At 44.8% G+C, this 1078868-nt stretch overlaps 7 protein-coding genes, 1 long non-coding RNA gene and 2 pseudogenes across 11 annotated transcripts; 8 read left to right on the top strand and 2 right to left on the bottom strand.

The window, feature by feature from the left end:
* Nucleotides 1–57105: 57105 nt before the first annotated feature.
* LOC146811681 (uncharacterized) lies at nt 57106–84709 on the top strand. The gene is made up of 4 exons (XR_014966771.1): nt 57106–57239; nt 62132–62302; nt 62636–62722; nt 84164–84709. It is a non-coding gene; the product is annotated as an uncharacterized LOC146811681 (long non-coding RNA).
* A 3920-nt stretch (nt 84710–88629) lies between these two features.
* LOC146811680 (zinc finger MYM-type protein 1-like) lies at nt 88630–89798 on the bottom strand (annotated as a pseudogene).
* Nucleotides 89799–145108: 55310 nt separating this feature from the next.
* Nucleotides 145109–282978, top strand: LOC146811679 (zinc-binding protein A33-like). Its single transcript, XM_085614521.1, has 7 exons — nt 145109–145367; nt 183805–184211; nt 219690–219785; nt 243325–243555; nt 275092–275114; nt 275212–275321; nt 281092–282978. The coding sequence occupies exons 1-7, from the start codon at nt 145325–145327 to the stop codon at nt 281625–281627; spliced, it is 1446 nt and encodes a 481-aa protein (XP_085470647.1). The 5' UTR covers nt 145109–145324; the 3' UTR covers nt 281628–282978.
* Nucleotides 282979–350544: 67566 nt separating this feature from the next.
* LOC146811672 (microfibril-associated glycoprotein 4-like) lies at nt 350545–989839 on the bottom strand. 2 transcript variants are annotated; one of them, XM_085618650.1, is made up of 6 exons: nt 989660–989839; nt 500116–500203; nt 415904–416052; nt 406462–406558; nt 402920–403102; nt 350545–353069 (listed from the first exon to the last, which is right to left on the bottom strand). In XM_085618650.1, exons 1-6 carry the CDS (start codon nt 989663–989665, stop codon nt 352822–352824), a joined length of 771 nt encoding a protein of 256 aa, XP_085474776.1. In that variant the 5' UTR covers nt 989666–989839; the 3' UTR covers nt 350545–352821. The 2 variants fall into 2 exon arrangements, with proteins under 2 accessions (XP_085474776.1, XP_085474777.1); XM_085618651.1 differs by having other exon boundaries at nt 415904–416064; nt 989660–989808.
* LOC146811678 (uncharacterized) lies at nt 548542–562537 on the top strand. The gene is made up of 3 exons (XM_085618647.1): nt 548542–548639; nt 553994–554347; nt 559983–562537. The coding sequence occupies exon 3, from the start codon at nt 560485–560487 to the stop codon at nt 561847–561849; it is 1365 nt and encodes a 454-aa protein (XP_085474773.1). The 5' UTR covers nt 548542–548639; nt 553994–554347; nt 559983–560484; the 3' UTR covers nt 561850–562537.
* On the top strand, nt 577732–599734 carry LOC146811677 (uncharacterized). Its single transcript, XM_085618646.1, has 4 exons — nt 577732–583748; nt 590009–590333; nt 592985–593191; nt 597571–599734. The coding sequence occupies exon 1, from the start codon at nt 578550–578552 to the stop codon at nt 580572–580574; it is 2025 nt and encodes a 674-aa protein (XP_085474772.1). The 5' UTR covers nt 577732–578549; the 3' UTR covers nt 580575–583748; nt 590009–590333; nt 592985–593191; nt 597571–599734.
* On the top strand, nt 636540–677394 carry LOC146811676 (uncharacterized). The gene is made up of 2 exons (XM_085618645.1): nt 636540–636665; nt 673780–677394. The coding sequence occupies exon 2, from the start codon at nt 673790–673792 to the stop codon at nt 675164–675166; it is 1377 nt and encodes a 458-aa protein (XP_085474771.1). The 5' UTR covers nt 636540–636665; nt 673780–673789; the 3' UTR covers nt 675167–677394.
* Nucleotides 680767–681470, top strand: LOC146811675 (uncharacterized; annotated as a pseudogene).
* LOC146811674 (uncharacterized) lies at nt 697748–742759 on the top strand. 2 transcript variants are annotated; one of them, XM_085618643.1, is made up of 2 exons: nt 697748–697873; nt 735630–742759. In XM_085618643.1, the coding sequence occupies exon 2, from the start codon at nt 735640–735642 to the stop codon at nt 737254–737256; it is 1617 nt and encodes a 538-aa protein (XP_085474769.1). In that variant the 5' UTR covers nt 697748–697873; nt 735630–735639; the 3' UTR covers nt 737257–742759. The 2 variants fall into 2 exon arrangements, with proteins under 2 accessions (XP_085474769.1, XP_085474770.1); XM_085618644.1 differs by lacking the exon at nt 697748–697873 and adding an exon at nt 698107–698229.
* LOC146811673 (uncharacterized) lies at nt 940290–944516 on the top strand. Of its 2 annotated transcripts, none has more exons than XM_085618648.1 (2): nt 940290–940421; nt 940898–944516. In XM_085618648.1, the coding sequence occupies exon 2, from the start codon at nt 941000–941002 to the stop codon at nt 942641–942643; it is 1644 nt and encodes a 547-aa protein (XP_085474774.1). In that variant the 5' UTR covers nt 940290–940421; nt 940898–940999; the 3' UTR covers nt 942644–944516. The 2 variants fall into 2 exon arrangements, with proteins under 2 accessions (XP_085474774.1, XP_085474775.1); XM_085618649.1 differs by lacking the exon at nt 940290–940421 and adding an exon at nt 940720–940751.
* Nucleotides 989840–1078868: the final 89029 nt, after the last annotated feature.

Genomic DNA, 1078868 nt, shown 5'->3' with positions numbered 1-1078868 from the left:
CTGACAGACCCTTAAACTCCTGCTCAAATTATATCAATCCACCTTTCCACAAACAGGAATTGTGCTGTCAGGTGACTTTAACATGTTCTTATTACATGAGGACCAAGCCCAACGTAACCAACAAAATACATTTCAAGGGATAAGCATCCTCCCTACAGTCCCAAATTATCGTAAAAAAAGATTGTCATGGTAAACTTTGCGCTTCACTATTAGCCGAAATAGGGATGATGACTTTAAACGGACGTCTCCCACAAGATCAACTAGCTGCAACAACTAGAATATCCAAGCAGCTAAACTCTGTTCTAGATTACACAATAGTGGAAATAGAGCTACTACAAATGATCCCTAGCTATCAAATAATCCATAGACTAGAGACCGATCATAGTCCTCAGGCATTTGATTTCTGTATCCACATTCCAAGAGTGTCTAAAAGTAACAATCTGTTGGAAGTCTCCAGTCCGTACAATCTAAAAAGGCTTGTGTGGAATGGCAAAAACGCTTGTGTATTAATGAATTACCTAAAAAACCATATGGCCAACACACAAGAACAAAACCCGAAACAGTCATGGGCTAACTGGGAAAATATGATAGAGATGCTTATCTCCAAATTTTCATCACAGAAAAAGCACCGCGAAAATACACCCAGGACAACAACATCAGAGTCTCTTAGCTCATTAGCAGGAAAAAAAAGAGCTCTAAATCGGGATACAAAAAAATTACGTGGAAATGCCCTAGTAACGAGCGAAAATGCAAAGCACCAAATACATCAATTAAGGAAGATCCACAAACAAGAAGTTTGGATGCCAGAGAAATTACAACAAACAGAAATTTGGCAAAATTTGCTGCAGACAAATCAAATAACAAGAAGTAGTTCTGAGCTGAAATAAATATAGCAAATGGCTCCTTCCGCCAACACAACGTAAACATCTTGGAGGCAAACTGGATAGCCCATTTAACTTAAACAAGGATGCAAAAACCAAATACCCAGTTTTGAACATAGATCAGCACGCCCCATATTTTCGAAGAAATTACCATTCTGAAAAGACACCTGAGGGAAATTTGATTCTAATTATCCAGGTCGAGACTGTGCTAAAAAAAAATCTGATCCAGTGGAGCACCAGGCCCAACTGGCTTGCCAAATGAGCTTTTTAAACAAGATTAATCTTCTTGGGCAGAATTCTTCACTCCATTGTTCAACTACGCCTTTCAATCAAATAGCATACCAACATCATGGAGAGGCAATGTTCTACACCCGATATTCAAAGCTGGCATCAGATCTAAACCGGCGAATTACAGGTGAATCACACTTATCGATGTTGAAGCCAAATTATATGCATCAAACCTCCTCATAGACTTAGAAGAATGGGTTGCTTCCAGTAAGATTCTTCCAATCACTCAGACTGGCTTTAGACCTGGCACAAGTACATTGTGTAATCTCCTGGCATTGAATCTCCTAGTCGAAAAAGCAAAGAGAAAATCCATCAAATTGTATACGTGCTTTGTTGACCTAAAAGCAGAGATCAACATGGTACCCAGAGATCTCTTGTGGCAAAAGATGGCAAAATGGGGCATTCCACCACTGCTCCTATGGACTATAGGTAACCTGTATACATATACCTGGGTTCAGATAAAACTAGGAAATGTGGAAAGAACCACAGCAAAGATTTGAACGCATATTGGTTTAAAGTAAGGATGTGTGCTAGCTCCCAGTCTTTTTAACATTTTCACCGCAGATTTAGACAAGAGGCTATCAGAAGTCGAAAGTGACCCTCCAAAGATAGCCCACCGCCAATTTAGAAGCTTGCAATATGCAACTATATTGTTCTATGCAGCCAGACCCCAGTAGGTTTACAGCGCCTGATCACAAAGCTGTTGGAATATACTAAGGAGCTCGGTCTGTCGCTAAACTACAACAAAACAAAGGTCATCTGCTTCTCAGCAAATACCAGGCCCAACAGAAAAAAATATAAGTGGTATGCAGCAGGAAACAGCATGGAGCAGTGTCCCTCCTACAAATATCTGGGAGTGGTGGTTGATGCAAGATTTACACTCAAGGATCACCTAGTTAATAGAAGAGCACAAGCAAACAAACTACGATTCGCATTAAACACACTAAAATTTAATCTAAAGTGTCCATTGAATTTCCATCTACTAAAGTTGTGCTGCCAAATTCCTTCCAACCCTTACCTATGGTTCCGAATTATTTAAAGGCCAAGATGCTAACTTTTTGAATCTCCAACAATCAGGCCTATTCAAACAAATCTTTCGGATCTTGCAGTTTACATCTCAAGCACAAGTTCGCCTGGAATTTGGGTTATTAAATCAACATCCGGTAAGGCAAGCGGCAACAATAAAAATGTGTTGGAAATTAAAAGCAGCTCAAAAGGAAACCTTGCTTGGGCACTGCTGGACAGAACTGAAAAGCCAGCCGAAAGGAAAGTAAGACTGGCAAACAGTACTCGAACAAGCTCTAACAATACTTAATATGCATGATGCCTGGGTCACCAATTATAGCTTCACTGCATTAAAAAAAAATAGTTAACAATGCTCTAAAATGAAAAACTTGGCTAATGGACAAAGTGGTTTTAGTAAAGAAAAAACACAGCTGGATGGTTTTCTCTACATATGAGATTCGAGCACCCCAGCCGTACCTTGTCCACCGCATAACTAAATCGGTCCAGCACCGCTAATTTTGATTCAACTAGGTGCTTTTAGTTCAAAAGATCAGGTTCCAACTTGGAAACAAACATGGTCAACAATGCAGTGCAGACTTGCGACCAGGCGGAAGAAACACTTATACACTTGTTGTGCATTTGCCCAGCTGTGAATAATTTGAGACAGTATTATTTACTTTGTGCATTCCGCTCTCTCCAAGTCAGATCATGCTGTCCGGCTGTAATGTCATTACTAAATAGCCAGTCGCTCCAGATTTCATGCAGGGCTTCCAGTTTTTTGCAAAAAGTTAGCATTTTTTTCCCAAAAATCAAACAAGTTGTTAGGGAGAGATATTGAGATTGGAGAGGTGAGGGCAGCTATTAAACATATGTCACAGAATAAGACTCTGGGGACGGATGGGCTCTCGATGGAATTCTACCTAACCTACACTGAACAGCTAGCACCTAGATTAGTAACACTATACAACGAAGCGAGACATGTGGGCCAGCTGCCAGTGTCGGCACGAGAAGCAGTTATCATCCCGCTCCTTAAACCTGGTAAGCCAGCATGGGATCGATCAGCATACCGCCCGTTGTCCATGCTTAATACAGACTACAAAATATTGAGCCGTATATTAGCCACTCGACTTTTTCCTTCCATGTCGACCACAATACATCAGGATCAGGCTGGATTTATTCCCACTAGAAATACGGCCCTAAATATTCGGCACTTAATGCAAATACTAGAAGCAGACTCTTTCCCGAAAGACACAGCCACTATATTTGCAGTCGATACCGAAAAAGCGTTTGACAGCCTGGAGTGGCCATACTTGTTTCACGTCATGTCTAAATTTGGGCTAGGGGAAAAATTTATAGAATGGATGGCCTTACTCTACAACAGCTCTACGGCAAGGATTAGGACGGGAAGATTGATATCTGATGCCTGCTACGTAGGCCGGGGCACGAGACAGGGATGTCCGTTGTCCCCCCTCCTGTTTGCGTTGGCATTGGAGCTGCTGGCGGCTAAGGCCAGGACGGGACGACACTACCAAGGTCTAAAAGTGCATGGGCAGATTCACCACATAGCCCTATATGCAGACGATTTGCTAATGTTTTTAGTAGACTCGGGGCAGGCGCTCCAAGGAGTGAAGGACTTTTTGCATGAGCTGGGCGTGGTGGCTGGACTTAGTGGATTGGGCAAAGTCCTGCTTGTTCCCAACTATCGGAGATAAAGAAGGACTGCAAAATACAGTCGGGTGCAATGGGAATACAGGTGTCTACCATATTTAGGGGCAAAAATATACCATACACAAGCGGATATGTTAGAGGGCAATATAGGCAGGGCAGTGAGAGGCCTGGCGAGGAGCTTGGAGTTCTGGGGGACGCTCCCACGGTCAGTGGCTGGAAGAGTGGCCTTACTCAAAATGGTGGCGCGCCCATGGCTATTATATTACTTTGGGACCTTGCCGGTTTGGATCCTGATGCGGGTTTTTAAACAGCTTACGTCCATTATCACAGGCTTCCTGTGGGGTACCGGTAGACGGAGGGTGGCATTGACCGTGTTACTGCGTCCAAGAGCGGAGGGGGGATGGGCAGTTCCTGATTTCGAAACTTATTACCTAGCAGCTCCGCTGCAATGGCTTACGCACAACCTAGCAGCAAGGCTGCGTGGGTCAGAAGAGGTGAGAGACAGAGCTCCAGCTCTGAGAGTGCTTTCCCATATTGTACTGGACCTTCCTGTCCGTGCTGGTGCTCTTCCAGGGGACCTTAAAACGGCAAGGCAGTGTTGGAAACAGAGTTTGAAAAGGGCAAGAATTGCGGTGCCATATGCCCCCGATATACTGCTATCTATGTGTGAGGTGTTGCCCCACGGAGGTATGTGGAGGGACTTAGCAGCCTGGGGCAAGAAAGATTTGACTACCATAGGGGATATTTATGATGATGGCCACATGCTACCTTTTAATGACTTACAGGAGCGTTTCGATTTACGAGGGGGGGTACTTTTTGCTCCGTGCGGCGCTTACCGCGGCTATCCGTAGACATTGGAAAGAGGGCCTAGTTGAACCAAAAACCTCATTGGGATGTCAATACATAGTGATCACGGCGGGGAAGTTTAAGGCGGTCACATGCCTGTACAGGCGTATGACACAGAAGAAGTTATTGCCCCTGAGTGTGTTACAGCGCAAGTGGGAGGAGGATGTGGGGAAAGAGATACCAGACAAGGCCTGGGCTGACATAGTGGAAAGAGCATGGAAGAGCACCAGGAATGCCTGTTTCAATTAGTGCACTTTTATATACTGCACAGAGCCTACCTCACACCAGTGAAAATTAAAACCTATGTCAACGCTGGCTCAGATAAGGGCCCGCGTTGCCAGGGGGAAGGATCGGACTTCCATCACATGTTCTGGGGATGCCCACAGCTAGACACTTATTGGACCGAGGTAGTGACCCTGTTGAATACCGTTACGGACAGAGAGTTGGAACCAACAATAGGGCCATGTATGCTGCATTGGTTTCCCCATACAGCTAAAAACAAGATCACTAGTACATTTCTAGATATGGGCCTTTTGATGGCCAAAAGGGAAATCACAATGCTTTGGAAAGCGCAGAGGGGCCCGAACTTAACTAGATGGAAGAAGCAATTCATTAAATGAGCAGCGTGTGATGGGACAGTGCGATTACAATTGGCGAACAGAGCGAATAGCGAAAAGGCGCTAGAAGCAGCAAAAGCATGGGAAATGTTAGTGGGACTATTAAAGGACCCAGACAGCGACGACGACACTGAGATTGCTGTCCCAGCGATAGATTTGAACGATTACACTCAAGAGACACTGAACTAACACTCCTAGTAACACCATGATAAATGAATAAAACCACGGAAGTCCGTAACTAGGTTCACTGTTATCCCTGGTACATTGGCAAAACCCACGAGTAATAGATGGGTGAAGAATGTCCTATGCAGAGTTGGAAGTGACATGCCTGGGGGGGGGGGGATGGGTGGGGGGGGAGGTTAGGGTGTTTAGTTAGAGATGTAACTTGAAGCCATATTAAGACAAGCACCAAAGGTTGTACTGGATAACAAGATTTGTCCTTATCACTTCTCCACTGCTGTCGTGAATATTGAAAGAGAGGACTAACACCATGCATAGCGGACATCCTTTTGCATGTCTCTGCATTATGACTGAAACATCAATTCCACTGAGAAGTATTGTGTATTGCACTTTAACACAATGTATATCTGTACTAACACGAAAATATCAATAAAGTTTGTTTAAAAAAAATAATAGGTGTGAGATTAATATCACTGCCAAGGGGCTGAGGGGGCAACGATGGACCTCACCATTGACCAACGCTTACCAACCCCAGACTGGCTATAGCCAACACCTGCCCTAACCTTTGGAAAATGGCCCATTAGCACGCTGAGCCACTGAAAGCAGAAAGGCTTAGGAGTCTCAGACGCTGCCTTAGGCGGGAACAGAAGCACGTCGGCAGAACTTGCCACCATACAATTTATAGAGATCACCGTCTTCGTTTATTTTAATTTTATCACACTTAGGGAGAGCTTTATAGCCACAACACATTAACACATTCTGTGCCTGGCAGACGGTGAGTGAAGGGCGAGCTGCTGAAACAGGGGCTCCCAGAATGCACATGACGTCATGGAACGTCAGTGGAGCTGCGGCTGGGCAGCCTGCTCTTCCAAGGCTCAGTGTCAAGGCGCTTAACCCGCAGCAGAGACATGTAACCTAGGTTTCCAGGATTCCATTTCTACAGATTTTTAAATCTCAATTCAGACAAACCATCTATTTATCTGTCTCTCTTTTTCAAAAATAATTTTTAAAAAATCGTGCTTCATTTGTGCAATTCTGATGACTTTCAGTCGTGACTGCCAGGCCAACAGCTGTGCTCTATTAAAGGATGGGGCATGCAAAAAAAAACCACAATGTTTCCTTAAGAAGTTTAAATAGCCAGTGACGCTCCCAGCTTGCACTGCAATGCTGTTTTCAAAGGGGCGAGTAGTTGTATTTTAAGTAACCCCAAAACCCACCACAATCCAAGTTCGAGTGCGCATTTATCAGTAAATACATGCTGACGTACTGCCTTCAGTATTGTTTCACAAAACAGCTAAATATTTACACATGCGGATTAAAAGAAAAACTAATATCAACAAAATACCATAATGTCCAGTGGCCGCAGATAAGCACTTCCAGGGTGACTGGGCCATGCACGGGGGTCCCTTTGCCTGCACAGTGAAAGCGCAATGAAAACAGATACTGCCTGCGCAGTGAAAGCGCAATGAAAACAGATACATCCTGCGCAGTGAAAGCGCAGTTCAAGCCTGGGCGTGCGATCCACATCAGTGATACTGGGCAAAGCACTTAATCTTCTTCCCGTGCCAAACCAAATACAAGCTGTCGGAAACATAATCCGGCAGTACATGCCTCCTAAAGATAAGAAATTGCTTCACGACAGCCGAAAAGCAGACGATCCAGTCTGGATGGGCCGGAAAAAAGGGGAGAGGGTGGGAACAAAAAAGCTTCCGTTTCAATCGGAGGCCACCGTTTTACACAAACGATGATGCCAGCCAATGAAAATGAGGGGCGGGTCTTTAAGTCCCCTTCTGAAATCTCCTCATCCACATTATCTCTCGCCGAGCGAGCAGCACGTGCACGCTGCAATGCTCGGTGAGACCTAAACAAATGGCAGAAACATTTCCGAGGAGTTGACAGTGTTCACACAACTTCATGTCCCATAAACGAACACATGCTGGAGTTAGTGCCATAAAAAAAAACTAGTAGAATGTCCTTTTCTCAAAACCAGAGGCCCTAACTGGTCAATATGTAACTTTCACCACAAGTATCTATAAGTAATTTTACCGACTTCCATGTACTTTCATTCCTTATATAATTTACTGGTAAACAACCTTTACAACAAAACTTTTACCCCGCATACCATCACCACACAAGTACCATTATAACGCATGGCATTTCAGTTTATATGCTTTTACCACGCCTACTTTTACAACAAAATTGGTTGTAAATGCATGAATGGTAAAATCATGTTTTTTATATTCAAGTTTAAGGTAAGTATATAGTTTTGGGGTGTAGGGGTATAGGTTTTGGGGTTCAGGGTATTTTAAGGGTGGGTTTGAGTTATGGGGTGCACAGGGTAATTTTAGGGTATAGGGTGGGATTGCGTTTTGGGGTGCTTGGGTATTTTTAGGGTTTAGGGGGTATTAAGGTTTTGTGGTACAGGGGCATATTTAGGGTTTAGGGTGAGTGGGTTTTGGGGTGCCGGAGATATTTTGAGGGTTCTGGGGGGGTTTGGGTTTTGGGGTGCTGAGGTATTTTTAGGGTTTAGGGGCATTTTTTAGGGTGGGTTTGGGTTTTGGGGCGCAGGAGGTATTTTTAGGGTTCAGGGTGGGTTTAGGTTTTGGGGTACAGGAACGTTTTTAGTGTTTAGGGTTGGCTTGGGTTTTGGGGTGCAGAGATATTTTTAGGGGTCACGGTGGGTTTAGGTTTTGGGGTGCAGGGATATTTTTAGGGGTCAGGGTGGGTTTAGGTTTTGGGGTGCAGGGGTATTTTTAGGGTTCAGGGTTTGTTTGGGTTTTGGAGTACAGGTGTATTTTTAGGGGTGGGAATGGGTTAGGATTTTGGGGTGCAGGGGAATTTTAAGGGATCAGGGTGGGTTTGGTTTTTAGAGTGCCAAAGATAATTTTAAAAAATGTAAAATGTTATATAAATATATGTATATAATAAATATGTAAATAAATAATTAATTTTAATATATTTTAAAAAACATAAAATATATAAATATGCATATAATATATATATATATATACTTATATAAATATAAATACATATATATTTATATATATTTTTAGGTAAAGTACTTTTACTAAGTTTATGTCTTCACCACGCATGCATTTGCATTGTAATGGCATGCGTGGTAAAGTGATATGTGGGGTAAAAGTTTGAGGGGTGATGGTATTGCGGAGTAATTGCACCCACATTGTAAAAAATGCGGGGTTATGGTATGCGGGGTAATTGATTGCGGGATCACGTCATATATTCAATTCACTTCGCCCTATTGTAAAGCGCTCTGCCACGTCTGGGTAAAGTTTGCGCTATATAAAAATGCATAAATAAATGTAGTGCTCTTGCTTAATGTAGTTGAAGAAGTCCATAATTTTAACTCGCTTTTTTGCTTGTTCCGTTCCCTACTGTCTTGCTGTCTCCCTTGTGAGCGTCTCCACCGCCACCTGCTGCCCTTTTCCACCTGTCCACACCCCTGCTTCCACTGGTTTCATCCACTCCAGTGCTTTAAATGGGCCGGTACTGTTCGGTATGGAGTGCCAGCACTTTTGTATTTTGAGAGGGAAAGTACCGGCACTTCTGAAGACAGACGTAATACTTTTAATTGGAGAGTACCGGCACTTCTCAGAAACAAGCAGGTACTCTGGTATGGAGTAACCTGCACTTCTATTTTCCTATTTCAAGCACTGATCCACTCCATATGTCTATTTTTGCAGTTTGCTTTTGCCTGAACGTGACCCGAGTGCTTTTACATGAGCATCAGTTACATCAAAAACAGGAGAAAGGGGACCAGAGAGCTAATTAATGGTCCAGTGTCCATGCTCCCAAAATTACATACCAACAAAAAAGGGGACACTGTTCCAAAGCAGGGTCAAGAAAGATACCCAAAAAGCCTAACAGTACAAAGAAAAAAGCATCATAAAAAGAAGTCCTAAGTAAGGTGGGCCCATCAGGTGAGGGAAAGAACATATCTTGCCTCTTGTTGCCCTCACACACCCCGAGAGGTGTCATGCTTCATCATCGGGCATGTGCTCCTCGTTGGGCCGGCGCTGCAATTCCCAACGGGTCCCCCGAAGGGTCACTTTGTCGGAGATCTTTTGAGGCATGCCGGATGGTGCACGAGGGTGTGCAGGGTGGGTCCTATGTAGGGGTAACAAATTGCGTGCATAGTGAGTTAAAACTGGCAAGGGGTAACCTCCTAGAGGTTGAAGTAATTGAATGACCCTCTTGGCAGTATAAAAACTCTAAATAAGAGTATCATCCCAAATGGCACAATATGCCTAAGTATCAAAAAAATGGCCAACATGTTTCGCACCTCTGTCGCCGCTAAGGTCATTGGCGCTTCTTCAGGACCAGGATATAGGAAAATAATGAAGTGCACGTGAGATAAAAAGAATCAAAGATAAATACCCAGAATGCATTTCAGGGCAGGCCATTGTGCTGCTCCTGATCAATACCTAGGACAAGGAAATAGAATAAATGATAAAAAGAATACATAGGATGAGCATTAGACTAGCTTAATGCAACGTAGTGTGCCACAATCGTGTGCACAACATGGCAATGTCAAAGAAAAGGAAGAAAAAGAAAGAGACACAATAAGGAATAGGGAACTACGTCTTTAAACTCCAACCCACAAGATGTATAGTGGCGGATCTACTGATCATAAAGATTATATTATAGAAAAGGTGTGGGACACCCCTATAGGTAAAAATGCTACACCATCACGTGTGAGGAAACCCTGTACTTACTATGAATCAGGAGGATCAGGGTCCAACGTATAACAAGTGAAAGTAGATATCCAGCAAAGTGTTGTTGCCTCCCGTAAAAAATGAGAGGAGCTCCAATGGTAATTAATGTTAAACGCCCACACCTTATCGAGCTAATAAAACAAAACATAACATGGACATTGCCAAAGTGAACACAGTTAGAAGCTGAGAACAGTCATTACAAAGTATACAGAAAAAGTCCAGTTTCCTGCCGCCCATTATCCGTAAAATGCTCACTTTTAACAATCGAGATGAAAGTGCCATACCGCCCGCCATGTCCAACTGACAAGCCAGGACTGAACTCGAGGCAGCGGGATGGCGGTTTAAAATACAAATGCTAATAGGTGCCAGGGACACTCCTCCTTCCAGGGCGTGCCAAAAATATGCAATTCAAACGCGCATGCGTGCAAAAAATAGTCGCAAATGCGCAAGCGCCAAAAAGGGGCTTTTTGTAATGACTGTTCTCAGCTTCTAACTGTGTTCACTTTGGCAATGTCCATGTTATGTTTTGTTTTATTAGCTCGATAAGGTGTGGGCGTTTAACATTAATTACCATTGGAGCTCCTCTCTTTTTTACGGGAGGCAAGAACACTTTGCTGGATATCTACTTTCACGTGTTATACGTTGGACCCTGATCCTCCTGATTCATAGTAACTACAGGGTTTCCTCACACGTGGTGGTGTAGCATTTTTACCTATAGGGGTGTCCCACACCTTTTCTATAATATAATCTTTATGATGAGTAGATCCGCCACTATACATCTTGTGGGTTGGAGTTTAAAGAGGTAGTTCCCTATTCCTTATTGTGTCTCTTTCTTTTTCTTCCTTTTCTTTGACATTGGCATGTTGTGCACACGATTGTGGCACACTACGTTGCATTAAGCTAGTCTAATGCTCGTCCTATGTATTCTTTTTATTATTTATTCTATTTCCTTGTCCTAGGTATTGATCAGGAGCCACACAATGGCCCTCCCTGAAATGCATTCTGGGTATTTATCTTTGATTATTTTTATCTCACGTGCACTTCACTATTTTCCTATAGCCTGGTCCTGAAGAAGCGCCAATGACCTTAGCGGCGACAGAGGTGCGAAACATGTTGGCCATTTTTTTTATACTTAGGCATATTGTGCCATTTGGGATGATACTCTTATTTAGAGTTTTTCATACTGCCAAGAGGGTCATTCAATTACTTCAACCTCTAGGAGGTTACCCCTTGCCAGTTTTAACTCACTATGCACACAATTTTTGTTACCCCTACATAGGACCCACCCTGCCCACCCTCATGCACCATCCGGCATGCCTCAAAAGATCTCCGACAAAGTGACCCTTTGGGGGACCCGTTGGGAATTGCAGCGCTGGCCCAACGAGGAGCACATGCCCGATGATGAAGCATGACACCTCTAGGGGTGTGTGAGGGCAACAAGAGGCAAGATATGTTCTTTCCCTCACCTGATGGGCCCACCTTACTTAGGACTTCTTCTTTTTATGATGCTTTTTTCTTTGTACTGTTAGGCTTTTTGGGTATCTTTCTTGACCCTGCTTTGGAACAGTGTACCCTTTTTTGTTGGCATTAGTTACATCACACAAGGGCGAATGCATTTTTTAGGTACAGTCATATTATCTTTATTATGTACTTATGCCTATATGTGACCGGTGTTCCTGTGGTATGATGTCCCTTGGGAATATAATGCACTAGCTTTTTCTCTGTGTAATTGCTTCCATTTTTTCTGGAGGTAATGCCAGGTGTTTTAACAATGTACTTGATGGGGTAAATCTGCCTCAAGAAAGCTGTCCTGGCACTTAACTTTTAATACATGCAAGCATGAAAATGTGCGGTAATCGAGACAGCACACATTCCCCTTTGCACAGAACCACAAATAGCCACAAAGAGGCTCTAGGAGAGGTTTGACAAAAGTATAATAAACTGTTTTCTTTGTCGTAATATTCAGAAGAAAGTGAGACGTGGTGGCCTCTCCAGTACAGTTTACATAGCAGGCGCAGATAGAGGACATCGGCATCAAGTTTATCTTAGAGCAGGACTCCGCAAGATTTCATATCTGTGAAGTGCAGTGGAAAGGTACTCCTAGGGCACTTCCAGGTTTACAGATGAGCTCGGTGAGCAGTTAAGAACCTAATAATCCCTGATGTTCAAAGTGGTTGTATGTGGTGTGCTAAGGTGGTAAAAGCAACACTCAGACATATCACCTGGAGCAGTAACTTCTCTAGTGAGCTAAAAGTTTATGCGCTCTGAAAGCGCTAGTTGGCCAGAAGCGCAAAAATAAAGTCAAGAACCAAACCTGACAGGGGTATGGCCCAAAGCAGACTAGATGGACATGTTAGATGGGCAATATCAATGTAAAGACCTCAAAACTCATCAGTGCTCCAGTCACCGCCATTCACTTGTCACGATCACTAAACGTGGTTCCTGTTACAGACGCTACCCCTATCGGTACGTAAATCCACATTGAACCTCAGTACCACTACCACCAGATGCAACCAGTACCAGCACCCCCACTCACCATTACCAGCTACAATCCCCAATCACCCCAAGCCATCATTGCTATAAATCCCCCATTTATCATCTGTACCACTGTCCCCAGTCCTGTCATCATCATTAGTATCTGTGCCCTAAGGTACCATCAGCACCACAGTCCAAAGTCACTGTCAGTGCCGATGCGCCGGTCACCAGCGATACAAACCACTAAGAGTGCCAGTGGCACTGTCACCATCACTGTCGGTACTAGCGAACACAGTGCCATCACTACAAGTGCCCTACTCACCAACATTGCCAGTACCTCCGGCAACCTGTGGTACCAGAGTCCCCATTCTTAATCAGTACAGATGTCATTATTATATGTGTACCCACAGTTTTCATCAGTACTAATGCCCCCAGTCACAATCAGTGCCACGACCGCTAGTCTTCACCAGTACCACAGCCTACAGTGCTCATCTGTGCCACTATTCCCGTTACTATTAATGTCAGTGTCCGTAGTCACAATGACGACCAGTGTCGCTATCCGTGCCATTACCTCCAGTCGCCATTAATATGTCTGCCTCAGTCTCCATTAGTACCTCTGTCACCTGTCATCATAATCACAATGGTCCCCAGACACCATTGCAACTGGTGTCACTATCAGAACCTGTACCCCTACTCACCATCACTATCCGGGACACCAGTCAACAAAAGTGATAGTTCTCCAACACCATCACCAGTAGCCACGGTCACTGTCAGTGCCACGTCACTATCATCAGTGCCTCTAGTTACCTTACTGCCCATGCCTACAGTCACTATCAGTACCCCTCCTCCCAGCCACCATCGTGGCCAGTGCATCTAATCACATTCTATACCACTTCCCCCATAATCTTCATAAGTGCCCCCAGTTACAATATCGCCAAAATTCAATAGTCTCTATCACTACCAGGTCCACAACCAACATCAGTACCACTTTACCATCAGTACCACTGCCTCCAGTCACTATAATTTCCGGTACCTCCGGTGACCTCCACTCTCTGTGCCTCCCAGTCAGTCACCATCACCTGCACTGCCTCCAGTCCCCATCAGATCCGGTGCCCCGGTAACCATCACTCGGTGCCTCCCAGTCACCATCAGCTGTCCTGCCTCCAGTCACCATCACTCTGTGCCTTCCATTCACCATCCATTCCAGTGCTTCCAGTCACCATCAGTGCCCCAACCGTCACCATTAGTAGCCCTACTCCCAGTCACCATTAGCACCAGAGCCCCCAGTCACTTTATGTACCCAGACCCATCACACTCACACCATCACACTCCCCATCTGTAGTTGAGCTCCCGATACCCACCAATAGCAGTATGGCCAGCCCAAATTAGTGCCAGTGTTGATTTTTTAATGATACATGCTTTCAAGTTGCTACTAATTTAAAAATATATTTTGAGATCCGTTCCCTTGTGAGAGGCCAAAATGCTTGAGAGATATTCAAAGGTTAATCATAATATACGCACCCTGCAAGTGGCACTGCAGGACAGGATTCACAAGAAGATATCTCTCCAAACCAACACTGGCATATACCATTTGTGCCAGAGGAAAAGCATAGTGTTCTTTAATACCAACATGTTTGCAAGCTATTTTCTTTCCTATCATTATATAGTTTATTGCACATGTTTCGAGATTGAACTAGCACCCAAATATGCACTAGGCTAACAAATAACCGTTGTTGCGAAACCACACGCTCTAAGGGGCATATGTATCATCATCTCCATTTGCGATTCTCAAGTAGCGATTTTTTTTGAGAATCGCTATTTGAGAATTGCAAAACGGGATGTATTCAAAAAATCGCACAAATTTTGCGATTTCTTAAAATTCCTTAATTGCGATTAGCAAATTGCGAAATCGCAATTAAGGAATACCTTCCCATTCATTCCTATGGGCCAGGAGGCCCATAGCAATGAATGGGAAGTCCTTCTCAATTTGCGAATCGCTATTTGCCAATCGCAAATTGAGAATATTTTCAAAGGTGCAAGGGTGTCATGATGACACCCTGATGCACCCCTGAAATCAGCATGTTTGCACATATGGCGCACATACATGCCCTAAGGGCATGTATGTGCACCACATGGCACTTTGAAATATGCAAAAAAGTGCATATTTCAAAGAAATCGCAACTTACCACCAACTTGAAGTTGGTGGTAATTTGAGATTTCTTAAGGAGAAATCGCACAACTTGGGTGCGTGTTACATTGCATTTCAGAAAACGCTATTTGCGATTTCTTAAATGCTTACGCAAACTTAAGAAATCGCAAATTTAGCGATTCCTTAAGATTGCGAGGCTGAAATGCCTCATACATCTCCTTTTGCGATTTTGTATTCGCAAACACTGTTTTTGTGCGATTCGCAGCTTTTGCGAATACAAAATCCTTTGATACATATGCCCCCAATTTCCTTAATTTCTTTAGGGAAACATGTGACTAAACTAACTAGCCTGCAGCCCTACTGAATGCAATGGGAGGGGAGCAGATAGACAACGTAAATGCTGCAAGGAAAAGGGAAACGTGGGAATGCTTGCAGAATAAGAGCCATTCTACACATAGTTACACATACAGGCAGAGACAAACTCGCAAAAAGACAAACTTAAACTCGGGAAACAAATACCTGAACATTGCCCCTCATCCCTCCCTCCCACCTGCCAGCAAAAAAAAACCTAAGCATTTGCAATGCAGTAGGTCTAGCATTACTGTAAGTTTGAGCTATTGGCGTTACAAATAATAATGCAAACTTTCAGTAATGCGAGACCTATTGCATTGCAAATGCTTGTTCCCTCCCCCCCACCCCAGGTTTGGTGGTTCCTGACATCAGAGGCGCAACTAGTCCCAAATTTCAGGGGGGGGGCTAAGCAAAAATTGCGGGGGGGGGGCTGAACTTTAAGCAATAGGCAGAGTGGAGCTGCAGGGGCTCTTAAAAGGGGTGAAACAACAGCAAGGCCTCATTAACATGCAAATGGTCTTTTAAAGACCTGTTAAGTGCTCGGGTGCAGCTGTGTGTGTGCCCGGTAAGCGGTCTCATCTCGGGCTGTCACACACGATGGGGGGGGGGGGCGGGCTTGAACTGAAGCCCTTTGAATCCAATGGGTGTTGCGCGCCTGCCTGACATTGAGTTCCAGTGTGGCCTGGAAAAGAGTCAAATGCTGTTCCCCAGCATGCCATCTGGGAGATGTCCGAGTGGGAATGAGTGACCACGAGGGCAAGCAGAAGTTTCTGGGAAAGCTCCTTAAGAGAATGTGAGTGTATGTGAAAGGATGTTTAGGGTTGAGGAAAGCTTTCTCCAGTTACGGTTCTCTTGGGTCATTTGAGGGTCAGCAGATCATATTTCTGGCTGATAAAAGGCTAAGGGTGTCTGGTAAAAAGGCAGAGTCCAGTCTATGAGCAACAGCGCACTGACTTTAAGATTCTGATGACTGAGTGCCACCTGTATCTGATGGTCGTTTATTGGATCTGGGGACTGTATGTGGGTTCACTGATGGTGTCTGATGAGGGGCAAATGTTCTTGGAGAACTTGCTGATGACTAGCTTAAGCTGGGGTGATTTTTTGATTAAGATATATTCAGCAGTAATCAAACCTCTGTATGCAGAGCCACCGTCTACTTGCTTTTTGTTTTGTATTAAGACTATGTAACACCAAAAAAATTAACTTGGCAGGAAGAAAGAACATTTGTCTAGAACAAAGGTCATGTCGCCAGACAGTAAGAGATGACAAGTATTTGCAATGCAATAAGTCTCGCATTTACAAGAGTTTGAGCTATTGGCATTGTAAATGACAATTGCTTAAACTCTCGCAAATGCGAGACCTATTGCATTACAAATGCAGTTTATTGAAAATCGCCTTATGCTGCGCTTTTACGTTAATGGCGGCCGCGCTCCTTTCTTTTGACCCGGCTCATGTGAATGTGCGGTATGGGGCACTTTTACAAAAAAATGCATCTATTTGTCAAGTTGACAAACAAGTTCTTTTTTTTTTTTTTAACTGCCCCATGCCCCAGTTTCACTTTAAAAGTGGCCGCGAACCTTTATTTAGACATGGCTCATCTAAAGAAAGGGGCGTGGCTGACATTAAAGTGAAAGCGCTGTATGGGGTGCTGACTAAACCACACAAATCCATGACTAAAATACCTCAAAGCATCATGCAAGTGCTCCCAAACGCCCACACCTTTTTTGCATTCTCGTTTTTGTAAACAAAGGACATATTTGAAATATTAATGTTTACTGCGGATTGCTGAGAAATGTAGCCCCTGCTGCTGATGTGAGTGTAGTGCAGCTGCTCTCAGGTTCAGAACCTTGAATGTATTCATTTGCTACTCTGCTCTACCAAGAACAAAGCCCTGAGGAAGTTTGCACATTTAATCATCATGACCTCCCTCTGTGCACGCAAGCAGCTCCTCTCCTGTGCCGAAGCCAGGCTGCACAGAGGGCAAAGCTGAGGGGGGTTGATCAGGGCTTACAGAGGCATACATTGCTGCCGAACCAGGCTGGGCTTCTGTGCGCATAATACAAAAATTAAGATAAAAAGAAAGGCATGGGGACACATTTCATTGTGAAATTGAAATAGCGCATAGCGTGCTGCAAGTAAAAAATAAAAATAAATAAGCGTCCACCATTGCTAAAGCTGACATCCCACCAGTGCTCTTTAGATTAATTGGGCAAAGAATTCTCCCGAAGGACTAATGCAAGCAATACCGTAAGGACACAAGTAAAAAGCCCAGTCCTGATAAGAGGTTACAAAAGAAGACAGGGTGGTACTTAGGAGGGGCTCATAAGCCTATAACAAATCAAAAGCCAACATTTAAGAAGGATAGTCACAGCAGGCAATTAAAAAGATGGGCGGGGAGTGGGCAGAGCATCAAGTCCCTACTTGAATACAGAATGCCTGGCAGAGCTGTGAATGTGCTGCCCAGGCTTGACCTAAAAAAGGATATAAGATGAAAAGAGGCGCATGGGGTAAAGTGCATAAGATCGGGACAACGTGGAAGGAAAACAAATGTGGAAAGAGGATGTAGAGCTAAAAGAAAAGGCACCAATGGTGCTGGAGTTGACTGGTGGTCGACAGAGGTATTCTCTTCATTGCTGAATGTAACTAGCTAACTGCTAATGCAAGATGCAATCTCTCATCATTTTCATCCACAATAAATACAGAGTGCTGCAGTCTGAAGATGTGGAGGTGTCGGTTATCAGGCAATCCGCGCAAGACTGGGAAAATGGGGAACAACATATACCGATATCCTCCCTGCGTCGCAGACCCGTCGTCACGCACACTCATTCATACATGCATTCATTGGTGGGGCCCATAACACCAACTCATACACGTCCCCATTCACGAGTCTACACACACAGGAGGGATGAGTAATTCAAGCGCTGGACATGTGGGGGAACACCTTATAACCTATAGGGAGAGAAAAGTTATTTTACAAAATATACATTAACATCCGTCGCCTATAGATCCCTAATCCTAAACATCAAGGCACTCCACCCACTTGGTCGACGGACCAATTAGTTGGATTGGTTGATGGGGATTTAGAACCAGCTAAAACACATTTAAGACTCAGAATCCTTATTTCCCTTAATAAAAAACCACAAACTCATATTTCTTGTTAATCAATAATTGTTTATCTAAATTTTCATAATAATCTATATTATCATTTGTTTCGTCAAAGTTTAGAATTTCTAAATCAATACAAGTAAATCGTCGAACATCATATTGACCTAATCTGGCTATTTGGAGTCCTCTAATTCATTGGCTCTGCATAACCAAATTTGTCGTAAATTGTCCGAATAAGCAGGCCAAGGCTCAAAGTTCAAAGTCCTCTGCTCAGTATGTTACAGTCCCCAAATTTATCAAAAGACCAGAAATCGTGCAAGCATCTATCATAGCCCGTGGATTTGGAAAATGTTTGCAGTCATCAAAAGGTCGGGCAACATCTGGACCATCAGGAAAGGCGTCACGAACTAACTTACTCTTTATTCTACCACCCATTTTATAATGATTTCAAATTAAAGAAGATACATTTTTAGGCCAAGAACAGTGGTGATTGGCTGGTTGGGATCGTCCGATTCTTAGTCCCAGATTCTCAGTACAGTTCGAGGGGTGAGGTCACTTGTCAGCCAAAGTGTCGGCTTGTTCCGGTTTACTGTAAGGTTGATTGTTTTCCCTATCTTGGCGAACCACCAAATTCACATCCTTGACCAGGAACATGATGAGCAAAGGGCGCTAAGAGGTTCACGATACTGTTTGCACATGCGCTGTTCACTCCACGCCTCAAGAGACAGTGGCCACTTCTGCGTGCGATGTCAGCGGCCATATTGGATTAGGCCCAGATGTCAACTTAAGCGAAACAAACATAAAAGAATAATTAATACATAGAAATGATGACTCTAATGTTAACCCCTTACTAATCCCTCTATGTGCTTGTATTTATCTAGCGTATAGCGACATTCAAAGCCATTATATTCACCTTTTTCGATCCTCCTCGATGATGGAAAGTCACAAAGCAACATATATCATGCAATATTCTATTACCACACATACTACTCATTAATATGCGTACAGATTTTAGTTATAAGAGTTATTTAACCATGCAAATAGCAAATCCCATGTGTAGTTTAAGTTTTAATAATGTTGATTAGTATACATGCAACACTCATTTAATAATATTATAGTTAATAGATTATATAATTAGTATTTTCATGCAAGAATAGAGGAGCTATACAAAATGTTGCACTACCTGCTCCATCAATCCCTCCTTTGGTGATTATATCACCACAATACCTAAAAGTTTGTAAATTTATTATTAAAAATAATGAATTCACATATTATTAGTTCACATTTCTGTTTCACCAATTTCTTCTCCTCTTGCTTTTCTATACATACTATCTTTCATTTCTTCTAATTCTACTTCTTCAAATTTTCTTTCTCGTCTTTTATTTTCTATCTTTTTCAAAGTTTCTCTTTTTAAATTTTTCTGTATTTTCTTTCTTTTGCAACATAAACATCCTTGTCTTAAAATTAATACTACGAAAATCGCACAGGTTAATGGAAATAGGATCTTACCTATAAATGTACTACCTAATTTTAATAGGAAATCTTTAATAGAGGATAATTTCTTTCCAATCTTTTCCCAAACACCTTCAACCTCCAGTGGTGCAATTTCCTCATGCAAATCAGTTATATTTTTTATGTAAGTTTTTAGATCTTGACTTTCATCAGGAATATAAGTACAACAATGTTGAACTTTCAGCATTCCACAGACTCCACCCTCTTTTGCCAAAATTATATCAAGGGCAAGTCGATTTTGCATTACCATGGTATGCATGGCAACCATCCCTGTATTTACCAATAAAAATCCTCCAGCGGTGCTTGTTGACAAGCGATCCACTGCTGTTGATAATTTTCTAATTTTGTGTGCATTCAGAGATATTCCCACTGCTGGTATCAATGCTCCAAAAATGTCTCCCACAATTTCTGACCAAGATTCTCTTTTTCTACGTGTTAGTTGACTACCTAACTCATGTACACCATCTCTTCCTCTTCCCACATGGAATATCTTTGGGAAAACCACGCCTACATAACATGTGCCAAACCAATGGTCTGGTAACCGATAATATGCTTTGTTCCCGCAGATAAAATATAATCCAGGAAAAACTGAATCATTTCCTCCTTTAAATCCCCATCCACCCATGATTCGATATGTATCATGGCAATCACTTGTGCCTACAAATTTTTTTTCATATGCAGTTCGATTCCTTCTAATGCACAACTTTCCTTTATGGGGCCAATCTAAAGCCATCGTTGGACTAGCTTCTCCTTTCAAATGTTTCTCTTTTTCAACATCCACTGGGAGGTGATGATAGGTCACTCCCTCTGAAACAGATGCGGGTAACTGCATAAAGACGTAGCAGTCCCTCACGTCCATCGTCTTTACATATGCGTATAGTAATTTTGAAAAAACATTGTTAGAAAAATCATTTATAGACCTGTCTTTATGTAAATAATTTCTATCTATTTTAGTCGAAAATACTTTCTGAATCTTTTCTACTTTCGTTTTATTTTCACTATGTCCTTCTATTGTTTCTAGTGTAACTTTAAATGAAATCATTAAAGCCAATGCACTCCATAGAAGCATTAGTAGTCCTGTACAACAACAACACATTTTAAACCACCTTCTAAGAAATACACATTTAAATTTTCTACTTTCGGTGTTTGCCATTTCGATAAATGATCAGTGTATTTTACTTAGCCTCTTCTACTTCACAACTAGTTTTGTCTAACCCAAGGCTCTAAGCACCTACTTGGTTCTATCAGTTATGTCTTTTCCAGTAAATTATTGTCTTTTCATTGGAATCACTTCTGGTCTTTTCAGTTTGGCATTTGATCGCCTTTCACTTTTTTTTCATAATCTTGATACAGAACTTCCTGAACATCCGTTTCTTCTCCAATGTCGGACAAGATAACTCTCAGGATTTCCGAATCTTCGTCTTCCTCAATCACTTCTGGTACAGTCACCTCTGGATTTTCTTGGCTATCCGCCTCTTCTTTTATTTCAGGCAGCGCCACATATGACCATTCCGGCGACTTATACTTCTGGTTAGGTTTTCTCGTTCTCTTATTTTCCTCTGCTGTCGTTTTTCCCTCGTCTTTCAATTTTTCTTGACTAGATACTTCATTCACTTGTTCAGCTCTAGATGAATTCACTTGTGTCAATCGGTATCTCAATCTCTTTATTTTGTTTGGCCAAATTTCATCTCTTGCTGATCTTTTCAATTTATTTCCCTTATCATTTTTCTCAGCTCTCCATGCTCTCTTTCTCAGGACTCTACCTTCTGGTACTTCTTCATCACTGTCCTCTGATTCCGTTTCAACCTGACTTTTACTTTCAACTGTTTTTCTTTCCGCCACTTTTTATTTTCCCTACTTCTGTCCCTCCTCGTGTTTCTTCCACACAATATTCCTGCTGACTAACCGTCCCTTCCTCTAACTGGATGTTTGAATACCCTACAACTCCTCGGGGGTCTTCCGCAAAAACCTTTCCCTCGCTTTCTGTATCTGTCACCTGACCATCTGCTTTTGCTACTTTAGGTGGAATTTCTCTCAACTTTTCATCAGGAACTTCCTTATCGAAAATGTCTTTAATGGTCTCTTCACTGCTTCTCTCTTTTCCAGTATGCACCTGTGTTTGTTCAGTCTCTGAGTCTGAGCTGGTGTCAGAAATCTGCAACTTCCTCCTCAAGGGAATGTTCTCTGGGGCAAAGATCAAATTTGGTTCTGACTCCCCCCTTTCAGGATTTCGTCCTGTTCTGGTGTCCTCAGTATCAGATTCAGAACTAGTTTCTGATTCTTCAAAGTACTCTCCTTCTTTGTTATCCACTGGGTTTGAAATTTGCAAGGCATGACTAGCATAAATCCAGTTCTTTACTCCTGCACAATACCAAGCTGTTGTCGTAGTTGAAATCACTTGTGTTGGTTTTCCCCAACGTGGGACCAAACGGTTCCTTCCTCTGTGCACTTTAATTCTCACCCAGTCACCTGGGCTTAGATCATGAGCTGGCTTCTTTTCAAGGGTGGTGGCATCCGACCCAACCTGATGAAACACAGAATGAACAGAGTCAGCCAACCCCTTACAGTAATCCAACACCAAGTCATCAGAGATAGGCAATAACTTGTTGACTGGTATGAATACATGCCTCATTGCTCTCCCCATCACAATCTCGTGGGGACTCAAACCTGTGTTCCTATCTGGAATTGATCTTATAGTCATGAGTACCAGAGGCAAGACATCAGGCCATTTCAATCCTGTGGCTAAACACATCTTTCCTAATCTGTTTTTAATAGTGCCATTTACTTGTTCCACCACACCAGAAGCCTCTGGGCGATAGGCACAATGCAGGTTTTTTTGTACGTTCAATGCCTCACAAATTAGCTTCATGATTTCATTATGGAAATGTTTTCCTCTATCTGACTCAATTGTGACTGGAAACCCAAATCTAAGGATGAACTCCCTCAAAAGCAGTTTTGCTACTGTATTTCCATCACTTCTTCTTGTGGGATATGCTTCTACCCATCTAGAAAACAGGCAAATCATTACTAAAACATACCTCAACCTGTTACAGGGGGGCATCTCAATGAAGTCGATTTGCATTCTGGTGAAAGGCCCTCCTTCTCGACCTATCGTTCCTAGACTTACCTCTGTTTTTCTTCCAGGATTGAACTGTTGACATATAAGGCATCTTTGACAAAGGCTCTCAGCTACAAGCCTGAATTTTTCATTATACCATATCTGTTTAAACAATCTAAGCATTGCATCTCTCCCTACATGTGCTTGTCCATGATACATCCGTATTCAAAAACACAAGAGCAACCCTAATGTCCCTGCGAACCGGGTAAGTACAACGTACTGAAAAACAATGTTCACAAGGAACTCATTTGGAATTCATTTCCTAATAACAAACAACATCAATAGTTGTCATAGAATGAATCTTTCACTAAGTTAACAAAAAGTTAACACATAGAGTAAGCCTACACACAGAAATTATTTCACAAAGCCTCAGCCGAGGTCTTTTATTGAATTAGAAAATTGTCAAAACACATATTAAAACATATCATATATACAATATTCCTCTCTTATTCTATTATATTTACAGTGCAAAGTGACCCCAGTGAAACCATAACCATACACACACTAATATACAAAAAACTTTGTAAAAATGACAAAAAAAGGGGTTATTGGAAAAGTTTAAACAAGGACAGTTGTGTAAATGTTGTAATGGTACAGTCAGAGCTGTCTCTTATTATGTATGTCGACGACGTTTCGACCCACTTCTAGATGCCGGGTCTCATCAGGACTGTTAATATGGGGACTGGTGAAAGAAAAAAGAGGAAGTATGACTATGTTGGACAGAATAAAAATATTTCTAATTAAGCACTATAAGGGTATTATATATATAGTAGCAGGCTTACCTAGTTTAAAGCATACACATGTCCATGTTGGATCCCGTATGCAAATTATTTAATGGTATCAGCACCTATAGACAATGGATATATGTTTGTCATTATAGGCCCGTGTTCACAAAGAAATTTAGACAATTTCTTAGCAGTACACCACAGAGTGTAAAAATCAAATATACTCACTTGGCCAATAGAGCGTCTACTTATAACTTCCACTTATATGGATGAATTCAGTCAGAGTGGAATGGAAATCCTAATGCATGAAGAATAGGGATATTTACTTAGATTAAATGATTTCCCATATTAGCACCATGGTGTCACTTATCCCAGTGAAACACTTACTTGGGATTCTTTACTATGGATATCCCTTATTTTCTTGAAGCCCCATCATTCTAGAGTGATGCGACCTGTTCTTTTTGCGCTATGACTGTGATATATAAAAAGAAGCAAATTCATTATGATGTTCTATACATCATTCTCACAACCGTTTGACTCTATCACTGATTGCAAGTACTCACATTCTTGCTGAGTTGTAATGTTGCAATGCAGGGGGGTTCCGCGATACTATTGGCAATTGAATTTCACCTCCAACACGCTATTAGTTCGTGTCTTGTCTTCAACGGACCGAATCACGCTGGCTCCTAGATTCGCAGAGCGCGTGTCCGCTCTCCTTTTATGTCCGATTCAATAAGGGGAATAATGGCGGCCATCTTGTAATGGCTAAAAGTAGCGCGAAGTATTTTCGCTATAGTTCCATTACATACATTCTAATAGATAATGTGCCTCAGTGGCGAAAAGTCTATGTCCATCACTATCGCTATATACATAGGATCGAAAAAGAGAGACTGCATCTCGGTAGATTGTGATGGAGTGGCCATCTTAGATTGGGATATTCTCCCAAGAAGTTGTATGTGTCAGAGATTTGGAGGCGGCCATCTTGTAATGGCTAAAAATAGCGCGAAGTATTTTCGCTATAGTTCCAATGACCAATACATACATTCTAATAGATAATGTGCCTCAGTGTTGAAAAGTCTATGTCCATCACTATCGCTATATACATAGGATCGAAAAAGAGACTGCATCTCGGGAGATTGCGATGGAGTGGCCATTTTAGATTGGGATAGTCTCCTAAGAAGTTGTATGTGTCAGAGATTTGGATGGGAGTGGCCATCTTAGATTGGAAATATTTCATGGCCAACTTGTCTATTTCGACATGAAAAATTGTGAAAGGACTCTTCACGATAAGATGTCAATACCCCATCTCCACAATCGAGTCTTGATGCCCGATATGAGTTTTAGTACGTTTAAAATTGAGAGAACTCTATCCTATACTTTTGAGTAAATTTACGATGCGGTGGCCATCTTGGAATGGGACAAAAATCACATTAACAACATGATTTGACAGAATATTGCCCGTACCCACTCTCTAGCTATTTTCCATAGGGTGTTTTTATGAAATGGTCCTCTATTGTTATTATTCTAAATGTCACCTTTTGCAGTATTTTCATATAACTTTTTTATTTATTTATGTCGACTATAGAAAAACCTTAGGATAGAGTCAAGATATAGATTGCAGAGACATGGTAATACATTCTTTTGTCTGATGCGCAAAGACACCACAATGATCCACATTCATTACAATGTTGCTTCTATCTCAGAATAGTTTAGTTCATATTCACACATTGTATGGTCGGGTTCACATATTAGATTTCATTACCATCATTACACAGTCATCATTACATAGTCAAACCGCATTGACATTACATTATACCATTTGGATTATTGTACATCGAGAACATTGTAATACAAGGTACTTTTTATGTTCGTTAACTACTCACTGTTACAAAAGTTGCTAGGATGTGAAAAAACAGTGCTGTATAAAGAAGATATAGTTAGCTGAACACTTTTTGTATGTCTAATGCAGGCTAATGAATTTACGCCACTCCTCGAGATTGTTCAGACCTTTCTTAATAGACCCACATTTGTCTATCCATTTACACTCCAAGGACTGGAGAATCAAGGACAGGTCACCACCTCTGGGTGGAAGTGTAGCCTTCTCTACCACCTGCCAGGACAAATCATTAGCTGTGTGGTTTTTTTCAATGAAATGATCGACCAGGGGGGCATTCAACACTCTGCATCTAATTCTACTCCTGTGTTGGCCTATCCGTGTCTTTACTGGTTGCATGGTTTGTCCAATATAGATTAGATCACATGGACACCAAATGCAATAGATGACATTAGGAGTAGAACAATTCGTTAGTGCCTGCAATTTGATCTTGATGTCTCCATGTTCAAAAAATTTGGTTTCTCTAGTAAGGCTACAGGCCACACAGTTCCCGCATTTGTAGTGCCCTGTTACTGCTGGCAATGACCAAAGTTCCTGTATACTTTTTTCTTTTTTACATATGCTCGTGTCCGAGTGTACCAGATGGTCTCTGATGTTCTTTCCTTTTTTAAAAGAAAAAAGGGGCATTTCTTTGCAGCAATCTAAAGTGACAAGGGTAGACCAGTGTTTCTTAATTGTCCGTTGTATTTGTGTACTCCACGGACAGAAAGTGGTGACGCATACGACTTTCTTTACAGGTTCTCTCACTGACTTTTCCAATAGAACCTCCCTCGGACTGAACCACGCCCTCTTCATTGATGTTTTAACCAATCTCTTGGGATATCCCCTTTCTCGTAGCCTCTCACTCAAAAGATTGGCTTCTATGAAAAAGTCTTGTTTCTCTGTACAATTTCGTCTCAGCCTCAGAAACTGGCCATAAGGTAGGCCATCTCTGAGTGACCTTGGATGGAAACTGTTGTATTGTAATAAGGTATTCCTATCCGTCGGCTTCCGGTACAGAGTGACATCTAGATGGTCGCCTTTACATCTAATTTTTAGATCTAAAAAGGGAACCATTTCTTTATTCTTAAAATAGGTGAAGGTCAATGCAGACTGGCAAGTATGTAAATATGTCATGAAGTCATCCAAATCTTTGGTGTCTACCCACACAAAGAAAATATCATCAATATACCTTTTCCAACACTTGATGTTCGTGTGGAAAGGATTGTTGTTGTTGATGATAAACTTCTCTTCTAGGTCCCCAACATAAAGATTCGCCAAATTTGGGGCAAAAATAGCGCCCATTGAAGTTCCGGAACATTGTTGATAATAGTCAGAATTAAAACTGAAATAATTCTTAGTCAAAGCAATGTTCAACAGGTCAGTTATAAACTCTGTGGGAATCTCCAATGGTGCAGGTCTTTTATTCAAAATTTGTTCGATTACTTTAATACTGTCAGTTTGGGGAATGTTGGTATACAAGGAGTTGATGTCCATTGTAACCAGGGTCTCCGTCTCTGGATTGTACTCCATATTTTCTATCAGATTGATCATGTGGGTACTGTCTCGGACATATGTTGGCAAATCTGGTACAAACCCCTTGATGAAACTATCAATATAGTGGCCCAACGGTTCCATTACAGACCCGCAGCCAGATAGAATAGGTCTGCCTGGAGGGTTTTCCGAGTCCTTATGCACTTTGGGTAGAGTGTATAGGACCGGTGTCCTAGGGTGGGTTTTATTCAAAAAATCGAATTCTGGTTTTGTTAGGAAGCCATCTTCTAAAGCCTTCGATGTTACAGACTGTATTGACTTTTGTATGTCTTTCAGGGGATCCCGGGGCAATTTTTTGTAATGTTCTTCATTACTGATTTGCCTCATGATTTCAGCTTCATATTTCGATCTTTCCTGAATGACTATACCGCCACCCTTATCGGCGGGTTTCAAAATAATCTGGTCGTTGTTCTTTAAGGAAATCAAGGCTTCTCGTTCATGTTTTGAGATGTTGTATGGAGTGAATTTTTTTTGTGTCTTCAAAATCGAGATATCCTCCAAAACCCCCTTCTCAAAAGCTATGACTTCAGGTGGCATCATAACGTTTGTTGGAAAGAAGGTGGATTTAGGACGCATTAGAGATCTAGGATTAGTGGGGACTTGTGCACGGTCACAGAAAAAGACTTTTAAACGTAATGACCTGAAGAATTTATGTAACTCAGTCTGCAATTGAAAAAAGTTTGTGGATTCCGTCAAAACAAAGGACAGACCCTTACTGAGGAGTGATAGCTCGTGGGAGTTCATAACATGGTTGGATAAGTTGAAAATTGGTATACACTCCTTGTTATGTATGGTATCAGCCTTCATAGTGGTGTCTAAATTACTCAATACTTCTCTGCTGTTATTACCCAGTTGTTGATATGGGTCTCTAATATGGAGATTACTTTGTATTACTAGTTGTTCGGGCCCCATTTGTAGTATTGGCGGCGCGTTTGCCTTTCGCCGGCAAACTGGTGCCATACTCTTCGCTGGTTCCGATTGGATCCCCTTCCCCTCTGGGCCTGTCCTAAAAAAGGCTGTTGTACTTGTTGTCTTGGCAGTGCACTTGTGCCCTCCCCTGCGTCGTCTGAGGATTCTGACCCTGCTGATGATTCAGAGAACCCAACCAGGCTGTTATTCTTGAACCGTCCCCAGGTGACGTTCTTTTTGAATTGTTGTGGTTGTACGTAGAAATCTTCCACCAGATAAGGAAAAGCTTTTTCCTTACTGTAAGCGTGGATATCTTTTTGGACTTTGTCTGCTTTTTTCTTTAGCTCAAAGGTATTGAATTCTAGTATAGTTTTATTTAATTTCTCTAGGGCTGCTTTTGATTCTTCGACGTTATCACAGCCAAATAGTTCTTTCTCCAGATTCTCGATTTCAATCAGTTCCTGCTTACTGTGTTCTAAAGCAGTCTCGATGCCCAAGACCATCCAGTGTCTTGAGCATGTAGTTGATATGTTAGAGAAACCACCTTTGAATTTATTGTCGTCTCTAAAAATACCTGGGATATTTCTCACAATTAATCCCTGCGGGATAATATTAGCCCGTAAATACTCAGTCAACATTCGGGCATGTAATTCGGTTCGGACATGCTTCTTTTTAGCACGTTCTAATTTATCCAATAACACCGCCCTGGGATTGGAGTTTATAGGTTGTGTGGTATTTGAAAAAAGAGAGGGGCCACTAATGATTCTTGCAATATACTCTTCAGTATATAGGGGAGCCTCTTTCTCTGACATAGTCTAGTGACTTATATTTTATTTGGGTCACTATATTTTATACAGTTTTTGATACATCCGTGCCATGGCAGACACCATGCTATCTGGCATAACTGGTCTTCCATCCCGATAAACCCACTCATGATCTGTTTCGCCTTGGTGCACATCCTGCTTTTACCCACTGTCTCATTTCCTCATCTCCTGCTTCTTCCTGTAACTGCCTCACTTCTTCCCATGTATTCACAATGTTAGTAAACAACAAGGGACATGAATTCATTTCCTTTTCTTTTGCCCGATTAACAGAATTCTGATTTTGTGCATAATATTGAGCCATATCATTTGCGTACTGGTTTCCAGCTGATATATAATCTCCAGTCTTTGTATGTGCAGCACACTTCACAACAGCCAATTGCTTAGGCAGCTGTATCGCCTCAAGCAATTTCCCAACCACTTCAGCATTCCTTATAGGGGTTCCACTTCAAGTCAAAAACTCTCTTGGTGACCAGATTTGTCCAAAATCATGCACTACACAGAAGCCATATTGACTATCGGTTATCACAGTCACTCTTACATTCTTTCCCAACTTGCATGCTCTGGTTAACGCAAAAAGTTCAGCAACCTGGGCTGATTTTATTACCTTTAGGTAAGACGCTTCCATCACCGCTGCTACTGTGCATACTGCATATGCTGCACTCAAAATTCCTTTGTCTGTTCTCAAGCATGACCCGTCCAAAAACATCACATAGTCACTTTCTGTCAAAGGTATATCTTTTACATCAGGTCGTGGTTTGGTACAGAAATCAAGTACATCCAAGCAGTCATGATCCACATCATCTCTGACTTCCACATTCTCAGCATCTGGCAATAACGTTGAAGGATTCACATTCAGACATCTTACAAGGCTCACATTTGTTGCACCTAATATGACTTTCTCATATTTAGTCAGCCGACTATGCATCATGAATTGAGTGTGGTTCCTTGTTAAAAGGATTGCCACATCATGAGGTACAAACACTCGCACAGGATATCCCATCACAATTCCTTCGCTCTGTTCTAGGCTCTTACAGGTGGCTGCTACAGCTTTCAAACAGCCTGGCAATGCTACAGCTACAGGGTCGAGTATAGCTGAAAAATATGCAATTGGTCTTCTCAGTTTTCCATGTTTCTGTATTAATACAGAAAGTGCACATCCATTCCTTTCGCTGCAGTATAGTTCAAACTCCTTCTCATAGTCAGGCATGCCAAGTGCTGGTGCCTCACACAAACTGTCTCTCAATTGTTTAAAGGCTGTTAATTCTTCCCTATTTAATCCAATGGGATCTTTTACATCACTTCTCGTCAGGCGTACCAAAGGTTTTGCAATCAGGGAAAAGTTACTTATCCACTGATGACAATATCCAACCATTCCAAGAAACATTCTCACTTCTCTTTGCGTCATTGGGGCTCTCATTCCTTTTATTATTTTGATTCTCTCTGCAGTTACTTTTCTCAGTCCTGTTTCAATTTTGTGGCCTAAATATTGTACTTCTTTCTGACAGAATTGTAATTTCGATGGGGATACTTTAAGTCCTCCATCTGCCAGATGATTTAGCAATGCTATGGTATCCACTACGCAAGCTTCTCGAGTTTTTAATGCCACAAGTAGGTCGTCAATGTATTGTACCAGTACTGAGCTCTCGGACATCTCTAGATCTTCTAAGGACTTTTGCAATATCTGGTTAAATATTGAGGGGCTCTCTGTATACCCCTGTGGGATTCGGCACCATGCCAAAATACGTTCGCCAAACCGGAACGCAAAAATCTGCTGACTGTCATGATGTAATGGAATGGAAAAGAAAAGAAAGCATGACACAGGTCAATTACTGTGTACCATTCTGCATCATGTGGAATCTGATACAAAATCACAGATGGATTTGGTACAATAGGACAACATGACACAACAATTTTGTTTATTTTTCACAAGTCTTGCACTATTCTAAACGTTCCATTAGGCTTTTCAGGCCCATAATTGGTGAATTACATGGACTACTCATTATTTTCTCAAAATACCTTGTTTAATCATTTTCTCTATTATAGGAGTAACTCCTTCAATTATTTCGGGTGTCAATTTATACTGAGGAATATTTGGGTAACTTATTCCTTCCTTTACAGTCACTTTTACAGGATCTACATTTTACATTAATCCCACATCTTCTCCTGTAAAATCCCAGACTTCTGCTTTTACTGTCTTTTTCAGTTCTTTTGATAGTTCTTCAGGGTTAAATACAGCAAATGCCTCAGTAATCTCAGGTTCCATATTAGCCATAGTCATTTTATACAGTACATCTTCATCAGAGGTCTCAAATGCTATACCATTGGGAGTGCAAAATATGGTGAAATTCATTTTGCACAGTAAATCTCTTCCTAACAAATTTACAGGGCTTGAATCGCACACAACAAAACGGTGCATTTCAGAAAATTTCCCTATGTTAACTTCTACTGGTTCAGTGAGATACGTTTTAATCTGTCTGTTTGATACTCCAACTACTTGGATTGTTTCGTCCGAGAGAGGAAGGTTTTTATCATCAGCTGACCTGACAGTTGAACGAGTAGCACCAGTATCTACTAGGAAAGTAATATTTTCATCATTTACCTTTCCATCCACAAAAGGACCTGTCTGGTCTATTTCTAGAGTTGCGCCAAGTACGCACTCTTCTTTCTCCCCTCAGCACCGTCAATAGCTTTCTTCTGACTCACTTTCATCGCGTTGTAGCCAATACTGCGAAACAGCACTAGCGCGCGGCAGCTTAGTTACCTGTTCTTCGTTGTAGAATCCTGTCTCATTACTGTATTTCTGAGGATTTACTCTCTGTGGAAAAGGCGGTTTTGGCGCCTGATTCTGTTGGGCAACAACCTGCTGCTGTGGTTGAAAACTCACCTCTTCCTGCACCTGCGAATTCAATGATGCATTATCACCATTAGTACTCGGGGTAAATTTACACTCTGATTTCCAGTGCCCTATTCTTCCACAATTGTGACATGGCCACTTCTTTTTGGCCTCTTCTATATTAAATTGTCCCTTTCCTTTTCCAACATTAAATTTTGGTTTCATACCTGCACCATTTGCCTGTTCAATCAATTGAGCTTCCTGTCTTTCTGCCACTTTTACCTGTGCCCACATAGCCTTTTCTTTTAACTTGCGCTGTTTGGCTTCAATTTCATCACTAATTTCTGGACGCAGCCCATATACAAATCGGTATACAAAGTGACTTAAATCTTTTTCACTCAAATTTTCATCACCACTCAACTGCTTAAAGGCGAGAATTAACCTCTCATAATAAGCATGTACCGATTCCTTTGCTTCCTGATGAGTTTGGTCAATTTTTACCCAATCAGTCTCCTTGGGAGGTACTTTGTTTTTCAGAAAGGCAATCACCTGTTCATATTTTTTCATCACTTTAGGATCAGGGGCACCGGTTTTTGGGTCTCTAGGGTACTCTTGTGTAGGCCAGCTAATCATAATTTTGCATTCTGTCCATAAATCTGCTGGTACTATTATGTCAAAAAGACTATTTAAATCAATCCATAAAACTTTTGATAACTTTACGAACCTATCTACCTGCCTATACCACTCGACTGGCTTTTCGCGTAGTCGAGGAAAATCATTGGTAAATGACAAAATATCATGTCTAGTCCTAGGGACATGTACATATCCTCCTCCTGGAATTTCTCTCATGGGACATTCTGTTACTATCTTTTCCTTTTCTCTTACGGGGAAGGCTGCAAACGTTTCATCTGAGACATCATCTCGTTTTCGAAACCACCCACTCTTCCATTTATCTACATCTCCCCATTTTCTTAACAAAACGATTCTTTAATCTGAGTTGTTCTTCCTGCGGTGTTCACATTTTCAATATCCTTTTCAGAAAAATCTACTTGGTATGGTTTTTGCAAAGCCTTTACTCTTTCAAAGTCTATACCCATTTCATTTGCCACTTCTTCTAGTCTTTCGTGTAGATTCCTTGCCCTTCAGGTTATACTTTTACATAAAAATAATAATTCTTCATCTTGATAGGCTTTAACTTTTCCGTGGGGATAGTCCCTACTGTTAATTCTTCCAAAACAATCTTCAGCTTGGCCACATCTATAGATTGGGATTCTGTATCTTTCTGCTGTAAACTCCTCAGCTATTCACTTAATTCTTCTGAAGTAGGCCCTACACTATTTTTCTCATTATTTTGTTGTGCTAAACTCTTCGGTGATCCTGGAACTGATTCTGTCGTCATTATTACTCTATCCACTAAACTTTGATTTACTGTCAAATTTTTAGGCGTACTTTGTTCTGAAATACCTGCTGTTTGTCTCCATGGGTTCTCATCTGCAATTTTTTCTGGTCTCTCGGTCTGTTTATTACTGTTATAAGGAATCGTTAGACAATGCTCACTATCCTTCTGTTTATCAAAAATAGGCATTACAGGTCCTATAGTTACAGGAACGGTTACAGCTTCCAAATTTGTGGTTAATTCCCTAATCTTTTCAGTTAACTCTAATGTGGTTTTCGCTAGTTCAGCTGAATTTTCATTACCCGTTTTACCATGTTGCGTTTTCTCTATTTCTCTAAAAGGATTGTTTCTTCCTACTTCTTGTGGTACTGATTCAAATTGTATATTTTGTGGAGTCTCTCTTATTGGGGCACCTGGTGTCAATAATGTGGAATCTGATTGATATGGGGGTGGATTTTTATAAAACATGTCGTCAAGAACATCATCCTCCGATTCATGCACACCATACCCTCCTGACTCGATATTATTTCTCTTTTCCATACATTTTCTATTGCTAATCTCTTCAGCACTTTTCACAGGAAACAACCCATCAGTCATATTTGCGCTTCGCCATCTCCTCATTCTATCATCATGATTCTCCTGTCCATACGATCTACCAAACATATATTTGTACCTTCCGCCACTCCTCTGTCGTTCTCTGTCATGCATCTCATCTTCCCATTCTGTCAATGCTTCAAACTGTGTTGGTCTAGGTCTCGGTTCTAGATTCATCATTCTCTGTCTCAAATTTCTCAAAACCGCTAAATTGAACGAATCATGTTCTGGAAAAGCTAAAACTCCATCATCTTTTGTATACTTTGCCCAATTGTCCAACCAAATACAAGTATGATATCCGTATTTCGCAACCATAAAGAATGCTGGCGATTTTGGTGTAGGAAGCAACTGTCCCTCTCTAGTCACAATCGGTTTGTCCTTTTTAAATAGACCTTTGATTTTTCCAAACCAAGACTTTTTCTCTTTTTCTGGTGGTTCTTAATGCATCATTTTGTCTTTTCAGTATCGCTAGATTTTCCCTACGACTATTCTGTTGTTTAACCAATCGTAGCGCGGCTTACACTAACGCACCTATCCAGAGTGTTTGTCACTTCTGTAATTCTCCAATCCCAGCGCGACTCACACTAACGCACCAATCCGGAGAAACTACGTCACCCTGTAATTCTTCAATCCTAGCGTGGCGTACACTAACACGCTTTCTGACTTACAAATCTGTTAGTAACGACATAAAACACCACCATTTTCTGTTTTGCTAACAAAAGAATAGTTAATGAATAGTTAATGACCTTTCTTACAAGAATTCCGTCTTTCCCGAGAGCAGCGCTTACCTCTGCCCTACTACAGAATCGTTACTTCCGTTGATAAAGTAGCACATCCCTCTACCTTACCCTTCTAACAAGCATTAGCTAACCGTTTCTCTAGAATTAAGACACCTAGTTGGAGACGCTCTGCTCTGCTCCTGAGAAATAAAACCAGAGTTTCACAATTAACCTAAATGCTATTTCATTCACGCACTTTCATACGGAAAATGTAGTTCATTCACACAGAATTCTGTCTTTCCCGAGAACAGCGAACAGTCTGCCCAACTACAGAATTATTACACTCGTTAATAAAGTAGCACTTCCCTCTACTTTATCCTTCTAGCAAGCTTAGGGAACACCTATTACCTTTCCAGTGATAAGCGTAATCAGAGTGCCTTTTGGACTCCTGGTACCCAAGACCAAAATTTCACAGGTGACCTTCGCTACCATACATTTCTCTCATACAGAAAATGTCCCTAGCGGCAACACACAACGATGTTAGCAATCGAACCTAGACAATGAGTCGTGCAACTTCAATCGTCACACGTTTTCCCCGTGTACCTACAGGGCAACAACAACAATTCCGTCTTTCCCGAGAACAGCGCTTACCTCTGCTCTACTACCGAACCGTTACAAACTTCCGACTTCCTACATCCCAGAAGCCGTCAAACAACATAGAACTCGACGCAACTCAACAGAGTGTTAATACATAAACCAATACTTATCCACAATCAATAATCAATAAGCAATTTACAAGCAATAATCACCAAACCAAAACAATAAAACCATCATACTGATACCAGACAAACTGATCCAGCGCAAGACTGGGAAAATGGGGAACAACATATACCGATATCCTCCCTGCGTCGCAGACCCGTCGTCACGCACACTCATTTATACATGCATTCATTGGTGGGGCCCATAACACCAACTCACACATGTCACCATTCACAAGTCTACACACACAGGAGGGATGAGTAATTCAAGCGCTGGACATGTGGGGGGGGGGAACACCTTATAACCTATAGGGAGAGAAAAGTTATTTTACAAAATATACATTAACATCCGTCGCCGATAGATCCCTAATCCTAAACATCATGGCACTCCAACCACTTGGTCGACGGACCAATTAGTTGGATTGGTTGATGGGGATTTAGAACCAGCTAAAACACATTTAAGACTCAGAATCCTTATTTCCCTTAATAAAAAACCACAAACTCATATGTCTTGTTAATCAATATTTGTTTATCTAAATTTTCATAATAATCTATATTATCATTTGTTTCATCAAAGTATAGAATTTATAAATCAATTCAAGTAAATCGTCGAACATTTTATTTACCTAATCTGGATATTTGGAGCCCTCTAATTCATTGGCTCTGCATAACCACATTTGTCGTAAATTGTCCGAATAAGCAGGCCAAGGCTCAAAGTTCAAAGTCCTCTGCTCAGTATGTTACAGTCCCCAAATTTATCAAAGGACCAGAAATCATCCAAGCATCTACCATAGCCTGTGGATTTGGAAAAAGTTTGCAGTCCTCAAACGGTCGGGCAACACCTGGACCATCAGGAAAGGCGTCACAAACTAACTTACTCTCTATTCTACCACCCTTTTTTAATGATTTCAAATTAAAGAAGATACATTTTTAGGCCAAGAACAGTGGTGATTGGCTGGTTGGGATCGTCCGATTCTTATTCCCAGATTCTCAGTACAGTTCGAGGGGTGAGGTCACTTGTCAGCCAAAGTGTCGGCTTGTTCCGGTTTACTGTAAGGTTGATTGGTCCCCTATCTTGGCGAGCCACAAAATTCATATCCTTGACCAGGAACATGATGAGCAAAGGACGCTAAGAGGTTCACGATACTGTTTGCACATGCGCAGTTCACTCCGCGCCTCACAAGACAGTGGCCACTTCTGCGTGCGATGTCAGCGGCCATATTGGATTAGGCCAAGATGTCAACTTAAGCGAAACAACAACAAAATAATAATTAATACATAGAAATGATGACTCTAATGTTAACTCCTTAATAATCCCTCAATGTGCTTGTATTTATCTAGCGTATAGCGACATTCAAAGCCATTATATTCACCTTTTTCGATGATGCAACGTCACAAAGCAACATATATCATGCAATATTCTATTACCACGTATACTGCTCATTAATATGCGTACAGATTTTAGTTATAAGAGTTATTTAACCATGCAAATAGCAAATCCCATGTGTAGTTTAAGTTTTAATAATGTTGATCAGTATACATGCAACACTCGTTTAATAATATTATAGTTAATAGATTATATAACTAGTACTTTCATGCAAGAATAGAGGAGGTATACAAAATTTTGCACTACCTGCTCCATCAGTTGACAGAGGTATTCTCTTCATTGCTGGATGTAACTAACTAACTGCTAATGCAAGATGCAATCTCTCATCGTTTTCATCCACAATAAATACAGAGTGCTGCAGTCTGAAGACGTGGCGGTGTCGGTTATCAGGTAATATACACACACTCTAACATAATGACTCAACTGCCTGTCCTGAGCTGCAGTGCGGGCCTGTTTCTGCTCGCCAATGCCCAGTGTGCTTGATGCCTTCCCAGAACGCCACAGCAATCTGTCCACTGCTGGTCTGTTCCATTTCAGGCACTGGCTGTTTTCACCCTCTGAAGAAATGTACCTGGGTGTAGGGTGTACGTCAGCAGGCGTAGCTCTGGACCTAAGACAACAGTGACCTGTAGCATGTGTGTCCTGAGCCATGCCACCAACTCAGCAAGGCACAGGCCAGCAGGCGGTCCTTTTCTATATGGCGCACACTCACAGAAGCGATGGTACTCGCCATCATAGAATTCACACCACTGCTGCTGCCTTCCTTACCTGCTGGAGTGTTGACAGCCTTGAGACAGCAGTTTATCTTTCCCCAGTTTTTTTGGTGCATTTTCCTTTTATGCCTAATGTCCCAACTGTTTCTCCTTTGAGTTGCCACTGGGCACACTGCTCCTATTATAAACACATATATTAGAATACGGGGTTGCCCTGTGTTCTTCAGAACCTGGTTGCGGATGTTACATCAATCAAACAGTGGTTTTGTCGGAAATGTCTGCTGTTTATTATGTAATAGGAGGGAGTAAGTGCAAAACGGATCCTCCAATGAGAGTATCAATCCTACCAATGAATGATTCAATCACACACAAATGATGTTATTGTTGAAAAATGTATTGTTTTACAGTAGTTCAATTCACTCCATAAGCAATGTAGCATTATAGGGTGTACCATGCACAGTGCAAAAGTGCTTGTGCTAACAGTGAGTGCGTGTGCATAAATATATACAGTGCTGATCATACAATTAGCAATTGGTAAACTTTGTTCATTCCAAAATGTTTGTCAGTTTTGACTGGGCAGTCATTTAAAAGTTCTTATTTAAGTAGCCAGCTCAACTGAATGGTACACCCAATCATGCCGCCATTCCTTACATTTTCAATCATCCATCTCAACAACAGAATAGATCTCAACTAGCTTTGCCCATATTGTAAAAAGGACGTCATGTTGTATGATGTTGAAAGGTGATGCTACAATGTTCCTTAGAGAATATGTCCGACTGGATAATTCAGTCTAACCATTGTCAACCAATGACAAAGCTTGCTCCGAATACACTCTGTCTACCTCAAGTATCGGTTCAGCAATTTCTTATTGGGAGTCCTTACAAATCACATTTTATATTGCATACAAGCAGTGTTTTCTACGTGACGTCCCACAACCTAATAAAAAATCCTCAAAATCTATATCTTCAGAGAGGAGAGAGAAATGTTTTCACTTCATTCAGGGGCCGATTCCGATGTCGGACGGACCTCGTTCAGGAGCCGTAACCAACCGACCTACTGTCGTCTATTACGGCCCTGCAAGCGACCCTGTTCGGTCGCACTCGTATGCTTCACAACGGGAGCATGCATTCCGAGCGGAATGCATGCTTGCATTGTGAAAAGCAGGGGTTCAGTTCATCCCTGCACCCTGTGGCCGGCACCCCAAGGTGTCTACCACTGGGTGCAGGGATCAACAGAGGGGCACCATAGGTGACCCCAGGCCGACATTCGGCAGCCTTGCACCCATGGGGGACCTACTGGGGACCCCCAAAGACAGTTTCCGACTGCCTTTTCCTGCCGGAAAGACCGGCTCGAATAGGCAGTGGAAAACTGCCATCGTACTACCTCGGTCGTAAAGAGGCGGCCGGGGGAGTACTGAAGGATTTCCGGACGGCGCGGGCTCTCCGAGCCCATCGTAACCCATCCGGAAATTTGAGTCGGATTCCTTTCCGACCAAGCCCATTGGAATGGCTCGGTCGAAAAGGAATCCGGTCGACACGTTCTGATTCAGATGGAAGGGCTCCGACAATCGTTCGGAGCCCTTCCATCCGGAATCGGGCCCTCAGTCTGGAATGTTGTAACCAAACTAGGCATAACTTCCTCACACTGTATGTTGTTATCACCCCAGAATGTTGTGTCTACGCATAGCGTGGATCAAGCCTGATAATAAGAAAACGAGTATATGACGTTACTGCGCGAACAATTACAACACATGCCTTTACGACGCAGTTTATACAACGCATGTTTTAATGACGCATACCATTACAACGCAAAAGTATACTAATACATTGAAATATTCATTACAACGCATACTAGCACATTGCATACTATTACAACACATTTGTTTTGTATAATAAATCCCTGGGACACGTTGCAGGGAAAATGGGGGTTTTGGGTGGGGTAGTGTATTAAAACATGGGTATTTGAAATTAAAAATACCTGAGTATTAAAATTAATACTCGAGTACTAAAATTAAGTCTCACGTTTTTTTAAGGATCAATCAAATTAAAGTAAATTATTTATAAATATAATTCTATTATATTTAATGCAAATATAATAAGCACAAATTAAAAAATTAATACACATCAATTAATATACAACATCATTTTTATATGGATATATCAATTAAATACGCATCTTTTGCATTTTTTCTATAACTTTTCCAATTGACCACAAGCCCAAAAGACAAACAAATACACACTTCATTTCACCAAAATTTCTAACATTAATTATGTTAAAAAATAAACCTAATTAAAGCCCAATAACACAAAACTAGTCGGAATCTAAAACAATCCACCATTTTAAAATGCACAAAAACGAAAGTTCTACAACTCATTCAATTAAATCACCTTGACCCGCAAGTCAGCAAAATGGCGGACATAAATAAAAAAAAATTTATGAACGTTAACATAACAAAAAAATAAATTAGTGTTTTCCACAGCATTAAAAACACAACGAAAAACTGTACACAAAACATATTTTCATTTCAAATAAACACCAAAAATCGTATGAAAGAACCCGTCCACCATTTTAAAAACAGTGTTTACCTGATTACCAGAGACACCACACGCGTTTTGCAGCCCGTGAGTTTCAGAAAACAAACCATCCCATCAAACATACCAAGGGCGTGATTAGTATAGCGGGCAGATTGCCACCACCCGTATGACGGTGGCGATCTGCCCGCCAAAAGTCACCGCCCGCCACCCATTTCCCCCGTTATATTACTATGGCGGGGGAACATGGCAGATGGGAAAAGAGTCTGCCGATTTTCCGCCGGTAGGCAATCCGCCCGATTGCCTACCAGGCGGAAAAGCACACCTATATGGTGCAAGGCACCGCCATCCATATTACTATGATGGCGGAGAAGTGCCTTTCCATGGCGGAGACTCCGCCATGGAAAGACATGTGTTTTTTTCTTTGGGGGCCCATTGCGGGCCCCAGGGTGTTGTGGGGGGTGCACATGGGTGTACCTATGGTACCCCCCTGCATTTGCATGCACAAGGTGGCAGGCACCGCATGGTGCCTTCCACGTTGTGCATGCAAATGCTCGACATGCATATATTGCATTGTGGCGGGTGCTGCTTCCAGCACCGCCCGCCACAATGCAATGTATGCGGGATGCCACCGCCACCGTTGCGGTGGCATCCTAATTGCCGGTGCGGAACCGCCGCACCACTGGCGGCCTGTCCCAGCACCGCTAGGTGACGTCCGCCCACCATACTAATTGGCCCCAAGTAAGTGAAATATATAGGAATTGTAAAATATTTGCAAAGTAATCCAAATACAAATATAGTAGAATACTGCATTTTTTTTTCAGCTTCTCTTCAAAAATAGTCTACCCACTATAAAACAGATTTGAAAATATATTTTCCGACAAAATATATAAAGTGAGTGACAAAAACTGTATTCTCTTTTTATTTATCGTTTTAAATTAAATGTAACATTTATTATCATTAAAAAGAAAGTTCAAAAACGGCACCTGCCTCAGAGCAAACATTTAATAATCATGTGGATAAAATCACTATTCCTACTTCAAGGTGTGCTTCTCTCAGAAAAATGCTGGATAGTGGTGGTGTTAAATTTAGTATTCCAACTCCAATTGGTGCTCACTGCTGTGAAAATACTTGTTAGTTGTAGAGTTAAAATTGCAATTCCTAATCCTGGGAGTGCTTGTCTCAAGGAAAATGCTCGACAGTGGTGTGTTTACTTTTACTATACATACTCCAAGGTGTATTTATCTCTGAATAATTACTAAATAATGTTGGGTTTAAATTACTATTCCTACTCCATGGGGTGCTTGCCACAGGGAAAATACTGGATAGCGTTAGGGTTAAAATTACTATTCCTACTCTTGGGTGTGCTTGCCTCATTGAAAATGCTGGATAGTAATAGGTTTAAACTTACTATTCCAAATCAAAAGCGTGCTTCTCTGAGGGAAAATGCTGGATATTTATTGTGTTTACATTTCTACTCCAACTCCAAAAGGTGCTTGCTTGAAGAACAATTCTGAACAGTGATGTGTTTAAATTTACTACTCCAACTCGAAAGACTGCTTGCCTCTGCGAAAATGTAGGATAGTGGTGGGGTTAACATTACTATTTCTACTCCAAGGGGTGCTTGCCACAGGGAAAATACTGGATGGTGGTTGGGTTAAAAATTACTATTCCTACTCCTAAGTCTGCTTGCCTCATAGAAATGCTGTGTAGTAATGTGTTTAAACTTACTATTCCAACTCTAAAGGGAGCTTGCCTCAGGAAAAATGCTTGAAAATGGTGGGGTGTAAATTATTATTCCAACTCCAAAGGGTGCTTGCCTCAGAGAAAAATCTGGATAGCGGAGTGTCTAAATTTACTATTGCAACTCCAAAGACTGCTTGGCTCTGGTAAAATACAGGAAAGCGGTGGGGTTAAAATTACTATTCCAAAAACAAAGGGTGTTTAACTCGGTGAAAATGCTGGATAGTGGTGGGTTTTAAATTACTATTCCTACTCCAAAGGATGCTTGCCTAAGTGAAAATGCTGGATACTGGTAGATTTAAACTTTCTATTCCCAATCCAGAGGGTGCTTGCCTAATGGAAAATGATGGATTGTGGTCGTGTTTAAATTACAATTCAAACTCTAAGGGCTGTTTGACTCAGGAAAAATGCTGGATACTGGTGGGTTTAAAATTACTATTCCAAATTTTTTTTCAAAGGTTCAACATTTTCTATTAAATATTTTAATGTATTGTTATTTGTTGTAATTTATCAACAGATAAAACTGCATCCTTCAACTGCTAAGGAGGAATATATTTTGAAGATTTGCAAATCAATATAACAGCTTCTGTTAATTGTTTTAAAAGGTACTATTTTTATAAATGTACTGGAAAAAAGTAAGGCAACTTAAATGGCCCACGGTGTTGGCAGATGAAGCTAAAACTCAAGAGATTAAAGAAGCTCTAGTTGAGCATTTAGTAGTATTAGAAACAGCAAGTAAGGATCCGCTCTCACAGAATATCTGTAGTATTCTCCATAGGGATTTTTTTTGATCAATTGGCCTGCTTTTTTCACATTCCCACTAATAAGATCAGACATTCACAGGGAAGTCCCTGGGGAACTAACTCATGGTATAATAAAGAAGGTAGGGCAACAAGAGCGAGATTGACAGTACCTATCAAAAAAAGGGATCCTTTTAGTATCCCCAATACCAGAAGGGATTATAAACAGGTACAGGGTAAAGCAAAAGAACAATGGGATGAAAAGAGATGGGAAGATCTAGGGGAGTGAAAAGCGCGTCTAGAGGAAAAGACGTCCTCACTTTAGCACTCAGAATGCGACGATCCGTGTCTGTGTAATAAAGGTACCATCGATGCAATTCGATTATATCTAAATGTTTTGTTCATCGTATGAATATCTACTTGTGAACCACATCTTTATTCGAAATTAACAGTTGATGTATGAGGAGCATCATACATGTAAAAATCATTATGGATTAAACACGATATAATCGAATTGCATCGATGGTACCTTTATTACACAGACGCGGATCGTCGCATCCTGAGTGCTAAAGTGAGGACGTCTTTTCCTCTAGACGCGCTTCTCAGTTCATTGTTATACGCCTCAGTGATTAGGAGGTGGTACTCACCAGCACCATTTAATACTTTACAAGGATTACCTCGTCTTTAAATTCGTACTACCAGTGAGTGCAACCGTCTCTCCGAACTTCTTATCATATATATCTCCAATCTCCACGGTTTGCACCCGACTTGTTGACAATTATGTCTTACGAAGACATTGCTAACCTCACCGTTAACAGAGCAGACACTTTTGGTTTCACAGCTGAAGAAACAAGCAGGATATACGCTTTGATCCAAGAACCGGAATGCATTTCTACAAGCACCACTTCCACTCAATCAATCATCAGGCAACTTCTATTTACCGCCAAATGAGAGATTAACCAGAGATTGCATGCCAGTACCCTCATCCGCTACCACAAAGTGCAACGCATACCCAGGGGATTACGTATTGCCCTAAAATCTACCCTATGCAAGAACAATGCTAGATTCACAGAACGTTGGTACGCTATATTTAACAAATGTTCTCTCAACCTCATTTTCTTAATAGTTGAAGAGTTATCCATTCTTCTTGAAGAACTTGAGAAAGAAGTCGTGCAATTTAAAAAAGATCTTGGTAAGAAAATCAGTCCAGAAGAAATGGCAAAAACACTTGAAGACATCAACAGCCAACTTGACAAATATCAGAAAGAAATTAACTAAAGAAAATTGTGCAAATTTAAGAGAGATACAGTAGATTATAAGTTAGGAGAGGTGTATACATGAGCTGAAGTATACGCTGCACGCAGACAACAAAAACCATACAACCGATTTACTGAAGGTGAAACATCCTCATCTGAAGATTCACACACTCAATCCCAAAGACCTTCATCTAAACAATCCAGTGTTCAAGCTGACATTCAACCTTCAACTTCTACAGACACCACCAACGAATCGACTTCTTTTTTAGGAAAAGGCCCAAATATACGGGTCGAACCAGGAGGTCTAAATTCAAGAACAAGAGACACACCCATTGCAAAATCAACAAGGAGTCAGAGAATCTAGTTATCAATATCTCTCAAAAAACTTTAACACCTCATCAAATCCAAACACTACATAAAGGGACTTCGTTCGTGCCCACTTACAATACCAACGATTTGGAGACCCAAGTCAGTTTGTTTAGATTCATGCGCAACCTCCGATTAAAACATTTCTTCTCTAATGTCATTGAACCCACTCCTACTCAAGATACAGGAACTTTACTTGACCTTCGACCTAAAAGTAAATTCATGGCACCGACAAGTCACAAAGTTCTTAATACTTTTGAATTAATTGTAGGTAAAGAGATAACCAACTCATTCTGCGAACAGCAATCAAATCACTGCAATTTGACTTTAAATGAACGAAACACCATAAGACAACTAGCATCGGATAAAGATATTACATTTTGTAAGGCAGACAAAGGAGGAGCTCTTGTGGTACTTGATACCTCCTTCTACATGGAAAACGTTGAATCTCATGTGAGTGATCAACAAACATACTCTAAAATGACTTCTGACCCAACCAAATAATTTTCTACAATTCTGATGACCATTGTCAATAATGCTTTACACAAAGGCACTATCAATGAAAGAGATAAACAGTTTCTCATTGTGGACAACCCAAATGTTCCCTATCTATATATGATACCAAAAATACATAAAAACTTGGAAAGACCACCGTTCAGACCTATTGTAAGTACCCGAAATTCCATCCATGAGCCTATAGGAAAATACATAGATCGACACTTGCAGCCTCTTGTTCAAAAGATGTCCACGTACTTAAAAGACACTACAGACTTCCTTATTAAACTGAACAACATAGAGATTCAAGATCATGCTCAACTCATTCTATGTACCATAGATGTCAAGTCGTTGTATACTTCTATCCCTCATGACTTGGGTATACAGGCAATGGAATCATTCTTGATCAACACCGACAAAGATGAAGACCTCAAAGTGTTTTTACTTGAACTCATGCACTTTACTTTATACCATTGGCCATGTATTCTTCGCATGTCCTGCGTATTCAAGACCAAGAAGGATCTGGTTGGCTCCTGTATGTAGACAGTTGGGGACCCACAGTCACTATGAAGCCCTAAGTATCTTAAAATCAGATACAAGACCACTATTTGTGTTTGCAGTCGATAGATTTCTTGGCCAGTTTTGGGCTATTAGGCGGAGGCTACTGACTACCCCCTCGAGTGTTATGATCCAACTGTAGGAAAATATTATGACCAGAGGGTGTTTCATTTTCCAAGATAATGTCTACAACATCTGGTTTTAAGTACTTTTAATGTGTTTTATTATTCTTACTCTTAATGTATAATGCGCAAAAGGCCTCCAATGAACAATATAGAGTTGTTGGGCTTTACAGAATAACAACTGTGACAATAGTTATTTAAACTATTGCACTTGCACTTTAGTCTTTATCTTAGCCATTTTTAATAGTGATTTTAAATAGTGAGTTATGTTCCTTGTTGATCTCTTTGGTGTTTATAAGACTGTATTTTAGAAAAATTGACTCCTTAGAATCTGGTGTTCGGAATTTTTTTGTACTAATTCTATTTCGAGCACTATTGATAAGGAATTATATGTTTGTATCTTTTATGGTATTATAAACCGAAATAAAGATTTTATGAAAGAATGAATGATAATATATTATAAACAGTTTCTGCAAAATACAAACACATACATTATAAAAATTAACAAATTTTTCAAGTATATCTTTTTTGCAGACTTTACATCTTTTAACTTCAATACGTTATAAATCCATCACAATCAAAAGAAACAACATATCAAGGTAAATTTAATTTTTTATCAAATACAAATAGTGTTAACCTTTGCATATAAATTGTTCCAAAATAGGGCAAAATATTATTCCATAACTAATAAAAGATTTTTTTAATGCAGGAAAACATGTTTAAATGTACCAAAAATGTTAACAATCTCTTTCATTCTTCTTTTGCAGAGCTCAAATAAACTAATAAAAATGCAAAAACCTCAAAACCATCACATTTTCTATTTCTCCTTACAGATTTATCCGACAGAAATCCATTCACCAATTTAAAAGCATCAAGCTACAACTGTGCAAAAGGTAAACCAGTATAAATATTTCACAATTATGCAACTTAACAATTTTTCTCTCCCAATAATTTTTTTAGAAATAACTTTTCTTCCTATACAGAAATGTAACACATTGTAAGCATTATATATAACTTAACAAATCGAACAGTTTAAAATGTTGTTTCAATTGCATTATTTTAGCTTTTTAGCCCAGGTGTCATTGGAGGTGTGTGCAATACTATTCATCCCATTGCACAGGCAGATGTTACTCTTGGTGAGTCTTTTTTTTAAGAACCACAGATCATAACCAATCTGCCTCTGCAATGGAGATTGAAGTAAGACAGACAATAAATTAAATTAAAGATATTGCATCCACCATCAATGAACCCTGTAGTGAAGTATTGAGGGTGGTAGCCCAACACATTCCACCACATGTTGCAAGTAGTATGCCCACAATTCCTAATTTGAGACTTATTATTCAACATCAAAAACAGGCAAGTAACCCACAAAGAGTAACACCCAAAACCTATTCTGATATAATCATTCCTCCTGAACTTTCTGTAACTGTTTCAGATGAACCTTTCCTTTTGCATGACAACAAAACCCCTCAAAAGCAAATTCTAATCTTTTTAGCACACCCCATAATCTTGTATGGTTGGAGAACAGTGATATTTGGATGATGTATGGTACGTTTAAAAGCACGCCCCATCCATTCACCCAAATATACACCATTCACACATATATTAACAACACAGTAGTTCCCTTAGTTTACTACCTGATAACCAATCCTCAGCATACGCTGAATTTTTGTCAGTGATAAAATCTAAAACATCAAACAAAAGTCCTAGAAAAGTACTATTTGACTTTGAATTACCTATGATTAATACTATTACCAAATTGTACACGGATACCCAAGTTCAAGGATGTTTTTTTCACTTTTCACTGGCGTGTTGGCAAAAAATTTAAAAAACACCCTTAATTGAGGATTATATATCAGATAGCAAACTACAATTTGAACTTAAAAAACTAACTGCCCTTTGCTTTGTTCCACCTGACAGTGTAGACGAATACTACACTTCCATTACAGAACCTGATTACAAACGAAGAAAAATTGGCACCTATTCTAAATTATGTTGAAGACACATGGATTGGCCATCTAAGCAGGTCGGGTTGCAGGAGAAAGCCACGTTTCCATGTGGCGTGGTGAGGGAAGGCACAACTCCTTCAATAAATCAATTAGCAAACCCCATCCTAATCTCTATCATTTCTTGGAAATTTTGAGGAAGGAGCAACGTTTCCAAGAAAGGAGAATGTTGCAATCATTAACGGGTATGCTAACCCATGTATTTCTAAAAGAACAAAGGAAATGTCTGAAAGACTATTTTGTGCAATACAAGTTTACATTGTCAGTGGCTTCAGACTACCTTGATAATCTTGCATACATCCTCCATTTATTTCGAGTCTCCTTATCTGCAGAGGTTTTCTTTTTTCAACTCTTGCAATTTTGTTCCTTCCTTCTGTTCACCGAGAGTTCTTTTTCCTTTTATTTAATCCATTACCAAAAATCAATTTTGAAAATCCATATCCCATTTTAAAAATATTTAAATGCGCACAAATATATGTATTCCAAATATGTGCATATTATTAACAAACGCACCCCTAAAACATCCCCCAAAAAGTTTTTTGTGTGCGAAAAGCGCAACAAAATCCAACGTTGCAATCCAATCTTTTTCGACAGCAATCTTTTTTATAATCCAAGTTCACTAAACCATCGATGAAAATCCATCTTGACAACTTCTAAATCTCTGTTCCTAAATCCACAATCAAAGTATAGAATGATATCAAATTTTTCAATCTTCTAATTGCTTTTTATCAACTTTTGTCTTTTAAATCATAATTTAAATACATCTAACCACAACAATGAAAAAGGCTTGTTTTTGTTAAAAATGCACCGCAAAATGAAAAAAGCATACCTTTCAAAATACTATTGTTTAATAAAGTTAATAATATATATCTTATTATTACATTTATTGAACAATTATTTCTAAAAAAGACCTGATATGGGCCTACTACTGCTACCTGTAATGGAGTGAAATAGTTGGTTAACACACATCAAAAGTACCTAAAACACATTTTCTAGCTCTATCTACCTCTCTCCTCACTCCTTACACTTAACATTATCACTACACTATGCATTGTAATAATAATTTGAATTTGTCTTACCTCAACGGAGCTCTCCCTTGCATCTGTTCTTTCCCGCGATGGTCCCCGTAATGACGAAAGTTACGTTTACGCATAAACATCATCTCTTTCTGTAAAAATGACATTGTGTCCAATTGACTTCAATGTAAAAGTGTGGGAAAATATTTAAAAAATGTTTAATAAATGTACATAAATTACAAATATATGTTTGTAAATTATGTATGAGTTTATTCTATTTTTCTAAACAAATTTCTCGATAGAATTATGTTTTTATATTTATTTTAATAAAAATACAAATATGCTAAAAATTATGGTGTCGATTCCGATCCTGTAAAACCCGGGTATGAATGGTCGTACGGAGCGTATTCTCCATACGACTCGCACCCGGGAAATCCTCCTTACAAAGCAGCAAGTACGATTCGTACAGAAATACCATTTCCGTACGATTCGTAAAAAACTACGTGCGGCGAAAAAATACCCACAATTACGATCCGGGACATCGCATACGTGACGTCCGGACGGAGTCAGGCAGCTTTTCACGGACCAGCAAGTATGATTCGTGCCTACGTCACTCCGCACATCTCATTTTTTACGGCAGCCAAAAACTCCCGGGAAATTGAGGACGACGCGAAGAAGGCGCACCGGTACGCGACGGACAGCCATGGACCCCATCCTACATGTCATCCCGGCCCTCCTAGCCTACGACCTGGTGCACAGAAACCGACGCAGACGCCGCAGAAGGTCAGAACAACACCCAGGGGCAAAGGGGGGGCGAGGGGCAGGAAACATGACTCCTACCCAAGTAAATAAAAATATATCCTGTACATACATTACCTCCAGGGTCTGGTCACTTCGGGGGGCGTGTCCACCAATCCCTGCGTACCGCCACAACAGAAGTGGACGTGGACGCGTAGCATCACCACAACAATGGTGGTACGGCCCGTACCCATTCCCTCAGAGTGTGGGTACGGGCCGTACCACCATTGTTGTGGTGATTTAGGGGTATGCGTGGTACGGACCGTACCAACGCCCTCAGAGCGTGGGTACGGTCCGTACCACGCGTACCCTTACATCACCACAACAATGGTGGTACGGCCCGTACCCACGCCCTCAGAGCGTGGGTACAGTCCATACCACGCGTACCCCTACATCACCACTACAATGGTGGTACGGCCCGTACCACCATTGCTGTGGTGACGTAGGGGTACGCGTGGTACGGACCGTACCAATGCCCTCAGAGCGTGGGTACGGTCCGTACCACGCGTACCCCTACATCACCACAACAATGGTGGTACGGCCCGTACCCACGCCCTCAGAGCGTGGGTACAGTCCATACCACGCGTACCCCTACATCACCACTACAATGGTGGTACGGCCCGTACCACCATTGCTGTGGTGACGTAGGGGTACGCGTGGTACGGACCGTACCAATGCCCTCAGAGCGTGGGTACGGTCCGTACCACGCGTACCCCTACATCACCACAACAATGGTGGTACGGCCCGTACCCACGCCCTCAGAGCGTGGGTACAGTCCGTACCACGCGTACCCCTACGTCACCACTACAATGGTGGTACAGCCCGTACCCACGCCCTCAGAGCGTGGGTACAGTCCGTACCACCATTGTAGTGGTGATGTAGGGGTACGTGTGGTACGGACCGTACCCACGCTCTGAGGGCGTGGGTACGGTCCGTACCACGCGTACCCCTACGTCACCACTACAATGGTGGTACAGCCCGTACCCACGCCCTCAGAGCGTGGGTACGGTCCGTACCACGCGTACCCCTACATCACCACTACAATGGTGGTATGGACCGTACCCACGCTCTGAGGGCGTGGGTACGGGCCGTACCACCATTGTTGTGGTGACGTAGGGATACGCGTGGTACGGCCCGTACCCACGCCCTCAGAGCGTGGGTACGGTCCGTACCACCATTGTAGGGGTGATGTAGGGGTACGCGTGGTACAGACCGTACCCACGCTCTGAGGGCGTGGGTACGGTCCGTACCACGCGTACCCCTACATCACCACTACAATGGTGGTACGGACTGTACCCACCCTATGAATGCGGGGGTACGGACCGCATCACCCGTACCCCTAGGGCACCAGTACATTTGTGATAAAAGGCGTACACACGCCACAAATGTTGTCATAGGGCCTGGTGCAGCATATAACCAGTATATTGGGGTGTGTGTATGCCCAGGACAGCCGTGTACTGCACCAAGGGTGCGGGCGGGTGGGTGGCTGCCTATTATTCCCAGCAGTGGACAGAGACATGTGAGGGGTGGGTGCAGAGGACTCCCAGCAGTGGACAGAGACATGGGGGTGGGTGCAGAGGACTCCCAGCAGTGGACAGAGACATGTGAGGGGTGGGTGCAGAGGACTCCCAGCAGTGGACAGAGACATGGGGGTGGGTGCAGAGGACTCCCAGCAGTGAACAGAGACATGTGAGGGGTGGGTGCAGAGGACTCCCAGCAGTGGACAGAGACATGGGGGTAGGTGCCTATCACTCCCAGCAGTGGACAGAGACATGGGGTGGGTGCAGAGGACTCCCAGCAGTGGACAGAGACATGTGAGGGGTGGGTGCAGAGGAGTCCCAGCAGTGGACAGAGACATGGGGGTGTGTACATCATCATCAGATGACCACAACTCCATGGGTGTATGAACGCATCTCTAATTTTCGAATATGTTGATAGTGCCATAACAACACATCACTGACAGCAGTGTCCCACTCCCATGAGGATGGATGTCTTTCCCCCACTGCATGACACACCACATGTGGGTGTGAGGACAAATGACACATGCATACCCACCCCTGGTGGATGCAGCACAATACACACACACAGATTATGCCACAAGACTGTATAGTCATGTCAATGCCTACTAAACTAAAAGAGCCAAAGGGAACACACACTGTCACGCACATCCGAGGACTGAAAGGAATGTACAGGTGCTGGGACAGCCACCAAGATGTTGTCTCCCATGGAAGGAATAGGGTGGAGTTCCCACAGATACAGTGCCCACAATTGTGAGTCAGGTGCCCAAATACCCTGCAGAACAAGTACCATATGTGTGCTAGGCTGGGATTACACACATGCATAGTGCAGAAAAGGGACAATTTCTCCATGAAGGCATGGCAACATACTCAATACACAAGTACAGTGACTACCAAGGATGGCACAGACGATGCAGCCGGAGACATTGCTGAGCAGGCATGGCCATAGTTGAAGGGATCCATCACCAACAAAGGAAATGTAGACACAGGTCAGCACAACAATTGTGCAACTCCCTGCAGGGAAGATGTCAGGTGCTAAAGAGGAAGGAACACTCCTTGGGACAATGTCTCCAAACACAAATAGCATACACGACCAAAGATTCTTTGCAGAGACCTTGTGATGGCACGCAGATACCATGGTCCAACCCATGAGCATCAGACTACAACATTTCCCAGAAACCTAACACATTACCACAACCCCAACTCCTGGAGCATCAGCACCAACATCAATACCTGAAATGCAACAGTGTTCAAAGGAAAAAGAAAATGCTTTATTCAGCATTAAATGAAAAATTATTAAAGGGCACTATTTACAATGGCCAATGGCCAGTCCAGATCAGAAGTCCTTGGGGGGGACACATGGCCACGCGTCTCCCCTAGCTTGCCTGCACATGAGAACCCTCAGGTTTGTCGACTGGGGGGGGGGCATCGTGTGGGGAAGGACCAGGCACCGCAGGGACAGGAGGGGGAAGGGTAGGTGTGGTGGGTGCAGGGCTGGACGACTCCACCACAGGGGGTGGGGCAGTGCCAAAGGTGGAGGTTAGCACGGCGCTGCACACTTCTGCCAGGTCGTCCAGAGTATCCCCTGCACCCGAAGAAGCCACAGGCACTAAGGAGGGGGGGGTCGGAGTGATGGGGTGCAGTGCTACTGGGGGGAGGGGTGGACAGGGGGGGGGGCTCAACTCCCCTACCCGTGGAGTGCCTTGCCCGTTTGCGGGCTGGTGACCCAGTGTGGCTGAGGGCCAGCACAGCCAAGTAGCTCTCCTTGTCAGACTGTGGGGCAGGGGAGCCGAGGGGAGTGTCTTTGGAGGGACTGGGTAGTGAGGCATGCGGACTCAGACTCTGGCTGCGTGTATGCCTGTGTGCCCCAGACCCAGTGGGTGTGCCTTTATCCCCCTGAGTGTGCGTGCCTGGAGGTGTGCGCTTGCCCTTACGTGTTGGTGTGCTGCCTGTGTCTGGTGGGGTGCGTGCTTGGGAATGTCTTGGTGTGCATGGGACAGGCATGGGAGTGGGAAGTGTGGATGGTGCAGGGGTAGGGGGGACGAAGCAGTGAATGTCACAGTAAGCACAATGCAAGTGAGGAGTGCACACATGAACTACATCATGCTCTGCATGAGAGACATAAGCCATTCCCCCCCCTGGGACCCACTCTAAACAACATGGCATGTCTGTCACACCTGGACACAATGCCAGAAGTGACAGTCACAAAAAAAGGGGCACAGTCAAAGGTAGTGGAGTCAGCACTCACCTGCTCCCCTGGTCTCCCATACAGGCTGGGGTACTGTGGGAGGATGACATCTAGCAAAGCCTCATTCTCCTCTTGGGTGAAAGTCTGGGCCCTCTCCACAGACCTTGACATGGTGCCAGAGGAAGCACAGACAGCAGCAGTGGTGTCCGCTGAAAGGTTGTGCAGGCAAGTGCCCTCTCATGGGTTCTGCCTGACTTATATCTGCCTTGCTGGGGTCTTTCATTCACAGGAGTACAGAGTGATTGGTCAGGCTCGTTTGCATCCTAAGTTTCCTCCAATCCCTTTAAACTTACACCAGTGACAGCATTTGCATGGTTCAAATTAGCAGCATCATGTCAAGTCAACAACCACTTTGCAACATTGTATTTTGTTGCCAACTGACTTTTCAAGGCCACCTGATGGAAAAATGTGAACAGAAAACTCGGTATCCATGACATCCAGCATGCATTTAGGGCCTAAAACTTGTCCCTTATGTGTCCCCTATGTAATTTTCTAATCCCCACACAGGTACGGTGCGTTTCACACGTACGCGTAGGCACTGGGAGTACACGTACGTGTACTGAGGTAGTACACGTACTACCAGTGCCTACACATACGTGGACTACTACCAGTACCTAAACGTACGTGTACACGTACGTGTAGGCACTGGTAGTACACGTACGTGTGTATCACACTAAGGGGTTCGAATGGTGGAGTAAAACAAAGCATCAGGCATCACAAACTCCAAATGAATGTATCTCACTAAAAGTGATGAAATGCTACTGTCCTAAAAGACAAAATCAGTGTGTGTAAACAAGGGAGGAAAAAGAAATCTTTTCTTTTAAAGACGAGAACCCTCACTCACCCGAGGGTGACATGCTTCATGATTGGGTCCCCTCTTGCACACTGCAACCGCAAGGTATACAGTGTGGGCTACAACTCTAAAAAAAAATAAGAGAGGAGCGTGAGGTGTTTTAATGGGGATACCAAAGTTGGCAGGGGGAGTAAGGGGCAGAGTGTGAATTTAAACAAAATGTGAGTAAATAAAACTAGCTACAGGGTAACAAAATTAAATTTAATAATAGTTCCCATCAGCTAGAGTTAAAATGAGGTGATCTAGGATTGAAATAATATCCTAGTTATTGGTGGTCGACATGTTTCTGCCAGATGACTACTTGTTCGCGGCATTCATCAGGACCTCTCAATATTATCACTCTGCTCGTATAACCAAAATAAATAAATTACAGACCATACTCATTGGTAAGGTGTAAATGACAACAGAACCAGCTGCAGTCCGGTCCAGTGTCTCTGAAAAAAGATAGTTAATAAATTCAGTATCATTTCCAAAACATTAAAGTCAACCTCCACACACCAAAATAAACACCACACACGTGACATGTGTTGCACACGTGATTAAAAAATGGGGAACAAACATCATTCAGGTAAGTCGATATATTGTGTGAACTCACCTAGGGGTAATGTTAGTTTACCTCTACCTTTCGAAGAATGATGCTACAGAGCACAGATTACTAGAAAGATAAAAGACCGGTTCAGTATGGTTCTCCCATGTTGCACAAAAATGGACATATATACTGATAGATTAGTTTTGCTGTCATTAGATATCGTTATGACAAGCACAATCTGTTATTTACACAATACACAATATTCAGGACAATAATAAAAAAAGTGAAAACTTTATTAACCACATGTCCCAAAAACGAGTAACTCACAGTCACTACATAGTCACGTGTAGCTGTTGGGGTGTATAACGTGTGTTAAATGCTATCAGCAATGTAGAGACATTTAATATGTTCTGCACATAGCCGGACCAATTTATTCTGGTCTAGTGCTAATAAAAATTAGTAATAATACAACGAGCAAAATCTATTAAACTCGTCAGTATGCAATATTAAACCTGGTAACCCAAGCATCCCAAAGAAACGTGTTGGTCAATAACGCTACACGCGGGCATCCAGCTCTAAAGATTATACGGCATGTGTTCGCTGGTATTGGCTTAGTCAGTCAAAAACTGAACAAATAGGGTCAATAATCACTCTATCTAGACAGCGCACAAGCCATCGGCGGCTGCCCACACTCGCTCACTCCAATACCTTCAGTTAATCCGTGTCGTCCTATTCAGAGCACCAACCGAAGGGGGAGAGACCGCGCGTCTCACAATGTTTATAAATCAACCCATGCACCTTCATGAATGCGTCTACCCGGAAGTAGAACAATTAACGTCCGGGTTGCAAGGGATCAAGGGAAATGTAGTATTAGTCATAGAGCTAGAAGTGGATTACGCTATACATGGTCGGAATACAACAATGTACGCCGTTTCTTGAACTTGGAAAATACAAAAGCCAATCCAGGCACACTAAAGATAAATAATGTGTCCACAATGTAGTGTAATGATTGATTTGTCAAAAACGGAGCTCGACATCAAAAACGGGGCCATGCCATCAAGCGTTGCAAGGGATCACGGGAAATGTAGTATTGATCATTCGAAAAACAGTGAATTACACTATAAAAGGTCGGGAGACAACAGTATCAGCAGTCTCGTAAGCTCAAAAAACACAGAAATCGGCCGCGCTAAAGATGGATAGTATGCCCACGGTGTACTGAGATGATAAATCAGTGATTGAGAGCTCGGCACCACAACGGGGCCATGCCACCACGACGTAACACATCTAAATTAGGTGGCTTAACAGATGGAAATAATACATACATATAGTTCCATATGTAAAGCAAGATGCCAAATCACAATTACACATTGTTTGTAAATGGGTACATGATGCACATTAAAGACGGTGTATCCAAAGAGATAGAAAATCGGACCAGCATGTGTAGAGAATGTGGAGGTAAATCTGAATGTATAATAGTATACATCAAGACTAAAGACAAGACTCACACCATTAGGCTGGCATTGATTCAATGAGGATCAGTCATAATGTTATCCACCATCTATGATTAACATCATTACTCCCATATATATGTGTTGTTAATCATCCAAAAATATATTGAAACACTGTGGGGGACATGGAAAAGTTAAACAGAGCCCCAGGGAATATCCTCATTAAGACCTTTCAAATGGCTTTTAATACGGAACACCCAACGTTGTTCCCGGCGGAATAAAACATGTTCCAAAGGTCCCATATTAACATCATAATGAGGTTTGTCAATAATGACCCATTGAAGGTCATTTTCCGTGTGACCCTTCTCAAGGTAATGTCTTGTCATACGTGTATTCGATTTCTTGCATCGAAAGGTACTGCGATGCTCAGTGATTCTTTGACGTACTTTGCGACAAGTCATTCCAATATAGATTAGTGAGCAAGGGCACTTGATCATATATATCACCCCACTGGTGTTACAGTTTGTGTGGTTATTCAATTTCCATGGTCTTCCCGGTAGAATATCTAGCTCTGTTACATGACTTGTAAAGGGACAGCAAGAACAAGATCCACATGGAAAGTGACCGATCACAGGATTAGTATTCCACAGTGTTGACTGGCTGTTATGATGTACAACAGTTCTTGGTCGTGTATGTACCATGAGATCCTGTAAATTGCTGCTCCGTTTCAATGCAAATAGGGGCGAATCCAGTGTCAGCTTGCCTGTGTTAAGTATGTGCCAATTCTTATTGATGGCCCTTTTTAGGTCTCGCCTAGGCAGCGCTTGCGCTGTCTCGTTGAGACATGCAGTATACACTATAGCATGGAAGCTTCGTGGAAGCTCCGCCCACTCTCCACCCATCATTTTCATTGGCTTATTTCTTAAATGCTGCTATCCGATTGGTTGTAGGTTTGTTAGTCCCTCCTTATGATTGACATGTCTTCAGTTGTGTCCTTCCACGGCTATTGGCCCCTTTACTGCACAGACTACTTTCTTACTGTGCCTCCATTGCCTTCTCACACCCTTGTACTATTGCATTGCCAATGCTTGTTCATTGCCAGTGCTTGTTTTATTTGTCTCTCCCCACCCCCAGAGATCTCCGTTTAATTATTACAGCCCACCCTGAGGCTCAAGTCGGCAGCGTTATATATTGAGGCTCCTCCTCCCTTTGATTTTCTGCACTGTGGTTTTAGTTGCTACATTTGACAGTTTATTTTTTTTAATGTTATCTGTTTCCATATGTGTTGTATTTTGTTTTTTATCTCTCCCCACCCTCCTCCGAGATCGCTGTTTATTTATTTATGGTTAGATGATATAGCCCACGCTGAGGCTCGAACCCTGATCTTCAGCTCCAAAGTCGGCAGCTTTACATGTTAAGCCACGTAAGCGCTTCGTGAAAAGCTCCTTACAGGGGTTTATCTTTGTTTCCCGAGTCACCCTCCCACAATGCACCCACCCTTAACCCCTTCCTCCCTCTCGCTTTCCCTGAGCTCCCCCGTAATTGCATGGGAAGTGTGCAAGCGCTATCACTTTAAATGAAAACAGCCTCAGAGCTCTCTTCCAGAGCCCCTCCCTGCATCACAGAATGATTCTCGAGAAGTTGGTGCGCATGTGCTGCCTCCGTTCTAGGCTGCATCGTCATAGTCCGAAGAGGTTAGGACCGACTCTTTGCTTCCAGGGTCCCATATTTTCAGATCAAACGACACACGTGAGATAACCAGTGGAACTGCTTGATATAAATCAACCCAACCCCTTTGTGGTAACTACTTATTTTAAACAAAAGTTTCCTCGCCTGGAGTACGAGCAGGGATGCACACGCAGTCCCTGCCGTGTTTCTTCGGCAGTTGCTTGTTCTGTGCAGCTGCTTATAGGTGTATGTGTCCATTTAAGTGTATTTGCCCATCAGAAAAGTTTGTGTGCACAGCCGACGAATGTTTGTGATCCAAAGCAAGCATGCAATGTGCCCCAGCAGGACAAAATTCTTGAAAAATAAACACCGGAAATAAATCCGGTGCAAGGTGAAAGAACGTTACAGTTACGACTTTCAATAGATATTACCCCAATTTAAACGGCGGACGCACGTCGTGTCATGTTTAAGGTCATAAGTAGCCCGCCCTGTTTCTTTCACCGAACTTGTTCTCTGCAGCTGCTAGTAAGTGTATGCGTCTATCAGAAACGTTTGTGTGCACAGCTGATGAAAGTTTGTAAACCACACGAAGCATGTACGGTGCCCGAGCAGGACAAAATACCGGAAAATAAACACAAGAAATAAGTCCGGTGCAAACCAAAAGAATCTAAGTTTAACATACTGTGCCAGGAGATATATAACTATTCAAAGTTCTTATGCAGTGAAATCTCCTTATCCCATCAAAATTCATTTTCAATAAACTATACAATGCCAACAGATTTATATTATCGTTGGTCAGTGTGCCTCTTATAGCATTAGATGATCAGCTGTCTCGCTGTTACTTTTCCACAGCACCGCACTCCTGTCCCTCGGTTCCCCACCCTTTATGCTGCTGGATCAGGGGTTTTCCAACCCCTGGTCCAGGCGAGCCAGGCGAGGTTGTATTTTTATAATTGTCTCGGTGTATGAAGTTCTTTTAATCTTTGGGTGTGTCTGAGTGCACGCATGTGCATGTGCGTGTTGCAGCTGGTATGTTTTCAGAGAGTTGCAGCAATTAGTGTCGCTGCCAAATGCCAAGGCTCACAAGCAGTGAGATTACGTAGGCGTTGTATTTGTACATGTCTTGTCTGTGTAGAGGGAAGATTTAAGAAAACCCAGCCGCGTGCTTGCTTAAAGAGCGCCCAGCACGTCATTGCATCTGGAGGGTGCTGACCCAAAGCAGGGAGATGGTTTCAATGTGTGCCTGGCAGACGACTCACCTAAGTCGGTTCCGTTAACCATTCATTTATGGTATGACGTGGCATAACAGCCAGAGAGTGACAGCTTGCTTGTCTGCATATTAAACAAGATGTTTACATTTCAGAATTAAACAAATGCCCCTCTTAACCTCTAAACTGCATCTGAAATTAGGCACTGCGATGGTTGCTTATATGCAAAGTTAGTTGCTGGGTTGCAACTATATACCCAAGTGTTCTCAAGGAATGATAGCGCCAGCATTCGGCTATCAAGGCAAATGTTTCACCTGCTCATTTAACTACTTGACGCAATCCACCGTGGCATCCATTCATTTCCTCAAAGATGAGAATGGAATAGAGTCTTCGATTTTTTTTCAGCTTGGAATTACACCTGGAGCATGGTTTGCCACCCGTAGGCCCTGTCCAGCTGGTATTCTGTGCTGCTGCATAATCTCAACAGAATTGGCCGGTTGAAAAGAATTCTTAAATTGTGTAAAATATTCTTATTTCTATAATTTACATTTGTAATAGGAAAGGTGTACATTTGATTAATTTCAGTGGAATTCCATCCACTACAAGTATGTCGATTTTGTAATGAAAAAATATTTTTAACCGCATTCTTAATGATAAATTTAAGATGGGTAAATACTGTGTGAGTGGATTGATTGCATTTCCCTTGAGCCGGTGCACGAGGGTAATGCAATAAGATTCTGACATCGCTGGTAACTTTGACACTATTTAGAGATTGGGTTGTATGTTAAAATACGAGAGCCAGCATATAAGAATTCCCGGGCAAGATATATATCCGTCTGATGCATTAGAAATCTACAGACCAACTTTACATTTGTATTTACATTTGTAATGTGGTGCTTTTAAACGTGTCAGGTTCCTTCAGAGTGTGGCGTGGCAGTATATCATCTTGCTATAGGACATTCGCTCAGAGTATTTTTTTTAAATCCTGTCCTCCGTTATATAACAAGACATGTTTTCTCACAAACAGCAGCTGCATTCTAGTGTAGTGTCTAAGTGGTAGTGCCTGCCCATGCTTTCTCATATTTACCCCAAATTATGTAAAAGTGAATGTAACTGTTCATAATGTAAATACCTGTTTTAAGCAGAGTCCTACTGGTAAATTAAGAGTGAGTTGAGCGGAAAATAATTTTTTTTAAAGACACATGGAAAAATAAACGAGTTTATTTAATGCCACCCCAGTTTGGAAAGTTCATTACATAAAGCCCAATTTTATATGGCAAGTTCGTCACCCACGAGATGGTTCAGTGGCCCTCTCTGGTGCATCCATTTAGGGAGTTATTAGGTCGTTCTGGTCCTCAATGTTTAGTACCCAAGTTCAAAAAGTTCAGGAACACCTAGGCTTCAACCAAATACAGTGTTTCAACTTCCTGGCCACCTTTTTTTAGGCGTTAACATTAGCAGCAGTGAGGCAGGATACTAGCATACTTAGGGTTCATTGAGTTAAGAGCCACTGCCCACGTCCGGTGTGACCATCTGTTCCCATACCTGGCGCGTCACACAGTTTGGTGCTTACTTTCCCTCCATGTTAAAGAACAGTAGATGTTTCAGCACCCAGGCTAATGTGCTGCATAGCTAAATACATATAAGGTCCCAATGGCGAGACCGATTGGCATTGCCAATGCTTGTTACATTTGTAGTTAGGTTACTGAAAGTTGTCACACACACCAATCTATCTGATTTCGGTTTGGTATACGTTTCCAGGAGTGCCCCCCTGTCGTTGTTACGAGCTCTTTTGGCCGCTCTTTTTATCAGTTGTGTTGGATAATGTCTGGCAGCTAGCTCCTCAGTCAACTTCTTGGCATGTTTATGATACTGAACCAGTTCTGAACAATTTCTCCTTAGTCTGAGAAATTGACCGACTGGAAGATTGGTTAGTAATGCCCTTTGATGAAAGCTATGAAAACTCAACAAGGAATTACGGGCCATTGGTTTCCGATATAGCTCAGTGTGGATCCTCCCATCTTTAGGGTACAGTCTGAGGTCCAGGAAAGGAATGGAGAAGTTGTTATTCTCACCAGTAAACCTCAGATTCGTATCCCGTGTGTTAAGCCATATAGAGAAGTCTTCGAGAGACTCCTGGTCACCTTCCCAGATGACCAGGATATCATCTATATAGCGTTTCCACAGTTTGAGTTGATAATGGAAAGGATTATGTAGAGGATAGATGTGTTGAGTCTCAAAGTTATGCATATAGAGGTTGGCCATGCTTGGTGCACAGGTACTCCCCATGGAAGTACCAGTGGTTTGCCAATACAGTTGTCCTTCAAAGCTGAATTTTTTTTATTTAAGTGCTAGTGTAGCACATTGCATAACAAAGTCATACCAGTGCCTACACGTACGTGTACTACTACCAGTACCTAAACGTACATGTAACGTACGTGTAGACACTGGTAGTACACGTACGTGTACTGAGGTAGTACACATACGTGTACTCCCAGTGCCTCCACGTACATGTACGTGTACTCCCAGTGCCTACACGTACGTGTACACGTACATGTAGGCACTGGTAGTACACATATGTGTACTACCTCAGTACACGTACGTGTACGCACTAGTTGTACACGTACGTGTACTGAGGTAGTACACGTACATGTACTCCCAGTGCCTACACGTACGTGTACACGTACGTGTAGGCACTGGTAGTACACGTACGTGTGTATGGCCCATAACACGCATGCTCCTACAGCACCACTACTATAGTGATACGGACCGTACACACGCCCTCAGAGCGTGTGTACGGTGCCTTTCACACGCTTACACTGGTGATAGGGGGCGCGCACGTAATCAATGGAGGTGTCAGACTCGCACAAGGCTGTACATCAAGTCATTGTCATTGCAGTCCTTCATGTGCAGGGCCTAGGTGTGTCAGGCAGTGATATTGCACACGTCTCCTCATGTTTAAGCACAATAGATGTGTGATGACCTGTGTACACATGTCATGTGTGATAGGACACTATGTGGCACACTTCCCCTTCACACTTTGCACATGTGTGCATGTAGTACAAACGTGTCAAGCACAGCATCACTGGTATGGCACAGTGACCAACACCCGCAAATGTCCCCTGATGCCAGGGACAGGGACACTGATAACTGACATTTAACAACCAGCGTGCCACGAAGTGACTATGTCATGTGTGTGTCATGTGTTCCCATGAGCTGGCTGTTGGTGTCCCACCAACTGCATCTGCTGTTTCTGCATCCAACATGTGACGGTGTGTAGATGGGCATGGCACACATCTACGCACACCATGCCACGTGGAATACCACGTAACGTGTCTGTATGCATCGAACATGGTATTTCGACATGAGGACATATCTGCGTTGTCTCAATGTCTGTGTTTTCAGTTTTCACGTGTACCCCTTCCTCGCAATGTGTGTGAGCTGTACATTTTTAATTACATGTGACCTGTGAGTCTAGCTTGCAGCCAGCTGTCTGTATGAGAGGACATTCTTCAAATGCAGATATGTGGATGTATGTCACTCCTGTGATGTGTCTGGCTGTTGACTTACACTGGCCCACAGCTCGTTTCAGGGCATGTCATGTAGACTTGCCAATCAACGGGTGTAGCTGGCTTTTCGTAGGAGAATCACCTGGCTGGCATACGTGTCCTGGATGTATTGCACAGACCAGACTCTGTATTTAACAGTTGTGTAGTAGCAGTTGAGCATGTGCTCAGTACATTGACATTGATGTTGTTGTGTACTCACTCTTCGATATTCATTCCAATTTTCTGCTTCTCCCCCGACCAATGCCAGACTTGGGTGCCATGAGGGAACGTGACTGCATAAGACGTTACCGATTTTCGCAACAGTTGATTGAGAACTTGACCGCAAAGCTGGAACCACACCTTCAACCACGACACAGGTATCCTACTGCGCTGACCCCCAAGATGAAGGTGATGGCAGCCCTACATTTTTTTGCCACCGGTACGTTTCAATTCACCATAGCTGATGTTGGTGGCATGTCCCAGCCTATGTTCAGCCGTGTCCTGCATGATGTTTTAGAAGCCATGTTGGAGCACCTGGATGAATTCATCCATTTTCCAACTCGTGAGCAGTTGACAGGTGTCAAGGGTGAATTCTATGCCCTGGGAGGGATGCCCCATGTAATTGGGTCCATTGATGGGACACATGTGGCTTTGGTACCACCACAGGCACAGGAGGTAGCCTATCGCAACCGTAAACATTATCACTCTATTAATGCCCTTGTGGTGTATCTACCCAACATGCTGATTTCCCATGTCTGTGCACGTTTTCCAGGGTCAGCACACGATGCCTACATCATGAGGCGTAGCAGGGTGCCACAAATGATGCTGCGGCTGCACAATGAACGAGCATGTCTTGTTGGTGGGTATACTCTGTTTGTCCTGTATTTAGCGGTATCTTTGTATCTTACGGCATCTCCTCACCCACTTCTTTACATGATGTTTCCATGTAGGGGACTCTGGCTATCCCAACATGCCATGGCTGATGATGCCCATTGTCCATTAACACAGCATGATGTGTCCACATGTGCTGTCAAAGTGCTCCGCCACCCAGATCCCGGTCACCATGTTAATGTATGGCACCCAAATCGCGGTAGCTACTGTCTAGAACCACCTGTGGGTCACTGCCATGGCCCAAGACACAACCGCATGAACTAGCCATTGTCATCTCATGCATTCCTTTGTCCTGTCGTGTGCTTTGATTTCTTTGTTCAACAGACCATGCTTGTTTACTTTTCCTCTGGCCCTTCATGCTCAGCCCCCATGGAAGTTACAGAGAGAATTTGTTGCTGTGCATGTTGGTGCCCTGATTTGCTTCCACATTGGATTTGTCACACTCCTGTTTCTGTGACAGTTACATATGCTTAGCTGTCTGCACACTGTATATTGATATTGTATCTCTGTCAATATTTGAGTGATATGAGGCCTTGTGTTGTCATCTGTCTCCATGCTTTTATGGATGTCTGCTTGTGTGCATGCACTGACTGATTAGCTGTCCTGCTGTCACATTGTTGTGGACTTTCTGAAACATGCTTCTGGGTGGGGTTGTTGTGCTCCATCCTGCTCATGGGTGGGAAGGGGTGCCTGGTGAGAGTCGTAGGGCAGGCCTCCCACCCCCACATAGCCCTCCCTGGGAAGATGGCTACCTACCTTTTAGGTGAGGGTGAACTATGCAATGGCTGCCACCTGCTTCTGGGTGGGGGGAGTGCTCCATCCTGCTCAGGGGTGGGACAGGGGTACCTGGTGGAAGTCGTAGTGTAGGCCTCCCTCCCTCACACAGCCCTCCCTTGGAAGATGGCTACCTACCTGTTAGGTGGGGTGAACTATACAATTGCTGCCACCTGCTTCTGGGTGGAGGGAGTACTCCCTACTGCTCAGTGGTGGGACAGGGGTGCCTGGTGGGAGTTGTGGTGCAGGCCTCCCACCTCCACAAAACTCTCCCTGGGAAGATGGCTACCTACCTGTTAGGTGAGGGTAAACTATACAATGGCTGACACATGCATTGGGGGGAGGAGTGCTCCATACTGCTGAGGGGTAAGCGAGGGGTAAGCCAGGGGGCCTGGTGGAAGTCGTAGTGCAGGCCTCCTTCCCACAGACAGAACAGCCTTGGTGAATGGCTACCCACCTGTTAGGTTTCAGTGTACAATGCAATGTATGACACATGCTGGGGGGAGAGTGCTCCATCTTGCTGAACTTGTGAACACAGAGGAATGGTTGGAGTTGTATTGCAGGCCTCCCACCCCCACACGGACCTCCCCATGAAGATGGCTACCTACCTCTTAGATGAGGGTAAACTATACAATGGCTGAAACATTCTTCTGGGTGGTGGGGAGTGCTCCATCCTGCTCAGGGGTGGGATGGGGTACCTGGTTGGAGTTGTAGTACAGGCCTCCCACCCCCACACAGCCCTCCGTGGGAAGATGGCTACCTATCTGCTAGGTGAGGGTGAACTATACAATGGCTGCCACATGCTTCTGGGTGGTGGGGAGTGCTCCATCCTACTCAGGGGTGGGACAGGGGTGCCTGGTGGGAGTTGTGGTGAAGGTCTCCCACCCCCACACAGCCCTCCCTGGGAAGATGGCTACCTACCTGTGAGTTTGGTTGGTGAGATACAATGGCTGCCACATGCTGGGGGGGTGCTACATCCCGGTCAGGGGTGTGACAGGGGGCCTGGTGGGAGTTATGGTGCTGGTTGCCTGTACACATGCCACCCTGTGAATGTTGAGTAGCTTTGGGGTGATTTATATGGAGTGATTGAGACATCTGTGAGACCTGTCTTGGGTGTTGTGGTGCTGGTGACTGGACTTGTGCCTAGGAGGTGTAGCTTTGTAGTTGTGCAAGACAGTACATAGCAGTGTGATGGTATGCATTTGTTTGTACTTACCAGCCTGCACTCCCCTGGCTATTCCTGTGAGACTCTGGATGCAGTATGGCAAGCACCTTCTCCTCCCATTCCTTGAATGTTTTGAGTGGAAGGGAAGGGCCACCGCCAGTCCCCGCAGCCAGCTCATGGTTCTTGGCCCTCTTCTTCTTCACCAATGTCTTCGGATCATGCCACCGCTTCATGATTTTATTTCGGTTTCGTGGGGTGGTCCCCACTGCATTGACCTTTTCAACTATTCTTGCCCACATTTGTGATCTGGTGGCTGCTGGTGTCTGTTGGACCAGGTTACCAAACAATTGTGGCTCAACTCTGATTATCTAATCTACCATGACCCTCAACTCACTATCAGTGAATTTGGGCGTTTTCTGTGATGCCATGGTGTGTGATGTGCCAAGGGGTTAGAGGTACGGGTGTGGAAGTGGTGGTTGTGGTGGTGATGTGTATGGTGTGTGATGTGCAAAGGGGTTAGAGGTGCAGGTGTAGAAGTGGTGGTGGTGGTGGTGATGTGCGTGTGGTGTAATGTTTTGCTTCTCCTTTCTGATGTGGTTTTGGGCCCTTCTCTTCTAGAGTGTTGCAAAGGATTGTGGTCAGGGAAGGGTCTGGTTTTATACTCAGCTATGTGGGTGTGTCCAAATTGGATATTGCTGTCAGGTGTGTTCTGTGTGTTGTCCTGGGATTTGTAGTTTTTGGATTTGCCATGGGGGTGTGTCTTTGGCATGTGTTAGGTGTTTTTGGGGGCAGGACTAGTTTGCTGTGTGCACTTAGTGGCCTTGTTGTGCATTTTGAGTTTGGCCGCCTTTTTGTCTCATGGAGCGTACGCAGCAGTAGCTATGCTCCAGCCCTTCTGCCGTCCCTCCCATTCAACACTCTTTTCGACCGTGGCGGTCGGAAACAGCGGACCACACCGTGGCCATATCAGGGATATCCTAATTTCAATGCCGGTGTCTCTGCTGTGCTGGCGGCGGGTCGATGTGTTTCTGCTGCAAATCTGACCACCGAGGACTGGTTTCCGCCTTCTCCGCACACGTCGGGTGGTTTTTCGGTGGTTCTTTCTGTCGCGGTCAGATTTTTCAGGCGGTAGATCCTAATCCGTCTGCCGGTTTTGGCGCAGTGACGGCGGGCGGTGGTTTTCGGCTACCATGGTGGTCGGGGTGGTTTTCCGACTGCCATTATAGTGAGCCCCTTAATTTAAAAATAAAAAATAGATTTAACATACATTTCAACAAAAATAACAAATGAACTCATCTTAAAGAAATTAAACACACATATTTAATAACTATTACATATATTTACTATAAAACGATTCATAAACTATTAATTTAAATGTATTTTATAATTTAAAAAATATATAAAAATGTAACGAATAAATATATATATATACATATACCAATAACAAAACAATGTTCTAAAACATTCTATTATTAATTAAAACATTAAATTATTTAAAAATATTTAACCTTACATTTCCCATGCCAGTCAATGCAACAGTAGGGAAAGTGGTGGATATCGGGGGGGTAAAAATTGCTATTCCCACTCCAGTGAGTGCAACAGTAGGGAATGCGTTGGATAGTGGAGGGATAAACTGTATTATTCCCACTGCAATCTGTGCAACAGTAGGGAAAGTTTTGGATAGCGGACAGGTAAATATGACTATTCCCACTCCAGTGAGTGCAACAGTAAGGAAAGTGTTGGATAGCGTAGGGATAACATTTACTATTCCCACTTCAATGCATGCAACAATAGGGAAATGTTAAATAGCGAAGGGGTAAAAATTACTATTCCCACTCCAGTGAGTGCAACAGTAGGGAAAGTGTTGGATAGCGGAGGGGTAAAAATTAGTATTCCTACTCCAATCACTGCAACAGTAGAGAAAGTTTTGGATAGCGGAGAGGTAAACATTACTATTCTCACTCCAGTCAGTGTAACAGTAGTGAAAGTGTTGTATTGTGGAGGGGTGCAAATTACTATTCCCACTCCAATAAGTGCAACAGTAGGGAAAGTGTTGGATAGTGGAGGGGTAAAAATTACTATTCCCACTACAGTCAATTCCAAATTAACCCCTTCAATGTCCATGACGAGATAGTCTCGTCATGGAGCGCGGTTGCGCTGTGCCCATAACGAGACTATCTCGTCATGAACCCCGCCCGCTAATGAAACGCCCGGCACAGGGCGTGGAAAGCGCGGGGCACTGAAGAGGTTAAAACCCAACAAAATATCAACAACAAAAAATATTTGAAAAACAAAATAAAATAAAAAAATATATAAATATGGTAAAAATGTAAATACAAATATATTCAATATTATAAATTTTTAAAAAACATATTAAAATGTTAAATACATATCACAAATACCTACAGATAATATTAAATACAATATAAAAATATTTTTCAAACAAAACAAATATTTTTAGCTAGAAATTTACATCCTACCCTATAACACCACACAATTTACAATCCACATCTAATCCACATCTAAATTAAAAATAATTCTAATTATAAAAAAAGTTATAAAACAAAATAAAAACATGAAAATGTATTAACTACCCCATAAACCCCACAACCCACACCTAAAATTAATTACGCCATTCCCATATTTAATTTTCAATTAATATAATAAGATTAATTAACAACTAATTATTAATTCATTAAATATAGATTACTTCCCACCCTTTACCCCAAAAAACACCAAAACCACACCTAAAAATAATTACACGCTTTCCATATTTAATTTTAATTAATTAATTATTAATAATTAACAACTAATTATGAATTAATTACAAATAAATTACTTCCCACCCTTTACCCCTATAAACTCCACAACCCGCACCTAGAAATAATTACACAATTTGCATTTTTAATTTTCAATTAATTAATAATTAACAACAAATTAATAATTAATGAAAAATAAATAACTTCCCCAATTAAGACTATAAAATCTCAATGAAATAAATATTATTAAATAAAAAATATCATTATATCCGTGGTCTCCGCTGGACCCCCGAGCATGAGGACCGTGTGTCCCTCTATGCTGACGATATCCTTCTGTATCTCGCCTCCCCGCGTAAATCACTGATCGTCCTTGTTGATGTTTTGCGTTCATTCGGTCGCAACTCAGGCCTGGTCATCAACTGGGCGAAATCCTGTGTATATGTGCTTTCCGGGGAGGCTCCGGCCCTACCACGGGACTGTCCGATCCAGATTGCCTCCCAAGGTTTTCGGTACCTGGGTATCTATATCACTCTTGACCCGGAGGCCCGCTATGAGCGGAATTTGTTACCCCCCCTCCGGCGTTTGAGGGAGGACGTGGTGCGCTGGCGGCGTCTGCCGCTCTCGCCGCTCGGCCGAGCGGCCTTGTTTAAAATGATGTCCCTGCCACGCTTCCTCTACGCCCTCCAGAATACTATGGACTTGGTCCCGGCACGCTATTTCCGTGAGGTGGAGGGCCTCCAGCGGCGCCTGTTCTGGGACGGGAGGTCGCGCATTGCTCTGGCTAAATTGACGCTCCCGTGGTACGATGGGGGGGTCGCCCTCCCTGACATTAAACGGTATTACTGGGCCTCCCAACTAGCTGCAATTAATCATGGCCTTTACGGGCCCGCCTTGAACCCGGCATTTGAGATGGATAAGATGCTCCTGCCCGGTGGCGATTACAATCGAGCGCTCTACGCTGGCGTGCCCGACTCCCGTTTGACGGGACCGACGCGTGTTATGGTGCGTGTCTGGCACGCGGCTAATGCAGCTATGGGGTGGAAGGACCGTTTGACCCGGGCGTCACCGCTGTATGCGTCTGAGAGGTTGGGCTCCCTGTGGACGTCGAAGGGCTTCGAGAAGTGGGACACGATCGGAATCAGCACGGTGGGAGATCTCTGGACGAGGGGGGGATTCAAAACTTTTGAGACGCTGCAGGCGGAGTTCCAGCTGCAGGGCAGTGAGTACTTTCGGTACCTACAGGTCCGCCATGCGCTGGGCTCCGTCTTCCCGGATGTCGCATCCATTCCGGAGTCTTCCCCCCTGGAGGACAGAGTCCTAGATGGCCATGTCCCGGACAGCACGATCTCCCTCATATACAAAAAACTGATCAACGATAGATCGTGCCTGCTTACTAGTCTCCGCGAGGCTTGGGTTGCCGACGGGCTGGAGCTGGACGATGAGGATTGGATTTCCGCGGTGGCCTCTCCGAAAGAGGTGGCCATCCCGGCTCGCCTTCGTTTCGTCCAGCTCAAGATCCTTCACCGGGTTTACGTGACGGGGCCAAGGCTTCTGCGTATGGGTTTTGCTGGTGACGGAATGTGTAAGCGTGGCTGTGGTGCGTTGGCGACTTTCATGCATATACTGTGGGAGTGCCCGAAGGTGGAGCGATTCTGGCGTGGTGTGCATGAGGTCCTGCGTGTGGTGACGCGTGTTGCGCTGCTGCCTGAAGCGAGGAGATGCTTGCTGAATGTATGGGAACCGAATGACTATTCGGTCCCGCAGACGCGGTGGGTGACTCTGGGATACATGATAGCCAAGCGCGACATTGCTCAATTGTGGGGATCCCAGAGGCCCCCTGCGGTGTCGGCCTGGAAAGAGCATATGGATTGGTGTATGTTTCGTGAAAAGGTGGTGTATGTGGCGAGAGGTAAGCCTGGGGCGTGGGTGAAACTCTGGGGCCCCTGGAACGCCTACCGCGGGGGTATTTGTGAGCCACCACTGCTACCGGCTGCCTCGCCTGCTCCGTCTCCCTAGATGGCCCCCCTCCCTCAGCCGCGGGCGCGCGGTCCCCCAGTCCCTGATCTATTCCCATTCCCCTCTCCAGAGTTCTGCTGCTGGTTTGGATCCCCCACTTATGGAGCACGTGCTGTTATTTTGGATCGCGGGTTGCCCTGCGGGTGTGGTTTTTTGGTGTTGTTTTGTTTCAAGAAAAGGGAACCGTACTGTGGGCTTGGAGCTGTGTGGCCTGCACCATTGATTACTCCTGTTTCACTGCTCTGCACTGCCTAGAGACTTTTACTGTATGTGTGCAATATGTTTTTGTCATTCTAGCGGCCGGCCGGATGGTTGTAGGCCCATACCTGTAACTTTTACGAACTGCAATAAACGGTTTCAAAAAAAAAAAAAATATCATTAATTTATTATAATTAAATGACTTCCCACCGTATTACCCGATAAACTCACAACCCACTACGGAACTAAAAAACTCAAAATTTAATTAAAATAAAATTGATTACTACTAAAAATGTTACACAAAATAAAAAACATAAAATATACTTATACAAAAAAATACATCAGATTCATTTAAATATATGCTAAACTACGTAACACTAACTAAAAAAATCGATATATAAGAACTATATTTTTGCAAATTATATTATCTTCTATATTTTTAAAAACCATATTTCTTATCTTCAAATTGATATTCCTGACCACGATATTCTTCTGTTGATATTTCTCACTGACGAGATTTAGGACTCGATATTTATGTAGTTCGAAATTTCCGACTAGGGGGCAGAAAATTTTAAGAAAATAGCCTATAAGTCCACCTCCAATAAAAAATAGGAATCAAAACCAATGGAATGCAGACTGGAGCAGCCAGGGACAAGTGCAGCACAGATCAACACACCCCCCCCCCATACCCCCCAACAGCCAGGATGACCAGCCAGAGACCCAGGGGAAGAGGAAATCCAGAGCTACAATCATGAAAAGAGGGGCAACGCTGGGCAAAACCAGTGATGCATCACTTATCATTGTGCACTCCTTGCAACACCATGGCATCCAAAACCTTAAAAGTGCGGACAGTCCCTGGGGCCTGGAGGCCTCATTGGGCCTGTATCTGGACCCCGAAGTGGGATGAGGAGGTGCTGCGGAGTTGCTGGGCTGTGATGGTAGACATTGAGGCATCGGCGATCGCCCTTACCTGGTGGTGAAGTCTGCCAGGTCGTTGCTGACCTGTGTGAGAAGACTGCCTGGTGCCCCTTGGAGCTGTGAATGGTAGAGGCACTCCTGCGCACCAATGTAGGGAGGTCTGCATCGCATACCACGTGCCACCACTACACCGGAGAGCACGGAGGAGATTACCATTGGTGGGCTGCACTTCTCTGCATCACAGGCCAGAGGATGCTGCGCTGGCCAGACGCTGTGGAGGACATGGCCCCTAAGCTGTGCTGAACTTGTGTGGTGGGAGCGCTGCAAATTCATGCCTAAGGGGGCCCTGTTGCATCACCTGCATCGGGAGGTTCCCCAGTGGACTTGGCGCCGACTGCTGTACCCTGGCTTGTGAAATCTCACCTGGCTGAGGCTCTTGCTGGCTGAGTCACAGATTTGGAGAGAGTTCAGCGGATAGCGTCACAGTGTCAATGTCCAGGTGAGGAAAAGGTGGGGCGCGTAGTGGAGGAGGCCCGGGGGTCGAGTCGGGCCCAGGCCTAGCACCTGTGGGTGACGCAACCCCAGTGGCGGCTAATCCGCTTAGGCGGAAGAGCGTCACCCCACTGCTTTCAAGCAGTGCAAGATGAAGAAACATAACAGATAACTTTCTGATGTACTCCTGCTATGTTTCCTTTGCGGGATGTAGGGTGGGTGGGTGGGGCTGCTCTACCCACAGAGTAGGGCAGGGGCAGAGTGACATGCCCACTCAAGTGTGCAATGACTGTTTGGTCGGCCTTCTCAGGCCGGCCAAAGCAGTCATGCACACATCCCTGTTCGAAATGAAGGCTGCATTACAGCCTGCATAGAGAACATGCCCACCCCTCCAGCCCCAGGCTGAACGCCTTGGCACGGCGCTCAAGTTTAATCACAACACTGCTTTGATTGGCTTAGGGGAGGGATCCTGGCTGCCTGCTTCCTGTTCCTGGAAGCAGACTCAGGAGAGCAGGAGCACAGAAAATTCAGAACCCAGCCTCGAGGTAAGAATTGCCATAAAATATATTTCAACCCACGCTCCCCCCGTGTCCCGGGCCCCTCCAGGGTCTTTTCCAGCGTTTCGCACCTCCTAGCTGTCCAGTCCCCCCGCTGCACTACATAATGGCATCTCCTGTGAGGCCATGTGCACCGGGCGTACCACTGGTGCACCAAAGGCAAGCCCATCTGTGTCCATCCGCCCCAGGACCGCACCCAGCACCAAGGACCCTTCTTCTCGGACACTCCACCGCTACAACGCCAGCACCCTCCTCGCCATAAAACCTGGGCGCCACACCGCCTGCCATCTAGCAACACTGTAGAATTCTCTTGCACCCTGTACCTGTTGAAACTGCAAACGCACCTTCTGCCACATCAGTACACCAGCACCTCCTGTCGCCTAGCCGACTGGCTCAACTGCATCCTCCTCAACGTGCGATCCTTCCACAAACACGCAACAGAAATCTGGGACCTCCTTGACGCCCCCTCTTCAGGCATTACCTTCTTCATGGAAACCTGAACCAACCTCTGCTCCAGATATCGCCATCACCAGCCACGATGGCTACAAATTCACCCGCATGGACCACCCCAAGGGGCCAAGAGGAGGCATTGCCATTGTCTAAAAAGGCCAACTCCGACTGACCACCACTCTAATGGCACGACGGTGACCATGGAACACCTCCACTTCCAGATCCGGACCAACCCCAACACCACCATCTACAGGCTCTCCGGGCCATGAACCCCCATTCACCGATGCCATTGTAGACCTCATCTCACCCCAGGCTCTCCCATCCACCGACTACATCCTGCTCGGAGACCTCAAGTTCCATCTGCACAACCCCAGTGACCAGAACACCACCCCCCCCCCTCCTGGAGAACCTCACCAACATCGGACTCAAGCAGCCAGTCACCGCACCAACCCAGGTAGCCTGACACAGGTTCAAGCCCCTCTTTTTCACCAGGTGAACTTCAACTACAGCCACACCACAGGACTCTTCTGTACCGACTATCATTGTTTACTTCACGCCTTCACCACACCCAATGTACACCATTGCCATCATTACCTCTCCCATCGTGGCTGGATCAAGGCCACCGAAGAACTTCCAGTCAACTCCCTCAGCCCTACCACTTGGCCAACGCTTACAGACGCCAACACCGCAGTGAGCAACCTCCACCGATGGACCTCCAACTGCGCCAATACCCTGGCACTTCTTAAGAAAAGACCATGCAAACAACACTCCAAGAAGGCCAACTGGTTTACTCCCGCCCTCCACTAGTCCAGCCCCACCTGCAGACATTTCGAGAAGAGATGGAGTCACTACATCAATCAACTTTGCAATACAGTCACTTGTGCACCATGGTGCACGGGTATCTGCGTTGGCGCATGGCAGCCAATGTGCGCCAACTTAGGCGAATGTGACGGGGCGGGCTCACTGGGCAAGACATTAGAGCCCGATGTCGACTGGTGGCCTGCAGTGCCTCCATCTCCCCCTCTTGTCCCCTCTCATCAGGAAGACTGGAAACCACAATCCACAACTTTATTGGAACCAACGGAGGATAAACACGAAGCTGGCTCCTTTAACTGGGGATTCCAATGTGACAAGACTCCGCCCCCAACTGACGTCAGGTTGCTCCAGGCACTAAGGACTGAGAAATCCAGGAAGTGGGGGTGCATCGACACCAGAGCGGAGGAAGCGTCGAGAGTGAGAGCGTTTGTGGTGAGCAGTGGAGAGGACGAGGAAGGCGGAGCAGAACGAGGACCGGGTCCACCTACAGTACCGACGGAGCCAGGAGGCCAACTCCCCACATGTCACCGAGACACACTCCAGGAGGAGCGTGGCTGGAACAGGTACGAGAAAAGTTCTCGGGGTGGGTGGGAAGGAGAGACCGCATGACTACCTAAGCGGGAACCCTCAGACCCCCGCTAAATCACTAATTATAACTTTCCTCACACACGAGCACTAGTTCACGAATCCTAATTCCGCTGTGTTTCACGACGTGCAGAAGAGTGTGTGGTGCCTCCTTTACTCCCCGGTCCCTTAAGCATTGGTAATCCACCGCACAAGAGTCCTGATACCTCTTTTTCTTTTCTTCATACCCTCCTCTACCCATTGGTATGGACGGAATACGGAGACCGGTCACCGGAAGCCGAGAGGTGGAGCCAAAACCCGTACAGAGTGGACGAGGATTAGACGGACAAGACGGATCCTGCCAAGTTTGCCACTGAAAGAATAACAAGTCGGCATAAACGTGTCTTTAGTAAAATAAAACCTTACTTAAATAGACCTGGCCTACGATCTGTTACTTCTACCCCGCCACAACTGGTGTCAGAAGTGGGATCAACATCCCAGTCCATCAGTTAGCCCATGATGGAGGCGGTGATCCAACACCTCATCAAAGGCCAGAAAAAATCGGAATGGGCCATTGAGAGACAGATGACCTCAGCACAAGCGGACCGCGAGGTTTTCAAAAACACTATCACTGCCCAGATCGAGAGCCTGCAGAAGGTGTTGCATGACCCTAGTACCTCTAGCCATGTGGAAAGACGAGCCCCCGTTCATAGTCCCTCAGGAATATCGCTCCAAAAGTACTTACCCGGGGAAGATCCGGATGCTTTTTTATTGAACTTCGAGCGGGCCGCCAGAGCGTGTGGCTGGCCCAAAGAAAAATGGCAATTCTTTTTGGCACCACTCCTGACCGATGAAGCCCAGTTTACATACCAAGTTGCTAATGCCACGGGGAACACCCCATACCAGTAGATCAAAGAAGTGATTCTAGACCATCTAGGTCTAGATGCAGAAGCCTACAGAGTGAGGTTTCGCAAAGAAAGAGGCGTACCAGTTGAGAATCCGAAGACCCTGTTTTTTCGCCCAAAGATGGCCGTGGACAAGTGGCTGAAACCAGCCACTAGTACCAAAGATGAGGTAATGACTAGGGTGTACCTAGAACAATTCATGGAGGCTCTCCCATATGGTACGCTGAGGTGGGTCAAACAACATTCCGATTTCTCTGCTGAACAGGCCATCGAGATGGCCGCTAACTATACCAGAGCACAACCTCGAACCTTGGTGTGGGACAATGAGCAAGCTAACAAAAGTGGCCTACCCCCAAAACAGAAAAGAAACCAAAACCTTTGATGGACCTTCCAAGATCCAAACCTGCCCAAGTAGAGATGCCCACGTTCAGGGGGCCACAGTGTTTCAGATGTGGCGACTGGGGCCACATCGCCCGTCTGTGCCCCAGGAAGAAACCAGCGGATGAACCCATGGAGGTTGGGTACATCCCGAAGGCCGTGCTGTACTCGGCAGAGTTGGGGTCATCCTTTTACGTACGTGTACAGGTGAATGGGAAATTGGTAAAAGCCTTGTTAGATTTGGGGTGTAAGCAGTCAGTAGTACAGAAAGGTCTTATCCTCCCTACCCAATATGTTCCAGACACATTAGTACATATCCGTTGTGTGCACGGAGATATAAAACCATATCCACTGGCACTAGTAACCATGGTTCCTATTGATAGAAACCCTTGTACGGTACGGGTGGGGGAAGTTGAATCTCTACTGAAAGATATTATCCTGGGGGTTGACAATCCCGATTTCCTCTCCCTGTTTCAAGATAAAGTAGGAAGAAAGACTGGAGTTCAGGGAAACCCCCTTCTGGCCTTCACTTCCCCAGACACATGGCTGTTGGACCGGAGTTTTCGCTTTTCCCAAGCCAATGATTCCTCTTTGTTCAACGCCTGGGAAACAGCCCACATCAACCAGAGTAACCCATGCCCCACGTATCCTCGCTTTTTGATCAGGAACGACCTCCTATATCGTGAAGGAGGCCCAGGGGAACCAACACAACTATTAGTCCCTGTACCCTTCCGAGAGCAGATCCTACTCTTTTCCCATGCACACCTCACAGCAGGACACTCTGGGGCGGAGAAAACAACAGAGAGCGTATTGCGGCACTTTTTCTGGCCTGGTATCCATAAGGAAATCCAGAAGTACTGTCAAACGTGTGAAATATGCCAGAAAAAGAATATGCAACGCCCTTCGGCAGTCCCACTTCAACCCATGCCCATTATCAGAACACCATTCAAGAGAGTTGGTATGGACTTGATCGGTCCTCTGCCCAAGACATCTAAAAGTAACCTCTATGTATTGGTAATGGTAGATTACGCCACCAGATTCTCAGAAGCGTTCCTCCTCAGAGCCCCCACTACCAAAAACATTGCGGAGAAGTTCCTGGAATTATTCTCCAGGGTGGGCTTCCCCAAAGAAATATTGACGGACCAAGGGACCCCATTCGTGTCCAGACTAATGAAAGAGGTATGTCGCTCTTTGGGTCTCCACCACCGCCGCACGTCAGTATACCATCCTCAGACTAACCGCCTCGTCGAGAGGTACAATCGATCCCTAAAAGCTACTCTGAAGAAGATGCTCACCGTCGAAGGCCAGGACTGGGACCGCCTCCTACCGCTGGCCCTATATGTGTTACGCGCCCAGGTAGAAAGCAGTCTGGGTTGTTCCGCATTCGAGATGCTGTATGGAAGGCAACCCATGTCCCTCCTTGAGATGACCAAGGACGCCTGGGAGACCAAAAAGGAGAACGACCAGAGATCCCTGTTGGGAATACACCCAGCAACTGAGGTCAAAGCTGGGAAAGTTGAGGGACCTGGCCTACTCCAACCTGGATATAAACAGAGCAAAAGAAAAGAAATACTACGACTGTGGAAAGAAGTGGAGAAAACGGTCTGTTGGAGAGTGGGTGTAGGTCCTACTCCCTTCCTCTACTAGGAAATTTCAAAGTGAAGGTGGTTAGGCCCATACCTGGTATTAGAGGTCTTGGGGAACACCACGTACCGAGTACAGCAACAGAGGATGAACACAAAGCCAGCTCCTTTAACTGGGGTTTCCAATGTGACGAGACTCTGCCCCCAACTGACATCAGGACGCTCCAGGCGTTAAGGACTGAGAAATCCAGGAAGTGGGGATGCATCGACACCGGAGCGGAGGAAGAGTCGAGAGTGAGAGCGTTCGTGGTGAGCAGAGGAGAGGACAAGGAAGGCGGAGCAGAACGAGGACCGGGTCCAGCTACAGTCCCAACCGAGCCAGGAGGCCAGCGCCCCACGTGTTGCCAAACCACGCTCCTCAGGTACGAGACAAGTTCTTGGGTGGGTGGGGAGGAGAGACCGCACTACTACTTAAGTGGGAACCCTCAGACCGCCGCTAAATCACCAATTATAACTTTCCTCACACACAAACACTAGTTCACGAATCCCAATTCCGTTGTGTGTCACGACGTGCACGAGAGTGTGTGGTGCCTCCTTCACTCCCCGGTCCCTTAAGCATTGGTAATCCACCGGACAAGAGTCCTGATACCTCTTTTTCTTTTGTTTGTCTTCATACCCTCCTCTACCCATCGGTACGGACGGAATATGGAGACCGGTCATCGGAAGCCGGGAGGTGGAGCCAAAACCCGTACAGAGTGGACAAGGATTATACTGACAAGAAGGATCCCGCCAAGTTTGCCACTGAAGGAATAACAAGTTGGCATAAACGTATCTTTAGTAAAATAAAACCCTACTTAAATAGAACTGGCCTACGACCTGTTACTTCTACCCCGCCACAGGAAAAAAGACAGGAGGGCTTATTCATGAGCCCCTTCTGACAGTTTCACCCCGCTGGTGCGTCAATTTCTTGACGTACTTGCAGCGTGATTCTTGCACCACGTTGCGCCAGATTTGCAAAGTGATGCATCTGGGCATATGCGTGACCTTGTGAAGCCCTGTGTCACATTATACCTGCATCAGCTAAGTTGTATGTAGGGTGGGTGTTCCCACGCAACAAAGCCTCATAAGAGTGGTGCAGTGAAATCCATCAGATTTCACTGCAACAATTGTAGGACGCCTCTGCGTCAGTACCTTACGACTGCCTCATGGTAGGAATAAGGCTGGCCCCATGCATTGCTGGAATTGGTTCGTGCTTGTGCCACAACTGCAGCAATGCGTGACTTTTGCGCTGTCAGATAGGTCAGGTTTCCAGACGCATCTGTCATTAGTTGACATTGAGCGCTGTACAGTAAGCACAGCACATCCATGGTGTCGCAAGAAGGGCATAGTGAAAAATGTTGCAACACTGTTTTGTCACAGCGATGCAACATTGTTCATGAATGAGGCACAGGAATGTGCCCGATCTTATTGATGGTGCGCTTTCCTGCCCAGTAGTTTTGTCACAGGGCCGAATAGCAACATTCCTTGTAGCGCTGTTCAGCATCAAATCCTTCTGAAATGAGGCCCCAAGTGTTTGCACCATTTTTAAGACCACCTGTTTTCTGGTCTTAAAACCTAGAGGCAGTTTTTTGGTTTTGCACCATACAAGGAATGCCTTGTAAATATCACAAAGTGGGGTTAGCTGCAATTTTTACAACAGGAACACTCACGTTGCATCTCATTTTCTTTAAGTCCTGGTAACAGAAGTGGCAATCCTAAACATCCACGTTTACCCCTGAAAAAGTTCCGCTAACTGCGGTCGGTGGCAACTTGTACATACGGCGATTAAAAAAAAAGCCCCTGTAACGTAAACAAATTGATGCTACAGCGGCGTTAACTCCTAGTACATATGCCCCCTAGTGTGGTTTGGTTGGATGTGTATTGACCTACCAGTTGCCCTCAATTTTCCATACTTTTGCAGAGGTATTAAACCAGTCTTTTATGAGATGCTGGTGTACCTCAAGATCCAATGAAGTGAAGGCAGTCAAGAGGACAAGAAAAGCTCATGCTAGTAGACACCCTTGATTCTCTGTCCCTTATGCACATGAATGCATATTTATGTCCTTCCAGAAGCTCAGGAATAGGAGTGTGCAAAATTTGTGCGATTTGCTTTAGTGTAATTATACAAAATTACGCAAAAGTACACATAATGCAAACCATTATGCAAAATGTAAAACTGTAGTTTTGTGCTATATTTTAGCGTAAAATGAGTCCCTGCATCACTTTTTGGTGCAAGGATGCATTCAAATGACACCATGAACTACTCGCGTTCTCGTGCTTTTGTTGTCAATATTTACCACAAATTGCGCACAGTAAATTCTTATGAATTTGCGAATGCCACATAATTATGCAATGTGGCATAATGTGTAATTTCGAGAATTATTGCGTAGCAACTGTAACTTTAAATTCCCAAAATTACAAAAAGTATGCTGGTATAATTTAATTTCACTTAATCAGAAACCTGACAGACCAGCCAAAATAAGATGACTATTTCCACTTAATTCGGAAACTGTTTTTCTGCTTATGCTACTACTTGTGCTACCTGAATCTTAATCTTATTTAGGCAACTCTAACAGCCACAATCTTCACATGCACTCAATTTATTTTTAATACCTTGCTTTCAAGTTGAAGTGGTATGAATGACATTAGTCCTGGCTAAATGTACGTATCTGCATCTATCTCTTTCTGCCTGATGCTGAATTCCTGAAAAAAATAGGTAAAGGACTTCTGTTTGAGTGACCCTTACAGTCGGCTCATTATTCAGTTCTACTTATTTTGTACGCATTTTAAATAATTCTCTAGATTATTTTTATATCACTCGTATAGTGTGTGTTAAATGCTGATTTATCAAAGTCATCTGTATTATGTGCTGCGGCATCCTCACAGGTTATATTTAAATTGAGTAAGCTAGGCATTAAACCACATCTACTGGTTTTAATAATCAGATTAATTATTCTGTTTTCCAATGGTGCAAAGCAGTCGAATACCTTTCCACATTTATCATGTAATTGATCTACAATAGAGTCTTATTTTTTGGTAATGCAAGGAGAGCTGAGTGATAATAGACAGGCTGTAGATAGGTTAACTAGAGACAGATGTTTCAGGTTTGTGGGTGGGGCGTTTGATTATGGATAGGTTTGTTCATGCAGGTGTTATTAATAAATTACAAATTTTTAAAAAAACCTTCAATAGACTATGGCAGATGGATACTATGATTTTAAACAGAATAGGTTGCAGTCTAGGATAAGTACAATGCATGACCTGCTGGAGGTATGGAGTCCTTTGTGTGCTGGAAATCCTGGCCACTGAACTGTGTTAGGAAATCCTTTGCCTTAGTGATCTCTTTGTCTAGGTACATATTAAAATTACCCATCATTGTCATCTTATTTCCCAGATCTTGACACTTTTTACAGGAGGCACTGCTACGATATTCTGGAGGGTGGTAAAACATAGGGATATCATGCTGAAATGTTTGCATGTACTCAATAAAGTGAGCTGCTCAAGTGACTGGCAAGAGGGCTCAGTGTTTTCCATACCCTTATACCAATTGGAGGGGGTCATATCATCTTCCACGCGGTTTCTTTATAAATGATTGCAGCTAACCAGGTTGTTTTGAATAGTTTTATTTCACAGCATTTGAGTGACAGCTAACATATTACACTGATGTCTAGTAACTTGGTTAACTGTAGGATATTTTAACTGCTGACCTGGCATTAATTCTGTCAATAAAAACAAGGTGACATATGGAATGCTTGAATTTATCTCAGCCTCTGGCAATCGCTCAGGCATCATCCCAATCCATTGTTTTTGGGCCACCATGCCATCTCAGTTTGGACCCAGCCATATGGCATTTCTTAGAGCATAAATTGACATACAGGTTATATTTAGTTTATGAGTGTCCTCAGAAGGAAGGTAGAGACTCACTATGTAACATTTAATACAGTGTTTGGTCAACTAATTTTCTAGATTTTCCATACAATGACGACTACAGAGTAGGAGGGTCATTTAGAGTTTGGTGGATACCACATTCAGCCAAAGTTGTGGATTACCCTACCCCTTCTTTAGAGGTGTGGTGACTGCATTGTTTCCAATGGCTCAGCTCATTCAGGTCACACTGACAGTCATCTCACTTTATTTAGAGACATGATGATCCCAGGTGGAGAAACACACAATGGGGCAGTATGCAGGATGAAGGCTCACTGAGCATCGGAAGAATTGTTATTTTGATCTACGAGAACACACATCCACTTTATGAGTTCTGTTAGAACAAAGGGCCCGATGGACAAAATATCCATGTGCAAAACGTTGTTGCAAACTGCACAGTGATTTTGCATGAATGTAAAAGAACATTGCAAACCAACTGATATACTAATTGGTCTGTTCGCAAAATTCAGTATCGTAATGTGTATGACCTTTCTCATCAATTTTCCCGACATAGATCGCACATTGCAACTCACTACGATTGGATGCTATCACTGGACGGTGGCCTGCTGGGATCAGCAGGCCCCATGTCTGTGATCTCATTTTAAATAGAGTAAATATTTTTCTGTTAAGCAGCTCATTTTCCTTAAAGAAAATTGGGCTCTATTTAAAGAAAAGTTTTTTAAGTTGACAATGGTCCCAAGGTCCACTGCCTACTCCCCCCCAAAACTTTTTTTTATATTTACAAAGAAAAAAGGGTTCTGAAGGGACCATTTCCCTTTTACGGATGTATTACCACCATAGCTTGAGAGTCTGCAACTTTTCAATGTTTTGCAATTGGATTTGCAAATCATGGATACATCCCTTAATGAATCAATATTTGGAAGGCAAACAGGAATCTTTGACAACCTGACTGGGCTCTCTACATTTGGAGTCGTCTTTGCTCATGGAAATAAAGGTCATAGACTTTGTTACACTGGGTAGCCTGCGGGCCGTATACTAGGGTCTGTGAGGCCCAATGACTAATATGGCCATAAGGGCCTGGGATGAGTTATTCAAGGCTAGTAAAGAGAGAAATATGGTCACTTTTTGGCATCTTGTGAAATGTGGCAGGGGCATATCAAGTCAGGCTCCAGTTAACCACGCAGCCCCCGAACAGTGGGTATCTCACTATAAGGCCCAGTTTGCTAAAAGGGAACAAGATCCAGAACAGTATGTAATGCCCCTAGTCAACTCCTCTTTGCACTTCACTAGGCAAGAGGTGAAATTGGCGTTAAACTCAGTCCCGAGAGGTAGGGGGCCTGGGTTGGATTGTGTTCCAGCTGATCTATTCCTGCACGATAAAGCGATCTGGGTAACATATATCCAGTTACTTGTGAATGCCATTGCCAGTGGTGTCCCCATACCAGACACTTGGTCAGGAGCAGAAATCCTCCCAATCTTTAAGAAAGGGGACCGCTCCAACCCAGGCAATTATAGGCCTATAAGCCTCATTGACTGTATACAAAAAGTCACAGCTAGGCTGGTATTGAATCGAATCCAGGCCTGGATAGACACATTTGATATTCTATCTCCATTGCAAGCGGGGTTTTGCTCACATACCAGCACCATTGACCAGGTTTTTAGGTTTAATTTAATTTATTGGCGTGTTGTGATCATAGGAGGTGGTACCATTTACGCGGGTTTTATAGACCTTACGTTGGATTAAGACCTAGTCCCACGTACCAAAATGTGGAGAGCTTTTGAGGAACAGGGCATGCCAATGGAATTACTGGCTTTTCTAATTACACTACACTATTCCAATTTTGCACAGGTACGTTGGGGACAGCAGGGGAGTGTCACCGATAGATTTCCTATTGCAAAGGGGGTGCAACAGGGGTGCGTTTTAGCACCAACCCTCTTCTCCCTGTACATCAGTAGGGCAGTGCAGTATTTTAAGAATCATCCCACTGTAGCTTCTACCCTTGCAGGCATGAAGATCCCCTTGCTCATGTTTGCAGATGATACCCTGATAATCTCTAAAACTCAAAAAGGTCTCCAGGCGGCCATTGTTAGATTTGAGGAGTTTTGTCAGGACCACGACCTTATAGTTAATGTGGAGAAAAACAAATGTATGATTCGACATAAACATAAGATCATAAATGGTAGAGTAGCCATGAATGAAGTCACTCTAGAGCAGACTCATGTTTTTACATATTTGGGCATTACTCTAGGTAGAAAACTCAATTGGAAACCGCACATTGACCAATTGGTCCACAAACATGCCCAACTGTCTGGTGCTCTTTTAAAGGAACAGCGTCTTTCCCATACTATGCCTGTAGCTCCAGTCCTAACAATGTACAACTCCAAATTTAGTGCCTCGTTTTGTATGGGGCAGAATTATGGGGATTTGACAACCTAGCCCCTTTGGCGATAGCCCAAAATAAATTCCTGAGGGGCCTAACTGGTCTTCCCCAATCAACTCCTCTGCTGCCCCTCTATTTAGATATGGGTTGTCATTTTATTGAGGATACGGCACGATATAGACCAGTGGCTTACTGGAGAAGGCTCTGGGTTACACCAGAACTGTCCCTGTACGCTCAGGCCCTTCTCGAAGTCAGGGAGGCAGACCGTATGCATAAAATCCCCTGGCTGAGACACGTTAAAATCATATTGAGCGAGATGGGGATGAGCTGACTGTGGGAAAACCCGTTGATAATGTCTTTCCCTCAAAGAAGGAATTCAAGGCAATGTATTGGAGTATGGTCAAAATGAAGCGCTTTTCCTCCTTAACAAGGACGTCACTAACAAGGGAGTTCTTAGAGCTTAAACATGATACAGAGTATGAAGGCTACTGGGATTTTATCACTGTTTTTAATGGTAGGAAACTTTATCACCAACTAAGACTGAGTTCACTCCCAATCAATTCGTTTGCTAGTAAATGGCGTGCCACGAATCACAGAAAATGCCCCTTTTGTCCAACTCAGAACGAATCTCTAGTACATATTTTATTCATTTGCCCCGTTTATAAACTTCCTAGACACAAGTGTCTAAAACCTATTTGTTTGTCGTTAGGCATTAGCTCTGGCAACAAAGCATTCAGGATCTTAAAAACAGAAACTGACGAACTTATAGTGATTGCAGTTGCCAAGTTTCTAAGTTGGATGTGGGCTATACGAGCTAAAAAGATTAGGTCATTTTAATTTCTTTTAAGTGTGCCGACCTGGTCAATTTTACGAACAAGCTGAATCTACTGTTATAGATTTTTGCGGTACAACCGTCAGAAGTTTTTATTCATTTTAAAATATTTATTTATCATATATCTAAGCACTTTATCATTGTGGATCTATTGTCCTTGTGACCATTATTTTAATGTATAACTATGTAACTTCCTACGAAAATGAACTGGATAATTATGTTTTAAATGTCAACGTCTTTTATGATTTACAATCGAAATAAAGACATATTGAATTGAATTGAATATAGCCATTCAAATGTTTAAGAGTTAATGAAATGTATGTGTGGGGTTCAAGCTGGCTGCAGGGTTGGACTATTGCTCGTGTTTGCCACTTATCAACTTTCTCTGGGTTAGCAGCTTTCACTTCCCTAAGATCACAGAGAGCCCCAGGGAGTAGCCACAGCTGAAATAGAGGTGATTCAGTTAATGAAATAAGCATCACAAAAAATGAATTGAATCCAGTTGTAAACCACAATGCTATCCTTAGTTAATCTGCCTGTATTGTGAGACAATATAAACTGGGAAAAGATGGAGTTCCTTTCACTCATCATGTATAAGTGCATAACCTCTATTTTTTGCTACAGTTCCTTTCATCTTTCTTGATGATGTTACACAAGCAACAACAGACAAAGGTTAATAAGTTTGTTTTATCCACAGGTGCCGTTTTTAAGTGCATGACAGCAGAGGCATGCGAAAAGAAGAGGTCAGAAAGCCCATCTACAGTGATATGCTGCCAAACTAAGCTATGCAACAGCTAACGTTGAGGATAATAAATAAAGGAGGTCAATCAAGAAGGTGTGCATAGAGCTTGGGAACTGCAATGCATACATTGTAAAAACATGCAGTGGCCCACTGTGTTTCTTTGGAGCCTAACTGTGGTGCAGCTCAGTGCCAGGGTTGCCGCATATCAAGACTGATTAATCCTTACTCCACCTCATATCACCACACAACATTTCCTGCTGCTGAATCTCACTTTTGCAAGTTTTTTTATCACCCCTGCTTTTCCTATTGTCAATATTTTCCGATGTCTCTCTTAATCGCTTTTGCTCTTGGGCCAAGTCTGTTGATGCAAAATAAGTTGCAGTCACCCAAAATCAGTACTGGTGCTCTCCATCTGCACAATAATAAGCAATGGTGGGATGTTTTTTTACCATACCAAGGTGATGTGCTATGTTATGAATAAAATTGTTGCATTAGCATTTGAATGAGTTTTGGAGTATTATTGAATTGAAATATTTGTATTTTGAAGCGAATGAAAGAACATTAATATTTATTTGAAAAATCCTAGATAGCTTTCCTGAAACTGACCATTCCCAGCATTATTTTAATAAATAAATAAGCCCTCAACTTTGCATGCACCAGGTAAATAATGAATTTTCTCTGCAATTTATTCAGTCACTGTCTAAATGGTAAAGATGCTTCACTATTTACCAGGCTGCTGCCAATGACGTTGATTCATCAAAATGCCAGGTGTAGCAAAAGTGATATCACATGCCATGTGACCCCTGTGTGATGTTACAGGAAGTGGAATCACACAACCTTTGACCTGGTGAAATCACAAGAAGTGACATCACCTGCCTTGTGACCCACCCTGATGATGTTACAGGAAGTGACATCGCAAGGCATTTGGCCTGATGCCATCACAGGAAGTAACATCACATGATCTTTGGACTCCATGAAATCAAAGGATGTGACGTTGCTTGGTGCAATCACAGGAACTGTTGCATCTAACTTTTGGTTACTTACATCACACACAGAGGCTGGAAAATCTGTATAGATACAAAATATATAAACCCTGTTGAAAATGTATATACATACATTATTTCAGGTAGTATCTCTAGATATACAATTAAGATAATTTAGCATTGATTAAGAACCGATCAAATAGTGTACAACAATGGAAAATACGCTGGGTAAGTTGAAATAAGCCATTATCAATATCACATAACTTATAAAATGGGAAGGTTGATTGGCCTATAATGTTGAAAACAAGTTCACTTTTTCTTGTGTTTTAGAAATTAAGAGTTCCTTGTAATCAAACCTTCTTCTTGGAACATAGATAACAGTGCTATTTAAGGTCAAGTTCTCCCAGCAGCCTTCCTTTCCATGACATGGGATACATACTTCCAAACATCTGGAGCCATTGAACTTCTTCTACAGAAAACATGCACATCACTGGTACAGTACTTGTGTTGATCACTAATATGCTTGTTCCGCATTAGCATGTTTACAGAGTGTTAAGAAAATTTGGGTAGATTTTACTCACATGGACAAAGATACTGGCTGTCATCTTGATACTCCATTACTGGTAAGAGGAGGTGCTGCTGCTCAGCTTCCTTGAAAAGAAGAAGGCATCGACTGAGCGGTTAGAAGGAGGTCAAGATTTTGCATGTCCCCATCTAGAATTCTATCTGTTGGTATGAGCAGCAGCAGGTTTTAGTGATTATTGGGTCATCCTCCTATGTAGAGGCTGACTTGATTTTTAAGTTGATACTCAGCTAATATGAAATCTAGAATAGGCTGACAGTGCCACAGATATGGTATTTAGATCTCCGAATAGGATACTGGCTGGTACAAAGAACAGTTGCTCTACTGATAATTGCCAGTCTTGATGAAAGAACAAACAGGTGGACAGCAAGTGCTTGGCAGCAGGAAATCAAGGTGGCTAATAGTGCTTTGTAATACTCTTCCCATACGTCTACAGATGACAAGCTGATATGATGAGGCTGTATATCCACTGTGACAGAAAGAAACTAAATGGACAGCAAGTTGGTGCTTTGCCTATAGTGCTTAGAAGCGTGGTTGTTGCTCTCTTCTTGCCCCTGCAAAGATTACTGATTTTTATATCAGTTGCATATGCCGCAAGGTGAGTAGAAGAGACAGAGACTTAAATAATTGTTGCCTGCTTAGTCATCAGGAGAAGGCCGATACTGTTTGGAAGCATGATAGCTTCTGTTGTCTTGACCCTGCACAGGGTCCTGGCTTCTGAGATTTTCCTGGCAGCGGCATAGGCCTCAAGCGGAATAGAGACTGATTGAGGAATAACTGTTGTTTGCTTAGCCATCAGGAGAGGGCCGTTACTGCATGGCAGCATAGTAGCTGCTGTCTTTGTGATTCTAGCATAGGGTATTGGCTTATGTGATCACTGGCACATATCTTCAGGTGGCGTAGGCCTCAGGGGGAATAGAGATTGATGGAGGAGTAACTGTTGTTTGCCTGGCCGTGAGGAGGAGGTAGGCCCTGCTTGGCAGAGGGGTTGATGCAGTCCTCCTGTTCCTGCAGTTGACACTTCCTTCTATGATCACTGGCTGATGTTTTCAGACTGTAAATGTTTCAAGGTGAAAACAGATTGACTGCAGATCAGCCGTTGCTTGCCTGGCCAGACTGAGGAGGTGGATATGCTTGGCAGCATGGTAACTGATGTCTATGTGCCCCTGCATAGGTAACTGACGTTTGCAATCACTGGTGGATATCTTCAGGTGGTGTTTACCTCAAGGTGAGAAGAGACTGAGACAGAATGAGAAATTAGCTGTTGATTGCCTAGACATTAGCAGAAGGACGATACTGTTTGGCAGCGTGATAGCTTTGGTCTGTTTGGCCCTGCATAGGGTACTGGCTGTTGAGATTTTACAGGCAGATTTCATCACGTGGCATAGGCCTCAAGGAGAATAGAGACTGATTGAGAATTAACTGTGAAAGTGTGAGGCTGCTTCTCTGAGGCTGCTTTTCTGAATGAGCGAAAGGACCAGCTCATTTTTAATAAGACACCTCTGGTGGGGCATGTCAGCAAATCTGTCAAAGGCTTCATTCAAATTTAGCTTATTAACCTCATTAGGTTTACATGCCATTATCATTAAATCACTAAGTCTCTTGTCTCCACATTTATTGTGCAAATCATGTTTTACCCTTTCCTTGACGGACAAGAATCTCTTATTTGTAGCAGCAGTAATAGGTAATGTAAGAACTAGATTAAAAAGATCCCAAACCTGAGGAAATGTTCCTGGTAGATTCATGAGATACTTGACCACCCACACAGAAGGGGACCCCTGAAACTGATGGCTGGCAGAGGGAGCAGGGGAATGAAACTACTAGCAATACAGAAAAACTCTGCTCTGCCCAAAGTTAGCTTGATCTGGTGCTGGTAAGTCACCGATAAGGAAAGCTCGGTCCTACAAACAAATTGTCCTCATAAATGTAATACATACAAGTAAATTGGAAAAATACATATATTTATTGACATTAGTTAATCAATACAAAAGACATTAAAATCAATGTCACAAATATTAATATCAATCTACATCATGAGTCACACACACTCATTCTATCAAATCAACCAAATAACCACATATTCAAGCATACTCAGACATCCCATCAGGTAATAATTCATTGGATCACAATAACAGTATTTAAGTGATGCCAAAAGTCTTCCCCAAAATGTATTAGCAAATATGCTATATCGACGTAACATGGACAGTTAAGCAAGAGGGATGCACAGTCCTCAACTTTTCACACAGTTCAAGATTACAATTTCTTTTCCAGGAGGAAAATAGATGCAGGGGAGACACAGGGCTCCAGCGCTGGATATCGATGTACATGTTACATCGATATCGCATATTTGCTAATACATTTTGGGGAAGACTCTTGGCATCAGTTAAATACTGTCATTGTGAGCCAATGAACTGTTACCTGATGGGATGTCTGAGTATGCTTGAGTATGTGGTAGTTTGGTTGGTTTAATAGAATGAGTGTGTGTGACTCATGATGTAGATTGATATTGATTTTCGTGACATTGATTTTTATGTCTTTTGTATTGATTAATTAACCAATATCAATAAATATATGTATTTTTCCAACTTACTTGTATGTAGTAGATTTGGGAGGACAATTTGATTGAAGGACCGAGCTTTCCTTATCGGTGACTTACCAGCACCAGATCAAGCTAACTTTGGGCAGAGCGGTGTTTTTCTGTATTGCTAGTAGATACATGAGATACACCTGACAGAGTGAATATCCGGTACACTCTTGTCTGAAAGATACGATTTTGCAGTATCCAGTTCGGATTGTCAAAGACTTTGGTCTAACTAATGCAGAGGAACAGTTCAAAGAATGAACATTCCGAAAGCTCATATGAGACCCATGTTGTCTGTAAATCGAGCACCAAACTCATTTACAAATCTATCCAAAGTAGAGAAATAAGCTTTCTGCTTTAAGAACTCAAACAGTGGAATTTGACTTTCTGAGACATCAAAATAGCTGGATCTTTTCCCTACAGAGATATGGACAAAATAATCTGTCAGTTTGTTACTCAATTTATGGTGTCTCAAAGGTAGAGCCCTTGGATTGGATTTCTCCACACTGCTTTACTAAGTCCTTAGCCTGACTAAGCAATTCAGTCCACCGACTGTCTTGACAATGTTTCACGGAGTCACTTTTCGTTGACTTAATTAGGTCACATACTCTCAGCAAGTCAAGGTGTTTTCTCTGTAGTAATTCGGATAGGCTGTGAATCTTTCATAGAATGAGTTCCATACATTGCAATGTAAGTAAAAAACACAACGTTTTCAATGTTCTTAAGAATTCCTTCGGCTTCTGAACTAGCCTCCTTGTCATGTTGTTGTAATTCTATTACATGGAGAACAACGATAATAGACTCAAATCGCATCTGTACTTTTGTAACACAGGAGTACAAGTAAAACCATCTCGTAACTGAGAGTCTTTCTGCTCGATTACACACAGATTACTCTCTTTCTGAGCTTTCACAAAGAGCTCATGCCTTGGTGAACTTTGTGAGGGAAAAAACTGCTTGCAATGTTGTAAAGAAATGTTTTACTGGTTGCATGTTAGTTACTGCTTGCACGAATGTAAGGTTTAGGCGATGGGCATGGCAGTGTAAATAAATTGCTTGTGATGCAATCTCTCTTATTTGTGCTTTGCCACCATTAACACAGCCACTCAAAACGGATGATCCATCGTAGCACTGTGCAACACATTTCTTCCAGGCAAGTCCAGCTTTCTGTACTGCTTCAACAATGGCTGCAACAAGGCGGAAGGCATCTAACTTGTCCATATGGTAACATCCTATTGCATTCTCCTGAATATTTCAATCACCATCAACAAAATAGATAATAAAACTCAGCTTTTCTTTATGTGAAACATATTTGGTTTCATCAACTAGCACTGCATAATATTTTGTCAAGTTTTTGACAATGCGCTCGCGGACAAGATCTGCCACCACATATATCATGTCATTTTGGTAATCAGGAGAGGTATAGTGCCCATATCTACTGGGCATTTTTTACTTTTAACATTTCATCTTTCCAAAAAGATTATCTCTAACAATTCAATGAAATTTCCCCTATTGTGAGAATCATCGGTTTCAGCTGTGGCATGGAATGCAAGCCCTTGACAACCTAAGAAACATACTACCTTAAGTAGCTGCTCCACATGCTGTCCATTCTCCTCAATTTCCCGCTCCGCACCTCTAACTAGTAAGAAAGCGACTGCTGACAGTTTGGAGGCTGCTGTCATCTTTTGAGGTTGGTTCAAGCAATAAATGAGGATTGATGCTTCTCTGACTTCGAACGTTTGGACACAGAACAAGTAAGCTTTTCCCACTTACTGAAGCCAATATCAACAAATGCAACATTGGCAAGTTCACATCTTCTCCCCACCGTAGCAGCACTAAAATGCCTGCCTGAAAAAAAATAAACAGCATCTTTAAGGAGTGAATTCTCTACCCAAGGGTAGGTTTTATGATCTCCATTAAACCTACTGTATGGAGTTAAGGGTAATGTTTGCAGTTTTGGTTGCACTGGGTCACGATAATGATTAAGTGACAAGCCGTCTGCCAAGGATTCACTTGCCGGTTGGGATTTTGATGTTGGTGTCTGACTAGTTTCTCTGATCTAATGTGCCTCTATTATGTCACTCCCCCAAAAAGAGTTGGCTGTATTGTCATCACAGGATTTGAACAGTCAGCACGGCCAACCAGGGAAGTACTGTCTAAGCCACCAACATAAGATGAATCTTCAACCTCAGTGTGAAACGAACACTCAGAACTGTCAGCATGTGAAGAAATATCACTAATGTCAACAGTGGCAGAACTATCCTCGGCACAGGGAGAAGCAGCTGCAATGGCTGCAGATGATGTTTTAAGGCTGTCATAATAGTGTGAACATATGCCTTCACTGCTCCATAGAGCAGCATCAGAAAACCTTTTTGTTCTCTTGCCTCCATTATAATCTGTAGGAGGGTCGTCAGTGCTTTTTTTTTTTTTAAACAATTTTTATTATTTTCCTAGCACTTAAACAGAGTGCATACCATCATTTTGGGATTTGCATCTGAGGGCTACAAATGTAACTTTAAAAAATCAAAAATTGCCCACCTCAGTGTCCTGTTCTTGGGATATGAGCTTTCAAGTGAAGGAAAAAGCCAAGCAGCTAACTTTTTAGGAAAAGTGTGTGCTGCTCCAACCTCCAAAAGCATTAAAAATGTACAATCAATCCTAGGATTCCAAAATGTTGGTAGAACATACATTTTAGATTACGCAAAAAGTGTATAACCTTTCTATGATGTAATAAAACCTGATTTTTAAGTAAGACAATGGACCCAGGAACACACAGATACAATTTGTTCCTTACAAGCTGACATGATAGCTTCCAAACACTTACAGACATGCGTAAACGTACGTAACCTGGTGATCCGTATAACAGTGAGTCAATCTGGGTACACCTATCTGACATATAATAAAGGTGAAATGGTACCCATAGCATACAAATCACATTTGTACACAAACGCTGAGTTGCACTTTGCAGAGAAAATTCTAATAGCGGTAGACTGCTGTAGTGAGAGGAAGAGCACTGGCACAGAGAAAATAAATATTAGTAGTAATTCCGGTTCCAGCCTTAGACGCTGCAACAAAGGCAAGCGTTCCTAACGCTAAAGCCTTACATCCGAGATGGACACAATGGGCTAATTCTTTCACTGCAACAGATGTAAAATACAGGTACGATCTAATCTAAAAGACACAAGCATTTCTGCAGTACGAACAAGAATATCCTCTACCGAACAAAATTATGCCTCTAGATCAGTATGTATATATAATTTACACTGACGGATCTGCTCAACCGGCCATAGGAAGTAAGCAACAATATAGCGCAGCATGTCCAATCGTTAATGGTCGCATGCGGGATGGAAAATTCCATTCAAGTTGCACGAAAACACAATTTCTAGGAGACTGCATGGCACAGCTGGCAGAGTTAAAAGCTTTAATATTGGCACTGGTAAATACGGATCGAGAATTCCCAAAACTAATTGTGTGGGATTCATTTTACTGTGTACAATCATATAATGAATATTTGCAATATTGGGTTCAAAGATGCAAAAGGTGACACTTAAGCATAAAATGCTATGGGAACAGGTAGTGAAGTTTAAATCGGAACTACCAAGGACTCACGTGATACATACACTGAGTCATCAGCGTTATGGCGATCACGTTAAAGGGAATTCTTTGGCTGACAAAGCTGCAAAGGGGGCTGTACGCACGGCTTCCGTAGCTGCAATCACTCATTCTAGAATGAGAACAGGTGGTGAGATTATGGTGGCTGTCAATGCTTCATGCAAAAACAGCAAAGCAGTACCGAAAAGATTTCCACTCAAGTACTCCTACAAGTTAGATGCCAATAACATTCCATTTGCTAAGATTCCTGGAGTGAGGGATAGAGTCATTCCAAACATGGATCGTAGGTTAGGTTCAATTTTAGCAGCACATGAAGGGATAGGGTCAGCACATGCAGGAGTTATGGTGACTGTTTCTTTATTGAAACAACGCTATATTAACAAAGCAGACTAAAGACTATGTCTTGGAATGCGACATCTGCCAGCAGATTAAATGTTCCACCGTAACACGTCCAGCACAGACACCTTTGTTAATATCAGACAAACCACTAGCATGTGTTTACTTGGACCGCTGCGGCGCCTTACAAAGAGATGGAGCTTACAGGTATATCATTATTTGCAGTGGATTCCTGCTCTAGATTCCAATGGGTATGGCCCAAATGCCTGGCTGATGCTCGAGCTGTCATAAAAGATTTGCAAGTCTTCATAGGGACATACGCAATCGGCACATTATATTCTGACCAGGGCCCTGCGTTTAGCTCTTGGGCTTATAAGGAGGCCATGCAAGGATTGGGTATAGCATTGCGGTACTCTTCTCGCTACCATCCAGAGGGAAATTTGATTGTGGAGAGAAAAAACAGACGTAAATCAGTCTTAAACAGCTAGAGTATTAGGCACGGATGAGAGCTGGGTAAAACATCTGTATGAAATGCACCGAGCTTTGAACAACATACTAAGATGCCAAGAAGTTCTTTAGGGGGGTCACTCCATATGAGGTCCTATTTGGCACAAGAATGTGGGTACCTGATCTTGATTGTAAAGGTGCAGTGGAGGATGAAAAACATTTTGACATCCATTACCATTTGGAGGTTTTACAGGATCTAAATGAATCCAGGACAAAACAAAGTAATGTCCACCTGAAACAGACCACCACTGGGGAAGTCAAATCAGTCACGGCAAGACCTGTCTTGATCCCAAAAGTCGGGGATCTAGTCAGAGAGAAAAGGGCAGACAAGAAAGAATTTGGGCCATCATACAGAAAGCTTGTACCGGTAAGAGCAGTTGAAGGAACAAGAACAGTACTTCTACCGCCTCTTGCCGGAAGAAAGGAGAAAATATTTGTCTCAATTGACCTAATCAAACCACACTATGTGGCCGATACTGAGTAGGAGGCCACGTGGGTAGAAGACGCCCTCCTCTCACTACAATTCAAGAAGTTCAAACTGAAAGACTCATCACGTTTGAAGAGTCACCAGCATGGAATGATGGTCCATGCAATAACGCTATGGAACTCGTTCTTCTTAACCTGAAGTTAAAAATTCAAAATCAAAAATGACCAACACATTTCAATTCGACCAAATACAGATGTCTACATCAACATGCCTCAACAAGAGCAAACAATGATTTCCAGAAATCCTGATGCAATACCAACAATTGATAGAACTGCTTCTGGCTACTTCATGAACTTTGATACTTTTCTTTGGAACCTCAAACAATGCCAGCCCAACGATCACGCAAGCAGCAAGTTAAAGACTTTCTGAACTTTCTTAAAAAGGCTTACCTGGTATCACCTTGGGTATATGGGTAATTACCGGGATACTTTTCTTTCTTTTCTGGGTAGGCTTAGTAATAGTTTTTAGCATGCTTATTAATGGGAAATGCCTTCAACAAAACTCTGCAGCCCAAAAGGTGAATTTAATTTTAAACTCACACCAATCATCTCATCGAGAACAAAGAGACTTGTCATCAGTGAACAATACAGCAGTTCCTATACCTGATGGTATAGTTTGGGACAAGTTTGATTTCGATATATTCGGTCCAACTGAACTTTTAAAAATTCCTTATTTATTTCAAATATCATTGAGTGATATCATTACCTCAAGTACATTTTCCGATGATTGAGATTTTGAAACTGTGAATATTATGTTGTCTGATTTGGAAAAATCTGCTGCATTTTCTAATAGTGAAACATAGGACAGCACATCAGATTTTCAAACAATGTATTGTTATCAATTCTATGGTCATCAATCTGCAAATCCTAGAAATATGTTCACATATCACCAGTGAGAACATTGTCCAACACCGTCAAAAGGCAGTTCAAAAACATTTGCACAAAAGTTTCCATATTTTTCCGGGTTTAATCTGTCTGACCCAGCCTCATATTATTATAAGGTTGCAACAACATTAGCACAGAAAAATATGCTAACAAACGCTAAACAGATTTACTCTGCTGCCTTTATTGCTCACTGTCTAAACAAGGTTTCGACTTATGGAGAGACACCAAAGACTTAAAATCAGTCTGGGGCACTAGAGAATGGCAAGTTCAGGGAAATGAAGCTTTATTTAGAGCATGCCTCATTTCTCAACACATCATATTTTCAAACAAGACAGTGTAACAGACGTCTTGCCTTGAACTAGCCAAGAACAAAGACTTGAACACAACTCGGCTGCCGACACCATCACTGACAGAGTTTAACAAAACATCACAAAAAAAAAATTACATTAGATGACATCATACAAAACAATAGATCAGACCCCGATTAGAGTAAACAATTAATTTGGCACACAGACACCAACAGTTGTCAGGCAAGATTCATGGGTAAAACCGAAGGGTTTAGTATCCATAGGCCAGATCCACGTTATGTACAGAGAGAACATCCAGGGGTAGTGACATCCTACAGTGTTGGGAAGTTGTGCCTTGATTGGCTAAAAACTTCAACACTCACACAGGTGAAACAACACTTATCCTTACTTTCACAGGATGTGGATCTTAGGAATTTTTTACTAGGTCCCAGGAAGCCATGTCAGAAACGTTTCATATATGCTGGCATTTTTTGCTGCCTACAATGAAATATGGAAATTATCACAACAAGAGGCTGCAGAGAGGTTATGTGAAATAGATCATATAAATCTAGAAACATCTCTAGCAGTGGTAGAAAATGAGTTAAATACATTGCCCTCCAGGATATATTCCTTAGGCAACATTGTGTCTTCTGTGACAGACATATTAGAACAAGATTTGCCCATATTAGAAACACGGGCAATCTCAATGACGTTCTATTATGTTGTTAACCTGGACGTTACAATCTTTGCGTGTAGGCTATGTGCCTTGGTGTTATATTAACAGCACGTCTCTGTTCTCTGAATACAATCTAACAGAAATGGCACAAAGGGGAGCAAAATATACAATGCTGCGTATCGAAAAACTGGATAGATTACCATTCACAGTGGCAGAATCACCGTCCATCTAATCCATGGCCACATAACTCTACCGGTCACTACTTTTCAGTTTCAGCATTGCCTTGAACAAAAGCATGCAGGCATATATGAAAAAACGGATTAGGAATACATTACGGAATCATGGGAATTACCATACAGATTTCGATGCCGGAGTTGGGATCGAGAAGTGTTTCTAAGCGGTACAAACTGTGAGAATGCTTTAAGTGGATCATTCATTTGTCAGGATATAATGCTGCATGGGGCTTGTAATGGTTCTGTAGCAAACCTGTCCTGCCATCTGAGAGGTGGCCCAGCTGCAGTGATTATTCCAGCATTCGGGCTACTTTCAAATGGGAGTTACTTGATGCTGAACAGTCAAGGCTGCTGCAGAATGCTCCCGGTCATTGCATATCTAGTCACTGTGCGCTCCAGGGTTACTTGTTGTATGCAAGTATTGTTTCCACTGACACATAAAGTCAGGGAGGCACCGTTATAGCCTTCACTGAATGTTTCTTTAATACGGTTTGATACTCTAAGCTGAATGAAAGCCATGCTTTTACAGAATTCTGTGTCCCTAACCTCTGCTCGAGAGACTTTTGATCTCCAGATCGCAAGGTCTTCAGCAGAGATGCAGGTGCTTATCCATACAAACTGCCCTTTCCATTTCACAGAAATGGTAAATCGTATCTTTAACATGTCTGATACGACAAGCATAGCCCAACTATTAAAGACCATAGGTTCTGGACTTCTAGGCATCTTTCAGACAGTACTTGGAGTTATACCAAACTTCATTCACTCCATATTCTGAAGCATCTTTGGAAGACTTCCCAGTCACCAAGGAGATGGAAAAAGCACTCCTGGAGCGTAAATACTGTGACCGCATGGTACAACATCTAGGAACGCCTCGCCTAAGAGAACTAAGTGCATCTTGTTTCTTGTCACTTCGACCAGTCTGGATGGACTGCATCTTACCTGTTCTCTGATGCCTGTTTTGCGGAGAGGAATGCGTGTTAGACCTTTGTTTGACACTCCCATCATATGCGCAACCGGACGTGAATGCTCTACTGGGCCTAATAATGGCCCATGTTCTGCAGGGTCCTTAGCGTATTCCAATGTTGATGGCGGCATTCCTTGAGCCGCCACAAGTAGTAACTGCACCTGTTGGTATGTCACCAGCTCCTCCACTGACACCCAGGCTTTGGACGGCTCACAGGCTGCCCCAGCACCGGCTGCCGACTGTGTGGAACATCATCTGTGCTCAATTGACGTACTCTGTGAGGTGCTACAGGAGCCGTATACTACGGAAGCAAGCAACACAAATGTTGCGTCTACCAGCCAGGACACATAAACATTTGACTGATTTTGGCTCATTGTGTGCTGGAAGAAATTTGCCCTTTTTAAACGAACTCAAATTTGGAACTCAGAAACAAAATTGACATTGACATTCCTTTCATTTATTGGGCATACATGGCTTTCAATGCTTATAGTGGTTCAGACTATAACCACAGACACTTTAGAGTTATGGCTTGCAAACCTTTTTTAGACGTTTTTAAGTTTTTAGAAGTTTTAAACATTTAACTAAAGAGATGTTTTTATAAACTTTGTGCGTATCAATATCTGGCTAGGCTAATAGTATATTAATAAGTTAGATACGTCATGCAGTCGGAAGAGGAGTGGGTGTTATATTCCATGTGGGTAACCTACATAGGCGCAGGTAACATTACCACCTTTCATCTATATTCTTCCCTCATTACATACATAACGGTTTATAGGGACTGACCTTTTACTTAGATACGACACTGCGTTAAGAATTTGTTTTTTTCCCCAAGTTCGAATCTCATACATTATGCATGAGACTTCTTGGAAGCACAGCAGAACTATCATCTCCTGTATAATATCTTTGTATAAAGTTCGGGCCCGACGTCATCCTTTAGGCTGACACAGTAACACAGCAAGGTAGGACCCCTGGAGAGACCTATGGGTATATATACATCAATACATCATGTCTTGCTTAGAGATACAGAGGAGACCGAGACTTCCCGGCTGAAACACTGACCAGAAACGCTGAGGTTCCTTCATGCAGATGCTCCAGCTAGCATAGGTCTAACATCCTTTGTGGGGTGTCCAACTCAACATCAGGACGGGGTACCAGATTCTCTTATTTTAGGAAAATGGGGTTGACTAGATCCTAGAGGGATTCTTGGCATAACACCTACATAGATGCTAGGTACATTTAGGTACATCTAGTTAGAGAGGCATCGTAGGAGTACGCACCTTTTGTCATGTGTTTTATAGACTTGTATGTATTCATGATTAGCGCAAGATGGTAGAGCTATACCATCCATTTACTTTCTCAGTGCTGCTAATCATATATCTCTGCTACTGTCTAATGGTTGTTGTAGCTCATCTATTCTACACTAGAATAACAATTGTTCAATAAATTCTCATTGAAACGCTCAGCCTGTTTATTCTGTGTATTTCTGAGAGAAACTAAGTAAGCACGAGTGACTGAGCGAAAGGTAGCATATTGTTTCCACGATTCTGAGGGCTCAGGGTTGTCATGTTCTGAGGCTGCCAGAATCTATTCTCTCCTTCGTAAGAGGAGATAATAGTCGCACTGTGAGCTAGCTGATACAGACAGGCTAACGTATCTGGTGGGGGTGCGTGGAATCAGTCCGCCACCAATCGCACAGTTTATGTTATCCAACTGAGCAGATGCTGTATAGGTTATATAGGAACTACACGACAACAACAGACCCACAGACAACTGCAAAACCTACAGACACAAGCACATCCCAATTCCAGGTCCCTCTACCTCCAAATGCCAATCCTCTTCCACCCCTCCTACCCTAACTCCTTCTAAATTCACCTCTTATCTGTCTTTAACACCTTTCAAACCTAAACCTAAACCCACCCCTCCCAAGAAAAATCCTTGAGGTGCCTGCTCTTTGCCCAATAGATGCCTCGTCCCGAGGAGGTTACCCTTCAGGCTGTGTTTAGGAGACAAGTTATGGGCAATAAAGCTACAAGGTGTTGTTATGGTGTAAAACCTTTTTTTATTGGTAAAGTTGATGGAAGAGTTATCTCAATAATAAATAGTTTTATTTTAATTTTACATGGTTTGTCCTAACATTATTATTCATTAATAATTCATTGATTATTAAAAATGTTAGTGATGAAAATGTGAAATACATATTCTTACTTACATTAATAACAGAAAATAAAAAAAGATTTTTTAAATGACATATTTGTAAAGTAAAAAACACTAGAAAAAAAATTGTAATGGCCATTAAAATTTTCTTGTAAGCATTTATCATGATAACAGACACTTCCACCCAAAACATTTTGGAATTTTTATTTTTAAGTGTTAATACAGGTGTGCTTATTTTAACTTCATAAGCGCAGAAAATACACACATTTGGATTACACCTTATAAAAATAAAATGTATGATAAAATACAGAAAATACACTAAAACAAGGGGAAATGTTACATAAATAATTAAAAAATGAATTAGGCTAAGAACAAACATTGATTTTAAACTTTTGAGGAAAACCTTTTTGCCTTCTCTGATACAATTACTGCATTATATTAAATTTTAATTATTTAAAAAATGTGTAATGCATACGTTTCTAATCTTATAGTTTACAAACAATAATTAAACACACCTGTATGAACACATTATGAATTTTGATTAATGGCAAATTTCGTGTAAGTGTCCATTATCATGATGGAGGCTTCCACCAAATTTGTAAAAAAAAAAAAAAAAAAAAAGAGAATACTGGTGTGTTTCTATAAATTTCTTAACCGACCACATTAAACACATATGCATTACATGCAATTGCTTGTAATAGAAGTTTGAAAATGAACAAGACCAGAGCAAATGTGAGCAGACAATTCAAAAGAAAACAAGTAAAAAAAAAGTTTACCTTTCATTCTGGCGACGGCAATATTGATTTGCTTCATGGTCAAGCAGCAGCAGCAAAGGAAGGTTTTGGTCGATTGGGTCCATGACGGAAAGGGAAAAACGAAAAAAAGATTTGTTTCTACCTTATATCCCTTCCAAACCTCCAACTCAGGTGTGGAGGTTTACCCAGCACAGTTACGTTGATGGGAATGCACATCGTAATTGGCATGGCGGAAATAAAGGCTAAACTCCCTCTGATAGCCGCTTTTAGCTATGACGCCATCGATGCGGGAGGAAAATTCTGGTGGAGACGGCAGAACTTTGGCAAGCTATTGTCCATAAACCGCCAGTATCTAAATTGAGCGCGTGGATTGCTTTGTAGGTGGACGGAGAAACCAACAGAAAAGTGACTGCAGGACTAGATCCGCTAAAATCTAAACCAGGCCCTATGTACTGTTTCGCAGGTAGCCATGCAAACAGCAAATAATTTTCAGTTTAAATCTAGCTTATGGCTTTATGGGCCTCGTTTACGATATTTTAATGCACTGCAGCGCAGCAGGCCTTTCTGCTGTGCTTCTAAAGAAAAGGGCAGGGATACACTGTATCTACTAGATATGGCACATTTCTGTCATTCTCCCCAGCACTTGTACACAATTGACTGCCATGGCCAGCTCAGGCACCTTTGCACCATGGTGCATGGGTGCCTACATTGCAGGGATGATCGTTTTTGTGCAGGAAGGGACCCTTCCTGCACAAAAACAATATATGTTGGCATTTTCCTCTGTCTATGTCGGCTGCAGAATGCAGCACATATAGAAATAGGAAACAGTGAGGAGAAATAAAGGTACTTCTCCTTGTTGGCCTATTGCAAAGCCTCCCCTGGGAGGCGTAAGAAACAGACGCATTCCCAGCTTTACTAAACCTCGTAAATCTAGGAATGTGTAAGGCTCCATGGATGTTGCGTGGGAACTAATGATCAAGATGATTATATCCTTTGTAACACCAATTCAGCTGTTTGCTCTTTTCGACTATATATTCGCTCTTACTCGCATAGTCATAGGACTGTACCAGAGCCAAATATAAGATTCTCAATGGCTGCATGTTATCACAACACCTCTTTGTCTGCCCTGAGTTTTCATGCAGCCAATCAGTGCTTTCTGGAATTAGTAATTCTGGTTCTGGTCAAATAAACAAATCAGACAAAACACCAGAACACAATGACCTGTAAAAGCAAAGACAAGAACTGGAGAAGTTTTATCCCAGTGGCAAGGTGCCATATGATATTTAGGGTGATCTTCTCAAAATAGAAACAAGTGCATAGGATGCCTTATGCAAGACATCAGTGCCATTTAATTCAGTGACTTCATTCCGATCTCATGAAGGAACAAAAACTGTGGACCTGATTTTTAATCTCTATAATCTTTATATATCTCTACCAGGCAGGTGGAGTAAATTACTCGTCACCCTGACGGAGGAACTGTCTGACAAATTGAGAAATGTCCGCTGCCCAGGATTGACAAGTGGTTCCTGTCAATGCATTGTAAGTTTGTCGTATGGCTCAGTCAACATGATGATGCCATAAGTCAAATTTACAAAGATTTTTTATTTTCAAAAAGCAACTCCCACTTTGGGAAAATTTTAAAAAATCCTCCTCTCACTGAGAAAGTCCCTTCTATGACAAAGGGGGCATTGTGCACTTTTTAATGCCCCTTTCTGCCAGGTTTTTCCTGGCTGTGATGGACATAAAAAAATGGCTGCATTTTCAACCATCTAAATTAGGTGTGTGGACATACAGCCAAACATCTGACAGCCTTTACTCTGCCGGGCCATCTGAGGAGTTTAACAGCATCAGAAATGGAGTGGTCTCCACTGTATTCAAACTATGGTCCACCTTAATTTAAATTGGGCAGGTAGACCATAATTTTGGCAGGGAAGGAACTCTGTTGTCATTGTGATAGAGTTCCCTCTCCGCCAACATATAAATCTGGCCCTATATCTCTTTAATAACATACAATCTATGTACCTAAGCAAAATGCCTGTCAATGTTTTTGTCAGATGCCTTCATAGGTATGCTGGGCAATTATATAATAAATATGACTAAATGACTGTGTGGTTGGGAATAACATTGTAAATTGGGTCTAATTCTTTTAAAAATAAGTGACACAGACAATTGATTAAGGATATATATTGCGTAGTCTGATTTTTAAATATGTGATTTATGAAAACTTTCCTCTATGCATTGCCTTTAATAGCCTGTTGGTGTCATTGATGTTCCAGACTCATGGGTATTGATGATCTTCTCATTAAATGCCGTATAGTTTGTCAACTAATAAGGTAGAAGTGATTTAATATAGCCAGTACTTGAAATACATATACAAATATAGCCACGTAGGTTGTGATTCAGCATCTTGAATGTTTTCTGCATGTAAATACCATACATGCAATCTTTCAACAGGCCTCTTTCTGTGTCCCATAGACCACAATGAAATTATTCTTCCTTTTCTATGCCAGTGTTGTGGTGCTAAAAAATAAAGTAATGGAAAACCCATTAGAAACATGTGAAATGTTCTTAAACTGATCATCGCGAGAGGTTGAGGGTTTAAAGGAGTGTGATTATTTGATTATTTCATTGCACTCCTAAGATTATAAGAGCTTAACTAAATTAGTTGAAGAAACGTCATCAGTGTTGCTTGGAAATGCTATATTCCCATACAATGTCAGTTATTCTTGCTCTCCCGACGTTCCCCCTAAACTGAGCAAAGATGCATGTCGTCTGCAAGTACTCCATCGTTCTGCTTATCTGTTTGGTGGGGTTCTGATGACTGGGGGACAGAAAAAGTGAAGCTAATAAAAGTGAAATTGACTGCTGGCCTATGAACCCAGGTAATATGGTGGCAGTTCATAATAGCAGCATATTAATATTGCATGGGAACAAGACTTTTAATGAGTGTTGCTGTAGGGAGGTTAACTCCTGGCTGTTCAGATCCCCAAATGATGATTGTCATGTATAAAAGCTCAGTAAGTGTGGTTTACTGATACGTGGTGGATGCTGGAGTACATTTGAGCCCAAATGCTTTCTATAGTACTTCTTGCTCCTAATAAAGCCCCAGAACACTTCTGTATTGTCAGCTAAATAGCAGCCGTGTTTGGCTGTGTAGTATATGTAGGAAACATTGGGCATCATGTGTGAAGGTCATAGCACACTTGTGGTTGTGCTTAATCATGAATTGAAGCAGAGATTTGTAGGAGGAACAGAATTGCGTTTCAGACAAGCACCATCTCTTTGGTCATTGTGCTTGGTTTGTGGGTTTGTAGTCTTGCTTATATGAAAAGCATTAGGTATCAAATGGGAGGTTCAAAAGAAAGCTCATTTGATTGACAGCAATCTTGAAGGTGTGCTTATGTATGGGGTTGGCAGAAACGGTTATGATGCATGTCATCAATCTTGGTTATGATTATCTGTGTGGAACAGCATGGGTAATCCCTATAAAATTAACTGGAGCTATCCATGCAGAATACTTTACTGGAGACATAAAATAGAAAGCCCTCAACAGCATAAAGTGATACTATCTGACCAAATATACAACAACAACCCTCCTCAAGACACGGGTATAATACAGTCATACAACAAATGCATCCTGGTCTTAAACCAATTACATTACTCTCACATTTCACAGTAACTGACTGAGCTGCTCCCCCAGTTTCCAGTTACATTACCCTATTATGGTAGTCATTATTAGATAATAAAAAAAATTGAAACTGTTTCCAAAAAAGAAATGATACTTTAATGACTGCTCTTTAAGTATTGGGCTATTTGTGCAGAAAATTAGACTTGCATTTTTTTTGTTCAGCTATCAATTCTTTATTAGTATATAGATTGTCAACATATATATATTACCTACTGGCGGTCGCCAGTAGGTAGTTATAGTTAGGACCTATTTTCCATAGGAAATCTGCAACATTCTATTCCCAACAAGTCTGGCGCCGGTTGACAAATCTTCGCGAAATTTTTATATATATATATATATATATATATACATATATAATCCAAACAGGCTGTCTCCCACTTCCAGTCGGCGAGGAAGAAGCACACGGACACCAGCTCGTGCTTCAAGGTCTTTAATAAAAGTCAGCACCCACACAGCACGCCATTAGGCGTTTCGGCCACCAGATGGCCTTGATCACATGCAGTAACTGCCGCTTTTACTGGCCTTTATATTGAAAGAGCACTCTATGACCACGTGATACTTGTGATAATAAACATAGAAGAAATATACTGGTTTACAAGGCAAATGCAGAGAAAGCTATAACTGCAAATACACTGATAATAATAGCAGCTGAGGTCGAAACCATGTACAGGCAATATAGGTTCCATAAAACTTGAGAACACACAGTTAGCTGTGCAAATACGCAAATTGTTAGTCTTTGAAGTGCAAAATATGCCTTTAAAGTGCGAAGAAATACAAAGTGCAAAATACGCAACAAAGGTGCAAAAAATGCAAACATGTACTATATAAATATGCACATAGCAGCTATATTGTGACCTGATTCATTCAAATACATAATACAAGGTCTAAATTCATTACAACTATTCAACAGATGTTAAAAAAAAAGTGTGTCTACTGGAGGAATCGATACATGGGACCCTAAAATCCTTTACAGTACATATGCCAATGTAAAAATCCTAAAAACTGGTCAAAAAGTGAGGAAAGTGAGAATACTAATAAAATAGCTAGGCAAACGGGAAACAGGCACACGGAGGAAGAAAGGGGGGGGATTTAAGACACTTATTGTGTTTATATTGTTTTTACCATATTGATGTCAGCAAACTTTATAGCCTTGCGAATAGTAAATCTAAAGTAATAATGTGTGGGTATGTCCAATAGGGCTGCTCGCAGTTAAATTGTAATTCACCAAAGGGATGAAAATAGCCTGTCTAGAGGATCCATCAGATCAGGAGAACTGGAACACCTCAACAATCAAGGAAGGGATTAGTGTTTTTTCTTTTTCTCTTTTTTCTTTTTTTCCTTTCTTTTTTTCTTTTCCTTTCTTACTTCCTAAGACATACCCCTTTAGATTCGAAAGACACAGACTGAAACAAAAACAAAGAAGACAAAGGAGGAACAGTTGAATACAAACGGCCACTCAAGAAATCTACTCTTGAATAAACACATTATAAATCACATTGATGAGGTTACAGATTAGGCAATTGGACTAATCTAACAGGTGTCATCGGTTAGAATGGTTTCTTATGCACTCATAACAAATCTTTAACAAGTATTAAAAGAATATTTTTAAGAATGTTTAAAACCTAGTGACACACTGCTACTCAAATAAAATTGTGTAAGTCCAGGGAGGACAGGGTGTCGCTGGACGCCGCTCCCACCTCCGACGAAATCGCCCTCGCCATACGCTCGGTCGCTTCCGGCAAGGCCATGGGTCCGAATGGTCTCCCTATCGAGTTGTACAAGTTGCGACCGGAAACGCTGGCACCACACCTCCGGACTATGTTCCTGGCGGCCCACTCGGTGGGCTCCCTCCCGTTGGACCAGCGTCTGGCTACAATCGTGGTTATCCACAAGGAGGGGAGACCTCGGGACCGGGATACATCCTATCGGCCCATTTCGCTACTGAATGCGGAGCCCAAAATTCTCGCCAAGGTACTGGCCAATCGGCTGGTCGGCGTGGTGGGCGATTTGGTTCATCAGGACCAGTCCGGCTTTATTCCCCATCGCAACACAGCCCTTAACTTGCGGCGTTTGCATGGGGTGCTCGCACGTGTCCCGTTCATACGGGAGCCGGCCATTTTGGCGTCCTTAGACGCCACCATGGCGTTTGACACGCTTGAATGGCCATACATCTGGGCGATGCTTGCGAAGTTTGGATTTGGCCCAGGGTTCATCAGTTGGGTCAAATTGCTGTATTCGGGCCCATTGGCGCAGGTGGTGGTGAACGGTAGAGTATCGGCTCCGTTCGAGCTGGGCCGGGGCACGCGGCAGGGCTGCCCCTTATCGCCGCTCCTGTTTGCGCTCGCCTTGGAGCCCCTGGCGGAGTGGCTGCGGTGGCATCCTTCTATCCGTGGTCTCCGCTGGACCCCCGAGTATGAGGACCGCGTATCCCTATACGCTGATGACATCCTCTTGTACCTAGCCTCCCCACGTAAATCACTGATAGTCCTGGTTGATGTTTTACATTCATTTGGTCGCAACTCCGGCCTTGTCATCAACTGGGCTAAATCATGTGTGTATGTGCTCTCTGGGGAGGCTCCCATCCTCCCGCGGGGCTGTCCGATCCAAATCGCCCCGCGGGGGTTCAGGTACCTGGGTATCTTCATTACTCTGGACCCGGAAGCCCGCTACGATCGGAACTTGCTTCCCCCCCTCCAGCGCCTGAAGGAGGACGTCGCGCGCTGGCGGCGCCTGCCGCTTTCGCCGCTCGGCCGGGCGGCATTGTTTAAGATGATGTCGTTGCCGCGTTTCCTGTACGCTTTGCAGAACACTATGGACCTAGTCCCGGCGCGCTACTTCCGTGAGGTGGAGAGTTTGCAACGCCGCCTGTTCTTGGACGGGAGGCCGCGTATTGCCCTGGCGAAGTTGACGCTCCCATGGTATGACGGGGGGATTGCCCTCCCGGTTATTAAACGGTACTATTGGGCCTCCCAGCTAGCTGCGATTAATCACGGCTTATACGGGCCCGCCTTAAACCCGGCATTCGAAATGGATAAGATGCTACTCCCAGGTGGTGACTATAATCGAGCGCTCTACTCTAGCGCGCCCGACGCTCGCCTAACGGGCCCCACGTGTGTCATTGTGCGAGTGTGGCACGCAGCCAATGTAGCTATGGGGTGGAAGGACCGTTTGACCCGGGCGTCACCACTATACGCGTCTGAGCGGTTGGGCTCCCTGTGGACCTCGAAGGGCTTCGAGAAGTGGGACATAATAGGCATCAGCAAAGTGGGGGATCTCTGGACGAGGGGAGGATTTAAAACGTTCGAGATGCTGCAGACGGAATTTCAGTTGCAGGGCAGCGAGTACTTTCGGTATTTGCAGGTCCGTCATGCACTGGGCTCCGTCTTCCCGGACGTTGCCTCCATCCCGGAGTATTCCCCCCTGGAGGATAGAGTGCTGGATGGACACGTCCCGGACAGCACGATCTCACTGATCTACAAAAAACTGATCAACGACCGCTCGGGCTTGTTGACTGCCCCTCGTGAGGCTTGGGTTGCCGATGGGCTGGAGCTGGACGACGAGGACTGGATCTCCGCGGTGGCCTCCCCGAAAGAGGTGGCCATACCGGCTCGCCTTCGCTTCATCCAGCTCAAGATACTCCACAGGGTCTACATGACGGGGCCAAGGCTCCTGCGTATGGGCTATGCTGAGAACGGGTTGTGTAAGCGTGGGTGTGGTGCTTTGGGGACTTTTCTGCATATCTTGTGGGAGTGCCCGGAGGTGGAGGGGTTCTGGCGTGGTGTGCATGAGGTGCTGCGAGTGGTTACGCATGTGGCGCTGTTGCCCGAAGCGAGGAGATGCCTGTTGAATGTGTGGGAACCTACCGATTACTCGGCGCCGCAGACGTGGTGGGTGACTCTGGGATATATGGTTGCCAAGCGTGATATTGCTCAACTGTGGGGATCCCAGAGGCCCCCGACTGTCTCGGCCTGGAAGGAACATATGGATTGGTGCATGTTTCGGGAAAAGGTGGTGTATGTGGCGAGAGGTAAGCCTGGGACATGGGTGAAAGTATGGGGCCCCTGGAACGCCTACCGCTGGGGAATCTGTGCCCCGCCGTTATTGCCCGATCCGTCGCCGGCCCCGTCCCCTTAGCCGACTCATCCCCCCGGTACCGGGCATTGGGTTTACCCAGCCCTAGTCCTGATCTCTTCCCCTTCTTGAGACTCCTATGGACGGTTAGGGTCCCCCCTCTAGGGGAGCACGTGCTGCTATTTCCGATTGTGGATTGCCTTGTGGGTTTGTTTTTTCTTGTTGTTCTTTAAGTTTAAAATGAAACCGTATAGTGGGGTCTGGATGGTGTGGCTCTCAACGCTGTTAACTCCTGTGCATGCTCCTCCGCAGCACCACGTGCTTTATAAATGTGTATCGTATGCTCCTTTTCTTTGCTAGCGGCCGGCCGGAAGGTTGTAGGCCCATCTTTGTATATTTTTGAGTCTTGTAATAAACGGTTTCAAAAAAAATAAAAAAAAATTGTGTAAGTCCTCAGTGTTGTTCAACCCCATGGGAGCTTTGCTGTCGAACTCTAGTATATATCTCGTTTCGAGTTGTCTGAGAATTTTCTCTCTATTGCCCCCTCTTCGCTGTATGGGGACACTGTCGACAACAAAGTATTTCAGGCAACTGAGATCATTGTTGTGTTGTTTCCTGAAATGGCGTGCCACCGGGTAGCTGGAGTCATTGTTGACAATTGCCCTTAAGTGTTGTAAGATTCTGACATGGGCTTGTAATTTGGTGCTACCGATATAATACAAGCCACATGTACAGAAAAGGGCATAAACCACAAATTCTGATCTGCAGGTAAAGTGGCCCTTAATTTGTCTGGGGTTTGTACTGAACGGGACTGAATATTCGGTGGTATTATGACCGAATTTGCATGCTCTGCAACTGGTGCATTTGAAAAAAACATTTTTAGGTTTTAACCAAGAACTATTGGCCTGGTTTGCAGTGTTAGGTCTCATAAGCTCCCCTTTCATAGTTCTGGCCCTTCTGAACGTCAGTACCGGTTTGGGGGGTAGCATTGGAGCCAATACACCATCAGTTAGTACAATGGGCCAGTTTTTGTTGACAATGGCCCTGATCCTATGGTGCTGTTTGTTAAATGTAGTAATCAGTCGGGGAACATTAGAGGTTGCGTTATCAGGTGTATCAGCTGAATTGCATTCAGTCGTTCTCGCCGATTTGTCTATGAGCAGGTAGGACCTATTTTCCATAGGAAATCTGCAACATTCTATTCCCAACAAGTCTGGCGCCGGTTGACAAATCTTCGCGAAATTTTTATATATATATATAAAAATGTTTTTAACAAACATATAAATATTTATATACATAAAAAACACACCCCTGTTACATTTCAACTCACATGTTGGTATTAACATTATGTAGCACTGTATCCTCCCCCAGGGTTGTAAAGCATCACATACTTTCTGAACTTATACACCTGACATGTCTCTACAACAAAACTAGAGTTACCATCATTACCAAATGAAGGATCCAAAGGCATAGAAAGGGCAATTTTCTTTCAATAGCATTTCCCATGATGATTCATTGTTAACTGCCATTTATAAAGCGCGTTATCACCTTCAGGTCTCTAAGCGCTATAAGAGAGATCCCAGCCACTGCATGTGGTGAGTGTAGATGGTTAGATTACGTCCCAAGCCTCCAAAAAAAGCACCGTTTTCAATTTCTTCCTGAACGGGAGAATGGCGTGTTCCTGGCATACATTCACCGGCAAGTTGTTCCAAATTTGGGGATGGATGTAGAGAAAGCTCTTCCTCCTTTAGATGACAGGTTAAACCGGGGGAAAGCCAGGAGGCTGGCCTCTGAGGACTGTAGCACCCTGCTAGGAGTATATTTAGCTAGGCAGTCTTTGATATAGCTAGGGGCTAGGCCATAGATGGCCTTGTGTGCGATGCAGAGGCCCTTAAACTTTGTTCTCTGTCTCACCGGGAGCCAGTGCAACTGTCTTAGGAGAGGGGTAGCGTGGGTTCACCTGGGCACTCTAAAAATTAGTCTAGCGGCATCGTTCATGATAACTTGTAATCTGGCCAGCAGATTACCTGGAGGCCGATATACAGAGACTTACCATAATCGAGGCGAGATAGTATCAGAGCTGACACTGCCATTCTAAGTGTGTTGAAGGTGAGAAGTGGAGCAAGCTTTCGCAGCTGTCTCAGCAGGCCTATACACATTCCCAATACTGCCGATACCTGCTGAATCATGGAGAGTTTGGCATCGATTTTGATGCCCAGGGTTTTTACAGCCACGGCCGGCTCCGGGTATGTGCCAAGTTCTTATGGCCAGAAGAGTTCCCTCCAGGGGTTGCAGTCTGAGGTGACGGCCAGCACTTCTGTTTTGTCAGGATTGATTTTGAGGGAGTTGGCCGTCATCTAGTTAACAGTGAATTTCAAGATGTTTTGAAATCTTGTGTGAGCAATCGGGGCATTTTCTATCTGAATGCATAGTTATAGATTTGACACTCCATGTGGTTCAGTGCCGCTATCAGAGGTTGGAGGTAGGCATTGAAGAGATGGGGAAACAGCGCCAAACCCTCTGGTACCCCACAAGAAAGTAATCCTGGGTCAGACACGTGGTCGGTCAGATGGATTCTCTGGGAACGATCCTTGAGAAAAGATGTCAGCCAAGCAAGTGCCGTGTCCTGGATGCCCAGCTCCGAAATCCGTGACATTAGTTGGTCATGGTTGACCGTGCCAAATACCGCAGATAGGTCCAGTAACACCAGGGCACATGGCTTTTTCTTGTAAGCCCTTAATCTGAGTTCATCTAGTACAGACAGCATCACCAGTTCCGTGCTGTGATGAGCCGTGAATCCTGCCTGGTTGAATTGCAGGAGGTGATTGTCCTCTATGTGGTTGGACAGCGATTTTAGCACGTGCTGTTCCAACACTTTTGCCAGGAAAGGGAGTTGAGAGATCAGCCTAAAATTTCTCAGGTTTTTCGTGTCGGCCCCAGGTTTTTTTTAGAAGCGGGATAACAGGCGCTTCCTTAAAATTAGAGGGGACATGCCCTGTTGCAAGGGATTGGTTAAGAAACGAGAGGACCTCGCTTTCTATCCCTGGTAAGGCTACCTTGAAGATCCTAGGTGGGCAGGGATCGGCCGGTGACCCTGACTTCACTCGCCCTATTAAATGAGATAAGGAATCATGAGTAAGAATAGGGAAAGTGGTGAGTGGTTTGTCAAAAATGGGGGGCGATGGTGCTGGCGCTAAGGTACACAGGAACTTGGGGGTAGAGTGGATTTCCGTTAATAGGTCCTTCACTTTTGTTGCAAAGAAAGACTGGAAGTAGTTACAATCTTCCAAACAGAAGGAAGGCTTCTGCTCCCTATCTTGTCTCAGCTCTTTCAAGATCCGAAAGGTCTGTTTTTGTGTGTTGTCAGCGGCTGTAATGTTGGCTTCGTAGAATTCTGCTTTTCTTGTGAGAATTGCCTTTTTATAGATTGCAAACGTAGCATTATATTTAGGCTGTCCGGTTTTAGGTTTAAACCTATAATAACTGATAAAACCCCACGGAAAGGAAAATAGCCTTCAACAGTGTAAACATATAAACACTGAAAAAATACCTTTGCAACCACAAACTAAATGCCATTCAATGAAAGGAAAAGGAGAATGAAGAGTCATTTCTATTTCTTCCTGGAGGGGTCAATACAATGTAACTTTGTTACATAAGGCAGCAGCAAGAAAGACTGGGCTAACATTATTCTGCTTGAGTTCTGTTGTTTAGGGATGTCACTAAAATATTGTTTCTTCTTCCTTTTTTCCGTTTTGTGGTCTTTGGTCTAATGATGCAGGGTTAAGAAGCATGTTTTAGGTCTTATTTAATTATTTTATAAACTGTAGAGAATCAGGAAATATATTTGATTCTTTCACTGATAGGTAAAATGTCTGCTTTCATACGAATCTTTCCCAATATGTACCATCACATTTACCCACAGACAAAGAATGGGTGAAACACTTTGATAGATCAGCCCCTTTTCTAGCGAGTGAGTTTTGATAGTAGGTGAATTTCCATACAAACTAGGGTTTAAAAATTCAATGTAAGGTGTAGTGACTGGTATATGTGAAAAGAATACTGTCACCAAGCATCTGGGATAGTTGGGAAAACATGACACCAGATGTTTGGAAAACATGGAATGCAGTGTCACTTGGAATACTGCTGCTAAAAGTTCTTACCAAGTTCAACAAAGATTTGAGGATATTGTTTGTATTTGCAGTAATTCAGCTACGTACATGAAAAAGTTGTGTGATGACCCGTCAAAATCAATACCTAAGCTGAAGTGCTTCCCTGTAAGAGATACTTGCTAGATGGTATGCTCAAAGCATCTTTACAATCTTCAGAGTTAGTGAAGAATGCTATTGACTTTGTAGTCCATTCTGGTGCACTGTTTCATTATGCGCGGGAACTAAAATGCAAATATTTCTCATTTTGTGCTTTGTGTGGCATCAATAAAAGAGTAATCCCAACTGTGTCATTCAGCCAGTGATTCTCAGTCCTAGAGGCCATGAATGCTATATTATGCATGTGGCGACTGTTGACAGAATTTGTGCTTCGTGAAGATGCCAAAAGACAAGAAATGTGAGGATCTCTGGTCGCATATTTATACTGATGTGAAAAGAAGTACACTCTACTGCATTCTTAGATTTTTATAGGAAAACATGATTGCTGTAGTGAACATAATAAAAAGAAACTAGAGTCTGAAATCCCCCTTGTCTACCAAGTGTTCAGCGTAATTAGTGTAGATGTGAAACATCTCCTTGTGAGTTGGCAAGGCGGCACTTTTAGTGACTTTGGCATTGCAACATGTTCCATGTTAGAATTCTTGCCACTTGGTAAGCAAAGAAATGCGGAGGAGAAATTCAGGAAATTTCATTTTACAGTGCATGAGAAATGGCTGGCAATGATGAATAGACATGTCCCTTCACCAACCATGGCATTTGAAGTCAATGAAGCCTCACTGTACAAGTTCTAGAACTTTTCTGTAAATAGGAATTTTCTCCGGACTTTCTAAAGAACTGCTTAATTTTTGACTGCTTCAATAACTGAGGGCAAATTGTGTACTGGCTGTTTTGGAGTTGCCTGTCTCAGGTGCCAATGTTCAGAGGGCCTTTTCACAGATAAATATTTACATGGGAAGGAAAGAGCGAGTGCGCATGACCAAAGACTCACTAAAGAAGTATTGTATGGTGCACTACAATAAGTTTGATTTTTAAAAATATATTTGAACCTCATACACCCTGTATGCACACTGTCTATACACATGCACTATCAAGGCAGAAAGCAAGCAATAATAAAAGCAAATGTTCCATAAACACCGGAAAAACACTGTTTCTATTGTTCTTAATTGCGCGAAAATTTGTAACCACTGATAAACACTGTTTTTTAAGGTATTGAAAACACTGATAAAACCACACCAGAATTTACCAAAAATAGAAACTGAAAACAGGAAAGCCTAATTATATTCTAGCCGGGCGCCTGGCTCGTAAGCTTTCAGCCAGGCTCTCTCTGACTGGCGGAGAGTTTGTTTTAAGTTTCTCAAAACATCGTTAAACCAAGGGGCCCCCTTACTTTTGTCTGTAATGCATACCCCGTTTCACCCCACTTACCCAAACACCCTCACACCCCTTACACCTGTTCCCTACCGGAAGAAAGAAAAGTTACAAAGGAAAATACAGATAGATGTAAAAGCCAGGTCTTAAATCCATTTTCTAAGCTTTCAAGAATTGTCACCAAACATTTTCAAACTGTATCCTTATGTTGTTGACTTTGTAGATGAGTTTTTCATGTCTTGCTATTTCATGTATATCCTCAACCTATTATCTATATTGGTACCTTAGTTGTTTTCCATATTCTCAGGATCCCCCACTTTTTTTTTACAGCAAAAGCATTTGATAACTATCTCATGCCATGAGAGGATATCTCTAAGAGTGTAGATGCATCATGCAAGAACACTGTTCTAGTGGCAAATTCTGGTGTTTCTTCTAACTCACCCTGAAGCATGTCTAAATCTGCTTCCAGTACCATGTCATGTTCCCACAATCCCATAATAAATGCTCTACATCCCCATCATCCACTTCACACCACAGCATCTCTAGTGTGAGCAGATTTTGAAGAATCCCTGGGGACCAGTGCCATCGCTGCAGGACCTGAAAGTAGCTATACTTTAGCCTTGTTTCCCTAAGTCCTCTAGCATAACCATCTAATAACACTGCCCATTTGTCATCTTCGAACTGTGATCATAAATGTGTTTTGCACTATGACCTCATCACTTTGGAAGTATCTGTAGTACAGCTATGGTAAATGACAAGGAAGTATAGTCCAAATATATTGCCTCTAAACTCTTTCCAGGTGTAGATGTACTTCTGACCGGGGACTGGAACCACTAAATAGGGTGGTTTGCCCATTTTATGTTTTAGGGCTTGTACCAGTTGAATATGTGTTTCCAGGTTTGAGTGTGTGGAAGGTTATTTTTTTTGGCAAAGGTCTAAAAATATATAAAATGACCCTTCTTTATAAAAATCAGCCATGTGGATTATCTTAGAATGCTTCCGTGTCTTCCAGCTGATTTCTTCTCCCCCTATTCTAATCAATATATTATGTTGAATGGCTAATCTGGGACTCATAACGCTTTATGAACTCTCGAAGCAACCTTAGATGATTGTAAAACTGGATTTGGCTCTCAGCTTTTTTTTACAGGCCTAGTATAATAGATTGCTAAGTCCTCCCCTGAATGCAGATGATAACGTTCGGAGGATACCCACATTGGTGCCTCTTTGAATCTTTTGACTATGTACACTGAGTGGGTTAATTGGTGTGCCCTGTAGTATTCCACAGCTCCCGTTGTTGTAGCTGCATGTAACTTGGGACTTTTCAATCTAAGTTTATCCCCACACCAAATGAATGCCTGAATATTACCTATCTCTCAGAGTAGCCAAGGTGATTGCTTGGGGCAGCAATACACATTCATAATGAAATCTGATCACCATGCTCATTTTTCACTACTTGTACTATATGAGAAACAGCTATGAGCCAGCTATACATGCAGCAGAAAATATAACTCTAAAGATATGCATGTGTTTGAAACCTGTGACACTGTTGCCTTTGCCTATGTCTGATGAAGATGATGATGGGGTGACCATGACTGCCTAGATGTTACCGAGTTATGTACCAATCCAAGTTCCGGCAGTCAAGACGTCCCTCTGGAACAGCCCGATTGTACTTTGTGGGTGGCTCTTGTTTAAGAAATTCTGAAAGCAGCCTGTAGTGGAGGCCTCCTCTTTGTGCAGTGTAACCTCCGCACAGGTGTATGAACTGATAACCCTTACTAGAGTATGCTGTGTCTCTAGCCTTATAAAAATCACCATTTATACTGATAACAATACGGATTTTGCCTGGCCCTTGTCTTCAGGCAGTTGTGGTCCAGAGGAGTTTCATGACTTCCTCTGGTTTCCCAATCCAGAACGGCAATTGTGTCAGGGATTTGCTTGATGCATTGTTGTAGCTCACTGAGCAGTGGAGAAATGTGGAGCACATAGGAGCGGATGTGATTATGTAACAGCTGGATTCTGCTTTGCGGATGAGATGGCTAGACATTGTGTTCTTGAGCTCTGCACATTAAACAGAGACCATTGAGATGCATCAGAAAATGATGTTACTATGAGCCTGGAGAAGTGGGACAGGGCGGGATGTGTGAAGAATCAGGATGAAATTTGGGTTTTGAAAGAAGGAAGTCCTGTCCTACATGCACTATGTTGTCTCCCATGGCTTGACTTTTTCATGAGAGAATATACTTTTATTTGATTTTATAAAAAAACATAAAAGGATGGAAAAACCACCATAAATACAACTTTCAAGGATATACATTGTGATTATTATTATAAAAAGTTTAAAAAGTTAACATGTAAGCAGAACTTTCAATGGTTACAAAACCAGATATTCGAATGCTGTGCAAGTTGGTTAACGGGTTCTGTGTTGGCCAAATCTCTTGCTGCATTTTTTAAAAAGTTTATGGCTCTGCAGGACAATGGGATGGATGAGCCCGTGAGACAGTAAATCACTGCTGCTCTACAAGTTCTTATTTGTTCCTTCCTAAAGATCTCCCGAAGCTCCTTTTTGCGCATTTCTGCCAAGGCGGGGCAGATGCATAGTAGATGCAGTAAGTACTCCTCCCAAGCTCCACACAGGCGACATTCCTTTGATTGCCATACGTGTTTCCATTTTGGGGTCAGGTCCTTTGATGGGTATGACCCTAGCCTTAGTAAAGTAAAAAAGTGTTTTTTTCTGGTCCGAAAAGTGATCCAGCAGGTAGAGTTGGGGTTGCAGCCTCTGGTATGACTGGATCACGGCCCAGGCGTGTTTGTTTTTTGCTAAGGCAATTTTGTCTAGTAATATGGAATGCCGTTTTATGGCTTTGTTGACCAATGGTTTAAAACAAGAGTAGGTGGGTGCTGTAAGCCATGCCTCCTCTAACTTCAATGCTGAGAGGGAGGCCCTCAGAGTTTCGAAAATTGAATTTTTGAAGCTAGCTTGCTTTTCAATTTCCGCCCAACAATAATGCGCGAGTGTATTTTCCTCTGCATCCCGCATCCTCCAATAGTACTTGGCTAGTATGCCTTGTTTGTCAGGGATCTGATTTTTCAAACCATACTCGAGTCGAATTTGGGCTTGTGGAATGTGGCGGGGGATTGCAAACAGTTTCTTAACCCCTTCAGTGCCCGCCCCTTTCCCCGCCCTGTGCCGGCCGTTTCATTAGCGGGCGGGGTTTATGACGAGCTGGTCTCGTCATGGGCACAGCGCAACCGCGGCCCATGACGAGACCAGCTCGTCATGGGCATTGAAGAGGTTAAAAAGGATTGACTGTTCCAAATTCAGGCCTATAGCATCCTTACCATTCAAGATTTCTGTGCCATATGAGATGGAAGGCAAGATTTTTGCTGCTATAACCTTTAATAGGTGCCCAGTGGAGCCGCCTGCAAGTTTGTTTCTTAAAGTTTTAAACGCAAACTGCAGCTGTTTAGATTTCGTATGGCTTTGGGACATGTGAGTCTTAAAAGTAAGTTTGCGATCAATTTGGAAGCCAAGGTATTTGTATGAATCCACCTCGGTCAGAGGACGTTTATCCGAAATCCAGGTAAATTTGCGGTCAGCTTTATGATGTTTGTTGAAGCTCATCACCTTAGTTTTTTTATGATTGATGGTCAATTGGACCGAGGTGGTATAGGTTCCGAGTTCTGTAATTAATCGTTGCAAACCAATTGGTGTTTGCGCCAGTAAAACGATGTCGTCCGCGTATTGAAGGCTGGATATGGGTGTTGTGCCAAGTTTCGGGGGATCACATTGGATAGACCGGAGGTGTTCGTCCAAGTCAGCGGTATAAATGTTAAAAAGGCACGGTGCCAACACGCACCCTTGTTTTAACCCGTTGAGTGTGTGGATCTTCTTGGTAATGCTAAGTCCGTCTCCTTTCCTAATCTGGACCCACGTTTCGGAGTACAAATTGGTTATAGCCTCCAGCAGTTTAGCTGGGACGCCCCAGTTGCGCATTTTTGCCCATAGCCTAGCTCTTGAGACCTTATCAAAGGCCGCTTTAAGGTCGATGAAACATACGTAGAGTGGCCTTGAGGTACGAAGGGCTTGATTGGCCATGAGTGTTACAGCGGAAATATTCGTCAAGGTGCCCATCCCGGCCCTAAATCCGGTTTGTGTGGGGGAATAAGGTTTGTTCTCGCCACCCAGTCCTCTAGATCTACCAACAGGTTTGATGCGTAAATTTTAGCCTCCACATCAATTAACGCGATCAGTCTGTAGCTTGCAGGATCGGAACGAGAACCCGATTTGTATATTGGGCTTAGAATGCTTCCCCTCCAAGAGTCAGGGATCATATTAAAAGTTAGAATGGCCGAAAAAAGAGGGGACAAATAATCTGCCCAGAATAGTGGATTGTGCCGAAACAAGGCATTTGGGAGGCCATTAGGCCCGGGGGCACCCTCAGATCTTAACTTTTTTTTATTGTTTTCAGTACTTGTTCTTTAAGAATCCGTAAAGGAGAGTCTGAATCAGAGGGCAAGTCGTATTTTGTTGAATCTCCAGTGGTAACTGGAGTTGGGAGCCACAATCAGCAGTGCCTGGGGAGAAGATTTCATTTTATAATGATTCGATGTGGGCTCTCCATGTGTCCTCCATGATGTCCGAATTGTGGTGGCGGTTCCTGCCTTTAATTAACTGGTTGATGATTTCCAGAAAAGCTTGGAGTCTCTTTGTTTGCAAGAGTAGTGGAGTTTCGCCCAAAGATGTCCCTGGAATACTTTCTTGGCCGCCATGATATCTTTTTTAAGGTCTTTTTTGGCTTTGGAAATTAAGAGCAATTGATCTTTAGTAGGAGGTGAGCCCTGTGTTCTTAGTTTTCGTAAGTTTTTGTTCATTTGTTGTTTTTGAATTCTCAGGCTTTTGGTGAACCATGCTGCCCCCAACGGTTTGCCTGCTTTTTTGCCAATAGCCAATTTGGACCAATTTTGGTTTAGTTCAGTGGTGAATGTCTCCCAGGCCCGGATGCTGGATGGTTCGAGATTAAATTTCTCCAAAATGCTAATGCATGTTGCCATAAAGTCACTTATGTTGTCCTTTTTCCAGATGAGGCGTTTGAGAATGTGGCATTGGAGTTCTTGAGACTTTGCGTTAGTGAGAGTTGAATTTGTATTATTACTTAGGAGTATGAAGGATTGCGGTTGATGGTCACTCTCTGCTCTATCCAAAATTTTGAAGTTTTTGATCCGGGAAGCTAGATTATGATCTATAAAAGAGTAGTCAATAGTTGAAGCTGACTTTTGAGTGACCCTTGTATATGCCGCTGGGGTATAAGTTGGACAGTGCCCGTTAAGCATACACAGGGAAAGATCATACAAGTGAGCTGCGCATTCCTTGCCAAGGGTGTCGTGTCGAGTTTTGGCCAGAGTGACCCGCCTACTGACATTTGTTTCTTGCAATAAAGACATGTTGAAGTCCCCTGACAGAATGATGTTAGCGTCGGGGTAAGCAAGTTTCAGAGTGGCAAGTGAGGCAAATAAGTGGTCGATGCTTGCCCGTTTTTGTTTGGACGCAGGATGAATGTAAATATTTATAATCAGTAAACTATTGAAAGGCGGAGTGTCAAGTTTGACACACAACAACCAGGGGGAATCAAGGTCTATGGAAACGGCGAGTCCAGAAATGTCGGTTGAAATGAAGGTGGAGAGGCCCCCTTTTGCTCTCCCTCGATTGGTCCCCTTTGTGGCCAGATTCTGAAATTCCTTATAACCTACTAGGGGAGTAGGTTTTATTAACCAGGTTTCCTGGAAGAGGAGTATTTTGTATTGTGTTATAAACTCCATGAAGTCAGGGTCTTCTAATTTCGTCCCAAGGCCGAACACGTTCCAGGAGCAGATTTGGTAGCCTTTAGGTGAATTTGTGGTGACTTGTGGATTTTTTCATGCCCTGGTTTGGGAGATTCCAGGCTTATTAAAGTGCCGGAGACCGATGGGCTGACTGGCTTCAGGTTGAACAAAGGTGATTGTGATTGTCCTAACCGTGGAGTCTATGCCAGGAAAAAGACTTCGGTTATCCGGGCCTTTGGCACCTTTTAACAGGCCCGCTGGTTGATTTGGCATGTGTAATGGACTGGGATAACGTGGGGGGGGTCGATCTTTTTTAACTCAATACCCCATTTTCCAAATGAAACCCTCTGCTGCCAGATGTGCTCAGTGACGAGGGAGTCAATGAACGTGGCGGTTGTTGATTCTTGGAGTTCCACTGAATGCTGATTCTGGTAGAACCCTATGCTTTCAATGTCCCTGGAGTTAATGTGGCTCAGAGTGGGCAGAGCCTTGAATAACTTCAACAGAACACTTCTGTTGAGGAAGTCATGGTTGCCCCTTGAGACGTAGTGGGGGATAAAGTCCAATTCTTTGTTATCTGGAAAGATCTCGGACTGCGGCGCGCGTTCAGAGCCGTGTTCCATTTTGGGTGCTCCCTCAGTAGGCCCAGGAAGCATCAAAGGCAGATACGGAAAGACATTAGTATTGTCTAGTGTCGGAGTTTTATTGGCCTTTGTATTTGTGATGACGTTACGTCCCGGACTCGGCTTATGCTTTTTTTTTTCAATTTTACCTGAGTTACTACAATCTTTCCGGACATTGTCTACTAGAGTATTTTCCACACTGGGGCTCGTTATAGTTGCATGGTACAGTTCAGTCCTGGGCAAAAATACAGAGTTTGCTGTTAGTTTTGGCGAGGTATTAAGATGTTGCTTCTCTTTCTTAGTTGGTAGTTTAAATAAACTGTGTAAATTGTCTGGCAGCGTTTGTTTGATTTCAGTGTAATTTGGGCTGCTTGGTGTGATGGCAGAATCAAGTGGGGCGATTAGAGATTCCTTGTTGCTTGTTGCTACCGAAGTATGTGGGATCTCGTCATTGGTATTTTGTTTCCTTCCCTCTTCTGGTGGAACGGTAATTACATTGGTTAAATGACTTGATTGTTTGCTTTTTCTTGCGTTTCTAAGGCGTTTTTTCTCCCGCTTAGTTAGTGGCTTAGTTGGTTTAATCGGCCTTCCTGGAGAATGATGGTGGTTATCGGAGAATTGAGAGGCCGACTTTTTCATGATTCTATGCATTTAGGGAGAGATGTGGTGGAGCCTCTATTTAAAACCTGCTAGTGCAATCCCACTTTCTGTGTCATTGCGGAGAATCTATGCCACTAATGTGTCACCTGCCAACAGTTGAATGTGGGCAAGAGGTTGGCTATTACTCTGAGACAAATAAGGAGGGCAGGTAGTCCCTTCAATCACATGCAACTTCACTTTGTTGAGATGCCCATGTGCAATGGGCTCTGTTACATCTTAGTGGTGGTGTGCATCTTTTCATGTTGGGTAGAAGTGCTGGAGCGGGTAGTACAACATTTTGTATACCCCCATTCTGCATGTTTATATTAATCCGAATAATCAATTAATTGTAATATTATTAATTTGTTTGAAGTGATAATTCACCAACTATATTAACAAGAGAATTACACGTGGGAATTGCACTTTGCATGGCTATATTAATTGTGAATTAACTTGTGTACGCATATTAATAGTAGCAAATTAGAATATTATATGTTATATGTTGCTTTAAGTGATGTATTTGTGCTTTATTCAGTGAGTATAAACCGCTCTGAGTGTTGCTTCTGCTAGTTAAATACACACACATATGGGTATTAGCAAGGGGATAACATTTTATTAGCCATTTCTATGTTTTAATTACGTTTTTGTGTTTCTTTTGCTTAAGTTGACCATTTCGGCCTAAACAAGATGGCTGAACGAGACGTTAAATGTGACTGCCCTGACAACACGAGGTTCTGGGTGAAGTGCGCATGCGTCACCGCTAGCAACAGTGGCCTGGACCTGACCCTGGGTGAACATGTACCCTCCAAGGTCGTTCCGGGAACCCATCCAAAAGAAAGGACAATGCTTGATTTAAAAGCCGGAATAAGCAAGTTGGATGACTTCATTATCTGACACCCTGAGAACTGTACCTCGCAAGTCAAAATTGACCAATAAGAACTCTCTAAACCCCGATCTGGATACATTTTTGTTATTATTTTCATTATAAAAGTAGGTAGGGAATTAGGGTTTTCTCGACGCTACGATCGGCTTGCTCTTCTTGACAAACTCGATTTCCTGACGTTATGCTGACGGAGAGGACGGTGACACTGCTGGACAGCTGTTATCCTGAATCTATGAGAGACTGAATTGCGGCCTAAACTTTGCTGAATAAATTCTCTTTGACTGACTGACTTAGAGGACGACTGTAGCCAGAATAGGTAAATATGATGCTCTGAAATGCTAATGATGATTTCTAACATTTCTTTCAATATTTCTTAGATAAAGAATAATTGATTAATTGACAAATGTGTTGTGTTGATTATTTGAAGAAGAAGATTAAGAGAAAAGTAATAGAGCAAAGGTAGACGAGTTAATCATCAATTACCAATCCAACTAAATGATCTATCTCCGTATGGGAGGGATATCTTAGGTTTAATGTCAATGTGTTTAGGGTAAAGTAAAGGTATTCCTCTCATGTCAGCGATGAGAAACGTATTTTCCCCTCAGAAAACAACCAAGAGTAAGTATATTGGTGTTATGGGCCCCACCAATGAATGTATGTTAGTGAATTGGATGCCAAGGTAGTTGGTCTGTGCCGAAGGGGGAATTTGATGTTTTGCGCTGCAACAGAAGCATACCCAACTATACGGAATGACAGTCTCACTGTGGCCAAACTGGTATTGAGGGAATTGATCCCTCGTTTTGGTTTACCGGTTTCTCTGAAGTCAGATCCTGGGACACTATTAAATGACAAGATCGTGCATATGTTGTGTGTAGCCTTGCAGGTGGGTCACAGGCTTCACTATAGTTACCGACCAGAGGTGTTTGGCATCATACAACAAATCCACAGGATGCTAGAGTCTTAACTTGTCAAAGTATGTGCATCCATGTCGCCATGACTGTTGCCCCTCCACCAGATACTGATGAGTCTCCGAAGCACTTCTGATCAGAGGATAGGACTGTCCCCCATGAGATTCTAATGGGGAGAGTCATGAGCCTTCCCGCTGTGCCTGCATCTGCTCTTGTGAATATTACAGATGATATGGTTCCTGACTACTTCAAAGGAGTTGTTGGCAAAGTGTGTTCTGTCTCTCACCAAGTTCAGTTGGTAACTCCCCTTCCAAGGCAAGAACAGTGCCATGACCTAAGACCAGGAGACCAGGTCCTGGTGAAGAAACATTTCAGGAAAACGTGCCTGCAGTCCCACTGTTGAGGCCCCTTTCAAGTAATCCTTGTGACAAACACTACTGTGAACTGTGGAGGCCTCCTGAACTGGGTACATCCTTCTTATACCAGGAGAGTGAGACAAGCTATCGAAGAAGTGATGATAATAACCACTGATTTGGAGAGTCAACCTCCAGAGCAACTCGAACATTTAGAGGAGGGAGAAGATGGAACACAAGTGTGTAAAAGTCAACCAAAGACAAATGCAGAGTCTGTGGTGAATGAGCCAAGTGTGGCCACAGAGAACCATGCCGAAGAAACTGTGAATGATGACTCTGAGCTTGAAGAATAGCTAAGTAGATCGGCTAGTTAGGGAGTGCAAGAAGAGAAAGGGGGCCAATGAAAGGTGAAAGACTGAGAGCTGTTGTGTCAGAGAAATGCATGCCGGAAACAGTCAACAAGGAAACAGAGACAAGTGACCAAAGTGACAGTGACGGTGAATAGCCAATGGCAAGAAATCAAAGAGAACATGGGTGCGTAGTCGAAGGTACTCAGCTTCTAAATGGAGACCTATGTTGCTGCGAGGGGATCCGACTCGATAACACATGAGACAGAAAGTCAACAGAAAGAGTTTGGAAAACCTCCATGATTAAAGTGAAGAATGATTGATTTTTGATTTTGACTGACTTGATTCAAGTGTCATTTCCAAAAGATTGAAAACTTTGCTGAAACTTGTGAAATGCTTAGGGCCAAGGCTAAAATAGAAGAGTAGGGTTGCCATTATTAGAAGAAGCTGATGTAGGGTTAGGAGCAACTTCTGAAGTTAACTACATTTAGATACTCACTTTGAACTAATCAATGTTTTGCCATCTTGTACAAATAGAAGACTGCAATTAAAGCTTGCTTTTGATTTTTGTGTTCTTTTGATCTGCCTTTAGAAAAACCATGGTGTCTAAGCCACCAAATAAATTTAGAGTTTGTTGGGATGAAAAAGTCCCTTGCATGGTGATGGACATGTACCCCTGTCCTGAGTGCCCCAACTGCAATGACGTCTGGATTTATGGTGCTGATTTTTCTTGTCAGGAGCTAACAGGGATCATGCATTTGCACCATGACATAAGCCTGTCCCACGGATTGTATTCTTGTTGGACTGGGAGGGGGAGCCCAAAGCACTACCTTCACAGAGGTAAAGGGACACAGCCTTTGGCAGGAGTTAAGTGGCACAAATGTGGCTGTGGCAGCATACCGTGTAGGGATCAGTACAAGTGAACAGGCCTTTTTATCTGCATCAGGGCAAGAGATTCCTACCGACTCACTCCATGTAAAGTTACACTGCTGTTTGATTAGTTTGTAGTGTTGAGCAGTGCATTTGTGTTATATACATCTGCTGGGTGAATGTGTGCCTGTGATTGATACAGTACATGAAAGATTCTGGGTTTCATTTTCTGCCAATCGGGCTTTAGCCCATGTTGAGTGAGGACAGTGACCCATATGACAGGTGGAAAACTAGAAAAAGACAAGGAGAGTGGTCTGATTTAGACCATCATCAAGAATAGGAGGTCATGGTGGTAGCCATGTGGATCCTGGATGAGGATCTGCACCAGGAGCATTGAAGCACCGCCCCCACCTGTGGGCAGGATACAAGGAAACTTACCAGCATTAGAGGAGCATTGAGGACACCCAGCTGTTGTTCCTATAGGGCCACGTGTGAGGAACTGCTTCCCCTGCAAAGCGGCATGTGCAATATTCATCAAAGAGGGGCCACTGCAGTCTCCGTGCCTGCGAGAGGTGCGCTTTTGGAGACTCCAGTCGTGCAAGTCCTAAAGGTGCGGATAAGACTGATTGACAGGCCAGAAGGCCCAGAGGGAACTTGCCTGCCATATACTTCTTCGGCGATGGGACACTTATGACTTTAATTGGAGTTAGAGTGGGCATCCTGAGACTATGACTACTAGTGGGGCTCAATGTTGCCTATAGTGAATGGGAATAACAACTCACACTAAAGAGAGCTGAGTGGGACTCAGGAACCCACCTATTGAAACACTAGAGCCCTGAACTTGCATGACTATGTGTATTGTTTTTGAATGCCTTAGTTCCCTGTGTGTGTGTGTGTGTGTGTGTGCGTGTGCGTGTGCGTGTGTGTGTGTGTGTGCGTGTGTGTGTATATAAGCAGCTAATTTTATACCGGCCGGCGCCTAACATATGTGCTGATCACATGATTTGTTCAGGGCACTCTGAGTTTATTAAATTGTCCAATATTCAGGTCTTTATGATGTTTAAACTCAGTAACTCGGGTCGGATACTGTATTTGTTTTATCCATTGACATTTGTTTAACATGTTACACCGGTATTGTACAGCTATTAGGATTTTTTTGCAGGGAGACGCAAAATGTATACTATAGTATGTCTTCAATGTCTATCCATCATGGGATATGGGTGCTACCACTTTAAAAAACTGTCACTCGCAAAGTCAGCCACATGTGATTAAGGCCGTTTTCCGGCCGAAACGCGTCATGGCAGACAGAAGGGAGTCACTAATACAATAAAGATTTTTGTATTTACCGACGAAGAGGAGTTCGTGCATTCATTTTCCATCATTCAGCGAAAGTTGGTGAATGCTTGAAGCTAATATTCGTATCGAAAGGAAGTGGGTCTGCTTCCTGTTACGAATCCCCTCCTCCAAAGCAGGCAGCCGTCATCAGCCAACGAGTTCGAGAAGCGGTCCGGGAGGACATCGAGCAACGGCAGCCCCCTGTGTCACAGGGAAAATTTTCCCCATCCAACCGGCGAACCGAGCAGCAGACGGGTCGGAGGACGTGCCGGCAGCAGGTTTTTTCGGACATAAGTGGTGAGTGAGATTCAACGTACACACAGGTGGGGAGGAGTCGGCATACTTTTCCCAGTGCTATCGCATTGTTTCAGCGCGGGACTCCCACGAAGTTTCTAATAATGTCAATGGACGCTTTGCGAGATCGCGAGGCAGCAGCTGATGCACTTTTCAGTAACACACCAAGTACAGCGGTACATAATTCCACTACGTTAACGAATGAAACGAACTCTGATGCTAAATCCTTGCTTAAACGTCTGGAGAAATGTACTAAAAACGAAATCACAAAATGGTGGGAACATAAATCTCTACAAAAATACGAGGAAGCGGGAAGGGTACCTCGTGGTTTAAGAATATTTGTAGCACCATCATATGAGAATCCTAACCCTGATATGTTAAAAGAATGGGCAGCAAATAATCTGGCAGCATCGATGAACATGGTCATAATCCTCATTAAATACGCCAAGATTGATCGCGAAAGTTTACTAAAGGAAATTGAGAGCATCAATGAGCAACTCAACAAACTTGAGCAAACTGACTACATCACTAAAACCAAGAAAGAGATTGGTGAAAGAATGAAGAATCAGGAGGATAGAATTAAAATACGGAAAGCCTTTAAATATGCAAGAGACAAAACCGACTACGAACTAGGACAGATATTTACGTTCTCTCGCAAATATGACCATGCTAAAAAGAACATATCAGGGCGAATCGCTCACAAGAATACAGTACCTAGCACAGAGAACATGGCAACCGGAACCAACAGGGGGGAATTGAGTTCAGAGACTGGCTCACTTACAAGTGAATATGAATCGGATGATGGTATGATTGGAACACAGAGTACGGGCGAATAGGCAAATATCCTCAGTCCGGCAGAGGAGCTCAATTTTTTAGCGGAGGACCGGATACAGACAATGCGGCCACAGAACCAGAATGTTCCTCAAGCAGTAACAAACGGTAAAACAAACAGCGCCGAGAAAGACGCAAATGCAGGAAGAGGAAAGCCAAGGAAGCAGTGGCGCAGGAGATAACAGTCGACAACAACACCGTTATCAACCTTTCACAACTCACCCTCACCAAAGCAGAAACACATCTTAGCACTTGGATTATCTTATTGCCCGGAAAGCAGCTTCAATTATGGCAAAACACGTATCGATATATGCAAATATATCAGGAAGCTGAAACTTCAAAAGTTTTTTACCATCAAAGAGGGCAACGTAGCTACAACCTTGCCTGGTAACCCGAGTGCTTCTAATATTAAAGACCTACCTAATCTCCAAGCATCTGATGCGTCCATCATGCTCACCATCAGTGAGCTCAACAATGAGAATCATCATGAAGAAATGATGGCCAACAGTCAAATTTCAACTCAGGAAAGACTTTCATTACATAATCTTACGGAATCAAGTGCTGGTTTAAGTCCTTTCAAAGCTAAGTCTAAATTTTACCCCATGATGCCTAAGGATGCCATCGACATTTTCCATGAACGAGTAGTGGATGACATTAAGAAATTATATTACAAAACCAACCATAACAAAAGGAGACTCAAATATCAAAATATTCAATATGAAAAACTTATACGCAAATTGAGAGACAGAAAAGACATTGTGATAAACATGTCGGACAAAGGTGGCAATGTGGTCATTTGGCCACAGGACCAATATATTCAGGAGGCTCACAATCAATTGTCCAATGAAGACTGCTATGTCAAAGCCACTCTAACTGAATATCACAAAGCCAAAGACACCATCAAAAAAGATCTCATGAGCTGGAAAAGACAAGGTCTTATCTCCAATCAAGAAGTGAACTTCATGTTAAATGATTTCCCTATCATACCAACTTTGTACCTTATTACCAAAATACATAAAGAGACTAATCCCCCACCAGGCAGACCCATCATTTCGGCCATTGGAGGCATGAGCGAGCATATCACAGAATATGTTGACTATTTTTTACAACCCATTGTACATGCATTACCATCGTACATCAGAGACACATGGGACTTTCTGAACAAAATTCATGATATTACATGGGGTGATAATCTTTTGCTTGTAGTGATGGATATAGAATCTCTTTACACCAGCATTGACCATCATGCTGGATTGACTGCTGTGAAACACTACTTGGACAAAAGACCTTTGGGACTTTATAACCACAACATGATGCTTTTAGAGATGGTCAAGTGGTGTCTCTTCAACAACTTTTTTATGTTTGATAACACAGTGTATCGTCAGAAACGGGGTGTGGCTATGGGAGCCTGCTCCTCTCCCAGCTACGCGTGTTTACACGTGGGCTGGTGGGAGGAGGAGACTCTCCATGGCACCCTGGCCAGAACTTTTGAGGAACACGTATTGCACTGGCATAGATACATAGATGATGTGTTTTTTATTTGGAAGGGTGACCATGACAGTGCTCTATTATTTGTAAATGAACTAAACAACAATACTATTAATCTCAAGTTCACTGCACAGATTAGTCCATCCAAGGTTCCCTTTCTAGACACCACCATTTACATCACGGAGAACAGGCTTGAATCCACACTTTTTAGAAAACCCATAGCAGGGAATGCCACTCTCCATGCGACCAGTTCTCACCCTAATCATCTCATTCGGAGCATCCCTTACGGAGAACTCCTCAGATTGAAACGCATCTGTAATACCAATGAGGAATATACTAGACGTTCTGAGCAGTCACTTTCTAGATTTAGGGCAAGGGGATACAGTAACACCATTCTTCTGCAAGCCTGAGACAAGGCTGCTCTCAAATCTAGAGAAGCCTTACTCAATTCCAACAGGAGTATTGAAACACCTGTACTGACTAACAGCCCGGAGAACGCCATTGTACCCCGTCTTATTACTTTGTTCAATCAGCAACACAAACAACTCAGAATGATAGTTAACAATAACTGGCCAATACTTAAAACAGACGCAGTATTGGCACCTAGGTTACCAACTACACCTACCATCACTTTTAGACGGGCGGTATCAATGAGAAACCAATTGGTGATTAAAAACCCAGAAAACATAACCAAAACGTCTTGGCTGCATCCCATTAAAGGCTTCTTTAAATGTCCATCGTGCAGGGCATGCAAATTTGGAGTTAACACTACTCACTACAACACTCCTTTTAGTCCCACACCAGTTCGAATCGGGGGACATTACACATGTCTTACAGAATTTGCAGTTTACATCTAAACATGTACCTGCGGTCTCAAATACGTGGGCAGCACCAAACTTCAGGTATATGTTCGCATACTGCAACACCTGAGGGCTATTGTTAATAATGATACCACCTACCCAGTGGCACGTCACTTCAGGGCAGTTCACAACAATGACCTTAGCTGCCTCTCTTATTTTGTGATAGATGCTATCCCAAACTGAAACAGGGAGGAAATAGAGAACGTATGTTGAGACAACTTGAGGCCCGCCTCATAATAGAGCTGGACAGTAAGGCACCATTCGGGCTTAATACTACGGAGGATTTGCACAATTTCTTATAATTGACCTTGTTATATAATTTCTTTGCTATGTCTGATATCTGAACTTATCAATTTTATAGTAACTGCAAATATTATTCCATATTGTCTCTTAACCTCCGTTCTCTTCACCATTGTTCTCCTTGTCATTGTGACTATCCACATGGTTCACTCCTCTTTGCTGAGTCTCTCTATTTTACTCCTGTGTAACTTGACCTCGCTACCTTTGTTATTTATTAATTTCTAACTATAACACCCATATGACTATTTTAAATAATTCATCCATTTGGATATTGGATTTTACCATGATGTGTTATTTAATTTATTTATATGCATATATTATGCATACGCTACATATTTTGCACATTCATTGCTCATTTGCACATTACTTGCACTCTTTCACTTTATAACTCGCTTTGCACTCTTATGCATATGCACTAAATATAATATAATAAAATAATAAAGAAACATTCTCACATTGATAGGAATCCACCATATACATCACTTTTAAATGGATTGACATGTAATTTTATTGATATACTGATTCCCTGCAATTTGTTTTTATTAGTGTAACATTGTTTTGTACAGCCCTTTTAATACATTTCCAGTAGGATTTGCACATTTGGTATTTTAATCGCTGGCCGGTTTGCACTAAGCATCTAATTTTATACCGGCCGGCGCCTAACATATGTGCTGATCACATGATTTGTTCAGGGCACTCTGAGTTTATTAAATTGTCCAGTATTCAGGTCTTTATGATGTTTAAACTCAGTAACTCGGGTCGGATACTGTATTTGTTTTATCCATTGACATTTGTTTAACATGTTACACCGGTATTGTACAGCTATTAGGATTTTTTTGCAGGGAGACGCAAAATGTATACTATAGTATGTCTTCAATGTCTATCCATCATGTGATATGGGTGCTACCACTTTAAAAACTGTCACTCGCAAAGTCAGCCACATGTGATCAAGGCCGTTTTCCGGCCAAAACGCGTCATGGCAGACAGAAGGGAGTCACTAATACAATAAAGATTTTTGTATTTACCGACGAAGATGAGTTCGTGCATTCATTTTCCATCATTCAGCGAAAGTTGGTGAATGCTTGAAGCTAATATATATATATATATATATATACATACACACACACTTTTTCATAAAAGTAAGTATTTGACAATCATTTATTGCTGATATTAAACGTATTTTGAGTTGTGAGCCTGTGTTAACCCCCTGTGATTACCTGAGAAGCCTTGGTCTGCGAGACCCACGATGCTACTGAGAGGCAAGTACTGAAGGGGTACTTGGCCCAGTTCAGGGGTACTCACAAATATTTTCCCAAGTCCCAAAATGTTTGGTCTCTGGTGTGACAACTGGCGCATTGATGCCAGTAAGCTGGTAAGTTGGTGGTGGAGTGGATGTGTAGGGTGGGTGTAGGCGAAGGAAAGCATGTACATCTAGTGGTTGAATTGCATAATATGATACCAGAGAACTAGGATTCAATCCCGCCTTCCCCACTTGACCAAATTGTGTTGTCCCAGGAAACTGTTTTATATTTCACTTTCCCTCCTTTTTTCTTCATTATCCCATATAGAAGGACCTGGAAATACATGACGTCTGGGTGTGCACTGTACAAATCTTTCTCATGTGTTTTGTTTAATAAACTGTAATGTTGTCTGAGTATAATAGAAACCCAGACACTCAAAGGGTGCACATATAAACTGATTAGCCTCTTAGTACACTGTTGACATTGTTATCAGGGTGGGGGAGGCATATCACGTTTGAAAACTATCACTTTTAAAACTATACTTCTCAATTCACGGATATAATCTGATGTACAAAGGTGAAGCAGTTCTGCATGTTAATGAAATACACGTTTTGAATTTTGAAGAGACTTAATCATATTTATACACTTTTGTTGTAAAATGTCTTTAAAAATGAAGGTGTTCCTGAAAGCATTTTCTACTGTACTGTGACCTAGACATATGGCTGTATTGCAGTTTTAGGTTTGTTCTTTGATCAATAAACAGTTTACCAAAAAAAATGAAGGTGTTCTTAAAATGATATGGCGCAGGACACCCTAGTTACTTCCTTTTAACTTCAATCAACCTGTACATAAATGCTTGCCTATTTATTAAACATCTTTTTAATGTTCATTCTGAATAGAGTAAACAGCTGCCCAGTGCAGCTGTTGACCAGGGGGCTGTATGTAAAGATCAGGAGGGCTTCATGCAGCCCCTGGGCCGTACTTAAGTATTACTGGTCCAGTAGCTCAGGACCCATAGTAGTTCGGGCCCTGGAACATAAGAAGTAAAAGGCTTCAACCCTGACGGCTCTGCCCAGTAACCCTGTTCTCCCTGTGGTCCTTTAAATGGGGTTCCGACAGGGCGATATTAATTGTAATGGCAGTTGTTTTAGCCATCTTCATGGCTGGTCTGTTAGTGAGCCTAAATTGTCCTGTTAAGAATGCTTTCACTGCAACTCAACCAAGTTCTACTCAACTGAAAGAACAGTGTACATTTAATGTGAAGATTTTACATAGAGACTGTTCAGAAGTAAATTTTAACGACAATGGGATTTTCAATATTGTGCTTAAATACTCACGAGTCATGCATGCACACAACTGTTACATGCCTATCTACATCCACAACAAGGGGAGTGGCATACCACCATTTGTCTACTTATTGACGGTCCTGCAGCGTAATTTTTTGTCTTCTTTATCAGAAGGGTCGTTTTGAGTATTATTTTCCCAAATTTCATCTGCTTTTTAATGAAGTGCCTTTGTATAATAGTTTGAATATTTCTAGATATATAAACAAAGTGTAACGTTTTTTACGTCTCTCACAGACGTTAATGTGACACTTTTTTTTTAAAGCAAGAATTACATGTACATTGACTAATCCTGAGGAGGATTTTATTAAAGAATTGGAAGAAAGAAGGAAAGAAATTGAGTTAAAGGGCAGGAGAAAACTACGGGAGATTGGCAAAAGTAAGAAGAAAGCCTGAAAGTTGCTGGGAAACACCCAAAGTAAAATTTACATTGGCAACAAGAAGCAAAACTTTGTCTTATGAACAGAAATAAAAACGTTAGAAATCCTCAGATGGTAGGTTAGAGTGAAACTGTACAAATAATTTGAATTTTTAGGGGATCAGTTGTTTCCTGGGAAGAAACATATTGTTGCTGGAGTTTATGTGTGCTGCTTATGTTCAGCTTCCTATGAATTGGATAGGTAGCTGCTATTTAGATTAAATGTTTACTAGGGTGTAGCACGCAGATGAAATAGATGATAAGGGAGTAGTGCTTCATGGAAGAGTTTAGCGTAGTGCTTCTCAAGTAGATGGTGCCATCTTTGGCACTATTATTGCTAGTGTAGGAGTTGTTTTAAATGATTTGAAGATTAGAAGGCAGGTTACATTGGTTAAACATCTTGCCACCAATTCACCAGGTGTGCTGACTGCTATTAATACAGAGCTTGTGACAATAAGGGCAATGGTTTTACAGAACAGGCTTGCTTTAGATATCTTACAAGCAAAAGAGGATGAAGCCAGCAGCATTCTTTGCGCCCAACAGTTCTGTACTTAGGTGCCCAACAAGAGTAGAAACATTAATACATTTGTTACTAATACATCAGATGTTTCTAACCATTTGAAGGAGTTGGAAGAAATATGTGCCTGGAAAGCAATGGGGAAAGGATTTTCTGAAGTTGTAGATGGCTAAGAGGTATTAGCAATGAACTATTAGAAACTATATTGATTCCCATACTAATTATTTAAATGTTTGCCATATGTTTATTTTGCTTCATAGAGGGAATTAAACTGATGACTGCAAATAGTGGGTCCAAATTTAAGGGAGGAGAACCAGTGGAAACAAGAAATGAAAGAACAAGAAAGAGAGAAGAGCTGTTGCTTGAAGTGTTAGAAGTCATAGTTATGATGAGTTAAGGGATTTTGTGGAGTCCAGACAGAAGCAGCAAAAGGCAACAACTACTATATGAAATATAGTCTTGAAGCGTTTTTATGAATGTAATATGTTATGACTTTTTGAGGTGCCTTTCTATCATTAGACACCGTGCACAATCATTTACAGTAATCTGCAACACGTGAACGTATATTGTGTGTTATTTTCATATTAAAGTTGACCATAGTTAATGTAGGCCTCGACTTAAAGTGGCTCATGTTAAGGTGCAATGCTCTTCTGTCTGCTGTGTATTTTTCCTGTTTCTCATTTTAGGAGCCAATCTGCACCAGTCCATGTTAATTAAAATGTATCATATTATTTAAGTTTCTGTGTGAATGTTTATCTGTGTATTTTCATTGAAGAGCTGATTATTGAACATTGCGCCTGCATGTAGAAACATTCTGACAGAATTGTATCATTGCACTACAAGATATCCACTGAAGGTCATGCAGCAGAGAATCCATTGTGCGGTAACTGGGAAGAAGACCTAAATGGTCTTATCACAAAATGTTCAGTCCTGATTGGTTCTCTTCAAGGGAATCATAGTTTGTTGTCTCCTACCATAGAAAAGATGATTTACCAATTGATTGAGACGGATTTTCCACTCTACATAGAGAGACACTTTCCTTGCTGGTGTCTTTGTTTCTGCCGGAAAGACCTAGACTCCTGGGCAAATCATTCTCACCTCACTAAATCTTAATTTGATTATGCCTTTAGAGGCTTTACTTGCTGACACCTTCTGCCTTACTTCTCCCCAATTTATATGACTTTCCAGCTAAGCAAATTAGGGAACTTCCCTTCATTAGAAGTTGAGCCTGCTTTGAATTGTTTTCTGATAACTTTAAATAGTTTGTCTTCGTATTTTCTAGATCAAATTGATTTGAAAAATATTGACTAATGCATTTATGTATAGATAACTGATTTACAACTAATTTTAATGATTTGAGGTTGTAATTTAGCTAATCTGTTAATAAACCTTTATGATTACCAAAACTATCAATCTCTGTGATTCTTGTGGCGTCAAATGTTCTTCACTGTAATTAACAGCATTTGACTCTTAAGTCACGCCTCAATCTGGGACTAAAGTGCAATTTGTACTTGAGTTTGAACCAGAGATCTGCACAATGCAAATCTCCTGCATCAACACTCATTCATCTCCCCCTTTCTCTTTCTCCCTTTTCTGCCTTTTTCTCACTCATTCTGGATCAAAACCTGATGATGGTAAATAAGTCCATATCCCCCAAAAACAGCGCCACTGCCAGTCCTGCCTAGTGTCACGTATCGCGCAATATAACAACGCTCCATAAGCAAATTCCTGCGCCACTGCATTGTCTGAGATATATCACACAAGTCACCAGCCAGAAGTGTGTGCCTGTTTTGCAGATGGCCCTGTACCGCTGCCTGGCTCACTGCAGCAGTCGTTGCAGAGATTTTAAAGCTAAAGTTCTTAATAGCCGCTTCATAAGCACATAACAAGGCCATCCATGCAAGGTCCCCAGTAGCTTTGCTGTCACTGCTGCTGCTGCTCTTCCTGTATTTTTTGCCACTCTAACAGGATTGGCAGAACTGCATTGAGGTTAGTTGTGTTTCATGTGTCCACACAGGCTATCCATTTTATAAACATGAAGATGGATTGTTTCTTTTGGGACTCTTTCCTGCTCACACAGTGGTGCACTGCTGCCCCTTCTCAGAACTGGTGCTGCCACAGACCAGCCTGACTGTGGCATGCATCATCTGTATATCCACTGCACATGAGACTTGGAGATGGTATGTTCTATAATATGAATGTATTTTTATGTGCAAATTTTTAGTGAATAAAATATTGACAAGGCAAAGCCAGTTCCATATGTAAAACCCTTCCAAAGGCCCCGTCCACACATAATTTTATTTGTTCAAGTGCTGTTCTCTGCATCTCCCAGGATTGCGCAGCTGTGGACTGCAGGAGGATAGCTTCTATGTATTTCAGAAGTATTATCTGACCACAGCTCTATTTGGTATAACAATGATGCACCATATTAGGTATTCTTGGGGTAAAGTCAAATCAAAGTACAATCCTAGCATTCAACCCAAATCAATATTGTAAATTAATAAAGTAGAGAACACATCCACTTCAACGAAAACGTCACTGGGGCTGTGTGAAAACGTTTGTTAGTCCCTGTCAGATGGGAGGTGTTTTTCAAATCGTGTCATATGCTGGAGCGCCTCTCCCCTTGCATCTTTCATGCAGGCTCTCCTGTGGCCTGGAATTACTTTTGTACATTTCTGCATCCAGGTTGAGGAGTGGGCATCTTGGTTCTTTTAAGCCTGTAACTAGAACATTACAGTGGAGGAAAGTCTGATATTATCAGACATTGTCCAAACTGCATGAACATTACTGCCTTGTCCTTGCAATGAAGTGTCACTCAAAGAGTCACACATAATGCAATGAAATGTCACACATACGTGTGCTAAAGAAAGAGAAATGTCTCACCTAAAACACATTGAAAACTCGACAGCTATGCACTGCCCGCCACCTATAATGACCTGCAAAATTATGGAAGGCATGTGGCAATAAGAAATGAACATGAGGAATTGAAATAAAATGCAGATTCTTAGGTTTGAGGAATAAAATGAAAGCTCTGAACATGTTCTCCTTCACAGGCTCTTCAATAATGAGAATCATAGCGAATGGGAAAATATCCTTCTTTGATGACCCCCCCAGCTTAAACCTTTTATTGACAACCGATAACAAAATGAAATGGATCTGTAACAGCAAACCTGCTTTAATTTACTCTCTTATATATGCCTTCTCTGCTACTGTATACCTGGTATATTTGCCCTTTGCAATTTAAGTACTTCCACTCCATAATATTTTCATTTACACACTAATTAAGTGTTCACTAACAGCTGACCATTTGCGCATGTCTAACACACTATAACTCAAGGTGTTGCTTGATTATTAACAATACATTACTTACCGTTTATCCTAACTTTCACTCCGCTCTTTCTCATTACGCAATTTGTCACACCGATGGTTCATATGACCAGTAACATTAACCCAATTGGCCTTATAATCACTACCATTTTGTCATACATTGGGTTTCTATCGTCTAGCCATACTCTTTGTATTTAACAACACTGAAGATGCTACCGGATTACCATTGGCTGTCGTATGCTCTCACTTTTATTTTATGTAATTGAGTCATTTCTCTCACACTGCTCATCGGATTATTTCAGTTGGTCTTAATGATCCGAGTTTCAATATTTAGATATTTTCTTCAAATAATGCAATTGATATACAACACTGATTTCATCTATTCAACTTACACTTTCAAATGAGTAAACTAGGAGATATTTCATGACTGTACAGTTATCCACCTCTAATTGCTAGTCAGTTGTCATTGATAAGTTCAAGTTGATCCAAAGTGTATCTTACTAACTACGGTGTTAGAAGAGGTCTTATGGCCTCACTCTTGGCTGTGCCAGTTCTCAACATTCACCATTAGCAAGGTGTTGCCACCGTTCCCACTGCTGTATGTCATGGCCCTGACCTCCTTGTGTTCTAATTCCACGTGTACCTTCTGTGAGAGGGCCTTGCAGGATCGAGCACATGTCGCAATGCCTCCCTTGCTTTTTCATGGTACTCATTGCTCTGTAGGCTAGACAGCATTGTTGGCATGGTAATTATCCCCCGCGGCCCTAGGCCATCGAGTCAGGAAACACCAAAGTCCAAACAGTAACATCCCCAAGGGCCTTCAAGCTGACTCATTGTGACTATGGGGATATTTGGGCTGACTCATAGGCACATGACTGAGGGGGTATTTGGGCTGACTCATCAGAATTTAGGAACAGTATTTATACGGCACTCAAACAATGGCTGAAGAGGACGATCCTCATCAGCCATCCCGCTTCACCTAAATGTCTCCAAGATCTGGCCGAGCTTCTTCTGCATTGTGGCTATCCTACGAATCTTCGACGTTGTGAACATCTTCTGCCCTGATAATCCAGCAACACAGTAAACTCCATCCCTGCAATGCCACACGAATCTCCTGCGAATCTTCAATGCTGCAGACATCTTCCACCCTGCAAATCCAGCAACGTTGTACCTAAAAGGAGAAAACATGGTTAAGTACCATCCTTAAGGTTAGTGCACTAATGGAAAGTGTATCAACCAAAAACCTGTTTTTATAATGAGGAAAATCAGAAAACTGGACTACACTTGAACATTGAGACATTGTGGGTATCATTTAACGCGCGTACCAAGGCCTTGGTATTAGTGTCCAGTGACATTCTTATGTGCTATCTTTATTGTGCTGTAGTCTGTGAATCCAAAAGCACACTCTTGCTCATCTTGTTCCTAGTTTGAACAAACAAGGTGCACCCTAGTGTGTGCTGTGAAAATATGATATAGCTTCTGCCGGGAGAGCTGCAACTCCAAGGGTAACGGTTGATTATTGGAAGTCAATGTAGCAACAGATTCATTATCGTGTAAATGGCTGTTAGTACAGATGTCAACGGCGGGAGGGAATATTTCACAACTACTCATTTGTTGAATAACCTCTTTATTTGTATTTTCAGTACCACTCACCGCTCACTACATTACATACATTTTATGAAGACGCTCTCAAGGACTAAGAAGAAGAGTATGTGCGACTCCAAAAAGACTGTGGCTGAGCTCAAAGGCCCACAGGTCTCTCTTTGTGTTATTGTGTCCCAACACCCCCTTCCGGGGTGACAGTTAGTTCACGGTTACAATTCCCTAATCAGACACCACCCTAAAAGAGATAGGAGGTCCATCATCGTCTCTGCAAACAAGAGCCTGGTGAGTGGCATGACATTATACTTGCATGCATGCTTTGTCATGTCGTCCAGTGTAATGAAATATAATGTTATGTAATGTATTGTAAATTGGTCTCCTCCATCGATAGCGTCGTTTTAGAACTCTATAGGATTCAGCCCTCTGTGGCCTACGCTGCTCCACTAGCAGCAACCTGACTGCTGTTTTCAGTGACGCCGCCCCACGCTTCAAGATTATCAGTCATTAACTCTAGATACTTCCACCCTCCCCTCATATTGTCACCAGAAGCACTTTATGAATCGTGTAACCATTGTTCTGATGATGACCTCAAGCTAAAGAGGTCGAAACGTCGTCGACTCTACAACGCCAATTGCAGCTTTTAACCCCTTCGCTGCTAGGCCTTTTCCCCTCCTGTGCTAAGCCTTTTTTGGGCTATTTGGGGTAGTGCGCGCTTAGGCCCCTGTAACTTTTTGACCACATTAGGTATCCACGCCAAATTTGCGTCCTTTTCTTCCGACATCATGGGGATTCTAAAGGTACCCAGGGTTTGTGGATTCTCCTAGAGGGTTCCCAGAAATTAGTCAAAATACAGCAAACTTTTGTTTTTTTTGTGGAAAATGGGGAAAAGTGTCTGCAAATGAAAGCGTCTGGGTTTTTCTCTGCAAATGATATCAAAAAAGTGTTTGTGGGGCTGAAATCACAATTTCTCCAGCTTTTAGGGAATGACAGTTTTTTGTCAGAAATCCAACATTTTTTACACAGTTTTGACATTTTTCTGGGACATACCCTATTTTTGCTATTTTTTGTGCTTTCAACCTCCTTCCAGATAATGCTAGAAATGGGTAGAAAAGCAATAATGAATCCTGGAAAGCTATACATTTTTGAAAAGTAGACAAAATTCTGAATTCAGCAAGGGGTCATTTGTGTAGATCCATCAAGGTTTCTTTATAGAAACTGACAGTTAAATATAGGAAAAATTAAACATTTGTTGAAAAAAGCAGCCTTTTGAGTCAACGTTTTCACCTGTAACTTCTTCTAATTATGAAATCTCTTTGAAAGCAATGTACCGTTCTATCCGGTGGACCTTCCTGGTTGTGGGGATATATAGGACTTGTAGGTTCACCAAGAGCCCAACGAACCCAGAGTAAAAAACTGAGCAGCATTTTGTAATGGTTTTTTTTTTGTTCCGGGTATATAGCAATTATTGTGGGAAAATGTATACATGGAAAAATCGGTATGAAAGACACCTATGTATTTCTGAAATGGGAACAAATTACAGAGTTTAGAAACAGTGCATATTTGCACATTTTCGAAATTGGGAATACTCATACTTGCATGACAATTATTGGTCATTTTTCAAAATGACTTTTTGTTTGTACACAATGTCTTTCATTTGGAAGGGAGAAATGCATCAAAAATCAATAGGTAATAACAGTTGCTTTACAATTCTGAACTACCCTAAGTCTCCCGATAAAAATGATACCTCACTTGTGTGGGTAGGCATAGTGCCCACGACAGGAAGTGGCTCAAAACCTAAGGTGAACACACCACATTTTCACACTGAAAATTTACACTTTTTTTGCGAAGTGTCTAGCTGTAGTTTTTGAACCCTAGCCCTGCCGGCATCTAGGGAAACCTAGCAATCCTATACATTTTTGAAAACTAGACACCCAGGGGAATCCAGGATAGGGTGACTTGACTGCCTCCCACCATGGTCTGTTACCCAGAATCCCTTGCAAACGTAACAAATTGACAAAAAAAAACACATTTTCCCCACATTTCTGTGATGGAAAGTTCTGGAATCTGCGTGGATCCACAAATTTCCACCCACCCCGCATTCCCCAAAGTCCTACGAGAAAAATGGTACGTCACTTGTGCGGGTCGGCATAGTGCCCGCGACAGGAAACGGCGCAAAACGCAACGTGGTCACACCTCAATTTTGCAGTGAAAAATGACCCCTTTTTAGCAAAGTGACTAGCTGTAGTTTTTGAACCCTAGCCCTGCCGGCACCTAGGGAAACCTAGCAAACCTATACATTTTTGAAAACTAGACACCCAGGGGAATCCAGGATGGGGTGACTTGACTGCCTCCCACCATGGTCTGTTACCCAGAATCCCTTGCAAACGTAACAAATTGACAAAAAAAAAAACACATTTTCCCCACATTTCTGTGATGGAAAGTTCTGGAATCTGCGTGGATCCACAAATTTCCACCCACCCCGCATTCCCCAAAGTCCTACGAGAAAAATGGTACGTCACTTGTGCGGGTCGGCATAGTGCCCGCGACAGGAAACGGCGCAAAACGCAACGTGGTCACACCTCAATTTTGCAGTGAAAAATTACCCCTTTTTGGCAAAGTGACTAGCTGTAGTTTTTGAACCCTAGCCCTGCCGGCACCTAGGGAAACCTAGCAAACCTATACATTTTTGAAAACTAGACACCCAGGGAAATCCAGGATGGGGTGACTTGACTGCCTCCCACCATGGTCTGTTACCCAGAATCCCTTGCAAACGTAAAAAAATTGACAAAAAAAACACATTTTCCCATATTTCTGTGATGGAAAGTTCTGGAATCTGCGTGGATCCACAAATTTCCACCCACCCCGCGTTCCCCAAAGTCCTACGAGAAAAATGGTACCTCACTTGTGCGGGTCGGCATAGTGCCCGTGACAGGAAACGGCGCAAAACGCAACGTGGTCACACCTCAATTTTGCAGTGAAAAATGACCCTTTTTTGGCAAAGTGACGAGCTATAGTTTTTGAACCCTAGCCCTGCCGGCCCTAGGGAAATCTAGCAAACCTATACATTTTTAAAAAACTAGATACCCAGCGGAATCCAGGATGGGGTGACTTGACTGCCTCCCACCATGGTCTGTTACCCAGAATCCCTTGCAAACGTAAAAAATTGACAAAAAAAAACACATTTTCCCCACATTTCTGTTATGGAAAGTTCTGGAATCTGCGTGGATCCACAAATTTCCGCCCCCCCCACGTTCCCCAAAGTCCTCCGAGAAAAATGGTACCTCACTTGTGCGGGTGGGCATAGTGCCCGCGACAGGAAATGGCGTAAAACGCAACGTGGTCACAGCTCAATTTTGCAGTGTAAAATGACCCCTTTTTGGCAAAGTGACTAGCTGCAGTTTTTGAACCCTAGCCCTGCCGGCACCCAGGGAAACCTAGCAAACCTATACATTTTTGAAAACTAGACACCCAGGGGAATCCAGGATAGGGTGACTTGACTGCCTCCCACAATGGTCTGTTACCCAGAATCCCTTGCAAACGTAACAAATTGACAAAAAAAAACACATTTTCCCCACATTTCTGTGATGGAAAGTTCTGGAATCTGCGTGGATCCACAAATTTCCACCCACCCCGCATTCCCCAAAGTCCTACGAGAAAAATGGTACGTCACTTGTGCGGGTCGGCATAGTGCCCGCGACAGGAAACGGCGCAAAACGCAACGTGGTCACACCTCAATTTTGCAGTGAAAAATGACCCCTTTTTAGCAAAGTGACTAGCTGTAGTTTTTGAACCCTAGCCCTGCCGGCACCCAGGGAAACCTAGCAAACCTATACATTTTTGAAAACTAGACACCCAGGGGAATCCAGGATGGGGTGACTTGACTGCCTCCCACCATGGTCTGTTACCCAGAATCCCTTGCAAACGTAACAAATTGACAAAAAAAAAACATTTTCCCCACATTTCTGTGATGGAAAGTTCTGGAATCTGCGTGGATCCACAAATTTCCACCCACCCCGCATTCCCCAAAGTCCTACGAGAAAAATGGTACGTCACTTGTGCGGGTCGGCATAGTGCCCGCGACAGGAAACGGCGCAAAACGCAACGTGGTCACACCTCAATTTTGCAGTGAAAAATGACCCCTTTTTAGCAAAGTGACTAGCTGTAGTTTTTGAACCCTAGCCCTGCCGGCACCTAGGGAAACCTAGCAAACCTATACATTTTTGAAAACTAGACACCCAGGGGAATCCAGGATGGGGTGACTTGACTGCCTCCCACCATGGTCTGTTACCCAGAATCCCTTGCAAACGTAACAAATTGACAAAAAAAAACACATTTTCCCCACATTTCTGTGATGGAAAGTTCTGGAATCTGCGTGGATCCACAAATTTCCACCCACCCCGCATTCCCCAAAGTCCTACGAGAAAAATGGTACGTCACTTGTGCGGGTCGGCATAGTGCCCGCGACAGGAAACGGCGCAAAACGCAACGTGGTCACACCTCAATTTTGCAGTGAAAAATTACCCCTTTTTGGCAAAGTGACTAGCTGTAGTTTTTGAACCCTAGCCCTGCCGGCACCTAGGGAAACCTAGCAAACCTATACATTTTTGAAAACTAGACACCCAGGGAAATCCAGGATGGGGTGACTTGACTGCCTCCCACCATGGTCTGTTACCCAGAATCCCTTGCAAACGTAAAAAAATTGACAAAAAAACCACATTTTCCCATATTTCTGTGATGGAAAGTTCTGGAATCTGCGTGGATCCACAAATTTCCACCCACCCCGCGTTCCCCAAAGTCCTACGAGAAAAATGGTACCTCACTTGTGCGGGTCGGCATAGTGCCCGTGACAGGAAACGGCGCAAAACGCAACGTGGTCACACCTCAATTTTGCAGTGAAAAATGACCCTTTTTTGGCAAAGTGACGAGCTATAGTTTTTGAACCCTAGCCCTGCCGGCCCTAGGGAAATCTAGCAAACCTATACATTTTTAAAAAACTAGATACCCAGCGGAATCCAGGATGGGGTGACTTGACTGCCTCCCACCATGGTCTGTTACCCAGAATCCCTTGCAAACGTAAAAAATTGACAAAAAAAAACACATTTTCCCCACATTTCTGTTATGGAAAGTTCTGGAATCTGCGTGGATCCACAAATTTCCGCCCCCCCCCACGTTCCCCAAAGTCCTCCGAGAAAAATGGTACCTCACTTGTGCGGGTCGGCATAGTGCCCGCGACAGGAAATGGCGTAAAACGCAACGTGGTCACAGCTCAATTTTGCAGTGTAAAATGACCCCTTTTTGGCAAAGTGACTAGCTGCAGTTTTTGAACCCTAGCCCTGCCGGCACCCAGGGAAACCTAGCAAACCTATACATTTTTGAAAACTAGACACCCAGGGGAATCCAGGATGGGGTGACTTGACTGCCTCCCACCATGGTCTGTTACGCAGAATCCCTTGCAAACGTAAAAAATTGACAAAAAAAACAAATTTTCCCCACATTTCTGTGATGGAAAGTTCTGGAATCTGCGTGGATCCACAAATTTCCACCCACCCCGCGTTCCCCAAAGTCTTACGAGAAAAATGGTACCTCACTTGTGCGGGTCGGCATAGTGCCCGCGACAGGAAACGGCGCAAAACGCAACGTGGTCACACCTCAATTTTGCAGTGAAAAATGACCCTTTTTTGGCAAAGTGACTAGCTGTAGTTTTTGAACCCTAGCCCTGCCGGCACCTAGGGAAACCTAGCAAACCTATACATTTTTGAAAACTAGACACCCAGGGGAATCCAGGATGGGGGGACTCGACTGCCTCCCACCATGGTCTGTTACCCAGAATCCCTTGCAAACATAAAAAAATTGACAAAAAAAAACAAATTTTCCCCACATTTCTGTGATGGAAAGTTCTGGAATCTGCGTGGATCCACAAATTTCCACCCACCCCGCGTTCCCCAAAGTCCTACGAGAAAAATGGTACCTCACTTGTGCGGGTCGGCCTAGTGGCCGCGACAGGAAACGGCGCAAAAGGCAACGTGGTCACACCTCAATTTTGCAGTGAAAAATGACCCTTTTTTGGCAAAGTGACGAGCTGTAGTTTTTTAGCCCTAGCTCTGCCGGCACCTAGGGAAACCTACCAAACCCACGCATTTCTGAAAACTAGACACCTGGCGGCTTCCAGGGAGGTATGGCTTGCGTGGATCCCCCAATGTTTCCTTACCCAGAATCCCCTGCAAACCTCAATTTTAGCTGAAAAAAACACTTTTTTCACACATTTTGGGGTGGGAAAGTTGTGGCATCACCGGGCTCACACAAATTTACCACCACCCAGCATTCCCCCAGGTCTCCCGATAAAAATGGTGCCTCACTTGTGTGGGAGGCCCAAGTACCCGCGGCAGGCAAGGGCCCAAAACGTAATGAGGCGACATCAAAATGGCCTATCGCAAAACCACCTGGTTTTGCAAGGGGGGTAACTTGGGTTTTTGGCCCAGTGCTCGGCGTCCATCTAGGGAAACCTACCAAACCCACGCATTTCTGAAAACTAGACACCCGGCGGCTTTTTTTCACACATTTTGGGGTGGGAAAGTTGTGGCATCACCGGGCTCACACAAATTTACCACCACCCAGCGTTCCCCCAGGTCTCCCGGTAAAAATGGTGCCTCACTTGTGTGGGAGGCCCAAGTTCCCGCGGCAGGCAAGGGCACAAAACGTAGTGAGGCGACATCAAAACGGCCTATCGCAAAACCACCTGGTTTTGCAAGGGGGGTCACTTGGGTTTTTGGCCCGGTGCTCGGTGGCCATCTAGGGAAACCTACCAAACCCACACATTTCTGAAAACTAGACACCCGGCGGCTTCCAGGGAGGTATGGCTTGCGTGGATCCCCCAACGTTGCCTTACCCAGAATCCCCTGCAAACCTCAATTTTAGCTGAAAAAATCACTTTTTTCACACATTTTGGGGTGGGACAGTTGTGGCATCACCGGGCTCACACAAATTTACCACCACCCAGCATTCCCCCAGGTCTCCCGGTAAAAATGGTGCCTCACTTGTGTGGGAGGCCCAAGTACCCGCGGCAGGCAAGGGCCCAAAACGTAGTGAGGCGACATTTCTGTTAGCTCTATGTCCTTAGCCAGAACTGACTGGACACGTACGAGAAAGTTATCAAGGGTTCCCATCAAGGCTCCTCCTGTTGAACCCAAAGGCATGCCTTCTCTGTTTCCAGGCTTGCTCATTGTATGCTGAGCAAGAATCTACAACAAGGCCAACTGGTTATACAAATCAAGGGACCCCAGCAAGCACGGTCTCACCTTTCAGATCTTCTTCCTCAGACGTTAGGGGGTGGGCCCGGCCCGGCCTCGATCGGTCACGGACGGGCTCAGACGGGCCCGCCCTTGGCCCGGGCTTCGCGCCGGGCTTCGTTCCGCTAGCGCGGCGTGAGTGGATGGTATATATCCAATTAGGTGCAACAGGGGGGAGGGGCCAGGGAAGAGGACCCAGCTGCGCCGATGTAACTCCAGGCGCTAAGGGAGCTGGTCCTCGCAGTCCCACCCTCCTCCGATTCCGATGGTTAGGTGTAGCGTAATGGCAGCAGCAGCGGACAGGTCAGTATTCAAAGCACACAAAGTTCTTCTGAAGCCACGAGTTTAAATCCCCGAGCGGCCCCCGCGAAGCGGGGGCCGCGAGTTGCTGCACAGGTCAAGGGGGAGGGCCAGGGAAGAGGACCCAGCTGCGCCGATGTAACTCCAGGCGCTAAGGGAGCTGGTCCTCGCAGTCCCACCCTCCTCCGATTCCGATGGTTAGGTGCAGCGTAATGGCAGCAGCAGCGGACAGGTCAGTATTCAAAGACAACTCAATAATCAACACAAACATTTACACTCAATCACCCACACAGATGATCAAACAAAATTGACCTATATATCTACAAAAACGGAACCCCCTATAACCCTGTTCCACGCATCAATTACTCAATCAGACAGTCACCTGTCACCTCACCTACAAGAATCAGACAGATGATGAATTATGGAATGACCACCACTAAGCGCACTCAATGCCTACCTATTTTTGAATGAATGAATGAATGAATGAATAAAATGTATTGTTCAGTTAATAAAAAAAACTTACAATGTAAAACATTTATGCACATTTCATACATATCATCGGTAAACACATCAATGCCTACCTAATCCTAATTACGGTTTGTCTCTTTCTTCTCTCTCGTCTACTATTGCTCCCCGTCTCTTTCCTCAATGAAACAGCCTTCAACCATGCTTGAAAGGTAACGAAGATTCAGGCATGTCCCTTATGTGTTTGATTACATGATGTTACAAAAGCATGATCAAGAATCCCTCATTGTATTTATGATGTGAGACTTTGTTTTTTTCTTTTTATAAAACTAATTGAAAACCTTTGAATATAAAAAAAAAATCATTGCGTCTAAGGTCTAACCATTCAATGCGCCGGGTGGGGTGAGCGCAAGTCCGGGCTCAGGCAGTTTTAACATTTCATTTCAAAAGTCTATTCCTGTTGCGGGTAATCGTCATCATCGCCTCCTTTCGATTTTCCCTAACGGCGCTCGGGCTTCTTTCCGTCGCATTTCATTAGTTGGGTTTCTTTTCACGCACGCACTTAATTTCCATCACCTGCGTCCTTCAAACTGAGAAGAAAAAGCCCCCTCCCCTTAACGATTAGCTGCGCTGCAGTTTGGCTGCGCGTGCATTGTTGACTGCTACAAAGCAGCTTTTTTGTTATTTTATCTGCCCTTCTTTCTTGCGTTGACCTCTCAGTCCACTTTTCTTCCATGGACTCCTCTAACCTGCCCCGTGTAGAGACTTCCGGAGCGGGTAAGAGCATCAGATTTACCAAAAAACATATTGCCGTGTAATAAGGGGTGTGGCTTTGCTAACGTCCTGGATTTCGCACTTGTGTTCTTGGACTTTGAATAGAAGTTTACAGTAGCACACCGTTTCAGAAAGGTTTGACTGGTGCAGTAGGTTTGCGAATAAGTAAGTGAGAGCATAATGTTTGTCGGAGTATACTTTAAATAGTTAGAGAAAGCTGGATGAGGCTAAATGTTTTGCGACAGTTATACACATTTTAAGGTGTTTGGGTTTAGTTTTTCTGTGACTATATTTCGTGCCATCATTGATTTCCGTTTCCACCCACTAATTTTTATGGCTTTTCTACCCTCTACTTAATACCTCTTTATTTACATCATAAGATTTGTTTGCATTCTCTTTGTTTGTTATCCTAGTTTCCACAGAGCAAACTAGCTTTCTTCTAAGCCACTTGGAGCATACCACAAAATCACCAGTGCTCCAACCTTTCACCCTTCAGGCCAGACGTGCCCTAAGCTTGTTTAAAAGATTGTATTGTATTTCAACGTGTGACGGGGCTGCCTTTCTGCTTTTATTTGTATTTTATACTTTGGGCCTTTTTGGAAGTTGCTCTTACACTCTCGCTTTTATTCTCTATAACGTATGTTCTCTTGCTCCTTATGTGTGGTTCCATTTGCCTTTTGGCCTCCAGTTATAACATAAAGAGACTGGGGTGTGTGGGTCAGTTGCTCCCTCGTTAGAATCTCTCAGCCCGTCATCTGCTGCCTCCTGTACTTTGGCAACACCGGGCTACTAAAATGTTCTTCAGTTTACCTTTTTTGCCACCCACTATAATCCATCTCCCCTCTGAGCTGGAATTGCTTGACCAGTGACACCCCAGCCCCTTCTGCTTTTACAAATCCGTTTTTATTCCTGCCACCCAGGGAAATCCTACCCCGTTCTTTTGTTCTGATCCGCCCCTCCCATTTAAACCCTGCTGTTGCAGCCTATCTAGAAACGTTTCATGACCTTGATCACCATAGTTTCTCACCTAGTGCCCTCACAATGGTGTTTTACCCCCTGTGCTTAATTTGAGCCGGTGGTTGCAGGTGTGGCCCACTGGCAATCGTTTTTGGGGACATGCATTTATTTTTCCTCATTCAACATTGACCCAAAGCAAGCGAGAAAAATAAAAAATGGGGAAGGAGAAAGAAGTGAGACAGAAAAACAATGACTCAGAAAAAGTGGGGATTAAAAAAAACCTGAAGGAGTGAGATAAAGGGCCAGGAAAGACTTGTGGTGGATGAAAGAGGTGTGAGGTGCAATCAAGACTATAGAGCCTTGGTATTTAGCACCTGTAGTTGGATTACGCCGGCCATGCACTTCTGAGCAAAAGTTAGGTCCCTGGCAAATCAAGCAACATCTCACACTCCTTCAGCTGCGATTCAATAACTATATCAGGTCATTGCTCGCCAGCAGGCTGCACCTAGCAGTCCAGGCAGCTAAGCCCTTTGAAGCCAGAACCTAACTCTATCTTGTTTCCCTCTTACTTCTTCACTTAGAAGTCTCCCAATCCTTTTCTACTTAAGAGTTTTAATGATCTAAAAGCCCCAAAGAACTGTTGTACATTGAACTACTGCAACAGCTACCTGTCGTACGTATTTCCCATAATTCTCCTATATCTCTCAACATATCCTTAGATATGGGTCTGTTCCTGCTTCTTTCTCCCCAAATCTCTTTAGCCCCATCTGCTGCTATTCTTCACCCTCTTCCTCAGCTGCTGGCTCAGAAACATTTCCCATAAACAAAACAAATTCCAGACAGTTTACCTGCCTAGGTTACTGCTAAATTTACAGAACTCTGCAATATAATCTAATTTACTAAGTTCAATTGCCTAAAATGCATTAACTTCTCTCTGCCCCACTGGTGGCAGAATTATAAAAAACTTGCCTAGAACCTCAGCTAGCTGACGCCTTCAAGGAATTTTCTATTCACTATAAAACCCCTCGGTCCCAGAGTGTCCGTAGCTCCTTTGGCACCTTTTTATATACCTTGGCACTGCACCTGGTGGTAGACCATGGAACCTTTGCCGCTGTAATCAAGACAAAACATCAGCAGGTTTTTTTTCCAACACCTGGCACATATCTAGCTCTAGGCAGAACATTGAAATTTAAACATGAAAACCTTCAGTGGCCTTCACGCTCTCATCTCTCACTGAGTGGCAGTTTAACAGTGCCACAGGAACCTGGTTGTTAACATTTCAGGTCGCCCTGCCATTTGCAAGCGTTGTACCCATCAACATTACTACTAATGTGAGAAAAACTCCACAAACGCAATACTGCTGCCCTGTTGTGACCAATGGTCTGGACACATCTTAGTTACATCTTCTGTCTAAAAACCTCTTGCAGCATTTGATTAGATTTACACCTTCTAATACGTTTTGCCATCCATTGACAACATTGTAACTCCATTCCAGTGTTTCAAAAATGAGACGCATACCAAAATCATCTCTGACGCTCCAAGTGTACTTTTTGATGCATCAACAGTGCTTCTGCAATGAAAAATCCTAACCTTTTACAAAAAGTTCTGTTATCACCGTAAATGCAGGATTCATCTGTCCCAACACGTGCATTTTGCATTTTCCATATATATATATATATATATATATATATATATATATATATTCATACCACCTCCAACTTCCACTACAGAAATCAGACTCCGACACCTGGGTAAGCTTCACCATCCAGCTTTGGTTTATTTACTTCGCTTGACGCGTTTCGGCACACTTGCCTTTTTCACAATGGGAAGTCGTTAAACACCAGTTTTAAACACACAGATGAAGGTCACGTGGTTGTTTGTTAAATAGATATAGTAAACAGACTACGCAAATGAAACATCGTCATTGACATTGCTCAGACTGACTTATTGTTCCAGTAGTTAAAATCACTACTGGACCCCCACATATATAATATTAAAAAATCCATATTACACATGTTAAAACTTGATACATAGTTTATACCATGATTTATTGAAAAAAAGCAATTTTTTATTTTATATTTAAACATGACTAGATTGTCACTGTTTAACCTGAAATATACTTCCCACAATAATTACTGATTCCTGATAAAATCTCGGGATAACTAGCAACTTAAAATATCACTCATGGTATGCTATGACTCATCATATCCAATCAACTTGCTGTCGGTCACAATGTCCATTTGCAAAAAAGTATCGGGCTAGTGCCCCAATATTAAGTCAATCCAGTCCATGATTCTGCCAATAAATAAAAACAGGTTTCAATTTAGTACAAATCATTATTATTAAAGTGCAAGGGCATTACAGTACATCTGATATTGATATATATACATCTGTGAGCAAGGGCGGATGCCCGAAACGCGTCAGATTGGTGAAACCCGGCTGATAATAAATTAAGAACAATTGTGCCTTACCTGGATTTGCGTGGTTTCCATTCTTCGTTACTACGGATTCTTTGGAGATTACAAGTGTGAGATATATATATATTCACTGAAAAAACCATAGGTTTCACACACGTTATAGTTACAAATTAGCATTCAAAAAACCTTGCAAATTCACTTAAAAAAACATAGGTTTCACACATGTTATAGTTACCTGGACATTTCACTCTTAAAAAACCAATGAAATTCCCCTGTTATAGTTAGTGCAGGCAACTATAACTCACGCGACCGCAATCCTCTGCTGATGACGTCAGATATTACATCACTGTATTTAGACACTTATTTACCCATGTCTTCTTCCATTAATCTTTAGCTATACATATTTTACAAATATTTATTTTTCAGAAAGACACATATGTCATCAGTGATGTAATATCTGACGTCATCAGCAGAGGATTGCGGTCGCGTGAGTTATAGTTGCCTGCAATAACTATAACGGGGGAATTTCATTGGTTTTTTTACGAGTGAAATGTCCAGGTAACTATAACATGTGTGAAACCTATGGTTTTTTAAAGTGAATTTGCAAGGTTTTTTAAATGCTAATTCATAACTATAACGTGTGTGAAACCTATGGTTTTTTCAGTGAATTTCAAAGGTTTTTTAAATGCTAATTTATGTATGTATTTTTTTTTTAATGGTATTTTCAGCTTGCGCGAACTTCGCGGAATTTTTTCCATTTTTTCACCGCGCACTCCGCGATTTTTTGAAAAAAAAATAAATTTTTTTTTGCCCTTGGGGGTCCTTCTGGGACCCCCTGACAAAGGCTAGGGGGTCAGGAACTGTCCACCCTTCCCCCTTTTCACGTTCTCCACCTTTGTTTTTCACCCCCTCAGACTGCGAGAGACAAAATGGAGGCCGACACTTCTGGTTTCGACCGAGTTCGAATGTTTATCGACATCTAACAACCAATCAGAATTGCGCTCGTAAGGGTGCGCGCACGGTGCGTGCACGGTGCGCGCGTATAGATATTCATATGGTTTTAAATGCTATTTTCTCAGGAAATACTGAACAGATTTACACGAGACCTTCAAAAGGCACTTCCTTGACATTATGGCTACCTCTCTGCCAAATTTCACGTAATTCTGTTCAGCCGTTCGGGCTGTAGCTGCGACTAAAGGTCCTATGGATAAATGCATGGGGAAAACGTGTTTTGGGACCCCCCCCTTTTTCTCGGCCCCCGCTTGACGAATCACCCCGAGACTTTCAGGGTAGGAGCTGAACGGAGCGCCCCATTTGTTTTGAAAATTTCGAGAGGATTCGTCAACCGGCGCCAAAGTTATTCAAAATAGAATTTTGAGATTTCCTATGGAAAATAGGTTGTAACTGTAACTATCTACTGGCGACTGCCAGTAGATTTTTTATATATATATATATATATATATATATATCCACAAACGCTCCTTCTGGACCGCTAGACCCGTGAGAGGTGGCGCAAATGTCGGCGGAGCACGCCGACTCGTAATGTTCCCACAACAATCCAATAATGCGCTCTCAGTAACCAAAGAAGGCAAAATCCGGGGTAGTGCAAAAAAAGAGGTGTTTATTCCTCACTTCAACTCGTTGCAGAGTCTTGTTCACGTAAGGAAACAATCATGGGTGACTGACGGATAAAGCTTTTCCGGGGTAAACAGTAACAAAGGACAATCTTGTGGGATACATTGGTCAGGTGGTCAAGAACGGCAGACATGTTGTAGTGGCACCACAATACAGGAATATAAAGCTGTAATATGTGAGTACATACAGTATTTAAGCAATGTAGGAATGAAGTAAAGGTGAATACCAACATAACTCACATTGCATGGGAGGTGCAGCACTGTGTCAGAACCTGATGAATCTACGGGCTCGTCCCCAGAGAAGTGTCACTAAATAGTGCCTTCAACCATAGCCCAAAGGCAGCCGGTATATGTGTAGCCTTGAGGAAAATATACTCACGAATGTCCCAAAGTTAAGCTGGCACGGGACTGAGTTGTGCCAAAAGTTGATACAATGTAATGGGTATCCACTGTGTCGAAGTGCCAAGGGGAGTGTGTGACAGTCTCGGGGGTGCTATACAAGTGTGATACATCAGTGAATAAGCTCAAGTGAGCAGAGGTAACAATACTCCAGACTAAGATGGCACAAATCGACAAGGGAAGTAAAGACATGAGAAGTGCTGGCAAGTGCCAGAGGACGTATGTAAACAAGTCCGTTGTAAAATGATCTCAGTCAATTAAAATCGCGAGTGACCATACCACAACCGGAGTGAGCTTCATCCATCAAAGTGAAGTGACGGGGGAAAGGGTAGGAGGCCCGTGATGGTGCTCGTAGGTGAATGGGCTCCTTCCTTCCCTCCTGTTAAAAGGAAAGAAAAAAAAAAAAAAAAAAAAATCTTAGTATCAAAACATGGCAGATATCTAAGTTGTCGACAAAACATATCTTCGTTTCTACTCAAAATGTGCATTGTATAGAGGAAGAGAACGAGGATGGCAGACTGAAAATAGAAATAAGATAAAAGATAAAAGAGGTCAACATACATATCAAAACAATAATATGCAACTGTGAACTACCGCTCAATACATCCTGGTGAGAGACAGACTAAAATTCATCTCTGACAGACACACTGCTGTAGTAAATATGTGTGGAAACTGGGAGCTGTAGTCAAACAGGTACATGGTGCAAGACACAAGTTCATTTCAGATGTACTGCCAGCTCTTCATCCTGATTTAAACCCCCAGGCTGCTTGGTCTGAAAATCCACGATGTATCTGGATTCTCTCTGTCTCAGTTTCAAGACCCTGTCACCACCTCTGGGGTTATTCGGGATTTGTTCTAAAATAAAGAATCTCAGGAGACCTGGATTGGAGAAATGCCTCTCAGTGAAGTGGCGAGCCACAGCGTATTTCTCATCTCCATGGGAGATGGCACGGTAGTGTTCTAGTATCCGTTTTTTCGCCATAAGGGTTGTGCTGCCAATGTACCATAATCGGCAGGGACACTCGATCACGTAAATCATGAAAGTGGAACTACACGTGAGAAATTGTGTAATTTCCTTGTAGACCCCATTGCAGCTGACCTTTTTACACAGATAGCTATTTCTGCAGGCCTTACAGTGCCCACATGGATAGAAGCCCTGTAGACCATGTTCCTGCCTTTGGGGGTACCTGGTGACATCATTGTGTAGGAGTTGATCCCTGAAATTCCTCCCCTTTCTGTATGTGATACTGGGTCTCTTGGAGATGAATTCCCCAATGATCGTGTCAGCCTTGAGGATGTCCCAGTTTTTGTTGAGGATGCCCTGTATCTTGTGGGAGTCAGCACTGTATGCAAGGATGATCCTGGTCTCCTTGTCCTCTAAGGGCAAGGTGGGGGTAGTGTTGGAAAGAATGGTATCTCTATTGACCTTGTCGGCTCTACCCTTAGCTCTGTTCAGTACCCAATTGGGGTACCCTCTGGCTCTAAAACGTTCCAACATGCGCGTGCTCTCAAGTTGATAGTCAGTTTCAGTGTTACAGTTCCTTTTTGCTCTGAGCAGTTCACCATAAGGGATACTCCACTTAAGGGTATCCGGGTGGCTGCTCAGAGCATGTAGGATACTGTTGCCAGCAGTGATCTTCCTGTGTAAGGTGGTACATATGGCTTTGTCTTTGATAGTGAGTTTGACATCAAGGTATTCAGCTGAACTCTCACTGATGGTACTGGTGAGGATGATATTGTAGATGTTGGTGTTGAGAAGTGTGATAAACTCCCGGGCTTCCGCCTCAGTGCCCTTCCAGATGAGAAACAAATCGTCTATGTATCTAAGCCACATCACTGTCTGTTCTAGATAATATTTGCAGGTGGGTTTGGCGAAAATCTCCTCCTCCCACTGGCCCATAAACAGATTCGCGAAAGATGGCGCGATACACGAACCCATCGCGGTACCCGTAGTTTGCCTGTACAGGATACCGTCAAAAGGGAAAATGTTGTTAGATAGGCAAAATTCTATCATGCCAAAGATCATCTTGTTATGCTCCCTGTAATGTAAGGGCCTAGTGTTCAAGAAGTGTTCACAGGCCTCGAGGCCTTGTCTGTGGTCAATGATAGTATAGAGCGATTGCACATCTAGAGTAATCAGCAAACATTTATCAACAAGTTGTAGATTGTTGATTTTACCAAGGAAGTCTTTCGTGTCCTTGACATAACTGGGCAGACTGGTGACGAAGTCCCTTAAAAAATGATCGACATATTTCGATATGTGCTCAGTAACACAACCTCTAGATGACACAATGGGTCGCCCTGGTGGTCTGGAGTGGCTTTTGTGTACCTTGGGTAGCAGGTATAGAACAGGTAGAATGGGGTGGTCGTTCTTCAGGAAACAATACTCATCCCACTCTAAAATGCCTTTGTCTCGCCAGGTAGTAAGCATCTCCCAGATGGTAGTGATGCTCTTGCTGTATGTGCCGGTGTCAATGGGTGTGTAATATCTAGTGTCTGATAATTGTCTAAGTGCCTCAGCTATGTAATCCTCCCTGTCCATAATCGCCACATTACCACCCTTGTCAGCTTAACTTAAAATATAATTTTAAGTTATGCTTGCACAGCTGTGAAATCTATTGTATTTAATATACATTTTAAAAAGGGCTTTCATCCTGCCCTTACATTTAATTGGTTTGTGTGCTTGCCACTTACTTTTCCTCCGTTTCTATTGACTGTACTATAATATTTCCTGTTATTCATTGTTTTTCTCTTATCAGTGTCCCGAGGCCAAAGCACTCCTTTTCATCTGATGACCTACTTTGTTATCTGTGATCAAGCGTGTTTTTGTTTTCCAGCACCCCTTCTGTTTTGTTCTTCTTTTATAAATTTAACTTGAGAGAAGGTATTGGAGTGCTTTACATGAGTACCAGGTTAAAAGGGGCTGTTGAGCCTCCTGACTGAGACTTGAACCATCTTCCTTGGCTTCAAGGTTGGCACACTAGCCCTTATGCTACATTCTCTGTGTGAGTCAGGAAGATCAGCATATAAAATAGCTGGCGCTCCTTTGGAAATAAAAATGCATTCCAGAGCAGCACCGTCTGTGTGTTGTTTTTTTATTTGGCAACATGGCCGAAACGCGTCATGCCGATTAAGGAATAAAATTTGCACTATACAATTTGAGCAGCGTGCTGTGGTCTGTACCTGTGCTCCTCTACATTTGGATCAGCGGGAACCTTTGTTCTTTATTTATATATATATATATATATATCCTGGTTACCGCATTCGCCAGCCTCGGTAATCCTCCGGACTCACAAAGTAGGTACACGAACCAATTGTAGTGCAAAGAAAATTTGTATTTGTCCAGAGCGACAGCCATAACGTTTCGGCTCCCCAGAGCCTTGCTCACATGACAGCGTCTTGATCAAAGTGCCGGATTTTTAAAGTGCAAGTGCAAATTAGCAAAAACATCACGTGGGGGGGAACTGTATTGCCACTGAAGAAATACTATTACCACATAAATGCATAGATGGCCCCACATAGAACATTTTACATTGTTGTGACATGTGCAATACAGAAATGCTATAATGGCGTAAATGCCCATTCGTATAACATGGAGTGTGTATACAATTGAAAATAACAGTATGTATAACCGCAGATTGCTGCTGATTGATAATGTTACCATCAACATGACCATATATACAACATGCTCTCAATAACTAGTCGTAAAAAATAGTCCTCCCCTCATTCGATGAGACAAAGTTACGTGCAGTTTTAAAGTGTGCTAGTGCTTACCTTAATGGTTAAAAGAAACAAGAAATTTCAGAAATATGCATGATCTATAAAATCTTATATTCTAGTGCATTGCTTAAAATCTAAATAACTTGAAAACAATATCATTACATTCTTATTCATAAATTCAATAAAGTTTCAGGAGTCAGAGCTAGGTGGGGGGGTCACTAATCCTCATAATGATGTTAGATATAGGATGTTACTAGGTTGCTAAAGGCAGTCATCACAAAATACCCCAAAATCTATTCAGGAGTGTAAGGGCGGATACAAATGTGCAATCTTCTTACATACAGTACAATTTTTCTGTAATAAATAGGATAATAAATAACAAATAACCATAAAATAGGTTAAATAGATTAAGACCAATGTCTAAAGATATAAATTGCTATATATACATCCGATCCTATTCCCTATTTACACATCTTGAAATAAAATATATATTAATTTATATATATATATATATCCGAACGCTGAGACACGGAAGTCTGGAGCTTCTGACGTGGCGGTCCCGGATGGGCTCCGTTTCCCTTGTATTCCACACGCACACCTTCGTAGTTTCGAAAGAAATACCAGGACACTCAGGATACTTTGAAAAGGATTTACAGCCCAGTAAATCCTTTTCAAAGTATCCTGAGTGTCCTGGTATTTCTTTCGAAACTACGAAGGTGTGCGTGTGGAATATATATATATATATATATATATATATATATATATATTCACTTAAAAAACCATAGGTTTAACACATGTTATAGTTAGCTGGACATTTCACTGGAAAAAAACCTATGAAATTCCCCCGTTATAGTTACTGAAGGCAACTATAACTCACGTGACCGCAATCCTCTGCTGATGACGTCAGATATTACATCACTGATGACATATGTGTCTTTATGAAAAATAAATATTTGTAATATATGTATAGCTAAAGATTAATGGAAGAAGACATGGGTAAATAAGTGTCTAAATACAGTGATGTAATATCTGACGTCATCAGCAGAGGATTGCGGTCACGTGAGTTATAGTTGCCTTCAGTAACTATAACGGGGGAATTTCATAGGTTTTTTACGAGTGAAATGTCCAGCTAACTATAACATGTGTGAAACCTATGGTTTTTTAAGTGAATATATATATATATGTGTATATATATATATTCAATGAAAAAACCAAAGGTTTCACACATGTTATAGTTAGCTGGACATTTCACTCGTAAAAAACCAATGAAATTCCCCCGTTATAGTTAGTTCAGCTAACTATAACTCGCGCGCCCGCAATGCACTACTGATGACGTCACATATTACATCACTCATGACATGGTCAGTGACATCACTCATGACATCACTGATGACATCTCAAATAACATCACTGATGACGTCATCCAGTGAATGTGTGTTTTTCTGAAAATTAAATATGTTTTATATATGTATATCTCAAGGTCGATGGAAGAATAAATGAGTATATAAGTGTCTAAATTGATTTGTTTCTGAAAAATTGATTGTATAACTGACTGATTAAGTGTATCTTAGTGAATACATGGCTTAGTGAGTAATGTTTAAATGTGTAAATGCCTGTATCAGTCTCTCACTTTGTGTATAAGTGGCTGCATGGGTTGGTGAGTAGCTACATGGGTGTCTATATAGGTTATTAGTTGTTTTTTTGAGTATCAGTCTGAGTGTCTTCATGGTGCGGTGGGGGGTATTACGTAGTGCATAGATGCATGAATGAGTGACTCACTGTTTGTATGTGTTGAAGTCAGCATGTGTGCAGGACTGTATGGGTGGATGAGTGTGTGCATGGGTGTGTTAGTGAGTGAATGACTGTCTCAATAGTGTCTTCATAAGTAACTACATATGTTTTAAACTAGTATATGTGACTATTGTTGTTTATAAGTTAGTACATGTGAGAGTGAGAGATTGGAAGAGTTCCTGTATGAATAAGTATGTGTTTCTATAAGTGATTGTTAAAAAGACAAGTATGTGTAAGTTTCTGTTAAAGTAAGTGTGGTGGTGTGTGTATAACTGTATATGCAAGTAAATGGATGTTTGTTTCTTTATTAGCATGAGTGACTATGTGTGTGAGTAACTCTATGGATGAGTGGCATTGTGTTACAGGTTGTTTAGGTGTATGAGTACATATGATGTGTGAGTACATGTATGAGTGACTGTATAGGATTGTTGGTGGATGAGTGGATGTGTATGTGGATCTTAGAGTTACTGAATAGGTTGTTCTTACTGTTATTGGTATGTCCATTGTTTTGAAAATTTTAGTGTCTATTTTTGAATGTTTGTATCAAAGGTTATATTAGGGTGAGAGGAGGTCTACCACTCTGTCACAAGGATGATGTCATCAGTGATGTCATTTGAGATGTCATCAGTGATGTCATGAGTGATGTCACTGACCATGTCATGAGTGATGTAATATGTGACGTCCTCAGTAGTGCATTGCGGGCGCGCGAGTTATAGTTAGCTGAACTAACTATAACGGGGGAATTTCATTGGTTTTTTACGAGTGAAATGTCCAGCTAACTATAACATGTGCGAAACCTTTGGTTTTTTCATTGAATTTCTAAGGTTTTTTAAATGCTAATTCCTAACTATAACGTGTGTGAAACCCATGGTTTTTTCAGTGAATTTGCAAGGTTTTTTAAATGCTAATTTTTTTTTGTTTTTTTTTTACATATTTTTATTTAAATTTTCTATCCTTTTTTAAAGACTATGGTTAAATTTTTAAAATTCTATAATATGTTTTTTTTAATATATTTTATAAAATATACATGTAAAATTTATTAGCAATACATTTTTTCCTTTTTTTTTATTTTTTTTTTTTAGTACGCGTACCGTAAGCTTACGGTAAGCGTACGGTTTACGCAACGTCCGTAATTTATCTACGCTGTTTGCGTATAGTTACGCAATTTGCGTAGCCGCGCGTACTCCGCGTGGGACGCGTACGCGTATACGCTACAGGCGCACGTTACGCGGAAGTGTCGGGGAGTGACTGTTAAGCGCATGCGCGCAAGCGCGTGTCTTTTTTACGCGCATGCGTACTTTTGCCGTAAGCGTACCGTAAGCGTACGGTAGGTCATGTGATCATGAAACACAACTTTTGATTGGTTGAAACTACTTTCAGTTTTAGAACTCTCCTACACCACACCCATTCCCCTCATTTCTGCTTGTGATCCCTTAGGAGAAGGAGCTGGGTTGTCTTTGTGATACGATGGCAGAACAGCAGAGCTCTTCTGAGAGTGAGGCTAGCAGCACTACCTTGAGGCAGAGAGCGAGGAAACAAAAGACCTCTTACGTATGGGATTATTTTACTTTTCCAGAAGGCCAGCAAAAGGTAAATGCACGGGGGAGGAGCCTAGCGCGCAACCAAGATGGCCGCGTAGGCGCGAGGCTCCCGAGGACCTCCGCGACCTCCTACGAATATCCTGACATTATCCTGCCCTGGATGAGGGGACTAGGTTGGTGAACCTGAGCTGAGGTGGCACCCGTTTCCCGCTTCCGAATCGGACCTCGGACACCGGAGTGAGCACCGATTGAGGTGTGCGGCCTTCCCCTCGCCGGACCCCGGATTTGTGCAGTGGGGTGATCCAGTGACAAAGTGAACAACAGCGGCAGGCAGGGCCTGGCGACTCGCGTGCCCCGCACTTTCACTTTCGCTTTCGCACCACCTTGTTGTCTCTGCGAGGTTGGGTCGCGGAGCCCTGGGTGTTGGTGTGGTGTGGCCTTGCTGGGAGACCCTGCCTGCCTGCAGGCTGTGATCCACCCCGCTGCCCCGAGGGGGCCCCCCCGGAGCCTGTGTCTGCTTTCCTGCCCTACACGACGTGGCTGGTGCGACTGGGAGACTGGCGGCCATGGCCACGAAACAAGATGGAGACCGGGTAAAGACCAAATCGACCCAGCGCGGCGCCGTCCATCAGGCCAACAGTATGGACAGCTATACCCTCCAGAAGGGATCGCCCGATGGATCGCGCAAGCCCCCTGAGAGTCCTCCTGATGCCCCAGACCTGCCCGCAGATTTGACTCTGCGAGATGTTATGGGCGCCATTGCCGAGATGAAGGCCTCGGTGGGCCAGCGGTTTGATACACTGGCGCAGAAGATTGACTCTGTCCTCGTGGATGTTGGCCTGGTGAGGGCCGATCTTTCCAAAACCAATGACCGAGTAGATTCTTTGGCCCACACCGCATCGGGCCTAACGACAGATGTGGCGGCCTTGCAAACGGAGGTGCGCCGGCTTAGTTGGGCGACGGCGCTAATGGATCGACGCCTGGAGGACTCCGAGAGTCGGGCACGGAGGAACAACATCCGCATTATCGGGGTGCCCGAGGGACGCGAGGAGGCGGCGGCGGATCTTTTTGTGGAGGACCTGATTGCTACCCATCTCCAGCCACGGGGGCTGAGCAAATTCTTCGCTGTGGAGAGGGCTCACAGGGTTCCCGGGGGTCGGCCGAATGTCGGAGCCCCTCCGAGACCTCTCATCGCCCGGATTTTAAATTTTCGGGATAGAGACGCTATCCTGCAAACCTCCAGACTGCATGGACCGGTCAAGCTAGACAATATGGAGGTTAATTTCTATCCTGATTTCACTCCAGCGGTCCAGAAGCAGAGACTGAGCTTCCTAGGTGTCAAACGCCGTCTTCGGGACCTAAACCTCAAGTATGCCATGCTTTTCCTGGCCAAGTTGCGTGTGGAGGTGGATGGTCGCACGCATTTCTTTGATCGTCCCGAGGCGGCCGGGGACTGGCTGGATACTCTGCCCGGGGATCGTGATCGGGGGGGCGGGGGGGGGGCGGCGGGGGGAGACGGCACGCTGGATCAGGACTGAGGGTCTCATAATGGGCCTCACTCTGGACGAAAATGATGCCACTTTTAATTCTGCGTCAGTTTTTTGTAAGTTCCCCTCCTATGGAGGTTGTGTTGGGTCTCTTGGGGGTTCTCCCTCCTCCTCTAGGGGGCTTAGTTAGTCTAACTACACATGGGGCGACAGGCACACTGCACGTTGGGGGGGCTGTTTGGGCTCATGCAGGGGTGCAGGGAGGGGGGAGTTCTGTTGGGGTGGGTGGGTAGGGATGGGGTGTTGTTCGTTTTTACCACAAGGCAAACGTATTATTGTGTTGGTTTTAAAGTGCTCTCCGGGGTACGAATGATGGCTTTTGTATATGATGGGGGGTAGGGAACTAACTTTGTTATCCTGGAATGTGAATGGACTGGGGGACAGGATCAAACGGGGTGTGGTCCTGCAATTTTTGAAGCGAATCTCGCATGATGTAGTCTTTCTGCAGGAGACACACCTCATTGGTAACTCCTTCTGCGCCATGAATCGGCGTGGCTATCGCCTAGTGGCTCACTCGGGCTTTACGTCCGGCTCACGGGGTGTGGGCATCATGGTGAAGAACTCGCTCCCGTTGGAGACTGATGAGGTGCTCCACGATGATAGGGGACGCTATACGGTCTTGGTGGGAAGACTGGAGGGCAAAGTGGTTGTCTTTGTGTCAATATACATCCCACCGGGGCTGCAGTCGACCACTTTTGCGGACCTTGGGCGCCTTCTCCGTGGCCTTCCGGGGGGGCTTTTGGTTGTGGGGGGGGATTTCAATGCGGTGGTATCTGGATCTTTGGATCGTCACCCCCCTAGGGACCTCCCCCGGGCACAGGCGTGGCTCCCCGGCCTCTTAGATACATTTGGATTAGTGGACTGCTGGCGTTTAAAACACCCCGCGCAGCTGCAGTATACTTTCCACTCGGGAGCCCATGGTAGTCTCTCACGACTAGACTATGTCCTTGTCCCGGCGGCCTATGTTGGGAGGGTGGGAGAGGTACGCCATTTGCCACGGGGTATTTCGGACCACTCCCCGCTCCTACTGCACTTTGATGTCTTTCCGAGGGGTGAGGGTAGGGTGGTCCCAATCAATCCTTGGTACCTGCGCGACCCCTCCATTCGCGCTGCTTTGATTAAATCCCTTCAGCGATATTTTGATGAGAATGTGGGGTCTGTGCCTTCGGCCATACCGCTATGGGAGGCCTTCAAGACAGTACTCCGAGGGGAGGCCCTGTCCCTCATTTCCCATGCCCGGAGGCGCGAGCGGGAGGAGGTGACCCGGATGGAGGCTGAAATAGCCGAGTTGGAGGGGAAGTTAGAAGGTGGGGTGACGGATGCTGCATTACATGTCCTCTAACTCAAGCAGGCGGCCTGCAGGGCCCTCGTCACGGAGGCGGCCAGGGGCCTCAGTAGAGAGCAACAGGGGCGTTTGTATGATGTGGGTGATAAGGCTGGTAAGCTTATAGCGTGGTTGGACAAAAAAGAGAGAGCGAATCGTGTGGTCCCGCTGATTGAGAAAACGGATGGTGTGTGTGTGACTGAGCCAGAAGAAATTGTCTCCTGCTTCGCGGATTATTTCCATGGGGTGTATTCCCCGGTGTCTCCCTGCTCGGAAGAGGATTCCCTTGCCCTGCTCAGTGATATCGCGCTGCCCTCCCTTTCCGGGGAGGACAGGGTGTCGTTGGACGCCGCTCCCACCTCCGACGAGATCGCCCTCGCCATACGCTCGGTCGCTTCCGGCAAGGCCATGGGTCCGAATGGTCTCCCTATCGAGTTGTATAAGTTACGACCGGATACACTGGCACCCCACCTCCGGGCTATGTTCCTGGCGGCACACTCGGTGGGCTCCCTCCTGCCGGACCAGCGTCTGGCTACAATCGTGGTCATCCACAAGGAGGGGAGACCTCGGGACCGGGTTACATCCTATCGGCCCATTTCGCTGCTGAATGCGGAGCCCAAGATTCTCGCTAAGGTACTGGCCAATCGGCTGGTCGGCGTGGTGGGCGATTTGGTTCATCAGGACCAGTCTGGCTTTATTCCTCATCGCAACACAGCCCTTAATCTGCGGCGTTTGCACGGTGTGCTCGCACGTGCCCCGTTTATACGGGAGCCGGCCATTTTGGCGTCCTTAGACGCCACCATGGCGTTTGACACGCTTGAATGGCCATATATCTGGGCGATGCTTGCGAAGTTTGGATTTGGCCCAGGGTTCATCAGTTGGGTCAAATTGCTATATTCGGGCCCATTGGCGCAGGTGGTGGTGAAAGGAAGAGTATCGGCTCCGTTTGAGCTGGGCCGGGGCACTCAACAGGGCTGCCCCTTATCGCCGCTCCTCTTTGCACTTGCCTTGGAGCCCCTGGCGGAGTGGCTGCGGTGGGAGCCTTCCATCCGTGGTCTCCGCTGGACCCCCGAGTATGAGGACCGCGTATCCCTATACGCTGATGACATCCTCTTGTACCTAGCTTCCCCACGTAAATCACTCATAGTACTAGTTGATGTTCTGCATTCATTTGGTCGTAACTCCGGTCTGGTCATCAACTGGGCTAAATCGTGTGTGTATGTTCTCTCTGGGGAGGCTCCTATCCTCCCGCGGGGCTGTCCGATCCAGGTCGCCCCGCAGGGATTTAGGTACCTGGGTGTCTTCATTACTCTGGACCCGGAGGCTCGGTATGATCGGAACTTGCTTCCCCCCCTCCAGCGTCTGAAAGAGGATGTCGTGCGCTGGCGGCGTTTGCCGCTTTCGCCGCTCGGCCGGGCGGCATTGTTTAAAATGATGTCGTTGCCGCGTTTCCTATACGCGCTACAGAACACGATGGACCTTGTTCCAGCGCGCTACTTCCGAGAAGTGGAGAGTTTGCAGCGCCGCCTGTTCTGGGACGGGAGGCCACGTATTGCCCTGGCTAAGCTGACGCTCCCCTGGTATGATGGGGGGATTGCCCTCCCGGATATTAAACGGTATTATTGGGCCTCCCAGCTAGCCGCAATTAATCGGGGCCTATATGGGCCAGCTTTAAACCCTGCGTTTGAAATGGATAGGATGCTACTTCCAGGTGGTGACTATAATCGAGCGCTCTACTCTAGCGCGCCCGACGCTCGCCTGACGGGCCCCACGCGTGTCATGGTGCGAGTGTGGCACGCGGCTAATGCTGCAATGGGGTGGAAGGACCGTTTGACCCGGGCGTCACCACTATACGCATCTGAGCGGTTGGGCTCCTTGTGGACCTCGAAGGGCTTTGAGAAGTGGGATTTAATAGGCATCAGCAGAGTGGGGGATCTCTGGACAAGGGGGGGATTTAAAACGTTCGAGATGCTGCAGACGGAATTTCAGTTGCAGGGCAGCGAGTACTTTCGGTACTTGCAGGTCCGGCATGCGCTGGGCTCCGTCTTTCCGGACGTTGCCTCCATTCCGGCGTGCTCCCCCCTGGAGGATAGAGTGCTGGACGGACACGTCCCTGACAGCACGATCTCACTGATCTATAAAAAACTGATCAATGATCGCTCAGACTTGCTGACTGCCCTTCGTGAGGCTTGGGTAGCCGATGGGCTGGAGCTGGACGACGAGGACTGGATCTCCGCGGTGGCCTCCCCGAAAGAGGTGGCCATACCGGCTCGCCTTCGTTTCGTCCAGCTCAAGATACTCCACAGGGTCTATATGACGGGGCCAAAGCTCCTGCGTATGGGCTATGCTGAGGACGGTTTGTGTAAGCGTGGGTGTGGTGCGCTGGGGACCTTTCTGCATATCCTTTGGGAGTGCCCGCAAGTGGAGGGGTTCTGGCGAGGTGTGCATGAGGTGCTGCGAGTGGTCACGCATGTGGCGCTGTTGCCCGAAGCGAGGAGATGCCTGTTGAATGTGTGGGAGCCTACCGACTACTCGGTGCCGCAGACGTGGTGGGTGACTCTGGGATATATGGTTGCCAAGCGTGATATTGCCCAGCTGTGGGGATCCCAGAGCCCCCCGACTGTCTCGGCCTGGAAGGAGCATATGGACTGGTGCATGTTTCGGGAAAAGGTGGTGTATGTGGCGAGAGGTAAGCCAGCGACATGGGTGAAAGTGTGGGGCCCCTGGAACGCCTACCGCGGGGGAATCTGTGCTCCACCCCTACTGCCTGATCCATCGCCGGCCCTGTCCCCTTAGCCGACTCATCCCCCCGGAGCCTGGGCATTGGGTGTCCCCAATCCTAGTTCTGATCTCCCCCCCCCCCCCCCCTCTTGAGATTCCTATGGATGGCTAGATTCCCCCCTCTAGGGGAGCACGTGTTGCTATTTCAATTGAGGATTGCCTTGTGGGTTTGTTTGTGTTTGCTGTGCTTTAAATTTAATGGAACCGTATGATGGGGTCTGCATAAGGTGGCACGCAACGATGTTCCCTCCTGTAAATGCTCGGCAGCGGCACCATGTGTTTTACAAATGTATACCGTATGCTCCTTTTATTGCTAGCGGCCGGCCGGAAGGTTGTAGGCCCATACTTGTAAAATTTTTTGAGTCCTGTAATAAACGGTTCCAAAAAAAAAAAAAAAGGTAAATGCACCCTTAGTGACTTGCAAGCTGTGTAAGCGTGTACTTTCAAGAGGTAATCCTGACAGGAAGTATTCCTTTGGGAATCACACCATGATGAGACACCTTAAGGATGTACACAGAAGGACACATGCTCGACTTACTGAAGGTAACCCTTCAGTAAATCAACCAAGCACATCCACAGCAGCTCAGCCTGGACCATCATCTGCAGAGCCGAGTCCTTCTTCTGCAGGTCAGGTGAGCCCTTCATCTGTGGTGGGAGCATCTCCTTTTTCTGGTCCTCTGGAAACTAACCCTCTGTTTCTGAGGGTTGATATACGGTGTGCCACTTGTCATGATCTAATTTGTCATAGGGAGACCAGTATTTCCCTAGTGAACAATAAAATAGATCAGCACACTTGTCGTACCGACTAATATTCCCAATCTTTATTTCCTCTGTCCCTGCATGAACACAACGGCTCTTTTAAGAGCCAACCTTACCTTTCATCTATTTTTTATATATGTTTTTAAAAACTTTTTTTTTTTTTTTTTTACCGTACGCGTAATTTTTTTTTTTTTTTTTTTTTAAAAACACTAAAAATCAATTATCACATTACAAGGTCCTTGAGAGACTACAATTAAAAACTGCAAATGTGATTGTAGAGAAGTGGAAAAAAGGGACCATGACATTATTGACTTACCATAGCCACTCAAAAAAAGATTTATTCATTTAATTTATTTTTAATTGCTTTTTAAATGGTTATAGTTTTCGAAAATTTTCTATCTCAATCTGAAAAAAAAGAAAAAAGTATTAATATTTAATAAAACATTTAATAATACAGTACACATTTACATATTTTTCAAAAAATATTTTTGCCTTTTTTTTGCTGTTTTCAGAAAATATTACATTTCACTATAAATTGTGAAAGCAATTGCATTCATCATTTAACAGCAGGCAAAAAAAAATTAACAATCTCAAAGATTGTTTTTAAAAAAGCCCAGAATCTCTTTTTTCATAAACATAACTTTAAAGAAATGCATAATATTCTAAAACAAAATATCATCTAATATCTATACTTATTTCTTTAAAATACCGTCTGATATTTTTGTTTCAGAAGTATAATCACAATAATATATGTCAAATAACTCCACAATACATCTGGTTCCATTTCCTTTAGGCCAAATAGTAATTTTAAAATTCTTTTTTTGTTTAATTTCCAATGGTAATCCAATAAAAAACAAAAGTTTAAATTGTATAGATGTCACCGTTTCTCTGTAACATTTTGGTTTCCGAAAGATTAATTAAATAAGTCCACAATAGAATTGTTTACTTTTCCGCATGGCCAAATAGTAATTTTAAAAATCTTTTTTGAAAAAATTTCCAATGGCAATCCAATAACATTCCAAAATTTAAATTGTGCAGATGTTACCTTTTTTTTTTTTTTTTTAAAAACACTAAAAATCAATTATCACATTACAAGGTCCTTGAGAGACTACAATTAAAAACTGCAAATGTGATTGTAGAGAAGTGGAAAAAAGGGACCATGACATTATTGACTTACCATAGCCACTCAAAAAAGATTTATTCATTTAATTTATTTTTAATTGCTTTTTAAATGGTTATAGTTTTCGAAAATTTTCTATCTCAATCTGAAAAAAAAGAAAAAAGTATTAATATTTAATAAAACATTTAATAATACAGTACACATTTACATATTTTTCAAAAAATATTTTTGCCTTTTTTTTGCTGTTTTCAGAAAATATTACATTTCACTATAAATTGTGAAAGCAATTGCATTCATCATTTAACAGGCAAAAAAAAATTAACAATCTCAAAGATTGTTTTTAAAAAAGCCCAGAATCTCTTTTTTCATAAACATAACTTTAAAGAAATGCATAATATTCTAAAACAAAATATCATCTAATATCTATACTTATTTCTTTAAAATACCGTCTGATATTTTTGTTTCAGAAGTATAATCACAATAATATATGTCAAATAACTCCACAATACATCTGGTTCCATTTCCTTTAGGCCAAATAGTAATTTTAAAATTCTTTTTTTGTTTAATTTCCAATGGTAATCCAATAAAAAACAAAAGTTTAAATTGTATAGATGTCACCGTTTCTCTGTAACATTTTGGTTTCCGAAAGATTAATTAAATAAGTCCACAATAGAATTGTTTACTTTTCCGCATGGCCAAATAGTAATTTTAAAAATCTTTTTTGAAAAAATTTCCAATGGCAATCCAATAACATTCCAAAATTTAAATTGTGCAGATGTTACCTTTTTTTTTTTTTTTTTTTTTTTTTTTTTTTTTTCTAAATTTTTGGTTTTCCAAAATTTCCTTAAAAAATGGAAAAATTCCACATTACAATTGGTTACCTTTCCATTAGGCCAAATGATAATTTGTTAAATCTTTTTATTTGTAAATTCCAAATGGTAATCCAATAAAATGGTAAAATTGTTTTCTCCAGATGTTGTCAAATCTCTCTAAAATTTAGGTTTCAGGAAGATTAGATAGGAATTTGCTAAATCAAAAGGCAAACGTTGCTTAAAAATCAATTGGGAATCATTACACAGTGTCCAACCTTTTTCACATTTAAGATAAACTGTGTAATGACCAGAAGTTACAGTAGGTCCGTCATGGAAAATTATTGCAACTGTTACAAAAGTTTTTCCTGAAATTGATAATTGCTGTCCTGTAAACTTCTTTATTAAAGTATCCAATTTTGAACCATCAGCTCTACATCATTGCATCATTAAAATTACATACTGTCTGTATTCCTTTAAAATTAATGTTGAAAACATGTCAGATTTACACTCACTGCATTGCATGCTATGATTAGCATCTTTAACTAATTTAGCAAAAGTGACTGTTTTACTCTCTGGCAATGTTAAATAAATAAACCTTTCAGAATCAACATTAGAGCCACATGTATTGTAACAGTTTTCACAACTATGTTCCCATTTATAAGAGAGACCAAAAATATTTTGTATTTGTACCCCTTCCTCTTCCAGTACCTGAAGAAAATACATCAAGAATTCCTGTGCATCTTGCTGTACATTTTGAGAAAACTGTGTTCGTCCTGAACATACATCTAAAAGTTTTCTAATTTCAGTAGCACTTTCTATTTGAGTTTTATCATTACTCAGCTTTTCAAAAAGGAGACTCAGCACAGTACAGAATCTTTTTCCCTGATTTACTATTATCTGCTCTTGCAAACTTTCCAGATAAAATGCAACATTCAGCACTACATTAGCGTAGCAGTTGACACCAGAGCTATTTTCAAAATGACATCCTACAACCTGTTCTTCATTTTCCTTATTCTTTTTGCTTGCAATTACATCACTCCTCTTTTTTTTCCTCCTCTCTACATCTTCATTACAGATATTCTCATTTCTCCTTTTACGAGAAACTACACGTTTCTCCAACACAGGATACTGACCTAAATGAGGAGCATAGCTTCTTCTTAATCTATTATACTCCTTTACACAGTTTGTATCAGCACTAACTTTTGAATCATCAAAGTCTATCATGAATAAACCTGATAATGTTTTCACTCGTGACAAAGCAACATATGCCATACCTTCTTTGAACACAGTTGAACCAATGTTCACAAATGCACAATCTACAGTCAATCCTTGAGACTTGTGAATAGTTACAGCATATGCTAGAGAAAACGGAAACTGCTTCCTACGTACATATAAGTCTTTCACAAGCATGAAACGAACTGTACAACGACAAATATCTTTAACTTCTTCTATCTGATCAAATTTTATTTTTAAACATTCAATTCCATCTTTTTTCTGATAATTAATAAAACCCACAACTCTTCCCATAGCTCCATTAACTAAACCTTTTTCAACATCCAAATTTCTCCTTAAAAATAATCTACAGTTCATGCAAACATATAGATTTTTTTCTAATCCAGCTGTTTTGGAAATGTTCTTCTCTAGTGAATCCAATTTATTTTTCAGTGTGCCTGTTAATGTGATAGTAATTCTTCCATCCTCAATTTTGTCCACTGCTTCCAATTTCCTGATATCTTCCTTTTCCAATTTTAAAAGCTCCTCATTGAATATTGAGCATTCACGTAGAGTTGGCATTAAGCAGATGACACTTTTCTTTTCTGCAATGTTCTTGTATATCTTCTCTGCAACTATTTCTTCCTTTGGAAATAAATTATGTAGCAGCCGAGTCTGTAATGCTTTTTTGCCAGCTTCTGTGAGTAGTCCAATCCTGATATCTTTCAGAATACTTCCATATTCTTCATCGTTTGCTTGCCTCATATTAGTTGTAAGTTCCTTGTACTCAAAGAAGGACCAAATATTTGCATTACCGATGCTTCCCAATGACTTCTTCGTGTCTTCATGTGTCACAGTATTAAACACTGGTTGTCCTTTAACTGGAGTAAGTTGCAAAAGATCTCCAAAAACTATGACGTGTTTTCCTCCAAATAACACGTCATAGTCTGACTTCAGAATTTGCTGCATTCTTAAATGCACAAAGGCAAGCATTAAGTTCGATACCATGCTCACCTCATCAATAATGAGAACTTGCATCTTCTTCAATACTCTTGAAACTTCCAAGCATGCTTCTCCAGTTAGCTTGTTGTATTGTATTTTGTTCTCATGCTCCACTGGTAACATTAGCAAACGATGTAAAGTGATTCCTTTTATGTTATATGCTGCTAACCCAGTTGGAGCAGTAACCACACAAGACAAAGTAGAATCCGTTTTTTGCTGTAGGTAGCTTCTGATGACTTTTATAAGGAAACTTTTTCCAGTTCCAGCTTGTCCGCTTACATACATCCTGATTGGATGAAATGATGTGCATGAGCACTCTTTTTTTTCATGTAGAAATCCGTGATCAATTTTGTTTCTGATCTCTTCATAAATTTGTTGCTGCTCTTGATTCAGTTGTCTTTCCAAATTTTCTAAGTCTATAAATTCTTCTTGAGCTTGATTCATAGCTGTTTCCACTTCATTCATGGCTATTGATGCTTCATTTTCAACGATTGGTTGTCCTAGGGGATCTTGACTGAGTGTTCCTGAACTTTGGCTGTCCTGAGAACTGTCTCTAGCTATTTCTGCTGCAATTGTAGTTTCCTGTTCAATTTCTTCATTTAACATTTGCAGATAAGTTGTGAATGTTCTGCATTGTATGCTGTCTTTGCAAGCATTAAATGAATCTTCATAGCTTTGAAATTCTCCCAGTAGTTCATCCTCTGTACGCCATGGTTTAAACAGCTGTAAAAGAGCCAAGTAGTAAAATTCCTTTTTGTCAGTAGTGTCGCAACTCGGCTTCCGGTGATTTATCAAACTTCCTTTTGTTTGCTTCACCAAACATCCTTCCTCACCAATAACTTTATATTTTCCATTGTTGATGTCTTCTGCGGCTTTCCGTGAATAAATGTAGTTCTGCAGCACTTCATAGAGACACATGTTCTCCAGATGATGACTTCTCTTTGGGTAATATGTATCCAACATGTTTGATTTCAAAATATCTGTACTTTTTGGGTCATTCTCGGCCAAATATTCAATTTCTCCAACAGATTTCAGTACCCGATTTCTCATTGCTGCAAGGCCTAAACTTGCCCAAATTATTCTTCTTGATTTCGAGTAGAGACTTGCAGAAGATAACCTATCTGAACATTCGTAGGATCCAATTTCTCGATGCGATAACATCTTCAAACTGAAACTGTACAGCTTCTTACTGACAGTTTTCTCGTGAGAAATCTCTTCCCACATTTCCTTCAATTCTGTTTTTTCTGATTTCGTAATGTAAGACGTTACATATCGAGCAACAGCAATGGAATTGTCAGCTACATACTGTATATCCATGTTAGCGTTCCACATGGATAAAATCACTGGGTTGTAGTCATTTATATTTTTTGATTCTTCTTTTCTTTTTAGGTTGTAGGTATTCTTAGGTGATTTTCTTGTGATAGTATGTCTCACAGCTGACATAAAACTGTTAACTCTTCCTTTTGAAAGAACAGGTCTAGGAAATCCAAATCGACATTTAGTGTAGTATTTATCTTTGCTCTTGTATTTCCGTCGACAGTATTTTCCACACCGATGACTTTGGAAACGTAAAACTTGCTCCTTTAACTTTTTCTCTTCTGTGCTTTTTGGTATAGCACATGTTGCATATTCTTCAATGTAAGATAACACTGCTTCATCAGTATCTGTTCCAAACTTTGGGGCATCCTTGATCCACAACAGCATATGAATATGAGGAGCACCTCTTGCCTGGTACTCTTTTCTCCAAAAGAAATCCACTACTTCTCCTAGAGGTGGATTTTTTTTTAATGCAGATGGAAGGACATCATAGCCTCAAATCTATGATTGAAATATCTGCAAACATTAACCGGATCCAATGAGCACAGTTCTCCTGCTGTTTTGTATTCGATGTTTTTAATGTTTGAATTTGCCTCTCGTAGAAAATCCAGTAAATCATCCCAAGCGTACTTGGCACAGCTTAGGGTAAGGAACCATGTTGGTGTTCCTAAATTCCGTAACATGCATTTTAATTCACCATGGCGTCGGTACCAATATTCATTTGTCCCACGCTGACAAGCCATCAGATTGATCAGTTGTGTTTCCAAATGATCATCTCGGTGCTGCACTTTCTCCATAAAATCCTTAGCAGACACATTTTGTAAATGTACTCCACTTTTTAAAATGTGATTTACTGCATAAGACAGTGCAGACAAGTCGCTTTCAAATAAAAGATGGAACAAATAAGGAATACTTTGTCGAAATCTGGGATCTTCAGCATTTAGTCTTGTAGTCCGATACTCAGAAGCTGGAATCTGTTCCGGACGTTCATCGTATCGTCCTCCTTTTCCTTTAGGAAACAGCTGGGGAAAACATTGAGCTTCCAAGCTCTCCTCCCATACACTCACGGGAGTTCCTTTTGCTTTCTTCATCTGAAATAGATCAATATTGTCTCCCATAACTTCTTTTGAATGAAGAGGATGTATGCTAAAATGTTCATAAATTTCTTCTTCCATTGACTTGTCCACTTTTTCAATTTGTCCAGTTGGTGTTTCTGTGTCTTCTTGTAAACCTTCTTCTTCTTCTTCTTCTTCTATATAAATTGATTCATACCATTTGTTATTCCTTTTCAAATACAAATATGCTCTTTGTACTTTCCGTACATCTACCAGCTCCTGCCAAATCTTCTTATTCTTTGTAGGTACACCATTAACCAGAATAATTAATGGTTCAGTTTCCAAAGTATCCGCATCAATAGTTTCCATATTTTTTTTCAAATCCAAGGGCAAATACACCACTCTACCTTTTAAACCTCTCAGTAAATCTGAAGGAGGTAATTTACCAGTTTTGGGCTCCATACGTACTATGGTCTGGAACGGATGAACACATTGAATGAGTATAGACTCATATGTATTTAATTCAGAAAGTTCAGCAGGAATAGCATCCAATTCTAAATTATTATGTACAGCTCTGGTCGGCATTCTATTTTCCTCTAACTTGTTGTAACAGTATTTACAAATACGCTGAACTTCACCCAATTCAAAACAATTTTCAAGAAATATATAGGTGGCAAAATCCTTCCACTTATAATTATCTTCATTTTCACTCTTTCTGTAGAGATCAACATACCTGGTTTGTTTTCTATTATGAGTTCTGCGGCAACAAATACAAGTTATATTTGGTCTTTCATTAGAGATTATTGCAAATTTTGTTATGTGATCATTAAATGTCTTACTTACAGAGGGTTCTACATTTTCTTCCACTTCTTCCTCATTTACTGTGTCCTTCTCTGCACTGTCTTGTTCAGGACCAAAGTAACAAAACTGAATTTCATCAACAACCTTCTCTACATCTGATACCGTTCCACGGCACAGAGCCCTATTCAATTCATCTAACTTTATTGCTGGACTTTTAGCAAAATACAACCGTCTCACAAACTTTCTCATTTCAGTATGATGAACAGCCAGCATCCTAAAATGATGGAAAACACTATTACACACTTTTCTAGATAGACAAGCCAGAGAATGACCCTGCAAACCAGTATTCTCTCTCACTCTGCATGGATCTAGACTTTGAAGCACCCTAATCTTCTGTTTCACACTTTTTTTGCTATATTCTCTTAGAAACTCACGAAATTTATCAATAGATTCCTGACGCACAGTGCAAATACTACTACAATTCCAAGTGTACACTGGGGCTTTAGGACGTCTCCCCATAGCCTCATCCGCCATCACTTGTACCTCATCTCTTGGAACCATTATCTCCTTCTCCATTATGCAACCATTTTTCACTTCATAAGCACGACCTCTGGTGTCAACTGCATGCAGCAAACTATTACTTTGAAAATAGCTCTCTTCATTAAAAAAAGGTTCACTACTTGAACTATGCATCCATTTTCCTAAAAACACTTTACAAAAGTTTGTTCTGTTCACTACTCTTTTCCTTTTGCTATGTGATTTCAGTACATTAACCATTTTGTCTAATGTACGCATCCTATTCAAAATTAAAATGAATAGTTTCCTTTTTAATGCTAATGCCTTTGCTGCAATGGCTTCAATTTCTTTTTTTCTCTTAAAAAACTTTGCCTTTTGCTTATATTTCTTCACATCCTTTATTAAATTGGACATAACTCTCCTCTGAAACATTTTTCTACGTATCTCTTTAAACGCTGTTTTTCTGTTTAAGTTTATCTTTTGAGTTGCAGAAGGTATATTTGCATTAACTAAATTCTCAATTTTTTCCTGTCCTTTTCGATTCAAATCATTCTTTCCAGTACAGACATTTTGTACATTTTCCTTTTTTTGAATATGTTCCTTAGAAAATCTTTTTTTTGCTTACCAGAAGATTTTTTCTTCTTCCCAACATGAGCATCTTCAACTAACTTAGGTCCTCCAGTTGTCTTCAAATATAGGTTTTTTTTCTGCTCTTTTTTTGCTCTGGATTTTGTAGGCATCTTAAATTTTGTTCACTGCTCTTCAGCAATACCTGAAAAAAACTAAAAAAAAATTACTTTATTTTATTTAAATATATTACTACATTTGTTTTCACATTAGTCACAAAACGAAATTTCTTTGCCAATTTGAAAGCACACTTACTGCTCTTTTTTTTGGCAAGTGATAAACACTTTTACAGACTGACACATTATGAATCCACTTTTCAGATTTTTTACAAAGCACATGTCCAAACTGCTTTTTCAGACCAGCATCATGTGTAACCTGGGTGTCTGCCTACACTCCAGCAAGGGCAACCAGCCTTAGTGATGCTGAATGTATTTGCATTACTGAGTCCAACCTCAAACCCTTAAACTATTCTTTTATTATACCAGTACACCTTAATTTATTGTGAAAACCTAGTCCATATTATTTTACATGTTCCTCACATTTAAATTTCTCCCAAAACAGAAAATAATAAACACAACTTCAACAAAAAGAATTGCATTTCTATTATTCATTTCTTAATTTACCATATACATCCCCTCTCAGACTCTAAACTCACCTTTAAAATTAGTTAGTTGTGAAAGAAATGTGGCACTCAAACAGCAGATTATCAGAGCCAGGATCTCTGTTCTCTACACCTCTCCTCTCAGCAGAACCAGATAATGGCAAACTTTCCCTCTCTTTTTCCACACATATACATGTTAGTTTCAAATCTCAGTGCTTGCCCCTTTTTTTCAAATGTAATCACACATTTCTATTGGTTGAAAACCCAACCCTTTTCCAAAAGTACCCTTCCCCCAACTTGACTTCTGCCTGCTACCATAGCAACAGCTCATGGAACACTGCTGTGTGGAGTCAGGTCAGAAGTTCGCCAAACAATGTTTCAATTCCAAAGAGCAAGAGTGCTTGACTTTTCAAACCTAACAGCAAATCCATAGTACTGTTCTTTGGTAACACATTTTTCTGTACCAATACAAAACATGCTTCTATTAATTTACACATACAGCCTAGTTTTTATTCTAGAATGGTGTGAAACAGCCAATCAGTTCTTTTTTTTTTTTTTTTTTTTTAAAAATATGTATGCCTCCATTTCCAAACTGTCTTTCTTTTCATATTGCCATTCTACTGAAAGACACCTCCTGAGTGCATCCAGTTCTCCTTTGAAGATGTTCACAGTGTGGATTGTAGGGCACAGCTATGTCTTCTGGAGTGAAAAGTATGCAGAGAAAACAGATATGGTGAGAGACCTTGCTTTGCCAAATGTAGACATTAAATGGATTGGTCAGAGAGGGTTAAAGTGGCACCAATTGATGCCATTGGTGAAATCCTTCATGCACATCCAACACCCTGACCTCATAATAGTGCACTGTGGTGGCAATGACCTAGGCACTTTGACTGGGGTAGGTCTGGAAATGCTTATAAAGGACACCTTTGCACAACTGTTTTCACTTTTCCCTAAAACTGCCTTTGTGTTTTCTAACATATGCCAAAGGCAAAAATGGAACTGGTCCAATCATTTCTGTCCGCAGATTGACAAAGCAAGGAAGCACGTCAACAAATCTGTTTCTGCCTTCCTCCGTGACTATGGTATGGGTTCCATTTACCACAACAACTTGCGTTATGACATGCAAGACATTTATAGAGGAGATGGTGTACACTTCAATGATGAAGGGAACAGAGTCTTCCTCTTGAACCTTAGACTCTGCATCGGTACTTACTTGTAGGTACCACTAAAAAATCACTTAATAAACACAACGGCTCTTTTTAGAGCCCCCTAATATCTAAACACTTAAATCTGATTTTCATTTCTTTTTTTATTTTTATTTTCTACCGTACGCTTACCGTACGCGTACCCCGTGATTTTTTTTAAAATCAATAAATGTTTTCTTAGTACTTTTCTGTCCTTCTTTGACCCCCTTACAAATGTTAGGGGGTCTGTACCTCTCCTCCTTGCCCCCTTTTCTTGTTATCACTCTTTTTTTTTTGAGTGAAACACACGAAATGGCGGCCGCCGCTTCCTGGTTTCGACCGATTCGAATGTTTACTAAGATCTAAGAGCCAATCAGAATCGCGCTCGCGCACGCCACCGTACGCGTACGGTAAGCGTACCGTAAGCGCACCGTAAGCTGGCTCAGATATATATATTGATTTAAAGGCTATTTTCTCAGAATCTACTGAACAGATTTACACCAAACCTACAAAAGGCACTTCCTTGACCTGAGGACTACCTCTCTGCCAAATTTCTAGTAATTCTGTTCAGCCGTTCGGGCTGTAGCTGTGTCTAAAGGTCCTATGGAAAAATGCATGGGAAAAACGCGTTTTGGGACCCCCCTTTTATCTCAGCCCCCGCTTGACGAATCCCCCCCGAGACTTTCAGGGAAGGAGCGGAGCGTAGCGCCCCACCTATTTTGAAAAATTCGCGAGGATTCGTCGACCGGCGCCAAAGTTATTCAAAATAGAATGTTGCGGATTTCCTATGGAAACGTGGTCCTAACTATAACTACCTACTGGCGACCGCCAGTAGGTAATATATTAAACACATGGTCCTCATATAGCTGTTCTATGCGTAATGCAACTTGTACAGTACCGTGGAGATATCATTAGCCCAGACACGTGTGTAGGTCCTCTGTTATGTTAAGACCTGATGGGGACTTAGTATTCAATTGTAAAATGTAACGAGTCTCCAGTCTACGCAGGCTAGACTCTCTGTCCCCACCCCTCCTGCTGGGCACAATGGTGTCAATGACATAATATCTGAGTCCCCTGACATCACTTTGGTGGGCTTCTCTGAAGTGTCTGGCAACAGGGTAGGTGTTATCCTGATTCGAGATTGCACGTAAATGTTGCAGTATACGCTTATGTACAGCTAATTTCGTGCTGCCTACATAACTGAGGTTACATGGACAGGTGAGGACGTAGACCGCATATTTGGTTTTGCATGTCAACAGTTTGCTGATTTTATGTTGTCTGTTGCTAAAGGGGTCCATAAAAGTTTTGGTGTTAGTGCCATGGGCACAAGCTTTACAGGTCTTGCATTTATAGAAACCACTATTGAGTTGCAACCAAGAGGTTTTTTCTATCACTTCTGGGTTTGTATTCACCAAGGCATCTCTCATAGTGGGGGCCCTGCTGTAAGTTATCAAAGCCCGCTGAGGAAGCAAAGGGCCGATGATGGGGTCACTCCGTATAATAGGCCAATTTCTATTGATAATTTTGCGAAGATCAGCCTGTTGTCGACTGTAGCCCATGATAATTCTAAAGGCTTCAAAAGGATTTTTAACACTTCTCACTGCATGATTACTTCCTACACCTCTGAGGCGGAAGCCGGAGGGCAGAATCACTCGTGTTTTTAAAAATTGTATTTGTGCTTTTACATGATTTCAAACTTACCGAACTCCTTTACTGAGGCTGACAGCACCTAAAGCCTACCAGGGCACCCCACGAGCAGCGGAGCTAGCGCTGCATCGCGGGATAGACAGTGAAAGGGCCGCCATCGCTGCTTCGCGAGGCCACGCCCATCTCTCTGGCCACACCCACCCTCTCCCCAAATGTGCCATCCTCGCAAGCGCAGCGGACGAGCGCAGCGGGAGCGCAGTTTGCGCGCCGAAGGCGCGCATGAGGCAAGCTCGTCTGCGCTCGTCCGCGCCGAGGACGGGCCAACGGCCACCCCCCCTGCAACTCCAGCTCCACGGCCTTCTACGGACACGATGAGACTAACCTATTCCACCGATGAATTACTACAACTGAGACATCTAGCGGACCAACCGCATATACCCCGTATTTAAGCAACTCTAATCACATCTTAGGTCCACTCTTATGTCCGACTTGCATCAAACGTTCCGGGAAACCTCCAACAAATAACTTACCTTCAATTCAAGCAGCGTTAATAAACGCCAGATCCCTCCCCAAACACAAAACAGAAATCGCCGACTTGATCGACGCGCACAAACTGGACCTACTGTTTGTCACCGAGACATGGGGCGATGACGCCTCAGGACCCGATTTTGCAGAAGCCACTCCAATCAACTACAATGTTTGTAGACTAGACAGACCAATAAAAAGAGGTGGCGGCACTGCCATAATTTACAAAAGCCACTTCAAACTCTCGACTAAACCATATACATGCCCAGAATATGAGTCTCTCACATTTACTCTAGTCCTATCAGCAAAATCATCCTTCAAGGGAATGCTGATCTACCGCCCTCCAGGGTCAAGAGCTAAGTTCCTAGCTAACATAGGTAGTCTAATCGAAGCAGTCGCCGACGCCCCTCATTTTACGCTACTAGGTGACTTCAATTTTCACCTTGAGACTTCGAATAACCACGATACCACGCAACTTCTTGCAGACCTTGAAGCTGCAGGCCTAATACAACTTATTAACTCCCCGACTCATCAGGCAGGTCACACATTAGACGGTATATTTACCAACAGTCCTCTTGTAAATATCACCCAAATAATTCCACTAATCTGGACAGACCACTCAGCTATTTGTTTTACAGTGCAAATAAACTCCACCAAACCAAGCCGCACTGTACCAGCCCGTTCAACATACAGAGACTGGAAAAACATTAACATAACACAATTAGCAGAGATGATACAGGATAATTATATTCCCAATGAGCATGACCCTACCAAAGCATCCACAAACTACCTGACAAACCTAGACACGGCCTGTAATAAGCTAGCCCCACTTAAATCATCACACCGAAACAGGAAAATACCTTCAGCCCCATGGTTCACTGAGGCCCTACGCATGCAGAAACCATACTGCAGGAACCTCGAAAGACAATGGCGTCGCAACTACAGCCCTGCAGACAAATCCAACTATAAAAATGCCCTCGCCATCTACAAAAGAGCGATAATCATTGAAAAAAGCCATTACTTTATCACTCAAATCAATCAGGCAAAAAACTCGTCAGGAGAACTATTCAGGGTAGTTACCACTCTATCCAACCCCCGACGCCGCCCTTAGAAGGCTCTCAACCACTGGCAGATGCCTTGGCCAGCTTCTTCGAGGAAAAAGTCAGTTCCATCTTCCAGACTTTCTCACGCTCTGCCCCCCTACCTTCTTCGAGTCCTCCCCTTACGAGCACTCAGCCAACTTTACTATCTTTCAACGCCGTGGATAAGGATCACATTCAACGTTTGGTAGCCAGCACTAAATCCGGCTCCCCCCTCGACCCATGTCCCCCTTCCATTCTCAACCGCATACCGGAAGCAATTTCCCCTTCGTTGTCTACCATATGCAATGCTATGTTCGCAACAGGTATATATCCCTCAGTCTGGAAAGAGGCGATTATAAAGCCATTGCTGAAAAAACCAACGCTAGACCCTCTTATCCCAGCAAGCTATAGACCCATCGCCTGTCTCCCATTTCCAGCAAAAAATTTTGAAAAGTCCATGAACATGCAGCTATCAAAATACATCAACGACAACAATCTGATAGATGACACACAGTTCGGTTTTAGGCAGGGACACGGGACAGAGACGGCACTACTGAAAGCTGCACACGAAATCAGAACAACCATGGACAAGGGAGGATCAGCAGTCTTGATACTCCTTGATCTCTCCGCTGCATTTGACACGGTCGATCATATCACCTTGATCGACCGTGTCGCAGCTCTGGGAATAGGAGGAACAGCTAAAAATTTGATTGCTTCGTTCCTCGCCAATCGTCCACAGACTGTCAAAATGGGTAACTTCACCTCCCAGACCTTCTCACTCCCCTGCGGCGTTCCACAGGGCTCCTCGCTAAGTCCGCCGCTTTTTAATATCTATGTATCGGACTTGGCGAGGGTGATAAAATCTTATGGTATTGCCCTTACCACGTACGCCGATGACACGCAACTAGTACTATCGGTGTACAATAATGGAGCTAGCGTGGCAGCCAACTTTCAGGAGGGAATGAAGGCAATAAGCTCCTGGATGTCATCAAACTGTCTTAAACTTAACTCTGATAAAACGGAGGTGATGACATTCGGGAGCTTGAAACCAGCATGGTCCCCACAATGGTGGCCACCGGAGTTGGGATCTCCCCCCCCAACCGGTGGTTAAGGTCCGCAACCTGGGAGTCACCTTTGACAACAAACTGACTTTCCACCATCACACCAATGCTGTTGTATCATCTGCATTCTACACCCTCAAAAAAATCAAGAAACTCCTTCCTTATCTACCACAGTCAGCCGGCAAAACACTTATCAGTACTTTAGTGTTTTCTAAAACGGATTACTGCAATTCTCTGCTTTTTAATGCTCAGGAAGGAGTCCTCAACAAACTCCAGACCGTGCAAAACGCGGCTGCCAGAACCTTACTCTCTATTTCCAAATTCACATCTGTCTCCCATCACATCAAAGAGCTCCACTGGCTCCCAATCAGGAGCCGAATAAAATTTAAGGCCCTTTGCATAGCCTATAAGACCCTTAACCACCCAGGGCCTAAGTTCCTAAAAGAAGCTCTACGCCCATTGGAGCATCGCAGAACCCTTCGATCCTCCACAGCTTTCATGCTGTCTGTCCCTCGGACAAAAAAGGCCACTTGGGGAGACAGGTGCTTCACTACAGCCACTGCTAAATTGTGGAACAGCCTCCCACTGCACATCAAAACCGCCCCCACGCTCCTTAAATTCCGAAAAAACCTCAAGACATGGCTTGTCTCCTCTGCCTAACCACCTCGTCAAAGTGTAGGAAGTTCTGTGATCACTAGCGCCGAGACACCTGTATGGGTATTTGCGCGCTTTAAAAATAGCAAAAAATAAATAAATAAATAAATAAATTATCCTGTGTTGCTACGACCCTGGCTACATTGGTGGTTGGCTGCAGTAGTTGTGCTCGATTGAGGTTGTTTGTTCTTGAAATAGCACATTCAATAATTTCAGTAGAATAACCTCTTTCCCTGAACCTCTGTTTGCTCAAGGTCTGTGCTATTTTTAACTCAATGTCATTGCTACATACTCTCTTGAGGCGCAGCATTTCCCCATAGGGTATGCTTCTAATGAGATGGGAAGATATATATATATATATATATCTCCAGTTCGCTACTAGATGTGCTGTATGACTTGTCAATGCATGGCTTTGAAATCAAACTCGCTTGTACAAATTCAAATGCGCTTTCAGCTCGGGAATGCCAGCTGCAGCCAAAGCACCATTTTCATGATTTATGGCCTCACAATATGTTTGGTCCCTTACAAGCATGGTTAACTCTGCTTCAAGTCTCAGACAAAGGTACAGAGGCTTAATCTCATCATACATCCCTAAAGATTGACAGCTTTGCCAAGTGTCAGATACCAGTGGTTAAATTAACGTGTTTCAGTCATTGGTCCTGCATTACTGCATCACTACTTTTAATTCACACGTTCTTTGCTTCCCCAGCTCTGCCACTGCTCAATAAGCACGGCGCGTAAAATGTTATCAACGAACGCGGTTTTGGGAAGGAGATGCTGCCTGCCTGTGGTCGAGGAAAGATTACGCATGTCGGGGTAACTGCTGGACTACAGCGCTGACTTGCGATGTGGCTGATGCTGCTAAGGTTTCTTACGGCCTCCAACAACCTCCATGATTGGATATACTATAGTATACAAACAAAATATGTTGTTTCTTAGAAATCCATAACTTCTCCCGTTTTGATTCTACATCCGCGGTGGGACCTCACATGAAGTTAGACTCCATTGTCAGAATCTCCAATAACTCCATTAAATATGTAAATCGAGTATGTAGTCCAAAGTCAAATACTCTTTTTCTGAATCCACATGCCCGTGTTGCAACATGACGCAACGCAGACAACAGGTGTAGTCCAAATTTGGACTGAGTCTAACTTCAAGTGAGGTACCATCGCGGATGTAGAATCAAATGGGAGAAGTATGGATTTCTAAGAAACAACATTTTGTTTTTCTGCCCCTGAGGAGCCCAAATTTTGGGCGAAATGCGTTGGCTGTGTGGAACTGTTGGTCATAAATAAGAAGATATTGACTAAATGAATGAAAAGACCTTTCGTATCATCTCTTTTCTATGAATACAGCAATGTGCTGAATCATGTTTTTTTTAGTTAAAAGTTGCCTCTCTATGTTTTATATTTATTGAAATATGTAACGCTATCATTGGTAGGTAACTTTTTTAGGTGAGCAATTATCAAGTCTATTTTACTACATACTTACCCTTATTAAAAATATCCTACACGGGTAGTAGGGCGGTATCCAGGATCCCTTGCTCCCAATACTTGCTCAGCCTTCCATACCCATCTTGACCTCATCCGACTGCTTTTTATCCGTGCTCCCTTTATCTACTCCACATCGGTACCTACTGCTGTAACGAGCAACCTACCACTGTCATCAATAGTGTTTTCCTGCCCACTGTAATAATCAATCCCTTTTCTAGTAGTCACAACAGGTTTGGCTTTTTTTTTATTTCCTATTCCGTGGTACGTCTTTACCCACCATGACTCTTATGCTTCCAACTCTTAACCTTTCATGATCTATAATTACCTCTCTGCTGACCACTAAGCTTAACCTGGAGCCAAATGTATCCCAGACTTTATTACACCACCCTGCTGACCTCTTCCCTTCCGCTACTGTTTGTCTGTGCTCTGTGCTGTCTCATTTACAATGCATCCACACTTTTTCTGCAGTATATTTACCTTTTTGCTATTTCTACTCTTGGGCCTCACTGTTTCCACTCAGTCTTCCAATATGTTATTGGCAATTCCCACTTTCCCACCCTCCTCATACTCCACGTCGTTCTCGCTATGGCACAACTCTGTTGTATTTGTGTGCTGGGTACAAACACGTACAGTGTAATCCATATGATGCGCTGCTATTGGGGTAGACGCCACCTCTAGGCAGTACATTAGTGAAATACAGAGTGGCTGACTGAAGCAGCTGCTCAGTCTTTCTCTATGTAGGTGGCACCCACCTGCACTTTGGGTTGAGGGGGGTGACAGATCTTCCCTGTAAGTGAGTGCAGTGAAGGACCGCATTTGCCTGCAGGGGATGTCTGGGTCCATTTTGTTTCTCACTTTCCCTGAGCCAGAGGGCTGCCTCAGGGTGCATTGACTGCACCACCTTTTTATGGCACATAGTGTGCCTCCTGACTGACTCTTTGCCTCTACATCCATGTCCATAGTTACTTTCTCACCAACCCAGTCTTGGAGGCTTCTCATCGGGGTCCCCACTTCCAGCAAGTCACACCGTATTTCTCAAGCACTGCCTCCACTCTCGTACAGTGTTTCCCTATGGCATGCTGATGCAACTTTTATGCTACACTGCTCCCTTCAAAACTCTGCTTTGCTTACCTGGCCGACTTATGTCAGCTCGCCTCACTTATCTCTTAATTTCGCCAAACCCAGCTTCTTGTTTCCTATCATGCCTCATCCCAATCCTCCTCAAAAACTGAGAACTCCAAAGATATATCCAGGGGTGTACAGGGCTCTGTCAATTCAGTACTCAGAGTACATGATTCCTCCATTAGGAAAAGAGTTCTCAAATATTTATTTTGTGCAAGTGTCACCAGTAGAAATTAAATTTTCTCCCCCCAAAATATTTCTCCATAGATTAGAGTTGCTGAGCAGCACCTGGCTAGATCACAAGACCTCTGGAAATCTATGGCGGTAAATCTATGGCTGAAAAAGAGTCCACGTTTTTGGAGTGGCCAAATGAAAGTTCAGACCTTAGCTTTCTTGAGATGCTGTGATGGAACCTGAATAGCTGTGCATAAAATAATTGTCTGAAACCACTAAGCTTAAGCAGTTTTGTAAGGAGTGGGGCAGAATTATCCAAGTTGATGTGCTTTGAAAGGGGTTCTATAAGATGCGGGGAAAACTTAAAAATAAAAAAAAAAGACAAGACTCCTCTTTACAAGGTAAAATCAGGTTTGCTGCCGCGGCAGGGAGAGTATCCATTTCCACATAGTTGAACAGCTGGTCTCCATTTGCTGCTTTACAAGCAGCCACTTAAATAACACCATGAACAATGCTTTTTTACGAAAGGCCAAATAGGCTACTCTGTAATTACATATTTGTTACAGAAAAACATCTTGTCGCCTGTGTCCCTAAACTGTTGATCTATTTCCCACACCTTCTTTATTGCACATCTGACCATGCTCAACTATTTACTTCTTTTGAATGCTTGTGTATATTTGTGTGTGTGTGTGTTTTATCATTCTGCTCTCAAGACCTCTTATAAGATTCTATGTAGTCTTGACTAATGCAATCTCCTGCTCTTATTCTTTGAGTCGCGTTTCTAATTTACTAGGACAACCGGATACATGCTCGTGTGCTAACCTCATACATTTCTTCAGGCTTTTACAAACACTGGTTTTCCTTCAACTAAGACCTTCCTGGTCATGTACTCTATTTCATCTCTTACATCAGCATTGGATTTGGGCCTGCACAGCTTTTTCCCACATATAATTTTATTTAGCTTTCTACTGATGTCTGCTATCGTGTAATTTCTTCATGTTTTATTACTCCAACATATGTTATTTATTTAGAGTGTACTTTTCACACAGATAATGAATGTTGACTTTTCTTAAATGATGACAATGTGATTGTATAGTGGTCATGCTTTTGGGGTTATCTACTACTAGGGCTTCAGGAGAGGTGAGATGTTCACAATCGTATGACTGTACTTTGCCACATCCCTGCATGAAGAACCCATTGATGTAGCTGTAGTTGCAGCCTGCTTTCCTCCAACTACAAGCCCTTCAAACACCACCCATTCCCACTTGCCATGCAACATTCCAGATTCCAACTCACTCACTACTGCAAAGTGTCTTCAGTCTCTCTTTATGCATGTTGTGCCTCATTCCTACAAACTTTCACCAAGTCACTACCTTGGGTTCCCTTAAAATACCCTTCAATGTCTGCTTCAGTTTCTGCATCAGTCCTCTTTCTCTTTTCCTATGAACATTTTTACCTGAAGCATGACCTCAAGTAATTAAAACTTTCTAGAGTAATGGATTCAGAAGTGTGTTCTTACTTTACCACACTCCTTCCCTTTCATGTTTGTGTTTTTCTTGTTACAGATGTTGCAGCTACTGGAGACCTCACAGACGAGCTGACTTGCTCAGTCTGCTTGGAGCTTTTTGAAAAACCAGTGCTTCTACCGTGTGGGCACCCCTTCTGTAGAACCTGTATTGACCGTGTCTGTGGCCGCAAACTCTTTGTCTCCTGTCCTTTCTGCAGAACAGAGTTCATGCGAGGTGGATACACTTCTATCTTGGTGCTGGCCAACCTAGTGGAGAAAGTGAGAGGAGAATTCCCATTAAGAAGCCTGGTGAGGCACAACGAGGGCTTATGCACAAAACATGATGAGAAACTGTCTTTGTTCTGCGAGGATGATGGTGACTTAGCTTGCATAGTATGCCAAGATGCACTCCAGCACTGCAATCACAGCTTCCTGCTGCTACAAGAAGCCCACGACCGTTACAAGGTAAGGTTCTTGTGGCTGGGACTAGCATTGGCTTTACTGTCCCAAATTTCTTGTTGGTCTGAGTTTTATTTGTTTTGTGGTGTGATGGCTCACCAGTCTCATCCTGCTGCTGCACATCTGTCTTCTGTGCTAATGGCTTACCTCTGTGTGGAGGGAGTACGAAGGATAAGTGCTTCTAACTCAAAATCTTTTCAGACAAGACCAGGATGTTTAGTGACGCAAGTCCTCTTGAAGGATTTTCTTTATTACTAGTGTTACTGTCAATGGTTGCTTCTTGTGTGATCTCCATGTGTTGTTTACTGCCTGTGATGGATTTGGTCACAACCAGTAAGCCTCTTTGCCCTGAAGAGCCTGTAATGTAGCCTATGGAGTTTGTAGTGTGGAGAGAAGATTGGGGTCTCATGGGCCACTTGACTTTCTGTAGCACCAGTAAGAGTGTAGATTTGCAGTGAGTCCTGCCAAAGGGGCAGGGGAGAGTGTAGGTAGGCTTCCATTCGTAAGTGCACAGTCTTGTTTCTATAGATTGTTATTATGCACTGCTCTAAAGCAGAATGTAAGTACCATGATTACAGCCAAGGCACCATTTGTAGGGACATTAATATGCAGAACATAGTGTGTATTGGTCTCCCTGTAACTGCCAGCCTGTGAATTGTGGTCTGCAGACCTGGTGCCGAATGCCAATTGGGCATCCACCTTTAATTTGTTGCAAAATCCTTGTCCCAAAGGAAGAATTGTCAGAACACTGCCCACCGTACTGTTTAAAATATTTCAATAGCTTGCGGGTGCCATGTTTCATTATAAGATCCACTTTTCTTTTTAAGTTTAAAGTTTATTAAAGGAAAAGTTGAAGCAAAACATGAGAAAAACATTCTATAAGTGAAATACACTCTTAGAGAAGCATAAAGTTAAAACAATTAAAAACCTATTTCTGATAATCGAAAAGGGAAATGGAGGCGGGGGGAGGGAGAAATCAAGATATCTATTACAATAATTCCTTATAACAATAAGAAGAAAGGCGGTAACTAAAATCTTAATCTCTTATTCGAATACAAAGACATTAATAACATTATAATCATAACCTTTTAAAAAACAAAGGAGTAATACGAAAATTATATCGAAAAAACAAACTTTTAACAGAATAAATGTTTGTTTGCTGCCTATTGCTTCCTGTTGTAACGGACAGCCTGCCCTAAAGCCTTCCATGAATAGCGTAGCCTCAGTTCGGCATGTCTCTTAGGCTGAATGCAGCTAAGCAGCCCATTAGCCACCCACTGAAATTCGGCAAATGTCCTTTGTGCTGCTCCCTGGACAAAGATGTCCCCCCTCTGCTCAGTAGCAGAACAATGCTGCCTTTTGCACTGGCTCATATGAGTTTCATATGTGCGAAGTTCTGCTTCATTCTGCATGTGTGCAGAACTATGATGTGGACTGTGCAGTTGGGAAGCATTGTGCTTGTTATGTATAATCGATTGTATGCATAATTGGCATAACATTGTTACTCCACCATGAATAATCACAGACCAATTACTGTAATAAAAACTGAATATAATGGATTGCCATCTCATTATACTTTATAGGTTATGTGAAATTGTGGCTGTAATGCCATTGATGTTGGAGGGACGAAATATAGGTAACAAACCTATGAAATGCATAAGATAGTGTCATATTTTAGTAGCAGTTGTGGTGTAGTGCACAGAATATTCTGCTGCTGATGGTAGAAATAACATTGTTTTTTGTCTATGTAGACCGGAGCTTTAACTTTCACAATGCTGTGGATGTAGAGACTTGCCCAATTAAGAACGGCTTGAGCTTTGTGTGGTGACACATTCTGCAGCATCGCAGTGGCACTTGGACTTAAGTACATAACTCTTTAGGATGAATGTCAATGCATGATTGCATAGTGTGCTCTGTAGGATCCATTGGCCATTAATGAATGGCCTTGTGTTTTAATGAAGTGCGAGTTTTCCTTGAGCAGAGAGAAGACCTGACTTTAAGTCTGACAGTGACAGAGGTGTCATCCCTTCCTATCAATAAAAATGGTGCAGCAGTTAGCATGGGATGTATTTATTTTAAAGGACCGCTAATGAACCTGGTATGAAAAATCCCACCCATGAAGTTAAATTGTGATTTATGTAAAACAAATGTTAAAAAAACACAAACTAAATGTTGAAGTGGACACTCCAATGGCAATCTGAATTCTCCAAGTGACCTGGTTTCTTTGAGAGCGTATGCAGACTGACTTCTAAATACTATGTGAATAGTTGTGCAGGAGGCATATTTGAACTAACTTGATATAAGGTCATTTGCTTAAGAAAATTGTTGAGTTGGTCTGTTAGCTAAAGTACTGTTTGCCCTTGAACAGGTCCTATACAGTGCCCTCTGTAGAGAACAGAAATGTATAGTTAGCTGACAATTCTTAGCGTACTTTAACAATATATTCCTGCCTCAAAGACCAATTGTGAATATAATTTTTCTTAAGTAACAGTGGAATGACCATATCTGAAATCCAAGCCATAAGGGTACATGCAATCTGGTAATGGACAACATGACCTGCAAGTTATAAGAGTAAAGTGGACAAAGTGCTTGTGCTCTCCTTTTTGAACATGTTAGAATTGGCATAAACCGAATCCGCACATTTAATTTACTTATAAGTCTCTAGTATATGGTACCACAGTATCTAGGGCCTACAAATTAACGCTACCACGAGAACTTGGTTTTTAGTTGAGGGGTGTGGTGGCCCCACTCGGGCAACTACCATAATCCTCGTCAGGGAGAACCACATGTCACTAAACTAAACTGTGTTTAACCTTCTGGTAGCTTGGTGCAAATGAAGGAGTAGGGAGTGATAGAAAGTGTCTCGTGGTGACACACGCTGTGTCTTAATACTGCCCTCACTCACACAGGTGTGACATGCTTCATCAAAGGGCTGCTACAACACACACCTACGCAGCCAACGCCTGGGGTGGAGCAATGGGGTAGGGGAAGACAAACACAAAAGAGAAATGATTTCTAAAGTGACTGGGATCACCGGAAGTGAAAGTGCAGTGTAGATTAAAACTAGCTTGGAGGTGTCGCTGTGCCTATACTTTATTCCTGGCCCCTCCGACCAGGATTAAAAACGTGAAGGATGGTGGTGTTTGGGAGATGTAATGTGTTCCTTACACCCCTCCCTACTGCCAATTGTCGACCTGTTTCGGCTGTGTATTTGTGCCCCTTGATTGGGGTCACATCGGCCTTCTTCAGGAGTCTGCCGGTCCCAGAGTATTTGTGTATCTCTCTCCCACCTCATGTTGAGATAAGAGGGTGTCCAAACCACTAGTTCAGGTCCGAAGGAATTCCCTCGACAGGACTCTGTTGATGTACTACATAGAAACAAGGGAACAAGAGACCTAAGAACAAGGGGTCATTAAAAAGGTTTGTTCTCCCTCGTGGTTCTGTGTTACAATGACCTGTTTAAAAAAACACTCCACCACAGACACGGGTATGTTACCCTAATTATACTCCTAACTTTAGGACTTAAGCCAGTTGTTCATAACAACAATTCGTTTTTCCGACCCAAAGTTAGGTGTAGATCAAAGCTATGTGTGCAACACACTATATATACACATACAATCAACAAACATAAGTTCACTCGGTGTCTCTTCACTTACCGAGTTTACCCCTAAACAATGTTTGAACTGGCGAGAGGCAAGGAGGGACCCCCCCTATAGTCACACTCTGGGGAAAGAAAGTTAAGAGAAAAAAGGATGACATTGTCGTAGTTAATGGTAACAATTACATATTGTATTCGTGTCAAGCGATATTGTTCGTTATCCGATATATAGGGTTGTCAGAGGAGTCCATGTCTTTAAGGACATAAAAACGGCTGCAGCGATCAATTACATGGGGTGGACATGACCCTGATTATTCTGCGTGTGTCGCACCGGGTGACAGATATTGTAGCCAGGTAATGATTTGCGGTATGCAGTGATCGGATCGGTGTTGTCCAACTGGTCTATATGGTTATCGCTAGATTGTGATTTACTGTAAGACTAGAATCACTGTCAGATAATCATTATTAGCGGTATGGGGGAAAACTATGAGTCTTAGGTTTAGAAAGTCCCCGTGTGCCACATCCTGCAAAGGTAACCCGGCTTTTTGGTCCTTCGGAAGAAAAATCACCTTCCATGCTCCGGTGATTAGCGTTTAGCCCGTAGTATGTGCCCCACTGCCCCCGACTCCTTACTACTTGAAGGCATGGACTCCTCGGACAACCCTATATAGGGCATCACAAACAATATCTCTTGACACTAATACAATATGTTATTGTTACTATTAACTACAACAATGTTGTCCTTTTTTTCTTTTAACTTTCTTCCCACAGTGTGACTACAAGGGGTCTCTCCTTGTCTCTTGCCAGTTTAAACATTGTTTAGGGGTAAACTCGATAAGTGAATTTGTTTGTTGATTGTATGTGTATATATAGTGTGGTGCACACGTCACTATAATCTACACCTACCTTTTGGGTAGGAAAAAATAAATTGTTGGTTATGAGCAACTGGCTTGACTTCTAAAGTTAGGAGTATAATTAGGGTAACCTATGTGTGTCTGTGGTGGAGTTTGTTTTTTAACAGGTCATTGTAACACATTGAACCGTGAGGGAGAACAAACCTTTTTAATGACCCCTTTGTTCTTATGTCTCTTGTTCCTATGTAGTACATCAACAGAGTACTGTCGAGGGAATTCCTTGGGGCCAGACCTAGTGGTTCTGACACCCTCTTATCTCAACACGAGGTGAGAGATATACACACATACTCTGGGACTGGAAGAGTCCTGAAGAAGGCCGCCGTGACCCCAATCGAGGGGTACAAATACACGGCCGAAACATGTTGACGATTTGGCAGTAAGGAGGGGTGTAATGAGCACATTACATCTTCCAATCACCACCATCCTTCATGTTTGTAATCCTGCCCGGGGGGTCCAGGAATAAAGTATAGGCACAGCGACACCTCCAAGCTAGTTTTAATCTGCACTACACTTTCACTTCCGGTGATCCAGTCACTTTAGAAATCCTTTGTTTCTCTTTGTGTTTGTCTTCCCCTACCCCATTACTCCACCCCAGGCGTTGGCTGCGCCAGGGGTGTTTTGTAGCAGCCCTATGATGAAGCATGTCACACAACTGCGCGAGTGAGGGCAGTATTTAGACACACCGCACGTGCCATCACAAGACAAACCCTTTTTATCACTACCTACTCCTTCAGTGTATAGAAGTATTGTCTGGGGGTCTGGAGTAGGTGAATCCGTTACGCTAACTCCTTCTCTTTTGTGTGAATTATAGCTTGGTGCAAAGGCATTCAGGCTTAACTTGGAGCTACTGTGTTAAGTATTTATGCAGCACTCAAACAATAACCAAGTTAAAATACAATGCAAGACAAATCCCAAATTAATTGAGGAAAAATGGAGTACATTTTATTAAATAAAATGGCACCAAAACAAATGTAATCAGTAGAACCTGAGTTAAGAAGTTTTTAACGTTTTTAGTGTGAAATGGAGTCTTAAAGAACCAAAGGCAGTCATCTAATAGTGTGAAACTGGGAAAAAGTTGAAAGGTATGACCGACCACAATGGAGTGCAGTAATGGAAATGAGTAATGGATTGGGACCTTGCTTACCTTAGGAAGTAAAAAATTATTGAAGAAGAATGTCTCAGATTGTAAAGTTTAGCGGAGCTGATGAGCTCTTACTAGAGCGAAACCAATCCTAGTTTGCTTGTGTTCAGGGAGAACCTGGATTGGCAGTTCAGGCTGGACTGTTGCCATTGGAGCAAGGTCAAGACTCATTTGCTTATGGCTGAGTTGAAATTGAGCTGGCATGGTGTACAAAATATTGATGGATTTGGATGTGGCCAGAGTATGTGACAGCTGAGAAGTTCAAGCAATACATCCCTCACTTTTTTGCATACTTTAGTGAGTCGCCCTAAGTTGGACTTGTATGTCCAGATGCTGGTCCTGTGAACACTGTCATGGGAACAAAACTATACCTGGCTAATAAGCCATACATGGGGCAAAACTGGCCCCAAGTTGCTTGTGTTCCAATGGGACCTGGCCTGGAAGTCTGGGCTGGACTGTTCCCATTGTATCAGGGTCAAGAGTGATTTGAACAGGACAGCAACATGGCTGAGTAAGACGTGCCTGTAACTAGCTCCAGCTAGAGCTACCAAATCCGACCTAAATCCTTCAAGCCAGTCAAACTCTGTTAGTAGGACCCCCTATCCTATGGAGTGAGCACTGACAGCCAGGGGGTAGAATATTCAGGGAATTACGGGTCAACATAACTGAGAGAAGCCTGAATTGGGCCCACCTGTGGCGGAAACCGGAGAAGCTGCCAGAGTCACGGATAATGAGGGAGCAGCCTGGCCTCGCTCCCACATGACTTCCAGGAGAGAGTGGAGACAAGATCGCATCGGGCGGAGACACGACCTTCCCAGGTGATACACCCACTGAAATGGAGCCCTGGGCCGTCCAGAGGCCTGGTTGGGAGGTACCTCGCAGCTGGGAGAAGGAAACGAGACTGCCCGGAGTGACTGCATCCGGCCTGAGGGCCTGGAGAGGGTGACTGGGTTCAGCCCTGAGGCTGCAGCCCCCTCGCACCCTCCACCAAACATTGGAGCAGAGAGGGGAGGTCAAGATAGATGGCCGACGCGTGCCCCGAGATCAGCCTGGGCCCTTGGACAGTAATGACTCTCCACTCCCCCGCACAGACTGCTTAAGGTAGGAGATGCACCCAGGAACACAGAAAATGAGAAGGCCCCCCTGATCCTGCTTCTGGACAAACCGAGAGTAGGGCTGTGCAGCGAGAGGGGCTGCAAGGAAGCAGCCAAGACATTATACTCCACCGCCACAAGTGCTGGCCCATAGGCCTGGAAACACCAGCCTCTGGATAAACTGAGAGGCAGACCGCGAGGACTGAAGGGACTGCCTGGACATGGACTAGACACGCTACCCAACCGCCACAATCGCCGGCCCGGAAAACACTGGTGAGAGGCCACACAGAGCGTGGCCAATCTACCCAGAGGTGAAGGACTCCATCCACTCTGGGAGAAGGTGAGTGAGATCCCCCTTCTTACCCCCTCTGAAGTAACGGATGAGCAAGGCCATATGACCGGGTGACACCCAGGGCAGTGGTGAGTGAGGACTGGAGAGGCTGGGGACTAAAAAGCCTGAGACTTTGGCCCAGGCCTATAGAACCAAAATTCAGACCCACCCATTGTGCCAAGCAAGACCGCAAACATGAGACCCCCACTGATACAATAATAACAAAAGTAGGCTCCACCTTGGCCCTAGGGAGTGAGGCAGAAGATCAAAGGGGAGCCCTGAGAGCAGCAACATTTGGAGGCCCCACTACAGAAAAGGCTCTGCATGACCCAGAGCATCTGGTCATGTGAAGACCAGGGACAGGGCAATAGAAGATGGGGGGGGGGGGGGGGGAGGGCTGGAATAAGTTGAGTCTCCCTTGCAACAGAACATTACCACTAAAACCGGGGAGAACTCCCTTTACAAAACCCTAAGAGAGCCTCCCAGCCCCTTGACAAACTAAACTGGCAAATCGAGGAGTAAACCCCTGGTAAAGAATACAGGCAAGGGATCCGCTAGAGGAGCCATAAGTTGGATGCTTAGACACGATAAAATAGGGAGGGGAAGACCTGAGAGGGCCAGACACAGTCCTAAAGATTAAAATTGACCCTGAATTGGAGACTACAAACATCCAACATCATGGGCAAAGGCCCTAAACCCCCCAGACGAGGAACGATTGACCAGTATACCAGAGTGGTCACCCGCCTCCTGACTCAACAAAAATACCACTCCCGAACACTGCTGCAAGCGATTCAGTTGTCCAGGACTGCACTGGAAGACAGGATAGGAGAGGCCCGTTCAGAAGTCGCACTACTCCATCAAGATCTATGGAACCTCTCTGATAGGGTGACGCAATCTGAAACCTGTGTTACAGAAGCGGAGAAAGGAATTGACAAAAAAACTTCGGAAAGGGGCTTATGAGCTACAGATGACCGGCAAAGACATCCTTTGGTGCATCAAAGAAGCCGAAAAACGGGCACGCAGAAACAATCTATGCTTTGTGGGCTTTCAGGAGGGGGTTGAAGTGACAAGTGCCCCGGACTTTCTGATCTCCTGGTTAAAAACATCATCTCACCAGATAAGTTCTCCTTGATTGGTGGTTATACGGGCACATGGGCACTTAATGCCACGCCCCCATCGGGTGCATTCCCCCGGCCCATCATGGCGAGATTTCTTTACTTTCAGGATAGAGGCCTTATCCTAAGAGAAGCTAAATGATAAGGCAAGATCAGACTCAAGAATCATGATCTTCACGGACTACAGTAGAGTGGTGCAGCATCAGAGGTGAACCTTTGATTCTGTAAAAGCAAAGCTCCGGGCCCACCAAATCCAATATATGCTTATGTTCCTGGCAAAACTCAGTTTTCTTCATGAGAAAGAGGCTTGGTCCTGGGTTGGAGAAAAGACCAGTGCAGAGGGGGGGTGCCACCCACGAAACAGTGACCAGTCCCAAGGGATTGCAAAGTAGGAGGAGGAATGCGGAACAGTGAAGGAGCCTTCTGATTGGGGTAACCCCCATAAGTGTTGCAAGGGACCGGAGGTCCCAAACGAGGCACCCTGGCTCCAAGGGAGTCTACCAACAAGACCGCACTAAAAACCATGGATGGAGACAGCACAAAAGACTGAAGAACCAGAACCTTTTGGACTTGGCGGCGCAGGGTACGCCTTAATCTCCTGGGTTCTCCTGCTTAGCTACACAGAGACACGAGGACACTCTGTCGGCGTAAAAGATCAGATTTATTAGCTTCAGCTAGTACAGTTGTCCCAGAAGTACACGAGGTAGGTTCTCAGGAGACTGCCACTTCACTCTGTGGCGTACAACCTTTATAGCATATATGAAAAATATACATTCACCAAATACACACCCAGAATACATAAGAAAGAGCCAATAAGGAAAGTTGGAAAACAGGACCGAGCCAATAGGAAAGGTTTGAAAACAAAGTATCAGATGACTCGAAGAAGCCTTTCCTCCAGCTGTGTTTGTCACCCCTCCTTCAAACTAATTCATTAACAGATCTACAACTAACTTGCAGGTGGCGAGATACGTTTGTGTGTATCGGAGGACAGTTGTGAAACGAGAGAATGCTAGCAGAGGACAGCGAAGGCCAGACGATAAGATAAAGTCAAAGGAGAATAGTGTGAACCAACAGATAGTTGAGACGATTAGAAAAACCAGACCGGGATTAGTGTACTCGGCCAAACCTAACACCAGCTTTGCAAATGGAGGCAGAAGGCTAATTTTGACACAAAGCTTGCAGAAAAAGACTTCGATCGTCGTGCTGCCTGAGTGAGGGCAATACAAGATGGCGGCGGAGCACAAAATGGCAGGTCGATACGATCACAATCGAAGTTCCTCAGACCCTCCTTTTGCCAGAACTCAGGCAAGATACTCGGGCTTATATTAATCTGAGTCAATGTCGATGGCCATAAGGTCATCGAGCTGTTGCTGTAGCATCATTCTGATATTCTCTGTTCTTTGTGGCTTGGTTTTAGGGATGCACATAGTAGCACAGAGGCCACAGATGGCGGGGCCGCAGTGCATACAAAGGCAACAAGAGAATATGATGGCTAAAACTACTCCAAGGAACGTCAATATTTTCCAACCCCATTTGGACAGTCCCCAGAACCACTCCAATAATGACCAATCTCCTTCGTCTTGATGAACCGACTCAGAGATCATGTGTAACTTAGAGATAGCTTGGTATACTGTCGGAGCGTCGTCATGTATGAAAATACAGCAACTTGACCCGATCAATTTGCATACTCCACCACGGTCTGCAAGAACCAAGTCTAAGGCAACTCTGTTTTGTAAAGTCATGAGACGATCTGCCTGTAGTTCTGCCGTGATATTACTTAAGGCTCCTACAGTGATGTCTATGGTGGTTTCTACGACACGAACCAATTGCCTTATATTTCTGCTGTTGGCCATTGGACCCCAAAAAGGAAGAAATCCTTTGAGGAAATCTCCTCCTTCTTGTCCTGCTGTGTCCTTGGAATTAATAATCCCTCTGCCGTATCTATTTCGATGATGATTTGCAGAAGCGGTGTATGTAGGGGGAAGAAGGAAAGCTATATAGCAAGTACCGGAGAAACCCGTTGGCAACCACGTGTAAGCCCTAATATAACAAATTAAGTATGTGCCTTGAGACGGCACTAGAGGAGGCGAGTTTTGAGAGGAGTAGACATATGTGTGGGAACAGCTATTTCTTTGTATAGTGTCAGCAGACTGACCATTATCTGTAGACAGAAATTGCCCTGATGTGGTATAGTCCAAATCGGTGAAGACTTACCTTTTTTAACTTTATCACTAAGGCTAGTGACCTAATGGGTGACGTTCCAGTTAGTGTACGCTTTTCTTTCGTCAATGGAGGTCTTACTATTTTCCATGATTTTAGCCATAGCTACCATTCCCTTTATCAACGAACTATGACTAAAATCCGGATCACTAATACGTGAACTAACGGATCGTCTAAATTTGCTTTGATAGGCATTGGAGAAGATAACAAAATAAGCCCAAGCAGAACCTTCATAGGAGAATGGAAGGACTAAATACGGCATTCCTTTTTCTACGGTATGTGGCATGAGTCCACACATCCAACAGTCAGTTGTATTGATCACTAATTGATGTTGATGTAACAACTGGACGAAGGAATTGTTGTAATATTCAGTTCTTCTCATGAGTTCATGTTGAGGAAGGGTATGAAATAGATGTGGAGAGACAGTAGAAGAAGACTAAGAGGTAGGAGAGACAACTTTTTGCTGCAGAGTAATAACAATCCAATTTATACATGCCAAAAGAATACACAATAATATAATAATACATAAAGCAATACCACAACGACTATACATTGATTTACACTGATTCATTTTATCTTTACTTTCTCTTTTGCCTAATGTAGTTTCCATCTTTCTAAGTGGATGCTCACGGCAATCTTCCTCAATCACTTAGTCACGATTGTCTGCCGTCCTATGACACTGCAAGTCCTGCAGGCCTATTGCCACTACTCAGGTCGCAACTAAGACTCCTACCGTGACCTTGCAACCGGGACAGAATACTACATAGGAGAGAGAGAAATCTTAAGAGTTCTTTGGTCTAGGTCTAAAATTATAATGTTCTTTATCAGGTGTAGTTTGGTCTTGGAACAATGTGGTCGTATTCAAGCGACGATGTGATGGTATTGCTTCCTGAAGAATGTCGTCGTCCTCTTTCTCAGACAATGTTCCATTCAGGTGTGCATCACTGAAAGGTACAAATCGTGGAACTTTTTCACTTTCTGAGTCACCAACACCCCTATTAACCCACTGATCGAAGGGTAGAGGCAAAGGCACTTTCTTACAATGCACACCGTGAATCCAAATTTTCTTTCCCTCGACTTTGACTGCTGTTCTCGTGGTTAAAAGTACCAACCGAGGCTCCTTCCACCTGGGCTCCAAATTTTTCGTCCTTTGGAAATTCTTGGTACAGCCCCAGTCACCTGGTTGGATGGAATGACCTGGGTCTATAGAAACCTCCGGCAAAGCACTCTGAACCTGTTGATGGAGAACACGCAATTTAGTCGTAAGGTCATGCAAGTAGTCAATCAACATTGGATATGGCAAGTCTGAGTATTTCTTAGGGCGAGGGACTCCCCATACGTTAGCCGGGCGTCCAAAAATCACTTCGTAATGGCTAAGTCCCAAACGAGAGTGTACTGCAGTTCTGGTGGACAGAAGAGCCAGTGGCAAAGCATCGGGCCAATTGAGTCCTGTACTAGCCTGAACTTTTGCTAGCTTTAACTTTAAGGTTCCGTTGTAGCATTCTACTAAACCCGCTGACTGTGGATGATTTGCCGCATGAAACTTTTGCTTGATACCAAGACCCGCACAAACTTTTTGCATGACTTGGCCCACAAATTCGCTCCCATTGTCACTCCAGACAATGCGCGGCAAACCAAACCTAGGGAAAAATTATTTTAGTAGAACTTTAGCTGTGGATAAGGCTGTGTTGTCTTTTAGAGGGTATGCTTCTATCCATCTTGAAAAGGCGCATACTACCACCAGTACATATTTGAAGTTGTTGCATCGCTCCATATGAATATAATCGATCTGCAACACCTCAAATGGATATGTCGGCGGAGCAAAGTGACCTGCTGGAGTTGGGGTTCCCTTTCCCGGATTGTACATCAAACAAACAGTACAATGCTTCACTACATTGTCTGCACACTTCGGGATTCCTTCATTTTGCCACACTGGAGCTAGAAGCTTGCATATACCTTTTGCACTTAGGTGAGCTGGACCATGTGCCATAGTGACCACTGGCAGCACATAGGCATCTGGTAACAGCCAACGTTGGTGCTCAGATAATTCCACCCAACATCCCATCCCATCTCATCCAACATTCCTGTACTTTCTTTCCACTTGCTCAACTCTTTTTCTGTAGCCTCTTTCTGAATCGCTCTTACACTTTCCACTGTATCCTCATACATTCCTCTCTCTAACCCAATTTGCAGGTCCCGCCACATACATTCGACTTGTAGCGTCTCTCGCTGTCTCTTTCGCTACTCCATCTGCAAATGCATTTCCTCGACAGACATCCTCTGTAATCTTTTTGTGCGCACTACACTTCACAATTGCTATTTGGGCAGGTAAAGAAAGTGACTCAAGAAGATCAGTCACTAATTGACAATGTTGTATTTTAGTGCCATGAGAAGTAAAGAAACCCCTTTCCTTCCAAAGACGCCCAAAATTAAACGCTACACCAAAGGCATACTGACTGTCGGTATACACGTTTTACTCTTTCCTTTTGACAATACACATGCTCTCGTTAAAGCTATCAATTCTGCTGCTTGAGCTGAATTGTGTCTGATACGTGCGGTTTCCACAACTGTATATAAAGTAGTAACAGCATAGGCTGAAACTGTATCTCCATTAGGAAGCTTGAAACAAGAACCATCCACCCATAGAATTCCATCCGATTTCTCTAGCTGCGTATCTTTCAGATCAATTCTTCCTTTTGTCTCTTCCTCGGTACGGAGGAAACAATCATGTTGTTCTTGGTCATCTTTGTCCACTGGAAGAGGCAACAAAGTAGCTGGATTTAAAGTATTACATCGTTTGATATGCACGTGACTAGCCAAAAGCGTCAACTCCTATCCAGACAAACGAGCACTCGTAAGATGCTGCGTTTTTGTTCGGTTTAGTTAGGTGTCCACTGCATGCGGCACCATAACAATAAGTGTGTTATCTAACACTATTCCAGCAGACTGTCTAATAGAAATCGCTGCTGCTGCTGTTGCTTTGCGACAACTAGGCAATGCTTTAGCTACTGGGTCTAACGTAGCCAAAAAATATGCACATGGTCCCTGTTTGTCTCCAAATCGCTGCGTTAAAACTGACAAAGCACAACCTTCTTTTTCATAAACGTAGAGAGTGAAGGGCTTACTGTAATCGGGAGTACCCAATACAGGAGCGGAACATAGAGCAGTACGTAAGTCAGTAAAACTCCTCTGACATTCGTCAGTCCATGGAAGGGGCTGAGGCGTATCTTTTAAAGTGAGTGCTAACAAAGGCTTGGCCAACAGAGAGAAGTTAGGGATCCACTGCCTACAATAAGAAGTAATACCCAGAAAGGCACGTACCTCCCTTTTGTGTGGATGGCACAGACATTTGCGCAATCTCCTGAATTCGTTCTGGGGTTAATCGTCGTCCCTCCTTTGATAGGAGATGACCCAAATAGGTAACTTCTCTACGAACGTATTGTAATTTTGAAGGTGAAACCTTATGATTTAGATCAAACAGATGGCACAATGCAACAGTCACATCTTTACAAATATCTTCTGAATCAGCAGCAATCAACAAGTCATCCATGTATTGGATAAGAGCAGCACCAGACGGCAAATGAAAAGCATCAAGAGGACATTTTAAAGCTTGAATGTAAATAGAGGGACTTTCGCAATAGCCCTGAGGTGCGCGCTTAAACCGGAAGCTTCGGCCTCCAAGAGAGAAGCCAAAAATATCGCTACTCTCTTCAGCAATGGGAATACTAAAGAAGGCATTCTTTAGATCGATAACGGAAAACCAAGTCGCTGTGGAAGGTATCATTGTCAACAAAGCAGTGATATCTGGTACTACGGGAAATTGCGGCCCAACAATTTTGTTTACCTCCCGGAGATCAATCACGAAACGATATACAGGAGGCTGAGAAGGATCAGTACGTTTAAGAACAGGAAGAATAGGACTATTGCATATGTTACCTCTCGTTTCCTCAACCACACCCTTCTGAATCAAATCGTGAATGATTTCTAAAAGCGCTTTTTCACCTTCAGTAGAAACTCCATACTGCGGAATACGTGGCAATTCAACATTAGGCTTAAGAGTGACAACATAAGGCGGAATCTCAAGACAACCCACATCGTTCGGACCCGTGGCCCAAAGCGTTGCTGGAAGAGAAAGCAATTCAGATGGAAACTGATCTTTGGACAAATACATTGGAGAGATCAGTTTTTGTCCTAGAGTAAGATGTACACCAGAAGGAGAACAATATATCGTAGCATGCATTCTTTTCAATAAGTCCAGACCCAACAGATTCTCACCGCAACCATTCGTCAAGAGAAGTGGAGCTTCCAAATCATAAGGGCCAATTGAAATAGGCAAAGGGCAAGAAACTGGGTTACGAACAGGGGCGCCAGAAAATCCTACAGAAACATTCGTTAAGCCAGACAAAGGTGCCCCAGGGAGTTTGGAATGAATGATAGAACTTCTCATCGCACCAGGATCTAGGAGAAATGGCTCTGAAACACCAATTGTAGTGACGTTAACATAGGGTCCATTCTGATCTACTGGAATCGACACAACTCCCTTACTTTGTCCATGGCTGTCCTAGTTAGTGTGAAGATTTTCATTCTCGCTTTCAACATAACAATTCTCATTATAATATTGCGTAGACCTAACACTTTGCTGATCAAAATAGTTCACAGAATTGGGAGGAGGAAGGGAACGTTGTTCTTGAGTTGACATACCTCGACCTCTACCTCTGTTTGCTGACTGGAGGCCAGCACGACCTCGTGGAGCAGATGATGCTCCATTGCGCTGCAATAAAATCGGACAACTACTTTTAAAATGACCTTCTTCTCTACAATAGGCACATTGATTAGGACCTAACAAAGGTCGCGGAATATATGGCTCAGGTTTTTGATACAACCTCAAACTGCGGAGGCTGTTGAAACTGAAGCTGAACATAGCGAGGAGGATAAGCTTGTTGTAAAAGAACCTTTGTTTTTAGTTCTTTCGTCTTTTTCTCTTGCTTTTCTTTTTCTCTGTTATCATAATATTGTGCAGTAGCCAATATCTGGGCAGAAGAAGAAACAGCCCATGAACTTTCAGAATCTTTCAATTTGTGTGACAACTCGGGAAGCAAATTAAATACAAATTTGTCCACACATAATCGCTGACCACCCTCTGTAGCCATATCTTGACCACTGTGATCAATAAATGTCTCCTCGAAACGAGTGAAGAAATCAGAGACACACTCATCTTTCTTCTGTTTGCATGCTGCTAATTTATCCCAGTTAACTCTCAATGCAGGCATCATCGTTTTCATTAATGTAATAATCCTACCAGGGAGTTCCGAAATCAAAGCGTCGGGCTTTGCACCACCCACTTGGTCTCTATCTGTGGCAGTTATAATATCCCAATTAGCACCTAATTCCTGTGCATGATTCTCTTTACGAATCTTAGCCCATATTGTCTGTGGGACTACATTTCCCATCAACATATCGATATCGGCTAGATTCATGATGCAAGCATCAACTGTCATAATTCTTCATAATAACCTGCAGGGTTCTTACGAGGATCCGGTAGAGTCTGCTTAAGAGCCAAAACTTCAGATCGTTTCCATGGAACATGTACCCATATACGTTGGAAATGAGCAGGAATAGCTGGAATATTACCTTGAGCCGCAACTTCCTCCTTCCATACTGGAGGAACCTCTCTCATGGGATAGTTTTTCAATGTCAGTCTAACCGACGGATCGGACTCGAATTCACATCTTCCCATTCTTTAATGAGAGTATCACACATTGCATTAAAAACATATCTTTGCGTAGGCGCATTCCATTGTGAGAAAGTAGGCATAATGTCAGGTACACTATACTGAGGACCTTTCTTGATCCATTTACGTGCAAGAGAGTCCAACCTTTCTCTTTCTTCAAAATCTAGGAACTGACTACGAGATTGTCTTCGAGCAAAAGCCGGAGACACATTTAAAGCTTCAAAGAAAGGAGATAGAATACCTGTGACGGTATCCGTAAGACGCTTACGCACAGACGGAGAATTAGACATAAGAATAGGGGACAAGGTATTAGGCGAACTAGTGGAAGGAGACCCGATAATTGCAGGAGGAGCAGAAGGCAAAGGTGATCGAAGATCAGGAGATGAGGGCAAAGAAGTTGAAGTTAATGGTAAAACCGGCAGAGGCGGTAATACTGGAGGAGGCAAATGCGGAAGAGCCGGAACAGGCAGAGGTACCGCTGGTGGCTGAGCAGGCTGTAACGGCTGAGGTGCATTGGCATTTTGTGCATAGGGCGGAGGCAACCTTAATAAATGGGACATTAGGGGATCTTCTTCTGTATCTTTCTTATTATCAGAAGGGGAAACAGGCAACACCGGATAGCATTTATCTATTGCCATACGATGCTGTCGTTCTGCGATTTCAGTCGCATTATCAATTTCATCGTCTTTAAACTGTTGGGCAGCCTGTATAATTGTCATACCCTGTGCTGTCCTATCTCGTTTTGCTTGCATAATTTCTCTCTGTTTGGCTTCCTTGCGCCAAAGGCGGAAAGAGTCAAACATTGCCGGCCGGGCTTTTCTTTTGAATAGAACTGCTTCCAAATTATCTAGCACATCAGAATCGAAACTACCATTTTCTGGCCATTTTAAAACGCCATCTTTCTTCGTGTATCGGGTCCATGCCTCGTTAAAGGCAATGGGGCCAACACCATGTTTTGAATAGAGCTCATATGTGGGAGTTCCAACCGAAGAAATCGGACAAGAGTCCTCAAGTCGGGAATCCCTATTACAACCTAAGCAACAAAGTTTTCTAAACTTAGTCAGACCAGGCATCTCGTGATTTCACCTGACTGTTCACAAACTTCAAGGGGGTAAAACTCTGTTTACGCAGCACAAATGCACTTACCCTCTGCTTCGGCTATTGCAATAGTCTAATCTAAGGACCAGAAGTACTAAGAAACAAAGGACAAAAATTGAGGGCGCGACCCACGAAATACTTAACTAAGGACGTCTTCTTACACCAACAGAGGCCCGTCTATCGTCTCGCCTTACCATACATCATCAAAGGAAGGGCCAAGGCAGGACGGCAGTCAGGGCAGCAGTCGTTAGTAACCGTCAGGAATGAGTAACCGCGCTGCAAAAGACCTTCGGACCACTTTCGACATACAGGGGTCGCTTGATGTGGCTAGCGATTCCTCCAGAATTTTTTTGCGGGGTTCCTCACGAACTTCGGGCAGAACTGGTACCACTGAAGCCGCCCCACGTTGGGCGCCAGTTGAAGAACCAGAACCTTTTGGACCTGGCGGCGCAGGGTACGCCTTAATCTCCTGCTTAACTACACAGAGACACGGGGACACTCTGTCGGCGTAAAAGATCAGATTTATTAGCTGCAGCTAGTACAGTTGTCCCAGAAGTACACGAGGTAGGTTCTCAGGAGACTGCCACTTCACTCCGTGGCGTACAACCTTTTATAGCATATATGAAAAATATACATTAACCAAATACACACCCAGAATACATAAAGAGCCAATAAGGAAAGTTGGAAAACAGGACAGAACCAATAGGAAAGGTTTAAAAACAAAGTATCAGATGACTCGAAGAAGCCTTTCCTTCAACTGTGTTAGTCACCCCTCCTTCAAACTAATTCATTAACGGATCTACATCTAACTTGCAGGTGGCGAGATACGTTTGTATGTATTGGAGGACAGTTGTGAAACCAGATAATGCTAGCAGAGGACAGCAAAGGCCAGACGATAAGATAAAGTCAAAGGAGAATAGTGTGAACCAACAGATAGTTGAGACGGGGTTTAGAAAAACCAGACAGGGATTAGTGTACTCGGCCAAACCTAACACCAGCTTTGCAAATAGAGGCAGAAGGCTAATTTTGATACGAAGCTTGCAGAAAAAGACTTCGATCGTCGTGCTGCCTGAGTGAGGGCAACACAAGAGGGCGGCGGAGCCCAAAATGGCGGGTCGATGCGATCACAATCGAAAATCGAAGTTCCTCAAGACTCCCTAACGGAGAGCCGAGAGTTATCCTTTGGAGACCAGGCCCAACACCCACTCGCTAGCGAAATAGCGGCCCTGGAACAAGATATGGAGACAGAGTATGTCTACCTCTTCCAAGAGACCTGGTCACTGCAGCCCCTTTATCGTACAGGATATGTGAACTTTTACAAGGCAGCTACTTCTACAGGGGCAGGAACGCCTTGAGGGTGCCTTACAATATGAGGGAAAACCACCATCTTAAGCTTGGAGAAGGAGGTTACAGTGAATTCCCCAGACATTAGATGCTTTAGTTTGGCCACTCACCCGGAAGTGACATATGTATCCAATGTATACTGTAGACCCATTAGGAACCAGACAGAATCAAATGTTGTATATCTGAATGAGCATTTAGCTTCACTTCCAGCTTCTGCAAGGAAGATTTCGAGGGGGAGATTTTAACTGTCAATTCGAACCATCGAGTGCAGATAGCTATGTGCTGACAGCAAATGTCAAAGAATTGAAATGGTCAACATGTTTCAGCCAAACACTCCCCGTAGAGATGTAGCTGCTTCCGCAGGACCAAAGTATGTAAAGGTGTCCTAACTTCTGACATTTGGAAATATTTGTACAATTCCTTTACAGCCATTTGAATGTTCTGGTGTTGGAAAACATTACATTCTCCAGCATTTCCTTTCACAATTCTGCTTCCCCAGCAGGCTTACATCGTTTACTTTACAGAATCATCTTTCTTTGCAGTCCGAGAATGAAAAGTAAATGCCAATCTCTGTTAAAAAGAAAAAAAGCAACAATTTGTAAGGCATAGCCTGTTTTTTGACTTGTCTTTGAGCACCCAGCATATATGACAAGCTAGAAGCACAATTTCATTATATTTCTCTACTTATTGGTCATTCACCTTCTGAACTTCAGCAAGGTTATTTTGGTGGTGGTGCAGCACCCTGACTACCCCTACTACCAGCGCCTGTGGCTAACTTCAATCTGAGTACATCTAGAGGGAAATCCTCATTTGTTCAGATTTCTTAAGTAATGTTGCAGGGAATAGAACTCTGCTTGGGACCATAGAACACCAGCTCCGTACCTATGAGCCAGAGTCCGATTTAGCTATAGTTCGTCACTTGCCCTTTTAACCTTTCCAGAGAAACAAGTGAATTGGCACCCCAGAACACAACCTTTACCCTCACTGTGATCGTGGTGACCAGACACCATTTTGCTCTCACTCATTCTTGTCCACAATACGATAAACAAGAGACACAAAGGAAGCTTATATTTATTTAACTTATATCCTGCTCTAAGATGCAGTATTTGCACCACAATTCGAAAACAAATGCATTCCAGAAATATCATTAGCATGGTTAATCAACCAAATACCATAAAAAGCCCTGTCATGGTATAAGATAGTGAAGCTAAATGATTATATATCAAAGATCTCTGGAATTAGTGGTGGACCCCGTACCTTAAGCATACATAGACTGATGTTGTACATTTCAGCTGACATGGTGATCGTGCTTCAGGACCTTTGCTCAGAGTGTGTTTATAGAACTTCTGTCCTCCGTTATGACGAGACATATTTGCTCACAAACTGCAACCAAATTCTCGTGATATGTTTGGGTGCTAGTGCCTGGCCAGAGAGAATAACCAGGGGCATTGTTGGTTGACCTTGTTTATGGTGTTCAAACAAAATCCCAGGAAAAGAAAAAAACACAAAGGTATGCAGGTTCTGTGTAAAAATACAATGTGTCCCAAAAGCAAGCATGTTTATTGTAGTAATGTGTGCAAAAGAAATGCGGCCTACAACGTGCACACTAGGCTAATGTAGGGAAAAGGACCATGGGCCATGCTAGAAACATGACAGAAAGAGAAGTTCATTTGTATGGATATTTTCAGTGTGTCCCAGGAAGTGGAGGCCTTCTAGGTAGGTTGACCAGATTTTCAGAACCAAAAACTGGGAGAACCATTGACAATAGAAAAAGGACTATGTTGGCACTGGTCAGTGCAGTGCCCACATTTAGTCCTATTTCTGTGTATGTGTATATTATATATAATATATAGCATGAAGAATTATTGTCTCCCTCTGCCATGGGCAGTTTTGTGATGCTATCCTTGGGTGATAGGCCCCACATAGTTTGATTAATCCCTCATTAAATCCTGCGTCAGTGAGGTTAGGCAGCACAGCAGGAGACTTCTTAAACACACTTTGTTCCTGGTGTGATGATAGGACTGATGTGAAAGTGAGCTTTCACAGCATGGCAATAAATGTGCATGCTTGGTAGGCAATCCCACATGGGCTGGTGTTGAGTGAGCTGGCTGCCCCTCCCTGTCCCACAACTCTGTCCCGAGGTTTCCTCGTCAGAGTGCATAAAATTGGATGCTGTTGACAACGCTTGAACCGCCGAGGGAGGCTTCGACATGTCAAGATGCGTGGCTGGGGCTGCTCTGCATGGTAGGACTACCTCGCTGACCCAGACCAATCTATCTCTCATGGCTCTGGTTGCTGTGGGGTGCGGCTTTTCGGAGGTGTGCTGGATGAGCCTCGGCTGCTTTGGATTCTCGTGGTCGCTCTGTGGCTCTGCTTCGTGAATTACCGCGGGTATATCGGGACAGTCCTTACTCTTGCAGGATACTTTAAAAGAAAAAAAGGAGGAAGATGCTCTTTCTTCTTCAGACTTCAAATCGCAAGCCAAAAGCTGTAAGCCCTTGAGGGTTATTAGAGCGCTGTTAGAAATGGGGGTCTCAGTTCAGTTCATAAACTTTATTCGGGTAGCTTAGTACCCATAAAAGCACAGCATCATAGCAAATTGAATAACAGGCGGAGAGTAAGAGATTGCATGATAAGTGAATTGTAATGGTATAAAACATAACGACGAATTAAATAAGAAATTGAAGAGAAATTCATTGGTAATAAATGGATCACGTTGTATAAAATATCAGTTCATCCAGCAATTATACAAAGGTCTTCAAGCATAATTAAAACTCAAGGATTGGACATGGTCTTACGTGTTCGAATGGCGATTCTCAGAAATGTGCTTATGCGAAATCAACTCATCAGCCAGAGTGAGCATACACGAATAGGCAGTATCCAAACTAATAGGCCTCTTCTTTTTAAAAAATGGATATAAAAGCCACTTTATATATTTCATGCAATATTAGCAGAAAAATAGAAAATGTAAGATTGATTGGCCACTCGCATGGACATGGTACGTGATCAAGATTGGGGTGGTAACCAAGAGGGAAACACAATGCAAATTTAACAAATCCTGCTATTAGACGGAATAAGAGGCTCCTTTCCCAATGACTCATAGGTAGGGTGAGATATATAGGTAGAGGATGGTGATACTGTTCTATAGACATATAACTAAGAACAGAAGATTTCTTAGATTCCATACCAATCCTTTCTGTATTATATAGTGAATAAAGGGCATCTCTAAGCTCTTTTTTTTTGTGCACGGTTTCAACTATGCTAGGGTTTAAAAAGATGTATTCTTTGTTAACACTGCGCAGGCTTAGGTGCACTCCAGTCAACCAAGGGATATCCATCCCTTTCTCACACTTAACACAGTCCGTAATAATCTCTTTAGTTAGGGAGGCAGCCTGATTCTTCCAAATTGATCACCAAAAAAGAGCTGGTCGGGCAAGTACAAAATCTGATATATAATTAAGATTGAGGTCTCTGTGACCGATATATTGTGAAGTGGAAATTGGGATGCCCAACAGTTTCCTGCAAAACCTGTTTTCTTCCTGTTGAATACTGGAACTCGCAATACTCCAAATCTCCGCCCCGTACGTGGCTACTGGGACACATTGTAATTTAAAAAAAATTTGAATGGCTAAAATAGCGCCACTGGTCTTTGGGCGGGAAAGGCTAAGAATTGAGTTGATGGCCTTTGTGAACTCGCTCCTGGAGTGAGCGAGGTGCTCAGTCCAGGAGCCGTTCGCAGCAAAGACCAACCCAAGATAGGGGAATATGCGGGTGCTTGTCAATTTCTGGCAACAACAATAGAGCTTAGCTGACGTTTCCCAGGGCCACGGGACATTAAAAATGAATTTTTTAAATTCACGCATAGGTCCAAACTATCCATATGTTTGACAAATGTCTGTACTAAGATACGCAGAGAATTCGGGGTGCGGCCTATAAGGACCGCATCATCTGCGTATAATAACACATGAAGAGTTTTCCCATTGATTGTGGGGACGTCTTGGGTCGAGGTTTTTAACGATTTATTCAGCCCATTAAAGTAAATAATAAAAAGGAGGGGGGCCAAGGACACAGCCCTGTCTGACCCCCCCCCCCTTCCTACCTTAATGGCCCCTGAGACCTCGCCACCCATGCCAATCCACACCTGTGCCTGGAGATCTTTATGAAGGTATGCTGAAAAATGTACCAAAGGCTCATCCAGCCCATAGGCCAGAAGGATAGTCCAGAGCTTTGACCTGTTAACAAGGTCAAATGCTGAGGACCGATCCATAAAGGCCAGATAGACCGGGGAGTTCCGCGCAATGGTATATTTCCCAATTACCAAATTGCAGTTTAAACATTGTTCATTTGTACCAACCTTGCTACGGAAGCCTAACTGGCAGGGCTCTAAAATGCCATTTTCCTCTAACCAACCTAAAATCTTGTTGTATAAACTCTTCCCAATATTTTGGATCAATGAGATCGGCCTATAGTTACTAGGCAAGACCGATTTTCCCCCCCCCCCTTTTTAAAAATTGGAACTATGATACTCTTGGCCCACGTATCGGGTAGCGAGGCATGTGTTTAAGTTATTAAACATTCAGAAGAAGCGGGGCCCAAAGCTCTGGTTTCCATTTTATAAAGTCTATTGGTAGCCCGTCGGGGCCGGGGGCTTTATTCCCAATGCTCTGGTGGATAGCCTCTTCTACTTTGAATATAGTTATCTGTATGTTGGTCAGTGGACCAAATTCATACTGATCTGTCTCTGGTGAGGGGGTGGCATAGATTTTTGAGAAGTGGTTTTCCCAAGACACACCAGAAATAGCACAGCTAATAGGGGTTAGTAGCTGACCCATGGATCGAAGGCCAGAAATAGTTTGGAAAAATCATGAACTACCTCTGTGTGTGTGGTTTGTAATGACAGGCAAGAATTAATAAGATGCATGTTGTCCTTCACTAGTGTCTTAAACAGTTCGCCACTATCCGCACCCCTCCACATTAGCCTTAAGTTGTCAATTGAAGGCACAAGGTTTTTAGCCTCGCATTCAGAAGAAAACGCAGGCAGGGGTGCCAGTCTCAATACTATTTTGATAGGGTTGTGGTCTCCATGATTCGTAGCAATGACCTCTGCGGCCATTAGTTGATCCTCAAGAAAAGAGGAAATAAAGATAATCTATGGTTGAAGAACAACCCCTTCCCCTAAATGTTGGTAGTTGGTGGATGGTGGCATTTATAGAGCCCGCCAAATCCATAACATTGGCCAGGTTATATGAGCTCACGAACACGGCCAGCTCTGCACCCCCTACGACCTAAATTACATGTCCCCACATCATGTTCTATATCAGTGAATTTCGCATTAAGTCTCCACCCAAGAGAATCACAATAGACCCGCCCGAGCTTTGCTGGCAATCTAAATTGGAAATAAAATCAAAAAGCTCAATACAATTCCTGCTGGGGATGGAATGAAAATCATTATTATAAAAATTTACCAAATAAAAAGACTCTCCTTTTGTAAAACACAACTAGGTAATTGCGGCTATTAGTTAATAAAACCTTAAAGCTCCCTCCGGCTGCGATGTTAATCCCAATGAATAGGCCTCCCCGATGGTCGGCCCAATTTTCGGCTGGAGGCTGCTACGCTAAAACAATGGAACCCTTCAATATATAGATCATGAGTGGCCCAGGTCTCCTAGAAAATGACTGTCTTGTTCCTTTATTAGTCGCAGCCAGTCCTGGTCCCCAAGCCTAGATTGTAGTCCTGCTACATTCCAACTTAAAATACTCAGGTCGGTTGCCACATTGGCCCTAGTTGAAACTGGCTTGTCATTATGAGATGTGAGTGTAATACCTGGGAGATCCTCCACATGGTCCTGTAAGTAGGCCATCAATGGTGGTTGTCAGTCTTGGGCATCTAAACTGGAAAGTGCATGAAACCTATTGGTTACCAGAGGCGGTGCGTAAGCATCCCTAAACTGTATAAATGGTGGTTTGTAAAAATAACCAAAGGGGAGCGCACAGATGCCAGTGCTTTGTGTGAATTATTGCTCACGGATACTTAGTAAACGGTGAACCATTTGGGGTCTACGGAAATTAAGAACTATACAGTCGCCGTTTATGTTCTTATCCGAATGGCCAACCCACCCTAATCTTCTGGCCACAAGGATTTCATTCATATGAGAAGGGTGGAAACCTTTGTTTACATAGCCAATCTACAGATTTTTTTTTACAGAGGTCTGCCCAGGACTCCCTCTGGCCCCCAGCAAGATTAGGTACGCTGGCCAGGACTAACACACAGGGACTTGAGGCCGGGGATAAACTCAGGACATCGGTATTTGGGCTCAAACGTGAACCCCTAAAACAGTCCGTAGTATCCCTGCTTGAATCATTCGCAGTGGTAACGGGTTTTGACTGATTATAGTAGTCAAGTCAATCCACTTTAATCTATTAATTAAAATCATAAAAGTACAAAACAACATTTACATTCATAGACAAATACAAATACATTAAATAACAATAATATGCTCATCATATAAATATTCATAACATTTTTTTCATAACTCTCAGGCTAAAGTGCATACAACGACATGATCACTAAAAAAGTGCTGAACCATCAAATCCACCAAATTTAGAAAATTACTTATATGAGGACTTGATCAGATTTGGTCAATAAAAATTAAGACAAAATGGAAAAATACATAGAGGACCAAAAATCGATATATATACTGTCTTATGTAATTAAACAAAAATTTCAATTGGCTATAATTTTACCCCTCGTCCTGACTGCAGCCACTAAAAAGGAAGCAATATTAAAAATTTCCCACGTGTTGGTTAACAGTTGTAAGTAGAGTAAGGCAGGTTTGGCCTGAAGAAAGCCCCTCTTACAAAGTAAGGGAACCAAAAACTTCTTCTGGATCGCAGTGTAATGTTTGCAAAACAGTAAAAAGTGTAGAGTATCTTGGATAGAGTAATTGTCACAGGAGCATAAACCTGCATCCTCAGGTTTAGACCAGCTCGGAAAGTCCCCTAAGGACAAATGTATTAGATTAAATCTAAATCTGGTCAGGAGCCAACGATGAAACGGTTTAGTAACTATTAGCAGATAGGGTTCTATATTCAATGTTGTTTTTATGAGAGAATGAGCCCTTACTAGAGGTTTTTGTAACTCAATCCCTTTCCTTTCTGCCATCATCATTTTTTAAAAATTACATTTCACCCATTTCAGATCAACCTTCCTAATATTTTCTGGGTGATCATGTAGCTCCTGACGACCCAAATTAGAGAGCATAGATTTGACATAAACTAACCACTTGATATTAGTCACTTTATCCAGCTTAACACAATCCCGTAGTATCTCTTGGTTAAGGGTTAGCTCTGGATTAAGCCACACTCTGAGCCAGCAAAGTAACGGCGCCAAGCTCAGAGTGTCAGATAGAAAACACAATCCCAATTCCTGATGTAAGGAAAAATTAGGGGTAGATTGCGGTACTGAGAGGAGATTCCGCAGGAATATGTTTTCCGCTATCTGTAGTTCTAACTGGGGTTTATAACCCCAAATAGCGGAACCGTATCCTGCAATGGCCAGACACTTAGATGTATATATTTTAATGATGGCCTCCATTGGTCTTGCCCCCAACCGTTTAGCAAAACCTAATACAGCAGAAGTTGATCTAATTACTGCGTTCTTTTTCAGTTTTTGCTGTGGGACCCAGGTACTCCTTTCATCGAAAACTACCCCTAAATAAGTGAAAGAGGGGACAGAAGACACTAAACCTCCATTACAATAAAAAGTTCTTGGTTTTGTAACTCTACGACCTGTAGACAAAACATGCGATTTACCTATATTTACAATCTGATCCAAGGACAACATAAAATCTCCAAATGCATCTAAGAGACGCTGTAAACCTATCGCAGTTCTGGCCAGTAGTACAGCGTCATCCGCGTATAGGAGAACTGGAATTGGAGTATATCCTACACGCGGGATATCCAAGCTTGCTTTAACCAAGGATTTGTCCAGGGCATTGATATATAAGGTAAAAAGCAGGGGTGCCATAATGCACCCCTGTCAAACCCCTCTCCTAGATTTAAAAGGTTTAGAGCACCTACCGTCCTGGGACAACCTGATCGAAGCAGTGAGATCACGATGGAGATCTACTAGAAAGTAAACAAAAGCCGGATCCAGACCCATTTCTAACAAAATAGACCACAATTTCGACCTGATAACCAGGTCGAAAGCTGAGGTCCGGTCCATAAATGCCAGCTTCAGCGTGCCCTCCTTTGCCATGGTATATTTTCCTATTAACATAAAAAGGTTCAGGCATTGATCCATGGTACCTCGACCTTTACGGAATCCATATTGTAGGTTACTTATAATATTATTATCGTCAGCCCAATCTGTGATCTTGCCTAATATAACCTTGCCTAATACTTTTACAACCGAATCAATCAAGGATATGGGTCTATAGCACCTGGGTTCACTCCGTTGACACTTTTTAAAAACCGGTATAATTGTTGAGTGACGCCATAATACAGGAGGCCCAACCAAAGCCACAGCGTTAAAGACGTTAACCAAAATCTTTGCCCAGAAACTGGGATTATGCTTATAAATATCTGCTGGGACATGATCAGGGCCTGGTGCTTTGTTACTTGAAGTATTTTTTATGGCCTTTTCTATATCCTCGACTGCGAAGGTAAGAGGGACTGATTATAGTAACTACTACCTGGATCCAAGTTTAAATTATTTACGTTATGCACTCGGAGCATATCTTGACGATTCCTCTGCTCGAGTGGGATTCAGCACAGGAAGTTCATTTGGGTTACGACAAGATGTACGAGGGTTGACAAGGGGAGTATCCATATAAGGGACCGTGCTCATCAATTGTGTATCAGACCCATGTTTGTTAGCCACAGAGATTATAGGGTCCCCCCCCCCTACATCGTTGGCAACATAGTTCACCTTACTACCACTTAGATTGTCCATTGCAGAGTCCAAGCGCTTTTTTTCCCCCAAAGTAAATTAAAGTTCGTATTGATCACCTCCTTGATGTTAGCCAATGTGGTTTTAAAAACTTTCATTGCAGACCCTGCAAGTGCGGCTTCCCCTGCAATGTCTGTATTGATCTCATTACACAAAAGTTCTAGAATAGTGTCTGTCCGGGTGGCTACAGAGTTAGTAGCAACAGCCGCATGGTCATTTGTACTGCTGACAGATTGGCAACTTTTTGTGTTTTTAATTTTGGTCTTAGATGTGCCGACATTTCTCTTCCTTTTAATGGGTTGAGCATTTAATTTGGCATTCCTTTGAGACTTCGCAACCTGTGCCCTAGTGTTAAGACAGGGCACACCTGGGGCGGTCATTTTAGGTGAATCTAAGCTTAACGGGGATGCATTTGAGGAAACATGACTGGTCATCGCTGGCGATGAATTTTGTGGGTTTGGGTGTGTTGCACTGACCTAAATAGGGCCACCTAACGATAAATGGGGCTGTAGCATAGCAGGATCCAGGGACAATTGCCTCTCGGTCAATTCAGTTTTGTGCGTTAACAAGGACTCTGCCCTCACAATAAATGCGTCTAAGGTCCCGGCTACTCCTCTAGGTTTACTCATTTTGTAGTAACAATTTTCAGGTGACCCAACTGCAAGACCACTAAACAATGCAATGGTAGACAGACAGTAACGAATAACTTCACGTTACCTTGAGGCTGGGTAGATAGGGTGAGTGCCTGATGGTCAATGCCAGTGGGGTGGCCCAACCCGACCTCCTCTGGCCCCTGACGGCCCAGGCACGCCCGCGCTGCAGGAGCCCTGCGTCCCTTTTGAGCGCCTCCAGGCGCTTGGGCTCGGCGTGGGCAGCGTACGCGCTGCTATGGATGCTGGGGCTTGTGGTCTCCTGGCCGGCTTCTCCTGCACAGCCGGAACCGGGACCGAGAATACCCCCTGATGACTCTGATTAGCGGTGGTGGCAATCCACAACAAACGCCCGTGGCGGCAAATTAGGTGAACAGAATGGGGGTCTCTAGTTGGCAGAGGTAGGTACCTTTGTCCAAATAGGGACCCTTGCTTCTAGTCAGGGTAAGGGGGGAAACAACCTAAAATAACCCCTGCTTCACCCCCTTGGTAGCTTGGCACGAACAGACAGGCTTATGTCAGAGGCAGTGTGTAAAGTATGTGAACACATACAGTAACACAATGAAAACACTACAAATGGACACCACACCGGTTTAGAAAAATAAGTAATCTTTATCTAACCCAAAACAAGACCAAACGAAAAAAAATCCACAATACAGTATTAAAAAATAAGGCTTTCAAATGGTAGAAATAGTTTAGTTCAATGTAAGTTGTAAATGTGATACTTTTCTCAAAAGTACCTTAGATGCGTCATGCAAAGCAAACAAAATGGCTGCAGAAGGTGATGCGTCTTTTCCTTGCACTCAGGGGAGATGATGTGTCTGTTCCTTACTGTGTGGGGAGTTGATGCGTCTGTTTCTTACTGCGGACCCCAAATGATGTGACAGTCTTTAGCGTCTCAGTGCGATGCCTTGATCTGGTACGATGCGTGTCTTTGTGCAGCCGCACAGCAGGCTTGCGTCTGGATCAGTGCAGCGGCGATTTCTCAAGCCGCGACAGGCACTGCAACGGTTTCTCCTGCGATTGCATTGTGAAAAAAGTGCGGCTGCGACACGCTTCGTCGGTGTTGCATCGATTTCCGAGCTCCCAGCGACAAAACAGTTTCCAGAGGTCCTAAACAGCAGCAGGCACCTCTTTGCAGGTTGGAATTCCCAGCAAGGGAATTCAGGGGAGCTGGTGGTGAAGTCTTTGTGTCCCTGAGACTTCAGAACAGGAGGCCAACTCCGTTTCAAGCCCTTGGAGGCTTCCTCAAGATGACAAAGCAAACAGCAAAGTCCTTTTTTTCCTTTCGTTGGCAGCAAGTAGCCACTGCAGGCCAACCCCAGACAGCAAACCGCACAGGGGCAGTATTCCCCCTCCGCTAATCCAGCTCTTCTCCTTGACAAAGATTTCCTCATGATTTCCCAGAAGTGATCTAAAAGTCTGGGGTCTGGGCCCCTCTTTTTATACACCAAAATCCTTTGTTCCCTGAAGGCAGAGAGTGTCTGTGCCCAGCCAAAACCAGTTCTGTGGGGCACTTTGCAAGTGCACAACAACCTCCTTTTGTCAGTGTGAGCCCTGGCTCCAGACACACCACAGGGAGACTGAGCAGTCATTGTGGAAGGCAGGCACAACCCTATTAAGGTGAGGGTGCTACTCCTCCCACCACTCCAAAGGCAGATCAGGCCTATTCAGCCCAGCCCTGACTCATCAGAATTCTGGAGCCACTGTCCTCCTCCATCCCCTATCATCCAAAAGCCAGACATGCAATACACAAACCTAGCAGAGGCACACTGGATGATTAGACCAGAAAATACCCACTTTCTAAAAGTGGTATTTTAAACGCAGAATGTAAAAATCACCCTCACTAAAAGATGCACTTTAACATTCTGAGTTCAGGCACACTAAAACTTATTTTCCTATTTTGTTCCCAGGGTCAGTTATGTTTATAAGATGTTATAAACTAACTGCCCATTCTGGCCTATGAGAACAGATAGCCTTGCAATAGTAAAAAACGAAATTGGCAGTATTTCACTATCGGGACATGCCACACACCTCAGGGCATGTTCTACCTTTCACATACAATGCACCCTGCCCATGGGTACCTTGGGGCCTACCTTAGGGGTGACTAACATGTAGGAAAGGGAAGGTTTAGGGACTGGCAAGTGTGTGCACTTGCCAAGTCGACATAGATTTCCCAGACTGCACACAGACTCTGCAATGGCAGGCCCAAGTCACATTTTACAAGCTGCTTCTGTATGGTGGCACAATCGGTGCTGCAAGCCCACCAACCGCATTTGATTTACAGGCCCTGGGCACACATAGTGCACTGTACTAGGGTCTGACAAGTAAATCAAATTGCCAATCCTTGAAACCCTGATCCATAACACAATTTACAAAAGAGAGCACATGCACTTTAGCACTGATCAGCAGTGGTAAAGTGCCCAGAGTCCTAAAATCACCAACAGGTCGGCAAAAATACAGGAGGAAGGCAAAAAGTTCTGGGATGACCCTGCAAAAAGAGTCCAGTCCAACAAGCGCTTCAAGTTTTCTTTGGATCTGTTTGTATACTGTGCCCTCTATGAATTGAGCTTTATATCTACTGTCTGGGACTTGCTGTGTTTATTTTTCTTGGGGTGGTCCACTACATAATTTAGGGGTGTAGTTATACCTCATTCTAGGATTTTAGAGGGACATGGAACCCCTAGTCAGCGTCGAGGGGATCACCAGGTTTCACTACAGATGCAGCCTCCCTATGGTTTGTCCCAGAAAAGCGCCCTGGGAGTGGGTCGCTGGGTGGATTATATCCGTAAATATTAATGGCATAACCAATGAGCTGGAGTACGGCAGTCTAATTAGATGGGTACACCTCTTTTTCACCGCTAATTCTTTTTATTCAAGAAGCTCCCTTAAAGACAAATACACCTAAACTTTTCATTCCTAAATATTATTTGAAGGTGTACTTTTCTTCGGCCGAATTGGCTATAAGGGGCATTTCTATCTATCTGAGACAGGGGATAGACTGGGAGGTTACACAAGTTCAGAGGGACCTCCAGGGTAGATGGATTTGGATCGCAGTTTGGGTAAATGGCAATTTAATTTTTGTGAACTATTACACCCAGGTGGGGGATGACCCAAGGTCTATCATTAAGATTGAGTTGGCCATAGGAACCTTTTTTCCCCATAATTTTCGGGAGAGGATTTTAACTACATTCGGGACCTAGCACAAGACATTTCTAATAAAAACGAAATATCTGCTGAAGCCAACTACTAAAAAAAAAAAAAAAAAAACTACTAGATTTATTGATACAAGACCATCAGTTGATTGACCCATGGCGCAGAGCTCACCCGGTCATGTCTCTTACACTTTTTATTCTCAACTGTTCCAATCAGCCTCTCGTATAAATTATTTCCTTGTGTCTACCTCCCTAAGGTGCCTAAACTCTCAACTAAGGGCTAATTCTTTTTCAGACCATTCACTGATTAGTCTAAAGATAGAAATGGAAGCTAGGCGAAGGGACAGGTCCAATTGGCAGATGGACCGCCTCATGCTCTCTAATCAAGAGTGGCTGTTAAATATGAAAAACTGGATTAAATAATTTTTTCAGGGCAATAAGGACACTGCCACACATTTTGCAGTCTGGGGGACTTTCAAAGCATCTATTTGTGGCCAGATAATTGCCTTTATGGCAGCACAATCAAAAATCCGTGTAGCACGCATAATTGAACTTCAACTACCAGTCGACACTGCCTTGCAGGCAAGGTCCAGTTCCTCTGGAGATTGTATGGTGATTGACCGGCATTTGGCTGTAGCCCAACAGGAGCTAAGGGATTTATTTTCACAATTGAAGAATTAAATAATTTGCTGACATTTCACCAACTGATGTATGAAGAAAATCAGTTGATGGCTAAATTTGTGGCCAGGTCAACACGGATGAAGCAGGAGGCTGCATTTTACAGAAATGGAGGACCCAGAAACTGGGGTTTTGGTCTCACAAAAGGAAAGAAGTAGTTTTTTTTTTTTTAGCACTATAATAACCTCTGTGTGACTAAATATACAGCTTTGAAGGAAGCGATATACCAGTATGTCTTGGAAATTATTTTACCGCAGATGTCAAGTTCCCAGGTAGAGGAAATAGTGGCTGATATCACTATATTTGGAATCCGAGAGGCTTGATCTTCAATGCCAACTGGCAAGGCCAGCGGAAAAGACGGCCTTCCAACAAAGAGTTCATACCTTTTTCAGTAGAGCTTTTTAGTTTTGTAAACGCAGGTGGTGAGGTTCCATCAATTTTTAAAGAATCCACAGTAGTTAGCTTTGTTAAAAAGGGGAAGAATCCCAAAGATGTAATTTCTTACAGACCAATCAGTTTACTAAACTCTAATTATAACATGTTAATCAAAATCTGGGCCAATCTGGCAGGTTGGCAAATGTCATCTAATACTGCTTTTTTAATACATTCATTACATTTCCTCAATGTCAATCAGATACATTTAGAATGATTGTAAATGCTGAGAGCTTTTCACTTGGTCAATTGGGAGACCCTTTTCTATGGCATTAAGGTGGGATTTCCTTACTCCATTACTAATATGCTATGAAATCTAGATCAACAAGCTCAGACTCTGTTTTTCGTGAATTCTAACTTAGCCAGAATCGTAGATCTAAATTGTGGAACTCAGCAGTGCTGTCCTTTCTTGCCTGTTTTATTTTCTTTTTTTCATTGAACCACTGGCAGCCAGGAATAGGGCAAATGTAGGTGTAGAAGACCCTATAGCAGGCACAACTGAACTAAAGCTGTTTTGCGGACAGTAATATTCTATACCTAAAGCTGCTAGAACAAAATCTAACAACTGTTCGCTGGGTTTGCTCAATTTCAATCAATCGGAGGGTATAAAATTAATCGTAAGAAAACTGAAGTTTTGATGTTTAACACCTCGATTAACATCCTTCCCACTACTCTTCAATGCCAAGCTCTATCCAACAATCCAATTTGATACCTCATAGTATACATAGCTAATTCGTATGCAGAGCTGTATAATTTTAATTGACGTCATGATGAAGAAAATTTGAGATTTATTATATAGGTGGTCCCTTCTGCTGCTCACCTTAATTGGTTGGGGTTCTCTAATTTAAATGTCAGTTTTATCCCTATTAATTTCTCTTAAGCAACATCCCAATAAAAGTAAATTCAGCATTATTTAAAGAACTCTAAGCACTATTTCGCCAATTTGTTTGGAACAAAAGGGCACCCAGGGTTAAATATCCAGTACTTCAACTAGAAATGAAACTGGGGCATAGCTCTGCCCCAGATCTGAACTTATTATGAAGCCTTTCTTGTAGATATACTTGTTCACATAGTTGACCTCCAGTGATCCTTAGATCACTTCTTTTTGGAGAAAAGGGTAAAGGAAGCATTGTCCCAGCTCCCGGTCGTTATACAGATAGTAAACCCCGCCGCCCCCCCAAAAAAAAACTAGGTACAAGACACTACAAGAATTAAGCATGCGACTTCAGTCTCTATATTCCTTGAACGCCATGGCTGCTGGGTATGACTATCTGGAGCACAGGGAATGTAAAGTTCTGGGGCTACATATCCAGTCCAGTTAATTAAGATTTTGGAATATTCACGGCTTCAGAGAATAGGGTAATTTTTGGGTGGGAGGGAGATGTGTTACCTGGCAGGAAAAGCAAACTAGGTGCCGTCATAGTCGTACAGTAGGCTTTTTGGTATATTTGCAGATGACTTATCTAGTGAAGAAATGTTGTCTGGAGGCTAGTGCAGGCTCATCGCCACTACTGGTTGCCTTCTTTTGATCAAAGTTACGAGGAGTCTGCAATTGGTATAGACTTCTTTGGTATCAAGGGGCAAGTCACTTAATAAAATCTTTTTGGGTTAAAATTTCCGACACCTCCTGTTGCTTCTTTTTTGAGGCTGAGTGGCAGATCTCGCAACTCTGCAACAAGTCTTTAAAGGCTGCCAACTTTAAGCAAATGTCATTCTTGTCACGCTGGTTGGCTTACTATACTCTGAAAGCCCTCCACAAAATGTTTCCTGACTTGGAAGACAAATGTTTTCGCTGCCAGCAATTAGGAGCAGGCGACTGGCTCTATACTTTTTTCACATGCCCAAAGTTGACATAGTTTTGGGCTTGAATATCTGGGGCTCTTAGTAATGACCTGCATATCCAATTTAAGTCAGAGGCTGCCGTGGCGCTCTTTGGCTTCTGTAAACTGAGTCAAAATGTATTTTTAAAACTGGGTGGGGGGGGGTGTATTAAAATAGCCTCCTTATTGTGGCGATCGCTGATACTGCAGAATTGGAGGACAACCAGAGTACCTACATATGTACAATGGTACAATAAAATGACTCTCGCAAGGAAATTTGAAGAGCCCTACACAAAAAGGGTTGGGGCAACTAGAAGGTTTGCTCTAGACTGGATATATTAGGAGGGAGTTGAAAGGGACCCAATGTAATTTAGAGTAGATTATAGTTGACTCCATCCTGATTTGTCGCGATGTATCGTACTCTTTTTAGGCCAGGTAGGGTTAGTGTTGATTGGATGTTATCATCCTCGAATAATCTAGTTTTTTATTTACTGTCAGAACATGCTTTCTTCAAGCTATTTTCAGCACTTTGCACTCTTACATTTCCGAGCCTTTCTTAAAAATTGAATAGTCCTAAATTAATTTCTTTCATGAAGGAGTGTATCTATTTTAATATTGAGGGTTTTTTTAATGTAACATATCTACCTATGTGTTCTGCTCAAAAATGTTTTTTTTTTTTTTAAAATAAAGAACTGCATGTTCATCCTACCCTGCTCAAAACTGGGACATATACTTAATTTTGCAAAAAGTGCTGGGAGAGTCCTTGGAAAAACAGGGCTATCTGGTCACCCTACTGCTGGGAGGTGTGGGGAAACCTTGCATTGGAGGTGTACCAGGAATATTAGGAGATGGCTTGAAGTAAGTCCAAAATGGACACTGTAATTGAGCAGCAGGTCTGTACATCCCACATACATGAGGCTTACAAAGTGGATAATTGAAGGACTGTTATTATTGGAGCTGCACAAGGTAATCCCGGGCACCTCCACATTTACCTATGCTTCCATTTAGAGGTGTGTTTTTGTTAGTCAGTAATATACATTAACTTTGTCAATATATTGGACTGGATATTTTGACCAATACTGATCCCAGGGTTAACATCTGAGAATTTTTATATAACTGCAGCCCCCTTGTTGTCGAAAGGATGAGTGGACTGTTTGTTGGAACAATGTTGTGCTATCATTTCCTATTGTAAATACTGTTTCATTCTTTTCAGGGCCAGCTGATGGCTACCATAACTCCACTATCGACTGCTATGCAGAAATATGAGGATTTCGAAAGTAACTACAAAAAGAGAATACGCCATTACAAGGTGAGTGGGTGCTTCACTTCTGTGTCAGGGTATATGGCAGGAAATAGAGTTGAAGTTAGTATGTAATGTCTACCATGATCTAGACACGAAAGTTCAACTGAAGTAAATCAGCTTCCACCATCATTCTTATGCAGTTTCGCTCATTTTCATCCTCGTCAAGAAGTTCTCCTAAATCCCCTCATTTGTAAACACAAGAAGCTCAAATTAGTTCAACTTGAACAATACATTTGGGTTGGTAGCAAGATATTTGACAGATTAGAATGGAATAACCCACATTTTATGGTTAAGTAGGTGTCCTACTAAATCTCAGAACACTGTTTACCTTCTCTGGTAACTAGACTGAACAGGTTTTGCAGACCCCTTCTTTATTTTAGGACATTATCTCACTTTTCCTTGCATTATTTTTAGATAGATTTTGAATTTTTGTTTAATGGTTTTTTTTTTTTTTTTTGCCACTATTTTTGCTAATGTGTTTGGTGCTAACTTTCTGTTCTGTCTGTGTACCTGCCCTTCTGTGGTAGTTGCTCCAGCGGAAAAGGGCAAATGTACATATTCTCCCTATGTCACAGACTCATCACCATACTAACTCATCCATACACTTTCATTGGTGGGGCCCATAACACCAACACGCACTCGTCTCGCACAAATCTGTACCCGGGAGAAAAAACGCTCGACATGTGGGTACCTTTATTACCTATAATGCTTAGAGTGATTACGTAATTATTTTCATGGAAATAGGAGGTATACAAAATTTAGTTTTACTTGCTCCATCATAGTCGGGAGGTTCTAGGGAAAATGTCCAGAAAGGGTTAACATGTGTGCGATCTGCCTGCTGTCCTCTTCGCCCACTGAGGAGCATGATACGTCTACCCCTATGCACTTCAGTACCTTGACTGGGGTGAGAAAACTTATATAAATGTAACTACAGTATGTTAGAATCTGACATTTGGCAGGAGATGTCCTGCTGTAGGATAGTGTCTGGCACTGAGCCCTATGTGTAGACATCAAAGTAGACACCTAATTGTATATGCTTTATTTGTGGAAAACTGTAGAAGGGCGTTTTTCTTGTTTCTTCTCTACCCCGGAGAACTCCATTGATTTCCCCACCCATGACTGTGTTTTTGATTTCTGATTCTGCTCACAGTAGAGGTGTGTGATGTTATAGGATGTCAGTGCACTCTAAATTGACGTAGAGGTATACTTGGCTAGCCATGTTATACCTGATATCCTTGTTGTGGTCTTCCCGCAAACTTTTTGCCTTCTCCCCTCTGGTTTTCTGACTTTGTTTTTGTTGGCAGTGGGACTCTGTTCAAACTTTATCACTTCTAGCCAGTGCTAAAGTGACTGTTCTCTCCCTCCAAAATGGTAAAATTGGCTTACAAGAAAATTAAATGTGCCAATTGGGTGTAGGTGCCAAGTACTGCATGTATCCAGGACCTGTAAGTAGAATGATACTAGTAGACCTGCAGCACATATTGTGACACCTAGTAGAGTAGCACTATAAAATGTCTCCGGCCTGCCATAGCCGCCTGTAGTGCAGTTCTAAACTGCCAATTTGATCTAGCAATATAAACCTTTTGCTTGACCCAAGCATTTCTTTTTAATATATATGTCACTGCTAAGGTAGGCCTTAAACAGCCCATAGGGAAGGGTGCATTGTATTTTAAAAAAGTGGGATGCGTTTTTAAGCATAACCTGTCATGATAGTGAACTACATTCCCCTGGGATAGCATTGGGTTACCTTATTACGTTTGATCAGTGCTATTGTTTAATTTAGAACAGCTGGAAATATAATGGTTGCCCTCAAATGAATTGTAATTTAAAATACTCCTTAATGGTAAATGCGAATTTTAAGTCACAATTTTAGAAAGTTGGTAATTTCTAATCCTAGCCATTTGGTCCCTCATGCCAGTGACCCTGCTGTTAGGCTTTGTATATGCATCGCAGACCGTGAGACAAAAGGGTTTAGTTGTGGGCAGGATGGGTGGAGGCGGAGCTGTTCCTTGCCCCACTTGGACTTCAATAGGGACTTCATCCAGCACACACAAACCAAACTAGTTGTCACCATAGAGTTCTTAGCGCCTTGGGAGGGAGGGGGAGTGGGGGGGGGGAACCTTCTAGACTCCAATGTGGGGGTAGCCTAGAAGACTACCCCATTTCAAAGGCTAGCACTAGTTATAAAAATTAGACCCTCAGCAACTTCTCAATACACTTGTGTACCTGCAGAGGGCATCACAACTGCCTTGGATCCCCAGAGGCCTGCTTTGATGCTTGAACTCAGGACTACAATAGTGACTCCAAGGGCAGGTTGACTGCCCCCCACCTGTGTGAGCAACAGGGACATGACCAACTCCAGGGACCTTGAGCCCTGCACCTAGCTTCTGATGGAGTGACTCTTTACTCCGCAAGTGGTGCCCAATCAGTCCTGGACCTTTTGGGAGTGTTTTTTTTTTTTTTTTAAATGTGGTACTCCTGACTAACCCTAAAAGTTAGGACTTAAAAATCTTTTTCGCCAAAAAGTGGCATGAGAACTGACACAAGACAGGACCTACTTGCCTGCCGAGCCACCTGTGGTGTATCGTTGGCTGGCCTGACTTTGCGATAGCTCCTGCTAAGTTCTTCTTCACAAAAGCAAATCCTGTTCAGTGGGACCTATTGCCAACGGTATCCGGCCTCGTTGAGTCCTTCCTGGCTACTGCCTTCAACTTTGTCCTGTTGGGGATTTTCCACTTCCAAAACGGTGACTAAGACCGAATATAGAAATCTTCACGTCAGCCCTGTCCAAGGGGTCCCAGACAACCCATCCTGCTTGAACACCACCAGCTGCCTAGCTCTGCTGTACTTCACCTTTCAGGAACTTTTTGTTGAAATTTCTTCCAATTCCGAAGGTAAGCAGAGACCGGGCCCAATCCATCTTGTGTAGGCAAACCACTCTTTATCGTGGTTGTCCTTCACTTTTGACTTAGACCATGTCTTGTGTGATCAGATAGCAGCAGTTAGCACTTTGATCTTTTAGGTGTTTTTCACGCACAACTTTAAAGACTCATAACTCTGGGTCTACCAATTAGATTTCTATTTTTTGTGTCATTTTATGTATTAAATGATAGTCTATTTTTTAAAATTGATGTGGGATTTTTCTTGCGTTTTCACTTTATTATGCTGCAAAAATACTTCAGACATTGCCTCCAAGTAAAGCCTGACTGCTTTTGTGTCCAGCTACCAGAGCATTAAGCACAAGTTAATTTATTGACTTTTTGTGGTTCATCCTGACCAGGATTGTGGCTGTTGCTTGAAGGATTTTCAACACCTCTCAACCAATAACTCAATTTCTTAAACACCTCATTTGACGTAGATGGCTTTGATTTAAGTGAAGTCATTAGTCTGTGCCATCAACTTAGACTGAACACAATGCTACTGAGTCGTAAGTCTTGAAGGATTAAGGCACTTTTTTTTCTTTTCAGAGCTATCCACTCCAGAGCTTGTGGCAGTCTTGGCATCTGAGGCTAGTATTTGCCCACTTATTGTGCTAGCTGTAACTCCTGACCTTAGTAAGATGGGACAACCACTGCCTGATTACTTACACACCCTGTGTTCAGCATAAAGATGCATGGAAAGAACACATAGGGTATCTTGGAGAACTTCTAGACCTCGTCAGCAAAGATCAAGGGAAGACCACCACAAAAAGGATTGAGTAACAGAGGAGGAGCCAAGGATTGTATTGGATGGCATAAGTGTCATCCCTAGCTATCATCAGTTGTCCTTGACATTCGAGGAATGATTTCATAAATGCACAGCTGACAATTTCAGACTTGACGCACTGTCCCCATTCAACCCGTTTCTTTCCTTCCTCGAAGGTCTCTGGATATGTTTGTGGCATTCCAGGAGGGTTTCCACCATAGTAGAAAATAAATTGAACATCGCAATCCAATCTCCTGTAGGCTTCAGTAATCTTTGTTCTGCAGAAAAAGAATCTGCGAGACCCATTGTTTTTGTGGTCCTGGATCTTGTGGGTCTACCGTGGGCATCTTTCCCCATGCTTAACTTCATACTGCGTGTATGATGTATTCTGAACGTCCTTAAAAAAAAAAAAAAAAAAGCCAAATGCCAATTTAGTTTTCTTCTTGCAAGTGGATGCGTTTCTGCTTGTCTATAGAAGCAGGCTGGCATGAAAACTTGGAAGGAAGCAGCTGTACTACTTTATATGGATAGATGTGACTTTCAATTGTACTGTAGTATGTGCCATTTGGCTGCCACTGCTGCTTATTGAAAGTGCCCTATGATCCATGTGATTAAAGAATTCTTGACTTTAGACCAGCGGTATGGAGCTTTGATATCAAATCCTGAACTCCGATGGATTACTGTGTATTTCTCTCAAAGAAAAGAAAGAGGGGTTAGGTCAAGATGGGGACTTCAGACGGTCTATTTTGAGAAGTTAATGTTCCACAATCCTAATTGGTTGGTAAAAGGTTTCGTAGAACACTTGGTAGAGAAATGTGGTATATTGCACCGACTTCAAAAATGGCTGCCATTAATTCATACTGAATGTCTGTCGGTTTTTCCCACAATTCCGGTGGTTAAAGATCTGCTTAGCTGGCTCATAAGCCTTTCTTTATTAAGAAGACCCCATCTCCATGAGAGCAATCTATACTGCAGGTTAAATTAATGGGCCCACCTTTTTGAGCGAATGCACGTGGCAGAGCGCAAACATCTGTTCTGAAAGGTCTCTGTCTTAGAACCCATATGAGTGTTATGGGAACATCACATCAGTAATCCTGTGCAGAGAACTCCATATAGCAGGTATTACAGTAATTTCAAGAGAGCAGCTCACCACAGGGTCATTTTGGAGTTTTCTAGAATAGGGATTTGCATGCGAGATCGATGTGTTCCAATCCTTATGTTTTCCCCATTACGGTCCCTTTCTATGAAGACTCTTCACCAGGCTTTACTGCTGATGTGCACAGGAGAAAGCTTCGTATGTGCTATGTTCTCGCACTCCTTGCATTCTAGAGTCTGTAGAGAAACTTTCTAAAGTTTGTACAGCCTGAACCAGACCCTAGGGAAGGGTGAGAGAGGGCTTTCCATAGTCTGATAGTGAAGGTGGTGGTATATGTCTGATATACCACAAGGCTAGTATATGCAATAGTGGAGGGAAACACCTGAAGCAATTTTAAGGACTCCATGAAACTTAGTACTATGGGTAATTACACTTTGGGTGCTATAGTATTGATAGGACTCCAAGGGGCAAATGTGGTATGCGTGGTTTGGCACCATGCCTGTCCTCATCTTGTCTGCTCATCTTTGATACCAAGATTTCAGTGTTCTGTTTTGTGAACACATTAGCAGGTGGATTTCATGCAGAGCTTGGTCAAAACATGGGTTCCAATCTAAAGGCTTGATGCTGAACTTTTTTTTCATTAACGCTGACCTTCGCCTTCAGCTTTTCCTTAAAGGTGATGTATAGATGAGGCAGTTTCCATGTGTGCCTTGTATGTTGCACATGCCAAGTGCTGTATACTTCAACCAGGACCCAGTTTCCCGCCGTGTGATCAAATGTAATTAATTATAACCTTATTGAGCTGCTTGAAAGGATGATGAGAACTATAGGAAGACCAGTGTGTAGAGCATTGTTCTGCTCAGTCAAGGCTACAGTTATATCCTGAATTAAGTTCAGTGTGTCTTCCTCTCAAATCCTTTGAACGTTGCTAGCTACTGACCTTTCTGTGATCAGTTTGATCTTCTAATGTGGAATGTAGGTAAGAGTTTCACAGTAAAAGGGCTCAAATGGTTCACAGAAGAAACTGTTTTAGAAGCTTTGTGGATTGGTGATAATACCTTTTGAAAGGACAGACCATCTATTCAGTCATAATGGCATGTGGAAACTTGGAAAATGAACCAGATACTACCACTCTACAAGAAAGGCAAGACATCTGAACCCAGCTCCTATCGACACTTCAGCCTAATATATATGGTAGACCATCTTCTCTAAACTCCTCCTGAAACCTCTGCCTTCATGCGGTGACGGGAATCACTTAAACAACCCTATTAATTGAAGTTTCAGGTGTGGACTTTCTATTCTAAATGAGACCTTCATTCTCTACTATGTCTTCTATTAGTTCCTCACCAGAAGACTTGTACCCCTGTCTGTGGACTTGGCAGAAGCATTTAACCCAGCTCCTTGGGTCAAACTGTATATGCGGTCTCCCTCCAGCCCATATCAGTCAGTCTACCTCCAGTCTGCATCCAAGGCACAAGCAGGTAAATAACTTGGAGGGCAAGAATGGCAGCATCCCCAGATAGCATGAGTCAACCAGAGAAAGAATATTTTGCTTCTACCCCCTGAATTTCATCCTTCTTGCAAGAATGCAATATGCCTGCAGTCCCAGCTCTGAGCAATGGAAGACAATTATGACAAACATACCTGTAAATGAAGCCCTGCAAGAACGTTGGGATCTGGGGGACTGTAAACAAAGGCATTACACAGTCCATCAATACTGTGAAACCGGATAACAAAGACGCCCTTCTAAATATCTTGGAGTGACCGCGAACAAGTCACCTTGTGAGGGAAGCAACCCTGAAGATTCCCTAACCAGGGCCAATGACCCTGCAAAGAGAATAGGACCGTTTAAGAACATTCTCACAACCCTAAGAAATCTGAAAGCAGTGGTACAAGCAAAGGGGAGAGGCATCTGTTACAGTGGTGCAAAGATTACTGGGTGCATCAACCATCATGTCAGTCATAAACCACATGGAGAGGAGCCTGTGGAAAAAACATTCTACATCCCTCAGTCAACGTTTATGTGCCCCATTCGAAATAGACCATGAGTATGTCTCCACTGAAGATAGAGCTGCATACACCCCCCACTCCAATGTACTATTAAAAGAACATTTATCTCAACCAACCCCTCTGTTAAACCGTGCTTGGGATGAGGCCACCGCATCAAATAACACAAGTGACCCATCAATGGAAACTGTTTGTAGCCATAAACAAAAAGGATCTGCAGGACATGCACCCTAGCTCCTATTTAAATAAAGATGTGATGGATGGAAGAAGCAAGCACTGCTAACCTTTGACCTCTGTCTTTTGAATGCACAGCAGATGTGACGAGATGAGGACAAGATTTACAGGCCTGTTTATAGAATATGCAGCTTGGGGCGAGTGAAAACACGAGTGCCCTTGTGAACTGCTCTTCAACAAAAAAAATAGTTCTTAAGACAGTTCCTGAAATAGGAGCAGTGGTGATATAGTAGTATTTGGTCCATGCTCTTAGGGAGGGCTAAATAAAGGAAGAGGCATGCATCATGCATAGCATGGACAAATGGGGAGAAAGACTGAGCGCCGCAGTGATTGAGCCAGCAAATAGGAAGCCTATGGGTGGTGCTGGAAACCACATATTGGATAAAACAGTCTCTTGATGACAGCGCATGGGCTATCTAGCTGAGACCTAAAACTAAGTCCATATCTTTCTCTAACTTCTAAACAAAAGCCCACAAAAATCAAATGGTTATTGAGTAAAGAGCATCTGTAGGCCAAACGTTTGTGGCTCACTCCACAATTGGCCAGCTACCTCCCCAAGGATCTTTCCTCAAGGCAATGAATACTGCTTCTAATGGCTCAGAGCAACACCTTGCACCAAACATCTGGCCAGGAGATGCTAAGTCTGGCCTTTGGCTTGCCCATGTTTCTATCATCTAGAATCCTTATTATCTCCTCCATTGATGCAGGTCCTACTACAAAGTTTTCAGAAGCATATGGGCACTTGTGAGTAAATCACTCTTGTGCAAAACCATGTCTGCAATTTACTTTTTGACAGTTGAATTGTCTTTCAGTGCACTGGCGTTCACTTACAGGGGACATGGTGCTATACTGAGTCCTAAACATCAGCAATTTCTGAATCGAAGATTCACTCCATCTTTCTGTTGCTTACTTGGGCACATGCCACCATCTGCAGAAATCGTTTACAGCTCAGACTTTCTGCTCCAAACTGAGCTTTTTTGTAATCTATTATCGGTTATCTAACTGGCCTACTAACCAGAAACCTCTTTGTATGCATTTTTAGGTCTTGCCTGAGCCAGCGCATGCACGGTCTGCAAGGCTTCTAGTAAGGACTTCCAGCTAACACATCTTTTCTTCATGTTTTTTTTCTTTTTCGGCCACGCATTTGATTGGCCATTTGCAGAAGGCTTTCACAGAAGAAAGCCCCCAAATGGCCAACGGCTCGGGTATGTCCTGCCTTATCTCTAAATGTTCCCTCCCATGGCCTATGGGTCTCGGGAGTGAGCAGGGGCGCACAGGCTGCCAGCTGGCTGCTGCTCGCTCCCGAGCTCCCTAGGACTGCACTCCTTCCTTCCCCCCCCCCCCCCCCCCCCCACTCAATCAGGCCATGCCGTGTCACATGACACTTCTGCCGTGGCTGCTGCTCGCTCCTGGTCTTGTTTTTAACTTCATCTGCCCTTATTTCCCATGCCCTCGGAAGGTGCCTGGTTCTTCTTTTCCTCCCACACTTTCAAGGCGCTTCAGAGTCATTAATCAACATGCTGTAATCAGCATGGAAATAAACTGGAAGGTGTATCACAAACAGAATTCCAGACCTGTGAAACAACCCGTACCTGTCAGTTTATCACAATTCCACTTTTACGCGCCTCTCGCTCTCTCTCGCGTCTTCAACACACTTCCAGGCACCACGCCCCAGGACAAGATAAAAGCAACTCACTAGTCGGTTGCACAGGACACCAAAACTCTACCATTTATTGATTCACAAAAATAAATGCAACACTCATCCAGTTATGTACTCCTCCCAGCGTACTACCAGCCGATAATGTGCTCGGGACCCCACAATTGGGTATAAAGCACTATGTAAATGTGATAATGCAATCCTATACGAGCATGCCGCCCGTTTAACTGGTAGATTAACCGTCTACTTACGAGGTCAGTCACGTGATGAAAAATGTACATTATGCAGAAAGGAATAATGACGCATCTCATTTACTCAGGATAAAAAAAATACAATTCGAAAAATCCTATTGGAATAGTTCTTGAACTGGGAATTTATCCTTTTTAAAGTGATCAGGTAAAGTGTTGCTAATATTTCCTCCCTCTTATAAAGCCAACAAACGATGTCATTTCACACCTGAATACATAATTTCCAAACACTAGTGCTGTACAATACAAATGCCGGTAAACTCATTTCACAAAAAAATATATATTGGTTTTAAATGAAGCGTCTGTCTGTCTGCAGTTTATCTATGCCAGAGAGCATTCATTTCTGGTTCTCTGGCGCCAGCTGGTGTAGGAACAAGACCTGCGGCCAGTTCACTTAGAACAAGCATTTGCAATGCAATCTTTCTCGCAATTACGCGAGTTTTGAGCTATTGGCATTGTAAATGACAATGCCTTTTATTTGTGTTTGTTTGTAAAACCTAAATAAAAGGCATTGTCATTTATAATGCCAATAGCGCAAACTCGCGTAAATGAGAGTCCTATTGCATTGCAAATGCTTGTTACCTCCATCACTCTCTCCATTCTTTTCTGCTTGATTACTCCTTAATTTTTTTGATTGATTCACTGTATAACACCTAACGGATCCTACATTTTCAAGTCCCGCATATGTTATGCTTTTAGCACAGTCCTTCCTTTTAGGTCTAAGCATACCAGACAGTGCAGCTGTCTGGTTTTAAAGACCTATTGGGGACATGCTGAAACCTTCCCTAGGAGTGCATTCCACCCATTGCTTAACATAGGCTTTATGTTCTGTAACTCACATTGGCTTGTTTGCTATTTGGTTGCTTTGTTGGAAGGTATCCAGCATGTTTTTGTCCCTCCTGTGAAGCATATCCTCTTTATCACCTCTGACTGGCTTAATGTAATCTTAAATGAGCGCTCTGGGAATTACATTTTCTTTTTTGGCTGAGGCACTCCACAAGAGTACATGCATTCAGTTCTCGTCGTATCCCAGTTCACATAGGTAAACGTGCTGTATTCCTTTGGAAAGGTTTCCTGCCTCATAGATTTTTGCTTGACTGATTCTGCTAATCCTTCCCACTACCAGTCCATTAATCTTGTATGCATGTGAGGAACAATTTTCTGTCTACCAGCTTGTTTATTTTGGTCAGTGATCACTGCAGATAACATAAACAATCCTATTCCTCAATCTCACGTCTATTCCATAGGCCCTGGAAGGAGAGAGGAAGGGGCTGAAGTGCCCCCAAAAAAGCCATGCTGGAGTTCAGAATTTGAGTGAGCAATTAAGTAGCCTTTAAAGTCTGTTCTTGTCGCATTTGCTGCACATGCAAAGACAGAGCTCAAATGTCAGGCTCTGTCGTCTGGCAAATTGTAGTCTATACTCTTTAAAGGGAGCTTGGTGTTTGCTTTTCATTGCCTGACTGCAAAGTGGGAAGATGTGTGTGTCAATCTTGCTGGGTACTGGAAGTGTGAAATGAAAGGCTGTAGGATGTTTTTATCCTAGCACACAACAGAATTTAAATGCATTTAAATAAACTATGCTAATTTTAAAATATATCAATTACAAATAAAGTGCATCTTTTATACAATTCTGAAGTGTGGTGGAAACAAAGATTTTAATATGATCAAAACAAATCCATACGCTTGGTAATTGCTGATTTTTCTCACATTGGCATTTGTGCGCTGTATAGTTTTATTAGTAGATCTGTATGTCTGTGCAAATGTAATGGGCATTTCTATTGAAAATATGTCTGTAATGGCAGCCCTACCACACCATGCTTTAGTTCTAAATTTACAGTAGTGTGCTCCCAATTTGTCAACATCCTTGCCACTCTCCTGCTCAATATTTTGGCTACACGTTTTTTATGGCATCTGTCCTTCAGCGACGTAACAAATGCACCCCCCCATCACCACTGGCGCATGCCACTTGCGAAATGTCAGTGTATGCATGAGCCCTTGTTGGTACATACTTTCAGCCATCCTGTTTCTACTCGGGTCTTTAAAGAAGCAGCCCAGGGTAGTTTAAATAGCATTTGTTAAAATATCTGGCATACACTTCTCAATTTCAACTTTACTTCAGCACTGAACGTTAACACAAGTGCTGAAAGACTAATCTTTAGTCTTTAAGGATGAGATATTTATATCCTCCAGGTGGTCGTCAGCAGGTAGTTATGGTTAGGACACGTTTTCCATAGAAAGTTTTTTTGACTTGCGAATATCTTTACCGCTGGTTAGCATAGCTTCACGAAATTTTCCAGAAAAAAGTGTGCCAGTGATTTTTATTGTGCATGGAAGGTTTCGGGGTGATCCGTCAAGTATTTTACCATGTTAATTTCTATAGAGTTTTTATTTTTTGGACCGGACTGCAGCCCAAACCGCTGGATGGTATTACACCAAATTTGGCAGAAAGGTAGCTCTTGGTCCAGAAATAATCCTTTTTGTTTATCTGTTCAGTAGTTTTTGAGAGATTTAAAAAAAATATTGTGTGTGTGTGTATATAGGGATGCGGATCCGACTGTCTCGGTTCTCAAATCTGATTGCCTGCCAACACTTCAACCAGGAAGTGTTGGCAGCCATCTTGGAACTTTGCTCCACAAAAAAGCTTTTTTTTTTTTTTTTTTTTTTAAAGTGCGCAGGGTAGGAATACCCTGACCCCCTTGCTGAGATCCCCCTAAGACCCTGACTGGGCCAAAAGAAACATTAAAAAAAAGAGTGCAGGCCTCCGCGTCTGTTTTTCATGAAGTCCCAATTGGCTTAGGCCTTCTTTCTTCTTTTTTTTTTTTTTTTTTTTTTTTTTGTCTTTCTTTCAAAAAGGTGAGGGGGGGGGCTTACAGGTACCCCCTCCTAAAGCTTTGTGCCCCGGGGGCCACCACCTCCCTGAGTCTTTTTTACATAATGGAAAGCCCCCTCCCAATTCATGGGCTCTCTTGATCCCCAGGGACCATCACCTCCCCAGGGCAGCAAGTAAAATACATGGGGGAGGTGTGCGGCCTCTTCCTGGATCAATAATGGCCATGGGGAGCTACACCCCCCCAGGGCCGGCCCCTTCTATGTCCTGGGCTGCCCACCCCTGGAACCTAGTTGTTTGCTTTTGCTTGGCTGGAGCTGTATCAGTCCCTAAGGTGAGAAACTATCAGAAAGAGGCAAAATAGAGGTAAGAAAACTAAGAGAAAGAAACAAAATAATGATGAGAAATGAGCAGCAAGAGGCAGATTAAAGGTGAGAAATGTGTACACACAGCCTCGTACACCCCCATACAGTCAGTGGCATAACAAAACTTGAGGTGGCCCCCTGCAAGGTACATGGGGGTGGGGGGGTGCTCCGGACTCAATCAGGAGGTCTCAGGCCAGGCTACTGTGCGGAGGGCCCCCTGAAGCTCTGGGGCCCCCCGCACAACGGGAGCCTATGTTACATCACTGCATACAGTCACACACCCACTCACAGACCCATATAGCTACTTGCCTACCGATACAGCCACTCACTCACCCCCACTCAATGGTTATAGGTTACAGTTGGGAAATAATTTGTTTTTTTTTTTGAAGTAGAAATTCTCTTTAAAAAAAAAAAAAAAAAGGTTACAGGGACGTTCTAGTTGGGCTCAGATTTCACTCGTACAAAACAATTGCAATTCAGCAGTTTTAGTTATCTGAGCAAACTAGAACTGGTGCCCCGCAATGCACTGCTTAGGATCTCACATATTACATCACTCAAGACTTAATTAGTGACCTCACTCATGATGTTATTGACATCCACAGATGCACTAGCACATCCACCCACTCACACCTCCATCCAACCTCACACACCCAGTCACACCCATAAAACTACTGACACACACACTAAGCTACTCACACAACCACTCTCTCCCTATACAGCCACTTACCCATGCAGAAACTAATAGTTACTCACTCACCCATTCACACATGCACCAAACCACTTGCATACCCATTCACCCATCAATGCAATCGCTCACGTGGCCGCTCACTCATCTATATAGCCACTCACACAAATACTTACTGTGTAAAACAGCCACTCACACACCTACTCATACACCCAGTCAAACAGCTACTCGCCTACCCATACATCTACTTGCACATTCAGTCATTCACTCAGCCATTCCTGCAGCCACTTAGTCGTCCACCCATAGAGCCAGTCACTCGTTCAACCAAATAGCTACTCACACACTCATACAACCACTCAGACACCCACTCCCACTCTTATAAAGTCAGTGTCACTCAGATGATATATATATTTGAAAAGGTATCACTCCGTAGTACAAAAAGAATAGTAATTTAATTTATGCAGTTGCTTAGTATACATCTTTAACTCTCAAACTCTTCCAAAACTTTCACTGGATGAGGTCAGTGATGGCACTGACCAGTTCAAGGAGTGATGTATTATGTGAGGTCATAAGTCGTGCTTTGTGGGAACGTACGTTATAGTTAGCCCAGGTAACTATAACTGCTGAATTTAAATGGTTTTGTACGAGTGAAATCTGAGCCTAACTAGAACATCCCTGTAACCTTTTGGTTTTTCAGTATATATACATACAAACCGTTTTCCCTCCATGTCGATTTCCTACAAATGATATCTAATTGTCATTTGCTGGCCGAAGAACACAGGCAGCATAGCCAGGTGGGTTTACCACAAACAGTATTTATCTAATCTTTCTCTTCTCCATAGTGCAAATGATACAGGTATAGTGACACTTTTTGGCTGGAGCCTTCAACCGGTCATAGAGTTTAGAGTGCTCGAAAGAGACAACCACCCCCAACCATACAAATACTACACTGCAAAGGTCAGTTTTTTAAAAAGTGCTCTTAAATTGATTGCCATCTCGTTTGTACCGTGGAACCCCTGCCCTGAGCGAAATACATCTGTAAAGCATTCAATACAATGCACATTATAAATTCACAATCAAGATGAAATACAAATATGTGCATGGCCTCTTCATTGAACAATTTTGAAAGCTCTGGCGAGGTAATTTTGTAGATTACTACTATGCATTTAAGATTCTGCGTAATTTACAATCTCTAGAAAATTCTATTACATAACCCAATATATCGTCCATTGCTTTAAAAAATAAAAAAAGTGTTAAAACAGCAGTTGGGGAAATCCATCCAACATAATCTTTAGTGTTGGTAACATTCTCTCCAGTAAAGTACTATAGGGCTAAGATTGTTGAAAAAAGGAACACAAACGATAAAATACATTACCATGTCAGAATTTCCAAATAATGTACTATATAAGTACCCATATCACTAAGATGGGAAATCAGAAGTCAAATGAAACACAAGTCTCCAGATCAGTTGCATGTTACATATATGTGAAGTGTTGCCATACCAGACTATGTATTTTAGTCCACCAATATAATTCCATTCACAATGACACGATCCGATCTCCTTACTGTGCATGTTTTAGTACTCATTCCTTTGAGTGAAGTACTAAGTGACTCACCATGCATGCACAACCAATGCCACCTAATTAATAAATATAAAGGACCCAAATACCATACTCTTGTAGGTCCAAAGCCACTCCATTGACCATCTTCAGGACCCAAATGCGAAAGCCCGCATGGTAATGAAGCGAAGCTCTGGCTAACGAGAATGCTGACCAATTATCTGAGCATCTTCAGGACTCTCATGAGTCAATGTTATTACATTTACAAAAGTGCATAATCAATTAGCAAAATAGCATAAAACAAGGCCAATTGTAATAGAGACTGAGTGGTACATGCGGAGGATATTGCAATTAGGGCACCAGTGGCATGCCTTCTATTGCACTGAATCATATTGGTGAGACAAAGTGCTGTGTGCAAGGCATGTTGTCATCAGTGGTCTGTTGTGCCCTACTTATCCTAGGTACATAATCCAAGTTTATACAGTCTCTTAGAGCCATCAGACCACATAGTGCTACGGGTAAAGTGCTCAATGCAAAGGAATCCAATTTATGCAATATCTTGAAGCTGTCTGACCCTATAAAGTACTGACGAAAGTGCCAAATGCAGAGAAATCCAGCTTACAGTTCGTGTCATCCATTAATTTACACATGGACTAAAATTCAAACTTCAGCATAGCAAATACTGATACTTTATCTTGTTTGTAAGGACATTGCGACTACAAATCGTGCTCTTCGAGAGAGCCTGGCAGGCCAACTGGTAGGGTGAATTCAAAGTTTCAACCAATCGAGGGATAAAGAGTGCATATGGCAAATGCAAAGTGGCGGGGTACCAGATGCAGTCAACTCATAGATGTACATGTAATTCCACATCTCCGTGCCCATCAAGATGATCCATTTTGACTCCAATCTCAGTCAACTCTTGGTCACCTCCTCTTGATGCCTTCATGACATGTTGAGTGCCATAGTAACTAATCTTCGACTTGTTGCCAGTCTGATTTTCCCAGATATGTTTTGCCATGGAATATGTTGAGTCCCTGTTGGAGATGGCTTGAAGATTGCAGAATCCATAGTTTCAATTTGTTGACCGTGCTTCCTACATATTTCTCTCCACATTTGCACTCCAGGACAGATACGAGATGTGTTGTCTCACAGTTTATCCATTCCTTTATCATTGGTTTTCCATTGGGCAACTCAAGTCATCTTATTTTGGCCATGGGAACATGCTTTGATCTTTAAGTAGCGCTAAAAACCAAATTGAGTTATCAATTTTGGTACTTTCCTTAAACCTTTGTTAAACGCTCTCCCAGTGAGGCTGTCATAAGTGACCTTAGGATAATCGGGCAGTATTTGGCTCAGTTTCGTCCATTTTGAGCAGGTTCCAGTTTCTTTTTAAGATTTCCTCTCCTCATGACTAAAGGTATTGCAATCCATAATATACCTGATATCATTACTTGACTTCTCCGCTACCTTTTTGGGGAATAGTGGTTCTTCCGTTTTTCTTTCCAGACTCTCTTTAGTGCATCATCTAATACTGAGTATGGATAAACTCTACAAAGGAATCTTTGACATGTCTTCAGCTTATATGGCAAATTCATTGTCTTCCGAGCAGTTGTGTCCTTCTCTGATGAGTTTGCCAAACTGCATACTCATTTTGAGTGCGCTAGACTGTCCACTATCGGCACGTAGTAAGCTATAACAGTTTGTGGGCTTCCAGTGTATTTTGGTACACATTTTACCATCCCATACATGAATTTCTATGTCAAGATAGGTTACTTCTATGGCACTGATGTTATGGGTATAATTGAAATTCTGGGGGATTGTTGTTCAATGATTTAATAAAGTTAAGATCTCTCACTCACCAGATTAAAAACTAATGTCAATATATTGTACCCATAAAATCAAGTGCTCCAAGGTTTTAGAGTTCTGTTGGGTCCAGATCGCTTCTGCCTCCCACCACCCCTTTGTTAAATTGGCATATGTGGGTGAAAAGCGCATAGATATGGCAGTTCCTTTTGTAGGTAATAGTTATTAAAAAAATAACTGTGTGTGTGTGTATTTACTCTGAAAAAAAAAAAAGCTTAAAGTAATGTTCTAGTTAGCTAATGTCAGTGACCACATTAACATTTTGAATTCAAAAGCCCGCATTCAGCAGTTGTTTTCAATTCAAAACATTAATACTATAACTGACCTATTCACTGAACTTTAACCTTTGTGTTTTTCAGTGCATTTCTGTGTTTTACCATAAAGTAATCTTTTATTACCGTACCTAAAACCAAGCAGCAGCAGGTTGTCTGCAGCCAACCCGACGCAGCACACCGCCTTTGGCCGTGCACAGCAGGGGGTTGGCAACTTTCCTTGGCAGTCAACCCCCTCAGAGGCAGCCAACCCTACTCTTTGCATGGCCCTTTGTCGTAGTCAGCTTGGGATTGGCTGCAGAACCTGGCTTGCAGCCAGGCCCTGCGCCCAAGTCCTCTCAGGCAGCCAACCCTATAGTGCGTACAGCATTTGGCCTGCGCAGCTTAGGGTTGGCCTTTGGTATCCCATCCTCTGCAGCCAAAACATAAAGGAGAGGGGGGCATGCACCCCCTCCCTGACTCTTAATTGGCCCCAGGGACCCCTGGGGCTGACCTCCTTTTAAAAGAGGAGGGTTGCTGTGTTGACCACCCCTAGCCTATTTTTGCCCCAAGGCTGAGGACAGCCCCAGGACCTGCCCCCTTGCAGCCCCATAGGCTCGATGCATGGTGCAGTAGCTGGCATTGCCCCCACCCAGAGGGGGGAACTATTTATCCTGCTCCCTCCAGGCGAGACCAATATGTTCTGTATTGCTTGCAGGGGAACAGAAGACTGCTTCCAGCCAGCGAGAGCACTTTTAAAGTTTCTGCTGGCTGGGAGAAGACTTGATGTTTGCTCCCATCTGGTGGGAAATTAGAAAATTCTCCCGCCAGACTGTAGAAAAAATGTTTCCCTGCCTATGATAGTGCGGGCAGGGAAACTGTGTCCAGGTGGTGGCTCCTTGGGACAGAGTAAGTGAGCCATCCCTGGGGGTGGGGTGCCCAGGGCTGAAAATGGTGTGGGAGGCCCTATTGATGCCCCTTGACATATAAATATCAAAATGACGGGTGCCATTTTAAAATTGTATTTTGCTGCAATCTTGCAGGATTGCGGCAATTTCCCTTTCCATTTCTGCTATGGTTTTATGGGGCCTAGGGTGGGCAGTGTATCCCTAGTAGATTTTGCTTATTGGCGCTTCTGCAAGCTCTCTCAAACCCAACCGTCCAGATATACAAATCTATCTTTAAACCTTAAATTCACAAATTACTGAACAGATTTACTCCAAATTACAAAAAGCACAATCTGTGGATCTTACTGACAAATTTGGTGTAATTCCGTTCAGTGGTTTTTACAGTAGTGCTTCTTAAAGTCCTTTTTCTTGCTCTCCCCACCTCCGGTCCACATTTTGCTTGACAGATCACACAACCTTTCCATGAACAAACCAGGCAAAAAAAAGCACTTTTTAGGGACAACTTTGGGAAGATTCGTCAAAAGGTGACAAAGCGGACGTGTGTGTTTGTGTGTGTGTGAGTGAGTTAGTTTCTCAAACATTTCCAGCAGATCCTATTAAAATCGGTTGTAATAGGTCCAGGAACTTCAGAGGCCTTTTCGCAAGTATATAAAACTACATAGTGATATAATCGGAAGTAATCCAGTATATACATGGACATTAAAAACAACAATTAGAACAGTCATTGGTAAATGCATTCGGTTTTGCCTATATGATTAATAATGAGCAGTTTTGTGTTGTAAGTTGTAGCTTGCTGAGTAGTTGTACAATATAAGATACAGCGAGTGTTAAAGTGTTATGGCTAGTTTATGTAGAAGAAAGCAAATATATTGCACAATTACTAGTGCTGTTAAGTAATAGCAAATATATTAAAAACAATAGATTTCACAAGCACAGTGCAAGCGTTGTGCAGACGAAACCTAAACTAAGTATGTTCCTATTGTTATTATTACATTGGTGTCTGCAACTCGGGCCATATCCAGCACATGCCAGTGAGCCATGAAGGTGCGCTCAAATGTATTATTGGCATCTTCTGCTTGTAAAGCCCAGTGCCCTGAATGCCGACATCACAGATTTCACTAAGTGGCAAGCAGGCCATGACCGCATCGTGTACCCAAAGGAGGCCGTAGATAGCCAGGGAACGATGAGCTCATGAATACCGTCTTCAAACACTAACCTATCTGATGAGTCCCCGCAGTGACTGCCTACAGCCAACATTTCAGTGAAACTGAATCCCCAAAAACAGACCATCTCGAGCACATCTCCACAAACCACACCAGGCTCCGGTCTGTGAAGGTATTACTAGAACCACTGGAAAAAGTCACTCCGGACTCTCGAATATGCCGCAATGCCATACTACTGGCAGACTGTGTGCTGTGCAGATAAAAATAAGATGAACCGCTGGCTGGTGGTGACCGCCCGCATCTGATTGATCTCGCTCAGAGCAGATGACATAGGAGTGGTTTACAATCCATAATCGGGATGCTGTCCTGTTCAGTGGAGAAGTGTGGCTCAATGGTTAGTGGCAGACCTTGATGCAGAGCACTGGTCCGGGACCAGGGTTCGATTCCCGATGCGGCAGGGTCTCGGGCTATAAATTCCTCGGACCTGATATTCTCGCCTCAGTGCCTATTCTAATCATGGGTCCCACGCTGCAACTCTGGGCAATAGCTTGCTTAGTCTCCACAATGGCCCCAACAGCGCTGGGATGCCTGGCTTCACCATGGGGGTGCCCAGGAGTGGACACTTCACACGGATAGCCAGGAAGGGTTCCTACAGCGGTATGAGTACAGCGCTGAGATACCCCTAGGGGTGATTCGGCGCTATATAAGCACATACACATTTACATTTACATTTACATTCAAATGCAGCCAACCCACCACACCTTACTTTAAGGCACAGATCCTATCCAGTTGCCTATCTGACTGCCAGTGAACATCTTTTTATGTATGCGGACATGCCAGTTTGGACCCCTATATACATGCCGCATGTAAACGCGCGCGATCGCCTCATCTCTGGGACTCCTAGGAAATGTAATCCCGCATGCCTCAACTAGCTTTAAGATAACTTACAAGCCAGGTACTACAGGCGGCATCTTAATGTGAATGTCTTATCCAACACTCTTGCTTATTACGGTTATATCCTCTTGTCTCGCACATCCCTATAACATTGTATAAGGCAGGGGATCAGCAGGAGGAGAGTACCTTCCTTTTAGTACAAAGCAGGGCAATTTCTCTGTGTTTTTATGAGGAGTAGGGGCCTCAGGATACACTTGTTACTGATATCACTGACTGGATTTTTCCCGTTCAGTGATTCCAATATCTGCTTCAGCATCTAACCCCACACAAGTAAAAGGTCCACTCTTCTTTGCTAAGTAAGTTCTACGTTGGAAACAGCCATTTAAACTGTTTCCCACCTGGGCCTATCAGATGCCTTCATTGTGAGAAGTTGGCCTGATGTATGATGTCACTAGTTATAGTGTACACCTTATATCAGTCCAAATACCCTTATGGTGATTGGTTGTAAAGTCAACCTTATAGACCAGCTATCCTAGTGGTAGCATGGACAAGAGCAGTCTTAGGCTAAACTCTGAATGGCATGTGAAGCCAGCTGTGATACCATATATAATCCCTTGAATACCAAATGAAAGGACACCACAACAGATATATATATAAAATAAAGTGTATTTATTCTAAGCAAACCCTCAGCACTCTTTATGAGATTAGAGGTAAGTACAACACAGTCTTATTAATGCATACAGTAAGTCACACAGGTAAGTAATACAGTTAGGCCCTAGGGGCCACGCAAACCATATACTAAGTAAGTGGTATAAGAACCACTGTCACGGAAATAGAATAGGCCTAGGCCTAGGGAATCGCTGGGGCTACACTACACTAGCGTAGTTAGGAAGTGGGAGGCCCACGGGATTCGTGTGCAGAGTGGAAACACTCACGCGTAATGCGTAAAAGTCAATAGCAATAGTACAGTTTAGAAAACGGTAGATTTAGGACACTTCCGGAGTAGCTAGGAAGTTGAGACTGGAAAACTAGACACTAGGATAGTCACTATCCTGATGAGCACCGGAGTACCCAAGTTACCTAGCCCACAGGCTGCGGGTGCATAGGGGTGAAGATGCGTCGTTTTCGTCGTCGACTCCTATGGATGCCTGAAGAAAGATGCTGACAGGCAGTCAGTGAAGAGTGTCCGGTGGATCCCAAGGCTGGGATCTAGAAGAGAAGAAACCTGCAAGCAGAAGGGACAGAGTCAAGGTCACTAGCCAGTGACCACGTGGAACCAGGAAGGAACCAGGCGATGTCGTGAAGATTTGCAGGTGAAGGTGAAGCTTGTCGCTGCAGCCAGGAGGACCAGGAAGTGTCGAGGACGACCAGGACCAGGAGGCGAGCTGTCCCACGAAGGCTCTTGCTGTCGGCGGCGTCGAAGTTGGACTAGGACTCACCAAGCCTTGGCAAGCGGAACCCACGAAGAACGAAGGACTTGCTTCTGGTGCAGACCAGGAAGGTCTGGGGTGCTTCTTCTTTGCAGAGAAGCGGGAGCCAGTCTGGAGGAGCCAAACCAGCGCAGAAGATTTCAGGGTGCGTCGTCACAAAGGCCACTAGCCAGCGGGCAAGCAACCGGACAGACGCGGCAAGCAGGAAAATGCTGAAGGGCCCCACGCAGGACTCGTGGAGTGTGGGGGGCTGATCTTCGGTGCAGATGGTGCTTGGGGTTGGGGCTTCTCAATCCCCGGTGCACAACTTCGAGGGTACCTCAGAAGCTGTGCTGTAAGTTACTAGCCACTTTTCCCAGGTAGCCGGTCCCACGTCGCTCGTCGCCTCCACGGATCTCAGCTCTGCTGCAGATGTGGATGAGGGTCGGAGAAGTCTGGAAGTCAAGGCTCTGGTCGGGCTCTGCAGTCGGTTCCTCGTAGAACGGTCGCAAAGCAAAGGGTAGTCTCTTGATGGTGCCTGTTTGCACAGGGTAGCCACTCCTTGGCTACAAGGGAGATTCTTCAGTCTTCTTCTTTCGTCGAATATCGAAGGTCCAGAGTTTCTGTTCAAGTTGCAGGTTCAGGATAATCTAAAGTCTTGAGGCCCAACTCCCACTCTTATACTAATCTGGGGGGCTGGGATACCTGCTAGGTCACGCCTTATGGGTGGGACCTGGGAGGGGGTGGTTACACCCACTTCCCTTTGTCCAGTTTCACGCCAGAGCTGGGGCTGGAGTGCCCCAGCGCCGGTTTGAACTGGACTATGCAAGGAACACCTTGTGTGCCCCAGGCATGTCTCATTCCTTTCAGCCCACCCTGCCCCAATACACTAAAGGCTGTCTGGGGAGGTGCTAGCACCTCCCCAAGCAGGAAACCTATTGTCCAGGCCTCCCTGGCTGGGATCACTCCCAGCTGCAGGAGGTCAGACTTGTGTCGTGGCAGCAGCATCCATTTTGTGATGCTGAGGCTTTGGTTAGAGATAAACAGCAAAGTAGGATTTTAACATGTCTCTCCCTCTAGAAGGGAGGAATAATATCCTCATCACCAGAAATGGTATGGGGGTATTATTCCAAAGTGTTAGACACCTTACACGACATGTTTTGATAAAGCCAAACCATAGTTACCATAACCGTCTAAGATTATAAGGCACTTTAAGAGTATATGGTAGGCTATATCATAGAACAGCTATAAGGACATGGTTCCGAAAGCTGCAGACAGGCTCAGCTCATGCTAGAGCACCATCTCACATGTTACCAAGCACTCTGCCTCCAGGATTGTTAAGGCCTGCCATAGGAGTGACTGATAGGTACACATGTGTCTATATATAAGGGTAGATATAGGCATACTATATCTAAGCAAGGGGTGATTACACGACCTTGCCCCAGCTGAGTGATCAGCCAGTTGTGTCTGATTGGAAGGCCAGACCAGGGGTGGCATAATACATGCTGCAGCCCCTGGGAGGCCTAGGGTACACCTATGCCCTGGGTACCTAGGGTACACTGTACAGGGTCCAATAAGGTGATCCTTACCAATTGGTTATGTACCTAGGGTACATGGAGTCCATTTTAAAGAGAGAGCAGACAGCCTGAGACCCTGAATGGCAGGATCTCAGGCCAACTAAGTCGAAAAACCAGCTAGACACTAGGCAAAAAGTTGGGGGTAACCATAGTCAGATATCCACCTTCCTACATTCATTAAATCCCTGGGACTTTATTCTCATTCTATAGACCGTCTCTGCTCGAATTTCAACAGGATATTCATTAGTCCGGGATTCAGTTTTTCCAAGATAACACCCGCTGAAATGATCTTCCCGATTACCTTGTTCCAGGAAATGCCTCATTTTTGCAACTGTTTTTCTTCATCTGACCGTACTTCAGTGCTCATTAATATGTATTCTTACTTTTCTTGTGGTCATTCCTATATATTTCAGCCCACATTTGCAGATCACAATGTAGACCACATTACTTGTATTGCAGTTATTAGGATGTGTGATGATCCAAGGGGTTGGTAAGCCTAAGTCAATTTTCTGTTTTCTTCTTGAGAAAACACACATTACATTTACCACATGGATAATGCCCTGTTACCGCGTCACATCCCATAGGGCTCGTCTTAGTCTCGGGACTGTGTTTTTTGTTTTTGTTTTTTTAGGTCTTGTATGTCCCACTAAATCCTTTATGTTTCTACCACTTTTGAAGGATAATCTAGGCTGGGCCAGCTTTAGTGGTTCTGAATTCAGGAACCAATTGTGTTTTGGTTTAATTTTTTTTATTTACTTTTTTGTTTTATTATGATTAACTTCTTGATGTTAGAAAATGAGCTGCAAGTGGTTAAAATAGATTACCCCCTCCCCCCTGTTCCCAAATTCTAGTCTGTAGTTATGAGTACTGTTCCGTGCTCTCTTCTCTTCCCTTCCCTTTTTATACTTTTCTCTGGGTATCTCTTGCATGCAATTTGTATCTATGGTTTGCTACACCTTTTCATCTAAGGGCCAGTGTACAGACGTGTATCTTATGTAAAGTATATAGAACTTCCTGCATGGAGAAGGTGCCCAATGAGGGCTGGAAAAGGAATGGACTGGTACTTCATTTTCTGATGTTTTGTGCTGAGCACTGGCTAAATATGCTTTTACTTCTAGTGGGACACCAACACTAAAACCAGCATCTCCTCCATGTATGGCAAGCTTCGTAAGGGCCTGGAGGATCTGGAAGGAAAGATGCATGATGAACTTTGTGCCCAAGAAGAGACTGCTCAGCTGGGGATACAGGAGAGTCTGAAAGAGGTGAAGGAACACTGTTTGCGGATCCAGGAGACCATAAGTGCTACACAGATTATGCTGAATGAGCAAGATCCCCTTACATTCCTCAAGGTAAGCAACAGATCTATGTTCATTGTTAGTAATCTTGTTTGCTTGAAGATTGACTCTATTGATCAAAGTGACTAGCAAAGCAAAATGTGTGCGTTTAAGGATTTTGGATCCTGTTCTTTGTTCGAAGGGACTAAACTCCTTTAAGTTTCTGCCATACCAGGAGTGGTATTTCAGATTCTTTGCTTCATAGTCCATGCAAGCTAACCTATAATGTGTATACTGTTGGTGTGATTTTTCCCCTCCATCCCATTAGGTTGATTACCAGGTAAACCTAAATGGGATCAATCTGTATTTATGCAGTTCATACATTGCAGTTCTTGAAGTACTACAGCCATCTGCTTAGGTTGGCGCTAATTCCAGCTCTTAAGATGGATGTGGGAAGTAGTTGTGCTAGGCCAGATGGTCACAACCCCCTCCTGCTGGTCCTCCTTGAAGCCCACAATTACGACAATTATTTCTACGATTAAAGGCTGGTCATACCTGCATATTTTTGTTTGTGCAGCTCAGGGACTACATTGCTTCATGGCGGTGTAGAGTCTGGAGCGCTTTATGCAGTTTTGAGGTAGTTTCTGTTGAGGACTCTTCCACCAGTCTCTTCAGCATAGATCTGCTGCTGTTGTCAGGGAGGCGGAGTTAGCTTCAGGAAAAGGTACAGCTGAGCCCTAAACCACTCCCACAGCTGGTTTTAGCTGAGGCACAATTTTCTTTTCTTGTGACTTTCAGTTAGTTTTGCCTATATGTCTAATTTAAACTTGGTTTGATTTCAATACAGTTAGCTAAAATGGAAGGAAAAAATGTTCACGTTGAGAATGTAAACAATCCTCTCCTCCACCAGGAAAATCAAAAATGGTAGATTCTAATGAGCCCTTGTTATCCACCTTAATGGAAGAATTACAGGCTGTTTAAATGCAGATACTGTGTCAGACGTTACAAATATTTGCTATGACATGGCTAGTCTTTCTTTGAAAGTTTCTGACAGTATAATTAATATTCAAGATAATAAATCAAAAATTGACATGAACGCCCATAGCAGCATCAATTTATCAACGAGTAATCTACTATTGTATTTAGAAAATCGTAATCAACAGTATAACCTGCGCATCTTTAACTTGCTGGAAGAGGTCGAAGGCAACAACAGCAGACAGTATTTAGAAAAATTATTGCCTTGTCTTCTGCATTTAAAGTTTCCAGAGAAATTTGAAATTGACAAGGCACACAGAATTCCCTCATCATAATCCACCTCGTGACTAACTGCGACAAATGATTTTTAAACCTTTGCACTACAATCATTCAGTGATGATGAGGAAAGCAGCTAGAGATCCCATCTTTAATGGTGAATTGTAATACAATTTACATCTATCAAGACTTTGCGAAGTATACTGTAAAAATGTGCAAAGAATTCAGAGTTTAGACCACAACTAAGAAGTTCTGGTTTTAAATATGGACTTTTTGATCCGTCTACTATGAGAACTTTGAAAGATGGTATCTTCAGGTCATTTCAATGCCCAGAAGATCTTCATGTGTGTAGTAAAGTAGGATCTGCTTCTTATGGTTACCCCCACTTTTTGCTTGATGTTACACTGTTTTTGACTAGTCTGACTGGGATCCTGCTAATTAGGACCCCAGTCATCTGCTTTCTCCCTAAAATGTTATGCCATGTACTTGGGTACACTCCAGATTGGATACTGGGGTGCCCTTGGCAGTCCCTAGTATATGGTACCCATGGCATAGGTACCCCAGAGGCCTCACATGGGCCGTAGCATGTATTATGCCACCCATGAGAGGCCATGTAAAATGGAACTACAGGCCTTCCATTGCAACCTTTGTAAGATTGTGCATGCACCACTTACTTTAGATGTAAGTTTACTATCTATAGGTCACTACACTTAAAACCTACAAGTCACCCCTGTAGCAAGCCTTGACAATCCTGAAGGAAGGGTGCTGGGTTTTACATGAGGGTGCCCCTGCATAAGCAGCGCACCCCTGCAGCCTTTGGGTACCATTCTCCCGGGTTGTCGGTGACACAGCTAGACATATAGGTAGAGGTGCATTATATGCTCGTGTAAAATGCTGTCTCAAACAGCTGCAACAAACCATGTAATGTTTGGTATCAAACGCCTTGAAATCATACCTCCACACCAGTAAACTGTGTGGGAAGTATGATTCCACCCCTCAGAAGCAAGCTTTGTGGGTCCCAGGCCTTCCTGGTACCAGCCTTCTCGACACGGACAGCACAAAATGGTTGCTGACGACCAGAGACACATTTCTGCCCTCTTGCTGCTGAGCCAAGCTCGAGCAGAGGAAGGCAGCACAAGAGGCATCCTGTCACAGGGAGGTGTGACCACCTCCCAGACAGGATTTAGTGTAATGGGGCTGGGTGGGTGCACTTCCAAAGTGCCTGAAAGTCTGCACGAGGGGCATATTTGGTGTCCCTGGGCATAGTCTAGTTCAAACCAGTCCTGGGAGCCATTGGCTCCTGCTCTGGTGTGAAACTGGGCAAAGGACATGGGAGTAACTGCCCCAATGTCCTGACCCTCCCCTTGGAGGGTCCCCTGAATCTGTCCAACACTCTTCCGTAGGTACTTAAGGGTTTACCTGGCTGTAGGACCCTAGATTCGACGTGGACAAGACTCTGAACAAGAAACCACTGACCTTCGACCATCTGGACACACTGGTGTAAGCTTGACTTCGACTGGGCCCGACTTCATCTCCCTCTCCGTCCAACGCATCGTCTGTACCTGTGCACCATACAGGCTCCGTGCAGGACTTGTGGAGCATCAAGGACAACTGAAGTATCTCCCTTGGAGTGAAGGAGTCCCTCCCCTGCATTCGCAGGCACCGTAACGCAACTGTCCGTTCTACTGATCTGAGCTCCTGTGGACTCCGAAGGCTTCAGCAACACAGGAGGTAAGTTCCTATGTTCCATGAGGTCGAGCTGCCCTCTCACGAGTTTGAGGTCAGTATCCCTCATGGGGACCGCATAACCCAAACCCCTTTGCACCGCATACTTTTGCAAGTGCATATGCTTGTTGGTGTTCCCCTACTTCGTCCATTGGGATGTCGATAGCCCCCACCTCTGCGCACTTTTCGTACAAGGGACTCCAACCTCCTTGCGCTCTGTACCCTGCAAGCTGTGACTTTGTGAAACTACCACGAGGTCCCCTCGCGACTCCTGTGCCTTCGGCCTGTAGGTCCATTTGAGGGACAACACTGATTTACTTGGGCCCCCCTGGTTGCTCCAGGCCGGCCCTGACTCCCCTTGCTGTGGTGAGTCCATTGGTCCTTGCTGGGGCAGACCCTAACCTTATTTGACCTTCTTCGTGGGTTGCTGCAGCCAAGGCTTGTTTGTGCTCCCGCCGGACACCGACCTCCCCCCTCAGCACTCGACATCCTTCATGGAACAGCTCATATCCGGCTCATGGTTGTCCTTGATGTCTCCTGTTTCCTGCAGCTGTAGAGTCAAGGTCTCAATCACACCTGAAGCACCCGACATCGGTGGGCATTCATCTACCGAGCCCCTGGTCATTTCTGAGTGACCTAAACTCTGCCCCCTCTGCTTTCAGGTTTCTTCCTTCAAGAATCCACTTGCGGGTTCCACCGGACGCTTCTTTTTTCCAGCAGTGGCATTTCTTTGAAGACTCCTATTGAGAACGACCGCGGTTTCCGACGCCACTTCAGCCCTATGCACCCGGCTTCCCTGGATATGGGTAAATCTGGTACTTTGGTATCCACGGGTGAGGTGGCTCTCCTGCCTTCTAGGTTTCAAAGGGTATCCTCGTACGCCACTGGGAAGGGTCTTTGAACAGTAAAACTACAACCCCGACTCTCCCATTGAATTGTATGTAGCACGTGGTTTTGTTCTCACACTGCACCCGTCCTCCGTGGGGTCCCTACTTGCTCCCCTTGGGTGGCTCCTTGGTGTCCTAGCATTTCTAGAACCTCTAGATACTGTCTTGACTCGCGTCGTGATTCTTATACCACTATTTTAGTATATGGTTTGGTCTCCCCCTGGAGCCCACTGTGTATTAGTGCTACTTACGTTTGTTTCTGCGTTTACAGTATTGTGTGCTTTGTGTTTATCTGCGTGTAGTAGATACTGTGAGGTATTGAAGGTGTGTTATAACAATAAATGCATATTTTTGTAACTACTGTGTGGTTCTCCTTTCATTTAACCAATACAATAAGGTTGCATTCTGGTAAAACAAGCTGCTTAACATTCCTTCAAGACTAACCCTGTAGGTTGCTCTCCACAGCTACCACTTGGATTGCTTTCCAAGGTTATCTTTGACCTCTTAAATCACCGTAAGGGTTGTTTGGACTGGTGCAAGGTGCCCACTTTGATTAGTGGACATCATATACCAGGCCGACTTCTCTGTGTTTGTGTGTTTTTTTTTTTTTTGTTTCTTTTTTTTTAAAGAGCAACATTGTCCACTTGCCATTGAAACCAATGTACTTGATATTTGTTTCCTCTGCTATGTTTTCCTTAGAACTTGCCTTTCTCATTAGGCTTCTCTTTGATGGCATTGTCTAGGAAGTTAATTCTTGCTTATGCATGTGTGCCTGATTCATCAGTAATATGATTCTATGTTGTCTTATTTGTTAGTTCATTTTACTCCTTTGATTTATTTTTAGAGCTACTCTTTATTCTTCTGCACTTTCATTTTCCTTTTTCATTCTTTTCTTTCTGTTTTGATTATGGATAATGTTAATATTAAAATTGTTACTTTAAATGTTAAAGGTTTAACACATCCTGTTAAGCGCATTAAAGTTTTGGATTACTTAGCAATATATAAAGCGGACAGTTGTGTACTCCAGGAGATGCATATTGATACAGTTTTAGCCTATATGAAGAAAAAGTGGGTTGATAATGTTTCTTTTCCTGAAGTTAACAAAAAAATTGTGTTGCAAATCTTTTTGCAAAAAGATTACATCTCCAGATAATGAATTTGTGTTCTGATGCAGTTGGTTGTTATAGTCAAAATTAAAATAGATAATACAGTTCTTCACTTGATTAATGTATATGGTCCGATCGATGAACCTATTTGTAGTTCCTTTACCTCGGAGGTGCTCAAATTGGGTAATGTTCCACTTATCATTGGAGGTGACTTTAACCTCATATGTAACCCTTTTAGATAAAACATTGCAACTGTCTGTAATGGCTTTATTCGGTTTATAGAAACCATAAAAGCATACAAGCAGTTGTTAAAATCAGAATATAAAATGCATTTGACCAGCAAGAATATGTGCAAATAATTGTAGAAAGTCAGAACTAAAGTATCTAAGTGCTTCATTTAAACAATCGTTCCACGGTCTCCTCATTATTTGAAAAGAAGCTACATGTAAACATTATCTACTCTTACTTGCTATCCACTGCGTAGCTACTAAAGAGCTGATCCATAGCATTACATTGCATATTCTACAGTAGTTATATTCCTACCGAGGCATCTCTGACCTGGCTAGATGATCATACGGTATCGACTGATAATTCATCATACAATAAAATACAGTACCTCTATGAAGAATGGTTTCAAGAAAATTTCAGAACAAGTATTTCTGGTCAATTGGACATCATAAAAAGAACTTAAATATTGCTCAGATTTAACCACAAATCGCCTATGTTTAACGACGGAAGAAATAGATCTATATACTGCTATACGTACAAGGTTAGGCTAGAACAATATTGGGTACGCCAAAGCCTCTTTAGACTTTCTAATAGTTAAGATTCTCAAGAGCTAACAGACTATGGGTTCTTTATTCTCTATAAAGCTCCCAGAAAAAAAACCACATGCAATTGTGGGGTCGTTGAGTTTCATGGGTACGGTATCGTATCTTTCACAGCAAAAGCTTTAAAGGGTTAAGACTCTAAATAGTGGGCCAGGCCTAATCTAAATTGTGTGTGATAGTATCTCTGATAGCGTGGTACTTTTAACAAGTATGGCGCAATCTCAGGTGTGGTACAGAGAGGGAGGTAAGCTGCCACCACCCCTTCCTTGACTCGCCTTCCCATCTCAATTCGACCCTCCAATTTAACAATTCTCCTTTTACCAGAGGTTTAGGCAGAATTTCTATGGTCAGCGGGTTGAGAAACAAGTCTGATCTGTCTATGGCATCAAGTTCTTTTTTTGACAAAAATAAGCCAGCTGGCTTGTTTGCCCCATGCTGGTTTTAAGCAATCGTAATCACCATGTGTGTCAATGATGCCTCTGGCGTACACCAGTTGACAGCCAAGGTAAGGTTGGTGCCATCCTTGCTGCATCACCTATAAAATCTAGACCGAACTCTTCATGCAGTAAAGTGGCCGGTACGCTTGGAGGTAATGACATATGGCTGCGCAAGAACTTACTTTCACTATTCTGCACTGGTGAAGGGTCAGTGGCCGCCCACACCCTAGCCCCATAGGTAGAGATTGATGTGGGTCGGGCATTATTTATAGCAATCATTGTGTCTAGACCTTAGCTTAGTTGCAAATTTGCGTAAGGGCCCTGTTGCTTGCTTGAACTGCGTGACCTTTAACCCCCCCCTTAAGATGCAGCCACTGGTCCTGCAAGCAAATGGTACTCTCAGACAAAATGTGGAAACACATTTTAGGGCTGTTCCATTGATATGAAAGGGTATCTTATGAACTATGTATTTTATATAGATTTTTAAACATTAATTGTTACTGTTTTACTGGTTGTAATTACTCTATCTGCTTTTATGATTTTAATGTAAAATCGAATAAAGCTATCTTTGATTTGAGATATGAAAGGGAGTTAGCCTACTTCACGGATGCCCACAAACCATTGCATATGATTTAGTTGTATTGGCAAAAAGGCCCAGAAAGTACGCAAGTCACAAAACTATTAGGATGTTTCTGGAGACCCCTCCTTGTTTGTGTCATAAGGATGCAATCCTCTGCAATGTCCCCGTCTTAGGCGAGTCCGCTGCAGCTTCAATCAAACCATCCTCTAGGCCATTGATATAAAAACAAGAGTGCTAGCGCACAACCTTGCCTCACACTCTTTCTCATCTTTATTTAAAATGTACATTCCCCACTTGGTCCATACCTGATCCTACCTCCTACATCAGTGTGCAGCTGTGCAGGAAGATGTACAATTTTGAGCATGGCACCCTTACTTAACAGCTAGGTCCACAGATTTCCTCTAATGCTTCACTTGAGTCCATAAACACCAAAAATAAGCAACACTGTTTGGTGACCACATACTTGCCCATAATTAACTGTAGGTTCAGGCATTGGTCACCCTTCCCTAGTTCCTCCCGGAAGCCATATTGTGCCGGTGTTAAAATAGCTTTTTTATTGGTTCAGTTTTCGAACTCCTCAAACAGGACTGGCTAATATCTTTGTGGCATCTATTTGGGATATTGGATGATGGCATTGTGGGTCGCTTCTATCTCCCTTTTTTTAAATTATCAATCGTTGCACATGAACAAGACTTGGGAGGTGATGTATTGACCACACTCCTTATTACATTTACCTAGACTTGGGCCCAGAAAGTTAAATTATCTCTAAAAAGATCAACCTGGACACCATCCGGTCATGGAGCTTTAAGGGCTGGGCATCTACTTACTGCTGAGATAACATCCCCAAGTGTTATTGTCAGCTCCTCATTACATGCTGGGCTGAATGAGTCTAATTCGGTTATTATCTGGCCATTAAAATCATGCAGCTTGGTAAAATGATTCACCTGTGCTCGGGTATCATTACCTCTATGCTGCCGCTAGGGTTACTGGCAAGAAATGGAGAGTTAACTATTTTCCAAAACTGTGCCTCTCCATTCCTTGTGGAGGCACTGGCCAATTGCTCCCAAATCTCCCCCTGGGTTTATTATTTTCTATGCCTAATAGCTTCTACATAAAGCACTATACAATGTCTGATGTCTGGCACCATTGGGGGACATTTGAGTGCTTGTAGGAGGTTAGATGGGCTTGGGAGCAAGTTCTATCAAGCTACTTATTAGGCCTCCAAGGATATTGACCAATAGGTACAGTTAATTACTCTCTGGCCTTAACACAGATTTCCCACAAAGCACCTAGAATTGCCCCCGACTCAGGCTTGTCGCTAAGACCGAGCTCAAACTGAGACCTTTGATTCGCTTCAAGCTAAGCTAGGAAATCCTTTCCATCAAGATCCCTGCACTTCCATTGCATCACCCTGTTCTCTGTGTACTTGATTGAGCAATCCATCTTATTCACAGGTATCGGCACAGCCCCACACTTAATGATTATGGTCCCTAATCGCACAGTTCAGAATCTGGAATTCTATAACCTTCCTGGACCGTGACTTGGACAGTGCAACAAAATCCACTATGGGGCAGCTACCTCTCCCTGTGAATGTTACTTCCTGTAGTATTTCATTGGCACTAAATCTACACCAAGGATAAGCCCATAAATCACAAGGAGCCTATTCAGTTTTTTTCCGCATGTGTTGTGTACAAAGTACGAGAAGTTGGAAACATCATTAGCCACTAAGACCTGGACATGATCATCAGCGATACCACAGAGTCTCAAATTAAAATTCCCACCCCAAAATATTATATAATCTAAGTTTTGATACAAATGCACCTATACTGCATGCTAGTGATTCAAATATATAAGCATTACTACTAGGGGTGGGCGGAATTTGCGGAATTAACCTTCGCAAATTATCGCGAAAATGTTTAAAATTATCGCAAACAAGCGGAAATATCGCGAAGATGCGGAAGTTTTTTTCCGGCATGTTCGCGAGATTTTCTGCATGGTTGCGGGTCGCCAACTTACCCATGTGGTTGCTTGCGGGCGCGGCCATCTTGTTTTGAGTTGTTCTCGCGGTGCATGATCGCGAGAAGAAAGACGTGATCGCGCGACGCATGACATCACTGCGGGCGCGAACTGTCGCGAGACAGCGCAAATGGCTAAAAACAATACAACATCTCATGGAGAACGCGACCGGATCAAGAAAACTTGTCGGCGAACGCAGGGATTCAGGTAAGGCGATCGCGCGAGAATGTATTATATTACAGCGCGAGCAAGAAACAAATTATCGCCAAGCTGCGGAAACCGGAATTTTTGACATTTTCGCGCTCTCCGCGGAACGCGAAAATGTCAAATTATCGCAATTTCCGCGAACGGAACGAAATTTTCGCCCAGGCCTAATTACTACCTAATATTATTGTGGTATAATTTTACGAGAACTACCAGAGGTGCCCCTGCCAATGAAAACAAATTATTTGAAAATAGCGGGCGTCCACAAAGGTCTTTACCACCTTGGCTGTCCAGGTCTAAAATTTGAAGGTAAAGTTTGAAGGTCACCACTATGGTGCCCATAGGGAGATAGGGTTGCGGGTGTAAACCCTAACAAAACACCATTTATATGGGTATTAATTTGTGACCAACGCTCCTGGAGGCATAAAATCGGATATTTTGAGGTTAAGATGGCCCAGTTTCCATTAATTTGCTGCTGATTCCTTGAATGTTCCCAAAAAGGACACATATTTCAGGGGTCATAGTGGTATCTTGCGCCATCAGGCAGTGGGCCAAAACTGCCCCCCCCCCACCAACCCCTTCCATTAGTAGGCCAAGAGGTGACTGGATAATAGCCCCTTTGTCATAATCCCCAACTTTTGATTGTTGAGAACTTTGGGTTGACCATTTGTTATAATTAATAAACTATGTGAACAATCTGGGTTGGCAAAGTCAGAAATGCTACCAGAGGATTCTACACAGCCTCCAAGACCCATGGATGAAACTTCTACCTGCTCAGCATTCAGTCCTCTGAGCAGTCAATCAACATCGTCCAGGACAGTAAAACAATTGTGTTGGAATAGTAAATCTACTGCTGTTACGTTGTGCATGAGATTTGGCTTGTAAAATAACCCAGGGGAACGATCTGGATTCTTTAAAGAAGGCCATGCAGATTTCAAGTCTATCCATTATGTACCCTACTAGGATTGTATCCCAAAAGTAAACAGTTTCCCACATCCTTCTTACATGTATAGCCCAGCCATTGCACCCTTCAGATCCCTAATATTCCATTTGAAAGAGCATTTTCAATCAATCAATCATGGCATTTGTAAAGCGCACTACATACCCGTGAGGGTCTCCATGCGCTAAGGGGGGGGGGGAGCTGCTACTGTTCGAAGAGCCATGTCTTGAGAAGTCTTCTGAAGGTCAGAAGGTCTTCAGTCTGCCGCAGGCGGATGGGGAGGGTGTTCCATGTCTTGGCAGTGAGGTGGGAGAATGATCTGCCGCTGGCGATCACTCTACGGATGCGGGGGACGGTGGCGAGGGCGCGGTCTGCGGAGATGGCGGGTGGGGGTGTAGAGGCTGAGTCTGCTGTTGAGGTACGTTGGTCCGGTGTTGTGGAGTGCCTTGTGTGCGTGGGTGAGGAGTTTGAAGGTTATCCTCTTGTTGACAGGGAGCCAGTACAGGTATCTCAGGTGGGGTGTGATGTGGCTGTGGCAAGGGATGTCGAGGATCAGGCGTTCTGGATGCGTTGGAGCCGTTTCAGGAGTTTGGCCGGGGCTCCTGCGTAGAGTGCATTTCCGTAGTCCAGTCTACTGCTGACGAGGGCCTGGGTGACCGTCCTCCTTGTTTCGGTGGGGATCCACTTGAAAATCCTGCGAAGCATGCAGAGGGTGTTGAAGCAGGAGGCGGAGACGGCGTTGACCTGCTTCGTCATGGAGAGGGTAGAGTCGAGGATGACCCCTAGGTTACGTGCGTGGTCGGTGGGTGTTGGGGGTGTTCTAGTGCAGTCCGCCACCAGGAGTCATCCCAGGCCGAGGGGGTGGATACGAGGATGAGGACCTCCATCTTGTCCGAGTTCAGCTTCAGTCGGCTGTTCCTCTTCCAGTCGGCGACTGGCATCATTCCTTCGTGGAGGTTGGTTTTGGCGGTGTGGGGGTCCTTGGTGAGGGAGAGGATCAGGTGGGTGTCGTCAGCGTAGGAGATGATGTTGAGGTCGTGCCATCGTGTGATGTGGGCGAGTGGTGCCTTGTAGATGTTGAACAATGTTGGGCTGAGCCTTGGGGTACGCAGCAGATTATCTCGGTGGCTTCGGAGCGGAAGGGGGAGGCGGACGCTCTGTGTTCTGCCGGAGAGGAAGGAGGAGGTCCAGTCCTGGGCCTTCTCTTGGATTCCGGCATCGTAGAGGCGTGTTCGTAGTGTGCGGTGGCAGACCGTGTCGAAGGCGGCTCACAGGTCCAGGAGGATGAGGGCCGCGGTTTCTCCGTTGTCTAGCAGGGTCCTGATGTAATCGGTGGCGGCGATGAGGGCAGTTTTGGTGCTGCGGAACCTGGACTGGGATGGGTCCAGGATGCTGTTCTCCTCGAGGAAGCTGGTCAGTTGTTTGACGGCCTTTTCGATGATCTTCGCCGGGAGCAGGGAGATGGGTCGGAAGTTCTGGAGGTCCTTGGGGTCCGCCTTGGGTTTCTTGAGTAAGGCGTTAATCTCTGCGTGCTTCCAGCTCTCCGGGAAGGTCGCTGTCTCAAAGGAAATGTTAATGGTTTTCCGGAGATGGGGTGCGATGGTGCTGCTGGCTTTGTTGAAGATGTGGTGTTAGCAGGGGTCTTCCAGGGATCCGGAGTGGACGGTGTTCATGATCTTGATGGTGTCGTTGATGTTGGTCCAGGCGGTTGGTGCGGGTGGTGGTCGTGGAAGCGGGTGTCTCAGTGGTTTCCGGGGTGGTGACGGCGTTGAAGCTGTCATGGATGTCTGCGATATTGCAATGGAAGAAGGTGGCCAGCGAGTCGCACACGTCTTGTGAAGGTGGGATGTCGTTGGTGTTGGAGCTGGGGTTGGAGAGTTCCTTCACGATGTTGAAGAGCTCTTTGCTGTTGTGTGCATTGTTGTCTAGGCAGTCTTTGAAGGCGGTCCTTTTGGCGGATCTGGTGAGGTGGTGGTGTCTGCGGGTGGCTTTCTTGTGGGCTGTGTAGCTTTCCGGTGTTCGTTCACGGATCCAGTTTTTTTCGAGTTTTCGGCAGGTTCGCTTGGAGGCCTGGAGGTCTTTGGTGAACCAGCTGGCTCTCTTGCTAGTGTGGGTGTTGGAGGGCTTCTTGAGCGGGGCGAGGGTGTTGGCGCAGTCGTTGATCCACTGTTTGAGGTTGCGAGCGGCGGTGTCTGGGTCGGTCGGATCTACGGGTGGGCTCCGGGTGAGGGTGGTGGAAAGCTGGTCTTTGGTGACTTTGCTCCAACAGCGGTGCGGCATCTGTTGGGTGCGGTGGTGCAGTGTGGGTTTCCGGAAGGTGAAGTGGATGCAGAGGTGACCGGTCCAGTGGAGCTCGGTGGTGTGGTTGAAGGAGACGTGGGAGCTTGCGGAGAGGATGGGGGTCAAGCGTGTGGCCGGCGGAGTGGGTGGGTGTAGTGACGAGTTGTCTGAGTCCGAGGTTGGCAAGGTTGTCGATCAGGGTGGAGGAGTTGGTGTCGTTGTTCTCGAGGTGGAAGTTCAGGTCCCCGAGGAGTATGTAGTCCATGGAGGCGAGGGCGTGTGTGCTGATGAGGTCGTTGATGGAATCGCTGAACTGTGCTGGTGGTCCGGGGGGTCTGTAGATGAGGGTTCCTCTGAGGGTGGTGTTGGGATCTGTTTGGATCTGTAAGTGCAGGTGTTTGGCGGTGCTGAGGGTGTCGTCAGTGTTGGTTGAGACTTTGAGAGAGTTCCTGTTGACGATGGCGATTCCTCCTCCTACTCCATTGGTGAAGTCCCTGCGGGTAATCTTATAGCCTTCCGGGATGGCTATGGCGATGTCGGGCGCCGAGGAGAGGTTCAGCCAGGTCTCCGTCAGGAAGGCGACATCCGGGGTGTTGGAGTCCCGTAGGTCCCAGAGTACCATGACGTATTTGCATGTGTTGAGAAGGATGCATCGGAGTTGGTTGGGTTCTTTGGTAGGTGGGTTGGCGGGCCGGATGCTGGTGAAGCTGCAGTTCCGGCAGGAGAAGGGTCCTTGGGTGTGCTTCGGGGCAGCCAGGTAGCAGGTGCGTGATCGTCTGGCGTGGAGGGTGCTGGAGTCATAGCAGAGGCAGGCGTCGTGGCGTTCGCAGGGGTCCTGGTGCTGGGCACAGTCCAGACACGGATGGGCTTGCCTTAGGCGCACCAGCGGCACGGCTGCCAAATATGGGGAGGTGGGAGGGAGGAGCAGCTGGAGGCGGGAGGGAGGAGCAGCTGGAGGCAGGAGGTAGGGGGAAGCGAATGGACAGTCAGGGGGGCGGGGACGCAGCGGCGGGAGCGGTGAACGGTATGGAGGGCAAGGGCACAGAATCACAGGGGTCACAGAAGGAAAAATTGGCACAGAATCACGGGGGTCACAGAAGGAAAAACGGGCACAGATCATGGGGGCCACAGAAGGAAAAAAGGGCACAAATCACGGGGGTCACAGAAGGAAAAACGGGCACAGATTACGGGGGGCACAAGGAAAAACGGGCACATCACCGGGGCACAGAAGGAAAAACTGGCACAGATCACGGGGGGCACAGAAGGAAAAACAGGCACAGATCACGGGGGGCACAGAAGGAAAAACTGGCACAGATCACAGGGGTGACGATGGGAACAGAAGGAAAGAAGGGTACAGGAGAAAATACAGGCACATGTATGTGATTCATCAAAGAGTGGTGCCCACCCAATTGATCTCTTTATCCTTCAGCGATTGATCTGATTCCTCTTGGGTTAGCTCAAAGGGTGGACGTTCTATAAAACTACATATGATGTGCACTCTAGGGAGAGCTGTAGTGTATGTAGCTTTCTGCTTGGGGCTCTATTTGATAACGCCGCTTGGGGAACTTTGCAGTAGCAGGCTTTTCTCTGGAGCCCTGCTCAGGATTATCCCTTGGGAAATGAGTTAATGTGGCCGGGTCTGCCAAACTGCGAGGCAAATGTTGCCTCTTCTTGACAGCTTCTGTATTAACAGTTGCAGCCAGAGGGGTAGGTTTGACAGGGCAGGGATCATGCTTGATGGTGGCAGGTGGATTAAAAGGTTTGGACTGCACATTTATGAGAAGCCTTCATTTCAATGGTCTAGCAATACTTTGTAATGCCACAGTGAGGGGAGAAAATAGTCTTGCCAGTAGATCTTCCAAGCACAAAGCCTCCCCCCTGCAATCATTTTCTCCTTGTTGCGCAATTCCAGATGCCCCTTTAGCCCTTTAGATTGTTTAGACTCCGGGACCTCTCCCTTGTTCGTCGCATAGACTGCTTTGGTGTGGCTTTTCCCAGTGCTATTCGCCTAATGCCTTGTACATACAGCAGCTTTTTTTTTTTTTTTTACTTTTGACGGGCAGAGAGGCTGCTATGTCTGAGTGGGAGTTTTGGCCTGTGGTATACTGAAGTCTCGACTATTCAATAGTATGGTCTGGACCCCCCCACAGGTACACAATTTGGTGGATCAGCGGTGATTTCCCTGCGCTCGCTGATTTCCCCCCCCCCCCCCCCCTTCAGAGCTAGTAGTTCCACCCAAATCAGTTGGTAGCAGATTAGCACTCTTGTTATTGTATGGATGAAGTGTCGAGGATTTCCTTACAACCCCCAGCCTCTCTTCCACTGACACGATCTCTGAATTATTGCCAACATGGCAGTGGTCAAATGAGTTATTGAGCCATCCCCTTGGGTGTCATTGGTACTTGCAGTAATAGCACTACCTTTTCTCATACCCATGGATCGTTGCTGTCTATCTGGCAGGATCTGTCGGGGGTAAAATCTGTGCACCAAGAGAGGTCGCCCAGCCAGCCTCTTTCAGTCGCGGACTGGCCCGCCTTGGGCACTGCCCGGGCTTATCCCGCACAGCAGGTCAACACAAGTCTTTAAATCGGCTCGAGAGAACAGTTGTGGACTATGCACGGGTTTGTGAGAGATGGAGTCCCCAGCGGCAGTTCGACACAGTGGCTTAACACTAACATCGTCTGGTACATTGTGAGAACTGCATGTGTTCGCTCCCCCGCAACCTTTGGTATGGAAAAAAGAATGGGCACAATTCCTTCAGCTCCTGCACCTCAACCAGAACTCACGGCTTCGCTCATCGCAAACTAAAATAAAATCCACTCAAACCTTCTTTTTTTTTTTTTTTTTTTTTTTCTTTTTTTACTTCAAAGGTTTTTTCTTTTTATTAATCTACTAAGTTGATAGATATTTGGCATTTACACTACCCAACACAAATATTTTACAGTTTTCTCTAATCTTCATAATCCATATTCATGAATAGATTATTAGTTTCCTGTCACTTAATTAAGTTAATTTCCCCTCTGTTTTTTCATTATTGATTCTCTGATCATGCACTCATTTTAGGTGTTTACAACTTGGCACAACTCAACATGTTCTATATAGATGGCGTATGAATACACGTTGTCCTTCATGAAAAACTAAGCCAAAACTTTTGCTGGCAGTTAATAAGTTTTCTTTTAATGCAGAAGGCTCACCTTCTATTGTAACTCGTTGGGATGCCTTTAAGGCATATATTGGGAGTTACCAAATCTCTTATGGCACATGGAAAAAAAATCATTTAACTCTACAATTAAAGATTTGGATCAGCAGATTGCAAAATTTGAACAATTTATATTACATCCAACGAAGTGGAATATAAAATACAATTGCAAGAACGTAATTGTGAATTACGTTCAATATTAAGTAAAAGAGCTGGCATATACATTTCTAATAAGTTCAAAATGTTTTTTAGTGCTAATGGATCTGGTGGACGTTTGGCAAATTATCTGCGTATTAAAGATAAAACACAAATTAATGCAGTCCTTCGTTTAAATGGCAAGATTACATTATTTCACAAAGACGTAGTCCATTAACTTTTGAGCTATTACTCCACTTATACAAAAATCCTCCATCGGGTGATTCTTCACATTGATAGTTCATTGAACAGTTGTGGATTACCAAAAATATCCAGATTCGTTGAATATGAATTGCATCCACTGCTTTCTGTGGAAGAATTTGAACTGGCTATTAAGTCCCTTAAATTTCAAAAAAATCTCCTTGTCCAGATTCTATTCCAGCTGAATTTTACAAGGAATTTTGTTTCCACCTCAGACCTCATTTGTTCAAGCTTTTTATCCATTTTAGAACCTCAGATTCAACATTTGGGTCCTTTACTGAAACATTGATTATAGTTCTTCCGAAACCAAAGATCCCACTATCGTTTCTAATTATCATCCTATTTCCTTGATAAATCAGAATTGTCAACTTTATGCCAAAGTTCGTGCAACCAGGTTGATCTCTGTGCTTCATTTCCTTATTAATATTGATCAATCTTGTTTCATGAAACAGATATTCTGTAAACAATACTAGATTGTTATTTCCTGCTATCGAACATTGTCCAAATTTGTCCTTGCAAATCTAGAATATTATATTTGCATTAGATGCTGAAAAAGCATTTTACAAAGTTCATTAACAATATTTATTTTGAACCTTATTTGCATTTAATTTTGGTAGTTCATTTATTTGTATATCAGCCCTTTATTCTAGACCATCTGCTCGACTTTTCATTAATGTTCAAATCTCTAGTAAATATATTTTCTTTTTAGGGGCACTAGTCCAGGTTGTCCCTCGTCTCCCTTCCTTTTTCCTGTTGAAGCTTTACTCTCCTCTATCAAACTGCACAGCTGTTGAAGGCGTCAGTATTGATGTCCCTATCAAAACTTCAGGCTATGCGAATGATATTGTTTGTTAGTAATTCAGAATCTTCCCTTCCACCTTTATTAGATCGAATTTACTCATACTCTCAGATTTCAAGTTACACTTTGAATACTAATAAAACAGTTTTTTTTTTACCCTCTTAAATGTTCGTTGCACCCCTGGTATGCTACCCATAAATGAAATATGGCAAAAGGTAAAACGTAAATCTTGGTATTTTTATTCTCCCACCATAAAAAATCTGATCACATTAAATTGTATAAGTATGGGGGGGGTGTGGCCTGGCAGCCAAGATGGTGGATGCGTGCTAGGTGAGCTCCGTCCAGCCTGAGCACTTATCCTGCAACTATCCTTCCCTCCGATCCCGTCTCGGTGGATCAGTACTGTGTCCCAGTTGAGGCGCGATCCCTATTCTGGCCCCGCGACTCAGCAGGCCGAGCCGTTGAGGTGGCGGCCTGGAGAGCGGCACGCAGGTGACGGAGAGGTGCCATTGCTGAAGGCGGCGGCTGGCGCGCAGTGAGACGCTCACAGAGCAGCGACGGCCCGGCTGACCAGCAGCGATGGCTGAGATGGTGAGGGTGGCGGATGTGGCCTCTGGACATCTGTAGCACGGGGTTCACGTGAGGCTGCCCCCTCCCCCTTCCAGCACTATTGGTCGGGCTATCGGCGGCTTGAGTCGGGCCACGGGGAGGCACCCTCGGGGCAGTCGGCATTTTTGAGCCGCAGTGGGGGGTGCCGACTGAGCAGAGCGCTGGGAGCCAGGTCCGGCGGCTGTCTGCCTGCTCTATGGTGGGGGCTGGGCATGCGCATTACAGAAACGAGGTCACCGCATTACAGAAACGCGTGGCCACCCTCGAGACGACCCAGTGGGGCCTGGCGGCACAGGTAGAGGGTCGGGCCAGGCGTAACAATCTCCACTTTGTTGGTTTTCCGAAGGGATGTGAGGGGGGAGACATGGAGCGGTGCCTTGCTCGATGGCCTGAAGGCTGCCTTCCCCCTGAGTCCCTGTCCCGCTGCTTTGTGATAGAGCGGGCCCTCATGCAAAAACCACCGCCTGGAGCCAGTTATTGCAAAGCTGTTGAACTATCATGACCGGGACATTATCCTTAAGCAGGCTACGGCCAAGGAACCTTTGCTGTTTGAGAATTCACGATACTGATTTTTCCTGACTACACGAAATTGGTTCAACAATGGCAAGTCTTTTTTGGCGGCTAAGGCATGACTCCAAGATCTTAAGCTTCCCTACGTCCTGCTATATTCGGCCCGACTGCGGGTGGTATATCGCTCCCGGACCCATTTCTTCAACTCGCCGGAGGAAGTGTTTCAGTGGACGGATGAGACCGTATGACTGCATCCTCATTCATCGCCTCAGAGGGACTCTGACTCTTCCTCCAGTGAGTCAGCTCGTAAGCAATCTCAACCGAAGCCTAAAAATCGCAGGTCCCGCTCCTGCAGTGCGGCCTCCCGGGCTGGTTCAGCCTCTAGGCAGACTTTATCAGGCTCCTCATCGGGTGGGGGTGGGGTAGTTCGTAGCCCCTAATAACTCAGATAATGTTGAATGGATCGGAAGGGTTCATGTGAAGGCCGGCTTCTCTGTTGGGCTTCCAGCGGAGTGACTGCCCGCCGGCTCTGGGCTGTACTTTGGGGGTCCATTGGCTGAGGTGCACCGGGACTCCCTGTTGGGGTCTGTGGGCGACACCCGCTGCAACAGATGCCTGTGTTTTTGAAGTGTAGGGTGGGGGATTTGTTGAGATGTTGAGGTTTTTGTTTACCTTTTGGTCACCAAGTCACACTTCATTGTTACACCACTAGACCCCTAGGCTTGCCCTGCACACTCTTCTCTGCATCCCACTTTCCATCAGGGTCCTCCATGGCCGGATTGACTGACGGGCCTGTGATTCCTCTAAGACTGTCAGGGTGGTAAGCTGGATTGTCGGGAGCCCTAGACAAAATCAAGCGGGGGCTATCCTCCAGGAAACACACCTTATGTGCTTGAAGGCCCTCTGTACGGCTACACACAGGTGTTTCATTCGGGATTTGTGCGAGTATCACGGGGGAGATTTTTTTTTTTTTTTTTGGATTCACCGCGAGTTCTCTATACACACATTAAGATGTGGGCCGATACCCAGGGGGGGTACTTGTTTCTACGGGGCACGATTAGGAAGGAACTGGTGGTATTGGGATGTGTTTATGCCCCTATCTTTCCTGGGTACTGGTTGAGCGGCTCATGGCACTATGGGCGGATATGCCAGACTGCCTATCCGGGATAGGGGGGCACTGGAATGATGTCTTGGACATAGCCTTGGATCGCTGGTGGCCTGGGGAGGGCGCTGTGACCTTCTCCCGCCTTGATTATCTGTTCGTTCCTCGGACGGTGGCGGCTCGAGTGGTGGAGGCGGATATTCTCCCAAGGGGTCTTTCAGATCACTCCCCGGTGATTCTTAGCCTGCAAATGGGTTGGGCAAGGTGGCCCTTTCGCTGGCGTCTCTTGACGTGGAACTTGCAGAAGACGGACTATAAGGAGTGCCTTGAGGGCGCACTAGATCAATTCCCGATGCTTAATGTGGGGTCGGTTGCATCTCCTTTTGCACGGCAGCCCGTAAGACTCGGAGGGAGGCCCTGCTTCAAGCGGAGGTGAATATTGGGGAACTCTAACATCGTAGTAGAGGAGAGGGGGGACACCGTATATGGCAGCAGCTGCAACTGGCGCAACAGAACTATGCTGCCCTCCTCCTGGATGGCAATGCGCAGCCAAGTCTATCAATGGGGGTGATGAATCAAGTAAGAGGCTCCATAGGCTCTGTCAGGGGTTATTCCACTCTCTGCCCCTCCCTGGTAGATTAAGCCCAGATGGAAGGCCTCTTACAGACTCCCTGGCTATCGCCGACAGCTTTTCCAATTATCTTGCGGATGGCCTCCCGCTTCGGGCCTTGTCTGACGAGGTGAGCGCGGAGCTGGATCTCCCGCTCACAGTGGAGGAATTGGGTGCAGCCCTGGGAGGTCTCCATTCGGGTAAAGCACCAGGGCCCAATGGGATCCCCTGAGTTCTTAAAAAAACTCCTTTTGCAGTGAGGACCCCATTATCTAGGGGTGGTAGAGTCCCGTGAGCTGGGTTGCTACCCACAAGACTGGAGACAGGCTGAGGTGGTGGTGTTCCTTAAACCCGGCAGACCCCTGGACCGACATGCCTCATATCGCCCCATCTCGCTCCTAAACGTAGAAGCTAAAATAATAGCCAAGGCATTGGCTAACCGCTTGCGGGCCACATCACCACTCTTGTTCACCCTAATCAATCCGGGTTCATGCCCCAGAGGGCGACTCGCGTTACAACAAACAAATGATGGACGGAATGCTGACAATGCAGACATTCTCCCCCAGTCAAGAGATCTGGGTTAAATCCATCGTTCTTTTGCCCACTACACCACCCCAGTTTAGACATAGCCATATGCAAATCAGTCTTGACCCTGTGCCTCATGGGAACAGTCCAGCCCGAACTGCCAAGCCATGTCTTCCCTGGACCGGAATCAAGCATCCTAGGACCGGTTTCTGGCTATCAGCCGTCATCAGCCAGAATAGCTTGACTCCAGAGGGCGACTCGACACAATATACGCCGAGCCCAAGTGGCTCATGCGGCCATACAGGGACGTTTCGACCGGGCGGCACTGCTGTTAGCGGACATGGACCAGGCATTCGATTCCCTTAGTTGGGTGTATCTCTTCGCTCTTCTCTGTAGCTTGAATCTCGGCCCGCGTTTTCTGTCCTACCTGTCCCTGCTTTATACTGATCTTACTGCGTCTGTACGGGTCGTTGGCTCTGCTTCTACTATCTCTTGGGCGGGGCACTCAGCAGGGCTGCCCGCTGTCCCTGTATCTGTTTGCTTTGGCGGTCAAGCCGTTGGCTGCCTGGGTAAGTATGGATGTGCAAGTGACAGGCTTTGAGTGGGCGCACGGGTTGTCAGACCATATTGCATTGTATGCTGATGACGTGGTGTTCTTTCTTACAAATGTAGATCAGACAGGCCTGCGGCTGCTTTGCATCATGCAGATCTTTGGGCAATCATCTAGCCTCTATATTAATACCAGCAAATCTATGCTATGGCTTCTGGGGAATGTGGTGGGGGTGGGCGACTGGGCTGCGTCTGTTCGAGTGGTTACTGATGGCATGAGATACCTTGGGGTATTCCTGTCGGACTCTTCCGCGGCTGCCTGGGAGAAGAATCTAGCTCCGGTATGGGAACGCACTCGGGAGAATTTGCAGGTGTTGTCGCGCATGCCTTCATCCTAAATATGGCCCATCGGTCATAAATAGACAGTGACGCTTCCTCGTTTGCTGTACCAGTTGCAGGATCATCCCTACCCGATTTCCCCACCCTAATGGTTCAGGCAGGTTAATTCAGCCTTGGGTCAATTCCTATGGACAGGAGGTGCGGTGAGAGTCACCCTACGAACATGTTTTATCTCTACGTATTGCGGCAGCTTGGCGACCTCTGATATTTTATCCTATTACATGGCCTCACATCTACTCATCTTAAATGAGTGGTGGTATGGGGATAGGGAGGACCCGACCTACGCGGTTGAGCGGCGTCTCATGTGGGATCTTTCTCTCCACACGATTCTGTATTCTGCACCAATACGTAGGTCCCTGCCGTCGGCGACCCAGGTTGTCTTTCAGATTTGGCAACAAGCCTTGTGGCAGATGGGGTGGTGGAACACGTTGACCCGGGAGACCCCCTTGTGGAACAATGGTCACTTGCCACAACTAGCAGCTCTATCCGGGTTTCAGGGCTGGGACAAGATGGCAATCTCTACCCTTGGGAATGTCATGAGGGGGCTAATCCTAAAGTTGTTTCAGGACCTACAAAACTAATTTCACGTGACTCGATCCCAATTCTATAGATACCTCCAGTTTTGCCACGCCGTCTCCCCAGTTTGGTGGGCCTAGAGTCACTGGTGGACTGCAGTCCTATAGAAGCCAAGGTGTTTATGGGGGATCTTCAGGACCACAAAATATCTAAGATTGATCAGTCCCTAGTAACACACAGCTCACCCACATTGCAAAAACTTAGAGAGGCCTGGGAGGGGAATGTTGGCTCGCTTGATGAGGAGGACTGGACGGAGGCGCTGGACTCCCACAGGGTGCGGCTATAGCTGTACGCCTAATCCAGTTCAAGTATCTCCATTGGGTCTACTTCACCAGTGTCCGGTTGTGGAGGGCGGGTATGGTGGCTTACCTGGTATGTCTGAGATGTGAACGGGAGGAAGGGACCCTGATGCATACTGTTTGGCATTGTTTTTCCCTGGTGCGGTTCTGGAGAGGGGTGCTGTCCTGCCTCTCAGAGGTGCTGGGCTGGGATCTACCCCGGTCGCAGAAACTAGTATTGCTACATGTCATGGAAGGGATTGGGGGCAACATTTATAAACGCCATCTTATGTTGTTGGGGGTTCACGTTGGCAAAAAGGGATATAGCCAAGGCATGGAGGGCGCCTATGCCACCCTTGGTGTAGGTCTGGAAGAGGGGCTTGGTCTTTTGTATGGGCTTAGAGCTCCTTATTTTCACGGCTAGAGGGTGCCCACAGAAGCACTTTAAAATTTGGAAGTGGTGGGCTGATTATCGGGGGTTGTTGCTGGAGCCGATGGTTGCGTGGGGGACCCCCTAATCCAGATTGAGGGTGCCCCGTCAATGCCAATGCTGATTGTATATACAAGTGGGTGGGTGCGGGTGGTGTGGGACAATGCCATGTTCCGGTTGGGTCTGGTTGGTGTCTGTGCGACTGAGGAGGGAGGGAGGGGGTATTTTGGGGAGGGGAGGATGTTTCTACAGGGTATTCTAGTTAGAAAGGCGTCTAGAGTGCCTGCTGCACCTTTACGCTTGCTCATGATCTTGGTCATATGAACTGACCGCAATCAACTCCTAAATATTTGGGTCCCAATCAAGTACTGTAAGGACCTGAAACAATGCAAAGAGTCTTACCGAAAAGTTAAGACAGTGAAAACAGTTCTCAGAGGTATGGCCCAGCCCAGTCTCCTCCAGTCGCGTTGGGAAGCGTGGGCGGTGAGTGTGTCGCAATGAATGCTGGGGGCTGTAGTCTCTCCCCTCCTCATGGTTCCGGGAAGATGATGCAGCCACCCGTGGCAATGGCGGCTCAGATAAGGCTCTTGCTGTATGGAGGGGGCCAGCTCCACGGGGTCACTTTAGGGTAGCAGGGGGCATCCTCCCTTCTTGATGCTGCAGGTCCTGCTGTCCCCGTGGCTCCAGCCGTTCCTGCTCCTCCAGCTGAGGCAGGACCAGCCCCTTCCACTGTTATTCCTGCTCCTCATTTCCGGCCCCTTCTGCTTCTCCGGGTCCAGCCCACGTGCTGGCGCGGCCCCTCTTCTGCCCTGCAGCACTCGAGCTATGGGTCTAACTAGTGGCAGAGCATGCCCACCCCCCCCCCTGCAGGTCTAGGGTTCAGATCCTCCACCTGGGGATGCTCCTGCTGGGAAGGCTGCAGTCCCTGCTGGGACTGCCTCTGTCCTGCTGGGACTGCCTCTGTTCCTGCTGGGAATGTCCCTTTTGGCAAAGGTCTGGGACGGTTCCTGCAGCTCCTTAGACCGGTTGGGCTGCGCACTTCCAGCGGTTCGAAATTCAGCCCCTGGTGTCTCAGCAGACCCTGCTCGGAAGGCTCCTGTTCCTGCTGGGAAAGCCCCTGTTCCTGCTGGGACTGCCCCTGTTCCTGCTGGCAAAGCTTCTCGTCCTGCTGGGAAGGCTCCTGTTCCTGCTGGGACTGCCACTGTTGGCAAAGCTCCAGTTCCTGCTGGGACTGCTCCTGAGACTGGGGGGGGGGGGGGGGGGAGGGGGGGCGTGCACTTCCTGCAACTCGCCCTGTCCTGCTGCACCGTCTCCGGGCCCCAAGGGAGGTCTCTGGAGACCCTGGAACAGGCTCCTACACCCGACCCTCCACCACGGACTGGCTGACTCCAGGGTATTCTTCAGATGTATTGCTTTTTCTTTATCCTTGCTTCGTTCTTGAAAAATCAACGTCATGATGCTTGTAACGATTGTGCAGAGGTCGCTGGGTTACAGTGATCTGCTCTTCATTTGTCATTTGATGAATAAAATCTGTTTAAAAAAAAAAAGTATAAGTATTATAAATTATATCCAAGACAAATTTCATAAATGGTCCACCTTGCATCTATCCTGGTGTGGGGGGGAGAATTTGATTCTGTAAAAATGGTTATTGCGCCAAAGTATTTTACCTCCTTGCTATGATACTACTTCATATCCTGCGGTATAATGATCTATAAAAAAACAAAGTTGGACAATTTTCCAGGGCCTCTTATCTACATTTTGGAACAATGAACTAACCTTATTGTAATCTCTTGATATATGGAAGACCATTTTGAAGAATAAAATATCTGTGGTTAGCAGCGTCTTTGTACCAAACAGAAGAGCTAATCTGTCTTTATCAAGTGTAGTGAATAACTTTACTTATTTATTTTGGAAAGCGACTGATAAATATATAGCAATATATTTATAAATATTTCTAATGTTTATTCTTTGATATATAAAAGATGTAAGGTTCAGTACCTCTAGCAAAAAATATTGGTATTGAAACTAATATGTACTTTCCCTTTTTATTTTTCATGTCCTATTAAAATTGTATAGGTACATTTATTAGATCATTATTGTTAAGGATAATCTTGTAAGTACCTTTTTCAGTGGTTTTTTTGTATAGTCTGTCTTATTATAAAATTAAATACAATTTTTTGAACTACAAGATGGATGTGCTCCAAGGCCAACATACCTCCTGTTTTCTAATGCTTGTAGTATGAGGGAATACTTGAACAGATACTCTTCATTGCTTTTTATTTAGAAATGATTGTGTTCATCTTCAACCACTTTTGAAGAGTATCGGTCTTCAGAGTGTCTAGCTGTACTATTAGAGTTGCCTGAACTTGATTCGTTTCCACGGTTTTCCTAGCCACCTACACGTACAAGTCTGGGAGGATTTGTAGGGCATGTGAGTAGAACTCAGACCCAAGAAAATCTTTCCCTTACCAAATCATCAATTTCCCTTTCTTATGCTCTCAAATCCTGAATGTACTTCTCCCTCCTACCAGTATGCTGTTTGAGTTTAAAATGTGCCAATCTTATGAAAACTGTTGGGTACTAAGTTTTTTGTTTTTTTTTGTTTTATTTTTCCTTTGGTTTTTTTTTTTTCCTTCTTCCTGGTCCTTCTTATGAAGCCCGCTGTGATGCAATTGAGGGGTGTGATGGAAAATTTGAAGTAAAGTGTAAAATGAGGAAATCTGCGATGACTTGGTCCTCCCAGAAACCTCTGCTCCTATCAGCTGAGAAGAGACGGTGACCTCCCCCAAATTTTTAGGCTGCCTTTCAGACTAAAATAAACAGACTGTGCTTGTTAGCCATTCCAAAGTCAACTTCTTCATTAAGGCCCTATCTTTCCTGTCCATTATTCTTTATTTGAGAACTACAATAATTAAGTTGCCCGTCACCTTCTGTGACTAACCACTTAAGTACTGTCATGGATAGTGAGCACCATGCATGCATTTGTCGATTTTCTCAGGAACGACAAGTTAATCATTGGCATTCCCCTTCAGGGACGATCAAACAATTTGAGATAAAAGACAATAACAAACAAAGAAGCTCCATCAACTATTCAAGTCGGTCCTACAGCATTAAAATGGTGCCATCCTGTCCTCTGGCTAGGCAATGATAATGCCCATAAATCTTGAATGCAGGTATGAAATGAGATGCTCTACCAGTGACTTAAGCTCAAATTATCAAAATGGCAAAAACCAATCCCATAGATAGATTACATTGAGGTGTGGAAGAATACAGCAGCAGTGTTTAAGCCGTGCGTTGGCTACGCCAGGTCAGTATTTGGAGTCATGGAGGCATTAATCCACCCGTTTTAAAAACCTAAAGGGTGAGATGCAGCATTTAATGTGTGGTGATTGGTGTACTTTTCAGATATGAAATGTCCTGCTCCTTACAATATAAGCATGCCAAAGGAGTGTGGGGTTGATGCACAAAACAACCAGTAGCGTAAAATGAGCTAGAAATATTCGTCTGATGGATTTGACATTAGGTGCTTCAGACAGCTGTGCAGTCAAGTCAGACTTACAAAGGTGTGTTAGTCAAAGGATCAACTGCATAGCATAGCACCCTGGTTATGAACCTTCTGCCTGGTGTGGCCCCACACTGAATCACTGCTGGAAGTAGGAGACCCTGGCATCAGCACTTTTTACAGTTTGAACCTCAAAACCTAGAAATACAAGAATGTTAAATACACAAATTCGGAAACACTTTATTTTGTTAAGAATGTAAAAAAAGCATTTACGATAGCCAATAGGTCTCGCCTTTGGGACCTTGTAAGTATTTAGCCATACAGCACATTCTCCTGGGTGCTACAACATCTATTTGATACTTCATGTGCCACTGGTGAACTGGGGAGCCTAAAATGCCAACCAAGCCAGTAGAGGCTTGTACTGGCCACAAGAGTGAACAAGTCGCAAGGGTCAATTACTACACCATAGAAAACGCAAACAATTTGAAAACTTGGCAGTCATCCTTATGAAAAAGGCATAAATGTACACTGGACCCACTTCCAAGGTTTCTGGGAGGGACATTAACGTATAGAGAGTATACCAATTATATTATCAACCAAGGCTAAGGTCACATAATACGTAAGGGGTTGCAAACTCCCAAAAGTGGAAGCACTAACACTGCCTGGGGAGAATGGGTCACTCACCCTGTCCCTGGTCCCCAAACATCCATAGTCCTGCAACATCAACTCCCAGTGCATGAAGCATATCCAGGCTTCCTACACCACTGTGAGCTCCTGGGAAGCTGAGGCAGAGAGAACCTGCAGCCTGGGAGCAATGTTTGGAGCAAAGATGAGGCCCAGATTACCCTTATGATAACAGTGCAATAGTGACAAAGCTGAATCCAAATTGGATGTCCTACTATAGCAAATATGGTCTCCCTTGTTACCCTCTGATTTCCATTGCAGAGCCAAATTGACACATATGCTGGTTCTAGATCGCATTCTTCCATCGCTGTCCTTGGTGGGGGTAATTGGCTAATAAACGGCTCTGCTGAATAATCAGTTTGAAGTTCAGAAACGTCAACAGACCAGATTTCAAAGGCCAGTCCTCGGAAGTGTCCATCTGTTATTTTGTAACTCTCAATATAAATCACGTTGTTAAATACATTGCATTAAATTAATAATTGCCTCTTTCTCCACTAAACCAGAAACTACTCTTGCCATGAAAATTTCTCACTTAATCTAGTTCACTGTTGCCTCATTTGAGCAGAACACCCACCCTGCTATTTGTAAGTTCGCTCTCATAAACACGCATGTAGCTCAGGGTCGCTGGCAGGCGGGTTACCCCCACCGCGTACACAGCCCAAAGCTTGAACAATACTCTACTGGGCCGTGTTGTGGGTATTCACCTTTGTTTGGATGAGTTGTTACTAGGCTGTGTACCAGCCTAAGGTGCCCGGCCATTCAGAGCACAGAAACAACCATCCTTGGCATACCCAATAGGTCTCTCCTTTGGGGCGTTATAAGTGTTTAGACAGAGCTATTGGCTTTGTTAACGTTTTTAATATGTGTTGTAGAGCATTGTGAATGTTGTGCAGTGTGTTGAAAATATATGTTATAATAAAGTGTTATAACTATTTGTCACATATCTAATTGAAAAAATTATGTACAACTGAAGTCTTTTACTAAAAACCAAAATTAATACAAAAAATGTGTTCTAGTTTATTTGTTTATGCAATGCTGTCAATTTTTCCTTGCTTGTTGTAATTAATTTTTGTTATAGGTTTTATTGTTAGGTGTGGGACAAATAACGGGAGGGTGGATGTTATGAAATTGTATTTTAATTAGATAGGAGTAGTGGAAGTTATTTGTGGAGAATTAATAGATGTCAAATTTTTATGCTGAAGTGGTGTGGAGTGATGCTGAGGTGGTTGTGAGTAGTGGCGGAGGTGATACTCTGGTGATCTGGAATGATATTGAGGTGCTGCTGAAGTGGTGGTGCGCTGGTTCCGAGGTGATGCTTATGTGATGCTGAATGAAACATAGGCAGTACTGAGTGATGCTGAAGTGGTCCTGAATGATGATGTGGTGATGAGTTATGCCGATGTGTAGCTGAACTGGTGCTTATGTGGTGCCAAGTGATGTTGTTTTTGTTTTGTGTTGAGGTGTTTCTGTATTGATGCTGAAGTAGTGCTGCGTTGGTTCTGAATTGCTGCTGGTGTGGGGCTGTGCAGGTGCTGAACTGGTGTTGCACTGGTGGTGGTGGTGCACTGATGTGGAGGTGGTGCTGTGCTAATGACTGGTTGGTGCTGTGTTGATAATGAGGTGTTGCTGCAGTGCACCTGAGGTGGTAGTGCTGTACTGATGATGACTTGGTGGTGGTGCACTGATGAGGAGGTGTTACTGTGTTGATGCTAATATTATGTGGTGATAAGGTGCTTAGGTGGTGCTGTGCTGCTGCTTAGGTGGTGCTAAGTGATGCAAAGTGATGCAAAGGTGCTGCTTAGTGGTGCTGTGGTGGTACTGAATGATAGGTGGTGCTGAGTGATACTTTGTTGGTGCTGTGTTTTTGTTTAAGTGGTGCTTAGTAATGTAAGTCTGGTGCTGCGCTGGTGCTGAGGTGATGCTGCGCTGGTGTTGATGTGGTCTGCCTCCTGTTACAGTGGCGATACTGGTGTGCTTTCTGTCTGGGCAGAACAGGGGCACAGATGTTGCTGCTTATTTAAAAACGAACAAATAGTGTAATAAAGGGCAATAATGTCCATGCCAAAGTTGCAAGGTATAATAATTAATATTATCATACTATCACAGCAGCTTGTGGCGGAGGAGTTTGTCCCTCGGCTGCGGTGGAGAGGATGGGCCTTGTAAGGAAAGCTGAAAGGTCCAGTGCCTTGGTGCTTCTGTCAGGGCGCTTTATAATCCAGCTTATGGCGGTGGGGTCTCCCTCGGCCGGGGTGGAGGGGACGCGCCTTGTAAGGAAAGCTACGAGGTCCAGTGAGTTCACAAATTTTAACATCGAAAACCTGGGCATCTGTGTGTGAAATTTGTTAATTAAACAGAAAACAAGAGAACCACGTAGGTGTGATGGAGGCGGCACATGCAGTGGGGTGTAGGAAATACGCACCACAGCTGTGCACTGTGTAGTGGGGTGAAGGGAAGCTCGCACCACAGCTGTGCAATAAGGTGAAAGGAAGCATGCACCACAGCTGTGCACTGGGTTGAAAGGAGGCACACACCACATATCTGCACTGTGCAGTTTTGTGAAAGGAAGCATGCGCCACTACTGTGCAGTGGGGGCAAAGGTAGCATGCACCACAGCTGCGCAGAGATGTGACAGGAAGCGCGCACCACGGCACTGAAAAAACGCTAATGTTAAAAGGTGCAGTCCATTTTGAAGCTGTGTACTGTGCAATGGGGGGAAAGGAAGCACATGCCACTACTGTGCAGTGGGGGGAAAGGAAGCACGCACCACAGCTGTGCACTGTGTTGAGATGTGGAAGGGAGCTTGCACCACAGCTGCGCAGAGGCATTATTTAGCAGCCGGTGCCAGCAAGCAAGTGCTAATGAAGTGCCCATGTGCGCACCGGCAGACACCGGCTCAAATGAAGCCACCAGCAAGGGCCTGTGTAAAGCCCCTGGAACGCACGGGCACCAAAAGCAATGTGGGGAAAGGAAACGCGCACCACAGCTGTGCACTATGCAGAGATGTCAAAGGTAGCACGCACCATAGCTGCACAGAGGTGTAAAAAGCACGCACCACTGTGATGAAAAAATGCTAATGTTAAAAGGTGCGGTCAATTTTTAAGATGGTACCGAAAAAGAGGCCACTATAGAGGCCAACTACAGAGTACAGCAAATGTCTTGACAAAAACATACTAATCCAAAGATAATGGTGCAGGAAGAGTGCTGACATAGATGAAATGCGAGTGCTGCAAAAAAAAAAGCGCACTCTTATGGCGGTGGGGTCTGTCCCTTGGCCGGGGTGGAGGGGACGCACCTTGTAAGGAAAGCTGCAAGGTCTTGAAATGAAACATGATCCACAACAGATGGCACGCTGCGCGCTGCTGCTCGCTCCCGACAGCTAAACGCTGTGGGAGTAAACCTTTTCAGAAAAGGTGGCACATGCCTTTGGCCAATTGCGTGCTTTCATTTTTGAAAGCCACACGCAAAGGCCAATAGCATGTGTGAAAAATCGAACACCACACGCACGAGTTTGTAGTAAGTCTGAAGTGATTCCAAGAGGCCTTCTCCTACAGCAGCACATACGCGCTGCGCTAGGCTCAACCTAAAAAGGACAAGTGTGAACGTAAGCGCGCATTCGTCAACTGTAAGCAAACGAAGCGGAAATCTTAAAATGTTTTAATTGTGATGAAAGTATGCTAGAAAAGTTGGATCTTGTCATCACTAAAAGGATTCAATACCTCCAAAAACGCACGTTTATCTTAATTAACAAATAAACATAAAACGATGATCGGATGAAAACTAGTACATTTATTTCAAAATAATGTTTAGTATAATGTTTAAAAAATATATATATGTACAAGTGATGTTGGGAATCCACGGTTTTAGACCGTAGTCATTAAGAGAGCAGACTTGCACAATTCCAAGTTGGCGTGAAACTTATTGCATGATGACAGGACCATTTTACCCAGGGGTTAATTGATGCTGGTAGTCTCGGAGGACAGCAGGGGGTGGAGGGATACGATTCCCAAGGAAGCCCGGTGAGAACTCAGAAGCAGGGCCAGTTTCAGTGACTCATGCGGCGCAGTAAACGGCGGAGGGAAGATGTTGGGTAGCAGTGGCTAAGAAAATGCTACCCCCCCCCCCCCCTCCCGGAAAGGAGAGCCTTCCTATGAAAACAGCAAAAGAAGTGCAACGAAAGGTAAAGCAATTACAGAAAACCAATAATACATGTAAGCGAGCCAGTCGCCAGGGACGGGAACTGCAAAAAGGCAGGACAAAAGTTAAAATAGCCACAGAAAGCAAGGGATTTTCTTAAAGCTCACAAAGGAACCAATGGGAAGTGGGGGCTGTGATCAGTGCCCGTAGATGAGATACAGCATGCCGTGCAGAGCAGCGCATGCGCACTAAGCTCAACCTGAAAATTGCAATTTAATTTGGAAGGTAGGAACTTATCATACATAAATTTTTTTTTCTCTAATGAAGCGATATGCTAGATTCCAGCATGTCACTTTCTCTCTTTCCTCCCAGGTCTTGTTTATTGTCTGCACACATCAGTACTTCAATTGAGGCCACAAATCGTGCATACTGGATTTCCATTTGCTGAACTTGTGCTGCTCTGATGAGTCAAGCTAAAGATCTAAACTTAATTTCAAGCTTTCATTTTCAAATTACTTCACAATGTGATATTTTGAAATTTAAAATGTAGCTTTATGCATAGGTACTTCATCCACTAATACAGAGTTTCTAAAGAGTTGTGGACGCCAGGGGTCCAAGGACCACAGGTTCTGATCCTCTTCCGTACAGTAAAGAACTGTAAAGCAGATCAGATGTTGAACGTGATGGCATTCCTGTGCAACTTGATTGAAAAGAGATATTGGAAGATCAAAGGGCAAATTAATTTAAATCCATTGCATTGTAACTGAGGTCTGAAAGTGTGTAATAAGAATTACTAAAATATATTCTATTTAAAGGTGAATTTAAAAATAATTAAGTATTCAAAATAGATGAAGGGGATAAACGCAAGTGATATCTTTCTAAGATAATGATTTCACTCGTGCCAGAGAGCTGTGGATGAAGCTCGTGTTAATGTTGGTTTCCTGCACTGGTTAAATTTGAGTTTTGTCACCATTGGTCATTTCATGTAGTTTTCACTTTTACTTACTCTAGTAGAGGCACATAGGTATTTACAATGTTGTTTTTCTTCCACAGAGAATAAAATCCTGCATAGAAAAGTAAGTACTAACTACATGTTTTCCGAATATTTCTTTTCCTACTTTGATCTCTATGCGGTAAAAGATGGCATGTTGACCTCTTCCCTCCTCTCTGTAGGTGCTCTGAAGAACAGGCTGTGAGCGTCCCAGAGGTATCCAGAAGTCAGTTGGCTCCCAGATGTCCTGCAGAATTTAAAATATGGCAACAGCTGAAGCCCAGCGCGCTAGGTAAGGAGTGAGGCCAAGTAGGGTTTCCCTTGGGGGAGTGGGAGGGGGGGTCAGGGGAGGGCAGGAGAGGTCAGTTACTACTCTTGCTCTATAGGCCTAGTACCTAATTTAGTGAGACTGCTATTCTGTAACTTAGTCCAACCCAAAAGAACACACCTAACAATACCTGGGAATCGACTGTATTATAAAACGCGATACACTGGCAGCTATGAGTGAGAGGTTTAACCTAGTGTGGGGGTTGAGTGGCCTAATGAGCCTGTGCCCCACACCTCGGGCAGCTCCATTACTGGGAAAGGGTTTCTCCGGTTGTAAGCACCGACCATCCGCTGATCTGTTCTTCTCGGGATTATGTCCAAGTAGCTCTATTTACTGAATTGTGAATTTACACCCATTGTGAAAGCTGTCGTGCATCAGTCCATTGTTTATTAAACTGCGTGGGAGGTGGTAGACGAACTATAAAACACAGGTATGACATTTGCAATAAAGAACAAGCAATGGTAAAGCTAAACTAGGCTTTCCTATTTGAAAGTGCAGAATAAAATGTGAGTGATGGGTTACTAGGAAGGTTCGAGGTGAGCAGGTGGTTAGAGCAGTATGCACAGGATGAATACGTGATTCTGTGCAGAGGTGGCTAGAACAGGTGAGTGGGTGGATGGCAGGGACACCGAGGATGGGCCAGGACAATTCACTGAGGGCAGAGTCAGTGAATTAATGAATGACTGCATGCATAAATGACGAATTCATGGGTTTGTAGATGAATGGCTCAGTAGATGAATGGAGAGGTAGGTTAGCAAGGGATTGGGGCCGAACATGTGAAAATAGGAAGAGGTAGTAGGAATCAAGGGGGTTGGGAGAGGCTATTGACTGCGAGCATTAAAGACCTGTCGGGACCTTTACTTGCTATACCTTGACGCATAAACATAGGTTATGAGGCACACCCCACTACATGTATTCATTTGCACGTCCTTTATCCAGTTGCACTTGGTGGGGGAGTTTCGCAGGTCATAAACTGTGGTTATTCATGATTTGCCTGCTTATTTGAGACTCTAAAATGCATGGGTCCCAAGGCAAGGAAATATGATGTGATGTTGATCAGGCATTCTCGGGGCTCGAGAAGTACTTTAAGGAAGAGTTGTGCGGTGTCAGTTGTTGGAGACTATTGGTGTTCAATGACTTAACTTGTTGATTTAGCGGTCTCTAATGGTTATATAGTCTAAACAACTTTCTCCTCCTAAACTTACTGCTCTCCATTATCTGTATATTCTAATTCATCCTTACCAGAGGCTGACCAATAGGCCTTCAATATGACCAGTTTAACTGGTTAAATGTATTTATTTAGATTCAAATGTGTTTTTATAGTATGCACCAGTACTCATTTTGTTTTGCTTTGGGCAACCAGTTGAGCAGGTTCATAGCATCTCTCCTTGTGATAATTAAACGCCGTGTTTCAAGATCCCTGCATTGAGTAGGGAGGGACCTGATAGTCTTGGGTGGATATTATTAGAACCGCTCCCGTTTCTTGATCAGTTTCCTATTGGGTCAACTTTTTTTGTCACTTATAACCAGAAGATTGAAGACTTCGAATATATTGCCATCATGTATTCAGCAATACAGAAGAAATTGTTGAATTTCACGTGCAAGTCAATGAATTAGTAGGTGTACTTGTTGACCAATTTTAAATACACAGGTTAATTGTCTATAATGTCAGGTGGAGGGCGGAAGGTTCACCTAGCTACATCTTCCACAGTTTCTATATTGTGCAGTTACGAGCTTGGGTAAGTTGAGAATATCCCAGTTTCATTTCCAGTATGGAGGTGACCTACTCGTGTTTATTAAGAATTCGCTTTGGCTGTTCATATCAAGCAATAGTCTTGATTTACTCCTTGGCCAGGAAATATCTGATGGCATAACTAGTACATCTGCTGCAGCAAGCACACTTTGAGAAGTCGGTGTGCTTTCTAAAATGTATTGATTGGTAACTAGACCCTTTTGTTGCAATGGTTCCTTACTCTGGTTTAGTAACATTAGAGAAATATTCCCATGTTTGCCATCTTAATTTTAAAGACAATTGATTATTACTGTGTGAAGAAATGGCATCCTTTTCCTCCTAGTAAACTGTTAAAAAATCTTCTTTGTAGGTGTACGGGCTAATAAAGACCTTCTTAGGATAGTAAGAGAATAGAGTAGCTCAAGATGTAACTAGACTGGCACAGTTTGAGCAAGTTCCCAAAGCTGTATGGGGGAATTGCCAACTTCTCCAACCACAAACAGTCTAGATCTACAGCTGAAGGTCTTTCAGAAAGGTATACTGTAGTACAAGGTATATGTTCACTGTGCTTCAGATGGTGTCAATCCAGTTGGGTGTTATGTTGACCCTACCTGGCTTGGGTTCTTCAAGCATGTGATAGGCCTGATTTTCATTTTGGATCGATGTGCTTTCTTTTGGGCCCAGGTGATAAAGTAGTCAGTTTCTGTTGGCAACATCTGATGGCAAGTTCCCCATGCTTGCTGAATGTAGGCCACCCCCAAACTGAGCCTTCGGCCACAGCACAGTCAGGGGTTTAACAGTCTGCACCTCACATCCACAACAGACTCACTAGCTTGGTGGCTTTCTGCACAGTCACCCCACCCCTTTAATTACCACATTTGATGTGTGTGCGCAACATGTTTTATAATAAACACCCTTTGGAACAGAGGTGCTCTGCAAAGCTCAAGTCAGTAACTCTCAATCCTGTGCCAAACATTCATCGGACATCCACACTAAAGCTTCGGTTCACATTTGTCAGGCCATGGCAAAAACAAACAAGCATTTGCAATGCAATTGGTCTTGCCTATGGGACCTTATTTGTATTTGGCTGTGCCACACATTAGCCTGGGTGCTGAAACATCTACTGTTCTCTAACATGGAGGGAAAGTAAGCACCAAACTGTGTGACACACCAGGTATGGGAACATATGGAGAGAAATATTGCCTTTCAGCTGGAAATGGTATAGCCCAAACCTCTGTTTTTAATAAATCGGGGCCTTCGGTGGTCATATCGCTGAAAATACAAGATTTAAAAAATATATATATATTGTCTGCGGATGCTCGTGGAAGACTGTTTCTATGGACTGGAATCTAGAGAATGCTAAAGTGATTCTGGTATTTTACAGACCTCTGCTGGTCGTTTTCTATCAAGACCGTTAAATAGAATCAGTTGAACAGAAAAAAGTCCAGAAGCGGAAGCAGACAAGTCCTAGGGCTGATCTCCAGCACCCACAAAGTACATACACATATAAGTATATACTAAAGTGTATACAAGAGGGCACGAATGCTCGACTTACAGACAGGTCACATTGGCCATCAGTCGTGATAGATCGGGTCAAACCAAAAAGTTCAGGCCAACTGCGATGGAGTGTGGGCCAACTACATGGACCAGCCTTGACCTGCTCTAACAGTACCTTGGTTCGCAGTTAAGTCGAGGACGAAATGCAAGGAGCAAAGGAGGCAATGCATCTGCGCTGATCCTTAGGATGTAGGTGGTGCGTCAGCTCGGAGCTGTGCCAATTAAGAGATTCATCTGGAATCTAGATGATGCCTCGCGCTGTCACTGATGCAATGTCCTCAATCCTTGCAGCGGCGATGCGTCCGTGTTGATAGAGATGTGGTGTCCTCCATCCTCACAGCGTCGATGGAGATTCGCCGGTTCCAAGCATTGCAGCGACAGTGATGCATCGTTTTTGGCAGTTGCAACATTGTATGCCCACTTACAAGGGCCCAGGACTGGATTGGCGCAACTTGGAAGGGCACTTGGGCTGTTCAGGGCCTACCTAAGGGGTGACTTGTATGTATTAAATGGAAGGTTTGGGACTGGTAAGAAGGTTAACCTGCTAGGTCGACAAGGCCATTTAATGGCCGACTTTGAAGTGGCATGCCTGAGACATGTTTAATGGGATACTTAAGTGGTTGGCACAATCAGTGCTACAGGCCCACTAGTAACATTTAATTTACAGGCCCTGGGCACATGTAGTGCACATTACTAGGGCTGTATAAGTAAATTAAATGTCAATTGTAGATATGCCAATGTTGCCATGTTTTAAGTAGAAAGCACACGATCTTTCGCACTGGTTAGCAGTGGTAAATTGTCCAGAGTCCTAAAGCAAACAAACGAGTTCATTAAAAAAAGGGGACGAGGAAGGATAAGTTTGGGGGTGAACCTCCAGAAAAGACCATTTCCGAACTTGTTGGCTCTAGAATATAGGGGCCAAACTGGTGATGGGTTTGAACTGATCACCTATCCCAAAAGGAATTACCTTCCTAGCTTTCTAAACCAAGGATCCATCCTAAGCTCCAAGGGTTCAAGCAGGGAACTTTCTCACACAACAGGACCTCTAACGCCTTCGACCCTTCCCAGCTGATCTAATCGCTAGGCTCATGTTCTGCTGTCAAGTTACCTGTTCGTTTCTGACGTCCTCTGTGCCAGTGCAGGCGGTTTCGTGTTTTGGCTCCTACAGCCTAAAATGATCTTCCCTCTGCATATATGTATAGCAGCCTTGTTTTTAGGGCCTTTAGATCTGCTGTAAAATATTTACAGACCACCTTAGCCCTACCCTTTCTTGCACAGCTAGGCTGCCCGGTGATTATCCAGGGGCGATCTTCAATGTTTTCTTTTTCTCTCGTCTGTTCTTAGCGGACGTATGCTTGGGTAAATATTGTATTTAATAACTTAATTACTTTGTGCTCTGCGTTTCCTGCTGTTAGATATAAAGAAATGTAAATGCGTGGGATGGTCAAGCAATCAAATGGGGTAGGGCCTGGTCACGAAGCAGAAAAGTAGATGGAGGAACCAGGGTGTGTAGAGCACTAGATGAGATACCATGATTCCCTCAAGGTTTACAGACTGGCAAGTACCCTCCAATTTAATGATTAAACTGCACACACACACCTAACTGGCTTGGTCCTCAGTGCTAAGCAGAGTCTACTTCTACTAAAGGCTAAAGCAATAGCTCTAGCAAAAGCATGTATAATTGGACTTTTTTCTAGACAGTAAAATAGAGGCAAATCATAATTTTGTAGAACAAATTTATTGGAAAACCAGTTAAGTCAATTCGTCTTTTAAATGGGGATGCAATAAAGTTGGAAAAATCTTTACCTTGGCTGTCTTTGCAGCAGGACCAGCACCACAAAGCATATCTGAGTCACAATTGGACATGGGCCACTTTAGCAAGAGCTTTTCTCAGAAAGCAACTCTGCCTTCACATTTAATTTGTTTTGGGGGAGGGATCTGTGGGTTCAGTGGCAAGAGTCAACAATTTTGCAAGAGGTAACATTGTTACATGACCTGAGATTTATTACACTGAAGAGACAATTTAAATTGATCTGCAAAAGGCAGCAAGAATGGAAGATTGAAAGACTGCCTCTTTTAAGTTGATGGTTGTACTTCCTCCGGATCAACTTCAAGAGAAAGATGGTGGTTTCTGTGGTATCTTTCCACTGTGTGCTTGATCTTTAGATCACTCCAACAGGTTTCATGGAAAGATTACAAATTAGTATTTTGTTGCCATATGATAAGCACCACACTTATTTGGGACCACTGAATTGTGGTATGATCAGCTTTCCTGTAACACTTTATAGCATCGCTTTTTTTCCTAATGTATAAGCAATCTCACTAAAGATATTACATTTTTGGAAATAAAGTTCAATACTTTAACCTGAAAAAAGAACATAAGTGAAAAGGTTTATGCATTTTCCTATGTAATTTAAGTAAGTCCTTTTTTCCCTCTACCTGCAGTTCCATCACGCCTGACTCTGGATCCTGAATCGGCATACTATTGCCTTGTCCTTTCTCACGACCGAACCACCGTGCATTTCAGTAATAAATGCCGGTGTCTGGATGACCACCCCAAGAGGTTCATCAAGGTATCTGCTGTCCTGGGATCGGAAGGCTACACCTCGGGGATGCACTACTGGGTGGTGGATGTGGGCAGTGCAGCTGCATGGATTATAGGTGTGGTTGAGGAATCCATAAGCAGGAAAGACAATCTTGAACTTTTACCTCGGAATGGAGCCTGGGTGCTGGAGTTGACCAGAGATAACACTTATACAGCTCTGCAAACCCCAGCCAGGATTCTGCCTCTCACCTCCAGGCCCAAAAAGATTGGTGTCTGTGTAGACTTTGATGCGGCTGTAATATCTTTCTATTGTGTGAAGGACATGACCCACCTGCATTCCATTGGCTTCAGCACTAGTTCAAAACTCTTTGCCTATTTCCAACTCTTTGCAGGGGCTCCAAGCAATAAATGTGAGTTGCTCACCATCTGCCATTAGCCTACAGTGGATGAACTTTTCTCGTGTACCCTCAAGGAGGAGGACAACAAATGTGCTCTTAACCGTCTAAGTCCTGAATTCCATTCCGTTTGGGTTCACTTGGAAGGATATTGTTTTTTTTTTATATATTTGTCTTTTTGAAAAATTATGGTTTCATGGATTTTTTTTTAAAATGACTTTGTGAGGCTGCTTTTCTTGCGTATAAAATCAAGCCGGGTTTTTTATTTTTAATTTTTTTATTAATAGTTGGTTTCTCATTGAAGAGGTGGTCTTGGGTTAACACCTGCTAACTTTGTGTTAAGTGGCTGCCTAAAATTATATGAATCACATGAAGATGCTATTTAAGAAGATTCAGGCAGTGTTATTGTAGAACCTGTAGCTCATATACAGTTGTATGATTTAAGCTTCTAAAGGGCCACCTCTGGTCCATGGACTAGATGGGTAAATGTACTTGAGTCTACAGACCTAAAGCTTGGCGCTTTGGAAATTCTGCTTTTAGTGACCCCAGAGCTTGTACTAGTCTGGTACGGTTCTTTCTCTTTTAGAGAAGAGACCATACTGGTTACTTGATAGGTCCTACACAAAGTTGTTCCTTGTTGCTAAGGTGAAGCAACACTGCTGTTAACATGTAGCATAGGCAAATCTGTTCTGGTGTGATTTCACCCTGATTTCCAACATCTAGAACCCACAGGTACAGATGCTCCTATGCCCCAAAGTTCTAACTTTGCTGTGAGTAGTTTATTTTTAATTGGTTTTGTTTAGTAAAATCGGCGCACAATATTTCCCCCAGTTCGCATCATGTTATCAATCTCATCCGTTACCTCTTTCGCTTGAGGAAGCACAATGTCGCCTCGATGGCTTCCTTAATGCAGGATAGACGCAAAGGTGTAGTGCTGCAGCGTGAAGGGAGGTCTTAACGGTGCTGTGACTTTCTCTTCTAAATAATAGGACAAGGTGATGTGGGATTCCTTCCGCCCAAAATGCTTTCAGTAAAGCTGTCCCAGGGGTCGCAAGGGAGGATTATTCAGGGGTTTCAGATGAAACTGACTGTTCTGGCCTTGGTTCAATCCGGATAGAATGATGAAACTGGAGTGAAGGTTTGGTGGTGGAACAGTGAAGTTTCAGGATGCCCGATTGTTTGCGCCCCAATTTGTGTCTAGCGCAAAGCTTCTCTTAAGTTTAAGAGGCTGTAGAGGGCATTATTGTGGGATATGCGCTCTACTCAAAACACATTGTTCATGAACTGCTTTGTTATATTTATTTGAGATTTATCATTCTATTTTTATTTACTCTGAGATTTATCATTCTACTTTTGTTCACACTTTGCTGGTAAATAAATGTTATATTTTAATTAATTTATAATTTCAGCCTAATTTCTTTCATCACAAATGTGGAAAGTGTCTACTGTAGGATAACCGAGAGACGGGCACTGCTGGGTGGGTATTTATTGTATTTCACACAGTTCGCTGGTGCCCTTGCCCAGTCTCGAACTGCGGACATCCCTGCCACTAATGTAGGCAATCGAAAGTTATTAAATAATAGTTTACATACAGAGCTGTCCATAGGCGTACTGTATCAGTGTCCATATGTAACAGGGATCCCAGCCTAAGCTTATTGGTGCCCTTACCAGTTCCCTTTATACGCTAACTTTTGTGGTTCAGGACCTGATTTGGCATGCTCAGCGAATTTCCCTAGCAAGCCCTTGCCCCTTTCTTTCCCTTTGAACCTATTTTTTTTTTCTCTTTTGTTTCGTATCCTCACTTATCCCTTCAGACCAGTAGCTCATGCCGCACCACACTGGCTTCAAGCCATATAGACATCAACCACAAGGAGACGATGGACGGAGCGCTTAAACTTTTTAGACACTCACCCCCAGTCACAGATCTGGGTTGAATCCATCATCATTCTTTAGATCACTTCGCCACCTCAGTTCAGACCCAGCTATATGGAAATCAGTCTTGACCCTGTGCCTCTTGGGAACAGTCCAGCCCGAACTGCCAAGCAATGTCTTCCCTAGACCGGAAACAAGCATCCTGGGACCGGTTTTGTGGTAACACCCCTAATGTCTCTCCATAGGTGTACTGTATCATTGTCCATATGTAATGGGGTTCACAGCCTAAGCTTATTGGTGCCTTACCAGTTCCCTGTATCTGTTCACGTGTGTGGTTCAGGACCTTATTTGTCATGGTCGGCGAATTTCTCTAGCCAGCCTTTGCTCCTTTCTTTACCTTTTGAACCAAATTAATTTTTTTTTTTTTTCCTTCATAGCCTCCGACTCCTTATCTCTTCAGACCAGTAGCTTATGCTGCACCACACTGGCTTCAAGCCATGTTCATGTGCCATTTGCTGGTTGGAACAGCTGACCCGCATAATGTCTTAGTCTCATGCTTGGTTGTTGTGTGATAAACACCTGTGCTCAGGCAGTTCTAGAGACCTTGTACTGATTGCACGCTATCTTGTATACAGATTAATGGTTTACTACTTTTGGCCTCTGTGCACCACATCAAGCACACAATCTAAATGTAAAAGAGGGAGGTGTCCCCTATACTTCTAGAGTCCTGGACCGCCCTCAAAATATTTTCTTGTGGATCTCCCCATTACTGGCCTGGAAAACAGTGAAAGCCCTCAATTTGAAGAACATTTGTGCCTTATACTGGAGTTGCTTCAGCTGGACTTTAATACGATCACAGAGTACTGTCTGCTTCTTGGAGCAGAGTGTGATTCTGAAAATGAAGCTTGCCAGTCAAGGAGGTAGATCTTTCTAATTTCTATCGTCCAAACTTTGGACTGTCCTGCCATGGACAGCTTGCAACACCTCCAAATACTGTGCTTTTAGGAAAAGATCAAAGCCTGGTTGTATCAGAATTCCCAGTATGGGGTGGTGCCTTTTTGGGGTTATCTTTACACCAATGGGTAGCTATAGCGCTTTGCAAATTTCACTCATTGAGGGTCTACTGTAATCAACACCCTCTGCTGTCTAGATGGTTCAGTCATTGTCTCGTCTGTTTCTGCTCCTTAGTCTTGCAGTCAACCTGGGTGTGGTGCTGTGTTGTACAAAGTGAAAGTTGAAGCACCATGCCCTAATTCACTTCTGGCACTTAAGCTGTGAAGTGTAGCCCAGCTCCCCCTGTGGGGAATTTGACATAGAGCATGCTCCCACCTCCTTTTTCTATCCCTGTAGATCTGTTTAGCTCCCACACTGGCCTGCCAGCAAGTAGTGAGATGGGACAGTGGGGGTGTTAGGCCTCCCGTGGTTGCCCAGAGTGTTACAGAGCAGATGCACCAGTCCCTGCCCAGTTAGCTTTATATGCTGCCCTCCTGCTCCAGTCCTTTTGAGGTTACCTACACTTAACCCCATTGCCCCCCAGCCTCCCCTGCTTCCTTTTTGCGAGTCTAGTTAATTCTCGAGCAGGACTCTGGGCCAGTCTCTGGTATAGCAGTACTGCAGTTGTCTCTAGTTCCTTCAAATGGCAATCTCTGCGGGATTTTCCCCAGCTGTCTTCCCTGGGATGGGGTATAGACTTGATGGGGAAACTAGTCCAGTTCATGCAGGTGCAACTGAAGGACAATCTGCTCTCCTCTCTGCCTCTGTGGATCTGGCTGCAGGATTTCTCTCCATAGGATCCTCCAAAGCTGAACTCATGTGGGTCTTCTAGTCAAAGTTTCAAACTCCAACCCCTGCAGTCCTTGATTGTTCACTTCAGGTCAAAATTAGCCCACATCACTAGCACCCCAGACTGTCTGTACCATAGAGTTCAGGTAATGGCATAGACTTTGGTTTCTGGCTCACAACGAAAGGGGTATTCCTTCATAGATCTGTTTGCTGTCCCAATACAGCCTCACTTATGTATCCATTTGAAGACACAGGTCAACAAGCTGATATAGGGGACCATGGGGGCAGGCCTATGATCTGGTACTGTGAAGTACTTATGGACAAGGCATTTACGCTACTGTCAATTGCAACACTGCCGTTGCCAAGACCAGTCCTAGCCATAGAATCTCAAGTTTTCAGGGATGCTATGGAAATTTAGGGGAACCCTTTCCTCTGCATCCTGTCATTAAACACCAGGTACTGGACTGACACTGACTGCCAGTATTTGAGCAGGGAAACCTCTAGACCCAGTTTATGAAGATGGCAGATTCCCTGAAGCGCAAAATATTGGCTACCTCATAGACCATTACTTGGAAATGAATGATGGGAGTAATTTCCAGTCCAGGGGTCTTTCTCCAGCTCCAAGCTAATGCCAAGGACATCATGGCTGTGAGAAGTTGGCCTGGTATATGCTGCTCACTAATTCTAGTGATCACCTTGTACCATGCCAAACAACCCTTATGGTGGTGGTTGAAGTCAACCTTGATAGACCAGCTATCCTAGTGGTAGCGTGGACAGTGCAGTCTGCAGGCTAAACTCTTGAGGGCATGTGAAGCCAGCTGTTTTACCATATGTAACCTCCTTGAATACCAAATGAAAGGACACCACACAGATATATATTCAAAATATATATGTATTTATTTACTTAAAAGTATCCCCTATACTCTTTATGAGCACAGAAGCACATTCGTTAAAACAAGGCAGTGTTTAAATATACAAAAGTTGCACAAATATGGATGGGCCAGGTGGCCAGCTAAACCATATACTAAAATAGTGGTATAAGAACCACGAATAGAAAGGAAGGAAGCCCTAGGGCCTTGGGAATCGCTGGGACGACAAGGAGCTAACTGTAATTAGTGACCAGGAGGCCCACAGGATGCGTGTGCAGTGTGCAAAGTTACACGCGTGCACCTATTGATTTCAATGGGTGCGTAAAAGTCACAGTTAAAGGAAAAGGAGCCTTCCGTATGGACTAGAACCTAACAACTTGAAACCTAGACACTAGAGATGTTTCTCTACCCAGGAGCACCGGAGTGCCAGCGTTACCTCACCCACAGGAAGCGGGTGCATAGGGGTCAAAGTGCGTCGGGTTTCGTCGTGCAGGTCTATGGAGCCTGAGGATGAAGATGCTGCAGGCGGCCAGGCAGGAAGAGTTCGGGTGGATCCAAGGGTGGATCTGAAGTGTAGACGACCTGTAAGCAGAGGGGACAGTGTTCAAAGTCACTAGCCAGTGACCAGCGTGGAACCAGGAAGGAACCAGGCGATGTCGGGTGCCAACAGGTGAAGAAGGGAAGCTTGTCTCCGCAGCCACGTGGAAGTGAAGGGATCGACGACTACCAGGAGTCACTCACAAGCTGTCCCACAAAGGCTCTAGCTGATGGCGGTGTCGGCTTCTTGATCGGAGCAAACAGGCCTTGGCTAATGCAAGCCACGCAGGAATCGATGAAAGCGTGGTGCTCTAACCGGCAAGGTCAGAGGGGCTGCTCCTTTTCACAGGAGCAAGGGCCAGTCTGGAGCAACCAGACCAGCGGTGTTACTTGTAGGTTTCGTCGCCAAGATGGCCACTAGCCAACGGGCCAGTAACCGGGATGACGCGTCGAGTGGCAAAAAGCAAAAGGGCCCCACGCAGATCTCGTGGATGCTGGAGGGCTGATCTTTGGTGCAAATGCTGCTCGGGGTTGGGGCTTCTCAGGGCCCAAAGCACAGCATTGAGGATGCCTCTGGTGCTGCGCAGTCAGCTTGTCATGGACATTCCAAGATGGCCGGTCCCACGTCTATCGGTGCCTCCACGGGTCTCTTCTTTGCAGGGACTGTGGATCTGGCTCAGATGTCTGGGAGTCTGGGTCTTGTCAGGCTCTGGGCTCGGTCTCCGGCAGGAGGCGGCGGCGGCAAAGCAGTCGTTGAGTTGCTGGATGGTGCCTGTATTCACAGGGTGGTCCCTCCATGGCCACAAGGGAGATTCTCTTCAGTCTTCTGTGCAGCAGAACGTCGAAGTCCAGTAGTTCTTCTTATTTAAGTCGAGTTTCAGGATGATCTGAAGTCTTGGGACACAGCTCCTACTCTTATTCCAAATCTAGGGGCCGGATTACCTGCTAGGTCCCTCCTCTGGGTGGGACCAGGAAGGGGGGTGGTTACACCCCCTTTCCTTTGTCCAGTTTCGCGCCAGGACTGGGGCTGGAGAACCACAGCTCCGGTTTGAACTGGCATATGCACAGGGACACCTTGTGTGCCCCATGCATGTCTCAATCTATTCAGCCCTCCCTAACCCACTACACAAAATCGTGTCTGGGGTGGTGCAAGCACCTCCCTTGACAGGAAACCCTTTGTCCACACCTCCCAAGCTGGAAGGACTCCCAGCAGCAGGAGGGCAGACTTGTGTCTGTGGTGGCAGCATCCATTTTGTGATGCTGAGGCTCTGTTTAACTTTACCCGGGTTTCAGGTTAGGTACATGTCGTGTCCCTCTAGAAGGGTGGAATGCTACCCCCGTCGCCAGAACTGGCGAGGGGGTAGTATTCCAAATCGTATGACACCTTACTCGACCTGTTTTGATAAAGCCAAACCAAAGTTAGCATTTGACCGCGAGGTACATAATGCACTTAAGAGTATATGGTATGGCAATATCATGAAACAGCTAAAGGACGTTGTTCCGAAAGCTGCAGACAGGCTCAGCTCATGCCAGAGCACCATCTCACATGAAACCAAGCACTCGGCCTCCAGGATTGTTAAGGCCTGCCATAGGAGTGTGTGAGAAGTTGGCCTGATGTATGATGTCACTAGTTATAGTGTACACCTTATATCAGTCCAAATACCCTTATGGTGATTGGTTGTAAAGTCAACCTTATAGACCAGCTATCCTAGTGGTAGCATGGACAAGAGCAGTCTTAGGCTAAACTCTGAATGGCATGTGAAGCCAGCTGTGATACCATATATAATCCCTTGAATACCAAATGAAAGGACACCACAACAGATATATATATAAAATAAAGTGTATTTATTCTAAACAAACCCTCAGCACTCTTTATGAGATTAGAGGTAAGTACAACACAGTCGTATTAATGCATACAGTAAGTCACACAGGTAAGTAATACAGTTAGGCCCTAGGGGCCACGCAAACCATATACTAAGTAAGTGGTATAAGAACCACTGTCACGGAAATAGAATAGGCCTAGGCCTAGGGAATCGCTGGGGCTACACTATACTACCAAAGGTTAGGAAGTGGGAGGCCCACGGGATTCGTGTGCAGAGTGGAAACACTCACGCGTAATGCGTAAAAGTCACTAGCAATAGTACAGTTTAGAAATAGATAGATTTAGGACACTTCCGGAGTAGCTAGGAAGTTGAGACTTGAAACTTAGACACTAGGATAGTCCCTATCCTGATGAGCACCGGAGTACCCAAGTTACCTAGCCCACAGGCTGCGGGTGCATAGGGTTGAAGTTGCGTCGGGTTTTGTCGTCGACTCCTATGGATGCCTGAAGAAAGATGCTGACAGGCAGTCAGTGAAGAGTGTCCGGTGGATCCCAAGGCTGGGATCAAGAAGAGAGGAGACCTGCAAGCAGAAGGGACAGAGTCAAGGTCACTAGCCAGTGACCACGTGGAACCAGGAAGGAACCAGACGATGTCGTGAAGAGTTGCAGGTGAAGGTGAAGCTTGTCGCTGCAGCCAGGAGGACCAGGAAGCGTCGGACGACCAGGACCAGGAGGCGAGCTGTCCCACGAAGGCTCTTGCTGTCGGCGGCGTCGAAGCTGGGCTAGGACTCACCAGGCCTTGGCAAGCGGAACCCACGAAGAACGGAGGACTTGCTTCAGGATCAGACCAGGAAGGTCTGGGGTGCTTCTTCTTTGCAGAGAAGCGGGAGCCAGTCTGGAGGAGCCAAACCAGCGCAGAAGATTTCGGGATGCGTCGTCACAAAGGCCACTAGCCAGCGGGCAAGCAACCGGACAGACGCGGCAAGCAGGAAAATGCTGAAGGGCCCCACGCAGGACTCGTTGAGTGTGGGGGGCTGGTCTTCGGTGCAGATGGTGCTTGGGGGTGGGGCTTCTCAATCCCCGGTGCACAACTTCGAGGGTACCTCAGAAGCTGCGCCGTAAGTTACTAGCCACTTTTTCCAGGTAGCCGGTCCCACTTCGCTCGTCGCCTCCACGGATCTCAGCTCTGCTGCAGATGTGGATGAGGGTCGGAGAAGTCTGAGAGTCAAGGCTCTGGTCGGGCTCTGCAGTCGGTTCCTCGTAGAACGTGGGCAAAGCAAGGGGTAGTCTCTTGATGGTGCCTGTTTGCACAGGGTAGCCACTCCTTGGCCACAAGGGAGATTCTTCAGTATTCTTCTTTCGTCGAATGTCGAAGGTCCAGAGTTTCTGTTCAAGTTGCAGGTTCAGGATAATCTAATCTCTTGAGGCCCAACTCCCACTCTTATACTAATCTGGGGGGGCTGGGATACCTGCTAGGTCACGCCTTATGGGTGGGACCTGGGAGGGGGCGGTTACACCCACTTCCCTTTGTCCAGTTTCGCGCCAGAGCTGGGGCTGGAGTGCCCCAGCAGCGGTTTGAACTGGACTATGCAAGGAACACTTTGTGTGCCCCAGGCATGTCTCATTCCTTTCAGCCCACCCTGCCCCAATACACTAAAGGCTGTCTGGGGAGGTGCTAGCACCTCCCCAAGCAGGAAACCTATTGTCCAGGCCTCCCTGGCTGGGATCACTCCCAGCTGCAGGAGGTCAGACTTGTGTCGTGGCAGCAGCATCCATTTTGTGATGCTGAGGCTTTGGTCAGAGGCTAACAGTGAAGTATGATTTTAACATGTCTTTCCCTCTAGAAGGGGGGAATAATATCCTCATGTCCAGAAATGGTATGGGGGTATTATTCCACAGTGTTAGACACCTTACACGACATGTTTCAATAAAGCCAAACCATAGTTACCATAACCGTTTAAGATTATAAGGCACTTTAAGAGTATATGGTAGGCTATATCATAGAACAGCTATAAGGACATGGTTCCGAAAGCTGCAGACAGGCTCAGCTCATGCTAGAGCACCATCTCACATGTTACCAAGCACTCTGCCTCCAGGATTGTTAAGGCCTGCCATAGGAGTGACTGATAGGTACACATGTGTCTATATGTAAGTTGGGTATAGGAATACTACACCTAAGCAAGGGGTGATTACACGACCTTGCCCCAGCTGAGTGATCAGCCAGTTGTGTCAAATAGTGAGGCCAGGCCAGGGGTGGCATAATACATGCTGCAGCCCCTGGTAGGCCTTGGATACACCTATGCCCTGGGTACCTGGGGTACACTGTTACAGGGTCCAATAAGGTGAACCAGTTCCAATTGGTAATGCACCTAGTGTGCATTGGCATTAATTTAGGGAGAGCGCAGCAGGGCTGTCGGTCTGATTAGCAGGCCCACAGCCACACTAAGTCATAAAATCAGTGAAGCAAAAGCAAAAATTTGGGGTGACCATGGGATAGCAGACCCTACTCTCCTACAATGGCCAGCTAATGTCTCTCTTGCACAAGTTGACCACAAGTCTCCTCGATGACTAAGCAAGGAAGAGAACCCATTCAGGCTGAACATTGGCAAGATAGCTGTGCTGATGTCCTGGAACTTCACTGAAACAGTTGACAAGACCATTTGTTTATTTGTCTTGGATGTTAACAAGTAAGTTAAACATCTTTTACATTTACGGAATATTCTTAGCATTAATCACTGCAGTTTACACTTAAAAAAATAAATAATGAATTCTAAAATCAAAATCTGTGAGAGAAACAGAAAACTCCTCCTAGTCGATAGCCAAGCCCTTTCCAACCAACCAATCCACCTATTACTCACAGATGCTCAAGAAATCAAGACTCTGCTATCCCCCAAAAACCTATACTCCGATAGTCTTTTATCCAATCATCCTTTGTACTTTTCGTGTTCAAGGACAAACTCTACAACCAAACCTAGCCCCATTATGGGTTGTATTCCATGCCACTGCAGACTTATTTAACAGCACCCTCTAGAGGACTTCATCCCACTCCCAATTTTATCTTGTCTATGCTATAGTTCCCTCTCCCACTCTCAAAACACCAGCCATAGATGTGGTTACGCCCACCAGCATTCATGGGGGAGGTCTAGTTCCCTGTGTCAGTGATATCATTTCTACTCACGTCAGCTAGTCCTAAACTAGTTGATCATTTGTTCTAACCAGTTTCCTTTTAGTTTTACTTTCCAGCCCATTCCATGATGTCACTGACCCAGCTGTCAGTAACCGTGGTCTGGGGCTAAGCCAGTGTTGTCAAGGACCATGGTTATCAAGCGGTCTTATGTCTCTAGATTTCTGACCGGAAGCTGAAAGCATATGTTTGACCCTCCCCCTTTGAATTTAAATAACCTGTTTGATTGAGGGTCTTGTATATCTCGGTATCTACATCACACTAGACTCAACTCCGCTTTGCCCGCAACCTAGACCCACCCATGCAGAGACTTAAGAATGACGTCACACATTGGAGAGCCCTTCCTCTGTCCATGCTGGGTAGGGCGGTTCTTTTTAAAACGATGGCTTTGCCTCGGTTCTTATATGCACTCCAAAATACAATGGATCTGGTCCCGGCGTCCTATTTCAGAGAAATTGAGAGTCTCCAGAGACCGCTTCTCTGGGATGGCAGGTCCCGCATTGCGTTTTCAAAGTTAACTCTCAACTGGTACGATGGGGGAATAAGCCTTCCCGACCTAAAGAAATACTACTGAGCGTCCCAGCTTGCGGCTATCAACCACGGGATCTATGGTCACCCAAATGATCCCGGATATGCCATGGACAGGTGGCTGCTTCCCGGGGGAGAGTATATTAGAGCATTATATGCTAAGCCCCGTAGATTCCCACTGACTGGCCCAACTGCACACGCCGTTCAGATATGGCACACAGTCAATAGACACCTGCAGTGGGAGAACAAACTTACTCTAGCCACGCCACTGTGGAACTCAGAGACACTGGGGAGCCTTTCGAAATCCAAGGGTTTTGATAATTGGGACCTCATTGGGATCTCGCGAATTTAGGATGTCTGGGGGGAGGGATCGGTCCACACGTTCGCGACGCTCAAAATCAGTTCAGATTGGCAGACAGAGTATTTCTGTTACCTACAGGTTCGTCAAATTCCTAGTGATACGACACTCCCAGAAGCCTCCCCACTGGAAAACAGGGTATTGGACGGGCTACTCCCTGAGAAGACCATCTCCCTCATATACAGGAAATTAATCAACAACATGGATGACCCTTTATTGACCCTTAGAGGAAAATGGTTCGAAGATGGCCTAGAACTCGATGACGAAGACTGTCAGGAGGCGGTCTCATCCCCACGAGTGATTGCAATCCAAGCCAGGCTGAGGTTAGTGCAGCTTAAAATACTGCATAGGACTTACGTTACGGGACTCTACCTGGTCCGAATGGGATATGCGGAGAGCGGGGCATGAAGAAGAGGGTGTGGGGAACTGGGACATTCATCCACATACTGTGGCACTGCCAACATATACAAACATACTGGATTGCTGTCCACTACACATTGCGGGCGCATTTGGGGATTGACATGCAACCAGAGGCTCAGAGGTACATACTCAATATCTGGGAGCCCACAGATCTTAACACTTGCACCACGCAATGGGCAACGTTAGCATATATGATCGCAAAACAAAACCTCGCCCAGCAGTGGGGTGCTAGTCAACCGCCTCAGGTAGGGAAGTGGAAGGAGGATCTGGACTGGTGCATGTACAGGGAGAAGTCAGTCTACGTAGCTAGGGGATGCCCTGGGAAGTGAAGTAAGGTGTAGGGAGCATGGAACCAATTCAGAGGCGATATTTGTCTACCGCCTGCTCGACAGATTGACTCTGAAGCGCCTGAAACCTCATGATCCACTGAATGTAATACATTTATAGTATTTTGTAAAGTTTATAATGTCACTAGGAAATGAAGTCACCTGCTTGTAATCACTTGATATGCTTTGGTCGAACTGTTTAATAAAAAGAAATATAAAAAAAAAACGTTTGATTCCCCCAACACTGTCTTCCTGTAGTTAACTACTTACAATGTTAAGGAAAAATTGCGGAGCACCATCCAAACAGTACTGATGGATCCACCCCACTTTTCAAGGTGGTGAAGGAATTTGTTTTTAAAGGCTATGAAGTGTTGCCATTCAAAGACACCAGCTGTACCCGCTTCCTCTGGAAGCACGCATTTGCTTCAAAGGCCAAGAAGTCACAGTCAATTCTTCGAACTAGACTCCCTCCTCTACACATTCTCACAAGGCCCATTTGAAGCCTTTGGTGCCAAACCTTTCCCCCACTACCATCATTGGACTGATGACAAAAGACACCTAGCTCTTTTGAGTGGTAAAAACTGCCATGGTTGTCAAAATGTGACATTGGCAGCTAGTCCTGACCCTGGCAGGATCCTTCCTGTAATCCATAGAAGGTTCACTGCCATCCAACCTAGATTATGCTCTCATTTGAAGTGTCTGCATGGTCTGTAGTGTGCAGCCCACAGTGGCTCTAGCACGAGACCTGCACAAACAAAGTTTCTCTGAACTACCTGAAATCCTATTTCATTCCCGCCTGAATGGTTTACTTCATAAAAGTCAGTTTGGTTGCCATGCTGGCCAAGAAATGACTCCGGGAGGTACTGGGTAATAAATCATAAGCATAAGCAAACTCCTCTCCCAACAGGTCTTTAAGAAATTAACATCTGTCACTGCCCAAATAAAACCTACATTTGAGGATCGGATGGCCTTAAGCAAGCGCTCCCATGCGTGGTCAGTCATACACTCTTACTCTTCAATCAAGCAGCAGATTTACATCACCTGCACCTACCCTATATGGATTAAAGCTCAGCTTGTAGCTCTAAGACTGGGTGAGTGGAACCTTTGGGCTCACCTGCCGTCCTTGCGCCGCCCAGCCACTCAGGACATAAGCTGCCATGTATGCGTACAAGGAAAAAAAAAACCTAATTCAAGTTTTATGTATTTGCCCCAGAGCTTTGTGGGCCAGGTCTCACCAGTTTTTTTTAAAGGGGTCTCGAAACTGGTCTCTATCTGGCTCTGTTTTGTGCCCTGGCACAGGCGGTACATTTTGTTCCGGACTGCAGTGACAGCAGGCACATCGATGTGCACATGCTCACACTGCTCACTTCTCACGAGAGGAGAAGTTACGGGATGATGTCCTGCCGGGTGAGCATTGTAGGGGAAGGGAAATCCTTTAAAGAGTCTTCTCTCTGGATTTCCCTTCTCTTTTTGAAACCCAGGAGCAGCAGTATTGCCCTGGTGTCACCAGAGCTGTAAGTGGAATCTTTTTCAATATTCTCTACAAGCCATAGTGACCACACCGTCATCTGCTCCACTCAACACGCATGCACAGACGTCACCCAAGGATTACACTGACACATTAGTTATGGGTGAAGAACTGCTGCAGGTTTATTTCATACAACACAAGTATGACGATAGAGTGGGTTATCTTCGGGCGATCCAGGGCAAGCAGCCCCTCACTGCTCCGCCCGCCTTACGAGCCAGCACGCACGGTGGGTCGATGCCCGACAGCACGGCACATTCTTTTCAGGTCCTCCTTTGGATCACGTGATCTGTCTAATACTCCCGCCCCCTTTTTACGGGGGGGCGGAGCGTGTTATGGCACACCCCCGGTTGGTCAGGCCCCCAACCGCCCGAAGGACTAACTGGGCGCCGTCGCGGTCTTCCCAGAACCTCCTTCGGCTCCCGGACCTTGGCTCGGGCACCCTTACTGTGCCGGACAGGGTCACCCTTACTGTACCGACTGTCGCAGAGGTACCCTTACTGTACCCTTCTGCCTCCAAAGCCAATAGTCCTGACTTGTTGTAGGTATGATGTTAATTGTTGTATCGTACATCTGGATGCAATGACTGGGGCGTGGCCAAGCGTCGAAGATGGCGGACACGTCTTGCTAACGCTCCGCATTTAATCCCCTGTTTATCCTGAGCATCTGCTTTCATCAACGGTATTCCCTACCTCGCTGTGTGCCTACCATGCCTCTGAGAGGTGGCTGCATCAGATGAGGGGTTTCCCAAGCCTCGGCGACGTTTTGCAGAGGCTCCGGGCGGTGCGGCCTGTGGAGCAGCGGGCACCCGGCCCTACCAGGGTGGGTGGGGCGGCTACGAAACCCTTGCTGTTCCCATGACTCGAGGTGGTCCCGGTGAGGATACGGGACTGCTGTACGCTGCTGCCCCCCTGCCTTGATGAACCCCTGGAGAGGTGCAGGACATACATGGGCAGCGACTGGTGAGTAGGCGGTGATCGCGCCTGGGCCTGCTGCGGATGACGCCTGCAAGGAGGGCCTGAACAAATGCCGCAAGGGTCGATCCCGCTGTCTGCCTTGACTGTTCTGGTAGGCCAATAGACTGTGACTGCAGTGCCTGCTCGAGGATGGGGGACACGGGAAGGCACCTGTCCGGGCGCACTGAGGAGGTCACCATGTGGCGGCTAAGGCTGGTGCTGTGGCGTATTGCGGAGAGTGGCCACGAGGGTCGGTCGGCCCTGGGGCCCCCACCGGGGTGTGGAGCTGGGAACGCTGTAGTCCTTGAGCTGCGCCTGTTCTGCCTGGCCTGTGGTGGGTGGCCACGAGGGTCGGTCGGGCCTGAGGCCCCCACCAGGGTGTGGAGCCGAGATTGCTGTGTGCCCTTGAGCTATGCCTGGTCTATCTGGCCGTTGGTGGGTGGCCATGAGGGTCAGTCAGGCCTGGGGCCCCCACCGAGGTGTGGAGTTGGGATCACTGTGTGTGCCCTTTAGTTGCGCCTACTCTGCCTGGCCTGTGGTAGGTGGCGCGGAGGTCGGTCAGGCCTGTGGCTCCTACCTAGACCGACTGTGGAGTCAGTGGTGCAGCAGCTTGACGGACATACGGAAGGCGACCGTGCTACTCGTGTTGGTGTGAGGGCTAACCTGAGCCCAACGTAGAGAGCGAAGACTGGCCTAACTTCTGTAGAGTCTGCACTTGTTCTGTATTTGCAAGACTCCCAGTCCTGCGCGCGAAACGGACCCTCTTCCCTCCCGTCGTCCAACGGCCGACATGTCACCTGGAGACGGTACGCGCTTTACGCAGCGCAACCCGCGAGTTATCTGGATACGGGGGGAGATTTAACGTCTGGAGTGGCCCCACAATCGCTACGGTCGCGGTAAACCACAGCACTGATTCCCGCGCTATCACCTCTCGGAGACTTCGGTCCTGGGCGTGACCTCTGACACTGAGTGGGAAAGTTGCAGAGCTCTGACGTCCTGGCCTCGCTTTCTATGCGGATCACGCAGCAAATCGTTATGAGCCGACTAAGCACCACTACCCACCGCGACATACCTCCTGAGGGCCAAGCCGGGACGACGCGCAGCTCCCGGATCCATGACCAGGGTGAGTCAGACCGACCTTGCAGCTAAACTAGATATGGTTTTAGCTGCTGTTGAGCGGATCGGTAATGCCCTGGACTGGACCCGCACCTCTCTGGAGGGTCGTATGGACACCATCACCTCGGACTTTACGCTCCTCCGGGCCGACCAACATAAACTATCAGACAGGGTCTGTGAGACTGAGACCGCAATTACAGATCTTCAACCCAGATCCCAGAATCACTCCTCCACTCTACAAGATCTGCTGGACCGGGTTTGCACCCTGGAGAAGGTGGACGACGCGGAGGGTCACTCACGCCGTAACAATGTCCGCGTGGTCAATCTCTCTGAGGGGCGGGAACCCGAGACCTTCACGGAAGCCTGGACGAAAGAGCTCATGCCCCCCAGATCGCTCTCCCCACAATTCCTATTAGAACTGGCCCACCGAATACCTGCTCGCAAGCCCCCTCCTGGGGCTCGCCCTTGTCCCTTCCTATTTCGACTTATGAACTTCAGAGACAGAGATGCTATTCTACAGGAGCTGGGCAAACACCCCTGCCCTTGGGTGCAAAATGTCACTGTCTCCCTCTTTCCCAATTACACGGCAACTGTACAAAGCCACCTTCACCGTAGTAAAGAAACAACTCTGTGATCTGGACCTCCGCTACTCCTTACTCTTCCCTGCCCGCCTGCAAGTTATCAGAGATGGCAACATAAAGTATTTTGACTCCTCCGTGGAAACATGGGGCTGGCTCGAGGAACAGGGGCTGGCGACGACGCCCAAATTGTCTGAGTCCCGACCCCGCGGAGCGCCCCCACAGAGTTAGACACAGGGGGAGAAAAGCCAAGGACATGGGATCTAAAGTGACCATCCCCAGTCCTGACCAAATCAGATTGGAACGCCAAGGGGCCCTACAGGCAATGGCGGCCATCCAGTCCACCAGATCCCCGTTTCCGGTTACCTCAGCTGCCTCTCTGCCCAGGTCCGGAGCCTCCAAATCCACGCCTGAATGGTCCTTGGATGCAGGCTTCACCCCCACTCCAGGGTGTCACCCCACAAACTGCAGACGGCATTATTTGACTTGAGGGTGATGTCCCCATGTGCAACCTTCGAGTGGAAAAATCCTTAGCCTAGGATAGGTTGCTTTTGAAATTGGCTGAAGAGCATCTGTTGTAGGATGTATCACAGCGCAAACCGTCCAACGTCTCGGAAGAAAGTAAGCATGGGAGGACATTATTTGCATAGGCCAGCCCTCTTCTCAGTCCAATTATTATGCTGCAATTGCCGTGTAGTGTTACTAGAGGTCAGCAGTGTGAACATAACAGCACACTGAGGCTTTTCTTCTGCTTGCTGACATACCTCTTGATCATGTTGGTCTTCAAGGGCATATGGAGTGAAGGACTGAGTGAATGAGTAATGCGGAATGGCTGGCCTGTATTTGTGGAGTAGGGGGTATGTTTGGAAGGTACCCCAAAATTACCCAGCAGGCATGTCATTCTGTGACCCCATCACCCTTCATAATACACCCCCAAACCCCTTTTAATACTGCTCCACCAAATTCAGCTGCCAGCCCCCGATAGTGTAGTGGGGGTGCAGTAAAAAAGAATTAGGGTTACCCGCCCTATTTAATCACCCCTAATGTGGGATAGGGAACAACTGCATGAGTGACAACATCTGGCACCACTCTGACATCTCTTCTCTGTCCCGGGCTCCTCCTCCCTCTATGACCCCCCCTTCTTCATCCATGGTATCCCACACACCCACCCTATCCCCTGAGTCTACCCACCCTTTCACTCCAACTCACTTAACACCTGTTCACCTTCTTTCACCTGTTACTGATCCCACCCCTTGTGCTCACCAGACCCATGCTACTTACCAACCACTCTGCAAACTTCATTCGCCAGGCATGACTATACTCTTACACAGCGCGCACACACACATTTTTCTTACCAGGTAGGCCCACCTCCAACTTATCTCTGCCGTGCCATCATCAGTCACCTGGTGCCGATCCCGGGATTTGAACCCTGGTTGTCTGGGTGCAAGTCAGGAACTTTCCCACTGGGCCACACTGGCTTGTCTTTTCGTATCTTATCAAAACATCCCTATATCATGGTCATCCTTTTAATGTGTAATGGAATCCACAGGCAATGACACCAGGCCCTGTGTGTTGCATATAGTTACTACTGCAAGGGTCTGGAACACAAAGGAGCTATAGCTCAATGGTAAGTCATGTCCCTTTGATGGCACAGGCTCACCCAGGACAAGGGTTTGAATCCTGTCAATGCGTTCAAAGTATCACATGCTGGTAAATGTTCATACGGTGCTTTTAAATTAATTTGAAAAGTTTGTTTCCACTTGGAAAAATAGGAGAAAAGTGGCCCCTCTTTTCGGCACGTGTGCTTCAAAATGACACATCTTTTCCCTCATGACCTCCTACCAACCCCCCTTTTTCTCCAGTAGATGCATTAGATTCTGTGAGAAGTTGGCCTGATATATGATGTCACTAGTTCTAGTGTACACCTTGTATCAGTCCAAACAACCCTTATGGTGATTGGTTGTAAAGTCAGCCTTATAGACCAGCTATCCTAGTGGTAGCATGGACAAGAGCAGTCTTAGGCTAAACTCTGTAGGGCATGTGAAGCCAGCTGTTATACCATTTGCAACCCCTTGAATACCAAATGAAAGGACACCACAACAGATATTATAAAAAATAGAATGTATTTATTCTAGTCAAAACACCCTCAGCACTCTTTATGAGATTCGAGGTAAGTACCACACAGTCTTATTTAAGCATACTTTAAGTCACACAGGTAATACAGTTAGGCCCTAGGGGCAACGCAAACCATATACTAAGTAAGTGGTATAAGAACCACTGTCACGAACACAGGATAGGCCTAGGCCTAGGGAATCGCTGGGGCTACACTATACTACCAAAGGTTAGGAAGTGGTTGGCCCACGGGATTCAGGTGCAGAGTGGAAACACTCGCGCGTAATGCGTTAAAGTTGATAGAAATAGTAGTATTTAGAAATTAAGATTTTTAGGACACTTCGGAAGGAACTAGGAGTTAGAGACTTGGAAACTAGACACTTGGATAGTCAATACCCTTGTGAGCACCGGGGTACTCAAGTTACCTAGCCCACGGGCTGCGGGTGCATAGGTGTGAACTTGCGTCGGGTTTCGTCGTCGACTCCTATGGATGCCTGAAGAAAGTTGCTGACAGGCAGTCAGTGAAGAGTGTCCGGTGGATTCCAAGGATGGAATCGGGAAGGAGGATATCTGCAAGCAGAGGGGACAGATTCTAGGTCACCTGCCAGGAGCCGGGAAGGAACCAGGCGATGTTGTGAAGTTGCAGGTGGAGAGGTGAAGCTTGTCGCAGCAGCCACGGGTACCAGGAGGCGTCGAGGACGACCAGAACCAGGAGGCGAGCTGTCCCACGAAGGCTCTTGCTGTCGGCGGCGTCGATGTCGAGTTAGGACCCAACAAGCCTTGGCAAGCGTAACCCACGCAGGATGGAGGACTTGCTTCTGTCGCAGACCAGGGAGGTCTGGGGTGCTTCCCTTTCACAGGGGAGCGAGTGCCAGTCTGGAGGAGCAGGACCAGCAAAGCAAAGTTGATGGCTCGTCGTCACAGAGGTCGCTAGCCAACGGGCCAACAACCGGACAACACGTCGAGCAACTCGGGTGCAGAAGGGCCCCACGCAGAACACGTGAAGTGTGGGGAGCTGATCTTCTTTGCAGATGGTGCTCGGGATTGGGGCTTCTCAATCCTCCAAGCACAGCCTCGAGGAAGCCTCGGAAGTTGTGCTAGTCAGTTACTAGCCGCTTTTCCCAAGTCGCCGGTCCCACGTCCCTCGTCGCCTCCACGGGTCTCAGCTTTGCTGTAGATGTGGATCTGGTTCAGAGGTGTCTGGAAGTCACGGCGCTGGTCAGTCTCTGCAGTCGTCGCTCGTAGGATCAGTCGCAAAGCAAGCAGCGGTCGCTGGATGGTGCCTGGTTGCCCAGGGTGGTCACTCCTTGGCCACAAGGGAGATTCTTCAGTCTTCTCCCGTAGTCGAATGTCGAAGGTCCAGAGTTTCTGTTCAAGATGCAGGTTCAGGATAACCTAAAGTCCTAGGGACTCAGCTCCCACTCTTATACTAATCTGGGGGGCTGGGTTACCTGCTAGGTCCCTCCTATGGGTGGGACCAGGGAGGGGGGTGGTTACACCCCCTTCCCTTTGTCCAGTTTCGCGCCAGGACTGGGGCTGGAGTGCCCCAGCACCGGTTTGAACTGGACTATGCATGGGACACCTTGTGTGCCCCAGGCAGTGTCTCGTTTAATTCATCCCTCCCTGCCCCAATACACTAAGGCCTGTCTAGGGTGGTGCTAGCACCTCCCAAGGCAGGAAACCTATTGTCCAAGCCTCCCTCGCTGGAAGGTCTCCCAGCAGCAGGAGGTCAGACTCGTGTCTGTGGCAGCAGCGTCCATTTTGTGACGCTGGGGCTCTGGTTAACTTTAACCGGGTAGTAGGTCCTCAACATGTTTTCTCCCTCTAGAAGGGAGGAATACTATCCTCCCCACCAGAAATGGGGTGGGGCTAGTATTCCAAAGTGTTAGACACCTTACACGACATGTTTTGATAAAGCCAAACCATAGTTACCATAACCGCGATGATTATAAGGCACTTTAAGAGTATATGGTAGGCGATATCATAGAACAGCTATAAGGACATGGTTCCGATAGCTGCAGACAGGCTCAGCTCATGCTAGAGCACCATCTCACATGCTACCAAGCACTCTGCCTTCAGGATTGTTAAGGCCTGCCATAGAAGTGACTGATAGGTTACTCATGTGTCTATATATAAGGTAGGTATAGGAATACTATACCTAAGCAAGGGGTGATTACACGACCTTGCCCCAGCTGAGTGATCAGCCAGTTGTGTCATAATGGAAGGCCAGCCAGGGGTGGCATAATACATACTGCAGCCCCTGGTAGGCCTAGGGTACGCCTATGCCCTGGGTACCTTAGGTACACTGTACAGGGTCCAAAAAGGTGATCCTTACCAATTGGGTTATGCACCTAAAGTGCATAGTGAATTTAGAGAGAGAACAGCTGGGCTGTGGGTCTGATTAGCAGGCCCACAGCCACATCTAAGTCGAAAACCAGGGAAGCAAAAGCAAAAAGTGGGGGTGAACACAGAAAGCAGACCCTACTCTCCTACAGATACCACACCTTATCTTCCATTATCAATGTATTCATTCTTTGCCCTTGAAATATGTTGTATTGTAGCGCGCAAATGAGGCCTCGGGGCTTCTAACTGAGCACATAAATGCGAGAAAGTTGCTACACTGATAGTAAATTAGGTTGGAAAGTGGTGATTTTTCATTTTGGTGCGAGCGGATCTCTGAAATCAGGGGTTTGGTGCCTGTGAGGTTGGCTATGACTAAAGCTGAAATATGAGCTATGGCTAATGAAATGATGGGTAAAGTTGGAGGCAAGTGAAACTCCCTTTATTAGGTGCGGCAAGATGCTAGAAAGATTGTTCTCTTCAAGAGGCAAAAAAGGACAGAGTCAGGCCTTTAAGATGGTGCTTGTAGGATCTGGGGCGCTGCGGGGCTGGCGGGCTGGGGCTGTAAACACCCCCTTTCATCCCTTCAAGGACACCCTGGAACGCACTTGTTCTGTATAAAGGATGACTGCAGGGAATTTGGGACCCTGCTAAATGAGGGTGATGTTCCCATGTGCAACCTTCAAGTGGAAAAATCCTTAGCCTAAGATAGGCTGCTTTTGAAATTGGTTGAAGAGCATCTGTTGTAGGATGTATCACAGCGCAAACCGTCCACCGTCTCAGAAGAAAGTAAGCATGGGAGGACATTATTTTCATAGGCCAGCCCTCTTCTCAGTTCAGTCCAATTATTATGCTGCAATTGCCGTGTAGTGTTACTAGAGGGCAGCAGTGTGACATAAGAGCACACTGAGGCTTTTCTTCTGCTTTCTGACATACCTCTTGTTCATGTTGGTCTTGCAGGGCATATGGAGTGAAGGACTGAGATGACTGAGTGAATGAGTAATGAGGAATAGCTGGCCTGTATTTGTGGATTTGGGGGTATGTTTGGAAGGTACCCCAAAATTACCCAGCAGGCATGTCATTCTGTGTCCCCATCACCCTTCATAATGCACCCCCAAACCCCTTTTAATACTGCTCCCCCAAATACAGCAAGTCAGCCCCCAATTCAGATAGTGTAGTAGGGTGCAGTAAAAAATAATTAGTTGCCCACCCTATTTATTCACCCCTAATGTGGGATAGGGAACCACTGCATGAGTGACATCTGGCACATCTGGCACCACTCTAACATCTCTTCTCTGTTATGTTATTTTTAATTTATTCAGCGCACAGCTACTCGGAAGTGTCCCGGCGCTATAGACCGCTGGGGAACCCGTTCTGGCTATCCCTGTGAGATGGTCCCTTTCTGGGTATCTCCAAGGTGAAACCAGGCATCCCTGGCGTCTGTGGGGGGCCGTTGTAGAGATGAGGCAAGCTTAATGCCCAGAGTTGCCGAGTGTGTTCCAGGTTAGAGTAGGTACCGAGGCGAGAATTATCGAGGCCGTTTTGACCCTGGTCCACGACTCTGCCGCGTCGGGAATTGAACCCTGGTCCCTGGCCGATTCTCTGCTTACGGGTCTGCCGCCTCTAACCAGTGAGCCACACCTCTCTACCAGCCTCTCTGTCCCAGCCTCCTCCGCCATCTCTGAATCCCCCTTCTTCATCCCTGGTATCCCACCCACCTACCTCTCTCTATGACCCCCTTCTTCATCCATGGTATTCCACACACCCACCCTTGCACTCCCCTTATACCTATCCCCTGAGTCTACCCACCCTACATTTCAACTCACTTAACACCTGTTCACCTTCTTTTACCTGCCACTGATCTCACCCCTTGCGCTCACCAGACCCATGCTACCTACCGACCACTCTGCAATCATCATTCGCCAGGCATGACTATTCTCTTACACAGCGCACACACACGCACATTTTTCTTACCAGGCAGGCCCACCTCCAACTTATGTGAGAAGTTGGCCTGGCATATGCTGGTCACTAGTTATAGTGGCCACCTTGCACCAGTCCAATTCGACTCTTATGGTAGATAGGTTTAAGACAGCCTTTTAAAGAAAGCTATCCTAGTGGTAGCTGTGGAGTGCAGCCTTCAGGCTAAACTCAGAGGAATGTAAAGCAGCTTGTTTTACCTTATAATCTCTTGAATTACCAAATGAAAGGACACCACACAGGTATATATCTCAAATATATATGTATTTATTACTAGACACACTCTACTAATCTCTTTATGAGATTAGAAGTCAGGAGCATATGCAAATATCAATGTTTCACAATAAGTTAAGCACAAATATGGCTGGGGGCGTACCAGACCATATACTAAAAAAGAGGTTTAGGAAAGTTGACCTGCAAGGGAACAAGGCCTGGGGCCTGTAGAATCGCTGGGGCTTCACTAATCCACCCAAGGCAGTTAAGTAAAAGACCCACTGGAGACACGTGCAGTGTGAGAACACAGCCGCGGGTTCCCTATTGATTTTAATGGAGCAAGTCGCAGTTGGATTTTAAAATTTTAGGGTACTTCGAGGAAGTCTACAAGCAAGCCACTTGCAAGGTAAGTACTTTGAGGGCCAACACACACAGGAGCACCGGAGTGCACGAGTTACCTCACCCAGGGAAGCCGGGTGCATAGGTGTCTTTTGGTGTCGGGTTGCGTCGTAGTTTTCTATAGGAGCCACAGAAGATTTGCTTCTTGCAAAGACTTTGAAGTGTCCGGTGGAATCCAAGGCTGGATTCAAGATGAAGATGACCTGAAAGCAGAAAGGACAGTGTTCACAGTCACTTGCCAGTGACCCGGGGCCAGGAAGATGGATGCCCATGGAAGTCTGGTGATTTCAGGTGATCAAGGGTGTTTTGACTCTTCAGTCACGAGGTCCAGGCGGTGTCGAGGACAACCAGGAGCTGGATTCGGAGTGTACCACAAAGTCTGAAGCTTACTGATGTGTCTGCAACCGGATTGGAGCCAACAAGCCTTGGCAACAGCAAGTCTCATGGAAAATGAAGAAAGTCAGCGGTGCAGACCAGCAAGGTCTGAGGGACTCACCCAGCAAGGGTAAGTGAGGGCAGGCCTGGAGCAACCAGGGGAGCCCTTTGATTTGATGAGAAAGTCTTCAGGGGACCCACAAGCCAACGGGCAAGGGATCACAAAGACAGGTTACTGGGGCCTACAGTAGAGGACAAAGCTAAGTCCCCATCACAGATCAGAACAGCCTGAGTAGGTATTCTGACTAGGCCAGAATCCTCCTCAGTTGCCAGGGTTAACCCTACTACACCCGTTTGCTGGGAACCACCACTTACAGCTGAACTAGGGGGTACAGTTGCCTTAGGGGCAATGGTGGCTGGGGGCTTATCCTTTTTGGTGCACTCACTAAACCAATGTGAGTTGGACTTACAATAGTTGCACCATGGTTTCTTTTGGCCATCTTTCTTTTTATCCTTTTTGGGACCACCCTCCCCCTGAGCCTTTTGGTGGCCTGGTGAAGACTTCTGGTCTTTTTGTTTCTGATCATTGCCCTTCTGGTCTGCCTTTTTCTGATCACCGCCCTGGTTCTGGTTTTTCTGCTTAACTCTAGTCCTGACCCATCTATCTGCCTTCTTTCCCAATTCTTGGGGAGAAGTCAGATCAGAATCAATCAGGTGTTGATGCAGCAGCTGGTTTTGACAGTTGTTAAGGATTTGTTCTCTCATGATCAAATTATACAATCCTGTATAGTCCTTAACCTTACTTTCCACTAGCCAGCCTTCCAGAGCCTTAGTGGCACAATCTACAAAGTTAGTCCAGTCCTGAGTCTGTGTCTTCTGGGTATCCCTGAACAACAACCTGTCTTGCTCAGTGGTTAGGCCAAACCTATCAATTAGAGCACTCTTCAGGACAGTGTAAGTGTCTGCATCCTCATCACTAACTGTGAGGAGCTTGTCTCTACCTTTCTCAGAGAAGGAGAGCCACAAGATAGCTGCCCACTGACTTTGGGGTACCTGCTGTACTTTACAAGCTCTCTCCAAAGCAGTTATCCATTTGTGGATGTCATCCCCACACTTGTAGGGAGGGACAATCTTGCTCAGGTTTCTATTATCATAGTGCCTGTCTCTATCCTTAGGGATATTGCTGCCACCAGTGGGTTCTAACCCACTTAACTTTTGCTCTCTAGCCAGAGCAAGCTTCTCCTTGGCAAGGGCAAGTTCTTCCCTCTCATTCCTCAGATTAGTTTCCCTCATTCTGGCTTCATGCTCTTTTCTCTGGGGGAAAGTCATTCCCCTGTGAGAAGAGGCATTAGAGATGCTAGAGACATGGGAGTGGATGGATTCCCTTGAAGAGGATCTGTCTCTCCTGCTTCTCTGGTTAAGCCCACTTGGGGGTCTGTATGGGGGGACCCCATGCAAACTCCCATGTAAGCTTAGGTTAGCCTGGCTAAGTCTTCCTACTTGGCCCTGGCTGTCTATCTCTTCATCTGAAGTTCCATCTGACTCATCTGTAGTGGGTAGACCCTCCCTTGTACCTAGGGTACTAGCCTGTGAGGCCCTAAGAGCATCATATTCCTCTAGGATCTGCACTAGCTGAAGGAGGGTAGGGTTTGCACCCTGTTTTAACTTTCTGGAGGTACACAATTGTCTCATCTCCTGAAAAGTTAGGGTATCATATCTAGAGGGGATCTTTTTCAGACCTGCCCCTCCTGAGAGAGCATCTCCTTGATCTCCTCCCAGAGACATGATCTAGTGAGGGTGTGGTGTGTGCACCTACCTACACTAGTTGTTTCTACTAAACCTCTCTAGTAGTTGTAGTCAGGGTGTGTTACTCCCTTCAACCTACAACAACTAAGTCCAGTAGGACTTAAGTATTATAATCTATGTTATATGTACCTAAACAATATGTGTGTGATCTTTCAATTTAGTATCTCAAGATTACAATGGTATTACAACAGCAAGCTCAGATCCCAACCGCTGCTCACCAATGTGAGAAGTTGGCCTGATGTATGATGTCACTAGTTCTAGTGTACACCTTATATCACTCCAAACAACCCTTATGGTGATTGGTTGTAAAGTCAACCTTATAGACCAGCTATCCTAGTGGTAGCATGGACAAGAGCAGTCTTAGGCTAAACTCTGAATGGCATGTGAAGCCAGCTGTGATACCATATATAATCCCTTGAATACCAAATGAAAGGACACCACACCTGATATATATATTTAAAATAAAGTGTATTTATTCTAGTCAAACCCTCAGCACTCTTTATGAGATTAGAGGTAAGTACAACACAGTCTTATTTAAGCATACATTAAGTCACACAGGTAAGTAATACAGTTAGGCCCTAGGGGCCACGCAAACCATATACTAAAGAAGTGGTATAAGGACCACTATCACAGAAATAGGATAGGCCTAGGCCTAGGGAATCGCTGGGGCTACACTACACTACCAACAGTTAGGAAGTGGGAGGCCCACGGGATTCAGGTGCAGAGTGGAAACACTCACGCGTAATGCGTATAGTCGATAGAAATAGTACAGTTCTGAAATAAGCAGTTTTAGGACACTTCTGAAGCAACTAGGAAGTCGAGACTCGGAAACTAGACCCTAGGATAGTCACTACCCTTGTGAGCACCGAAGTACCCAAGTTACCTAGCCCACAGGCTGCGGGTGCATAGGTGTGAACTTGCGTCGGGTTTCGTCGTGGACTTCTATGGATGCCTGAAGGAAAGTTGCTGACAGGCAGTCAGTGCAGAGTGTCCGGTGGATCCCAAGGCCGGGATCAAGAAGGAAGGGTACCTGCAAGCAGAAGGGACAGAGTCAAGGTCACTAGCCAGTGACCACGTGGAACCAGGAAGGAACCAGGCGATGTCGTGAAGATTGCAGGTGAAGGGTGAAGCTTGTCGCTGCAGCCACGGGTACCAGGAGACGTTGAGGACAACCAGGACCAGGAGGCGAGCTGTCCCACAAAGGCTCTTGTTGTCGGCGGCGTCAAAGTCGAACTAGGACTCACCAAGCCTTGGCAAGCGGAACCCACGAAGAACGGAGGACTTGCTTCTGGTGCAGACCAGGAAGATCTGGGGTGCTTCTCTTTTGCAAAGAAGCGGGAGCCAGTCTGGAGGAGCCAAACCAGCAGTGAAGATTTCAAGGTGTGTCGTCACAAAGGCCGCTAGCCAACGGGCAAGCAACCGGACAGACGCGGCAAGCAGGAAAATGCAGAAGGGCCCCACGCAGGACTCGTGGAGTGTGGGGGGCTGATCTTCGGTGCAGATGGTGCTTGGGGTTGGGGCTTCTCAATCCCCGGTGCACAACTTCGAGGGTACCTCAGAAGCTGCGCTGGAAGATACTCGCCACTTTTCCCAGGTAGCCAGTCCCACGTCTCTCGTCGCCTCCACGGATCTCAGCTCGGCTGTGGATGTGGATCAGGGTCGGAGAAGTCTGGAAGTCAAGGCTCTGGTCGGGCTCTGCAGTCGGTCCCTCGTAGAACTTCAGCAAAGCAAAGGGTAGTCTCTTGATGGTGCCTGTTTGCACAGGGTAGCCACTCCTTGGCCACAAGGGAGATTCTTTAGTCTTCTTCTTTCGTCGAATGTCGAAGGTCCAGAGTTTCTGTTCAAGTTGCAGGTTCAGGATAATCTAATCTCCTGGGGCCCAGCTACCACTCTTATACTAATCTGGGGGGCTGGGTTGCCTGCTAGGTCACGCCTTATTGGTGGGACCTGGGAGGGGGGTGGTTACACCCCCTTCCCTTTGTCCAGTTTCGCGCCAGGACTGGGGCTGGTGTGCCCCAGCACCGGTTTGAACTGGACTATGCATGGGACACCTTGTGTGCCCCAGGCAGTGTCTCGTTTCATTCATCCCTCCCTGCCCCAATACACTAAGGCCTGTCTGGGGTGGTGCTCGCACCTCCCAAGGCAGGAAACCTATTGTCCAAGCCTCCCTTGCCGGGATCTCTCCCAGCAGCAGGAGGTCAGACTTGTGCCGTGGCAGCAGCATCCATTTTGTGATGCTGGGGCTCTGGTTAACTTTAACCGGGTAAGTAGGTTTCAACATGACTTCTGCCTCTAGAAGGGAGGGATAATATCCTCATCCCCAGAAATGGGATGGGGGTATTATTCCAAAGTGTTAGACACCTTACACGACATGTTTCGATAAAGCCAAACCATAGTTACCATAACCGTCTAAGATTATAAGGCACTTTAAGAGTATATGGTAGGCTATATCATAGAACAGCTATAAGGACATGGTTCCGAAAGCTGCAGACAGGCTCAGCTCATGCTAGAGCACCATCTCACATGTTACCAAGCACTCTGCCTCCAGGATTGTTAAGGCCTGCCATAGGAGTGGCTGATAGGTACACATGTGTCTATATATAAGATAGGTATAGGAATACTACACCTAAGCAGGGAGTGATTACACGACCTTGCCCCAGCTGAGTGATCAGCCAGTTGTGTCACAATGGAAGGCCAGGCCAGGGGTGGCAGAATACATGCTGCAGCCCCTGGTAGGCCTAGGATACACCTATGCCCTGGGTACCTAAGGTACACTGTACAGGGGCCAATAAGATGATCCTGTCCAAATGGGTTATGCACCTAAAGTACATAGTATCAATTTATAGAGAGAACAGCAGGGCCGTGGGTCTGATTAGCAGGCCCACAGCCACATCTAAGTTGAAAACCAGTAAAGCAAAAGCAAAAAGTGGGGGTGAACATAGAAAGCAGACCCTACTCTCCTACACACTCCACTCTATTCCACGACACTCTATTCCACGACACTCTATTCCACGACACTCTATTCCACGACACTCTATTCCACGACACTCTATTCCACGACACTCTATTCCACGACACTCCACGACACGACACTCCACGACACTCTATTCCATTCCAAGACACTCCATTTCATTCCATTCCACGACACGACACTCCATTCCATTCCATGACAAAACACTCCATTCCATTCCATGACAAAACACTCCATTCCATATTACGACACTCCATTCCATTCCATTCCACGACACTCCATTCCATTCCACGACACTCCATTCCATTCCACGACATTCCATTCCACGACACGACATTCCACGACACGACACTCCATTCCACGACACGACACTCCATTCCACGAGACGACACGACACTCCATTCCACGAGACGACACGACACTCCATTCCACGACACGACACTCCATTCCACGACACGACACTCCATTCCACGACACGACACTCCATTCCACGACACGATATTCCGTTCCATGACACAACACTCCATTCCATTCCACACACTCCATTTCACGACACAACACCCCATTCCATTCCACAACACTCCACGACACGACACAACACTCCATTCCATTCCATGACACGACACTCCATTCCATTCCACGATATTCCATTCCTTTCCACGACATTCCATTCCATTCCACGACATTCCATTCCACGACATTCCATTCCAAGACACTCCATTCCATTCCACGACACGACACTCCATTCCATGACAAAACACTCCATTCCATTCCATGACAAAACACTCCATTCCATATCACGACACTCCATTCCATTCCATTCCACGACACTCCATTCCATTCCACAACACTCCATTCCATTCCACGACACTCCATTCCATTCCACGACATTCCATTCCACGACATGACACTCTATTCCACGACACGACATTCCACGACACGACACTCCATTCCACGACACGACACTCCATTCCACGACACGACACTCCATTCCATGACACGACACTCCATTCCACGACACGACACTCCATTCCACGACACGACACTCCATTCCACGACACGACATTCCGTTCCATGACACAACACTCCATTCCATTCCACACACTCCATTCCACGACACAACACCCCATTCCATTCCACAACACTCCACGACACGACACGACACAACACTCAATTCCATTCCATGACACGACATGACACTCCATTCCACGACATTCCATTCCTTTCCACGACATTCCATTCCATTTCACGACATTCCATTCCATTTCACGACATTCCATTCCACGACACTCCATTCCACGACACTCCATTCCACGACACTCCATTCCACGACACTCCATTCCACGACATTCCATTTCACGACACTCCATTCCATGACACGACACTCCATTCCATTCCACGACACAACACTCCATTCCACGACACAACACTCCATTCCACGACACGACACTCCATTCCATTCCACGACACGACACTCCATTCAATTCCACGACACTCCATTCCACGACACTCCATTCCATTCCACGACAAGACACGACACTCCATTCCACGACACTCCATTCCATTCCATGACAAGACACGACATTCCATTCCATTCCATGACAAGACACGACATTCCATTCCACGACACGACACTCCATTCCACGACACTCCATTCCACGACACTCCATTCCACGACACTCCATTCCACGACACTCCATTCCACGACACTCCATTCCACTCCACGACACTCCATTCCACTCCACGACACTCCATTCACTCCATTCCACGACACTCCATTCCACGACACTCCATTCCACTCCACGACACTCCATTCCACTCCACGACACTCCATTCCATTCCACGACACTCCATTCCATTCCCCAACACTCCATTCCATTCCACGACATTCCATTCCATGACACTCCATTCCATTCCACGACACTCCATTCCATTCCACTACACAACACTCCCTTCCATTCCACAACACTCCGTTCCATTCCATTCCAGAACACTCCATTCCATTCCACTCCACGACATTCCACTCCACTCTACGACACTCCACTTCACTTTTTACCACACCACTTTACTTCACTCTACGCCAGATTTGTACCGAATCGTGATTTGGTAATTGCAAAATGTTATGTAGGTAGGAATCGCAAAATATTTAGTGATTCCTTAATATTACCGAATAGTGATCAGGTAAATACTGAATCGCTATTAGGTAATATGACTCCATTCGTTCCTATGGGCCAAAAGGTCCATAGTTGCGGATGGCTTTGCATTTGCTAATTTGCGATTACTTAATTGGTAATCGCAAATTAGTGAATGCAAAGCCAAGGGTGCCCAGGGGCATGAGCCCCCCCTGAAGCACCCTCAAAATTCAAATTGTGCACATGTAAAGCGCACACATGCTCTAAGGGCATGTGTGCGCAGCATGGCACTTTGAATAATGCATTTTTCAAAATTCCTACATGGTTACCATCAACTTGAAGTTGATGGTAATTAGCAATTCCTAAATTCACAGTTTGCATTTAGGAAAGGCTTCTTGCATATGCATTAGGGATTTGCAAACTGCCAAATTTTGCGATTCACACCATTGGCAAATGCAAAGTGCTTTAATACATCTGGTCCTATGCCCCTCCACTCTGCAACACTCCACTCTACACCCCTCCACTCTGACACTGCATTCCTAATCCCCCACTGTACAACACTGTACGGCACGCTTCTCCACTCTACGTATCTCCCTCTATGCCACTTCATGCCACTTTACTCTATGCCAGACCACCACTCTCCACCCCACCATTCTCCACTTCACTCATTCCACTCTCCACCCCACCACTCTCCACCCCACTCATTCCACTCTCCACCCCACTCATTCCACTCTCCACCCCACTCATTCCACTCTCCACCCCACTCATTCCACTCTCCACCCCACTCATTCCACTCTCCACCCCACCACTCTCCACCCCACTCATTCCACTCTCCACCCCACCACTCTCCACCCCACTCATTCCACTCTCCACCCCTCTGCTCTAATCCACTCTCCACCCCACCCCCTCTTCTCTAGTCCACTCTCCACCCCTCTGCTCTAATCCACTCTCCACCCCTCTGCTCTAATCCACTATCCACCCCTCTGCTCTAATCCCCTCTCCACCCCTCTGATCTAATCCCCTCTCCACCCCTCTGATCTAATCCCCTCTCCACCCCTCTGCTCTAATCCACTCTACTTCACTGTGCTCTAATCCACTCTACAACACTCTGCTCTAATCCACTCTGCTCCGCTCTGCTCCAATCCACTCTACAACACTCTGCTCTAATCCACTCCGCTCCACCCTGCTCTAATCCACTCTGCTCTAATCCACTCTGCTCTAATCCCCTCTCCACCCCTCTGCTCTAATCCCCTCTCCACCCCTCTGCTCTAATCCCCTCTCCACCCCTCTGCTCTAATCCCCTCTCCACCCCTCTGCTCTAATCCCCTCTCCACCACTCTGCTCTAATCCACTCTCCACCACTCTGCTCTAATCCACTCTGCTCTAATCCACTCTGCTCTAATCCACTGCTCTAATCCACTCTGCTCCAATCCACTCTGCTCTAATCCACTCTACAACACTCTGCTCTAATCCACTCTACTACACTCTGCTCTACTCCACTCCACTCCACTCCACAACACTCCACTCCACAACACTCCACTGCACTCCACAACACTCCATGGCACTCCACTCCACTCCACTCCACTCTACAACACTCCACTCCACTCCATCACCCTTTACTTCACTGTATTCCACTCCACTCGATGACATTCCACGCCACTAACGTTTAGCCATGCTAAACAGCAGTCACGCTGGAGTACAAGATGTTTAAAACACATTGGCAAACCCAAAAGAAGGGGGGTCATAGAGAGAGGTAGGTGGGGATACCAGGGACGAAGAAGGGGGGTTCATAGAAGGAGGAGGAGCTCAGGACAGAGAAGAGATGTCAGAGTGGTGCCAGATGTTGTCACTCATGCAGTGGTTCCCTATCCCACATTAGGGGTGATTAAATCGGGTGGGTAACCCTAATTCTTTTTTACTGCATCCCCAGTACACTATCTGATATGGTGGCTGGCAGCTGCATTTGGGGGAGCAGTATTAAAAGGGGTTGGGGGTGCATTATGAAGGATGATGGGGACACAGAATGGCATGCCAGCTGGGTAATTTTGGGGTACCTTCCAAACATAACCCCACTGCACAAATACAGGCCAGCCATTCCTCATTCCTCATTACTCATTCACTCAGTCATCTCAGTCCTTCACTCCATATGCCCTGCAAGACCAACATGAACAAGAGGAATATCAGCAAGCAGAAGAAATGCCTCAGTGTGCTCTTATGTTCACACTGCTGCCCTCTAGTAACACTACACAGCAATTGCAGCATAATAATTGGACTGAGACGAGGGCTGGCCTATGCCAAAAATGTCCTCCCATGCTTACTTTCATCTGAGCCGGTGGACGGTTTGCGCAGTGATACATCCTACAACAGATGCTCTTCAACCAATTTCAAAAGCAGCCTATCTTAGGCTAAGGATTTTTCCACTCGAAGTTTGCACATGGGGACATCACCCTCATTTAGCAGGGTCCCAAATTCCCTGCAGTCATCCTTTATACAGAACAAGGGTATTCAAGGGCGTCCTTGAAAGAATGGAAGGGGGTGTTTAAAGCCCCAGCCCCTGCCCCTACAAGCACCATATTGTACTGCAATGCTCCATCCATTTACCTGCTGCAGCAGGCATGATTCAGACCTGCTCAATCAAAGGCCTGGCTCTGTCCTTTTTGGCCTCTTGAAGAGAACAATCTTTCTAGCATCTTACTGCACCTAATAAAGGGAGTTGCACTTGCCTCCAACTTTACCCATCATTTCATTAGCCATAGCTCATATTTCAGCTTTATTCATAGCCAACCTTACAGGCACCAAACCCCTGATTTCAGAGATCCGCTCACACCAAAATGAAAAATCGCCACTATCCAACCTAATTTACTGTCAGTGTAGCAACTTTCTCGCATTCTTGTACTCAGTTAGGAGCCCCGAGGCCTCATTTGCGCACTACAATACGACAAATTTCAAGAGCAAAGAATGAATACATTGATAATGGAAGATAAGGCTTGGTCTCTAATGCATCTGGTTGAGAAAAAGGGGGGTTGGTAGGAGGTCATGAGGGAAAAGATGTTTCATTTTGGAGCGCACGTGTCAAAAAGAGGGACCACTTCTCTCCTCTGTTTTTCCAAGTGGAAATAAACTTTGCAAATGAATTTAAAAGCACCGTATGAGCATTTACCACCATGTGATACTTTCAACGCATTGGCAGGATTCAAGCCCTTGTCCTATGTGAGCCTGTGCCATCAAAGGCACAAGACTTACCATTGAGCTATAGCTCCTTTGTGTTCCAGCCCCTTGCAGTAGTAACTATATGCAACACACAGGGCCTGGTGTCATTGCCTGTGGATTCCATTACACATTAAAAGGATGACCATGATATAGGGATGTTTTGATAAGCTTCATAAAGACAAGCCAGTGTGGTCCAGTGGGTAAGTTCCTGACTTACACCCAGACAACTAGGGTTCAAATCCCGGGATCGGCACCAGCTGACTGATGATGGCGCAGCAGAGATAAGTTGGAGGCGGGCCTGCCTTCTAAGAAAAGTGTGTGTGTGTGTGTGTGTGTGTGTGTGTGTGCGTGCATGCTGTGTAAGAGTATAGTCATGCCTGGCGAATGATGATTGCAGAGTGGTTGGTAAGTAGCATGGGTCTGGTGAGCACAAGGGGTGGGATCAGTGACAGGTGAACAGGTGCTAAGTGAGTTGGAGTGTAGGGTGGGTAGACTCAGGGGATAGGTATAGGGTGGGTTTGTGGGATACCATGGACGATGAAGGGGGTCATAGAGAGAGGTAGGTGGGTGGGATACCAGGGACAAAGAAGGGGGGTTCATAGAGGGAGGAGGAGTCTGGAACAGAGAAGAGATATTAGAGTGGTGCCAGATGTTGTCACTCATGCAGTGGTTCCCTATCCCACATAAGGGGTGAATAAATAGGGTGGGTAACCCTAATTATGTTTTACTGCACCCCCACGACACTATCTGATTTGAGGGCTGGCAGCTGTATTTGGGGGAGCAGTATTAAAAGGGGTTTGGGGGTGCATTATGAAGGGTGATGGGGACACAGAACGATATGCCTGCTGGGTAATTTTGGGGTACCTTCCAAACATACCCCCTACTTCACAAATACAGGCCAGCCATTCCTCATTACTCATTCACTCAGTCATCTCAGTCCTTCACTCCATATGCTCTTCAAGACCAACATGAACAAGAGGTATGTCAGCAAGCAGAAGAAAAGCCTCAGTGTGCTGTTATGTTCACACTGCTGCCCTCTAGTAACTCTACACGGCAATTGCAGCATAATAATTGGACTGAGAAGAGGGCTGGCCTATGCAAATAATGTCCTCCCATGCTTACTTTCTTCTCAGAGGGTGGGCGGTTTGCGCTGTGATAAATCCTACAATAGTTGCTCTTCAACGAATTTCAAAAGCAACCTATCTTAAGCTAAGGATTTTTCCATTTGAAGGTTGCACATGGGGACATCACCCTCATTTAGCAGGGTCCCAAATTCCCTGCAGTCATCCTTTATACAGAACAAGGGCATTCAAGGGTGTCCTTGAAAGGATGGAAGGGGGTGTTTAAAGCCCCAGTCCAGCTCAGCCGCCCCAGCCCCTCCAAGCCCCATCTTGTACTGTGATGCTCCATCCATTTACCTGCTGCAGCAGGCATGATTCAGACCTGCTCAATCAAAGGCCTGACTGTGTCCTTTTTGGCCTCTTGAAGAGAACAACCTTTCCAGCATCTTACTGCACCTAATAAAGGGAGTTGCACTTGCCTCCAACTTTACCCATCATTTCATTAGCCATAGCTCATATTTCAGCTTTATTCATAGCCAACCTCACAGGCACCAAACCCCTGATTTCAGAGATCCGCTCACACCAAAATGAAAAATCACCACTATCCAACCTAATTTACTGTCAGTGTAGCAACGTTCTCGCATTCTTTTGCTCAGTTAGGAGCCCCGAGGCCTCATTTGCACGCTATAATACGACAAATTTCAAGGGCAAAGAATGAATACATTGATAATGGATGATAAGGCTTGGTCTCTATTGCATCTACTTGAGAAAAAGGGGGGTTGGTAGGAGGTCATGAGGGAAAAGATGTGTCATTTTTGGGCGCACGTGCCAAAAAGAGGGGCCACTTTTCTCCTCTGTTTTTCCAAGTGGAAATAAACTTAGTAAATGAATTTAAAAGCACCGTATGAACATTTACCACCGTATGATACTTTGAACGCATTGGCAGGATTTGAAACCCTTGCCCTGTGTGAGCCTGTGCCATCAGAGGCACAAGACTTACCATTAAGCTATAGCTCCTTTGTGTTCCAGACCCTTGCAGCAGTAACTATATGCAACACACAGGGCCTGGTGTCATTGCCTGTAGATTCCATTACACATTAAAAGTATGACCATGATATAGGGATGTTTTGATAAGATACTAAAAGGGAAGCCAGTGTGGTCCAGTGGGTAATTTCCTGACTTACACCCAGACAACCAGGGTTCAAATCCAAGGATCGGCACCAGGTGACCGATGATGGCGCAGCAGAGATAAGTTGGAGGTGGGCCTGCCTGGTAAGAAAAATGTGTGTGTGCACACACGCTTAATGCCGAACCCTGAGGGGTACCATGTTTAATGCTCCTAAAATCAGAGGGGGGTGGGGCAGGGCAAATGTCTGACATCACTCTGACAAATAGGAGCACAGCTAGTTCAATACAGTACCACATACTCTGATCGAGACCAGTCTAGCCAGGAGTGTTTTGTGATTAACCGTATCAAATGCGGTTGAGAGATCAAGTAATATCAGGACTGCTGCTGGCCAGCCTGGCCTTGGTCTGCGAGCATCTTGAGTTTGTCCATGGCTAGGAATAAGGCAGATACAGACCCATGTTCAGGCAGAAATCTAAACTGATGTTTCTCTAAAAGGACATGATCTTCCAGATATTGGGATAGTTTTTACTAACAAAACATTCTAGAATTTTTACTGGGACGGGCAGCAGTGAAATTGGCTTGAAAAGATTTAATCAGAATAGGGGTAACTGTGGCCTTTTTCCAGGCATGTGGTATGATACCATAGACCAAAGATTGATTACAGATGTGCTGTACCGGTGGGAATAGTTAGTCTGTTGTGGCAGGGGATCAAGAGGTGAGCCTGATAAGGTGGACATAGCTATCGTTTGAAAGCAGACTTCAGTTATGGGTTCAGAATAGTCAAACTTGCTCCCAAGGCTATTAGGGGAGTTTCGCAATGCCGATGTTCCAATCTCGGAGTGGATGGACATCTGTTACTGCACTTCCTTCAGGGTCTAACATTTACGCTGGAATCAATCTGCTGATGAATGTCCCTAACATCTTCCAGAACTTGCCTATTTTTACTCCAAGAATTCCGCAAGATCATCAGAGTGTTTGAGACTGTATAATTTCCTTTCTCATGACTTCATGATTTGATACTTCTTGCATAATGTCGATTACCTTTTTGACATTATTTGGAGCATGGTATTGGCATAAAAATCTGCTTTGACCTTATGAATCCCTCTTGTATTCATTTAGTCATTTTCTGTCCTCTAACTAGGAAGCAGGCCATTTTCTCCCCAATTTCATGCAAGCTTGTTTTAAAATTTTTAATGAAACACTATACCATGAGGCAGAAGGTCATCTGCGAGTTTTTAGATTTTTAATAGGACTTTCTGCATTTAGTGTGTATAGAATTCTTCCCTCCAATGCTTTACAATTATCTTCTACTGATTTCCCAGCATAAAATAGGGTAGACCGTTTAAATAATCTGCCTAGTTGAGTTTATGCCAAGAGCTGTTGTAATGTAGTTTGGCTGTAACCAACTTCGGTATAATGGATTCTCTTGTATAAAGAGAAAAGCTTGCAAATGCATGGTCTGTCCAGCACAGGGGTAGTACTTCTCCCATAGGGGCTAGCCTCACTGGGGCAAAGATGAGATCCAGAGTATGCCCACTTTAATGGGTAGGGCCATGAACTAACTGTCACATACCTAAGATTTTGCAGGAGCCTTGTAGTTCCTTAAAAGGAAGATGGAGATCTCCCTCCACCCACATATTAGTCTCCCAGGATAAAGAAATGTGAGTGGGCAAGAGCCATTTTGGTAATGAACTCTATAAGGGGTTGCAGATAGGGACTTGTAGGGCCTGCAGGTCAATAACATAGGATACCAGAAAGGATATTTCCTTGATCAGCTTTCAGGGTGAAATCACCAATCTGGGGCCAGCTAGCCCATCTACAGAGATACAAAATTCCATCTTTCATGAAGGATAATTCCCACTCTTCTCCCTCCCTTCCCCCTCTCTCCTAGTAATTTGTGGTTTATGAAGGATTTTAAATCCCGAAGGTCAAGCCAAGCCAATATTAGCGGGTACTCCAAGTTTCTGTGATAAATAGTGCATCCCATTTATCGGACCCTAACAATAGATTAGTTTCTGCAGAGTGCTTTCCTAAGGACCTTGCATTAAAAGGGCTACATCTAATGTACCAGATACTAAAGTATTTGTGAGAAGGGGAACTGGATTCAGTTTTGGTAAGCGTAGTTGTTCAGTATAGGGTTTTTAAAACGCTTACCTAAATGTAGTAGCTAGTCTCTGGTATAACTCACTCCAATATTATTAAAGGGCCCTGGGGGCTCGAATGGTGGTTGGTGGGCCGGCTGGCTTGCCTTTGGCTCTTTGGTGGCACTGCCGTCCTAGCAAACCACGATAAATAGCCTCCTCCTAGAGGAAGACTAGACTGTCAACAAAGACGGTGGCCGAAGTTGTCTTGCTCCTACCAGCAAGAACAAAGTGCCCCCCAAAAACAACGACCATGCCAGTAACACACAGTTTAAAACATATGCTTAAAACCTTTTAAGAAGTGTCCCAGAGGTCTGTGTAAAAATGCGATTCTTGTAGCAACTAGTCCCAGTAAATGCAGGTCAGTCGTGCTAGCATGTGAAATAAGTAGCCTTCTCCTAGAGGAATACTAGACCGTCAACAAACATGGTGGACAAAGTTGTTTTGCTTTTACTGACATGTACAAAGTGCCCTCAAAGTCAACACCAATGCCAGTAACACAGCCTAACCCTCTGCCATTTGTACACTTGCGCTTTGCCACTCCTCTTCCATTTGAACAAGCATTTGCAATACAATTGGGCTCGCCTTTGGGACCTTATATGTAGTTAGCTATGCAGCACATTAGCCTGGGTGCTGAAACATCTACTGTTCTTTAACATGGAGTGAAAGTAAGCACCAAACTGTGTAACACGCCAGGTATGGGTACACATGGAGAGAAATATTGCCTTTCGGCGGGAAATAGTATAGTCCAAAGCTCTGTTTTTAATATAAAATCAGGGCCTTCAGTGGTCATATCACTGAAAATACAATATTTGATTTTTTTTTTATTGTCTACGGGTGCTCGTGGAAGATGATTTCTATGGACTGGAATCTAGAGAATGCTAAAGTGATTCTGGTATTTTACTGGCCTCTGCTGGTCGTTTTCTATCAAGAAAGTTAAATAGAGGCAGTTGTCAGAAAAAAAAAGTCCCTCAGCAGAAAGGAATTTTGGTCTTTTACTGACCTTTACTGGTCGTTTTCTATCAAGACAGTAACATAGAGGCAGCTGAACAGAAAACAGAGTCGCTAAGTGGAAGCAGACAAGTCCTAGGGCTGATCTCCAGATCCCACAAAGAACATACAGATATAAGTATATACAAGAGATCTCGAATGTTTGACCTAAAAAGGTGTGCATACTTGGAGTCCTGTTTACTTGGTACCAGCATGCTTAAACACTTTCCAGACCTGCCACTAGGTGGCAAGGGTATCCGCATTCTGATAAGCCCAGAGACTAAGTCACAATAAAATGTAACTTCATCCTTTCTGGTACTTAGTATGCTTACGAAGTCCATGGTGACGTGGCACAGCAACTACCTTAACACTGATTTTCTTGATCCAGTTAATCTGATTTTCTAGTTGAGAAATCTAATGATAACATGGTATTTGAAATGCTATTTCGTGTCTGAGAGATGTTTGCATTGACCTGTGCTGTGAAAGATTGAATCTTTCACTAAAAGCTGCCACGACACGCATTAGAAACCCTGCCCAGCTGCATTTGAACAGACCATAAAAGTTATTTTTGTACCTCTCTTTTCAATTGTTTGGTTTTTGAGTGGACGCACAGTAGTGAGGACTCCTGGTGTATAAAGGCGGCGTAGTATAAACACGAAGCCAACCCGGTTGTGCAAATACACTGAATTCTTTTTTGCTTATTTGAGAATAAATTGGGCAGGTCACTGTTTAAAAAGGAAAAAAAAAACACAGCAATGGACAACTGCATGGGTTCTCTGGCTTCTGGGACTTTTAAAGATCTTTGACTCTGCCTTCTGATAAAAACAATAGAGCGGCCGTCCCATCCCAGTGATGGTTAACAATACAAAAAAAAGCTTCAAGATGGACACCGCTCTTAATAAACAGCAATATCTTGGTTGTCTTGCCTTCTTACTAAAGGTGATGTGGAATCTTTTCCTCATGCAAAGTATTCACGGTTAGGGTCTTCATGGGTTCCTGACTGGACCAAAAACAAAATTTATGTTATTTCGGTCTTCCTACGTGTTCACCTGCGATGCCTGCAGATGGTGTAGAGCGCCGTGACCGCATGCCTATGCCACGGAAAGTAGACTGTTTAAAGGGCACAAAAAGCAACAAACACTAAGGCCTTCATATACAGATTCGGCTTCATACAAAATCCAGGGTCTCTGGAACACAAACCTCAAGTGGCAGGAAGTGGTTTTGTAAATAATTGCCAGGGCTCAAAAGTTTTGCTCAGAAGCCCGTGGCTGCCGCAAGCGAAGCTCGCCGAATACAAGAGCTGCTCAGTCTTGATTCCACCTCATTCCTCTTTAATCCTCCACAAGAGACTCCCTGCTTCTTTTTCGTCGTTCTAGGTTTTTTTCATTCCTGCTTGCTGCCTTTGCCAATGTTTTTCTGTCTTCCTCTTCCTTTCCCCTTCTTGTGCTTTTCTCTCTTGCCGTGTATCAGTCTGTGGTGGAAAAATCTTAATACCCTGAAAGTGTCTCTGGGTCCCACCTGCTACCAACCACCAGCTCTAATTAAGCACTAAAGTGGTTACTCCAAGACTCTCCACCAGCTGCCTGTAGCTTTGCTTTAGTCAACCCTTCTCGTTCTGCCAACACTGCTGTTGCTGGAACATAATCCAAGTGGAACACTAAATACGAGTACACCCCGCGATTATCATATAATCTGTGCCAACACCACAAGTCTTTCCAGAACCAACAAAAGTATGAAGATCCAGTGCAACAGCAAAACTGAAAGGGGTGCATCATTAAATAAAAAGCATCATAGCTTAATAGTAGTCGTAACCCCTTTCTCCGCGTGGTATGCAGGGTTTACTGGACCCAGCTGTGGTGGAGGAGGCCTCTTATTCCTGATGTCCTAGGGCCTGATCTACTATGGATCCTGCTCAGCTGGGCCAAGGACATATTCTGTGCTTGACTCTCCTGGTAGCTGTGGTCGAGCAGTCAAGGCTTCCTCTGCGGGTGTGTAGTGAGCCCGACTCATAATTCGACGGACACATGGTACAAACAACACATCAATGTCCAGTCAAATATTTGCTTTTATATAACAAAAAGGGAATATTTTATTTCTAACTCTACACGTGTAAAGATATAAAAAATTCAGAAGCAACAACACAATCCCCCCTTGAGGTCGGGGCTTTAGTAGTTCTTAGACCAATCCCTGTCCAACCCTGCTTTGTGTAACGTGTACAGGGTTATTCCCCCTTCACTAGTGGCTGCATCCAGGAAATATGCACTGTTAGGCCCACTCAAGAGTTCCCATTTGACTCTTCAGGATTTTAGTCATTCATTTCATTTCATAAGGCTTTATTCGGAGCAAAAAATAATGTCCATATAAGCACATACATAGTAAAGATTGATGGCATTACAGATCATCATAGTAGTCAACAAATAATTAATAAACAAACATATGGAACAAAACAAGGGGAGAATAAAATAGTTAAAAACTCATGCTTTTCCTAATATAAATAGCTTTAAGTAAAAATATTGCAGTAAAAAAACAAATATCAGCATGATGCAGATTAAAAAGCAATTTAAAAGAATCATGAAGTGTCCCAACACCAAATTTTTTAAAAATAGGTTTTAAAAAAGCTACACGTAAATTCCCATACAATGGGCACATCAGAAGAAAGTGCATCGTGCTTTGTGCTGTCAAATTGTCACAGGGGCAAGGGCCGACAGGCTGTTTATTCACAGAAGGGAAAGCGACCAATTTATGCACCATCCCCATTCTGAATCTAATTAAGACAAACTTGTGGGAAACTCTATTCACCATGGTGAGATACGGCTGGTAACCTTTTAATTCATTCATAATATTATATTGCACACAGGTAGCTAGAGTACCGTAATTACCAATCCTGTTCTCAGATTGACTCAGCAGAAAAATATGCTTCATTTCTGACTTCGAGATTACTGCGGCCCCAAATCTATCAGTTTTGATATCAATACCAAAAATCTCCTGGAAACTGTTGACAATATACTTAATCCATGGTATCTTTAAATGATTGTCAGTCGTGAGACAGTCATTGATAATGGCTCTATTTAATGACGTCTCTTCTTTAAGCCAAATTGACCGCCACAACAATAATGGCCTAAGGAGAATCAAATCGTTTAAAAATGGGATACCAATTCACTATGGACTAAGTCATTCGAGGCAGATTTGGGTAAGTTCAGCAGTTTTTTCAAAAAGACATTCTCCTCCACCTGTAAACACCCAGCCGTGGTGAAGCCCCAGATCCCTGCTCCATAAAGCGCAGTAGAGAGGCAACGTGACTGAAAAATCTTGAGCATGTCGCTTATTCGTTTATCACCTAATTTAGATGCAAAGGTGAACACCCCATTGGAGCTTCTATCCATCTTGGCTCTAACACTGGTGTGCTCGTTAGCCCAACTACAATTCTTAGAAAAAACAATTCCAAGATAGCTGAAATTATCAACTAGTTTAACCCTGTGTTGTTCAATATAATACGAATGAGGCTTATTCTTTCCGCGACCACATTCCATGGTATAGGTTTTGGTTTTGTTGATCAAAAGCTTTCTAGATGTAATAAACTGTGAAAACCTATCCATTAGGCGTTGGAGACCTATCGGGGTCCTGGACAATAAAACGGCATCGTCCGCATAGAGTAGGACCGGTACATTAATGTTATTAACTCTGGGTGCATCGGCCGCTACTGACTGTAGGACACAGTCCACTTCGTTTATGAAAAGGGTAAAAAGCAGGGGGGCAAGAACACAACCCTGCCTTATGCCCCTGCCAATCCGAAATTTGGTGGTGCACTCCCCATTTGAACCGTACCTGACACTAGTTCGGAGTTTTTCATAAAGACGGGCCAGGAAAAAGATGATACCCTCAGGGGCCCCCATTTCGATCAGCTTAGCCAGAGAATAACATGATCCACCAGATCAAAGGCGCTACTTAAATCTGCAAAGCAGAGATAAATAGAGCCCTTTCTAGCTGGGTATATTTCCCAATTATAAGTTCAAGATTCAAGCATTGCTCGATCGTCCTACGGCCCTTTCTGAAACCATACTGGCAATTTGCCAGGATGCCGTTGGTTTCTGCCCATTCTTCCAGCCTTACCAGGAGTACCCTACTCATTATTTTTACAGAGGAGTCCAACAAGGAAATGGGGCGGTAGTTCTTTACATCCCCCCCTGTCACCTTTCTTATAAATAGGTATGATAATTGATTCCTCCCAAGTTGGGGGAACCCCAAGGCAGACTGCGGCATTAAAAACCTTAACCAAAATAGGTTCCCAAATCTCTGGAATAAATTTGTAGATATCAATGGGGACTCCATCAGGGGCCTGGGCCTTACCACCTTTACTTGTGGTAATACTATCTAGGACCTCCGTTATACTAATATTCAGGGGCACTATAGGCCAGCAACCATTTTGGTTGAGCATAACATTACCTGTATCAAAAATGGTAGAAAAATGGGAGACCCAAGAGTCCATACTAACCATTGAGGTTAATTCCGGAGCCTTCTCATCTTTTAAAAAGGGGCAATTAACCGTAGCCCAGAATAATGAACAATCTTTCAGTTCAGCAGCCTGTGACAATTTATCCCAGGCCTCTTGTTGTAATTCTATCTTCCTGCGCTTAACAGTGTTCTTATAATAAAGTCTGAGCTGACACACCTGGTCCCTATCTCTAGGTTTAATTGCCAGAGCATCTTTAAGCTCTCTAAGAGCGCAGGTACAGGCATGGTCAAACCAACCCCTTGGTTGTTTGGACTTACCCTCAGTAGATTTTGTAAATTTTCGGGCTATTATAGTGTTGATTCGGACAAAGTGTTGGACAAGATCAGCAGTGACATCATCCTGCACAAGGATCTCCGTGATTTCGGGTAAGCAACTATTAATAATAAAATCGGACGTTATTTCTGATTTGTCACCTTTCCATCTTAACCTAACGCCATTCGATCTATGTGGTTCGAAATTATCTATAGTCTCTTGTATGGATACAGGTTTTTTGTTCCACAGGACAGCCTCTACAACAATACAATTATGATCGCTAAGCATGATATCCACGACCTTAGGTGCCAAACTCAATGGGACAAGACTTGTAGACATACAAATAAAATCAATAACTGTTTGCCCCCCTCCCTGTAAATGTTGGGATACTCTCATCTTGATCGTTCATTTCATTAACCAAAATTTCCATGTCAAGGGCCGCTAGGAGATAATTCAAGGAGTCCCCATATTTATTATGAGGAAAATGAAGATCCACGTCCCCGAAGCGGTTGGTAATCCCACACAAACTATGACTAGAGAGGGGGCAAACAACAGTATTAAAATCCCCTACAAAAATAAATTCAAAAACAACATTAGATTCATTAACGATATCTTCAATTGCACTACTCAGAGCATCTACCACCAAATACCTACTGCTATCAAAAATATTATTATAAAAATGAATTAAAAGAATATTTCTTCCATCCTTCTCGGAAAGCCATACAATCTGGGCGTGGGCTCCCGCTAGAACATGTTTCTTGACAATAATGGGGATTTTGATGGAAATTAAAACCAAGAGCCCTCCCTTAGCTCTACCGGAAATGGACGCAGTTGCAGGTAACTGGTAAGAAACAAACCCATTATAGCCTGAACATTTTTTACACCATGTTTCTTGGAAGCAGCAAATGTCAAAGAGGTTAATAAACTCTGACCACCCCAAGCTAGTTTCTTTTGAAGCTAGACCAGCAATATTCCAGCTTACCAAAAAGCTACTTATAGAACCAGGAGATGTTTCGATGCCATCAACCAGAGGGGAAATGCTTGGGCTCAAGCTGGGATTGTCAACTGCATAAAATACTCCTTTATCCCCCTCAATATCGTCCGCAGAACTGATTAACGGGCAGACGTCAAGGGGAGTACTAACATTTTCAGACATCCCAGGAGTATTTCCTTCTGGCGCCACCCCACTGAGTGCTAATCCATCTTCGCAGAGTGCCACATCAGGAACCAGTCAGTCGTTACAGTCTAGATCACTCAAGCATTGAAACCGATTAGATGTCACTACCTCAGACCTATTGAACACATTAGAGGCACTGCCACTACCCCTTTTAAAAACATTAGAGGGTTTACTGATAACATGTTGATAGAAAAACCCCAGTGGTCTGAGTAAAATACCCTGTTCATTCGAGGGTCTGGAGGTGGCTCTAAGTAGGGTGGTGGTAGCTAGTTGTGGGTCGTTAAAATTGACGATCACACAATCGCCACCATTGCTTTTGGGAGAGTTCCCTATCCAATTCGCTCTAGTAGTAGTTAAAATTCGATGAGACAATGCTACTGGGTACCCACATTCTCGATTTAACCAAGCCACCGTTTTGTTTTTAAGGGACTCATGGGTTTCTGGATTACTACAGGACCCATTGACCTGAAGTGGTGGAACATTAGTCAAAACCACCACATATGGTGCACATTCCGGGGGTAAATTAGGTCTAGGATGGGCATGACTTTTAGTCTTATTGGCAATATTCCCTGACTTATCCACCATGGTGGGTGTAAGAGGTGTATTTGGACCCACCGCTAAATTCGGTATGGCTATAGTATTAGGGCAAGGATCCTTGTTATTAAGAGTTTTCGGTTCTAGTGCCTTAACCATTAATGGGTCCTCTGTATTAAGCTTGGTCCCTGGGTGGGAGTTTAAAAGCCCGCCCAGCCTCTTAATTTCTTCTGAAAGGATATCAAGTTTATCCATTAAAGGCAGAATGATCTTATCAAGTTTCGTATCTATTAGACTGACCAAGAACTCTAATTGCTTAGAATCTAATTTAACTTGGGTGTTATCAGTTTCTATAACTGGATCACTCACTATGCACTTAGATGGGGGGTCTAATCTTTTTTTGTTGTGGTTCCCCCCCCCGTTTTAAAATAGTTGGCCTACCAGCGCCCTTCCCTGATCTTAGCACTCTCTGTGCTCTCGGAACCGGAGAGCATAAAACCGATGGTGCTTGGGATGGATCTGACATAGTCGATATAGGCTCTGGTTCTGGTTCTGGGACGAAACCATACTAGATGGTTCGAGGCATTTTGAATTATCACTACCACCCCCGGGTAAGATAGGCAAAGAGGTGGGTGGATTAACAGTATTGGAAAGAGGATCCAAAGTACACCCCCGGCCTAAGGAAAGTCGACGTTCTTTGTTAATTTTATCCACTACTTTAACAAGGTAATTGTCATGGGTGGCTATATTGGATCGCACAGTCTCCTTAGTAGCTGTTGACATGGTCAATAAACAACTAAAACGTAATAAAAATACACGCTCTGAATAGCCTTGATCTGGATCAACCAGAATCTCTGTATCACTAAAATAATCACTAGAATAATGAACCAATACACGACAAGAATCTGACCGTGTTAAGGGAATAAATCCTGGTGCACTTGTCCACTTGTACACATGGGACCTGGTACAAATACGATCAATCACTGAGAGAGTCACTGGACCGATATGTGGCCCAGCCCAGCCGCGGCCAGCCCCGGACGGCCACAGACAGCCCGCCCTCTGCCCGGGCTCAGCCCGGCGCCGCCCGCGCGCGTCCCGCGACGCGGAGGCAACAGCGATCTTTTAAGCGCCTCGTGGCGCGAACACGGCGTCAGCGGGTCCGGTGGCGCACAGGATGTTGGGGAGTGTAGTCCGACCCTGTCCCCACCATGCGGCCGCTGATGGAGATGGCGGCGGGGGACTGCAGCACAACAAGGTAAGCAGCACTGGTGTGGGCAGCAAGAAGATACTTCAAGGAATGGCCAACTGAACACAGGATTTTAGTCAAGTGTCTAGGATGCCGCAGCACTATTAGTAGTGAGTCCCCTTGGGGCAAAACTGGCCCAGTTCTTGTCTTCCCCACTCTCACAGTGCAGAGGAGTTTGGTGGAGCAGTGGGTACCCTCAGAGCAAGCGCCTGCAAATCCTGCTCAGTTTAGAGAAGCCAGGCTGTTCCTGGCCCACATGGCAGCCCCTGGCTGTTGTTGGAACATCTTCCAACTTGGAAAGACGCTGTACATTGGCTTTACCCAAAGAAAGGGGGTGGGTGGGATATCGTGATCTAGTGCAGAGGGCACTAGGACCCTGCATGCCAGCCATGGGAGGGGTAAGCCACCAGACACCACTTCCAGTCAGGGAGTGGGGACGGGGTATTGTGGGGACACCAGGGGAAGTAAAAGGATGTGCCTGTGAGCACGGACGATTCGCATGCAATAATAATAACCATCTACCGGTCTCTGAGTGATCCTGGGGTGCGAGGAACATCGGGGACTTGACAACTGGCGACTACAAGGTGGGATCTGCAATGGTCACAAGACGCGCGTGCCTGTGGCCTCTGCAACGTTTCAACGGAGGCAGGACCCACCCTGGTCCACCAGCCACAAAAAGAGGAAACACAACATCAGGAGCCCACCCCGATCGCAAGAAAGAACGGAGCCAGGAGCTCAACCTGGTCCGCATACAGGAAACTGCTGCATCATCGGGTCGTCTTACTGGCACATGCATCAATATTGGCTGTTGCGATTCCTTAATTGCGATTTTTAAGGAATCGCAATTAAGGAATCGCAAAAGCCTATGTATGTAGAAACCGCTTGAAAAATGGCGATTTCTAAACATTCCTTAATTGCGACTCACAAATTGCGAGTCGCAATTAAGGAATACCTCCCCATTCATTCCTATGAGCCAAGAGGCCCATAGGAATCAATAGGAAGACATTCTCAATTTGCGATTCTCAATTAGAGAATCGCAAATTGAGAATGCAATTTCATGGGTGCAAGGGCGTCAAGACGACACCCCGTTGCACCCATGAAATCGATCTGTGCACAAATGTTGCGCACACACATGTCCAAAGGACATGTGTGTGTATAACCTACGACTTTGAAAAATGCACTTTAGTGCATTTTTCAAAGTTTTCGCTATTTACCATGTGGTATGATTCCACGGTAAATAGTGGGCCCAAATAGCGAAATCGCTATTTTTAAAGGCATCTTGCATTGCAGTTCAGGGATCGCAATTTGCGATTCCTTAAATGCAATCGCAATTTAAGAAATCACAAAAATGTGCGATTTCTTAAATTGCGAGTGGCAAGTTGTTTCATGCATCGCACAAGCTATTTTTGCGATCGCAAACGGCCGATTTTTGCGAATCGCTCCGTTTGCGATCTCAAAAAGCTTTAATGCATGTGCCTGTATGTCTTTTTTTTGCTCCTGGCTGGAGTCCAGTCAGAATGTGATGTCATCCAGAGAGTCTTTGGCAGCCCTCTGGTCTATCAGATGCAGTTCCCTCGCAGTGTGAGTCCAACCCGCTTAATGTAGTCTCTCGCCTTCGGGTAGTGACCAAATCTTTTGCTGCGTTGGTACTTGCAGCCTCTTGGCATACAGGTTGCCACACTACTTGGGAAAACGTGTGCTGACTTTATTGGTGACAACGCCTGCGCGGAGACAGTCACAGGTCTTAGCGATTTCACATTGATAACTTTACTGGTGGCCCCCTATGGCACTAATGTGGTTGGTCTTGGTTCTGGCACAACGTTCAGTCATTTGTTGATACGAGGCCTTGCACACACCACGGCGTGCCATCAGCTCTCCATCAACCTACAATGTGTTGTTGGGATGCGATCGACCACACTGAGGCGGCAGGCTCCCCGTCCTTTCAACATCTGGCCACGATGTGTTTTGACTGTTAGAGGTTTCCGCGTACCCACATGCCCCCGCCTTACATGGCCTGGGGGAGACCTTGGGCATCATTAGTAGGCACCGTGTTGATGACGATACCAACCTAGTACCAATTTGAGATTTTGGCCTCACAGTCTTGTTTTTAACTTGTTTTTACCCTGTCTCCACACAATAGGACACTTATTTTCAGTGTCTGCCTCTACCAGCACAGGATGTCGTAAACTCATGACTCAAGTAGGGTGAGTTAACCAGAACAGGCTTACTGTTGATACTCCATGACTCCATATGTTGCTAAAACGTTTCTGCTGCTTTTTATATGTTAACCATTTATTGTTTTTAATGTTGATAGTATGTATTAAGTAATACACAGATCACAGATGATGCAGGCCACAGCTCACCTGTGTTCCGCATGTGTGCTTTACACCATGTTTGCTGGATGGTGCACGTTGCATACGGGTATTGGACAGATATGATATCCAACCACTGTCATATTATGTTTTCTTTTGCAGGTTGGGGTTTAGATCTGCCATCACCACTTTTTAGGGTGCTGTATGGGTGGTCACATATGTACTTCAATGAGGTCTTGACCACCACCAAAAAGTGTGGGTAGATTCCTTTCTTTGGTCCTGAAGATTGTCACAGCAGGCATGACTCCAAAGCTGATTGTCCCATAACGTAATTCATGGGAGCAACCAGAATTCACACCTGGATGGCAGCAACAATGTAATCCCAGAACCCAGCCCTACTCTTTGATTCCCTTATCAGCCCCATCGCTGTTCCTGAGATGTGCTCAGGCCCCTTCCTGGTGAGCTATCACTGAATCAAAGAGCAGACTTTTGACGTGGAAAGGGAATCTTTTCCTTTTCCCTCCAGTGTCCTAACCGAGCTCCCAGGAATGCAGTACTACAGCGCCTTGAGAAACTCACGGGTGAGTAGACGCGCTTTATAAACTTTTGATTGATCGATTGAAATCTGTCGGTCGGGTATTTCTTTCCTCATGTCTTCACCAGGCAGCCCTGGGCTTCCCAAAGTGGAATGAAGGTCCTCCATGTGATGTACCATTGTAGGCATGCTTCGTCTGTGTAGTTTCATAACTCACGTTCGGTTCTGTACTAATACCTACATGCATTGTATCCTTACATGTATACATGCATTCAGCGCACACTCCGTCTGCATGCACTATTCAGCACTGAAGCTTTTCTACGTTTGCCCAGGGTGTGCTATTTACACACACTTTTCACATGTGTGCGCTGCACAGCACTTCACCCTTCATATACAGTACTTCACGCAAGCACACGTACACCTTGCACATGCTCCCTTTGTGCACACTGCGCAGCACTAGATCGCTCATGTAATGTATTCTTCAGACATTCATACTCCCAGTATATGCACTAACCACACACGCACTGCACAGTAGTGCTCTATCCCTGTCCTGTACCCTGTCCTGTACCCTTCTCAGGGGCACATACAACCAGCACAGAGTCGTTACTCCTGTCCTACGCAGCACTCTGCAGCAACCTGATGTAGGCCTAGGGTTAGGCACACGGTAGCTGATCTTTTAAAAACGTGAGTGCACCTGTAGGCCTCACTCCAGTGACAGGGTACAAAGGTCCCGTTCACTGCTACTGATCACTACATGGTATGCTGCCACCACTTCGCACATGCTGCTTAACGCCTGATGAAGGCGGTAGCCTTCCACCCCGATGAGGTAGCACTTTGGGCACCCTTCCCGATCCAACAAAACGACAATCAGAGAGATTGGCTTATGTTATGGCACACACGCATTTCTGTGTTCGCCTATGACAAAAAGCCAGCACTAGGGATCCGGAGAACAGTACGGTTGGGCACTGAGGGCAGGGGTACACGTCTTCAACCATGCACAACGCGTTTCTGTCCCATCACCACATTCAAAAAGATCACAGTACTAACAATAGAAATTAAATGCAAGTATAACACAATCTTGTTTTTAGCGTTAAACACTAAAACGAACTACTGAAAATACACAAAATAAGGATAAGTTGGCACAACTACAAAATTGGATATGCGGTGAATAAGGCAAGTAACTCTACATGGTAACTGTTGCCAGGCCAGCCCTTAAAAAGATCACTGAATCGCAACTGTGTTCTCTTCCACAAGAGAACAGCGGCTTCAGCAGCTCATGGGCAAACCGTGTTCTGCTAAACTTCATTTGCAGGCATCTGAGAACTCCGATCATTCGTAAAGGATCGTATAAAATTCAAAATTTTATCCATTGCCCACAAAGCCTTGTATGGTTTGGGCCCTACCTATCTTCAGAATAGGCTGGCCTTTTATGTCCCGGGACGACATCTTCGCTCGTCCTCCCAACTCTTGGCAGAGATTCCTCGCTTCAAGCGTGTAAGACTGGGTGGCTGCTCTTTCTCTCGGCTGGCGGCTCTAGCTTGGAACGCGCTGCCATTGACTTTGAGGGGCATTAAAGATCCTGTTATTTTTAAAAGGCATCTGAAGACCCTCCTGTTTTAGTCTCCTTTCTTGGCTGTGTTATCCTTGTTGGGTTCGCGCCGGGACACTCCTTGGAGTATCTGTGCGCGCTACAAGTACATATAACATAACATAACATAACATTCGCTCCTGTTACCAAGCACCAGGTGCCACAGCCACCGTGGAAGAATATACAACAAAGCCCACGGGAAGGTGCAGTGGTGGCAGTAGTCCTTGTATAGAAATTGTACCACACACAAGAGCGACATGTAGACCTTATTCCGGTGAGTCAAGTGACAAACAAAACCCCAAGCAATTTCAATATTGTAAAATCTTGATGTGTAAATCACGGTAGGGGATGTAAACTTATTCAAACTATGCATGAGACAAAACATAGATTCATGGAAATGACATAATTTTAAGTGTGATAGAAACCCAATGCATCGAAGCAACATTACCACGTAAATGAGAAACAGATACTGGCATTCCACAAACAATACATCGCAGGTTCGAGCGTCGGTACTCTATGGGCAATCAACGTGTCCCTATGGTAGTGGCAGGGCATACCACCCGCTGGGAGGGAGATGTCCTGAGAGTGCTGCTTATGTCTCGGTCCTCGCAATGTGTACACCATGTGCCAGTAAAGGGGCCTTGTGGAGTCTCTTTATTGTTTTCTTTTCACTTTAATTCTATTAACCAGGGAGGATATGAACCTGTACTCAATCTACAAATGCATGCCTAAATAGAAAACAAAAACCAAAAACAGATTTCAAATCTGTACGTCGCACAACATTTACATTACTTTAACTTCACATTTTATCAAACTAATTCCATGTGTAAGCAGTAAAATTGTATCTGTCCCATCCAAATTCTTCTCACCTGGTATTCCTTCAAAGTGAAACGTGCATGCTACAGTATAGTAAAAAATAAAGTGCAATCATCTGATATTTTACAATAGTGCAATGAATTTCCATAATCTCGTTTTTTCCAGGCTCCTATTCTTATTACATGTATCTCTTTCCTTTTCTGTGCCTTTCATCATTGTATTTCTCCACTCGCTAGCATTGGCAAACAAGTTGAACTTGTCGGTGGGATATCAGAGATCTTGCTTCTAACATAGCTGTGTAAATGATAGTATCACCCTTGGCAGTCACATGCATGCTAATAAATAAACACACAACACGTTTCTTGTTTGGGTAAAGTTGCTGCAGGTTTATTACATACACCGTTATGTAATATGGTGGGTTATCTTACGGGCGATCCAAGGGCAGGCAACCAACTGGGCCGCCTGCCTGCCTGATGAGCCAAGCAGCACTGGGGTGAACCCCATCTGTCCTGCCCCTTCGGATGATCCTCTTCCTGGATCACGTGACATGTGGTCGCTTGTTACTCACGCCCCTTACAGGGCGTAGCGTAGCATAGCAAACCCCAGGTTGTTCAGGCCCACAACCGCCCAAAGGACTAATGGGGCGACAACACGGTTTTCCAGGAACCTCCCATGAGGCTCACTGCAAGCCCCTGCTACACTCCTGCGTACCTGCGCCACCGATGAACAGAAAGTCGTCCAGGTATTGGGTAACACCCTCCACGTTAAACGTCCTCGAGAGCACCCACTGCAGGAAGGAGCTGAAAGCCTCGAAGTATGCACAAGACACGGCGCACCCCATGGGCATGCATTTATCAAAGAAGAATTCACCCTTCCACTTGAAACCCAGAAGATGTTGGCTATCCGGGTGGACCGGCAGCAGGCGGAATGCAGACTCAATGTCTGCCTTTGCCAACCATGATCCCTTGCCCGCCCTCCTGACCATATCTACTGCCATGTCCAGGGAGCAGTAAGAAACCGAGCAGGTCCCCTCCTCTAACCAGTGGTTCACTGAGTTCCCTTCTGAGTAGGACAGGTGTTGAATCAATCTAAAGGCTCCTGGCTCTTTCTTGGGTACCACCCACAGCGGGGAGATGACAAAGTTCTTAAGTAGGGGCTGCTTGAAGGGACCCGCCACCCTCCCCAGGGCTGCTTCCTTGTTAATCTTTGCCAATACCACTTGTGGTAGCTCCCTAGCCGATTTGAGATTCTCAGCGTCCCTGCAAACTAGGGGGCCCTGGTTAGGTATTTTGAATTCCTCCACGAACCCCTCAGCTAGAAGCAGTCTGTCCTTAGGGTTCGGATACTCGCGGATCAGGGGGAGGAGGTTGGAGATGATAATGGGGGACGGACCCTTTGCCATGGGCATCGTGGAAGACCCGCCCAGGGAGGGTAAGCCGGGGCTGTCGCTGCAGGGTGGAAGTGGGGAAGACTGGGGGATAGGGGGTCTGGACAGTATGACTGGTCTATTTATCTTGTCGCCCAGGCAGCGTTGAGGGACCCTCTCACTTGTTATTACAGGAGGTAGCTGGATGTGTGGACCCACACTTGCTGCAGGTATGAGAGAACCTGCAAGTTTTCCCCTAGGAGCAGGACCCAGCGTTCTACAACCTGCAGGTCCCATTGTCAACTGTCCTTGATCCCTGGTTCTTACCACCTCCTCGACCACCCCAAAAGGACTTGTTGAACTGACCCTTCCTCTCCTGCTTCCGCCCCTTGGGCTTGTCGCCCCCATTGGTGTTTGTGCTTATTTTGTCCTTCCCTTCTGCCGTGGGCTTCCCTATATGCTGCATCCAGAGCCTCACCTCCATTTGGTCCCACTCAAGTTCTGGACACATGGCCATTTTCTTTCTGAATTCACAATCATAGTGATACCATCCCATACCCCCGTTTGTCTCTACCTCGTTGGTTATAATGCTGGCATACTGAAACAACCCCTGCCCCTGCTCAGGGTATTTTTCCATTATCACTGCGGCCAGGATGGCGAAAGCTTGTCCCTATGTTGCAATATTTTTCTCTGGCCAGGCTTGGAACTGCACCTTCTTGTCCTCTTTCTTGCACCCCATCTTTCTAGTGTCAACCCCCTCAGCCCCGTGCATGAGCAGAGTAAATATGTCTATAAACTCACGCCTCCATATCCCCTCCTTGGCCGATAATGGCACCTCCCATGCTAATGAACTCCGACCCAAAACCATTGGTGCCATCGTGACGAGTGGCTTCGCAGTTTTGGGCAATTTGCAGGACATGTGAGGGTGCTGACTACCTGAGGTGCGATGGGCGGGATATCAACCAGGGCATGATCGGGGGGGTAAGGACACTTACCAGGGACGGAGTAGCCACCACTGCTGCCCCCCCCCCCAGCTCTGAGGGGCCACCAATTGACACTTTGCCGCCCTAGGGGAGAGCTGCCGTACCCACCCCACCCACGATCTGCTTTGGTCCCTGGTTCCCTGCGTTGGTGGCTCCCTCGGGAGCTCCCTGCCTGCTTGGAGTGCTGGTGTCCCCTCCCCAGACCTGCGTAAGCGACTTGGCCCGCAGCACACCCCCAACCGGAGCTGCAGCCACCCCTCCATCCCCTCTGCTAACACAGCTGCCGTTTGCGGGCGTGCTGGCCCCAGCGAAGCCTGCTCTGACTTCAGCCATGAAGCTCCTCAAAGTGTCTGTGAGCTTACCCAAGTCCTCTGTTGTTGCATAGCCAGCTGTGGGTGTGCTGCTGGCCAGGGGTGTTGCTGGTCCTGGTACCGGGGGTGGGGGAACGTATGACATTTTGGCGGTAACACGGGGGGTGGCCATGGCCCGATTCTTAGTTGGAAGCGGGTCTACCCGGAAGTCCTTGACTGAGGGCCTGCGAATCCTCTTAGACCTAGAGGGACCTGCCTCCTCACTGGGCTCCGGATTATTGGCCTTCAGGAGTTCAGTGGCCCAAGCCAATCCCTTGGTCTTAGCCATCTCGATTAATAATAATCCACATTTGTAAAGCGCAACCAATCACCCGTAAGGGTCTCTAGGCGCTGGGGGCCGTCGGTAAGATTAAGCAAGCTATTGCCCAGAGTCACATGGTGCTGGGCTAATCTGCCGCTGGCGCCGGGGATCGAGCCGTGATCCCCAGATTCCAGAGTCAGTCGCCCTGGCCGCGGCGCCACACCTCTGCAATATGAGCGTCTTGGGAGGTGCCTGGCTGCGTCTCCTCCACTTGGGACCTCTGCGAGAATAGAGGGGGGGATCCCTGACTATCCATCCTGCCTCTTGCGTTTGGCGGCTCAATCTGAAAGAAAATTAAAATTGTAAGACACTACGACCTGACCAGGTTGCCAGGCATGCCCTGCTTCTATCCAGGTGCACCGCCGCTGCCTCCCACACCAGCTCTGTACTTACTTTACCACCTGTGGGCTATGTGATTAAGCTGGCGACGCTCTGAGGGTGCTTCGGTGAATTCTGCGTGTGGAGATTAAGAGAGGAGGTAAGTAGCTCTCCCCGTACCTCCCCTTGTCCCTGAATCAGGGCCCACTCACCCCAACCTGGCTCCCAGGAGCGGGCCAAGTGCGCCCCCAATTTTTGGAGCGCTCCCACTGCCTAATGTTCTGCCACCCTTCAAAAAGGGACAGGAATGCTCCCACTCCCTGCCGATTCGGCATGGCTTACACTGCGGCTTGTGACTCCATGATACACTTCTGCGCCCATACCTGTGGAGGGATCTTGGGCCCGAGGCTATCCATCAATAGCTGCGCTGAACGTCCGATCCTGACCTGCTTGTGGAGACAAAACACGAATAAGGCACGTTCTGATTCACTACTGTCCTTCCGACACTGTTCGCTGGACAGAGTCAACTCCTTGGCATAAGAGACTGGGGGTTCCCATCCCCCACCCCTTCTCGTTGTGGCTTTCCTTGCAAGAGGTCCACCTAGTATCCCTATGCCCCGGCTTTGTTACCTTTGACTTCACGTCTCCTGCTGTGCGGGCCTGCGCCTATAGCTTAATGTCTAGCGAAGGGCCTCTGGGGCGAGGGTTCATCAGCTGAAAAACAAAGACAGCGCAGGTGAGGCAAGGAAAGGCGCCCACAATACAATGCCGGTGAACCAGTGATGCTCAAATCGCGGGCCCCTGCCAGCGATCGCGGCCGAGAGAAGCCCCAACCTTGGGCCTCTCATCCCGCACTGGTGGCTACAGTGGAGCCTCTCTCACCATTTCTTCAAGCTTCACTGACCCCCTTGAATTAGACGCACCCTCCTGAGGGGGGCTCGAGGCTCCGTTCGTAGCTCTGTGTCTTCCTGAAACACAGTCAGTCATTATGAATCCAAGTCCCTGCTTCTGCTGAGCACTTAAATTCTCTGTTTCATCTCATGGTTAAACTTTATGTAAATAATGCCAGTGTTCTATAAATTAGCCATTTGGTAAAAACTGTTTCCTTCTATAGTTTGGTCCTTTTAATTTAATTTCTTTCAGGAATTCCTAGATTACTGAATCTGTCCCAGTTTTCCCGAAAATATTGGCTATTTTTACTGAAGATACTTGTTTTTCATATTTTCTAACAACCGCTTATGCATTGTTCTAACCAGATGTTTTTGGGGCCCTCGACTAAACCTTATACTGCGTCCTTTTTATAAAAAATGTGGGGTCTTCTCCAAATTGAATATAACGTTCATACCTACCTGTAAGCCCACCAGAGCTCTTTACCTGCTTTAAAGAAATCTTGTACACTGGACCAAGCTACCAATTCGTCCTGTGACACAAAATCAGTTATTTCAAATAACAGTTTAGCCTAACTGGATAACTCTCTGAGAGAAGCACTGGTGTAACGAAACTTGAGGGGCCCCCTGCCTGGTTCGTGGAGGGGCCCCTCCGGACTCAATCAGCAGCTCTCCGAACAGAATATTGTGCCGAGGGGACCCCCTGGAGCTTGGGGCCCCCCGTACCACGGGAGCTCCGGGGCCTGTGGTACGCCACTGGAGAGAAGGCATCCTTTATCATCATCAAATAGCACAGCTTAGTCTCAGTATTTAACAAAATAGCAAAATGCTTTCTGACCAGCGGAGCTGCATGTAAGCTCCACCTATGCATTCTGACAAAATTTCCATTATACATTCCTTTGCAAAGAGATTTTTCTCAGACCTAAATCTTTCACCAGTGTGCAAGGGTGGTCCTCCCACCCTGCCTCCCAAAGACTACAATGGTCCAATCGGAAAAAGCAGTAAGAGGCATAGGAGAACTGAGTATATAAAAAAATCTCCTAACACTATATGGAAAAGAAGAAAAACAGTCTTGTAGATTCAATCCACATTTACAAGGTTCGAGCAGCAGACAAGATTTCAAAAACTGAAGATTAAGACACATACGCATCATTGCATTCCTGAAAGTTTAGTTACATATAAGTCAGCCTCAAACAACGTACTTATTTACACCAAAGTCCTATCTTCATAAATGGATAAAGTGATCATCATCACTTTATCCATTTGTGGAGCTAAGAGTTTTCAATACCATTGTTTGTCTGTATCATAAGTTACCCAGGTCCTTCTGGTTAATTTTGGGTTACCCTATTGTTTTGTGACTCCCAAAGACTACAGGCTTTAAGCATTGTAAGGTCTTTCACAAACTAATGTCTGTGATGGATCCCCATGAGGTGTGCCCCTGTTGCATGGTTTCCTTGCATGACTCCAAGACATGCTGCAGCTGTGCCCGTATGAACCCAAAGTCCAGTTGAGATTGAGAGAGCAAGCTCTATGTGGCAAAGCACTGGAACGCTCTGTGCAGGTCCCGCTCTAAGTCGAAAGAGTGGACCTATTCCTTAGGCTGATCTTCCATGAGGTCCAGATCTATGGGTAATTTGAAGATCACGCACAGGAAATCCAAGCTGAACCCGCCACTCTCCAGAGAATGTGCAACGGAGGTCCTCGCCCTCAGACGCAAAGAGTATGCAAGTGAATTGGAAGGACCGTTGTGCAGATTCTTACATTGGGATCTTCTATATGGAAGAGACTGGTCTGTGGATGGCTCATAACTTAAAGTCCTGCAGGATCAAGTGGCGCAAATGACCATTTCAGAGGATCTAACTGTTCAGGCAGTAGTGCTTTGTGAGTGTGTGCATTGATGCCCACATAGCTGCCTGACAGATATCCAGGACCAGCACTGTGTGCCATTGCAGCAGTAGCATCTTTGACTCTGGTGCAGTGAATCTGTGGGCTCTCTGAGAGTGCTTCTTAGCCAGTGTGTAGCAGATCTTGATGCAGGGGTTTATCCATTGAGAGATGGTCCATTTCTGCACCACCTTGCCCTTCTTTGCCCCAGAGAATTCCACAAAGAGCTGAATGGCCACCCAATTTCTTAGGTCTGATCAATGTAAAAGCTGAGTGCTCTCTTGGGATCCAAGTGCTTGCTTCTGAGGAAGGCACTGAAAGGTTTGCAGTCTAGAATAGGTCAGAGATCTCTTTACTTCACCACGAGAAAGTAATGGGAGAAGCAGCCAGTCCCCGCATTCGATGCCCAAACCCTCTATATGGCTCCTTTGGCCAAAGAAGCCTGTACTTTGGTGTATGATAGACAAATGGTCTTCTATCAGATGTTCCACTGCAGGTGGCAGGTTTTGTGAAGTGGAAAGAAATAGTAGTGCATATTCCAGTTTAACAATCTGCATGTTTCATGTGTCAGATGTGATGTCCTACCACCTTTGCAGAAAGTGGCTTATTTGTAATCCCCCTGCAGGTGCCTCAAAGTGGGGATGGCAGAATGTGTAGTGATAAACCAGTAGCATATCTTTAAGTTCAAGAATCAAAGATCCTAATAGAAACTGTGCCCTCCGTTGAAGACATCCAGAAGCTGCTAATGCCCTTGTCAGTCTAGCCATAAAATGATCATCCCCAAGGCTGACAACATCTATGCCTCTTAACTTGTTGGCCAATGCCTTGTCAACAAGAAAGTTTATCAGCATCTTCATGTTCAACTTTTCTTGTCATTAATTTGTTTTATCCTACTACATTTATCTCAATTAAAGAGAACACCAATTGTCACAGCACAGATCTGTGTAAGAAGAGAAACAAGAAGCAATGTATTTTTCAGCGTGGATAAACTACACAAAGCACCAACACCCCATAAACTGAATGAGAAACATTTTTCTTACCTGAAGGAAAAGAGACTAAGCAAATCTATGGTGTAGGTGCTACAGAGAATCCTCTCATTGAAGTGAAACAACCATTCTATGCCCCATCATCGCCAAAAGTGCACCTTGTATGGAATTTACTAGTCTCCTAAATAATGCAAGAGTTTAGTTTTCCACACTAAAGACCAACAGCAGAGACTTAAATCTCACTGCCAAATGGGTCATTAGTATTTTGACCACCACTGCTAATGACACCTGAAGTTCTGCAAACATATGATTTCTCAAGAGGAATACTTTGGCTGATGTTAATCTATCTAACCTCCACCACAAGAGAATGAAGGTTGAGCAGAAGATGTAGGTGTTGAGAACAAAAGTGATGACCCATGCTCCACAACCCCAGATACAAACCAGCTGACACACCAGATGAGTGATCTAGTGAACCCTTTCAGAGATTTGCCATCTGATGAGATCTGTAAATTCCACACAGCCCCGTGAACAGAGCATCATTTGCTTGATTTTTCTGATGCCTGCTGCTAAGAAGTCCTGTTTTCCGGTCCATTTCAACAATTAAATCACCCTACTTTTTTTAAGCAGTCCCCAGATTAAAATTGCTCACACATGAGAGTAAAATGAAGAACTCTGCTATAGCCTCTCCTGACCTCACCGATGGAGAAAAAACAATAGGGTGCCTGAAAATACCCCTGGTTGTCTGTTAAACCAAGTAAAATACACAGTTCATTGGTATTGGAGCCCACCACAAATAAAACGTGGAATGTGACATGCTACATAACAGATTGACGCAAAATGAATGCTATAAGCAAGGTCATAAATACATTTGCAGCAACTTCATTCAAGGTTGTAAATGCTGCAACAGGTCTACAAAAAGCCCCTGAACACCGAAGCTAGAACATGTAATGCAGTACTTCCTTTAGATCAAAGGTAATGGTGAAATGTTTGACAAGCCCTGTGATTACCATGACTTGCATGGCATGCATGTTTTCATTACAAGGAGTGAAACAGTCATTACTTTCCCTGTAAAGATGGCAGACGTATGCCAGCAGACAAGGCTATCTTTGGAATTGGTTTGGCTATAACAGTTCATCCAATATAGATTAACCGCATCCAGGCAGTCAGCAACGTTAACAAAATAAGAACAAAGGCAGAAAACGTCTGTAAGCAAAGAGCATAGCTAAGGAAGACTGTTTCATATGGTTACTCTTCAAGACATCCTTTTTTGTTCGGACAGTTACAAGCCTATCTGGTCAATGGATTTAAAGGATGGACTTCCATTTCCTTATCCACCGAAGATCTTGCCAAACTGTCTCCTGGTTAACCATCAGCCGTTTGTGTGTTGGCCTCCTCTTATATTCACCAACTGTATAGTGTCCTTGCAGAGTCCCTCTGGTGTCTTGGGTGCACATTTAGCACCTGGTTGGACAACAGGATACAGTATGTCCCAACTCCAAAGGCCAACAAAGTGACAACTGTAGTGCTGAAATTAGCTGTCATCCCCAATGTCTACAAATGGTCACAACTTAAGATTGTGAAATTTTTTGGGACCTAAAGTTGAGTGAAGATGGTCTGTTGTACGCAGAGAGGTAAAAAGCTAAGTTAGAAAAATTAGTAGTTTCAAACTCTGGGCACAGGCCGCAGAAAAATTAGTAGTTTCAAACTCTGGGCACAGGCCCCAAAAGTAAAGCTCTGCAATGATGCATCTCATGGTGCATTCCTGTAAAACTAGATCCTCTGTGGTGCCCAACTTGAGTGGTTGGAATGTGCATGTATGGGCTGCAGACATACTACTTCAGGAATTGAAATTGTGGCAAATCAAGCTGCATTTGTTCAACTGTCAAAACAGGCATCAGTAGAACCCTCCACCTGGTATTTTGATTCTATGGTGGAGGAAATGTACCTTATTTTTTCATCCATTCCTCTAATTCCTTACTTCCTCCAGAAGATGAAAGTCGTGCAATATCATTCTAGTGGCACCAGCATGGCTCGGAGAACACCAGTTCATGGACCTATGGAGCATGTCGGCTGATGCACTCATTTCTTTCAGTTCTAGCAATTACTCTCCATGTGGGAGGGGTACGTTTTGCATCACATTCAAGCTAAAACCATGGCTTCTGAGGACCTAGAGTGTAGATCTCTCATTATGTCAGATAACTAATCTAATCTTGGAAGCAGCGGCCGCAAAACACACAGTGAATCAATATCATATGAGTTGACGTGGTATACATTTTGCATACGGGCACTTTAACAAAACCTTGATCCGTTCTGTGTCAAGCCACTTCAGTTTTTGTCTTGTGTTTTTTGCTCTTGCATTCAGCTGACTTGAATTTAAATATTGATTGATATAGAGGCCACATGGGTAACCCTTCCCTGATTCCAAGAACAACCAAACAGACTAGGTACTCCCACAGGATCATGGAATGTATATGGATTGGTTAGAACCTCTCCCCTGTAGGTAAACCAGTTCTGGAAGCATGGAGACCTCCATTCAAGCCCAGTCACTGGGTACCTGTACAGTTCATTTCTTGGAAGGCCAGGCCCCCACTAAGACTAAATTCAATTAAAAAACAAAGTTGGAGACCTCGAAGTTCTTACAATTTAGGAATAATATCTAAGATTGTACATGGATAAAGTTAGATTGCGATCCGCAAATAATATTAAATCTTTGCCTTTTCACCTGGATATAAAGATAATGTTGCCTGTTTTATTTAGGCAACCTCTCCCAGAAGCAGTAAAAACACTTTTCACATTGAACATTACAATGCTACCTGCATTAAACCAAAGACTTTAAAAAACAGTCTCTGTTTGCGTCATTTGCCACTCTTTCAAAGTGGACATAGCATGCTGGCTAGACATGTTATAATTCTTTGCCATTGAAAAAGCTGGAAGGCCTCTAGGAGCAAAGGTTGTTTTGACTCATTCAGATGCATGGCTGCTTCTACAACTGTTGCTAGTCTTGCCGCTCACAAACCTTTTCAGATCTGCAACAAGGACCGTTTTAGATCTATAGCAAGGGAAACTGCCCACGCTTTTCACAGGTCACTGCTTTGATGTGCAAGTAGGGCAAGTAGGCCAATGGAATATTTTAGATGAGTTGAATGTCGTTGCTTCTTACCAGTAGTGTGATACCTTTGCTTGAGTTGTAATTCAAGCTACAGTGGACACAAATAGATTGTTGTCCAAATTTAAGGAGCATGGGATTTACTATAGCCTTATAGCCCGCCGTAGCGTGCTATACCGGCTGTTAAAGGCCCGCTGCAGCGTTAAAGGCCCGAGCCGAAGGCGAGGGACTTTAACAAAGCAGAGGGACTTTAAAAGCCGGTATAGCCCTGCTACGAAGGGCTATAAGGTAACAAAGCCTTCAGGGAGCGCGAGGGGATTGAAATCCCCTCCGGCTCCCTGAAGCCTTTGTTCACAGCCAGAGCTCAGAACAAAGACACATTGGAATGTTGGAGCTCCGGGCTTATACCAGCCGTTATAAGCCCTGAGCACTCCATTGTTTTCAATGGAGCTCCCAAAGTTCCAATGTTCTAATTAGGGTTAATTTATTTTTATTAAAACAGCTTTAGGATTAGACTTGGCCATAAGTTTAGCTGGGCCGTTATGGCAAACTCATCCCCCATCTGTTTTGAAAATGGTATTGAATAGGGATTCGTGTTGGCTCCTTTCTTCATTGTTTATACATGTTCTTCCCAGCGCTTTAACAGACTCCGTCGTGAACTGAAGGTCGGGTCAACCCCTGCAACAGCTTTGTTTTATGACCTAGTTGTTCTTGATAGGACTAAAGTCTACAAAGGGAGCAAGATCTGTCATTTCAATATTGTAGCATAAATAAAGGGAGAATGAATATGCACAAAACTCAAACTCCAAATTTTGGGATCTTAAAAATGTTTGGTAATGGGCACTTCGCAGGGAGAAACTATTCCGTGTCCATTCATGTTTTGGGGTGTTCTCTTTTCTGAATAAAACACTAAGGGGCAGATTTACAAGCCCCTTGCGCCACTTTTGCGCAATTTTTCCCATGTTAAAAGTGACACAAAAGTGGCGCAAGGTGCTTGTAAATCTGCCCCTAACAGTCTTAAACGGTCTGCTTAAGATTCAGAGCACTTTATGGGGGATACTCACTGACTCCGTTTCAGAGAGCCTATAAAGCAAAAATAGTCCCTGACGTTCTTTATGGTTATCCTGTATCCTGTGACCTTTTCACTCTCAAACCACAACTTTGATCAATTGAAGGGGAAACTGTTAAATAGAGCCCCCCCCCATATTGAGCTGTAATCAAGTATCGCTCGTAGAATTGGGGCTGCAGCCACTTAAGGTTACAGCTGAAACTCAAGCTGCTCTGTTTTTCATAATCTTATCCTGAATGGCAATAGGCGGAGCATGTCTTGTGGACCTCTGCAATGATGTTTGCCAGTGGATACCTAATATTACAACAACAACAGTAAATAGAAGATGGTTTCTATATTGAAGCTTGAAACCAATTTGAATTCAATACCAGGGAATTTAATACAATTCACGGAATAACAATACAATACAATACAGGGAATTGAATTCAATACAAGGGATCCCCTTGGTCTCTCGAGTAAAATGATACTTCACTTGTGTGGCTGTCCAATGCAGAATTAGCTCAAAACGTATTTTTAAAAAAATGTAGCGCTTAGAATTTGCTGTGCTATACCCCTATGTTTTTGGCTCTTCACAGTCACAGGCCCTTGGCCCACCCACACAAGTGAGGTATCATTTTACTCGGGAGAACAAGGGGAACGCTGGGTGGTAGAACATTTGTGCCAGCATGGTTATCCCACACACAAATGTGTGGAAAAAGTACTATTTTTCAGCTAAATTTGAGGTTTACAGGGGATTCTGGGTAGGAAAACGTTGGGGGATCCACATACGCCACACCTCACTGGACTCACCCGGTTGTCTAGTTTTCAAAGATATCTGGGTTCGGTAGGTTTCCCTAGATGGCTGCCTGAACGCAGGGCCAAAAACCCAGGTGAGCCCCTGTGCAAAACCAGTTCGTTTTGTGATAGATCATTTTGATGTCTCCACAATACGTTTTGGGCCCTTCCCTGCCACGTGCACTTGGCCCACCCACACAAGTGAGGTTCCATTTCTATCGAGAGACCTGAGGGAGCGCTCGGTGGTAGGAAATTTGTGTCAGCCCTGTGATCCCATATCTTTCCCACACAGAAATGTGAGTACAATTAGATTTTTTCAGCTAAATTTGAGGTGTGAAGGGGATTCTGGGCAGGAAATATTGGGGGATTAAAGCAAGCCATACCTTTCTTGACTACCACAGGTGTCTAGTTTTCAGAAATGTCTGGGTTTTTTAGGTTCCCCTAGATGTCTGCAAACCCGGGACCAAAAACACAGGTGCTCGCCTATCTATCACAAAACAACCTTTTTTTTCAAGGGGGTCATCTGTGTTTTTGGTCCCGGGCTCAGTGACCATCTGGGGACACCTACCAAACCAAGACATTTCTGAAAACTAGACACCCAGGGGAGACCAGGAAGGTGTGGCTTGCTTGGATCTCCCAACATTTTTCTACCCAGACTCCCCTGCAAATAAATTTTGCTAAAACAAATATGACATTTTCCTCACATTTCTATGTGGAAAAGTTGTGAGATCACCAGGCCACCACAAAGTTCCTACCACCCAGTTCACCCAGAATTCCCTGCAAACCTCAAATTTAGCTGAAAAAAATCACTTTTCAAACACAGTTTTTGTGGGATCACCATGCCCGCACAAATGTCCTACCACCTAGCGTTCCCCTGGGTCTCTCGAGTAAAATGATACTTCACTTGTGTGGCAGTCCAATGCAGAATCAGCTAAAAACGTATTTTTTTTTAAATGTAGCGCATAGAATTTGCTGTGCTATACCCTTAATCCCTATGTTTTTGGCCCTTCACAGTCACAGGCCCTTGGCCCACCCACACAGGTGAGGTATTATTTCACTTGGGAGAACAAGGGGAACGCTGCGTGGTAGGACATTTGTGCCGGCATGGTGATCCCACACATACATATGCCTGGAAGCAAGTAATATTTTTTAGCTACATTTGAGATTTTCAGGGGATTCTGGGTAGGAAAACCTTGAGGGATCCACGCAAGCCATACCTCCCTGGACTCCCCAGGGTATCTAGTTTTCAGAAATGTGTGCATTTGGTAGGTTTCCCTAGATGGCCACGAGCCCGGGGCCAAAAAATCCGTTGCCCCTCCATGCAAAACCAGGTTTTTTTATGATAGGTAATTTTGAAGTCTCCACAATACGTTTTGGGCCCTTGCCTGTTGCAGGTACTTGACCATCCCACACGAGTGAGGTACCATTTTTATAGGGAGACTTTGGAGAATGGGGGGGGTAGAAGTTTGTGGACCCACACAGATTCCAGAACTTTCATCACAGAAATGTGGGGAAAATGTGTTTTTTGATAAAGTTTGAGGTTTGCAAGGGATTCTGGGAAACAGAACCTGGTGAGAGTCACACAAGTCACCTCATCCTGGATTCCCCCTTGGTGTCTAGTTTTAAAAAATGTATAGGTTAGCTAGGTTTGCCTAGGCGCCAGCAGAGCTTGATTTCAAAACACACAGCTAGGCACTTTGCAAAAAAAGGGTCAGTTTTCGTTGTAAAAATGTGGGGTGTCCACGATGTGTTTTGGGCCATTTCCTGTCACAGGCACTAGGCCTACCAAAACAAGTGAGGTACCAGTTTTATTGGAAGACGTTGGGGAATGTGGGGGTGGGTGGAATTTTGTGGATCCATGCAGGTTCCACAACTTTCCATCATAGAAATGTGAGGAAAATGTGTTTTTTTGGACAAAGTTTGAGGTTTTGCAAGGGATTCTGGGTAACAGAACCTGGTGAGAGCCAGACAAGTCACCCTATACTGGATTTCCCTGGGTGTCTAGTTTTAAAACATGTATAGGTTTGCTAGGTTTACCTAGGGGCCAGCAGAGCTAGGGTTCAAAATCCACAGCTAGGCAGCTTGCGAAAAAAAGGTCAGTTTTCACAGTAAAAATGTGGTGTGTCCATGTTGCGTTTTGGGCAGTTTCCTGTCGCGGGCACTAGGCCTACCCACACAAGTGAGGTACCATTTTTATCGGACGACTTTGGGGAATGCGGGGTGGGTGGAATTTTGTGAATCCACACAGATTACAGAACTTTCCAGCACAGAAATGTGAGGAAAATGTGTTTTTTTATAAAGTTTGAGGTTTGCAAGGGATTCTGGGTAACAGAACCTGGTGAGAGCCACACAAGTCACCTCATCATGGATTACCCTGGGTGTCTAGTTTTCAAAAATGTATAGGATTGCTAGGTTTCTCTAAGTGCCAGCAGAGCTAAGGTTCAAAATCCACAGCTAGGCACTTTCGCGGGCACTAGGCCTACCCACACAAGTGAGGTAACATTTTTATCGGGAGACTTAGGAGAACACAGAATTGTAGAGAAACTGTTATTACCTATTTACTTTCGATGCATTTATGCCTTTTTAAATGTAGGACAATGTGTAAAACAGAACTCACTTTGAAAAACGTCCTATAATTCACATGCCCACAATTTTGGAAATGTGCAACTAGCTACTGTTTCTAAACTCTATATTTTGTTACCATTTTGGAAATACGTAGGTGTCTTTCATACCTATTTTTCACTCTTTATATTTTACTAAATGAATTGCCATATACCCAGTATAAGACACTGCTCAGTTATTGGCTCTTGGTTCCTCGGGTTCTTTAGTGAACCTACAAGTCCTATATATCCCCACAACCAGAATGGTCAAGCGGATGTAACGGTATATTGATTTAAAACATCTGTCATACTTAGAAGAAGGTACAGGTAAAAACGTTGGCACAAATGGCCGTTTTTTTTCAACACATTTTCAATTTTTCTTATTTTCAACTGCTGGTTTCTATAAAAAAAACCTTGAAGAATCTACAGAAATGGCCCCTTGCTGAATTCTGAATTTTGTCTCTTTTCTGAAATGTATAGCTTTCCAGGATCCATTATGCTGTCATACCCTTTTCTACGACTAACTGGAAGGAGGTTGAAAGCGCAAAAAAGAGCAAAAATAGGCTATGTCCCAGTAAAATGCCGAAACTGTGTAAAAAAAGTTGTTTTTCCGACAAAAGTCTGTCTGTCCCTGAAATCTTAGAAGATGGTGATTTCAGCACCACAAACCCTTTGTTGATACCATTTGTAGGGAAAAAACAGACACTTTTCTGCAGCACTTTTTCACCCTTTAAAAAAAAAACTATGATGTTGGAAGAAAAGGATGTAAATTTGCCGTAGATACCTTATGTGGTCAACAAGTTGAGGGGCCTAAGCGCAAACTACCCCAAATAGCCAGAAAAGGCTTAGCACAGGGTGGGGGGGGGAGGCCTAGTAGCAATAGGGTTAATTCTCCTTCCACAATATTTATAATGTGCATTACTTCTGCTGAGGTACAGAGTTTCAGACTGAAGCAATTTCTGCAATGACCCAATTTTGCCAGAAAACAAAACCATTCAAATGGGGCCATATTAGTTTCAGGAGAGTGCAGATGACTGATGTTGAAATAAGAGATGATTCATTAAGACCATTTCAGTTTTTTCTGTTTTTCAGTAGCTTTGTAAAAATACTTTCTGTTTGCACAAACGAGGAACCAGATAGGACCTGAGACCTACTACACCTCTGCTCAAAGAATTATGCAAACATTTTTCCCACAATTGTGTTGGTTATAGAAAGTTTGCCGCAACTTTTGTACTTTGAAGGCTGATTCCCATTATTCCATACAGTTTTATAAGAGAGGTCAGTCCAATATTTTATCTATATTACACCATTTTTGGCAGTATCATATACAAATGTGCACAGACCTCACAATATATGCCAAAAATGGTGTAATATAGATAAAATATTGGACTGACCTCACTTATAAAACTGTATGGAATAATGGGACCCAAATACTGTGATACAATCGAAAGGTTATGTTTTTTCACATATGATTGCTGCTCCTTTTTTTCAATCAATGTAACAAGGCATTGGGACTGTATATTCTCTGTACATCCCTGATATGATATGTGTTCTCCCTGTTTAATAACTATTAATTAAACAATGTTGGTATTTTTCTTTGAAAAATTGATTAGTATTTTATATTTTTTAATATGTTTGTATATTCGGTGTTGTAAATAGTGCCTTTTATATGTCTTTGTAGCCCTGAAGAAGTCCGATTGTGGACGAAACGCATTGGCGGTTGCAAAAAAAAGTTTATATGTGAATAAAAGATGAAATTCCAAACCAACAGAACATATCGACTCCTTTTTGAGCAAACAACTGTACTATAGACACACTTTACTGTGGATTGTTCATATCTAATACTTTCAAGTGTGCTGAGCTATTTCTTGTTGTATGTTGTTAGACGAACCAGTTAGGTTTCTCCTGGTTTCTCTATCTTTGAGACCTAGGGGATTGTGTCCCAGGCTCCTTTGCACCTTGTTTTGTGGCTAAACTATAGAGATGTTAAGACTGGTGTGTGTATTTATGCTTTGATCCCCATTTCTTTGTGCAATATAAACTATTGCTGTACTCTCATCACATTGAATTGGTGTGCTACAGCCCCAGGAGGTTGCTGAGATGCAGGGTGAAATTCACCAGACAGTAAATAAACTGCTTTGGTTATGGATACAATAAATCAATATCCACATTATATCACCAGATATATACTAGTGCCCTAAAAACTGAAATCCTGGTTTTGGGCTAACCATAGGTTGAGTGTTTTGGTATTCACGGAAGGCCTTCCCTTATCACTGGTCCTATGTAAACTCTCTCCTACCTAAAAAAAAAAAGACAATCGTTAGTTTCTTCAACTCTACATGACCACTCTGAGCACTGGACAGATGGATAAATACTTATGGAAAAGGTCAACAGGCAAGTGCTTCTGGACAGAGATGTATAGGATACCTAAGGCGATTGACTCCATCCCGTCCCAATTGGCTTTCAAAGACCTTCTCACCTCCAGTCAAGAAATCTCCCGATATTCTTATCTAGCTGGTCTACTGATTAAAACAGATAGCAAAACAAACAAACCCGAATTCTTAATTTAAAGCCACCAATTCATTTGGGGTTTATGAACACAGACACAGCCTTCTAAGTTAAAGGTTTATTGGCAAAAAAACAAAGCAAGAAAGAGTTACAGGAATAACTGCTGCCAACAAACAGTCTGTACTAGACGGTTTCCATGCACTAATAAAAACAATATGTGAAGAGCATAACTTCTATAGGCGAAAATGGCTCCTCCTAATCACTACCAGAAAGTAATTCGTTTTTTTTCATTTTTTCTTTGATTGTAAAGGAGGCAAACTCAGAGTTAAATACACAACAATGCACACACAAGAGTAGCTGAAAGAAGGGCTTGGATAAAATTCATATTTTGTCAAGCTTTGGGAACACCATGGAAGAGGTGTCTCACAAGAGATGATAAAAAGGTTTCATATGTTCATCAAAACGCTCTCGAAAGGAGAACATGCAATATCTGATCAGAGGCAAAAATCAACCTTTTCTAACATTTGACAATCTAAAACATCAACTAATCATGAATATTCCATTGGCAGTCTGGAAGGGGATCTACTGTTTGGCTGAATGTACTCCAGAGCAAAGAAGAAAAAACCCGATTTGAATAAGTGGGCAAACTTATCTTTGAAATTAATTTATCATTAAATGGAAACACTTCTGAAACCTATCCCATCACTAGTCCAGACCCATCCTGCCCCGTGGGATCTTGTTTGACTCAAACATCAGTCCCATTCCAATCCTGGCTGATGCCGCTCTGTCGTAATACCAGTCCAGTTTTCATCTTCCGTGGGAAACTTCTCCTAGTTGTATACCACATTTTGAGAGGAACACCTTGTTCTCCTCGAGGTATTCTTCACCTTCTTCATGGGCTTTTATGTGATCGGCCTCCTTTCCTGTTTTTTTTAAATATTTTATTATAGTCCTGTTATATCGCATCCTTTGTACTTTCTGTCTGGTTCTTATATGCAACCTTTTCTAAAACTCTCCAGAGAAGGCATTCCATTCAATTCATCCTTATTCTGATAATCATCTCATCTCTAGTCCATTTTGAACCATCATATGAAAAAACCTTGTGCTACTCAAGAGTTATTTAACACCCTCTTTGTAGCTCTCCCTTTTTCCACTGGATGATGACAGCATAATGAACTGTCCACAGGGCCGGACTGGGAACCAAAACCGGCCCTGGCAAAGTGCTCGGCCGCCCCCCCCCCCCACACACCACCCGTGATGGGGTTGGGGGTGCCGCCGAGCTCTTTGCCAGGGCCGGTTTTCGGCCGATTTTGTTACAAGGCCGATTTTGCAGCTATGCTGCAAAAACGGCCCTGTAACAAAAACGGCCCCCACCCATGCGGCGCATCATGGGATTGCCCGGTAACCTGACTGTCCAGGAAATCAATACACACTCCAGAGTGAATTCTCATTCTCTACTTATCATATCACTGTGCCCAAGGTAACTTCCAGACTTTCAGATTCTATCTGCTCCTCTTATGGAAGTTAGTGGGAAATTCAGACTGGTATGGGACAGTGAGCTTAAGTGGCCAAGGCCCACATGTACGACTATTTCCTTCTGCGACTCGGAAAGAAAATGAACTAATGTGTCTCAGACATATTTTGCGATTCCCAATGGGGTTGTCATTGACCTGCCTCATCAATATTCATGAGGCAGGTCGCAATTAGTGACCCATTGGCATGGGCAGTAACACAGGGATGGTGGCCTGCAGGGGACAGTAGACCCCCATGTCTGTGTTTGCTTTTTAAATAAAGCAAGATTTTTGTTTTGAAAAACAGCCTGTCTTGCTTAAAGGAAAACGGGATGCGTTTCAAAAACAAAAATTAGATCTTTCAGTTTAAATTTTTAAGAGTAGGCAGTGGTCTTTTTTCTTTGCCAATCACAAAAGGGAAGTGGCCTACCACCTACTTGAAGAAGGCGGTAAACTGCGATTATTGTGCAACTGCTTTCTGGTCACAAAACAATCGTACATGCTCTTGCGACTCGCTATTAGGAAGGGATGCCCCTTCCTAATAGTGACTTGCAAACCCTATTTTATGAGTTGGTAACAGGTTACCAACTCATAAAATAGGATTGATACATGCTACAACCCTTTTTAGCTGTCGCAAATGACCCGAATCTCAGTTTGCAACTGCTAAAAGCAGTCGTACATGTGCCCCTATGTCCATCCCAGGCAAGCCCAGAAAACACACGCCTCAAAACCTACTGTGAAATATTACAAAGCAAAGAGCTATATTACGATTAACTGGCAAGTTAACAATGTAAGGTCATTTCTCTAGCATCCATACTTGTGATAGAACTGTGTTGTCTCTGTCTCCACAGTTCTTCACATACAGGAAATTAAACGCGACGAATTTTCATCTGTGTTTCCTTCAGGGAGTAGGAGAAGCCCTTCCACTGGTACCAGTTGATGCCACTGGCATAGGTTTGCTGAGCTCCCCGTAAATAAAGCCCATTGAGGTTCGCTGTGTGGCAAGTCTTGAACCAGAAACCTCCGAAAGTGAGGGCTGCACAGCTCTGAGGATAAAGGTCTTGATCGCGGTCCATGGCAGAGAACTTCATCCCACTGTGATAGGACAAGGCGTCTCCTACAGAAGAACAAAAAAGCAAAATGATTCAATAGTGACCAATCGGATAAGTCCATCACACCTTCACAAACCCATATGTCCATCAAATAACAAATAAGGCATGTCAGTGGGATGTGCTGTAAAAGCATCTTCTCTAGGCACATCTTTTTTATTATTATTATGATTATTTGTGGTCTTTAAAGGTGACCAGCAGATCATCTCTAAGGTATTCACATTTCACTTGCTGAATTTAGTTATAAAGTTCTCTTATGTAAATTTTAACTACATTCCACTTTGAATGTATTATTTTGAGCAGCAAGGGAATGACAAGAGATAAAAAGGGTGAAATAAGAGGGCCTGGGACAATCGTTGCATCGTCTAGCTTCTCCTGCTGCCTTTTTACATTTCATTTTGTTGCTTCCCACCAAACCATCAATCTCCACAAGGCCATCACTTACAAGCTGCACAAAAATGAAGGAAGGAGCAATTGGCTAGGTCAGCAGAACCTATGCTATGTGATTCAGATACCATTGTGTTTTGGGTTCACGCAACTCAACCCACAAGCTATTTACTGAGAGATGGCAGGTAAACAAAGTGATGGGATTCTATCCAACCCTAAACAAAACTTTGACATTTTGAATTAAATAACATCAAACATTGGGCTGGAATCAGGATATAAAACAAGTTAAATTAAAACTGAAATGCTCGGCTATCATACCAAAGAAATAAAAACATTTGCTTAAACCCAAGAGCACATATTTAAGGATTTTTATGACTCCATATTTATTCCATAGGAAGAAGCTAAACTATGAAGTCAACTTGGAGAAATTGTACAAGAACTAGAGTCAGAAGCCAATCATGTAATTTATAAGTCATATAAATGATAGTATAATTACCATTTTACCTAAACTACTTTTTAGCCTAAAATCCGTCTTCCTAACGCCAGTTGTGAAACAAATTATTCAGTAAACTAAAACGCTGCATAACTAATTTCGTGTAAGATCATAGAAAGTCTAGGCTTTCTCATGAAAAGCTTATGGCATTATAAGATAAAGGAAGATAGGAATTACCCAATTTCATGTATAGTACTATGCAATGACCATCAGACTAACTAATGTTTTAGTCAACAGAAGCAATATTATACCTTCATTAAAGGCTCTTTTAGAGAAATATTCACCACAGAGGATATGCAAATGTTGCCGTTATTTAAAAAAATAAAGTTGAAGGTACTTAAGAAATTTGGAGATTTGGACAGGTTCATTTCCTAAGAGGAAACTATTATGCATACTCCCCACATCCCAGTACGGCATAATCCCTTCCTGGTGGATGTACTCCAATCGAGCATATTGGAGTAAAACTAGGGAGGTGGGTTAAACATTTAACAAAAAATTCCAAACCCATGGCTTTTCAGGGGGATTGGCAGTAATACAATTCAATGTACCAAATTAGTCTCTTTTTTAGCACCACGTTGCAACTCCATCACTAGTAGATCAAATAAAATCGAGGAAAGAGAGTGCAAGAACCTAATCATGAATCATACTTCCCAAAACGATTAAGCAATTTACGATAGGCCGGCAACCTTGCCCGATAGACTACATGTTTACACATGCTTGGAGCTTCAAACTAATTAAGCATTTCGAGGTAGTAAGAGTGGTAGGAAGTGAGTGACCATTACCCTCTGATGACAAAATTATATGCAAAACTGGGTAATCAAAGAGAGTCGTTCTTCAAGTAAATGTGGACTACCCAAAGCGGCTTACAACCCTTATCTCAGAAGAGCATGTTACAAAATTAAGTGCTGTTCAGCAGACTCTCTCATTAGAAAAATCTCCATTTGAGGACGACAATGCCTGGTATGAAAACACAATAAGGCAATTGGTAGAATGCCTAAGGGTTCAAATTAATAGTGGTAAACCCGGGGCAGCCAGGAATAATAGACCCTATACCAATAACTGACCTTGGTTTGATGAGGAATGCCGCAAAGCAAAAGCTTGTATTAGGCAGAAGGAAAGAAGACTTAGAGTAAGGTATAACGATGAACTCTTATCTTCTCTCCAGAAACTAAGGATACAATAAAAAACAATCATTAGGAATAAAAAAAGAACCTATGAAGACAGTTGCTGGGCAAGTTTGCTAGCGGTAATTGAAGCCAGAAATGTGAAAGGTTTTTGGAAGTTGGTTCAAGAAAGCTCCGGTAAAGTATTAGGATCCCTGCACTGTTCGGTCCCCGAAGATAATTGGGTGGATTATCTGGGGGATATTTATGGGAAGTGGCCAATGTTAGATAAAGCAAGTACAATAGCATAGCCAGAATTGAGGGAAGAGATAAAGGAACACTTTACCTCCAGCCACATAAGGAAAATAATATCTAGTTTAAACCTAACCAGTGCGGCTGGCCCAGATAATTTGCCGACAGTAATTAAAAAAACTAAGCCGGAGTGGTGGTCAGAGTTCTTTGCAAATATGTTCCAAGGGATCCTTAATACAGGGATTGTGCCAATTAACTGGAGAGGAGCTATCGTAAGGCCAATCCACAAAAAAGGAGATGTAAACGCCCCCAAAAATTACAGATTAATAAACCTTCTAGACATAGGTGAAAAGGTTTTCGCCAAAGTAATTTTGGGATTACTCAAGGACTGGGTGGAAGAAAATCAGATTGTGCCCCCAGAACAGGGAGGGTTTAAAGAGAGACACTCAACGTTAGACCACTGTTTTGCACTCTACTCCATTGCGTGGAAGTCAATTGACCAGAGGAGAAGTTTGTTCTGCTGCTTCGTGGACTTCTGTGCAGCATTTGATTTGGTGGATGGGGAGCAGCTGTGGGAGAATTTGATTGGTTATAACATCCCAGGGGATTTATTGGTCCTGATTCAAGCACTGCATACTGAAAATTGGGCCCAGATAATCCTAGATGTAGAATGAAGTTTATCTAAAAAAAAAACAGATTGGTAATGGGCTGAGACAGGGGTGCGTATTAGCCCCCCTGCTTTTCTCCTTGTTTATCGCAGACTTGCCCTTAATCCTAGGTAATGCATGAGGGGCAAGCCTGAAGCAAGACGGGAAACATATTTCATGTCTACTTTATGCAGATGACCTGGTAGTTATGGACCAGACGGAGATTGGCTTACAAAGAAAATTAAACAAGTTTAATGAATAATGCCACGTCAAAAAACTTGTCGTTAACATGGATAAAACAAAGATCTTATGTTTTGGCAGAAGGAAAACAGGGTTCTCATGGTTTCTGGGCACCGAGAAGTTGGAAAAGCTAACAGAATATAGGTACCTGTGGATGTGGTTTGAGAGAAGCCTGCAATGGCACACCCATCTTGACGCACTAAAACTGAGGGCATCAGCTTCAGTGAAGGGATTAAAAAGATTTAATAGTGCGTATGGTGAAATGTCCGGTAGACTGGTTCTAAATGCATACATAGCAATGGTACCAACCCAATTTTTATATGGTGCAGAGGTGCTTTATCTGAGTGGTAAAAATGGGTGGGACGTGGAGGAGGGAAACATTTTGAAAAATCTATTATCTTTGCCTAAATCGTCAATGGTTCAGGCAGTGAGAATAGAATTGGGAATCACTTCATGGGGTATAACAGCTTGCATGGCTCTATTACGTTTCTGGCTGTGTTTGGGATTGGGAGCTGAATATAAAATCTCACAATGGTGCGGATTGTAAACAGTCAGCTAACGTGGGCAAAAGGGATCAGAGCCACTATCAATAAGGCGTGTTGCATGATAAAGCTTAAGCTGTGCCCCTAGTCTCTCCAATTTAAGATTGATAAGAGGGAATTTAGGATCCTGGGGAAAGAAATCTTTCGAGCACAGGACCAAGATTACCTCTTGAGGAAAAGTTCAGTTCTCCATATGGCCCTAGCGTGGCAAAATGAACTACGTTTTCCTTATATTGACAGGCTACCTAGTTGCCTGTTAAGGAGAGAAGTGCTAAGGTTAAGAATCGGGGTAAACCCATGTTATGTGACTAAAGGGGTAAAAAGATCTATGATAAACAGTGAGGGAAAATGCAATTGCACTTTAGGAACAACATGTGATATCCTAAATATATTACTGGATTGCCAGAAGGTTATAGAAATCCAAAGAGAGTTTTTATGTCCGATTTTTAAAAAGTATGATATCAAAAACAGGCCATAAGCAGTAAACCTTTTAGTGGAAATGATTAATTTAGACATAGCTTGTGCCATGGGGAAATTTATTAAAAAAATTAAAGAGTTCCTCAAATGTAATGAGTTCTGAGCCGCCTATTTTTGTAGCTCTATGTGGCGAACAAGCTATGAAAGGTTACAAGCAATTCGGAGGGTAATATATGAATTTTTATGAGATTACAAAATGAACTCTGCCTTTTAGAAGTTTTTTAAAATAATTTTAAAACGTTTTGAGGATTACTTGCCTAAATATTTTGGACTGAATATTGAGACATTATCTTCTGTATAGTTTACAATTTGCACGTGCAGTTTGCCGAACCTCCTGGATTGTATCTGTGACAGTTATGAACTACAGGGTAGGATGTCATTTTATTACTTTTATCTACTCATTGTAACAAATGGTATGTTGTTTATCTTGTATACTTTTATGGTTGTAAAAGACCAAATAAAGTTTTTATACTGACTGATTAAGCAATTCAGTGTAAGAAATATACAGGAGATGGAGTAAGAGAGAAATGGTAAAAAGACCTGGAAATACAAATTAAAAAAACACCAGAATAGTGGAAATAATCTATGTTATGTTTATACATAGACTCGCACTGCTACTCTGTATTGTAAAACATATTACTATGCAACACCTTTATCTATTCCCAGAATACCTGCTTCAAAGATGATTCAAATCAACAGATAAATGTGCAAGATGTCTGCAAGAACATGGCACATTTACTCATAAGCTTTAAACTTGCTTGCAGATCCTCCCATATTGAGGAAATCTAGACTTGTGGGTGAATACACTACTTCTAATCAGAAGTATTATGATAACACCAAAGACAAGATGTCTGAGAATTGCAGGAGATTAAGCATAGAAGGAGACGTAATCTACAGTATGATGATTGTTGTGATAGAAAAGATAATGCTACACTGGAAAACTACTCTGAGTCCCTATCCCCATGGAGTAAAAATATGTATTTACTAATCTCGACGTTATCTGCTGAAAAGGGAAATAATGGTTCACAGTTCATATAAGTATATAGAAAAGGAATAAAGCCAGACGAATACAAATCATTCCACATAAGGACAAAAATGAAGGGCCTGCTATGGGACAAGCGTAGATGAAGACCTATTTACTCATTTTAGCCTAAAGGGGTTTGAAGGAGATATTTACCCAGTGCAAGAGATCTTGCCCTACATGAACGCATATCTGAACAATGCAACCCTTGACTGAAAACAGAATAAATGTCAGGGCAGCATTTCACAGGTTTCCTTACAATAAATAATCTAACAATCCCAGCAATGAGTGAAGTTGTTCATGAATTGTGTGCATTCTATTTTTATTGAGATAGCATGTGTACAAATGACTTCCGGAGTTCTTATTGGGCAGATGACATCTTTTTGTAACCTCGACCTCTCTATCAGTGTCCACTCAACAGCTTTGCTCATGCCAGGTGAAACACGGGTAATCTGAAGGGGAAAAAAGAATAAATTTACTTTCTACACCAGTTGTGACATATCATTGCAGAATGGCATTTGCTCTCGATGAATATCACGACAGACGAATAGAGAATGCTACTATTCACAAGTGCCTGACCTCACATTCATGTATGACAACCATCAGTGTCCAACAGCTGATATCTTGAGAAGAGAGAAAGGATTTTGTCATCTTCAGAAGGTTGATCTACGTTTTCCAAATGTTTGTTGTGGCATCCAGGGAAACCAACTTCTGCCAACAACGTGATGTGTTTTCAGTGGATAACGATCTCTGTTCTCCACCACTGTGATGTCACATAAATAAACAAGCATTGGCATAGCCAATAGGTCTCGCCTTTGGGACCTTATAAGTGTTTAGCTATGTAACACAAAAGAGACTACAGTGGCATAGTGGGCAAAACACAAAAGATGGACTAGAATGCACCCTAAGGAGAACCAAGCTGAGGTTAACTCAGGTACTTTACCCATCACTTTTCCCCATAATTTGCTAGTGGCACAGCCTGCACTCTGAACTAAATAGAGATATTGAAGATGGCCGTCAAATATTATTTCTTAAGATGCATATGCTCAAAGATTAGCACCTCGAGAAGTGGGTGATCGAGCTCAGCAAAGGCTTGGAGATGCTTATGGATCATGCCCTGCCTTACCATCCCGACCTTAACCACCTTGCTTTCCACTAACTATGGCTACCCTACCAACGCTGAGTCTCAATCCACCACCACTGGCTACTAGGAATAGAAACAAGCCAATAAAACACTAGCTTGTGGCAGCATGTAAACTGGGTTGTACAAAGCTTCCTGGTCATTGCGACGGTCCTAATGTTTGTAAAATGCAAAGTGGGGCGGAGCATTCTAAACTAGAACTGTAGACCACTTTAAGGGGGGTGTGGGGGCAGAGATGGCAAAGAAAGGGCCCGGGGTCAGGAGCGCACAACCAAGAAGTGTGTGTGTGTGGGAAGAATAGACACAAATAGAAACCAAGTAACCGCAGGCCACGGTACAGCGGCCACGCCGCCACGAACAGGAATAACTGTACTAGGTGACAGAAGGCGCCATTCACAGGAAACCTGGGCTTCGTGGCAGGTGGAGCCAAGGAAACATCAGCTCCTGTGAAATCCAGGACCGGACAGTTGAGGAGTTAAATGCAGCGCAGAGAGAATACTAAACAAACCACAAAGAGGAGCCTGTAAGGCAGTTGTGGACAGCCCGGCTCCGTGACATGCGTTTCTTCGGGTCGATGGAGCGCGATGTGTGATACCAGACAGCTCTGTTCAAATCCATGTCTGCTGTAGCTGCGAGGGTACGGGGTCTGATGAGCAAATGAGACCAAATATATCTTTTTCATCTGAAGTGAACGTTTATGAAGTTCGATGGAAAATATCACAATTTCACAATGTCGTGAAGTATTCTTACTCCACGTTTGTGTGAAATTTGGGGATATGTGAAATTAGCGTTGTAAAAGATACACTTGTATAGAAAAATTCTGCGTGCGTTTGCGTATAGAAAATGCTCGCGCTCCTTTCCTATTTAGGCTGGGACGGATTAGATAGAGTTGTCTTTATTTGTCGTTTCTATATAGCCTGAACATGGCCCATGTGTATAAAATTACATTAGAAAGATCTGATATTTTTTAAGGACATTGTGATTTGTTCAGAATCAGAGGGTGTTGAGCAGATGACAGACCCAAACCTGCTTCCAGCCACATGGCGTCCTACTTCTGGCAGTTATCTTTAAATGCAAAGGAATATTGAGTGGGTAGAGGTGAATCTGTAAACTTCACGAATTATCAGCGTGCAAAATGCTGCTTGACTAAACAAGCGCTAAAAGACAAGCGCGGCCCGCGCCCACGCTGATGAAAACAAGCAGCAGCTGTTTTGAAGCACTTGAGCTTGTGCTGGCCTCCGCCTTGCGGGAGCGAGCAGTGGGGGCACCAGAGCCATATGTTTTCAATTAGCACATGCGCCCCTGCTCGCTCCCGCAAGGTGAATGCCAGCACAAGCACGAGTGTGCTTTAAAAGGAGCAGACCGATTTCTAAAGGTCATCTCCTAGAGTAGCGCATGCGCGCTGCCTAGGCGAGACCTAACAACAGCTTCTATTCTTCACTGTTGTGCTTTCGCATAAGTAGAGAATGACTTATTTTGTTAACTTCTGTAAAAAATAATTCTGGTTTTCATCAGTGTGATGCCACTTCAATAGACTGATCTTTGTTCTTCACCAATGTGATATCAGTAGAAATGGTCTGATTTCAACAGTGTGATATCAGTAGAGAATAACGTCTTTTGTCCACTAGTGTAAAATCACATTAATAAAGAATAGCTTCTGCTCCCTATCATGGTAACACCAAATCAATAAATGCTAGTTGTTTTACCAAATAAGCATCACATCAGAAGATAATTACTTATGTTATCCGCCAGTATAAAATCACATTATTAGAGAATAACATCTGTTCTCTAATATTGGGTAGAGTGAGGTAGACTGAAGTGAGGTGGATTGGGATATATTGCGGTGGAGTGGAGAAGAGTGGGTAGATTAGAGTGGAGTGAGCTGTGGGAGTCACATCATTGGAGAATTATTTCCCTTCTCCAACATGAGTCACATCAGCAGAGAAGTCATCCTCTATTGATGTGTAGCATCACATCAAAAGAGAATGCTTTCTTCTATCTATTGAAGTCACATCAGATTAATAGAAAATGGCTTTTGTTCTCTATCATTATGTCACGTCATTACAAAATGAATTTTATTCTACAAGAGTTTTGTCATATAAATGGACAATAATTTCTGCTTTTGATCATTGTAACATCACATCAACAGGGAACGACTTATTGTTCCACCATTGTTGTTTACCATCAGTGCAATGTCAGTTTAATAGACTATAACTTGTTTTCTCCACCAATATGACATAACATCAGTAGAAAACTACTTCTGTTGTAGGCTTTGGGGTTTGGGCAAGATGGCGAACGAGCAAACCCGCTGCTGGCTGGCTGGCTCCCTCCTGAGCTCCGGCGTGATGGAGGGCTGAGGGGCAATAACGGTAGGCTATGGAGCTTGAATCGGTCAAATGCCCTGTGCTTGCATCAGTTTGCGGGTAACAAATCTGCCAGCTGGGGGTGGTTTTTACAGAAGCTTTACATACCTATGGTGGTGATTGTGCATCAACTCAGCATCGGTGGACGCAGCCAGTGCAGCAGAGGAGCCTGTTGCAGTGCCGCAATGTGAAGAGGCACTCCAGGCGTTCCAGACACCCAAGTTATTCAAGGAATGGCGCCTAAAACACCAGAGTGGCTCAGGACAAGACGGTGAGCGCTACTTCAGGAACTTGTACGGCACCCAGTTTGACAGGAATCTCTAGCAGATTGAAACCTAATCGAGTGAGAAGTGGCTCGGGTGGAAAGAGAGAACCCGGGCCATCAGAAAACAGGAGGAGAATCTGGCATAACCAGGTAAGTGCTGGAGTCTCCGCAGCCACGTAGGATTTGTAGAGTGTAACCCTGCAGTCGGCAATGACAGATATTTTCCAATCCACCTCGCTGAGTAATCCCAGGTTCACCTTCTAGGGTGACTAACTGTCTGTACATTTCACGGACAGTCCGTTATTTTGGTGTCAAGTCCATTGTCCGTTAAAATTCTTTTTACGGACGCCTTTTGTTCGTAATTCTGGGGTTTGCTGGAATCTGTGATGATCCCTTTGAGAAGTGTAGCTGCGATCACCCCTTTGAGAAGCCTCAGGGGTTTTACAGCAGTCACAGTTGGTAGCCAGCTCGCATTTCTTTCAAGTGAAGAGGCTTCCACAGCTCCGTCTGGACCTCGCAGACTTATCACTTAGCCCCATTGTCATTCTGTCTGTGCCAATTCTCTCATACAGAATGACTATGGGCCATGCTGCAGTTACAGCATGTGGTGTGTCTGTGCCTGCATCGCCCTAGGGCACCACAGCAGGAATGCCTAGGCTTTAGGAGACATACAGACTATAAGCTTTAAACAAGCATTGGAATAGCCAATAGGTCTCGCCTTTGGGACCTTATAAGTGTTTAGCCATGCAACAGTTGCATAACTAAACACTTATAAGGTCCCAAAAGCGAGACCTATTTGCTATGCCAATGCTTGTTTTAACTGCTGCAATCTATTGAAGCCTCACGGAGAACATCAAAGTGGCCGTGCGGCCGCGAAAGTGATCGCGATCAGACATCAAAGCGGCCGCGAAAGTGAAAGTAATTGCGGTAAAGCGCAACGCGTGCGCCCGCGCACATGCACTGTAGCTCTTGGCTGGCCTGGTAGCACTTTTTGGAGCCCTCACAAAATGTCTTGCCAGACCAGCGCATGCGCTGGATCAGGCGAGACCTAAAAAAGTGAATACAATATAACTAGTCCGTATTTCAAACTAATAAAAACATAGATTTTAAAAAGTACACTTTTAACGTACTTTGTAGTTTAAGAGAAAGGAACAATTTTTAGGTAAATATGAACAATGGCTGTGACTTTGTGCCATCGCTCACACTGAAGGGCGCAATGATAAAGTGGGTTGACCTATAGCCCCTTGCTGAATGCTGTGGTGGGCTGAAGCAAAGTGTAAATTTAACAATTTATAATTTAACAGGCCAATGAATGATGCTGGCTCACCAAAGGCCCCTTTATGTATTTATACTACTGCGTAACTTCCTCTGATGTGTCTGTAAAATGTACCTTCCCCCCCAAAGTTTTGTCCTGAATTTTGACCTTGTGTCCTGAATTTGTGTCCTGAATTTTGGCCCTTTGTTCTGAATTTTTACACTCCCCGTCCTGAATTTGAACCCATGCCAATTGTTCACCCTATAACCTTCACAGGCTGAGTTCAGTGCTGTGAAACATCACAAGTAAGGAGAGTAACAGGTTTGTTCACTCCGTGGGCCATTGCAGTTTAATTTCAGGAACAGCAGGGCGCGAGACGGAGGCACAATAGGCTGCAAATGGTGAAACTGTCTTAAATGCCCAGTTAACGATTTCCGCATTGGAGGCAGAAGCAAAAGACGAAGCTCCAGAAGGGAATTCTGATCAGTTATGTAATGGCACCGAGGGGGCAACTAATCAAGTTAGCGGCAGGGAGAAATCGGAGAAGAATACTGACTTAGCTGACTTTGATACCCAGGAGTCGGCATGATGATGGTGTGTTAACTGGTTGGGGGATTGCTGGCCAAACAAAGAAGGAGTTGAAAGCAATTGCAAAATAGAGATCTAAAATGAGAGTATGCGAGTGAAGTTAAAAAGCAAGCCCCATAATTGTAAGGAGACGCTGCAACAAAGATTTGAAACGCTGGTCGTGAATGCCCAGCCAGAAGGGCTGCAACTGCCACCACACAACTTTGATAAACGGACTTAAAAAGAAAGAAAGAACTACCGCCTACTGTGAACAATTACCTGCTGGTTCAAAATATGCAAAGAAGAGAAAGATAAATAAGAAGCCTAAGAAATCGCCATTGCTGTTTAAATACAATTACCCTGATGAGTTTCGTAGTACTTCACGCCCAGGAACAGAAACGCGTCGGCAGATAAATATACAGAGGGTTACTGAATAATTTAAATTTGTGATCAGAGAGAAAAATCTCCAGTTTTTCACAAAAATCCCACCGGGTTATAATAAACAGTCTGTATTACTTTTATAAAGTGTATCCCCAATCCGAACAAATACATAAATTCTCAAAGATGCTTCCACGTGACCCTGTCAAATGCTTCTTTGGCATCTAAAAGGGCCACTGCCATGGGCTCATTGTGACCTCGGTCAAGTCAAAGAGTGCTACCACTCATTGGATATGATCATGTTGATTAACACATACCACCTAAGGAATAATCCAACCTCGTCCACCCTCATTCAATCTACCCCACTCCAATCTACCCCACTAAAGCCCATTCCACTCTAATCTACCCACTCTTCTTTACTTCACCCCACTGTACTCCACCACAATCTACCACAATCGACCCCACTCTAGTCTACCTCACTCTACCCAATCTACACCAGTACAATCTACACAATTCCACCGCAATCTGCCCCACTCCACTCAAATATACCCCATTCCACTCAACCTATCCCATTAAACCCGACTCCAATCTACCCCAATCTACCCTACTACAATCTACCCCTCCCCACTTCACGCTACTAACTTTTATCCATGCTGATCAGCAGCCACACTGGTATACAACATGGCTAAAACACATTGCCACAGCCAATAACTCTCTCGTAGGCAAGACCTATTGGCTAAGCCAATCCTTGTTTCTTCTTGCTGAAGCAGTCCATGAGTGCATGTGTTTTCCAGCTTTCTCTCTTTTGTGGTTCTCTTTCTCCTACCACTCCATGTTGCTCTCTCTCTTACCCGTGTGATTCTCTCTACCCCTGTGCTACTCTCTCTTGTCTTTGTACTTCTTTCTCTCCCCACTTGTGCTCCCTGTTGCTCACCCTCCTGCGTGCTTCTGTGGTGTTCTTTCATTCTTGTGCTTCCTCCTATGGTGCTTTTCTCCTTCATCCCTCCCACCCACTTCTCTATTACTTTCGCCTCCTTAACACCTACGGTTCTTTTTTTATTGGAACCTTGACACTTAAAAATCTTCATTTTTAAGTCAAGCCTTGACAGCGCTTGCGCTGTCTCTCAATCTGTTGTAAAACGTTTGTGGACTAACAACCCGACCATTGGCTTTATATTGGGTATTATGCTTGTCCCTTAAAAAGCCTACCCTGCAATTAGTTAATGCCCCTTCTTCGTGCCGCCTTATCATCCTTTGTTTCCTCCCACGGAGCAGCACCTGACTTCGACTATCATTCCGCTTTTTTCTTGATCTGTTCGTTTTAGGGGACTTTTTTTTCTTTTTCTCGACCACAAGTTGTTGGCTGCTATTACTTGTTTCTTTTGAGGTCGCGTTATGTTTTTCTAATGCTACTTAGACCCCTGTAGCTGCCTCCTCCCCACGTGCCTGCAGAAGTTCTTAATCGCCCCGTGTCAATACCCTATTCCCCCGTGTCGATACCCTCCTCCCCCTACCCTATTTTTACTATTTTCTCAATAAGCGCTCCTGTTTGCCTTCCAGGTTTAATAACTGTGACAGGGTGATTTTCAGAAGCAGAAAAATCCCTGCAACAGAAGCATCCCCGGTTTACGTTTGCAGTAGATTTCGGGTGTGATTTTTTCTGAGCCCTTTTTTTTCACTCCATTTATGTCATGGGAGGAGGACCAGAAGAAGGTACTGTTCCAGGAAGTGAACTGCCCTGGTACCCAGTGGAAAGCTAGTTCGGTCAGAGAGATGGGCGTGCGCCATGCCGCTACCCTTGAAGACACTGTCCTTTTGGCACATCAGGCTCTTGGCTGCCAACAAGGTGAGATGATCCTTGTGCTCACAATGAAGAGCTGTGTTCCCCACCAGTCTCCTCAGGTAAGGCACTGCAGGCATTTCCCGCTTCGGCAGACGTTTTTCCAAGTGGGGCACCGCATAAATGGGTGTCAATATTGTAGTGCGATTGTATATGTTTAACATCTCCCACTACTGCATTACACGATTATCCTCGTGCTATAAATTTCCCTCCATGTTTTATGTTGGCACTATACAAAACGAAAGAATACATGGTGAATATTACTGTAACGCTTTGAAGCGCTATGTCCAATAATTGATATACTTAAAGTCCGGATTTAATAATGGAATTAAAGAACTACAAATTCCAAAATGCTAAGTAAAAATCCTGGGCTTTAATCTAATGAAGCATGAATTTGGAAAACTGGAGGGCCACGTAAATCACTGGGGAGACTAAAGCTGCCCAAGACTCTGCTCCCCCCGTTAATGGACATCCAGCAGCATGTGTACCATCTAGTTCGTTCCATGTCTTCCACTTTTATCACAATTCTTTTAGCGTTCATTTTAATTGGTGATCATATGTACTGGACTAGGGTACCTTCTCCATTTGCCTTTGATACATTATTTTTATAATAGGCTCAGACTGGTAATGCCTTGATGACAACTGATTGTGTTTGATTGGCAGGATGTATTATTGGTGTAGCCTGAGTATGTGATTTTTGGTAGCTGGCCAATGAGTAGCTGGATGTACTTCTCATGATGCCGCAATCATATATCATGTACAGCAGAAATATGTGATGTGTGTGTGATCTATTGATGATCTACAGCTTTCTATGAAACCAGGGTCCCATGGAGGTTCCAGTTTTACTTTGCCAGTTTTACGTCATCTTTGCAAATCACCATATCATGGAGGCACTTTAGTGGGAGTTATCAACTCTGGAGCATCCATAACTCATTAACAGCTTATGTAGGTCAGCAGGTCCCATGGAAGTTGCAGTCTTACTTTGCCAATGCTTTTCTATTTCCATTCTTTTTAGTTCTAGCTTGACAGCATAGCGATAGAATGCCTTATTTGATCACCAGAAAAAGAGGTTTCAGAAGTACTATTGCAAGAGGGGCCTACGCTCCTCCCACCTGTTGGTTTTCTTCAGTACATCACTTAAGGGGGCTGAAGTTCTATTGTATTGTAATTGCAGTTGTATGGCGCTTACTACCACTGACAAGGCATTGTGTGCTTTCACTGAAAAAGTGCTTGTATTGCACTTTTTGTCTTGTGGGAAAGCTTATGCTTAAAACAGCAGGAGTGAGTTGGTTATAGGGGCAAGGTCAGTGATCAAGGATATATGTTTGACTGTTTATAATGAAAAGTTACTATAAAGTCAGAATGCCTGACATATTTAGTGTGAAAACCAAATGTTAAAATAATTAGGCATTTAAGGGTGAATTGTCATTACTCTGTATTATAGTCTGCGGAGAAGTAATGTTAGGTCTGACTTGACAGCAAAGGTGATTCACACAAACAAAAGGTACAAGAGATTCCGCCTTCCCTCACTCTCCCAAGAAATCTTTACAAATCACTACATGAGAAGGACTCAGAACATGGGGAAAGAAAAACAGGTCCTAAACCTTTGGGCCAGATCTCGCCACTGATATATCCCCCTGTACAACCCTTTCAGTACTTTCCCAATCAGAACTCTTTTTTAGGCAGAGGGAGAGGAAGAGGCAGGCAGAAGGGACACCGAGTTCAGTGGGAGGACTTGAATCAGCAGGTCACTCAGAGTATAACCAGAGGGGTCCAACCAGGATCCAGGAAAGAAACACTCTGATTATGAACTTGACAGACATTGCACTTACCTATGAACAAGAGAGTGTTCTGAATAGGGGCTTGGGTTTTGTCCCTACTAACCAAGTTGACCTCTTCAAACTCAGATGCAAGCTTGCTGAGTTTTTTAGGAAGATTTATTTTAGTGTCTTCTTCGGGAAAGACAACAGAGAGAACTCATCACAACAGGGAGACAGGGCTTCAACGAAAGTCTACCTTTGTTCCATCACTAGCGCAGGTACCACCAGAAATAGGGGTATTTGAACAAGCAGTTATTCATGAAATTGAACAATCAACTGAAATAAAGAGGAAAACCTACAGTAATCTGACAGAGCAGGAGAAAAAAGCAATGTTAGAGCTCAAAGAAGACCAATATATTATCATAAAACTAGAAGATAAGGGGGTGCCATAGTTATCCCAACCAGGGAGGTCTACAATGCAGAATGTTTGTGCCTCCTAGGAGGTAGAAAAAACTATGAAGTACTATGGAGGGACCCCACAATAAAACTGCAAAAAGATATTAACAGCACTGTGGAAGAAGCATTAGCTAATGGGTGGATCAGCCAAAAGGAAGTAATCTTTCTATTCAAAGACAAAGCTAGGATCCTGTACATACTACCGAAATTATATAAAATAACAGGGCTCCCACCAGGAAGACCTTTAATCTCTGTCATTGATTTTACTTTGGATCCGCTTTAATAACTGTGTGATTTCTTCCTCAGACCAATAGTTCAAAAATTGCCATCATACCTGAAGGATACCAGGAATATTTTGAATTTGATAAAATACCTAGATTTCAATCCAAAAGAAGATCTTCTAAATGGATTAGATATTGGATCACTTCTTTATAGAAACATACCGCAGAGAGATACATTGCGAGTCATTGAAAATATCCTCTTCTCAGAGAACTGTGAATTCAAACCCTGAGACCCTTCATATTAGGGTTGTCTGAACTGGCACTCACTAGAAACTTTTTTCAGTACGAGACTATGTACGCTGAAGCCGCCCAACGCTATCTGGCATTGTTGCTGGGGCGAGGGGTGGTGAGTGCCGGCCTCTGGGAGGTTAGCGGGCTAGTTGTTGGGTCACATTATAAAAACGCATGCAATCACAACCACGCAGCGGACGCGCGCAGCGGGTGCGCCGAAGGCGCGCCTAAGGCAAGCCCGTCTACGCCCATCCGAGACCGTCTGGGACCAGGGGCCAGAAACTCTGCTCAAAATCTGGCGTACTCGAAACAGCCTACCAAATACTCATTTGATGAACTGCTGAGATTACGCGGTAAACCGCATCCTGACTGCAGTTTATTTCACCCTATAGATGATAACATTATCTGCTCACACTGTGATTTTACCTTCAGCACAATATTTTCCTGTGAGGCTAATAACACAAATATAGGCAGTGCTCCTGCCCGACAATATCTCTGTCCCTCCTCCAACAAAGTGTTCAATTTTTGGAACATTAACTGTCGTTCCCTTCCTAACCATAAGGAAGAAATTTTTGATTTACTGAGCAGTGAATAACCAGATGCTATTTTTCTCACTGAAACATGGCTGCACACTAGTTCAGGACCTGATGTGGCCATGGCTTTACCAGCCAATTACGCCCTAGTTAGAAAAGATAGAAATCTAAGGGTAGGAGGAGGCATTGAAATAATCTTTAAAAAGTGCTACTCTTGCAAATTTGAGGATTTGCCTTTCTCCGGTTGTGAAGCAGCTTTATTTAAATTTACTTTGACCTCTCAGTTTACTTTCTCTGGAATGTTGGTCTATCGGCCCCCAGGACCGGCTGGTCTTTGGGTGTCATCATTCCCAGACCCGATTGCCCCATATATACTTAACATGGCTAATTTCACCATTTTGGGTGATTTAAATCTTCACCTTGATAATACTGAATGTACTACTAGTGGCACATTGATTTCGGATCTGGCTGCTATGAACCTTCCACTCTGCAATAGCGGCCTGACGCATGTGGCGGGCCACTTATTGGATCCCATTTTTTCTAATTTACCTGACATTCAATGTCCTCCGGCCTTCCCCCTGTGTTGGTCAGATCATTTTGCTGTCAAGTTCTATTTCTGAGTCTCAGGGAAGTTATTAACTTCAGTATCTGGATCACAATCTCAACCCAGGAACTGGGGAAAAATGGACATTGACACATTTAATCGAACCCTGTTCAACAGTGCTCCCACCATGGATTTGATATCTATGTCCTCTTTAGAGACCATTTATAGTTGGATCTCTAACGCAATTGATGAATGCCTTCCTACCTCTGTTAAAGAATTATATAATCATGGCCCTCCTGCTCCGTGGTTCACTGAGCAATTAAAAATTTAAAAAAATAAAAGTAAAGCACTGGAAAGATGGTGGAGAAAAAATTACTCCTCAGAATATAAAACCATATATAGAACCGTTTAAAAAAAATACCAGGCTTTATGTAAACTGGCAACAGCGTAACATGTTTCCTCCACTATTTCCAATGCAAAGAATTGTCCACGTACATTGTTTTCCATGGTTAAAAAGTTAGCTGGCTCAGATACACAGCCCACTCCGCCCACTCTAGATGAGTCACAATGCAATAGCCTCGCTAATTTTTTTATAAAGTGGAGCAAATATATTTAACATTAGATAAAACTAGACCACTAGTGCCCATCCAGTTAGCTCCCGAGTCTGAGCCTATTTCATCGGACAAATTGACAACTAAACTGGAAACGTGGTCTCCTCTCAATATTGATTCTCTAAAAAAAAATTAAATAGTCTTAAATCAGGGTCTCCGTGTGATCTCCTTCCGGCTTCTGTACTTCAACAATTTGAGTTGCCATCTTTGGAAATCATTATGAGGCTACTTAATGCGTCGCTCCAAGAGGCCATGGTTCCGCCTGATTGGAAACATGCCATGGTCCTACCTCTCTTGAAAAATGCTAATGCTAACCTTGCTCATCCATCTAATTTTAGGCCCATCTCTTTACTCCCAATCTTTTCCAAGATTTTAGAGAAACACGTTAATCTACAGCTTACTGAGTTTGTCGAATCTTCCAATTTTTTACATTCATCCCAGTCTGGCTTTCGTGCAGGCTTCTCGACTGAAACGACTCTTCTTGGTGTTACTGAAATGTTGCGGCAACACTTAGATAAAGGTAACACAGCAGCCCTTGTACTATTGGACTTGAGTGCTGCATTTGACACGGTTTCTCATACCGTGTTAATAAAATCTTTGCAGTCTCTCGGTGTTACTGGTATGGCACTTGGCTGGCTGTCCTCTTTCCTATCCAGGCGGACAGTTCAAGTTTTCCCCTCTAGAGCCACATCAAAAACCTATTCTTCACCCTATGGTGTGCCTCAGGGGTCCATCCTTAGTTCTCTTCTGTTCAATATATATGTGCAACCTTTGGCAGCAATTGCAGAAGAGGCTGGGCTGTCTCCCTTTTCGTACGCTAATGACACCCAAATAAGTTTTCCCCTCTCAGCAGAAAAGCTGTCAGGCCCTTCTACTCTTCAAACTCGCCTGAGTAAGATTGCATCTTGGATGCAAAGCAATCTACTCAAGCTTAATGGCGAAAAAACCGAGGTCCTTATTTTAGGGAAAAACAAAGACCAATGGGGCCCCCAACACTGGCACACTGTAATGGGTCCTCATCCTATGCCCTCCTCTCAAGTCCGCAACCTAGGATTTATCATGGATAGTAATCTTTCTATGAAACAACATGCGGTAAAAATGGCGCCCACCTGCTTCACCATATTAAAATGGCTGAAGAAAATCATTTGGACGCTCCCTAGTGCTACCCAAAAGACCGTTGTCCAGGCACATCTAGATTGGATTACGGAAATATTCTTTTCTTGGGTGCAAATAGGGATGTACTACGCATGCTTCAGGTGGTTCAGAATTCGGCCGCAAGATTGCTCTGCAAACTTCCAAGAATGACTTCCACCACCACTGCCTTGAGAGATCTTCATTTGCTCAGAGTGGAAAATCGAATTAAATTTAAAGCTCTGAACTATATGTTCAAGTTCAAGACAGGCACTGCCCCCCATTACCTGCAAAAGTTAGTCCGTCTTTATCAACCTTCCCGCTTGTTACGATCCACCACTCAGGAAAAATGTGTGGTCCCTAGGGTCAAGCTTGCAAGAATGGATGGTCGTTCTTTTCCTATCTTGGCCCACTCTTATGGAATTCTCTCCCCATAATGATTCGCAGAGAAACATTATACACAAATTTCCGCAAACTAATAAAAACCTGGTTATTTAATCAATAACTTTTTTATTTTTCTCTTCCTCTGCCCTTCAGTCCTGCGCTGGGAAACCCTTTTTGGGTAGCTGTGCGCATTATAAAATTATTTTAACTTAACATAACATAACATGTACTTACAAATCCATGGTACTTCCATGGAAAGTTAATTTGCACCTAGTCTGGCCTGCTTATATGTGTTCCAATTTGGGAATAAACACATGCACTCCCAACAAAACCCTTATCTTGACTCAATAAGGGTGTGGCGTTGTTATATTGACGATCTCGTTTTGATTTGGCATGGGGATCTGACCTTCGCTGGGGAGTTCCTTACATGGCTCAATGGGAAGAATCCTTATCTTTTCTCTACATCAACCATCACAACAGAGTCCTTGCCATTTTTGGATCTAATCATCAAACCACGTAATGGAAAATTGGTGAGTGAAGTGTTTCACAAACCAATGGACAAAAACAATCTATTGTCCTTTCATGGATTCCATCCAAAATTGCTTAGAGAAAATTTTCCTTATGGGCAGTTCCTTCGTCTACCGAGGCATTGCTCAGAAATCCAAGATTTTGATAAAGAGGCAAAGTTGCTGAATGATAAACTACAAGAATGAGATTACCTGCAACATGTCATAAAAAGAGCCTGGAAACAAGCCAAAAATAATAATAGAGAGTCACTCTTAGAAACAATTGAAAAGCCTAAAGAGGACATGAACGTCTGTGTGACGACGTTCAGCACATCATCAAATTGTATTAAGAAAATCATTACAAAAAACTGGCGTATTCTGAATACAAATGGCCTGAATATAAAGAGCCCATTGTTTTCGTTTAAGAAAAGTGCGAGCATATGGAATATTTTGGTAAACACAAGACCACAACCTCAGAGACCAAAGATATGGCTGTGTTAACACCTTGGGGTCTCCCCCCAATTACAGAACATTATTCCTGTGGTACTTGCAAAGCCTGTCCACTGACTACAAACAGCAAAGCTGTGGACTTGGGTTTGAAATACCCATTGGAATTGAGAAACCATACTACATGTAATTAAGAAAATGTTTTCTACGTGATTTGATGCCCCTGGGGTTTTCAGTATGTAGGCATGACCACAAGGCGGGATAAGATAAGACTTTTAGTACACATGAGTAATATGAGGTGCAAAAAGACAATGACAAAACTTACTACTCACTTTTTAGAAATGAACCACATTGAAAAAGATCTCAAGTGGTTAGTAATTGATAAACCTTATATCCCCACAACTGCAAAAAACATAACAAAGAGAACAGAGATGGGTACATAGACTTCAGAGCAGTGAAAAGGGACTTAATGATTCGATTTCCTGGTACCATTTAAACAATACATGCCAAAGACCATTTGACATAGTAGAGATAGATATACATACACGTGCACCTGTACATATGGATATATGAGGAGGTACCAGATGGTTACAACAAATGCGTATTGACTGGGTAATGTGCACATAATGGATTCTAATAAAAGTGCACATATGGATTCAAAGATTGGGCCCAACAGTAAGGATAAGGCCAACATAGATACAAACGAAAATGAAGCACAACTCTCTGTGACGGCATGATGACTATGTAAAAAGATACAATAACATAAATACCTCGTATTATGGACTATTTTATTCTCCACAACAAGTATTACATAACTATGGGCCCGATTCACAGAAGTAATCTGAGACAAAATCCTAAACTTACTACTTTTGGTATTCACAGAAGGCATTTAGTAGTTGTAAAGTTAGGAGTCTGTCTTAAGTCTTTCCTAAGTTTGTCTTAAGTTTGTCTTAAGTTTGTCTTAAGTTTGTCTTAAGTCTGTCTTAAATCAAATTTAAGACAAAATCCTAACTTTACTACTACTAAATGCCTTCTGTGAATATCAAAAGTAGTAAGTTTAGGATTTTGTCTCAGATTAGTTCTGTGAATCGGCCCCATAGATAGGCCAAGATATAGAGGTAACTAAATAGAAACATAATAACAAAAATTGACTGTGAATCACCTAAAGAAACACATAAGGGTGAAACATTTTATGGCTCCTATACCCTCATTCGTATATCCCCCTCGGCTTTTGCATTCTTATTTCCCTTGAGTCTATGTGAGTACATCACTTTCATCCAGTGAGAACTTGGCAATAGAATAAGAGGACCACAATCTTGATTAGTGTGTTAATTAACAAAGGGGGTGATCGCAGTTGAAGGGAGAAGTTCAAAATATAATAATGAATTTTGTTATATTCTTGTAGGTATACTGACGCTGTGTGTCTACTAAGGGCAAGTATTGCCACTGACCGGTTCCCTACCACATAGTGATTATACTGGGAGCGAATTGCTAATAAGATATTATAAGGGATCTGTATTCTGATGAATGCCATCTACCCTATCAGGAGGTAGTTAAGGGCTGAAACATGTTGGTACAGCAGATAGGGTAATGGAGATGTTATTTCTCCCATATACCCTTTAACTCTTTTAACCCTGCCAAGTGGGACCCACATTAAAATTTAGAAGGATACCTACTTAGAAAGTTTTATCATTCTTCTTTCCTGCAACATGGATCCCTCTATTTGGAATTTTTACTTTTTCATATATCATTTAAAAAAAATTGTGCTCCACCCTGTACGTTGGTCTGCGCCAGGGTGCGTCAGCGGCGCTATGATGAAGCATGCCACTATTTAGTGGGTGAGGACAGTTTTTATAAACATTTCGGTTTCCTAATAAGGTTCCTTCTCCATTTCTTTTTCTTTTTCTCTTCCACCTATTTTCCTACCCCTTGGGTAGATCTGGCCCAAAGGTTTGTGACCTGTTTTTCTTTCCCCATGTTCTGAGTCCTTCTCGTTTAGTGATTTGTATTGACAGAAAAGCTGTCTGCAGTGCTTATGTGAATCAACAGAAAAAGAGCTTTCAGAAATACTGCTGAGAGAGAGGCATACACTCCACCCACATTGTTTTTTTTTATGAGGCAGGCGTTGTATGCTTTCACTCAAAAAGTTCTTATATTACACTTTCTGCCTGGTTGAAAAGCTTATGCTCAACACGGCAGGAGTAAGTTGGTTGTGGGGGAATTTGAAGGTGGTTTCTTATTATTGTGTTTTATAGCCTGCAGAGAGATATTTTGTTGCATGTAATCTTACAGACTACCATAGAAGAAGGCAAGGGGTTTGGAGGGGGTTACTCCCTCTACAAATTGTGGGGATAGAAGATTTGCACTCCAATAATCCCCGTTAGGTCCATTTAGGAGAAATAGTGTTTTGTTTTGCCAACTAAAATGTTGCCAATATTTGTAACTTAATTACTGTATGCCTAATGGTTGCTTGAGAGAAAGCTTACGTTCAGCACAGTAGGCCTAATTTCTTACGGTGACAAGCCATTTATGTCCATGGGCCTGATTGTTTCCACTGAGAAAGTTATGTCCACTTTCACACATGTAATTTGTTTATGAACAGTTACTTCAAAGTCAATAGACCTGACTTATTTATTGTGACAAGCATTTGTTAAAGCCAATAGGCCTATAACATTGGGTTGTTATCACACTGTGTTACAGGCTGCCCATAGGGTATTCTGTTACATGTAATCTCACCTCCTCTGATAAACCCTGTGGTGTTTTCCTCTAATAGGCTTCTTGAGAGGGATTATATATTGGTTTGTCATCTTTAGTTTAGTACACATATGTAATTTTATACCTGTATGCATGGTGATTACAAGCTTATGTGCAATTGAGTAGGTCTGTGTTGGTTATGGTGTCAGACAATGGCTACATACCTTATTAGCTCATTAGTATAATTATGTCAGGTTCCATAGGTGTATTTGTTTATTATGAACAGTTATGACAAAGGCTGTAGGCCTGACTTACGTGTTGTGAAAAGCATGTGCTAAAGGCAGTAGGACTTTAAGGGTGTATAGTTATACAGTGCTGAAGCATATTGACAGCTGTTTTGTTGCATGTAATCTCCCCAATTGCCATTGTAGGAAAAAGGTTTTGGTGTTAGTGACCCACTCAAACACATCATGGGGATAAAGATTTGCACTATGATAATCATTTAGAGATCTTCTGAGGAAGGATTTTATATTAATTTTCCAACTGTAATTTTGAACCTGTTTGTCACTTTATTACAGCGTAGCTAATGTTTGCCTTGTGGAAAGGCTTATGCTCGATATAGTGGGTCTGCGTTGGCAATGGTGATAAAGGTTGTTGGCCCAATTGGTTCATTGATAAATGTTATTTCAGATTATTTGGGTGTGATTTGCTTATAAAAATGGCAACAAGCGTAGTAAGCTTCTGCAAGAATGTGGGTTACTGGTTGAGGGGCGTGAAACCTCACTCAAGCATCAACCACAATCCTTATCAGGGTGAAGTTACAAGCCAACACCAAATTAACCTGCAAGCAACATCTTCCAGTAGCTTGGCATGGAGCAGGCAATGTGCAAAGTATTTATGCAGCACTCCAAACAGTAATAAAGTGAAACACAACACTAGAAACGTTCCGCACCAGTTTAGAGCAATAGAGTAATGTTTGATAAATATTTAAGCCCAAAATGTTAAAAATCCACTCGTAGAACCGTAGATATTCAATTTCAAAGATGTAAGTGAACATAGTGCCGAAAAGCACGAAATCCTGATTGCTGGGAGATGCGGAGTCCCGAGTCAAGGTTGAGTCATGCAGCAGAGGCAATGCAAGGTGTTTGTGTGGATATGCATCCTGCAGCGGTGGTCCGGGAGGCTGCGATGTAAGGCCCTGCCTCATGGCCGAGGATGCTGTAAACGAGGGGCTTGTGATGCACAGTCCTGCCTCACAGATGAACCACACGGCGGTTCCAATGTGGAGTTTTGCGAGGCGATGCATTCTGCTGCATCGGTTCTGCTTGGGACCACAGCTGGGCTGACAGAGCACTTTCAGGCCCACTCCCAAGAGTCCAGGACTGGCATGGCACCACTTTCGAGGGTAGGACTCACACCTTGCAGAGTCCAGGTGCTGGGTTCAATGCTGTTGAAACTTGTTCTGTCCCTAAGGCTCTGATCAGGAGGCCAGCCAACTGTCCCTTGGAGTCACTGTGGTGGTTCGGGGCCCACAACATAGTGGCAATCCTTATTGCAGCAAAGCAGCACACCAGTCCTTCTTCTGAGTTTTCCACAGGTCCAGGTGTGTATTGAAGAGTTGGGTCTGAGGCTCCAATATTTATACCTGATCCCCCTTTGAAGTACAAGAAGGCTCTGGGGGTTTCCACTCGCAAGAGGGGTCAGAGATCCCCTTACTCCCTGCCCTGGCCCCAGCTTGTCTGGAGACACACAAGACTAGTGACAAACCCTTTGTGAGTGTGTTCAGGCAGGACCTTTGTGATGTGCAAGTATGGTAGGTGACAGCTCTGCGCCCTCGTTAAGTCAGAGTGGCCCATCCTGCCAACACCTATCTTCTCTTTGTCTCACTGTCTATGAGCAACACACAAGGATCAACTGCCACAACACCTAGTAATGTGGTCCAGGCTGCAGGCACCAAATGGTTAGGACAAGAAAATGCCATTTTGTAAAAGTGTCATTTTCAGAATTGTAACTTAAAATTCAACTTTACCATTTTAGAGGGCTTTACATTACAACTCCTCAGACACCAAACTCAACCTCTCCACCTGCTCCCAACTTCAAAGTTATCATTTATTAAATGTAATTAGGAAACCCAATGTTCTCCTATGGGAGAGGTAGACTTTGCAGTAATGAAAAACAAATGTAAGAGTTTTTTTCACTACGCGGACATGTAAGACTTAAAAGTACAAAGTGCAACTTTTAATATACACTGCACCCTGACCTCTGGATTCCTCAGGGCCTACCCTAGGGGTTACATATCTATTACAAAGGAAGATTTGGGCCCACACAGGCTGCAATGGCAGGCCTGGGACATGTTTTAGAGGCTACCTAAGTTGGTGGCAAAATCAGTATTGCAAGCCCACTAGTAGCATTTTGTTACTGGCCCTGGGTACATAGGGTGCCACTTTACTAGGGGCTTAAAAGTAAATTGAATGTGCCAGTTGGGTACAAGTCAATTTTACCATGTTTAGGTGGGCGAGCACAAGCACTTTAGAAATCATTAGCAGTGGTAAAGTGCTAAGGCTAACAAACATGAGATCAACAACAATAGGAGGGGTGAAGGTTGGTGGAAGACCACCATAAGGCTGACAGGTCTAACATGTGTGCCCTCAGCTTAAAGTTGGGAAAACTACCCAACATCCTGGGATTCCTCCTCACTAAGGCAGAAAAACCTGGACAGACCATCAGCATTGGTGTGGTCTGACCCAGGATGGTGTTCTACCATAAAGTCCATTACCTGTAGGGAGATAGCCCTCCTCAGTAGTTTGGGCTTCTTATCCCTCATCTTCATCAACCATCTGACGGGTCTGTGTGCTTTCAGAACCCAGAAGTGAATCCCACACAGGTATGGTCTCAGCTGCTTCAGTGCCCAGACCACGGCAAAGGCTTCTCTCTCAATAGCACTCCACCTCTAGTCCTGAGGAAGTAACCTCCTACTAATGAAGACTATAGGTTGGTCTATGCCCTCCTTATTCAATTGTGACAACACTGCCCCTATGCCATGCTCTAAGGCATCTGTTTGCACAATGAATGCCTGGGAAGAGTATGGGGCCTTGAGTACAGGGGCTGTACACATGGCCTGTTTAAGAGAGTCATTTCTGACAGGCTTCTAACCAGATCACCTTCTTGGGCTGCTTCTTCGAAGTCAGTTAAGTCAAGAAAGCAACAATGGTGCTATGCCCCTTGATTAACCTCCAGTAATAACCAGCAAGGCCCAGGAAGGCCCTCACTTCCGTCTGAGCTTTGGAGGGGCTCCTAGGCCATGATGGTTTCTATCTTGGCTTGGAGGGGCTGCACCTTACCCCCGCCCACCAGATTTCTCAAGTATACCATTGACCCTACACTATCTGGCACTTACTGGCCTTGATAGTCAGGCCTACCTGCAACAGAAACTCAAACAAATCCTGTTGGTGAAACAATTGGTCTTTCCAGCTGCTACTGAAGACAGCTATGCCTTCTAGGTAAGCAGCACTAAATACCCCCATCCTTCCCAGCCAGGACCCGATTCATCAACCGCTGTAAGGTTGCAGGAGCATTCTTGAGTTCAAAGGGTATCACTGTGAACTAGATTCGACCCGCTAGAATGGAATAGGCAGACCTCTCTTTTGTCCCTCATTTAGGGCAATCTGCCGGTACCTAGATGTTAGGTCAGATGTGCCGAGGAACTTGTTAGCCCCCAACCAATAATGAGCTCATCAGCCCTGGGATGGGGTGAGCATCAATCTTCATGACTGTATTGAGCCCCCATTAGTCCACACACAATCGGAGCTCTAGGTTGGCACCTGGAGGACGGAACTTGAGTACCAGCACTACGGGACTGGGCCAGGGACTACTGGAGTGCTTAATCACTCCCAAATCCAGCACCTTAGAGACCTACTCCTTGATACCGACCCCCACCTTGTTTGACACCCTGTAGATTTTGTTCTTGACAGTGGGATGTCACCAACATCAATGTCATGGCCACATAAGAGTGTAAGCCCTTGGTTGAGGGAGAACAGAGAAGCAAACTTCCTCAAAAACCAACAGCAGTCACTCTGCTATTCTGGGGTCCGGGTAGGAGTGTAGCGTAGTTCCTATAGTAACCCTGCAGGACATGTGCTTTTGGATAACATACACTGTGGGTCGGGTGGTAGACTGACTCTGAGAACCCCCACAGCGAATGTTAGCCTTGTTTGCATTAGCTAGCTCACAGTGCTACTAGATTCTCCTTTTATCTGAGAGAGTCGTTTTTGGCAACCTCAGAACATAACAAACACTGACTCGTGGAAACAATATACTACTTTTCACCCAGTCACTCGTGCGTGCTCATTTGGTCTCAGAGAGATACACAGAAGAAACAGTTGAGGGTGTTTACAATAAGAATTTATTGCACTGTTGTTCTTCTAGTGTAAAATATTTGCGCTGCTACAACTGTTACACAGTAGCAGAGATATAGGATCAGCAGTACAGTGAATAAAAAGGAATAGTACAGTTCTGCCATTTTGCAATAGTCATGAACATATACATGAATGTCAAGTGCATTTATAAAATAAAGCACATACTCCTACGATGCCTGTCTAGATGTATCTAAGTGTACCTAGCATGTGAGTAGGTGTGAAAGAGCTAATAAGCCTAGGAGCCAAGAATCCTGCTAGGATTTAGTCGAACCCCATTACCTGAATAATGAGAGTGTGGGACCTCGTCCTGGTCTCGTGTTGGACACCCCGCAAGGGATGTTTAGACCACTGTCAGCTGGAGCGACTGCATGCGGGAGCCTCAGCGTCTCCGGTCAGTGTGTCGGCCTTGAAGTCTCGGTTCCCTCCAACTACTGATAGCAAAGGTGCTGTATTTATACAGTCCTTGTGCATGTGTTAGCCATTGTTTAGTATGAGGATGAATTATGGGATTAAACCTTGTGCGTAGCTAGAGGAAGGTGAAGTATACCCCCTGGGTAGTGTTCTCATAAATTATTCATATGTGCTAAGGATGACGTCCTACCAGTATTTATTGGGAAAACCCTCCCTCTGCACGGAACTAGGTGAAAGGTTTAGTCCATAAAAGGCGTTCAATCCTTATAAGGCGTTCTGTCCCTATAAGGCGTTCTGTCCTTATTAGGTGTTCTGTCCTTATAAGGTGATATGTCCCTAAAAGGCCCGTTCATGTGAAATGTAGAGGAGATGATGTAGGGAAAAGGGTACGATGTTCCCTGGACCTATATTAGAGTACCGATATGAAACATAACAGGAGAAAGGTTGACACCTTCCACTGACCCATCAGTGAGGATCCTTCAATACTGAAAAACTGTTGACTGAAATTCCTATTGCCTTTCATGGCAACATTATTGGAGGCTCATGTGGCAGTGTCTCTGCTCCTTTCTCAAAGAAATGAAGTTCTTAGAGCAGTGCTAAGCTGGTTTTCATCTAGCACATTCCACAGAATCAGTTATCCTTTCAGTGGTTGATAATATGTGTTTGGAATACAACAAGGATTCTACATTGCCATTAGCCCTATTGGAACTATCAGCTGTGTAAGAAACTGGCTCTATATATACTGCACCAAAGTGAGGTACAGTGTGTATAGAGTCCAAGAGTCCCCAAAGGTAAGCAGAGGTTAAAGTCAGATAGAACCTTACTCTCTAAAGTGGTAGCTTGGTCGAGCAGTAAGGCAGTATCAGAGGACCGTGTTAAGCATTTGATGTACACACTCAGTCAGCAAATGAATTCACACACTCAAGAAATGAACTCTAGGCCAATTGTTTTTGTATAAAAAATATTTTTGTTTATTTTTAGAACCAAGCAAGCCTGGTACAGGTAAGCATTAAATACGTTTCAGTAATAAGTTGCTGGATATAGAACAGTTGAAAAATGCAATAGGAATTGTACTTTGTTTGATTTACAGGGGAGCAGTAGTATGCAACACTTAGCAAATGCAGTACATTGAAATGAATAGGCTTTTTCAACAAATTGCAGGTAAGTTACTTTTACGTTACTTTTTCCAACTCAGTGCTGGATGCCTAGAATCAGCACTGGGACATTTCCTGAAAAAAGTTGAGAAAATGCGTTTTTGTTATTCGTGCGATTTTAAAAAAATATTTTCAGATTTCAATACTCCACTCAGAAACTTTTTGGAGCAGTACATTGAAATGAATAGGCTTCTACAATAAATTGCAGGTAAGTAACTTTCACAATACTTTTCCTAACTCAGTGCTGATGCCTAGATTCAGCACTGGGACATTACCTGAAAACAGTTGAGAAAATGCGTTTTGGTTATTGTATCGATTTTTAAGGAATATTTCACATTTTCAAAACTCCACACAGTCGTTTTTTTCAAAAGAAAATTGTCAATGTTATTCTATGGAAGAAAAACAGGTTATCAGTTTGCAGGTAAGTAAACAACTGTGGGAGTTAAGGTTCTGGGGTTAGACTCAGGGGTCCCCAAGGGTCAGTGATGCACTGAGATTGCACCCTCAGTGGCACTAGGGCGGCCGGGTGCAGAGTGTTGAGCCCCAATGTTATCCTATGGAGGATAGGGGGCTTCTGGTTGGTGGCTGCTGGCTAGCAGGCCACACGGCTGTGGGAGCAAAGCTCCTAGGGTTTAGCTTAGGGCAAGTTGGGCGACCAAAGTAGCACCAAAGGTGCACCCTCAGCGGTACTAGGGCGGCAGGGTGCAGGGGGCTGTTTTGAGGTCGGTGCCCTGTTTTTTCCAATTGGGAACCTCCGGGACAAAGAAACACTGCAGGCTCGGGGACGAGGATCTTCTGTGTGCGGCCACCCTTTAGAGGGGTAAGTTGGGATGTCGTGGGTTGGTTAGGCACCGTTGATTTGGGCACACAAGGCCGTGGGGCGTCGGGTGCAAGGGTGCCTTGGGACATCGAATTTTCTTACCCGCTCGTGTCGCGGTAGGGGGGTCCTCTGGATTGAGGCTGCAGGTGTCGTCTGGAGGCTTGAGGCAGGTCAGGGATTGCCGGATCTTGGGTCAGGATCGAGGTGCAGAGTGTGCTGGATTCGCGGTCTCTGGCTGGCACCAGAAGCTGCAGTTTAAACACATCTGGTGTTCTCGGGAGATAGAGTCCTTGAAGTGAAGACAGGCAGGTCCTCCGGGGTTTGTGAGCTTGGTGGCTGCAGGACGCGCCCAGATTTCGCAGAAGCACGTTCGAGGGGAGACAGGCCTGTAGGACTGGGGCCAAGTCAGTGGGCGTCGTCCTCTTGTTAGCTCTGCACAGCTCTTCGGTCCTTCTTCTTATCTTTTCTTGTGGTTTCTAATCTGAGGAAGCAAGGTTCAGGGTGCCCCCTAAATACTAAATTTAGGGGTGTTACAGGTAGGTAAAGGGCAGGGATCAGTGGGTCCCTTCCCTGTGGTGGGTACACCCCCTATTCTGCCACTCTCATGTGGGAGGGTGTCCCTGGTTGGCTAGGTCCCCCCATCCTCAAGATGGCGGGGACTCGAGGTTGTGCTTCACCTCACCTCCCCCACCTGAGGGGTGTAGTTGGCAGAGGTGGGCACACCTCCCTTCCTCACTTGTTTTTCCTGCTGGTTCTCCCCCCCCAAAGAGGCTTAGCACCTCTTCCCAGGATGTGCATTGTTTCAGGCCCACGAGAGCGGCAGGCTCTTGACCCAGGGGTCCAGAAACATGTCTGGTGGTGGCAGCCTAAGCAGCCACTCAGTCAGGTCACTAGAAGTTAGTTGAATCTCTAAGATGCCCTCTGTCGTGCATTTTACATTAAATCCCACACTGGCATCAATGCAGGTTTAATGTGCTGAGAAGTTTGATGCCAAACTTCCCATTCTTCAGTGGAGCCATCATGGTGCTGAAGAGTTCATAATGACAAACTCCCAGCACCATACACTCTTAATGGCAGCACTGCACAGTGCCCAGGAATGGACTTGGACACTGTAGGGGTACAGGGCTCATGCTCCTTTACCCTCACCACTGGCATAAGGCACCCAGCTAGAGGGGTGACTGTTGTATGCCAGGGCAGTGGTTTGTGGGCATGGCACGTGTCGACTCTTCACTTTGTTCTGCACTAAGGCACTCAGTCTACAAAAGCAGTGTGTGGGTGTCAGGGCACAGGGCCTCTGAGGGTGGCACAATAAGTGCTGCAGCCCTTAGAGGCCTTCTCTGGTCACAGTGCCCTGGGTACCTGTGGTACCATTTACCAGGGGCTGACATGTGGCCAGAAATGCCAATTGGGTTTAGGCTTCAATGCAGTTTTAGGGAAGGAACATAGGCCCTGGGTACCTGATTAGCAGGAGCCCAGGGAACACTCAGTCAAAGAACATCAGCAATTCAGGAAAAGGTGGGGGCATACCATGCAAGAAAGAGGGCACTTTCTCACAAGCTGCCATTGACACGGTCCATCCCCATTATATTGGTGAACAGCATTAAGGCTGCAGAGCTACACGGTTCGGCATTAGACTGCTTTAAATTGTTCCTTAAGGAACGCTCCCAGTCAGTATGGCTTACCCCCATTAGGTCAAGAGAAGCTCATTTTAACTGTGAAGTACCTCTAGGTTCTTACCTCTTTCCGCATCTTGTTAACATATGCATTTACCCCATTATTCATGTGCTAAAAAACATGAATTGTACTATCTACAATTATGCAGATGATGTTCAGTTACTTTTTTGGTTAGACAATTCCCCACTGTCTAAGAACAAATTACAAAATACTGTGGGCCAGATGTATGTAGCTTGCATTTTGCTATTCCCTAATTGCGAATCACAAGGATTTGCAATTAAGAAATAGCAAAATGCAATGTATGAAGGTGTATAGTACACCTTTTGCGATTCCTAAGGGGTCGCAAATGACCTACCTCATGAATATTAATGAGGTAGGTTGCAATTTGCAACCCCCTAGGAATTGCAAAAATGACGGGGATGGTGACCTGCTGAGATTAGCAGAGTCCGTGATTGCTTTGCAATATAGATGCTTTACAAAACGAAAAATGAAAAGTTTTCTTTTCACTTTTTAAGAGCAGGCGGTGGTCCGGGGGACCACTACCTGCTCTTAAAAATAGTTTTACAAATATTCACAAAGGGTAAGTTGTCCCTTGGGGACCTCTTCCCATTTGGGAATGGGTTACCACCTACTTGAAGTAGGTAGTAAAATGCAAATGTTTTGCGACCGCAATTGCGGTCACAAAACATTCATACATACCGAAGCGATTCGGTATTAGGAAGGGACGCCCTAAACACACCCCTTCCTAATACTGAATCGCAAACCCGAATCGCAAAATTGGGTTTGCTGCATCGGAAAAGCAATTTTTGCGTTCGCAAACGGGCAGTTTCTGCGAATCTGCCCATTTGCGAACTCAAAAATGTTGTTACATCTGCATCTTAGTACTTTATCCACGATTGGATGAATAGCAATCATCTCAAACTTAATTCAGATGGTAAGGTAAGGTAATATTTATTTTTTCTTGAATAATTAAAATCTTTGCAAATACATAACAAAAAGATTGCCATTATACACAAATTATTAAGTTTAAAAACAACATTAAAATGATCATCAGTAAAATTTTCCCAGTTTGTGCGATTGGCTGTTCTGTAAGACATTACGCATAAATACTTATACTTCAAATAGTGCTGAGCTGGCAATAACTACCATTGAATTACATGCCGCCTGACACAGCATACCAAGTCCATTGTTCAAACTATTGGGCATTATTAATTTAAAATGCTAGTGCAACTGAAGGAAGGTATTACGTTCTTTTAATATATAAAAAGCGATTTCTTGACCTTTAGGCAATAAATAAGAGTGCTGGTACAATTGTAAAATGTTATTATTTATTTTTGATTTTTTGCGGGTTCCATCTGATGCCCTTGTACTCTTATTTTTAACATACTTCAGATAACGACTAATTTTTGAGTCTCTTGGATACCGTCTCAAAACAATTTGTTAGCCGACAGTTAAGCTGAACGTCAACAGGGTTGAAGCAAAGCTTCACTGCCTGCCTGCAGGACCAGGTGCCATAATACCTGAAAAAGGGACGTAACAAGGTGCATCTTATATCCTTTAAGTTGGGACAGATACAGATTACATGAAAAATGTCCTCCTTCCCGCTTACGCATAGATGGCAAGTCGGTGTACCTCCTCTTCTTTCCCATGGTGGGAGGTGGGGATTAATCGCAATTATCCCCAATTGCAGCTTTAGAAAATTTTCCTTCCTTTTTATTTTGACTCGTGCACTCACGTAGGATTGGGGTTTGAGCCTTACGTAATTACTGAGCACTATCCAGCCGTGTGCCTTTTTTGAGTAAGAATTGCTTTGTCTTCTAAAACAAATAACATGGACGTTGTCTTTTTCACAGTTATTTTAAGGAAAGATGATCTGTTGGTACGGCCCAGAGTTCAGACAGACCCAGTAGCTCAATGGAGTCAAGCAGGTAATCCCTGGCTGAGCATTTTCCTTGACGAAGTAAGGCGAGCCAGAGGTGGGAGTTAAGGGATCCTGCCTCTGCACTTCGGATTTTCTGCCAACTTTTTACATAAGCACTCCTTCTTTCCACCGTTTGTCTTTGGACCCCAAATTCCAGCTGTATTTGAGCAGGGGAGACATATTTTGGAAAATGGAAAATTGCTCTATAAGAATTGGCTATTACTACGTCTAGGGCTGCCGCGTCTTTGCCTTTAAGAGCCTCACTCCCGTATGTTAGTGTCAGCAGCAGTTTTGCCCGCAAAACCTGTAGGAAGGGATAAAGTGTGGGGTCTGGAAGCCATCTCTTCAATGACTTCAGTGCTAAATAAGTTGTAGTTCCCTTTCTCCGCATGGTCTCTAGCTGAGGTTTAAAGGAGCTTTTATGGTCCATTAGTATTCCCAGATATTTATAACTCGTTACCTGGTCCAAACATTGGCCATCTAGGAACCAGCTGTTATTCTTCTCTTTATGAAAGTTAACTGCCATAATTTTAGTTTTCTTGAGATTTATTTGGAGGGCGTTCTGATGTGAGAAACTACTTGTCATATTTAAAAGATGCTGATGACCAATGGGAGTCCGACTAATCAAAACCAGGTCATCAGCATATAGCAGGTTTGACAATAACTTGTTTCCCAATTTTAGAGCGTGGGATATGCAGCTATCCAGCTCCCCTGGGAGATCAGATAAAAAGAGGTTAAAAAGAAGCGGAGCAAGAACACACCCCTGCTTGAGGCCTTTCGAGGTCATGATTCGTTTTGAGATATGTGTCCCTGCACCTAATTTAATCCTGATCCAGGTATCTGTGTGTAACTGTTTAAGCCGATCCAAGAGTGAGTTAGGTAAACCCCAGCTTTCAAGTTTTCTCCAGAGTTTGGCTCGGTCAACATGATCGAAGGCGGCTGTATAGTCAATAAAGCAGAGGAAGGGGGGGTTTTGATTCCTTAGCTGCCTCCATTAACAGTGTTAGGGCCAAGATGTCAGTGGTTGTTCCTTGGCCACTGCAAAACCCAGTTTGATTGGAAGGAATGATGGAGTTTTCTGAGGCCCAAGAAGTTAACTCATCCAAGATTGTTCCTGCGTAGTATTTTGCATCTACGTCGATAAGGGCGATTAGTCGATAGTTGTTTGGATCATTTCTATTGCCCTGTTTAAAAATAGGACTGATAATTGATCCTTTCAAAGATTCCGGGATGGTGGCTGTAGAATTTATGCCCTTAAAGACTGGTAATAAAGCCTTGCTCCAGAAGTCGACGTCATGTTTGTACAACATCGGAGGGATGCCACTGGGGCCAGGGGCACCCATAGCTCTACCCCTGGCTATCAGACATTGTATCTGTTTTTCCGTAGGTGCATACCATTCCTCTTTAATGGAGGCTAATGAATCTAAATCGGCGGCCAGGAGGATCCCCTGTTGTTTGTGGGTATTAGAACTTTCGTCCGATTGATCTTTGATAGTGCGATTTTGTGTCACTTCTACACTTTTGGGGGGTTCACTATCCATTGTCACAATACCCGTTTTCTTGTTTGATTCTGCTTCCTTTTGCCTATTTTTGTTGAAGTGGGCGGGGAGATAATCTACCCAAGCGGCCTCTGTTATATTCAAGCTTATTCCTGAATGGTTCGGTCGCTCTGTCTTGTGGATCGTTTGCCAAAACCTAGCGCTGTTTTTTTGCTTGGCATCATGGAGTAACTTGGCCCACAGTTCATCATTCTTTAATCTCATTTTCCTCCACTTCCTCCTTTTCAGTAATACCTTCATATGCCGAAGGGACAACTGCAAGTCCAAGTTCCCCGGTATTTTTTTAAGTTGTCTCAGTGTTTGATTTATGGTGCGTTTTAGAACCTTTGATTGCGGGCTGCATTACACTTTTGTTAGATCATCTTCCGGTTGTCTTGGTTTGGTCCCTATCCTAATTGCAAATTTCCCACTGAAGGTCGTAATAAAATTTTCCCATGCTTTTACCGGTGGGACGGCGGATTCTTTTTCTCTCTCATGTAGGATTTTGGCGGAGGCTGATAGTGCTTCGATGTTGTTAAGATTGCACCATATACGCTTTAGGTTAGAGATCTCTTCAGTTACAATGGGATTCCAAGCGTCTAGTATAACAGTCGGTCTCGCATTCAACTTCCTGCGGTAGGTGATCACTATGTGTGTTGTCACCTATTCTAAAAGTTGCTATTTTGTTGAACATAGCTAATGTTGTAAACATAAAATCTAGATAAGAGGAAGTTTTTGAAGAATGGAATGTGGCGACTGGTGGATTATCCTCCAAGAGGCAGCCGTTCAGTGCTCCTAAGTGAAACTGTTCTAATTCCTGTAGCCGATGTTTAGACCATCTCATTGGTTTATTAATTTTTGCTCGGCCTTGATTCGGTATCCCCCTTATTGCTGTGAGTTCGTGTGCAGGGCCGTCATCTTGGCCTGACCCCAAAAGGTGTAAGTTGAAATCGCCAGCAAGGATTATGTGGTCGGTATCTTGCTCGTCCATAATCCTTTTTATTTCTTTACAGCTTTTTGTTTTTGTTTGGGATGCACGCAGGTGTTAATTATTATAACTTCTTGGGACATATTGTTGAACTTGAGGGTTATCCTTACTGCTTGAACCTCGTTTGGTGGTGTGATTTTCGCCTCTATGGACTGTGTTTTGCCTATTGTAGTTATTGAAACTAGCATCATTAACCACCCCCCCCGAACGGCGACCAAAATTAGAGCCCTTTGTGGCTGGAACGAAATAGGAGGTGTACCCCTCGAGCTCTAAGGTCTTATCTTCCCAGGTTTCCGGGAGGAGTATCATGTCAAATGACTTTAAGTAGTTAACTACCTCGTGGTCATCAGTTTTGCCTGCCAGGCCATTAATGTTCCAAATACACAGTTTGATTTTCCCTTGCTCTGCAGGGGGTATCTGTAAGGCACAGTTCTCTTGTCAATTTGGGCGCTCTGTTATTATTGTGCGTGTTGTGTCAGAGTCTGTGTACCCGGTGTCAACGTTGGAATTGATGGCCCAAAGCTTGTACTTGGATTGGAAACCTTTATGTAAGCAGTTAGATCACCAGGAGTTCTGCTTCTTGCCCCTCTAAATACTGAGGTGGTAATTTTATCTGTGTCGTTGATCTGAGCATTTAGGAACGGAGTTGGGTAGGGAGATTTCTTACACTTATACTTCAAATAGTAATGAGCTGGCAATAACTACCATTGAATTACTTGCCGCCTGACACAGCCGGCTAACACAGATTTCCATTTGGGTTCCAGCTTTATACCCCAGAGCTTAAGCTTGCTTTCTTCTTCCTTGATTTTATTCACAATTCCACTGGAGCTCCATCGTGTCCTAGTCGCCTCAGGCCACAGACGATTATTACTTGGAAGGAATTCTATGGAGAGTATGTCTGATGAGCTTATGTTTCCAAGGCTCGGGATGGAATTTAAAAGTCGTATTACATTCCCTCTGTTTAATATGTCAACTCTTCCCCGGGATTCATATTCAGGGATGATAATGATGCTGACCGGTTCTTCAGTAGTGCTCTCCTTCGTTCCTTGAGTAGAGATTTCCTCCTGAGTATGAGGCCTTGATTACAAAAGGTTGTTCTGTCGCTCTCCTTGGTTGGCATAAGTATGGGAGCAGTACAATAGGGGGTGGTGATGGACGGAGCATCAGAACCAATCAAACACTCACACCCAGTCAACAGATCCGGGTTTGATCCATCATCGTTCTTTAGCCCACTCCTGCCACCCCAATTCAGACATGGCCATATGCAAATCAGTCTGACCCTGTGCCTCATGGGAACAGTCCAGCCCAAACTGCCAAGCCATGCCTTCCCTGGACCGGAAACAAGCTTCCTAGGACCGGTTTCTGGCATTTCAGCCGTCTTCAGCCAGGCTTGCTTGAATCCAGTGGCAAAGTGAGCAAAGGACTCACGTCTGAGCATACCCTGCCAACTTATGGCGAACAAAGCAGTACAAAAGGGGGTGGTGATGGACGGAGCATCAGAACCAATCAAACACTCACACCCAGTCAACAGATCCGGGTTTGATCCATCACCGTTCTTTAGCCCACTCTGCCACCCCAGTTCAGACATGGCCATATGCAAATCAGTCTGACCCTGTGCCTCATGGGAACAGTCCAGCCCGAACTGCCAAGCCATGCCTTCCCTGGACCGGAAACAAGCTTCCTAGGACCGGTTTCTGGCATTTCAGCCGTCTTCAGCCAGGCTTGCTTGAATCCAGTGGCAAAGTGAGCAAGGGACTCACGTCTGAGCATACCCTGCCAACTTATGGCGAACAAAGCAGTACAAAAGGGGGTGGTGATGGACGGAGCATCAGAACCAATCAAACACTCACACCCAGTCAACAGATCCGGGTTTGATCCATCACCGTTCTTTAGCCCACTCTGCCACCCCAGTTCAGACATGGCCATATGCAAATCAGTCTGACCCTGTGCGTCATGGGACCAGTCCAGCCCGAACTGCCAAGCCAAGCCATGCCTTCCCTGGACCGGAAACAAGCTTCCTAGGACTGGTTTCTGGCATTTCAGCCGTCTTCAGCCAGGCTTGCTTGAATCCAGTGGCAAAGTGAGCAAGGGACTCACGTCTGAGCATACCCTGCCAACTTATGGCGAACAAAGCAGTACAAAAGGGGGTGGTGATGGATGGAGCATCAGAACCAATCAAACACTCACACCCAGTCAACAGATCCGGGTTTGATCCATCACCGTTCTTTAGCCCACTCTGCCACCCCAGTTCAGACATGGCCATATGCAAATCAGTCTGACCCTGTGCCTCATGGGAACAGTCCAGCCCGAACTGCCAAGCCATGCCTTCCCTGGACCGGAAACAAGCTTCCTAGGACCGGTTTCTGGATTGGCAGGAGGACAGTTAGAGACTTGGTATTGCTAGGAGAGCACCTTTGTTTTGCTGGGCCCCCCGCCGACTGTTGTGCTCGGTCTTCATTTTCAGACAGATGGACTTCATTGGAGGACGACCTTAAGGTTTGCTCTTCCTTAATGTTTTAAGGTAGTTCTTACTTTGGAGTTACTGGCTCTTTTACTAATAGGGTTGACTCCTGTCTGTCATCCATTTTTAAGGTGTTCCGTCTTGAAGATCTCTAGGGTGGCCCCAAAGTGGCAGCCGTGGTTGTAGTAGGCCCTGCGATGGGGTGATCCGACCTGCCTGCCAAGGTGGAGAAGGGGTAGGGCCCAATTTCTTTAACATCAGTCTGGTGCAGCCACAGTGGCGTATGGTTTGATTGAAACACTAAGAGCGAGAGCTAGTGGCTTCTTGTTTCGTCCCTTCCTTTTTTGTTTGTGACGGGCTTTCCAAGGTGTGGGTATTTTTTTGGCAGGACTCATTTGTGTTGTGGCCATTGTTGCCATTGCATAGCTGCCTATAAGAGTATTGGATAAGTTGGTTGATGTTGGATCAATTTTTTGGGGTTCGGATGGAGCTGTCCCTGGCTTACGCAGTTCATCTATGGAATTGGTGGACGTTGAAGCGCTGCCTTTTATGTCTGATAAGAGATTTCCTAACATAGATGGTAATGTTATTAGCTTATCAATTATTGGGGCGCAGGTGCATTCAAGTTGGGCTGTTTGGCTTGCAGGTACCGCTTCTTGTCCCCGCTTAATTAAGCTATTGAGCTCTGATAACTTCTTGTCAATCCCTGACGTAAAGTCGGCCAAGGTCTGAAGGACCGTGAGCTGTAAATCCATCTTAATGCGATTGGTATTGTAGGGTTGTAGTTGAATATTGCATTGTATTTAAGATTGCCACCCAAATAGATTCTGTGTGCATGGCATTGCATCGCTAAGGTTGCATCTTTCCAACAACGGTGTATTAGTTGTTTCAGGGGGTGTATGATTTCGAACCGGTTTTTAATTATAAGAAGCAACAAGCTCCTCCCATTCCTGTGAGGCCAGGAAAGACATGTCCGGACTTGTTGCTTGAGAATCTTCATATGGAGACATCATACCGCGCTCAGATGGTTTGCTGCCAAGTGGGCTATTGAAAGCTGTCGGATCTGCCGGAGCACCTGCTTGTAATTCTTACAGCTGTAGTGGGGAGCTGTTTTTTGGTTGCAAATGGGGGACCGTTCCCAAGTGTTCTGCCTACTGGCTTTGGACCAAGGAGTAGACATGCGGGTCCCTCATGTCCCCTCGTAAGTCGATTTCAATTTCCGGATTCTCCGAATCCTCTGGAATACTTGTATTTTGTAGACCTTTTGTACCTACTTGTTGGCGTTTCCCAGGCCTTAGATGGTTTTTAGGACTGCCTAACTTATTGGCAGCTACCGTCTGGGTTGACACACTGTCATCCCTGTCAGCTCTTACACCTATTGTTTCTTCGGAATCTCCACCTGCCTGGGTGTCGGTGGTATTTTTTAATGGAACCTGGTCACCAGCCGTAAGAGTGTTCCTTTGATGACTTTTAACATGGTGGTGGGATAGGGGTTCCGGGGACGCGATAAGAGGCTGATGAGTTGATCCGTACTTATCTGACTGTAAAGGCGTTTGCAGCCCTTTTACGTTCTCACTTTTGGAGTAAATTACTGTCCCAGGATCTTTCAAGAAAGAACATTTTGTGTAGATTTTTGGTTGGAAAGTACAGGGGTTTTTCCTTTGGGGATCCTCATCAATACTTATAAGATCTTTGTCCGTTTGGGTACCTGGTGATGGCGTCAAGTCAGCTATTTGATGAGAAGTTATTTTTCCCGTTCTTCGCACTTCACTGGCACCTTTGTCTTTGATGGAAGAGATTATGCCGGAGCAAGTGCTGGCGTCACCCTTGGCTTTGTTACTTTCTATTCTTGTTTTGTTGGATACTGGCCCTAATCCAAGGCCACTTGAAACCTCTATGTTTATTTTTTATTTATTTGGTTTGGTTTTTGGCCTTAAGGGAGACTTCCTTACTCGGCCCGACTTCATGACTGTATTAGCACCGTAGTCCAAGTATGTTACGACAGCACTAGGCTCCTCCAGGCGGCGTGTGGCAGATGGTGAAGGCTGGTGAAGGCTGCACTGGTGGGAGTTGCCACAGTTGCCAAGCCTTGATGAGATGGTGAGGGCAGGGGCAGAGTGGAGGAGGCTGGGGGGAGAGAGAGGCACAGAAGCAGGGCATGCTCGGGTCCCGTTACCCGCACCCAACCTGGTCACAGGCTCGCCTGGTGCTTCGCTCACCACTGAAAATGGCCATGGTCACGCTCTCCCCTCCACCTACACCTCTCCACCTATCTGCATCAGCCCCCCAGCTCAACTCCGCCAGACTCCGCCAGACCCCTGGAGGGCCCGACGCTCCTTCCTCAAGTCTTACTCAAGCCTTGGGACCTCCCCGCCGCAGCTCACCACTCCTCTCTCCACCAACCTCACCGCTCTCACAACGCCTCACGTGGGTCTGAGGCAAGAAGTCCAACGTCGGGCACATGGGCCATAGAGAAGGAAGACCACAGCTCAGTGCACACTGCAGCTGGGAGAACAGCAAGCTCTCTCAGCTCCGCTTCCCCACTTCTCACTGTTCGCGGATTCCTTGGAGTACCCCACTGCCACACTGCGAGCTGAGGAGGCCAGTGGGGGCCAGTGGGGGCCAGCGGGGGCTGCCACAAGCTGCTACAGGCTGGTTGAAACCATCCGTGGCACCACCTCACTGCTGCACCGCACCACACCACGAGCCAAGGGACAAGGCTGCTGCAGTCCGTTTGGAGCCACCCGTGGCACTCACTGCACTTGCGGCACTTGCGGCTCACGGCCTGCAGCACTCACGGCAGGCTTTCCCAACCGGGAGATGAAATGATGAAGCCAAGCGGGAGGGCGACATGGGGGGCTGCAGTGGGCTGAAGGGAGACTCCCGGCAGGCTATCGCGCTGAACTGCACTGCAAGCGGGAACGGGAAAATCGGAAGACCAGAACTGGATTGAGTAAACTTAATGCAGATAAAACGGAGATTGTCATCACAAAAAGTAAAATGGTCTACTGGAATGCCCGTTTTTGGCCCACCGATATGGGGGATCCCCCACCCCCAAAGAAATCAGTCAAAAGCCTCAGAGTCATCATAGATAATGAGTTATCTCTGGAACCCCATTTAGGTGCAGTATTTCATCCTGCTTCTTATCACTTTGCAGGATCAAAAATATCTCTAAATTACTGACTTTCAAAGCCTTGATCAAGGTTGTCATAGCCTTGGTCATATCCTGACTTCACTATGCCATCTCTCTCTATATCAGAAACCTTAATACTCTTCTCTCTAGGTTCCAAGTTGTCCAGAATCAAGCAGCTCTCCTGATACATAAACAGTTTAAGATGTGTCATATTACCCTCCTGCTGAGAGATCTCCAGTGGTTCCCATTGAGGCAAATGATTTTTTTAAAGATAGGGTATATTCTTTTTAAATCTCTTGCTCGAATTAGTCCAGCCATTCTAAATTCCAGACATATGAAATACACCCCAAACAGGACACTACGATCATCTTCTCTGTATTTCCTTTAAATTTCCATGTTTAAAAAGAAATTACTGGGTGGTTCCAGCTTCTCTGTCCTGGCTCTTCAGACCTGGAACTACTTTTCTCCTAAAATACGGAGCCCCTAACTATATAAAGTTCAGACAGGAACTTAGGACCTGGCTTTTCCTACAAGCATACAATTATGGCGTTTCTTTTTTTACAGCAGATGGTTATTGTTATGCTCTCTCTGGCTATTTAGCGCCATGAAACCTTATGGTGTATGTGTGCTCTATAAATACTTTTAACATAACATAACAGACCCAGTAGCAAGGTCTTGCAGCATTGGGTGACCACCTGCACATGTACTGCCCCATGCTTAAGTGCTTAAGGCTCTCTGTAGAGGAGGCTGTTCTCCCTGTAAATAAGGTGATCTCCAGAGGTGTCATCAGCCCCCTGAGCTCCTGCCTGATGCCTTAGCCCCTCTAGGGTTGGGCACACCCTATGCACCTTGCAGCACTTCTCCCTGGAGGGTCCACCCTGAACTTACCATCCAGTAAGCTCAGGCAGGTCTCTTAGGGAGCCAATGTCCTTCTATGCCTGCTCTGGGGGGAGGCCTCCTCTGGCGCCTCATCCACTGGTACCACAGGAGCTTTAGGGGCTGATTTCCCTCACCCCCTGCCCTTCCCTTTCCTTGCAACTCCCTGGGCCATTCCTCCAGAATCCCTTCTCTCTTGAATCCGCCTCCTGGGCAGCCATGGGCCGAGTTTTCACGCAAACCCATTCAGGCAACCCCAACATTTCCAGTTATGACCTCAGCTCCCCTTCTTTCTAGGAGCTACGCTCCAAGTCATTCCCTAGCAACCAATCCACAGGCATGGTAGGGCTCACAGCTATCTTAAGAGAACCTGAGATCACCTTACTCAAAGAAAACAGAGCCACTGGGTAGTGGCTCTCAGAGTTGTTTGCTACCACAACCTGGCATATCACCTGCTCTGAGGACACAAGATGAAACCTAACCGTAGTCATACTGGCTCCTGTGTCAATCAGAGCCTCCACCTTCTGCCCATTTATGGTGAGCCACTGCCTATACTTGGAAGAATTTGTAGGCATGAGGGCTTCAAGCACCATCTCTCTGTCACCTAGGGACACTAAGGAAACCTCAGCTGCCCCCCGCCTGGGACAATCTCCTTCCCAAGCGGTACACCAACCCTGGGGACTGCCCACCACTGGGGGGCTATGCCCTCTTAGGACACTTGGTATCTCCCTTGGTTTGCCCATACTGGTAGCATTCATACCACTCAGGGAAAAACTTACCAGTATCTAATGTACAAAGCCTCTTTATCTGGTGGACAGATTGGGAATGCTTCACTTTCCCTTGTGAACTATTTTGGGGGCCTTGAGAGAACTATTTCTTGTGTTTATCTCCTCTCCTTCTTCTGGTGGGAACCCTGACCACCCTTTTGAGAGTCTTCCCTAGATACCTTTTTGTGAACCCTGGTGCTGATATAGTGGTCTGACTCCCTTGCAAGCTCTTTGGGATAAGTGAGCTTATTATATCACATGGTGTTAGCGCAGATCTGCAAAACAAAGACTGAACATGTGCTCTACAGAAATCACACTATACAGCCCTTGGTATTTCTTCACTCCATTGCCCTTCACCCAACCACTCAGTGCCTTGCAGAAATGGTCCACATAATCCACCCAGGTTGGCTGGGATAGATTCTGGCTGTCCTTAAACCTCTGCCTTTAGTTTTCCGAGGTCATCCCATACTTTCTGGGCAGGGCTTCCTTCATGAGGGAATACTTCATCCTGTCCCCTTTCCCTAGGGCTAACTGGCCATCCCTCCCTTCTTTGGGAATATGCCTGCAGAGACTGACACTGTTATCTCCCAGGCAACCTCATAGGCCTCAAACCAGTTATCTATGTCATCCCCCAATACAAACTTAGGCTCTAGATCGTTTGGGATGTGAACCCACTTTTCCCCAGTGGCACTGGGGTAATGCTGCTACCATTGCTGTTGGACTCTGGGGCTTGTCTAGCTTTGAGCTCCAGCTCCTTCAGGCTTATCTCGTGCTTTAGCAGCATTTTCTTCTGCCAAAGCCCTCCCAGACTCAGCCTTAGCCTTCCTCTCTTCCTCCCCCAGTTTCATTTTGGCCAATTGCAGCTTGAGTTCTCATTCTGCCTTTCTGTCCTCCAACTTCTCTGGGGGCATGCTGCTTCCTGCCCTAACACAGGGCTCTCTCGCAGTAGGTAGATGGTGTCTCTCCTCTGGGAGCTCCTGCTCAGCCAGGTCCTTCTCTGCTCCTAAATCAAGTCCCTCCTCATTAGGCTCTTCCTCATTAAGATCCACCTCAGACTCCTCAGGATTGGATTGCATCCTTGTGACCTCCTCCAAGGCATGGAGGACTATGTGAAGGTCTAGCTTTGTGGCCTTATTTCCTTCACGCAGCCCCCTCTCCTTGCAGACTTTCTTTAGCTCAGTCCTGCTGAGGCTGACCACATTGAGCATCTCCATAGTACAATCCAAAGAGGTATGGAACTTAAATTTAGAAAACAAAAAAATAGCCAATCTGAAAACTTGGGAGGATTTAAAAAGTGAATCAGTCTCAGATTACTTGTCTGGGATTTTCAGTGTAACACAACATTTCTGGCACTGCACAAATACAAGGCCTAATCCTCACTACTGAACACTAATGTAAGAAATTGGTTGCTGGTTGAGGGAGGTGAAACGATTTTTAAGCAGCAACCACAATCCTTGTCAGTGTGAAGTCATAAATTAGCATGTGCTCAACCCTCTGGTAGCTTGGTTCAGAGCAGTCAGGATTAACTTAGAGGCAATGTGGAAAGTATTTGCAGCACTTCAAGTAGTAATTAAATGAAACACAACAGAAGAAAAATCCCACACCAATTGAGAAATATAGAGTAATTTCTAATAAATAATTTAATACGAAAACGACAAAAGAAGAACCAGAGCTATGCAATTTTAAAGATTTAAGTGAAAATCGCGCCAAAAAGCACAAAGCAACAACTATGGTTATCTGGTAGCGCTAGACTGAGACACAGTTACAAATCCAGGCCGACCGTGATGAAGTGTGGGTTGGCTACAGGGACCCAGTTAGACTAGATGAAAATAGTTAAATCCTGGTTGTGGAACATGCTGAGTCCCGCGTTGAGGTTGCATTGCACAGCAGAGGCAATGCAAGGTCTTGCTGTGGAGATGCGTCACAAAGCAGCATTTCCAGGATGCTGAAAGCCTGCGATGCAAGTTCCTGAGTGGTCACTGAGGGTGCCGTCAACCAGACGCCATGCAAAGTCCTTGGCCGAACATGCATCGGGCTCCGGTAGGTACTGAAGAAGTTGCGGGACTTGTGATGCAAAGCCTTATATCGTGAATATGTTGTGCAGCAGATCCGATGCAGAGCTTTGCAAAGTGATGCGTCACACTGCATCAGTTTTGCTGGGCTTTAAATTACAATCTTTAGACACCAAACTAGATCTGTTTACCTACTCCCATTTGAATGGTGTCACTTAATAACATAATAAGAATACTCAATGTTATCCTGTGGGGGAAGTAGGCCTTGCAGTAATGGAAAGTCCATGTGCAACTTTTTATATACACAGCACCCTGACCACTGGGTTGTTCAGGGCCTACCCTAGGGGTGACGTCTTATAAAAAAGGAAAAATTGGGCCTGGTGAAAGGATTATTTTTCCACATTAACATGGCAGTTTAAAACTGCACACACAGAATGCAATGGCAGGCCTGGGGCATGTTTTACTGGTGTACTTAAGTGAGTGGCACAATCAGTGCTGCAAGCCCACTAGTAGTATTTAATTTACAGGTTCTGAGTACATGGGGTACCACTTTGATAAGGGACTTACAAGTAAATTAAGTGTGCTAATTGGGTACAAGCCAATTCTATCATGTTTTGGAGCGAGCCCAAGCACTTTATCACCGGTTAGCAACAGTAAATTGCACAGAGTCCTAAGGCAAACAAAAACGAGATAAGCAAAAATAAGAGGAGTGTAGGCAAAATGTTTGGGGGTAGACCTCCCTGAGGCTGACTGGTCTAACAGCCTGATTTATTTATTATTATAAAACATGGTATGTAATATTGTAACACGTGTTTTACCATGATGGACATTACATCGCAATCTTTAAAATGCAGGTAAGCATGACAGACTTTTCTTTGTTTTACAATGCAGATAAATGTTTTTAGTTATTATTTAGTAAGGAAAATAAGGGGAATCAAGGGGTGTAAATATTTGTAAGGGTTTAGGGATAGGTAAGGGCCTGGGGTCATAAGGGTTATGAAAGGTTTTAAGGGTTCTGGGCTAGGTTAGGGAATGGGTTAGTAAGAATTGTATTTAAGGTTACGGGACAGGTAAGGGTATGGATAGTATGGGGTTATCGGATTTAGGGCTGGATAAGGGTACAGGACAGTAAGGGTTTTAAGGATCAGGGATGGATAATGGCACAGGGTAGTAAGGGGGTATTTTGTGTTCACGGATGGGTAAGGGTATGGGGTAGTATGGGTTTTTAGAGTTCAAGACTGGGTAAGGGTACAGGATAGTAAAGGTTTTAGGGTTCAGGGATGCGTAAGGGAACAGGGTAGTAAGGGGTATTTAGAGTTTAGCGATTTATATTAACAGTAATTATTGTTCAGCATTGAAAAATGTAGTAGCCTTTATTCAAATAGTTAGTATAGTTCCTTTTCCCTTATAGGTCCTTGAATGTGCCCTTTTGCTTCCATTAAAGTGCTTAAGAACTATAAACCTTTGTAGGTGGTGCTGCTTCGAATACTGCAGAATGTTTAAAATATTACAATACCTAGGCAGAGCAGAAGAAAAACAAATCAATATTCAGAAGTGCATCAGTTATTTTGTAGACAAGCTGCAGAGGTAAAGTTAAGTTAGAGAAAGGAAAATTTTCTCATGCATGTCCATGCTGGCCCCTCTCACTACTCGGGTCCCCAGGTAGGCAGAAGTATTAAACTTTCACTGGCACAAAAATAAAATAAACATTTCTCTTCTGGATCTGCTTTTGGAGTAACTGTGGGATAGTACTGGGATCCCTACAACTCTTTATCTGGAACTTATGGAAAGCTTCAACTCACGTGGGAAATTGGCCTTGAACTCACCGCCATTCGGGAAGATATATGTAAGTGCTGGTAAATTACATAAATCACTCACTCCATACAGCACAGACCCGAATCCAGCACTGCTAGACCTGTCATCCTTAGGGTGGTCTTCCCCCGCACATTTTGCCTGCTTACCTCCTCTGTTTGCTGTATTTTGTTATTGGCCTTAGGACTCTGAACACTTTACCACTGTTCACCAGTGCTAAAGTGCATGTCCTTCTCCCCTAGACATGTTAATATTGGTGTATGCACAATTGTCATATTTAGTTTACTTACAAGTCCCTTGTAAAGTGGTATAGAATATACCCACAGCCTGCAATCTAAATACTAGTTAGTGGGCATGCAGCTCTGGTTGTGCCACCCTCACAAGTAGCCTTTCAAAGCTGCCTCAGGCCTTCCATTGCAAGGCCTGTGTGTTCAGTTTACTGCCACTTCGATTCGGCATTTACAACCACTTGCCAAGCTTTAAACTCCCCTTTTATTACACATACGTTACCCCTAAAGTATGCCCTAGATAATCCTAAGGGCAGGGTGCTGTGTAAGTAAAAGTTAGGCCATGTACTTCTTAGTTTCACATGTCCTAGTAGTGAGAAATGGCTACATTCGTTTTTCACTACTATGAAGCCTTCTTCTCTCATAGGCTAGCATTGGGAATTCCTTAATATACTTTTGCGCTGTAATTCCTGGTTAGAAAGGAGTAGCTGCATCATGTTTCGTATGTTTGGAATGCTAATGATAAATCCTCTTTACTGTTAAAGTTGGATTAAACATTACTGTTTTAGAAATGCCACTTTTAGAAAGGGGACATTTCTCTGATCTTACTGCCCTGTGTGCCTTGCAGTCTGTCTCCAATACACGTCTGGGGTGGGTGACAGCTACACTTTGTGCATTCCCTCTAGACAGCAACAAACACAGGAAAGGTTGGTGTGACAGAGAATTCATCTACATTCCGATAGCTCTACCTGGACATGAAGAAAGGGGGAACCTGAAATACACCTGAATAGGCAGTGTTCTGTTTCCCACAAAAGGACTAATTACCCCCTTCTTATAGTCTGGAGCCAAAGATATGAATAAAGGAGGATCTGTGCACTTCAAAAGGCCTGCTTTGAAGTCAGCCCCACTTTAAATGTACAACGGAATATAGGTACTGGGCCTCTGACCCCACCAAGACAATACACTACTGGACCTGTGAAGAACTCTGTCAGGAGTAGACTGCTGTGCTACAACGATTCCCTCTCTGCTTGACTGCTGCTCTGGAAGAACTGCTTTTCTGCTTTGCTGTGCTACCCTGCTGCCTGCTAATCGCTGCCCTGCTGAGGACAAGGACTGGACCCATTTCACTTGAACCCAGAGTGGCTCTAAGAGCTTGCCCCCCCTATTCTGAAGTCCCAGGGCCATCAAAAACATCCTTCAACCCTGCAAGAGCACCTGGTCTCTGACATCTGTGAGTCCTGCCCTGGCAATTGGTGCCAATCCAGTCCTGAGCCCTTGAAAGGTGCCTTCTGCTGTGCTGATCCATCAAAACCAAAGCATTGTTGACTTTGTGCTGATCGAAACTGACCCATTTCCTTTCAACACAGTAAGTGATAAACAACATTGCTTTGATGGACTGCGCAGCTAGACGACGGCGGACTGCGCAGCTCGACGGTGATGCATCACCTGCATCGTAAAGGAATCCGTCGACCAAGCCTTCTTTGCCTGCGTGGATTGAAACCCAAGCTTGGAGTCTTCGATGTTGGAGCTTCCTCCATCCAAAGTACTTCTTCATTGGGACCTGCATGAGTCCTGTACCCAGCCTGCCCTCCATCGCAGTCGGTCTGAACTTTGGACTTTCCCCGGTCCAGTGCAACCTCAAGTAACCCCTAAGTGCTATTTGTTTCTAAACACTACATTTTGATTTAATCGCAAAAAATGCATAACTCCAGTTCGATTTGTGTTGCTTTGATCTTGTTTTACTCATAAACATATAATGTATTTTTCTAACCCTGTGTGGAATATTTTTGTGGTGTTTTCAGAGTGTGTGTCTGTGTGTGTCAGGTCCGGACAGGCCGTAGCAGGCACCGGGCTTTTTCCTGGTGGGCCAGAAGGGTGTGGGCCAGTTTGGGTGCAGGGGGCAGGTTTTGCAGCAGTGCTTCAATATCGGCCCACAGTACCAAAAGCAGCAGCAGTGCTTCCCACCAGTACGCCCCCACTCCACAACCCCCCACGCTCACGGCCGGTTTGACTTAATTGCCAGGGCTGGTTTATGTTCCCAGTCCGGCCCTGGTGTGTGTGTGTGTGGGTTTTGCACAAATACTTTACAGATTGCCTCTTTAGATAAGCCTGACTGCTTTGTGCCAAGCTACCAGACGGTGAGCACAGGTTATCTTTTTGTGTGTATCTAGCTCACCCTGACTAGAGTGGAGGTTCCTGCTAGTACAGGGTGCATACTCTGACGACCAGTTCTAACAACCACCTTTGCTTTGATGGTTGTGGATGCTCAGTACTCTAAGGAATGTGTTAACTAGCAAAGTGATATCCGCCATTTGGCTGTACTTGTGATAAACTATGTTCAAGTGCTCTCTTTCATACTTCTACCAAGGACTACATGTGCCTGTTGGGGTTAGCATGCTTGGTGAAGTCTAGATACCAGTATAGACCATGTGGCTTTCTAGTCTAGGTTTATTGTAGTAGAATGACTAGGATTCATTTGTTGATAATAAATTGTGTGCCTTCTGTGCAAAGAATTGATTCAGTAAAAGTTGTTGCAAATTGAGCACCTACTTTTACTGAATCGTTTTCGATTTTGCGACCCGACCTATGTACTAATACGTTAGTTCACAAACTACAGTATTGTAGTGGGTCGCAATTTACCTTAAAGAAAAACAGGATGTGTTTTTTTATAAATGAATAGTTTCACAAACGTTTTTATCAACATTGGGACCCGTTCCTGTTTGCAAATGGGTTACCACCTTCTTTGAATTGGTGGTAAAATATTAATTTTTTGCAGCCGGATTTCACAACCAAAACATTAATACATACCTTCAGGAAACTGTGTTTGAAAGGGATGCCATAAGTACTCCCCTTCCAAATACTGATTCCTTATTGTTCCCTAAACGTATTTAACGATCCGGAAAACCTTTTCCGAAACGTTAATTGGGTTTAGTCCATTTCAAAGTGTTTGAGCGGTCACAATCCCTAAGATTTACCAAATCTGAGGGTTTGCATCAGTTAAAACACTTTGTACAAGAGGCCCTGTATCCAGTCCGAGTTGTCCATTTGCACCACAGCATATGCCACATTTGTATATATGAAGCCATCAAATGGAAGTTACCTGCTCCCCCATCGATGAAGTTGTCTACATGCAGCATGTATCCATCCTCTTCCGCATTGATGGCATGAGGCGAGATGGCAAATTCAGTGTATGTCGCAGAGGCTGTGCCATTTTCAAAATCTGCCAGGTCCACTCTCAGCTCGTACTTCTGCTTTAGGGTCAACAGATAGATGTTTTGCAGTCCTGGAAGGGAGGAAATCAGCTTATGCTCAGTGGTGGAGTCTTCCAGAGGAAAAGGTAACTTCAATATACATAGGGAGCCATGCGACAAACATCCGTTCTTGATTCAAGTTCATATTATACTTGGCACATTAGAAATAGAAACGTTCTAATCATGAATGCTGAGCAAATAAGCCTTGTATGAGTATCCAGATATTTGATGCTTTGGAATGCAAAAGTTAATACAATATGAGTGTGCTTGCACAATATAGCCTTATAACCAGCAGCCGAGGGTTGTTAAAGGCCCTGAACCAATGTTATAGAACCGAGCCACAGGTGAGTGCCTATAAGGAGGAAAAGGCCCTCCAACAACCGGTATAGTCCAGGGCAGAAGGGCTAAAATGATATTAGAACATTCCATCCAGGGAGAAACAGAAAGACTAACATTGGAATGTTGGAGCAGAAGGCCTATACCAGCCATTATTAGCCCTGAGCTACTTCATGGTTTTCACTAGAGCTCTCAATATTCCAATATTTTGATATAGTCTTAAAGCCCGCTGCAGAGGGCCATACCAGTTTTGAAAGGCTCTAAATCCGAGTTATGGGCCTTAGCCACTGGTGAGGACCTATAACAAGTGAGAGGGCCTTTACCAACCGGTATAGCCCAAGCCAGAAGGGCTATAAGGCTATTGGAACATTCCAATCAGAAAGGGTAGAATGTTCTGAAATAAAACGGGACAAACATGAGGACAAGCTCTCAACATTCCAATGTTCTAAATTGTGTTCTAGAATATTCACTTTTCAGCTGTGGCACATTTGTTTCTCTCCGAGAAAACCCCTGCATTAAAATTACACGTGTGAGGCGTAGAGAAGAAAAATACAGTACACTTCACATTTTTTGTTCTACAAAAAGATACATTCATTGCTGCTGCAGTGCATGTTGGTGCTAACATGGCACGTGTTCCTTTTCAGGCAAATTGACGTCATTGGTTCAGGTCTGGGTAATGGCTTAGTGGCAGAGTTGGGGGCAGCCCCTAGAGTACCACTTACACCACTATCTACAACCCCACCTTTCACTCGGGCCATTCACTAAACCATATACCACTTTACCATCTACACCCTACACCATCACTTTCATCCTACACCACCGCTTATCCCTTGCACCACCACTCACACCACAAATAATCACCTGCGCCATTTCCTTGCCTACATCCACCAACCCACAGAGCACCACCACCTAGACCACCCCCTAACTCTTTACCGTGTATTGATATAAGGAGAATTCCAGGGGACACAAGTCACTATCGTTAATAAACTGCAGCTGCCATTTACCTCTTCTTCAGTATGAGTTTACTCTGTGGTGGAAGTAGGAGTGGGGGAATGTGCTTAAGGCTTCATCCGACGGGGGTGGCTGCCCTGCTGGTGCCCACACTGAAACCAGGTCTTGCAAGAGATGCATTTTCTGAGTCTGCTGGTTGCAGGAGAAATCATTTTGACAAAAATGAATCAATGAAGTGGCTTGGTAAGCACCAGTGCACAGGGAAAGAAGGTTCTCATGCCAGGAACCCTCACATGGACACACCTGCAGCATTATGGGTGCCATGGAGGAGCGAGGCAGCTGGCACCCGCACATGTGGAATGGGGCGCAGGACTGGGTGCCCGCTCTCACTCTTTTATATATTTGCAAACCCCCTCTCCCTTGTGTAAAGCAAGGTGGGTTTGGGGAGGGACTTATTTCCCTGGCTTTCGCCTTTGAGGAAGGTGAAGGGGCGAGTGGGAACAAACTACTGCTCGCCCTTGGGCAAAGTGGTGGTTGTGTAAACAGATTCAAGATATTTCGTTTTTGAAAATAAGCAGTGTTAAAGAAACATCCCTGATGCCCTGGTTATTTTTGTGTATGTTCCTCCAGTGTTTGTGAACTTTGGGAGAGGTTTTAAAAAAACAAATGTTGCCCTTAGGGGGAGGGTTTCATATAAATCCTCTGCATAGGGGAGCTGGGGACTCAAAGAGGCTGAATGGTCAGCGCCCAAAGTCTACAGTGATGGCAGAGCCACTCAGAAGGGTGGTGCAGGGGCTGTAGAAGGAGCAGGAGAACTCAGGAGAGGCACAGGCAGCAGAGAGACAGCTGGGGATGGGGCAAATAGAGGATAGGTGTTGGCACCCAAGGAGAGCTGTTGGAACCCAGGTTTGCTTCAGGGGAGGGAGGGGGCAAATAGAAATACTGCTGGAGCAGCGCCCACCAGCACATATTCGTTGCATTGCAGGAGGCTATCTAGCACACTAAAATCAGAAAGAGCAAGGCATCTATATGCAAAGGGGAGAAACATACTGCAAGAGAGACTATTTTGATATGTTACATGATACATGAGGGATGTTAACTATAGAACAAATGGTGAAAATATTCACTGGGATTTAAACTTGCACTGTTTAGAGCCAGTGATATGGAACCCTTGCCATATTGGCGAGAAGGAGCGGAGGCACTTGAAATTCAGGGTCTAACGTGAAAGGTTCTCTGTCACCTTCATCTAGGAATGTCCTTTGGAACTGCTTTGGGACGTTTTAGGTGCTAGGGCTCACTTTCAGTCCCCATTCCCCACTCCAGTAAAGGCGACATCAGAACAGGCCTATGAGAGGACATGTTGCCCGGCAAAGAGCTAATGCTGAGACCTTGCATAGGACAGAGATATCCAATGGAGATCTTTCAGCAGTCTTCAAAACATTTACACGGTTCTCACTCCAGGACTGCTAGATTTTAGTAATGCACATACTGAGACCTATGTTCAGGTCTTTTTACCCATGATGGGTCTCAGGAGTAATTCCTCACTGATGCCTGCCATTAGGTAGATTTGGTTCCTCGGGAAATAGACTGCAACATGAGAAGAAATTCGCCAAGAGTCAACCGCATATCAAATTTCCAAGCAGTGAACACAGGCCTTATAAAGGCCTGAGATCCCACTTAGCCTGCACTCTCTGGTTTTGAATGCAGAGGCTGATGCCAGCCTGCAGTGTCCAGTAAAAGGGGAAATGCACACTAGAAAGATCTCAAGAGCCATGTGGGTGGAGAAAAGGGAACCCAGGATCCATTCCTCACTGGTTAGAGTATGATCATGGACTGAGGGTTAAGACAATGAAAGCCAATGAAAATAGTAACATCAGACAAACATTGAATGGAAGCTGTGTGGCCTTAGGTCTCACGTGTTTAGTCTGCTCAGGAACAGTCACTTGTGCGCCACAACGTGTCATGCAATTTATACCAATTCAGAACTCAGTTGATCCATATGAAATCACATGCTGAATTTGTCTGCCCGCTGCTGTAAAATATACACATCTATTTTACCTTTTTAATCTCGGTTTGTAAGCCAAAATGAACTTATTTTACTCACCCAGCCAATATTCCCCGTCGGCTCTTCCAAACCCGAGTTTGTATTCGGACCAGTTCCGGATGAAGCTCACAGAGCCATTGAATCTCTTTTGAAAAACCTGGATATTGCCACAGCCGCGGTGAGAAAATGTATTAATATACTTGCATTTGAGGACACCACAACATTAATAAAGATCGTAGAGGAAGAGAAGACGAGATAAAGTGGAGAGAGATGCAATATCAAATGACAAAAAAATCAAATATTCTCTGGGACGTTTCTTGTGCAGGGAATATATAGATCTACATTCTGAAAGAAGACAACACAATAATGTGGGAAAACATTAAGGCTCAGTATGACAAGAATTAAATAACGACAGACACCCTATGAACAAGATAAAATCTGCACTGGAAAAAGTAATGTTTCTAAATATAGAATAGATAGATAGGATGCTGTTTCTCCTATACAATCATATAGGTGTCTACAGCCCAACAAGGGGCTGCATAAAAATGAGTAAGGCATATTACTTTATATGGAATCAATTCTAGACTATTATATATTATAATTAGATTATTACTTCACATTTGAATATGAGCAAGAATTATTCCTGTACGAAGCTTCTACAGTGAGGAAACATTAATGTATTCTGCTGGATTTTCACCTACAGCCAACACGTGGATCTCAGACATGTAATGCCAATAAGCTTTTTCCAGGCAAAGAACAAGCTTAGAGCCCATCAAGAAAGTTATCAGGATTGATCTCAGTGTCATTCTGGGGATCATACAGTCATTGTGGTAGAAGATTAAAGTCTCTAAGGTTGAGGAGCGCCAAGTCCATGATGCACATTAGCTTTGTCGGCCTCCAAAGTTATTCTGTTCCTTGAAAAAGCTCATTGGTGTAGCATGTCCGAGCTAAACGTGTCAGCTGTGGCTACAATATTTGAAAACCTAGATGGATCCAGATGTACTACTTTTCGGATTTTCTAAACTCTGAGTAGTCCACAGCTGCACGAGTCACAGGTTTTCATGTATACTGCTGGCAATGTCATGTGATATTTTTGCAAATGGGTATTTCCCCATTGACTAATTATACACAGAATGCAAATACATATCAGGGGAAGGCAGCCCCACTGTTCAGGAGGACAATATTTTTCTTTTTGCTTTAATTTCTTAATCGGGAAATACTTTACTTCTGGAGAAACCCCTCCTCCTACACCCCTAGGTGTGTGGATGGTCCTTTCACCTTCTAGGCAGGATCTACCTGTATCTAGTGTGCGATATATGTTCAGACTTTTTGACTTGCGATTTCTAAAATGCAGCCTTTACAAAAGCAAAACTTATAAGGGGCTAGCAGGCTACTTTTGGCAGTGTTTCCTGATAGCTGTACGACCACTCATCTTACAGTGGTTTTGCCTAGGCATTGGAGGGGAGTGACGACTCTGTAATTTGCGAGTCCAGTTTTTTAATAGTTGCAGCGTCCTCCCCAGCCGGGGTACCAGCAAAGGACTGCGTCATACACAGAGCTTAGTATTATACGTCTTTATTTGTCCGCGTGTAACTGCGAACTCAACATTCTAAACCAGCCTTCAGTGCATTCCGCTTTAACACTTACGTCACAGTTCTACGGAGTCCATCTGGAGCCAAAAGGGTTTCATCATTTCCAAATCACAAGACACTACATCTCCCCCTCTCTGTTAAATACCAAATTTAAATTTTTACAAAATATTTATATGGATAGACCTATACAGTAAAATCTCTTGAATCAATCTTCTTGGAGCTTTAATTGTTCGACCTGATCTTGTCCTGGGATCCTGGGAATTCTTGTGCCCGACGTCCAGGATCTGCATCAATGGTGTAGAAGCAACATCAGTTGCTGTTGTTTCAGACCCAGTCTCTCCTTTAACTATTAGATCTGATGAACAATTAGTCATGTGCCTAAAATAAGAAGAGTCTCTGGTAATAGATTTCACAGGGCGCTGGGCAGTCACCATGTGTCCCTCAGTAGACACCACTTGAAGAGGTTCTGCATCAAAAGGAGCACCAGATTTTGTTTTCTGCATTTGTTGTATGAGCACTGGATCTCTTTTCTTGAAGACTACATTTTTCGCATGTCGTCTTTTGTCCGCATACACTTTCATCTTTTGTTTGTTAACCATGTGGACCGAAAAAGACAATGCCTATTCTCTCCCATGCATGCTTCAGGAGTTCTGACATGTTCAAGTTGTGGTGAGTAATTTGTGTAGAAAGGCAGTTGCATAGATGGCAGACCTTTAATTCCTTTTCAACCCTGTCATCGAGGTATGGAACCAGACTCGGTCTCTGAGATCTCGTTTTGTGGCAACAATTCCACGATGTCCTTCATGGGCCACTTCAATTATTTTTTGTCTCAGATTGTCCACGAACCGAACAGGATTTTTGACCCCTGTAGAGTAACTTCTTCCTGAGTTACGGACAGTTCATCCTTGACATTTTTGATATTCACCATCACTTTTGAGCAGTCGAGTTTATTGGTTTCAGTACTGATGTGTAATTATCCTTCAACTTTAACATGTCCTTTTCATGACTTTTGGCATTGATTATCAAGGCTAATAAAATAGCAGCTGGTGTGTTGATTTTACAATAAAGTTGAATGGGCCTCAGCCATCTTAGATGGAGTACCGTGACCTTGTATAGGTACCCTGGAAAAGTTGTCGGCAGGGTTCTGATCCTTCCCATGACAATGCACAATGGTATAATTATACTCCTGCAACCATAGTCCCCATTGTTCAATGTGAGGAGGGATTTTGGCCTTTGGATTTCCTAATGTAGTTAGTAAAGCTTGATGATCAGTTACCATTGTGAAAGGTTTTCCGTACAGGAATACATGGAAATGTTCACTAGTCCATACCACAGCTAAGTTTACTTTTTCAGGGTGTGAGTAAATAAGTTCTGTTTGGGACAAACTTATACTTGCATATGCTATAATATGCCTTCGAACATTTGGGTGTCAACTGTGCTGTGCAAGACAGCACCTAACCTGACGGGGCTAGCGTCAACAACAACCTCTGTATGAAGCTTCGGATTAAAATATACCATTTTAGCAGCATTCTCAATGGCTTGTTTAATTTTCCTAAAATTGTTCTCACATTCACGTGCAAAATGAAAAGAAACATTCTTTTTTGTCAAGTCTCTCAACGGAGAGCTTACGGTGGCAAAGTCTTGTATGTATCTGGAACATAACCGGCCATGCTGAGAAATGAACACACCATAGAAACATCTTGGGGGGATCAGCATTTGACAGCGCTTTTGCTTTAGTCATACCCTCTTCAGAAAAGATATGGCCAATGAGTTTCAGCTTTGTCTTATGGAACTCACACTTTTCCCACAAGTAAAACCTGCTGCGGCAAGTAAACTACATACTTGTGCAAGAGCTTTATGGTGTTCTTTTTGTGTAGCTCCAAAAAGCAATAGGTCATCATCTGTAATTGAATGCAATCATGACAGGCTGTATCATATGTTGAATGACGTCTTGAAACAGTTCTGCAGTGGAAGACCCACCAAAACTTGGTCTTTTGTATGGAAACAGACCAACATGTGTAGACAAGTTTTTAATGTACCTGCAATCTTGTTCAAGTTCCAAGTGATGATAACCTTTATTTAAATAAAGGAGATAGAAGACCTTTGCACCATTTAATTGTGTTATCATGTCAGCAATGTGTGGGCCTGGATGTCATTCTCGTTCAATTGTCTTGTTAGCCTGACGCATGTCAGCTCATATGAGTACAGCTTCTTTATTGTCCTTTTTGGGCACTATTGCTATGGGAATAACCCATGGCGTCGGACCAGTAGACGCTAAAAACATCATGCTTAAGTAACAATTCAAGTTCTTTCTCAACAGCTTCTTGCAAATGAAAAGCAATTTGTCAATGTCTTTGAGCAACAGGAATGACGTCCTCATTATTATACAACTTTACTTTCATAGACTTAATTTTTCTCAATCCATGAAATAATAAAGGGAACCAACGTACCATTTTGTGATGAGCATTGATGTTGTAATTCACATAAATCAGTCCCATATTAGCGGTAGTGCTAAAATTGAGTAGACAGGCCCTTTACGCCATGCCTTGAAGCACATGGATGGGTGCTTGCACATCCGTTGTCTTGTTTTTCATAGTCACTACAAATTAACCTTGACTCATAAAGTGTGTTGATGCAGCCCATGTATACACTTTGGTTTTCGCTGGCGTAAGTCGTGGTACTGAAGAGAATTAATTGTATTTCTCCTCAGGCATAATGTTTATCGATGCACCACTGTCAATAATGAAAGTTATCAAACAACAATTTTCTTTCAGTGTAATCTTCGTACAATGTTTGAAAGACTTTGGGGCTATGGCATGTCTATCTTTCTTTGACTGACATTTTTCTTAACAAGAGGCCAAACAAACATGCGCACTCTTTGCTGAGGTAACAATCGACATGGCACAATCATTTTCTTTACTCTCAATTACAGATACAGAAGAACTGTTTGATGATGATTTGAATGACAATTGATTTTGTTCAGTGTCGATTTGTCGTCACTGGTGTCACTGCTTGACCTTGTGGGTGCTCGTCTAACGTTGCTTATCGAACTTTTCATGGGCCAGTTTGATTTTTGCGCCGTGATGCACATATGTTTGTTTTGGCTTTGCAAACTGTCACAAAATGGTTCTTCTTCCCACAGCCTTTCCATATTTGTCCAAGAGCAGAACATTTACCTACATGTGGAAACAAAAATCCACATCTAAAACACAATTTCTTTTTAAGGGTAGACATCACTTTTTACACTCTTGACTGATTCATTTTGGGCCCCTCTGACCTCCATGTTGGTAGCTTGTCTATCAGCAGGCCCTTCAGCTCAGGCAGTCATTTACACTCGCTCCAGACTAAGAGTATCTCTCGGCATTTGTCCTCAAAATGAATCTGACATGCATCCATCAATAACTCTCAGACACATAGCTTCTTTATCATTAAATTCACAGACCTTACAATGTCTGATGAGTGTGTCGAGTCTCTCCACAAATACATCAATGGTTTCTCCAACTTTCTGGCATTCCTGGTTGAAGATGTATTTTTCATAATCAACATTTGGCATTGGATTAAACTTGAGATTCAACATTTCTGACGATATGTTCTTCTTCATCAGTTTGTGGCATTTTTTTATGACTTCTTTTACACCATCAACAGCATGATTTGTCAGATACTTGATAATCTTTTTGTTATCAGTCTCTTCAAGTGCACCAATAAAATCATCAAATGTCACTATCCAAGCAGTCCATCCATTGCCAATATTTAGCTTTTTGGCGGCATAGAACAGTGGTGGTGGTTTCAGGAAAGCGTCAGCATTGTAGACCGGTGGGGAACTTACTGATACTGTGTGTGGATCTCTGTGGCTTGGATTATGTGACACAGCAGTGAGGCCTTGTGATGTGCTAGTCTCCGGATCACCTTTAATGATAGCTGGAAACCTTACTTCCTTCTCTGTCAGATTAAACATTTCACTATTCCGAAGATATCGAAGACTGTGGTGATTGCCATGCACTTGTTTGGTATGGGTTGCAGCGCCTGGCGCTAAGGTCGTACCAACTCACTTTACTCAGGTTCTGGTGAGCAAATAACTGTTTTATCCTGTGGTAGCTCTTTGCCCACTCTCTGTCTTCACTACTTTCTAATTTTAACATTAACCTGCACTTTGTGGTTATCAATAGCTGCTTATTGAAAACCTGGTTGTATCTGCCTATAGCGTTAATGCTCCAGATTACACATGACTGTATATTGCGTAGCAGCGCGGTACCTTTCCAAATGGTCGATCATCAATATGAAGATTTCTTTGCAATGTTTTTGTAATTTTTAACTTCTTTACAGATGCTGGAGTTGCGCTTTGACTCCACATGCGTTAAGCGTGGTTCCGCACTTCGATTGCAATGCACGTGGCACACACAAGCAGTTTGCTTGGACCACTACAATCTCTTTGGGAGAGCAGAGTCGATCTTTGGGTTACTTATCCCCTAACTCGTCGCCGGTTGCAGCGTCCTCCCCAGCTGGGGTACCAGCAAAGGACTGCATCATACACAGAGCTTAGTATTATTATACGTCTTTATTTCTCTGCATGTAACTGCAAACTCAGTATTCTAAACCAGCCTTCAGTGCATTTGGCTCTAACATGTCACAGTTCTACAGAGTCCATCTGGAGCCATTCTACGGAGTCCATCTGGTGCCAAAAGGTTCCATCATTTCTAAATTGCAAGACCTTACAATAGTGAGGTCATTCAGCCCATTTTTTGAACATCTAGGAAGATGCCATCTCTTAAGGATCTGTTTATTATTAGGTGTGAACCCTGGTGAAGAGATGGAAGTTCTTTTTGATGTAAGAGGTTGGGAGACGTATCATGATGCAGTTTTCTGCACTGTTCCAGTGAGTAAGGGATTTGTGCACTTCTCTTTGGCATCTTGGGCACCAAAGTTAACTTGAAATGTATCTGAGTTCATGCATATTTTTCTCACAGCAGAGTTGGAAGCACAACGAGGTAATTACTGCCCTGTGTTTCCAAGCTCTGCCATAAGAAAATCAAGCATTAACATTGTTATATTTTGAGGTAATATATGTGCTCAAAACACTAAAACAAGTGTACAGATCCTTTCTGGCACAACACAGATCACGACATCATGATATGGCCCTGGAATTGGATAATCAACAAATAAGTTTAATATGGGGTTTATGATGATATTGAGTAGGTTCTCTTCTGATATTGCTTATAATTCAGACCAGTCACTGAACTCTGATTACGATAGTAAGTTGAATTCCAGGTTTGTTTTGGATGATATCTGTAAAAATGTTCCCAGTGTATATGCACTAAAACTGTAACCATCTAAAATCACTGTAGTGTCAATGTGGTCTTCACATGGTCACATTCGTCATGTGGGTGATCACCTCGAGGCTGGATTCCCTGTTGGCACGTCTTGGTGCCTTTGGATTTTTATCTGTGCTTCTGGCTTGGTCCACCCCTCACAGGCTTCTGGAACCTAGGTAGTTGTGGGTTTATTGTAACAACTCCCTGCTCGTGGTTGTTTCTTCTTGTGGCAATTGTTATCCCATTGGACTTCCTCCTGAGCTTTGGAGTTTGCAGAGGGCCGTTGCCTGGCATTGTTGGCACTGACTTTCTTCTGGAGGCATCCTTTTGCCTGCACATCCAGTCGCTATTGTTGTTGTTGGCCTGGGCTTTTGCATGGAGCTGGGTAATGTGGCTGTGGTGCATTTCTGCCTACGGACACAAGGTATAGTGCCATGCATGCCTCAGTGTTTGGATTCAGGGTTTTTGTGTCCCTTTTCTGCTTTGCCATGTATGCTTTGACTCCCGGGCACAAGGCCTGGTTTGTGCTTGCTCCCTGTAGTTTATTTTTCTGGTGATGCTGTCTGGCTCCTGATTAGCTATAAGGCTGTGTATTGTATATGAGTGTGGTTCTGGTGGGGTGCTATTCACGGCGATGCTGGCTCCCTTTGCTCAATCCCTCTCAAGTTACAGAGGGCATTGGGAGGCGATGCTCAAGGAACTCTTCTAGTAGCCCCTCACTTCTGAACTCTTGTGGTCCTCCAGAAGATACCTCTAGTCCCTGTTGTGATTTGCGCTATCATTGTGGGTTGGGTTTGGTGGCTCTGTCTGCTTAATCTTTCTGGATTGTGTTCTGGTGGTGCCGGGTCCTCTGACCCTTTAACTTTTCAATTTTGGTGTGGGTTGAGTGGTTCACCACTTCCAGATCTAAAGCCTCAGCCACCCAACCTCCCTCCTCCCCCATTACCTGACTACATTCCTTCTTGCCACCATATGTTCCAACCTGTAAAATATATTTAGGTGCCTTTGAAATGCAGAGAACGAATACAAATTGTTTGGAACTGGGAGTCCCTTCAAAACCCGTGAGAACAGACAAGCACTTCCCCACTCCCTTCCAAAAGCATGCCGGACTAGGGAGCTCCCATATTGTGCGCATAATGCTACCTATTTGTCCACAACCCCAGAAGCAACCTCCAGCTTAGTTCCCCCTATTCGAGCCAGGCGCTCCCTGGTGAGGTATGCCCTATGAAGCATTTTCAGTTGCACCAGTCTAAATCCTGTTTTCTTTCACACTCCCCAGGAGAGCTGATCGCCTTTTCCCTTTCTCCTTCAAGGAATGGTACTAGATCGTTTTCACAAATCCGTTTCAGTTTTACAAGTGGGTCAGTGAGTTGTTGATTACCTTTTCCTATATGAGGCATATAGCTTTTCAGGGGAGTTGCTCCAACAGTACCCTGTCTTCTAATGGTGTAGATTCTTCTAGATGGGCTCCTTTTGGAACATAGGCCGCTAAGGCATGGCGAAGAGTCTGCTAGTTCGTATTCTTCCCATGTGTTGGGTCCCTCTTTTCCCCTAATGTCCACAAGGTTAATGGCCTACCATGTCACATTTTGAAACCCCTTCAGGGTGTGCATCTCTCTTAACATGTCAGTGACCCACAGAGGGTTTTCTCGTGTCAGAATTCCATCCCATTTTGGGCTCTGATAGTTTTTTCCAATGTTTTCAATGGTGATTTGGTGTGATCAGATAGTGGGTAGGAATAAAGAAAAAAAAGGAAAATGTAGAAGTGAAGATAAATAGTATAAAAATGAAAGTTTATGTAAAACTGAATATGAATTGATTCCCATTTTAGTAAATATATTCAAGAAAATTATACTTAAAAATGCACCATTTTTGTACCACTTTTCTAAAAAAGTTATTTGGACTCAGATGAAGTTGAGTTTGTTTCGCTTTTCTCATGTGGTGAAATTTGGCATTTTCTAAGCATATCACATACTACTGATTGCTGACTAACAAGAGAGGTACATGGTCAAAACTTAGGTTTGTGAAATCCTCTAACCCAATACACAAGCTTTACTGGCTGTGAGATGGAGACACATCTCCATCTCACAGCCACCTTCCTAAAGAGGTGAAATGTTCAAGTTTATAACATTTTTCCCTGCTTCCCTGCTGTTCAGTGCAACGATTACATAAACTATCTCCCTGTCCTACAACAGAGAAGCCAGGAATGGGTCATAAACCTCACATGCATCCACCAGTACGATAGTTCACTTGCCTAGAGCATCCAGTGTAGCAAATTGTGTGTAGCCTAAAAGTAAAAACTACTAATCTTTGTGGGTCCACTCAGACCCTCATTCTTTTGAGGTCAAAACAATGAGTACTATTTTGTTTGCAATAATTGAAACCTATTATCAGTGTATAAGACAATGTGTAATGTATGCTAAATAAGTGTACTCAATATCAATGTAAAAAGAATCCCAGAATGGGGTATTTTACGTAGAGAATATTTCGAACACTTCTGATATATGTTCCCATTGATGAATATTCATAAACACTGATCATGTAGAGCGAATTTCAAGAGACAGAACATCTTAATGGTCATCCATTTCCAGCAATACTCACCGTCCACTTCCCTCCATCAGTGGTCATGTCACAAAAGACCGGAACAGGTGTTCCAGGTCCAGCTGGATAGATCAGATATACACCATCGACGTCCTCTCCTTGTTCACTGATATCATCACAATCCAGGGGGAAGCCCTCCCTCTCTACCACTGAAAAGGAGACTGATTGATAATAGTGTCTAGAAAGGTTAGAGCTTCACAACAACTATAAGGATATTACGGGCAGAGAAGATCATAATTACACATCTCATTACAATCTCTATCATAATTACAGTATTGGGTAAGCCATCGCCTGGAGTTTCCATCTGACTTCTGACAGTTGCATTACACAATCAACAACACAAAGAAGAAGTGAGAAGTATTTACTGGGGTAAACCCTCAGCTTCCCAAACTATAATCTAGAACCTCCTCAAAGGAGGGTGAACCCAATTCTAATAAATCCCGTCTCGTATACAGTTGTGTGCGTGACTGCTCAAATATCCCAAGTGAGTGAGCAGATGGCACCCAGGTAAATTGGTGCCCACACCACATTTCTTGGACATATTCCTGGGGTCCACCTGTGACTATCTTCATCATTGGACGCACACCCAACTCACCTAGTGTGAGTGGGTGGGCTCTACGCGCTTGTAAGCAGAGCTCTTAAAAAGTAAAATTGCAGGGTATTGTTGAGCGAGTTAAAATTGCCTCTCAGATCCTAAAGCACTGTTTCAATGAATAAAGTCTAGGGCAAGATTAAAAGCAGTGAGATGTCATAAGGCTTCAATGGTCCTTGACATCAGAACGTCAATGTGTTTCAGTCGTGTAACTGCACACGAGGTTCAATCGGCTTTCTTCAGGACCAAGATAAATTCCTACGCTATATGGCTGGTCTTTCCAGCATCTTATAATGCATTCATAGTACTTTTTAAGATGCCTGCACCTGACAAACAGACCATACTTTAGGACCTTTTCCGGTAGTGGACAGGGTTAGATACACATCTCTCTGTATTATTCACAAAACTCTGTATGAAAGGGGTCTCACTATCAACAAAAAAAAATATTTTGGTACTGTCCTCAACGGGCTCTACAGTCTGCATTAGCCTATCTGACAAAAGTCCCTCAGATAAAGAAATCTAGATAGGGGGGCATGAGTCTGCGCTATTTTTTGTAAACAAATGTTATTGATTATCTCCGCTACAGCAGCTTAATACATAGTCATAAGGCAATTTGTTTCATTTGACATTAGTTTTCCCACATTCTTTTCACTTGCCACAGGAGTGGTCAATTGGAATGCCCAAGCAACAATAAGTTGACAACAATAACTAAATCCCCCCTACACTTCCCTTGAGTCATCTTGTTAGTGGGTCTCTCGTGTAGTGCTGGGTCATGTGTATTATTAATTTGCTAGTTGTGTGCGCAGGGTTGGGTGATGCCAATGAGGTGTGACGTTTGACAGTCTTGTTTCGGCTGGCTATTATGAAGATGTTATTTGTTGTTGACGTGTTTATGTCAGGAGCATTCCTTTTTATTCTGCTTCTCTCTCGTCGTCTGGGGGCTCTGGTTCTGGGTATTCTAGGTCGTGCACTAAGGTCTCCCAGGCTCTAGCTATCTCTATGTGTCGAAGCCCTCTTTTAGCTTCTCACATCAATACTCTGCCTTCACATCTCGCTCATTTCAGGAACTCCTTACGTCAGGCTGCTATCCTAGGACCACCTCTTGTCTTCCAGTTCCTAGTTATCTCCCGTCTGCCAAAATTTAGGCTAGGTCTTGAAATCTGCAAGTGGCCTTAGTTTTAGTCGAATGGCGGGAACCAACATAGGAGGGAGCGAGCCGGAGTGCATGTCAGTTCTTTCTCTATGACCTTGCTCACTGTTTGCACTACTTGTTTACACAAAATTCCTGCAACTAGGGCAATCCCAGAACATATGTATTATGTGGGCCTGGGGCGCATCGCATTCTGGGCAGGCCGGGTCCTCCATCTGAAAATATCTACTTATGCGTTCAGGTGTCAGGTATGCCCTGTGCAGGACATAATAGTTTATCAGTTTAAAGCCTGTATTTCTGGATACTTTTGGTGTCCCAGCTAGTATGTTATCCCAGTCCTTGGCCGTATGAGTCTGCGCTATCTTGGCTGTAACTTTGGTATTCTCTTCCATTGGCATTAAGATCTCAATGCAGCTTTCCATGTTTCACAAAATTGCTCAAAACTTGGCTTTTTGCATCCTACTTAAAGTAAAAGGAACCTTGATTGCAACTAGCCGGTTTCAGAGGTTCGCCGTAAGCATTAAGATACTCGGTATTTGCGTGCTTAATAAAAGTTGTAATTACTTACTTACCCCTCACAGTAGGTGAGTTAGGCGAGGGTCCAATGATGAAGCAAGCCACATGGAGTACCTGTGGGTGAGGACCCAACAAACATATCCAAGAAATGTGGTGTGGGCACTAATTTACTTGGGTGCCATCCGCTTGCTCACTTGGAATATTTGAGCAGTCATGCATACAACCATACATGATACAGGATTTAGGAGCATTAGGTTAACCCGTCTTTGAGTAGGTTCTGCATTACATAAACAGCCTTGACAAACTTCTATCAGAATGGTCCCGTTTAAGGCAAGGCAAACAAACAGTGAAGTAAAATGGAGTAAAAATACAGTGATAAGTGCAATGTCATTTATACAATTATTCACAACATAAAACAATAAGGTAGAAATTGGCATTGCAAAACAGTTTTATACAATTATGTGGAAAAATGTAGCTAAAAAATTAGTCAAAGTTTCAGGCCATAGGCAAGTAATTGAGTTGGGCCATCCTCAGGATGCCAGTTGCTTGGTAATATCAAACACAAGGAGAAGGAGATGATGGACGGAGTGCTGGAACTTTTCAGACACTCACACCCAGTCACAGATCTGGGTTGAATCCATCATCGTTCTTTAGCTCAGTTCGCCACAACTGCCAAGCCAGGTCTTCCCTGGACCGGAAACAAGCTTCCGGGGACCGGTTTCAGGGTACCACCCCTCATCAGCCAGGCTAGCTTGAATCCAATGGAAAAGTGAGCAAGAACCCACGTCTGGGCACACCCTACCAACTTAGAGAGAACAAAGCAAACACAAGGAGATGATGTACGGAGCACTGAAACTTTTCAGACACTCACCCCTAGTCACAGATCTGGGTTGAATCTATCATCATTCTTTAGCTAACTTCGCCACTCCAGTTCAGATCCAACCATATACAAATCAGTCTTGACCCTGTTCATTATGGGAACAGTCCAGCCTGAATTGCCAAGTCAGCTCTTCCCTGGACTGGAAACAAGCAGCCTGGGACCGGTTTCGAGGTAACACCCCTAATCAACCAGGCTAGTGTGAAACCAGTGGCAAATTGAGCAAGGGACCCACGTCTGGGCACACCCTGCCAACCTAGGGAAAAGAAAGCAAACACAAGGAGATGATGGACGGAGCGCTGAAACTTTTCAGACACTCACCCCCAGTCACAGATCAGGGTTGAATCCATCATCGTTCTTTAGCTCACTTCGCCACCCAAGGTAATATCAACTACAATCCAAGTAAGTTAGAATGCTGCTAACTGGCACGGGACGCCTGGCTCCACATGTAAAACAACAGTGTAAGAGAGCACTTGACATAACGTATCCAGTATTAAAATCCAACCATGGACATGTTAATTCCTCTCTATGGGTTTTCCAGTTGTCTGTTAACTTCAGATGGGTGATCAAAAAAGCTTTAGGGCCTTATTACAACTTTGACTTTCCTACAGCTGACGGTGTAACGCGCCGTTTGGGCCGTCTGCTGTAGGACTGCCAAAGCCATGGTGCTGCCGCCCGCCAGATTAGGACTTCAAACCTGGTCTGGCAGGCTGTCTTGCGGCAGTCTGACAGCGGTGGTCTGTGAGGCTTATAGAAGAGCCGCAGACCGCCTCTGCCAGAGCGCCAACTGCACCTTCCTGCACAGAGTGGCATACATACCACACTGTGCAAGAAATTAGGGTGCAAATACAAGGGGGCACTACATGTGCCCCCCACATTCATCTCCAGGCCCAATTCTGGCAGGGGGGCCTGTTAGGGCCCCCTTTATTCCCATTATGCCATACTCTTCATGGTGGGTTCACCGCCTTGAAAAGGGTGGTGAAATGGCAGCTTGGTATATGCTCTGCAGTGCCGGCTGCGGCACTGCCAACATATTCCGGCCAGGGAAAGACCCCGAGCCAGCGGGGTCCTTAATCCCGGCAGTCCCAGTGAACTTGTGGCTGTCCTACCGCCGCAGTCATAATACTACAGGCAGACCCGCAGTGTGGCAGTGGTCGGAAGGGCACAACAGGTTCAGTGGTCATATGGACCGCTAAACTCATAAGAAGGCCCTAAGTGTTCAGCCCTGAATTTAAGAAATAATACCCCTGAATCTGCTATTCATTGAGAACTTAGCTTCTGAAACCTTAAAAGCAGCATGAGTCAAAACCTTAAAGCCTGCTTCTTAAATCAGGTTTTCCTGCCTTACCAGGTGTTTTTAGATAACTCTGGGCCTTTTGTGAAGCCTGTTTAGGCGGCAACTTGAGCAGGAGTTCTCAGCCACAAGGGACGTCCGTGGGATTATACTGCAGGTCCCCTTCCAAAAAGACTTACCAATGATAAAATCTGAAATGATTGTCTAAATAAAATTGTCTATTTGAAATTATTATCTTTTGGCTGATCTGGCATCTAAACAGAACAGTGTTTTTTAGTAACAGACATTTGATTGGACAATTAGTTATGGCTATCTAATGGCAAGACATGTGATAATTGTTTTATGATAATTCAATTGTTGAATTTGTTTTAAGTGTTGTGTGATAAATTTTGCGACAGCACTTTCCACAATTCCTCTTGGAAGGCGGGTTATAAGGCCTTTGGGTATGTGATGGTTTAGAGGGGCTCTTCACTTGGATAAGAAACATTTCTCTTCCTACATTGGACATCTTTTATGGGTTCCGTTTTGAAATTTTTGATAAGGTAGTTTTCATTTTGGTGGCCTGGACACCGAATCATTCATGGGACTTTCCTAATGTGAGAATTGTGTTGAGGCTCATTTGTGGCTCACAGAAGATTAGTCTCCTTGAGAATGGAGTTCTTCAGCCCTGAATGATTTGAACCTTCACTTCCTTTACCTGGTTGTTGTCTTTGTACGTGCTGGTGAGTTCACATGGATGTGCATGGAAGTTGTCTAGCAATTTGACTTTGAGCTGTTGTGCAACCTTTCTCTCTTAATTTGAGTTTGCACATCTTTCTCTTGAATCACACTACTACTCTGATTTTTTAGGTTGATGGTTCACAGAAGCCTCAAGAAGCTGCATCAATCCTTCCCAGCTGCTTGAATCGTGTAGCTACACAACCCACATTTATATCATGAACAGAATCAATCATCCCTATAATTTCACACAGGTTTAGATTCCTGCCCACTGCTATTTCAAAGCTAAATTCTTCCCCAATAATGACCTCAGTAGTAGGAGATTTATCTACTCTGACTATAACTAGTGATTCCATTTGGTGATTCTTTGGTAATTCCTCCTCCTTTTCTACACTGCACCACGTCTCATTTTCCACACTCCGACATCCTGGGTTACAACAAGGTGAGCATTGACCTTGAATGTTTTTATAGGTTTTATAGATCTGGAATCACCAATCTCAACATGACCTAGTTTGTGGCTTCTCACAAAATCACTCACAGCAAAATTGGGAAAACACGCATTTCCTCTGCCATCATGTCAAGCCTTGGATTTAATTTGTTCATTTGCTATACACTCCACAACAGACCTTTCGAAACCCTCATATTCTTTATATTCATAAATAACCGCTGAAACAGATAGTGGAACAAGATGGCTGATGGTGAAGGAGCTCTTCCCGAAGGCTCCGGGGGTAAGGGATCTCCATTGGCGTAAATTCCTGGAAAACCCAGCCCATCAAACCAAATCAGCTAAGTTAATATTGAAAATAAATAGATCTGTACCTGCGACCTTTAATCACCGGACCCACACTGATGAGGATACAAGCTGTGATCTTCGGCATCATGGCGGTGGATTCTACGCAATGATTGCATGCATCCCGACAGCTGATCCAGTGCTGACCGGCTGCCACTGAAGGGATCTCCCCGAGGCTGTTCTCTCACCCTCCAGCCTCAGCCTCCATCCCCCACATCTGCAAACCACAGGTGGACGATCCGATCCCAGAGACGCCTTCCTCGGCCTATGCCCTCTGCCTTTGGACCTGAGGTTTGGTTGAGCTCTGCTTCACTTCGTCAGGACGACGTCAGCCGACCTGCCGGGGACGATCCGAGGTGCCCTCCTCGTCCTCGGCCCTCTGCCCGGGATCCTTCATCATCTAGCTGTGATGACGACAGCCGACTGCATAAGGATGATCCAACATCGGAGAAGCCACCCATGTCCTCAGCCCTCCGGTCAGGATACAAGTCTGCTACCGACTCCGGGACACAGTAAGGGTGAGCCCTCACCCCGCCCGCTGCAACTGAGACGGTTCAAATGAATTCCCAATGAGCCCTGTTCGGCTAAACTTCCACACCGCCTCTCAAAGAGGCCCGCCCGCCCGCCCGCCCTGTTGTGCAGGCTACTGGCCAGCCCTGACTTCCTCACCTGACCTCCTTTCGAGCAGATTGCTTGAGTTTGGGTCTTGGCATCTCCCGAGATCGGGTCCTAACTCGACCCACCAACCGGATCTGCTTGCTACCGGCCAGGCCTGTCTTCTTCTTCCCCTGACCTTCCCCGCACTGGTGTGCTGCAAGAGTCCTGACTTCCTTCTGGGGCAGGCCTCTCGAGTCTGGGACCTGGATGGTCGGTCCAACTCTGTCCCACGAGAGCCGATCCTGACTCGACCCACCCAACAACTGCACGGAGCCCTTGTCCAGCTGTCCAGAACCACCTCCCTCCACCACTATATGAGGTGGAGCCAGCCGACTACTTTTCTGGAGCATCCCGATAGTGATGTAACCACAGGAGAGCTGTCTTCCTGTTGAGATTTTGGCTCATGCGTGTAATATAATTTAAGTGGAGGACCCACTGTGCTCCTACAGTGTGGGCTTGCTCGTTAAGTTGATTCGTGACCCTAACTTTTCATTTACTTTCCTCACATTGCTCTTTACTGTGTGGCCATCTGACATTTTTTCCCTCAGCGCCCCAATTTCCTAATGTGCCGGCCATCTTGGAACGACCTGGCACACTGCTGCTGCCACTCGCACCTCAATATCCATCCTGGCACAGTATAGATCAATGCTGCTGTCCACGTGAGATTTATTTTCTGATAACTCCCTACGACTGAGGAATCTCTGGACCTACTATTTCAACCTCCTTTTTATATCCTGCACCAACAACTTGGGTCCCTCACCCAGCTCTACATTACTCAAACAGCTTCTCAATATCCTCAATCGGCGGCCATCTTGGAACGATATGGCTAACTGCTGCTGTCTCGTCGAGTCACATTATCCATCCTGGTAAGGGGTACCATTGCAAGTTTCCTCTCTTTCATAGCTCTACTAATTTGACACTCCCAATGTCCACATATGCCCGGCACTAAAGATACACGTGGTTGTAAGAGAATCACCTCTCTCTGCTATCCTACTCGTGATTCTCTTCACCATAGATCCCTACGCCATCATAATAAATCATGGCATCCTGTGCACTCTGGTCTCCACACTTGAGAGGCTAGGTCAAAATTACTACATAATTAACTATCCTTCCAACCTATCAAAAAATGCGGTAAACTCCCGTAAACACAAACTTCTCAAATCTAAACCAGAAACCCTAATCTCTGATTATATTTGCCTAAAAAAGGTGCTATCACAAGCAATCTGATCTTCTACACTAAAAGAAGGGCACAGTGGAGGAAGGCTTTCTATTCACTACTCAGGATCTCCTCTGTTAAGAAATTTCCACATGGCCTAAGACTTTCAGCAGTCATTTCACGCACATTCAAGGTGGCTGCTACCATATCCATCTATAACAATGGGACTATCCTCATACAAGCCACTGATCGTAATCTAGCAATCTTTGAGACCCTCACAAACCATCACGGGACTCTAAGCCCTCACCCATTCTTCAGGTCCTCCATGAAGTCTCCTTACTTAACACTAATCACCTTACAACTTCACCTGTGACCCAGAACAACACTCACATGCCCATCTCCTGCCTTAAAAATCCCCCCTCTAACAGTCTCCCTCTCATATCATCATGGGACTCTATACCCTCAGCCATTCCTCAGGCCCATCCAGGGATCCCCCTACATCACCCAATGACTTCCCTTGCCATCTTAAACAGCACACATCGCTTGAACCTAACCCCTCTGCCTCCTAAGCTCCCTCACCACTCCAAAACACCTTTCCCCCTCTGCTCCCACCTCGTCAACACAAATGGAACTCTTCCTGCGTGGACGGTCCCACTCCTCATCATCCCCTTTCGTGTTCCTCGACTACTCTATTGTTTTTATCATTGGAAGATTGTATTTTTATTGAGTGGGAATCTAAGAGTGGAGGTGGGAAATTTACGAACATACTGCAAATTTACCTGTGAGCCTCGCCCAGCACCCCGGTCCGTCGCGGCAAGTGCCGATTGCACGGAGGGTGACTTCTGGGACTCAGAATTCCTCACTTCCGGTTCACTTCGGCTTCCGGCTGGTGAGCGGGCTAGTGTTCAGACACAAAGAGCCTATTTAACAACATGCTGAGGCGAACGCGTGCGCCAAAGGCAAGCCCGTCTGCGCCCGTCCGCGCCTGTACCGAGCCTAGGGCCGGAACCCCTGGTTTTGTGGATAGGAACCCAGGAAGAATTGTATATACACATAAAGAGCTACTAAAGTGGGATAACCCAGCGGGTAACCACTACTGCACACGCCTAAACCCCATGGATGAAGTCAAACAATGTGATTGTTGCAAAATGCCCTTTCATTTTTCAAGGATAGGCAAATTTGAACCACAGACGAACACCGCAAACAACAAACCGAGGGTTGAGGTTTTCAGGGCAGTATTAATAAATGCAAGATCCTTGATAAAACATAACACAGATATCGCAGAAATGCTGGATACAGACCACCTGGATATGGCTTTTATCACGGAGACATGGGCTGACGGAGCATCAGACCCAGATATTGCTCTAGCATTACCACCAGGGTATACTGCCACCAGAGCTGACAGAATAGGGAGAAGGGGTGGAGGGCTTGCCATTCTATGTAGAGAGGAACTGCACGTTCACAGCGCAATCGTGGGTAACTCCTCTGACTGTGAAATGCTTCTATTTCAAATCACACTCTCAAAGAACTATACATTCAGAGGCCTTCTATTGTATAGACCTCCCAAGGCAAGGGCCCCTTTGTTATCAATCCTAAGCCCAATTCTAGAATCAAGTCTGCAAGGATCAGACTTCACAATCCTAGGGGACTTTAATTATCACCTTGAAAAAATTACGGACCCCAATACGGGTGAATTGCTCGATGCAATGTCTGGACTCTCCCTGGACCAGATCGTTAATCAAGGTACCCATGTGGCAGGACACACACTGGATGGGATTTTCTCCTCCAACTCCAACCTTAAGATTTTGGAGATTCTACCCGTCACATGGTCAGATCATAAAGCCATCATATTTACTATCACCATCAGTCAGGCACAGCTTGGAGTATCCAAAGGCCTGAGGCCAGTTACATACCAAGACTGGGCAAAAATTAATATACAGCTGCTACAGGAGACACTCACCAGGACCAGACCTGAGTCAGTGCCCAACAGTAATCAGCTAGCCGACAGGATCTCCTCGTGGATAAAGACTGCGGTGAAGCTGGCAGTCCCTACGAAATGCTTTGTTCCAAAACGGAAAAAGCCATCAGAACCTTGGTTTTCTGGAAAACTCAGGGCACAGAAACAAACATGTAGGAGGGCAGAGAGGAAATGGAGAGCCAACTATGAACCAAACCTTAAAAAGGAATATGCTCAAACGCTAACTGACTACAAAAAACTTGTAATCAGGGAAAAGTCGAATTATTTCACCAACAAAATCAAAGAGACGATGAACTCAAGTAAGGAACTCTTCGCGACTATTAAAAAATTAGCAGGTCCCTCACCCACGAATCAATTGGAAGGCAGCACTGAGTTCTGTAACAACCTAGGAAAGTTCTTTGTGGATAAAGTTGCCAAAGTATTTGAACCATTCCAAATGAACCACTCTATTACAAGTTCAAATAACTATCCTAGCTCAGAACGAGAGACATCAAATCCGGAAACAGGCTTCCGCTTCACGCTCCCTACAGTAGAACAGATACACCAGGTGGTAAAAACCATCAGATCCGGCAACCCAACGGATCCGTGCCCGCCTAAAATTATGCATTTATTCCCAGATATACTCAGTGAGCAGCTACACGTCCTGTTTTCAGAAATAATCTACTCAGGAGCCTTTCCAGATGCCTGGAAAATCGCTGCAGTCACCCCCTTACTAAAAAAAAGTACCCTGGACCCTAAAGACCTCAGCAGCTATAGGCCAATCTCCAGAATACCCTTCCCAGCGAAAGTATTAGAGAAACTGCTTAATCAACAACTGAAGGATCTTATAGCCTCCAGAAATTACCTGGATAATTCTCAATATGGGTTCAGAGAACATCATGGTACTGAGACAGCATTGGTAATGGCAGCAGAAGGTCTCAGGAGTGCGTTAGACGCAAGAGGGAAGGCCGTCTTGATCTTGTTAGATTTATCGGCGGCCTTCGACACCGTGAACCACGATATCCTCCTGGCACGCCTGGACGAGCTAGGGATTCAAGATTCTGCCCGCCAGCTGATGGCGTCCTTTCTGCGAGACAGATCTTTCACAGTCACTCTGGGAGAACACGCCTCCAGCCCTTTTATGACACCATGTGGGGTTCCTCAGGGCTCGGCGCTTAGCCCCACTCTTTTTAACATTTACGTTGCCCCTTTAGCCTCAGTTATTAGAAACTTCGGTTTCACACCAGTCTCATATGCCGACGATACTCAAATAGTGGTATCAGTCTCAGGCAATATAGAGGAATCAATAGACCGCTTCAGGAACTGTATGACCCAAGTCAACCACTGGATGCGATGTAACTGCCTAAAGCTTAATGGTGGGAAAACCGAAATCATGCTGCTAGGTACTATGGCCGACCTTTGGTCCTCCGACTGGTGGCCTGACACTCTGGGCGACTGCCCTCTCCCAGTGGGGAAAGTCAAAAATCTTGGTTTTATCTTCGATGACAAATTGACGTTTAATTCCCAGGTCAACAAGGTGTCATCCTCCATATGGCACACCTTGAAACTGATCAGAAGAATATGCCCATTTATTCCACTGGATTCACGGAAAACTGTGGTTACAGCGCTTGCCTTGTCTACATTGGATTATGGCAATGCCTTATACACAGGTATCCAAACTCAATACCTTACCAAACTGCAACGCCTCCAGAATGCGGCAGCAAGACTGGTGCTGGATATCCCTAGATTTGAATCCGTGTCTAACAAGCTAAAGGACCTACACTGGCTCCCCATGGACAAAAGGATACAGTTTAAATCCTTGTGCCTGGCCTATAAGGCACTTCATGGCTCAGGTTCACATTTTTTGAGAACCCAATTCCAATGGTATGTCCCAGGCAGAAGTCTCAGATCCGCCAACACCAAACTTGTCCAAGTCCCCAAATTCAGGCAGAGTAGATGGGGAGAAAGAAGTTTTCTGCTAAGGACAACCAAGCTGTGGAACCTTCTACCTTTCAACATTAAAAACAGCCCTACTCTCTTCGCCTTCAGAAAGGCCATCAAGACATGGCTATACCCCTGCTAATCATCCTTGCAGAATCTCCTTGCATCCAATTTCAGCGCCAAGACGCCTTCGGGCATGCGTGCGCTCTACAAATATAAAAATCAAATCAAATCATACTACCACCCCCGTGAATGGCCAAGCTCCTTCCTCTTCCACGATCAATGATCCTCAGCTCTGTGCTGCCTCCAGACTTAAGGAAATCAACTGGAAGCTACAAAAACTCAAAACTGACATACGAAAGCTCATAATCATCGCCTCAGAGATGGCCTCTGACTTATTGTCCAACAAAGCTTTGCAGTTGATCTTGCAAGTGACCAACCAATACCCTATAACACCAACTCCACCCTCTGAGAAGAGGAGGAACCCTAAGCAGACACCACCCATATGGAAATGGAGTACCTCTACCTATTTTAACGCCCCCTCCAGACCCATTAGATTTAAGAACTACCTATCTGACCTGAACATTCTCTCTCTTCTTCTAGCATTCAACTCCACTCAACATGACATGCCAGCCAAACCTGGACCTACTCAAACTATGCCTCTAAACCCTTTTAGAGCTCTTAGACATAAGCCAATCATCCCAGAACCTATTCAAACTATTACACTAAACCCGCATAGAGCCCCCAGACATAACTCTAATGCTTTAAACACTGCTAACCTCGTGCAAGTTCACATCGCACAGCCTATTTCTACTGACTCCAAAACACACTTGAAATGCATGCTTCTCAACTGAAGATCAGCTGTGAAACATGCTGCGGACATCGCTGATCTCAGGAACAAGACCTCCTGAATCTCACCAAAACTTGGTTTAATGTCTCCTCGGGACCTGTCTTTGGCATCCTAGCCACAACATTATCAGACTTGACAGAGCTAAGAGGACTGGTGGAGGCATCGCCTGTATATACCATAACAGTCTCTCAGTGAAACAGTCTCTCTCCGCAACTGTCTCATCTTGTGAATACCTGAGCATTGACATCATCAGCAAACAAAGACCTTTATGCAACCTGCACATCTTTTACCATCCGCCAGGAGACAACCTCCCTCTGATCAAACAAACCATGGAAACCATCTCATCCAATTTAGGTCTCCGTTGCCCCCAGATCTTCCTGGGAGACTTGAATCTACATCGGAATGACCCGAATAACCTGCCCGCGAAAATTCTTTAAAACGTCCTAACCTCAACCTGAGTCAATTCTGCGACAGCCCAACGCTCAACTTGCAAAAACAACAATTGATGGACAGAATGCAGAACAATGTCATACATTCACCCCAGTACAGAGATCTGGGCCTAAATCCATAGTTTTTTTGCTCACCATGCCGTTCCAGTTTGAACCCAGCCATATGCAAATCAGTCTTGACCCTGTGCCTCATGGGAACAGTCCAGCCCGAACTGCCAAGCCAGGTTCTCCCTGGACTGGAAACAAGCATCCTAGGACCGGTTTCTGGCATTTCAGCCGTCTTCAGCCAGGCTTGCTTGATTTCCAGTGGCATGGAGAGCAAGGGACCCACGTCTGGGCAACGCTCAACTTGGGCTCAACCCTAGACCTAATCATCTCTAACCCCCACACCATTCAGATGGAATCGATTGCCCAGTGTGACTGGTCGGATCACCACTATATCACCTTTCTCATTCTAGAAAGATGGAACACCCAAAGATTCCAACCCAAGAAACTGAGATATTGGAAAAGATTGCTGCAAATGTAAATGAGCTCATATCATGCAGCAATCATCCCCTGCCTCCTCCCATGTGCATGTCAGACGTCCATGAACTCACTTAGCACTACAACAACTCCATGTAAAAAGTTCTGGATGCAATTGCCCCCCTTCAACTAAAAAGAAAATCCAACAAAGACTCCAAACCATGGTTCAATGACGGCTTAAACTCAGACAGACGCAACCTGAGATTAGCAGAACGATCATGGTGATCCTCTCCATCTATTGTTGAACTCCTTAAGCTTTTGAGCTGAAGAATGAGTTTGTACAATAAACACATCAGAAATGCAAAAGCGACCTTCTTCAGAAGCCAACTTGACCAAGCCAGGAATTGCCCCAAAATGCTGTTTGATCTGGTTAAATGTCAATCCAATAACACGCCCACTCAATCGCCAATCATCGCCAGTCCTCAACCTAACTGCGAGGACTTTGCTGCCTTGTTCCTGGGAAAGTCTAACAAGATCAAATCTGATGTAAGGTCTGCTGTGCTCGTAACTATCATCCTTACCAGACTCCCACCTAATCCCTTCTTCCTACATGCCACTCCCCTAAAAACAATGTTGGTTGGAATCAATTCTCAACCTTCAAAGATACATCCATTCACAACATTCTTTCTACCCTGAAACCTTCAAATCACTTCAATGATCACCTTCCCCATATCTTTAAAGAAATAATAAGATCCCTAGTTCCACTCTGAACCATGATTGTTAATGCCTCCCTACTTCAAGGTGAGATCCCTGACTGCTTAAAGTTCGGGCTGGTTCTGCCTATTTTCAAAAAACCCATGGCCGACCCAGAGGATCTGAATAACTTCAGACTAATCACAAACATCCCTACTCTGGCAAAGCTCCTTGAGAAATGTGTATATGTACAACTATGTAAACACATTGAGGAATTCCAGCTGCTGGATCAATTCCAATTGGGCTTCCGTCAAGGCCACAGCACCGAAACAGCCATCACTCATATAGTCAATGACGCTCTTATATTGCTCGCCTAGAACGAATCATGTCTATTAATCCTACTTGACCTCTGATCACCTTTTGAAACGGTCAAACATGACAATCTCCTGAGCCTTCTAGAATGTAGGATGGGACTCTCTGGCCCAGTACTAAAAAGGTTTGCCTCTTTTCTCCATAACAGAACACAGAGCATTAAAACCAATCAATCCCTTTCCAATCCCAGTCCTTGCACCCTGGGGATGCCCCAAGGCTCCTTGCTTTCACCCACACTTTTTAACCTATTCATTGGACCTCTTACTGAAATGCTCAAAGCATATAACATCCAATATCACATGCATGCAGACGACAACCAGTTTTACATGAAAATCTCTTCGCCTGACGATATCAAGACACTCAACGGAACCCTGCACAAAACCCTTAACTGGTTAACCTTCAACCATCTCAAATAAAGGCCCTAAAAACAGAATTCCTCCTTATTTCCCTGCCCAAGCAAGCCCCCATCTTGGAGAAATATATGAAAAATCTTTCCGCTTTCAACTGCAGACTACATATTATAAACTCTACGAAATCCCTAGGAATAGTGCTGGATAAGAACTTGAACATGCAGGACCACATCAGCGCATCTACCAAAGGAATCTACCAAAGGAGCGAACTTCCAATTGATCATCCTAAGGAAACTAAATCTTTCCTTTCCCCTGATGCCTTCAAGTCTGCAGTGTAAGCATTAGGAATATGGCAGTGCAACCCTCTGCGGTCTTCCAAGGTACAGACTGGCCTTCCTCAAACCTTCACTGAATGCGGCCACCAGAATCATCACAGCCTCCAAGAAGAACAACCACATCTCCCCTGACTTAAAATCTCTAAATTGGTTACCTTTCGAAGAAAGGATACAACTGAAACTTGCCTGCATGACACACAAAGCCCTTCACTTCAACACTCCTCTGTACCTCGCAAAAAAACTAGAGCTGTGGGTGGTGCCCATTCCTCCAGGAGCTCCAGTACCTTGTTGCTTAAACCGAAACAATTAAAAAAAAGCAAACTTACAATCGTTCCTTCTCAGGAATTGTCACGAGAATCTGGAACTCCCTACCCACGGAAACGAGAATGATTCCATCAACAGCGTCCTTCAAAAAGGAAGGGAAAGCATTACTGATGAGTACTTTTCTGACTTAGAAGTTTAGCCGGGGTCTGCGTTATATCAGTATAATACTGATGGGTCCTTCCTAGCCCATTGGTCGGCTACACCTCATCTACTGTCCTGACGACTCTTCTTGCCGTATTATACTTATATGTTCTTTTGCCCTCCTTGTCATGCTTCTCTGCTTACCTATGGATATCCTTCATTATTATGTTGTTACGTACCTATCGTTACTTTTGTCTATTGCTGATGATTTTGCCACAATTGCCAAAGTGTGTTACATCTCTCTGTAAAGTGCTCTGATACCCTCTAGGGTCGTGTTCGCGCTATACAAAACTTTTTAAATAAATAACAAACCACCCACCTTTTCAACCATCAAGGACACTTACCTAATATGTTTTCACACACTTCTTTGATCTGTTTTTATGTTCTTTGTCATTTTTTGAAGGCTCTAAACTATCATCTTTGAAGCACTAAACAAAAACCTCCACAACTTTAAAAATGTGGTATATTGCCCTTGGAAAAACTGACACCATTGACACGAGACGAAATAAGATTCTTTTGAATGGAAATAGTCCTTATGGTGTTTAAAATGGCACTAGTAATTTTGATTCTGAAAATGTAACTCTATTTGGTGGTAAGCAGATTCAAGATCCAATGTAGAGAAAACAGCAGCACCTTCTAGTGTGGCGAGAAATTCATTTATATTAAGTACAGTATGGATTTCTACAATAATATTGCTGTTTACAATGCCTTAATCTACATAAAGTCTCACACTAATGGGAAAATGTTGCACCATCCAATCCTTATTTAAAGACACTTTGATGACTAATACTTGTCCTTTGGAACGTGAATTTAAAATTATCCTCAATCCCATTGGCAGTCCAACACACCCACTCCCTTACTGCCACATAAAGTGTAATGTAATGTTTGTATTTCTGTCTTTGAACAATAAATCAACTCTGCAAAATTCTACTATATCCAAGGTGTGAATTTCAAAGATTTTTCGTTCTATGTCAAACAATGGCCATCAGATTTAACATTCCCAGTTCTTCCTTTCGCATTTCTGTCATAGTGGTTGAGTCCATAAAAGAGAAGTGATTTCACAATATCTGATTGTTTTTATATTGTGTCTTGTAGTTTTTTCTGGATAAATAAAAATTAGAGAACATGTATTGTATACAAGTGTATTTTCATAATCTCTTTCAGCTATCAAAAACTTTCTTTCATTTTTGCTTTTGATTTCGGCTTGTAATACATTCAAGTTGTGTTTTACTCTGTTAAACATTTCTTCTGTTTTATCACCCAAATTCATAAACAAAAATTCCTGTTCTAAAACAATTGGCTCTTGTTTGAAAGTATCAAGAGCCTTCTCTGCATATTTTAGAACAGTTTGCTAAGTCTCAAAGAGGGTAATCCTCATCTTCATATCTAGGGCACATCAAGATTCTCCAGTCATGTGTAATTGTCTTCTTTTATATTCCCACAACTTGGTCAGTTCTTGTTTACAACATTTTTTAATTTTCTGGATTTACTTCTCCATAATATTAACACATGGTGACCTCACAATTTTTTCACGGAGAGTACAGTTTGTTTTTTGGTGCTGATGTCGATAACTATTCCCTCAGTTTTAGTTCGAAAAGCCAACAAGTCTTTTGATTAAAAAATGCTCTCATTGCACAGAGTTCTGACTCCATAGGATCTTCATATGTTAAAACAATTTCCATAAAAATCAAAACTTTATTCAAAATTCACATCTTATTATAAAAGTTAACTTGCAGAAAATGCATCAGTCAGCTTTGACCCCTGACTTGGCCCTTCTAATGGTCCCATGAGTAATGCAGATGTCAAAATAGGAATTAGCATTTAAATCCACTGTAAAAGGTTTCACTATCCGTTATTCAATATGAAATAATTGGGTGCTTATGGCTCCAGTTAATCATCAACCCAATCAAGAGTCTAGGTTTAAAGTGTCAAGGTAATTAATTGGTCCATGTGTTTATTACTCTCTTATTGGTTCTTGGTAAAAAAATATGGTTTTCAGACAGAATATCGAGTTGTAAATGTCGACTTAAACAAATATCGGGTTGTAAATATCGTGACACAGAAATATCGACAGCAAAAATATTGCGGTCAATATTATTGAATTTAAGGTAAGAAATATCATTTTCAAAAATATGGAAGTCATTAATATTGTTTGCAAAAATATATTTGTTTAAAATATCGATTCTTTAATTAGTGTTATGTATTTTAGTTTATATTTTAAATGTATGTGATGTCTTTTTTTTGTATAAGTATTGGTTATGTTTTTAATATATGTGTTAAATTCTTAGTAGTTATCAATTTTATTTTAATTACATTTTTGCGTGTTTTAGTTCTGTAGTGGGTTGATAGGGAAATAGGGTGGGAAGTAATTTAATTATAATAAATTAATGATTATTTTTTATTTATTAATATTTATTCAATTGAGATTTTATAGTGTTAATTGTGGGAAGTAATTTATTTGTAATAATTATTAATTTGTTGTTGATCAATATTACTTAAAAAATTGGTGATTATTTATGGTAATTGTGTATTTATTTTAGGTGCGGGTTGTGGGGTATATAGGGGTAAAGGTTGGAAAGTAATATATTTTTTATTAATTAATAATTAGTTAGTCAATATTAATTAATTAATTGAAAATCAAATATGGAAATTGTGTAATAAATTCTAGGTGCGGGTTGTGGAGTTTATATGGGTAAAGGGTGGGAAGTAATTTTTATTTTTAATCAATTAATAACTAGTTGTTAATTAATATTAATTAATTGAAAATTAAATATGGACATTTTGTCATTAATTTTAGGTGTGGGTTTTTGGGGTTTATTGGGGTAAAGGGTGGGAAGTAATTTATGTGTAATTAATTATTAATTAGTTGATCATCAATATTAATTAATTGATAATTAATTATGGTAAGTATTGACATTTAATTGATAAATAATTATCTTAATTATGGAAGTCATTTTTTAAAAATGTATCTGTGTGTTGTGAATTGTGTGGTGTTATAGGGTAGAAAGTAAATAAACTAATTGTATGTAATAATAATGTTTTATCTCTAAATAATTTCTAACTAAAAATATTTATTTGATAGAAAATTATTTTTGTATTTTATTTAATATAATGTGTAGGTATTTATCATATGTATTTAACATCAATCATTTCTTTGACCTCTGTATGTGGTGAATATGACCCAGAACAGGGACCTGAGACTTTCCAAGATGGCCGCATAATCGGTACCGTTTATTATATGGCCAACCACTTCACGCTAATTCCAAAGGCTAGGAACCGCTTCTATAGCCACTTGCAGAACCATACCTCGGATATAATTCAACAGTTATTTATCCCAAACCAAGCAAGGTTGTTATGCCCGATTTAGATCCACCACAATATGCCTAAGGCCATCCATCCATCCATATCAATGTTCGATGTTAATTTGACATTCTAAGATGGCCGCTCCGTCGATATTATAAATCACGTGATCAAGAAGGGATACGGCGTCCCAACCCGATTCAGGTGATCCCAATTGTCGGGACCGTTCGAAATTACGAAGCGAATGGTCCTTTTACATGGGTAGGCTAACACGGATTGAATCATTCACATACACATAAATACCAATTTGAACTAGGATCATATACTCGTTACAGATCCTCCGAAGCGCTCCATACGGCATCCCATCTATTCAAATGTGGGTTGATTTCCCACTCTAAGATGGCCGCCTCGTTTGTGTTGCTAATCACGTGATTATCTATATATATAAACGGCATTCCACCCAGTCTATGTGGGTCAATCAATACAAATACCAAATTATGTAAGGTTTATACACCTATTACAGATTCTTTTAAAAGCCCTAAACGGCAATCTACCCATTCTATATGAATCGACTCTCCACTCCAAGATGGCCGTTTCGTTCGTGCCAAGAATCACGTGATCGGGAATGGGTGTTGCTCCGAAAATCGGCACAGCTGATCTGAATTAGTGTGGCAACTTCAAAAGATATAAAACGAGTGGTTGCTCAATACGGCGGGATTCCGGATCGTGGAATTTCTTCCAGCATCATTGGACTTTGCCTTGACCTGCCTGTCATGACTATCAGATCGTGGTGAGTGCATACGAGATTAGTTTTGCTAAAATTACACTAGATGAGTGATTTAGGCTTACTTTTAAAACCTTGAGATTGTTAGGTTAGAGGTTATAAGTTCCCTGGGATCAAAACCTTTCCAATTAGAGGCTAATTGTTCACTGGGGTCATGACTTCTAACCTGACTACAAGAGATATGCGTAACTATGATCTGATATCATTATATAGTGTAAGATTAGAAATGCACTGACAATCTGAGGGACGCATGAAGGCTAATATAGCATAGATGCCCTACTACTGAGCCCCGTATGCAATTGGCCAGTTCCAGGTTCTTTAATTGACCTTTATTGTGGTTTTCTAGTTCTTTTGGGGATAGGAAGAGGTATATGAACTCTTATGAAATACTATGGGGAATTGTTGGATTGATCGGACCCTGCACATGACGGTGGGATATAAAGATATCCTACTTAAGTGGTGTTATGTTAGGGATAGGGTCAGTACCCACTTTACTACATAAGCTCATACTGGACATTACTTTTCCCTAGATCGGCACAAGGGTTCCCTACACATTTATGAGTGGATTACGAGCTCCAGTCCAACCCGGCTCACTGACAAGGAGAAAGAACCCCCACAATTGGGTTTTCTATGAATATGACTCTGAACGCTCTCCTTTTCATAAATAGGTATGTATCATAGGAACGGTACTTGGGTTGTAGTTCCACAGTGCAGTTCATTTACAAACTGCGCCACTCAAAACATTGGACTATATAGAAACAACATTTATTACAACTGTTGTGCCTAAACACCTCCCTTCTACTTTAATCTAAGGAAAATTATTTCTGTTTTAATAAAATTCCAATAATACTATATACCTCATATTACAGAAATTACATGTATTCCAAAATCTAGACGGTCCTGGATGGAAGATTCCCAGCGCATATTGGGTAGCCATAAACCAATCAACTCTGAAGCATCTTACTTGCCTACTTTTGGTAGGTACATCAGATACTTAGTATAGAACATGCCTCTTTCAGATCCACGATTTCTATTTGCACAGTTTTTAGTCTTGGGAACTATTGCATATACATATGGAATATGCATGATGCGATTTTAATATACCTAGTGAATGGCAGTATGACTATATGGATTTCCCAGATTATCATATCCCCGTGTCCACTGACTTTGATTTTTCTTTTTCCTCTCTTTTCTCATTTAAGATAATCTCAAATAGAAATTTCTTCATGTATATATTGTAAATTTGCTGAGCTGTGTTCTCAGGGTGGGGTACATTAGGTGATTATGAGAATAAGATATAGTGTGATTTCTTTTCGTTTTGATTGAAGGGATATCTCTTTTTTAAAATTATAATCACTTCTAAGGAATAGTATTTATGTAAATATGTCTGTCTATATGTAAGCTTGAGCCAGTCAGACAAATATCCAGTATAGGATATTTTTTTAAAAATGTATGATATGTGTGTAATTGTATTGTATCTGTGTATTTTTTCAAAACAGCCCTGAAGAAGTCCTATGTCAGGACGAAACGCGTCGGCTGTACCGCTTCATATTGTCCAATGAATTTGGAATAAAGAAATTGAAACCAAGGATTATCTTGTCCTCCTATATTAATTTAATTGATACTGTTTTTTGAATTTGTGGTGCATCTTAGCTTATTTATCGTAATTCTGTTCCCCAGGGAACTGGCATTGTTACAATGGGTGCTATCCAGAATGCACACATACCCTTAATCTATGTGTAATAGCATATTTTTTGTGGGAAGAATACGAAAGGGTGACATTAATCTTAGGTGCTGGTCAATAGAAGGTTCCATTGTAAATCCGTTTGCTTAAACTTTACATTTCTTTCTTTATTCGATAAAAAATTCATCATAAAAGAAGAACAGTTTACAATACAATAAATATATAATGCAAGAAACACCAAGCCTAAAATACATCCAACAACTCCTGTTTCACCATTAAAATAAGAAGTACAAGGGGAAAATTATCAAACAGGGTGGGGGTAACCAGCCCAGGGCCTTTCCGCAATTAGATGGGATGGGGGAGGGCCTTGATACGCCTCATGCGTAACCGCCAAGCGCTTCCCAAGAATTTGGCTACTGTGCATACCATAGCAATAGAAGACTTGTCAGTGCAGAAAATCCGCAGGGCCATTTTATGACATCTAAGGCCCAACCCCTTGCATAGCGGCTTCAGCCATGTCCTCCTGGCTACCCTGTATGCTGGACAGGCAAAAAAGAGATGCGCCACAGACTCTGTAGGAGCTGCGCACCCTGGGCATGAATTCGGTGAAGCATATGTATTTAACATTATTATATGTTTTTATTTTTTTAATATTAAATATATTTGTATTTAAATTTTTAACATATGTATATTTTAAAATGTTTTTTTAGTTTTTTAAATATTTTTTTGTTTTTGTTAATATTTTGGTCTGTTTTTAATCTTGAACTGACTGGAATGGGCATACTAATTTTTACCCCTCCGCAATCCAACACTTTCCCTACCTTTGCACTGACCAGAGTGGGAATAGTAATTTCTACCCCTCCACTATCCAATACTTTCACTATTGTTGCCCTCACTGTAGTGCGAATAGTAATTTTTACACCTCTGCTATCCAACACTTTGTCTACTGTTGCACTGACTGGAGTGGAAATAGTCAATTATATCCCTCCACTATCCAACACTTTCCCTACTGTTGCACTCCCTGGAGTGGGAGTAGTAATATCTACCCCTCCGCTATCCAACATTTTAACTGTTGCACTCATTGGAGTGGGAATAGCAATGTTTACCCTCTGCTATCCAACACTTTCCCTACTATTGCACTCATTGGAGTAGGAATATACATTTTTACCCCTGCGCTATCCAACACTTTCCCTACTGTTGCGCTGACTGGAGTGGGAATAGGACATTTTAACCCTACGCTATCTAACACTTTCCCTACTGTTGCACTCGCTGGAGTGGGAATAGTAACTTTTACCCCTCCGCTGTCCAACACTGTCCCTACTGTTGCACTCATTGGAGTGGGAATGGTAATTTTTACCCCTCTGCTATCCAACACTTTCCCTACTGTTGCACTCATTGGAGTGGGAATAGCAATTTTTACCCCTCCACTATCCAACACCTTCCCTACTGTTTCATTGACTGGAGTGGGAGTAGTAAATGTTATCCCTCCGTTATTCAACACTTTCCCTCCTGTTGCACTCACTGGAGTGGGAATAGTCATTTTTACCCCTCCGCTATCCAACACTTTCCCCACTGTTGCACAGACTCGAGTGGGAAATTTAAGTTTAAAGATTTTAAAATAGAATAATATTTTATTTTATAATATGTTTCTTTGAATGGGTTCTATGTTATTGGTATATGTATATATATATTTATTTGTAAAAACAATTATTTTGAGGCCGATTCCAAACCTGTATATTTTTTTTCCTGTACGACTCGGATCCGTATTTTTTTACGTACGAATCGTACAAGTAGCGTACAAACGGTGAAGTACGATTCGTACGGGAAAAATACATACGAATCGCCTCGGGAAAAGTCTTCGAGATGTCCCCGGACAGTTTTACGTACGAGCCGTAAAACTGAAGTCCGAGCGCACAAGTCCGATCCGTACCGGCGTTCCGGAGTGAACTGTGTATGACCCCTACCCCGGGTACACTTGTGCCCGGGGTACGAGTCGTACGGCCCCCCCACCCCAGCCCCGTATGTACGTGCCATACCCCCACCCCAGCCCCGTATGTACGTGCCGTACCCCCAGCACCATCTGTACGTGCCGTATCCCCAGCCCCGTATGTATGCGCCGTACCCCCAGCCCCGTCTGTACATGCCGTACCCCCACCCCAGCCCCGTATGTACGTGCCATACCCCCAGCCCTGTCTGTACGTGCCGTAGCCCCACCCCAGCCCCGTATGTACGTGCCGTACCCCCAGCCCCGTCTGTACGTGCCGTACCCCCACCCCAGCCCCATATGTACGTGCCGTACCCCCAGCCCAGTATGTAAGTGCCATACCCCCACCCAGCCCCGTATGTACGTGCCGGACCCCCAGCCCTGTCTGTACATGCCGTACCCCCACCCCAGCCCCGTATGTACGTGCCGTACCCCCAGCCCCGTATGTACATGCCGTACCCCCACCCCGTATGTACGCGCTGGGGGTACGGCGCGTACATACGGGGCTGGGGGTATGGCACGTACATACGGGGCTGGGGTGGGGGTATGGCGCGTACATACGGGGCTGGGGTGGTGGTACGGCGCGTACATACGGGGCTGGTGTGGGGGTACGGCACGTACATACGGGGCTGGGGGGTACGCCTGGGGTACAGCGTGTACATACGGGGCTGGGGTGGGGGTACGGTGCGTACATACGCGGGTGGGGGTACACCTGGAGTACGGTGCGTACATACGCAGGTGGGGTGGGGGGTACGGTCCGTACATACGGGAGGTGGGGGTTACGGTCCGTACATATGCAATGTTGGGGTACGCACCGTACATGATGACACGTACGATGTGGGTGATGGCGTGTACGTCGCGTAGCGGGCCCCCTTTTCCTCATGCATCGCGGCGTACTCAGCTTTTCCGGCACTTTTTGGGTCCCGTAAAACTATAGCCGTGCGGAGTGCTGTGGGTACGAATCGTACTTGCTGGTCCGTAAAATGCTGCCTGACTCCGTGCGGACGTCGCGTATGCGCTGTCCAGGATCGGAATTGTATGTAGTTTTTTAGCCGCACGGTGTTTTTTACGATTCGTATGGAAATGGTATTTCTGTACGAATCGTACTTGCTGGTTTGTACGGTGGAATTCCCGGGTACGAGTCGTACGACCATTTGTACCCAGGTTTTACAGGATCGGAATCAGCACCATAATGTTAAAATTATAAAATAAAGTAAAATTATTATTTTATTAATGGTTTTAAAGTAAATATATATATATATTAAATATTATATATGTGTGTTTAACTTTTTTTATTAAGTAGATTTGTTATATTTTTTAAATGTATTTTAAATCCATTTTTTCAAATTAATATTATTTTATATTTTTAATATTTATTATTTCATTTTATATAAATTATATTTTGTACAACTATGGGGCCGATTCTGATCCGGGTCGAAAAGCACTCCGACCAAGTCGAGTCCGGAGTGTTTTCCGACGAGCCGGACCCCTACAGTCCGACCGAGCGAGTACGATGCGCACGTATGCTTTCGGACTTGGTTCGGTCGGACTCCCATAGAAGTCAATGGGAGCCGGTCGTACGACGCGTACATGGGCTCCCATTGACTGAATGGGTACGTCTCGAACAAGTGCGCCTCCTACAGTGGGTACGCGTTGGTGCCACCCGCACCGTAAATGCCTGTGTTGGGGAGACCCATAGGTTTCCCCCCTGTGTCCGAGTCGTAGGGCTGCGAGTGTCAGGGGGTCCGACGCGGACACCCAAAGTCCGACTCTGGGAGCTTTTGCGAGCCGGACACTCCGGCTCGCACAGGCTGTCCGACGCTTGCATCGTACTGCCTCGGTTGTAAATCGCAACCATTGCACGCCACGGTTAGCTTCCGACCGGGAGGTACGGAGCAGTTTGGACCCGGAAACGACTCGGTCGGTGATTTTCATGTAGCTCGCATCGCACTTGCTCGCTCGTACAGCTGTACGAGTCAGCCGGAAAACACGCGTACGGCTCGTTTTTCCGGCCGAACCCGATTCGGTGCCCTTCCGACCGAGATCGGAATCGATCCCCTATATGATTAACCAATATTTTTTTGTCGATATTTTTGTACTTACTTATATAAATATTGGATGTCAATATTTTTGACATCGATATTTATGACTCGATATTATTGTATGGCTCTGGTGTTGCGTAGCAGAAGCGCCTTGAGTCCGGAGGTGGCGACGGTGTCTCAGGGGAGTCTGGGAGTGCAGCGATCGGGGGTGGAGAATGCTCGGTACTGGGCGACCTTAGCGGGAAGACACAGGCCTCGGCTTTTCAAGATGAAGGAGTAGTTTCTTACACACAGGCCGAGAAAGGCATCAGTGGAGAGTGAACACACCACTTAACAGGATACCAGGGAAAGTGTATCTTCGCCTTTTAGCTTAAAAGGCTGTCAGACTTCATACGGGGGAAAGCAGGATTTAGTGGAGAAGAGACCGCGGCGAAGGACAATTCCTGCTTGGTGTGACCGAGGAGCTCTCTAACTTTGGAGACACGCACACTGGTTACTTTGTTTCTGGTGCTGGTGGCATGTTCCCTGTAGAAGGATCTCCGTGGATAATGCAGATTCATTGATCCATGCTGAAAAATCCCACTTGATATCTTCTAATGGGTTAGCAAGCGACAACACAGGAATTTTTCTTTATAAGGAACTATTAGAGAATACAAAAACCGTTGTTGCTCACAGGGGGGCCTGCACCACACGAACGAAGCGCTGCTTTCCTTGCCCCAACGCGCTATCACCATCAGCTGCCGGACCACTCCTAGGAAGGGGGAGCCATCGCGGGTGACACTGCAACGTGGGGACTGCAAGCCCCAGAAAGCCCTGCGCCTTATCCACGCCTGTTAAGGCGCTTAGCAGTCGTGGGACGCGCCCGGGCAAAGCCCGGGCCAAGGACGGGCCCGTCCTTGCCAGGAAGAGGCAGGGCAGGGCCACCCCCTTTGACTCTGCATCAGGGATTGCGCTGGTCATTGAAAATCGCTCTGTGAGGCACTGTGTTTTTGCTCCACTCTTCTCTATATTTTTTTTACCATTACTGGACCATCGCATGGGACCACCTTGCTGACTGTGTTGACTCTGTTCTGTAATTGACTGGCGGGTACTTCCTACTCATTTTGCTTTGCTAAGATTGCTTGTGCCTTGTTATCAAAGGATGCAGGCACATTAATCGCTAGTATTTTGACCAACCTGGGTAGCCGCAGCTTTTGCTTTCTGAGGGTGCATTATGGGGAAATGGAAAACAATGGAGGCGTGGGAGGAAGTGGGGGAACACGAGTAGTAAAAGGGAAGAGGGCCAGGAAAACACTCAAACATCCGGCCAGCAATTGTGTTCTTGACCGGATAGACACCTTAATTAACGAGTGTGAGGTCATTTTAGAGAGCAACCAGACTGTGCCCAGTACCTATGGCGATTTAGCCGATAAACCCCCCTAAGTCCTCGGCCAAACTGCCCCCCAGTTATTCCGACAATGTTTCAAAAACAACCTCCAAAGAGGGCTCCCACCGAACCCAAAAAGTCTGCACTAACATCTAAGGGCACACAGCACTCTCCCCCTGCCTCCATTGATAATACTGGCTCAAGTACCCTTCATTTAGAGCCAGTAATCCACTGCGCCAACAGATTTTCACTCCTACAGGATCTTAGCGATTATCGCAACGATAATGAGCCTGCGCCATCATCCCCTGACTTGGCACGTGACACCGCGAAGGCTAGCATAAAAAATAAATTAGAACCCGCAGACACCCACCTTATTTTAAACACACTTAGAGCAGAGATTGGCACAATGAAAATCATGATAGAAGGTCTCACAACCTTAGTCAAAAAGCTAATAAAGGCAGACCCGTCTCGCATACAGCATGACACCCTTGTACATAGCCATCATCCACACTCCACTCACAATGATCTGTCCCCACAAGAACTAGTATCTCCTAGCAAATGAAATACTTTTCAGGACACTATCTCACACCACCTGGTTATTCCAGCTATTTCCATCCACAAGCAAGCTACTAAAGATCTTCCAGCTGGGAGAAAGAGTTGTTTTGACATCCCTATACAAGATAAGCTTAAGATGCTAGCTGCCCCACAGTATCCTACAAACAGCTATAGGGCTGTACATCCATGGCAAGCCACTCCTCCTCCACAAGCAAGTCGAGGTAAGCCGTTTTTGCCAGCTGCCCCAACCACCATCAGCCTGCCGCAATCCAAAAAAATCTTCATGATCAATGACCCGAAAACTATCACTAAGCACGCCTATGAGAGTGAAGACTTTGATAAATAAGGTGATCCATTGGATCCGTGATGTCAGGGGCTGTCGATCAGTGATGACATTCTCAGAGCACGGAGGTGTTCTCCTCCAACTAATCACCTGGATAATATGGAGATCACCTTAAGGGGAACCGAGATGGCAGAAAACCTCCTTGCCCTAGAATTCCGCACCTGTGCCCCTGATGGGTCTTCCATTCAATTTTGGCATTTTCCAACATTAAAGCAAGGTAGGACACCACTCTAACAGCCACCAACACCCTTGGCAGGCAGCTCCTCCCTGGAAGCCAATGACTGACTACAGGTCACGACCCTTCGCCATCCCGATCTTGCCAGCATAGCATATAGCTCCAACTACGCAGCTAGCTTTCTTCCTAATTCTACTTCTCCCAACCTCCCAACCTGCTCTAGAGATAGTTCCCAATGCCTGGCCAGCCCATGTAGTCCCTATAGCTCCATATATGAAGAACAAACATCTTGTAATCAAGTGCATATAGCCTTGTAAACACTATCCCATACGCCAACCAATACTCACATTTCCACACAAAGCAACGCTTCCGGTCCTATGGACCCTCAGCAATTGAAGATTGTGTATTGGAATGTGGCGGGTTTAACCAGTAAAATCCCACTGCCCCATTGGCAGCAACTAGTGGAAGGCTTTGATGTATGTATTTTTCAGGAGACATGGAACGTGGTCCCCTTACACAAAGCTGGCTATACCTGCTTTCATTCACCCGTAACTTCAATGGGAAGAGGGCGCCCATCCGGGGGTCTGATTGTTTGGATAAGGATTACTCTAGATTGTCGAATCATCCTTCAATCAAGCTTAAGTCCTGACATCATATCGTTAAGAATTAGGGGACCTAGGGGCAGACCCACAGTCAAACTCTTTAATATCTATGCAAGAGGGACAAAGGGAGGTAGACCCTCAGCCACACTGACAGCATTAGACGAATGCTTAGCTAACTGCTTACCTAATTGTACCTTCGAACCCCTGGCACTAGAAGACATATTGGGATTAGAAGATCAAGATAGCAGGTGGGCAATCTCCCAGCTCGACCTCCCCTTAGTCAAAAAATGGACACAGCAGGTACTCCAACTTAATGCCATTACTATGGAGTATGGGCTGAGGACAGCCAATGGCAGGACATTATCTGATAAGCAAGGTGCCAATACCTACAATAGAGCCAGCAGTCCATCCTGGATCGAGCACATCCTCGATATAAAATATGGGGAAGTATGATCGATATGTCAGTGGGCTCGACCACAGAGAGTGATCATAATTCCCTGTGCTTAACCTTGAAGCCCTTGTGGAAGGCACCCTACTACCAGTCGATAAACCAACTACAGCTAGTTACCAGGGACATAGTCCCATCAAACTGTAAAAAGTTTTTGAAATGGAAAAAGATAGCCCTGAGTGACGCAAAGATTGCAGGCATCAAATACGAGCTAAGCGCCGGTATGGCCAAACTGCACACCGCGGCCCTAAGTCCAACCAGACCAGCGGACGTGTACAAGGCCCACACGTACACTATTAGCCAAATTAATACACACTTTCAATCCCCAAATCAGAATAAAAAACCCAGGTACACTATCAAGGACCCATACTCCTGGTATAACAAAGATTGCAGAGAAAAAAGCCTGCTCCTGGCCAAAGCCATCAAAGGAAAAGATCAGATCCTCATAAAATTGTCCAGAAATTCCATCAAAGCATCACAGCGAGAAGCAAAGATGAAGTGGGATGAGTTACTCTGGGAACAACTCAAAGACGCATGCTCTTCCAAAGACACCAGCTTGTTTTGGAATTTGGTCACTTGGGTAAGCAAGGCAGGTGCACACCCAGCCCCAAATTATATCACTAGCCAGATCTGGGATGACCGCTTTACAGGACTCTATTCAACAGCAGAGGCTAGTAAAGAAGGCGAGCTCGAGGCACCAAACGTGCCCAGTATAGAAGAGGAGTGTTTTACCTTACAGGAGGCAGAAGCTGCAATAAATAAAATTGTTCCATCCAAAGCAGCAGGTCCCGACGGCTTGCCTGGGGACCTTTTCCTGTCCGATCCCCACCACTGGGCTCGCTATGTTTCACTTATAGAAAAATGAAATAGCCATTGGCACACCAGTCCCAGCGTCATGGAAGGTGGCTGAAGTTGTCCCCATCTACAAGAAGGGTGACAAAGACAACTCTTCCAACTACAGACCTATTAGTCTGATTGATGCTATGCAGAAGGTCTTTGGCCGGATGCTTCTGCATAGGATCCAGTCTTGGTCTGAGGATGAAGAATTCCTATCCCAGTATCAGGCCGGTTTTAGGTCAAAGACCGGGACAATGGACCAAGTGTTCAGTCAGACTCCTCCTCATTTATGGGAAGGTAGTGGTGCTAGACAAGGGCAGGCTCTATCCCGCTTTCATCGATTTGAAGACCTTTGACCTCGTTCCTAGATCCAGGTTGTGGGCGACGCTTGGTGAAATGGGTATCCCCCCTTTCATCTTAAAAATTCAAATTCGGCTCCACGAGGGGACTTCAGCCCAAGTCAGATGGGGTGAGCAGGGACAACTAACAGAGCGCATCCCTGTCAACAGAGGAGTTCGACAGGGATGTGTCCTGGCTCCAAAGTTGTTCTCCCTTTATGTGAATGGGGTAGTTGATTTCCTCCTTGAGGAGCCTTCAGACTTGCCTACCCTGGGTGGCAATAAGATACCAACCCTGTTGTTTGCAGACGACACCCTGTTGATATCAAAGACCCCAGTTGGATTACAACACCTTATTGACAGATTTCAAACCTTCTGCAATATCCAGGGATTGGTAATAAACAGCACAAAAACCAAATTTATGGCCTTCAACTGCCATAGATCATATAAGACGACCCTTTGCTGGGAGGGATACCCCTTGAAAAGGTGGACACCTTTGATTACCTTGGTGTAAGACTCAAAGACAAAATGTCTTCGAGACCCCACTTAGCAAAGATGCTGTTGGCACACAAGCGTGTGGCAGGAGTAATAGAGAAGGAACACCGCCTTTCACACACTAGGCCTATAGCTCCCGCTCTCTAAGTATATGATAAAAAGTTCTGCCCTCTACGGAGCGGAGGTTTGGGGCTTTGATAAACTTGAAGAGCTTAGTAGATCGGAACATACATTTTTAAGAGACCTGGACATGGCTCCTAGGTATGTTCCCCTCACCCCTTTACTGTTGGAAATGGGTAGGCAGCCAATAGCTGATGTAGCCAGGCTACGCCCTGCATTTTTCTGAGCCCGCATTAGGCGGACTCCCAAGCTTCTTTCCTATGCTGATGCCCTTACCGAGATCATCCGTCTAGACATCCGCAGCAAAATAGGCTGGAGTGCTGGTATTAAAAGAACCCTGACAGCCATAGGCCTTCAATCCTGTTGGGACAGTCAGGAACCCCCTAGAAGAGAAGATCTCAAACGCCTATATTGGGATTGGGTGGACCAACAGGAGATTTCCAAACCAAATGTGGCTAAACTAACAGCAGAACTTCTCTTCCACAAACAGATAAGACATCTTGAGCCCTTCCTTGACGCAATTCTGGTACCAAGAGACAGAATGCTGTATATGCATTTTAGGTTCCGAATCCTTCCCATTTGCGAGATGACAGTAAAGTGGGCAACCAACAATGGGAAAAATTGTCCATGCTGTATGACCCTTAATGAAAGCATTACCCATTTAATGTTGGCCTGCCCGGCATGTAAAGCACCACGGGCCAAATGGCTGAAGCCGCTTGGTCAGCAATTGGGCACACAGGACCACCACACAGCATTACGTATTCTCAGGTCTGATCCTAGGCCATTCTTTGCATGCTGTGTAGCAAGGTTCTTGGGACAAGCATGGAACATAAGGTAGAAAGCCCTTGCAAGATCGGTTTAAGTTCACTGGAAACTAGGAAAGTTATAATGTTATGTTGTAATGTAAAAACTATGTGCACTGTCTGGCACAAGCACTTTATTTGTCAAAGCTTTGCTGCAATCTTGGGGTCTTATGAATAGCATTTTAGAAAACTGTCCCCTTACCATTTTGAAGATGAAATTTAACTGTAGAAATGTATTTGACAAATAGAATTGTGCATCTGCTAATGTTATCCTGTTTTTAACACTCTTCAGATGAAATATGCTTTATCGAATTTAGGGCTCAATTGATCATTGTTTCCTGTATGTATTACTTATGTAATTCGGAAACGTTGTATATTTGCAATATGTTTTGAAAGGAAATATGTATCTTAAACGCAGCTTTTATGACATTTTGGTCGACTAAAGCTTATCTATCTATCTATCTATCTATCTATCTATCTATCTATCTATCTATCTATCTATTGTATGGGGATATTTTGGGTGTCAATATTCTGTAAGTGAATCTAAAAATACATGTCACATCACATAATTAAAACCAGACAGGAGGAGATGTGGCACAAAGTCAAAGTTGCCGACCTTGGAACTGGGAAGCCACTTTCAAGACCAGATTTTGGATCCTTAATCTCCTGGTGGCAAAAAAAACTAAAAGTGTAATGTAATTTGGGGTTTGCTCTATTAAGCCTTTTGCAGTTGCACAGGGTCCAATTAAAAAAATCAGACTGTTTGCGGCTGCAAAATGGCTTTTTGGTGTGTATCAAACACTAAGGGCACGATTACGATCTCGCTAGGAAAGTCCTCCGTACAACTCAGATCTGGAGGGCTTTCCTAGCAAATCGTGCTCCAGGAATCTGAGCAAACGATTCCGATGCATCCGTATCTCAGACTCAGTTCGCTAGGACTGCCATTAAATTCTATGGGAGTCTGTATACTGAACGCATACACAGGCTCCCATAGCAAAAAGGGGTGGGTGGGGAAAAACTTGCACCCTGAGGTGGGCACCACATGGTGCCCGCCACATTGTGCATGCATGGAAAGGAGGATCCATGGGTACCCACTAGGGACCGATTCAGAGGGCCCCGGGTGAAGGGGGGCCTGCTACAGCCCCCCAAACTCCAATTCCCATAGCCGTTTAGTCTCTGCAAAACTGAGTCGATACGGCTGTCCAAACCATGCTTCGTACTCGCTCGTTCGGAAGCTCGCTGCATTGCGTGGCACGATTCAGCTGCGAACGAGTTGGACTGACAGGATCGGGTTTGGAAACGAATCAGTCATTGCAGACAAGATCCTCACATCGTACTTGGTAGTTCGGAATGGGGGACGATACGGTCGGAAACATAGGCTCCTAATCGGATTTGCTCGTTCCGGAACCTGTCTGGAGGCCTTCCTAGCGAGATCGGGCCCCAATTGTTATTTGGAATTTTAATTTGTATCTGCGACTACAAACTGAATCGCTATTTGGCTGGGCAGTGATTAGATAGCTTACAAATACGGATTATGAATGGGATGCATTTGTGTTTTGTGATTGACCACACAAAAGTAGTGGTAACCACTCACAAACAGGAAGGGGTCCCTGAGCGACCCCTTCCCATTTGTGAATACTGACAAAACTTTTATTAAGAGTAGGCAGTGGTCCTAAAAATGTTGGCAAATCTTTCAATTTTTTTAACTGATCCCCTTTTCTTTTAAGGAAAATGAGCTGCATTTAAAACCAGCATTGGTGAAGCCAATATATTTTGCCTATACAAGGCCTATTAGCGTTGTCAGTGATTTTTTCGAGATGTTGCACAGCAGCACTGACTGCTGGGCAACATGGCTTAATGTAAATAAAAACAAAGTGCTATGGTACAACCGGCATTGACCGCGTCATGGTGCTTTTTTGTTTACTCCAAGGCATAAAATATATTGATAGAAATAAAACAAGGCAAAAATGAAAAGGAACATGGCCCATAACAGACCCCTAAGGGCATCACTGTTCTGAGATGTGTATTTTTTCCTTTTTGTTTCCCATCCTTAAAGCTGCCTCTGGTTGCCAAGCACTGTGAAACAGCTTACTGCTGCATTCTAATACTTTAGGAGCAACAAATAAAAGCAATTAGCACATTTATTGGAACACTGAGAGTGGGGGCACCATGTCATATTGCTCAGACTGCAGTCAGTGTCTGCCAGTAAAGATTCTAGGCCCCATCAATCACAATAGAATAGTGAATTTTCATAAGGGACGAGAGATGGAGGCGATACATATTTTGGCAAAAATGCACCCTCTGAAGGGGTGTGCGATCACTAGTGAGCCAGTGGCCAATAACTAGCATAATTGAATTACTTTGTGTTCAGCAATGTTAAAAGGCCCCTGTTGTCAAACTTCTGTCTGAGGCCCCACAAACCAAGCTATAGACTTTTTTTCAGTAATATTTTCTCACTTCCCCTTACTGGTTTCCCCTGTCTGCATTCCTCTAGAATACGCCCTATTCGAAAGAATGTTGGCGCTATGGAAAAGAAAGCCCAGTTATCTTAACTAAAAATCAAATTAAGTATAAAGCCTATTTTTTTAAGTTCATAAAAGCCTCGTGCGTGTCATGCACAGGAGTGCCTTTCAGTTACTGTTTACATTAGCACAGATATCAAAATAATAAAGCAGATAAGGTTTATTATTTTCTTTTTTGTAGTTTTACATAGCACGCACATAAACCGAAGGCATTGGAGCACTTGACATGAACAAAAATTAAATTACACAAGGACACATTCATTTTTTTGTTTATAGGCATGGGGAAATTAAGTGATTTGCCAATAATCCCAGGATGTTGAGATGACGCCAAGACTCAAACCAGGTCCCCCAGTGCTAAAGTCAGCAGCTCTGCCCATTGCACCACACAACGTCTCCTCTCAACGAAGACCGCTATTCCTCTCTGGTAAGCTGTTGGTCAAGAAGATGAGAGCAGAGTGTAAAGCAAAACAACATCTTTGACAGTTTTGATTTAAATTGTGGGGGTTGTTTCCTGCAACAAGTGTGAAAAGAAAAAAAACATTCTGTCTGTGCAAATATGTTTCTGATGCTATAGTGCCATAAAAGGAGGAAGAAAAGTTCAAAGGAAGGAGCACAAGTCACGTGCAGCTCACAGAGAATAAAGTAGGTCACAAAAAGTGGATGAAAAGGAGTACTCGGGCTAAACCCAAATGATAAGAAAAACACACGAAAACAACAGGAAGTATGCTAAAACCAACAGACACTGAGGAAAACAAAGTGACAAGCACACAAGCTAATGAAAAAGTAAGGACGGGCTGTAAGTCCCTTTTAAGATGTATATTGATTACAATAGATTTCACCAGGTAAAAAATAATTACACAAGATTTCACAAGGCAAAAAAAAGATTGCTTGATTTAAAAACAATCACAGACATGGTGATCTTCTGACCTCAACAGGCCACGGTCCCTTTGATGGCAGCAAATCGAGATGGTCATAATTTGCAACCTCCCTCAATATTCATAAGGTAGATAGATTTGCAACCCACAATGATTCGATTTTTTGCAAACTGATCTATTAGTACATAGGTCAGTTTGCAAAATACCACACTAATAGCAAAAGTACTGGTCGCAAATTTCGGCCGGTATTTCATAACAAGAGTTTAGTACATCTGGCCCTAAGTGATCAAAATGATCGGACCTCCTTGCAGAATGTCTTTAGAGAGGAGAGTCCCCTGTGTCTCCCGTGCCTTACAGATATTCATGGGCCTTGGGCTGAATTGGGCCCCCTTGAAAGGCTGTGGGGGGGTGAAGGGTTGTTGACCCCCCTGCGTCACAAGGGCTGCAGGGGCTTCTTTTACTTCCCTGCCTGGTGCTCAAGTAAAGCTCTCGAATGTCCTTCAAATGCGAAACAGCAACATTAGAATTCTTTCGAAGCAAATCTAAGTAACAGAGTATTTAGCAAATGCCAGCGCCATCTACTGGATGAAGATTGAATAATTTTCAAGATTAAATGTTTCCATTTTATCTGTGAATTTTAGAAAACGCGTTTGTTACCAGCTCTTCAGGATAGTTCCTTGCATCAATAGATCTGCATGTTTTATTGCAAAACACACCACACATAAAGTTAATTACAGATATTCGGATAGGCCATAGTCTTTTTGTGCTGTCGTGCTTGGTCTCCCTCTTCTAATGTTCGGAGATGCCTCATCAAACCTAAATTTTTTAATCCCTCAGCTTTACCACCATAGATTTCTAGAAATAGTTTGGCTGTAGTGTAACTAAAATCTGTATTATATATATATATATATATTCACTGAAAAAAACAAAGGTTTCAGGGGCGTTATAGTTAGGAATTGGCATTTAAAAAACCTTAGAAATTTACTGAAAAAACCATAGGTTTCAGGGGCGTTATAGTTAGCTGGACATTTCCCTCATACAAAACCCTAGAAATTCCCCTGTTATAGTTAGTTCAGCTAACTATAACTCGTGCCCCCGCAATGCACTGCTGATGACGTCACATATTACATCACTCATGACATGGTCAGTGACATCACTCATGACATCTGAAATGATATCACTGATGACATCACTGATAACGTCATCCAGTGAGTGTGTGTTTCTGTAAATTTTAAATATGTTTAATATATATATAGGGAAAAACCTATGGAAGAATGAGTGGGTGTATAAGTGTGTGAATGGATGATTTAGTAGGTGCGTGACGGACTCTATAAGTGAGTCATTAAATGTATCTTACTGCAGACTAGTGACTAAACTGTGTGAATGTCTGTATCTGTCAGTCTGTTGATGTATAAGCGGCTGCATGGTTTTGTGAATAACTATATGAGTGTCTCTATGGGTTATTGATTGGTTGTCTGAGTATCTGTATGGGTGCCTGAGTGTTTGTGTGGGTGGGGTGTGTGTGACTCTGTGCATACATGTGTAAGTGGCTGATTCTATGGGTGCATGGTTTTAAGAGTGCATCTGTGATGGACTGTATGGTTGGGTGAGTGTATGTATGGGTGTGTTAGTGATTGAATGTATCTCTCAGTGGTACATATGTGAGTAACTTCATATGTGAAAAGCAGTATATATGTGTGTAAGAGTATATAAGTGGGTATATGTGAGAGTGTGTGATTGTGAGAGTGGCTGTATGGATGAGTGTGTGCTTGTATCAGTGATTGTATAAGAGCATAAGAATGTGGTACTATTTTTATGAGTACGTGAACTTGTGTGTGTATAACTGCATAGGTGAGTAAATGGGAGTGTGATTAATTATTTGCATGACTGACTAGATGTGAGAGTACCTCTATGGATGATTGGTGGTGTGTGAGTGTCTATGTAGGTGTATAAATGCATATGATAGTCCTGTACTGAGTGACTGTAAGTATGGGTGACTGTACAGGTGAGTGAGTGGATGTGTGTGTAGATCTAAGAGTCAATGAGTGGGTATGTAGTTATTGGTATTGGAGTATCTATGGTTTTGAGAATGGACGTCTGAAATTTTGATTGAGTATATCAAAGGGTGTGAGAAGATACACTAATGTATCACATGGATGACGTCATCAGTGATGTCATCAGTGATTTCATTTCAGATGTCATCAGTGATGTCATAAGTGATGTAATATGTGACGTCATCAGCAGTGCATTGCGGGGGCGCGAGTTATAGTTAGCTGAACTAACTATAACAGGGGAATTTCTAGGGTTTTGTACGAGGGAAATGTCCAGCTAACTATAACGCCCCTGAAACCTATGGTTTTTTCAGTGAATTTCTAAGGTTTTTTAAATGCCAATTCCTAACTATAACGCCCCTGAAACCTTTGGTTTTTTGAATGAATTTCAAAAGTTTTTTAAATGCAAATTCCTAACTATATCAGGCCTGAAACCTATGTTTTTTTCAGTGAATTTCAAAGGTTTTGTAAATAACAATTTTTAATGTATTAATTGTTATACTGATTTTTTTGATACTGATTTACTACATTTTTTAAACTATTTATTTTTAGATATTTTTTTTAATTACATTATACATTACAATACAAAATATACTTTCTCAGAATTAATTACTTTAGTTTAAATACTTGGCAAATAGGCAACAGACTTTTAAGTACAGTAGTTACAGTTGTTGCAATGGACCCTCAGGATTGAAGTGGAATTAATTCCCCAACTTAAAACGCGCCACAGTGCGTGTTTGCACAGCTCTCACCTCAGGCCCCGCCCCCTACCTTCACCACTGTGCAAACGCGCCCCGTGGGGTGTTTTAAGTTGGGGGATTAAGTCCCCTTGAATCCTGAGGTCCTCTGGCGGCCAACTAGCCCACCAGGTACCTCCAGTATGCGCCAGGGAGCTGCGTTGCAGAGAGGTGTTCAGAGGCCACACCCCTTTTTACAACACACTGCAACGCAGCTCCGTGGCGCTTAGTGGAGGTACCTGGTGGGCTAGTTGTCCCCTAGGGGACCTCTGGATTGAAGAGGAATGAATTCCCCAACTTAAAACGCGCCACAGGGTGTGTTTGCACAGTATCACCTCAGGCCCCGCCCCCTACCTTCACCACTGTGCAAACGCACCCCGTGGCATGTTTTAAGTTGGGAGATTAAGTCCCCTTGAATCCTGAGGTCCCCTGGCGGCCAACTAGCCCACCAGGTACCTCCAGTAAGCGCCAGGGAGATGCGTTGCAGAGAGGTGTAAAAAGGGGCGTGGCCTCATTACACTTCTCTGCAACGCAGCCACCTGGCGCATACTGGAGGTTCCTGGTGGGCTAGTTGGCCCCCAGGGACCCCCAGTATTGAAGGGGAATTCGTTCCCCCTCTGCAAACGCGCCAGGGGGCGCGTTTGCAGAGTGATGAAAGGAGGGGGCGTGGCCTCCTCCCCGATCCTGTTTTTTTAAAAATGTTTTTGTGTAGCCCCCCTTCTTTTTCATATTATTTGGCCCTGGGGACCCCATCCCCCAGGGCCTGCCCCCAATTTGTATTTTTAATAAAAAAAAAACAAATAAAAAAACGGGAAGGGGGCCGCGTGGCCCCCCTCACATGGCCAAAATTTGCCCCGGGGACCCCATCCCCCAGGGCATGGTCTTTTTTTTATTTTTGTTTTTGGTGGGGGGCTGCCTTGCCCCCCTCCTGTGTCCCCTTTTGGCCCCGGGGACCCCATCCCCCGGGGCCGTTTTTTAAATTATTTATTTTTAGGCGGGGGGCCACCACGGGCCCCGGGAAACCCATCCCCCGGGGCCTGGCCATCTCGTTGGGGACCATGGGGGGGTCCCAATCCCCCCACGGTCCCAGCCGGCTCCCCGCTTCCTGCGGGAGCCGGCATTGTTTTTCCACATGGGGAGCAGCTAACATGCTGCTCCCCATGTGGAAAAGCAATCGTCTTTGCTTCATTGAAGCAAGAGCAGGTTTCCCTGCTCTCGCTTCAATGAAGCAAAGCAGTTTGCAATGGCAGGGTGGAAGCCGCGAGGCTCCCGCCCTGCCTTTGCAAACAGCAGTGTCCCGGGGGTGGGCACCCCGGGACACTGCAGGAGCCGGCCCTGGGGGGTGGCGGTCCCCAGGGCCATCTTTGGCTCCAGGAGGGGGTCACGCGGCCCCCCTCCCACTTAATTTTAAGCCCCGGGGGGTGGTGGTCCCCGCGGCATAATTAGTGGCCCGGGGAGGTGGCGGTCCCCGGGGCGTGTGGGGGGACTCGAGCCCCCCCCACACTTTTTTTTCTTTTCTAAACAAACATGCCCCGGGGTGGCGGTCCCCGGGGCTGCGGGGGGGCCATGAGCCCCCCGCATACATTAAATTAAAGCCCCGGGGGTGGTCTTTGAGCCCCCCCACCCATTTATAATGAAGTCCCGGGGGGTGGCGGTCCCCGGGGCTGCGGGGGGGCCGCATATTCAATCTTGGAGGCACAAGATGGCTGCCAACACTTCCTGATCTGGAGTGTTGACAGCCAATTAGCATTCAGCTCGTGCATGGCAGGGTGCGCGCTGGGTGCGGGGAGGGTCCGCGGATCCTCATCGGCCATAGATATATATGTACTTTTAACTGTAATTTTCTCAGGAACTACTGAACGGATTTGCACCATTTAAGCAAAAGGCACGAGTCTGAACTGAGGACTACCTCTTTGCCAAATTTGGTGTAATTCCGTTCAGCAGTTCGGGCTGTAGCTGCGACAACAGGTCCTATGGGAAATTGCATGGGGGAAACGCGTTTTGGGACCCCCCTTTTTTCTCAGCCCCCGCTTGACGAATCACCGCAAAACTTTCAGGGTAAGAGCGGAGCGGAGCTGGCCAAAAGTTTGGAAAATTTCGCGAAGATTCTTCAATCGGTGCCAACTTTATTCCAAATAGAATGTTGCGGATTATCTATGGAAAATAGGTCCTAACTATAACTATCTACTGGCGACCGCCAGTAGATAGTATATATATATATATTCACTGAAAAAAACCATAGGTTTCACACATGTTATAGTTAGCTGGACATTTCACTCGTGAAAAACCATTGAAATTCCCCCGTTATAGTTAGTGCAGGCAACTATAACTCACGCGACCGCAATCCTCTGCTGATGCTAATACTGTATTTAGACACTTATTTGCCCATGTCTTCTTCCATAAAATTTTAGCTATACATATATTACAAATATTTTTTTTTCATAAAGACACATATGTCATCAGCAGAGGATTGCGGTCGCGTGAGTTATAGTTGCCTGCACTAACTATAACGGGGGAATTTCAATGGTTTTTCACGAGTGAAATGTCCAGCTAACTATAACATGTGTGAAACCTATGGTTTTTTCAGTGAATTTGCAAGGTTTTTTAAATGCTAATTCCTAACTATAACGTGTGTGAAACCTATGGTTTTTTCAGTGAATTTGTACGGTTTTTTAAATGCTAAGTTACTTTACGCCGTTCGTGGCGTGCGCGCCCACTTCACGCAGTTCGTTCCGTGCGCGCACCGTGCGCTTCGCGCACCGTGCGCGCACAGTGAGCACGCGGTGCGCTTTGCGCACCGCGCGCCCACTTTACGCAGTTAGTGCCGTGCACGCACGGTGGGCACGCGGTGCGCTATGCGCACCGCGTGCCCACGTTACGCTGGGTGGGCCATGTACGCACGATGCGCTTCGCGCACCGTCCGCACACGGAGGACATATTATGCGCTTCGTTGTGAAAGGTTATCTATTAAATGTTCTTTTAACGCGGATATGCCATGCACAAAAGGTGCCCTGCGGGCACTTTTTGCAGACGGGGGGGGGGAGAATTTGGATATTTTTTTTTTTTTTTTTTTTGGACCGTTCGCGTACGGTAAGCGCATTCGGCGTTTTTTCAAAAACAAAAAAAAAAGAATTTTTGGCCTTGGGGGTTCTTTTGGGACACCCTAAGCAAGGCTAGGTGGTTAGGAGCTGTCTAGCCTGCCCCTTTTCATGTTATCCAACTTTGTTTTTCCTCCCCCACTCAGAGTGCGAGAGAGAAAATGGCGGCCGACACTTCCTGGTTTCGACCGATTCAAATGTTTACTAAGATCTAACAGCCAATCAGAATCGCGCTCGCGCACGGCACCGTACGCGTACGGTAAGCTTACCGTAAGCGCACGGTAAGCGCACGGAGCGCTGCCACAGATATATATATTGATTTAAATGCTATTTTCTCAGGAACTACTGAACAGATTTACACCAGACCTACAAAAGGCACTTCCTTGACCTGTAGACTACCTCTCTGCCAAATTTCAAGTAACTCTGTTCAGTCGTTCGGGCTGTAGCTGTGTCTAAAGGTCCTATGGAAAAATGCATGGGGAAAACGCGTTTTGGGACCCCCCTTTTTTCTCAGCCCCCGCTTGACGAATCCCCCCGAGACTTTCAGGGTAGGAGCGGAGCGTAGCGCCCCACCTATTTTGAAAAATTCGCGAGGATTCGTCGACCGGCGCCAAAGTTATTCAAAATAGAATGTTGCGGATTTCCTATGGAAACGTGGTCCTAACTATAACTACCTACTGGCGACCGCCAGTAGGTAATATATATATATATATATATTATATATATATATATATATATATATTATTATTATTATTATAATTTTTTTTTTTCAACACTACTGCACTCCTCCACTCGACGAGAGTTCCACGGCACCGGAGAGAGAGCCCACAGGTATTTTTAACCCAAAAAGTGTTTATTTATCACACCACTAGTGCTAGCGTGGATGGTCAAAGCGTTTCGGCTCCTGCCTTCAACTGGACCATAGAGTCCCGCTGTCTAGAACATCGATTTAAAGTGACATTGTGCATTACGATCCCTTGTTTGTTTCCATTATTTACAATATACTAGACTACTGACCCTCATTTTTGTTACAAACATTGGCTGTTCATGACTGCCATTTTTACTCGCATTTCTAATGCTAAAGTACCAGTAATACAAGGCAGTAGAGAGCAATATTTACATGAGTTCATAGTTGCTTCTAAGAGGTAATTAATTTTTTTTTAGTTATTCATGTGCAAAGTTAAACAGTAGTTCTCATTAAAAAAAAAAATATATATATATATATATATATATATATATATATATATATATATATATGGGAAGAGTCAAAGAACATGTGCATTTAAAATAAGTATTGTTACACAATAACGGATTTTATAAGGAAGGGGTATAATGAGTAAAAAAGTGAAAAGTTCAATGTCTGTAAAGTACATTATAAACAATTAATTTTACTATCCTAAAAAGTGCAATGTGCAGTGGCTCGAAAACCATACATTTATTGAAAGTCCAATTTAATCTGGTCTAAAATATTCTTCTGCTGATATCAACCCAAAGTTTGTTAAAAACAGCTATATGAAAGAAAGTCCTCAGTGCAATGTGCAAATCAATTTGTCCTTTCTTTCTTTTATCTTCTAAAGTAGAAATTATTTTCATAATTATAGCATAACTTTGGATCAGTACATTAAATAAAGTCATTCAACAGGTTTAGTTCCATCTCATTTGTCTTATTCTTGCACAAGATGTTAAATTTTTTTCTTTTTGGTTCTCCACCATTGTCTGTTTTGCCACTCATCAATTAATGACCTCCTTTTGATACATTAATATTCTTTCATTGCTTGTGTTTTTAGACATGTCCTTTTTGTGCGAGAATCCACTTTCTTTTTTACCTTCTTTCTTCATTTCTTTTTTCTCTTTTTTTTCTTTGTTTATTCCTTTGCATTGCTTTTTTATTGAAGATGTACGTGCAACTCAGCATCCAGATTATGACCAAATGGATTTTCCATCCCAATGGCTAAGATGAATCTTTTTGATTCTGTTTTTCTCAGGTCTAGGGTTCTGTCTCCTCCTCTTTCATTTAATTTCACTATTTTTGCACCAAAATATGTTAGTGCTTGATTATCTCCTGAATGTTTTTCCGCAAAGTGTTTTGCCATGGGATAAGACAGGTCTTTGTTCTTTATCGCTCTGAGATGCTGGAGTATTCGTAATTTCAGTTTATTGATGGTACTCCCTACATATTGTTTCTTGCAGGGACATTCCAAAATATATATCACATACTTGGATTCACATGTAATATGATCGGTGATCTGCTCCACTTTACCATTCTGCAGTAAATATGAGCGTGTGTTTCGACCATATTCACACGCTTTCCATTTAGAGCACTTCCAAAATCCAGGTGTTGTTAGCCATGATGTTGTTCCTGGTTTATTGGTCTCCAGATGGCTAGGTGTTAGGAGATCGCCTAAGGAAGCTGCCTTCCTATATGTTACTTTAGGCGTTGCTGGTAATTTCCTCCTCAACGTTTCATCAAGCATTAAGATGTTCCAATGTTTTTTTATGATGGTTTTTAAGATCTTATTTTCCACATTGAAGTCCATGATCAGACGTGTTACATCATCCTCTTCATGATTATCATTTGCTTCCAATAATTCTGATCTCGTTTTGAGCTTCACTTTAGCTCTGGCACTTTTGATTATTTCAGGTGGACAGACAAATCCAGACAAATGGCACATTCAAATTGTGTGATCTTCCAAGTTTGTTTTAACGTTTTCGGGACTTTCACTGGAAGCGGTATCAATTAAATCGCTACAGATATATGAAACCTGGATCCCAAAGAACGACCAGGGTGGGCCAAACAAGGGCACAGACTCCAGTTGAAGATGCAATAAAGAGAATTTATTGTTGTAGCATGTCAGGATATATAGATATATATATATATATATTCACTGAAAAAAACATAGGTTTCAGAGACATTATAGTTAGAAATTAGCATTTAAAAAACCTTAGAAATTCACAGAAAAAAACATAGGTTTCAGGGGTGTTATAGTTAGCTGGCCATTTCACTCGTACAAAACCAAAGAAATTCCTCCTTTATAGTTAGTTCTGCTAACTATAACTCGCGCGCCCGCAATGCACTGCTGATGATATCACATATTGCATCATTCATGACATGGTCAGTGACATCACTGATGACATCTCAAATGACATCACTGATGACATCATCCAGTGAATGTAGTTTAGTTTGAAATTTAAATATGTATTATATATATACCAATCTGTATTGAAGATTGAGTGGATATATAACTGTCTGGATGGAGGATTTAGTAGCTGTCTGACTGTCTGTTTAAGTGAGTAATTAAAAGTGTCTCACTTAATACATGGATTAGTAACTAAACTATGTGAATGTGTGCATCACTGTCTCTGTTGTTGTATAACATGCTGCATCAGTTGGTCACTAACTACATGAGTGTGTATATTAGTTATTGATTAGTTGGGTGAGTATTTGTATGGGACACTGAGTTTGTGTGTGGTTGGATGGGGTGTGTGTAACTTTATGCATAGATGTGTGAATGGTTGATTGACTAGGTTTATAGGTTTAAGAGTGCATGTGGAAACAGTTGTTTGGGTGACTGAGTGTATTTATTTGTGTGTTCGTGAGCGAATATATGTTTTAGTTGTACATCTTCAACAAATTAAAAAAATAAAAGGCATTGTATGTGAGAGTTGGTGTATATAAATAAGTATGTGTAAGAGTCAGTGATTGTGAGAGTAACTATGCGAATGAGTGTATAATTGTAATGGTGATTTTCTAAACATATTAACTATGAGTTACTATGTGTTTGAATAAATGAGGTGTTGTTGGATAATTGTGTAAGTGAGTAAATGTAAGTGTGCTTAATTTTTTTCATGAGTGAGTAGGATGACTGCATAACCTACTAAGATGACTGCTGATGTGTCCATGTCTATATATGTGTATAAGTGCATTTGATAGTGTTCTATTAATTAGTGACTGCATGTATAAATGATTCTGTTGTTGAATGGGTAGTTGTGTGTAGACTTAGGAATCAGTGAGTGGGTATGTAGTAACTGGTATTGCTGTGTCAATGGTTTCAAATATGGTACTCTGTATTTTACAGTGAGTGATGAAAGGTTATACTAGTGTATGATGAGGTGTATCAGATAGTCACGTGGATGATGTCATCAGTGATGTCATTTGAGATGTAATCAGTGATGTCACTGACCATGTCATGAATGATGCAATATGTGACATAATCAGCAGTGCATTGCGGGCGCGCGAGTTATAGTTAGCAGAACTAACTATAACGGAGGAATTTCTATGGTTTTGTATGAGTGAAATGGCCAGCTAACTATAACACCCCTGAAACCTATGGTTTTTTCTGTGAATTTCTAAGGTTTTTTAAATGCTAATTTCTAACTATAACGTCTCTGAAACCTATGGTTTTTTCTGTGAATTTCTAAGGTTTTTTAAATGCTAATTTCTAACTAGAACGTCTCTGAAACCTATGGTTTTTGCAGTGAATTTCAAAGCTTTTTTAAATGCTAATTTCTAATTTTAACATCTCTGAAACCTATGGTTTTTTTCAATGAATTTCAAACGTTTTTTAAATGCAAATTTTTAAGAGTGATAGTAGTTATACCTATTTTTTCTGTACTGAGTTTCTACAGTTTTTAACTTTTTATTTATAAATATTTTATTCATTAAATAACATTATATATTTTTCTGAAAATTGCACAATTTTTTAAAAAAAAAATTCAAACTGAAATATTAATTAATTTTTTTGTTTTCATTTTTTTATATATTTGTATTTTCTTTTTTTTTTATTCCAAATTTTTAGAAAAGTCGTGAAGGATCCACGTACGGTGTGCGACAGCTGTGTGTTTTCAGTTACATCATATACATTTAATATTACGTGTTGTGCGCGATTGGTATGCGACCAGTCCGTGACTCCTGCTCCCGCGCATTCGTGACACATGCGCATTACGGTACGAGATGCTTGCATGGTGGCGGGTACCGCGTGATGTCATATACGTGCTGGGGCGCACTGGGTGTGCAAAAAAAGTTATGTTCCAAAATGATATGTATGTGTCTTTAATATACATATTAGGGCAAGATATTATCTAAGATAGTCATAAAAATAACATATTTGTACTTATAATAAACTTATATTATTTTTTAATATATTTTCGCGAAGTCGTGTGCGTGCATCATGAGTGCAGAGAACCAGGTCAGCAGAGGTGCTGTAGAGCAAGAGAAACCAGGTCAGCAGAGCTGCTCTAGAGCCTAAGAAGCAGGTCAGCAGAGCTGCTCTAGAACCAGAGACCCAGGTCAGCAGAGCTGCTCTAGAGCCCTAGACCCAGGTCAGCAGAGCTGCTCTAGAGGCCGAGAACCAGGTCAGCAGAGCTGCTCTAGAGCCAGAGAAACCAGGTCAGCAGAGCTGCTTTAGAGCCAGAGAACCAGGTCAGCAGAGTTGCTTTAGAGGGAGAGAACCAGGTCAGCCGAGCTGCTCTAGAGGCAGAGAACCAGGTCAGCAGAGCTGCTTTAGAGGGAGAGAACCAGGTCAGCAGAACTGCTTTAGAGCCAGAGAACCAGGTCAGCAGAGCTGCTCTAGAGCCAGAGAACCAGGTCAGCAGAGCTGCTTTAGAGCCAGAGAACCAGGTCAGCAGAGTTGCTCTAGAGGCAGAGAACCAGGTCAGCAGAGCTGCTTTAGAGCCATAGAACCAGGTCAGCAGAGCTGCTCTAGAGGCAGAGAACCAGGTCAGCACAGCTGATTTCGAGGGAGAGAACCAGGTCAGCAGAGCTGCTTTAGAGCCAGAGAACCAGGTCAGCAGAGCTGCTCTAGAGCCAGAGAACCAAGTCAGCAGAGCTGCTTTAGAGCCAGAGAACCAAGTCAGCAGAGCTGCTCTAGAGCAAGAGAACCAGGACAGCAGAGCTGCTGTAGAGCCAGAGAAACTAGGTCAGTAGAGCTGCTTTAGAGGGAGAGAACCAGGTCAGCAGAGCTGCTGTAGAGCCACAGAAACCAGGTCAGTAGAGCTGCTTTAGAGGGAGAGAACCAGGTCAGCAGAGCTGCTGTAGAGACAGAGAACCATGTCAGCAGAACTGCTTTAGAGCCATAGAGCCGGGTTAGCAGAGCTGCTTTAGAGCCAGGTCAGCAGAGCTGTTGTACAGCCAGAGAACCAGATCAGCAGAGCTGCTCTGTAGCCTAAGAACTAGGTCAGCAGAGCTGCTCTAGAGCCTAAGAACTAGGTCAGCAGAGCTGCTCTAGAGCCAGAGAACCAGGTCAGCAGAGCTGTTGTAGAGCCAGAGAAACCTGGTCAGCAGAGCTGCTTTAGAGGGAGAGAACCATGTCAGCAGAACTGCTTTAGAGCCAGAGAACCAAGTCAGCAGAGCTGCTCTAGCTGACACTGACTGACTGACACTGACAGATTGACACTGACTGACACTGATTGACCGACACTGACACTGACTGACACTGACTGACTGACACTCACTGACTGACACTCACTGACTGACTCTCACTGACACTGACACTGACTGACACTGACTACTCTCTACTACTCTCTCTCTACTACTCACTCTCTACTACACACTCTCTACTACACACTCTCTACTACTCTCTACTACTCTCTACTACTACTCACTCTCTACTTACTCTCTACTACTCACTCTACTACTCACTCTACTACTCACTCTACTACTCACTCTACTACTCACTCTATGCTACTCACTCTACCACTCTCTACTACTCACTCTCTACTCTCTATTACTCACTCTCTACTCTCTACCTCTCTACCTCACTCTACACCTCTCTACCTTTCTACCTCTACCTCTCTACCTCTACACCTCTATCCATCTACCTCTCTCTACACGCACACATACATATATATGCATATGCCTTTTTATATATGTATGGGTATATATACATACATATATAAACATATATATAATCTGCATATCTATATAAATACAAATATAAATGCATGCATACATATACATATATGCATACAGATGCATGTTATGTACATGAAAGTTTGAAAAACACTAATACAAGCAAAGCTAAAAAGCCACCTAATTACAAACAGAATTGCTTTAACTTAAACGAGGGCGAGACCTATTGCTTTTTCAATGCTGGTTTACTTTGGTTCCATCAAGAAGGCATTCAGATGTATCACACATTTGCCATAAATTCTGAATGATAGCACTCTAGTTGCTCATTAGATCACTGTAGTAAAGCTACTGCTCACCAGGGAAGTCTGCTGCTGGTATTCAAAGTGCATGTTTCAGTCTGCATGTCAGAATTTCTTAATGAAATAGACGAGGATTTGAGAAGTAAAAATGTGCCCTAATTTTTCTTTCTGCAGCATTAATCATAATTTCTATGGCAAAATGAACTCCCTCATTTTGTTCCTTTGCAAATTAAATGTTACCACTTTATTCCAATCAAGATGGCTTCAGGTGTGCCATACTTTTGTCATAAGTAAGACTGTTAGCGCTCTAGTTGTTCTTTAGAACACTCTGGGACATTTTGCAATTGGGCTATACTTGGGCTACATCTGGGTGATATTTTTGCTACATTTGGGCTCTTTTGTCTCTGGTGGCCATCTTGGGAGACTTATTTGATATGAAGTTTCCTCATTTACTACAGTCTCCTCAGTAGCAAATACTTTAAGTTTTTTACTTTGATTCCATCAAGAAGGCATTCAGATGTGTCACACATCTGCCATAAATTCGGAATGTTAGCACTCTAGTTGCTTATTAGATCACTGTAGTAAAGCTACTGCGCCACGTTATTCTGAAATTTGTAGGGGTGCATCATATTCACTGTTAGTCCGCACTCACATATTAATCGAAGTAGTTTGGGTGTGACATAGAAATTGTATCACTAGAGTCGCTTAACATAGGTGTGATTAGAAATGTAACCATGCTTTTCATGAAAGGTAATGCCATAGATCACTGCAAATGTATTTTAGTAAATGCATAATGATTGGCTTTCATGTAATGCAATGTATTAGTTTAAACGTGCGCCATGTTAAAGTTGCACGTGTAGTCTGCTTATTTACGTATAAAGGAATAAAGAACTAATGCTTAAAGTGTGATTTAGGAGTGTGTTTAACAATGTAAAGGCCTGATCGCATATATGTTTAAAGAGAAAGGCCTGTTAATTTCTTATGTTAGCTAACGTTGTAGGCTGAAAATGATTCCCCTTGGTAAAGGCTTTGGGTTTCAGGAGAATGGAAAATCTTAGAGAAGTGAAAAGTTTCTCGTTCCCATGTTTCTGTTGCAGGTGCAAGGACATTTAGCTCGTTAGAGAGACTAGGTCTTTGTTTTAGGAGTTAGGATGGTACGAGAAGCCAACAGGGGAGTACATTGGAATTTACGGATGATACTTTCAGCGGAGAGGGTGGCTGGGATCCAAGGTCAAGCTAACCGTCGTTGGATGGAGTACAAGTTTCCCTGAAAAAGTACTGGAAGAAGACCTGGCTGAAGAGGTGTGCCAAAGGGTGTGTTCTGTGTTTTTGGGATTTTGTATTAGGGACAGTGCCCCGAGGGTTGAGCAGTTGAGGTTTATATGGGAACCTAGAAGGAGCATCTTAGAACGAGCTCTAAGTGAATGTGCTTCTAAGAAAGAATTCACTTCTGACACCTTTTTATTTTCTTGCCTGGGAGGGAAATGCTAAGTAGGGATGTCACCTTAGAGATAGTGTAGGGATAGACTAACTGTTTTTCTTTTTATAGCTAATGACTTCTAATGTAGAGCTTGGACTAATCTTCACACTATTGATGTTATTAGAATTGATTATTCTTCTTATTCTGAGTCGAATGAGACTCTTGCGTAGAATTTCCTATGTATTAGTGCCCATTTATTTCCTTCACCTTATATTGAGGTGTTTGTATGTGCAGTTATTTTTGGTTGTAATAAAATCCAAAAAATTTAGATTCGGAGTCAGTGGTCCTTTTAAAACGAGACTTGGTTCTGATGATTATGTACTAAGAATTGGGTTTCCTCCCCTCTACACTATTTAGCAGATAAAAAGATCCTGGCGACCTGAGAGGATTCTTGGTGACTGGAAGGTAGGCAAGAATCCGGCTTCATCACATGCTTCAGTCTGCATCTCAGAATTTTTTAATGAACTAGAAGAGGATTTGAGAAGTCAATCAAAATGTGCCCTAATTTATCTTTTTTCAGCACTAATCATAATTTCTAAGGCAAAATGAACCCCTTCATTGTGTTCCTTTTAAATTAAACTACTGACTCTCTACTACTCATTCGCTACTACTCTCTACTACTCACTCTACTACTCTCTACCACTCACTCTCTACTACTCTACTACTCACTCTCTACTACTCTCTCTACTACTCCCTCTCTACTACTCCCTCTCTACTACTCCCTCTCTACTACTCCCTCTCTACTACTCGCTCTCTACTACTCTCTACTACTCACTCTACTACTCTCTACCACTCACTCTCTACTACTCTACTACTCACTCTCTACTTCTCTCTACTACTCTCTCTTTACTACTCTCTCTCTACTACACACTCTACTACTTGCTCTCTACTACTCACTCTCTACTACTCTCTACTACTCACTCTCTACTACTCACTCTCTACTACTCTCTCTACTACTCTCTCTGCTACTCTCTCTCTGCTACTCGCTCTCTACTACTCTCTCTCTGCTACTCTCTCTCTGCTACTCTCTCTCTGCTACTCTCTCTCTACTACTCGCTCTCTACTACTCGCTCTCTACTACTCACTCTACTACTCACTCTCTACTACTCTCTCTCTGCTACTCTCTCTCTGCTACTCTCTCTCTGCTACTCTCTACTACTAGTCTCTACTACTCTCTCTGCTACTCACTCTCTACTACTCACTCTCTACTACCCTCTACTACTCTCTACTCCTCTCTACTACTCACTCTCTACTACCCACTCTCTACTACTCTCTCTCTACTATTCACTCTACAACTCTCTACTACTCACTCTCTGCTACTCTACTACTCTCTACTACTCTCTCTACTACTCTCTACTACTCACTCTCTACTCTCTATTACTCATCCTCTACTCTCTACCTCTCTTTACCTCTCTCTCTCTACTACTCTCTACCTCTCTACCTCTACACCTCTACCTCTCTACCTCTCTCTACACGCACATATATGCACATATATATAAATGCATATATATATGTATGTATATTACCTACTGGCGGTCGCCAGTAGGTAGATATAGTTAGGACCTATTTTCCATAGGAAATCTGCAACATTCTATTTGGAATAACTTTGGCGCCGATTGACGAATCTTCGCAAAACTTTCCAAACGTTTGGCCAGCTCCGGTCCGCTCCTATCCTGACAGTTTCACGGTGATTCATCAAGCGGGGGCCGAGAAACAAGGGGGATCCCAAAACGCGTTTTCCCCATGCATTTTCCCATAGGACCTTTAGCTGCAGCTACTGCCCGAACTGCTGAACGGAATTACACCAAATTAGGCAAAGAGGTAGTCCTCAGTTCAGACTCATGCCTTTAGCTTAAATGGTGTAAATCCGTTCAGTAGTTCCTGAGAAAATTACAGTTAAAAGTACATATATATCTATGGCCTTGGAGGATCCGCGCACCCTTCCGATCACAAGCTGAATTTTAATTGGCTGCCAACACTCTGAATCAGGAAGTGTTGGCAGCCATCTTGTGCCGAAACCCCCCCCAAAAAGTCGGAAAACGCAAAAAGGGGGCAGGGTAGAAACACCATGACCCCCTAGGCCTGCTCAGGGGGTCCCTACAAGGACCCCCAAGGCCAAACAAAATATATATATTTTTTTCTTAAACTGGAGGATGCGCGCTGGATGCGCGCATCCTGCCGATAGAAAAACAAATTCAGCGTTGGCTCCCACGCTGAATATGCTAATTTGCCCCGGTGGGGCCAAATCCCGGGGGCATATTGAAAAATTAAGTGTCGGGGGGTTCCAATTACCCCCACACTGCCCCAGGACCGCCACACCTGGGGCTCTAACATAATATCGGCAGTGGGGCTCATGGCCCCCCTGCAGCCCCGGGGACCGCCACACCCCGGGGCTTCTTCAAAATGGGTGGGGGGGGCTCACAGGCCCCCCCAGCCCCAGGGACCGCCACCCCCCCGGGCAACTTTAAAATGAGGGAGGGGGGCCACGCGGCCCCCCTCTTGGAGCCTTGTATAGGCCCTGGGGACCGCCACCCCCCAGGGCAGGCTCCTGCAGTGTCCCGGGGTGCCCACCCCCGGGACGCTGCTGTTTGCAATGGCAGGGCGGGAGCCTCGCGGCTCCCACCCTGCCATTGCAAACTGCTTTGCTTCATTGAAGCGAGAGCAGGGAAACCTGCTCTCGCTTCAATGAAGCAAAACAGATTGCTTTTCCATATGGGGAGCAGCATGTTAGCTGCTCCCCATGTGAAAAAGCAATGCCGGCTCCTGCAGGAGGCGGGGAGCCGGCGGGACCATGGGGGGACTAGGGATCCCCCACGGTCCCCAATGGTGAGGGTTAGCCCGGCGCGATGGGGTCCCCGGGGCTACCAGTGGCCCGGGAGGGGGGATACGCAGCCCTCCTCCAAAATAGAAAAATACGGTACAAAATTGGCCATGCCCCAGGGGATAAGGTCCCCGGGGCATGGAATTGGCCACGGGAGCGGGGCCACGCGGCACCCTTCCCAATGTTTTTTTTTGTTTTGTTTTTTAAACAAATTGGGGGCAGGCCCTGGGGGAATAAATTAGAAAAAAAGGGGGGTTACACAGCCCCCCTTCTAAAAAAATTTAAAAAACAGGATCGGCCCGGAGGCCACGCACCCTCCTTGCACCACTCTGCAAATGCGCCAGCTATTCCCCTTGAATACTCGGGGTCCCTGGCGGAAAACTAGCTCACCAGAAACCACCAGTATGTGCCAGGGGGCTGCGTTGCAGAGAGGTGTTCAGAGGCCACGCCTCTTTTTACACCTCTCTGCAACGCAGCTCCGTGGCACTTACTGGAGGTACCTGGTGGGCTAGTTGTCCGCCAGGGGACCTCTGGATTGAAGAGGAATGAATTCCCCAACTTAAAATGCGCCACAGGGCATGTTTGCACACATATAACCTCAGGCCCCGACCCCTATCTTCACCACTGTGCAAACGCGCCCCGTGGCGCGTTTTAAGTTGGGGAACTAATTCCCCTTGAATACTCGGGGTCCCTGGGGGCCAACTAGCCCACCAGGAACCACCAGTATGCGCCAGGGGGCTGCGTTGCAGAGAGGTGTTCAGAGGCCATGCCCCTTTTTACACCTCTCTGCAACGCAGCTCCGTGGCGCTTACTGGAGGTACCTGGTGGGCTAGTTGGCCCCCAGGGACCCTCAGGATTCAAGGGGAATTAGTTCCCCAACTTAAAACACGCCACGGGGCGCGTTTGCACAGTGGTGAAGGTAGGGGGCGGGGCCTGAGGTGATATGTGTGCAAACACGCCCTGTGGCGCGTTTTAAGTTGGGGAATTCATTCCTCTTCAATCCAGAGGTCCCCTAGGGGCCAACTAGCCCACCAGGTACCTCCACTAAGCGCCACGAAGCTGCGTTGCAGAGTGTTGTAAAAAGGGGCGTGGCCTCTGAACACCTCTCTGCAACGCAGCTCCCTGGCGCATACTGGAGGTACCTGGTGGGATAGTTGGCCACAAGGGGACCTCAGAATTGAAGAGGAATTAATTCCCCAACTTAAAACGCGCCACAGGGTGTGTTTGCACACGTCCCCTCAGGCCTGCCCCCTTCCTTCACCATTATACAAATATTCCTCTAAAATCAGCTGAACTACGAATTCCGATTTACTCACCTGTTATCAGAAGAGAACCCAGTGCTGCATCTTTTAGCCCAGCACTGACCCTGAAAAGTAATTCTAAGCGTACTTACCAGTAACTTGTATTTCCTTCCATAGGAATCCATTGTGTGGTTTTCAGCAGAAAAGTTTCCAAGTGTCCATTTTCACAAACTAAAAATATTCCTAAAAAATCGTCTGTATGACTTAAACACATTCTTTCAACTGTTTACAGGATATTCACCAGTGCTGAATCCAGGATCCACCACCGAGTAATAAAAAGTAACGATAACACTACTTACCTGCTAAGTAAATTTTCTGCCATAGGATAACATTGGTGATTCTATGTGAAAAAAAAATTCTAAGTGTCAACTTTTAAAATACAATAATATTCCTTAAGAATCACTACTGTAACCAAAACGCTTTTACTCAACTGTTTACAGGAGATGTCCAAGGACTGAATCTAGGATCCAGTCCTGTGGTTAGAAAAGTAATCCATAAAGTAACTAATTGCATTGACTTGAAATTCACATTGAGCTCAATGTTGCATTTGTGTTTTGTCCATTGCAACAACTGTAACTACTGTACTTAAAAGTCTATTGCCTATCTGCAAAGTATTTAAACTAAAGTAATTCATTCAGAGAAAGTATATTTTGTATTGTAATGTAAAATGTAATTATAATGTAATTAAAAAAAATATATCTAAAAATAAATAGTTTAAAAAATGTAGTAAATCAGTATCAAAGAAATCAGTATAACAATTAATACATTAACAATTGTCGTTTACAAAACCTTTGAAATTCACTGAAAAAACCATAGGTTTCTGGCCTGATATAGTTAGGAATTAGCATTTAAAAAACATTTGAAATTCACTGAAAATACAATAAGTTTTAGGGGTGTTATAGTTAGCTGGACATTTCACTCAAACAAAACCATTGAAATTCCTCCGATATAGTTAGTTGTACTAACTACATCTCGCGCGCCCGCAATCCACTGCTGATGATGTCACATATTACATCATTCATGACATGGTCAGGGACATCACTGATGACATCTCAAGTGATATCACTGATGACATCATCCATCATCCAAATGACATCATCAGTGATGTCATTTGAGATGTCATCAGTGATGTCATGAGTGATGTCACTGACCATGTCATGAGTGATGTAATATGTGACGTCATCAGCAGTGCATTGCGGGCGCGCGAGTTATAGTTAGCTGAACTAACTATAACGGGGCAATTTCATTGGTTTTTTACGAGTAAAATGTCCAGCTAACTATAACATGTGTGAAACCTATGGTTTTTTCACTGAATTTCTAAGGTTTTTTAAATGCTAATTCCTAACTATAACGTGTGTGAAACCTATGGTTTTTTCAGTGAATTTCTAAGGTTTTTTAAATGCTAATTCCTAACTATAACGTGTGTGAAACCCATGGTTTTTTCAGAGAATTTGCAAGGTTTTTTAAATGCTAATTCCTAACTATAACGTGTGTGAAACCCATGGTTTTTTCAGTGAATTTGCAAGGTTTTTTAAATGCTATTTTTTTTTTATATTCTTCATTTTTTTCAAACATATTTTTAATTTAATTTTCTTATCTTTTATAAAGACTATGCTTAAATTTTTAAAATCCTTAAATATTTTTTTTATATATATTTTTTAAAATAAACATGTAAAATTTATTTCCAGATTTTTTTTTTTTTTTTTTTTTTTTTTATAGTACGCGTACCGTAAGCTCACGGTAAGCGTACGGTTTACGCAACGTCCGTAATCTATCTACGCTGCTTGCGCATAGTTACGTACTTTGCGTAGCCGCGCGTACTGCGCGTGGGACGCGTGCGCGCTTACGCAACACGCGCACGTTACGCGGAAGTGCCGGGAAATGACTGTTATGCGCATGCGCGCAAGCGCGTGTCTTTTTTACGCGCACGCGTACTTTTTGCCGTAAGCGCTCCGTAAGCGTACCGTAAGCGTACGGTAGGTCATGTGATCATGAAACACAACTTTTGATTGGTGGAAACTACTTTCAGTTCTAGAACTCTCCTACACCACACCCATTCCCCTCATTTCTGCTTGTGATCCCTTGGAAGAAGGAGCTGGTTTGTCTTTGGGATACGATGGCAGAACAGCAGAGCCCTTCTGAGAGTGAGGCTAGCACCAGCAGCACTGTCTTGAGGCAGAGAGCGAGGAAAGTAAAGCCTTCTTATGTTTGGGATTATTTTACTTTTCCAGAAGGCCAGCAAAAGGTGAATGCACCCTTAGTTACTTGCAGGCTGTGTCAGCGTGTACTTTCTAGAGGTAATCCTGACAGGAAGTATTCCTTTGGGAATCATACCATGATCAGACACCTCAAGGATGTACACAAAAGGACACATGGTCATCTTTTTGGAGGTAACTCTTCAGAAAGACGAGCCAGTACATCCACAGCAGCTCAGCCTGGACCATCATCTGCAGGGCAGACTCCTTCTTCTGCAGGTCAGGTGAGCCCTTCATCTGTGGGGGGAGAATCTCCTTTTGCTGGCCCTCTGGAAATTAACCCTCGGTTTGCGAGGGTTGAAGTACGGTGCGCCACTTGTCACGATCTAATTACTTATAGGGAGACCAGTATTTCCCTAGTGAACAATAAAATAGATCAGCACACTTGTCGTACCGTCTAATATTCCCAATCTTTCTTTCCTCTGTCCCTGCATGAACACAACGGCTCTTTTAAGAGCCAACCTTATCTTTCATCTTTTTTTTACATATGTTTTTAAAAACTTTTTTTTATTTTTTTTTTACCGTACGCGTACGGTAAGCGTACCTTTTTTATTTTTTTTTAAAAAAACACTAAAAATCATTTATCACATTACATTGACTTACCATACTCACTCAAAAAAATATTTATTCATTTGTTTTTTTAAAAAATAGTTTTTAAAATGGTTGTAGTTTTCGAAAATTTTCTATATCGATCTGAAAAAAAAGAAAAAAGTATTAATATTTTTATAACAATTTATAATACAGTACACATATTTACATTTTTTTCCAAAAAATATTTTTGCCTCTTTTAACAATTGGAAATCACTTTTACAGACTGACACATTATGAAACCACTATTTTTGATTTATTTAATTGCACGTGTCCAAGCTGTTTTTTTTTCAGACCACCACCATGTGCATTCTCTGTGACTGCCTACACTCCACCAAGGGCAACCAGCCTTAGTGATGCTGAATGTATTTGCATTACAGACTTAAACCTGAAAACCCCACTGGCTTGTAAATACTGTGCATGACTATACACGGCAAGGACATGGGTGTGTGCTAACCCTCTGCTTATTCCCCCAAAAATTCGCTCCCCCTTTCCATCTAATGCAACTGTGAAATCACCAGAGCAAGACGCAATAAATCTCTGCCTATAATTCTTCTATGCACACAGAGTCATATTTTCACATTAGTCCCAAAACGAAATTTCTTTGCCAATTTGAAAGCACACTTACTGCTCTTTTTTTTTTCAGGGGCAAGTGTAAATCACTTTAACACACTGACACATTATGAAACCACCATGTGTAACTACAACAAAAACAATTCCCATTTCTATTATTCATTTCTTAAGTTACCACATACATACCCTCTCAAACTGTAAACTCACCTTTAAAATTAGTTAGTTGTGAAAGAAATGTGACACTCAAACAGCAGATTATCAGAGCCAGGATCTCTGTTGTGTTCACCTCTCTCCTCTCAGCAGAACCAGATAATGGCAAACTTTCCCTCTATTTTTCCACACATATACATGTAAGTTTCAAATCTCAGTGCTTCCCCCTTTTTTTCACATGTAATCACACATTGCTATTGGTTGAAAACGAACCCTTTTCCAAAAGTACCCTTCCCCCACCTTGACTTCTGCCTAGTACCCTTCCCCCAACTTGACTTCTGCCTGCTACCATAGCAACAGCTCATGGAACACTGCTGTGTGCAGTTAGGTCAGAAGTTCGACACACAATGTTTCAATTCCACAGAGCAAGAGTGCTTGACTTTTCAAACCTAACAGCAAATCCATAGTACTGTTCTTTGGTTACACATTTTTTTGTACTAATACAAAACATGCTTCTATTAATTTACACATACAGCCTAGTTTTTATTCTAGAATGGTATGAAACAGCCAATCAGTTCTTTTTGTTTTGAAAAAAATATGTATGCCTCCATTTCCAAACTGTCTTTCTTTTCATATTGCCATTCTACTGAAAGACACCTCCTGAGTGCATCCAGATCTCCTTTGAAGATGTTCACAGTGTGGATTGTAGGGCACAGCTATGTCTTCTGGAGTGAAAAGTTTGCAGAGAAAACAGGTATGGTGAGAGACCTTGCTTTGCCAAATGTAGACATTAAATGGATTGGTCAGAGAGGGTTAAAGTGGCACCAATTGATGCCATTGGTGAAATCCTTCATGCAAATCCAACACCCTGACCTCATAATAGTGCACTGTGGTGGCAATGACCTAGGCACTTTGACTGGGGTAGGTCTGGAAATGCTTATGAAGGACACCTTTGCACAACTGTTTTCACTTTTCCCTAAAACTGCCTTTGTGTTTTCCAACATATGCCAAAGGCAAAAATGGAACTGGTCCAATCATTTCTGTCCACAGATTGACAAAGCAAGAAAGCACGTCAACAAATCTGTTTCTGCTTTCCTCCGTGACTATGGTATGGGTGCCATTTACCACAACAACTTGCGTTACGACATGCAAGACATTTATAGAGGAGATGGTGTGCACTTCAATGATGAAGGGAACAGAGTCTTCCTCTTGAACCTTAGACTCTGCATCGGTACTTACTTGTAGGTACCACTAAAAAAATGACTCCATAAACACAACAGCTCTTTTTAGAGCTCCCTAATTTCTAAACTCTTAAATCTGCTTTTCATTTATTTATTTTTATTTTTTTTACCGTACGCTTACCGTAAGCTTACCGTACGCGTACCCCGTGATTTTTTTTAAAATCAATAAATATTTTTTTTGTACTTTTCTGTCCATCTTTGACCCCCTTACAATTGTTAGGGGGTCTGTAACTCTCCTCATTGCCCCCTTTCCTTGTTTTCACTCTTTTTTTTCAGAGTGAAATACACAAAATGGCGGCCGCCGCTTCCTGGTTTCGGCCGATTCGAATGTTTACTAAGATCTAAGAGCCAATCAGAATCGCGCTCGCGCACGCCACCGTACGCTTACCGTAAGCGTACGGTAAGCGTACCGTAAGCTGGCTCAGATATATATATTGATTTAAAGGCTATTTTCTCAGAATCTACTGAACAGATTTACACCAAACCTACAAAAGGCACTTCCTTGACCTAGGGACTACCTCTCTGCCAAATTTTGAGTAATTCTGTTCAGCCGTTCGGGCTGTAGCTCGTTCTAAAGGTCCTATGGAAAAATGCATGGGAAAAACGCGTTTTGGGACCCCCGTTTTATCTCAGCCCCCGCTTGACGGATCCCCCCGAGACTTTCAGGGTAGGAGCGGAGCGTAGCGCCCCACCTATTTTGAGAAATTCGCGAGGATTCGTCGACCGGCGCCAAAGTTATTCAAAATAGAATGTTGAGGTTTTCCTATGGAAACGTGGTCCTAACTATAACTACCTACTGGCGACCGCCAGTAGGTAATAATACATATTTAAATAACGAACCAAACCACATTCACTGGATGATGTCATCAGTGATGTCATCAGTGATGTCATTTGAGATGTTATCAGTGATGTCACTGACCATGTCATGAATGATGTAATATGTGACATCATCAGCAGTGGATTACGGGTGCGCAAGATGTAGTTAGTACAACTAACTATATCGGAGAAATTTCAATGGTTTTGTTCGAGTGAAATGTCCAGCTAACTATAACACCCCGAAAACCTATTGTTTTTTCAGTCAATTTCTAAGGATTTTTTAAATGCTAATTCCTAACTATATCAGGCCTGAAACCTATGTTTTTTTCAGTGAATATATACATACATATAGACATATATATAATCTGCATATCTATATAAATACAAATATAAATGCATGCATACATATACATATACATATATGCACGTTATGTACATGAAAGTTTGAAAAACACTAATAAAAGAAAAGCTAAAAAGCCACCTAATTACAAACAGAATTGATTTAACTTAAACGAGGGTGAGACCTATTGCATTTTCAATGCTTGTTTATTTTGGTTCCATCAAGAAGGCATTCAGATGTGTCACACATTTACCATAAATTCTGAATGTTAGCACTCTAGTTGCTCATTAGATCAATGTAGTAAAGCTACTGCCCATCAGGGAAGTCTGCTGCTGGTATTCAAAGTGCATGTTTCAGTTTGCATGTCAGAATTTTTTTAAGAAATAGATGAGGATTTGAGAAGTCAAAATGTGCCCTAATTTTTCTTTCTGCAGCACTAATTATAATTTCTATGGCAAAATGAACCCCCTCATTTTGTTCCTTTGCGAATAAAATGTTTTAAGTGTTACTACTTTATTCCAATCAAGATGGCTTCAGGTGTGCCATACGTTTGTAATAAGTAAGGCTGTTAGCGCTATAGTTGTTCTTTAGAACACTCTGGGACATTCTGTCATTGGGCTACATCTAGGTGATATTTGTGCTACATTTGGGCTCTTTTGTCTCTGGTGGCCATCTTGGGAGACTTATTTGTTATGAAGTTTCCTAATTTCCTCATTTACTACAGTCTCCTCAGTAGGAATTCTTTGAGTTTTTACTTTGATTCCATCAAGAAGGCATTCAGATGTGTCACACATTTGCCATAAATTCAGAATGTTAGCACTCTAGTTGCTCATTAGAACACTGTAGTAAAGCTACTGCTCACCAGGGAAGTCTGCTGCTGGTATTGAAAGTGCATGTTTCAGTCTGCATGTCAGAATTTTTTTATGAAATAGAAGAGGATTTGAGAAGTCACTCAAAATGTGCCCTAATTTTTCATTCTGCAGCACTAATCATACTTTCTATGGAAAAATGAACCCTCTCATTTTGTTCCTTTTTAAATTAAATGTTTTAAGAGTTACCACTTTATTCCAATCAAGATGGCTTCAGGTGTGCCATACGTTTGTCATAGGTAGGACTGTTAGCGCTCTAGTTGTTCTTTAGAACACTCTGGAAAGCTGCAGTAGAACACAAAGGAATCAACTGACAGTCTCTGCCCTTGTTGGATGTACATGTTTTACTGAGAATGTCAAACTTCATTCTCACATGACTGAGAAAGATAATGTGAATTTACAGAAAATATGCTCTCAGTTTAGCTTATAGATCACCTTCCAAACGTCTGTGGGAAAAGCATGAGAAAATATTTTTCTCTGAAACATGAATCATGATATCCCAGCAGAAGGCGTTTTCACATGGTAAAATCACCTTAGAACACACCACAATTCCTAAAATGAGTATGGTACCATCAACAAATGATTTGTAATGTAACTAAAGTCTTAAAACCTTCTATTAACTGCAATGCTTTTTAATGAGGTGCTATCATGTATATTGGTCCCAAGATGGCTGCCAACACTTCTTGGACGAAGTGCTGACAGCCAATCAGATCTCACGATGAGATGTGTAGTTAGGCTCCGCCCAGATATATATGTGATTTTGATTTTCTCTGGAACTACTGAACTGATTTACACCATTTAAGCAAAAGGCATGACTCTGAACCAAGGTCTACCTTTCTGCCAAATTTGGTGTAATTCCGTTCAGCAGTTCGGGCTGTAGCTGCGATAAATGTCCCTATGGAAAATTGCATGGGAAAACACGTTTGGGACCCCCCTTTTTTCTCGGCCCCCGTTGATGAATCACCCTGAGACTTTCAGTATAGGAGCAGACCGGAGCGGGCCACGAGTTTTGAAAATTTCACGAAGATTCATCAACCGGCACCAAAGTTATTCCAAATAGAATGTTGCGGATTTCCTATGGCTAATAGGTCCTAACTATAACTACCTACTAGGTAAGATATATATATATATATATATATATAGTAGGTAAGATATATATATATATATATATATATATATAGAGAGAGAGAGAGAGAGAGAGAGAGAGAGAGAGAGAGAGAGAGAGAGACATTTAAGATAGACAAGAAGAGCAGCTGGGTTATAGAAAACTGCACTACCTGGACTAGTCACATACAATGTCAATATTGCCCACCTCAAATGGTCAGCTGCCACTTTGACCACACATATAGATACGCAAGAAGGGTAGATGAGCAGCAACAGTATTATGCAAACGATCACAAATATGCACATAGATAAGAAAGTAGTCATTGGTTGCAGTCTTTGTTGCTTTATTTCAGATGTACGCAGTTTGTAACATTATAGACAGCCAACGCGTTTGCCCAAACACGGGCCTCTTCAGGGCAATAGGAGGCACTGTGTACGTCTTGCCAAGGTAAAGGGCATCGGTGGTGTGTCCAGTGTAGGATGGTAGATGTTGTGGAGGCCTCAGGCAAGCGGGACCGCCTGAAATATTCGTTTGAAGGTCCCCAGCTGAGACGTGTAGAAAACACAGTCACACTGTTATTTAATCAGCTTTTGAAAAGGTTGTGTAATCCACCCAGTGTGTCGAACATTCCGTGTATGGCTCCCGACCAAGTCTCTACGGTCAATGTAGTTCTTGGTGATTGATATATATATAGGACAATAAAGGAATAATTGCCTACATCTTCGGTGGTTCGTGACTCTCGGTTTGGCAAAAGTGACTGCACTGGCACAAGGAGCGTCTCTATGGTCTTGATATATATATGAAAATCCACAGTCCTGTCCCACCTTCTGCACTGAGGGAGGATTCGAAGCAGACACGGACCACAGAGAAATCCCCACAGAATCCAAAAAAGGTTTCGCAGTTCTTTTATTATATATATCACCACAAAGTGAAACTGACAAGTGTCCGCGCCAGATGCCTTTTGATCGCACCCGGTGAAAAAAACACAGGTTTCACGGACATTATAGTTAGTTGGACATTTCATTCGTACAAAACCTCCTGTAAGTCCAACGCTGTGGAATTCCTAAGCGCTGGTCAGAGGCCCAGGCCCCTTTCTGCACCTCTCTGCAAATGCAACCACTACCTTATAGTTAGTAATTAGCATTTAAGAAACCTTTGAAATTCACTGAAAAAAAGAGAGGTTTCAGGGACGTTATGGTTTGAAATTAGCATTTAAAAAAACCTTGGAAATGTACTAAAAAAATACAGGTTTCAGGGACGTCATAGTTATTTGAACATTTCATTCGTTCAAAACCAGAGAAATTCGGCTGTTATAGTTAACTATAACTCGTGCCCCCGCAATGCACTGCTGATGACATCAAATATTACATCACTCGTGACATGGTCAGTTACATCACTGATTACGTCACTCATGACATCATCCAGTAACTGAAATTTTTTTTTTAAGTTTAATTTACATATATATTCACTGAAAAAAACATAGGTTTCAGGGACGTTATACTTAGAAAATAATATTTAAAAAACCATCAAAATACACTGTAAAAAACATAGGTATCAGACACGTTATAGTTAGAAATTACCATTTAAAAAACCTTAGAAATTCACTGAAAAAAACATCGGTTTTAGGGACGTTATAGTTAGTTGGACATTTCTGTCATACAAAACCAGAGAAATTCGGCCGTTATAGTTAGTTCACCAACTATAACTCGCGCGCCTGCAAAGCATTGCTGATGACATCACATATTACATCACTGATGACATCTCAAATGACATCACTGATGACATCATCCACTGAATGTGTGTTTTTTGTTAACTTTAAATGTGTTTTTTAGATATATATAGCCAAGGTGTTTTGAAGAATGAGTGTGTGTATAAGTGTCTGAATGGATGATTTTGTAGGTTCGTAACTGATTGTATAAATTATAGATTAAGGATATCTTACTAAATGCATGGGATAGTGAATAAACTGTGTAAATGTTTGTATGACTTTGTCAATTGTTGTATTAGTGGCTGCATGGGTTGGTGAGTAGCTACATAACTGTATATATGGGGTTTTGTTAGGTTGTTTGAGTATCTGTATGGGTGCTTGAGTGTCTGGGTAGGTGGGTGGGGAATGTGTGACTGTGCATAGATGTGTGACTGGGTGATTCACTGGGTGTATGGGTTAAAGAGTGCTTCTGTGAAGAGATGTATGGGTGTGTGGGTGTGTGTATGGGTGTGTTGGTGAGTGAATAGATGTCTATGTGGTACATGTGTGAATAACTATATGTTTAAGGCAGTATATGTGAGTGTTGGAGTATATAAATAACTATGTGTCACTGAGTGATTGCAAGTGTGGCTGTATGGATGAGTGTCTGCTTGTATGGGTGATTGCTTTAGAAAGTAAGTATGTGTTAGTATCTGTATAAATAAGTGTGGTGGTGTGTGTACAACTGAATAGGCGAGTAAATGGGTGTGTGTTTGTTTGTTTGCATGAGTAACTAGGTGTGTGAGTAACTCGATGAATGAGTGGCGGTGTGTGAGTGTATGTATAGGTGTATGAGTGCTTATGATAGTTCTGTATTGATGAGTGATTGTATGTATGACTGGTTGTATGGGTGAATACGTGGATTTGTGTGTTGACCTAGGAATGAGTGAATGGGTATGCAGTAACTGGTACTGGTGTGTGTATGGTTTAGAAAACGGTAGTCTGTGTTTTAAGTGTGAGTGTATCAAAGGTTATATTAGGGTGTAAAGTGGTGCGTCAGATTGTCACATGGATGATGTCATCAGGGATGTTATCAGTGATGTCATTTGAGATGTCATCAGTGTTGTCATCAGTGATGTAATATGTAATGTCATCAGCAATGCATTGCAGGCGTGCAAGTTATAGTTAGTGAACTAATATAATCAGACTGGAGTTGCGCAAATTCCATAATCCCGCAACCTCAAAGAGATCACCCAACCTTTTGCAGTTGGTAGCTTGCCAGGGTGCAAAGGAAGGTCCCTGTACTGCTGACGGAAAATCAGGTTTGCTTATAAATGGAGTCAGAGGTGATATGTAGGTATAGAGTTTACACTGGGTTTGTACCGTGTCCCAGACTCCTATTGTGGCACGGGTCACTAGGAGACGTAGACACCAGGGGGGTGGTAGGGTTTAGGCAGCCATGGTATTTTCCAGATGTGTATGCCAGCCACAGTCTGATATATGAAGCGCCATTGCTTCTCTGTGCGCGACTTAGACCATTCCACCATGTAGCGGAGTTTAGCTGCTTGATAGTATCTTATCAAGTGGGGGATGCCTAGTCCACCCTCCGAGGGGGCTAGGTAGGCCTGCTTTTTCGCCACATGCGCCTTTTCCCCAGGCCAGATAAAGTCATCTATGAGTTGCTGCCATTTACCAAAGACCTGTAGGAGGCTGCAACTGTAACGTTTGCATGACATAAAGGATCTTAGGTAGGATCGTCATCTTGACTGCTGTTAATTTTTCCAGCCATGAAAGGGTGTATTTTTTTCTACTAGGAGAGATCAGATATGGCAGTAGCCAGGAGTGTAGCACAATTGCTTTCTGCGGTACGGCTTGGTGTTGGGAGTATCTGGAGGCCCAAATATCCCACACCATGGGACGCCCAGGTGAAGGGATGAGGCATTGCAAATAAGCTTGGTCGGCCTTGGGAAGAGTGAGGTTAAGGACATGAGATTTTGTAAAGTTGATTTTGAAACCAGAGCCTAACAGGAAGCCTGCATCTTTCGCATCAGAGGGGATAAGGAGGTGAGATTTTTGACAGCGCTATCATCACGTCATCAGCATAAAGTACTAATTTATGCTCCCTGCCACCCACTTGTAAACCCCCATTGTCAGTATTCCTGCATATTCATTTGGCAAACGGCTCCATATAGAGGGCAAAAAGTAGGGGGGCCGCCCTGACGAGTGACCCTAGCGATATCAAATGGCTGCGACATCAGTCCGTTGACCCGAACCGCTGCCTTAGGTTGCACGGAATACACCATATCCAGCGGCAGAGTCGCAGGCCTAGGCCCATTTTAGTAAGTAGAAGTTGGAGATATGGACAGTGGACCCGATCAAATGCCTTTTCGTCATCAGCAGATAGCAAAAAGGCTGGTGTACGAGACCTCTGGGCTTTATCAAGGAGATGGCAAGGATGCTTAGTATTATTGCTGCAGCTGAGTTCATGTATGAACCCAGATTGATCGGGGTCCACAAAGCTATGCATTTAGGGGGCCAGGCGGGCAGTTACGATACTCGTGAAGATCTTGCCGTTCATGTTCAGCAGCAAGATGGGGTGAGTGGAATTCTTACACAGTTACAGATTACAGTGATGATCGCCAAATGAATTGTGAGTGTACAAGTTGTACTAAATGAGTTATACAAGCAAACCAAAATAGGTGCCAGGATGGATGCGATGTCTTGATCTAGGTTGGAGGAATCGGTCAGGGGGGAAATAGGTTAGGGGTACCTGCGCCAAATACGATTCAGCGTCCCTCAAGTACAGAGCTTCAGCTGTGTAGAGAATGGAGTAGAAGTTTCAAATGACTGAGCTATGTGTTCATCTTGGTCAACCTTAGTGCCTCGGGAGTCCTCAATCTCTAATATTTCATGTTGGAGGGTCCGAGACTGAAGACTGTGTTGCAATAGTTGCCCCCAGTATAAATTTCTTCATTCGTACGCAGGAGTGCATATTCAGCTTTATCAATGTAAAGGGCTTTTGTGTTGCTTGCGGGCCACCGTTAGCTGCCGCCACGCTTTAAGGGAACTTTTGCATTTATTTACTTCTTCAAAGTCCCTCACCTCATCCTCCAACTGTGACTGTTTGTCCCTCCTATCTCTGTTCATCTGAGCCACCACGGAGATAAAGCAGCCTTGAATTACTGCTTTCAATGTGTTCTTAGCAATGCGAAAGGGGTTTCAGAGGTATCATTGTTGACCAGAAAGTCTCGGACGGCGTTTGTCATTTCAATAACAGTGACATCATGTACTAAATGTTTATAATTAAGGCGCCACGTACGATGTTGCGGTGTGGCGCCCAGCAGGCGGCATGTAATGGATATGGGTAGATGATCTGAGAGTGTGGCTACTTTGATAGCAATTGCCTTAGTTGCTGCAGTCAAATGCTGGGATATAAGGAATCAATCAATTCTAGCATAAGACTAGTGTGCCACGGAAATTTTTTTTTAGCTTTTTGTGAGAGGGTGGTGTTGGCATCATATATCGACTACTCTGACATCTGTGAATCATAGCAGACAAGCTGGTGATAGTGCTCCCATCTGTCCCATCCTCTGAGTTGCTCTATCTAGGTAAGTGTCAGGGACCAAGTTGAAATCTCCCCCCATCATAATATCTCTATATGATGTAGAGCAGAGAGTTTGCAAAAGGTTTTGAGTGGGGGTATGGGAGTATGGGTTGCTACCACTGGAGGGGACAGTAGTCACACGTGTTGAGACTAGGGAGTATTGTCAATCTGCAGTTCATCTATGTCCAACAGTGATATGGGAATCCTCCAGGGTGCGCAGGCTGCAGGTTTCATTATTCCACAGAAACCTAATGCAGAATGGATACTCCCACTTGTATGTGAACCCTTTGTCGCGTAGAAGACTGGTGAGGGGTCGAAGGGCCCTGTTGCATTGCAATGTAATAGAAGACAAGTCCTGATATAACCACACTGTCATAGCTATGGGCTGCGGCTCTAGGGGGACTACCAACATTTTGCCATCATCAGGTGATACTCCTCAAGGGTATGCTAAGCAAATGTGCAGCAAACCTATCTGTGGTAATGTGCATGGACCATATAGTACTGCCAGGTAATGGTGGTGCTGCCCTCTAATTTAACCATGGGTTGAACAGAACATATACTGTAGAGGGTTGGACTACCTGCATTTAGTGAAAACTGCTGAACGGTTCCTAACAAACATGCTTGTTGGTTTTGTTTTTGATTCTTTGTGTTTATTTCCCTTCAAGACTTGTATGGAACGTGCCTGATACAGCTCAGAAGTGCGAGCACTGGACTACGTTTCCCGGTAGTGCAAGCGCGACAAGCACGATGGCCAGATTGGGAGGGGCTCAGGTATAAAACAAGCCCTGTTGTTGTGTAGTTCCTATAGTACCCATGCAGGACTTGAGCATTTGGATAACAAACTGTGGGATTGGTGGCACACTGGTTCCGTGCACCCCCACCGAGAATGTTAGCCTGTTTGCATTAGCTAGCTCACAGTACCACTAGTGTCTCCTCTTCTCGGGGAGAGAATAGTTTCTGCAAACCTTAGAACATGACAACCCTGATCCCTCAGGATTGTGGAAACAATGTACTACTTTTTGCTCAGTCACTCGTGCTCACTTAGTTTGTCTCAGAGATACACAGAATAAACAGTCTGGGCATTTCAATAAGGATTTATTGAACAGTTGTTATTCTCGTGTAGAATATATGAGCTGCAACAACCATTAAACAGTAGCAGAGATATATGATTAGCAGTACGGTGAATATAAAAGGATAGTACAGTTCTACTATCTTGCAATAAACATGAATAAACACATGAATATAAAATGTAGGATAAAAGTGCGCATACTCCTACGATGCCTGTCTAGATGTACCTAAGTGTACCTAGCATGTGAGTAGGTGTGAAGCCAAGAATCCCTCTAGGATTTAGTTGAACCCCATTACCTGAAGTGTGAGAATGTAGGAGCCCGTCCTGGTCTCGAGTTGGACACCCCGCGAGGGATGTTTAGACCTCTGTCAGCTGGAGCGTCTACATGCAGGAGCCTAAGCGTCTCTGGTTAGTGCGTCAGCCTGGAAGTCTTGGTTCCCTCTAGCTAACACTAGTAAGATATGCTGTATTTATACAGAAAGTATCTAGGGCTCCTTTGTCCCTTGTCTCAGGTATTAGCCATTGTTGGATGTGAGGATGACGTATGGGATGAACTTTGTATGTAGATATGGTAGGGTAGGTGGTGTAGCCCCTGCATAGTTTCCAAGAACCCTCATGAATATTTAGTCATACTGTAAGAGTCCATTGATGAAGTTATAGGACGCTATTGCTCAGGAGAAACCCTCCTTCTGCACCCAGGACTAGAACTAGGTAAAGGTTTAATCCTAAAGTCTCGTTACGGTGTAGTATAAGGGAGGTAATGTAGGTGAAGGTGTATGATATTACCCGGGCCTATATTAGGGTACCTATATGAAACATAACACGGTTCGTTGTCACTCGCTCGCTATTCCTTTGGCTGATTGCAAAGAAGACACGCGTCGGTCCTCGTCTTCCGGACTGCGAGGGGCATGATTTCCCAAGGTCACTGGGCTTGCAGCAAATGTTGGTGAGCGGAAGCTGGGAACCATTGAAAAATTCAACGTTTCACAATATTTATAGATTTTGTTGTCCTAAAAGATCGTACTGATCTCTGGGCTAAGAGTGTTTGGTGCATAACTAGATTTCATGTCAGCATAATTTTTGGACACTCTGTTGGCAAGGGTATCGTTTTTGAGTGCATTTTTGCATTGTGCATTTATTTCTTGGACACTTGAACTCTCAGGAATGTTGTTTATGTTGTGGACTTGACAATCCATGTACAAAGTTGCGTGGCAGGTTCCACAAAAATAATGAGAACTGCTGGAAAATGCATATCTTCCAAGGGAGAACAATAACCAGATGACACCATATTTCACAGTTAACACCAACCCAATCCCAATAAAGAACAGTAAAGGGTGAAGTCTGGTAGGTAGATTTATCTCTAGAGCTATACATCTGTCATATTAATATTCTATGCTTAAATACACAAGGCGGCTGTTGTAGTGTTCAGCATTGTGCTTCATTTTTGTCTTCTAGCAAAAGATAGACAGCACCTCACTAGATTTCCAGCCCAATATCCAGGTGACTATCCTTTACTATAGGACGATGGTGGTGATGGTGGGGGAGGGGAGGGTAGGGTGTTGATGACAGATAGATTTAGGAAGATTAGTCACACTTTCGGTCTTCTTTTACAGGTCTCCTTCCCCGTTATCCCTCTCCCAACACCATTTACCCCACATGGCCACTCCAATAGTCTGTGATACAATAGCATTCAGACTTCGTGCTGCCTGGAGGTAGACCTTCTGACATTTAGCAAGCTCCGAGGTCCTGTACAACCTGACACACACCTTTGCATCCTCAAAGCCAATGGCATTTCTTTCATGCACTGAGGACATGATGACTTCTTTCTGTCTAAAATAATGAAGACGTGGGTATGTCCTGTGCCTGCTCAGGGGACAGGCCGGGCAACCAGCTCTGTTTGTGCTATCCAGGACAATCTCCTGGTCGGCCAGGGCTGCAACTACCTGATGAAAAATGTGAGGGACATAATCTTCCAGCTTACCAGAGTCGGCCTCTAATGGGGCACCTTTGATGCGGATTTTGCAGAGCCATGACCTGTTTTCTAGATCTTCCAGTTGGTAGTTAAGATCAGAATGTCCCGAAGGGTAAGGATTTCCTGGCAATGCTCCTCCAATTCTTCATCGCGAGAATTTCTGGCCTGCTCCAGGGAGTCAACCCACTGGTCCAGTTCACCCAGATTCCTCCTGATGTCCTTGACATCAGTCACTAATTCCTGTTTAAGGGCTGCTATGTCGTCCCTTAGGGTTCCAATGAGGCTTTCCAAGAATGTCCGCGCAACTGGGGCATTGTTGTCACGGAAACCCTCCAAGGCGGTGACGATAGGGACAGATACCGACTTCGATCCATCTACATTTTGGTCACTTTTCTTTGTGGAGGACTTTATGAGCAAGTTTTTAATGGAGGAATCCTTCCTAGAGTAGCGGGTCAATGACCTGGTGGCTGGGCAATGGCGTTCGGGCCAGACGAGAGCAAAGTGGGGGTCCACACAGGACAGTATCTCTCGTTAGTAGTGGGGGGGGGGGTCGAGCCCTCTGTGACAAATGGTTCCCCTCACCGCAACACCACCGCAGCAGAGGGATCATGCAATGGAGGAGGATAAGCGCCTGATCCGATGACTCCAAGTAAGGGCGTCTCATTGTGCCTCAATCCCACAGGTCACAGTGCGACAGGCCCTGAGCCAGGAACAAGTCTCTTTCAGGGGGTCCAAATCCAAGGCCAATGTCTCCAGTGGCTGCTATAAGTGGGCTCTCACAGATTCAGGCCAGCATCCAGGGCGAGTGATCAGCACACAGACCCGCGGGTTGGGTTTGGCAATGCAAGTAGTGCAGGGAGCAATTGGGTCGACAAGTGCTCCTTCTGTAGCAGACCGGCAGTTACAAGGTAGTACTCAATGGCACCGATGTCGCACCTCTGCACCCAGAGCCCCTCCATGCCTGATGCTAGCCCTAGGGCAGCAGAGTGTCTGCAGTGTATCGTAGATTACCCAAGCACAGTGTTCCTGGGAGGCCCATCAAGAAGAGGTGCTGCTTACAGGCAGTGGTGCGTTTTGGTCTACAGCGTGGTGCACCCACTCCACGCAAGGAGTCTATGGGCTCCCCTCTGCTCCCAAGAATCCAATCTTTGGGTCTTCCGGCAACCCCCACGTCCACAAAGGCCAACAGGTCGCTCACACTCCACTGACCTGAGGCGAAGACAGGGTATGTGCAGGTCACACGACACCTCCGGGTAGCATCAATGGGAGGCCACAGCTGACAGCGGGGACCACGATCTTCTCTCCTTGCACAGGTGGGTCCCGCGGCTGCCAGGAAAAAGGAAGCCCAGCGATAGCAGTGCACGGGGGCAGCAGCCCGGTTCACTATACCCAGTTGCCAGGGCTCACGGGCCATGCAGGTGGACAACGGGTGCACTGGGAAATGCAGCTGGTTTCGTATGTCGCTGTGCCCAGGGGGCACTCCATGTCCTCCTCAGCCGTCCCCAGCACCTCCTCCAACCATCTCTTAAGCAGCCGTGGAATCCTCAGGGGCCGGCAGGCTCTCTGCTACCTACCGATCCAAATGGGGAGCGGGTCTCCGCACCATCAAGGCAGGGGGGAGCAGGGACTGCGCAGATCTGTGAGGTCGCGTGGACCATTGCTGCTGATTCATTCAGGGCAGTACCACTGCCACCGTCTTGTACGCAGCCGTACTCAACCTCTCTCACCTGGAAAACTGGCATTAGCCTGGTCGCCCTACCATGCAACAGGGGAACGTCCCTGAGTGTTTCGACGATGCATGGGGCCCTGAAGGGAGCCGTGACCGCCACTGCCGATGATCACAGCAGAAGGGGCTCCATGAAGACACGTCTTACACGAGTGCTACATTGGACATGCTTTTCTCAGCAAAAACTACTTTACTTAATGAGAAGGGTTAGGCCTTACTGTCAAACAGTCCTCTTCTGTTCGAAGCCCCAAAAGTGCGCAAAGCTAGAATGGGAGGCAAGCCTTTTACTTACCTAGCATCCAAATTCTGGAAATCCCTATCCATTGCTCTTAGGAAGTTCAGAATCCATCTTTAAAAACACTCAATCAATCAAACATGACTTGTAAAGCGCGGCTAATCACTCATGAGGGTATCCAGGCACTGAGAACCCTGCTGCTATGGAGGGATCAGTTGAACAGCCAGATCTTGGGTCCCGAATTCCAACAGAGAGAATGAGGTCCAGAGGTGAAGGGGGAAGTCATTCCAGGCCTTCGCAGTGAGGTTGGAGAAGGAGCGTCCTTCACTGTTGCTTCAGCGGATGTGGGGAGTGTGAGAGAGGGAGGCAGAGCGCAGGTGTCTGGAAGGTTGGTGGAAGTTCAGTTGGTGGTTGATGTATGGTGGTCCTTGGTTGCGTAGGGTTTTGTAGCTGTAGATTAGTGTGTTGATTCGGCATCTCCTCTGAATGAGGAGCCAGTGGAGTTTCCTGAGGTGGGGGTGCTGTGGGTCCACTTTGTCGAGTTGAGGATAAGTCTGGCTTCTGAATACTTCATGGTCTGCAGTCCCTTCAGGAGGTGCAAGATGATTTCTACGTTGAGTCCATTGCCGTAGTCCTGCCGGCTGGGGACTAGGGATTGAGTGACGTTTTTTCTGGTGTTGACGGGGAGCCACTTAAAGATGTTACAGAGCATGCAAAGAGTGAGGAAGCGGCAGAGGCAACTCAGTTGTTCTAGATTTTCATGGAGAGCTTGCTGTCTAGAATGAAGCCAAGGATGCAGCATGGTCATAGTCAGAGTGGGTGTGGGTCCAAGTTCAAAAGACCAAAACCCATCGGTCCACGGGGAGTTGGTGTTCCCGAAGATCAGCACTTCGTTTTGTCAGTGTTGAGTTTTAGCAGTTGTCTTTCATCCAGTCAAAGGTGCTCATCATACACCTGTGGAAGTTGACCATCATGATGGAGGGGGCTTCTGATAGCGAGATAATGAGCTGGGTGTCGTCAGCGTAGGATATGATTTTAAGTTAATGTGTTTTGACGATTTTGGCCAGGGGGGTCATATAGGTGTTAAACAGTGTAGGGCTTAGGGATGAGCCTTGAGGGATGCTGCAGATGATGTTCTTAGGTTCCGAGGTGAAAGGTGGTAGGCAGTTTGTGAGAAGTTGGCCTGGCATATGCTGGTCACTAGTTCTAGTTGCCACCTTGTACCAGTCCAATTCGACTCTTAAGGTGATAGGTTTAAAGACAACCTTTAAAGAAAGCTATCCTAATGGTAGCTGTGGAGAGCAGCCTTCAGGCTAAGTCTTGAAGGAGTGTTAAGCTTATTGTTTTACCATAGATAACCTCTTGAATAACCAAATGAAAGAGTAGTCCACACAGGTATATATATATAATATAGGTATTTATTCTAGGAATAACCCCACTAGTCTCTTTATGAGGCTAGAGGTGAAGATACAATTCAAACAAGCATTGATAGTTACAATAAATAGCACTGGAATCACAAGGCCCCGGGGGGGGGGACCAAACCATATATCAAAAAAGTGGTATAAGAACCACAACAATTCTACAGACAATGCCTAGGGCATTTAGGGTCGCTGGCCCCTTGTGAAACCACCCAAGGTAGTGAGGAAGGGGACCCACGGGAGACGCGTGCAGTGACTGAAGTTACTGTCGGGATCTCTATTATAGCCCATGGAGAATGTCGCGGTTTGATTTTACAAGTTTAGAAACACTTCTAGCAGGAGTTCAAGTTCAACACTTTAGAGTTAGGCTTTTGAGGGGCCCACACCCACGAGAGTACCGAGGTACCACTGTTACCTGCCCCAGGGAAGCCGGGTGCATATGTCGTTTTCGATGTCGAGTCGCGGGCTGATTTTCAATGGCAAAACGTGAAGAACTGCTGCTAGCCACAAGCGTCGTCGTTGTCGTGAAGAATGGAAATGTAGATCTTGTAGAGAGGAACCTGAAAGCAGAGTGGACAGAGTCTGGGTCACGGCACAGTGACCAGGGGGCTCAAGAGAAGGAGCCCTTCAATGTCGGGTGCTTCCAAGTCGAAGAAGTGTAGCTTGGATCGTCAGCCACAGGGTCCAGGAGGCTTCAAGGAAGGCCAGCTTCTGGAGGGCAACTGTCCCATAAAGGATGAGGGTCGCTGCGGTGTTAGTGTTTGGATTGGATCCACTAAGCCTTGGCAACCACAACCCACGCAAGAAACACAAAGCAGCTACCAGTGCAGACCCACGAGGTCTGAGCGAGGTCTCCAGCAAGGAGACTGAAGAGCAGGCCTGGAGCAACCAGAGGAACTCTTGGAATCGAAGATTGTCCTCCACTAGGGCCCACAAGTTGAGAGACAAAGGACCGCGGAAGGCAGCAATTTGGCATGCGTAAAGGTGTGCCTACGGGTCGCCGGAGCAGGCTAGGGCGTCGATCTTTGGCACAGTTGCTGCAGAGAGGTTGGCTCAATAATGGGCCAAAGCACGACTTCCCCACTTGTCGGGGTCGGGTTCTAGGCAAGAGGTGGCCTGTGTCCTGGGGTATTGGGGATCTCGGCACCCACGGGGTCCACGGTGCAGATCTTTGCTGTGCACACTTACTGGCCTCTCGGATGCTTGGAAACCCACCTCAAGGTAGGAAAGAGTCGTCGATGTCCGAAGGAGCAGCGAGGTTCCAACCGGGTCACTTGCAGTATTTCAGATGCCTGCCAAGCAGGGGGGTAACTCCTTTACCCCAAGGGAGATTTCTTCAGGTAGCTGTGCGGCAGCAAGTCGAAGCTCAAGACTGTGAAGTTCAAGAATAATCTGAGGCTCTGGGGACCCAGTATTCACCTTTATCCAAAGATTAGGGGAGTGTCCAGATCAGGGTCCACCAATGAGAGGTCAGGCGGGAAAGGGTGGCTACACCCTCTCCCCTTTGTGTGTTTCCTGCCAGGGCAGGGGACAGGATGCCCCTAAACCAGTTCCAGGCGGTGTATGCAGAATGTAGGCAATAGAGAAGCCTACGTGCAACTCTGAAAGGTATCCTATGGTGCACCCACCCAGTTCCAATCCACATAGTCTGTCTGGGGAGGTGGGAACACCTCCCTGCAACAGGATCCCTATTGTCCAGCTGCCGTGGCTGGAGTTCTGCCCAGCAACAGGCAGCCAGAGTCGTGTGGGTGGCGGGTAGCATCCATTTTGTACTTCGCGTGCACTTTTAAATTGGTGTCTAAATTCTGCCGCTTTTCCCATATCACCCCTCTAGCAGGGGGGAATCAGGCCCTCAGTCCCATGGCTCGATTGGGGGGTATGATTCCTACATGTTTGACACCAAACACGATATGGTTCTGTGTAGCCATTCTCAAGTTATCACGCTATCGCGATAGACTTATAATGCGGTTAAGAGTATATGGTATGGCTACACTACAAACAACCCAGTAATGATTTTACGAAGGTTGTAGAGGGGCCCTACTCAGGTAGGGGTCCCCCTCACACATATCTCAGCACCCTGCCTTGTAGGATTAGCAAGGCCTGCTCTAGGGGTGACCTATGAGGATATATGTGTTGTATTAAGTGGGATACAGGCTACCTATATCCCTGTAAGGGGTGCAAGCACCACCTTACCCAGACTACAGTAGTGGTCTGGTGGTGTCATTTGGTATGGCTGTCCCAGGGGTGGCAAAATATGTGCTGCAGCCCCTGGTAGGCCTCTGAGGTACCCATGCCCTGGGTACCTAGGGTACCATCTACAAGGATCTGGTAGGGTGTCCTCAGTATCCAATTGGAAGGTACCTAGGGTACTCACATCGGTTTAGAGAAGAAGCAGATAGGCTGGGGTCCTGGATAGCAGGGCCACAGCCTGGCTAGTGTCATAAAACAGTCAAAACATCAGCAAAAAGTTGGGGGCAACTATGCAGTCGATGCCACTCTCCTACACAGTTTCTCTGGGTTCTTCCAGTGAGGAACAAGGCGATTCATTTGAGGGCATCTGCTTGGATACCAATGTGGTCCTCTTGCTAAAGGTGTGGTGGGAAACTGTGTCAAACACTGCTGAGAGGAGCTAGGAGGAGCTATCAATCAATTATGGGCTTTTTTATAGTACGGCTACTCACCCGTGAGGCTCTCAAGGCACTTGTGGGGGGGGGGGGAGGGGTGCTGGTCCTTGTGGGTGTGGGATCATTCAAAGAGCCACCATTTCTCCCCGGTCACGGAGGGATCTGATGTCATCAATGACAGCGATCAGGGTGTTTTCTGTGCTGTAGTTGGTGCAGAATCTGGATGTGTCAAGAAGATTGTTATTCTATAGGTGTTCAGTGAATTGGCGGTTGATGGCTTTTTCGAGGACTTTGGCGGAAAAGGGGAGCAGAGAGATAGGATGGTAGTTCTTGAGTTTACTGGGGTCGGTGAACAGTTTCTTGAGAAGGAGTTTGACCTCTTTGTGGCTCCATGATTCGGAAAAGGTGGCCATGGTGATGTATGTGTTGAAGATGGTGGTGAGCTTGTTGCTTATCATCTTGCTTCTGGGGTTGAAGATGTGGTGGGGGCAGGGGTCCGTGGGTGCTTCTGAGTGGACAGAGTTCATGACGGCTGTGATGTTTCGAGTCGTGAGCTGGTCTCATGTGGTGAACAGGTGGTCAGGGTTTGCACCTGTGGGAGTAAGGAGGCCGGCAGCTTTAGTTGCAATGGGTTGGGGTTCGAGGTTTTTGAAGATGGTGGAGATCTTGTTGTGGAAGAAGTCCGCCAGGAAAGGGGTAATGATGTATTAGGTGGCTGAGGGGTTGGAGAACTGTCTGACAATGTTGAAGAGCTCTTTGCTGTGGTTGGAACGGATTTGATGAGGTCGACAAGGGGGTTCCTTTTGGGCACTTTAAGGAGTTGGTTGTATAGGCTGACGAATGTGTTGAATGTGGCTTGGTCTGTGGGTTCCTTACTTTCCTTTAAGTCACTAGCAGTAGCATTTAGTGGTTCTCAGTTTGGTGGTGTATCAACTGGCTTGTTTGGACAATCTATTGAGTTTGGGGGGCTTAACGGGGCGACTTAGTTGGCACAATTGATGATCTAGGCAAAGAAGTTATTGACAGCTTGTTCTGGGTTGGTTGTGGTGTCAGAGTGGGAAGTGTTGAGGGCGTTGGTCCACTGGCTTTCTACTACTTTGTCCCAATTGCAGTGTGAGGTGGTGGGTGTCTTAGTGGCAGTGCAGGGGGATCCTGTGATGGACAAATGGACGTGGGGTGGTCTGTCCAGGTGACCTTGGTGACATGGCTGTACTTGACTCTGTTGCTGGCCGAGAAGAGGGGGTCGAGTGTGTGTCCTGTGATGTATGTGGGGTCAGTGACCAGTTGAGTGAGGCCAATGTTGTTCAAGCTTTCGAGGAGGCTGGCGGTGTTTGTGTCATTAAGGTTGTTGAGATGAAATTTGAGGTTCCTGAGGAAGATGTAATGTTTGGAATTAATGGCAAGTTTTGTGATGAATTCTGGGATGGCGTCACAGAAGCTGAGGCGAGGTCCTGGAGATCTGTAGGTGAGGGGGCCTCTGATGATGGTTTTGTCATCAGTTCGGAGTTGAAAGTTGAGGTTTTCCATGATCGGTTGATTTTGTCTGGTTAGTGGTGGTGAAGTGGATTGTTTCTTTGTGGATGATGGTGATTCCACCTCCGCGTTTGTTTATGTGGTCTTAATGAGCTATCTTGTAGCTGTTGGGTGTTGCTGAGGCGATGTAAGGCACGGATACAGAGTAGGGCCAGGAGTTGGGGAGGAAGATGATGTTGGGGTGAGGGAGGAGATGGTGTCCCAGATCTCAGTGACAGGCTTGCAGAGAGAATGTGTGTTGAGCAGGAGGCAGTGGAGTTGTTCTGAAGTGGTCATGGTCGGCGTGGTGGTAGTTGTCATGCATGTGGGTTCTCCAGTTTTGCAGGATAAGAAGCAGTGCCGGCAAGAAAACGGTCCTACCGTTGATCGTGGAGAGGTTGGCAGCAGTGGTTGTTGCACAGTCTGGGGTCAAGGGCTCAGATCTCGGCGGCGGTGTATCTGTGAGTGGTGGGACAGCAAAGGCTCCAGGTGCTAGGCGATGTCCAGGCGCATACGGGCTTGCCTTTGGCACGCCTTCGGTGTGCTGCGGCCTCCATTAAGTAGGTCCTGGGAGGATGGAGGGGCACTAGGAGTCAATGGGTGGGGACGGCGAGGGCAAGAAGGAGAAATGTGTGCAAATTACAGGAAGGCGAGTGGCTAGAAAAACAACATAAATTATGACAAGAGAAACAAAGGCAGCAAAGAACTACACAGGTTGGAAAAAATAAAACAAAGATGAGTCGAACAAAGATGAGTACAGGCAAACAACTCAGCAACCAGAGAAACGGAGGGAAAAGTGGCGGGAAGGCGAGCGGGCGGAAAGACAACAGAAAATACAACAGGAGAAACAAAGGCAGCACAAAACTAAACAAGATGGGCAAAAGAAACAAGATGAGTCAAACAATGAGGAGCACAGGCAAACAACTCACCAACCAGAGAAGCAGCAAGGGGGGTAGCTGCCACGAAGGACCTGCTCAATGGGACTGCACTGCGGCCTCCATTAAGTAGGTCATGGTTGGAGGGAGGGGCGCTGGGAGGAAGTGGGTGGGGCTGGCAAGGGCTATAAGCAGGAGGGGGAAACGGTAGAAAAAATGGCAGGAAGGCAAATGGGTGGCAAAACAACAGAAGTTACGTCTGGGGAAACAAAGGCAGCACAAAACTAAACAGGTTGGACAAAATAAACAAAGAGGAGTCAAACAAAGAAGAGCACAGGCAAACAACTCAGCAACCAGACAACAAGTGGGAAAAATGGCGGGAAGTTGAGTGGGTGGGAAAACAACAGAAAATACAACGGGAGAAACAAAGGCAGCCCAAAACTAAACAAGATGGACAAAATAAACAACATACGAGTCAAACAAGGAGGAGCACAAGCAAACAACTAGGCAACCAGAAAGGCAGCTAAGCGGCAATAGGGCAGCTATCAAGAAGGACCTGCTCGAAGAAGTTATAAACCTTCCTTTTTGACCAATTACGGACTGAATTCATCTCTTGGTGCCTTCTCCGTGCTGCTAATTCCACTTAGCGCCGAGACACCTCTTCGGAGGCAGATGCACACTATATAAATGGCTTGTTATAATTATTATGATTATTATTATTACTATTACTATTATTATTATTATTTTTATCCTTCTAACATGCGTTTGACTATGCATAAAAGCGAAGAAAGACTAGTATGTTCGGATACAACAGTTGAAATAATGGGTGGTCAAATTGAACTGTATACCTGAAGAGAACACGCTGCCGAACATTTGAGCTGGTATGCAATTTCGTGCATACATGCTAACAGATCCGATTCAGGTGGGAGATTCATTATTTTTAAATCCAAAATGGCTTTAACTTTGCTCTCCTGCCTGAAATCAGCCCCACTTCAATGCAAGTCAATGGGGAAAATACATTCCTCTAATACTTTGTTTTTAAATCTCACTTTTTTTGCGGTCTCAGTGCTGGTATGTATGCATCATGCCACCCCAGAATATCTATTGATAGCAAATCCATTGGAGTTTTTGAGGGTAAAACGGTTGAAATTAGAAATTTCCGGAAGAACTCATAAAATGATGGAAACTTTTTTAAAAACTTGGCTCTAAACTCCAGAAACTAAAAGCTAGGTTAAACAGAATCAGATCCTTAAAATCCTTAAAAGGGGGGCTTTTGTTACTTGGGCCCTCCCTTGAATGTAAATATTTAGACTCAAACCACAAAATTCTAGAACATAATACAGATTTTGTATAAGTATTAAAAATGAGTACAAGTATTAAAAAACATTGCAATTTATGATCGAAGATAAAATAATGAGCATCTCTGAATATCCCTCCATAACAAATAAAAAATTAATAAGTCTTAAGGTTAAGCTCTGTAACAGTTATTTTGAAAAATCCGAAACGATTGGAAGGGCATGGCTGCCACCTTAAGCTAAAGGATTCTAAACATATGAAATTTGGTTACAATTTAAAAAATACGATATACAGTTGTTTATCAACTAAATGCACCTTTTCTTGAGGAAATTATTGAATATCCTATCGAAAAATAATATATTGGGAGCACGACTGGAAGCCTAACATTACGAATTGCAGAACATGAAAGAGCTATAGAAAATAAAGATTTTAGTTACGCTTCAGGCAAACAATTTCTAGATATACATTATGGTAAAACTGGGAGATTAAACCTGTTTGGGTCTGATATGGCACCTTATAATATTAGCAGAGGGAAACTAGTAACTGTCTTTGCAACAATAGAGAGGCAGGGTGGATATTGTATTTCTGTAAGTAAATGAGCTTTAGCAATAATAACATTCAGAAATATTGCTGCGAGAACGAATTTTGAATCTTTAGGATATGTTTATCATAGCTGGCAACAGTTAGTTATTGTGACATCACAGATGCAATTAAATTATTTTGGCGAATCAGTCTTCATCCAGTAGATGGCAGTAGAGTCTTCTAAATTGTTTCTGGGTGACTTGGGTTGGCCTCCAGAGAATTCTATTATAGTTTGTATTTGATTAGTTATAGTCTGGCTTGACAGCGCAGCTGTCCCCAGACAATTATTTGAACATCACTAGAGAGGGCTTTTGACTCCGCCCACATGTTGGGAGCAAGGAGTAAATGTTTTGATTGTGCAGAATTTGTGTGCTTCCTACACAGATGTGATCATTTTATTTATGTATCCAGTTGCAGAAGCTTGAACTTTCTGGGACACACACATGACGCTGGAATAATGTTAATGTATCATAGATAACTAGATAATTTACGTTGTTTTTTCAGCAGCACAGATGGGAGGAGGGCAGTCATTAACCTGTATAGAGTTTTAGGTCTGGCTTTGCAGTGCTACTGTCACATGGCCTTTTAACCAACACCAATATAGTTCTACAGTTCTTTGCTTTCACAGAAATATATATTAATTCCTATGCTATTTACTTGTAATGCTTCATTTTACCATACCACATTATTTTAAAGCCAGACTTATTGGCATTGCCAATGCTTGTTTAATTATGTGAGTGGTGTGTGTGTGTATAATAGAAAAAAACAATAAGAGAGGCCTGAACACTGGGAGCAATTGCTTATTTAATTCGAAAATTCTGAAACTAGATCCCCAATTAAGTTTGATTAACTGAAACAATAAGAACATAATTGTTTCATAAGGAACAAGGGCTGTGGAGAGAAAATATTTAAGATGGCCTTAAATGCTCCTTTTGACATTACCCTGTGAAACCCTGAAGAGGGGCCGAAACACGTGCCAAAAGAAATTGAGCATTTCCTGCAAGGTTTTGTTTCTGGTGAGATATGAATTTGGAATAAAGATTGAATTTTCTGTGGAACCTTTTTGACATATCAGGATCATTTGCAGTCACAACGCCGTGCCTCTGAGAAAATGTTTGCAGTTAAAAGACTTGCTGGACTGAAACTCTCTAAGTTGTTATCCACACCAGATGCACGACTCTAGACTCTCCATGTTGAGGAAAACCTTGGAGATACCAAGTGTCGATTTTTTGAAGACGTTCTTGCAAAGGCAGGCTTGAATAAAAATAAAAATAAAATTTTTAAAAAAAACTTGCTCTGCTCCTGCATTTAATTGTTTTCTTTCGTTATTTGCTTATTGTGATCGTGATCACTGATTAATACAATGATAAAGTATTACTGCAGTATTAATTGAGCGCGTGCGGGGTCAGCACTTTCACTGCCCGGGGGCTATTCACTGCCCTAAAACAGAGATAAAAGGTTTGGAGCAACTTTGCACTGCAGGAGGGACCCCCGGACGCGGATCAGGCACATGGACAAACACACACATTGGTGAAAATGTTCCGGTGCGTAGGACATTGGCTCACTTCCGAGGGGGGTCTCACAGAGGCACGGGGACTTCGAGTGTGAGAGCAGCGGAGAGGAGCTCAAGGTATCACGCTCGTCTCCCTGTGAGCTACAGCCGAAGGTCTGCATGTCATGCGGGACGTGAAGGCAGCAGGGCCGGACTGGACTAGCGGGAACCAGTCAATCACCGGTGCGCCGCACGGGTGGGGCCCGGTTTTGGGCCCCTGGGGGCCGTTTTTGTTAAATCGGCCTTGTTACAGAATCGGCCAAAATCCGGCCCTGGAAAGAGCTCGGCGGCACCCCCAACCCCGCGGGGGGAGGGGGGGGGGGGGGGATTTGGCGAGCACTTAGCCAGGGCCGGTTTTGGTTCCCAGTCCGGCCCTGACAGGCAGGCCAGTTTCTCACACCTGTATTTATTGAAGATGAGCGCATTTAAGCTATTATTACACACATTCAGGGCTCGAGTCGGGGTACCACGCGGGTGGACGGCGTCCCCCCACTTATTTTACCAGGTTTTTCCGGGTGGACGCCGTCCCCCCTGCCCAAAAGCTGGACAGCATTGTGTACCAAAGATATGCTAATATTTGTAATTGGAGACTTTAAGAGGCACCGGTGGTGTGTGCAGGCTGGAGTGATTGGGAGGCGGAGCGAGCAGGCGTTGGCGGTTAACGCTTGGAATGTGTGTCCTTCTGTATCTTGTGCACTTTTGAGCACTTCGTTGTGCAACTGGGGCACCCCCTCGGGGGAGTGGGGGGGAGGGGGGGTTGCAAAGGACATCGAGGAACAGACCAGGGGTAGCAGTGCTGTGAAATGCCCCGTCATCTAAAGGCATATGAATACTCATGAGATTCCTGTTGTGACGTCACTTCCGGTGACAGCGTCCCCCCACTTCTTTTCATGAGATTCCTGTTGTGACGTCACTTCCGGTGACAGCGTCCCCCCACTTCTTTTTTTAGGACTTGTGCCCTGCACACATTACACAGCTTGTGTGTACAGGGCCTAATGTCTGATCACTTATATATGTGCTGCGCTCTGATGCCAAGACTGGCTTAGTTAGCAGTAATTGAAGCCTTGAAATACATTTTACGAAGTCTGTTTCTATTTGAGGTTGGGAAAGATCAGATTTAACAGGTCAGTGGTGATTTTGTGGAATACGGGTTAGTTTTGTTTTGGCATCTTTGCATCTCTCTGAAAAGTGGTTCCATGGGTCCAGGTTGAGTCTGCCCGCAGTCTCCTGTGATTCTGGACAAGTCACTTAATCTCAAAATTAATGTGTCTGTTTGTAATGCAATTGGTGATCATGTAAAGCGCCCTGATATCTTCTGGTCGAGTTTGCGCTATGTAAAACTGCAAAAATAAACAAACAAAAAAAGTTCCTGTAGAAACCTGCTGCCAGCTCACCCACATGCTGGGGTTGCCCACTACAAATGCTGCCTATTCTTGATTCCACCTAATGTCTCTCCCTTCCACCACCCAGTACTTCCTGTCTGTTTAACTCACTGATGGGTTCTTTTGCATCCCTGCTTTATCCCCTTGTCTCTGTTTTCTTACCTTGCTTTATTTCCGTCTTTCTCCCTTTTTTGACTTTATCGCCCTTGCTCTGGGCCAAGCCTGTTGATAATAAATAAGTTGCAGTCCCCACAAATAAAGCCAGCGCCCACCACCTGCAACCACTGGCACAAATTAAGCACAGCAGGCACTAATCCCACATGGACTCCACATGATACCCCTGTTCTCCAACCAATAAAGCCAGAATGCGCATAAGTAGCCAATTTGAAGGCAGGTGGTAGGGTTCAATATTTTAGTAACCCTTTAAACCCAAACTCAGACTTCTTTGGAAATTAATTTATCTTTGGGGCTTGCTGAAGTCACATATTGCATGAGGTGACACACTGTGACCTACCAATTCAAAAAAGAAAACTCTTTAGAGGGATGGTGGAAATAGTAGCAGAGGTGGAAAAGATACAACGCCAAGTTGGAAGAGCTAGCCAGTGATTTTGGAAGAGACATGCAATGCCGAAGAAGCAAAAAAGTGGTGGTAGAAGAGACAGCTAGTATTTGAGGAAGAAACATGCAATGATTGTGGCGGAGTGATGGTGGAAGAGTCAGGTAGAGGCAAAAAAGATAGTGGTGTGGGAAAAGATAGGGAAAATGAGACAAATAGTGATGACAGAAAAAGACCAGAAGTGGTAATGGAACAGACAGGTATTGATGTTGGAAAAGAGAGTGGAGATGGAGCAGACTGATTATGTGATGATGAGACAGATAGTGAGATGGTAGAGAAAGGTATTGGAATGATGAGACTGACAGTGGAAGAGACAGATAGAAACAATGGAGGGTAGGTTGTTCAGGCGCTCTCGCTACGCTCGCAGGCCTAAGTGAAGTACAACAATTATTTTACGCCCCACAACTTTCAAATGTCACCAGCCGCCACTGGCAGGGGGTATGAACTCCTTTGGAGAGGAACAAGTTAAATGTAAAACAAAAATATTCCCCGCCGATTCCCTTTCTCATAACACTATATAATGAGGATATAACAAGGTTAACATTAGACATTGTCGCTTTACGAGTACAAAACAGGCGGTTATCATTGGCCGTACCATTCTGGGAAACGCTGGAGGATTGTTGGATGCTTGGGGAACTACTCGCCAACAGGAGAAGTAGCTGGAAAAGCGATACACACAGGGCCTGAAAGAGAAAACACAAACAGACTTGAATTGGAGAATTTTACACAGAGGTGATCCCCAGCTCATCCACATACATAGCTCCACAGTTAGTATAATTTAAAAAACACACAAGGCCCAGCTTTCCTGTTTTTGAGATAATATGGGCCGTTATCTAGTAGAAAGAAGACAAAAAATATCATTTTGCAACCTTTCCCAACATTGTACATCATCATCTGGCAGGAACTTACCATTCTATACTCAAAATAACATGTTCAGTGTAATCACTGGACAACAAGCATATTTAAACCTCAAAACAAAAAATGATAATTTGTTAGAACTCCTTGGGCTTGAATTTAGGGGACATGGATGGAGCTTGTAAATTCCAATTATTCAGGGATCCTATTGTGTAGAAGTGCTGTTCAGGATATTTTTACATTCAATGAACTTAAATCGAGCTTATTAACTTAGCTGTTGGTCATCAAAATCTGTTACAGCAAACAAATGATGGACGGAATGCTGACAATGCAAACATTCTCCCCCAGTCAAAAGATCTGGGTTGAATCCATCGTTCTTTTGCGCACTGCGCCACCCCAGTTTGGACCCAGCCATATATAAATCAGTCTTGATCCTGTGCCCCATTGGAACAGTCCAGACCGAACTGCCAGACCAGGTCCTCCCTGGACCGGAAACAAGCATCCTGGGACCGGTTTCAGGTTTTTGCATCCTCAAAATCTGACATGGATCCCCTGCTCCTGGGTTGGTGTAAGAAATCCTTCCATAGGCAATGTTTCTTCTTTCTCTTTTTTGCTCTGTAGTTAAAGGAGTGGCAACTATCTCGTGAAAAGTCCACTTTGAATGCAAATGCCAGCTAATCAAAGCCTGATTTCCCCAAAGGAATTGAATCCTACCTCTTGGAGTATCTTGGCCGACCTCAGCTTTCCTTGTAGCTTAAAACGAATGTGTTGAATTAAAAAAAAAATCTTTTATAGTTTACTTCTACTCTTTGTTCCCAGGTGGAGCCAAAACTTGAAGAGAATCTACAGGTGCCTTGACCAGGTCTGGCAAAGAGGTGGAGCAATTCCTTTAACTCTACTTTCCAAGATAAAACATATCATGAATTGAAAGCTTCAACATGACATTGTGCAGCCATGGCAGTCTGTGGTCTCTGAGTGCCTCCACCTTATTCTGTCGGCTTGTGCAATCATGAATCAGTGCATTTAGATTGCTTCTGAGATCTATTAGGAGTCCGCGCTTTCCATGTTTGTGGTGGCCTGCTTTCAGGACACCTAGTCATGCCATAGAATGCCAAGGTGATGGCGGTTCCTTGGCAAGAAGTCAGAGAGAGATACCAGAGTTGAGCTTGGAAATAGGTCTAGTCCTGGTGGCGTCATACCTGTATCCATTTAACTTTTAATAAACCCTCTCCTGGTCAAGCAACATGTCTGTGTATTGAGACACCTCTTCCTGGCAAGTATTATGTTGCATTTTGTGATGGTGAAATATACCCATAATTAATCTGTTTGTGTTTTTTATTTATTTTTCTGCCATTGTCATGAGCGTGTTAGCTGGTACACTCTGGTTGTGGTGTATCTTATGTTTTTCTGACTGTGTGAGGTTATTCCATGTTGTAATGGTTATGAGAAAGATAAACAAGTAGCGATTGGTACTGAGTTCCTTGCTGTTCTGTATGGTGTTTATAGGAGCGGTGAATCGTGTAGTGCTTTTTGGATAGAGTCTTGGGTGTATGCCGTTGTGTTTTTTGTGAAAGTCCCATTTGTGGGTGTGTTCTACATGGTTCTGAGTTGTGTTTACGTTTGGGTGTTCCATTAGGTTGATTTGTTTTGTTCAGTTTATTTAGTGTGTGCTCCTTTTTTATTTCATAAGAAAGGTGTGTGGTGTCCTGCTTTATTCACTTTGTGAAGTTAGAGAATGCCTAGGAAATGAGTGTTTCTTGGCAGGAAGTTCGACAGAAGAGCCAGTGCTGAGCTGAGGGAAACCCTGCTGCTGGTGAGGTCATTCTTGCATTCATCAACTTGTAATAAACCCTCCCCTAATTTAGTGATGTGTCTGGATACTTCTACAACTCAACATGCAGTAGAACAATGGCAATGAGATCGAAGAACTGACGTGTGTAAAAGAAGATTGCACAGCACAGCCAAAAGGAACAACAAACAAGAACCGAAGACTGACAAAAAGAGTGCAGAGTGTAGCAAGACACAATCATGCAGGAGACAACTAAAAGGACTGTACAAAGGAAAGTTCACACCGCTGCCTTAGTAATCAGAAAACACTAGTGCCAACAGGCAGTTCATATGTATAAAGACCAGCACTAGATGCAACTGTATAAAGGTGACTGTGTTCCAGTGTCAGATGAGTCATAAGCTGCTGTTGGGCAAGTAAGTGCAAATGTTCGGGGAAGAAATTCTGCACAGTGATAGAATGGTGAAAGGAAGAGCAGCAGTAGGTCAATTGACTGGTAGATCAGCACAGTTTGAGAAATACGCACAATTTTGGTCAACGTCGGGCCAATCCCTTACAACAACAAAACAGACATACTCGCGCATGAAAAAAACACGTTACCACAACTTATCTGGAGTGGCCAACTTTTTCACATCTAATTCAACAAGTTGCAAGTATGCACCGACCACAAAACAACTACTCCCATTGTTTCTGGAGTCATTTTCAAAGTCCCCACCAAGGATTGAGAAAAGGATTCTGTAGCTGTGGAAGGTCTTATTCACCACTACATACAAACCCAACATAGAAACATGTGAACATGCCTCTCTCAAGCTGGAGGAGCTGCTGAAGCCACTGACTTTGAATTGTATGTGTGCCTTATGGTGAATGGACTCTTGTCTCGACCACTAGTACGATCGCCACTACGACAAATGGGCATTTGATATCTGCAATATCTGCCACAGAACACACAAAATAGAAACATATCCTGGAAAAATATTCTACAGGGATAATCTCACCTCACAGTAAGTGCACAAAGGATACTAATTCGCCACAAGCTCTCAAAATCCTAAAAAGGTATGTTTCCAAGATTAAACTTAATGAATATCTCTGCGACCCTAATACTATGCTTACTGATGTCGTCACAAATTTGATATTGAGATTTTATTCAAATGTAAGGATCTGAGAAAATGTCTGAAGAAACAGTAGTTTGCTGCCTCCCATACCTAGACTTGCTCAAGAAAAACCTCCATCCCTCAGTCTTTATAGAAGAATCTCAAAAACATTGACCACAGTTAGTGCCAAATTCGCTCACCTCACCAGCAAGTAACAGTTTTTGTCCCAGTGGACAATTGTTCTAAAAATGGTATTGACCAATCCCCTCCCAGCAAAAGTGAAGACCGACAATGGCTCTCCATTTAAGGCAATGACTTCACTTAATAACTCAGGTACCCGAGAATGGCCCACAGAAAAATGGCATCCAGAATGATTCGAGAAAATAGAGAGATTAATGATTTATGAGAAAACTGAACAAAGTCATGAATTGCTGAAATGAAAAGAGATGATACTGAAGGAACCACATAGCAATTCATTAGGGAACACTGCCACATGTAAATTTCTTGACCAGTAAAACTCAAGCACCAATGTTCACTGGCAGACACACTATCGACTCAGTTCACACATCGCAAAAGGACCTGAGGAAATTCTGAGAAGCAGACATGATTGAAATAATCAGTTGAGCAAATGGAGATGCCAAAGAAATTTTGCATCCTAGACGGAGATTTCAAACTAGTACGTGAATGTCACAAGGTGAGTAACTTCAGAGTACCATATGAATCTCAATCCTGGACAGTGTAACATGAACAGGTACAATGACCCCACCCAAGGTGGAGAAGTGTGCGAGTCTCAAAACATCACTTACGTTCAGAGAATCAGTGAAACAATGCAGCAACATAGTGGAATATTCCCCAGAAACTCCGGCAATTGTGGATAAGTAGTCACACAATCTTGGACAGATATGCTTACTATTGCCAGTGAACAACAAATACCACTCTAGCATCAGAATGTCCGACAAAACCTTTCCTGGGCTACTGTTATATTCCAGGATAGGCTCATGTAGCGAAGCAGCTTATTTCTTACACTGTTCTATTTTTCAGCTTGAACTTTTGCACATATTTGCCGGCACAACAATGTCGGATTAGTTTCTCTGAGACTACTTTGTTTACACATCTAGCTTCGCACTGCATTATCACGATGCCTCGAACATCATGTACTAAGCCTCTTTACGCACTATGTACAAATGTCATCCTATCTTGATCCACGGGGCGATAGAGCTATCTACATATCCATAACATCGCTAATCTACATGTACATCACAAGGCTGCTTTCTATTATAAATAATGAGCATCCTGAGAGATTAGCAGAGGAGGCACTTCAGCTGACACAGAGGGTCCCTGCATGCTGAGACTTTACCACGCTGCAGTCTGGCATCCCCACGAGGGGGTGTCCAGTTTGTGACCAAGAGGGGCTACTACATTCCCTCTCACCAGGTAATGGGATTCGCTCGTCCCTTGGGGGGGTTCTTGGCTTCAGACCTACACACACACTCTAGGTACATTCAGAGTAGGGTTTTGCATAGTAGGAGTAGGCCTGATTACTGCCTTGTCTGTATGCCTGCATATGTACACTTTTTTAGCACCATGGTAGAACCTTATCTACTATTTACGCTCTTGGTGCTTGTAATCACCTTCATCTGCTTCTGTCTACTACTTATCACAGCCCACTCAAATTACTTTCATATTTCACTATAGTAATTTAATACTAATCCTTTATGGGTTCCGGAGTACCGTGCTACTCGCCAATAAAGAGCTACAACACCCCATCAGGGATAACAAGCGCTATTTAAATGCAAACCTTTTTTCACTCTTCTTATCCCTCAACTATCCTTCTCAATCCAAATAACTGACTAATATTCACCACTCAAGTTACTTTCGTATTTCACTATACTAATTCACCACTAATCCTTTATGGGCTCTGGAGTAGCGTGCTACTCACCAAAAAAGTGCTTCAACACCCCACCAGGGGTAACAAGCGCTATATAAATGCAAACCTTTTCCCCTCAACTATCCCTCCGCTATCCTTCTGAATCCAAATAACTGACTAACATATCCACCACTCAAATTACTTTCATATTTCAATATAGTAATTCAACACTAATCCTTTGTGTGTTCCGGAGTAGCGTGCTACTTCCCCAAAAAGCACTTTGATGCCTCGTTAGGGTTAGTAAGCGTTATATAAATGCAATTACAATAAAAATACAATTACAATACAATACACGTATTCTATACAAGAATAACATTGGTTCAATAAATATATTAAAAACATCAGAGTGTGTATGTTCTGTATACTTCTCTGAGCACATGTAAGCACTATTGACTGAGCGAAAGGTTCTGATCTGTTTCCACTATCCCTGAGGGGTCAGGACTGTCATGTTCAGTGGTTGCCGGAAACCATTCTCTCCCTGGTAAGGTTAGGGGGGCTTACGGTGGCACTGTGAGCTAGCTGGCCTATAGGCCAACATATCCTGTGGGGTGTCCGGAATCAGTCTAGGCACGAAGCCCCTATTTTATGCTGTCCAAACAAACATGCAGATCCTACGGATTAGTAGGAACTACACAACATGGTGCCGTCAATGAAAGTTGGGTTCTTATTTAACAGTCTGAGTAGTTCAGTCGTGCTTTTCTCAGAGACCGCTGCTCACCTCAAAACCAGAGACGTCCATGGTGGGAAGGGAAATTCGCCTCAGCTGAGTTGGTATACCCTATGTATAGGCTGTAAGCTATTCAGCATGTAGGATACAAATTCTCCCACATTGTGCTAAACCTATCTCCATAAATTCATTTAATTAAATACCTTTTTCTTTAACAATGACGTACCAAGCTGAGGACATTGAAGAACAAGAAGTTAAACTAAATATTACAGAAAATTGCAGATATGCAGTTACTGTGAAATTATTACATTATGTCCCCCCGGCAACGTTTGGGGACATTACCTTTGTGGTCAAGGCACACGAGGCATTCATAACAGAGGTATTGTATTCTTGGATCAAGTTTCTGGCTGCAGTCCATGCACGGACAAAATTGTTTCACACTTACATTGAAGATGAAACACCAGAGGAATACTTTCCATACTTGGACCTAGAAATTCCTTTAACTTGCCAAGAACATATAAATTGGTTTAAAGGCGCCTTCCCCTACACCATAGAAAATGTGAGACTCGGTTCCCTCAGTTAAGAAGGTGTAACCTGGCCAGTCTTAGCTGCTTATACACCACATGCTAATCTTGCTCATTTAAATGCAGCAGAAATAAGAAAACTATACAAAGATCTTGTAAAAATTTACAGAAACCTCACACAATACATTATACGAACACATACAGTTAAACCCGTGTGGACAGCTCAGGCTGCACAACCACAATTGACTTCTACGGGTATCAGCCCTCAAACACTGAATGCCGTTATGGAAAAAGTTCCCACCAGTCAGGAGCAAATTCCGTTCTGGATAGCACAGAAAATTAGTAAGCTTAAAGCAGTTTTTCTCCATACGGGCCCGCAGGAAAAACACAGAATATTAACAATCTGCTTGCCGATGGGGATGGCTCCCACTGTGGAAGATTGTGCCCCTCGGGGCACAGTCTTCGCTGCTGTTCATACCAGAACACATGGTACTCCTTCAATATAAGTTCTACCTGAAGTATTGAAACAAGTACAGAATGAGTACAGGGCAGCACCTGCCCTGGACTTGGGGATAAAACCGGTAGGGAACTTTGACACAGTAGCCTCTATATTTGGAAATAACATAACAGGGGTGGCAGCAGCGTTGGCTATACACCAATGCCTAAAGGAACTCTCTCCTGCATTGCAGGAGCGGGAATTACCTAAAATTATTGAAGAAACCTATACTTCACTGGGTAGAGATAATTTGGGAGCCATACTTGGGAAACCAACTGTTAAGCGTAATTCTGAAAAGGATTACTCCAAGGAAGCACCCGAATCTTCCAAGAAGAAGTGGGATAAACAAAAGAATAGACAATATAAAACATGATCAAGGGGTGGGCCTCCTCAACAGGAACCCACTGAGAAAAAAATACAATTCAGAACACCGTGATAATATTAGAAAGCCTGAGAGGCATCAGGATACTGAGACACTTTCCTCTTGTTCCTTTCAGGATTTATAAGATACACGTTCAGAGAGAGGTGGACAGACAGAGCGCAGATCTGAAGAGCATGTGAAGCTGAAAACGGAGACACATCGCACTTCGGACTACATCATCAAAAAGGAAGACAGAGAAAAGAATCCTAAACCTTAATTCAAAAAGTAGAAGGTAGCAGGGATCAAAATAAGGCATGTCCAGGCTACTTAGGACTCTGCCTCTGAACGGGGAATGGGCAGTGACGATGCTGGACAACGTGGCAGAGGTCACAATAGCTCACCGGAACTTGATGGATTATCTGGGGGTAGTTGCGCTGGGTGAGCATAACACCGGAAAACAAGGGTAAGTGTCCCCCATTGTTTATACAACATCGTTTATACAACATTACACTCCAATTGGAGGGGGACATACCCAGGACAGTTAAGGGTCTCTTTTTGGAGAACCTGACTTATGGGTACGATATTCTTTTGGCTGAAAAGGATTGGCCACCTGAGTTTGTAATAAATTGCCTAACGGAAGAAACTGTAATTTTAACAGTTTTTTCCAAACTCGTTCCAGAATCAGTTCAACATTCATACACGCAGGATTGGGCATTAGCGATAGCCCCTACACTAACAAAATCATGTTGGGTGGGATGACGAGTCTCCTTATTTCGAAATCCTATTAAAATCAGTCCCTCAACCCCAGAGATAATACCCAATTAAACGTGAAGCTAAAAAACAAGTTAGAGAAATACTAGATCAACTTGAAGATCAAGGTGTAATAGAAAACTGCACCTCACCCATGGATAATCCCTTGCTTTCCGTAATAAAAGCGGACAATTCATACTGTACGGTCCTAGACTATAGACATTTTGAACACTTCCACATGCACATTTGCAATACAAAATATAGTGCCGCACTAATGAATAGCATTGTGCGGAAAAAATACAAAGCAACAATACATATCTGAGATGGATTTTTTTGCCAAAATATAGTGCCGGGAAGCAGATACTTGACAGCGTTCTCGCCGCTAGGGTCTCAGCTGCAAATTTTCATTTACCACAGGGGCAAAAGAACAGCCCGGGCTGTTTTCAGCAAGAGTGACAGAGTTACTTCAAAATTTTGATGAGGAGGCATTGCCCTATGCAGATGATATTTATTTGACAGACGATAAGTTAATGGAACACTTGACTAGAGTGAACCACATCATTCTAGGGTTTGCTGACTTCTGTTACAAATTTAATTTTAAAAAAATCTAAAATTGCCCACCTTGATGTCCTGTTTCTGGGATACGAGTTGTCAAGTGAAGGCATAAGCCTGGCAGCACATTTTTTTAGTAAAAAGTGCACTGCTTCAACCTACAACGACTCTAAAAAGACTACAATCCATTTTTGGATTCCTACATTTTGGCAAAGAGAGAGAGAGAGAGAGACAGACAGAGCACGCGCGCACTGGCTCAGGGTAAGCGAATAATTGTTGTTACCCCTGTACCAACCTTAGAGGCCATTACCAATGCAAGTGTTCCAAAGGCTAAAGCCTTTCATCCAAGATGGATCCAATGGGCTAACTTTCTCACTGCAACAGATGTAGACTACAGATTTGATCGATTCTAAATTACAAACTAAAGCATTCCTGCAGTACGAACAGCAATATCCTCTGCCAAATGAAATAATGCCTCTAGATTGATATCAATAGATCATTTATACCGTTGGATCTGCTCAGCCTGCCATAGGGACAAGACAACAATATTCTGCGGCATGCGCAATCGTAAAGGGGCGCATGCATGACGGAAAGTTATGTCCTGAAAAAACACACATTCAGTCGCTAGGGGACTGTACAGCACAGATAGCAGAACTAAAAGCCCTGATAATGGCACTACAAAGTATCGGTCCCAAATTCCCCACACTAAAAGTGTGCGATTCATACTACAGTGTCTGGTCCTATAACAAGTATCTTCGCTATTGGGGCCAGAAACGACTTCAAGATTCAAAGGGTTGCACAATCAAGTACAAGATGCTTTGGGAACAAGTGGCAAAGCTGAAAGAATGCATGCCAAGGGCTCATGTTATCCATAGATGGAGTCATCAGTGTGTTGGTATTCATGTTGAAGAGAATTCAATGGCTGATGAAGCCACTAAGGCAACAGTCCGTACTGCTGCCATTGCTGCAATCACTTGTTCAAGTACGAGAGACATCATGGTGGCTGTCAACAACACCCACTTGCCGAAAGGCGCTGCACTCAAGTACTCCCACAAGTTAAATGCATAAAACTTACTGTATACTCAGATTCGAGGAGTGGGTAAAGAGTAATACCAAACACTGATTGCAGATTGGGACTGATACTAGATGCACATGAGGGTCTGGGTACAGCTCATGCAGGGATTGCGGATACAGTATCATTATTCAAGCATCGCTATTGGTGGCTAGGTCTTACCAAACAGCCCATGAGCTTTGTCCTTAAATGCATCATCTGGCAGCAGAGGAAAGGTTCCACTGTAGCAAGTCCAGTGCACACACCTCTATTGATCTCAGACAAGCCTTTGGCATGTTTATTTGGACCACTGCAGCCCCTTACACACATTTGGGGCTTACAAGTATATCTTGGTGGCGGTGGACTCATGCTCCAGATTCCTGTGGGTTTGGCCACAGCGCTCGGCTGACGCCTGAACTGTTATAAAAGATTTGCGAGTCTTCATTGGGACATACACAATTGGCACACTACATTCTGACCAGGGACCAGCGTTTAGCTCTCTGGCTTACAAAGAAGCCATGGGAAGTTTGGGTGTGACCTTGCGGTACTCCTCCCCCTGCCATCACAAGGAAAATGTGTTAGTTGAGAGGAAAAACTGTGACTTAAACCAATCCTTAACAGCAAGGGTATTAGGCTTGGATGGCAGTTGGGGCAGTTGGGTCAATCACCTATAAGGGGTCCAGAGGGCACTTAATAACATGCCAAAGCAGCTTGAATTTCGTCCTTAATGAATCTGTTGACCCTCTCAACTTGACCATTAGCTTTTGGGCAATATAGTGGTGCTTTCTCTGAATCAATGCCATACTTTTTGAGAAACAAAAACACCTTAGAAGAAACAAATTGTACTCCATTATCTGACATAAGTACTTTGGTAAAACCTTCCACTTGAAAAATATCCCCCAAGAATGTGATTACTTCTTCAGTACTAGGATGTTCAACAAAGGTGTGATATATCCACTAGGAACAATGGTCAATTAGAACAATTAAAAATCTGTTTTGTATACCCAAACATTCATATGGCCCCAAACAATCTATAGAAATTCTTACCCAAGGTCTTTGTGGACCCTCTCTCAAATTTAAAGGCTCATCTGAAACCTTCCAGTGTTTATTAGAACGTATGCACACTTTGCACCTATCTACATATAACAACACTTGCATCCAATCCTGGTCACAAATAGTGCTGTTTCATAATCTTTTTAGTGCCAGACACCCCTAGATGTCCCGAATGAGTTAAATCAACTAATTTCTCTCTAATATCAGTAGGAGGAACAAATAAGTCTTGCCTCATAAAAATATTATTTTTGACACCAGTGGCGGCCTGTTCAGGTGAGCGTGGTAGGCGGTGAGGCAGGGTGAAGAGGGGGTGAAAGTGACATACAACTGAATAGGGAATATAAAATAAATAAGTAAAGAAAACCACGTACCTTGCACCCGCTGCATCGCCCCGGCTATGCAGCACTCACACACCTCTCGCACTGCTCACCCAGCAGAAAGACGCATTCACCTTGCTGCACTCACACAGCTCACCGTACACACACAAACTGCTCACAAACCTCTCGCATAGCACTCACACACCTCTCACCTTGCATTCATCACCTCTCACTCTACACTCACCCATTCCACATTCTGCAGTAACACACCACTCGTCACTCAGCAATCACTCACCGCTCACCTGCAGCCACCCATTGCTAATGAGTGTGAATGTATTTTTTTTAAGAATAATTATCACAGCATCTTTCATTTCACGCTTCAGGCATATTATTGTGGGGTGGAAAGAAATACGGAGAGAAGGGGGAGACAATACAGAGTGTGGGATCAGCATGGACAATGGAGGGTGTGGGTGAAAAAAGGCTATCACTTGGCCATGCAGTGCCCACGTCATAGCACTTTATTTTGTTTTGGCAGGTGGAAGGACAACACAGATAACAGAGTGGGGCTGATGGAAGTGGAAACATGGACAATGGAGGGAGGGTTGGCGGAAGGGGCAAGCAACATGGACAATGGAAGGAGGGAGGGCGCGTGGGGCAGGCAACACTGACAAAGCAATAAGGCAGGGTGGATGAGGGCATTAAACACAGACAACAGAAGAGCAGAGTATGGGTGGAGGCAAGCAACACAGACAACGGAAGGTGGAAGGTGGGTGGGGCAAGCAACATAGAAACATAAGGAAGTAGGGCAAACAACATGACACTAAAGTGTAGGTGGGCAGAAGGAACACGAAAGGGGAGAAATACATGAGGGAGACAACTGAAAAACATAAACTCTTGTTGAGTGCTTAAATACAAAGAAAACAGTAGCATCTAACAAAAAGAGCAGTGGAAGAAAGCAAGTAATGCGTCCATGCTCCAAGGAAGGACAAACGCAAGAAGAGGAAGGAAGCCTTCGGCGACTGACCAATAAGAAGCAACCAAATGAGAGTGGCAATGCAGCCTACTCATGGCAAGCAATGGGCGGTCTCTAAGCCTACTGTTAGAAAACAATATGTCTTGCAAGAGACGTTTCATGTGTTGCGTTAGGCGACACCTAAAAACACCATTCCCTTAAGGAACTCCATGTTGAGGTATGTTAAAATGCATGTAGATTAGCACAGTCCTGGGCCTCCCATACCTTTCCAAAACACATAACCACACTCTGATTGGGGCCTATATCTCCTGTTGTGCTGGAGTCCAGCTTATTAGGAACTCTGAGCAACTGGTCTAGTACTACCCCCCATTAACACTTGACTCTCAATGGTAGCGTGGGTCGAGCAGTCCAAGGCTTTCATGGGGGGTGTTAGATTGCCAGTGTAGGCATAGTCATACAACTCAACTCGCCCTCGAGCATCCCTAATAAATAAATCCAGTCCAGTTCAATCCTGAGTGTTATGTGTAAACAAGTATTTATTGCACACAACATTCCAAATCTAACACAGTGAAATAATCAACACAATTCCTTGTAGAGCCGCTTCTAGCGAGTTCACCCTAGTCCTTCCAATATAAGCCCATTCCCCTGTTCTGAAGTGTCCAGGTCGTATGGGAGGCCAGCGTCTGCAGGACTCTTACACAGTTCTCACATGCACCACATTGTGCTTTAATCCCCAAGTCTTAATGAGCTCCTGCTCGAGGTGTCTTATCCAGATGGTAACAATGTAACAGTCCCTTTCAGTGCATAGGTGTGTGTTCCGGTGATTTAAGCACTGGGACAGAAGTGCTGTTGCCTGGCATCAGGCAGCATACCCTTGGTGATGCAGGAACGTCATTTGGCTGTGGATGCCCCCTTCGGCAGGGGTCATTGGTCCAGCAGGAAGGTGGGAACCCCCTCTTCTTGCAGAATCCTTCTCAGCAGGCTTGTCTGGAAATCAACAGCAAGTAGGCAGGGGTTGCCTGGATTTGGTGGTGCACACATGGGGTTGTGGATGGCAGCCCCGAAGTCAAGCAGGCACCCTCTCCTGGCAGTGGGGTGGTGGGTAGATAATTTACGCAACTATACTTGATCCCTTGGGCAATGTCCCGGATGAAGCACTTGGACCGCGATCTGGTCATCGCAATGACACTGCTCCAACGATGTCCCCGGATGATGGCCCACAAGGTTGGAAGGCAGGCTGGTGCTCCAGGCTCGGGGCAAGTGATCTTGGTGCCCCACCTGTCTAGCCGGAGGCCCAGCAGACCTCGATCCCTTGTCTTGGTTGCAGTAGCTCAAGTCGTGGTGATCTTGTCACAGCCCTGAAAAGCAAGTGGGTACTTTTATAGTCTCTCCAGACCCAATGTGATTTAGTGCCTGGGCCTTTGAAATGTGTGCTGTCGGTGTTAGGCTCCTTGATCTGCCCACTACTTGCTTCTGTTCTTAGCCCAGGGGCCTGTCCATCTCAGCAAGGGTGGCACCAGAGCTAATGGCCCCACAACTTAAGCCATGGATGGAACAAAGAGTCACACCCGGGTGTCAACCTACAGCCACACATGCCTCTCAAAGATTCAAAGAATGTAACCTCTCATATCTTTTGATTCTGTTTTCCTGTAGTGTTTACCTTATCAGTCCGACCATTTACCAAAAACACTATGTTCGAGTCTCTCTGCCCAGCACCCTTCCCAAATCATAATATACCTTTGAGGTGCACAGAGGATGCTCTGTTCACATCCAAGAGTAGCTCTCCTTCCCAGCCTCAGGAATGTCAGTTATCCACATCTCCTGTCAGGGTCGGCAGTCCGAACCTCCATTTTAGAGTTTTCTAGTCCCTGTGCTTCCCACAATGGTGCCCACGGGTCTGCAAGTCACAGATTCTCGGAGGCACACATACATGCAGTCCAAGCACACACAAGCATGGGTGCGCTTCACAGCACTACATAACTCTAATAGAGGCCAAGTGAGTTGCGAATACAGCCAAGTAACAAATTGAGACGGCTTGTAGGGTACACTCCTCTGACAGGGGATACAACCTGGCTATTCTATTGTTGACCAAATGGGTATGCTGCCACCAGCACGCTCCTATTCCATAACTCTAGGTGAGGACAGTAGCCCAACCCATTCTGAGGGAAGTGCTTTTGGCACCTTTCTTGGTCTATGGTAGAGCCCAATCCATCAAGGTAAACCTAGGTCATGGCATGCATGCATGATCAGACACAATGAAAAGTAAAATCCTAGGCAATGTAATAGATAACGTTTATCATTCCAAATATTAAAAGACGAAATCAGTGTAACAACAAAGCTAAAAAAATGCAACATTATAATAACAATTTTTCAAAATCGTCAAATCATTTTATGAATTGAAAACATAGGTTTATTAACACAATTCCTGATTCTTAATACCTATGCTATACACAAAATCATGCTAAGCTAAAAAATATGTAATAAAAATATAATACTGTGGCAAATGAATAGTAAATCTTCGAAGCGCGATTCGGCGTGAAACACGCCTTTGTCAGGAATAGCCACACAAGACCTGAAAATGATAAAAAGATTACACTGAATCGTCATCCATATGTTATTAATATTGCATTCAATTTCAGCTACATAGGTATGTTACACTAAATAACAATATACATATTGACAAAGATTCTGTACAGATACTAAAATGCCTTCATTGTCGTTATTGTATGTAAAACAATAAGAGAAAAACAAGAGATTACAGAATACCAAGAAACAGAATTAAAGCCAAGTAAGAAAGATCAGAAATTCCCATAGTTATTGCTGTAACACCCGAAATGTTAAAAAACTGCCTATTTGATGCTTACTTTCTACATTTTGAGATCAATAAAATGGAGTAATGCAAAAAGGATGTATCCTGATCGTAAACTCTATGAAATGAACCTATGGAATAATAAAAATTATGAGGAATAAACCACAAATAGAGCGACAAATTAGTCTAAAAGAAGTTTGAATAATATGTTACCTTAGTTCTGTGCCCACCGAATGAGGAGGCATAACGCCATATTGGTCACCTCTCTGCAAATGGTATTGTTCATATATGAACAATAGATGATTAAAATTGTATCCTAATTAGACAATAAAGAGAGAGCTGTAGATATACATGTATAATCTCAAAGCTGAAAGTATAAGGTTTAGAAAAGGTATATACTAACTTTTACCGGATATTGAAATATTGACGTAACTGGATAAAATCTTTACTGGTGTGCCGCATTGATGGCGGTGGACTAATAGGAGAAGGGGTATTCCTATGATGAAGATAAGGAAAGGTATGAGCGTATCTTAATAATTAAGATAATTATTGTCTTTCTTGATCATGTGATATGCCAAAACATATATAAAAATACAAACGAATAAAACATTAGATATGTGACGGGCTCCAAGGATTATAAGCCAAAGGTTACATATACTTGTAAGCAAACGAGATGAGAAATTAATCATCTAGGGGCAAATTTTACAAACATCTCTAATCTTATTATGTTGCAGGACAAAAGATATGTGTGGGGGCCTTAAAAATTGCAATAACAAGTGCAATGTGATTAAAAACGAGCAATGCTAACGCCTAGATCTTTCCAAAACATAATTAGCTAGCTTTACGGTAATGATCACGCATCTTAAAGCGGAAGATGGAATACGCTAAAACAACGGTTAAAAAAGCGGTAAAATGATCTAAAGGCTTGAGGTTGAACTCACCTTTCTGATAAGGCTCCAGTGTATAAAGGGACGCCGTGGGGCCGAGTAGCCACGTCCTGTATGTAGGGCAAATGTTAACAATGTGATAGGGGCTTGTAAGCGTTTAAATAGAAAACGCTAAGAATGGAGCAGCGGTGCCCGTGTTTCACATTGATAACGCCATCGCGTAACGTGTACTAATGGCCCAATGAAAGCTTTTCTATCGAGTCGTGAGACCGCAATGAGTTTGATAAGAGAAAAAGGACTAAAGTATCTCCTTTTTGTAGTCCAAAAAACGAGTAATGGACTGTGTGCCATTCACGTTCAAGAACACAGTGATTACCTAGATGCAATATATGTTACAGAAAAAGGGGATTTCCATATTTAAAAGTAATGAATTCAATGGAACATATATATATGAAGGAACGAATACAGTGGAACGTACAAGTGGGAATTAAATGAGAAAACCAAATAAAGCAGGGTCATGAAAATTTTAATTAATTAACAGAATATAAACTAAGGCCTAAAGTACAATCATAAGTTGAGTCTGAACGAATATATTAAATGATGGCATTCTCCCATGGTAATTCATTGCTTAACCCATGGTTGAATGTGTTTAGGGAAAAAATCCAGAAAACTTCACGGTTTTTACGTACCTTACTCCCTCCTTTATGTTCTTGCAAGTTAATTTCATCAGGTTTGCGATTCTAAAAAATGTTTAACTAAGGGTGCCGTTGATTATGCTGTTTTAATTGCAGAACGATGTTCTGCAATTCTAGTGTGGATAGCCCTAGATGTTTCTCCAACATATCCTAACTGACAGGGACAAAGGATCAAATAAATAACATTTTGAGTTTTGCAGTTCCATAAATGGGTGGCTTGGGTTTTAAATCCATTGTGTGTTAAAGCTTCTCCTTCTATTATAGAGTCACAGGATTTGCATGAAGAGCATTTCACAGTTCCCTTGATGGAAGCATTCCCATCAATGGATTTCTGAATGAAAGGCTGGTTTAAGCCGTGATAATCAAACCGTGAGTGAACCAATATATCTTCAAGATTTTTATTCCTGCGGTATGCATATAAGGTTTTTTCTAGTTAAATTTTATTTTCAGGGTCACAATTTAAAATATGCCAATTGGTATTGATGATATGTTTAACCTTAGTGTTTATGGTTGAGTGTGTGGTGACACATACTAACTAATTAGTAGTAGACTTTTTGGCTGCTTTGAGCAAATGATCACGGTCATAAAATCGGGCCCGTTTGTAGGATTCTCTCACCAGCCGGTGAGGGTACCCTCTTTCTAGAAATTTTGCTTTCATGCCTATCGCTTGTTTATCGAAATCAGTAATGTTTGAACAGTTTCTTCTTACTCTCAAAAACTGAGAAAAAGGGATGCTTTGTTTTTGGCTGCGTGGATGGAAACTTTTAAAATGTAACAAAGTATTTCTGGCGGTGGGCTTAATATACAAATCTACTTCTAATCTGCCTGAATGATGTCTAATTGAAATATCTAAAAACTCAACTTCTGATACGCTGTTATGTGCTGTAAATTTCAAATGAGGGTCTGTAAGATTCAGCCATTGCAAAAATTGTAACAAAGTTTCTTCCCCATTGGTCCAGATAAATAAGATGTCATCAATATATCTGGACCAATGGGAAACCGACTCAAAAAAAGAGGCAACTTCATTGTGAATGAATTTATGTTCAAATAGTGCCATATATATGTTAGCTATGGACGGAGCTACTGAAGACCCCATGCTTACGCCCTTAATTTGGGGCAAGAGCTGATTACCAAATTCGAAAACATTCTCAGTTAAAACTATATGTACACATTCTAAAACGAAAGGTTTAGAGCACGGTATTTTAAATTCATCTATAAACCATTCTGTGGCTTCTAAAGCCTCTTTTTAGGGAATGTTGCTATATAGTGACTCTATGTCCAGAGTCACTAAAATATCTTTATAGGGATTGAATTCTAAATTTTCTACTTTGTTAATCATATCCCTAGTGTCTTTAACATAAGACTGGATCTTAGGGACAAAAGGTCTTAATTGATTATCTATAAATTTTGAGAGTGGTTCAGTCACCGTACCAATAGTTTACACTATAGGTCTGTAGGGGGGATTTTGGATATCTTTATGGATTTTAGGAGTACCGTAAATGCAGGCAGTTTTGCCTTTAGAGGTGTTCAGGTACTCATGTTCTTTCAAGGTAATTTGACCCGTATCTAAAGCAAATTTAGTCAAAGTTGATATTCTTTTAACAATTCTCTGTGTTGGATTAGAGGTTATGCTCGCATAAAATGGTGATCTTTCAGCATAGACAGCATCTTTTGTTCGTAATCTTCTGTATTAAAAACAACACTACCTCCTCCTTATACACAACATTTTATGGTTAATGATTTGTTGTGAGTAATAGATTTTAACGCTGAGAATTCCACTTTATTTAAGTTATATGTAGGTTTAGGTATAAATTTTAAACTTCGCTCTAGCTGTTTGAGAACTACATGTTCAAAGGTAGATACCTCAGGTCCTAGTTGTTCTAATGAAGGTGTAAAGGTGGAGGGTAGCAACAGATTAGTGGATAAGGGTTCATTGTTAAGGGTCTGATCATCTGGTTCAAAGAATTTCTTTAATCTAATTTTACGAAAGAAAGAAAAAATATCTTGATAAAGTTCAAATTTATTAACAAAAGAATGAGGTACATAAGATAGACTTTTCCCTAAAAGATTCATACTGAGGGGATCTAGATTATGGGAAGACAAATTGAAAAACGGGATTATATCCTGTGTTTCCAATATTGTCTGTTCCTTGTTTCTAATAGGTGTTGGGGGTCTGGTGGAAATTGATGTCCCTGGTAGTTCCCTCTGTGTTGGGGTTGTGATTGAAATCTCACTCTCTGTCGTCCCCTGCGGGTTCCACGATGTCCTAAAAAAGACTGGTGAACATTCTTATTAGGGTTGTAAGGATTATATGTTTCACTAGATTCATAATGATGTCAGGTCCCCTCTCCCTCCGAATCGGAAGTGTCTGAGAAAGTGGTAACCCTTTGAGGTCTAGAGGTCTGGTCATTAATCTATTGATTCTGTTCAAAAAAGTTTTCATTAAGATAGGGATATGTTTTTTCAATGGTGCAAAATCTTTTGTCTTTAGTTAATTTATCTAATTTTCTCTTATTGAGATATTCTGCAAATGAAGCCAGTTCTTTATTAGCTTCTTCTAGTTTTTTTGTTGCTTCCTCTACACTATTATTCTTCTTGATTTTATCTTCTAATTCAGTAAGTTCTAGTTTCAAAGATGCTGCTAATTCTATTGCAGTTTCAATAATTAATATCATAAGATCCCTAGAACATCTGTTGGCAATCATGCTCCATTTTTCTAAGAATTCTTTGTTTCGGACAAATAGTCCAGGGATATTGCGCACACGGAGACCTTGGGGTATAATGCCTGCTTTTAGATAGTCTAGCATAAATTCTCTGTGTGCTTCCATTCTCCTAAGTTTCTTTTTAAGATCTAACAGTTTATTAATATTATCAGTTATTTGTGAATTGGTTTTAGAACTATTACCGAAGGAGTTGCTAGTTCCTACGAGAATCGCAAAATCTTCGTCTGAAAACCCGAAGGTGTTCATTTGCGCCATAGCAGTTTTAAATAGAGGACTAGTGGAAAATATGTTGAATAGAAAAGAGTAAGGAACAAGAGAAGAGAATAAATGTGAAGAGAAAAACAATAAGTAATGATGATATAATAAAACTACCAATGAAGGCAAAAATTGGCACCAATTGTATCAATAGTTGAAAACAGCAATGAATCTATCTAATACACAGAAGAGACAGAACAGTTCCACACAGACAGGCTGTGGGTAATCTCATGTGAGTAACAAGGACCCCCTGTAGAATCACAGATAGAATTCCTAGGACAGGGCAATGCACAATGAAAAGTAAAATCCTAGGCAATATAATAGACAATGTTTATCATTCCAAATATTAAAAGACGAAATCAGTGTAACAACCAAGCTAAAAAAAAATGCTAAATTTTAATAACATAACAATTTTTCAAAATTTAGATCATGTCAAATCATTTTATAAATTGAAAACATAGGTTTATTAACACAATTCCTGATTCTTAATACCTATGCATGCATGATCAGTACATGTTGCATGACAATTTTGTAACTAGGGGTCCAGAGCAACATGCAGCTGGGGCACTCTGAGCTAAGGTGCATGTCTGTTACCATGCAGGTGGCTTTTCCGTCCCAACAGATGCCTCTCTCAGGTCAGACTACCCGAACCAACTTCTCATCTGGAGAGGCTGGGTCTTCAGATTTGTAAACAACAGGGGGGAAACTGTCTACATGCCAGCGGCTCAATCGGGCTTGGTTCTCCTCTACAAAGTCTAACCCTTCCAAAGAGATAGACCACCTCAATATTTTGGGGTTCTCCCCCTTTACAGCCTTTAACGCATGTGAATAGCCAGAAAATTAAAATACCCCCCCCCCCACTTTAAACCAAAAGGTCTTACTGCACCAAGCAAGCACATCAAGTTATTGCAACTCTACCCAGAAGAGTTTGCTTGACACTTAGACCCATTCACCCTGTCTTCCTTCCATCCACTCATCCACCCAAGCACACTTTCACTCAGTCATCCAATATTTCACTTATCCATACCCTCTTTCATCCATCCATCCTTGCACTCATCCACCCTCCTTTTCACTCCATCCATCCATCTTTTCACTCATCCATCCATCCACCCTTTCACACAGTCATTCATTCTTTCACTCATCCATCCACCCTTTGATCCATCCATCCGCTCATCAATCCATTTACTCATTCACTCATCCATTCATACTTTCACTCACTCATCTGTCATCCATCCTTACACTCATTCATATATTCGTTCACTCATCCCTCCTTACATCCATCCTTTCACTCACCCCTCTATCCACAATTTCACCCACACATCCATCCTTTCACTCATCCATCCTATCACTCCCTCATCCATCCATCCACCCTTTCACTCATCCATCGATTCATCTTTTCACTCTTTCATCGGTCCACCCTTTGATCCAGCCTCCCTTTCACTCATTTATTCATTCTTTTATCTCACCCATCTATCCATCAATCCAGCCTTTCACTTCGTCCATCCACTCATCCATCTATTCATTTACCCTTTCACTCATCCATCCATTCACACTTTCACACATCCTTTTGTCCATCCTTTCATCCAGCTACCCATCTACCCTCCCTTTCACTCATCCATCAATTATTTCACTTATCCATCCTTTCACTCATCGATCCACCCTTTCACATCGTCTATCCATCCAACTTTTCACTCCATCCATCCATCTGCCCACTCATCCAATCCATTTACCCTTTCACTCATCATCTGTCCTTTCACTCACTCATGCATCCTTTCTCTCATCATCCATCTATTCACCCTTTCACTCACCCATCCATACTTCCTTTCACTCATCCATCCTTACATCCATCCATTTATCCATCCATCCATTCACCCTTTCAATCAGTGATCAATCCATGTATTCATCCATCCACTCACCCTCCCACCCTTCCACGTTAATTAGGAGCCTTTGTCTGCTGAGTTGCAGACAGGAGAGTCACATCAAGAACCCCACCCTCTCTGCAGTTGCTAAATTGGGAGATTGACTATGCCCCTGCTTTAACCACTTCAATGGCTTATGATGTGTTTGCACCACAAGCCTAGTACCAAACAAGTAAGGGGGAACTTGTGAAAGGGCCACACAATGACAAAACATTCCTTTTCAAGAGCCACCCATTCCTGTTTGCTGTGTAGTAACCTACTACTAATAAAAGCTTATCGTCTAGTTGAGCTCAGACATCCCCAACCCCTTTGTCAGAAGCATCGGTTTGCACAATGAAAGGCTGACTGTAATAAGGCACTCTCAGCACAGCAGCATTGCACAATGCCTTCTTCAGTTCCTCCAATGCCTTTTGACACTCCTCAGTCCAAATCACTTTCCTGGTCTGCATCTAGGTCAATTGCAGCCAATGGGGCAATTATATTTCCATAATTGGCCACAAAGTTTCTGTAGTACCCAGTGAGTCCTAAGAAGGCCCTTGTCTCAGTCATAGTAGGCACCTTCCACTCCAAAACAGACTGTATCTTAGCATCCAAAAGGTGAATCTTCCCATTGCCCACCTCATGCCCAAGGTAGACTACAGAGGACTGCCACACTTGGCACTTGGTTGCCTTGAAGGTCAAAGTTACCTCCTGCATACTATCTGAAAACTGTCCTAGGTGGCTCAGGGGATTCTGGCATGAATTGCTTAACACTGCAGTGTCATCCAGATAGGCTACACAAAACTGTTTCAGTCAATCAATCAACCAACTTCACTTCGGTTCAATTAACCATAAAAGTTCACAGTGCAAAGGCATTATAAATACATAAAAATGTGATAGATACGAATCAATACTCATGACAATGTGAGTATATAAAACAATTACAATCATGATACATCAATTGTCAAAGTGCTACCACAATATGAACACCAAACCAAAGGAACAAAAACCTCAGAAAAATAGTCCTTAGAAGTGGACTCCTCAAGGGTCCACTATGTTAACCAGATTGTCTTTATTATTTTCTGGTATGGGCAGCTCAAAACTACTCACTGAGATAGGTGAGATACAAATGTGCACTTACAATAGTTAAGAATAAAAAAAATGTAAACAATAGAACCTAAGGAGATGTCATTATAGTGGTGCATTTCTCCCAACATGTCATCATCAGCTCAAGGATGTATTCGGTTCATCAAACATATCATAAAAGCACATAACCAAATAAACAGCAATTGAACCCGGAGGTTCCCTCATAGAAGTATAAGTCAAAGTCAAATATAGTTCTATGCGATTTCTGTTTAGAGAATCCTAAAAGCACATAAAATCACATAGATATTACACAATATAGCACAGCAAAAGACACATGAAAATAGATATCATACATTGAATCGTGTAATTCTCAGATGTTTAGAGGTCACTTATTAACATAAAGAAATAGACAATTCTTTACTTTTGAAGCAATCTCGGCACCCGACTTTAGCTTAAGATGTTTAAGCTAAAGCACGGGTGCCGCCATTACTACAGAGCAGTAATAAACAGAAAAAGCATTGGCATATAGCCAATAGGTCTCGCTTTTGGGACCTTATAAGTATTTAGTTATGCAACTGTTGCATGGCTAAATACTTATAAGGTCCCAAAAGTGAGACCTATTGGCTATGCTAATGCTTGTTATAAATTGGCACAAAAATTGATTCAGACTCTGTGTCAATAAGGTTAGAAGAACAACTAGCTGTGTAAGGAGTGGGCCCCATAGTGCTGTGATATTTTTTAATAAATCTACAGGGATCCCATCAGGCCCAGGGGCCTTTCCACGCAGGCTAGCCATAATTGCATGATTGACTTCGTCCAGGGTTACCTGGAGGTCAATAGAAGTTAATAAGGGTGCCATTTTGTCCTCTCCTAATGGTTGGGTTTCTAAGTTGTTTGCACACATATTGCTGTTAAATGTTTTAGTGAAGTGCTCTACCCAAGGCGCCTCTGTTATTGCAATTTCAATAGATGGTGCATCCCCAGAGTCCAGAAAAAGGGCTTTAATAGCCCTCCAAAAGGCCGCACCATCTTTAGATAGCGAGGCCTCATGCAGCGCCATCCAAACCACAGTTCTCAACGTCGCCTTGCGCTCCTTAAGTGCATTTTTATAGGCCCTACTCGCTTCTCTTATATCCTGTGGACCTCTAGGGTTTTTACGTATTTCATGTTTTAATATAACATAGGCCTGTGTACACTTTGCGGCAAACCATCCTTTTGCATTCTTACTTGGATTATTATTTTGGACAAATAGAGCCTCTTTTATGGCTCTTGTGATCAGCTGGAATGAGGTCAAAATTGTTTTATGGGTGGTGTTTTCACCCAGGCAAGCCGAGAAGGCAGAATTGCACTTGGTTGCAACAGTCCGTGTGATTTCTAAAGGTTCTACCCCCGACCATCGCAGGGAGTAACCGTTCACTCTATTTATTGTTACATTTTGAGGAACATGCGAGGGTTTGGCTCCATCATTTATCTGTCATTTTGGCTGAGTAAGGGAGACACTCTGTGGGAAGTGATCACTCAAAATGATGTTATGAGTAGTGAATGATGACTCGATTTGAGTATCTGTTTGATATCAATATGTAGTCTATTATCGTAGAACATCCTCTACCATTAAAAGTGCATTTAAAGTGCACAGGTGTAACACACATCTCATTAGCAAAGCTTAAGTCATGGCCAAACATTATTTCATTCAAGGATTCCCCATATTGTGAGTGCGGGAAGTGGGTATCAGTATTCTTATCCTCATTTCCCTCCTGTTGTTTGGACATAGGGCAGTGTTGAAGTCCACCCCCCCCCCCCAAATTATGAGCATATCCCATTTACTATCATTGTGGATGGATTTCAGGTTGTTATCTCATTTTTTCAGAATCATAAACCTGATCTGGTCAACAGTTATTATAAAAATGTATCAAGGCAATACAGTGGTTATTATCAATATACAGTACAATCACTTGAAAATATATATCGGCAGATTTCAGCTCTATTTTACTCACATTTACCATGTTAGAGATATATGTGGAGGAACCCATCTTTGCCCTCCCATGACCTCCTGCCTCTGCCGCAGTGTCAAAGGTTTGATAACCGTTGATGTGTACTGCGTCCTTTACCCATGTTTCTAGGAAGCTCATGATAGAGAACTTTGACATGAAATCGCCCCAGAGCGGATTTACCAGCTTAGATCGGATACCTTAAACATTCCAATAAACCACCTGAGTCAGTTCGATATAATTGCTACCTGTAGACTTCTTAGGGGTGGTTTCTACAGTGGTTACAGTAAGGACAGTAGCTAGTGTCTGATCGTGACTTATACCTAGAATAGGTGTAGTGTCCTCTGCTAATTGACTGATATTGGCAATCTATCGCCCAGAATAAGCTGACTCTGCGGCTGAGCCTCCTTCAATGATGTTACCTGTGTGTAATTAGGGGCAGAGTGACTTCTATTATATCCATGTCTGCTTGATCTAGTATGCATATTTCTGTCTAGGTCTTTCTTATTTTTGGGATGTTGTTCTACCTCTTTTTTTAATCAGTCAATGTCTTCTAGGGTGTTAAGGCTATCAAAGCGATTACTTACTGGTACACTCTACATATAATGGAATTCAACTCGGTAGTTCCTTCTCAAGTTTCCACTACTCTGCACCTTTGGTGGTTGATAGAAATAACCTAATGGAACAATATTTACCTCTTGAGGCACAATAGCATGACTCTCTGCTCTTTCTAGAATGGTCTGCACCAGAAGGGGGGGATCTAAATTTTAACATAACACAATCCCCCACCAGGGCTTTACAAGTTTTTCCTATCCAATCTATTCTTCTGACCATTTTGAATTCTGAGAAAAGGGCTTCAGTTAATCCTATTCTAGTGCTCAACCAATGTAAAGATTTGTTTCTCAAGGCAATCCAGGGTTCACCTTCATGTACAGGGAGCTGAGGAACATTTACCAGAACTATTGTGTATGGAGTAGCTTCCAGTGGAAGATCGAACAACTGAGGAGTGGGTTGGGCACGAATCCTTGGAGTGTGTATAGGGTCAAAGTCAGGTTGGCCCGGTAGGGATGGCATTACATTTAAATCCCTCCCCCGGAATGTGCTATATATATCTCTCCTATCATAGCTATGGGTGTACCTTGGTGGACCAGGGAGGGGTTTTATCCCTTATGCTTCTAACTGGATCCACTGATTCCCCTGGTTCGTCAGGTTTGGCTCAGCTTGTTTCCCTTCAAGTGTTGTTAGTGTTGTTTGTGTAATAGGTTGTACCTGTACTGGTACGTGTGATGCTTTATTGGTCCTATTACTCGGAGAGACCACACGTTTGTTTGGGTAATTATCTCTGCTGAGGTCGGCAGTTCCTAAGCATTTTTCTAAGGAAGACGCAACAAATTGTAATCTCTCTGCCATCATGGCTAGGAATACTCTAAAAATGCTCTCTAACTTCTCTATCTGCTCGGATAACCTTCTTATGTCGTCTTATGAGCAGTAAGGCTCAGTAGGGATTGCTTGTTTCAGACTGTGGCCTGTTTGTGATAATGCTAATGATTTGCCCCGCTTTGTTTCCTTTTTTTTGCAGCTTTTTTCCCAAACTTTTTGGGCCCTCAAAACCATCTTGTTCTGCCCTCTTGTCCAACCCTGGGTTTCTAGGGCACTTTGATGAGGGTTGGGTATCACTGTCCTGATCACTAACCCATACATGATCAAAGACATTCTGCACACAGCCGTTTATCGACGGACGGCTTATAGTCACTGTAGGTATTGGGGGTCCTTCACTTGGGGTTATCTCCACTCTCCAGCTTTCTCCCATTTTTCGCATTTAAGGTCTCCTCAACGGAGGATATTTGTTTTTCGATTGCCCCCATCGCCCCCGTGAGGCAGTTCAATAATTACAAACGTGAGCCCTTTACCGGTTTAGGTTCACACTTTGTGGGAGTCAACTTGTTTGCTTTGACTTTCTTTTTGCCCATGATTCAAACTTGAAGTTGAACTTGAAGTAGCTACTCAGAGGTCGGCAGGAGTGTTTATCGTTATTAGGCTCATTGATTGATGTAAGTCCGAAAAAGACCTAGATGTTTGCGTTCTCAAATAAAAGGTACATGGTCATTGTGAGGTATTCAGATGAATATTAGGATTACAGGGGTTCTCCCCTTTTAAGTACTCACCAGCAATAAACAATGGAAATCGGCCCGACAGTGGAAAAACTAAGATGGGTGGTCCAGCTCGGCCTCTTCCGGTCTAAGAGGGGCACAAACGGGCCCGCCCTTGGTCCAGGCTTTGCCTGGGCGTGGCCTGGGCACGCCCGCACACGTCAAGCCGGTGCTGGGGTCCAGCGATGATTTATGCGCCTCCAGGCGCGGCACACTCTTGTCGGCGCCTCCTGGCGTGTGGGCTGCTGGGGGCTGAAGTCCCCCGGGTCCGGTTTCAGCAGGCAGTAAGACAGCAATGAGGGCTCCCGTGCTGCGGGAGCCCAGCAATGATTTATGCGCCTTCGGGCATGGCAAACTCTCACCGGCGTCTCCTGGCGCGTGGGCTCCTGGGGGCTGAAGTCCCTGGGGCCCGGTTTCAGCAGGCAGTAAGGCGGCAAAGAGGGCTCCCTCGCTGCGGGGGCCCTGCGATGATTTATGCGCCTCCAGGTGCAGCAAACTCTCATCGGCACCTCCTGGCGCGTGGGCTGCTGTGGGCTGAAGTGCCCCGGAACCGGTTTCAGCAGGCAGTAAGGTGGCAATGAGGGCTCCCGCGCTGCAGGGATCCAGCGATGATTTATGCGCCTCTGGGTGCGGCAAACTCTCGTCGGCGCATACTGGGGCGTGGGCTGCTGGGGGCTGAAGTCCACCGGGTCCGGTTTCAGCAGGCAGTTAGGGGGCAATGAGAATTAAAAAATCAAATCTAATACATATCATGTTCAGGAGATATTGAAACATTAAACTAGTACATCAATATGCCATAAAATGAGACATTGACAATTTATGATTATAAAAGTTTCTATGACAGTCTTTACCCGTACCGCTTTCTAATTACAAGGGCGCCCCTTATAAAGTTTACAAAAGCAGTACAGATGTCAATAGAGACTAGTGAATATAGATATCTAAAACCTTCTCTATAAGTAAAGGGATGTTGCTTTTTCAATAGTGGGAGCAAAAATCCAGCTCTTATTGTTTTATAAAGTGCCCAAAATATTACAAAGTGCAGGGTGCTTGGTTTGGACAGATTATCACAAGAACATGGCATAAGGTTGTCCAACCAAACTCCTTGACATTGAAAAGCTACCAAAAAGAGCACTGTGCCAATCCAAAACCTCATAAGATAAAATCTATATTGCGGGTTCATGAAAAAATGTAAATAAAATTATAAGTGATTGGTCAGAGGGTTAACCTCAATAAGACTCAATATTCCAAGATGTGTCTGAGGCTGCTTGTGGTGTATGCTAGCCCTAGCAAAACAAAGCTGATGTAATAATATCTTTTGCTTTAGGGGTCATATATTGAGGATTTTCGAAAACAATGACATGAACCAATCTAAAAAAAACATACAGTTCTGGTGGTAGAACCAGGGGATCTTCTCAACACAACAAGACAATCTCTGATGATGGATCTAGAGAAAGTTAAATCCTCTGAGAGCTAAATCTTTGATCATAATAGCAAGAGTGAAAGGCCAATACGGTCCTCAATATGTTCCAGACCTAATTCAGAGTGACAGAATGTTATAGAAGCACCTTTGGGTACCATCAGAAGTCTTCTAATAAAGTTGTTCTCTATTATTTGAAGCTTGTTACACCTGCTATACCCCCAGACTCCTGCCCCGTAAGTGGTGATGGAAAGGCATTTTGCTCTATGGAGAATTAACCATTCTTTTACTGGTTTCTGTCCCAATTTAGCTGCGAATCGCAAAAGAGCATCAAAGGCCCTAGCTGTCTGCTGTGCTCTTAGAGTCAACAGAGGGTCCCATAAAAACGGTGTATTAAATAGATTATCCAGATACGAAAAACTTTTGACTTTTTCCAATTCTTTTCCCTGCATCATAAAAGTTTTAGATTTCTTAAAATTAACTTTTAAACCAAGAGATGTCATAAAATCAGTAAAAGCATCAAATGGATTTCTGAAGGCTTTAGCTGTCCTTGCAACTAGGACGGTATCATCTGCATATGAGAGTAATGGGACGAAAACACTGCCACGTAAATCCTCGGGAAATCTAAATTCCTTTGAAGTAAAAATGCCTCTCTCCCATTTGTATATATAAGAAATAAAAAAGGGGCTTGGATACAGCCTTGACGGACCCCCCCAGTTGAAGCAATTGGCTGTGTTTTCTCACCCTTACTACCGTATCATACCCTAACCTTTGTGGTAGTATGTAACCTGCGTAACAGAACTACCAATGATTCATTCGCTCCCATGTCTCCCATTATAGCCACAATCTGTCCCGATTGACAGTATTGTAATCACTCGATAAGTCCATGAAGGCCAGATTAATAGAGCTCTTTGTGGACTTCATGTACTTACTAACAATCAGTGACAGATTGAGGCAGTGTTTTGTCGTACCCAAGCCTGTTTACAACCATATTGTGTTTTTTACAGATTCGCATTAGCCACTACCCAATCTTCTAATCATGCCAAAAGGACCCTACCTAAGACCTTTTCTGTCATATTAATCAATGATATTGGCCAGTAACAGACAGGATCATGTACGTCCCCCTTTTTAAAGACTGGGACTACTATGACCCGTTTCCATGTCTCAGGCAGGGGGCCAATGATAGCAGCTTTGAACATATTAGTTATAAGCAGCGCCCACAAAATGGGGTTATCCTTAAAAAGGTCAAGGGGCACTCCATCTGGGCCTGGAGCTTTAAAATAAATGCCCCCCCCCCCTGGGCTATAGCTACCTCTACATCTTTAACTGAGATGGACGTTCTTAGCTGTAATGCTTGATTTAAGTTGCGGGTCATCTCCACATCATGTGCTGCCAAATCTATCACCCTATTTAAAGGGTTAGAAATACGAGTAAAATGAGCCCCCCATAAATCTCCTAAAATCAAAGAATCCATCTGGGACAAATCCTATGAAAACATTGGACAATTTATAACCTCCCAGAATTTTTTTGTGTCCTTAAGGGGCCCCTGCTGACACTGAATCCTTCTACACCCCGCTCCTCAGTTACCTTTTCCTCTGTTCAATCAAAGATTTGTAGGTCTTCCTAATGGTTTTTACTAGCTCTTTATCCCGAGGAAGGGTGTGTAAGACCCCTTTTAGATCTTTAGGAACTTTCGTGAATTCATTAATAAACCAGCACACTAATGGTGCATTATTAAGGGGCATCAAGAGATTGCTGAACAGAGCACTTCATAATCTCGTACTACTTCAGAGGGAGTACCATCCAGCTTTTAGCAACTATCTATGAGCTCCAAATTTTCCAAGACAATTTTGTACTCACATTTTTGGGAATCTACCCAGTCCCATTTCAGCCTAATTCCTATATTTTGATTGTGCTTGATGGGTGGTTCTAAAGATTGACTTGTCCCTAACCGTACAATAATACGCGCTATGAGGGTGTTATGGTCACTCACTCAATTTAGTGTAATTTTTAAATCCTGCACGAGGTGGTATAATTACTTGTATTAACATAAAGCCAAAAGAGCTGGCATGACCACCCCCTACAAAGATTTGACAAAACAAAATAGAATCACTAACACAATCATTCTAAGGAATTAACAAATTAATAACCACGATAGCATTTAGAGCTTCCCCCCAGGCCAGAATGAATAAAATGAGCCATTGGTAGGCCATCCTTGTCTTGCACGCCACAGACACGTCGGCCACTATATTTACATAAAGTTCAAATAAAATCACCAACCATTAGGATGCACAGCGGCTGTCTCATTGCTGTAACTTTACTAATTTCTTCTCGTAGATCATCAACCACTTGGAAATGCATTGGTCAAAGATGTTATAATAGAAGTTTATTAGTACATCAACAGTGCACAAACTAGAGATTAAAAGCAGTTGATACCAGGGAGAGGAACATATGGTTTTAACTTTGAGAGACACATGCTTGACTGCTATGAGCACCAGTATACCGCCCATAGCCCTTCCTGATATAGAGGGAGATGCAGGGACACTAAAAGAGCGATACCCATTCAATAAAAAATCATTTGGCAGACACATGCTTGACTGCTTTGAGCGCCGCTACACCACCCTTAGTCCATCCTGATATAGAGGGAGATGCAAGGACTCAGAGAGCTATATCCATTCAAGAAAAAATCATTAGCAGCCCAGGTTTCTTATATACATTTTAAATCAAAACCTGACACATAACTCAGCCAGTCCTTGTTGCTTAACTTTGTACGGATGCCAGCTATATTCCATGACAGTATTCTAAAAGGGATGTTAATACTTTCAGGCTTTACTTGCTCCCCCGCCTCCCTATCAGAGACACAGGCCTTGACAATGGGGCAGATAATACCACTTTGCCATCCCCCACATCAGGGTTCACTACCTGTGGGACATTAGTAAACGCATCTATCCTTGCCACAGCTCTATGTTTTCCTTCTGTAAAGGCTGGGACCAAGCATCAATTGATATCTATTAAATCTGATAAAACTGGGGAGGAGCCTAGCGCGGGACCAAGATGGCAGCGTGAGCACAGAGCTCCCGCGACCCTCGTTCCCTCCGGCAACTATCCTGAAAAAATCCTGTGTTAAATATCTGGAATATTGGAGATGAACCATTGCTGAGGCGAGCGTCGTTGTCCGGACTGAAATCGTACACCGGAGACCGAAGTTGTGACAAGTGGAAGTTCGCGGCCTATCCCCGGGAGGTGCCCGGGTCTCGCGTTGGCATGGGCCCGGACACTAATTGAACAACAACGGCCGTGTGTGGTGCAGACCATCGGATGGGGGCTGTTTTCACTTTCACTTTCGTTTTCTTCTACAACTGCGTGCCTCGGCCGCGAGTGTCTTGGGCAACAGTCGCCTGTAGCTTGGCCTGCACACGCATGGGCTTGAATCGGGGTCCCGGATCCAGCGGACCTCGTGCTAATAGTGTGGCTGAGCGGCCCGTCTTTGACGCTGACTGTTCCTGGTGTTGAGGATGTCGGACAAATCGGAAGCCGACAAACAGAAGCCCAAGAATACCAGGCGGGGGGGCTACACTCAAACTAACAATATGGATCGCTATGCCCAGCAAAAGGGATCGCCAAGCGGACCGGGGAAGCCACAGGAATTACCGAGAGACGGCTCGGTCCCCGCACCGGAATTGACACTGCAAGACATCATGGGCGCCATCGAGGAGATGAAGTCCTCTATTGGGTAGCAGTTCGAGACCCTGGCACACAAAGTGGACACTATCTCAGTTGACGTTAATTTGCTCCGCGCTGACCTGGGGAAAACTAATGAGAGAGTTAAATCATTGGACCAAAAAACCTCTAGCCTCACGGGGGACGTCTCTGATCTGCAATTAGAGGTCCGCATGCTGAGGACTACCACTGACCTCTTTGCCCGCAAGATTGAGGATTTTGAAGGCCGGGCAAGGCGCAATAATGTGCGCATTGTTGGCGTTCCGGAGAAATCGGAGGAGCAATCAGCGGACTTGTTTGTCGAGGACTTGGTGGTGAATCATTTGGCGCCTAAGGGCTTCAGCAAGTTCTTTGCGGTCGAACGGGCCCACCGAGTCCCGGGTGGGAGGCCCAAGGTGGGAGCCCCCCCGAGACCGATCATCGCCAGGATTTTCAATTTCAGGGACCGCGATGCCATTCTGCAGGCGTCACGAGTGTCCGGACCAGTCACTTTCCAGAACACTGCAGTGAGCTTCTATCCTGACTTCACCCAAGCGGTGCAGAAGCAACGGCAGAGTTTCCTGGGGGTTAAGCGGAGGCTACGTGAGATGGGCCTGAAGTATGCCATGCTCTTCCCAGCCAAGTTGCGCGTCGAGTACGAAGAGCGAACCTTTTTCTTTGACTTGCCAGACGAGGTAGGGGAATGGCTAGACACATTGCCTCAGCGGAGGACTAGCGGGGATCATGCTGGCGGAGCGGAAAGTGGTCATGTCGCAAAAGAGTGAGGACTCCGGTGATTGAACATTCTGGCTAAGCTCAGGACAGTGGTTCGCTGATTTGTTTTCATTGATGGCTATGATCCGGGGGTGGCGAGGGTACAATGGGACCTCTTTCCTCCTACGGGGTTTCTTCTTGTAGATTAGCTTCTGCTAGGGCGACAGGCACACTGCAAGTTGGGGGGGCTTTTTAGGCTTACGCAGGGGTGCAGTGTGGGGGGTGGTGTGGGTTTGTTGGAGTGTTTGTTGTTGTTTTTTACTTTGCAGGGTATCGCAATGAAAGTCTCGTGTGCTGTTCTCTGGGGGGGGCGGGGGTCTCTTGCCATTCTGTGATGGGGGTAGGGGTTTGAATATACTTAGTTGGAATGTTAACGGCTTGGGGGATCGTATTAAGCGGGGGATTGTTTTGCAATTTCTGAAGAGGTGCTCTCCTGACATAGTTTTGCTGCAGGAGACGCACCTGATAGGCAACACGTGTCATGCTCTCAATAGAAAGGGGTATAAATTAGTTGCGCACTCTGGGTTTTCCTCGGGATCTCGGGGGGCTGGAATACTCGTTAGGACCTCGCTGCCGTTTGAGATTGATACTACTACTGTCGATGAGAGGGGGCGCTTTGTGGCTGTTGCGGGGAGGTGGGAGGGCCGGACACTGGTTTTGGTTTCTGTTTATGTCCCTCCTGGCCTGCAGACCGCCACATTTGCTGACTTGGGGAGGGCTATGCTGGATCTCCCCGAGGGCGTGTTGTTGGTGGGTGGTGACCTTAATGCAGTTGGTTCCGGATTACTAGACAGACATCCGCCAAGGGACCCCGGGGGGGCGCAGAGATGGCTCCCAGATTTTATTGATACACTAGGTCTGGTTGACTGCTGGAGGCTGCTGCACCCCGCTCAGCGGCAGTACACTTTTCACTCTGGGGCGCATGGCAGTCTCTCTAGAATAGATTACGTTCTCACCTTGGCTGCCCAAGCTTCCTTGGTGTCCGAGGCTAGGCACATGGCTAGGGGCATCTCCGATCATTCGCCGGTGTGGATTTGTATGGATTTTGGCCGTGGAGCGGCAGGTAGGGTGGCCCCGATTAACCCCTGGTATTTCCGTGACCCTAGGACTCGTAGCGCATTGCTGAAAGCGGTCGATCTCTACTTTTCGGAGAATCTTGGCTCGGTCACCTCTGCGGTGTCTTTGTGGGAAGCGTTTAAAACAGTACTGAGAGGGGAGGCCCTCTCCCTGATAGCGGACGTCAAACGTCGGAGAGATGCGGAGGTGGAGCAGATCGAGGCTGAGATAGTGGTCTTAGAGTCAGTCCTGAAAGACGAGGTTACTGCGGAAACACTGCATAAGTTGAGCTTAAAACAGTCGGAATATAAAGCACTGGTGACAAACGCGGCTAAGGTTCTTAGCAGGGAACAACAAGGGTGATTGTATGATGTAGGTGACAAGGCTGGGAAATTAATAGCATGGTTAGACAGGAAAGAACGAGTGAACAGAGTTGTGCCAGAAATAGTGACGGTCGGCGGGGATATTGTCACAGACCCCGACGGGATAGTCCAGTGTTTCGCGGACCACTTCCGCATGGTCTACACGTCCGTGTCGGACAGGCCGGAGGAAGACTCGCACGAATTGCTGCGAGATATTGCCCTGCCTTGTCTCTCCGACGTAGACAGGGAAGACCTTGATGGTAACATCACTGCGGATGAGGTTGCAGTTGCTATCCACTCGCTAAACCCGGGCAAGGCCTCGGGCCCGAATGGCTTGCCGATCGAGTTGTATAAACTCAGGCCGGATAAGATTGCTCCGCATTTGCGAGATATGTTTGTAGAGGCGCGGGAGCAAGGGTGTCTCCCGTTTGACCAACGTCAGGCGACAATAGTGGTTATACACAAAGATGGCAAGCCCCGGAACAGATGTGGATCATATAGGCCGATCTCCCTACTCAACGCTGAGCCAAAAATCCTCGCTAAACTGTTGGCTAACCGTTTGATCAGGGTCATTGGGGACTTGATCCACCCGGACCAATCCGGGTTTATCCCACACCGCAACACTGCGTTGAACCTCAGGCGACTCCATGGCGTACTCGCGAGGGTTGGGACGCTGCGGGAGTCGGCCATCTTGGCGTCACTTGATGCCACGATGGCTTTCGACACTGTGGAATGGCCGTATCTGTGGGCAGCGCTCACAAAATTTGGCTTCGGACCGGGTTTTATAGGCTGGATTAGGCTACTCTATGAGGAACCTTTGGCTAAAATCGCGGTGAACGGTAGGGCGTCATCTCCATTCGAGCTTGGGAGGGGCACCCGGCAGGGTTGTCCTCTGTCGCCACTATTGTTCGCCTTAGCCCTTGAGCCGCTGGCGGCATGGATTAGATGGCAGCCAGACATAAAAGGGATCCGATGGTCGCCAGACCACGAGGACCGCATTTCTTTGTACGCAGACAACATTTTGTTATACTTGACCTCACCTAGGAAATCCCTCATAGTGGTCTGTGACGTCTTGAATTCTTTTGGTAGAAACTCGGGTCTCGCCATTAATTGGGGAAAGTCGCATCTATATGTTCTCAGTGGTGACACCCCTATCGTCCCGCGGAATTGCTCCATCCAGATCGCCCAGCAGGGCTTTCTGTACTTGGGGATATATATTTCCACCGATCCCTCTGTCCGATACGAGAAGAACCTACTCCCTCCGTTGTCACGTTTGAGACGGGACGTTGCGGGTTGGAGGCGGCTGCCGCTCTCCCTCCTAGGCCGCGCCGCATTGTTTAAAATGATGTCTCTTCCCCGATTTCTCTATGCCCTACAGAACACCCTAGAGTTAGTTCCGGCCTGTTATTTTCGTGAGGTGGAGAGCCTCCAGCGCTCGCTGTTATGGGACGGTCGACCGCGTATAGCTATTGCAAAGTTGACCCTTCCATGGTATGACGGGGGGATTGCACTCCCTGACATCAGAAGATATTATTGGGCTACCCAACTGGGAGCGATTAACCACGGTGTTTATGGTCCGGCGTTGAACCCTGGGTTTGCTATGGATCGGTGGTTGTTGCGCGGGGGTAATTATCTTAGGGCGCTGTATTCCAAATCACTGGATGGGTCCCTCACGGGACCAACCAAGACGGCAGTGCATGTGCGGAAGGCGGTTACAAACTCGTTGGGCTGGAAGGACAGACTTACCCAGGCTACTCCGCTTTTCGAATCCGATATCTTGGGGAAATTATGGCACACGAAAGGGTTTGAGAAGTGGGACCTCATTGGGATTTCTAGAGTTGGGGATTTGCTGACTAAGGGTAAGGTGAAATCGTTTGAGATGCTGCAGACGGAATACGAATTATGGGGTACTGAATACTTTTGGTACGCCCAGGTGCGTCACGCTCTGCTATCTGTCTGGGCCGAGGGGGAGGTCGTACCTGAGTCTTCTCCTTTGGAGGATCGGATTCTGGATGGTCATATGCCGGAGAGTACAATCTCCTTGATTTACAAGAAGCTTGTAAATGTTCGGACCGACCTCCTCCTTGATGTGCGAGAACAATGGACTAGGGATGGTCTCGAGCTGGACGATGAGGACTGGCAATATGCCATCTCCTCTCCGAAGGAGGTGGCGATCCCGGCTAGACTGCGGCTGGTGCAGCTTAAGATACTTCACAGGGTTTATGTCACGGGGCCCCGCCTGATTCATATGGGTTTCTCTGATGATGGCTTATGCAAGAGAGGCTGTGGGATGTTGGGCACCTTTCTACACATTATTTGGGAGTGTGGGGAGATTGTAGAGTTCTGGAAACAAATTCATGACGTGATGGAAGAGGTTACGGGTATCGCGCTCTTCCCGGAGGCAAGACGATGCCTATTGAATGTCTGGGGTCCCACTGACTATGATGCCGCCCAGACCCAATGGGTGACCCTGGGGAATATGGTGGCGAAGCGAGATATTGCGCAGCTGTGGGGATCCCAGAGACCTCCCACCTTGGTAACATGGATGGAAAACATGGACTGGGGCATGTTCCGGGAGAAAACGGTGTACAGTGCTCGAGGTCGCCCTAAGAAATGGCATAAGATATGGGGGCAATGGAACCATTATAGGGGAGATATTTGTGTGCCCCCGGTTACTGAGATGCTCGATGTGCAACTTTCCCCCTAGCTCTACTCCCAACTTTGATGTAAAACTGTTTATAACCTGGAGTCCTGTACCTCTACTTTCCCCTCACTTCTTTGGCGTGGTGTACTGCTCCGCTGATGGGAGTGGGACCTCGCCCCGGCTGAGAACTAGCGCACGCTTATTGTATGCTCTGCCCTGCTTGTGTTTTTATTTTTTGGTTTCCATTAAAATTAAACCTTTGTTACTCCTGATGTATAGCTATGGACCTTCCAACGTATTGTTCTCATCGTGCTGCCGGACCTCCGGGATGTCGGCTGAATAGCTGTGTACCATGGTGACGTAAATAAAGGGTTTTTTTTAAAATAAATTAAAAAAAAAAAATCTGATAAAACTTCGAATCGATTTACATGGGCAAAGGGCTCCAAGGGTGGAGAACTATTCTTCAAGTGCTGAGTACAACCTGGCTGGTTGTTAAAAATAAAGCCTGATGGGGAGGATAAAAAAAAACCTTGGGAACTAGCCCTTATGCTATCCGAATCAGAACTCAGATTACTCAAATGAGTTAACAGAGAGCGTGCGCACCTAGGATCTTTAAAATTTAAGACTATCTCCCTCCACAGATTCCATTGTGTGGCCGATCCATTTAACTCTACGTACCATAATAATGTTTTCTATGGTGCAAAGACAGAATATTGAGTTTAAAATGTCAACAAACACAAATATCGAGTTTTAAATATTGTGATACATAAATAGCGACAGGAAGAATATTGTGGTCCAGTAATTAAATTATAATAAATGTATTAATATTTGGTATTTATTATTATTTCTTTAATTTATAGTAATGTGTACCCCTCCCCTATCCAACACTTTCTCTACTGTTGCACTCACTGGAGGGGGAATAGAAATTTTTACCCCTTCGCTATACTACATTTTCCCTATTGTTGCACCCACTGGAGTGGGAATAGTAAATTTTACCCATCCGCTAGCCAACACTTTCCCTACTGTTGCACTCACTGGAGCGGGAATAGTGATTTTTACCCCTCCGCTATCCAACACTTTCCCTACTGTTGCCCTCAATGGAGTGCAAAATTTAATTTTAAAGGCTATTAAATATTTTAATTTATAATATAATGTTTTTTTATTAGATTTTAATTTATAAGTGTATGTAAAAATATATATTTATCTGTAAATTTTGATATTTTTATCAAATTATAAAATAAATTAAAATTAATAGTTTAATTGTTTTAAAGAACATATATATAAATATATATTACATTTTATATATATGTTTAAATATTCTTTTAATTACATTTATTTTATTATATTTGTTAGAATATATATTAAATCTAAATAATTTTTTTAAAGTTAATTTTATTATTTAATATGTTTAACATTAATTTGTATGTAAATTAAAAAAAATCGATATTTTGTATATCTATAGTTTTTACATCTATATTTTAGTTTTGATATTTTCGCACTTACAATTTTAGATATAGGATGTCGATATTTTTTATATCTATATTTTTGCATCGATATTTGTGTATGGGGATATTTTGGGCATCGATATTCTATCAGTGAACCGTTTTCTATAATTACGGATGACAACCTGCATTCATAATGCACCAATGTGCTGCTTTATTGATAAGACTTTACAGTCCTCATATGAGCCTTCAGGCAGAGGTGGCACGCCCATTAGTATCAAGGTGTATGGGGTGCTGTCAGAAGGTAAATTCAAATAATCATGCGCACCTTTACCCTGGGGGGAGCAGAAATAGACTGGTTGCGATAAGATATGGTTTTACCGGCAGAGGGCTGCTCGCACCGGGGTAAATAAACCAAGTCTATGCGGTCTGTCGCTCTCACTCTATATTCCTTCTGGGTAACGACTGGTGCCCCATTACCAGGCCTCGGGTGTGCAATAGGATTGTGTAGGGGGCTCTTTACACTTGTGGGGAGTAAGGGAGCTTTGCTCATTTGCTGCTAGGGCAATTCCTGATTTTCTAAGCTAATTGTGGTTCCCCTCATTGTACTAGAACCAGGACTCTCCTTGATATTACTCGCCATCAATGAAAGTTGCTCTTCAGTGGGCCCGAGGTGGGCAAGGATGGCCTTCAGAGCATCTGATGTATATTGAGTGACACAGGCGTAAAATTCCTCACACACAGGTAGTACCCCTCCCCCCCATCACCATTAGACATAATGGGTACGTCCTGATTGGTGATTTGGTGGTTCTTTTTGGGTGCAAGGCACTGTCTTTTCGATTTTGTGGCACCCTCTACCCTTTTTCTTGTACCTCCTTTACTGTGTGATCGTTCAGCCTCCCCTTCATTCTGGTCAAGGACTTGAGAACAATTAGCAGGATTGTTTACAGAGGTATTAATAATAACTGTGGGTGAAAGTAGAACTAGAGGTGAGAAATCAGCCAGTATCAGTTGGTGCCAAGGTATGTTTGCGCCGTCCCATGACTGGTAATGTCAGTAATTCAATATCCTATCAAAGTGTAATCTAAGACAAGCCCTTAAAGGCGTATAAAAAGGGCACTTTCAGGTATTTAACACAACACAGTGGCAGGCCTTGGAGGCAACCAGTGAACCAATCATTCATATGTTCCACAGTACCTTCATCTGTTGCTTCCGTAGCGAAAGCTGTCCAGAACATAGGGCCAAGAGAGCGGGCCCGGCCCAGCCACGACCGCGGATGGGCGCAGACAGACGTTGGTCCAGTGCTCTCCATGCCACTGGAGTCATGCTATCCTGGCTGATGAGGGATAAAATCCCGAAACCGGTCCTAGGATGCTTGTTTCCAGTCCAGGGAGGACCTGGACTGGCAGTTCGGGCTGGACTGTTCCCATTGGGTGCAGGGTCAAGACTGATTTGCATATGGCTGGGTTCAAACTGGAATGGCATGGTGAGCATAAAAACGATGGATTTAGGCCCAGATCTCTGTACTGGGGTGAATGGATGACATTGTTCTGCATTCTGTCTATCAATTGTTTTTTTTGCATTAGTCACCCCAAGTGGGACAGATATGCCCAGACGTGGGTACCATGCTCTCCATGCCACTGAAGTCTAGCTATCCTGGCTGATGAGGGGTGAAACCCAACCTGTCCTAGGATGCTTGCTTCCATTCCAGGGAGGACCTGGCCTGGCAGTTTGGGCTGGACTGTTCCCATTGGGTGCAGGGTCAAGACTGATTTGCATATGGCTGGGTTCAAGCTGGAATGGTATGGTGAGCAAAAAAACTATGGATTTAGGCCCAGATCTCTGTACTGGGGTGAATGTATGACATTGTTCTGCATTCTGTTCATCAATTGTTCTTTTTGCGGGAATCAGGGCAGCGCTTTATAGTACGATGAAAAGTCCTGCCCCTCAAAGACGTAGGCAACTCCTGGTGCAAGGGAGCCTGAAACTTGCAGTCCCCAACGTGGCCACCAAAACAGTGTCCTGCACCATGGGAATCATGGCAGCACATTAAAGCACCATGAAATGTCCTGCCCCACAAGGGTTTAGGCGCCTCCTCGCACAAGGGAGCCTGGGACTTGAAGCCCCCAATGCAGCCTGCAAAACAGTGTCCCTGTTTCAGTCCTGTGAGAACATGGTTTACCAAGTGCTGAAAAGTGGCAGGAACATGGTTCAACCCAATGGGAATTACCTTGAACTGGTATAAACCCTCTGGTGTAAAAAATGCAGCCTTCCCCTTGACACTAGGTGCTAAAGAGATCTAGTTAGATCAAAAATGATCAAATACTTTGCAGCGTCTAATGATACATAAGCTCATCATCTCTCTGGATTGAATGGGCATCTCTCTTTTTCACCTCATGGAAGGCTTGGTAGTCCACACAGAACAGTAAGTGTGTAGAACCTTGTTTGGGTACTAGTACCACTGACTCGACCACAGACTATGTGACTTCTCAATGACCCCTAGGTCCAACACCTTGACAACTACATTCGTGGTCCACACATTTTGTACAATCTACCCTTCAGTGGCAGATAGTCCCTTGTGGCTGTCTTGTGGACACAGACTGGCGTTAACCCAGTTTTCAGTGAGAAGAGTTTAGGCAACCATTTCATCGCTTCATCACCTCCCTACATTCATTCTGCTGCTCAGGCGTCAACTCAGGGCCTAACTGAAACTTGCCCATAGTGCCATATTCCAGGCTACAGTGCAGCAAGGCAGGAAGAGGCCAACTGTCTTCCTCAACTTTCTCTGCAATATCAACACATTGATAGTATAATCTTGGCAGAGGTAAGCCTTTAGCCCCTTCATATGGAACACCCACTTAGGTTCCCTTGTGACCTCTGTGTTACCAAGTAGTTCACCTCAGAAATCTCCTTTACTAACTTGTATGGCCCACACCATTTGTCCTCCAAAGCCCTGGGACAAATAAGCTTTAGCACTAAAACTTCCTCATCTTCCTGGTATTCCGTCAGTGTGGCTTTGTGGTCATACCATTCATTCATAAGCTCTTGGCTTGCCTGAAGAGTTTCCTTCACGACTCAGATATTGCACCATCAGCTTCCTGAGGCCAATCACATAGTCCACCACATCCTTCTGTGGCCATTCTGAGGTTCCTTTCCATACTTCTCTGCCTAATGTCAGTGGTCCCTGCCCCTAAACCAGGTGAACGTACAGAAGTTCAAAGGGACTGAACCTGAACCCCTTCTGTGAAATCTCTTGGAAGGCAACCAAGACATGTCGCAGAAGATCCCACTTCCTCCTTAGGTTCTCTGGCAGAGTTCTCATATGCTCGAGTGTCTTGTTAAACCGTTCCATCAAAGCAGTGATCTGTGGGTGGGTATGCTGTGGTAAAGTGGTATGTCACACTAGCTTCCTCCAGTATTTCTCTCATGTATGAAGAGATGAGGTTGGTTCAGTCAGAGATCACAGCCCTTGGACAACCGACACTAGAAAAGATCCACAGAAGAGCACTTGCTACGACCTTTGCCGTCATGCTCCTCAGAGGCACCATCTCTGGATATCTTGTAGCATGATCAACCACAACCAGCATATATTTATTTCCTGACAATCAGGGGGAGGGTTTAAATAGGCCACAATGTCTATCCCCACCTGTAGGAAGCTGGCTCTGCATTTACTATACCAAAGTTAAGGTATAGTGTTCCCATCGACCAGTGGATCCCCAGAGGCTTATAGAGGCTTAAGTAGATTATACTAAAAGCTCTATTTCTGGTAGTGTGGCCGAGCAGTTAGGATTACCAGAGGGCCTTGATAAGCATTTGTTGTACACACTCAGGCAAGAAATGATTACACACACACTCAAAGACTGAATCCTGGACCAATTGTTTGGTATAAAAAGTATTACTTTGTTATTTTATTTTTGGAACCAAGTGGAACTCAGTTGCAGGTAAGTAGCAGTTTCAACAGTAGTAGTAATACTTTTCAAAATGCAGTAGAAACTGTCTTTAAAAGGCAGTAGGAATAATTGACATTATGGGAAATACTTTTGTGATGTAAATCAAAAACTGCAGCAAACTTAGCAGTTGTAAAAGACAGATAGTTAAATGCAATAGGAGGGCGCATGGCCAAGATGGCGGGCTGAACGGACGTGCAGCCTCGGAGCTCCCGCCGGCGGCCTGTTATAGCATCGGCCCCTGGGCCGCATTAGCGATCACTGACCCCCGCTGGGGGCCCGTCGGAGTGCCGCAACAGACAGGAGGAAGACCGGAGTGGTGGTGGGACCAGGGGGAGCTTCCCTCCCGAGTTATCTGGAGTAGCGGCCCTGGTGCGCGGCGCCGGCGCCCAGCGAGGCCTAGTTTACAGGGGCCTGGAGTGGTGGTGGCGGCAGCAGCGGTCTAACGGGAGCGGCAGTCGCAGATGAGATCGGCGCCCCCGAGGCTCGGTGGTGATCGGCGGGGACCCGGAGGCCCTGGAACGGTGGCCCCGAGTTTATCTGGGAGAATGAGCGGGAGCTAGGAGGCTGACAGACACCGTGTAGATCTCGTGGCTGCGGAGGCGGGGCCCGAAGCGGGGTGGGTGTCCCGAGCTGTGGAGGCCCTTGCCGCGACTCATCTGAGGGGGCCCAGCCGTAGGGATTGGAGGACCGGAGGTCCCAGCAGTATGGTGTGTCGACGTTGGTGAGCCTGCAGCCAGAGCGGCGACGACTGAGTCCCTCAGTTAGAGGGAAGGAGACCTGGTGCCGCCCGACGGAGCTGAGGACCGGGCGAGACAGTCTGCAGCGGGCCTGGAGCCCCCGCCTTTCGTCAGAGTGAGCGGCCTAGCCGGCGGATTGGGGGGCAAGTCTGACGCCTCTCACCGGCGGAGAGCGGAGACATGGAGCAGCGAGGGTGGCCACGTTGCCAGAGCGGCGGAGACGGACATACGACAGGCCGGAGGAGGCCTGCTGACCAGGTTAGTGGGGCCCCACCTGAGACTTCCTTGAGGGTCGGCCTGCCGCCCTCGGCTTGGCGGGGAAAGGCGACTGCGGAGGCAGAGGTGGCTGACGCCTTCATCATTGGAGGGAGTGGCCGCCATCTCAGAGACTGGCTAGTGGGCTGCAGCTGCTGGAGGAAGGGACTTCTTGACCTCTGGAGGGAACTGGGGGCCCGAGGGGGGCCGGAAGTTTGCTACGGGGCTAAACAGGTTGGGACGCAAGTGGCGAGCGGCGTCCGTAGGCACCCCATGCCGGTTACCACACGGAGAGGCTGGACGACGCTCCTGTGTGGCCTTTGGGAGATACCACCTGCACTGATACTGGGACATTGGCTGAAGAGGGGGGAGTCGGACTGAGGGCCCGGGGAGATCATCCCGCGGCCGGTTCCTGGGGCACCGGCGGGGGACTGCCAGGCCTTGGCGAGTGGAGGCGGTGGGTGCACCGCCGTTCGAGTGGGGCTTCCCTGCCCTGGTCCTGGGTGCCGTTTGAACTGGAGAAGGGCCGGTGGTCCAGAGGTGCCGAAAGACGGGGGTGGTGGTGCTGATTGAGACCGGTGGACTACCGGCGTTGAACAGCTGCCAGGCGGGGTCACGTCTCTCCTCGGACGAGCCGGTGGCGGGGGCAGGGGCGAGTTATTGTCCCCCCTAAGGGCCGCAAAGACAAGACATTGAAGGAACTATTTGCAAGGGCACAGGTTGGGCCCACGACGGATGCAATGGCGGCGAGTGTGCCCTGTCCCCAACCCACGCAGACAGATGGAGCTGAATAGATCACCAAGTCTTTTTTAGAATCCATGTTCACTGCCCTGAGAGTTCGCAGAGATGTAGACGGCATCGGGGAAAGAGTAGCCGCGCTTGAGGACAAAAGTGATGGGCGTGACACGGAGCTGGTGGCATTGCAACAAGAGATCATTGACCTCTAGACGCACGTAGAGGACATGGAAAATCAGTCTCGGCGCCATAACATATGAATCCGCGGAGTGCGGATAGCCGACGACTCGAAAGACCTGTTTAGCTTCACAAAAGAACTCTTTAATCATATCCTGGATCAACCACTGGAGTCGGAGTTGCGGATCGACCAGGCGCATAGAGTAGTTACTCCGCGGCCCTCGTCCGACACTCCGTCTGACATCTTAGTGTGTGTACAAGATTATCGCTCTAAAGAGGACATACTTCGTAAAGCTCGTCAAAAACACCCAGTGGTGTTTCGTGACCAAGCGCCGGTCCTTTACCAGGATCTCTAGGCCCTCATGCTCCATAAACATAGACTTTTCAAACCAATCACAACGTATCTTGAGCAGCGCAACATTCCGTATAGCTGGGGGCACCCCTTTCGCCTGGTGTTCCGCATTGATACCACGCTATACCAATTGCGCTCTTTGTCAGAGGCAGCTAAGCTGTTGGGGGTGAAGCTACCGGTGGAGGACAGTGGAGATGACGGGCCCCCGGTGGATGCAAAGGATGCCAGGCCTGGATGGCGCCAACAGGGCCGTCGTAGGCGCGCTAAGAAACCTCCAGTGGCGGAGATCCTCAGGGGCCAGCAAGCAGCTTTAGAGACTGTCCCCGCGGGACTGAACAACTCCCCACCCGGCTAAGTTAAGCGACACTTGCAGCCGGCTTGATTCCTTGGTTCCTGTGCAGGCCGTCGGCGGGAGGGGGGCCTTCCCATGGTGGTACCTTATTCCACGTTGCTGACTTACCATTCACCGGAAGGTGGAGGACACTTGTTCTGGACTTTTCTTGTTCAAATGTTGGGATGTTTGGGTAGGGTTTGGGGGAACTGGTTGGGGGGGGCAGGGGGTTCCACGTCCATCATTGGGTGGGGTTGCGACAGACATGCTGGCGCGGGGAATACACACCGCTCGTCCATGGCAGGTTCCCCTTTCAGGTGATGCGCTGCTTACATTGCGTTCCCTGGGTTTTCTGGATAACGTGAATGGCCCCGCACACGCTTAAAGTATTAACTCTCAATGTTCGGGGTCTTAACAACCCAGTTAAGCGCAGAGCCATATTGTCCTGCTTAGAGAACACGCAGGCCGATATTTGTCTCCTCCAAGAGACCCACCTCCTGACTCAAGACTGTCATCGGCTCCGATCCCGAAAGTTTCCGACACAGCTCTTTTCTTCTGGTCCCACCAAGGCTGTGGGGGTGGCGATCTTGGTGGCCCAGCGGTTCATGGGGAAAGTTCTGCAGAAAGAGGCGGAAATTAGAGGTCGGTTGTTAGTTTACAGGTTTGCTTTGGGTGCCATTACCTTCACCATTGGCTCTCTCTACGCCCCTAATGAGGGTCAAGAGCGCTTTTTGCAGTCCGCTCTCTAGGAGGTCACGGCCACAAGCGACCGCAATATTCTCCTGGGGGAGGGATTTGAATCTTGTTTTTGATAATATACGAGACAGATCTTGCCAGTGCACACATCAGACTGGCGCGCTCTCGGCTGCGGGACTTGATCGCCTACAGGACCTGGGGTTGTGCGATTTGTGGCGTAGCTTCCATCCGCAGACCTGGGAATTCTCTTATTATTCTCATGCACATAAGACATATCATCGGCTGGATTACCTCTTGGTCTCTTCCTCGGTCAGGGAGACGGCATCAGAGGCTGAGATAGGAGTGAGTTCCCTTTCCGACCATGCTCCGGTGCTTACTACTTTGACTCCGGTGGTGCGGCCGGACAGAATATGGCGCCTCAGGGACACTCTGTTACACCGGGAAGATGTGATAGTGCAGATCCGAAGATCTATAATTGATTTTCTTTCGCACAACGCCAATACTGACACAACCTTAGCGACACAGTGGGCGGCGCTAAAGGCAGTCCTCAGGGGAGAGTTTATTGCTATCTCGGCCGCTGACAATTTAGAGCGTGGACGTAAGCGGGAGGAGCTTACACAAAAAACTAAGGAATTTGAGCAAATACATCAGAGGACGGGCGCCCCCAGAGTATGGTGCCAGCTCAAAGCAGTACGACAGCAGCTGGCGGCTCTTGATCAAGAGTAGAGTACGCTGCCCTGCGATTAAAGCATGCCTATTACACTGGGGGGATAGGTGCAGGCGCCTTCTCGCCCATAAACTCCGGAAGGTCCGGAAACGTCAGGGGGTCCGCGAGATCTGTAAAGAGGATGGTACGAGAGTTACAGAGGACAGGGATATAGCCGAGGCATTCCGTGAATATTATGCTAACCTGTATGCCAGCTCCCGATTGACCGCCGATAATGGGGCGGCTTTTTTAGATTCGGTCACGCTCTCAACTTTGTCCAAGCTCCAGGCGGATCAGCTGGATAGAGACATTCGTCTGGAGGAGGTGATTGCTGCCATCTCCCGGTTGAAATTGGTGAAAGCCCCTGGGCCGGATGGCTTCACCGCCATCTTCTATAAGACGTTTTGTACCCTTTGGGCGCCCCTTCTCACCCAGCTATTCAATTCTTTCTCAGCCGCGGGAGCGATTGCCCTGGCCCTTTTGGGGGCTCTCATAGCAGTTATCCCCAAGCCGGGGAAAGATCAGACTCGCTGTGGGGCGTACCATCCCATCTTGCTGTTGAACGTCGATCTCAAGCTTTACTCTGGAATATTGGCCAGTCGGCTAGCACCCTATATGCCAGGTCTTATTGACCCGGATCAGGCGGGGTTCATCCCAGAGCGTCAAGCCCCTGACAACATGAAACGTGTCCTGCATCTGGTTGAAAAACCCTCCCGTACGACGGGAGAATACATGCTGCTCACGATCGACGCTGAAAAGGCGTATGATTGCGTCCATTGGCCCTATCTGGAGCAGGTGTTGCTACGGATGGGTCTGGGAGAGAAATTTTGCACCCATATTTTTAACTGTTACAAAGTTCTGTCGGCGTCGGTTTGGGTAAATGGCCGCACGTCCTCTAGCTTCCCTATAGCGCGGGGCACGAGGGAGGGGTGTCCGTTATCGTCTCTGCTTTTTGCCGCCTATATGGAACCCCTTGCCCAGAAGATTAGGCAAAATCCAGAGGTCTCAGGAATTAAGTTCGGGGGATATGTTCATACCATCAGCCTCTACGCGGATGATGTGCTGCTATCTTTATCTAACACGCGGGTGGCACTGCCGGCCTGCATGGCGGGCTTGGACACCTTCGCACGGGTGGCGGGGTTCAAGGTGAATGCCGACAAGTCGTTAGCCCTTAGTCTCTCCCTGTCTCCATCCACCCCGGAGTACTTGCAGAGCTCACTCCCCTTCCAGTGGGTGGAGGATTCGGTTCCATACTTGGGGATTCAGTTGGCCTCTACACTCCCGCGGGTGGTGGCCCTCAATTATGCAGCCTTGCGTTGGAAGATCCGCAAGGAGCAAGGGCGGTGGAAGTACTATCCTCTTTCGTGGCTGGGCAAGATTGCGGCGGTTAAGATGACCATACTGCCGCAGATTCTATATCAATATCTATTCCGCACCATTCCCCTACATCCGCCTTCCGGATGGCTACAGCAGACACATCAGAGCAGAAGATGGGGCACTAATCAGCAGTGTTTTTCACAAAGAGACAGACAGACATAACCTACTTTCTTTTTATAGTTTTCATCCACGTTCACTCAGGGAAAATGTACCCTATGGGCAGTTCCTGCGACTTCGTAGGAACTGCTCCTTGGTCACAGACTACAAAAAGGAAGCAGATTGCTTGAGTGAGAAGCTCAGAAACAGAGACTATCCTGAACATGTAATTAAGAGAGCACAGAAAAGAGTGAGAAACTGTGACAGGGAAGCTCTATTGGAGACCAATGAAAGAGAGACCGTAGAAAGAAGCATTTGTGCGACAACATTTAATACAATATATAATCACTTGAAAAAAATCATACAAAAGAATTGGCGAATTCTGAATGCAAATGGATTAGATCAACCCGTTCCTCTCTTCTCCTTTAAGAAAAGTGCGAGCATTAAGGACAAGATTGTGAGTACAAGTCCCAGGATACAAAGGAACCCTGAAAATATTCAGAACCAGAACCAGTTTTTACCACCGGTAGTAGGCCACTACTCATGTGGCTACTGCAGGGCTTGTCCTTTGTCAATCAATGGGAAAAGTATAGATATTGGGCTGAATCGCACATGGGAATTGAGACAACATACCACATGCAATACAGAAAATGTCATCTATTTAATTAAATGTCCTTGCGAGATGCAATATGTGGGTATGACAACTCGCAGAGTTAAAATCCGCATATTAGAACATATGAGCACGATACGATGTGGTAAGATGAATACAAGACTGACGGCCCACTTCAATGAGTATAAACACAGTGAAAGAGAGTTAAGGTGAACAGTACTGGATAAAACTTTTATCCCACCAAATATGAGTGACATTTCCAATTTCCTCTTATTAAGGGAACAACGGTGGGTGGAAAGGCTGAAGAGTAGTGTAAAGGGACTTAATGACTGTATCCCCTGGTTCCAACTACATGGAATCATAAAGAAATGAAGAAATGGGAAATTACAACAAGAGGATGTATTCTATGGCTTTCGTGTGGATTAACAAACTCCCAGCTTTGCCGATATACAGGTGGCACAAGGGGAATCCTCGTTAGAGATACAATAGTACGTGGCACCTTAATAAAAACGAAACCTCTTGGAATTTAGAACAGTAAAGTTTCACTTTAACATACATTCGAGGTGAATTTCTATCAGAAGAAGCACCTTAAAAATGGCTGCCAATATGGTTATTTCCGACATTTGGGAGACAGCTTGAGACCTTTTCTATGTTTATGAATTGTATTGCCGTACGTGAGACGTGCTCACGTGACCGGGGATGGGATGTGTCAAACACTCTGAAGCTCTTTATATGGAGGCAAACGGCGAAAAATCTCGATCGGCGGAGGACTAGTGTGGGGCCATCTGAGACAGTGTCTATTTGGAGTAGTAAGTAGATGCAGAGTGCGAATTAGAGATGTTTGGGTATATTTACAGATGCTACCTATTGTGAGCTTTGATAATTTTCACAGGAAGAGATCTCGAAACTAAGCAAGATTAAACGGACTCTGAGAGGCTGAGTCTTTCTGGGCCAACACTTCTGAGTTAGAAGTGAGTTATGAGAGGCGTGTGTATGTAGTAAGTGAATGGAAATTATCTAATTGACACCGCTTCCATTTCTTTCCATTTGTTTTCCCCTCCTTTCAATGTGTGACGACAAGAGCACCGCCCCCCTAAGGTCCCGGGTTCAGAATAGTACTCCAGAACTCTTGTGAGTAAAGCTGAGCTGCAAGAATATTGGCTCAGATTTGAGATGCGCTTTCTCTGGGGATATGGTTACTGGTACTACTCCCTTGATGATATAAGAACAATACAGTGTGGCAGACTTCTGTTGGAGCAAGATTAAGATCACAATACTTTGAATCTATGAGCAGATTAGAAGCTCTTTTTTAAATTCACTTTATTTTAGTGGTGTCTGTGTTCTCACGTGGTGTGGTGACTTCCAACAAGACGGAGTTAGGTGTGTGTATAAAAAACTGGGCTGCCAAGAGAAAATGCATGTGTTTTAGTGGCATATGGGGGAAGATAAAAACTGAAATGTATAAAGAAAATGTAGAAAAGTTGATGAGCACGAGAATTACAGGTTTTGCTTCTTTCTTTTTTATTTTTTTCTTCTAGAAATATGATTCCTCTCGGAAATTTCCAGACATAGTGACAATTGGACATTGTCTAACGCACTAAGTAAAAAGGTAAAAACACCCGAATATGGGTTAAGACCAAAAACTAAGGACCAACACCCTGACGAATGCCAGAGCGACCTGGTTAGGCGCAAAAAAAGCTGGCAGAAACATGTTGGTATTAGCAGTGGGGATAGAAGGGTCGTTACCTTCCCTTAATACCCCAATTCTTTGGTTTTAATCCTACCAGGGGTTAACAAAAAATAAAAAATTCAGTGTTGACCGCTAGGTAGTTTTAATTATATGTATCTGCACTCTTTTTGGTCTCATTTCTAAGGGGAATATATGTTTTTCCTTTTAGTTGTGTTACTCCTTTGCGTTTTGTTTTGTGTCTCTTCACATCTACTCTACCCTCACCACTACTCTTCATATCTTACAAAAAAAACTTGCGCTCCATCCAGTGTGTTGGTCTGCACCTGGATGTATGATGCGGCCCTATGATGAAGCATGACACTGTTAGGTGTGTGAGGGCAGTATTAAGACATTTTTTGTCTTCCCTGAGTTGTATGTGAGACACACCATCCCATTGTGGGTAGGTGGAGAATTTTGTGTATCTCCCTGTCCCTCAGTCTGGGGAACAGAACAATCCGTTTTTTAGCTCTTCTCTGTTGTGGGAGACTTAGGTATTGTTAAGGGAGTCAGAGAAGGCTCAGCCCCTTGTCTCTTCCGTTTTGTGATATTTACAATCAGAACTGGTCAAGTTTATTTGGAACGTGCAGAAGCCGCGAATGAAGAGGTTGTTGTCCACTCTCTCACCTGAAAACGGGGGGCTCGGGATTCCTGATCTTCAGCTCTAATTCCAGGCTGCCACCTGGTGGAGTGGAGTCGCTGGGAGTCGGAGAAACATTGGCTGTTTCAGGACTAAGCGGTAGCAGCCCGACCTCTGCAGGAAATCCCCTTTCTGCTTAAACAGCATAGGCCTCCTAATCTCTATCCCTCCTACATCACCCGCATACCTCTAGTGATATGGGATCGCACTAACGTCTCTCATGACTTCACTACCTTTCCCTCTCCGCTTACTCCCCTGTTTGACAATCTGGAGTTCGCCCCCGGGATGGATTCGGTAGCCTTTAGTGGGTGGAAGCCGGCTGGCTGCCGTTTCCTCTATCATATGTATGCTGCCGACGGTGTGCGCCTGTTTCACCAATTCAGGCAGGAATACGGGTTGCCGGAAACGGAACGGCTTCGGTTTTTCCAGGTGCGACACTGGGCGCTCACGAGCGGGTTCGCCCGTTTGCAGATCGAAGGCTTTCCCAGTACGAGCGATGGTTAGTAACGCGCACATCAGACAAACAGCTAATCTCCGATCTGTATAGAATGATGCAAGTTCGATTCGCGCACACTTACAACCCGGGTAAGACGCAATGGGAGAGGGAGTTGGGTAGGACTCTGACTCACAAGGAGTGGGAGGGAATATATTATAGGGCCCGACATTCAGCGTACCATATGGGACTCGCCGACACATTCACAAAGGTTGCGACCTACTGGTACTACACTCCGGAACCTTTATACGCTATGGACCGGACGAGGGACGCAAATTGTTGGTTGGGCTGTGGGCAGATAGGCACCTTGACCCATTTACTCTGGGAGTGTGAGTATGTCCAGCCATACTGGTCCCATGTACACGATGAGGTGGACAAGCACTTTAATACTGTGATACCACGCTTCCCGGCGTACACACTGTTGGGCCTCCCAAATCCCCTGACCTACCGCTTAAATCGCATAGGGGGCGGCAGATAGCCATAGCGCTGGACTCAGCGACACAGAACATACTCACTCATTGGCGCACTCCCAGCACTCCAACTTTCACGGGATGGTTATACCGGTTGTGGCATGTCCTAGGCATGGAAAAGCTCACGCTAACACTGGCGGGGGAGGGCTCCAAATATGGGGAGCTGTGGAAACCCTTTTTGGCACTGTTGTCCTCCGAATTTCGGGAGGTCACTTGTCCCCGCTATCTACGCTTGCTGCGTTTATCCGAAGAGCAGAAGGAAGAGTAGGGATCAAGACCTGCAGAGGCGGCGGGGGGGAGAGGCAGATGGACGTGGAACGTGGGGGAGGGGGTGGGTAGGGAGCGAGGGGGGGTTTTAGAATTGTTTTGTTCGACTGCACCTTACTGGAACTCCTTATGGCATCTCCGGGGTGGGCAAAGTCCGGCTTGGGTCTTAAGCATAGGGTTAGGGGCCCGCCCACTCTTTTTGGACCCGCAAGGTGTTGATAATTTCCTTTGTTGGTGTTTCTCTGTGTTCTTTGAAATGTCAGTAAAATATTTAAACCATAAATGCAATAGGAGAAATGCAATCATATGGGAGGAAAACAGTTATATGCATTAACAGGTAAATCCACAACTTATTCTTACAGTCTTCAGGAGTTTAGACCAACACTTGACAAGGTTCAGTTTAAGGTAGGTACTGCACAACCAATGGCACTGGGGCAGCCAGGTGCAGAGGTCACTGAGCCCAGTGTTAGTCAATGGAGACTGGGGGCACTGAACAAGGTACAGATTGCAGGTACGTACCCGCGGTTTCAGGGCACAGGCCCCAAGAGTTAAAGCAAGCATGGGGGACCACAAGGCAGCACCAACCTAACACCACCAGCGGCACAGGGGCAGCCAGGTTCACAGTGCAAATCAGCACAGGGCGGCCAATGTGTTTCAATGGGGAATCTCGGTCGCACAAAGAGGCTGCAGGCTCGGTCCATTAGGCTGGATGAAGGTGACCACTGACTTGTCAGGTAAGTTGGAGTGTAGAAGGAGGCTTGGGCACCATCGTCTGGGCTCCCCAAGGTCAGGGGGCTGAGGCTGCACGGGTGCCTTTTGGTGGTGGATTTGTTTTACCGGTGCCGGTCATGGTCAGGGGTAACCTTACAGATGAAGCGGCAGGAGTCTTTGTGGAGTCCAGGTGAAGTCAGCCAATACTAGATTCAAGGTCAGGATTGCTGGGGAGACGTCACTGGACAAGTGAGCCACTCAGATTTGGGCTGTGGATGTCGGGTGCAGAGTGGGCAGAGGTCGCGGATCGGCCCGGATCCGGAGCCCTTGAAGTTGGATTATTCTGGACAGGCCACTGTCATCTGGAGATCTGGTCTTTGTTGAAGCATGGGCAGTCTTCCTCTAGTTCTGGAAGTCGCTGGCCACAGGACAGGCATCGTCTTCTTTCGCAGGGTCTTTGAGCAGGAGACAGGCCAGAAAAGATGGGCCCAAATCAGTAGTGACCTAACAGGCTCAGCTGAACAGCGTCTTCTTTGTCCTTCTCGTCTTAGGTCACAGGTATCTGAGGATCAAGGTTCGGGGGAAGCCTAAATATTGAATTTTGGGATGTTACAGGTACTGGCAGAGGGTAGCCAATGGGCTATTTGCCTTTTAGGGTGACTACACTCTTAGTATGTCCCCTTCCTTTGGCGATGGTGCATCCCCTAACCTGATAGGCTAAAATCCTTCCAATCAAGATGGAGAATTTCCTAAGGAGGGGGTCACTTCAGCTCTGGACACCTTAGGAGTGGTCGTGGCTGAGAGGGGACACACCTCTCCTGTCAACTCATTTTCCTGCTGACCTTGTTGCCAAAAGTGGGCCTGGTCATTGGGATGGCATCTACACTGGCTGGAGAGGCCCAGGTTAGCATTACAAATAGCAGGAAGCCTTTGAGGCTCACCACCCTAATACTGTTCCTGCTAGGGGGTAGGTGTGAAGCACCTCCACCCAAGCAGGCTTTGTTACTGACCCACAAGAGCACAGGTGCTCTCACCTCAGGGAGTCGGAAACATGTCTGTGTGTGGCAGGCTGGTGCAGGCCAGTCAGATGTACACTAGTGTGTTGGTCGTTTTTCAAGGAGAAATCTCTAAGATCCCCTCTGAGAGCATTTTACAATAAATCCAAGACTGGCATCAGTGTGGGTTTATTGGGCTTTTAGTAAAGCCATCGTAGAGCTGTGGAGTTCGTAATGACAAACTCCCAGCCCATGGATTCACTGCACTTACAATGTCTAAGAATGGACTTAGACACTGTAGGGGCATATTGCTCATGTAACTATGCCCTCACCTGTGGTATAGTGCACCCTGCCTTATGACTGTGAGGCCTACTAGAGGAATTGTGGAAGTTGGCAGAGATCACTGTTAGCATGAGCTGCAGCCATTTTAGTTAGCCATGTGCTCGCCATGTGCTTTCTCCCTCTTCACTATTGCCTGCCCTTGTATTCTGCTTGTGTTATCTGTTACAGTTAACTCCTTCAGCACTGAGTCAGAGCCTTGCACATCTCAGAAAGACCTGTAGCTGAATGCACCTGTCCTAGTGTGTAACTGTCAGGCTGTTTCAACTGATGTCAGCAACTTCATCACCCCTCCCACTTTGTTGACTAAGTATTTTCTGCTACTCCGTATATGTGAATAGCTATTCTTGTGTATACTTGTACCGCCTCCTTTTGAGCTCTCATGCTTACTCAGCTACAAAGTGGGTATAAAAGGCCCATAGTTTCTGTACTCCTTGTACTACCTCATAAATTGCCTGAGTGTTCTGTATAGATGTAGTTCCACTCATGAGGTTTTAATAAACTATTGTTTTGATATTACAGCTTCTGTGCCAATCTTCATTTGTTGGTCCAACGACTAGTGCGCAAAGAAGGGCGAACCCCTGCAGCGGTAGGCCTTGGTAAGGCCCACCTCTACAAATTGGCACCCGTCACGTGGGGCTCATCGGCGACTCGGATGCCCGAAGGAGTGTCTCGACGGAGGTTTGGAATTTCGCTAAGGATGTACACTGCATGAGGAGACCCTTGTCTTAGCAGACCAAAGTGCTTTTCCGATTTTCCTGATTTGACCCTCCAGGTGGTGCCGGTCCCTGACTGAGATCCCTTCTGGCGTTCGTCGTGCAGAGACCATTTGGTCGATTCAGAGCTTGGCAGTTGGAGGCTGGAGACTTTTGTGTGGTAAGGTTGTTTGAGGCAACACTTCTTGTTTGTTTGGCCAAAATCTTGGATTTGTTTGGGTATATATAAATTGCAATTTCTATAGGCAGGTATTGAGGAGATTTTTCTCTAATTTTTGAATTCTTGAACTGTACAAATTATGTTAAGTACTACCTTGTTTTATTATTATATATGCTATAATATTTTTGGCATGCCTGTTTCAAGCACACTTCGTAGGATGTGTTGCTTGCTTGGAGGTACCAATATGGATCTAGAACAGAATCAGCCGGCTCCCCCTGAGGGGACACCAAATAAGTATATGTACATTAAAAACTGGATTTCTTCCATAATGTATAGCACACTGTGGAATAAATCCACCAAAAAGGATCCTGATCTGCGAGGGCCAATAAATGGGTCATTTGATCTTATAAAGATTCAGTATGTGGAACAATGTGTGTTTAAGCGCAAAAGTAAAAAAGATATGTTTGACAGTGTACGAATGTGGGAGAAAGAAGCGCGTGAAAGTGTGAGGAAAGAGCAAGCTTTAGCAGAAAAAGAACAGCGAAAAAATATCCATGTGAAAGCGCTGGAGATGAAAAATAAAGAAATGAAGGAAATAAAAGAGAGAGAGGATAGGGTGCGTCGTTAACAGGTAAATGGTCAATACCCTGTCCGGCGCCCCCTTTATCCTCTACTTAATAAACCTCAGGACGATTCAATTCTATTAGATCGTTCTCCTCCTCCATATACTTTTCCCTCTGCCCCCGAGGTTGATTCTGATGATGACAAATCTTTCTCAGATCAGGTAAAGACAGAATCAGATGCTAAACGACAGACTTGTTCCTTTCTGACCACTGACCATGCGGCCACTCTTAGATCTACTGCCTGAAAAGCAGCTTGTGGTGACACTTCTGCTCCAGATCTTATAGCAAATGTTCAGCAATGGCAGGAGTCAGAGCAGTTATATTTTACAGAGTCGTTTACTGGAGAAGTAATTGAAAGGTTCAGGAAACATTCCAAAGAATTAGAGCCTGTTGATATAAAAAATGATCATAAACAATTGAGTGACGGTCTTTTTCTCCCTTCCCAGGTGGCCGATTTAATTAAACGTGTGGATAAACTACGAACTGATGTATTCCGTTTGCGTGAGGAGAAAAAGGCAGCTGCTACAGCTGAACAAAAAGTTCAGACCCCGTGCCACAGGATGGAGATCCAGGGACAGATAAGGATATTGTAGTTCATGGGAAACGAATGCATGAAGCTGCGCCTTTGTATGTCCCTCCTAGGGGTGCGTGAACAGATGACGATAAAGATTGAACTGATGCGAAGGGATATTTTGTTTACAATTGGGTCTATACCCCTTGGAGTAGAGCGGATGTCATGGCTCTTAAAGCTGCTTTGCCTGACCCGTGGAAAAATCCACCTGCTTTTTATGAAGAAGTTGAAGGAGCTATTAGTTCTTGCACTATGACTTTGCCTGATATTGATATTTTTTGGGCTTATTTTACCTCCTGATATGTGGAGATCTATTCGTAAAGTAGATGATCATGCAGCTTTTGAAGATATTTGGAAGGAAATAGAGAAGAAAGATGCAGAAAGGGAACCTGCACAGAAACCGCAACAAGAAATATTAGACCTCCCAAAGGCTATAATAACTAAGTTGAAAACTCTCATACCTCCTAAAAAGATAGATTGGACTATGCTAGCATCTTGTAAGCAGAAACCGTTTCTGATTTCTTTACACGTTTTGAGGAGACATTCCATGACTTTAGTGGCCAGTCATTGACAGATGACACGGGCAGGCATCTGTTCGTCTCCAAATTTGTCGCGAACCTGTTGTCAGGAATAGCTAGTCGCCTAAAGGCCAGCGAGAGTTCATGGACTACGTCTTCCCCAGTCTCTCTTTTGACTGTGGCTCAGTATTATGAACGTCAGGAATTGAAAGCTAAGGGCAACAAGGATAAAAAGGCTAAGGATTGAAAAACAAAGGTTATGTTAGCTCAGGTTTATGGTCCATCTTATAGAGGTAGTGGTAGAGGTGGACGTGCGATGTACCGCCCTAGTATGCCCCCTTTTCCTCAAGCTACTTTGTCTTCTGATCAGTGTGCCTATAGCAAGGAGATTGGACATTGGCGTTTTGAGTGTCCACTTTTGCAAGGTCAGCAGTATCAGCGTGGTAGAGGACAAATGAGAAGCCGCCCAGGGAACTCAGAAAATAGGGGAGGTATGGATAATCACACTAGGTTTGAGGCAGTAGAGCATACTCAGAATTCTTCTAACACTTTTGATAGTCGCAACCAATATCAAATGTCCGATTATTCGACCGCTGATTTGAAGGATTCTGCTTATGCATAGGAATCCCTAGGATGGGGTAAGGAATTAGTTGAAGTCCCAGTAGATCAGAAGGGTCCCTATGTTAACGCACACGTTTTGGGCTCTACTGATCGGTTTTTGGTTGACAAAGGAGCTACCCGTAGCGCCCTGTCAAAACAATTGGCTACTAGGGCTCCCCTGTCTGGCTTAACAATCACTTCGATAGGATTCGATGGGACACCTTCCCCTAGCCCACTGTCACAACCACTTGCATTTCATGTTGATATATTCTCTGCTGCATGTCCATTTTTGCTTTCCCATAATACACCGGACAATATTGTGGGTCTCGATATGCTCAAACATTTTCGTGCTACGATACGATGTTTTCCAGAAGGTGTGCGTGTTATTCTGAATGATAACTATTCCAAGGGTGAGAGGTTTTGTCTTATTAAAGAAGATATTGCTTTGGCATCCCTACCTAGTACTCTGTGGGCTACGTCAGACACTGATGTGGGGCAAATGGTTATCCCACCAGTCCATATTCAAGTGAAGGAGGGCGCTTCATTGCCTCGACTGCCTCAATATAAAATTTCTCGAGAAGGTGAAGAGGCACTAATACGTATTGTTCAAGATCTGATTGGAGTAGGGGTTGTGGAAGAAGTCCCTTACAATATTTGCAATAGCCCTATCCTTCCCATCTTGAAAAAAGACACATACTAAAATATACAGGTTTATCGTTCACTTACGAGAAATTAATAAGATCGTAGTGCGCCAATACCCGGTAGTCTCTGACATCACGACACTCCTTACCATGGTTCCTCCGACTGCAACTACATTCTCTGTGATTGATTTGAAGAACGCTTTCTTTTCTATACCTATTCATCCTGACAGCCGATATTTGTTCGGCTTCACTTTGAATAATCGATCCTTCAGATTTTGTAGAGCTCCACAAGGGTATACTGAGTCATAGCATTTATAGCCAGGCATTGAAAAGACAGCTTGATTCTTTCCCTGTGCCAAAAGGGGTAGCTCTCATACAATATGTTGATGACATCTTGTTGGCTGCAGACACCACTGACCAATGTGAAGAAGGAACATTGTCATTGGTCTCCTTTTTTGCCTCTCACCATCATAAGGTTTCTAGGAAGAAATTGCAATACTGTAGACAGCAGGTTACCTATTTAGGTCACCTCATGTCTAAGGAGGGACGTGCACTCACACCGGACGCATCCAAGCTATTTTAGACACGCCTGTGGCCCTTACTCAGATGGATGTTCGTGCATTGATCGGCCTTACTTCTTTTTGTAGGCAGAGGATCCCTAGCTTTTCTCATATTGTTAAACCCTTGTTGGCCCTTTTGACTAAAGACACTCCAATGCCCCTTCCACGGACTACTGAATTTCAGAATGCTTTCCAACAGTTGCGTCAAGCTCTATGTTCTGCACCAGTATTAGGCACTCCAGACTACACCAAGGCCTTCACACTCTATCTACACGAGAGGGATGGTTGTGCACTCTCAGTTTTAGTAGAGACACATGGTGATAAGCAGCATCCTTGTGCATATTTTTCAGCTGTCCTCGATCCATTCGCACATGCGTTGCCTCTGTGTTTTCGCTCTGTGGCAGCGGCAGCTGTGTCCATATGTCAGAGTGAAGGGATAGTCTTGTCACATAGATTGCTTGTGTTAGTACCCCATGCAGTTGATGCCCTTTTGAACCAGACCAAAACGCAGCATTTAACTAGTGCTCGCTTGACAGGTTATGAATTGACACTCTTGACCCCTCATATCACCTTGAAAAGATGTTCGACTCTTAATCCAGCTACTCTATTGCCATCCCCAGCGACTCAGTCTCAGTCGCAAGAGCCTCATGACTGTATATTCCTTACTGAGGAACAGACAAAGGGTCGTGTTGACCTGCAAGATACGCCTCTTTCAAATGTTGATGGGGAATTATGGGTTAATGGGTCCTGCTTGAAATTACCGGATGGCACGACATCAGCGGCATATTCAATCACAACAGTTCAGACGGTAGTTGAGACAGCTCACATTCCACAGAAGTCAGCTCAGGCAGCTGAGCTGATCGCATTGACGAGGGCGTGTGAACTTAGTACTGACTTGTCTGTTAACATCTATACCAATAGCTGCTATGCCTTTGGAGTGGCTCACGATTTTAGACTGCTCTGGAAGGAAAGAGGCTTCCTTACATCACATGGGACACAAATAGTGCATGGAGAATTAGTACATAATCTCCTTACTGCCTTGACATATTCGAAGAAAATAGCGATTGTTAAGTGCAGTGCACACAAGAAAGTGACTGATAAAATAGGACAGGGCAATGCCTTTACGGATCACACAGCCCGTGAGACTGCAATGCAGCAAAGAACTACATCTATGTATGTGGTTAAGTCTCAGGCTGAACTTTGGCATGATGCCAGGCAAGAAGTGCTGGATATGCAGTGATCTGCCTCTGTTGATGAACTAGAGCAATGGTCTAAGGAGGGAACATTGGATGATGAGGGCTGTTGGAGAAATAAAGACATGACTAAATGAAGATTGCCCACAGCCTATTTACATCCTATGATTCACATGACACATGGGCCGGCAAATGTAGGAGCTTTCTCAATAGCGAAGTTGCTTACAGAAGTTTGGGATCATCCAGAAATTGCCGGCACAGCTAAAAAGATAGTGCAGTCTTGCTTGATTTGTCTCCAGTATAATCCTGGAAAGGGAACACGAACTCTAACAGGAGGATTTGCCACACCAACTGCACCTTTTGAGGTTCTGCAAATGTATTACATCCAGCTTGAATGCCGTGATAACTTAAAGTATGTCCTAGTAGTGGTATGTGCCTTCAGTAAGTGGATAGAAGTGTACCCTACGAAAGATAATACAGCTCTTACTACCGCAAAGGTGCTTTTAAAGGAGTTTTTCCCCATATGTGGTGTTTGCCGACTTTTGTGGAGTGATAACGGACCCTATTTCATTGGGCAAGTTATTGAGTAGGTCTTGAAAGAATTGGGAATCAAGCAGAAATGTCATGCTGCTTTCCAACCACAATCAACAGGGCTAGTGGAACAATACAATTCTACTCTCAAACTTAAGTTGGCTAAAATCCAGGCTTCCACATATCTGAAATGGCCTGATGCACTACCCTTGGCATTATTGTCCATCAGATCGGTGCCACATACACGATCTGGCCTTACACTATATGAGGTGGTTTTTGGAAGGCCAATGAATATCTGGGGGATTCCTAAGCCACGCCCAATACATGATGTACCTTGTATGCTGATGAGTGACTATCTGTCACAGTTGACTGACAGTTCGCTTTCTATTTATCAACAGGTTCAAGAAGCTCTTCCTGACAGATCGCGAGGTGATGGCCATGATCTGCGGCTTGGTGACCAGGTGATGATCAAAGTCTTCCAGAGGTCGAATAATCTGGAACCGAGGTGGCGAGGTCTTGAGCAGGTGCTCTTGGCGACCAGAACTGCAGTCCGAGTGACCAATCGGAAGAATTGGGTTCACTCGACGCACTGTAAGATGCACTTACTGACCATCGAGACATCCTGGACACAGAGAGAGGCCAAGCCATAACACCTGAAGAACCTGAGGAAGTCTTCCCGGACCACACGATCCCTGGTGCTTCTTGATATCAGCTGCGGCCCCGGAGAGAAACTGCATTGCTGAAAAAGGCTGGTTGAGCAACCGTCCTGGGTTAGTGAAAGACTGAGCTGCAAAGGGGGGGATCTATTAGTGACACCCGTCTCAAACTCAGTGAAGAAACCAACGGCTGCCCAGGACTTTAGAGCTCCATTTGCTTTGTTATTTCAACGTCAAGATAAACATGCCTATGGAAAAGACATTGACTGCTACAAGAATAAGCAACAAGAAGACTATGTGCATTGCTGGGTTTAATGTCACTGTGATCATTATGGCAGTAATAACTTGGGTTGTAGAGGAAGTGGCTCTTGCTCGACGAACACTGACTGCCACTACTCCAGCACCTATTGAGCACCACTACTTCACCCTCCCTTATCATGAGCAGAAGCATAGACAGTCTTATCTTAACAACACGTTCATCCAGATGTTGCACCACACACATAATGCTACGAACATTACCGACTGTTGGGTGTGTGGAATGATGCCAGCTCATCAGAAAAATGGAGGAACACCTTTCATTCCTTTGCCATTCTCTCACAATGGCTCCTGTAGAGCCTGGTTTGCTCTGTTGTGGGACACTCATGTTGCTAATATCACTGATTTTGGTGTAGGAAGACTAAACTACCAGCTAAATAAAGTGTGCTATCCTGATGAGGAAGGAGATCCGCAGGCTAAAGGAACTGTATGGGAAATGGAGGAGTATCGCCGAGGAAATTCCTCTACACACTATGTTTTCCCAAATACTCGAACTGCTAAGGGTAATGGACCTTTTGTTATAGCTGTTACTAGGACTCGAGCAGACTTGTGTGTGAACAGTGTTGGCAAAATTCCCGTGGGAAAAAGCGATTGTACTCTTATTTTAAATATTACTGGAGTAAATAACAGCAGTTTTACGTCATCGCTTAATACCTATTTTATATGTGGAAATAAGGGATATTATAATTTACCCATTGACTCATCCGGTACTTGTTTTGTGTCCTTTTTGTTACGACCTGTGTTTTTGGCACCTGCATCATATCACAAGGACTATAAACTGTTTAACGACATTTCCAAAAACATATTTAAGAGGACAACAAATCATGATGAGGTGGATCAGACTGACACTGCACTGAGGCAATATTTTGATTTTAATTTTGGACTGTTCTTCTTTGATGGTGCTGCCTTGAACAGCAGGAAAATCAGACACATGACACGTGTTGTAGAGGCTGTAACTAACCAAACAGCTATGGCACTTGGAAACATCACAGAAGAACTGCAAATTGCGAGGACTGTGGCGCTCCAAAACCGAATGGGCCTCGACGTTGTACTGGCTGATCGAGGTGGTGCATGTCGCATCATCGGGAGCAGTTGTTGTGTTTATATCCCTGATCACGCCCCTTCAGTTTTTGATGCAATCTCTAAACTGCATAAAATAGCTGCTGAGATTCACCCCGATACCGGAACATGGACTTTAACCGGTTGGCTGTGGACATTATTTGTTACCTGGGGCTGGAAATTGTTGACAATATTATGTATATTATTTGCAATTCTGCTGACATGCTGCCTGTGACTACAATGTGGTCCAATGCTTTGTTCCCTTTGTGCCTCTGCTTGTATACCTACCAAACATAGCGTTGGGAAAGTGAATGCCTAATATGTACTAGACCAAGAAGTTAATGAGATGATGCAAATCGACATACAAGATGTTTTTATTGTTTCTTCTAAATCATAGATGTCTTCAGCTAATGCTAAAAGGGTCGTCTGTGGAAGTTGGCAGAGATCACTGTTTGCATGAGCTGAAGCCATTTTGTTTTTGGCAGCCATTTTAGTTAGCCATGTGCTCACCATGTGCTTTCTCCCTCTTCACTATTGCCTGCCCTTGTATTCTGCTTGTGTAATCTGTTACAGTTAACTCCTTCAGCACAGTCAGAGCCTTGCACATGCTCAGAAAGACCTGTAGCTGAATGCACCTGTCCTAGTGTGTAACTGTCAGGCTGTTTCAACTGATGTCAGCAACTTCATCACCCCTCCCACTTTGTTGACTTAAGTATTTTCTGCTACTCCATATATGTGAATAGCTATTCTTGTGTATACTTGTACCGCCTCCTTTTGAGCTCTCATGCTTACTCAGCTACAAAGTGTGTATAAAAGGCCCATGGTTTCTGTACTCCTTGTACTACCTCATACATTGCCTGAGGGTTCTGTATAGATGTAGTTCCACTCATGAGGTTTTAATAAACTATTGTTTTGATATTACAGCTTCTGTGCCAATCTTCATTTGTTGGTCCAAGGACTAGTGTGCAAAGAAGGGTGAATCCCTGCACCGGTAGGCCTTGGTAAGGCCCACCTCTACAGAAGGACTTACCTATGCCACAGGCAGTGTTTGTGGGCATGGCACACGGCGATGTGTGCCATGCCGACTATTTAGTTTTGTATGCACTAAAACACACAGTCTGCAATGGCAGTGTATATGTGTTAGGTGAGGGGTCTCTGAGGGTGGCACAATACATGCTGGAGCCCTTAGAGACCCTCTCTAGTCAGAAGGCCCTTGGTGCCAGTGGTAACTTTTAGAGGGGACCGACATGTGGGCCAGATGTGTGCCAATTGTGGAAGCAATAGTACACAATTTGTACTGCCTCTTATCCTCTTATTCATTGTGAGCAAGCCTCAGCTTCTGCCTCTTGAACTCTCTGGCCTTCTCTACTTCCTCAGCCTTTGGTTTCTGGAGAGCCAACCGCAAATGCAGGGTCTCTGCTAGATTCAACCAACCAAAGGCATTTATCCTGGAATTGGTAAAAGTGGAACCCAAGAAACTAAAGGTGGTTTGGAAACTAAAAGTCAATTAGGGAACACACTATGCAAGTATCTGGGATGGATCTTTGCTAAGGGAATTCTAGAGCCTGACTCCACAGCACTCACTTTAAGAGTTCCCTTCATGGTTCCCTCCCTTGAGTCCCTAGAGACTCTTCCTTTGTACCCAGTTGCTCAAACTGGTTCCTAATGAAATGAGCAAGGGCCTTTTAGTCCCTTTCTGTCCGTACATAGTCCTTCATCTGATCTACAGACATGGTGCTAAGGTCTACTCCCAACCCTGATTTTTCCATTATTTACTGTGCAGACTGTTTGTGCTGATGCAAATTGTAAATGGTTGTATGCCTTCCTCATACTCAGACTCCTAACACATTAAGCATTCCACCTGTTGTCTCCAATTGTCAAACTCCCTTTTTAGACGATCACGGGACGGGCAGGAGTTACTGGGCCTCACAGTGGTGGTTAGGGCCTTTTACTTCGGCAGTCCTGGGGTCCAGCCTACTAGGAACCCTGCAAAACTGGGCCAAGTACTACACCATCAGCACTTGAGTCAATGGTAGCGCTGGTCGAGCAATCCAAGGCTTTCGAGGGGGAAGTAGAGTGTCAATGTAGATGTAAACACACAACTCAACGCAACCTCTAGCAACCCCAATAAATCTGGTCCAGCCCAATACTGAGTTTCATGGAAAAAACAGTATTTATTACACACAACAGTTCAAATCTACCGCAGTGAAATAATCAACACAATCCCTTGCAGAGCCACTTCAAGGGCTACGGGCAAATTCACCTGAATCCCTCCCATCTAGGCCCTCTCCCTTGTCTGAAGTGTCTTTGTAATATATGAGGCGTCTCTCCCATAGGTTCAACTCCCCTCTACTCAAAGCATCCATTGACAACGTGTGTAACCAGTGCCTGGAAGTCTCATACAAAGTTCTCACATATGGCGCATCGCACCTTAGTCCACAAGGTTTAATGAGCCCCTCCTGCTGGTGTCTTACCCAGGTGCTAGCAACAACATAACAGCCCCCTTCTATGCTCTGACGTGTCTGGTGATTTCAGTGCTAGGATGGGAATACTTTCGGTGAAGCTGAATCCTTCTGTGGGGGTGTAAGACACTATTGGCAGAAGCCGGCGATCCAGAGGGAAGGTGAGAACCTTACACTCTTGCATAATCCTTCTCACCAGACAGGTTGCGCAGTTGATGGCAGGTAAGCAGCTGTTTGACTCCTTGGGCTTGATTGCCTAGACAAAGGTTCGCGGATCTGATGTCAAGGTAGTTGCCGTCCCGGCAAGGTCAGTTGATTCCTTGGTGGCCCTGACAAAGAACTGGGACAGCAATCCAGTTGTCTCACGGTGATGGCCCCCAATCGGTACCAACGGAAGATGGCTCACAACACCCAGGCAAACGGCCTTCAGTGCACTGTAGTGGTCTCACAACGTTGTCGGTCCCAATGGACCTTCGGATTAACACTTTACTCACTGGCATCCTTGTCCCCGGATCCCAGCAGGGCTCACACTGTTCAGACTTTCCTCCTCCTTCTTAAGTGCACATTGGTCTAGGCAAACAGGCTGGTGTTCCAGTGTCAGGGCAAGTGTTCTTGGCATCTATAAAAAAAAACTTGAAGGATCTACACAAATGACCCCTTTCTGAATTCAGAATTGTGTCTACTTTTCAGAAATGTATAGCTTTCAGGGATCCATTACTGGTTTCACACCCATTCTACCACTAACTGGAAGGAGGTTGAAAGCACAAAAAAATCGGCTATGTACCAAGTAAAATGCCAAAACTTTGTAGAAAAATTTGGTTTTCTGACAAAAGTCTGCCTGTTCCTAAAAGCTGGGAAGACTGTGATTTAAGCACTGCAAACCCTTCGTTGATACCATTTTCAGGGGGAGAAAACAGACGCTGTGTTCTGCAGGACTTTTTCCCCAAAAGTACCTGTATTTTGACTATTTTCTCAGTCCCCTCCAGGGAAATCCACAAACCCTGCGTACCTTTAAAATCCTCAGGGAGGTGGAAAAAAGGGACCAAATTTGGCGTGGATACCACGTGAATAAAACGTTATGGGGCCTAAGCGCGAATTACCTCAAACAGCCAAAAAAAGGCTTAGTGGTGGGGGGAGGGGCTAATGCCTAGCAGCGTAAGGGTAAAATGTGTTCTACAGATGCATCAACGATCTCTAATAATGAAAGCAAACAAAGACAGAAAAGTTGTGTTACAAACAAATAATACATAACATTTAGTTTACGTTCCTATTTAGTATCACATACGGGAATTTGCTAACTCTTAAAACAACCGGAAAGGTGGCAACCCCACTCACACAGCTTGCTAAAAATAAGAAAAAAACTAAAATCTGATTACCACTGCTTGGAGGTAAAGCCTTTTTCTGGGGAGGCAGGACCTCCTTTTGGCATGGGCGACATTTAGTCCCAGAGTGCCAATCCGCAGAGAGACATTTGGAAGTGCATGCATTAATGTCCTGCCGACGGCGGGGTCCCTCTTGGTTCAAATGATTCAGAATAAACTGCTGTCTTTTTTACTTGAAGAAAGGCCTTTTTATGCTTCTTTATAAAGTCCTTATAAAGTCCTTCTCTCCACCAACACCGCCCTCTGAACCACCAACAACTTGCCACTAGTGTGTGGTATGTAAAAACTTGGAGTTGTGTGAGGTTTCTTAGGTAATCTTTATTAGCACCCACGCACTAGCTAGGAAGAGAGATAAAGCCAGTACAGCAACATATAGAACTTAGAACTTCCTTGAATACTAATACTCCACAACCTTGTATAAACAAGTGCATGCAGCACAACACCAGCACAAGCAGTAGAACATAAACATTAAATCAACACCAGCTTGAGGAACCCTAAAGACCGAAGATCACTCTGCCCGTGAGTGCAACAGCACCCTGAAGGCCTGGCTGAACGACGGCAAGAAGTTCATGCTCTGTAAATATGTAATATATAATTGTCCAACCCTAATCGCTTCTTAAAATGTAATCTTGACTGAATTTGGAACTTGTATATATTTAACTCTAACCATTAGTATCTGTAGCGGCTTTTTGTACTTACTACCATTCTTATGTGAGTTTAGTTGATCTTTTTGTATCTTTTATTTAATTCATGTACTCTGAAGTCCTTATGTAATGTAACTGGTTCTATTGTAAAGCGCTCTGACACCTTTGGGTACAGTTCGTGCTATATGGGCGTGGCCAAGCAACATGGCCGACAGGACGTGAGCCTCTTGAGCTCCCAGTCCGTCCGCCTGAAATCCTGTTTTTTATCCTGCAAGAAGTTGCCGAAACCTGCCAAATAACGTCGGAATTGACTGGCATCGATTCCTGGATCTGCTGGAACTGAGCTTGGAGGCTCTGCGGGTCCCCTGGTGGCGGGGACCGAGAAGTGCATAGGAGGCCTCGATCGGGCCTGTGGGGAACGCACGCCAGAGATGGGACCTCGTCACGGCTCCCCTGCTTGGGCCTGAGCAGAACTGCCGGGCTGCGGTGCTCCCCCTTAGCACCCTGGACAATACTGGAGGCATTGGCCGTATGCGAACCGAGCTGCCATGGGAGCGGAGGAGGTGAGGACTGCTGCGGTGTTCCCAACTCGGGCCGGAGCGGTCAGCTGCGGGCCCAATCGGGGCGCCTGCTGAGCTCACGGACTGCAGCTGCTGGACGGGAGCGCTGGTGGGTCTCCTCCACTGCCCTTGAGCCCCTCGCCTATGTGTCCCACGCGCTCACCAGTGGTGTCGGTGGCTGCTGGCCTGCGGTCTGGCCCTGCGGAGCGTGCGGGCTGGAAGGACTCTGCATATTTGAGGCCCCCATCCAGCCCTCTAGGAAGACGAGGCGGATCCTGTGGAAGGGCTGAAAAAGACTGCGAGGGGAGAGGCATCTCAACTTGGTTGCCGCGCCCAGCGGGGGGCAGCGGGTTGTGCTCACCGGGCCTAGGCTGGGCCTGTACCCTGGCCTGGCCCACTAAGGAGTGTGAGCTGAGTATCAATCCGCTATGCTAGCTGAAATACTGGACCCCCCTGCACTAGTGATCTGCGCACAGCGCGGGTTGAGCTGCATCGGCTGGGGAATCAAGGAGGGAGCAGGCTCCATAGAGGGTGACTCTGTGGACAGGCGGTCTCCCATTGTTGGGCAAAGTTATTGGCTGTGGAATATTTAGCCTGCTACCCCCGATACTCATTAGCTGGGCAGGATAAAGAGGTCACAGATCGCAGCATTCCTGAGAACAATGGGACTTTGAGGGAACTCCCCACCCTTGGGGCTTTGCAGCGGTGGGAGGGCCACCCCTGCAACTGTGAAATTGAGAGGGCAGCCGCACGACCCCTGGTGGTGGGGCCTGCAGAAATGTTAACTTGTGCTGGGGGGACCTGCGCTTACTGGTCTGGTGGAGTAGTGAGCTCCCCCTGAGGAGGATCAACGACAACACAGCCCTCCTTGGCGGGCCCACTAGGGCAGAACTCATTTCAGCTATCCAGGGCTCTAGGAAGGCGCTTGAGGACCGAAAGATACTGTCTCTATAGATGTAAACCTACTACGAGCAGACCACCGCAAGGTGGCTGACAAAGTTACAAACGCCGAAACAGATATAGCAGAGCTGAAAGGTTAAATGGTAACACTCAAGCAGCAAGTGGCACAGATGTCCGTGGCTACGAGGGCAATGGAGAATCGCGCAGAAGAGGCAGAGGGAAGGGCAAGGCGCAGCAACATCTGTGTGCTGAGTATACCGGAAAAAGCAGAGCAGAGAGCAGCTGAACAATTTCTAGAACATTGGATTCATACCCAGCTTCGACCCAAGGGATTGTTGGACATGTTTGTAATAGAGAGAGCTCATAAGGCCCTTGTCCGACCTCCGCCCCATGGGGCGCAGCCCCGGACTATCATCGCCAAAATTCCCAACTACCGGGACAGAGACTGCATCCTGCGAGCAGCCCGGGAACACCAGAACCTCCAGTATGAAAGTAACAAAGTCGCTGTGTACCCGGACTACACTAAGCAAGTTCAGGACCTCCGCAAATCCTTTCTAGGGGCCAAGCGTAAGCTGCGAAAACTCAACCTGCAATACATGCTTCTGTACCTTGCTAAACTGAAAGTGTTGTTGGGGGGGCAAGGTGCATTTCTTCGACTCCCCAGAGGATGTCTGGGAGTGGCTCGAGATCCAGGGAGATGGGCTGCCCCCTGGGGAGGCGCAGGGTCAGAAAAGATAGTGGGGAACAAGACCAGACAAGGGCCCCTGGCGTGGCAGCAGAGAGGTCGAGTGGAATCACAGAGCATACCTGAGTCTTCGCAGCGGAGGATCACGGTGGGAGAGGATGGATCACTACATCTGAATGCCCCTGTGGACGAAGACATGACCACTAACTCACTGGAAGCTGCTTCTGTTGGCCTGGATGTCCAGTCTCAGAATCTACAACTGTCAATAGACACTGTGCCTGTGACTTTGCTAGAAGAGGCCCCGGAGAGAGAAAAGGACTAAGTGATGAGTATAAAAGCTCTGGTATTATTAGTAAAACAAAAAGAACTGCAACGTAACCACTTTATGCATGTATGGTAAAAATGTATAATGTCACTTGCTGATGTGGTGAGAAATGGTTGGGTGCTCGACCGGGAGGGAGGGGGCGGGCTTTGGTCACTTGTAGAAGAGAATAGACATGACTGGGAGTCCTTTGAATAATTGAACATAGATGTGTAAGAGGGGTAATGTCTCAAATGGCAGTGTGACCACGGCTAGGTAAGGGCAAGCAGACTGGGGATAAAAGCTTATTGGTTGCCCCTGTTGGGCTTCTTGAGGATGCTGTGCATGTCCTGGCATGAGCAGAGGGTGGGCAGTATCGTCAGTGATGTTAGCCAGGTATTGTCTGTGGGTGGAGGGGGGTTCTGTTTAGTTTTGTGTTTATGTTCTAAGGCAAGTTATGTTATGAGGATAAGCGGGTCAAAACATGAGGGCGGTGAGTCTAGGCACATTGCCGGACAGGAATTACGAACAATTGAATATGGCACGCGACGTAAAGTTCCTTAGTTGGAATGTCAGGGGGTTGGGCACCTGCACCAAACAACAAAGAGTCCTTTTCTTTCTTAAAAGGCACAATATAATGTTTGCATGCCTGCAAGAGACACATCTAAACAATGCTGGGCCTACACGGTTGGCAAAAAAATGGAGGGGCCTGGTGTTTCACTCCTCGTATTCTACTTATGCTAGGGGTACTCTGATCTGGGTGGCTCCTGGCACCCCATTCATGCTACAGTATGCTGAAACTGATGTCGAGGGCCCGCTATGTACTATTGAGGGGGAAGTTGGACGGTAAACACGTAACTATACTGAACACTTATGCCCCCAATATCGATGAGCCCCATTTTTATGACGCTACAGGATCTGATCGCTGGTGTCCTGGATGCCCTAGCACTGTGGTTAGGGGACTGTAACTGTGTAATGGACCCTGATCCGGAAAGATGTACACCCAGGAGGGGAACCAAGCCACTGATGACTCAGCAGTTGCAGAAGGTGATGCACGATCTGGGCTTAACGGATGTTTGGAGAGACCATCATCCAACACAGAAGCTATACTCGTTATACACCTACACCTAATACGTACAGCCAGCTAGGCAGGGTCTTAGCGACGGAACATCCCGCATTCTTAGCAGCAGAAATAATTCACCTGGCACGCTTCCTGTCTGATCATGCATCAGTGTGCTGCTCGGTGCAGTGGGCTGCCAGGGAACACGTCCCGCGCAGCTGGCGGCTACCCGCTGATATCCTGGAAGATCATGTCGGCAGAGAGACAATCTCAAACACACTGACAGAATACATGTCTCTCAATTGGGGCACTACAGACAATAGAGCGAACAAGTGTGACGCAATGAAGGCAGTGATCCGGGGGGGCAGCAATGAGATTGACATATTGCGTTCGGAAGCAATTGCAATCGGAGCTGCGAGACAGAGAAGACTCACTAGCAGAGCTCAAGTCAGGATCACACGGTCAGGATGACACCCAGGAGCGAGAGCGTGCACTGCGAGAGTAGATTGCAGATACATGGGACAGGCTGGACAAATACACACTTACCAAATATCGACAAAGATTACACGCAGAGGGAGATAAGTCCAGCCGACTACTGGCTTGGATATTACGCAAGGAACAGGCCCCCCCCCCCCCCCCACTGATTACAAGCTTATGCAGACAGTCAGGTGAGCTAGTATTTACCCTTGCATTTATGTTGGAGCAATTCCGGCAGCACTTGGGGAAAGTGTACATGGCTGACTCGTCGGTCAGAGCTGAGTCCTACACTCCATTTTTGGAAGTTCTCCAACTGAGGAAGTTGTCTGAAGAAGCTAGGGTAGAGTTGGACGTGCAGATAACTGAAGAAGAGATAGTGGAGGCAATAGCAGACATACCCAAGGCCAAGGCTCCTGGGGGCGCTGGGCTACCAATTGAATATTACCAGGCATATTCGGCAAAGTTAGCCCAACCGTTGTTACAGACATTTGATGAATGCTTTGTAAATGAGATATTGCCTCCAATGATGCGCGAGGGTGAAATTTGTATGATGCCTAAATTGGGTGGGTACAGGCAGGACACGGCGGCTTACCGACCGCTGACAATGATTAACACTGACATAAAAGTTCTATGTAAAGTGCTGGCTAAAAGACTGGGCCTGCACATGGGGTATCTAGTTCAGGAAGATCATTGCGGTTTTATTTCGAGCAGTAGCACGTCCATGAATATACGACGCTTGACACATGTACTACACGAGACACAGACTGCCCCTGAGAAGATGGCGCTGGTCACCATTGACCTTGAAAAAGTGTTTGATACAGTGGACTGGATATACCTGCTGGAGATACTTAGGATCTCGGGGTCGGGCCACAGTTCTGTAGGTGGGTTAGAATACTATACACGAAACCAGCAGTCAAGTTGCGACTGGGTCAAACCGGGTGAGTGCAGTGGTCACTGGTGCAAGGTACACGGCAGGGATGCCCCCTGTCTCCGTTGCTTTTTGCTCTGGCCATAGAGCCTATGGCGGTATGAGCCAGACAGGATTTAGGCTGCTGGAGTATACAAATAGGGAATACTACTCACCTTATGTATGCGGATGACACGCTATTCTATGTCACATCCCCACAAGAGGCAATTCCGAAACTCCTGCAGTTGCTGGACCAATTTGCAACATATTCTGGATTGCGCATTAACAGGCGAAAGTCTTTGGCGTTCCCCCTGGCAGGACTAGGAGAACTCGGACTGGAGGAGCTGCCCAGTTTGGGACTGAGATGGGAGACAGACCACTTTCGGTACCTGGGTGTACAGGTAGCACAACGGGACGCAAAAATACTTCAACTGAACATGAATAGGGTAGTTGAGTCTTTGAGGCACTCAGTAGAATACTAAAACACGTTGCCACTGTCCTTACTGGGCAGAATAGCCGTGGCAAAGATGGTGGTGTTGCCTAAGGTATTTCGACAATTGAACTCAATACTAATATCCCTATTTTGGGCGGGGAAACGTTGCAGAGTAGCGCTACAGTCCTTTCTAAGCGATACGAAGATGGGGGTCTGGGGGTACCCAGATTTGACCTATATTACTATGCGGTGAACCTTCAGCATGCAGCGCAATGGTTAGATGAGGGTGACAACTGGGAAAAACGTTAACTTAGCGGCCAAGTGCAGCCAGAGAATTTGCCTGTCATGCTGATGGAGGGTGCAGGTGTGAGTATGGAACTACCATACATAGTCTGACAAACTGCATTTATGTGGCAGAACTTCATGGAACGGGTGCCTGGGCGGGTTCCATTCCACCCGGAGTTACCCATCAGGCAGTTAGCCCCAGTGCGAAGGATGGTACAGAGCATGTACTTCCAGGCTTGGAGGGAGGGTGGTTGTATGGTTGTTGCGGACTTATATATAAATGACACTTTCATCACTTTTGAACAGGCGTGCGAGGGATTTCACCTGGGACAGGGGCAGTATCTCCAACAGGTGGGCCTAGTGAAACTGGCCAGGGTTATGTGGCCCACTAATCCAAATATGCCTCAGACAACCGAGACGTTTCACATACTATTAACGTTTGGCAATGGGTGTAGGCTAGTATCGCTGCTATATAAAGCTATGAGAGTGGATTCTGGATCCCTAGCCCTTAAGGCATGGGACGCATGGAACGAGGACCTGCAGGTTCCATTAGCGGAAAAAAGCTGGTTGAGGGTATGTGCATTAACACGCAAGGTATCTTGCAATTCCCGCCTGAAGCTGCTGCATAATACCTTTTTGCAGCGGGTGTACATTACTCCTGTGAGGCTCCACCGCATAGATGCCAGCCGTCCTCATGAATGTCCTAGATGTAACAGGTCCCATTCGGGGTTCATGCACCTGGCATGGGAGTGTCCAGAGATACAGCAGTACTGGATCAATGTAGTATCGGGGATCCGGGTAGGGCTAGGGACTTTGGTAGAGGCCAAACCAGAACAATGTCTCCTGGGGCTGGCTCCGTAACCTAAGGACCGGAAAATGGCCAATAAATTGTTACAACACTCACTGGTATGGACCAAACGGAGGGTGGCTATATGCTGGATGAGTGTACAAGCCCCAACATTCGGAATCTGGATAAGGGATGGGGGGGGGGGGAGTGGTCTCTTGCAGAAGAGCTGCATATGAAAACCTGTCGGAAAGACGAGAAGTTAGATGAGGACATTGCACTCTGGAAAGAGTTATGCGGGGGTTTGTTAAACCCAACGTGCAATGGAAATGTTCAGGACAATGGATCAGCGAATTGTAAAGTTGGTAATTGTGCAATACCATACTATGTACGATGGTAAGTATCCCGTTATGTCATAACTGAATATATACTTACGATTTGTGTATAGGACTCAGATGCAAATTGGAAACATGCTGGATGGTGATATGTTGTTGAACTCTATGTACGACCGCTCAGTTGTTGTGGGAAAAAATAACTAAAGATTCTATCATGGAACATAGCTGGATTAAGGAACAAATTATTAGTACCGGAGTGGTTTACCTTTATGGCAAACCATGACATCTGTTTGATGCAAGAAACTTGGGCCCTGGAAGGGAGTGTATGTCATGGTTTTGCGACCTTCGACATTCCTGCAGATTCTAGAGGCAAGGGCCGCCCTTCCGGTGGCTTATCTATTTGGGTAGGAACACACTTGGGTATACAGGCCACTGAGCTTGGAACAAACTCTTTAGATATCCAATGTGTTCTATTAATCCTTTCTGATAAGTCACGAGTGGCCATTATAAATATCTATTCCAGGCCCACCTTGAATGGAAATGAATCAAACACTATTACCATGCTTGATTCCTTCATCCAGTCTCTTGACCCTACTATAACGATAATCTTGTGTGGTGATTTTAATTGCCAGTATGAACCTCTGAGCTTTCCCGATCATGGCAATCATGATGAAGTTGATTCGCTGGGGTGCATTCCAGCCCCCGCGATAGCCCCAGTAAGGGCTTGGACCAAGCTGGTACTGCAAATCAAATCCCTTACACTCGCAATGTCCTTATGGGCATGCAATGGAAGGTTTGATAATGCTTGCTCTGGTCTACCAACATTTAATAGGTCTAATAGCACTTCTATTTTAGACTATATCCTAATAGAAGCTAAACACTGGGATAAGCTTAAAGATTTTACGGTTGTAAACAGACAAGACAGTGACCATAATGCCCTGGTTTTGACGCTCAAGCCAGGTGCTTTTGGCCTATCTAACCCAGACCCAAGTACATTGATGGCTCCTCCACCGTATATCTTATCTAATAATAGGAGAAGAGTCAAATGGCCAATATGTCTGGACTCACCAATACGTCTTGCAGCAATTTATCAGATTGCCATTCCACTCATTAGTGAAATGGGGGGCCTCGCCTCCCCTAGCCAGGCTACAGAGATACACAGGAAGTTGACCACGAGTCTTGGTGAAATATTTTATCCAGTCGCCAGGGCCCTGTATTCAAGGGTCAAAACACATCCCTGGTATGATCACGCCTGCAAAATTGCAAAGAGAGACATGCTTGCAGCAATTAAATCCAAGGTTACATCTAATATTAGAGCACTTAGGTTATCCTATAAGAAGGAATTGACTAGGGCCAGGAGAGAGTGGGAGGAATCCAGATGGAATGATATGAGACAAGCACTCCTCCTCAAGGATCACAAGAGTTTTTGGGCCATTGTCTCTTTTTCATTGAGAGGCGATCGGGAGGAGGGGGTACCAAATATTGCTCCCTTAGTGTGGGAGGCACATTTTAAAGAACTTTATTCCAGCCCCGATTTGAGGGCTACTGTCTATCAGGCACAGGATAATACACCATCTCAAGGGACTGCTGTATTTGCAGACCCCCCTTTCTCCATAGTAATTTAGGATTAGGGACGAGCTTACAGGACTTTTGCGTTGGGAATGAGGCCGACCATTATTCTGATCCAATTTCTCTTAAAGAAGTTGAATCTGCAATTGAGGGATTGCCCCTAAATAAAGCGCCAGGCCTTGATAAGCTCCCGGGGGACCTTTTCCGCTCCCAACCCAAAATCTGGGCTCCATACCTGACTGTTCTGTTCAATGCGGTCCTGCAAGGTTCAGCGTTGCCAGAGACATGGCTTGGAGCCGAGATCGTTCCAATATTTAAGAAGGGCTGTCCACTAGCCCCATCCAATTACAGACCCATCAGTTTACTGGATACCACTCAAAAACTGATGGGCAGAATACTTTTGAATAGAGTATTAGATTGGATGGAGGCGAACAAAATATTGACTCCCTTGCAAGCCGGCTTTCGAACGGGAATTTCTACTCTCGACCTGATCTTCCGGCTTCAGGTCCTCTACTGGAAAACCGCAAGAGTGGAGGGTGGCAGCCTCTACCTCGTTTTTGTGGACCTGCGGGCCGCATTTGATCTGGTCCCCAGGGAGAAACTCTGGACGGTGTTGAAGGAACTTGGTCTCCCACTCCATCTACTTGACGTGCTGGTCCGCTTTCATACAGGGAACTTCGCACAGGTGAGGTGTGGGAAGAATGGGGAGCTATCAGCTCGTTTTCCTGTAACCCGGGGGGTTCGCCAGGGTTGTGTACTGGCTCCCACATTGTTCAGTTTATATGTAAATGGTCTGATTAACGAATTAAATAGTCTTAGGGATAGTGACGCCCCGTTTTTGGCTTCTGGTCGGGTGCCCGCTCTGATGTTCGCGGACGACACATTGTTGTTGTCGCGGACATCATCGGGTATCCAGCGGGTTCTGGACGGCTTTATGATCTTTTGTGCCTCGAGGGGATTGGAGATCAATCTGGGGAAAACTAAGTTTATGATCTTCAATCCCCCGAGGCACACCCGCCCGAACCCTGCACTAGCTGGTGTCCCCCTAAAAAGAGTTAAGACCTTTATTTATTTGGGAGTCACGCTGACTGAGCACTTTGTGTGGGACGCTCAAGTAGCTAAATCCTCCCTGAGGCTATCTCAGATAACGGGAGGAATTGGAAGATTCCATAGACTCTCTATATTCAAACCTGTCACTCCTGTACTAGAGATTTACAAAATACAGGTGAGGTCAGCGGCCTTGTATGCTGCTGAACTGTGGAGCCATACAAACACATCCAACTTACAGAAGGTAGAACATGCTTTTATGCGTGGCTTGGTTGGTCTTCCCCAGAGCACACCTCTAATACCACTGCGTTTGGACATGGATCTAGAATCCGTTAGTGACCTGGCGGCTGTACGACCACTACTATTTTGGAGAAGGCTATGGTCTGTCCCCGAACTTGCAACTTTCAGAGGGGAATTTACTGCAATTTGGAGACAGCTAAACTATAAGAAAATACCATGGCTACTCCATATAAAGACCTCCCTCTATCAAGTTGGTTTGCCCCATCTCTGGGATACCCCGGCCATTAGCTGTGTGAGGACTCAAAAGTCAAAGATACTGGCGGCTGTAAGACTTTATAATTCCAAAATGTTATGCTGCTCGACCACTTTGGGTAGGGTGACCTCTGAGTTCTTAATGGTGAAAACTGATTCTGGCTTTGAGGTATTCTTGGACTTAGTACAGCCTCCTTTAGCTAGAAAATTATATATTCAGTTGAGGCATGGTTCCCTGCCAATCGGGGCGTTAATATCTAGATGGGATAAAATGATGGAGGGCATCTGCCCAGCCTGTAAAATTTGTAATGAAGACATTATTCATATCATGTTCTTCTGCCCAGCTTATAGTATGACCCGGAAATGTTGGCTTGTCCCTTTGTGCAAAAATTTGGGCCTCAGACAGTGTGCACAAGCATGCAGAGTTTTGACGAATGACACTAATCCCCTCATTGTTTATGCAGTTTCCCGCTTTTTACATGGCATGTGGCGGAGAAGGATGAATTTTACTTGATGAAATGCTTTGCCTTAGTTTTATTTTTTTTCTTTAACCATGATAACTCATTGTTTAATAATTTTCTTAAACATTTCTTCTATTTATGGTCTTATTCTTGTACTTGTATATATTTTATTGTACTTTTATGGTCTTATGACTGAAATAAAGTTATTCATGAAATATATATATATATATGTATATATTTAAAAAAAGTTCGCGCCATATAAAATTGCATAAATAAATCAATAAATAAACAATAGTAAAGCGCATTACTACACAGTGTGATAAACCTAAGACGCCAATCAATGATCTGATACATGACTGGCGAAAACAAAATATGCACCGCGCTATCTATAACTGCAAGGAGAAAGCCAAATTTCTTACCGGCACCGCTCTATACGAGCAAGGGGCCAGCACGCTTCACTGAGGTGAACCAACATTCTGCGGAGAGCCTCTGCCCCTCTCGCTACAGAACTCCTGAAATCTCTTTTTATCACATAACGTAATGTAGCGCTCTTAAACTTCCCACCTAAAAAAGGCTCAGCGCTCTAAGGGGGGAAGAGGGCGATAAGTGGGCTTTTTACGACGATAAAGCGGGAGGTTCGATCGTTTTCAAAATAAATGATGTGGTCCAGGATAAATGATGTGGTCCAGGATTCGAGCCTCGAGGTCGCGTCCACATCATGTGATTCTGGGCAAATCACTTAATCTCCCCGTGCCTGAATGTGTAATGTAAATACGGTGGTATGTAAAGTGCTCCAATACCTTCGGTTCGAGTTCGCGCTATATAAATATGGAACAAAAAATAAAAAAGTTGAAGGTGACAAGGTGTGCACTCAAATAAAGAAGAACTCAGCGGCCATCTTGGATCGGCCTTTGTCCTCTTCCAAAAGGAAGTTACTATCGTTATTCTTGAGCTGCCCAATAAGACCCGTAGATCGATGGGTTGCCGGCGTATTTGAAACGAAAACGGCCCTTTTCCGTTTTAAAATATGTTTTTGTAGACTCAAGAGAAACCACTGGGCTTCTTTGTCAAGTTAAAAAAAGAGCTTGTTTCGTTTAATACTTTCTGGTTGCGTTGCCGCCGGCACGTGAGGGGTGTTACGTTTCCTTCTGAATACATCAGTATGTGTCATTAAAAAAAGAAAATGGCATTTTCTTTTACCCACAACCATTATCATATGTACTTGGGCTAAAGCGTCGATTCCTCCGTTGCCAGCTCGTACACTCCGTGTTTTGCGAGTCCCTTTTGTGGGCGGGGCTTTATTTGGCCACGGGAGCGCGGTTTCTGCGGGGCTGATGGGAGATCTGGTGCGCATTTGTTCGCGCTGGGAGTGAGTTCTGTCTGGGGAGGTCGAATTGGCCTGCCGATATTATCCCCACCGGTAACGGAGGGATCCCTATAACGAGAGCGAGCTAAGTAGACCCCCCCCCCCCACTGAATAGTTGTACACCTGCCCCCTGTAGTGAGCTACCCGTACTTCCCCCGACGACGCGACCAGTATCCTGGCCAGCCACCATCTTTTACAAGACCGATGTAACCCCCCACTCTGGCTACAACTTTCCCCTAATCATATATATCCTGACTGAACGCCAATCATCTTTAATAAGCACACACCAAAAAAATCTTAGATAGCACCTCTACTCAGGATAGCTAACCTAACCCCGCCAGAAACACATCAACCCTACACGCCTGCGTTCCACACAGGCCCCCGCCTGCGTAAGCCACAGTAACCAGCAACCACCCCTTCTAGAGGCACATTATCCAACAACTCGCCCAGTCTCTCCCCCCCCCCCCACCAGCCCATGGGGTGCACCGCCATTTACGCTGTTCTATGTAGATAACCTGGAATGAAAAGTCTCTTGGTGCGATAACTCAGTTCGGTTGAGCTTCTGGGATAGACCATGTAGTGTCTTTTTTTATAACCCACAAATATACTAATAGGATTTTTATGACAATTGCATTGGGAGGTATGCTGAACTGATTAGGTTGAGACCCCAGCTTTCATCCGGAAAGAGCGTTGTTCCCTTTTTTAACACTAGAGTATCGTTTTTCTGGAAGGTCTACTGGCACCAGCAGAGCAATCCAGCAAGGACATCAAGAAAGAAGGGCATCATGGAGCTAAGTGATGAGCAGCTCGTGCTGATGACCTGGGAGGTGGCAGTGCGAAAGGGGTGGGGATTTGTAGTCGATACCCTACTACGTGGTGGAGTGGAACTATTCTCCCCTGGTGATTCCAAGGGCCAGGGATTCTGGGGTCAGGTTGGGGATTGGTCAGACAATCCAATGGTCAGCCAGGAGTCTGGGGATGAAGAGGAGGAGATGACTGTAAAGGACCAATCCTGCCAGAATAGCAAGGAATGGCCTTCATGGTCTGGGCAGTGTCCTAGTTGTAGTGCAACCACCCTCTCTTCTCGAGAGGTGCCCACAGTGCTGAGCGCCCAGGGAAAATATCAGGCTGGGACGTCTGTGTACTCTAAGATAAAAGAGTTCATTGTTGAGGCGACCAGCGTGTTCCACAAGTATTTTTCTGGCATGCAGGTGTCGGGTAGTAAGCAGACTCTGACAACACTTGAGCCTTCAGACCCGGTTTCGATACGTGGCCTGCCAGTCCTGTCTACAGTCACTTTCGAAAAGAGGCCAAGTAAAGATGCACAGACCCAAGCCCCCTCGCGGGCATCCTCTGTTCCTGTAGATCAACTGCCTACAGATGCAATCTTCAGAGCCAGTCCGCTGCCTCAGCAGGTCGCACTGGTGCGGGCAATGCCTGTGTTGCCTTCAGGGTCAGTTACTGGGTCAGGCCCTCCAGCCGGGGTTGCTGACGACTTTAGTTGGGTTAAGCCATTAGCAGCCCATGTCCCCATGCAATTACGGGAGACAGTGGGGTCTTTACGGTTCTTTGACATGTTCGCCCTTCTGCAAGGGCAGTCCGCCAAATTCCCCGGCCAAAAGGAGGCTGCGATTGACCGGACACTTGCGAACTGGCTGAAAGCATTTGAAATAATGGGCAGCATTCTGCTAGAAGATGCACCAGATAAGATGGAGGGCTTCTTTAACTATAGTGTTACAATCCGCTGGGCCCATGACCATTTGTCCCAGGGGGCATGGCGCATCTACGATCAGCTGTTTCGTAAATTGAAAGAGGCCCATCCGGATATGAGCTGGGCAGTGGTGCACCCTCAGCTGTGGCAGAAGGTCTCCAAGCCAGTGCTGCACCCTCAAGGGGGGAAGGCAGTTGGGAAAACCTGCTCGCTGTATGATGAAGACAAATGCAAACTGGCAGGCCGCTGCCAATTTGCGCATCTCTGTTCCATCTGTGGGGGTAAGCACCCAAAGATGAAATGCAGCCGCAGCGTGCATCCTAAACCATCTTCCAGTGGGGAGGCCGTCGTTAAGCCGCAGCCAAAGGTGGGGTGTAGCACAGGGAACCTAGTTGGCAAGGATACAAAACCTAAGCATAAACCATCATTGGAGACGCTACCGGGGACTGACATTTGTAGGCATTATAACAATGGGTTCTGCAAGCTTGGGAACGACTGTATCTTCAGGCATTCCTGCTCTGGCTGCGGTCAGGCGCATTCGTGGGTAAATTGTGGCAAAGTGGAGCCCAAGAAACCTAATCTAAAGAAGAAGCAGCCACCGAATGATGAGGCAGTGATGAAGAAAAAACTCTGTCAACCCCAGCAAGGTGAATTGGTGATGGGTGACCCCAAATTTGAGCTCATCTGCCCCAAATGTGGGGGTAAGCACCCTGGTGCAGAATGTACCATTGCGAAACCTGGCGCCGAGGGGCTAAAACAAGAGAACCAAAAGAATCCCAGTGGTGGCCCAGACGACGACGAACTTTGCCATTTCTACAACCAAGGGGAATGCAGGGTAAGGAGGAAAATGTGCCGCTTGAAGCATGCTTGTTCCGGCTGTGGGGAAAATCACCCACGGGTGATGTGTAGCAAATCTCCGCCTGAGCAGTCACCGCCAAAAAAGAAGAAAAGACGTGGGAAGAAATCAAGAATACGTGTCTGCCAGAAGTACAACTTGGATAAATGCAAGTTCGGGAACCTTTGTAACTTGAAGCATTTGTGTTCCAATTGCCATCGACCACACCCAGTCGTGCAGTGTGGCACAGTATTCCATCTTTGAACACAAGATGTGTAGAAACTCGGAGCTGCTTCTTAAAGACTAAAAGCTCCTCCGTGAACTCTACTCTTATAAGTGCTGCCTACTCTTTGGTGTCTATTTGTTGCAAAAGCAGGTAACCTGGCTGTTGCTCCTCGATGCCTCCATTTAAGTATGAATGTTAGTTTCGTTTTTCCATGGAAACACACTAGACTTTGTTTACATAAGTCATTCTTAACCTTTTGGTTCTTTTGCATGTTGGTTGATGTTTTATCATTTGTTCCCGTTTTATAGCCCCTACGGAGGATAGACGTTGCAACCTTTCTGCTCTTGATAGCCTAGTTTTACATAGGCTGTAATTTAAGTCTTTCTTTCTTTGTTATAATCCCCATGGTCGTGCACATGGCACATTGAGCACCTTTACTGTTTTGTTGCCGCCTGCTCTTCCTTAGTGTTGCTGTCTGAGAGAAACTTTGTAGTTCATTCGCCCCTGTTATATGCTATCATGACTCCTAGTTCTGAGACTCGTATTTTTCTGAAAAATACTTGTCTTGTATATTACGACTGTTTTAATAATTTGAAAGTCTTCGATTGAAATTTTGTAACATCCCTGATGCTTGTAGCTGAAACCTTCCATATTTTTGTTTCTCTAGGAATTTTAACCCGTGGCTGTTGGGAGGGTTTGGCCTCCAGTCCTGGACTTGATGCCTTGCCAGTCATTTGTGCATAATGAAATCTTCTCTGGTCTGCTGGCTGTACATGTCCCTCTTCTCCCCAATATTCCTCTTGTAATTTTGTTTAGCATCTTGGAGGTTCTTCAGTGGATTCCCACAATCCTATTTACCGGTTTGGAGACTTAGTCTGCACCTGGCATTTTTTTAGTGGTCTGAATTTATACTTTGTAGAATTTATTATAAATAGGTATTATTTCCTATAAACTAAATACAAGGAGCACAGTGTAAGCATACTGTGGAGGACTACCCAGCTTGTTTGGGCGTTGTTTCATTTGCGTAAGGATGAAATGGAGATTCACAGATAATTTTATAGGACAATCATTACCCCCTGTCAGCTTCTAGATAAAAGATTGGATATCAGAGTGAGGCTGACAGGCCCACAGATACTTTGGGTAGTAAGTCTATCTCCCTGACGCCCTGTATGCCAACATCCTTACCAAACTCTGGGGCATATTATCAAGAACAGCGATACCATTATCGCCGCTTTATCAGCAGGAAACTGCCGCTAAAGCGGCAATAAGGGGCTTCATAATATGCCCTATAGAATTCCAATAGAAGCCCAGGTTTGATGTCCTTCACACCAGAACATGGGCTTCTATTAGAATTTTCTGCGGCATATTATCGAGCCCCATATTGCCGCATTAGCGGCAGTTTCCTGCCGCTAAAGCGGAGATAATGTTAACGCCGTTCTTGATAATATGCCCCATTGTCTCTTTAATATGCATTGATCAGAAAGAACGTGCCACCATTTGAAAAGTAATTTTTGGCTTGAGTTTGCATGGCCGCAAAAATCTCTCGGAAAGCTAGGTTCCACTTACTTTGTGATTACCAGGAGCTGTGGTTTCATCTCACGCAAGATACCGTTGAACGATGAGCACAAATCACACTTTCAATCCTGTGATGAATGCATCTTTAAGTATGCAAAGGAAATCGGGGTTTACATCTCTTTACTGATAATGTTCTGCTTAATTTGTTAACCAGAGTGGTCCGCCATTTCCAGTGTTGGAGAATTTTTATAGCTAATATTAGAAACTGCTAGGACCTTGTTCTCCTTTGCACTGCCTGTAAATGTAATCTGCTTGAGCTGGGCTTCTCTGTACAGCAGTTGTTATGGCCTTAAACACTCTAAATTGTTTGACTTTTCCTTGTTTTTAGGACCACCTCAATCTACATTTGCAGCTGATTACTGCATGTCTATTGTTTGTCTTCTCATATATATTTTGTTGAAAGTTTTGCCCATCCTTTTAGTGATGCAGGTTCATACCGCTTTCTCTAGACAATTGTGTTTGTGAGCTGTGCAGCGGAATCTTAAGAAAACGTGTTACAGCTATCAAACGTAGACAGGAATGACGGGTCAACAGCAATAAATAAGCCAATGAAGGAGTTTAAGATTTGGAGGGAGACTAGTATCGGGTTATAATTTCAGGGAGCCTGGAACTTCATTAAACTATTGCAAAATATCTTTTACACGCATATTCTAGTTTTGGAAAGCAATCCCAAGTAAGCTATGTTAATCTGCTGGTCTCATTTTCTCTTCAGCATCACCTCCCTATTAGAAGTCTCAAAATTAGTGCATTAGCCAATATGCAACTCCCTACTCGCACTTAAAATCTTCCAACAGCTCACTCCATGCAGAAACCGTAAGGGTGCCCTTCAAAAAGTACAGTACTCACCGATACTCCTGTTCCATGCCTCCATAAATCAAAATTGGTAACAAGGCATTACTGTTGGAACTGGAAATCAAGCTCACAAGATCCAAAAGGCATAGTTTGTATCTAGCGCAAAGAAAGTCAAAAAAGGTTAGGATGCCTCTTGCACTTCTGTACCACAATGGTTGTCAGTAGGCGTCTGCTAGATGAGATAATGAACTAAGTCAAATTTCTTTTCCATCCGCTCACCCGTTTGATTCGCCCTCTTATTGACATGGTCGTCACAACACTTGACTCCTCAAAGCTGCAGTGGGTACCCATAGCTTTAAACAAACCGAGCTGCCTTTACTGCCACAATTGACATGTGATCTGCCAACCCCTCTTACCCACCGCCCCCTTTTGACTTAAAATAGCTTCCGCGTATTGAGCACATACAGGAAGATGGACTTGAACCTAATCAGAACTCACAACTTAAAATGTAATTGGCCTACAGGATTTCCCAATGTTTTACTGGCTGATTCCATTCTATTGCATCCCAATGACCCTAACCTCAGACCAATCCATCCTAGTCTTGTCCCTCTGATTAAGAAGGTTCTTAGTGACCTGACTTCAGGATAGCTCCCACATAATAGCTACGTTTTATGTTGAAAAAGATAACCATAAATGTCTTTAAAAAACGCAAAAAGACAAAGTGCTTTTATAACATTGACTTTTATGGCACTACTGCAACTGGAAGGAACAAAGATCTGGTGTAGCAGAGAGCCAGCTGGGCTGACTAGATTAATTGTGGAACCATGATGGCCTAGAATGGAAAGGTAAGGAATGCTGAGATTGTGGACGGAGTGATATTTTCAGGGGTGAGGTTTTAAAAGGAACGGGAGGGACGTGGGCTGCTGGCATTAGGATGGGTTTGGTGAGAACTCCGTTATGTTCACTGGAGTGGGGTTAGTGTTAAGAGGTGAGGTAGAAAGGTGTAGTGTCTGAAGACCGTCTGATACAGTCCACTTCCCACTATCATGCTTTCTTTTGCTCATTTTGGCATACCACCTGCTTTTTTAGGTCTCGCCTGCGTAGGCTGCGCGCATGCGCAGTCTCGCTGGCGAGATTTAATGTGATGTGGGTATTTCTGTTAGGGGCGTTAAGCCCCGCCCCTCTTTTCCATTGGCTGGCGTCACCGTTTATGCTAAAGGGTGGCCAGCCATTGGAAAAGAGGTGTTGGTGACGTATTTGCTTGGCTTTCTGAGCTGTCCCATTTGGACTGCCTGGCCTGCTTTGCGTTCGCCGCAAAAGGTTTCTTATCTTTATGGGGCCAAACACATGGCCCCATAAAGACAAGAAACCCATTAACAGGCGAGGCCGTCCAAGTGGCTCGGCAGAGAAAAGCACGAGCAAATACGTCATGGAGATCTGCTCCGTGCCCGCGGTCGACACCCGCCACAAACCGACACCGCCATGTTGAACAGCAGCTGCCTTCTTGGAGGAGCGAAGAGGAGCGCCGTGCTGCAGCGGAGCGTGTGCTGTGGAGGGCCACGCCCCCCCCCCCCCCCTCCCCCCCTGCTTGGGGAAGCGGACTGCGGGTGTAGCGACAGCTACAGCTCTGACTCCAATTTCAGCCCCTGCATCCCGACTGCGGAGTCTCCGCTCTTCCTGGTACTGGAAGCTTCCCCACCTGCCACCACTGGTGTAATTTAGGAGTCGGTGAGTTCACAACTACCACGGAGCGTGTGTACTAACAGTCAGCGGCCCAATGCCCTTCATGTGTGCGTCCTCCCATTGCCCTGTATCATGGCTTTCACACCTGAACTTCTCTTTGGCGGTCATGTGTGCGTGCTCCTACACAAAACATTCCCAAATCCTCTGGGTGAGCACTGAATACATACATCCCCCCCCGAAGTCATTGCTGGGTGCACAAACACTAATATATTTACTGTTGTAAAGAGTGTGTTCACACGCACTAACATCCCATTGTCCTCAGTGTGCGCTCCTACATTAAAAATCTGGGTTTCCACTAGCATGAGGTCACACTATCACCCGAGAGCCTCCTGAGCCGGAATGTGAACTCACACCCTGCACGCCCACGAGTCTAGTGTCTGTGTTCACGCAGATCGTCTAGGAGCACATACGAGTGTTTGTTCACACTCAACATACAAGGGCATGCAGTGAGTGTCTATTGACAAGCTGAGCATCTGCAAATACTTAATGAATGTGAAATCACACAAAGACCATCAAAGAGCCCGTTGTGAGTGCCTGCTCGCAGTGAATATTCAAGTGTCTGTACTGAGTGTGTGACACACTGGATGTTGAGCAGACGCTGTACCGAAGTCAGCAGCTCTGTTACGCCCCCCCAGTAAATATGCTTAGTTAATAATGCCAACACCCCTTCCCATTTGAATATCGCTCCAGAGAGCTGCTAGAAGACATCTTATGTAAGTAGGCGCTTGCAAGAAATTGTATTTGTATCTAGCGCTTCCTATCCCTGAGGAGGCGGCTTCGATGCAACAAGCCTTTGTTCCAGAGCCGGAATCCCCTCTCTGCTTGGTCCTCGGGAAAGGATGGTGGCCCTCGTACAGCACCGCCCAGCAGCCTCTTAAAATGCATGGATTCTGCAAGCAGCTGAACTCTCACTGCATCAAAGAGTGGCGCTGCGGGTGGTCAAGATCCCGTTTTCAACCCGGTGGTTAGAATCCCATGACGTCACAGCCACACCCCCGGGTTATCTTCGTAGTTCTATGTCTTTGCATGAGGTTATTGGCTGACCCGCTGTCTCGAACATCAATAACGTAAAGAGGTTACAGGAAAAGGTGCATAAGAAGGAACTGATGACAACCAAGCACATTAAGGCACAAGCACAGCCAGGCATACACACATACGCTCAGCACACACACACATGCACGCATACACCCAAAAACATGTATATACCCTTAGCACAAACACAATCACGCGCACAGCCACGCGCAGATGCAAACACGCATGCACAGTTTGACACAAACTCTCACACGCGCACAAAACACCCAAGGCGGATTTCCTTTGTGCTGTCAAACGGGCCTTCCTCTCCCACAGCGGCACACGAAACAGGGCCTTTCAGGGGTAAATAATGTGTCAAATCTACGCGGGAAAGTAGGCCACAAGCCGCCTCACACTAGCCACTGGTGCAGTGTCTGATCAAACACATGCCATCTTGGGCGACTAAATATACACACACAGGGCAGGCTGTGGGAGCTCTCGCTGTATTTTTACTTGTGACATTTGACACCACCAGCTGGAGTAGCGGCATATAAGTGGAAGAACCAATAAATAAAACAAAAGACACTCCGTGCACTGGAAATAATAATAAAAAAGCACTGCCACAGCCAATGGGCCTCGTGTTTAGAGAGCTATTGGCTTTGTTAATGTTTTTAATGTGTTGCAGAGCATTGTGAATGCTGCGCAGCATGTTTAAAAGTTATAAGTAATAATTAGTGTTATAACCATTTGTCACTTTATATATGACCTAGAAAACATTATATACAACTGAAGTATCATAATACAAGTATTTGCAATGCAATAGGTCTTGCATTTATGCAAGTTTAAGCTATTGGCATTGTAAATGACAATGCCTTTTATTTATGTTTAAAAAACATAAATAAAAGGCATCGTCATTTGCAATGTCAATAGCTCAAACTTGCGTAAATGCGAGACCTATTGCATTGTAAATGCTTGTTATCTTTGTGAAACTTGTCTAATGATTCCTATAAGGGTCGCACCAACTTTTATCCTTGTTTGGTCCCAAAACCGAATTCCTTATTCTTCTGTAGGAGGCTACTCCACAAAGAGCCAATTCATAGTTAAGGATGGTTACATACCCTGGAGGTAAAGCCAATCCATCACTCATAACTGGAAGCTATTTCTTCCCCACCCCTTAGAGCTTGTAGATGTCACTGTAATCTATGCAGAGAATCAACATTAGGACATCCAAGATGGTGGCTCCTAGTGCAAAAACAGTGCTGGGATTCCCCCTCCCCCCCGCTGCCCCCCTTAACATCCTTGCCGTAGTGCGCGCACACCGAGATTGTCCTCCAGAGATGCGGTTTTGGTTTCAGACTTTGAATCCACTTCGACCTAAATTAGCTGACTTTTATTTCGAGATGGGAAAACATGTTCTGATGGAATTTATGAATAACTGTTGGGGCGGTGTAGGTTTCCTGCGTGGTTTTGAAGAGCACGCCCACCAGCATCGAGCTCACTGTGTCAAACTGAATGCTTTTTGACTACGCACTTACTCACTCCCGGATTGCTATTCGTATTTAAATAGTTTTTACTCTATGGGAGAATGCATGTCAGCGCGACCCCCAGATACTGTTTGTTTTAATGTCGCCGCCTTTAATTGCTCTATTGAGGGTTTTCTAAAGGGAGCGGAATACCTGTCGTCAGTGGTATGTTATATACTACACGGCTTGGGAGGGAGGGGCTTAAGCGCCATCTTGGTCAGTGTTCTGGTGTTTATGGAAGCTGGCCTTACAAGCAAGGGCGCTGCAGGATGGCTGCCACGGTAAAAATCTTTTGCACTCAGGCACTTACCGCATTGCTGCTATTGGTATTTGGGGTTCACGCTCACAGGCGATCTCCTGAAGAGTAAAAAGCATTTAAAAACTAAGGGCTATGTTATCTAGAACGGGCGTAACATTATCGCCGCTTTAGTGGCAGGAAACTGCCGCTATAGCGGCGATAAGGGGCTTGATAATACGCCCTAGAGAATTCCAATAGACTCCCATATTTGATGTCCTTTTCACCAGAACCTGGGCTTCGATTGGAATTTTCTAGGGCATATTATCAAGCCCCTTATCGCCGATTTAGCGGCAGTTTCCTGCTGCTAAAGCGGCGATAATGTCTTCGCCCGTTCTTGATAATCTGTCCCTAATAGGGATGCAGAATAGCGGGAGTTATGTGCTAAGTGCCCTAGTGCAACAGAGTTTTTTTGTGTTTTTATTTTAATTTTATTTTTTTATCCGTGGCAGCAATTCCGCCACGCCTTTGCTTTTAAGGCCAGCTTCCATAAACACTGGAACACTGACCAATATGGGCACTATCTGTTCTACTGGCCTTGGAGTACTGTTGCAAACAAATTGAACTAGTTTTATTGAGCAGTAGGAATAGATCTTTACAGTTTAAATTGTGGTATGAGTTTTATTACGCTCCAGTACTGCTACATAGATCAAATTGAACAAAGGATCCTTGAGGTGAGCCGGGGACAATATTTTTTATATGGCCTGGGAATGTTAAATATAGGAGTAGTGGACACTGGGTCCAATCATCATTAAATCCAACCCAAAAAGAGCAAGCCAGAGCCACCGTGTTAATGTTAAAACTGATTCAGCACAGTAAAGGTGATTGGGTTGCTGATGTTCCTGTTCTGGGGAACCTTGGCAACTCTGGCTGTAAGTCCCTTTTGTAGCAGATCTAATATTTACTTGCCAATGTTGGTCTAATGTGAAGAGACTGAGAAAGGATAGCATGGTATGTTCAGTGTAATTATTGATGGCTGAAATTGTACTGTAATTGCATTTATATAGCTCTTACTACCCCATACGAAGCGTCAAAGCGCTTTTTCGGCGAGTAGCACGCTACTCCAGAACCCATAAAGGATTAGTGTTAAATTTAGTATAGTGAAATATGAAAGTAATTTGAGTGGTGGATAGGTTAGTCAGTTATTTGGATTGAGAAGGATAGTGGAGGAATAAGAGTGAAAAAGGTTTGCATTTATATAGCGCTTGTTACCTCTGATGGGGTGTTGAAGTGCTTTTTTGTCGAGTACCACGCTACCCTGGAACCCATAAAGGATTAGTGGTGAATTATTATAGTGAAATATGAAAGTAATTTGAGTGAAATAATTCAGCCATTCCCTCAATCTCCTTTTGTTTCAAAGTATCAGTTGATGGAGTTCTGAATGGTCATCTTGTTTCTACATGCAGCCCTTACATGGATGAGTACTGTATGGCAGTTTTACATATCTGTCTAGTTTGTGCTCGCTGCATTCCTCATATTAGTCCCTGGATAGAAAATCCAGAATTATTTTAATATTGGAGCAATGTCCCACATTCATAGCAGGCATCCTAACCGTCTTGGCAGTGATCCATCTCCTGCCATGAGCTTTAGATCTATTCTAGGGCCTACACAATTCAGTCTGTCACTCATTTGCTATTAAAAAAACAACATTGTAGCCACCCAACCCACCCTGCATTTTCCAACAATCCCTTTTGATAATCTGCTGAAGATGCTACATGTTTTTGAGGCATACATCAGTACAGGAGTCTGGTGGCCAGGAGGTGCACAAGTGTGCTGCTACCCATAGTCAAGGAGAGTACTTGTCCCCAGAAACCAAGAAGCGGGTGGATAAGGGTTTGTGGTAGCTAATTTTAGTTTCAGTTGCACTAGTGTTTTTAATCGCTTCATTGCAGCGTGTCTGGCCTACAGATTGTTCCCTTAAAATCTATGCTGTCTGCCATAGCTGGGGCCATACTTGGCTAACCTTGCCCCCTCAGGCTTTTTTTGGAGTAAAATGTGTTTTGCCTTTTCTACATCAGTTGTTTAACCTGGAAATTGTGAGCATCTTCCGAAGGATACGGTGTACTTGAACAATGTATTTTTCCCTTTTGCACATGACAACCTGCATGTACATTGTACCTGGGTGACTGCCCCAAACTATTTGGGTTTCTTGTGAGCTTGGAGAATATACATACAGTCCTTGCCTAACTAGTTTCTACCTAATGTCCTAGCCAAGCTAATTTTATTGTGTTGGGCATTGCGTAAATACATGATTGCCTTGGCTGCAAACATTAGATGTCTGTTTAAATGAATGTGCATAACTGGTAAAGCTAATACCAGCTTCTCTCTTCCTTCTGGCAAAGCACAGGAAGGTGTATTCTGATTGGGAAAGTGTTACATGTTTATAGAATGCTTGTGCTCCCAAAATCATTATGCAAACTTGCCCATATCCACCGGCAGTTGTTTTTGATGGAAACATTTAGCAACCTCGAGAGACTTAAGTGAGAAATGAGATACTGCTGGTTACGGTTCTAACCAATTCATTGTCTTACAGGAAGTGTCACATCAGCAGGAGGACTTCATCAGAGACCTAGCACGAGCCTGAAGAAATACACTGCCCTCACCAAGAGGACAAAAAGGAAGAACCAACTAACAGATGCTTGTATTGATGATCTCTAAAATAAGTGATCTGATCTGATTTGAAGTACAAGGTCCATGCGACTGAGCTCAGTAGAAACGAGCCAAAAAATAACTGTATCCTGAGACCGCTGAATTGTGGACAAGCAGATCGCGCATACAAGCTGGGTAAGCCTGCATTACCCTGGACATGTCCTGTGCCATCTCTAGCTTTGTGGGGAGCAGGATTGGACCCTTTTCAGGTGAGGAGACTTGGGTGTTTTTTTCCTTTTCTTTTTACTCCAGGTCTTGTGGTAGTCTCTGTTGGCTTTGGCCTAGTGCTGATACCCTTTCTCTTCAGCCCTTACTGTTCTGAGGATATACTTGTATGACATTGTGTTGTGCCTAGCTCCATATCCCAGTACAGTGGTCCTTAATACTGAATATTTGGGTACAGTGGATGCCTCTCCAACCAGAAATCTTGCTGGTCTCTGGCCAGTATTGACATAGCAGTCCTTGACGTTTTTCTACATTTAAGATGACCTACTTGAGTACTAGTCGAACTCCAGAAGCAGTAGATTCCCTAGTTGAACTGTTACTGAGGCTTGGATCACAGCTGGCTTCACCTATAACAGTGTATCATTGTGGACAAGAATATTTGACCTCCGGTAGCCTTGTTAACTGCTCACTGAGACTTTGTGAACTACCCCACCCTGCTCTAAATTTTCACTTTGAACACTGTCTGCCCTTTTCTTGTTTAGAAAAAAAAAATTCTATTTGAACCAGCTTACTTGCTTCTCAATCCTCTGAGTTCAAATCCACTAAACACTGACTTAGTGAACATTGCACCCAGTCCCTCTTAAAAACGATGCAAGATAGCCGACTTTTCATAGCGTCGGACATTGTGGTATTCTTTGAACCAGTTAGTGTTGTGTAGTTTCCACTTTCTAGTAGGAACTGCACGTTTGTTGGGCAGCATAAATGTAAGGATGGTGCCAGACTGATTCCGTGCACCCCCTCAGGATATGTTGACCTAGAGCCCAGCTAGCTCAGTGCCACCATAAGCACCCCTAAACCTAGACAGGTAGCTGATGGCTTGGACAATCGCAGAACATGGCAATCCTGACTGCCCCAGGAATCATGGTAACCGATCTAGAACCCTTTTGCTTAGTCATTTGTCCTCTCCATCTGAGAAATCTACAAAGAATATTTCAATATTTATTGAACTATTGTCATTCATTTTTTTTTTTTATTTATTTTATTTGAGAGTTCGTACCGGTAAATACATATTACTAAATGGGTACATAGATACATAGAATAGAAGCATAGCATTATACCGTCATGCGAGACAAAAACCAGAAAGATTGATAAACAGTGACAAACAATACGAATTAAATTGACATGTTAAATATCGACACAGCCAGTATGTCACTCATTTGTGGTTAATTTTGCTGTCCTCCATGTAGCCACTGGGGCCCAGAGTCGCTTGCCCACATCCCTTAACTTTGCTCCCTTTAAATCATATAATGCCTCCTCAATATTATGTATACCCAACATTCTGCACAACCACATTTGAAAAGTTGGGGCTTCTGTATCCTTCCAGGCTGCGCTAATTAGAATCCTAAGAACTGCTACAGAGATAAAAACTAAAGCTTCAGCCTCGATACTTGTATTTAGTTTCACGTCACAGCCAATTATTATCAGGGTCGGGGATAGGTTAATTTTGACATCAAGTAGCCCCTCTAAAAACCGTGTTATTTCAGTTTTGATTGATTTCAATTTTTCACAGCCATAGAACATGTGTATAAGATCTGCTGTACCTTTTCCACATCTGGGGCAATTACTATCTGTCGCTTTCCCCCACGAAAATAGTTTTTCGGGCGTGTAAAAAAAAAAAGAACTATTGTCATTCTTTTATAGAATGTGCTACCATGATCAGATAAACTTAATTAGAAGTATAAGGACATTGAACAAAATGAATAGTTCCACCATCTTGCTAAAAGTGTACTTATGCAAGCATATAAAATAATATAGAAATATAGGGTATTCCTACTATGCATTCCCTAACCTAGATGCCTAGGGTGTGTGCGTGTGCTCAGCCAAGAATCCCCTATAAGATGACTTAGCCCCCGTTACCTGAAGGGAAAGTATTTAGGTCCCCGTCTTGGTCGCAGGTTGGACATGTCTCCTTGCAGAGGGATCACCAAGCAGCTGGGCTGAGGTTCCAGCATGTAGTGACCGTGCAATGACAGCAAGTGATCGTCTGCCTCAACCTCGAAATGCATTTTTTATAACAAAAAGCATCCTTGCTCCTGAGCGGAGACCTTAGTCAGGCCACCATCGTTTATGATCGAAGGATAGCTGCATCATCTCATTGACCAATAACAATCACATTTGCACAATGTATGTACAGACCATGTATGAGATGTTAAAGCTGTTGTGATATTGTTCTTCCAAAGTGGAATGAGTAAGCAATGGCATTTCATGTAAACTAATCCTGTACTGTCACACGCGCACATGCGTGTCAAAAGTCAGTGTGTGAAGGAGAAGGCAATCTAGGAAACTGTGTGCATGTAAAATGGCAGTGTTTCTCCCTGGGCCTAACTGAGCCACATGATATTAGGACCATATTGGCTAGCTGTTGTCAACAGTATCCACGTTGAATCGAAGTCCACAAAGCATGCTGTGGACACCCATCCCTTTGCTCATTTATTAACTCTGGCCATAGGCCTCCCAGGCATTTTATTTTACCTCCTTTCCACATAAGCAATATTGTTTCATTTTGGGGGTGGTGGGGGCAGGGGTGGATGTGTTGTATCTTGGTCTCATAATGTGCTAGGACATTTTCGTATGCTTATCACCTTCAGTGTACTTCTTGCATTCATGTGAACACAATGTCTAATCTTTTTAACAGATATTGATTTGACAACGAATTTGAATGTAATTACTTATCATAAGACCAAACCTAAGGATGAGCTGCAACAAGAGCTGCTGTGAGTGGCTTCGCACACATTTCAAAAGATCAGTTCAAGACCAGCTTGCTAATTAGTAGGATGATTACAGAAGACCCTTTGCCCTGGAAATTAACAGCAGTAAATCCCAAGGAGACATCTTCCTTCTGGTGAGTCCAGTTCTTCTAGTTTGCTCTTGTCCAGGCCCTGGGCTCCTGTCGCTGATATCTAGAAATTAATTATCCCTACAATACAATTGCATTATTAGAGTTCTGTTTCTCATGGCGATCAATTCTCTTTCCTCGTCTGTAACCTACGACTCCTTAATTTCTAAATGACATGCAGCACCCAACCGATATGGGGACCCTTCACATCTCATTTGACTTGGATTAGTTTGAGTAACTGTTTATTTCATTGGGTCGTGGGTTAAACCGAGGGAAATCTGCTCAGTCTTGGCTACTGTGCTGTCCATTCAACAGTGGTGGATCAAACCCACTATGACTGTAACGATGGGAGACCTTTTCAAGGAAGGAAGACAACCTATTCTGGTCGAGTAGGTGTGATCTCTCAATGCATATGGATCTAGATGCAGGTGGGGGAATTACTCCTTTTGGATATGATGCCCTCACACCCTTGCGGGTGTCTTGCTTCATCATCAGGCGTTGGCTCCTCGTGAGTGTGGCGCTGCTGTCCCCCACGGGCCCCGCAAGAGGCCTGTTTAGGTCTCGCCTGACCCAGTGCAGGCGCTGGTCTGGCGAGACATTTAGTAGGTGGGTTTTGAAAGTGCTACTCACATTTTTGTGATGGCGATAAGCTAGAGTGCACGATGGAGTGCACATGCACAGCTGCTCCCTGCATTTCCCCCTCCCTTGTCGCCCAGCCATCTGCCTTGCCTGCGCCAGCCTTCAGCACCGTCTCCGCCCCTCCCCCCCATTGCTGCACGCGCATCCCTAGTCATCGCGATCACTTTCGCTTTCACAGTGATCGCGATGACTTTCGCTTCTACGGCCGATGCTTGTTTCTTTTCCTTCCTTGTATTTTTCTATTTCATTCAGCTCCAGTTCTTCTTCTTTTTTTTTTTTTTTTTTTTTTCTCTCGTCTCTCCTGCCTTCCCTTCATCCTTTAGTCTCACATTCTCCTTTCCTTCTTCTCTCGCGCGCTCCTTCGTATCTTTTCTACCTCTCTCCTTCTATGCTTCCATTGTTCCCTCCTTCTTTAATTTGTTCCCTTCCCTTTTTTATTCACTTCTTTCCCTTAACTACCTGCCTCAAAGCAGCATGGCAACCCCGCTGAGATTTGATGGGAAAGTGGTCCTTGTGACAGGAGCTGGAGGAGGTAAGAGTTCCTCCATAGTGACTGTCACTTAGATCTGCACTGTTGCTGGATACACTTTTAGGGACACTTCTGTGCTCTTAAAACAACACTATACAGTGGCCAAAACTGTTTTCTTTTACCCGATTCGCCCGGTTTGACTACCCCAAGCAGTACTAAACCAAAGGAAAACGTCACTATTCACTGTAAGAGGAATTTACGTCTCCACGCTCTGCCAGTAGCCTAGCACGCAATGTGCATTTTATAACTAAACACGCACACACTCTCACCTCTGTCTCTCCTGTGTGCGCAAAACGAAGTCACATGCTATATTATACGCAACCAGTCATGTGGCATTTTTGTACAGTCATTGCACTAAAGCTTCACGCATCGCTATGCACTACTAACCCTTTTGGTAGCGCATTGTTCCACACGCTATCGGCTAAGAGATCATTATGCGTTCAGAACACAACACTACAGTGCACCACAGACTGCCATACTGTGCTGTCCAAGTAGCGCCATGATGTGACGTGGAGCCTCGCCATCACGCACAACTTTAGGGTACACCATGCTCCCTCCTATACAGTACTCACAGCACCCGATTGTGAAGTGCATCGATCCGTAGGTAACCCTCCTCAGCACTACACCCAGAAGGTCGCCTGGTGCTATGTAATAAGGAGTTGCCAATGGGGAACATTTGCTTAATTTCCTTACACTCCTCTTCACAATAAAACACCAGTACTAATCAAGGATGTTTATGCATTTTGAGAGGCCACTCTGTTTTTGCTCCTTTATGCTAAGAATGATTGCCTCCGGGGCACGTCAGTATGCACTGTGTAGTTCGCATAAGTGTGTTTAGCGAATCGGGACATGAGTATTTAGTGAACTTGGTGCAAGTTAAAGCAAAGTTTGCGAATATATCCTGCCTCTGTCAGTTTTATTTGTTTGCACATTTACGCTACACGCTCAATTAAAGAACGGGTTTTAAATGTTCATTATTTTAAAAAGGGTAGGAGCAAACGTTTCAGCGTGTGCTTAATATGCGTATTTCAAATGGAGTTAATCAGTTTATTCACAGATGATCAGTCGTGCAAACAGGGTAAGGTTCACTTATTTGTGGTTTTAAATGTTTTCATGTTCATTTGAGATCAGAATGCTCATCTGAGTGCCAGTTCGAGACCTCTACAATGAGCAGAAGGCTGTCTACAGTTGTGCAAAGTATGTTTTAGAATTTCTGTTATGTTTTAGGAAGAGCTGGTAACCCTGCATGTGTTAAAGACTAGGCACACTACCAAGATGGCTCAGTTACAGATTTTGAATTAATTAGGATGAAAATATCCATTGCAGTTATTTTGTCATGCAGACTTTCATACCAGCATATTTATCAAAACAATTTGCAATGGGTTTTTATTCAATTATGTCTTTTAATGTCCTATAAAAGCTTATTACGGGATAGAAGATACTGCCTAGTTAAGTTGAACAACTTAGTTCCAAAAGACAGTGGTTCTAATCTCGATTCCATACTTTACCTTGTGTTTTTTTAGTCCTGGGTAAATTGCTTTGCTTTCCAGTGACTCCCTTGTCCTGAAATAGTTTGAGATTGCTTGCAAACTAACTAGCCACTGTAGTAATCGCTGTTTAAATAATTGAGTTTAACTTAAAACCGTTTGTGTTCTATAGGTTGATTAAAAAAAAAAAAAAGTGCATTGAATATTGTGTACCTTCATGATTTTTTTAGGATTTGTACATAAGAATACTAAATTCGCTCAGTTCAGGGGATTTTGGATAGTTCTATTTGACACTTTACATTTCCCCCTTTATTTGGAAGGCACCTCCTTCACGAATGTACTTATTAGCTCCGTGTTACTCTGTTTGCACAATGTCTGAAAAAAGATCCTTTCAACCAGTTCTCTTCATGTTGTTGACCCTTGGACTGGGTGAGACGGCAGATCCCGTGTTGCTGCAGCTCTCGCTGTAATGCTTTTTCTTCGCAAGGTATCTTAACTAATTACTAAGTTGAAAAACATCACAGTGCATTTAAGTTTGTTATATAATAATAACCTGGTAAAAATAATAAGTTGCTCTTCAGGCACCCCTGGGGAGCAGAGTGACTGCCGCCCTCATTGAAACAGTTAGGACTACTGAAAAACAAGCATTGGCATAGCCAATAGGTCTCGCCTTTGGGACCTTATAAGTGTTTAGCCATGCAACAGTTGGTGGTGTTGCACCAAGGATTTGTGCTGCATAACTAAATACTTATAAGGGCCCAAAAGTGAGACCTATTGGCAATGCCAATGCTTGTTTTTTTGTAGATCTTTTAAAGGAGATGCTGCAGTTGTGCATGCAGGTGTGTGGGCGTAGGGAAGTGAGTGGGCGATTTCAAATTACCTTAACGGTGCCCAGAAATCACGTTTTCTTCAGGCCTACCCGCCCCTCCCCCCCCCCCGTTTACGTTGTGTTGAGACATTTTCAAGGACCGGTTTGTGGATACCATTGGGTGGGGTGGGGGGGGGGGCCTAGAGAACATCTTTCCTTCTACCGAGACTGGTGGTATCTAACTATTCAAAATGTTGCTGAAGAAGCCTTGGCGTGAGACACAGACCATATAGCAGCAGCATCAACAATATATCCTGGTTTCTTCAGAACATGCTGTAAACTTGGCTTCTTGTGCTGCCTGTAATCTATGGAAGTCTTAAACAATGACCTGTTTTCAAAATATATATCTGGATAGTTATTCATGCTTTTTTGTTTTGTTGTTGCTTTGTGAATGTGCTGTACTTAATCACATTTCCTAACCCCAAGCTGCATCATCGAGGTAACTTTGGTTTGCCATGAGTAGTCCCTTCTGAAAATCGAGGCTCAAAGGAGGAACACTAGCACTTGGTACATGAGGTCCCTGGACACAATCGTTAAACTGCCATCACCTCCTACAGTATTTCCCTGTAGCTACGGACTGCCTCAGTGTCTGTTTAAAAAGGCCTAAAATGTTAATGAGCCATAGTCTACCAAGAGATAGCCTTCTTCTATTTTTGTCTACCCACAGATAGCTTTTTCTATTTTAGACGAAAAACTAAAATTGGGTGTTTTTCAATTTGCGTTCATTTAGTCTTGATTAAAATAAAAAGTACTCCTGATGGTACTTTTTATAGTATGGCTGAATTTTTCTATTTGTTTTATTATATGCTTTATTCTATGCTTTTAACTAAATGTTTGTTTTCTTGTTTTCTTATTTACATAGATGATACAGAACACCTAAAAATAGCAAAGCTTAATCGACTGTGGAATCAAAGCCTAACCCAGCAGCACAGCCGATCCATTGCACCAATCTGTGAAACATACGGAATAAAACGATATGAAAAAAGTCTTGACTACACAGAACCTTCGCCCTCTCACCCCAGTGGTAGATTTCCATTGACTGCAGAACAATTGCACTGCAGGAATTTTTATATATAAAAAGGTCCTAGAACCTACATATATATATTAGTTTTGCCAAGTGGCTCGCGATGTAGGCCTCTATCCATTCAAATGTAGAAAATGTCTAGAACAGCAGCAGCTCTCCAACCAATCTGACAAACTCTGGACCTTATACTCTAAAACCAGTCCATCAGATTGCCCACTAAAACAAAGGAGAAAAGAAAAAACTAATCGTGAGTTAAAAACATTCAAAAGCCAGAAGGGCAAATTTGAACCAGATGCTTCTCAAGCAACATGCAGGCTGCAAGATAGTGATCATTGCTGTGCCATAATTCTTCAAATTCCAGATATTCTGAGAGAAGGTTATCGTCCCATTTTGCAAGGATTCCTAGCCTTACCTGGCTTGTACCGATTAATCAACCGCCCAATGGAGTAGGCAGCTGTGTGCGGAATACCTACTATTCAGTCTTTCAAACTGGAAGATCTTCTTGACAGCTTTACTCCTTGAACTAGTACAGGGTTAAGAATAATCCTATATAGATGACCAGCCTGCATTCCACGACCAGGCTCTGGCAAAGGAGTACATTCAATGGGCATGCTTCAAAACTAAAAGTGAAGGGACCAGGCAAAGACTGTACCATCTCCTTCCCCTTTTCAGTAAAGAATCCAAAAACATAGGAGGCATTTGTCAGACTGCAATCCTCAACAGTGCCTACTAAAAAAGCGGCAAGGAATAATATTTGTCAGCAAGACCAAAGATGCTGGCAGGAACAGAGAGTGAGTGTACAGCTTTTAGAAGACCGGCACCTGGCAGGCTTTTACTTCTTTCACTTGCTTTGTGGCCCTGTGAAACGTTTTGATCGTGTTTGAATCGCCTCGCTGATAAGAAAGTTTACTTCTGGCATTGAATTCTCCTGATGGTCTGAGAGAGAGCATGTACTTGACACCAAGGGCAAACTAAGAATTACATGGTGGAGAACCAACTGGTGTTATGTCTGGATACTGCACCGTTACTCTGTATGACTTGGGTATAGTAGACCCTGGTAAATAAGACCTCACTGGAATGATCCACCCTACGGTCCCCCTCTCGGTGGAGCAGATGGCTTGCCTCTGTGTTAACTCCTTTGGAGGATAAAAAGGGTCTCCTTCTCCAGCCGTTTTGTGGCAGCATCCATCTGCATAATTGCTGTTGTTCATGTACGAAGGATCCAGCATTGAGTTGGGCTCCTCCGTACCTCTTCCCGAGTCAGCAGTTAGTCAGGTTTGCAGTGACCAGGAGCTCAGCTTTGAAAATAAGGAACAGAACCTTGCCTCTGATACTGCTGCATGGTGAGTAAGCGAAGCAAACCAGTGATAAGTCTAGAAACCCATCTCAGTGAACTTAACCGGAGACTGCATCAGCACGCTTTATATGCCATACTGACCATTGAATAATCCTTCTGCACACACCAAATTGTGCACTGCATTCTGATTCTGTGGAAGTAAAAAAAGGAAATGGCCCACTGGATGTAACCAACCAATCTCAAAGCCTGTCTCCGAAATAGTCTGATCGGGCACACAGACACATCAGTGCACCCACAAGGTTGGAAAAACCTTATCCTTTCTTCCTCACCCAAATGTGCATAGTGATCTCTCCCAGCACCTACCAGCTTTACACAAATACATGCCCCTTTGCAAATGTACAGAGACTTCATGGCCTTGGAGTCTACTGCTCTATTGTAGCACATCAAGAGGAAGCAGCATGCCAACAAGCAAGAGTACACCCGTGTGACTTGCGGCAACATCCATCCAGTGTGTTTAGAAGGCACAGAAACTCCATTTAAAAATCCTCACCTAAATGCAAAAGCTAAGACTAGAGGGGCGCATAAGCACCCCAGGGATCATATGGACTACTGAACTCCTCCACCATGCTTTACCTTTTTTTTCACTATGATTTTATACCCCAGAAACTTTGAGGCAGAGGCTAAATAAATGAGTTTTGTAATTAACATGAATTTGTCGCCATGGAAAAAGTGTCCTGTAGTGATCTGTTGGAGTCTGATGTGCATGAAATGGATAGCTGCTGGCAAGGAAGCTTGTGATTGTTAGTGTGCATGCTTTTGCTGTAGGAATGCTGTCTGGTATTGCTATGAAAGCTGGAGAAAAGGCAACGCACAGCCACATGCCTAGAATGTTTAAGAATGTATATCCTCATATTCCACAATGGCTCCTGAGATACTCATGGCCTCAAGCCTGTCCAACAGATATGGTCTTTGAGTGAGCCTGGCTTTAACTCTAATCACAGGCAGTGTGGTCTCTCGATCAGCCTGATCGCAAGTGCAACTATTTAGCAGACTGTTCAACACGGTTGTTAGCCCTGTAGTCCAAGAACAGGAATCTGGTAGCCCATCTGAAAATCAAGGTTGTTGGCATGTCACTGCTCCCAGTCCACTCCTCCATATGGATGCATTCTTTGATGGAGGGGGCGGGCATTGGATAATGTCCCATCCATACAGCACTGTTTTACCCCCTCATACTTGAGAGCATGTATCAAGGGATGTTGAACACCGTCCAGTTACCCAAAATGGAGGGGATGGTTTTGTTTGCTGCAGAGAGTGATGCATTCTTGCCAATATCAATACAGAAATATCTCGATGTGTGAGAGTAGCACTTACAAAACGTGAGTGGCTAGCGCGTTCACTGAGCCAATATTTAAATATCTGCAACACTGCTCAAAAGGTTGATACTATATTTTGTCTTCCAGTCTAGGAACCAATAGTTATTGAGCATATGTTCACGAAGTTACACTGATAGCACATAGTTTGGGGGAGGCATGTTCTTGTACTGATGCACGCAGGAACATCCATGTGCAGACTTGCTGAGGTCCTCCTGCTTAGATTGGCATCACACTACCCAGCCATTTGCTGAAAGGAGGAGGGTAAATTCTTCACTCACTCCTTATCACCCCTCTGGCAGAGATATGGCTAAAGTTTCGTAGGTAGGGCTTCAGTGGTGATTTTTCATTGACCTCACTGTGGCAGCATCTTTGGTTTCCTTACCTGCAGACCACCGGGGGAATCTTAGTGGGTCCAGACCTTTGGGATCCATCCACATCAAAAGTTTGGAATAGATTTAGACTGGCGTTCAGAAAGTGTCTAGATGGTTAACTTCTTGCAAAAGAGTAGATCTTGATCAAGGCAGACACTGTCACTCGAAGGCCACGACATTCTGGTCTCCGACTTGTAAGTTTGACTCCAGCTCATAAGTTACTTCCTCTCCAAGGGTTGGTACCACTTCTGCTGTGGCTAAATATGGGTTCTAGCTTCTTTTTATAAAATTAAATGTGAATTATTGAAATCTTTAAATTAAATGATAGTAAAAAAAATATCTGGGTTGTCCTATATCTTTTAAAAATGCACTTGTATGTAAATTCTGTTTTGTGCATTTATTTTTTTTGTGTAAAACGGTTGGCAGTTGCTAACTAATACGAATTATCTAGGGATAACCTTATGTTAAATGGTAGAGCAAAGTAGTCGTAAAAGGTATGACAATGTGGGATTTTAAGTCGGCATGTGGCTCTGCTGTTCTCTACCTGAAATGGGCCAGAAAATTCCACTGGTCACAATTTTCTGTATTTATTATAAACTAATCGGTGCGGATACAGAAAAACCATAAAAAGTTCAATATCAAAATATTCTTTAACCGCAATAAATGTCATAGAAAGTAATTATCATTCCATATATTTAATCACACAGACAATTGAACTTCAACCTTTACAGTACATTGGCCTTAAACCACCGACAGGATAATTGTGCATGAAATTTGATCAATAACTTCAACCTATTTATGGTATTAGTTATTGTCACATGGCAGTGTTTTAGTTGGCAATGTCAGCCATCCATTTCGATGTTAGTTGTTAATTTTGGTATTGGTACCCATTTTCAGTGTAATCAGCCAGGATGTGTTTCCCGAAAACCCCACTTCTTCAGAGTCGGAGGTACGTAGATTACTTATCTTCATATACCGGGTTCCCATTCGTTCACATCCATGATCACAACCTTAGGTTTCTCCATATACGACTTCTATCACATATACAACTCTAGCTCACACTGAAGCCCATACTTGTACACGGCATCACCGTAAATGCATTTCATAGGAAAGGTTGTTTTGAAAAAAGGAGTTTCCTCTTATTCAACAAAAAACATGCTTGTGTCCGCAAGCCCATGTTTGCCAGGTATCAACATGTGTTGTCCTTCAGAATCTTAAGAATGTTTGATCATGCTGCCTTGACGAATGGACTGACATTGCCAACAAAAAGGCTGTTTCGTGACAATTAACATAGTTACCATGAATTGGTTAATATTGTAGATTCAGTTCAGTCGTAATTGTCTTGTTAGGAATCAAAGGCCTAGGCATTGTAATTGTTGATGTGCAGTTATATGTATGATAAAATAGATGGAAACTTAAACTACTTTTTATGACATTTGAGGTTAAAGAATATTTTGAATTTTTCAGTGTTTGTACTGTAAACTTCTGATTTGTTTGTAATGCATATAGTCTTAAATGTCTTTTTAGCAGAAGAATGTAATACCATCACTTAGTATAATTCTTCGTACTCATACTACATAAGGGCACTGAGTTAGAGGACCGGGTCACATGCTCAGGATCACACAGTGCTTGCAGATTGAGACCGCTGGGTGTAACACAGAGGTTGTCTTACTCCACAGTCCAGCAGTCAAGAATTTGTTTTCTGCATTAGATGAGTTTTCTAAAGATTTGCAGTCAGTTAAAAATGTATTGGAATGTGCTATTTGACAACAGTTCTGTATCCTACAGATCAAAAAGTTTCCAGCTCGGATGTTTGCAAGAGAATCCTCTTTGTGATGTTGTGTTAGCGGAAGGAGCCGACCCCTTTCTGAATCATTCACATTAAAACCTATGTGTTATTCCCTCTCTCCAGAACTGAGAAACAGATTAAAGCAATTCAATGAGAATTGTTTTAGGTAAGGCATAGAATAGACTTTCTTCTTTCCCGACAAATGAGCACACCAGAAGTTGTTGCATTTCGCATGTTGACGCAAAAGGCCTTTATGTGCCCTACCACTGCTTCTAAGTGTACAAATATATTGCATATAGGGGTGCTAACATGTCCACATTATTATTCTCCCTGCTACTTACTGAGACTAAGTCGAGGAATCCCAAAAATACACTTTCCCAAATACTTGCAGACTAGAGTTAGAATAGTTAAGTATCCCGTCTTCAAATAATAGGCCCATTTCTAAGCTTTCCCTCTGCTTTTGTGGGGAAGCCTAGCCGCATAAATAATTCTGTAAAGCATATAATTATGAGGAGGGTTAAACTGCCAGAACACTGGTGTTTTTGATTGGTGATACTAAAGCATACAGGGACGCATATACCAGCTGAAGCAACAACCTATTGGATTTAAACCCCCCCCCCCCATGATTCATAGTCGGCTACTGTTGCTCCTTCTGTTCCTAATTCTTCTCACTTTCATTCTCCCTTCTTTGCTAGTCCTCATTCACCCTTAAGGGTTCAGGAGGTCTGAGAAGTTCAAGGCACATTGCACCCTACCGCCTGGCTCCTTCCTCTCTTTGCACTGAGCTGCCATTTACATTCTTTGTGTAAGATGGAGTAGTGTATTGTGTAGACTAGCAATGAACAGTGAGTGAGAAACGAGGAAATGGAAAGTAGTTATTAGTCACTGAATTTTTGTGCCATCTAACATGGAGATGTCAGGTGCCGTTTGAATATATATATATATATATATATATATATATATATTCACTTAAAAAAACCATAGGTTTCACACATGTTATAGTTAGCTGGGCATTTCCCTCGTAAAAAACCAATGAAATTCCCCGTTGTAGTTAGTGCAGGCAACTATAACTCACGCGACCGCAATCCGCTGCTGATGACGTCAGATATTACATCACTGTATTTAGACACTTATTTACCCATGTCTCCTTCCATTCATCTTTAGCTATACATATATTTCATTTTTTTTTTTTTTTTTTTTTTTTTTTTTTTTTAGAAAGACACATATGTCATCAGTGATGTAATATCTGACGTCATCAGCAGCGGATTGCGGTCGCGTGAGTTATAGTTGCCTGCACTAACTATAACGGGTAATTTCATTGGTTTTTTTACGAGGGAAATGCCCAGCTAACTATAACATGTGTGAAACCTATGGTTTTTTTAAGTGAATTTGCAAGGTTTTTTAAATGCTAATTCCTAACTATAACGTGTGTGAAACCTATGGTTTTTTCAGTGAATTTGTACGGTTTTTTAAATGCTAAGTTATGTATTTATTAATATAATTTTTTAAACAAAACTTTTTCTCGGCGTGCGCACTGTGCGCTTCGCGCGCTTCGCGCACCGTGAGCGCGCGGTGGGCACACGGTGCGCTTCGCGCACCGTGCACCCACTTTACGCAGTTCGTGCCGTGCGCACACAGTGGGCATGCGGTGCGCTTCGCGCACCTCGCGCCCACTTTGCAGTTAGTGCCGTGCACGCGCGGTGGGCACGGAGCGCTTCACCCCCAAGGGCCAAATACATTTTTTTTTGAAAAATCATGGAGTGCGCGCACGCTGCGCGAACTTCGCAGAATTTTTTCCGTTTGGGTGGTGCGCGCAAGGTGCGTGCACTCGGCGATTTTCCGAAAAAAAAAATTAAAAAATGTTGCCCTTGGGGGTCCTTCTGGGACCCCCTGACCAAGGCTAGGGGGTCAGGAACTGTCCACCCTGCCCCCTTTTCACGTTCTCCACATTTGTTTTTCACCCCCTCAGAGTGCGAGAGACAAAATGGCGGCCGACACTTCCTGGTTTCGACCGATTCGAATGTTTACTAAGATCTAACAACCAATCAGAATTGCGTACGGCAAGGTGCGCGTACCCAGCGCGCACGCTGCGCGCGTACAGATATATATATATATTGATTTAAATGCTATTTTCTCTGGAAATACTGAGCAGATTTACACGAAACCTGCAAAAGGCACTTCATGGATCTTATGGCTACCTCTCTGCCAAATTTCACGTAATTCTGTTCAGCCGTTCGGGCTGTAGCTGCGACTAAAGTCCCTATGGAAAAATCCATGGGGAAAACGCGTTTTGGGACCCCCCCTTTTTCTCGGCCCCCGCTTGACGAATCACCCCGAGACTTTCAGGGTAGGAGCGGAGCGCCCCATTAGTTTTGAAAATTTCGCGAGGATTCGTCAATCGGCGCCAAAGTTATTCAAAATAGAATTTTGAGATTTCCTATGGAAACTCGGTCCTAACTATAACTATCTACTGGCGACCGCCAGTAGATATATATATATATATTTTTTTTTATTATCTGTCATATGAGGGCAGGTTTGCAATTGAGGACAACAGCCAGTGTTCAGATGGTACTTAGCAATTTAGTTCTGCATAGCCACATGATAGGAAGTCCAGCTAGAAGGTACTGCATTGTGTCTTTGGTGATCTTTTAGTCATTTCTCTGTGGAGGTAGCCATGTATTTTTAGTTCTAGGACATCAGACTACGGCAGGATGGGGGTAGTACTTTTTTCTGTTTTTTAGTGTGGGGCATAAAAGTGGCTTGCAGTATTTTACAACATACAGTAAAATGATTTAGGCGTTAACATACTTTGGCCAGCTTAACTTGCCATCGACATGTTAAAGTCAAACGAGCTTGCGACAAATTTGAAGTTTACAGTAGTGGATTCCAGTTTAGATAAAACATTCATGGATGGATTTGTATGCTTATATCATCAAATTTGCATTCATTGAGGGTTTAAATACTCTATAGATTTGACCTTATGGCTCATGGCCAGATTCAAGAGGTGAAGGAAAATATTTTTGATAGCAGGAAATAAGGTCTAGCTATTTCTTAGGTAGTGGATCTTTCATGGAACGTGATTATTGGCAGAAAGAGTGAGCTAGAATGATAGTTTGGGAGGTTCCGAATAGCTGACAAGATCTTGTTGCATACAAAACGCATACCTGGGTGCAAGAGTGACCTTTAGAGCTGCTATAATTGATTTTAGTGAGGTTAAAAAGTGGAGAGGCTCCAGATGGAACTTTCCTCACTTCTCAGAATAGATGATGCCTCTGACCAGTCAGCGTTAGTAAAGTTAGGGCTGCGGGTGGCATTCTGTTCCACACTTAGGCATAAGCATGTATCAAGTGATGGTAGCCCCTCACTGTGTATGGAGAGGCTTGCAAAGATTATTGATGCCCAACAACCTCCTGAAAGGTGTATGAAAGTGTGATTCCAGTTACTGAAGAAGGACCTGCACTACTGGGAAGGTAAACGTTAAAAAAAACAAAAAAAAACAAAAAAAACAGGAGCTTGCATTGGTTGTACTTTAGCTCAGAGTTCCGGGTTTCTCATAATTGATGTGCTCCTGAGACTGGATGTAGGATGGATTGTGGGGCAGTCTTTGTCTATAGTTTAAGTATCCCATTGTTGCTGGTTTAAAGTTTGGGCGATACAACCACCTCTCTTCTAGTGTCCCCAATGTTGGAGCTTGCTTCATCCTGACCTGTTGTGTGTTAGCACAATACCTACGATGTATTTGTCTTGTAAACCATTTGATGTGCTGTAATATTCAAGTCAAGAGTAAAATAAATGTGTCAAAGGTGGCATATTCGGCTTTTTATTTACATGTCACGTATCGGATCATTATTCCCAACAAGGCACCTCTGGGCCTACTTTTATGGAAGGCAAACATGATTCATAACCTAAAACCTTTAGAAGATTCTTCAGGGCCAGAGGACCTAGTCTGGTGCCTCCCAAGTCATTTTTGAAAACAAACTGAAAGTTTAAAATAAGGACTTCATTATTAACCTTCAAAATGGTAATACCTATCATTTATATGTAAAAAGCATTCACAAATCCATGAAGGCTGTTTATTTACCTGCACCCACCAGCATCAAGGCATACCAGTGGGCAATAGTTGATGTAGTAATAATATTCCTTTCCCTTGGAGAAGGTTCTGGCAAAGCAAGTGAAAACACTCACTCATAAGGCTTTTATGATATGTGATATCCTAAACCAACCAGGGATTTTTTATAAGAGTGCTCAGCTCTAAGTTACTTGTGAGAAACTTGTAGTTTACCTCATAGTCAAGTTATTATTCATGCAGGTGCTCAGTTCATAATTGAGGACACTTCTAGGAAGTGTACCTCAACCACCTGATGAAGCAGTGTTTACATTTTTATAACATGCTATATTTTAAGGAGTTTCTCATATCTACTTGATGTCAATTAATCAATGCTAACATTAATTGCATATATATATGGCAGAGAACGCACTAACAAAATGTTGTCCACCGAGAGGGGTAGACAAGGTGCCCAGTACTGTTGTTTTTATTATTATTATTATTAAAGTGTAGGATTTAAAAAAACTATTGGTACCCACGTTCTTAAAAACTTTTCCTACAGGATCAGAGGATGCCCAGATTCTTCTGTAAATGCCTGGAGTCTTCCACGGGGAAAACGTATCCTGAGGGGTTTAAAAAGCAAGGTACTGCTACGTAGATGAGAAGTGTTGTTGGCTGAGGGGGAAGATGTCTAGACCAATGGCAAACCCTGGTGAGTTTTGCCACAAGTGAGTGAAACGCCATGTGCTAAAGTGGTAAAAGGTCAATGACCCCAAACTAGAAAACAAAAGGTGAGCACTGGACCTTTGTGAGGTTCTAATAATATCAGCTTTTGGTATGAATCTGAGTAAATGATATTGTTTATAGAAGGAATTCTTCTTTTGTGCATGGATGTTGGGATGAAAGCCAATAGACCCTGACATTAAATGGGTGACTTTAGGGGGGCTGGGAGATTTATCTTGCAACACTCACTTGTGCGAGAGACCGCACTCCTTATTTGGCCTCGCATTAATGCCATTCAAGTCTTGATTATTTGTTCCAGAAGTGGAACTTTAGGTAATAGAAGGCTCCCACATATGGCCCCTAGGAATATCAGCTTTTGGTATGAATCTGAGTAAATGATATTGTTTATAGAAGGAATTCTTCTTTTGTGCATGGATGTTGGGATGAAAGCCAATAGACCCTGACATTAAATGGGTGACTTTAGGGGGGCTGGGAGATTTATCTTGCAACACTCACTTGTGCGAGAGACCGCACTCCTTATTTGGCCTCGCATTAATGCCATTCAAGTCTTGATTATTTGTTCCAGAAGTGGAACTTTAGGTAATAGAAGGCTCCCACATATGGCCCCTAGGACTGTCTGATCATGTACCTGTTTAAAGGTGTCTTAAAGGGATACTGCATGGCCAGCCGGGAGTCCAGTGCGTTAATGCATGGTGGCTGAAGGATGAGACCCTTTGATGTAGGCTCAGTGAAACGTATGAGGAGTATTTTAAGATTGAGTCCTTAGAGATTCAGTCTGTGAGGCTTTTAAGTCTGTATTTTTATGTCTGAGGGTTGAAAAGATGCGGAACAAGAAATAATGGCATATGATTCTTGGATATTAAATTTGAACGGAGAGTGGCCTGAGCAATTGAGAAGCTAAGACAGCTAGAGCAGCTTAGACATACACTCACGTTGACGTTATTGGGCACAGTTCAAACTGCCTACAAAATATCTAGCTAGATATAGAGTATATGAACTGGGGAATAAACTGTGAACATTGTCAGCACTCCGTACTGCAGACAGATAAGGAGTTAGTCCCTTGAGATTTTAGTAGTAGTTGCCAGGTATTGTAGATGACCATGCCTGCCTCAGGAGATAATGCATCCCATTGTAGGAGACTTGAATGTCCAGACCCTTACATGAGAGAAGAGCAGGTCGTTGTTGGATTAGTCTCTTTCCCTGGAAGTGGTCAAATACGCAATAGTGCCAGCATCCTTTAGTAATACACCTGGCTCCAATGGGTCACCAATTGAACTGCTTAAGTTCTCTTGCTTGCTCTACCCCCACCGTCTTAAACTATTCAAGGAAGCTGAGCACATAGCCTGTCTGCTGAGGAACTTATACGAGGCAGCGATTATTGCCATCCTCAAACCTAACAAACAACCGGATGCCTGTGGGTCACTCCTTAATGTTGAAACCATACTATCAGTGAAGGTTTTTGCCAGTTGATTGGTCAGGGGAACATGGAAAATTATACATGAGGATCGCACTTAGCACTGCTTACGACTGGTACAAATGTTGTTGGCCAGAATCCAACTTTGCAGAGTTCATTTGCAACCCTACTAGTGGATAACAAGAACGGATTAAACCTCGTCCACTGATCTTTTCAAGTCCGTTTACTCAAAAAATGAACACCGATCCAGGGTGTCTGAGATATTTATATTCATGGAAAAACAACAAAGGTTAGAGGCACGTTATAGTCTGACATTTCACTTGTACAAAACCAGAGAAATTCAGCCGTTATAGTTGGCTGAGCTAACTATAACACGTGCCCCCGCAATGCACTGCTTATGACCTCACATATTACATCACTCGTGACATGGTCCGTGACATCGCTCATGACATCATCCAGTGACTCAGTGTGTTTTAAAAGTTGAGTGTTCAATATATACACAATGGTGTATTGGTGAATCATATACACAATGGTGTATTGGTGAATCAGTGGGTGTATGAGTGACTGTATGAATGATTCGGTGGGTCCTTGACTGACTGATTGGGTGTCTCAGTGAATGTATGGCTTAGTGGTTGTGTGTGTCTGAGTTGAGTTAAGTAGGTATATGAGTGTGTTAGTGGGTATGTGAATGGTTATATGGGTGATTGGCTATGTCTATGGGTGAGGAGGTATGTGAATGAGTGGGTCTATGAGTGGCAGTATATGTGAGCAAATGGATGTGTGTGTGTATAGATCAATGAATCAGTGAGTGGGTGTGTAAGTACTGGTATGGCTCTGTGAATGGTTGTGTGGCAGCAGGTGTATAATATATTCTATAGGAGTGTGAGTGGGGTCGTCGTATGCTGTGATGTCATCAGTGATGCAATTTGAGATGTTATCACTGATGTAACTGACCATGTTGTGAGTGATGTAATATGTGAGGTCATAAGCAGTGCGTTGCAGGGGCGTGAGTTATAGTTAGCTCAGCTAACTATATTGGCGAATTTCTCTGGTTTTGTACACGTGAAATGTCAGACTAACTATAACTTGCCTCAAACCTTTGGTTTTTTCCTTTAATTTCTAAGGATTTTTTAATGCTGATTTCGAACTATAACGTCCCTGAAATCTGTGGGTTCTTTTCAGTGAATTTCTAAGGTGTATTTTTTTTAATTAGCAGTCACGTTTGCAGAGTGGTGGAGAAAGGCTTCTGGCCCTCCGACCAGCTCTCGGGAATTCCGATTCATAGGACATACAGGAGGGCTTCTTGACCCCCAAGGTCCCTCTGGAGTAAAGTGGCCTTCATCCCCCAACCAGTAGTGCGCCAGGAGATATGTTTGCAGAGTGGTGGACAAAGTGTGAGTGGCCTCTGAAGACCTCTTAGCAATTCCACTGTGTGAGACTTATGAAGGTAACAAGAGGGGCAGTTGGCCCCCAAGAACCTCCTTGGGAGCCAACAACCCATCCTATTACCTTCAGTAAGTCCCACACAGCAGGATTGTGGAGTTCTGATAGGCCACGCCCCCTTTCTCCCCACTCTGCAAACACACCTCCTGGACTGCTCTTGGTTGGGTGTGAAGTCCCCTTCGCTGCTGAGGGTCTTACGGGGCCAACTAGCCCTCCTGTTACCTCCAGTAAGCCCCACATAGCTAGATTGCTGTGAGGTGGTCAGTAAGCCCCACACAGCTAGATTGCTGTGAGGTGGTCAGAGACCACGCTCCCTTATTACACCACTGCAAATGCACTTCCTGGTGCACTGCTGCTTGGGGGATGAAGTCCACTTTAATCCTGAGGTCCTCGGGACACAGGGGGACCTCCTTGTCCTACCAGTAGTGCACCAAGAGGCGTGTTCGCAGAGTGGTGTAAGAAGGGGAGTGGCCTCCGACCACCCCTCAGCAATCTCACTGTGTGGGGCTTACTGGAGGTAACAGGATGGTTAGTTGGCCCCTTAGGATGAACAACAGCGAAGGGTACTTCATCCCCAACTAAAAGTGCATGAGGAGATACGTTTGCAGAGTTGTGGAGAAAGGGGGCGTGGCCCCTGGCAAGTTGCCGGCTTCCGGTGTTTTTTTTAAATGTTATTTATAGGAATGGGGGCTGTGTGGCTCCCTTTACCCTTTTGGGCACCAGGGACCCCATCTCCTGGGCCCTGACCCATTTAGAGAAAAAAAACGGGAGGGGGACTGCGTTGCCCCGCTCCCGAGGACAATTTCAGCCCCGGAGACCCTTTCAGCCAAGGCTGGGCTATTTTACATTTTTTTTTATATATATATTTGGAAGGAGGGCCAAGTGTCATGCAGCTCCCTCTGCCCAAAAGCCATTCTGCCCCACTTCATGGAAGCAAGAGCGTTTTATCCTTCTCTTGCTTCCATGAAGCGGACCAGAGTTTGCTATGGCATGGAAGGAGCAGTGCTACCTCTATGCCATAGCAAACAGCAGACATTTTTGGAGCCAGCCTGGGGGGGGGGGGGGGGGGGGGGGGCAGTGGTCCCCAGGGCCATGGAGGGCTTGTGGTTGTGGGCCGTGCAGCCCTCCACCCATCTACATTGCAGCCCGGGGAGCTGGTGGTCTGTGGGGGGCGCAGCCCCTCTTATTTAACCTAATTAGCCCCTGGGGAGTTGGCGGTCCCCAGTGCTGGGGGGAGGAGGGCAGGAGCGCCCCGGTGCATTTTTTTTCTTTTATGAGCAAATACCCGGGGAGGTGAAGGCCTGCAGTGGGCGGCGTAGCCATGCATTGAAAAGAAAAGCCCCGGGGATGTGGAGGTCCCCGGGGCTACTGGGGCCTGCGTTGGCCTATGCATGTATTTTGATGATTCCCTGCTGGACCTGGCCTATCTGGGGGCCTAATTAAAGCGCTGGAGCCTGCGTTTCGATTAAAAAAAAATTTGGCTGTATTCACAGATCCATCGCGTATGCTGCAATTGTTTGTTTTTTTTTACATTTTTTTTATTTATTAAATGCTTTTTTGCAGCCTGAGGAAGCCTAGGGGGAGTTCAGGGTGTTTCTATCCAGTCCCCTATTCTTGATTTTCTTAAAACGTATTTTCTTGTGACTCGATTCTACCAAGTCACAAAATGGCTGCCAACACTTCCTGGTTTGAAGTGTTGTCCTGTTGATGTGACGTACTCATGAGGAGTTGGAGGGGTGGTCTTTATTGCCAATTTCACTGATGGGAATGGTGGCATTGTATAAACATGTCACACTACCCTGATTTTTACATGTACTACACAACCACTCCTTTGTTCTCACTCGTTCCTTCATTACAAGATTCCAGGTACTAGTTCCAAAATTCCTATGGGCTGGAAAGCCACCCATGGGTCTCCTGGAAATGTAGCAAGTCCTTTTATGAAGTTGGGCAGGAGATACCTGATCTCTAAATGTATTACTAGGTGGCACAACTGGTCCTGATCACTTATTAGGTTTTTGGGGATAGATCAGACCTCATTCTGGATGTGGAATCGGACATCCTGTGGGAAGTAGGAACTCTGAACCTCCTATACAGAGAGGTTCCTCCAGTTATGCTAGCAATGATGACCAGAATCTTAGTTCTCTGTTGCTGAGAAACCGTAGGACACATGCAATGAATAAATATACTCACTAACCAAACACCCCTCCGGATGGGTACTAATCAAAAACAAGTAACCCAACAGAATGGAACCTTGTAGGAATATCCTTCCCCTAGGACGTTTGGGTACTAGATCATAAATCATTTGAGCAGCTCAAAGCGGAGTTTAAGTTGCGCATGTCGCAACTATCATTATTTGAATATAAAAAAAGAATTGAGAGATGTCCTGGAATATAACCCACTAGAGTGCAAGCTAGTCATGGAATCTCTGGGTCCGAAAGGACATTTTGCAGCTTTACAGGTCCTTAATACTGAATACCCCAACATACTGGTGACAACAAGTGCGGCTTAGGAATGAGACATGGGCAAGTTGCAACATGATGAGTGGCAGAAGTCCCAGATGGCACTGCGAGTGGTCCCGATACCCTCAAATTTCAGAATGATGCAGTTCAATTATTTTAATAGAACCTTCCTTAGCCCATAGAGGCTCTGGAAAATGGGCAAGAGTAACCACTCACTCTGCATGAGATGTAAGGAGGATACCCGAACCATTTATCATGTCCTTTGGAAATGTCCCTCCTATTTAGAGATATTGTCTGAGGATACCTGACTCCCTGGCTGATATGCTCTGCTGGTTAGCCCTGACCCCAGTGTAATGATATTTTGGGAATTTTGGATGGAGCACAGAGAACATTAGCCAATGTGGGCTTCTAGTTTCAAAATGGGATATAACACATTAGTGTAGCAAGAGTTCCTCCAAGTGAGAGGCCGGTATCGAATAGACAACTGCGCAGCTGTGGAAACTGGTATATCATTGGGAGGAGATGTGAAACCAATAATGAGAAAATATGGGGCTACCCAGTTAGTCAGTTTAGTGATTGCTCGCCCTTTTGGCATTACATGTGATTACTGTAAGATGTTTAAGTATGTAATGGATGGTTGTTTGATTGGGGACTTTGAGTCACCTGCTTATGTTGGTTGTTAAAATACAAAACTAATAAAAGCAACACCAAACGGGTGGAAAAAAAACACCACTTTAACTACATCTAGCCAGATATTTAATCACAGGATGCATTGAACATTTTCTTACATAATCATGGCCCGACCCACCAGGCAGGGCACTTTTTGGATCCAATTTTCTCTACCCTTGACTACGCATGCAGCCCGTCTACCCCCTTGGATTGGTCTGATCATTATGCCATCCATTTTAGTCTGCAGATTAAGAGATCTGCTCCAGTCCACAGCTCTGACTCGGTCACCTATTACAGAGCATGGTCAAAATTAGACCTCCCTGGTTTCTCTACTTGCCTCTTACCCAGACCCTGATCTCCCTCTCTTGCCTTTGAACCTAGCAGTCTCTTCGTGGCTGTCTTCTGCCATAGACCTTCATCTGCCTTTGCGTCGTAAACGCAGCCTAGGCCATCACCCCCCGGCACCATGGTTCACGGATGAGTTAAAACTCATGAAGTCTGAGTGTAAGCATTTGGAACGTAGGTGGAGAAAGAGCTACAGCCCTCATTGCAAACTTACCTACAGAGCAGCACTTGGACAGTATCATCTGGCCTGTAGGAAAGCAAAATCCATCTTTGTAATAGACAAGATAAATAACTCTTCTAACCGCCCTCGGGCACTCTTTGCTATGGTCAAAAATCTGGCTGGTTCCAAGGCCTCCCCATCTCCACCTTCGCTCGACGAGCCTCGCTGCAATGAGATTGCAGACTTTTTCACCACCAAAGTAGAAACTATCTATCGTTCCCTTTTGGGACCTCAGCCACCATCTTCTTCTTTTGCAGTCTGTACCATCACTGCCAGTCCCTGCCTCTGCCCGCCCTCTGTTACTCAAATGGCCCTGGCTGGATCAACAAACTTTATCTGATTGCTTATCCAAGGTCAAATCCGGTTCCCCTCTGGATCCAGTTCCAATGGATATTCTTTGTCAGCTCTCCCCTGATTCCCTTCTTATTATTCAGGCCCTCTTAAATGCCTCCCTTCGAGAATCAACTGTCTCTGAGGACTGGAAGCGGGCTATGGTGGTCCCTCTTCTAAAAAAGCCTACAGCGGACCCCAAAATTCTTTCAAACTACCGCCCGATTTCTTTGCTGCCTATGTTCTCCAAGATTCTTGAGAGACATGTTAACACCCATTTGTCGCTGTACATAGAATCGTCCGGTTTTCTCCATCCCTCTAAATCAGGCTTTCGCATTTTTCCATCGAGACCACGTTACTAGGAGTGACCGAGAATCTCCGCTCTCTGCTTGAGAGGGGAAAATCGGCGGCTCTTATCCTTCTGGATTTAAGTGCCGCGTTCGACACTGTCGCATTCCATCCTATTGAACGCCCTCAGGTCTTAAGGGGTAGCGGGTTCAGCCTTGGCCTGGTTGGCCTCCTTTATACAGAATCGCTCCTTTCAGATCTTTTCACAAACTGCCTCATCTTCTATCCGCCCATCTGCATATGGAGTTCCTCTGGGGTCCTCACTTAGCCCTCTGCTTTTCAATATCTATATACGTCCTTTGGTGGATATTGTGGAGACCTCTGGCTGAGCTCTTTACTCGTATGCAGATGATACCCAGATTATATTTTCACTATCAGCGGGAGAGGAAAGTTCCCCCTCCTCGCTCCAGCTTGGTCTGGGTAAGGTGGCGGAGTGGATGCAGACTAATCTTCTAAAACTAAATGGTGAGAAAACGGAGGTGCTGATACTAGGTAGTAACAAACACCTTTGGGGCCCCCAACATTGGCCTACTACAATGGGTCCTCTTCCCCAGCCAGTGAAGCAGGTGCGGAACCTCTGCTTTATTATGGACGATCTACTCTTGATGCGGCAACAGGTGGTCAGTGTTGCAGCTACCTGTTTTACCATTTTGAGATGGTTACGGAAGATCCTCTGGATGCTCCCGGACTCCACCAGGCGCACTGTAGTGCAGGCCTTAATTACATTACGCCTAGACTACGGGAATCTATTATACTTGGGGGGCAGCCAGGAGATTCTGCGGAAACTGCAGTTAGTCCAAAATTCAGCGGCCCGCCTCCTGTGTAATATTCCCAGGAGGACCTGCGTCTCTCCTTTTCTTCAAGATCTACACTGGCTGCGTATAGAAAATCGCATCAAATACAAGACACTGTGCATAATGTTTAAAATTAAACATCAGACGGCCCCTGCGTACCTGCAATCTCTCATTTGTCCTTGCGTTCCTGTCCGTTCTCTCAGATCCTCTTCTCAGGGCAACTTTCATATCCCCCGTTTTAGGCTGTCCAGAATGGGCGGCCGCTCATTCTTGTGCATGGCACCTAAACTCTGGAATTCACTACCTCTGTCATGAAAACTGGAACCTTGCTTCCATAACTTCCGAAAGAACTTGAAGACCTGGCTCTTCCCTCGCTAATAAATCTTAACCACAGTGATCCCTTTTTCGCCATGTCATCGGCGGCGCCGGGAGACCCCATTGTGGGTAGCTGTGCGCCTTAGAAATTAATATAATAATAATATTTGTGAAGTTGTCCTGACCGTTTATGCTGCCTTTGGCGAGTGAAGTGAAGAGGCTGAGGCCAATTATAACAAGGACTTAACAAGGTCCTTGTTAGCCGTCTTGTGGACTGATAAATAGTATTACCAAATGTAGAATTGTCAGATTATTCAGTTCAGAAAGAAACCTTTCTCTCTTACAGTTAGTGGTAGAGTTGAAAGTTGATCAACAAAGATTGTGCGAGGCATACTACAAGTCGTAGTCCCAAATATGGACCGTTTTTACCTTTATTTGGTTATCCCAAAAGCCATTCACTAGTTAAATCGTAGGTTTTTTTATTTGATATTGCTAAAATCAGATCGATCCTGTGCTTGTGCTAATTTTTTCTGTATCCAGGGCGTGAATGAAGGGGAAAGTGGTAGAAATACACACCTGCCAGCTGAAACAATCTGGAATTTGGAGGATGCTTAGTTTTCTCCAGGTTTGTCCCACTCAGCCGTTTCATTCAGGAGTGACTTGTCTGTCTCTTCACAGAAAATCCATTTAGCTTCTTTTTAATTAATGCAACAAGTTTTTTTGCCCCACTTCTCATGAAGTTCACCCATTCCAAAACATTCCACTGGAAGTCTGTAGCTTCAAGGTTGCATTCAGTGAAATGTGACCCCCGGTTTGTGGTTTTGTTGACTTCTGATGGTGCTTATTGATTCTTGGATGTGCACCTTTGTTTCTAGTTAGTCCAATGCAGTGTATGGTGCATTTACACTTCAATCTATAGATGAGATATGTGCTGTTGCAATTTTATTATTTTTTTAAAATTTATTTTTAATCCAAGTGCAGACTTACCAATGGCAGATTCCACGGTGATGTTTGTTTTGGATCTTGTTCGGGATGAAAAACTCAAGCCTTGATTTTGGGGGGGGGGGGGGGGGGGCGGGCCCTCATTTGGTATTTCATTATGACCCATGTTTCCTATCTGCCAGTGCTTAATAATTGTTACAAATATGTGTGGAGACTGAGAGTGCATTGATGTTCCAGAGAATGCTTCCCCTTTATCACATATTGCTTCCTCCGATAGTAGGAAAGGTAAAAACTGTTTAGAGAGACAGCATTTTGTATTAGTACCGAGCGCAAGACTTCACAAGTGCAATGATTTCTGTTGACTTTACCTTAGGAGTGTCTGCTATTGGGTAGACCAACTGCTGCTATGCAATGAGCAAAATGTATTGGTGGAATATCTGAACAGTAGAGGAGCTTCATCCATTTTTAAAATCCCATAAAGGCCTTCAAGGAAGGTGTGAACAGTATTTTAAGGTATTTTTATGAGTTTAACATTGTCACAACAATGCATAAAAACAACATAATACAAATTTCAGTACCGAATTAAACCGCATTAATCTACCAAGAAAAATCTGCTCGCAAGTAGGACCGAAGCATTATTTTAATAAGATTAATGAGCTCACTATTTGGACCTTTCCATCCATGCTTCCTTTAATACCTCACCTGTAACATTATGTTCCTAATGGCAGTAACATCATTACTGAAAGATCGTGAAATGTAGGCATTGTTTATTAAGGAGCTTAAAAACACAACTGTCCTATGCGCTCTCCAAGATTTCTTCCAAAGGTCGTTTCAAATTTCTACATCAATCTGGCCATAGAATTACCTACATTGTTTTTTAAATTCACAACCTTAGCAGAGCACTCAGCTTATACACTACATGCCAAATACGCTATTTTGTGCAACGTCGAGCATTCAGAGCTATTATATAATACTGACCATTTCATTGCTTTCTCTAAATTACTTTTAGGGAAACCCATACTCTTAAGACAGGACCTGCAAAGTTTAATTGGTTATTGTACGGAAATTTGGTATGTATGTCTCTAAAAGCTGGATGCACAATACAAGTATGTCAAAGAGACAAAATTAGCTACATTTGCGTTTGGGGGGAACTGACACTGCAAACCAGCATCATGTTTATTATTGCACAAATTCAAAAAACATTCCTGTATTGTCATTCAGGCTAGAGAATGAGGCTGGACTAACTATCCTTGAACACTACTTTGTACTACCTCTACTGCTTTCCACAAGCAACAACTTTAGGAGAGAAAGTGATTTACAAACTATACACAGTATGGGAACTTGAACAGCACTGCAACTAACAAGATGCTACATTTGATTTGCAGGTTATCTTGTGGCAGTGCGCATGCCTCCTCGTGACTCCTTTGATACCTGAAAAAAGATGGAGATTTTGTATAAAGTTCCAACTTTAACCAGAGCGTTCTCATATAGACCACTGCCAGTTGCAAGGAAAAAAGCAGTCGGGGAGAGGGCTGGGGGGGGAGATCTTGTCCTGGTGCATTGTTGGTTTAAGGATTTGATTACGTCATTTTTAGATGAGCAAAACCGAAAGAACAGCTGCAAAGAAATACAACTTTTAATTAATCAAAGCAAATATTAGATGGCAGAAGTGCTCACTACAAGTACTGATAAATCTACCAGGTGGTAAGGTATTGTTATATGGAATTTGGAAATACAATATTAACAAGGTGTATATAGAAACAAAGCACATCAGGTTCTAACCACGAAGCAGAAGTAAGGCAGTTCCAGACAGAAGGAGCTAGTTGCAGAAAGCTACTGTTTATTTCATATGTTTATTTTATATGATGGTTGGGAATGCTAATATGAAGAGACACAAACTGTTCTGATGGATATTTATTGTAATTTTGGTGGCTGAAAGAAGAAAAGCTATTCATATGTGTATTAGCCTATAACTAGGGGATTTTGCACAATAAAAGAGCCCCGCGAGTATCCTAAGACTTCTTTTTGGCGATGGCTATTCAGTATCTAATAATATTTCAGTAATAAGAAATGCAGATACTTAACTGATTCAGAGCAGCACAGAAAAGAGGAAGATAGACTGTCTTATTGGTTCTGATTCTAGAGTTTTTGGTTTGGTTACAAGTTGCTTTAAAAGGCTGCCATGGAGTAGCAATAAAAAGATAATGCATGTGTGTTTTTAATTAAACCCAGAATCATCATAAAACTTGGAGAATCTACATTCTTTCATGTATGCTGTGCATTATTCTACCATCTTGGGGTTAGATCCCGAAAAATGTTTTTGAAGTCTTTTCCTAATAAGTTTTTGTGTGCGTCATCTATCATTTGGGTTTAAACCCCTCCTTGTGTGACGTCAGACACATGCCCTAAAAATCCCTTGCAGTCACCATCTCCAGATTCTTTCTGCCGTTGGGTCTGGAAGCCTAAAGGAGAGCTCCAGAGTCGAGAAAGAAGGAATTGTAGGAAGAAACTGTTTTTTTTCACCGAAAATCATCAAGGAAAAAGGATTGGTGATGACATAAGAAGAGATCACGCAAATACTTTAAACCACCAAGGTGAGAAGAGTGATTTAAGAAAGCCACGTGGTTGGAGAATGATAAAGGGGTAAGGAGCATATCCCCTAAGATTCTTCCCCAAGTGCCACCACAAATCCGCACAGACAGACACACTGCCCAAAAACCATCTGGGCAAAGCAGAGGTGCGCACAGTACATGATTATATTGCCACAGAAAGAAGGAAGAGTCCCTAAAAGAAAATGAAGATAAAGGCACCCTAGAAACAGGAGGCCCAAGGGGAAGAAACGGAGTTCAAGGATATCATAAAGAGCCAAACCAGCAAGATCTACAGGAAAGTGGTGAGGCAAGAACACTGACTAAAGGTAACCCCACAGAGTCTAGAACAAGTCTAGCCAAAGACCTCGAAGAAACTGGCTATGATGCCAAAATCATCGATGCCAGAGGGCAGAGTGAAGCCCAAGGAGCCACGTGGCTCCCAAGACCAGGGACACCGATGGAGGCAAACCCTCAACTTACTTCGACCTTGAGAGAGGATCAAAGGCATGGGAGGGAAACGGCAAAAGCCAGTTCGATGCCGTCCATGAGTCTACTCGTCTACAAACATGGAATCCATTATGACATCAAATAACTTTGTATCTGTGTCTTGAACCGCAGAAGCAATGAGGCACCCGACCTCGGAGCAAAAAGTTCTTCAACATAGATGTTGAAACAAAGAGGAACTTGGGGAACAAAGCAAAGCTTTTGGGATCAAGAGGAAAAGAAAACGTCTCGAGGCCTAACTTGAAGCCCTAATTATAAAGAGCGAATTCAATGACTCCTCAGGATTACAGAATTCCACTGAAGAGGCATGTGTAGGTAGAGGAAACTGAGGACTGGAGCAGTCTGCTACCCCAAAGCCGCAGGAAGAGTTAGAGGAGGAGTTATTTGACCTGGAAGTACAGCAAGAAGGCCACTCGCTCATGGGAGGAAATGACTGGGAAGGCATCGATGCAGACTCGTCCGATGAAGGGGTGAAGTCTTATTCATCAAAACATCACCACCAGATGACATCACTGCATACAACTCAGTAGTAAAGAGGGCTGCATGCAACTACTGAGTGCAACTGTAGAAAGAACAATCTGAAGCATATTTCCTCCTAGAGACACCATTAGCGGAACAAAAGGAAACCAGTTTCTTCCAATGCTCCCAAGCATGCTAGACCATTGCACAGAGGTATTCAAAGGAGCCAGCTGCAACTAGGGCAATGACTCCAAGTGTAGAGAAGAAATATTGCTTCTCGTCAAGCGACCCACCTAATATCGGGGGAAATGTGCCAGCAGAGTCCCTCATCAGATACCTTCATCAGGACAAGGACATGGAAAAGAGTCAATAAAACCACATCTACAGGACTGCCTCCTTACAAGGAGAGCAAGGAAATAGACATGGTGGGGAGAACAATGGAAAGGTTAGCAGCAACACAGTGGTGGATAGCCAACTCGAACGCCCTACTAAATAGGCGTGCTCACCAACAGTGGGACGAGATGGAGTAGCTGATGGAATATCTCCCAGAGGAATTTGAAAGAGGACGGGCACAGTGTTGCAAGAGGGAGAGCTAGACATTTTCCAACACATGCATGAAATCCACCCTGGATGAGACGGACAGCCGGAAGACAGCTCTGCGTGGCTACAACGTCACGCAGACATGCTTGGCTGAGAATCACAGGATTTTGGTAAGCAGTCCAGTCAGGCAATGAAAAAGGAAACAAAACCACCAAGGCAATGGGGACGCATCCCTACAAGGGTAATTTTTGGGAGGGAGACAGCCCAGAAAGAGAGTAACCTCATCCTAAGGGACCATTCAATTGCACACATACCACACAGGCTTCAACAGCCAGCGAAGTGAACCCAACACAATGGCTGTATCGCTCAAGCCTATCCTTTCGCTGGTGCGGAATCCCAAAAGGAGGAACCACACCGCCAAGTTACTGCTCACAAGGAACCCATCTACACGAGTCACCAGTAAGAGGGAGAATTGGAGAATTCTTACAAGAATGAACAGAATTTCCTCTGACGAAAGGATACTAAATATAATAAAATACGGCTTTTACATAGTTACCAAAGTCACCTCCAACAAAGCAGCCAAGGCTAAAGACGATAAAGATAGATTACCAATGACTACAACACAAAGTGGAACAGTTGTTAAACAAAGAAGCTATTTGACACCAGATTCAGAGAGCAAATCGTCCGGTATTTTAAATTGGAGCCTGTGCTACGAAGTTTTGTCAAGCAGTACACGCCGCATCTACCTCCGCCTGCCTAGCATCACTTTGTCCCCGCTGCTAATCTCCCAAACTCCCTCAGCTTGAGCAACCAAAAATCATACTGTTTTATAGGCAAATCAGAACTTCGCGATTGCCTTATTCATGGAGGACGTAGAGCAAATGAGCAACTTTGGCTACTGGGATTATACTGGCTTGATCGCAAGAACAGTTTCGGAAGATTTACACTGGCACTTCAAAATACTACACTAGAAAGCATCATTGAAAAAGAAACCACTAAGTTTGGTGGAAGGTTAATGCCACGGATCTGCGCTGCAGATTACCAACCAATAGTGTCATCAATTTCACTGACTGTGTGAAACCGGGTCTGATGTTAAACTAATACTCAATGTCACTCATAATTACACTGAAATGATGAAGGTGTCACACATAGCAATCTGAAACCTTGGCAGCTATGAATAGATCTCACTTAGGCGGTTCTGTTGGCTTTGCCAAGCTTGTTGTACATGCAGCTCCAATAGCTGCCGGTTCCGGCTTCAAGTGTAAACCTAATTTACAACACTCTGTTTTGTCGAATTAAAACAAGCAATCGGCGTTTGTTTTAAACAATTCAAAACCATACTTTTATTGCAAGCGTTTAGTTTTGTTTCTACTCCTATTGCAGATTTTACTAGAATGAACAATTAACTACTTACTATGCATCATAGGCACTGTTTTTTGGTTGAGCTTAGTGCAGCGCACATGCGTTGCTCTATGGGAGGCTTCTTGTGAGCACTCCAAAACTGCCCTGAAACTTCTCCGTGTGGGTCTGGCAACTCGCACACATTTGATATGCCTTTGAGTGTGGCTTTCAATAATGAAAGCACGCAAATGGCCAAAGGCGGGCGCATGTCCCACCTCTTTGTTTACTGGTCACTCCCACAGCATTTTGCTGTCCGGAGCGAGCAGCAGCACGCAGGGTGGCATCTGCAACCCTCGTCGTTGATCATGTTACTTATTGAACACAGCGCAGTCGCTTTCGCAGACGCGCTTGCTATCCCTAGATTTCTCTTTTACTATCCTCAACTGATATCCGTTTTAATGCTTGCCCAGTTTATTCTTCCACACTTGTCTGTGGTTCTTCTTCATGTTCACTCCTTCATTTCTTTTTCGCACCCTTTAATTTGTCACGCTATCTCCCATTGGTTTATTTGACGTTATTCCATTCCCCGAATGCTATGCACTTGTCTGTTCTTCCTCATGTTCACTCCTTCATTTCTTTCTCGCACCCTTTAATTTGTCACGCTATCTCCCATTTGTTTATTTGACGTTATTCCATTCCCCGATCGCTATCAGCCATCCGTTATACGTTTTTGTATTCATGGGCACCCTGAAGTTTCTTTTTCAACGCTTCTGGTCCATCTCGTGAAGCACAGAAACTACTCTGGTTGTAGTGTCTATATCAACCAGCAAAACAGATGTGCCCAACAGAGAACGACTGAACCGCGGCCGCGTACAAATACACACAAACTTTCAGAACAGCACATTGCAGACTCATGACTATGAGAACAGGTCGGCGGCAAGATGGCGGCTGGTCAGTCAGCCGAGTGAGCAGGTCCTTCGGGCTCTCCTGATAATGCTCCCTGCTAATGCTTCTTAGCCGATAGCAAAGGAAAAAATCACCAGCATAACGATTGGAATGATTTGGCGGCTGGCCTTATCTCTACAAACAGACCTTCGACCCTCGTACAGCGCTCTCAGACCGCTCCGCGCCTTTCAATTGAAGAATCCGGTGGTGTGGTCAGCTCCGACCGGCATGGCGCCAAAAGCTCCTTCTAAGACCGCTAAGCCTCGCCAGCCTGCAGGTGGTACCAATAGCCCGGCAAAGGCTGCTAAGAAAATGCCGGCAAATAGTAATCCGAAGGAGCCGACACCTAAGCCTGCTCGGACAAAACAAGGTGTTCACCCACTCTTCAAGCCGCAGAGCTTGAAACATGACATTAAACTGGCAAACGCGCAGGAGCTTACCGCCTCTGATTTGGCAGCGTTGAACGCATTCTCTGTACCGGCTGTCCATGTCGGGTCGCTCCCTCCTCCGGCTGAGAAGGCTGTGAGTTGTGATTCAGGACGGTGCGACGCCGAGAGCAGCAGATGCATTCTGGGCCCTGTAGTTCTGCCGGCTGATTCCGGGTTTATACCCAAGAAAAGCCGTCGTAACAATATCTGTGGTACAACTAATCAAGCTGGAAGCACTTTTTCTGTGGGGGGCCCAGCAGCAGCAGGATTCGAATCTACAAAGGAGTTGGAAATGGGGGATACATTCTATTCAATGTCTGACCCCTCAACATCTTCCGAAGACGGCAGCCAGAGTAAAAAATTGCTTGAAGAGGACAATGACAGTATTTCCTCTTTTGAAGATGAAAATCAACTGGAGGAGATGACACCCTATGAGCCAGATACAATCCGGAAAGCTAAGGTACATGGGTATCTAGGGGATCCCTCTGTCACTAATATACAGGAGCCATTAGCTTGGGATTATTCATTTACTAGCAGTGTTACTGATATAACTACTGAACATGGGGGCGCTACCCTAGGTCCTGGTGGGGAGCAGGAGGCTCCTAAGGAAGTCACTCTTCACTCTATCTACCAGCTCATCATGACACACAGAGCAGAGACTAGGGCAGAAAGCTCAAGGGCCCAGAGCGCCTGCCGCAAACGACAGAACTCAATTAAAAGAGTGGCCAAAACGTGTGCTGATATTGCAGCTAGAACATGTGAAGTTGAGGAGCGGGTCTCAAAACTTGAGGATGAACTGAGCGCACAGAGAGGGGCCATGGAGAGCTTGAAAAATCAGAGGGAGGATGTCACTTGGAAGCTCACTGACCTAGAAAACCGAATGAGAAGGAACAACCTTCGCATTCTTGGGATACCGCAAGGTCTTGAAACATCAGACGTGCGTCAGTTTGTGGTAGAGCTATTTTTTGAAGCATTCCCGGATCGAAAGAGCTGGGACTGGAACTCTGAAATATTAAGAGCCCATCGCTTCCCCTTTAAGCCGCGACAGCAGCCAAACCAAGATAATGTGCTACCCCGCGCCATACTGATCTCTTTCAATAATTTTTTGGCTCGCGAAGCAGTTTATAATACAGCCAGACCTAATCGGAAGAGAAAGGGAAAGGGTCAAGAATTTTTTGTTAGGCCAGACTTCTGCCAGGCTACAGTTGAGCGAAGGTGGCAGCTTCGCTCACAAATGCCTCTGTTTCAGGCGAAAGGCGCTCAAGTATTTCTGCTCAATCCGGCAAAACTAAAAATATTGAATCAAGGAAAACAATCTTTTTTTTTCTATCAGAAATCCAGGCCAAAGAATTCCTAAATACATTATAATCAGCTGCCGTGTTCTGGGATGCGTACTCTCTGGGCCAATAATCATATGACTTGAAATTCATTAAATTTTTTTTTTTTTTTTCTCTTTTCTGGGCCAGTCCAGTTTAGCTATGTTATCATTATGTATGAGCTGGTGTATACCGAATTCCTTTTTCTTTTTTGGGATATTTACAGGGGAGCCCTCCTGCTCCACATCACTAGGGACCCACTGGTCCTTTTGCCGTATTTAAGGGGATGGGGAGGGAGCAGGGGTGGGGGACGGGGAGGAGGGTTGTTCAGGGTGGTTTGAGGGGGGTGGAAGGGGGGAGAAAAACTCAACTTCTTGTTTAGCCTAAACGATGTAAGTTTGGCATGTTTTGTAAGCACAGTACAGTTAGGTGGAGGCAAGGTTTTTTTTTTAATCTGCTACTTGAATGTTAAATTTAGCAGGATTATTGTTTACCTCTATGACAAGTCTTTAAACAGTGTAGGCCCTGGAGGACAAAACAATAAAGAACTATATCAGAATGATCCTATTATATCGAGGGAAGCAATAATAATTAGCTATGGCTAGCTCCTATCTCCGTATAGCCACCATCAATATATGTGGGCTCAACGATAAGAATAAAAGAAGAAGGGCACAAGACGACTTTAAACTTTTTGGGGCAGATCTGTTATGTCTACAAGAGACGCATATTTCCAATAAAGATTGTAACTTGTTGGATACTCTGAGGTTTAAGAGACTAGCGCACACTACCCAGGACTGCAGGACAAAAGGAGTCGCTGTGCTATCTAGAAATAACAGTCTGAGTTGCGACCGTAAAAGTGTGGATAAACTGGGTAGATGGACCCTTATGGTTATCAAGTGTGGATCGGTTCACCTTACACTGGGTTCGGTCTACTCTTCAGTGTTAGATGATCCTTCAGTCTTGAGATTTTTATCTAGCGAGCTCCCGTCCTGGCCAGAACCCTACATATTATGTGGCGATTTAAATATTAATGGGGCTAAAAACGCTGGCAGTATCGGAACCAGCGATCGTAAACCACAAGTGCGCAGGGCATTAAATGATCTAATAACTGATATGGGGCTTATAGATGTCTGGCCTAAATTAAGGGGTATGGATCCAGGTTTCACCTATTATTCAGCCCCTCATCAAAAATGTGCCAGGCTGGACTACTTTCTGGTTTCACCATCGCTAGTAAAGGATGCAAAAACCGAATTACTCCCCAGGGCTCTATCTGATCATAACCCACTGATCTTCGAATTCCCTATTGATGGTATGGTAAATAAACACAAAAAATGGTCATTTGAAAGGGCTATACTTTTAGATCAAGATTACAGAAACTATATGAGAAGTAGGATAGGCGAATTTTTTAGTATTAATAAGGGTACGGCATCTCCAGGAGTGGTCTGGGACACTTTTAAGGCCTGGATACGAGGGGAGACTATTAGCTTTGGAGCGGGTAGAAGGAAGAGATATATTGACCAAGTGAAGAGCTTATCAGAAACTCCCCCAGCTCGGGATCGAATTAATAGCAAAAATAAGAGATAAAATTGAACCAACCGAAATTCTGGATTCAATTTTAGTGATCAAATCAACTTTAAATGATCTCTACCTAAACAAGCTGGCAGGTTTATATTTAGTTAAGCAGCAAGAATGCTATGAATATAGTGAATCTGTTGGGCGACTACTTGCAATCGGGACTAGACAACAAACCTCTGCGCGACATACAAGTCAAATAAAAAATATGAATGGCGCATTAATTTCCGATGAGGGCGAGATTAGAGACTCTTTTAAAGATTTCTATAGGGCCCTATACGCTGCAGATATGATTCCTAGGGAGGGCTGGGACCCTCTGCTTTTGCCTAAAGTAAAACTGGCAGATGAGGAGGTGTGTCATCTCGAAGTAGAATTCTCAGATAAAGAACTCCAGAAGGCATTATATGATTTACCATCATCTAAAGCCACCGGTATCGATGCCATTCCATTAGAATTTTACAAAACTTTCTTTAAGGAGGTAAGTGTGGAGCTTCTCGATCTCTTTAATTCTATTAAGGGGGGAGATACACCGCCGGCCACCTGGGGCTCGGCAAATATTGTGATATTTTTAAAAAAAGATACGACCCGTTAAATATGGGCTCCTATAGACCTATAACACTCTTAAATAGTGATGCTAAGCTATATTCTAAGATCCTTGCCTCTCGTCTCAATAGAGTTATGCCACGATTGGTCTCCCGGTGGCAGCATGGATTTATACAGGGAAGGGGGACAGAGGATCATATAAGGAGACTCATTACAATGTTTGATGCCTCTGATGTTTTAAAACTCCCATTAGCAGTGGCCTTCCTAGATGCCGAAAAGGCATTCGATCGTGTTTCCTGGAATTACCTATGGAAATGCCTTAAAGCTAACAACTTAGGAGAAGGCTTCATTAGGGCAATGCAGGCTCTTTATTATAAACCGTCAGCGCAGGTACAGATCATGGGAGCCTTCTCTGAAACCTTCCCTATAGAACGAGGGACAAGACAAGGATGCCCATCTTCGCCTTTGTTATATGCACTATATATGGACCCATTTCTTAGGCTCTTGGAGGCCTCAGAGAAGATTTCCCCCTTTAGATTAAATTATATGGATATTAAAATTTTGGCATATGCCGACGATGTCGCTGTTGTCACGTCGGAATTATCCACTGCATTGCCCGAAGTCGAAATGCTGGCCGAGAAGTTTGGCCGAATCTCTGGCTATAGACTTAATAGGGATAAAACCCAGATTGTAGTCAATAAACCTATGATTTCTACAGACGATAGAATAGTGGAGGAGGCGGTGTATCTTGGTATCCGAGTTAGGGCTAAAACTGAGGAGGTAGTAGAGGCAAACCTAACTCCTATAATACATAAAATTAAGAAAGACATGGGTCGATGGGATAATTTGAAGCTATCTATTATTGGGAGATGCAATCTGATTAAAATGGTAGTCCTACCGAAATTACTATATATTTTCCGTACAATACCCCTGGAAATACATAATATGTGGTTTCAACAGATTGAGCGAGAGATAGCGAGATTCATATGGTCTTATAAAAAAACGCGCCGCGCAAACTGTTTTTTAGCATTACCAGCTGAAAGAGGTGGTCTTGGACTACCAAATATCAGATTATACTATCTGGCGGCGTCACTCAAATACTATTGGCCCTTGTTTCGACCCGCCGATAATAGGACTATGATATCAAATGCCCTGCCCACTATATATGAGATGCTAATGGGCCCGGGAGTACGTGGCTGTTTCTTAAAAATGTATGAGCCCAGTTACTATAAAAGAACCCGATTTAAGACTCTGATTACTGCATACCAAATCTGGACTAGGGTTAGAAAAAAATTAGGTATGGGCAGGTTTAGTAGATACACCCCATTTTTCGATAATAGTCAGGTTTCTGAAACATTGTTGGACGGTTACTTCGACCGGTGGATAAGGGCCGGTGTCTGTAATATAGTAGACCTGCTTGATGGAGATCAGCTAGCCACATTCGAAACAATTAAAAATAGGTTTAATGGGGGAGGAGCCTAGCGCGCAACCAAGATGGCCGCGTAGGTGCGAGGCTCCCGAGGACCTCTGCAACCTCCTACGTTTATCCTGTCTTCATCCTGCATCGGTTGAGGGGACTGTGTCGGTGAGCCTGAGCCGAGGTGGTACCCGTTTCCCGTTTTCGAATCGGACCTCGGGTGCCGGAGGGAGCACCGATTGAAGTTTGCGGCCTACTTCTCTCCTGACCCCGGATTCGCGTTTGGGGGCGACCCAGTGGCAAAGTGAACAACAACGGCGGGCTGGGCCTGGCGAGTCGCGTACCCCACACTTTCACTTTCACGCCCCCTTGCAGTTTTCGCAAGTGGGATCACGGCGCTCTTTGTGTTGGGGTGGCCTCGCTGGGAGACCCTGCCTGCCTGCCTGCCTGCTGTGGCCCGTTCTGCCGCCCTGGGGTGGCCCCCCCGGAGCTCGTGGCCTTGATTGCTTGCTTTTCACTGCGTGACTGGTGCGGGTGTGAGACCCGCGACGATGGCCACGAAGCAGGATGGGGATCGGCTGAAGGCCAAGTCAACCCGGCGTGGCGCCGCACATCAGGCCAACATCATGGACCGCTACACCCTCCCGAAGGGGTCTCCCGGCGGATCGCACAAGTCCTCTGAGTGCCCCCCGGATGCCCCGGACTTGCCCACGGATCTGTCTTTGCAAGACGTCATGAGCGCCATTGCTGAGATGAAGGCCTCGGTGGGCCAGCAGTTCGACACTTTAGCGCACAAAATCGACGCGGTCCTCATTGATGTCAACCTTGTGAGAGCTGATCTCTCTAAGACTAACGACCGGGTCGACTCTTTGGCCCACACCGCGTCAGGCCTCACGACTGAGGTGGCGGCCCTTCAAACGGAGGTGCACCGGCTCCGTCAGGCGAGTGCGCTCATGGATCGCCGCCTGGAGGACTCCGAGAGCCGGGCCCGGAGGAATAATATCCGCATCATCGGAGTGCCCGAGGGACGGGAGGAGTCGGCGGCGGATCTTTTCGTGGAGGACCTGATCACTACCCATCTCCAGCCTCGAGGGCTGAGTAAATTCTTTGCCGTGGAGAGGGCCCATAGAGTGCCCGGGGGCAGACCGAAGGTTGGAGCCCCTCCGCGGCCTTTTATTGCCCGTATCTTTAACTTTCGGGACAGGGATGCGATTTTGCAAGCTTCCAGACTGCAAGGGCCGATTAAGCTGGAGAACATGGAGGTGAACTTTTATCCTGACTTCACCCAAGTGGTCCAGAAGCAGAGACTGAGTTTCCTGGGCGTCAAGCGGCGGCTTCGAGGCATGAACTTAAAATACGCTATGCTCTTCCCGGCCAGGCTGCGGGTGGAGGTGGATGGTCGCACTCACTTTTTTGACCGTCCTGAAATGGCCGGGGACTGGCTGGACACTTTGTCTGGGGGTCATGATCGGGATGGCGGGGGGGGGGGCTGCGGGAGGAGATTGCCCACCGGACCGGGTCTGAGGTACTGATGCCGGGGCTCACTCCGGATGACGCGGCCACTTTCGGCCAAGTTTAGGGTCTTTTGTTTGTTGTACTTGTCTCCCCTCATTTGGAGGCTGTGCGGGGTCTTGAGGGGGTACTCTTTCCTCCTCTAGGGGGTTTAGCTAGTTCCACTTATATAGGGGCGACAGGCACACTGCAAGTTGGGGGGGCTGTCTGGGCTCATGCAGGGGTGCAGGGAGGGGAGAGTTTTGTTGGGGCGGTTGGGTTGGGGTGGGGTATTGTTTATTTGTACCACAAGGCAAAAGTATTGTTGTGCTATTCCTAAAGTGCTCTCCGGGGGACGATTGATCGCTTTCGGCTATGATGGGGGGGTAGGGGACTGAGTCTTTTGTCCTGGAATGTTAATGGACTGGGGGACAGGATAAAACGGGGTGTGGTCCTGCAGTTTCTGAAACGGATTTCACCTGATATAGTTTTTCTGCAGGAGACGCACCTCATTGGCAACTCCTTTCGTGCTATGAATCGACGGGGCTACCGCCTTCTGGCCCATTCGGGCTTCACGTCTGGTTCCAGGGGTGTGGGCATCATGGCTAAAACCTCGCTCCCATTGGAAGTGGATGAGGTGCTCCATGATGACAGGGGACGTTATACGGTTCTGGTGGGTAGAATGGAGGGCAGAGTGATTGTTTTTGTTTCTGTCTATGTCCCGCCAGGGTTGCAGACGACCACTTTTGCGGATCTGGGGCGCCTCCTCCTTGGCCTTCCGGAGGGGATTCTAGTGGTTGGGGGGGATTTCAACGCGGTGGTTTCCGGAACTGAGAACCGTCACCCCCCCCTAGGGATCTCCCCCGTGCCCAAGCGTGGTTATCTGGCCTCTTGGATACTTTGGGGTTGGTGGATTGTTGGCGTTTGAAACACCCTACGCAGAAACAGTATTCCTTTCATTCCGGGGCCCATGGCAGTCTCTCAAGGCTAGATTATGTCCTGGTGCCGGCGGCGCATGCGGGGAGGATCGGGGAGGTGCGCCATTTGGCGCGAGGTATTTCGGACCACTCCCCGCTCCTGTCGCACTTCGACATTCTCCCGAGGGGGGAGGGTAGGGTGGTTCCGATTAATCCCTGGTACCTGCGTGACCCCACCATTCGCGCAGAGTTGGTTAAATCCCTTAAGCGATATTTTGACGATAATGTGGGGTCAGTGTCATCGGCGGTCTCCCTGTGGGAGGCTTTCAAGACGGTACTCCGGGGGGAGGCCCTGTCCCTTATTTCCCATTCCCGGAAGCGCGAGCGGGAGGAGGTGACCCGTGTTGAAACTGTGATAACCGAGTTGGAGGGTGACCTGGAATGTGGGGTGACGGATGACAAACTACATGTTCTCCGACTCAAGCAGGCGGCCTATAAGGCCCTCATCACGGAGGCGGCCAGGGGCCTCAGTAGAGAGCAGCAGGGGAGACTGTATGATGTGGGTGATAAGGCTGGGAAACTGATTGCGTGGCTGGATAAAAAGGAGAGAGCGAGTCGAGTTGTCCCGTCGATTGAGAAACTGGATGGTGTGTGTGTCACTGAACCGGAAGAAATTGTTGATTGCTTTGCAGAATATTTCCGTGGGGTGTATTCCCCGGTGTCCTCCCGATCGGAAGATGATTCCCATGCCCTGCTCAGGGATATCGCGCTGCCTTCCCTTTCGGAGGAGGACAGGGTGTCGTTGGACGCCGCCCCAACATCTGAGGAAATTGCCCTCGCCATACGTTCGGTCGCTTCCGGCAAGGCCATGGGTCCTAATGGTCTTCCTATCGAATTGTACAAGCTGCGACCGGATACGCTGGCGCCGCATCTCCGTGCTATGTTCCTCGCGGCCCGTTCGGCGGGTTCCCTCCCGCTAGACCAGCGTCTGGCTACTATCGTGGTTATTCACAAGGAGGGGAGGCCGCGGGACCGGGTCACGTCCTACAGGCCCATTTCGCTGCTGAATGCGGAACCCAAAATTCTCGCCAAGGTGTTGGCCAATCGGCTGGTTGGCGTGGTGTGCGATCTGATTCACCAGGATCAGTCCGGTTTTATCCCTAATCGCAACACTGCGCTCAACCTGCGGCGCTTGCATGGGGTGCTCGCGCGTGTCCCGTTCATACGGGAGCCGGCCATTTTGGCGTCCCTGGACGCCACTATGGCGTTTGACACACTTGAGTGGCCATATATTTGGGCAACGCTGGCGAAGTTTGGGTTTGGCCCGGGATTCATCGGTTGGGTGAAATTGTTGTATTCCGGACCGCTGGCGCAGGTGGCTGTAAACGGTAGAGTGTCGGCTCCGTTTGAGCTGGGCAGGGGCACGCGGCAGGGCTGCCCGTTATCGCCGCTCCTCTTCGCGCTTGCCTTGGAGCCCCTGGCGGAGTGGCTGTGGTGGCATCCTTCTATCCGTGGTCTCCGATGGACCCCCGAGTATGAGGACCGCGTATCTCTTTACGCTGATGATATTCTTTTGTACCTGGCTTCCCCGCGTAAATCGCTGATAGTGCTGGTTGATGTATTGCACTCATTTGGCCTCAACTCCGGCCTAGTCATCAATTGGGCTAAATCTTGTGTGTATGTCCTCTCTGGGGAGGCTCCTATCCTTCCGCGGGGTTGTCCTATCCAGATTGCCCCGCGGGGATTTAGGTACCTGGGTATCTTCATTACCCTGGACGCGGAGGCCCGGTATAAACAGAATTTGCTTCCCCCCTCCAACGCCTGAAGGACGATGTCGCGCGTTGGAGGCGCTTGCCGCTCTCGCCGCTTGGCCGGGCGGCATTGTTTAAGATGATGTCACTGCCACGTTTCCTGTACGCCTTACAGAACACAATGGACGTTGTCCCGGCGCGCTACTTTCGCGAGGTGGAGAGTTTGCAGCGCCGCCTGTTCTGGGAGGGTAGACCGCGTATCGCCCTGGCGAAGCTGACGCTCCCGTGGTACGACGGGGGGGTTGCCCTCCCAGACATCAAGCGATATTACTGGGCCTCCCAGCTGGCTGCGATAAATCACGGCCTTTACGGGCCTGCTCTAAACCCGGCCTTTGAGATGGATAAAATGTTACTGCAGGGCGGCGACTATAATCGGGCGCTTTATTCTAGCTCGCTCGACGCACGTCTGACGGGCCCCACGCGGGTCATGGTGCGAGTGTGGCACGCGGCTAACTTGGCTATGGGGTGGAAGGATCGGTTGACCCGGGCGACGCCACTGTATGCATCTGAGCGACTCGGCTGCTTGTGGACCTCAAAAGGCTTTGAGAAGTGGGACATGATAGGCATCAGTAGGGTGAGCGATCTCTGGACGAGGGGGGGATTCAAAACGTTCGATGTGCTGCAGACGGAATTCCAGTTGCAGGACAGGGAGTACTTTCGATATATGCAGATCCGTCATGCGTTGTGCTCTGTATTCCCGGATGTTGCCTCCATCCCAGAGTACTCCCCTCTGGAGGATAGAGTGCTAGATGGGCATGTACCGGGCGCCACGATTTCATTAATTTACAAAAAACTCATCAATGATCGCTCGGGACTGCTGACTGGCCTTCGTGAGGCGTGGGGGGCTGATGGATTGGAGCTGGATGACGAGGACTGGGTGTCTGCGGTGGCCTCCCCGAAAGAGGTGGCCATACCGGCTCGCCTTCGCTTCGTCCAGCTCAAGATACTCCACAGGGTCTATGTTACGGGGCCGAGTCTGATGCGTATGGGCTATGCTGTGGACGGGTTGTGTAAGCGTGGGTGTGGTTCTTTGGGGACCTTTCTCCATATATTGTGGGAATGCCCGGAGGTGGCGCGATTCTGGCGTGGTGTGCACGAGGTCTTGCAGGCAGTTACGCATGTGCCGCTGCTGCCCGAGGCGAGGAGATGTCTCCTGAATGTGTGGGAGCCAACCGACTGCTCAGTGCCGCAGACGTGGTGGGTGACTCTGGGATATATAGTGGCCAAGCGTGATATTGCGCAATTGTGGGGTTCCCAGAGGTCACCGACTGTCTCGGCGTGGAAGGACAACATGGATTGGTGTATGTTTCGGGAAAAGGTGGTGTATGTTGCGAGAGGTAAGCCTGGGAAATGGGTGAAAGTGTGGGGCCCCTGGAACGCCTACCGTGGGGGAATCTGTACCCCGCCGCTGATGCCTGATCCGTCACCGGCCCCGTCTCCTTAGCCTGCTTGTCTTCCTGGTCCTGGGCTTGAGTTTACTTTGTCTCCGTCCCGACCTATCCCCCCCCCTTGATATTCCTGTGGACCGGTAGGGTCCCCCCCAGGGGAGCACATGCTATTGTTTCCGACTGTGGGTTGCCTTGTGGATTTGTTTTCTTCGTTATTTATATAAAAATGAAACCGTTGTGTGGGGTCCGGATGGTGTGGCTACCAACGCCTCTTTCAACTCCTGTGATCTCTTTTCTGCCGCAGCGTGTGTTCTACTGTTTGTATTATATGCTTTTCTGTCTGCTAGCGGCCGGCCTGAAGGTTGTAGGCCCATCTTTGTATATCTTTTGGATTCTGTAATAAACGGTTTAAAAAAAAAAAAAAAAATTAGGTTTAATCTTACTAATAGTGATTTTTTTAAGTTCTTACAAATAAGGGACTTCATTATCAAGAAAACCGGGGGCATAATCGGGTTTACTGTGATCCCGCTGCTAGAGGCCATTATGGGCAGGGATCCCCTCACAATTTCGAAGCTTTATGGGATACTCCTGGAAGGGGTACCTGATGATATTGAAAAGCACTCTAATAAATGGCAGGAAAGGCTCGAGGTTACTGACTCGTGCCTGGAAAGCGCTATTGTACTAGCCAATACTGTATTGTTTACAGCTAATCTTCGCGCACAATGTTTCAAAACATTCTTTGATCTCTACATCTCTCCTGCCAAAATTATTAAATGGGGCGGGTTGGAGGGTATCCATTGTTTTAGATGTAAAACTTTGGGTCCAGACCTGGTACATATTTTTTCTACATGACCGGAGCTTGAGAAACTTAGGTTGGAGGTCACCACGTTTCTGCAACATGTTCTGAATAGAAGGGTACTGTTATCTCCCCAACTTATGTTACTCGTGATATCAATACCAGAGGACAAGTGCAAGGAGTTTCTTTTTATCGGGATGTCTATACTTAGATTATGTATTGCCTCCTCGTGGCTTGATCCACAACCTCCTACATTCGGGCAATGGAAAATGCGTCTGCTACATGTATTTCACCTGGAGAATGCCCTCTATGCTCAAAAGGGGAAGAGAGGGAAACTTAAGGGACTAAAGATTTGGAGACCACTTAGCGATTGGGTGAATGATCTAAACAACAAAAGTTAAATTCCTGATTAGCTTTTAGCCTGGTTTTCTATCTCCTTTTTTTTTCTCCCTTATTTCTGGTCGGCTTTTCTCTCTTTCTCTTAAATTTTTGATAAATTTGCTTTTAAATCATCTCGAATTGTTCATACTGTATACTGTATACCTCCATTCTGTACGTGCCTGCATTTCAAGTAAGGTTGTAATTCAGTTTCTTTTCCAATAAAGGTTCTTAAAAAAAAAAAAAATAGAACAGGTTGGAGCAGCTTGAGCATCGAAACCAGTTTCCAAAGGTGCACTCTGCAAGCTGCCAGCTCTTATTTGCACTTAGTGTGGCAGCAGATAGAGAGCGCCGGGTTTGTGGCATGCTTTTCAACTGGGTTGTTTATGCTGTGCCCTGCAATGTTAACTTCCATGCCTAAAGTACTGCACCAGCCCAGGGCTGCTCTTTGAAGATAAACGGGAGGCTCTGTCCAGACCTCAGATCTCCTTCGCTCCACCTACCCTTGCACCACTACAACCTTCACTTGGTCTTAAATGCGGCACGGGCCCTTCCACCCTACAACCTGCACACCGTCTGTAACATGCCACAATCCCTTGCACCATCACAATCTTCACGCAGACGGCCCTTGCACCATCACAACCTGCACGCTGTTTTTAACACGCCACCAGCCCTTAAACCGTCACAATATTTAAGCAGAAGGTCTCACCACCATCACAACCTGCACGCAGTCTTGCACGTTCACAACCATAACTGAGTCTTTAACGCGCTTCGGCCCTTCCACCGTCACAATCTTTACAAATGGCCCTTCCACCATCGCAACCTGCATGCACAACCTTCATGCATTCTTTAATTTTCCACGGCCCTTACACCATCACAACCTTCATGCAGTCTTTAACACGCCACGGCCCTTGCACCATCACAATGGTCTACAACACAGATTAAAGACGTTAACAAAGCCTACAACCTGCACACCGTCTCTAACGCACCACCAGCCCTTGCACCGTCACAATCTTCACGCAGACGGCCCTTGCACCATCACAACCTGCACGCGGTCTTGCACGTTCACAACCATAACAGAGTCTTTAACGCACTACGGCCCTTCCACCGTCACAATCTTTACAGTTGGCCCATCCACTGTTGCAACCTGCATGTACAACCTTCATGCAGTTTTTAACGTGCCACGGCCCTTGCACCATCACAACCATCATGCAGTCTTTAACGTGCCACAGCCCTTGCACCATCAAAACCTTCTTGCAGTCTTTAACACGCCACGGCCCTTGCACCATCACAATGCTCTACAACACAGATTAAAGATGTTAACAAAGCCAGTAGCTCTGTATAAACACTAATGAGGCCCCAAAGGCGAGAAATATTGGCTATGCCAATGCTTGTTTAGACTGTAGGTGTCTTTGGAGGATGCTGCTCACGCTCTTTTGTGGGCGGGGACTGCTTTGGTTCTGTTTTCTTGGCGTCTCCGTTAGCCACTGCCACTGGCCGAGATCAGAATCGCTCGATCCGAAGTCCACTGTGAACTTTGTTCCTGGTTCTGGTGGCGGTATTGTGTGTGCTCCACCAGGATCCTGCGTCTTCTACGGGTAAGACGAGGCTTAAACACGCAGTGAGGGGTAGATGAGTTCTGAATCCACATCTTTAGTAGCTACTTTTGGCTCTACTCGTCAACCGAAAAGAAAACGCACACCGACCTGCACGCATCGGCTTTCCACAGACCGAGAGGTCTGCACCTCGCCTACGAGGCAGTTCCCCAGCAACCCGCGCACAGGGGAAGGGTCCCTGCTTCTCAGATACGCAGCTTACGATGCTTTATTGCTGCGAACCTCCGCCGTAGTAAGCGCCCTGGCCAGCTAAAACTCGCGACTGGTCATCAGCCATCTGTGAACCCGGAAGCTTCTAGATTTCAGTGGAACGCTGAAAATGGCGGTTTAAAAATTTTCGCCCACGGTGAGCTTCTTTCTGTGAGCAGCAGCTGCTGACACTTCCTGTTTTTTTGGGCAGCTCCTATATAGCGCTAACTTGACCCGAGGGTATTGGAGCGCTTTACACGAGCAACAGTTACATTACATAAGATCACTGTTGTTCATAGTAAAGTTACATAGTTTGCTTGCACCTCATTTCCCACTTGTTGGCTAAGGCATGTATATATCACACCTCATGGAATGTTCATGAATTCCTTCTCCAGCTGCTCTACCAGTCAGCTGTGTTTCTTGTCGGCTGCCTGTGGGCTTTATTACATTAAATACTTAAATTCTTGATTTCTCATTATTACACTGACACTTCAATCGCAATAGGAGATAAGGTGATTTACTTAGAAAAACAGGCTGTGTATGTATTTATTTATTTATATTTGAGATGTATATAGCGCTAGTTAGACCTGAATCTGGGGAGAGCCAGACAAGTCACCCCATCCTGGATTCCTCTGGGCGTCTAGTTTTCATAAATGTATAGGTTTGCCAGGTTTCCCTAGGTGCAGGCAAAGTTAGGGTTCAAAATCTACAGCTAGGCACTTTGCAAAAAAAGGGGCAGTTTTCACTGTGAAAATGTGGTGTCCACGTTGCGTTGTGGGCCATTTCCTGTCGCGGGTACTAGGCTTACCCACACAAGTGAGGTACCATTTTTCTCAGAAGACTTTGGGGAATGCGGGGTGGGCGGAATTTTGTGGATCCACGCAGATTCCAGAACTTTCCACCTCAGAAATATGAGGAAAATGTGTTTTTTTGACATGGTTTGCAAGGGATTCTGGGTAACAGAACCTGGTGAGAGCCAGTCAAGTCACCCTATCCTGGATTCCCCTTGCTGTCTAGTTTTCAAAAATGTACAGGTTTGCTAGGTTTCCCTACATGCCAGCTGCGCTAGGGCCCAAAATCCACATTTAGGCACATTGCCAAAAAAAGTCGGTTCCTAGTGGGCTTTCTGCCGACTTGGGCGGGAGGGGGTTCACCCTGATATGCAAAAAATCCCTGGTGTTTAGTGGCCTTTCTGACCCCCCCCCCCCCCCCCCCCCGGGTAGAAAGGCTGTAATGGTGGTGGTGGGGGCATTGGTGTGCCTGTTTTGGGCAGCCCCCACCCTCATAAATTTCACACACAAAATCTCTGGCGTCCAGTGGGCTTTCTGTCCCTCCAGGGGGGCAGATTGGGTGCTACTGGCCCCCGGGGGGGGGGGGGGGCAGAAAGACTGAATATGGCCCAAAAACATTTGGGGGGAGCAAAGGCCCTTGCCCAAGGGGCCGCCCCCCCCCCCTGGTGTCTAGTGGTGGATTCCTGCTTGGGGATTGCCCTCCTGTGGCGATCCCCGAACAGGGATCCACTGGGGAGGGGTAACATTGGAATGGGGAGATTCTCCCCTTTCCAATGATACCTCTCCTGTCTTTCTGTGTGCTCGGGGGGCTGAGATAGCCCCCTGAGCACGTAGAAAGTGAAACTGAAATAAGCCTAAAGGCTCATTTCAGTTTTGGTTCCAGTGAAATCACATCAGCGCGATGTGCGCGCTGCTCGTCATTTCACTGAAACCGGGGGGGGGAGAGAAAGCTCTTCCCCAGCTCCCGAGGTCACAGGGGAGAAATAGAAATCTCTCTGGTGCCTGCACCAGAGGGATTTCCGGGGCCATGTGTCATGACAGCCGGGAGCTGTCATGAGCACACGCCCACCGTGTCTCATGACGGCTCCCGGCCGTCATGAGCACGGAAGGGGTTAAAGCAAGAAAAGGAGGGTTTGCAGCGGAGATCTTTGAGGAGTAACTTCCATATTTTGGGAGCATTTCCTTAAATGGCACCAGCCTTGGTGTATTTTCTTTTAAGTTAAAGGGGTATGGGAAGAAGTGGTATGTAATTTTAAATGCCCGGCCTCTACCTGCGCTCAAAAGTTTTGTTTCAAGCTCCAAAAGACTGATCTAGTACTGGATCTCCTTCTGAGACCAGAGACCTCTGACCTTCACCTCTCCCAGATGCCTACATCCGGTGAGGTATATGTCACCATCATAAACTTTGGGTGGAGGTAGGAGTTGTAAGTGTTTCTTTTACCCTGCTTTTGCTTTGGACTTTGTAGTGATGACACCAGACAACAGGAGGAAAACTAGAAGACTTTATTCTTCATGACAGATGGCTGTAGCACGAAGGGTGATCCCACCATTGCCAGCCAAAGACCAACTGCCGCTGGTGGAATCCCGTGACCGTGACATTCCAGAGAGGAAGAACTCTAGAGCAAGGAACAGCAAAGCATCGCACAATGCAAGAGCCACATTACAACACCCTCCCATCCCTTCTACCCTAAAATGAAGAACCAAACAGAAAACAAAGGAAACAAGAACAAGTAATGGCAAGTAAAAAGTGTAAAGTGCATGTGCTGTAGATAGGAGGTAAAACATCAAGTTAGAACATAGTCCTCCTAATAGCGAGGCGGTCTGTGAGACCTAGAAGAATGGGTAATCTCGGCACCCACAAGAGGAGAAAGACCACAGGGAAGGGAAATTAAAGCATCAGCAGAGCCAACCTCACTACTGATTCCAGAGCCATTGCCCCTTAGATCCACATCAGTCATCAACATGAAGCTGTTCAAACTGTCACCAGAACGTCCAGCAACAGGTCTAGCTGCTTTAACGCTCACACTCCCCTTTGCGATACAACGCAACCATGCGTTGTTCCTTTTGTTGCTATTGTCAAGAAGCACGCAGATATCAAAAACTTGCCTCACTCTGAAGGTACCCCAGAACTTGGACAAACCTTTGCCAGGCCTGCCATGTTTGATTTTGACCCAGTCACCAGCACACACAGCACCTGCGGCAAACATGACACCATCCACCTGGACGAATTCTGGCTTGGGAGAAACAAGCCAAGTAGGCAAAACTTGGTGCCAGGCTTCCTCCCACACATTTTTTCAAAGGGGGTAATACCCATCGTACTGTGGGCTGTTGTGCGATGAACTCAAACCATCTAGGCAACCATCTCCCTGACATCCTTTCCACTCTGTACTTCCATGGAAATGGTATCCTTCACCAGGCGATTCCCTGTTCCACCATAACATTGGCTTGGGGGTTGTAAAGAGCCGCGCGATGATGTGAAATACCACACTTGCCAAGAAAGTCCCTCATTTCATATGAAACAAGTTGAGTACCATTGTCTGTTACAAGAATACAGGGAAGACCCTCTTCTTGAAAAATAATCTTTAACTGCGCAATGATCCTTTTAGTCGTAACATCAGACATAAAACGAACTACAAGTCACTTAAAATGAACATCAGACAGCACCAAAGCATTCCTTAACCTCTCCTCAACACCATGCATAGGTCCAATAAAGTCCAAACAAACCATACCCCAGGGTACATCAGGATCTTCGATGTGACTCAGGGCGGCATGACACCCTGCCTTGAGTCTCTTGTCACTCTCCCTGCACACTTCTCAATACACAATCCAAGATGTAATCTGTTCATCCATGCAGGGCCTCCATAAATTCTCTTGCCCCGTTTCTTGCTCATGGTTTGTGTGAGAACTGGGGGTCTCTAGTTGGCTGAGGTAGGTACCTTAGTCCAAATAGGGACCCTTGCTTCTAGTCAGGGAAAGGAGGGACACACTCTCAGATAGCCCCTGCTCACCCTCCGGTAGCTTGGCACGAGCAGCCAGGCCTATCTCCAAGGCAATGTATAAAGTATTTGCAATCACACTCCCAATAACACAGTTATAACACCACAAATGGACACTACACAGGTTTTTCAATTCAAATGATCTTTATTCGGATATAAACAAACATCCATAAAAGTACATACAAAATACAACAAACATTCTTAAACACAGTCAAATAAGTGCAGATTCAAAACTCAAATACTGTAAAAATAGTTCTAGATCAAACATATCAGAGACTTCCAGAAAATACATCTATTAAAAGCATTAAAAACCATCCCAATGAATAATAAAACATATTTTAAAAGAACAACGTGTCTAAGGTACATCAATGTGCAAATATGCAGTATGCAAACAATAAAACAACCTAAGTCATTGATAAAAACTAATCTTAAAAACAGCATATCTGAAGGTACACCCAATGAACAAAAGTGCAATGGATAAAGTAATAAACAGGCTTTCAAACCAAGTTCATTGAGGTGAGTGGACAACCAATAAATAAAACACAATAAATTAACTTGGCAGAATAATCAACACACTTCAAGTCATAATCATTGAGGCACGAGAACGGACAGCGGTTTGAAGAAAGTGGTTGACTCTGTAAATTACATCGTCAGTACTTAACATCCGTAAAACTCGGAAAGCCTCGTTAAAATCCGTCAGGGCATTAGCTCTCAAATAAGGGATTAGAAAGTGTTTGGTATATTTTGCATAAAAGCCACAAAACAGTGTAAAATGCAACAAACTTTGCTTTCCACCCTGGTTACATGGGCAGGATAGACTCCCCAAGTTATGAGTGTAGCCCAAGGGGAAGCAGAGTAAATTTACCACACTCCCATCCCTAAATCTAAACGGCAAACTCCGGTTCCATCTGCCCAATTTCTTGCGTAGGTAGCCTTGGGGCATGTTAAATGGCTTGGTACATGCTATTTGTAGTGGTATGTACCCAATAATTACTGGCTTTGTAAATTCGATTTTTTCTCTATTCACTCGATACAAATCAAATAAGGCCCTTTTCACTATGGTCCTATGTGATGTATCGATTATTTTGGGTGCTGAGAAAAGATGCCCCATGTCTACGCTTAGAAGGCTCATCTGTACCGCGTTGAGCCAAGGAATGTATTTTGCCCGCTCACTTTTTAGGCAGTCTAAAATTATATCACGAGTCAGCGAGGCTGCTGGGTTACGCCAAATTTTTAACCAAAACAGAGCAGGTCTAGATTTTATAAAGTCCTCTATATATGGAAGGTTCAGTTCTCTGTGGCACACATATGATGGTGCCGAGATAACACCCCCCAGTACCCTCCTACAGAACTTATTTTCTTCAATCTGAATGTTCGTGCAGCTCGAGTATCCCCATACCTCAGCACCATAAGTTCCTGTAGGGACGCACTGGGTTTTGTAAATTTGTAAAAGTGACAGAATGACTTCAGTATGCTTTGGTTGGCGTAAAGTAATTATAGAATTAATGGCTTTACCCAGTTTATTCCTCCCTCTGGCAACATGTGGTTGCCAGGATCCGAAATCGGAAAACAACAAACCTAAGTAAGGGAAAGTGCTAGTGCTGTTTAGAACGTTATTCCCTGACGTAATATGACTGATTTTATGTTTCTTAGGCCCACAAGACATTATATAAGATTTTTTAAAATTTGTGCATAAGTCAAGATCGGCCATATAGGAGACGAAGCCTGATATTAAAGTGCGAAGTGCATTAGGTGTACGACCTAAGAGTACCGCATCGTCGGCATAAAGCAATACAGGGAGAGGTTTGCCGTTAACGAGCGGAACGTCTAAAGTCAATTTATCCAAGGATGTACTTAGTTCATTTATATATAAAATAAAAAGCAGGGGAGCCAGGACACAGCCTTGTCTAACACCCCTGCCAATTAAAATCTCGCCCGAAACTTCACCATCATTGTTAATACGGACACAAGCTTTTAAATCACTGTGTAAGTGGGCCAAAAAGTGGACCAGAGATTCATCCAAACCATACCTCAGCAAGGCTGTCCATAGGCGTGATCGGTTGACAAAATCAAAGGCGGAGCTTAGATCCATGAAACCTAGATAAAGTGGGGATTTTTTAGCTATAATGTATTTATCTAAAACTAAGTTTAGGTTCAGGCACTGCTCAACCGTCCCTACGTTGCTTCTAAAGCCTAACTGGCATGGGTGTAAAATTTTGTTTTCTTCGGACCAGATGTTAATCTTATTAAAAATGACCCTGCCCAGAATCTTCAATGTATTGTCAATTAATGATATCGGGCGATAACTCCCAGGATCAAATCTATCCCCTTTTTTAAAGATTGGTACGATGGTGCTATTAGACCAAGAATCAGGCAGTGAAGTGATGGATAAATTGTTAAAAACATTACACAAAAGTGGGGACCATAGATCAGGCTCTGATTTTATTAAATCAATAGATACTCCATCAGGCCCTGGCGCTTTGTTTCCGGCGCTTTGAAGAATTGCATCCTCTACTTCCGTTATTGAAATATGCGGAAACTTAAATGATTGACCAATTTCAATAGGTTTTATAAAAATAGCGGTATCTTTATCAACAAGCATTTGCAATGCAATAGGTCTCGCATTAGTAAAAGTTTGAGCTTTTGGCGTTGCAAATAATAATGCAACACCAATAGCTCTAATTTTTAGTAATGCGAGGTCTATTGCCAACAGACAGCTACACAAAAATCACTCTCAATAGAAAGCAACAACCTCCAGACTCCAATGCCAAACAATTGCTTAACCTCAGGGTGACGGGGTGCCAGGTCGAACATTCGCAAAATGTTTCAGTTACTCTCTCCATCTCGACGGCAGGATACCGTATTGTTGCATAATAACAAAATAATTAATCATAAATAATTTGTAAAACGTGAAAACTTGTGCCGTGGTTGCGTTGAAAGGTGGGCCAGGCGCTCCTCCAGTGATTGCGGCCTTCAAATGCACAGGATGTCTTTTTAATTCAACTGCTGATTAATATATTTAAATTCAATTAAAGAAACAAAACAAAAAGCTGAATGCTGGCAGTACTGACCCAGCCTGAATCGCCCGGGGACGCGTGTAGGTTTCCAAGAAATTTTTGTTCCATTTACTGCTGCGCTGTGAAAGGCGTTAACGAAGGGGTTGTGTGGTGCCCGAGGCGGATTCTTAGATCTTAATCATAAAAGCCTTACGCATGCACACCCAGATTGACTTAGATAGAGTGGCACAGACATCCATGCCCATGCACTTTTAAAGAAATACACAAACCCGCACACTCAGCTAGAAGGGAAGTCACACACAAAGGCGGCCAAAAAGATTACATTATGGACTTGGCCCATTTAGAGGTGCTGGCAATGGTAAAATCGACCGAAAATTATGTTTTTACTAAATGTAAATGCAGGTACGTAGCTTCAGATGGGCTGTTTGGGCGGAACACCCCCTTATGATTTCTCAGTCCGGTCATGCTGCGAATTGCCATGCCAGGGTGCAAGGCGAGCGATCAATGGGCAGGTTCCGCCGCCATGGCACCTCATTTACGAAGAGTCAAGAGAACAGTTAATGCAATTTACAACCAGCTCTGATAATATGAAAAGACAAGCGTGACCAAGGCGGACCGCACTGAAAGCGGACCACGCTGAAAATAAAGATACACAATACCATCACAAAACACATGCCAGCAGGGGGAGGAGAGGCTGTCAGGCCGGGGGCACCCACCTTCCTGCGCAGCCGCAGCTGGCCGGTAAGGATCGCCAGCAGGGTGGGGTCAGGCTCCTTCACACTCACGCACACATGCCAGCACGGGGTGTCAGGCTGATCACGTGCACATGCCAGCAGGGGGTGTCAGGCTTGTCCACACTCACTCACTCACACATGCCAGCAGGGGTGTGCCAGGCTCGTTCACACTCACTCACGCATGCCAGCAGGGGTGTGCCAGACTCGTTCACACTCACACATGCCAGCAGGGGGTGTCCGGCCGATCACTCTCACATGCCAGGAGGGGGTGGGGAGGGTGTCTGCCGGGGGCACCCACCTTCCTGCGCAGCCTCAGCTGACCGGTAAGGATCGCCAGCAGGAGCATATTGAGCAGCAGTGTGTTCTCCATCCTCGTGGCCGTGCGAGGGCTGCTCTCTGCCGAGGGTCTCCGAGCAGTGCGTTGCTGCGCTGGGAAGAGGCACTAGGTAGTCAAAGGGGGTAGGAAGGTGACTCAAAGGGCAGGGAGTAAGACAAAAGGGGGTCGAAGAGGAGGCAGGGAGAGGAGGGGAGAGAGCTGCGAGGGAGGAAGAGAGGGGGCCTCAACGGGCGGGAGAACCTGAGCGTGGGCTGAAACGCCAGAGGGAGGGAAAGCGAAAGCACGCCATGCGCGTGTTGAGGGATACGCATGCACTGGCTGAGGGCGGCTGGTGCGTGTGTGTTTGTTGGTGCAGGGGGCGTAGAACTTGGCGAAGCAGGCGCTGCAGGAGTTCAGCAGGTGAGAGCAGGCCGAGTCGGAGTACAAGATGACCAGCGGGTCTTCCCGGGAGTACATGCCGGCCCAGCGACTGCGAAATATTCGTTGTTGCTTTGAATTGCGCTTGCATTAGTGGTTTGCCTACCAGGCACTAGGACCGGGGGCTCATGCCGATATGTTTAGCTGCCCGGGGACTGCCCCATGGTAGCCAGCGATGGGGGTGGCTGGCCCGCTTTGGATTACACTCGGGCAAGACTGCCCGCGAGTTCTCTCCTCGCTTCCCCCTTCAGCCAGACCGGGTTTCCTGACAGCCGGGATCACAGATCCTTTATCCTGTCCCTAGGGGGGGTGATAGCGCGACGGCCTAGGGGTGCAAGGCACACTACACGCGTTGTGTAGAGCAACACAACATAATGGCTAGAGCGTGGGACTTTGAAGCTGGGGAATCCAGTTCGAGTCTCGGCACCGACCCTCAAACATCTGGTGATTCTGGGCAAATCGCCTAGCTCCCAGCGCTAAAAAGGAATGGGCCCGCTTGTTTACGCTTGAATGAAGAAGGCAGTATAGGGCGCCCTGAGCACCAACCCTCCCGTTCGCTATTAGCGGATGTAGCGCGGCATGTAGTATGACGGAGCGCGCATAAGGCTCGAACCTGTTAATATGTACACATTGAAATGGCGCAAGGGGCGCGAGCACTGGAGTTCGAGGGCTAGGTAATTACCGCAGCATGTGGGTACCAAGGTACAGGTGGCGCAGGTCCATCGTACCTCTCTGGTGTGGTTCTTGTATTTTTACCGCTGCGCCATAGCCATAGTTCAGGAATTGAGAGGGGCCCGAGTCTTTATGAGCGCGTTCACAAAGAAACTACTGCCTCGAGCCTAATTAACACGGCACCAAGCACCAGCTGTACACGTTACATGCAAGCGCCAAAAGCCCTGCGGATGCCCAAATGCTGCGTTTTTAACGAGTGAATGTTCACGAAAGTGAAACTGCATGCTGACTTGCGAGGGAAGGGGGACAGGAGATGTGCACGCCGCGTGGCTGTAAGCGCGTACACCAACTCAAATCCGCCAAGAGCCTGCGCGTGCCCATCTCCTGTCCCACTTCCGAGGCAAGTCAGCAACAATAGATCTCGCTGGCGACAGCGCTTCGCGCCGCGTTCGCCAGGCGAGACCTAAAAAGGGATACGATGAGACCAAACGATAAAAATCCAACAAATGCTTATGTAATATTGCACTTTGCCGGTTATTAGGCCAACAATTCACTTGTAGGTTCTTGTGGTATTAATGAGCAGTTCACAATGATCTAATGCAGTCCTCATGCAATGCTATGCAGTTTGTAATGCGGTTCGTAACGTCGAAATAAGACGGTCCTTAATGCGAGTACTAGTGCAATCCTAATGCAAAAATAGTGCGGTACGTAATGCAATAATAATGCAGTTCGTAATGCAAGCATCAGGCAGTTCGTAATGCAAAAATAATTCGGTTCGTAATGCAAGAATCAGGCAGTTCGTAATCAATGTTCCCTCTATTGTTTTCCCTCTGTGTGCGGCAGTGTAGGGTCTCTGTGCGCTTCAGCCATGGCTATGTGCGCCAGTAACCAGACCGCACATGTGTGCAGCACCAAATATCACTTCAAACGTTTGCTTAAAACCCTAGCAGCCCAGCTCTGATAAGAAGGTACATTTTAATCCTTAGTCTGATGTAACATTTCCTATACATTGATTTCCACACTATGATTCAGTGTCTCTGTGTAATGTTTTTGCGATGTAAAGTGCCCCACACCTTACACAGGTAAGAGTGGCACTATTAAACAAAATAAATATTAAAGAGAGAAGGGTTATGGAGACTTGAGGGTCACAGTTGAAGGTTGGTAATGAGAGTATCCATGGCGGAGATGGTCATTGGGGCGTCAACAAACATTGTCACACCAGGCGCCACCAGCACTAAAGCCGGCCCTGTTCAAATGGCACTAATAATTATAGTGAAATAATGAAAACATCTCACATTGCAATTTGAAACCTTAGCAGCTATGTTGCTGCCTTTCTTTTCTTAATTGGGTTGGGCTGTGGGGTGATTAATTGCATTTGTTAAGGTTTTCGTGTTCATTGCAGCTCATGATGGGTGCTGCGATTAACATGAAATCTTTAACAAATGTACAGGGACATCTTAAGGATTTTGAGTGCCTGGGCCAAACTTATTTCTGGGGCCCCTGATTAGAACAGCTTTGGATTTATGATCCAATTTCAGCTTTTTCATGTCCTTTTTGGCCAGTTCACCGTCACTGCAGAGGCACATTGGTTCAAATTCTATATGTGCTTCCAACTAATATTCAGGGATAATGGTAAGTGTTTTCAAAATTAAATTGTAGCATAGCCTGAAGGAAAAGAAGAGGAGACTAGTGCGAAATAGGATTTAGTGGCAGAGAGAGGAACAAAGTAGAAAAAAAGTCAGGGCGCAAAGACGAGAAATGGGGAAGGGGTAATGGAGAAATTGGTAAGAGAGGGACGGAAAGAGAAAGGCAGCCAGAGGCTTTGGCGAACTGGGACAGAGAACGGAGAATGGCAAACCGGTAAGAGAGAAAGCAAAGCACAGGCAGTGAGAGGGAAATGGAGACAAGAATGGGATGGGGAGAAGGGGAAAGTGGGTAAAAGTTTAGCGGGACTGATATGAGGAAGAAGAAAAAGAAGCGAAGGAGATGGTGAGGGCAGCTGGGAAGTGGAAGAAAAAGATATGTCAGAGAAGACAGCGAGTGTGATATGGCAATGCTTCAGAAGTAGCGTCTGCATATCGACATGGGGGGGTTCTATAAGGATCCTTTTTCGCCATCTTGTAATTTCTAAACGCTTGCTCTATGTAACCGTGCTCACCTGAACAAACTAAGAAGGGTGGGAGGCTGGTTAGGCCTTGCCAAGATTTTTTATCTTGCCAAGATGCAGGTCTGAGCAGATGGCAGCTGCAAGTGTGTAAATGACTGATCTATCTGTCGGGAGTATTCTCTTCACTAACACATGCTTCCCTTCTCGAAACTCTGGGGCAGCAACATTGTTGTGGTGTCACCAGGGCTTTAAAGTGGAAGCTTTTTCAATATTATATGAAAGCCCTAGTTGCTGCTTATTTATCTCATGCAACTAACAACCACTGACAAAGCCAATAGTCCGACTTGTTGTAGGTGTGATGTTACTTGTATAATATATCTGGATGCAATGACAGAAACAGGAAAATACAAGTTGGGGGGCACACTATCCCGAGCACAGAAAAGTTTAAAAAGTCACACAATCACCAGGCAGCCCAGCTCTATTAAGAGAAATACAGCAAGTCTACAAACACGGGGTGTGCTTTACAGGCCATGTTCGTAGAGTTGCTGCATTTCTTTTCTTAATAGAGCGCAGCTGCAGGGTGATTGTGTGCCTTTGTTAAAGTTTTCAGGTTAATCGCAGAACCCGTCTGGAGCTGCAATTACCAAGAAAACCTTCAGATGAAGTGAAACGGGATGACTAGGAGTGGGCAGTGCGCTTAAAGGCTTTTATAGGTGAGAAAAGTGATCACTGAACTGCTATGCAACTTTCAAATCCTTGAAAAAATACAAACTTAGATCAACATTACAACGCTGATAAGCGATCTGTGAAAACCTGCACTATCACTGCATTGGTACATCACCTAGTCCCGTGGAATGCTCAGGTCACAGATCACCATGCATAAAAAACACACTCTTTCTAGATGTCAGTTTCTCAAGATAATAATAGAACAATAATTAAGACCCTAAAAAGACTCTGCTCCTCCACTGCTCGAGACTACTGTTACCATCATCAGTGTCTCACTGGGTCAAGGTTTATCTAGTCTATTCTTCAGACTTGCCATGATGAGCACCTACATTAAAAAAAATAGAGAAATACCACAAACATTTCCCCTTTCTGCCTTCCTCTGACCCCATTAACGCTGGAAAGAATGATCACCCTACAATTTGAAAAATATTTAGAAGCGAGCCAACTGTTAAATTCCCACTAGTCACTTTTCTGTCCCAACCACAGTACGGAAGCTGCACTACTAATGTATGGCAAGCTCCTATCACAAGACAGTCTGCTTAACCTGATGAATTTCAGAGCTGAGTTTTGTACAGAAGATCACCCCCTTTCGCTCTAATATATGCAAGTACAAAAAAGGGAATCATTGACAGTCAAACTGCTTCTTGTTAAAATGTCACATTTTGCCGAAAGGGGTTGTTAAAACTGTACTACCAGCGTGACCATAACAGACACTCAAGCAAGTCTCTGTCATTGGCAGACTCATCACACCTAGAAAGATGGCTGGAAAGTTTTGCTGTTTTCAAATTCAGATGGATTTAATTTATACAAGCCATTGTTGCTGCGTATTTATCTTATGCAACTAGCAACCACTTACAAAGTCAATAGTCCGACTTGTAGGTATGATCAGGGTTTTAAGTGGGCCGGGTCTCACCGGTGCTGAGCACCGGCAGTGTTTTTAAAGGGGGCCTCGAAACGGGTCTCTACCGGGCTCTGTTTTGTGCCCTGGCACAGGCAGTCTGTTTTTTTTCCAGACTGCAGTGACACTAGGCACATCCATGTACGTATGCTCACACTGCTCACTTCACACTGGATAGAGAAGTTAGAGCATGATGTCATGCCAGGTGAGCCTTGTAAGAAGGGTGACCATGAGTCCCGGATTTGTCTGGACCGTTCCGGTTATTCATCAGTTGTCCAGGCAGATTTCGGTAAAAGTGGCTCATGTCCCGTGTTTTTTGAGAGGGTGAACTAAAAACAGTGAGAGGCATTTTTTTAGGTGTTCCAAAGCAGGGGTAGTAAGCACCTGTTGTAAGTAAGCAGTTTAATTAACAGGCATGGTTTTAAAAATTAAATTTTATTTATTTTCTTAGTGTCTGTTCTGTGTTTCTATGAGGATGAGGACTGTCATTATTTGCCACTTTATTGATGTCAATTTGTACTCCTTCTTCTATTTTTGCGAAATGTCCCGGATTTTGGGTCACACGATCTACTCGCCCCACTTGTAGGGGAAGGGAAATCCTTTAAGAGAGTCATTTTCTCTCTGGATTTCCCTTCTCATTTTGACACTCAGGAGCAGCAACATTGCTGTGGTGTCACCAGGGCTTTAAGTTGAAGCTTTTTCAATGTTACAAGTTACAAGTATTCCTGTTAATTGCAGCTTGTAATGGTGCTGCAATTAACATGAATACTTAAACAAAAGCACACAGTATGCACTGCAGCCTGAAAGAAACACCTATTTTTCATGCCGCTCGCTTTTTAAAAGCAGTGGCGCAAACATTCTTGTTTGATGTGCTGTGTGTGTGTGCGCTTTACACACAGCACTGCACGCTACATGTAACAAAGGGGCGCGCATGCAGGCACATTATTGGGACCAGTGTTCGTAATGCAAAAATAATGCGGTACGCCAATCTGCCCGGTCAGCTCGGGCACCACTAGGCCCCAACAACCAAGACAACAGTCGTACGCTTGAAGAGGGGGCCCCGGTACTGCTGGGCAGGTACGGGCCGCTCGGGGACTCAGCGCATCTAACACGGTGCAGCGGGAGAGAGATTGGAGCACTCCTGTACTCCTCCTGCTCGCCTCCCCAGCCCACACGCTGGCGGCTCCCGACTGGAGTCCGAGCCTTACCGGGGGGGGGGGGGAGGGGGGTGCGCAGCCTCGCTCTCTCTCCCCGCTCATCGGATGTCCTGCTGGGCAGCCCCGGCGACGTTCAGCTCCATTGCTAGGGGACGCTGTACCCAGACAGGTTACGGCGCTGCCTTCTCCTTCGTTGACTATCTTGGGCAGATTCCTCTCGGCGAACAACGATCACGGTCCCTTTCACCTCGCAGCTTCCTTAGCTTCAAGAAATCCTTTAGCACGTTGCGGCTCGGGCTGGCGGCGGCGATCCTCACTCAGCCTCAGTTACGATGTCGGCTCGAGCCACAAACAGCAATGCAGCAGCGTGGATGATGTTTCACGCTGCGGGGGGAATGCAGTCATGAGGCACCTCGTAAACAGTACAACCGACCACACGGCAGTCTCAGGCGTGCAAAAGCACACACACTAAGAGTCGCTGAGACAAGGTTGTAAACTTTGATGTTCCTGAGTTTCCACAACAGGGAGCCAGCTCTCCTTGGGCCCTTGGAGACAAGTTACTTCATGACACAGCAAAGTCCTGTCAAGCAGGGGGACACAGCACACCGCAACGTCCATTGTCTTCTCAGTCAAATCAGCAAACTGCAGGCCAGCCCCAGAACACACAGCAAGGGCAGTCTTTTCCTTCAGTCTCTTCAGCTGTTCTCATTTGGCAGAGGTTCCTCTTGATCAGAAAGTAGTTTCAATCCTGTTTCAGTCTGGATTGCAGTCTTGAGTTCAGGGGTTTCAGCTCTTACATTTATACCCCTAAATGCCTTTGAAGTCTTCGTGTTCAGGGGGCTCTGAGCCTGGTCCAAACCAGTTCTGGGTGTCTTCCTGCCAGTGCACACCTTCTTCCTTTTGATAGTGGGGGTCTGGTCCTCAGACACTCTGCAGGATGTAGAGCCATTCCTTTGTGGCAGCAGCACAGGCCTCTTCGCATCAAAGAGGCTACTCCTCCCCCCTACACCAAATGCAGGCCAGCCTGTGTTGTCTCGCCTACTCTTCTCTGGTGTCAGGACACTCCCCAGATCCTGTCACATCCAAACCCATACAGTTAATACACATCCAGGCAGAGACACACAAGATGGTTAAGACAAGAAACCAGCCACTTTTAAAAGTGTGGTTTCTGAACACCCGATTTAAAAACCATCTTCATAGAAAGATGTGTTATCAAATTCTGAATTCAGGCACACTAAACTTCATCTCTCCATCATTTGCCTATGGAAAGATATGCTGGAAACATGTGACACAGCATCCCCCATTCTGTCCTATGGGCAAGATGGCCTTGCAACAGTGAAAAACTAATTTGGTAGTTTTTCACTGTCAGGACATGGTACACACCTCAGTACATGTCCTACCTTTCACATACACTGCACCCTGCCCAGGGGGGTACCTTGGGCCTACTATAGGGGTGTCTGATGTGCATAAAAAGGGAAGGGTAAGGCCTGGCAAGTGGGTGCACTTGTCAGGACAACAAGGCAGTTTAACAAACTGCGCGCAGGCACTGCAGTGGCAGGCCTGAGATCTCTCTTTAGGGCTCCGTATGTGGGTGGCACAATTAGTGCTGCTGGTCCACTAGTAGCATTTGTATTTCCAGCCCTGGCACACATAGTGCACTTTACTAGTAAGACAAACATACCAATTCTGGACAAACAATAACCATAACACTTTATACAGGGAGCACTTGCACTTTGACACTGATCAGCAGTGGTAAAGTGCCCAAAGCATCTAAGCCAGTAAAACGAAATCCATCACCGCATCAGAAAAATAGAGGAGATAGAGGCAAAAAGTCAGGTGTAACCGTACAAGAAATGCCAGGTCTAACAGTTTGACCGAGGTGACCTTCATGGGCCTCAAGCCCTTGGGAGGTACAAACTTATCATTTCTCATGAGGACTTTAGAGTCACTTACACTCAACTCATCCAAGACCTTCACAAACGGTCTTACAGAGGGGGCCAAAGTGCTCTCCCTTAATTCACCCAAGACCAACATGCGTTCCACACTTTTGAGGACAACGTGTTGATCCATTAGCTTGTGCTACTTGTCCGCCGAAAGTGCACTACAAACGCACTCTTCCACATCTCCCAAAGAGGCCACAGCACCATCTTGTTCCCAAAAGGAACTCCGATTCAGCTCACCCCTGCCCTTCAAAGACAAGCAATCAGCGTGTGCATTTTTCCACCCCGGAATGTGAGACACTTGGTACCGGTATTCCTGGAGCCTTGAAGCAAGCCTGGCCAGGCTTGCAGAGCCTTCACCAGCACTGCCTGGGCTCAACACCTTTACCAAGGGTTTGTGGTCGGTGCAAATACAAACAAGCATTTGCAATGCAATAGGTCTCGCATTATTAAAGTTTGAGCTATTGGTATTGCTAAATAAAGCAACACCAATAGCTCAAACTTTAATAATGCGAGACCTATTGCATTGGGGAATCGGTAAACAATGTTTCAAAAAGTTTTTATAGTGGGAAGCCTACACTTGGTGACAGTGGTAAGAATTTGCCTCAACAATGAAGATGGAAGAACAAGAGTCAAATATAGAAAAAAGCATAACTTATTAACTGAGAAAAATCCAACCAGATGGGGAATCTATTCACAGGTGAGATAGCAGGAGCCTGACCAGAGCACAAAAGTTTGGCAGAAATGCTGGAAAGGACCAAATCAAATGTATAAATAACAATAGATTGATTTTAGATTCCAGTTGACGAGATTTCTAATCCCGTATAGGAAAGGATATTCACATAGTGTGTAACTGCAGTGACCAACCTTTAAAACTGTTTTGACTTTATAAACATAAGCGTAATCCTTAGCATTGTAATCTATGTTTTGTGAGCATTCAGCACAGGAAATATAGTTATTCACCCCGTCAGTGTTCGTAGGTATGCTGTGTCCTTGCTAATGGTGATTAGTGACACAATGTGAACAGGTTCCTAAGGTTCCAAAAGTTGTGATTAGTTTGAATTTGTGTTTGCTGGTGCTCAGACCTTGTAACTTCTTAGGGTGCTGGCAGTGCATGACTGGTGTCTCATCACGTAATGGTGTGCTGTATTCCTGCATGCGTTTTTACGGAACAAATTTTTGGGAAGGAATAATAATTGCCCACAGTCCAGTGTCGAATCCTAGCACAACATCGCAATGCTATTCAGGAGAACAACCCTCCTCCTGTTGTATAGCTCAAAGCCTCTGGGCAAGGAGTCAGACACAGAAACTACCTTTGCGCCAAAAGCGCCCTGTGCAGAAATACATTTGCCGCCCTCGCTAGTGCTGATAAATAAAACGAGTCAGCAGCTGCTTTTCACAGGTCAGTCCCTAGCTGGCCTCATCAGAGCAGCGACTTGCCTCTGAATGCACATCTTAGTACCTCCCTCAGCTCACCTGAATCACCCACACTGTAGCTGTATCAGGCTGGTTCCGAGCGGTGCGTTGGGGAGGAGGTGTTGATGCGTGTGGGCACAGGGGATTAGAGATGGATGAGAGGACATGGTAGGGGTCTGATGGGGTGCTAAAACAGCGGCTATGGCACGTTAAACTAGCGGCACTGAAAGCGATCGATTTGTAAAAAAAAAAAAAATACGCCCGCTAGTGGTGCACGCACGCGCACCACAGCGAGCCATATGTTTTCAATTATCGCGCCCGTGTCTGGGCACGATAATTGACACCACATGGGCTTTGGTGCGCGTAACAGACACCAATAGGCCATGGGCGGAGCACTGCCCGCCTTTGGCCTATTGCGTGCTCTGTTAAAAAAAACACGCACTCAAAACCCAATAACGGAACCCAAAAGGAAAAGCACACGCACGAGCGTGTGCGATTCCAGGGTCCGTTTTCAAACTCCAGACAAAAGGGCTCTCGCGCTGCGCGAGCAGGGCTGCGCACTGCAACACAAACGCAGGGCGTGAGCCCTAAAAAGAAGACCCCATAAGAAGGTCCTGAAATGTTCGTCTGACCAGGCCGCTGCCAGAGCCTTATGCTCGATGACCGAATAGTTACTCTCACAATCCGACAAAAAACTAGAGGCAAAAGCCACTGTTCTCTAAACGCCCACATGAAGTTGAGAAAGGACAGCCCACAACAACCTGCGTCAGCTGTTAGAAAGGTAGTAAGGTGAGTGTCAAAGGGTGCAAGAACACCTGCCTCGCAAATGTCCTTTCTAATCAGATCAAAAGTATGCTGTTGAGCATCACCCCACACAAAGGAACACCCTTTCTTCAACAACAACCTGAGTGCCTAAGTCTTGGTAGCAAAGCACTTTACAAATTTGGCATAGTACTCTATTAAACCCATGAATGACTGTAACTGGTCTTTGTCATTGGGAACGGGTGCATCACGAATAGCCTCTAGGAGATTGACCATGGGACGGACACCTTGTCCGGAAATGGTATGTCCAAGATACTCGATCTCTTCCAATAGAAACTTACATTTATCTTTCCTCAGGGTAAGGCCTGCCTCCCTCAGACTGCCAAGGACCTCCCTCAAAGTTTTGTTGTGCTCTTAAATAGACTCCCCAAAAACAAGGATGTCATCCTGAAATTGTTTTACGTTGTTTACAATTGTGAAAACCTCGGACATGAATCGCTGAAACTCGCTGGCAGCGGATGACAAACCAGAGGGCAGCCTTTTGAACCGAATAGTGCCCTGTATGGTAATAAAGGTCCAGAGATTCCCCAACCCTTTGCGGCCTGGTATAGAACTTGTAGCGAGACATGACAATGTTCTCCTCCTTTGCAAACCCATTTTCCAGGCATAGTTTGGCCTCCTTAAACACATCCCCCACTGGTTGGTTGTCGTTGCCTAACATCTGAGGTGTGTGCTTACAAATACGATGCGCCTCTTTACCAATGATACCTGACAGTAATGCCTTGTTCCTTTCAGGTGAAAACTCAAGACCATCCAAATCTATAATGTAGTTCTCGAACAAGTCAATCCACTCCTCCCACTGCATAGATGGTTGAATAACTATGGAGGAGACAGCCATGTTAAAAACGGACAGAAAGGTGAACAGGACCATAGAATTGGTGTTATGGAAGAAAGCATCGAATTTGTGAACTTGAAAAACCCAAAAATATATGTTGACACGAGCTGAATAGAGAGTTCTGCAAACATTAAGGTGGCCAGCAGGAGGCTTCTTTCTCAAAAGTCAAGTGCCTTTTCTGTGAATGATCACATGACCGGCACAACTTTACATGTGGGCGTTGGGTGAAGCACAAGGGAATGACACAATGAGAAGCTACTGTGTGCTGCCGCTGTGAGCACCTGCAAAGTCTCTCAACATGCCGTTAACCCCAAGGAGCTGCAGGTGAGCTAACATCAAGTGTGACTTTTTGAAGCACGGCAGTGCACAGGCATAAAGCGAAGCTAAACGTACAAAAGCGTGCTTCTGCTGAAATTCACACCATCCTTTTCCAATTCACCAGAGATTAGCGGCTGATAGGCTCATGCCATCTGAAAGCAGGCCAATAACCAACCACACGCTGAGTGTTGTGAAATTCGATGCGGGCTGACACAGGCAAACGCTGCGGCTACTTCTCACCTCAGTGACGTGGTACCTCGATTTGTAAGATGAACAGTGCCAGAACAGCTAGCCTATACCCCCACACGCTCGTTGCTGGTAACTTGATGCCGATCCCCGGCAAAATCCTCGCTGCGGTTTCTCCTCACCTCCCAGAGAGGGCATCGACCAGCTTTATAACAAGCATTTACAATGCAATGGTCTCGGCATTGTTAAAGTTAGAGCTATTGGCTTTGCTCATAACCCCCACCACAAATCTTCAACACAACACTTAACCAGCACTCTTAACCCCCTTTATTCTCCCGATGTAGGCAGCAGTAGAACAAAAGCACCAGCTGGCAGAGTTATATATTTATATGGCGCGAACTCGCCCGGAAGTTATTGGAGCGCTTTACATAACCCCGTATTTACATTACACATTCAGGCACGGGAGATTTGGAGCGCCCCGCATGAGTGCCGGCTACATTACACATTCAAGCACGGGGAAGGATGTGGACGCGACCCCGAGGGACGAACTCTGGCTTCCAGCACAAAAGTCGGCAGTCTAGCCGACGGACAAAGTAATGATATAGCGTGAACTCGCCCGAAAGGTATTGGAGCGTTTTACATGGCCCCGTATTTACATTACACATTCAGGCACGGGGAGATTTGGAGCGCCTTACATGAGTGCCGGTTACGTTACACATTAGGGGAAGGATGTGGACGCGACCCTCAACACAACACTTAACCAGCACTCTTAACCCCCTTTATTCTCCCGATGTAGGCAGCAGTAGAGCGAAAGCACCAGCTGGCAGAGTTCTATATTTATATGGCGCGAACTCGCCCGGAAGTTATTGGAGCGCTTTACATAACCCCGTATTTACATTACACATTCAGGCACAGGGAGATTTGTAGCGCCCCGCACGAGGGCCGGCTACGTTACATATTCAAGCACGGGGAAGGATGTGGACGCGACCCCGAGGGACGAACTCTGGCTTCCAGCACAAAAGTCGGCAGTGTAGCCCACGGACAAAGTAATGATATAGCGTGAACTCGCCCGGAAGGAATTGGAGCGCTTTACATAGCACCGTATTTACCTTACACATTTCGGCACGGGGAGATTTGTAGCGCTTTACATGAGCGCCGGTCACGTTACACATTCAGGCACGGGGAAGGATGTGGACGCTACCCCGAGGGACGAACTCCGGTCTCCAGCACAAAAGTCGACAGTCTAGTCGACGGCCAAAGCAATGATATAGCGTGAACTCGACCGGAAGGTGTTGGAGCCCGCCACATAGCACCGTTTTTTCATTACACATCTCGGCACGGGGAGATTAGTAGCGCCTTACATGAGCGCCGGTCACGTTACACATTCAGGCACGGGGAAGGATGTGGACGCTACCCCGAGGGACGAACTCCGGTCTCCAGCACAAAAGTCGACAGTCTAGTCGACGGCCAAAGCAATGATATAGCGTGAACTCGACCGGAAGGTGTTGGAGCCCGCCACATAGCACCGTTTTTTCATTACACATCTCAGCACGGGGAGATTAGTAGCGCCTTACATGAGCGCCGGTTACGTCACCCATTCAGGCACGGGGAAGGATGTGGACGCGACCCCGAGGGACGAACTCTGGGTTCCAGCACACGGCGAGGCAGAAAACAGGCACACAGGCAGCATCTGAATACAGAGAGGCTTACTCCCAGAAGAAAACAAGCACACCACTGCCTTTCTCCGAGGTGAAAGCAGAAATGCCTCTGAGAAAGGCAGCGGCGTTTTCGGATTCGGGGGCGTGTTTTTCTCGAACAACACACCCAGAGAAAAATCGACACAAAACGTGCCCACGAATCCGAAAAGGACGGGGCTTGTTTGTGACCCCGAGGGACGAACTCTGGCTTCCAGCACAAAATCGGCAGTGTAGCCGACGGACAAAGTAATGATATAGCGTGAACTCGCCCGGAAGGTATTGGAGCGCTTTACATAGCACCGTATTTACCGTACACATTTCGGCACGAGGAGATTTGTAGCGCTCTACATGAGCGCCGGTCACGTTACACATTCAGGCACGGGGAAGGATGTGGACGCTACCCCGAGGGACGAACTCCGGTCTCCAGCACAAAAGTCGGCAGTCTAGTCGACGGCCAAAGCAGTGATATAGCGTGAACTCGACCGGAAGGTGTTGGAGCCCGCCACATAGCACCGTTTTTTCATTACACATCTCGGCACGGGGAGATTAATAGCGCCTTACATGAGCGCCGGTTACGTCACCCATTCAGGCACGGGGAAGGATGTGGACGCGACCAAGAGGGATGAACTCTGGATTCCAGCACACGGCGAGGCAGAAAACAGGCACACAGGCAGCATCTGAATACAGAGAGGCTTACTCCCAGAAGAAAACAAGCACACCACTGCCTTTCTCCGAGGTGAAAGCAGAAATGCCTCGGAGAAAGGCAGCGGCGTTTTCGGATTCGGGGGCATGTTTTTCTCGAACAACACGCCCAGAGAAAAGTAACAAAAAAACACGCCCCCGAATCCGAAAAGGACGGGGCTTGTTTTGCGAGACAAGCCTCTTCTCCGATGGCTGACCAGCATTTAAGAGGCCAGCCAATGGAGAAGAGGAGAGAAGAGGGGCGGGTTCAAGCCTCTCTTCTCCAAGTCATTAAATCTCGCGAGCGAGACTGCGCAAGCGCAGCCTTCGCTAGCCGAGACCTAAAAACGGCGCCAGGACAGCAGTTTTTTATCAAGTTCCTTACAACTGAGCGCCACAACAGCCTCGTGCTGCGTCTCCTCACGCCTTCGTGTTAAAAGGGTGTCAGTACATGTGGCTGCCGATTGTCGCCAAAAATCTAGTGGTGACACCAGACAACAGGAAGAAACCTAGAAGACTTTACTCTTCATAACAGACGTCAGTAGTACGAAGTGTGATCCCACCATCGCCAGCCAAAGACCAGCTGCCGCTGGTGGATTCCGCAACTGTGACATTCAAGGGAGGTAGACCTCTGGAGCAAGGAACAGCAAAGCACCACACAATGCAAAAGCCACATTACAACAGACTTCTTGTGCCAGCCTGCATTGTGTGCAAAAGGGAAGTAGTCACAGCTGAGCCCAGCTAAGGATACTAGATGCTCCCGCAGCACAAGATGCTTTCCTTGAGTCTGTCTTTACTTTGTGCTTCTTGAACCTACCTGCAGTGTTGAGAAGGAACAGTCATAGTTGAGCCCAGGCAGAGCTACAAAGAGCACAACCTCCTCCTTCAGTGGAGGGCGTGCACTGGTGAAAACTGGGCCAAGAGAAGGCCCGTCTGCCCTGGTTAGAGCCCGGAGGAAGCTGGGCTACCTTTCTTGACTCGCTAAGAAAAAGAGTATGGTGAAGAGAAAATCCTACGCTCTGGCTGGAGGTAAGCCTAATCCTCACCCTGTATCTATCACTAAACTACGCTAGAGGGGTTAGTTATTACATCAGCGAGCTTAGAAAGAATAGTGGGCAAGCAAAAATGAAGAAAAGTGAGTCGCCATAAGACTCGAACCTCGTTTCCCAGTTCCAAATTCGGCAGCTGTATGCGTAACACGACATCCTTTTCCAAAGCCTTCTTCAGAGAGAGTGTTAGATTTAATAGAATGTTCGTCATCAACAAGCATGTTGTGCGGTTCTTCACATTGGTGTCCTTGTGGCCTTGGTAGTACGTCAGTTGTCCCTGGGGTGGCCAAGTGCCTTGTGTAAGCGGTTCGTACCACGCTAAGGTTAACAGATCGCTTATTCAACAAGGATGCTTTGCTTCAAACTGGGCTTTCATTAACAGCTCAATGCATGCTGGCTGTTTAACCAACGAAACGTACATTCCCGAAAACTAGTGGTCTAAATGGGCAGGATCGGAAGGGTACGGTGTGCCCCTACCTTTTTAATTTTATGCAATCCGTTCCCCTACTTTTCTGTTTTTAGTAATGCATCCCAGGATGGCAAAAATAGCGAAAGCCTTTAGATAAGGTTCGGCCCTTCGTGGCCGTTCGAGAACAGGCGAGGTGGGCAGAGAAGGAAAAGGACTCTGTCTCTCTTCCTTCTTGCCCAGGGAAGACAAGGACAGTGTTCGCTTCCGCTGGCAGCTGCCCCCATCTCTCTAACGTCTTGCCCTTTATTACCTCTCTTTCTGTCTTCTCTGCAGCTGAAAACTGTGACTTCCAAAACGTCTCTTACCCTCTCTTTCCTTTATTTATTCCCTGTGAAATGGATCCCAAAAAAGAAAGAAGCCCTTTTGCTGCAAAGGTCTGTAATGTATTCAAGACGCTTCTCATAAAGAATATATTAGTTCTTTATTTGTAGGCTGAAGATAAACTGCGGGTACCAAGGGCCCAGGAGCACGAAGACTGGTAGTGATCAAACGGGTTCCTTACTAATACCAATTTACATAACAATAGACCTAACGGAGAAGAAATACTGACATGGCATGCCACAATGTCTTTTTCTGACATTTTTCTATTCCAAAGTGCAGCCTCAGGTCAAAGAGAAAAAAGGTTAAAAATAAGAAAAATAGCTAAATAAAGCAAGTTCGAGTGGCTGCAAAGTGGCCAGATTGGTTTTATTCACACCAAAACACATTAGGGCCCCTTTACAGAGTTTGCCAGTGAAGCGCACTTTTGTTTTGTCGTCTTGCTTTAAACAACTGGGCATATTTACAAAGAAGTGAGCAAGCGCAGTGTTAGCCTTCTTGGCTTAACGCCACGCTCCGCCACTTCTGAAATGTAGGACTTCACCAAATTTACAATAATATGGTGCAGCCCTGCGTTTCTCACTGCGCTGGTGATAATTTAGCTACCTAGCGCCAACGCAGTTACTCTTGCACCATAGTGCAAGGGTGCCTGCGTTGTGCTGGAATGATTGTTTATGTGCAGGAAGGTGTCTCTCCCTGCACATAAACAATCTTAAATGGCGATTTGTAACTTCTGTGTGTGCTGCTTTGTGCAGCACATATAGAAGTTGCAACTCGTCATTTTTTAAATGTGCAGGAAGGGACACCTTACCGTACATAAAAAATCATGCATGGCGTTTTGCTGTTTTTATGTGTGCTGCACAATGCAGCACACATAAAAACTGTACAAAAACAAGGGCATACCCATCCCACTTTGCCCTAAGTGGGATTGGTATGCCCAGACGTGGGTCCCTTGCTCACTGTGTCACTGGATTCAAGCTAGCCTGGCGGAAGAAGGGTAACATACCTTGAAACCGGTCCCAGGATGCTTGTTTCCGGTCCAGGGAGGACCTGGTCTGGCAGTTCAGGCTGGACTGTTCCATTGGGCACAGGGTCAAGACTGATTTGCAAATGTCTGGGTCCAATTTTGGGTAGCGTGGTGGGCAAAAGAACAATGGATTTAACCCAGATCTTTTGACTGGGGGAGAATGTTTGCATTGTCAGCATATGGTTTATCATTTGTTTGCTGTAACACTTTTTGCCCTAAGTGGGATGGGTATGCCCAGACATGGGTCCCTTGCTCACTGTGTCACTGGATTCAAGTTAGCCTGGCTGAAGATGGGTGACATACCCTGAAACCGGTCCCAGGATGCTTGTTTCCAGTCCAGGGAGGACCTGGCAGTTCGGTCTGGACTGTTCCCATCGGGCAAAGGGTCAAGACTGATTTGCATATGGCTGGGTCCAAACTGGGGTGGGGTGGTGGGCAAAAGAACGATGGATTTAACTCTGATCTTTTGACTGGGGGGGAATGTTTGCATTGTCAGCATTCCGTCCATCATTTGTTTGCTGTAGCACACATAAAAACAGCAAAAACAAGAAGAAATAAAGCATTTTTCCTTGTTGCCCCCCTGTTAAGACCACGTTGTTCCTGCTTACATTTCACACGTTTTACTTAATCTTGCAATCCCCATGAGTAATTGCTTTTTCCAAGATGTTATTACTTTTTTTCAGGCAGCATATTACTCGTCTAGTGCATAGTTTGAATTAAGTGGCATCCAGGTGTTTATAGCGCAGCCCAATTGGGTTATAGCTGAAGGCAGTACTAGTTTCTCTCAGTGGGGAGGTATGGTGTTTAGTGGGGTAGAAGATGTGGCACTATGGCTAGAGCAGTCGAATTTGCAACTGGGGAACCAAGTTCAGCCTTCATGACCATGCCATCAAACCACAATCCTGAGGGAGCACATTCCCATGCTTGACCTTAGAAGGCCCAGCTAGACTGTAGAAGCCATGGTGTCTCCGCACCAGCAGGTGGACCCTACCAGTGGCAAGTGTGGGCTAACCTTGAAGGCCTGTCCATCACAATCCATGCTGAAGATCACCTCTAGTCTTGCGGGCAGGTTTACAAAGCAACACACCCCAGAGTGGCAGTGACTCTGTCACTGAGGTCACAGGACCCTTTAAGTCAGTCCGCCTCACCCATTGGTACCTCAATTGGCCTTGTTTCAGCAGTACTAGTGCAACTCACCACGGATTGGCAATGCAGGATTTGCACGCACACCAAACTAAGTTCGCAAACTTCACGGCCTTTCTGCTCCATGCACAAGCACTTTTAACATGTGCTGCCTGCTTTGGGGCCAGTAGAATTATTCAGCAAGAGAGAACAAAATTATGCCACAGTTTTGACTAAATTTTGCAGCAAACAAAAAGGCTGCAGCGTAATGCGGTCTATTTTCTGATACTATATTATTTTGACATTTTTATACATACTAAAAGTCTCTGCAGATGTTTTACCTCATCAGTACCAGTGTAACAGTCAAATGCAGCAGTGAGAAAGGTAACCAGTCAACCTTTGCAAAGGGCCCTCCACTTCGCACCAACACAAGTCACATTTATTAGTAACTTTTGATCCATTTGAGCTAAAAACAATTTATTAGTTAAAATCATCAGATTATGCAGCAGATGATGTGTTATGTGGCAAATATGGCAGAGTCATAATTAGGTGGAAAACATTTGCAAACTGGGATATTTTGTCATTCATGTTTGAACTGCTCTTGTGGAAAAAGGGAGGCGAAGTGCTGCTGACAGAAACTACATGGCTTGGAGACAAATGGCTTGTACTTCCACTTTTAAGTGTTTTGGGACATTCTGTGATTGGAAACATATCCCACTTTGTGAATACATTTTAATGTGAATAACTCGTATTCAACCTTTAATAAACATGTAAATCCATTGTTTGAATTAAATAATGTAATAAGTTGTAACTAGTCAGTGAAATACCAAGTAACTGGTCAGTGAAATACCAAACACATGCTAAAAACTGGGATATTTTGCTCTTTCTGGCCACACCTCTGACGCCGCCCACTGACTTAGTCCACGGGTTATTCCCACCCTCTGATTCTCCACCCAGAGTTCTCCTACTTTTTTTCCCCACTGCGACCACTGCCGAAAACTGATTCAAAAGAAAAGCCAGGCATCGGAGCATTGTGTCCTTCGTGATCCAAAGTCACCAGGTAACCTTAAACCTCAAGCAATCATCGAGGGCACTGTTGCTAGACCTCTACTTTCAGGTGACATCCCAGTGTATTCTGAGTGTTGTACTTTTCCTTCCTTTTTTACTAACAAGACTAACAGATGTTATATGAAGAATTGTAGGCTAAATGTTCAGCACTGGAAACGGAGTTTGTGAAAACCTGCAGTGAGGCTGCTGTTGTTTTTGGCTGCTGGTTAGATTCTACGACTTGACGTCTTGTGATATGATTGGGTGCTGTAACAAATTGGTACTCGCAGACTTTTTCCCCAGGGGCCAAAAAGTATGATCCACTGTGTGACCAAGGGCCACGTGGATGCCAGCAGTGTGCCGTCTGGGAGGAGGTTGTAAAGTAGGTATAGGGGAAGTGGAGCATGTACATGATGTGGACAGTGAGTCGCAGAATTAGTTTGAGAGTTTCATTCAATACCACCTACTAAATTTGGAGCCTTAAACATTTTCTGTAGTACTAGGAGCTACTTATGTTTAATAAAATCATCCCAAGCTACTATTATTAGTAGTGTTGTAATATTGACCATATTGGGCAAGATTACGTTTGTGGCGACCATGTGCAGTATTACTAGCAGAGATCAACTCAATGCATCAGGCAGTGTTACCAGCAGTAATATTAACAAACCTTTACAAAGCCAATAGGTTTTGCCTCTTTGAAATCTATTGGCTTTGTCAATGTTTTTTTTATATGTTGCACAGCAGAGCAAGCTGCTGTGCGACGTGGCTTAAAGAGAAAAAAAGGGACTATGGATGGGCACCAGTACCTGTGTTATATCATTTTTGACTTAAACTCAGACATGTCTGTATCATGTAGGCTTTTTCTTGTTGACATGTGGTCCACTGACTAAATTGCTGACCTTTGGAATGAGGACTTTAGGATTTACCACTTGACTGAACTTTATGCAAGTAAGGGCAATCACTTTGTTTCAATTTGCCTATAAATGTAAACTTGAAACGTAAAAATAATAAAAGCAGTTAAGGCAAGCTTAGGTCAAGATCAATGACCAATCATTAAGAAATGGATTTCTTTGTTAGGCCTGTTCGCTAGGGATCATGATCTAGGGTACCTTTAAACCGCTACACAGAAACCACTGTGTACTAAATAAATGGTCCAATATCTCCTACATTTAGTCTGTGACTTTCAAAGTTGAACAATCTTGATTTCATTTTAGCACATGGTGTGGGTTAGAACATCAGATGCACGTAGAAGTACTCCATAGGGGCTATTTTTAGGTTTCGAAAAACTGGATAGACAATGGCAGTAAGGGAGCTTTCCGCCGCACCACTACGTGTGTTATATACAATAAACAGTTCGCTTGTTAGGATCCTTGACTTCTGCCCACCTCTAAAAGACAGCCAGCATCAATGGCCTTTTATTAAACAGTCTATTTACACAAATGGAGAGGCAAATAACCAAGAATTTTGACAGTAATTCCAACGGAATGTCAGCGTTACGACACAGAAAAGTACGATGTGAGATGTCCAATGGTCTTTACAAACATCTTATACTTCTTTTATTCATTCTGTATGAATAAATACAGCTCGTCACAACCAACGCATTTCGCCCACAATACATGCTTCTTCAGGGCTGTGGACATGACCAAGAACACTGTCAAACATAAGGCAATGCACATAGACATCAAACAAAACTCACATGTATATACAAATACACAGTCACAAATCCAAATAAAATAAAATTACGGTGCAAACGGCAGACACACAAAAACGATTTTATCTAAATTACTTATTTTGGCTGTTACACATGAATTAATTAACAAATTTTTATTATATTAGACACCGAGAGTAACAAAACCTACATTGACTGGGACCCTCTTAAAAATAAAACGTGTTAAACAGTAGGTTATAACTTGTAGCAAGAGTAGAAATATGGTGTGTTCTCTCTCATACATTTTGTGCACATGGAATGCGTAGAACTAGAAAAATATCTTAAGGAGAGACAGGTACCTAAATTGCTAAAGGTCATAAAATACAAGGCATCCCCATAGGCTGATACCATCTCTTATGTGCTATGTACAAAGGATTCTGAAGTCAAATGTGTTCTAGCAAGACATCTGCAGCTTCGCAAACTATTACTTTTATACCTAGCATCGTCTCTTGCACCTGTGATTGTCCTCATCAGTTGAAGTTCAAGATAAATGTCGACGTCAGATATCTATCATCCTTGCAAACCAAAGCGTCAAAACCAATGAGAAAAAGGGCAGTGTCATACACCCATCGTAAGACAGCTGGATATTCCCCTCAGCCGTTATAATTCGCCGGTACAATATTTCACCCTTGTTCTGGTCAAAATCTGAGGGATGTACATATTCTGTCATCAAAAGACCTCATACTCTGCACACTACCATTAATCACATATGTAAATTATAGAAAAAACGGGGGGGGGGGGGAATCAAGGTCGTATGCCGCATCTCTGTGAGCGATCCATGACCCATATTCTCAAGCTGATGTGGCGCATAAGTCTTATTCATTAAGCGATGAATTTGTATATAGGGTGTCGGCATATCATAGAACCTCCCCTGCCCCTCCATCTTGAGAGCTACTGAATGCACATGGGCTCTCATCACCCCATATGTCGCAATATCAGAACGCCCTCATTACAGTGGTAAAAATTGAAATGTAATTTCTATATGAATGAGTATAATAAATCTGAAGCAAAAAGTGCAGTTCCTCAGTCTGAACTATCTGTGTCCCATATAAAAGACATATCTGTTACTTTCGCTGGATAATGACAATGCCCGCACAATAGAGGAGATCATTGATGCTGCATGCACACGGCGGGGCAGCGCTGGTGGCCGCCTAGTTGTTATAGAACTTATTGGGGCCACTAGAAGCAAGTGACAAATACCTCAGGTCTGGAACACAAGCTCATGCTCATTGAAGTGGGTATCGCAACACTAGACAAAAATAACATCCTCTTGTAAAAACAAAAACAAGCGCTGTATAAAAGGGAGAACAGAGAAGTTTAACCAAATCCCTACGGATATTCAGACCAAAGAGCAGGGGGTGATAAGGAGCAGGGGCAGAAAGATGGAGCTTAACCAAAATCAGACCAATAAAGGGTCTTCATTTGCCCAACAACAAATGTTTCACCTAAACACGCTTTTTTATTTTACGACTTCGTGCCCCGAAGATGAGGCAAGTGAACACAAGCATGCAGTTGCCAAAGGAGCTGGATTAATGAAGTCGTTATGCAATAAAACGCAATGGATGTGTTCCTAACAAGGCATAGCTTCAACAATTACACACAGTCATAAAAAGAGCTGAATTACAAAAAAATAGCTCCAGCACAAAAATGAAGACAAATAAACTTCAAAAGGAAGGAGTACTTAGTCCTGGCTCCACCAAAAAGATAAACATACAAAAAGAACCCAGAGACCAACAGGAAACATGTGAAAACCAATAAAAAGCAAGTAAAACAGTGAAAAGCAGCCCAACAAATGGTCAGTAAGGGCAGGCTGTAAGCCCCTTTTAAGAGTTAAAAGCAAATGTATTTAGAAGAGATTTTGCAAGCACTGTCCAAGTGCTGTGTAGGCACAACCTAAAAAGGCTTTGTGTATTTGGAATTACTTTACATGGGAAATACATAACCGCTATAACTGCAACCCCCCCTGGCATCAAGGTGATAATATTAGTAAGTCTGCCCAAAGCCACATCAGTTATCACTTAAATATTCGCTTTAAATATATTGTGGAAATTTACCAATTTCTCTGCTAGCATCAGCTTGTGTGTTCTGTAATTACACACATTTTTTGTCCCTAATACACACTCAATTTTGGTATATTCCTTCAACCAAGCAAAAGTTTTTTATTTAGTAAGCTGAGCTGTGCACAGGAGAGCTACTTACAGGTAGTTGGATGGCTGCCAGTAGCTCGCGAGATGCTGTTTGGAGAAGCCTGCTCTAAATTAAACCCAAAATCTCTAAAAGATTTGGCAATACTGTGTTATGCTGTATCTAAATCGCAATCCCTCCACCGCAACCGGGTGTAAACCTCTGCTCGCTACTTTTGGTGAATCATGTGTACAAAGTAACATGATTGAAATAAAATAAAATAGCCTTGAGCCTCACAATCTCCTCTTGCCTTTAGCCTCTTATTTGTAAATATTAGGAGTGCTTTGAAACAGACTCTTATGATAGCAAGTGTTATAAAAATCCTTGACCAGGCTATGCAGTTAACTGAAGTAGGCAGACGCAAACACCAACCCACCGCTAGACATTGGAAGGTGGGATTATTTTAGCCATGGCACTGCGAGACTTGGCATTTAATCCTGGCTTTATCACTTTGCCAACAGATGTTGGTTGTGAACTCTATAGTTAAAGTTTGGGAAGGTTCTACTGCACAATCATATTTCTTTGATGATAATAAAGCCTTCATCCCACAATTAGAGCTATTCTAACCCAAGTTGTTGTGTAATGAGCACAATTCGAATTATGAGACCAGAAGACATGGATTTTAATTATCCCGGCCTCACTATGTAACAGGTTGCACTCTCTTGAGTTAACCCTTTCTAGCATATTTTTCTGTTGTTTAACAGTTAAAAAACTTAAACTAAACACTGCTATTAAGAATATGTTAAGAAAACAGGACTACAATCCTGTTTTCTTATCATACACTTACTATCAGTGTTCAGTTCAATCATTTGATTTTACTCATGGGGGAGTGAACACACAGTCCACTTGCACTGTGTTGTTGGTACCTCTGCTTCATCAAATTACTTGATGATCCTCAAATTACATCCTCCTTATTTCCTTTCGCCCCTAATTGCCATTATGCAATAGAGGTGGATGAGCATCTGAATTTTCAAGCCAAACTCGAACCGGATGACTGGCTCTGCTTTATTTTCCCTTGGATACCCAAGCCCAAAATGAATCAAACCTTCAAATGCCTTCTGTCTACCACGTATGATCTAACCTCATGCACCAGGCATTAAAGACGGAGCATTAACTTTTGACGTAAAGAAAGGAAAGAGACTCTTCTGGTGGCTGCATAGCACAACGTGAAAGAAGAAAATATGGGATCAATCCTGGCTTCTCTTGATAACATTTTGTGAATCTAGGCAATTGTTTTACCTCATTTTGCCCCTTTTTATCTATTATCACACAGAGGAGCACCTTGAAATAGCTGAGTTTAGGATGTGGGCTTTACATAACCCATGTGTTTGATTTAATAAACTATAACGTTTCAATGGAATAACAACTTACAACACCCAGTGCCTACACAAGACAAATGGCTTGCCTCTTAGTTTACAAATGACATTGTTGAGGAGGAGGGAGACATGAATACTTTAAGGTAATGTTTGGAAATGTCTCCTTTAATAAATGTGTATCAGTGCAATGATATAAACTAATGTATGTAAAAAGTGAAAGGCTTCTGCATGTTACTGAAATGCACTTTTTCATTTTGAAGACACGTTATCATATTTATTTATATATATATATGTGTTGCCCAATGTCTTTAAACATGAATCTGTTTCTAAAGATATGTGGTTAAGGACACCTTCCGTGCTTCTTTCGCTTTACTTCATTTAATGTATAAATAAGCACTTGCCCATTTAACAGTTTCTGAATGTTGGGGCTTAATGGAGTAAACTGCAGCCCAACGTAAAGGTTAGGAGGGCTCTAAGCGGCCTCCAGGTCATACTTTATATGACCCTGCTTCAACGGGTTCTAGTTTGGTTGGGTGCATTAATTTTTCTTGTTTGGGTGTGCGCGCTGTGGGAGGAGCTGGTGGTTTTGGTTGCAATATTGTTGATCAGGGTCTTTAGAAGTTGCTGTCTTGGTTGGGTCTATTGAAAGTAACTGTTCTTCTCAGGTGTCGTTTTTGAGATTTGATCTAGCTAGCTTGCATGTGTGCTTGCTAGTCCTTACAGAACAGATTCCACACACTCAGATGAGATTCTGTTGACATTTTTATTTTAATCTACTCATTTCTTGCTGCCCCTATAAAAAGAGATATCCCCAATAAAACTGACAACCACACCTCTAGTGAAGGTACTCGAACATAGAAGTATAAGTCACACCTAAGTACAGTAAAGCCCTCCACATAGACATTTTGTAGTTCTGCTGTTTTGACTCTGAGCACCTGAATAGGTTTGGGGAAGTGAAAGTGGAAACGAATTACCCACCATTCCAAAATGTAGCCTTTGTAGCTATGTCAAATGAAAACGTGCACACATTGAGGCTTTGGAGAAGTTTATCCGCTGGAGAGGAGAGCACTTAGGAACAACAATGTCCTGGCTAATATGACACAGTAAAGTTTTCAACCAGAGAAAAATCTTTTCACACCTCCCGAAGTTTTTAGACTGGTGTGAACCTAATAGAAGAGCCATTTAAGAAAGGCAAGACCTGGAGACTATCGCATTGGAAAGAATACAGCCTTCGTAGAACTTGGAAGGAGACTTTTGCTGAACTGCAGGGTAGACAATATGCTGGACAATAGCACTGATATTCTTGAAGAGATGTGCAGCCTCTCCCCCTTACAAACCAGACTCTTCCAAGCCAATCAAGGTAACACATTTTGAGCTGAAGTTTGAAGCAGTTGTGATTGGAAACTTCACAGCACTTTGGGAAGCATCCAATCTGGGGCAATGTCCAGCATTCGGCTGGCTGGCTGGTTACCACATCCTAACCCAACAAGGAACAGTCTGAAGCACCAGTAACCCCCGAACCTCCCCCATGAACTTGGAGTGATCCAGAGAAGAGGAGGAAAAGGAAGGAAAGGCATGGACAAAACGGTCAGCACTGCCCTGGCCTCTGCTTTCGAAATCTTAGAGCTGATTAAACTTTAGACTGATTAGTCGAATTACAGACTGGTAATGCACCACCTGTACAGTGAACCACTCGAAATCTCTAAAGTTCTGGGTCGAACAGAACATGGCAACAGCCATACTGGATGCCCATCGTACACAGAAATTCTCCCATCTCAACAATGGATGAATCTCTTAGTAGAGTTTCTTTTTTTAATTCAGTTTTCTTGCTAAGTTGTTAACCACTATGAGACCTGGAATTGTTCTCCCATCATTGGGTGCCTTGAGAACCAGGAAGTGAATTTAGTGGAATTCTTGACTCGCTTTTTTGAACCACAATCATTTCATCATACAGAAGCAGTTGTTGACTTTCCTATGTGAAAGCATGCTCTATGCGTTTTTGTTAAGTGGATTAATCACTGACTGCTGCTGGAGAACATTGCGATTGAACCACCTACAAGGCCCATTTGTTGAAAAAAGATTTTTCTCCGAATGTTGCTCAGAGGCCAAACATAATCCCACCTAGCACCCCACTCACCCACCCAACCTCAGTGGTAGCAGTAGTGTTGCCATCCATAACAGTATGTGGTGTGACTGAGGCTGAGCAATGGCTGAAGCTATGCCAGATCATCCAGCATGTAACATTCCTTTCATCCCTGGGCTGTCGGAGAAGTCATACGACAGAGTAAAATGAGAACCTGCAGGTTTGTATGGTGTTTGGATAGCCTGTGTTCAACTTTATCTCCATAATATCGTCTAGCTAAAAGCCAAACAAAATTCTCATAAATGGTAATCTCAACATGCTGTACCTTCTATACTGTTTTTGCCTTCCGAATCAAAACCCATACCAAGTGCCACCCGTATGTAGAACCCTGCTCGTCCCTTCTCATCCCAAATTGCAGTTTGATTGCTAAAAGATTTATTTCTCTGAATTCAAGCCATGTTCCTAAAAAATAACTGTTTGTGTTTACGCCCTATGGCCCACCAGAATGGATTTTCACATAGCTGCCTGATTTGGTTCCTCTTCTTCAATGCACAACCTATGGACAGAGAAATGGTAATTAAGTCAGTCTGCTGGCACTGGAAGTACGTTGCCCTGAAATTGTTGGCCCAAATACTATGGTTGACTGCTTTGAGCCAAACGCCATTCTCCACCTGAGCCTTCTCACCTGTAAACTGAAACCTATCGGTGTAAATCTAACCTGTTCATTCCCGGCTGAATATAGTGCCTTTAGAAACAGCCTAGCCATCTCTTTTGGGCCCCACTTTACTAGTTAAAACCTGAAGCAGCACAATTCACAGATCTTGTTCTTGATTCGGTGCCTAGACAGCAGGAGAGCTAAACAGGAGAAACCTTAATTTAGACTAAATTTACCACAGAGATCATCTTTGCCAAAATAGTCGACCAGAATTGCAATTCCTAACAATGTCCCTTTTTATAGAGACAGCTGGACTTAATTTTCTCTTTAAAGACAGCACAATGCCTGTCTTGCGGGTACAGATTCCTCATTCCTAAGTTTTGGGACCAGGAAAATTCTAGCATAGACTGGCCATATTCAGTAGTATTTTTTTAGGTCTCGCCTGACCCAGCGCATGCGCTGGTCTGGCGAGACTTTTTGTGAGAGCTCAAAAAAATGCTACCATGGCCAGCCTAGAGCTACAGTGCATGTGCACGGGCGCGCGCTTAGGAGCAGAGGCTGGCAAACCTTGTCATGCTAATTAAGCGCCCGCGATCACTTTCGCCCGTGATCACTTTCGCGGCGCCCCTTTGATGATCTCGTTCAAAGAACATCAAACATCAAAGAACATGTTGTTGTGTTAATGCTTTGCTGCGCCCGTGTTGACTTACAATGTGCTTTCTCTTTCCACAAACTTGATGTTTGTGTTCCTTTATTTTGAGATGCTTTTAGTATTACTGTTTTGTGACTTAAAGAACATTATGGAAATGTTACTGTGAAACTGGACAACATTCACAGTGTTTATTTCTGATAGCAGCGGCTGCTTCATGTCTGTTGGACCATTCAGGGAGTCCTTTCGTTGGCGCTTTCATGAGGACATGATGAGGAAGCTGGAAACTTTTGTTACATTCTCTTTAAAAGCACAGCATGTTGGCGACTGGTTAATCGATTAGACCTATGTAGCTCTTTAGATCTCAAAGCGCTATGGTGGGTGCAGCAGTTACAACTCATGAAATATGGGGTGCAACTCAAAAGGAGGGGGCAGGTGTGAGTGCACATTGGCTGCAATCGAACTCTTAAGTTGATGGGCTGTATGTATCCATTATCAGCATTCACTCTTCGCTAAGTGATCTTGTTTGTTTTGTTGTTGTGTTAATGCTTTGCTGCGCACGTTTGACTTACGTGCTTTCTCTTTCCACAAACTCGATGTTTGTGTTCCTTTATTTTGAGATGCTTTTAGTATTACTGTCACACGCACAACCACACAACACCACACATACAACCACACACACCAACCCACACACACAACCACACACATAACTACACATAACCACACACACACACAACCGCATACACACAACCACGCACAACCACACACACACAACCACACACCCGCACACACACCAGCACACACACCCGCACACACAACCAACCGCGCACACACAACACACACAACCACACCCAACCACACATCCACGCACCCACAACCACACACAACCACATACACACACCCACATACACACAACCACACACACAACCACACCAAGCATTGGCATAGCCAATAGGTCTCGCCTTTGGGACCTTATAAGTGTTTAGCCATGCAACAGTTGATGTGGTTGCACCAAGGATATTGTGCTGCATAACTAAATACTTAGAAGGTCCCAAAAGCGAGACCTATTGGCTATGCCAATGCTTGTTTTAAGTAGATCCGTTGCCATTTATGACACCAGTAGAGCTGATTATAGAGGCAGCTTCTCGACATGATCAAATGTTCTAGCTTAACCAAGTTTATTGGAGCAAAAATCACTACAGATTTGTGTGCCTAAGTCTCACAAGACTCTGGATTTACAGACGGGCTCAGTGCTGGAAATGTTTTGCATGTTATAAAGACAACAGATTGGGTACTCTGTTTACATGACTATGAAAGTTGGTTATCCGAGTTATTTTGATGATCGAGACATGAGCTTATGCTCTTGAAAGATCAGTATGTATTATTCTTCACTAGGGAATTTTCTTAGTCACTTTGTGCCCTTAGTGACTAGGTTATTTAGAGCAACTTGTGGCAAATTGGTTAGCCAGTTTGGTCAGGACCACTGTAAACACTCTCATAAACCTTACTATCTGTATTTTGTTCTCCCTGCAGTTCAAAAAGGATGGTATCCAGACCAGAGAAAGGGAGAGTGCCACTCATAAACCAATCCATCAGTGCTGCAGCAGCAACAGACAACAAGAGCAACATGGAGCTATGTGATGAACAGCTTGTGATAAAAGCCCGGGAGGTTGCCATGCGTAGGGGATGGGCATTTGTAATTGAAATCCTTCTGCGCACAGAAATGGAATCTTTTCCCCATACAGTCCATGACGAAGAGTCGGGGAAGTTGGGAGGATGTAGTCCGCAGAGCCTGGATAAGGCTGAAGATTTACGGGCAAATGTTGATAAGTCCAGTTTCGGTACATCCACAATGGATAGTAACAAAGAAATGCCCAGTCAGGAATCTAATTTCTTTACATCTGCAATGGATAGTGACAAACCAATGGTCAGCGAGGAAGATGAAGATGAAGAGGAGAAGACATCAGAGGTGAATCTTCCTGGGCTAAATATTGCTGAAGTAGGTGTTCAGAAGAGCAAGTTATTACTGACTGAGGACAGTAGCTTGACAATTCCTTCTTCATTTAAGAAGTCCACGATCCAAAGAGAGGAAGGTTGCCATGTAAATGAGCCAGTTATGCACTCTAAGATACTAGGGTTCATTGATGAGGTCAGCATAGTGTTTAATAAATGTTTTTTTGGCATGAAAGCACCCACTAGTACTCGGGCACCTTTAAATATGGATTTCAAAGAAGGTCGGTCCTATACTTTACCAGACCGCAGCATGTTAGACTCTAGTGAAGATGCACAAACAGAGGTTCTCTCGGTGTCATCAGAAGAAGATAAGGAAATGACAGAGCAGGCAGAAAGACCTACAGCTAAGTTGGTACAACAGAAATGTGAAAAAACGAGTACAGCAGGGGCAGTCGTAGCAGCACCACAAATGGCTGCCACAATGCCAGTGCAGGTAAAAGAACTGGAAGGGCAACAAGTAAGTAACATAGGGAAGAGACAAGGAGGTTTTTCAATAGAAGATGGGCCAGTGCAAAGGAAGATAAAAGGGTACGGGGCAGAACAATATTGTTATTATTGTGGTAATAAGGGTCATTCTGATAAACTATGTGAAGCAAAAAAGAAAAATGAGAAAGCACAGGAATGGATCGCTCTGCAGGGCCAGTTGGGTCTGCAGCAATTGCAATGGGCTCCCCAACAACCTCTGCAGGGTCAGTGGACCTTACAACAGGGGCAAATGTTATGGAATATGCTCCAGGTAGTCAGAAATAATTCAGGAGGGCCAACACCGGTCTATATGGGAGGAGTAACAGTACAAGAAGGTTATCACTTTTCTGCAGAACCCCAATGTCCAGAGGGACATCAACCAATAGTTGTAGACAATGGGGAAGCCCATGGACAACCATTATATGTCCAGTCCTATTGGTAAACCACCGATCAGGTGAGGAACCCACTGTGACAGTAGTCATAGAAGGGCGCTCATATAGATATGTGATTGATACTGGGGACATTAAATCTTGAATATAGAAAGGAACACTACCAGTTTCTCACATAGAAGTGGACACACAGGGTTTTCTGGGGTGGTCAGGAGCGTTCCTTTTACTGAATCCGTGACAATAGGAGATTTGTAGATTGAAGAATCATTGTTACATTCCCCAGATGCACCGGTCAATCTTCTTGGAAGAGACCCGATGAGTAAGCTGAATATGACTATTTCTTTTTGGGAAGCTGGGTCAATGGTATATTACGCTCCATGTATTACCCCAGGCAGAATCCTGTCACTCATAGCTCATGAAGACTTGGGACAAGTCAGAGAAATTCCTGTGGATATGGAGGCCTTTTTGCGTGGCATATATATGTCTTGAAAGCGCATGCACCAGCGCTATTGGGAAAAGCAGTGCAGATACCAAAATAATTATTGTTCAGTCCTGAGAGGCCTGTGGATCCTATAGAAGAACTTCACATGGTATTGGACATAGTGGCCATTGAAATAAATCCATGTTAAGCATTAGTGATAGCTTTTCACAGAAGACAAGTAATGTGGGCATCAGCGGTATTTACATATCCAGTAGTTCAATTAAGAGACATAGAGGAAGAAAGGTTTGAAGGTAGAGCGTCGATTGAGCCAGTGGTATTTCAAATGGATGTTCCCCTTAGAGTACAGCTATAATACAGGACCTTGCCAAAGCATGCACAACACAGTACAATAAAAGGAAAAGATTTGGCAAAATTACCAGAGAGTCTGTGGACAAGGGGACCACATGATGTGGCGCTGATCAAAGGATCCGAGCCTGTGAAAATAAAGCCTGTAACGATACTGCCTGGGGTACGGCAGTATCCCTTATCCAAAAAAGCAGATGAAGGCATCTTTCCCACATTACAGGTGTTAAGTGAGCAGGGAATAATATATGAGGGAGCCACACCCTATAACATATCGATTTACCTGATAAAAAATGCTGAGGGGGAATTTTCATTCCCTGAATGATATAGCAGTACCAGAATTTCCAGTAGTACCAGACTCATCAGTCATACTAACATTCCTACGGATGCCATTTACCTGCATGGAGGAAACTATTGGTCTTCTATGCATGGTTGCAAAAAGAGGATACAAAGTGGACAATGACAAATTGCAGTATGCGCAGAAAGAAGTTCATTATTTGGGGCAGATAATATTCAAAGATTAGAGGGGTGACCACTGGCAGAGCAGAAAGCAGAGAAATATGCCCAAGCCCACTGCCCCAAATCAAATGCAGTAATTCTTAAGACTTTGCAATTATGTAAGAAAGTTGCTATTTGATTATGCTACCCTGACTGCACCATTTCTGACTGCCTTAAAAGAGTCCCATACCAATGAGAACAAAATAACCTTGACTGATGAAAGAGCGGGAGTGTTTCGGGAGCTAAAACAAAAAGCAAATTACAAATGCTCCAGTGTTGGGTATGCTTATCTACAACCTTTTCTTTTTTTTTACCTCTTCTGTCTTTGTCATTGAATGACCATGACGGCTCTGCCTTCCCAAGAATGAGGGGTTGGTTGCAGACGCTGCCTAAATGCATGTGTGATGGCACATCTAACCAATCTACCATGCACTTTATTCTGTTTTGTAAATATTACAATGATTTAAGAAAGCATTTTCAAAGACCGTTGTTTAAAGCTGGAAAGCATTTTTATTACCAGGAAGCTTTTAAGTATATATGTGCATTGGACAATCTGGTTATATATCATTCGGTTTCTACTTTTATTATATCAAATTAGATGTCCTAGATGCTATCATAGCGTTGCATTTTAAGATCTCAAAGTTTAGCCTATTAATATGTAATGGATATTGTTTTTGTAAAGTATTCTTGTTCTACTGTTTATACTGTGTGTGGTGAATATATATATATATATATATATATATACACCCCTACCTACATGGAAGCTCTAGTTTATGAGATTGGCCTATGCATTGCAATGTGTCCTATATTGAGATATTTTTGCTCTTTTTGAATCTGTATGAACTCCATGCCCAGTTTATTGACATACACATTTTTAATTTGCTGAATTGTTCTAATGGTGAAACACAAGGAAATGTATGCTAATTAATTTTTCTTACTTTGTATCTCTGATACTTTTATGGATATTATTATATCTGAATAAAGAAATTGACAACGGCAGCTCTGTTAACTCAGAAGTCCTCTATGGAACACAAACCAATTGCCCACTTCAGTGGGCTGCTAGATCCTGTCATGAAAGGTCATTCATTATCCATGTGAGCAAACACTCGCTACAGCAGCATTTGCAGTTCAGAATATCACCGCAATAGTGATGGGATCACCTTTAACACTGTATGTATAGCATGCGGCATTTGCTATGTTACAAAGAAGCAAGAGTACTCTTACAACACAGAGGGAATCCGGGTACGAAATAATACTTTCAGTGCCATCTTTGCAAGTGGTTCGATGTCACACAGTTAATCCAGCAACATTCTTTGCACACCCAGTTACTGATGAGAAATAAGTACACGGCTGTGCTAATTATATACCAAATGAAGAGAGTAAGGTAGAGGAAGACCCAGGGAGTATGTTACTTTTTCTTGATGGATCCTCTTACATAGACCAAGAAACTGGGACTAGACATTGAGGAGTAGCAGTTGTAAGACCTGAACAATCGGGATCATCAGATGCATTACAAATTATTAGCCAGATGCCACTACCTTCTTACTTTCCAGCACAAGCTGCTGAATTAGTGACCATTATTGATGCACTGCAGCGAGCTGAGGGACTAGAGGGCTTTAACACTTCCATCCAAGTTGGCAGTAATAAAATGTTCAGCGCACCCTAATCAGCAAGATCTTATCGCTAGGGGTAGTGCTCTGAGAGACTGGGCAGCAAAACAGGCAGCTAAAGCATCCACAAATTATACTGACTGTGGTGAAAACAAATTGGGTATGATGACAAGCAGACAACAGGACGTTGCAGATGACCACCTCGTTACGCAGAGGCAGCTAAATTACATTTGCTTGAATTGCAAGTACAAGCACACCCTCTTGAACTGGTGTGGGAATAGTGAGGTTGTGTTCAGTAACCAACAGATTTTATTAACGGACAAGAAAGTACAGGCAAGATGGTAATGTCACAAGCCTTGCTGTACACAGCACTAGAATGACTACACCTTCCAACACACACTGCAAAAGAGTATCTTATTTCAACATTGCAGGCAGATTGGTTCATTCCACAATTATCTAAAATTATCACTATGCACATTGCAGAATGTGCAATATGTCAATAGTATAGTCCCAAGCCATCCTTAAAAGTAATCGCCTCAACAATACCATGCTCAACAGGTCCTTTTAAACATATCCATTCACAGTTTGTCGATATGATAGATGCAATAACTACAGGTACCTTATAATGGTTGTCTATTATCACAATGGATTTCTTTTAAGTATGTCTTTATTGACACTTTAGCAGCCATCTCTGATGATCATGTACAAGGATGAATCACAATATGCTCTGCATTCAAATGGGGTAAACTCTGCATTGTGTTGGGGGGGCAGGGAAGTGTATGGCAGCAGGATAAACAAATAGTATGTTGATCAATCGGGTTTCGTGGAATCCCAGCCACGGTAAAGAAGAACGTAGGGAATAAAAATGTCAAATGCCACCCACACCAGTCATTCTCACGATGGATTGAGGCAGTAAACTGTGTACATAATGATGCAAAAGCAACAGCTAATTTCCTGGTAAGAGAGGTGTTACCTAGATGGGGCATGACAGAAGTGATTCGCTCAGATAACGTCCCTTATTTCGTGAATGCAATTTTATTTTTTCCAGTACATTTGTACTGCCTTAAACATTAACTGACATCTGTCTTGCACTCCCAAAGTATTGGAATAGCCTCCACAAGAATAAAATAAGCAAACTGTGTGCCACCCTGAAAAATAAGTAGCTGACCTGCTGCTTACCATTGTCTTTGTACTTCCTTTGAAATCAACCAGAAAGCAATCACAATTTAATGCAACATAAATTTGTGGCAGGACATCCCATGCCCACCCCACCAGCGAAAGCAAGGCAAAAGCCAGATGCCCATAAAACAGTTGGAGTTTTAGGGGAAGAAATTAACTGTTATTTGAATGAGTAAATAAAATCTGTCAAGTACTTCTTTAAACAGGCTTTGTGAACACAGAAGACTGCCTCAGTCCAGCACACCCGTCCAATGCCCATTGGTCAAAGTCTAAATTCAGAACTTTGTTTGCAATGGAACAAGCTGAACTACAGCGATCCCGTCTCAGTGATGAGCACCCCTACTGCTATGAAAGCGGATGGCAGGAAGCCAAGGATCCATCAGCAGGACTTGCGACTGGACCCTGCTTTGCCTCGGACACTTCTTCAAACATATGGGGAACAAGAGGGAGAAAGCTTAACACAAGAGTACCAGTGTCAACTCTTTAAAGACATGTTGAATATTTTGTCGATTTTACGAGCACCAGTTATGTATTACAACTTTTTCTTCTTATGCTAAAGCCCATTGCAATGGTATTTTGCTTTATGTATGGGATTGTGAAGTATGATTATGCACTTGCAGAGAGCAGTATCTGAGCAAGAAAATGTATCCCTTGGAATTCATGCTAGCTTGTTAGATAATATGTGGTATCAATACATGTCAGAGATAGATATCCAAACTTGTAATTCCACCTGTTTCCGTCTGCTCTGATTCGCCACACCACTGACTCTGGTAGGTTACACATGTCTATGGAGGTTCCCTCAAATATTACTATGTGTCTGTTACATCTGTTCCTGTGTAGAATAAGAGCACAGATGCAACCACTACAGGTCAGACAAGGAGCATTCGTAGTAAACGCACATTATGTAAAAACGCTAGAAGATTAAATTAATGTCTTAACAGATCATAAAGAACTAGTAGGGAAGTTAGATGCAATGGATAAGATGGTGGGGGTTATGAAGTACAAGGATAGAAACTGGAGAGCTCAAATATTGCAGCAGGGATTTTGAGGAGCATCCCGACCAATGCTTCTTTGCAGTGATTACTCCACCTCACCCCGGCCCTATGGTTGTCAGGATAGGCCATATTTTCGAGTAAACAGGTCAGTATATGTTCATGGTCATTGGCACGTGGGTGCTACTTTTGGATGTTGGGTCCTTTCGTTGTGGCAGGGAAACCATACTGATGATCGCATAGCCCAGAGGTGTCCGGTAGAGTGGGATGTGAATATATTTAGGCTAACTCAGGTAGAAACTCCTACAACTCTTCGAGTAGGTAGAAAACCCATTCTTTTCTATTTGTGTTTCAGGGGATATGGAACAGTCACTATAGGGAAGAACATTAACTACAATAACACAATCTATAATTCTGACATGAAATTGGGCAACTCCAGCCCTATTGATTATTACTGGAGTTGTGGTGAGTGTCTGTGTATGCAACTTGGTTTGGGATGGCAAGGACTTTGCTCTTTGCTGACTGTGCATACTCCCTCTCTGGTGATTCCAAGAGTTGATCTTTCCAAGTGACATGATCATCCCATAAGCCATCCAATGACCTTGCTACATCATCACTGGAAGAAGAAAACTGCAGAGTATTATGGTACTACAGCCTGGGAAGACGTTCCACAGAGTACAGGCTGTTTAACGATGCCCAACTCTTCTTTGGAAGAATCCTACGTTCATCCAAGCAAAAGCAACTGCACGTTGGTTGCAGATAACCCGTAGGAAGCTCATCAAAACTATTCATGCCACCAAAGATGGCTTCAATGCCGTCAAGGAAGAAGTGCGCGGAATGAGAGTGATGATTATGCAGTACAGACATGTGTTAGACTTCATGGAGGCGATGGAAGGAGAGGTATGCACCAAGATTCACAGCCTGCTGCATGTATAGCCCGGCCAATTACGCTGATAATGGGACACTCACCAAGGCTATACAAGCTCTGCACACTTTGCAAAAGAAGATGGTGGACGAGGTAGGTGCCCCGGACGAGTGGCTTGAAGGGTGGTTCACTTGGGTTCCATCCTGGATGTCAGGACTATTTAAGGCTTTGTTGCCTGTGCTTGTGATATCACTGTTGACGTGCTGTGTCCTTCAGATAGTGATAGGATGTTGTAAAAGGGCTAGTCAGAAGTTAGGAGGCCTGTTCACTAGTAGGTTGGCCAATAGAATGCAGGATGTTGAGAAGGCATATACATTGACAGCTCAAAGTAAAAGGGAAGGTGAGGAGATGGTTGAAAAATCAACTTAAGGGGGAATGTTATAATAAACATAGTAAACAAAGAAGGCCAACTCATGTCCCTACAGGCATCAGTTGAAAGTCGTTTACAGAATTACGTATTAAAGAAGAAATACAGGTCTAAATTGTTTGCACTAATAAAATAGAAAGGCAGCTCAAAATGGAGTAACGTTTCAGGGGAAGGAAGTAGACGCGAGCTTCAGTAGAATAGAGAAATGTAATTAGACATCACAGAAATGGAAAGTTACAAGCCCGTTTTGTGAGAACATACTTTTGAGAAACTAGATAAGGTAGCTCAGAGGCACAGAATAGGTGGGAGATTAGACCTTGCAGAGCGGTAGTTATGTAGGGAGTAGAGCATAGTTGGATTTCAAAGAGACAAGTCAAGGACAAACGGTGAAATAAGCGATAGTGTAGATCTGCAGCTCGCTAACGTGCACATTAATTGCGTTCCTTAACCATGTGATTTGCTGTTTTTTTTTTAAAAATAAAAGTAATACTTTTAATACAGTCTTGTGTTACAACAGACGTGTTAACAATATGGGAAATGTGTGACGTGTTACGCTATGAACTAGTGTATAAAAAACACTGGCCGCCCCTTTGTAAGCTCAGAGTTCAGATTCCGGTTCTGTAGAGCTGACTGACCTTCTGCGTACGCTTATCAAAATGTACACTATATTGCCAGCAGAAGTTGTGTCGTCATTTCTTTTATCCGGCAACACGACTCCAATCTGAAACCCAGTACAATCCAATCCACCTCACCTCACCCCAATCTAATCTAATCCATCTCAATCCAGTTCACCCCACACCAATCCACCCCTCTCAATCAAACACCCCTCACTCCACTCTAATCCATCCCATTCCAATTCACCCATCTCCATGCCACTTCGCTCAATTCCACCTCACACCAGTCCACCCAAATCTAATTCACCCCACCCCATTTCAATCACCCCACCCAAATCTAATCAAGTCCACTCCTCTATAATCCACCCCACTCCACTCAGTCCAATCCACCCCACTCTACCCCAGTCCAATGCACCCCAGTTCAGTCCACCTCACTCAATCCATCCAGCCCACCATACTCCATTTCACCCCTCTCCAATCCAGCCCACTCTAGTCGAAATCATCTCAATCTACCCCACTCCAGTCTGTCCCACCTCCTCCGCTTTAGTTCACCCCACTCCAAACCACCCTAATTAATCCAATCCATTCCACTCTAATCTACCCCACTCCAATCCACCTCACCCCATTTCAAGTCCACCCCACTCCAATTTAATTCAGTCCACCCACTCCAATCCACCCAACCCACTCTACCCCTATCCACCCCACTACCTTAATTCACATAATCCACTCCACTCCCTGCCATTCCACTCTACGACACTTTCTGCCATGGAACACTAAACTCTACTCCCCCCTACAACACTGCTCCCCTACTCCATTTTACTCCCAACAAATCCAGTCTATGACACTACTCCCCCCCCCCACTCCACACTATGACAATCCACTAACTGTTAGCTATGCTGAACAGTAGCCACACCGGTGTAGAACATGGCAAAAACACATTGCCAGAGCTAATAGCTCTAGTATTGGTGAGACCTATTGCCTTTGCCAATGCTTGGTTTTAATTCTTGCTGCTCCAGCCGTACAAATGGCATCTGCCTCCTGTGAACACGTACAATTAACAGAGTTCATAGGGGACTACTGCACAAGCACTATTCTCACCATATCATACCTCCGTGGTCTCAGAATACACAGGTGGTGTCAGCATCCTGTGGCCACGCAGCATTAACAGAGAGAGGAAAGAGCTGTAACAGTACTCTCCTCAGTATACCATCCATCCTGATCAAATGTCTCAGTTGCTCATTTGGGGTCATGAAAATCCACTATTATAAAAAACTAATCAAATAATACGGTGAAGTGTAGAAACAGACTAAGCCCGAAGGATACTTCCTGGGGCAATCCCTTTTTAGGACGTAATCCCTCACTCACCAAAAGGTGACATGCTTCATCATTTGGGATTCTCCTCCCAGAGGAAAAACCTAGTTCCTCTGGGGGCTACAACCCCCTCTCTGAGAGGGAGGAGCTCAGGGATATTTTAATGGAGGATAGACTAAATCCACAAATGATGAGCTGATAATGTAAGTGAGGAGTGCAGTGCTGAACAGAAAACAGTTAAGTGAAAAAAGTGTAATAAAACTAGTTCAAGGACGGCAAACACAGGAACAAAGTAGTCAATAACAGCCTATAAGGCGTTATGGCTGAAACATGTCGTCCAATATTTGTTAATAATTCACCACAGTCTATGACCTTTTGACTGGTGGTGTACACTATTTTAATGCTGGTCATGTACGGCTGTTATTGACTACTTTGTTCCTGTGTTTGCCGTCCTTGAACTAGTTTTATTACACTTTTTTCACTTAACTGTTTTCTGTTCAGCACTGCACTCCTCACTTACATTATCAGCTCATCATTTGTGGATTTAGTCTATCCTCCATTAAAACATCCCCGAGCTCCTCCCTCTCAGAGAGGGGGTTGTAGCCCCCAGAGGAACTAGGTTTTTCCTCTGCGAGGAGAATCCCAAATGATGAAGCATGTCACCTTTTGGTGAGTGAGGGATTACGTCCTAAAAAGGGATTGCCCCAGGAAGTATCCTTCGGGCTTAGTCTGTTTCTACACTTCACCGTATTATTTGATTAGTTTTTTGTACTATTAGACCTTAGGGTTTCGTACTGTTTTTTGATCTGAACGTTGGGGAAAAAACCCTGTGCGGTCTTTAAAGTTTTCCCTAGGACCCCCTGGCTTTGAACCGTTTTTGTGATTGTTAATCCACTATTATATACTGCAGGCAAAACCTTAACAAGTGCTTTGGGAAGGACAGGTTTGCGTGCATCCCCTGTGCAGGGTTGTTGTGGACATGCATATATGCAGTATGTACTCTGTTCCAACAGCCCACTCTGTGTACACACTAACAGCACAGACCCTACTCGGGCTCTAGTTTTGTCTCTGCACACATACAGATTGCGCTCCTGTGCTTGAGATGACAGTGGCTTGTAGGCATCAATGCAAGAGCAGTCAACATTTCCAGATCCAAGCATAACATATCTAGTTTAGATGTGTTTTTTCCTGTGCATTGTGGGATTTGTTGTCCTGTTTATATCATTAGAAAATTGGGACTACAAGTCCCAGAATGCAGAGAAAAGTAGCCACAGATGTCCCAAACTGATACTATAGGAGGCAACCAACTGCTGCATGCCACTAAAGGATGTACTCAGTAGTGCCTCCTCTCCTACACTCCCCTACCACCATCAGAGGAGTCACCTCCTCAATAGGAGGCAGGCAGAAAGCATGTCATACAGTGAGTGCCGTAGATGAGCAGCGCATGCAAGTCCCTCGCTCCCACATCACAGGAAATCCAGGGCACTTCACTGCATGCAGTAGCTGCAGGCACACGCATGACAAGAAGCACATGCCTGCCAAATGCACAACACACTGCACGAATGTTAAGCAACATCAAACATTAACCTAACTGTGGCCTCTATGCATGCTTTTTTAAATATAAATTAAAGCATCTGCTGGACTTCTGTGAATTTTCTCTGTATCCCTTATTTGAAATTGCAACTTCTTCTATTTTTAAGTACAAAGTTTGGTATCACTTAAAAAGGAAATAATTTAGTCAGCTCTTGCTTATCTGTGTCCTTGCAGGTGCTTTCTGGGTTTACAGCAGAAATATGAGGCCGCGTTTTTCTGAGGTGTGACAGGCCACAGGTCCAGTGTGCATGAAATGTCTGCAAACAGCGTGTGAGGACACATTTTTGCTGATATCCCCCAGTGCATAATTTGAGCCGGTGGTTTCCAGAGCTCACCCCACCCCATTTCAATCCACCCCACCCAAATCTAATCCAGTCCACTCCTCTATAATCCACCCCACTCAACTAAATCCAATCCACCCCACTCTACCCCAGTCCAATCCACCCCAGTTCAGTCCACCTCACTCAATCCATCCAGCCCACCATACTCCATTTCAACCCACTCCAATCCAGCCAACTCTAGTCGAAACCATCTCAATCTACCCCACTCCAGTCTGTCCCACCTCCTCCGCTTTAGGTCACCCCACGCCAAGCCACCCTAATTAATCCAATCCATTCCACCCCAATTCAGTCCACCACACCCTAATCTACCCCACTCCAATCCACCTCACCCCATTTCAAGTCCACCCCACTCCAATTTATTTCAGTCCACCCACTCCAATCCACCCAACCCACTCTACCCCTATCCACCCCAATCTACTCCAATCCACCCCACTACCTTAATTCACATAATCCACTCCACTCCCTGCCATTCCACTCTACAACACTTTCTGCCACGGAACACTAAACTCTACTCCCCCCTACAACACTGCTCCCCTACTATAGGAGGCGACCAACTGCTGCATGCCACTAAAGGATGTACTCAGTAGTGCCTCCTCTCCTACACTCCCCTACCACCATCAGAGGAGTCACCTCCTCAATAGGAGGCAGGCAGAAAGCATGTCATACAGTGAGTGCCGTAGATGAGCAGCACATGCAAGTCCCTCGCTCCCACATCACAGGAAATCCTGGGCACTTCACTGCATGCAGTAGCTGCAGGCACACGCATGACAAGAAGCACATGCCTGCCAAATGCACGACACACTGCACCAATGTTAAGCAACATCAAACATTAACCTAACTGTGGCCTCTATGCACGCTTTTTTAAATATAAATTAAAGCATCTGCTGGACTTCTGTGAATTTTCTCTGTATCCCTTATTTGAAATTGCAACTTCTTCATTTTTTTAAGTACAAAGTTTGGTATCACTTAAAAAGGAAATAATTTAGTCAGCTCTTGCTTATCTGTGTCCTTGCAGGTGCTTTCTGGGTTTACAGCAGAAATATGAGGCCGCGTTTTTCTAAGGTGTGACAGGCCACAGGTCCAGTGTGCATGAAATGTCGGCAAACAGCGTGTGAGGACATATTTTTGCTGATATCCCCCAGTGCATAATTTGAGCCGGTGGTTTCCAGAGCTTATCATCAACACCAGTGCTTTTCATGAGCACCAGTTAAGGACACATTAATTTACAGGGAGATAAAAGTGATTTGCCCAGAATCACTGAATGTTGAGCCGACGCTGAGATTTTAACCTGGTTCCTCAACACCGAAGTTGGCAGCTCTGGCCAATATGGCACATCCTCTTCCCCACTTTCGTGGTTAGTATTTGGTTCTGTTTTAAATGGCGCTAACAGGAGAAATGGGCTGGTGCAAGCTGTCGTCTGACGAGAGCCCCGGTACTTACTTATTTTTTACAAATTAACCACTGCTACTGATCTTCCCATGCCTTTCCATACTCGTATTGTTAGGTGTTGGAATACCTCAGTACGATAACGTGTCTGCTGCAGTGCCTCCAGTGCAGCTTGTAGGATGTGGGCTACATTAAATGAGTGCATCTACTAATAGCATTGCATATGAAAGGACAGCTATTGTTATATGCAGCCTCCTCTTTATAATGGCAGTGACCCAATCAATTCCGGCTTTAGCTTATGGAGTCTGCTTGCTTTCTCCAAGCCATTCAGCCTCTGCTTAAAGTAATTTGCACATTATATACAATCACACACACTATCCACTCAACACTACTGAGTGGAGGTTTGTATTAGAATCACAGCTTCTCCATCTCTGAACTTTGGTAGTCACCTGATTCCATCTTTACACAATTGCACGAACAGGGGTTTATACATAGGTCGGAATACACCGAACGCCTCAGATCCTCTGTCGCAATTTTAAATACACCACCTCTAGAATGAAACTGTGTGCCCCATGGTAAGCATGATTGTTTACTACACAGAAAATATAGCAACGACCATGTGAAATGCAACCTGGTACTGTAATGGGATCTCTTGCACTGACTTTTGCACCACCTGAAATTAGCAACAAAAAAAACATTCAGACCGACTGGCCACTGTAAAAATTGCATTTTGCAACAGGTTAGTAGAAATGTCAGTCTAAATAATGGTGTAAATGTCACTGGGACCAGGAGAAAACTGTGTTATACTGAATATTGGTGCAAAATTGCAGTAGTGTGGTTATGGAAATAGCCCAAAGTCGGCTGAAAGTGGAATTCCACTTAGTCAACCAAACAATAAGGGCTATAATTTCTTCTGGATATTAAATATAAATACTCTTTTGTCCTGCATCACAGAGGAATTAGCCAATAAGATTAATACATGGCCCCTGACTTTGGAAAAGGATAGCACATTATGTCAACAGGCAGTAAAATGTGTAACAAGCATTAGCAAAGCCGATAGGTCTCACCGTTGCAAGATCTATTGGCTTTGCCAATTTCTTTTTAGATATGTTCTGTTTAGCACGGCTGTAGGTAATAAAAAAAGCATTGGCAAAGCCAAATAGGTCTCGCCTTTGGGACCTTATAAGTATTTAGTTATGCAGCATAATATCCTTGGTGCAACCACATCAACTGTTGCATGGCTAAACACTTATACGGTTCCAAATGCGAGACCTATTGGCTATGCCAATGCTCGTTTTTTCTTGGGGTGTGATTTGGGGGAAATTAGGGTAAATCAAGGTTTCACTGAGAGGAAAGCATAGGTCAGCTTAATGAAAGTTATCTCATGGTGTAAGATTTTTGCTATCTATGGTAAATGTGTGTACATTTGTGCCTGGAGAGCATGAATGGCCAGTGTGATCCAAAGTCCTGAGCAAGGGGGAGAGTAAAGGTGAGGATAGGCTAGTGGGAATTCGAAGCTGACTCACTGTACTGTTGCAACGGTGAAAAGAAGTACTGTCAAAATGTTGCACCATTTTGTCACAAATTCGATTTATGTACTGAAGACTAAACCAAGGGGTTTTTCACTTCAGAAGGTGGGTTGTGGAGGCTAAAAGTATGTGGAATCATTAGTGGGTTATGAGTGATCAAGAGAAGAGGGATATATAATGGGGAGGGCTGGTGAGAGAGTCAGGGATGAGACTGATGTGAAGGGTATTGTCATAAGATTGAGCAAGGAATAAAAGACTTGGTAGGTCATTTAGTTTTAATGTAGTAAAGCTCTGGAATCCCCTTCCACTGGCCATTCGGGCTACAGAGAATGAGCTACATTTTTGGAAAGCGATTAAAACCCAGCTTTTTAAATAATTCAGTACTGGGGTGCTCTTTCTGCTTTGGCGGTGCCGCCTCTGATCCAGCGCTGGGATGCGCTTGGGTCACCATGTGCTTTACAGGTAGTACACATAAAAATAGAATGTAGACGTGTTGGATAGTGAGTGGTGGCACAAGAGTTTATTGAAAAGAGTGAATTATGTTACTTTATGTTAACATTTCTGAGGACCCCTGGGTGGCGTGGATGGTGGAGCAACCTCGTGCATGAAATCAAGGTTCCTAGAAGAATCTATTAGTGGTGTTTGTGTGGCTCTGGTTGCTGTGGTTGTGTTTTTAAGGGAAGTAAATCAAAACTGAGTGGTGTAAAGGGCTGGAGAGGAATTTATTTTAAAATATTGTCACACGACCAGCCTAAAACAAATTCTAATTGTGTGGAGAAAGAGGGCATGGCCAGAGTGTATAGCAGGTAAAGATCACAGTATCATTTTATTCAATTCATGTTGTGAAAATGGCATTTAAGTAAAGGAGGCTAAAATGGAGTTAGAATTGACCATGTGTGCTGTGCAGCCATCTTGCTACTCAGTATCCTAATATACATTGACGCTCATGTTTGTAAACAAGCGTGTCTACATATGAGAAAACATCACCCAATACTGTGTCTACATTTACAACGCCTTGTGAAGGACAACTACAACTTGGCAACAAATGTTCTCTTTAATTGAAGTCAAAGACAGCTTTACCAGATGATTCCAAGCCATAGAAGACACCATGGTCCAGACCTGGGCTTTCCTTTTCATAAATCAGTGTTTTCAGGCGTGTTAGTACAATGGGGGTCACCTAAAATGAATCAATACTACAACTCCCAGAATGCAGTATGTAGTTAAGTGGACGTAAAGAACCATAAAGCTGTGTCTGGTGACAAGGAGTAGACTGGTAGCTTAGATAGCAAGGAAGTGGACATATCCTAAATGTGTTTAGCCAAAAAGAAAGAGGTTTCTTCGAACGGAAGCAGAATTAGAAACGAGACCAGCTACTGGATGGCATGATAATTTGGAAATGTATTTGAAGGAGGTATTAAATCATAGCATCTATTAAGAACACTTGGAAATCAATGTCATGCTTAAAATACTTTGCTGTTTCTACTGAGTGGTACCACCTACAAAGACAGTCTGCAATTCCTAACCAAAGTTTCAATTTACTGCCCACGACTGTACCGAGTAGTCTGATGTTTTTCCCATTGTATTTTTAATAGTTTCGGCTAATAAGCCATACAAAATAAATGTAGATATCTATATAAAAGTATAGCAACTACGATGATTAAATACAAGTTCCTGAGTTAGGTTCAATAAAGAAATTACAGTTTTAAATTGTTCATCTCCAATCGGATAAGATACAATTTATGTTTAGAATATAGATTAAGGTATATTTAGTTGCGTTAGTACATTGGAGACACAAAAGGAGAAGCCCACTGCCTATTTTTCAAAATTCTGCGAGAAATATATATAGATACAGATACACACACACACCTGTGTGCTTGTTTGTCACATCACAACCAAAAGCCGTATTCCTGTAAAAGGGGGACTTTATTTCCCTTAGAAGTGCCAGGCAGGGGGCTGATACAGCCTTCTCCCCCAACACCAAACTATTGTTTTTGATTCCCAAAGCTGTAGAAGGGGTTGGGCTCCAAGTAGTCACAAAAAGTTGCAGCCTTGGCCTCTTAGCAGGAGCTTTAAAAGCCCTGCACTGCATGATAACAGCTTTTTCAAGTGTTTCCTCAGAACTGTCCCTGAAACACACAAACACTGCAACAGCCTCTCCATTTTAATTGATAAAAATGAAAGAAGGAAAAAAGTTGTGACTTGGTTTTCAAATGAAAGAGCTCTTAGCAAACATTGAAAAAGAAACCCTGATAAAGGAAGTGAGGTGAAAAAGGGGAAGGGAAAGGGAGAAGAAAATAAAGAATAAATACGCCCCTCCCCCCGTCGTGTTGTTCAAGCCCCGAAGTGGGAGTTTCAAAAGAAAGAAAAAAGCCCTGGTCCATTCAAAGAAAGAGAAAAGAAAACTTGAGCTTTGGCTGGGGGAGGATGGGGGGAAGTGAGAAAACAAAAGAAAGAGATAAAAGCCTGTTTGGGGGAGGCGATTGTCCTCTGTGTGTTCCTCTCTCTCGTGGGCTGCGGGGAGGGGGGGGCTGCTTTGCATTGCTTCACGTCAGCTCTGCCTCATTCCCTTCTTCCTTCCTGCTACAGCGAGGGGGAGATAGGGTGGCTGGAAGAGGGGTAGCGAGAGAAACATTACAAAGGGAAGGTGGAGATGGTGACACACAGAAGGAAGGGCAGGCAGGAACGGGGAAGGGAGAGCCGGGCAGAGGGAGGGGAAAAACAGTGAGGGAGAGACTGAAAACGAGAGGCTGGTAGACAGTGAGGAGAGGACATCACAGGAGGGGGAGGGCTGCAGAGTGGGAGAGATAGGCGGAGAGAAGAGGACTGAGGCAGAGGGAGGGACATGACTGAAAGATAAGAGGGAGGAGTAGGAAGACAGTGGGCGAGGGGGGGAGAGGCAGGAGCGTTGCAGGGGGCGCGAGAGGCTGTGGGTGAGAAAAAAAGGGTTACTTTGCAGAGAAGAATGTAGAAAGACGCTAGGAGAGGGGAAGAGAGGATGAGGTGGACGGGGAGGGATATGACAGCAGGAAGCGAAGAAAGGAGAGGAGAAGTGCAGATAAACAGGCAGTAAAACAGAGGAAGAAAGGAGAAGATGGATATTACAGACATTACAGAGGGAAGGGGGACTGGGCAAAAGAGGAGAGAGTGGGTGAGATAGGCGGGGGAAGAAACAGGAAGGTTAAGAGGGGGAGGGACATTACGGAGGAGGTGGGGAGAGACAGAGGAAGAGGAAGGAGAAGAAAAAGAGTGCGTGAGGCAGGCAAGGAAGGAAGAAAGACAGGAGCAGACCGAGGTAGGGACTTGGAGAGGCGAAAGAGTGGATCAGGCGCAGGAAGGAAGCTGGAGAGAGGAATGCTGGCCCGGGAGTGGTGCGTGTATGTGTGCGTGCGCGCACAGTCTGCTCTTTTTCAAAGCACATACTCGTGCTTGTGGCGCGCCCCTGCGCGCTCCCGCAAGGTGGATGTCGCCACAAGCACGAGTATGTGCTTCGAAAAAGAGCAGAACGACAGCTAAAGGTCCTCCTATGCAGCGAGTGCGCGTTGCGTAGGCGAGACCTAAAAATTAGAAAGATAATATGGTTTTGTCTGCACAGCGCTTGCAAAGTCTTGCATTTTTTAAAACAAAATCTTAAAGGCGACTTAGAATGTCGTGTAGTCCCGATATAGGATCTGTGCGTTTGGATAACATACACTGTGGGTTTGGTGGCAGACTTACTCGGAGCACCCCCACCGAGAATTTTAGCCTGTTTCGTATTAGCTAGCTCACAGTGCCACTAGTGTCTCCTCTTATCGGGGAGAGAATAGTTTCTAGCAACCTTAGAACGTAACAACCCTGATCGCTCAGAATCGTGTAAACAATGTACTACTTTTCGCTCAGTCACTCGTGCTCACTTAGTTTGTCTCAGAGATACACAGAATAAACAGGCTGGGAGTTTCAATTAGTATTTATTGAACAGTTGTTATTCTTGTGTAGAATATATGAGCTGCAACAACCATTAGACAGTAGCAGAGATATATGATTAGCAGTACGATTAATATAAAAGGATAGTACAGTTCTACCATCTTGCAATAAGCATGAATAAATACATGAATATAAAATGCATGATAAAAGTGTGCGTACTCCTATGATGCCCATCTAGATGTACCTAAGTGTACCTAGCATGAGTAGGTGTAAAGCCAAGAATCCCTCTAGGATTTAGTCGAACCCCATTACCTGGAGTGTGAGAATGTAGGAGCCTGTCCTGGTCTCAAGTTGGACACCCCGCAAGGGATGTTCAGACCACTGTCAGCTGGAGCGTCTGCATGCAGGAGCTTCAGCATCTCTGGTCAGTGTGTCAGCCTGGAAGTCTCAGTTACCTCTGCCTAAAGCTAGCAAGATGTGCTGTATTTATGCAGAAAGTATGTAGGGCTCCTTTGCCCCTTGTCTCATGTATTAGCCATTGTTGGATTTGAGGATGACGTGTGGGATGAACCTTGTACGAAGATATGGTGGGGTTAGGTGGTTTAGCCCCTGCCTGGTTTCTAAGAACCGTATGAATATTCATTCATACTATGCGAGTCTATTGATGAAGTCATAGGACTCTATTGTTTGGGAAAAACCCTCCTTCTGCACCCAGGACTAGAACTAGGTAAAGGTTCAATCCTAAAGGCTCATTACTGTGTAGTATAAGGGAGGGTAATGAAGGTGAAGGTGTATGATATTACCTGGGCCAATATTAGGGTACCTATATGAAACATAACAAGAACCTTCCAATACTTACCTGAACTTACCATTCAGTGATTCCAATGTCGCTCTCATTCACTTGCTACTCATTGGCCAGGTTTCACTTCCTGCTCTGCTTTTGCTGTAGATGCCGTTGTGCGGAGCTTGGACCAAGTACACCTTCTGGTCCCTGGCTACTTCACTCTGCATGTGCTTTTTTTATTTACAAAGGAGTACTCCATCTGCACTCCTGCCCCCCTCTAGGTTGTGATTTTACCTCTATCATGCACCCCCCTACTTATGAGCTTCGGTGGTGCCTAAGCTCTGAGAACAATGACTGGAATGGTGCTTCTGTGATATTCGTTGTTCGCTCTACCTTTGCTTTGTGCGTGTTATCATGGTTTCTCGAATGGTTACCCTGTGTGTTCTTTTTAAAATTTTAAACAAAGATTCTCCACAAGTTTGCTTTTGCTTACATATGTTTGCTGAGATTTTAAGCACCAACAAAACCCTAAAGCGGAAATAAAGCCAAAATGTTTATTTCTCTCATATTTATCCCCGCCCCAACTGAAACCCACCTAATCAATCTGCTCAAATTGGTTCTTAGTAAGGAGTTCAAGAACTTAATCATAATGTAAGATGACGTTCTTTCTCGAATGCCAGATTTAAATACAAAATCAAATTATAAATATATATAAAAGATGTATTGCTGTGTAGCACTTAATGTTGTAGTGTTCACGATGCTGCAAATAACGAGACACCATTAGAATTTGTACCCATGCTCATTTTGTCGCTTGTGGAACAATGAAAGGTGGCGTAGTTCCATTGCCTATGCCGGGGATTTAAACCTGTGAGAAGTGCCGATATTTGAGATCAGGTGATATTTTTACTGGACTTTGCCAGAGGGTTTCTGTCAGTTGCAGTTTTTAAAAAGGTTATTGCTCTTTTTTTTTTGGGCCTGAATTAGGCACATTTCTGAGGCAGGCGTGTTTACAGTGGTAGATGGCTTGTACCGAAGGTGGTGGGGCACCAAAAAATAAAATTAAAATAAATTCACTTACCTTGGCAGCGAGACGTCCTCCTCGCTCGGGTGTCTTCCAGGGAGCTCCCGATGTAGGAAACTGCACTACCCAATCCTGGTGCTGCTTTCAGCATAAAAGCAGCCCCGGGATTGTATAGAGCAGGTTCTCCCGTGCTCCTAAGAGCACTGGAGGCCTGAGCTTTCTCTAACCCAGCTAAGACAGTTACGTTCGAGAACTTTCAAATGAGCATGTCTGGCTAGCCCAAGACGGCAGGACAAAGAGAAGTGCATTTTAAACCGTATAGCTCCCTGCTGGCCCTGCCCTGTCCTGACACTTACTTTGGGATGGGTTGCTGAAAAATAAAATGGTGATACATTTTATTACCATTTTATTTTTCAGCTCTGGGGCTTGTGGGGCAACGCTCCTCCGCTCAAATGGAGGAGCCGCCCCTGTGTTTACATTCTATTGCATTTACTTTCCAGTCAGACACTCTACAGAGCTGCACTTTTTCACTGAAAAGAAATCTTTGGGATCTATTTGACAAACCTGAATAGCTCACCTGCTTAGCTTTGTCAAGGATTTTTTTTACATGTTCTGCGGCAGCCTTGCTGCTGTATAACATGACACAGCCAATAGATCTTACACAAGCGAGACCTATTGGCTTTGTCACTGCTTGTTTTATATGCAGTGCCAATAGCTGCTGGATCTGGCTGCAAATGCAAAACCAATTTACAACTCCTGGTTGTGTCAAATTAAAACGAGCAGTCACTGTTGTCTGTTTTAAACAATTCAAAACCATACTTATATTTGAGCGCTTAGCTTCCCTCCTTCTTCTATTGCAGATTTTACTGGAATGAACACTTAACTACTGTATAACACAGGGACTGTTTAGACAATTGGTGGGCGGGGGGAGGATGTGGCTTCATGGACAGAGCTGCGGACCCTGGGGCTGGGGAACCAGGCTCATGCCTTGGCTCAGCATACTGTGATTCTGGGCAAATCATCCAATACCCCATGCCTAACAAAAAATGAATGTGTCCTTGTGCAACGTAACTGGTGCTCATGTAAAGAGATCTAGTACCTTCCAGCCCTGCCAAGTACCACGCATCAGGCATTAAACTAATGCATTTTAGTGTGGTGGTCCACATCACCGCACTGAAATTCATTGTCACGCATTTATAGCGCCTCGTCACGGAGTGCTGCTAATTAACACCACACTATTACAAAGCTCTTAGACAGCACACGTTTGCGCTGCTTTCAGCCTGCCAGCTAAGCTTGGGGGGACTGTCTCAGCTCGTTCTGAGATCGGCTGGCTACAGTGTTTTACCCAACACCAGTCACAAGAGTCAGTTGTGATGAGTTGTCCAATCACAACAGCCGACAGTGTGACTGGCGGGCGTGGCACATTTAAGTATCATGGTTGCCTGAGCCAGTTGGAGGTAGCCCACAGCTGCAGTTTGCACTGCATTGTGCTGTGGCTACAGGCTCAGTGTAGGGTGACCAGACGTCCCGGTTTTCCCCGGACGGTCCCCGTTTTTGGAGAAGTGTCCCCGTGTCTCGACACTTTTCTCCAATTCAATGAAATGTCCGGGTTTTTAAACAGTGTCCGGGTTAAACATACAAATGTCCCGGTTTTTCATTTGTTTCGGTTGTTTGAGCATGCGCGTGCATGCTCTCTTTGCACTGATTAAAGCGTGACGTTTAGGTGAGCGTTGTAGCAGGAAGGGAAATCGGGCTTTGAATGGGATGGGGGGTGGGGAGAGGTGCTCCTTTCATTCCACAGCGCGAGGTTCAGCGCTTTGAATGTGACCTCTGTCTCCAGGCCGAGAAGTCAAAGGATGCAATCTGCATACATTCACACCTAAATGCCGGTCACTTAGGGTGCTTCCAGAGATACCTTTGTTTTGTTAATGCAGCGCTCCTGCTCCAACAGCTACTGATGGCAGTGCGTCTTTGAATGTCTTTATTTTGTAAAAGCCTACTTGCAGGACCTGCTTATATCCTTGTTTAGAAACAATAACCTGTTTGTACTTCGTGTCCAGGGCCGGCTTTAGGGCGGTGCGAGTGCCACCGCACCGGGTGCTGGCTTCCTGGGGGCGCCGTGTTTTAAAGTTTATTATGCTTTTGAAGCACCTGCTGCAGCGTTTCTTTACCCCCAGCAATTACCAGGCCTCACATAAATGTCAAGATAACTTGTGTGATTAATAATCTTCCTGGAGAGAGATCAGCATTTTGTATAGTTGAGGTTTTGACTTCGGTGAAGTTAGTGTAGAGGGTTAACATGCCTGCTGCAAAGAACCTGTACCAAGTAGATTACAGAGTGCGTAAGATGTAAACAGATCAGCAGATTACTGCTTTCAAAAGAGATATCCTTTTGTTACTTGCAATTTATAACTTAAAGTCCTGATATAGAATAGTGAGCTATTAACTTTCATCCTAGAACTGCATACACACTGCAAAGTATACATTATTAGAGCATTGATTAATGTTGCAAAAAGGGATAATTTGGCTAGAAATCGATTCTTATTATTAAAGAAAACTCCCAACTATGCTGTTTCTTTTTCGACTCTGCGTTTGTGCTTCTCCACACAAAGCACTCTTAAACTATACTGCCTACCAGTATGGATGACATGTGACTCCCTACACTTTTAGTCCTTTGGCTTATGTAACATTTCCTATACACTGATTACACATGGATGATTGATTGTCTCTGTGTAATGTGTGTGTGATGCGAAGTGCTCGGACACCCTACACTGGTATGAGTGGCGCTATATAACTAATTCAATGCATCTGAGAGAGTGTGGTTATGGAGACTTGGTCACTGTTAAAGGGTGCTAGTGAGAGAATCCGTGGTGGAGGTGGTCTTGGGGGGGCGCCAACAAACACTGTCGCACAGGGCGCCACCAGCACTAAAGCCGTGGTCACCAACTATAGCAAATGTTGAGGCAAAGTCTGTTTAAATGGAATTAATGGTTACAGCCAATAAAAGACCTCTGATTTGTCGTCTGTAATGCTTCATCTCGGTCTGTGGAGGGAGCTGTCATAGTCCTTTTTCTATGTCCATGGCAGCTGTCAAATAGTCCTACCTTTATGTCGATGGTTACTGCAAACCGTAGTCCTACTTCTATGTCTATGACCTGTCCCCGTTTTTTGTTTTGAGAATCTGGTCACCCTAGCTCAGTGGCGTTATGATTCAGAGACGGTCCGACCGTCGTTGACCTGCCACTGAACCTACACAGTGGTGTCACTTCACAAAGCAGATCTCCCTCTCTGTGACACAGCTGCTGCATCAGAAGTCCAGCATACCTGCCATTTCGGAAGGAAGCCTGGAAGAACATGGTGCTCGCACGCACCAACAGGACCTTCCTCTCTTGCCACAGAGGGCTAATGTGAAGATATGCATTGCATAGCTTTCACTGAGTTTGGGACTCGACAATTTATGAGACAGTGCTCTGCAGCGCACTATCTGAAGTGATTGGGGCACGCGGCCTCTGCGGAATGGTGCCAAGTCCCTCAGCAGCCTGGCCGAGGTCACGCACTTCAGTCCAGTGCAGCAGAGTCGGTCCTCTACTCTTGGGCGCGCTACCTTGTGCACGTGTTGACTGGGCCCGTCTTCCATGTTCCTTGTTCGAACTTCAGTCACTGATCGCTGACAACACCCCAGGTGCGGCTCCTCCACTAGGTCGAGTTCGCGCTATATAAAATTGCACCCAAAAAAATAGGTGGATTTGGAGAACGCTATTCATGTCCTTTTGTGGGCGGGGACTGCTTTGGTTCTGTTCTCACGGCGGCTCCCTTGGTCACAGGACGGGCGCACAGTTGATCGACCCGAAGCCCACTGTGGACTTTGTTCCGGTCCCTGGTCGCGGTATTGTGCGTATCCGCCCAGGATCCTGCATCTACTAAGGGTAAGACGAGGCTTAAACGCGCAGGGGGGGTTAGATGGGTTCTGACTCCACCTCATAAGTAGCTACTTTAAGCTAAACTCGTCCACTGTGCACCGACCTGCACGCATCGGCTTTCCACAGACCGGGAAGTCGACACACATCTCGCCCACGTAGCAGTTGCCCAGCAACCCGCGCACAGGGGAAGGGTTCCTGCTCCTCTGATACGCAGTTTACGATTCCTTATTGCGATGAACCTCCGCCCTTGTAAGCGTCCTGTCCAGCTAAACCTTGCGCGTGATCATCAGCCGTCTGTGAACCCAGAAGCTTCTAGATTTCAGTGGAACGCTGAAAATGGCGGTTTAGACTCCTCACCCGAGGTGAGCCTCGTTCTGAGAGCAGCAGATGTTGACCCGTCCCTTTTTTGGGCAGTTTCTAATAGCGCTAACTTGACCCGAAGGTTTTTTGACTTTACAGTATCGGAGCGCTCTACACGAGCACCAGTTACTTTACTCATGATCACAAGATAAGGTGATTTGCTTAGAAAAACAGGATGTCCAGCCAACGTGAGACTGGAACCTGGTTTCCCAGTTCCAAAGTCGGCTGCTGTATTGGTATCGCCACATCCTTTACAGAGTCTTTATTCAGAAAGTGTGTTCGTCTTTCCACAAGCGTATTTGTAGAGTTGGCTTTCCAGCTTATTCACTGCTGTCATCATTTGGAATGTGATTATTCATGATGACATATTTAGAATGTTGGGTTCTTAGCTCTAGTCAGTTGGGACTTTGGGACTGAGCTGAAAGGTTACAGCTCCTGGTGTGGTTTTATCATTTGGATTCATTTTAATATTTACAATTACCACCTTGTACCATCTTACTGAATAAATACCTGTTATTACAAGAACCTACGTGGACCTGATCTTCATTTACTTCACTACAGTATTGTTGTGCGGCGTACACATTGGTGTCTTCATAGCCTTGGTCGGATGCCAGTTGTCGCGTGGTTGGTTGGGTGCCTTGTGTAACGTGTTCGTAACACACCAAGGTTAACAGGTCGCCCTGTCACAAAGGATGCTTTGCTTCAAACTGGGCTTTCATGAACATTTCATGAACAGTTGAGCCAACGAAACGTACACTCCCGGAACTGATTCAATAGAGAAGGCAGGCATCGGAGGAGCATTGTGTTCTTCGTAATACATAGTCACCAGGTACTCTTAAAACTCAAACTATCATCGCGGGCACTGTTGCTAGACTTTGACTTTCAGGTGACAACCCACTATTCTGAGTTTTGTAGTCGTTTTTAGGTCTTGCCTACGCAGCGCGCAATCGCTGCTGTTGGAGTGACCTCTTGGAATCGCTCCAGGCTTTTATTGAAACTCGTGCATGTTTTGCACTGTTTACGTTTAGTACTCGTGCATGTATGGCGTTTACCTTGCGGGAGCCAGCAGCAGCGCCATCTGTTAGCAATTATCGTGCCTGCCGCTGCTCGTTCCTGTAAGGTAAACGCTGTAGATTGGTTTATTCTTTTAAGTCATTGTTATGTTCTTCAGCCCCTTAACTGGTGTAAAACACTCAAGTAACACTGGTGGTCACCATCAACCTCTGAATGAGCCAAAAACACAAATGAAACACGAACAACATAATACATAATTACCCTGCTGTTACCATGAGCGTGACTGTTCGCTTATCTCATTCCTAGCAGTGCTCTTCAGAAAAAGGTACCGGGCATATTCAAGAGAAATTATGCCGGCATATTACGTTCGGGCCTGACGCATTCTATTGCTCCTATTCGAAATATTGGATGTCCTTTTAAAATGAAGCTTCACTATATTGCTTTCTCTGTGTTGCTTGCCTTCTGTCCAGTGTTTTATTCCTGTGGTAATTATGGCAGTGGGGGTGGGTACGACCGCATTGACCAGATTATGAAACGCTGCATGAATTGGTTTAAGGTTATCCGCTACAGTGAATTCAGGTGTTTCATTATTAACCCTAAGTAAACCTGAAAGTATAGCAAAAGCTCATAAATTCTAATTAAGAATTGATCTGTGCAGCGAGGTTTTGTGAAGGATACGGAACTCTGCACTTTGTCTAGTTTCCAACCAAACATATGCTGGAAGAAATGGGGATTGTAGTTTGCACTGATACTCCTTCCAACAAGCCCTTAATTTGAAACATGGAAATGAAATTAAGGAAGTTGACTGTTTTTTAGAATATCCTTGTGTATTTCGCTGCTTCTTAATAATAATAATACTTTATTGCGTGATTAAGAAAACCATTGCAAGTACAGAATTAAAATATCAAAAATTCATTTAAGATAGAACTAATTTAGTCTAGTAAAAGTAGGGGTGTCGGATGGAGCCTGCCAAAACGTTATGCCGACGGTGGATCGCTGACTGGGGGTCCCTCACAGAGTTTTTTTTTCTGCGTGAGCCATGAACCTTACTAGGGCACAGTTTAATTTAGTGTTCTTAGGATCAAAGCAGGCCAAGACTGCTGCTGTACAAGTTCTAATCGTTTTTGTGTTCCAGTGATGCTTAAGGAGGGCCCGTCTTTTAGTCAGTAATTTTGGGCATAGACATATGATATGTATAATGTCTTCTTTATGATCCCCACAAAGTCGCAGAGATCTCGTCCATGCTCTTTTCCATTTTGGCGAGTGAACCAGCAAGTTAATGACACCCAGTCTCAATCTTAAAAAACATAGTTTTGTTTGTGCAGTAAAGGGTACGGTTAAGTACTGCTGTGGGGTCAACGAGGCATAGGATTGCAGCATCAGCCACCCGTGACTTCTTTTGGCTAGGCGAGCCTAGTCTTCCACTGTTGAAAGTTGTTTTGTACTGATTTTCGCTAGCCGTTTGAATTCCTTCTGGCTTATGTGCATGCTCCAGAGATCGTTTAGGCCTAAAGTTGTTAAGTCTTTTACCAAATAATTGTGACCTGCTTGCCATGTGTTTGTGTCGAGACTGGACCACACGTGATTGCCTAGACTTCTCTCCTTAGATGACCTTAGTTTGTGGCAGCACACGAGGAAGGTCATAGCTCTGGCAAGTGGTTGCTGGCAGATTCCAAGTTCCAGCCCGATTTGTGCCGGTGATGTTTGGGTTGGTAACTTGAACACTGATCTGTAGATCTTTGAGATTATTTTGTCCAGTTGGCAGCTGTCTAGTCCTTTGAGGACTTCGCTGCCATAGGTTAGGGTAGGGATGATTTTCGCCTGCGCGACCTGTAATATAGGTGCGAGAGTTGGACCTTGTAGTTTCTTTTGAATTAAGCCAATTGCAAAGGCGAGTGCAGCACCCTTCCTTTTTAGGTCGAGGACCGTCCGGTCTGCCGAAGGCAGAACCGGAAGTCGGAGATTTAATGTTTCTGAGAGTGGCTCTTTAGCCCGCCTCTCTTTTTGCCTCTCCTCCATTGGCTGGCTTCCTAAACGGAGGCCAGCCATTGGAGGAGAGAGCCGTCCCTCCAAATAGGCTCCGTCTTTTTCAGATTCGGGGGCGTGTTCCGTGCTCTTCTTTCCACTTTTTAGCCACGCCCTTTTTTAGGCGTGTTTTTCTCTCCTCCAGCCAATGGCAAGAGGAGAGAAAAAGAAACACGCCCCCGAATCTGAAAACCACCGCTGCGTTTCTCCGAGGCATTTCTGCTTCGCCTCGGAGAAAGGCGGTGGTGTGCTTGTTTAGCATGCAAGCTGGTTAATTATTCTTACAAACCAGGAGCAGTTAAAATGGAACGGCGTTCAAGGTGGCACGCACCTGGCACGAGCAGCTCCGCCTGAACACAACGCCCTCCAAGTGTCCTTACTACGCACCGTAGGCCGCCCTACCCTGCTGCTTCTTCGAGAGACGGGATCTATTTCTTAAAATATTCCCGTTTGGGAAATGTTAATCTTCCGTCATCTGTTATCGAGCGACGCTACCTAGAAGACAGTCTAGAAAGTCAGTCCATTGGAAGTGAGCGAGGACTACAATTCCCATGGCGCAGTTTGTTGTTGGATGAGAACACTGCACTGGAGACGGTTCTGCTGATATGGAGCCATCGGGTCTCTCCCACCTATTCCTCATGGCTCCATACCCGCGGGACGCCATCTGACTCCAGTCCATGGAGTGGGCGAATTCCCCCACTGTGATACGCATGGGTTTACATTGAAACATGCGTGTTTTACAGCCACCAAAGTTCTGCACACAGGTAGTGGCTGATTCATACGTTTTATGGGAACAGGCAAAACTCAAGGTCCCAGAATTCTCCGTGCGGGCTTTCTTTTACAGGCTAACTCGCCTTCAGCTAAGCACCTCGTATAGAGCCGATAAGTCTGAACAGGGACTGGCGGGGTCACGTTTGGTTTATACTCGGAACACTACAGGTCCCGGTATGCGCATACTGTCCACCTTGTGCGAGTCGATACCAACACAAGCTCTCCAAAGACCCCCTCCCCCCCCCCCCGCATGCATCTCGTACAAGGTGCAGCATTGAATAACCCTCTGTCATGTGACTCCTACTCCGATCCCTTGGGCAAAACTGCGATCTGAACCACCAGGCATCACTTGGCACTCTTCGCGCCAGTACGCAACGCCCTGGGTTCGGCGCCAGGTAGGCGAGTAGGCACCCATTTAACCCTTCTTAATAGAACGCGAGTGCATTGACTTCAGCTTCGCACTGATTGCCAAAATCTGGGCACATACCTACTGTGTGGATAGAGGGATAACACCACTTATTGTAATCTTTCATTGTGTTTGAAAGAAGGAAGCCAAAACCTCACTTCCTGGCGCTAAAAGTCACGATTTGGACAACCCCGTACGAGTCCTTCCAAATATTTCTACCAAGAAAGTAGTGATGCCCAGGCTTGTCGCTGCCGTTACTCCTCGCTGGCTCTGAAAACCTTGGCGAGTGTTCAAGTACAGTATCGGAGCTTCCACAGTGCAGCTGTTGGTACCCTCTGCAGCCAGGTTTCGTAAGACCGGGATTGGGTTTCTCTCCTGCCAATCTTCCGGCGCGCCACCCAGTCTCTATGGTTCTGCCACTGGATGCCCCGCCCCCTGGCTAATGCCTCGTATGGTCTATATATTAATCAGTGGTACTCAGCGTAGTTCCAGAAGTGGCGGAGCCATGCTGAATTTTCTGAATAACCCCCAGTATTAGTTTTCGCTTTCTAAGAACTAACCTAAAAATAAAACTCATGATAACTACTTATTTTCATAATGGTTTCTTTCCGGTGGCATTCCTTTCTAGATGTTTCCTCGCTGTCAGATGAAGTCTGCTTGCAATTATGTCCCACCTGTGTGTATTAGCAGGGCCAGGCTTCGCCCTTTGCCGGTAGTGTCTGACCTCATATTTAATTGATACTTCAGCTGTGTTGTGTGACCTACATACATCACCATGTCATTATCCACATCAAACCTCTCCTTGCGCTGCCTGGTCCGTGATCATGGGTAGTTCAGACTTTATGGGGCAGATTTACAAGCCCCTTGCAACACTTGTGCGTCACTTTTTCCATGTTAAAAGTGACGCAAAAGTGGCACAAGGGGCTTGTAAATATGCCCCTTTGTGTCCTACTATCTCACTACCTCACTCTCTATCACTATCTATTTCTATCTCACTCTCACTACCTCACTATATCACAACACACTCTCTCAAAACTTCACTACATCACTCTCTCACTACCTCACAACTTCACTCTCTCTTTCTAACTCACTAATTCACTCTCTCTATCTCACTACCTCACTCTCTCTCTCTCAAATACACTAAGTCACTTACACTCACTCTTTCACTACCTCACTCTATCTCACTACTTCACTACATCACTCTGTTTCTATCTTAATGCCTCAAAACATCCCTCACTACCTCACTCTCTCTTTCACTACCTCAATCTTTCTCTATCTCACATCACTCACTGTTTCTATCTCACTACGTCAGAAAATACCTCTCACTCACTCTTTCACTACCTCACTCTCTATCTACCTCTCTCTCTCAACCTCACTCTGTCTCACTACATAACTCTCTCTACCTCACTACTCCCCTCTATATCACTATCTCACTACTTCTCTCTCTAAAAAGATCACTACCTCACTCTCTCACTACCTCACTCTCTCTATCACAACTTCACTCTCTCTCTAACTCACTACATCGCTCACTCTATCTCTCTACCTCACTCTTTCTATCTCACTAACTCATTTTCACTGTCTTTCACTACCTCTCTATCTCACTACATCACAACACCACTCTGCTTACATCTCACTACCTCATAACATCCCTCTCCCTCACTACATCACTGTTTCACTACCTCACTCTCTCTCACTACATAACTCTCTCTACCTCACTACTCCACTCTATCTCACTACCTCACTATCTCACAACTTCTCTCTCTCAAAACATCACTACCTCACTCTCTAGCTCACAACCTCACAACTTCACTCTCTCTCACTCACTACCTCAATCACTCTCTCTCACTACCTCACTCTTTCTGTCTCACTAACTCACTTTCACTCTCTCTTTCACTACCTCTACCTCTCTCTCTATCTCACTACATCACAACATCACTCTATGCTTATATATCACTACCTCACAACATCCCTCTCCCGCACTACCTCACTCTTTCACTACCTCGCTCTCTATCTACCTCACTCTCTCTATCTCACTACCTCACTCTCTCTCTGCTAATGCAATAGGTATCACATATGCAAAAAAAAAAGCTAATGCCAATAGAAATGACAATGCCATTTATTTAGGGATACAATAATGATAAAAAAATAATGAGCAATTGCTCTACCTATAATATTTCCGAGACCATTGCATTGTAAATGCTTGCTTGTTCTTCTAAGTGAGATTTGAATTTGTCGTTATTATTGTATATGACTCCAAGGTACTTATGGCAGTTTGATTCGACGATGCTTTCCTTATTCAGGGTCCAGGACAATGTCTTGGCTTTCCCTGGACGAACCGCCAGGATTTTGGTCTTCGTGTTGTTGATCACAAGCTCGTTCTTGTTTGAATATTCAAGAGTGGCGTCCAGGAGCCTTTGCATTCCGATCTTAGTTTTGCTCAGAAGGACCACGTCGTCGGCGTAAAGAAGATTTGACAGCAAAAGGCCGGTTACTTTGGGGGCATGAGAATTGACCTTATTTAGAGCTTCTGGAAGGTCGGATAGAAATAAGTTAAAAAGTGTCGGGGCCAGGACACAGCCCTGTTTTAAGCCTTTTCCCGTTGGAATTGGGCGGGATAATCTTGAGCCGTCCCCGACCTTAATCCTGACCCATGTATCCTGATGTAAAAGTTGAATGGCTCTTAGGAGGACGGCTGGAATATTGAGGCTGGACAACTTCTGCCAGAGCTTTGATCTGTTCACGTTATCGAAGGCCGCTTGGAAGTCGATGAATCCCATATAGAGTGGGCAAGAACTGAACTTAGCTTGGTCGATCAAACAGGAGAGGGTCATGAGATTTACTGATGTGCCTGTATTGCTTGTGAACCCAGTCTGATTTGGGGGAGTAACAGAGTTGTTATGTTATGTTATGTTAATAACTTTTATTAGGCGCACAGCTGCCCCAGCAAAGGGGCGTCCTGGCGCCTGATCAGGTACACAACACAACAGGTCAAGGCTAAGGAAGAGAAAGATCAAATAGCAGAGGCAAACAGATGAGTTTTAATGGCGCGTCTAAAAAGAGTCAAGCTATTTAGGGCACGAATGTGTAAAGGAAGGGAATTCCATAGATCAGCCGCCAGGACACGAAAAGAGCGACCTCCCATCCTACTCAGTCTGAACCTAGGCTTAGTCGCCAGATGGTAAGATTCAGACCTGAGAGACCGCGTGGGGATGTATGGAGAAATAAGGCCCGCCAAAGCAGGGGGAGAGGAAAGCTTCAGGATCTTGAATGTCAGACAGAGAGCCTTAAATTTGATTCTCTGTCTGACCGGAAGCCAATGCAGGGAGGTCAGAACAGCAGAGACAGAGCCTCGTCTTGGAAGGCCAACAATGGCCCGTGCCGCAGCGTTCTGCACCCTCTGAAGCCTAGTCGCCTCAGCCTGGTTGACTCCAAGTAGCAAGGCGCTCCCGTAATCCAACCGGGAAAGAATAGAGGCCTGAACCACCAGTTGCCGAGTGGGGGGGTCAAAGAATTTGAGGACTGGCCTCAGCCCTCGCAGAATACCAAAACAGGTAGCTGCTGTCTTCTTTGTATGGCTGGTATAAGAAAGATTGGAATCCAGCCAAAACCCAGATTTTTAACTTCGGCCGCTGGAATGGGGGACACCCCCAAATCAGAAGGCCACCACTGGTCTCCCCAAAGTTCCGCCTGCTTCCCCACAACAAGGACCTCGGTTTTCTTAGCATTAAGCTGTAGGCAGTTGCTACGCATCCAACTAGCCACAGCTATAAGTCCTGCACGGAACCTGGGCGCAGTCACCTCAGGGTCCCCACTGAGTGTCACCGCCAGCTGCGTGTCGTCGGCATACGATGTCATAGTAAGGCCACATTGCCTGACGACAGCAGCCAACGGTTTCACATACAAGTTGAACAATGTGGGGCTTAACGCAGAGCCCTGAGGGACTCCCAGTTCCAAAGAATGGAAAGAGGACTGGCCAGGTGGAATGGCTACTTTGAAAAACCGGTCCGAGAGGAAGGAGCGGAACCACTGAAGAGCCTTCCCCTCAATACCCACTTCCTCCAAACGCCGCATCAAAATGTCATGTGACACCGTGTCAAACGCGGCGCTCAGGTCTAATAGTAGGAGCGCCGCAGTCTGCCCCGCATCCAGCACGGACCGCAAATGCTCGGTCATGAAGAGCAAAGCAGTTTCGGTACTGTGTTGGGCGCGGAAACCATTTTGGCTCTCGTCAAGAATGTTATTACGAGAGAGATGGGCAGACAGGATGGAATTCACGTGTGCCTCAGTGACCTTGGCGGTCCAAGGCAGGAGGGAGATGGGCCGGTAATTCTCCGGGAGCAAGGGGTCAGAGTTGGGTTTCTTCAGAATGGGGCTGACCACAGCTTGCTTCCAGAACCACGCCCTCACTGAGGGAAAGATTAATCACGTCCAGAATGGGCTCACGACAGAGAGGCGGGAGACGGATAAGGAACTCCGGCTTCAGAGGGTCTAAGGGGGAGCCAGATTTAATTTTAAGGCTCAGAGTGTCAAATGCCTCGTTAGACATGGCCGGCAGGATGGACAGAGTTTCGGACACCAAGACCTTCCTATCACTAAGAGCATCCCCGGAAACGGAAGGTATAAATCCTCGATAGATTGTCTGCACCTTCCCCACGAAAAAGGATGCCAGACTTTCACAGTGAGAGTCCGTGCAGATTTCTTGCGAGGTGGCCCGTTTCCCCATCAGGTCTTTGAGAACCTTGAAGATTAACTTAGAAGGGTTAGGGCTGTTGGAAAACTCAGCTGCATAATAGGCAGCCCGGGTTTGACAAATATCTCTGTGATAGGTCTTAAGCTGGGCAAAGTACAGTGATTTTAATGTGGGATCAAAGGATTTTCGCCAGGCCCTCTCAGCTTGCCTGCAAGTTCTCTTGAGTTCGGCAAGAGTCTCATTATACCAAGGGCTGCGATTTTTAACGTGACATTTAGCCCATCGCATAGGTATAAGAGAGTCGAGGGCAGTAAGGACCCAGTTACAATACTGTTCATATCCCTGTTCCACATTCTGCAGTTTGCCCAGAGGTTGTGCCTCCAATATCCTGACAAATTCCTCCAACTTGAGTTTACGCCAATTGCGCTTTAAGATCTGTTTATCCACAGGTTTAAACTGCGGATTTTCTAGGAGACATGACACCTTAACCAGCAGATGGTCAGTCCAACCCACCACCATCGGGTCAGAAGATCTAGCCCGAACTGAGGTGGTAAAAAAGGGGTCAAGTATATGACCTCCTATATGGGTGGGGGAGGTGACTAGTTGGTTAAATTGCATCGCTTCCAGGTCCGCTAACAAGGAGCTGATGGATGGAGATGACGTCTGATCAAGATGTATATTTAAGTCACCTACTATGCTAAAGTTAGCACACCTAGGAGCCAGCGAGCCAACCACATCCGCAAGGGCGGCCTTAAACACAGTGTCGTTCCCAGGTGGACGATAGATAAGCACACCACTGAAGGTAAATTGATGACTAATCCTTACCTTAAACAAGGCGCTCTCACACATTGGAAGATCCAAAGCCTTCCACTCAGCTGGGAAGCAGGATTTAGTCGCCATAGCTATACCACCTCCCCTAGTCGAGCGGTTCAAAGTAAACACCGTGTAGGTAGAGGGGAAAGCCAGATTTATAACGGCAGTATCAGCGTCCTGTAGCCAAGTTTCAGTGAGTAAAATGATGTCAGGAAGGTCCATATCTATCATGTCCCGTAATGACTGATAGTGCTTGACCAAAGATCTAACATTCAAGCTCCATATGTTGAGTTTCTGCTCGGTGCAATCCGTGTGAGTGCTACGGGCAGTCCCTTCAGCAGATCGTACCCCAATGGGAGTGGCCAAGGAAAAACTACCGCAAGAACACTCATAAGGTCCCGAGAGAGGAGGTACAGGGACAGGATTACACGCCAAAAGGCTGTCTCTTATGGAAAAGAGATCAGCACGATCGTACTTGAATGTCGCTATATTACACATGATGGTGCAATGGCAGGAGGCCAGAGTCCATAGCCCGCACCCGCTACCTCGACGCGGACGAGCGCAGACGGGCAGGACTCTGGCACGACTCCGGCTACGCGACGGCGTCCCACTGCGCGTTCCCGCTGCGCGGGAGAGGACGACTATAAATAGGCGTCTCCCAACCCAGCTCGAGCGTCGGGACGCTCCAAGATGGCGCCCGCGCAAGGACACACTCACCCCAAACCAAGATGGCCCCCACAGCTATCCAGCCCCAGGACCCGGACCCGCCAATGGCGGTGCGTCTTCAACAAATTAAATGCAGGTGAGGGGACAGAAGCCCAGCAGAGCGGTGGATAAAATCAGGGGATAAAAAAGAAAACCAAACAAGATAAGCTAAAGGTATTTAAAAATATCACAGCCCGCTGGCAGCGCGACCTGCGCTAGTGCAGCAATGATCAGCTGTCTTCCGCCCATGCCCTGAGTGAGTTAAGCAACACTCCCGCATTTCGCTGCTTCAAAAATCATAAATCTCAAAACGTCTTTTCCACCTTTCAGATAATCTGTCAATTTTTATTACGCAGTCATTTATTTTTTAAATGCTTACTTTTTATTGATAAATGCAAAAATCTAGAAACAACGTTTAACACTTCCCTCACACCAACTCAGGCTGCTTAGTAATAAGGTTGAATGAGCCTCTAATCGGAGGGAATTCTAATGAGGACATCGAGGGCCCCAAATTACTGCGTCTTGCTCAGTCGGAACCCACAAATTCATGGGTAAAAGTTGTCAGTGGATCTTTTGTGCTTTTGTTTAACAGTAGGAGAGAGAAATCATATCATGTTCCCGGGGTATGTTGCATCTTCATGCAGTCCTATATTTTTTTAATACGACCAGATGGCCATTGTGTAGATATCTCAGCATCTCTTTACTCCCGTGTTTACTCACACACCTTTTGTGGGCCACTCTTTGCTGACACATGCAGGGAGTCAAATTGGGAAACTAGGGTGATATCTAAAAGGCCAGTATAAGTACGTTGCCTAGTAATTGGGGTGGATGGGAGTCTGCCACAAAGAATAAGGTCACAGACTTGATAAGGAAAAACACAGTTTCAGCGAGTTAAACCTGGGCTAAACTCCAAGGTATCCATGGCACAGAGCACACAGGATTAATGTAGGATTATGTGTAAAGTATTTATCAGTAACAAAACAGTTATAACGTCAAAACACCACACAATGAGAATCCCACAAACAATATATAACAAGCATTGGCATAGCCAATAGGTCTCGCCTTTGGGACCTTATAAGTGTTTAGTTATCCAGCACAATATCCTTGGTGCAACAACATCAACTGTTGCATGGCTAAACACTGATAAGGTCCCAAAGGTGAGACCTATTGGCTATGCCAATGCTTGTTTTCCTTCCGTTTGACTAACCAATGTTCTAGCAAAAATTGTAGGGTACAATTTCAGGCCTGGAAACTAAAGACCTGCAGTGAGGCTGCTATTGTTTTACAGGCATTAGTTGTTGCGGCTGGGGACCTTGCAGGCTGCTGGTTTGATTGTACGTCTTGGTACCTGGTGATATGACTGGGTGTGGGTGATCAAATGCTTTGGAACCAGCAGACATTTTCGTAGGGGCCAAAAAAGTATGATCTGCTGTGTAACTACGGGCTACTTGGAAGTCAGCAGTGTGCAGGTTGGGAAGAGGTTGTAAAGTGGGTGTAGGGGAAGTGAAGCATGTACATGATGTGGACAATGAGACGCAGAATTAGTTTGAGGGTTTCATTCCATACCACCTACTAAATCATGGGTCTTCAACCAGGGTACAACTGGGGACTTATTTTAACAGCTACTGAGGAACCACTGTGCACTGATTAAATGATCAAAAATCTCCTATGTTTAGTCTGTGACTTTCAAGATGAAGTAAAGTTGAACAATCATGATTTTCTTTTGGCGGATAATGTGAGATAGAACTTCAGTTATGCGTAGTAGAAGCACTCCATAGTGGCAATTTTTAAAACTGGTTCATGTAGAAAGGGGCAAGACTTAACTTCTGCTAAGTTTGATTGTCACTCCAGAAGCACAATCTAGGTTATATGGCTTAAGCACGACCATGGATTAGTGTTCAGTCTGTTTTTAACACAGCTTGTTTTTGACCACAGCTTTCTGGTGTAAACCCTAACAGCAGCATGTGCATATATGCCTATACTTCTGTGCTTAAATGGGGAAGTTCTCAGCATGCCAGCTGGTCTACCTCCTACTCCTTCAGGTCTCGGCAACAGCAGGCATGTTCCTCATTCCTGAAGTACGTTTCTTAGTTACTCTGTATTGTTGCCCCAAAGTAAAAAAAAAAAAGGTGAAATTTCAAACGAATACATTGGCTAGGTTTTATGCAGAAATGATCTCAATTGTGGATGAACATGCTAACCACTCAAATTTTAAAGTTGTTCTCAAACATTTGGGGCATCCAACCTGCAGCTTTCCTTTCACACTCGTAAGCAAGGAGGGGGTCCAGTCATCGCTGGCTACACCAGTTTTATCTGGTAGAGCCAGTAGGCATTCTTCCGGGATATTGGCCAGGTTGGAGGTGAGAGTAAAATTACCTCTTCCTAAATTATACTTCAGCTGCTACCAACCGTTAGTCTATCATACAACAGTGATGCAGATGGCAGGCTACTTAAAGCAAAAACCAAAGGAAATGATGAACGGAGTGTTGAACATTGCAAGCACTCACTCCCAGTCAACTGATCTGGGTTTAATCCATCACCGTTCTTTAGCCCACTCTGCCACCCCAGTTCAGACATGGCCATATGCAAATCAGTCTGACCCTGTGCCTCATGGGAACAGTCCAGCCCGAACTACTTAAGGCTACTTAAACCAGAAACATTTTTCCTTTCGTGCGGATACCTTTCCCCAGGACCCCAGTTTTTATTATCTTGGCTCAATGGAACTGCACTGAAGAAAAAAAAATAGGTAAACATTCACCGAATGTTTATCAATAACTGACTGACTCCGTGCAGTCTGCATGAAACTGGAGCAGAAAAGAGAATCGCTGTGGGGAATAAACTGACTGCACATTGTAATCCCAACACACAACAGTGTGTGACTGACCAGTACAACCCCATTGTTAATCATGGTACAAAACCAGACCTGCAAACACATCATCTGCGTTAAACCTGAGCATGCAGTGCTGTGACTTATCAGCTCAACAGTGTCAAGATTTTAGAATTCGTTTTTTTCGGACAAATATGAAAACCTGGGAGTTTTAAACATACCCACTGTTTAACACTTGGACAATACTTTAGATTATATTTTTGAACATAATCTTGAAATCTAATTAAAACAGTGGATGTGTTCCGAAAAAAGCATACCTACAAAAATTACATACAGTCACAAAGCGAGCTGAATTACAAAAAAAAGTAGCTCTGGCAAAAAAGATAAAATATGGACGAAAACTTCAAAAGGAAAGAGTACTTGATCCAGGCTCCACGAAAAGATATACGCATGAAAAGAAACCAGGAAGTAACATGCGAAAAGTAAGGCATACATAGTGAAAAGCAGCCCAACAAATGGTAAGTAAGGGTAGGCTGTAAGCCCCCTTTAAGATTAAAAGAAATATATATTTTTACAGGTGATGTGTAGGTGAAACCTAAAAAAGCTTTGTCTATTTTAAGGGTAGGCTGTAAGCCCCTTTTAAGATTAAATATTTACAAGAAATTATGCAAGCGATGTGCAGGCGAAACCTTAAAGGGCTTTGTCTATTTGGAATGCCTCTACATGGGGAGTGCAGGGTTGTGGAATTTAATAAAAACATCTACTTGTTGATGGGACATGTTGCTTCTTAAATCTACTTGCCCTGTAACAAAATCCACTTGTCCCTTTGGTACCATGTAGGGCGGCTACAAATTGTGGCAGCAATTTCATTATATAAGAGCTCTGATATTAGCCTCTTTGATTATGACAGGGCTCATACTATAGTAAGGCCTAAATAATAGCAGTTCCCTTATTTTGCCACTTTTCTGCAGATCTACATACTGGGGCTGGAGGTGGCGTTAAGCAGTAGTTCCAGGGTTGAAATTCCCGTTGAGTCTTTGCAAACCTACGAACTTGCATTTTTTAGGGCTTTCACCAGCTCGTCTCTAATCTTTTCCCAAATTGAGAAAGGTTGGAATTTTACTCCTTGACAAGGGCAGAAGTAAAACTTCTTCCAGAGTTGGAAAAAAGTGGTTGGAAGGAAAGTGAACGTGTAAATGCCTGAGTAAATATAGGCATGCATATTTGCTCGTGCTAAAATGGAGATCACAAATATTTTCTAGGTGTATGATTTCCAGGCCTACTTCCGTAAATGTGTGTGAATTCCTGAAAACCATAAATCTGACTAATGCAGGGGTGTAGCATTTAATAAAGTATCTACTTGTCCATGGGGCAGGTTGCTTCATAAATTTACTTGTCCTGCAACAAAATCCCGTTGTCCCCTTTGTGCCATGTAATGCAGGGACAAATTATGGCTGCAGTCTCATTCTATAAGATCTCTGATCTATCCTCTCTGTTTATGCCAGGGCTCATACCATAGTAGGGTTTGAATACAAGCCATTCCCTTATGTTGCCACGTTTCCGCAGATCTACATACTGGGGCTGAAGGTAGTGATGAGCAATAGTTCCTGGGTTGGAATGCCCTTTTGAGTCGGTGCAAACTTACTAACATACATGTTTTAAGGGTTTTCACCAACTCTTCTCTAATCTTTTCCCATATTGAGAAAGGTTGGGGAAAAAAGTGGTTGGATGGAAAGTGAATTTGCAGACCCAGCATGAGCAAATTTACTCATGCTAAAATGCAGTTCACAAATATGTTCTAGGAGTACTATTTCTTGGCCTACTTCTGTAAATTTTTGTGAATTCACTACTTTTGTATATTTGCATTTAATGCAAGGATGTATACCATGGTTGCCCTTTTGAGACTTCTTTAATATTTGGGCCCCTAATTAGGTCTTGCGTTAACCATGACCTATTGCGTTTTATTAAGACCCGCATTGACAAAACCAAAAGGCTAACCACCAAAACCTATTGGCTTTGCCAATGCTTGTTTATTTCATGTTTCCAATCGTATTAAAACTGGTTATACTGATTTTGCATTATGAATATTTTTTAGGAAATACTAGCATGTATCAATACATTTGCCAATCCGGCTTCCATTATGGTCACAGCACAGAATCTGCACTCACTCACATAGTGGATGACCTATTGAAAATGCTGGACCAGAATGAACAGTGTCTTCTTATCGTCTGCGCTCGATACTGTCAAACACGACAGCCTACTAAAACTACATGAACGGAGGCTGGGGTTATCTGGGTCCGTCCTTCACTGGTTTACCTCATTTCCTCTATAATAGAACCCAAAGAGTCAAGACCAATCGATCCCTGTGCAAGCCCACCGCAGTCACCCTTGGGGTCCCACAAGGATCTGCGCTCTCACCCATTCTCTTCAACTTATTCTTGGAACCTCTAGCAGATACCTTGACATCTAACATTATCACATGTATGCTGATGATACGCAATTGTACCTGAAAATCTCCTACCAAGTAGACCTCATGTCCCCCAACACTGCTCTACAAAATTCTCAGAATTGGCTTATTTGCAACCATCTCCAACTCAGTGCTGCTAAAATGGAAATCCTCATTACCTCACCCATCCACAATCTCAAGATCGACCTATGGATGAAGCATGTAACGTACCTTAACTGCTCTTCTCACATTATAGACTCTGCAAGATCTTTGGGAATTACACTAGACAAATACCCGAACAAGCAGAATCGCATCAGTGCTGCCACCAAAGGAATGGATTATCAGATGAGTATTCTAAGGAAACTAAAACCCTTCCTCCCGCAGGACGAGTTTAACCCGTTGACCACGGCGCGAATTCTGCCGCTGTGCGGGTGATTTAATCAGTGGGCGGGGTTTGGACGGCCCCTGGCCGTCCTCCACTCACGCCCACCGTCATGTGGGACCGCCGGGGGCTGTCCGCAGCACCAAAGGGGTTAAATCTGGGGTCCAAGCTCTGGTTTTGCCCAGGCTGGACTACGGAAGTGCTACACTCATGGGCTTGCCTAAATACAAGTTGGCCGTTCTAAAGGCCTCTCTGAACTCTGCTGCCAGACTCTGCACCGGAACAAAAGGAAATAAGCTTATCTCCCCAGAACTGGCTCCCTTGTGAGGCAAGAATACTACAAAACATTGTTTGCATGGCGGATAATGCCTTACATTTCACTACCTCTAGGTATTAGGCACAAAAGCTAAAACTATCTGGCGGATGCTGAACACTGTGACGTACCAGCTCCTTGCTGCTGAAACCACAGATTTTGCACAAAAAGAAAACGCGCAACAGAGTCTTCTCGGGGTATCGCCCTAAAACATGGAATTCTCTGCCTCTAGAAATATGCTTGTTTGTCTCCCGCCTCCTTAAAAAAAGTGAAAGAATATCTGATGATCCAAATGTTTGCCCTAGGATCACACCTGTTTGCTTCGTGATTTTATTGTGTGACTGTTAGTCATTTGCTGACCATGAACACTTTATTGCTGACTTCCACTGGAGGTCAAACTTATCAACCTGTTAATCCTTTTTGTTTGCATCTCTCTTATATGTGACTGCTTTTCCTGTCTACTACTTATCTTGTATGTCCCCTAATGTAAAACGCGCTGAAACCATCACTGGCCATGTTCACATTATATAAAACGTTATAAATAAATTAATAAACTCATGCTTCAAAGAATTATGAAAGGAAAGAATCATCAGTTTTGCTTTCAACTCATGCAACTATTTGCATTTCATCAGAGAGCATTCGGGGAGCATTATATGTAGCTTAATATTGTTAAGCTTTGCAAACGTTTACACTTGTTTATAGTGGAACACCCGTCAGTTGTGCAGTTGAGCTTACAGCATTTCCTCTGATTGCTTACCCTAATAATGAAGGCTTTGTATTAATGAACCATAAATACAAGTTTGAATCGCGTTAACATAGCAACACAAATATTACCATAGCTGCAGACCATTCCCTTCCCTGATTCATAACTCGTTACTGTAAACTGGCAGCCAAAGGGTTTGTGCTGCAGGGGGTTGGGCCTACTTATCCAAAGGACAAAATAAATGTAAAAACCTGTTGTCCTTGATCCCAAACAATATGTCCTGAGTGTTGGTCTATAGTGATTCTACTCCCCTGGGAATATATAACCGCTATAACTTCAGTCCCTCTGGCATCAAGGCGATATTAGGAAATCCTCCCAAAGCCACGATTTATCACTTAAATATCAGCTTTAAGCATATTTTGTAAATTCCGCCATTTCTCTGCAAACATCAGCTTGCAAGTCCTGTAAATGCACACATTTTCATCTTGAATGTTCCAAGTTATGGTATACACCTGCTAATTCAACCAAGCAAAGGTTTCTAAGTTAGTAGGCAGAGCTGCACACAGGACAGCTACTTACTGGTAGCTGGAGAGCTACCAGTAGCTCATGAGATACTGGTTGGAGAAGCTTGCTCTAAATTAAGCTTATAGTCTCTCAAAGATTTGGCAATACTGTGTTTTGATGTGTCTAAATCACTATCCTTCTACCGCAACCTGGTATAAACCTCTGTTCTCTACCTTTGGTGAGTTGTGTAGAAAGTAACCAGATTACTGAATCATAATTAAATAGTCTTGGGTCTCTCAATCTCCTTGTGCCTGTAGTCTTATTCTGCATATTAGGAATGCTTTGAAACAGACTTTTATGGTAGCAAGTGTTATAAAAATCCTTGACCAGGATAGGCAGTTAACTGAGGTGTGCAGACGTAAACACCCAACCTCCACTGCTAGACATTAGAAGGTGGGAATATTTTAGCTATGGCCCTGTGAGACTGCACATTTAATTTTGGCTTTATCACTTTGCCAAAATATGCTGGTTGTGAACTCTATAGTTAAGGTCTGGGAAGGTTCCACAGCAGAGTCGTCTTTCTTTAGTGACAACAATCCCTGCATCCCACCATTTGAACCACTGTAACCCAGGTTGTTGTGTAATGAGCAAAACTTGAATTATGGGACCAGAAGACATGGATTTTATTAATCCCAGCCTCCCCCTGTGACAGATTGAGCTCTCTTGGGTTATCTCTTTCATAACCTATTTCTCTGTTCTTTTTTTAACAGTTAGAAAGCTTAAACTTAACACTGGTATTAAGGCTAACTATGATAAGAAAACAGGACTACAATCCTGTTTTCTTATTATATACTTACTATCAGTGTTTGGTTCAATCATTTGATTTTACTCATTGGGGTGAGAACACACAGTCCACTTGCACTGTGTTGTTGGTATTCCTGCTTCACCAAATTGCTTGATGATCGATTATATCCTTCCTAATCCCTTGTCCCCCTAATATACATTATGCCCTGGATGCTCAAGCCAAACTCGAGCTAGACCAGCATTTTCAATGCAATAGGTCTCGCATTATTAAAGTTTGAGCTGTTGGCATTGCTAATAATAATGCAACACCAATAGCAGCTCAAAGATTCAGTAATGTGAGACCTATTGCATTACAATTGTGTTTCTTTTGTTTTTTTTATATAGCACGAATTTGAGTGAAAGGTGTGTATTTATGTTGCATTGAGTACAGTGTAATTATGTGTTGTGTTATTATGTGGCACAGAGTGGTATTGTGTGGAGTGTATTTATCTTGCATTAAGTAGAGAGTAATTATGTGACGTGCAATTATGTAGTACTGAGTGGTATGTGGAGTGTATTTATGTTGTATTGAATACAGTGTAATTATGTGATGTGTAACCACACACACAACCACACGCACACACAACCACACGCACTCTGCCACGCGCACACAACCACAAACACACACGTCTCATTATCCATGCCTTCCTTTTTGGAAGAAGATGTTGCACTCCAAATGATGTACTTGACGATCGTTTAATTAATTCTCCATTCCCTTATTTTATTCCCTTAATATTAAATGTAAAATTGGTGATTGTTCATTGTGAAGTGCATTAACCCCAATTCACAGGTAGAGTGACACTATATAAAATGTAACATTAAAAAATTGCACTGGCTGACTACTACTAGTTTTTGGCTCCCCAAACGCCAAAAGCAGGCTGGTCTTCATGTGATTTACAGAAAGGTAATTCCCTTGAGATTATGTGTTTAGAGTCGGTACAGACTTCCTTGAAGAGCCAAAACCATAGGTTCTAGGTCAGCTCAAGTTCAAAAGCGAGGAATCAACATAGACTGATGGGTCACCTGCATAAATCACAAAGAGGATCAGTGCACTGATACAATCTCGACTCACTCCCCTGCTGCCTTGCTAGGCTTTTGACTATAGTGCCCGCTCAAGTATCTAGGCCAAAAAGATTCTCCTACAATGCACTGGGAATGCCAGTCAACCAGGAAGGCCTTGCCATCTTGGCCAAAAAGCATCCTCTCTCTCCATCGTATGCTACTTTGTCCAGTGATTCTATTCCCTGCCTAAAACCTGTCTAGGCCGAAGGAAAGATGCCTAGGGTGTGAACCCATTCAAGGAGATGCTGGGTAAATCTCTCAGTAAAGATAGCAGCCGAGCATGTGGGCTAGCATCGCTGTTAATATATGGTTCTCATGTAAAAACACAAGGAATTGCTCTTGTCCTAAGAATTTCGGGGGGGAAACTATTTAACATCAAATAGTCAACGTCCCTGCATCTCTGAAGCCCTTGTGTGTCCGATTCACTGAGATAAAAGACAGCAAGAGGGAAAAGAACATTTCACCAAAAAGGATTGGTGGGAAAGGGGTCTTAAATTTAAAGCACAGTGAGGCGATTCCAGACAGAGATCCTGCTGCACTTTCTGTGATAACTCTTAAATTGTGTCACACTTGGAAAATTCTCATTGATCCTTTAAGGGAAATAAAAGTCCCACATCTCCCACGAATGTGAGAAAATCACAGCCAGTATATAAATGGAACAACAACTATAAACATAACTCTAAAGCATCCTGATCAACTATTAAGCAACAGAGTGAGAGCCTTCCGTGTTCTCAGGTTTCCATCTTGGGATCTACAAAAAATAGCGGGCCAAGAGCACTTTCAAAAGTGCTGGTGCACCTCAGTTTAGGTATTATAAACTCACCAACTACACATACTTCTATCTCCGTCTGACTCTAAGAGGAGAGTGCCCTGATGTCCTGTAAATTCCAGGTGGCACTACATACTATGTGTACAAGAGGCGTCAAAGACCCCGGTATTCGCAGCCAGTGACACTGAATTCACACCATTCAAGCACTCCAAAGCCCCCCTCCCCATTTTCAAACGCGCTCGACACTCACTTTGCTGTCCAGCAGATTCCATCCCGATTTCTTGTTCACCAATTCTGATGCAACATCAACAAAATGTGTCCGGAAGTAGACCTTGCAATTTCCAGGTCACGGACGGTATCCAAGCAACCATGGGACGCACATTAAAACAGAGTTAGTCTCGCTCCTGGTAAGTGCTCTGCTCTCGTGCCCACTGCTCCGAGAGCAGTAATATGGCAGTTTTCAGAACAGCTTCTCGGTGTGGACGCTTAGAAGAACGAGAAGGCTCTCTGCAATATAACGCTACGGCTGAAGACGGTACATGCCAATATTTTGTAAAAACGAAAACACATAAGCCGCGCGCATAAATATAAGCAGCACTGAAGAAAAAAAAAACACGCCCGCGGGCCACTGCGAGGCATATGTTTTCAATTATCGCGCCCGTGTCTGGGCACGATAATTGAAAACATATGAACTTTGGTGCGTGTAACAGACACCAATAGGGTGGACGGAGCAATGCGCCCGCCTATGGCCTATTGCGTGCTCTGTTGAAAAAAAACACGCACTCAAAGCCCAATTACAGACCCCAAAACAGAAAACACACGTACAAGCGTGTGCGATTCCAGGGTCCATTTCTGAACCCCGGACAAAAGGACACTCGCCTGCGCGAGCACTGCTGCACAGTGCAATGCAGGTCGCGAGACCTAATAACTCATTCTGCTTTATTTTCCCTTGAATCCCCAATCCCAAAATGAGCTAGACCTTAAAATGACTTTGGCTGCCATGCATGCTCTAACCTCATGCACCATTCAAAACAAAGCATTAACTTTTGATGTAAAACGAAAGGGGGAAAGAGACCCTCTTCTAGTGCTGAATTGGACAACATGAAGGTAGAAAATATGGGATCAATCCTGGCTTTCCCACTTCATAAAATTTTGTGACCTTGGGCAATTGTTTTATTTCACTTGCATCTTTTTTATCCATTATCACACGAGCACCATGAAATTCTTGAGTTTAGGACATTGGCTGTACAAAACCTCATGTTTGATTTAATAAACTGTAATGGTGTTCTATTTTAAACAACTTAAAACACTTGGGGCCTACAAACGACGATTGGCTTGCCTCTTAGTTTAATAATCGTATTGTTGTGGAGGGGGGAGACATGAATATGTTGTAATGTCTGAAAGTGTCACTTTTCATTTAGGTCTCTCAATGTAATGATATAATAATGTACTGAAGTAAAACGCTTCTGCATGTTACTGAAATGCAGGAAGGCTGTAAGCGGCCTTCAGGTCATACTTTATGTGACCCTGCTCCAAGGGGTGCTAGTTTGGTTGAGCGAATTAATGATTCTTGTTTGGGTGTGTGCGCTTTGGGAGGACCTCGTGTTTTTGAGTGCAATATTCTGGATGAGGTTCTTTAGAAATTGCGGTCTGGTTTGGGTCTATTGAAAGTAGCTGTTCTTCTCAGGTGTCGTTTTTAGGTCTCGGCTAGCGAAGGCTGCGCTTGCGCAGTCTCGCTCGCGAGATTTAATGTTTTTCAGAAGTGGGGCTTGAACCCGCCCCTCTTCTCCATTGGCTGGCCTCTTAAATGCTGGTCAGCCATTGGAGAAGAGTTTTGTCTCTCGAAACAAGCCCCGTCTATTTTGGATTCAGGTGCGTGTTCTTTCGCGTCTTTCTCTTTTTTTACTCCCTGCCCCTTTTACGCGTGGTGGGCGTGTTTTTTTTTTTTTTTAATTTTTTTATTACCATCGGAAGGTTCGTCCATTTTGTGCGCGGTCGGAACGGAGCGGGACGTGGGGTCGCCTCTTCCTTCCTGCAAGGCTGATCTCGGCGTTTCCTGGTGCTCCGCGTTTCCTGGCGCTCGAGGACGTGCGGCAGATAAGTAACCGGACTCCCTTGCTGCAAGGATGATCTCGGCGTTTCCTGGCGCTCGGCGTTTCCTGATGCTCGAGGACGTGCGGCAGATAAGTAACCGGACTCTCCGACACGACTGGCTGGCTCCGGCACGCTATTTTATTTGATATGTGGGCGATGCTTAAGTGCAAATATGTTATATTTTAACTACAGCCCACTTGCCAACATTATAAATTTAGGTTGATGCATGTTGTGTTATCTGCATCTGCATATCGTGGCATGGATGTCCTGGAATAGAATACTGATCCGCTGTATCCTTCACTCCAAGTGTGCTGTTTATCATCTTGCTCAGGGCAGGTCAGACTGCTCTGAAGATCCCGTTCGCGTGCCCCCCATAAATGTCTCCTTGCAGCGTTGTGCTCAATGGTGTCCACGTCAGTGGGACACGCCCTAGGTAGGTTCAGATCCCCTTTATATAAAGCCATTTAGTTTACATCGATGATGGTACGCGAGTAAGAATACACACGGAGTCCCGGTTTGCGGGAGGGAACAGGCATACTAGCCGACACAAAAGCAAAATACGGAAGTATACATTGAATGGACAGATAGATCCACGTGCATTTTCCCGAGCAGTTAATACGGAAATGCCTTCATATGGAGTTCTTTGTATCACTTGATTCTTTTCATTATGGTGTTGGTAGTATTTTATCGTCAGTAGTGATTGCCAGGATTATTCTGAAATGCTAAATGATAATGTTTCAACCCCGATTTACACAATTTGGATAGTGTTTAACATTTCTCAAAATGTTGCAGAATTTAACTATAGCCCTACATTGGTGAGTTAGCCTCCTGGTTTGGGGAAAGTTGATCTTTTTTCTGAATAGTCTTGAGAATATTGTTGAGTAGTAAATTAGCCTTCTTTGCACATGTTAAACATCTGGCGGGCAGCAGAGAAGTAACAGGACTGTCTTTTCTTTCTTACTTGGAGAAGTAAAATACAGTGTCCGCTTCTGCTCTGCCGCTTCAGCTGCCCCCCCCCCCCCCACTCTTTCCCCTCCTCCTCACCCCTCTCCAGCAGTGCTTTGTACAGCGCCTTCGACGCACACAGGGCCGGCTTTAGTGCCTGTGGCGCCCTGTGCGACAATGCTTCAGCTGCCCCCCCCCCCCCCCTCTTTCATTCTTCCCTCTCTTTCTGTCTAGCAGTTCTTCTCTTACTGAAAACCTTGACTTCAAGATGGGGTTCTCACTCTCTTTCCTCTACTTTCTTTTATTTGCTCCCCTGTGAAATGGATCCACAAAAGAAAATCATTTTTGCTGGAAATGTCGTATTTTAATTCTAAGGTGCAGCATCTGGAATAAAAGGTTAAAAATATGAAAAATAATTAAAGTAAGACGGAGATAGCAAACTGGCCAGATTGATTTTATTCACACCCAAACACAGAAGTGCCACTTTTACAGAGTTTGCCAGTGAAGCGCTATTTTTTTTTTCTTGTCTTTGTTTTCCCTGGGCTTGCAACTAGTGCACCAATCCTGGAGGTACTGCAAAGTGTGGATTTGAAAACAAAATGTGTACTGCGGCTCTGCGTCCAGGGATGTGGTCTTTTTACCATACTGCTAACGTTTTGTAAGGATATCAGCAATGGACATTGAAATGGGACCATTCAAGGCCCCTTTCAGGCAAAAGCACTCACTGATTTCTGAATAGTGAGTGTAAAAGCGTTAAGGTAACAATGTTGTTCCTGCTTGCATTTCACATGGTTTGCTAAATTTTGCATTCCCCTATGAGTGTTTGCTTTTTAGGTCTCGGCTAGCGAAGGCTGCGCTTGCGCAGTCTCGCTCACTCGATTTAATGTTTTAGGAGTGGGGCTTTAACCCGCCCCTTTTTTTTCCCCTCTTCTCCATTGGCTGGCCTCTTAAATGCTGGTCAGCCATTGGAGAAGAGCCTTGTCTCTCCAAACGAGCCCCGTCTTTTTCGGAATCGTGGGCGTGTTTTTTCGATTCTTTCGCTTTTTTGAAGCCCCGCCCCTTTCAGGCCCTTTTACACGTGGTGGGCGTGTTTGATTCGTCCATTTTATCGGAGCGGGATGTGGGGTCACCTCTTCCTTGCTGCTCGGCGTTTCAAGGCCCCTTTCAGGTAAAAGCACTCACTCACCAGTGGGTTATTTAATATTTGTCTGACCATAGTGTATATATTGTGGGGTTTGTGGCTTATTTGTTTTACGCATAAATGTCGAAACAGGCTTTCCGTACCCCGCCGTCATTCAGTCCGGGAATTTTGTGCAGCAGTTCAGGCAGAAACAGAAAGGCTTCAATATATCGAAATGCAAGATGGAATACGTGATCAGAAACAATACTTACGAGGGTGAGCATGAACCAAACAGAGCGCTGTGACGCTCTCGACCCAGAGCATAGGCACACACGTCCGAACCAGACGGCAAAAAGAAAACGATCTGGGGGCGTGGCTAAGCAGTCAGACATGAAGGATGTACTTCTGTAGAGTTCCTGTAGCCCCACAATAAACCGACATTTATCCTGCTGCCATCGGCCCTGACGAGCTCTCCTGCGGTCCCTGGGTGACGCCCTTGTCTATCGATGTCCCAGGACCTGTGGATATCTTCCCCTGTGCCTCTGAGGAGCTGTGGCACACATTGTCGATGCGGAGGCTTGATCCCTGGCCTCTCGTGCACGCCGTCTCCAGTGCGTGCAGAGGACAGAGTTCCGCTGCTGGATGCGTATTCAGCGGCTTCTATGAACAAATTGACCTCTCCCGGCCTGTGAAGGGAGGACGGTGAGTGGTGGCACTGCCAGGGGAGCAGCAGCACGCGGCCTGTAATTCGGCAGTCGCATCGTACCGCGGCGTGCACTCCACCCCGGCCAGCACATTAAAGGAACCTGGGCGGTGGAACCGTCCCACTGCTTTCGACACAATTTCGCCGGGGGCACTGGCCTGTTGGCCTGGGGCCAGAGGTATACCGGTCCATAGGCAGCTGAGTCGAGTCGCGGGCCGTGACCGTGTTAATTAGGGCCGGCCTGTAATCACCTTGTGTGCTGCGACCCTGAGTGGCTGCCGGCTTACCCCTGGGCCCCCCGCCTGAGATCTACGCGGGGCCTCGGTGGAGAGATCTGCCGCACTGCTCCATTCCCTGCCGGGGTTGCCGGCTTGTGACCTGAGGGCACGTTGGACCATCGGCAGCCATGCCTGGTTACGGTCTGCGCCGCCATTGGTCGGGGACGACCTGGGCTGTCTCTGTGTGTTGTGACCGTGGGAGACTGCTGGCTTGCCATTGGGCTTTCCATTTGGGGTCTGCGGGGGCCCCGGGAGAGGTGATCTGCTGTAGCCCAATACATCCATCTATTTCCTGCTGGGAGTGCTGTCCTGCGGCCTGAGGCGCGTTGGGCCATCGGTGGTCGTGTCGGGCCGCGCAGTCCTTTGTTTTGGGTGGCCTGCATTGACTCTGTGTGCGGCGGCCCGACACAGCCGCCGTCATTCAGTCCGTGCATTGCAGCACCGTGGACTTGCCAGTACTCGTTATTATCTATTTATGTTGTTTCCCAGAAGTGGCTGGTTTAAGTTTGCCAGCGGGTGCAGGGCCAAGGGTTGCACAAGCATCGTGCAGTATGGTTTTATAAGTCACAATGTATCCCGCATATTCCTTTGGGCTGTGAATGGTATTATTTACATGAGACACATTCATAAGACCTGCGATCAAATGTGTCTCTAAAGCTGCAACATGACTAAAGTGGGTAACAAGACACCCGTTGGCGTGTATGCTGACAGCCTAGCAGCCTCGCGCTGTGTATTGAAGTTTGCGTGCCAGCATAAACAAAAATAATGTCATGAGCAATGCCAATAGCTCTAACTTTAACAATGCAGAGACCGTTGAATTGTAAGTGCTTGTTCCAGGATGATGTTACTTTTTTTTTTGTAGGCCGCATATTGCTCTTGTCTATTGCGTCATTTAAATTGAGCCTCATCCAGGTGTTTATAGCCAGCAGCAATTGTGTTGTAGTTGAAGGCAGTGTGAGTTTTTCTCAGTGGGACAGTATGGTGTTCAGTGGGGGAGACGATGTGGCAGTATGGCCAGAGCTGCTGAATTTGGAACTGGGGAACCAGGTTCAGCCTTAATAACCAGTCCACCAGACGACTCTCCTGAGAGAGCACAATCCCATGCTAGACCTTAGAAGGCTTCGCAAGACCTTATAAGCGCTGGTGGACCCTAGCACTGGCAAGTCTGGGTTAACCTTCAAGGTTTGTCCACCACAATCCATACTGAAGTTCACCTCCAGTCTTGCTAGCAGGCCTATGAAGCAGCACCGCAAAGAACAACAGTGACTCTGTCACTGAGGTCACGGGACCCTTGAGAAGGGCCAGCTCTAGGGCAGTGCAACCGGTGTGACCGGGCGCTGACTTTGGGTGGAGACATTATGTTTGCAAGTAAATTAAGGTTTTAAAAGTGCTTGCTGCCTCCTTCCTGGACTCCAGCAAATTTTCGGCAAAAATAAAAATGTCATGATGACTCTGGTGTTTAATGTTCTTCCTAGAGAGAGATCGGAGTTTTGTCTAGGGGAAGTTTTGACTCCTGGAAAGGTAGCACATAGGGTTAATGTGCCTGCAGCAAAGAACATGTACCATGCAGATCACAAAGTGCACATAATGTAAATAGGTCAGTGGGCTACTGCGTGTGTGTGTGTGTGTGTGTGTGTGTGTGTGTGTGTGTAGGTGGCTCTGTGGGTGGCTCTATTTGTGTGTGGGTTGCTCTATGTGAGTGGCTCTGTGTGTGTGTGTGTGTTGTGTGTGTGTGTGTGGCTCTGTGTGTGGGTGCAAATGCAATAGGTCTCGCATTTGAGAGTGATTAAGCTATTGACATTGTAAATAACAATGCCGTTTCTTTAAATGTTTTAAAAACCTAAACAAAAATGTCATGAGCAATGCCAATAGCTCTAACTTTAACAATGCCGAGACCATTGCATTGTAAATGCTTGTTTTGGGATTTGATCTGGCTAGCATGCAAGTTTGTTTGCTAGTCCTTAATGGATTCCACACATTCAGATGAGATTCTGTTGACATTGTATTTTTAATCCATTCCTTTCTTGCTGGCCATAAAAAGGAGATATTCTCCAATTAAACCCTTATGTGACAACCATATCTTTAGTGAAGATACTTGCACATAGACATGTAAGTCACGCATAAGCACACTAGAGCCCTTCACATAGACACTTGTAATACTGCTGTTTTGACTCTGAACACCTGAATAGTTTGGGGGCTGTGAAAATGAGAAGGAATTACCCAGCACTGCAAAATTAAGCTTTTGTAGCTAGGTCAATTGAAATCATATGCATACATTAAGGCTACAGAGAAGTTTATCCACTGGAGAAGAGGGAGAGGTTAGGAACAACAATTTCCTGGCTAATGACACAGTAAAAGTTTCAACCAGAGTAAAGTCTTTTCTCAGCTCCCATACTTCTTATACTGCTGTAAACCTAATAGGAAGAGTCATTTAAGAAAGGCAAAACCGGGAGACTGTCACGTTAGAAAAGAATACATTCTTCATAGAACGTAGAACTTGGAAGGAGCACTTTTGCTGAACTGAGGGGGAGATTTGCAGCCTCTTCCCTCTTGCAACCCAGACTCTTCCATGGCAATCAACATAACCAATATAAGCTGAAGTCTGAGGCAGTGGTGATTGGAAACTACACAGCACTTTTGGAAACATCGTTTCTGGGGAAATGTCTAGCATTTGGCTTTCTGGTAACTACTACATCCTAACCCAGCAAGGAACATTCGGAAGCACCGGTGTCCCGTCCCCCCCCCCCCCCCCCCCCAGCCCCCCCCACTCCCCCCTGAACTTAGTGACCTAGAGAAGTGGAGGAAAAGGGTGGAAAGGCATGGGCAAATCAGTCAGCACTGCCGTGGCTTCTGCTTTGGGAATTCTAGAGCTGGGTAGACTTTAGACTGATCAGTTGAACTACAGACTGGTATTGCACCACCTGTACAGCGAACCACTCATAACCTCAAGTTCTGGGTAGAACAGAACATGGAGACAGCCATACTGGATGTCCATTGTACACAGAAGTGCTCCCATCCCAACAATGGATTTGTCTCTTATTTTTTTTTATTCAGTTTTCTTGCTAAGTTGTTCACCACTATGAGACCTGCAATTGTTCTCCACTCAACAGATGCCTTGAAAACCAGGGAGTGAATTTTAGTGTCATTTTTGACTCTCTCCTCTTTTTTACCACAATTATGTCAGCAGAAGCATTTGTTCACTTCCCTGTGAGAAAGCTTCCTCTGTGCATTTTTATGAAGTGGATTAATCACTTCATCTGCTGGCAGAAAATATTGCGATTGAACCACCTGCGTGACCCATTTGCTGAAATTTGATTTTACTCCAAATGTTGCTCAGCAGCCAGACTCAAACCCACCTAGTGCCCCACTCACCCACCCTACCCCACTGGTAGCAGTATTGTTGCCATCCATAACAGAATGTGGTGTGACTTGGGCTGAGCCATGGATGAAGCTGTGCCGGATCATCCAACATATAACATACCTTTCACTCCTGGGCTGTCAGAGAAGTCAAGCAACAGAGTTAAATGAGAACCTGCTGGTTTGTCTGGTGTTTGGATAGCCTGTGTTCTTTATCTTCATCTCCATCATATCCTCTAGCCAAAAGCCGAACAATTTTCTCACAAATGATAATCTCAACATAATGTACCTGTACACTGTTTCTTCCTTCAGAATCAAAATCCATGCCAAGTGCTAGCCATAGGTAGAACCCTCCTCGTCCATTTTAATCCCAACTTGCAGTTTGATTGCTCGACGATTTCTGTCTTTCTCTTAATGTATACCCAAAAATAAGTTTGTGTTTACGCCCTATGGCCCACTAGAATGTATTTTCCCACCCCTGTTTGGCTCGGTTCCTGTTCTTAAATGCACAACCTTTGCACAGAGAAAATGTAAGTAGTCAGTCTGCTGACGCTTTACGTTCCCTACCCTAAGGTGACTGGGGGTGAGTGTCTGAAAAGTTTCAGTGCTCCGTCCATAATCTCTTTGTCTGAATCTGGCCTGCTGAGTCACAGTGGAATATAATTCCCTTAAACAGCCTAGACATCTCTGTTGGACCCTGCTTCACCAGACAAGCCTAGACAGCAGGAGAGCTAAACGGCAGAAATCTTAGTTAAGCCTAAATTTGCCTTAGAGATCATTTTTGCCGAAATAGTCGACAAAAATTGCAATTCCTTGCGGGGTACCTTTTTAGGTCTTGCCTGAGCCAGCGCTTGCGAGACATTTAGTAAGGGCTTCAGAAAATGCTACCGGTGGCCTAGAGCTTGCGTGCACGAGTGCGTGCACGCGCGCAGCTGGCAGCTTTTAGCGCCCGAGGCGTGCTTGAAATTTTTTTTCCTTTTGATGCTTAGCGCGCGCGTGCACTCCCCCCAACCCCTTGCCACTTGTTTACTTTTTGCCGCAAGGCCATTTCCTTAGTGCGCGCGCGTGCACTCCCCCCCCCCCCCCCCCCCATTTGTTTACTTTTTGCCGCAAGGCCATTTCCTTAGCGCGCATGCACTCACCCCCCCAGCCCTCCCACTTGTTTACTTTTTACCGCGAGGCTATTTCCTTAGCGCGCGCATGCACTCCCCCCACCCCTCCCACTTATTTACTTTTTGCCGCAAGGCCGTTTCCTTAGCACGCGTGCACTCCCCCCCCCCCTCCCCCTCCCACTTGTTGCTTCTCGAAATGATGCGCTATGTTTATGTCACAAAGGTTTTGCTGCCTTTCAGACAGGAGGGTGAGCTAAGGACACCAGTAAATGTTCCCTATCCGCCATCCAATAGCCAGAGCAATGTCAATTTAGAGCAATACTGTTGATCACCCAGGGACAAAACAAACCGAATCCTGATTAAGACTGGCATGTTTCCTGAAGTACAGGAATGCGCATGGGGAGTACTCGTTTTCCTCCACTACACGCACATTGCTGGTTCCCTTCTTGTCGGCTTGTGTGCTGATTCATACCAGTTTCAAGAACATGCATTGTAGATCATCTGCAACTGAGTTCCCACTCTTGCCCTGAGTGCATTCATCCATTTATCTCGGGAGACTCATGCAAGCCCAGTGTTTACATTATACTGTTCAGTGAGTGCATTCCTGTGTGGCTCGGCAGCCTTGCACTCTCCCCTCCTCCCACAATCCAGGTTGATGGAACACTGCCCCGAGGCAGAGGATTAATGATGCATGAAAGGGGGGCTGTGCTGTTTTTGGCGTTTTGTTGATGGAGACGTTTTCCTCAATGGCTGTGGAGAACAATAGAACAGTAACGGTGACCAAAGAAGATTTCTGTTTCACCGTGTATTGAACGATTTGACATTTTGTTTTACCTGACATTAATTGGAATACGTATTTTTCCCGAATAATTACTGGGTGAGCAGCTGGGGAAATGAGCAAAACTATTTTGTCTTTAGATAATTTCCTTGTTTAAGAACGACATCAGAACGAGAGAGGATGGCCACCACTTGGTTAGGATATGCCCTCCAGGAAGCTGCACTTGGAATACGTGGTGGAACACCACAGTTCTCCTTACTCGTGTTGGCAGACAGTATTTATTGACATACCCAACTATACTTTTATCGGTTTAATGCTTTTCTTATGTTTGTTTGCCACAATTTTATTCCTGGATGAAGCAGTCACTGACAACTGCTTAGCATATGCATTATGAACTTTATGCTCACCCACACCTAGCAAAGTACCCTTATTTGCCTATTTTAGGGATTGCCATTGTTGCCATCTCTTTGTGATGCTGCTCCCACCCTCGTTTACTTTTGGAAAAGTGAGTAACATTTGGAGTGAGTTGGGCAAGCCAGCAAATTCATAGGGAGAGCCAAGCTGGTCTGAGTGGGCTCTCCGAGTCAAACCTGGAGCTGAGCCAACAAATGTTTTGGCTTGATGCAACAATCCTCATGTAAAAATATGAGATACCCTTATTCAAAATTCAAAATAGGTTTTATCTAGGACAGGGTGAAATATAAATTATGCTGGCGTAAATCGCATGATTTTGAGAATGTCGTGTTACACCTGTTACTCAAAATTCTCGAAATTTTGCCATTACGCACCATCATGCAATTATACTGCTTGTATTAGATCATAGTATGAGTGACTGTTATATTTTTTAATCTTTTAGTGCAAAATACATCTTTGCCTTCAAAATGAAATCATTCTCAGCTAAAAAAAATAACATATAGCTCTAAATGGCGAGCTTGCATTTTGTATAATTGCGGATCATTATGCATTATTTTCACGTAATAATGCACAAGCAAATTACTCAAATTTTGCACATTCCTAGTTCTATCTTTAACGCTTGTGTTTCACTTCTGTTCTTATGAGTATCACTACACTGGCATATATTAAAAGAGATTGTTTTTAACATAAATAAAAAAAAAACTGGTAACCATTTCCCAGCAGAAATGTCCTAGCAACTGCTGCCTCGTTACATAAACCAACAGATGTAAGTAGTTTACTATGTGCACTGTATAAATATCCAATTTTGTTATTATATGTGAAGCAAGCTTATTAGTTTTTAAACAGTTTTCATATGTATTTTTTTCTCATCTTGAATAGCCTGAACTGAAATACTTAAAGGTGCATTGAGGAAAATCACTTTATAGGCTCGCACAATTTGATCCAAAAGTGAGCCTGGGCTTTGAACTCACGCTTATATATTGTACCATTCAGTCCAGCTGAAGCTTCAGTATACAAATCCCTGATTGTATCCCTGAAGCCTTCTCCACGTCCAAACTTAAACAACACCAGACACACAAGACCGGCTAATTTTAACAAATACATTCTTGACATGAATAATTTTTTCAACGAAAGGCTGAACACTTCTTTATTTTAGTCCACTTTGTCTCTAAGTTTCCTAATATGATTACTGCCAAATATACTTTTAATAAATACAGATAGAGAGGTTCCTAGCATTTCCGTCGTAAAAGGTTCAATGCAAATTGCTTATGATTTTGTTAATCTGTTTTAAATCCACATTTAACAGACTAACTGGTCTATAATCTATACATTTGCAAACATCCCCTTGTGGTTTAGGTAAGAGAGGTTTATCCAGTGCAAATACTAAAGAACATGATTTGATTTTTCAATATGTAGTTAAATAGTAAAAGTAACTGCCTGAAAACTCTTTTTCCCAGAAGTGAAGTCATTATCACTGTGATTTTTCCATTCTTTAGAAGCTAAATTGTAGTTTTGATCTCAGCTATGAACATAAACCTATATGGATTGCTTTAGAGAAATTGACAAACAATAGCATTAATTTCCTCAAATGTAAGTCACCATTTCATTATAATATAGCTTGCAAACTATATCCTTAATCATTTATTGTATCCTTCAATATTAGTATCTCACCAGAATCCTCAACAGTAGAGCATACCCTCCTGGAACTTTCAATCTTTTTAAACCTAGGTTCTCATAATTTGTGAATCTTATTTTATGTTCTCAGAAAGCATGTTGGGTAACAAAAATGTATTCTATTCCACCTTTATGTCCAACAATTGATTCAGTTCTGTCCAATTTTAGGCTAAGTCTACTAGAGAGCACATGCACTGTCTATTGCAAGCCATAGTGTGGTTTACCAAGAACATAGAGGGGCTTGCCATGCAACAGTTGATGTTATTGCACCAAGGATATTGTGCTGCATAACTAAATACTTATAAGGTCCCAAAAGCGAGACCTATTGGCTACGCCAATGCTTGTCTTTATAGACACAGCTGGGCATCATTTGCTTTTTAAAGGCAGCACGATGTCTTTTTTGCGGGTACAGACGCCTCACTTCTAAGGTTTGGGACCAGAAAAATCAGTAATTTGTTGGGTATTACACCAGTAGAGCATATAAAGGCAGCTTTCCTGAATGATCAAATGTTCTAGCCTGACCGAATTGTTATCTTGGCAGCAATCACTTCACATTGGTGTGTCTAAGTCTCACCAGACTCTCTGGATTTACAAACGGCCTCAATGCTGGTAATGTATTGCAGGTTATAAAAACACCAGATTGGGTACTCTGTTTACTTAACTATGAAAGGTGGGTATCAGAGTTGTTTTGATGATTAAGACGTGCGTTTATGCTCTTGAGTGATCAGTGTCTGGTTTTTTTTCTTTATCAGTTACTTTAGGCTCTTAGGGCCATATGTAGGTAAATATATTTTACCGATTCTTAAATACCGAACTTTACCGAATCGGTATTTATGAATCGGTAAGTTATATGTAGGTAATCATTCGGTAATAATTACCGATTCGGTAACATTCGGTATTCAAGAATCGGAATTTACCGAATCGGTAAATACCGAGGTGGTATTTACCGAATCGGTAAATTTCGAAGTGGTATTTACCGATTCGGAAAAACGAAAACACATGACTGGATGAAACAGCCAATCCTGTGCAACCAAACCCCACCCAACCAGGAAGTGGCCACACCCAGGCAGGTGCACACAATCAACAGACTCTGGAGAGGCTGGGAGTGCAGAGGAGAGGCAGGGAGCCAGTGTCTGATTGTGCAGCTCAAAATCACAATGTCCAGCCAGGAGACACAGAGAGATGGAGGGGAAAGGAGGAGAAAGCAGAAATTTAGCCCCAAGGAACTCCAGGTACTAGTGGAGGAGGTGGTGAAGCAGCACCAGAAGCTGTTTGGGAGGCAGTCCCTGCAAGTGCCAGAGTCGGAGAAGCGGAATATATGGCTGGGAATCCAGGCGCAGGTCAATGCTGTTGGAGTGACCCCCAGGGACATTGAGGTACTTAAAAAGCGCTGGTACGACCCGAGGATCGTCACAAAGAGGAAGATGGGGGAACTGCAGAAGGAGGCCAGCCGGACAGGAGGTGGAAGGAACAGGGCACCTGCCCTCACCGAACTGGAGGAGCTGGTGGAGTCCACAATAGAGCACGAGAGTGTCGTGGGGCTTGGGGATGCCGACAGCTCTGCCAGAGCCGCCACCCAACAAGGTAATACGAATGCACAGCAATGTAGCCCCCCCTACCCCTATCCCACATCCCCCATTGTGAAATGAGTATCCCACTCCGGTCCATGTGTTAGTGCAGACTGGCAATGCATTATGGGAGATGTAGTCTGGGTAACCCCAACCATGAACTGAATAGCACAGAACAACAAGGCATGGTACACACATTAGCCAAAAGCAGGCAGAGGACAATGTGAGAGTGTTACAGAAATTTATTGTGATGCTTGCAATGCAGGCCTTCAGGTACACTGAGCTGATGTTGCATTTCTGTCCACAGATGTAACATCGCGCAGGACTGCACATGCAACAGGAGAGAGGGCACACCGGCAAGACAGTTCAGGGCTGGCCAGTACAAGTTCTGCCCAGAGATCATTGCCACAGCCAGCATCACCACTACCACAGCCAGCATCACCACCACAGCCCGAATCAGCACCACAGCCAGCATCACCACTCATGCTTGAGTCACCGGCCACATCACCGCCTGCATTTGTGAGGTCGAGGAGGCGTGCTGCTGCCAGGTTAGAGACCTCATCTGACGACAGCAGGGGCCCGGAGCCAAACACTATGCCCCAGGATGGGAGCCATGCCACTGTGCCCTCCACCTCAGAGGGAGCACACACAGGTGCCAGACGGCGCCGCAGGTCTCGGGTGCAGAGTCCACCAGCACACGTTGACAGCCATGGGGTGTTCTCGGGGCTCGAGGGCAACATGTTGAAAATACAGCGCCTACAAACAAAGGCAGTGATGTCAGTTCAGCGGCAAATGCGGGGACTGAAAGCTACTTTTGACAACATGGACAGGGGCATCAGCGCTATGGCGGTGGGGATGAGTGACATGGCAGCGGGCATGCGGGACATGTCCCAGTCCATCAAGCTGTTGTGCAGCAAGTATGATGCAGACAGAGCTGCACGGCGCCGGGAACGGCAGAGGAGAGACAGTCATACCAAGGCACTCAACCGGCTGGCAACTGCCACTTCACTGCTCTGCAGGCGCTCTGTGGCTATGCAGGAGGGCCTGACACACTGCAGCAGCGACGTTTCTAGGGGGATGGTGCAGGTCACCAGTGCACTGGAAGTGCTATTGACAAGCCAGGCGGCCACAACTGGTGCTGGGGATGCTGCGGAAAGCATCGACAGCAGGAGCAGCATAACCCCCCCCCCGGTCCCAGATACACGCAGGAGCAGCAGGCGGCATGGGGCTGCCACTAGTGAGGAGGCACAATCCGTGGCATCCCACACTGTAGCGCGTGGCCGCAAACAGTAATGCTGCACGGCATAGCCTAAGACAATTGGGTGACGTAACCCTGGACTTGCTAGTAGTCATTACGCAATGTTGCCAGAATGGCATTTTCTTGGTGGTGTGGCGTAGTGCCGCATTATTAAACTACGTCATGACATCCAACAACTGGCTGTGTCCCCTTACTTACTCAGAAATAGTTGCATGTGATCTCTGCCCGTCTCTCTCTCCCATCTGTTGCTGTTGGCACTCCAGCTGCGTTGGCCTCTGGCTGACCTGACTCATCCTCATTGTCCTCAAAATCTGTTAGTTCCACCTCTGTACCTCTCTTCGTGGCAAGGTTGTGCAGCATTGCACAAGTGGCAATGATCTTGCAACAGATGATGGGTGTGTACTGGCGTGCGCCTCCGCTTTTGTGGAGGCAGCGGAACCTGCTTTTCAATAGTCCAAACGTGCGCTCCACCACGTTGCGTGTAGATTTGTGTGCCACATTATATCGTCTCTCACTCTGGGTTGATGGGTGTAGGTAGGGAGTGAGGATGAATGACCGCACGGCATATGCACTGTCGCCTAGGTGAGTATGAGAGAACCATCAGTCACATGCCTCAATACACGATGATTTGCACTTAGTAGAATGGAGCGTCACTGTTACTTACCTAGCAGGTATCCTTCTCCAAATTCTCCGGCAAGCAGTCGTGTGTAGATCCCACTGTTCTGGAAGATGAAGGAGTCGTGGGTGCTCCCAGGAAACTTAGCTACGATATCAGTGATGATGTTCCCTGCATCGCAGATCACCTGCACGTTTATGGAGTGGGTGGACTTTCTGTTCCTGTAGATGTGCTCAGTGGCAGCTGGTGGGCAGATTGGAATGTGTGTGCCATCAATACAGCCTATGACATGGGGGAACTGTGCCATGTGATAAAAGTCTGTTTTGGTTTTCTGCAGTTCAGCCTGTGTGTTCGGGAAGCTGATGTAGTGGTGCATTCTCTGCATCATGGCATACAGGAACTTCCTGAAGAAACGGGACAGGCAACTCTGGGATACACCACCCACTGCAGCTATCACCCCCTGGTAACTGCCAGATGCGAGTAGATGTAGGCTGCAGAGCACCTGCACATGTGGTGGTATGGCATGCGCCCTTCTTGTTGGCTGGTCCAGGAGTGGGTGCAGGTCCCTTATCAGGTCCATGATGGTTTGGGGGTGTAGCCTGTACCTTTCATGTATCTCAGCCTCAGTCTGTTGAAAGAGTGTGATGCGCTGTCTGTAAATGCGTTCCTCCCGTCTCCAAATCCTCAGACCTGCTGCCTGTAGACGTAGGCGCCTTGCAATGACATACAGAGCGGCCATGTTGTCCATGCTGTTGCATTTTGGGATTGCTTATATGCACTGTTGATGCTTACCACCTGCTTTCAATCTGTGTTAATTACCGACTCTTAATTACCGAATTTCATGGATTTCTTAATTACCGAATTTACCTACATGTCTTTTCTCTTTTTACCACTTCTTATTTACCGATTCGGTAAATATGTATTCGGTAAATATGAATCGGTATTTTAGAATTCGGTAATCATGAATCGGTATTTACCGATTCATATTTACCGAAAACTGGTTTTTGGCCTCCTACATCTCACTTGACTAAATACCGGTCGGTAACGGGATATTTACCGAATTTCGGCCGTTACCGACCAGTATTTAGCTACCTACATATGGCCCCATGTGACTGGGTTGTTTAGAGCAACTTTGACAAATTGTTTAGTCAGTTTAAGGACCACTGTAAACACTCTCTCTCCTACACCATGACTGTATTTGTCTCTCTGCAGTGCAAAAAGGATGGTATCCATACCAGAGAAGGGGAGAGTGCCACTCGTAAACCAATCCATCGGTGCTGCCGAAGCAACAGAGGACAAGAACAACATGGAGCTAAGTGATGAAGAGCTTGTGTTAAAAGCCTGGGAGGTTGCCATGCGTAGGGGATGGGCGTTTGTAATTGAAACTCTCCTGCGCACTGAAATGGAATCTTTTCCCCATACAGTCCATGAGGAAGGTGAGCAGGAAAAGTTAGGGAAGTTGGAAGACAGTCAGCAGAGCCCACATAAGGTTGAAGATTTAAAGGGAAATGTTGATAAGTCCAGTTTTAGAACAGCCAGGTTAGGTAGTGACAAAGAAATGCCCAGTCAGGAATCTAATTTTTTTACATCCGCAATGGATAGTGACAAACCGATGGTCAGCATGGAATCTGAAGATGAAGAGGAGGAGACAGCAGAGGTGGATTTTCCTGGGCTAAATATTGCTGAAGTAGGTGTTCAGAAGAGCGAGCTATTACCCACCGAGGACAGTAGCTTGACAATTCCCTCTTCTTGTAAAGCGCCCACGATCCAGTGCGAGGAAGAGCTCCATGTGGATGAGCCAGTTATGCACCCAAAAATTCAAGAGTTCATTGACGAGGTCACCATAGTGTTTAATAAATGTTTTTTTGACATGGAGGAGCCCACTAGCACTAAGGCGCCTTTAAATGAGGAGTTCAAGGAAGGACGGTTAGATACTTTACCAGACAACAGCACTCTAGACTCTAGTGAGGCTGCACATACAGAGGTTCTCTCAGATGATTCTCATGCTTCATTAACCAAGGTCCCTCAAACTCCACCTCCCAGAGACAGTCCTCCACTGCAGCAGGTGGCGCTAGTTCCCGCAGTGTCTGCAGTTCCATCTGCAGCAAGTTTGAAGGCGCTCCCTCCTCCTGCCGGATTTTTCGTATCCCCTCCGCTAGCAGGCCATGTCAGTAAGCCTTTACGTGAAATGGTGGTTGCACTGCAGTTCTTTGATATGTTCGCTCTCCTGCCAAAGGATAGCGTAGATATATTAATAAAGGGGCCAGAGCGAAGGACCCTTGAGAGATGGCAGAGAGGGTTTATAATTATGGGGAGCATTCTGCTGGAAGATGCTCCTGAGAAACTGATAGGATTCTTTAACTATTTCGACACTATCCGCAAGGCCTATGAACAGGCAGCATGGGGAGGGTGGCTTATCTATGATGACAAGTTCCGAAGATTAAAACAGGGTTCCCCAGGCTTGAGTTGGGCTTTTATAAACACAGAGCTGTGGTTGCAGATGGTTAACCCTCAGCGGGCATTTTCCCTGCCCCCACCACCTCCTATGAATCATTTTATGGGGTTGCCAGGAAACCCACCACCACCACCTCCTATGAATCATTTTATGGGGTTTCCAGGAAACCCACCACCACCACCACCACCACCTCCTATGAATCATTTTATGGGGTTGCCAGGAAGAATTGGTTATTGCTGGCACTACGATAGGAATGAATGCATAAAAGGAGCCCTCTGCCGCTATATTCATCAATGTTCCAACTGTGGGGGTGATCATCCAGGAGTCATGTGCACTACATTTCAAATAGCCACTGATGGGCCTGAAGCAAAGAAACAAAAGTAGCTCAGAACTACAGTTAGAAAGAGAATGGATTGCTGGCTCTTTGATCAATCCCTCTGAATGTATTTATCTGCAGTTGTCTGAAGGCCACAATGAAACCATCCTTGTTTACTTATTTACTGCCATTTAAGCGTCCACTGTGAATTCTTCGTCATGCTAAATATGAAAATCTGGATTTCATGATTTCCTACTACAGTATTGATTACTTTGACTTCTGCTCTGAAAATTTACGTAGTTAAAACTTGACTTTTGTTCTACAACAGTTAGTTTTTTCAGGCTAATGCACTTCGTCCATACACCTCCCTATTCTGTATGTTTTCTATGTTTACCTTCTCTGATTAAGTACTGTTTTTTATCAATCTGTCTCTTCTGGGTGCGTAAGGGTATCCCAAAATTGAAAAAACTAACCCTGGCGCAGTTACTCATAACCCTCCTCCCCAATTACAGTTAGAAGCCTGGGCCCCCTTGAACAATAAGTTTACACACACTATTATTGGTGCAGATGGATGTCCCCGGGGTGGATTAATGGTTCAAAGCTATCCCTGGTAGAACAGATGGAGTGCTGGTCACCTTTGTCATTGGGAAGCTACCACTCCTGAAAGAAAGTATGTTTGTAATTGTCGGGGCTGATGTTATTTGCAGGCAAAAGTTTTTGCGGCTAATTAATATCATTGTAGCGCACAAGCTCCATGTAGTTTGTGTAGTTTCAAAATTGGAACAATAAGAAACCTACTAAAAATAAAATACACCATTGGGAACTATTTCAGTCCTGCTCTACATCCTCCATTTTCTAGTTGAACCACAGGGCCTGGTGAATTGATCTACAGTCTGGACGGACCAAAAGTCTCGATCAATAAATACCTAAAGTAGCACATTTAATGTTTTTAACCATCTACGTTAGGCATTTTAGAGGCTTATTGTTCATTTATGTGAATTAGATGCAAATTAAGCAGGGCTGTTTTTATATGCTCTCAACAATGTGCATTAATGTACAGACAGAAATGAATGGTGAAATATTTAACTATGGTTAACAGTTTGGCCAGCTCGACAGCCATGACAAGTGCCCTTTATAATTTACCAGCCCATGTGATCTTTAATGTGCAAGCAATGGGAATGTATACTGGTAATGGAGGAGAGATGTACTGGGTAAAAAGTCCATGAGTTCCCTTGAGGAGGGAACTAGCTGTTTTGCAGGTGCTACGATTGAAATACGCATAGAACAGCCCTAATAATCACATAAATGAGCAAAGAGGAGGGAATGCGTTTATAGATAGCGAGTGTTAAAGATTGGAGTGAAGTTCTGAGACTGGACATATATGGTTGGTGTTTACTGAGGCATTGTACACACAGCCGTCTCATTGTTTCTGTGAGACATAGCTTGTTGTATAGGGCGGATTCCCACTCCATTGTTCGAAAAATAAAAAGCATGCCCAATATCATAGAACCCAAACCTCGTTACTGTGCATTTGGAAACCGTAAGTAAACGGGAAGTGTGCGTAATGGTAGAAATAAAAGGCTTGGTTTACTCTGTCTACGGAAGAAGCACATACAATGCAGCTAAATGCTTTCAGTGAGACCCCTGACATGTGCCTGGAAATAGGGAATGACTTGTTTTTTAGACCAGAAAATGGGCACTGCAGCAACGTAATACTGCGTAATGCCGCTTGTAAACGGGGACTGTGTGTAATGTGCAAATACTGGCGTAATGTGAGGAAAGCTCAACGCGGTCCCTGAAGGACCTGACGCATGTTTCTTACTTCAAAGCTGTATGTATGCATTTAGCCCTGGTTTATCTTGGTGCAGAAGCCCATCCATTGTACATGGGGTGATGCTGAAGGCCCCCACAACCGTTTCAGGCCGACGAGGCCTCCCTCTAATCGCCCCCATAGCGGGTGCCCCTCTGTTTTATTTTGCAGTTGAACAGGAGTGCGTTGGATATCAATGGAATACTCCGAAGCAGAAACGTCTCCGAGTTTGTATCGTTCTTTTTTTAGTACCTGGATTCCACATATGTTGTATTTGAATTGGTTCGGATGAAATTGAATTTTTGTTTCTTTGTTTATATTGTAGGAAATGGGCAACCCAGCGGCGGTGCGGATCTGTATCATTTTAATAGAAATTGCTTAGTTTTAGTGGACATATTAGGGCCGGTACTCAAATATTTATGAGATTGTCATGTCATTTGTGAATGAAAATGTGTCAATTTTAACAGGAAATTCTTTCAATTTCTACTAAAACAACTGTGTTAAAAATATATTTTACGCAAACATTTTGTATATTATTGTCAGTCAAAGGGGTGCATTGCATTGTGCTGTCAGATAAAGACATTCTCGCATTATTTTCCTTTATACAGTGCTGAGAATGGCTGAGTAAATTTGAAGGCTTGTACGGGGGGGGGGGGCATTGACTGGTGCTGCTAACCTGCATGACTAGCTTTCCCGAGTTCACGGAAATTGTGGACTGGAAACATGGAACAAGGACAGAGTCCATATGTGTTGAGTAGCAGATGGAAATAGATTTAGTAGTCTGATGCTGCCAGTCCACCTTATTATGTATGTTTGGGCCTACGATTATTTGGTGAGCAGTTGACTGCCTTTCATGCCTTCAGAAGAAGGCAATAATGATTCACCAGTACATTATTTGTTAATTCGAAAATGTGATTTCTAAGAACAAATCTGTAATAGTTTGTGTACAAATACTGTGGGAAAGGAACCGGGTGGGAAGGTATCACTGGCAAATGAATGTGCTACTAGCATGCATAATGGTCAATGAGGCTAGTTGGTGTCACTTCACTCATTTATGCATCCTCTGATCGAAGTTAGGCCCGCAAGCTGGATGAGGGACACGAACTAGCAAGATTGATAGCGTCTATGGCACGTAACCCGCTCACATGGCAAAGATAGACTATAAAGGACTGTGCTTAAACAGCATCACTTTAAGGATCAGACAGGAGAATGTTAATTTAATAGTCTACTTCATCACCACTGCCTGAAGATGCCTGAAGCTAGAAGATTAGATGGAAGATGGAATACTTGTCCTCCGCACGGAAAATCCTTCTTCTCCAGACCCCCTGCCACCCCCCACCCACCCCCCCCCATGAACTTTAAAAATTATATATTTTTTTTTTTTTTTTTGGTTTACTTTCTTTTTTCTTTGCAAAATTAGTAGGCGCCCTATGTGTTCCTCGCCATATGCATAACCGATTAGTTATAACATTTCCAAACTTGAGGGTGATTTTAATTTCAAACTAAAATGTACAAGCTCAGCAGTTTTGAGTTTGGTAAGGAATGTGTTTGACATGCCATTTGGGTGGGAAAGTACAAACTTTTTGGACTTAAAAGGCATTTATGCCATTGGACTTTGGATAAGCACTGTGCTACATGGCAAAACTCCACAAATTTGAGCACTGGGGAATTTTGTTTACTATGTACAAAATGTTCAAGTTTAATTTTTTCTTGGTGTAGGGGATAGTTTAAGATGCGATCTAAATAGATTTTGCGGGGTTTCTTTCCTTTTAGTTTGCTTGTTGAAATGTAGAATTTTTAATTTTTTTGTTTCCATTCTTTTAACTGTTTAAGAAAACAAATATTCACATTGCAGTTCAAAAACTAGATATATTGCAGTGGCACACCTAGAGTTGGTTGTTTTAGTATGGCACAACATATGGTATTAGCTTTATGGACAAATGTTTACTGGAAAGTGGTAAAATGAACCAGAATACATTTCAGTTTTGCTTATTTTTTTTATTTTTATAAAAAGCTTAGAACATACCTAAAACAACTCCCATCTTAAGCACAAATCCATTATGCTGCCTTCTTAAATTCTGAGAGATTTTAGTATCAATCCTGTAGTTGTAATTTCGACATCACTTTTCCTCAAGTAAGTTAGGGATTCTAGTGAACAGAGCAAGAGTAGGCATTTTTATGGCATTCTTGAAATTCAAAATAAGCATATTTAATGGAATCTATATACCACATTTGGTATTTCAATTCCCAGGCACACTTCCTTTGGACATCTAATGGCATTTGAGTGGAATTATTCTCCAGAGAATGTGGCATTGGAGTCAAGTATCGGAAGAAGGCAAATGGAATCCCTGCTAAGAAACGTGTTTGAGAGGTCGGTGGTGTTTTCCGGAAGGATACAGGTGCGTCCAGGGTGCATCCAGAAGATGTCACTGTGGCCATGGTAACATTCTGCAGTTGGGGGTCTTTGAAAAGCAAATAGATTCATCGGACAATGAAAGGGTCCTCCTCTGTCTGACCGGAAGCTGACAATTTCATCTGTCATGGGAATTTGGCAGAAGTGCCTGGCTTTCAGAACGTTTGCTGCCCACAAAGACTTGTGACCCTCCTCCTTGCTCCCCCTTGTGCCCAGTGTGCATATGGACATTACAATGCTGATTTTTCCCTGGACCAGCACATTTCATCTACTTTGTGGACGACCGAAGAAACCGCACTATGGACACTGGAAGTGGCTAATTATCAACATGCTATTGGTGTCTCTTTCAACCTTCGACTTGCTTTAAGTAGTTCAGAGGAAGTCTGTTTTTACTTTTAAAAAAATTGCAGATTTGCAAACCGCTTATGATATGGAATTCATGGATGCCATAGGATTAGATCCAATGTCCATGCTGGATATATTATTATTTTTTTTTTACAATAGTATGAGGAATGGCTTGTGCCTGTACAGCATGTTGGAGTAGAACAAGAGCCCTGAACCAGTGCGTTGACCAGTTTATCAAAACTTTCACGTTTGTACTTTTTTTGTTTTTTTTTGTTGCTATAGCTTTTGGTTACTTTTTTAATAAAAAAAAATATATTTTTCTTTTATAAAGCCTTTTTGTAAAAAAAAAAGTGTAACTGGCTTATTTAGGAAGGGTGTGTCAACATGTTTTTAATGGGTAAGGCTTAGTTTAGTGTAGAAAGAGTTAAACTCAACAGTTGTAGAATAAAAATTGTGAGAGATGAAGTCCGAAGTGATGACAAATAAAGGTAGAAAACCTATATTTCTGAGATAAGCTGACAGTCTAACTTTCAAGAAAGGGGCAAATATGAAAGGGGGTTCATACTCATATTGGCTAAACTATAAAAGGGATAGAAAGTAAGAAACTAGGTAGAATTTGGGGAAAGTCAGCAGCACAGATTGAAGCTATAACATTTTACTTTGAGACAGAAATGAAAATATTTGGCATTTCTGGTGTGACCGCCATGATAAATTAGTGAAAATGTCAGATGCAACTGTGTGCCACCTAGGTGAGCTACATGGAAACTTACTGTTTATCATATTTTCCTATCTCGGAACTATAGAAACCAGGATGGACTCTAGTAAAGACTCTTTCACTGAGAAGAACATGTTGGAAGAAGAATATATCTGAGCAATGAGAAAAAAGGAACTAAATAATTTAATTAGCTACTGTATTTTATAATCTTGGGCTTGGGTCACACAGTTGGTGATCTAGAGTCTATTTATGCATTATGTACAAATAAAGATGTTTCCAACCAGCACATCACAGAAGCTGATTATTTTGTGGATATTTTAGGCAACCCTGTAGGGTTTGTTTCCGTGAGCCAATCCAGTCGACAGGCGGAACTCAAATGAGTGACCACCTGATTTCTGGAATTCCAGATGTATGATCTCCTCCTGGTCCAATCACTGGAATAAGCAGAGACAGGGTGTGGCCGTTGTGAAAACCTAACTTCCCATCTCCATTCTGGAAGTTAATGCTTTTCCTGGTCCCAAGGTGGGCAAGTTTATTCCCTTCGCCTGGGTCACATTTTAAATCTCTCCTCTTTCACCTATGAAGATAAATTGGCTTGACGTTCCTGTCTCTGGGGATGGCTTGCCCAGTATTGAACATTGGCATCTTTGGTGGTGGCAGAATGCTTTTGCTGAAGAGTCTGAAGGGCGCATGGTTATAATTTGCCATACTTTCATTACTGTCATAGCAGCAGGAAAGTGCCTGGTTTGATCTAGGAGTATGGAATCGCCTTTGATTTGGGCTTCTTCCTTACCACCACCTTTGTTGGTACTTGATTTATTTGTTTTAAGCCAATCTGCTCTGTATCTGTTGGATAAGTGATGTCTCTGTGAAAGGGAAAGGGGACGTTTGTTATTTTAATTAAAGCAAACCTTTTTTATTTTTGCTCTCAAGGGGTTAGGTGCGAGAAGGGAGTGCAAGGGTGAGGTAACGGATGGATTTTCTTTTCTTTTGCAAAAATGTTCTTTTGGTACTGAAGGGGGGGTGTTGGAGGAAATGCATGTGTGAGCGGCAAGGAGAGTAAGACATGGGGGTGAATCCAGTTATTGTTTGATTCTGAAATATTATTTTAAGCAGATAAGGTAATCTTGGTTTTACGCAAGAACCATGGGGTTTGAAGTATCCCAGATTTCGTCACTTATTTACTACATTATGTTTACCTTGGTGATTAATTTAAAACCGGTGTTTACTTTTAATTCTTTTTTATTTTTGATTGTGAAGCTTTTTGTTGTTAATTTAATATATTTTGTTCGAAAATATTTTTTTTAAACATGTTCTGATTTTGTTGCCTTTGTTACTTATATAGATTGATATTTCAACTTTATCCATTCAGACTTTTCACCTAGATTTGTATGTTCTACTGCCGAGATTCAAATAATTCCTAAATGTACCCTTGGTTATGCTTGAAATGCATAGAGTATGTTATCTCCCAGTTTTTTTTATTGCTATTTTATATAAATTAATTCCTGAATGACTTACGTTTTTTAGTTATGAATAGACCATTTCCTTTGGATCTTAATGTTTTGTTTTTTTTAATCGACAAACTAATGCAATAAATCAACTGGCTGAGTTCGAAATACACTTGATGTGGACCTTTTTAATGCTGCATTGGATAGTCCAGACAACCGCAGAGTTGATGCACTTGTTTATATCCTTTTCCTAAAGGAAAGCCAGAAAAGATTTGGTGCTACATGATCCAACCCAAAATGATCTCTTGGACATTACCGCTTGCATTTAGTGTGCCAAAGACTTGGAGTGCTTGTTTTTTGCCACAATTTACAGCTAGCGCCTTGATGGCTTTGGATTTTAAAGGTGGAGTCACCCACTCTTGGGTGATGGGAATAATAAACTAAATACCACTGTAGCTCAGACATATCAGATCAGATGGTTCTATAGAGGGATGGGTCGACCTGTGCCAACCACAGATCCTCTTTTAGCCGTTAGTGGCTCTAGAAAGCGGCCACCTTGAGACTTGCTTGTAACCTTTTGGCTCTGTGTGCACTGCAAGCTATTAAAATATGTACTTATTGTGCTTCTTTCTAGATACTGGTCCCCCTCACTATTAACCTTCACTGTGTCTAAAAATGGCAAAGCTGTTGCTTGATTGAGTGGAATGGAAAAGGGATGGGTTCACCCTCTGCATATGTTTTGCTGAGTGCGCAGGAAAGGCAATCTCAGGAGATCCCACAGCAAATTCTTATAAAGCGTAAAACATTTATTTTTGACAGAGTTCATGTTTAGTGGAAAATCTTTTATTCTGAAGCGTAATGCTATATAAAAGCAAGTTTTGTATTAGAGTGAGAGATTTATGGCTCCAAGATTGTTGATTGTTCATCTAATTCGGTATACATCTTGGAACACAATCCTGATTCATTTAAGGATGGTGCTCATTTTGCAGCCTAGTGCCTACTTTCCCCAATTGCTGCCTTTTTTATAATGTCTCTTTTTTTCTAATGTTGGGTGTTTTATATAGCACCGCTCTGCCTCTTTTGTTGCATCTTTAATACCCTCTGAAACCACAGGAGAGAGAAAGAGAATACCATAATAGGAGTTGCCAGGTGAGCCTCCGTGCACCGAGTGTGAAAAAGGAATACTTAAGTGCGTCAACAACCCAAAATTAGCTATGGAATAATGTGTACACGGGTTGGTGGACATCCAAATGTGGATAGTGCAAGAATAGAGCCCTGTAGCAGTGGCAGTATAAACACACATTGACAAAGCCAATAGGTCTCGCCTATATAAGAGCTATTGGCTTTTCCAATGTGTTTTAGCCATTTTGTACACCAGCATGGCTGCTGTTCTGCATGGCTAAAAGTGGCATAGATTGGAGATGTGTGGAGTGGCATGTGGTGGAGTAGAGTGGATTGCCCTGTCCTAGGGGGGAGTAGAGTGTCGTATAGTGGAGTGGAGTGAGATTGAGTGGAGTAGTGTAAAGTGGAGTATCATAGAATGGATGCACTGAGTAGTGGAGTAGTGTGTTGTGGCGTGTATTGGAGTGGCGTATGCATAGTGTGGTAAGGCACTGCCATTACAGACAACGCATTTTCAATTGAAATAGCCATTATATTGTCACAGACTTACAGTTTTACGGATAAACTGTATAGTGTACAAACTAACTTGTGGAAATAAACATCACCTAGAGTATTGATTAGTTTTAATCATATTAAAATGTTTCCCACACACTTCAGACTTTCCAAAAATGTGCTTTGCTAATTCTGATATATTCTGAAATATTTGTATAGTTCATTTACTGGCATTTTAATTTTGTTTGTGTGCTAGAAAAAAAAATCTGTCTTTCCTTTCAGACCACCAGTACCCAGCAAGGTTGTCCCATAAAATTTCTCATTTTGCAGCCGGAGAAAGAAAGGTAAACATCCACCAAGCATACATAACCCTATAAAATGATTTCTTTTTTTTCTCTTTGTCGATCTGAGCTGGATTGGCAAAGAGAAAAAAACAGCTAGTGCAGCTGTGAGGAAGCAATAAAGGAGCGGCAACACTAAAAGTGGGGAAAGCCGCATAAGCGGGTTAGTAACAGAATGGGGTCTGCAGGTGGGGAGAAGAAACAGGACGGTGTGGGGTTGAAGAAAACAGGAACTTGTGGGAGGAATGATCAAGAGAGCAATGCGATGTAGAAGCAAATGCGAACAATAAACTGGATGTGGTAAGCACACAAGCAGCTAGTGCAGCAGAGGGAGATGTACTCGAGGGGACAGTAGGAAAACGCGCTCTCATGTAGAGTGCTTTAAAAGAAGCCATTATTGGTAAATGCAATAGGTCTGTTTGCAAGATCTGTTGGCTTCGTTAATGTGTACAGCAATGCGCCGCAACGTAAAAAGGGATATGACGTGGTCAATGTAGAGCATGTTGTAGCTTTTTTTTCCCTTTACTTAAACCCATATTGCACAGCAGCCAGGCTGCTATGCAACATGTCTAACAAGCATTGGCATAGCCAGTAGGTCTCGCCTTTGGGACCTTATAAGTGTTTAGCCATGCAACAGTTGATGTTGTTGCACCAAGGATATTGTGCTGCATAACTAAATACTTATAAGGCCCCAAAGGCTAGACCTATTGGCTATGCCAATGCTTGTTATAATGGGTTAGGACAGTTTTATACATCTTTTTCTGTTGTGTCGTAGTTCACAGTGTTGTTGATAAAAGATGGAGGAGCTAAAAATTTGGAGATGGACTTTAATTTCATCACCTGAGATCCAAGTATGTTTTCTAGTTAGTCCTGGTCTCCAGCGTGATATCACTGCTCAACCATGTGTCTAGAATGTTTCCGCTGCAGCTGCGTCTCTGGGGGCACAGAGAGGTGACATGTATACAACCGAGGCAGCGCCAAGAGGCGAGTGTGGCGAGCAGGCTGTGGAGGACCAGGAAACCGGGGGTCCCTAAGCACTGGTGCTGGGTGTGGGCCGCAGTGAGCCTGAGGGGTTAGCAAGCGTTGGAGTCCCGAGCTGGCATATGGGAGGGGGACTGTCGAGGAAGGAGGGAGTTAAGAGAAATGGATGGGGGTGTTGGAGTGAGGGTATGTGCTGTTGGGAGCAAGACCGCGTGAAGGGGAAGTGCAGAGTGCGGCAGAAAGGGAAAGTGCAGGAGCGGTGAAGGTTGAAGTACAAAACTCGCAAAGGAGGGGGTGGCGTAGGGCTGAGTGAGATACAGATGTATATGGATGCAGTCTGTAGTAGTAGTTGTTTTTTCAATCAAAATGGAAATCATTCGCAAAATATATAAACAGTCTTCTTAATAAATTACATTGTGCAATAATAAATTAAAAAAAATCATGACCTATGCAGTCTGTATATGTTTCTGTGTATGAAAGGAGATGAGTGTACAGGATGGAGGGGTGAACAGACCTAGGAAAGGGGGCACAGATTAGGAAGGTGGGCACGTACCAAATGAGAGGAGGGTGGCGGAGGATGCACAGCACGAGATTAGAGGGAGGGGTACATAAGGGGGTGGGGTACAACATGGCATAGGGAAGGGTGAACAGAATGAAATGAGAGACAGGACAGCAGCACTAGGGCCGAGAGAAGGGTGCAGGATGGAGGATTGGATTCCAAGTAATTCTAGGGGCACGGGTGCATTGTAGGGCTGTTCAGAATCACAGACTCACTAGGTGCTCAGAATAAAAATGAAAGATATACAAAATTAAAACGAAAGTGACGTGTTGACTTTGAGGGTGGAGGGGTAGATTGACTGAAAGGGCGAGTTGTTGAGGGAGAGGCGGATGAGATCTCCAGAAGGAGGGAATACAAATCGAGGACTCGGGGCAGGATGTTTTACAAAATGGGTGAGTTACAGAGTCTGAGAGAAAGTAGGTGCAGAGGACGTGAGAAGGTAGGTATGCAGAATGAACGATGACTAGGTGTAGATAATGAAAGAAGGAAGAGGTACAGAATGAAACATGAGTAAACTATAGAGGGCGTGAGAAGGAAGGTGTACGGAATGAAATATAATTGAGGCGCAGAGACTGAGAGAAGGAAGGGATACAGAGTGAACAAGCATTGGCCACGAAAGTCGTCATGATCGCTGTGAAAGCGAGCGATCGTGATGACGCGCTAAAACATGCAAGGGATGTGCGTGCTTGTTGCGCGTTCTAGCAAGCTGGCTAAAAAGCTGGGGGGAAAAATGCTACCGCCGGCCACAGCTTGCGCACGCACATGCACTGCAAGCTGTAGCCAGCGGTAGCATTTTTCTAAGCCATCACTTACAAAAGTCTCTCCGAGCAGCGCATACGCGCTGACTCAGCGAGCCCTAAAAACCATTGAAATGGCCAAACGATCTTGCATAGGTGAGGCTTCTTGCTTGTCTCAAATGGAGGGCGTGCTGCACACTCTTGTGGTTCTGATGATTGGTGGTCGTGATCTTCAATCTAAGCAGTGCGCAGATTTACAAAAAAGTTCCTGACTTTTGTTTCCACTAAGCCAGATTGAATCTATGCCGCCCCAAATGATCATGTTGGTATATCAACCGACAGAACAACCTTGCTGGTGACTCCTATGCTGTAGACTTCACAGATGAGATGCAGGCAGGGCCAGTTCTGTCCTTCATTCTAAAGTCATGAGCAAAGATGGTATCGCTCCTTTGGAGTCATTTACAGCTCTATGTATCTGAAGTTCTATGTCCTAAAGAGTAATAGTAAAACCATGTTCCTAATACTGAAAACAAAGCACGCTGTCAAGTATCTTAAAACTGCCTACCTCACCCATCCCCCCAGCAGCGCCACAACTTCTCTCTCGATTCTAAGGGCCTCCTTTGGGGTGGAAGTCTCAAACACTCCAGAGCAAAGCGCATACCCATATATGCAGAAACATGCAATGCCTCTGCTTGAAGTGCTGAAACAGGAGGGTAGATGAGGTGGGGAGGGTCAATAGAATAGATACTGATGTAAATTACAGAGGTTGAGGCAAGGCACTGACTTCCACTATAATAGTAGTCTGTGCCTAAGTATGGAAAACAGCGCCAGGCTGATTGGGGAACACTGATTCATAAATTTCTGGGTGTAGAAGTAAGACACCGTAGTTAAGAATCCTTGCAGCTTCTGTTGAACAAACTGTGTGCCTCTGGGTAAAGTGGTAAGCTCCCAGGGATGGGGCAACAAGCAATGGAGTGGGTGGGGCATGAGGGATGGATGTGGCAAAAAGCAACAGGACCAGAGGTAGGAAAAAAAGGTACCTGAATCCGAGCAGGACTAGGAGAAGGACACCTATAAAGAAATCAATCAGTACTTGGTCCATGGTCCATCGAAGGGACATGAAGGGAAAGTGAAAGCAGATGAACTGACCGTTGAGGGGCTGAAGAAGACAACCAGTGGTAAGTAGTGAGCTGGCTCTAAACCCCTCTTTAAACTAATTTAACAGGAGGCCTTCGCAAGCAACTGCACATGCGCTGGTATCAGGAGAGACCTAAAAAGTCTTACCTGAAAACAGAGCAAACAATACAAGTAATCTGGTTCATACTCCAGGTGAGGGACAAACCAAGAATAGGAAGTGAAGCCCACCTACACTAACCAGTTAGAAGCACTTCAATAGCAACAAAAAAGGGCAACCAGTGGTGAGTAATTGGCGGTGTCTAACCTTAGTAACGTAGCAATATATAGTTTTCTTGTTTGGTGTACTTCCGGTAACTATAGAATTACAGGTTTAAAATGGAGGATTGCAGGATATTGGTACTACGAAATGGTAGCAAATGAGTGACGCTATTTTAAACCACACTACGTGTCGGTGCTGGGAGCACATTCAGAAGATAGGAGGGTTTAGAAAAGGAATTTGTCTCTGCTGAAAAACAAATGAAGATTTGGCCTTTACCTTAAAAATAACTGTACATACTTGTATGTTCAAGTTTGCGATGGGCCGAACACACTTTCCCTACTTAAATTTCAATTATAGTGAATATTTTAGATTTTTTTTCATACATCGCCTATACGCCTGATCGCATACCGTATATTGAGCGGTTTAATAATTTTACAACACTTTCATACAAAAGTGGGTATTTGAAGAGAAAGCATCAGTGTCAATAGAACAGTTGATAATGCATATATTTTCCTGTAACGGTTACCATATTACTAGGTGTTATCAAACCTAAACACCTGTCCTCTTTACGAAGGTGCAGTCATCGCCTTGTAGCACAAAATTATCAGGCTTGTTTCTGTTTTATATTGAAGGGCTGCTTTGTTTCGAGGCCCTCAGTAAATTTCTCAAATGTTATATGCATGTTTTGGAATGGTTGTTTTGTGTAAATAAAAAAATGTCTCCACGCTATTTTCCATGTCGTTTTTTTTTTTACCTGTTTTACCGATCATATGTGGCCTGTCCCACGTGCCGTTCAATAATTCCCTTTCTTGTACTCTGTGCTGCTGAGTGATTTTCTGACTGCCATGGATTAGTTCTTCTCTTTTGGTTTAATGTTGGAATTGTATCAGAGATTACAAACCCGTCTACAGCATGATGGCTGATTTTGAATTACATATTGGCAATTAAAAAAAATCTCACCCAATAAAGCTCCAGTTATTGATGGAATACCTGGTGACTTATATTTGTCAAACATAGATGTGTGGGGTTCTTACTTTCTGGTTCTTGTTTATGTCATCATGGAAGGAATGTACATCCCACACTCTTGGATGGAGGCCGAGATAATCCCGATTTAATTTAAAAAAAAATGCTCTCCCTGGTCTCCATTTGATTATAGACCAATCAGTCCTATTAATAATGTTCATAAGACATTTAGTAGAATAATATTGGGAAGACTGCAAGAATGGATGGCCGCAAAAGAGATTTTAACTCTCCTACAAGCTGGCTTCCGTAACTCTATCCCTACCGTTGACCAGGTCTTTAGATTGCAACTTCTCTATTGGAAAACTGTCATCTTGGAGAAAGGCAGACTACATGGTATTTGTCGATCTGAAATCAGCTTTCGACTTGGTCCCAAAATCCATTCTATGTCAAGTCCTGGCAGATAGGGGAGCTACAACCTACCTTTGTGCAATCCTAAAAAGATTATACCAGGAGAACTTTACTCATGTCCGTAGTGGCAGGCTGGGGGAAGTTACTAACCCCTTTTCTGTAACCAGAGGTGTCGGGCAAGAGTGCCTACCGGCCCAATCACTTTTTACATTGTTTATTAATAGTCTGGTCCCCTACCTGAACCAGTGTGATAACGATGCCCCCCACCTGGACAAAATAATGGTGCCTGCTCTGTTTGCAAATTATACCTTGTTCATTTCCAAATCTCCTATGGGGCTCTAGAAGATTTTGAATCAATTTAATAAATACTGTACTCTTTGGGGTTTGGAAATAAATCCATGCCCTCGCCACACGACCTAAACCCACTCTAAACGGGATCCCCCTATAGCAAGTTTACACATTTGAGTACTTTGGTATTACCTTGAGTGAAAATAAAGATAGGCAAGCACACATCAGCAAACGTAGACTCATCCAAGAGCGACACACCGGTGGGCCTTTAAATCTATTTAAGGGGTCTTTTCATAAACCATCTCCCCGATAATGCAAGTCTATAGACTTAAGGCTCTGGGCTCTACGTTATATGGGACAGAGGTTTGGGCACACAAGACAGTAAATGCACTGACCATGTCAGAGAATAGGTTTTTGAGACAGTTACTCAGTTTACTAACTAGCACGCCGCTGATTCCATTGAGGTTGGGTATGGTGGTTAGATCCATTGCAGAAGGGATTGCCATCAAACCTATATTAAACTGGAGATGGTTATGACCATCCCGGAGCTACACACGTATTGACATGGGCTAAAGGAAATCATGGAAATGCGGCCAGCTGGTGAACTACCTTGGCTGAGGCACATTAGCAGGACATTAGGTAAAATTTGGAAAAGCAAGTTATGGGACAAACCAGAAAGAGCATGCACACGTACATCGAAAAAGGGACCGGAAGGAAAGTTTTAAAAAGCTAAAATTAGAGCGTTCACTAGCAACTTCATCCTGGGGCGCTCTGGCTGATGGGTTAAGGCCCTATACCAAGCTGAAATTAATTGGATTAGGTGGAGCCCAATTTAGCTAGAAAGCTGTACCTACTGTTTAGACTTGGGACACTACCCCTGCATGCTTCCTCTCATGTGGAGATGACCTGGTATGTCTGACATGTTATAGTTCTACCGAAACTGGCCCACGCTATGCTCTGTTGCCCAAGGCACAGATTGGTCAGGTCAAAATGGATTATCGCTATCTGTAGGAATATTGTGATTGCTGGTCATACTGAGGCTTTGAGAATACTTTTAACCGTGTCAAAATACTTGTTTTCAATATGGTGTATTGGGAAGAAGTTTATTTTATCTGCTTCAGTTGACCATAATTCCTAGGATCATGAAAGGAATCATCAGACACGTGCACTTTTAGAGTGAAGAACAAGAGCTTGATTCCAATATTTGGTCAGTAATGTCTGGCCAAACTAGCATTTACATTGTTTGTCAGGACACGCATGGTGATATGTACTTTTTAAACTGCCTGAGAGAAAATTCTCTACATATCATTAACTATACATATGGCTATTTATTTGAAGTTGTGGTAATGTCATAAACTTTTTAATGTTTTAACAAATGAACATGGAGAATGATAATAATTTCACCTTATTCGTGGACTTTTATAATATTTTGTACTTTCAATGTTTTAATCTGTATTATGTCTTTTATGGCGTTAAGCCAAAATAAAGATTGCATAACAAACAAATTACATATTGGGAATTTGATCACTTTTTTGCCAATACAGATTTAATTGTAGATGTTAATCTTTTTTTCTGGCTCTTTTCCGCTCTGAACCGGTATAACTGGAAACTGCTTCTTTGGCTGTTTAATAGATGTGTGTTTGTCAGTGCTGCTTACCTTAAATGCTTCATACACCATATTTCTATTTCCCAAATAGTGTGGTTCAAAACATGCTTTTCACATTCTATTTATGTGGGTTTAGCCCTAATTCAATGATCTTTTACGATTCATTACTTTGAAACTTCTTCCCTCCCAGCCATTACATGCCATTGGCTAATTGCAGCAGCTGAACAGCATAAGCTGTGCATCTCGTATTTTGTGAAAAGTCATCCGTTTTAAATCTCAGCTTTGTGCGTTGCTATTGTTTTAAGTCTCTCTACAGCTGTGCATACAGACGTCTGCACTGATCCCAAAAGACCCAGTGGATTTGCTCACCAGACTCAGCATGAAGGTCAGTACAGGGTATTGGTCACTGGGCATGGTGAGGTAGCAAGGCATCCCTCCAGGAAAGTCTTTATGTGAAGAGTATGAGTCTGGCTCTATAGCTAGGTGCTGGAGACTGTTGCGCAACTGTGGGCTAGCGTAACTTCTTTGCTTAGAAAGGAGTTCCAAAGCTGGCAATGAATCTGAGGGTTGAGCCAGTGTCTCTTGGATGTGTTCTACAGGTCTTGCACTGAGAAGTGGAATCTCTGTCCTGGGGGAGGATCTGGGGTGCAAGACTCCATCCACTCCTGGGATTCCAATGACTAGTACAGGGGGGGTGAAACCATGCTCTTCTGTGGAAAGCCTTTGCTGCACTTATAGTCTAACTGGAAAGCTCCATATCCTGACTTCCCTACTGCTCCCCTTCCCTGTTTAGCTCTGCTCCTTTCTCTATACAGGTGAAGAAGAGTGCCACCTGTTCAGTGCTGGAGATTCGCTGCTCAAGAAGCGGCTATCCTCAAGTTTTGTACACATCCAGATTCACTTCAAAGTATAAGAGGCACAAGAAGTATCAGCCCCTCCTCAGTTGGTCCCTTTGGAATATAATTTCTTCCACTCCTGTTGGGATATTGTATCATAGAGAGAGTATGTAACCTAATCACCTGTTGTGATGGTCCACTTCCTTCATAAGCAAGTCTTTGAATCAGTATCTCTCAAATCTGTTCTAGTACTGGTGGTCTATCTCCTGTAGAGACAGTCTCCAGTGGATTTGTTCGTTATTGACACTTATTCTGGGGTTCCAGGCAGGTAGTTTTATTTGTCTGATTTGGACCAAGAGCAGCTGGAGATTCAATAAATCATCCAGCACCCTGTGGATGTGGTGGCAGGATTTACATTAATGTGCTCTCTTCGGGCATTTTTGCAAGCTCTGAGCAGGTAGTTGGGGGCCAGATAGACACACAGTGTGCCTAAAGTCCTGATGGAGCTCACACCTCTGTCACAGGGTAACTTTTTTTTTTTGCTGCTGAGGACCAGTCTGCATACCAGTCTATCTGACCTAGCTGGCACCACTAACCTGCTCCATGAGCTACACAGACTGTCCCCGGTTACACCTGCTGGTCTTTACAGGTTGAACAATTCTTTCATGGACCAACAGTTTTGGATCTCTCCCTACAAGTGGGTTCACCTGAGAGGACTGTTCAGTTATCTATGCCTTGGTCAGACAGACACACACACAGACACACACTCACTCACTCACTCACTCCCCTCCCCTTCCCTCAAGTCTCCCCAGGCTGGGGAGACTTTGTAGAAACCTTTCTGTAAGCCTGCCAACTCGGTCACTGGACACCTGGTACAGGATATCCAAGGACATGCCTGTCTGTCCAGATTCCCCCTAGCTCAGCTTGTGGTGGTACTAGAAATTTCCTTGAAGTTCTGAGCTACTTTCGTCTATGTTGATGGACAAAGAGACAACATTCTAAAAATACCGTATAAGAGAATGTGGCAGTTTGGTGGTCTTTTCTTGTGGCAAAATAATGCTGGTGCCATCGTGGCTACTAGGGCTATAGACCAAGGTCTTGCTTAGCAGCCCCACAGTTGTGGCTCAAATCCTTTGACTTGAAACTGGATGTCCATAGTGAAAGCCATCTTCCCTTTATTTAATGGGAGGCATTTGTTTGATTCTATTGTTGATGAGTTTTTTTTGTTGATCTTATCAGTACAAGACTTGCATGTTCCCTGCAAAATCATCTTGCGCAATGCAAGCAGTACCGACAATCTAACTCCTCTTGTCCTGCCCATGAAGGCCCTGGAGTTCTTATGACTCAAAACTCAGCTTCATCTTCCTCTTGAAGCAGACAGGTGAAGAGGACAAACAACTCTCCACCTAAGGTTCTTCTGCACAAGTCTGCAGCTGGTAGAGAAACTTCTTCTTTTAGCCTTAATTAAGCTTGTTCCTTCCCTAGAGACGAGGCAGGTGCACTACTTTTACCTTGCCCTGCGTCCTGGGATTCCGCTTAAATCCGGTATTGCACCAAGCCAGTTCAGTGTGCACCTCTGGTCACTGTCGTGCCTGTCAGTCTTTCAGTCGTATTTCTTTTAAATAGGAAGATGACACAGTCATCCCTGTATCTGGTTCAGGAAGAGTGCACTTGCTGCCTACCCTTCCAGCATTGCTGATGGCACAGTATCCTGAGTAGACTCGCACATTTCCAGCCCTTTGTTTCCCTTTCTGTTAATGACTATGCTTTGTTAATTACAAAACATCAAGTATTATTCCATCCTAAGAAACCTGGTTCCTGGTGATTCCAGGTTACAGAAAGTGACATAAATAAACTTTGAAGAATTGGTGTTGCTGGTTTATGGGACAGAGGCTACAGGGATGCCTCTTCTGCCAATATAGTTAGTGTTGATGATCCCCTTTCATTCCCCACTGTTCTGGAATGTCAGCTCTGTCATCTTCTTGTTTCACTTGCTGGGTTTCTAAAGAGGACATCGATTTGATGAGCTGGTCTTACTAAATGATGCACTCGAATGCTAGAAATGTTGATTCCTTTTCTAGAGTTCTTTAGGTCGTGCCTAGGCAGCACTTGCGCTGTCTCTTCAAGACATGCTGTATTCAGGATATGGGCATTCAACACTCCTGGCGCTTCTGGTTAGTTAGTTGGCTTGCCTTTCTGAATTCCTTTACTCTGGTTGGTCAATACTGTCCATCTGTCTCGCTTTTGTTTGCTTGGTTCCCTCCCTGTAGACCTCACCAATTGTTCTTTTTTGGTTGGCCATCACAGGCCTTCTTTTGCCCCCTTGCTCAAACCTCCCTCCCTCCCATTATTGCTGCCATCCTTCTTGCGCTGCTGCTGACGTAATACATTGTATTTTGGTAACTTTACCGACCGTAGCACATTGTATTTATTGTTTGCTCCAGCATGCCCCACCCCCATGCTGGACACTGCATTTACTTTTGTGGCCATAGCGGCAAAGTGCGCTTTAGCTTTAAACATTTAAAGCGTGGCATGCCGCCATTGCTACAAAATCAATAAAAAAAACAGAGGCAGGTGGATGCTGCATTTACTTTTATAAGATTGGCGGCATGCCACGCTTTAGCTTCAAACACCCAAAGCTAAAGAGCGGCATGCAGAAATTACTACAAAAGTGAAAAAATACAAAGGCAGGCGGACGCTGTATTTCTTTTCCATCCAATAGCTCGACATTTAAATAATGCAAGACCTGTTGCATTGCAAATGCTTGTTTATCTACATGAGTGGGACGTAATCGGATACTGTTTGTTTTTAGGTCTCGCCTGACCCAGCGCATGCGCTGGTCTGGCTAGACTTTTAGTAAGGGCTTCAAAAAATGCTACCATGGCCGGTCTACAGCTTGCGTGCGTGTGAGCGGGCTTGCGCTTACGAGCAGAGGCGTCGTATGGCTTTCCTCGTCATGCGCTTGATCGTGATCACTTACGCGCCAGCTTTGCTGTTCCCAGCCCCCCTCTCTCTACCGAGCGCGAGGCGTGCGCGCGGCCAATGCTGGTTTATATTTCACTTTAGCTTCATTTATCCTGTAGTTAGGACAAGGAGAAAGGGATATGAGCATCATGTTCAATATATTCAGGCTGCTTATCTTGTGAATGCTCCCCGCCCCCCTTCCCCAGCACAGCGCCACGGTTGCTGCACTTTAACGCTGCGGAGAGTGAAAGGCGCAGCGCTGCACTTCAAGCCTCTCTCACCAAAGTTGTGCACCACAGAGTGTTCACTGTGTAGCTCTGCACTCTAAGCCTTGCTCACCAGGGTTGTGCACCACGGAGAGTGTTCACTCTGCCGCGCTGCACCCCAAGCTATATTCAGCAGGGTCGTGCGCCGCAGATCGGCATCCCAGCGCAGCCCTGCACTTCAAGCCGTGCTCAGCAGGTTTGTGCACCACAGAGCGGGATGCCTTCTTAGCGCTGCACCTCAAACGTTAATCACCAGGGCTTTAGACCACAGAGCGGACCTCGGGGGAGCGCTGTGTGACTGGATCCTGAGTGATACCTTCACAGTCGGCTCAGCGGGTTCACGGCTAATGTTATTAACACACATCGTGCACAAGTCTGCTTCAGGCGCTCTGATAATATCTTCCCACCTGCTTCCTACCGACTTCACCTCCACTGACATGAACCACATCTGACGTAAATAAGGTGAGAACACAATGTTTTACTATAGTTAACGTGTGGACTCCGAGCCAGTTTAGCAGTTGCACATCAGACATAGGTGTATATAGAATAGATAAGAGAAAGAACAATACAACGGGGTCACCTATAATCAGATAGTTTTGATTATTGTACTGGTGCCTTTCGACTCTCCCTCGACCTGTAGATCTTTCACTATGGAATACTTATATTTTACAGTTGGATGGAGAGTTGGTATGTTTCCCCCCTACCCCCTTTCACTGCCCTCCTCTCCACAATTCAGCCGCACATAATCACGTTCCATCCATCTTCCCTCGCACGCTCATCCATTTACCCACTCACCTTCTAAACACCCCATGCATTCACCCATGCATACCATCCACCGCATTAGCATGTCCTCATTATTTGCGTTATTAAGTTTAGAAGAAATACCGACTAAACTAGAAAGATAACTGCATGATCATATGTATCTACAGTGCGCTAAGTAACTCTAGCGGCTGCTATTTACAGCGCTACGAAGCGATGGGGAGCTTTATAAAATGCATAATTTCTCGTTCATTAGCTAAAATAAAGATAATTATTTTATCTACTTGCTAGTCTGCCAATCTACCTTTTTCCGGATGGAAACTAGAAGCAGTGCAGCTTCTAGTATATTCCTATAAACCCTTTCTTGTTACTGTGTGATATCAGTTAATGCACAACACTTTACAGAGACACTGTGCTTAATTAAAAGTTGTCTAAAAAGGCAGCACACGCCTGCAAGCCAGGCATAGTTCTTTGCAAAGTTCTTCAATAGATAAATGCACATAGAAACAAAACTGTGTTTTTTAGGTCTCGCCTGACCCAGCGCTTGCGCTGGTCTGGCGAGACTTTAAGTAAGGGCTTCAAAAAATGCTACCGCCGGCCACAGCTTGCAGTGCATGTGCGCGGGCACGTGCTTGAGCAGAGGCACCATATGGTGTGATTACTGCTGCGCGCGCAACACTTGCGTGCTTCCCCCGCGATCACTTTCGCCCCGCGGCTAATGATTGTTAACTTAAAGTACCCCTCCCACCTCAGCATGGTGAAGTGCCTTTATTTACATCGCTGGCGCTTTCAGATCCCTTCCGCCTCCCAACACACCATAACGAAGCACCTTTATTTATTTAATATCACAGGTGTTTTCAGGCCCCTCCAGCCTCCCAACACAGCCTGGGAAAGCGCCTTTATTTATTTCTCATCACAGGTGTATTGAGACCCCTCCCAACACAGCCTGGGAAAGCGCCTTTATTTATTTATCATCATGGACACTTTCAGATCCCTCCCGCCTCCCAACACAGCATGGCGAAGAGCCTTTATTTATTTAATATCACCTTCGCTTTCAGACCCCTCCCGCCTCTCAACACAGCATGGCGAAGCGCCTTTATTTATTTAATATCACCGTCGCTTTCACTTTGGGCTCGTCTGCTGAGAGAGGCTAGATGTTAAGTCTGAGTTTAAGGTAAAATTCAGAAATATGGTGAGGCAAATACACGTTTTTGGTAGGGGTTATGTAATGGCAGGCTATTATGTTCAACTTTGCTGGCGGACTGTACTGAGGTCTTGTGGAGGGCTACTCGATTATTTTGGGCTAGAGGGAGGGAAAAGTCTTTGACTTGTGTCAATCCATAAGCTGCCCACTGTCGTTCATTTGATTTGTGCTCTTCTTGATGTATTCTACTGTAATAATAAAAATAACTATTCTTATATAGCTTTTCTTTTTGAGCTTCTGTTTGTGTGCTGCAAATATGTGTTTTATATTACCCAATTTTGTACTCCATTTTCCCGACCTCTTACGGACATAAGGCTGAACCTGGCTCTAGACTGAAATCTCATACTAATTGCCCCCTATCTGGGAAACGGCTGAAACCCACACACTGAAGAACCTCCAGCTATTAATGTCTGCTAAGCCTCCTGGACTATTGTTGTCTCTGCCATGCTAGTTCCAGTAAGATAGCTCAGTGGGTTAATATGCCTACTGCAGATTTGTGCGAGCCAAACGACCTCTTATTAAGGTAAGTAATAATCCTAGTTTTATTGAAGCACCGTAAGTAAATAGCAATTGTGTTATTAAGTCATCCTGCCTCTCTGATATAAATTGCTTTCAGGTCTTTACAAGTGTGTTAATGCCTTGTGTATTACAACCAAACAGTGCACTCGCGTGGAAAATTATGCAAGGCACTGGCAAACATCTTCGCTCAAAAAGTGTCATTTTGTGAAATTGTATTTCGAATTTCTTGAAAAATATTAAGCAGTTTCGCGCACTCCTAGGGAATAGTAAAAAACATGTTTTCTCTTTAACCCTGGCAAGTTTTGCCCATAGTTCGTAATACTTCAGATACTTAGCTGGATTGTATAGGTGCTTGGACAAGTGAAGTGTGTGACCAGTAGTCCTAATTTCAAGGTCTTTAATTCACAATGTTTGAGGTCCTGGTCCAAACTCAGGAACCTCTGTTAAATATTTCAAACCTGCTGCAAACCGATCCGTTGATGTCCACCTGCACCTAGAATCCAGTGGTTTCTTATCTAATGTACAATCTCACTACATAAAAACCACTGGTTTCCCCTATTACCACTCGCGTTACCAATATGCCCACGGTCATGATAAGGGCAGCCAGGCCATGTATTTTCTTTCTGGGACTATTGTTTTTTTTAACTTTTCATGCTATTAGTGTGGCCTGCAAATCCCAGCATGTACTCTTGGCATAGCTCTTCAATCCCTGGGGCACAGCACCCAGGATAATGTGCTGCATGGCTAAACACTTATAAGGTCCCAAAGGCGAGACCTATTGCCTATGCCAATGCTTGTTCTTAAAAGCGACACGGAGATACTTGTAAAGCCCGAAAGCCAGACAGTGCCTATCGTGGACAACTAAAACTCACAAAAAGTGCAAACACAGACGTGTTCTCTGAGAAATGGCGCCTATAAGATAAGAATCTGCTTTCCTGCCCTTTTACCAGGTGTGAAAAACCCTTTATTGTCCTGAAAATGGCATGTTTACCCCTGACAAAGCCCGACAACTGCGAGCTTTGAAGTCTGTAATAGGCCCTTAACCCCTTCCCCGCTCATGACGGAACCGCTCCGTCATGAGCCACGGTTGCCGTGTGCTCATGACGGAGCGGTTCCGTCATGCCACGACCGTTGGCGGCCGCGCCGCCCAAGCGGCGCTGTTTCCCCGCCTGTGCGGGGGGACAGCGCAACTGGGCGGAGTCATGACGGAACCGCTCCGTCATGAGCACAGCTCAACCGTGGCTCATGACGGAGTGGCTCCGTCATGAGCACAGCGCCACCGCGCTGCCCCACCCCGCACCCCCCAGCGCTGCGGCGGAATTCCCGCCGCAGCGAAGGGGTTAACTAAGGTGAGTGTTACTTAATAATTTGCACTTTTCCTCGACAGTCTGAATTTAAGGAAGGAGAAGTCAAGAAATGTGTATCTGTTGCCTGAACTGTATGTACTCTTTGTGGGGATTGCATGGATGCAATACGAGTCTGAAATTGTTGTAGGCCACAAAGCACGGCTAGGATTGTGGCGTAATTTCGACTGAAATATCATCCGATGCAGCTTCTGACCCAGGCTGCAGCGATGGGTGCATGACGTAGCATTTAGTGCTGGCATCCGTCGCGCAGCCAGAAAGAAAGGCTCGTATGTATATTTGCTTTTGCCATTGACAGGCGAAGTCTACACATTCCAAAACTGCACACTGTATATCTTGAGAACATTCAAAGAGGTACTATGCACTGGTGACAGTTGCAAGATTTTATAATGCTACATTACCGGGTATTTACATAGCGCAACGACTATCAGTTACTTGTATATCTTGGCGCTTTATGAGGGGCTCGACTAATTTCAGTGGAGGCTCTCCATTGGTGCACTTTGGACCAGAACTGCGCTGGTGTGGAAGGGTAGGTTGTAGTTTGCAGGCTATCCACGCGGAAGTGACAACGTGAGAGGCCCGGTTCACAAATACCTTTGGATTACTACTAAGTGGTCCAGTGTTAATGTGAAATGACTGGGGCAGGCCGTGCTAGATACTAACATATCAAGCATTTGCAATGCAATAGGTCTCGCATTTGCGAGAGTTTGAGCTATTGGCATTGTAAATGACAATGCCTTTTATTTATGTGTTGTGTTTTAAAACCGATAAATAAAAGGCATTGTCATTTACAATGCCAATAGCTTAAACCCTCGCAAATGCGAGACCTACTGCATTGCAAATGCTTGTTCTCTGGGCGCTTTAGACTGCTCCAATCTTTTATACAGTCCTTTCCTGATGTCTAAATTTACAACTATTAATAGGCAAATACACGGTGGCCAAGAAGGGAACCTTACTGGTAGCCTTTATGGACCTGTCATCGGCCTTTGACCGTGTAAATAGGTCAAAACTATGGTCCCTGCTCCTATCCCATGGAGTAGACAAAAACATCGTCTACTTCCTAGCTGATCTACATAGGGATTTATCGGCCACAGTGCGGTATGATCAAACGGGCAATTGTACAAAAGATATACCCATATCAAATGGTGTTAGACAGGGGTGCATTTTGGCACCTCTGCTTTTTACACTTTACATAAATGAATTAGACAATGCCCTAATCACCTCATGTAAAGATATCCCTTGCGCAGGGAAATGTCTAATCCCTGCACTTCTATACGCCGATGACGCCGCCTTACTCGCAAGAACGGGAGTGGGCCTCCAGTTACTGCTCGATTCATTTGCGGGTTTTATGAAGGCCTTGGATTTAACTGTTAATTTTGCCAAATCGCATGTTATGGTTATTGGTTCAAAATCTGCCAAGTCTAAAACCTTTAAATGTGGGGGTCACCAATTATCCAGGGTATCTTCTTTCCCATATTTGGGCGTTCTTTTTGACGACCAAGGTTCCTGGGTAACCCAAATTACAGCAAAAAAGATTGTTTTATCTAGAGCAACTGTGGGTGTTCTGGGTTTTGCCAGAAAGCTAGGTGCCAGACCAATGAGGGCCCTTATTCAAGTTTATAAAGCTAAGTGCCTTTCTTTGGCATTGTATGGAGCCGAGATATGGGGCTTTAAAAATGTCAAAAGCATTCAGATTGTCGAGGATAGGTTCTTAAAAAACCTCCTTTCAGTCCCGATCTCAACTGCTAACTATAATGTCCATCAGGAGCTTGGAATCGGTTCTGTAGAAGATAGCATTGCCCTGGCCCCATTATTGAAATGGATTAGCATTTGGCTTAACCCGGACCTACAGCTGAACCGTACAATTATGAAAGACTGTACATTGCTTGATTATGGGTCGCGTATACCTTGGCTGAAATATATTCAGAACCTGGCCATAAAACTAGGTAGACCTGAATTATATCCATCTCCAGAGGCCCTAGTAAAAGGTGACATAAAATGGTGCAAAGAAACATTTATGTACATATCTACCATGGATAGGGAAGGGAACGAGTTGGTCAAGGGCACCGTTAGGGCTCACCAGCTTTGTAAAACAATACCATCCATGGAACCATATTTAGGATTTGTCACAAATGCAAATCACCGTTTCCTTTTGACTAGATTCAGACTAAATCAATTACACCTCTTGTTTGGAGATAGGAAAGGTTGGAAAAGGGCTGTGGATCTTGGCCCTTGTTCCTGTGACAATTTTCCCCCACAGGATATGACACATTTTTTCTTCTTCTGTGAGCACTTTATTGACATAAGGAAACGCTTTTTACTCCCTATATTAAAAAACAAAGGCTTTGTCCAGGTGAGACCTGCTCTTCTTTACCTTCAGATGTTAAATGATGTTTGGGAAACTTTTAACATTGCGAATTTTTTATCTGTTGTAATTCGCTCCTTGAGGTAATGAAATGTATCCTTTTTAATGTTTTAAATCTGGACACGTTGCTTTGTTTTATTAATTTGTGTCAATGTGTTTTTTAGCTGTAGTGATTATTTAAAATAATCTGTATTTTTAAGACTATTTATTGTAGTATGCTTTTATGGTTTGCACTTAAACCGAATAAAGACTTTTGACTGACTGACTGACTGACAATGCCTTTTATTTATGTGTTGTGTTTTAAAACCGATAAATAAAAGGCATTGTCATTTACAATGCCAATAGCTTAACCTCTTGAGTGCCCTGCCCTTTCCCCGCCCTGTGCCACGCCTTTAATTAGCGGGCGGGGTTCATGACGAGATAGTCTCGTCATGGGCACAGCGCAACCGCGGCCCATGACGAGACCATCTCGTCATGGGCACTCAAGGGGTTAAACCCTCGCAAATGCGAGACCTACTGCATTGCAAATGCTTGTTCTCTGGGCGCTTTAGACTGCTCCAATCTTTTATCCAGTCCTTTCCTGATAACAGAGCGTTGTGTGTTTCCTGCATTTGTTTGTATGAGGACTAACCAGTACATCTTTGGAGTTCAGATTAATATCTTGTTTACTACAAAGCATATTTCCAGACAGCCCTGGTGACCTCTCTTGTACAATGGATGCATCAAGTCACTGCCATGCCAATTATGCATTTCCAAGTGTCTGCTGACTGCCTCTGCAATTCTACATACAAGATGTTCCATATACGATAATAGAATTGTGTATGAGATTGTACCTCTTGATTCCATTTAAAGCGCTCCCCTATCTCTGGATCACTATATAAGTCAACCTTAGAAGCACAGCTGCGAACGTTATTGCAAGATTTTATACTTACATAATGATTGCTTGTGTGCCTTTCCATGCAATGTGATGCCTTTCTTTTCTAGCTAGAAAACAGCAGTGACGCTTAATAGCTAGAAGCTTCTCTTTCGTAGTGGTTTCCTTTTGTTTTCCTTTCTCAGCTGGACGTCCTTTAAAGAGATGAATTATCTTTTTCCTGGCCTATCGTTTCTTGAGAGTGCTGCTCTTCTCACTAAAACAGGAGGTATCTGCGTGATCACTGCCGCATTCCCCACATGTATGAGTCCAGCTGCCAGTCTTAATGATTTATCAAAGCAGAATTTAACAGCAAAACCATTTGGGAAACCTGGAGGGGGCAATGTTAACTATTATAAAAACTACAGACATTTTAAAAAGATGTACTGGAACAAATTGTGCATGAGTCTACGTTCACCATGATGTACATGGTTGTGCAGGTCAGCCAGGCTGAGTTCAGGTAATATCTTTACAAAGGTGTTTTTTGTTTTTGCAGTATCTGCTCCTGAGAACATTTACTTTTGCCGTAATTGCATGTAATAACTGCTATGTTGTGCTGGTTCACAAAACACTTATTTTGCTATCTCTTATTAACAGTTTACAAGCAGATGCAGGTGGAATTGGGTGCTTCTCATATTAGCCGCCAATCAGCGCCTGTAATGTACATCTCACAATTTCAAACGTTGAACAGTTATTGCAAGTGCAATCAATTACATGACGATTCTCCCTGTGTCATACTATTGATATACATTCGCATTGTGCCGGACTATTTACTCGCTTTGACATATCCCGAGATCTCAATCTTCCATGGTCCTCCTGTCAGTAGCTCCCCAGCCCAGCATTTTTCATTGTATTCTGAGATTTGTAGTCCTACTTTTTTGAGGGCGATCGGACTATAAATCCCACAGTGCAAAGAGAAAAAACCGGGACTGGATGACCCATTCACACATGGAACTGGGAAAACTGATACATACGTTCACACTAAATATATACCCACCACATGTCTTCACTCAAATGTATCCTTCCCAGAATCATCACAATACCAACATTACACAATACATCTCCACATGTCTGAGTTATTGGAAGTCCCACCTCACGGTTCTTTTGGGTTTCTCATGGAACTTCTGTTTTGGACATAGTTCCATACTCCAAATACGTTTCTTAATGTCCTTAGTATGCATGCATGTGCTTGTTTTTGCATACAGGTGGAAATAGTGTCTTGTGCTAAATCATTGTACATATGCAGATCGTCCCCAATAGTAACCTGTTAACATATATGTACAGATCTTCTTCACAAACTGATTATCTGCTTAGAAAAATAATTAACACAATGACCTACCTTTGGCCTTGAGAGACACATCGTTCAGAACTACCCACTGTATCTACTGTTCTGTGGGTATCTCGGGGCGAATGCATGTCTTGAAACGTATGTTATTTCGCTATTCTTGATCTCCACTATTCCCCGATGACACACTCCAATCTCACCACCCATTCATGACAATCTGGAATTACTTCTTGTCCTTGCTTTCATGTTCAACATACCCAAGTCCACCTTTTGGTCTGGCCTAGCACATTTCTGGACGGAATCAGTGGCATAATCTTATCATTGGTCTGAAGCAAGCCATTTTTCGCAATCTACTCATCTTTAGTTTTGTGAGATTGCTGCAACTCTCCCACCAGCTAACTCTCACCTAACTAGCCTTCAACTTTAAATTTCAATTCACATTTCGTACATTCACTCCATGTTACTGCACTAATCTATCTTCTGCAAATGGCCTTCTACTTTAGATACCTCGTAATTCCATGACATTACAGTGTAACACAGCCGCTGGGAATCTTAAGTAAATGTCCCCCAAACCACCCTCTCCCTTTCATTGACAATCTGAGATGAAAATCTACTGGAAAAGGGCTATTTCCTGGAACATAACTGCACAACTTCGAACACTTTCTGGTTCATTGACAAATGTACTGCCTCTGGGGTTGGTTGCCTGCCTTTTAGCATATTCAGTGCTTGTATTGTTTGATAATTGTGTTTGCAGAACTTTATTATTGGGGAAGCCACTAGGCCCTCTTGTTGTTTAAAGAAAAAAAATGTTTAGAATCAATGCAAAAATAAAGTTTGGTCACAAAATGCAAACATTGCCATAGTAATCCCAAGACTCAATTTGAACAAACAGTTGGTTGCCTGAAGAATGTGGCTCTTTGCCTATTCCAAGGAAAGCGGCTAAAAGCCTCAGTCATTTCTGATACTACTTTGACATTTGAGGCACCTATTAATCTTACGGTAAGTACTTGCTTTCTTTTAATCAGGACACTCAGGAAAACGTTCCCTTTTATCCTGTTTGAAATGTGTCACTCGGTAGCCATTGCTTTAATTTCACCCAGGTTGGATTATTGCAATGCCCTTTACTTGACATTAATGATTCCCTATGGAACAGACTGCAAGTGGTGCAGAATGCGCTGCCTGTCGTATTTTTAGAGAGGGTATATGCTCTGTACGTTGGCTCCCTGTCAAAAAGGGGGTTGTGTTTAGGGCTTTATGGCTAGTATTTCGAGCCCTTCATCAAGAAGGTGCCAAACATCTCCCTGCACTTATTAATTGCTATGTTGCTCGCAGGTCCCTTAGATCTTCAGCCAAGAAAGTCCTCAGTCCTAGATTTCGCAAGATCAGATGGGGCGGCTGTTCCTTTTCTAAGGCCGTGGCATGGTTTTTGAACACCTTACCTGCCCACATTGCTAAGCTTGATGCTTTTGCTGTATCTCAGAAAACATGGCTTTTTTTCCTCCTAAGTTGTGTTGCTGGGTTTGTATTATCGAGTCCTGCTTGGCTTAGCGCTTAGATACCCTTGGGTTTTCTGTGCTTTATAAACGTCTTTTTAATTTAATTTCACTAATGGTAACAGTGCAGATGCTCACCTTCAAGTTAGCCAGTAACTGAAGTGGGCAGATCCATTGCCCATACTATATGGGGTGATTGGTGGAAGAAAAATGTGAATGACAAAATAACAGACCAGTGTATAAAGAGGACTGTCTCTAACTATATTGTATATAATTTTAGAAATTGAAGGGTCTTGGCTAATGTCAGGACCAGCAAGGGGAAGCCTGTCACTCATCCTACACATATTGAACACATTTCGGCACTGTCTTCTCTAAAAAACTGTTAAATTGTTAATATGGCTCAAAGCAAGAACATTTTAAGTGGAGATTCAATCCTCTTGGCAGTCACAATGTTAAGTTTGGATGCTGGTTGCCTAATGTTCATGTGGAGTAATATATACAGTATTGGATCTGTTGTCGTTTAGGGAAAGAGGCAAGAAACATGCTACACAAAGGTGTTCATGATTAGCAATTGACAAAAGGTTGTGTTATCCCTTAGCATGTGCAGCCTCATAATTTTCCTTCCGAATAGGAAATCTCTGAAATTTCAGAATTCATACTCTTTATCTAGCCCAGCTGTAAGCACATAATGTTGTGTTCTTTGCTACAAAGGACAGCAATATTTTGTGTGCCACCGGAGAGACCAGTACCAAGCATGCCAAGAAGGCATCCCTGTGTTTATTTAACTTGTACTCCAGAATCCCTCAGGGGTGTTCCTGTTTCTAACTAGATGCTTAACTTCCATACTTTTAGGCCTTCATTAGTTCGGTTGACGGACCCTTGAATTCGTAAGCAAATGTTGATTGTAGGGTACCTGTCTTCATATCAGATCCTTAACCCCTTCAGTGCCACGCCCTTTCCCCCTCCTGTGCCGGGCGTTGCACTAGTGGGTGGGGTTCATGACGAGATAGTCTCGTCATGGGCACAGCGCAACCGTGCTCCATGACGAGACTATCTCGTCATGGGCACTGAAGAGGTTAAGCATTTTTCTCTTAACTGTTTACATCTGTGTGTGGAAATTCTTACAATCCAGTTTTCATTCTAAAACTGTGAGAGATTTGCTAAGTGAGGGCAGTCTCATTCAGCTTCCTCTTTTAGTAATGCCCAGAACTCCAGTGTAGGTAATTAGAGTTTTTAATTTTTGAAAGGTTGCTAAGAAGACTGCCAGGACTACAGAGTCTTCCTGCAGTATGGCCATTAATTGAGGTCTTCCTAGTAACTGATACCATATAGAGACATCATGGCACTGTGACCGGTTGAACTCTCTTCAGGACGTTACACCCATTTTCTTGTGGGAAAGATACTGGGCAAGATGTGCCCTAGGTAAACGGGCCAATCCTAAACGGGGTAGCTGAGGGACCACATTTTAAGGACCTCTACCAAGAATACTGGAACGGGTGCTACAGAAGACCTAATAAATAAATGCAATTCAGCACATTGGCCATTAGAATTGGGAATGAATACACAGAAATAAGGTGTTCTAATTTAGGGATGGTTGATGATATGAGACATACAGTAAAATATGAAGGATGGATGGGGTTTAAAAGTGGGTGAATTTTCATTCCTTGTTAAACTGAGACATTATCATGTTGGTAAAGAAAGAATCTTGTTGAGTTTGATTAGCAGGTGTATGCCCCCTCAAAGCATAAGGACAACAGTGGTTTTCAGTCAAATCTTTATTCGACTATATTCCAAGCCATAAAAGAATACATCATAAAATTTCCAAATATCCAAATGACTAACTCTTAAAAAAAATATCACAAATCTAGGCAGAGCAATGTTTAAACTAAAAATGATAAGACAGAAAGAAAGTATCTACATACCTAATACTTAATGGCAAAAATTTCAAACATCATCATCAATAAGTATGAGAGACAATAATAAAAGCGTGACCTCATTTTCCAACAATATTCCGGAGTCGAACTGCAGAAGAGATATAGTTATAGACCAATAAACAAATAAATTCATCCTTTAAAAGCTGAAGATAATGCAAAGCAGCCTGACACTTTCTTATAGTTAGGGATTTTAAAAGTGGTATTAAAAAAGCACGCCTTGGGTTGGTATAAAGTTTGCAAAAAAACAAAGTGCAACATGCTCTGCATAGATTATGAATCACATGAACATACATCCAATCTGTCATCGGAAAATACATTACGTAGATATGAGACCAGTAGATGAGAGGTTCCAAACCCAAACCATATATGATAATATAGTTTAGCATGGCTAAAATAAAAAGAAAGGTAATGCTCAGTATCTAGAGAACAAACTAAAAACAAGCATTTACAATGCAATGGTCTCGGCAATATTATATGGAGAGCTATTGTTATTGCTCATTATTTATTTATCATTATTGAATCCCTAAATAAATGGCATTGTCATTTCTATTGGCATTAGCTTTTTTTTTCTTTCATATGTGATACCTATTGCATTAGCAGAGAGAGAGTGAGGTAGTGAGATAGAGATAGAGAGAGTGAGGTAGTGAGAGAGTGAGGTAGTGAGATAGAGAGAGTGAGGTAGTGAGATAGAGAGAGTGAGGTAGTGAAAGAGTGAGGTAGTAAGATAGAGAGTGAGGTAGATAGAGAGAGTGAGGTAGTGAAAGAGTGAGGGAGAGGGATGTTGTAAGGTAGTGATATATAAGCATAGAGTGATGTGATGTAGTGAGATAGAGAGAGAGGTAGTGAGATAGAAAGAGTGAGGTAGTGAGATAGAGAGTGATTGAGGTAGTGAGAGAGAGTGTGAGGTAGTGATGTTTTGAGAGAATTTGTGAGGTAGTGAGATAGAGTGGAGTAGTGAGGTAGAGAGAGTTATGTAGTGAGAGAGAGTGAGGTAGTGAAACAGTGATGTAGTGAGGGAGAGGGATGTAGTGAGATGTAAGCAGAGTGGTGTTGTGATGTAGTGAGATAGAGAGAGGTAGTGAAAGTGAGTTAGTGAGATAGAAAGAGTGAGGTAGAGAGATAGAGAGTGAGCGATGTAGTGAGTTAGAGAGAGAGTGAAGTTGTGATATAGGTAGTGAGAGAGTGAGGTAGTGATCTTTTTAGAGAGAGAAGTAGTGATATAGATTCTAAGACACTCCACAACTCTCTACGACACTATGCCACCCTATGCCACTCCAATCTACGACACTCTGTGTCACTATATGTCACTCTACACCCTTCCACAACACTCTACTTCACTCTATGCCACAACACTCTATGACCCTCTACGCCACACCCCTCCACTCTATGCCCCTCTGCATCACTGCATTATACACCACTCCACTCTACGACATTCCTCTCTAATCGATAACCCTCCACCCTAATCCATGGCACTCCACTCCACGGCACTTCGCTCTACGACACTCCACTCTACACCACTCAATGCCACTCTACAACACTCTTCAACACTTAACTCTATGCCACTCCATAACACTCTCCTCTCTATGTCCTACACTCCACTCTACGCCACTGCGCTCGATGCCACTATCCTCTGCAGCACAAGCTTTTAGCCATACTGAACAGAAGCCACGCTGCTGTGCAACATGGCTAAAACACACTGGAAAAGCTATTGGCGTTCCCAATGCTTGTTTTCTTTTTAGTTACAGGGCCGTATCCTTCGGAGCCAAGGGCTTAAGCAAAGCGCTGTCAACACAGCTATGTCTGCTAGACGCCATGCACCTTGTGTTGCATCTTGAAATGTAGACTGTGTGTGCATCGTATGAATCTTTAATTAATGTCGTGTGATAAAACAGACATTATGTGCCTTTTCTGCCATTATCAAACCGCAGGCACATTTTTTGGACTCCCAGTCTATAGGGCTGAACCCCGTGGAGCAAAATGCTGGGTTGCGCTGCACAAGAATCCATACATTATCCTCTATATAATGCCATTTATTTCGTGTTTGCGTCCTTTCGTGCTTTCTTTCCCTAGTTGAAGAAAGCTGGCGCTGAAGCCGAGGCGAGCCTGGACACTCTCACGGTGGTCCACACGGTGCGAGGGCATAAAGTACTTTTCATCACAGTCTCTGGGAAAAAAGGGACATTTGTGAAAAGTTTCAGGAGTTCATTTTGCTACAAAAGAGGGTTTGGCGTATTTTAATAGACAAGACGTCGCGTCTGACGGGTCCGATTGTGGTCTGGTGGCACCGCCGGCACATTTCTCACTTGTAGGGACAAAGGCGTATATCGCCGGCTCCCTCTCACAGGAACCTCAAGGCACGTTTTTCACCCTCATTTGTGTGCCCCCGCCAAAGACCCCTGCGCCCTCTCTATTCCTGAAGTGAGCCTCGCATGGCGTCGGGGATCCTGAGCCGCGATTGTACATTCCCGGGCGTGGAAGAGTCGGCCAGTCTTGTTTGTCCCTTACTGAGAACGCAGAGGCGAGGCTTGCCCTGAAAGACGGCCAAGTGCCACACAATAGCTGCACAATAGCACATGAACGGCGCTAAGAGCCCTTGTACAAGTGGCAGCGCACTTACATCTCGTGACGCATTACTCGTGGCCGCTCTGGGAGGGGTCAACTGTTAAATCCTCGCAGAGGATTCTAGAATGTTGCTGCGGTGTAACTGACTCTGGATAAGTCTAGAACCAATGGCGTGGATAGCATTATAAACTGAAGGGGTTTTAATCGGAGAAGATTCTAGAAGGTTGCTGCGGTGTAACTGACTCTGGATAAGTCTAGAACCAATGGCGTGGAGAGCATTATAAACTGAAGGGGTTTTAATCGGAGAAGATTCTAGAAGGTTGCTGCGGTGTAACAGAATATGAATAAGTCCAGACATAATGGCATGGAGAACATTGGAAATTTAAGGATTTTTAACAATTTACACAGGGGGGCATCTACTAACAAGCACACCACTGCCTTTCTCCGAGGCAAAGCAATGCCTCGGAGAAACGCAGCGGTGGTTTCAGATTCGAGGGCGTGGCTAAAAAGTGGAAAGAAGAGCACGGAACACTCCCCCGAATCTGAAAAAGACGGAGCCTATTTGGAGGGACGGCTCTCTCCTCCCATGGCTGGCCTCCGTTTAGGAAGCCAGCCAATGGAGGAGAAGCAAAAAGAGAGGCGGGCTAAATAGCCACTCTAAGAAACATTAAATCTCCGACTTCCGGTTCTGCCTTCGGCAGACCGGACGGTCCTCGACCTAATGATTGCTCAGTATCCCTTTTTTCCCCCCATCTCCAGTGTATCTCTTTTCAAATAAGAGTATGCCAAAAATTCTTTCTTCAACTTAGCCCTTGATATTTTAGCAATATTTCCTGGGTTATCGAAGCAATCCGACAGTCCCAAATTCCTCGATTGGGCTTTAATATAGGAAATCCAAGGGATTTTATTTACCCACTCTAATTTTAAACAATCTGGTATAACTGCACGATTCAGGACTGTTTCTTCTTTTACACGAGTATTATACCACAATAAAAGAGGCACTAATTGTACGCAAAAGGACAGGGGACTTACGCCAAATTCACTATGACACATAGTGGCAGAAGTGCTTGTTGGAACAGTCAACGGGCATTTCAAAAACATGTTTTCAGCTCTCTGTAGGCCTGAAGTATTGCAAAACTCCCAGACTCCAGCACCGTACAAAGTGGCGGCACATGTACGTGCCTTATAGATTTCGATTGCTTTTGATGGGCGTGAGCCTAATTTTTGAGCAAATCTAAAAATGGCCTCCGAGTTTTGATGAAAACCCCTAGTCCTGGGGGGCGTGGCTAAGCGGGCTGCAATGGCGGAAGGGAGTTAGACAAGCTCCGTCCAACCCGCGGTAATATCCTGAGATATCCTGGTTCCCCCGACCAAATATTTGGCCGGAAGGGGGTGTAGAGACGCTTCCCCCCCCCCCCCCCCCCCCCGGCCCCCATGGAGCCCGAGCGCGCTATCGGCGGCGGAATCGCACGGGTCGGGGCCTGGGGACGCTGCTGCATCCGGGAGGCCCCTGGCAGTGGTGGATCGAGGTGCGCCCGGCCCGAGCGGAATCACAGGAGCTGGGATTGACGGCAGGTGATGGGAGCGACGCTGGGGGCTGGCAGCCTGCGGGACACAGTGGAGGAATAAGCAGGGCCTACCGCGCCACCGTGGGTCAGGCGGAGAGCTGCGTGGGGTCTGCCCGGTGACAGAAAAGAGTGGCGGCAGCTGCGGAGGGCACGAGGGAGGGGATTGGCCCTAGAACTACACATTGCAACACCGAAGACTGGCGTTGGGGGAGCGCTGAGGGCCACCACAGCCAGCAGACTCTGGTCCCATTGGCCGGGTGCCGGAGAAGCAGAGTGACGGCCCGGAGTGAAGACGGCGAGGGCCCCCTAGATGATACGGGGGCCGGATCGGGTCGCGGAGGTGAGGAGGGAGGAGAGTGATACGACGGATCAGAGGGCAGCCCCTTGACAGAGGAGCGGAGTGCGACGGCACTGGGGCACCCGGCACGTGCGGGGCAGCGCCTGAGACTCGGTGGAGCGCCCTAGCGGTGTGCAAGCGGTGGTGTGGTCGGACGAGGTGAGGTGGGGAGTCGTGGCTTTGGGCCTGGTGGACAGTTGCATTGAGGGCGGTCGGCCTTGAAGCTCCTGGTCAGTCGGCGCCTATGGCGCACAGAAAGGCCACCCAGTAGTTGGCAGGATTGGATTGATTCTGTGGAGCTCATTCTGCGTGGGACCAGAGGGATCGGACCCCTAGAGGGGACTCCTTGGGCCCGGGGCAGCTGCTCCTGCGATTGGCCCTGCCGCGACTGGTCCTGTGGGGGGTCATGACAGAAGAGGACATGACAAGAGACAAAGGCGGTGGCTCCGCTCGCCATGGCTAAATTTACTGGTCCCGGAGTGGCGGCCGGGGGACCGCCAGAGACTATCCTGGACAATGCGGCCCTGATGGCGGCCATAACCCAATCCAGAGACATGCTAGATGCTAAGATCGGGGCGGTTGGGTCGGATGTCACATTGCTGCGCCAAGATCTGCGCAACGCAGTGTCTCGCATCACAGAGGCGGAGACCCGGATCTCAGGGGGTGGAAGACGATGTTACCACGCTGAAACATAAAATGGCATCCATGGTAAAGATTCAGCGGGGATTGGCGCTTCGGGTGGAAGATGCAGAAGGACGGGCCCGGTGGAACAATTTGAGATAAGTGGGCTTTCCGGAGGGCTGCGAGGCAGGTAACATGGAACGCTTCCTCACACAGTGGCTGGAAAGTCGTCTCCCATCGGATGCGCTATCACGCTGTTTCGTGGTAGAACGGGCCCACCGGGCACTGATGCAGAAGCCGCCGCCGGGGGCGCGTTCACGGCCTGTGATCGCGAGATTCCTGAACTATTTAGACCGTGATGCTGTTCTGAAACGGGCCCGGGCTAAAGAACCGCTGCAATACGAAAATGTGCGCATCTCAATATTCCCTGATTACACCCGCCTAGTACAGCAACAGCGTCAGTCCTTCATGGCAGCGAAGGCCCGCCTGAGAGACCTTAAGCTACCATACGCCCTGTTGTTTCCGGCTCACCTGCGGGTGGTGTATCAGTCCCGTACTCACTTCTTCGATACCCCGGAGGAGGTATTCAAGTGGACTGACGAGACTGTGCGGATACAAGTGTCCACGCCGCCTGGCAAGGAGTCGGACTCCTCCTCCGGAGAGGTGGCCTGGAAGGATCCGAAGAGACGACAATGGTTGGGGGACAGGCGGTCGCGCTCCAGGAGGCGCTCGGTGTCTGGTGGGGTTTCTGCGGGGGGAGGCCCTGAGCATGGACATTGATTTTTGGTACATTGTCGCTTGGGGTTGGTAAGGGGCGGGGGTGGTCTCCCAGGCCCCCAATGTGCTCATCATAGTCCCTGTGATGCAATGGTCGGGGGAACGAAGGAGTGGGCTGGTTTTCTGCCGGACTTGTCCGGGTCGAGATCTGGCCCGAGGACCATGGGCTGTGAGTTTGGGATCCATTGGATGGGGCAGTACCACTTCCCCGGTTGGGAGCTGGGTATTCGCCCCGCCGCGACAGATGCTTCAGAGTTATTGAGGTATGGGGTTGGGGGGGGGGGGTGTTGTTATTGGTTCCGCATCGCACTTCCATGGTGGGCTCCTGACTTTATTTCTACACCTAGCCGCAGTCATCTATGGGTGAGGGAGATGAGGTTTCTTCCCAATGGCTAGCGCACAGCTGAGGGACACAAGAGTCCCAGGTACCCTCCGAATTATAAGCTGAAACGTGAGGGGGGCCCTTGATAAAATTAAGCGAGGGGCAATATTACATCAGGCCAAAAGGGCTCGGGCGGATATTCTCATGCTGCAGGAAACACACCTCTTGGGTACGAAGACCCCATGTTTGCAACGATATGGGTACCACCAGATATTTCATGCAGGATTTGCGAGGGGGTCCAGAGGGGTAGCGATACTGGTTCATCGTAGGGTCATTTTGATGGCGCCTGTCACCGTGGCACTTACAGAATGCAGCCTATAGTATTCATATGAGGGAAGCTATTGCCCATTACTTTGCTTCAAATGATGGATCGGTGTCGAGTGTGGGGTTCCTGTGGGAGGCCTTGAAGCCAACTCTACGTGGGGTGGACATCTCCAGGTGTTCGGCGGCCCGCAACAAGCGTAGGGAAGAGCTGACGCGAGCGGAGGCCTCTGTTGCGGCACTCGAGCGGCAGGCTAGGGAGGAGGACTGCAGGTGAGGCAATTGCTCCAGGCCCAACAGTCTTGCGCAGCCCTTATCATGGATGAAGCTCGCCAGACTTGGCTGGCTACACGCAGCAGGATCTATCAGTGGGGGGACAAGTCCGGGAAAATGATCTACAGGCTCTGTCAGGGGGCCTTCCACGCTCAGGCCCTTCCGGGCTTGGTGGATAATTCAGGAGCTCCGATCACTGATCAGCTCCTTACAGCCGAAAGCTTTGCTGCCTATTACGTGGAACTTTATGCCCCCTGGGAGTGCCTGCCAGCGGCCACAGTCGAGCAATACCTAGCTGATCTACCCCCTAAACCGGTATTGGATGAAGTGCGGGATCGTCTGGAGCTTCAGTTGACGGAGGAGGAGCTCAGCACAGTCTTGGGGGAACTTAATTCAGGGAAGATGCCTGGGCCCAATGGGTTCCCGAGCGAATTTTTCAAACGCTATAACACACAACTGGCCCCTTACTATCGAGCTGTAGTGGAGGAGGCCAGGGAGAGGGGCATGCTTCCCCCAGACTGGAGACACGCAGAGGTGGTGGTATTCCTCAAACCCGGCCGGCCCCCGGATCAACGGGCCTCGTATCGTCCTATATCCCTCCTCAATGTAGAGGCGAAAGTCCTGGCCAAAGCATTGGCCAACCGCCTTCTGCCCCACATATCGGCTCTTATACACCCTGATCAGGCAGGATTCATGCCCAAGAGGGCCACCAGACACAACATAAGGTGGGCGCACGTAGCGGTGGCGGCGGTTCTACAGACCGGGGAGCAGGCGGCACTACTGTTGGCGGACATGGATAGGGCCTTTGATTCCTTGAGCTGAGTATATCTGTTTGCATTACTGCGCCGACTCAATCTGGGCCCGAACTTCCTTTCCTATCTCCAGCTCCTCTATACAGACTTGGCGGCGGTGCGGGTGGCGGGGGTGACATCTACTGTCTTTCCCATACAACGGGGCACGCGACAAGGATGCCCCCTGTCCCCATACCTGTTTGCGTTGGCAATGGAACCGCTGGCGGCGTGGGTGCGTGTGGATGCGCAGGTCCGGGGCTTTGAGTGGTCTCCGGAGGTGTCGGACAGAATCGCATTATATGCAGACGACGTCCTGTTTCTTCCTTACGGAGTTAGACGTAACGGGGCCGCTACTCCTACGGATCATGCAGGTCTTTGGGGAGACATCGGGACTATATATGAATCCTTCCAAATTCACACTGTGGATGCTGGGTATTGCCCGGGGCGTGGGCAAAGGATATTCAGCTGGCGGTGGGAGGACTGAAATACTTGGGGGGTGTTCCTCTCGGAGGCTCCGGAGCTTTCTTGGGACTGCAATATAGCGCCGGTGCTCGGATCTCAAGACCTGGTCTCGAATGCCATTGACACTGTATGGCAGGTCCGCAATATTTAAGATGGTGGTACTGCCTAAGCTGCTATACCAACTGCAAAACTATCCCTATCCGATCCCGCCTCGATGGTTCCGGCAGGTGAATTCAGTACTGGGGCAGTTTCTGTGGGAGGGGGGTAAAGTGCGAGTGGCCCTTAGAACATGTTTTATATCCTCGTATTGCGGGGGACTTGCGTCTTCGGATGTCTTATCTTACTACCAGGCCTCGCATCTCTTTGTTCTCAACGAGTGGTGGTATGGGGATAGAGATCCGGCGTACGCATTGGAGAGGCTACTTATGGGAACTAATACACTACACACTATCCTGTACTCGGCGCCAGTGCGCAGCAGCCTGCTGTCGGCCACGCGAGTGGTTTTCTTGATCTGGCGGCAGACACTGCGTCGGATGGGTTGGTGGAATGTCCTAACCGAAGAGACCCCCCTCTGGAACAATGGGCGCCTCCCAGACTTGATGGCGCTAAGAGGCTTCCGTGGATGGGATCACATAGGCATCTCGACATTGGGAGACGTTATGAGCGGCACGACGCTTAAATCATTTCAGGACTTATAAAGAGAATTCTCTATGCCCCAATCACAGTTCTACAGATATCTGCAGTTGCGGCATGCACTGTCCCCCAGTCTGGAGGGTCTGACATCTCTCCCAGAGTTTAGTCCGTTGGAAGCGAGACTTTTTATGGGGGATCTGGAGACCAAAAAGATCTCCAGGATCTATAAGGCCCTAGTGATCCATTGCTCTACGAAGCTCCAGAAGTTGCGGGGAGATTGGGAATCTGACGTAGGTGCCCTAGATGAGGACGACTGGAGAGAGGCCCTGGCAGCTCCGAGGGAAGCGGCTATAGCGATGCGACTGCGCCTCATACAATTTAAATATCTGCATAGGGTTTATTTTACCCGGGCCAGACTGTTCTGAGCGGGCTTGATTGCTGCTCCTGACTGCCTCAGGTGTGGTCAGGAGGAAGGGACATTTATTCACACTATTTGGCACTGCCCTGCGCTGGACCGGTTCTGGAGGGGAGCAACTACCTGTCTGTCCGAGGTGCTGGGGTGGGCGATCCCGCGCACGCCACGATTTGCATTACTACATGTCATGGAGGGCATTGGGGGCAACATATATAAGCGGCATCTGCTACGGCTGGGCCTTACACTAGCAAAGCGGGATATCGCTAAAGCGTGGAGGGCGCCTAGAGCTCCATCGGTAACCACATGGAAAAACGGCCTAGACTTTTGTATGGCGCTGGAACAGCCCATATTTGTAGCCCGGGGATGTCCACGCAAGCATTATAAAATATGGAAAAGGTGGGCGGATTACCGGGGGCTGTGGCTGTATCAACCAGTAGAAGAAGAGGATTATTTATGGGGATGACTAGGGGGACTGGTCGGGCAGGGTTGGGCGCCAGGCAGGGGGGGAAGACCGGGGGATCCATCTTATCACAATATGACGTGGCTGTGGGACCTTAAGGCTGTGGTGGGGAAACTATGGACATGGTGCGACGCAGGGGACGGGGTGGGGGGAGTTTGGGGGGGTTGTTATTGTTCAGGATATACTTTAGTGGCATTGCTGGATGGCAAGCGTACAAATAGATTGCTATAGTGATATGCTGCAATGTGATTGTGTTGACGACTCTGATATTCAGGGTCCTGTAACATCTGTGCAATCGACAAATAAAACATGTTTTCAAAAAAAAAAACCCTAGTCCTAGCCTCCATTAAATGAAGCCATGTGCTTTTTGAATCGAAAAGGATTCCTAAATAAGAGAAAGTAGACACATGAAGAAATTTCTCGCTGCCTATAAAACATGTCTTTACAATTGTAGGATGTTTGCCCATCACCATAACGTGGGATTTGGCTACATTGGTCTTGAGGCCAAGATCAGTCATAGAATTGTTAAAACTATTTAAAAGCCGTTGCAAACGCACCCCGGTTAGGGATATTAATACACAATCATCTGCATATGTTAAGGCCGGTAGCGACCTTTGGCCTATCTGAGGAGCATCCATGTGCCCATTTGTGATAAAAGTTTCTAAATCATTTATATACAGACAAAATAAAAATGGGGCAAGCACATAGCCCTGGCAAACCCCGTGGCTCATTTTGATTGGGGCAGTAAGTTCCCCACTTGTTCCGTAGCGAACCCTCCCGGTGACATCCTGATGCATAGCTGCTAAAAAATGCATGATAGTTAGTTCTATGCCCATCACCAGCATCTTCTCCCAAAGCTTTCCTCTCTGCACCCAGTCAAAGGCAGACGTCTGGTCCATGAACCCTAAATAAAGGGATCCCAGCTTGGCGAAGGTATATTTGCCTATGGCCAGATGCAGATTGAGGCACTGTTCGACTGTGCCCAGACCTCTCCTGAAGCCATATTGGATATCAGAGAACTTGCCGTTCTCTGTTACCCAGGCCTCCAGCCTTTCTAAGATTACTCTGCCCATGATCTTACAGGTGCAGTCAATCAAAGATATTGGCCGATAACATTTGGGATCCGCCTTATCACCCTTTTTGAAGAGGGGGGCTATTGTCACGGTTCTCCAGGAGTCAGGAGGTCCTTAAGCTACATAGCAACTTAAGATTTGTTGGGAGCGGAAGCCACAGAGATGTGTTGGCTAAGAACAAATCCGCGGGGTTACCGTCCGGGCTGGAGGCCTTATTCCTCACAGTCTGGGTTAAGGCCCTATCTACCTCGTCTAATGTCGGGGGTGCCATAGTTGTTGCCCCATAGTTAATATTAATACTATAAACAGGATCACTACCGATTTTATAGAGACCCGAACAATGTCCAACCCAAGTCTCAGGCATAATGGCCGCATCAATTTTACCACTATTATTCCCATTGAAATAATCTTGGTTAAGAGTTTGCCAAAAAAAGTTTAGAATCTCTGCTCTGGCAGGCTATGTGCAGTTGTTCCCAAACTTCATTTCTGATTTCTAACTTGCGTTTCACAAGCGCCTGCTTATATTCAGAGCACAACTGTTTTACCTCCATTAAATATCGGGGTTTTATTTTCAATGTCTTTATTCATTTATTGTGACAAAAGGTACAGTCATCATTAAACCACCTTTTGTTACTCAGTGGCCTAGACCTAGATTTTTTCATTAATGCGGCATTTATAGTCTCTATTATTGCCTCGAAAGAGGTTACCATGAACGAAGGATTTATGCTATCTTCCAGGCAGTCTAGGACTTGAGTCAAATTAGTTGTTATAATTTGATGTAAAACTCGGTCAGAGTTTATAGTAGACCACTTCCGGAGTAGCCCTTTGTTTTTGTCATAGACTAATGGACCAGAGCTAACAGGTGCGGATTGAGCCTCAGTTTCGGTCACTATCTCTAGAGAGATAGGGTAGTGATCACTATAATGAATTTTATGAATAGTAAATGCCAAGGAGTGGGATTTAAAATACTCAGAAAAAGCAATAAAATCAATTAGTGCCTTGGCCTTTCCCAATGTATGTTACTAAATCAGTTCCTACTAAATTGGTAAGATCCACAGTGAGAAAAACATTTTGACAATAATGAATTGAAAGTATTCCCACAGGTATTGTGATTAAAATGACAACTGCCATCTATATCCCCAGTTATCAAATGGCAAGCGTCCTGTTTTGAAAGAGTGCATAATTTGAAATTAAAGTTGCCGCCCCACAGCACTACAAAATCCATTTTTAGCTCCTCTAAATGACATGACAATGCATATTCCAACTCTTGGGCAATACTTGCATTTGTAACATTAAAGTTATTATGATAAAAATGTCAAAGTATCAATGTCAAACTTCGCCTAAGGGAGATGTTAATACTCTGAAAATGCGATGAATCACACTTAATCTTACCTAACCTGCCATTCATTGTCGTTGAAACAAGTGTCAATAAACCTCCTTTTGCATGTCCGCCAAAGAAACATTAGCTGGTTTATGAATTGAATAAAACCCATTTATATTAATGATATCTCGCAACCATGTTTCCTGAAGACATACTATGCTATAATTTTTAATGAAGGCAACCCAATCTGTGATTTCTAATTTGTGCGACAGGCCTGCAATATTTCAGATGAGACTGTTATTTGGACCAGTAGGCCCCTCCACTAAGGAAGATGAATGTGAGGCATAGCCCTCTTTGGGACCCATATCCTTTAATGCCGCAGGGAGTTCCAACTCTCCGCACAACAAAACATTTGATGGTAATACTGTGCTCTCCGATGATACATGAGAGGTACAGCTAACTAAATTAGAAATCACAGGCGAAACGGAATTATCCAAACCGCATGCATAGGCATTGGGCATTTCTTCTTGAAGACTGACATTGGGGAATGCTGGATAATTCCTTGGAGAACCAACGAAACGGAATTATCCAAACCGCATGCATAGGCATTGGGCATTTCTTCTTGAAGACTGACATTGGGGAATGCTGGATAATTCCTTGGAGAACCAACGCTATCTGTCATGGTCACATTGGGTGGTAATAACTTAACCTTCCCTGACACCTTGATATTGGGCAGTATGTGTGATAAACTGTAGTTAACCCCAGGCAAACTTCAAACCGAGGAATGCAGTCAGTCTACATACTCTAATGGAGAAAAATGGGTAAAAGTTGGAATGGCAAAATCATATGACATATTAGCAGCTATGGGTTCAGGGTCGGTCCTCTTTTTGTTTTCAGCTTATAAAAGTGCCCTCAGTGGAACTGCCTCAATGGGGCCCCTCACGTTGCTACCCCAGATGAGCCTATCCATGAGCCAGTGGACTAGGGACCTATCCCTAAAATTGACAACCATGCAATCCCCTAATTCTGTTTTAACCTGTGATCCCACCCCACCCATTCAACATTATTTGTATTGTAATACAGTTCACTACCACTTGACCAATTCACAGCTTTTGCCAACCAATGAACAGTTTTATTCTTGAGCTGCTTCCAATCCTCTTCTTTATCTGTTGGCAAAGGTGGGACATTTTTAAGAATGATGAAGTATGGTGTAGCATCTGGTGGGGGGTGAAGTGTTCGTTGGACATTTTTCCGATTACCATTTGAGAGTGTATTATATTGTCCATCTACAGAATTAAGTCCTCCAGACTCCCTCTGCCTGGATGTTAAACCTGGCCGACCATCATCCCGTATTTGCGCTTCGACTGTCTGCGGCATTGCTAATTGCGGTGCAGTCTGAAGGATGATAATAGGACAAACTTTGGCTAGGGATGCCATCTGGGGAAGCATTTCTTCTGGTATGCTCTGATTTAGATTAGAAATAGAATCGGGCACAATACCAGGGCCGGGGATTAGCTTTGAAGCACTAGAACCAATTAATATTTTTAAGGATGTATTGATTCTATTCAGCACTCCCATCAGTGAGTCAAGGAGTGACTTGATGGTGACCTTCAATGTGCTAGTAAGATCTAACAATGGCACAAACCCCCCTGTGGGCTTAATGTTTTTGGGGCCCGAGCCAGTGTCTGAAAGTGTCGCCATTTGCTCTTTCCTTGTAAAGGACGCCAACGTTTTCTTTCTTGTTACAGGGGCAGTGTGTCTTTCTTAACCTTACCACATGCCTTGGGGTTTTTTTGATGGTGGAGGATATAAAGTGTCTAAAAACCCTCCCAGATGTACAGCACTTTTATTTGCTGCAATCCTGGGTGTATCGAAATCAGTTGGAGCTGTAGCCCCCACAACTTGATCACTACTCCTTAACTTTACGCCATCCACAATGGGCTCCAACACATGGTCCAGCTCAGGGGCTGGTTCCGACAGTGCATCGCCATTTAATGCTCTTTGTGTGGCCCCAGCCTCTCCTCCACCGACTCTATTTCACTTGTGATGGCCCCCATAGCTGTGGTCAAAAAGCTAGTGATTGATGATGTAGATGGGTGATCCTTTGCGGATGGCTTGATAGTTTTACGTTTCCCCATTTCTCCTTACCTTACCACCGTTGTGATGACCCTGCCCTTCTTATATAAGGCCAAGAGACCTGGCCCGGCTGAGCCTTGCCCGGTCGCAGACAGGCCCGCCCTTGGCCCGAGCACGCGCGCGTCTGCGCTGCGGGAGCCCCTGCCGCTACTTAAGTGCCTCCTGGCACGTACGGTGACGGTAGCAGTGAGCGCGCCGCTTGGCAAATAGGGAATAGTAGTTCCCTGGTCCTCCTCGGTCCCTCGCGGAGACAAACTGTCAGGGGTTAGTCCGATGGCAGCAGACAACAGCAGGCACAAAGGAAAATGAGTGGTTGAATCTAGCCTAAGATTCTGTTCAGTTGGTGTGAGGAAGATAGTACTCTTTTCTAAGCAGTACAACTTCAAGCGGGTAATGTTTGAAGCTGTAGCTTGAATGACGAACTATTGCTAAGAAGTGTAATAGATGAACTGAAAGTGTGCTCCTCTCCTTGACACACCAAACGGATCTAATTGCCTTAGTCCTGTCATGGGACTTTACCTAATCAAGTTTGAGGAGACAAAGCTTATTAATTTACCTTCACGGCATGTCCATGGATAACCTCATGCACTGAATAATCTCACCCACATGCAGGATCCAGGAGCACTGAATATATTTTGCTTTATTTTCCATCTTCGCCTTGCTTCAGGAAGGCAAATTCTTTCCATGTGCCAATAAATGTTATTGCAGCCTATGAAATGGGCTGTATTGACCAGTTCCGTTCATTTACTTTAATAGCTCAAATGCTATTTTTCATTGCAGAATCTCTTCAGCTCTTGATGAATACAACTTCCACAATTTTTTGACCTCTAGAATGTTTTCTGTCATTTTGTGGCAGAAAGAATACATTTTTTTTTTCCTTCACAGACTGCCATTTCTATTTGCGAAGAGTCATGCATGTGGTAGAAAAGAGGCAAAATCAAACCGCCCCCTGAGCTGTGTATACCTTGCCTTCCAGACAGTCAAATTACTAAAAAGTGCAAACACTGCAGGATCTTTTTCGGGCACACCCTGAAGGACCGAGAGATAATCTTACCTTCATGTAAAGTAGAAGCGATGCAGACAGCATGAGGCAGTGTCATAAGGTGCAGGGATATTACAAGACCGAGGTGAGCATCTGTTCTCTATTAGTGTGCTACTTCTCACTGAGATCTGCCCCAGAGGGACATCCAAAAGGAGACACCGCCTTGGAGGGGAAAAAAAACCCACTTCTGGTCGAGGTAAGGTTTGATGTCATCTTGTTTGTCAACAATTAGGGGAGAGGTGTGGCGCTGCAGCCAGGGCGACTGACGCTGGATGCTGGGGATCACGGTTCGATCCCTGGCTCCGGCGGCAGGGGTCTGCCCAGCACAATGCGACTCTGGGCAATAGCTCGCTTAATCTTCCCAACAGCCCCCAGTGCCGAGAGACCCCTTCGGGGGTGATTCGTGCGCTATACAAGTACTGGATTGACATATTTTTTTTTTTTTTTTACAACAGAGTTCAGTTTGAAGAGAAGAGGGCACTTTACATCAAGGACAAAAGATGTTCAACATTGACAACATTAAGTCGAAGCACCCATCGACGTCGAGCCATATAAAATCGTTCTTCTGTATCCAAAAGTCTGCAGACTGAAAAAGATGACAGCGAGAAGGGTACATGCTACATCAGATTGGGAGTATTTATAGGGCCTAGTTGCCATCTAGACCATCGTCCCCAATGGACATACCAGACTCCAGCTGCCAAGCCTTCTCGAAAGCCCTCTTCACAACCACATCTATCATTGCCTCTTCCATCGCCAATTCTTCTGCAACACCCATTTTCTCCAGCAGCTCACCACCCCCCCCCCCCCCCCCCAATTACCAGTACCCATGGGGCTCCTCCCAACAAGACCACCTGAGGCAGCAGGAAAAGTCAAGATGCCACGATCCTGGTTCAGATTTTGTTACAAGTCAAGACCAAGATCAATACGCCACTCTATTCAAGGCATACCTCTTCATCAAGGTGTTATTCAATGCCTAGACCTCACTCTTAACCCCATAATTTCTCTTGGTCATCAACCTCATCTAAGAAGAGAAGGTATTTACCTCCATTAACAGATGCTCCGCCAGCAAGAATCATTTTGAGGGACAGGAGTTGGCCTAACGGCTAGGGCGGTCAACCTCTAATCTGGGGAACCAGGTTCGAGTCTCGGCAATGACGCTGAACATCCTGTGATTCTGGGCAAATCACTTAATCTCCATGTGTCTAACAAAAATGAATGTGTCCTCATATAACACAACTGGTGCTATGTAAAGCACTCTGATACCCGATACCGGGTCGAGTTTGTGCTATATAAAACTGGGGGGGGAAAATCAGCACTGTTGAAGAGTTGCTAATCTGAAGAGCTCACAAATATCCCTCTACCAGCTCCAATGGCAACTACTTTGTTGATTTTTTTAAATACTTCACCAGCGGTCATCCATAACCCTACTACTCCTATTGGAGACAGGCTTGTTGGAAGCAGCCATTGAATTTTTCCGAATTCCGGCTTCAGCTAACACTGTGCCATCCAGACTGCAAAGTGCACACTACCTGACCAGAATCCTCTTTTCCTTTTATTGGACTCTCCTCATTCAGTTGTGGTGTCTGTGGTAAATAAAATGTGTGACATGTCTGCTAACACAATAAAGACTGCAACTGCCCTTGTGGGCAGATAACAACAGATCCTCATGAGACTGTGTCCTGCAGTTTGTCAATGATCAACCGAGAGACTGTAAGGAACACTGCATGGAAGTTATGAATGAGGGGATGAAAGTCCAAAATGGTCATCAGTGCCTCTGTAGACACATCTATTCCATCTTCACATGGATATTGTTATAGTCTAGCTTTAGAGGGTCCTTTTGGTTGAGGCGAACAGGCCTCAAACTAGAAGCTCCGCAGTGGATTTTTAAATTTACATCTTTCATACACAACTTTATTTGGCAGGTATACTAATAACAAAATGGCCCATATGAAAGCCTAATTGGAAACCTTTAAAACTACAAGTCTAGAAGAGAAGCAGAAGAAAAACTCATACAGAATCTTTGATACTACCCACAGAATGGTCAAACCCCTCTGGCCTCAAGGTCCGCAACAACGCCAATAGACCGTTCCACCAACAGAAGCGAAAACCCAAAGGCAGAGGTAGTCGCCAATCGGTTGCTGAAGGGAGTACACCTCCATCAGGACCAAAACAATGAGTCACTACTTCCTGTCTTCTGTTATTCACTCTGTTAGGAGGAGGCATTTCAAACTACATGGAACAGTGAAGTTTTTATTATAATGGGTGCTGAAGACTGGTCAGAGGGGCTACTGTCACCCTCCCTCCACCATTTGTATCTTCAAAGAAGTATGCCTTGCAACATTTTTAGATCCTTCAGCAAGAAGTAAACACATTCTTGCAGATGTGAAGACTGCTCCTCCTTCCCAGAAATGAATGGGATTTATTCCTGCTGCTTTATTGAATAAAAGGGCTAAAGAACAAATTCCTTGCTTCGGGGGAGACGATGCATCGCGCCTCAATACTTGCGCAGAGTAGGGGATGCGTCTTGATCCTTACCGGAGAGGAGGTGATGCGTAGATTCTCGTGCTGTAGCCTGGTTGCGATGTGGCAAGATGGCGCCTCAATGCGAAGCGACAATCCGATGCGATAAGATGGCGCCCATGATGCGACGATGTTGAGATGATGAGGGACGCCCTGGCAGCCTTGCGGCAACTCTGTACTTTGGAGCCGCGACCCGCTTCTCTGATGATGCAACGGCGACCCTCGCGGTTGCGACGCGCTTCTCCGGTGATGCGACAGCAGACAGCTGCGACAAAGGCATGCTTGTGGGAGATGCGGTGGCGACACGCCTCTCTCGTGATGCGATGACTACAGCTGCTGCAGCGACACACTTCTCGTTGCGTCGCGCTCCCAGCGACACGCAGGCTTCTGCAGATAGAATTCCCAGCAAGGAAAATCAGAGGGGAGCTGGTGGTGAAGTCTGTTGTCCCTGAGACTTCAGCAGGAGGCGAGCACAAGTTCAAGCCCTTGGAGAAATATTCTACAAGATGATGAAAGTTCTGTAAAAGTTACTTCTCCTCTCCTTGGCAATGAAGACACCACTGCAGGCCAACCCAACAACACAGCACACTGGCAGGGGGGGCAGTCCAACACTTACAGCTTCCTTTGGTTCTTCTCCTTGGCAGAGGTTTCTTCTTGTTGTTCCAGAAGTGGTCTAAAGTCTTGGGGTTTGGGTCCCCATATTTATACTACTATTCTCTTTGTTCTATGAAGGCAGAGAGGCCTTTGCCTAGTCCACACCAGTTCTGGTCAGTCCTGGAGCACTTTGTTTACCTGACTCCTCCTTTCCTTTCAGAGTACAGGGCAGAGACATCAGACACACCACAGGAGGTGGAGCTGGCATTGTGGAGGGAAGGCACAGCCCTATTCAGGTCCCAGGTGCAACTCCTCCCACCCATCTACATGCAGATCTTCCTATTCAGCCCTGTTCTGACTCACCCTCTCCCCTGGAATCCCCAGCCCCTGTCGCTCACAGAACCAGACACACAATACACAACCTAGCAGAGGCAGGCTTGGACAGTTAAGCAAGAAAATACCTACTTTCTAAAAGTGGTATTTTCAAACACAGAATGTTAAAACCAACTTCACTAAAAGATGTATTTTATCATTCTGAGTTCAGGCATACTAAATTCGGATTTCCACCATGTTCCCTGAGTCAGTTAGGATTATAAGATGTAATAATCAAACTGCCCAGTCTGGCCTATGGGGAACAGGTAGCCTTGCAAAAGTGAAAAACGAGAATGGCTGTAATTCACTATTAGGACATGCCACACACACACCAGGGCATGTCCTACCTTATACTTACAATGCACCCTGTCCTTGGGCCTACCATAGGGGTGTCTGATATGAAGATAAGGGAAGGTTTAGGTACTGGCAAGTGGGTGCACTTGGTCAGTCAGCATGGCTGTGGAATCTGATGACGTCTGCGAGAGGGGTCATGTAGATGGTTAACAATTTGGGGCTAAGGGATGATCCTTGCGGTTCGCTGCATATGATGTCTTTGGGTGCGGAGGAGAAGGGAGACAGTCGGATGCTCTGTGTGCGTCCTGTAAAGAAGGCGGCAATCCACTTGACGGCGTAGTGCTGTATGCCTATGTTGTAGAGTCTGTTAATGAGGGTGTTGTGGTAGATGGTATTCAGTGGAGAGGTAGAGGAGTGTTGGGGACAGTTTCTCACGGTTGAGGCGTATTTTGATGTCTGTGGCCGTGATCAGTGCGGTCTCAGTGCTGTGGTTGGCAAGAAATCCTGATTGTGAGGCATCAGGTAGGTGTTTTTGTTGATAGCTTTCTCAAGTACTTTGGCCAGGTAGGAGAGTAGGGAGATCGGATGATAATTTTTTAGATCGCTGGGGTCAACGGAGGCTGATGTCTGCGTATTTCCATCTGTCCAGGAAGGTTGCTGTATAGATGGAGGTGTTGAGGATGCTGGTGAGTTGCGTGCTGATTGGGTTTGTTGCAAGGTTGTAGAGGTGGTGGGGGCAGGGGTCGGTGAATGAGTGAATGAAAGACATGATAGATGAGGCGGTCAGGGCAGTAAGCGGAGATAAGGTGGTAATGGTTTGACTGATGCTAGCTGCTTGGTTGAGGTCATTGGGTCGGAGGGTGAAGGTGTTGTAGATGTTGGTGATCTTGCTGTGGAAGTAGTCTGAGAGGGTGTCACAGAGTTCTTGGGAGGGGTGGGTGGTGTTCTATATGTCTTTCAGGTTGGCGAGTTCTTTGACTATTTTGAAGAGTTCTTTTGTGTAGTTGGGCGCGGAGTCAATGTGGGTGTTGATGGCAGCTTTCTTGGTTTCTTTGACGTGCTGGTGATAGTTGCTGAGGGCTGTATTGTGAGCTGCTCTGTCAGTGGGGCTCTTGGTGGCTTGCCATTGTTTTTCCAGTTGGTGGCACTTGTGCTTTACGGTCGTGAGTTCTGTAGCGTACCAGCTGGCAAGTCTGGAGGTCTTGTTGGATTTTATAGGTCTCAGTGGGGCGACTCTGTCGGCGATCCAGGCGGCAAAGTCCGGGACAGCCTGGTCGAGGTCTGTTGAGGCCCCGGGTTGTGAGGTGGTGAGGGCCTGTGATCACTGTGTTTCGGTGACCTTTCACCAGCTGCGGGGGGAGGAGAGCCGATGCCTGGTGTGCTGGGCATCGGTGAGTTTTGTGGTGTGGCTGATTTTGATTCTGTCGCTGGAGGTGAAAATGGGGTTGTGTGTCCGGCTTTGTGTGTGGGTTCAGTGACCAGTTGGGTTCATCCAATGATTTTCATGTTCTCCAGGGAGGGGATGGAGTTGGCGTCGGTGGGGTCGTTGATGTGGAAGTTGAGGTCGATCAGTTGGACATAGTGGTTGGTGACAGTCGATTACTAGGGAAGGCGCCGCAGAATGTTGCTTGGGGTCCCGAATGTCTGTAGGTGAGGGTGCCTCTTATCGTGGTCGTCGCGTCAGTTTGTAGTAGGAAGTTGAGGTGTTCCATGTGAGGCATGGAGTCGTTGGTGATGGTGGATCTGATGGTTTCCTTGAAGATGATGGCCTTGTTTGTTGGTGCGATCTCGGGGTATTATCTGGTAGCTTTCGGGAGTGGTGGAGGTGATCTTCTGGTTCAACGAGGAGATGAGCCACGTTTCAGTGAAGAAGGCAACGTCTGTGGCGAGGGTCAAAAATCCGATAGGCCGCACTCTGCTAGTCCTATCAGCGTGTTGCCCCAAAGAATTGTGGTCCATGAAGTAGCGTCGGCGGGTACGCCTATGCCAAAAGTTTAAAATGAAAATGAGTGTCGCGTTAGCCATCCCTGGACACGTGTTTCGAGGTAGTTGCCTCTCGTCAGCAGGGAGTAGGTATGTGTGTGGGGTTGCTGCGTAGGCTGCCAAAAAATATTCTCAGGTAAAGTACCACTCAAGGCGCGCAGGTGCGTAGCCATGGGCTCGTCAGCCCCACCGGCTCAAGGGAGCCTGAATATAAACAAAAATCCGATTGGCCGCACTCTGCTAGTCCTATCAGCGTGTTGCCCCAAAGAATTGTGGTCCATGAAGTAGCGTCGGCGGGTACGCCTATGCCAAAAGTTTAAAATGAAAATGAGTGTCGCGTTAGCCATCCCTGGACACGTGTTTCGAGGTAGTTGCCTCTCGTCAGCAGGGAGTAGGTATGTGTGTGGGGTTGCTGCGTAGGCTGCCAAAAAATATATCCTCAGGTAAAGTACCACTCAAGGCGCGCAGGTGCGTAGCCATGGGCTCGTCAGCCCCACCGGCTCAAGGGAGCCTGAATATAAACAAAAATCCGATTGGCCGCACTCTGCTAGTCCTATCAGCGTGTTGCCCCAAAGAATTGTGGTCCATGAAGTAGCGTCGGCGGGTACGCCTATGCCAAAAGTTTAAAATGAAAATGAGTGTCGCGTTAGCCATCCCTGGACACGTGTTTCGAGGTAGTTGCCTCTCGTCAGCAGGGAGTAGGTATGTGTGTGGGGTTGCTGCGTAGGCTGCCAAAGAATACAGGGACCACAGTTCTTCGGGGTAACACGCTAGTGGGTGGAGCAGTGTGCGACCATTTTGTTTAGTTATTTAGTGGCTCCCTGAGCCCCGACAGCCGACGGGCTGTAGGTTACGCACCTGCGTCGCTACGAGAGGTACCAGACCTGATATGATTTTAGCAGCCTACACATGCAACCCCACACTCTTCCTACTCCCTGCTGACGAGCGGCAACTACCGCGAAACACGTGTCCAGGGATGGCTAACGCTACTCTGACTTGCACGCACCACTGAGCATAGGCGTACCCGCCGACGCTGACTACAGGGACCACAGTTCTTCGGGGTAACACGCTAGTGGGTGGAGCAGTGTGCGACCATTTTGTTTAGTTATTTAGTGGCTCCCTGAGCCCCGACAGCCGACGGGCTGTAGGTTACGCACCTGCGTCGCTACGAGAGGTACCAGACCTGATATGATTTTAGCAGCCTACACATGCAACCCCACACTCTTCCTACTCCCTGCTGACGAGCGGCAACCACCGCGAAACACGTGTCCAGGGATGGCTAACGCTACTCTGACTTGCACGCACCACTGAGCATAGGCGTACCCGCCGACGCTGACTACAGGGACCACAGTTCTTCGGGGTAACACGCTAGTGGGTGGAGCAGTGTGCGACCATTTTGTTTAGTTATTTAGTGGCTCCCTGAGCCCCGACAGCCGACGGGCTGTAGGTTACGCACCTGCGTCGCTACGAGAGGTACCAGACCTGATATGATTTTAGCAGCCTACACATGCAACCCCACACTCTTCCTACTCCCTGCTGACGAGCGGCAACTACCGCGAAACACGTGTCCAGGGATGGCTAACGCTACTCTGACTTGCACGCACCACTGAGCATAGGCGTACCCGCCGACGCTGACTACAGGGACCACAGTTCTTCGGGGTAACACGCTAGTGGGTGGAGCAGTGTGCGACCATTTTGTTTAGTTATTTAGTGGCTCCCTGAGCCCCGACAGCCGACGGGCTGTAGGTTACGCACCTGCGTCGCTACGAGAGGTACCAGACCTGATATGATTTTAGCAGCCTACACATACAACCCCACACTCTTCCTACTCCCTGCTGACGAGCGGCAACTACCGCGAAACACGTGTCCAGGGATGGCTAACGCTACTCTGACTTGCACGCACCACTGAGCATAGGCGTACCCGCCGACGCTGACTACAGGGACCACAGTTCTTCGGGGTAACACGCTAGTGGGTGGAGCAGTGTGCGACCATTTTGTTTAGTTATTTAGTGGCTCCCTGAGCCCCGACAGCCGACGGGCTGTAGGTTACGCACCTGCGTCGCTACGAGAGGTACCAGACCTGATATGATTTTAGCAGCCTACACATGCAACCCCACACTCTTCCTACTCCCTGCTGACGAGCGGCAACTACCGCGAAACACGTGTCCAGGGATGGCTAACGCTACTCTGACTTGCACGCACCACTGAGCATAGGCGTACCCGCCGACACTGACTACAGGGACCACAGTTCTTCGGGGTAACATGCTAGTGGGTGGAGCAGTGTGCGACCATTTTGTTTAGTCTGTGGCGAGGGTGATGATGGTTTCCCAGATTTCCATGACTTGTTTGCAGAGTGAGCAGTCTATGAGCAGGATACATTGGATCGGTTGCAGGGTGTTCTTGCCCTTGTGGGCAGGAGTGGTGCAGAATCTTTTGTAGGTTGTGTCGCTGGAGAAGTGACAGTGTCGGCAGGTGAAGGGTCCTTTGGTGGATCGTGAGGGGGAGGAGACACAGCTGTTGTTTCGGTGTCCTGGAGTTCCTTGGCGGTGTACCATTGGGGGGGCGAAAGTCCCAGGGTCCTGGCGCTGAACATTGTCCAACCAGCGGTCTTTCCATTCGGCCTCAAGTCTTCTCCAAGGACAGTCCCAAAGTGCATGGGCATTCATCTCAGGCAATAAAAGATTGTTGTCTGGTTTTATTTGGTTTGTTGCTGACCAAGGCATCAACATCTCCGCAAACCAGTCAGCATTTCCAAATGACAGTCTCTACTCTAAATTGCTTAGGAATGCACATCAACCACAAGAAATCAAAATCAACTCTAGAATAGGTCTTGCACTATCTAGGAGCAGTTCTGGATACTTTAAAAGCAAAAATGTATCCTTTTGAGGTGAACCTGTAATCTATACACCTAAAATATATCAATTACAGAAAGTAAGCTATCCGTTACCGAGGCAGGCATTGTCACTACTAGGCGTCATGGTGTCCTGCATCTTTTTAGTCCTGAACACTTGCCTCCCCATGAGACCATTACAGGAATATCTGCCCAGTGGTGTCTGTTCTCAGGCAAATGGGAGGGCACAATCCTTCTTTCTTCCAGTGCAGACTAGACCCTCAAATGGTGGTGTCCTGAGTGGAATGACTTTTCATCAAGACGTTCTATATCAGACAAGTGACCAATGCCTCCCTTTTAGGTTGTGGTGGCCCTCCATCAATTTCAAGGAATTTGGGAAAGGAAAAGGCATACCATATCAATCTGTTCGAGCTGAGGATGCCAATTATGGAATTACCTTTGCTGGATCCAGTAAAAAAGCATAAGTAAAGCCAATAATTCTTGCATTTTTGATTTACTATTGAAAACCTACTGACTTGGCCAATGCTGTTCTGCACCAGCAAACAAACAAAAGCATAATGATGACTGTATGTTTTACAATGCCCGCACATAGATGCATCATACCACTATGGTGGCTCAGCATGAATGCCTGTGTCAAGCAGTGGAGGAGCTTGAGAGTATGAAGAGAGAAGGTTGAACACAATGCATTTGAGGGGCTGGCTTTATGGTAGGGGGAGCAGGACACAAGGGAAAGAGAAAGAAAACATACAATCCAATGAGGGGCTAAAAGCAAAAGAAAACTGGCATTGGTAAAGCCAATAGGTCTCGCCTCTAGGACCTATCGGTTTAACCAATGGCTTTTCATGATGCAGAACATCAGGGAGATGTCTAAATGCTGATTCTTGCATCTGCGTGACCTAGAGACTTCTGGGAAGTTCTGCATACATATCTACGCCCACTACATATGGTGTAATGCTTCTCCTTTTTTGATGGACGATGATGAAAGGATCGATGGGTATGTTTTGCTCTATCTGATTGGTTATGCTGGCCCTGCTGGACAGTTGGTGGTGTTATTGGCATCAAGTTATATCCTCACCTGGAATAATGGGGGTGTAGGCACGAGATGAATTTTTACTGCATTCTGAATGTTGTACCTTGCCTTGCCACTGTCATTGTATACATCTCAATGCTTGATTCTTGATCCTGTGCAACATTCATAAAATAAGAAACAAGCATTGGCATAGCCAATAGGTCTCGCCTTTGGGACCTTATAAGTGTTTAGCCATGCAACAGTTAATGTTGTTGCAGTAAGGATATTGTGCTGCATAACTAAATACTTATAAGGTCCCAAAGGTGAGACCTATTGCCTATGCCAATGCTTGTTACATGCTTTGCATGCACACATGCAATGTGTCGCATTAAAAGTAGTCTTACTGGCTTTGCCAGAGTTCGGGCAAAACTATCAAAAAGGATTGCTTTCCGTATATAATGCATATGGATGATAAATAATTGGATTTGACAAACAGTATGGTGATTTTTTTTTAGATGAATTACACAAAAGCCAGTAGGAGTTAAGGCACAGGTCTGTACCTGGAAAGAGAGTAGGGTTCAGGTGTAGGCTTATTTAAATAATGGTAGGACTGCTAACAATTTAAAACAAAAATGATACATTTTTATGAGGAGATATTGGTTAAAATAAGGGTGAAGCAGGAACAGACTAAAGGAAGGGCAGAGGTTTGATGGTTTAGAGCCTGGAAAGGTCAACAGGTGCAGAAGCAATGCCGAGGGCTTGAGAATGGGAATGAACACCAGGCATCTGTAGGTGAGAAGATGGTGGGGCTGGCAGCCTGCAGTGGACAGGGGAGTAGTGTCTGAGTGTCAAAGGGGTGATGAGGGGAATACTAAGAGGTTTCCTTCGGAGAGTGATTTAATAGAAGAATCAGGAAACACAGTCAACAGCAGTGAGGCAAGTCTGTGTCAGGGTGATGTTTTTTGGGGGGATGAAAGTAAAAAGCTGATGTTTACGGGACAGCTGTGGAGTGTGGGACGGAGAGACGTGTTGCTCTCTTGGAAGGACACTGATGTAGCAGTGTCAATGACACACTTAAGGGCACCGGAAGCTTTTTACAGATATGAAAGTGGCTGAGGGTTCAGGATTTGCAGAGAGGAGTGTGAACTTGTGTCTTTAAGCAAGACATGGGGATGGTCATCCATGGCTGGAGAGGAAGTGGATTGCACAAGGGAAAGTTGTGAGGGAGTCGTGAGACTCACATGCAGAGAGAGTGTTCTGATAAATGTTATTATATCAGGAGGGGTTCTGTAGGGGAAATGCAGGGATGGAATCTGGTGTTTTCATTTAGGCACCAGAGGGTTAGAGAGCTGTAAGAGGAGCATTATTGGGCATGTGGATTAGTATGTGCTCAAGATATTATATTCATGGAGGAATTCCCAAATAGTTCCCACATCTCTGGTTCAGCTGCTCAGCTTGCTGTGCTTTTAAGGCAAGGAGCCCAGGCGTGCTGATGTGTTCCACAGTCTTCATACACCTCGAGTTCCAGGGAACAGTTTGCACTTCCACAGTCTTCTATGCCTTTGTCTCTTAAATTGACCCACATTGGGCTCCGGGAGAAGGCAGCGATACCTGAACCAATAACTATATAGGTAGTGAAACCTTCCAAAGTCAAAGGGTCACCTCCATCATATCTCACACAGCCTACATGCATGTTCATGATACCTGCACAGATACTTTTGCTTCACCCAACAACTGATGAATATATCAGACATATGCACATTGTGTAAGGTCGATGGAGAAGGAGCGAAAAGTCAGTATGATACGGAAGGTTGCAGGACTGAGAGTAGGATGGAGGAAGCAAATACTGATTGTAACACAGAAGGGGAGCGTAGTAATTATAAAAGAAGAAATAAAAGTGAGTGTGCGAACAAGACTGAGCGGATAACAAGACACCTGGACTGAGATGGATGGAGGGCGCAAAAGGGTGAGGAAAGTGGAATGAATAAGTGAAGGAGGAAGAGAAGGCTGACAGTATCATGGGGTGAGAAGTAGGCGTGTGTATGAAGGAGTGAGGTGAGAAGGAGAAAAAGGGAGAGGAGAGGAATGAGGATTGACTGCTTGAGAGTGAAGGAAAGAAGGCCATTCGTGAAAGGGGCAAAGAGAGGGTCGAGTGTCTGATGGAAGACACAAGAACTGGTTCATCTGAAGAAGAAGAGAGGTGGGTGTGAAAAGGAAGATGTGAGTACAGATTGTAAGAGGGAATGAGTGATGGCTGAGTGAGATGGACTCAGAAAGAAGGTGGGGCTGCGTGGGAGAGACAATTGCTCATAGGGCGATGGTAGACAGGGCAGAGTTGGAAGTACAGAGAACCAGAAAGGAGGAAGGTCTGGAAGAGAAGAGATAAGAGTGGCAGACTCCGGTGAGAATGCGTGACAGGGAGGGGGAATTGAGTGAGTGCAAGAGAGAAGGCTACAGAACATGCATGCTTGTCACAGTAAAAGAAAAAAACACAGCGGGCACTGCAATCGTGTGTTTGCTGGCCCGGGAGTGGTGTGTGCTTGCGCAGTCTGCTCTTTTTGGGAGCACATACTCGTGCTTGAGGTGCGCCCCTGCGTGCTCCCGCAAGGTTGATGCCACCACAAGCACGAGTATGTGCTTCGAAAAAGAGCAGAGCGACTGCCAAAGGTCCTCTGCAGCGCATCCGCGCTGCGTAGGCGAGACCTAAAAAGAGCTATTCAAGAGAATCATACTGCGGGCAGTGGGAGGTATGGTGTCTGGTAGTGGCCATAACTGATGAATTTCTTTGGTTTTGCGTTGATGAGCCAGAATCATAATTGGCTTTTTTTCCCAGTTTCTATAGCGTATATTTGTATGTGATATATCTATTCTGTTTTATTTAGCAGTAATATGTACATGCCATGTCTAGGCTGCTTTGGGAAGCAAGAATTGTCATTTTTAGTACTGTTTGGGGTTTCATACGCGTGCGAATGTCACATTTCATTCCCACTAGCAACCTGGAAAGCAAGAACTGTCTTTTTTTTTTTTAATGACAACAACATAGTAGGAGCAGGCCAAGTTGTAGGCAGTAGCTAGAGAGGAGAAACCTGTGCTGAGAGGAGACTTCGAAGGATGCGTTCATGATGCATCTTTGGACCACTTAGACTGACGACAAAATGATGCCTGGGTGCTTCCAGACTGCTGAGATGTGCAGGAGTAGGGTGGATCTCCACAGCTGCATACAACTGGCTTCTGTAAAGTTGATTTTATAATGTTATGAATTTCTTTGTGTTTAATTTGATAGGATTTGCCTTTGCTGATGCTATTATGATCCTTGCAATGGTTGTTTTTAATAGAATTGTTTATGCTGCACTAAAGATTTGTAAGTGTGCCATTGTTGCAGTCGGACTTCTCCGAATCAGTTCTCAGTTGTTGGGAGACATCTAAATTAACCCCGCGTGGGCCTGTGTCAGGTCTGACACTGCCGCCGGATTGGCCCGTCCCCATGAGGGAGCTAACAGTTGGCTGCTGAGACCTGGTCTGTTTTTTATTTTGCATCTCTGCTGCCCATGGGCTATCTCTACACAAAATCAACCAAGGCAACCTCAATGTTTGGCATGCTTCAGCAGAAAGACTGCCTGAAAGAAAAGTGGAAGGAAAGGATGACAGTAAAAAAAACAGAGGGAATACTAAATGAAAGAGGTAAATATGAATAAGGGAACCAGAGAAAGAAATGATATAAACACATGATTATGAAAGGATGATGAGGTATATGTGTTGGGCATCCTAAAATCCTGTATAGATACTGCGGGATCCAAGCCAAGTGTCATGTCCGGGTTTCACAAACCCTTAACAAGCATTGGCTGCGCGGCTGTGAAAGTGACTCGGCCGCGCGGCCTGCAAAAGTGATCGCGATCAAAGACAGATGGTGGCTGCGCAAGCGCTAGGCCACCAAAAGCCTATGGCAGCACTTTGTAAACCCACACACTACAAGTCTCGCCAGATCAGCGCATGCGCTGGGTCAGGCGAGACCTAAAAATATGCGTTGATGAGACCAGTGGTTGCATCATAACCCTGACAGGAGCCAATGGAATGACGCATGTGCCAATTTCTTTGTTTTTTTATTCACTTATCCAAGATGGCAGACTGCACATAAGTGGCTTGCTAAGTAAACAAGCATTGGCATAGCCAATAGGTCTCGCCTTTGGCACCTTGTAAGTATTTAGCCATGCCGCACATTATGTTGGGTGCTTCAACATGTACTGTTATTTCACATGCCACTGGTAACGGCCGCACACACCCAAGGATGGGCTTCTGTGCTACTTAAGGAAAAGGAAATTTATAACACACTCTGACATGCTCAACTGGTCTTGAGGCAAGGTTGCGACTTCCTGGCGCAGGGGAGTGGATTCAGAGTTGTCGAGAAGATGTTTAACTTGATTATATCACCTGAGGTTTAGAAAAGGATTTTTTTTAATCCATCTCCTTTGATTCCACATGACACTCACATGCACCCATATAAAGGCGCTTGAAGTAACTCAGCGAGTAAAACTCTGCTTTCTAAAAAAAAGTATTTTGATTTTGTCAGCAATATAGATTGCATCCCCTGTCTATAGAACAAGGCAGCTGAACCAATTGAGGAATCGCAGCCCCTAAGTAAAGCAAGCTCTTACTAGACCTTTTTTTAACGTGAAAATTCAACTATTGCGCCCATTACTCCACAAGCTCTGCAGTAGCTGTCATAAAGGCATATTTCAGGACGAAAGACCTCCAAATTACAAAAAGCCAAAGAATTAAGGTGACCAGATCTTGAGAACCAAACACCGGGACTTTTGGAAAAATAGAAAAAGGACTACAATTTATCATCCACGGAATGGCGCAGAATGACAGCTCTCATCAACATAGGATCACAGAAGATGCAGTAAGAAAATAAATAAAATGTAATTTCGACAACCAGCATCATACCTATTAATTAAATTGCTTACTTATAACAGCTGCTAACTAGTACAGCATCAGAACACCCAAAAAAGTGCCTCTCACTGTTTTCAGTCGACCCCCTCTAAAAACCGGGACATGAACCAAAATCTGCCGGGACAGCTGGAGAAAAACCGGGACATCTGGTCACCCTACAAAGACGCAAAGAAGCCGGTTGTGCCTAATCAGACTCTCCTGCAGCCGGGCAGTTAGACCAAATATTCCAACTGCAAATAAACATAGCCAAAATCGTTCACTAAACCTTCTAAAGAGTCCAGCATAGCGCCCATTAACAGAGACGAACCTAAGGGCCAGAAGACCAATCACACTTGGGTGTTTTCATGCTGCCTGTAGCACGTGGAGAACGCTTTCCACTAGTAACCAGGTCTCGGTCAGAAGAGAAAATGGGTATAGCTACAGGCATTTATTTCAACTCTGCTCCTTCGAGAATTCACTATATGCAGAGAATCTCACATTAGAGTGAAACGTTTCCAGTCATATTTTGAAAGTTATTTCAGTGGATGTGCCAACAGATCGAGAGTTTGACAAAAAAATGACGGAATTTAATTTCCATGTTGATTTGCACCTAAGTGGAGGGAGGTTTAGCGGGTGAAAGCTAAAATGAAGCCCCCCACCCCCCTTAAAAAGGGACAATCATCCCCAAATCAGGAATGTGTGCAATTATAAAATAGATTTTCTTTTTACATTACATGTCTGTGGAAGGCAACCATATAAATCAGTGTTTGTGAACACTGAGAAGTCAGCACGAGATTATGTATGTCAAGAAAGTGACATCACTGCTAATGACTGCTTGGGTGCCCAGTCACAGGAAACACGACAATCTGCTGTAGCAGGGGTGGAAAAGCCTCTCGGGCAGACTAATAAAGGACTTACGATAACCGCACAAGGTGCTGTGTATAGACTACCACAGGGGGAAAATAGTCCACCCTTCAACAACACGTCCATCTGACTCATATGGCGGCACCTAACAATGGGGTCGAGGCACGAGGCCGGATGGGGTGACATCACACCCTCAGCATTGAGCCGATGCTGGGAAGCTAGCGCCCATACCACAAAGAGCCAGCGCTTCAGAGAGACCAATGCTTGAACAAGAGCTGGCTCTGTGTTACTGAATAGCCAGCGAGCGCAGTACAAATGTTAATAGTACCAACAAACCTAGCGCTTCTGCCTGGCAAATGGCGCTCGCCCACCTATACTGAGCCAGCCACCAGGGGCTTCCTAGTTTACTCAACGATCACAATGAATATGAAGTCCTTAGTGTGCTGTGTTAATTAGAACGCTTGTAGGTATCTTGGTTTGCGTGAATCACTGTATCGGAAGTCCTTAAGCATGTTAAGTGATCCCTACAGGGGCGTGAATCAAGATATTGTGCTGTCATGAACCCGCATGCAAAACAAATAAACGAGGCACTTTAGAAATGTGTGCGGCGGGGGAGTGAAAACATAAATACACAAGGGACTTTTGAAACGTACGTGGCAGGGAAGACACAAAGAGCTGCTATGTTCATGGCACGGAACCAATTGAGTGAAAAAAGTGCGGCAAACATAGGAAATATAATCAGAATGTAAGGGGACGTGTAACATGGGTGGTCGCCACAAAGTGCAAAAGGCGGACCAAAGAGCAACGTCTTGGCAACAATATCAGAGGAATTAACAAAGGCACAAAAAGGAACAAATTGAAAGCGGCGGGCGTGGCCTAAGCAACCTGATTAAATACTACATGCCTTGCAGTGCATGCGCACTGCTAGGCTCGACCTAAAAATTATTGTTTTGCGTGGAAGTGCCTAATTAAAGGAAAAAAACGTCTATTGGGGGCAAGGGAGTGGGTGTTAAGAGAAAGGAGGGGGAGAGCAGCATATGATAGAGCAACACAGATGGAGCACAGTTGTGGCTTGGTGTGTATCCAAATCAGTTGATGCCTTGTCTACACTCTTGTCTGAAGTTCTGCTGTTTGTACTATTCCTGCCCCGGCAAGGCTTTGCTTTGAGCACGTTTAAGGGGTACCATCCTGCCGTTTCCACCTTCCTGCGGTTGTCTGATCAGCCTTCTCTGTTCAAGTTAACTGTTGTGACTCATTTCCTTAAAGGTTACAACACGTTTCCTCCCACACCCTTCATTGTGTATCCCAATAGGACCTTAATTCAGCACTCACCTTCCTTGTGTTCTCTCCTTTTGAGCTGATGCACAGCTGTCCTATTAGAGTGCTGACAATCAAAACTGTCTTCCTTGTGGCGATCACATCTGCCAGGAGGGTTAGCGAATTGCAAGTGCTTTCTGTTACCTTCCACTCATCCACTTCTTTCTTCCCAGACAAGCTGGTTCTTAGAGCCCAAGCATCTTTATTGCCAAAGGTAGTGACACCTTTTCACATTGGACAGACCATCACACTGCCAACTTTTGTTCCCCCCATCCCACCAAGGAAGATGCAAGACTTCACTGTCTGAATCCAGAAAGAGCACTGTCTTTTTATATTGATTGCACCAAAGAATTCCAGGTGGATGACCAACTCTTTATTGGTTTTATGGGTGTGACAATAGGCGCATTTGTTACACGATGGCAAAAGATCAGCCCCATGAGGACTTAAGAGCTCATTCTACTAGATCTAAAGCTGTGACCACTGCGTGGGCGAGAGTGGTCTGGTTCTGGATATCTGTCAGGCAGCCACAAAGTCATCATTGCATGCTGGCCAAACACTACTGCCTAGAATGTCAGATCTGATCTGATGGGCATTTTGCCCATTTGGTCTTCTAGGACTTCTCAGTTTAACACAGTCTGTAGACCCACCTCTGGGAAGAGATTGCTTTGGTATCTGTTCTAAGGTAAGGAATTTGCAGCTAGATAGAGTCTCCGCCAAATGGGGCATTACAGAAAGTAAGTAACTTGTTCTTATCAGAACTGGACATTTTCCTAAGTGAAATAGTTCACATGGTAGAGTTCCAAGTTTCTAAAAATGGTCCCAGTTTAGAGATTTCCACGCTGGTCATGCCAATCTCATGATAGGTTTAAGAAACAAACAAAGCCAACTCCAAAGTATTTTATGTGGGTATTACTCCACGAATTTAGTTCAAAAATATCATTTCACGGGTCAGAAATTCAAAAAGTTAATTTATTATAGTAACCATCTTGTTTGTTTACAAGGAGTGTTTATTTTTTGCTATCTTATACGTATCATACAAAGCAGAGCTTCATATCAGAAATATCATATATTTCCCAATTTCACTGATCAAAGGGAAATATGTTTGCTCTAACAACATTTTTTAAGCAAACACTTGCATGACAGGATCCCCATGCAAAAACATTGCTAAAAGTTTACAATGTACTATCGGCGGCCATACCACATCTACTCATGCTCATTCACACCAAGAGATATGAAAAACAAACATTAATATCTCACTAGGTCCTATCCTGACCACAAATCAATTTGCTCAACAATTCATTCAGAAGGGTCTCTTTGCCCAAATGTACACAAACAAAATATATCTATACTATTTTAGACAAACTTTTTTATCATTGAAAACAAACCAGATCATTTTAATACTTTATTCTTGGTGATCCACTCAAATTAGATCAGATTAAGAATGCACCGACACGTGTTTCAGTGAAGAACTAGGATATCAGTCACCTCCTGCAGGGCGCCGGACGAAGGGCTTTCCAACATGTCAAAGAAGACTTCTAGATTCAAACTGTGTGGTGCCTGCCACTGCACCATGTCGGTGACAAATCAACACCTGATTTGTCTTTAGTGCCTGGAGCACAACCATGACTCGAAGTCGTGCTTCGACTGCCAGTCGATTGCTCTGAAAGCTTCTCTAAAGATGCTTGCAGCTCAGTGCTTGGCACCATGCCGTTCGCCCCGGAGGTCTCGGTCGTGGGGAAGGTCCGGGCACCGCTCTTGGAGTCCTTAGTCCTTGTCCTCCCACTCGAAGTTGTAGGGTCGTTCAGGTAAGAGGCATTAGAAACACAAGAAGTCGAAGCGTGCTTCAACTTCTCCACGTCCATTGACCGACTTGATGGAGTAGTCTTGACGCTCTAAGCCACTTTCTGCGGAACCTATGCCTGGGTCGGCTCCGCGCTTCCATGCCTTTCCAGGGGCGGGAATATATATGAACAATGGTTCCGTAGGGGAATTAGTATTTACAATGAAGAAAAATCAATAGAACAAAAACACAGCAATCAATGATCTAGCAAGCAATTAATCTTAAAGACTGAGTAATACTTCAAAAAACGTAACAATTTATTTTTAGTATTTCATATGAATTTTAAATCATTCATCAACTCCTTTAGATATGTACAAAAAATATACAAACGGGCTGTATATACAAAAATATTTACAAAGCAACGACGCAGTGACAAAGTGAATAGGGTGACTCAGTGTAATAGTGCAAAAGTGGATATTTACAATGTTGATAAAATACGAAGGAAGTTGTTTTAACACAAAAAGTCCTCGGCTAATTTGTGGATAGGTAATGAGCCTTGTATAGCACACGTCCTATAATCTGTATGTACAAGGTATTCCAATTAGTGCAGGACTGTGGAACCGTCAACGTTTCGACCCTGTGTCGACCAGTTGTTCTATATGGTCATGTCGGGTCTTCTTCAGGACAATGGGGATGTATAACAGCCTGCATGAAATAAATATAGATCAGTATCTGCTGTGTTAAAAGTAAAGTTTGGGAAGGTTTAAGTTTCCCATAAACTCACCCAAATAGCGGTGAAGGGACCGGAGTCGGACAGTATGGCGTAGTGGCAGTCAGAGGAGAATACCTATCGACATATGTGCACATTAGTAATCAAGTTCTAAATGCTAGTCTTACTTAAACACCAAATGCCACAAGTAAAAATATTAATTTTTACCAATATCAACGAAGGTCTAGGTTCTTCTTCGCCTAGTTATCTACTCTTGTTCTCCTTTTGTCATTCCGGTCAACGCGCCAGCTATCAGTCACTGCAAATTTGAACGCAGATAGGGATATTCAGAATAATGGCTATAGAGTTAAGGTAAGGCGCCACTAAAGCTTAGTGGTCTATAGGAAAGCTCACCTGACTTCAGGATAATTTATTTAGCAATGCTGGAGTCTGGGACATCAGGGTATCACTTCAACTAGAATAAATCACAAATCAGCCCTCATTAAGTATTAGGCTAGTATGCTATGTGAACATTTCAAACATATTGAACTCTGGAGTCATCACGGGTTAAGGTAAGGCGCCACTAAAGCTTAGTGGTCTATAGGAAAGCTCACCTGACTTCAGGATAATTTATTTAGCAATGCTGGAGTCTGGGACATCAGGGTATCGCTTCAACTAGAATAAATCACAAATCAGCCCTCATTAAGTATTAGGCTAGTATGCTATGTGAACATTTCAAACATACTGAACTCTGGAGTCATCACGGGCTCGAATTCATACAGAACGCAAGCGTAATTGCGTGCGAGTCGTGTCGTAACGCTAGTTCATCATTACCCCCTCATTGTAGTAAGTGTAGATCGAATACGTATTCAGACAAGTGTTGTAATTTCTTTCCTTAAAAAATGACCCAAAAACGAGTGATAGCATGAACTCAGTTTAAGAGTTCATTGAAGTGCGTGAACTAAATCTTTAAGTCTGCATTGCGGGAGTTATTGCAAACAAAAACTAAAGGTCCATACGGCGAAGGTTAAATAAACCGGCTATAATTGGACATCGTCGCTTCATAGCCGTTTGAAGCCGTATATAGAGGAGATCGCTCCTACCTGATGTTGGAAATGTATTCTCGGAGTCTCCGGGAGTCGGTATGAAGCACGCCACCAACCTGACCGTAAAACGTGCAGCAGCTAAATAGTAGCTGTTATGGATAAAGAAATAGGACTCGAGTTCGTCTCCGTTGTGATTTCATAGTTTCACAATTTTTCAATGTTATGATTGGTGCCTATTTAATTAATAGAAAGCTCCAAATACGGCATTTAATAAAATTTAGACCAACCCAGCTGGGTCGTGTGCGATGTTGGTTTGAAAGAGTGTTCAAGCAGGAAGACCATTTTGCTCAGCCACACGGCTCTAGTTAGCCTGCCAGTGCGCCTAGAGGTGGTCCGTTTTTTACAGACGAATGAAACTGATGGCTCACCTCCCACAAGTAATGTAAATAAACAAACAGTACTTTCCATGGTGAAAGTGATTGTCCACCTCCCAAAAGTAATGTAAATAAACAATCAGTACCTAGCAATGTGGGCATTTAGATATAAATATAAAAACGAATGAAACTGATGGCTCAACTTCGAAAAGCGATAGAACAGTACATAGCAATATAGGCATTTAGATACCACATAGCCCATTTCAAGATATTTGTAAACAAAAACCATTGTGTTAAGAACAATAAATCAATTGACACGCCGATGCCGATTGAGTTATCCATATTCTGCGATTAGAAGCAGTTATTCCGAATACAGTCAGGGGTCATAGATAGAGCTAGCCCCAAGCAGTTATTTGGACCCATCTATATATATATATATGATAACATTTGGGGGCTATCGTTATTTACATTGCATATCATGCAGCAAAAAAACGAAAGTGAAGGCTTGTCATCATATAAGCGTTGTATACAACATTTCATCGTACATTGGTGACAGGACAAACAGGTGGTCATAGCATGTATCTTCAGAATAATGTCCGGGGAACCATATCAGTAAATTGGATTTCATACAAAATAGCCATCATGAGCATATTGATATCAATACATGTGCATTAAAGTGGTCATGAATTTAGACTAAGGACTGTTGGCGAAAATGAAGAGACCAACAAACAACTGGGAATGCTATGCTTTAGGTAATTACTTAATTACCACTTACCCTGTCTTTGATAAACTTTGGGAAGTTCGCCAACAGTCCTTAGTCTAAATTCATGACCACTTTAATGCACATGTATTGATATCAATATGCTCATGATGGCTATTTTGTATGAAATCCAATTTACTGATATGGTTCCCCGGACATTATTCTGAAGATACATGCTATGACCACCTGTTTGTCCTGTCACCAATGTACGATGAAATGTTGTATACAACGCTTATATGATGACAAGCCTTCACTTTCGTTTTTTTGCTGCATGATATGCAATGTAAATAACGATAGCCCCCAAATGTTATCATATATATATATATAGATGGGTCCAAATAACTGCTTGGGGCTAGCTCTATCTATGACCCCTGACTGTATTCGGAATAACTGCTTCTAATCGCAGAATATGGATAACTCAATCGGCATCGGCGTGTCAATTGATTTATTGTTCTTAACACAATGGTTTTTGTTTACAAATATCTTGAAATGGGCTATGTGGTATCTAAATGCCTATATTGCTATGTACTGTTCTATCGCTTTTCGAAGTTGAGCCATCAGTTTCATTCGTTTTTATATTTATATCTAAATGCCCACATTGCTAGGTACTGATTGTTTATTTACATTACTTTTGGGAGGTGGACCATCACTTTCACCATGGAAAGTACTGTTTGTTTATTTACATTACTTGTGGGAGGTGAGCCATCAGTTTCATTCGTCTGTAAAAAACGGACCACCTCTAGGCGCACTGGCAGGCTAACTAGAGCCGTGTGGCTGAGCAAAATGGTCTTCCTGCTTGAACACTCTTTCAAACCAACATCGCACACGACCCAGCTGGGTTGGTCTAAATTTTATTAAATGCCGTATTTGGAGCTTTCTATTAATTAAATAGGCACCAATCATAACATTGAAAAATTGTGAAACTATGAAATCACAACGGAGACGAACTCGAGTCCTATTTCTTTATCCATAACAGCTACTATTTAGCTGCTGCACGTTTTACGGTCAGGTTGGTGGCGTGCTTCATACCGACTCCCGGAGACTCCGAGAATACATTTCCAACATCAGGTAGGAGCGATCTCCTCTATATACGGCTTCAAACGGCTATGAAGCGACGATGTCCAATTATAGCCGGTTTATTTAACCTTCGCCGTATGGACCTTTAGTTTTTGTTTGCAATAACTCCCGCAATGCAGACTTAAAGATTTAGTTCACGCACTTCAATGAACTCTTAAACTGAGTTCATGCTATCACTCGTTTTTGGGTCATTTTTTAAGGAAAGAAATTACAACACTTGTCTGAATACGTATTCGATCTACACTTACTACAATGAGGGGGTAATGATGAACTAGCGTTACGACACGACTCGCACGCAATTACGCTTGCGTTCTGTATGAATTCGAGCCCGTGATGACTCCAGAGTTCAGTATGTTTGAAATGTTCACATAGCATACTAGCCTAATACTTAATGAGGGCTGATTTGTGATTTATTCTAGTTGAAGTGATACCCTGATGTCCCAGACTCCAGCATTGCTAAATAAATTATCCTGAAGTCAGGTGAGCTTTCCTATAGACCACTAAGCTTTAGTGGCGCCTTACCTTAACCCGTGATGACTCCAGAGTTCAATATGTTTGAAATGTTCACATAGCATACTAGCCTAATACTTAATGAGGGCTGATTTGTGATTTATTCTAGTTGAAGTGATACCCTGATGTCCCAGACTCCAGCATTGCTAAATAAATTATCCTGAAGTCAGGTGAGCTTTCCTATAGACCACTAAGCTTTAGTGGCGCCTTACCTTAACTCTATAGCCATTATTCTGAATATCCCTATCTGCGTTCAAATTTGCAGTGACTGATAGCTGGCGCGTTGACCGGAATGACAAAAGGAGAACAAGAGTAGATAACTAGGCGAAGAAGAACCTAGACCTTCGTTGATATTGGTAAAAATTAATATTTTTACTTGTGGCATTTGGTGTTTAAGTAAGACTAGCATTTAGAACTTGATTACTAATGTGCACATATGTCGATAGGTATTCTCCTCTGACTGCCACTACGCCATACTGTCCGACTCCGGTCCCTTCACCGCTATTTGGGTGAGTTTATGGGAAACTTAAACCTTCCAAAACTTTACTTTTAACACAGCAGATACTGATCTATATTTATTTCATGCAGGCTGTTATACATCCCCATTGTCCTGAAGAAGACCCGACATGACCATATAGAACAACTGGTCGACACAGGGTCGAAACGTTGACGGTTCCACAGTCCTGCACTAATTGGAATACCTTGTACATACAGATTATAGGACGTGTGCTATACAAGGCTCATTACCTATCCACAAATTAGCCGAGGACTTTTTGTGTTAAAACAACTTCCTTCGTATTTTATCAACATTGTAAATATCCACTTTTGCACTATTACACTGAGTCACCCTATTCACTTTGTCACTGCGTCGTTGCTTTGTAAATATTTTTGTATATACAGCCCGTTTGTATATTTTTTGTACATATCTAAAGGAGTTGATGAATGATTTAAAATTCATATGAAATACTAAAAATAAATTGTTACGTTTTTTGAAGTATTACTCAGTCTTTAAGATTAATTGCTTGCTAGATCATTGATTGCTGTGTTTTTGTTCTATTGATTTTTCTTCATTGTAAATACTAATTCCCCTACGGAACCATTGTTCATATATATTTACGAGGCCCAGGTTCCTTGGGTTAAAGGGTTACCCCTGTGTACCTAACTCTTTCCAGGGGCGGGAGCGAACCCCACCCAACTTAAAAAAAGTTGTGATGCCATGTCCCTCATTTGGGCGACCTGACCCTCCCGGCGCACCTTTGGGCCCCAGAGTCTCCCTCAGGTTCTGCGCCAGCGGTTCTGGCACCAATGCTGCTCAGTGAATCCGGTGGTGGATTCAGACCGTTGCCAGTCGTGCCACTGCAACCTTCCATGACGTCCGCACCAGGATTCCTGTCCCATTCTTATCCCCGACGACCCGAAGCTGGATCGGTGCCTACCGATGCTGATTTTGGTGCCGATAGCACCCTTGGGGCCTAGGTCTGTTCCTCATTCTTATTTTGAAGGGCTAGGAATGGAGGAGGATTGGGAGGGATCGCTGGACCCTTCACATGACCAGCCGGAGTATGAAATAGACTGATATGAGGAACTGGGTAAGGACATGGGACTGGATACCGCTCCAGATTCTTGTCTGCTTTCTCCTCCTGCTGTGGCTACTGAGGAGGGTGCTTCATATGATATAGTGGTGAGAAGAGAAAGCTGAGGTCCTGGACCTTCAGCTAGCTTCGGTGGAAGTAAAGACTAACATCTTGACAGAGGTCCTGCAGCCATGTGTCTCCTCCTCGGAACCCCTCCTGCCTTTTAACGAGGGCTTGACCGATGTTCTCCTGGGAACCTGGTCCAAGCCCAGCTCGGGCTCCTGTGAATAGGACAATTGCCTGCTGCCATTGTCCTGCACAGGGCGAGCCAAAATTCCTCACCAACCACCCTACCCCATAGAGCTTGGTGGTCTAAGCCTCTTCCTCACAAGGCGCGTTCCCTTCCGCTCCCCTAGACAGGGAATCCAAGAGATTGGATAGTTGGGGCAAATTCGTTGTGGGCTTGACACAATGACTTGCTGAGCAGAGTGATATCGGCTGTGGCTGTTCAACGCCCGGCCTAGCTGAGAACGTTTGGCTTTTCTGGGGATTTCCAAGCTTTCTTTATGGACATGCCCTTTGATGACACCCATCTCTTAGGACTCAAGGGTTAATGCCATGTCCTTCGGCCTCTCAGTGGCCACCAGTGCCCCATCTGCCTTTCACCCCTTTCGTAGCCACGGAGGGGCTTTCAGATGCGCCACCTATATCCAGCCCTAAGACAGCTCACGTTCAGCAACCCTCTGCGCAGCTGTTAACGCAGCTCCTTTTGACCCCGTGGGTTGGGCATCCAGAAGTTGGGTCAATCCACTCCTCCCCCTGCAGCCTGCAAGCTTTCCTAGTCCGGCCCTTTGAGATCATGGGCAGCTAGTTGGTGGCAGGATCAGCCATCATCTCCAGCACTGCAAACCATCACCTTGAAAAGGTGGGTTCTTCAGATAGTCCGAAGGGGCTACTCTCTCCCCTTTGAGACTAGCCCTTCCTCCACTCCTCCGACTTACAACCGGCTGACGGAGGACCACGTGAATTTGCTTCAGCAGGAAGTCAGGGCTCTCTTAGCCAAGGGAGCCATAGAGAGGGTTCCAGCGTCAGAAGTCTGCTGTGGTTGCTATTCCCGCTACTTTCTGGTCCCGAAAAAGGACAAGAGCTTTCATCCTATCCTAAATCTGTGAATCGTCAACTACGTTCTCAAAAAGGAAAAGTTCAAACTGCTCACGCTAGCTCAGGCCACGTCTGCCCTGCACCCAGGGGACTGGATGGTAGCGTTGGACTTGCAGGACGCCTATTTTCACATTTCCGTTCTAACTGACCACCGGTGCCATTTGTGCTTTCAGATCATGGTACTCTCCTTTGGCATCACCAGCGGCCCTCAAGTGTTCACCAAGGTGTGCAGATCAGGGGTGCCAGTCTTCCCCTATCACAATGACTGGGGGTTGAAGGCGATTTCACCCCAGGCTGTTCTCTCCCATCTCCAGACTAGGGCGAACCTTCTGCACGCGCTGGGGTTCTCTATCAGCGTGCCGAAGTCACACCTGACCCCCTTCTGAGCCCCTTCCTTTTCATCAGAGCTGTTCTGGACACAGTGCAGTTTCGGGCCTATTTTCTCGAGCAGCAAGTCCAGGATATTCAGGCTATGATACCTGTGTATCAACTTCTATCCTGAATTTCTGTGAGAATGACAGTGATGGTGCTGGGTCTCTTCTTTCCTGCTAGTGACACATTCCAGATGGCATATGTGGGCTCTGCAGTGGGACTTGAAGTTCCAATAGGCGCAGCATCAGGGGAATCTTTCCAACATGGTCCAGATATCGGAGAGGACTGCACAGGACCTGCAGTGGTGGCTCACAGACTGCTATTGGGTCCGAGGCAGACCCCTCTTCCTTCCCCAACCAGACCACGCACACAAGGTGGTGCCTATATATGTGACGTCACTGCTGGCGCGGACGCCGCTGACGATGTCACGCGGAGCCGGCCGACACCACTTACTGGCGCACAAGGTTGTTGCTTGAACAAAAACCTCCTGGATCCAGCCTGACGCCTGGGAAATTCTAAGGTAAGGAATCTGCAGATAGATTATGTCTCTACCAGATAAGGCATTACTGAAGGTAAGTAACGTGTCCGTCATTACCGAAGGTAACAATCTTTGCATATAGGCATATCCCCGGGACCATTCACTCAAAGACAGAGCACTGAAATGCTGTGCAATGGCAATACTTTTTGGTAAGGTTATACCTATTGTACTTAACTTCTCCTGCACTTTTGTTTTTACTGTTGGTTTGTTTAACCAACTGTCGTGCTTCGTTGGCAGCACACCCACCTGAGGGCCTATGCCTTTCAGTGGATGAGCTGCTGCATTTATTAACTGCTGCTGTATCCAGGCCAGTCACACAGGAATGCATACTAGAGATTGTGTCCCAAACTAGGGGAACCTGATCCTGCCAAGTACACATGTGACTGGAGATGTACATTCAACACTTGTCTCCTGGGATAATGAACTTGCAATGCACTTTATAGGAACACCAGCCTCTGCTGTGTTCTACCAGGACTATTCAAATCATCCTCATACTGCTGCTAGCATCGATACTGCGTAGGGAGCAAGCACCCCCATTGATCCCATGTATACGTAATCAGTCTGGAGAACTGGTATACTCCAGAATAGGCATACTAGAACAATTTAAGCAGCACCTGCAGAAGGTGTATATGGCTGACCCATCAGTTAGGGTTGAATCCTATACTCCATTCCTGGAGAGCCTCCAATTGAGGAGGCTTCCAGAGGAAGCCCAGTTAGAGCTGGAAGTGCAGATAACTGAAGAAGAGATAGTGGAAGCAATAGCCAAAGCCCCGGGGGGAGGTGGGTTCCCGATTGAATATTATCAGGTTTTCTCAACAAAACTAGTCCAACCACGACTACAAACATTTAATGAATCCTTTGAGAATGTAATATTTCCCCCAACAATGTGCGAGAGGGAAATTTGTATGCTTCCTGAACCAGGCGGAGACAGTCGGGACCCTGCGGCGTACTGACCGCTTAGGATGATAAACACAAACGTGAAAATATTATGCAAGGTGCTGGCCAAGCGGCTGAGCCCGTGCATGAGTCATCTGGCTCACGAGGATCAGTGTGGGTTTATCCCGGGCCATAGCACATTTATGAACATTCAGCACCTAGCACACATAATGCACGAGACACAGGCAACCACCGAGGAGATGGCACTGGTCTCCGTTGATCTCAAAAAAGCATTTGATACGGTGGACTGGGGATACCTGCTGGAGGTGCTGAGAGTATCAGGGTTTGGACCACACGTCTGTAAGTGGGTTAGAATACTGTACACGGAACCAAGTGTCAGGGTCTGACTGGGTCAGACTAGATCCGTGCAGTGGTTACTGGGGCGAGGCACACGGCAGGGATGCCCCCTATCCCCGTTGCTTTTTCCCCAAGCCATAGAACCCATGGTGGTATGGGCCAGACGAGATCTCAATCGTTGGGGCATACGAATAGGGAATGGTACCCACATTGTCTCGCTATAAGCAGATGATGCATTGTTTTATGTTGTATCTCTCCGTCAGGCGATTCCCAAACTCCTACAGCTTTTATATCACTTCACAGTATATTCAGGATGGCACCTTAACAGGCAAAAGTCTTTGGTGTTCTTGCTGGCAGGGCTGAAGGAACATAATAATGAGGAATTGCCCAGTTTAGGGTTGAGATGGGAGACAGGCCACTTTGAATACAGGTAGCACACAGGGACACACAAGTGCTCCAATTGAACATGACCAAGGTACTTGAGTCCCTGAAGTGTTTAGTAGCATTCTGGAACACACTGCCGCTGTCCTTAATGGGCAGAATACCCGTGGCAAAAATGGTGGTACTTTCTCAATGCCTTTATACCCTGCAAAACTTGCTGTGCAATATCCCCATGTCGATATTCAGCCAATTGAAATCAATCTTGATGTCCCTTTTCTGGGCCTGGGAAATGTAGCAGAGTAGCACTGCAGGTCCTCTCAAAGCGCTACGAGGAGAGTGGGCTGGAGTTGCCCAGGTTGGATCTATACTGCTATGCAGCGCACCTTCAACACGCAGCGCGGTGGATGGATGAGGGAGATAACTGGGAGAAGCGCCTACTCAGCGATCAAATGCACCCAGAGAAGCCACCTATTATATTGATGGAGGGGGCAGGTGCACGTGCAGATCTACCATAAGTAGTTAAATGAACTGCATTCATATGGCAAAAGTTTGTGGAACAGGTACTCAGGCATGCACCATTTCATTGGGAGCTAAGCATCTGGCATTTGGCCCCAGTGCGTAAAATGGTTGAGAATATGTCCTTCCAGGCTTGGAGGGCGGGCGGATGTCTGGTCCTGGCAGATTTGTACACGAACGACACCTTCATCACATTTGAACAGGTGTGTGAGGGGTTCGACTTGGGGCAGGGGCAGTAGTCCTACAATATGTGGGACTAGTGGAGCTGGTCAGGGTTACATGGCCTACATTTGCAAACATGCCTCAGACGACTGAGACTCTGGACGTGTTGCTTGCATGCAGTAGTGGGCACAAGCTGGTATCACTGCTATATAAAGCTGGGAGGGCACTAACTATTAATGCCAGAGAAAAGCTGGGTGAAGGCATGTACATTCACACGTAAAGTACCCTGTAACGAGCGCCTAAAACTGATACATTATAACTTCCTGCAGCAGGTTTACATAACCCCTGTGAGGCTACATCATATAGATCCGACCAGCCCCCATGAATGCCCTAGATGTAACAGGGCCCAAGCAGGGTTTCTGCATATAGCATGGGAATTTTCAGAGGTGCAGCAGTACTGGATTAGCGTGGTAGCGAAGGTATTCAAGATGGTGGGTATCCAAGTGGAGGCTAAATCAGCGCATTGTCTCTTGGGGCTAATCCCAAAACCCAAGAAACAACAAATGGCTTAAAAATTACTACAATTAACCTTGGTACTGGCCAAACGGAGAGTAGCTATATGCTGGATGAGCACATGGGTCCTGACATTGGAGAGCTGGATAAGGGATGTAGGTGAATGGTCTATTGCAGAAGAATTGCACATGAAAGCCTGTAGAAGGGATGAGAAATTAGTTGAGGATATTGCAACCTGGAGATAATTATTCAGGGAGCATCTTAACCCAATGGGAAATGGAAATTGTCAGAATAATACCCCTGATAGTAACAGTGAAATGTAAAATTAAGATTTGTATTAAACTGTAATTATGTATGATGTTCGGTACATCTATGTTCACTGTATGGCATGTCCTTATTCTTACACTCTGTTGTAGATTAATATACATGATTGATGTGTCGCTTGATTCTGCCACTATATGGAAATACTGGATGGAGATATGTTGCAGTCTTTGTATAACCTCTCAGTTGTTCTTTAAAATTGAATAAATAAAGTTTTTAAATCGCCCTCATAGTGATCACATTGGTCAGTTCTACTATGCAATGTCTCCACTAGAACTAGACTATGGGTTTCTCTACATTTTCTGACAGGAGATGGCCATCAAACTGCAGTCTAAGGATGTAGGGGGGCCTCCACATTGATGGGCTTCCGAGTGCTGGTCGTTTAATGCCTTGCAAGGTGTGGATGAGATGGTATCAACATCAATAATGGCTTGGCATCAAGAGGACTCACTTTTCAATTCAAGGACCTCCACTACTATTGGGAATAACTATTTCCCAACCAACGGCAACACGTCCAAATTTAGCCAGGTTCTGAACCTCTTGAATTTCAATTAAGACAACCTGCAATACAGCCCTTCATTACCTCACGCAAAGTATGACACCACAGCTCACAAAAAAGTCAGGAAAGTCGATGTGAGAAGTGAAGAGTGAATGATGAGAAGGCACCTCACGTACGCAACACCAGGAAGGCTGCCAGCTGGTTCTCGCTGGTATGCCCACGTTTTATCATCATTGGTTGCCAACTCATAGAGATAGTGTCCAGTAAAGGAAAAGGTGTATAGACAAAGAAAAAGAAATAATTTTTAAATGGAAGCTTTGCTGTCCCCATAGACAAAGAAAGAGAATGAAAAACCCAGTGTATTGCCAAGAACAAGTGTTCCAAGCAATGTTAAAATTGAGTTGAAAACTCACTATAGGTCACCCTCTTTATTCACAACCAGTGAGTTCACTCAAAAATAAAAGCACTATATGTCGCTAACCTTTATAAGGAAGGCCAACATGTTTCATTGCCATTGATCTTTATTGTGGCAATTTCATCAGGGCATAGGGTTTTAATCACTCGCCTCACTGGACATCCACTTTTGTATTACAGAAGGGCTGTATAAAAAACAGGAAAGAAGAGAAATAGAATGGCAATTTTCGATTTAATCTTCAATAAAATATGGACCAACCATTCATCAATTACACCAAATGCTCGTTCCCATAGGTGTATTTACCATGTAAAGGCCGAGGGCATTCATACCAGCCTTCGCAATGTCAATCGGGGTTCTATTAAATATTCCTTTTCCCGATTCTCGGAAGTGCGCTGAAACTAGCGCGTGTTCCACCTGTGGAAAAGAGGTTTGCAACTTATCATCAAGTACCGATGCATATTAAAATTGGTGATATCCACAGGTATATATCCACTGCATCACCTACAATCTCATTTTATATGTCTCTAAAAGCCAATTGCGTTCAAACACCGATAGTGTTTTAACCACAAATCCGTTTTCATCAACACATCATTGCTCAACATGGTCCCGCCTTGGACTCGTTACAGCAGCACAAAAATTCACCGTAGTTACTTTTACCAACACCCGGCACACCGTGCCGCATCCGTAGCATTTCACCACCTTTGTACCGGGGTTCTAAGAACTCTCACCGTAACCAATGTCGGAGCGATCCTTATCTCGTCACCGCCTCAAGTCAAATTCGTTTCACAGCCTCTGATGTAGTCTCTCTATGCCGCGCCCCTCCTTCCGCTTCACGTATTACGCGGCCAATAGTAGCACCGGCTCGAACCACGGCGGCCATCTTAGAGCAGTCACTATCGCTCCCGGGCAGCTCTAAATCAGATCTTCAATTGTTTAATTATCCAGCATGAGAGCACAATTTAAATGTAATACACAAGTTTCTCATATACGTTCCTCAAACCATGTAGACAACCATTTTGGAACTAAATCTGTTTGTGTCATTATTACAAAGGAACAAATTCCTGCAATTCCTTAACTGACTTCGATATGAAGCCCCTGTCGTTCATAAGATGCTCAAATGTGGATGTTCAGTTGTTTAATAATCAGCCACAACACAGCAATTTCCCACACTAAAGGAAACACATAGGATTAGCTTATATATTCCTCAAACCTTGTGAACTGCTAATGTGGAGCTAGATCAATATGTGTGGAGTGGTCCACTCAATATGATCATTCAGGCAACCAGAGAAGCCCGTTGGATTTATACTGAGAAGGCGGATCTCATAGGCCTGAATGCTCATATTGAGTGGAATAAAGTGAGCAGATAGTAACACCACTCCATACATACACATATTGATCTAGCTCCACATTAGCAGTTCACAAGGTTTGAGGAATATATAAGCTAATCCTATGTGTAATAATGACAAAAACTGATTAAGTTCCAAAATGGTTGTCTACATATTTTGAGGAACGTATATGAGAAACTTGTGTATTACATTTAAATTGTGCTCTCATGCTGGATAATTAAACAATTGAAGATCTGATTTAGAGCTGCCCGGGAGCGATAGTGACTGCTCTAAGATGGCCGCCGTGGTCGCTGCAGATTCGAGCCGGCGCTACTATTGGCCGCGTAATACGTGAAGCGGAAGGAGGGGCGCGGCATAGAGAGACTACATCAGAGGCTGTGAAACGAATTTGACTTGAGGCGGTGACGAGATAAGGATCGCTCCGACATTGGTTACGGTGAGAATTCTTAGAACCCCGGTACAAAGGTGGTGAAATGCTACGGATGCGGCACGGTGTGCCGGGTGTTGGTAAAAGTAACTACGGTGAATTTTTGTGCTGCTGTAACGAGTCCAAGGCGGGACCATGTTGAGCAATGATGTGTTGATGAAAACGGATTTGTGGTTAAAACACTGTCGGTGTTTGAACGCAATTGGCTTTTAGAGACATATAAAATGAGATTGTAGGTGATGCAGTGGATATATACCTGTGGATATCACCAATTTTAATATGCATCGGTACTTGATGATAAGTTGCAAACCTCTTTTCCACAGGTGGAACACGCGCTAGTTTCAGCGCACTTCCGAGAATCGGGAAAAGGAATATTTAATAGAACCCGATTGACATTGTGAAGGCTGGTATGGATGCCCTCGGCCTTTACATGGTAAATACACCTATGGAAACGAGCATTTGGTGTAATTGATGAATGGTTGGTCCATATTTTATTGAAGATTAAATAGAAAATTTCCATTCTATTTCTCTTCTCTCCTGTTTTTTATACAGCCCTTCTGTAACACAAAAGTGGATGTCCAGTGAGGCGAGTGATTAAAACCCTATGCCCTGATGAAATTGCCACAATAAAGATTAATGGCAATGAAACATGTTGGCCTTCCTTATAAAGGTTAGCGACATATAGTGCTTTTATTTTTGAGTGAACTCACTGGTTGTGAATAAAGAGGGTGACCTATAGTGAGTTTTCAACTCAATTTTAACATTACTTGGAACACTTGTTCTTGGCAATACACTGGGTTTTTCATTCTCTTTGTCTATGGGGACAGCAAAGCTTCCATTTAAAAATTATTTCTTTTTCTTTGTCTATACACCTTTTCCTTTACTGGACGCTATCTCTATGAGTTGGCAACCAATGATGATAAAACGTGGGCATACCAGCGAGAACCAGCTGGCAGCCTTCCTGGTGTTGCGTACGTGAGGTGCCTTCTCATCATTCACTCTTCACTTCTCACATCGACTTTCCTGACTTTTTTGTGAGCTGTGGTGTCATACTTTGCGTGAGGTAATGAAGGGCTGTATTGCAGGTTGTCTTAATTGAAATTCAAGAGGTTCAGGACCTGGCTAAATTTGGACGTGTTGCCGTTGGTTGGGAAATAGTTATTCCCAATAGTAGTGGAGGTCCTTGAATTGAAAAGTGAGTCCTCATGAAAACTCTGGACACCTTTGCCGTGACCCACACTATAGATCTGATAACCCCAGGGAGGGATGGCTTCCTCACTCCAACATTTAAGGGCAGAGGTTGTTATTCAATTATAGATTTTATGATGATATCCTCTGCCATAAAGGACAGGGTGAAGGAAGTGAGAATAGACTGGAAGCCCTTTAGCGACCATAACCCGCTGATAATGGTCCTAGAATACAGCGACGGACGCAGTAGAACTCAACATGCCGCCTCTACACTGATCCCAACAGACCAGGGGAGGCGACTAAGATGGGCTAAGATTAATGCAGAGGAGTTTTATAAATCCCTGGTGATAAAAGGCAAACACCAAATTGAAGACTGTCTTGATTCCCTAGTAGAAGGTGGGTGTTTGGTTTCTGCCTTTGAGGTATTAACCACCATGATAGGGGAACTCCTGAAAGCAAAAGGCCCAGTAAAAATTGTAACACAGCCACGCTGGTTTAATCCCAAATGCGTGAGAGCACTTGGGGAATTGAAACTATGTCTCAAAATCTACCCTAGGGACAAACAGGCAGTAGCCCTATGTAGAAAGGCATATAAGACAAAGGTCAAGCAGAGGAAGATTACGCTCCAAGCAGAAGTGTGGGCGGACCTGAGGGAAGCGGGGGAACATAGAGACTTCAGCGAATTTTGGAGGATTATCAATAGGCCCTGCTTCCAAGAGAAAAACTCCCCGGGGATCAGTAACAACATTCTTCCTGACCAGTGGGTGGCACATTTTAAGAGTCTGTTTAATCATGAAAGTGATACTGTGACTACAGCGGGATGGGAGGAATGCCGATCGGGCAAGGTCGAATTCTCACTCCAAGAAATTACCCAAGCAATCAGAGGGCTAACTCGCAACAAAGCACCCAGGCCTGATGGGACGCCACCTGACCTTTACCTGAGTAACCCTGATCTCTGGGCTCCCATTATGACGAGGGTCCTAAATGCAGCAATTGCCACGGGTCTGCCACGGTCTTGGTCTACGGCACTGATTGTCCCTATTTTTAAGAAGGGGTGTAGGGACAATCCACAGTGCTACAGACCAATATCGTTGATAGACGTATCGGCCAAACTATTGGGCAGGGCAATTTTGAGTCGCTTGATGTCATGGACAGAAGAACACAACATTATAGCAGACACTCAATACGGCTTTAGGCCATGCAAGTCTACCAGTGACCAATGTTTGAATTTGTACCTATTAATAACTAAATACACAAAGGCTGGTAAAGGCACACTATTCATGGGCTTCATGGGCTTCATGGACCTGGCGGCAGCCTTCGATAATGTTAACAGGAGCAAACTTTGGGATCTGATGACCAACCTGGGAATTGAGCCTGGACTCATTGACATCTTAAAAGAATTGCACTGGAACACCACTGCCAGGGTCCGCTGCACAACGGGGGGGGGGGGTGCACGGATCCCTTCCCCTGTACGAGCGGAGTGAGGCAGGGGTGTATCCTTGCCCCATTTTTGTTCTCTCTCTACATTAACGATTTGGAGAGAAGGTTGGTTGCCTTAAATGTGGATTGTCCCAAAGCTGGAAATCGTCACATACCGGTTCTACTGTATGCTGACGACGCCGTCCTGCTTGCCAGGACGGCCGTGAGCCTACAACAATTGGTCAATGGATTTGTGGAGTTTATGGACGAATTAGATTTGTCCGTAAATTTGAGCAAATCGTATGTCATGATAGCTGGCAAGAAACCAAGCAGGAAATTTGCTTTTAAAATAGGGTCGCACAAATTGGAAACAGTGAGCTCTTTTTCTTATCTGGGTCTACTGTTTGACGGGGATACAAAGTTTGATCTGTTAATGGAGGATAGATGCAGAAAGCTGGTATCGGGAAATGGGGCTATTCATAACTTTGCTCGTAGACTGGGGAGGTGGTCGCCGGAACAGGTGATGAATCTGTATGTGGCGGTTAGTCCTGCAAAAGCCATTTACGGAGCGGAGGTCTGGGGATTTAGAGATGTAAGGCCCCTGCAACTGGAGGAAGATACATTTTTTAGGAGGATATTGAAGCTGCCACAGGGTACCCCAGCAGGAATAACACACACAGAACTGGGGTTACCTTATATCACCGACTGGGTAAAGGTGAGACCCATTATGCTATGGCTCAGGTTATGGGTGAATCCCGCAGTGGAACTAAGCAGGCAAATAGCTCGGGACTGCTTGCAAATGGACAACCACTTACGTATCCCATGGCTGAGGTACATAAAAGAGACATTGGATTCAATCGACCACCTATCTATTTTCAATGATCCTACCTCCATTACCCCCACATGTAGAAACCAGATTAAAAGAGAGCTACTGGATAAATTTGAAGCACAAAGAGCAAGCACTGACTCCTTAAAAAAGTCAGTTATAGCACACCACCGAGTGAGCAATGGAGCAGGAATGGAGCCCTATTTATATCTAATGCATAATCACCAGGACAGATTTTTAATGTGCCGTTTTAGGCTCAACCTGTTTCACCACATTTTAGCTTATCCTCCAGGTTTCACAGTAACGGTTGAGCAGAAGGGTGCCTGCGGCTGCGACAATAGGTCTCCGCAGGACACCCTTCATTTTGTACTTCTGTGTTCTTTTTATCAAATCCCCCGTCGCAAATTTCTTGTTCATATCCTAAAGGAGGCTAAAATACGTGAAGCCAAGAGAGCCCTGAATTTCTTACAAATGGCCATGGACACCCGCACTTTGTGCTCGATTGTAAATTTCTTGAGAGTGTCGGTAAGATTGAGGAATACCCGTGATTGAATAATGATGAATTAATAATGTAATGTGCCCTTTGTAAAGTGCCTTTTTAAAGTTTCATTTTTAACCTGTTTTTAATGTCCGTCGGCTCAGATCTAATGTAAATATACAGTACACTGTATATTGTATTTGTATTTTGTACTTTTTATGTTGATTTTTAATCAGCGAAATAAAGATTTACTGAACTGAACTGAGTCCTCTTGATGCCAAGCCATTATTGATGTTGATAGATGTTGAGTGGAGGGCGGCTTGGCATTTTCCCTCTATAGCTCCCAGTTGAAAAGAGTGGATGAGATGGTGCCTGTGCCTGATCCCCAACGCTTAAGATGGTGTTCAAGTTTGGAAATTAAGGACAGGGCCAGTTGTAGCCTTTGGTTGTGATGCCCTACCAATGATATTTCCCAGGGACTCAAATGGATTCATGAGGCCCCTCACTCACTTTGTGGGTCAGGTAAACATGGTCTGTTAGGTATGGCCCCTGGGCAGGGTTCTGGGGTTCAGCACTCACAGTAGTCTTGGTTATTATTTCTTCTTTGAGCACTGTTCATCCTTCATGTGTTGAATGCTCTGTTGGGGAATTCAGTATTCAGTGGACACCATGCCATTGGCTATTGTGGTGTAACTATCAGGGGGAGGCTCTCCCTCTATGGATTTCACTCTTTTCCTGAGGATCCCTTTTGTGAAGGGATGGTTGATGCTTCCAGTTTGGCATTAACATCTAATTTTTGTCCCCAAGTGGTATTGGGAGAGCTTAAGCGGGGCTTCTTATTTGTGTGTCAGGGTGCATTATGAAAATTGTGCATTCTGGGTTTGCTGAAGATTCTAATCACTTGTTTCATGATCGTAAATTTCAATTAGGAGCACCTCTTTAAAAAGCGACAATAGTCTTTTCCCCTCCTTCATTTGGGAAGGTATTCTGTGGTTCCTTCTAGGATGTTTGATTGTTTTATGTCCTCCCATATCTTTTGATGTCACTAGTTCTGGGTTGGTGGTGCATGGTTTTTATTTGTGGTTTTGACTGGTTGTATCAGACTCTTTGCATAGCTTTGCTGGCTATCTTTCACTTAAGACTAGCAAATGATCTTATGTGTCCGGAGTCTGATCTTGGTTCTTGTTGTTGCCAATTCCTGCCTATGAACTGTGCCATATTGATAGCTATTGTTTTGGCAAAACTGAGTTGAGGGTTCTCGAGCACAAGAGTCCATTCCTGTTAATCTGTCAGATAGTTATTTCCTGTTGAAGACGTTCTTTCCTTCACAGAGTGGGTTTCTCCTGTGCAGGCTTACCTGAATAGTTTCCAAGCTGTTGTGCTTGACTGAGGCCTATGTGTAAGCTTCATCTGCCAGTGACAAGGTGGGCATCCTTTGAAGCTCAAGAAGGGGCTGGACAGAGCCTCCCAGGCTCTCCTGTCAAGGGTGGAGTCCCTACTTACTCACAGGGCCCTTTGTGCACTTCGTAGGAGCAATACATACCTCACCAAAGGAAGCCGTCAGATGATAACTAGACACTGGTAGGAAAGCCTTTTGGTTTTTGCAGGAAAGGTAGAACTTTCTAAAAGAGTAATTAGCAAAATAGTGATATAAAATCTTATTTAACTTTAATGTTGGGTTCGAAATTACTATTAAAATGAGTCCATGAGCTATTTTCCACCTACCCCCAAACTGAATTTAGCATTTATTAAATGTAATAATGTAAGGCAGTGTTAGCCTATGATAGGGCCAGCCTTGCCATGTCGAAAACAACTTTTTTTTTGGGGGGGGGGGGTTCACTGCCAGGACATGCATAACATTAAGTATACATGCCCTACTTTTTAAATACCATGCACCCCGCCCTATGGTCATTTAAAGCATACCTTAGAAGTCACCTATTGGTAGTAAGAAAGAAGGTTTGGGCCAGGTAAAAGGTTTGTTTTGCCAGGTCGAAATAGCAGTATAAGACTGCACACTCAGGCTGCGGGGGCAGGCCTGGAGACCTGCCTCACAGTGCTAATTTAGAGGGTGGCACAATGAGTGCTGGAATCCACAAAAAGCATTTAATTTACCGGTCCGGAAAGCATGTAGTACAGTATGCTAAGGACTTAGATGTAAAGTAAATGTGCCAATTAGGTATATGCTAATCTTACCGGGTTTAAAAATGAGATAGTAAGCTCTTTACCCCCGGTTAGTAGGGTAAAGTGCACAGAGTCCTATAACCAATAAAAAACAGGTTCAGCAACAGGAGGCAAAAATCTGGGCTGAGCTTGTAGAAAGGGCACATTTCCAATAAGTGGCCATTTCTGGTTTGTTTGTACAAGTGTTGTTCAAGTGTGACATCTGAACTTTAGTCACCCTATCTGCCTCCGGGTTGCATATGATGACATGCTTGCTATCTATCAATAGGAATAGTGAACCCGTATTTGCCATTAGGTACTCATCAGTCACTGTTCCTCCACAAAAGAGGATTTGCAATTGTTCATTGTTGGTGAACTGTGTTCTGGACTGCAGTGGTTTTGGCTTAGATTGCAGAGCTTCTGCTTGAGCTTCTACATTTGCTTTGTCTGGCTCTGCTGGTCTCTGGGATTGAACGGGGCATTAGGGTGCATTTTCAGTTTCTTCTGGGACCAACAGTGCATTTCTTTAGCTTTAGAGCCTGCCGTCAATAAGTCTATCAATCAATCAGGGGTTTATAAAGCGCACCACTCACCAATGGAGGCTCTAGGCGCTGGGGGGGGAGGGTGTAGCTCCGGATCAGTCGAAGAGCCAAGCTCTTCCTGAAGGTGTGCAGAGTGGGGGAGCATCTGATGTTGACTGGGAGCTCGTTCCAGGTTTTGCTGAGACGTAGGAGAAAGCTCTTCCGCCTGCTCTGGTTCTGCGGATGCGCGGGGTCTCTGCCAAGGCGAGGTCGGCGGAGCGGCGGTTCCTTTTGGGTAGGTGAAAGGAGACTCTTTCGTTGAGGTATTTGGGTCCGATGTTGTGGAGGGATTTGTAAGCGTTAGTGAGTAGCTTGAAGGTTACTCTCTTCTCGATGGGGAGCCAGTGGAGGTCTCGTAGGTGCTTGGTCATGTGTCGTGGGGTTCTGAGGACGAGTCTGGCTGCGATATTCTGGATGGTTTGGAGCTTGAGTAGCAGGGTTTTGTTGATTCCAGCATAAAGGGCGTTTCCGTAGTTCAGTCTGCTGGTTATGAGTGTCGTAGCTGTCTCTACTGGCCATTAAAGGCTCTCTCCAGCGTTAAAGGCCTGAGCCGAGGGCCTTTAATAAGGGAGCGGACCTTTAATGGCCGGTAGGGCCCACTAGGAGGGCTCTAAGGCTCTTAGAACATTCCGCCCCTAGAGGGCAGAATGTTCTAATTACTAAAAACAAAGGCCTCTCGGAGTCCGAGGGGGTTTAAATCCGTAGGCCTTTGTTCAACAAAAACAACATTGGAATGTTGTTCTGCGGGCTTCTACCAGCCCGTAGAAGCCCGGAGCACTCCATTGTATCCAATGGAGTGCTCCACATGCCAATGTTCTAATGGCCCATAGATCCCGCTTTGGATGGCTGTAAAGATATTAGATCATTCCACCCCTAGAGGGCAGAATGTTCTAATTTGTAAAATACCCATGGGCTCCTTGAGGCCTTTGTTCAGAGCAACAGCTGCGAAACAAGCATTGGAATGGTTGATGCTCCGGGCTTCTACCAGACATTATAAGCCTAGAGCACTCCATTGTTTTCAATGGGGCACCCATCATTCCAATGTTCTAATGTGGTTTATGCTCTCATCACTAAAAACTGGAACGAGGAAGAGGTGCATTGCCATAATAACTTGATTCCTTATAGATAATCATTATTGCGCTACTCCTACTCTTCATTGCCCTGCTTCTTATGAGCGTTTCCACCCACCCTGTTGTAGTCTCCCTTTGATAGTTTGGATTTTTCAAGAGGATGCACGGAAAAGTCAACACCATCTTCGGCACCCAGTAGTATTGAAGCAGCCCTGTCTGTATTCTTAACAATTTCGACAGGTGATGCCTGTCTGGCAGAAGTATGGACTATGAAGAACGCTTTGCCCAAAGTACTCTGACCTGACTTAATTGTGCTCCATGTTTTGGTGCCAGTGATTTGGCTGAAACAAGGTGCTGAAAAGGCTGTGGTTCTAAGAATTGAAGAAGTTGTTAAGGTCATAATTCAAAAACAAGTCCAGCAGCTAAGGACAGGGCATGAACACAGACAACTATCACAAATCCTGCAATTTAATGCTGCCTTAGACACCTATTTTTAATATTTATACAAAAGTATTTTATGAGGGATCCTTTATTTTTGTCCTGCTTTCTACACTCCCCCTTTCATCCGGAAATTCTCCATTCGGTATTTTCACTTTTGAGGTGTTAGTCTGCCACGTGCACACCTGATATCTGGCACCTGCAGAGTTGCAGTATCACCTAAGATTTCATTAAATTTATGAAAACAGATTCTTCCGCTGGCTCCCATTACAGTTGCTTCTGGTGCTATCGCATCAAGTTTATATTAGCACACTTAACCATAAATTGCCTCCAGCAATTTCAAAATATGGTAGCGTGTTCGGTGGCCAGGATCACATTTCAAATCAAAGCATAATGTGCTTTGAACAATGTCGACTCCCTATTAATGAGCGAGTGGATTGTTAGTCACAAATACAGACAAAGATGTATACAAATAGCTTCTGCTAGTGTGGCCTTTCAATAATATTATTGTTTCCGTACCCTATTTTATATATCTTAAATATCTTGTATTTTATTATATTAGATTTTGAATTTATATAGAGTATCACACATACTTTTATATTTAAATGATGTGATGACATTCTCCGGAAAGCAAGGTCAAGCTTTCTGTGATTGGTAACGTGTATGTTATAGATTGTCATAAGGGGGAAGGGTTGGTGCTGTGTGAGGACTCGAGGAGTGCTCTAGTCTTGTTCCTGCAGATTGGAGATGGATGTAGGTGAGTCACTTGTGCAAACAAAGTGAGAATATAGATTCTCCAAGTTTTGTGTAAAGAGACTCTGGATTTTATTAAGGACACGGAGGCTAGCATTATGCATTACATTTTATTGCCAGCTCCTTGCAGCACTTCAAAGAATGACATCACAAACACAAAAAATTCCAGAACTTTAGAATGTCCATAACATAGATCAATTTTGTAACAGCAGCCATCTTCCTTTTTTAAGCTGCTCTGGACCATAACACGTGAACTTTGATTTTTCCAAACGACTAACAAAATCCTCTCGCCATTCTTTACTGGTTATCTGTAACAAACAATAAAAACTTATTTAACTTGTTCTTTAATTTCAACTAATGAATACACACATAAACAAAGCCTCATAAATCCACTCCCCCCTTAAAACACTTACCTGGGAGGGTGGGAGGGATAATGCTAGCCTCTGTGTCCTTTAATGAAATCCAGATTCTCTCTACACAAAACATGGAGAATCTACATTTCATGACAGGACCGAAGGCTAGTATTATGCATGTTTAAAGCTGTGCTAAAACCACAGACGCAACATGACCCATTGGTTTCAAATAAAATCGTGTCAAAACATCTGCATTAGTCCAATCTGCTGCATACAAAATCTCCTCCAAACGTCCACCTGACATGAAGGCTTTACTTGTCGTAGCACCCCTTACCGAGTGATCACCAAAATCTTTCAGATTCACGCCTGCTTCCAACATACAACCTCTCACCTGTCTTGCAGTGGTTCCTGAAGTAACCGGTCTAAATGGCTTGACATGCGAAATCAATAATTGATCGTCACCATGCCTTCTGAACTCACTCAATCTGTTTTCATATACCTTTAAACAATTAACAACACACAACTTCGAATGATCTTCAAATTTAGGATAAAAAATCGATGAAGACATGCATGTTGTCCTTCTAAAAATCTTAAATGAGGCTCCATCTGTATTATAACATCTGTTACAAACATCCAAAGCTCGGACATCCAAAACTCGCCTAAAAGAAATAAGACACAACAAAGTTGCCAATTTACCTGACAACTGTTCAGATTCAAATATCCATTCATAGGCCACCCTTCAAACAAAAGAAGAATCTTATTAACATCCCACAAACAATTGTATCTAGTTCTCGGCGGTCTCCGCAACCTTCATGACTCTACAGACTAACGGATCTCCACCTACAGAGCAACCTCCAACTAAATTATGACCTGCAACAATTGCAGACCTATAACAATTAATAGTTCTATAACTTAAACCCTTCTCAAACAAACTTGATAAATAATTTGACAACTCTATGGCAGATGCCTCCACGGGATACAAATCCCGTTCCATGCACCAACAAACCCATTTCTTCCATGCTACAACACACCTCTTTCTGGTTCCTGGAGCCCAAGGCCCCATAGCAACTACTGAGCCTGTTCCGAAAGACCTCTGAACTGCACACCTCTCCTGAAATCTTCCAAACAAGAAGGCTCAATGCCCCTTCCAAAATCAAAGGATGAAAACCTTCTTCTGCTCCTAGAAGTACGTCCTCTGTTTCCGGTATTAAAAAAGGCTCCTCTATTGCCATTTCCACCAAACCTGGAAACCTCGAGTGTCCTGCCCAAAAAGGTGCCACAATTACCAACTGGCATCTCTGCCTTCTCACCATCAACAACACTCTCTGAATCATCGCAATTGGGGGTAAGGTATGCCCCTGAACTCTGCTACAATCCTGCTGAAAAGCATCCACCTCTTCTGCCAACGGATCCGGTCTCCAACTGTAATAACGTTCCAGTCGATACGTTAGCCTTGACGCAAATAAATCCAAAAGACCCCATACATAAGATATCCTTATGAAGTAGATGACATTCAGCTTTCAATCGCTGTAATCCCTGCGATATCTCGAATTCCAATCTGCCACAACATTGTCTGACCTGGAAAATATTCCGCCCTCAAACCTATTTTCTGATCCAAACAAAAACTCCAAATCATTTTGGCCAACTGAGTCAGATTCTTTGACCTTCTTCCACCCAATTTGTTTATATAACAGACTGCCGAAACATTATCCATCTTCAATAACGCATTGAAATTCCTTAACTTCTTTCCAAAGCTCCTTAAAGCATATAGTCCTGCTCTCATCTCCAAACCATTTATATGTTCTGGTTTCTCTTCAAAAGTCCACTTTCCTTCTGTCTCTCCTGATCCTCTAGACGTGCTCCCCACCCAAATAGACTTGCGTCTGTTTCCAATACAAAATCTGGACAAATTCTAAAAATCGCCCTTTCATTCCAGGCCACTAGATTCTCTAACCACCAAACCAACTCTTCCAGTGCCTCTTCTGACAGTACTACCTGACCTCCATACCACTGTCCTTTCCTCAGCGTCTCTGTTTTCAATCTCTGCAGAGCCCTGTAATGAGGCGGCCCAAGAAAAACCGCTTGAATAGAAGAAGAAAACAAACCACTCACTCTTGCTAAACTCCTTGGAGCCACTCTCTCCGTTTTTAATACTCCCTTCACTTCTGACTTTATCTTTATCACCTTCTTCTCTGGTAAACATAAAGTCTTCTCTACTGTGTTCACCACAAATCCCAAAAACTCCAAACACTGACTCGGCTCTAAGACCGATTTTTCCCTGTTTATCAAACCTAATCCCTCCAAGAGACTCATAGTTAGTAATAACTGTTTCCTCAAATCCTTCTGACTTTGTGACGTTATTAAAAAATCGTCCAAATACATAATCAATCGAACACTTCTCTCTCTCAAAAACTTGGCTACAGGTCTCAACACTTTTGTATAGCACCATGGTACCGATGCCAGACCAAATGTGAGAGAACAAAACTGATAAACCTCCCCCAACCACCTGAACTGCAGAAATTTGCGACTCTGCTCCGCAGTAGGAATAGTGAAATACGTATCCTTCAGATCTAACTTCACCAACCAGTCGTTCTCTTGAAGAATGTCCCTTAACAGATGGAGACCCTCCATCTGGAAATGCCTGTACACAACAAACTGATTCAACCCTCTTAAATTTATCACGGGTTTCCAACCCTTGTCTTTCTTTTGCACCAAAAATATAGTACTCACAAAACCATGATCTTCCTCTGATATTTTCTGTATTGCTCCTTTTCGCAACATTTCCAACACCTCCTCTGCTTCTAATTCTTGCAAATCTCCCCGAAAGACTAACTGTTTTGGTTCTTCCAACTGAATTGGCTCTTCCTCAAATTCTATTACATATCCTTTTATAGTTTGAATAACGCAATTGTCCTTGGTTAGATTCTCCCAATTCCTCACAAACCATCGCAATCTTTCCCTTATCTCGCAAGGGATAGAACCAAAAGTGATCTTTGTACTCGGCCTGAGCTCCTTGAGAGAACTGCGCATGTCCTCTTCCTTGACGCACTCTGCCTGTTCTTCCTCTCAGGATAGAATCCAGTCGCTGGTTGAAAACCTCTGAACGCAGCACATCCCTGCAACTGGTACTGAGCCCTGCTGAATGACCGGCCAGGGAAACGGGCTCTTGCCCCAGCCCTGTCCACAACTCCTCTTCCAAAGACCCTTCTTAATGAAGATTGAGCCTTATCTAAACTGGTAAAGGTTGACACATATTTTCCAATCCCTTTCACCAACCCTTCTCCTAAAAGATAACCCTTTGGGTCTTCTGAAGGTTCTTTTTTGCAAAGTCCCCCAATTTAGGACTTATTCTCATAAGGATTGTTTTCCTTCTCTCCACTGATAATGTAACATTTGCATTACCTAGAAAACATATCGCTCTTTGAGCTCAACCCCTCAAGAGCTCATTATCTATTTGAACATCCTTCATTTTGGCTTCCTCAGCCATGTCCAAAATACGAGCCAATGGCCCCAAAACATCCAACAAACGATCTTGGCATTGCTTAAGTGCTCTTTCTAACCCTTTTCTGGGGTCACGCTTGATCTTAAAAAGGAAGCTAATCAAATCCGGATCTAGATCCGGTGTCAAGCAGGCCTTTCCGTCCCCAACAGGATGTGAGCACTCAGCCCTCAGAACAGCTCTTGCCTCCTTTTCCAACGGTCTCCTTATCCATAGCTTTAAGAAATTTGCCACATGAGGCAAGGGCCACCACTCTGCATTTCTAGGGTGATGAATCATCTCCGGACTGAACATATCCTCCCCCTGAGGATCTTTAACAATCCCTTTCTCTTTTCTCTCTTTCTCTACTTTGTCCATATCCAAATCCCAATCATCATCTAAATAATCGTGAAGCACAAACTCTTCTAATTCCTCCTCAAACTCCTGATTTAGGAGATCCTCTTGAGGCTTTTCACCAACCTTTGTGCTGCTTCGGACACCCTCTTTTGTGCCGCTTCGGACACCTTCCTCCTTTGTGGCGCAAGGCTCACCTTGATTTTTCTTCATAAATCTAATCCCTACTTCAATATTCTTTTCCTTTCTTGCCCTTTTACCATAACCTCTTACATCACCTCCCTCCCCCTCCTCCATTGACCAATATTCATCTTCAGAGCAATCCACTGCCCTTCTTTTCTTTTTTAACACACTTTCTAAAACTTCCCTCATAGAGTTTTTCATTTTCTCCTGCACAATCTTCCTTAGATTAGCATCAACTGTACCGGAAGATTGAGCACTCTCACAAACCTCCATCTTAAAACTTACTCTAATTACTTAAATATATTAAACTCTTTTTTTTTTTTACTTCATATACTAACTAGCTTTATTCCTATTCCTACTATTCACTATTTATACCAAATCTTAACCTTATTCCTTTCCTTATTGCTTTCAAGCACTTTCTTAACGATAATCTGCTTCCTTATAACCTAAAAGCACATGTGAAAATTAATTACGGACTTCGAGCGCACCTCACCTCAGCTGATTGTCAAAATCAGCTGTTTGTCAATTACGGCCGTCAACGCTCACTAGTGATAACTAACTGCGCAATACAAAAAAAAAATGGCCATATGTGTCTCCACACACGTAGCGTGACGACGCAACTACGGTGGCTTGCTTCAATCAATTTCCTTACTTCAAAGGCAAGCCTCCCTCGCGCTCTCAGAAAGAAAACCTCCCTCGCGCCCAGGGATTCTATCTACGCCGCGAGCACCAACAGAGATTCGACTCGCTCGCGGCGCAACGGTAAAATAATTATTTACTTCAAAAATAACTTTAGCTCCAAATTACTCTCACCGCACTACTAACTAACTAGCACATACCCCTAACCGAACCTCCCTTCGTCAAAACTCACCCGTAAATTGGGTCTAAAATAACCTGAAAATAAACCATCAAATTAAATTGAAAGTTAAGGAGCACACAATAACATTAACATATAGTTATTTCATAATGTTTAAAAACACATAATATATCTTAACAAATAATAAACAAAATACATCTTTTAAATACATTTCATTCCAGTTAAATGATACTTATCTGTCAAGGAGCAACAAATAAAAGAGGAAGATGGCTGCTGTGACAGAGTTTATATATGTTATGGACATTTTAATGTTCTAGAATATTTTGTGTTTGTGATGTCATTCTTTGAAGTGCTGCAAGGAGCTGGCAATAAAAGTTAATGCATAATGCTAGCCTCCAGTCCTTTCATGAAATTGCAGAAATCAGCAAAGAATAGATACATGCTTCTTCCAGAGACCTTTGGATTATTGACCGATGGCCAGACATGAGAATGTAGAAGCTGTTGTTGGATCTTTTGTTGTAAAGTGGACAGGTGCCCACTTAAACATCAAGTTACTGGTATATATGTGAATGGAGACAAACAAGTCTACAAGGGATTAGAGAGCATTCTCAATCCAGGTGGGGAGGAAATTCTAAACCTTCATTATCTGTACAGAAAAGGGGGCTCAGCGAAGGAGGCACGTATTGAACTTAGGTATGTTCAGTAATGGTACGCCTCTCAATCTGAAGTTCGTTCTGGCATTGTATGGAAGGACTCTGTCCAGTAGAAAAACTAGGCCAGTGCTATGAACACTTCAGTGTGATTGTAGAAATCCTTGAAGGAGATAGCACCTGGTCGCTAGCAGCCACTGGACTGTATTAAAGGTTGGCGTTTTAAGATCTCCAATTCAACTATAAAATAGAAGTCTGTAAGTTGAGTTCTAAATCCATCGTAGTTAGAAAGCAGGTACCACAAAATTTACTATTTTGGTGGCATCCAGGGAGAACATACTTTGGGCTCTGGACATATGGACTCAATGAGAGGTCAGATTCCATGCTCACTTTGAGGTTTCTTACCAAACAGTCAATGTTTGGGGCATTTCTAAGTTCCAGGGTACATTGTGTGGGAAGATAGAAGCTAGACCATTTACCGCAGTTAAGGATAACAGTTTTAGATGTGTTGAATTGATGCTTTCTTGAAATTCAGTTGTACATTGGAAGGAGAGGTTCAAGACACAGTTTTCCAAATTAGGTGTTTCAACTTTAGGGTGCTCTGTGTTTCTTTACATATTTTAGATGTAGAAGAAGTTGCAAATGTTGGTATTGTTCATGGGAGGGCTTGCTCTGATAAGGATTGAAGGGAAGGGGTGCTATGAGGAATCTTGTTAGTTGTCAGTTATACTCTTTAAACATGAGGGTTTAATAAGTGGAGGATGGTTATATATTATCATCTTTGAAAATAGGGGATCAAGTCTTTGCAATAGTTTTGGTGGTGGACTGTACCTATATATATCTTTTTTAGAGAGTGACTCCTCCAAACCACCCCTTATTTTGTGAAGGTTCACACCAAACTGCCGTTTTATAGTGCTTTTTTTTTATTTTTGGGGGACAACCCTCCCAAATCCCCCTTTTTTGTAAAACCTCCCTCCACCCCTGTACCCTAACAAACCCTTTCCCATTTACTTCTATTTATGTTTGTGTTTTTACATAGGGCATACTTTACCCAAAGGTGTCAGAGCGCTTTACAATAGAACCAGTTACATTACATAAGCACTTTAGAGTACATGGATTACATATAAGATACGAAACAGATACATGGTCTAAACACAAAAAGAAAACATTACAATGGTGTGTAGGAGAGATGTGCAATTTAAACTAACAGCGTAGATAAAATCTGCTAATATTGGCAGGAAGTGAGCTCTAAGAATACAGAAATAGCATAATGATATTATATAGCATAGCATTATGATATCAACAGGTTGGTCAGATTATGGATCCACACAGCATCCAAGGGCCCCAGCCGCTAACCCTTTCCCCATGATCGGCCTGCAGGATGGGCTCACACTATATAGGGGGATCAAAAGAACATATAGGTCTGATGTAACATAATAGCTTAACAGTGATGACATATAGACATAGCATCATGATATTATATAGCATAGCATTATGATCTTGACTAGTTGATTAGTTCGAACATACGTCCAAACAGCAAGACATTTACAAAAAGTAAAGCACACAGCACTTCTTTGGGGCTCTGAGTGGAGCGAGCAGGGGGGCATCGTCGGGCTTACCTCCAGACCCTTAACTTTTTTCCTGCAGCATCTTTCATTTTTATTTTCGCTTTTGGCATCCCTTTATGATCCCGGCATCTGAGTGGGGTCAGATGTCCTCCCAGTTTGTCCTCTTGGTTTTCTTCAGTGTTGTCCTCCTTTATCTCTACCCACCCTTTAACTTTTAAATCACCTTTACCTCTAAACAACCTTTACTCCTAAATTCACCCTTACCCCACTTACCCCCATTTACCACTATCCACACCTGAATCATAACATTACCTTAATCCCTACCCACCCATTAGCCCTAAAACAAAAACACTTTACCTGCAGAGTAAATGCTAATGCCACTAAAGACTGCAGAGTAAAAGCTACTTAGCCTGGTTCTGTGAACTAATCTGTGCAACACCTCAGGAAGGCATCTGTAGAAAGGACTAGGACCATGTTTTTATTAATTGAGGTTTATTAGGTTAGAGCAGCCGGACGTAATGAAAAGAAAGATGTTGAATGAACCCACAGCCACAGGATTACAAAGGCCATCTGCACAAAGCAGTGAGTAACAGTTTATTTCCAACTTGTACAAACATTACTCCTAAGCATTCTAAAATCTAACACTGACAGATCTGCTAAGACACAACACATCTCCCGCCACAACAAGACACAAAGACAGACACTCAAAAAACCCAACAAACGAGAAAAACTGGACAACCTTAGTTATGCAACAAAGAACCCTCTAACCACATGAAAAAAATATCTTTTATCCATTTAGGGCACCTAAACACCAGCTCTGGTTTCTTCAAGCTAACCTCCTTTAGTTGTCCATTGGAAACACAACTTAGGGACTTCACATCACACACCACGTTAACCTTTGCCAGTCTTTCCTTTTTCCCTCCACATTCCTGATCCAGCACAGATCACTGACCTTGCCATGTCTTTCACCACTTCTTCTGGACTAAGCCTTGGACCACCTTTGAATTCTTAGTTCTAGTTTGCCTCTGAGTCCCCATACATATACTTTGCTGGCTTGCTAACAAGCTTACTCCTGAAAGCAAATGGTTTGAACTTTGGCAGCAGAAAGGGAGCGGCGCTTATCTGCAAGTGGTCACTTAACATGAAATAGCCTTCTGGGGAGGGACAGGACCAGCCGGCAGAACAGAGGGCAGTTTTCACTACTCTCCCTTTAACATAGGAATACCAAAGAGCACTATCTGGAACTGCAACCATTAACTCTCTGAGCCACCCTAGAGTTTCTGGATCCATCCCCAGGAGGTGGGAAAGGAGGGAAAACCAGTTTCAGTAATGTCAAAAGGGATACCTGCTCTCCATAGGAGTAGGGCCAGAATTCCTCCTGTGGCAGATAAAGTGAGTCATTTTGGTTTAGGGACCATGGTAAGGTTTAGCAGTAAACCAAGAGAGAAAGTGCTGAAAAAGAGATTAAAATTCCGCAAGAACTTGGTGAGGACAGGGTGTAGGGAATTATCCTATCTCTGCCTAGTACCCAGGATAATTCTGGCACCTCACCACCACCTCCTCAGTTTATTCATATGCCTCTGGAAAGAAAGAAGGCTCTGCCAGACTGTGGGAAAAGAAGACTAAAGGATCCCAACTTCTGCTGCCACTCACGGACTAGAACTGATCTCCAAGATGTTAAGTTGTTGGTGTCCTCCTGCTGCAACATGGACACAAAAGGCAGGCGATCTCCCTCCTCCGAAAAATGCCTAGCTATCCACTTAGGACTGATCGCTAGGAGAACCACGGCTGAAGAGAGGCCTGGTGGCTGAAAGCTTTCTCTGTGGGCCTGAAGGCTGTAAGAGAGACCAGGAATGATTTTCTCAGCCTCAATAACGTTTTGGAACTCTTTATTGTAGCAGGAAGCCAGGGCAGAGAGACTTGACTCCCATTGTAACTGGAGATCCCCAGAAGAGCAGCAAAACGATTGAAAGCACTGGAGTATACCTGTATGGTAGAATAATGACTACTACCAACGAAAAAAAAATCTCACTCCTCGAAAAAGAAATCACAAACTTGGAAAACAAGAACTGCAGCGGAAACCTCAGGATCTTTGGCCTGCCAGAACAAGCTGAGAGCAAAACATGACTCATGTGTGACCTACTTAGAATCCTGGATACTCCAAGTACTAAACATTTATTTTAAAAGAGACTTTGAGATTGAGAGAGCCCATAGAGTCCCAACCCAACCTCTCTACCAGCTTAAAGCACCCCGGCCACTGATTTTCAGACCACTATGCTACAAACACTCTGAATGAATACTAAGCCAAAAAAAAGCCATGTAGTCCCTCACATGGAAAGGTCACAAAATTGGCATTTCAGAGGATTATGCAAAAGATACTGTCAACCACAGGAAGCGATTCCTAGCTCAGAGGAATAGAATGAAAGCGATGAACTTCTCATTATTCTTCATGGGTCCCACAAAAATAAAAATTACAAAAGATGGAAAATCATTCTATTTCAGTGAACCAACAGAGCTGGGAGCTTTCCTACACAATCATTCACAACAAGATATGGACTTTACCTGTCAAGGTCTACTCTGTTAGCCGTCAAGCTAATTAACCAGTTAGGCTCCCTCAACTAACATCTCTCACCCTCTGAATCACTGGGTTCTGCCAGCTTCCTGCTTTGCACACCGAGCCGTTTACTCAGGCAACCAGATAACCGTTTCACGGTGATGTAAGTAACCTCCCAAACTTACTAATGTTTACTAAGGGTCATCACTGGATGCTCCAGGATATTGTTATTTCCCAATCCTCTAACACCAAATGCACTTACTGTTGCTCCTCAACGACCAACGCATATGAGCTACCAGAATGTATGTCTCCTGATATGGTAACATCTGTACAGTTCGTACTGTTCTTGAAAACATTTTTTTTACCTACCTAATTATGTTGGCTCCAACTTCAGAAATGATGAGAATGTAATTCCCATACTGATGTACCTGTTACGGCGATGTAGGTTATCATCTTCAACTTACTGATGTTTACTAATGGTTATTACTGGATGCTACTGTTCATCAATGTTTATTAATGCTCTATGATCGTTACATACTTTCTTACATGATTGTGCTCACTAGCTATTCCTCCTCAACAACAAATGTGTTTGGACTACAAGGATGTTTGTTACATTGTAATAACATCTGGGAAGTTTCCAATGTCATTATGAAGTTTTTGAACTAGCCTTAATATGAGAGTTCTAATTCTATGATACTTACAAAGTTAATTCATATGTTGTACTACTTACTTGTTATTTGCTGGGACATATGTTACATATGTTACCCAATACATTTGGTTGCTAGAAATACTTTTCTACAACTACAATATAACCACCAAAACATCCGACTCCTTACAGACCACTCGTAAGACATAGCGCAAAACGCAGCTCAAGTCAACTATATCCAGTACAGCCAATGGACTATTTAGATACACCATTTAATTTGCTCTCAGTACAATATTTCAAATCACTAACAAGCTTTAAAACTGTCTCTTTAGAATACACTAACTGTCCCGGCCCCTGACAACTTTTATGAACCCTATATATCATCTTTACTCCCACCGCTGCATGATACTTGTACATGTGCATGTACCAACTTAATTGACTGCTACAGATACTCCTCCTGCAGATCATGTAGTGCCCATTAAATCACATTATTGACCTACTATTATACTTTTTGTTATTTACAGACAAATACAATCATTCTTATATAGACACAACACATACAACTTTACCATACCATAATCCATTATGTTCAGCCTTGTATTGTTATTTCTATTATTGTATTCACGTTGCATGCAGTTTAACGAGATGCTATCGTGGAAGTGATTATTGATGTTAACTTAACATTGACGTCTACTCTCTCCTTGCAGCTATAGCTGCAACCTCTCTTGCTCCACTGTTCACTCGGGCCCTGGTCCCTGTGGCCACCACCGCCTCTAATTATTCCTGGAAGGTCTGTACTGGGCAGGTTATGGGTGGGATGTGGGTTTAACCTCAAGGTCTATCTCTACTTATATTTTCTCTGTCTTTACTCTCTACTAGTCTCCCTTCTTCTCACTCAATAGGTATCAGTGGGCTGAGCATCTGCCATATGCATTACTCTTTCCACACGATTCCAACATATTCAGCGTACTCTATAATTTACACAATAAATATTATCTGCAACAACATAATCACACTTTATATGATCACTGCCTCAGCAATACGCCATTCACTAACCACCCCATATCTAGGCCTAAATCAGACACAACACATTCTTAGTTCTGATTATAACAGGGGGCTAGTCTCTACATTAATTAATTCTAGTTCTCAATGCTCTACAACTATATTTTACAACACACAACTTAGGAGCACACACTTCTCTGTGCTCAATTGGATTGTATACATTCCACATAATTCATGACTAATAACATGCTTAAGGTTCTTTCCCTCAATACAAAAGGTATCAACCACCCGGTGAAGCGCAGAAAAATCTTAGAATACTGTGCAAAACTCAAAGGGGATAGAACTCTATACATCATTACTGGATACACAGAACTTTCTCTTTCCCTGGTGTCATGAAAAGGAATGGGGTTATTACACTTATAGCTAAAAAAGCTTAGAACACCGCCACAACATTCTACACAATAAACATATACACCCAACGGCCGATTAACCCCAATTCTTGATTACACTGAATAAGAAATTGTGCGAATTACCAAATGATTATGGGATTATTCTTGCAGGCAATTTCAACCTCCCCTGGGACACTATTAGACAGAAGCTCTGCCTGTAAATACAGGCCCAATAAATCACACAAACAGATGAGAAACCTATGTTAAAAAAACCACTGTCTAGATGAAATATGGCATCGCCACAATCCGACAAGTAAGAAAATGAACCTTCTACTCACACCCCCACAACACACTCTTCAGGATAGATTACTGTTAGAAATGGGGGTCTCAAACAGGCAGAGGTAGGTACCTTTGTCCAAATAGGGACCCTTGCTTCTACTCAGGATAAGGGGGATACACTTTTAAAATAACCCCTGCTCATCCCCTTGATAGCTTGGCATGAGCAGACAGGCAGTGTCTAAAGCATTTGTGAACACATACAGTAATACAATGAAAACACTATAAATGGACACCACACCAGTTTAGAAAAATAGGTAATCTTTATCTAAACCAAAACAAAACCAAATAACAAAAATCCACAATACTGTGATAAAAAAGCATTTTCAAATGCTAGAAATAGTTTTGTTCAAAGCAAATTGCAGATGCAGCACTTTTCACACAAAGTACCTTGCATGCGTCACACAAACAAACAAAAAGGGCTGAAGGGAAGGTGATGCATCAGTTACTTACACTCATGGAAGGTGATGCGTCTGTTCCTTACTGGAGAGGAGGTGATGCGTTGGTTTCTTACTGCGTGGGGAGGGAATGTGTCGGTTTCCTACTGTGTCCCCCAACGATGCGACAAACTTGGCACCGCGATGCGACGATCCGGAACGATGCGTGAATTCTTGTAGCCGCACAGCAGGCCTTACGTCAAGATCGGTGCCATGATCTCGGACTTCAGAAATCGGTGCACTCAATGCGGCGTGTGGCGATTTCTCAAGCCGCGGACAGGCGCTGAGACGATTTCTTCGGCGATGCATCGGAAACATGTGCGGATGCGTCTCGCTTCTCGAAGTTGCGTTACTTTTCCCAGCTCCCAGCGGCAAATAACCTCCAGAGGTTCAAAACAACAGCAGGCACCTCTGAGCAGGTCAGAACTCCCAGCAAGGAAGTTCAGGGGAGCTGGTGGTAAAGTCTTTGTGTCCCTGAGACTTCAGAACAGGAGGCAAGCTCAATTCAAGCCTTTGGAGATCTTCCTCAAGCAGGGGAACCAACAAACAGCAAAGTCCTTTTCTCCTTTCCTTGGCAGCAAGTAACCACTGCAGTCCAACCCCAGACAGCAAACAGCACAGGGGCAGTATTCCTCCTCAGAAATCCAGCTCTTCTCCTTGGCAAAGGTTCCTCTTGATTTCCAGAAATGATCTGAAGTTCTGGGGTCTGGGTCCCAATATTCATACCACAAAATCCTTTGTTCTTTGGTGGTAGAGAATCCATATGCTCAGTCAAAATAAGTTCTGTCCTCTCTGGTGCAGCTTCCTGCCAGGAGGTGGAGACAGCATTGTCCTTGGCAGACCAGGCCCATTCAGGTGAAAGGAAATCTCCTCCCCCTACTTTAAATGCAGCCCAGGTCTATTCGGCCCTGCCCTGACTCACCAGACTCTCTGGAGCCACTGCTCCTCCCCATCCCATGTAATCCCCAACCCAGACATGCAATACACAAACCTAGCAGAGGCACACTGGATGGCTGAGCAAGAAAATACCTGCTTTCTAAAAGTGGTATTTTCAAACACAGAATGTAAAAATCTCCCTCACTAAAAGATGCATTTTAACATTTTGGGTTCAGGCATACTAAAATGTATTTTCCCATATGGTTCCCAGGGGCAGTTATGCTTATAAGATGTTATAAGCAAACTACCCATTCTATCCTATGGGAACAGATAGCCTTGCAATAGTTAAAAACGAAATTGGCAGTAATTCACTATCAGACATATCACACACATCAGGGCATGTCCTACCTTTCACATACCCTGCACCCTGCCCACAGGGGTTCCTTGGGCCTACCTTAGGGTGACTAACATGTAAGGGAAGGGTAGGGCCTGGCATTTGGGTGCACCTGCCAAGTCGACATGGCAGTACTAGGATGCACACAGATACTGCAGTGGCAGATCTGAGTTATATTTACAAGCTGCTTATGTGGGTGGCAAAATCAGTGCTGCAAGCCCACTCGAAGCATTTGATTTACAGGCCCTGGCCTGGGCACACATGGTGCATTGTACTAGGGACCTTTGACCCTTCTACAGGCAGGTCGCTCCCCACGCCACAACAGCACCACCTGTCTGCCCGTGTCCCCCAGCTCGCTGCTGCTGCCTCAGACACAAGTTCGAGGCCCTCCTCTACCCGCAGGCTACCACCTGCGCCTCATCCCTGGTGGCCAGTGGTAGGCTGTAGGTTGCTTATGTAATTGTAGTGCTTAGTCCAGTATTGGAACTTTCAGAGATTCCCATAGCTTGTTTTATTACCCGTCGTCGGAATAGGAGTCTCTGTAAATAAAAAATGCCATAGGAGTAGGTACAAAAGAGAAAGAAAGGCCTAGGCCTAATCTCATTTTGTAGCATATCCACCTCTTTTTGTAAAAAAGACCAAAATAATGAAACAACCAATCAGATTAGCCTCACCCCATAGAACCTTCCTGAGAGAGCCTTAGAGCCTCAGATTTTCTACCGCACGTTGTGCAAGGGAGTCTCCACTGAGCTCTGCTCAGTTTTCTCTTCAACTTCTTGGTTTCAACTATAAATCTTCAACTTTAATACTTCAGGATGTCTGACAAGGAGAAGAAGGCTTTGTTCAAAGCTTGTGCCACCTGCCCAAAAAAGAGGCTTCATGTGGAGGACAAATATAAAGACTGTATTTATTGTTGGTACCCGGACCACAAGCCTACTGACTGCAAGATCTTTAGGACCTTCTCTTCAAAAACCTTGAGAGACCGTGAGGGACGTCTACTCACCTGACTGCAAAAATTGAAGTCAAGCAAAGACCCTGTTTCAAGTGACAGTGATGATGCCTCCTCTGCCACATCTTAGAGGAGATCACAGAAAAGGGGTAGGTCTTCACCTTCAACTTCCTCTGACCCCCCTGCCAAGGCCTTACAAAAGACCTCTGATAGGTCTGACAGGCGTAATCCCATCAAATCTCTTCACCGAGGTGTAAAGGAGAGGGAAGGACTGCTTTCTGAGGAAAAATCTGCTAAAAAGATGAGCCATGGGTCGCCTGTCTCACCTCCTCCTTCTGAGAAACTAAAACTTTTGAAAAAACCAGCTTCTGTACCACCTGAGGTGAAAGCTGACAGGAAAAGTCGTCCGTCGACGACGACAACATCATTTCCGTCGACGACGACATTGAAAATTACATCGACTTCAACTCCGTCGACGGGCTCGTCGACGAGAAGTTTATCGTCTCCATTGACTTCGTCGACGCCGCAAGCTGAGGTACCTGTGAATATCTCATTGACGCTTACGATGACTACTTCAACGTCGACAAGGATGACGACGATGATGGTGTCGACGACGGCGACTGCTTCTAGCTGTATAATGAAAACGGTCTCGACGACGGTCCCATCGACGATCGCCCTTTCGTCGTCGACGGTCCAAACTCCGTCGACGGTGACTCCGTCGACGACCTCGTCGACGATACAAAAGGTGGCAATCTCTATCAGAAGACGGCAGATTACCCCGGAGATGACTTCTCCACGCAGAGTGACACCACTGCCTCCGGTGCTCCTTTTGGAGGAAGAATTTTCAGAGGATGATGACAGTCCTCACGGGGATGCATACAGCCCATCCCAGTTACGTGTGAAGTATCAAGACACAGACTCTGAGGATTATTATATGGAACAACAGCAATATTTGCCGCAATCTAGGTCCCAGGAACAGTCGCAACAGGGCATGGTTTCCATGCCGTCTTCACTCATTGCTGACCTGCAATTCATGCTGCTGGATTACAGGAAGAGGTTTCCGACTCAATCTTCCGGCCCAGAGCCAAGACGAGGTTCTCCGCCTCCTCCTCTGGCTCAACTTTCTGGTCCAGCTGCTCCTCCGCTTCCTCAAGTTCCGGTTCCAGAGCCAACGGAACCTCAACAGAATGTTGTCACTGTTTAGGAAGACTCTTCGAATGATGACCAGGGCAGGGTCTCAGTCCCAGATCCATATAGGGAATGGGACGACTACATTATTCCGGATCCCGCTTCTCCAACTCTGGATCCAGCGGATTCTCCTCCAGCAGATATTGGAGGTTTTCACAATTTAATGGAAAGGGCTTCCAAACGTTTCAATCCACCCATTCCAACGGTACAATGGGAATGTTTTCTTTATGATTTCAAAGAACCTTATAAGAAATCTGTTTGTTCTATCCCAATTGTAGGCCATGTCTGGGATGAGGGGATAAAAGTTATGAGGTCTCCAGCAACTGTCATGCCTGTTCTTCCTCGACTGGAGAAGAAATACAAAGCTCCAGAGGATAGCCCCGCTTGTATGGTCAGCCAGACGAAACCGGACTCTGTAATTTCTCAAGCGGCCCAAAGAAAATCAAGGAATCCGTCGGTGCCCCTCACCACACCACCGGATAAGGAGGGTAGACGACTAGATAATGTTGGGAATAGGTTCTCTTCTATGTCCAGCCTCCTGGTCAGGGCTGCTAATGCCTTGGCGATTCTTGGACGATATGATCGCCTGATGTGGTGTGACTTGTCCCCGTATCTAGACCAGCTACCTGAAGACTCGAAAGCTGACGCCAAGAACATCCTAGAGGAGGGAGAACGTTCCTCCTCGGAAATTATTGATTGCGCAGTGGACATTGCTACCACAGCTTTCCGCTCTCTGGCAGGGGCGGCAGTCCTGAGACGGCAAGGCTGGTTTCGGGCCACCTGGTTCCTCCCGGAAGTCCAAAATAAAACCCTGGATCTGCCGTTCGATGGGGAGATGCTTTTTGGAAAGCACATTGATGATGCGCTGCAGGATATAAAAAAGGACACGAAAACTGCAAACTCCCTTGGGACTTTGCAATACTGCAAAGTGCCTTTCCGTGGAGTGGAGCGTGAGGAAGAGGCTTTTCTTCATACAGAGGTGGATACCAGCAGCAGCGCTATTCTTCCTATTCGCAGCCATCTCAGTCTTACAGGCCCCAGTATTCTCAATGTCAAGGCCAATCGTCGTCTTTCTCTCTCCAATCTTCTAGAGGACGACAAGGGTGCCAGGGGAGAGATTCCTCTAAGCGCCAATAGCGGCTTTCCGGCTCTGTCTACTGTTCCTACGCCCCCTGTAACACCAGTTGGGGGCAGGATATCCCAATGCTTCCACAACTGGCAACTCATAACATCAGACCAATGGGTCCTCAATATCATCCTTTTTGGCCATACACTGGAGTTTCAATGCCTTCCACCCTCCAGAGCCCCTCGCGCCACTGAATCCAAACATCTGCACCTTCTACGTCTAGAAGCTCACCAACTACTTTTCAAAGGAGCCATAGAGCCAGTACCTCTGTCTCAGCGAGGCAAAGGATTCTATTCCCGGTTCTTCCTCGTTCGCAAGACCGTAGAAAAATGGCGGCCAATTTTAGGCCTGAGGGAGCTCAACACCTATCTCATAAAACTCTTGTTTCGGATGGTATCCCTACAGGACATTTTGCGGCTCCTCAACCCAGGGGCCACCCTAGATCTCGAGGACGCATACTTCCATGTTCCCATCAACCCTGCCCACAGGACGTTTTTACGCTTTACAGTAGCCAAGAGCCACTTCCAATTCAAGGTCCTACCTTTCGGGCTCAGATCCGTGCCACGGATATTCACAAAGGTCTTAGCCCCAGTCGCAGCGTTTCTCAGAAAACAAATGCTAGAGGTTTTTCCGTATCTGGATGACTGGTTGGTGAAAGCGCCGTCTTCTCAGGCAGCATCAGAGGCAGTCGAAAGCTGCATTCAACTCTTCAGTCATCTGGGACTTAGTCCTCTGTCCTTCCAGGTCGGCCAAGTTTCTGGGGGCTATTCTGGACACAGCTTGTTGCAAAGCTTTTCCATCGGAGGAAAGACAGCTAAAACTGATAACCTCTGCCCGTCGATTGCAAGCACGACGGTCTCTGTCGGTTCGCCTTTATAAATCTCTTTTTGGATCAATCTCATCTTGCATTCCCTTAATTCCGCATTGCAGGCTGCGAATGCGCCCACTCCAAGAGCAGTTGGACTTGCAGTGGCGCCAAACAGAAGGCTCTTTCGGCGACAAAGTAGTTATCACTCCTCTTATGAAAGAGGCGGCCAGCTGGTGGATGCTCAGAGACAATCTCTCTCAGGGTCTCACCTTCACAGTCACTCCAGCTCCTCTGATACTTACCACAGATGCCTCTCTAGAAGGCTGGGGAGCGGTCTTGCAAGATCTTCAAGTGAGCGGCCGCTGGCGGCCCGAGCAACGCCTTCTCCACATCAACCTACTGGAGCTAAAAGCGTTTTGTCTAGCTTTACAGGCTTTCCTTCCGAGAATCCACCGTCCTGGTCCATACGGACAACACGATGGCCATGCATTATGTGAACAAGCAGGGTGGAACAAGGTCTCAGCTGCTGTCCAAGGAAGCCCAGGAGATTTGGGAGTGGGTTATCCAGCACCAAATCTCTATTTCGGCGGAACATCCTCCGGGTGCCCTCAACACGACAGCGGATACGCTGAGTCGTCTCAAATCTGTGAGTCACTAGTGGGAATTAGACCAGCGCACTCTGGAGAGAGTTTTCAATCTTTGGGGCACTCCGTCCATAGACCTGCCACTCCAGAGAACAGGAAATGCCAGTTCTACGCAAGCAGGGAATTCCATCAGGGATCACTGGGGAATGCGCTTTCGATGGCCTGGTCAGGTGCCTTTGTTTACGCCTTTCCTCCACTTCCGCTGATCCCAAGACTGCTCAGGAAACTCAAAGCGGAACCCTGCAGAATGATTCTAGTGACACCAGCGTGGCCCCGCCAGTTTTGGTTTACAGTGCTTCTCCTGCTCTCCCAGGATCATCCAATTCACCTGTGTCCAATTCCCTCTCTATTGACGATGTCCCAGGGCCAAGTGGTACATCCGGATCCGAGCTCGCTTCAGCTGACAGCGTGGCTCCTGAGCACAGAGAATTTCAAAGCTTGAATATCCCTCAAGATGGAAGAGAGGTGCTAGCTCAGGCCCGCGCACAAAGTACGATGAAGACCTATCGTTCGAAATGGAAACATTTCTGCCTGTGTTGCCGCCAAGAGAACATTCATCCTTTTTCTTCTGCTCCTCATCAGATCTTGTTGTATTTGTTTTGTTGTTTTCCTCCTTTTTTCCCTTGTGATATTTTGGTGCCCTGTGCCGTCTTTGCCTTCTGTACCCTTCTTTGCCGTTCCACCCCTCGTTTTTCCCGCCGCTGCGCCTCTTTGGCCCCGCCCCCTGCTCGCCCATTCGTCAGCCTCCACCTCCCTGCTGCTCCTCCCTTCCACCTCCCCTTCTTATGGTGGCCGCTGCACGGCCGTGTAGTGGACGCGCGCAGCGGGCATGCCTAAGGCAAGCCCGTCTGTGCCTGGACCGCGCCCAGCACCAGAACCCCTGGCCCCCGCGAACGCCACGACCCCCGAAGCCGCTACGATGCCAGCACCCTCCACGCACTCAACATCGGACAATCACACACCTGCTTCCTAGCCGCCCCGAAACGCACACAAGGACCCTTCTCCTGCCGGAGCTGCAGCTTCACCAGCATCCGATTCGCAAATCCACCTACCGGAAAAGAACGCAACCACCTCAGATGCATCCTACTCAACACCCGCTCCACCCGCAACTTTGAACTCTGGGACCTACTCGACTCAACCTCCCCAGACGTTGCCTTCCTGACGGAGACCTGGCTGAACCCCTCCTCGACACCCGACATCGCCATAGCCATCCCGGACGGCTACAAGATCACCTGCAGCGACCGCACCAGCAGAGCAGGAGGAGGAATCGCCATCATCCACAGGAGCACTCTGAGTCTCAACCAACACCGATGACACCCTCAGCACCGCCGAACACCTGCACTTCCAGATCCACACGATCCCAATACCACCCTCAGAGGAACCCTCGTCTACAGACCCCCCCGGACACCGACCACAGTTCAGCGACTCCATCGCCGTCAGCGACTTCGTCAGTACACATGCCCTTGCCTCCACAGACTACATCCTTCTCGGACTCCGACAACTCGTCACAACACCCACCCACTCCGCCGGCCACACGCTTGACCCCATCTTCTCCGCAAGCACCCACGTCTCCTTCAACCACACCACCGAACTCCACTGGACCGACCATCGCTGCATCCACTTCACCTTCCGGAAACCCACCATTCACCACGGCACCCAACAGATCCCCCGCAGCTGCTGGAGTAAAGTAACCAAAGACCAGCTAACCACCACCCTCGCCCAGAGCCCATCTGCAGACCCCACCAACCCCGACACCGCCGCCCGCAACCTCAGATAATGGATCGACAACTGCGCCAACACCCTCACCCCTATCAAGAAACCCTCCAACAGACAAGCCAACAAGAAAGCCAGCTGGTTCACTGAAAACCTCCAGGCCTCAAAGCAAACCTGCCGAAAGCTAGAGAAGAAATTGCCCCGTGAACAGACACCGAACAGCTATGCAGCCCACAAGAACGCCACCCGCAGACACCATCACCTCATCAGATTCGCCAAAAGGGCCTCCTTCAAAGACCGCCTAGACAACAATGCACACAACAGCAGAGAGCTCTTCAACATCGTGAAGGAACTCTCCAACCCCAGCTCCAACACCAACAACATCCCACCTTCGCAAGACCTGTGCGACTCCCTTGTCCTCTTCTTTCATCGCAAGATCGCAGACATCCATGACAGCTTCAATGTCCCGATCGCCCCGACAACCACTGAGACCTCTGTCCCCACAGCCACCATCCGCACCGACCCCCTGCTCTCCTGGACCAACATAAACGACGATGACATCATCAAAATCATGAATACCATCCACTCCAGATCTCCGTCAGACCCATGCCCACACCACATCTTCAACAAAGCCAGCACCACCATCGCACCCCATCTCCGGAAAGCCATCAACATCTCCTTCGAGACAGCAACCTTACCGGAGAGCTGGAAGCAAGCCGAGATCAACGCCTTACTCAAAAAATCCAAGGCTGACCCCAAGGAACTCAAGAACTTCTGGCCCATCTCCCTGCTCCCGTTCCCGGCGAAGATCATCGAGAAGACCGTCAACAGACAACTGATGCTACCTCGAGGAGAGCAGCATCCTGGACCCGTCCCAGTCTGGGTTCCGCAGCAACCACAGCACCAAAACTGCCCACATCGCAGCCACCGATGACATCAGAGCCCTGCTGGACAATGGAGAAACTGCGGCCATCATCCTCCTGGACCTGTCAGCCGCCTTCGACACTGTCTGCCACCGCACCCTACGCACATGCCTCCACGACACTGGGATCCAAGACAAGGCTCTGGACTGGACCACCTCCTTCCTCTCCAGCAGAACCCAGAGCGTCCACCTCCCCCCTTTCCGCTCCGAAGCCACCAAGATCATCTGCGGCGTACCCCAGGGCTCATCCCTCAGCCCAACATTGTTTAACATCTACATGGCACCGCTCACCCACGTCGCCCAACTGCACGACCTCAACATCATCTCCTATGCCGACGACACCCAGCTGATCCTCTCCCTCACCAAGGACCCCCTCACCGCCAAAACCAACCTCCACGAAGGAATGAAAGCCGCTGCCGAGTGGATGAAGAACAGCCGACTGAAGCTAAACTCGGAAAAGACAGAAGTCCTCATCCTCGGCTCTACCCCCTCGGCCTGGGACAACTCCTGGTGGCTGACCGCACTGGGAACAGCTCCAACACCCACCGACCACGCACGCAACCTAGGGTTCATCCTCGACTCTACTCTCTCCATGACAAAACAGGTCAACGCCGTTTCGACCTCCTGCTTCAACACCCTCCGCATGCTCCGCAAGATCTATAGGTGGATCCCCACAGAAAGAAGAAGAAAGGTCACCCAGGCCCTCGTCAGCAGCTGGTTGGACTACGGAAACGCCCTCTACGCAGGACCTCGGCCAAACTCCTGAAACGACTCCAACGTATTCAAACGCCTCCGCATGCCTAATCCTTGACATCCCTCGCCGCAGCCACATCACACCCCACCTGAGAGACCTGCACTGGCTCCCCGTCAACAAGAGGATCACCTTCAAGCTCCTCACCCACGCACACAAGGCACTCCACAACACCGGACCAGCATACCTCAACAGACAACTCAGCTTCTACACCCCCAACCGCCAGCTCCACACCACCGACCTCACCCTCGCCACAGTCCCCCGCATCCAAAGAGCGACCTCTGGTGGCAGATCGTTCTCCCACCTCGCCGCCAAGACCTGGAACACCCTCCGCACCCCCCTACGGCAGACCCAGGACCTTCTAACCTTCAGAAGACTCCTCAAGACCTGGCTATTCAAGCTATCCGGACTAAGGTCAGCCTTCGATCTGGTGGCCCCTATGCAAAGGGAACGGGTAACAAACACTATGAAGGGTGCCCCCTGGTACACGTTAGAACTCAGATGGGAAAAACAGGCCCTCCATCAATGCGAGAGGCATTGGCTGAAATCATACGACCCAGAATCCCAGGAAAAGTATAAAACATCCCTAGCCCTCTATAAAAAATCAATCATTAGATCCAAATCATTGTACTATGAAGGGAGGATTAATGAAGCGACAAATGTCCAGAGAGAAACCTTTAACATACTCAAGGAATTGAGTTGTACAAAAGAACAAAGGACGGTTTCAAATCGAGCAGAATGCGAAAAGGTACAGGACTTCTTTTTAACCAAGGTTAAAAACATTATCATTCAAATAAGCAATACCTGCATTACCCCCTGTCCCCTAGTAGTGGTGGACTCGCCAGAGCTTCCAGATATTTCACTCTCATCCTTCCCGACACTCGATCCAAACAGCCTAGCCCACATCGTGGTCAAAGTAAAATGTGGGTCTACCGAAGATCCCTGCCCACCTCTGGTGTTGAAAAAGGCCATTTCGGCAGTAGATTCAGATGTACTATCCCTAATAAATCTCTCTTTGACCACAGGGACCTCAAAAATTTAAAGAAGCTATGGTGATCCCACTGCCCAAAAAAGCTGGGGCGGACCTGAGCAATTTGAAAAACTTTCAACCTATATCCCAGCTACCTTTCTTGGCGAAAGTCCTTGAGCAACATGTGCTCAAAACACTCTCGGCCTTCCTAGAAGAACACCAGCTGCTACACACACGACAAGCAGGATTTAGGGCCCATAACAGCACTGAGTTGGTGATGTTCTCAGTGCTAGATGAACTGAGGCTGGCAGCTGACAAGAAGATGCCCTCCGCACTGATCCTATTGAATCTCTCAGCCGCGTTTGACACGGTGGACCATGCGCAGCTGCTGGCCCGAATCCGGCGGCTGGGAGTTTCTGGGATGGTGCTTCAGTGGATTGCCTCATTCCTGGAAAATCGGTCCCAAATAGTCCAACTAGGGGAATGCAGGTCCAGGCAGGGTGTTCTACGCTGGGGGGTCCATCAAGGCTCAGCCCTGTCCCACCTACTATTCAATATTTATCTCCAGCCGCTGGTGGAAGCACTGGCAAAATTAGACTGCCATGTGTTCAACTATGCTGACGACACCCAGCTAATTGTCCGAGTTAACAACTGTCCCCAAGCACAGCTCAATGTCCAGAACATCCTCCGGCTCAACATGAATTGGATGACCTCTAACTCACTAAAAGTAAACCCAGATAAGACAGAGGTGCTGGCCCTAACCACAGAGGCCTCACCCTGGTCAAATCTTTTCTGGCCCCAAGAGCTCAGTACCACCCCGACACCAGTACCAGTTGTACAGAGCCTCAGCATCAAATTAGACACCAAACTTACTCTAAACAATCAGGTGTCAGCGGTGGTTGGAAGCTGTACAAGTTTGCTGCGGCAACTCCGAAAGCTCGATACTCTGCTGTCATTTTCTACCATGCGTACCGTCGTGATGGCCCTAATACTGTCACGCTTGGACTATGGCAACGCAGTATACATAGGACTCCCTGGGAACACTCCAGGTGGTTTTAAATGATGCAGCAAGGATGATTTTTAAATTACCTAGAAGAGCACATGCCACCCCCCTGCTAAAACAGTTACACTGGCTCCCTTTTAAGCAGAGGGTCAAGTTTAAGGGTCTGTGCATTGCGCATAAAGCCAAATATGGGAGGGCACCAAAATACATCACAGATCGCCTGAAGCCCTATGTGCCTAGACGGCACCTCCGGTCAGCTGGGGCCAGCTTGCTGGCCTGCCCGCGTTTCAATAGACCCACCTTGGGGGACGGGCTTTCTCAGTCGTGATCCCCCAGATCTGGAATAGACTTCCGAACAACATGCGTAGGGAACCCATGCTACGGCCATTCAGAAAAAAAGCTTAAAACCATCCTGTTTACTGAGACATTTGGTTAATCCTCCTTTAGTGCGCTCACTACACTTGGGACCAGTGGACTTCGGTCCATGCTACTAGCGCCTAGAGACCTATGGTGATTGGCGCTCTACAAATATAATCTAACAATAACAGTAGCAGCATTCCCCCCCCCCCCCACTAGTGCCTTGAGACCCTCACTCGTAAGTAGTGCACTTTACAAATATTTTGATTGATTGATTGACTGACTAGTAAATCAAATAGCCAATTATGGAAACACCGATCCATAACAACAAAGGAAGCACTTGCACTTTGGCACTGAACAGCAGTGGCAAAGTGCCCAAAGCATCTAGACCAGCAAAACGGAGTCCAACTCCCAGCAAAAACACAGGAGGCAAAGGCGAAAAATGCAGGGGAGACCCACGCCAATGGTGCCAGATCTAACAATTACATACTCGCAAACAACGTTGCACCCTAACTGCCTCCGCACCAACTATCGAACCTATATTAGATTCAGACCAGTCATGCATTACCGTGGAATTACAAATATCCCACAACTCCCCCAAAATGAAACATTTGAGGTTCAATGAAGAAATACTCCAAGACCAAACACTTATAGACAAAATAAGGCTAGCCATCAATAACGTCTTTCACGAAAATTATACCAACGAGATACCCCAAGAAACCTTTTGGGATACCATGAAGGCCACGATTAGATGGGAGCTCATTAATATCATGACTAACATAAACAAACAAAAAACGAAATGAACTAGAATACTGAAACAACTAGAACATAAATTCATTGAAACTAAAACACAAGATTTCCTGTTTCAACTAAAAACACTAAAATATGAGTAAAACAACAAAATAATAAGTGATCGAGCCCACACCTGGGTTCCAGATAACAAAATGAAAACATAGAAATAATCCAACAAAGCTGGTTAAAATTACTTGAAATTAAAAAATAACAACTATATCTCTGCAGTCAGGAGCAAAATGGGAGCAACCATTGTTGACCCACTGGACAAAATCAAGGTCTTCCTAGATTACTACAATGACATATAAAACCCTAAAACGGCAACTTTGAGGGTTAACTTTGCAAATTATCTTAACAAAAGTCAACTTCCAGTACTCATAGACTCAAACAATACAACAGTTATCCTACCCGTCTCCCTCTCAGAGATTAAGAATGGGTTTGACTCTCTGAAACGTGGTAAGGCACCCAGGCCAGCGGCTTCTCAACCAACTTCTATAAAACTTTCTAAAACGAGCTACTACCACACATGGAATCTATCTTCCTGCACTATAGGATGAATGGCAACATATCAGGTACAGCCTCTGAGGCCACTATTACCACAATTCATAAAGAAGGGAAAGACACTCTAGACGTCAAAAATTACACGCGCATTTCCGTCTTAAACGTAAATTGCAAAATCAACTCAAAAAGTTTGGCGACAAGACTGGAACAAGTTCTCCCAACCCATATTAACCAGACCCAAATCGCATTTGTTAAAGGCTTGGATCAGATAATGTTAGGTTGTTCTGCCACATTATTGAAAGAGCTAGATCTTTAATTTTGCCTCATGGCCATTCCTACATGCAGTAATGCGCAAATTAAACCTAGGTTATACCTTTATCCACCAGGCCTTTACTTTATACACTCAACCCTCTGCTCGTATTAGAGTCAATGGCTACCTCTCACACAAAAAAAAACTAGCAAAAGAGACAAAACAAGGCTGCCCTCTGTCCCCTCTGCTATATCTTCTAGCCATCAAACCTATACTCGCTGCAATCAGATCTAACACATGTATTAATGGTCTACCAATAGGGAATGACATTTCTAAAATTGCTGCATAAGCAGATGATGTGCTTATTCTTTCACAAGATGCTGAAACCGCCATCCATCTAATATTGGATGAAATCAACTCATATGCGCTGGTCTCAGGCTACTCCCTTAACTTTAAAAAAAAACCAAAGTCTTCCCACTCAACCAACTAACCTTGCCATGAACAATACTAAACTTCGCTTGCAATCATCACAAATTAAATACTTAGTAACACACTTCAGAAATAACCTAGACGATACAAAGAAACTAATTAAAGAAAACCCTCTAAAAAAGTTAAAGAAATATTCTCAACCAGAAAGCCTAAATTTATGACATTGTGGGGTTGCACCGAATGTACCAAGATGATGATTGCCCTACAGATAGCTTTTTTCACCTCCATGCTACCCCTACAATTGTCTATTAATTTCTTTAACATTATAGACTCCATAACATCCAAATTCCTATGGAAAGGAAAAAGAGGCAGAATCGCGGTTAAAAAACGAAAACTAAACAAACGCTATGGAGGCCTGAATATCCCTAACTTTCATAAATACCAACTTACCTTTCTAATCAAACAAATTACGTGGTGGTCCCATGCTAAAAGACGAAGCCCTATGGTTACAGATTGTAGAATTCCTCGTAAAACCATACTCCAGAATTTCAATGCTAATTATAAAATCGATGAATATACATTGCCACATCATACTCAAAGACACCATTGCAGCCCTCAAAACCCTTGATAAAAAACTCCCCAACAAAATCCAACAATTGCAATACACATCTATTTGGAACAACTCTAAAATCAAAGTCGATGGAATATCCCTCTCATGGACCTAGGCAACGAATAACATTTTATTACTTAATGATAAAGGCTCTGTTGCCAATCCCAAGGCATTCGCAGGGCTACAGAAATTCCACAATTCAAATCATGTCGACTTCTACAATTTCTTTAAGATAAAGATCGCAGTGAAGAAGAGTTTTCTCATTCCCTTACTCTCAAAACTATCCACTCTTCCCCACGCAGCTGTCGCAACATACAAGATTTTAAACTCCCCTAATATCAGCAATAAAATTACTACTGAAATACAAAACAAATGGCTAAAGCACCCCTACCTCCCAGCCACTCAACAATAAACGAAGAAACCTAGAAGAAAATATGGACTTGTGCCCCCAAAAACAAAGTATCCCCCATCCTTTCACAACGCAAGTATTGGATCTTTCACAAAGCACATTGGACACTTGGAAAACTCTTTAAGCTGGGTATCGCAGACTCATGCAAACGTTGGAATTGTCAGGATTCGCCAGGCACCCTCAGCCATATGTTGTTTCACTGCCAGATGCTGAACTCATTTTGGAAACAGATTCAAAATATAATGAATGTAATCTTTAACATTAAGATCTCCCTCAACTTCCATACAGTAACATTAGGACCATGGTCCCACAACCCTGCCCTGAAGCTAAATACCACGGACATGAGTCACTTGGATCTCCTCCTAACAATGGGAGTAAAAAACATTCTCTGTGAATGGAAGTCATTCCAAAACCTAACTCATCATACATGATGTGGGTGGGTCTGCTTCGCAAGGAGTGCAGACAACTCATTATTCAATAACATCAATCACCAGAATTCACATAAGCTTTGGAACAAGCTAGACCTATTTATCCCAAAAATGGAACCTCCCTGGGCACATCTCCATTATCCTGTCATTTCTACTCCAATATGTTCAATGAGGAACACAAACCACCTACTAATACAATATAAAACATACACAAATCTTTTGGCTCTGCACCAATCCGCTCTCCCATCTGCAGATCGTTCAGCCTATTGGCACCGTTCTATCCCTGACATCACTCTATCTACCCCCTCCTCTCTCTCTCCTTTTATTTTCACTGGGGCTTTCTTTGTTTACCCCATTCCTATCTCTCCCCCTTCCCTCACTTTTCGTTTCTCTTGTATTTGGGCTAACAATCAACAACGCTCAACTCTAAACAGCTGTATCGTACCTATGCTCCTGCGTCTTATATGTATCTTGCTTTGCACCTATTTTAATATATACGTATTAACTTTTACTTTTGATTTGATCATGTACACAGCTTGATCTTAGGTGATATATATGTTTTATGTGCTTTCATCGTCTATATTGACCGAATACATTTTTTTAACTAACTGACTGGCTGTATCATGCTTTGCACCTGGAAAATGCCTCTCATGTAAGCATTCGTTCCACTGCCTTTGATTATCACCCTACTTTCCATTTCTGTATCCTCAAAATTAATAAAATATTTTGAAGAGAAAAAAAACACTGAGTGCAAATGTTCCGTGCATGGTTGAAGTGTGTGCTCTCTGTGCTCTATTTTTTCTGTTTGAGTTACACTCTTACGCTGCTGAGGTCCTTCGCCAAGGGGTTCAATGTCATGTGTGCACCTTTAGTCAGTAGCATTATGGGTGCTATGATTTTTGAGAATTACTATAAGTGTCAAAAGAGAAACTATAGGTCCAATAATGCAACTTTCTGTAGGCTAAAAAGGGAAGACAGAAGGTATTACACATGACATACATACTGTTGGTAGCAATGAGTGCCTGTTCTATGTGTTTAAGAAAAACATGTACCACTGCTTAATACATTTTCTTTTTACAAATTTTCATTAAAAAGGTGACACGGATTTCTCAAATGTTCTAGGTTTAAGAATGAGTAGCCCAGCCTATCAAGATATTTATCTTTGTATTGTGGGATGTGTAGTCTTTTTTTGTCACAGTTTTAGAACATGACTACTCTCAGAATGTAAACCAAAAACTTGTTCCGGCAGGGCTAGTCACACATGGATCTGGGAAACGAGAGCTGTGGCAAAAAATAGTTATCTGTTTCTAATTTCCTCTCTTGCTTATTTTTCATTTTTTCTTTCCCTTTACTTTTTCTTTAGATACTGTTGCTTGTTGCCCCTTCTTGCTATCTGTTTTTCCTCTGCACCTTAAAATTGTTTCTCTCCTTTTATTCTGTTCCCCTTATGTTTATTTTACCTGGTTTTGTTCCACTCCAATATGTCCTTACCTTCAGTTTGGCTCTAGGTCAACATTTCCTTTTCTCTTTCATTTTACATACTTACCAACCTTACATATTTAGGCGGTAAGTTACCGCTTTTGGGCAGTCTCGATACTTACCGATAGAAGCCTCTGATACTACAGCCTTTCAAGAGGCCTGAGTACGCCTTTGCAATTAACTGCACATCATGTAGTGAAACAAATAGAAACAATGATCGTGGAAGGCAACTGAAAATTAAAATAGAAGGTGTTCCTGTAAAGTGAAACTAGGTGTATCCTGCATTTGAGAGGAAAGCAGAGCAATGAAGGGAGAGACAGTGAATGTTCGCTCTTTTTCTTCATATCTGTTTACAAATCACATTTGATAATTTGAGCAAAAGGCAACAAGTCTGTTAGGTGTTTTTGCATTTAATTATTTAGAGACACACTGTCTGTGTATTTACTATTAGACTTAGATGATTTTTGACCTCATGAACTGAAGCACAGTAAAACATGGTGTTGCTAATTGTCCACCCCAAACCTCAGGGCGCCCGTGAATTTGGTCACACTATTTCACTAATGGATTCAAACCCTGCCACCTCACTTTCTTAGGTAGGATTGAGAGTTTGGTATTTTTTTCTTTATACTTTTTATTTGTTTAAGGTATTCTTGTTACAGCAATTCAAAGTCAATAGTACATTTTTTTTATGCTTATAAGACTCATATGAACCCGAAATGTGCTTCAAAACTAAAAGGGATTTCTGTGCCTGTTCTATATCCGTACCTGCCTGCCAGGAAGCACCCGCATTTTTACAATTAAATGTTTTTCATTGCAAATGTATGTTGCTGCATTTATATGGTCTTTTATCTTCAACTAGCACGTCTGCAGTAAAAATTTAAAATAAACGTAACTATTGCACCAGCTTGCCACGGACATATTGCATTTGCCAAAGCTTGTTGGAACAGGGGTAAGGTAAGGGGGGCATCGGGGTGCAGAAGGGAGGGGGGGGAATAATAATAATAATAATTTAAAAAACCTTCAGCCTTCTGTGTCCCGCTTCTATGCTCCTCTTCTGGAAGGCACAAGCTCCCAGCCTGCCTTGCAGCCAATCCTGAAGTTGCTTTTACATGAGAGCAGCTTCAGGATTGGCCTGAGCGCTCTCGATTAGTGCTCCAGGACAGACTGGGAGCCTGTGCCTGCTCTCTCCAAACCCAGCAATGCAGCTGGGGTTGGAGAGCGCTTCACTGCGCATGATGGTTTGGCCGGCCTGAGACGGCCGGCAAAGCTATCATGCACAGTGAAGGTAGTGCACTACCACTCCCCTCAGTTCTGTCACCCCTCAAGTCCCGCGCCTCCCCAAGACTCGGCAGAGCAGAGGAGCCTCCACTGCTGAAGACAGACAAAGAGCAGGGGATACTAATGTCCACACAATAATAAATAGCGAACAAGCTTTCCTTGTTTTACAAAGTGTGCAAGAGGAAATTTTGGTTCAAAACAGACTGTGGCGGCTGGCATGTAAGGAGGGTGGTAGGGTGGAGGGACACAAATAAAAGTAAAAAAGAAAGAAAGAATAAAGAATCTCATTTACCTACTATGCGTGACATCCTCCTCCGCACTCTGGTCTTCTCCGGACAGGCAGGCTCCAGGAAACTGCAGTAAGCAATCCTGGCGCTGCTTTCATGCTGCATGAGAGCAGCACCAGGATTGGAGGAGGCAGCCTCTCGCCACTCCCAGGGGCACTGGAACCTTATGCTGTCTCTAACCCAGCTGTCTAAGTCAGCTGAGTTAGATAGGTTTAAACTACGTGTGTCTGGCTGGCCGTCACAAAAGGCCGGCCCAAAAAAACATGCACAGTTTAAACCTAAGTGCCCTGCCTATTACTGCTTGCCGACCCCCTCACCCCCCCCCCCCCACCCATTCTGACGCTCGGCTCGGGATGGGGTTTTGAAAAATAAAATGGTAATTTAATACTATTTTATTTTTCTATTCCTGGGGGCATTTTTTTAGTGGGTCGATGCTCCTCCACCCTAATAGAGGAGCCCCCCAGAAAAAGGAAGGCAAGAATCATACCTACTTTAGCATTTTGAATAAATCTGAATGCACATATTAAAATGTGTCTTTTAGTAGAAGTGGTGGATCCAACAAGTTAAGAGGGAGAGCCGAGTAAAGGGTTGGCTCTGGCTGTAACAGCACATGCATGAGCTGAGCATGGAAAATATTTGGCAAGTAAATCATGCAATATACATGTTTGAATATAAGGAAGTATCTAAAAGTCACAAAAGCACGTGGACCTGTTTTAATATAGTCCATCAGATTATATCTCAGAATTGAGAACTATTTATTAAACTTGAGAGTTTTTAAACCTGAACTGAGAAACATTCCTGCTTGGCAAATCAGTTGTCTTGTGTACGCTATATGTGGCCTACATTATTATTATAGCTAGAGCAACATAATAGGCAATTATATCAAACACAAGAGAGGTTATGTACAACACACATCTTTAATTAGGGTATTTGAAGGTGCGTTCGTAATTGGCAATGAACAGAGTCGGAATGGGACAGAAAATAGACCTGGGCAGCAACATTAGAGTGGCCCCCATTAGTAAATCAGATAGCTATAAAAGTGGCCCACATTTGCAGATCAGGTCAATTTTGAACTTGTAAAGATAAGCTTTATAGCTGTTTTTCAACATATGGGCTACTGCAAGCATTTGTGTTTGTAGTAATACTAGAGAGAAAAAACTGCTTACCAGACCATAAAACAGGCCTGCACCAGCTGAAGAAAATGACTAGCACTCTGACCTGTCATACTAGCCCTTCTGGCACTTCCAGATTGGCCTATAAGCCAGTGTGACACTAGTAATAAACAACACGCATTGACAAAGCCAATAGCTCTCGCCTACGCAAGAGCTATTGGCTGTGCCACTGTATTTTAGCCATGTTGTACACCAGCATGGCCAATATACAAAAGAGGGTCCCTGTAAAGCGAATATGTAAGGGGAAAACCAGGGAAAAAGACAACCAAATATACAACAATCAACCCCTTACCCAAATTATTAACATCCTACATACATTGATAAAAAAGTGTATCCCGCAGAAGAGCAGTTCATTTTTTTCGTTTTTAATTTTTTATTATTAAATGATAACATTCTATTATCTCTCTTTTACTTATTTTAGATAGAGATATGTTGTAAATCACATACATTGAATTCAATTTATACTGTATTGTTTGGAATTCATCTCAGACAATGGCGCCCCAATCTAACAGGGAGAGAACAAACTCAATTCGGTACATGTCTCCACAGAAAACATTAACAAATAAACAAAAGGAGAAAACATATAGTAAAAACTAACAATATAACAGAAAACTAACAGAATTACAATACACTCAAACTAAGGACACTATAGCAGATCACACAACCTATTTAAAATAAACAATAAACAACCAACACAATTGCGCCGACGCGTGTTTCGGAAATCCCATGTACACTCCTTCATCAGGGCACTGACTTCATTTGCTGCTTATAAATTAGACACACAATCTGTCTTACTTTTCATATGTGATTGTGTGCTGATACATTTGAAGGCTCTACATAATATATTATCTACTGGCGGTCTCCAGTAGATAGTTATAGTTAGAACCTATTTTCCATAGGAAATCCGCAACATTCTATTCCCAATAAGTCTGGCGCCGGTTGACGAATCTTCACGAAATTTCCTAAACTTTTGGCCAGCTCTGCCCTGCTCCTACCCTGAAAGTTTCGTGGTGATTCGTCAAGCAGGGGCCGAGAAAAAAGGGGGGTCCCAAAACACGTTTTCCCCATGCAATTTCCCATAGGATCTGTTGTCGCAGCTACAGCCCGAACCGCTGAACGGAATGACACCAAACTTGGCAAAGAGGTAGTCCTCAGTTCAGACTCGTGCCTTTTGCATAAATGGTGTGAATCTGTTCAGTAGTTCCTGAGAAAATTATGGTAAAAAAGTTAGTGATATCTATGGCCGGGGAGGATCCGCTCACCGTAAGCGCACCCTCCCCGAACCGAGCGCGCACCCTCCCGATCGCGCGCTGAATGCTAATTGGCTGTCGAGTGTCTGTCTACATTCGAAACCAGGAACTGTTGGCGGCCATTTTCTGCCTCGGTAGAAACGAGGCTGAAGAAGCAAGGGGAATAAGTGTGTAAAACATATAAAGGGGGCAGAGTGGAAATATTCTGACCCTCTAGAGGTGCTTGGGGGTCCCAGAAGGACCCTCTGGGGCCCCATTTTAAAAAGAAAAAAAAAACGTTGTAATGCGCGCAGGGTGCGCGCATCCTAACGCGTTGGGTGCACGGATTCTCTTGCGTTGGGTGCGCGGATCCATGGAAAAAAAATTGAAATTTTTGGGAGATAATGATCAAGCTTAAGTGCTTTGTTCTTGAGTGGCTCTAAAAAGAGCCGTTGTGTTCATTGAGAGTTTTGGTACTTATAAGTAAGTACCTATACAGAGTCTAAAGTTGTTGAGGAAGACTCTGTTTCCTTCATCAGTAAAGTGTACTCCATCTCTTCTATACATCTCTTGCATATGAAAGCGCAGATTGTTATTGTAAATGGACCCCATTCTATAGTCTCGGAGAAAAGCAGAAACAGATTTATTCACATGTTTCCTAGCTTTCTCAATTTGTGGACAAAAATGATAGGACCAGTTCCATTTCTGCTTTTGGCATATGTTAGAATACACAAAGGCAGTTTTGGGGAAAAGTGAAATCAGTTCTGCAAAGGTGTCCTTCATAAGCATTTCCAGACCTACCCCAGTCAAAGTGCCTAGGTCATTGCCACCACAGTGCACTATTATTAGGTCAGGGTGTTGGATTTGCATGAAGGATTTCACCAATGGCATCAATTGGTGCCACTTTAACCCTCTCTGTCCAATCCATTTAATGTCTACATTTGACAAACCTAGGTCTTTGTGAATGCCTTTGTTTTCTGCATAACTTTGGCTCCAGAAAATATAGCTGTGTCCCACAATCCACACTCTAAGCATCTTGAAAGGAGGTCTGGATGCACTCAGATGGTCTCTGTAAATGAAATGGCAGTTTGGAAAGTAAGATGTTTCTAAAATGGTGGCTAAGATGCAGTTTTGAAACAAGACAAGAAATGATTGGCTGTTTGACAACCTTCTACACTGAAAGGTAGGGTGTATATTTCTGTTTTTTTAAACGCATGATACTTATTGGTTAACAAAAACTGATTGTAAGGAACATTATATATGATAAGCTGATATGTTGAAAAGTCAAGCACACTTGCTGTCTTGATTAGCAACATTGTGTGCTGAACTTGTGACCTGTGTGCTCAGTACAGTGTTCCATGACCTGTTTCTATGGTAACGGGCAGAAGGCAGATTGGGGGAAGGGTTCACATTTATGTCATTTGGAAAGGGTTGAAATGTTTAACCAATAGAAATGTGTGTTTGCTTTTGAATTTATGTGGGAAGGAATGTGATTTGATGTTTACATGTATATGTGTGGAAAATGAGAGGGAATCTTTGCCATTCTTTGGTTCTGCTGACAGGTGCACAGTGCAGAGATTCTGTATAAGAAAATCTGGTGTGTGACTGATATACTTTTTAATCTACAAAACAACTTGAAAGGTGAGTTATTTAATTGTGAGGGGATGTATGTAGACTATTTTGATTTTAATCAGACTAATGTATTTCTCCTGCTAAAGTGTAGGGAGTACTTTTTTTCTCTAAAATCTTATTGACAGTGTGTGTGCATGTAGAAACCATTCTGTGATAAGCATTTGTGTTTTTCATGTGTTTGTAGACCGATAACTGTGCTGTTTTTATATTTTGGTAGAATTAGAAACCAGTCATTGTTTATGAATTTGTGAAATGAGTTATGTTTCTACACTAAAATGTACTACTCCTTCTAGATGAAGAAATGTGTTTTGGTATAGTGCAAGCGATAGTTTTGTTTGTTTAGAATCACACAGTGTGTCTGTGTGCATTTGGGAACCACTGTGAGAGAAGCATTTGGTAACATCGTGTATTTGCTGACAGATAACTGTTTTAAAACCGGTCATGTTGTCAAGTTTTAGTAGCATTAGAAGCTAGTCTTTGGTTATGCATTGATAAAATGAGTCAGGGTTTGACACTAAAGTGCAGTACCATGTACTATTCTCTTCACTGCGCCAGAGCGGAAAATGTCAAAGTTTTACCCAGGCACTGTCCTAGCAGTAGTCTGATGATTTAGTCAGTTTCCAAGTACTCATGTTGTGAACCATACATTACCACATAGACTGCTTCAAATGTCTATGCAGTATGCATGCAGTCTTCTAACATACTATACACTTGTCTTTCACACCTTCAATTCCCTAGTCAGTATCCATAAACTTCCAGGAAACACCCTGTCACTCCCTTTGCACTCCTCTAGTGACCCATTCAGTACCAAGTACTAATCCATTCACTGTGCCAAAAGCCAACCACTTATATATTCACCCAGGCACTCTCCTTGCTGTACTCTAATCATTCAGTCAGTACCCAAGTACTCATGCAGTGAGCCAGGTCTTAGCACATAGACTGCTTCAAACGCCTATTCACTATGCATGCAGTCCTCTAACCACCTACACAGTTGTTTTTCACACCTTCAATTCCCCAGTCAGTATTCATTCACTTCCAGCAAACACCAGGTCACTCCTTTTGTACTCCTCCAGTGACCCATTCAGCACCATGTACTAATCCATTCACTGTGCCAAAACCCAAACACTTATAAATTCACCAAGGCACTCTCCTTGCAGTACTCTAATCATTCAGTCAGTGCCTAAGTATTCATGCACTGAGCCAGGCCTTAGCACATGGACTGCTTCAAACCCCTATCTACTATGCATACAGTCTTCTAACCACCTAGACACTTGTCTTTCACACCTTCAATTCCCTAGTCAGTATCCATACAGTCCAGCAAACATCCTGTCACTCCCTTTGCACTCGTCTAGTGACCCATTCAGTACCAAGTACTAATCCATTCACGGTGCTAAAAGCCAACCACTTATAAATTCACCCAGGCACTCTCCTTGCTGTACTCTAATCATTCAGTCAGTACCCAAGTACTCATGCAGTGAGCCAGGCCTTAGCACATGGACTGCTTCAAATGTCTATCCAGTATGCATGCAGTCCTCTAACCACCTAAACAGTTGTCTTTCACACCTTCAATTCCCCAGTCAGTATTCATACACTTCTAGCAAACACCCTGTTACTCACCCAGTGTGTCTCCTTATAGTACTGTAATCATTCAGTCAGTTAGCATGTAGTCTTTTAGTGAGGTAGGCTTTAGGGCATGAACTGCTTCAAAGTAGTATGCACTATGCATGTAGGGCCTCATGTAGGTAAATAAATTTTACCGGTTCTTAAATACCGAGCCGTACCGAATCGGTAAATTAGAATCGGTAAGTTACATGTAGGTAAAAATCCGGTAACAGTTACCGATTCGGTAACAGTCGGTAAATACGAATCGGAATTCACCGATTCGGTAAATACCGAGGTGATAATTACCGAATCGGAAAATACCGAGGTGGTATCTACCGAATCGGAAAATACCGAGGTGGTATCTACCGAATCGGAAAATACCGAATCGGTACGTACGGATTCGGTAAATAACATCACATGACTTGACGAAACAGCTAATCCTGTGCAACGACAGCCCACCCAACCAGGAACTGCCCACACCCAGGCAGGTGTACACAATTAGCCGAAGTGGCCACACCCAGGCAGGTGTACATAATTAGCCGACCCTGGAGAGGCTCGGAGTGCAGAGGAGAGGCAGGGAGCAGTTGCATGTGCGAGCGGGAAACGAACAGCATGTCCAGCCAGAGCACACAGAAAGACGGAGGGGAAAGGAGGAGGAAGCTCAAATTCAGCCCCAAGGAACTCCAGGTGCTGGTGGAGGAGGTGGTGAAGCAGCACCAGAAGCTGTTTGGGAGGCAATCCCTGCAAGTGCCTGAGGCCGAAAAGCGCAACATATGGCTGGCCATCCAGGCGCAGGTCAATGCTGTGGGAGTGACCCACAGGGAAATTGAGGTCCTCAAAAAGCGCTGGTATGACCTGAGGATTGTGACCAAGAGGAAGATGGGCGACATCCAGAAGGAGGCCAGCCAGACCGGAGGTGGAACCAACAGGGCACCTGCCCTCACCGAACTGGAGGAGCTGGTGGCGGCCACACTCGAGCAAGAGAGCGTCGTGGGTCTTGGGGACGCCGACAGCTCTGCCAGAGCCGCAACACACCAAGGTAAGACGAAAGCACAGCAATGTAGCCGCCCCTACCCCTATCCCACATCCCCCATTGTGACACGAGAATCACACTGCAGTCCACACGTGTCAGTGCAGACAGGCAATGCATTCCGGGAGATGTAGTCAGGGCAACACTAACCATGACGTAAATGTCACAGGGCAACAAGGCATGTCACGCACTCGAGGCACAAGGAGACAGAGGACAGATTGGAATGTGAAATGATTTATTGTGACGCTTGCAATGCAGCCCTTCGGGGACACTGAGCCAATGTTGTTTTTCTGTCCACAGATGTGACATCATGCAGTACAGGGCATGCTGCAGGGGAGACGGCACACCGGCCACAAAAATCACCTCTAGCCAGCACGAGTGCAGACCAGGGAGCAGGCCCACTTGCAGCCGCACCACCTACGCAGCCAGCCTCGCCGCACACAGAGCCAGCATCACCTCACCGAGAGCCAGCATCACCACCACCAGAGCCAGCATCGCCACTCATGTTCGATTCACCGGCCACATCTCCGCTTGCAGGTGTGAGAATGAGGAGGCGTCCAGCAGCCAGGCTACGAGCCTTAGACACCTCGTTAGACGACAGCATGGGCCCAGAAGACCGCACCGGGCCCCAGGAAGGGAGCCATCCCACTGTGCCCCAAACATCACAGGCAGCACAGACGGGAGCAAGAGGGCGCCGCAGGTCGCGTGTCCAGAGTCCACCAGCACCCACTGACGGCCATGGTGTCATCTTGGGGCTCGAGGGCCAAATGTTGAAGCAACAGCGCCTGCAATCAAAGGCAGTAATGTCAGTCCAGAGGCACATGCGGGTGATGAGGACAAGCTTAGTCAACATGGACACAAACATTGGCGGCATGGCTGCGGGCATTCGGGACATGTCCCAGTCAATCCAGCAGTTGTGCAGCAAATTAGATGCTGACATCGAAGCACGGCGCCGGGAACGCCAGAGAAGGGACACTACCAGCAGGGCACTCAACCGTCTGGCAACTGCGACTTCCCTACTTTGCCAGCGCTCTGTGACGATGCAGGAGGGCCTAACACAGTGCTGCAGCGACCTGTCACGGGGGATGGTGCAGGTGACAAGTGCACTAGGGGTGCTATTGACAAGTCAGGCGTCGACAACTGCTGCAGGGGATGCTGCGGAGAGCATCGACACCAGCAGCAGCATCACACCCCCCGTCCCCGAAGCACGCAGGAGCAGCAGGCGGCTTGGGGTTGGCTCTAGTGAGGATGCACAGGCCGTGCAATCCACCACTGCAGCGCGTATGCGCAAACATTGATGTGGCCCTGCTTATCCACTTGCCATTGGGTGACGTAACCCTGGACATACTCATTGTATAGATGGCATATTGCCAGATTGGCCTGTTCATGTGTTCATGGCGTGGTGCCACATTAAACTACGTCATGACTTCTCACGACTCGCTGTGTCCCCTCACTTACTCAGAAATAGTTGCATGTGATCTCTGCCCGTCTCTCTCTCCCATCGATTGCAGTTGGCACTCTAGCTGCGCTGCCCTCTGGCTGGCCTGACTCATCCTCGTTGTCCTCAAAATATGTTAGTTCCACATCTGTACCTTTTTTCGTGGCAAGGTTGTGCAGCATTGCACAAGTGGCAATTATCTTGCAGCAGGTGATGGGTTTGTACTGGCGTGCGCCTCCGCTCTTGTGGAGGCAGCGGAACCTGCTCTTCAGCAGTCCAAACGTGCGCTCCACCACATTGCGTGTAGATTTGTGGGCCACGTTGTATCGTCTCTCACTCTGGGTTGCTGGGTGTAGGTAGGGAGTGAGGATGAATGAACGGCATGCATATGCACTGTCGCCTGGATGAGTAAAAGGGAACCATCAGTTACATGCCTCTATACACTCTGATTTGCAGGTTTCAAGGGGCGTCACTGTTACTTACCCAGCAGGTATCCCTCTCCGAATTCTCCGGCTCTCAGTCGTGTGTAGATCCCACTATTCTGGAAGATGTAAGAGTCGTGGGTGCTCCCAGGAAACTTTGCAACAATATCTGTGATGATGTTCCCTGCATCACAGATCACCTGCACATTGATGGAGTGGGTGGACTTCCTGTTCCTGTAGATGTGCTCTGTGTCAGCTGGAGGACAGATTGGGATGTGTGTACCATCAATACAGCCGATGACATGGGGGAACTGTGCCATGTGATAAAAGTCTGTTTTTGTTTTCTGCAGTGCAGCCTGTGTGTTTGGGAAGCTGATGTAGTGGTGCATTCTCTGCATCATGGCATCCAGGAACTTCCTGAAGAAACGTGACAGGCAACTCTGGGATACCCCACCCACCGCAGCTATCACCACCTGATAACTGCCGGATGCCAACAGATGTAGGCTGCAGAGCACCTGCACATGTGGGGGTATGGCGTGCGCCCTTCTTATTGGCTGGTCCAGGAGTGGGTGAAGGTCCCTGATTAAGTCCATGATGGTTTCGGGGTGTAGCCTGTACCTCTCATGTATCTCTGCATCAGTCAGCTGGAATAGTGTGATGCGCTGTCTGTAGATTTGTTCCTCCCGTCGCCACACCCTCAGTCCTGCTGCCTGTAGACGTAGGCGCCTTGCAATGACGTACATGGCGGCCATGTTGTCCACGCTGTTGCATTTTGGGATTGCTTATGTGCATTGTTGATGGTTACCACCTGCTTTCCATCCGTGTTAATTACCGACTCTTATTTACCGATTTTCCTGGATTTCTTAATTACCGACTGCTCCTACATGTCATTTTCAATTTGTACCACTTCATATTTACCACTTCATATTTACTGATTCGTTAATAATGTATTCGGTAAATATGAATCGGTATTTTAGAATTCGGTAACTATGAATCGGTATTTACCGCCTCAGATTTACCGAAAAGTGGTTTTTGGACTCCTACATCTCACTTGTCTGAATACCGGTCGGTAACGGCATATTTACCGAAAATCGGCCGTTACCGACCGGTATTTGGCTACCTACATGAGGCCCGTAGTGTTTTAACCATCGTCACACTTGTGGTTCAGGGCTATAGTTTCTTAGTCAGTTTTTATATAAAATGTGTTTGTACAGTAATGGAATAGTATAAATTTGAAAGTTATTAATGTACATTTATTTGTGATTCTTTTTTACAGATACTGTTTTTCAACGTTAAAATAGAGAAATCATGCCAGAAAGAAAAAGAAAAGAACAGAGACAGGAGGATTATTTGAAGAAACATCAACCACAAGTATTGAATGTACAAGATAATGTGGCTAAAAGGAAAATATCTTCTGGTAAGATCACAAAGCAATTTATTAAAAATGTTTGTAGGAGCAAACAGAATGTAGATAATGCTGGAACTACTGAGAATTCTTCAAGTAAGAAAAAAATTCAAAATAAGAGGAAAAGTAAAAAAGCAAATGGTCAGTCAAAGGAGATAAAGTATGGTAAAAGAAGGCAAAATCAGTATAAGGAATTACACAAAAAAATATTTTACAAGAGAGTAGTGCATAATTTGCTGAAAGATGTGAAGAAATATAAAAAGAGCTCTATTTTATAAAAAGAAGAAGCATATTGAAAACATTGTTGAAAAGGCTTTTGAAGTAAAAAGGAAACTATTCACTTTAGTATTAAACAGAATTCGATCACTAGATAAACCAATCAATTTAATGAAAGCCAAAAGTAGGAGGAAAAGAGTTATTAATACAAAAAAAATGGTGTGATGTTTTTTGGGGAGAATGGAAACACAGTTCCAGTTCAGAGCCTTTTTTTAACGAAGAGAGTTATTCACTGAGCGAAAAATTATTGTATGCAGTTGACACCAGTGGTAGAGGTTATGAGGTTAGCGACGGTTGTCCAATTGAGAAAGAGAAAATGGTTGAAAGAAATGCAGAACAAGTGATAGCTGATAAAGTTTTAGGGAGACGTGCTAAAAACCCTTGGGATTGCAGTAGTGTTTGCAGTGTACGACAGGAATCTATTGAAAAATTATGTCGTTTTTTACGAGCCTATACTAAAAAAAGTGTAAAAAAAAAGATTAAGCTGTTGCAAGGACTAGACCCTTGCAGAGTGAGAAAACATACTGGTTTGCAAGGTCATTCTCTGGCTTGTCTTTCTAGCAAAGTTTGTCAAAGTGATTTTCACCATTTCAGAATGCTGGCAGTACATCATACTCAAATGCGGAAGTTAGTGAGAAGGTTGTATTATGCAAAAAGTCCAGCACTAAAGTTAAGTGAGTTGAACAGTGCTCTTTTGTGTGGGTCAGTATCAGATGTGAAGCAGGTCTGTGATGATATTGAGTTTTGTTACTTTGGTCCTCAGCAAGAGAGTGAAGAAACTGACACATTAGTAGAACAAAATGTTGAAGACAATGTACAACCCGTAATTACAGAAAAATGTGGGGATGAAATCACAAAGTTTAAGGTGAGAGACCAAATGTTTCTTGTATTTGTTGTCAGCGAAGTCACTATAAAAATCAGACTAGGGGTGTCAATCTGTATTTAAAAAGTGAAATAGAAGATAATGATAAGTGGATGGAATTTGCAACTTATTTGCTGGTAGAGGATTGTTTTGATTTGGGATGTGAGCAGCGTATTTGCAAAATATTGTTATAACAAATTAGATGAGAATAAAATGCCTGCTAGAGCTGTTCATTATAATCTAGAGTTGGTTGCTATTCCTCCAGAGCTGATGGATTTAAATACGTATGAGTCTATTTCCATACAATGTGTTCACCCGTTTCAGGCTATTGTTCGTATGGAGCCCAAAACAGGTAAATTACCTCCATCAGAGTTGCAAAGAGGATTGAAAGGAAGAGTTGTGTATTTACCGTTAGATTTAAGGAAAAAATATTGAAACTATTGGTGTAGACCATGCAGAAAATGAGCCACTAGTCATTCTAGTTAATGGTGTTCCTACTAAGAATAAGAAAATTTGGCAAGAGTTAGTGGATGTTAGAAAAGTGCAAAAGGCATCATTGTATCTGTTTACAAATAATGAGTACTATAGAAATGTGTTTGTAGGAGAAGAAGAAATAGATTTATCAGAAGATACTGAAACATTAAGTGGACAAATAGAAAAAGTGGACATGTCCAGATGTGAAGAAATCTATGAACATTACAGTGTACATCCACTTCATTCCAAAGAGGTGATGGGGAATACAATTGAGTTGTTTCAAATGAAAAAAGCAACAGGAAGTCCCATGAGTGTATGGGAAGAGTGCTTGGAAGCTCGTTGTTTCCCGCAGTTGTTTCCAACAGGAAAAGGTGGACGATATGATGAACGTCCTGTGCAGATTCCTGCATCTGAATATCGGACAACAAGATTATATGAAGAAGAACCAAGATTTCGACAATGTAACCCTTATATGTTTCATCTTCTGTTTGAAAGTGACTTGTCTGGACTTTCATATGCAGTAAATCACATTTTAAAAACTGCAATGCATCTTCAAAATGTAACTGCAAAGGATTTTATGTATAAAGTGCATCAGAGAGATGATCATTTAGAATCTCAGTTGATTAATCTGATGGCATGTCAGCGTGGGACTAATGAATATTGGTACCGTCGACATGGAGAACTGAAATGTATGCTATGGAACTTGGGAACTCCTACATGGTTTGTTACACGAAGCTGTGCTGAGTATGCTTGGGATGATTTATTTGAATTTCTTCGAGAGGCAAATTCCAATATAAAAAATAATGAATACAAGACACCTGGAGAATTGTGCTCTTTGGATCCTGTCAATGTATGCAGATATTTCAATCATAGATTTGAAGCTATGATGTCTTTCATCTGCAATAAAAAGAATCCTCCTCTTGGAGAAGTTGTGGATTTTTTTTGGAGAAAAGAGTATCAAGCAAGAGGTGCTCCTCACATACATATGTTGTTATGGATAAAGGACGCCCCCAAATTTGGAACAGATTCAGATGAAACTGTTTTGTCTTTCATTGAAGATTATGCTACATGTGCTCTTCCCAATAGCAGAGAAGATAAAAACCTAAAACAACAAGTCTTACGATTTCAAAGCCACAGGTGTGGAAAATACTGTTGACGAAAGTACAAGTCAAAGGATAAGTTCTATATCAAATGTTGTTTTGGATTTCCACGTCCTGTATTATCCAAAGGAAGAGTGAACAGTTTTATGTCAGCTATGCGATATACCATCACAAGAAAGTCTCCGAAAAACACCTACAACTTAAGAAGAAGCAAAGAATCAAAATACATAAATGACTACATTCCAGTTATTTTATCCATGTGGAACGCTAACATGGATATTCAGTATGTTGCGTACAATTCCATTGCTGTTGCTAGATATGTAACGTCTTACATTACTAAATCAGAAAAGATTGAATTGAAAGAAATGTGGGAAGAGATTTCTCGCGAGAAGACTCTAAGTAAGAAATTATACAGTTTCAGTTTGAAGATGTTATCGCATCGTGAAATTGGAGCATATGAATGTTCATATCGGTTATCATCTGCAAGTCTATATTCCAAAAGTAGAAGAATCATTTGGGTGAGTCTAGGTCTTGCCGGAATGCGAAATCGGGTACTGAAATCTGTTCAAGAAATTGAATATTTAGCAGAAAATGAACCAGAAAGTGCAGCTATTTTGAAAACGAATATGTTGGACACATACTATCCAAATAGAAGTCATCATCTTGAGAACATGTGTCTCTATGAAGTGCTGCAAAACTACACTTTTAAACGGAATACTACAGAGAACATCAACAATGGGAAATATGGAGTGATTGGTTCCGAAGGATGTATGGTGAAACAAAGGAAAGGAAATGTAATTGTAATTAATCACAGGAAACTGAGTTGCGACACTGCTGACAAAAGGGAATTTTACTATTTAGCCCTTTTGCAAATGTTCAAACCACGGCGTTCGGAACTGGAATTACGTGGAGATTTTCCCAGCTATGAAGATTCATGTAAGGCTTCTAAAGATAGCATACAATGCAGTGCTTTCGCAAATTATGTCAAATGTTGAATGATGAAATTGATCAAGAAGCTACAATTGCAGCTAAGATTGCTAGAGACAGTTCTCAGGACAGTCAAAGTTCTGCTGCACTGAGTCAAGATCCACTAGGACAACCAATTGTTAAAAATGAAGCAGCGATTGCAATGAATGAGGTGGAAACAGCAATGTATCAAGCTCAAGAAGATGCAATACAGTTAGGAAACTTGGAAGAACAACTAAATGTTGAACAGAAACAAATATATCAGCAAGTGAAAGAGCAGATTGACCATGGATTACTTCATGAAAAGAGTGGGTGCTCATGTACATCATTTCAACCTATCCGAATGTATGTGAGTGGTCAAGCTGGAACAGGAAAAAGTTTCTTAATTAAAGTAATTCCAAGTTATCTGCAGAAAACAACTGATTCGCATTTGTCTTGTGTTGTCACTGCTCCAACTGGGTTGGCAGCACATAACATTAAAGGAATTACTTTACATCGTTTACTAATGCTGCCAGTAGACCATGAGAACAAATTGGAATACCACAAGCTATCTGGAGAAGCTTGTTGTGAAGTTTCAAGAGTCCTGAAGAAAATGAAACTTCTCATTATTGATGAGGTGAGCATGGTCTGAAACTTGATGCTTGCTTTTGTGCATTTAAGAATGCAGCAAATTCTTAAAACAGAGTATGACGTGTTATTTGGATGAAAACATGTCATAGTTTTTGGAGATCTACTGCAACTGACTCCAGTAAAAGGACAACCGGTATTTAAAACACTTGCCCATGAACATACCAGAAAGTCTCTTGGCAATGTTGGTAATGTGAACATTTGGAGTAATTTTGAATACAAACAACTGACAACAAATATGCGACAGGCAAATGATGCTGAATATGGAAGTATTCTTCAAGATATAAGAATTGGAATTCTTTCAAAACAAGGCAAACAAGCTTTGGAGAGTCGATTACTTTGCAATGTCTTTCCAAATGAAAATGCAGTTTCTGCAAAAGTGTACGTGGAAATTGCTAAAAATAAGTCAGTGATTTGCTTAATGCCAACACTGCGCGAGTGTTCCATATTCAACGAAGAATTATTGAAACTGGAAAATGAAGAAATTGTAAAAATGGAAGCCATCGATAAAATACTGCATGAAGGAATCACTATTATTTTGACGGGAAAGTTGAGATCAAAACTGGATTGGTTAGAAAAAAAAATATCTAAAACTGCTGGTTTAGAAAAGACACTATATGCGTGTGTAAACTGTCGGGTAATTTTAAGGCATAATTTGGATGTAGAGAAAGGTTTAGTTAATGGTGCAATGGGTAAAGTGGTGGATTTTGTGAATTATCAGAAAAAAGAAGGAATTGAATTTTTAAAAATTAATTTTGATCAGATTGATGAAGTTAAAGAAATTGGTTGTTGTTCAGTTCGTTTTTTGCTTGTTAAAGATTTATATGTCCGTAGGAAACAATTTCCATTTTCTCTGGCATATGCAGTGACTATTCATAAATCTCAAGGAGTAAAGTGTAGACAGTGCATTGGTGAACATTGGATCTACTGTATTTAAAGAGGGTATGGCATATGTTGCTTTGTCGCGAGTCAGAACATTATCTGGTTTGTTTTTGATTGATTTTGATGAGACAAAGGTTACTGCAGATGCAAACTGTGTAAAAGATTATAATAGGTTAAGAAGGGTGTATGCTCCAAATTTAGGTCAATATCCTGTATTTGAAAAGCGTGTGGTTGGCTGAAAAAGAAGGTTAGAGAATATCTGTTCTGAAGGTGTCAAGAAGGGAAAGGAACAAGATTATGTTGTGATTGCAGGTAAAAAGAAATTGGACACTGTTGAAGAGATTGTTGGTCATCAGTTTGAAAATAGTTCTGGTGTCAATTGCTATGCTAATGTAGTGGTCAATTTTGTTTTTTATCTGGAAGGTTTGCAAGAACAAATTATGCAGAATCGGGAAAAAAGATTTTGTTCTCTGTTGCATTCTTTTTATGAAAAATTGACAACAGATAGAAGTAAAATGCAATCTGTTTCAGATGTTCGTAGTCTTTTGGATGTGTGTTCTGGTTCTACACAATTTACACAAAATATCTAACAAGAGGCTCAGGAATTTTTAACGTATATGCTTACCATTTTTGAAAATGAAGGTGTAGAAATAGAAAATATTTTTAGCCTTTCTTACAAATGGGAACATTATTGTGAAAATTGCATGTATACATGTAGCACCAATGTAGACACTGAGAGATTTCTGTATTTAACATTACCAGACTGTAAATCAGTGTCTTTCAATAAATTAGTTAAAGGTGCAAATCAAAACATGGAGTGTAGCCAATGTAAATCAGAAATGTTATCCACATTATTCTTAACAAAATATGGAAAATACATCATTTTAATGATGCAACGTTGTACAGCTGACGGAAGAAAATTGGATACTTTAATAAAGCAATTTGTAGCAGCACAACTATCAATATCAGGAAGGACTTTTGTAGCAATTGCAATAATTTTCCATGATGGTCCTTCCACCATATCTGGACATTACACTGCCTATCTAAAATGTGAGAAAGGTTAGACACTTTGTAATGATTCCCAGTTGGTTTTTAAACAACGTTTGCCTAGGGAATAACAAGATTCCTACCTAATATTTTTAAAGTCAAAGTTTTAGGAAGATAATTCACTCTCTGAGGAATTTATTATTATCATTTAATAGGACTACCATTGGACAATTTACATAAAGAAGGAGTGAAAAATACCATTTGGCCTCAAGGAAAGGTATATTTTTGAATTATGGACTTTTTGGTGGTCATTGATTCGGTGAATATTTTAAAGCGGCAATATTTACAGTTTTTATAAGTTAAAGTTATAAAATTTTGTAAGCTGTAAGCATTTCATATATGTGTGATTTGTATTTTCTGGTATTTTACTGAGAATAGCATGTTGTTTTTTTTTTAACAATCTTTCTGATTGTTTTTTTTTTGCCCGCTGTTAAGTGATGAGTACGATTGAAATCACCATTTCTAGTGAAATTCAATATATTCTGAGAACAGCAAAAAAGGCAAACAAATTACTTTGTGGAAATTATGCTGTGTTGGAAAAAATGTGTTATTACATGTTATAATTTTTTTTTTCTTTTCTTTCACAGATCCAAATTTTAAAATAAGCAATTTATATGAATTTAGATTGCAATGAAAATCTGAAAAAAATGTATGCCCATTTTTTATTCCTATTACTGTGAAGGTAAGTTTAACTAAGTCTCAATATGCAGAATGAGGATGTCTGCAAGAAGCTACAAAGTTGAAACACGTTTCGAAAAACACTCTGTTTATACCTATGTAATTTTAAATCTGACCATAATCAGATATCATGTGACCTGCAAAAGATTTGAGGGGTTCATAATATTTCCCATTGTACCTATGGAAGGACCGCAATCATTTCAATCATTCTTCTTTAGACATCTTTGCAGACAAAACTCTGTGCTTACCTTCTATCATTTGCAAGGTATTTTAAAACCGGCAATATGTCACTTTTTGTAACATAGTTATTGCGCAAGACACTCTTTCATATTTACAAAGAGAGGAAAAGGCACTCTGTGCACTTTTTATACTCCATGTAAATACAACCTCATTATGCACACCACTTTGCGTTGAAAGGGTGTGCTATAAGTGTTGTTGTGCATGATTGCACTGAATACTCATAGAACAAGACACATGTCTAGATTATCAGAAATCATAAATCTCGATATGTGTGTGAATGCTGCACCATTCTAAAATTGGTGTAGGAAAGCACAACAAGGAGAACTGTTTTCATTTCTCCACATTTTTATATCTTCAATGCATACTGAAATGCTCAGCATACATTGAAGGAGAAAAATGCATTTTCTCATTGTTTTTGTGCAAGAAGGTGTGTCTTCCTGCAGAAAAACAAATAGCACATGACACAGATATCATTGCACTATGGTGCAAGGGTGCCTGTGTCACCACATGGCTGCAGTTTAAGCAGCCGTGCAGAGAGAAGCATAGATTTGCAACATATTTATGTACATATGTTGCATCCCTGTGCTTCGGAAGTACTACAGCATACTGCAGTTAAAGAGGTTACTGTGTGATGCTGCAGCACTTCCTCATAGTTCTGCACTTATACATTCACCATACGCTACTAATGCATTCATTCAGTCAATTACGTACTACACATACATTCATCTAAACTTTCACACACTAACAAAGAAATTTAGCTCTTTTTTTAAACCAGGAAAGTTAGTTCTTAGAAGAACTTTTTTTTTTCTTCTTTCTTCTTTTATATTTTTTTGGGGGGGTTTCTAACAATTTTGTGATGTTTTTTTGTTTTTCTGGAAAAAAAAACAAAAAAATAAAAACAGGAGGAACCAAACAATGAACTTCAGGGAACAAAAAAAACCTAGCAAATGTGGCTTTCTTGCCGGCGGCAGATCAGATCGATCGACTGCTCACCGTAGCACAAAGTCGCATTGCACTTAGTGCAGAGCACTTTTAAAAATTGAAATTGAGGACGGATGTCCAAGTTTTGGGCGGATGGATGCACTCTTGAAGTGCTCGGCTGCGATGAGGTGGAAGGCGCAGGAGCAGGAGTGTTTCTCATCCGTTTGCACTCTTCTCGTGCAAGATTGTTTGGATGAAGGGTCCTTAGGTGCTTCATAATACTAGCCGTGCCGCACAAGTATTTCTTGTTAGGATCCCCTCGCGACGGCACTCTTTTGCAAATCTTGCATGTGACCAAGGTGGCATTGGTCTTATTCTGCCCCTCGGAAAAAGTAAAAAAATTCCACACCACTGAAGAAAAACGTTCTTTGCATGGTGCCTCCTCAAAAAATTCATCCTCAGATGTATGAGGAGATGCAGGTGATGCCTGCTGCCCTGAAGCAATTTTTAGTTGAAAAAAGTTAGAGCTAAGTGTAAACTTAGTCTAAAAAATCTTCTTCTCTTCAAAGAGATGCTCCTCCAAAGAAGGTCAAAGAAGAATGATTGAATTGGGTGGGGTCTTTCAATAGTTAGAACAGGAAGTGTAATGAACCAATCAAATCTCTTTTATTGCAGGTCACATGGGATCCGCACACTCTGCGCTTACGCAGCACGCACCCAGCGCGCATCCGCAAAATTGAATTAAAAAAAATTATAGGATTAGATGTAAAAATATATTAGTTTTAAGACTAGTTTAGAGTTTGTCTTCAATTAATATTCACATGAAATACATATATATATATTTTTTCATGTTAAATATTACGCGGGATCCGTGCACCTACCGCGTCATAGACGCAGATGACGCATCGTGGAAGCGCGTAAACGTCGCGTTACGTACATCGAACGTGTCGCGTATAGGGTGGGAGTCGCGTACCGGTCGCATTGCAATCGCGCTCTAAACACGTACCCAATGCATACCATGCGCAGATGCTAACGCGTAGGGATCGAGAACAGTGCGCTTAGGGTGCGCGGATCCAAAAACATGGAAAAAATATATATAAAATAATGTTTTGAACATATAGTTAAAGAAATATTTTTTAAAATATAAAAAAAATTGTTTGAAAAAGCCAATAAAAACAAATAATATTTTTTAATTTTTAAACGAATTAATTAAAAAAATAAATTTAGTAAATGGTGATAAAAAATAATTTCAAAAGAACATAATTAATGAAATTGACACACTGAATTTGAAAAATATAGAAATCCAATGATAATCATTAAACATGATATCTTTAGAGATAAGTTATAGATAGGAATTAGCATTTAAAAAACCATAGGTTTCATGCACGTTATAGTTAGGAATTGGCATTTAAAAAACCTTTGAAATTCACTGAAAAAACCATAGGTTTCATGCACGTTATAGTTAGGAATTGGCATTTAAAAAACCTTTGAAATTCACTGAAAAAACCAAAGGTTTCAGGGGCGTCATAGTTAGGAATTGGCATTTATAAAACCTTAGAAATTCACTGAAAAAACCATAGGTTTCAGGGGCGTTATAGTTAGCTGGACATTTCCCTCGTACAAAACCCTAGAAATTCCCCTGTTATAGTTAGTTCAGCTAACTATAACTCGCACCCCCGCAATGCACTGCTGATGACGTCACATATTACATCACTCATGACATGGTCAGTGACATCACTGATGACATCACTGATGACATCTCAAATGACATCACTGCTATTCACAAAACCATGCAGCCACTTATACACCAACACACAGACACATATAGACATTCACACAGTTTAGTCACTAGTCTGCAGTAAGATACATTTAATGACTCACTTATAGAGTCAGTTATGCACCTAGAAAATCATCCATTCACACACTTGTACACCTACTTATTCTTCAACAGGCCTTTCCCTATATATAGTAAACATATTAAAACTTTACAGAAACACATACTCGCTGGATGACGTCATCAGTGATGTCATCATTGATGTAATTTGAGATGTCATCAGTGATGTCATCAGTGATGTCACTGACCATGTCATGAGTGATGTAATATGTGACGTCATCAGCAGTGCATTGCGGGGGCGCGAGTTATAGTTAGCTGAACTAACTATAACAGGGGAATTTCTAGGGTTTTGTACGAGGGAAATGTCCAGCTAACTATAACGCCCCTGAAACCTATGATTTTTTCAGTGAATTTCTAAGGTTTTTTAAATGCCAATTCCTAACTATAACGCCCCTGAAACCTTTGGTTTTTTCAGTGAATATATATATATACAACTTTTTAGATGAAGTGCAAATTCCCAGACGCAGATAAATATCAGCGGGGCTCTTCAGGTGCCTTAAGAATTTAGAACTGTCTATTCCATGACTCAGGATAAAATTTCTTCGAAACAAGTTCGATAGTTCCCCTGTATTAACTGGTCCTACAATGTGATCCTCAGATTTAGAGCATAATGCAAATTGCAGATTCTGAAACCTGCTCTCAATGTATACCCAAAGGCGGTTTTCAAGGTGCAAAATCACAGTCTTGAATATTCGATATTTTGTGAACAGTCACAGGTGACCCAATATCTGAGGTTAGGTATGTATTCGAATCCTGCAGATAGCCCTTAATCTTTGATACAGCCATCGACCCTCCTCCGCGGGGTTCGAAGAAAAAGACTGGAAACGAGCTCCCTTTGAAATTACAACGCCACCATAGCACTCGAACGCGGGTTACCCGAGTGTTCGAGTGACTGTTCATAAAATATTGAATATTCAAGAGCAAGGTGTTGTAGAGTGGCCTAGAGTAGCTTAGATTGGAGAGGCACAGAGTGTAGTGTCGTGAAGTGGAGTAGGGTGGAGTGGAGTGGCATAGAGTGGTATGCATGATGTGGTAGAGCAATGTCAATACAGATAACACATTTTTAATTGAAATGAATATTACATTTGCACATACAGTTTTACTGATAAAATTATACAGGGCACAAAAGATAATGTGTGTAAATGTCATCACCTAGTTTACTGATTTGTTTTGATTGAATTAAAATATTAATTTTCACCACACTTCAGAATTACAACACAATGTGCTTCATTTCTGCTTTACTAATTCTGATATATTCTGAAATATTTGCACAGTTCTTTTACAGACATTAACATTTTGTTGTGCGCTAGAAAAAAACTTTCCTTTCCCACCCCCAATACCAAACAAGATTGTCACATAAAGCCTCTCAGTCTGAAGTCAGAGAAAGAAAAGTTAACACCAAGCTCCCTCGGAAGACGGAGCCTGACATTTGCCCTATGTCTTTGAATGCACAGTAAATATAATAAGATAAGAATAAGATTTAAAAGTTTGTTTACAGAAAGCGAGCCTTGTGGAAGAATACAAGGGGTGTGTAACAGAGGTGGTAAAAAGGGTCCCACATGGGAGGGACAGAGAAATGTTGGACAACCTAAAACATATAAAGCCAGCAAATAGAAAGCAAGCAAATGTGAGTTACAAACCACAAAGCCAATGGTAGCAATGGGCAGAATGCCTTCCCAGGGAAGCTTTCAGAATGTTCCCAAGAAGTTTTTCTCAACCAGACAAGACCTGAAAAGTATGGCATAATGCTGCTATACACACTAGGGCTCTTATGGTTCTGGGCGGTCTTTGGACACGAACTACGTGATATGTGGAGAGGTGTGGTTCTGGGAAGTAAGATGTAATGCACAATGTGCAAGTGAATGCTAAAGAATAAAGTAATGCTTAACCATAGCACCTGTGCGGCGTAATCTATTAGCATGCTCCAGGGCTAGGGGAGACGCTACAACTGGCGACGCGTAGGGGATATGTGCCCTACAAAAACAAGACTGCTCCCACTGAGACTTCGCAACAGTACTGCAAACTGCTTAGGCGTGCCATGTGTGCCCAGAATCAACGCAAAGCAGTGTGCAACCGGCACATGTTGTGCCAAAGCCCTGCTTCGGCCCATACCTGACCACAGGAGAAATCGAAGTCCCTGCAGAGGAGCATATTCAAAACACCGGCCAAAACCGCCAGTGAGGTGGTTGACAGAGATGCTGTGCCGTGCCCCAAAAACAGAGCATTCAGTGAGATAAAGCAAGAAAGAACGATAATGTCAACAAGGTACAGGAAACAGAGAACTTACTCACCATCAAGGGCGATTGAAGCATACTGCGAAACATGCTTCTGAAGCAACTTCTGCTTGCAGAAGTTGTTGTAGCCATACAGCACCGAGATGGTCTGAATGACACGTGCTGATGCAATGGCAGCAGAAGGGAGTTTGAAATACAATGCCGCCGTTTGCCTGAAGCCACCACTTCCTTCCAACTCTTCTAAGAAGCAGAACTTTGGTGCCCGGTGGGCTGTGTGGATCGAAACATTTGATGACTTCATAGATGTGCTAGAGGAAGAAGATGACAAGAAGATCATCAAATACTTGAAAAACCTTGCAGGTGTTGGAGTAAAATAAGTGCTAAAGAAAGTTCCAGAGACTGATGCAACATTGTATCAAAAAGTAGAAGAGCTGAAAGCCAAATTCAATCCAATGGCAAATGTCGGCTATAAAAGGTACTTCTTCAACCAAGCGCGACACCAGGCCAGTGAAACAATGTATGAGTTTGTTGAAAGACTTGATGCACTTATTAAACATAGAAAGTTCTATGACTTTGCCGATGAAGAAGCCAGGCGCCTCCGAGTCATCGATGACTGTCTTTCAGATACTTTTAAAGGGTGCATGTTGAGAGAGAAAATGCTGATGATTGTGAGTAGAAGATCGAGCAGAACAACAAGATGCTGACATTGAAGCAGGGACAGCTCACAATGAATCCGCTTTGACCGTGAAAACAAGCACAAAACAGATGCATGCAAGTCGACGTCTTTGAAGAAAACAAAGCTATGCTTTCGATGTAGATTTTGGTTTCTTCATGAAGGTAAATGCCCAGCCCTAGGACAAGTCTACAAAGGTTGTGGGAAAAAGAACCATTTCATAACTTTGTGCCGAGCTAAGAAAAAATCAAGTGTGTTATGACGGAAAGTAAAGATTGACTCAAGAATATTCCAGAAGCACTCTTGCCAAACCCACAAAAAGCAACATCAACTACGAAATGTAGAAACCAAGCAAAATCAATAATTGTCAAGTTCGTCGTGCTGAGGTTCTTCAACGTCTCTACTGCGTACAAGTGAAGAAGATGGGTGTGCGCTGACATCTATCATAGGACGGCCTGTAGGGAAGCTTGAAGTTCAAGGAAAACTTACCAAACAAAGCGACTAACTTCATTTGGACACTGTCCTAAAATTACACTGAAAGTGAATAATTACTCAATAACCTTCATCATAGACAGTGGTGCGTTGATTAATATGCCATTGGAAATGTTTAACAGCCTATCCCCTGTGCGCTGCCTTACTCTGTCAGACACAAAGGTATATACCTGGGCCACTTCTAAGCCACAATGAAGCCAAGTGTCATTCGTAGCGACAGTGCGACACAAAATGACGTCAGTGTAGGCCACCATTCATGTTCTACAAGAACCTCGTCTAGTGCATGCTTGCTCGGTTTTGTCACCGCTGCCGATATGGGGTTGATATCCCTCAACTACTGCCTCTGTGCTCAGTCTGAGATCATGAATCAATTCCTGTTGGTGTTCCATGGCCTGAGAAAACTCAAGAAAATGAATGTGCAGTTTCATATGAACGAAGATATTTGGCCTGGTGCCCAGTGGCACCGTAGAGCTGCTTTTCATCTACAAGAAGCTGTAGAAAAGGAGTTGGAAACACTTTCAATACATGACATCATTGAACGCTGCACAGGCCCTACGCAGTGGGTTTCGCCCATGGTAGTTGTACCGAAAAAAGGACATAAGTGGAACGGTGCGCTTTTCTGTTGCAATGTGACAGGTAAAGAAAGCAATTTAGAGGGAAAGACACCCTGGTCCACATGTAATAGACATTGTCATGCAATTGATTAGAACCAAAGTCTTTTCATGTCTCTACCTAAAAAAAGGATACCATCTACTCGAGCTGGAAGAGAACTGCAGGTATATTACTACTTTTTCGACTCATGTTGGTTTGTTCAGCTATAAGAGACTGAGTTTTGGTGTGTCTTTGACTGCTGAGACATTTCAGGATGTTATTTGCCGAGTAATCCAGTCTGTTATGCTTGCTTTCATTTACAGTTACAACATACTGGTTTAGGTGAGAACAGAGAAAGAACACAACAAAGCCTTTACCCTAATGTGCCAGTTACTTCCTAATGCAGGTCTCACTCTGAATGCATCTAAGTGTGAGTTTCACAAAACTGAACTTATGTTTTTTGGGCACATATTCTCTGATGGGGGAATTACTCCAGACCCAGACAGGGAGAAAGCGCTGTCATCCACTTGTGCCCCCAAGATGTTACCATGCTGCAATCTTTTCTAGGCATAGCCAGTTATTGCTCAAGATACATTCGTAATTTTGCTACAGTGAGTGCCCCATTAGGAGACTAGACAAAGTGAAATTACCTGTTTCAGTGGTCTCCTGAATGTGACCAAAGTTTCAAAGAAATAAAGCATGCGATTGAGAATGCAGCTGAAACAGCCTACGTCGACCCAAAGTTACATACCAAAATAACAATTGATGTGAGCCTGGTAAGGCTGGGGGCAATTCTTGCTCAACACAACGGCCATCTGAATGCTCTGAGTCACACTGTGGCCTATCCCGTCAAAGCCTGCCTGAAACCGAACATGTCTACTCTCAGTCAGAGAAGGAGAGCGTGGCTGTGGTATGGGCCTTGCAAAAACTTTTTTGTATTTCTCTGTGGAAAACAATTTACTGTCAACACGGACCACTAGGTGTTGCTCACTATCTTTAGAAACCCGAAGGCTAAGATGCCCACTCACATCAAGAGGTGGGGGTTAAGGCTGCAACATTACGACCACGAGATCGTACACAAACCTGGGAAGGATCAAAACTCAGTTAATTGCTTTTCATGAGTGCCACTACATCATCACAGTTCGGCATCCAGGACGGCTGAGGAATATCTCAAAATTATTGTGATGCCCAGCACACCAGTGGCTCTATCTGTGGAACAAATCATTGCTGTCGGTAATACAGACAAAGACATGATCATCATCAAAGAACTTATTAAAATGCAATCATGGAGAAGAAGCACCAGGCCCCTTGCCGATGATGTTGACTTTTAACATTTTTTAAATGTACAGGAAGAGTTATTAGTCACCCAAGAAAGCATCATACTCAGAAGCACAAGAACTGTCATACCTGAGAGCCTCAAGCAGTGGATCATTGAGCTGGCTCATGAAGAACACTGTGGTATCGTACCCACCAAAAGAGCTGTAAGAGATTGAGTGTTGTTCCCTCGACTACATGAGCAAGATGAGGAGTTGAAAGAGTGCCACGTGCAATTGCCTGTCCCCCAAGATGATGCAGCACCCAGTGACAATATCTGACCTTCCTACTAATGCCTGGGAGAGAGTTGCAGTTGACTTCTTTGAGGCTTTAGGAAATGGACTCCATCTCATGGTAGTCATCGACGAATATTTGCGTTTTCCTTTAGTGGAAACCCTGTCTTCGACTACCCATGACAAAGTCATAGAATGACTTGATGACATCTATGCAACTTGGGGGTATCCCTAAGATCCTCAAATCTGATAATGGCCCACCCTTTAATAGCAAAGAGTTCCAAGAATTTCTTGTCTGACAGCGTCAAACAGGATCCGGCCTGAGGTCAGCGCTCTAGTTTGCTGCCCGGCCCCCTATCCATCACTTCCTATAAATCACCGGATGCTGCGACCGCGCAGCTGGCGCGCCAAAGGCAAGCCCATCTGCGCCTGTCGGCACCCGGAGCGCGACCAGCGCCAGAACCCCTGCCCTTTTCACGAGGTACCTCTATTCGCGAAGCGAACTTATTAGCCTTAATCTCGGTGAGTGCCCTCATCCTAAACTAGAGCTGGACACAATAAATTACAGCCCTACGCAATGTAACACATGTGGCCTTGTGGCCCTGAATCTTTGCACAAAACACAAAATCAGGGATAGGGAAGGTATCATGCCTTCTAACAATAAGGACAGCAATGCCCCCCAGGATAGTAGGGGTTCCCAACCTTTTGCTTCAACACAAGGCACCTCTAATAAGGACCCCAAAACCATTAGTTGCATCCTACTCAACACTAGGTCAATGATCAAACACAAGTACGATTTAGAGTGTTCTATTCAAGTAGAAAACCCAGACCTGGTATTTCTTACGGAAACTTGGGCAAACAAAACCAATGAGCCGGACTGGAATGCTGCAATACCGGCAGGCTACTTTGTTGCTAACACAGATAGGGTAGGAACAAAAGGGTGGGGGGGGGGGGAATAGCGTTAATTTACCGATCCCATTATACGGTGAGAATCGTGCCAGAACCAACACTGGATGCTGAGGCAATGTCAGTTAGTGTTAAAAAGAATAACCATGAACTCTTCCCGGGGCTACTTATTTATAGACCTCCAGGGACGAGATCCTCCTTTATCAGTTCCCTACAGACCTATCTGGAATCATGCTGAGACACTGACTCCTTTATGGTGTTAGGCGATATTAACTTTCACTTAGAAGCTAATAATAACTCTGACACATCATGCCTGACAGATAATTTAGTCAGTTTTGGGCTGAGTCAGATTGTCTTGGAGCCAACACAACAAGCAGGCCACACGCTGGATGGTATTTTTACCAACAATCAACTTATTGAAGTGAAGAGTGTACGACCACTACCTTGGTCAGACCACTCTGCAGTTCACTTCACTGTTAAGATTTCAGCTACCAACAGTTGTCGCAGGAATAGACACCCCGTGGTCAAATCATGCTCTTGGAAATCAATCCAACAAAATGAATTGATCACAGCACTGGTGGAGAAACCCCCAATCATGACAGATTCCACTGTGGCATCAACTAATTTTGACAACTGACTCAGCCATGCAGTAAACAATCTGGCACCGGAAGTGACGAAGCACTCTAGGAGAAGGCAAGTTTTGTCTCCCTGGTATTCGGTCGAGCTTAAACAATTTAAAATCAAATGTAGACATAAGGAATGCATTTGGAGATCCGAATACAGTATGGTACAGAGGAAAGACTACTGCTTAGCCTTAGATGAATATAAGATTGCCATATAACAAGCGGAAGCAGCTTATTTTACCTCTAAAATTCAGGGGGCCACAAACTCCTCGAAGGAATTATTTAAAACTGTAACTGCTTTGTCAAGGTGTCCGTGCGATACTGTATTTGTACCAGACCAAACTTTTGTGGACAAATTGGCTGTTTTCTTCCAAAACAAAGTCCAGACCGTCTACAATGAACTCCTGAACATAGCAGAAGCGTAAGGGATGAACTGCCGGGAGGGACAGGAAGATAAGGTATCCCAATGTAGTCTAACTTGGTTCTCCGCATTAGGAGAAGAAAAAGTGGTAGACATATTGTTGTAAACCAAATCTGGGTCTCCACTTGATCCCTGCCCCCCACACATCTTACATCAGGCACCGGAGGAGATCAGCGCATCCCTGACCCCGTTATTAAATCAAACCACGAGCTCTGGGGTCTTTCCTCTGAGCTGGAAAAAGGCTTGTATGCGACCTATGAGAACAATGGAGCGGTGCACTCCCACGTCAATAAGGAAGCGTGATCAGTGTCTTTGTTGCAAAAGTATATCAATCTTTATTTTCAACAATCCATACGGTTTGCAAAACACATCAGCTAACGCGTTTCGTTCAAGAATTGAACTTCGTCAGGGCTGAAAAAAGTTTAAAAGTATCCGACCTATACTAAAAAAAACACGCTCGATCCCTTGGAGACTAAAAACTACCGCCCGATCTCCTGCCTACCTCTACCCTCCAAAATTTTGGAGAAAGCTATGAACTCTTAACTGACGGCATATCTGGATCAAAATAACATCTTTGATTCCACTCAGCATGGCTTTAGATCTCGGCACTTTACTGAGTCAGCCCTGATCATGGCGACAGAAGAGATCCGCAGGGTGATGGATGGAGGTGGGAGGGCCTCCCTTGTATTGCTTGACCTTACCACAGCCTTCGACACCGTAAACCATGCGGTATTAGTACGAAGGCTGCAGGCTGTCAGTATTAATGGTAAAGCCTTAGCCCTACTAACATCCTTCTTGTCATCCAGGGAACAATTAATTCACTGAGATGGACTTCAGTCAAAAATGTTCCCTCTCCCAGGTGGAGTTCCCCAGGGTTCGGCCTTGTCCCTGACTATGTTTAATATATACCCTGCCCCTTTAACCTGATTATTAAAAAGCCACGGTCTTATGCTTGTGTCTTACGTGGATGACACCCAGCTAGTTGTGTCCGTAACGCAAAGTGTGGACACGACAGCTGAACTGTTTTGCAATTGCCTTACAGCACTGATGTCCTGGATGAACACCAACTTCTTAAAACTTAATACGGAAAAAAACGAGGTTGTAGAGTTCGGTCAGAAACCATCGGTTTGGAGCCAACTATGGTGGCCCTCTGAAGCCGGTACATGCCCTGCTCCGGTGTCCAAGGCTAGGAACCTAGGCTTCTTGATCGACAAAGATCTAACGCTTGCCCCACAGATAAACCAAGTGTCCTCAGCCTGCTTTTTTACGCTGAAAGTCCTGCATAAGATCCTCCCTTTCATCCCTTTCTCTCTGACGAAAACGGTGGTTGGAGCTCTAGTTCTATCGAGAGTGGACTACTGTAATGCTCTTTACTAGGGAGCAGGCACAAGTGAGTTCTCTAAACTTCAATCACTCCAAAATGCGGCAGCACGAGTATTGCTTAATTTACCCAAACACCATCCTACATCCACTACCATAAAGCAGCTTCACTGGCTTTACAGTAAGACGGCGGGTGGATTTCAAGGCTCTGTGCCTAGTGCACAAAGCCCTATATGGAGGAGGGGCGGAGAATTTACAATTATTATTTCCTCGTTATGCGCCATTACGCTGCCTAAGATCTACTGATACTGGACTGGTACACCTTCCCAAGATAAGAAGAGTAAGGTGGGGAGGAAAACACTTCTCATTCCAAGCAGCCAAATTGTGGAACTCCCTCCCCGTTCAGCTACGACTTCAGTCCAGCAGGACGCTCTTCAAGAAAGATATAAAAACATGGCTTTTTAACCAACTCTAAATCTGTCAGCTGTTCTGGTTTGCACACACCTCAGCGCCAAGACGCCTCAGCAATAGTGCGCTTTATAAATATTCAGTCAGTCATTCAGTCAGATTTTTGGCTCGAGGTTTAGCATGACCAGACATCCCAGATTTGCCAGGACAGTACCGGGTTTCCACTACCTGTCCTATCAGATTTGGATATATTGAGCTCATGTTCTCTTTTTTTAGAGAAGATCGAGTGAAAACAGAGGGTTGATAGTCTTTATGTGCTTAAAAGCAGGACAAGTTAGCATCTCTTATCAGAACACAATTTAATTAACATCCATGAGGCTGGTTTTAAAAGTTGTTTTAATTTAGTTCCTTAGTACTTTATTGTCTGTGTTTTTATGTTGATCTGTGATGTCATTTAAGTCACTTTGTTAACCTTGGTTGATGTAGAAGTGTAGCCCTTTTTAGGTCTCAGCTGTAGACAGCGCATGTACTGTCTCGAAGTCACATGCTTTATTAGGTCTCGGCTAGCGAAGGCTGCGCTTACGCAGTCTCGCTGTCGAGGTTTTATGTTTTCTAGTAGTGGGGCGTGAACCCACCCCCCTTCTCCATTGGCTGGCCTCTTAAATGCTGGTCAGCCATTGGAGAAGAGCTTTGTCTGTCAATTCAAGCCCCATCTTTTTCGGATTCAGGGGTGGGTTTTTTAGCTTCTTTCTCTTTTTTAAGCCACGCCCCTTTTACACTGGTGAGCGTGGTTTTTTTTTTTTACAGGGACTTTCTCGTGTTTATTCGTGTCTCTTGCTGGGTCGGGGAAGGAATCTTCCCCTCGGCGAAAATTCCTAAACCTTGACCGAAAGCTCCCGTTTGTGAAACCACTTTCAGAACGTAGATCTCAGGTAATAGCGAAGACTTTAATTATCCAACGTATGTCATTGCACGTGTGTGTGACTATGCCACGTAGGTGCCACTTTTGTATAACGTTTTTTATTTTTGCAGATTTATAAAGCGCGAACTGGACCCGAAGGTATTGGAGTGCTTTACATAAGCACCGGCTATGTTACACAATTGCCACTCTGCCCTTCCACTCGTGTGCCCGCTGTCATGGAGCGCAGCCAGGGCTGGTGGTACCGCCTGTTATCGATTGTGGCACCTTATAACACGGATTCTTTGTGCTGCTGCTGAAGAAACACTGACACAGAATCCCCCCTGCGTATTCCTCTGCCGCCGGTTCCAACCGCCCTTTCCAACCCCCACGCCTTGTCTACCGCTCTTGATTCGTTTTGATGCAGTTTGTAGTAAGACACTGCGCCCCTCCCTCAAAATGGATGCCGAGCAAACGGCACTGGTGCTAGCGCAGTAATAGTTGTTTTGTCACTAAGCAGGCTCTTCATTAGACTGCTGTCCCTGCAGGACTTACGCTTAAGGTCTCATAAAAGTGACAAAAGTTTAGCAGTTGGTAGATGTTTTGATAATTAGTGGTATTCCTCATTTCTGTGCCTTTAATCTGAAATTTGGGTCTCTTCCTTGTAATGTATCAGTTGTGATCCTCTGCCAGTGAGCTTTTGATTTTCTGAAATTAATCTGGATAAAGACTTTATGTATGATTGTGTTGCTTTTACACAGGAGGAACGGCTATACCTGTTGGGATGAGTGTACTGTACTAAGTTCCATAGAAAGGTGTTAAACACTTGCATTAACCCGGTTGCCTTTTTAGGTCTCGCTTGACAGTGCAGGTGTCATCACAATGTAATTAACCGCAGAAAGAGCTTTCGGGAGTACTGCATACATCTCTGCACACATTTTGGTGGGCAGTAATGCATGTTTTGATCGCGCAGAAAAGTGCTTGCTCTCCAAGAGTATAATCTATCAAGTTGGCAGAGATATTGTTTTGCAGCTTGACCTTTAAGTCAAACAGATGCCACAGCAATTTTGTAGACAGGGCCACTAATATTATGGTACTTTGCGTCTTTGGCGTTTTCCACATAATTTGTGCATTTGCTATCTAATCGATCATCTGTGGCATAACCTGCAGATTTTAACTCACATTTTTTTTCTAGCTCAAACTAATCGAGAATTACTAATAAACAGCAACAACACGTACTGCTGCACAGCTACAGGTCTTTTGCAAAGGTTAGCTGATTCCCCCATCACACCACACCACAGGTGCCTAATTATGTATCTGGGTGTTAAACGGGTACTAGTGATGCAAAACTTTTGCCCAGGCAGTGCTGACCGGTCTAAAACGGGAAAATAAAGATGTAAGATAACAATGTGGGAAATTGTCCTGTTGTAATCTTTCAAAATATAGACACCTCTCAGTGGTTTCGAGGAATCCACCATCTACTGCACTGTTTAACCCCTTCGACGCGCATGACGGAACGGTTCCGTCATGCACGTCGGTTGGGCTGTGCGCATGACGGAACCGTTCCGTCATGGCCCCGCCCGCGCACGGAACCTTCAGCGTGGCGCGGAAATCCGCGCCGCGCTGAAGGGGTTAAATTCTCATCACCTAATGTAAGTTAAGAGACGGAGACATTAGACTGCTTGTAGTTTCTGTCAAAATACATAGGTTCAACCAATCCATATGTAATGATGTGTGAAAAAAACATTACAGTGCTGGGGGTCTCTTCAGGACAGTCATCCGACTACTGCACTACAAAAGTATGAGCCATGTTGTAAGGCAAGTACCACAATAATACTTTTCTCAAATCTTGTATTTTCAGTGATATGTCCACCAAAGCCCCTGATTTTATATTAAAAACAGAGCTTTGGACTATTCCATTTCCCGCTGAAAGGCAATATTTCTCTCCATGTTTTCCCATACCTGGCGTGTCATGCAGTTTGGTGCTTACTTTCCCTCCATGTTAAAGAACAGTAGATGTTTCAGCACCCAGGCTAATGTGCTGCATAGCTAAATACATAGAAGGTCTCAAAGGCGAGACTGATTGCATTGCAAATGCTTGTCTACTTTGCAGGCTTCAGCCTACCCATACCTTCCTGTTTGCTAGCTTCATAGTTGCTCAGCTAATCTTTTTCTCCATGACATGCATTTGTCATGCCTCTTCATGTGTTTACCACTCCCCGAGAGCAGGGAATAAGTACACTACCCCTCCACTGTTTGCCAAAGGGACTCCTTTTTTCTTTGTTAAAGTGCTCTTATTAGGAGCGCTTGTGATTTAAATGGCTCCAAGCTCCGTCTCTGAAAAACACGGTGGGGAAAAATGTTCTCAGAGGGCACCTGTTCCGTGCCCCTCCGCCCTCCCCCTCCCTGTTTGCCATTCCTTTTCCAACCAGGTCTATGTTTATTTTTTTGTCACCCTCACAGTTCTTTGCGTTCGTGTTTTCACTTCAGTAGGTCTCACATCAGCCTCCCTCCCTTTCCTGCCAGGTCTGTGTTTATTTATTTGTCAGCCTCACAGTTCCGTTTGTGCAAAGTCAACGTCAGTAGACAACAATAAGCACGTAGGGTTGAGAAGCGTGCAGTACAGCATGGGCGAGGTACTCAATGCGGCAGGCCCAGCCCTTAAAAAATACAGTACAAGGACAGAGGTTCTGCCAGGAAGAAGGAAATTACTTTATAGTCTCTCTAAGAGGGACGCACTGCCAAGCAATTCCGAGCGAACATAACGCCGGAGGATTCAAGGAAGCAACGGTTGCTCCTTTGAGTAATTTTGTAAAGTAGAAAAGGTCTGCCGTAGAGGAATGCCTTTGATTGGCTCCTTTCTTGATTTGTCCTTTGTGTAAAGACTCCAGGCATTGAGGTTTTGATTGACTCTGAGGGACAGTGCGCAATCTATTTTCATCATCTCTCCAAGAGAAATTTTCTTAAACAGGCTGTAAACTCTTGGTTTATAGTCCTGATGAAGACCCCACAGTGATGTTTATTTATTTGAGAAGTTTTATATAGCGCTGGCTAAACCCGAAGGTATCCGAGCGCTGTACATGAGGAAGAACATAGTTTCAGAACATAGTTACAAAGTTACATCAGTTGCTGGAGCATAGTTACATGAGTTACAAAAGCATAACATAAACATAGGAGGTAGGGGGTAAGAAATACAACGGAGAGACGAGGAAAACCAGTATCTGACGTCCGGCTGGGTAAGTGACGGCCGAGGTGTGAGAGCCAAACTCCTCTATAGCTGCATAGGACAGCTTCACCGGTCATCGGCCAAAGGTTGCTCGGGCACCGCAGTACATACAGAAGGTTCTAGATTCCACTTAGTGGGGCATCGTCAAAAAGTTTCATCGTGAGCGCCGGACACGGTGTGCGGAGCTGGGCTCCCAGCGGTAGTAGGATCATTCCCAGTCCTCTGCTGTGTGTGACTCCCTTGTCGCTGAGGTCTCTCTCAGAGGGGTCTCGGAAACTCCAGAGCACAGATGCTGGATCCCTCCCCAACAAGGGGAGAAGGGGAGCTTTGGCGAAGGGCCCACTCTTGGCGGCCATCTTAGGGACAGTCGGGCTGGTAGAGAAAGACCCTCACTGCAGTAGGGGGAAGTGAGAGTTGGGTCGCTGGTACAGAAGCCTGGGAGACTGCTGCCCCAATGCAGCAAATGTTGAAGGTAGCAGGCAGAGACCAGTACATTAACATGTATTGGGAACCATTTTGATCGTAGCTTATTCAAAAGCAGTTACACTCGCGGACTAAAATCTGTGAGAGAGAAAATTAAAGCGGGTCAAGGGGCCACAGAGTGAAGAGAGCGCTGTCAAACTTTGGGGTCCGCAATAACACGGGAAACGAATATTGCGGTGAGAAGAAGGTAGATGCGGATCGAGGGAAATTTTGGCCGCCATTTTAAAGTCAGGCAGTTACCGGCAGTATCTCTGGAGCGGTCACTGCGAGGGGCGAAAAACAGCGCAGAAAAGGTTAAGCCAAATAGGGTTCCTTGATCAGAGGGTCACAAATTGCTTTCTTCAGCAAGAATCATACCATACTATTCAATGGTATGCCATATCATACCATACTATTCAATGGTATGCCATATTAAAAAACAGGCTATACCATATAATGACAGACCATACAATACAATGACAAGCCATACCATATTATACAATGACATACCATACTATATTATACAAGAAGCCAAACCATGCTATACCATACCATATATACCATGCATTACTATAGAATGACAGGCCATACCATACTGGACAATAGCAGGATATACCATATTATACTATACAATACAATGACAGACCGTACCATGCCATACGATACAATGACAGACCATGCCATAGTATATTATACAATGACAGACCGTATCATACAATAAAATAACAGGCCGTTCTGTACTGTACTCTACCATACGATACTCTGATGGGCCATATCATACTAAACCATATTAAACAATGACAGGCCATACGCACCGATACAATGACAGGCTATACGATACCATACTTTACAATGACAGGCCATACTATATCATACCATACTATTCAATGACATGCAATACCATACATATTATAGAATGGAATACCATATTATATACAATGACAAGCCATAACATACCCTGCAATACAATGACAGGCCATATCATAATAGGCCACATCACACTAACCAAGGCAATAGATTTGACAGTCGAGGCCTATTGGCTTTGCCAATGCTTGTTTCACTTTGGTAGAAAGGGAAAAAGATTGACCGAATACCTTGGAGTGGTAATTGTTGAAAGTGAATCCCATCCTCTAGATAATTTCCGTTTTAGAGTTAATTAGTTAGAGAAATTAATATACTCACTGGGTTCTGCCTTAGACATGTACATTCTGAAGAAGCACTGCAGGCGCACTGTCCGGAGACCACTGGACAACTACTTGTGTGTCATCACAATACAGTGCAATACTGGCCTGTGAGCCCTCCTGGAAGATGGTAATAAATGGTGCAAGGTATACTTTGAGTAAAGTGGTTATTAAGTACAATTTTAAAACTCAATATATGTTAACTGTGTGAAAGAGGTACTATAGGGGGTACCAGCTGGATAAATGCCAGAAAACTGTGGAGTCTGCAGAAGGATGACATCATTTTGCCTACCCACACTCATATATAGGGGTCAACACGTTGACGTTAACTGCACAAGTGTTCTTTGCCCAAATAGACATATTTCTGCTTGGAATGAAAATCGCATGTCTATCTAGGGTTATCCAGTATATATGGACGCTGAAATAAGTCTTTGTTTATGCGTTATTTATGTATAATATTTTGATGTTGTATGTTCGTTGATATTTGTGTAATTTTTCAGTCACATTTTTGTCACTACTACGTATTTTCGTATTTCTTGTTGTTATGTTCTGAATTTGTACAATGTGTATTACTCCTGTCGTTCATTATTATTGATATGTTTGTAAATCACATGCGATATATGATTTTCTAATATATCGTTTTAAGTCAAATTGAGTTTTTGTCATTTGTGATTTGTGTTAATATGTATGGTCAGTTGTGTGTTTTCATGCATCATTAATTGATAGTCCTACATCATTGAGAACAAATTGATCTATAAAGTAATTTCCGTCTTCGTGGCAGAACCTCTGCCCGTATACTGGACAAAGGAACCTGGTAAATAACGTGAAAGTAGCAGTGGTCAATAAAGTTGTGTGGTGTCATCACTGGACACATGCAGGAAACTGGACGTGGCGAAAAAGACAAACAATACAGAGTAGCATAAGACGCATATATATTATTTGTTTTTTAGGTCTCGCCTGGCGAAAAGCAGCGCATGCGCTACGTCGTCAGAGATACCTTTTGTAATCGATTCTCCACCGTGGGCTCATGCACGCGCCTGCATGGGCAAAGATTGCTGCTCTCGCCATCTGTCCAATGCAGACAGCATGCTCGTGTCCAAGGGACAGTGGACAGTACCACGGCATTTTGTTGTCGTCGCACACGCGCACGCATGGCGGTGTGCTTTTAAATAGCGTCATTATCGCACAAAACCGACGTGTGCTGGCAGTTCTGGAGAACGGGAGACTATGTTGCTGTTGCGGCGCTGACTGACTCCGCACTTTGTTAAATTCGCATTGTTCGTGTACCAGGAGCAGCTGCTGCGCGCAGTGAGCTGGGGCAAAATGTAACGGGTCAGTTCAAAAGTGCCCTGTAAAAAATGGGGGAATGCTTTTATTTCACGCGGTTTTCCAAAAGTGTAGCAGTAACCGTGTCCGGACTCAAAATGAGGACGTATGCATGAGGCTGCCCACACGGGCATCAAAGTGATTCCTCTCATATGCTGGCCCTCCACCAACAATAAAGCAGAGCTTGAGTAACCATGCTTGGCCCTCCATAACTTCTCAAGGTGTGGATGAGCTACCATGCTTTTAGTATTCAATGGATTCTGTATATTTGCAAAGGCATCCTACGACACAGAAGTGCCATAGGGCTCCAGCGGCATGTCAACTTATTATTATTATTTTTTTTTAAATTGAATTAAGGGTTTTAAAAGAATTAACAGTGAAGAAACTACTTATCTAATTCAAAGTGACTGTTTGCAAACAGGCACAAACCGCGTGTTTATTATTACTTATGGGGCCTGAATAGCCTTGCAACCTGTAACAAGTACTAGGGTAAAGGCTATCATTGGACCGCAGATCTCAATGGCATCATGCAAACTGCGCAGGGATTGAATTTGATGTTAGGGACAGCATGCAGCAGTCTGTCAGCGCCTCCTACTGTACCAAATCTGCATGCATACTGTAAGCCATCAGATACTGATAGTTTTAACTTGGTTAATGGTTACAGCCCACCCTTATTATCAAGTCAGGAAAAAGTCAAAGCATGTGTGCATACCAGTGCAAGATAGAAGTGGAGAGGAACATCGTGTATTCTCTTGACTTGCAAGGGATTGCAATGTGAATCGCAATGGTGACTAGAAATCACAGCATACTTTAGCCCCCTGCTAATTTGATGGGATTCTGCATTTGCAATTAAAGTCTTTCATGAATCATACCCACTGTGTTTTCTTCTGGTGATGTTCTGTGCATCTCTAAGTTATTAAATTCAGTCACTGGTGATGGGATGTATCCCATTGCCAATTTCATGAGTAGCTACACCGTCCTTAATTAGGTTTTTTAATGCATGGTTTTCCAGCCTACTCTGAAATCCAGGTTCTGTGGAGATTTACTCATGATGAATGTTGGGACATATGGGCGGTGAATAAATACAGAAATAAATGGATTGTATGCATATTCTCAATTACTTATCTTGGGATGGCAAAATCCTATCAGATTAATTCTGCCATGTGCAGGGCCACTGCAATTATCTGCAAGGGAGAACTAAACTCTTATGTGCTGTTCATCGTCTAGATTGTTTGTGTGTTGTGTAAAGCTTTTATGCTGCACCACTAACATGCTCTCCATGCCACTGGAGTCAAGCTATTCTGGCTGATGAGGGCTGAAAGCCCGAAACCGGTCCTAGGATGCTTGTTTCCAGTACAGGAAGGACCTGGGCTGGACTGTTCCTATTGGGCACAGGGTCAAGACTGATTTGCATATGGCTCGGTCCAAACTGGAATGGCATGGTGAGCAAAAAACGATGGATTTAGGCCCAGATCTCTGTACCAGGGTGAATGTATGACGTTGTTCTGCATTCTGTCCATCAATTGTTGTTTTTGAATTTGGCACCACTAACAACATCAAAACCACAAAATACAATATTTACTTTCTGTCAGGTTTTTAAATTAAAAAATACGAAATATCCCCAGCTCCCCAAATCCGTCATCAGCCTAACATGACGAGTTACTAATGGTCCATGGACAAATGTATAGTTCGTCTTTATAAAACTTGCAAATGCAGCCTCTTCTGCTGAGACTTATGTAGGAATTTTATAAACAAAGGAGGGACGAGGAGCCGAGTTTCTGAGGTCCTGCTCACAGGCTCCCAAAGGAGATTAGTGTAAGAGGGATGAGCAGTTCCTAGTTGGATTAAGGTAAGGGGGGGAAGACAGGTCTTTCTTCGTAATGCCCTCACACATCCCAAGGGATGTCATGCTTCATCATTTGGGCATTTGCCCCTCGTCAGGCCGGCGCTGCAATGCCTGACGGGCTCCCGAAGCCGGGGCTCTTTGTCGGGGATCTTTTGAAGAAGCCGTAAGGTGTGTGCGGGTGTGGAGGCTGGGTAGTGCACGAGGCGTAAGGTGGGTTAAAAATAGGTATGGAGCAGTCCTACTTAGGTCAAGTATTTATTGTTTAGGTAGCTCTAGCCTAGATTAAAAATTGTGTGCGAGCCCTTATTTGGGAGTAATGTTCCTAAAGGGCTTATGTGGTGTAAGTGGTCAACATGTTTCGTGCCCGAGATGCCCCTAAGGGGTCAATGGCACTTCGTCAGGACCGTTGAACTAATTGTAGTGAGTGCACTACCGTCTAGCAATATTGAGTCATATGAGCCAGATTCGGTAGGGAGTATACTAGTAGACTGGTACTGGGGTATACTTGGGACCTGTGGAAGAAGGGGAGAGATAAAAACAAGGGACAGACAACCAAGGATTAAAACAACGCAAAGACGTATGCACTCAGCTTCATAAGTACAAATCACGAGAACAGCAGTATTGTGTGTCGCATCTTTGCTGAAGGTGCTCAAGTAGCCCTCATTGTTTGAGTTGGAAAGTAAAAAGAGGTGTTATTCTCATACAGGCAATGGTTGTATCTTTTATAATGAAAAACAAGCCAGGTAGAACAATGGTAGTTTCATGTGAAGCACGCTTTTGAGGTGACGCTCGGTTATAGAGTACAAGAGTACAGGAACACTCTTCGCGGGCGTGCCTCCAGGATTGTGATGTTATGGAAAACCGCGTTTGGGAAGTGCTGATAATCGCGCTAAACCCAGTGGCTAAGGCGTGTAAATGTGGTGAAATACACACAAGTGGAGGCATTCAGTTAAAGCGGGATTGGGAACATTGGTCTCGTAGATATACCAAAGGATTAGGGCGGAGACAACACGAAGGAACAAGGAGGAACGTCGTCAAAGGTAGAAGACGACCTGTGCGGTGATCACGCTCTAAGGACTCTTTACGGGAAGAATGCCGGAATTTAACAGTAAAGGTGAAAGGTGCTTTTGGCTGCGGGCGTGAGCTAAGATAAATTTAGGTGCAAGAGAGGTTATATAAATCCGGCAGTCAAGTAGAGGCGTAGTTTCGGTTGATAGATGTAAAAATGGACGTGACCCGGCTACACCGGAGGTTGGCATAAAATAAAAATGCACGGTGAACAAGGTAATGACAATAGAGCACAGGTCTTCAAACTGTGGGGCGCGCCCCCCTGGGGGGCGTAGATGGGTGCCCAGGGGGGGCGCGAAGGCCTCTGCAAGCACTTGTAAATGAAGACGCCTGGAAGTGCAGCGATGTTTATTTGCTGCATTTCCAGGCTGTCTTCATTTACTCCGAAGCCCTCAGAGTGGGGCCAGAGGTCAGTGGGTGTGCTGCTTGGGGCTCGGCTGGGTAGTGTCTGGATTCTTATTAAGACTCCAGCAGGCCCCGGTTTTTCACAGGTCTTTAAAGACCATTTGCATACCTGGTTACGGAGGCTGTTTATTTTTTTCTTTTTCCAGTATCCCCTGGGCCCCGACTCTGCCTATTCCTCCTTTCATTTGTATTTTACATGTACTGCTGTAGTGTGAAAATGCATTTCATGAAAATGAATATAAAAAAGGGTTGCCAATAGAAAAAATGCCAGCCATGTATGTTTAAAGCACAGGTCTTCAAACTGTGGGGCGCGCCCCCCTGGGGGGGCGTGGATGGGTTCCCAGGGGGGGGCGCGAAGGCCTCTGCAAGCACATGTAAATGAAGACGCCTGGAAGTGCAGCGATGTTTATTTGCTGCATTTCCAGGTTGTCTTCATTTACTCCGAAGCCCTCAGAGTGGGGCCAGAGGTCAGTGGGTGTGCTGCTTGGGGCTCGGCTGGGTAGTGTCTGGATTCTTATTAAGACTCCAGCAGGCCCCGGTTTTTCACAGGTCTTTAAAGACCATTTGCATACCTGGTTACGGAGGCTGTTTTTTTTTCTTTTTCCAGTATCCCCTGGGCCCCGACTCTGCCTATTCCTCCTTTCATTTGTATTTTACATGTACTGCTGTAGTGTGAAAATGCATTTCATGAAAATGAATATAAAAAAGGGTTGCCAATAGAAAAAATGCCAGCCATGTATGTTTAAAGAGCCTGCTAAGACCTTGCTTTGACACTAAATAGGGTCTTAAATAAAAAAATATGTATTCATTTGTAATTTGACTTTCTGTCTGTTCCTTTTATTTTCAGTCATGAAACATTCAGGCAGCCCTAGAACACATTTAAAAGTGCTTTATATTTGCTTTTCGAAGTATGCACAGATAAGTGCTGGAAATAGGGCTTTAGGTGACTGTTTATTTTTGTACCGTCTGCAACATCAAAATAATGAGCTGGAAACCCTAATCATAAGACTGGAAGTTTGTTGCAGGATCAGCACATTATTTATTTCCTTCACCCTCGATTCCCTGATTAATTCCATAGTAGCAATAGTTTAACTTGTATCTGAAACCCTACGTCCCGTCAATAACATGCTGATTAACTTCAAGTGTCTGGGAATTCACCCTGCATTCAGACAACTCACTCCTCAATCTCACCCTTCACTTTCACACTCACCCTGCACTCACAGCGCATAGTTATGGTTTTCCCGCATTTGCCACACAATCCATCGTCTGCTGTATAATTTGCAGATTGAAAAATGCAGCAACACATGTTACCTCACAGTGGAAGGCCCTTTCTAAATGTTGACTGGTCACCTTTCTGTTGCTTACTGCTATATGTGGGTGTTAATGTGGTACTTATGAGGGGCAATAAAGGCCAGGACAATGTTAACAAGTGTAAAAATAGCAAAATAGTGCAGTAATGCTATCACAAAATATGCAGCATAATTTGCCTTTGCTTGCTGCAGAATTTAGTCAACCATGCTGCATAATTTGGTCTTCTCCTGCAGCATAATTCCAATGGCCCTGTATATAGTGCTATGAGGTCCCAGGCTGTGGCAGAAAGCACTGTGAATATGTAAGTCATTATTTTAAAACAGTATTTACATACTCTAAGCCAGGCAGCGGCAACATGATGCAGTGATTGAGATAAAACAAGTTCTTACAAAACATACTTTTTAGTAATAAGTCATCAAACTGTATCAAATGCAGACATTTTTGTAAGTGTCTCCACTAGTGAAGATCCCAGCTGATAACTCCTTTACATTACATCTTACAAAGAAGAGATCATTCCCACCATAAAGCTTTAATCAGATCCACTGAAATTATTAAGCAGAAGAGGACAACATTATGCAGCAGGTTTGACTAAATTATGCAGCAAGAAAAGGTAAATTATGCGGCACAATGCGCCACATTTTGGGGTTAGCATTACTTCATTATTTTGTCATTTTAACTCACGGTAACACTGTCATGGGAAATATTTCACCTCATTAATACCAGTGTAGCACCCAAATACAGCAGTAAGCAACCACAAGATTACCAGTCAATATTTGCAAAGGGCCTTCCACTGCTCCGGAACACTTTGTCACGCTTTAAGTAACTTTTGTTCCGTTTGAGCTAGAATCAAGCTTTTTTTGTTGAAATCGGCAGATTATGTAGCAAATGCAATACACTGATAATTATGTGGAAAACGTTGCTGCAGAAACTCATCTTCATCTTTTCATCTTTCATTAGTCTTTATTCGATTAAAAATCATAAAAGACACAGCATCAACAATATAAAAAACCCACATCAATAAATTACATAAAAAGATATTAAATATTCCAAGACTAATATAATACAATAAAACAATACAAGCATTAATCCACAACATTGAACCCAATAATAGATTTTAAGTCTGCAAATATTTCCTTCTTATGGCCCAACACGACGACCAAAACTTCGCCACAGCAACTACAATAACCTCCTTTGTGTCGCACTTAAAAATGCGCAGATCGGTTTGCGCAGAACTTATACCTAACTGTTTACACAGGGGCCTAATCCACTTCATACGGGGTATTCTATATGCTGGGTAAACAAATAGTACATGTGGAATAGTCTCTGGAATCCCTGGGCAACAGTGACAGGAAGTATCCATATTTAAACCCAGATTTTGACCCCAATTTTTGGTAAATGGTTTTAATGGTAAACATCCGACTCTGTATTGATGGTACAACTTCCTGTCTCCAATTCCAATAATAATGTCCCAGTAGGATTCCAGTGAGTAATCAACCTTATGGTCCATAAAGAGATCAGTTAATGAGCCCCCAGTGATCAGTGCGTAAGACTTAGCTTGGGACATCTCAACATACAGTCTCTTGAGCTCTATCTTCGACGGGAAGGGATTCCCTACTGGGTCTAGCCAGAGTTGTCCTAGGTTCATAGCCATAAGGACAGCTCTGATTTTGTAGAGCCAAGGAATTTGGCGGGACTTATCCACCCCTATAAGATGTTTAAGAGCCAAAGCATAAGGTGCTAACTCTGGGGTGGTCCACAGGCGTCTCCAGTAGGCCAGAGGTCTAAACCCTGCTATCTCTTCAAATGATACACTCCCCTGATCCTGCATCAATGGTTTTAGGGGTGTAGATTGTGGTAGACCAGTTAAGGATCGCAGAAACTTATTTTGGGCAAGTACCAGGGGTGGCAGGTTTTCAAAACCCCAAAGTTCTGCACCATAGAGTATTGACGCTCTAACCTTCCCATGATACATCTTCATTACAGGAACTATAGGTTTGGTTAAAGAGGACCTGTGTTCTTTTAGGAGTACTCCCGCTAATTGGTTATGTTTAATTACCGAGAGATCCAACTGATGGTTCCAATTAAGTCTCTGACCCAGAGTCACCCCTAAATATGCAAAAAAGTCAGTTTGTTCAATAGGGGCATTATTCATTCTAAGTGATATACTAATTTTTTTTCCTCATATGTAGGACCATAAATTTTGTCTTCCCAACATTGACCTCCAACTCATTGTCACTACAAAAGAGTTGGAAGCGATCCAGAGCACGTTGGAGGCCATTTTTAGTTTTGGACAATAAAAGAGTATCGTCCGCAAACATTAAAATTGGTATTCCTGACCCAGCAAGTGTGGGGGCATCCGTGGGATAATCAGTGAAATAGGGGACAACATTGTTAATAAAAAGGGAGAATAGAGTGGGAGCAAGCACGCACCCCTGACGCACACCTTTTACCACTTTAAAACTATTAGTGATCTCCCCTTGCCCTCCCCATCTCACACAAGCAGAGTTATTTTCATGGAGCCTAACAATAAATGATAAAATCTCTAATGGCATCCCAGCCCTTTCCAGAGATTCCCAGAGCTTATTCCGTGGAACCAAATCAAAGGCGGATTTAAGGTCCACAAAAGCTGCATATAGGACACCACCACCCAGCACTACTGTGTTCCAATACAGCATCATAAATCTAAATACCTGGTCAATAGTGCTGACATGGCTCCGGAAACCCGCCTGATAATTTGATAGTATATCATTTTCATCTATCCACTCTGCTACCCGATTGAGTACAATTTTGGCCACCAGCTTCTGGGTAGTATCGATCAGGCTGATAGGCCTATAATTGAATGGCAGGGCCCGATCGCCCTTTTTATATATAGGGATAATTTCAGCCCCCCGCCATGAATCGGGTATGGGGGCACCTCCTGCAATACCATTAATCATTATTTGGATGTATTTAACCCAATTTACCCGATCAATTTTAAATATATCTGAGGGGATCCCATCTGGTCCTGGTGCTTTCCCAGCCGGTAAACCTTCCAATACATGCTCCACATCTGCGTAGGAAAATGATAATGCTCCCACTCTTGGATTGAACAGAGAGGACAACGGGATCGTCGGATTAGTACAGGCGAACTGGTTCTCAAAAAAGATAACCCAGTCATCAGGGGATACGTGATTTACCGGATTAGGGTTATCAATACCGCTTCCCCATTTGTTAAGGTGCCAGAATTTACTCCAATTCCTATCCCAACATGATGACAACAGATCCCTCCAACGAGACTCGTAAAACATCCTCTTTGCTAAATTTTGGGTATGCTTGTATGCCACACGACATCTCCTGATTTCTAGAACTTGCCCCGCTTTAAAAGCACAGGATAGAGCCCTAAAAGCCCTCTTACAATCCCCATTGTACCACTTAGCCGACTTATATTTTTGTTTATTGGCACAAGTGGGGTTTGGGCCTGATTTAAAAAGGATAGACCTCAGCTTCTTAACCATTACTAAATGCTGTGCTGTTAACCCTTGAGCATTGGCTCCTGCATCGTCTAGATTTAACTGGGTAACAGCAGCAAGGGTATCTGATAAAATATGCCTCAACATAGAGCATCTTGCTTCATCATTTACAATGTGGTCCCACTTAACTCTTCGACTGTTATTAGTGACTAAAATAGAGGGCGGAACACCAACTTTCTCTGTTTCTACTCTCTCATTCGTAAAAACTTCCAACTGTACTACAAGTGGATCATGGTCACTCTCAGTCCTAACACGAACCTCCATATCAATCAATTTGGACCACAGTTCAATATTTAAGATAAAATAGTCTATCCTGCTATGCTTTGTACCCATGTTATAAGTAGGTTTACCCTGAGGGTCTGATTTCGACCTACCATTAACTGCCCGGAGCCCTTACCCCATTGAAAGTGCCTTTAACTGAAGTGTGGCTGCCGTCCAATTTTTGACGGGTTCTAATGACAGAGTCGGGATACCCCAAACTAAATCCTCATCACACGTGAGGTTTCCATCTTCAAAACCAAGGGGTTCATAGGTGCAATTGAAATCTCCAGCGATAATAATATTCATAGGAATTTTTTGGGAGATATCAAGAGCAACCACGGTGGGTGAAATTCTTCCGCCCACCTGACCTCTGGCATAAACATTCACTAGAATGCACTTGAGACCATGTCCGACAGAAATAGAGAGAGCCAGAATGTCCGAGTCTGCTATTTCCACCTCCTTAACTACAATATCAGCCCGTTGTCGTACCCAAATTAAGAGACCTCCCAAAGATCTACCCTTGTTACTAGGTGCTGGGGTAGCTAGTTTCCCGAAGGACAAGAAGCCTGGCCTGAAATACATTTCCCTTGCCCAGGTTTCTTGAAACATTATTATGTCGGCCTCTTCAATAAAGGAAGACCAATCCTCTGAGGCAACTTTTGAACCTAAACCCGCTATATTCCATTAAAATATTTTAAGTGGGCTAGGCTCAGATAGACTGGTTGACCCAGAGTTGCCGACTCTCTCAGCAACTAGAGGAACACTAAAGTTGAGATAGTCAACAGCAGAGCTCTCGGTAGATTCTCCCCGGTTAATAGATAACGGCTTTAATTGCGCAACTCCCCGGCCCTCCTGCATAAGTCAATCACAATCTTCAAGCTCTGATAGTGGTGCAAACCGGTTTGAAGTTGGGACCCTGAGGGAACCTACCTGTAACATCCCTCTGTCTCTTGTGTGAACACCCTGCCTTCTATAACTTGACGTGAATTTACTAAGGGAGTTAGAAAAGGAGCTCAAGGGGCAAACGGTTATTTTTGACGGGTAGCAGCCCCCTGTATCATTACTTAAATAATCTAATATCATACTAGCTACTCCGGAATTATTGAAATTAGCCACAACACAGTCACCACTTTCTATTTTGGCTGACGGGCCCAGCCATGAGCACCGCCTCGCCATTATAAGATGCTCACTAATAACCCAATCTGGACTTACTCTATTTTTCATTTGGGTGTTAAGCCAATGCATCACCTTCAGCATTAACTGTTCAGTCGTTTCACTTTGTCCCTCTTGCACTGGGGGCACTTGTCTAAGTATTACCACCAGCGGGGCTGCTGCCGGGGGCAAATCTAGAACTTCCAGCACAGAACCGCAGACGGACCTAGCTTGTCCCAGTTTATTAGACATTGTTGCTTGAGCGGTATTTCCCCTAATCCGTGGTTGCCTAGCCTCATGATCTCTTAATAGTCCTCTTGGACAATCAACCACAGTTTTAGGGAGAGAGCAAGGAATAAACAACGCTGAATCCCCTGACAAATTTACTAGTTCCTTGCCCTCATCTTGTGCACAGTTGACCAAGGAACACGAATTCAAACCCTCCAATAGATTACTCGATAATGGAGAAGCAATAAGAGGTAACGGAACAGAAGAGTTGGACAAAGCAGTTCCACTAGAAAGACTGATAGTAGGGACAGGGGGAGACTCAGGAGTAGTTTGGAGACCCACTGATTTAGCAGCCCCAGATGTTATCTTAACCTTAGCACATTGTTCACAAAGCAAAAGTTTCTGCTCAATGTGAACCAATTTGTCCAAAATCGGATTCAACATGAGAGTTAGCAATTCCCTTAATTTGAGTAAGAGGTGCTCCTCATAGGTACTTGACAGATTGGTACACAGCAGAGGAGGTTCGGGGACGTTGGTAGTCACATATGGACTATCAACTACCGAAGGAGAAGGGGGAGGCAAAGTAGTTCCAACTACAGTTTTTGCAGACCTAGAGATTTTCGCGGCTTTTCCTGAATATTGCATCCCCCCACGTTTCCTTTTAACATTAACAGGGTCCTTACATAAACCTAATGACACTGTATTTTTTAGAGACGTAGGCCTCGAGGACAATATTTGGGCAGATGATAGTTCAGAAATCCTAGGTGATAATGATCTTACATTTGGACTGGGGGCAGTGACCGCATCCCCCGCTTCAAGACGAGGAGAGTACAATACGGCAGATACACTGACTCCTGAAGAATGATAAGCTGATTCTGCATTTATAGCAAATGCCCTTTCAGGAGTTCTGGCAGTCGTTAAAGGACCCAGAGAGGATCTTCTATTACCTTGTGGATCCAGGGACAACCGCCGCTCGGTTAAGGTAATTTTCCGTTCTAATGGGGAAGCTGCCCTTACTATAAAATTATCCAAGGTCCCCGTAACACTCCCTCCCACATGATGTTTTGTGGGTCCACCATCCCGCAAATTCATGATAAATGAGGAAGTGAGAGGTCAAACTTGGATACACAACACTGAATATAGGACTGAAATAAGATGTTTAAGTCTCAATGACTAACAATCCAATACATTAAGATCAGGCGTGGCGTACAACAGGTGCCCTTTAGCAATACACCAATGATACGGGGGTGACCCAGCCCAGCCTCTACCTGTCTCGAACGGGCTCAAACGGGCCCGCCCTTGGCCCGGGCTTCGCCCGGCACGCGCCCGCGCAGCGGGATCGCCGAGGAATCTTTAAGCCCTTGCTCAAGGTCAGGTGCAGCCAATTTCCAGCCCCGCAGAGCCTCCTGGGCAACGTAGTCCTCAACAACGGGTTTAGCAGGTATGACAGGTCATGATTACAGCGAAGCTGCTCCCGCGCAGCGGGGTCGCCGAGGAATCTTTAAGCCCTTGCTCAAGGTCAGGTGCAGCCAATTTCCAACCCCGCAGAACCTCCTGGGCAACGTAGTCCTCAACAACGGGTTTAGCAGGTATGACTGGTCACAATTACAGCGAAGCTGCTCTCATAATTCCATGGTTTCTTTTTTAACTTTCTGCACTACCACCCACACTTCAATTTCAGGCAGAGGCATCTCAAAGTCAGTATTAACCATTCAGGGGCAGTTTTTTGTGAAAGCTGAGTCCATGGGGTAGCAGGTAGAAGGCCAGCAGGGTTGCAATCAGATACAGAGCCCTAATCCTCTCAATCCCTGGGGGCCTCACAGTAATGGTTTAGGAGACAGAGGAAAGGAGCGAGATTCATAGATATTGTCAAAGAGAAGGCCTAGAATAGGGAGCACTGTATGCAGACTCATTTTTATGTTTACAAATGGCCAGAGACTTCTTCTTCAGCGAGATACCCCAAAGAAGGGGACAATATAAGTGTTTTTGTTTTTTAAAAAGGGACATTCATTAGTGAAGCTGGTACTGCTGCCAAGTGTGTCTGTGGCCACTGCTGGTTATCATAAAGGAGCAGATGCAGCAGGACTGGGGCCCATGGATTTTGGGGGGCCCACTGCATCACAATTATGACTGTCTACCTTTATAAAAAGGGGCATCAGAGCTTATTGTCCTTTCAAGCATTAGGACAGAGGTGATGATCCATCATGGAGGGGAAGAGGTGAAAAAGGCAAAGGAGATAGCCTGCTTCTCAGGACTGCAGTTATCATTAGTGCAGCAGGTATAGTTGCATTAGGGTCAAGGAGTGTGAGGGGCTCACAACACCCCAATTATGGGGAGCAGTTTGTTTGGGATATCTGTTTTTGTTTGATGCATTTGCTGTTTTATAAGTCTCATATTTAGTGCAGTTCATAAGCTATAGAAAAAGTATTCCTGAAATCATCTCATAAGCCCCGCTCCCTGCACGCAGCCGTGTCTCTCCCGCTCCCCCAATCCTTGTCATGAAGTTTTGGAGGGGGGCCTGACCTCAAAACATTTTGCTTAGGGGGGGCTCAGAGTAAAAAAGTTTGAAGACCTCTGCAATAGAGGAAGCCTTACTGTGAAGGAGAGAAAAACTCACCCCTCGTAAACCAGTGCACGCTGACGGGGATAGACCAGAGCACTTTGTTGCTCCGATCGAGGTGTAGGCGGGCAACTAGCGGTCGTCCTACCCTTGCTCAGGGCCCCGTGCGGAAAACTTCCGGCGGGCAACTATAAGTAGTACGTCTGAAATGTGAGGTGAGCGTGGCGGGCATATTGGGTGAGGGTATTGTTCAAAACTTTATTGTAGGAGCAAGGTATTGACTGAAAATCGTCAAGGTGTGGAGGTGTTCACTTCGATGAGTGGCTTCTATGTAAAAGTAATTAATATTGGAAAAAAGGGTGTGTGTGACCAATTATCACTCTCACTCGAGGTTGAGGTGGCGTGATCGTGGACCCGATATACCTCAAACAGGGCTATGAAAAAACTGGCTTTTTCCGCTAAAGTGAATGGCCTCGTAGATGTCTAAGTAGGGTAAATTGAGGAGTGTAGCCTTATATCGGAACCCTTCGGGGAAATACGATAGAAGTAACATAATTTGTGGTGCCCAAACATTTATGGCTATGAATAAGTGCTTGTGTAAATGACATCGAGGGTGTCTAGCACAGAGGTGAGGTAAAAATAGCCATAGTGGTAGACGCAAGGGGATGCTCAATGGTATTAGCATTTAGGTGTGTACTAGAAGCGAGCAAATCGTGTTAGGCTTCAGCTATAATGGGATCATTATGGACTCCAAGTGGCTTTAGAAGGCCACTAGGTTAGAGGTGATTCGCATAGTGGGACAATGTGGAGTGGGGGCGTTACTGGTGCAATTCAGCCCAGGGTATGTCGTCGTTCAGGCCCCTTATGTGTCCTCCCAATTTGAACACCCAACATTGTTCTTTCCTGAATAAGACTTCCTTAGTGATGGTGGGGAAGGCTTCAAGGATTGTCCATTCTAGATCATTTCGAGTATGATTGTGTTCTACATAGTGTAAGCACATTTTAGTATTGTTTTTTTTGCAACGTAAATTACTCCTGTGTTCAGTAATTATTGTCTTCACTGTGCGCGTGGTCATCCCTATGTATTGGCGACGGCATGGACACGTGATAAGATAAATGCAGTTGCGTGTATTGCAATTTGTGTGTGTTTCTTCTGGGTCCACGTCCAATTATGAGTGAGTTGAATTGTTTTTGTTGCTCGTGTTAGCGGACAGACTACACATTGGCCACAGGGATAATGTCCGGTAACTGGAGGCAGATTCCATAAGGTAGTGGGGGCTGTAGGGGCTGATTTTTTTTGGTCTGGTGTTGATAAGTAGGTCCTTGATATTAGCCGTTCGTTTGAAGGCGAACCTCGGTTTGTCAAAGGCTAGGTCGCCTGCATCTAGTAGTTTCCAATGTTTATTAATCACCCGTTTTAACATGTTTGATTCGGAGGTGTAGGTAGTTACACATGTTATTAGGTCTGTTGCAGGTTTTGTCTGTGTGTAAAGGAGGCTAGCCCTGTTGGTGTTACGTGCTCGTTTTTGGGCATTGGTGGTAATTCGAGTGGGGTATTGTCTCTTCGTCAAGTGGACACTAAGTTCCGATGCTTGTCTTTTGTAGTCTTGTACGTTACTACAGTTTCTACGAATACGTAAGAATTGGCCGTATGGAAGGTTCTCCCTGAGGGCCTTTGGGTGGAAACTTTGGTACTGCAAGGGACAATGGCTGTCGGTTGTTTTTTTTATAGGTAAATAGTTTCCAATCTGTTCGTTTTTTTGATGATCATCAGATCTAGAAATGGGAGTTCATGTTCAGAACAATTGCCTGTGAATTTTAGATAGGGGTTAAAGTCATTGATCCATGTTAGAAAGTTCGGAATCAAGTCTATGTTGCCTTTCCAGAAGATTAGAATGTCGTCGATGTAACTTCCTCTTCAGATTTTACCCAGATTTGCCAAAAAGCTCAGCTTTAAACTGTGCCCCTGGTGGTCCAGTTGGGGGAGGAGCACGAGGGGGGAGCGCAGGAAATGTATATTCCTGTCTTTCAATGGGTGCTTTCAAATAACAAGCATTTGCAATGCAATAGGTCTCGCATTTGCGAGAGTTGGAGCTATTGGCATTGTAAATGACGCACTTTGAACCAATAGTCCTTGCTTAAGAGAAGCAAGGCTGGCAGTAAAAGAGACTGTCAGCCTGCTTCTCATAAGCATGGACTATAAGTACAAAGTGCTTGTTTACGCACAGCTTGCAGGTTTTCAAACGCATAAATAAAAGGCTTTGTCATTTAGAATGCCAATAGCTCAAACTTTCGCAAATGCGAGACATATTGCATTGCAAATGCTTGTTTTAATCCTTGCACTTTGTTGAGTGCTGCGCCGTGGCTAATCCTCACCAACACACTTTCTTTTGGGGAGGTGCCCCCTCGCTCATCCTCCTGGGGGAATGATGTTGCCTTCCTCCTGTATTAGTGGCCATTACATTGACAAAGCGCTGTCAGAGCGCCTCGGTCGCCATCGGGCAGAGTAACTCAGCTCTGCCCTTCCCGGATCAGAGCTGCCATCCATTCAACACTTTGTAAATTAAACCATAGCATCATGTTAGCCAAAAAGAAAAAAACAATTTAACCCCTTGTATGCCCATGACGAGCTGGACACGTCATGGCACACAGTTCTCGTGTGCCTATGACGAGTCCAGCTCGTCATGAGGCATTCCCTTGGAAATCCCTCTGGTGCGGGCACCAGAGGAATTACCTTTCCCTAAAAATAGCCTTGGGAGCTGGGGAAGAGCTTCCCCACCTCCCGCTTTCAGTGTAATGACGATCGGCGCGCCGACGTCATTACACTGAAAGTGAAACTGAAATGAGCCAAGAGGCTCATTTCAGTTTCACTTTCTACGTGCTCAGGGGGCTATCTCAGCCCCCTGAGCACGTAGAAAGACGGGAGAGGTATCGTTGGAAAGGGGAGAATCTCCCCTTTCCATGGTACCCCTCCCCAGTGGATCCCTGCTTGGGGATCACCACAGGAGGGCGATCCCCAAGCAGGGATCCACCCACTAGACACCAGGGAGGGGGGAGCGGCACCTTGGGCAAGGGCCTTTGCTCCCCCTATATAAAATTGGCACCATTGAGTCTCTTTGCTCCCCCGGGGGGGCAAAAAGCCCACTAGACACCAGGGAATTAAAAAAAAAAAAATAGGGGTGGGGGCTGCCCAAAACGGGCAGAACCATGCCCCCACCCCCCAATAACTACAGTCTTTCTGCCCCCCTGGGGGGCAGATAGGGCATTGGCCCTCAATCTGCCCCTTTGGGGGGGCAGAAAGCCCACTAAATACCAGGGATTAGTTTTTAGTCTTTTCTAGGGCGGGGGCTGCCCAAAACGGGCACGCCAATGCCCCCACCCACCCGCCACCATAACAGTGTTTCTGCCCCCCCTGGGGGGCAGATGGGGCATTGGCCCTCAATCTGCCCCCCCGGGGGGGGCAAAAAGCCCACTAGACACCAGGGAATTTAAAAAATAAAAAAAAGGGGTGGGGGCAGCCCAAAACGGGCAGGCCCATGCCCCGACCCCAGCCCCCCAATTATTACAGTCTTTCTGCCCCCCCGTGGGGCAGATGGGGCATTGGTCCCTAATCTGCCCCTTCGGTGGGGCAGAAAGCCCACAAAACACCAGGGATTTGTTTTTAGAAGGTTTTTTTTAGGGTGGAGGCTGCCCGAAACGGGCACACCAATGCCCCCATCCACCCGCCACCATTACAGCCTTTCTGGGGCATTGGCTCCTAATCTGCCCCTTCGGGGGGGGGCGGAAAGCCCACTTGACGCCAGGGATGTTTTTCGCACAATTGTTTTTAGGATGATGGATTTTATTTAGGGTGGAGGCTGCCTGAAACGGGCACGCCAATGCCCCCACCCCCTGCCACCATTACAGCCTTTCTGCCCCCCCGGGGGGCAGATGGGGCAGTAGCCCCCAATCTGCCCCCCCCCCCCAGAGGGGCAGAAAGCCCACTTGCCACCAGGGATTTTTTTTGCGCAATTGTTTTTAGGGTGTGGGCTGCCCGAAACGGGCAGGCCAATGCCCCCACCCTCCCCCCCACAAAAATGACAGTCTTTCTGCCCCCCAGGAGGCAGATGGGAGCTGTAGCCCACAATCTGGCTCCCCCTGGGGAGCGCAGAAAGCCCACTAGAAACCATGGATTTTTTTGTTTTATTAGTGATGGGGTAGAGGCTCCCCAAAATGGGCATGACAATACCCCCACCCCACCCCCAGAGAAACTCCAGTCTTTCCGCCCCCCGGGAGGGTAGTTGGCGGCAGCGGCCCCTGATCTGCCCCCTGGGGGGGGCAGAAAGCCCCTAGGCGCCAGTGAGTACGCAGGCTTTTTTTATGCGTGGGGTGGGGGCTGCCCAAAATGGTCATACCAATGCCCCCACCCCCACAAAAAATAGCCACAGTCTTTCTGCCCCTTTAGGGGCATATCGGGATGAAACCCCCTTCCCCAATTCCCCCCCAGGGCGGCAGAAAGCCCACTGGGCTCCGACTTTTTTTTAGCAATGTGCATACCTGTGGATTTTGGGCCCTAGCAAAGTTGGGACGTAGGCAAACCTAGCAAACCTGTACATTTTTCAAAACTAGACACCGAGGGGAATCCAGGATGGGGTGACTTGACTGGCTCTCACCAGGTTCTGTTACCCAGAATCCATTGCAAACCTAAAAATATGTCCAAAATAACACATATTCCTCACATTTCTGTGGTGGAAAGTTCTGGAATCTGCGTGGGTCCACAAAATTCCACCCACCTAGCGTTCCCCAAAGTCTTCCGAGAAAAATGATACCTCACTTGCGTAGGTAGGCCTAGTGCCCGCGTCAGGCAAGGGCCCAAAACCAATTGAGGACACATCTAAATTACCACCTGGTTTTGAAAAGGGGGTCCCATGAGTTTTTGGCCCCGGGCTTGGCGGCTATCTAGGGAAACCTACCAAACCCACACATTTCTGAAAACTAGACACCCGGGGCATTCCAGGGAAGTATGGCTTGCGTGGATCCCCCAACGTTTCCTTACCCAGAATGCCCTGCAAGCCTCAAATTTAGCAGAAAAAATCCCCTTTTTCACACATTTTTGTGTGGGAAAGTTGTGGCATCACCGGGCTGACACAAATTTCCTACCACCCAGCGTTCCCCTGGGTCTCCCAATAAAAACGGTGCCTCACTCGTGTGGGAGGACCAAGTACCCGCGACAGGCAAGGGCCCACAACGTAGTGAGGCGACATGAAAATTGCCTATCTCAAAATGACCTGGTTTTGCAAGGGGGGGTCACTTGGGTTTTTGGCCCGGTGCTCGGCGGCCACCTAGGGAAACCTACCAAAACCACACATTTCTGAAAACTAGACACCTGGGGGATTCCAGGGAGGTATGGCTTGCGTGGATCCCCCAACGTTTCCTTACCCAGAATGCCCTGCAAACCTCAAATGTAGCTGAAAAAATCACCTTTTTCACACATTTTTGTGTGGGAAAGTTGTGGCATCACCGGGCTGACACAAATTTCCTTCCACCCAGCGTTCCCCCGGGTCTCCTGATAAAAACGGTGCCTCACTCGTGTGGGAGGCCCAAGTACCCGCGACAGGCCAGGGCCCGCAACGTAGTGAGGCGACATGAAAATTGCCTATCTCAAAACTACCTGGTTTTGCAAGGGGGGTCACTTGGGTTTTTGGCCCGGTGTTCAGTGGCCACCTAGGGAAACCTACCAAACCCACACATTTCTGAAAACTAGACACCCCCGGGGATACCAGGGAGGTATGGCTTGCGTGGATCCCCCAACGTTTCCTTACCCAGAATGCCCTGCAAACCTCAAATTTAGCTGAAAAAATCACCTTTTTCACACATTTTTGTGTGGGAAAGTTGTGGCATCACTGGGCTGACACAGATTTCCTACCACCCAGCATTCCCCCGGGTCTCCCGATAAAAACGGTGCCTCACTCGTGTGGGAGGCCTAAGGACCCGCCATGGGCAAGGGTCCAAAACGTAGTGAGGCGCACTACGTTTAGGACCCTTGCCTGTTGAGGCGCACTACGTTGTGGGCCCTTGCCTGTCGCGGGTACTTGGGCCTTCCACACGAGTGAGGCACCGTTTTTATCAGGAGACCCGGGGGAACGCTGGGTGGTAGGAAATTTGTGTCAGCCCGGTGATGCCACAACTTTCCCACACAAAAATGTGTCAAAAAGGTGATTTTTTTCAGCTAAATATGAGGTTTGCAGTGCATTCTGGGTAAGGAAACGTTGGGGGATCCACGCAAGCCATATTCTTCCAAATGAAAGACATTGTGTAAAAAAGAAGTAATTCTAAAAAATGACTGATAATTCTCATGCTGGTATGAGTATTCCCAATTTCGGAAATGTGCAAATATCTACTGCTTCTAAACTCTATATTTTGTTCCCATTTCAGAAATACATAGGTGTCTTTCATACCGATTTTTCCATGTACACATTTTTACAGAATAATTACTATATACCCAATACATAATAAACAAGCATTGGCATAGCCAATAGGTCTCGCTTTTGGGACCTTATAAGTGTAATATATGCATATATGTTTGTAGTGATAGTGATTATACCTTTATCTGAAGTTATGGCAATGTGGCACCTATATCTGCAGTGATCGTGATCTCACACCTATATTTGCAGTGATGTGAGGTTATACTAATAACTAAAACGATAGACATGTTTTACCTATATCTGCAGTGATAGTGATGTTACCTTAATATCTGCAGTGACAATAATCTTACACTTTTAAATGCAATTTGATCTGGCATTTATATCTGCAGTGATAGCGATCTCACACCTATATCTGCAGTGATAGTGATCTCACACCAATATATGCAGTGATCGTGATCTCACACCTATATTTGCAGTGATGTGAGGTTATACTAATAACTAAAAAGATAGACATGTTATACCTATATCTGCAGTGATAGTGATGTTACGTTTATATCTGCAGTGACAATAATCTTACACTTTTAAATGCAGTTTGATCTGGCATTTATTTCTGCAGTGATAGTGATCTCACACCTATATCTGCAGTGATAATGATTTTATACTAATAACTGCAGAGATAGACATGTTATACCTATTTCTGCAGTGATAGTGATCTCATCATTATATCAATAGTGAGAATAATCTCACACTTCTAAATGTAGTTTGGTAATATCAAAACTATATCTTCACTTATAGTGATTTTGCACTATGTGCAGTGATATTATCATATTGATATTTGTAGTATAGGTATCTTACACCTATATTAGCAGAAATAGTGATCCCACACCAATATCTGCAGTGTACTAACTTGTTTCTGCATGCTAAAGGTTCCACATTATTATCTGCAGTCATTGTTATTTAACACCTACATCTGCAGTGATAGTGATCTTACACCAATATCTGTAGTGATAGAAAGAATACCAATATCTGCAATGAAAATTATATTCTATGTAGATCTGTAGTAATAATTATATTACACCTATATCTGCATTAATAGTCAACTCACACCAATATCTGCAGTGATAGTGAAATCACACCTATATTTGCAGTGATAGTAATCTTATACCTATATGTACAGTTTTCCTAATCTAACACCTATATTTGCAGTGATAGTGATGTCACAACTATATCTGAAGTAAGTAATCTCACACTAATATTTGTAGTGATGGTAATCACACACCAATATTTGCTATAATAGTTATCCCACAGTTATATTTGCAGTAATAGTGATATCACATTTATATCTACAGTGATATCATCTCATACTTGCAAGTGCAGTGACATTTAGTGCGCAAATTGGAAAGTAAGGTAAAGTGCTTTTCAAAGTAGCATTTGTGTAGAACAATTATGTATATGAGCCCGTTGGTGTAGCCACTACATTAAATGCATGCAGTATTCTATGCCTGTATAAAAAGCAATTAACACTAACTGTACGAGCTTACACGGCAGCCTACTGACTGTATGAAAGAAGATGGGCCTCAGAAATAAAAGAAGCCAGCAGTGCATATAAAGTAGCTGCTGGGCCAAAATGTCTATATAAGGAAAGGCACCACTTTGATGTTTAATTTGCAATATGTTGAATGCTGGCGATTAAACAAGCTATGGCAGCACCACACAGGCACAGCGCGAAAGCTGTCCTCATATATTAGGAGTATGTAGCACGTAGGATTAGATTATACTAAAAAGTGCACATACAGGAAGCACACTGAAGTGAAGTGAACTGCAGGCGAGCTGCACTTATAGTTAACGGTAGAGAAATGCACGCTGAGAACACCAAAGACAGCCCATAGAGATTGCAGCGCACCTGGGTTGATGAGCTATGTGTAATAGATGTTTGTGCAGGAGGGTGCGATAAGGCTTGCATGTCTGTAGAAATGAACTTTAAAGAGCTTTGTTTGTTTCGTATGGAAAATCTATGTAATAAAGGGCGGCAGTTCGTATGTAAATAGGCTGTGAAGTGCGTAAGTTTAGACTTAACTAAAAAGTGTACATATAGGAAACGCACTATGGGCCTCATGTAGGAAGCCAAATACCGGTCGGTAACGGCCGATTTTCGGTAATTATACCGTTACCGACCGGTATTTTGGCTTTTGAGATGTAGGGGGAGAATTTCATGATTCGGTATTTACCGAATCGGTAAAATTACCGAATCGGTAATATTACCAATTCGGTAAATTTACCGATTCGGTAAATACCGAATCATGAAATGAGATGTAGGGGGAGTGTGTGGTGGGTGTGGGGATTCGTTATTTACCACCAACTAAAGGTTGGTGGTAAATGACGAATAGGTGAAAAAAAGCATTTTTGTGCACGTTTAAGTGTGCAATGTGGCAGACATACATGCCCTTAGGGCATGTATGTGCGCCACATGTGCACACATGGCCGAATCAGGGGTGCAACAGGGTGCCAATGTGACACCCTGCCACCCTTGCATGTGCTCCCCCATTACCGAATCGGTATTTACCGATTCGGTAATTACCGAATTTTTCCGATTCGGTAATATTTACCGACTCATTACCTACATTGCATTTACCACTTCATAAATACCGAATCGGTATGATTCGGTATTTATGAAGTGGTAAATGCCAGCCCACCTACATAAGGCCCTAAGTGTACTGCAGGTGAAGTGCACTTATAGTGAACACAGAAAAGATGCACATTTACACACTATAGTCTGACCACATAGATTGTAGCGAGCCTGCAATGGTGCCAATTATGTGTAACACATATACGCAGGTTGATGTTATAAGAGTTCCATGTGTAGAGAAGGCGGTTTGAAAACATTTCGTCTGTTGTGTGCGAAAAAGTAAGGTATTGAATAAATACCGGCGGCAGTGCGCATTTTAGGAGGCTGTGAAGTGCTATGTTTAGACTGCACTAAAAAGTGTACATAAAGAAAGCGCACTAAATTTGAACTGTAGGCAATGTGCACTGTCAGTTAACAGAGAAGAAATGCACACCAAGAAAAACCAGTAACTGCTCTTGAAGATTGTAGCTTGCCTGGGATGGTGCCAATTATGTATAACACATGTTACGCAGGCTGGTGTGATAAGACTTGCAAGGATGGTAAAGACGGATTCAAAACGCTTTTTATTGTTTTGCGCGGTGAAGCAATGTAATAACTAATTAATTACACCTGTATGCATGTTAAGAAGCTATGAAGTGCGTAGTGTTATACAACAGTATAAACTGCATATACAGGAAGAGCACATAAGTGAACTGCAGGCCAATGGAGGAGAGGTACACATTGGGAACATTAGAGATGCACTTACAGACATTGCAGCGTGGTTGAATGGTGCTAGTTATGTGTCCTTATGTGTAACATTTTACTTAGGTTGATGTAATAAAGCTTGCATGTTTGCAGACGGCGGCTGTAAAAAGTATTCATCTCAGTGTCGCAAAGCATTTTAATAAATAAATGAGCTCGTCTGGACGCATGTTAGGAGGCTGTGAAGTTAATAGATTAGGCTACAGTAAAAAGTGTACATACAAGAAGTTAAGTGTAGTAAACTGCATGTGAGGTGCACTCACAGGCAACATACAAAGGATGCACGTTGGGAATAGCAGAGACGCCGTTACACATATTGCAGTGGGTCTGGGATGGTGTCAGTAATGTGAAACACATGGTACGCAGGTCAGCGCAATAAGGCTTGTATGTCCAAAAAGGCTGTTGCAAAAGGCACCTTTTACTCTGCGTGACATAATATTTTAACAAAAAGTTAATACTGGCAGGGCGTATATTAGGAGGCCGTGAAGTACGTAGGTTTATATTACACTAAATACTGCACATGTAGGCAGTGCGCTGAAGAGAACTGCAGGCGAGTTGCACTTACAGTCAATAGTAAAGAGATGCATACCGAAAACATCATAGATTGCGCACAAACATTGCAGCGCGTTTGGGATGATGCCAGTTATATTTAACACATTTAGGCATGTTAGTGCGAGAATGCGTGCATGGCCGGAAAAGGCAGTTCTACAATGCTCACTTTGCTCATTGTGGCAAATTGATGTAATAAATAAATTGGTTCGGACGTGCACCATTTACGATGCTGTGAAGTGGGTAGTATTACACTTCGGTAAAGTAAACATACAGGAAGCACACTAAAGCGAACTGCAGGCAAGGTGCAATTACAATTAAAGAAAGAGAGATGCTCTGAACACACCAGGGACGTCCCTACAGACATTGCAGCACGTGTGGAATGGTGGCAGTTATGTGGAAAATATGTTTGTCTGGTGGTGTGACCAATCTTGCATGTTTGGAGAATGCGTCTGTAAAAGGCTCCTTTTGCCCTGCGTGGTTAATTAATGAAATAAATTATTAAATGCGGCCGGGTCGGGTATTTTAGTACGCTTATATCACGTTCCATTTATCAATACTTTCTGCCCTATTAACGCTTGCGTGTTCTTCACTGGTCTGGGTACATATTAAAAAAACCTTAAGTGTATAATATAATTATAACGAGTTAAAAGTTACACAACAGCTTCTGTAAAAAAAAGATTATTCCTTACCGTAACATTAGAGTGAATGTATAGCCTAGGCAAGTCTCTGCTAAACGTATACATATAAAGTGTAGTTCTCGGCATTGAAAACTATACATTGACAATTATTAACTCAACTGAGTAACAGATAAGCAAGCACTATCGAATAAGCAATACTATATTGGCCTTTTAAAAAAAAATATTCTAAAAGCATAAGAGTAAGAGCTGCATAAGGAATTGTATTCAAAGGTATTTTTTACGATTAGAGGCTGGGAAGTACGTAGAATTATACCACACCAAGTGCACATCTACCCCAACTGCACATACAGGAAGCCTACTTAAGTGAATAGTGGTGAGGTGCAACCATAATTAACGGAGGAGAGATGAACACTGGGAACCCTAGAGACTGGGTATAGACATTGCAGCGCATCTGCGTTGGTAGCAGTTCTGTGTAACACACGTTATGCAAGTTGGTGTGATAAGCTTGCATGTACGGAAAAGGCGGTTGGAAAACACACCTTTTCCAACGTCCAGCAAAGGCATTTTTAAGTAATTAATTGCAGCTGGGCACATATTAGGAGGATGTGTAGTACGTAATATTGAACTACACTAAAATGCGCACACATAGGAAGTGCACTTAAGTGAACTGCAGGGAGGTGCAGGCACAGTTAACAAAGGTGAGATGCACACTAGATGCCAGAGACTGTCCACACACATTGCAGCGTGCCAGGGATGGTGTTATTTATGTGTAACACATGTTACGGAGGTTGGTGCGATAAGGAGTGCATATCCGAGAAAGCAGCTCTAAAACGCTCCCTTTGTCCACCGTCCAAACTTATTTAATAAATGAAGACGTACGGGCGTGGGATATAGGATGATGCGAAATGCATGGAGTAGGACTATACTAACAAGACAAGCCCGGCGGAGCGTGGCGCGCGCGCTTGGCGGGGGCGGGGGAGCGCATTCCAGGCGGGGGGCAGACCCTTTGAAGTACGATGCCAAACGGATTGCATGGCGGCACGAGGCACGTGATTGTGCGCGTGCTCGCCATGCAATCCACTTTTGGGAGCACTTTTGGGAGCCCCTTACTAGAGTCTCGCTGGGCGATCGCTTACGCGATAGCCAGGCGACACCTAAAAACCATTGCAAGTTGCTGCTCAGTTTTTGGCTCTGGGTTCGTCGGGTTCTTGGTGAATCTACAAGTCCTATATATCCCCACAACCAGTAATGTCCAGCGGATGTAACGGTATATTGCTTTCAAGGAGGTGAAAACGTTGACACAAAAGCCTTTTTTTTTTCAACAAATTTTCAATTTATCCTATATTTAACTGTTAGTTTCTATAAAGAAACCTTGATGGATCTACACAAATGACCCCTTGCTGAATTCAGAATTTTGTCTACTTCTCCAAAATGTATAGCTTTCCAGGATCCATTATTGCTTTTGTACCCATTTCTACCATTAACTGGAAGGAGGTCGAAAGCACAAAAAATAGCAAAAATAGGCTATGTCCCAGAAAAATGCCAAAACTGTGGAAAAAATGTTGGATTTCTGACAAAAGTCTGGTATTCCCTAAAAGCTGGGAAAATGGTGATTTCAGCCCCACAAACCCTTTTTTGATAACATTTGCAGGGAAAAACCCAGATGCTTTCATTTGCAGCCCATTTTTCCCCCCAAAAACTAAATTTTGCTGTATTTTGCCTCATTTCTGTGTCCCCTCCAGGGGAATCCACAAACCCTGAGTACCTTCAGAATCCCCATGACGTTGGAAGAAAAGGACGCAAATTTGACGTGGATACCTTATGTGGTCAAAAAGTTACAGGGGCCTCAGCGCGCACTACCCCAAATAGCCAAAAAAGGGCGTGGCACAGGAGGGTAAAAGGCCTGGCAGCGAAGGGGTTAAGATCAGGTGAGTCGTAAAACGAATCTGCTGTTGCCGAATGGTGAATTTTTGCACCACATAAATTATAGTTGTGGTGCTTATTTATATAATCCTGCAGGGTGAAGTAAGGGGCCGTGCCAACAGTTCAATGGCGCTGCAGTGTCTTTGGCAGCTTTCCATGTTTCCCTTCAGTTCTTTCCATCTTTTTGACGACCTCACTCTCTGAAAGATTTTGTCTATTTACGTTTTTAGTCCTTTTCTTCTTTCTTGTTCTTTCAGATCTCAGATGAGCACATTGCCCTGCTGCTGACTTTTGGTAAACAGGAAGAAATCTCCTTTACGATGATGGCAGCTGTTGATTGCTGCCTCTCAGGAGCCCCTCATCAAATCAGGAAGATCTTCGTGCCCTACGGATACCCCAGCGCATCTTCCAATTACCTTGCAACAGAGACAACTCAGCCTCAATGAAGCCCAGCACACCATCACCTCCAACCGTATCTGGAGCAAGGTCACCGAACCTCCGTGGTCAGAAGGCCCTCAACACCTCCGAACCCGAGGCCTCTATAGACCTCGATCAGGCTGTCTATAACTTTGCCGTCTGGATCACCAACAGCTCTGACAGAGTTGCCCCACTGAAACCTACAAAATCCAACAAGACCTTCAAACATGCCAGTTAGTACACCCCAGAACTCATGACCACTGAGTGCAACTGCCACCAACTGAAGAAATGATGGTGCTTCGACTAAGATCCCCGTCGAGAGAGCAGTGCACAAAACAGCCCTCAGCAACTCACCCGCACATCAAAGAAGCCAAGAAAGCAGCCATCACCTCCAGCGCTGACTCCACGGCTAAAAACACAAGGGAACTCTTTAAAATAGTCAAAGAATTCTCCACTGTGGCCCTGATCCTCCTCAACCTCTCAGTGGTGTTCAACACAGTCTCCCACAACACCCTTATCAACAGACTCTACAACATAGACATACAGCAAGACATCCTCAAGTGGATCGCCTCCTTCCTTACAGGCTGCACACAGAGCATCTGACTGCCTCCCTTCATCTCCACACCCAATGACATCATATGTGTCGTACCACTAGGATCATCCCTCAGCCCCACTCTGTTCAACATCTACATGACCCCCATCGCAGACCTCATCAGATCCCACAGACTCTACATATTCCCCTACACAGAAGACACGCAACTGATCCTCTTGCTCACCGAAGACCCCTCCAACTCCAAAACCAACTTCTGCAATGCCATGACCAACATAGCCAAATGGATGAGAGACATCTGCCTCCAACTCAAAACTGAAGTACTGATCTTCGGGAAGAACATCTCTGCATGGGACCACAGCTGGTGGTCTACAGAACTCTGACCCACAACCATGCAGGCAATCTCGGCATCATCCTCAACACCCAACTGACCATTAAACGACAAGTCAACGCAGTTGCCTCCTCCTGCTTCCACACACTTCGCATGCTCCACAGTATCTTCAGATAGATCCCAAACAACACCAGAAAGACCGTCACTTAGGCTCGCGTCACCAGCCGCCTCTACTACGGCAATGCCCTCTATGCCTGCATCTGCACCCAGCTCCTCAGAAGACCCCAGATCATACAGAACACTGCAGCCAGACTCATCCTGGACCTCCCCAAAGGAAAACTCACATCATGCCCTACCTGAGAGACCTCCACTGGCTCCCAATCCCGAAGAGATGCCTTTTCAAGGTCCTCATGCATACCTACTAAGCCCTCCTTGGCTTAGGACCAGACTACCTCAATCATTGACTGAACTTCCACAAACCCTGTAGACACTTTCATTCCTCTTCACTCGCCCTCTTACACACCCCCCTCATCCATAGCAGCCGCAGTGGTGACTGCTCCTTCTCCTACATCGCTGCCAAGACCTGGAACAACCTTCTGCTCCAGTTCCGTATAGCTCCCTCGCTGACAGACTTCAGAAAGAGACTTAAGACCTGGGTCTTCGATGAAGATACAGCCCCCAGATACCCCTAGGGGTGACAGTGTTGTGCTTTACAAATGCTGTTTAACTGATTGATTAAATAAAAGAATCTTGGAAACTCATTGGAACGAAATGGGTCCAAATGACCTGTAACGACCTTCCACTCCAGCTCCGTATAGCTCCCTCGCTGGCAGACTTTGGAAAGAGACTTAAGACCTGGCTCTTCGACGGAGACACAGGGCACAGATACCCCTAGTTGTGACAGTGTTGCACTTTACAAATGCTGTTTGACTGATTGAATAAAAGAATCTTGGAAACTCATTGGAACCAAATGGGTCCAAATAGCCTCACACTACACATATCAAAACCAATTTACTCTGCAGTCCATTGGCCCAGCCCTTCCATCACTTGCCTTCATTGGTTCCATCTAACTCCGACTCCTCTCCATCAGTCCTGTGCGTACATACCCTACCATCAGCCTTATGCTACTTTTTCTGTCCTTCACTCAGTCTCACTGTTGCTTTCCATCACCGGACCAAATTGCTCTTGCTGTCCACAGGCAATCGTTGCTCTCCACCATCTCCATGTCACTCTTGCTTGCTGCTTTCATTGATGTCCCTATTGTGCTCCATATAATTCTTCCTGTGCATCATTCCCTTGTCTGCATCTATCTTCATCATCAACCCCTACCACTCATCCTGTCCGTATAGCCGCGTGCCGCTATCCCTGTTGATCAGATCCATGAGATCATTGCTCTTGCTCACTGGGTCCATGTCACAGCCATCAACCTCCCTAACTGACCCCATTCCTCCTGTCCATTGACCCACTGCCAGCACTTTCTGTTGTTGGTACTATAGCGCCATTGACCTGTTATTATTCCCGCACTCTGTTTCTTTTCTCACTGCCCTTCTCCTTGCACCCCTGATTATAATTATTCTTAATCATCCTCTTTTGTCTATTACCCACTCTCACCACCTCTCTGCATATCCTTTAGTCCATCTGCATTCTTCCATGCTTCAAAACCAAGGATCACTGTCACACTATATGTTGTTGGTTTTCTCTGGCTTTCCACCCCGACCTACAATCTCTGCTGCCCAGCACTTCATCATCCTCCTATTTCTAATTAGCCCTCTCCTCTAAATGTCGATCTACTTTCCTCTCTTCCACAACATCATCCTCATCTTGTGACTCATTTAACTCCACTGTCTCTCCGCACCCTAGCTCTTTAATTTCAACTTCTTCCCATTCTCTCCCTCTTTTGTCAACTTCCTTCAAATCCTCTAGTGCATTCATCACCCTTTTCTCGCTCTTCCTCTTCATCAACTGCCTCCAGACAGTATACCGTCATCCGCCTCCACCCACCCATCATCGGCCTCCTTCACTTTTCTCCATCAAGGGTGTTCTGCGAATTGCCATCTCCATCTCTGCTCACCTCCATTCTTCCTCAGTACATGTTTTCCAGGTTTTCTCTGTACCACTGGTTTCCTTTCACTCCCTGTCAGTCCTGTCTCCTCAGCTGCCCTTCACCTTTTTATAGAATTTATTGTCAATATTCAACTCCATTTTGCCATAGTTTACCTTCTTCCGAGCGTCTCCTGGATTCTCTCTCTCTTACTATTCCTCAGCCCACGTTTCCACATGAAAGCTTAGCAGCATTATGATAGCAATCAAGGAAACTTCATTTTGTTTATCCCATTTCCTCTAACGTTGGTCTCCATGTGCCCTGTTTCCGTCTTCCTTTGCATCATCTTATCTTCTTGGCCTCATAGGCTTTATTGGTCTCTTTTTCATTATCTTCTCATTATTCTTTCCATTTTTCTCACCATTTTCTTCCTTTTTTCGCGTAGCTCCATCATTTTGAGGCAGAAGCCATTTCATTTCCTTTCTACAGCTCATTGTCATAATCTATCAGATGTCCCTCTCCACCTGGATAAGCCTGTTCACAGGGTTCTGTCTGTTCCTCCCATTTTTATCTCAATTGTCTATGACACTCCATGCTTCTCTGCTACCACGAACAGGCATAGTGAGGATAATTGATTTCTTGAAGGAAGACCCTCGATCTGACTTTGATTTCTCTTTTTAACCGTTCAATTTTCAAGCGTTTAGAGAAGAGCAGGTGATATGCCTAAACTCTCAGGGATGAGTTCTTAAACTACGGGTCTGAAGACAAACTATGAGACCTGCCCCCAGTTGAATCTCAGTTGGCTGGGTATTGAGAGCTGTTATACTGGATATTCCAGGGCCATATGCGGTGATGTAACAGCCAAATATGTTGTGGCTCAGGCACTGCAGCATGTAAAAGGGAGTACCCTACACACCTTAAGGTGTTGTGTAGTTTGCACTAATCAGTAGGAACTGCGTGTTTGTGGACAACATAAACTTAGGATGGGCCCAGACTGATTCCAGCACCGCCATAGGATATGCAGTCCCTTAGACCAGCTAGCTCACAGTGTCACTATACGCCCCCCAACCTAAACAGGGCGTAAAACATTCTAGCTACCATTGAACATGACAACTGTGATTACAGATCTAGAACCTTTCGCTCAGACACTCTTGCTCTCTTTTGCTCAAAGAAATATACAAAAAATACAAACAGGGGCGTTTCAATATTTATTGAACCGAACTGAGTCTTGTATAGAATATATGTGCTGCAATAATCAATAGACAGAAGCAGATGAAAGTTATAAGAAGTGTCACCACAGTGAATAGAACGAAAAATTACACGATCTTGCTAAGGCAACGTATTAATGCAAACATATATAATTACATAACAATCTAGCGTACTCCTACTGTGCAAAACCCTAACCTATGTATCTAGAGTGAAGATGTATGTTCTCTGTCAAGAAACACCCTCTGGATAATCGATCCAACGTTCCCTGCTGGGTCAGAATGTAGGATCCCGTTTTGGTCATGAACTGGACACCCCTCACAGAGAAGTCAGTCAGTTGCCTAGGCAAAAGCTGCAGCATGCAGGGACTCCTTGAAGTCAGTAGAACTGTGTCCTCTGTGTTCAGACACAAAAGGTTATATATAAAAAAAGGTCACCATTGCCTGCGGCCAAGAAGGTGATCACGCTGACCATTGTATTCCACAGATAGCTGTGTAGCCATATGTACGTAATAACAAACATATTTGTACCACGCATGTGAAGGCCTTGTACACAACGCCAAGGCAACGTGATAGTGTTTGTGCGAAATGTATTTGTATCAACAATTTTGGCATTTTTATGAAAGCTATCCTCAATGTCACGCATGCAAATGTGTAAAAAGTCGATGTGGTAAAGTGAAGGCAACTGTAGAAAAGAGCCATGTACATTTAACATGGTGATGTTTCTTATGAGACCTCACTGTGACACATGACAAAGGCTCTGCCTGATTATAGGATAGTGGTGTTGACTAGAAGCCCAATGTTGTCCCAAGCTAGAGGCCCTGTCTCCTATCCCAACAGAAGCTGTAGTTCATGTAGGAAGCCTGCTCTCTATATAGTGCACTAAAAAGAAGTACATTGCGCAGAGAGTCCGGGGAGTCCTAGATTGGTAGACAGAGGCAAATGCAGATAATACTCTATTTTGTGGTAGTGTGGGCGAGCAGTTAGGCTTATCAGAGGGTAGTGCTAAGTATTTGCTGTACTCACAGAGGCAATAAATAAGACACACACTCAAGAATAAATCCAGGACCAAATTAGAAAATAACACTTCTTTTTATATATATTTTAACACCAAGAACTTCGTTCAAAGGCAAATATTCAGTATGTTAGCAGTTTAGCCAAGTTAAACATATAATTTACAGTGGTGCACAACTACGCACAATGTATTCCTATGAGAGGAAAAGCAAGTTTTAATAAAATACAATGCATTTGAGTTTAGGGGTTCCCTTCACTAATCAGAGTGGTAGCAAGTCAAGGTCCAAAGTTCCACCAGCAGAATTTCAGGAGCAGGGTGCTGGGAAAGCAAGTAGCTGGCTTGCTAAGAAGAAGTAGAGGGCACCTAAAAACAGGCTGTTCAGGGGGACTTGTTGGCTAGTCCGAGGGCTCCCAAAAGGTGGCCTGGTTCGTAAGGGCCTTAAGATCATCGGAGCACAGTTGGTTAGCCGTTACCCAGTCTGGGCGGGCTGGGTGCAGAGTAGTTAGGTTGGCTAGGCTCTGGTCCACAAAATGCACCTCGTGGTCAGGATGCAAACAGCTTGGAGGAATGATTTCGGGACTGCTAGGCCACTCACAAAGTGGGTCTCAGGGGTGCTGACATCCCTCAACAGGTGGTCACTTACTGGGCAGTTGAAGTCCCGAATGGACTCCTTGTCAGTCTTGGTTGCAGGGCGTCCGTTAGCCTGGGGATTGGTGCACTGGTAGGTCCTGGTGTCCCCAAACTTGGTGAGGCGACAGAGCTGACCTCCAAGAGCACGAGTACCTCTTCCTAGGTGGATGCTGCACCGGTCAGGCCAGGGAGAGGGAAGTTGATAGATCGAACTCTGTGGGTTTGGTGCCTGCTGCTGCAGTGAGTAGCTTCTCTACTCCAAGGGACTTCTCAGGCAATTTGTGAAGTGCTAGAGGGCCCCTCAGGCTTTGAGGTAGCTCACAGCGGCAGAACGAGATACTTTACTCTGATTGTTGAGTCTTTGTGCAGTAGGCAGAGTTTCGTGCAAAAAGTCCACAGCAGGCACTCAGTTCTAGCTCTTCTTTATCCGTTTCTTCTTGGATCCGTCGAAGCTGAAGTTCAGGGTTCAGGGGTGCCACCTAAATACTAAATTTAGGGGCATTAAAAGGGAGTGACAGGTGGTAGCCAATGGGCTACATACCTTTAGGGTACAAAGTATGCATTTATACCTTTAGGGTATAAAGTGAGCATATAGTGGTTACCCACTATATGCACACTTCATGTGGGAAGTGGGCATAACCTAACCCTTATAGTCTAATTACTTCGGAAAGAAAATGGAGGAATGTGAAAAGTGGGGTCTACATCAGCTACCCCACACTAGGGGTGGTGCTGGCAGGATGGGACCCCAACTCCTAATCTTACTAATTTTCCCGCCTGTTCTCCCACCAAAAGTGGAGTCAGGACAGAGGGGTTCGCATCTCCCTCTAAAAGGAGCGGCCTCGGTCGGTTTCAAAGATGGCATGGCCTTTAAAGATTTCCGCCTTGGCCAACAATTCCTGCCTGGGGGAGGTGTGAAAACCTACGTCCGGAGCCGGCTTTATTCTCGACCACTGTGAACCAAGGCTCTCCCCCCTTTGGGGTCAGAAACATGTCTTGTGGTGACAGGCTGGATGAGACCAGTCAACAATGCACTAGCAGGTGGTAGGATTTCAGGGGGCATCTCTAAAGATGCCCTCTGGGTGGATTTAATAATATATCTGACACTGGTATCAGTGTGGGTTTATTAAGATGAGCTGTTTGGTACCAAACATCTGTGGGTTCAGTGAAGCCATCTTGGAGCTGACAAACTCGTAATGATGAGTTTCCAGCCCATGTACTCAACCTAGCTTCCATGCGTACTAACAATATCTAAGAATGGACTTAGGTATTGTAGGGCCATATCCACTCATGCTGGAATGTCCAACAATAGATCATAGTGTACCCTGCTTTAGGGCTGTAAGGCAGGCTGTAGGGGTGCTCATACCTATATTCTGATGCAGTGTCTGTAGGCTTGGCAAACATCCCTGTGTGCCATGTCAACCCTCGGTTTTGTCTGCACCAAGACACTCAGCCTGCAATGGTAGTGTGCATGATTTTGGTGAGGGGTCCTTAGAGAGACACAATTTGTGCCGCAGCCCTAGTGGACCTTCTCCAGTTCCAATGCCCTAGATACCAGGGATACCATTTACTAGGGTCTTGTGGGTGGGTTGAAGTGGGGCCAATTGTGGAAAAACTGTACAGTTTACTCAAAGAGCTCTAGCACTGGGAACCTGGTTGGCAGGGACCCAGTGCGCTTTCAGTCGAAATCACATGAATACCAGGCAAAATGTGGGGGTAACTGTGCCAAAAGGTGTTACTTTTCTACAGTTCATCCCAGAAAGGGACTGTGGTCATCCAAGAGAAATGCCTGTGTACTATCCTGGCATAGGCCTAGTGGCCCATCGCAACATACTGTCCATCATAGGGCTCTTTCCCTATTCCAGCATAGGTAATGCTGCGTATCACACCAGAGATCAAGAACCCTATCTCAGTATTGATCCGTTTCTTAAACAGCAGAGGTTATTGACTGGTACTGGGCCTGAGCCCTATCCCAGCATAAAATCTATGCCGGATTCCAGCCTAATGACCATGCTATGTATGGGATACAGACATTCGCCCTGTCCCAGTAGAAAGACTCTACCCTTTCCAAGCACGTAGCATGTTTCTTAATTGTGTGTATGGCCTGTAAGCTTTGCTTGCATTGGTCCAGTGTGTTATCCTTTTAGATATAAATTAAAAGTGTGCATTTCCTCATGCATTTATCTACAATGTGCAGTTTTTTTCCCACAGGAAACCCTTTTGTTCAATTCTTTACCAATACATTTTTTGAGTATCAAGTTGCACTTTTTAGATCTCGGCTAAACAGTGCATGCGGCATCTCGAAGAGACGTGTAGTGTTCAGTCTGTAGGCTTCAGCCCGCCCATAGGCTTTCCATTTGGTTGCTGCATCGTTGCTCGCTTATCCTTTGTCCCCATTTATCCATGGCATGAATGCATCATGCCCCTCCTGTGTTTGGCCCTCTCCCCAGAGCATGGACCAAGTACTTGTAACCATCCACTGATTTGGGAACTACTTTTTCCTTTATCTTGGAGCACTCCATACAGTGCTAGTGTTGTCAGTTCACTTGCTTCGTCCTCCTTCTCTTTTTTTAATGCAGTTTTATATAGCGCGAACGTCACCCGAATCTATTGAATGTATTATTAGAGCGCTATATGTGAGTGCCAGTTACTGTAAACAAGGACATGCTCGTTTTTGTAGGAACAGGGAGATTAAGTGTTTTGCCCAAGATAAGAAGTTGTGCCGATGCTGAAACTTGAAACTGTTTCCCAGCTCTATTGTCGGCAGCTCTGACAGTAACGCCACATCCGCTCCTCTTGTCCTGAACCTCTCACTGCAAGGGCTCTTCGCACTTTAAAAAAAAAACATTTAAAAACTATCACTTTGAACAAGTACCTCTCAGTGCTGTGCCATAATGTGCTGTATTAATATCAAAGTTTCCACATGTTGAAGAAATACACTCTTCAAGTATTTTATAAACCCTATCACTCACTCTGTCTCTTGTTCTTCTAATTTTTAAATGCAGTTTTGTATATTGAGAATACCACCGCATGTATTATTAGAGCGCTTTACTTGAGTTCCAGTTAGTTTACACAAGGATACGTTCGTTTTTGTAGGACCAGGGAGATAAAGTGATTTGCCGAAGATCACAGGATTTTGTGCCGACACCGAAACCTGAACCCAGTTTCCCAGATCCATAGTCGGCAACTATGGCCATAATGCCACATCCTCTCCTTCTGTACCCAAAAAGTACCTCTCAGTGCCTGCCATAATGTGCCGTATTAATATCAAAGTTTCCACATATAAAAGGAATACACTCTTCGAGTATTTTATGTGCCCTATCATATTTTACGTGATGTATGTTGCATGATCTACATTACAAACACTTCTGGAGCTTTGCACAGACTGTTGGCTTGCCCATCTCTAACCATAGTAGCTACAGCTCCTGCTGTTGAGAACCCCTATCTCAGCCCTAACTGGTCTTAGCTGGGCCAATAGAAGGCACGTTCAGAGGCATACCGGACCTGTGTTTACCCACTGGGTACAGCAGTGTAAGAATGGTCCAGAGTGATTAGCCACCGGATCTGAACTCAAGAGTCGGGAGTTAGGTTTTGGCAAGCATCCTTAACTGCGACAGAGAGCATTATTGTGCAAGAATTTGAGGAATTATTTTCCCACTGGATATATTTACCATCAGCAGGCAGCGAAGGCGCTGGCTGGCCTGCCTATTACATGGGCTGATGGCATTTGATACAAGCCTGAATTTTTGTTTTGTTTTGACTTCCGAAATTAGCTGGATTACATTGGTATCAAGTGTTGACACTGAATTTGTTAATCCAAGCCACCACATTCCCTAGATGGTCTGCTGTAAGGGATTTTAAGCAATGCCTGTGCCTGTCTTTGTGAAACTCGAAATTCTCTGACGGTTTGGGCTTTGTTTGGGCTCTTGTAAACGTTTTTGTAGCTTCAGACCACTAAAATAAATGAGCCATGAAAAGCAGATATGTAGACCTCATCATGCCCCTTCTCTGTTGTTTGAAAGCTGCTGTTTCAGCGAGGGGCGCAGCCGCTTGCTCGCTCCTGCGCCCCTGTGGCTGCTTGCCCCGTATATCTCCCACCATCATGGGAGGGTGTTTGCTACTTCCCGCCTGCTGCCCATCGTCTTGTTTAAACCTAGTTAGCCATTTTTAGGTCTCGCCTGAGACAGCGCTTTAGCGCTGCACTGGCGAGAGCTTTAGTAAATGGGGGATTTGGAAGTGCAAACTAGTGCTTTTCAGGCCTCCAAATACAGTGCATGTGCGCCGGGCGCGCGCACCATTTGGCAGCCTGCCTGATCACTTTTGCGGCCACTTTGATGTTCTCAGTGAGCCGCGCGGCCACTGAGAACATCAAAGCGGCCGCGAAAGTGATCAGCATTTGCCACCCCCTCCCTTATCCCACTTCCTGCTTGTCTTTTTTTGGAGTGCTTGATAGCTTCAATTTGTTACTGCACCTCTCATTTTACTTTAATCCACTTTTGCACGTGTTATTTAAATGTATTGCTTGCTTCAAGATAGGCATTCGCCATCTTGCCTATGCACGGTAAATAAAGTTTAGACACATATATGCCATCATGCTGCGGTGGCTTTTTTTTTTTTTGCCAGTGCTGCTCTACATTCAAATACGTATTTTCTTCTTTCTTTTTGCTGATGCAGAACAGAGTGCAAAAGTTTGTCAAAGATAAAAAGCAGGGTAACACCAGTGAAAGGAGACACCTACTGACTTTGCCAAGGCTTGTTTTATTTGCTAACTTCACAGACTACTCAAATTTTTTCATGCACCTTGCCCAAGTATTTTGAAGTGAATTTCTACAACTTTGCACATCCCAACTGAGAACGATTGTATGTTGAACATCCTCCATACTGAGATATTAAACCAAAAATAGAAGTTTCCTGTTTTAAGGTTTGACGTTAATGAACAGCGGCTACCTCTTTGCAGAAGCAGTTTCTGATACACGTGCATGGTTGATCGTAGTGCAACAATCATGATTGTCATATTGCTCAACCTGCCTCCCTAATCAAATGCATATCTTACAACTTAATGTTTGCCAGTTTACTCCTGCGTGGATTTTGACATACTCGGCAATATTGCAATAGGTATTTTGACAAATTTGTGTTAGTTCAACGTTCATTTTCAGCACAATACATCTGCTTAATCCAAACTAGACGTTCACCTGCCCCGACTGTTACTTTTTGAGTTTCGCAATTATTATATAATTCATCCAAACAGTCAAGAGATGTGTTTTAATATTTTGATTTTCCCGTAACTGGAGCGCTTGCATAGTCATTCTCTTAGTTTGATAGTATTTCAGACTACTATTGTCAAAAATATCCTTTGGCATAAATATAATGCCCTACATATATTCTGCAAAAACAGCGTCCGACTGTGTGTAGATTTGGTATTATTAACTCCACAGGGTCCGTATTTTTGCAAGTGACATTTAGAGCACATTATTTATGTCAGATGATTTTTTGATAATAGTATTTAGGTAATATACCCTTAGTTTACATGAATCCATTGAAACAGTGTTGAAAAACAGCCTATCCAGGAAGTCAAACTGCTCACTGTTTTACCACAAAATATGTAAAGTTGAGTTGTCTGTTAGTTTGACGGGAGTGCGCAGCATACCCCATCGTGGCATGAGCTGAGCTGCATTCCTACTAAAATCCTTTGCCCGCATTTAGCAGTTTTTTGGTTTCAAGGAATGGTGTAGTTAGAGAGCCTTTGATATAACTCTGCCAAGCTTGCTAGACACCGCAATTGAAGACGCATTTCTAAGCGAATTAGCTTTCAGGAAGGAAGGAAGCCACTGCTGTTTCTTACACATGGGCATGAAATTATCCTTTCTTTCAAGTTAACTTTATACTTGAGAGTAGAGCTAGTACTAAAGAGGCCTACAGTTTCTCATGTGCTTCCTCCCAGTGCTTGGTCACTCGAAAGTTTTCTACTGGAAGTCGCAGTAAACTCTGTCACGAGGCAAACAAGCATTGGCATAGCCAATAGTTCTCGCCCTTGGGATCTTATGTGTTTAGTTGTCCAGCACAATATCATTGGTGCAACAACATCAACTGTTGCACTGTTGCATGGCTAAACACTTATAAGGTCCCAAAGGCGAAACCTATTGTCTATGCCAATGCTTGTTTCACTTAATTGTCTGATTGTCAGCCAACTGTGGTGACACAGTTACAGTTTTGTATTAATAATCTACTGCATGATCTGCCATCCGTGAAAGGCATTTCAACCTTCCCTCTGTCCGAGCACACGCCTCTTTCATGTTGTGCTATTTTTGCTACCGGCTGTAGGCGAGGGCATGCAATCAATGTAAGCATGCCATAATTGTTATCCAGCGTTCCCTGTAAAGCCAAGCTCACAATCACAACACTGGCCGTGAGGGTTCTATGGTGACAAGAGGCACTGAGCCTCCCCTCAATCAGAAAGAAACGCTCACGCATTTCACAAGTGTTACTCAGTCTCCACCGGTACAGCTCAACATTCTCTCCACTTTTCAGAGCAGTGTCACAAAAGATTGAAGAGGGAAGACGCTGTCCTTGGTCTTGCGATTCTGCAAAATGGTATGAAAGTGTGTTCTGGCATTTTTAAAACATGCTCTAGTAAAAAAAAAAAAAGACCGATAGCAAGGAATTCTAGTAACAAGTGTACAAGATGCGGACACCAACGGCCAATTTTATGGAATTTATAGCCTTTTAAAATATTTTTTAATTCCACATAATTACACTCTACGCAATACTACATAACTACAATACCATAAATCTACACTATGCCACATAGCAACAATCCACATGAATACACTCCGCACCAGGCCAAATAATTTCCCTCAACATAATTTCACTCAGCGCTACACAGTTCCACACCACATAATGCTATAACAAATGACATAATTCCACTCCATAACACATTTCCACTACACACCACCTACATCCAATCCACACCACAGAATTCCACGTCATGCCACAAAATTCAAAACCGCACCACATAATTCCACTCCATTACACAAAGCATTCCACAACACACAATACCATTACACTCCATGATACATAATACCAGTCCACATATTTCCAGTGCACTCAAAACCACATAATTGCTAACCACATATTTCCTCTGCACACCATGCCACATAATTCCACTACACATATCTCCACTCAACACCGCACAATTTCATGCCACATAATTCCACAACAAGCAATTCCAATTCCAACCCAACCCCCATAATTCCACTCCACTCCAATCCACACCACACCACATACATCCACTCCACTTCACTCCATAACACATAGTTAAAAGACTTTGTCATTGACAACGCCAATAGCTCTCGGCATACCGAGACCTATTGGCTTTGCAAATGATTGCTCTGTGTTTACTAGGTGTCCCGGTTTTTGTTTTTCAAAATCTGGTTACCCTATCAAGGTTCCTAGAGGACCTTGTGCTAAGCCAGGCCTCTGGCTCAAAGTTTCAGTGGCTTGCCCTGTAAAGATGACCCACACACCTGAGGGATGTAAACGTATTTATTGTACTCCAACACATGAGAGAGGAAAGTCCGGAACACCTCGCCTTGACGTCCTCTCTGGTCAGTCTCCATTGCACGTTCTGTCAACATTCCAGAATGTCCAGCTGGTGACAATATCATAGAGATGATGACACCAAGTTCGGTGTCTCACCCGGAACATAGGTAGATGATAATAACATAACACATCCCCCCCTTTATTGACAACTGTTATGCTCCACATACAAAGTCCCGGTGAGTGAAATAATAAGGTCATGGTATAAGTATGCATCAACTTCCCACAACATGTCAAACAAAAAATAATGAATAAATATAATATAAAACAATCTTACTAACAGTTAATTCCTAAAATTCAGTTTAGACGAAAAATCACCTCCTATTATACCCTCAAGTAATGGCACTACTCACAAATGTAATACTGTAATCTCTTAGGTTTGACTACAGCGCAACCAACCCTGCTTGTTTTATTGCTAGTAGCGGCACCTTCATTGTCTGTTAAAGATATACCTCCACTCTCCTGTTGATCCTGCTGAATCTGATGACCTTACACTCGCGTCTCATATCACCATCCTTACTCTTTATTTCAAGATTGACACTCATATTTTTTCGTTTACATACAGAGATGGAAGATATATACCATACCTTCCCATCACTCAATAATGCTGAATTGCAAAACATGTTCTCTACTTTAAAAGGTTGTGAGAACCTACTTAGCTTCTTTCCAATGTGCCCACTTCTTTTTACTCGTACTGTATCCCCAATGTTTATTTGCACTGCTTTGCTTTAAGTTATGATACTTCTGGTGACCAATCCACCCTTCTGGCTGCTTTCAGCCAACCAATGTTATCCTTGGAAATTGGGGTTATCTCCCTCATAAGTTCAAAGGGGCTTAAGCCTGTGTTCTCGCACGGAATGATCCTCAATGCCCACACAGTTTTAAGTAATTCTCTCCTCCAGACTAAGCTATTATTACTAGCTAATTGGACGATTCCTTTGATAACACGGTTAAGCCGATCAACTGCACCATTCTCTGCTGGATGATACACAGATGTAGTCTTGTTTTAAGTACGCCTTAAACCCATCAGATGTAAATTGAGTGCCATTGTCACTCAAAATATTCTTGGGCAACACTTCTATCATGAAAATCTTGTCAAATAAAATGTATAATACTATGGGTGTCAACTTTTTGCACCATTTCTACTTCTGGCCACTTAGTGAAGGGATCAACTTCCCAATGTAGCCATAAAATGGGAACAACACCTCACCCCTATTATAGACAACCTGATAGGGGAGCTGAGCGAAGTGTGTTGGTTTTCATAGGTATATCTTAGATCCGGCTACCACCAATTCCCAATGGCATAAGAGTCAAGATAAATAACTACGTTCACTACTCATGTAGGTCTATGGCGATACCACATACTAAATTTTGGCATCTCAAGCGCTGCAGAGGTGTATCAAAACACAATACCAGAGCTTCAAGTGGGTCTGCCTGGGGTGGTGAACATCACTGATGACATCTCAGTCTATGCCAAGTCCATAACAGAACACAGCACCCGGCTGTGAAGTGTACTTCAGAGAATACGAGACTCCAGGTTCACACTTCATCAAAGTAAATGTGAGTTTCTTAAACAACGATTAAACTTATTTGAATACAAATTATCTTCAGACAGCATAGCGTCTGATCCAGAAAAGGTGCAGAACATTAAAGCAGCCTCACCATCCAGTGTCCAAAATTTGCAGCTTTCTGGGAATGGTCAATTACTACAGCCGTTTTATAAAAGACCTGAAAAATCTGACGCAGCCTATCAGCGAGCTTACCAAATCTGTGACCCCATGGAACTGGGGGGAAGAACAAGAAAGAGCTTTTCAAGCCACAAAAGAAGCTCTATCTACTGACACCACATTAACGTACTTCGATCCCCGGAGGGAGACTATGATTGCTGTAGATGCCAGAACGAAAAGACCTGGGAGCCGTGCTGATGCAGTGATTGATGGAGGAGAATGGACTTCAGGGGCAATTGCTAGCCGATAACTAACTAGAACCGAACAACGGTACTCGCAAATTGAAAAAGAGGCAATTGCAGTACACTGGGGATGCCATCATTTCCACCTCTATGCGTATGGTTAACCGTTTGTGGTCATCACCGATCACAAACCGCTCATCCCCCTATTTTGAGGTACAGCATCAAATCCGCCACCCAGGATTGAAAAATTGATGCTTCAACTCCAGGACTACAACTGTCAGATAGAATACCGTTCAGGCATGTCGAATCCAGCTGATTATCTGTCGAGGCATCCCCGGCCTGCCACCCAGGAACAAGAGGAAGAGGCCAGTGAGACTGAGGAGTACGTCAGATACATAGCTGATCACTGGTGCTAAATTCAGCTAGTACAAGGGTGCCTGCGTTGAGAGAATGATTGTTTATGTGCAGGAAGGTGTCACTTCCTGCACATGAACAATCCAGAATAGCGAATTGTAACTTGTATGTGTGCTGCATTGCACAGCACACATAGAAGTTGTGAATCGTTATTTTTTAAATGATTGTTTATGTGCAGGAAGGAACACCTTCTGCCACATGAACAACCATTTATGGCGATTTGCTGTTTCTATGTGTGCTGCACAATTCAGAACACATAGAAACAGCAAAAAACTAGGAGAAATTAAGCATTTCTCCTTGTTTTATCACTGCCTCCTATTTACGCCACCCTTGTAAATAGGGGGCAGCACCAAAATCAATGGGTGTTGCGGTGGAACAAAGGCCAGCCTTACAGACACTCTTATTATTCAGGTCAGGCAGCAGGAACTGGACATGAGCTAAATGTGCAGACTCCCGGCTGCCTGAGCTGAACTTTCACAGGCTGAGGATTTCACAGCCCTGTGGACGTGACCTCCTCAATCTGGCAAAAGAGCCTAGAGGCCCTCCCCCTTGTGATGAATGAGAGCGCCACTGATTGCCGTAGACCTGGCCGCTTCGGTTTTAAACCATGAAGTGCCCGGGGCAGAGTGTCAATCAGTGTCACCTAGTCACAGAGTGGGGTGGGGGTCAGCAGTCTCACTGACCCGATCCAACTCTGTGACGAGGTTGGGACTGCTGCTTTCCAAGCAGCCAATGAGGGAAGGTAGCAGTCCCAATCCTCCTGGGACCTCAGAGGCTTCCCTCTCACAGAGCTGCAGTTAAGGTAAGTTTTGTATGTTTTGTGTGTGTATGTATTATTGTATGTGTATCTAGCTAGCCCTATATGAAACTCTCAAATAAATGAATACATTGGTTTGTGTTTTGAATGGGTGTGTGTGTGTGCGTGTGTGAATGCACGGGTGTGTGCGCATGTGTGGCCACTGCCCCCTCCCTGGTAAAATTACCAGCCGCCACTGCTTTTAAAACAGAGATCCTTTTGTTATTTGCAGCTAATATGTCACAATGCTTCTTATATAGCATAGTGAGGTATGACCTGACATCAAGGAACTGCATGCAAACTGAAGGGCATTACGTTAGAAACTTGTTTTTATCCTCAATGTTTTGTAATGCCAAGGTTGTTAAAAAGGATTACTTTGGATAATAAAAACATATTAACACAATCAACTGTCTGCATTGGGCTAAATTTGGGTTTATACTTGAGCGTCTTTGGGCTTGGGATGGGTTTCAAAATCTGGCAACTGTCCAGCTGGTAACAATAACATACAGTTGAGGACACCAAGTACGGTGACCAATCCGGAACATAGGTAGATGATAATAGTATGTTAGACCTGGCACCATTGGCGTGGGTCTCTCGTCCATTTTTTAGCTGTTGTCTCGTGTTTTTGCTGGTTATAGATGCTTTGGGCACTGTGACACTGCTGTTCAGTGCCACAGTGCAAGTGCTCCCTATAGTAAATTGATATATGGATTAGTGACTCCATGATTGGCTTGATTGGTTTACTTGTCAGACCCTAGTACAGTGCACTGCGTGTTCCCAGGGCTTGTAACCAATGCTGCTGGTGGGCTTGCAGCACTGATTGTGCCACCCACCGGAGCAGCTTGTAAAGTGTGTCTCAGGTCTGCCATTGCAGAGCCTGTGTGCAGTCTGCACCCACTTGCCAGTCCTTAAACCTTCCCTTTTATACATGTTAGTCACCCCTATGGTAGGCCCAAGGGCAGGGTGTATTGTAGGTAAAAGGTAGGACATGCCCTGGTGTGTGTGGCATGTCCTAATAGTGAATTACAGCCATTTTCATTTTTCACTATTGCAAGGCTACCTGTTCTCCATAAACCAGAATGGGTAGTTTGGTTATTACATTTTATAATCCTAACTGACTCAGGGAACATGGTAGAGATTCGAGTTTAGTATGCCTGAACTCAGAATGATAAAATACATATTTTAGTGAAGTTGGTTTTAACATTCTGTGTTTGAAAATGCCACTTTTAGAAAGTAGGCATTTTCTTGTCTAACCATCCAAACCTGCCTCTGCTAGGTTGTGTATTCCTTGTCTGGAGTTTTGAGTGAAAGGGCTGGGGGATTCCAGGAGACCGGGTGGGTCAGCCCAGTGGTGAATAGAGAGATCTGCATCTAGATGGGAGGGAGGAGTTGCACCTGGTACCTGAATAGGGCTGGGTCTTCCCTCCACAATGCTGGCTCCACCTCCTGTGGTGTGTCTGATGTCCCTGCCCTGCACTGTGAAAGGAAAGAAGGAGACATGTCAACAAAGTGCTCCAGGACTGACCAGAACTGGTTTGGACTAGGCAAAGGCCTCTCTGCCTTCAGAGAACAAAGGGAAAAGGAGTATAAAGATTGGGACCCAGACCCAAGAACTTTAGATCACTTCTGGGAATCAAGACGAACCTTTGCTGAGGAGAAGAACCAGGAAGCTGAAGGACTAGACTACCCCTGTGCTGTGTGTTTGGGGGTTGGCCTGCAGTGGTTGCTTCATTGCCAAAGAGAGGAGAAAAGGACTGAGTGTGCTTTCTATCAACTTGAAGAAGAATCTCCAAGGGTTTGAACTAGAGCTTGCCTCCTGCCTGAAGTCTCAGGGAAACAAGACTTCACCAACCAGCTCCCCCCTGAATTCCCTTGCTGGGAACTGAAGTGCCTGCTGTTGTGCTGGGCCTTCTGAGAGACTGCGTGTCGCTGGAAGCGCAACGCAACGAGAAGCGTGTCGCCGCCGCAGCCGCTGTCATCGCATCGCCGAGGAAGCGAGCCGCCGCTGCCGCTGTCATCATTGCATCGCCGAAGCGCGGTGCATCGCCCGAGAAGCGGGACGCTGCCACAGAGGTCACCGTCGCATCACCGGAGAAGCGCGTCGCAGGGCCTGTCGCGGCTCCAAAGATCATCGAGTCGCTGCACGGCCGTCAGGCGTGTCGCAACACACCAACGTTGTCGCATCGCAACCAAGACGCCATTTTCTCGCATCGCGCCGGAGAAGAGTATCGCATCAAGGTGCCAGTGTATCGCATTGCACTGGAGAGCAGTAAGAAACCGATGCATCAACTCTCCACACAGTAAGGAAGCGAGCATCAACTCCCCTGCGCAGCAGTAAGGAACCGACGCATCCACTCCCCTGCGTGTAAGGAACCGACGCATCACCTTCCCTGCAACCCTTTTGTTTCTTTGCTCTACGCATCTAAGGTACATTGAGAGTATAGTGTCGCATTTACAACTTGAGAGGACTGAGTTATTTTATAACATTTAAGAGACTATTTTTGAGTACAGTATTGTGGATTTTTGTCGTCTGGTCTTGTGTTAAGTCTATATAAAAATACTTATTTTTATAATACAACCTGTGTGGTGTCCATTTGTAGTGTTGTCACTGTATTACTGTATGTGTTCACAAATGCTTGACACACTGCCTCTGAGATAAGCCTGCCTGCTCGTGCCAAGCTACCAAGAGGGTGAGCAGGGGTTATTTTAGGAGTTTAGCCCCTTACCCTGACTAAACGCAAGGGTCCCTATTTGTCACAGGTACCTACCTATGCCAACTAGAGACCCCCAAATCTAACATAGCATAACATAGCCCACCTCTAACTTTTGGCAACATGATGAAATACTGCGTATTCGGGTCAGTTTTTAGGTCGAGCCTAGCGTTGCAGCCCGCATGCGCTGCGAGGCATGCAGTAGTTGAGTATGTGTGTGTGTAAGCCTCGCCTACTCTCAGCCCATATTTTTTATGATCTGGTTTCATTGTCCTTGGTAAATGCAGGCTTCCCATTGATAATGAGGCTTGTTAGTCCCGCCTTGTTACCGCCTTGTCTCCTTTTGTTACCGCCCATGGCTACTGGCCCTTTTACTTAGAATGATACATGGTCTCTCTTCTTTAGTCTCTGAGCACTATTTACTGTAATGAGTTTCTCCTGTAGGCAGGACGTGCTCTGCTTACATTGAGTGCGCCATGTGCGGACAACACCGGCATAGGTCTTGCATTTAAATGCAAGGTCTGTCCTGTGTACTGTCTGTGTTTCTTCTCCCTGACCCCACCCGTGAACAGAAAATTGGAAGCTCTTCCGGGCCCAATCCTGTGATGTCATCGATGGTGAAAGTGTTTTTGATGCCGCTCCTGCACCCTTGGTGTCTTGGATGAACGGACTGCACAGACCTCTTGCAGAGGGAGCGCATCTCTGAGGAGGTGCAGTGGCGAGTCCTTAATGAATGCACGGGGTCTCGAGCTGCTCGTAGGGATGGAATGTTCTAGGTGTCGGATCACCCCTGGTTGGGGTGCAAGCACTTCCTGCTAGTCCTAGTGCCTGGCTCAGCCTTTCTGCCCTCTCTTGGGGTGCCGTCTCTCTGAAGGGGGGAAGGATGGCACCTTTGTTACACAGACCTCAGTGCTAACATGGGAACGGGTCTACGCACTCTCATCATAGAGGATGTGCGGCTCTTACTCAGACCTCCTCCCACCTGCCGGCTTACTCTCCATGCTGAGAACAGGTGCACCTGCTGGGTCCCACACAGCCTCCCTCACTGCCCCACAGCATGACTGGGCTCTTTACTGTGCTCTTTGTTTTCACTGTCACTCATGTTCCCTCTTATACCTTTTTTCCCCTTCAGTCCCAGCTTCACAGTTGGCCCAGAAGTGAGCCTCTGTAGAGAGGCCAAAGCTTGAATGGGCATGTCATCTGAAGTCCTGCGCATGCTTGAAGCATGAGGTCAGTGGGGGCTGCTGTCATCCTTGACTTACTGTGTGCCTTCTCTGGGTAAGTCCTAATGGAAGTCCTTGAACAGAAGATGTGTTTTCATGGATTACCCCCACTACTGCATTGAGGGATTAAGCAAGTGATGTGCAGAGTGTGGATATTGTCCTGAGGGATGCTGTGTTATAGGACCATGGTGGCTGTGACCTGCTCTTACTCTGTCCGCGGGCGTTTTCCGCATTATAGAAACCCTTGTAATACGTCAATAGAAGTGTGGGCCTCACAGTGCCTGGTGTTGTGTAGGTCCCGCCTGGTCCCGTCTTGCGCTGAACTCTGTCCCATAAAGCAGCCCGTACCTGCTGTGCCTTGGCACCTGTGCCTGCCAAGAGGGCTGGTAGTTTATTTAGCACACACCTTGTTGCAGACTCCGGTCCCGTGTGGGACGGGTGGTGTCATGATCCACACCCGGGTGCTGGTAATAGATCCTTTGTTCTGCCAGCTGCACCAGGCCCTTAGAAATGACTGATCGGGGTATCGGAAATAAGAGTTGAGAGCCTAGAATGGCTGTGCTCTACTGGAGTTCATGGCACAAAAAGGGTCTGTTATGGGTTTTCATGCTTGTGTGGAACTTTTAGGCTCTTGAATAAGGTAGTCTGCTTTTGGTTTGAAGTAATGGTTTTAGTACTATTGTCCATTTTTGTAGCACACAATCCAAACTGAATATACTCTGGGTTCTCTAATAACATCATATCAGCCTTGAGAGGATGAACGCCTTACTTGGCCCTGCGGGTTTTTGGATCTGTAACCAGCAAATGAGATACAGCTTTCTGCAGTGGGCACTCAACCCTCTAAACTATACAATGGTTCTATGTGTGACCTGCATCATAAGCCGCACTGCACAGAAGTGCCTTGGACATGAATTTGTCATTACGAATCACAGTAGATATCCTTTGAACTCTTATGAGTCGCGTGGAAAAGGGGCTTGTTAAAGGGCCTTTACTTCTCACCCGCAGCTTGCTATGGCACACGCAGATGCTCTGTGCCCACATGTAGGATTGCAAAGCTTGTAGGGGTTCCCTGCTGCCGAGGGTCTGGCAGTACCCGTTCTCACAGTGTAAGCAGGAGCGCCCCCTGTGCTGGCGCTCTTCAAATATGAGTGCTAGCATGTGTTTCAGCATTTCCTACTGTTCACTGTCCGCTGGAAAACGGGGTAACGTCCCATTAATATTAAGGAGGCAAGAAGTTCGGGCCTAACTGCGAACAGCCCCTGTGCTGTGAAGAATTAGAGAAAACCTCATAGCACCAAGTGTGAGGATGCACGAATCCAGAAAGCGAGCATTGTGCTGCGAACTTCTTTGGGCATCAGGCCTGTGCATGTGTAGTGGGAAGCAGGGCGTGTGTTTTTTGCGTATTATTTATTTCTATGATAAAAACTTCCTAAGTTTGTAAACGTTTACTCTTTGCCTCATCTGTGTCAAAATTATGAACTAAGCCCTAACAAAATGGTGTTGCCTTACTTATACTTTGCAAAACACTTCGAGCTCTTAGCCTGTGCATGGATAAGCTCTGCTCAAGGCATTCTCGTGCAGACCGAAAATCTTCACAGTTTCTGGCTTAGCTGGTTTCGATTAGAGTGGAAAATGATCTCACTCTGCCTTGAAATTATCTTGTTACATATAAAAACCTTCACATGGCGTATAACTGAGAACGCTTTGCAAGTTTCACAAAGAGCAAGAAAAATGAACGTGAGTTTCAGCTACTGGCATTGTAAATGACAATGCCTTTTATTTACATTTTAAAAACCAAAACATAAAGAAAAGTCATTGTCATTGCGCGACGTATTGCATTGCAAATGCTTGTTTATTAGGTCGGGTTCCTTTGTGCTTGAGCCGCTCGTTTTGTGGGCGGTGCTAGGTTTTGGATCGTTTTCTCCTTGGTTACTGTGGCTCCACGTACGTGATGACGTCTTGAAGCGAGCCCGCGTCATGTACCGTGCGCCGAGTTTCATACCGTTGGGAAGACTGTCTTGTTCCTGTAGCGGAGAAGGTGAGAGGAGAATACATTTTTGATGCCCCTGTTTCGGTACAAACGTAACAGCATCCTACCTTAACCAGAGATACCCAACGTCCGCACAGCAAAGACTCGTCTTTGTAAAACATACATACACGCAGTGACCACCAGTTGATAACCTATGACCCCCGCAAAACGCAATTCCTCTTCCCGATTTCTAGTTCTGCTTTAATTGGATCATAATGCTTCCTCTTGGTGGCGTGTTCAGAGTTAAAGGGAGGAGCTTCTATTTGTTTACTATAATGCAAAAAAAGTGGTTTTAAAAGACTAGTGGTGGGGAGGCGGTGCTTGACGAAGGGTGGATAGGTAGGTAATTGTTGAGAGCTGCTGCCGTGATTAGACGGTCGCAAACATTTTTATATTTAGTGAAATCGAGGTACTTGGGCGAGGGGAAAATTTGTTTGATCAAGACTCGATCTTATTTCTCTATAAACTTTGTGTTTTGTCTCCAGCACAAAGGGGCATTTTCCAGACGAAGCGGACAGCATGGAAAAGTGGCAGAAGTACCCACCGGCGTCAATTCAGTGCCAGTGAAGTGATTAAGGAAGAGCGAGATGGAGTTAAGTGATGAGGAAATCGTGCTAATGGCCTGGGAGGTGCAGGTGCGAAGGGGCTGGAGCTTTGTAATTGACACCCTCTTGCGTGGTGGAGTAGTTCTTTTCCCCCCAGAGAGCAGTGAGGACCAGGCATTCGGCGGTGATTTAAGAGGAAGCACGCAACAGGGAACTCGCTTTGGCAGTGTTCCACGGAAAAACTTTGATATTTTTGACCTCTTATCATCCAAAGCAGATCCTGACATCCCATTGGCCAGCCAGGAATCTGAGGATGAAGCGGAGGAAGAAGAAGAGGAGCAGGAGGAGGAAACAGCTGACCCGAGTAGTAATGATTCCGGAGGTCAAACGATAGCAAGGTCATCGTGGAGTGAGCAAGACCTCTCCCAGGCGCAGAGTACATCTCATAGGAGTCTACCAGTTTTTAGCGAGTCAACACTTCATCTGAAGATACAGCGGTTCATTTTTGAGGCGACCAGAGCATATTATGACTGTTTTTACAGTATGGAAATACCGACTGACAGTCTGGCCCTTGGAGTGTCCGCGACATCGGGAATAGAGTTAATGCATGGACCGATGGACACCTCCACCGGTAGAAGCCTAGTTAGTTCACGTGAGGCTGCATCGATCCATGGTCCTGTGTGTGACAAATCTCCTGATTCTTTGGCCAAGCTGTCTATGGCTCCCACCCTTTTAGCTAGATCAGTGGCGGCGCAAGTGGCGCTGGTCCCAACAATGCCTGTGTTACCGTCAGTCGCAGTTGAGAGACCGATTATGCACCTGCCAGATGGGTTTATTTTGTGTTCGCCATTGGCAGCTCATGTCCCCAAACAATTCCGGTTGACTGTGGCAACTTTGCAGTACTTCGATATGTTCGCTCTGCTACCAGGTAGTGGTAGAAAACGACGCAAGAAGCCCAGTCGCAAATCTATTGTGGTGTGGCAGAGAGGCTTAGCTATTATGGCAGCCATCCTGTTGGAAGATGCGCCGGACAAAATTAAAGGCTTATTTGACTATGGTGAAACTATCCGCAAGGCCCAAGAAGAAGGGCCCGATGGCTGTTGGCTGCTTTATGACGAAAAATTTCGTAAATTGAAAGCGGCCCAGCCAGATGTAAGCTGGTCAATGATACACTTGGGGCTTTGGTCTGAGCTATGTGAATTTGCATTTTCTAAAACACAATCGCACAAACCTACAGTGGCTCCAGCACAATCGTGCACACCTACAGTGGCTCCAGCACAATCATCCACACCTGCAGTGGCTCAAGCACAACCGCACAAACCTGCAGTAGATTCAAAACAGCCCTGCAAGCTTGCAGTGCCTCCACCATTGCTACGCAAGCTTGCAGTGCCTCCACCATTGCTACGCAAGCTTGCAGTGCCTCCACCATTGCTACGCAAGCTTGCAGTGCCTCCACCACTACTACGCAAACTTGCAGTGCCTCCAGCACAGCCATGCAAACTTGCAGTGGCTCCAGAAAATAGCAATGTCCTAAAGAATATTTGCTTTGCATACAATCGAGATATCTGCATCTTTGGGCCAGATTGCTTCTTCAAGCATATCTGTTCTAATTGTGGGGCTGAACACTCAAGAATGGTGTGCTCAACAATGACTCATGAAGAACCAGTGCCAAAGAAGAGCAGGTAGCTCATAGCCACATCCATTTAAGGGCTGTAAGCATGTTACTCTAACACCTGTGCACTTTGTCCATAGGTGAAACAATGTAATCTCCTTGTTAATTGGTGGTGCCCTTTCATCATTGTATTTCACCACTTGTATCAGGAAGCATATGTCTGACATACACAAATAACGTTTCTTTTATTGACATTTTGTTAAAGCACGGTATTATATTTCACAAGTTTAACTTCAGATGGTTGAATATTTTGTACGGCCCTCAAGAGATTTGGAGAGAAGCACTTTTTTACTCCAAAGATAATGTTGATGTATCGACCATTTACGTTTGTTAGTACCTCAGGTTGTAGAGGAGCCTATGAATTTTGTAAATTGTATTTAAACAGAAATATTTTGAAACTTTGCTTCAGCTTGAAAGCTAGTTAACTTTAAACATACAAAATGAACGTTTAGACTTAACCTTTAATGAAGATAAATACTTTAATACATTGTTCATTATATTCGCTTATCCTTCACTCATTTGTATGTTTTAAGTTCAGCTTTCGCTTTTATTTCAGCAGTAGGACCCTCCACTCTGCAGTTTCTCTGCTTATACCCGACGCACTGGCCCCAGGTGAAGCCCTAACTTTTCCTTGCTCTGTCTGTTTCTGTCCCATTCCTCTCTAACTTCCTTTACCCTCTTTTGTGGTTGAACCTTTGTGGTGCACTCGGTTTCAAGTCTTAACAATTTGAATATAAAACCTAGCCAGTCTCATTCCTGTTTATTTGTCATGTAGCTCTTTGTATTTCTCAACTGAATTGGAATTGTCTCTGCAAGTAGGCAGGACTGAGGAAAGCTTCTAGAAAACAACAGTCACTTCAATAACTTCGATCTTTGGAGCTTCTTCTGTGCACGTGTAGCCTACTGCGTTGTGTGTCACAAGCTGCCAAAGATGGTGGATACAGACTGAATCTACCGGTTCAGATGATGACGCACCCTTTCGTACACCTAAGCATATTCACTCTGTCATGAGGGAGGCAACAGTGTTTTTATTGCCCACTTCAACATTAGTTACTTCCACCTTAATTTCTAAACTGGCATCATATACATAGATATAACTGTTCTTTATTTGTAGAGCAGCACAGATTAACACAAAATACTTTTCATTGTTATAAAAGGGAGAATTCAATTTAAATAGAAAAATATGATGTGCAAAGATACAGTTTTGTATTGGTCACTTTGGTTGAAAACTGCCTTGCTGATGTCCCGAAAAATGTGAATATTTTTATTTCCAACCTTTTAATTAATTCAAGAGCACCTCCATGTTTAATTTACTTCAAAGCTTTTTAAATGTGTGAGCATTGTGTAATGTATGCATCCATTTTTCAAAAATCTGAGAATATGTGCAGTTGTGTAGTCCACCGTTGCTAAGTAACATCTTCAAGGATGAGTTAATTGCCGAGTTGGCTAAACCAGTCAACCTGAATCATTAAATACAAAATATCTAACGCTTATTGGTACCTTTTCTTCCTCTCCATGCATGTTATACTGAGAAATGAATAACCCAGTCCTATACAGTGTTCTGGAGAGTAGCGGTTCTATAAAATTGTTTTGAGTCAATTTGACACACTGAGACAGCTGGATTGTGACCACAGGTATCGATGATATAGCATCATATTTCCTTCACATTCTCCTACTGTTAGTGATGAGCATAGAGTGAGCAATGAATTTTGGATTGTTATATGAATGACCAGCCTTTTATAGTAGCGTTTGAGTGTGGTGACTATCGATGTTTAGTTTAATTATTCTAACTACATCACCCCCGCCTGAAGCTGGATGACCACATGAAATATGGAACATTACTTCACCCACGAGAACCCAGTTAATAAATATGTTTTATGCTATTAATTATTTTGTTCCTTTTTTTTCTTAAAAAATGTAGTGCACCCATTAGTTCCACAACTTTGTGGCATGGGTTATGTGTGCGGTTGACATCATATAGGGAGGAATTCATTTAATGTCGGACTGTGGTGGCCCACTCGTCGTGGAGAGGGCTTCAATGACCTATTCTTTGGTGTGCCGGAGACAGGGCTCTCAGTTTAGTCACTGAACAACTGATTTGTAGTACAGCCACACTGGAACCACGATACAGCAGCAGACAGACACTATCCAGGACAGTGTATTTTCCACTGTTTCCAAAATGTTATCTAATTTATATAATGGCGGTAATGGTTTCTTTCATTAAATAATTTTACAGATGGAGCAAGCAGGAGGTGACGATTATTTAATGGCGTGGCTATTCCACCCATTTTTGTGTAAGGGAGCTTCAGCACAATCGTCCACACCTGCAGTGGTTCCGTGACATCCTTGAATTTCAAACGTAGTATATTTTTAGGGAGTCTAAGCACTGGTTTTGGGGTACCAGAGCCTCCAGACTGATCTCTGTTGCGTTCCATGGTCCAGTAGAAAGATATTTCACTGAGCTTGATGCTGTGGAGTGTGGGCCAAATTCTGGTGATGAAGACCATGCTGGGTGGAGGGTAGTTATTCCCAAAATGGTGGAATTGTGCCATGGTTGAACGAAAAACGGATCAGAGCCTGTGTCCACGTTCTGTTAGAATACTGCATCTGCTGCAATCATGGAAGATGCAGTTGAATTGATTGTAAAACATATGGTTAACCAACCTTTCCATCATTAGAACGTAAAGTTGCAGTCTGAGTTGTGCATCCTTCTTGAGTGCAAGACTTTCTGAGCAACCTATGGTACATCAAACGAATCACAGCCTTTACCGTGATCTGATGGTGAAACAGTCATCGCGCTGTGAATTATGAATGATCCCTGGTCTTCTACAATGTCTCAACCCAAAGGACATGTGACCCATGTTGTGTTTAATTTAAAAAGAACTGATGGACGAAATGCTGAACAGTGTCCCTAAATCCCCCCACCCCACCCCACCCACAAATCTGGACATACATCCATTGTTTTTCTTTTTATTTTTTTTGCTCACCATGTCATTCCAGTTTGAACCCAGTCATATACAAACCAGTCTCGACCCTGCTCCCCATGGGAACAATCCAGCCTGAACTGCCAGGCCAGGTCCTCCCTGGGCTGGAAATAAGCATCATTGGACTGGTTTCGGTAATATTCCCTGATCATCCAGGGTAGCTTGAATCCAGTGGCATGGGGAGCACAGGACTCGTATCTGGGCATAACAGTCCTACATCAGGTGACAATGCAAAAAGAGCAATTCATGGATGGAATGCTTAACAGTGTCAAACACTAGCCTCCATTCAGAGATCCGGGGCTCAACCCATAATTATTTTTGCTCACCATGCCATTCCAGTTTAGACACAGCCATATGCAAATCCGTCTTGACCCTGCTCCTCATGGGAACAGTCGAGCCCAAACTGCCAGACAAGGTCCTCCCTGGACTGGAAACAAGCATCCTAGGATTTGTTTTGGGGTATCACTCCTCATCAGCCTGGATAGCAGGAATCCAGTGGCATGGGACCTATGTCTGGGCATCCCGTCCCATTTGTGATGACGCATGCAAAAAGAACAATTGATGGATGAAATGCCGAACAGTGTCAAACACTCACCCCCAGTCAAGAGATTTGGGCCTCAATCCATAGTTTTTTTTGGTCTCACAATGCCATTCCAGTTTGCACCCAGCCATATGAAAATCAGACTTGACCCTGTTACCCATGGGACTAGTCCATCCTGAACTGCCAGACCAGTTGTGCTTGAACATTACAATGAGACACATTTTAGGACTGTTGTGAGCTGTGACCTGCTTTGTGGGCGATTGAAAAAGCAGTATTGCCCAGCGAATATGGCCATTGGTAATTTCCAATCTTCGTGATTGCATCACAACCACTTTTGGGCACCGACACACTTAAATACATACAGAGGTATTCAGCATTTATTAACACCAGATTTAGAAACAATTTACAGAAATAAACTCATTGATGACAGTGAATTAGATTAAATTACAGGGCAGAATATCATTTTAGAACAGTAGTGTTTACAATGGTTGTATGACAGAGGCGCCCATGGTTAAACCACATGGGCCTCTACTATGCGGCCCCCACAACGAATGCATCTAAACACACTCCTTTACCATGCAATTTAGTGGTAAAGACATGACTGGTAAAGGAATGCATGGTAAAGATCACACCTCAAAGAGCCCTAAAACCGACCCCCTAAGCCCAAATGCTGCCCGAGCCAGAAAAACACTTCCCCTCTCCCCCGATCCCTAAACACTACCTGGACCCTCCAGTCCTAAACACTACCCGGACCCCCAGCCCTAAACACTACTCTGATATCCTGAGCCTTAAACACTACCTGACCCCCCCAGCCCTAAACACTATCCCCCCCCCTCTTTAGCCCTAAACACTACCCTGGCTCCCCTGGGCCCTAGTAACTACCTGACCACCCCCAAAACCCTGGCCCAGACCCACTTACCTCACTGCATCCTCTCCCGATCCTTCCTACTCGTGGGCCCCTCCATTCCAGTATCTTAACCATGCATATGTGTGGTTGAGCTAGCAGGGAAACACCACGCATGGCTCTGCCCGCGTTGTTAAGGCCGTTTCCCGTCCAGAATTGGGTGTGCATATGCTGGATGATGGCAAAGAAAAGGGCGGACTGCTCAGTCAGTGACAGCAGGCCCACTCCTTCAACAGATTTGTTGTGAAACTAGAAGGAATGTACTGTAATTCTCAACATTATTTTTGTCGAATTTTGTAGATTACTAACCAGAATGCAGCATGTTTACTTTAATTTTATATAGTGCCTTGAAGCAGGTAACATCTCAGTTTAGCAGTCTTTTCCTTCAAGTAAGAAAAGAGGCATTTTGTAGAATGATGTGGAATTTTGAAAAGGTGGTGACTTAGCTTTTTGCACAACGTTGGCAATTCAGTAGCTCTTGTATGTTTAGCGTTGTAGGATAATGGTGTAAACAATGACAGATGAATTACATTTTAAGATATGAAGATGGTTTGATTTGCAGGTAAGAGGTGATTAGAAAAAAGCAGGGTTCAGACTGAATGGGCCACAAAGATACTGTGGTATGAACTGAGACATTGAGCTACTTTGTAGAAAAAGTAAACTGTTAAGGTTCAGTTGTCACTGTAGATCAAGGGCTATGTGGCAGACAGAAGGCAATTAAGCTTTTAGATGAGACAGGCTGCAAATGTGCATGAAATATACATCGTGCCAACAGAGCTAGCTGCTGCAGAAGATATATGTTGCGTGGTCACAACAATACCATCATGAAATGTGAGGTGGACTTGGGAGATGCTTTCAGTTATATCATGTTGGGAGAAGGATGTAGAAAGAAAAAGAATGCCTCTTTGCTGCGACTCTCACACTGCACATGGGGCTCCAGTAGCATAATTAGCAATCAAAGTTCACGTCTGTAAGTGAATTGATGTACATATAAAGCAAGTTTTGACAAGTATAACAACACAAGTGGTTCATTGGTTCTCTTGACTACGTAGTTACTTGGTTCTGAGTGCGAGTGGTCGATTGGTAATGCAGATCGACCATCGTGTGTGAATCCAGTCAACAGAGCATGATTGAGTGACAATAGCACATTTTTAAAAGCAGCTTAGTTTTTTTGTTTTCACATTATTTTCAAGTCTTGACATTGGTTAGCAACCGAGCAGTAAAGCATATTTTCAAACACAATGTACATTATTTCATATTGTAGTAGAGTATGGGAACCCATCAGTAGTACCCCAGTTATTCAACAGTACCAATATCCTCTAGAATAGCATGGTTCACTTTACATTATGAGTAACTGTTTCCTTTCACCCAAATTTTTTCCATATATACTCTGAGATATCCGATATCGCCCAAGGCATTCCGATAAGTTGTTGGCAGTGGTTCTTGGAGGGAACAAAAAGGACAGATAAAACATTCAGTACCATCAGTTGAGTAGCTCAAAGTACTTTCTCATATTAAGAAGGGCAATACTGATGTCATAAAAATCCTTGTATAACATTGGCAAAGGTATTTGCGCAGTTGTACAGTGCACTCCACCTCTTCCCACCACATAACTGCCGGAATAGAGTTCTTATAATGCTGAGACAGTGACCACTTTAAGACTTGGATACTAGAGCACCAGACCCATTTTAGAAAGGTTGTTAATAAATGGCTCATTCATATGACAAAGGGATAACACTTAACATCCCACTGCTCTAAGCCATTGAAGACCAAGACCATTTTGGTCGTTGGAGGGTGGGGAGTTCCATTTCTTTCAGTACCACCATTTGAGAGGCCCAGAAGTAGGCCTACGAGGAAGGGCAACACCGATGTGATAAACGCTCCTTTATAGCATTTCCTAAAGAGTCCTAGTTGTGCTCATATTACATAATAACGTGTGGAGCACAGTGTCAAATTTTATAAAGAAGTCCTCATGACCCAAAATGGTGTGTTTTGTAGGCAAAATAAGTTTGGCAAAGGGACATTTCATGCAGTGCAGTGCGCCTCAGCAAGGAGAAGGAAAGTGTTCCACAGTGTGATGTGCTTTTTAGGTCTCGCTGAGCCAGCGCATGCGCTGCGAGAAATGTAGTAAGTGGGTTTTGAAAGTGCTACCCACAGGCTTTTGCTGGCCTCAAGCGTGTGCACGCGCACAGCCGCCATCTGTCTTTCTTCCGTCTCGGGCGATCACTTTCACTTTGGCGATCACTTTCACTTTTTGCGGCTTTTCACCCCTCTCACTCACACACGCATCTGCCATCTGGCATTCCACTCGCTCTCCCATGCCTCAACGCATGCCCCTCCCCCACCACAGAGCGCGCCTTGCGCGCGATTTTCAAATGGAGACAGCAGCGCTACCGTGCCTGTCCCAACCATTCACATTGGCGGCCGATGTTCTACTACGTAACACAGACACTGAGACCGCACCATAACCCGACCAGTTCCACCTGGGAAAACCTGGCTGTCACTACAGCGTGTGTTTCTGTGGCCATTGGCCAGTTATATGAACATCTCTAGCTGTCGCTGTATATGTTTCCGTGGTCAGCCAGAGGCGGCACTCATGCTGCCACTGTGTGTGTTTCTGTGCCAGCTGGACCACCTCGCTTGCTGTTGCTGCATGTGTTTCTGGGGTCCGTGCATGGTACCCCTTGTGCTGTGCACTTACAGCTGTACACATCTCTCCTGCCTAACCCAACCTGCGCACCGCTGTTTCAGCTCCTTGCACGCGCTGCACCGCTTTATCCCGCGGCGTGTAAACTACAACCCCACCTCCCTGCACACCGCCCTCAACCCCTGCCTCTGTACCATACACCAGTTAAATCTGCCAGGGTGCCACTGCACACATCTGTCGCTCCTTCCACTGTACTCCACACTCTTCCCGTCAGCTTCCTGCTCAATCTACATAATACCAGTGGCTTAACATAAAACAATGGGGGCCCCTGGAAATTGTCACGAGGGCCCCCAAGACTGCCATCTCTCACCGTTATTCTTAGGCCATGGATTGAAGGGGGGGCGACAGATGCCCCCACTGCAATGCATAGATTTCATATATGCCCTGCATACTACAACTATTCTGAGCACTGCGCAAATTCCCTCCCTCCCATACCTGTACAGTACACCCCTCTCCTACAACAGCACCACTTTTATTATACAAAGGTTCATTTTGCTTAAGGCGCGTGTAGATTAGGTGACTTGCCCAGAGTCACAGGCTGTTGAATCGACGCCAGGATTTGAACCTAGTTTTCCGTTTCCAAAAGCGTCACATTTGGCCCTTAAGCCATATCTCACCTCCACCCTTTTACTGTTGAGCTCTTTGTTTGCACACTACACCCCCCTGCTTTCACCTGCACTCTTCACCCCGTCCCAGGGCACTTCATCGCCACCCTTCTCACAACTGCACAATAGTTCCAGTGCAGCATCTCACCTGTACACCACGCCCTCGCCTGCCTCCCTCCAGTGCTAGGTCCTCATTGGGGTGCCTGGGGTTGCTAGGGGAGATAGCAACCGAGCCTCTGGCTACTCCCCACCCCCGGCTCGGTTTTGCCACTTCTCTGCCCTGCCTCCACCCGCTCTTCCTTCCTTCTGATTGTTCATTGTTTTCTTGGCCATTGTTCATTGTTGTCTGCCAGACTTAGCTAATGTCGGAGGGTGGCAGCACCCTGGCAGGGATCAAAGCCGCTGCCTCAATGGCTGAGCTCAGTGTGAAGGGGTGGGGAGCGCGCACGTTGCAGGGTTACACGGCAAGGGAATTAAACCTGCTTCCCGGGAGAGGAGGTGGAGTGGGGGCGGGGGCACCGCTCCAGCTCAGGGAGAGCTGTGGTCAGCATATGTGCATAGTTGACAGGCCCACGAACTCCGGCCTTTTGCCTTTAGTTCACTGCACTGTGGTATTTGTAGTTTTCTTGTTCATGTTATAGGAACGTCCAAGTCCCAGAGTGCTAAGTGCTGTAGATTAAGTAGCCACGTCTCTAGGTGTCAGGTAAGACATTCGTATTGCATTGGTTCCCTGTGTTACTTCACACCTGGACAGTCCACCCCTTTGTGGACTCTCTTTAGAACCTTCCACTTCCACTCCTTGAGTATCCACGGCTCTTTCCCACCTCATTGGCCCTCCACTCTGCTGATACTAGTCACTTTTCTGTTCTCGCCTACTAGGCGTCGCATGTTGCAAGACATATTGCGGGCTTACCAAGAGCATGCAGGCGACTGGAGTTTGCCCATTGCTTACCATTTATTGGCTTACCTGTCACTCTCATTTGCCTGCTTCTTATTCGTGATCCAGCTGGTCAATCTTGAGTTTTGTTCCCCTCGTGGTCGCCTTTGTGCTTCTTCCCCTCCTGCTCCCTGTTGCTCTCTTTCCTGTTCCTTTTTCTCTAACCCCCCCCCCCCCCAAGTCCACGACCTCAGATCGGTAACTAATCACTACACATTAACTGTTGCATGGCTAAAGACTTATAAGGTCCCAAAAGCGAGACCTATTGGCTATTATAAGTTGTGTCAACATCTGAAGGTTTTTTACCATGGAACATCCTTTGTTTCTGAATATATGAGATCTCGAAAAATTATGTGACCAGTGAATCTTTGAGGGTCTTTTTCAATAAAGGTTCCTGCTTCTTTACCAAACTTATTTCTCAAGACAAAGGCTACCCCGCTTCAAGTCACCGGTTTTCTGATTTCTCGAAAGGCTGCTACAAGATTGAGCATCTTGGCCCTTTTAACATTACCATGTTTTGCCCCATTTTCAGCTCACTTTGCACCCGAAAGCTTTATGAGACGCTTTTGTCTCAAAAACCCTGCTAGACACTGGTAAAGGTGCGCAGCTTAAATATTGCTACTCTGTCTTTTCACTCCGTTCCATAGGATGAAAGCTTTTGCTCAGTGGAATCTGTAAGTATGTTTCTTCGGAGCAGCGCTACTCTGGGGGAGCGGATGTAACCCACAGACAGCAAACCAAACATGAAATAAAGGAATACGTACACCCCAGGCTCTTCAATGAGATTTATATCCGTGGCCACTTATTAGTCCATTAGTGCTGAAAGATGGAGCATTTTTGGCTATTATGTGCATACTTGTATTTCCTAGTGTGATTGATTGATTTACACAACGTACGATTAAATTAGGCTCCTATCACTGCAATTTAAAGACTTTATTTGGGTGCGTGTTTACAAAGAAAATCAAGGGATATAAAGCCTTTGCTTAAACACGTTTTGAAAGAAATTCATGCACACTCGAAATTAAAAGTAATGGTGCATCGGCAAGTCAGCCGGTGCAATATGACTTTTAATTCTGAGTGCGTGTGATTTAATTACAAAACATGCTTAAACAATGTTTTGGGGAAATATGCAGCTAACTGTGTTCTTTACATTGCAGTGATAGGGGCGTGAATTAACCTCTTCGCTGCTAGGCCTCCCCCCCCCCCCCCCCCCCCCCCCCGTGCTAAGCCTTTTTTGGGCTATTTGGGGTAGTGCGCGCTTAGGCCCCTGTAACTTTTTGACCTCGTAAGGTATCCACGCCAAATTTGCGTCCTTTTCTTCCAACATCATGGGGATTGTAAAGGTACCCAGGGTTTGTGGATTTCCCTGGAGGGGTCCCTGAAATTGACCAAAATACAGCTAATGTTTGTTTTTTGGGGGAAAAATTGGGAAAAAAGGGCTGCAAATGAAAGCGTCTGGGTTTTTCCCTGCAAATGGTATCACAAAAGGGTTTGTGGGGCTGAAATCACCATTTCCCAGCTTTTAGGGAATGACAGACTTTTGTCAGAAAACCAACATTTTTGACACAGTTTTGGCATTTTTCTGGGACATTATAGCCTATTTTTGCTATTTTTTGTGCTTTCAACATCCTTACAGTTAATGGGAGAAATGGGTATGAAAGCAATAATGGATCCTGGAAAGCTATACATTTTAGAAAAGTAGACAGAATTCAGCAAGGGGTCATTTGTGTAGATCCATCAAGGTTTCTTTATAGAAAGTAACAGTTAAATATAGGAAAAATTGAAAATTAGTTGAAGAAAACAGCCTTTGTGTCAACGTTTTCACTTGTAACTTCTTCTAATTATGACAGCTCTTTGAAAGCAATATACCGTTACATCCGCTGGACCTTTCTGGTTGTGGGGATATATAGGACTTGTAGGTTCACCTCGAACCCAGAGTCAAAAACTGAGCAGCAATTTGCAATGACTTTTTATTATGTACCGGGTATATATCAATTATTGTGGGAAAATGTATACATGGAAAAATCGGTATGAAAGACACCTATGTATTTCTGAAATGGGAACAAATTATAGAGTTTAGAAACAGTAGATATTTGCACATTTTCGAAATTGGGACTACTCATACTAACATGAGAATTATCGGTCATTTTTCAAAATGACTTTTTTTTTACACAATGTCTTTCATTTAGAAGGCAGAAATGCATCGAAATAATAGGTAATAACAGTTGCTTTACAAATCTGAATTACCCTAAATCTCCCGTTAAAAATGGTACCTCACTTGTGTGGGTCGGCCTAGTGCCTGCGACAGGAAACGGCGCAAAACGCAACGTGGTCACACCTCAATTTCACAGTGAAAAATGACCCTTTTTTGGGAAAGTGCCTAGCAGTAGTTTTTGAACCATAGCTCTGCCGGCACCTAGGGAAACGTAGCAAACCTATACATTTTTGAAAACTAGACGCCCAGGGTAATCCAGGATGGGATGACTTGACTGCCTCCCACCAGGTTCTGTTACCCAGAATCCCTTGCAAACCTAAAAAATTGGCAAAGAAACCACATTTTCTCCACATTTCTGTGGTTGAAAGTTCTGGAATCCCCGCGTCCCCCAAAGTCTTCCGAGAAAAATGATGCCTCACTTGTGTGGGTCGGACTAGTGCCCGCGACAGGAAACAGCGCAAAACTTAACGTGATCACACAACAATTTCGCAGTGAAAAATGACCCTTTTTAGGTCTAACTGAGTCAGTGTGCATGCGTTGCTCGAAGAGTAGGTGAGTTTTCAAAGTGCTACCCACATGGTTTTGCTGGCTACAAGCTTGAGTGCACGATGGCGTGCACATGCACAGCTGCTCCCCGCATTCCCCCTCCCTTCTCGCCCTGCCCTTTGATGCTCTGCTCGCATCTCCCTCCTCCCTTTTCGTCAGTTTCATTCTGGCTCCTTTTCGTCAGTTTCATTCTGTCTCGCATTCCCCTCGGCTCCTCTCATTCCCCCCTCCCTTCTCGGCCAGTTTTGATGCTTATAACATTGTGTTTCATTTAGGGCATTAAACCTAAAGAAGCACTGGCAATGCTGATAAAATGGATTTCATTTTGAGTAGTGACTAAAACTTTAACCGCACACAACCACACACAATAACGCACACAACCACACACAATAACACACACACAACACAACTACACGCACAACCACAACTACACACAACCCACAACCACACACACACAACCACTCAGAACCGCGCACACACACAACCACACCCACACACAACCACACACACAACCCACACCCACAAATCCACAACCACACACACCCACAACCACACACAACCACACACACACCCACAACCACACACACAACCATGCACACACAACCACACACACAGCCACACACACAAACAGAAACACACAACCAAAGCCACAACCACTCACAACCACACACACACCCACACACAACTACACACAACCACAAACACCCCCCCACACACACAACCACACACAACCACATACACACAATCACATACACACAACCACACACACAAACACCCACACAACCACACACAACCAAAAACACACAAAACCACACAAACACACATACACCCACACACACGACACAACCACTCGCACACAACCACACACAACCATAGCCACACACACACAACCACGCACAGCCACACACAGAACCGCACACAACCACACACAACCACAGCCACACACACAACCACCACACACAGAACCACACACACACACAACCACACACACCCACCACCCCACCCACACCCAACCACACACAAGCACACACAACCACACACACACACACAACCACACACAATAACACACACAATCACACACACAACCACACACACACCCACAACCACACAAGCACACACAACCACACACACAACTACAATCACTCACAACCACACACAACCACACACACACCCACAACCACACACACAACCATGCACACACAACCACACACACACACAACCACACACACAGCCACACACACAAACAAACACACAACCAAAGCCACAACCACTCACAACCACACACACAACCTCACACACACCCACACACAACTACACACAACCACACACCCACAACCACACCCACACACAACTACACACAACCACAAACACCCTCCCACACACACACAACCACACACAACCACAACTACACACAAACACAACCACATACACACAACCACACAAACACCCACACACAACCAAAAACACACAAAACCACACAAACCCACAACGACACACACACAACCACACACAACCACAGCCACACACACACAACCACACACACAACCACAACTACACACACAACCACAACTACACAGACGACCACACAATCACAACACCACAACCACACGCACAACCACAAGCACACACAAACACACACACAACCACAACTACAAACACACACAACCACAACTACAAACAACCACAAACACCCACACACACCCACACACACAACCACACAACCACACACACACAACCACTCACACACACAACCACTCTCACACACAACCACACACACACCCACAACCACACAAAACCACAATCACTCACAACACACAACCACAGCCAAGCAAACACAACCACACACACCACCACAAACACACAACCACACACACAACCACAACTACACACAACCACTCACAGCCACAACTACACACAAACATAACCACATACACACCCACACAACCACACACAACCAAAAACACACAAAACCACACAAACACACATACACCCACACACACAACGACACACACAACCACTCGCACACAACCACACACAACCACAGCCACACACACAACCACACACACAACCACCACACACAGAACCACACACACACACAACCACACACACACAACCACACACCCACCACCCCACCCACACCCAACCACACACAAGCACACACAACCACACACACACACAACCACACACACACCCACAACCACACAAGCACACACAACCACACACACACAACTACAATCACTCACAACCACACACAACCACACACACACCCACAACCACACACACAACCATGCACACACAACCACACACACACAACCACACACACAGCCACACACAAACAGAAACACACAACCAAAGCCACGACCACTCACAACCACACACACAACCTCACACACACCCACACACAACTACACACAACCACACACCCACAACCACACCCACACACAACTACAACTACACACAACCACAAACACCCTCCCACACACACACAACCACACACAACCACAACTACACACAAACACAACCACATACACACAACCACACACACAAACACCCACACACAACCAAAAACACACAAAACCACACAAACACACAACGACACACACACAACCACTCGCACACAACCACACACAACCACAGCCACACACACACAACCACGCACACAACCACAAACACAACCACACACAACCACAACTACACACACAACCACAACTACACACACGACCACACAATCACAACACCACAACCGCACACACAAACACACACACAACCACAACTACAAACACACACAACCACACCAACACACAACCACAACTACAAACAACCACAAACAACCACACACACCCACACACACAACCACACACACACAACCACACACACACAACCACTCACACACACAACCACTCTCACACACAACCACACACACACCCACAACCACACAAAACCACAATCACTCACAACCACACACAACCACAGCCAAGCAAACACAACCACACACACCACCACAAACACACAACCACACACACAACTACACACAACCACTCACAGCCACAACTACACACAAACACAACCACATACACACAACCACACACACACACCCACACAACCACACACAACCAAAAACACACAAAACCACACAAACACACATACACCCACACACACAATGACACACACACAACCACTCGCACACAACCGCACACAACCACAACTACACACAACCACAACTACACACACGACCACACAATCACAACACCACAACCACACACACAACCACAAGCACACACAAACACACACACAACCACAACTACAAACACACACAACCACACCAACACACAACCACAACTACAAACAACCACACCCACCCACACACACAACCACACACACACAACCACTCACACACACAACCACTCACACACACAACCACTCTCACACACAACCACACACACACCCACAACCACACCTGTAGGAGAGTAGGGTCTGCAATCCTATGATCACCCAGATTTTTTGCTTTTGCTTCATTGGTTTACGACTTTCTCCGGCTGTGGGCCTGCCAATCAGACCCACAGCCTAGCTGTTCTCTCTCGAAATTAACACACATGTACATTAGGTGCATCCACTAATTGGAACTGGGCCGCCTTGTCAGTCCCTGTCTCAGCATACCACAGGTATCCAGGGCATCGGTGTACCCAGGGCCTACCAGGGGCTGAAGCATGTATTATGCCACCCCTGGAATGGCCGCCCAAATCTGACACAACTGGCTGCACGACAGCTGGGGCCACGTGGTGTAATCACCCGTTGCTGTAGGTGTAGTATTCCTACACCTAAACCCTAAAATGGACACATGGATTCCTATCAGTCACTCCTATAGCAGGCCTTATCAATCCTGAAGGCAGAGTGCAGGGAATCATGTGGGACGGTGCTCTGGCGCGAGCTGAGCCCGTCGACGGCTTGCGGAACCAAGTCCTAATAGCCGTTCCATGGTGACGCGGGCCAACTACTTTTAATGCATTATAATCCTTGCGGTTATTTGCTAACTTTGGCATCACATCACCTACCCATGTCGAGTAAGGTGTCATACGAATGGGAATACGAACCCCTCGCCAGTCCTGGCGACGGGGTTAGCATTCCCCCCTTTTAGAGGGACACGACATGGAAGTAACCTTGAACCCCGGTTAAAGTTGACTCAAGCCTCAGCATCACAAAATGGATGCTGCCACCAGACACAAGTCTGACCTCCTGCTGCTGGGGGACCTTCCAGCAAGGGGAGCTTGGACAAAGGGTTTCCTGTCGAGGGCGGTGTTAGCACCATCCCAGACAGGGTTTGTGTATCCCAGGTAGGCAGGGCTGAAAGGAAGGTGATTGCAAGTGGCACCCCGGTGCTCACTGTGCACAGCCCGGCTCAAACCAGTTTCGGGGGCACACCAGCCCCTGAGCTGGCGCGAAGCCGGACAAAGGATAGGGGTGTAACCACCCCCCTCCTGGCTCCACCCATAGGTAGAACCTAGTCACGGGCCAGCCCCTTTTCTTAGAATAAAGGTAGGAGCGAGTCCCCTTCCCAAATTGGATAATCAGATAATCGGATAACTCCGAATCACGAACCACTTTCCACGAAAGGAACTCTTGACTATTTCTGAAGACTCTCCCTTGTGGCTAAGGAGTAGCCACCCTGCACCAGCAGGCACCACCTAAGCGCTTGCGGTTTGCTGTACGTCTCCTACGGATCAAGACTGCCCAGCTCGACGAGACCCGAGTTCCCTGCCATCTCTGACCTTTTACCTACCTCATCAGCCCAGCTGAGAGTCATAGGTGTGACGAGACCTGCGGGACCGGCTATCTTCAGAACCGGCACGACGCTTATCTAGCACGCCCACCGAGGGACCCTCAAGTGAGTGCACCTAGGGTTTGAGAAGCCCTAAACCCTGAGCAGCTCCAGCATCGAAGTCTGTCTCCCCAGCATCCACGAGATCTGCGTGGGGGCCCTTCCGCTTCTTGCTGTTCCCAGCGTTGTCCGACCACTTGCCGACCGGCTTGTGGCCCTCTTCACGACGCTCCAAGATTATTTGCATCACCGGTCTGGTTGCTCCAGACTGGCTCTTGCTCCCCTTCAACAGAGGAGTACCACGGACCCTCCTGGTCCACTCCCGACACCATCTTGACTCCCCCGCTTGGGTTGCCACTGCCAAGATCCGCTGCCCCTTCCTGGGCCCAGCATCATCGACAGCAGACACCTTCGTGGGACAGCTCGCCCTCCATCCTGGTCGCCGCCGCGCCTCCTGGTCCGAGGAACAGCCGAGTCCGACGTCACCCACTCACCTGGTCGAGGTGACTTCAGCCGGTACCTCCCTGGTACCCACACGATCGCTGGCTAGCGGTTGAGAACTGAGTCCCCTCTGCTTTCAGGTTTCCTTCATCACCGATCCAGGCTTGGATCGCTCTGAACATCGTCACTGGTCGCCTGCCAGCAACTTCTTCTTTCAGGCTCCTGAGACTACACGAGGACTCCCGACATCTTGCCGAACTTCACGCAGCCGCAGCCTCCGGGCTAGGTAACTCGAGCATCTCGGTGCTCCATCGCAGGTTTGCTCTACAAGTGTCCAGTTCCTTTTTCGTTTAGTCCCACTGATCGGAACACTCCGGAATCAGTACCTCCAGACTCTAACCATTCGCATTTCACTGTTAGTGTAGATGGTTTCTCGTGCCCCTCGGGCATTTGTGTAAATTGTGCAACTGAAGTATTTTCCTAAGAGTTTTGTAGTGTGCTTAGCTCCCTGACTCATAAAGAGCCAGGGTAGTCTTGTTATAAATAAATATCCTTTTATTTTCATAACAACTTGTGTGGTGTCCTTTCACTTGGTGTTCAAGGGGTATATGTGATGGTAAACAGCTGGCTTAACACGCCCTCTAGAGTTTAGCCTAAGACTGCTCGTATCCACGCTACTAGGATAGCTGGTCTATAAGGTTGACTTGCAACCAATCATCAATAAGGGTCGTTTGGAATGATACACAGTGATCACTAGAATAGTGAGCACTACATATCAGGCCAACTTCTCACATTGGTGAGCAGCGGTTGGGATTTGAGCTTGCTGTTGTTTTACCACACACGTATCCTAAGAATATCGCAGTGAAAGATCACATAAGTACCCAGGTACATATAACTTAACTTAGAATACTCCGAGTTCTACTGAACCGGCTGTTGTAGTGTAACAGGGCTTAGCACACCCTGACTACAACTCTTAGCAAGGGATCAGTAGGTAAACCCATAGTGTAGGTAGGTGCAACACTTACACCTCACTAGAAAAACATGTCGGTCCACGGAGAGTCTGCAGGGACTCCCTTAGTGGTCAGTGACCCTCCACAGGTCGTGTCACGATATGCAACTCTTAGCTTCAAGGAGATGAGACAACTGTGTGCCTTCAGGAAGCTAAACCAGGGTTCTAACCCTACCATCGCAATACTGATAGGTCTCTTAGAGGCGTACGATGCTAGGAGGTCCTCTAACCCAGGTCCCCCCAGTGCAGATGGGAACATGCCTCCCTTAGAGGGAACCCTCGGTGACCCAGACCTCGACCTCCACACAGAGGAGGAGGACGAGGACGAGTTATCGGGAGACGAGGCAGACAAAGGTCCAGTGGTAGTCGGCAGGCTTACAAGGACCAACTTAAGCAGGCATGAGAATGGAACTGGGGGAGCCCCGGGCCCACGCTCAAGCAGGCTTAACCTTGGGAACGGACGAGCTAGGTCTCTCTCCAGAGGCTCTGGCAGATCGGTTCATACACATGTCTCTCAGGCACCTTCTCAGAGAGGAATGACTTCCCCTCAGAGGAGGGAGCATGAAGCGAAGATGCGGGAGGTCAATCTGAGGATCGAGCGGGAAGAACTTGCCCTCGCCAAAGAAAGACTTGCCTTGGCCCGAGAGCAGAAATTAAGTGGGTTAGACCCCACTGGTGGCAGCATTCTCAATAGAGAGAAAGACAGGGGTATAGACACTAGACACCTGAGTAAAATAGTGCCCCCCTTTAAACAAGGGGACGACATCCACAAGTGGATAACTGCCTTGGAGAGGGCCTGCACTGTCCAGTGCGTCCCCCCAAGTCAGTGGGCAGGTATACCGTGGCTTTCCTTTGAAGGTAAAGGAAGGGACAAGCTCCTCACTACAAGAGCTGAGGATGCTAACAACTACCAAGTCCTGAAGAACACACTGATTGATGGGTTCGGCTTAACCACGGAACAGTACCGAGTGCTGTTCCGGGACACCCAGAAAATTCAGTCTCAGGATTGGGCTGACTTTGTCGATTGTGCCACTAAGGCTTTGGAAGGCTGGTTGCTGGGTAGCAAGGTTACTGATTACACAGGATTGTACAATCTTATCATGCGAGAACAGATTTTAAACAACTGTCAGAACCAACTGTTGCATCAGCACCTTGTCGACTCGGATCTGACCTCTCCCCAAGAATTGGGAAAGAAGGCAGACAGATGGGTCAGAACAAGGGTCAAGCAGAACCAGAATCAGAACCAGGGTGGTCAGAAGAAAGCAGACCAAAAGGGTAACAAGAACGAACAAAATGACCAGAAGTCTTCGACAGGTCCCCAACAAACCAAAGAGGGTGGGGGTCAGGCTTCACAGAAGAAGAAGACTCAAGAAGGCCAGTCAAAAAGGTGGTGCCAATACTGTAAAAGTAAGACTCACTGGTTTAGTGAGTGCACCAAGAAAGGAGGGCAAACTCCTGCCACTGCAGCCCCTAAGGCACCTGCGCCCCCTAGTACAGTAGGCAGTGGTAGCGCGCCTCCCAAGGCATTAGTTGGGTTAACCTTGGGAACCGAGGGGAGTGACGACTTAGTCGGCACGCTCACTCAGGCCGTCCTTGTCTGTACAGGGGATATGGATATGTCCCCTGATGCCAGTCCCAATACTTTGGGCAAATACAGACAGACACCTTTGATAAATGGAAAAGTGGCTCAGGCCTACAGGGACACGTGTGCCAGTGTCACCATGGTGACGCCTAACTTCGTGGACCCTGGACAGATCATGCTAGGTACCAGTTACCTAGTGACCAATGCCAGCAACGTCACTACCAATCACAGTATGGCAGTTGTTGATTTCTCCTGGGGAGGGGTAAGTGGCCCGAAAAAGGTTGTGGTTAGTTCAGACCTCCCCGTAGAATGTCTGTTGGGCAATGATTTGGAAACGTCCCAATGGTCAGAAGTGGAGCAGAGGACTCACATGGAGATGTTAGGCTTGCCAGCACATGTCCTTGCTGTGACCAGGTCACAGGCCAAAAGATGCCCCACTGAACAGGTGCTGGATCCTGGAAGAACGGACCAGACACCTTCCAAGAAAAGGAGCAGTAAGGGTAAGGCTTCGCCTTCCCCCTTGCCCCAGGTCGTGGATCAAGTCTCCGAGGAGGCTGACCTTAAAGAACTGAGGGAAACTGAGCCGCAAGAGCTTGAACCTGGTCAGGTTGAGTTTCTGGGCTCAGGGGGACCCTCCAGGGAAGACCTGGGGAAGGCACAGTTAGACTGCCCCTCACTTGAACCCCTCAGACAGCAGGCCGCTGCTGAGGCTGCAGGGAACGCCACAGGTACCCACAAAGTGTACTGGGACGATGGACTCCTGTACTCCGAGGCAAGAGACCCCAAACCTGGTGCGACCAGGAGGCTGGTCATCCCCTTGTCTCTGAGAGGTTTCCTTCTCACCTTGGCCCACGAGATTCCCCTTGCAGGTCACTTAGGCCAGAATAAGACTTGGGACAGAATTGTTCCACACTTTCACTGGCCCCACATGTCCGAAGATACGAAGGAGTTTTGCCGCTCCTGTGTCACTTGCCAAGCCAGTGGTAAGTCAGGTGGCACGACAAAGGCCCCCCTCATACCACTACCAGTGGTGGGGGTACCCTTTGAACGGGTGGGGATCGACATTGTCGGACCAATGGAACCCCAGACAGCATCGGGGCACAAGTTTATACTGGTGGTGGTGGACCACGCCACCAGGTATCCCGAAGCTATTCCCCTTAGGACCACTACCGCACCTGTGGTGGCACGGGCCCTACTTGGAGTGTTCTCCAGAGTGGGCTTCCCTAAGGAGGTCGTCTCAGACAGAGGTGCAAACTTCATGTCGGGATATCTGACTGCTATGTGGAAGGAATGTGGTGTCAACTACAAGTTCACCACACCCTATCACCCACAATGCAATGGGCTTGTTGAGAGATTCAACAGGACCCTAAAAGGGATGATTCACGGACTACCTGAAAAGCTTCGGCGGAGATGGGATGTCCTGATACCCTGCCTCTTGTTCGCCTACAGAGAGGTCCCGCAGAAGGGGGTTGGCTACAGCCCTTTTGAGCTTCTGTTCGGACATCCTGTAAGGGGACCCCTTTGTTTGGTAAAGGAAGGATGGGAGAGACCTCTCAGAAAGCCGGCATCAAACATTGTGGACTATGTGCTCGGTCTCCGCTCGCGGATGGCGGAGTACATGGAAAAGGCGTCTAAAAACCTGGAGGCGAGCCAAGAATTACAGAAAGCTTGGCACGACCAAAAGGCTGTCCTGACTGTGTACCAGCCTGGACAGAAGGTGTGGGTGCTGGAGCCAGTGGCCCCAGCAGCACTCAAAGACAAATGGTCTGGGCCCCACACGATCATTGAGCAAAAGGGAGAGGTCACCTACTTGGTAGACCTGGGAACTCCCCGAAGCCCCCACAGGGTGCTCCATGTAAACAGGCTCAAGGCATATGTCGACAGGGAGGGCATGGGCTTGCTCATGGCCACAGATGAGGGACAGGAGGAGGAGAGTGACCCTCTCCCAGACCTGCTCTCTCAGAACCCTGACGATGGATCAGTAGATGGTGTTGTCTTTTGTGGCAGCCTCTCTGGACATCAACAAGAGGATTGTAAACAGGTTCTTCAATCCTTTCGACATATGTTCTCTCTGACACCCAGTCAGACCAAGTGGTGTACCCATGAGGTCGACACTGGGGACAGTCTGCCCGTAAAGAGTAAAATCTATCGGCAACCTGATCATGTCAGAGACTGCATCAAGACAGAGGTGCAGAAAATGTTGGAGCTGGGAGTCATTGAACCCTCGGACAGCCCCTGGGCTAGTCCCGTAGTGCTCGTGCCGAAACCTCACACCCAGGGCGGTAAGAAAGAGATGAGGTTTTGCGTGGACTACAGAGGTCTCAATGCGGTCACTAAGACTGACGCCCACCCGATACCAAGAGCAGACGAACTTATCGACCGGTTGGCCTCGGCCAACTACTTAAGTACGTTTGACCTGACAGCTGGGTATTGGCAAATCAGGTTAGCTGAGGAGGCCAAGCCCAAAACAGCATTTTCTACCCCGGGTGGGCATTATCAGTTCGTGGTAATGCCCTTTGGTTTGAAAAATGCACCTGCCACCTTCCAAAGGCTGGTGAATCGAGTTCTCACTGGGTTGGACGACTTCTGTGCGGCGTATCTGGACGATATCGCTGTCTTTAGCTCCACCTGGGAGGATCACCTGGTCCACCTGAGGAAAGTGTTAGAGGCCCTGCAGAAGGCAGGCCTCACTATCAAGGCCACCAAGTGCCAGATAGGGCAGACACAGGTTGTATACCTGGGCCACCTTGTAGGTGGAGGCCAGGTTCAACCATTGGAGAGCAAAATACAGGCCATCCAGGACTGGGCTCCTCCAACCACCCAGACTCAGGTTCGAGCTTTCTTGGGCCTGACTGGTTATTACCGGAAATTTGTCAGAAATTATGGATCCATTGTGACCCCGCTAAACGACCTGACAAGTAAAAAGATGCCAAAAAAAGTTCAGTGGACAGCAAGCTGTCAGAAGGCATTCAATGACCTAAAGCAGGCCATGTGCACAGCACCTATCCTAAAGAGTCCAGACTACTCCAAACCATTCATTGTCCAAACAGACGCTTCGGAGCTGGGTGTGGGAGCTGTTCTATCGCAACTGAATTTTGATGGTCATGACCAGCCCATAGCTTTTATTAGCAGGAGGCTGACCCCCAGAGAGAAGAATTGGTCAGCTATTGAGAGGGAGGCCTTTGCTGTGGTTTGGGCCCTGAAGAAGTTGAGGCCATACTTGTTTGGCACTCACTTCAAGATTCAGACCGACCATAAAGCCCCTCTTGTGGCTAAATCAAATGAAGGGTGAAAACCCCAAACTACTTAGGTGGTCCATTTCCCTACAGGGGATGGACTTCACAGTGGAGCATAGACCTGGCACTGATCATGGCAATGCAGATGGGCTCTCCAGGTATTTCCACTTAGAGCAAGAAGACTCACCTGGTCAAGGTTAGCTTATTGTCCCAAAGTTTGGGGGGGGGTCATGTAGGAGAGTAGGGTCTGCAATCCTATGATCACCCAGATTTTTTGCTTTTGCTTCATTGGTTTACGACTTTCTCCGGCTGTGGGCCTGCCAATCAGACCCACAGCCTAGCTGTTCTCTCTCGAAATTAACACACATGTACATTAGGTGCATCCACTAATTGGAACTGGGCCGCCTTGTCAGTCCCTGTCTCAGCATACCACAGGTATCCAGGGCATCGGTGTACCCAGGGCCTACCAGGGGCTGAAGCATGTATTATGCCACCCCTGGAATGACCGCCCAAATCTGACACAACTGGCTGCACGACAGCTGGGGCCACGTGGTGTAATCACCCGTTGCTGTAGGTGTAGTATTCCTACACCTAAACCCTAAAATGGACACATGGATTCCTATCAGTCACTCCTATAGCAGGCCTTATCAATCCTGAAGGCAGAGTGCAGGGAATCATGTGGGACGGTGCTCTGGCGCGAGCTGAGCCCGTCGACGGCTTGCGGAACCAAGTCCTAATAGCCGTTCCATGGTGACGCGGGCCAACTACTTTTAATGCATTATAATCCTTGCGGTTATTTGCTAACTTTGGCATCACATCACCTACCCATGTCGAGTAAGGTGTCATACGAATGGGAATACGAACCCCTCGCCAGTCCTGGCGACGGGGTTAGCATTTCCCCCTTTTAGAGGGACACGACATGGAAGTAACCTTGAACCCCGGTTAAAGTTGACTCAAGCCTCAGCATCACAAAATGGATGCTGCCACCAGACACAAGTCTGACCTCCTGCTGCTGGGGGACCTTCCAGCAAGGGGAGCTTGGACAAAGGGTTTCCTGTCGAGGGCGGTGTTAGCACCATCCCAGACAGGGTTTGTGTATCCCAGGTAGGCAGGGCTGAAAGGAAGGTGATTGCAAGTGGCACCCCGGTGCTCACTGTGCACAGCCCGGCTCAAACCAGTTTCGGGGGCACACCAGCCCCTGAGCTGGCGCGAAGCCGGACAAAGGATAGGGGTGTAACCACCCCCCTCCTGGCTCCACCCATAGGTAGAACCTAGTCACGGGCCAGCCCCTTTTCTTAGAATAAAGGTAGGAGCGAGTCCCCTTCCCAAATTGGATAATCAGATAATCGGATAACTCCGAATCACGAACCACTTTCCACGAAAGGAACTCTTGACTATTTCTGAAGACTCTCCCTTGTGGCTAAGGAGTAGCCACCCTGCACCAGCAGGCACCACCTAAGCGCTTGCGGTTTGCTGTACGTCTCCTACGGATCAAGACTGCCCAGCTCGACGAGACCCGAGTTCCCTGCCATCTCTGACCTTTTACCTACCTCATCAGCCCAGCTGAGAGTCATAGGTGTGACGAGACCTGCGGGACCGGCTATCTTCAGAACCGGCACGACGCTTATCTAGCACGCCCACCGAGGGACCCTCGAGTGAGTGCACCTAGGGTTTGAGAAGCCCTAAACCCTGAGCAGCTCCAGCATCGAAGTCTGTCTCCCCAGCATCCACGAGATCTGCGTGGGGGCCCTTCCGCTTCTTGCTGTTCCCAGCGTTGTCCGACCACTTGCCGACCGGCTTGTGGCCCTCTTCACGACGCTCCAAGATTATTTGCATCACCGGTCTGGTTGCTCCAGACTGGCTCTTGCTCCCCTTCAACAGAGGAGTACCACGGACCCTCCTGGTCCACTCCCGACGCCATCTTGACTCCCCCGCTTGGGTTGCCACTGCCAAGATCCGCTGACCCTTCCTGGGCCCAGCATCATCGACAGCAGACACCTTCGTGGGACAGCTCGCCCTCCATCCTGGTCGCCGCCGCGCCTCCTGGTCCGAGGAACAGCCGAGTCCGACGTCACCCACTCACCTGGTCGAGGTGACTTCAGCCGGTACCTCCCTGGTACCCACACGATCGCTGGCTAGCGGTTGAGAACTGAGTCCCCTCTGCTTTCAGGTTTCCTTCATCACCGATCCAGGCTTGGATCGCTCTGAACATCGTCACTGGTCGCCTGCCAGCAACTTCTTCTTTCAGGCTCCTGAGACTACACGAGGACTCCCGACATCTTGCCGAACTTCACGCAGCCGCAGCCTCCGGGCTAGGTAACTCGAGCATCTCGGTGCTCCATCGCAGGTTCGCTCTACAAGTGTCCAGTTCCTTTTTCGTTTAGTCCCACTGATCGGAACACTCCGGAATCAGTACCTCCAGACTCTAACCATTCGCATTTCACTGTTAGTGTAGATGGTTTCTCGTGCCCCTCGGGCATTTGTGTAAATTGTGCAACTGAAGTATTTTCCTAAGAGTTTTGTAGTGTGCTTAGCTCCCTGACTCATAAAGAGCCAGGGTAGTCTTGTTATAAATAAATATCCTTTTATTTTCATAACAACTTGTGTGGTGTCCTTTCACTTGGTGTTCAAGGGGTATATGTGATGGTAAACAGCTGGCTTAACACGCCCTCTAGAGTTTAGCCTAAGACTGCTCGTATCCACGCTACTAGGATAGCTGGTCTATAAGGTTGACTTGCAACCAATCATCAATAAGGGTCGTTTGGAATGATACACAGTGATCACTAGAATAGTGAGCACTACATATCAGGCCAACTTCTCACAACACCCACAACCACACAAAACCACAATCACTCACAACCACACGCAACCACAGCCAAGCAAACACAACCACACACACCACCACAAACACACAACCACAACTACACACACAACCACTCACAGCCACACACAGAACCACACACAACCACAACTACACACACAACCACAAACACACAAAACCACAATCACTCACACACAACCACAGCCACGCAAACACAACCACACACACCACCACATACACACAACCACACACAACCACAACTACACACACAACCACTCACAGCCACACACACAACCACACACAACCACAGCCACACACACAACCACACACACAACCACCACACACAGAACCACACAACCACCACACACAGAACCACACACACACAACCCCACCCACACCCAACCACACACAAGCACACACACAACCACACACAACCACACACACACACCCACACACACAACCACACACAATAACACACACACACACAATCACACACACAACCACACACACACACACAACCACACAACCACAAGCACACACAACCATACACACACAACTACAATCACTCACAACCACACACACAACAGTTGCATAACTAAATACTTATAAGGTCCCAAAAGCGAGACCTATTGGCTATGCCAATGCTTGTTTGGCAAAGTGCCTAGCTGTAGTTTTTGAACCCTAGCTCTGCTGACACCTAGGGAAACCTAGCAAACCTATACATTTTTTGAAACTAGACACCCAGGGGAATCCAGGATGGGGTGACTTGACTGCCTCCCACCAGGTTCTGTTACCCAGAATCCCTTGCAAACCAAATTGTCAAAAAAAACAAATTTTCCCCATATTTCTGTGGTGGAAAGTTCTAGAATCTGCGTGGATCCACAAATTTCCACCCACCCCGCGTTCCCCAAAGTCTTCCGGCAAAAATGGTACCTCACTTGTGTGGGTCGGCCTAGTGCCTGCGACAGGAAATGGCGCAAAACGCAACGTGGACACACTTCAGTTTTGCAGTGAAAAATGACCCTTTTTTGACAAAGTGCCTAGCTGTAGTTTTTGAACCATAGCTCTGCTGGTACCTAGGGAAACCTAGCAAACCTATACATTTGTGAAAGCTAGACACCCAGGGGAATCCAGAATGGGGTGACATTACTGCCTCCCACCAAGTAATGTTACCCAGAATCCCATGCAAACCTAAAAAAGTGTAAAAAAAAACCAAATTTTCCCCACATTTCTGTGGTAGAAAGTTCTGGAATCTGCGTGGATCCACAAATTTCCACCCACCCCGCGTTCCCCAAAGTCTTCCGAGACAAATGGTATCTCACTTGTGTGGGTCAGCCTAGTGCCCGCGACAGGAAACAGCGCAAAACGCAACATGGTCACACCTCAATTGCGCAGTGAAAAATGACCCTTTTTTGGCAAAGTGCCTAGCTGTAGTTTTTGAACCATAGCTCTGCCGGCACCTAGGGAAACCTAGCAAACCTATACATTTTTTAAAACTAGACGCCCAGGGTAATCCAGGATGGGATGACTTGACTGCCTCCCACCAGGTTCTGTTACCCAGAATCCCTTGCAAACCTAAAAAATTGGCAAAGAAACCACATTTTCCCCACATTTCTGTGGTTGAAAGTTCTGGAATCTGCGTGGATCCACACATTTCCACCCACCCCGCGTCCCCCAAAGTCTTCCGAGAAAAATGATACCTGACTTGTGTGGGTCGGCCTAGTACCCGCGACAGGAAACGGCGCAAAACGTAACGTGGTCACACCTCAATTTTGCAGTGACAAATTACCCTTTTTAGGTCTCGCTGAGTCAGCGCGCATGTGCTGCTCGGAGAAACTTTAGTAGGTGAGTTTTCAAAGTGCTACCCACATGGTTTTGCTGGCTACAAGCTTGAGTGCACGATGGCGTGTACGTGCACAGCTGCTCCCCGCATTCCCCCTCCCTTCTCGCCCTGCCCTTTGATGCTCTCCTCGCATCTCCCTCCTCACTTTTCATCAGTTTCATTCTGGCTCCTTTTCGTCAGTTTCATTCTGGCTCCTCGCATTCCCCTCTGCTCCTCGCATTCCCCCCTCCCTTCTCGGCCAGTTTTGATGCTTATAACATTGTGTTTCATTTAGGGCATTAAACATAAAGGAGCACTGGCAACGCTGATAAAATGGATTTCATTTTGAGTAGTGACTAAAACTTTAACCACACACACACAACCACACACACACAGCCACACACACAACCACAACTACACACACAACCACACACAAACAACCACTCAGAACCGCATGCAACCACACACACAACCACACGCAACCACACACACAACCCACACCCACACACCCCCACACACACCCCCACACACACCCACACACACACCCACACACACACCCACACACACACAACCACACACACAACCACACACACACACAGAACCACACACACAACCACACACACCCACTCAATCACACACACAACCACACACGCACACAACCACGCACACACAACCGCACACACAATAACACACAACCACACACACACAACCACAATCACACACACAACACCACAACCATACACCTACACACAACCACAATCACACCCACCCACACACAACCAGAACCACACACACAACTACACCCCACACCCCCCCCACACACACACACACACACAACCACACACGCACATCCCCCACCCACCCACACACACCTGCACAACCACACCCACACCCACACAACTGCACACAACCACACACAACCACAGCCACACACACACACAACCCCAAACACACAACCACACACATACAACTATACACACAACCATCACAACAACACATAACCACACACACAACCACTCACAACAACCACGCACACACAACCACGCACATACAACCGCACACACAATAACACACAACCACACACACAACCACACACACACAACCACAATCACACACACAACCACTCACACACAACCACAACCATACACCTACACACAACCACAATCACACACACCCACACACAACCAGAACCACACACACAACTACACCCCACCCCCCACACACACACCCACACACACACAACCACACCCGCACATCCCCCACACACAATCACACACGCACATCCCCCACACACCCACACAACCACAACTGCACACAACCACAAACACACAACCACACATACAACCACAACTACACACAACCACAACTATACACACAACCACACACACAACCACAAACACACAAAACCACAATCACTCACACACAACCACACACAGCCACACACACACAACCACACACACACCACCACAACCACAAACACACAACCACACACACACAACCACAACTACACACAACCACAACACACAACCACAGCCACACACAGAACCATACACACAACCACACACACAACCACAACTACACACAACCACACACACACACAACCACACACACACAACCACAATCACACACCACACACAACCACAACTACACACAACCACAAACACACAACCACACACCAACACACACACCAACAACCACACATACAACCACAACTACACACACAACCACAACACCACACCCACAACCACACACACAGAACCACACAACCACACACACACACAACCACACACACAAGCACACACAACCACACACAAAACCACACACAGACACAACCACACACAATAACACACACACACAACCACACACCTACACACACAACCACACACACAACACACACATGCACAGAATCACACACACAACCACAAGCACTCCCAACCACACACACACACCTACAATCACTCACAACCACACATACAACCCCCCACACACACACAACCACACACACAACAGTTGCATAACTAAATACTTATAAGTTCCCAAAAGCGAGACCGACTGGCTATGCCAATGCTTGTTTGGCAAAGTGCCTAGCTGTAGTTTTTGAACCCTAGCTCTGCTGACACCTAGCAAACCTATACATTTTTTAAAACTAGACACCCAGGGGAATCCAGGATGGGGTGACTTGACTGCCTCCCACCAGGTTCTGTTACCCAGAATCCCTTGCAAACCAAATAGTAAAATAAAAAATCCCCATATTTCTGTGGTGGAAAGTTCTAGAATGTGCGTGGATCCACAAATTTCCACCCACCCCGCGTTCCCCAAAGTCTTCCGGCAAAAATGGTACCTCACTTGTGTGGGTCGGCCTAGTGCCCGCGACAGGAAGTGGCGCAAAACGCAACGTGGACACACCTCAGTTTTGCAGTGAAAAAATACCCTTTTTTGGCAAAGTGCCTAGCTGTAGTTTTTTAACCCTAGCTCTGACGGCACCTTGGGAAACCTACCAAACCCACATATTTTTGAAAACTAGACACCCAGGGGATTCTAGGGAGGTATGGCTTGCGTGGTTCCCCCAACGTTTCCTTACCCAGAATCCCCTGCAAACCTCAATTTTAGCTGAAAAATGCACTTTTTCCACACATTTTTGTGTGGGAAAGTTGTGCCATCCCTGGGCTGACACAATCTTCCTACCACCCAGCGTTCCCTCGAGTCTCCCGATAAAAACGGTGCCTCACACGTGTGGGAGGCACAAGTCCCTGCGACAGGCAAGGGCCCAACACGTAGTGAGGCGACATCAAAATTGCCTATCACAAAACGACCTGGTTTTGTAAAGGGGGTACCCTGGGTTTTTGGCCCGGTGCTCGGCGGCCACCTAGGGAAACATACCAAACCCACACATTTCTGAAAACTAGACACCCGGGGGATTCCAGGGAGGTATGTAATGGTGGCGGGGTGGGGGCATTGGGGTGCCCATTTTGGGCAGCCCCACCCTAAAAAAATTGTGCAAAAAAAATCCCTGGCATTTAGTGGGTTGGGGGCATTGGCGTGCCTGTTTCGGACAGCCACCACCCTAAATAAAATTGCGTGAAACAAATCCCTGCCATCAAGTGGGCTTTCCGCCTCCCCGAAGGGGCAGATTAGGGGGCCAATGCCCCATCTGCCCCCCAGGAGGGGCAGAAATACTGTAATAATTGCGGGGGCTGGGGGCATGGTAATGCCCGTTTTGGGCAGCCCCCACCCTTATTTTTACTTTCTAAAAAAATCCCTGGTGTCTAGTGGGCTTTGTGCCGCCCCAGGGGGGCAGATTAGGGGCCAATACCCCATCTGCCCCCCAGGGGGGGGGGAAGAAAGGCTGTAATGGTGGCAGGTGGGTGGGGTCATTGGTGTGCCTGTTTCGGGCAGCCCCCACCTTTATTTTTATTTCTAAAAAATTCCATGGTGTCTAGTGGGCTTTTTGCCCCCCAGGGGGGGGCAAAAAGACTAAATTATGCCAGAATGAATTGGGGGGAGCAAAGGCCCTTGCCCAAGAGGCCACTCCCCCCTCCCTGGTGTCTAGTGGGTGGATCCCTGCTTGGGGATCGCCCTCCTGTGGCGATCCCCAAGCAGATTCTCCCCTTTCCAACAATACCTCTCCCGTCATTCTACGTGCTCAGGGGGCTGAGCTAGCCCCCTGAGCACTTCAGGGAAATGGGGGGGGGGGGGTTCAGGAGCTGGGGAAGCTCTTCCCCCAGCTCCCGAGACTCTTTTGGCAAAAAGGCTATCTCTCTGGTGCCCGCACCAGAGGGATTTCCGGTGCGATGTTTCATGACGAGCTGGACTCGTCACGAGCGCTGTGTGCCATGATGAGTCCAGCTCGTCATGAGCATGCAAGGGGTTAAATGTGTGTTTCAAGTGCTTTCACAATTAAAAATGTTTCACCATCAAATCGGGGTACAAATAAATGCAATGATTTTTCTTGGAGCATTATTTTTTATGTGCATGCTTTTCTCTCAAAAAGCACTTAAAAATAGGCTTTACATCGGTTTCAAGTTTTAGACATGCAGTCACATAAAGCCCTCTCCATGAAATACAGAAGTGTGAGTTTATATTTACACCTCCCTTGATATATTATTTTATCATGCCTGTGGGTTTGTTTTTCCTTTGTCACATCCTTCAAAAATAAAGGCTAAACATTGGGTGGAAGCAACAGTGACTATGTAATATTTAGCAACATACATTTCCTTTAAATGCCTTTTATTATTCACTTTCACATGATCGGACAAGAAATACAAAGTGGAAACAATCATACTATCTGGGAACATATACATTGTTCCATGCATGCAGGGTGACCCCAATAAAAATAAAGAATTGCTTACATTATGCCAACTAATGTAAACAACATTGTTTGCAGTTTGTTGACAGCTGATTAAACAGTGTTACTACTTGGATTTCTGTAGCCTCGTTCGGTGTATGTGCCTCCCCACTGGCAGGCCATACCATACCATACAGTGACAGGCAACACCATACCATACAATAAAATGACAGGTTATACCATACCATGCCATACAATTGCAGACTATACCAGCCCATACTAAACCATACTGTACAATGACAGACAATACCATACTCTAGAATGATGACCATACCATTCCTATACTATACCCTGGCATACCATAACATAAAATGCAATGAAAGACCATACCATACTTCACTATACGATGACCAGCTATTCCATATCATACCATACTCTTCAGTGGTAGGCCATACTATAAGACCGGCTATACCCTACGACAGACAATACCATACAATGACTAGCCATACCATACTATACAACAGGCCATATTATTCAATGAGAGACATACTATATTATACAAGAAGCCAGACCATGCTATACCACGTCATACTATAGAATGACAGGCCATACCATACTGTACAATGACAGGATATACCACATTATACTATACAATGACAGACCGTACCATGCCATGCGATACAATGACAGACCATGCTATAGTATATTATACAATGACAGACCATATCATACCATACATTGACAGGCCATACCATATGTACAATGATGGGCCATGCTGTTCCGTACTATACCATATGATACACTGATAGACCATACCGAACCATATTATACAATGACAGGCTATACACGCCGATAGAATGACAGGCTAGGCTATACAATACCATACCATACTTTACAATGACAGGCCATACTATATTATACCAAACTAAACAATGACAGGCAATACCATACATATTATAGAATCACATACCATATTAAACAATTGCAAGCCATAACATACCATACCCTGGTATACATTGACAGGCCAAACCATAAGAAGCCGCACCACACTGACCAAGGCAATAGATCTAACATAGGCGAGACCTATTGACTTTGCCAATGCTTGTTTCACTTTGGTAGAAAGTGGAAAAGATTGACCGAATACTTTGGAGTGGGAATTGTTGAAAGTGAATCCCATCTTTTAGATAATTTCCGTTTTAGAGTTCATTAGTTAGAGAAATTAATATACTCTCTGGTTTCTGCCTTAGACGTGTACATTCTGAAGAAGCACTGCAGACGCACTGTCCTGAGACCACCGTACCAATACATGTGTGTCATCACAGAACAGCGCAACACTGGCCTGTGAGCCCTCCTGGAAGATGGGAATAAGTGGCGCAAGGAATACTTTGAGCAAAGTGGTTATTAAGTTCAATTTTAAAACTCAATACATGTTAATTTTGTGAAAGAGATACTGTAGGGGGTAGTAGACAATGTGTGAGACCGGCCTCACGGCGTGGCCCTCTCCATCATCCAGCCAACTTGCAACCACCCTCAAGACACGACATCCCCGACTCCGGCCGCCCCAGCCACCTCCGATCCGCGGGCCGGCCAGAGGCCTGACCAACTCACCCCCCTACCACGCATGTCCAACCAAGGAAGCGGGAGCCCTCAACACAGACCCAGAGGCGCCAGCCCAGTCACACCTCGGGTCGCCTTCCCCGGGAGGACTCAATCGGCCACCAGGCCCCTGGGGAGCAGGCGCCTCCCCTACCGAGCGTCTGGGTCCCTCCCAGACCCACCTGAAAAGACCAAAGAAGTGAGCGGCAGGAAATCCCGCCGAACCCCCTCCGTCACCCCAGTCCCCCCTCTGCGAGCCCTCCGGACTTCAAAGAACCAGCGGAGTATAACAAGGGGTGCCGGAGAAACAAGGACAGAGAAGACCTGGAACCATCTGAGCCTGCTGACGCTGTCGCGGCTCCTGAACGCGGAATTCACCTGGGCCTGCTGAGTGACTCGCGGCCTCTTGCTATTGAACCATCTGAGCCCTGCGGACGAGGTCGCGGCTCCCGAACACTGATCCACCTAGGCCTGCTGAGTGACTCGCGGCCCCCAGCTATTGAACCATCTGAGCCCTGCTGACGGAATCGAGGCTCCTGAACCCCGACCACCTGTGCCTGCTGAGAGACTCGCGGCGCTCCCCTTGAGGACGACTCGGTAAGAGATCGCCCAGAGACACGACACCCTCCAGCTCGAGGATTGTGAGCTTCCGCAGGGTATTTCGCAGAGACACTATCTTGAAAGACTGTCCCGCTACCCCCATTCCCCACGACTGACTTGTGGTACGTTGTGCCACTGCTGTACTATTTGCCTTTTGGGTCATAAAGATCCCTTGAAATCATCGATAAAAGAACTTATCGTCCTACAAAGAATACGTGTGGTGTCCCTCTGTTCACAGTGCAGTTCAGGGTGTGCGCGCCTGGTTCGGCTTACTTGGGAGAGGTGGGTCAAAGGGGTGGGCAAGACGTTTATCGAACCCCCTTCCGGCGAACGCCTTTCCAACATTTGGTGGCAGACGACGGGATCCGAGCCGACACCGAAAGAGAGCGTGCAGTGAACGACTGACGCACTACCAAACAGAGATGGAAGGAGAAACCTCCCTGGGTGCCGCAGGTACCGAGATAAGCTCACCGTTCCGAGAGGATCAATTGGACTATTACACGCATAGAGAACTAAAACAGTTTTGCAAAGACCTTGGCATCGCTACCACCGGACTGAGCACAAAGGAAGACTTCCAGAAAGTACTGAAAGCCTGGGTCGAGACGGGGGCGCCCCCGACCCAAACGGAAGGAGACTCTACCCATGAACAAACAAGCACCCCGGCGAGAAACAACGGGCCAGAGGGGAACCTGTCCTCCGAGGAACTAGCGGACCGAGAGAGAAGCCGCAACCACGAACTGGAACTGGCAAAACTAAAAATCGAGGGAGAGATAAAACTGGCAGAGAAGAAGTTAGCCGTCGAGCAGTTACGGCTACAAGGGGAACTCGAAGAGAAGAGACTCCAAAGGGAGCACGACGAAAAGAAACTCCAGCTAGAACATGAACGCGGCCTGAAGGAGATTGAGTGGCGGGCTAGACACGAAAAGTCACAGCCGGCCGGGAATCCACAGCCCGCTCCCGCCGGGGAAACCAAAGTTCACATCCCCAAGGATGTGGTCAAGGAGTATTATAAGAACGATGATATCCAGCAGTGGTTTAAAGCCTACGAAGTCGCCATGACCTCTCACCGAGTCCCGCAGAAGGATTGGGGGGCTGGCCTATGGGGCCGGTTTTTAAGCGAAGGAAGGGACACTCTGCTCGATCTGCCCTCCGCGGTCATGAACTCCTACAGCCACATGAAGGAAGCCCTCGTGGGCCGGTACGGACTCACCCCCGAAATGTACCGACAACGGTTCCGAGATTGCAAAAAGATACAGGGCACCACGTGGGTCGAATACGTGAACTTTTACAGCCGAGCCTTGGACGGGTGGATCAAGGGCAGCAAGGTCTCCACCTTCGAAGAACTGTTCGATCTGATCGCCTGGGAACATTTAGCGGCCAATTGCTTTATAGAACTGCGCCAGCATCTCCTAGACAGTAAACTCACCGACCCTCGGAAGCTGGCCGCTGAGGCTGATCGTTGGGTGAACACCCGGGCCACCCGGGGCCCCGTGGGGGACTACGGCCGCAACAGTCAGGGTCCCCCCCGCCAGAGGGGCGGAGGGAACCACGGCCGACCAAGAGACTATGCCGGGGGGTCCTCCACCAGCCCCCCCAGCAGCCCACCAGCGGCGGGTTCGGCCCAGTCTCCAGCCAGCACCGGAGCCCCAGGACGACCAGGTCCACGAGCTAGGATCACCTGCTTCCGCTGCCAGCAGCCCGGACACTACGCCAATGACCCCCAGTGTCCCCAGTATCAGCGAACCACAACGACCAACCCCACGACCCGGCAGATGGCCTCCGTGGCTCTGGGGGAAGAAATGGAAGACTCCGAGGAATGGGAACCGGCGGCCATGGCCCTGGTCTCCCTTGGGGATCGAGAAATGGTCCCCGGGACACCCTTGCCCGCCAACACAGAAAAGTACCGACAGCGGGTGACCATCAACGGCCACCGAGTCGAGGGCCTTCGCGACACCGGGGCGAGTGTCACCGCGGTCCACCGCAGCCTAATTTCCGAAGACCAGATCCTAGCCGGGGCCCTCTGTCCGGTCGTATCCTCCGACAATTCTGAGAGCCTCTGCCAGATGGCCCTGGTGCCCTTCGAGTGGGGAGGGGTCTCCGGAGAACTGAAGGTAGCGGTCCGGACCTCGCAGCCCGTAGACTGCCTCCTGGGCAACGACCTGGAAAGTTCCCCGTGGGGGCAGGTAGAACGAAGAGCCCACCTGGAGATGATGGGCCTACCAGAATGGGTCTGCGCCACCACGCGCTCCATGACCGCACGAGTGGCCCCCTCCAAGGGCGGTGAAGCCCTCTTACCGAACACTTTCCCCGAGAGCAGGGACCCCCTACCAGAAGCAGACAACCCTCCTTCCGAGGAAGAAGGAGACACTAACCCAGGGGAAGGACCGGAACCTTCCGCCCCAGAGGCCCCGATGGAACCCGAAGAACTGCCCGAGTTGGCCCAGTGGCACTGCGAAGGGGGGCCCTCCCGCGAAGAGTTCTGCCAGGAACAGACCACTTGCCCCTCCCTCGAGGGACTTAGACAACAAGCCGAAGCCCAGATCGCCGGTGACCAAACCGGAACCCATTGGGTCTATTGGGACAATGGCCTCCTCTACAGCGAGCAAAAGTCCGCCGAGCTAGGCGCAGCACGAGTACTGGTGGTACCCCTGCGGTTCCGGAGCCTCCTCCTGGGCCTGGCCCACGATGTACCCTTGGCAGGACACTTAGGCCAAGACAAGACATACCAGCGATTGGTGACCCACTTCTATTGGCCCAAGATGCGGGTGAATGTAGAAGCACACTGCAAGTCCTGCCTCACGTGCCAGGGCAGTGGGAAAAGTGGCGGAAAACGCAAAGCTCCCTTACAACCGTTCCCCGTTGTGAGTACCCCGTTCGAGCGGGTCGGCATCGACATCGTGGGACCCCTGGATCCGAAGACCGCCCAGGGCCACAGATTCATCCTTGTCCTGGTGGACCATGCCACCCGCTACCCCGAGGCCATCCCCCTCCGCACCGTGACGGCTCCCGTAGTGGGCCGGGCTCTCATGGGGATCTTCTCCCGTGTCGGATTTCCCCGCGAGGTTGTGAGTGATCGCGGCACGAACTTTATATCCCGCTACATGAAGTCCCTGTGGCAGCAGTGCGGAGTCACGTATAAGTTCACGACCCCCTACCACCCCCAGGGCAACGGCCTGGTGGAACGCTTCAACCGAACTCTGAAGGGAATGATCCTGGGCCTCGAAGAGCCCCTGCGCCGGAAATGGGACGTCCTCCTCCCTTGCCTCCTGTTTGCGTACCGGGAGGTTCCCCAAAAGTCTCTGGGGTTCAGCCCCTTCGAACTGCTGTACGGACATCCCGTTCGAGGGCCCCTGAGCCTGGTCAAAGAGGGCTGGGAGACAAGCCCCCGGGGGACACCCCCGGATGTGTTCCGCTACATCCTGGCGCTCCGCAACCAGACGAGGAAGTTTAGAGAACTTGCAGAGGCTAACCTCGAGGCCAGCCAAGAAGAAATGAAGCGCTGGTATGACCAGAACGCAACCTTGGTCGAGTTCCAGCCGGGCCAGCAGGTTTGGGTCATGGCTCCGGTGAGACCCTGCGCCCTACAAGACAAATGGACTGGTCCATTCAAGGTGGTCGAACGGAAGAGCCAGGTCACGTATCTGGTCGACGTACAGTCCCCACGGAACCCCCTCCGGGTCCTCCACGTAAACCGTCTCAAGCCCCACTTCGTAAGGACAGAATTGAGTTTGCTACTGGCCACCGATGAGGGGGCAGAAGAAGACACTGAACCCCTGCCCGATCTCCTGTGCACGAAAGAACTGGACGGTTCCGTGGAGGGTGTGAAACTGTCGGCCACCCTCACTCCCCAGCAGGCCGACGACTGCCGCCAGCTGCTCGGACAATTCGCAGACCTTTTCTCCCTCATTCCAAGGGTGACCGACTGGTGTGTCCACGACGTAGACACCGGCGACTGCCCGCCTGTGAGACACCGAGCCTACCGGGTGCCTGACCGGGTCCGCACCTGCATCAAGACCGAGGTACAGAAAATGCTCAACCTAGAGGTCATCGAGCCCTCCGACAGCCCCTGGGCCAGCCCGGTGGTTCTGGTCCCGAAGGCGGCCTCCCCAGGGGTCGCCCCCGAACTAAGATTCTGTGTAGACTATCGGGGGCTCAACGCGGTCACCCGCGCAGACGCTCACCCTATTCCCCGAGCCGACGAGCTCATCGACCGCCTGGGGGCCGCCCAGTTCCTCAGCACTTTCGACCTGACCTGCGGGTACTGGCAGATCGCTCTCACGGAAGGGGCGAAAGAGCGCTCTGCCTTCTCCACGCCAGATGGCCACTACCGCTTCAGGGTCATGCCGTTCGGAATGAAAAACGCCCCAGCCACGTTCCAGCGGTTGGTGAACAAGGTCCTGGCCGGACTCGAGGAGTTCAGCGCAGCGTACCTTGACGACATCGCCGTATTCAGCTCTCAATGGCAAGAGCATCTCCAGCACCTCCGACAAGTACTAATGGCCCTGCGCCAAGCGGGCCTGACAGTGAAAGCCAGCAAATGCCAGCTCGGACAAGGCTCCGTGGTCTACCTGGGGCATCAGGTGGGCAGCGGCCAGGTCGCCCCTCTCCAGCCGAAGATCGATGCCATCAAGTCCTGGGAGACCCCCACCACGCAGACAGAGGTTCGGGCCTTCCTGGGCCTTACGGGGTACTACCGGAGGTTCATCAAAAATTATGGTAGTATCGCAGGGCCCCTCACAGAGTTGACCTCCAAAAAGCTTCCGCAGAAGGTGCAGTGGACCCCCCAGTGCCAGCAGGCGTTCGACGCCTTGAAAACCGCCATGTGCACCGCTCCCGTACTCAAGGCCCCCGACTACTCCCAAGAGTTCGTGGTCCAGACCGACGCATCCGAACATGGCATCGGGGCCGTGCTCTCGCAGTTCGACGACAAGGGCATTGATCAGCCCATAGCCTTCATCATCCGAAGGCTGCTGCCGAGAGAGCAGCGTTGGAGTACTATAGAGCGAGAGGCCTTTGCCGTAGTCTGGGCCCTCAAGAAACTGCGGCCCTACTTATTTGGAACCCATTTTCGAGTACAGACGGACCACCGGCCCTTGCAATGGCTAATGCGGATGAGGGGGGAGAACCCCAAGCTACTACGATGGTCCATCTCCCTCCAAGGGATGGATTTCACTGTCGAACATCGCCCTGGGACGGACCATGCCAACGCCGACGGCCTGTCCCGGTTCTTCCGCTTTGGCGAGGAGAGCCCCCCAGTGGATGGGTAGTTCTCCACGCCTTTCAGCTGGGGGGGACGCGTGTGAGACCGGCCTCACGGCGTGGCCCTCTCCATCATCCAGCCAACCTGCAACCACCCTCAAGACACGACATCCCCGACTCCGGCCGCCCCAGCCACCTCCGATCCGCGGGCCGGCCAGAGGCCTGACCAACTCACCCCCCTACCACGCATGTCCAACCAAGGAAGCGGGAGCCCTCAACACAGACCCAGAGGCGCCAGCCCAGTCACACCTCGGGTCGCCTTCCCCGGGAGGACTCAATCGGCCACCAGGCCCCTGGGGAGCAGGCGCCTCCCCTACCGAGCGTCTGGGTCCCTCCCAGACCCACCTGAAAAGACCAAAGAAGTGAGCGGCAGGAAATCCCGCCGAACCCCCTCCGTCACCCCAGTCCCCCCTCTGCGAGCCCTCCGGACTTCAAAGAACCAGCGGAGTATAACAAGGGGTGCCGGAGAAACAAGGACAGAGAAGACCTGGAACCATCTGAGCCTGCAGACGCTGTCGCGGCTCCTGAACGCGGAATTCACCTGGGCCTGCTGAGTGACTCGCGGCCTCTTGCTATTGAACCATCTGAGCCCTGCGGACGAGGTCGCGGCTCCCGAACACTGATCCACCTAGGCCTGCTGAGTGACTCGCGGCCCCCAGCTATTGAACCATCTGAGCCCTGCTGACGGAATCGCGGCTCCTGAACCCCGACCACCTGTGCCTGCTGAGAGACTCGCGGCGCTCCCCTTGAGGACGACTCGGTAAGAGATCGCCCAGAGACACGACACCCTCCAGCTCGAGGATTGTGAGCTTCCGCAGGGTATTTCGCAGAGACACTATCTTGAAAGACTGTCCCGCTACCCCCATTCCCCACGACTGACTTGTGGTACGTTGTGCCACTGCTGTACTATTTGCCTTTTGGGTCATAAAGATCCCTTGAAATCATCGATAAAAGAACTTATCGTCCTACAAAGAATACGTGTGGTGTCCCTCTGTTCACAGTGCAGTTCAGGGTGTGCGCGCCTGGTTCGGCTTACTTGGGAGAGGTGGGTCAAAGGGGTGGGCAAGACGTGTATCGAACCCCCTTCCGGCGAACGCCTTTCCAACACAATGAAGTTGCTTTGCACGTTGCCACGTCTGCACCAGCTGGATAATCCCAGAAAGCTTTATAGTCTGCAGAAAGATGACATGATTTTACCCCTTTTTGGACTGCAAGAAAAATGGGCATCAGTGTGTCCTATTAATTTGTATTTATTATTGAAGCTAACTGTAATAACAGTTGTAAAAATTAGTTGAACTATTTAGCAGTCAAAATAAGTGAGATGCAAGTTGGTGCCTGTTAGTTCCCACTCGCTTTGACGTCTGTATAGATTAAAATCACTCACTCGGCTGTACAATACACGACTCCAGGTACGAGACCATTGGAGTGCCTCAACAAATTATTATAAGGCGACTTTAAACATCTGTGCCTCCACTGTGTGTCTTACTACGACTGCGGAACCTTTCCATTTCCATGACTCCAGGTACGAGACCATTGGAGTGCCTCAACAAATTATTATAAGACGACTTTAAACATCTGTGCCTCCACTGTGTGTCTTACTAAGACTGCGGAACCTTTCTATTTCCATGACTCCAGGTATGAGACCATTGGAGTGCCTCAACAAATTATTATAAGGCGACTTTAAACATCTGTGCCTCCACTGTGTGTCTTACTACAACTGCGGAACCTTTTCATATCCATGCTTCTAGCGGTTAACCTGTAGCTAAGCCTCAAATCTGAACTTGACGTGCTCTCTTGTTTGCCAGCTGCACACAAATAGGTGATGTATCGTACAACCTGCACACTTCACTTTGCATGGACTTGCATACATGCACACTCTTGCACCTATGTAAAGCAAACAAGACTGAACTCTCGCTAGAAATGCATTAGTAGGATTAGTATAGCAAATAGATCATTGGCCTGGCCCCTTTGGACCATACCCCGCCCAAGCTCTGCAAGTAAACACTTGCTTGGTCATGTCCATGCTGAGTGCGCTACCACTGACTGAAGTTCCCTCCAGACCTGCTGGGTGTTTTTGCAGAGAAAGTGTCACATGCAGTACAATCATTGCACACAGTCCTCTGACAAACAGCAAAGTCACTGTGTGCACTCGCAGCCCTGAGACATATAGTTCTACTAAAATATTCACATGGCGCCCTGCAAGATCGGACGCAATAGTCCAGATGCAGCCCCACAAACTACATAATGATGATAGTGTGCAGCAGTGAACACAACTAAAACTCAACATAATTCTCCAATTAAAGTGTGCACAAGTGAACACAACTAAAACTCAACATAATTCTCCAATTACAGTGTGCAGAAGTGAACACAACTAAAACTCAACATAATTCTCCAATTCAAGTGTGCACAAGTGAACACAACTAAAACTCAACATAATTCTCCAATTACAGTGTGCAGAAGTGAACACAACTAAAACTCAACATAATTCTCCAATTCAAGTGTGCACAAGTGAACACAACTAAAACTCAACATAATTCTCCAATTAAAGTGTGCAGAAGTGAACACAACTAAAACTCAACTTGTGTCTTACAGAATAGGATGGACACCAGAAGCGGAGTGGTCACCAGAACTGTATACAATGCTCTAGATGTGACACCGAGAACTGGATACTGTATTCTGAGATATGAGGCGCTCACAAATGTACACAACTCTCCAGATCCGTCATTCACAACTTGGCACAGTCTTCTAGGTGAGGCTTCCAGACTTGAAGAAACGTCTGTCATGAGGCCTTAACTGGACACAGCACTTGAGACGCGGCCTCTAGATATGGACACAATACTCAAAATAGAATGTCAAGAACTGGATAAAATGCGCAAACCGAACCTTAACCAGAAATGGGGTCATTTTTATAGAGAAAGATGAAAGGCTAATTTTCTTCATCTAGAATGCATTTGCCCTTAACGAACAGTTTGGAGGTTCAGGGCAGAAAAGTGCATTTTTAACAGGCTTTTTGCTTAAAATGTGTTTTGGACACTTAATGATACGCAGACATATAGGGAACGTTTTTGCTAGAATTACTTGCCCCTTATACTAAGCTCTTAAGGATCCATTGCTTGCATGTGTAAGTTGACCAGAGTTTGATATGCAGAAACCCGAACAGTTCACATCTAAAGAGGGACAACAATTGAGCATCGATCAAAGGCACAGAATGACTAAATTGAAAGTACACACTGACATAGAAAACACATAATATCGAGGCATACATTGGAAATTTAATGCAATGTTTACACATATAGAATCATCTGTACTACATAAATTACTTTCAGATATGGGGTGCTAACGTCCTCCTTTGGAAGGAATAATAAACAAGCAGTAGCTAAGTCAATCGGTCTTGCCTTGGCCGCCCACCTTTTCGCTTTGACAATTCTTGTTTTGTTTGTCATGTTTTTTTTGCTGAACTTAATTGTTTGGGGACTAAACATCACTCATCAGTCTAAAAAAGTTAGCTAAAATCAAAAAATATTTTATGGGTCCCAAAAATCACACTTACATATGAGTTCCTGGCACTTAAGGAAACTACGTCGGATAATGTTGTTCTTTTTGTAAAAGGATACAGTGCCATAGCTCAAAATAAAGGTAGCCAATGGCCATGCTGTATGCTGTAGTGGGCGTAAGAATATAGGTAAGTGCATATACTTTTAATGAAATCAAAAGGTATTGGCTAATGCCAGACCTAAAAATGGGCTCCCTCTGTGTTTAGTCAACCCTGTCTGAAAACCAGGATTTGTTATATCTCCTGAAATTTGCGGGGGAGATGGTGAAAAGCTGAGACTGTCCTTGCAGACCCTGGCCCCTAGTCACACAGTGCATGTGTGTATCCTGGCCAAAGCACTTGAAATGAGTGTGCATCAGTTCCCTTATCTGTAAAGACTGGGAGAACCTAGACCAATACATCATTTTTGGAGGTGATGAACACTGATCTTTCTTTTTTGTCATCAGACTTTAACTCAGAGAAAGAGTCAGAAAGGGTGAAAAGGGAAGAGAGAAAAAGAAAGTTAGGGATATATTGCCAATGGGAGAAAGAAGACTGAAAAAGAGCCTGAAAGAGTGAGATACTAGGACCAGAACTGTAGGGTTGTGGAGTGGAGAGGCTCGACGTATTTGGCATCCCTTTCACTTATTATTTTTTGTTTTAATTTTCATACCACAAATTAGTTGTTTTGGCCCCAGACTGCCGGAACAAAAAACAAGGTATACAAAACTGCGCATATACTGTCCCCAGAGAATTATAAAAAGCTGAAAAATAAACATTTGAATTCAGTTGTCTCATTGCCAGTGCTTAAGTTGTATAAAAAAAATATGTGCCAGGGGGCTCTGAGGAGGTCACTGCAGCTTGCACCACCCATTGCTTCCACCACTGCTGACAATGACAGTACTAACACTACCAATCACACGCATACAAGTGTGACAATTCAGACAGGCAGGCATAAGTCATTTTAATGTAAATTGAGATAATAAACACCTGTTGTTGTGCTCTCTAAAGTCTCTCTTGTCTCTAAACTAGACAAACAGTGCTACTAGCTGGCAGACAGTCATAAGTGCAGGTGTTGACAATTGAGTGCCGGAGCCGAGAACCGGAAACCACCAGCTCAAATTAAGCACTGAGCGGTGCGTACATATCAATAAGAAAACAAAAAGATGCAAACAGTGATCTTTCGGGTTTAACGGAGGGTAATGCTCAGTTCCTACTCCTCATCAAAATGCTTTGAACAAAAGGGTTTTCTTTTCAAAACTGAGCCAGCGAATGCACACAAACACACTGTTCATTTTAATAAATACTGAGCCTACGCCAAATGCATCTAAAATACACTTCCTAGGGCATCATCTACATGTGAAGCGTATATATTTGGGCCCGGATGTATTATGAATTTGCATTGGGGTGGCGTCACTTTTGTGGTGCAGCACCAACCCAAAATGATTTTTGGCATTTATCAAGCCACACAAAGCCACTTTGCGTTGTTTAGTAAATACAAAGTAACTCAACGCAGCGCATAGGGCTGCCTTGTGTTACATTACATCGATTAGGCATTATGAGTGGCGCATGGGTGTTACCATGCATCCGCCAATACATTTTGATGCAAACCCAGATTTGCAAACACTTGTAAGCCTGGGTTTCCACTAAAATGTTGTGCCTACTCAACCGAGGCCTAATGAGAAATATTTATATTTCTCCTTTTTACTTCCTCTTTATGTGTGTGCTGCTATGACTAAGGATTGTCTTTATGCAGCAAGGTATTCCTTCCTTCACAAAAATAATCTTACCTATAGTGGAGTCATCATTGCGCTAGTATGTAAGGGTGCCTCCAGATGCGCTAGGCAGCACACTGTGCGCCAGCATTAGGAGACAGCAGGAATGCTCCATATCTTTGTAAATACGGAGCATTTCTGCTCTCTCCCTTTCACGCAGCGCGGCAAGTTCTCTTGCTTCACCGTGCTTTATGAAATAATAATAAATGTGCCCCTAAGAGAACAAAATAAAAGTAAATACGCATTAACCACCAATGCAGGCTGCTGCCTGAAACATGGACACCTGAGAGCACACCTCGTGGACTCCCCAGGAGCGTATCTTCGGGTGGGCGGTGGTGGGGTGTGACACCCCACTAAATAAATACATTCTTGGCTCGGTAGTTGGCTCTGGGGACGGGTCTACTATGTTTGTGTTGATTTTTGTTGTTTTCATTTCACTGAGAAGTTTTAATTCTCAATTTTTTGGATCGGTAACTTAAACATTTATGTAGTGACTGGTTTTCCAAATAGAAGTATTTATTGAATGGGTGCAAATGTACTGCTTTTTGGAATTTGCAAGCTTTTGCAATACTAGGTTTGGAAAACTACGTTATTCTCTGGTTTACAGGTATACTACTGGTAAACCCCCAAAAGGCGATGGTGTGAATGCTTGGACATCATCTAACCACTGGTAATTGCTTGTGGTAGTATTCTAACTAGGTCTGGGTGAAATCTTATAATAAAATACCATAATTTTAGGAATCTTACGTTACTCTTGTTACACGTAAATCCCAAAATTACGCTGTTATGCCACTTTGCGTAATTATGCGCCATTCGCGGTACAAATTTACAGTTAATGGTGCAGTTCACAATAAAAATTTACAGTGAAAGCACAGGAAAAACAGAACGTGAGTGGCTGTTGTTCATAGGGCTGTTGTTTAAATGCATCCTCCAGCCAAAGATGTACGTGAGGTTCCATAAAATAAGGTGTGGCCGGCACAGGTAATAGCGGTGGGGCAGGGAGAGGGTGGGGAGAGGGAAGTTGAAAGATGACGTGAAAGGAAAATAAAAATAAATAAAACCACTTACCTTGCGCTCTCCGTGTCGCCGATGCGGCAAGCACAAGGTAAGTGGTTTTCTTTTTTTTCTTTTATTTTACTTTCTCTATCCCGTCGTCTGTTGACCTCCTCACCCCTCCCCCCCTGCATAGCACTGCCTGTCACACCGCTGTAACCTGTGCCGGCTGCGCCTGCATAAAATATAGAGCATAATGACGGATTTGCATGCCATGTATTTTTTCTGTAATTTCATGTAAATTATGCAAAAAGGAATTATGCAAATTTTGCACACCCCTAATTCCAACCCATTGTTTTTCGCCAACTATGCCACTTTAGACAGAGGTCCAGCTAATGCAAAACAGTATTGGCCCTGTTCATCAGGTGAACAGTCCTTTCCGAACCATGGTCACCCCAACCCTTCACCCTGTGGCCCATCGCTTTTTGGTTGGGAAATGTAAGGTTCACACACCTCCAATCCCACTGACCAGGCTACTCCCCTAGGACTCTCCCTGCCTGGCTTCCACTTGCTGTGATGAAAATATGTAGGCAAGCTAGTAAATGTAGAAAAGAGAGAGTCGAAATAGTTCGAGTCGAGACCGTGGCTAAACTTGACTCTCAGAACCTCAGTCAACACATAATCCAAGCCATTGAAAATTTGCCACCTAAATTCCACAATAAACTTCGTGCAAACATATGGTGAAAACTTTAAAATGCTTAAGAATGTTTGTTTCGTTAATGTGTGTTTCAGTTTAACACATCCCAGTATATGACTGGATTGAGTGGAATTTATAATAGTTTCTAAATACAACAGCATTAGGGAAGGGAGGAACATTGCCGCGCTGTTTTGGTTTGCAATAGCCAGAGGTCTGGCTCGAACATTGCTTGGCATTTCCACCTCTCATAAAAAGCCACCCCACTTCTGTAGCCTCTCGCTGCCAGAACCTGTTTTTGCGAGTTCTTCCTGCAAAACGACATTTTACGACGTTAAGACTCTCGGAACCGGCACAGGGGTGCAACGTCTAGCTACAAACAAAACATGTGCAATAAACGAAATACACAACAATAAAGTATTCACTCAGGGACGTGACACAGGACCCTGCAGCCCATCCCCCCTCATCCCCAAAAGTATATCTGTGAAATATGGGAGACTCGGGGGGGGGGGGGGGGCCTTCATCACATTCTGAGCGGGGTGGGGGTGGGGGGAGCATCAATTTGCGTTACGCCAGTGTATTTACTGGCGCAGACCTCATTGCAAACCCACTTAGAGCTCGTAATAAGTACGTATGCAATAATGACACCTGGCACGCACAGTGCTGTGAAGCTGCAAACCTGTGGCACTAAGAGCTAGGAAAACACTGTCAGCTGCCATTTTCGGAGGCAAGCTAGCTGTAGAGAAACGTCATTGGGCAGAAAGGTTGGCGTCTGCTGCAGCTCAGATGTTACCGTACTTCAGCAGGTTAATGCGCCTTCTGCAGAGATGTATGTAATCAAGTGGCCACGGGTTTAAATCCCAGCCGAGCGGCTCAGTTGGTTGTGCGCCAGCTGCACAAGCCAGATCCGTATTTCAGTGTTTAGATTGTCATAGTCAGGAAGGACTATGTACCTCCAGGGCAAACGGTTTGGAAACTCGTGGGACTGGCTGAGCGAGTCCTTCGCATGCCTGAGATTGCTGTAAGAGGGCACTTGAGTTCTGAATGGTCACACCCGTGTACCATTAGTGCTCTGAGAGCTGTGAATCAGTGTTGTATGAAAGGATGGATTCTTAAAGCCTGGGTCCTACCTGCATGGTTCTGCCTGCAGCGGGCCGGTTCCCCCTTCTGTTCTGCTGCGCTGTGCTCCCCTCCTTTGGGGGCAGCGGTATATATCTGCCCAGACTCTGCTTGTAACCAGACACTCGGGGCTTCGGGCCAGCCAGCCAGTGATGTCTGCCAGGTTCTCTGCTCCCCACCAGGGAGGCTTGAAGTGCGGATGTGTTTGGCGAAGAGTCAGTCTTTCTGTTGCATTCCATAAATAATAACTATTTTCATATAGCGCTTGCTGCCTGAGTCCTCCGACCATGTGGTGCTGTAAATAAGATTGTTCTTGATTCAAACACAGTTTTATATTCATCTCCAGCGTTGCAGCTGATGGCAGCAAGGAGATGCGTCCCTGCAGCAGGTGCACTAGCCTCCTGTGCTTTGTTTGATGAACTGTATCCGTACAATTCAAACTAGCATTGCAATGCAATAGGTCTCGCATTAGAGAAAGTTTAAGCTATTGGCATTGTAAATGACAAAACCTTTCATTTATCTGTTTTGATAATTATCATAAATAAAAGGCGTCTTCATTTACAATGCCAATAGCTCAAACTTTTGTAAATGCAAGACCTCTGCTGCCATTGTTCCAGGCTGCTTGGAAAGTGAGAGCGCGCAGGGCACGCCGAATGTTGCAGGAAAGCATGTCCTGCCTGCAGTAGGAGAAACTCATGAAAGAAAATAGTGCTGACAGACTAAATAAGACATACCGTGTAACAACAGAAGTAAAAGGGCCAGTCCTCATGGGTGGTTACAAATGATGACAAGGCGATACTAAGGAGGGAGTAACAAGCCTATTAACGAATCAGAAGCCAGCATTTACAAAGGACAACGACACAAGGCAAAGAAAAATATGAGCGGAGAGTGGGTGGTGCTTCAGGTCCATACTCGAATACAGCATGCCTCGCAGAGCCACGCATGTGCTGCCCAGGCTCGACCTAAAACGATGGGGTCTATTAACAGGTATTTTGGAGTACCTAATGTAATCCTCTTGAAGTGCTCTTGCATACCTTTGTGAACTGGTACCAAAATACAAGTAATGAGAAGATTCCTATACAATTAGGCACAAATAAAAAAGCAGCGGGCCCTCTTTGTGCTTCTGAAAATAGGGAGTTGGACGTTTTGGAGTGGATTCCCAAAGGCAGGTAAGAGTATGTAAAAGAATCCTGTAGAACTACTTCCAATGCCCATAAATCCTTTTGTGAATCGTGTCCCTTGTTTTCTTCCAAGCCACTCTTTCAGCCCAACGTCCTGCGAAAGAGGGCGTTTTTACAGAACATTTCTCCAGTTATTTTGAATGCTGCCTTTACTAGAACACACCTTTACCTTATTTGAAGTATATGATGGTAGAACAGGAGACAACTGTGTTGCTGTCTGGGAAAAGAAGCCCTGTGGCCAAGAGCTATAAAACATGGTCCCTAAGCATAAAGCCATTGGTGCCTATATTCATTTACTAAAGTGTAGTTCACAAACGTTTTATTCAGAGAGAAGTTTCCGTATGAAGAAGTCTCCTCTGTCTTTACATCTCGGACCAGGTCCCTATTGGGCCTGGCACACGGGCAGTGCTGCCCACTCTCCCCTCTATTGTTTGCGCTGGCGGTCGAGCCACTAGCGGAGGCTCTATGCACCACTCAAGTGGACTGGGTGATCCCCTTAGGGGACGACACGCATGCTGTCTCGCTGTATGCTGACGATCTGCTCATCCACCTTAAGGACGTTAGACAGTCCTGCACAACAATCGAGAACACGCTGGTTCACTTTGCATTAGTGCCCGGACTGCAAGTGAACTGGGGCAAATCATGCCTCTATCCCTTTGCGGACACTGTCCCGGACCCGCACTTAATTATTAGCGGTAAACCGGTGTACTGGCAAACAACAGCATTCCGATATCTTGGAGTCCACATATATAGGGAACAGCAGGATTTCCTCGAAGGCAACCTGACGCGTGCCATCACAGCAGTGTGTGCACAAATGACCTTCTGGAAAACCCTACCACTAGCAGTCATGGGCAGGATTGAGTTAATGAGGAAATCTCCTCTGCAGGAAAGCCCTGAAAATGTGTGACCACACACTTACATGTATGTGTGCATTGACAAACTCCTCTCCAAGCTTCCCAAACGCCCCCTTCAGAAATGGTCAGAGATTTATTCCAGTTAAGGACAGGAGTAAATTCCCTTCCAGGATGATCGCGTAGGGGAAGGGGATCCTTTGAGTGAAAATAATAATATTTTAGTGGCAAAGAAACATTTTTCACAAGTGCATTTCCACCTGATTTTTTTCTTTCTGCAAAACTATAAACGTGTATATTTTCACTTCCGGAAATAAAATTGGCAAGGCTTTACTAAGATTGTGTCAGGAAAACTGCACCTGACGCAGTTTGCCAGATGTAACTTGGAGAAGTTTTGAGAAGTCTAAAATGTGGTGGAGTGTGGCTCAATGGTTAGAGCGGCAGACCCTGAAGCAGAGTTTTGGCCAGGGACCAGGGTTCGATTCCTGCCTCGGCGGGGCTCGTGCTCAATTTCCTCAGACCTGTCTATTCTCGCCTCGGTGCCTCTTCTAATCACTGGCCCCACGCTGCAACTCTGGGCAATAGCTTGCTTGGCCCCAACAGCGCTAAGGATGCCTGGCTTCACCCTGGGGGTGCCCAGGAGTGGACACTTCACAGGGAAAGCCAGGAGGGGTTCCACAGCGGTATGAGTATCAGCGCCAGGAAACCGCAAAAGGCGACACCGCAAGGTGGCCGTCTGGTGACACTGCGCTCTATAAGTACCTTGACATTTACATTTACATTTACATACAAGACTCTAAACCTGCAGATGCAGATGTATTACCTTTTCAGAAAATCAGATCCACTGAAAAGTGTTACGTGGCTGCTTTTAACCCCTTCTTCATTCTCTTTATCATGTCTCATCCTCCTTTTCCTGGTCCCTCCTTTCCTTTTCTCCTGAGCCTGGCCACACTCAGAGCTTTGAGGTGACCCTCTGGTGACTCATTTGCCTTTGTATTTTGCTGTTACATGTATATAGCTTTAAGAGCTACATACATAATTACCATATCTCAGGACAGTCAGAACTAACAAAGCCAAGTTACACTGCTGTGTAAAGGAGGCTCCGGAGGTAGGGCCTGGCCTCTAGTCAGGTCCTTTGCCCAGTCTATGTTCCAAGCAACTGTGCATGTCCTTTTGATGTGCACAGTGAGCTCCAGGTACAAGGGCTGGGTCGCCAAGTCCCTTGCGTCTCCCACCCGCACCGGCTTAGCCGAGCCCACATGTCCACTTTGCTCAATGGGTAAAGCATTAGGTCATGTGCATGAACTTCTGAATTCTAACATCAAACATGACTATGTACATATAAATGAAATAATATACAATTTTGCAGCTCAAACATGATCGCAGGGGTTGGAATGATGGTTGGGTGAGGACAATAAAGATGAGATCATATGTTAAGGTATTGCACTAACTCCCCTCCTCATCTTCAACTGTGAAAGGTGCAAATAGGATGTGAATGAAATACTGAATAAGAATGTGGCTCAGCATTTATGTAAGGTAATATGGAAAGTTGTTTAACGTTGGAAACAATTTGTTGTGGGGGTTGGAGTATGTCAGAATCCCTTTCAGAGGGCCACTGGGAACATAGAGGTTACTATGCCCCAAGTGGCCCAATTAGCCCAACTCGCATCCTACACCCTCTTGTAGCACAGAAAAGTTCAGCGATACAGCAGGAGCCTCCAATATGCATCCGCGAGTCCTACTCAGTTCGGAGAAGGCGGGCTGCTTCTAGCCCATGTGGCAGCACCCGGCGGTGCAGGCTCTTTCGCCTGAGCGGCACTGCCAGAGGGCTCTCACATGTTGGAGCAGCTCTATGCTTGTGCAGATGCAGTAAGTTGACTTTGCTCCTTTCTTAAGATCCTGACTGGAGTCTCAGGCAGTACTCTGCGGTGAGTCCGGTGCAGTTCCTTCAAAGTGTGGGTTCAACCCGTGGATGGTAGCCTCAGTCTCTCCTTTGGGCGATGGCCCAAATCCTTTGGCAACATTGGTACCGGCAGCCGGTCCTGGCATATGGGGTAGCTGCCGCATGTAGTTATACGGGTGCAGCCTTGTCCTGCACAAGTGCCATGGCACAGATCTTGGAACTCCTTAAAGTGGTAACTTTACCAGTGGCCCCCACTGGCATTTGGGGTTACTGCAGCACAGCGGTATAGGAGTAGCAAGACTCTCACAGAACTCAACACATGGCTCAGTCAACGGCGGCCCTCTCCTAGTATACGAGGGTTGCAGAAAACAATAGTGCACACAGGTGACGGCCCCATCGGTGCACACCTGAATCTTCACACCACGCACAGGGAGTCCTCACTAGATGTCAACCCCAGTGATATGTGCATCAAAAGGTTAATCCAAGGCTCCCAGCCCGACTCTTTCAGATCCCCTTATCAACCTCATCTCCCTTCCTAAGATGTGTCCAGGTTCCTTCCTTGTAATGTATTACTGAATCAAAGAAAAATATTTTAAAATGTAAAGGAAGTCTCTTTCTTTCCCCTCCAGTGTGTCTCTCTCACAGCTCACAGGAATGTAGCAATCCACAATCTGTCGGAGGGGGTGGGGGGTTCCTCACCTCCTCATGTCTTTATCAAACAGGCCTGAGCTTCACAAAATGGAGTCCAGGGTCCTCAATACAATGTACCATTGCAGGCACGCTCACTCTGTGTACTTTCACAGCACACTTGCGGTACAGCCCTGTTACCTCTATGCATTGAACCCTAAACCGTACATATGCATTCAGTATACACACTCAATATGTATGCACTGTTCAGCACTGAAGCTTTTCTATCTTTAATCAGGGTGTGTTATTTACAAACACACACACTGCCAGCACACACCCTCACTATGTGTGCTACCCAATACGTCACCCTTCATGTTTTGTACTTAATGCAACTACACATTACCCAGCACATGCTTTCCCTGCGCAAGCACTGCACAGCACTACATCTCTCATGAATGTATTCCTATCAGGCATACATACACCCAGCACATGTACTAACCACACATGTACTGCACAATACGGCTCCATCCTTGTACTCTATTCTTCCTGGGCTCACATACAACCAAGGCAGAGTTACTACTCCTCCGCTGTGCAGCACTTCACATCTCCCTGATGTAGGCCAAGGATGAGTTAAGCACACATCAGCAGAACTTTTAAAAAGATGAGTGAGTCTGTAGGTCTCACTCCAGTGACACATAGTAAAAAAAGTCCTGTTCACTACTACCGGTCACTACATGGTATATTGACACCACTGTGCTGTGGTGCTTAACTGCAGTTTAAGGTGGTAGGCGTCCACCACTGTGACGGTAGCGGTTTGGGCACTTCTCCGGTCCAAAAAGACCATAATCCGTGAGACACGACTGTGCTCACACATGTGCCATCTTCACCTTTGACAAACAAATCAGCATTAAGGAACCAGACAACAGTATAGTTGGGCGCTCAGGGCAGAGGTACATGTCTTTACCATGCAGAGGACTTTTCCATCCAAATAGAGTACAGGTTGCATAAGGACAGCTGAGGCAAATGTATAACCATGACTTGAGAAGTTCCTGCTTTTGAGGTTTTGTGCCACACCCACATTACACCTCTATCTAACATAACTAATTGCATTGCCTTCTTTAAATAAAAAAAAGACATACAGCTCTTCTACTGGTGTAGACACTGAGGGTGATTGGTCAGCTGTTAGGTGCCCCGGTCATCCTTCACAATGATTATTTTTAAGTTAAAAGAGGTATAGGGACAACTTAAGCTGTCCTATCTTATTTACAGTTTCAACAAGTGTTGGCAATGCCAATAGGTCTGGCTTTAAAGAAATGTTGTATTGTAATGTGTAGCATTACAAGTAAATAGCATGGGGATAGATATGTTTTTGTGTGAAATCAAAGACCTGTAGAGTAATATTGGTGTAGGTTAAAAGGGCGTGTGACAGTTGCACTGTCAAGCCAGACCTAAACATCCCTGTAGTTAATGTCTACCCTCCTCCAATCTCTGCTTCTGCCAGAGAAAACACCGTAAATGATCTAGGTATCTAAGACACTTTGGTTGCATTTCAATGTTTTGTGTGTATCTGAAAGTTCAAGCTCAGGTAGATGAATAAATAAATAAAATTATCACAGCTGTGTGGTTGCGAGCACTTTTTTATGGAAGTATACAGGTCCTGACCAATCAAAACATCTAATCATGACTCCCAAAATGTGGGTGGGGACAAAGTTCCTTTCTAGTGATGATCACATACTTGTCTGGCGACAGCTGTGCTGTCGAGCCAGACAATAAAAATGGCTAATTTGGAGTTATCACCTATTCCCATTCTCACTGTTTGTCAAAATAATGATGTCTAAGGAATAGCAGGGCATGGGGGCCAGCAGTGTTCTTTATTTTGAAGACACTAGCCAGGCATCTATCCTTTGCTCAAGGGCAGGGGTGTAATATTTTCTCTGAGCCCCACTTTGTCCAATGGCAGGGGTGCTGTGTTTTATTGCCCAACGTTGGCGAAAGCCAGGAGGTATATATCTTTTGGTACTCCCATGTCTTGCTCAAAGGTGCTGGGGAGTGGGTGTAATCTCCTTGCCTTCACCAAGGATGTAAGATATCTGTTCTCCCCCACTTTGCCCAAGGACGGGGTGTTTAGTGCTCTAAACCTTTGTTACTGTTGATCCGTTTGGGTAACTAGACCACATTTTCATGCTAAAGGCTTGAGTTTCGAATAGTTTGTTCAAGAGATGGAGAGCAAAATTGTTAAAGAGTGAAAGATGGATTGTCTATTGAAGAAGGTGTCACCAATAGCCGCATTGGTGGAACTGCAATTCTGTTATATATACCCCACCATAGGTAATATATTGCATACGATGAGCAGAAGGCATTGGCCGCATACTGGGGTGAGTACTGGGTTGTTTGGCTGCAGAGGGCGTTTGTAATAGTAGTGCAAAATAACATAGGAGTTTGATGTGAAGGAAGGAAGACAGATTAAAAAAAAAACATCAGTGTGTACTTTGAAGAGAAGGCCTTGGATGGGCCTATCCGCTCTCTTGGGTTGATCCGTCTTGGACCAACGTCTTGCACGTCCCCTGGAAAGATGTAGGATGATCCGTGTTGTGCTTGCTCTGATGTCCAGATCTAGTTCACCTCGGTTAGAGCATTGACAGACTTGTTATTTTTTGGCAGGCATTTTCATATTTATTTGTGCTGTTTTTATTTTATATGAAAATTGTTTTTTTGAAGAAGTTAGTTGCATACAGTACCACTACAGAGCGGTGAGGAGGGTGGTTTTTACTCACACAGTTATTTCATGACGATGAGTCGAATGGAGAAATCGAAGTGGTGTCCCGGTAATGATCATGTGAAGGCAGCTGGATAGGAATGAGGTGCACTGGCAGAGCTGCGTCCGTTATGGCCAGGTACTACCTACACCCCCTCCTCCCTTAACCAGACCCAGATAATGACATGAGAGGAGTTTTAGATGTGGGGGGCGTGTAAACCCCCCAGTCGTATTTATTAAAGAAAATTAATAAACATTATTAATATATACAATATTTATAATTACGCAGAAATGTATGCATTACATTGATTACAATTGATAAGTACAGATGTCAGATGGCTAACCTTAACATAACTCTAATACAAAGGTTTCCTATCCAAATCTAACATATCTTTAATAATCATCACAGCATTTACTTTTCTGCGTATCCTATTTGGGCCTACGGCAAGGTCACTAACTGGTGTCAGATCCTTATCAATTTAACCACGCCCTCCTGTCGAAGTGCGCATGCGCAGAGTGCCTGCTTACCATGAGGGTACTTTCCCCCGGTTACCCCATACGCTCTGTATCTTATCTCCATAAAAGGGGCCCTTGCAGTTCTGCGTCGTTTACTGGCGCCATTGTGCACGTGCGGGTAGCCAACCAGCCTAGAGAAAGCGTGACTCCCCCGCACCCAACTGCCCCTGGAGTTCTAGGAGAGACCACTTGTCCCTCCCACTTGGGCGACCCCATTCAAGAATGGCACCGCCCTCTAAGGATCTTACATTTACTGCTCACCAATCATGACCTTACCGCCTGACCAAGGAATAGCACTAAATACGACGATTGATGGCCTGTAAACGGAACAAGTTGGTATAGAAAACACAATCATGATAATACATTATACAATCAATACATATACAAACCTGTAAAATATCATACATCAAACCATAACACCAATACTTTGCTTTTAGGGGATGGTCGGTGGGAAAATAGAATTACACCCTCCTTGCGAGGCTGGTGTGGTAGGCTGGGGAGCAAAGAGCGAAGAGACAGACTCCTGCACTCCCCAGCCTTTTATCAGTGTCTCCATGCCATATCGGTTCTAACGGGCCTGGCGTTAGCCCATCGTGTGACCCGGAAGTGATTACAATCACTTCCGAGTCACGCCCAGGGACCAGGACCAATTGTTTGTGAGGCGCGCCTGTTGCGTCACCAAGGTGCGCGACAGGCTTGCCTCCATGTCGGGAGGGGGCCGGCACGACTGCCATACTTTTGGCGTGGTCGATGCCGGCCCCGCCATTCTCTATGGCCAGGTACTACCTACACCCCCTCCTCCCTTAACCAGACCCAGATAATAACATGAGAGGAGTTTTGGATGTGGGGGGCGTGTTAACCCCCCAGACATATTTATTAAACAAAATTAATAAACATTATTAATATATACAATATTTACAACAATTACGCAGAAATGTATGCATTACATTGATTACAATTGATAAGTACAGATGTCAGATGTCTAACCTTAACATAACTCTAATACAAAGGTTTCCTATCCAAATCTAACATATCTTTAATAATCATCACATCATTTACTTTTCTGCGTATCCTATTTCGGCCTACGGCAAGGTCACTAACTGGTGTCAGATCCTTATCAATCTAACCACGCCCTCCTGTCGAAGTGCGCATGCGCAGAGTGCCCGTTTACCATGAGGGTACTTTCCCCCGGTTACCCCCATACACTCTGTATCTTATCTCCATAAAAGGGGCCCTTGCAGTTCTGCGCCGTTCACTGGCGCCATTGTGCACGTGCGGGTGGCCAACCAGCCTAGAGAAAGCGTGACTCCCCCCTCCCCCGCACCCAACTGCCCCTGGAGTTCTAGGAGAGACCACTTGTCCCTCCCACTTGGGCGACCCCATTCAAGAATGGCGCCGCCCTCTAGGGACCTTAAATTTACTGCTCACCAATCATGACCTTACCGCCACAGGCCAGCATAGTTAACCGACTATCTGGCCCCCCCTGCACTCACTAGGAGGTCATGCCCTGCTTCTGATCGAATTACAGCCTCCTAGCGAGGCTGGTGTGGCAGGCTGAGGAGCGAAGAGACAGACTCCTGCGCTCCCCAGCCTTTTATCGGTGTTTCCATGCCAGACCGGTTCTAACCGGCCTGGCGTTAGCCCATCGTGTGACCCGGAAGTGATTACAATCACTTCCGGGTCACGCCCAGGGCCCAGGACCAATTGTTTGTGAGGCGCGCCTGTTGCGTCACCAAGGTGCGCAACAGGCTTGCGTCCATGTCGGGAGGGGGCCGGCACGACCGCCATACTTTTGGCGTGGCCGATGCCGGCCCCACTGTTCTCTTCTCAGCCCTGGGACTAAAGCGGGACAGTAGGTCAGGATATCAGTAGGCGAAGCAGGTTGGGGTTGGCCCAAGGGCAACAGCACAAACAATGAAACAGCCCCCCCCCATCACTGCTTGGGTAATAAATACCGGAAAAATGAGGGTTCAGTGGGCCCTTCAGGCTTCTGGGCCCCGGTCGCACCACTAATACCTGCGAGCCTGATTTACATTAGTGGCCATATTTCAGCCACATTGGCAGGGGCGGGCCCTTAGCACTGGACTGGTAGAGGGCTCTGCAGGACTTTAGCAGAGCTGCAGAGGGATCACAGCAGTGACGTAACGTAAAATGACGCCACCCCTCTTGCAGGATTTGAAAAGGAGCCCCCTAATCTTCCATATTTCACAGATAATCCTTGGCCTTGTGAGGAATGTTGCCCCTCTGACAAGTTTGCCCCCGCCCCCCGCAGCTCAGTGACTGGTTTTGGACGCCTGCCTAGCGGCTGTCCACAACACACATCTGGATCCTAGCAGTGTAATCGAACCCTCATTAACGCGAGCACGGAGAGGCTGCCAAGAATATCCCGAAGCAAGAAAGCGCGTTCCTTTCCAATCCAACAAAACTGGAAGAATTCTCTGCACGTGCCAGGGCGACGTCACCATAACATTCCAAACGTGGAGGGGCATATTACCGCGCAAACACTGGCCCTCGGACACGAGAGTGTTTGCACTGGAACGTATTTCTCTCCACAATAGAGAGCCACCGCGGACGGATGGATCTATTGTCAAATGTGGGTGCATGCTCAGTTTTTAAGAGGGATGAAAAGGCGGGGGAGCGGATCTCTAAAACGGCCATTACCACAGAACTGTGACTTAAAGCACGTAAACTACAATCCCGTGTTTCACACAGCATGCCTCCTGCCCAGAATGTGGGTTCCTTTCTGTGGGTGTTTTGCTATTTCAGCCATACTTATAACACAACAACAGACACAGGCCTATAACAAGGCAACGTATTCGTTTTGGGAATGCTTTTTAGTGTTTGAATACATTTTATTGGCAATTGGTTAAAACACTCAATGATAATTGAATGTACTGGATCAACCGAAAAATAAAGCCCCCCCCCCCCCTATCCCCAAATCAAACTCCGCCCTCCTTTATTTCCCCTCCTCCCATTGGCACTGATCACTGCAGATGCCATTTTGTTCTGGCAGTTTGTTCCCCTTCCTCATTGAGGACTTCTTAAATAAATCAAGTTTAGAGTACTCAAGGTTTCCTAGCACTCTCAGACTCAGCCTGAGTCCTCGCCTTTGGCCCTTTTCGAACGCTTTTCCATCCCTGAGAGCCACCACAGCCCCTCAGTGCACTTGGATTCACAAGGAACAGGCTTTAGCCCCAAAGGGAGAGAATCAAACAGAAGGTGGGAGGTGAGGCGTCCCTTCTTCTGCAAATGCTTCTTAGCAGTATCAAATAAATGATTAACAGCACTGATTTTTTTGAACAAATAGGATTGAAAATGTTTTAATACCGAAAGTATGAGGTGTGAATTAAACATTATTGAGAGCAAGGGGCATTCGGAGGGTCTCAACCACTCATGGCTTCCAATTGATACCACTTTCTGCTGCAGTCTTTCACTGTTAGACACGTCTGGCCTTTTTTATCCCCACCTCATTTTGAAATCCTCCTGCTGCATACCTCACACATCATCTGTTTCCTCTTCCTCACGCCTTTTACTCTCTCCTTCTTCTCCTATCTTTTTTCATCCCCTCACTTAACCATCGCTCCCGGCACACAACCAACCCACTCACCCGCAAGCACTGCATTTTCTTTGACACTGTCGATATTTTAAAAGTTCTGTACTGCCACACACTTTCTCACACAGTGACAATTGGCAAATTGATTGCCATCACTTAGTGCGTTCTGAAGAGAGGCCAGGGATTGGATGTGCTTTTAGCCTGAACACCTTCATGACCTACTGACTGACGGTCACTATGAGAAACTCGCAAGGCCTTCAAGCCTTTGCTTCAGAGCTCTTAATCGTGCCGGTCAAGAATAGCCAACCACACTACCTGAACTCACCCAGGCACCTAGATGCCACTCAGTTCACGGTGTGTACTACACAAGAGTCATATGTTGCTTGGACAAATATTACAGAAACATCTGGAAAAAGTGAATACTTGTAGGGAATGCAAAATTGAGTAAAGCAAGAAATGTAAAATGGACTGCATCACTGGCATGGATTAATGTGAGGGTTTTTACAGTCACTGCTGAGAAATTGATCTATGTTTTTGCCAGTAAAGTTAAGGATATGAACTTAGAGTCCGATAGGAACCCATTTCAAAGTCAGTTTTTAATTACTGCTCTGCCTGAGACCCAGCCGGACCTGCCCTCTTAAATCCATGCCCATGTTAACAGGCACTGCCACCTGTGCCATCTAAGCCATGAGAGCAGCCACAAGTGGGCCTCAGCGCTGGCCACTGTCAACAGTCGTGATAGGCAATAGGCACTGTGAAGAGAGGGGCTGGAATACAGGCCACTGTGATGGGTGAGAAGGTGGGAATAAGGCAGAGGGAACTTCTATTGGTGCTGTCTGGTCAGTGGTCACTTCAGTGGGCGAGGTCTAATCTATGGGCACTGCAAAAGGTGTAGCCTGTGTGGTGATCATTTCAACAGGCCAAGTTTAGTCTGTGACCACTACCACATGTGAGTCCAGTCAGTGAAGACTGCTGTTGATGTGGTCTGGTCAGTGGTTTTTGCACCACATGGGCAAAAGGTAATGGGTGCTGCCATGGATTAATGCATGCAATGAGCACTGGAAAGAATGGAGCCCAGACAATGGGCACTACAAAGAGCGAGACTTGTATCATATGCATTGCAAAGAGTGAGAAGGTGGGGCGTAACTATTTGACACTTTCCCTATTGTGTCCTAGTCTATTGGTCACAGTCGTATGTGGATCTGGTCAATGCAAAAGGTGGGGCCTTATCAATGGATATGTCATGGTTAGGGCCTATGCAATGGCATCCAAGGGTATGGCCTAGTCAATGGGCACAGTGAACTTGGGGCCTTTGCAGGGGTCCCACTGTGGGTGAATCCTACTCATTGGACATTACCACAGATGGGTTCTGTTGTAGATAAATCTCGGGACACTTCTAGTTAGTTACATGTAGGTTTATTGTAGGGCACAGCTGAGTGCACACCTCGCCAGCTGACCAGACCATCAACTGACCAGAGTGGTTCATTATGCTTTGGGTGCTGCTACGGGGGGATCATACTGTTCACTACCAGGGGTGCAGCACTGGAAACATACAAAGTAGAGATACAAAAGTTACATTTGTAATCACAGTCAAACATGAAGGTACTGAAGGTACACATTCAATAGTTTTATATTAGCACCACTGCTCTGCACCCCCCACAGATAAGCTGATTCTGACACTTGTGAAGAAAGAAAACAATGGGGCAGATTTACGAGCCTCGTGCGCCACATTTGCGCTGCTGCTGCGTCACATCTGTGATGCAGCGGCAGCGTAAACCATGCGCCAATCTGCGCCCTATTTGTAACGTGACGCATCTAGGGAGATGCGTCACGTTGTAAAGCCCTGCGCCACATGAAACCTGCGTCAGGTTTCATGTGGGCGTTTCGGCGCAGGGGGGGCGTTCCGTCGCAGGAACGCCTCGGAAAAGTGCCTGAGTGAAATCTACAAGATTTCATTCAGTCACTTTTCCGACGCCACTGCGTCAAAACCTTGCGCCTGCTTGAAGCAGGCGGAAGGCGTGACGCACCATGTTGAGGATAGGCCAGGCTGGAACAGTGCTGGAGTTGCGTCGCGCTCGCAACTCACAACTCCAGCCCTGCGCCAACCTTACGCCGGCAGATACAACACACATCTGTTTATCCTTGCGCCATGATGCGCCGCATTATAAATGTGGCGCATCTGTGGTGGTGCAAGGGTAAACTTGCATCACGCATCTTTCCTGGCGCATCCCTGCTGATTCGCAGGGATGCCCCAGGAAACATAAATCTGCCCCAATGTTTTTGCTTGTAACATTAAGGATATCAATATAAGGCGTGATCAAAGTAACTTTTTTTTATTCCTGCGGTGGTGAGCACTGACAGGCCCCATCCGACTTAAAGCCCCCGGCCTATCTATGAAAATTAATCTATAAGCAATTTTTGAATTACTGCAGGGAGTAAGGAGAGGGACTCCCAAGTGAGTGACTGGGAGGAACTACAAGAAATGGTTATAAATGGAAGGAGACATGGCCAGGAACCCATCAACATGGAGTCTTGTTTCCAGGACCACCGTACACTACTCTACTGAGGAACGAGACTCCCCCTAAATGACCAACTTTATAGTGTGTGACGAGCGAGGAGTCATAAGAGGCACCCAAGTGTTCACACACAGACTGTGTGACAAAAAAGGCTTGGGGGTAGAGCAAACAGCCAGAGCAGGTTGTAGTCCACACTACAGATGGTAGTGTGCTCTGGTGCTGAGGGATCAGCTGAGTGCTGCATGCCCTACGTGGGGACCTGAATGAACTGCAGATACTCCATGTTACTTATGGCGGTGAGTCATTCAATCTCCTCGGAAACTGAGTACATGTGTGCAACCTATGACTAAGAATCCACCACGCAGCCTCGGCTTGTAGTCTCCACCACATGAGTAACAGAAGTCATGCATTGCGTATGAGCACGCTAGTGCTGTATCTGGAGATGGCATGCACATTAGGGTACAAGTAGCCTGATTCTTGGAGTCGTTGATGGGCATTGATCACTGATAAAACGTGAAAGAACAACCCTCAGATGTATCTCAATAGTTCTGTAATAAAATGAGAAAAGAGAAGCCACAAAGGTGTAGCACTAAACTCTCCTGGAAACACCACTTTGAGAAAACACACCAGAGACACCTGCCACTATGTCAGTATTGTACACAATAAGGCAAGAACAGAGCTGAATTAATGTCATCCACACAACTGTCAGACAATGTCCCTTGAGGGGTGGCTGCCAAGCATGGCACTGAAAAACATCATAAAGTAAGATCCTAAGGATAGTGAGACTTACTCCTTCTTTCACACGAGCAGCAAGGCCTGCATAATGTAAGGGGTGCACTCTTTCCATTTGTACCATGGTGAATCTTTAACAAGGTGTCCCCTATTACACTCACCGAGACAGCCGCTCCGCCGTTCTTAGTGCAGATGCCACCGAGCTGCTTTATAAGAGGGGCAGCGATCCCTTTATAGGAGAAATCTGGGGAGAGGAGATGGAACCACTTTCCCCCGTCCATGGGGTGCTCTTATGGGATGCCCGGACTGTGCGCGACTAATTTGTGGTGCACAGCCAGTGTGCCCTCCAATAGCTTTTAATAGCTTTTGCCTCTGCACTCACATCTATAATATAGCACAGGAGCAGAGGCAAAGTGTTTCTGTCATTTGCATGGTGCCACGTCCCAATGCAAATAATGGTAACCCCCTCCCCCCCCCCCCCCCCCCCTTTTGTGCTACATGTGCCTTGGGTCCATCATACCTCTCAGTAGAACTGATTACCTTTATATAACAAGTATGGAACCGGAAGGTGGTTTAACTTGCCCCTCTTTTCTGAATAGTGGTGCGATGTATCACACTGCGCAGAACGAGGCAAGACTGATACACATGTTGCTTATGGCGGTTAGTAGACTTGGCCTGTTGAAGTGATCACCACACAGGCTACACTTTTTGCAGTGCCCATAGATTGGACTTCACCCACAGGAGTGACCACTGGCTGGATGCCACCCATGGAAGTTCCCTCCACTTAATTCCCTCCTTCTCACCCATCACAGTGGCCTGCACTACAGCCCCTCTCTTTACAGGGCCTATTGTCTATCCCAACGAGGCAAGACTGATAGATACGTCCCCATGTGCTCGAACCTTAGGCATAGGTCAGTGTAAATCACCACATGTCCAACCACCACATTGCTAACATTTACACTAGTACCTACACATCATCATACCACTACATAGTAACTAAACATGTTGCATGTATGTTCCACTACATCGGTTCACTCCAACATCATCACCATTTTAGTCAATGCATTTATATCAGCATTTCCGTCAAGTTGTATGGCAGGTAAAGAGGGTGTAACAGGGCCTCATTTTGAACCAGAAAAGGGTAAACCTTAATCCAAACCCTCACCAAGTTTGGAAATTCATATACAATGTTAAATGGCAATGTAAATGATGACAATGTAATTAACTGCTTTGTAAATGTAGGTGTTGACTGAATGGGACAAAGTACATGTCTCACAAGGTAGTGGAGACGATGTCATTGGTTGCCCTGGAGAGAAGACTTCTGCTGTCTGTGATATGAGACGATGTCATTGGTTGCCCTGGAGAGAAGACTTCTGCTGTCTGTGATATTAGATCTGGAGCTCTCTGGGTAGTCGTTCTGGGCCTGGAGACCGGAATGCTTGAGCAGTTTCCCGATGCAACCTTCCTCCCTCCCTCCCTCCACCGGCCATGGCTCTTAGCCAGGCCTTTGCTCCAGCTGGAAGGTGGCACAGAGTGAGGGCTTTGTGGAGGCCAAACCACAGACCATCTGGACCTGTGAGCACAATCTGCGCCCGCAGACAGGCACGTTCTGACACTCGCAGCTTGGCTGAACACCATGCTTGGTGTGATGCACTTCGGCTTTGTTGGAAAACAGCTGGGCGAGGTCTAGTTCCTCCATTCACTTCCAGACAGTCTCCTGTGCTTCTTCTAATGCTAGAGCAGCTGGGACTCCTGACCCAGCTTACTCTCTCTGAATTTACTTTAAACTCTTTTTTCTGCTTACTCCCTTTTCCACACACCCTTTCTTTCTTCCTTTCTTCCTGTTGTTTTCTCTTCCTCTCTCCATCTTGCCTCACTCTCACACTCAACCAATTGCACACTCTTTGTTTCTCTCTTTCAGATACCTGCAGGGCAGACTCACTGGTTTGTCCAGATGAGTTTGATAAAATAGAAACAAACCCTCCTAGGTCCTAAACATCCAGGGGCAGATTTACAAGAAACTGACGCATCTATATAGATGCGTCAGTTTCCCTGCGCCTGAGTGAAAAACCCTCGCGCCACCATAGATGCACCGGGGCATATTTACAAGCCCCTTGCGCCACTTTTGCGTCACTTTTCCCATGTTAAAAGTGATGCAAAAGTGGCGCAAGGGGCTTGTAAATCTGCCCCACCGAATATACAATACGGCGCACTATGGCGCAAGGATTGACAGATGCGTCAGAAATTCTGATGCATCTGTTGGTGGAAAAGTCATGCATTGCTGGAGTCGTTTCGCAAGCACGACGCAACTCCAGCAATGCATGTTGTGGCCTATTTCTAATACACTGCATCACTCTTAACGCCTGCTTCAAGCAGGCGTAAGGTTTTGACTCAGTGGCGTCCTAAAAGTGATGCAGTGAATTCTTGTAGATTTCACTGCGTCACTTTTATGAGGCTTTCCTGTGTGGGAACACCTACCCTGCATACATTATACCTGACGCAGGTATAATGTCACTCAGGGCTTTACAGCGTGATGCATCTCCCTTGATGCGTTATGTTGTAAATTTGCCGCATTTTTTACGCCGCTGTTGCGTCACAAAAGTGACGTAACGGCAGCATAAAAGTGACACAAGAGGCTTGTAAATCTGCACCCCAGTTACTAACTTTACTACGTGCCTAGGCACTGAGGGTAAATCTTCCTGTAGCATTTGTATAGCGCCTTAATCCATCTGAGGAGGCACTTCTGGGTGGTTGAGTAAGAGGCTATTTCATTTCTGACGGATACTTCTAACTGCAGATACCCAACCGTACAATATTTCCAAGGTTGGAAACTGGATCCACAGATATTTCACAGCAATAGTTCCGCACTCCGCTAGACGATGCTGTGCGTCTCCGCATTGCCATGGAACTGTACTAACGTCAGTTCCCTTTTTTCCAATCCTTTCAATATGAATCTGGAGCTCAGGTCCCACATTTATTGTTTTCCTACAACTTCCAAATTTCATACAGTGGGCTTGGGAACAATGCCCACCCCGAAAATGACGGGCTTCAAGCTGTGCCACAAATGCAAGAAGCTGACGTCGGTCACGGATCCTCACGAGGTATGTCTTTTGTGCCTGCCCTCGGGACACAATTCTTCAGTAGTTTGGTAAATGTTTTCTCAAGCATCCAAAGGTGATTCAAGAATGAGAGGCGAAGCTGTATGTTGCTGAGCACAAAAAATTGTCATCGCCTTTGTGTTAGTCACATTTCGAGTCACAGTCCGGAACTCAGTCCCAATTTCAAGGCCATTTACACTCAGTGCTCACTTGAAGTCTTTAGATAAATACAAAAGCAAGCACGAAAAGCAAAGCAGGACATAATGCATAATGCAGATGGTTATATTAATTTAGACACCAAAACAAAGACAATCGGATAAGTAGATCATGAGTTATGGATTTTAGAAGGAAAATAAATGCAAGTCAATACTGCAAAAGTATAGCATTGCGGTCAGTGGTAAAAAGCATTAGTGACAATCGGCCAATTGCAGGTCGAGTTGCATAGAACCCACTAGTGTTTAAGATGATGTGAGTCCCAGGACCAAGCCACAATGGTCAGTTTGATTTTACCTGGCTCGAGAGGCCCGGGTGCACAGTTGTCTTGACTATCCTTGGTGCTAAAGTGGGAGCTTGCGGGGAGGTAGTTTTACCGCTTACGCAGTGCTGGTGAAGAAACCAGTGCAAAACTTCGACAACGGGGCCACTGCTGTAGTTGGTTGAAGGTGCGGCAGAGTTCCCTTTGGTTGCAGCATCGAGTAAAAGTGGTGGTAGCTGGACTGGCCACCAACAAGCCTTTAGGAGCGGTATGGTCAGGGAGAAGTTGTTCTACGTCCGGCGATCTGAGGGAAAACCACCTGAGACTTGCTGGAGATCAGGACTACGTTTTCCACAATGCACTGGACCATCTCCTTTTGGGCAATCCCTCAGATGGCCAGCGATTCCTTGGTTACGGTACGCTGTTTTAACCTGCAGAATGCAGGGGACTAGTGCCTCTAGTCCAATGGAGTCTGGAGTTGCCTTTTGCTCTCAAAGGGGTCCCTCTGTCTGGGGGAACCGGTCTTTGGTCCAGGACAAGTTGCAGTTGTGCAGTATCAGGATGGTTAAATCCTATATTTAGGGGCATTAGGGGTGTGGGCTCAAGTGACCAATGGGCTACTAGCCCCAGTGGCTAATCCACCCCGAGGTGACCACATCTGGGGTGTATGTCCTCTTTTCTACCCTGAACCCTCTATTCTGCCACTTTTCAAATTGGCAGAAACTTTTTTGGGCTGTACCGACCAGGTAACCCACCCTAGGGGTGTGACTAGCCTTCTGGGCGGTGTACACCTCCTAACGACATAATTTTCCTGCCTGCCCGGGTGCAGGGGGATAGCTGTGCCCTCCTCTGGGAGGCAGCCTGGATGCATATCAGAGGCGGTGTAAGCTTTGAAGCATACTGCCTTGATGTGCCACTTCACTAGCCATCCTATCAGGGATGGAGGTGTCACCTCCTTCCCATCCAGGCCATTGCTTCTGACTCCTGGGAGAGTTCACACCTCCTGGCAGGCGGTCAGATTCCTGTCTTGGCAGCAGCAGCTGGGGGCTGTCACCCAGGGCACAGGTAAGGCTGGGTCAACCAGGTGGGCAACCTCTATGTTTGAGTCTGCTTTTGATATGTTGAGTCTATTGCAATCGATGTATACAAGGATATAATTTTAGTCCAATTTTTTGTTTGTTTCATTTTGCATTCCGATGTGTGACTGCTTCACGGTCACATTTGTATTTGGCAACCTTGGGACACCAGTATTTTGTACTTTTGTGATATTAATTAACTTCAGGGTTTGTAAACCCTGCCCTAAACAGCTTGGCTGAAAAGATGTTTTGGCGCAGTTACGCGATGGTGCTCAGTCTTTGTAGACCTGGGGGTTTCACGAGTGGCATGATTTGAGAAATTAGCTGTATCTGCAGCTATTTTAACATTCTGGCACGAAAGGCTAACAAAAGAATGGTATACCGTTATTTTACGGATGTTAGATGATTTGACTTCTACAGCGCACATAACGTAAGTTTAATTAGTTGTTGATTTTCGTTAAGAATTGGTTTAACGGAGGGTATCAAGCTATTTGCATGTGGGTCACTAGGTTGTATGTCTCTTTTTTTGGGGGAAGGTAATTAGACTTTCTGGGATGGATATTTTGGGTGAGTTCATAATATGTGACTTTAGTTTTAAACTTTAGAGGATAACACGTTGTTTGTTTAAGGGTTGCCTGATAGGTATGATATGTTGTGGGAGCACATTATATTGTGAATGTCGACATAATGTGTTGCACACAAGTTATCTGATGCATAATGTGATAGTACCTTTAAATAAAAATGTCTATATTGCAGTTCCCCTGAAGAAGGGAGCTTTCCCAAAATGCATTGGGTTTTATGATTATGGATGACATCAATATTGCAATTTGTTTTTATGGAATCATCACATTGATTATAAATCTTTTGAAAATCTGAATATTATTGGCTAATTTTGTTGGATTACTCAATTACTTTTGACGAAAAAGGATGAAACTAGAGAAAAATGAGACTGTTGGAAACACAATGGCCTACGGGACGATTTCTGGCTGTGCACCCTGTACTGGTGTATTGGTTATGCACTGGTTTTATTGCAACCTCTAACGTAGCCATCTGGGTGCATGCCACATCGACTCTGACATGAGAATCATGTCAGGGGTGCAGAGGCAAGCTGTTTGATATCCAAACATATTTCGGTGGTACCATAATGGAGCTGGCTATCTCAAGGTTGCCTTGGTTCCAGCCCATGTTATCATAGGGCCCTTTGATCACTTAAAGTAGCTTTTAATGGAAAAGGCTACTATAGGGATATATAGGCTTGCACATATATGTCCTCACCTTTTCCTTAGGGGTGACTGGCATATATTAAAAATAGTGGTTTTACTTTGCCACACATGGTGAGGGCAAAGTCAAGTTTGAGCAGCGTGCACTGCTGCTGCAGTCTGCAGCGACAAGCCTGCTGTCAGTAGTTTACTTGGGTCACTCAGGGTGGCACAAAAAGTGCTTCAAGCCCTGGTGACCCCTTTAACTCATATGTACTGAGTACTATTTACCAGGGACTTAAAAGGGGGTTAATGTCCGTGCCAATTGGGGTTGCCAATTCACATGTGTCGGTTTTAGAGAGAGAACACTGGCACTGGAGCCTGGTTAGCAGGATCCAGTGCACTTTCAGAGTCCTAACCATCAGCATGGAAGCAAAAAGTGGGGGCGTGACCATACAAAAAGGGAACTTTCCTACACCAAGAAACTGCAAAAGCCTTTCATTGGGTTACTTTCGGTGGGTTCTCCCCAGCACCGTCTGCCCGCTTGGTAACAGCTACTCTGTATGGCCTCAAGTACAGACCTCCAAAACAGCCCTCCAATCCACCCAGGTTTTATCCACAATCCCAATGCTGGTGCCAGAACTGTTGACACCGATGAAAGATCCCGAACAGATGTCAGTCTGAGCTTGACTGATGTTGCGCAACCAAATTACAAAAGTGCAACCAGTCGTCATGCAGCCTAACTCCAATACTGTGTCTCTACCTCATCTTTGCTATCAACAGCGGCTCTATTACCATTTTGGTTCTTATTCTGATTCTTTGCCAGATCAGAGTGCATTTCAGGATGTTGATGTTGATGATAGGTAGGAGGGAGAGTGTAGCACAGTGGCCAGAGTGGCTGACTCCGGAGCACAGAGCTCATGGTTCGATCACTGGTGGCAGCTCAGCTCAGCTCAGCATCGTGTGACTCTGTGCAATAGCTCACATTATCTCCATGACGGCCCCAAGCGCCATGAGACCCTTAGGGGTGAGTAGTTTGCGCTTTACAAAATACCGGATTTAGGATGATGGTGAGGGCTGTGGCTTGTTATCACTCATTACAATGATGATGCCTTACACCCTGATTTACAAAACGCTAGTGAGCTTGACACCTCCCCTGAGACGGAGCTTGACTCACCACATGGGCCACCAATCAGAGGAAAGTGCCTCATACGCAGCCACGGTGCTAGAATGACAGCTGACCTCCACTGAGCCTAAAAACAAATATTTTTAACAGAAATGCTACCACGTGGGCCTGCAGCATCTGAGCCCTTGCTTCCTTTCAATGATGCGCTTACAGCTATTCTGATGGTTACTTTGTCAAAACCATGTTCCTGCCCACCTGTGAACAGGCAGGTGGCAGGACATCATAGACTAGCACCTGGTGATCTGGATTTTCTCACCAAGTATCTCACTCCAGACAGTCTTATTGTGCACGGCTCGACCCGTAAAGTGAATCCCAGTTCATTCCGCACCACAGCTCCGGATAGGAAATCTTAGATTATTGCGGCCTTTTGCAAGTTCATGTTTCCTGCAGTTGGTTTGGCATTTGAATCTGTCCGTTCATTCCGCCTGTTGGGTTTTTACACCCATGCCCTTTGGGATATGGCAAGTGTGATCCTACCAGCAGTCACGGAGTATCTGAGGGCATCTTCAGCTCAGATGATACATGATGGCCAAGATATTGCCAAATGTTATCTGCGTAGGTTTGGATACCATGGATTGCCTTCGCACGGCAGCTGGTTCTAGTGTAGTCTTTTATCGGCATGCCCGGCTGAGGTCTACTGGGTTCTACGGTGATGTGCAGACTTCACTGGTGGACATGCCATTTGAAAAGACCTGCCTCTTCATTGAGAAGGCAGACTCTGATTTGCAACGCTTTAAGGATAGTTGTCTGAGGACCAACATGGAATGCTTTCTTTCTGCTTTATTCGCAGAGATAGCATGGACCCTATATTCCCCATTGACACCTGATGGCCACTGGGTTTCTTAGTAGAAGCAGTGGCTGACCAATGACCCCCTAGGAAGGAGGGTTGGGAAACAGCAACAAATAAGTTAAATAACTTAAAATAATTAAAGTCAGATAGGTGCACGTTAATGCCTGTGGAGAAAGCAAACAGGGAGGTCCCCAGTCTAGCCTTTGGATTATGACTTTGTACTATTCACTGATTTATAATGCGTTCTTGTCTCTACTCACTTGTACTGTTGAGTGATAGTGTTTGCTTAGGTCGCATTCACACGCATTACGTATTGGAGAGACAACGTGCCAGGTCCTGCCTGATATGAATAGACAACAGAGAAAAGGTCACCCCCTTCGCAGTTACGTTTGCTTTAATGTGAATACAGGATTTCTTCTCCTACAACCTTTTACATCCACCTGAGATGGTGCACGTTGGAGTTTGGGTGTGATGTGCCTTTCTTTTCTCTAATGTTGTGCCCGTAACTCCGGATTCTTCGCAGGGGTTGAAGAAGATTCACACCTTAGAGAGAGTCTCAAACATTTACATTTGATTCTCCCTAAGAAAAGCACATCACCCCTCACACTTTCTCATTCAAGGAACTTACTTCTCATCACAATTACCAAATAGTATCAATGGTTATTAATTAAATATCCATCGGTCATCAAACAGGTTCGATGATTAACAATGGAATGTTCTATAGTCTGCAGATGTGGTTCGGTGGTTATTTCTAGAACGTCCTCCAAACATCAACATTAATATCAAAGGCACTGTATTTGCTATGGTGCCCTTCAAATGCCACTCATCCAACCTTCAATTCTCCAGTTTCCCCTAAAACACTATTGAGTTTGATTGTTGTGCTTGTAAGCATCCTTGAATGTCACCAACTGTTGCCGAACTCAAGCATGTTGCTTGTTTTCGCCATTCGGGGACAAGTACTACCACCAATGCCTGAAATTATCCATTCAACAAATTGAGCACTTGTCCATCTGGTGTCTGTCTCTGTCTTGACATGTGCCTTGATTCCGTCCAGAAGTAGTTCTAACTCCAGCAGGGAGTTGCGGTCTCTGCAGATGAGTGGAGCTCACCTCCCACCAGGAAGTGTCAATGCAAAGCATCAAGACTTCTATGGGCATGGGTTAAATAGCCTCGGTTTCCTCAAGATGGCTGCCGAGATTTAGGGCTATCTTGCAGGATTTCTAGCGCAGCCCCAGCCACCGTGGGCCGACTCATGGCCCAACAAGCACAGCCCCAAACATCAGAGAGCCTGCCTTAAAGGCAGATGGTATTGTCTTCTGTTTCCTATGTCAGCACTTAGCTAAGTATTAAGGAAAACTTGTACCAGGCAAGTAATAGATTTCAAGCAGGCTTGTGTTTGCAATTAGGTGTTATACAAAGTGCATTACTTTTAAGACACTTTGTCACATGCACTATATTGGGGCTGATTCCCAAGTTCTCTCAAGAGAACCATAACCCTTCCAGTCTATTAGATAAAACAACTTCCAGTGAACAGTTCGCAAGTTAGTAATAGAACCAACTTCATGTTTTATATGCACCTAGATTTCAAAGGGGGCTGGTGGCATTATAGATTATAATTCCGGATGTGCACGCTTAATCAAGGAAACATGAAATGTAGGGTGGATCATCATGGAGCCATGCAATTGCAATCACACTATAGTGTTACCAACAAATGTTAATATTTGAAATGGGCCCATTAAAGGAAGTATTCATTTTCGGGGTCCCCTTATGTGTGAATACTTGGTGGACAGCCAAAGGTTTTGACCTATGGCATACTCAGGAACTGGTTGGCTTTTCTTGTCTGCTTATTGCTTATAAGAAGCTTTTGCTTGAGCTAAGTTCTCTTTTACATTGGTTAAGAGGTTTCCTAATTGTTTCTATTGCTCATTAGCCGAGACATTTTTGGTGACAAATGTCTTTAATAGAGGCATGATTCTTGGATGAGATCCTTATAGGGTATAGAAAAGGGGGAAATCCAGTAGAAGAATTTACTGTGTTATTACAGGAGAATTCTTCTAACTAGACAAGTTCAACCCATTGTTCGGTCACATAGCAACATGGGAATTGTTCCAGGTTTAAATGCAAAAAGAACAATTGACGGACAGAATGCAGAACAATGTCATACATTCACCCCAGGACAGATATCTGGGACTAAATACATCGTTTTTTGCTCACCGTGCCATTCCAGTTTGGACCCAGCCGTATGCAAATCAGTCTTGACCCTGCGCCCAATGGGAACAGTCCAGCTCGAACTGCCAGGCCAGGCCCTCCCTGGACTGGAAACAAGCATCCTAGGACCGGTTTTGGGCTATCAGCCCTCATCAGTCAAGATAGCTTGACTCCAGCGGCATGGAGAGCACTGGACCCACGTCTGGGCATACCCTTCCCACTTGGGGTGACAAATGCAAAAAGAACAATTGATGGACAGAATGCAGAACAATGCCATACATTCACCCCAGTACAGAGATCTGGGCCTAAATCCATTGTTTATTTGCTCACCATGCCATTCCAGTTTGGACCCAGCCATATGCAAATCAGTCTTGACCCTGCGCCCAATTGGAACAGTCCAGCTCGAACTGCCAGGCCAGGTCCTCACTGGACTGGAAACAAGCATCCTAGGACCGGTTTCGGGCAAATTGTTCCAGGTTTGCCTGCGCCATCTGTCCATCAGATTGGGGATGAAAAGGGAAGGACAATTGTAGAGAGATTTCTAATCATTTACAAAAAGCTGTCCAAAAATGGGACATAGATTGCATTCTTTGATCAAAGATTATATCGGACAGAAGACCGTGTATGCGGACAAAATGTTGTAAGGCTACTGAGGCTAATCAAGTTGTGCCCAGTATGCCTTGTACTGGAATGCAGTAACACACATCCTTGCAAGGTTTGAAGGACCTGAAATACATGCCCAATATGTTCTGCCAATAACAAGGAGAAAATCAAGTGGTTGTCCATATAACCATAAATAAATAAATAAATAAATAAATAATTCATCGAGAAAAAGTGCCCCATGCACTAATTGTCCTTAAGGGTGTTCCTTCAACCAGGTGGGTATATCTATTTGTGAAACCTGCTGAAGGAGTTGTTTCTTGCAATTATCATTTTGAGTGTTTATATAATTTATAAAGTTCTACTTGGCTAACAAGAGTGGTAGATCCACTTGAGTTTCTTGTTTCTGTGTGGGTTGTGATGACATGTCCACCTTACAATTTTTCCAACCTGGCCTGAAAGTTAATACAAAAGAATAATCTGCAAAAAACAATGACCACCTCAACTGCCATGGGGTTAAGGCCTTTGTGGAGTTTAAAAATTGCAGATTTGTGTCATCAGTGTATACTGTCACTAGGTGTCTGGCTCAAATGAGGTAATTTCTCCAATTTGGAAATGCTGAATTAACAACCAATAGTTCATCAAACACTGTGTAATTCTGTTATGCCAGTTAACCACACAACTCATTGTATAATCCCATATTGAGAAGCATTTATTAAATCCAGTTCACACATTAGATTGACCATTACGTTCCATCATGGTCAGTTTTGTAGTTTGATGTGTTATGGGTCCCTAAGACAACTGGGAACCATCCACAGCACAAACCTGTTCTAAAAAGGCCTATCAGACAATAGGAGTATGGTGCTTAGAAGAAAAAGACCAATCACAAAAATACCCTGTTGGGCCAGAATCGAGCATTACAAATCTATTACATACCTTCACTGTGGGCCCGATAAAGGATACATCCGTGGTCACATGTGCGATTGCCACCTGGGGATTGTTAGCAGCCACACATTTTAATGGCCCCAAGTGCCTTAATTCTTTCTTGGGTTTTTGGTATAAATTCCTAGAGGTGGCCTTCATAGTCACAATAGAGAAACATAACTTGCCTCATCGTCTCTTTTCCTTTTCTGCCTTAGAAAGAGGAGGTCAAATTGTTCCAATCTGCATTGGCTCAGTGGGATTGGAAAGAGTCTTTTGACTTATAGGTTTTGGGCGAGGCTGTTGTGAACCAAGAGGGACCTCGGAATGTGTCTTTTTCTCCTTTCATTCAGAAAACCAATGATCTAACTGTAGTACATCACAATCCGGGGAATGGTCCACAACTTGTGCCAGCATGTCCTTCATTTCGTCCCAGAGGCCTCTGTGAAAACGGGACACTCTTTTGGCCACTAAAAAATTAAATTAAACAATATAGCTTAGCTCCAGAAGAAAGTTGCAGTCTTTGCATATACAGGATGCATCAAGACCTCCCTGGGTGTGGTTTAAATACTGTTGGTTCTCTCAAGATGGCACAATCTATCTACAGTTACCTGGTTCTTGCCATCACTACCATGGCCACGCAGTCTGATGTGTGCAAATAAAAAAAATAAAAAAACTTTTCATTCCACGGTGTAAGAGGGGTGAACAAATTAGAGCCTCAAAGGCCCACCCCAGCCTTGATATTCAGGCATCGTGGCATTCTAAGAGTCACACAGTCATTCACTGTAATTTAAATACTTCATTGTGTGTGAGTCACGGCCAGCACTGCGCTTACAGGTGCCCTACTGATTAGCGCAAAAAAAAAAAAGAGCCACAAACAACCAGCAAGGAACAACGGGGTCGGGGAAGGCCAAGGAGAAGAGGGAGAGGAAGACGGGGTGCAGACCACAGGAAAACAAGGCCAGCGTCACGGAGGTGACAGAACACTACCAGCAACTGACCCACAAGCAGACCACCTGGAATGTAGTCGGAGTGCCGAGGAGGCCAATCGAGGAGGCCAAGAGGCGCCAGCATGACGTGACAACCTAAACCAGGCACAAACCCGCTGCCAACAGGAAGGCAGCAACGGTGACAGGAGGTGGCAGTCCAGCACCACAGGAGGAGCTGGAGGAAACCGAGGCCACAGTCATCAGTGTGGAGACGGTGCAAGGAGTAGGGAGTACGGACACAGCTCGAGAGGACCTGACAACATCAACAGGGAAAGTAACGGACAGCGACTGGGTGGACGGGGAGGAGATGAGCACAATGGCACACATGCACAATGAGGTGTAGCACACTGCACACCCACAATTACCCAGGATCATGTCCCTCATCCCCATGGCACACTGCAGCACACACACATTGCAAGAACAGCACACCCACATCGACAACAACGTGGTACAATGCGCATAGCCGACGCTGCAGAACAGAGGACACAACTGGCTCCGCACATGCACAGAAACATGCCTACTACATCTGACAGAGCTGGAAACTGTGAAATGGAAATGTACGCGTACGACCTCACATCTGTCATGTAGTCCAAATGTACACTGCCCCGCAGAAGAATCCAGCACCTCACAAACAGTCACAATGTACATTGCCATACAGTCTGCATGTAAACAAGAACAATGCGCCAACATACATGTCAACACAATGTCAACATGCATCTCCTCTTCACATTGCAGAGGGGCACACAACACCTCCAGCAGAGCACAGAACACAACACATCTGTGATGCCGGAGAAGACCACTACACCGTTGACACCGATGCCCTACAACAGCCCATGGATATCCCATGCAACCCACCACCAGGACCAGGGCAGACAAGCTACTCAGAGGAGAACACAGAGCTTGCAACAGACCACACAGCAGGAAGCACCCGCAAGCACAGCTGGCTCACGACACTTCACCCACCCACACATGGCACCCCAATGCCATGTGTCAGCATGCCAAAAGGAGGTGGTACAACAGGTGTGGGTGGGTGCCGAACCCATGGAAGGCGAACTAGAACACATATGTTGGTGTTCATCACCCTCAGGGACCACCTACACCCCACAAAGGAGACCCACACTGCCATAGAAACACATGCAGATGCACATTCACAGTACAGAACCACGCTCAGCGGTGCGCAAATAGCAGTCACACACCCACATTGGCTCGGCGTACGACGGCCCTGGCCACTCCCCTCACAAACTGAGTGGGTGACGACAAAGCTACATGTCAAAGCTCCAACCCTCTGCCTGCGGTGACATGTCTGCATTTGATGTACACAGCACAATGTAATGTCGTAGGGCCCAGGGCCCTCATGCATACAACGAGACCACAGGGACACATGTAGACATTATGTTGTACTGTCTACGAGCACGTGCGCCCGGCCCCTTTATTGGCAGGGCCACATGTACAGTGATGCCTGTGCTGGATGTGTGTGGGGTGCGTGCAAGCCAGCCCACACAGAGTGCTTGGTGCTGGCAACCACTTGAACAGTGGACAACAGTGCAACGGAAACTGAAAACACCTGCATGGCAGAGTCAACTACTGAGCAACATGGAGGGAGCCGGAGAATGTCCTGAGGTAACGCAACTTACAAATAGAAGTGTCCGTGAGTTGCAGTGCACTGAGGTAGGGGCACTACAGCTGAGAGCGCCCATGTGAAGAAAAAGTCTCGGATTGTGTCCCTTCAAGACATTGCTGATGCAGATGCAGTGGGGTGTGTTAGTTCTGCATCATCTTCCTCATCAGCGTCCCATTTCTCCCACACTGCTTGAGGTGACATTGCTGCGCAACCTCTCAACAACACAAAACTCAATCAGTAATGGACGATGGCTTGCGGTGCACTGAGTCATTGGCACCTAGAGTGCCAAGCAGGGAATCCGACTGATGACGGCATCCACAACAGGTGTGAGCAACTCCGTAAGTCCGTCAGGACCACCGTTTTGAACCTGGCAGATTGTAGATGGAGCTGGTCCTGGCGGTGGTGGCGTGTGCCTCCTGCGGTGATGCGACGTCCGGGCTGGTCAGGCCTCGATTTGATGTGTGAGCCCTGGTGGACCGCAGTTGAGGCCGGAGGCAGTGGACAGCATAGGGCCACAGACACATGGCGTTGATGACCCTAGGGCCATCCCCTCAGAGGCCATCCAATATCTCAGAAGAAGGGGTTCCGGACCTGACCAGCACAGAGTTAGTGGCCCCGGATGCAGAGCGGCTGGCACAGACACCCTGCCACGGGACGGTGATTTGCGGTGCGCTGAGGTAGGTCCATGCGCAGTGAGCGGGTCCTCATCCATGTCCAAGGTGAATGTGGCGTAGGCTTGCGGGGGACTGAGGAAGGTGTCCTCCAGGGCATGATGCGGCAGGTCTGATGTTATCACGCAGCAGCAAATGGAGGAGTGGGAAGCACCAGCCTCATTTTCACCACCAATTTGGTATCAGCTACATGAGGATGAAAACTAGCCCCTAGTCCATAGACTCAGACGCCACCAATGTACGACCAGAGAGTGTCCATGAATGTTGGGTAACAGACTTCGTGGCACCGTTGCTGAGAGGGGATGCAGTCTGCGATAATGCCGGTACACTGATATGAACTCCGCCATTGTTAATCAAGACTCTGTGACCTACTGAACCACAGTGTAGGCCGGAGGCAGTGGTCAGCAATGGCCCACACCCAACTGTCGTTGGCTCGCGATGCATAGAGTTAGTGACACCAGGGCAGTTATCGGTAGTGTTCGATCACCTCCGTAACGATGATCCTGTTCCCTCCGGACTGCAACGCATCATCCTCTAACGCCTCTCCTTGCGTGCGATGATATATGTTCTGCCTTTGAATAATCGTGGTTCAGTTCCAATTCTGTGACCTACTCGTGCACAGCGTAGGCCGAGGGCAGTAGTCCGTGTAGGCCCACAGACACGTGTGGTTGTTCATGCTATGCACAGACCTGGTGGCACAACATCGAAGGGAGTGTAGTGACATGCCCTCTGCCGTAAGTAATGTTCACTGCCATGGTGTAATCAAGACTCAGTTCCAAATGTGTGACCTACTTGACCGTGGTGTAGGCCGGAGGAGGCAGTAGAGTACGTCAATGAGAAAGGAGTAAAGCGGGCCTGTGTCGTGGATGCCGTGATGGTATGAGGAGGCTGCCAAGGTTGCTTGACTTGGGCTTGGAGCTTGCGTAGGCACGTGGTGGACCCTCCTTGACACATGCCGGTGTCAGCAGGTGATCAGTGTGGCCTGGCTGCGCAGTGGCGGGCCTGCACGGGTTGGGGTCCAGCGTGCCGGCAGCATGACCAGGGGCTCCATGGCATCTGTTGGCCTTCCGATGTGGCTGTGGGCTGTGTTCCCTTTTGTGGTGCAGGCTGTGGTCCGACTTTGCACCAGGTCAGAGCAGGTGTTATTTTCCTGCTGCTAACGCACCTTATCTTCTGTTTTGTGTACTTATCGCAGTTCTGTCTGGTTGTTGAGACTGTTGCGGAGTGATGTTGTCGCCTACTCTGCATCTCATTAGTGAGAGTTGCCGAGGTCATCTGTGGCGATGTTTTTTGCGGCTGCTATCGCAGGTAAACTGGTGCTATGGGCAGTTAGCACCAGCTTGTGAATGGGGTAATACATTTATCGCAAGTTTGGCTGCGATAAAGTGCCGTTTATTCAGCGATAGAGCCTTGAGAATATGCCCCTATGAGCCTTGGTTGGTAGCCACATAGTCGAACACTGGCCACACTGCATACACAGAAATACTAACATTTAAAGCACAACCATAACCAACTAAACTGATTTTTACATTTTTACTTCTTAATTTACACTGTAGACGCTTCGCCAACTCTGAAAGTGATTGTAGTTTCAGCTGGGCCCAGGAGTGAGACATTCAAGTCTGTGATACGTTTCGCAAGGTGTGGTGAGGAAAAGGTCTCATCTCTAGCGCTCTTTCGTGTGCTATGCTGTTACTGATGGCAATGTGCATGGAGAGGGACGAGAGGGCAAGATCAGAAATGGCAAATCAATGCCTGGCTTCAAGATAATGTCATACAGGGATTAGTCATGCTCCTTGGACCTGAGTTTCCCATCTCCTCGTGGCCTCATGCAGGACCATGTGCAGGGCCACTGCACCAGAGCCAACCCAGACGGTACTCCATTGCTGTGTTATGTTACCATACAGCATTAGAGCAGCACCAGGATTGCCTTGGGCAGGTGAACTCCGCACTCATTAAGAGAGTGGGGGCGGCTGTGATTCCCTCACTAATTGCACAGGTGGATAGAGGGCTCTACTGCACAATGTCTTGCTACCCACAGAAAGGCAGCTGCCCAACCCAACATGCGCACAGAGTGGGGACCCAGGTGAGCTAGACAGGGCAGGTCTAGTAGTGTCTACTGCTGGCAATTATTTTGAAGCTCCACCCCGCAGTGCCACATGCATTGTACTCAGGATTCAGATACTGTAAGCGAATGGGCCATGGCACAGATAAGAAAAAGCTGACTGCCACGGCCAGAAAAAACTTTTATATTTATTTATACATTACACATTTATTTACATTTAATACAGGGGCCGGGAGGAGGCACTACCATTCCCTAATAGAGGAACCACCCCTGCTGGAGTATTCCAATTTATCAGGATGCCTTTTGGACTCACTTCAGCAGCTGTTGTGTTTCAACGAGTTATTGTAAACGTTTTGAAGGGACTGGAAGGTGTCTTGGTTTTCTGGGATGACATTCTGGTATATGAACCATATTTTGATGAGCATATTCCAGATTAAATGCTGTTCTGTTGTCCCTTAAAGCCAGAGGAAGAGCAAAATGTAAATTTGGTATACCCAGAGTTGAATATCTATGTATCAGGTGATGGGGTTGCCCCATGTCCAATCTTGCTGAAAGCGATTGAAGAAGTACCAACACCATTAGAGTATGATCAACTTCAGGCTTTTCTAGGTATGTGTATATTTTATGACAAATTCATTTGTAATTTCTCCACCACAGCAGAACTCCTCATTGTTCTGTTGAAAAAGAAGTCGAAATGTATATGGGGTCAACTGCAAAAAGACGCTTTTGACCCAATCAAAAAGGAACTTTCTAATGCTCCTTTACTATCTTCGTACATTCTAGGGAAGTCATTATTCATTACAGTTGCTGACAGTAGTGTGTGTCTGGGGGCAGTTCTTTTCCAGGGAAAGGGCAGTTCTGAATGTGTGATTTCTTTTACTTTGCGTACATTTAAACAACAGGAGTGCCTTTAATTAGTTATTTACCGTGAAATGCTGGCTTACATATGGGCAGTGGAGAGGTAATTTAAAGCTTATATGTGGGGAACGAGATTTATTCTATGTACTAACCACAAACCTCTGGTACCAATTATCATTGGTTCTAATGTTCATTCCACAAAAGTGACAGCAAAATTGGTAAGATTAAGTGTAAAATCCCTTGAGTATCATTTTGATGTGGAGTATATTCCAGGTGGTAAAAACAAAAAGCCAGATTGTATATCTTGTCTTCCGTCGCCAGTAAACGACCTACACAAGGTACTGGACGATCAGTAGTATATGCATTGTTTGGTAGCGTGTCGTATGGAGCAAAATTAAATGTGTCCACGAAAGTGAATGGAGAAAAGAAATAGCTCAGGATATTATTTTGGAGAGAGTTATTGAAAACATGAGTATAAGTTGGCACAGAGAAAGGAATTTACCAGTGACTTTACAACTTTATAGTATATTGCAATTAGAATTGTCACTTGAGGCAGGGTTGTTGTAGTAGTTTGCTTCCGATGGTGCATGGTGGAACTAAGTCATGACGGTCATCTTAGTATGACTCTCAACAAGAAAAGATTGAGAGAAACATATTGGTGGCCAGGTATGGTCAAGGATGTGGAAGGATTTAATGAGAGATACTCAGTATGTTTACAAAATGACAAAAACCTTAAGTGTGTTACACCGCCTATGGTGGAAGTTGGTAGTCCAGAAAGGGTGTGGAGTTGAATGCATTTGGATTTTCTCGGTCCATTTTGTCTACTTCCAAATGTCCAACATTTTGCTAAACTTCTGATTGATCATTTATCTAAGTGGATGGAGGTCAAACTTGTAAGTGAAGCAAACACCAAGACAGTAATTGTTTTTTTGGCTGGTATATTTTCAAGAGAGTGTATCCCATTGGAAATCGTTTCTGATAATGGTGTGCAATTTATTTCCTCTGAGATTATTGAGTTTTTAAGAGACGCACATAGGTGTTAAACACAAAAAATGTAGTCTGTATCATCCCCAAAGCAATGGATAGGTGTAAATAGCCAACTGACTAGTATGTGAATGTGTAAAAAGTGCAGTCATCGAAGGGGTGGATATTGTGGATGCAGTTCGTGCTATACTGTGATCTTATCGCAACACTCTGCTCAGTGTAACGGGGTACCACCATTTCAGGCATTAAGGGGGTGATTTCCTCCAAATTTTAGTCCACTTGGTAGAGTATTCTGTCCTACTTAAAGTCTGATTTTTATGTCAAACAACGCATTGGTAAGATGCGTTCGAACATTGAACAAATCCAAAAGAACAGTACAATCAGATATGATATATGTAAAGGAACTGAGGGGCTTATTTATGAACCCCTGTGTCACTTTTGTGTCGCTGGTGCATCACATTTTGTGATGCACCAGCTGGGTAAAAAACGCATCATGTTGCTTCATATTTACAAAAAGACGCATTTAGGTAGATGCATCACTTTGTAAACCCCTGCACCACATTATACCTGCGCCAGGTATAATGTATGCAGGGTGGGCATTCCGATGCAAGTAAGCCTCGTAAGCCTAGAAGTGGCGCAGTGAAATCTCATAGATTTCACTGCGCCACTTCTAGGACACAAATGCGTCAATGTCTTACGCCAGCCTCACAGCATGCGTAAGACTGATGCAGGCACATTTGAAATGGGACTTGCCCATGTGAAATGACCCATTGTTGGAGTTGCGTCACTTTTGTGACACACTCCAGCAATGCGTTATTTTTGCGCCTACAGATATGTCAGAAATACTGACGTATCTGTAACTCCTTGCGAAATGTTGCGATATACTGTAAATATGATGCATCCAGCATGTCACAAGGAGGGCGCAATGAAAAGTGACGCATCGCTGTTTTCACGCAGCGATGCATCACTTTTCATAAATGAGGCTCTGAATCATTTGTACTGAAAAAGTAGATAGCGTTTGGGTCAAATTACCTGATGCTAAGATAGTAAAATGCAGGGAAAAGTTTAGTACACCATGCCTAGTTGAGGAAGTGAGTCAGGATGGGTGCGATATGAGATTGGAAATGGACAGTGGTGGGATATGGCTTGTGTAGTAAAAGTGATTGAAATTGCCAAAAGTGATGTCTTTCCTTCTAGGATTAGAAGTGAAGGGGAAGGCATCATCGTGCAGTAAACACAAATCTAGTTTTCCTGCAAAGTTTAATAACATTTTGTTATGGGATAAATGTATGTTTTTCATGCTTGGTATTGTAAATCCAAAATGCATGAATTATTTCTTTATGCGTGGTATTGAAAGTTCATAATTCAAGAACTGTTTATCTAATTTGAATTTTACATTTTATAATTGATTTTATTTTTAACTTTTTTTCTAATGATTCTCATGTGTTGTTGTTCAGGGGAGAAATGTGTTATAACCTATTGTCTCCCTCATAATCAAGTTTGTCGTGCCAACATAGAATGCTAGAATTCGGTTTTGTTTGGAATTCAGAAAGGATGAGAGGGAGAAGGTGGTGGAGCTATTTCAGGAGTCCTGTTGGTGGTTGCCTATTTACAGGCATTCTTGAATAAACGTATTCTTACATTTTCAATGACTGTGTCTCACTTGAACAGCCTACCTCATAGGACCCGGACCCCCCAGGTTGCTCCCGGCCCCGCCCCCATCCGAACCCACAAAGCAATACTTGACGTCCAGAGCTGTGTGTAAAAGAGGCCATGTTTATTACAAACCATTACACAAACATGGCAATATATAATTAATACAATTTCATACGATATGGATTTATCAAAATTCCATCGCTAAACAATATTTACATTTAAGTTGATCATAAAATCATAATCTATCAGCAAGTCTGACAGAACTCAATTTATATACACAAAGAATGTTGTCTATTGCTCCAGCACTAAGGGGCCTTCTGGCTCGCGTCCCCCAACCAACTGAGAACCACGCAAGGCGCAACCCACCTGCGTCCTTGAGAGGTGAGCCCCTGCCATCTGGTCCTTGTCCGCCACCTGAGGGGTCCGCCACCTGAGGGGCTCACCCCTCCACCACCAGGCTGCTCATCGGGGCTCATAGAGAATAACCAGGGGCGGATGCGCCATGCCCTAGTTTGTAAACTGGCGCCCTTGCCCCCAGCCGGTGTCTCCATTCTCTCTGGGGTGAGCTTACCGTATCTCCCCCTCAGTGCTGGCCTAGGGAGTATGCAGGAGGACTCCCGTTAACAATGTAAGGCAATTTATGTGGCCTCCTTACCGCCACTCTCCATTCAACTTCCAACACCTTCCCAATCTCTACCTCTAGGGATGGGTGTGTGGGAGATTCACGAAGTCCCATGCACACAGGGGCCGGCGCCGCAAGGAAGAGAGGGCGATGACCTGGGCAAGTTGCCCTAAATAGGCCCACGCCCTCTCCTCCCCCCTCGTGGCCCGCCCCGGCCGGAAGTGATGTCACGACGTTGCACCGGAAGTAGTCCCTGCTGCAGTCACGCCCAATCCCTTGAAGAGGAGCCTCGAGGGCGTGGCCGGGTTCCCGGGGGGCCGTGTCCTAATGGCGCGCTTCCCTACAGTACGTGCTTTTCCAAAGGCAGTGGGTATTGTCTTCAGTTCCTGATATCTGAATTTAGCTACGTAGGAAGGAAAACTGGTGTGAGGTGTGTTTTAGATTTCAACCAGACTTGTTAGCAATAGGGTGTTCTACATGACTGTTAACACACTTTGTCGCATGCAGCTTGCTCCCTATCCCCATTTGCCCATTTGTAACAAAATGCGTGCCATAAGAATGACTATGAAGGGTGAAGAGCTATCACTTCCATCAGATGAGTTTTACAAAACAGCTAAGCCCAAACCTTTCTACCCCCCCATTAAATACATCTCCCATGCATCGGTCCATCCTTCTACAGGAGGTGCACTTGTTTTCCAGAGTTGCAAAATAAAAGGTGCCAGTCTCAGAAAAAGGTGCTCTTTCCTCATTCTGAAAAAGGGTGGGGGCCTCAGGCCTATCTTGGACCTCCATCCAGTGTAGATCAAGGGCAGGAGTTACATTATAGAGATCTGGATTGGCAGAGTACTGCTGTAGAGCATGGGAAGGACAAATGTACTGACAGCATTGCAGTTGGTGTGCCAATGGTGCTAGTAGCATGAAAAGGCATGGAGAAGAAAGTCATTACACTGGTATGCGGGTGATGGACAAGGGCACAAGTACAACTGTAAATAAGCATATAGAGGCATGCACCTGCACCACCATAAAAATGGGGACAGAGAGTGTGGCCAGTGGTATCACAGATCAGAGATGAACAAGCAGTATAGACACAAAGCTGGACCTGCGTGGTAGGTAAGCTGCAGATACAAGGTAGGACAATGGTAGCCGAAGCATTGTAAACACATAGTTGGACATCGGTGACTGTGGCGCCATAGGCACAGGGACGAGCAAAATCAACAGTATCACTGTGTGCACAGGCATAGACCATAATTTAATAGACACCTATACACTCATACATGAGGGAATTGACTAGGGTAGTGGATCACTAGTTATATTTATAAACCCTAATTGTTGGCAGCACTTCTAGAACTGTAGAAAGAGGTATGTAAAAGGGTTCCCCAACACTGTATACACCTTGGTGGACAAGGGTACCAGAAGCACAATAGGCCTGTAAATCGATGAGTAGAAAAGCAGCGCCACAGACATAGGGCCAGACATCACTAGTAGCACTATAGACAAAGGCGAGATGGACAAGAGTGGAAAAAACACCATTCACATGGGCACCAGTCGCACTATAGGGACATGGATGGAGAAATGCTATTTGCACTGTAGGCCGCTGGAAAGACGAGGGCACTGAAAGCGCTGCAGTCAAGGCGTGTACAATGGTGCTAGTAGCACCCCAGAAATGAGGGATGAGGAATGAGGAAGGACATAGGTAGCTCCACCAACATTCAGATACCAGATGAGGTAAAAAAAGGTGTCCCTTGTTTACTGAAGGTTATACAGGAACTTGTGATGCGACACAGTTTAGTGCAGGGAATGTTGGCCTTTAAAACGGTTAGTAAAAGGTTACTGTGGCATATTTACAAGCCCCTATCTCCACAGGACCGTCATGTTTTCGAACATTTCTGTGGCGATAGGAGCTTCGCCTTATTCACAAAGCGGCATTAAGCCACTTAAAATGGCTTAACGTCGCCTTGTGAATAAGGCTCCTTTTCACGCTACAGTTAGCGTGAAAGGGGCGCGCAATGGGTGTTGCAGACAACGTTCCACCACAACATGCATTGAATTTGAATTAAATATGGGGCAACACCAAAATTAAGACCTGGGAAAGCCTGGTCTTAACATGGCAAAACGAGGAGAAATGTTTTATTTCTCCTAGTTTTTTCTGTTTTTATGTGTGCTGCATTGTGCAGCACACATACAAACAGCAAAATACCTTTGATTGTTTACGTGCAGGAAGGAGTCTCTTCCTGCTCATAAACAATCATTAAAAACATTATGAGTTGTAACTTCTATGTGTGCTGCATTCTGCAGCACACATAGAAGTTATAAAATGCCATTACTGATTGTTTATGTGCAGGAAGAGACCCCTTCCTGCACATAAACAATCTTTCCCTGCCATGCAGGCACCCTTGCACAATGGTGCAAGAGGGCCTGCGTTGGCGCTAGGTGCCTACATTTACCACTAGCACTCAGTGAAATACAGGGCATCCCTGCATTAGGAGACTGTCGGAGCACAGCATTAGCCTTCTTGGCTTAACGTTGCATTCCAACAGTTTCCTTGTAAATATGCCTCACTGTGTTTTGCTTTGCATGAGGGCAAAACATTAGGGAAAAGGGGCCACTGTGTAGCGGGCAGCAAGGAAACAGGAGTTAAATAAGATTAAAACTTTAAAAGGAAAGTTTCAATTGGATGATAGACAGCTGCCTCAGTATTGGTTAAAAAACAACACTGGGTGGTGGCTCAAACTACTCAGCTGAACTGAGCCAAAGATACAAGAAAACAGAACAAACAGTTCAAGCTGAGAATAACTCAACACAATCTTTTTGTAGCTCCTAAAAAGAAATGAAACTGAGAAGGAGGGATTTATGAATTTCCTTATTATTTGATGGAAATAATTCAAATTTATTTTATGATGCAAGAACAATTTTTGCGCAGAACCATTTCTTTTGTTGCGCTGAGGTCATATATACAAAATGTTACAAGGCATATATTACAATAACACATAACTAATATTCCCCTGGAAACACAAAAAGAAAATAAATGTCAACATTCATCAAACACTCATGGCCATTCCACTCATGCATTCACGGCATACATACAAAAACTGTCTAGAACTAGGTCCTTGTGGCGACCTTTCTTTCTTAGTACGATTGATTACATTGCGATTCAAATGTCAAAAAACATTTCATTATTATTTTGCGAAAATGAATATGACAAACATGTTTTTAAACTTCGCATAGGAATACAATTTTATGAAAGCGGTGCGACACAAGGAAATGAAAAATGGTCGACGCGTTTCGAACCCCAGAGTTGTGGGTTCTCCTCAGGACCAACCAATTTCTGTAAGGAACAATGGAAAGGTTTTAGAATATGGAATCGGACTAAGAAAAACTATGAAGCACCAACCGGGCTTGTCAAAACCCACCTTTGCACGGAGAAATCTATCTGCCTTAAATGGATTTTGTTTCCAATGCAGAGGGACCTACACAAGGGAACAAACCAAAACCACCTATATCAGAATTGAAACTTGTCTGCCACACGCTAAACAAAAAACACTTAACCAACAAGAGACTTTAGACCAAGGTAGGTGATGTACGCTCAACTTACTAGAGAAAGGGAACTTTTCCTCTTTTCCGGCTGTCCAAGATTAAATACTTGTGTATCTGAAGGAAGGGAGAATGGACGAAATGAGTACCGTTGACTAGTGTAATCTCATGGAACTGAAAACAACCGTTCAGAAACGCAATCAACGAAGTGGACCGCAGCCCACTGAATGGAGTTTGGAACTTACTTCGATAAGATTTCAGTTTACTTCATGATGTTTATCCCGCGCCGGAATCTAAAAAAACGAGATGGGCTGTGTAAATAATGCGTCGGAGAGTGAAACAATCCAATATCTTAGAACTCCTCTTCTTTAGACCGGAGTGATCATTGCAGGCTTACCGGGCATACATTTTGCAACCGTCCACACCGTAGTCGTGCCTCGAGTGAGGATGCACACAGCCTTGTGGGTACTAATGGCGTGTAACTCTCATTATGACTACCAAAAAGCGCAAAGCTTGCTGGTACTTGTAGTTTATGTTCTATGACCATACAGGTGTGTTATTTAAAACAAGGGGGATGTGGCTAAGATTCTGATAATTTAAAGTATTGGCGATGGAAGGTGGCTTCCAGGTATTATGGTTTCTGTGTAGTTTTGTTTTTAGCAATCGGACCAACTCCTTTGCTGAGCACCTCAACAACAAGGAAGGCTTTCCCTACGAGGGGAGTAAAGCATGGCTCTGAAAAAGATGGAACTCTCTTTTCTATATAATCGTATGAAGAATGATCGATGCAGCAGAGCAGGCAAAGCCCCGCACAGAAGGACAGCGGCAAAGTTAAGATGTTCTTTTACTTTAAGCAAGTGGTCTAAAAATCTCAGCGACTTCATTTAGGCCATTGATAGCCGTGTTGTACTTCATGATTAATAACGCCTCACGACGGCTTAATAGGCCTTCCAAATCACCTCCACGGGGATCTCTTTCAACTTTGGACAAGACTGTCCATCTCAAATCAGTCTCACTGTGTGAATGAGAGAGCCAATGATGGACTAGAGGGGCATTCTCCACTCGGCGTCTGATCCTAGATTTGTGCTGGATGATGCGTTGTCGCACTTCCTGCGTTGTTTTTCCAATGTACAGCTTCGGACATGGACAAACTATTGCATAAACGACATTTTTCGTTTTGCAATTACTGAATGAGTTATGTTTCCAATGCGTGGTATTGAAGGAAAAGACGTCCCCCTCTATGGTCTGGTCACAGTTTGTGCATGTGCCACATTTGTGGTGTCCTAAAACAGGTGGTAAGTTAAGCATACTCCTCAATGTGCGCTGTTCTTGTTTCGGTAAGGCCGCACGTACTATGTAGTTTGCTACACATTTCTCCTTTTTGAACGCAAACATCGGAGGTCTCGAAAAATCCTCATGGAGGTCCTTGATCAAATGCCAGTTGCCCAGGATGAGTTTGCGGAGTTGGTGGCTGTTTGGGCAGAATGTGGTCACACAAACCGATCTGTCAACCTTACTCCTAATTTTTTGCTCAAGTAATGTCTCTCTTGGTGTCCACCACGCTCTCTTCAGAGAGTGTTTAATTAATTTCTTTGGATAACCCCTTTCAAGGAGGCGGTCTCTGAGTTTGTTTGCATGCCTAAAATATTCCTCTTTTTTGGTGCAGTTCCTGCGAATTCGCAAGAACTGACCATAGGGTAGGTTTTGTCTCAGACTGCGAGGGTGGTTGCTCGTGAAATGAAGGGCCTTGTTCCGATCTGTCTCTTTTCTAAAAAGTGTGGTTTCAAGCTCTCCATCCGAAGCCACTACCTTGACGTCCAGAAAAGTGATAGAATCGTTTGACGAGACTATATTGAATTTGATGTCATTAGATCTTCCATTTAGCCAACAAATGAACTCGTCTAGTGATTGTTGTGTGCCAGTCCAAATTAAGAAAATGTCATCGATAAACCTCATATAGTTGGAAATGTTAGAGACAAACGGGTTATTGTTATATATGAAATTGTTTTCATATAAACCCATGAATAGAACTGCCAGCTCAGGCGCGAAAGGACAACCCATGGCCACGCCTCGTATTTGGTAAAAAAACTCTGAGTCGAAAGAAAAATAATTTTTAGAAAGTGCAAACTTCGCCAAAGACAGGAGGAATTCTGTGGGCACTTGTACTGGTCGTTCTCTTAAATTTAAAAACCACTCTAGGGCCTCCAGAGCTTGATCTTGTGGAATTTGAGTATAGAGTGACACCACGTCCAATGTAACCATCAATTGTGTCCTTTTGTTGAAATGTACGGATGTAATTCTATTCAGGAAAGCCGTGGTGTCTTTCAAATGTGCCGGAACCTGATTGATGAATGGTTTTAGAAAATAGTCGATATATTGAGCCACTGGCTCAATAAGTGATTCACACCCAGAGACTATAGGTCGTCCTGGGGGGTCCAATTCATTTTTGTGGAGTTTGGGTAAAGCATAGAAGACCGGTATCCTTGGATTCATATTTTTCAGGAACAGGCGTTCTTTAGGTCCCACAAAACCTTGTGAAAAGCCTTCCTCTATAATGTGAAATAGTTGGTCTTGTAGTTCTTTAGTTGGGTCTTTTGTGATTTTCCGGTAGCAGGTCACGTCTTCCAATTGGCGGAGTACTTCTTTTTTATATTTATTGACGTCCCAGAGGACCACTGCACCACCTTTGTCTGCCTGCTTCACTACAATAGTTCTATCATTTTGTAGGTCGATAAGGGCATCCTTTTCTTTTTTAGCTAGGTTGAACCTCACAAAGCTTTTTTTGCTTTCCATTGCCTGTATTCCTGATAAGATGGTTCTCTCAAACGTTGCGATTTCCTTGGGAACCTTGGGTCCTGTTGGACAAAAAGTAGATTTCCTCTTTAGTCCGGTGATTTCTGCCGTTCCTCCCTCGGTTGTCTCAGAAAAGAACGTTTTTAAACGGATTTTACGACAGAACTCCATGGTTTCAAGCTTCATTTTGATGAAGTCTGTAGCCCGAGAAGGAACAAAGCTTAGTCCTTTTTGGAGAATTGAAATTTCCGCTGTTGTAAGTATTTTGTCAGACAAATTATAAATTGGTGATGAAGTTAACTCCTGTAATATTGGCGTCGTGTCCTCATTTCCCATGGTTGGGAATATCGTAACCGTCCTCTGCCTTGTCGTTGGCCTCGGCCTAAAAAACGTGCTTCTTGATTGGATGTTTGCGGGTCCTGATTTTGTTGGTTGCCCCTTTGGTTCTGATTGGTCCTAGTTGTTGTATCTGTGGTCTCGCTAGAAGATGATGATGATTCAGAAAAGTTGATAAATCTCTTCCGGGATCTCCCCTGATAGTTTTGGAGATAGTTTCTAGAATCATTGGTAGAATAGAAATCCTTATTAAGGTAGGGGTAAGTAGATTCCAACGAGAAATTCTTTTTGTCCTGCTCAAATTTGTTGCTTTTTTGGATGACCGTGTAATCTTTGAATTCGAGTATTTCTTTCTCCACTTTTTCCAGCAAGGCCTTTGCGTCCGTGAGGTTAGGATTGTTTTTAATCTCGTTTTCAAGGTCCTCAATCTCCTGTAGTTGTGTCAATGAAAGCCTATGGGCTGTCTCCACCGTGAGGACCATAAGGTCCCTGCTGCATTTGGTCTCTATGCAGCTGTAACCTTTCTTATAGATTGGGTCGTCTATAAAAACTACTGGAATGTTACGTATCTGAAGTCCTGATGGAATGGTGCCTTCCTTAAGGTGCTGTAGTAAGAAATGTCCGTGAAGGTCCGTGCGTATTTGTTTTTTACGTAATCTGGTGAGTTTATCCGACTCGTTCTGTGTTTTTGCTGTAACACTTAAGGTGGCCGATGCAAAGACCGGCGGTGCCCGTATCAAATTCTGAATGTGTTCTTCGCTGTAAGCGAAGGCATCATTCTCTGCCATTATAAAAAACAGATGACAAACAAGGGATTGCTAAGACTCAGACACCACAAGACAAACTAAACATTTAACATAAAATTAACCTACTAGAAAAATTACAACTGCAGCAAACAACGATTTTAGAAATAGTGACCCTTTAGATCCCTAAAGGGTGGTGGCTATTTGGCCACTGGAATGAACCTCGCGAGCAACCGCCCGCTCCAACAGTTAGAAAACAACACTGGGTGGTGGCTCAAACTACTCAGCTGAACTGAGCCAAAGATACAAGAAAACAGAACAAACAGTTCAAGCTGAGAATAACTCAACACAATCTTTTTGTAGCTCCTAAAAAGAAATGAAACTGAGAAGGAGGGATTTATGAATTTCCTTATTATTTGATGGAAATAATTCAAATTTATTTTATGATGCAAGAACAATTTTTGCGCAGAACCATTTCTTTTGTTGCGCTGAGGTCATATATACAAAATGTTACAAGGCATATATTACAATAACACATAACTAATATTCCCCTGGAAACACAAAAAGAAAATAAATGTCAACATTCATCAAACACTCATGGCCATTCCACTCATGCATTCACGGCATACATACAAAAACTGTCTAGAACTAGGTCCTTGTGTCCACAAGGACCTAGTTCTAGACAGTTTTTGTATGTATGCCGTGAATGCATGAGTGGAATGGCCATGAGTGTTTGATGAATGTTGACATTTATTTTCTTTTTGTGTTTCCAGGGGAATATTAGTTATGTGTTATTGTAATATATGCCTTGTAACATTTTGTATATATGACCTCAGCGCAACAAAAGAAATGGTTCTGCGCAAAAATTGTTCTTGCATCATAAAATAAATTTGAATTATTTCCATCAAATAATAAGGAAATTCATAAATCCCTCCTTCTCAGTTTCATTTCTTTTTAGGAGCTACAAAAAGATTGTGTTGAGTTATTCTCAGCTTGAACTGTTTGTTCTGTTTTCTTGTATCTTTGGCTCAGTTCAGCTGAGTAGTTTGAGCCACCACCCAGTGTTGTTTTCTAACTGTTGGAGCGGGCGGTTGCTCGCGAGGTTCATTCCAGTGGCCAAATAGCCACCACCCTTTAGGGATCTAAAGGGTCACTATTTCTAAAATCGTTGTTTGCTGCAGTTGTAATTTTTCTAGTAGGTTAATTTTATGTTAAATGTTTAGTTTGTCTTGTGGTGTCTGAGTCTTAGCAATCCCTTGTTTGTCATCTGTTTTTTATAATGGCAGAGAATGATGCCTTCGCTTACAGCGAAGAACACATTCAGAATTTGATACGGGCACCGCCGGTCTTTGCATCGGCCACCTTAAGTGTTACAGCAAAAACACAGAACGAGTCGGATAAACTCACCAGATTACGTAAAAAACAAATACGCACGGACCTTCACGGACATTTCTTACTACAGCACCTTAAGGAAGGCACCATTCCATCAGGACTTCAGATACGTAACATTCCAGTAGTTTTTATAGACGACCCAATCTATAAGAAAGGTTACAGCTGCATAGAGACCAAATGCAGCAGGGACCTTATGGTCCTCACGGTGGAGACAGCCCATAGGCTTTCATTGACACAACTACAGGAGATTGAGGACCTTGAAAACGAGATTAAAAACAATCCTAACCTCACGGACGCAAAGGCCTTGCTGGAAAAAGTGGAGAAAGAAATACTCGAATTCAAAGATTACACGGTCATCCAAAAAAGCAACAAATTTGAGCAGGACAAAAAGAATTTCTCGTTGGAATCTACTTACCCCTACCTTAATAAGGATTTCTATTCTACCAATGATTCTAGAAACTATCTCCAAAACTATCAGGGGAGATCCCGGAAGAGATTTATCAACTTTTCTGAATCATCATCATCTTCTAGCGAGACCACAGATACAACAACTAGGACCAATCAGAACCAAAGGGGCAACCAACAAAATCAGGACCCGCAAACATCCAATCAAGAAGCACGTTTTTTAGGCCGAGGCCAACGACAAGGCAGAGGACGGTTACGATATTCCCAACCATGGGAAATGAGGACACGACGCCAATATTACAGGAGTTAACTTCATCACCAATTTATAATTTGTCTGACAAAATACTTACAACAGCGGAAATTTCAATTCTCCAAAAAGGACTAAGCTTTGTTCCTTCTCGGGCTACAGACTTCATCAAAATGAAGCTTGAAACCATGGAGTTCTGTCGTAAAATCCGTTTAAAAACGTTCTTTTCTGAGACAACCGAGGGAGGAACGGCAGAAATCACCGGACTAAAGAGGAAATCTACTTTTTGTCCAACAGGACCCAAGGTTCCCAAGGAAATCGCAACGTTTGAGAGAACCATCTTATCAGGAATACAGGCAATGGAAAGCAAAAAAAGCTTTGTGAGGTTCAACCTAGCTAAAAAAGAAAAGGATGCCCTTATCGACCTACAAAATGATAGAACTATTGTAGTGAAGCAGGCAGACAAAGGTGGTGCAGTGGTCCTCTGGGACGTCAATAAATATAAAAAAGAAGTACTCCGCCAATTGGAAGACGTGACCTGCTACCGGAAAATCACAAAAGACCCAACTAAAGAACTACAAGACCAACTATTTCACATTATAGAGGAAGGCTTTTCACAAGGTTTTGTGGGACCTAAAGAACGCCTGTTCCTGAAAAATATGAATCCAAGGATACCGGTCTTCTATGCTTTACCCAAACTCCACAAAAATGAATTGGACCCCCCAGGACGACCTATAGTCTCTGGGTGTGAATCACTTATTGAGCCAGTGGCTCAATATATCGACTATTTTCTAAAACCATTCATCAATCAGGTTCCGGCACATTTGAAAGACACCACGGCTTTCCTGAATAGAATTACATCCGTACATTTCAACAAAAGGACACAATTGATGGTTACATTGGACGTGGTGTCACTCTATACTCAAATTCCACAAGATCAAGCTCTGGAGGCCCTAGAGTGGTTTTTAAATTTAAGAGAACGACCAGTACAAGTGCCCACAGAATTCCTCCTGTCTTTGGCGAAGTTTGCACTTTCTAAAAATTATTTTTCTTTCGACTCAGAGTTTTGTTACCAAATACGAGGCGTGGCCATGGGTTGTCCTTTCGCGCCTGAGCTGGCAGTTCTATTCATGGGTTTATATGAAAACAATTTCATATATAACAATAACCCGTTTGTCTCTAACATTTCCAACTATATGAGGTTTATCGATGACATTTTCTTAATTTGGACTGGCACACAACAATCACTAGACGAGTTCATTTGTTGGCTAAATGGAAGATCTAATGACATCAAATTCAATATAGTCTCGTCAAACGATTCTATCACTTTTCTGGACGTCAAGGTAGTGGCTTCGGATGGAGAGCTTGAAACCACACTTTTTAGAAAAGAGACAGATCGGAACAAGGCCCTTCATTTCACGAGCAACCACCCTCGCAGTCTGAGACAAAACCTACCCTATGGTCAGTTCTTGCGAATTCGCAGGAACTGCACCAAAAAAGAGGAATATTTTAGGCATGCAAACAAACTCAGAGACCGCCTCCTTGAAAGGGGTTATCCAAAGAAATTAATTAAACACTCTCTGAAGAGAGCGTGGTGGACACCAAGAGAGACATTACTTGAGCAAAAAATTAGGAGTAAGGTTGACAGATCGGTTTGTGTGACCACATTCTGCCCAAACAGCCACCAACTCCGCAAACTCATCCTGGGCAACTGGCATTTGATCAAGGACCTCCATGAGGATTTTTCGAGACCTCCGATGTTTGCGTTCAAAAAGGAGAAATGTGTAGCAAACTACATAGTACGTGCGGCCTTACCGAAACAAGAACAGCGCACATTGAGGAGTATGCTTAACTTACCACCTGTTTTAGGACACCACAAATGTGGCACATGCACAAACTGTGACCAGACCATAGAGGGGGACGTCTTTTCCTTCAATACCACGCATTGGAAACATAACTCATTCAGTAATTGCAAAACGAAAAATGTCGTTTATGCAATAGTTTGTCCATGTCCGAAGCTGTACATTGGAAAAACAACGCAGGAAGTGCGACAACGCATCATCCAGCACAAATCTAGGATCAGACGCCGAGTGGAGAATGCCCCTCTAGTCCATCATTGGCTCTCTCATTCACACAGTGAGACTGATTTGAGATGGACAGTCTTGTCCAAAGTTGAAAGAGATCCCCGTGGAGGTGATTTGGAAGGCCTATTAAGCCGTCGTGAGGCGTTATTAATCATGAAGTACAACACGGCTATCAATGGCCTAAATGAAGTCGCTGAGATTTTTAGACCACTTGCTTAAAGTAAAAGAACATCTTAACTTTGCCGCTGTCCTTCTGTGCGGGGCTTTGCCTGCTCTGCTGCATCGATCATTCTTCATACGATTATATAGAAAAGAGAGTTCCATCTTTTTCAGAGCCATGCTTTACTCCCCTCGTAGGGAAAGCCTTCCTTGTTGTTGAGGTGCTCAGCAAAGGAGTTGGTCCGATTGCTAAAAACAAAACTACACAGAAACCATAATACCTGGAAGCCACCTTCCATCGCCAATACTTTAAATTATCAGAATCTTAGCCACATCCCCCTTGTTTTAAATAACACACCTGTATGGTCATAGAACATAAACTACAAGTACCAGCAAGCTTTGCGCTTTTTGGTAGTCATAATGAGAGTTACACGCCATTAGTACCCACAAGGCTGTGTGCATCCTCACTCGAGGCACGACTACGGTGTGGACGGTTGCAAAATGTATGCCCGGTAAGCCTGCAATGATCACTCCGGTCTAAAGAAGAGGAGTTCTAAGATATTGGATTGTTTCACTCTCCGACGCATTATTTACACAGCCCATCTCGTTTTTTTAGATTCCGGCGCGGGATAAACATCATGAAGTAAACTGAAATCTTATCGAAGTAAGTTCCAAACTCCATTCAGTGGGCTGCGGTCCACTTCGTTGATTGCGTTTCTGAACGGTTGTTTTCAGTTCCATGAGATTACACTAGTCAACGGTACTCATTTCGTCCATTCTCCCTTCCTTCAGATACACAAGTATTTAATCTTGGACAGCCGGAAAAGAGGAAAAGTTCCCTTTCTCTAGTAAGTTGAGCGTACATCACCTACCTTGGTCTAAAGTCTCTTGTTGGTTAAGTGTTTTTTGTTTAGCGTGTGGCAGACAAGTTTCAATTCTGATATAGGTGGTTTTGGTTTGTTCCCTTGTGTAGGTCCCTCTGCATTGGAAACAAAATCCATTTAAGGCAGATAGATTTCTCCGTGCAAAGGTGGGTTTTGACAAGCCCGGTTGGTGCTTCATAGTTTTTCTTAGTCCGATTCCATATTCTAAAACCTTTCCATTGTTCCTTACAGAAATTGGTTGGTCCTGAGGAGAACCCACAACTCTGGGGTTCGAAACGCGTCGACCATTTTTCATTTCCTTGTGTCGCACCGCTTTCATAAAATTGTATTCCTATGCGAAGTTTAAAAACATGTTTGTCATATTCATTTTCGCAAAATAATAATGAAATGTTTTTTGACATTTGAATCGCAATGTAATCAATCGTACTAAGAAAGAAAGGTCGCCACAAGGACCTAGTTCTAGACAGTTTTTGTATTCACGCAACAAGCTGCACGCCATAAGGATAAGGCGGTTAAAGAAACAGGGAGGATCGCCACAGACCTCATATCCCCCTGCGGTTTTGGCAAAAATAGCAAATTATACACGTATGAAAACGGCATTAACCTAAAGATTGCAGATACACGCAGAAAGTTTGGAAGGCTCATTGTTTTTAATTGAAGAAGTGATAACAGACTCGTATCGAGTGAGACAAAGGAAAGAAAAAGTAAGATTGTATAAAGGATTGAAAATTGAGATTGAGAAAACCCTCATCAATGGTCTTGACAAAGATGGTGGCATAAAAGCAAGCCCATCGAAACGCGTCGACGCATAGAAAAGCACAATCGAACGGACTGGTACTAACTTGTAGAGATAAATTGACAGATATCTCATGAGTAGTATGACTAAAATTGTTGTTTAGATGATGTGCAATATATGACAAAGTGTATTGTCTTTTTATGTTGTGTTTTCTCTGTTGTGCGGGTTCATAACGGGGTGTCATTGATTGTATGAACATTTGTCCAATAATTTAAATTTCGTGTGCCGGTATTCCCCTTTCACTCCCAATTCACTTTTTTGTATTGATGTTGTGGATCAAATGTTTGGAATAGTCCAAAAAAGGGACTATTATAGGGATTGTTTTTAAATATGATGAAACACATGTTTTGTACACAATAAATGTAAACAATTTTTTTTTTTTTTAAACAGGTTTTTTGAATTAGTTGTATGTAGTTGTAACATTGGGTCATTTAGGACCATTTGAATTCATATGGATTCAAGGGACTGCTAGTAGAACCTTATTGTAACACAAAAAAGAGCTGTGAAGTTCAAACCCAAATAACAAGGAGCCTACCACATAAAATAGTTGCAGAACATATTTAATCAAACCTGTTCATTGTCACCATATTTAGGGTTTGATATCCTACATATTTCGATTTATAGAAACTTGGGGCCAGATTTACAAGCCCCTTGCGCCACCTTTGCGTCGCTTTTGCCATGTTAAAAATGACGCAAAATTGGCACAAGGGGCTTGTAAATCTGCTCCTTGGAATTGAAGGTAATTATTGAACGGATGTGGAGGGGGTCCTTATATAGTTCAGATTCGTGTTTTTTTTTACTATCCTTTTAATGAACTCCAACCTCAGTTCTTAACTGCGTTTTCCCCAGTGTTCTTGTTTGCACTAGTTTAAGTTTTGTGGTTTGATTCCTTAGAGGTGTTTGTATCCTGAGGTAATAAACTAGAAAAAGACATGTCACGGTTTTTCTGTGCTGATGGTCTGTTACGTAAAACCGAAGCCTACACAATGCTCACAACTTCAACAGAACATTGTCTACCTTCCCACACCATTATGTTCACAAACACAAACTCCAAAGTAATAAAGAAGGCAAAGCGATCTCCATAACTGTAAGTCCTACTCAAATAAAACATGCATAATTCCCAGAGACAACAGAACATTAGACCATCTTATCAGCACCCTTGCTTACCACTTAGCACCACATATGTACAGTTGACAAAGCAAAGGTCCCAAATGGTACAATCAACTCCGCACAGACACCAGCGCTCATAGGTGCCACTGAACAATTAGACAGTACACTTTAACCTAGTGCAAACAATACAGAAGCATAGGTATTTAGCGGGCTTCTAGATGCTTCTCAGTAACGCAACACATATATCACATAATCCATTGCTCGCAACTACAACAACACAGAATAAATAACCCACACAATAAAGTACCAAATCACCCAGTTCGGCAAGCTAACAACCCAACACAAACCGCCAGTCAGCAGATAGCCATTTTTATATTTACCCAAGAGTGAATGGTTTAGTCACCTACACATAGCCACATAACAGGGCACCATACTAAACCAGTTGGAACCACCACCATGCACCACGTAGAATATAAACTGACCGGATACAAAGATACAGGGCCGCCTTGACTCTGCTCATCGTCGAAGTACATCATCATCTGGAACAACACACTTACCATTGCAGGAACTCAACAAGCCCATGCAATGTATCAAAACAGTCCATAGAAATGCTGATGTTGCTCGCTTGTATCTTTCCCAATTCATTAATACTGATATAGTATCTGGATTTTCCACCACACCTGAAATGCAGGAGGTAGGGGACAGTTACATCGCAGTAGTTGCACAGTGCTTATAATATTAAAACACTCTCGTCAACTTTTCACCACAAAGCACCAAATATGTGCATTCAGTGTATTTAATTTAAAAAAACGTATTTTAAAGACGTCTTTCTCTGTATTATTGTAATGATGCATTTATGGTATAACCAGGCATGTTTTGATTTAGAACATAAGTGTTTTATCCAAAGTCAACTCATGATCTAGCCATGGGTTTAGAATTAAGACTGTTACTGGGCGGAACACTGTCGAATACTGCAGCCAAGAAGGCAGGTGACCCTGGTTCGGGTGCAGGGAGCACCCGATGACCACTCCTCCTGGAAAATGTATTCCACACTGTTCTGAGGTTCCCATCGCAGATGCGACTCTGACTCAGCCTATACTGTCAGAAGAGCACACACATTCCTTAAGAGCAAACTGTAGTAAATGGACTGTGGCAGACAGGCGTCTTCTTACAAGGTGATTTATTAAAGTACAGAGCAAGCACAAGAGCGGACTCTCCACGACAGAAGCCAACAGCAACTGCCGTGAAAGAGAACCTAGAATTCACAAGGCAATAGAGAACATAGGTGAATAAACATTCCACCAGCATAGAGAACATTAAGCATATACTACACAAACCTCCAAGACTCAGGCCTTGAACAGCAGAGCTATACCACTGGGCTGCGATTTATACCTTTTCACACAACGCAGAGCAGCACCCACGTATGCTGTGTTTCCCCCAAGCTCAAGGCCATATTTCTTAAGACTGTCTAGCTGCTGCTGTCCTACCCAGTGCTGGCACTCTAACAAATCTTCCAATGCCCAGCGCACATGCCCGCACCATGGTGCAGAGGGTGAGTGTGCTCTGTCTAACATAGCATGTATACTGAAACCAAACCCTTTCAGTATATATATATATATATATATATATCACGTTGTAGCCGTTGAAGATTCCTTGTTTGCTTTCTCCAGAGTAACGGACACGGATCCCAACTTGGTGCTTAAAAAATCTTTATTTCACCGTCGCCATTTTTTTTTTTTTTTTTAAAAAATTTATTTCGCCATAACGCGTTTCAGCTCCGTAGAGCCTTGATCACATGACGTGGTCGCTACCAATCATTTCTTAAATACTATAATACAGAGCTATTACGAGTGGTCACATGGTCATGAACATAGAAGACAAACGTTGTTTAAATACATGTAAAAACAGTAAATACCTTTCACATTTGTGACGTTTGTTGATAAACATATTTCACAATTGGTGATACATTTATTATTTGTTCTGTTTTATCCCTTGTGGTAAAATCATGGTAAAATACCTAGATTGTTTATCACAGAACCTGTATGTTGGGTTAAATCCCTATGCAAATCAACATCCTCGACCATTATAATTTTTTCCGTATTGAGCTGTGCAAAATGTATGCTGTGCAAAAAATATGCTGTGCAAAAAACGTGCTTAATGTGTAATTTGTAAATAAAAGTGCCTAGTGTTAAGTGCAAAAAGAGTTTTGGGCGTGAGTGCAAAATTACCTGACATCTAATATTTTTTCTAATATTTTTACCTTCTCTCCTTTTGATCAGATATGTTCGTGATGATTTCCATCTTAACATATATTGAATTGATTTGCAGTTTGTTATATGTAATTGGAAATATGTAATTGAAGGGATGGTTACAATAGGGTTTTTAAAAATAGACACTTGTAAAGCTCTGAAATCTCTAAAATATCTAAAAATTTGTTAAATATGTAAAATAACCACACACATATAACTATGTAGTTATGGATAAGCGATCTTATTAGAGAAATTGAAAGTGTCCTGTGCAAATTTCAACATGGTAGGTACATACATAAATAAACATTGTCACACCGTTGCATATCATCAAAAAACTATAAATTTTTAAATATATAAATATATAAAATACATAAATATATAAATATATAAATATATAAAAATTATTGCTAAAATTCATATAATTCACATATACATAATTAAATACCTATACATAATTCTATCCAAGCCTTTGTATGTTCACTAATTAATGTGCTTTGCAAGTCCTGTACAGCTATGATATAACTTTAGTTAGTTTTTAATTCCTAATTTAGACACGTGTGAAGGTCTTCAGTGATGTTTAATCCTGATGGTACCTTAGAATCTAATTGGAGTATGTACCTTGTTTCAAGTTTTCTCAGTTTGGTGACCCTGTCACCCCCCCGTCTACTGGGCGGTACAGAATCTATAACAAAATATTTGAGGGCTGTATTATCAGAGTTGTGCTTGTCTTTAAAGTGTCGTGCTACAGGGTATGTATTGTCCTGATTTGTTATAGCACGTAGGTGTTGAAGAATACGTTTATGTACCTGTAGCACTGTGCTCCCAACATATTGTAAATCGCAGGTACATTGTAACACATACACAGCAAACTCTGTTTTACATGTTAATAGTTTGTCTATTTTGAACTCTCTGTCACTGAAGGGAGTTTTATACGTGTTTCTGTTGATACCATGTGTACATGCCTTGCATGTTTTGCATTTATAAAAACCCTTTCTCATTTGTAACCAATTATTTCTCTCCAAGATTTCAGGATTTGTTTTAACGATTTTATCCTTGGTTGATGGTGCTCTGCTGTAGGTAATAGGGACTTTCACAGGGACCAGGGGACCAATAATAGGGTCACATCGTACCATCGCCCAATTTTTGTGGATGATTTTCTTAATTTCTTTGTGTTGATTATTGAATTTTAAAATCATACGATAGTCATTGGCCCCTTGTGTTCCTTTGTCTTTCTCTACTCTAATCTCTTTGGGTTTTAAGGTTTCATTCCTACTTTTCGCACAAGATCTTTTGATCGCTCTATCAATAGTTGATTCTTGATACCCTCTCTGTAGAAATCTCATTTTACTTTCTTTTTGGGCTTTCTTTAACTCATTCTCATTGCTGCATATCCTTCGTAGTCTTAGCATTTCTCCGTAGGGTATGCTGTTCACTAGATGTTTTGGATGCATACTACTAGCATGTAGTGTTGAGTTCCCAGCCGTGTGTTTTCTGAATAGTTTGGTTTGAATTTTACAGTTTTCAACATATACCTGAGTATCTAAGAATTCTACAGAGTTCGCACTTATGGTGGCCGTAAATCTAAGATTGATGTCATTGGCGTTGAGGCTATTTATGAAATCCTCAGTTTCTCTTTTTGTACCTTGCCAGATGACAAACAGGTCATCAATGTACCTTCTCCACATTTTCACATTGTTCAACATGTTAACTCCATGAGTATCCATGAGAACCAGTTCCTCCCACTTGCCCATGTGTAGGCATGCATAACTGGGAGAAAAACTGGCTCCCATGGCAACTCCTCTTAGCTGTCGGTACAGCTGACTGTTGAACATGAATATGTTATTATATAGACAAAATGTAATCATATCTATTAGCATCTCACTGTGACATTTCATGTTAGCAGATCTTCTAGATAAATAATGTCTAATAGCTACTATTCCATCTAGATGTTCAATGCATGTATACAGTGAGGTTACATCCAATGTCATCAATAAATAGTTGTCTTGCCACTCAAATTCAGAAATTTGCCTTAAAAAATCGCTTGTGTCACGCACATAACTAGGTAGGTTTTGAACAAAATCCTGAAGAAAAAAGTCAATATATCTGGTAGTATGTTCCAATAAACTGTTCATAGCCGAGATGATAGGTCTGCCAGGGGGATTGTCTCGGTTTTTATGTATTTTGGGAATGAAGTAAATTAGAGGTGTAATCGGATGCTCATTTCTCAAGTATTTATGTTCCTCTCCTGTGATTAAATTCTCTTGTCTCCACTCAGATAATTTCGCGTGGAACTCTTTATATGAACTGGTCAGGTTTGCTTGATTACTCCGTTCATAACATATTCTGTCGTTTAGCTGACTATATGCTTCTTTTTCATAGAGATTTCTTGGCCATAAAACTATATTGCCACCTTTGTCGCTGCCGCGTACTATCACATCTTTGTTGTCCTTCAGTTTCTTGATTAAATTGCGATATTGCTGATCTTTGTTGTTGGTAACCCTCTTTTTGCTGACAATATTTTTGTTAAGCTTTTTTATGTCTGCTATTGTAGATTCATGAAATAAATCAATTGCATCTCTGATCATGATAGGGTTAAAGGTAGATTTAGTTTTAAATGGCGTAGATATAGTTTCTCTTGTATTCCCAGCTCGTCTAAAATCCGGTTCTGAGTCATACAACCCACCACTAGCATTTTCATTCCACAGCTCTTCCATTGTTTGTAGTAATTCTTGATCTGTTTGTGATGCATGTGAACTTTTGCTGCCATCATTAGATACTAAATTGACTTGTGTCGTCTTTTTTTGAGTATTATCATTGTCTTTATTGGGTTTCATGAGACAGTGATATTTTTTTAATTTTAATTTTCTGACACCTTTATAGATGTCTAATCTTGTTGAGGCATAATCAAAGTTCACATTGTGGGCATATGACAATCCTAGATTTAGCATATTCATTTCTTGATTTGTCAAGCTGATGTTTGACAGATTGATAATAGTATTGTTGTTGCTGAGTGTTTGTTGTAATGGTGTTACCAGTTTCTCCTGCCACCTCTTCTGTAGGGTCTGCGCATGCCTCTTGTTTGCTTTGCGCCTCTGCCTCCGCTTGTAGTTGGCACATCTTCTGTGTTGTGCATTTGTTGAGTCCGTGGCCTTAGAGTTTGTCTTCTCTCTTGGCAGATAAAATTCAGCTCTTCCCCCGGGGAGGGTTTAGATATTGAGTTTAGGTCATTACTCTTGCGCATTTCTGACTCTGATTCACTCTCTCCCACGGAGCTTAAATCTGACAGTGATGAGTTGGTTGCGTTTTTCTGGCTACGCACCATTTTCCTAGGTTCTTCAACTCGATTGAATTTTGATATTCTGATTGAGTCGTACCTTTTAGCAAAAGTGAAAATTTGTCCAAGTTCATAATCTTGCTTGTCTCTCAAGAATTTGAATGTCTTTCTTTCTTTTATCTGATCCTCATCCTTCTTGATTCTGGTAAGCATTTCTTTACGTAACTTTATTTGCTCTTCCTTGTTATCCATTTTGTCTAAAGCATCATTGATTTCCTCAATTTCTTTCAACAATTTGGCCCTGTCAATATCTGCATATTTGATGAGTATCATTGTTAACTTTCTCGATGACTCTAAATTGCAGTCCGCCCATTCTCTCATCAAATCAGGGTTGGGATCTTCATAACTGGGGGCTGTGAGGATTCTTAGCCCCCTCGGTATTCTCCCAACCTCTATATACCTCTGAAGGGAACATGACTCCCACCATTTATGCTGCTCCGCCTTCATCTTTTTTTCCAATAATTTAAACTTGTCTTTAACAGTGTTAGAACTGCTCGATATTGTTACTGCCGTTGTCGTGGCTCCCGTGGTTGCCGGGCTTGCATCAGAAAACATTTGCATGGCGGCTTGTTGCCTCTCGCGTACCATGTCAGCCGACATGTTGGTGAATATTATTTAAACTTTTTGTGCGTATTGTGGGTTTGTGTTACTTGCCGCCCACTGATACGAAGAGCACTCCTCCTCACCCCTTATATGGACAGTATAGCCTACCTGAAACTCACAGCCGCCACCGAGTCCTCCGACTCCGCGCTCGTTGCGATGTGTCAGGTCCTGGCTTTCTTTTTTCCTTCAGGGGGGTCCAGCGTTGTCTGCTCCTTGCCGAGCTCTTGCTTGTGCTTCCAGGTTAACCCGGAAACGAAACTCCCATTTGGATGCGCCGACCGTTGCCGAGGAGGGGGTCCGTGAAGGATCGGTTTGAGAGCAGTCCGACCGATAATATCACGTTGTAGCCGTTGAAGATTCCTTGTTTGCTTTCTCCAGAGTAACGGACACGGATATATATATATATATATATATGCTCCGTCTAGCATAGGATGTATACTGAAACCAAACCAGTTTATATATATATATGCTCTGTCTAGCATAGGATGTATACTGAAACCAAACCAGTTTATATATATATATATGCTCTGTCTAGCATAGGATTCATACTGAAACCAAACCCTTTCAGTATATATATATATGCCCACACATGTTCAGAAGAACACCAGTCATTGAGTGTGTGTTGCGCACTGCAGAACACATACAATTTGGCGTTTATGGTGAAATGGGCACATTTCTCGTTGTTTACGTCGACGTTAAGTAGGCATTAGCTTTTAAGACAAAGCCTGGTCTCGCTACCTTAGTAAATCAGACTTTGCATCAAAACTTATGGGCGTTGGTGCTGATGTTTTAAACACCCCTTTAGCCCCCGTCCTTGCCCTCTCTTTACCCTCTGACCTCTGCTGACTGACACATCATCAAAACCATCGTCCCCGTGATGCAGCTGAGATACCGGTGATTTTGGTGAGCTGGGGGAGGTCTGGGGACGTTTGTGTTAAGGGGCAAGTCGCTGCTCAGCCAGGGACTGACCAGTGAACACAAAAGCCACCCCTGCTGTCTCATTTAATTCGTTACCATCAACAAGGGCGCCAAATGTCTCTCCGTCCAGGCGCTATCTTAGCAGAGGCCGGCTCTGGGCGACAGTACTATCTCTCCGGCCATATAGCCTGTCGCAGCCTATTGTGCGTTCAGCAGCGGACGCAGGCCAGACCGCCCCGGCTCCGACGGGCCGTGTTACCGCCGCCCCGGGGGACACCCTTCACTCGCTGACTGATGAGGCCCGAGCTCCGCGGCTCCAGCGTGAGCGGGAGGGGCCGAGTCAGTGTTTCTCCTGGAACACACGATCTCAGACTAAACACAAGGCCCAAAAAAATAACTTGGCTCAAGCGCAAGTGCGGTTAAAAACAAATGAAAACCCGTACGGACTTTATTGAATGTACCTAATAAGGGAGAGCTCGTGCTTTTGCTTAAAACCACCCCCTTCTGCCAAAGTTAGCGTCCTGGATGGCTAAAGCGAGCAGACAGTTTGACAAGACCGCAGGGAGAGAAGAATAAATGTAGTTATTCACAGAGAACAGGGTCGGACTGGCCTGTAGGGCAATCAGGCAGAGCCCGAGAGGCTGATCTGACAGGTCAGTGTGTGGGCCGTGTTTCTGGCTGTTTGTGGGACGCTTTTATAGTCTGCTCGGCTAGTTTTCACAGCTGATTTCCCTGATACTAAAGCAAACATTGCCTTCAGCAAGCTCAAATCTATTCAGTCTTCAAAGCCTTGCAAATCACTTAAACAGTGTGTCATTGCAAGTTCGAAACTGCCCAATTTGCAAACATGAGCACTTTTTTAGCTATATAATTCACTAAGGGGGCGGTGGGTTCACTTTTATTTTGGTGCCTGGGCCTTTTTTCTGTCCCAGTCTGACCCAGACAGGTAAACTTGCCAGAGAGCCAACAGCAGCCAAGCTGCATGTAACTCAGTGGGGACAACTATTCCGGAGTGCTGCGTCCGGTGAGTGCCTCACTAGGAGAAGTGAGCGCTGCTAAGCCTCCCCCTCTTCTAGACACTACCTGTTGACAGTGGCGTAACCAGGGCCGGACTGGGAACTGAAAGCAGCCCTGACAAATTTGGTCAGGCCAGCCCTCATTCCGCATGTAGCAAGCTCCCCAATAAGGGTGAGGATGTAGTCTAACGGCTAGGGCGGTCGACCTCAAATCTGGGGAAACCGGTTCGAGTCTCGGCAACAACGCTCCAAATCCTGTGATTCTGGGCAAATCACTTAATCTCCCCGTGCCTAACAAAAATGAATGTGTTGTTAGGTAACGTAACTGGTGCTCATGTAAAGCGTTCTGATACCTTCGGGTCAAGTTCGTGCTATATAAAACTCCGGATAAAAAAGCAAGCAGGCCAGACCACTACAAGGGGTGTTTGGAGGAGTTCTCCCCCAAAGAACGTTTGGAAAGAAATTAAAAAATGTGTTGTAAAGCTATTTTTGCAATTATAGAACCATGTTCTATTATTGAGATTGTAGACATGCTATATGGCTCCATAAATTAATGAATAGTTGGATGGGTGAGGAGTAGGTGGATGAATTAGTTCAATAATGGATGAAAATTAATAAACACTTTTAGCTACATGGAGCAAATGGTCTTAAATGAACTGACCAATACTGCATGCTCGTTCTAGCTTCTGGATTAAAACATCACCCTCCCCAAACACTACCACTACCTATATTTATAAAACATGCATATCCTGGATCGTAGTCAAGTACTTTTTTCGCAGTACTACCTTTTCCTTCACATCATGTAAAGCTTCTCTAAATACCTCAGTTCAGGGAGTGCGCTGCACAAAAACACATGACTGTAATGTTACTCCATCTACAGTAACACTCTAGGTCACATATATAGGGTAACATACAACTGACTTCCATCGCGGTTCACTAATCGCATCATCATCAGGAGGTGGTGGAGGGGCATTTATGTTTCTAAGTTCATGATTACATTCACTTCTAACAATTGCCTCTCACTGCTATTAGTCAAATCCATTGTTCTTGCCTTTGTTTGGTTCCTGTCTTCTCAAGGGTTGCCCCGAGCAGCACTGCCATTCAGAGCTTCAGAGAGAAGGGAGGTGAGGGTGTCTGCGATCTGATGTTGCTTGGCTCAGAGAGTCCAAATGCATATATAATTAAGACATTTCAAAATTAAAAGTGTTTTTCTTTATAATAAAGCCATTGGAAACGGATTTTACTGAAATGAATTTCCAACATATATTTATATTTTTCTCATACATACAAAACATCCATGCAATTCCAAAAGGTAGTGATGTAATAATCATCACTATTTCAAGGTTTCTTCCTACCCATACAATCTAATAACAGTTGCGAAAAGAAGACAAAGTTTATATTGCCATCTTTATCCGTATGAGAAAACTTCTTAACTTCTGTCAGGCAGTCAATCCTCCGTGGTCGTTCATGCAACCGGAGGGCATGCAGCAGCTACACCGGCTAAGCGCCTGGCAGATGTCCAGGATAGGAACTCCATATGTCAACGGAGTACTTGCAGCTTTAGCTTACATAGCTTTGGGAAGCTGCTTTGTGGGCAACCCAGATCTTGATGCAGAGTACAATCCAATGGGAGATAGTCATCTTTTGCAAGGCCATGCCTTACTTTACCCCAGTGATCCTCACAAACAGCTGATCGTCCACTCGATGTTCTTTAGTATGATCGATGTAAAACATTAGCCCTCAGTCCTAGCGATGGAGTCTTCCCTCCTCCAGTAGATGAGAGGAAGCATAGAAAGCTGAAAGTTGGTGGTTTGACCGACGTGGAATGGCGTCACTAGATTTGGCAAGAAGGAAGCTCGTGTCCGCAGAACAGTTTGGTGGGAAGAAGGTGGTGTATGGCGGGTCAACACATAGAATCTAAAGCTCACTCGATGATCTAAAATGATGGCAAGGAGGATCACTGTGAGAGTAAGAAGCCACAAGGGGCAGGTGTGAAGAGGATCAGTGGGAGTGCACATTGAATACGCGAGGACCAAGTTACCTTACCATTGAGGCATGACGAAGAGAGAGGGAGGAAACAAGTATTGGAAACTTAAAAAATGCATCACAACCAATGACTTAAATCCCTGTTGTCATCTGAGAGCGTGGGGAGTTGTATATCCCATATCATTTCAGCATTTTCGGCTTCAGAGTACCGCCCAGTCGAACAATATACCGTGCGGTAGTAGTCCGCAAATGTGTCTGCTATTGCCTGCGGGTCTGTTATAGGACTAGAGTCCATTCCCAGCACCTCTGGCACCAGCCTCGATGCCCACTCACGTCTGTTTAGCCACGCTATCAGCTTTCCTGCTTTGTCTCCGAGCTCATAAACTCTACCTTGGACCTCTCTACTCTGCGCCCTGGCTCTATCACTAGCAATGCTGCGAAACTCGTCTTGCCTAAACTTCAGGTGGTGAAGGCCCTCAGGGGATACCGCCCGGGCCAGTTCCTCTTCTGATTTCACCACTTCTTCTTCTGCTCTTTCAAGCTCAGCCTGCCTCTCCCTCTTTTTTCCCCGCTATTAGGGAGAGCGTTTCTCCCCAGATGACAGTTTTGTACGCCTCCCATAAGGACTGTGCAGAGTTGACCGAATCCTTGTTTTCTCGGAAATAGTTTTCTGTAGCTTTTACAATACTTTTCCGGGTATTTGGTCTTTCAAAAACCATGGGTTAATGGGTGCTACTCTACCCGGGCTCACGCATTCCCACTCCATTCTCAGCCATACAGGGGAATGATCTGAGATGCCCTGACCCAGATGACGCATTTCCCGAATAGCCTGGGCCTGTGCTGCCGGGACGAGAACATAGTCTATTCGTGACAGACTGTGATGTACTCCTGATACGTGTGTTAATTGCGTTCTGTCTGGGTTACGTGTTCTCCAGCAGTCCACCAACCCCATTGTGTCCACAAAGTCAGATAGCCACCTCTGAGGGGGTCTGATTACATGAGGAGGATGTCAGTCTAGTTCCCCAGCCATCACTGCATTGAAGTCACCTCCCAATATCAGGACTCCCAGTGGAAGTGTCAAGAAAATTGAGCCCAGGTCTTTATACGTTTCCGTCTTTAGGCCGGGTGGGACATATATCAAGACGAACGTGGCTGTCTTCCCTTCCCATTGGCCCGAAACCCCTATATATCTACCCCGTTTGTCTGTCCAAGTGGCTAGTACTGTGAAAGGAAATGAATTTTTGATGAGTGTGCCCACCCCTCATGATCCTGAGGTGAATCCCGCAAGAGCTACCAGCTTATACCCTCCTCTATGCAAGGCCATGCATTTGTTTCCGATCAGGTGAGTTTCCTGTAAAAGGATCACCTCCGGTGCATGTCTTTTGATAAATTGGTTGACCATGCCCGCTTTATTTTATCCCCCAACCCGTTCACGTTCCAACTAAGCACTCTAATCCCTGACCCCTGCCTATCGTTCATCATCTTGTCTCTGTAGAAGTCGCTCTAGCACTGCTTTCTCCTCTGACGGTGCCGAAGAACTCAAGGTTTACCAACAATTCAAATTCAAAGTTAAAAACAATTCACACCCTTTCCAATACCCCCCCTCCCTGCACCTCTGCTTGTGGCGTTCGCCCATTCCCAACTGGCAGAGTGCCTGTTGCCCTACACACTAAAACTACTAAGTAACTAAAGGTAGTAAAGAGGAGGAAGCAAACACTCCCCCCCCCCCCCCCAAACCCGGACCAATACAAACAAATTGTCCCTTGAAGATCACAATATGCATCTAGGAAGCGCATTCTTATGGAGAGAGTCTTATTTCCAACCACGGGGTCTATCACCCCTGTACCTGAGAGTGACTAGTCAGTCTGTAGCCATATTCGTCTGGTCTCACTCCCGCTCCTGCGCCACCTGGTCTCCACCTCAATCTCGTGTCCCAAATCCTCCAGGGGGATGACTGCTCGGGCTGCCTGCAGAATAGCATCTCTGTCTCTAAAGTTTAGGACCCGTGCAATCATCTGGCGTGGCGGTACCCTAGGCTTTGGTCGTCCACCTGGGACCCTGTGTGCACATTCTATAGTGAAGAATTTACCCAGTCCCTTGGGCTTAAGGTGTGTCAGAATAAGTTCCTCCACAAAAAGGTCAGGGGCTGGACCTTCCGATTTTTACGGCACTCCCAGGATGTGGATATTGTTGCTCCATGACCTCCCTTCATATTCGTCTAACTTGCGTTCGGCTGTTTCATAGAAAGACTTAAGATCGCGTACTTCCTGTTGGAGCTGTGACACATCATCCGTCAGACTAGCCGTTTTGATGTCTAGGGTGTTGGACCTAAAGTCCTAGGGTAGCTTGGCTCAAGTGGAAAGGCCTCATTTTTTTTAAACATGTTTTTATTGCAGCATTTTAAACAATACATCCCTCGGGGCAACCGGCAACTGCGTCCAATCTCAAATCACACCCCTCGTTGTAGCAATGCACACAGCCGTTTAGCCCACATCCCGGGGGCCGGGCGGCGTAGTAAGACAGTGATTCAAATTACAGTGGCGGTGCGTCCATTGGGGCGCAGGGGCGGAGCCCCACTTAACGCGCGGTGTGCTAGGAAATTGTAGTGGCCGCCGGCCGGGAGTCACTCGGGACATGAAGGGGGTGGGCCGGGGGGCAAGCACTAGAGGTTGAGTGACAGTCGTGTTCAGTTGCAAGTTGCAACTTTCAGTTTTCTACAGCGGCTCGCTATTTATAATTGCGCATGCTCGAGTTTGGATCTCGACAAACACGAGCATGCGCATTCCCGCACTGTCTGCCAGCCAGCTATGTACTGAGAGGGAGGGGGCCAAGGGGCCGAAGGTTGCCTCATGCAGCAGCCCCGTCTCTCGCCCAGGGCGAGCCCTATCCGTGCTCTTTAGCCAATCCAGGGCAGGCGCTGCTAATGCAGCGTATCTGGATTGGCTGAGAGCCAGACAGCCTACGAAGAAACTGACTGCATTGGGTGCCGGCGTGCTGCGCAACTATGGCCAATCACTGATCACTATGTCTGAAAACAGTGACAGTGATTGGCCATGAGGTGCGCGATCGCGTGTCGCGTGACTGCATACACGACACACATCGTGGCGGCGGTGTACAATCTGCAGCAGCATACAGTGTGTCCCGGTCCGGACCCGTCGTCGTGTCGTGTGAGTGACTGAGACTTCATTCATTAGCTTATTTATGTATTTATACCGAATGTTGGATCGTGTCTGTCGATCATATTCATACATTCGTGATTTCGTGTATGCAGCTACTCTTTCATTCATGTACTTGGGTGTCTGTCTATTCATCTTTTACATGCGTCTGTATATATGTATTTAGTTATCACAGTTGTTGGCTAGATCGGACAATCACAGTGTGACTGATTCGTTACTTGAGCTGTTAAGGCGCCTTGATGCCTTGATAACATGCTCAGGTTCCAGCATGGCATAATGTTCCAAAAAATATGACCCATCCCCTCCCCTGCCCCCGACCTCCACAGACGCCTCGATGTAAAAGTTACCGTCAGTGCTTCGAAGCTTTTCCAGAGTGCAGTAAGAGCCATTAAACTACTACAGAGCAGTGCGTGAGGAAAATGAACGCTCTCTACAAATCGCATGTCGACTTCCTCAAAGCTCCCCACATAGGGCAGTTCGTTATAATTTTCATCATTAATCAGTAATATTGTTGGCATTATTATTAATAATTAATATCACTAGCGTGTTTTTTTAGAACTATTAGTCGTATGATAGAGTAATAATATCTTAGCCGCCAACCCCGCTTAACTACCACAGGGGTGAGTGAGTACGTATGTTTGCTGGCATGGCGCTTAATTGCGAGCGTGTCCAGCCTCGAAGCGCCGCGCCGGAAGTAGATGCCAAGCCTGTCCGTGCGTTCTCCTGCTGCCTCGAGCACCCAGCTTCAGGCGGGAGACTGGCACGGGGTCCTCGCCAAGTCGCCAGGCATTGCTGACCACCACGGTCCACCGAGAGGAGCCGGGAGGTGTGAACACGGCCCGCTGCCCGGGCAGAGAATTCAGGACCCCACATGGAAGGGGGTTTTTACTGAGGGGAAGAAACCACAGAGGGGTGGATGCACCTCGTCGAGTCGACTCCTCCGAACGAACTCTCGTGTCGTCTCACTGCAACACTGATCGAGGGCTCCCGGCTGAGCGCGAGGTCAGGTCAGATTAAGAGTTCCAGAATTTGAAATTGAATTTGCCTGTCTGTGTCTTGCTTGATATAAATATATGCCCCGTAACCAGCCGTGGCATAAAGGTTCAAACCAGCTCTACCAAATAGGAGGCGACAGCTAAAATGAGGTTGTGGGTCATTGCATCCTGAAAACCCCAATTCCTGTAAAATGTTATCTTAATCCTCCGCCTTAAAATACACCCAGGTTGCTTGCGCAAAGGTGCTTTTCAATTGTATCCAGTTTTACCCGATGTGCTGTCAATGGCGCATTTGCCAGCCGGTTCCGAAGCATTCTTTGATAAAGAGACCTGGCACCCTCACTGTCTATAAAGCTTATCCAGTTCAATGTTACTTTTATAGCGTGCTCTAATATGCCACTGATTTGTCCAAGTAATCGTTCGTAGAGACCCCTCCAATTACCCTCTGGAGTTGATTTTACATTTCATCTCGTTTTCATGAGTTCTACTGAGCCAGCGGAGTACATTTTTGTCTTTTCTTGACACTTGTGGGAGCTGATGTCTTTTCAGGGGCTGCCATCGCCTAAACTAAAAAAGGTGCACAACGCTATTAAGTTTTAAGCAAAGATATCAGAACAACGTGCCCTAAAATGCTCCATTTCCCACTATATTTCTCCCAATAATCCTCTCATAGAGCCCCCATTTCTCCTTGTGAATTTGCTCCTGCAGCTCATGCATACACGTCCACTTCCTCAGCCAAACCGCATTCTGTCACAGCCCTATCAGTTAGAAATCCGTGGGTGAGCCCTGCCGTCAGGGTGGGCCTGGGCTCTGTCAGGAGGGGTCAGAGGGTCAGTCCATGGTGTCTGAGGGCAGTAGAGGACCTGAGAGCATCCTGAGGGGTTCTCATGATGGAGACTGCTGGTGCCTGAACACCGTCTGAAGCATGCCTCATCTTGTCTCTGAACTGGGGGAGGGTCGGGCAGGAGGGTTTGAGGCTAGCTAGCTATGGATGGCTGAGTTATACTTTGGGACATCACAGGGTAGGTGGAGAAACTATGAGGGCAGGATTAGTGTCTGTGAGCACTTGCTGAGGAAATGTTAAAGTCACATAAAGCCCTTGAATGCAAGCTACGAGTAGCTGGGGGCCTAGAGTAAGTCTGGGGGCTCCTCAGTGGCCAGGCTGCATCACTACTACCCACGATGTAACGGGTTTGTGTGGGATATAGGTTCACTTGCGCTGTTTGAGAGAAAGCTTGAAGGGGGAGGGGGGCGTTTGTGTGCGCATGTATGTGTCTGTGTGTCTGTTGCTTGTCCTGAACACGCAATTGAATACAGTTTACATCTAACGTTTGGGGAAGTTCCTCAAGTAATACTGTGCATTGGTTGGACAACATAAACGTTGTACTGGTGCAAGACTGATTCTGAGCACCCCTCAGGATATGGTGACCTATAATCCTGGTAGCTAACAGTGCACCATCTGCACCTCTAACCTACAGGGTAGCAAATGTGTGCGTAACCTCAGAACATGACAACTCTGATCTCTAAGGCAATTGTGGTAACAAATCTATGGAAAAGTCACTTGGAGAGACAGTGGCTTTACTTAAAATTGTCATAACCACTCCTATAACAACAGTCGAGGCAGAACGATGTTTTTCAGCCTTAAAGCGGATTAAGGCATTCCTGAGAAACACCATGCTTGAGGAAAGACTCAATGCTTTGGCAATGCTCTCTGTAGAGAGCAAGCTAGTTCAGAAAATCCCGGACTTTAACACTAAAGTTATTGAAAAGTTTGCTGCTCTTAAAGAGAGACGTGCTGATTTCATTTACAAAAAGTAAACAATTTTGAATGCTGCTACTTTGCAACCAGTTTAGTTTGTTAAATAAAAAACATCTGTGAGTGAGGTACTCAGAAATGCATTGTATCTCGAAGTCTGTTATGAAGCTCTGTGGTTATACTGAATAAGCAGCTAACTATGTTATGACATCTCTTTATTAATGTTATAACTGCACTTTCACAATTGCTTTATTAACCTTCCTGCTTTCTCAAATTTGCTTGAAAATGCACCATTTCTCTTCTCTTTTTTCAAAATTTTCTCGGGGGGAGAACCCCCCCGAACCCTCCTTATAGGGGTTCGGGCTCGCTCGCAACGGTGAAGTATACCAATCATTTTACGCCCCACCACTTTAAAATGTCACCAGCCGCCCCTGTCAAATTATCACAACAATCTCCACATGGCGAAGCCCGGTCCATGTCTCATGATAGCCTCTGCTTTTATTCCTACCAGATTCTCTCCCCAAATCCAACTCGTCGTAACACTACAACCACACCCCAGTAACTCCCCCCCCGCCCACCCCACCCCCCAACTGCTGCTGATGTGGGCCCTACCAGTGGTTCCTAACACTAATGCGTGCCAATCCTCGGGGTTTGCATCTAGTCTCCCCAGCCTCAAGGAACTCCGCTCTCCTAACGCTCCGCACGCTCCAGCCGGTGATCCTGCAGAGCTTGTACGATCATCTCCCAAGCCCTTACCCACTCCAACCCCTTCTCGTTATCCGCCTTGGTTGCCTGCCGCCTTCTAATCACACTCTCGCATCTAGACCATTTCAGCAGCTCGGATAACCATCGCCCTACTGACGGGCCCTCCCGGGATTTCCAGTGCCATGTAATTTCTCTCTGGGCCAACATGAGCCCTAAGTCAATGAATTTGCTCGTCACCTTCGTCTTTGCCGTGTGAGGAAACCAAAGCAGTAAACATGACGCCATATCAAACTCCACCTCCCGGTCAGTTACTGCATTCAAAATCTCCCCCACCTCAGCCCAGTACGTCCCAAGCTTCGGGCACCCCCACATCATGTGGTCGAGTTCGGCTCCCAGTGCTAAGCATCTCGGGCAAGCGGCATCCTGCACCTTAAAGTATCGTCTAATCTTTCCCGGGGTCAAATATGCTCTATGGAGGACGAAGAAATGCACCTGCTGAAAGCGGGCATTCCCACTACCCTTCCAGGTCCTCCGCAGGACGTGGCTCCAGACCGCGTCCGGAATGGGTTTGCCTATGCTTTCCTCCCACCGTTCCTTCAATGCCGTGAGCGGCTCCAGCCCCTCCTGCAACAGTCTAGCATGGAGGCAGGTCACCGCCTTAATTGTTCCCGCCGCCATCACCACGTACTGGCAGGTCAGGGTTACGGTAGGTTCCGCCAACCCTTCCCTCCAATGTTTTTGTATTGCCGCACTCACCGCCGCATGCAGGAGGTAACTCCCATCCGGGAGGCCAAACTGCCCCTGCAAAACCTCGAAGGGGGCCAGCGCCCCGTCGACGTAGAGGTCCCCCACCATCTGCAACCCCAGCTCTTCCCACTCCGCCAACGGGGACCAGTCGCCTCCATGCGGCAACGCCGTCAGCATCCCCAACGGGATCTCCGGTGCATAAGGTCGCGCCGCTTTCGCTCTCTTCATGCTCCTTTGCCAGCATAACCGAAGAGTTCTCTCTTCAATGGATAAGTCTCTCGGTCTAGTTTCTGTTGCATGACTATGTAGGATAGAACGTGCCTCTGGATGCCGGTCCCCCGTCCCTGTTCCGGGCCTCTAAACACTTTAGCAACGTTCTGTGTCAGCACTTGTAGCTGTGCCGCCAGGTAGTATAATTCAAAATCAGGGACCGCCAGTCCCCCCTCGAATTTAGGTCGCATCAGAGCAGTCAAGGCCACCCTCCGCCGTCCGGTCCCCCATAGGAAGCCAATAACCAGTGTCTTCAGTTCTTTGAAAGTCCTCTGCGGGATCCATATTGGCAGGGTGCGGAAATAATAGAGCAGTCGGGGCAGAGCCACCATCTTCAACAGCGCAACCCGGCCCAGCACCGAGAGCGGGAGGGAGGCCCAGAAGGCCATGCACCCCTTCAGGGCCCTTATACAACGCCCTATATTACCGTCCAACAGGTTCCTGATGTCGTGGTATATCCGGACCCCCATGTAAGTGAAGCACGTAGCCTCCCATACCACATCCAGAGTGGGAGGGGATTATGGCACATCCGCCCGCAGAGGGAAAACACAAGTTTTGGTCCAATTGACCTTGAGGCCCGAGAGCCTGCCGAAGTGCGACAGCATCCCCATTCCAGAGAGTCGCCGGTGTCCTCCAGGTACAGCAGGAGGTCATCAGCGTACAGCGAGATATAATGCGTCTCCTCCCCACAACTAACCCCGCCGTACCCTGCCCCCGTCCGCGCTTGTGCCGCAAAAGGTTCCATCGCCAAGGCGAACAACAGGGGAGACAGCGAGCAACCTTGTCTCGTCCCCCTGCGCACCGGATAATCTGAGGATATGACTGCTCCCAGCCGTACCCTGGCCGTAGCAGAGGAGTAAAGGACCCTCGTCCAACGTCCGAATCCCTCCCCCAGGCCGACCTTCTCGAGCACCGCATCGAGGTACCCCCATTCGAGGCTATCGAAAGCCTTCTCGATATCCACGGAGAGCACTGCTGGTTTCTGATCAGGGCCCCAAACACTGTCTATGATACGGACCAGGCGGCGAATATTCAAGGCCGTGCTCCTGGTGGGGATAAAACCGGCTTGGTCCTCGTGAACCAGCTTGGTCATATGTGGCAGTAATCTAGTGGCCAATATGCGACTCAGTATTTTATAATCGACCGTCAGCATAGACAAAGGTCTATATGACGTCACCTCAGAGGCGTCCCTGCCGGGCTTCAACAGCGGCACCACCAAGGCCTCCCTCATCGATTGGGGAAGACGCCCCAGCGTCATGGCTTCAGCGAAGACCTGCAAGAGCCTGGGTGCCAAGGCATCCCCAAACTGCGCATAGAATTCGATCGGCAGGCCATCCATCCCCGGCGTTTTGTTTTTGGCCATCTGCTTAATGGCCACGCGGATCTCCTGCAGCGTGATGGGCCCGCCCAGTTCCGTCGCAGTTTCGGCATCCACCCGCGGGAGACAAATAGTCGCCAGATAGTCAGCTATTGTGGAGACCTCCACCCCCAGTTGACTCTCATAGAGGTCCGTGTAGTACGACCTGAAACGCTTCAGTACTGCCTCTTGCGAATAAACCACCTCCCCCGTCTCCGTTCGAATGCTCATGACCGGGCAACCTCGGGGTTCTGGGTTAGCTAGTCTAGCTAGTAGCGTTCCTACCTTGTCCCTTTCCGCATGCACTCTGACTAGATACAGCTTGTAATCAAAACACCGCAGCCACTCTGTTTCAGTCGCTACCACCTCCTTCGCCTCAAGCAGCCTGTCCTGTAGATCTGGTCGCTCGGGCCTGCGCTGCTCCATATCCCGCAACACCCCCTCCGCCTTCCCCAGAGCAGTCAGGACTGTAGCCCGTACATTCGCAATTTTGCCCATACAAATGCCTCTGGTCACCACCTTCATTGCATCCCATTCCATCGCCCTCGTGGCAGTGGAGCCCTCATTCTCCCTAAAGTAGTGCTCTATGCCCTGTAGGACCGCATCACTAAACACCAGGTCTTCCAATGTATCCGGTCGCAGCCGCCATGTTGGAACCGCTGACCTCGGCCGCTGCCACTGCACCGACAACAGCAACGGGTTATGGTCCGAGATAGTTCTAGTGAGATACTCCGTGTGGGCCATCACGGGAGCCAGGGCCCCGCTGCATAAAATGGCATCTATCCTGACATGCAGCGCGTGCAACGCGGAGAAAAAGGAATAGTCCCGGGCTCCCGGGTGTTGCTCCCTCCACACATCTATCAGTCTCCACCTCTCCTGCCAATCCGCCCTGTGCGCCGCTAACCGGCGCACCGGCGAGTCGGCCAATGGCGGGTGCGACCGGTCCAGTGCCACATCAGTGATCGAGTTGAAGTCCCCTCCTATCAATATGGTCCGTATTGGGAGATATATACTGCATAAGACCACGTCCTGACCATAGAGCCTCCCCTCCACCGCCACAAATCTACCCTCCGGGTCCACCAACCGATTCGTGGCCTGGAATGGGACTCCCGCCCTCACCCATACCAACACCCCCCTGGCAAACGCTGAACACGTAGTTCCAAACACCTGGCCACGCCATCTTCTCTGCAGCGCAGTGAGTTCCTGTTTAGTTAAGTGAGTTTCTTGCAGGAGTGCAATTTGTATGCCGCGCCTCACCAGGTGGGCGTGTACCTTATATCGTCTAGACATAGTGCGGAGACCACGAACATTCCACGTGAGGCATTTCAAATTAGGTAACGTCCCCATTGCAGCCAGCACCCCACCAGCATACCAGTGTCCCAGGCCCACCTACAGTAACGCAGCAGAACCCCTCAACCAAAACATCCCCACAAACTCCCCCCCTCCCACTCCACAGAACAGGACCCAATAATGCAATATCAGCCCCCATCCAAACCTGCAACCCTCCAAACCTTCCCTACTCTGTGGTCGTCTCCACAGAAAGCCTTAAGGGCAATGCGAGGGTGATTCAGAGCCGACCCAGGGCAGGCCAAGCCCCCGGAGTGTCTCAGCACAATACCTGCGAGTCCGCTGAGCACCGGGACCCCCAGCCAGACCAGGAGTCATGAATGTGGCCTCACTCCCAGTGTCACCCGTTAAACAAACCATCAGCCGTCTGTGGGGTGACCACCGCCCCCCCCGGAACTGTCAGCCTCCGATACCTCTCCGCCAGACTGCCCGGCCTCCTGACCAGAGTCCGAGCCCACTGATGTCCGCTCCCGTTGTGAGCCCGTAATGCTCGCCGTTGCAGCCAGCGCTCCCCGTCTGTCGTCCGCCATCTGTTCATCCCGCTCCGCTCTCTGGAGTTTGTTGCGTTTGCGGATGCATTGGGATTTCCGCACTTGGACCGGTTTCTGTCGCTCCCTTCCTTCCTTCCCCCCCCGGGCCGTCCCAGCGCGATACGACTCCAACCACGTCCATACCTCAGCAGGGGCCTGAAAGAAGTGAGTCGTTCCGCCCAAGATCACTCTCAACTTCGCTGGAAAACAGCAAGGAATATTGTAGGCCCTCACTCCGCAGTTCTTTTTTCACGGCCAAAAAAGAAGCCCTGTTCTTCTGGACCTCCTGCGTGTAGTCTGGGAACACCGTGACTGAGCTATTGGCCACCTGAAAGGGGCCTTCCGAGCGCGCCCTCTGTATCAGTAGGTCTCTGTCCCTGTAATGCAAGAGTCTGACCACCATTGGTCTGGGAGGGCGGCCCTGCGCGGGCGGGCGGGCCGGGACCCTATGCGCTTGTTCCAGGGAAAAGAAGGGGGAGAGGCCCTCCGGGGCCACAGTCGTTTTAAACCAGTTCTCCATGTAGGCCACAGCGTCATCCCCTTCAGCTTTTTCCGGCAGGCCCACTACCCTCACGTTGTTCCTCCGATTGCGACCTTCGGCGTCCTCCGCCCGTTTCTCCAGCGTCGCCAGACGGCCCAGGATATCAGCAAGTTTGCGTTCCGCGAACACCGCTGCTGGTTTGAGCTCCTGGAGCAGCAACTCATTGTCCTTTACTCTGTCCGCCAGTTTGGCATGATCGGCCCTCAAGAGGCCCAGTCCAGTGGCAACCTGCGCTATGTCCTGATGCAAGGCCTCCTTGGTCGCGGTGATCGCCTCCAGGATCCCATCTAGCCGTTTGTTCAGGCGCTGTTCCTGCGCCGAGCCCTCCGGTTCATCGTGGGCCCTGCCAGCCGCGGCCGACATCGCCGCCTGGCCGTGCCCGGGAGTCAAATGCGGTGCGACACCCTTAGTGGTCATCCCGCCCCGTGCTAGCTCCAGTTCAGGGCACCTCTGGAGGAGAAGCCGGTTCCAACGTCCGTCCACTCCGGGAGAGAGGACCCGGAGCCCGGCGCCCCCCTACTGAGATCGGTGTCCTCCTCAGGGGCCAGTCCACTCCCCCGGGGCCCGGCCGGCCGACAGCCCGGATACTCTCTTCTCGTGGCAAGCAGGGTGTCCCCCCGCCAAAGCCACCCGCTGCAGGCGCCAGTAGCCCCTTGCCTCCGTCCTCGTGCCCCCGAACGCCACCCAGGGCAAGGGTCCTCCGCCACACCTCGTAGCGTCAGCAGCAGTGCCAGCTCACCTCATCCCTGCTCCAGCGCCGAGGAAGACCCAGCTCAATCCACCCCACTGGGCCAGCCGTGCACCCGGGGGGGGCTACTCTGCAGCCGTCTGGCGTGCCGGCCCTCAGCGCTTCCCAATCCGAGTACTGCTGTCACTTCAGGCAGCCATCACCGTCCGCCCACAACCACTGGGTGCGTCTCACCCGGCTCCGCCGCCAGCTCCCGTATCGCGTCCGAGCCTGTCCTCTCCGCAGCCCAGCAGCCACTCCGGTCAGCCACGTCCTTCCGCAGGCAGCTGTGCCCCAGCGGGGCCGGCGGCGGGGGCAGCGACTCAGCCCCAAGTTCCGGCGCAGGATCCACCACTCTCCTCACCGTCTCCGTTGTTCGCCTTGGTGTGTGGCGTCTCAGCCGGACGCCGCCCGTGTCCTGGCAGCCGCCGGCATACCGCGCCTCCCTCCAGGAGCTGGATTCCCCTCACGAGGCCGCTGTGTCCAGCGATGGGGGAGGGGCGGCAGAATCCCCCGCCGCCGCAGCGGCGGAAAGCTCCTCGCACCAACGCCGGGTCCCCGGGATCGCGGACAGTGGGTGACCGGCACCGCCCAGTCCCGCCGGCGGCGAGCCTCCCCAGCAGTCGCGAGCCTCTGTCCGGCACTCGTTAGGCTCCGCCGTTCGGGGCCGCCGCCATCTTGCTCTTCGATCGCCACACGTCCCACTCCGCAATCCGGCTCCAGCACCTCGCCCGGACTCCCGCCGTCTCGTTCTCACCGTCCGCTGCAGTCCCAGCGCCCAGCGCAACAGGCTCGCGCCACCAGCGGCGCGTTTTGGCCGGCAAACAGGATAATTATCGGGGATCAGGCACGGAGCTGCAGGCTCACGCCGCCATCCCGATCGGCGTCCAGACCACGCCCCGTGGAAAGGCCTCATGCCAGCGTATCATGTCGTACTTGCATCACACTCATTTCACAATCCAACGTATCACCACCAAAAATGACGCTACACCAAATAATTAAAAAAGGTAGAAAAGGTTTATCTTTCCTTTTATCTTGTTCTTTCCTTCTTACAAATAAAATTCAATCAGTTCTCATCTGCACTTCATTATGGTCAAATCATAACATTGTGACTAAATGGGCAGTACTATTCTACTTTAGACCTGGTAGGAAATAAAATGCGTCACTTGATGATTCAATCCAACACAGTAAAGTCAATAGCACATTAAATAAAGTCACTAAGCGTAGCGCTTCACATAGCATTTACAATGCGCTGGGAAATCAGGACATTACATAAAGCGCTGCACATAGCATTCTCCATGTACTTGAAATCTGGTTATTAATCTTAGCGCTGTTCCCAGGATTCCTTAAGCGCTTGGATTTTAGTTACTAAGCATAGCACCTCTCACATTAGATCACTAATTGCAGGTATTAACCTCAGCGCAGTTCACATCCAATCTTTATGTGCTTCTTCCCCCCAAATTGCAGGTATTAAACTCAGCGCAGTTCACATCCAATCTTTATGCGCTTCTTCCCCCAAATTGCAGGTATTAAACTCAGCGCAGTTCACATCAAATCTTTATGCGCTTATTCCTGGCATTATGGGGATACATGAATCATTGCCTTTACATAAGCTCGAGGTGAGACTTCCCCGGGGGAGGGGCGAATCCAGGGCCACTCCGGCCTTCCGCCCTCCTCCCCTGGGATCTCCTTACTTGTGGGCCGCCTTGAAGTCTTCAGGACCGGTGGAGGGCTCGCTCCTCAAAGAGCTCCTCCTGCCGACGGTCACCACTCTCTCTGGTGACTGGGGGGTAAAGTTGGAATCCGGCCGTGGGGTCGTCCCCGGCCTTAGCGGCTGACAGGAGGCGCACCCGCGGCCGTCTGACGCGACGCGGCCTGCGGGGGCGCGGCCTCCACAGCCAACTGAACAACAGCGGGGGCGGTGTTCCGCAGTCCGCCCCCGGCACGTGATCGGGGAGATGCGGACTTCAAGGCCGAACGCGGCCTTCCTTTATCCTCTGACAGCTCCCTCAGCACTCCGGTCCGCACCGCCAACAACTTCAGTCACAGCGGGGCCCCAATCTCCTCAGCGGGCCCCGCAGAGGTATGGCGCTACACTTCTCGGCCCCACAGGGATCAAGCGCTACACTTCTTGGCCCCACAGGGATCAAGCGCTACACTTCTTGGCCCCACAGAAATCAGGCGCTACACTTCTTGGCCCCACAGAAATCAGGCGCTACACTTCTTGGCCCCACAGAAATCAGGCGCTACACTTCTTGGCCCCACAGAAATCAGGCAGGCCGGCTAATTTCTGCCAGTGGCGTCAAAGGATGGAGGAGTCCCAGGCAAAGTCAGGAAAGCCAGTAATAATCAGTCTAATCCCCTGTCCTCTTCAGGAGTCCTGGCTAGATGGGGGGCTCCCGAGCTTGATGTGGTACCAGGGTTAGTGGCTGAGGCAGCGTCAGGTCAAGAGGCAGGGGGGCGGTATCAGCCAAGGGAGAAGAAAAAGCATGCCCTTAGATCTGTCAGTTTCCCTCTCTAGCGCACCCACCTCCCCCACTTAGGTGCCTTACTCCCAACTACCTCACGTCATCTTCCAACACAAAATGGCCGACCACCTCACCTCTATTTATAGCCTGGGCCCTGACTGGCCAGAGTGGCCCAGAAAGTTCTGGAACCTCTCATGTCAGTCTGTGGCCCAGGTTCTGAGGTGACAGTTAGGCCACCATTTTGTGTAAGAGCTCTCTCCCTCCCTCCATTTTAGAGAAGCACTTTGCGCCTCACCCTCAATCAGTGAAAATGGGGCGCTCAGGGCCTCTACGTCAACACCAAAAAGAAGCTAGTGGACAGAAAAATGAGAGGGTAAAGGGAAAAAAAATAAGGAGGGAACAGCCAAAGGGCTGGCAGGTCTAACATAGGGATTTGACTTTTTCATTAACCTTGGTGAGATCCGCTCTGATGAGGTTTACTTCTATGGAGATCGTGTCCAATTTATGTTCTAGAGACTCAATTTTTTGCCCTAGGGCTGACTTAACCCCATCTATGGCCGCCATACCATCATGTAAGGTCAAGTCCGAAGTGGGGCTCGTGGAATCCCCCCCCCCCACCATGAGGATGTGTCGTTGATCAGTTGGTGAGCCCCTGGGGAGGGTGTAACGATCCAATTTGTTGGTCTGGACTTGCCTCATCCCCTTGGTCATCCTAGGCTGATGTTTATCGACGTCCGGTTTAGTCGCCATTTATTCATCAGTTCGCAAGTCTCTCCTTTGGTGCCTTCCCCCGGAACCCTGTCGCGGAGGGCAGATTCTTGGTATGCGTACTGAGGGCTGTCAGCGAGGATGCAGTCCGGTGGGAGTAGCCAGTCATATAATCCCTGGGGGAGCCCACAGCCAGTTTCAATATCAGTGCGGGCGGGGGGCACCTTCTACCACTCCGGCTCGCCCTTCAGTGCCCGAGGCTGCGATTGTAGTCGTTCCAACACTACTCCTCACAGACTTGCCCTGAATTCAATGGTGAATAATTGGGCGGAGGCGGGGGGGGCGGGGCTCATCACAGGCCTTGACAGGCACTCTCCCGCAGTGATAGGCTCCAATTCCCTTTCCCTGCCCCCGTTCCGGAGTCACTGCCCTCCGGCCTATATGCTCAAATTCTGCCCTTCGCGGCAATAAATTAGTCACAAGGGGTCACCTCCTCCACTGGATCCTGCCACCAGCCTTCCACTTCCAGAGAGGCAGTGAGATGGCCGCCAGTCGGCCGGTGCTTTCCTGTGGGATGTGGAAGACACCGGTTTCAGCCTCTGCTGCCCCCTCTTTGCCTCGTAGTCTAAGGGTGGGGAGGGGGAACTCAGAGTCACTCACCCCCGCTCCTCCTGTGAGTTCGCGGGCTCTGGCCCCCGTCAGTCTGGAAATCGGGTGCCTGTGCTGCTGCTTTGCTGGAGCAGGGTTTTCTATTGAAAATTTATTGAGATTTAAACTCCAGTTTATGTTATATGTCATGATTAAAATTACTGATTTATAATCATTAAAATACTAACTTTGTTAGAAGTCTTGACTAATCAACATTACTAATGAGAAAAATTACATGCGGGAATGCGTTTATGTTGCTTTATTAATACGTGAACTAAATTGGCGAGCAAATTAATTAAATGAGTGTCGCAAAAGTGCTATTTGTTTCGTGTTGGCACTTTTAAATAACGTGCTCTAATGCTTCTTTGTGTTGCAGACAGCTAGATAATTACATACACATAAGGGTATTAGTGGGGATTAACACTGTATAATCATTACGATGTGGTAACGTTGTTTTGTGTTTCTTTTAATTAAGATGGTCCGTTTTGGCCTAAACCAAGATGGCCGCTATTTACAGCCTGCACTCGAGTGACTGAAATTTGACGAGAGGCTTTGCTGAACATGGTTGGAAGTCACCTGACCACAGCCTCTGTCTGAATTAAAAGTTTCCGTGAGGACAGCAGCTCCGGGCTTGTTTCCAATTGCCCTTGGAAAAGAATAAAGCCACAATGAACTGTGATAAACCTGCGGTGGCTTCGCTATGGTTCCAAGGAAGAGCATTCATGAATGTATCGATTGCCTAGCTTGAGTTTCCTTCTTCCGTGTTTTTATTTTTGTGATTTTTTCCGAGCAGAGGTTTTCTAAATGTTGCCAGACAACATCCTTTCCTGCTCGCTTTGCTCAGCGGCTCAACGGACGTTTAGAGTTTGTTTGTTACTTTTATTTTGTAAGTTTTATTATAAATGATGTTAGACTAGAGAGGGTCTAAGGCCACTTCTTCCTGAACCTATGCTCGTGAGGATCGATGCTGATCGAGAGGACGGCGACTCGGGAGACTTTACTGAGAGACCAGTCCTGACCCATTTAGCTAGAATAGGTAACTATGAGTATAATGTTTTTGCTATTGATTGACTTTCATTTGAACTAATTTAGATAAAAGTTGACATTTTTTTGAATTCCAGTGTCGGGTGGTTATTTCCTTGTCATTTATTGAGTTATAAATGTATTTCCTATGTTTTAAATCATGACTCAGGACAATTTCTTTAAGGTCGCATTGACCTCGCTTTAGATGCAGATTGGTTTAGGTCTCTCTCATATATTCAGTGTGGATAGAGTAATAAAATGGATGTCAGTGTGATGGGCCCTAGCGTATGATGAGTGTATGTGCGTGCGACTGTGGATTTACTCTGTCCGTGGAAGTAGGGAGAATTTATATGCTCCGATCTGCAGCAGTTTCCTGGTAGCAGTATGATGGTTGAGATTATTGTCTTGATCTGATAGATTGCTTGTACATAGGCTTTTGGATTTATTGATTGATGTTGGTATATGTACTAATACTATATGTTGAGGTCGTCGTATTGAGTTCTATGTAGTGTGTACGGCTTCTGGAACGTGGGGAGCTGGTGACGGTTCCGTAGTAGGGCAGAGGGAAGTGAGTGCTGCTCTCGGGAAAGACGGGATTGTTGGCCCTGTACGTATGCGGGGAAAAACGTGTGACAATTGAAGTTGCGCGTCACATTGTCTGGGTTCGGAATCAGTGACATCGTCGTGTGTTACTATTAGAGACATATTTTCAGTATAAAAGAAGTGCGTATGGTAGCGAAGGTTATCTGTGAAACTCTGGTCTTAAGTCCCAGGGATCCGTAAGGTTCGCCGTTAAAGCTTACTGCTGGAGTAGTAATAGGTATTCTCTGAGCTTGTCTGAAGGACTGGGCAGAGGTAAGCGCTGCTTGGTTAACGCGTGTTATAATTCTGTAGTGGGACAGACTGTTCGCTGTTCTCGGGAAAGGCAGGATTCTGTGTGCATGTGCTACATTTTCTGGTGTGAAAGTGCGTGAATGTATGAGCATTTAGTTGATTGTGAGACTCTTTGGAGCAGTCCTAGAGGAAACAGTTAATGGATGCATGTTAGAAGGGCAGAGTAGAGGAATGTGCTACTGTGTCAACGAAAGTATTAATTCCGTGGTAGAGCAGAGGCAAGCGCTGTTCTAGAGAGAAGCGGGATTCTTGTGAGAAAGAATTTTCTTTACTATTCTGTGGTTAGCGAAGCAGACAATGGAGATGTTTATATGTTATAACTAATGGATTTTGTAGAATTTGAAACAAAGTCTACTGAGAAGGCTTTGTAAAGGAGGGGGAGACAGAGCAGAAGTGCAGCCAGCGACTACTGACGCCATACAGACCACGCTGTGATTGGGCAGTGGATTGGAACAGTGCTCGCACTAGGATTGATGCGTTGGTGTGAGCCGCGCAGGGATTGGAAGGAGTACAGGGTGACGTAGACGCTCCAGGATTGGTGCGTTGGTGTGAGTCGCGCTGTTATTGGACAAAAGATCGTACAGTTGCGGGAAGGACTAGAGGGTTGTAGTAAACGCGAAAATGTATTATCAACCGGAGGAAAAGAAAAAGAAATCCTTGTTCGGTAAAATTAAAAGATGGTTCGACAAGGATAAAAACTTAATAACTAGAGAAGGTGAATTGCTTCCTCCGACAAGAACTCCTGCATCCTTCATGGTTGCGAAATATGGGTATCATACCTGTATATGGTTAGACAACTGAGCTAAGTATACTAAAGAAGATGGTGTCTTAGCGTTCCCGGAACATGGTTCATTTAATCTGGCCGTGTTGAGAAATTTACGGGAAAAAATGATGTGTCTAGAGCCTAGACCAAGGCCGACACAGTTCGAGGCGTTGGGGGAATGGGAAGATGAGGTGCATGAGCGAGAAAATCAGAGGAGTGGAGGCAATTATAGGTATATGTTCGGGAGGAAATATGATCGTGAGACTCATCATGATCGAATGAGGAGATGGCGAGATGCTAGTATGTCAGAGGGATTATATCCTATGAGAACTGTTGAAGAAGCGGAAGGGAGGAAAGGTGCAGAAAAGGTGCCTGATACAGAAGTGAGAAGGTATGGGGCTAATGATTATGAGGATGAGGTCTTGGATGATATGATTTACAAGAGACCACCTCCATATAGACCAGAACCAGAAGAGAGCACGCCAGTTGCTACTCCGATAAAAGATACTTTACGAATTGTTAAAACTGAGGTTGTGACACCTGATCTGAAAAGTGGTAGCTCTTTCACGGAAAGGGAGAGAGAGAGAGAGAGCGAGAGAGAGAGAATCGAATCGGTGATGAGAAAACAAGAGAATTAGCCAGAACAACATCTGAGCTGACTGAGAAAATTAGAGAGTTGACGAAAAATCTAGAAGCTGTTACAGTGCCTGTAACGATTGGTCCGGTTGTGCCTATTTTTGATAAACAAAGAATGGGTGCAAATGGTTTGACAGTTCCCTATGTAGGAAATGGTTTGGTTGGTTATTGCACTTTGGAGGAATCAAGAATGAGGACGGGTGAAAATAATTTGAGGCAGTCAAGACATGACACATGTAGTGGAGGATCAGATGTACAGCCTAATTCAGGATTGAATACTGGTTGTTTGGGAGGAACGATTTTGGAACCACAGAGGATGGCAGAACAAGTGGGTGCAGTGAAAAAGTCTACTGAAATAACAGCTGAAGATTTGAATGATTGGTTGAAAGTTCTTCAAAAGAAGGATAAAGATTCACAGGCAATTGATGTAGCCAGGTTGCGCATAGAATTGGAGGAGCTTATTGCAGGAACAATTCCTACAGAAATATTAAAAAACCATCATGATGGAGAGTTGTTATTTATGTGCAAGAGTATCACCTGGAGGGCGAAGAGTACACATGACAGGTTAAAAGCAATAGCGAGTGAACAAGGAGTTGACATGGATAAGGTAAAAGCTTTGCAGAAGCCTTACAGGGTGGATTTCACCGACAAGGACATTGAGAATTTAAATGGTGTTGGTAGAACAGGGCAGATTAAGGAAATGATTGCCTTATTGCGAAAATGGGGTGATGTGGAAAAATGGAAGGATAGGTGGTACAAGAAAAGGGAAGATTTAGTGGACAGGACTTACTCAGCTTTCCCCATGAGAGAAAAAGAGAAAACAGTGGATGCTTATCCTATGAGAGAGATTCCTGGAGGAGGATATGTACATGTCCCATGGACTAGACAGGATATTTTGTCATTTACGAATGATTTCCCTCGATTGAAAGAAAAGCTCGTCGAGTGGTATAGGCAGGTAGACAGGTTTGTGAAATTGTCAAAAGTGCTGTGGATTGACCTGAATAGTCTGTTTGATATAATTGTTCCGGCAGACTTGTGGGCAGAGTGCAAAATAGTTGTAGATTGGCCTGCTAAGGAGTATCCAAGAGATCCGAAAACAGGAGCACCAGATCCAGAGGTGATGAAGAAATATGATCAGGTTATTGTGTTCTTGAAAAATAAAGTACCCCCGAAAGAGACAGACTGGGTTAAGATAGATCGAACACATCAGGAAGCGAAAGAATCAGTTCATACTTTTTACGAAAGGCTGATACTGGCTTTTAAACAGTTTAGTGGAGATGAACACCTGGGTGACAAGGATTTGAGTCATTTTGTATACAGGTTTGTATATGGCCTGAGACCTGAAATCAGTGAAAGGATTCGAGAGCATACAGTCGATTGGCAGAGTAAAAAGATTGATGAAATCTTGAGACATGCAAAGTACTTCAGTGATGAGATTGAGGCAAAACAGAGAAAGCTGAAAGAGAAAGCAATGTGGGCACAGGTGAAGGTGGCTGAAAGACAAGAAGCACAGATGCTGGAACAAGCGAATAATTCAGGAAATAGACCCAGATATGCAGGAAAAGGGAAGGGGAATATAGAAGAAGCAAAGAAAAAGTTCCCTTGTCACAACTGTGGACAATTGGGGCATTGGAGATCCGAGTGTACCAATCCACCATTAGTGAGTAATGAGAACAAATCATTGAATCAACAGGTCCAGAACGAGGGGTGTAATCATCAGCAACAACAGCAGAAGGTTGTCAGACAGCAGAGCCAAGAGCCAAAACCGCCCTTGCCGCAGAATAGAGGGTCCCAAAAGTATAACCAGGACTCAGGATTCTACAATGATGAGCAGGTAAACAAACCAAGACGTTCTAACCTGGTACAGCAGTACTGGTTAAAGAATGAGGGGAGTGAGTCTGAAGGGGACTATTGACGGTGCCGAAGAGAGGAGGAAGAGTGCATACTTGGTGCAACTCTAGAAATAGACCAGGCAGGACCATTTGTAGATGGGAAAATTAATGGGGAGAGTGTTACCTTTTTGGTAGACACAGGAGCAACGAGATCAACTGTCAAGTCAGCAGATATTAGAAATCTTCCTCTCTCGGATGAAGCAATCCAAGTGGTTGGTGTAGCCAATACACAGATTAAGACTCGTCTTACCGAACCAGTAAGGGTAAGAATAGGGACATTTTCAGACATGCACAGGTTTGTAGTCTGTGACACTAGTCCAGTGAACTTGTTAGGTAGGGACCTATTGTGTAAGATGAACTGCACAATTTTCTGTACTCCGGATGGAATAGCTTTTGAGACACCAGATGAGGATGTTTTGTACCGGATGACTTTAGACAATAGAGAGAGTGAGATTGTTGGTGTGTATGCTGTGTTTAATCCAGATGATTTGCCTCAGGAGTTGAGACACACAGTAAAAACAGCGGTTTGGGATTTTACTGGAGAAGATGTGGGATTGATGAATAATGTAGATCCAGTGAAGATTTCAGTAAAACAGGGGATTGTTTATCCTAATATCCCACAGCACAGATTGACACCAGAGATAATTGAGGGAATAACCCCTATAATTGATAAAATGATTAAACAGGGTGTTTTGAGAGAGTTACTGAGTAGCCCGTGTAATTCACCGATAATGGGGCTAAAGAAACCTAATGGAAAGTTCAGGATTGTACAAGATTTGAGAAAAGTTAACAAAATTGTGGTGGCATGTTGTCCTATTGTGCCAAATCCGTCAGTGATTTTGTATCAGATTCCTCATGATGCCGAATGGTACACGGTGATTGATTTGTGTCATGCTTTCTTTTCAATTCCATTGCATCATGATAGCCAGCCGATTTTTGCATTTCGGTTTGGACAGCGTATTTTGGCATGGTGTCGTATCCCACAGGGTTATACAGAGAGTCCTTCGATATTCAATCAGTTATTGAAGAAATCATTGGAGAGTTTGATCATGCCTGAAAGCTCAGTATTAGTGCAGTACATCGATGACCTACTTGTGGCATCGAAGACACATGAAGCTTGTGAAGTAGATACCATAGCTTTACTGAATCATCTGGCAGATGGAGGGTTAAAGGTATCTCCAGCCAAATTGCAATTTTGCAAGAAAGAGGTGCATTATCTTGGACACAATATTGAAAAGGGTCTGAGAAAGGTGACCGATGACAGGATCAAAATAATCAGAGGAATGAGAGCCCCAATGACCCAGAGAGAGGTGAGGATGTTTCTGGGGATGGTGGGTTATTGTCGTCAGTGGATAAGTAATTTCTCCCTGATAGCAAAGCCACTGATTAAATTGACTAAAAGTGAAGTGAAAGACCCATTGGAATTGGATGCAGAACAAATGGCAGCATTTGAAGAGTTGAAAAGCAGGATGTGTGAAGCCCCTGCTTTGGGAATGCCAGACTATGAGAAAGAGTTTGAGTTGTACTGCAGTGAGAGAAATGGATGTGCACTTGCAGTGTTAATTCAGAAACATGGACAGCTGAGAAGGCCAAATGCGTACTTCTCATCGACACTTGGCCCTGTTGCTGTGGGTTTGCCAGGTTGTCTGAAAGCAGTAGCTGCTACATGCAGAAGCTTGGAACAGAGTGAGGGTATAATAATGGGATATCCTGTACGGGTATTCGTACCTCATGATGTGGCAATTCTTTTGACAAGAAGCAGGACTCTATATATGTCACATAGTCGGTTGACTAAATATGAGAAAATCATTCTGGGAGCATCAAATGTGACTCTTGAGAGATGTGTGAATATGAATCCAGCAACACTTTTGCCAAGTGCTGAAAATGTGAATGTGGGAGATGATGTTGATCATGATTGTTTGGATGTGCTTGACTACTGCACAAAACCTAGACCAGACATAAGAGATCTGCCATTACCTGAGAGTGATCATGTGCTGTTTGTGGATGGATCATGTCTGAGAACTGATGATGGTGTGCTGAGTGCAGCATATGCAGTGTGCAAGGTTTCAGAAGTTATGGAAGCTTCGTCTTTGAAAGGAGTGAGATCTGCTCAAGTGGCTGAATTGGTGGCATTGACGAAAGCTTGCAAGATTGGGAAGAATCTGAGGGTGACTGTGATGACTGATAGTCAGTATGGATTTGGAGTGGTTCATGATTTTGGCCAACTTTGGCTTCAGAGAGGTTTCTTGACGTCGAGTGGGACTCCAATAAAGAATGCTGAAGTGATTGGAAAGTTGCTTGAGGCGATACAGCTGCCCAAAGAATTAGCAGTTGTGAAGTGTGCTGCTCATGGACAAGGAGATGATTTTGTTACTCTTGGTAATCGTTTTGCCAATGACATAGCACAGTATTGTGCAAAGAACAATAATTCGATTAACAGGGGACGAGAAAGGGAGATGTCATTTTGTTCTGTGATGTTTACTAATGTCCTAGAAACGTGGGATGAAGTGAAACAGTTGCAGGATGAGGCAGGAGATGAGGAAATGAGAGATTGGATCAAGGCAGGTTGTGCCCCAAGAGAGACAGATCATGTTTGGATCTATAGAGATGGTAGACCAGTCATGCCAAATAGCATGTTGTCAACAATGGCAAGGATGTATCATGGTCAGGGACATCTGGGGAGGGACGCAATGATTAGGTCCTTCAAACAAACCTGGTACAATGCAAAGTTCAGGCTAATTGCAGAAAGCATCTGTCAAAGATGTTTGATTTGTCAGCAGTTCAATACTGGAAAAAAGACAGTGGTGAGTCTAGGAACAATAGGCAGAGAAGGAGGTCCTTTTACCAGAATGCAAATAGATTTCATTGAAATGCCCCAAGTGAACAGATTAAGGTATGTTCTAGTGGTACAAAAAATCAAAAAGAGAGTGGACCACTTGTCCTGTGTAGCCAGGGTCTTATCTCAGTTAGTTCCTTCATAAAAGAACCCTCATAACTATACACAGGTACCAGAGGCGGCATGAACTGGGTTACCGCTTATGTGTATTAGTGCAGCATCATCATTGGGTCTTTTTTGAATGTACGCTGCCCTCCACCCGGAGGAAGACCTTCTGGTTCAACAGTAGTATCCAGACATGAAAAACAAAAAATGTGAGAGGGTTCGTATCTAATGAGCTAAAATCTCTTGGTCATTGTTTCCATAGTGACTTTATTCTTGAAAGCTTGATCAGAGAATTAAAAGAAAGAAGTGCGGGGTGAGACGGAGTTACTGGTCTGCCGTACTTTTCATGATATAGGGGTCAACATGTTTCAGCCTTCTGCAAAGGTCTAAAGGCTTTCATCAGGACCGATATTTATAGGAAGGCGCTTTGTCGCTCCTAAAGTGAGAAAACTTATCACTTGTTCTGAGTAAGGGGGGTCAGATCAATAGTGTCTGTACCTGGAAAAGGTAGAAAAGGTTACATTCACCAAATTTTCTTGATTCAAGACCATGAAATACTACTTCATGAGATCATATAGGGCAACTACTGGTATGGGGGGAGGTAAGTGAAGGAAAAGATAATCTAAAGCAAATAGGCGAATGCCAGGGGCGGTTACGTGAAGTTAAGGGATGCTAATCTTGGTGAGGTGAAATTAAGAAATCATTGTGAGAATTTTCACTAGTTCGTAATGATAAGTGTAAACACATTGTGGATACAAAATACGAAGCGCTGTGGATAATGTCATTCAAGGTGTGTTGATAATCCTGCGATGGACTAAATGTGTCATCATTAATATGGTAAAATGCGAGTCGCTAAGTATGCCACTTATGAAGACGTAAGTAAAATAGGCTTAGTCACATCTTCCAATAAATCAGTCGTTAGTGTTTCAAAAAACATGCTACAATGATGCGTCAAAGCGTGTTTACCTTAGACAGAGTTATTAGTATTCATACGAGGATGCCCGGAGGCAGGCCGAGAATTCATTGCTGTGATTAAATGAAAAAGACAAACGAGGTAAATTAGAAAGATCTTACTTCAGTTTAGACGTTGTTCCAAACAACGGCGGCCATCGGAGCTTACCGATTCTCGCACGTTCGTTGTCTGCATCTGCCTCTTCTCGCGGTACACCCAACCAGAATCGTCCGTGTAGGCTTACCGTTAAGAGGTGCAACGGTAATAGAGGCTAAAGAAAGACTCTACGTTGTACGGTAAAGATTGGCAAATTGTCGTGGTTGGCACGGTACAATCGTGTGTTTTTTATCTCTCCTTAAAAATTTTTTTAATTAATGAAATTTGAATACGTTAATCTATTGAAGACATTACTGTTAGGGATGTGAAATTATACTTTGTTGTATTTGCGATGGTCTATTGCTAATATGTGATGTTCCCTGGGGAAACTATCAGGACTAGAGTATGATACTCTAATCGAGATGTGGAGAAGCTGCTCCACCCTCGTGGGTCTGAAATCAGATGGTGGGATAAATATTTGGTATGCGTAATTCGCGTACCTTGATCAATTAGAAAGGATGAAGGTTAATCAGGTGCTTTGACCTTGTTTGTTTCAAATATTCATGTTATGGAAGACTTATGAGGCCAAAGTGTACCATGGGATATTATCGTTGAGGCCTTGCTTGTCCGTGGACAGACGGTCAATCCAACGTTGTTCTTTTTCATACAAAATACGTTCAGCATTATAGTTGACAGTTCTCAAACTCTCTAGGACAACCCATTTTAGGTCACTGGTGGCATGGTTGTTCTCTATGAAGTGTCTACTCATTTTGGTTGTTGCTCTTTTGCAGTTCACGTTGCTTTTATGTTCTGTGATCCTTAATTTTATTTTGCGGCAAGTCATTCCAATATATTTAAGGTCACAGGGGCAGGTGATCATGTAAATTACATGGGTAGTATTGCAATTAGTATGTTGTCGAAGTGTCCACATCAGATTGGGAAGGAGTTGGATGGTTTTGGTCACTTTTGTTAGGCTGCAAACTGAGCACGTCCCACAAGGGTAGTGTCCTGTGATCGGTGCAAGGTTCCATGCTGCTGTTATAGTTTATGTAGTTGTTTGCAGAGCTGGTCTAGTATGTACTAGAAGATCTTTTATGTTCCTCGTCCTTTTGTTCGCAAACCTAGGTTTAGGCCATTGTAAAGTATCAGAGGTTAGAATTCTCCAATTTTTATTCACAATCTTTTTCACTGTGTTGGACACGGTGTTATATGTGGTGACGCACGTTAGAAGATCCTCTGGTTCTGCCCGTGTGGATGTCTGTAGAAGATTTTCTCTTGGTTGGTACAGGGCTCTTTTTTGGCACTTCCTGATGATTTTCACTGGGTAGTCTCTTTTGATTAGTTTCTCGCCCAATTCTTTGGCCTGAGTTTTGTAAGTTTGGAGATTGCTACAGTTCCTCTTCAATCTAAGAAACTGGCTGAATGGTAAATTGTCTCTGAGAGGGCGTGGGTGAAAGCTATTGTAAGACAGCAAGCTGTTCTTTGCTGTTGGTTTGTGATACGTCTTCGTCTGGAGGAGGTTGTTCTCTGAATAGATAGTGACGTCAAGGAAGTCAAGTTTGTGTCTGTCGAAAGTGCAGGTAAATTTTAAGCACTCATCTCTGGAGTTGATCCATCCAAGAAAATTTTCTAAAGTCTCAGCAGTATCTTCCCAAATCATTATGACGTCATCTATGTAACGCTTCCAGAATTTCACTTTGGTCAGGTAAGGATTGTCGGGATTGTAAATGTATTTTTGCTCGAAGTCACTGACATACAGACCTGCCACACTGGGAGCAAAGGTGCTGCCCATAGATGTACCGTGGCGTTGTCTGTAGAGAGTACCCTCGTATTCAAAAAAGTTCTCGGTCAGAGCTAACTTGCAACACTGTAGTACAAAATGTCTCGGTGTTGAATGAGTCCAAGGTTCCGAGAACAACACGTTTTCTAGGGTGTCTAGGGTCTTCTGTTGTGGGAGCAGCTTCTCCACATCTCAATTAGAGTATCATACTCTAGTCCTGATAGTTTCCCCAGGGAACATCACATATTAACAATAGACCATCGCAAATACAACAAAGTATAATTTCACATCCCTAACAGTAATGTCTTCAATAGATTAACGTATTCAAATTTGATTAAGTTAAAAAAAATTTTAAGGAGAGATAAAAAACACACGATTGTACCGTGCCAACCACGACAATTTGCCAATCTTTACCGTACAACATAGAGTCTTTATTTAGCCTCTATTACCGTTGCACCTCTTAACGGTAAGCCTACACGGACGATTCTGGTTGGGTGTACCGCGAGAAGAGGCAGATACAGACAACGAACGTGCGAGAATCGGTAAGCTCCGATGGCTGCCGTTGTTTGGAACAACGTCTAAACTGAAGTAAGATCTTTCTAATTTACCTCGTTTGTCTTTTTCATTTAATCACAGCAATGAATTCTCGGCCTGCCTCCGGGCATCCTCGTATGAATACTAATAACTCTGTCTAAGGTAAACACGCTTTGACGCATCATTGTAGCATGTTTTTTGAAACACTAACGATTGATTTATTGGAAGATGTGACTAAGCCTATTTTACTTACGTCTTCATAAGCGGCATACTTAGCGACTCGCATTTTACCATATTAATGATGACACATTTAGTCCATCGCAGGATTATCAACACACCTTGAATGACATTATCCACAGCGCTTCGTATTTTGTATCCACAATGTCTTTACACTTATCATTACGAACTAGTGAAAATTCTCACAATGATTTCTTAATTTCACCTCACCAAGATTAGCATCCCTTAACTTCACGTAACCGCCCCTGGCATTCGCCTATTTGCTTTAGATTATCTTTTCCTTCACTTACCTCCCCCCATACCAGTAGTTGCCCTATATGATCTCATGAAGTAGTATTTCATGGTCTTGAATCAAGAAAATTTGGTGAATGTAACCTTTTCTACCTTTTCCAGGTACAGACACTATTGATCTGACCCCCCTTACTCAGAACAAGTGATAAGTTTTCTCACTTTAGGAGCGACAAAGCGCCTTCCTATAAATATCGGTCCTGATGAAAGCCTTTAGACCTTTGCAGAAGGCTGAAACATGTTGACCCCTATATCATGAAAAGTACGGCAGACCAGTAACTCCGTCTCACCCCGCACTTCTTTCTTTTAATTCTCTGATCAAGCTTTCAAGAATAAAGTCACTATGGAAACAATGACCAAGAGATTTTAGCTCATTAGATACGAACCCTCTCACATTTTTTGTTTTTCATGTCTGGATACTACTGTTGAACCAGAAGGTCTTCCTCCGGGTGGAGGGCAGCGTACATTCAAAAAAGACCCAATGATGATGCTGCACTAATACACATAAGCGGTAACCCAGTTCATGCCGCCTCTGGTACCTGTGTATAGTTATGAGGGTTCTTTTATGAAGGAACTAACTGAGATAAGACCCTGGCTACACAGGACAAGTGGTCCACTCTCTTTTTGATTTTTTGTATTGAACATAGGAAGCCGAATGGACCACAGCTTCTTTTTCCCTCCCCTTTGATCATTTGTTATGTTCTAGTGGTAGTCTGTTTGTTCTCAAGATGGGTGGAGGCCTATCCGACTAGGAGGAATGATGGAATAACAGTTGCAAAGTTACTGTTAAGAGAGTTGATTCCTAGGTACGGGTTCCCAGTGACAATTGAGTCAGACAGAGGTGGACACTTCTACAATGAGCTCATGGGTTTAATTTGTGAAGCATTGAGCATACAGCAGAAGCTACATTGTGCATACAGACCAGAGGCTTCTGGTGTGGTTGAACAGATGAACGGCACAATCAAAAACCGAA

Source organism: Triturus cristatus, chromosome 7 (assembly GCF_964204655.1).
Source record: "Triturus cristatus chromosome 7, aTriCri1.1, whole genome shotgun sequence".
In the NCBI taxonomy this organism is placed as follows: domain Eukaryota; kingdom Metazoa; phylum Chordata; class Amphibia; order Caudata; family Salamandridae; genus Triturus; species Triturus cristatus.
This window is presented reverse-complemented; position numbering and strand designations above follow the sequence as displayed.

Excerpts from the sequence above, each read along its gene's own strand:
- LOC146811672 (XM_085618651.1), bottom strand. Across the intron at positions 416,065-500,115 it reads CTCCAGCGTTTCCCAGAATG|TCTCCTTTTCAGTGGTAGAG; the intron begins GTACGGCCAATG and ends ATTATCAATCAG. Across the intron at positions 406,559-415,903 it reads CTGATGGAGGGAAGTGGACG|GTTTTTCAAAAGAGATTCAA; the intron begins GTGAGTATTGCT and ends GGCAATATCCAG.
- LOC146811674 (XM_085618643.1), top strand. The coding sequence starts at position 735,640 with ATGGTATCCATACCAGAGAAGGGGAGAGTGCCACTCGTAAACCAATCC.
- LOC146811673 (XM_085618648.1), top strand. The coding sequence starts at position 941,000 with ATGGAGTTAAGTGATGAGGAAATCGTGCTAATGGCCTGGGAGGTGCAG.
- LOC146811678 (XM_085618647.1), top strand. The coding sequence starts at position 560,485 with ATGCCTATGGAAAAGACATTGACTGCTACAAGAATAAGCAACAAGAAG.
- LOC146811676 (XM_085618645.1), top strand. The coding sequence starts at position 673,790 with ATGGTATCCAGACCAGAGAAAGGGAGAGTGCCACTCATAAACCAATCC.
- LOC146811677 (XM_085618646.1), top strand. The coding sequence starts at position 578,550 with ATGGAGCTAAGTGATGAGCAGCTCGTGCTGATGACCTGGGAGGTGGCA.
- LOC146811679 (XM_085614521.1), top strand. The coding sequence starts at position 145,325 with ATGGACTCCTCTAACCTGCCCCGTGTAGAGACTTCCGGAGCGG. Across the intron at positions 145,368-183,804 it reads TGTAGAGACTTCCGGAGCGG|ATGTTGCAGCTACTGGAGAC; the intron begins GTAAGAGCATCA and ends TTCTTGTTACAG. Across the intron at positions 275,322-281,091 it reads GCTGAAGCCCAGCGCGCTAG|TTCCATCACGCCTGACTCTG; the intron begins GTAAGGAGTGAG and ends CTCTACCTGCAG.